We start from the raw sequence: 1,153,433 nt of genomic DNA, 5'->3' as shown, positions 1-1,153,433 counted from the left end.
TATAGATAATCTAGCTATGAATGATGCATCATAGATAGATAGATAGATAGATAGATAGATAGATAGATAGATAGATAGACAGTTTTGGCTACCCATTAAAAACTCCTAAATGAAAAAAATAAAATAAAATAAAGAGATCCTGAGCGCTTACTTTCCAGGGGCCTCATGTCCTGTCTCCTTCATACATATGCCCTTCCTTGAGATAGCCTACAAGATGGAGAAACTTTAGTGATTGAAGCCTCCCATGAACATTCTGAGCTGTTTTCTTGTAATAATACAACTAGCTAATCTTCATTACTGAAAAATCACTATGTCACGCTCCATTACACCGTCCCTCCTTTTCAATTTTCCAGATCACTCTACCTTATTTAGTACCTCTCAGCCGTGCAGCGGCCATTAACATTATCTCTTTATAAGACACATTGGAGTTTACCAGGAGGCGAAACATCCGACGGCTGCTTAAAATCACATAAATGTTTCCTAAACAGGTCAAATGTCCAGGTTTATGAAATTTGGAATCTTCAGAACGCAGAACAGCCTTGTTACAACAGATGGTTTATCCTCACTTAGTGGATACAGTCATCTACTTTGCGTCTTCAGCGTCTATATATCCTGCAGACTCTGACCTATAATACAGGCTATAATTCAGGATTAGAACCATAAAGAAATGTAATATTTACAAAGTTATTCCAAAATTTATGTAGATTAATTTTATATGTAAGCTATAAAGTGGTGATTACAGGTGACTGTTATTTCAGGCCTTTATCACTACAATGTATGCAAACCTTGGCTTCTCTAGTCTAGAGATCAGAGATTTCCATTAGCAGTGACAGCTGTTTCTCTACCATTTTAGATGCACGAGTAACCACATGGGCTAGGTAATATATTTATGATGTACAGACCGCCAGCCATCAAAGGAAACCAGGAAGGAAATAAAAGAAGTTTATCTAGATCCAGTGTGTTGAGGGTGACCTGTGTGACCCCCTGGCTTGCCCTTAGTGGCAAGGGGGCAAGACTTTAAACAGCCCTGTTTTATCAACTACAGAGTAGAGATGAGCAAGTAGTACTCGATCGAGTAGGTATTCGATCGAATACTACGGTATTCGAAATATTCGTACTCGATCGAGTACCACTCGCTGTTCAAATGTAAAAGTTCGATGCAGAACCAGCATTGATTGGCCGAATGCTATACAGTCGGCCAATCAACGCTGGTTCTTCTCCTACCTTTAGAAGTCTTCTCCGTGCAGCTTCCAGCGGCGTCTTCCGGCTCTTCATTCACTCTGCCAGGCATCGGGCCTGGGCAGAGCCGATTGCACATGTCCGCTTGTAGTGCGGGTATGCGCAGTCGGCTCTGCCCAGGCCCGATGCCTGGCAGAGTGAATGAAGAGCCGGAAGACGCCGCGGGGAAGCTGCACGGAGAAGACTGCACGGAGGATCCAGCCCGACCCTCACTCGTGGGCTTGGTAAGTATAATTTGATCGAACGTTGCCTACCCCTGAAACGAGCATTTCCCCCCCATAGACTATAATAGGGTTCGATATTCGATTCGAGTAGTCGAATATTGAGGGGCTACTTGAAACGAATATCGAATCTCGAACATTTTACTGTTCGCTCATCTGTACTACAGAGATGGTAAGTATACGAAGTAGGAACTCTTTGCCATTTTAAGTCAGTTTTGATAGTCATTTTTAAAAATCCCTAATGGTCTAGGCTAGTGAAGGATTAAAGGTATAACCCCATCTCAAAGATCCTATCTATTCTGCTAGCTCATGTAAATTCAAGAGTTTTCCTAAATACATTTACTAATGCTGCTTAATTTACATGCTATGTAAAATTATTCCTCCTGTTGTTTACACATTGTTGTCAAGGCACCCAGTCTGTTATCTGATCCAGGGTGGATGATGTGACTCACTGCTCTCTGAGGGGAGGGGGCTGAGTTCTCTGCTCTTTCGTCCAGCTAATCAGGTCAGCTAATTGAAGTTTGCTGATAAAGACTCAGACAGTTGTTTTTCTATATTAGCACAAAGATAACATTTAGTTTGTCTGTCCTGGTAGGATGTAAGTGTCCTTCAAACTTATGTAATGTAATATACACTCACTGTGCATATTTGATTTGCATTATCATGGATTTTTAGCATTGTAATAAATAATCTCTCATGGTAAAGTCAATGTCTAGTGAGGTACTTCATAGTGTTCTGTCCATCAAACAGAAAAATCCAGCTCACTAGCTTGTTAAAGAATACAGGAAGTGAAAAGTAGAGACTGCAGGTAAAGCTGATGAGAGAGTGAGAATGGAAGATCCCTTTAATTTTACATTCCCTGGGGATCTTTGAAAGTGATAGGGGCCATAGTAAATTTGCGGTACTTCTACAAGACCCATTATTAGGGGGCTTTCTAAAAGGATGGGACCATAGAAAACTGCTCAGTTTGACACCTCCTAAAACTCGCTGTCTCAGTTCCCAAATTTACAAGTGTTGCGATGCTACAATAGGCTTGAGTAATACATTTTTTAACATAATAATCCCCTATGTTCAAGAAGGACCAGTGCGTTTCATAGTGTATAATGTGTATAATCTTCATTCCAGCGCCACAAAGAATAAGAAGATGGCACTAAAAGAGGTCCTGGTATGGGGTCCAGCAATCTACAGTGATTACTCCAAAAGATAATATCTTGCCAGTACTTAATTTTATAATACTACAATTTGCTGCCGTGGAAGTTCTGAAAGGTAAGAAAGCATTTGAGTCTATAATGAAGCCGCCATCATTATTCATCAATAAAAGTGTGTTAGTCAATGAAACTCTTCTGCAGAGCTATGATAAATGCCAGCTTTGAAGAAGCAGCTGACAACGTCAGTACAATAGCAAGACGGTACAAAGCCGTAGATGGGCGCAACACGAAAACCTTCCACATGTACACATAAATAAACATCAGCTTTTACATTGTCACTGGAGTATTTATTATTCTCAAGCATTTCATCCTATTCATTCATTATATTACACATCCCCCGTGCGGCGAGGTGATTGATTTCTCCATTCTGTGGGATTATCGATGACTATTGATGGCATGCTTATTATGTTGGTAGAGTTATCTGGAGACTTGGATTTAGGTGTACATGACATGATTTATAACAGCACCGCTCAGAGGGGGACTCTATTCACACCAGTAATCGGATTTTCTGCACTTCTACCGCACTGTCCACTTATAGCATTGAAATAAAAAGATTCCATTACTTTATTTTAGATGCAGTTGAAATATGTTGAGGATCTTTTTTGTTTTACAGAATAGCTGTCATGGTTCTTGCTAGAGACAATTACCTGTATCAGCCAGTAATTGCTCCCATTTACAATATATAATGATAACCTGGCAGGCTTGTCAGGCCAACTCTATCTTCTTTTTTTCCCCTAAAACTGTTCTACTTATGCATTTTCCAGCCAGACATTATTATATTAAAGTGATACTGACAGTATATCTAATGGGATGTTCTCACTTGAGATTCTTTGATACACAGTACTCGCTTACTCTATAGGAAAGTTGCTGAGGTTTTCTGGACTACTGGCAGAGCAGACACATTTTCCTGCAAAGGTTGTTGACAATGGACATTACAAGAAGATTGCCACATGTGGATTTATATAGTACTTATTGTCATTGATAGGGACTGTATACATCTGTATGAAGTGTGCTCCCCCTTGTGGCAGTTGTAGCCTCTATGGTTTTTAGGGACAATCTTCTGCACACTGGTGGAGTCATGTTGATTGTTGTGGGTGCATGGCTCATTCTTCAAGGGCACTTCCTAGTTTACACTAAAATGCCTTAAAGAGTTATTCCCAGCTCAAGGATCATATTCAGATTTGTAGATTAGGCTATCTAAAATGTTTTCCCCAATACATTACTTTACATATCTTGCTCCGTTTGCCAGGTACTGCTATATCTCTTTACTCAGTGTTTGCAGCTGGTTGTCTAGGTTGCAGACCTGCTCTCAGATCAGACTGATGACTCCGTTCCTGCTCCTGACCATACATATTCTCTTATCTCCTTCTCTCTGCATGCTGATTTCTGTTTTTGAGCCCTGATAAGGGATAAATAAGGTTGTTTTTTTTTAAAGGGATTCAATCATTAAAATGCTATTTTTTGTCCCTAACATGTAGGAATAGCCTTAAGAGAGGCCTATTCTTCTCCTACCTTTAGATGTCTTCTCCACACCACCATTCGGTAGAAATCCCGGTTTTCTTCTGCATGCAAATGAGTTCTGTCGCAGCACTGGGGGCGGTCCCCAGTGCTCAAACAACCCCAAAGCTACGAGAGAAATCTCCAGCACCGCCTCTATCTTTGCCTGGAATGGCCTCTCCCTTCGTCTTCTTTTGGCGCTGGCTTCAAACTTCTAAGCATGTGCAGTCGGCTCTGCCATGAGGCCTCGGGCAGAGCCGACTGCGCATGCCTGCAGCAATTTTCCTGTGGCCGATTACACAGTAAACTAGTGTAAGTGGCCATTTTCTTGTGGCTGCTTACACAGTAAGCTGGGGTAAGTGGCCACAAGAAAATGGCCGTGGGCATGCGCAGTCGGCTCTGCCCGAGGCCCGACGGCAGAGCTGATACCGCATGCCAAGAAGTTTGAAGCCAGCGCCAAAAGAAGAAGCAGGGAGAGGCCACTCAAGGCAAAGATAGAGGCGGCCCTGGAGATTTCTCTCGCAGCATTGGGGTTGTTTGAGTGCTGGGGACCGCCCCCAGTGTTGTGAGAGAGCTCATTTGTATACAGAAGAAAACCGGGATTTCTACCGAATGGCGGCGCAGAGAAGACATCTAAAGGTAGGAGAAGAATAGGCCTCTCTTAAGGCTATTCCTACATGTTAGGGACAAAAAAGAGCATTTTAATGACTGAATCCCTTTAAGCAGCTTCTGTTATCTGTGTAAGTAAATTATGAGATAAGTTGTTTACAACAAACAAACCTCCAGCTGGAATAAGCTGAAAACTAGGAAGTGGAGGGAGAGGAGACAGAAGCATAGCTGAAATCCTGAGATGAGAAAATCCCTTTAAGTTGGATTTCAGATGTTTTCTAATAAAGTTGTGAAGGCTGTCATCTTAAATGGCAATGTAACAACATAAATTGAACAAATAAAACTGCATAGTGAAAACAAAACTGTGCTGAGAATTTGTGGTGTACAACCCTGACTTCATTGAAGAACTGCACAGGCACTGGTAGCTCCAGAGATGAGTCCGATGCTTATCGGACATGTCTCTAGGCCTACAGGCTACAGGTCTTTATGGGACACTAAACCCTCGATCCATAAAGACATTTGGGTGGTTCAAAGAACAGACGAATAGGACGGCACTCCAAATATGATCCAAGTAATTCCACTATACTTTAATCCAGAGGACAGACCCAACAGATGTAGAAATGACAACACTGCTCATTAACCTCATTGATCTACTCGGGCCACGGGTCCTATGAGTAGGGTGGAGTGGGTCATGTGCTCATGTAAATCAGTTGCCTTCCACATTTTCTGACCCACCCAGATGCCTTCCACGTTGGTAATAAATGGGGCTTTGGGGGATATTATCCAGTGGACATTATCCAGTGCAGGGAATGTTAATGTGAGCATGTATTGTGATGCAGTCCTCAAAGGCTGTGACGTGTCTTTGTCTATTTCTGGCCTTCCTCAGACTGCAAATGATATTGGAATTTTTCCTGATAAATTCACCTTTTGGAATTTTATGTAGAATTTTTCCACCTCCCATTCACTTCAATGGGAGTTCTCAGGCAGTATCAGGGTAGATGTATATGACGCTTATTTTTGTTGCTAACTGAAAAAATCAGTTGGAGGAAAAAATCACCATCTGACATGCCCTTACTGTCAGGTGCTAAATTCTACCGTAAACTGAATAAATCTTCATAGTTTATGCCTTTGTGGTTTTTATCACAATACATTCTGATATGACGATGACTATGAAGTCTTCCTTCTTTCTCTTCCGTTTCCTTAATTGCTATGGACTGCTAGTATATCTTCTCTTCTCAGCTTATGTGTGTCTGCTTCCGTAATATATTACTGTATATTATCCTGTATCTGTATTACTATGCTGCTGTAACATGCTGAAATTTCCCCAATGTGGGACTATTAAAGGATTATCTTACCTTATCTTATAGCATCTTACAAGTACCAAGTTGAATAGTATCCTCCTTGGACACCAGTACCAAGTAGAGAGCCGTGCATTCACTCTAATCACAAGCGCATCTTCTCTGTTTATGACGCTATCTATAGTATTAGGCCACTATTTACCAGCTCTATGGGGCAATTTTCTTTACCTCTTCCAATTTTTTTAACCCTATTTAACTTTTACCATTCTGTTTCTCTACAACTTTGAAAAACTCAGAAAAACTAACAAAGGAAACAACAAACCTTCAATGCAAGCCAGTAAGAAAAGCCACAAAGGCTTGAGCGCCACTGAATTGCTTATACAAAATATCTCATGAAATAAGCGTCCGCTGAGCACAGTGATTACAAAGTGCTTGGCATGAACCTTTGTCATTCTTTACTCGCTCAAAATCCATTTCAGACTAGCCGACGCTTGCTGATGGAAGCAGCAGGGCAGATTTTACCTGTTATACCAAGATACAAATAACAGGATTGCTGCAAGGAGCTTCGCAGGTTGTCATAGAAATCAAAGTATTAAGTAGAAAACCAGTGAACTTTCTTGTAAACAACATGTAAAAATGTGTAAAATTATGAACATGACAAGAATGGCATAAAATATTTGCTACATTAAAAATGTCACAAATGTTTGACATAAGGACTAGAGATGAGTGAACAGCGTTTGATCGAATAGGTATTCAGGCTATTTGAGATATTCGATTAGAATTGAATACCACGCGGTAAACGCAGTAAAAATTCATATCCCCTCCCACCTTCCCTGGCGCTTTTTTTTTGCACCAATAACTGTGCAGGGGGGTGGGGGGGGGGGGGGAGACAGGAACTACGACAACGTAGGCATTGAAAAAAAATAGGAAAAAGTCATTGGCTGCCGAAATCAGGTGACCTCGGATTTATAAGAATAGTGTCAGCCATGTTTGCGTCATTTGCCGCTTGGAAAGATAGGGAGAGACATCTGCTGAGGGCTAGAGAGGGATTAGCTTCTGCTAGGCTGGAAATCTGAACAACAACAGCTCTTTTCAGAGGTGTACTGCAGCAATAGGAGATATACAGCTCGGTGTAGCCCCCAAAGAAAGCAAAGTATATATATATACTAGCTGGTACCCGCGACTTTTGCTGTAATTCAGAGAATACGTGAGACTTTTGTGTTGAAGTTAATTTGTATTTGAGCTGCTATATATACGGTGTGGTGAGAAACTTTACATAGTGACTTTGGGACAGATGTATTTGAAGTCAACCCTTTCCCGCCGATGGCATTTTTTGATTTTTGTTTTTGACTCCCCTCCTTCTAAACCCCATAACTTTTTTATTTCTCCGCTCCCAGAGCCATATGAGGTCTTTATTTTTCCTGGGACAAATTTTTCTTCATGATGCCACCATTAGTTATTCTATATAATGTACTGGGAAGCAGGGAAAAAATTCAGAATGGGGTGGATTTGAAGAAAAAATGCATTTCTGCGACTTTCTTACGGGCTTTGGTTTTACGGCGTTCACTGTGCAACCAAAATGACATGTCCCCTGTATTCTGTGCTTCGTTATGATTCCGGGGATACCAAATTTATATGGTTTTATTTACATTTTGACCCCTTAAAAAAAATCCAAAACTGTGTTAAAAAATTATTTTTTGAAAAGTCGCCATATTCCGACAGCCGTAACTTTTTTATACATGCGTGTACGGGGATGTATAGGGCGTCTTTTTTTGCGGGAACGGGTGTACTTTGTAGTTCTACCATTTTCGGGAAATGTTATTGCTTTGATCACTTTTTATTCAAATTTTTAGCAGAATCAAAACTGTGAAAAAATGGCGGTTTGGCACTTTTGACCATTTTTCCCGCTACGGCGTTTACTGAACAGGAAAAATATTTGTATCACTTTGTAGAGCGGGTGATTTAGGACGTGCGCATACCTAACATGTATGTGTTTCACAGTTTTTAACTGCTTTTATATGTGTTCTAGGAAAAGGGGGGTGATTTGAATTTTTAATCCTTTTTATTTATTTATTTTTTAATTTTTTTACTTTTTTAAACTTTTTTTTTTGCATTTATTAGACCGCCTAGGGGTATTGACATGGGTGGGCGGTGTCGCGGATTTTCAGAGCGGTGGGGGTCGGCAAACATGGCTGCTCCGGAGCGTTAAAGAGCGCCTCCTGGAGAATCGTTAAGGTGAAGGGCAAAGTGGTAAAATATATGTATATGTGATTGCGTGGGGTTAGGGGCGAGGCTGGAGAGGGCAATATGAATTTTGTGGCTTGCTATGGTCCAAAGTGTGTGAGATTGCAGAGATGGTGGTGTGAGTTTGGGTTTTGTGGGGGTCCTGGCACAAACATATGTGCGCTATTGTGATGAAAAGTAGCCTATTGTTTAATCGGGTGTATTAACTATGTTTGTGGAAAATTTCAGCCAAATCGGTGGAGCGGTTTTTCCGTGATTGAGGAACAAACATCCGAACATGCAAACATCCAAACACACAAACCCACAAACCCACAAACTCACAAACTTTCACATTTATAATATTAATAGGATATATATATATATATATACGCTCAATCCAGCTTTCCTGGTTGTATTCCACTCCCAAATAAAAGTGGTATACAGCTAAATATAAAATAACATCTCTGTTCATGGGCTGCAGCTGAATGGTGAGCCTGACACTGTATACGCTGCTGGGGCAAGTGACAACTCCAAAAGAGGGGTAAAAAAGTTAATCCTGGGGGTGGCACGGCTGACTTGGCACCAATGGGCACAAAATAACATCTCTGTTTATGGGCTGAAGCAAAAGAATGGGGCATAAACTTAAAATGCAGGGGCCCCAATCTATCTCTAACTCAAGAGAGCATAGACACGCAAGTTCTATCATGAAGTTACAAGTAGAAGAGTGGCTAAGCAAGTGACAGTTGGGGTTCATTATGTACACTCTATGCCACCAAAAAGGATAATTGTGGGGCGTACTTGCACCCCCTCGCAAAACTCACCCAAACCTCAGCTGGAGGAAGCCTCCACTCACCCCAAGGGCCACAGGTCCAATTTCTACACCCAATACGTGTAAGGCTCAGAGGGATCGGAGAGGACAGGGCTGTGGTTGGCCAGGTACTCAAATCAAATCAAAAAAGCTTTATTGGCACGTCCGAATAGATATTTGGCATTGCCAAAGCTAGTAAAGTGGGGGGGGGGGGAGTTGGATTCGGGTGGCTGAGTGGTGGGTATGGGGGGGTGGGGTGGGTGGTTTGGGGTATAACAGTCCATGGAGCAAACAAAATATATTAAAGTGCACTAAAACTCAACTTTTATTAATGTATTTTAAAAGTTCAGAACGGCATAATAAACTACCGTCCATATAAAGGGGATATTGAAACAACAGTAGAGTAGGGTAATATTCTAATGGCTGTATTAGATACTGTGTCAACCTACAGATGCAGCTCAGTCTTTTAGTCAGTTCCCTTCAATACAATTCCCACCCTCCATGCATGAGACAGCAGGACTAGTACCAGAACCTAGGGGGCACTAAAATCTCCTCTATTGTCAATAAGAGATTAAGAACAATAAGCCCACCCTAATTCCAATGTTTGCTAGTACTTATGTTTGCTAGTATTTATCTAGCTAGGGAAGACCACAAGCATACATCTGGTAATTAGCAAGTTACACACAGCCAAAGTATCTATAGGGTTAAATTTCCCCCAATGCTTTAACCTACTCCACACACAAACACACGACTCAAATGGTATACATATAACTAGTAATGCAGCCTAACGGTCCGTTTCCCCGACCAAAGTCAGTTCATCAGAGGCTTTTTTATGCACATTGATAGTGCTAATGATATTTGTATAGCATTGAATTATAGCGTGTAGCCGCTTGTCGGCTGTGATGTATAGCCGCATTGGCGGCTGGTAATGCTTGTTACTTATACCAAACAAGCCCCACCCCTCTTGGTGACGTCAGAGTGGGCGTGCCCAATCAGATGACTCGCACCATACTATGTCACCTCTCCTATTGGTGCCCTGAGCTCCGGCTCAATGCCGCCACTCAAAATCACACCCAACAGGGTATAACAAAAACCCACCCCATATGGGGGCATAAACTAACAACGCACAAGCGTCATAGTAACCCCAGATATAATATCGCGGACCACCTCAAACAAGGTACAAATCCACACAGATAACCAAAAGCACCCAGTCCGTTACCAGAGTAGAACCAATGGTGGAAGAAAACAAATAAAATACACCAAAATAAGGTATATAGGTAGAATAAAACTAATATAGAAAGGGGACCATTATGTTTGCATACACATCTATCTGAACCAGATGAATACATACATAGGTAGGTATATATACCTACCTATGTATGTATATATACATATATTTTGTTTGCTCCTTGAACTATTGGGGGTGCACCAACCAAAAAAATTTTTTTTTCTTTAGTTTGTTTGTCTATAACAGTCCATGGAGTCTCATCTTCCTCTTAGTTGGTGACCGCTAAATGGGGATTTGGGGTGTGGGGTGGGGTGGATGGTTTGGGGTATAACAGTCCGTGGAGTCTCATCTTCCTCTTATTTGGTGACAGCTGGACACGTAGTATGTGCCTATACTTTTCCCTCCTGATAACATTAGGCCCCTCAGTGGTGCAAAAATCCAGTATTGTTTGCTCTCCATGATGTGAACTATGCCTTTGTCTCTTGAAAAGTAACCCAACATGAAGTCAGCCATGCGTGCCAGAGTGTTACTTGGCATGACTTCGCTGCCCCCAACTGGAAGGGTCACTCTCCATTTCCTCCAATTTCCACTCCCCTTCACACCATCCGTGCTGAAGCAATGGGATGCACTGAACTTCCCCTCAAGCCTTGTGTGGGACAGTGACATGAAATGCCACTTCATCCCCCTCGTCTTCCTCCATCAGCCAACGGTGCAAAGATGACAGGAGTGTGCTCTGAATGTTTTCAGCCTAGCAGAGGATACTTTTCACTTACGAAAATGGCCGCACTTTGACCAGTATATCAGGCACAATGGTGTAGGTTTCAAAGAACCATTGCACCAACAAGTTGAAAACGTGGGCCATGTGTGGACCGTGTTTGAGTCTGGCAAGCTCCAGATCTGCTACCAGGTTCCGGCCATTATCACATACGCAAACATGCCTGAGCCTAGGTGCAGCGGGGAAAACCACATTGCCGTCACATCCATAATGGCATCCCTAACCTCGGGGGGAGTGTGTTTTCTGTCAGCCAAGCTTATGAGCTTCAGAACGACCTGCTGACGTCTCCACACCCCAGTGCTAAAGCACTTACAAGTCACAGGTGTGGTCGAGGTTGCAGCAGAGGAGTAAGCTTTCAGAGAGGCCCTGTCAGGAATTTTGGGCTGGGAGAGGAGATAGGCCACCCCAGTTTGCACCCCGGGCCGATCCTCAACTAAATTCACCCGGCCTGTCATTACAGAGAAGCAGTGTCCCTGACTGCAGGTGCTTGTCCATGCGTCGGGGGTCAAGTGGACCTTACAGCAAAGCACGGAACTCAGGGCCCAACTAATGTTAGGGGACACGTGCTGGCGCAAGGCGGGGACAGCACACCAACAGGTAGTGATGGCTAGAGGCATCATAATGAGGTGCCACAGCTGCCATCAGGTCACGGAAGGCCTGAGTCTCCACTTGCAAGAATGCCGAAGCAAGCAGTTTTAAGATAAGCCTGTTGTAGGCTTGGGCATGTGGGTGGGTTGCGCTGTTCATCTGCCTGCAATTAAATGCCTGGGAGATGGGGAGTTGCTGGGAAGAGGCGCATGATAGTGCAGGTGAGAGGAGCAGAGCCCAGAAAATGTGGAGATGAGGGTGAACTCCCCAAAGTCTCAGAGGCAGATGTTGATGTCATCACATCGCGTCTACAAGCCAGTAGGCGGCGTTCAGCGGCAAAGCAAGGAGCTGAACTGGGACAGCTCCTTGCTTCAGCCGTGTATGTGTTCAACTCAGATCTGCGTCCTCTGGACGCAGATCTGAGTTGAAATCGGGACATACCTCCCTCCAACCGGGACCGCGGGACACATCACCGGAATCGTGAATGTCCCGCAGAAATCGGGATGGTTGGGAGGTATGCATATGTATACTGCTATCTGCCCGGGTACACATGTTCTTTTCCATAAGAAACAATGTAAGCAGATGTGTAACCCGCAATTAGTGATAATATATGTGACTGGTAGTAGAATGAGGTAACACCTGTAGGGGGAGACACACAATGTACCTGGATGCTGCATCTAGTCCCTGGACGCCAGTACCTTGACTTTTCTGTAAGTGAAATATGGATTAATTCCAGCTACATTTAATTCCTTGCAGTGCAATAACAGGAATTAATAGGAGTTACACTTACACCAAAGTGTCAGCACTGTTACCTGGGGACTAGATTAGGCTATAGCTGCGTCTGGGTACACAGTGTGTCACCACCTGAAAAGAAACACCCTAAGGCCCCACATTGCAGAAATGCAGCTTTTTTTTGTTGTTGCAGATTTTGCTGCGTTCTCTGTACCAATGCCAGGGGTGGATTGAGCAGATGGGAGACATGTAAGAAGTTTCCTAGATATTTCCCATTCTTTTTGTAGCCATTCTTGGCTTTGGCTCAAAAAATTGCTGCAAAATCTGCAACAAATATGCTGCGTTTCCACAACATGGGGCCTCAATCTTAGGCTTAGTTCACACGTGAATAACGTGTGGCGTAATTTGGTCTGGAAAAAAAACACTTCCTAAGTAGGAAGCAGTTTATGGACCTTGAGGCGTTTTTTGGACCATTTTTTGGTAAGAAAAAAAACGCTTCAGAAAACACCACATTTTTTTTCCCTGCCGGACAGTGAATGAACCTTAAAAAACCGCAACGCGGTTTCCGCCTCCCATTCACTTCTATTGACTTCCTGAGGTGGAATCTGCCTCAAGAAAGGTCATGTCTATTCTTTTTTCCCCAAAAAAAAAAACACTAGCAGAAAAACGAATGCTAGCAGTCTCCATAGACCACCATTGTGAGGGGGCGGATTATGACGTGGATTCCGCGCCATAATCCGCCCCCTCTGTGCCCATAGGGGAGCTGCACACGACCAATAACATACTATCCCGCACTGTAAGGGTCCATTCACACGGAGTAAATGCGCGCTCATTTTGACAAAATACACGTGTAAAGAATACATGTGTAAAAATAAGACTTCCATTGACTTCAATGACATTCTTTACACGTGTATTTTGCCAAAATGAGCGCACGTTTACTCCGTGTGAATCAACCTTTCTGACAGTGAGGGTAGTGAGAGAGTGGAATAGGCTGCCACGGGAGGTGGTGGGCGCTCCATCAATGGAAATCTTCAAGCGGAATCTGGATAAACATATAGCTGGGATGATTTAGGAAAACCTGCACTCGCAGGGGGTTGGACCCGATGGCCCTTGAGGTCCCTTCCAACTCTACAAAAAAAAAAAAAAAAAAAAAAAAAAAACCCTTATTGATACAGGGCAGTATGTTGCTGGGAGGCAGGGACTCCTAACATCATAGATGATTATATTATCAGGAGTCCCACTCTCAGCATGAAGTTCATGTGCTGCACCCCTTAAGCCTCCTGCACAAAAAATGGCATGGATATAGATTTCACTGACTTATGAATGAAAAATGAATTGACAGGGCTGCAAATGCAGACACATATAGGACAGGTATAGGACACACACACACACACACATAGGATATGAACCATCATTTGCAGCTCTTCAATTTCAGCCCAGACACATGGCCGCAAAAACAATGGCCATATGTATGGGTCCATTAACCCTTTCATTGCCAGGCATGTAGCTATACGTGCTCCCAAGGTAGCACTTCAGTAGCGGAGGACATAGTTACTACGTCCTCCCTACTAATGCCGATATCTCTGGACTGCATCAACATATCTTGATGCTTTAAAATGCATTTTAAAGAAGAGACTCTCATGTTTAAAATGATATCAAGATCTCGATGATTGGATGTACAGTTTTGGAGTGATTCACTGTTGAATACACTATTTGGCATTGAGATCCAACTGCAGATCTCAATTCCCGACAGCGTTTTAACAGTGAATCGCTCCAAAACTGTACATCCAATCATCAAGTTCTTGATATCACTTTAAAGATGAGATTCTCCTCTTTAAAATGCAATTGAAAGCATCAAGATATGTTGATGCAGTCCAAAGATATAGAGCTCCAAAGTGTCCCCCCCTCCTGTCTAAGCAAGCAATTTGCAAACTTTAACAGGAAAGGGAGAGGGACACGAGCAGTTCAGCAGAGAGAGAGAGAGAGACAGAGAAACAATCTGACTCTCTGCATAACTTGTATGTGACAGCAGGACGGGGGTGGCAGGGACTCTATTGTCCCTATTAACCCTTTTCCTGCCAATCAGAGAGTATACTATACATTTGTCTCTGATTGTCACATACAGTTATAATGTAATTCCCCCCTGAGCTTTACTAGTGGGGTATTCTTATGTTATACCTCCTGAACATAACCAGGAAGTTTATTGGCGCTGTGACCCAGACGTTTACCGTTGTCCAGGTCGCAACGCCAAAAAAAAAAAAGTCGCACCAAACACTTACACAACATATACATAAAGTCGCAAATAAAGTTTACATTTCACCCAATCCCTGTCCTGTCTATACCTGAGCTTTCTACAGTAAAATACATCTCTAGTGATATCCGTTACACGCTAAAATAATAGTAATAACGATTATCACTAGAGATGAACCTATAGGTTGCTAAAATTTTTATAGGGGGATGGAAAATAACATCTTTATGTAAAGTCCTATTTAATTTGCATGCACAAAACGGGATGGCGCATTTCTGCGATTTTGGCGATTCTTTAACACCCGCCCCTGTAAATATATACATGTGTGGTATGTATGAACTCCTCACATATTGCAGTTTTATGTACAGTACATTATGTTTGCAGAAAGGGATTTCTTGAGCCGCACTTTGAATTTTTGCGCAATTTTTGCTAGCAATCTCTGTTTGCGGCAAAGTTGAATGAAGGTGGTTGTATATATAAACTATTAAATTGTGTTTTTATATACGGTATGCTGTGTACTCTGAAAAAAGTTAGATTTTGGTATCACAGTCACAGTTTGGTAGGTGCAGTATAGCTTTTTAACATATTAGTGAACAACAGCAAAATCCTGCTTGTCTTCTGTATTCGTGTTGTAGTTGATGTTTGCGGTGCATATAGTATATTTACACATTGTATACACCATAAGCTATTATTTTAAAAGTATTTTGTATATGAATCTGAGATTGAACATGAGTTTTAGGTGCAAATATGTGTTTTAGCGTATTTTTTCAAAAAATTATTTGTGTTGGTCGCTAAGTTGCATGAAGGTGGATGTGGCTATCGATGACCCATTAAGACATTTGTAATCTTCAGGTTGTCTACTTTCAAAAAATATATAGGGTTTAGGGGTTCACTTACTTTTCATGGTGTGTAATCCCTACATTTTATAGGATGATACTTTTTTTTAACATTTCCAGCTTCAAAGCAGATTTTTGTTCCTTTCAGTTCTAGCGATTTTCTGAAGACACGAGCATGCGGGTTCAGGCCATAGTGATATGTATGAACTCTGCACATTTTGAACTCTTATTTTTAGGAGGTTTGGTGCATTTAATTTTTTGTTTGGTTTCCACTTTTAACAACTAATAAACATTTATTTGCATTTTTTCATAAAACATTCACTTTAAATCAAAATTGCATGAAGGTGCCTGTTCGTATACAGTAACAAGTTGCATTCTGACAATGCTGCAGGTGCTTACTTTAAGAAAATATATAGGTATGGGGGGGTTGGATGCTTTTTTAATGTTGCAATTTAGGTTTGATTTGTCCATCTCAAAACTGTGAAAATTGCTCTGGCTACTGGAGGCGCAAAATTTCCAGAGACCCTTGGCAGCGAAAAGGTTAAATAGTCCACAATATTATCCACAATTGTGGATAAAAAGTCTGGTCATGTGCATTACAGTTTAGTAACTCCATGTGTCTCATAGTAATAGAAGTTAACCCCATCATGTCCCTCACATTAACCCCCTGTGTGCCTCATATAACAGTTACTGATATGTGAGAGACATGGAGGTAATAATTAAGTATCTTCATAATTAAAGTCCTTTATTATTATCTCCATATATCTCACATATTAGTAACCCTTATATGAGGCACACAGGGGTTAATGTGAGGAACATGATGGGGTTAACTGCTATTAATGTGAGGCACATGGAGTTACTAAAACCAAATTAATAACCCCAAATGCCTGACATTAATAGGCATAGGAAACTCAGCAGGTATCTGGTATTTTCTTATTTTTTACTTTCACTTTGCTCGGATCTTCCTCTGCTCGCTCTCTTGTGTGCAGGATGCAGGGCAGGAGCGCTCACTGCAAGCAGAGTCTGGGAGCTGTGATAAGCTCCATCCCCTGAGCTCACTTCTCTCCTCTCATTGGTGCACAGAGAGCAGCCATAGAAAGAGGAGTGTCCTGGGAGCACTGAAGGGACGCTCCCCTGCTGCACCTCCTAACTGCCGTGCCAGTGAGATATACCACGCGTGCCGCTCTTGGGGGTTGCCAGCCCCTGATTTACACCATTGGTCCCAGCCCCATCACCGGGCCACCTTCAGTTTGGTGTGTAGTAAGGGTGGCGCAAAAAATAAAAAGTCACAAATTGCAACTTTTTATACCTTGTACGCCAAAAAACTGTCCTATCTTTATTCATTTTTATGTCTCTCTCAATAGATGAAGGAGAGTCCTAGACGGGTGCAAAAAGGCAGAGAAAAATGCAACCCCTTGTCCCTTTTTCACAGCCATTTCTCTCCACTGTCATGCCGATAGCTTTACTGCAGCTCAGGTACAACTTCAGTTCTCATCTCATTGTGACCTGAATCTCCTATAGTTGCCGTTCATACTAACCATTTATTTGTGGCTGATGTTACGTAATTGACGTAACTAACGTAAAAAGCAGAAAAAAACGACACATTTTAGCCTTTACCCTCCATCTCTTTCATCTGTGTTTTTGTGAAACTTTCATTACCTTACATGCTGACCCAGAACTAATTTGACTTTTCCTAATTCACCGCACAAAGAGGTCCATTAGTCTGTCTGGGGCCATTCAGGGGCCGGACGCAGAAGATCTGCCAGGAGAATGGACGGTGCTGCTTTATTCTCAATGACCTTTCACAAACCTCAATGAGAAAGAGCAAACATGTAGCATTTAGTGACTTCTGGTATTATTCACTTTATACAATACTTTTTTTTGTCATTTATAAGGACAGGATATATTTTTAGACTATTTTAGGATGCGGCTAAGGTAGAGCTGTAGGCGCGAAGAGTAACTGCCATCTGACCTACAGAACCTTACAAGAAAATCTGTCTTTCAGTTACTAATAAGTCAAATTACAGTTTAAACGTTATTGCAATTTTCTGAATAAAATAAAAATTGTAAAAAAAAAATTCTGAACTCGTAGTGACACTACACTGGGAATTTATTAATATACTATGCCAATTTTCTTACTTAAAAAAAAATATTGCAAAAAATGTGTCCCAATTGTTGATTTTGCGCTGCCCACACCTTTTTTCTAAAAGGGAGATATGACATGCTCGTAAAAGATGCTGGAAATCTATGCCCGCTGTGGGCTGTTGTAGATTTCACTCCAGGCACATGTGGAGGAGCCCCTTCTGCCAGAACAGAGCTATGAAGATTGGCATTGAAAACCTATTCCTATAATTCGACCTGGGACCACAGACAACTTTTTATGTCTGTTTCTGAAACTTTTTCAAGGTCCCCATTGTCATGTTTTGGCCAAAGACATGGAGATGAACATGCCCCATTAAAGGGGCTGTCCCATCACAAGGATCCTATCTATACTGCTTGTTAATGTGGATGTAAGACTTTTCCTAAATACACTGCTTTAGCAAAACTGCTTTGTTTGTCCACTATCTTACTTTATTCAATTCATTGTTGACACAGCCCTTGACTTATCTTCTCAAAAGTCAAGTGATGTATCTGCTGCTCTCGGGTGGGGAGGGGGGAGGAGGGGCTAAGTGCAGGGAGCGAGCCTGTGTATCTAGCTATTCCTGTGTCTACACCACGTGACCTAGCTTCCTGCTCTCAGATAGGGGAGAGGAGCTGCTTTCATTTCTGAACTCGTCTTCTGTTCTCCCAGTTATCAGGCTAACTAATTCAATTGTGTTCATTATGGCAGAGACAGGCAGTCTCTGTATGTAACACAGAATGGAGTTGCTCCTGCCTGTACTTTATAGTCCAATATTGTGCATATAGTGTTGTTTGAGGACCTTTGATGACATCACAGGCTCTTCAGCCGCCCCACAGGATCACGCTATGCGGTGGGCGGAGCTACACACTAATTTGGGGGCAGAGCTAAACGGTAGGTTGCATATGAAACCCCGCCCGCCAAATGATGCAAGAAACCAGGAAGAAAGAAGATTTTACAGCAGTGAAGACTGGTGAGTATGCAACGTGGGAATACCCCTTTAAGTTGAACAGATTTTGAATGCTGTCGTGAGCTACATGTGAATTTTCATTGGAAGATCAATGGTTAGGGCTCAAGGGACTCAAAGTCAATGAAGGGTGAAGACTTACCAATGGGAAATTTACATGGTTGGCTCTACTGAGGACAGTGAGTGATGATATCTGTAAAGCATTGTGGAATACTTTGGTGCTAGAGAAGTAACTTGTCTTTCTTTCAATGGATACGATAATATCCTCTCCAGATATACTCATTTTTATTCCACTGATCTCTATCTTCTAAAACCACTGAATACCTTCAATAGCCATATCTATACTTAAAACCTAACATAACTTTTGAGCAGCAACCCAGCAACACCCCAGGTGAGACCCCAGAGTCTAGGTAGCCCCATGTAGGATACTTTCTACAAGGAAATACTTATACATCAGTACAACAGAAGCCTATGCATATGTTACTGTATACATTGTTTGGTATGCATACGTCTGATAAAAAGAACTGAACACAACAGAGATGACAGAAATGAATTGGAAAAAAATTACAAAATTCTAAAAGTGTACAGCCTAGTAGTGCACCCCCCTAGTACCTGGCTATGGATGCTGCCCAAATAATTCAAGACTAAACATTCTGCTTATAGGATACATTGATTGTATATGGATGGGTGGCTGGCAATGTTACTGTCCAGTTAGGTTTTACATAGTACACACCCGCGGGGGTTCATTATTCCATATGGCAGGAAGCTCTTCTCTCCACAAGCTGACTTGGCCATGGATGCCAACATTTATTGTGCTGCAGAATTGCTTTGTTTTGGGCTAGTTGAATACTAGTTTTTATCTTCTCATTACTTGCTCACAGGACTATTTCTCTCCAGGCTTGTGGCAGGTGCTCCGAAAGCTTCCCAGATGCCAATGCAATTTTCTTGCCATTATTGTGAATTGTATCAATTCTGTGTGAATGATCTTGTAAAGGTTCTGAAGCTTCCTCTACTTCGGGGTCACTGCACACTTATTGGTTCCAATCTGCTGGAGAACTGTCACTCTTATCCGTCATCTCTCTTAGGGAATCTTCAGCAGAGCCGTAAAAGATAAAGACAGCTAAGACAGTTGTACAACGTTCTCAATAGCAGTCTGCAGCGCTAAGAAGTAATAAGAGAGATATGTAAGATCTCTAGGCGTCACAATGTATTATGCATGGTTCTATGTTTTTTGATGGGCTCCATGGAGGTGACAATTTTGATGTGGTCTTCTTATTTCCTCCTCGCGATCACAGTTCTGTCATTCTTCTCAGCTATTAGACGTTATTTCCTTTTCTCTCTGTTTCAGATATTGCTCAGTAATATAATATTCTTTTCATCCTGGAGATCATTATATTACATTCACCAAATAATCCACTTGATTTAGATGATTTCACTGGACTATGTCACTATTTGATGACAAAAACAAACTATTTTTAGTATTTCCTTTCACAAATTCTAGATAGGAAATCTAGACCCTCGAAGGGGCAGTCCGGTTGCAACTAGTTACCCCCTAGCCCAAGAATAGAAGATAACTTGCTATCTGACAGCTGGAACCCCCACCAATCATGAGAGCAGGATTGTTTTTTACCCCAGTAGTCGAAAATTGGCACCATCACTCCATTCATTTCATTGAGTATGGAAAGTACAGTGCTCAGGAAGACCCCCAACTTCACCAGTCAACTCCAACATAGCCACAAGCTAAGGAATCCACTTCCCTAATATTGCTTACAGTAGATTTCCCATAAATCTGGTCTGATCGCCATGTGCCAGGTTGCATATCACTGCGGACAGGAGGTAGATAGCTAGATTTTTAGCTAATGATTGTAGAATGGACTGTCTGAGATTCTCCCAAAATATTCTGAAGTTCACATCTCTTCATCATTTTAGTGCATCTCACTCTGGTGAGGGATTGTGACAATACATACATTATTATTATTTACTGTTAAAATGGCAACTATTGCCTATGTGTAATAAAATAACCTCAATTTATTTTGTGGGTACACAAAGTATAGGGGGAATAGGGGTCCCTTGTTTCCACAGAAAGAAACAGCTCCATTCATATTTATGGGACCAGCGATAGCCAAGTAGTGCAGTCAGCGACCTCCAGCTGTCCCATAGAGAAGGAGTGTGTATGCTTGATCGTTGGGAATCCCAGTAATCGGTTACCCACTGAACAAGTGTGTATGTCTATATATATATATATATATATATATATATATATATATATATATATTCTAATTATTTGCAACTAATTAACCATTCCTCCACCCAATTATCTTTTCTCCACTCTCCCTCATTAGGTAATATCTGGAAGGTCCATCTCTGACTTCTATACAATGTGTGACTAGATCAGCAAATAATTTTTTTCCTATCCAGCACTTACAATACAGCCAATCTACCATTTTGATAACTTGAACCCTGATTTCCACCAGTTTACAGGACAAAAGTTCTACTTAGGCAGTCACGTACTGTAGGCTAAACGATATGAATCCTGCTTTACCACAATGTGGGGCCTCAGCGGCTCCTCGGATTCCCAGTTCCTAGCCTACATGTACATGTGTCCTATACAGATCCATGGAAAACAGAATGGTCTGCACATGGATGGCATCCTAGTGTGGTCTGTGTTTCATACACTTCAATGACTGAGTCCAAACCAGAAAACGGACAGGAAAAGGATCACTCCTGAGTTTTACATGCAATCTTATGGACCTCATGCAAATTGCCATAAAACTAATACTTGATTGAAAACCTGAGTGCCCCATTTCATTTGCTATCCTGATAAGGAGTGAATCTTGTCATGGGATCAGTTTCCTCAGGAGTGCCGCACATTATACACCCCATGCAGATCAGTGGAAAACATAGACATGGGGCCACAAAAAAAAAAGAGAGTCAGTGAAACTACAGATAGCACATGGACCCAAAATATGGTCATATACATGGAGATTATTCAACTGACTACCCGATTCTGACACTGAGATAGTACTCCTCATCTTGGCTGGTCCGCTTTGACCATAGGGCAAATGCTGCACTTGCACCGCGCCCTGTGGTTGAGGGGGGCCCTAATCTAAACCGAAGCAGACCCTCAGAATGGAAACCCGCACGCAGGGGTGAACCTAACGTAAGAAGGAATTATACTATGTGGGGGTTATTGTAACTTGGGTGGGTCAGGTATGTTGCCCTGGATAAACTAGGAGCAGAAGATATGTAAGTATGATGTGATTGGGGTGAAGACAGGGGGGTCGTTTAGTAGTGAGGGAGATAGCTTGGCTAGGGACATAAAATGTATCAAATTATATAATAAATATCAAATATAATATGGTATAATGTTCTAAGCATAAACTGTATCATATTATGGTATTATATAGTAAATATAAAATGTATTATATTGTGGTATTATGTAATATTAAAGCACCATGGAATTAATGGTGCTATATAAATAAATAATAATAATAATAATAATATTTATACAATGTATCACATTGTGGTATTACATAATAAGTATGAAATGTATCACATTACAATATGACATTCTTTTAATTTGTGTCCATTTTTTTTTTTAGGTCTGTGTCCAATTTCATTTTCCTGTAGTCACATATGGGTCTATCGCATCTAATGATATAACTTATGCGCATTGACATTTATTGCTTATGTTTGTAAAGTCATAGACATTATTAGGATCGCTATCGATTCCCAAATCAAGGCTGATAGAGCAGATGGTAGAAGAAGGTCCAAGGATCCTTGTAGCGGAGTCACCTTGTTATGGAATCATCATGCATGCTGCATACTTACTTCATCAGAAATGCAATTACCATTCCTAACCTCTGCCTCCATGTGGCAGCTTGATATTACTACCCATCAGGATGCATTAGGCTGAAGATCCAGGTAGCCCAGAAATGAATCAGTGGACACTAAGTGCTGTTCCAATTTCCAGTCCCAGGATAGATTACTGGAGCTGGGAAATGAAAGTATAAAGAATTCACAAGCCGCCTCCAGAGACTGCATAACAAGTTCATTGAGCAGTGCACCTATTCAGACCTGTTAGCCTTACGGCAGCAGACGCGGGGAGGAATTAATTGGATCACATGTCGTAGAAAGCTGGGATTTCATCTAGAAACAGAATGTATTTTTATTTCTATGTACCTTCTGGGTAATGGAAGGCCATGTCTGTAGAAACCTCTGCAGTCTATCTAGGCAAGGCAGGGTTAAGGCATGTGTGGGTAAAAGTGATTCCCCAGAGGATAGGCTGTATAATGCAGAGGCACTAGAGACTATTTATATGTTCCACAAATGAAACCTTACTCTACCTACAATATGCCCACATCACCGTTTTTAGCTTCGCCAGCCACATCATATTCACAATCCTACTTTTCCATTAAACTGACCTAAATGGCTGCTTCGACTATAGACATTTATGATACTCTCTATGGATGTTTCATGAATATATATCGTTAAAATACTCCTTGAAATGTATCTATCTTAAAGGGGATTGTCAGACTACATAATTGATGACCTATCCTTAGTTATATCCTTAGGATAGATCATCAATTAAAGATCAGCAGGTACACAAGACTCGGGTCCCCAGCCAACTATCTGCTTGAAGAAGCTGCAGCCTCTTCAGTACTTACCAAACACAGCGTCGGACATTTGTACAGCATCTGTGCCTGTATTACACTTCAGCCCATTCACTTGGATGGGACTGAGCTGAAATCATACCATATGACTGATGAATGTGTTGCTACAACTAGCTGATTCATGGGGAGTCCAGATGTTAGACCTCATTCTTAAGGATAGGTTACATGAAGCCCTACAGTTATAGAAGGTATACTCACCTGCTTGTTTGTTGCACAGTGTAGGGGTATCTGTTCTCATCACAACAATTAAAGGAGGATGTCCACTGACATTTATAGTTGTGGGCATGCTCTGTGGCCTGTGTAGAGGTCTCTGTACAGAATGGGAGGAGTTGAGCTATAACTATCACCTATTATGAATTAGTGGATCCTTTATAAATTTGCATATATGCATAAGGTGTCACCTTCCATTGTAATCCTGCCAGTACATTCAAGGAGTTGTCCCGTTATGAACATTTATCCACTCTCCATAGGAATAAGTGTCCCCCAGTGATCAGGAGGACAGAGGACTGAAAGCCCCCTAAGACCTCCTTATGAATGGAGACTAGTACTGGATATTACAGTCCCAGCAGCCCCATAGAAGTGAAAGGCGCACGTTTGGACTCTCATCCTTTGTCCTGTTTGATAAGACAAGGGAAATCACTACTGTCGACCATTGCGAGTAGTACATTTAACTTCCCAGCATGCCATGCATTGCTCATTTTTTTAAGTAAATGAAGGTCAGAGGTTACCAACATTTTCTAGCTTGTGAGCCACTTTCAGATATGACAAATGGTACTGAGCCTCACTGTATATTAAAATTTGACTGAAAATATGACACAGTGACTGGGCTTGGTACTGCAGATCAGCCTCATTCTGATAAACGGGACTGAGCTGTGAATAGGCTATGTGACACATTGTGTTATATGGCCTGTGAAATGGAAATGTTATATGGCACTCAGTTATCTTCTGTTAATGACTTTACTAAGGATAGGTCATCAACTGATTAAGCCTGAAAATCCCCTTTAGGCCATGGCCCCACATTGCAAGATTAGCTAGTCCGATCCACACAAAAAAATCCGCCGAGGAAAATCAGAGATTTCAAAATGCTCATATTTGCGGAAATCTGCTGACTTGCTGTGAAAAACACTGCAGAAAAAAATGCCATGCACAGCTCGCTACGGCTTAGGCTAAGGCCCCACGTTGCAGAAATGCAGCTTTTTTACAGATTTTGCTGCATTTTTTTGAGCCAAAGCTAAGAGTGGCTACTGTGGGGAAGGTAGCTTGGTAGCAGCAAAGGTGCGGACCCAAACCGTCAAAGACAGGGACACGAAATGTGCAGCAAACTGGTTTATTTAGAAAAAATTACAGGAAAATAAATAAAACTTACCTCAGGCACAAAATGAGCAAAACATAAATGCAGCCTTAACTTCAGGCAAAAACAAAACAAAATCCTGTTCATCTGAGCCACTAACTAAACAGAAAAGATAATCTAACTATACATGTGACTTACTACCAGCCACACAAGCAAAACAAGTGTAATATTGTCTCCCTGGACTCAGGGTTACAGGACAGACCCACACACCTCCATTCACTCCATGGATCTGCACTAAAATGCAGGATCTGCAGCCTTTTCTGACCCAGTAATGAGCCAAGGATCTACACTTGGGCTGAGGCCTACTCCAGATCTGCCCTGGACCATGCATAAGTTAAAAACCTGGGGGAGATAGCGAGATTCCAGCACCCTGCCTATCACCTTCTCACACTACAAAAGGAATGGGAAACATATCGTAAGTTCTTATACTTCTACCTTCAGCTAGTGGGGTCCTGTCCTTGTATAATGAATACCTGGCGATGATAAATGAAAGGTAGCCAGGGCGATTTTTCTATTTTATAGTTGATTAGATTGAATTGACAAATATTCCTAAATATCCCACCTTTCATTCTCGACAGCACCTAGAGAACAGGCATACTTTAGTTACAATATTACAGAATGTTATAAAAAATACGGTAGAGTTTAGAGGAAATCCCCAGAAATGGCAAACAAGGATCAAAAATCCATATTTATGTAAATGTAGCACTGTTAGAAGTAAAATTGATTTTTTGCTATTTCTTTGTCAAATAGCAAAAGGGTCACGTTTTCCATTGGCATTTGTCTGAATGTGAAACTGGGGTTTAAAGATACATAAATCACATTGCGGCTTGACATATCGTAGATTGGCACATAGCTCCAAGTGATGACAATCTGCAAAATTGCAATGTCATGGGTCCAAGGTGGATTCAGTTGACTTAGAATTGAAATTATAGAGAGATGTTCAGGTGCTCGAATTACAGCAATGCTCTACACAGCTCTTGGATCATGTTCATACTTTTTCTGCTGCTTGATCTATACGTTCACTTACTGGAGATCAGACAGAGGACAAACCCTCTGAAGTACAGTATCAAGGTCACTGCACGTCTTACTAGACAATGCAAGTCCTGCTAAAGGAGATCGGACCTCACATTAAATATTGTGCTTAGGGAATATGAACATCATAGAATTCTGTCTGTATAAGTGATGAATGAAAGATGTCCAGATTCTGAAGGACAAAGGTCAACGTATCTTTTGGATATGATTTAGTAATAAAAAGACATGTTAGGGCTCCATTATAGTAAGTACATAGGCAACTATTCAGTTAAAGGAATATTCTAAGCAAAGCTCATAGTTAAAGGGGTTGTCCCATCTCAAGAATCCTATCTATACTGGTAGTTTATGTAAATTGAAGAGGTTTCTTAAATATATTGCTTTAGAAATTCTGCTTTGTTTGCCTGCTATGTGACTTTATTCCTCCCATTGTTCACACTGCGTTGTTATGAACACAGACCTGGGAGATAGGTCAAGTCACTTTAATTCATTCAGATTTGCACTTTGCTGATAAAGCCGAGACTGTTATCTCTCTATGTAAACACACAGATAAAACTGAGTCCGTTCTATACAAGAATCTGCAGATTATCTGACCTGCAGACATGTTGTGTGTCCTGTTCAGCAGGAGGGAGGGGGAGGAGAAATACTGGAAGTGAGAAGCAGACACTACAGGCAACCTGGCTGAAAGGCTAAGATGGGAGAACCCCTTTAACCCTTTCCCACCACTGGCATCTTTTGATTTTCAATTAACGTTTTTGACTCCTGACCCTATTTTATCATTCACAGAACCGTATAAGGGCCTAATTTTTGCCAGGCATATTGTACTTTGTAGTGGTACCCCTTAGTATTCTGAGAAGCTGGAAAAAATTCAGAATGGGGTGAAATTGGAGAAAAACTGTGTTTGTGTGACTTTCTCATGGCTTTGTTTTTACAGCATTCACTGTCCAGGCAAACTGATATATCACCTGTATTCTATGGGCCAGTACAATTCCGTCAATCTCAAATTTATAAAGTTTTTTTCTGTTTTAACCTTTTTAAAAATCCAAATCCAAAAATTTTGTGACACCCAGAACTTTTATATATTTCTGCGCAATGCAAAAGGATTCTTATGTACCTTTTATTTAAACCAATTTGGTGAATTTCTTTTGATTTGATCGCTTTTATATCCAAATTTTTTTTGGGGGGGGGGGAGGTGAAACAACGAAAAAACAGCAATTCGACTATTTTTTTTCTCCCTTCTACAGTGTTCACCATATGGCAAAAATATTTTTTGAGTTGGTAGACCAAACGTTTTCAGACACAGGGGTATCTCATGTGTACGTGTTTCACTTTTTGGGTTCTAGGCAAAGGGGGGTATTTAGAATTGTTGTTTCTTTTTACATCTTTAACAGTTTTTTTTACCATAATTATTAGACACACAGGGGTCTTGAACCTCAGGGAATCTGATCACTAAAACAATGCATTGTAAAAATAGCAGTACTTCTATTAGGGGATGCATAGAGCAGCCCATAATAGCGGTGTATGCCAGACAAGCCTGGAAGCCTTCAATAGGCTGTCATGGCAGTGACTATCACTGCCCCCAGATCTCACTCCATGGTCTGGCGATCCAGCTCAACATGACAGTGCCCATGCACTACTGAAAAAATGGTGCCTTTAATCCGGAGGGTTAATGTCCACAATCATTTCTGCTCAGTTGTATTCTACAGAGGAGACCTGGCGTCTATGGTGGCCGGACAGCTCCTGAGCACCCGCCATATTTAAAAACCCAATTTGCGCTGTTCTATTGATTTGTCATCCAAGGTGACTCCTGAAGTAAACCATTGTACCTTGTTTTAAGGAAAGCTGCATGATAGTAAACCACCATTAGGGTGGTGTTCATATATTCTAGATTCAACGCAGCCTTGGCCTTGGTGCATGTGGAAATTGTGGACACCACTGGGGTAGGGGTTACAGTCATCACAGCTGGGTCCTGGCCAAGAAACCAAGGAGTCCATAGGTAAGCCTCAAAACATTGGGGCTGGATAAACATCTTTGATCTCCTTTTTGATTTCCTTTGATGGCTGGTAGTCTATGTAGCACTGGAGATTTATGATACACAGCCTTCCACTGTAGGAAAGGGAAAAAATTAATCTTTTTAAGACAAAGTAGCACTTTGTCAGCAGTATAAGGTCAAGGAGGGAACCTGTGGGGGAGGGTTTGGCACAAAAGGGGGTAAGATTACATTATATGGAGGGTCAATGTGAAAGTACTGCAATACTTTGCACAGCCGCTGGCACAAGCAAGGATCTCGCCTCCACCTTAGCCACCTGGCCTTGCCATGGGCAAACCTGCGATCACCTTCTTACCTTTACTGTCCACTCTCACCCTGAGAGTGACTGGGTCTTATAGGATAATACGAAACAAGCTTTATAAAGTTTCTATTTTTATTAGCCCAAAAGGGTCGATTCCTGCCACCAACATACATAGAGACATATATTAGCGGATTACAAGCTTATACAGTTACAGAAAGCATGATACGGTACAATAGAGAAAAAAGGAGAATAAAAGGTTTGAAACAGAAATATAATACCCAGTTGGGATACTGAAGTTTCCTCTCATGAAATCCAGGGCACATTTCTTAGAATCCTTAAGTAGTCCATAGATTGTTGGGGATTGACTTCCCCCTCAGTAGAACAGTCCAGGACAGGCCAGAGCGCATGGCTTCTTTAGTTCTAGCACATGGTATCCATAACACAAGAGATTACAAAGCAGAACAGGCCAGAGCACATGCCTTCTTCAGTCCTGGCACATTGTATCAACAAAGCAAGAGATCACAGTCCAATAGTATCCATGGTAGTGGGACACACAGCCCCACCACAGAGCACACAGAGGCCACAGCCCCATAATAGAGAGTTTTTAGTCCATACCAGTTCAACAGTCCATCAGAGTCCATAAGCACATGGCTTCCAGTCCTTTTGTCCCCCCCCCACTTCCCCCCTGAAGGGGGGAGGGGACCAGTCACGGGGCACGGCCTGCTCACATGGTGTCCACGATAGCAGAGCAGGAGAAAAAGAAAAAGCTTCCCCCCAGGTGAGACCATATATCTGCTCTGGTCTCCTCCCTGGAGTGATGTCATCAGGGCTATACACCCACCCTCCATCTTTACAACCAAATAACTATAAATGGTCATAATTCCTCATCCGGTGAACATACTGTCAAGCCAGGGGCATGACGGGGTTCACAGCGAGGTCCCCATCAGGTAGACACCAAGGATGACACCCCAATCCCCTTTGGGTGATGAGGTCAGTGAACTGAGGGTTGGTTCATCACAGTCAACAACAGGGAATTGGAATGATGTGAAGCTTGTGTGCACAGACTTGTTGTGTACACATCTTCATGGTGGTCCTGGGATAGAGAGTGAAATGTAAATGTAAATACTGTTAAAATGTATGGATGGGACATGGCTGACTGTGAGCAGAAGTTGCACAGGGGGCCCAAGTTGAGTTTGCCCTAGGCTCATGAGTCTTTGGTTATGCCTCGAAAAGGAACAGTCACCCAGGCTCTTGTGACTGATGTAACGAAGATATTGCCTGCTGGAATATGAAACATCCACCTGTTCTTTATAGCGACATAGCTACTGTAAGTAAATCTATCATTTAGCCACAGTTTAAGAAAAGTAGGTCAGGTTCACAGTTTTAATACCCTATTTGATGTGGTACTAAATCAGCAATAGATCAAAAGCAAAAGAAGTTTAAAGATTTCCTTGATGTGTCTACTCATCTTTGGATCCACTCTTGGTTTGGATAAAAAGAAAGGCATCAAAAATTACACCAGACTGCATTGTATGAACCTGAATCTAACAAACCATCAAGAAACCATAAAAACAGTAATATAGATTTTCATTCACCTTTCACAGACCCATATATAATAAAGACCTGAATTATTTATAAATTTTTAGAATTTTTTTTCAGGAGGAAATGCTTTTTACCAATTTAAGGTCCTGTCTCTGTCTCTGTATTATATTCTGGCTATGCAATTTTGACAGGCAACCTATTAGGCCATGCCAGTGGAATCAGTGCAGATATCGATGGCAGACCTGGGGATATTTGCATTGTGAGGAAGCCAACGTTCTTTGGACGCTTTAATTTATCTGGACCATATCATTTAAAGGGTTAAACAGTCACAATCAGCGACTTTTCACGTATCACCTACACTGGTGTTGACTGTTAGGGTAAGCTCACACAGGGTTTTTTGGTCCAGAACCTGAGGCAGAGGACGCCTCAGGTTCTGGACCAAAATATGTGTAGCTGCGACTGGACGCCGATGCAGTGCACCAGCATCCAATCGCACACTCCGCTCCGGATTAGGCTCAAATTAATGGGTCTAGTTGGGAGGGAGTAACTTTAGGAGGATGTTGTGAGGCGACTCCACCTGAAAGAATGAGCATCTTGCTTTTTTTTCCGGGAGCCGGAACAAACAGCTCCCAGAAAATAGAACTGACTGGCTCAAAATCCTGGCCGAAAAACCCTGTGTGAACTTACCCTTACAGCTTGGGTTGAACTATCAAAGTCAGCTCCTGCTATTTAACCAATTTTGGTGCTAAGATACCAGTACCAAAATCATAATGACCCTGATGAGGACATCTGTGGTGAGCAGTTTTATGATGGTTGACATTGGTATGGGGCCTGTATGGCTGTCACTTAAAGGGACCCCAGTGGCTAACACATTGGTATGAAGGTAGCTGGGTTTTTTTTGTGTGCGAAAACTATCGGACAATTGGAAAACAAATATAAAACCTTTAATATGACATGCTACAAACATCCAATATAGCCATTGTTAATCTCCTAGTAGTAAGAAGGGTAAATCTTTGATTTCCAAATGCTGTAAAGTATCCCTTTGTTATAAAAGATAGCCTTGTATGATGAATATAACAACTCGCTTTGACAGCCAACTTCAGAGATAGAAGGCAGAAGCTGAGGACAACTTTCTCATACCTGAATCAATTATTACATAAAAACAACAAAGGAAATCTGCCACTCATATGAAATATAATACGGAATGACACTTGGTATGAAAAGTCTATGAAAACATCTTGAGATGCAATGACACATCTATCAGTATTGTCATGGTTATGGTATTTTCCATGGTTCTTTATAGATGTGAAAGCTGGACAATGAAGAAAATAGAGATGAAAAGTATCTGATGGAACTTTGGTGTTGCAGAAAATATTACTGTACGTGAAGAGACAAACAATCTTGAATCTCAAGACTAAATCAGATATATCTTACAATGAAATCATCTTATCTTTGATATATTCTTCCCAAGACCAGTTCTTCGAAAAAAGGTCATTATTAGAGATGGGCAAAACTTGTGATATTTGTTTCGCGAAAGATTGCAACAATTTAGTTTTGAACTGAAGTTCAATCTGAATCAGAAATGATATTATTATACCCTGCAGTCTGCGGAGTCATATGTGGTTTCCCTCACCTCTCCTGGGTTCCCACATGGTGTTCCGTGACATCTTCTGGAAGTTCTCCAGCCTCCTGGTTGACATCACTGGCCTTGGGGGACCATTGAGACCTTTGATTGGGCTGACGAGATCCCGGTGTATAACAATAATTTGTGGGTGGCTTGTTACAATACAGTTTCATCTCTAGTCATTATTCTTGTCTGGAAAATTAAGATCGAGGACTGTCAGCAATAAGTAGGATGGAAATCACGGTCACAATGTTTCCAACACTATTGACCGAAACAGAAGACAGACCACTCTCGAGAAACAGTAGAATGCACTTAGTATGGGAATTATTGTGTGTTTCCAAATACCCTGTGAGGAAAGCGCAGTTGTAGCCATTGATGTCCTGGAAAATTATAACGAAATGGTAAACTAGCGAATTGGGGAATCTACTTGGGTAATTTGTGTAACAACAAAGAATAGCTTAAGAATAAACTTTTCCAAAAATATGATATATAAATATGAAAATTACATTTGCTATCCATGTAGTAGTGCCAAGCGAGGAAAGACAATATCGAATGTGTCTATAAGTAATTGTTTATCCCTAAGCTAAAAGTTCTGACTATAGATGTGTCAACGCTTAAAGGGAATGTATTACCATTTTATTTCTTCACTGAAACTAGATTGGTTTTGTTTACAGATTTGTAGATTTTAAAATTGTAGATTTTTTATTCTATTTTCTGTTCATGATTATGCCATCTTGCCTGAGCTTTTTCTCTTTCAGTTAACAGCATCTAGTGATATGCTTTACAGCCATAGACCCTAGCAACAGTAGTCTAAGCCAACTCTTTATGGGAGAGTTTCGTAGACATGCTCCATGCAGTCAGAGGGAATACATAAACTGTGACTTTATCTATAGTAAATAGTAAATATAATGATAGGACAGTGGGGTTATCTATAGATATGTTACTTGCTATTGTAATAATGTCTGTGATGTAAATGAGGTGACTGCTGCAAACAAAAAAAACTCCATACAAAATTGTTGTTACTTTTTTTATTTGGCTTAGTGACTAGTGTGGAAATTTCAGGATTTATTATTTTTTAAGTGACTTCAAAAATTCTTAAAAAAACATTTCTAACATAAAAACTAGGGTTGAGCGATCGTGTTCGGAAAAGATCGGATTCTGATCGGCGATTGAGAAACTTTCCCGATCGCGATCGGAATTCCGAACACGATATTTTTAGGTGGGATCGAGATCGGTACTGTTTCCCACAATGCTTTGCTTAGCCTTCACACTGAGTTTACGCTCCGCTCATTCTGAGTGCAGTGTATACTCAGTGTGAAGGCTCCGCTGTGGTTCCATAGGAATGAATGGAAGCAGCCAGTACACAGCCTTAACCCCCTGTGTGCCGGCTGCCTCCATTCATTCTAATGGGAGACTAAACTAACATCTCTAGTAGCTACTTACCTCCAGAGATGGTTGCTCCGGTGCCCGGTGTTCTCCTTCTTCTTCGCCTAGCTGCCGCCGCCTCCCAGGTTAGTGTTTAAAGAGCTAGGAAGGCGGGGCTTGTGGCTTAGGAGAGTGTGGGCAGGTACAGGGTGGGGATATGTGACGTCTCCCCTCCTAGTACCCGCCCACACTCTCCTAATCCGCCCACACTCTCCTAATCTGGGAGGCGGGGGGGGGGGGGGCAGCGAGGCGAGAAGAGCAGTGTGGAGCGGCAGTGAGGCAAAGAAGAACACCGGAGCAGCCATCTCTGCAGGTAAGTGGACACCATGGGGGACTAAGTAGCCAGAGGATTAAAAAAAAATAAATCCTCTGGCTACTTAGTGATTCACTACACAGCATGGATTCTAACAATTAAAGCGTTCAATTGTTAGATTCCATGCTGTATAGTGAATAGGATTGCTTTTAAAATCCGATCTCCGATTAATAAAAAATTAATAAAAAAAAATCCCATTGACTTGCATTGGGATCGGAATTGGGATCGAGATCGGGTTCGAATGAAAAATTATTGGAAATCGGATTTTTAAATCGATCCTGAAAAGTCAAGATCGGCTCAACCCTAATAAAAACTTAACATGAAAACATAAAGAAGGTCCCTATATAAGGGACTGCAGTAGAGCTGAGTTTTCCTCATCATCTATTGTTAATGATGTGATCTTGTGTTATCTGCCCTAACTTATATAGGTGGTAATGTTTAATTGTTATCCTTTGAAATGATGGATGGCTCCAAGTCTTACTAACTGTGTGGAAATGGCAATATTTCAATGTTCATTTTTAAAGATTAGTGTAAGTGCAATTTCACTTTTTTTGCTATTGTGTAGAGGGATTTTGGTGAACAACTTTGTAAAATATTCATATTTAAGTGGCTGACACCACCCACCACCTACGGTAGGCTAGAAACCAATATATCCAAACTGTGCACGCATGTGCCTGCTGGTACACACTGGCAAACTAAAGGTAAAAGCATAAGTCATTCACTCGCTTAGAAATTGTGGGGACATTTAGAGCCACAGAAAATCTTATTCAGTTTTAGATTTAATGTACACAAAAAGGTTCAATGCTTGTGAAAAAACAAACAATACAAATAAAAAAGGTATAAACTGAAGGTTAGACCTGTTTTTAAAAATGCCTATGGGTGGACAGATCTACAGGCTAGGCTGCAGTTCCAAGTATTTCACCCAGGTCGATCCTGACATCACCCTTTTTATAGGAGCCAGCCAACTTAGCCACCTTTCTGGAACCTCCCACCTGTATATATTTGTCTTATTACATGTACCAAATAAAGAGACATGTTACATATTTTGGGAATATCCTGTAACTCTGGGTGTGTACCAAATGTTTCTTTACTGCCTACTACAGCAGGCATAATAAGCTGATATTAATTGATTTCTGGAGCTCACTTTGCTGTGTAGACTGAGACAGAGTATGCAGAGGGTGCAAAAGTTAACAGTTCTAATATACTGTATATGGATATCAGCACTGAACAAACATGAAAAAAGTTCTGTGTACAGCCCACGTACCACTCTGGGAAAGGGGCTCATGTACTCACTACCTGGATACGTTATTAGTATATTGAAATTTCTATGATACTTCACTTCATTTGATACAGCTGCCATAAAGCACACATATCATACTGCACTGTTTAGAATACAAGAAGGAAATGTAGATCCCCCAATAAGACCACCTAGGAAAGTTTTCTTAGCTATTACAATAAAAAAGAACAAACACATTATGTCTCTTATAACACAATGAAATACACCAGACATTTCTTTCCATATAAAACTTGACATAACAAATAGGTAATTTTCTGCCGATTCCCTTTTAATAAATCAAAAACGGTGATGTGTTCATTGCTCTAATAATGGCCATCTGGAAGGGAATATTTTCTCATGTCACTGTAACGCACAATATAAAAAAAAGGTGAACCTCCGCACAAGCCAAGCGTCTTCACCGATTGCCAAACATAAATAGTGGGAGTCGGATGTTTATTTGAGCATTTATTCTGGATATATATAATATAATAAGATTGCTTTATGATTTCGCCAGAGGATGAGGCATCCCATAAAAAACGTAAAAATTGAGAGCTCAGCAACTACCATCCAAGAAAAACAGAGCTGTAGCTAAATGATAGATTATAGGGGAAATGGTTTGGAAGAAAAATCTGAGCAAGTGAGATCACGAGGATAAAATAGGTAGCAAGAAAGATCAGACTGCATTAGTGATGGACATAAGAATACAATCTGGTTTAGACATTTGTGTTGAATCCATCAGCAGTTCTATTTAACTAGTGTCAAGTGTCTGCTATAAAGGAAAAACTGGCAGCTACATGAAAGGGAAAGGCTTAATGCATAAAGCAAGGAACAGGAAAAGCTGGAGAGACAATGCCAAGCTTTCTTACAACTTTTATTACTTTTTGTCTATATCAATATAGGATATGTATGCATTCAATGGACTGTTAGAAACAGTAAAACCTAAAATAGCTGCCTTACCTGTATTATAGGAGTGTGCCTACATCTGGAAGAAGGTTTGGGGTAAAGCGGCTGAAGAGATCTGGAAGGATAATATTATGACGAAGGAGTAAACATGGTGGTGCAAGTATAGGGACCCCATGTGAGACCGTAAATCAATTAGCTCAGTCACTTATACATCATCTAATAGACATCAGGAACTTGTTGTTAAGTCAGCAGTGGATCCCCTAGATGTACGGGCCAAGCCAAGAGCGCACGTGTGTGGCAGAGTTGGAGGAACAGAAGTTGGTGTAGGGCCAGCTTTAGATGGGAGTGATATCAGATTAATCTTTCATCGGGAGATGCAATGGGAAGGTTTCTATTGGAAGTTAGAGACTATGGCCAAGTACAGTGTGTTTGCAACAGAAAACTTATTGGACCTGGATAAAATCAGACAGTGAAACATGGAAATAAGCCAGAAACCCAGATTATACGTTTAAGGGACAATAAGTCTGAATCTCTCTATAGCTAGATAGATTGAGATATATATATATATATATATATATATATATATATATATATATGCAGTACAGACCAAAAGTTTGGACACATCTTCTCATTCAAAGAGTTTTCTGTATTTTCATGACTATGGAAATTGTAGATTCACACTAAAGGCATCAAAACTATGAATCAGCACATGTGGAATTATATGCTTAAACAAGTGTGACACAACTGAAAATATGAGAAAAAACAGGGCGCCGAGCCGACCCTAGTGTAGTATTTTCAGCAGAAATAGTGATTCAATATAGGCAAATTATAGCCGCTCACCTTAACAGGTTGTGTAGTTCACAACAACCCATAAGCATAAACATGTGTAGAATTCAAGGGGGTAGCAGCTGCAACACGTCCTCCATTGCTGAGAGGAAGGAAATCTGTTGCACTTGATAAAGGGCCTGAGGAGCCTGAAACGCGTTGTGCCTAATAAAGTTTGTCTTTGGGTGAGCGCTGCCTTTTGCATTCTTTTTTGAAGAGTGAGGTCTCCATAAGCTGATTACTCTACGTCCTTTGATCACGTCCTCCATTGCTGAGAGGAAGGAAATCTGTTGCACTTGATAAAGGGCCTGAGGAGCCCGAAACGCGTTGTGCCTAATAAAGTTTGTCTTTGGGTGAGCGCTGCCTTTTGCATTCTTTTTTGAAGAGTGAGGTCTCCATAAGCTGACAACTGAAAATATGTCTTGTATTCTAGATTCTTCAAAGTAGTCGCCTTTTGCTTTGATTACTGCTTTGCACACACTTGGCATTCTCTTGATGAGCTTCAAGAGGTAGTCACCAGAAATGGTTTTCACTTCACAGGTGTGCCCTGTCAGGTTTAATAAGTGGGATTTCTTGCCTTATAAATGGGTTTGGGACCATCAGTTGTGTTGTGCAGAAGTCAGGTGGATACACAGCTGATAGTCCTACTGAATAAACTGTCAGAATTTGTATTATGGCAAGAAAAAAGCAGCTAAGTAAAGAAAAATGAGTGGCCATCATTACTTTAAGAAATGAAGATCAGTCAGTCTGAAAAACTGGGAAAACTTTGAAAGTGTCCCCAAGTGCAGTTGAAAAAAACAATCAAGCACTACAAAGAAACTGGCTCACATGCAGACCGCCCCAGGAAAGGAAGACCAAGAGTCACCTCTGCTGCAGAGGATAAGTTCATCCGAGTCACCAGCCTCAGAAATCGCAGGTTAACAGCAGCTCAGATTAGAGACCAGGTCAATGCCACACAGAGTTCTAGCAGCAGACACATCTCTATAACAACTGTTAAGAGGAGACTTTGTGCAGCAGGCCTTCATGGTAAAATAGCTGCTAGAAAACCACTGCTAAGGACAGGCAACAAGCAGAAGAGACTTGTCTGGGCTAAAGAACACAAGGAATGGACATTAGACCAGTGGAAATCAGTGCTTTGGTCTGATCAGTCCAATTGTGAGATCTTTGGTTCCAACCACCGTGTCTTTGTGCGATGCAGAAAAGGTGAATGGATGGACTCTACATGCCTGGTTCCCACCGTGAAGCATGGAGGAGGAGGTGTGATGGTGTGGGGGTGCTTTAGTGGTGACACTGTTGGGGATTTATTCACAATTGAATGCATACTGAACCAGCATGGCTATCACAGCATCTTGCAGCGGCATGCTATTCCATACGGTTTGCGTTCAGTTGGACCATCATTTATTTTTCAACAGGACAATGACCCCAAACACAACTCCAGGCTGTGTAAGGGCTATTTGACCAAGAAGGAGAGTGATGGGGTGCTACGCCAGATGACCTGGCCTCCACAGTCACCAGACCTGAACCCAATCGAGATGGTTTGGAGTGAGCTTGCCCGCAGAGTGAAGGCAAAAGGGCCAACAAGTGCTAAGCATCTCTGGGAACTGATTATCAGTATACATATATATTTATATATATAGATATAGACATAAAATTCGAGAACTACCCAAGGCTATTTTAACTATAATAGAGTATGTCTCTGAATGCTACTTGCATTGTGTTCATATTGTAGGCCTAAATTTGGGTCCAAGAGAGGTATGTCCCTCTGAATGAGATTGGCTTAACAAGCCAGACGGACTTTCACAAATTGATCAAATAGTGTGCCAAGAACCTCCTATTTCTATGGCTGGATAATAACTACTGTAGTAACGCAGTGTAAATGTCACAAACACATTGTTTCCATATGCCTTAGAGCCAGCTACTGAATGATACTGTGCTTTTTGCATTTTGTCTTAGCAGTCTAGTCCTGTTCACATTTATTCTACTTTGAGGTGCTGAATTTTTGTTCATTGTTCGTTTATATATTGTGCATAGTATATAGTGCACAAACATAGTACGAATGGTAAGGATAAACTTCCTTGAGAATGAGGTGAAGCAATGGGACAAGATTTAATAATTCTGGCGTAATGGCTTAGTAGGTGCTATAAACTGGAGTACGTACTTGGCACCACAATATGGACCACTCTCAAAACGAGGAAGAACAAGAGACCTGATACACAGGGTGAAAAAAAATCATCATGCGTTGGCATCACATCACCTTGTCTCCTAAGGACCCTACTGCTGTGGGACAATGAAAGTACTTGACTTGTGTAATGAATCCGGTGCAGAATAAGCCGTGATTGGAAAATTTTGTAGCCGTTCAGCACTTGTCCACAAATATTGCCTGGTATAATAGGACCTTTAGTGGGACATAGCTCAAGATTTGCCAATTGACCCTTAAAGTACACCAACATTTTTTAGTATATAAAAAAAAATATATATTTTCCAGCTTTGACCATTTTGATATATTTTGCACTACTTTAGGTTGTCTAAATATTAGGCAGGAGTCGTAAACCTTCTCCATAGTTTTGACCAGTTCTGGATAAGTCTTGTCTTTAACACTGGAAATATATGAAGAATTTCTATTAAAGTTTATCAGTTATTCTATGAAGACAACTACCAGGGCTTATAAGTTTCATATGTTAGGGCCCATTCACACTATAGATACGCTGACTGATTCTGAACGTTAAAACACGTTCAGAATCAGCACGTATAAAGCAGATCCCATTCATTCCAATGGGAGTTGGCATACGAGTGCTCCCCATTGAAATGAATGGGCTGCTTTTTTCTCTATGGGCCCCTTCACACGGCGTAAGCGCTCGGCTCATTACGAGCCGTACACGCGAGCGCTTCTAAACAATTCCCATTCACTTCAATGGGAGTGCTCATGGAGAAAACAGCAGCCCATTCATTTCAATGGGGAGCGCTCGTATGCCGGCTCCCATTGAAATGAATGGGATCTGCTTTATACGCACTGAATCAGTCAGCGTATCCGAAGTGTGAATGCACCCTTAGATATCTACCCAATATTTTTTTTATATAGCTCTAATAAAACATATTATAATTCTGTAAAAGTTGGCTAAAAGTGACTGTTGATGTTCCCGCTTTCACATGCCCTAAATGGAAGAACAGAAGATCAACCATGTTGTATTATACCTCCTTTTATATTATGTATTATTATTACATTAATATCCCAAGTATTTGGACAACTTATCTTTTTAGATGATAAAATTTGACTCATTTCAATAAAACCTTTCCGCCCCCATTTTTCCGTTCAATGGATCATTCCACAACAAGTATTGTAAAGAGCTACTTTACATATTTTAATTAACTAAAAGGTTGAAAGAAAGATTTCAGACAATGATGGGGCTGTGCTTTAATGAATTAGCTGTGGAAATGTCATTAATTTTCCATTTTTTTTCTGAGATTTTTTTCCCCTTCATTTAGTCGTTTTTTTCTAATAAGGAAAGAAATCCTTTTTTGTGACAAATTGCAAATGATTACCGGCTTTTAGAAGAAATAGAGATTGTAAACGGTGACAGTTCTAAAAAGAAAATCTAATTAAAATCTTCTGTTCATTGTGGGAAGCGGCTGCTGATTACTTGTATTGTTTTGTGTTGAGTTAAATTCCTTATGTTCTGTTCCACATAAGTGCGCGGAGTTCACACGCAAAAAGGACAGAATTCTCCAATGTAGACTTACGAATATTAAAAGTTCCTCCGCATCATTATGGGGATGGCACTCAAGAGGGAATACTTAAAGTTTCCTTTTATCCTGCTGTATTCTAATTGGTATAGCGATAATTGTATTTACACTTATGGGGACAGTATTGTCTCGTGTTGAGCTCTGGTGTTGTAAAAAATGCTGCAATTTTGGACCATTTGCTACAATTTGCATTTCCATCTGTGACCCCAAATTACTTATAAGAATCCTTGAAATCAGAGCGATAGTTTAGCTGTAAACTCCATGGATGTTAGAAGAGATTGTAACTAGAGATGAGCGAGTAGGTATTCGATCGAATACTACGGTATTCAAAATACTCGTACTCGATCGAGTACCACTCGATGTTCGAATGTAAAAGTTCGATGAAGAACCAGCATTGATTGGCCGAATGCTATACAGTCGGCCAATCAACGCTGGTTCTTCTCCTACCTTTAGAAGTCTTCTCCGTGCAGCTTTCCCGCTGCACCTTCCGGCTCTTCATTCACTCTGCCAGGCATCGGGCCTGGGCAGAGCCGACTGCGCATGTCCGCTTGTAGTGCGGGCATGCGCAGTCGGCTCTGTCAGGCCCGATGCCTGGCAGAGTGAATTCAGAGCCGGAAGATGCCGCGGGGACGCTGCAAAGAGAAGACTTCTTGGAGGATCCAGCCCGACCCTCACTCGTGGACTTGGTAAGTATAATTTGATCGAACGTTGACTACCCCTGAAACGAGCATTTTCCCTCCATAGACTATAATAGGGTTCGATATTCGATTCGAGTAGTCGAATATTGAGGGGCTACTCGAAACGAATATCGAACCTCGAACATTTTACTGTTCTCTGTATCTCTAATTGTAACCAAAACTATAAAAAGTAGGTTAGAAATATGGCTGACGCTAGGTCCATACAAGTGTTCGGCTTTCTGTTCTACAGGTCTGCTTAGGGACCGGAAAAACAAAAAGTTAACCCGCTTAAAAAGTGGTTACCGCGAACATAGACTTAATGGGTCTGCCAAGTTTCCGCCCCCAAAAACCCATTCTATAAGTGGGTTTGAGGATGGAAACCCTGAATGTACAGCGAGTGCTAGTGTGAACCTAGCCTGAACCATACTGTATGTAAGAAAAGACAATGAATAGCCTTGTTTATATTACTAGGCTTACTATATGTATATAGATATTCCAATGTACATTTCCATCTGATGTTACCAATTTGTATCATTCGTACTATGACTCGAATATCTTAGATATAGGTGAATATAAATTCACTATAATTGGACCAGACTTAACATAACATTCTATGTAAGAGAAGTTATAACATTATCCACTCTGGTCTCTATACCACGCAATCTTGGTCTGTAAAACCTTTAAGGTCATGTGCTGCCAATTGGATTCCTATCCTACATATAACCCTAAGGCCCCATGGCAGTTATTCCTGCAGCGCTTTAAATAGAAAGTTCACAGAGTTTTCCTCCGTGGACTTTCTGTTACCATTATACCTACAGGGAAGCCACCGGCGTTTCTGTAGATATAATTGACATGCTGCGATTTCCAAAACCGCATCGGTTCGCACAAATCCCATCCACTTTGCAATTACTATAAAAAGCAGCATTTTTTCCCGTGGAATTTCTGCCGTAGGCAAATCGCAAATCTCCACTCTGACCCGTGGGGGCCTAAAGTGGTTTTCTGAGACATTAAAACAATTGACCAGAGGGAAGAAATGACATCAAATAACAAAAGAACCCATATTCTCAGTAAAATCTTCCATAAATTCAGCTCTGGTAAAACCCCTTAAAGGGGCTCTATCAGCAAAATCCTGCAGATAGAGCCCCACATATGTGTGCATAGCCTTAAAAAAGGCTATTCAGGCACCGTAAAAGTTAAATTAAACTACCCCCCCGTTTTAAAATAATAACTTAAAAAAGAATGTTCTCTACTTACGGAACGTGCACGCTGGGCGGGCATTCTGGGTGCGTCTTCATCTTCTTCCCCGCCTCTTCTTCCTCTGACGTCTTCGGGTCCCGTCCTCCTCCGGCGCTTGCTCGCGGACACTGATAAAAAAAAAATAGCCCGGGCGCATGCACAGTAGCCGTAGTAGAAGCCGCGTGCTACTGCGCATGCGCCCGGGCTATTTTTTTTTATCAGTGTCCGCGAGCAAGCGCTGGAGGAGGACGGGACCCGAAGACGTCAGAGGAAGAAGAGGCGGGGAAGAAGAAGACGGCGCACCCTGAATGCCCGCCCAGGGTGCACGTTCCGTAAGTAGAGAACATTCTTTTTTAAGTTATTTTAAAACGGGGGGGTAGTTTAATATAACTTTTACGGTGCCTGAATAGCCTTTTTAAAGGCTATGCACGCATATGTAGGGCTCTATCTGCAGGAATTTGCTGATAGAGCCCCTTTAACAAAATCTGGTTTCACAGAGGGTTCATTTAACTCAAAGAATGTCAAAGGTGTCACTAGATCACCTATTTTGGTGATTTTTTTTTTTTTTACATTAGATATATTTTGATTCTGATCAATCCACTAATAGCAATAGATGATGTCAATGTCAAAGCTTATTGTCTTTCTCTCTCAGCACAGAGCATGCCTACAAAACTCTCGCATAGATCTCAATGAGTTGACCCAATCAGTTGGCCATTGCACTGCTGTAAAGCAGGTCATTTAATAAATATGAAAATATTTCAGCTCACCCCATCAGTTATCCTTAATCCTTTATCGGTGTGCACGGAAGCTGGCGGACCAACCGGCTGCAAATGTTCCAACAATGAAGAGATCCAGCACTGCCGATGGCCATGAGGAAGGGACAAGACGTGTCCCGAAACGCGTAGCCATATTTATGCCGTTATACCCTGATGTGGTTTCCATGTTATCTGCTTTTTTAATGGATTGGAAATAAAGATGTGAAGTTTTAACATCAGGAGTGCTGGATCTCTTCATTGTCAGTTCATTTAATACTGGTAATAGAGGAGATGAGAAGCTATTGCCCCTATTCCAGAAAGCAGCTACAAAGGTAGGAGTGTTAATGCGTCTCCTCACTTCAAGATGACTAGGCCGTACCAGTAGACCTTCAAGTAGCAAGTCGCTCCTCTTCTGACAGATACATGAGCCCCTTCCCCTTTCAGTATGGGAAGAAGTTCTTAAATAGCAAGCCCCTTCTTCTATGGGTAACCTGGGTAGCCCCCTGAAGTTATTGGGTTGTACCAACTTCTCCTTCGGTGCAACACTTAGGCAGTAGGCACAACTCCACTCCACCTTTTAAGAGTCTTCATGCGATCCGACTTCCAGAACCCTTCCAGAGCACAAACATGAAGTGATCTGAACACAGTGACACAATCACTTTGAGAACCCCTTTAGTAACTTTCCTAAGTAAGCTCTAAGTCTTAAGATTCAGCGGCATAACTTTTAATACAGCCACCCATCATGTGGCCTATATAACAGTGTCCTGTGTGGCCCCGGGGCCTTTGGACATCAGGACTCCCTTATTGCTAAGTCTAGAGTCAGAAAACTACAGTCTATAAAATACTACTGGGTGCCATATTAGTATTTCCTTTACTCCAGAGATATGATCAAAATGAAAATGCACAATCTGCCTATTGTTATTGCTAAATCACTTCATCTTCTGGATGACTATGAGACGTCCCGGCCTGCGAGCGCTGGAAGCTCCAAATCACTTTGGAAATAATTGGAACGACTGCACGGAGCGAACATTCAGGATCTGATCTGGCCAGAATAATTACATTGAAGATGAAGTGCTCCTTTCTTTGGCCCATTTCTAGCCATACAGATAAGCATAGGTAATTTTAGATAAACTCTCCGTTTATTCTGGAGGGACTGACTGTTCTACGTAAAATATTTGTTACTGTTTATGTTCATTTTTAATCTTCTATTGGCAACAGGAGATTTTCTTTTATGAAACGTAGACTGAATTTTGGCTAAGAATTGACTATAGTATGAAACATTCTGGAATTCGTCTGAATTCACTTGTAAAGCGTGCAGCCAAGAATCCATCATTCCTGATAATTTACACGGCCTTTATTGTATAAATATTTATACCACTCTACAGCTCCAGAAAATGGATTACAGTCCCGTCTAGCTGAATGGAAAGGCCAAATCTAGTTAACAATGCTAAATCTCGGATGTGATTCTTTCAAAAGGTTGTCCAGGATTAGAATGAAGGATCTCATTTTTTTCTTCCAGAAACAGTGCCACAGTTGTCCATAGGCTGTGCCTGGTATTGCAGATTATCTTGATCTAAGCAACATGCAGGCAGACTAAGCAGATCTATTTTTGTAGTCCATGACAATCCCTTAAAGTAGAGCCCGCACATTCCTTCAGTGTCATGCTGTTATGAGAGCTTTGGTTCCTGTAAGTGACCATCATTGTAGTCCTTTAGATCTGACGCCATGCCGTGTGCCATTAGGAAGAAGGATGAAGTGTGCAAGATGAAGTATTTCATTAAAATAATTAATGGCTGTATAATGGATCGTATCATGTTCCAATCTAGACTGGGTGGCTACATATCAATAGAGAAAGATACACAACCTGTCATTGAAGAATCCTAACAATGTGTTACAGGCACTAACAAATGAGATGAAGAATATGTCACCCCCTTATGAGACGTCTGTCAAGGTTGTTTTAAGATATCAACACTGTGACAAGTGTTTAAGGGGTCATCGGCGGCAGAGAGGAGGTTCAATGTATCTATAATAACATATTAATACAAATTAGTTATTAATAATAATAATAGTTTCCAGGCCATCACATTGCTCGAGGGGTGTAGAAGATCGCACTTATGGGTAATGAACATATCCTTAGAAAAGTATTGGGTTAAAACCCTATACTCTAAGTAGGACACAACCAGCCCTCATATAAATAATAATAACAGAGAGATTTGTTTCACGAATATTCACGAGGTTCACCTGCAAGTTTAGTTTTTGCACCAATCTTTGACACAAGCATCATGACATTGACATGTCCAATATGAACCCTAAGGCCCGTAACAGGACTCACCAGTAGGGTTGAGCCGATCTTGACTTTTCAGGATCGATTTAAAAATCCGATTTCCGATCATTTTTCATTCGAACCCGATTTTGATCCCAATTCCGATCCCAATGCAAGTCAATGGGATTTTTTTATTAATCGGAGATCGGATTTTAAAAGCAATCCTATTCACTATACAGCAAGGAATCTAACAATTGAACGCTTTAATTGTTAGAATCCACGCTGTGTAGTGAATCACTAAGTAGCCAGAGGATTTTTTTTTAATCCTCTGGCTACTTAGTCCCCTCTGGTGTCCACTTACCTGCAGAGATGGCTGCTCCACTGCTTCTCCTTCTTCTTCACCTCGCTGCCGCTCCACGCTGCTCTTCTCGCCTCGCTGCCCCCTCCCTCCCAGGTTAGGAGAGTGTGGGCGGTTTAGGAGAGTGTGGGCGGGTACTGGGAGGGGAGACGTCATGTCTCTCCGTCCTGTACCCGTCCACACTCTCCTAAGCCACAAACCCCGCCTTCCTAGCTCTTTAAACACTAACCTGGGAGGCGGCGGCAGCGAGGCGAGAAGAGTAGCGTGGAGCGGCAGCGAGGCGAAGAAGAACACCAGGCACTGCAGACCAGCCATCTTTGGAGGTAAGTAGCTACTAGAGATGTTAGTTTAGTCTCCCATTAGAATGAATGGAGGCAGCCGGCGCACAGGGGGTTAAGGCTGTGTGCCGGCTGCTTCCATTCATTCATGCCGGAGCCTTCACACTGAGTATACACTCTGCTCAGAATGAAGGCTAAGCAAAGCATTGTGGGAAATACTACCGATCTCGATCCCACCTAAAAAGATCGTGTTCAGAATTACGATCGCGATCGTGAAATTTTCTCAATCGCCGATCGGAATCTGATCTTTTCCGAACACGATCGCTCAACCCTACTCACCAGTGACCAGAGACCCCTGACATCACCCTGGAGGCCGGAAGAGGCCAGAAAATGCTCAGGAAAGATCACTGAATGCTCTCAAGAAACCAAGCAGAGATGAGAAATGGCTAGTATGGCTTATTATTATGTTTAGTATGTTATTGCTGGGTCTTCGGTTATTATTTTGGTCTTTTGGTTATTATTATCTGGCTCTGGGTCTTCGGTTATTATAAACAAGGGTCTAAAGAGACCACAGGAGATAATGATATACGGGAAGCGAACGTCAAAAATAAGTTTTGGCAGGACCCAAAATTTTTGGAAAATTGTCCCCAGGTCATTACAAATTGTTTTGCTCATTTCTAATAATAATCACAATTTATTAATACAAAAGCACTATAGCGGGAGGGGAGTGTCTTATTTATGGTTTTACCTAACCCAAAAAATGTAATAAAAGAGGTCAACCCCCAAAATGGTTTTAATGAAAAGTGCAACTTGCCTACATAAAATATACATTGTTCAAAGTTATGGATTTTTGAATGTAAAATGGCTATGGCGGGGTTAAGAAATGAACCAAAAGAGAATTTTGGACCTATTGTAACCTAACAAACCATAGTATTCAAAGGTGAATATTCCCTTTCAGGCTGGCTTTGCGCACAATATTTAGGGTCGAGCTTAACAACATTTTTTTTCTGCAAAAACTCCCGTAGTCGGATGTCAATCTGGAGGAACACGTGAACATCACTGCAAAGCAATCTGTAGAACGATAGATCAAAATTGAGGTTTCCATCATTATTTTAATCAATTTTACAATCAATATTTCCATTGCAAATAGAAAAACAGATGGAAAAAACAAGCTCTACCTTAAAGGCACAAGTCAGATTTTTTTTTTTTTTTTGCATGATTTATTCTGTAAATACACACAATTATATTTGATATATTTTATTTGCTTTCATGTATAACCACATTGAACCAATAATTACCATAATGTCCCGGCTACTGCCACTAAACAGGCTGCAGCAATGACATAGTTAAAGTGTTTTAGAAAACACAGAGCGCGGCGCTCCCATGCTGCGCCAGACCACTCAGAGCAAGTGAGCACTATTGATGTGTGCGGTTATCTTTCTCAGGTTTTAATTATATTTCCTATAGCCTTGAATGTAATTTCCATTCTCAATAGCCTACTGGAAACATATAGTAAATGAACCTGCAATAAACCAGCGAGAGAGAATATATTCTATTGAACAAGGGCACTGTCAAGGTCATAAAGATGGACCATGCACAACGCTTCTGTTATCCTTCAGCCTGTGCATATTGTATGCCAGAGAATAAGCACATCTATATATAGCCCACAGTAGCCAATGACTTGCTCCATGCTTTCATCCTGACTAATTTAAAGGAACCTGCCCACATTTTTCCCCCATAAGCCAAACCTAGAGGAGTATACAGATCCTCCAGGTTACTGCTATTGATTTTATGACTTGCTGTATATAGAGACCTAAATGATTCCTGCTACGAATGTAAATGCTGCCTGTAGTAATGATAGGAAAGGAGGTGAAAAGGTCTAGGTCATATTTTTATATTTCGACGGGTTGACTCGTACAGAATTGGAAAATAATAATTTAGGAGATTTAGCTTTAAAAAAAATTGACCCTAAAAGAAGATTTATTATGCATAAAATAACAATTCTGTAGTTTGTTTTTCCCTTACAGCTCTACAATTTGCTGTCCCTCTGTTATTCTGCCTGGAAGTATATGAATAAATGGACAGCTGAGACCTGGTTTACATCTGTATTCAGTATTCCATTCGAGGAGTCTGCATGGGGACGCCCCGAACAGAATATTGAACACATTAGCAAGCGGTGAGCTTATGAAAGCACACAGGCCCCATAGACTATAATGGGGTCCGTGTGTTTTCCGCACGGTGTCTACACAGAACATGTGGAGAGAAAAGTACTTCATGAACTCCTTCCTCTCAGCATGGCACGTGCCGACACCGCACGGGAAATACACGGACCTCATTATAGTCTATGGGCTTTCATAAGCTCACCACTTGCTAATGCGAACTGAATACCAAGCACAGATGTGAACCAGGCCTCAGTGATGCTACAGTATTTACTTGTCAATGGGCTACACAGTTTAAATGAAGAATATGTTCGATAAAATAGACGCCTTGTGAGGATAGGATAAGGGACAATTTACACCGTCGTGTTTGGGCTGGTCTGACCATGCATTATCTGAAGCATCATGGTGATATCTAATGCTGTGAGATCCAGAATCCCTGCATTTCTACTGCCCTATACTCGAGTGATGCTGTAAGTACAGGACGGAAGACCCCTGATGGTTTTTATTCTCACAGTATTACAAATCGCTATGATACAGTAACTGTATTCAGTACAGACAAACAGTGGGTCTGGGGAACATGACCCTCATACAAACACTGTTTACCGACCCAAAAATGGCCATGGGAATGGACCCTAGTGTAGTGTCAGGCCCTCCGATGTGGACGTTGTGTCTGGTTTGTCTTTGAACTACTTTCCATGAAATGTGAGGTTTATCAGTTGCAGCGATCACATTGCGCTATAAGAAAGGAGTCCTCAATATAAAAAAGATTGAAATTTTGGATCCATGGCCAGGAAACTGCCCAAATCTCAATCCCATCGAGGACCTGTGGTCAGTTCTCAAAGAGTATTATTATTATTATTATTATTATTATTATGTATGTGGGTAAGCAAAAACACAGAAATGATAAACTCCGAGTAGGTAAGAAGGGGTTGGTAACAGTCAGGACTTCACACCTACGGTGCCAAGCAGCGCCGCACCTCCCATGAGGCGACCTGAAGTGACCGCTTCAGGCGGCGCTATGCCAGGGCCCCAGGGAGGGCGGCATTTTTGCATACCTAAGCCAGTCCAGGACAAGCTGTCCTGGACTGGCTTAGCACCGAGCTCCAGCGGCCTCCCCTCATGCTCAGGCAGAGAGCAGGTCCTCTCCCTGCCTGCTTTCTGCCTGCGAATGCCGCTAAGCCACGCCCCATTCGCTCCGCCCCCTCCTCCGGGGGGTGGGGTGGGGGTTTGGCTTTCTGTCGCCCGCCTCTGGCGGTGAAAAAGGAAGGTTCACCCCTGGTGCCAAGGGATATTGAAGAAGTCATGAAAAAATAAGGATCAGCATTAGAAATATCGTTATAGTACTGTAAATACTTGGTGTATTGGTCAATATAAGTGTAAAAACTTCAGAAATACTTATAATTGTCCTGCAATAACCATAGAAACATCTGATTACAAGACCTAAAAACACCAGAGCAGGAACTTTAGCAAAACCAAAATTTGTGTATGTAGATGTATATTCACATCGTGGCGCCATCAGTATCCCTGCAATCTGTTACTTTACTCATTCTGTTTGATGACACCACCTGGTTCTGTGTACAGCGCCATCTGCTGGTTTGGACTATCCTGATAACAGAATGTCCCTAAAGTCAGATCCTTTCAATAGAAAAAGCCCTAAACATTGTGCTCAAATTGAACATTGTGTTCCAGAGTGTAGAAGATGCGGCTTCTTCAGTAAAGATGGCGAGGGAAATCCATAGGGACATTAATGACATCACAGGGATTCCCTGTAGAAGAAGGGGTTAAGGACACAAGGTACCTACAACTATACAGTCCTATGAAAAAGTTTGGGCACCCCTATTAATCTTTATCATTTTTAGTTCTAAATATTTTGGTGTTTGCAGCAGCCATTTCAGTTTGATATATCTAATAACTGATGGACACAGTAATATTTCAGGATTGAAATGAGGTTTATTGTACTAACAGAAAATGTGCAATATGCATTAAACCAAAATTTGACCGGTGCAAAAGTATGGGCACCTCAACAGAAAAGTGACATTAATATTTAGTAGATCCTCCTTTTGCAAAGATAACAGCCTCTAGTCGCTTCCTGTAGATTTTAATCAGTTCCTGGATCCTGGATAAAGGTATTTTGGACAAACAATTCAAGTTCAGTTAAGTTAGATGGTCGCCGAGCATGGACAGCCCGCTTCAAATCATCCCACAGATGTTCAATGATATTCAGGTCTGGGGACTGGGATGGCCATTCCAGAACATTGTAATTGTTCCTCTGCATGAATGCCTGAGGATTTGGAGCCGTGTTTTGGATCATTGTCTTGCTGAAATATCCATCCCCGGCATAACTTCAACTTCGTCACTGATTCTTGAACATTATTCTCAAGAATGTGCTGATACTGAGTGGAATCCATGCGACCCTCAACTTTAACAAGATTCCCGATGCCGGCATTGGCCACACAGCCCCAAAGCATGATGGAACCTCCACCAAATTTTACAGTGGGTAGCATGTGTTTTTCTTGGAATGCTGTTTCTTTTTGAACGCCATGCATAAGGCCTTTTTTTATAACCAAACAACTCAATTTTTGTTTCCAAAATGAAGCTGCCTTGTCCAAATGTGCTTTTTCATACCTCAGGCAACTCTATTTGTGGCGTACGTGCAGAAACGGCTTCTTTCTCATCACTCTCCCATACAGCTTCTATTTGTGCAAAGTGCGCTGTATAGTTGACCGATGCACAGTGACACCATCTGCAGCAAGATGATGCTGCAGCTCTTTGGAGGTGGTCTGTGGATTGTCCTTGACTGTTCTCACCATTCTTCTTCTCTGCCTTTCTGATATTTTTCTTGGCCTGCCACTTCTGGGCTTAACAAGAACTGTCCCTGTGGTCTTCCATTTCCTTACTATGTTCCTCACAGTGGAAACTGACAGGTTAAATCTCTGAGACAACTTTTTGTATGCTTCCCCTGAACAACTATGTTGAACAATCTTTGTTTTCAGATAATTTGAGAGTTGTTTTGAGTAGCCCATGATGCCACTCTTCAGAGGAGATTCAAATAGGAGAACAACTTGCAATTGGCCACCTTAAATACCTTTTCTTATGATTGGATACATCTGGCTATGAAGGTCAAAGCTCACTGAGGTTACAAAACCAATTTTGTGCTTCAGTAAGTCAGTAAAAATTAGTTAGGGGAATTCAAATCAATAAAATGATAAGGGTGCCCATACTTTCGCACCGGTCAAATTTTGGTTTAATGCATATTGCACATTTTCTGTTAGTACAATAAACCTCATTTCAATCCTGAAATATTACTGTGTCCATCAGTTATTAGATATATCAAACTGAAATGGCTGTTGCAAACACCAAAATATTTAGAACAAAAAATGATTAAGATTAATAGGGGTGCCCAAACTTTTTCATAGGACTGTATAATGGAAACTAAGGAGAAATCCTTAGGCATCTTAATGAATTGTCCTTCCAGTCCTTGGTCCGTTCCACAACCCTCTGACGGTTTCACACACAATATTTTTTTATAAATATGCTGCAGTAGTTTTTGATGCAGCCAAAGCCAGAAGTGGATCCAGCAGGAAGAACTATAAGTCCTACCATTATATTCCCCATTCCTTCTGAATACTCATCAGACTTTGGTTCAAAAATTGTATCAAAAACTACAATGTTGTTAGGGGCCACACGGTGGCTCAATGGTTAGCCTTGCAGTGCTGGGTCCTGGTGTTCAAATCCCGCCAAGGGCAAAAAACCATCTGCAAGGAGTTTGTATGTTCTCCCCGCGTTTGCATGGATTTCCATCCCATATTCCAAAAAAACATACTGATAGGGAAAAAATGTACATTGTGAGCTCTATATGGGGCTCACAATTTACATACAAAAAAAAAAAAAACTACAGTGTCGTTCTTCCAAAAAATGTGTGAATTCCATATTCCATATTGTAAGATATGCCCAGCTTTTACGTAGTAACCATAACCTGTAATATTTTTATACTACGGGAAGCAGCCAAGTCCCTCTTTTAGGCCGGTTGCAGACGACCGTACAGCATCCGGCTTGCCATGAACTAAAAGCAGGGTCTGCACACGGGGGACACACGGGGAGGTTCCGGTCCAAAAGACGGGTAGCCGCGTGCACTCCGCTCTGGATTAGGCCCAATGAATGGGGCGTGCATGTATTTTTGGGGTAGGCCTTAGTTCTCTATTGTTTGGTTGTCAAAATGAATCAGAACAAGACTAATGCGCTAAAATGAGCTAAATCTTGGTAAAGTCATTTTCGTGCTTTTCTTTGGTTTATACTTTGGAGAATAATGATAGGTAATGCCAATAGAAAAAATGATATCGCTATAGATCTCCTGAATGATACGTAAGCATGAATGAAATGTATAGAGATGTTGCAGTCCCAGAGACCTCAGTTATTCAGTCTTCCTCACAATGAGTCATGATGTTCGGAGCTGTCTGTTTTTTCTTCAGTTTTTCCTGCGTGTAATTGTTGCTAATTGAGAACCATATCTAATGTTTGACCTCCAAGTCACATACAGTGACAGGATTGTGTGGCTTGTACAAAGGACCTTGACAAAGACGAATAGTAACTAAGGCTCCTGCCCCGCCATTGCCACTAGATATAGCGTTTCCCTGTTGTATTGTTCATATATGTAATATGATACACAAATCTTTTAAGAAAAATTTTAATAAAAACATAACAATTGCACCATTTAAAGTTATACCTAGCACTGTAGTAAGACAACCAACTTTGTAATATTTTTTAGTATTGTGAAAACTACCTAAGACTAAGGACAGATCAGCTTAATTTCAGGACTTTGTTTTTATAAGATAAAATAAGATAATCCTTCAATAGTCCCAACATGGGGAAATACAGTGTGTTACATCAGCATGGAGAATACAGTAATACAGTATATTACAATAAAGAACACATACAATCTCATAGCAGATAGAAAAGATACTAAGAGTCATAGCAACTAAAAAGAAAAGAAGACTCAGGATCATTTAGTTCTCTGAGCGGAGTGATCTTCGCTTAGTCTGATGTTGATTATACTTCCTGACTGCAGCTGGGATGAAGGTTCTTTGATAACGCTCCTTCTCACCCTTGGGGTGCGGCAGTCAGTCACTGACAGTACTACCCAGTGCTATCACGGTCTTATACATGGGATGGGAGTTGTTCTCCAGCATAAAGCTCACCACAGACAGTATCCTTCTGTCACCCACCACCTGTACTGGGTCCAGGGGGCTCCCCAGGACAGAGCTGGCCCTTCTAACCAGCCTGTCAAGTGAATTTCTGTCCCTGGCTGGTATGCTACTCCCCCAGCAGGCCGATCTGAAGAAAATGGCTGATGCTACTACAGAGTTGAAAAAGGCCCTAAGAAGTGGCCCCTGGACTCCAAAGGCCCTCAGCCTCCTGAGCAGGTAGAACCTGCTGTGTCCCTTTCTGTGCAGCGCCTCCAGGTGATCAGCCCAATCCAGCTTATTATTGAGGAGCACACCCAGGTACTTATAGGTCTTGACTATCTCAATGCATGTCCCCTGGATGTCCACCAGATTCGGAGCACTTCTCCACTTACTAAATTCCACCACCATAGGATCACAGGATCAGAACAACAGACTAAAAACTAATAGATCAGTAGCAAACAGTGCATATTCTGTAATGGAAAAGAAAGATGGAAACTTTCTTCCATCTTGTTTACCTTTCAGACAGAAGATAAAGTCTTTTACACACAATTTTATCCTTCTGAAAAGTAACCAAAAAAGGAAGAAGAAAATTTCCATCTTATTTTTTACAGTACAGTGATAGCGGACAGAACGTTCTCTTTCTGCATCCATCATTGTATTCATTTTTTAATCCGTTGTTCTGATCCTATGATGGCTTAGAACAGTGGACTTAAAAGAATTTGATGTGCCCATAGGCTAAGATATTTCTACAGAGTATTTATTATTGCATTATACATATTATATAATATTACCATGTTAGACTTCATTGTCCAGAACTGATATTGAGAGTAAGAGTCCGCTCAGTTGGAGGTCCAGACATGTGCTGGATGGACGCTGGAGGCACCCAGCACCCATCCGGAGCACCACCACAACTGTCAAGGTGGTAGACAGAAAAACATTGCACCTATCATCTTATGATCCAGGACCTGGGCAGGTCTGAAACCGTCTGATACAACAGCAAGTTACGTATCCGATACCATAGGATACATTGTAACATCAGCTTTCCTCTGGGCCCAGACAGAAACTACAATGGACGTTGAGTAGATGTGAATGCACCTAAGACAGTAGTCACTCTATAGTACGTAGATATGTAAAGTAACATTGGTATGGAAGCTATTGTAGTGTTCAGAAGATCTTACGTGGCAGCGATTATAGACTTGGCAGACATACAGCCATTGGCACTGACATGACGTCGTACGGATTCAATGTTTACAATGAGTTATGAAGTTGTCAGATGCTAAACTGTAATTAGTCCTGATAAACAGGGCGGCTGGAAGGAGACGGATAGGAAATTAGCTGAACCAAGGAGAGTGATGTGATGTGTAATGTGATCTTCACTTCAGAGACTTGCCAGGAGCTTATGTGTAGTAGTAATGAGAGAACTGAATAGACGTACACAAGAGGTTTAGGAGGAGACACGTTACACTGTTTTTGAGGGAACATTGGAGGAGTGAGTAATGGATGCCAATTATAAGTCACTTCTGTCATTTATCTCAATGTCACTAACACTTCACATTAATGGGAAATGTAATCCCTATTAAACTGCTCTGAACTTTTTTAGAACATACTAAATCATCCCATCCTACACCATGTCCCAGTGGTCATCAAAGGCTCCGAGATGAGCCAAAGAACATCATGACAGCCCACCAGATAGACTCAAACCTATTTATGTCCGTCTCAAAAGACCTGTCATGCGGATAGGGTTAAACTAAACACCTGACTACATGGTTTTTATATAATCCCAATGCCCCCGTTCTTAACCCTTTTGGTGCTGCACCAAGGTTTGTTTGTTGTCTGTATCATTTGAGAAACATGGGTCCACATAGACAAGGCACGCTGAGAATGGGAGAAAATTTTTAAAATGATTTACAAACTTCATTTTCTATTTTATCTGCACTATTTTTTTCCAAAGAAAACCATTAACATTTTCTAGGCTTAAATCATACAGTTAGATGAAAATAGTGAAAGTGGTGGTGTGAATGGCTACATGTACGGGATCGTGTGCTGTCTGTTGTACACACATACGGTATGTAGACTAAGCATATATACTGACATCGGGTCCCCAGAAATTCAACTGTTTGAAACATCAGCGGTGGTCCCTGAGTCCCACTTCTACTTCTCAAGCCATGTGACACCATGTTCATTGGTCATGTTCAAGTCAATGGGCTGAGCTGAGATGCCAAACACAGCCTGTATACAAATATACGGCGCTGTACATGATAAGTACTGAATAGGTTACAGCAGTCACCCAAAAGATGCAGCCTCTTGTAACCGTTGATCAGATGTCTAAGGATAGTTCAGCAATTAAAGGGGTTGTCCCAGAACAAGGATCTTATCTATACTGCTAGTTTATGTGGATTTAAGACTTTCCTAAATACATTGCTTTATCAAAACTGCTTTGTTTGGCTTCTATCTTAATTTATTCACTTCATTGTTTACACTGTGTTTCTATGGCCACAAGGCCCCATTCTGAGCTTATCTGCTCAGTCCCCAAGTGACCTAGCTGCCTGTTCTCAGGGGGGAGGGAGGGGCTGAGTACTGGGAGCAGCTCTGAGCTGCTTATGTCTGACAAGTAACAGAGCTCCTCAGATAAGGGAGGGGGGAGGTGAGAGCTGCGGGATTTCTGAACTCTTTATCTTCGGCTCTTCCACTTATCAGCTGATAAGGGCTAAGATATGGAGTCCGGTACCTCTCTATGTATTACAAACTGACTCAAATCCAGCTCTGTTACATCAGCTTCTCCACCAGCTTCAACATCAGCTTCATACTGTGGTAATTCATTTACAACCAATCCCTCATTACTGACTACAAACATAGCAGATAGCAGAGCAAGTGAAACCCCGCCCACCAATGTGCCGAGAAAACCAGGAAGTGAAGAGAGTACACAGCCTGCAGGTTGGTGAACAAGCGTGATGGGAATACCCCTTTAATAAGTCATGGAAAACCCCTTTAACTGCATTAAATGGGGGTCCAAATCCTTAGGTCCCTACCAAACTGAAGAATAAGAATCACAGGTCCTCCTGAAAAAATGAAGCAATGGGTGTCCATGTATTCAATCTCTATTGAACTGATGGAGATAGTCTAGTACAGAACTCTTCTATCTTCATCAGCTCCTCAATGTTGGAATAGAGTGTCATAAGCAAGGGTTGTTCCATGATACCCGAGGCCCCCAACAATACTTACGATGTGTGATAAGTTGTTATAATGGTACATCCAAACTGTAAAAATAACGTATAGCATGCAAAGCTCTTGTACTATTTTCGGCAAGGACTCCTAGTGGTTCCACTACTCTGATGTAGCTCATAAAGTAGACGAAGACCCATCTGCTTTAACCTATTGTAATTTCCAGCTTCATTGATCCTTCCCAATTATATTCTTTTCCACATCAGACTCATTATCCAAGAGGATAACACTAGTGTTTTGTGTAGGTTAATGCCATCGGCAAACATGGAAAGTTTACTCTCTAGGCCACGAGGTCATTAATACAATTGAGGAAAACAGGAAGTAATGACCCATTTCATTATCTTGGAGGTAATGTCTTTTTGTAAGCTCTGGTAAAAAAAAAAAAAAAAAATCTCAGAAATAAGCTACTAGCAAATATGACAATTTGAAGATTTTTCTTAGTTTTGGGCAAGCGAACGCAAATCTTTGGTATCCCAAGATAAGAAGCCAAAGCTACAGTCCTATGAAAAAGTTTGGGCTCCCCTATTAATCTTAATCATTTTTAGTTCTAAATATTTTGGTGTTTGCAGCAGCCATTTCAGTTTGATATATCTAATAACTGATGGACACAGTAATATTTCAGGATTGAAATGAGGTTTATTGTACTAACAGAAAATGTGCAATATGCATTAAACCAAAATTTGACCGGTGCAAAAGTATGGGCACCTCAACAGAAAAGTGACATTAATATTTAGTAGATCCTCCTTTTGCCTCTAGTCGCTTCCTGTAGCTTTTAATCAGTTCCTGGATCCTGGATGAAGGGATTTTGGACCATTCCTCTTTACAATACAATTCAAGTTCAGTTAAGTTTGATGGTCGCCAAGCATGGACAGCCCGCTCTCAAATGATCTGAAAACAAAGATTGTTCAACATAGTTGTTCATGGGAAGGATACAAAAAGTTGTCTCACAGATTTAACCCGTCAGTTTCCACTGTGAGGAACATAGTAAGGAAATGGAAGACCACAGGAACAGTTCTTGTTAAGCCCAGAAGTGGCAGGCCAAGAAAAATATCAGAAAGGCAGAGAAGAAGAATGGTGAGAACAGTCAAAGACAATCCACAGACCACCTCCAAAGAGCTGCAGCATCATCTTGCTGCAGATGGTGTCACTGTGCATCGGTCAACAATACAGCGCACTTTGCACAAGGAGAAGCTGTATGGGAGAGTGATGAGAAAGAAGCCGTTTCTGCAAGCACGCCACAAACAGAGTCGCCTGAGGTATGCAAAAGCACATTTGGACAAGCCAGCTTCATTTTGGAAGAAGGTCTTGTGGACTGATGAAACAAAGATTGAGTTGTTTGGTCATACAAAAAGGTGTTATGCATGGCGTCCAAAAAAAAACAGCATTCCATGAAAAACATTTGCTACCCACTGTAAAATTTGGCGGAGGTTCCATCATGCTTTGGGGCTGTGTGGCCAATGCCGGCACCGGGATTGTTAAAGTTGAGGGTCGCATGGATTCCACTCAGTATCAGCAGATTCTTGAGAATAATGTTCAAGAATCAGTGACAAAGTTGAAGTTACGCCGGGGATGGATATTTCAGCAAGACAATGATCCAAAACACCGCTCCAAATCGACTCAGGCATTCATGCAGAGGAACAATTACAATGTTCTGGAATGGCCATCCCAGTCCCCAGATCTGAATATCATTGAACATCTGTGGGATGATTTGAAGCGGGCTGTCCATGCTCGGCGACCATCAAACTTAACTGAACTTGAATTGTTTTGTAAAGAGGAATGGTCCAAAATCCCTTCATCCAAGATCCAGGAACTGATTAAAAGCTACAGGAAGCGACTAGAGGCAAAAGGAGGATCTACTAAATATTAATGTCACTTTTCTGTTGAGGTGCTCATACTTTTGCACCGGTCAAATTTTGGTTTAATGCATATTGCACATTTTCTGTTAGTACAATAAACCTCATTTCAATCCTGAAATATTACTGTGTCCATCAGTTATTAGATATATCAAACTGAAATGGCTGCTGCAAACACCAAAATATTTAGAACTAAAAATGATTAAGATTAATAGGGGGGCCCAAACTTTTTCATAGGGCTGTATGTAGACAAGTAAAATATCACTAGTTCACGTCATCTAAGGTTATGTTCAGATTCTGTTTAGTGGATCTGTTTCACAGATCTGTCAAGTAAAAGGACATCCAAGTGCATACAGTTTAATGTTTTGTTTCCTTTTTATATGTTTTGTCTGTTTTTTGTGATAGGACACAAAAGGGTCATCCACCCTGCTTTTCTTTATCATAAAAAACTGTACTTGACTGTATCCTATCTTTTTTTTACATTGAACCCTATGTAACAAGATGCCCTTTCACTTGCCATCAATTTCCATCAATTTTTAGTGGATCCATTAACCATATCGCTAAATGGATGACCAATACATGATCTGAACATACTCTCAATATGCTTCTAGGCCCACATCAAATCTTCCTGGTATCATGAGAGTATAAGGAAAATGTTTGTTCTCGTACCGTGTTAGCCAGTGGGTAGGAAATATAAAAAAAACAAAAAACTTGATAGTCTTCAGTAGTTGATACCTTTTTAATGGCTAACTAACAATGATGACAGATTACAACGTTTTGGAACTCTTGGCTCCTTTCTCAAGTAAATTTAAAGCCATTTCTGAAGGAGCAGATTTATATACAAAAAAGGGGATAGAATTCCAGGAGGAAGGGGGGTAGAGGGTTGTTAGTAATTGGTACAATCAATGTAAACATTCTAGGTTCTTATCAGTTCTCAGGGTCTCAGGTCAGTGATTTCTGTAAAATGACATAAAACCATGTGACAAATTTAGCTCCTTCTCCAGTGTTTGAAGCAGGGTCATAAATTTACACTCGGTCAATCGGTGATCGGTGATATTATGATCCTCATTGCAGAAATGTTTTGATACGGGAAGGTCCAGTCTTCGTTCTCTAATTGTATGGCGATGTGAATTCATACGCATTCTAAGCTGCTGTCCGGTCTCACTAACATACAGATTTTCAGTGGAACATTTGGTGCACATTATCAAATACATTACATTAGGTGTGCTACAGGTGAACGTACCTGGGATTTTATATTCCCTGTTAGAGTTTGGTATCTCTATCCTGTCAGTGGTCAGTATGTGAGGGCAGGTTTTGCACCTTTTTCCATGGTATCATGAGATGCAGACTGCTTGTATAGATGCACACAGAGTCCTCATGAGTCCATACTTCGAAGCCACAAGAATTTTGTGATTTTGTGAGTCCTCCTTAAGGCACTGCATTATGGCCATTCTTTTCTAGCAGCGATTCTTCCAGATTTAGATAATATGGTTCAATATAACAGCTGTAATATAAGGAGTCAGGACCAATAGTTTGGCCACACTTGAAAAAGCATAGAAAATGGAGCAGGATATTAAAACACTTTGGTGATACACATGAAGAATTTACACGCAAGGAAAAAGCACATTAAAAATTAAGAGGACCATCTAATATTCATAAAAAAATCTAAGAGAGTGTTGACATTTTAAATTTTTTTAAAGGCAAGATAAATATAATTTTTTAAAGGCAATCTAAACACATACTTTATAAAACTACTGTATAAGGTTAAAAAAAAAAAGTATAAAATTATTTGCACTCTGGTTTTCTCCCGTACCGCGAAGAAATACTGATTGGGGACTTAAACTAGATTCACACTGGTTGGGGACACGAAAAATGGAAACCTAATCCATTTAAAGGCTAAGGCCTCACTTAATGAGCCACAGCAAAAAAGTGTTGCAGGAAAAAACCTGGCAGCAAAGCATCGCAGTTCTTCCCTCAGCGCTTTTCACAGAAAATTTGCAGAGGTTTCTTCCTGCAGACTTTCTGCTTCCATTATACCTATAGGGAAACCGCCAGCATTTTCGTAGGTATAACTTACATGCTGCAATTTCCAAAACCGAAATGCGTGTATTTTTCTGCCTAGTGGAGATTGGATTTGCTAGAATCCCATCCACTTTGCTGTGACCACCGAATTTCCACTGCAGGCAAACCACAGCATTTACCCCATGTGGGATCCCAACCAAAAAGACACTTAGGGTGACTTCACACGGCGTAGCACGCCGCTCCTTTAGACACGTATACACATGTCCGAGCGCGGTGCTTCAAAACAGAGCCCATTGTTTTCAATGGGTGCCAATATACACGCACTACCCATTGAAATCAATCGGAGGCTTTTTTACCTATTGATATCAATGGGTAGCGCGGGTATATCGGCACCCATTGATATCAATGGGCTCTGTTTTGAAGCGCCGCGCTCGGACACATGTATACGTGTCTAAAGGAGCGGCGCGCTACACCATGTGAAAGCACTTTTATACAGTAAAATGGGGTCCGCCGGGTTTCTGCCCTGAAAATGCGGAGAAAAAATTCCTGTTTGCAGGACTTTTGAATCCCCATTTTTCAAGCAGAATGGAGGACGGAATCCCCAAACGGAATGCAAGTGCGGGTGTGAATCCAGCCTTAGGGTGCATGCACACTGAGTAACGCCGGGCGTGTATCACAGCCGTACACGCCGGCATTACAGCAGACTGCCGAACACTTCCCATTCACTTCAATGGGAGCGCTCGTAACAGCGGCGTTTACGAGCGCTCCCATTGAAGTGAATGGGAAGTGTTCGGCAGCCCTGCTGTAACGCCGGCGTGTACGGCTCTCATACACGCCCGGCGTTACGTAGTGTGCATGCACCCTTAGACTGTGATCCCTATAAAGGACAGTGTTGACAATATCTGTAAATCGCTGCGGAATATGATTAAAATAAAATGAAAAGAAAATAAACTTTCGATTTCCATACATGTCACTAGAGTGTATGGGTCACTTTTAGGAAGCAGTTACTATTTTAGTCTTTGAAAATTGTGAAATCAATGTATTCCTTCTCCAGCTCCCGAATTTGTCAGCTGTCTATAAAATTATACTCACAATGGCATGTTGTCAGCCGCCGACTTAATGAGTGACAAAAATCTGTCTCCGTGTCAGCTGTCCTAGGAAGGAAACAGATATAGCTTATTAGATGTGGACAATATGCAGAGCTGCAGCCGCTCTGCCAGCCATAAATTTGCAATCTAATTTTAGCCCAAATATTTTTCTGCGTCTCTGAAATGTTATCATAAATATTAATAACAATTTTCTTCTTTAATTGAAACAATTAAAATTGTACATTAACAGCTCTGGGTTTTGTTTTTCAGTCTATATGACAAGACAAATACAGTATGTGTAATATGTTAAAATTGCAATCTGGTGAGGGAGTCTGCTAGAGAAAGCATAGAGCAGGATAACAGATGTGACTGTGATCCTGCAACTGTATAGCATGGCCTGTGCATGACCCCAAGAGCGTGATGACATGAACTTTTGCTCATGTTATTATACCAAGTCCCAGCCAATCACAATGTAGTATGCTCTGAATATTACAGACACGGGTCTTCAATTATTTCATGCAAAGTTGCATGAAGACGTATCAACTGCACACTACCTGTAGCTAACACTCACATTCTCAGATACTGTACTCTGTAAGAATATACATCGGGTTTGAGAGTACAATATAAACATTTTCATGTACGTGACGTATAACATTATATATATATATATATATATATATATATATGTTATATAACATTATATTTTGCTAGTTATAAATGATATCATGAAATTATTATAATATTAGTATTTTAGGTGGCCCTCAGGGGCATTGCTGATTTTAGGTCGGTACATGGGGCATTGTTAATTAGGGTTAATTATTCATTGGGGGCATTATTAATTAAGGGGGGGCACACAAGTTTATTATTAAATTAAAATGGCACACGTGGGTATTACTTCCAGGGGAATTTTATATGATATATTTTTGAATTAGGGGTAGCAGCAGGATGGGGACTTTATGTAGGTGAGGACAATGGGGATCAGGTGTCTAGAAAAGTGAAGAGCCCATGATTATTATGTCTGTATTACTAACTTCACAGTCATGGCTGGTAGAAGGGATCATGGCGGTCCAGATGGAGGAGATGTAAATGTGAACGATTACAATCAGAGACGACACAACACTATATTTACCTACATGGTCTTAAGAGTCCTGTGCAGAGCCGGTATATACCACTATACAGTCACCATATAGTGATGATATCGGTATACCTTGGTTGGGGGCCCACTGATAGGAGATATACCTACAAAAAGTACAAGACATAAAAACTAACTGCCAAATAAACTTTGCACTAGATGGAACATACTATCAAAGAAACTGCATATCCAAGCAGTAAAAATCTGACAAAATAGATGACCCTCTGTCACTAGGAATAATACAGATTACTACTAGAATAGAAGTAGATAGGACAATGTCTACAAGTCGGCCTTGAGGCTGGGAACTGTTAAAGGGTTTGTGGTTCATTTATCAAGGTCAGTAAGCTCCGAGCTGCTTTTAGTATGTCATGTTTTTTTGTTGTTGATGTATGTTTTACCCTGTAATCTCTCGAGGTCTCTAGGCTGTTTGTTCCATGTCTCCGTATATTCTTTAAGAACTGCGTGCTTGTATATTAGAAAATGTTCAAGATCTCTTTTTCCTTTAGTTATTTTTATTTTCTCAAACTTGCTATCCCTTCTAACCCCTTGATGGTCACTGCGCTACACTCAGAACCGGGTACCTCAGTGGTGTAACTAGGAATGGTGCGGCCCCGTGGCGAACGTTTGACATGGCCCCCCCCAACCGACACCGACGCCAAAGACCTCGACCGACTCCCTCCTCCGCACTCTATTGTCCCTTAGTAAGCCCTGCACACAGTATTATGTCCATTAGTGGCCCCTTCACACAGTATTATCCCCCATAGTGACCTCTGCAGACAGTATTATCCCCAATAGTGGCCCCTGCACACAGTATTATACCCCATAGTGGCCCCTGCACACAGTATTATCCCCCATAGTGGCCCCTGCACACAGTATTATCCCCCATAATGGCCCCTTCACACAGTATTATCTCCCATAGTGACCTCTGCACACAGTATTATCCCCAATAGTGGCCCCTGCACACATTATTATAGCCCATAGTGGACACCCATAAACAATTATTATACTCTGGGGTCTTTTCTTTCTATCTTTAAAAGATTAAAAGATTACTATTTCTTACCTGTCCCCGGCTCCTACGCTGTCTTCTCCGCTGCCGTCCTTGTTCTATGACATCGGACGTCACATGACCTGGGAAGCAGGTCGGGTTCATGTGACGTCAGAGACATCAAACAAGAAGGAAGGAGGCCTGGCAGGATCATGGAGAGGTAAGTAACTGTGTTTGTTACGTTCCCTTACCTCTCCCGTTCCACCGATCATTATACTCGGGGGTCTGCAAAGACCCCCGAGTATAATGATAGCAGCGGTAGCGGCTGTCACAGGGCCCCTAATGTCCCGGGCCCTGTGGCAGCTGCCTCCGCTGCTATGGCGGTAGTTACGCCCCTGGGGTACCTTATAGTACATTGTGTAGTTGACATATGCAAATCGGTCCCATGAACCAAAAATTTTCAGACTTTGTTTTTTCTCAAATTCATCTAATAGCAACTTTTGGAATGGGATATTTGAATGAGTCTGATAATTTAAGTATACAGTTTTTATGTCTCCATGGTAACAGGCTACAAACAAGACCCTTTGTAGTCTGATCCTGGAGACATACTCCATTTTCGTACAGGACAGAGGGGAGCACGAGTATATAAGGCAGTGATGGCAAACCTTTAAGAGACTGAGTGCCCAAACTGCAACCCCAAACCCACTAATATATCACAAAGTGCCAACACAGAAATTTAACCTTAATACTGTGTGGAACCACAATTGTGTACAATTACACATGGTCTGTAAGAATATAACTTGTCTGCTATAAAACAGATACTGTGTGATAAAAATAGTGAAGGGCCCACACACAGTACAATCTGCTCCACCGTGACTCATACACAGTATAATTTGCTCCACAGTGGGCCCCACATAGTACAATCTGCTGCAGAGTGGCCCCCACAGAGTATAATCTGTTCCACAGATGGGTGCCCACAAAGAGGGCTCTGAGTGCCACCTCTGGCACGCATGCCATATGTTCGCCATCATGGATATAGGGTTTGTATGTAACCTGTGATACAGGACCGACTAATACATAGGGAAAAAAAAATATTAAGAGGCACACACAGCTTAAAGGGCATTTCCAGGCGCAAAATATTAATCATCTATCCAAAACATAGGTCACAGATATCAGATTTAGGGGGGGGGGTCTAACACTCACCACTCCATTCAATCAATTCCTCATAAATACAGTAAATGGAGCAGAAAGCAGCAACTTTTTTCCCCCAGAAAACTGGCAGCAAACCGCTTATAACTTCCTTCAAGGTCTTTAAGAAAATAAGCCGAACAGATGCTGTCGTCTTAGAGAAGTTGTTTTGCCTCTAACCTTCCAGACCACTGCATTGCTAAAATATAGGTTTGTATTGTTAACAAAAAAAAGTCTGTGATAGCTATTTCATCTAGAAAGCATTTATTATTTTGACATGTTCAAACATATACATATGTAAGCCTAGGGCACGAGTGGAGGTGACTGATGGAAATGCGTGGTTACAGAGGCTACATGTGTAACATTGTTTTTCAATACCTACATTATACCCATAATGGCTACATGAAAGAATAGTGTCAACACTAATCTCCGGGGGCTGCAACATCCTGAAAGAGTGAGGCTGGTGAAGTGAACCAGCAAGATATGTCCCTGACCTCTTATTGTCTAGAAAATGCATTTACACTTCAATACCGAGATCGTGTACTTAATAATATGACATATTGTGACCTATTAGCCAGTCCTCATGTTTGTGCTTTTCCAATAGAAGCAAAGCTTTTAGATGGGAATAGCTCAGTACATACAGCACCTAGACTAGCCTGTATAGCAGCAGAAGACATCCATAAGGCTCTGTATAATCTCTGTGCACATGGTTCTTCTAAACCAGAAGTACCACCTTCTCAAAGCCTTAAAGAGGACCTATCAGTATCCCTACTACCAATTCAAGTTCTTAGAATCTGTTAATAGTTGCCACTCCACTGGTTCCAGCACAGTTGGAATTTTCTCTTTAGTCCTCTCCATTCCTGAGCACAAGTGCAGGTAGTTTTGGTGCTTGATGTGCTATTTAAGCTCTGTAATGTCAAGTTGAGATGAGCGGTGTCAGGCAGGGGGTGTGATTCAGAGCCCCAATCAGAGGCAGCCGGTGTCAGAGCTCAGAATCACACCCCTTGTCTGCTACTGACAGTGTAGAGATGAAATTGCACATCAGACACCAAAACTAACAGCATTGATAGTTCAGGAATGATGGGGGCTAGAGAAAAAAATCCAACTGTGCCAGAATCAGTGGAGCAGCAACTATTACATTATGTAAAGAGCTGGAGGTAGTGAAAGGTCCATTTTACAGGCACCATAAACATCATGCCAGCAATTCTGAGTGCAATGTTACTCAAGGAACTCTACAAACATTTATCCACAAGGAATGTCCTTCTGTGACACTACAATAAGATGCAATTTAGCTGCTGTAACATGAAGCAAAATCAACAACTTAGCACTCATGTATGATATGATATTTATAATACCAGTATGTTCTTAGTTAGAAAACTGATGCTCAGGGCAACTACTACCTTTCCCCCACCTATAGCTACACCACTAGTATTACTACTTGGTAATTACATAACAACATAATTTGCTTCAAATAACATATGTCAACCCATTTTTATACCCCAGAATATAATAGGCAGAGACCAGTTGAGGTGAAAAAAATGAAAAAAAAATCATACACTTACTACTTTGGGCCTCCTTCCAGCATCTGGCACTCAGATGATGATATCCTGTACCTGGGGGGTCACTATTCAGGCCTGGGAGTGGACCAGCAGTGGTCATATGGGTCCGCCAAGTGTCATGACATCATATTACCACTGAGGCTTAATCAAAGGCATCAGTAGTGACCCCAGGTGCTAAGAGTGTTCTACACTATGTTTTATAGATAGGTTCCTAGGAGTCCTGACAGTGTTATACACTATGTTTTATAGATAGGTTCCTAGGAGTCCTGATAGTATTATACACAATGTTTTATAGATAAGTTCCTAGGAGTCCTAACAGTGTTCTACACCATGTTTTAAACCAATTTAAGGTGTGGTTCATACTGAACTTTTTCTTACCAACACTAGTCAGGGACCTGAGCCACCCAAATCCTGAGAGGTTTGCCCATGTCTACTCTCTTACCTAGAGAATGCCTCCTTGTTATAAATATAGTTCTGGGTAAATGACAGGAGATTTCTTCTTTGTATTGACCTTTGATATATTTATCTACAGTTTGTTACACTCCCGCCATCTTTTGTTCTAAACTAAATTCATTACTTTGGTTGCCCATTTATACTCTATATTCATATGCCTCTGATTTCATTATAAAGCCTTATGAAAGCTATTATAAAGTGTGAGATGATAAAACACTGAGATTCTAGATGTAACCTTGTCAAATTAAGATCACTTCTTTCATTTCATAATTGCTTTATTATATTGGAGGCATCATTAACATCCTATGACACATATGGTTACTATAATTTTAGAGTCTGATTTTTCAGTCTTAAAGTCCTCTACTTTGACTTGATATGTTTTACGAATTGATAAAAATATGATATGTTATGTTTACATTAATAATATATATTGCAGTCGTTTTACTGTTTTACTATATGTGTAGAAATTAATTAAAAATAAATATATTTCCTCATTGATTTCTCTGTTGTATTGTAACATCTCTGTTTGTTTGGGTCTCTGCGCCACCCTTCGCTCGCACACTACGGTGCAGCAGGCGTGTTTAGTTTGATTCTTTGCTTACTGTTTTTTTGTTGCACTGTGTGAACACTGCTCTATTTCTGTAATTGAATTTCCACCACACCTATCTCCTGCACCTTGTTTCCCTCTGTTCATCAAATGGTTAATTCTAGCCTTCCCTTTGTTATTGTCAGCCTGTCTTCCAATTAAGTCTAGGGAGAGTCTTGGACTTTCTATATACCGGCCATCAGCCCTCACAGGCTTGCTGGCTATTGTCACTCTGTCCTTAGACTTTGTCCCTGCTAAGCTCCTCTTTCTGCTTCTATTATATTACTGACCTCTATCCCTTGGCTTCCCTTGTAACTATTCTCTTGGATTACGATTTGGTACTGCGTTGCTTGACTGTTACCAGACCCTTAGCTAGCTAACCTCTCTTTGTTGTTGTTTGTCTTGTCTACGTTCTGTGTTGTCACTTATATAGGGAGGGCTTGTCAACCAGTTGTCCTCTGCCACCTAGGGCAGTGAGGCAAGCAGGTAAGGGCAATGGTTTGTTCAGCTTAGGGCTCACTGTCTTGTTGTGACCCTCCCCCCATGGTTCACCAGCAGCTACTGGGGAATTACTGCTATTGCAATTCCCTTACATGTAAATGATAAAATTGAGAAATATCTGTCTTCTCTGTCTTTGGAAGATCCATTTTACTGGGTAGGTGAAATCTGCCTGCAGCTATAATTGTTTAAGGCTGAAAAAACTAAATCTGATTGTTTTGATTTCTTTTAAGTAAAATGGGAAATATATTACATTTTATTCCTAAATTATGCTGTAGATTTACTACTTCTATAAATGTAATTTCCATGTGCTAATATCAGGCTTGTTGTGTCTACAGAAGCAGACATAATACCACAAAATAGGAAATAATGGTTTTAGTGCTGTGCTGTGCATTTTTGTTTTATAAATAGATTGTTGTATTAAATTCCAGACTGAAAAAGGAACAGAATCATATTCCAGTTCTGACTACAGTATATATCTGTATTATTTGTTTTAATTGTGAAAGTAAAGCTGGTGAAAACATTCTCAGTATCTTGTTACTGCTCTTTCATTTGTGCCATCTCATTGCACTTGTTTGTCTCAAATCTCATTGAACACATTTCTAAATGTCCTCCCACCTATGATCTAACTCATTCTTCAACTGGCTACTGAACTCACCCCAACCAAAGTCTTTAATGATTTACAGTACTACAACAGTACTACTACTACTACTATAGTACTACGTCTACTACTACTAATACAATACTACTACTACAGTTCTACGTCTACTATTACTACTACTACTACTACTACTATTACATTACTATGTCTACTACTACAATACTACTACTACTACTACAGTACTACGTCTACTATTACTACTACTACTTTATTACTACATCTACTACTACTACGATACTACTACTACCACTACTAATACTATAGTACTACATCTACTACTACTACATTATTACTTCTACTATTACTACTACAGTATTACTTTTACTATTACTACTAAAGTACTACTTCTACTATTACTACTACTACAGTACTACTTCTACTACTACATTACTACTACATAACTTCTACTACTACAGTACTACCTCTACTACTACTATTACTACTACAGTATTACTTCTACTATTACTACTATTACTACAGTATTACTTCTACTATTACTATTATTACTACAGTATTACTTCTACTATTACTACAGTACTACTTCTACTACTACTACAGTATTACTTCTACTATTACTACAGTAATACTTCTACTACTACAGTATTACTATTACAGTACTAATTTTACTATTACTACTATTACTACAGTACTACTTCTACTACTATACAGTACTACTACTAATAATAATAATTATAATAATAAAAATAATAATAAATTTTATTTATATAGCGCCAACATATTCCGCAGCGCTGTACAATTTGTAGGGTTCAAACATAGACAGAAAGATACATTACAAAGAAAATCATTTCACATAATGGGACTGAGGGCCCTGCTTGCAAGAGCTTACAACTTATGGGGTAGAGGGGGTTACACAAGAGGTAGAAGGGGCGGCATTGCTTATACAGTAGTCAGACAATTTTTTTAATAGAGGTGACTACCATTACACAAACATAAAACTTTATGAGCCGTCAACAGTCGTGTCCTTTAACATGCAGATGGTGCCTGGACATATAGAATTAGCCTGAAATGGCATCATATCATGTGGGGTAATGTGGGAGCTGGAACAGAGCAGGGTTAGATTTTTGGGATTCTAATGACTGTAAGGAAGGGTTTACATTAAGAATTGTGATAGGCCTGTCTGAAAAGATTTGTCTTTAGTTTGCGCTTGAAGCTGTAGAAATTAGGAGTTAATCTGATTGTCCAGGGTAGAGCATTCCAGAGAAGTGGTGCAGCGCGGGAGAAGTATTGTATACGAGCGTGGGAAGTTCTGATAATAGAAGATGTAAGTCTTAGGTCATTGAGTGAACGGAGAGCACAGGTTGGGTGGTAGACAGAGATGAGGGAGGAAATGTAGGGAGGTGCAACATTATGGAGTACATTAGTACTACAGTACTTCTACAGTACTCCCACTACTACTGTACTACTATATTCTTTTTTTTTTTTACAGTATTCTGTTCACCTTTAGGGTTAGTCCACCCTCACAGGACTGATACATTACAGATTCATAAAGTTTTCTCATTTTTTTTTTTTTGCATTGTTCTAATACTGCATCTTTTTGACACAATATTAGTCTGGAATCACATAAACAGGTTTTCTGGCAGATTTACATGCCCTTTTTTTAAGCCAAACCCAGGAGTGGAACCAAAGAGAAGTAATTCAATAAATCATGTTACAGTAATGATGATCCCTTCTGTATGTCATATTTTGGCTGGACATTTGATATGTGTGTCATAACATGACAATCTTTTCAAAACAACAACATTTCATGATATTTTATTACAACACAATATTCTATATGTGTCTATGTGCAGCCAGCCGGTATTTGCCTTGTTAAATCCAACCTGTCATAGATTTTATTAGCATGTCACTATTATATTGTAACATGTAGGTATATTAGGTGTCAGGGTCTGGGATTGCTAGGTGGGGTGGCATAGACACACAAGTCCAGTTACTTTAGTCCAAAACAAAGGTAGAGTTTATTTTCACTCAAAAAAGGTAGTGCAGCAACAAAAGGAAACAATACAAAAATAAATACCTGCCCGACTAGGCTCTAACTAAATATAGAATAGGTTACCTCACCTAGAATAACAGAAATCCAAAAGCCAGTTGAATCACTCAGGACACAGCTCCAAAAATATGACCTCTGTCTTTGGCTCTCCAGCCAAAACTCTGTCAAAGTCTGCTGCTGGAGCTGGCTTCTTAAGCCTCCTTGACAAGGAGACTCTCTGCAGCTGAGTCGCTGCCAGAAAATCCCCAAAGTGTGGACTGGAGGGGGGTGGAATGACAGGTCTCACTACCAACCTAGCTGTCATTCCTAAAAATCCAGCCTGATAACTGGAACTCTGAAATAACCCTCAGCAGACAATAGTCATCTGCTGAGAAATGTTCTTTCTGGAGTTTTCTCATCTCACCCACCTTAGTAGTCTGGGTGAGATGTACACCCCCTCCATTACCTGACCAGCCATCGGGTTACATATCCCCCCTCTTCTCCAGACTGGAGGGCTCGGCATTTGTGGCCATTATATAATGCACCCTTGACAGGGCATTAGCGTTTCCCAATAGTTTCCCTGGTCTGTGTTCTACATCAAAATTTTGCAGAGACAGGAACCATCTGGTAACCCTAGCATTTCTGTCCTTATTAATTTTCATCCATGTAAGAGGAGCATGGTCAATGATCAATTTAAACTTTCTGCCCAGGAGGTAGTACCTCAGAGCATCCAGCGCCCACTTAATGGCCAAGCATTCCCTTTCCACAATAGCGTAATTTTTCTCAGCGGGAGACAGCTTCCTGCTCAGGTACTTCACTGGATGCTCCTCACCATTTACCACCTGGGACAGCACCGCTGCTAGACCTGCATTTGAGGCATCTGTCTGCACCAAGAACTCTTTTTTTAAAGTCAGGAGCTATCAGCACTGGCTGTTGGCATAGAGCTTGCTTTAACCTCTGGAACGCCTCCTTTGCCTCTGGTGTCCAGTGGATCATCACTGACTTCCCACCTTTCGTCAGGTCAGTGAGAGGAGCTGCAATAGAGGCAAAGTTTGGCACAAACCTTCGGTAGTAGCCAGCAATGCCAAGAAACACTCTGACTTGCTTCTTGGTCAGTGATCTTGGCCAGTTTTGTATTGCCTCCACTTTATTGATTTGGGGCTTTATTGCCCCTTTTCCAATTACATAGCTCAGGTACTTGGCTTCCTCTAGCCCTAAAGCACATTTCTCAGGGTTGATAGTAAGGCCTGCCTCACTTATGGAGTCTAGTACTGCCTGCACCTTACATAGACCTTACATACACCTTCCCCAGTCTGGGCTATGAATGACCACATCGTCCAGGTAAGCCACTGCTTTGTCATGATGTGGCTGCAAGATCTGATCCATCAACCTCTGAAAGGTAGCAGGAGCTAAAAGCAAACCAAATGGCATAACCCTGTACTGGAACAGACCTTCTGGAACAACAAAGGCTGTTTTCTCCTTGGCTTCCTTAGACAAAGGTTTGCCAGTAACCTTTTGTAAGGTCCAGTGTAGTTATGTACCTGGAATTACCCAACTTCTCAATCAGTTCATCAACCCTGGGCATGGGATAAGCGTCAAACTTTGAAATCTCATTCAATTTTCTAAAGTCATTGCAGAACCTCCAAGTACCATTGGGCTTTGGTATCAAAACAATTGGGCTAGACCACTCACTTTTGGACTGCTCAATCACGCCTAACTCCAGCATACGTTTAACCTCAGCTGACACTACCTCCCTATGTGCCTATGGTATTCTGTAAGGTTTGAGGTTTACGTTCCTCCCAGGTTCTGTCTCTACATGGTGCTCTAATCAGGTGTCTACGCCCTGGTAGGTCAGAGAACTTGCGTCTATTTTTCTGCAGGAACTCTGTTGCATCCTGTTGCTGGGGCACTGAGAGGGTGTCATTCACACGGACTGGAGGGATTAGTGGCAACGAATCACCCACCTCTGTATTTGAGGCCACCAAGGATTCCCTCTGGTTTCAGGGTTAACCAAGTCCACGTGGTAGATTTCAAAAGGCTTCCTTTTCCCTGGTTGGTGAACCTTATAGTTGACTGGCCCTACTTTTTCCACAATTTCATATGGTCCTTGCCATTTCGGTAAGAACTTGCTCTCCACAGTAGGCACCAAAATAAGAACTCTGTCCCCTGGGTTAAACTCTCGAACTCTGGCAGAACGATTGTAAATTCTGCTTTGGGCCTCTTGTGCTTTTTGCAGATGCTCTTTTACAATTGGCATGATGGTTGAAATGCGGCCCTGCAATTGAGCTACATGCTCTATGACACTACGGTATGGGGAAGCCTCCGTTTCCCAGGTTTCTTTGGCTATATCAAGTAAGCCCCTGGGATATCTACCATAGACTAATTCAAAAGGGGGAAAACCTGTAGACGCTTGTGGAACCTCTCTAATAGAGAACATCAGGTATGGCAACAGGCAATCCCAGTCACGACCATCTTTTTCTACCACCTTTTTAAGCATATGCTTGAGAGTCTTATTAAAGCGCTCCACTAACCCATCTGTCTGGGGGTGATACACAGAGATCCGTATGTGGGTAATTTTAAACAGCTTGCATAACTCTTTCATCACCTTTGACATGAAAGGTGTGCCTTGGTCGGTCAGTATCTCTTTAGGTATGCCTGAAAACATATAGAATAACTCACGGCCATACTCTTTAATGTTGTATTACGCAAGGGAACTGCCTCAGGATAGCGAGTAGCGGAATCTAAGACAACCAGAATATATTGGTGACCTCTAGCTGACTTGACTATTAGACCGACCAAGTCCATATCAATCCTTTCAAAAGGCACTTCAATGATGGGCAGGGGAATCAAGGGACTATGGAAATGTGGGGCTGGGGCATGTACCTGACATGTAGGATAGGACGCACAGTAGTCTTTCACTTCCCTCTATACGCCTGGCCAATAAAACCTTTGAAGAATCCTCTCCTGTGTTTTCTCCGCCCCTAGGTGTCCCACAAGCACATGATTATGGGTCATATCAAGTATTATACGGTGGTATGGCTTTGGTACAAGAAGCTGCTCCACCATTTCCCCATTACTTTTTGCAACCCGATACAAGAGGTCATTATTCATAGCAAATTGTGGGAATTGGTGGTCAGCATCAGGTTCCTGAGGCACATTGTTAACAACTGTCACATTATCATGAGCATTAGCAAGAGTGGGATCTCTCAATTGTGCAGTACCAAAATTATCCCGTGAGACTTCTAATTCAGGTATGTTAGGCTCAGGGGCTGGGGAAGAGGCACCATCTTCCTCTCCAGCTAGGACCTGTAATGGAAAGGTGTCGTCCTCCTCATGCACTTTGGGCGTAGGCGGGGTTTCCACATTTGGCTTTGTGGTTTTACCTTTTCCCCACAAATCCCAGAACAAAGGGAAATCACGACCCAAAATCACATTATACATAAGGTTTTTTATAACACCCACTTCATAATAAACACATCCTACTATAGTCTCTATTGTGACCTTGAACATGGGGTAGTCCTTGACATCCCCATGGATGCAACAAACACTCTTACATTTGTTGGGGATAAAGTCCCCAGCTATCAATCTGGCATGCACCAGAGTGACCAGACTACCAGAGTCCAACAACGCCTGGACAGAATGGCCATTCACCACAACTTGGCAGACCTGAGGCTTAGTCTCTAGTCCCCGCAACACGAACAGGTCTAGAAAATAATGATCGACGACCACCAGCGTCACAGTCCATTGGCTCAGAGGTGAATGGGCACTGGGAAGCAATATGTCCCCGCTCATGGCATCTCCAACACTGTACCAGCCCTGATTTCTCCAGCAGAGAGTCCCTTCTTGGGCTGGTGGACTGCCTAGAAAACACATCTCCAGCTCTTTTCCCTCCGATCTCAAATAACGGAACAGTGTTACCGGGAGGTGCCCTCTGCCGGGTGTTCCTGGGGGATGGTCGCACTGTAGGGTCATCACGGAGTTCCGCCTCAGTCACCAGGTACCTCTCCAGAAGGCTGACAAGCTGGTTGGCATCTTTGGGGTCTTCATGTCCAACTCAGCGCTGCAACGCAGGAGGAAGAGCGCTGGTGAACCGGTCTAGGACTGCCTTCTCCACCATCTTTGCAGGGGTACAAGTGTCTGGTTTCAGTCACTTTTTCACCAGGTGAATCAGGTCGTACATCTGGGATCTGACAGGCTTATCCATATGGTAGCTCCAGGTATGCACCCGCCGGGCACGGACAGCAGTGGTTACCCCCAGCCAAGCAAGAATTTCCGCCTTTAACTTTTCATAGTCCTGGACATCCTACTGGCAGAGGTCATAATAGGCCTTCGGGGGTTCACCGGTCAGATAGGATGCAATGACGTCTGCCCAGTCAGCAGCTGGCAGTTTCTCCCATTCGGCCACTCTCTCAAACACAGTCAGGAAGACCTCCACGTCATCATCTGAGGTCATCTTTTGCAAAGCTCTTTGCACAGCCTGCTTCTCATCTCTGTGCTCCACAGGTCTTTGCGGGCTAGTGACAATAGTCTCTTTAAGGAGCGCAATTTGCTCCATCAACAAATTATTTGTTTGTTGTTGCTGCACATTGGACTGAACAAGATGCTTCAGTATCTCCTCCATAGTCTGGGTCTGTATAGTTGCAGCAAAGTGGCACCCAAGACATAAAAAAAAATATGACCAAAAATATGACCTCTCTCTCTGGCTCTCCAGCCAAACTCTGCCAAAGTCTGCTGCTGGAACTGGCTTCTTAAAGGGATTCTACCACTAAAACATTGTTTTTTGTGCTTTACACGTCGGAATAGCCTTTAGAAAGGCTATTCATCCCTTACCTTTAGACGTGATCTCCGCTGCGCTGTTCCTTAGAAATACCATTTTTTACCGGTATGCTAATGAGTTCTCTGCAGCAATGAGGGCAGGCCCCAGCGCTGAAACGGCGATGGGGGCGTCCCCACTGCTGTCCGAGAACCCACTCCAGCACCGCCCTCTTCTTCAGCTGCATCCTCCCCTTCTCTGTCGTCTTCCTTCTTCGTCAGCTCTGACACCTGCGGCCCGCCCTCTTTGCTACAGAGAACTCATTAGCATACCAGTAAAAACCATTATTTCTAAGGAACAGCGCAGCAGAGACCACGTCTACAGGTAAGAGACGAATAGCCTTTCTAAAAGCCTTTCTAAAGGCTATTCCGACGTGTAAAGCACAAAAAACAGCGTTTTATTGGTAGAATCCCTTCAAGTCTCCTTGATGAGGAGACTCTCTGCAGCTGAGTCGCTGCTGGAACATCCTCAAAGTGTGGACTGTAGGGGGGTGGAATGACAGGTCCCACTACCAACCTACCTGTCATTCCTAAAAATCCAGCCCAGTAACTGGAACTCTGAAATAACCCTCAGCAGACAATAGTTACCTGCTGAGAAATGTTCTTTCTGGAGTTTTCTCATCTTACCCACCTTAGTAGTCTGGATGAGATGTACACCCCCTCCATTACCTGACCAGCCATCGGCTTACATAGGTCACTCTTCAAAAATTATGTTGTGCTTTTTACACATTTCTTATATGGATTTGTTTTCTATTTTATTGTATGTATGTATCATGCTGAACTACATACATACATACAGTAAGGAAGGAATATAAGAACTATAAGGATGTATTTTTCAGTATCTGGAATCATGCATTAGGGGCTTGAAGTAGTATTACTCAACGTCAGTATAGTTGTATAAAACTGCAATACTGAAGCCAGACTGTATGATTTTCCTCCCAGCGGCCACCATCCAATCAGTATTATTGACACATTGCAATAACTATTTTATTCATTTAACTCCCAGGAGGTAACCGAGCCTAAAATAATAAAATACTAGCGAAACCTGTAACTCACAGACTGCTGAGGGGTTAACCACTATAATCATTAGAAAGTGGAGTTCTCCTTTAAATATGGCAATTGTTATTTGTTGGGGACCATTACAACGATTGAAACAACCAGCAAAACTGGTAATTTAATAAAAAAAAATATAAAATCTTTTCTTTTACTGTCTTCTATATTGTATTACATTAGTATAATCTAGAGCAGGATGTATGTTGAATTCAAATAATACTTTGTATTTCACTATATACGCAGAGAGTATTTTTGGTACATTTAAAGGGGTTGTCTGAGATAAAATAACATTTTAATACTAAACTACACACCCCCACTTACTTTTTAAATTACTTTCATGACCAAAAATGTATATTTGCCATTATCGATGGGGCGGTCACGAGACCATATTCAGAATATCCTGTGACGATCCGTTTCGCTGCTTCTGGAAACAGAGCATCACAGACTATATCCTCATCCGCATCCCTCCCCTCTCGTCCCCTCACTTCCTGTTCCCTCCCTCACTACACCCCTACACTTTGTTAGGGTAGGGTAAAGGCTAAATGGTAGGGTAAAGGTAGGGGGGGCAATACGGTGGCTCAGTGGTTAGCACTGCAGCCTTGCAGCACTGGAGTCCTGGGTTCGAATCCCCCGCCAGGAACAACACCTGCAAGGAGCTTGTATGCTCTCCCAGTGTTTGTGTGGATTTCCTCCCATTCTAAAAAGACATCCTGATAGGAAAGAAAAAAATATGTACATTGTGATCCCTATATGGGGCTCACAATCTACATTAAAAAAAAAAAAAAATGGTAGGGTAAAGGTAGATGATAAATTCTAATTCTGATGATACCATGACCATGTGAGCAAACTCTTATGTGGGAAGAGCTATTTTGGATACTACAGGACAGAGCGGTGTTACACAGAAAGAGGAAGCTGCTGGGAACAGAGACTAGTGAAAGGTAAGGAGGACAGAAGAGACAACGTGTCAGCAAGAGGGGGAAACTGGGGACAGATTAAGAGGAACATTAAGCTGGTGACAGATAAAGGGAGGACATTAAGCTGGTGGCAGATGAAGGGAAAAATTAAACTGAGTGCAGATGAAGGGGGGCATTAAGCTGGTGATAGATAAAGGGGGGACATTAAACTGGGGGTGAGATGGAGGGTGACATTGAGGAGGAGGACATTAAACTGTGAGGGGTAGCTGGAGGCGGACATGTATACCTCTAGTTGCCCTCAGTTTAATGTACCCATCCAAATACCCCCACTGTTTATTGTCACCCTCCAGCTGCCTCATAGTTTAATGTCCCTTTCCAGTTGCCCCATTTTAATGCCCCCATCTAGTTTCTGCCAGTTTAAACTGGGGCACGAGGCGAGGGGCTTAATACTGCGGGGCAATTGGAGGGGAATATTATAATGTGGGGGCATATAATGCTAGGGTGACTGTAGGAGCATTATACTGTGTGGGGGCACATGTCAAAATAGTTGAGAATGGGTGGAGTCAACGTAGAAGTGGGGGAATCTAAATCTTTACGCCGCACATTTTGTCCCTCTTTCTGTCCTTTGAAAGTCAGGAGGTATGCGTTTGACATTTGAGGCTTGAGGCATTGAGGCATTTGATTGGCCGCATTAGTCACATGAAAGTTGTACATGATGTCATTATTACAGAACCAGTAGGATCCAATGGAGCGCCCAAACTGGAGTGGCCAGGCACTTGAGGGCGGGTTCACATCTGCGCCCCGGTCTCCACTTTCAGGTGTCCGTCTTCTGCAGACAGGAGACGGAAACCCGGCAGTCAGTGTTCGCCCATGAGCGCCTGTGTCCGGTTAAAAAAAACCGGTTTCGCCACGGAGACCACAAAACGCTCACAGGCGGACACTTTGCAACTATTTAAAAGAATGGGTTTGAAAAGTGACTGCTGGTTTCCGTCTCCTGCCCAGTTTCTCAGGCAGAAGACGGAAACCTGAAAGCAGAGACCGGGGCACAGATGTGAACCCGCCCTAACACATTATACAGGTTATTTTATACCATTTTCTTCCCATATTCCCTTTTGGAAATCTTGGATAGTCTCTTTAAGAGATCTGATAGTCACAGATGCTGCAAGAACAGAAAAGAAGTAATTGGGGAAAAAACACATTTCTATGTGATCATTCACGGACTATATTTGGAATGAACATGATTGTACATGAAATATGTCAGCAGCTGAAAAAACCGAAGCGACCCTGTATGTGCTTACACTACCAATACGGGCACTGTCTTGGTTTGCCTTTTGTCAAATTTTAACAGTTGTCATTTGCTTCAGAAACTTTTAGCATGGATTGAAGATTAAATTATTTATATTTCAATATCTATTTGAAGAGTGCCAAGTGTTTCTTTCTTCTCCGTCTTTCAAAAGCTTCAAATGACAGGAAATTGAGGAAAGATGAATAGTCTTTATGAGACAAGACCAGAATGAAAAGAATCCAGATTCCGTCCATAAACAGTTAAATAGCCACTAAAGTTTATTTATATCTTAAGGTGAAGTCTACACAGCTACTTTGACCATGACATAGATCACCGGACCAAAGATCGCAGTGTAGCGTTGTCTTCATTGCAAGTAATGAAAGTTAAGGTGATCATATTCAGATTCGCAAATTTCCCCAACAATGCCATGAGGGTTGGAAGAAATATATCGTATTTGTATCTATTTTAAATATTATTTATTATTATTATTACTATTCATATGCAAAAAGAGAAAGACATGGCCCGCACATCACAGTCCTATTCATTGATCTAGTGCTTCTCAGCAAATTCTACAATACTGAACATGAGGTTCTTAGTATACATATTGATCAAGGTGTATAAGCCCACTAGTCACTTCACGGCGACCTCGTTATAGTGCTGCCACAGTGTCTGGGACATTAGGGGCCCGGTGACAGCCGCTACCGCTGCTATCATTTTACTCGGGGGTCTTTTCAGACCCCCGAGTATAATGATCGGGGGCCCGGGAGAGGTAAGAAACATAAAAAACACTGTTACTTACCTCTCCACGATCCGGGCAGGCTTCAGCCTAGTCATCTGATGTTTCATGACCCCGGCCTGCGTCCCAGGTCATGTGACGTCTGACGTCATTGAAGATGGACTACTTCGGAGGCCAACATCGTAGGACCTGGGAGATAGGTGAGTAACAGAGGTTTTTTTTATGTTTTTCTCCCCCTGGGTCTCCGATAATTATACTCTGGGGTCTGAAAAGACTCCAGAGTAAAATAATTGTTTATGGGTGTCCACAGTGGGACATAGTACTGTGTGCAAGGGCCACTATGGGGGATAATACTGTGTGCAGGGGACGCTATGGGGGATAATACTGTGTGCAGGGGCCACTATGGTGGATAATACTGTGTGCAGGGGCCACTATGGGGGATAATACTGTGTGCAGGGGCCACTATGGGGGATAATACTGTGTGCAGGGGCCGCTATGGGGGATAATACTGTGTGCAGGGGCCACTATGGGGGATAATACTGTGTGCAGGGGCCACTATGGGGTATAATACTGTGTTAAGAGGCCACTATGGGGTACAATACTGTGTTCAGGGGCCACTATGGGGGATAATACTGTGTGCAGGGGCACTATGTGGGATAATATTGTGTGGAGGGGCCACTATGGGGGATAATACTGTGTGGAGTGGCCACTATGGGGGATAATACTGTATGGAGGGGCCACTGAGGGACATAATAATGTGTGCAGGGACCACTATGGGGCATAATAGAGCGCGCAAGAATGTGTAGGAGGGGGTCGGTCGAGGTCTTCGGCGTCGGTGTCGGTCGGGGTGGGGGAACCCCATGTCAAAAGTTTTCCACGGGGCCCCGCCATTCCTAGTTATGCCACTGGTGGTGCTGCACAGCGACCTCCACAACCACAACACGGCACCCACAGGGTGAGCAATCCAGTGGTCCGGTAACACCCCTGCCACCCGACCAAGCCCCCAGGCTCTGGGCTGCGCCGCCCTATGGGCACCGCACCACAGAAGCAGCAGACACCACACAGCACTGCACCATGTGAACAGATCTCAAACATTCACCTTACCATATTGCCCCAGTCGGAGGACTGAGAGGTAGTAGGTGGGTCCCTTTTTGCAGTCTCCTGCTAATTAAAAACACCTGGGCAAAAGGGGGGGAATGCTGGTACCAAGGCAAAACCAAAAAAAATAATGGTGAAGGAAGAGACTTACGGTCTTATGGTGTCTGCTGCTTCTGTGGTGCTGTGCCCATGGGGCGGCGCAGCCCAGAGCCTGGGGGCTTGGTCTGGTGGCAGGGGTGTTGCCGGACCACTGGGTCGCTCACCCTGTGGGCGCCGTGTTGTGGTTGTGGCGGTTTGTGTGTGGCACCGCACCCAGTAGAGTAGGGGCCCACTATAAAGAGGTTGCCGTGAAGTGGCTAGTGGGCTTATGCAACTTCATCAATATGTATACTAAGAACCTCATGTTCAGTATTGTAGAATTTGCTGAGCAGCACTAGATCCTATTAATATTAGGTGAAAGTGTGTGAGTTTGGATATTTATGGGTTTGTGTGTTTGGATTTTTGGATGTTTGTTCCTCAATCACAGGCAAATGGCTGAATGGATTTTGGGGAAATTTCACACACACACACACATTGCCCAGGAAATGGTAATAGGCTACTTTAAATGTGGGTCACTCACCCCAAATCGCCACTGTGACCCTCCAAAGAACCCTCCGGCACGGCTGTAGCAGCTGGCATTCCGCCAGCGCTGGTCTGTGCACGCACCTCCTATTGGTGCATGGCAGGCTGTGGGTGGGCTCTGGAGCCAGGACTATGGCACCATAGGTTGGGGGCTGAAGGTGGGCGTGCCGATTCATCTGGGACACAGTGAGCAAGATGGCGGCAGCGCACATGGTCCCGGTGCCGCAACTATCCCAGGCCACATACACACTTCGCGGATGGCTAAGGAGGAGGCTGCTGCACCCAACACACCACATAACAGGTCAGTGCAGCGGGCACAGGGGGTTGAAGAGGGGGGGTCCCGGGGGTGTGTGTCCCTAGGTCGGTGTCCCCAGGGAAAAACCAAATTCCCCAGCTTCATGTCCTCCCCCCCTACATCGGCCCCAGTGTAGTTGGATTCACCTTGCCACGCTCCCCCACCACTCTCTCCGCTTGCTCACTGCACATAGGTGTTGGGCAGCTGGCTGCATATGGCAGGTAGACTGCAATAGAGGTGCCGGTATTCTGCAATGCACTGCAGAATAGCGGCGCCTCTATTGCAGTCTACCTGCCTAGGCTGCAATAGAAGCAAAAGACTGACAGGCCAGGGAGGCAGTCTATGGGGAGATCTAATAACAATGTACAAATACATGAAAGGACAATACAAAGAACTTTCTAAGGATATTTTTACTCCTAGGCCAGTGACAGTGACAAGAGGACATCCTCTACGTCTGGAGGAGAGAAGGTTTCATCAGAAACATAGAAGGGGATTCTTCACAGTAAGAACAGCGAGGCTCTGGAACTCTCTGCCCCAGGAAGTGGTGATGGCGGATTCACTGAACAAGTTCAAAGTGGGCCTGGATGCCTTTCTTGAAGAGAAAAATATAATGGGTTATGGACTCTAGATTTTAAGGACACGTTGATCCAGGGTTTTATACTGACTGCCAGATTTGGAGTCAGGAAGGAATTTTTTCCCCTGAAATAGGGCAATTGGCATGAGCCTCATGGGGTTTTTTGCCTTCCCCTGGATCAACACTGTAGGGGATTGTAGGGTTATAGGTTGGACTTGATGGACTCATGTCTTTATCCAACCTCATCTACTATGTAACTATGTAACTATGTAACTATGTAACAAGGCTTCTGGCTGTCATAGCAACCTGACGCCGGCCCCTGCTCTGCCTCATATACCGTATTTTACGGACTATAAGGCGCACTGGACTATAAGCCGCATTGCCCATGAGCGCCTTATAGTCCGTCTCGGTTCATATATAAGGCGCACCGGACTATAAGCCGCAGTCCGGTGCGCATTATATGTTATTGAAAGCGGCGGCAGGCAGACTTTGCCAGCAGCCGCTTAACCCCCCGCGTGCCAGCCGCTTCTATTGGAAGCGCTCGGCAGGCGAGGAGGGGCTCTATCAGCAAAATCATGCTGATAGAGCCCAACCGTAAAAGTTAGATTAAACTACCCCCCCCCCCCATTTTAAAATAAAAGCCTGAAACAGAATGTGAAACTTACCGAGCGGTGCAGGGTGGGCGGGCATTCAGGCCTCCTCTTCCTCCGATGTTCCGTCCTCCTCCTCCGCCGCTGGCTGATAATGGCCTGGGCGCATGCGCAGTAGTAGAAGCATTATGATATTGCGCATGCGCCCAGGCCATTAGTTCGCGAGCGCCGGAGGAAGTGGTCAGGACATCGGAGGAAGAGGAGGCCTGAATGCCCGCCCTGCACCGCTCGCCTTGCACCGCTCGGTAAGTTTCACATTCTGTTTCAGCGTGACAGCAGGGCTGCCGGACACTTCCCATTCATTTCTATGGGAGCCGGCATGCAAGCGCTCCCCATAGAAATGAATGGACTGCTTTTTTCCATTCATTTCTATGGGGAGCGCTCGCATGCCGGCTCCCATAGAAATGAATGGGAAGTGTCTGTCCATTCATTTCTATGGGGAGCACTCGCATGCCGGCTCCCATAGAAATGAATGGGAAGTGTCCGGCAGCCCTGCTGTAACGCCGGCGTGTACGGCTGTGATACACGCCGGCGTTCCGTAGTGTGAATGCACCCTTACGGTGCCTTTTATGCATGTATGGAAGTGGCACGCAGACTTTGCCGCCGCTTCCATCCATATATAAGGCGCACCGGACTATAAGCCGCACTTATGATTTCTGAGGAAATCGTAGGTTTTTATGTGCGCCTTATAGTCCGGAAAATACGGTATTCCACACGCAGCCAGCCGCCCGACAACTATGTGCAGTGAGTGAGCGGAGAGAGTGGCGGGGGAGCGTGGCAAGGTGAGTCCGACTACACTGGAGCCGATGTAGGGGGGAATATGAAGCTGGGAGCAGAGATGAGGGGACAAGTAACTGGGGGAAGAGATGGGGGGACAAGAAACTGGGGGCAGAGATGGGGGACAAGAAACTGGGGGCAGAGATGGGGGGACAAGAAACTGGGGGCAGAGATTGGGGGACAAGAAACTGGGGGCAGATATGGGGGGACAAGAAACTGGGGGCAGAGATGGGGACAAGAAACTGGGGGCAGATGAAGGGGGGACAAGAAACTGGGGGCAGAGATGGGGGACAAGAAACTGGGGGCAGATGAATGGGGGACAAGAAACTCGGGGCAGAGATGGGGGGACAAGAAACTGGGGGCAGAGATGGGGGGACAAGAAACTGGAGGCAGAGTTGGGGGACAATAAACTGGAGGCAGAGATAGGGGGGACAAGAAACTGGGGCAGAGATGGGGGGACAAGAAACTGGGGGAAGAGATGGGGGATAAGAATTATAAGCAGTTCAGTGCCACCGCCAACCCGCAGACGAAGTCACAGGTAACTGCTAGTCAATGTATAAGACTGGGATGTGCAGGCCATGTCTTTCTCTTTTTGCATATATTATTATTACTATTATTTACTAGCAGTTACCCGCGACTTCGTCTGCAGGTTGGAGGTGGCGCTGAACCGCTTATATTTCTTGCCCCCCATCTCTGCCCCCAGTTTCTTGTCCCCCCCATCTCTGCCTCCAGTTTCTTGTCCCCCCATCTCTGCCTCTAGTTTCTTGTCCCCCCCATCTCTGTCTCCAGTTTCTTGTCCCCTTCTCTGCCCCCAGTTTTATGTCCCCCTTCATATGCCCCATTTCTTGTTCCCCATCTCTGAGCCCAGTTTCTTGTCCCCCCATCTCTGCCCCTAGTTTCTTGTCCCCCCCTTCATCTGCCCCAGTTTCTTGTCCCCCCATCTCTGCCCCCAGTTTCTTGCCCCCCTTCATCTGCCCCCAGTTTCTTGTCCCCCCATCTCTGCCCCCAGTTACTTGTCCCCCCATCTTTGCCCCCAGTTTCTTGTCCCCCCATCTCTGCCCCGTGTCTTGTCCCCATCTCTGCCCTCAGTTTCTTATACCCCCCTTCATCTGCCCCCAGTTTCTTGTCCCCCCATGTCTTCCCCCAGTTTCTTGCCCCCCCATCTCTGCTCCCAGCTTCATGTTTTCCCCCTACATTGGCCCTAATGTAGTTGGACTCACCTTGCCACGCTCCCCTGCCTCTCTCTCCACTTGGTCACTGCACATAGTTGTCGGGCAGCTGGCTGCGTGTGGAATATATGAGGCAAAGTGGGCGCCAGCGTCAGGTTGCTATGACAACCGGAAGCCTTGCGCTGCCTCCCTGGCCTGTCAGTCTTTCACGCCTATTGCAGCCTAGGCAGGTAGACTGCAATAGAGGCGCCGGTATTCTGCAGTGCATTGCAGAATACCGGCGCCTCTATTGCAGTCTACCTGCCATACACAGCCAGCCGCCCGACACCTATGTGCAGTGAGCGAGCGGAGAGAGCGGCGGGGGAGCGTGGCAAGGTAAGTCCAACTACACTGGGGCCGATGTAGGGGGGGACATGAAGCTGGGGAATGTGGTTGATCCCTGGGGACATCCCCCCGGGACACCCCCTCCCCAACCCCCTGTGCCCGCTGCACTGACCTGTTATGTGGTGTGTCGGGTGCAGCAGCCTCTTCCTTAGCCGTCCGCAAAGTGTGTAGGTGGCCTGGGATAGCTGCGGCGCCGGGACCATGTGGGCTGCCGCCATCTTGCTCACTGTGTCCCTGCTGAATCGGCACGCGCACCTTCAGCCCCCAACCTATGGTGCCGCAGCCCTGGCTCCAGAGCCCGTCCACAGCCTGCCATGCACCAATAGGAGGTGCGTGCACAGACCAGCGCTGGCATAATGCCAGCTGCTACAGCCGTGCCGGAGGGTTCTTTGGAGGGTCACAGTAGCGATTTGGGGTGAGTGACCACATTTAAAGTAGCCTATTACCTTTTCCTGGGCAGTGTGTGTGTGTGTGTGTGTGTGTGTGAAATTTCCCCAAAATCCATTCAGCCATTTGGCTGTGATTGAGGAACAAACATCCAAACACACAAACCCACAAACATCCAAACTCAGAAACTTTCACCTTTATAATATTAATAGGATTTATTTTTTGTAAATCAAGTTTATTCATTGTACAGTTTATTAGAAAGTTACGTACAGTAATTTTCCAACCACTACCGATAGTTTTCGTTTTTTCGTTTCTTGCCTCATAAAAACCATAACATTTTTATTTCTTATTCACAGAGCTGAATGAGGGCTTTTTTGTGGGGCAAATTGTACTTTCTAATGGCATCATTTAATATTTGATATAATGTACTGGAAAGCTGGAAGAAAATTAGAATTGGGTGTAATTGGAACATTTTCCAATAGACATTGCAGCTGAATGTCCTGCACATATTGCTGAGCCCCTAGTGTCCCTTGTATCACCACTTGGGATGTCTGACTGTCATATGTGTTGGCTCTCCAGATCATCACATCAGCAGTTGCATCGTTCCTGAGTAAAGACAGGGTTTAAGTGCTCACCATGTGGCCCCCAGCCCTATAGGATAGGGAATGAGAGGGCTGAGGGCCTACTTGTGAATGGAGCACCAGTGTGCTTGCATGATCGGCGCTCCATTAATTTCTATGGGGCTGAGGGTACTGTCAGAGATTACAGTTCTGGCAACCCCGTAGAAGTGAATGGAACATTAAGTTACTTACTCTCTTGCCCTCCCATTGCTATATAGACCCAATCAGAAAACAAATGTAAAAGACAAACCTTGAACCCTGTTACACAGAACTTTGGTATCTGTAAAATATTTTCCATCTCATGTGTAATGTGAAAACATAATGCTTTCAACCCTGCTTCATGTTCTTAAACCCCTCCTAGTCTGAACATACCTGGCTTTCAGGGTACCTTTGCGGCAGGACTGGACAGAGCAGATACTTAGGTTTGGAAATGATCAATAGGTTGTATTTTACAGAATCCATTAACAAGACGGACCTGGATGTTTCAGGTATCCCAGGACTAATAGAGTTGAGAGTTACTGTGCCATTAGCTTGCCTGCAATTTCAGTGGAATGCTCTACATCTTCTTTTTTAGTACAGGCCTCGGCGTTTAGTCAGAGCATTAAAGTCAGATTCTTAAACCACTTGTTTGCTGTTTCAGATGTTTTTTATGAATCTTAAGACCTTTACAAAGCAAAATCTATTTTACTTTATTTGTTCTGCCTCTGCACTATGTCTCGCACTATAATTTTCTGCACATAGCCATCCTAAGGATGATGTTATATAGGTGTCAAATATCCAAACTTCTCCACCTAGCAGTCATTATTCTACTCTGTTTAGCGAAGCAGGGAGAGATTCTGCACAGCTTGTGAATTTGTCACATGACTGGTGTTTAAGGTTGCCATGCAAGCCAGTCAACCTTTGGCTGGGTCGGTTCAGTCAGTCAGTGGTATGAAATGAAGATCCAATCAAGGCTGGACTTTAGCATCAAATCAAAGACAGAGTATTTAACACTGACTCTAACACGGATTACCTGCCTGTGGTTACATTAGCTTCCTAGGCTTTGTCTTCTCGGTTCTTACTCTCAACAAAAAGGTTTGGCTTGTGATCAATATGGTGTCCAGACATGATACGTTTTTTATAATAGTTCACATTCGCCAGAATACCATAATGAAAACATCGACGCCACTTACATATCAGTTTCCTAAAACACAGTGCCTGTATGTTTTATGTGAAGAAAATATACATGTTCATGTTATATCTAATACACATAGCAAAACTACTAGGTATTAGTGAGCATAAAAAAAATAAAAAAAATAAAGTAACAGAACCATTGAAATGTAACTAGACTGTTATTTTATTTTATTTTTATAAATCCATAGTGCAGTTGAAGCTTTGTAATATTGTTCATTAACGAAAACAGCCTTTTTTTTCTTATTTGACTCCTTCTGCCAGGGATCAAATCTGTATAATAGAAGTCTATGGAGAGGTGATGGAGGAGAAAGAGAAGAGTTCTCTCACAACACAGCTAGGTCATCAGGTATTACTATCCAGCCTTCTCCTGACAGAAATGGCTCATATAAGTCTGTGAACGGCCTTCTATCTCTGTCCTCACTTTCTCCTCCTCCCCCTCTCCTTTCCATAGACTCCATTGTAAACGTATCTGTTTGTGTGTGGAGTAAAGGCCAGAATTACTCAGATAAGAAGTAAAGACAAAAGTAATAGTTAAAGACACAGGCACTTTTTTTAGTGGAGTATACTGAAAATTTGTTCCCACCACCTGCACTATAGATTTATGAAAAAATGAATAAAAGTTTACTTACACTTTAAGATAAAAGCAGAACAAGACTCTAGGATTATTTATGGTTGTCATCAAAAGGCTTGGACATTGTGTAGTAAATAACTGTTTCCTTGTCCTCAGCTCTGTTTCTCGACTGTTGGATACAACGAAGGTCAAGAACACGGAGAAGAAGGGGCAACACAGTAGCTCAGTGGTTAGCACTGCAGCCTTGCAGCACTGCAGTCCTGGGTTCCAATCCCACCAGGACCAACATCTGCAAGGAGTTTGTATGTTCTCCCTTTGTTTGCATGGGTTTCCTCCCATTCTACAAAGACATACTGATAGGGGAAAAAAATGGACATTGTGATCCCTATATGGGGCTCACAATCTACATTTGAAAAAAAAAAACGCAGAGAAGAATAAACCACGTCAAATTAGCACAAGGACACAGTGAAGAACAACTAAAGTTAGATACACACCAGTGCTCAGCTTCCATTCAGGGAATCCATCCCCCATTCCCCTTGAAAAAACTGGTATTTTTTGGGCAGAATCATTGTGAACCCCATTATAGTCTATGGAGTCTGAAAGTTTCCACAGATAACCGATTTTTTAGCGAATTTGGTTTCCATTTTTTGAGTACCGAAGTGGACCTGCAGAACGGAAGCCTGAATGCAGATGTAAACCCAACATTTCAAGTCAACATTGGCAGAGGAGCAGCAACAAGTAACCATTTATGGATCACAGGCCAAAGTCATAATTCAGAGGCCAACAATCAGAATCTCTAGCCGTGGACTACAGTTACACACAGCTAAACTTATCAGGAGGAATGGATGTAATATATTAGTAGAATGCCTTGTCACTCCATGTTCTCAGGGGGACAGACAGTTCTTCTTCTCTTCTGGAAGACTATATCAGTCTACGGACAGTTTTCTGACCATTAATGTGAATGCATCTGCCAGACATGACACACTATGGGGGTCATTTATCATCAGTTTACATTTTTTTAGCATTTTTTAGCATATTTTTTTTTGGCCTGCCCCTTTTCTATGACTTGAAATTCTACGCAACTAATTTACTAAATGAAAATTGTGATATTTAGCAATGCTGCTAAATATCACTAGGTTCACACCTGCGTTCGGGTTTCCGATTTTTAGGTCCGATTGGGGACCCAACGAACGGAAGCCTAATACGCTTAAAAAAAAAAGCTGCAGAAACCCATGGACCCCAATGGGGTTTGTCAGTTTTCTGCTGGATTTCCGCCCAAAAAAGGCAGGGCTTTTCTCTTTGCATTTTTAAAGCAGATTCAGGGACAGAAACCCCTAACAGAGACCAGGAGCAAGTGTCAACTTAGCTTATGTGGGATTTTTATATGATACCCATGTACTGCCATACAGGTGCCCACTTTTTTGCGCCTTTTTTTTAATATAAAAAAAAGGGACATTTCATTTAATGTATTGCAAAATGTTACTCCAGAAAAACCAAACCCACTGTCCCTGACAAAAATCTGCAGATTTATTACCTACAGATGATGTAATCGCTGATAATAAAAATAACACACAACCTTCCCTTTAATATGAATGAGTCCTGGCCAAGGCTGTACCTGCGACTCCTCCACATCTTCCTTATTTATTTGTGCAGACTTTCTCCTGCTTGGCTCTTTGATGAGTCTGTTCTCTACATCTCTGTTGGATAAATCTAGAGGAGATGAGATGTGTCAGTAACTCAAAGTCCTCAATTCTGCTCCAGTTGGAGGGCTCTGTTATAAACTTTTCCTAAGAGATATTTTATTTCCTTTCTGATACAGTATTTTTTAAAATATTTTCTTACTGGGCTTGCAATATGTTTTATAAAAATCAAATATTTTTTTCTGTGTTAAAGTTATATACCGTAATCATTTACAGAACTGCTATTTGGAAAAAAGACATTGATTATAATATGTATAATGTGAACAAACTTGATTTAAGTTTAAGCCTTCAGATGATAATGCGCCTGAGGTCTAGCAGGATTATCCCATTTTTAAAATAAATACGTGCCATATAATAGGTTTCATCAATACAAAAATACTTCCTAATATATATCCTGTTTAAATTCAGCACCATTTATCTGATTTATTTTCAGATCATCAACTTCAGCTGTAACGTTTCATTTGAAACCCAGCTCCGGTGGAAGAAGCGCAGAGAGGCCGTTCCTGAAGAAGATGGAGTCGTGGCTGCAGAGTTCTCTCGCAGCATTGGGGACGCCCTCAGTGCTGTTTGAGCTCTGGGGCCTGCCCCCAGTGCTGTGAGAGAACTCATTTGCATACCAATGAAAATTGGGATTTATACCGAACGACGGCGCGGAGAAGACATCTAAAGGTAGGAGAAGAATAGCCTTTCTTAAGGCTATTCTTGCATGTTATCGAGAAAAAAAAAGCATTTTAATGGTAGAATCCCTTTAACCTTTTTCTTGCCGAGGACGTAGCTCTATGTCCTCCCAGAGTGGCACTTCTGTAGCCGAGGACATAGCTACTATGTCTTTAATACTAATGCTGATATCTCAGCACTGCATGTGGCTATCTTAATGATAATGACCTCCATGAAAGCCTGTCAGTTCTGGAAAAATTCAGCACCACGTGGGCCCTACCCATCAACCACAAGAAGACCAAAGTCATGGTATTTTAGAAGAAGGGCCACAACAAAGCCCTCACCCCACAATTCATACTGAACAGCTCCACACTGGAGAAAACCAACAGCTACACCTACCTGGAGCTCAGCCAATCAGGAAGCTTCAAAGCAGCAATAGAAACCCTGAAAGGAAAAGCCTGCAGAACCTTCTACACCATCAGAAGATGGCTGTACCACCTCAAACCACCGGTGAGGGTCTGGCTGAAGATATTTGATGCAGTCATCCCTCCGATCCTTCTCTATGGCAGTGAGGTTTGGGACCCAGCCACCTACCTAGACCAGTTAAAGTGGAATTCCAGCCCAACTGAGACCTTCCACCTGGTGGTTCTACAAGTACCTCTTCCAAGCACCTCCAACATGGCCTGCAGGGCAGAGCTAGGCAGACTCCCCCTATGGCTCACCATGCAGAAGAGGGCGCTATCATTCTGGACACACATACATGGCAGCAGACCTGGCTCTTACCACCACCAAGCCTAGCCACCTGAGCAAACCTGATACCCCCCAACCAAGCACCAGCCATCTGCCAAGCCAAAACCCCCAACATGCCCTGAACAAGGCTCAAATAAAAGGAGTCATTGAGAGAGACAAAGAGCGGTACATCGACGAATGGAGAAGTGCAATAAATAACTCCAAGAAACTCACTTTGTACCAGTCATTACAAAGGGACTACACCATGGCCACCTACCTGGAGATAATACCCTACCCCAAACACAGACAGACCCTGAACCAGTACAGACTGAGCACCCACAACCTGGAGATGGAAACGGGGCGACACAGGCAGACGTACAAGCCACGGGAGAACAGACTGTGCCAGCACTGTGACCAAGGGGCCCTAGAAGACGAGACCCACTTCCTGCTACACTGCACCAAATACTCAGCTGTGAGGGCCGTCTACTTCCAAAGACTCTCTGCCCACATCCCAGACTTCACATCCGCAGACGAGAAGAGGAAACTCTACATCCTACTGGGAGAAGAAGAGGCCACTGTGGAGATCGCTGCCCAATACGTGTCCAGCTGTCACCAACTAAGAGGAAGATGAGACCCCACGGACTGTTATACCCCAAATCACACCCCCCAGCCCCCATACAGCTGTCACCAACTAAGAGGAAGATGACACCCCATGGACTGTTATACCCCAAATCACCCACCCCACCCCCATACAGCTGTCACCAACTAAGAGGAAGATGAGACCCCACGGACTGTTATACCCCAAATCACCCGCCACCCCCCCATACCCACCACTCCCCCCCCCAACCCCAACCCTTCCCCCCCCACACACACACACACACACTTTACTAGCTTTGGCAATGCCAAATATCTATTTGGACATGCCAATAAAGCTTGTTTGATTCTTTTGTTCAGTATCATATGGATATCCAATGGTAGTGTGAACCCAATCTTATTGACTTTAATGGAAGCTGAGTTGTTGTTGGAAATGATCCCAAATAGCTGAGGTGTTCAGAGGTCTTATGTCAGCCCCTAACTGGTTAGATAGTTACGACTAAGTTACGACTAAGGATAAGCCATAAGCAAATAAAATCCTAGCCAGCCGTTTTAACAAATTCCTATATTTGATATTCCTATATTTTTTGCATGCAGGGCAACATATATTCAGTCCCAATAATAAGCTGATCGTAGTATACATGGTTCCCCAGTAATCAGCTGGAATCTGTGCTGGAATCCAGCATCTAGTGCTCACTTTGCTTGCAGCGCCGCCACAGGGTAAATTAAGTATTGCGTAGTTTACAATGAAATAAATGTGCTTTATTTTTAATATACAGCTGTTCTGTGCCCTTCATAGCAAGACTTATTTTTGTAGCTATGGTTAAGAGATGAAGAAGCCAGAAATTAGTAATATAATATTAAAAATAAGGTTGACAGTTCCTTAAAGGAGACTCAATAAAATCTATAAAGTCTTTTAATGTAATTTAATTTCCGAGATATCTAGAATTCTCCATATAGAAAGAATATGAGCCGTGGATTGTTACTGATAAATGATCTTCTAAAATGAATCCACTCAAACAAGAGAATTAGGTAAGACTCGTAAGTGGTTAATTTCTTCATTGTGCGTGGCGAGTTTACGGACTGATGAGCTAACCTGAGGTGCGCTCATTTCCCCCGCTAACATTGATTGCTGATCCATAAAGCTGCGGAGACGAGAACTGAGACCATTATATCATTCACATAATAAAGAGAAAGAAAACAAGTAGATTCTGACAACAGATTTTTCATCTAACAATTTATACGCACCTTCTATACCAGTTTAATAGAAGATTGATCACATTGACTTTCTATGAGTTTTACTTGATAACGCTAGATTTGTATACTGTAGCTGACAGTCATTAATAGAGATGAGCGAATACTAAAATGTTCGAGGTTCGAAATTCGATTCGAACAGCCGCTCACTGTTCGAGTGTTCGAACGGGTTTCAAACCCCATTATAGTCTATGGGAAACATATACTCGTTAAGGGGGAAACCCAAATCCGTGTCTGGAGGGTCACCAAGTCCACTATGACACCCCAGGAAATGATACCAACACCCTGGAATGACACTGGGACAGCAGGGGAAGCATGTCTGGGGGCATAAAAGTCACTTTATTTCATGGAAATCCCTGTCAGCTTGCGATTTTCGCAAGCTAACTTTTCCCCATAGGAATGCATTGGCCAGCGCTAATTGGCCAGAGTACGGAATTCGACCAATCAGCGCTGGCTCTGCTGGAGGAGGCGGAGTCTAAGATCGCTCCACACCAGTCTCCATTCAGGTCCGACCTTAGACTCCGCCTCCACCGGCAGAGCCAGCGCTGATTGGCCGAAGGCTGGCCAAGGCAGAGCCATCTGATGTAGCAGAGCCGAGTGTACATAAGGGTTCTAGTGCACCCTCGGCTCTGCTACATCTGATGTAGCAGAGCCGAGTGTGCACACTCGGCTCTGCTATATCAGATGGGCTGACCGGCACACGGTGTAGTTGAGCAGAACTGGCTCAGCACTGCTAAGTCTCTGCATTCCCATAGGAATGCATTGGCCAGCCTTCGGCCAATCAGCGCTGGCTCTCGAGCCACAATGAAAACCTGCAAACACTTGAATACACTTAAAAAGTTAACATGGCAAAGCGACACGAACAGTATCTTACAATATATTGGCAGTGTCCAGGAGAAGGCGACCCAAACAACAACTTCAACAAAAGGCCCCGTGCCCAGTAAATTGTAAATGGCTGGACTTTTTAGGCCCTGATTGTTTCTGATCTGTAACACTATTATTTACTTAATGTTAACCATGGATATATCATCTGACCATGGACTGTACATCACATGACCATGGACTGTCTATGGCATGACCATTGACTATTTTTATCCACTAGAAGTAAGCAGAATGAATGACAGCAAGCAGAGATCTAGAAAATCGTGAGGAATTGATACAGAAAATATATCGGAAAACGAGCGGTATATCTTTTTATTATACAGACGATCTCTCAATATTTCTCTCAAAGTGGGCATCTCCTTTAAGGATACATTAAGCAGCTGCTCTGTGGCTCTGAGACAAATAATGTATATTTTTATCTGAATAACTAAAATAAAAGAAAACAATATCTTAGTATGTTTTAGTATTAATATATCTTAGTATTAGTATATCCTTAGTATATCTTAGGAGGCCAGAGTCACCTAACTACTACTACTTTATCCATAGGACAGACGATAATGAATCCAGGTTCCTGGTCCTGAGAATGGGGTTGTTTTTCTCCCCACAGTGAATTTAGTCTGACTGATTCCAGGCTGATTGTAGCCATGCCTGCTGAACAGGAGGTGTCCATGCCCTCTTTTACTTTAATGGGAGTACCTGAGATAGCCGAAATCCTGTACTTCACTATTTCTGACACTTCCACTGAATTTAATGGGAGTATGGTCGCCTCCCATCCAGCTGGGCACGGCTACATTCAGCCTGGATTTAGTTAGAAGAAAACTTGGATTCTGAGGACTCTATCCTATGGATAAAAGATAACTATTCTTCATACCAGGAGCCCTGCTCTCTCACTATATAAAGTAGAGCTGTGGCTTTTGGTATTGTAGTGCTGCCTTCAATGGGACAGCGCTGTAGTACCTAAAGCTACACTTCATATGGCTAGTGAGCAGCATGGCCCCTGGCAGTGGCGTAACTAGGAATGGCGGGGCCCCGTGGCGAACTTTTGACATGGACCGCCCCCCCCCCCCATCCCAACTGACGCCGAAGACCTCGACCGACCCCCTCCTCTGCACTCTATCATGTCCCTTACTTGCCCCTGCACACAGTATTAACCCCAATAGTGTCCCCTGCACACACTATTAACCCCAATAGTGTCCCCTGCACACAGTATTAACCCCAATAGTGTCCCTTGCACACAGTATTAACCCCAATAGTGTCCCTTGCACACAGTATTAACCCCAATAGTGTCCCCTGCACACAGAATTAACCCCAATAGTGTCCCCTGCACACAGTATTAACCCCAATAGTGGCCCCTGCACACACTATTAACCCCAATAGTGGCCCCTGCACACAGTATTAACCCCAATAGTGGCCCCTGCACACACTATTAACCCCAATAGTGGCCCCTGTACACACTATTAACCCCAATAGTGGCCCCTGCGCACAGTATTACGTCCCTCTGTGGACACCCATAAACAATTATTATACTCTGGGGTCTTTTCAGACCCCAGAGTATAATAATTGGAGACCCGGGGAATAAAAACATTAAAAAAAACAAACCACTGTTGCTTCTTACCTGTTCCCCGGCTCCTGTGCTGTGCTGTCTTCCTGTGCTCGCGTACTTCGTTAATGACGTCGGACGTCACATGACCCGGGAAGTATGCCGGGTTCATGTGACGTCAGAGACGTCAGACAACAGTAGGACGGAGGCCTGGCAGGATCGCGGAGAGGTAAGTAACAGTGTTTGTTATGTTCCCTTACCTCTCCCGATCCGCCGGTCATTATACTCGGGGGTCTGCAAAGACCCCGAGTATAATGATAGCCTTTGTGGGGCCCGCAGTGTCACTTGCCGATCCCGGCCCAGCCAGGATCGGCAAGTGAATAGGGCCCGTAACTGCCTATTGAAAAAAACCGCAGCGGTAGCGGCTGTCACCGGGCCCCCTAATGGCCCAGGCCCTGTGGCAGCTGCTACTGCTGCTACCACGGTAGTTACACCACTGGCCCCTGGTATGGTAACATTACTGGAAGCCATGCTATTCCTCTGCAGCTGCATATTCGACCCCTGCAAATTTAATATTGGTGATACATCAATAATAGAATATGGATAACCCCTTTTAAAGAGGACCTTTCATCACCTGGGGCACTAGTGCTGTAATACACCTCTAGAAAGCCGACAGTGCACTGTATTCATCAGCTTTCCAGACGCTGCTGTGAGGAAAGGTATTTCTCACTGACTGACAGAAATCCCTTTCTGACGGTGAAGAGCTATGGTACGGGCACCAATAACTCTTCACCAGGCACACAGAACGGGAAAGCCGATAGTGCACTGAATTCGGCGCACTGTCGGCTTTCTAGAGGTGTATTACACTGCATGTGCCCCAGGAGGCGAAAGGTCCTCTTTAAAAGGAGTTGTCCAGGGTAAAGTTTAATTTTTAACTAGGCTGTGGAAACCAAATGGCGAAGAGGTGGACTGTTAAAATAGTGGTTACACACGGACACGGACAGACCCCATTTACTAGAATGAGGTCCGCCAGGTGTCTGCCATTTTCAAACTGAAAGTGACAGATAGAAAACTCCTCAGCGGTTTCTGCAACTTAGGTATTGTTATGCTGGAACCCTAGAGCAGGAACCAGCATAACAATACAGTGGGAAAATAGCTGTGGGTGGGGACTACAACTCTCAACAGCTCCAGAGCATCTGGAGCATTTGCATTGGGAATATGTGGACCTATGCTCGGGGATATCCCCGGTTCCCCGGTGGGCCAGTCCGACCCTGCTTATTATATCTTAGTATTAGTATATCCTTAGTATATCTTAGAATTGGTATATCCTTAGTATATCTTAGTATTAATAGATCCTTAGTATAGCTTAGTATTAGTACACCTTTAGTAAATCTTAGCATTAATACATCCTTAGGATATCTTAGCATTAGTACATACTTGGTATGTCTTAGTATTAGTATATCTTAGTATTAGTATATTCTTAGTATATCTTAGTATTAGTACATCCTTAGTATATCTTAGTATTAGTATATCCTTAGTATATCTTAGTACATTCTTAGTATGTCTTAATAATAGTATATCCTTAGTATATCTTAGTACTAGAATATACTTAGTATATCTTAGTATTAGTATATCCTTAGTATATCTTAGTATTAGAATATACTTAGTATATCTTAGTATTAGTATATCGTAGTATTAGAATATACTTAGTATATCTTAGTATTAGTATATCCTTAGTATATCTTAGTATTAGAATATACTTAGTATATCTTAGTATTAGTACATCCGTGGTATGTCTTAGTAATAGTACTGTATATCTTAGTATTAGAATATACTTAGTATATCTTGGTATTAGTATATCCTTGGTATATCTTAGTATTAGTACATCCTTGGTATGTCTTAGTATTAGTATGTCTTAATATTAGTATATCCTTTATGTATCTTAGTACTAGCAGTACCCACAACTTCATCCGCAGAACCCTGACCCCCTGCGCAACCCTCCTGTAGCGCCGCACAGGCTTCTTCCTTTGCCTTGTGTCCACAGCGGCTCCCTTTTCCTCATCTCCCCCCTGGCGCCCGCCAACCCCCTTTTTTTTCCTACCCACTCCCTCATGTGCTCGCTTCTTTCTCCTATCCCATCCCCCTTTTCCCCCCCTATCCCTGTGCCCCCTTCCCCCCCAACCCCATGCCCCCTTCCCCCGTGTTACCTACCCTGTGCCCCCTTTTTCCCACCACCCCATACCCTCTTCCCTGTCTTACCTACCCAGTGACCCCTTCCCCCCCCCCAGATCCTGTGTCACCTTTCCCCCCACCAACCTGTGCCCACGGCCTCACCAAACCCCGGGCTCCCCGTGCACCGATGTTACAGGGGTGCCTATGAGGACCCCCCTCCCGCAGCAAGCCATGTGCCCCCATTCCATCTGTGGGCGCTGTGGCGGCCCTGTCCCCGTCTCCCTTCCAGGGGCCCCCGGGTTTACCTGCCCAGGCCCCCCATTCCCGCATCCCCCACTGGACTGGCAACCTCCTCACTCCCAACACCCCACCCCTCTCTCTTCTCAAATCCCCTAACTCGCCTGTCATCACAACCCTTCTCCCGCGGTCGAATAACACTGTAGATAGCCCTGAGCAGACATCGGCAACATCCCCGACGGCCATGCAGAGTCCAGAGGCCGCAACCGCCATGGGACAGCAGGCCAAACCGGCGTTCCAGACCGCTGCGCAGGCGACCCCCTGTCTGGCCGCGGCAGAGCACTGCGGTCCTGTGGTAAGCCCACACAGGTGGGGCAGTGTACGCACTTCTCGCTGCCCCAGAGTACGGGCGCTGGTTCAGGACGCTCTGGACCTCTGAGAGCCGCCATGTTCTTGTGGACGCCGGCCGATAGCTCTGCCCACATAGAGAAGCGGCACCCATCTAGGTGAGCTGCTGATGGGGCTGGGATGACGTCATCCCAGGTCCTACAGCGTCCCAGGTCCTGCAGCGAATTCAAAAGTAAAAAGCACCGGTCACGGGAGTGAATTGCGGTGGTGTAGGGGAATTCCATGTAGCCTATTGTTCAATCGGGACCCAATCGCGGGACCCAAGGTATTTATGTGCGCAATTTCAGCCAAATCCGTTCGTCCGTTTAGGTGTCATTGCGTCCCCTTTCCAACCCCCCTTCCCCCCCCCCCCCCCGACCCATTTGCACCCACCCCCGCAACCCCGGCCTCGGCCTCCTCCCCTGCCTGGGGTTATCCTTAGTATATCTTAGTATTAATATATCCTTAGTATATCTTAGTATTAATATATCCTTAGTATATCTTAGTACATCCTTAGTATATCTAAGGCTGGTCTTACACAGCCATAATGTAAGTCTGCAAATGGTCCACAATTGAGGGTTTTCAATTGTGGACCATTTGCGACACATTGTATTCAATGTGGCCTCTTACACCACCGGATATTTTATCCGTGGTGTGGCCGTGCCGCAACCATGGTCCGCAATTTATAGGACATGTCCGTAATGGCCGTGAATTACGGCACTGTACGGACTTGCCTATAGAACTCTATGGGCGAGTGCGGCAGGACACGGACATTTGCGGAGCCTATGTTGCCGATCAGCAACTAGTGTTGCTGATCAGCAACTAGCGGACCGTACATTCAATACGGTCATGTAAGACCAGCCTTAGTATTAGGATATCCTTAGTATATCTTAGTATTAGTACATCCTTAGTACGGTATATCCTTAGTATTAGCACATCCTTAGTATATCTTAGTATTAGTACATCCTTAGTACGGTATATCCTTAGTATTAATACATCCTTAGTATATCTTAGTATTAGCATATCCTTAGTATATCTTAGTATATCTTAGTAGTAGCATATCCTTAGTATATCTTAGTATTAGCATATCCTTAGTATATCTTAGTATTAGTATATCTTAGTAGTAGCATATCCTTAGTGTCAGCTCCTGAGTGCGGAAGTGTAAGCATCTCCCACCATGAGCTCCTGACTTTCATCAAAGTAAAACCTTGTAATTGAGCTACCTGCAAGATGAAAACCAGGAAATATCAGCACCATGGAAGACATAACTAAGCGAGACTAAAAACATCCCAAGAGAAAAATGAAATAAGAACAGAAAAAGGATTTTTAAATACAAGAGAAGATTCCTACAGACCTCAGACTGGCTGAATGCAACAGAGAACATCTGACCCCAGGATCCCACATCAGAGAAGGTAAGGCCATCACTTGGCTAATCCCATAAGCAAGTAGATTATCCCTCAGAAATAAGGAAATCGGGGACACCCTCAGATTTTGGGAACCTGGGAGATTATAATATGGAATTCTTAGATGAACCTAGTATGAGCTCCATAGCTAAGGATAAAACAGAACCTAGGACAAGATCCCAGCACAGCAGGGGGTCAGGCATCCCACAAGGTGTGAAAGAAACAATAGAGAATGAGCCAACAGAAGACATTGACTGTAATGCTAAGAGCTGTTAGGAGTATTTTGGTTCATTGCTTTCTATTTTTCTTACCTGGGGAGTTTTTGGCTGCACGGTGTCTGGGGTGGCATCCTGGCGCTGCGGGGTTGTCCTGTCATGGGTATTGGTGCACACCTTCTGACTTGCACGCTCGCATTGTTGGTAGGCAGCTTTATTTCCTGGTTGATTAGTCTGTCCTCCCATTTGCACCTGGGAGGAGTGGTCTCTACTCTGTATTTAAACCCATGCCTCCCATGGTTCTGTGCTGAGTGTCGCTTTTACAGAGCTAGGCCTTAGCAGGAGGAGTAGGTGGTTATCTGGGATAGAGGAAGTTCCGTGGTTGGTTTTTGGGAGGTTTGGGTGAACAAGTTGGTTTGTGTGTTTTCCCTTCTGTGTTCACCAATCCTACCTCTGTGTGTTATTGACTGTGTGAGTGAATTGCCTTATCCTTTGATTTCTACTCAGTTTCCCTGTGTTTGTTTCCTAGTGTAAGGTTCCTTCCCATATTGGTTTGGGGGAATCCTTTCCCACATTTTTCCTGTGTGCTGCTTGTGTTGTTAGTCAGCGCACACCCTTGTCAGTCCCTGTCAGTAGCAGCTTCACTTGTTCGTTAGGGGTGACCCCTTTAGTCTCCAGTCCCTAGAGTTCTTATAGGGCATTCCTTCTCCCACTTCCCTCTAGGCCTACGGTGTCAGTGAGAGAGGAGCTGTCGGGGTCAGGCTTAGCCTGAGAACAGCTGACCCACACCCGTGAGGCAGGGACCGGGATAGCTAGTGGGAGTAGTGCAGGGCGAGATTTCCTACTGCTATTCCTTAGCCCCGTTGCAGCTACCTGGACTGACATAACAAGAGCACTGTCTCTGTACACAGCGGGGGGCAGGCCACTCTACAGATTACTTACCCTGATAACATGAGTGCCAATGAAAAGAAAAACGCAAAGAAAGATCTCCTCAAAGCCCATGCTGAGACCCTGTTTTCTGACTACACATCAAACCAAAGAATGACCAACCTCATTATGCACACCGATCATATAAGAGCCTGGCAGCATGCAATATGTGACTGCTACAAGAGTACAACAACAGAAGAGGCGGCTACAGGCAAAATAACAATCAGAATAAAAAACCCACAAGGGGCCGGCGAAGTGATTCTCACAACAACCATATTTACTAATGGGACTTTAATGATTCAAGGAAAAGAAGATAGGCTTCTCCAGTGTATTGAAAAATTCCCAGAAATAAAAGGATCAGGCACAACTAAAAAGGGGTACAGACACAAGACCACCCACTGACTCAGGTGAATTACCCGTGACCTCCCCCAACCCAAAAATCTCATCTGCCAGTACACAAGCCAGTAAGCCCTCCCCCGATCCCTCACACCTCTCACTAGAGTCCCTCACAGAGATTGTATCCCGGCTGGAGAGAGATTTTACTATCCACAAACACAATTATAATAGAAACTGTAATGTCAACGAACTGTCCAGCACAAATGGCGACACAAAAGCCATTCACAAACTTATCCAGGAAAATACAAATCTGAAACAAGAGATAGCAGCCTTCCAGCAAGAGAATTCCAAACTATGGGATACAATGGCGCAATGCCTACAAGAAATCAGAGAACTAAAGGAAGAGTTATCAGGCCTGAAACTACAGACACAAGAGATAAGATCTAAGAAGGAGGAAAACAGAACAGACTCTGATCAAGGTATCAATAAGCCAGAAATGCCCCACACTTCACAAGAAAGTCCAGAACTGCCCATCATCCCAGACATAGAGCGAGAGAGAACCCAAACAACGAAAACAATAACAAAAACTTCAAACCCAGATATAGTCCTGATCATAGACTCCAATGGCAAGTACATTAATACAAGAAAGCTCTTCCCACGGCAAAGAGTCAAGAAAATCCACAGCCCAACCATTGAAAAAGCCAATACTGTCATTTGCAAGCCTTTCTTCACTACCCCGAAACACATTGTCATACACACAGGCACAGAAGATCTCTCTGACCAACACCAACAGATAGCGGGCCAACTGGTCCAACTAGCAGAGAAAGCAAAGCAACAGTTCCCAGACAGTAGTATCATCCTGTCATCTCTGCTCCCACAAGAAGACATCTCTGAAGCTACCATCATGGGTATCAACAAAGAGCTGGCGACCAGAATCAGACAAACACAAGGCATCACCCTGGCACAACACCCCTCCATAGATAAGCATCACCTATATAATAACAAACACCTCAATAAACATGGTGTCAGCCTCCTAGCGAAGGAATTCAAAGACTTAGTGCTCAACAGAGACCCCGGGCCTAGACACCAAACAAGACAAAGAACCATGGAAATAATACCCGACAACCGCCAATATCCAAGACAAAACCCCCCAAAGATGCCACCTATCAAGAAAAAGCCAACCAGAGCAACCCAGAGCACCGACATAGAGACAATAAAGAGAATAGAGCATGCGGTCACTACAATGGCCACAATAGCAAGGGAATGCTGTGGACATAGTATATCTTGACTTCAGTAAGGCATTTGATAAAGTATCACATAACCTTCTTATTGAAAAAATGATTAAGTATGGCTTTGACAAAAAATCAGTTAGGTGGATTCACAACTGGCTTAATGATCGGGCACAACGAGTAATACTAAATGGCTACACATCGAACTGGAAGAAAGTCAAAAGCGGGGTGCCGCAGGGCTCTGTTCTGGGCCTAGTACTTTTTAATATCTTTATAAATGATCTGGACGATGGAATTATTGGGGAACTCATAAAATTTGCAGATGATACGAAGATAGGAGGAATAGCCAACACTAGAGAGGAGAGAGAGTGTATTCAAAAGGACTTAGACACACTGGAACAATGGGCTGAGGCCAACAAAATGGTATTTAACAGGGACAAATGCAAAGTTCTACATCTGGGTAAGAGAAATGTAAAAAACATATATAGTATGGGAGGAATAGAACTAAGTGATAGCATAGGGGAAAAGGACTTGGGCATAATAGTAGATCACAAATTCAACATGAGCCAATAGTGCGGTGCTGCTGCAAAAAAGGCTAATAAAATTCTGGGATGTATTAAGACAAGCATTGAATCTAGATCAAGAGAGGTCATTATTCCGCTGTACTCTTCCCTGGTCAGACCACACCTGGAATACTGTGTACAGTTCTGGGCGCCTCAATTCAAGAAAGACATCGATATATTGGAGCAAGTCCAGAGAAGAGCAACCAAAATGGTGGAAGGTCTGCAAACCATGTCCTATGAGGAGCGGCTAAAAGAATTGGGATTGTTTAGTTTGCAGAAGAGAAGGCTGAGGGGAGATTTAATAGCAGTCTACAAATATCTGAAAGGTAGTCACAGTGCAGAGGGATCTACCCTATTCTCATTAGCACAAGGAAGTACAAGAAGCAATGGGATGAAACTAAAGGGAAAGAGATACAGATTAGACATTAGGAAAAACTTTCTGACAGTGAGGGTAGTGAGAGAGTGGAATAGGCTGCCACGGGAGGTGGTGGGCGCTCCATCAATGGAAATCTTCAAGCGGAATCTGGATAAACATATAGCTGGGATGATTTAGGAAAACCTGCACTCGCAGGGGGTTGGACCCGATGGCCCTTGAGGTCCCTTCCAACTCTACCATAAGAAAAAAACAATATATATATATAAGCAATGCACATAAACCAATACCTGGCCACACTGCAACCAACCAAGAACCCAGCCCGTCCTCTGCAGGACAGTTCATTACAAGGTTTACCCACTGAAGATGAAATCACTAACTATCAGTAGTTGGAACATACAAGGGCTGGACGCCTCAGCCTTTGGATCTAAATCAAAAGATCCAGACTTCATAGACAGACTAAAAAACATAGACATTCAAATCCTCCTAGAGACATGGACCCGGGCAGATGACGAGTCCCTAACACCCATGGGCTACAAGGAATTCTCAGTGCCCGCCCAGAAAAATAAGACCACCAAACATGGCCGCCACTCAGGAGGCATACTAATATGGTACAAGGAGGAGCTCAAAGAACACGTAAAAGCTACCAAACGTGGAACTAATCACATATGGATAAAAATAAGCAGCTCCATCCTCAGCGGCCAGCAGGACATCTATCTCTGTGCAGTATATATGCCCCCACCAGGGTCCCCCTACCATGACCCCGACACTTACGAGGTCCTACAAAGGGAAGCCGTCCATTTCCAACCCAAAGGCAGAGTACTAATATGCGGAGACCTGAATGCAAGGACAGGCACAGAGATAGACTACCTGCCCCCTGACGACAACCCACATATGCACGGTAGTGAGATCCACCACCCAGAACCCACACAGACAAGAAGAAACAGCCAAGACAGAATTGTCAACAAGAGTGGGAGACAACTGCTGAACATGTGCCGAAGCCTAGGACTGTACATAATAAATGGACGTACCACAGGCGATCCCAGAGGACGCTTCACACTAAACTCTCAAGTGGGCAACAGCGTGGTGGACTATGCCATTACAGACGCAGACCTGTCAGACATTGAAGACTTCACAATCGCACCTGACTCCCATCTATCAGACCACAACCATATCCTACTATACATGAGAACCATGAACAAAACACCCACACATGAGCCCCAACAGTCCGGCCTCTACAATCTACCAAGACATTTCACATGGGCCAACCACCAGGCCATAGAATATACCAACGCAACCAACCGACCCGAAATCAAGACACTGCTCACAAACTTCCATACAAACACCTATCAGCCAGACCAACAAAGAGTCACCAGAGCTCTGAAGGATCTCAAGTACATCCTACAGACCACAGCAGAACTAGCAGGCCTGAAACTAACCAAACCAATAAAACAAACCAACAAACAGTCCCACAAATGGTTCGACAGCGACTGCAGAGCACTACGCCATACCCTAAGAACAGCCTCCAACCAAAAACACAGGGACTCCAACAACAAGGAGGTGAGGGAAGCCTACAAAAATCTATGCAAGCAATACAAGGGCACCCTCAGAGAGAAGAAACAGAGGTACCTCTCCCACAAAATAGAGCAACTAGACTCCCTCCAGGACAGCTCATTCTGGGAGACCTGGCACCACATGGGCACAAAGCCCAAGAAAAACTCTCTCCACATCCAAAATGGCAATATCTGGCTCAACTACTTCAGAGGTCTCTACAAAAACATCCTAGAAGAAGAACTAACTCCAGAACAGCAACAGATAATCACCAAACTGAGGGACATGGAGAAAGTCATCAAAGACTTCCAGAACCCTCTGGACTCACCAATCACCATAAAAGATATACAGGAAAGAATTGCCCTGCTGAAAGGCAAAAAGGCCAGTGGCCCTGACGGCATCCTACCAGAGATGATCAAATACAGCTCTCCAGCAATACACGCGGCATTGGCAAAGCTATTCACCCTCGTGCTCAATGCTGGACACTTCCCCCGAAGACTGGAACAAAGGCCTCATAACCCCCATCTACAAGAATGGGGACCAATATGACCCCAACAACTACAGAGGGATCTGCGTCAGCAGCACGCTGGGGAAACTGTTCAACAGCATCATCAATAACAGAATCCTCACCTTCCTCACACAACACGGGGTCCTCAGCAAGAGCCAAGCAGGGTTCATGCCAAACCACCGCACCACAGACCATATCTACACCCTGCACAGCCTCATCAAGACGCACATCCACAACACCAGAAGAGGCAAGATATTCGCCTGCTTCGTAGACTTTAAGAAGGCGTTTGATTCAGTATGGCACCCAGGCCTACTCCTAAAACTCCTAGAGAGTGGAATAGGAGGAAGAACGTACGACGTCATCAAGAGCTCCTACACCGGAAACCAGTGCAGTGTGAAGGTGAATGGGAAAAGAACAGCATACTTCCAACAGGCCCGAGGGGTCAGACAAGGCTGTAGCCTGAGCCCAACGGTCTTCAACATCTATATCAATGAACTGGCTACAGCCCTGGAGGCCTCACCAACCCCAGGCCTCACCCTGAACAATCGAGAGGTGAAGTTCCTGCTATACGCCGACGACCTCCTACTCCTGGCCCCCACTGAGAAAGATCTCCAAGAAAGCCTGTCAGTGCTGGAAAAATTCAGCACCACATGGGCCCTACCCATCAACCAGAAGAAGACCAAAGTCATGGTATTTCAGAAAAAGGGCCACAATAAAGCCTCCACCATCCCACAATTCACACTGAACGGCTCCACACTGGAGAAAACCAACAGCTACACCTACCTGAGGCTGGAGCTCAGCCAATCAGGAAGCTTCAAAGCAGCAATAGAAACCCTGAAAGCAAAAGCCTGCAGAACCTTCTACGCCATCAGAAGACAACTGTACCACCTCAAACCACCGGTGAGGGTCTGGCTGAAGATATTTGACGCAGTCATCTCCCCGATCCTTCTCTATGGCAGCGAGGTTTGGGGCCCAGCCACCTACCCAGACCAGTCAAGGTGGGATTCCAGCCCAACAGAGAACTTCCACCTGGAGTTCTGCAAATACCTGCTCCATGTCCATCGCAACACCACCAACATAGCCTGCAGGGCAGAGCTAGGCAGACTCCCCCTATGGCTCACCATACAGAAGAGGGCGCTAGCTTTCCAGGCACACATCCAGGGGAGCAAGCCTGACTCCTACCACCACCAAGCATGGCTAAGCCACCTGAGCAAACCAGACACCCACCAACCAAACAGCAGCCAACCACCAAACCAAAAACACCAACAGATGATAACCAAAGCCGAAATAAAGGCGACCACAGAGGCAAACAGAGAGCGGTACATTGAAGAATGGAGAAACGAAATAAATAACTCCAAGAAACTCACCGTGTACCAATCCCTACAAAGGGACTACACCATGGCCACCTACCTGGAGAGAATACGCCACCCCAAGCACAGACAGACCCTGAGCCGGTACAGACTGAGCGCCCACAACCTAAAGATAGAGACGGGGCGATACAGGCAGACGTACAAGCCACGGGAGAACAAACTGTGCCAGCACTGTGACCAGGGGGCCCTAGAAGACGAGACCCACTTCCTGCTACACTGCACCAAATACTCAGCTGTGAGGGCCGTCTACTACCAAAGACTCTCTGCCCACATCCCAGACTTCATATCTGCAGACGAGAAGAGGAAACTCTACATCCTACTGGGAGAAGAAGAGGCCACTGTGGAGATCGCTGCCCAATACGTGTCCAGCTGCCACCAAACAAGAGGAAGATGAGACTCCACGGACTGTTATACCCCAAACCAACCGCCCCGCACCCCACCCCACCTCCCCATATAATGGTCACCAACGAAGAGGAAGATGAGACTCCATGGACTGTTATATTTATCCCAATACACCCGCCCCACCCCACCTCCAACCCCGCCCCCCCATATAGCGGTCACCAACGAAGAGGAAGATGAGACTCCATGGACTGTTATAACCCAAACCACCCCCCATATCCACCACCCACCCAACCCAACTCCCCCCCCCCCCACCGCCCACTTTACTAGCTTTGGCAGTGCCAAATACCTATTCGGACGTGCCAATAAAGCTTTTTTGATTTGATTTGATTTGTGTATTTTAGTATTAGTACATCCTTAGTACGGTATAGCCTTAGTATTAGTACATCCTTAGTATATCTTAGTATTAGTACATCCTTGGTATGTTTTAGTATTAGTATATCTTAGTAGTAGCACATCCTTAGTATATCTTAGTATTAGCATATCCTTAGTATATCTTAGTATTAGTATATCTTAGTATATCTTAGTATTAGTATATCTTACTAATAGCACATCCTTAGTATATTTTAGTATTAGTACATCCTTAGTACGGTATATCCTTAGTATTAGTACATCCTTGGTATGTCTTAGTATTAGTATATCTTAGTATATCTTAGTATTATTATAATCTTAGTATATCTTAGTATTAGCACATCCTTAGTATATCTTAGTATTAGCACATCCTTAGTATATCTTACTATTAGTACATCCTTGGTATGTCTTAGTATTAGTATATCTTAGTAGTAGCACATCCTTAGTATATCTTAGTATTAGCACATCCTTAGTATATCTTACTATTAGTACATCCTTGGTATGTCTTAGTATTAGTATATCTTAGTAGTAGCACATCCTTAGTATATCTTAGTATTAGCATATCCTTAGTATATCTTAGTATTAGTATATCTTACTAATAGCACATCTTTAGTATATCTTAGTATTAGTACATCCTTAGTACGGTATCTCCTTAGTATTAGTACATCCTTGGTATGTCTTAGTATTAGTATATCTTAGTATTAGTATATCTTAGTATTCTTATAATCTTAGTATATCTTAGTATTAGCACATCCTTAGTATATCTTAGTATTAGTATATCTTAGTATTAGCATATCCTTAGTATAACTTAGTATTAGTATATCTTAGTATTAGCACATCCTTAGTATATCTTAGCATCAGTATATCTTAGCATTAGTATATCTTAGTAGTAGCACATCCTTAGTATATCTTAGTATTAGCACATCCTTAGTATATCTTAGTATTAGTATATCTTAGTATTAGCACATCCTTAGTATATTTTTGTATTTTAGTGATCGGAGTTAAATTCCAAGAAGCTGCCGGTTATTATTTTGCCAACATTTTTCTAAGCAACGGTTGCTATGTGGGATGACAACTGGCACTTACTAGGTAAATATGATGAGAATAAGATAATATTTTTAGTATCCTACAGAAGGAAACAATATAAAAATTCTCCATCATTTGATAAATAAATTGCCTTTAGAGCCTACAGAAGGTGACCATGGCAGCAGCTGACTGTAATACAAGTCATCCCATGGAGCAGATTCTCCTCTAATGGCCGATGAGGTAGACTAAATGATTTTGTTGCTTCTAAAATTAAAACTTTACTCAAAAACCACAAAAGCTCCATCCGTCTGCAGTAAAATATTTGTAATATTTATGGAGCTCCCGGCTTCCTGAATTTCTGGCCACATTGCTGGCATTCAGCAAACCAGTTTGTGGCAGACAAGACTATGTAGCAAAAATGTGCTAAAATATTCCATGGTGGGTTGATATAAAGATCTCTATGGTGATGTATGATTATAATATATTCAAGTCACTCAGGGGAAAAAAATTGCCATTCCTGCTTGTGTGGACCTAGGATTGAGCGCAATAATTACAAAGAAGTGATATGTAGTGTAAGTGGCGGCCATGCAGAATTATATTACACCACGTTACATTAGCAAATTAGAAACCATACACGGGGGAAGGGATTTTATTTAGTATACATAAACTGGGGGAACGTAACTAAGGTAGTCCTATTAAATACTGCCTATAAAGAAAGTAATAAAATACTTATGGGCAACATTAAAAATGCTCTATACAAACACAGTATACTGTATGTTACAAAAATGGGCAGCATGCCATATATTCATGTGGATATTTCACTATATCATATTTTTATAATTATAAACATACAGTATACTATGAAATGTGTGTGTGTATTGTCCGGGTCTGGGGTTGCTAGGTGGGGTGGCATAGACACACAAGTCCAGTTTCTTTAGTCCAAAACAAAGGTAGAGTTTATTTTCACTCAAAAAGGTAGTGCAGCATCAAAAGGAGACAATACAAAAATAAATACTTGCCCGGCTAGGCTCTAACTAAACATAGAATAGGTTACCTCACCTAGAATTACAGAAATCCAAAAAAGCCAGTAGAATCATTCAGGACACAGCTCCAAAAATATGACCTCTCTGTCAGCTCTCCAGCCAAGCTCTGGCAAAGTGTTGCTGCTGGAGCTGACTTCTTAAGCCTCCTTGACGAGGAGACTCTCTGCAGCTGAGTCGCTGCCGGAACATCCCCAAAGTGTGGACTGGAGGGGGGTGGAATGACAGGTTCCACTACCAATCCTACCTGTCATTCCTAAAAATCCAGCCCAATACTGAGCATTTACGAAAATGCTCAGCAGACGAAAGTTGTCTGCTGAGAACAAACATTCCTGGAGCTTTCTCATCTCACCCACCTGAGTAGTCTGGGTGAGATGTACATCCCCTCCATTACCTGACCAGCCATCGGTTTGCTGTAAATATATATATATATATATATATATATATATATACTAGAGGGAGGATCCGGCTTTGCACGGGTATATTACATGTTATGTTTCTGTAGTGGCCCCATAAGAATTGTCCAATTTTGCACTGGTGTATGTTGTATGTGGTTTCTGTGTATGTCCATAAGCGTCATGTGATTATGTGTATCTCATTTTGGATATCAGTGAAAAACCTGTGATCAGTTGTTATGGATACCTGGAGTAAAGCTGTATCTAATCCTTCCCCGTGTAGTACTGTGTTTAGACATAAGTATCTAATCCTTGTTGGTGTGGTACTGTGTGCAGATGTGTGTATCTAATCCTCCCCCGTGTGGCATTGTGTGAAGAGGCACGTATCTAATCCTCCGGTAAATGAAACTGTGTGCAGACGTGCATATCTATTCTTACAGCATGTGGTACTATGTGCAGACGCGTGTATCTAATCCTCTGGCGTGTGGTACTGTGTGCAGACAGGTGTAGCTAATTCCTGGCGTGAGGTACTGTGTGCAGAGGCATGTATCTAATCCTTCCCCGTGTGGTACTGTGTGCAGACACGCGTATCTAAACCTCCCCCGTGTGATACTGTGTGCTGAGACGCGTATCTAATTCTCTGGCTTGTGGTACTGTGTGCAAAGGCATGTATCTAATCCTCCAAAGTGTGGTACTGTGTGCACACACACGTATCTAATCCTCCCCTGTGTGGTATTGTGTGAAGAGGCGCGTATCTAATCCTTCGGCATGTGGAACTATGTGTAGACGCGCGTATCTAATCCTACTGCATGTGGTACTGTGTGCAGACGCGTGTATCTAATCCTATGACATGTACAACTGTGTGCAGACGCGCGTATCTAATCCTCTGGAGTGTGGAACTGTATGTAGACACGTGTATCTAATCCTACGGCATGTGGTACTCTGTGCAGACGTGTGTATCTAATCCTATGGCGTGTACAAATGTGTGCAGATGCGCGTATCTAATCCTCTGGAGTGTGGAACTGTGTGTAGACACGCGTATCTAATCCTACGGCAAGTGGTACTGTGTGCAGACACGCATATCTAATCCTACAGCATGTGGTACTGTGTGTAGATGCGCGTATCTAAGCCTACGGCATGTGGTACTGTGTGCAGATGCGTGTATCTAATCCTATGGTGTGTACAACTGTGTGAAGACACGTGTATCTAATCCTCCCCTGTGTGGTATTCTGTGAAGAGACGCGTATCTAATCCTACGGTGTGTAGAACTGTGTGCAGACGCGCGTATCTAATCCTCTGGAGTGTGGAACTGTGTGTAGACACGCGTATCTAATCCTACGGCACGTGGTACTGTGTGTAGATGCGCGTATCTAATCCTACAGCATGTGGTACTGTGTGCAGACGCGTGTATCTAATCCTATGGCGTGTACAACTGTGTGAAGACACGTGTATCTAATCCTCCCCTGTGTGGTATTGTGCGAAGAGGCGCGTATCTAATCCTATGGCGTGTGGAACTGTGTGTAGACGCGTGTATCTAATCCTCCCCTGTGTGATACTGTGTGTGGAGACACGTATCTAATTCTCTGGCTTGTGGTACTATGTGCAGAGGCATGTATCTAATCCTCCAAAGTGTGGTACTGTGTGCACACACACGTATCTAATCCTCCCCTGTGTGGTATTGTGTGAAGAGGCGCGTATCTAATCCTTCGGCGTGTGGAACTATGTGTAGACGCACGTATCTAATCCTACTGCATGTGGTACTGTGTGCAGACACATGTATCTAATCCTATGGCGTGTACAAATGTGTGCAGATGCGCGTATCTAATCCTCTGAAGTGTGGAACTGTGTGTAGACGCCTGTATCTAATCCTTCGGCATGTGGAACCATGTGCAGACGCACGTATCAAATCCTTCAGTGTGTAGAACTGTGTGCAGAACTGCGTGTTTAATCCTCTGGTGTGTGGGACTGTGTGCAGACCCGTGTATCTAATTCTACAGCATGTGTTACTGTGTGTAGATGCGCGTATCTAATCCTACGGCATGTGGTACTGTGTGCAGATGCGTATATCTAATCCTATGGCGTGTACAACTGTGTGAAGACACGTGTATCTAATCCTCCCGTGTGGTATTCTGTGAAGAGACGCATATCTAATAGAGATGAGCGAACAGTGTTCTATCGAACTCATGTTCGATCGGATATTAGGCTGTTCGGCATGTTCGAATCGAATCGAACACCGCGTGGTAAAGTGCGCCATTACTAGATTCCCCTCCCACCTTCCCTGGCGCCTTTTTTGCTCCAATAACAGCGCAGGGTAGGTGGGACAGGAACTACGACACCGGTGACGTTGAGAAAAGTAGGCAAAACCCATTGGCTGCCGAAAACATGTGACCTCTAATTTAAAAGAACAGCGCCGCCCAGGTTCGCGTCATTCTGAGCTTGCAATTCACCGAGGACGGAGGTTTCCGTCCAGCTAGCTAGGGCTTAGATTCTGGGTAGGCAGGGACAGGCTAGGATAGGAAGGAGAAGACAACCAACAGTTCTTATAAGAGCTAAATTCCAGGGAGAAGCTTGTCAGTGTAACGTGGCACTGACGGGCTCAATCGCCGCAACCCAGCTTTCCCAGGATCCTGAATGGAATACACTGTCAGTGTATTCCCGTATACCCGATATATACCCCCGATACCCGTTCCAACGGTGTGCCCCCCCACCTTCACCCCAGAAATACCCTGCAAGTCCCCTAGCAATAGAATTGGGGCTATATACACCCACTATTTTTGCTACTGCCATATAGTGCCAGTTTCTGACTGGTAATTCAAAGAATATATTGGGGTTATAAATACCCTCATTTCTTGCTACTGGTATATAGTGCCATTGTCTGACTGGGAATTCAAAGAATATATTGGGGTTACAAATACCCTCATTTCTTGCTACTGCCATATAGTGCCAGTTTCTGACTGGTAATTCAAAGAATATATTGGGGTTACGTGCACCCACAATTTTTACTACTGGTATACAGTGCCAGTTTCTGACTGGGAATTCAAAGAATATATTGGGGTTATAAATACCCTCATTTCTTGCTACTGCCATATAGTGCCAGTTTCTGACTGGGAATTCAAAGAATATATTGGGGTTACGTGCACCCACAATTTTTACTACTGGTATATAGTGCCATTGTCTGACTGGGAATTCAAAGAATATATTGGGGTTATAAATACCCTCATTTCTTGCTACTGGTATATAGTGCCATTGTCTGACTGGGAATTCAAAGAATATATTGGGGTTACGTGCACCCACAATTTTTACTACTGGTATACAGTGCCAGTTTCTGACTGGGAATTCAAAGAATATATTGGGGTTACAAATACCCTCATTTCTTGCTACTGCCATATAGTGCCAGTTTCTGACTGGTAATTCAAAGAATATATTGGGGTTACGTGCACCCACAATTTTTACTACTGGTATACAGTGCCAGTTTCTGACTGGGAATTCAAAGAATATATTGGGGTTACAAATACCCTCATTTCTTGCTACTGCCATATAGTGCCAGTTTCTGACTGGTAATTCAAAGAATATATTGGGGTTATAAATACCCTCATTTCTTGCTACTGGTATATAGTGCCATTGTCTGACTGGGAATTCAAAGAATATATTGGGGTTACGTGCACCCACAATTTTTGCTACTGGTATATAGTGCCAATTTCTAACTGGGAATTCAAAATGCGCAAGGCTCCCGGAAAGGGACGTGGACGAGGCCGTGGGCGAGGTCGGGGGAATGGTTCTGGGGAGCAAGGTAGCAGTGAAGCCACAGGGCGTCCCGTGCCTACTCCTGTGGGGCAGCAAGCATTGCGCCACTCCACAGTGCCAGGGTTGCTTGCCACATTAACTAAACTGCAGGGTACAAACCTTAGTAGGCCCGAGAACCAGGAACAGGTCTTGCAATGGCTGTCAGAGAACGCTTACAGCACATTGTCCAGCAGCCAGTCAGACTCTGCCTCCTCTCCTCCTATTACCCAACAGTCTTGTCCTCCTTCCTCCCAAAATTCCCAAGCTTCACAGAACAATAACCCCAACTGTCCCTGCTCCCCAGAGCTGTTCTCCGCTCCTTTCATTGTCCCTCAACCTGCCTCTCCACGTCACGATTCCACGAACCTAACAGAGGAGCATCTGTGTCCAGATGCTCAAACACTAGAGTCTCCTCCATCTCCGTTCGATTTGGTGGTGGATGACCAGCAACCCACCCTCATCGACGATGATGTGACGCAGTTGCCGTCAGGGCATCCAGTTGACCGGCGCATTGTGCGGGAGGAGGAGATGAGACAGGAGTTGGAAGAGGAAGTGGTGGATGATGAGGACACTGACCCGACCTGGACAGGGGGGATGTCAAGCGGGGAAAGTAGTGTGGATGTTGAGGCAAGTGCAGCACCAAAAAGGGTAGCTAGAGGCAGAGGCAGAGGTCAGCAGCTTAGGCGAAGCCAGGCCACACCCGGAATCTCCCAAGATGTTCCAGTTCGTACCCAGCCCCAAAAAACTCCCACCTCGAGGGCACGTTTCTCGAAGGTGTGGAGGTTTTTCAAGGAATGCGCCGAGGACAGATATAGTGTTGTCTGCACAATTTGCCTCTCAAAATTGATTAGGGGCTCTGAGAAGAGCAACCTGTCCACCACTTCAATGCGCCGTCATTTGGAATCCAAGCACTGGAATCAGTGGCAGGCAGCAACGGCAGGACAAAGGCCGCCTGCCGTTCACGCCACTGCCACTGCCTCTGCCACTGCCTCTGCCTCTGCCACTGCCACTGCTGACTGTGCTGGCGATGCACTCCAGAGGACGAGCCAGGATACCACTTCATCTACCTCCGCCACTTTGTTGACTTCTCCCTCATCCTCCCCTGTTCCTGTCTTATCTCCTTCTCCTGCACCATCAAAGGCACCATCAGGCGCTTCTTTACAACAACCCACCATCTCTCAGACATTGGAGCGGCGGCAGAAATACACTGCTAACCACCCACACGCGCAAGCCTTGAACGCCAACATCGCTAAACTGCTGGCCCAGGAGATGTTGGCGTTCCGGCTTGTTGAAACTCCCGCCTTCCTGGACCTGATGGCAACTGCGGCACCTCGCTATGCCGTCCCTAGCCGTCACTACTTCTCCCGGTGTGCCGTCCCCGCCTTGCACCAGCACGTGTCACTCAACATCAGGCGGGCCCTTAGTTCCGCGCTTTGCACAAAGGTCCACTTGACCACCGACGCGTGGACAAGTGCATGCGGACAGGGACGCTACATTTCACTGACGGCACACTGGGTGAATGTAGTTGAGGCTGGGACTGCTTCCCAAACTGGCCCGGTGTACCTCGTCTCCCCGCCTAACATTCCTGGCAGGGACACGAGAAGAACACCCCCCTCCTCCTCCTCCTCTACCGCCTCCTCCTCCGCCACCGCCTCCTCCTCCGCCACCGCCTCCTCCTCCGCTGTTAGATTGACCCCAGCTACGAGTTGGAAACGTTGCAGCACTGGCGTTGGTAGACGTCAGCAGGCTGTGCTGAAGCTGATCAGCTTGGGGGACAGACAGCACACTGCCTCCGAGGTGAGGGATGCCCTCCTCGATGAGACGGCAATATGGTTTGAGCCGCTGCACCTGGGCCCAGGCATGGTCGTTTGTGATAACGGCCGGAACCTGGTAGCAGCTCTGGAGCTTGCCGGACTCCAACATGTTCCATGCCTGGCCCACGTCTTCAACCTAGTGGTGCAACGTTTCCTAAAGAGCTACCCCAATGTTCCAGAGCTACTGGTGAAAGTGCGGCGCATGTGCGCCCACTTTCGCAAGTCGACAGTAGCCGCTGCTAGCTTAAAATCTCTCCAGCAACGCCTGCATGTGCCACAACACCGGCTTTTGTGCGACGTCCCCACACGCTGGAACTCAACGTTTCAGATGTTGAATAGAGTGGTTGAGCAGCAGAGACCTTTGATGGAATACCAGCTACAAAACCCTAGGGTGCCACAAAGTCAGCTGCCTCAGTTTCTCATCCATGAGTGGCCATGGATGAGAGACCTTTGTGACATCCTACGGGTGTTTGAGGAGTCCACAAGGAGGGTGAGCTCTGAGGATGCGATGGTGAGCCTTACAATCCCGCTCTTGTGTGTTCTGAGAGAATCCCTGATTGACATCAGGGATAACTCAGATCACACAGAGGAGTCAGGGATAGCATCCGATCCGTCACAGCTGGAGAGTAGGTCCACACATCTGTCCGCTTCATCGCGTTTAATGGAGGAGGAGGAGGAGGAGGAGGAGGAGGAAGAAGAGTTGTCCGATGATGTGATGGTGATACAGGAGGCTTCCGGGCAACTTCGAATCGTCCCATTGTTGCAGCGCGGATGGGTAGACATGGAGGATGAGGAGGAAATGGAGATTGAACTTTCCAGTGGGGCCAGAGGAGTCATGCCAACTAACACTGTGGCAGACATGGCTGAGTTCATGTTGGGGTGCTTTACAACCGACAAGCGTATTGTCAAAATCATGGAGGACAACCAGTACTGGATCTTTGCTATCCTTGACCCCCGGTATAAAAACAACATCTCGTCTTTTATTCCGGTAGAGGGGAGGGCCAATCGCATCAATGCTTGCCACAGGCAATTGGTGCAGAATATGATGGAGATGTTTCCAGCATGTGACGTTGGCGGCAGGGAGGACAGTTCCTCCAGTAGGCGACCAAGTTCTCACCGGTCCACACAAACGAGGGGCACACTGTCTAAGGTCTGGGACACCTTGATGGCACCCCCTCGCCAAAGTGCCGCCACAGAGGGTCCTAGTGTCACCAGGCGTGAGAAGTATAGGCGCATGTTGCGGGAATACCTTTCCGACCACAGCCCTGTCCTCTCCGACCCCTCTGCGCCCTACACGTATTGGGTGTCGAAGTTGGACCTGTGGCTTGAACTTGCCCTATATGCCTTGGAGGTGCTGTCCTGTCCTGCCGCCAGCGTCCTATCTGAGAGGGTGTTCAGTGCAGCCGGTGGCATCATCACTGACAAGCGCACCCGTCTGTCAGCTGAGAGTGCCGACCGGCTCACTTTGATAAAAATGAACCACCACTGGATAGAGCCTTCATTTTTGTGCCCACCTGTGTAAAGCACCCCAACATGAAACTCCATGTCTGTACTCAACCTTTCCAATTCCTCCGCATCCTCATACTCATCCACCATAAGCGTTGCACAATTCTGCTAATACTAGGCTCCCTCCAACATGATTTCCCCCAACTCTGCTGGTTAGAGGCTCCCTCCACCCTGATTTCCACCAACTCTGCTGGTTAGAGGCTCCCTCCACCCTGCTTTCCCACAACTCTGCTGGTTAGAGGCTCCCTCCACCATGAATTTGCCCAAACTGGGCTGGTTAGAGGCTCCCTCCACCATGAATTGGTCCAAACTGGGGGTTTTAGAGGCTCCCTCCACCATGAATTGGTCCAAACTGGGCTGTTTAGAGGCTCCCTCCACCATGAATTGGTCCAAACTGGGGTTTTTAGAGGCTCCCTCCACCATGAATTGGTCCAAACTGGGCTGGTTAGAGGCTCCCTCCACCATGAATTGGTCCAAACTGGGTTTTTTAGAGGCTCCCTCCACCATGAATTGGTCCAAACTGGGGTTTTTAGACGCTCCCTCCACCATGAATTGGTCCAAACTGGGGTTTTTAGAGGCTCCCTCCACCATGAATTGGTCCAAACTGGGGGTTTTAGAGGCTCCCTCCACCATGAATTTGCCCAAACTGGGCTGTTTAGAGGCTCCCTCCACCATGAATTGGTCCAAACTGGGTTTTTTAGAGGCTCCCTCCACCATGAATTGGTCCAAACTGGGGTTTTTAGAGGCTCCCTCCACCATGAATTGGTCCAAACTGGGGTTTTTAGAGGCTCCCTCCACCATGAATTTGCCCAAACTGGGCTGGTTAGAGGCTCCCTCCACCATGAATTGGTCCAAATTGGGGTTTTTAGAGGCTCCCTCCACCATGAATTGGTCCAAACTGGGGTTTTTAGAGGCTCCCTCCACCATGAATTTGCCCAAACTGGGCTGTTTAGAGGCTCCCTCCAGCATGAATTGGTCCAAACTGGGGTTTTTAGAGGCTCCCTCCACCATGAATTGGTCCAAACTGGGTTTTTTAGAGGCTCCCTCCACCATGAATTGGTCCAAACTGGGGTTTTTAGAGGCTCCCTCCACCATGAATTGGTCCAAACTGGGCTGGTTAGAGGCTCCCTCCACCATGAATTTGCCCAAACTGGGCTGTTTAGAGGCTCCCTCCACCATGAATTGGTCCAAACTGGGCTGGTTAGAGGCTCCCTCCACCATGAATTGGTCCAAACTGGGTTTTTTAGAGGCTCCCTCCACCATGAATTGGTCCAAACTGGGCTGGTTAGAGGCTCCCTCCACCATGAATTGGTCCAAACTGGGTTTTTTAGAGGCTCCCTCCACCATGAATTGGTCCAAACTGGGGTTTTTAGAGGCTCCCTCCACCATGAATTGGTCCAAACTGGGGTTTTTAGAGGCTCCCTCCACCATGAATTTGCCCAAATTGGGCTGTTTAGAGGCTCCCTCCACCATGAATTGGTCCAAATTGGGGTTTTTAGAGGCTCCCTCCACCATGAATTGGTCCAAACTGGGGTTTTTAGAGGCTCCCTCCACCATGAATTTGCCCAAACTGGGCTGTTTAGAGGCTCCCTCCAGCATGAATTGGTCCAAAATGGGGTTTTTAGAGGCTCCCTCCACCATGAATTGGTCCAAACTGGGTTTTTTAGAGGCTCCCTCCACCATGAATTGATCCAAACTGGGGTTTTTAGAGGCTCCCTCCACCATGAATTGGTCCAAACTGGGCTGGTTAGAGGCTCCCTCCACCATGAATTTGCCCAAACTGGGCTGTTTAGAGGCTCCCTCCACCATGAATTGGTCCAAACTGGGTTTTTTAGAGGCTCCCTCCACCATGAATTGGTCCAAACTGGGTTTTTTAGAGGCTCCCTCCACCATGAATTGGTCCAAACTGGGGTTTTTAGAGGCTCCCTCCACCATGAATTTGCCCAAACTGGGCTGTTTAGAGGCTCCCTCCACCATGAATTGGTCCAAATTGGGGTTTTTAGAGGCTCCCTCCACAATGAATTGGTCCAAACTGGGGTTTTTAGAGGCTCCCTCCACCATGAATTTGCCCAAACTGGGCTGTTTAGAGGCTCCCTCCAGCATGAATTGGTCCAAAATGGGGTTTTTAGAGGCTCCCTCCACCATGAATTGGTCCAAACTGGGTTTTTTAGAGGCTCCCTCCACCATGAATTGATCCAAACTGGGGTTTTTAGAGGCTCCCTCCACCATGAATTGGTCCAAACTGGGCTGGTTAGAGGCTCCCTCCACCATGAATTTGCCCAAACTGGGCTGTTTAGAGGCTCCCTCCACCATGAATTGGTCCAAACTGGGCTGGTTAGAGGCTCCCTCCACCATGAATTGGTCCAAACTGGGTTTTTTAGAGGCTCCCTCCACCATGAATTGGTCCAAACTGGGCTGGTTAGAGGCTCCCTCCACCATGAATTGGTCCAAACTGGGTTTTTTAGAGGCTCCCTCCACCATGAATTGGTCCAAACTGGGGTTTTTAGAGGCTCCCTCCACCATGAATTTGCCCAAACTGGGCTGTTTAGAGGCTCCCTCCACCATGAATTGGTCCAAATTGGGGTTTTTAGAGGCTCCCTCCACCATGAATTTGCCCAAACTGGGCTGGTTAGAGGCTCCCTCCACCATGAATTGGTCCAAACTGGGCTGGTTAGAGGCTCCCTCCACCATGAATTGGTCCAAATTGGGGTTTTTAGAGGCTCCCTCCACCATGAATTGGTCCAAACTGGGCTGTTTAGAGGCTCCCTCCACCATGAATTGGTCCAAACTGGGGTTTTTAGAGGCTCCCTCCACCATGAATTGGTCCAAACTGGGCTGGTTAGAGGCTCCCTCCACCATGAATTGGTCCAAACTGGGTTTTTTAGAGGCTCCCTCCACCATGAATTGGTCCAAACTGGGGTTTTTAGAGGCTCCCTCCACCATGAATTGGTCCAAACTGGGTTTTTTAGAGGCTCCCTCCACCATGAATTGGTCCAAACTGGGGTTTTTAGAGGCTCCCTCCACCATGAATTGGTCCAAACTGGGCTGGTTAGAGGCTCCCTCCACCATGAATTTGCCCAAACTGGGCTGTTTAGAGGCTCCCTCCACCATGAATTGGTCCAAACTGGGCTGGTTAGAGGCTCCCTCCACCATGAATTGGTCCAAACTGGGTTTTTTAGAGGCTCCCTCCACCATGAATTGGTCCAAACTGGGCTGGTTAGAGGCTCCCTCCACCATGAATTGGTCCAAACTGGGTTTTTTAGAGGCTCCCTCCACCATGAATTGGTCCAAACTGGGGTTTTTAGAGGCTCCCTCCACCATGAATTTGCCCAAACTGGGCTGTTTAGAGGCTCCCTCCACCATGAATTGGTCCAAATTGGGGTTTTTAGAGGCTCCCTCCACCATGAATTTGCCCAAACTGGGCTGGTTAGAGGCTCCCTCCACCATGAATTGGTCCTAACTGGGCTGGTTAGAGGCTCCCTCCACCATGAATTGGTCCAAATTGGGGTTTTTAGAGGCTCCCTCCACCATAAATTGGTCCAAACTGGGCTGTTTAGAGGCTCCCTCCACCATGAATTGGTCCAAACTGGGGTTTTTAGAGGCTCCCTCCACCATGAATTGGTCCAAACTGGGCTGGTTAGAGGCTCCCTCCACCATGAATTGGTCCAAACTGGGTTTTTTAGAGGCTCCCTCCACCATGAATTGGTCCAAACTGGGGTTTTTAGAGGCTCCCTCCACCATGAATTGGTCCAAACTGGGGTTTTTAGAGGCTCCCTCCACCATGAATTGGTCCAAACTGGGGTTTTTAGAGGCTCCCTCCACCATGAATTTGCCCAAACTGGGCTGTTTAGAGGCTCCCTCCACCATGAATTGGTCCAAACTGGGTTTTTTAGAGGCTCCCTCCACCATGAATTGGTCCAAACTGGGTTTTTTAGAGGCTCCCTCCACCATGAATTGGTCCAAACTGGGGTTTTTAGAGGCTCCCTCCACCATGAATTTGCCCAAATTGGGCTGTTTAGAGGCTCCCTCCACCATGAATTGGTCCAAATTGGGGTTTTTAGAGGCTCCCTCCACCATGAATTGGTCCAAACTGGGGTTTTTAGAGGCTCCCTCCACCATGAATTTGCCCAAACTGGGCTGTTTAGAGGCTCCCTCCAGCATGAATTGGTCCAAAATGGGGTTTTTAGAGGCTCCCTCCACCATGAATTGGTCCAAACTGGGTTTTTTAGAGGCTCCCTCCACCATGAATTGATCCAAACTGGGGTTTTTAGAGGCTCCCTTCACCATGAATTGGTCCAAACTGGGCTGGTTAGAGGCTCCCTCCACCATGAATTTGCCCAAACTGGGCTGTTTAGAGGCTCCCTCCACCATGAATTGGTCCAAACTGGGTTTTTTAGAGGCTCCCTCCACCATGAATTGGTCCAAACTGGGTTTTTTAGAGGCTCCCTCCACCATGAATTGGTCCAAACTGGGGTTTTTAGAGGCTCCCTCCACCATGAATTTGCCCAAACTGGGCTGTTTAGAGGCTCCCTCCACCATGAATTGGTCCAAATTGGGGTTTTTAGAGGCTCCCTCCACCATGAATTGGTCCAAACTGGGGTTTTTAGAGGCTCCCTCCACCATGAATTTGCCCAAACTGGGCTGTTTAGAGGCTCCCTCCAGCATGAATTGGTCCAAAATGGGGTTTTTAGAGGCTCCCTCCACCATGAATTGGTCCAAACTGGGTTTTTTAGAGGCTCCCTCCACCATGAATTGATCCAAACTGGGGTTTTTAGAGGCTCCCTCCACCATGAATTGGTCCAAACTGGGCTGGTTAGAGGCTCCCTCCACCATGAATTTGCCCAAACTGGGCTGTTTAGAGGCTCCCTCCACCATGAATTGGTCCAAACTGGGTTTTTTAGAGGCTCCCTCCACCATGAATTGGTCCAAACTGGGTTTTTTAGAGGCTCCCTCCACCATGAATTGGTCCAAACTGGGGTTTTTAGAGGCTCCCTCCACCATGAATTTGCCCAAACTGGGCTGTTTAGAGGCTCCCTCCACCATGAATTGGTCCAAATTGGGGTTTTTAGAGGCTCCCTCCACCATGAATTGGTCCAAACTGGGGTTTTTAGAGGCTCCCTCCACCATGAATTTGCCCAAACTGGGCTGTTTAGAGGCTCCCTCCAGCATGAATTGGTCCAAAATGGGGTTTTTAGAGGCTCCCTCCACCATGAATTGGTCCAAACTGGGTTTTTTAGAGGCTCCCTCCACCATGAATTGATCCAAACTGGGGTTTTTAGAGGCTCCCTCCACCATGAATTGGTCCAAACTGGGCTGGTTAGAGGCTCCCTCCACCATGAATTTGCCCAAACTGGGCTGTTTAGAGGCTCCCTCCACCATGAATTGGTCCAAACTGGGCTGGTTAGAGGCTCCCTCCACCATGAATTGGTCCAAACTGGGTTTTTTAGAGGCTCCCTCCACCATGAATTGGTCCAAACTGGGCTGGTTAGAGGCTCCCTCCACCATGAATTGGTCCAAACTGGGTTTTTTAGAGGCTCCCTCCACCATGAATTGGTCCAAACTGGGGTTTTCAGAGGCTCCCTCCACCATGAATTTGCCCAAACTGGGCTGTTTAGAGGCTCCCTCCACCATGAATTGGTCCAAATTGGGGTTTTTAGAGGCTCCCTCCACCATGAATTTGCCCAAACTGGGCTGGTTAGAGGCTCCCTCCACCATGAATTGGTCCAAACTGGGCTGGTTAGAGGCTCCCTCCACCATGAATTGGTCCAAATTGGGGTTTTTAGAGGCTCCCTCCACCATGAATTGGTCCAAACTGGGCTGTTTAGAGGCTCCCTCCACCATGAATTGGTCCAAACTGGGGTTTTTAGAGGCTCCCTCCACCATGAATTGGTCCAAACTGGGCTGGTTAGAGGCTCCCTCCACCATGAATTGGTCCAAACTGGGTTTTTTAGAGGCTCCCTCCACCATGAATTGGTCCAAACTGGGGTTTTTAGAGGCTCCCTCCACCATGAATTGGTCCAAACTGGGGTTTTTAGAGGCTCCCTCCACCATGAATTGGTCTAAACTGGGGTTTTTAGAGGCTCCCTCCACCATGAATTTGCCCAAACTGGGCTGTTTAGAGGCTCCCTCCACCATGAATTGGTCCAAACTGGGTTTTTTAGAGGCTCCCTCCACCATGAATTGGTCCAAACTGGGGTTTTTAGAGGCTCCCTCCACCATGAATTGGTCCAAACTGGGGTTTTTAGAGGCTCCCTCCACCATGAATTTGCCCAAACTGGGCTGTTTAGAGGCTCCCTCCACCATGAATTGGTCCAAATTGGGGTTTTTAGAGGCTCCCTCCACCATGAATTGGTCCAAACTGGGGTTTTTAGAGGCTCCCTCCACCATGAATTTGCCCAAACTGGGCTGTTTAGAGGCTCCCTCCAGCATGAATTGGTCCAAACTGGGGTTTTTAGAGGCTCCCTCCACCATGAATTGGTCCAAACTGGGGTTTTTAGAGGCTCCCTCCACCATGAATTGGTCCAAACTGGGGTTTTTAGAGGCTCCCTCCACCATGAATTGGTCCAAACTGGGCTGGTTAGAGGCTCCCTCCACCATGAATTTGCCCAAACTGGGCTGTTTAGAGGCTCCCTCCACCATGAATTGGTCCAAACGGGGGTTTTTAGAGGCTCCCTCCACCATGAATTTGCCCAAACTGGGCTGTTTAGAGGCTCCATCCACCATGAATTGGTCCAAACTGGGCTGTTTAGAGGCTCCCTCCACCATGAATTGGTCCAAACTGGGTTTTTTAGAGGCTCCCTCCACCATGAATTGGTCCAAACTGGGGTTTTTAGAGGCTCCCTCCACCATGAATTGGTCCAAACTGGGGTTTTTAGAGTCTCCCTCCACCATGAATTTGCCCAAACTCTGCTGGTTAGAGGCTCAATCCACCCTGATTTTCAAAACAAATGTTGGTGCCAACCTCAACTTACTACAAGGGCCAAATTCACTGCTGGTGACAAGCTCTCCTCACTGCAAGTGCCAAATACACATGTTTCAAGGTGTTTTCCTACTGTCAGAGAGGTGGTATTGAGTGTGTAAAGTGTGTAGTTGTTAGGCTGTGATGTTGGGGTAATAGAGGGTCTTTGGTGTGTTAGATGCCCCCAGACATGCTTCCCCTGCTGTCCCAGTGTCATTCCAGAGGTGTTGGCATCATTTCCTGTGGTGTCATAGTGGACTTGGTGACCCTCCAGACACGGATTTGGGTTTCCCCCTTAACGAGTATATGTTCCCCATAGACTATAATGGGGTTCGAAACCCGTTTGAACACACGAACAGTGAGCGGCTGTTCGATTCGAATTTCGAACCTCGAACATTTTAGTGTTCGCTCATCTCTAATATCTAATCCTACAGCGTGTAGAACTGTGTGTAGACGCGCGTATCCAGTCCAATGGCATGTGGTACTGTGTGCAGACGCGCGTATCTAATCCTATGGCATGTGGTTCTGTGTGTAGACGCGCGTATCTAATCCTCCCGTGTGGTACTGTGTGCAGACACGCGTATCTAATCCTCTCCCGTGTGATACTGTGTGCTGAGACGCGTATCTAATTCTCTGACTTGAGGTACTGTGAGCAGAGGCATTTATCTAATCCTCCAAGGTGTGGTACTGTGTGCACACACACGTATCTAATCCTCCCCTGTGTGGCATTGTGTGAAGAGGCGCATATCTAATCCTTCAGCGTGTGGAACTATGTGTAGACGCGCGTATCTAATCCTACTGCATGTGGTACTGTGTGCAGACACGTGTATCTAATCCTATGGCGTGTACAACTGTGTGCAGACATGCGTATCTAATCCTCTGGAGTGTGGAACTGTGTGTAGACGTGTGTATCTAATCCTACGGCATGTGGTACTCTGTGCAGACGCGTGTATCTAATCCTATGGCGTGTACAAATGTGTGCAGACGCGTGTATCAAATCCTTCAGTGTGTGGAACTGTGTGCAGACCCGTGTATCTAATCCGGTGGTGTGTGATACTGTGTGCTGATCTGTGTATCTAATCCTCTGATGCGTGTATCTCAGTTTGGATATCAGTGTTGGGTTGTTTATGTGGAGTGACCGTGTGTATTGCAGTAGGAATATGAGTGAAAGACTTGCAGGTTTGTATTGGCTATGGAGGGGGGGCACTGTGTTTGGAATGCTGTATCTCAGCAACGGTACGTCCGAGCGAGTTGGAGTCTCGTCTTAAACCTTCCCGGATACCTGAAGTATCTCTGTACCAAATTTGATGAAGATCGGTCCAGTCGTTTGGTTCGCATTAGAGAACAGACAGACAGACGGACAGACAGACAGACAAGAATTCATTTTTATAAGATATATATATATATATATATATATATATATATATATATATATATATATATATATAGTATTTAACTTGTGAATAAAAACCAGATCCAGCTCAAGCAGCAATGAGAATATGCAAAAGTCTTCTTTATACGAGGCATAACTTTAAAAGCACTGAACACGCACCAAAGTCAAATTTCTGAGCTATATCTATATAATATATAGCTATATGTAGCAGTGGCATAACTAGGAATGGCGGGGCCCCGTGGTGAACTTTTGCCATGCCCCCCCCACAACCAACACCGACGCCGAAGACCTCGACTGACCAACCCCACCCCACCCCGCATTCCTGCGCGCTCTATTATGACCCATAGTGGCCCCTGCACACAGTATTATGCCCATAGTGACCCCTGCACACAGTATTATGCCCCACAGTGGCCCCTGCACACAGTATTATGCCCCATAGTGGCCCCTGCACACAGTATTATGCCTTATAGTGGCCCCTGCACATACTATTATGCCCCATAGTGGCCCCTGCACACACTATTATGCCCCATAGTGGCCCCTGCACACAGTATTATGCCCCATAGTGGCCCCTTACACAGTATTAAAACGGCTCATGTATGAGGTGATTTTGGACCGTGATTTCCCATTGTTTGGGGAATTATGGAAGAAAGGTAACACTCCTGCTGCCAGTGAAGCAACTCCAGCAGAATCTGTTCCTTTCTCTGAGAATAATGGTTCATGTGAAGGGACCCCTGGAAATAGTAATACTAATTTGGGGAAAAATGTGAATGAACCTGAAGTGTGCAATGATGAATGGTTTCCCCTGAAAGTGTTAGCCGGGGAAGAAGAAGAAACTTCCCCACCAGGGCAGCAGGTGTTAGATTTAGGAGTGTCTCGGGGTAACTTTGGGACTGAGCAAGCGAGAGACCCCACTTTGAGTACTGCACGTGCCAATGTTACAGTAATAAATGGTGTACCACAGGGTCCCGAAGCTGACCACAAATTTCCACACTTTGCTGTGAATAGGGACCTGGTGTATCGAGTCACCAAGTGTAACAATGGAATTGTGGAACAGCTTTTGGTGCCAAAACTGTACTGTCGCATGGTGCTAGATATGGCTCATAATCATGTGTTGGGTGGTCATTTGGGGACTAGTAAAACACAAGAGAGAGTCCTCCTTTTTGGCCTGGGGTATATGAAGAGGTGAGGAGGTACTGTGAGTCATGCCCCACGTGCCAATTAAGTGCCCCAACCCCCCACTACCGTACCCCTTTGGTGCCACTTCCCATCATTGAGGTAACATTTGAAAGAATTGCAATGGACCTGGTGGGGCCTCTAGTCAAATCCGCTAGGGGACATCAATACATTCTGGTTGTGTTAGACTATGCCACCAGATACCCGGAGGCAGTTCCCTTAAGAAACATGGCCTCCAAAAATATAGCTCGAGAATTGTTTTACATGTTCTCTCACTCAGGCATTCCCAAAGAAATACTTACTGACCAGGGTACACCCTTTATGTCGAAAGTTATAAAAGAACTGTGCAAATTGTTTAAAATCGCGCATATCCGTATATCAGTGTACCACCCCCAAACTGATGGATTAGTGGAGAGGTTCAATAAAACTCTCAAACACATGTTGAAAAAGGCAGTGGAAAGGGATGGCCGGGACTGGGACTGTCTGTTATCGTATCTTATGTTCTCCATCAGAGAGGTACCCCAAGCATCTACAGGGTTCTCCCCCTTTGAGTTAGTTTATGGCTGGCATCCAAGGGGTTTGCTAGATAATGCCAAAGAGACCTGGGAGACTGAGGCCACCCCATATAAAAGTATTGTTGAACATGTGGCCCAGATGCAGGACCGAATAGAGTCAGTGATGCCCATTGTCAGAGAGCATATGCAACAAGCTCAGGAGGCCCAGAGCAGAATTTACAATAGGTCTGCACGGGTGAGGACCTTTAATCCAGGGGACCGGGTCCTAGTTCTAGTCCCCACCATTGAGAGTAAGTTTCTGGCAAAGTGGTAGGGTCCCTATGAGATTGCAGAAAAGGTGAGTGAGGTGAATTACAAGGTGCATCAGCCAGGCAGGAGAAAACCCTTCCAGATTTACCACATAAACCTCATCAAGCCGTGGAAGGATAGAGAGGCTTTGGTAGCCACCCCGACTGTGGTTAAAGAAGGGTTACAGCCCATTCCTCCAGTAAGAATAGGAGAGGCCCTGTCAGGACACCAGAAACAGGAGGTAAAGGAATTCCTACAGCGCAACAGAGGCAAGTTTTCTGACCTACCCGGCCGAACTCACCTGATAAAACATCATATTAAAACTGAGCCCAATACTAAATTGAGCCTGAAGCCGTACAGGATACCAGAAGCCCGCAGAGTGGCCGTATCCGCTGAGGTCAAGCGCATGCTTGAACTAGGAGTCATTGAGGAGTCAAACTGCAAATGGTCAAGCCCCATTGTACTAATCCCAAAGCCCAATGGGACATGGAGGTTCTGTAATGACTTCAGGAACTTAAATGAGGTTTCAAAATTTGATGCGTATCCCATGCCCCGAGTGGATGAACTGATAGAGAGGCTGGGGAGTGCCAGGTACATCACAACACTTGACCTTACAAAGGGTTATTGGCAGATACCGTTATCTGATGAGGCAAAAGAAAAGACTGCATTCTCCACTCCGGAAGGCCTGTTCCAATATGTAGTGATGCCATTTGGGTTACATGGGGCCCCTGCGACATTTCAGAGGCTGATGGATCTGATCTTGAGACCACATCGTGATTATGCCGCTGCCTACCTGGACGATGTGGTAATTTTTTCGCCTGATTGGAAAAGTAACCTCTGTAAGGTACAGGCCGTCCTAGATTCCATCAGTGATGCAGGCCTGACCATAAACCCTGAAAAATGTGCAGTGGGTCTGGAGGAAGCAAAATACCTGAGCTACATTATTGGTAAGGGATTGGTTAAGCCCCAGATAAATAAGATTGAGGCGATACAGAATCGTCCTAGACCACTAATGAAAAAACAGGTCAAGGCCTTCCTGGGCATTACCGGATACTACCGCCGGTTTGTGCCCAATTTTGCCTCCATTGCATCGCCATTGACGGACTTAACAAAGGGCGGTAAGTCAGTCACGGTAAAATGGACCCCAGAGGCAGAGAAGGCTTTTCAGAGTCTAAAGTCCGCTCTGTGTGAACAGCCAGTGCTAATCTCCCCAGATTTCAGAAAACAGTTTCTGGTTCAGACTGATGCATCCAATACAGGGTTGGGAGCCGTCCTGTCACAGGTGGTAAATGGGGAAGAACACCCAGTGATGTACCTGAGTAGGAAACTGACCCCAGCAGAGAAAAATTATGCCATAGTGGAGAGAGAGTGTCTGGCCATCAAGTGGGCCCTGGAGTCCCTAAAATATTATCTGCTGGGTAGAAAGTTTGTGTTGGTGACAGATCATGCTCCACTGGCCTGGATGAAGTAAAATAAGGAGAGAAATGCCAGGGTGACCAGATGGTTTCTCTCCTTACAAAACTTCTGTTTCAAACTTGAACATAGACCAGGGAAGTTACAAGGAAATGCGGATGCATTGTCCAGGGTCTGCTGTCTGTTCAGTAAAAATGCCCAGACCTCTGGTCTGGAGAAGAGGGGGGGGATATGTGGTAAAGTGTATGGTATGGTGGTGGACGGAGTGTATATCTCTCCTGGTTTCCTCAGCCAGACGAGATAAAGGAAAGCCAGGGTAATCATGTTCTAGCAGAGCATAGTCTGCTAGAGCTCTTGTTCCTTATTATGGGCTGGCTTTTCTGGACTGGAGGGCAGGTTGGTAGTGGGAGCCTTCCAGTCCACACCCTTACTCCACCACGGGTTTTGCCCTGAGTCCGGGGCATTAACAGGTGAAGCTTCCTTAGGGCTATTTACTGGGAAGGAAGCTCAGTTATGGGCCTGAAACACACACGGAGTGTGTGTGCAAAACACTCCTGAGGAAAACAGATATTGTGTGGACTTGGACCTGCTAATATGGTGACTCAACCTGCTCTAGGTCAGAGAGGTAACCTGCTGTATAGGTAGAGCCGGACAAGGCTTAGGTTTTGTTGTTGTTTTGTTACTTTGCTGGCACGGTGTTTTATGCTGAAAGCACAAATAAAATACTGGACTTGTTTATTCTACTACCTGTCTGCAACAAAATTTATTAATGGCACAAATGCTGACAGAAAGTCAAAAGTTGTTCAAAAGTTTAGGTAAACTTTAACTTGAAAAACCTTTTTCAATAAGTAATGGGATCACGTAGAAAACAAGACTACGACTTTTTGAATCATCAATATTTCTATTACTTTTTCAATGATACTTTAGTTGGACAGCGAATATTCACACTTCAAGTCTTTTGATCTTGATGTTGGTGCAGATCAAAGGGTATCTCTTTCAGATTAATAGCCACCTAAAGGGTATGGTATCCTTATCGAAATATGCAACTTCCCACCGTTCTTTTAGATTTTGTGTAAATGAACTGCATATAGTGTATTATTCTTTCTATGGAACAAGATCCATCTGCTGCTGATAATTTCTTATGCAAAATACTCCATCAATATTCAACATCCTCTCCCCGCTAATCAAATGTCATCACATGGTATAGCGGTATACATAAACAATTCATAAAGAGACACAAACATACCAAAGCATTAGATGGTGAGAAGCTCCAGCACAGGCAGCTAGAGGGAATGGAGGAGCAGAGCGACCATTCTCTTCTATATGGTATCTAGACAAGTAAATTGCATTAGTGTAGTTAGAAGATGACATTTCTGTGCACTTATAAGTGACCCCTAGCATTTCTGAATATATTATCTAACAACGCATGGTTATTATTATTTTCCACGCTTTTCTTCACTAGAGAAAAATATTATATTGAAGTGTTATTGCAGTATTATAAATTATTGTATAAGACGCTGCAATGTAGAAAACCTCCTTTTATATATCTATAGGTGTTGGGGCATCAATACCATAACATTTTACTATTTCAAGGACCCCTGAATGGATTCAAGGGTTTGCTCCACAGTCCGTCTACTGAGAAGGACTTAAGGCTGAAGCCCGATGTGGCAAAAACCGCAATGTTTTACAGTCCCTGCAAAATTGCACGTAGCATTTTTAGAAATCGCAGCATGTCAATTATACCTACAGAATGTGCAGTACTTTTTGCCTATGGTCCATTAATGGGGCCTTAGCCTAAAGGTGTTATTCACTTTCTCATATTGATAGCCTATCCTAATGACAAATGTACAGAGAAGAGAAAAAAAATGCTCAGCGCCATGCATTAATCGTGTGATACTGTGGTAAAATTGCATAATATAAGACACAAGTAGGAAGGCTCACCTGTGGTTATGAAACTAGCTCACAACCACTATGTAGTTGTATAATCAGAAGCCTCGAACGGATGGCGGGACCCCCCCAAGTGAAATGGGCTCCAGAAGCAGCAGCCAAACCTCTGTTACGCCAGACCACTGGTGACGGCGTCTAGGACATCCAAGGGTAACAAACCACTGGTGACAGAGTCTAGGACATCCAAGAGTAACCACTGGTGATGGCGTCTAGCACATCAAAGTGGGACACACTTGAAAAAAGGTGGTCAATCCGAAACGCGAAGTATGTTTGAATAAAGAATTTACTTGGACCAGCACATCTCCTACCTTCTTCTTTAGTTACCCTTGGATATCCTAAGGACAGGTCTGGGAGCCTTCAATAGGTTCCCAGCTATTATAGTAATGGATCACTGTTCCTGGATCACGTTCCAGGGGATGGCGATCCACATCAATATGGCAGCACATGGTATAGCCAGGGTCATGGCATGTATAAAATAGAATGTACATGTTGTGGTTATTGTATTTACCCAGGGGCCATTTCTTATAGTCTTTTCTACTCGACAACAGGACACCACATATTTCTTGGACGTATATTTGCCATTTTCCAGCTATTATTAGGAGAGGAAATGATCCTTTATTTTATCTCACATTGAATGTTGACTTACCATGAAATGCTGCAGGAAGCGTTTTCGCACAAAGAAAGCAAGAACTGTATCTATTTTTGTAGAGAATTTGCAGCAGGAATAGAGTGTGAATAGTAAATTTAGACTAAGCCTGACACAGTATACTCAATAGGGCTATAAATATTTAGCAGCAATTCAGAGGAGGTTATAACAATCAGCACAATAATAATGGCAAAGTAAATGTAAAGTACGGCTCATGAATTTACATAGCCGCATATACCGGTAGAAATTGGTTACACATAAGGGTGCTGAAGATGGAAAATGACTGGACTACACATCTGAGGATTGTAGGTAAGCCATATCTCAGGCAACACATTCAGTTCAATTTATGTCCATCCATGTTCTAGGTATCTATAGAGCCTAGCAATATCCCACACTATTATTCTGGATTCCACTGATCTATGGTGGGGCCGGGGACATGTACCAACATACTTTTGAAGCCCAAAACTCTACACCTCTCTGCAATGCGTCTATACTCTTCTCAGCATTAACAGCACCATGTGTGCAAAGAGTTAAATGTGCATAAACCCTATTATTTTTATTTATTGAACCCGCACAGTACGGTGTGAAAGTTTTAGGCAGGTGTGGACAAATGATGCAAAGGAAGAATGCCTTCAGAAATGGAAGGGTTAATAGTTTATAATAGTCAATTCACTAAATGAAGTGAATTAAATCTAAGTCCCATTAATATTTGGTGTTAGCCCTCCTATGGAGGAGGAGAGCTGGAAATGATGATATGTTCCCCCCCAGAGATTGACAGATGGAAGATAAAGGGCAAAGGTCACACCAAATATTGATGGGATTTAGACATCTCTTCTATTCATTCATTTCATTGTCAAAAATAAACTATTAACACTTCTATTTCTGAGAGCATTGTTACTTTGCAGTATTTTCTCCACCCCTGCCTATAATTTATGCACAACAATGTATCTTGAGAACAGGGCTCCCCTGACCCCTTCATTGCAACATCTCAGAGGGGAGAGTCTCGAAAAGAGTCGAGAAGGCGGCCATGAATGTGTCAGATGGAAATACCCCTTTAACAACTAAGTAATACTGACAGCCAACATCCCCCTAATACAAAACTGCAAGGAACAGAGCGTTTCTCCTCAAGTCATCGTAAGTGATTGACAAGGAACACTGGCAACAACAAGCAATCAATGGCAGCCAGAGAATACATGATTTATCAGCTATGATGATGTGGAGTGTACAGGAAGATGTCCAAGATCACATCTACTAAAAAATGGAAAGAAGACAGATAATGTTCAATATCACTGCAGGTTTGTCACCATTTGAGGACTGTTTTGTCCTTGTTTTGACATTGATATATAAAGTATACTATATATATATATATATATATATATATATATATACTGTATATTGTTTAGCTTTAAAAACAGACATCAGATAGAACAACTGTCGTCACTCCTGACATGTCTGTATATGTATATATATATATATATATATATATATATATATATATATATATATATATACATATACTTGTGCTCTTCACGAGTTAACAGTTCTGGATCATCTCTTCTTAGAAGTTTGTGCGATTCCTCTGTTGTTATTCCTTCTACAAGTTTGTAAAAAAAAATTGACAACTTGGGGGCCTAGCCCTGCCCACTGTGAATTTCTCCAATCAATGCTCACAGTACATACAACCTTAAAGGGATTCCAGCATTAAAATCAATTTTTTTCTCGTTGACACGTAGGAATAGCCTTAAGAAAGGCTATTCTTCTACCTAGATGTCTTCTCAGTGTCGCCATTCGGTATAAATTCTGTTTTTTGTTGGTATGCAAATGAGTTCTCTCGCAGCATTGGGGGAGGGCCCCATCGCTCAAACAGCACTGGGGATGTCCTCAATGCTGCGAGAGAACTCTGCAGTGCCGCCTCCATCTTCTTCAAGAACGTCCTCTTCACGTGTCTTCTTCCGGCGCAGAGCCGACTGCGCATGCCCACAAGCCACAAGAAAATGGCCGCTTACTTACTGTGGCGTAATACGTAGTCGGCTCGGCCCGAGGCCTAGAATTTTGACTGCCTGCGCTGGAAGAAGACGCGCAAAGAAGACGTTTCTGAAGAAGATGGAGGCGGCACTGGAGAGCATTGGGGACACCCCCCAGTGCTGCGAGAGAATCATTTGCATATCTATGAAAACCAGGATTTATACCAATTGGCGGCACAGAAAAGACATCGAAAGGTAGGAGAACAATAGCCTTTCTTAAAGCTATTCCTATGTGTCAAAAAAATTGATTTTAATGGTAGAATCCCTTTAACTTGAGGCAAAAATAAACAAATTCCTGCTCATCCGAGCAAATAACTAAACAGGAGTAAACCTAACTATGTGGCCACATGAAAAACACAAGCACAGATTGGTCTCACCGGACTCAGGGTTACAGGACAGACCCAGCCGCCGTCTCACTTCCTGGATCTGCCCTGAAGTGCAGGCTCTGCAACCCTTTATGGGCCAGCAAGGAACATCAGGACCCACACCTGGGGATGAAACCTATTCCAGACCCGCACTGAACCACATATAAGTCAGGAATCTGGGGCTGATATAGTGGGACTCCAGCACTTTGTCTTTCATCACTTTCTCACAATAAGTACTGGCACCGCGGCTCATTCATGGGAGCCATGATGACAGTAGTAGAGCACATGACCAATCAATGACTATAGCAGTCATAGAGAATGGGAGGACCATCAGAAAGTCAGAAGTGCTGGATCAGAGAGGGAACAGAGAGATGAGTATGTTATACCATGTGCAGCTAATGTTAGCTGATCCATTTACAAAGCAGAAAGTCTCGGGCCCAAAGACTATAGCGCTTGCAGAACTTTTCTCTCCACAATTTCCAAGTGGTTTCGGGGACAGAATCCCTGAACAGAATCCAGGCGCAGGTGTGAACCCAGCCTTACTCACATCACACCACCTCTGCAACCATTAATATGGGGGCAAGACCAAGGGGCCCCATGACAGCTTTACGCATGACCTCTATGGTTCGCACATTCTTGTTTGTTGCAGTAAATAATAACATCTTCCCATTTGATGTTTTTTGGGCTTTTTTTCTGATAGTTGGTATAAACCTAAAGAGTTCAGATATTTGTCACCGATCCTTTCGCAGTATGGTGGCTTCATCTAAAACTTTTCATCACGTTTTTATTTCTTAGCTGACAATGGAGCGTAAATGAAGGTTTTTTGAGAGAAATGCTTGTCACAAGAGGTTGTGCTGTTCTGCTTTAGCTGATGAGAAGGCTCCCAATAAATGATGCTAAACCCTCCGTGATGAGTCAGGCATCCTCTGCGGTAAATCAGCGCTGATTGTTTGGCCGCCTAGAACAACGCTCACATTTTCTGTTCACCCTGAACTCAAGGCCGAAATGATTACATGGAATTGTGGAAAAAGAAAATTCACATTTGTCAGACAGAGATGTCGCCCCATGTGGGAGTATCCCGCAACCCTCGGAGAGTTACAGCTGTTCTGAATTCAGCTAAATGAAGAACCCTCCAAGATGTGCTCCGGGAACAAAGCACAACATTACAAGTATTGATCACATGTATACAGTACATACTTGGATAGATTTTAGGTCACCGCGTGACTTTCTGCGTGATAGAAGCAAAGACTGCTAAGATAAAACACAGACAGGAAACATACAGAAGATTCCACCTAAAATCCTGGTAGTTTTTGGACATCGTATTAGGGGGCATGTAATGATCTACATCACAGTCCAAAAGACGGGTTTGGAAAACAGTTGCAATGTAAGTAAGGGCTCGTTCACATCTGTGCCCGGTCTCCGTTCATGCAGGTTTCTGTTTCCTGCACAAAACTGAGCAAGAGATGGAAACCTGCAGGACTCTTTCATACCCATTCATTTGAATGGGTTTGAAATATGTCCGGCCATGAGCGGCGGTGAGCGTTTTATGCTCTCCGCCGCAAAACCGTTTTTTTTTTAAATCGGACAGAGTCGGACATGCAGTACTCTCCGGTTTAAAAAAACCGGTTTCCCGGCGGAGCGCATACAACGCTCACCGGCGCACATGGCCGGACCCGGTCTGACAGCTTTCCGTCTTCTGCATGCAGAACGGACTCCGGGCGCTAGTGTGAATCTAGCGTAAGAATGCTTTCAAAAGAGGAATCGAAATCCCATCAATATTAGGTATTACCTTAGCCCTTAGCCTTCCATCAGTTCTTCTAGGTACACTTGTATACAGTTTTTAAAAGAACTGTCTGGGAGGTTGTTCCAAACATCTTTGGACCCCTGTTCTTAAGATACAGTGTTGTGCATAAGTTATAGGCATGTGTGGAGAAAATGCTATAAAGTAAGAATGCCTTCAGAAATAGAGCAGTTAATAGTTGAAGTAAATGAACAGAAGATAAATCGAAATCCCGTCAATATTTGGTTTGACTTTTGCCCTTTGCCTTTCATCAGTTTTTCTCGGTACTTGCAGATCGTTTCTGATAGAACTCAGCAGGGAGGTCGTTCCTGTCATCTTGAAGAACTAAGCACAGATCTTCTGTTTATGTAGGCTTGCTCCAATCCTTCTCTCTCTTCTTGTAGTCCCAGACAGACTGGATGATGTTGAGATCAGGGCTCTGTGGGGGCCTGTACCATCACTTCCAGGACTCCTCCTCCAAAGGGCAAAGGTCACACCAAATATTAGATTTCTCTTTTCTAATTTGTGTAAATTTGTTAATTAATTATTAACCCTTTTATTCAGTTTGTTAATTTTTAAAGCATTCTTACTTTGCAGCATTTTCCCTAGACTGCCTAAAACATTTGCACAGTACTGTTTACAGTTTGTGTATTAATTTTTTTTTTACACTTTTTTAATGTGTATAGCATTGAAGGGTCTCTGCTTTACCTGGAAACGCTACCCCAAAACGGTTGTTACATGCTCCCATTCCCTGTAGGTACATCATCTGGACGATAGTGATGAGTTGTGCCCATAAACTTGTACAATACACACAGGTGAGAACCTAAGCCTTTTCTTCTATCACATTTGTCACACTAACCTTTCTTATTCTCGCTCAGAACAAGGCCCTTCAGTTTTTATGGGTTTTTTCTCTTCCTTATGGTGGAATAATCTAAGTTTTGTTTCTAACTCTCTATAGGTTTGGTGCAGGACGTGAAGCTTCCTAAACAATTCTTTGTTCCTGTGGATTTAATGTACTGTATGTGTCTATTCTTATCTCAGGTTTCCTGCACACCAGCCCTGACATTGATAGTGTTCTCTAGCTATAAACGTTTGCAGTATTATCTGCATTGGCCTGTGCACAGTAAACCAAGATATGTCCCTAAAAGTAACAACAGAGCAGATAGTAAAATTCCAGGATGTCATACAAATTACTTTGCAGGGAAACATTTTTATATTGACATCCACTAAAAGGAGAATATTAGTCATTCTGTCCTGTCAGCTCTGGTTCCCTATAGAAGGTTCTCATCATAGGACGTTTCGCTGCCAATATGAAAATGTTTTCCCTTAAACTGGGCACCAAACACCAACAGTATAGGAATTAAAGCTCTCGGAAGGTCCATGGGGTATATTACTGCCATCATGTAGTAATAAAGCAAAACTCAAGACCACTGGAATTCACCCATTATTTTAATAGAAAAAATGGATGCAAAGCGATGACCCCTGGCCAACAAAAACAGGCACAGAATGGATGCACAACGGCTGCCAAATACATCCAGATATTTGACCTGTCAAAAATGGAACAGTCAAGTGACTATTACCTACACTAAAGAGGGTCCTCAGGTTTTACATAATGTATATAATGTGAGAAGGTGACAGGCAGGGTGCTGGAATCTCGCTATATCTCTCGCTATAATGTATGTGTGGTCCAGTGGGGGGGTCTTGAGTAGGCTTCAGCCCCAGGTGTGAGTCCTTGGCTCATTACTGGCCCAGAAAAGGCTGTAGATCAGGGGTGCCCAATACGTCAATCGCGATCTACCGGTCGATCGCGAAGGACGTATGGGTCAATCGCGGGATCGGTGTCTTCTTGTTGACAGCGCAGGCTGAGAATCATCACCGGAGACTGGCAGGCCGGGGCTTTGTACTCGTTCGCAGTTAGGGCTTCGGCGGCCCCACCTGCCAGTTTCCGGAGATGATTCTCAGCCTGATTTGTGAACAAGCAGACACCAGAGAGCTGTCTCCCGCTTTCACGCTCCGCCCCGCCCACAGACCCCGCCTCTGGCCCACCCCACCCCCGCCTACAAGAAGTGGGTAGTAGATCTTATCTCTTGGTCAGTTTCTAAAGTAGCTAACATGCTCAAAAAGTGTGAGCACCCCTGCTGTAGATCTTGCACTTCAATGCAGATTCATGTAGTAAGAGGAGGTGTGTGGGTCTGTCCTGTAATCCTGAGCCTGGTGAGACAAAGTTGTGCTTGTTTTGTTTCAGGGGATACTAACTTTGCCAAAGTTGCCCTTTTCCCTGACTAATGGAAGGAGGTCCTCGCTTGGTTCATGTCCATATGATGGGGAAACTACTTCTGGATCCTCCATCAATTGAGACAGATGGGATCCCGTCTCTGAAATCTTCACTTATTATGAAATTAGACGTCCCCTGGACCCCATTCTGTGGATTTGTCAGTTATCGCCAAATCCAGACAAGACTGAATGAAGACAAATCCACAGTTCTTCTTATACAGTAGGAGAAAGTAATTTTATATTTCTAAGCAAAACAGCCTACAAAAGGGAATACCAGTCTGAAGGGAACCTGTCACATGGAAAATGCTTCTCAATTTGCTGGCAGCATGTTATATAGCAGAAGGAGTTGAGAAGATCGATACATAATTTTATGGGAAAATATTCGGTATATCTTGTCAGTTATCCATTGAAATCTCTGTTCTTTCTAAGCTGAAAAGTTGAGTGGGGGGGCTATCAGTGATTGACAGCTATCTCTGTATGCACAGTCATAGAGAGGAGGCGGTCAATCCCTGAATAGACCACCTGGACTTCTCAACAGAGAAAGAGAAGAGATTTCAATGGAGAAATAACAGGCTATACTGAATCTGTCCATGGTAAGATTTTTTGTTAAAAACTTGTCAATATTGGTGTATATATGCTAGGATGATAGCCTTAGGCCCCTTGCAGATGACCGTGGTGGGGGTCAGTGTGCTACCTGTGTATTTCACAGATCCATTCTTTTCTACAGGCCCAGCGCCACACCTCCCATAGGCGACCTGAAGTGACCGCTTCAGGCGGCGTTATGCCAGGGCCTCAGGGAGGGCGGCATTTTTGCTTACCAGGCTAAGCCAGTCCAGGACAAGCTGTCCTGGACTGGCTTAACATCACCATCACCAAGCTGTGGATTGGGGAGGCCGCTGGAGCAGCGCTGCTCCAGCGGCCTCCCCTCACGCTCAGGCAGAGAGCAGGTCCTCTCCCTGCCTGCTCTCTGCCTGCTAACGCCGCTCCGCCTTGCCCCCTTTGCTCCGCCCCGCCCCCCTTTGCTCCGCTCCCTCCTCCGGGGGGGGGGGGGGAGGGGCGGCTTTCTGTCGTCCACCTCGGGTGGCGAAACAGGTAGGTTCACCCCTGTACAGGCCCATACACATAACCGTGATTTTCATGGTCCCGTGTGCAGGCGGACAGCCCCGTGCTTCTATGGCTCCTATTCACATGTCCCCCGTGTGCAGCCCTTGCCTTTAAGTCACATCAGGTCGGCTGCAGCATGGTTGTCTGCAACCAGCCTAACTCAATAATCCAAGCGTTCATGTAAACCTGGGACTGGTCCAGGCTATGGGATAAATCAACAACATTACAACATTTTCAGCCAGGATTTTGTTGTTAATTTAAATCAAACTTTATAATTGTGGCCAATATATTAATTGCCTAGAATAATAAAATTTTCTGATTTATTCCTTCCATATATTCGCTGTGGATAGCAATGTACTACTTTGAGACACTCTTAATGACCATGACACACTTTTGTGCACTAGTTTGTTGTGCCCCAGTATATACATAAGCAGCAGCCCTGTAGAGACATTATAAAGCACTGTGTTGTATACCCATGGGACCTGAAGGACAATACAAACTGAATGGGGGGGAGTTTGGGGAATACCTATTTACTGTAACACAATCGATAGCCATTGATTCCTGAAAAAAGCTAGGCAGGATAAATAGTGGAACAGCGAGAGATAAAGCCCAATCCCTCCAGATGATCGTCTTTGTATAAATCTTTTAGTAGCTCATCTCTTACTTACAGATAACTTGTAATTGGAAAATACACTAAAGGTTTACACTAAAATATAATAACCTGAAACCACACAAGTAATGTAAAAAGTGATTTATGGATTAACAAACCACGTTATGTTTTACAGCTGCGAAGGTTATTATTTTATGCCACAAGTGTAATATATCCAAAGTCTAATCTTACGTATGGCCGTATTATTAATAACAACAGCAGCCTTCATATAGATGGCGCCAACACGTTGCATAACAAATAATGGAAACCAATGAACCCTAATAGAGATGAGCAAACAGTAAAATGTTCGAGGTTTGATATTTGTTTCGAGTAGCCCCTCAATATTTGACTACTTGAATCGAATATCGAACCCCATTATAGTCTATGGGGGAAAAATGCTCATTTCAGGGGTAGGCAACGTTCGATCAAATTACACTTACCAAGTCCACGAGTGAGGGTCGGGCTGGATCCTCCGAGAAGTCTTCTCCTTGCAGCGTCCCCGCGGCGTCTTCCGGCTCGTCATTCACTCTGCCAGGCATCGGGTCTGGGCAGAGCCGACTGTGCATGTCCGCACTACAAGCAGACATGCGCAGTCGGCTCTGCCCAGGCCCGATGCCTGGCAGAGAGAATGAAGAGCCGGAAGATGCCGCGGGGAAGCTGCACGGAGAAGACTTCTAAAGGTAGGAGAAGAACCAGCATTGATTGGCCGACTGTATAGCATTCGGCCAATCAATGCTGGTTCTGCATCGAACTTTTACATTCGAACAGTGAGTGGTACTCGATGGAGTACGAGTATTTCGAATACCGTAGTATTCGATCGAATACCTACTCTATCGAGTACTACTCGCTCATCTGTAAACCCTAACTGTTCAGATGACTTTTCAGGAAAAGCTGTTGTGTATCTACATGAGAAGTAATATTATTTTAGGCCATTGAATGTTACATTTTTAGCAGTTTTCCCCTGTGCAGGCTCTATCTCTAAAAAAAAGTTTTTTTGCTCGGAAAACGCCTTTAAGTTAATGGGAGAAGCCTAGTTGCTATGATGACTAGAGATGAGCGAACACTAAAATGTTCGAGGTTCGAAATTCGAATCGAACAGCCGCTCACTGTTCGTGTGTTCGAACGGGTTTCGAACCCCATTATAGTCTATGGGGAACATATACTCGTTAAGGGGGAAACCCAAATCCGTGTCTGGAGGGTCACCAAGTCCACTATGACACCACAGGAAATGATGCCAACACCTCTGGAATGACACTGGGACAGCAGGGGAAGCATGTCTGGGGGCATCTAACACACCAAAGACCCTCTATTACCCCAACATCACAGCCTAACAACTACACACTTTACACACTCAATACCACCTCTCTGACAGTAGGAAAACACCTTGAAACATGTGTATTTGGCACTTGCAGTGAGGAGAGCTTGTCACCAGCAGTGAATTTGGCCCTTGTAGTAAGTTGAGGTTGGCACCAACATTTGTTTTGAAAATCAGGGTGGATCGAGCCTCTAACCAGCAGAGTTTGGGCAAATTCATGGTGGAGGGAGCCTCTAAAAACCCCAGTTTGGACCAATTCATGGTGGAGGGAGCCTCTAAAAACCCCAGTTTGGACCAATTCATGGTGGAGGGAGCCTCTAAAAAACCCAGTTTGGACCAATTCATGGTGGAGGGAGCCTCTAAACAGCCCAGTTTGGACCAATTCATGGTGGAGGGAGCCTCTAAACAGCCCAGTTTGGGCAAATTCATGGTGGAGGGAGCCTCTAACCAGCCCAGTTTGGGCAAATTCATGGTGGAGGGAGCCTCTAAAAACCCCCGTTTGGACCAATTCATGGTGGAGGGAGCCTCTAAACAGCCCAGTTTGGGCAAATTCATGGTGGAGGGAGCCTCTAACCAGCCCAGTTTGGACCAATTCATGGTGGAGGGAGCCTCTAAAAACCCCAGTTTGGACCAATTCATGGTGGAGGGAGCCTCTAAAAACCCCAGTTTGGACCAATTCATGGTGGAGGGAGCCTCTAAAAACCCCAGTTTGGACCAATTCATGCTGGAGGGAGCCTCTAAACAGCCCAGTTTGGGCAAATTCATGGTGGAGGGAGCCTCTAAAAACCCCAGTTTGGACCAATTCATGGTGGAGGGAGCCTCTAAAAACCCCAATTTGGACCAATTCATGGAGGAGGGAGCCTCTAAACAGCCCAGTTTGGGCAAATTCATGGTGGAGGGAGCCTCTAAAAACCCCAGTTTGGACCAATTCATGGTGGAGGGAGCCTCTAAAAACCCCAGTTTGGACCAATTCATGGTGGAGGGAGCCTCTAAAAAACCCAGTTTGGACCAATTCATAGTGGAGGGAGCCTCTAAACAGCCCAGTTTGGGCAAATTCATGGTGGACGGAGCCTCTAAAAACCCCAGTTTGGACCAATTCATGGTGGAGGGAGCCTCTAAAAACCCCAGTTTGGACCAATTCATGGTGGAGGGAGCCTCTAACCAGCCCAGTTTGGACCAATTCATGGTGGAGGGAGCCTCTAAACAGCCCAGTTTGGACCAATTCATGGTGGAGGGAGCCTCTAAACAGCCCAGTTTGGGCAAATTCATGGTGGAGGGAGCCTCTAACCAGCCCAGTTTGGGCAAATTCATGGTGGAGGGAGCCTCTAAAAACCCCCGTTTGGACCAATTCATGGTGGAGGGAGCCTCTAAACAGCCCAGTTTGGGCAAATTCATGGTGGAGGGAGCCTCTAACCAGCCCAGTTTGGACCAATTCATGGTGGAGGGAGCCTCTAAAAACCCCAGTTTGGACCAATTCATGGTGGAGGGAGCCTCTAAAAACCCCAGTTTGGACCAATTCATGGTGGAGGGAGCCTCTAAAAACCCCAGTTTGGACCAATTCATGCTGGAGGGAGCCTCTAAACAGCCCAGTTTGGGCAAATTCATGGTGGAGGGAGCCTCTAAAAACCCCAGTTTGGACCAATTCATGGTGGAGGGAGCCTCTAAAAACCCCAATTTGGACCAATTCATGGTGGAGGGAGCCTCTAAACAGCCCAGTTTGGGCAAATTCATGGTGGAGGGAGCCTCTAAAAACCCCAGTTTGGACCAATTCATGGTGGAGGGAGCCTCTAAAAACCCCAGTTTGGACCAATTCATGGTGGAGGGAGCCTCTAAAAAACCCAGTTTGGACCAATTCATGGTGGAGGGAGCCTCTAAACAGCCCAGTTTGGGCAAATTCATGGTGGAGGGAGCCTCTAACCAGCCCAGTTTGGACCAATTCATGGTGGAGGGAGCCTCTAAAAACCCCAGTTTGGACCAATTCATGGTGGAGGGAGCCTCTAAAAACCCCAGTTTGGACCAATTCATGGTGGAGGGAGCCTCTAAAAAACCCAGTTTGGACCAATTCATGGTGGAGGGAGCCTCTAACCAGCCCAGTTTGGACCAATTCATGGTGGAGGGAGCCTCTAAAAACCCCAGTTTGGACCAATTCATGGTGGAGGGAACCTCTAAACAGCCCAGTTTGGACCAATTCATGGTGGAGGGAGCCTCTAAAAACCCCAATTTGGACCAATTCATGGTGGAGGGAGCCTCTAACCAGCCCAGTTTGGACCAATTCATGGTGGAGGGAGCCTCTAACCAGCCCAGTTTGGGCAAATTCATGGTGGAGGGAGCCTCTAAAAACCCCAATTTGGACCAATTCATGGTGGAGGGAGCCTCTAAACAGCCCAGTTTGGGCAAATTCATGGTGGAGGGAGCCTCTAAAAACCCCAGTTTGGACCAATTCATGGTGGAGGGAGCCTCTAAAAAACCCAGTTTGGACCAATTCATGGTGGAGGGAGCCTCTAACCAGCCCAGTTTGGGCAAATTCATGGTGGAGGGAGCCTCTAACCAGCAGAGTTGTGGGAAAGCAGGGTGGAGGGAGCCTCTAACCAGCAGAGTTGGTGGAAATCAGGGTGGAGGGAGCCTCTAACCAGCAGAGTTGGGGGAAATCATGTTGGAGGGAGCCTAGTATTAGCAGAATTGTGCAACGCTTATGGTGGATGAGTATGAGGATGCGGAGGAATTGGAGAGGTTGAGTACAGACATGGAGTTTCATGTTGGGGTGCTTTACACAGGTGGGCACAAAAATGAAGGCTCTATCCAGTGGTGGTTCATTTTTATCAAAGTGAGCCGGTCGGCACTCTCAGCTGACAGACGGGTGCGCTTGTCAGTGATGATGCCACCGGCTGCACTGAACACCCTCTCAGATAGGACGCTGGTGGCAGGACAGGACAGCACCTCCAAGGCATATAGGGCAAGTTCAAGCCACAGGTCCAACTTCGACACCCAATACGTGTAGGGCGCAGAGGGGTCGGAGAGGACAGGGCTGTGGTCGGAAAGGTATTCCCGCAACATGCGCCTATACTTCTCAAGCCTGGTGACACTAGGACCCTCCGTGACGGCACTTTGGCGAGGGGGTGCCATCAAGGTGTCCCAGACCTTAGACAGTGTGCCCCTCATTTGTGTGGACCGGTGAGAACTTGGTCGCCTACTGGAGGAACTGTCCTCCCTGCCGCCAACGTCACATGCTGGAAACATCTCCATCATATTCTGCACCAATTGCCTGTGGCAAGCATTGATGCGATTGGCCCTCCCCTCTACCGGAATAAAAGACGAGATGTTGTTTTTATACCGGGGGTCAAGGATAGCAAAGATCCAGTACTGGTTGTCCTCCATGATTTTGACAATACGCTTGTCGGTTGTAAAGCACCCCAACATGAACTCAGCCATGTCTGCCACAGTGTTAGTTGGCATGACTCCTCTGGCCCCACTGGAAAGTTCAATCTCCATTTCCTCCTCATCCTCCATGTCTACCCATCCGCGCTGCAACAATGGGACGATTCGAAGTTGCCCGGAAGCCTCCTGTATCACCATCACATCATCGGACAACTCTTCTTCCTCCTCCTCCTCCTCCTCCTCCATTAAACGCGATGAAGCGGACAGATGTGTGGACCTACTCTCCAGCTGTGACGGATCGGATGCTATCCCTGACTCCTCTGTGTGATCTGAGTTATCCCTGATGTCAATCAGGGATTCTCTCAGAACACACAAGAGCGGGATTGTAAGGCTCACCATCGCATCCTCAGAGCTCACCCTCCTTGTGGACTCCTCAAACACCCGTAGGATGTCACAAAGGTCTCTCATCCATGGCCACTCATGGATGAGAAACTGAGGCAGCTGACTTTGTGGCACCCTAGGGTTTTGTAGCTGGTATTCCATCAAAGGTCTCTGCTGCTCAACCACTCTATTCAACATCTGAAACGTTGAGTTCCAGCGTGTGGGGACGTCGCACAAAAGCCGGTGTTGTGGCACATGCAGGCGTTGCTGGAGAGATTTTAAGCTAGCAGCGGCTACTGTCGACTTGCGAAAGTGGGCGCACATGCGCCGCACTTTCACCAGTAGCTCTGGAACATTGGGGTAGCTCTTTAGGAAACGTTGCACCACTAGGTTGAAGACGTGGGCCAGGCATGGAACATGTTGGAGTCCGGCAAGCTCCAGAGCTGCTACCAGGTTCCGGCCGTTATCACAAACGACCATGCCTGGGCCCAGGTGCAGCGGCTCAAACCATATTGCCGTCTCATCGAGGAGGGCATCCCTCACCTCGGAGGCAGTGTGCTGTCTGTCCCCCAAGCTGATCAGCTTCAGCACAGCCTGCTGACGTCTACCAACGCCAGTGCTGCAACGTTTCCAACTCGTAGCTGGGGTCAATCTAACAGCGGAGGAGGAGGCGGTGGCGGAGGAGGAGGCGGTGGCGGAGGAGGAGGCGGTAGAGGAGGAGGAGGAGGGGGGTGTTCTTCTCGTGTCCCTGCCAGGAATGTTAGGCGGGGAGACGAGGTACACCGGGCCAGTTTGGGAAGCAGTCCCAGCCTCAACTACATTCACCCAGTGTGCCGTCAGTGAAATGTAGCGTCCCTGTCCGCATGCACTTGTCCACGCGTCGGTGGTCAAGTGGACCTTTGTGCAAAGCGCGGAACTAAGGGCCCGCCTGATGTTGAGTGACACGTGCTGGTGCAAGGCGGGGACGGCACACCGGGAGAAGTAGTGACGGCTAGGGACGGCATAGCGAGGTGCCGCAGTTGCCATCAGGTCCAGGAAGGCGGGAGTTTCAACAAGCCGGAACGCCAACATCTCCTGGGCCAGCAGTTTAGCGATGTTGGCGTTCAAGGCTTGCGCGTGTGGGTGGTTAGCAGTGTATTTCTGCCGCCGCTCCAATGTCTGAGAGATGGTGGGTTGTTGTAAAGAAGCGCCTGATGGTGCCTTTGATGGTGCAGGAGAAGGAGATAAGACAGGAACAGGGGAGGATGAGGGAGAAGTCAACAAAGTGGCGGAGGCAGATGAAGTGGTGTCCTGGCTCGTCCTCTGGAGTGCATCGCCAGCACAGTCAGCAGTGGCAGTGGCAGAGGCAGAGGCAGTGGCAGAGGCAGTGGCAGTGGCGTGAACGGCAGGCGGCCTTTGTCCTGCCGTTGCTGCCTGCCACTGATTCCAGTGCTTGGATTCCAAATGACGGCGCATTGAAGTGGTGGACAGGTTGCTCTTCTCAGAGCCCCTAATCAATTTCGAGAGGCAAATTGTGCAGACAACACTATATCTGTCCTCGGCGCATTCCTTGAAAAAACTCCACACCTTCGAGAAACGTGCCCTCGAGGTGGGAGTTTTTCGGGGCTGGGTACGAACTGGAACATCTTGGGAGATTCCGGGTGTGGCCTGGCTTCGCCTAAGCTGCTGACCTCTGCCTCTGCCTCTAGCTACCCTTTTTGGTGCTGCACTTGCCTCAACATCCACACTACTTTCCCCGCTTGACATCCCCCCTGTCCAGGTCGGGTCAGTGTCCTCATCATCCACCACTTCCTCTTCCAACTCCTGTCTCATCTCCTCCTCCCGCACAATGCGCCGGTCAACTGGATGCCCTGACGGCAACTGCGTCACATCATCGTCGATGAGGGTGGGTTGCTGGTCATCCACCACCAAATCGAACGGAGATGGAGGAGATTCTAGTGTTTGAGCATCTGGACACAGATGCTCCTCTGTTAGGTTCGTGGAATCGTGACGTGGAGAGGCAGGTTGAGGGACAATGAAAGGAGCGGAGAACAGCTCTGGGGAGCAGGAACAGTTGGGGTTATTGTTCTGTGAAGCTTGGGAATTTTGGGAGGAAGGAGGACAAGACTGTTGGGTAATAGGAGGAGAGGAGGCAGAGTCTGACTGGCTGCTGGACAATGTGCTGTAAGCGTTCTCTGACAGCCATTGCAAGACCTGTTCCTGGTTCTCGGGCCTACTAAGGTTTGTACCCTGCAGTTTAGTTAATGTGGCAAGCAACCCTGGCACTGTGGAGTGGCGCAATGCTTGCTGCCCCACAGGAGTAGGCACGGGACGCCCTGTGGCTTCACTGCTACCTTGCTCCCCAGAACCATTCCCCCGACCTCGCCCACGGCCTCGTCCACGTCCCTTTCCGGGAGCCTTGCGCATTTTGAATTCCCAGTTAGAAATTGGCACTATATACCAGTAGCAAAAATTGTGGGTGCACGTAACCCCAATATATTCTTTGACTTCCCAGTCAGACAATGGCACTATATACCAGTAGCAAGAAATGAGGGTATTTATAACCCCAATATTTTCTTTGAATTACCAGTCAGAAACTGGCACTATATGGCAGTAGCAAGAAATGAGGGTATTTGTAACCCCATTATATTCTTTGAATTCCCAGTCAGAAACTGGCACTGTATACCAGTAGTAAAAATTGTGGGTGCACGTAACCCCAATATATTCTTTGAATTACCAGTCAGAAACTGGCACTATATGGCAGTAGCAAGAAATGAGGGTATTTGTAACCCCAATATATTCTTTGAATTCCCAGTCAGAAACTGGCACTGTATACCAGTAGCAAGAAATGAGGGTATTTATAACCCCAATATATTCTTTGAATTCCCAGTCAGACAATGGCACTGTATACCAGTAGTAAAAATTGTGGGTGCACGTAACCCCAATATATTCTTTGAATTCCCAGTCAGACAATGGCACTATATACCAGTAGCAAGAAATGAGGGTATTTATAACCCCAATATATTCTTTGAATTCCCAGTCAGACAATGGCACTGTATACCAGTAGTAAAAATTGTGGGTGCACGTAACCCCAATATATTCTTTGAATTCCCAGTCAGACAATGGCACTATATACCAGTAGCAAGAAATGAGGGTATTTATAACCCCAATATATTCTTTGAATTCCCAGTCAGACAATGGCACTGTATACCAGTAGTAAAAATTGTGGGTGCACGTAACCCCAATATATTCTTTGAATTCCCAGTCAGAAACTGGCACTATATGGCAGTAGCAAAAAATGAGGGTATTTATAACCCCAATATATTCTTTGAATTCCCAGTCAGACAATGGCACTGTATACCAGTAGTAAAAATTGTGGGTGCACGTAACCCCAATATATTCTTTGAATTACCAGTCAGAAACTGGCACTATATGGCAGTAGCAAGAAATGAGGGTATTTGTAACCCCAATATATTCTTTGAATTACCTGTCAGAAACTGGCACTATATGGCAGTAGCAAGAAATGAGGGTATTTGTAACCCCAATATATTCTTTGAATTCCCAGTCAGAAACTGGCACTGTATACCAGTAGTAAAAATTGTGGGTGCACGTAACCCCAATATATTCTTTGAATTCCCAGTCAGACAATGGCACTATATACCAGTAGCAAGAAATGAGGGTATTTATAACCCCAATATATTCTTTGAATTACCAGTCAGAAACTGGCACTATATGGCAGTAGCAAGAAATGAGGGTATTTGTAACCCCAATATATTCTTTGAATTCCCAGTCAGAAACTGGCACTGTATACCAGTAGTAAAAATTGTGGGTGCACGTAACCCCAATATATTCTTTGAATTACCAGTCAGAAACTGGCACTATATGGCAGTAGCAAGAAATGAGGGTATTTATAACCCCAATATATTCTTTGAATTCCCAGTCAGACAATGGCACTGTATACCAGTAGTAAAAATTGTGGGTGCACGTAACCCCAATATATTCTTTGAATTCCCAGTCAGACAATGGCACTATATACCAGTAGCAAGAAATGAGGGTATTTATAACCCCAATATATTCTTTGAATTCCCAGTCAGACAATGGCACTGTATACCAGTAGTAAAAATTGTGGGTGCACGTAACCCCAATATATTCTTTGAATTCCCAGTCAGAAACTGGCACTATATGGCAGTAGCAAGAAATGAGGGTATTTATAACCCCAATATATTCTTTGAATTCCCAGTCAGACAATGGCACTGTATACCAGTAGTAAAATTTGTGGGTGCACATAACCCCAATATATTCTTTGAATTACCAGTCAGAAACTGGCACTATATGGCAGTAGCAAGAAATGAGGGTATTTGTAACCCCAATATATTCTTTGAATTCCCAGTCAGAAACTGGCACTGTATACCAGTAGTAAAAATTGTGGGTGCACGTAACCCCAATATATTCTTTGAATTCTCAGTCAGACAATGGCACTATATACCAGTAGCAAGAAATGAGGGTATTTATAACCCCAATATATTCTTTGAATTCCCAGTCAGACAATGGCACTGTATACCAGTAGTAAAAATTGTGGGTGCACGTAACCCCAATATATTCTTTGAATTCCCAGTCAGAAACTGGCACTATATGGCAGTAGCAAGAAATGAGGGTATTTATAACCCCAATATATTCTTTGAATTCCCAGTCAGACAATGGCACTGTATACCAGTAGTAAAAATTGTGGGTGCACGTAACCCCAATATATTCTTTGAATTACCAGTCAGAAACTGGCACTATATGGCAGTAGCAAGAAATGAGGGTATTTGTAACCCCAATATATTCTTTGAATTCCCAGTCAGAAACTGGCACTGTATACCAGTAGTAAAAATTGTGGGTGCACGTAACCCCAATATATTCTTTGAATTCCCAGTCAGACAATGGCACTATATACCAGTAGCAAGAAATGAGGGTATTTATAACCCCAATATATTCTTTGAATTCCCAGTCAGAAACTGGCACTATATGGCAGTAGCAAGAAATGAGGGTATTTATAACCCCAATATATTCTTTGAATTCCCAGTCAGACAATGGCACTGTATACCAGTAGTAAAAATTGTGGGTGCACGTAACCCCAATATATTCTTTGAATTACCAGTCAGAAACTGGCACTATATGGCAGTAGCAAGAAATGAGGGTATTTGTAACCCCAATATATTCTTTGAATTCCCAGTCAGAAACTGGCACTGTATACCAGTAGTAAAAATTGTGGGTGCACGTAACCCCAATATATTCTTTGAATTACCAGTCAGAAACTGGCACTATATGGCAGTAGCAAGAAATGAGGGTATTTGTAACCCCAATATATTCTTTGAATTCCCAGTCAGAAACTGGCACTGTATACCAGTAGTAAAAATTGTGGGTGCACGTAACCCCAATATATTCTTTGAATTCCCAGTCAGACAATGGCACTATATACCAGTAGCAAGAAATGAGGGTATTTATAACCCCAATATATTCTTTGAATTCCCAGTCAGACAATGGCACTGTATACCAGTAGTAAAAATTGTGGGTGCACGTAACCCCAATATATTCTTTGAATTCCCAGTCAGAAACTGGCACTATATGGCAGTAGCAAGAAATGAGGGTATTTATAACCCCAATATATTCTTTGAATTCCCAGTCAGACAATGGCACTGTATACCAGTAGTAAAAATTGTGGGTGCACGTAACCCCAATATATTCTTTGAATTACCAGTCAGAAACTGGCACTATATGGCAGTAGCAAGAAATGAGGGTATTTATAACCCCAATATATTCTTTGAATTCCCAGTCAGACAATGGCACTGTATACCAGTAGTAAAAATTGTGGGTGCACGTAACCCCAATATATTCTTTGAATTACCAGTCAGAAACTGGCACTATATGGCAGTAGCAAGAAATGAGGGTATTTGTAACCCCAATATATTCTTTGAATTCCCAGTCAGACAATGGCACTGTATACCAGTAGTAAAAATTGTGGGTGCACGTAACCCCAATATATTCTTTGAATTACCAGTCAGAAACTGGCACTATATGGCAGTAGCAAGAAATGAGGGTATTTATAACCCCAATATATTCTTTGAATTCCCAGTCAGAAACTGGCACTGTATACCAGTAGTAAAAATTGTGGGTGCACGTAACCCCAATATATTGTTTGAATTCCCAGTCAGACAATGGCACTATATACCAGTAGCAAGAAATGAGGGTATTTATAACCCCAATATATTCTTTGAATTCCCAGTCAGACAATGGCACTGTATACCAGTAGTAAAAATTGTGGGTGCACGTAACCCCAATATATTCTTTGAATTACCAGTCAGAAACTGGCACTATATGGCAGTAGCAAGAAATGAGGGTATTTATAACCCCAATATATTCTTTGAATTCCCAGTCAGAAACTGGCACTGTATACCAGTAGCAAAAATTGTGGGTGCACGTAACCCCAATATATTCTTTGAATTCCCAGTCAGACAATGGCACTATATGGCAGTAGCAAAAATAGTGGGTGTATATAGCCCCAATTCTATTGCTAGGGGACTTGCAGGGTATTTCTGGGGTGAAGGTGGAGGGGCACACCGTTGGAACGGGTATCGGGGGTATATATCGGGTATACGGGAATACACTGACAGTGTATTCCATTCAGGATCCTGGGAAAGCTGGGTTGCGGCGATTGAGCCCGTCAGTGCCACGTTACACTGACAAGCTTCTCCCTGGAATTTAGCTCTTACAAGAGCTGTTGTGGTTGTCTTCTCCTTCCTATCCTAGCCTGTCCCTGCCTACCCAGAATCTAAGCCCTAGCTAGCTGGACGGAAACCTCCGTCCTCGGTGAATTGCAAGCTCAGAATGACGCGAACCTGGGCGGCGCTGTTCTTTTAAATTAGAGGTCACATGTTTTCGGCAGCCAATGGGTTTTGCCTACTTTTCTCAACGTCACCGGTGTCGTAGTTCCTGTCCCACCTACCCTGCGCTGTTATTGGAGCAAAAAAGGCGCCAGGGAAGGTGGGAGGGGAATCGAGTAATGGCGCACTTTACCACGCGGTGTTCGATTCGATTCGATCATGCCGAACAGACTAATATCCGATCGAACATGAGTTCGATAGAACACTGTTCGCTCATCTCTAATGATGACTCAAAACATGGATATTCTACTCCCTAAACTTTGGGGTGAGATAAAATAATACTTACTATTAACTGCAGCATCCACCATGCTTTTGACCATCTCTGCTCCTCTCCTTCCTATTGACATCTGTCTGGACACATGTATTCTGATATTTCAGTGAACTGGCATATGCACATGAGAAAAGAAGAATTCAGGAAGAACATTAGTCTGATAAGAAGGTCAAGGAGTATTTTTCTCTGATAAGTTATATCACAAAGTGTGTTATATTTGCTTGCACCATTGGTTCATTGATTTATGCACAGTCTATAGAAAAGTTTTCTGTGGCCACTTTTCTTCTTTGTTGTGTAGATTGGGAGATGGTCGGCAGAGTCATCTCATGGGGAAAAGGGACTTAAAGGGGTATTCCCACCTCACATACTGATCAGTCTTTACTGCTGTAAAATCTTCTTTCTTCCTGGTTTCTTGCATCATTTGGTGGGCGGGGTTTCACATGCAACCTGCCGTTTAGCTCCGCCCCCAAATTCATGTGTAGCTCCGCCCACCCATATTGGACTATGAAGTACAGGCAGCAGCAACTCCATTCTGTCTTACATACAGACACTGCCTGCCTCTGCCATAATGAACACAATTGAATTAGCTAGCCTGATAACTGGGAGAACAGAAGAAATGAAAGCAGCGCCTCTCCCCTATCTGATAGCAGGAAGGTCATGTGGTGTAGACACAGGAATAGCTAGATACACAGGCTCACTCCCTGCACTTAGCCCCTCCTCCCTCCCCCCTGAGAGCAGCAGATACATCACTTGACTCATGAGCAGCTAAGTCAGGGCTGTGGCCACAAAGAATTGAATAAAGTAAGATAATGGACAAACAAAGCAGTTTTGCTGAAGCAGTGTATTTAGGAAAAGTCTTACATCCACATTAACAAGCAGTATAGATAGGATCCTTGTGATGGGACAACCCCTTTAATTACAAAAGATAGCCCCATTGTACTGCTGGTGACATAGATACGATTCTGTATGCATGTCCCCGTCAGTACCAGGATTGTATATTGTAGACTGTGTTAGTCTATGGCCAACCTTTGTCTCCTATTTATAGAAGTTTCCATAAAGCACATACATACTGTGCAGATAGTTCATCAAGGAAGTGCAAACTTCGAATATGGTCACCCCTGGGGAAAGTCTCTAAAATTAAAAAGAAATAGCTAGAAATGTAAAGATTATACAAATAAACACGAGACATTCGCTTTGAAACACATATACAATATGTTGTATTTTCCTCCTGGTACAGATCTGCAGTCCTCAGCACGGCTCTGACCTCTGCATGCCTCCTTTGGTTTTGATAAGGGTTCTTCACCGGCTCCTTATTGTGCTTTGTGGGCATTTTCTGCTCTTGTTATCGGAGGAGAAATATTTATTTTGTTGTAAGAATGGATTTATAGTATATATTTTAATCTATTCTTGCGAAAAAACAGAAAAGGTTCTATTTAAGATTCAAGCATGTTATCTTATCTGTCTACATCATACCCCTAAGAGGCGGTAAATTGTCTTTATCTGCTGGAGGGGATTATAACATCAGGAACTTCATCATTTATTGCTTATTATGGAGTCATCTCATTACATTTTACTTACTGCAAATGCTGCTATATAGAAGTACAACGTGATGTACAATGTGAATAAGGAGTAGGATTGTTAGTTCTTTAAGTGTCAAAGGTGCTCCCTATACCGTGTGTCCTTGACAAAATAGCTGCATACAGTGTTACAGGGTTGTACAGGAGAAGTTAGAAAAATTGACATCCATTTATGGAAATCACTTCCTGCTCTGCTGCTATTGGCCATGGCGGCACCACACTGACTTCCTGTACCGCCCACTCTCTACATGAACTCTGCACATAATACTGCTAGTATTGAGAACTACAGAAAAGATTTAACGTATTTTTATTTATTTTTTTATAATTATTTTTCATTATATGCCTCCTCGACTTCCAAACCCCATAATTTTTTTTACTTTCCCATTTACAGAGTCATATGAGAGCTTAATGTTTACAGGACAAATTGTTCCTCATAATGGTACCATTTATTATTCTGTACAATGTACTGGGAAGGGTGGAATTGGAGAAAAAGTGCATTTCTTTGACTTTCTTATTGGCTTCATTTTTTTTGGCATTCACTGTGTAAACAAAAGTATATGGGCAGCACAGTGGCTCAGTGGTTAGCATTGCAGCACTGGAGTCCTGGGTTTGAATCCCGTCAAGGACAACATCTGCAAGGCGTTTGTATGTTCTCTCCCTGTTTGTGTCTGTTTTCTCCCACACTCCAAAGACATACTGACGCTAGGCTCACACCTGCGTTCATGTCTCCGTTCTATGGTTTCCGTCTTCTGCATGGCAGAAGACGGAAACCATAGACCGGGTCCGGCCGTGCGCCGTGAAACCGGATTTTTTAATCCGGACACAGAGTAGTGCATGTCCGACTCTGTGTCCGGATTATAAAACCCGGTTTCGCGGCGGAGAGCGCAAAACGCTCACCGCCGCTCACGGCTGGACAGCTTTCTCACCCATTCAAATGAATGGGTGAGAAAGTCTCCTGCAGGCTTCCGTCTCCTGCATCTGTTTTATGCAGGAAACGGAAACTTGCAATAAGGACCCATGAACGCAGATGTGAACGAGCCCTGATAGGGAAAAAAAACCCAAAAGAATATTTCACCTCTATTTTATGTTTTGCTACCATTCCAGGGATATCAAATGTATATAGATTTATTTACATTTTAATGCCTAAATGAAATGATAAAACTTTGAACAGGTCATTTCTTTTTTTACAGGGCAAGTTGAATTTTTAAGTTATACCATGTTGGGAAATGTCTATTGCTTTCATCACTTTATATTCCAATTTTTGAAAAACAAAACAGTGAAAACAGTGGTTCGGCACTTTTGATTTTTTTTCCCCCTACAGACTGTCATACATGTGCATGTCAGACAAGCCTGGGAGCCTTCAATAGGGTCCCGGATGTCATGGCAATGGAACACCGGTCCCTGATTTCATTCCAGCTGCTGGTGATCTTCAACAAAATTGCAGCTCACATAAGTCGTCGGTCAGTTTTGACTGAGGCACCAGGGGCCTTAATGTCAGTGATGAGTGCAGGCAGCTGATTGTGAGCAATATTGCTGGGTCTCTGCTGTATATAGAGGCTGTGGCAGCCGCCATATTTAAATACCTGTTATTCACCATAGTATGGTGAATAGCAGGTATTTTAATATGGTGGCCGCCACAGCCTCTGTATACAGCAGAGACCCAGCAATAATGCTCACAATCAGCTTCCTGCACTCACCATGGCAGATGTTGGGAAGGGGTTAAAGAGGACCATTCACCACCCTTAACAAATCCAACTCTTTGCATCCTTCCATAAGTGCCTCTCCATGGATTCTCACACAGTTGGAAATTTATCTCTAGCTTCCACCATTCAGTGTGGATAGTCAGGCTTTGTATCGTAAAATGGGCAGTCTCTGGACTGGAGTAGACAGACAAGAACCGCACACTTGAGTATAGAGAATATAATTGTGCTGAAACAGAATTGATTACTCAGGAATGTTGGGCGCTAGAGGAAAGATTCCAACTGCACCAGAATCAGTGGAGAGGCTCCTATTGAAGGATGTACAGAGCTGGAGGGGCTCAAGATGGTGAATGGCCTTCTCTAAGGAATGATTACTCAGATCTGCTGGGGGCATCACAACCATGAACCAGTGTGTATAAATATGTAATTCTTCAGATACTGTCTTATACCCAGACCTAAGTAGTCCTGAATGCATGGCTCTTAGTTAGCTATTAAAAGGTATCAACTACTGAAGACTCTCAATTGTTCTCTGGAATAATTGCTTGGACATTCACTTTAAGGAAAGAGCCCATAAATGATAGAATTGATAGCTTGATGAAAGTAAAAAAGTAACAAAATAAAATACATTTTTGTAACAAATGTGCAACATGAGAATATACTTTAACATGTCTGTCCCTGGAGATGGATATTTCAGCATGTTCACCACTTGATATTAAGCAGTTCCCCCGCATTGCCCTATTATCCTATTGTTTGTCCCATGAGAAATGTCTTAGGTGAGTTTACAGATAATAATAAATTGAAAAGTAAAGAGGAATTTTATAACAAAGCAAAATAAATTGTAAATTACATAGAAGTCCATGGAGAAATAGTATTAGAAGGCTAGAAGATCAGTACTTTATAATGGAAATTATTGGGTATACAGAGAATTAGATTTAGAAAATTGCGATTTAGACACAAAACTCGAACAACAATAAATGAGAAATTACAACAGAGAAGTAATGTATTGGAAAATAATTTACAAGAGAAATGAGAATGTGTGGAGCAAGTCCTACAAATAAAGAACGTAACATCGGAGAAGACAGTGGGGACATCATACCTGATGAAAGATTAAGAACTAGTTGAGAGAAATTTTAGGAAAATCTTGTAGGCAGAAAGTAAGCCATGATCATCCAAATGCAGATGTAGGAAGTTTAAAATCTATGGCTTTCCTTCGGTAGTAGCAATGAGTGAAGCAGTTCACAGCCAACTGGGATCTAATTTCTGAAAAAAATCAAGGCCACCTTCAGTTGTCTTCAGGCCACTTCTGCCCTCCTGGATGATGCCAGTGGATGTATCTCTGCGCCACACGGGACATGCCAACATCATGACTTTTGCATTTATTGTGCACCTGTTAGGGAATTGCTAGGACAGCAATTCCCCAGTAGCTGTTGAACCCTGGGACAGGACACAAGAGACAGTGAGCCCTAAGCTGAAGCCCCCAACTGTCCCTTCCTATTGCCTGGCCCTATCCTACGTAATAGGTGGCAACCACGAAGACAGTCCCTTCCTGTATATGTGAAACATAAGAATGCAAGCAAGGAGAGTGATAGTGTAAGGATTGGAGTCAGGGTCAGGCAGTGCAAAGTGACACAGCTGGGAAAGCAACACTGTGCAGCTAATGACAAAAGGGGTCGCAGGCCCTGCAGCTATAACTATGCTGTAATATCTGAGATGAGGCAGACCAATGCACTTCCTAATTGAAGTGCGCCTACCACGGCTCCTAACCTTCTATCCGGTGGCTAGGATAAGGGGAGAGGAGGCCCTGAAAGTCCTAGGGACTGGAGTCACGGGGGTCACACCTAAACAGAAAGCACAATGTAAATGCAATGCAAAACAAAAGACTAAACAGCATGGAACCAGGGAGGACCACAAGTCCCAGCAAGACACAGAAGAGAAGGCGAGGTCAGACGAGCAAGAGGTCAAGCCAGGAGATATAACAAAGGTACCAAATCAAAAGACAAGGGATAGTCAAAAATACAAGCCGGGTCTAAAAACCAAGAAACATATGGAATACAAACAGACAGGGAATCAGACTGAGCAGGGGGACCAGGAAACACAAAGTGAATGGCTGGCAAGGATCCATGCCTGGGTGGGGATTAAATAGCAGCAGAAAAGCACACCTGATGGCTAATGACATGGAGACTGAGAGCAAGGAAAAGATTAACCCTTAATGACCTAAGCACACCCAATAGAACTCCTAACACGTCTCCCAGGGAGACACCGCGCAGCAAGGAGACCGCGGCGACTCCGTATCCTGACAGATAGCAAGGAGCAAGTATGCACAAGGCAATAGCAAGCACTGGTGTGAATGAGAGCCAAGGCTAAATAGAGAGGAAGAACCCGCCCATGGAGTTGACAGGAAGGCGGCTGTCAATCACAGGGCAAGGCCAGATTAACCATTATAGGAGCAGAGTAAATTGAAGGTGAAGGAGATGGGTGTGGGGGAAAATCAATTACCAAGGTGAAAGAATAGGGCAGTGTTAAGACAGTGCAGGAAGAAACCAATGGTATAAATCACAACCAAACACATCTCCTGCGCTACAGCATGCGGCTGGATGATGACGCCAAAGCCCGGATGGGCAAAGATGTTACAGCGCCACATGATGACTGAGGTGCAGTCACAGATGACAGTGGTCCTCTGGGGCCCATGATATCAGCCAGGAGGCAAGATGAGGCTGAAAGTAAATGAGGGAGCCTAGGAGAGATGAGGGTAGGTGAATATCAGTGTTTATTCACTCATTTTTACATACCTTACCTGGGCCTCCACTTATAGACACCTAACTCCAGAATATAATAATAGTACTTCTGGTACACGCCAAGCAAGTCCTGAAACAAAACTGGTGGGAGAATCCATGAATATTTGCAAAGCAAGGTTTGCTCATCTCTTTTTGGCATATATCTCTGCAACCCAAGGTCATATGGTTAAAAAAAAATTGGGAGAATAGGCATGACAAGGGAGCCATGTGAACAAGACTATCCTCCTCCTCCTTATGGTTATTCTTGTAGGCCATGATCACAACTAGTACATATTTGTTGTTGCTAGACATATCATCGCCATCATCCTCACCATCTGCTTCTCCTACTCAGTCACATCATTAGCCATCATCAATAGCTGAATGCAAACAACAATGTGCGCCCAGTAATTCACGCATCCGTCAACTGAACTTGTATATGGCCAATTGGCTGGTTGTGCGGTTGTTACCATTCGACTTGTTGGATTCCAATATCTTCAGGAATTGATGGTGTGCCCTCAGGCTCGATGGAGGATACCATGCCCCCAGTTATTTTTCTAAGAAGTGTTCCTTCCTTATACTCTTATGTGTCAGAGAATATGAGCTGCTTATTGCTTATTTTACCTGTTTAGTAAGGTGCAGCAATTATTAGTACATATCTTTCACAGCCCACCAAGTTAATGTCTTGAGCAGACGCTCACCTCCAAATGAAGGCCAAGTACTAGTAATGACATAGAACATGACACCTCTATGTTTGTTAAGGCCTGGTTCAGAGTCTTCTGATATTATACATCACCTATATGCCTCGTCCATTTCTTTTTAACTGACATGTAGATTTTTGCTGTCCGCTTGAAAAATCGGACATCTTTGTGAACGGAGAGTTAAGGACACCCACGGACAGTAAAAGAACGCACCCAATGTCCATTTAAATCAATGCAAAATGTAACGGACACACCCAGTGTCTGATGCTAATGTCCGCAAAAGATTTTGCGCGGACATTAGTATCGGACACTAGCTGTCGGACACCGACGGTAGCGTGAACGCTCTCTTAATCCTAATACCAAGCAACATAGTGAGCAACAATGGCACAGACATGGGAAAAATAACATATTGTCCCTTCCAGCATTGATACTTTTGTGTCAGAAAGGCAAAAGTATTGTAGGTATAATACCTTTATTGGCTAACAAGAAAATTTACATTTGCAAGCTTTCAAAATACAAAGGCTACACAACATTGGCAAGAAGCTACTCAAGGGAAATTAGTTCATGAGGTGACTTATTAGTAAGATGAGGTAGGGTAATAAAACCAAGATTATAGGGGGCTTGGGGGGACATTGGAGTCATTTGGAGTCCGTCTGATGGAGTGAGGGGAATTGTGTACATGTATTGTCCCTGCATGACATAAAGTATAAATTTCGTGGTATGGCTTTGTATAAAAACATAATGGTTGGAAAGAGGCGCGCCATATGACCAGGAAAGTATCTGGGCATTTCATACATTCTTATGTAGCTGAGAATTCCCTCCTGGACTCGCAACAAAAGAACTGTCTGCATTTGTACCATTATTATTATTTATTTAATATGCTTACTTGTATAGCGCCATCATATTCCGCAGCGCTTTACAGACATTGTCAGTCACTGTCCCATATAGGGCTCACAATCTACATTCCCTATCAGTGTGTCTTTGGTGAGTGGGAGGAAACCAGAGTACCCGGAGGAAACCCACGCAAACACGGTGAGAACATACAAACTCCTTGCAGATGTTGCCCTTGGCAGGATTTGAACCTAGGACTCCAGTGCTGCAAGGCTGCAGTGCTAACCACTGTGCCACTGTGCTGCCACTTGATATGTGACAAGAATTCCACCTTTTATATGTTGGATATCTGCATGAGCAGCAGAAAGTGGTCAATGACTATTACATGCAGCAGACTACAGGGACAATGTACTATTATTTTAAGATCAGGGAATGGAAGCTCATGAGGAAATTGAGTTCTGTGGCCCTTTGAGGAGGCCACCAGATTTGTAAAGAAAACTATAGAATCATTGATGTTATCACTCTGATAATTATATTAGAGGAAATGCTTAAACTCATGCAATAAGGGATTGAGAAAAAAACAACAGTTTTTACATATTGTTCATTGGAGACCGGCATAGGCCATAAAACATGCAGGAGCAAACAGAGGAGGACGAGTAAGTAGGCATTTGTTTTTCTCTGTATTTTTTTAAGCATCGAAACTTTTTGTATTAAAATGTTTGCTTTAATATTAGTCCCTGTATGTTCTACAGATCCATTAACTTTTAAAGCCTGTTTTGCCATCACTGTTGGCGTGTGTTGGGTACTTACTGCCCATATCAGTACGTGGTGGCAGCATGTATCTATGATGCGTAGTCTGTGTTAGGGTGTGATATATGCTCAATAAGCAGCCTAAGTGAAGGTTTAGTCCAAGATTGAGTAAGTGGAGTAGATCAACCATTCAGAGTCGCACCCACATCACGTGCTAGGATGGTATGTTCATGACAGAGGGTTTTTGTACAAAAAAAAACTTTAAAAAAACATCCCTCGGGCTTGCTACTACTCCCAAAAAATGGATATTTTTTGGAGAATTTGAAAAAGCCTTTTCTTATTCCAACACTGTGTGAGTATAACCCCAGACCTCTTCACCCAAACCTGGAACATTTTTGAACCATTTTTCAAAAATCCTGCATTGCAGTGTGTTTTTCAGCCGGCTGTTTGTCACTATTGGCCACCATCTGTAGCTGTCACTTTGATATTAACAATCCTGTGTTTGTCTGAGAGCGCTAGAAAGGTGTTAGATAGAATCCGAGGAGACCTCAGAATGTTGTACATATACAACTTTTTAAGGAAATTTATGATATTGCAATTCATTTGTTGCCTAACATGAAAGATCCAGTACTGTAATGTGCAATCTGCAATTTAGTTGGTATTGAAACGGCTTAGGCTGAATTGAACTTTTGGCTTACATCGTCTGAATCTAAAATGAAATGAATCTTGAAAGGTTTGATCATCTAATATCTAATGTGTAAGCCGGAGTCAATGTTTATGTCATTGAGTTGTAAGTTGTATTAATTAGTAAAGATTCCTAATTACTTCTAATCATTTCCTTCAACAGATTCATGTAAACTAAATGGGTATGACTAAATGAGCATAGTCCTTTGTATCTTTCAACTTCGCATAACATCTTGAAGGAGTTGTCAAGCTATTAACATTGATGACGTTTCAATAAGGTATTAGACTGGTGGAGACCAAACCACTAGGACAGTGATGGCGAACCTTTTTCAGACCAAGTGCCCAAACTACAACCCAAAACCCAATAAATTATCGCGGAGTGCCAACATACAGTCCTATGAAAAAGTTTGGGCACCCCTATTAATCTTAATCATTTTTAGTTCTAAATATTTTGGTGTTTGCAGCAGCCATTTCAGTTTGATATATCTAATAACTGATGGACACAGTAATATTTCAGGATTTAAATGAGGTTTATTGTACTAACAGAAAATGTGCAATATGCATTAAACCAAAATTTGGTATATCAAACTGAAATGGCTGTTGCAAACACCAAAATATTTAGAACTAAAAATGATTAAGATTAATAGGGGTGCCCAAACTTTTTCATAGGACTGTAGCAATTTAACCTTAAAACTCTGTGGATCCACAATTGCGGACCCACAAATTACAGTCGTGTGAATGGGGCTTTACAGAGCTTGAACTGAAAGGTAAAGGTCTCTGCATTTGGTACTTTTAAACAATTAATGTTCACTATTTACATCACACAGGATCAGCTTTATAGTGACTGGCAATGTTATTACAGCCTGTACTACTATCACGTCTACTATAAAACAGATACTGTGTGATATAAATAGTGAAGGGACCCCACACAGTACAATCTGCCCCTTAGTGGCCCCCCCACACATGGTACAATCTGCCCCTTAGTGGCCCACACACACAGTACAATCTGCCCCGCAGTGGCCCACACACACAGTACAATCTGCCCCTTAGTGGACCCCCCACACAGTACAATCTGCCCCGCAGTGGACCCCACATATAGTACAATCTGACCCGCAGTGGCCCCCACACACAGTACAATCTGCCCCGCAGTGGACCCTACACACAGTACAATCTGCCCCGCAGTGGACCCCACATACAGTACAATCTGACCCGCAGTGGCCCCCACACACAGTACAATCTGCCCCGCAGTGGACCCCACATACAGTACAATCTGCCCCGCAGTGGCCCACACACACAGTACAATCTGCCCCGCAGTGGACCCCACATACAGTACAATCTGCCCCGCAGTGGCCCACACACACAACACAATCTGCCCCGCAGTGCCCCACACACACAGTACAATCTGCCCTGCAGTGGACCCCACATACAGTACAATCTGCCCCGCAGTGGCCCACACACACAGTACAATCTGCCCTGCAGTGCCCCCCACACACAGTACAATCTGCCCCGCAGTGGCCCCCACACACAGTACAATCTGCCCCACAGTGGCCCACACACACAGTACAATCTTCCCCGAAGTGACCTCCACACACAGTTCAATCTGCCCCTCAGTGGCTCCCACACACACAGTACAATCTGCCCCACAGTGGCCCCCACACAGGATCATACCTATATACTATACAGTAGCCCCCTCCCACACAGCATGAAAGATCCACAGTAGCCCCCTCCCACACAATATGAAAGGTCCACGGTAGCCCCCTCCCACACGACATGAAAGATCCACAGTAGCCCCCTTCCACACAACATGAAAGATCCACAGTAGCCCCCTCCCACACAAAATGAAAGGTCCGCAGTAGCCCCCTCCCACACAACATGAAAGGTCCACAGTAGCCCCCTCCCCAGACAGTACACACATACACAATATACTTACCTGAAGAGCTTCCAGGCGTCCTCTCTTCTGTTCACTGCGTGCGCTGATGACTTACGTCATCACGCTTGCGCTGGTTCAGAGGTCACACGCTGTAGTCAGTGTAGGCCGCGCGGTGCGCACGGCCTACACTGAGATACACTGACAGCTTTTAGCTGGATGTGCATTTGCAAAACCAGCTGAAAGCAGCGATCGCTCACGAACGGGCAATCCTGCAAGGGATTCCCTGTTAGTGAGCGATCAGGGCGAATGCACTCGTGCCAGCAGAGGAAGCTCTGCGTGCCCTCTCTGGCACGCATGTCATACGTTCGCCGTCACTGCGCTACGATAACCACGATACCTACAAGGCTTCCAAAAAGTCTTATTGTTTACTTACCACCATGCTTTGAATTAAAACACAGCCCTAGAGGTATTTCCAATGAACTCTTTCTATCTAGGCCTGAGAAAAGTCCAATTGTTTCTGAAAATTGGGGGCAATGCTAACAATTTTGGGACAGTTGGCAAGTGTGAATTTGGTCATTGTTATTCCCTAAACACAGTCTTACATATAGTCATATTGAGACTTGACTTACTGTCTTGCACGCACCGCATCATTTCAAGCTTAGAAGAGAGAATTTTGTATTGCATGAAAGTCATCCTTATCATTTTATACAAGAAATGTAACTGCACCGCTCCTGAGGTTTTATTAGGTCAGATCTTAGAGATCTTCACCGGTCAGACACAGATCTATAATATCACTTTACAGAGGGATTATGTGTCACTACAGAGTAATGGAAGGAATTGTTTCTGACATTTAACAGCAGCTGAATTGAGCTGAAATGGTTCAATTTACTCTAAAGTGCACGGAAAACAACTGTACATGGGTTTCAGGTAGTAACGTGTGCAGTGACTTAAGTATGTGACAGACAAGACATTGACGGTTTCTGTATTTAATAATGAATAGACTTACTTCATACTCAGACATAGGGCAAAACAGGGAAATTCCTGCCATTGAGTCTAGAGTAGCTATAACAACTGCATTACTACCAAGGAATATGACTAGAACAACTGCATTACTACTATGGAGCATGGCAAGAACATCTGCATTACTACTATGGAGCATAGATTATGTGGATAACGTCTATCATTAGGGAGAGACCACCTTTTCAGGTGTGTGGAGACTTATACAGCCATAGTTGCTCCACTGCAAGGGAACATGGGAGACAGATTTTCATATTCTTCCCATGTTCCCTTGCAGTGTAGCAACTATGGCTGTATAAGTCTCCACACACCTGAAAAGGTGGTCTCTCCCTAAGGAAGGACGTTATCCCCATAATGTGGTCTCTCTTCTACCAAATCAGTTCTCTCTAGGCTGTGCTGATGAAGTCCAACCAGACAGAAACGGTGCCATCTGTAGCTGAGAAATTGATTTGGTTATAACCCCGCATTATGCAGTAAAGACTTCTGGGAAAGTCGGGCATGATGTTCAGGGTGCTTCCCATAGAGGGCAGCATAACAGAGGCACTGTCTCCCTGTTTACATCTTGGCAGACAGATTTGCATATTCTTTCCATAGTATGGAGCATGGCAAGAACAACTGAATTACTGTCTATGCAGCATGGCAAGAACCACTGCATTACTATTGTGGGGATGGCTAGAACCTCTACAATACTACCATGGAGCATGGCTAGAAAACTTGATAGGACCTTGTACTGTACGTGCAGCAGACAGACAATACATGCATGGGAAAAATAAGCCCTTACACAGCCAGAACAAAACCATGATTGTGGTTGATGTGGTAGTGATGCTGCTTCTTCATGCACCATTACTAGTACACTACCCTACATACCATAACACAGTAAAAGTAATGGCACATGTTTCCTTCCCATTTAACAGCAGCCTTGGGGAAAGCTCTGAACAAGAAGAAGTGAGTAAACTCTGAGGATGAAGCATCTAAGCATTGGATGCATACCAATAAACCAATTAAAAGCTAAATTCCTCTTAATTAAGGCGATAACTCTTCTCAAAGGGAAAAATAACATACGGATTAAAAAAATCTTATCCAGTCTCAGATTTTTTGAGAACTCTAGTCTTCAAGTATTAATGCTAGGTTCACACTAGTGTTCAGGTTTCCACATGGGCACCTGAAAGATGGAAACCCTGTCCACTTATAAAGCAGTTACATGCGGACACCCCTCAGAGTTCATAGACTTTAATGGGGTCTGTCGTGTTTCCACCCGGTTTCTACTGTTTTTAGACTGAAGGACTCATTGCAGGACTTTTCTCTCCGATGATTTTCAGCAGAATCTGAGAAGGAGTCTCCTGCAGAGGGATGGACGTGAGTGTGAACTAGCGTAAGGCTCTGTCCACATCGCATTCAGTAACTTTAAGAACAGCAAGGCTATGGAACGTACTGCCACATGTAATAGTGATGGTGGATTCATTGAACAAGATCAAAAAGGGCTTGGATGTCTTTCTCGAACAGAAAAATAATACGGGTTATGGGTTCTAGATTCTGTTAAGGACAACTTGATTTGGGGGTCTTATACTGACTGGCAGATTGGGAAGGAATTTTTTCCCCTGTAATGGGGCAATTGGCAAAATCCTCATGGGGTTTTGTGCTTACTTCTGGATCAACACTTTAGGGTACTGTAGGGTTATAGGTTGGACTTGATGGACTGATGTTGTCATCCAACCTCATCTAATATGTAACAATACAGCAAATTTTTTGAGACTGGTGTATGATACACCAGTGCCAATAAATGGAAAGCAAAGTTTCATGGCTTCCTCATAAATCTGTTGGATGTCCCAGCACCAGAATGGTAATCTGTGCCAGGTGTAGAATTCCATCCTAACTCCCACTAGAAATCAGTTGGGCCACCCTGACCCACATTTGTGTAATCGGGGCTCATGGCACATGTTTGAATCTCAGCCATTGTGTTAAATCTATGCATATGAACTGGAGCTCAGTATGAAATAATATGGCTGCATATAAGATGTATTTGGAAATTAAGCAAATTGAATTTTGGAACTAAAAGCAAAATAGTGGTAAGACTTTTACAGCATATCGGAATAATTATATTTTTCAGTGAAACTGTTAGGAGTATTTAGGTTCATTACTTTCTATTTTTCTTACCTGGGGAGTTTTTGGCTGCGCAGTGTCTGGGGTGGCATCCTGGCGCTGCGGGGTTGTCCTGTCGTGGGTATTGGTGCACACCTTCTGACTTGCACGCGCGCACTGCTGGTAGGCAGCTTTATTTCCTGGTTGATTAGTCTGTCCTCCCATTTGCACCTGGGAGGAGTGGTCTCTACTCTGTATTTAAACCCATGCCTCCCATGGTTCTGTGCTGAGTGTCGCTTTTACAGAGCTAGGCCTTAGCAGGAGGAGTAGGTGGTTATCTTGGATAGAGGAAGTTCCGTGGTTGGTTTTTGGGAGGTTTGGGTGAACGAGTTGGTTTGTGTGTTTTCCCTTCTGTGTTCACCAATCCTCCCTCTGTGTATAATTGACTGTGTGAGTGAATTGCCTTATCCTTTGATTTCTACTCAGTTTCCCTGTGTTTGTTTCCTAGTGTAAGGTTCCTTCCCATATTGGTTTGGGGGAATCCTTTCCCACATTTTTCCTGTGTGCTGCTTGTGTTGTTAGTCAGCGCACACCCTTGTCAGTCCCTGTCAGTAGCAGCTTCACTTGTTCGTTAGGGGTGACCCCCTTTAGTCTCCAGTCCCTAGAGGTCTTATAGGGCATTCCTTCTCCCACTTCCCTCTAGGCCTACGGTATCAGTGAGAGAGGAGCTGTCGGGGTCAGGCTTAGCCTGAGTACAGCCGACCCACACCCGTGAGGCAGGGACCGGGATAGCTAGTGGGAGTAGTGCAGGGCGAGATTCCCTACTGCTATTCCTTAGCCCCGTTGCAGCTACCTGGACTGACATAACAGAAACGATTTGAAACCTTGGACCTTCAGGAAATTTTAGGATGGAGGTGGAGAAATGTGTGGAGGAAGGTTTATTCTCAACTGGATTTGGGTGAAATAAATCTTGTTTCTTGAACAGCCGCCAGTACTTTTGTGATATAATGGCTGAGATTTATCAAAACTGATGGAAAGGAAAAGTGGAGCACCATAGCTGCCCATCAGGTTGATGGTCTCTGAAAAATGAAGTGGATTCTGATTGATAGTCATTGGCAAGTACTAAACTCTTAAGGGGCATCTGTCAGGTCCAAAATGCCTTGCAAGCCAATAATAGTTCTGTGTTGGGACACAGAAACAGGAACATTCCTTTGGAGCCACAAACTGATGGTGTAATACCGAGATTTTCATTTTTCTATGGCTATAAAGTGCAGGCGGGGCCTGATTTACCAAATTTTCAGACCGTTTTGATGCAGCTATAGGCTGAAAATGTCATTACTGCTAAAGGGGATACACTATGAAGCAATTTTGGAGCATTGTCCGAGCACTTGAGCTGCCTAGAGGAAAATCTTACAAATCTGACCCCACTTGCAATGCATATTATTTGTAGATTCTTATAAAGATGATAAACTCTGCATTTCATCATCAGTTTGAGGCCACAAAATTATGTTTCACAGCTGTAGCCAAGCGGCAGGCAGGCTGAAGCATCTATTAAGTGTTTTATCTCACAAAAGAGCTGGATTATCAGTTGAATTATTGGCTGTGAGATAAAACACTTGCTAGATGTTGAAGATGAGACTAGTTTCCCTTTGCCTTAGCAGCTGTCTCCTTCCTCTACCTCCCCTCTCCATAGACTTTAATGAGCTAGAGTTGTAAACTGTGAAAAGACATTCAGAGTTTGGATCTAGACTAGGGCTACATGGTGATACTACATGGTGATTTTGAAGGAGATGAAAGATCGTTGTGCTGTTCTGCAACTCCTTCACTAATTTAATGAAACTTTGAGCCAGAGAGAAGTCAAACATTGCAAAACTTTTTTCTGACTAGAAGTCATGTTTGCAGCATCCTTGGGGTAGCAATGTGACTCAATTTACTAACAATAGTGAAGCAGTTGCAGGGCAACCTGGTGATCTTTGGTTGTGCAATGGGAGTCACATCTAAATTGCAGTGCAGCCCTTGGTTTAAAGGGGTTGTGCAGGACTTGAAAACATGACTGCTTTCTTTTTGTCAGGAAGCAACCTCATGTCTGCTGGTCACATGGCAATGCCACATCTCCATGCCATTAAAATGAATGAGACTGAGCTTGAATAAAATATATTACAAAGTTTCCTATTTTCACCTGTACTATTGTTTGATGAAATTTCTAATAAAAGTTTAGTTATACTTTAAGAGCCTTCCTAAATTCAAGCGGATGACTAAACACAACAAAATATGTAAAAAGTATTTAAGTGTGAATTATGACGTATTGAGGCGCTCAATTAAAATATATCACAGAAAATTGTGCTCGAGCAGGAAGAAATCAAACTAATTGGATGCAATCAGTCATCAAGAACAGATGTTCGTCATTGTTAGATGAGTTGATAAGCCGCCAGATCTGAAAGAAATTTCACTAGGATTCTGACAGCTAATGAGATGACTGGCCTCCATGTATCCAAAGTCATCCGAAATAAGCTGGAACAGCTCAATGTATCTTGTGATGTGCGCGGGATTAAAATGTTACAACACAATAATACACTTGCCAAAATCACAGACCAATTTCTCGTGACACTTTGCCGTATAACAGATGCAGCTACATTGAAATCAACAGAATTATTTACTGAAGTTTGACATTTCCAGGGTGAAAATAAAAATCTATGAAAAAGTTATTTTTAAATGTGAAGATGAATGACATAGATAGCATGTGAGACTGGACAAGTGGTCTCATGTGCACAACTTTTTGGGCAGGAGATCAAAAAACAAAAGTGACACACTTGAGAAAGGGACTTGTTTTCCCGAAACGCGTTGTATGTTAAATAAAGTTTGTTTGGACCAGCATGCCCATTGTCTTCTTTTTTTACACATAGACACTTATAACTTATTCACCTGTCCGTGGGAAGAATATGCAAATCTGACTTCCATGATGTAATTAGGAAGCCAGTGCCTCAAATGTGCACACCAATAGAGGGCCCTGACTGAGAATGTGCAAGTCTAACTTCCATGATGTAATTAGGAAGACAGAGTCTCAGTCAAACACACCTAGAGAGGGCGCTCCCTTTAACATCATGTTGACCTTCTTAGAGGCCTTTGTTTGCAATGATGTTGGGATTATTCCAGATAAAGTCTTCTCAGCCAAGGACAGCTGTTTCGATGTATTTGAATCTCATCAGCTTGGCGTAGAGAGGACTGATCTGGCAGAGGTGAGAGGCTTAGACAGGGTTAAGAGGATATCGTCACTCCATAGGGAAAGACCACCATATAGGTGTGTGGAGTCTTATTAAGCCTTCACCTGTCCATGTCCAGAATGTATATTTATAGATTGCTGAGGATCTCAATATCCATCTTAGGCTAAGGCCCCATGTTACGGAAACACAGCTCTTTTTGTTACAGATTTTGCTGCAGAGGGTAGAAGTATAAGAACTTCTTATATATTTCCAATTCCTTTGGTAGTCATTCTTGGCTTTGGCTCAAAAAACGCAGCAAAATCTGCAACAAAAATCTGCGTTTTGTGGGGCCTCAGCCTTAAATGGACTTATTGGGATGGATTTATGAAGACTGACATTTTCAACACAAGGCTTCATACCCACTGATCTAGTAGAGGGTATAGTGGAGGGTACCCCTCCTCATACATCAGGGGTATCACTAATATTTTCTCTAACCATCTTAGAGGGGACAGTCTTTAGTCTTGATAGGTAACTAATGGGTATGACTAGAGATGGGTGAATCAGTTTGTACCAAGCCATTTTCAACCCGAATATTCAAACTTTTTTTTAATGAAACGGAATAAATGGAGATTTGTCTTGGCCAAATTAGAATGGCTCCAGCATTGCACTTTAGGGTCTATTCAGACCCCAGAGTGTAAATGGTGGAAGCCCAGTGGAGTTGACAAAAATAAAACCTGGGACGTTGTGACACATGGCGTCTCCATTTGACCACCGGTGGCCCAAATACGGTGTCACTCACCTTCCGTGGGCTCTGGAGTGCGGTCCCAACCTTCTTCAGGTCTCCTGCATGACATCAGGGAGCAAGCATTATTATACCTATGTGATCCACATGACCTGTTCAGTCCTCCCTCTGTATGTGTCACTATGATAAATTATACTGTGCTGAGGCGCTACTGTGGGATATTATATTGTGGGGAATGGCCACTATTGAACATTATACTGTATGGGGGACCACTATGGGAGCTTATACTGCGTGGGGGCCACTATAGGACATTATACTGCGTGTAGGGTCATTATGGGTTCTTTGGAATGAATGGGGGGAGCTGTGCTTTCAGAACATATCTACCCCTAGTGAGGGGTGTTGACAGATTGCCCTACCATTTGGTCGCAACCCAAGGGAGACATCTCAGGGGGATTTTGGTGAACCCTTGTTCTGCCCAGACCTAGATTTTTGCAAAAAAAATGTTTAACTATTACTTGCTTACAATTATAAAAAAAACAAAAAACTTGCAAGTCTTCAGTGAAGACTACTGAAGACTTGCAATTTTTTTGTTTTTTATATTTCATAACCACTGGCTAACACGGTACAAAAACAAACATTTTGCTTACAATTGTACATATGGATTGGTTATGTTCATGGGAAATCCCCTTTAAATAGTTGCTAGTTGCACATAATTGGTTATTTCTAAGAATTCACAGTTTATGGTTAATTAACGTGTTAGGATAATTGCATAAGGAAATGAAAACAAATCATGTAAATGAAATGTTATCACAAAATAATATTTACCATATTATTACAGTTAATTTTATTCATGAATGTAATATTCTATTTCAGGGAAAATTAATAATCAGATGGCACATACTCTCTGGTAATAGGTTCTTACATGCAGTAAATATATAGTAACATAATAATAATAATAATAATAATAATAACAACACTAAAGTGCTGACTCCACAGCAGGCTGTCCGGTTTCTATAGCTATGTACAGTATATGATATCACTACTGGCCCTAACCTAACTATAGGTAATCGTATACACAGCACAGATTTTTTTTTTTTTTTTTTTTTTATGTAGATTGTGAGCCCCATATAGGGCTTGCAATGTACATTTTTCCCTATCAGTATGTCTTTGGAGTATGGGATGGAAATCCACGCAAACATGGGGAGAACATACAAACTCCTTGCAGATGCTTTTTTTTTTTTTTTTCCCTTGGCAGGATTTGAACCGAGGACTTCGGCGCTGCAAGGCTGCAGTGCTAACCACTGAGCCCCCGTGTGGCCCCTACAGTGCAGATTTTTTGACCTATATAATCTTATATTACAAGGACTGCGTAGATTTTTAGTATCATACCTACCTAACACACATACCCAAGAGAGATGCAATGGATCTGATTTTAATGGATGTAAAACAGATTGCCGTCCAAATTTTGTGCCCTAAAAATACATGCGTGGGATGTGAAAAACAATACTGCTATGTGAATAACAACTGCGGCTCCCTTATGCCCAGGGCTGTCATTAAATATTTAGATAGTGTGGTGTAAGTTATATGTCTATTTAGGAATTTCCTTGTAGTAAAGCTATGTAGTCTTGGTATAAAATTAAAATACGAAAAAGGAAGAACCAGTCCCAAGTGTTAATTCAATTAGTAGCCCTCTAACTAGCCACGACTCCTGACCATTGCAGACATTGTGGCAGAGGACCATGTGATATTTGCTGATGAAAAAGTCTATAGTTTGATAAAAACAGAACTGATATTACAGGAGGGAGGCTGCAGACAGTAGCTGGGAGGCCGGGGGTCCATAAATAGGATGAGATTCATGATTTCAGTTGTCAGATTCTTTGTGTAGTGCACCGGCTTTCAGTCGTGGCTACCCAGTTTTTGGATCGGAACCTGAGGAGGCCTCCGCCTCAGGTTCCGATCCAAAAAAACCCTTGTGAACTTAACCTCAAAATAAGCCTCCAATAAAAGCATTCCAATAGAACTCTATTGTGAGGCTTTTTTGGAGGCTGATTTTGATTCCTGACAAAAAAAAATTCTGTGTGAACTCAGAAAGGTCACAGACCATGACTAGAAAACTCTCCCACAGAAGTGAATATGGTCTGCTCCAGATGTCTATGGCCCATGGTTTAACCATACCATTCCCATCATCTGATGACATCACCATCCTGTACCAGTTCTCTATTCTCTTGCATTTCTTGTATCTATTAGCGGTGTGATACAGGCGTCAGATTTCTTGCGTATGTGACTGTCCGGTTGTTGTCCTACTGTAAGTCCTGGAGAAACCTGAGTAGCAGTCCAGGAGATATAAGTACAGTCCTATGAAAAAGTTTGGGCACCCCTATTAATCTTAATCATTTTTAGTTCTAAATATTTTGGTGTTTGCAACAGCCATTTCAGTTTGATACATCTAATAACTGATGGACACAGTAATATTTCAGGATTGAAATGAGGTTTATTGTACTAACAGAAAATGTGCAATATGCATTAAACCAAAATTTGACAGGTGCAAAAATTTTGGTACCCTTATCATTTTATTGATTTGAATACTCCTAACTACTTTTTACTGACTTAATGAAGTACAAAATTGTTTTTGTAACCTCACTGAGCTTTGAAATTCATAGCCAGGTGTATCCAATCATGAGAAAAGGTATTTAAGGTGGCCAATTGCAAGTTGTTCTCCTATTTGAATCTCCTCTGAAGAGTGGCATCATGGGCTACTCAAAACAACTGTGAGGAACATAGTAAGGAAATGGAAGACCACAGAGACAGTTCTTGTTAAGCCCAGAAGTGGCAGGCCAAGAAAAATATCAGAAAGGCAAAATATAATGGTGAGAACAGTCAAGGACAATCCACAGACCACCTCCAAAGAGCTGCAGCATCATCTTGCTGCAGATGGTGTCACTGTGCATCGGTCAACAATACAGCGCACTTTGCACAAGGAGAAGCTGTATGGGAGAGTGATGAGAAAGAAGCTGTTCCTACAAGCACGTCACAAACAGAGATGCCTGTGGTATGCAAAAGCACATTTGGACAAGCCAGCTTCATTTTGGAAGAAGGTCCTGTGGACTGATGAAACAAAGATTGAGTTGTTTGGTCATACAAAAAGGCGTTATGCATGGCATCCAAAAAAAAACAGCATTCCAAGAAAAAGACTTGCTACCCACTGTAAAATTTGGTGGAGGTTCCATCATGCTTTGGGGCTATGTGGCCAATGCCGGCACCGGGAATCTTGTTAAAGTTGAGGATCGCATGGATTCCACTCAGTATCAGCAGATTCTTGAGAATAATGTTCAAGAATCAGTGACGAAGTTGAAGTTACACCGGGGATGGATATTTCAGCAAGACAATGATCCAAAACACTGCTCCAAATCGACTCAGGCATTCATGCAGAGGAACAATTACAATGTTCTGGAATGGCCATCCCAGTCCCCAGACCTGAATATCATTGAACATCTGTGGGATGATTTGAAGCGGGCTGTCCATGCTCGGCGACCATCAAACTTAACTGAATTTTAATTGTTTTGTAAAGAGGAATGGTCCAAAATACCTTCATTCAGGATCCAGGAACTGATTAAAAGCTACAGGAAGCGACTAGAGGCAAAAGCAGGAGCTACTAAATATTAATGTCACTTTTCTGTTGAGGTGCCCATACTTTTGCACCGGTCAAATTTTGGTTTAATGCATATTGCACAGTTTCTGTTAGTACAATAAACCTCATTTCAATCCTGAACTATTACTGTATCAATCAGTTATTAGATATATCAAACTGAAGTGGCTGCTGCAAACACCAAAATATTTAGAGCTAAAAATGATTAAGATTAATAGGGGTGCCCAAACTTTTTCATAGGACTGTAAAGTTAAATTCTGGAATTTTGTATACAGCCAGTGTCAATACTATTAGCTCTACAAGGTTTTTACACAATGTATTAGAAGATAAACCCAAACAGAGAGAATTTATTGTTTAGCAGTAGTTTTTCTATATGATGGAAACAGATTTTAATCTAGGCTGGGGAATGGCGGGGAAGATACATAAAAAGCGAAAATATGAACCATCTGCTACAACCTAAAGTCTTAAATGTCTAAATAAGTATGATAGTAAGATGATAGTAACATTGTGTTAAACCACAGAAAAGTGCTCTCAGTCTCAATGGAAAAATCTACTTGGAGGTAACAGCTATGTCATGTATTACAGAATAAGAAAGACATTTACTAACTGGTTGGAGTCAGAACCATCTCCAAATGTATTTCTCTAATTTCATCCACAAAAGGCGGAAAGATCATTAAATCTGCCCAAAATTACAATCTGAACATTTTCATCATAGTATTTGTACATAAAGCTACAAAAATTGGAACATTCAGGAATGTTCCAATTTAATCCTATGGTACTCTGTGCAAAGCATATCACATTCAAGTAATTGCGAGAATTTTGGAAGGGTTTTAAAGAAAGTCTACCACCACCGGACTCTCTTCTAAACCCTTCATATGCTGTTGCTGCTGGTTAGTGACATAGTGAACCTTTCTTGTGTCAAAGTGAACGTTACTACCAAGAAAATGAACTTTTTATTTGTGTGCAAATGAACTATTCAGAGCCCCCAGGATGTTCCTCCTCCTATCGCAGCGCTATATGTCGACCAGTGGTGTAACTAGGAATGGCGGGGCCCCGTGGCGAACTCTTGACATGCCCCCCCCCCCGAAGACCTCGACCGACCCCCTACCACGCATTCCTGCGTGTTCTATTATCCCCCATAGTGGCCCCTGCACACAGTAATATCCCCAATAGTGGCGCCTACACACAGTATTATGTCCCATAGTGGCCCTGCATACAGTATTATGTCCCATAGTCACCCCTACACACAGTATTATGCTCCACTGTGGGCACCCATAAACAATTATTATACTCTGGGGTCTTTTCAGACCCCAGAGTATAATAATCAGAGACCCGGGGGAATAAAAACATAAAAAACTACTGTTACTTATCTGTCCCCCGGCTCCTATGCTGTCTTCTCCGCTGCCTTCCTTCTTCAATGACGTCGGATGTCACATGACCCGGGACGCAGGCCTGGTTCATGTGATGTCAGAGACGTCAGAGAGGACGTCAGGAAGGAGGCCTGGCAGGATCGTGTAGAGGTAAGTAACAGTGTTTTTTATATTTCTTACCTCTCCCAGTCTGCCAATCATTATACTCGGGGATCCGAAAAGACCCCCGCGTATAATGATAGCAGTGGTAGCGGCTGTCACCGGGCCCCCTAATGTCCCGGGCCCTGTGGCAGCTGCCTCCGCTGCTATGGCGGTAGTTACGCCCCTGATGTCGACCTATAAACATGGAAGGTAAAAGTATGCCCAGAGTATAACGCTATATATTAATCTTTATTTCCATCTATGTGGACAATATCAGTATATATCAGTATATAGGACAAAAAACATGGGACAGGGAACATGCTGTACAGAACAGGCACTTCTAATAGAAAACACTTCCAGGGTGAGTAATAGTTGCCCAGCAATATAAGGGAAATTCACTACCCATTTCTAGTGGTCCACAAAAGACCAGGTATAACATCTGAATATACAAACTCACAAAATAATATATGCAAATACTTGTATATTTACAGGAAAGCCTAGATGGTGCACACACAAAAAAACTTCCATTAGTATATTTACTGCTGAACTGCTGACTGGTCTAGTAAAATGTATATATATGTATATCTTCAGCTCCCATGTCTTCTGCTCTAAGAACCAACAGTACAATGGAGCAGGAGACAGGGAAGCCCTAAGGACAACAAAAGAGACATACAGCCGGGCACTTCAGGCAGGTATACAATTCACTAGAATTGTGACCCCCCCACAGGAACAACTTGCAAAAATATAGAGAAGTGCTTTATTTCTTTTTAACAGATAAATATTAAAAACACCATATCCCCTGGATCCCAATGTGTCACTTGCATTAGTGAAGGAGTCACAGCCTGGGCAACACCGCAAAGTTTGGCCATGCAATGGTAGTCATAGCCATGTCTAGCTAGGCCTCTGGAATGTCGGCTTGCTCAACTCCTTCACATAATCCCAGACGGTCTCAAAGACTGTATGGTGGCCATCACTTCTAGAATTCCTCCTCCAAAGTTTGATGAGATTTACATTTCTCTTTTGTTTATTGATTTCATTCTAATAATTGACAAAATAAACTATTAACACTTCTATTTTTGGTAGCAATCTTACTTTTTTCTAGACGTGCCTAAAAATTGTACAGTACTGTATACAATCACGGGAATCAGGTGTCTAATAGAGAAGTTACAAGCTTATGTTTAGGAGAGACTACACGCACTTGGTCTCCAGGAGTCAATACCAGTACTTAGTGGGGTACTCCTTTGGGATAACCCCTTTAAACTGGATACTACTCTAATAAAATGTCTGGTTTCCACTCCTTCCCATGTTCTCCTAAAGAAATTGCTGGGCTGTCTCTAAGTCATGGTCATCAGAGTAACTTGAAGTATAACCAACAAGTGCAGGATTTGGTGCCAGAGGACTGACAGAAGTTTACAAGGAGAATGGAGTCAGAAGTTCAGCTAAGAGACGGAGCCAAACTCCAAGAGGCAAAGGAATTAGAGACAAAGCCAGAAGTGTAATGGATGAAGTAATAATAACTGGAGGCTAGAAGTAATATAATATAATAACCAAGGACATTGAAGCAATGATAACTGGGCCCGGGTGGTATACACAGATGTCCCAATGATCTCATTGGGAATGGAATGGGGTGAAGCTCATTGCCATAGTCTTGAGATTACTCAAAGTCTTATAAGCAGTTACAGCACACAGTGGGCATAACACATAGTCCTGGTGTGCGTCATATACCCCTGCTCTAGGAACCTCCATATCTACAAAGCAGTAAGTCCTTCAAACCTTTGATATGCAGAAAATAATATGCCATAGGAAATCTAGGCCACTAGTATTGATCCATCATGTTGCTGAAGTCATATTACTAAGAGGCTTCAGAAGTTTACTGTACAATAGCTGCAAAACTTTGAAGTTTATGTGTCCACCTACAGATCGCCATTGTCGGCTGATCCACAATAATTGAAGTCACTTTAATGACTCCACAAGTGGCAGTGAAGAAAAACACTAAATCCCCTTAATCCTCAGACAGACCTAACAAGTGGAAATTAAACCTTGTCGTGTGACCGTGCATTTGGACCAGTTTGCGTGTTGATCCATTGATCATCATTATGTGTACAAAGCTCTGCCCTAGTTTTCTTGAATCTTGCACTCCGCTTAGAAAGAGCTGGAAATATAAGAAAAGATGTGAAGTTTGATAGACCGTGACATTTACAGATTTCTATATAATAGAGATTACTTGAATAATAAAGAAACATTTATACACGGTCGGGTCACATTATTATGACCACCTCCTTACTTAGGGTATCGGTAGCATGTAGCCCACAAAGCAAGTGACGAGTCTTGAGCTGATGTTTCTTGAGTGTTCAAACAATGCAGTGTGTGAACTGTTCATGCGCTTCTTAGGTGAAAATGCATTGTGAGAGGGCAAATGACGTCATAGGGAATAACCGATGAGACTGTGGAGTATCACATGCCATTGACGTGAAAGGTGAATGTCAGCTAGAAAGGAGTTCCAGGGCCAACTGATGCTTACAATGAAAATGAACCAGGGGCTACCAGATGTGTATCTAAAACAACAGTTCAGTGAACCCTACTGCGTATGGGGCTCTGCCATTAATGGCAGAACCATGGTTATAGCAAAATTTTTCTTAAAGCAGTGTTCCCATTTCCAGGATCATCTAAATGTGTAGTTTAAGGATTATCTTATCTTAAGATAACAGAAGTGTTTTACCTAATACATTGCTTTATTTATCTTGCTCCATTTGTCAGATACAGCTGAATGTGTCCTCAGAGGTTACAGCTGGCTGCTTAGGTTCTCAGCTACATGACATAAAGGGGTTGTCCCATTATGGACACTTATACCCTATCCACAGGACAGGGAATATGTTTCCAATACCTGGGGCCAGATCACCAGGTCCTCCAGTTATCAGGAGGTTACTGAAAGTCCCTCTAAGGGACTGCTCCCGTACACCTCAAAACATGTCCACTCAGAACTCTCCTCCTATCTCTCATCCAACCTGCTCTTTGACAGACTACAGTCAGGCTTCAGACCCCAGCACTCCACTGAAACTGCCCTAACAAAAGTCACTAATGACCTGCTAACCGCCAAGGCCAAGCGTCATTACTCTGTCCTCCTCCTCCTTGACCTCTCCTCTGCCTTTGACACAGTTGACCTTTCCCTCCTGTTAGAAAATCTCTCATCCCTTGGTATCTCAGACCTGGCCCTTTCCTGGATCTCCTCATACCTCACCGACCGCACATTCAGCGTCTCCCACTCGCACACCACCTCCTCACCTCGCCCTCTCTCTATAGGTGTCCCCCAGGGCTCCGTCCTAGGACCCCTCCTGTTCTCCATCTACACCCTTGGCCTGGGCTAACTCATAGAATCTCACGGTTTCCAGTACCATTGCTATGCTGATGACACCCAAATATATATCTCTGGACCAGACATTACCTCTCTGCTGGCCAGAGTTCCAGATTGTTTAACGGCTGTAGCCTCCTTCCTCTCCTCCCGCTTTCTCAAACTCAATATGATGAAAATGGAGTTCATAATTTTTGCCTCACCCCGTATGGCCCCTCCACACGACCCATCTATCAAAGTCAACGGAACCACACTTACCCCTGTCCCACAGGCCCGATGCCTTGGAGTAACACTGGACCCCGACCCATCCTTCAATGACCTCCTACTCTGCTCTGCTCTGATCCGCTCCTCACACAACCGTCTCCAAGATTTCTCCCGTGCATCCCCCATACTCTAGAACTCCTTACCACGACACATAAGACTGACCCCCACAATCACAGGCTTCAAGAAGGCCCTGAAGACTCACCTATTCAGGAAGGCCTACAACCTCCAATAACACTATCACCACACCGCCATCTGTACAGTCTCCCCCCCTCCTTCTGTCTCTACTCCCCCTTCCCCATAGATTGTAAGCCCTCGCGGGCAGGGTCCTCTACCCCACTGTGCCAGTCAGTCACTGTTAGTTTTGTATCTGCCTGTATATTTTGTGTACTGTATGTAACCACCAAATGTAAAGCACCATGGAATTAATGGTGCTATATAAACAATAATAATAATAATTTTCAATGTGAAGCATTTCGCTCATCTCTATTTCTGTTGGATTTGTAAGTACACCATTGCTATTCTACGTCTTCCTCACTACAGTCTATGCTCTCTGTTAATTATTTTCGGCTTGCTGCATCCAGCACAGCGCTAATTAACTCCTAACAGAGGTGTGAATACCAGCCAATATAGAAGCAGGGCAAAACTGTACTTCCAGGCACATACACAGTTACATGGGTCTTCAGATTGGATCCTCAGGACAATGCTACCCACGTAATGTATCAGAATGTGATCCGCACAATTGATGCTTATTTTCCTGGTTGCCATAGATTTTGAGATTTTGGCAAGGCATATTAATTAGCAGTAATTATATTAGATCCATGGCTTATTGGCAATGCTGCGTGTGACCACCTCATAGAATTGTTGAGATGACTAAGTATAAAATGTACGGATTATAGGCCAGTCGAGCTCTACATTTAGCGCATCATTTATTTTCACCTAAAGGTGTCACAAATAACATTTTAACACCGTGTGTACTTGTAAATGATATTACAGCTCCTGCCTTTATATATAGATTTATTCATGAGCACTGTACTTTGTTGTCAGCTCTGTCAAACACCTCTATACACAACCCAACCCAAAATAGCAGGCTCCAATCTGTAGGGGATGAGCTGAGCTGGATCTCTATTGACTTGTAATCTGTATATACCTGGGTATGTTCTGTACATCTGTGATTTTACATAGCGGGACAGAAGTAACAATCATCTGGTCCTCACCTAGTCTTAAAATTAGATTTGGTGGATGAGATATTTGCAGAAAACAGATTTCACGTTGTCTTTATTTATGCAGCAAAAAAAGAAGTCACAATGTTGAAGCCATATGTGGGTATAAATAAGTAGAGCCCATGACGTATGCGGCACAATTCAGCAGAAAATCTCGCTTTTATTGTTTATTAAGGCTGCACTTTATACTAATGTACAATAATGTAAGTGATCCATAAACAATGCCGCAGAGAAAATGTAAAATGTTGAGTAGGGCACGAAGGGGAAGAATACTGCTATCACTATGGGAGTGGGATAGGGGAAGATAATGGCCGCCACTGAGGAGGTAGAAGGGTTAAAACTGGTAATGAAGAGCGAACTTGACTGCAGCAATGAATAATGGAAGCTGGAATCAGAGAGCTAGCAGGAACACAACTGCAGTCAGATAGGCAAGGAACAAAATATAATATATAACCCGAGAGCAAAGAGATATATATATAGCAAAATGGAGAGGAGCGTTATATATGGAAGAAGCCTCTTCAAGGGTCCAAACCACATAAAAGATAAAGAAAACATAGCGAAAAGACAGAAAAAATCCACTGTGTGTAATTGTATGGACTAGTTGTTAAATGGACCCATCATATCAACCCAGCACACAGATAGATAGATAGATAGATAGATAGATAGATAGATAGATAGATAGATAGATAGATAGATAATTGTCGCCTTTAATAGACAGCCACTATATCTTAATAGTAAAGGAATTTATCAACCCCCAAGTGTTATTTTATTTTTTTTGATAACTTAGTCACAGTATGATGGGACCTGATACCCAAACCCTGCACCTTTTAACTGTTTATGTCATTGGAAGCTGCTGCACAGGGTGGGATCGGAAGCAGTTCTATTCAAGTAATAGGCACAGACTGGATCATCTGATTGGTGCGGGGTCGAGATGTCGAACCACCAACGATTGATACTCCTGTGGATAGGTCATCAGAAACAACCTTTAACCTCTTGAGGACATGGTGAATTATTGCTTTTTTCCTCATCTTCCATGAGCCATATCATATTTTCCACCAACATAAGTGTATGACAGCTTGTTTTTTGTAGGGCAAGTTGTATTTTCTAATGGCATATTCAGTTTTCTATGTAATATTCTGCAAAATGGTAAAGTGTTCACTGTGTGGTAAAATAACAAGTTACCTTTACTCTAACATCAGTAAGATTATTTTATAAGGGAAAATTATACAAAGCGGTGATTAGAATTTTAAGACTTGTTTTTTATATAATTCAGAACTTTTTTAATTATGGTCTCCCTATGGAGTTTGAACCTGTGATCAGTGAATTGCTCGTACAATATACTGCAATATTATATCACAGGATATTTCACACTGTGATAGGATGTAATAGTTCTATGATAACAGGCCTGGGAGCTTTCAATAGGTTCCAAGTTCTCAGGGCGCCCTGTATGTCATTGTAGCAGACTGCAATTTTTTGTATTTATGATCTATCCTTTTTTTTTATAATAAATATAATTTTTTGATAATAACTACAAATGTATTTTTTTTTCTATGATAAATATGTAACTAGTGGGGCCAACAGTCAGTCCCAGAACAGATAAGCTCTACGGGGCTACTTCCAACACCCGTACTATACACTGCATGGAGCTGAAAGCAGTTGGCTCCATCCATTGCATAATGGATGGCACTAGAGATGAGCGAACACTGTTTGGATCAGCCGATCCGAACAGCACGCACCCATAGAAATTTATGGAAGCACCTGTGACGCCGGCCGGCCGCCGGCAAAGTCAGCGTCTCAGGTGCTTCCATTCATTTCTATGGGTGCATGCTATTCGGATCGACTGATCTGAACAGTGTTCGCTCATCTCTAGCTGGCACCAGTATTGCAACTTAGTTCCCATTGCTGCAGTACTGGTGCCCCAGGTTCTATACAGAGATGAAACCAACTGCTTCTGCTCTGTGCAGTGTATAGTACAGGGATTAGAAGTGGCCCATACACTTGATCCATTAAACAGCCCCGCCAGATAAACCCTTTAATACTACATATTCAGCTTTGCTACATCTCTCCATCTTTGACTTTTTTTTCATTTTGCCAAATTTATACCCACTCCCAGGTATGACAATGCAACATTTTTTTTTATAGCCAACCCCAACCCTATATGAAATACAGAAAGAAGAAAAGAAATGTCCATAAAAATAGTTGGGGATGAGCAAAATAGAAAATGCGGTCAAACATTAGAGAAGCTTTTATGTGTGAACTGTATTTTCACTGCAATTATATTTCATCTTCAAATTGGTCTCATCAATGAAGAGCTGAGGAACAGGGCACATCTTAGGTGTACGGCGGCATCAGGTAATGGGTAGAAAGTGCTTTCACCTATTACATAAAGGCAGAAAACAAGACTAATTTCAGATGACAGATTTCTCGGTGTGAGCACACATTATACTTGTGCCTGGAATTACCGTCTATGACACTTTGCCATCTCTTGGTACATTATAAACACCTCTTGCCCTGCAATCTTTTTCCATTGCACTGATTCATCTCCGATGACATTTGGTGTTATATAAGCAACTGGCGACCATATGTCATTCCCTACTGAGAGCTATAGGTTCAAAAACTTTTGTCTCTTTTTTACGTAACTCAATACTTTTGATCAGTTATTAACATAATGTACATTCTCCTACCCTGAATGCCCACTTTATTAGAAACCTCCACCTAGTAGAGCATTGGACCTCCTTTGGTCTTTAGAACCATACAGTTTCTTATTGCATTCAGAGTATCAGAGGACCCAGGGCGTGCCGAGAAACCATTCCCAATCCACCAAATACTATTACTGAATTTCCACTAGCCTGGACTGTGGACATCTGATATCTGGGTTCTTTGATTCAAAATATCCAAATACTGAACCTCCCATCAGATCTCAGGTTTTATCTGACCAGGCAGTGTTTTTCGACTGATCAGTGATAGGACCAACATCGGAGTAATATTGGTAGTATTGCCATCAAGGGCCTGGTCTAATGGAAAGAAGTCCAGTGGTCATGATGATGTGTTGTTTTAGGCTATGTACATGCTGCCAGCAATGGGCCCTCTCCAACAGAGCCCCTCTCCATGGAAGTGGATGAATCACCACCATCACTACCCATCCCTGATCGATATCATGTCTGCTGCTATGTCCCATGCCAGTGCCGCACCTTCTGTCCCACTTCACTGTCACTAGTGTCCTTGTCAGTGAAGTGAATACTAATGAAGTAGGTGGCACTGTGTTTGCTGGCTGGGCACTTGACTTCACATTTGCCCACACATATCTGCCAGAGAGACATGCAGACGGAAGTGACACAGGTAGCAAATGGAGGTGCCATTCCTGGTTCTTCCAAAGTGTGAGTTATGATTTGTGTCTGGTAACTTACTCCCAGAGTCCACTCCTCACATCAGACTTCTCAAGCCAAACCATATTTCTACTGTCATGTAGGTAGCAGTCAGCCACCCAAATCACATAGATGGAGAGTAGCAGCGAAGGCCAGTCACAATCAGGTAACCTACTGGGACCTGGCTTGGCACAATGAAGTAATGTGGAACCCTGGGCAGCAGGCACTATTTGGGGCAGTGAGGGTATTGCTGTTTACGTCTTTGGAGCAATGGCAAAGCCCTCATCTGTATATCAACAAAAACAATATCTCAGTAATGGAGGCTGAGATTCACAAGGGGAGAACTCTGTTTCATTCAGGTGGCCCTAACCTATCTATCTGCAAGGTTCAGTTGATATGTTGGGATCTGGTGACACATTCCCTTTAAGGTACCAGTCAATATATATTAGTAAGAAAAATGCAGACAACTGATTAAAGGAATCTTCAAATCCAGTCCAAGATAAGATGCTTTGTACTGTAGCCGCAGTTTTTCTTACTGTACTGTTCCTAGCTCTTAAAAAGGTACTGATCGCCTTGCAGAAATCCAGAATGTCTTTTGCCACCTATCTTTTCCTCTAAAGTCAGTGCCAGTAAAGATTCCCTTCTGTTTGATAGCTATTATGTACACCAATATACCAAACAGGGAAATCTACAGACCTTGCAGACAATCTAGAAGATTCTAGGTGTCTGTCTAGAACCAGTATGGTAGGCATAGGGTATGGAACTACTCACAGGCACACAGGCACTCAGTGTGCCTTTGTGTGCTGCCGAAATACATTATCGTGTCACTACATGTTTGGATTATACGGACTACATAAGCCAATATTATACATTGATTTAAAGCTTCTCAGCAAAATCTACAAACATGAACATGAGCTTCTTAGTATACATATTGATCAAGATGTACAGATGAACAACTACCACTATAACCACAATACAGCACCCGCAGGGAGAGCGACGCAGCCCCCAGCAACACCCCTGCTCCAAGGCTAGGAAGTGAACATGTTGGATGGAGCATGGTGTCATTGCTGTGGTTCTGTGACCCTAGGGGCGGTGTGGCCCAGAGCCTGGAGGTTAGCCAGGGGTTTTGCCTTGCTCTACCTGTGAGCGATATGTTGTGATGGTTGCTGTGCACCATATCGAGTAAGGAGCCACTATGCAGAGGTCACCATGAAGGAGCTAGTAGGCTTATACAGCTTGATCAACATGTATACTAAGAACCTTATGTTCATTTTAGTAGATTTTACTAAGAAGCATTACACCAATGTATAATACTGGGATGTGCAGGCCAAGTCTTTCTTTTTTTTTCTCTCTCCAAAATATGTATAATTATAATAATATAATAAAAAATTATTATTATAACATCTGATTTATTAATATATGATCTTTTTACATTTTGGGTGAAAATCCAACCTTGAATTGATCCTTGTCTAGGTAACATAAGTGCGTACGTAACAGGGATCTTCTGCTTATATCCCCAACAATTGAGATGATAAACAGCACAATTTAGGCCTTGTAATTGTCTTGTATTGTACATCTGACAGATGTTTGCCATGTTTCCAGGCAGCTGCTGCTTAGAACGTCTCAGTACAGCAGGATCTACACTGATGAGGGGCTTCTTGAGACCTATCCAAGAACAATTGGTCTTTGGCAAAGTAATTATTGGTTGTAAAATGCTATTATCTTGGACAAGGGGATGCTGGACAAGATGGCACACATAACATGCAGGAACGCATCCAAAATGTTGTGGATTTTAACTAGAATTGTTTCAAATAATGCTGAGGGACAGGAAGAGGCAGATTCCAGATGGCCGAGGATTGAGGGGTTTTCAGCTGGCCGCCATGTATGTCCTGCCCAATGCTACTAGGAAGGAACTTTGTAAATGACCATGAACCAGAGAGGCCAAAAAATGTGGATATGTTCTTGTCTTTATGGGCACATTTATTAGACACAACTATTTCTCTTTCACAATAGGGATAATCTGACATATTATTTTCAGTGCAGTAAATGGAAGCCTAGTAATGCATGGAGAGGTTTTAATTGATGTAACCATCTTTTATCTGTTATAAATAAAAATTCATATTTATTGCTGAATTAGTGGATTTAGTTAACCCAAGCAGCATAGCATTACTTAGCAGTAGAGCAGAACCATGTCACTGGTAGTTAGCCCTATACTAATACATATTGCACTCAGGAGAAAGTTAAAGAGATTGAAGGATGTGAGGATAAGAGACTGCCAGCTATGTATTTTACAATTATGTATTAGGTCTTAGTGAGTTATTACCTGGCCAGGCTTGTCATACACAGGATGCAGTATGTGCCTGTTAACAAAACCTGTTTAAATTTGGGGATGTTGTTTGTCTGCTCTGAAATTACTGCCTTTTGTTGTGTCATGCCCAGTACCATTAGCATACCTGTTCTAACCTCATTATCCCAGCATGGGGTCATCCTAGATTTGTATACTGAAAGAGCTCTGAATACACATCACCCAGACCGGTTGTCTCTGGGTCAGACATCAAAGGAGATATAGTTTTCTGATGATATTTAACTAGAAGGACATGCCACAGTTGCACCAGTAAATTCCTTGGGTATGCCAGGTGGACCTGAGCGCTACATGTCCAAACTCGCTAATGTTGAGACTCGCTAAGACAAAGGAGCTTGCCTCCCTAATGCATGATGTTTTATGGATTTGAAAACTGAATAAAGGAATTTGTTAATTGTACCCTATGGTGTGACAGGTTCTGATTCCATTGGATTTCTGAATGGTATACCATCCCGTTTGGATCCAGTCCTGCATGCCTTTATTTTATGGGAGAGTCCTCCAAAATCATAACTGTTTACTTGAATGCCATTCATCTAATACATAAACAGCTCATACAAGAGAATTCCACTTAAAGGAGTCATTCATTATTTTTAGGGCTATCCTAATTTCTGATCAGAGGTGCATTGAGCCTGGAGCAGAGAGTTCCCATGCAATTCTGCTACTATTGAAGTCAATGGGAGTAGAGTTGCAGTAAAAGTGTTTGGCCACAATACAAGGTACAAAGCTATCTGCTTCTGGCTCCATGCACTGCATATCATAGGGGCTAGACGCACCTCTAAACCGCTAATTGATGTGGAATTGTCTGTTGCCTCTCCCCACCAATCAAAAATCATAGACAAGTCCTTTAAATATAATTTTTCTTTATTAACATTAAGCATGGAAAAAAATAAGGATTTATAAAACAATTTATGAGCTGTAAATCATGAATTTACATTGGTTATGGCGTATATGGCATTGACACTGCATGATAGTCCTATGGTTCTATACTTCAGTAGAGACTGATACACTATGTGCCACAGTCTGGTCACGCTAAACGCATCTTAAATTATTCTAACCCTACATACACACCCCTAATCACCAATGTATGCACACTGTTAAAACACTGTCATGTTAAAAGGATAGGGGGGCAGTGATATGCAGGAATAGTTTGGTCTCCAGTGACCCAAAAAATATACCATATTTTATGCCAAAAACTGGTAGATATTACAGTTCAAGATCTACATCAGCAGCTAGCAGGCCTAGATTTGAAGACTCTGGTGCTCGAAGAACAAGGAATGTACCCAATTTACTAAGAGGCATGTGCCTAATTTTTTTTGTTACCTGACCCAGTTTAGCCAGAATGTTATCAGCATAGACATTTGCCATTCACTAATAAATTATTCCAGACAGTGCATGTTTTCTAGCGTTGCTGTGCGACGGAACGATGTCTGCTCCTCCTGATACTTACTGACTCTCCCAAGGGTCTTGAACTGATTCTGTTTTCTTGCTTGCGAATTACAAATGTTAATGAAGAACTGGGGACTTGCTGAGTTTCTGCAGAATCATGTACTTGCTTCCACCTAGAAGCACCAGCCATAGATAATATGACGTCCCTAAATTGTTTCCAGTCCTCCTAATGTTTCAGTGGAAAATAATAGGCCCCCAATGACTAGCGGTGAAATTAATATTCAGGAGAGGTGTGCTTCTGATAGCAGGCAGGGCCACCGTTTCATCTCCCAGCCTGTGCACTAATCCTCATGTGAATAATTCTATCAGAGAACTTGGATTCACTAATAATTTGGACATGATCAGATCACAGTGAAATATGTCAGACTACAAAGCAAAATGAATGTAGATTTCAGACATCTCAAGGTCGATAATCCTCAGAAGTATTATTAAAAGAAATGAATTTGTGGAGGCTTTTATTGTAACATCAATGTGTGAACTTCTTGATCATGGAGTCAACCATCTTAGTGGTGGTAGATGTCTCACCTAACAAGATAAAAGTTCCTTAAAAATAGGGAAGCGGTATTGATTCACAGAGGTTTACACACAAGAACGTGGACTGTCAAGTCATTCTATATAACATGAAATCAGAACATTCCGCTTAGCTCATCATGAAATAGTATAAACGACACATCAGATTCCTCTCATCAAGTAGTCCACAACTTATTCTCTTTATCATTGTTTGCAAGTACAAACTGTTCTAGCCATCAAATAAGTAATATCTTCAAGGGTATCTATCATTTTTACAGACTTCAAAAACACCATAGTGACATGTTTTGATCGATCATTGAAACAAAGAAACACGTTATATCTGTTGACACTCCATGGAGAGCTCTGCGTGCGGTATATAGATACACAGAAAACCCATAAAACTTCTATGAAACCATATGCTGCATTCTTGTCTCTCCTAGAGGAGCAGAGGAGAAACAAAGGAGCACAGCTCTTACCTGAGGGTTGGTGAAGGTCCCAGCATCTAAACCTCTACTGGTCAAAACGCTGGTGACATAAAAAATAAAAATGATAGGTATCCTTTAAATACGACCTTTCACCACCTCCACCAATTCAAGATCTTAGCATTTGTGAATAGGCACCACTCCCCTGATTCCAGCACAGTTGGAATTTTATCTCTATAACCCACCATTAACCATTTCACTGCCAAGCACATACAGTCCTATGAAAAAGTTTGGGCACCCCTATTAATCTTAATCATTTTTAGTTCTAAATATTTTGGTGTTTGCAACAGCCATTTCAGTTTGATATATCTAATAACTGATGGACACAGTAATATTTCAGGATTGAAATGAGGTTTATTGTACTAACAGAAAATGTGCAATATGCATTAAACCAAAATTTGACCGGTGCAAAAGTATGGGCACCTCAACAGAAAAGTGACATTAATATTTAGTAGATCCTCCTTTTGCAAAGATAACAGCCTCTAGTCGCTTCCTGTAGCTTTTAATCAGTTCCTGGATCCTGGATAAAGGTATTTTGGACAAACAATTCAAGTTCAGTTAAGTTAGATGGTCGCCGAGCATGGACAGCCCGCTTCAAATCATCCCACAGATGTTCAATGATATTCAGGTCTGGGGACTGGGATGGCCATTCCAGAACATTGTAATTGTTCCTCTGCATGAATGCCTGAGGATTTGGAGCGGTGTTTTGGATCATTGTTTTGCTGAAATATCCATCCCCGGCGTAACTTCAACTTCGTCACTGATTCTTGAACATTATTCTCAAGAATCTGCTGATACTGAGTGGAATCCATGCGACCCTCAACTTTAACAAGATTCCCGGTGCCGGCATTGGCCACACAGCCCCAAAGCATGATGGAACCTCCACCAAATTTTACAGTGGGTAGCAAGTGTTTTTCTTGGAATGCTGTTTCTTTTTGGACGCCATGCATAACGCCTTTTTTTTTTATAACCAAACAACTCAATCTTTGTTTCCAAAATGAAGTTGGCTTCTCCAAATGTGCTTTTGCATACCTCAGGCAACTCTATTTGTGGCGTACGTGCAGAAACGGCTTCTTTCTCATCACTCTCCCATACAGCTTCTCCTTGTGCAAAGTGCGCTGTATTGCTGACTGATGCACAGTGACACCATCTGCAGCAAGATGATGCTGCAGCTCTTTGGAGGTGGTCTGTGGATTGTCCTTGACTGTTCTCACCATTCTTCTTCTCTGCCTTTCTGATATTTTTCTTGGCCTGCCACTTCTGGGCTTAACAAGAACTGTCTCTGTGGTCTTCCATTTCCTTACTATGTTCCTCACAGTGGAAACTGACAGGTTAAATCTCTGAGACAACGTTTTGTATCCTTCCCCTGAACAACTATGTTGAACAATCTTTGTTTTCAGATCATTTGAGAGCGGGCTGTCCATGTTCGGCGACCATCTAACCTAACTGAACTTGAATTGTTTTGTAGAAAGAAATGGTCCAAAATACCTTCATCCAGGATCCAGGAACTGATTAAAAGCTACAGGAAGCAACTAGAGGCTGTTATCTTTGCAAAAGGAGGATGTACTAAATATTAATGTCACTTTTCTGTTGAGGTGCCCATATTTTTGCACCGGTCAAATTTTGGTTTAATGCATATTGCGCATTTTCTGTTAGTACAATAAACCTCATTTCAATCCTGAAATATTACTGTGTCCATCAGTTATTAGATATATCAAACTGAAATGGCTGTTGCAAACACCAAAATATTTAGAACTAAAAATGATTAAGATTAATAGGGGTGCCCAAACTTTTTCATAGGACTGTAGCTCTACGTCCTCACAAGGTGGCACATCAGTACATCAGTAGCGGAGGACGTAGCTACTATGTCCTCCCTACTAATGCCGATATCTCTGGACTGCATCAACATATCTTGATTAGAGATGAGCAAACACTGTTCGGATCAGCCGATCCGAACAGCACGCGCCTATAGAAATGAATGGAAGCACCTGTGACGCTGACTTTGCCGGCGGACGGCCGGCGTCACAGGTGCTTCTATTCATTTCTATGGGTGCGTGCTGTTCGGATCGGCTGATCCAAACAGTGTTCGCTCATCTCTAATCTTGATGCTTTAAAATGCATTTTAAAGAGGAGAATCTCATCTTTAAAATGATACCAAGAACTTGGTGATACAACTTACAGTTTTGGAGTGATTCACTGTTGAAAACGCTATTTGGCATTGAGATCCAACAGCAGATCTCAATTCCCGACAGCATTTCAACAGTGAATTGCTCCAAAACAATAAGTTGTAATATCAAGTTATTGGTATCAGTTTAAAGATGAGATTCTCCTCTTTAAAATGCATTTTAAAGCATAAAGATATGTTGATGCAGTCCACAGATATAGGGCTCTAAATTGGGGTGGTGGTGGCAGGGACTCTTCTGTCCCTCTTAACCCTTCTCCTGCCAATCAGAGCTCATACTTTTTTTTCACTCTCTTTAATGTTTTTTCATTGCAAGCAAAATAAATAAAGATATTAATACCAAAGAGTTTGTGCTTGCAATCATTTTCTGGAAGAACAGGAGTATTATCTGACAGATTTGCAGGGGTACCAATACTTTTGGCCAACACTGTAAATATAGATAAGAACTTTTTTTCTTTTTTTAAATCACCAAAAATTATTCACAAACAGAATATAAAAACTGATGTTAAGCAATAGATAATTTTTCATATGTAGCTCATGTCTATATTAATACATATAATTACCATATACCTGAACATACAATACATACTGTTCAATGTAGATACTCCCTATAGATGGAATCCTTCTTTTCAAGGGCTACCTATGGACAAGGTCTACTTTAGACGAAGCTCAATCCGGTCCTGAATATGACACAGATATATTGTATATGAAAATCAAATAAAAAGATAAGATGGAAATAGATCCAGAGGATATAATCTAAGACTTGTTTCTTGCTTCCATTAAACATATATTGAAAAATTAATTCATACTCTTTGACTGTATTGTATGAAAGCTATATATAGTCCATTAACTAGTTTATAGGGGCCATCTGTCACTTCCATTTCTAATCTTCGGTGCACAGCATGAGTTACGTTAGAAAGAAAGTGAATGCATAATACAAAAACCACAATAGATAAAACCATTTGATGCTGTACGAATAAAACACGGACAAGAAAGAAAACACAACTTCAGATAGCGTCAATGGCAATCTGGTTAATGAGAGTTTACAATCTGTTGGAAGAAATAGATCAAGACAGCCATCTCGGTCTCCCATAATTCTTTACATTGACTGCAATAGAACGTCTTAACATGGTGACTGCAAGGGCAAAAGAATAACACACTGAATTTTCTACAGTACAGGATTCAATTTAGTCTGGCCATAATATTATATAAAATTGTGAAAGTATAAGAAAGAAAAACAACCCTATGGAGAGACACTGTCACACAGAGTGAGGAAAATAGACTGAGAAGGCAAATGTGATTTGTACCGAATAGGGAAAACCGTGGCGGTAGTAAAGGAAATAAGAAATACAGCTCAAATGAAGATCTCGTATTCAATTTACAAAACCTAACAAATGGGGTGTGAGGTCTCTGAGTCACATGGGTACATCAAGAGTCATGACCTGATCTCTATGCAGGTTCTCAGTACCGAATAATAGTTCAGTGAGATCAACAATGAATGGGCACGCCAAGGACCTCCAGGAAGCTGCAGAAGCTGCCCCTACATAAAATTCACATATAATATATCATATATACTTGCATGCACCTGCACATATAATAGTATTTATTATTACAAGTGACCTCTATTCTGATGGTATGTTCACATGTAGGAAAATGGAGCCCTTATTCCACTGCCGTATTCAGCCACGGTCTTGCCATAATGGAATGCCATTGCAGGGCATCAATGAATAGGCCTAAACATCAGGGAGTCTCGAGTAATGGAATCTGCGACAAGATTGAGCAGGATACTTTTATTCGGCCTCCTGCTGCAATCTCTGCCTCGCATTGAAAAAAAGGAGGCAAATTTTACGCAGAATCTGCAGCAGATTCGGGGGCGGAATCTGCGGCAAATTCCTATGTGTGAAGTACCCTAAGACTAACTGCACATGATCTCTGGCGGTCTACAAGTGCAATCTTTTGAGCGTCAAGATTCAAATGATAAAAATCTATCATTTGTATATTATTACACAATTGTTGTAACATATTATTATTAGCATACAGCTTCTATGCTGGTCTATGTGTTTTCTTGGTTACAGACTACAAGCTATCCCTGTGTGTACATGAGTCTGGTTCTGTAGGGATATGTTACTATCTTTCATCTAGTTCTTTTCAAGCCAGTGCAGAAAAAGAAACAGGTTAAAATAAGTAGCCCATAAAGTTGTGTGTTTTACTAGTGCTAGGTGCCTGCACCGCAAATTCTATCGATAATGGTGGACAAAATGGAGCAGCACACAACAGCATTACAGGCATTCGGGGCCATTGGTGTCTATAGTGACAGATCTGACACTACCGGCATTTTTGTCCTTCGATTGTTATGCTAAAGAAGAAAAACAGAAATGAACAATGCAGATGTGAACAATGTCAGATCAAGCTATGTACTATTCCATTTAGATTAATTCAGACCATAAAAGCAATGCTTGTAGACACTTGTAGGCATGTAGACATTTCTTTAGTATTCATCTCCTATGCATAGGAATGGCCCCTTCACATGGCATAAGCGCTCGGCTCATTCCGAGCCGTACATGCGAGCGCTTCTAAACACTTCCCATTCACTACAATGGGAGCGCTCATAAAACCGGCTTTACGCGCGCTCCTATTGAAGTGAATGGGAAGTGTTTAGAAGCGCTCGCGTGTACGGCTCGGAATGAGCCGAGCGCTTATGCCAGGGGTCCTCAAACTGCGGCCCGCCAAGCACTTCTGTCTGGCCTCGCCGACAACGCTGGCAGGTGTGCATTTATAATGAAGCTCCTAGGGAGCTCGGGCCAGGCCATGGAGCGCACTTCACTTTACCTATTGGAGGGCACTGCTCCCGATGTCTGTGCGACCTGCTCTGCCTCCAGCCCACTGTTTAAAAAGTTTGAGGACCCCTGGCTTACGCCGTGTGAAGGGGCCCAAAGGTTGTAACTATTGGTGGCCATCCAACCACCATGACCCCATTAATTATAGAATGCTCCTTTTCCCTCCAAAGACTAGAGGACAGTGGGGTTCCTTTATGTAAGTGATAAATGCTATCAGTGGCAATATCCCCAGCCAGAGGCACTAAAATTTAAAGGAACACTAAACCTAAAAATTGGAAAATTGCAGCTATTGGAACTAAGGGGGGGGGGGGGGGGGAGTGTCCTTAATGAATAACACTCCATGTGTCATTTCTAATTAATGATTCTCCTGTATTGTAGCCCTGCCCACCTTAAGGCAATAATGCCCACCTTAAATGAATACTGTTCAATTCTCCAGAGGTTAACACCGCCTACATAAATACTGCCTCAAATGCCCCACTTATATTAACAAAGCCCCTGCTTGCCTCAATGACCCCTTATATTGTTATTGCCCTCTAATACCAACAAGGCCCCTACCGCTTTCCTCCCCAAAAAAGAAATAAGAATATTACTCACCTGTCTTCGATCCCTGATGCATAAACTTGCCCCTGACATCTAATTTTTCTCTATGTTGTAGGCTCCAAGCCACTCCAGGCCTGTAGCCTACATGGTACTGTAACCACAGGACATCTGACATCTTAGTTGTTGCCTGCGGCCTACAAATTATAGAATGGTATAGCAGGAAGCCAACCGCTTTCTGCTCTACCATTTGTTTCACCTGCATCAGTTGACTGTAACATCTCTGTCTGTTCGGGTCTCTGCGCCACCCTCTGCTCGCGTGCTGCGGCGCAGGAGGCGTGTACAGTTTGGTTCATGGCTTAAAGTTTTTGGTCGCACTGTGTGAACACGGCTCTACTGCTGTGATTGTATTTGCACCCCACCCGTCTTCTGCCCTTGTTTGTCTCTGCTCCTCTAATGGTTAATCTGGCCTTGCCCTGTGATTGACAGCTGCCTTCCTGTCAACTCCATGGGCGGGTTCTTCCTCCCTATTTAACCTTGGCTCTCATTCACACCTATGCTTGCTACTGCCTTGTGCATACTCGCTCCGTACTGTCACTATTTTGCTTGCTTTCTTATCCTTGACCCTTGGCTTTCCTCACTGACTTTTCTCTGGACTCCGATTTGGCACTGCATCGCTCGCTGTTACTGACCCTTGGCTAGCTGACCTCTCTTTTTTGTTGTCCGTCTTGTCTGTGTTTTGTGCCTCACCTATACAGGAAGGGACTGTCTTCGTGGTTGCCGCCTATTACGTAGGATAGGGTCTGACAATAGGAAGGGAAAGTTGGGGGCTTCAGCTTAGGGCTCACTGTCTCTTGTGTCCCGTCCCAGGGTTCAAACAGTTACTGGGGAATTGCGGTTCTAGCAATTCCCTTACATAATAGCAAGCCCAAAAACCTACATCCATTGCTTCCCTACAGATAGCATGGATCCTATTCAGTGCCTTGCAGCAAAGTTGGAGGGATTGACAGACCTGTTAGCTGAGCTAGCTAAACAGGTTCAGACACTTACGGAGGCTGCTGCATCATCCCCAGCTGTTTCGGCACCTTATGAGGTCAAGATGCTACTCCCGGACCGTTTCTCAGGGGACTATGCAAAATTTGAAACTTTCAGGGAGTCTTGTCACCTGCTCTTCCGTGTTAATCCACATGCGACTCAGGCCCAAATGGTGGGGGTGGTTATATCTCTGCTACAGGGGGATCCACAAGCATGGGCCCTTAAACTCCCTCCTGACGCTGATGAGTGGTCTGATTTGGAAAAAAATTTTAAGTCTCTAGGTTCTATTTATGCTGAGCCAGACCACATTGCGCTTGCGGAATCTCAACTCCTCACCATGCGGCAGGGAAAACGCTCTGCAGAGGAGTATTGCGCAGAGTTCCGTAAGTGCAGTGTAACTACAGGTTGGTGTGAGTCAGCTCTATAGGCTCACTTTAAGCAAGGTTTGTGTGACCGTGTGAAGGAACTCTGGGTTGGTCACCCAGATCCCCCTACTCGCTTTCTTATCCTTGACCTTTGGCTTTCCTCAGTGACCATTCTCTGGACTCCAATTTGGCACTACATCGCTCGACTGTTACTGACCCTTGGCTAGCTGACCTCTCTTTTTTGTTGTCCATCTTGTCTGCGTTTTGTGTCTCACCTATACAGGAAGGGACTGTCTTCGTGGTTGTCGCCTATTACATAGGATAGGGCCTGACAATAGGAAGGGAAAGTTGGGGGCTTCAGCTTAGGGTTCACTGTCTCTTGTGTCCCATCCCAGGGTTCAAACAGTTACTGGGGAATTGCGGTCCTAGCAATTCCCTTACATTGACAATTTGTGAGTGTTTGTGGTGGCCCACAAACTCAAGGTCCTAGCTAGCTTTGCCTCTGGTACATATACATGGTACTTTCCTGAAACAAGTCTGTTTTATGTTCAGGGTCTACAAAAAAGATATCCATAAGATAAATTCAGAATCATTGTGTAATGTATTATATCAACAGGGGCCCATGACCATTATTGCCCAGAGGTCCAGATCACACTCTGTCCACCCCTGGCTACTGCATTACATTTAGAAAAATAAAGATGTATTGCTACAGAATATGCCTATAGTCCTTACAGTATGTGATGAGACAATGCAATAGATTGAGGTCACTTTGTAAAGTATTCTCTGAGCACATATATATGTCTAGCAGGTGAGCGATGTCTTATCACTAAGTGTTCCATATATATGGCCGTGTCATCTTCTCTCACTGTTTGCTCTTGGCAGTTGGTCTCATTTGTGGTGAGGAAACATCACAGAAGAAAAATGAAGCAAGCCTGGTGACCCCTTCTATCGTAGGGCAATGACTGCAGAATTGATGGAACTGCAGGAAAACGACGGCCAGAATTTTAAAATTGGCATCAAGACCTTATGACCTGCTCTTCATTTTCTGGTAGGAGGCAGCAATTTAGCTTTGATACAACCTGTAAATACCTCTCCTAAAGCAGGCTACTGAACGATGTACTACTGAGAAGGAAATTGCCCGAAGTTCTGAGAAAAGATTTATTAATTGATCACTTTTTACTATAAGCATCAAGAAGATTTAGACAGGTTTTACCCTAATGGTAGAGAATGAGTACAATATATCCAGAGTGTAACTTTTATAAGTTTCTGTATTGATAACTTGCCAAGGGCAACGTTCAGCAATGGTGACAAGTGACGTTCTCTTGTCACTGTTAATGTAAGGATGGCTGTGCTTGACTGCTCCACTCCTGGATAATGACTGGCATGACAGGTACAATATAAAATCTAGCTGTAGCTTATATTTAGGTAAAAAAAAGGTCTTAAACAGTATGACCTACATGTTTCTACCAAAAAGTTGAAATGGTCAATCCTAGGCCCTCTCCTGTTTTCTTTCTAGGCCCTCTCCTGTTGGAAAAACTATCATCAGATTCGGCTTTCAGTACCATTTCTAGGTAGATGACACCCAATTATAAACCTTACCCTATGACACCACCCCTGCACTACTATAGGAGATCAGTCATCTATCTATTGTTCTTTCTCTGATAAGGAATCTTTCAAAAACTTCTTGTGCTTCCACCATCTTCTAGCCCATCTAAAGCTATTATTTCTCTCTCGATATGTAGTATTACCATGACATAGAGACAGTATGCCAGCTGTCTTGGGTTTATGTTTGTCTCAGATCTGTTCTTCTCTACTTTTATTCAATTTCTTGCACACTTGCGTCACCAACACCTCAAAAACATCTCTAAAATCTGACCTTATGTTACAGCAGAAACAGCAGAAATCCTTACCGTTGTCCTTATTCATTCTTGCCTTGACTACTGTAGCTCATTGCTAGTCAGTCTTTGCCTCACTAAACTCTACCTCACAGGATTACTTTTACAAATATTTGTGAGGGTCGGCCGCTTGTTTTATTTGGGGCCAAAGAATCAGAGGTTTCTATTATTATACTCTGAGGTCTCTTCAGACACCAGAGTATGAATGGAGGCCAGGGGACGTACGGAAGCATAATAATCACTTATACTTTCCTCACTCACCTCTCCTGGGCTCTTCTGGTGATATCACAGGCTCCAGGGAACTATTAAGGCTTGTTATTCGGTCTCAGCAAGCATGTGGGGTGTGCCAACAGCTCTTTAACACAAGCGTCATAATGTTGGTGTGCCACCAGGGCCTGTGATGTCACCTGGGAGGCTGGAAAAGGCCGGAGGATGTCCAAAGAGGCTCTAAGGGAGTGTCAGACACCATGAGAGGGCCCAGGAGAGGTGAGTGAAGGCGAGTATAATGGTTTACTATTTACCACTGTTCATTAAAGAATAAAATTAAAGCTTATGTTGACCCACAAAGCTCTCCATGGTCACCATTTTATACAGTATCTCCTCCATCATCTCGGTCTAACACCTTATCTGTGCTCTACATTCTGACAATAATCTAAGTCTGACATCTACCATACTCTGAACCTTCTACTATCGTATCCAAGACTTTTCTCAAGCTGTAACAGTTCTTATCTAATAAAAACAGGTGATGGTGATTGGAACCGGATGGGTCTGGACGGCGGTTTTCCCTATAAGAGCAGGGTGATGATATTGGTGTGCAGGCTTTGAAAAAGGACACATAGTCTGAAACGCGTCAGTATGATGCCCTGAATTCACTTTACTGCGTGTTGAGTGTTTTATAAGAATGTAAGAATGTTTTTCATTCTGAAACGGTGGCTGTGCTGGATTCGTTTTTATCCCAAAAAATGCAGCTATTGGCGCTCCAAACCGAAGGAGCTGAATATCCGGGCATGACCACGGGACATTGAAAGTGGAGAAGTTCGGAGGAATTAATGCATCACCTGGAAGTGGCTGAGTATTTCCTTTCCCTATTTTTCCTTATATGTTAATTATTGGAAAGGTTCTGCTTTCACTGCAGGAAGCGCCTGGCAATTCATATGAATTGATGAGCAGTTCCTGCCCTAACAATATAGTGACTAGGGCACAAAATATCAAGCCTGCATAGAACCATCTGTGATCTTAAAGACTGCCATTTCTGTACATGCCTAATGGCTTGCATGAAAGCCAGTTGCCTGCTTGCGTTGGCAGAGTGTAGTGACTTCCCTTCTTGAAGGTGATTTGTGGCCTAGGACCAATGACACAGCGTCATGCTTCATTTTCTTTAGCACTTTTTTATCTGCTTCATCAAATGTCCCAATCACTCTAAACTACTTTGTGTCCTCAGTGAGGGTCTTGGGTGCAAGAAGGGAGCTCCTATCTCTTTTGAAGACATTCCTTAATATGGCAGTGGCCCACTTTATTTACTGCATTCTTGTTCAGCTACACAAGTCCCACCTACAGTATGTCGACACCTTCATACCTAGTAAATAGCTTTTCTTCATTTTATTAACCATACGGGTTTGCATTATACTGTACACATATTTCTTTAGACTCAACGTGACAAATCCAAAACACCTACTAGTGCAAATTCTTTCAAGTGCTTAAAAAGTATTTTGTAGTATACATTTAGTATAAAAGTGATGGTAAAGATGAGAGTCAAGAGGGAAAAGAATAGTTCATGCTTTTGACATGTTATTTATGTGCAGCAGTCATCCAGTAGCTGTCATATACAATTTAATGTCAGCAGGTCCTTGCTACTAGCTGCAGGCACTGAGCTGTCTACATAGACGTTGAAGTAACAGCTCATGACTATTGCACACCCAAGATAGAGCACAGAGTGGATTAAACAATCCTCTCCACAAATGCTTCCATATGTGTCATAGGACAGGTGAGTATTTTTTTCTATTTTAATCCCCTTTAAGCATGTAAGTTAGATGGCAACATTTGTCAACATTTTGATGATTCTTGGAGAGCGAATCCCAAAAGTTTTGAATTTTCTAGAATCTGAATCATAATGTATTAAATTTGTTACAAATTGGTTCAGAAAGACTTGTTCTTAGCAGATAACTTTTGTCTGCTGAGCATTATTCAAGTTCTCTCTATTGGGCTGGATTTTTAGGAATGGCAGGTAGGTTGGTAGTGGGACCTGTCATTCCAACCCTCTCCAGTCCACACATTGTAGATGTTTCTGCAGCGTGTCAGCTGCTGTGAATTGTCCTCATCAGCGAGGTTTAAAAGGTCAGCTCCAGCAGTAAGACTTTGGACAGAGCTTGGCTGGAGAGCCATCAGGAAGGTCAGACTGTTGGAGCTGTTCTGGTTGATGCAACCTACTGTTGAGTCTGCTATTATAGGTGAGGTAACCTATGCTGAGTTAGAGCCTAGCCGGGCAGGTATTTCTTTTTGCATTGTTTCCTTTTGTTGCTGCACTACCTTTTTTGAGTGAAAATAAACTCTACTTTAGTTTTGGACTAAAGAAACTGGACTTCTGTCTATGCCACCCCACCTAGCAACCCCAGACCCTGACAATATATGATATATGACAATATATGATATATATTCATTTACTTATTTTTTAATTCATAACATATTCCACCCGATAGGTTATATACAAATCAGCTCCTATTCTCCGAGTGGGTGGTAACCCAAGCATTTAATGTTTGGTGACAGGTCCTTTTTAAATTTAAAAATGGAGCAACCAATAGTACTGATATACTGTAAGCAGCTTGGGACGCAGCTATATAAAGAGATGTTGGTGTTTTAGTGTCCCCAAACCTAATGACAAGTTCTCTTTAAACTGGTTGTCCAACAATGAGCATGTATCTTCTATCCACAGGATATGTGATAATGTCTAGATGCTGAGGGCGTAAAGTGAATCTGTCAACAGGAAACAACCATATTGTAGAGGACAATATACTAAGCACCATCATGCCGTTACCTAGTTCAATAAATGCCCAATTTATCAAAAAAGCCATTTTTCAAGCTAGGCACAAGTAACTCTAACATCCCATAGTCTGTGTTGACCTTGTGAAGTTCCACTGTATCACAAATTATACAGTAAAGAGAAGAATACATAGTATGAAGTCAATTATTATGTGTGCCTTCTCCACCAGTAGAACTCCAGGTGATCTGCAAGGGGTGAAGCCTGGGCAGTGGAAGGGCTAAAGAAGCAGGATGTTGGCTGCGGCAAGAATAATGGTGCCAACCACATGGAGCAACATAATACCGCCATTGTGGTGCCAGAATCACTCCATTGAAGCCAGTGCTCACATCGATTATGTAGAAAGGCGGACCAGGGGGCTCAGAGCCATAGTTATAGTGATAAGTGGATAGGTGATAAATGTTCATTGTGAGACAACCAATTTCAGCTTGTGCACTTGCTTCTCCAGGCATCGCTCAATGCCCACAACAATATGACACATTTCTATTTTGGTATTAGTAGATGAATATGTGCATTTTCTAAGCACAAAATGTGATTTTAATGACGTACAAAATACAAGACACGCACTACACTTACAGATGAGAAACACCGGGGGACTTTAGATGGTTAATGTCATTGGGTGTTGGACTCCAGTGATCTTCATTATTGTGTCTTTATACGGTGAAGCGTAATGTGCCAGCTAATATAAATATGACATAGTAATAGAGTGCCGGAGTGAAGTACGCCGAAATGAGAAATAAAATCATCATTCTGGTGACAACAGTTATCTCTGGACCTGGATCTCTGGACAGCCAGGTAGAAAAACTAAGATTAATGTTATATCACCTATTGAGAGAAGAAACGGGAAAGTAATTACTTCATAACAGCTGAAGGAAGCCGAGCGATATTGCAAAATGGTGTGGAAAAGCATCATGATTCACCCTAGGAAGGAACCATCAAGACAAGCTGAAGAAAAAGAATCTGTGAAGATCCTGGTCTTTGTATGCAACAGCCTTGCAATTATACATGATATTATTGGATGTGGATGGCGTTCTCCATTAAGGGTTTTTTCTTTATTGTCCCATCATGCTGTATTCTAGGAAATGTTATTCAACTCTGCATGAATAAGTCCTGAAACAGTCATGTAAAAATCTTACAGACACAGAGGAGTTAATCTCTTGCTGATCTTCTCCATCTTGGACTGGGGGTGTTGGGATTAGACAAGAGAGGTTGGTTTAACAATATTTTTGTCCTACTGTAGACAGGGAGGGGGGGGGGGAAGCTCCTGCTGCAGCCAATTGTTTTACAGCCTGAATAGTTATTTCAATGGGATTTGATCTGCTGTTTTTACCAGATCCATTATTTTGGTGGAGATAATAACACAGGGTACAGGACTTTTGCTCACTTTATAATAATGGACTTATGACGGATGTGAAGTTTCCCCTATTTTTTTTTTTTTTTTAAACTCTTCAGGACAGAACCAATTTTTGTTTTTACATATCCGTTTTTCCCTCCCTTTATTCCAAAAGCCATACATTTTTTGTTTTTCAGTTCACAGAGTCACACGATGGCTAATTGTTTGCGAAACAAATTGTCCTTTGTAATGGCACCATTCAATATTCTTTGCAATGTGCTGGGAAGCCGAAAAAAATTCAGAATGAGTTGGAATTGCAAAAATGGGTTTAATCTTTACAGCATTCACTATGTGGTAAAAACAACCTGTATTCTGTGGTAATGTTCTTATAAAAAATAAATAAAAAATTAAAAATAAAAACTTTGCAAAATAGAAAAAAATGTTGTGTCTCCATATTGTGACACATGTGACCAGGGGTGAACCTGCCCTTTTCGCCGCCCGAGGCGAACGACAGAAAGCCGTGTCCCCCCCCCCCCCCGGGAGGAGGGGGAGTGGCGGAGCGGAGGGGGCGTGGCTTAGCAAAGGGCATTGGGGCTTAGCGCCGTTCGCAGGCAGAGAGCAGGCACGGAGAGGACCTGCTCTCAGCCTGAGGGGAGCCTGCTCCAGCGGCCTCCCCAATCCACCGCTCGGTGCTAAGCCAGTCCGGGACAGTTTGTCCTGGACTGGCTTAGGTAAGCAAAAATGCCGCCCTCCCTGGGGCCCTGGCATAGCGCCGCCTGAAGTGGTCGCTTCAGGTCGCCTCATGGGAGATGCGGCGCTGCATGTGACTTTTTTACATTTATGTGTATGGAGTTGGGTATGGCCTCTTTTTATGCGGGACAAGATGACATTTTTATTTATACCTTTTGGAGGAAAATCTGATGGCTTTAAAAAAACAAACAGCGATTTGGCCATTTTCATTTTTTTTTTTCCTGACTACGATGATCACCATATGGAATAAAGATTTTCATATTTTAATAGTTTGGGCATTTTTGAGTACAGGATCTCCAGTGTTTATGTTTATTATTCTTTATTTTATTATTTTTTATGTAGATTGTGAGCACCATACAGGGCTCACAATGTACATTTCCCTATCAGTATGTCTTTGGAGTTTGGAAGGAAATCGATGCAAACAAGTGGAGAACATACAAACTTCTTGCAGGTGTTGTCCTTTTCCAGGACTCTAGCGCTTTGTTCGAGGTATTCGATTCCAGTAAAAATTCGTATCCCCTCCCACCCTCCCTGGCGCTTTTGTTGCACCAATAACTGTGCAGGGGAGGTGGGACAGGAACTACGACAACGGAGGGATTGAAAAAAAAATGAAAAAACCTATTGGCTGCTGAAAACATGTGACCTTGGATTTATATGAATAGCAGCCGCCATCTTTGTTTAATTTTGCGGCTTGGAGACATAGGGACAGACGTGCTTCTGAGGGCTAGATAGGCATTAGCTTCAGCTAGGCAGGGAAAAATTGAAGAACAACAACAGCTCTTTTCAGAGCTATACACTGCAGGGACAGGAGTCGATAGACGCTCAATCCAGCTATCCACGGTGTGTGCCCCCAAACGCCAAAGTGGAATACACAGCAATTCAGTCCGGCTATATGCGCTCAACCCAGCTTTCCACTTTTATGTTTTTATTTTTTTGGGGGGCAGATAGTGTCATTTGTCCCTCTGTGAACTTTCTAATATACACACATTTGCTTGAAATCAGTGAATTTTCAGCTTTCCACTGTGTGTACCCTCAAAACCAAACAGGGATAAACAGCAATTAAGTCAGACTATATATGCTCAACCCAGCTTTCCACGAGGTGTTCCCCCAAAAAATAACTGGGATACACAGCAATTCAGTCCGGCTATATACACTCAACCCAGCTTTCCTGGGTGTATAGATCATAAAAATCGCATTACTATACATCTAAAAATGCGTAAGGCTAGCGCAAAGGGAGGGGGACGGGGGCGTGGAAATGCAGATGGGGAGCAAGGTTGCGGTCAACCAACAGCGTCTCCCGTGCCTACTGTTCTGTGGCAGCAAGCATTGCGTTTCCCACAGTCTCCGGCTTGATGGCCACATTACGTAGGGTGCAGGGTACAACACTAACCACCAGAAAGAGGTGTTAAAATGGCTGGCAGATAATGCTTCCAGCACATTCTCCACCAGCCATTAGCCTCTACCTCAACTCCTCCTCCTACACAACAGTCTGGTCCTCCTTCCTCACAATATGCCCAATCTTCCCAGCAAAGTAATCCCACCTTTCCCACCTCCCAGGAGCTGTTTTCAGGTCCATTCACTGCCCCTCTCTTTGTCCCACAACTTCCAGAATCACAGGAGCTACCAGATGAGTTTCTGTGTCCTGATGACCAAACACTAGAGCATTTGCCATCTCCTGTTGTTGTTGTTGACCAGAAACCTGCCCTCAGTGATGACGATGACGAGGCACAGTTACCATCAGGGCAGCCTGTTGCCATGGTCGGTGTGCAGGAGGAGGAGCAGAGAGAGGAATTGGAAGAGGAGGTGGTGGACGATGAGGACACTGACCCAACCTGGACAGGGGGGATGTCAAGCGGGGAAAGCAGTGTAGATGTGGAGGGAAGTGCAGCACCAAAGAGGGTGGCTAGAAGCAGAGGCATGTCCAGAGGCAGAGGAAATCTGCTTCACCGAAGCCAGGCCACAGCCAGCAAAGCCCAAAATGTTCCCTATTCTAGCCAGCCTAAAAAAACTCCCACATCGAGGGCACGGTCTTCGGTGGTGTGGAGATATTTCAGTGTATATGCGGAGGACAAATATAGTGCGGGTTGCACACTTTGCAACTCGAAACTGAGTAGGGGCTCTGAAAAGAGCAACCTTACGACCACTGCCATGCGTCATCATTTGGAAAGCAAGCACTGGGCTCAGTGGCATGGAGCAAACGCAGGACAATCGTCGTCCGGCATTGCCGCCACTGCCTCTCCCACTGTTGCCAGTGCTGGCGCTGCAGTCCAGACCAGGAGTCAGGAAACCTCCACATCTGCCTCCACCACTTTGGAGACTTCTCCCTCATCCTCCTCTTTTCCTGCCTCAGCTCCTTCTCCTGCACCATCATGTGCCTCTTCCCAGCAGCCCACAATCTCCCAGACGTTTGAGCACAGGCAAAAATACAGCGCTACCCACCCACATACACAAGCCTTAAATGCGCACATCTCCAAACTCCTGGCCCAGGAGATGTTGCCGTTCCAGCTTGTGGAAACTCAGGCCTTCCGTGACCTGATGGCAAGTGTGGCACCTCGCTATGCTGTCCCCGCCTTGCACCAGCACGTGTCACGCAACATCAGGCGGGCCCTAAGTTCTGCGCTTTGCACAAAGGTCCACTTGACCACCGACGCGTGCACAAGTGCATGCGGACAGGGACGCTACATTTCACTGACGGCACACTTGGTGAATGTAGTTGAGGCTGGGACTGGGTCACAAACTAGGACAGTCTACCTCATTTCCCCACCCAACATTCCTGGCAGGGGCTCTGAACCACCACCCTCCTCCTCCTCCGCCATCACATCGACCCCACATACCTGCTGGAAACGCTGCAGCACTGGCGGTTGCAGAGGAAGCTGGAGGCGTCGCAGGAGAGGCCTGCCCCCAGTACTGCGAGAGAATCATTTGAATACCGGTAAAAAAACAGTATTTCTACCGAACGGCGGGCTGGAGGCGACTAATAAAGGTAGGAGACTAATAGCCTTTCTTAAGGCTATTCCGACGTGTTAACTAGAAAAAAACGTATTTTAATGGTAGAATCCCTTTAAAGGAGTTTTCCAGGAATTTGTATTTTGACCTATCCTGTCTGCAAGTGTACCGAGAAAAATGGATGGAAGGCAAAGAGCAAAGGTCACACCAAATATTGATGGGATTTAGAGTTCTCTTTTCTTCAGCACATCATTTTGTTAACTGACAGCAATAAACTTTCTGAAAACATTCTTACTTCACAGCAATTTTTCCCACACCTGCCTAAAACATTTGCACACCACTACACTTAGGTCTCCTCATTAGGCATGGTATAACAGAAAATCTGAAGAATCACATCTTTACACTTTAAATTCTATAGGTACAGTGCGCTGAATAAGACAAGTGATGTTACTCAGCTCATAAAAGCAGTCACCAAAACCGTATCCTTACTTGGAATGAAAAAAGACACATTACTTCCATCCTTGCCTTTAAAATGGATAAAATTCGATCAGGTTGCTTTATACCTCCACTGGTCATCCATCCCCCTGAAATATTACATTAACCTGTGCTACGCTGAGCTCCTGCAGTGTGAAGTCACAGTCTCTCAATTCGGTAAAATCTCAAGACTAGGGAAAGACGATAAAAGGGGAGGGGGTGTCAAGATCGCCTTTCCAAACACGAAAAGGTAGGAAAAATCAGTACAAAATTAATCTCAATTTGTTCAATACAGCCCCATAAATCTTCCTCCCCCCTCCCCCAGGAATGGAGGATTCTTCTCCTTGTGATCATTCATATGGATATCTTGTCAAGTGTTTCCGAAACCGATCACCTGGATGATTTCTAATCTATGTAGATCTCATTCATCATTACTATTACGAGATCACATAGCAAAGGGTTAATATGAAAATCTTACTCTGCGACGCGTTGCTACAAGGTGTAATGTATAAATAATATAGAAATGTATGGAGACATACATAGTGTAATAAATACAATATACATGCTGTTATCCCTTCATAGCCTTGGACTCAGCATTATCTATGTGTGGGGGAGGGGGTGATGGGTTACTTGCAATCTTTCTAGTCTTTAATGATTCAGAGCAGACAGTCACATTCCTGCTTAATAGTCAGAATATTATCTATAGCCATAAAATGGAAGGCATTTCTTCTCCATTGGAATCATTGTCCGTGTTCCAGTCCTGCATTTATTCAATAATAGTGTCATAAAATGCATATTTAGCCAAGGCTGCAGAATCCGGAAATCATTATTCCTACGGCTTTCATGTAAACAGTGTAACATTTTCAAGTCTTGAAGATATCAATATGTATTGACTATTGTATTGTAGTTTTCCCTTGGCCCTGAATATTAGAAACATTAGTTTACATTTCTATTGCACTTGTGATAAATGGAAGGAAGCATTGACGCTGCAAGAGGATCGAGCTTTCTGGTGGATTTTTTTTACATTTTTTTTTTTTTAGCAGATTTCTCTTTAATCTTCACCGTGAGAGGGTAAAAACTTCTAAGTGGGTCCCCAAGTATAGCAATATATACCGACCATATAATGTTAGAGATATGCTCTATATAAGTGCTCTACAAGCATGATGATATGATAGGATAGGTCATCAGGGAAGCCAAGTGACGGAGAGCCAGAACTCAAAAATAGTGGTTACATATGGACACTGAAGGACCACATTGACTATAATGGGGTCTGCCGGGTGAAAGCAGAAGAGAAAAATGTCCTCTGTGCAGGACTTTTCTCTCCACCAATGTTTGCCGGTGTCTGCAACGGTGCAGCCTGATCCACACAGAATAACACAATGCACTGATAAATACTGTATATTGCACCTTTCCTATATTCCGGACATATATGCGGCAGAGACAGACATGCGTATGTATTCTTTCAGCTCTGCTTACAATGTATCTCTATAGTTCCCGGGAAGACTCCATCACTTCTATCCACAATTAAATTCATGATGTCACCTTGTGTTTACCTGACACCAGCAGTGGTAGGGAACAGGAGTGTATCTGCCATCAGTAAGTATGAGCCGCCAGCTGATAACATGGATCTCCATTACCTCCGCAGTGTAAATTACTGTTTCCTCCAGCTGAGCTCTAGTAGCTTTCCCTCATGCCTGCCACATAACTGGGAGACTCAGGACACATCTGATCTACTTACTGCTCGGATGATTTCAGTAAGGAAACAATCTCCTCTCATATTTCTATCTGTATAACAGAACGGGTATAGCCAGAATGGAGTAACCAGGAGCTGAGGACCCACTAGGGGCAGGTTCACATGGAAGAATTTGGAATGGTATTTGAGGTGGTCTTTGGTCACAGATTCCTCTCCTGTGAAACCCGCAGCAGAACTGATTAACCTCGGATAAAAGGTTTTTTTTTTATTGCCATGGTTTTGGTGCCTGAATCAGCAGGATTGTGCAGGACACTTCTTGTATGCAACATATAGAGCCGAGCGCCATTTACAGTGCTGTAATTGAATCCGCTGGTAGCATGATAGTGGGGCCCCTATTCCATGTATATATATATATATATATATATATATATATATATATATATCATAGATCCAATACACTGGGGAGATGCCGCTTCTGTTATCTGGGCCACTGATGTCATGGTCATTTGTCACATGGCTTGAGTTCCACTCAGTTCCATTCAAGTGAATGCAAGTACAGTGCTGTGCATGATATTAAGGGCCCATTCACTCGGGCACAGAGGGGGCGGATTATGGCGCATAATCCACTTCATAATCGGACCCCTCACAATGGTGGTCTATGAAGACCGCTAGCGGCATGTTGTCGCTAGCAGAAAAAAGAAGCGAGCCGTTGTTTGCCTGTCGGCAGCAACCTCTGGGGTTGGCCTATTCATTAGAGCCGACTCCGGAGGGGGAAGCTGTGACCGTGATAGTCGTGGCAGGCGAGTTTTGACCCGAGAGTCTCGGTATCCCCCCCCCCCCGTGTGAACTAGCCCTAAGACTATGGCCCCATGTAGTGAGCCACTGCCAAAAAGTGCTGCGGGAAAAAATGCTGAGGAAACGCATTACAGTTTTCCCGCAACGCTTTTCACATAACGTTCTTTCTGCTTCCATTACACCTATTGGTAAACCGTCAGTGTTTTTGCATAGGTATAACTCACATGCGTTTTACAAATTGCAGCGTCTCTGCTGCAGATAATTTTCTGCAATGTGTGGATGGGATTAGTCAGAATCCCATCCATTTTGCAGTTAATGTAAAACACCACGTGGGCCCCCGGCCTTAGGGTGCATTCACACTGAGTAAACACTAGCTTATTTTGTAGAGTAAAATTACACTTGTAAATTTTGCTATCCCATTGACTTCAATGATATTTTTTTACAAGTGTAAAAATACGCCTGTAAAAAATACGCCTGTAAAAAATACGCCTGTAAAAATACGCCTGTAAAATGTCATTGAAGTCAATGGGATAGCAAAATTTACAAGTGTAATTTTACTCTACAAAATAAGCTAGCGTTTACTCAGTGTGAATGCACCCTTAGCTCGTAAACAATCAAAAACTAAACATTTTTGCAAATATAAATCATTAAAAATGTATTAAAGATTTTCTATAATCACCTTATTGTCTTTATAGATTGCCAATAAATACAACCATGAAGGCAGGAACTTTGTATGTCAGAAACCCAGCCATGATTTCTTTATTGTCCATTGGTTAGTGTCTCATACACGTAGTCCCCCTGCAATAAGGAAATCATGGCTGGTTTCACCATAGAAAGTTTCTGTATTCATGGTCATAGCCATTGGCAACCAACAACAGACTGTTCCCACTAAGATGGTTCCAGATATTCTGCAAAATGTTTAATTATTTAAATATGCAAAAATATTTAACATTACGGTCATACATTACAATTGTCTTACTTTCTTTAGTAGAACACATGACTAGATATAGAGTTGTGTCATGTACGTGTGACTCTGTGGCGTCCAGTGGCGTAACTACCACCATAGCAGCGGTAGCAGCTGCCACAGGGCCCGGGACATTAGGGGCCCGGTGACAGCTGCTACCGCTGCTATCATTATGCTCGGAGGTCTTTTCGGACCCCCGAGTATAATGATCGGGGCCCCCTGTTGGTGGAATACTTTCCACCAACAGGGGGCCCCGAAGCTGCAGCAACGGCTGAGACACAGGAGCTGCAGCTCTGGCTCCTGTCAGCTCTTCAGGACGCTCCCCCTCTCTCCCCCCTCCCTTTCTCTGCTGTCCTCTGCCCACCAATGACAGGAGGAGGCGGGGCTTATCCCTGCCGTCCAGCACAGAAGAGAAGAGGAAGAAGCTGCTCTAGGAAAATGAAACTGAAGCTACACAGGTACGTACTGGGGTTACTTATTACTATCAGGCATTTGGGGGGATTACTTGTGTTTTAGTAACTCCATGTGCCTCATAGTAATAGCAGTTAACCCCATCATCTCCCTCACATTAACCCCTGTTTGCCTCACCATAAGAGTTACTGATATGTGAGACATTTGGGGGTAATAGTAATGAAGATACTTTATTATTACCTCCATGTCTCTCACATATCAGTAACTCTTATGGTGAGGCACACAGGGGTTAATGTGAGGGACATGATGGGGTTAACTGCTATTAATATGAGGCACATGGAGTTACTAAATTGTAATGCATAGGACCAGATTTTTTTTTATCCACAATTTGTCCTGGTATAGCGGTCAGCGGTGACAGTATTTAGTCCTGTAGGGGCCACTAAGGGACATAATACTGTGTGCAGGGGGCCACTATTGGGTATAATACTGTGTGCAGGGGCCACTAAGGGACATAATACTGTGTGCAGGGGCCACTAAGGGACATAATACTGTGTGCAGGAGCCACTATGGGGGATAATACTGTGTGCAGGGGCCACTAAGGGACATAATACTGTGTGCAGGGGCCACTATGGGACATAATAGAGCGCGCAGGAATGCGTAGGAGGGACTCGGTCGAGATCCTCGGTGTCGAGGGGGCCCCATGTCAAAAGTTCGCCACGGGGCCCCGCCATTCCTAGTTACGCCACTGGTGGCGTCGCCTCTGTCACCTGCGCCTCCTGTTCGTTGTCCTGAAGAATTCTGCATTGAGGTTGTTTATTACATCCTGTGTAGTAGAATGTTTTCCAAAGATGGACAGAGCCCTCTACTGGTGGGAACAAGTTTTCACACACATTTCTATGTGTTGGAAGCATTTTGTATCCCTTTATACGGGTCACGGGTCATTTCTGCCTTGCATTCCTCAGTGTGATAGCATCTGTTATAAAGGAAGTGGATTGAAAACCATTGATCCTGCTTAAGATGTATATCAGTAGTATTAACATACCGCAAACAGGCTACATGTCAAGGAGGGCTATGCTAGAACAGCAAGACATTTGTTAATAGAGATGCAACACATCTCAGCGCTAATATTATTCATTGTTAACCCTGCTAAGTTTTTCTTATCTAACTTTTACAACCTGCCATTTGTTCCTGGCATCAAAATAATATTCCAGAATTTTCCAAGTTAGAAGTGGTGAAGTGATACAGACTGTGACTACAGTACTGATCATTACTACAACACTATCATTACTCTTTCTAGCGCCTGTCTATCATACTCTGTGCTGCTTAATGGAGTTTGGGGGGCAAAAAAACTTTAAAAAAAGAAAAGTTCTGTCAGTGTTATTAATGGGTTAATACGTGTACCCAATACCTCTAACAGTGTTTTGAGTGATTTCTGGGTTTCTATGGGAGCTCCTGGCATCCTCTGCAGGTGTTTATATGGTTTAGCTTCCTGTTCTTTTATCCTACAACTACCATGATGCATTGCGCTTCAGTTAGAGCTGACTCACACGCCTTCCCTGTTTCCCTAGCTAGCCCTTCCCAACTAACTAACTTAGCCCACCCCGTCATATTTACCTGTCTTCCTGTCTTGATATTCTGGAAATGGAATAACACTTCCTTCTGTGGGGCAGCTCCTCCACTTGACATCTGCCAGCCCCTACATAATAGAGTCAGACCCAGCTCTATTGCACATGTGTGGGAGGCCAGCAGGTGTCAAGAATAGCAGAAGCCGACCCGCCCCAGAAGGAAGTGACAAGAAGACAGGTAAGTATGATGGGGTGGGGAAGGGGCTAGGGGGTTAGTATTGGTGACGTTCTGTTTCCGGAAACATGGAGATGGAATGTCACCAGAAAATCTGAAAATGTGCCTGGGGCGGTCACAGTAAGTAAGTTAGAAGTTAGGCGAGGGAGGGTGTTTAGCTTAGTGTAGAAGTATCATTGTATCCCAGACAACTACTTTAAGGCTAGGGTTATACGACATTGCCCGCGACTCCCTTTACACAACCATAAATTGCCATGTATTGCCCTGCAACCTCTATAAATGTAAGTCAATGGAGTCGCATTGCAATCTTCAGGTTCTGCAACTGCAGAAAAATCCTACAGTGCACACTTTTTTTTGAGACAGACAGTTTTTTTTTGCAGTCACAGCACAGCCCAAGTCGCAATGTGACTCCATTAGGTTACATCAGTGAAGATATTGCATGTCCATACAGCGATGGGAGTTTCAGCCAAAGTTACCATATCACCGTAGTCTAAAGTGATTGTTCAAGAATTGTTATAGGTAGCCTACCCTTAGGATAGTTTATCAATATCATTCCAGTGAGTGTCTGACACCCAGCAATCCCATTGATCATCTTATATCTACACAGTCTGCAGAGCCCAAATTAGACTACTTTGGTTATAGAGTAGGTCCTATCCTGCTCTGTAGCATCAGAACGGAGCAAAACGGAACGCCACTATTGAAGTCAATGGGAAACAAAGCAGACTTGGATGTCATCTGAGAGCCAACTGCTAGGAACTGTTATTCTGTATATATGGGCACAGGGCATTACTCTTATTCTGAATACTTGGGCACTACATATTACCGTGCTTCTCCGGCAATAAGACCTTCTCTGAAAATAAAGCCTAGCATGATTTTTCAGGATTTTTGGAATATGCTTGAAATATAAGTCCTACTACAAAAATAAGCCCTACTCCGAAAGTAAGCCCTAGCTACACAGACAGCTATACATGTAAAAAAAGTAAAATACAGCGGAACAGATACAATAGACCCTTCATGAAGGGAAGTAGATGCCCCAAAAGAAAGCAGAAACCCCCAAAAGAAGTGTACCCCCAACAGCATCTAACATTGACTTTAAGGGAAATATCTGCACAAGATGGCAGTAGTGAGAAAGTTTTTCACAACCGTAAGGGCTGACTACCAGTAGTGCTGGTTTCTCATACACAGATCAGATAGTCCCGCTGGCATGACTACGTTGTGACTGCGTCCGGTCACCAGGGGGAGCCAACTGCTACACTAGGCTGCTACAATGGCAAGGTGCCTAAGACAGAAGTGACACAGATCTGTGTGTGAGCGCCCATCCACTATTAGCACTGTTCTGGGTATAAGGAGGTCTGGTGAATGGATTGTTGTTCATTTAAAAAAAATGACATCCCCTAACCTATCTTTCGGAGCAAAAATTAATATAAGACCCTGTTTTATTTTCTGAGAAACACAGTATTACTCTAAGGCAGCATTCACACTGAGTAACGCTGGCGTTTTTTGTGCTTATTTTGGCACGTAGTGCCGCGTAAACGCCGCGTTTGCGCCGCGCTATTTTGCGGTAGCGTTGTACAGCGCAAACACGGCGCTACGTGCCAAAATAAGCACAAAAAACGCCAGCGTTACTCAGTGTGAATGCTGCCTTAGAGCTAGTTCACATGTAAATTATGTGTGGCTTATTTTAGTTCTTTTGTAAAAACCGCTTCAAAAAACGCCAGGCGGTTTTCCCCTCCCGTAAAGTGAATGGGCAGCAAAAAACATATCGCTTTTTTTCCCGCGCTTTCTTTTGCAAAAAAACGTGCGGGAAAAAAACGTGCGTTTTTCGCCTCCCATTCACTTTTATTGCTTTCTTCAGGCAGAAAACGTCTGAAGAAAGGTCATGTCGCTTCTTTTTTATGCTAGCGGCGAAAAACTGCTAGCAGAAAAAAAAGCTAGCAGTCTACATAGACCACTATTGTAATGAGGCGGATTTTGTGGCGAAATCTGCTGTCAAAATCCGCCTCTTTGCCCCCATGTGAACTAGCCCTTAGATATCTATATGGACATAGCACAGTACTTCTAATCTTAACTTTCACATATGAGCACAGCACGGTACTACTACTCTTATCTTACATACATGGACACTGCATCTTACTACCTTTATCTTTCACATCTGAGCAAAGCACTGCTACTTTTACTTTTCACATATGAGTGTAGTACTACTTACTATGCTTATCTTTCACATATGAGCAGAGCATTGTACTACTACTCATATCCTATATATATGAACACAGCACAGTACTAATACGCCTGCCTATCTTTCACATATGAGCACCATACTACGCTTATCTTTCACATATGAGCACAGCATTGTACTACTACTCATATCCTACTAATATTATAAGTGTGAAAGTTTGTGTGTTTGGATGTTTGTGAGTTTGGATGTTTGTTCCTCAATCACGCTAAAACGCCTGGACGGATTTGCGTGCAATTTTCCACAAACATAGTTTTCCCTTAGGATTGAGTCACAGGCTACTTTTGGTGCCACTAAACAACATGGCTTCCTAGCAGGAGACTCACAAAAGCAGGACTCCTAGCCCCAGCTATAGACTCACACACACTGCCTGGCATTTCCTGCCTCAACCTGCCTGCACACTCCTTACTGTCACCTCAGGAGTAGCCCTCACTCTACTCACTCACATTTACATATAGCTTTCCACTATATAACACATCACATTGTCTGTATCACTACATACACAATACAACACATCACATTGTCTGACACAATACAACACATCACATTGTCTGACACAACACATCACATTGTCTGTATCACGACATACACAATACAACACATCACATTGTCTGACACAATACAACACATCACATTTTCTGACACAATACAACACATCACATTGTCTGACACAATACAACACATCACATTGTCTGTATCACGACATACACAATACAACACATCACATTGTCTGTATCACAACATACACAATACAACACATCACATTGTCTGTATCACGACATACACAATACAACACATCACATTGTCTGACACAATACAACACATCACATTGTCTGACACAATACAACACATCACATTGTCTGTATCACGACATACACAATACAACACATCACATTGTCTGTATCACGACATACACAATACAACACATCACATTGTCTGTATCACGACATACACAATACAACACATCACATTGTCTGTATCACGACATACACAATACAACACATCACATTGTCTATATCACGACATACACAATATAACACATCACATTGTCTGTATCACTAGATACACAATATAACACATCACATCACATTTGCTAGCCCACCAAACTTTTTAAAGCACTTTTACAGTTTCACACGTCTGTGTCCGCCCAATTCTCAAATCACCGCAGACGAAGTCGCAGGTAAAAGCTAGTCCTACATATATGAACACAGCACAGTACTTTTTCTCTTTCACATATGAGCACAGTACTACTACTCTAACCCTACATATATGAACACAGCACAGTACTACTACACCTATCTTTCACATATGAGTACAATACACTACTAGTGTGTACTGCTGTGCTTGTCTCATTCTGCTCAAATGAGACCCCATAGTTAATGATCTCAGGTCCATATTTTCCGAGGACAAAAACCACAACCCTGTCCATGTCCCCTTTTACCCGCCCATAGTCAGTTTCAGCCTCCATACAGCCTCCATAGTGTTGTGCTTAGTGCCCGCACACTGTATAATGCTCCATTAAGCCATACATAAAGTATATTGACCCATTAATTGCCCCATATAGTATAATGCCCCTTCACATTAAACTCTGAATGGGTTTCTAAGGGGGCAATATACTATATGGGGGGCACAAAAGGGTCATTATTCTGTATACTAATAGGTCATTATACTTTTTGAGGGGACCAAGGGAATATTATACTGTATGGGGAACTTACCTGTCCATTATAATAACGGGGTTATCCAGCCATATAAATTCTGTTTCAAAACAGGGAAAGCTGAGTTAACATCTGCGCTGTGTTTCCAACTTTCTGATCTGTCAGAGGATCATAAAAATGTAGAAAAAATGTTTCATTAATTTCAATGGTTTATTTTGTCATTAGTTCTCCTCTGTTTGCCTCAGTTTGTTTCTGTTTTTCCAATAACTTCAATGGGACGCTTCCTTTTTACTGATCCTCAGTTCATACTGGTGGTCAGAATAGCTGCATGTCTTTACCCTTTGAGATCTCAAAAGAAAGTGATTTTCAAGCACTTGTTTATTTAGGACTTCAGGAACAATCTGAGCAATATTTCTGCATGTCTCTAAATACTTCTGTGTTGAAATATCCCATAAAATATTATTCCAATTGGTAGCAGCCCTTGTCTAATTTTGGTAAAAAAGCTTTGCTCAAGAGACTGTGATCTGATCCAACAAACAAGATACTTTGCTCTTTATTGTTTAATGGAGCAGGAATAATGTCTTGTAACGTTCCCAGATTTTTCTTATGAGACTAAGAAAAACTAGGCAAAATTCCAGGAGTCAAAATGACTATTGAGGCAGCGGTCTGGTACAAAGTATTCATTGATATTTCCAGCTAAACTGCAATTTGTGTTTTGTCACTGTGATCTTGAGTCTCTTGTAAAAGTTGAAAAAAAGTAGGACAGTAAAGAATTTATATGTGGTTTTTTTGTGGGAAGAAAAGAATATAGAACTTCATTCATTTAAATGGAAGTGCCGGAGATAGCTGTACTTTGGCTATGTGAATGGGAGCACGGACTCATCCCATAAGAGTGATCCAGTAAGAGGCACAGCTACATTCAGCCAGGCTGCAGTCAGTCCGAATACACAACAGGGTTAAAACACACCTGTCTTAGGAGGGGTGGTGGTCTCAGCTGCCAGGCCCCCTATCCATATTCTTTGTGCCATAACTCCTTTAAAGGGATCCTATCATTCAGGTTGAATTTTTTCTCCCTAACATGTAGGAATAGTCTAGTTAAGAAAGGCTATTTGTCTCCTACCTTTAGATGTCTTCTCCGCGCCGCTGTTCCTTAGAAATCCCGGGTTATGCCAGTTTGCAAATGAGTTCTCTCGCAGCACTGGGGGCGATCCCCAGCGCTCAAACAGCACTGGGGGCGTCCACAATACTGCGAGAGAACTCTCCAGCGCTGCCTCCATCTTCTTCAGGAATGTCCTCTTCACACCTCTTCTTCTGCACAGGCGGATGAAGACTGCGCATGCCCACAGGCCACAAGAAAATGTCCGCTTACTTACTGTGTAAGCAGCCATTTTTCTTGTGGTCGCGGGCATGCGCAGTCGGCTCTGCCCGAGGCCTACAAGTTTCACCACCTGCGCTGGAAGAAGAGGCATGAAGAGGACATTCCAGAAGAAGATGGAACCGATGCTGGAGAGTTCTCTCGCAGCATTGGGGACACCCCCAGTGCTGTTTGAGCTCTGGGCACCGCCCCCAGTGCTGCGAGAGAACTCATTTGCATACCGTCGAAAACAGGGATTTCTACGGAACGGCGGCGCGGTAGGAGACAAATAGCCTTGCTTAAGGCTATTCCTGTGTGTTAGAGACAAAAATTTGATCTGAATGAAAGGATCCCTTTAATAGAATTTAAGCATCTCAAGCACACAAACATGATTGTTCCAGGCAAAAATAACAAAGACAATGAGCTCTCAACAATGGACACCCCAAATTACAGGAGGAAAACACTGTCTGACTCTGGTGACCCTACTATATCTATGACTCCCTTTAACCGTCCAGGCACTGATAATACATCAGGGATCCCGCGGCTATGGTGGAGCGGCCGCCATTTTAAATAATAGTAAAGCTGATGTCGGGAATAGGATAAAACGAGTCTGTCAACAGGACAATTGACCATGTGGTAGCGAGGATGCATTCGACGTCTAGAAGAATGAGACATTCACTGGAGCCACGTTCCTCTTGCATGTCACAGAGTATAACGTCCACATAAATCAATAAAATAGAATAGACCTTCTGTCAATCCTCTTTATATAAAGCCTTATCTCTAACATGTATGTATATAATAAAACATTAGCTGGCGGGTAAATGTTCTATGACGGTAGGTTACAACTCGTACAAACAGAAGTGGGCATCTTGATATGGAAGTTTTATTTGTATGATATACGTGTCCTCATGAGCCTTATGAATTAATAATATCAATTACTAACATGAAATGGATATTTCATAACAATCCCGGCACTAGCGTTACGGCGGCTATCTCCGTCCTATCCCGCCATGTGGATTCATTTTCGAGATGTGCACTAATGTCTGTACTAATGGCCCTCGCCTTTTTTGATCATTTTAGCTAAACACCAAGCGTAAGGAAAGCGATGGTCTGATCTGCAACCTAAAGGACTATAATGGAAATAAATAATACAAGTCATTATAGGCCGGGTTTTAGTGTGAGCTTATATTTTGATTCAGAAGGTCAAATGTCACCATTGATCTGCACCAGCGGCGTCCACTGAACAGTACGCAAGCTTTTATTAAAGCAAGGACTTAGTGACATGAATAGACAACTAGTACATATGTGACCAGCATACCGTATCTATGGTTATACCGTGACAGGAATAGGTAAGCAGTAGTCAGAAAATTAAATGGAAACACACTAATAAACTAACATTGCCCTTATTCTTCATGAGGGACTTTCAGAGCAACAGCGATTTTATTTAACTGTTTTATGTACTGTATATGGACTATCAGAGTCAGACTGTATCCTCAGTGCAGTGATTCTTAAAGCGCAGTATGCATCCCCTTGGGGTATATCCAACTATCCCCAGGGGTAAATGCAGTTAGGGCCCGCTGGCCCTACTCTGGGGTCTGAAGCATAGGCCCCGGGAAGTGATCAAGCACAATAATGTTATTAACCTCTTCTGGGCTTCACCGGCCTTCAGAGATGACGTCAGGGACTGCTGAGGACTGTGATGGGGCCTCTGTGGTTATGTAGGTCACATGACATAATGACACTATTGATAAGGTCAAAGCCGTGTTTATGACTAAATGACTAATAATCCCGGGTAACTGTCGTCGTCCTAATTAATTAGGCTGAGTGCCAGGCGGTAAAGAAGTCATACCACTCTATGTGTTGGTATTAGGTCCTCTCTCAGCTAAGAAATGTGTGCTGACGCACTCTTATTTAAGACCACGGGGGTTAAATAGTAGCAGAGAAAGTAAGAGAGATAACAACAACGTAAATTTTCATGTTCATTCCTGATTGGTATGGTACATCTTAATCAAACAGAAAAATTTTAAGCAGTGCTATATATAGCCAGCTACTCCCGGTCCTGTGTTGTAACCTTGGGTAGCTGTCTTCTGGCAGCAAGCCAAGCATTTGTTTTTCTTGCACTCATCCTGGATGCAGGCGCCATCTTATCATATAACATTATACCAGTTTCAAGCATAAGCAAATATACCTAGCATTCAGCTTTTAACGATAAGAATGTTTTCATACATTACATGATTATAACCTTCACACTATAACACTATGTGCCATTATGCTACATGACCAATGAGGCTGACGTCATCATCTCTAGAGGGAAGAAGAACCCAAAACAGCTCTCGGCTTTGGATATTGATATTCATGCTACTGGCAGGGATGGTCCATCAGTTTCTCTATGGATATTATACAATTAAATTCATGTTCATTGTAATGACTCTTGCAGGAAGTTGAGTACCACCGATTTCACAAAAACATGAGGGAACTGGTCAGTTAGTTTTATGATAATCAAAGAGACTGTACTGCCTGTCATCAGTATTAAAATCAATGTCTGCCTGTCAGTGGCATTAAAGGGGTTGTCCCATCACAAGGATCCTATCTACACTGCTTGTTAATGTGGATGTAAGACTTTTCCTAAATACACTGCTTCAGCAAAACTGCTTTGTTTGTCCACTATCTTACTTTATTCAATTCATTGTTGACACAGCCCTTGACTTATCTGCTCAAAAGTCAAGTGATGTATCTGCTGCTCTCAGGGGGGAGGGAGGAGGGGCTAAGTGCAGGGAGCGAGCCTGTGTTTCTAGCTATTCCTGTATCTACACCACGTGACCTAGCTCCTGCTCTCAGACAGAGGAGAGGAGCTGCATTCATTTCTGAACTCGTCTTTTGTTCTCCCAGTTATCAGGCTAGCTAATTCAATTGTGTTCATTATGGCAGAGACAGGCAGTCTCTGTATGTAACACAGAATGGAGTTGCTCCTGCCTGTACTTCATAGTCCAATATTGTGCATATAGTGTTGTTTGAGGACCTTTGATGACATCACAGGCCCTTCAGCCGCCCCATAGGATCACGCTATGCGGTGGGCGGAGCTACACGCTAATTTGGGGCGGAGCTAAACGGCAGGTTGCATGTGAAACCCCACCCACCAAATGACGCATGAAACCAGGAAGAAAGAAGATTTTACAGCAGTGAAGACTGGTGAGTATGCGACGTGGGAATACCCCTTTAAAATCCCTGGAGTTGTACTGTCTCTCAGCGGCATAAAATTCAATGGGACTGTACTGCCTGTCAGCAGCATTAAACTCAAAGGGGCTTTACTTCCTGTTAGCAACATTAAACTCAATGGGGCTTTACTGCCTGTCACCAGCATTATAATTAAGTCAACTGTACTGCCTGTCAACAACATTAACATCAATGGAGCTGTACTGCCTGTCAGCACTATTAAAATTAATTGGGCTGTACTGCCATCAGCAACATTAAAATCTATGGGGTTGTGCAGCCTGTCAGATTTATGTACTACTAGCCTCTGCCCGCAACTTCATCTGAGTGTTGTTGGTGTCAAATGATCCGCCTATATTCAGTAAATTGCTGCCGTCGATCTGCTCTGACGTTTCGGCAGCTGTCAAGCTCTCCTGCTGCTGAACTTGTTCCTTGCTCCATGCCTGTGATTGTTTCGGCATCTCAGCAGCTCGCTGGGACGCCATATAATGAGCGTGTTGTTAGAGTCAATGATCCGCCTGCTCCAGCGTTTCAGCTGCTCCAAGAGCCACTTGACACTTAGCTTGCTCAATCCTCCTCAGCTCCACTTGAGGAGAACTCTGTTGACTTCTGGCTACTTTCATAGCTCTCGTTTTTTGAGAATTTTGCAACAAACTAGGTTTTCTTTTTCCCGGCATGTATAAAATTGGGAAATTGCCAATTTGGATTAAAGGTGGTTTGCCCATCTGAGTGTGTCATCCTGGAGCAGATCAGATAATGTGGAAATGCTTGTACACATTGGACTCATTGTTATCTGTGTTTTACATAGAGAGATAACAGACCTGGCTTTATCAGCAATCTCCAATTAGCTGAGATAAAGCTGCAGGCAAGAGCAGTTTAATATATTATATGAACATAAATTCATAACAGTTGTGAAGCCATGTCACTTACTGGGATAAAAAGTAGCCTATATGTTAATCGAGGTTACAAACTCTCTATGTGCCAAATTTCACCCAGATGGATAGACATGATCCAGGGTTATATAATGCCAATCACCATATTTGAGGGGGGAGGAATTTTTTTTCCCCTCAGACTCAGATCTCTAGGGTTTTCTCCGCCTTCCTCTGGATCATTGGGTTGGGGCTCTTATCTCAGGACCTTATTTATAGATGGTCAGATGAACCATCACGGGAGCTCAGACTCCATGGACCTGAGATAAGAACCGCAATGATGGGGACATCATTTAGTAGGATATAATACAAGCCCTTATTATTAATGGCTCCTCTGCTTATTTCTAATAAAAGGTAATATAATATAAAATCAGCTGTTGCCGTGTCCGGTGTCATTTTCTCTCTCCAATTATTTCATTACACAGTAACCATAATTCACAAAGACACAAATGCCACATACTCATCTATGTACAGATGGAGCAGACAGTCTATAAACCGCCATATACTTGTCTATGTACAGATGGAGCAGACAGTCTATAAACCGCCATATACTTGTCTATGTACAGATGGAGCAGACAGTCTATAAACCGCCATATACTTGTCTATGTACAGATGGAGCAGACGGTCTATAAACCACCATATACATGTCTATGTACAGATGGAGCAGACAGACAAGTATATGGCGGTTTATAGACTATGTACAGATGGAGCAGACAGTCTATAAACCGCCATATACTTGTCTATGTACAGATGGAGCAGACAGTCTATAAACCGCCATATACTTGGCTATGTACAGATGGAGCAGACAGTCTATAAACCACCATATACTTGGCTATGTACAGATGGAGCAGACAGTCTATAAACCGCCATATACTCGTCTATGTACAGATAGAGCAGGAGATCTATGAACCGCCATATACTCATCTATGTACAGATGGAGCAGACAGTCTGTAAACCGCCATATACTTGTCTATGTTCAGATGGAGCAGACAGTCTATAACCCGCCATATACATGTCTATGTACAGATGGAGCAGACAGTCTATAAACCGCCATATACTCATCTATGTACAGATGGAGCAAGAGATCTATGAACCGCCATATACTCATCTATGTATAATTTAAACTGGGGCAGCTGGAGGGGGACATTAAAGGGGTTTTCCCATCACAAGGATCCTATCTATACTGCTTGTTAATGTGAATGTAAGACTTTTCCTAAATACATTGCTTCAGAAAACTGCTTTGTTTGTCCACTATATTACTTTATTCATTTTTTTTTTTGACACATCCCTTGACTTATCTGGTCATAAGTCAAGTGATGTATCTGCTGCTCTGAGGGGGGAGGGAGGAGGGGCTAAATGCACGGGAGCAAGCCTGGAGGGGGGGTAGTTTACCCTTTGGGGGGAAGGGGCTGCCAATACAGACCCGGCATCCGCTGTAATAGAGAGGCGGATGTCGGGGACGGTTAGACGTCAGCACAGATGCCTGCAACATCGCTATGCTCCTGCCCTGCATGAAGCCAGCAGCTGCAGGAGCGATGCTGTTATTCCGGGGGGGCGGAGCCTTGCATAGACCGGTCTAGCCTTCACAATGCGAATACAGACCCGGCATCCGCTGTAATAGAGAGAGGCGGATGTCGGGTCTGTATTCACATTGTGAAGGCTAGACTGGTCTATGAGCGCGCACGCAGGGCCGGCGGCATCTCGCCGCTTGGCTTTGCATATGTAACCCCGCCCACCAATGACGCAACAAAGCCGGAAGAAAGAAGTATTTACAGCAACGAAGACTGGTGAGTATGCGACGTGGGAATACCCCTTTTAACTCCACAGTGCACCAGTAGAGAAAGATTATAATGTGGTGGCATATAATAATAATAATAAGGTGACTGTAGAAGTATTATACTGTTTGGGGAGCACAAAGAGAAGCGGATGGGAATGGCAGGCGTTAATTTCGTAGTGGGTGGAGCTACATTTGCCGCTCATTTTGTCCCTCTTTCTGTCCTTTGGTCTGTGGTGGCAATAAAACTCAGTGATTACCATCCCCCACCCCTGTGACATCACAGTACAGCAGTAGTAACACTGCTATGTGGCAGTGCAGGGGCAGTAAATGGCTGATATGTCACAATACTATGATAAGGGGGCACAGTACAGCACAGTAAACACTCACCAGGGTGGCCCTTGTGCTCTAGGGCCCAGGGTGACTACAATTCCTGCAACATGAGGAGATGCTACTGCTGGAGGAAGGGGCGTGGCCAGTCACTAGGGGGTGTGGCTGAGGGTGTGAGATTACCTCAGGACACCAGTGTGCACCTGACTGGACGTGAGTCTGAGCAGCCATCTTATATCTGCTGTAAGTTGTAGAGTCTTGTAACTAGCTAGCCTAAGCATTTTGGGACTTGTAGTTCTACAGGTTTGAGTTACTTGCTGTCTTGCTTTACGCTAGGTTCACACTAGCATTCTCCTGTCCGTTCTGAGCTTTCCGTCTTCTGCATGCCAGAAGTCGGAAAGCTCAGACCGGGTCCGGCCGTGAGCGGCGGTGAGCGTTTTAGGCTCTCCGCCGCGAAACCGGATTTTTTTTATCCGGACACAGAGTACTGCATGTCCGACTCTGTGTCCGGATTATAAAACCCGGTTTCGCGGCGGAGAGCATAAAACGCTCACCGCCGCTCACGGCCGGACAGCTTTCTCACCCATTCAAATGAATGGGTGAGAGAGACTCCTGCAGGTTTCCGTCTCCTGCCTCTGTTTTAGGCAGGAAACGGAAACCTGAACTACGGAGACCCGAACGCTGATGTGAACGAGCCCTTACACTGTCTTTGATATGTGAAGAGTATAGGACATAAGAAAACATGTAAAGGATGAGGTGGCACTGCTGCCTGCATACAGACTGTGCTATGGGGGGGGGGGGGGGGCAGGGGTAAACTCCATACACTTCACTGGTGGTGCTCACAGCAAGTAAGAGTCCATATACAGTCCGGAATATAGAAAAAGCTGGGCGCTCGCCATTGGAAGAGTATAGAAATATTTCAAACATCCATGTAAAATACAATACGGGAGGAGGCGCCTGGGAGAGGAGAGCGACAGACGTTTTGTGCTGGTAACACTTTTTCAAGCTCAACAAGTTACTTACTGTGTAAGCGGCCATTTTTCTTGTGCGCCCCCAGTTTTGCGGGGGAACTCATTTCAAGCGGACAGCAAAACCTGACCTGTAGGTTTTTTCTGTCCGCTTGAAAAGTCGGACATCTTTAGGAACGGACACTTAAGGACAGGCACGGAGTGTAAAAGAACGCACCCGATCGCCATTTAAATGAATGAAAAATGTCACGGACACAGATAGTGTCCGCTGCTAATGTCCGTGCGAGATTTTGAACTGTAATTAGCAGCGGACACTACCTGTCGGACACTGACGGTAGTGTAAACGCACCCTTAGTCACAAAAAATAGTGTTTTAATGATGGGATACGGTGGCTCAGTGGTTAGCACTGCAGCCTTACAGCGCTGAGTCCTAGGTTCAAATCCTGCTAAGGGCAACATCTGCAAGGAGTTTGTATGTTCTCCCCGTGTTTGTGTGGGTTTCCTCCTGGTACTCCGGTTTCCTCCCACTCACCAAAGACATACTGATAGGGAATGTAGATTGTGAGCCCTATATGGGACAGTGACTGACAATATCTCCGTAAAGCGCTGCAGAATATGATGGCGCTCTATAAGTAAGCATAATAATAATCTGTAAATAAGTATCTGTACAAAATTGTGCAGAAGCGGGGAGACGGCTGTTACTGGAATTCCTCTAGAGCGCTGTATCCTCAATGAGCACTGTATACACAGCTACAAGAACCGCCATGGTACAGCTTCTCTCTGACCAGGCAGTCAAATGATTCGCCAGGGATCAGAGACTGTTACAGTTCCTGGGTCCTACAGCTCTGCCATTATGGGCAGGAGGCTGCATTTCTCCTGTAACTTGGGCTATAGGTATCAGCCCCAGTTACAGGGGAAATCAGGCCCCTCCACCCACCAAATAAAGTGTTCAGATGCCCCCAAAGGTCTATTATGACACAATGTAAAAAAAAGTAAATAGAAAAGGAAAAAATGAAGTAAAATTATTTCAAAAGTAACGTCCCAATACTATACCCACGTCACAGGTTCTAGCCCAATCTCCGATGGAACGGTACAAAATTACCGCAATGGACAAGGAAAACTACTTTGTGCTATTAAAAATAACAAAAAAAAAGTGAAAACAGACCCATTATACCTCCTTTTTTAACATACTTTCCTGATATGAAAAATATTCAAATATAAAAACAACATAAAAATGAAACCCCACGTGTCACCCAAAAAAAAGACCTAAAAATTGCTTAAATAACCCAAATGTTATAAAAATGCTATAGCCCTCAAAACTGCATATATGAAAAAAAATTATATATGGTCCTAAACAAGAGAAACTGGTATATGGTCCTGAACAAGAGAAATTGGCCCGGTTATGAATGTGGCTAAGGCCCCATGTTGCAGAAACGTAGCTTTTTTTTGCTGCAGATTTTGTTGCGTGGCTATAAAAGAAATGGGGAATATATAGAAAGATCTTGCATTTCTACATTTTACTGAATCCACTCTTGGCTTTGGCTCAAAAAAGCACAGCAAAATCTGCAACAAAAAAAGCTGCGTTTCCACAACATGAGGCTTTAGCCTAAAGAGGTAAGAGACAAGAGACAACGCCCTCATTGCTTCAAAGAGCTAATTTGCATATTGACAAAACCAGTGATATGTCAGCAATGGAGGCAGCGATTCACAAGGGGGAACTCCATTTCATTCAGGTGACCTAACCTATCAATCTGCTGGGCCATGTTTCTGTGCTGGTTCTACTGACAGACTCTGTGTAAGGTAGCTGGTCAATATTTCTTCATATACACATCTAACATGTAAACTATCCACCTAGATAACCTCAAAGACATCACAACTGCTGATTCTGGAAGCGCAAGAAATGTATTTCGGGAGAATACAGAAACAAGTTATGGAGGCAGCTCTGCTATGTCAGAGGTAAGTAACATTCAGCATATGTTATTTTTAAGAACAAGAAATTGTTGGTTTCCCTTAAAGAGGACCTTTCACCATTTTGCCCACAGGCAGTTCTATATACTGCCGGAAAGCTGACGGTGCGCTGAGTTCAGCGCACTGTCGGCTTTCCCGATGTGGGCCCGGTGTGAAGAGCTTACGGTCCCGGTACTGTAGCTCTTCTATGGTCAGAAGGGCGTTTCTGACAGTTAGCCAGAGACGTCCTTCTTCACAGCACAGCCTATCGCGCTGTACTGTGGAGCGGGGAGGAACGCCCCCCTCCCTCCCTGATAATGCTCGTCTATGGACGAGCTGTGTGAGCAGAGGGAGGGGGCGTTCCTCCCCGCTCACACTGTGCAGCGCGATAAGTGCCGCGAGGCTGAAGGACGTTCCTGGCTAACTGTCAGAAACGCCCTTCTGACACTAAAGCGCTACGGTACCGGGACCGATAGCGCTGTACCTGGGGCACAGATCGGGAAAGCCGATAGTGCACTGAATTCAGCGCACTGTCAGCTTTCCAGCAGTATATAGAACTGCCTGTGCCCGATCTGATGAAAGGTCCTCTTTAAAGGGAGTCTATCACCAGAACAGTCCTTATTGAAGCACCAGGACATAACGGGGGCTCAAGTGAATAAATCGCTTTTCTGTTTCCCGTTTGGTGCCTCTATTGTTGAGATATTCCTGATATGCTACTGAGCTGTTTTGCTGTCTGCAAACATGGCATCACAGTTAATCTCATGGCTTGAAAAATCTACTTCCATGCTATGACAGGATCAGGCAGTGTACTGCCATGGAGGGACTAGGCGCTCAAGAGCATAGCTCTTTGGACTGATGAGAGCAACGGTGACACCTTTGTTACACCAAACAGCTCATATCAGGAACAAAGCCCAGGATATTCACTATAAGCCATGGACTCTTTCCTCTGCTGATTTTCATTAAACACTGTGGTGGAGTCTCCAACAGAGACTGATGCAAATGTGAACTTAGCCTTAGCTTAACAGCAACAGAAGAAAAAGGAGAAAAAGTTTCAAAGCTCACCATCCATAACAGTCCTCAGGGGGCACGAGCTGCTTCTGGACTCTTGAAGCACAAAGTAGTAGCATGCAGGCCGGCATCTGAGTATAATAGCGGTGTGCGTGAACATTTTTGTGTACACATTTTACAAAAATGGTCACGCACACTGCTAATGAATATATTGCCATCAGATGTTTCAGAGATCAGCCGTAGGGTATATATTGGGTAGATCAGTCAAAGTTTGAGTACGCTATGACTAAGAGACACACAGTCTCGAAATGTGTTGGAATTTTTTAGATTTTTCTTGTTTTTTCTTTTTCTTCTCACTTTTTCCTACGTTTGAATTTTTTTTATCTTTTTTAATATGGATTATAAAAGTTATATTTTAATATACTCAGTGAGATGTCCGCTTTTTCCTGTCTGCATGCCACACCAGCACCAGACCCCATTACAGTCAATGGGTCCATCAGGCTCTGTATGTAACTACTATTTTAGTGGTTTTCCTGTCCGTTCTTCTGGCATTTGGCAGACCAGAACAGTGGACAGTCCAGTGCAGATGTGAATTTATCTTGAGACAATTGTTAGTTTATCTCTTGTGAAAACAAAGCATCCAATATGTCCTTCTTTCCACCAACTTCTGCTGTCATGTAGAGCCGAGGCACTCAATACACATTAGATATTTAGATGCTACCGCCGAACTTGGCAGGCGCTGCTGACATTCATTTAATGTGAATGGGTTCCTCAGCAAACTTCAGTGGGACTTCCATGAAGTATCCTGACTTCCTCTTAGCAGATTGCAGTGGGCAGACACTGTACATTTCTATACAGCTCTGTACACTGTGTAGTACAGGACATAGATACTGCAAGCTCAGGCCCATTTAAGCCAATAGGACTGATCTTACCGGACGTCATGCAGAGTAGGGCGTCATCCCCCCCACCCACATCATCTAAAGTATCTTCATAGACAAACCCTTTAATTAAAAGGAAACTTGCCATTAAAATCCTGTAGGTAAAATGTATCTAGAGAGAAAATAGTTCTCATATTAATATGTATGATATGCGGCACATTTGTGTGAGACAATTTGGAGTAAATAATGACAGAGTATAACAGTAAAGTGAAAAGATTGCAAGCAACAAAAGACTTCATATTAACTGCTATTACCGTCATAGAAAATGTGCCTGAAATGGGATTCAGCCCAGTGTTTTCCTGTAAAATTACAGCTCTCTGCGTACACAAAGCTCTATTTGTCTCTCACGGCAATCAGATAATTTTTTAACACCTAGAAAAGCGCAGTTTCCTCCAATAACACGTCTCTGCAGGGAACAGGTAGGTAATTGGGTATTTACTCACATACTGACACCAAAATATATCAAGCTGCAAAATCGTCACCGGAGTGTATGGCAAACCCTGAATTATCTGATTGTATGTGTGGAGACTGCCGCCATTCATTTAGCATTTCCTACACTTGGAAATATTTCATGCTCTGGATATATAAATATTAGTTTCCACCAATCATCCAAAAAAATGGCATATTTCACAAGTGGATATATAAGTGATGTCATGGCCTGTTTTATGTATGAGGAATAAATCACAAGATTGTTTGAAGTAAGGTCACGTCGGCACCAAAAGACTACCAGATTATGGTATTAAAACATTTTAAAGGGATGTCTTGCAAAGATCAACCCCCTCTTATATGTGCTATTAGGGTGTGAAGATGTTATATGGAGTGTGGTCCTCCACATAGTATCCTATTCAGTGCACAGTATTGTAAGCGGCCATTTTCTCGTGGCCTGTGGGCATGCGCAGTCTGCTCTGCCCGAGGCCTAGAGGTTACAAGCCACCGCCGGAAGAAGAGGCTGAAGAGGACACTGCTGACGAAGATGGAGGCGGCGCAGGAGAGAGTTCTCTCGCAGCATTGGGGACGCCCCCAGTGCTGTTTGAGCGCTGGGGCCTGCCCCCAGTGCTGCGAGAGAACTAATTTGCATACCGAGAAAAAACGGGATTGTAGGTGAACGGCGGCACGGAGAAGACGACGAAAGGTAGGAGAAGAATAGCCTTTCTTAAGGCTATTCCAATGTGGTACCTAGAAAAAATTGTGTCTGAGTGATAAGAATAATGTCCCATAAAATAGCACACAGTATAATGGACCACAGTGACCTCTTCGCACAGTCTAATGTCCCTTAGTGGCCTCCATTGAGTATAATCTCCTATAGCGGCAGATGCAGCCCTGGCCAGGTGGATGCTTACATTGGGCAATGATTCAATATCCCGTTTCCCAATCACTGGGTATGTTCACACAGTGGAAAGTGAAGAGGAATTGGAGGTGGATATCAACCTCAAATTTCTATCCACTTTCCACCCTTGATTGGGCCTACTCAATAGAGTTTTGTAGGTGCTCTGGTTGAATCAGGCGTAGGATCTGTTTGATCAAGGAGGACTCTTAGGGCCCGTTCATACGGGCACAGAGGGGACGGATTATGGCGCCGAATCCACGTCATAAGCCGCCCCCTCTCAATGGTGGTCTGTGGAGACTACTAGCGTTCTTTTTTTCTGCTAGCGGCATGACCTTTCTTGAGGCGGATTCCAGGAAGGTAATAGAAGTGAGTGGGAGGCGGGAACCGCATTGCGTTTTTTTGCCAAAAAACGCGACTAAAGCCGGGCCCCACGGGACGTAAACGCCACGATTTGCCCATGGCGTTTTACAGTGCAAGCAAAGAGGATGGGATTCATGCGAATCCCATGCCCACTTTGCGGCTTTGCAAATTGCAGCATGTCATTTATATCTACGGAAACCCCGGCCACATAGAGCTCACAATGTACATTTTTCCCTATCAGTATGTCTTTTGGAATATGGGATGGGAATCCATGCAAACACGAGGAGAACATACAAACTCCTTGCAGATGGTTTTTTTGCCCTTGGCAGGATTTGAACACCAGGACTCTAGCGCTGTAAGGCTGCAGTGCTAACCACTGAGCCACCGTGTGGCCCCTCAATCTGGCACTCATTTTGTTATAGAATTCGCCTCAAATACAGTGCCAAATTATATCATGTGAACAAACCCTAAAAGGAAGAGAGTGACTTCCACTCTGGCAGACAATGGCCATGGATGCATTTCATGACAGTCATGTGAATATACAGCATATGACAATACAAGTCTACAGTAAGGTGGACCTCCGCTTCATTGCCTGGAGTTAGATTATATTGGTCTCTATATGCAGCTTCACACATACAACTCTATGGAGCAGGGAGGGCTTGAGTAGGATTCCCCTGCCTACTGGTTAATTGATTTATTGCCTCATTATGTGCAATAGTAGCCTCTTATCTACAACTTAGCAGTGTTAAAACAGCAAAGAATAACAGAGTAATTATTTGAGTGTCTTTTCTATTCCCCCCTCCTCTGTTCAGAGGCTAATACGTAGAAAGTAACTGTCTGAAAAGTGGAGAAGAAAACTTATTTCTATAGCTATATTCCAAAATTTCATATATTAACTTGAACTATTAATTTATGACAAGTTGTTTATAACTGGTGGTACGCTTTAAGATACATCAATAAAATGTGAAGCGGCTACAGTGTAAAAAGCAACATGGTGCAGAATATATTCTATAACTATATTGCCAATTACACAGATAACCAGTGTTTTGGTGACAGACACTCTTTAGGTCTTAGTTTATTACTCTGTATCATTTTTTATTAATTTGCACTCACTGAAATGACTTCTGATAAGTTTTAATGTTAGTTTTCCTTCTTAAATGGGTGGCAAAAAGAAATGTATGGTCATTGGAGATTACCGATCCGTCAGTCTATCAGGAGTTTTCTATACGCCTTCAGTCATGGCTCGCTTTTTGTTAGCCAAAGTCCTTTGAGAACAAGTCCCAGGCAACAATTTTTTTCCTTTTTGGCAGATAATTTTTATTAATATTGTCAAATACAAAAAGAGAAAACAAATTTCAAACTCACAATCCTGAACCCCCCCAAATCCAGGAATATACCAAAAGTCTGTGGTACTGCTAACCCTCTGATGTCAGGTGGAAGCGGTGATGATCAGATCTTGTGATCTTAAGGGACACAGTCTCAAATGACCAGAATCTACCATACATGTGACATGTCATACAAGAGGTCTGGACAGTGCTATGAGCCACGTAAAGCTATACTGAATACATCCAGTACAGCAAAACAATAAGAGGGCCACTGTCTAACCTCATGTAGATATGTTGATTGTAACTGATCACTATCCACAAGAAGGGTCCTTTGCACCAGACCTGGAGTATACAGACCATGAGACCCAAAGATCCTTAAATTTCTTATATGCACCTCTCTTTACGTATACAACTTTCTCCCTCCAGAGAGCTGAATTTACTTTAGATTTAAATTTAGACATTGACATCCCTCCTGAGCATTACTAGCAATTTATGTGACAAGTAAAGGAATCAAACACTTCTCCGCTGTAACTGATATTTCAGAAGTGTAGCCTAATAAGGTTACAATGGGATCTACTGTAATTGTATAAGATATCTGTATATTCTTCCCACAAAGTTAGTCATACTCCTTCAAAAGTCTTGGACAACTCCACATGACATTGATAAAATAAGATAATCCTTTAATAGTACCAGTGGGGAAATTTCAATATGTTACAGCAGCATAGTAATACAGATACAGGATAATACACAGTAATATAATACAGATGTAGACACACATATGCTGAGAAGAGAAGATATACTAGGAGTCCATAGCAGCTAAGGAAGAGAAGAGAAAGAAGGAAGACTTCAGAATCATTTAGTTCTCTGTGCGGAGTGCTCTTCGCTTAGTCTGATGTAGATTATACAGCCTGGTCGCGGTTGGAAGGAAGGACTTGTAATAGCGCTCCTTCTGACACTTGGGGTGAAGCAGACGGTCACTTACAGTGCTGCCAAATGCCATCAAGGCCCCATACATGGGGTGGGATTTATTCTTCTGCATGGAGCTCACCATAGACAGTATCGTTCTGTCACCCACCACCTGTACTGGGTCCAGGGGGCTCCCCAGGACAGAGCTGGCCCTCCTGATCAGCCTGTCAAGTCTATTTCTGTCCCTGGTTGATATACTGCTCCCCCAGCAGGCCACACCAAAAAAGATGGCTGAAGCAACCATAGAGTTGAAAACGGCCCTTAGAAGTGGCCCCTGGACTCCCAAGGCCCTCAGCCTCCTGAGCAGGTAGAGTCTGCTGTGACCCTTTCTGTGCAGCGCCTCCAGGTGATCAGCCCAGTCTAGTTTATTATTGAGGAGCACGCCCAGATACTTATAGGTCCTGACTATCTCAATGCATGTCCCTTGGATCTCCACCAAATTCGGAGCACTTCTCCGTTTACTAAAGTCCACCACCATCTCCTTGGTCTTCCCAGCATTAATCCTGAGCTGGTTCTGCTGGCACCATTCAACAAAGTCCCGGTTTAATTCTCTGTATTCCCTATCGTCGCCATCAGTGATAAGGCCGACTATAGCAGAGTCATCGGATAACTTCTGTAAGTAACAGCTGGAGGAGTTGTGCTTAAAGTCAGCAGTGTACAGTGTGAAGAGGAAAGAACTGTTTCCTTGTACTACAGATCACAGTGTCAGAGTCTTGGGCTCTCACATACTGAGGGCGGTTTGTCAGGTAGTCTAGTATCCAGTTGGACAGGTGCTGGTCCACTCCACCAAGGTTCAGCTTCTCCCGCAATAGCCCTGGCTGAATGGTGGTGAACGCACTGGAGAAATCAAAGAACATTATTCTCACAATGTTCCCTGGTTTCTCCAGGTGAAGAGAGAGCTCTGTGAAGAAGGTGGATGATGACGTCATCTACCCCAATGCCCGGAGGGGGTCCAGAGCGGAGCGCACTAGAGGGCGTAGGTGTGCCAGGACCAGTCTCTCTAGGATGTGCCCCATGCTCAGCACATCTGTAGTAACAAGCATCTGCCCATGGTTTGCAAGAAGTCCAGTGGTCTGTATAACCTTTGTATCAGAAACAGGTGGGAAATACGGTGCGCTTCACTAAAAGAGACTTGTGGTAGTGCCGCAAGGACATCAGTCTAAACCTCCTCTGTAATAGACCCTACATCTCTTACCCACTTAGACTTTAAATGCATTGGTTTAGAGCGCATGTCCATCAGACATTAGTACAGGGAAACAGCCCCACTTGTACCCATTGTAGGATTTTGTCTTTTGTTGCAACCAGGAAATCAGGGGAACTACATTAAGTGACTCTTGTATTGAGGCCAGTGGCGTAACTACCATAGAGGCAGCGGAGGCGGCTGCCACCGGGCCCTGGCCATTAGGGGGCCCGATGGCAGCCAGCCTCTACTGCTGCGTTTTTTTTTTGTTTTTTTTTTCAATAGGCCGTTAAGGGCCCTATTCACTTGCCGATCCTGGCTGGGCCGGGATCGGCAAGTGACACCGCGGACCCCACAAATACTATCATTATACTCGGGGGTCTTTGCAGATCCCCGAGTATAATGATTGGCGGACCGGGAGAGGTAAGGGAACGTAACAAACAGTGTTACTTACCTCTCCACGATCCTGTCAGGCCTCCATCATTTGTGTCTGACGTCACATGACCCAGGTCTGCTTCCCGGATCATGTGACGTCCGACGTCATTAAAGTAGGACAAGAGCGGCGGCCGACAGGAACAGGTAAGCAACTGTTTCTGATGTTTTTATTCCCCCGGGTCTCCGATTATTATACCCTGGGGTCTTTTCAGACCCCAGAGTATAATAATTGTTTATAGGTGTCCACAGTGGGACATACAGTATGGGGCCACTATGGGGGATAATACTGTGTGCATTGGATACTATTGGGGTTAATACTGAGTGTGCAGGGGACACTATTGGGATTAATGCTGTGTGCAGGGGACACTATTTGGGGTTAATACTGTGTGTGCAGGGGACACTATTGGGGATGATACTGTGTGTGCAGGGGACACTATTGGGATAATACTGTGTGCAGGGGCCTCTATGGGGGATAATACTGTGTGCAGGGGACACTATTGGGGTTAATACTGTGTGTGCAGGGGACACTATTGGGGATAATACTGTGTGTGCAGGGGACACTATTGGGGATAATACTGTGTGTGCAGGGGACACTATTGGGGATAATACTGTGTGTGCAGGGGACACTATTGGGGATAATACTGTGTGTGCAGGGGACACTATGGGGGGATAATACTGTGTGCAGGGGACACTAATGGACATAATACTGTGTGCAGGGGCCACTAATGGACATAATAGAGTGCAGAGGAGGGGGTCGGTCGAGGTCTTCGGCGTCGGTTTCGGGGGGGGGGGGGGGGGGGCATGTCAGAAGTTTGCCACCATTCCTAGTTACGCCACTGGTTGGGGTCTTAAAAATTCCAAATCTGCCCCTGTGAATGCATAATAAGTGTTTTCTGATACATTTTAAAAGTTCAAGTGCTTGATTTCTGGAAGATTGTGCCGAGTGCTGAGTCTATGGGGCACTGAAAAAACCGCTAGCGGTTTTTGGTCGCTTATTTTTGCAGCTGTTTTGGCAAAAACAGCGACTGAAACCGCTAGCGGTTTTTTTTATCATGTACTTTTTTGTAATGCAAGAAAAAAAAGCTTCAAAAAAACAGTGACTGAAAAAGCGTCAAAAACAGTGTCAAAAACAGCGTCCAATGCAAAAAACAGTGTCCAAAAAAAGCGACACTGAAAAATCAGTGACAAAATCAGCTAGGCTTTTTTCACGTGTGAACTAAGCCTAAGCGAAATCCTACATGTTATAAACCTGTACACTATATTCATTGTGAAATCTATGTATATTGAAATTAAACAGAAAAAGTGGTAGAATGAGTGCAGTATACAGTAAGTTAACTTATATGTAGCAGCCATGTGCTGAAGTTACTGATGTTGTCCACTAGATGGAACTAAAAGCTTTAATGAGAACTGGTTAGTTTGCTGTGTCTCGGTGCTGGATGTGGGTTCCCTTCTTCAGACCTACAGTACACGTGTTACATTCAGTCAAAGTGATGCTGCCACATACTGATACGTCGTACAAGCACCCCCACTCCATCGTAAGAAAGGTTTTATTCACATTATATTTTCTATTTTTCTTTTAGCCTCTAATGGAATAATATACATTGGCAGAGCAGTTATTTTATACTGTATTGGAAAGCATATGCTGTTGTGCTTCACTAAGCCTAAAACGTTGCAAAATGGGGTCTTCCGGACCCCAATTCATATTACACACTGATGACCTATCCACAAGACACCACATGGATCAGCTGTTGCAGCCAGCGCCGCACCTCCCATGAGGCGACCTATGCCAGGGCCCCGGGGAGGTCAGCATTTTTGCTTACCTAAGCCAGTCCAGGGCAAGCTGTCCTGGACTGGCTTAGCACCGAGCGGTGGATTGGGGAGGCCGCTGGAGCAGCGCTGCTCCAGCGGCCTCCCCTCACGCTCAGGCAGAGAGCAGGTCCTCTCCGTGCCTGCTCTCTGCTTGCTAACGCCGCTCCACCCTGCCCCCTCCGCTCCGCCCCCTCCTCCCGGGGGGGCGGCTTTCTGTCGTCCGCCTCGGGTGGCGAAAAAGGCAGGTTCACCCCTGGTTGCAGCATCCTCCAGACACCAGAAGCTTTAGCAGTAGACAGAGAAGTGTGTACAAGCTCACCTTTTAGGAGCTGCCGCTGCAGTTACCCTAGATCTCCTCTATACAGTGGATAGGCTGTAGCTTTTGGGCACAGTCCTGCAATATCTCTCCGTCCACTATATCAGCTGCCGGAACAGCTGATCTGTGCAGGGTCTGGGTGTTGGATCCTCGCAGATCCTATAGTTTATACATCATCAGTATGAAATGTGCTTTACTGTGCATTTTTTCTTAAGGGGTTTGACCACCGAAGTCAATAGGAACTGAGTTGTATTGTTGGCTCTGTCCCTGCATAGTGGCCGGCAACCAAATGGTTCTGGCTCAGTGCTGTCTATAGTAGGGGTGTCAGATGTTGCCTCGAACGGCTGATCAGATATGTGCAGCCTAGCCTAAGATTTAAGCCATAAAAATAATTCCTGTCCAATCTCATGAAAGGGAAGTACTGTGGGAACAGAGCCTAAGAAGCCTTTTTGATCTCCATTGTGGGGAAGGTAGCTCGGTAGAAGCAATAGTGCGGACCCAACCAGCCAAAGACAAGGAAACAATATATGCAGGAAAAAAATAGGTTTATTTAGAAAGAAAAACAGGAAAATAAACCTTCACTTCAGGAACAAAATGAGTAAAATAAAATAAAGCCTTAACTTCAGGTAAAACAAATAGAAACAAAAATCCTGCTTGTCTGAGCAACTAACTAAACAGTAATAATATACTAACTATACATGTGACTTACTAAGCTACACAAACAAACCAACAAGCACAATATTGTCTCAACGGACTCAGTAACGGGACAGACCCAGCTGCCTCCTTTCACTCCATGGATCTGCATTGGAGTGCAGGATCTGCAGCCTTTTCTGGGCCAGTAATGAGCCAAGCACTCACACCTGGGGTGAGGCCTACTCCAGATCTGCGCTGGACCACACATAAGTTAAAAATCTGGGGGAGATATAGCGAGATTCCAGCACCCTGCCTGTCACCTTCTCACACCATTTATACAACATATTCCAAACTATGTAAATTACACAGTATAATGTTCAAATCTGCAACCGTTCTAGTATAAATCACACTTTGTTGGACAAACCTCCCAATGATAAAATCTTTTTCACAAATTAAAAAAAAATAAGAATCCACTGTCCTAAATTATTCTGCACAAGAGTTTCTAAACATTTTAGGCTGTAAAGAATTGAAAATGGTCACTTGTTGAAATTGCAGAATTAATAAGTTACATTTACTGAAATCATAGGTTATGACGCGGGGGGGGGGGGGGGACTCGCTGGCCCTGGTGAACACCAAGGGTGCTCAATGAGCCTCATTAGCATATAGTACTTACATAATTTTACTAAAAACAGGGGGGGGGGGGTGACTTTGGAAGAACTGGAGGCAGCACCTAAGGGGTGTTAGTAAGAATAAGTTGTTAGTAAAAATAAGTTGTTAGTAAATAAGTTGTTAGTAAAAATAAGTAAATACTATATGCTAATGAGGCTCACTGAGCACCCTTGGTGTTCCCCAGGGCCAGCGAGTCCCCTCCCCCCCCCCTTTGTTGGGACATGGTGGCTCTCCACCAATCATCCACTACAACATCCATCTGGACCATCCAGGGATGCACAGCACTTATCAGTAAACAAGACAGTTTCAAAATTAGTCTTCATGCAATAATTTTTGCTTGTAAGCAATATTTAAAACTGCAAGCCTCTGGAGGATCCTACACCTTGAGGTTTGTGGGATTCCAGAGGCACCAGCAGCTTCAAATTCCTGTCTCTGGTTAATAGATTCAGTGGGGAATTTAGTGCTGATTTTGAGGTGGAATCCTAACTAAATCTCTCTAAGGGTGCATGCACACTACGTAACGCCGGGCGTGTATGAGAGCCGTACACGCCGGCATTACAGCAGACTGCCGAACACTTCCCATTCACTTCAATGGGAGCGCTCGTAACAGCGGCGTTTACGAGCGCTCCCATTGAAGTGAATGGGAAGTGCTCGGCAGCCCTGCTGTAACGCCGGCGTGTACGGCTCTCATACACGCCCGGCGTTACGTAGTGTGCATGCACCCTAAGGGTGCATTCACACTGAGTAAACGCTAGCTTATTTTGTAGAGTAAAATTACAGTTGTAAATTTTGCTATTCCATTGACTTCAATGACATTTTACAGGCGTATTTTTACAGGCGTATTTTTTTACAGGCGTATTTTTACACTTGTAAAAAAATATCATTGAAGTCAATGGGATAGCAAAATTTACAAGTGTAATTTTACTCTACAAAATAAGCTAGCGTTTACTCAGTGTGAATGCACCCTAAGGGTGCATTCACACTGAGTAAACGCTAGCTTATTTTGTAGAGTAAAATTACACTTGTAAATTTTGCTATCCCATTGACTTTAATGATATTTTTTTACAAGTGTAAAAATACGCCTGTAAAAAATACGCCTGTAAAAAATACGCCTGTAAAAATACGCCTGTAAAATGTAATTGAAGTCAATGGGATAGCAAAATTTACAAGTGTAATTTTACTCTACAAAATAAGCTAGCGTTTACTCAGTGTGAATGCACCCTAAGGGTGCATTCACACTGAGTAAACGCTAGCTTATTCTGAACGTAAAACACGTTCAGAATAAGCGGCGTCTAAAGCAGCTCCATTCATTTCTATGGGAGCGGGGATACGAGCGCTCCCCATAGAAATGAATGGGCTGCTTCTTTCACTCCGTGCAGTCCCATTGAAGTGAATGGGGAGTGCCGGCGTATACGGCAAGCTCTGCTCATGCCGGAGCATACACGCCGGCACTCCCCATTCACTTCAATGGGACTGCACGGAGTGAAAGAAGCAGCCCATTCATTTCTATGGGGAGCGCTCGTATCCCCGCTCCCATAGAAATGAATGGAGCTGCTTTAGACGCCGCTTTACGTTTTACGTTCAGAATAAGCTAGCGTTTACTCAGTGTGAATGCACCCTAAGACTGAACTACTACTGTTTCCAGCATGGTCAGGGGATAATCATACACATTAGGGAGAGTGTGTGCCTACATAGGCGTACAGAGACTTACAAGTCATTCCTGCTCAGCTAGGGATTAAGGGTAAAAAATATGCAAATCTATTCTCCAGGGTGTAATTAGGAGAACAGTGCCTCTGTATGCTGTCCTCTAGAGGGCAGCATCCTTAACATCATGCATGACTCCGTTAATAAGTCTACTATCATGATGAGGGATTTATTGCCAAATTAGTATTTCTATTCCAAAAGGAACAGAATCCCAGCTATGGATAGCGCTGTTTCGGTCTTTTGGACCTCCTCAGCATAGCGCAGGGATACTAATCTGGCAGAGTGAAAGACTATAGACCAGGGTCCGGAGATAATCATACACATCAGGGAGAGTGTTTGCCTACATAGGCAGTACGGAGACTTACAAGTCATTCCTGCTCCGCTAGGGATTATGGGTAAAAAATATGCAAATCTATTCTCCAGGATGTAATTAGGAGAACAGTACCTCTGTATGCCGCCCTCTAGTGGCAGCACCCTTTAAGGGGGATGCCACTAGAGGGCAGCATACAGAGGCACTGTTCTCCTAATTACATCCTGGAGAATAGATTTGCATATTTTTTACCGTTTCCACCATCTAATAGATCTGTCCCTGATATATCCATTGTAGTCTGAGGCCTTACTAGAACTCCTAGACAGCAGGCCCGCTGCCTCGGGGTCATGTTTGACTCAGACCTTTCCTTCACCCCTCATATTGAATCACTCGCACGTTCATGTCACCTCCACCCCAAAAACATCTCCAGAATACGCCCTTTCCTCACCAGTGATACACTAAAGACACTTATTGTCTCTCTGATTCATTCTCGCCTTGACTACTGTAACTCCTTACTAATCGGTCTTCCCCTCACTAAACTCTCCCCTGTACAATCTATTCTGAATGCAGCGGCCAGGCTCATCTATCAGGCTAGACGCTACAGCGATGCCTCCGGTCTGTGCCAGTCATTACACTGGCAGCCTATTCATTATAGAATAAAATATAAAGTTATCACCCTCATCCACAAGACTCTCTATAATGCCGCACCTCCCTACATTTCCTCCCTCATCTCTGTCTACCGCCCAACCCGTGCTCTCCGCTCACTCAATGACCTAACACTTACATCCTCTATTATCAGAACCTCCCACACTCGTATACAAGACTTCTCCCGAGTTTCATCACTTCTCTGGAATGCTCTACCCCGGACAATCAGATTAACTTCTAATTTCTACAGTTTTCAAACGCAAACTAAAGACACATCTTTTCAGACAGGCCTATCACAATTTCTAATGTAAACCCCTCCATAATATAATTGGAATCCCCAAAATTTAACCCTCCTCTGTCCCTGCTCCCACATTACCTCACATGATATGATGTCATTTCAGGCTAACTTTATATGTCCAAGCTCCATCCACATGTTACAAGACACCACTAGTGAAGGTATTACAATATTGTCTGACCTCTGTATAAGCAATGCCGCCCCTACTACTTCTTGTGTCATCCCCTCTACCTCATAGATTGTAAGCTCTTGCGAGCAGGGCCCTCAGTCCCATTGTGTGAAATGGCTTTCTTTGTTATGTATCTTTCTGTCTGTATTTGAACCCTACAAATTGTACAGCGCTGCGGAATATGTTGGCGCTATATAAATAAAAAAAAATTATTATTATTATTATTATTATTAAGTGTAGACAATCAAAGTAATATTGAAATGTCACTTTTTGCTTCCCAAGATCATTGAACTGTATAAAACTAAAGCAGCTTGTAGTAGAAATCCTGCGGTGTGAATTTGCTTCTAATGGTAACTTGCAGCAAGAAAAGTCCTAATGATACTAAGAAATGGAATGAAATGCACTGAACAGTTTTTGCTTTTTTTTTTCTCCATTTTTTCCCCCTTCTATTAGGGTATGATGTGGTATACATTTAACCCCTTTTGGGTATTCTTTTCCCTTACTATATGGGAGTATTAGATGAGAATGACTATATAGGGTACGTCAATACAGGATAAATCCAATCCACTTGCGGCATGAAAAAAAAAAAAAAAAAGGCTGAACAAATTGGGGCAACACGGTAGCTCAGTGGTTAGCACTGCAGCCTTATGCTACAAGCTAGGCCAGAATCTGTCCCATGGTCTTCATGGGCACCATTCAGCAGCTATGTGAACAATGAGTTACCCTGGGGCAACACGGTGACTTAGTGGTTAAACTTGCAGCGCTGGAATCCTGGGTTCGAATCCCGCCAGGAACAACACCTGCAAGGAGTTTGTATGTTTTCCTTGTGTTCGTGTGGATTTCCTCCCATTCTACAAAGACATACTGATGGGAAAAAAATGTACATTGTGATCCCTATATGGGGCTCACAATCTACATTTACAACAAAAAAAAATAAAAAATCAGAACAAATTGTCCAGTTACTGAAATGATTTTGCTGGGGATGTCAGCTGTATAAGACTGGCTTCCTCCATGTATGGAGCAGACACTTCCATACTTCCCCCTGCTTACATATGTCATATTATGCATGATAATACTGCATTTTCCATTAGTATTATGTTCTCGGCAATCTTCCTGAAGGCTTCTTATCTTTCCCAATATTCGAGATAATCTGAGACTGAATTATGTCAGGCTACTAATATACATATATGTGCATATATATTGTGCGTGTATATATAATATATATATCTCGTATACGCGCGCACACCTCTCACTTATGTGGACAGATTCACTCTAGAATGACACCTGGCTGTGCAGTGGGATATACCAAATGCTAACCATGAGCTGGGGATTCTGCCTTTCCTATTGTGTCATGTTAAACAAGTATGATGATCTTCAGACATGTCGGCAGGGTAACCTGTAATAATCCGGTCATCCCATTATCAATAAACATCCTCATTCCAGCAGCCTGGCAGCCATATCCGATCACTGCTTTTTAATTCTCTGGGATAAAACCGAATTGTCTTTTATTAGATTTTGATCCTGACCACATTACTTTATATCTTCTTGTACTATATTGTAAGGAAAGCTGACATGAAAGAGATGAGGAATTTACCCTCATTTGGTGACCACTTGTGGCTATAGATAAAAATAACTTAGACATTTTGATGAAATGCTGTATCTGTTTTGTGGATGCACTATTTTGCAGACCATGACACCACTGGAAGAAGAGGACGCTGCTGACGAAGATGGAGGCGGAGCTGGAGAGAGTTCTCTTGCAGCATTGGAGATGCTCCCAGTGGCGTCTGACCGCTGGTGCCCACCCCCAGTGCTGCGAGAGAGATAATTTGCATACCTAGAAAAACCGGGATTGTAGGCGAACGGCGGCGCGGAGAAGACGACGAAAGGTAAAAGAAAATAGCCTTTCTTAAGGCTATTCCGACGTGGTACCTAGAAAAAATTGTGCGTTAGTGATAGGATCCCTTTAAAAGGGCTCTATCAGCAAAATGATGCTGATAGAGCCCGACATATGCGTAAATAGCCTTTGAAAAGGCTATTCAGGCACTGCTAAAGTTATATTAAACTACCAAACCCCGTTTTAAAATAAAACCCTAAAAAAGAATATGTTGTACTTATCTATTGTGCACGGTGGGCGGGCATTCAGGGTCTGACGACATCTTCAGCCACACCTCCTCTTCCAGCGATGTCTTCGGGTCCCGTCTTCCTCCGGCGCTTGCGAACTGCCATTGATAAAAAATGGTGCAGGTGCATGCGCAGTAGCAGCAAGGCTATTCACGCATATGTCGGGTTCTATCAGCATCATTTTGCTGATAGAGCCCCTTTAAAAGGTTTTTCCAGGACCACTGTTCAATACTGAGAAGTGATGTTACTTTGTTCATTGGTCACACGGTCATGCTACAACTTAGCCCCATTCATTTGGGTAGGATCGCTCTACTATATAGCCATGTCACCAACCCATATGATGTCAGAGTCTGAGATGAGTAAGTGGCACTCAGTATCACAATCTTTGACAACCCCTTTAAGCACATAACCACATGCCTTTTATCCATTATAAACCATGCATATGAAACAATATTATGTCGTCAATGGTTTTAATACTTACCTCCATGATCACTTTGAGTGTAGCCTATGGGATTTTGGTTATTTTTGGGTGAAAATGAATTGATTATTCAACTCCGTACCTATATATAGAGTTCTGTATGTAGTGCATATACTGCCAGTCTGAGCCTTGAACTAGACTGGGGTCACCAGTTTTTAGTCTCTGAACCCCAGCAGCATGAGGATGTGCTACTTGTTTAGTAGCTCCAAACCTGGTGACAGCCCAAGTAGGGGGACAAGTCGCTGCCAAAGTAGGTCGGACTGTCTCCTCCTTCCCTCTCCCTGTTTGGTGCACTTGTGCTGCTCGGCCATGTCTTAGGATATTGGGTGAGAAAGCTGTAGATGGTATGTATCATGACATTTTTTTTTTTTTTTTTTTTTGCATTATCCAGCCAATAACTGAATGTGTATATACGATGGCTCCCAATTGCCTCCCAGCATCAGATTTCAGGGAAAAAAATCTTTTGTTCAGCCAGGAGATAAACTTCTCAGTAATGTCTGACAACCGTTCCCCCCTCTCCCACTGAAATAAACCTGCTCGAGAGGATGGAGAGATTTGTTTTTTTCTGCTGTCAGTTCTCCTTTGTATATGTATGGGCGACTTCAGCCTGCTGACAGATCCACAAGAGAAACCAATATATAAACAATCTATGTGAGTGCCAATGTGGGGGGTGGAATGAGCTGGAGATAATCCTATTGTCCTAATAAGATATCAAACAATAGTAACTGAGATGAGCTCAATTAGCTAAGGTAATGGGCTAATAAACTCTGCTCTACTATGTAGTTTCAGTGTGACCTCTTACTTCCTAAGGGCTCATGTACATGGCACAGAACCTGTACACCTTTAGGTGGAATACCGCCATATATACATAGCCTGTACAGTTCAAGGTAGTATACCGCCACATGTACAGCATTAGGTATAGAATACTGCCGTATATACCGAATGTGTACAGCTCTAGGTAGAATACCGCCGTGTATATCTTCCTTCAGATTAGACCTGGGTCGCACATTGAAATAATTTGAAGTTGATAGGCCGCATCGCTTTCAAATTCTATATAATGCAAATTTAAGTAACCCCACCAGAGGCCCCAAATAGTTTAGTGGCCCCACCAGCAGATGCTCCACATAGTTTATTGTCCCACATCAGTGTCCCCAAACTAGTACTCACTCCACCCAGACGCACATATGTCACAGCAGTGTGTCCAGAGGAAGAGAGTGGAAGTTGCTGGGGATGAGAGCGGTAAGTATCTACACTGAAGCAGCCTCCAGCTTATAGATGCAGGTTTGAGATCTACAAGCTTGGGCACTGGGTCTGGTGGTTCATTGCTCTTCGATCTCCCAATTGAGCTGGGTTGTCAGAACAGGGGAGAACACTGCAGGCCATCGCTTACAGCCTCAGGGGCCCTGTGTTTGAGACCCCTGGATTAGACGGCCTTAAAATGCCTCCCATTTATCACAGTGGCTGATGCTAGATAATACATGTGGTGACTCTTTACACTGTCTAGTCAAGGTTTATACCACCTTTTAGTTGTCTTAGTTTCTGAAAAAGGTGAATAAAGTTCCTAATACACATAATAAATATGCTAAAATTCTGGCCTAATGTACCTTACACTACGAGCTAGGCCAGAATCTGTCCCATGGTCTTCATGGGCACCATTTAGCAGCTATGTGAACAATGACTTACCCTGGGGCAACACGGTGGCTCAGTGGTTAGCCTTGCAGGGTTGGAGTCCTGGGTTCGAATCCTGCCAGGAACGACATCTGCAAGGAGTTTGTATGTTCTCCCACGTGTTTGCATGGATTCCCTCCCATACTACAAAGACATACTGATAGAAAAAAAAGTACATTGTAAGTCCTATATGGGGCTCACAATCTACATTAAAAAAAAACAATGACTTACCCTCACAATCTTTAGCTTTCTTTGTAGCAATCCTCCACTGTCTTCTATACCTATACAGTGTGTATACAGGGTTCTTCGCTGTATTTTGCCAGCAAGTGAGCAGTGCACAATTTAGCATTTGCACCTATATTTTACAGATAGTTGCCTATTTGGCTTAGATCCCATGTAGAACCTGCACTACAAAGCCTGAGGTGTGTAAACAAACACTGTGACAGCCCGATAAAGGAGCCAAGAGGGTTAATGCGTTCCAGATGTATCTGACATTAGACAGGCCAGACTAGGGCAGATTTATGTGACAAGAGAAAGGGCTCAAAGAAGACAAGGCTCAGGTCTGCCACTGACAGCACTATCCTCTATACAGGATAATGCAGGCTGGCTGACCATGCTGCTTATCCCATTAGTGAACTGGAACTATAACAAGTGTACTCTATATATAGCTACGTGTTGTGTTGCATAGATTTCCAAACTTTACCAATTGTATTTGCCATGTTTGAGATATTATATGATGTGGTTGATGGCTACAATGACTGAGACCTGTGATTCAGGCAATACATTAGACTTGTGTAGTAGTAGTAATCTCTACTCATATTAAACCTAAGGGCTAGTTCACACGTGGGCAAAGGGGAGGTTTTTGACAGCGGAATTCGCTTCAAAAACCTCTCCTTTAACATGGTGGTCTATGTAGACCACTAGCTTTTTTTTTCCTCCTAGCGTTTTCCGCCTGAAGAAGCAACATGACCTTTCTTCAGGCGGAAAACGCCTGAAGAATTGCATAGAAGTGAATGGGAGGCGAAAACCGCGCGGTTTTTTACACACACAAGTTTTCGCCTGCAGGTTTTCGCCTGCAGTTTCTATAGCACATATAGGAAAAAAAACCCTAGCGAAAACCCCTAGCGAAAACCGCTAGCGAAAACCGCGTCAAAAACCTCGTCAAAAACCGCATGGAATGCAAAAAACAGCGTCAAAAAAACTCCTCGAGGTTTTTTACCTCGCACAAATAAGCTAGGCGGTTTTCACGTGTGAACTGACCCTAATTCATCCTTCTGTTTCTGAAGGGTGAATAAGATGGTTATTACTAAATTTGAGACCCTAAACCCCAAACCAGGAGATGGTTTTCTTTTTAACATATGTTGTGTGTGCAAAAATGTCGAAAAATAAAAATATATATAATATTAATATATTGTGGGGAAGTCAGCTTGGCAGAAGCAGTAGTGCGGACTCTAACGGTCAAGACAGAGACCCAAAATATGCAGCAAACTGATTTATTTAGAAAAAAAACAGGAAAATAAATAAACCTTGACTTCAGGCACAAAATGAGCAAAACAAAATACAGCATTAACATCAGACATAACACAAAATTAAAAAACCTGCTCGTGTGAGCAACTAACTAAACCAAATTGATAACCTAACTATACATGTGGCTTACTTCCAGCCACACGAACAAAACAAGCGCAATATTATCTCACCGGACTCAGGATTACAGGACAGAAACACACACCTCCTTTCACCTCATGGAACTGCAATGCAAGAGCTGCAGCCTTTTCTGGCCCATAAGGAGCCCAGGATCTACACCCGGGCAGGATCTACACCCAGATCCGCCCTGGACCACACATAGGTCAGGAACCTGGGGATGATATATCTGGACTCCAGCACTCTGCCTGTCACCTTCTAATAATAATAATAAATTTTATTTATATAGCACCAACATATTCCGCAGCGCTGTACAATTTGTAGGGTTCACCTTCTCACTATATATATATATATATATATATATATATATATATATATATATATACTCACCGGCCACTTTATTAGGTACACCATGCTAGTAACGGGTTGGACCACCTTTTGCCTTCAGAACTGCCTCAATTCTTCGTGGCATAGATTCAACAAGGTGCTGGAAGCATTCCTCAGAGATTTTGGTCCATATTGACATGATGGCATCACACAGTTGCCGCAGATTTGTCGGCTGCACATCCATGATGCGAATCTCCCGTTCCACCACATCCCAAAGATGCTCTATTGGATTGAGATCTGGTGACTGTGGAGGCCATTGGAGTACAGTGAACTCATTGTCATGTTCAAGAAACCAGACTGAGATGATTCCAGCTTTATGACATGGCATTGCATTATCCTGCTGAAAGTAGCCATCAGATGTTGGGTACATTGTGGTCATAAAGGGATGGACATGGTCAGCAACAATACTCAGGTAGGCTTTGGCGTTGCAACGATGCTCAATTGGTACCAAGGGGCCCAAAGAGTGCCAAGAAAATATTCCCCACACCATGACACCACCACCACCAGCCTGAACCGTTGATATAAGGCAGGATGGATCCATGCTTTCATGTTGTTGACGCCAAATTCTGACCCTACCATCCGAATGTCGCAGCAGAAATCGAGACTCATCAGACCAGGCAACGTTTTTCCAATCTTCAATTGTCCAATTTCGATGAGTTTGTGCAAATTGTAGCCTCAGTTTCCTGTTCTTAGCTGAAAGGAGTGGCACCCGGTGTGGTCTTCTGCTGCTGTAGCCCATCTGCCTCAAAGTTCGACGTACTGTGCTTTTAGAGATGCTCTTCTGGCTACCTTGGTTGTAACGGGTGGCTATTTGAGTCACTGTTGCCTTTCTATCAGCTCGAACCAGTCTGGCCATTCTCCTCTGACCTCTGGCATCAACAACGCATTTCCGCCCACAGAACTGCCGCTCACTGGATGTTTTTTCTTTTTCGGACCATTCTCTGTAAACCCTAGAGATGGTTGTGCGTGAAAATCCCAGTAGATCAGCAGTTTCTGAAATACTCAGACCAGCCCTTCTGGCACCAACAACCATGCCACGTTCAAAGGCACTCAAATCACCTTTCTTCCCCATACTGATGCTCGGTTTGAACTGCAGGAGATTGTCTTGACCATGTCTACATGCCTAAATGCACTGAGTTGCCGCCATGTGATTGGCTGATTAGAAATTAAGTGTTAACGAGCAGTTGGACAGGTGTACCTAATAAAGTGGCCGGTGAGTGTATATATATATATATATATATATATATATATATATATATATATATATATATATATATATATATATGTGTGTGTGTTAGGAATGAAGCAGAAGTAAACAGAGCTAGTGAAAGTGTTGTGAACAGATGTTGTGCAAACCCTTGTATAAATATATTTCTGTACACAGCATACCTGCAGCATTCCTACACTGGATTTATGAAGTTCAGAGCAATGTATATCAGCATCTTTACCAGTGCATAGAATATCTTATATATTTTATTTATTATACAGTACATATTTCTATGTCAGATAGCTATTTTTCCTGATAATGTATATAAACTAATACCAAAAGTAAGGGAGTGAAGTGGGTGCTGAATGTGGAGACTTTGGAGCCTGGTAGATTCGAAGCTAACAAGATGTACTAATGATTTTGTTTCCAGTAATAACACATAATTCACATTGTAGATATCAGGGGGTGATGAAATAACATAAGGAGGCACTTATACAAATACAATATGAAATTTTGAGCAATATGTGAAATTTCTAACAGTGGTAAAGATTGCCAGCTGTAGGATCCGCATCCTTCTCAAGTAGTCCTACATATCCCAGTGACATGGCGTTATATTTATACTGGAAAAATAGACTGTATAATAGTACTGTCATACAGAGTCCTCCATTATTATTAAGGTTCTTACCAGTGGCGTAACTACCGCCATAGCAGCGGAGGCAGCTGCCACAGGGCTCCGGACATTAGGGGCCCGGTGACAGCCGCTACTGCTGCTATCGTTATACTCGGGAGGGGGGGGGGGTCTTTTCGGACCCCCGAGTATAATGATTGGCGGACCGGGACAGGTAAGAAACATAAAAAACACTGTTACTTACCTCTCCACGATCCGTACAGACTTCGGCCTAGTTGTCCGACGTCACATGAGCCGGGCCTGCGTCCTGGGTCATGTGACGTCTGACGTAATTGAAGATGGACTACTTCGGAGGCTGACAGCGTAGGAGCTGGGAGATAGGTGAGTAACAGAGTTTTTTAAAATGTTTTTCTCCCCCTGGGTCTCCGATTATTATACTCTGGGGTCTGAAAAGACCCCAGAGTATAATAATTGTTTATGGGTGTTCATAGGTGCCACTAAGGGACATAATACTGTGTGCAGGGGCCACTATGGGAGATAATACTGTGTGCAGGGGCCACTATGGGGTATAATACTGTGTGCAGGGGCCACTAAGGGACATAATACTGTGTGCAGGGGCCACTATGGGAGATAATACTGTGTGCAGGGGCCACTATGGGGGATAATACTGTGTGCAGGGGCCACTATTGGGGATAATACTGTGTGCAGGAGCCACTATGGGGCATAATAGAGTGCGCAGGAATGCGTAGGAGAGAGTCAGTCGAGGGTGTCGGTCGGGGGGGGGGGGGGGCATGTCAAAAGTTCGCCACGGGGCTCCGCCATTCCTAGTTACGCCACTGGTTCTTACTACAGTGGAGCCCATGTGTAGTGAGGACTTTTATAGAGATAGAAGCTGCAAGAAAAGAACAGGTAATGGGACTGACTCATGGAACACCATAATGGAAAACCTAGGAATCCATTTGGGTGGCATACAGGAACTCGGCTTCACTGGGGTGAGCTTAGGAGCGCGCTGCATTTCTATGTATAACAATATCAAGAAAGTTCCCACTATTGATGGCTGCAGTCAGTACATCATGTTACACAATGGCTATGTAGAGGTTTTTGGGCTCTGCAGCAGAAAAACTGAGGTATATGAAGAAATTAGGCGAAGTCCTCCTCTGTGCTGGAGTTTCTGTTGGAGACTCCACTGCAGAAACCACCACAAATAAGTAGAGAGAATTCTTGCACAGAGGACTTTTCTCTCTGCCGGTTTCCACTAGTTTCTGTGGTTTTTAGTGATTTAGTTCCCTGGCAGACCAAAAACAATGGAGAGCCGGGTGCGGATGTGAACCTAGCCTTAGTTGGTGCAGAATTTTGTACATCTTATGGAAAATCAGCTCCTACCATGAGCAGAATAAAGGCTGAGCTGCAATGCCATGTCTAACCTGTAGATAGGTGTGGCGCTGTTTTTGGACAGTCCTTTCATTTCACTGCACAGTAGCTTGAGCTTAACTTTTATTAATCTATGACATAGAAGGTGACGGAATTGGCATCCTGAGAGACGTTCAGAATATCTCACTATATTGGTGTAATGATGTTGAATGAAACCACTAGACAGAATACTAAGACATCACGCACCCCTTTGTTACACATCCCGCACGTCATTTGCATTACCACTCTCTAGTTGCTCTTTGTTTGCACTTCTGCTGAGCCCTGGTACAAATAAATCATTGGGGGCTGATTCAACAACATGAGGCTGGGAGTTTCGGAAGTATAAAGGGGGCTGGCAGATTCCTCATTGAAGTCCTAATGACTCAACTGATAGGAATTTAGTGAGACAATGCTTAGGCTTTATCTTTAAGTCTTTGGCTAGTGGTTTAGGTGTATTTCTCAGCAGTATTCCCAGTCACAGTTACCTCACTAGTGTAAAAAATATTTTTGTTAAAGTGACAGTCTACTTTAAGAGTCAGATTATGTTATATTTAGATGCAGGACCCAGTGCTGAGCACCAACAATACTAACCACTATGCCGCCATGCTGTCCAAAATAGTGCACCTGTAGGTGATAAATTATACAGGCTGGAAAGATGTCACCGCCATCAGTAGGGAATATTGCAGGTTATCAGGTTATCCATTGAAATATATAGTATGTTATCTGTGGCTTTACGAAAGACTGCAGGTAAGTTACATAGGCCATACACATTGTATACATGTCAGCCGAACCGACCACCTATCTAATGAGACCTTCTCCACTCTCCTTCCAAGGGACTGCGATAATTCTTATAGTGATGTCACACAACCTGCACAATCCTCACAGGGATAGCAAACTCAGTGATGTCTTAATACTGAGATCATATGCAGTGGTGTCTCTGGACAGGGATAATAATAATGGTGTAGCACATGGGTAATGACAAAAATTAACCACTAGTACAAGAATAATAGTCACTTGATGTCATAGTGCAGTTTACTTGGTAACTGTTTATTACAGTAGAAGGATAAAATGTCCAATGATGTCATAGTACAGGGATAATACACACAGTGATGTCACAGTACAGGGATAATACACACAGTGATGTCACACTACAGGAATAATACACACAATGATGTCACAGCACAGAGATAATACACACAATGATCTCACAGCACAGAGATAGTATCCACAGTGATGTCATAGTACAGGATAATTCACACATTGATGTCACACTACAGGGATAGTAAACATAGTAAGGGTCTTCTCACATAGTAATGTCCAGTATCTGTCCACGCTTCTGTTGGGAACATCTCCCAACAGAAACCTTGTATGTACATGTTTAATAGATGGTTCTGAGTAATATCCTCTGTATTCTGTATCCCTTGTGCTCTGATTTTTTACAGTGCATATTGTAAATTTAATAAATATAATTGCAATAATATAACTGTAATAAATATTGTCATAGAAATGGGTTATTGCGCCCTACGCAGTGCAGGGTTATTAAACGTGGCAATAAAGCTAATAGATAATGCACATAGTGATGTCATAATACAGGGATAATTAAATTAGAAATATCATAGTACTGGCATATTAAACATGGCAATAAAGATAATAGATATTGTACTTAGTGATGTCACAGTGATGTATTAACCTTGGAGTGACCAGCTCCTCCCCTCAGGCCTACACCCCTGTATTTATATCCCTGTATAGATGTTAGATATTGAAGAAAAGCTTCAATAAACTCCTTATCATTGATCCAATATTCTCATTTTCCATCCAGTTTATTACCTTCTGCATAGTCAATACTTTGTATATACTATCTACACACGTACTTCTAGAATATAGATTATCTAGCTCCAGATGCGTCTCTGTAGCATATCTCTCCTTCCTGCTGGGAAGTAATCCTGGCTCAATGTGAACAGGAGCAGAATGCAGGTGGGAGAAGTAGGGGGCAGTAATAAAAGCAAGTGTCAGACACAGTAATAACTGGCAGTAAAGTCGTCGCACACTGTGACTGTATACAGCTCATAAAAGAGGCGCACTGTCCATAAAAAGAAAATGAGATTTCACTTATACCACTGTGTAAACTTTTGCAACTATTTTTTTATTGCCCCAGTTCCTTGCAGTAAGTGCCACTGACCAAACCTCTGTGGGTTGGGGTTACCAAAAAGAAGGGGCAGAGAGGAGGGAACATAGTAAGGACTGTGGGATGAGACACTTTGAAGTCTGTCACCATGGAGACACATAGACCTGCCAAGAAGCTGTAGGCCACTTGCAAAGTCCCTTCATTTCTTATTTTAAGCGCTCATCACATTTCCGTCTCTCACGACTGGATCTCTGAGGAGAATTGGGAACTCTCACAAAAGTCTCCTAATGGCTAAATCCAATGGTGACTTCTCTCTTCTTATTCTTCTGGACCTCTCTGCAGCTTTTGACACTGTTGACCATCATCTCCTCCTCACTATGCTGCGCTGTCGGCCTCAAGGACACTGCGCTCTCCTGGTTCTCCTCTTATCTCTCAGACCGCACTCTCAGCGTATCATTTGCAGGCTCTGTTTCCTCCCCTCTTTCCCTTGCTGTTGGGGTTCCTCAGGGCTCGGTCCTAGGCCCCCTGCTCTTTTCCCTCTACATAGGCAGTACGGAGACTACCCTAACCCTACCCCTATATGGGACAGTATTGACAATATCTGTAAAGTGCTGCAGAGTATAGTGGCACTATATAAGCAAGAGAAATAAATACATAATAGATGTCTGATCCTTTTATCTTCAGGTAAAATGAATTGGTTCCAGAGGTGTCTAGCTTTGGTTCATGTGTGTATATAAGGAGGAGGGGGCATAAAGAATAATTATCTGACCGATGTGTAATGTGTATGGCCAGCCTTTGTTGCTGGGTCCTAGAAAGCGCTATACCCGATACCCTGATATTTATTCCCACGACTGAAGCCCATTGGTGAGATCTGGCTGGAATCTATCATTGGAGCAAGTTACTTCCTTGTCCATGTCATCTCTAGCCAGGTAACCTTCCTTACGTGGTCGAATATATTACTCATTGTCAAATCCTTTCAATACTACTAAAATGATACAATAAACCTTCAGCTATGAGCTCACACAGATACTTCAGCGCACTGAATGATATTCAGACTTTTCTCTGTGCCTTCTTGGCTGTTGTGTGAGGACATTACAAGACTTGTTTTTTGGGTCTTTCAAGTGGAATAATGCAATCGCATCAGGAATTTGGGTCTGTAAATCCTCTTTCTGTCTCCTGAGATTTTTCTGCTACAAATTTACTGTATATTTTATAGCATGGCTAACATTGTGAAGCGAAATAGAAGGGAGCCTTAAATCCTATCAGTACTGCAGCTTTATAAAGGGCACCTCCAACTAAAACCAATCTGTAGTGTCAACCTAAGCCATTCTCTCTCGCTAAGGTTTTTTTTATTGCATGTTTGGTTGTTTCTAAGCTATAATACTTTCTTCTTCCTTTTGTTTTAAAAGCGACTACAGAAAGTAGCAGCCATAATGGCTCTTACAGGTTGTCTCTTATTTCCATTAAGTCAGTGATAGCTGATAAGTGTCCCAACACTGGGACCACCATCAATGACTAGAGCTGTGGGCCAGTGCCCCCTATGTGAGCAGAGTACATAATATAATAGGATCTCACCATCTTCTATTATGGTGGCAGACTGTTAGCTCTTCTTATTCTTGGCTGGACCGATGACCTAGCTAAGACTAGAGAGTCCTGTGGAGATATCACTGACTAGATAAGTTGATGGAGATTATGGCTCTCACTGTGGTTCCATTATATAAATCGGCCATCTAAGGGCATTAGTCGGATATCTCTACTTTACCCTTATTGTTTTTTTTCAATACTAAACCCGTCTGGAGACGTTAGATGGTCAGCTGGTCCTGGCAAAATCTACTTTAATCTACTGTGTATGTTACCATACTATGGAGAAGGGGTACATAGGAGTCTCTGTTTTCTTTCCCTTAATCCAGAATTGCCAGAACAAGGGTCTGTTTTCTCCTTTTTCCCAAAATAGAAAGACTACAGTCAGGAATAAGGGAGCGTTCACACTACCGTCAGTGTCTGACAGCTAGTGTCTGCTGCTAATGTCCGTGCAAAATCTTGTGCGGACATTAGCATCGGACACTAGCTGTGTCCGTGACATTTTGCATTCATTTAAATGGACATCGGGTGCGTTCTTTTACTGTCCGTGGGTGTCTTTAATTGTTCGTTCCCAAAGATGTCCGACTTTTCAAGCAGACCGCAAAATCCTGCATGTCGGGTTTTGCTGTCCGCTTGAAAAGTTGGACATCTTTGGGAACGGACAGTTACGGACACCCATGGACAGTAAAAGAACGCACCCGATGTCCATTTAAATCAACGCAAAATGTCAAAGACACAGCTAGTGTCCAATGCTAATGTCCGTGCATGATTTTGCACAGACATTAGCAGCGGACACTAGCTGTCGGATACCGACGGTAGTGTGAATTAGGGGGCCTAATTGAATGAATGCTCCAGTGGAGGGCTGGCAGAGACGAGCGCCGTATACAGATACACATTCTGGTGAGGGTTTTCAGCAATTGTACCCTCAACAAAATAGCATATAACTGGAATACCACTTTAAGATAATAACATAATGTCAGATTTGCAATAACAGCCATTGTCAAAAGGTGTTTTGAAACCAGAGCATCCAGACTTCACCAATGTGATTTTTTTTACTAGTATCTGAAACCAACATAAAGATATACACTGTTATTTAGTAATAATGTGTTCAACACCTCTAGTCCTTCCAGTCTGCAATAGTTAAATTTTGCTCAAAGTGTATATATATATATATATATATATGGGCCTCCCAATGGAAGGTGTTGGGTGCAGTAAGCATTGGGCTAAATAACTGTGTTTGTGGGCAGGTTTGGAAAGACAGTTGTTTGGCTGACATCTACAGTTTCTTGTATGTGACCTGCTTTAGACATCCAAGCTATTTCATAGCATAGCAATGTATCCGACATGTCGGTCATTTCTAAGTCCTCAAATTTGGCCTCCAGCTCATATATTATAACATCACTCATGAAATACTGTTATACTCATCAGACCCCAGACTATAATAAGGGAAGGTCGAGGGGAGGTGAGTAAAAATAACAAACACTTATACTCACCTCTCCTGGGAATGCTGTGACATCCGGCTGTCCCCAAGCATATTCTTCAGGCCTCTTCCAGTCTCTGGATGATGTCATGTGCCATGGGGTCACCGCTGAGGCCTGTGATTGGGGAACATAGGGCATGACTCAGTAAGGTATGTCATATCAGCTAGAGACCTGAAGAGGACACCAGGGCATTGCCAGACACCCAAGAGAGATGAGACAAGGTGAGTGTACCTGTTTCTTATTTTTACTCAACTTCTCTGAGCCTCCACTAATTGTAGTCTGAGGTCTGCGTAGACTTCAAAGTATAACACTGCTTCATGTGTGATGAATTTGGGACAAGACTGAAATTTTTGGAAAATTCGGGTTGAATCTGGTTTCGATCCGATTCAGTTCACAAACCCTAATTACTTGTTTGTGAGACAAGGTCATCAATAAATCAAATCGCTGGAGGTCTGACACCACGCACTCCCACCAATTGTCTGAGGAGGCTACAGTGTTCAAGTGTCCGCTGCTCGTGTAGTTGTATTGCAACTAAGTCCCACTCACTTGAATGGGGATGAGCTGCAAACTAGCCATATGACTAATAAATGTGAAAGAGGAACTCATACAAGCACTGCCGCCACTCCGAGCAAGTGATGGACGCTGTGCCAAGTGTTGGCCTCGCCACCTATAATAATAATAATAATAATAATAAATTTTATTTCTATAGCGCCAACATATTCCGCAGCACTGTACAATTTGTAGGGTTCAAATACAGACAGATACATAACAAAGAACGTCATTTCACACAATGGGACTGAGGGCCCTGCTCGCAAGAGCTTACAATCTATGAGGTAGAGGAGGTGACACAAGAGGTAGCAGGGGCGGCATTGCTTATACAGTATTCAGACAATTTTGTGATAGAGGTTACATAAATTGATGACCTTCATTCATATTTCCTGACCAATCCTAATCATTTTAACTTTTCATGAAATTTTGGTTTGTGTTTAGGAGAATCCAATATATAATATATATAAAATAAAAAAGTACAAGAGTTACTGTAGAGGAAATAGAGCTGACGTAGAGTACAATATGGCTGGTTAACATGCAGATATAGCAGAGCTTAATATAGTGATAACCCGCTGTGCTGTGATATCTTGTCACAGGAGACAATGAAAGACTTTGTAACCTACGTCCCAAAGTGTAGTTAACATCTGATTTGTCATGTTAAAGTTTGCTACACCTTAAAAAATGCAGAAATTTCCATACATATATAGTATGACTATAACAGCTTTAAGGGATATACTAGGGGTGGATATATGGCTATAACACTCTATATACCAGGATAGCGTTACTGATTGTGACTGAAGTCTTCGGGGCTGCTCTCGGATGTTCTGCACACTTTGTGTAACTCCTCTTAAGTCCCTTCCCGGAGATCCAGCCCACTATTTAGGAGCATCCAGTCCCAGTGTATCAGGCATCACAGTCTCTGTCCACAGCAGTAGTGCTAGTCCCAAACTTCTGTTCACTCTGTCCCAGCCTCTAGCACACAGCACCCTGACCCTAACCCAGGTGGCCCCTTCACCTCCACTCTTCCATGTTTCAGGATTTTTCTTCTTCCAGACTGCAAATCTGCGACTTAGCATGGAGTTCAGGAGAGTTAATCTGGGTTTACAGACGACCTGTACACTGCTGCTCCTCTGTATCTGTGCACATGGTAAGCCTGACAACTACCGACACTAGGTATTTTATCCTATGTGCTCACTGCCGCAACCCTTTAAAATGAAATATTCACTATCAAATATATGTAGAAATGTAGTTGAATTTGTCATAACTCTTCATGTTTCTTTTTCTTATGATAAAAAGTCATGTTTATCTGCAGTCCTATGTAAAAACATATGGCCAAATGGCAAATTATTAGAAATGATGTAACAAATGTAACATAACATTATACTTCTACGTCATCTTTGTAACAAATAGTTACCAACACTAAAGAATAAGCTTTACATACAGCTATACCTGCTTACATTGAACAATAGGTAGGAAAATGAATTGCTGTTAGTTTTATACACCTGCATGGTTGTGTATATTGTATACACATGCTGACATTTCTGTATCTACCCTCCTGTATGGTGTGGAGGAGCCTCCATGCCATTGTCTGCTCCGTGAAGCCCTTGTGATGGAGGCAGCGGGCATTCTTTTGTTACCAGTAACCTTGGTAACTTACTGAGCATGTGAAGTATCCGCCAGCCGGCCAGGACTCCTTAGTCTTAGTACACAAAAGGAAACTTCTCACTATGTGACTGTTTCTCGCCCCTTCCCAAAAAACAGACTCCTGCAGAATGAATTTTTGTGCATCGTCTTGTCCCATTCATTGTCTGATTCATTACTATTTGGGATGTAATAGGCATCTTCTTGGTATGCATACCTCCCAACTTTTGAAGAACCGAAAGAGGGACAAAATGTGCGGCGCACGTAATCCTCCTACAGTCACCCGTAAATTATATGTCCCCCCTCTATCTCTCCCCCAGTTTCATATACACCCTTCATCTGCCCCGTTTCATGTCCCTCCATCTCTGCCCCCAGATTCATGTCCCACATCTCTGCCCCCAGATTCATGTCCCTCCATCTCTGCCCCCAGATTCATGTCCCACATCTCTGCCCCCAGATTCATGTCCCTCCATCTCTGCCCCCAGATTCATGTCCCTCCATCTCTGCCCCCAGATTCATGTCCTCTCCATCTCTGCCCCCAGATTCATGTCCCTCCATCTCTGCCCCCAGATTCATGTACCTCCATCTCTGCCCCCAGATTCATGTCCTCTCCATCTCTGCCCCCAGATTCATGTCCCCACATCTCTGCCCCCAGATTCATGTCCCCCATCTCTGCCCCCAGATTCATGTCCCTCCATCTCTGCCCCCAGATTCATGTCCCCCATCTCTGCCCCCAGATTCATGTCCCTCCATCTCTGCCCCCAGATTCATGTCCTCTCCATCTCTGCCCCCAGATTCATGTCCCCACATCTCTGCCCCCAGATTCATGTCCCACGTCTCTGCCCCCAGATTCATGTCCCACATCTCTGTCCCCAGATTCATGTCCCTCCATCTCTGCCCCCAGATTCATGTCCCTCCATCTCTGCCCCCAGATTCATGTCCCCCATCTTCCCCAATGTCATGCCGTCCTCTCCTTCATCTGCCCCCAGATTCACGTTCCACCTCCACATTAAACTTACCTTCTCCTCCGCTCCCTCGCCGCCTCTCTCGCTGACACATGCGGCTGAAGGAAGGAGCTGACACAGGTCAGCTCCTCGCTTCGCTGCTGCCCGCCTCTCTCCCTGACACACGCGGCTGAAGCTGCTCGCGTGCTCGCTTCGCCGCTGTGTCTCTCTCTCTCGACACATGCGGCTGAAGCGAGGAGCTGACCTGTGTCAGCTCCTCGCTTCGCTGCTGCCGCCGGCTCCTGGCGTGTACATCGCGTCTACAAGCCAGGAGCCGGCGGCAGCAGCGAAGCGAGGAGCTGACACAGATCAGCTCCTCGCTTCAGCCGCATGTGTCAGCGAGAGAGAGAGACGCAGCGGCGAAGCGAGCAGCTTCAGCCGCGTGTGTCAGGGAGAGAGGCAGGCAGCGGCGAAGCGAGGAGCTGACCTGTGTCAGCTCCTTGCTTCAGCCGCATGTGCGTTCAACTCAGATCTGCGTCCTCTGGACGCAGATCTGAGTTGAAATCGGGACATACCTCCCTCCAACCGGGACCGCGGGACATGTCACCCAAATTGGGACTGTCCCGCGGAAATCGGGACGGTTGGGAGGTATGGGTATGTGATATAGATCACTTTTACTGCTAGCTGAGCCTTCACACGGAGTTTACCCTCCACTCATTCTGAACGTAAACTCAATCAGAGTGAGGGGCATAAAAACAGATCCCATTGACTTCTATGGGTGCCGGCTTACGCGTATATCACATTGAAAGCAATAGGTAAAAAAGCCTCCCATTTATTTCAATGGATAGTGTGCGTATGCCGGCACTCATTGAAGTCAATGGGATCTGCTTTTTACACCGCTCACTCTGAACGAGTTTACGTTCAGAATGAGGGGAGCGTAAACTCTGTGTGAAGGCTCTCTTAGGGTCCATTCACATGGAGTAAACGTGCGCTCATTTTGACAAAATACATGTGTAAAAATAAGACTCCCATTGACTTCAATGACATTTTTTTACACGTGTAAAAAAACACATCAAAATACACGTGTAAAATGTCATTGATGTCAATGGGAGTCTTATTTTTACACGTGTATTTTTTACACATGTAATTTTGCCAAAATGAGTGCATGTTTAGTCCGTGTGAATGGACCCTTAGAAAAAGTCAGCTATTACCTCCCATTGCAATGAAGGGAAGGCAGGTTTCAGGTGGCATTTGAGGTGGATTACTTGTTAACACCCCCTAAAAGTTAGACCCTAGTGGTGACATCTGTTGTCTTGATCATTTGCCAATGCAGGTACTTTCTCTGATGTGGGACTTGTCAGAAACCCAGCCATGGTTTCCTTATTGTGGCCAGGTCATGCATGTAGGTGTAACGCTGCCACAATAATGAGTTCCTGAATTCATCGTTGTATCCAGTGACAACTGATCAAGACAAAAGACTGTCACTACTAAGATGGTTAGAAAAAAGAATTGCTTGCATATTTCAATATAGTTCTGTTCATAGGAAACCTCTTTAAGGTCTGTTGTATTGTTATGTACTTTGTCATGTACAGATAGGACAAATCACTAGTTAAAGGGGATGTACCATGAAGGTTACTTCTGTTCCAATGCCCTGTTTGGGTATATGGATGTTATAGAGCAGGGTATCCTACTCAGGACCCATCTATAAGCCAGAAAGTGAGACGGTCTGCAGGAGCATTTCCCATTCTGGCAGACTTGAGCTGACTGTATATTACATGATGGACCAGTCATCCACTGTCAAAATTGTCTGTCTGGTGCTTGATCTAGGGTAATCGGCTGATCGCTTTGTGGCCAGGACTCTGAATGGAGTTGTCTCTAATGGGACAGCCCCTTTATGACCCATTCTTCTCTCATGATGCATTCAGTGACTCCAACAGGTATAGCGTGCATGGTTAGAAAGTAGTCGCGCAATTGAAATGGGTCCCAGTTGAAATTCAGTAAGCCACCTGTAACACTATTGAATACTGTGTCCTGCAGCTGATTCTAGTACGAGCAGCTTTTGCTTCCAATTCTTATGTTACATAATTGTTATTGTTATTGCTGCAGGCTATGACTGCTCAGTTTAGGAAAGATGTAGATACAAGAGTGAGACATGTGTATGTAAAGCAAGGGTACGCATAAACTAATGGAAATGCACCAGAATTGTGCTGTAATTTACACCAAAAAACGGACGTACATGCTTATACCTCATTTATTAAATGATTTAGCACCTTTCAGCATCTTGGGAAAGGGATGGTCTGAAATATGACACCATTTGCCAAAAATGTGGAAACTAAGCCTACTAACAAGTGGTGTAAATCTAGGCTAGATAGTCTAAACATGCACCAGACTTATCCAGCATCAGGGCCGGCTCCAGGTTTTTATGGGCCCTTGGGCGACAGAGCCTCAGCAGGCCCCCTTGTGGAGGAGGCAGGAGTCAGGACACTGTGCGCCTCTGCGAGTGGAGGAAGTGAGTGACGTCACACAGGAGCGCTGCGTCACCTATGCTATACCTTCCAACTTTTGAAGAGTAAAAAGAGAGACAAAATATGCGGAGCGCTCTGCAGCAAATTTAGCTCCGCCCACATTTATGTTGACTCCACCCATTCTCATTCATTTATCATGTGCTCCCACACAGTATAATCCTCCTATAGTCACCCATAAATTATATGTCCCCCTCCATCTCTCCCCCAGTTTCATATTCACCCTTTCTCTGCCCCCAGTTTCATGCCCCCTCCTCCATCTCTGTCCCCAGTGTCATGCCATTCTCCCCCCCTTCATCTGCCCCAGTCTCATGCCGTTCTCCCTCCCTTCATCTACCCAGTGTCATGCTGTTCTCCTCCCCTTTCATCTGCCCCAGTGTCAAGCCATTCTCCCCCCCCCTTTCATCTGCCCCAATGTCATGCCGTTCTCCCCCCCCCCTTCACCTGCCCCAGTGTTATGCCGTTTCCCCCCCCCCCTTCATCCGCCCCCAGTTTCATGGGCCCCCTTCATTATGTTCCACCTTTATGTTTAACACAAAACAAACACACTCACCTTCCAACGCTCCCACGCCGCTCTCACTCCACTCACATAGTTGTAGGCCCGATGTGACGTCATCACATCGTGCCAACAAATGCAGAAGCCGGACCGCAGCGTTAAAGCAGGAGCTGAGCTGTGACAGCTCCTGCTTGAATCGCCTATGTATTCAGCTCATCGGTGCCTGACAGACGCCGATGAGCTGAAATCGGGACAGGCAAGTGCTGGGGCGGCCCCCGTCACTTGGCTCTGTGGGCCCCGTCACTTGCCCGACTATGCCGTGTGCTGACACCGGCCCTGTCCAGCAGTTAATCTGGTGCAGTTTAAGGGTATATTCACACAGCTGAATTTTTTAAAAAAAATCAGCTTCTGGAATTTGAAGCTGAATTTTTCCACAACATCTTACACAAATTTGCAATTTTGCTTTGGCCAGGTGGTATTTCTATGCTTCCCTTTTATTTCAATGGGAGTTATCATACCACTACCTGAAAAAAAAAATCTAAATTTGTATCCCATTGAAATGAATGGCAGGCAGATTTCAAATAGAATTGGATTCAGTATTTATATGTCTTTGTTTCCCATTGAAGGTTCCCTGAAACCAGGTGAGGGCTACAGAGAGTGTCCAGTGCTGGAACTATACAGTACACAGAGCTGACAGCTCCTTTCACTACATAGTGGCCACTCCTGATTACTGCAGGGAACCTCCCATTCAAGTAAATGGGAGCTGAACTGCGCTAGCCCAGCACAGTCGCTGCACAGTGTATGGAGCTGCCACCTTCTAGCAGCTCCCAGGATTGAGTGATCGTTGGGAATGGCAGGAGTTGGACCCCCACTGATATAGTATTGATGACCTATCCTAAGATAGATATTACAGACCCCTTTAAATGCTGTGATCTGGTTCTTCGTTGCTATTCTTGCAAAAATTGTCATGTACAAAATTCTTGTGACTTCTGAGGCCACTGAAATGCAAGTTCTATCCCATCAGTAGATTTATGACCGTGCCAGAAGTTCTGCTGTTAATACTCAATGCACCTGCAACACATCCCTAGTCAGATATCACATGACGGTCACCAGAAACGTCAGTGAAGATTCATTGTCATGTGATCGTAGCTCAGCATTTTGCATGTCTGTGGTTTCCTTGTGAGGTCATTATGAAATGCTGCCACCTTGTCCACAGGCTGTGCGTGGTATTGCAGCTCAACCCTATCCAAGTGAGCATGCTGAACTGCAATACCACCCACAGCCTGTGGACAAGATTGGTGCTGTACATGGAAAGCATTAACCTACAAATTGTCATCCACTAGCCTAAACGGAATACAAAGAATCTCTACAATTGGCACCTCCAAAATCATATATGACACAACAATTCATTATGATAATAATACTTTAATAACAGAATAATTGAAAAAAATTTTTTATCAAAAACATACAAAGTACTGAATGGGGGTGGAGGTCGCAGCAGAAAGTGGGAATGTGTATCCATATGTGTATGTATAAATATATCAATAAAAAAATAAATACTAATTCTCAATCGATACAAAAAAAATAAATAATTAGAAATAGCCTAATAATTAATAGCCAAATTCACTATAAAAAATTCATAAATAATTATTAAATTAAATACAATAATAACTGAATTCATAATAAATTACTCAAAAACTTCAACAGTATCATCAAAATACCAAGTATACAATATACTGTACTGATAAATAGTAATAGATAACCAATTCATATGGACACATGCAATCGATAAGTTTGGGGGGCTGTGAGGTGGAGGTGGGAGTCCTTATATGCGCAGGTCCCAAGGAGCTGAACTCCTTGCTAGCAGTGGTGCCACTGACTCGGATGCCAGCGTTAGAGCGCCACTTCTGGTGCAGAAGTGTCACACAAGAAGTCTGTGTTCACTACTGGATATATATCCACGTGATGTCTTCATCCCAAGTGATACAAACCTAAAAAATAAAAAAGTTACATTCCATACGAGACAAGCCCATATCACAAGACACCATCGGGATCAGCCCTGTGCTCCTGGAGAGCAGAAAGCAGCCATGATTCCCTCGTCTTATTGCTATCTTTTCTATTGCTCTTGGATTGAAGTGTCCGCCTTATCTACAATTCTCATACACAATATTCATATACTTATCTATATTATGTCATATTTCCGTGGTGTGGAATAATTGTACACTTTGCACAGAATAATTTCTCTGCCCTCTGACATTAAGCCGCTCTGTCGTCCAATACTTTAGTTGTTGGCGATAAGGAATTAGATATGCTGACTAGTCACGCTTTTCCATTTAGCCTCTGCAAAGCAAAATGAAAATACACAAACGCCAGTGAAGCTCGTGTAATCCGGCAAATGGAGCACAGACCATAGAGGGAATCGCTGAAAAAATCTACTTTACTGTTTTTGTTGAAATATTTATTGTGTTAACGCAGTAATTGCTGTCATCTACGTCCGACTACACATATGCCTACATTATGTCAGCAGGACTTCCTCTGGGGAAGACGGCGCGCCGATCATCATTGTTGTCACAGCATAAGAGATGCAACATGTGAGGGTTCAGAGGGATTGTCCAGGACCTAAAGATTGATACTGGTGACCTGGACCTATCCACAGGAGAGCTCACCAGTATCGGATCTGTCGGGGTCTGACACCTGGACTCCACACCGATCTGTTGATGTGGCCACCGGACATGGTATATAAAATATATGGCTAGAAGCAGCCATGCTATATACACAGTGGGGCGTCATCATGTTATATAGGACAAGTGATTCAATATTTAGCATTGTTGCATCATTTTTTGCATCAAGCTGCTTATTCTGATCCCGATCTTGTGATATTACAATATTGTATTCCTGTACTATGTAGTGTCATATGTTATTTCTCAAATCCTACAACAGTACACTTTATGTATTATATGGGACAGCTGCCTTTGCGCACCTTATTGTCCTCAGTATCCTCGGTCACCTATTTCTTTGGAGACTGGACATCTAGCACACCGCTGTGACAGCAGATTATTAGGTGGCCATGTCCTTTACCCATAAACCACAGATTCGCACTTTCACAACATCACACCTGGAGACTTGGGTCAGACTGGAATATGGCACTTACTGTGTTCAGGGTAAATTGAGATTTACACAGATTAGTGTCCTTCTCTGCTTCAATCTAATCTTGTTAGCCGGTCCACATCGCAGATGTTTAACTCCATGAGGGCCGAGAACACCCTCCACAATTTCAGAACATGTTTCCTAAGGCTAGAGCCCCTCATTGCAGAAAAGCTGCATTTTTTGCTGCAGTTATTTGAGCCAGAGTCAGGAGTGGGTTTAGCAGAAGGGAGAAATATAAGAACTTCCTATATGTTTCCGATTTAGGTTTGGCTCAGAATAGCACAGTAAAATTTGCACACGAAAAAAAAATGCTGCTTTTCCACAATATGGGGCCTCCAAAGTACTATGTTCACAATTTTTTGTGAATGTTGATTTCTAAATCTGCAGTACGTGTTTTTTGGATATACTCCCATGCTGCTCTAGAGACCATGCTCCTTTCCTGACAAGCAGGGCAGAGAGTGATTTCTATTGGTTACTCTGTAGTGAGCACAGGATCACTCTGCAGGGACCTGGTGATAGGACTGAGCATGTGTGTCCACCAGAACTGAGCTCAATAGGTGGACATACACATTGCTATGCACTTTGAACACTTAGTGGTGCTGTATTTTAACAGCATATAATATACTTTCTATCAGAATATAATGTCATGGTTATTTTTTTTATGATCTATACAGAGAATATGATATCTTAATTGGCCGGCAGGATATTTATGGCAGTCTCCACAGGATAAAAGCCCAATAGATCTGAGACTCACATCTATCTTGAGCAGTGGCGTAACTAGGAATGGCGGGGCCCCATGGCGAACTTTTGACATGCCCCCCAACCGACGACCTCAACCGACCCCCTCCTCCGCATTCCTGCGCACTCTATTATGTCCCTTAGTGGCCCCTGCACACAGTATTATGTCCCTTAGTGGCCCCTGCACACAGTATTATCCCCAATAGTGTCCCCTGCACACAGTATTATGTCCCACTGTGGGCACCCATAAACAATTATTATACTTTGGGGTCTTTTCAGACTCCAGAGTATACTAATCGGAGACCCGGAGGAATAAAAACATAAAAAACTACTATTTCTTACTTGTCCCCTGGCTCCTACGCTGTCGGCCTCCGCTGCCGTCCTTCGTTAATGACGTCGGACGTCACATGATCCGGGACGCAGGCTGGGTTCATGTGACGTCAGACAACTAGGAAGGAGGCCTGGCAGGATCGTGGAGAGGTAAGTAATAGTGTTTTTTATGTTTCTTACCTCTCCCGGGCCTCCGATCATTATACTCGGGGGTCTGCAAAGACCCCCTAGTATAATGATAGTGTTTGTGGGGCCCGCGGTGTCACTTACCTATCCCAGCCCAGCCAGGATCGGTAAGTAAATAGGGCCCGTAACGGCCTATTAAAAATAAAATAAAAAAAAACGCAGTGGTAGCGGCTGTCACCGGGCCCCCTAATGTCCCGGGCCCTGCTGCTTTGGCGGTAGTTACGCCACTGATCTTGAGAACAGGGATTCTTGGAATATGGACTTCAGAATTCCTATAGAGGTTAAATACAGAGACCTGAGCATGTGTGGCCAAGTCTAGCTTGACTGCAGCTGCAAAATGTGAGTCAGGAGACCCCAAATTCAAGCCACATGTCTCCTTTCCCACAATGTATGGTGCAGTATACAGATAGCTGGATTATAATAAATGAATCTCTATGCCCTGTTCCTGTGTGGACGTGAATGACTTATCAGACAATATTCCTGACCCCCCTGATACAAGTGTAAGAAGCAGATCCTTGACAATACACAATGGCCTTTTCCTCTACTATGATCATTCATTGTGGGCAACTTTGTTGCTGTGTAAGTATGTCAAGGCCACTGAGTAAGAACATAACGCCCTCATGACTTCAGTATAACCGTACACTGATGGAAGTGCGCGTATCAGTGATGACTGCTGCCTCACAGTTGTGTAATGTCCATGCATCGTGATAGTCATGATAAGAATGGTCTCAAATGCCATTGTTTTATCCATGCAAAGTAAAATATATTAAGAAGAATAACAAAAAAAATCCACGTTTACAGAGACTGTAGACTAAAGATGGCTGAGTGCTCAGCCTGGCTGAGTTTGCATGTGTTGTGAATGGAGAATAATCCATTGTTGGGCACCCCTGGTGGTAGTTCTGAGGACACAGGACTGGGTGTGTTGAAATAATCCAACATGTCCATTCCTACTTTTCTCCATTATCTGCCCTTGGAAGGAGCATCAGAACACTTCTATACATATTAGATTTCTGTATCAGTCCTACAGGAATATGCACTGTCCTATCCAACATGTCTATATGGGACAGTGACTGAGGTTTTCTGTAAGAATTTGTGCAATATGTTGCACAAGTAACGCTGGGTTCACACCAGCATTCGACTCTCCGTATTAGGTTTCCGTCTTCTGCCGGCAGAAGACGGAAACCTGTCATGCTGAGTCCGGCCGTGAGCGCCAATGAGCGTTTTGAGCTCTCCACGGCGAAACAGTTTTTTTTTTAAACTGGACACAGAGTACTGCATGTCCGACTGTGTCCATTTAAAAAAAAAAAACTGTTTCGCCGTGGAGAGCATAAAACGCTCACCGGCGCTCACGGCCAGACACTTGAATGGGTTTGAAAGATGCCGGTAGGTTTCTGTCTCCTGCGCTATTTTGTGCAGGAAACAGAAACCTGCAGAACGGAGTCCCGGGCGCAGATGTGAACGAGCCCTTAGAGATACTGTATAAATAAATAATACAAAACATAGCAAAAAAAAAGTCTCAGCACAGAAAGGTGTATATTAAAAAATAACTTTTATTTCCAAAAAGATGCAAAATAATGTTAAAGCACCAGACATAAAAAAGAGGTAAGTGAAAAAAAAGAAAAATCACGACATATGTGTGCCTAGCATTCAGGCAGACTGGCCTACGCGTTTCGAGACTATCGTCCCATACTCATGGCGCCATGGTGCTTTAACATTATTTTATATTTTTTTGGAAATAAAAGTTATTTTTTAATATACACCTTTCTGTGCTGAGGACTTTTTTTTTTGCTATGTTTTGTATCTCTTTTGTACCCTAACCGGAGGGTGTCTTCGGGCACTTGAGAGGGTGAGTTGAACTTTAAATAACCAACGAATTTAGGAGCTGTGGACATCTTTCTATGTTTTTATAAATAAATAATGGTCATCTTTAAACTTGAATTGATATAATAAGTGCTAATGGGTGAAAAACATGCTTTTTTTTTTTTTTCTTTTATTCATCTTCCCAAAAACATATATTTGTGAAATGTAAAAGAAGTCTTCAGTCTTATATAAAAATGCTTAGAGGTTTTCTCACTAGAAAGTAGAGACTAGCAGGGGGCACCAGAAGGTTTTAGGCAGTGTCGGATTAGAGACCTAGGGCTCACCACTAAAATTCATTCTGGGGGCCACCATACCTGACATTTCTTGGCAAATATTTAGAATGTCGCCAACATTAATATATATGTTTCAGTAGTGTCTTCCTGCCTAGCCCCTGCCTCTGATTGGTCCTGGGAGCCTGTCAGTAGTCTGCTGTCTAGCCCCTGCCTCTGATTGGTTCTGTCCTGGGAGCCTGTCAGTAGTCTGCTGTCTAGCCCTTGCCTCTGATTGGTTCTGTCCTGGGAGCCTGTCAGTAGTCTGCTGTCTAGCCCTTGCCTCTGATTGGTTCTGTCCTGGGAGCCTGTCAGTAGTCTGCTGTCTAGCCCTTGCCTCTGATTGGTTCTGTCCTGGGAGCCTGTCAGTAGTCTGCTGCCTGGCTCTTGCCTTGAACTAAGGTTCTCTTTGAGCTAGAGATATGTAGTGTAGTATGACTAGTGACTGGGACCCCTGCAGTGTGATTGAGAAGATGGGGCCTAAGGAGGAAGGACACTGGTTGCTCTGACTCTACACCGAGAGGGCGTCTCCTCTGCCCAGTATGGCTACAGAATACAGAAATAAACTGGATAATGTCTGGTTCATGATAGGTTCACACTAGTGTCAGCTGTTCATTTTTCTGGTCCATCAAAATAAATATTGGCTGGACAATCCCTTTAATCATACCTCCCAACTTTTGAAGAACTGAAAGAGGGACAAAATGTGCGGCGCGCGTAGCGCGCTGCGGCAAATTTAGCCCCGCCCACTTTTGTGATGACTCCGCCCACTCGTTAATTTTTCATGTGCCTGCACACAGTATAATCCTCCAACAGTCACCCGTAAATTATATGTCCCCCCTCTATCTCTCCCCCAGTTTCATATACACCCTTCATCTGCCCCCAGATTCATGTCCCTCTTCCATCTCTGCCCCCAGATTCATGTCCCTCTTCCATCTCTGCCCCCAGATTCATGTCCCTCTTCCATCTCTGCCCCCAGATTCATGTCCTCTCCATCTCTGCCCCCAGATTCATGTCCCCACATCTCTGCCCTCAGATTCATGTCCCCCATCTCTTCCCCCAGATTCATGTCCTCTCCATCTCTGTCCCCAGATTCATGTCCCTCCATCTCTGCCCCCGATTCATGTCCCTCCATCTCTGCCCCAGATTCATGTCCCCACATCTCTGCCCCCAGATTCATGTCCCTCCATCTCTGCCCCCAGATTCATGTCCCCCCATCTCTGCCCCCAGATTCATGTCCCCCCATCTCTGCCCCCAGATTCATGTCCTCTCCATCTCTGCCCCCAGATTCATGTCCCTCCATCTCTGCCCCCAGATTCATGTCCCTCCATCTCTGCCCCCAGATTCATGTCCCCACATCTCTGCCCCCAGATTCATGTCCCCACATCTCTGCCCCCAGATTCATGTCCCCCCATCTCTGCCCCCAGATTCATGTCCCCCCATCTCTTCCCCCAGATTCATGTCCCTCCATCTCTGCCCCCAGATACATGTCCTCTCCATCTCTGCCCCCAGATTCATGTCCCTCCATCTCTGCCCCCAGATTCATGTCCTCTCCATCTCTGCCCCCAGTGTCATGCTGTCCTCTCCTTCATCTGCCCCCAGATTCAAGTTCCACCTCCACATTAAACTTACCTTCTCCTCCGCTCCCTCGCCGCTCTCTGCCCGCCTCTCTCGCTGACACATGCGGCTGAAGCAAGGAGCTGACACAGGTCAGCTCCTCGCTTCGCCGCTGCCCGCCTCTCTCCCTGACACATGCGGCTGAAGCTGCTCGCGTGCTCGCTTCGCCGCTGCGTGTCTCTCTCGCTGACACATGCGGCTAAAGCGAGGAGCTGACCTGTGTCAGCTCCTCGCTTCGCCGCTGACGCCGGCTCCTGGCTTGTACATCGCGTCTACAAGCCAGGAGCCGGCGGCAGCGGCGAAGCGAGGAGCTGACACAGGTCAGCTCCTCGCTTCAGCCGCATGTGTCAGCGAGAGAGACACGCAGCGGCGAAGCGAGCACGCGAGCAGCTTCAGCCGCATGTGTCAGGGAGAGAGGCGGGCAGCGGCGAAGCGAGGAGCTGACCTGTGTCAGCTCCTTGCTTCAGCCGCATATGTGTTCAACTCAGATCTGCATCCTATGGACGCAGATCTGAATTGAAATCGGGACATACCTCCCTCCAACCGGGACCGCGGGACATGTCACCCAAATCGTGACTGTCCCGCGGAAATCGGGACGGTTGGGAGGTATGCCTTTAATGGGTAAATAATGAAGAGTTCTGCAGATTTCTAATATATGATATTTTAGTTTCTCAGCATTTTCAACATCTCTGATTGCTGTCAGTGAATGGAAACATAAGACCTGCAACACCGACCTATTAACTTGATAGGGGCTTTGTTGCAAAGTCAGAAAGCCATAATGTCACTGCCAAGTCAGTGAAGCCGCAGATCCTTTTTAGTCTAGGATCCTGTATTCACTATCAATTTCTTAACTATTCACTTTCTATTATTCCCATGGCAAGTTTCCACCTCAGTGCCCCCTCACTACCCCCTGCAGTCCTGTACACATTCACACAAACACCTGCATCATTTCTACAGTCAGCCCTGAAATTGCAGCCGCTAGTGATGTGTTGTCATTGTGTGGTGTTACAAAGCAGTGGGAGGCTCAGATAAGAACATGATGAGGTGTCAGAGACTGATGTAAGATTCCAGCAGGGGGGCGCAGCCTGTGACTCAAGCATGGGATGAAGACCATTGACTATGATAGCAGTAGGTATAGACACCAAACCACCTTTATCAATGTATTTGTGCCCTATTTACTATCAGACACATTTGTTAACTACTTGCGTCAAAAATTAAAGCAATTTGCACCGTGCAAAGGTCAAAGTGAAATAAGTGGGGATTGCTTGCTGCATTTGGCAGGCATTTGGACACCTTTATAAATTGTGAAATCTCATTACAGTGGATGGGTAGTGTACACACCAAAATAACAGATCTAGAGATATGAAATGTATCAACATCCTGCAACATTGTAATACATTTGTTACAATTAGATACAATATTATGTCTAGCAAAAAGGACAGTAAAATATACAGTCAAAACCCATGTTACTGTAATTTTATCCAAATTTATCACATGCCATATAATCAATTTGGAGCATCTTTAAGGCCAAGGCCCCACATTGTGGAAATGCAGCTTTTTTTCGTTGTTGTAGATGATTTTGCTGCAGTCTGGATTTAGCAGAAGGAAGATGTGTAAAAGCTTCCAGAATATTTCTCATTCCTTTTGTAGCTTCTTTGCTTTGGCATAAAAAACACAGCAAAAACTGCCACAAGAATGGCTACAAATGGAATTGGAAATAGATAGATACTTCTGCCTTCTGCTCAATGTAGTCCTGGCTTTGGCTCGAATACCCGCAGCAAAATCTGCAACAAAAAAAAGCTGTGTTTCTGCAACGTGGGGCCTCAGCCTAAAAGAGGATTTCCTCCCCAGTAAAAATTAAAGGAGGGCAGGGAAGCCATATTTGCCTATCCTCGACCCCAAGGAACCAGAACTTCTATAGCAATGACCTGGCTGACCACCTACACGTGAACGCTGAGGTAAGTGACTGTCTGTAGTGCCAAGGGTGAGGGTCAAGATATGTTAGCAATTGAGAGCCAGAACAGATGGAACTGGAGAGCTGCAGCTGGGACAGAGAGACCTAGGATAGGGGAATATGGCTTCTTTTGGGTTTTGTTTTGCACCATTTTCCTTGCTTATGGTTAATTTTGGCATCTGAGCCAGATATCCCATCAACTCCACAAACAGACCATGCCCGGGGGCCACACAGTGGCTCAGTGGTTAGCACTGCAGCGCTGGAGACCTGGTGTTCAAATCCCGCCAAGGGCAAAAAAAACATATGCAATCAGTTTGTATGTTCTCCTCGTGTTTGCATGGATTTCCGTCCCATATTCCAAAAAAGACATCCTGATAGGGAAAAAATGTACATTGTGATCCCTATATGGGGCTCACAATCTACATTTAAAAAAAACAAACAGACCATGCCCATTTTCTAATCCATTTTTCAAAAGTAGAGTAAGTTGCATAAAAATGCTAAATTTCAGAGCTCAAAAAGTTTTAAGACCCTATTTTGCAATTTTTTATTACCAGTATTCTTAAATGCAGAGCTCGATAAATCCCTTCCGTCCCCCATGCTTTACACATTTGAACTTTGGTCCCTCTTTCAACTTCTTTTCCATATATAACCTACTTTAGTGTGAGTTAGGATCTGTTGACATTGCAGGAACCTCTGTAGATAGTTTCCTCACGTTTAAGAGCAAAAGTAGCAAGTGGTATTCTTGGCATCCCTTTACAGACACCAAAACAGAGACGTAACTTGAAGCTCCCACCTACCATGTGCAATCTATACTTGTAGTGTTGTCTTATGTAGTAGAGAGGCCTTTGGCCCCTTTAGGCAACAGGCCTGGTAGTAATTGCTACTTCTGCACCCCCTATAGCTACGCCACTCAATGGTACTCGATATGGTACCCAATATGGGATTCATGGGTCACTATAGTGTGTTCCTTAGAAACTTAACCTGAAGGACATCATTGCAAGTAAATGAGGTCCATAGGGTTCTGTCATGGTGCGTGTCATTATGAAGAAGAAAAATAGCCTCTGCAGACAGTGTGAACATAGCCTTAGCTTTCAGTTTGCACTATTATTATTATTATTATTGTTTATTTATTTATATAGCACCATTAATTCCATGGTGCTTTACATTTGGGATGTACTGTGTGTTGTATAAATCAGGGAATGTTAATCCTGTCACTTCTAGGCAGACGGTTCTGTTACCTCTTCTTTTTAGTCACTCCCTTACCTCTTTTTTTTGTATCAAACTTTTTGTACCAGTCATAAGACAATATTGGATAGGATCATGTCAGCACCATGTGGAAAGCAGGCAGTGGAACTTGGGTTACCCCCATATCCCCGGTAGGGCAACATAAAGCGTCACTTTGTATTTGTGTCACATCTCACTGGTTTGCATCTTTTGCACATAATTTTTCCTGATCAGTCACAAGCCCGCACGCCCATTACAATTGGTGGTGTGGTTTTGTAGGCAAAACAGCTGTTTTCTGGCAAAATTCTGCATCTCATAACAAACTAAAATCTCAGTGATCTTGTCAGTGCTGTCCCATGTGTGCAGAGACTTGTGATCAGCTCATTGAGGGGACTTTTTACCCAAACTGTTAATTGTGGATAATCCCTTAAAGTAAAACCCTATATGACTGGTCAACATTGCTCTCATTTCCTAATACGCTTTCAGATACTATATATCAGCTAGGGCCAGGAAGCCAAATGAAATGTCAAATAATCCACCCGTAACCCTAAGAATCTCCTTTTGTCTACATAAATTAAAATGCAAAATGTTGGACTAAAGGTCTCCCTAGATCCAGCGATCATCCCTGCATTTCTTCTCCAGACATGGGGGAAGAATATAAAGTTTGCCTTTTTGCTGTTTTCCGGTATTAACACCCCAGATGAGATCACAAGCTTTGAAAGAGGAAAACAGCGCAGTGTCCTTGTACCTACTATCTACAAAGTACTCTATGGTCCCAGGGCAAGAAAAACATTCCTTTCAGTGATGTTACATGCTCCATTGGCGCTGTGTGGGGTAGACATACTTGTTGACCTAAGGATTCAGTGCTCACTGGAGTGCAGACTTCTAGGGGTGGAATCACCAGTCATCCAAATGTAGACTCTGTATCTAGTAGTAATGTCCGGAAGCTGCAGGATTGTGCTGTCATTGATCGGACCTGGTGATATTGTGCTATATTACAACTAAAAATAATGTATCCTAGTGGTAACAGATGTCTAGACAAAAATGAATTATGTGCAAAATATATATAAATGTATTTCACGTCAGAGAAAATCACAGGTGAATATGTTGGATATTAATATGCCAAATCCTTCTCTTCTTAAGGAGGACAATCTATTGACTGAGTGGGCAGTGCCATATCTTGTCATTGTATTAAGAACATGGCCAAGCATGCATGTGTATTGGAGTGCGAAAAAGTATAGCAGTAAGTTTTTTTGACGGGAGAAACCTAAAATGCATAAACCCAGCCTAAGGCTTGTCATAGTGTATTTATGTTTATATTAGGGAGAAAACCCACAACTAAGTGACAAGTAATGAAATTAAAGGGGTTTTCTGGGGACTTAAACTTACATCGCTGTATCCAGCAGATTCTTCATGGAGGCCTGGTTACTACCCCCAGTTCACATGTCTAGAACCAGCCCCTGCATCCTTCCACTCCTTTACTCCACTTCTGATCTCACAGGTAATTTACCTGGGCTATGGGGGCTGATGTGTTGGGTTCGGAACCAGGCCAGTATCTCCTGGGCTATGATGAAGGATCCATCAGATACAGCAGAGTAAATGTAAGTCCCTGGACAACCCCTTTAAATGAACAAAGAGTGAGACTAATGGAGAACAGTCACTACTCATAGATGCTTGCAGCGTAAATAGATAGACCTGAAACCAAATAGATTATCATTAGAAGTGTCAGCCAGATAGATTTTGGTAGGCCCAATTCCTCCTTACACCTTGCATCTTATTTGTAAACACAGATGTAAAATTATTGCTATGCCATCTAAAGTGATCTTAACTTTGCATATTCTGAATCCAAATCAAACAGAAAATTTATTCTAGCTTTTATCCTGATATTTTATTTCCTCCAACATCTGTTGGGCCATGTCTTTGGCCCGCGGTAGGTGGATGGACTGTAACCTGTGATTGTCTCTCCATGTCGTGGTGCCAGAGCAGTCTTCTGTAGCCCTGTGTAATCCTAGGATGACCATTACATATGTCTACATTACTTGGTATTTGCTGTACATGAATGCAGAATGTGTGTCTGGAGATGCAGACAACTTCTTTCTTAAGTTCTTGGAAAGTGTTTTCATCCAGCTTTAGACAACTGATAACCTCAGCCCCCGATTCCTTGGCCTGGAATGTTAAGTGAAGATTTAGGTCCTGTTATCAGTAGAGCTGTCTGAGACGTTATATTGCAGGTACGTCTCACGCATGGTTAATGTATATGGATGACATGTCCATGCACACATTACATATGACCTCCAATGACTCACTTCAGTTTCTACAACTTGCTGCGCTAAAATAGCTCTTCAAAGCTAGAGAAGACATTTAGTAGATGCCATTAAATTTCATTTACATGGTAACCTTCATAGCCTTATTATTTTGGTGGCTTATTTGAAGACTATAGAGGATAAGTTATTAAAGTGACGGTGCTACAAAACGACACAAGTGAACTAAAAATGGTGACTTTTTTTTGCACAGTGGCGTTCCCGTCCTCCTTATTGTGTTGGGACACCTTGCCAATGCAGTAAAACAGAACCAGGTTTGCTGCCATAAATCCTGCTCTATACGTCCTCTCCACATCCATTTTTGTCCTCTATATTAAAGGTTTGGACATCGACTTATAACAAAATAGAAGCGCAGAACAATATTCTCCTGTTTACAAACCTCACCATGGAAGAGGTCAGATGCCACAAAACATATGGCTACACTATAAAGCAGAAGTAGTTTTAATAGTATGTAAAGCAGATTTTTTTTGGAACCGAAACATTGAGGGTTTACCCTTTAAATTGTCTATGCACTTCAGATAGCAGTCGGCAGAACACTTATATGGCTGCACTATATCTCTCCCGACTGCCCTATAGACATGTACGCTGCAGTGTGTGTGTCTTCTGAATGTGGAAAAGAGAGCAAGTCGTTGTCAGACCCCTCTGGTGGTGTATGGCCAGCTCTAGGGACAATAGCACTTTACCAGGCACATGGAATATGGAGCAGCGTTCTCTTAAAGGTTTATCCTAATCCAGTAACTTGCCTGTATATGTGAATGTGCCATCAATGCTTTTGTCGTACAAGGCCCCTTAAAGTACAACTATCCTAGCCACACTGTGGCAGCAATGTGAATCGTCCCCTTACAGATGGCTTCTTTTCTAAACCTTTTAAGAGAAGGTGAAACATGTATGTTAAGAATGTGAAGAAATAATGGGGTGTGACCACAAATAAGGCTGGCCTCACTTATGTAGGTTGTAAGAGCAGATTGGACTCCAATGCTCAGTGACCTTTCCAATGTCTCTTATGTAACTTTAACATCTCAGAAATATGGTATAAGATATTTATCATCCATGGGTTACTTCATTTCTTCTGTCGTATTATAACAATTTCTATGTGTTTACCGTCTTATTCCACATTTCACTTAAAGGGGTTGTCTGGGGAGTTTAATTTACCAGATCTGACAGATCAAACCCTGGGTCATCTGATCAGAATCTCCCAGGTCGCTCCATCCCCTCCCACCATCACCATTCTCATAGGTAACTTAACTACCTGAACTATGGGGACTGGACTGAAATAGCAGACTATGGTCGATTCCTATGAAGGTGTATATGTAACAAACTTTACATCTAATTATACAATACATATAACATATATACATACAATGTTAATAATTGTGTAAGGCCTGCGTTCAGTACTCCATGCGGGGAGTCTGCTTGGGGACCCCCGAACGGAATACCGAATGCATTGACAAGCGGTGAGCTTGTGAAAGCACACGGACCCCGTAGACTATAATGGGGTCCATGTATTTTCTTCAGTGTCCACAAGGAACATGTGGAGAGAAAAGCTCTACTTTCCTCTCCACATGACTCCTGAGGACACTGCATGGAAAACACAAGGGCCACATTATAGTCTGAGGTCCATGTGCTCACTGCTTGTCAATGCGTTCGGTATTCTGTTCGGGGGGTCCCCATGCGGACTCCCCGAATGGAATACCAAATGCAGATGTGAACCAGGCCTAATATAATTTAAACAATTCATCATTTTATTTTGAAGCTGTTGTTAGTAACTTTCCAAATCCAACTCCGTCCCCGCAGCCCTGCTATCAATATCTTAAATTTTTTCTCAAGAGCAAGTTTCCAAGTTATAACTAATTTTTAGGGTGAGAATAAATGATGATTCTCTTGTGGTGTCTAAATCTCCCGCTGCCCGCAGTGGCCAATGTTCACACACTTCTGGTCACCACTGCAGATGGACAGGGCTTTACATCCACCAGCACGGTATTGTGTGTGCTCATCCTTATCAGACACAACCATCTAGCACCATGCACGTATACAGTACTACTACACTACTACCCTATCTGTTTGTGTCTTTAACATTTTATCTCTATATCCTGGCACTAGCTTGGTCCAAGACTAACAAATCTGGGTGTAGAATTTCCACAACTTTCTTTACATACCACCAGGTCATGGTTTACACGTCGGACAATGTGGGAAAAGCAGCAGAGTATAGTAACATACAAATGTAAAATACGTTAGGGCAGATTTATTAAAACTTGTGTTTCTTATACCAGTCTTAATACGGACCCCAACAGGCTCAGGCCAGGGCTCCGACCTCTTCATAAATCAGGTACAGATTAGGAAGTTAGGCCAGTTAGGAAGTGACGTAGATTTCCATCATAACTTACTCCAGAAAACTGGCATCAGTTATAATAAATATGTCCCTGTCCCTATCCCAATGTGGTGAGCGAGACACCAAACAGGTGTGGTGCAAGAAAGGGCCTTGTACCAAATGTATGTTCTAATATCATCCCTGTAGTAGAAGGATTGATAGACCCCCCCACCCACCCACATTGTGTAAAAGCAAAGCTGAATGGGTTGAAATCCTTTATTACCTCTCTTTAATCCTGTACCTTTTATAAAATCCACAGATGTAAGTAAGAGATGGTCACAAGAAGCTTCAACCAGGGTCAGAACCTCTACAAATCATTGTGTTTTTGAAGCTGAGATCATTGGGTTACCCGACTGGACATGTCCTTTTAAGTTCAATATCAAATTTCATTGTAAAATTTATGTCCACGGATATGGATTACCCAGATAGTTTTCATTCTCATGCCTTCCAGAGTATCGGGTGCTCTGAACTTTAAGGGTTTGTGTCCCACAAGCAACTATTATGTCAGGATAAGACCTCATATAGATACATGGCTGCTCTATGGCTCAGAATTGTACAGAGGTGTAATAGCGATCCCATGTTAATGAATGGAGCCTTTCCTATGTCTCTGTATATAAAAGAAGAAGAAAATCCTGGTATGCACCATCACATGCCATACAGGTACATAAGTAGATTTCTTCCCTAGAATAATTTCTTCTAGGAATGATTAGTTCCATATGTATCGCACCCCATGGAGTGTGTACAGCCCCATACACTGCTATACAGTCTTGTGCATATGGCCTTGCCTCATAAGTTACTTGTGACAATGCGCTCTAATATCCCTAAAAAATGCGCTTTAGTGTCCCTCAAAATAAGCAATTAAAGCAAAATTGTTTAACTCTTTACTGATAAACAATGGACATATCCTTTGCTGATGGGTATTAGGTCCAGCACAGCAATGGATATATCCATGCTGGGGATCTTATGGATACTTGTTTAAAATAATAAACTATTAAAAAAAAAATAATTAATTAATTACTCCATGGCATAAAATAAAATAAAATAGAAAATAGCAAAAAAAAAGTCTGACTAAAAAAATTTACTCAGTAAATTATTATTATTATTATTATTATTATTATTATTATTATTATTATTATATAGCACCATTCATTCCATGCTGCCTTACATTTGGGATTATATGTACCTCAAAATGGTGCTCATAAAAACAAACTTAAAGATAGATTCACAGACATGTGTGCACAAAAAATGAATATTTTCCCCAAAAATCATACTTTTTTTTCTTTTATATGCAAAAGTGCTAAAACATACCCCACTATCTGTTCATAAAACTTCTAATATGTCAAAAATTATGATCAATAGGGGTCCAAGTGCAAAGGTACTCAATTTTGTGTTGTGCTCCTTCTAGGAATCCAGCAGCTCCAAGCATATCACAGCTGAGGGGCCACAGCTTCTACCCCATTGTTTCAGTGACTGATTAGGGTCTCCACACTTGGACCCCCACCGAGTAAAACTTTGTCAATATGACTTCATAAATGTTGTATGAAATGTGATTTTTATCTTAATGAAAATAAAGTTATTCATCTGGTTAAATGTACCCAAAAATTCAGGTGCTAATAAAAACTCATCCAGCAAAAAACAAGCCCTCATACAGCTAAGACAATGCCAAAATTAAAAAGGTGAAGGCTTATGGACTAAGTGATAAAAAAAAAAAAAAAAAAGTCCTAATTGCCCAAAATAGGCCAGACCTTAAGGGATTATGTATTAGTTTTGCTACAGATGGAGCCACATCTCTACCACTACATGTGAATATACCCAAAGGTCCTGTTCAGTTGACCAAGTGTCGCCTGAGTATGCCGAGCACCATACAGTTCAGGTCTGAAGGACTAGACTCGGACTGCACACAGACACATTGATGTCATTTAGGTTCCTGAGTCCATGTATTGACTAAAATATTAGTGCTGTATTTTATGCAAGATAGGAATATATATCCTGGGAGGGGTAAATATTTTTTATGCACGGATAACAATTTAGCTACATGCTTACAGATTTTTATTGTTCTTAGTGATACAGGCCACACATGGTTAAATACATCTGCGGCTTGTTGTGGTGGGTTATCATCAACAGAGATAAGGTGACTTACCGCAGACAAGTGCGACATATCGCGAATCTCTGACTCCCCCAATACAATAGTTACCTTGTCAATGGGAAAGGAATTCTAGCTGTTGATTTGCATTATCTCCGCCATGTCACCAGGAGGCTGCCCATTGACTGAGGTCACTTGTTAGACACATAATGGGAGTAAATTCCCATAAAGGCTGGGCTTTGTCTTGGAGCGTAGCCCCTGTGCCCTCTCCTCACTAATTGCTTCTACATTCCCAGAGCCGTCTCTCATAGCAAAACCTTCAATTGGAAAACTACCAAGGACCAAGACCTTTCATATTTCAGGTTATTAGTGCGGCATGACCCTCATTTACAGCTTTGTGCCTCCTTTTCTCTGCCCTATTGTAAAGATCATTACTGGTGACTTTCTTCCATTATACGGCAAGACATTCCATGCAGCACGTAACGCTGGCTTCAAGTAATGATTTCTCCATAAGGTTTCTCTATAGCAGACCAAAACAAAATCCTAGGCTAAGGCGCTTCCAGAGATCAGCGGGTCGCACTATAACTCCTTCACTAATGTTAGTAAATGGAGTTGCATTGTGACCCCTTCCAGTCTTTGCGCAACTAGAGGTCACAATGCAATTCCATTTACTAACATTAGGGAAGGAGTCATAGGGCGACCCAGCAGTCTTTGGTTGCGGCCAAAGTCGTCATGTTGCCCTAGTCAGAAAAAATATTTACTGTAGTTCTTTTTAGCCTTTGTATGTTTTTTTCAAGGGTTATGTTGACCAAGTTATCTAGAGTCCTGAGCTACTTATCTGCCTAGTTAATCTTATTGGGGAATGTTTTAAAGACTGACACATTGTGCGCCATTCTTAAAGGCATTGTCCAGGATCAGAAATTTTAATGCTACATCGGGGGAGGCTTCTAAAATAAATACGCATTGATACTTACCTGCATCCAAATAGAGCGACTCAGCGCTGACATCACATTGACACGACCCCGGTAGTAAATCGCCGCCCTCAGCTTTATACAGCAATTTGCCTGTGTAAGGTATTTCTTTCCATAGAGCAAATTATACGTTTCATTTATGCTATTTTAGGCCTATGTTGACACTTTGATCACTTTTATTCAAAATCTTTGGGAGGCAAAATGTTTGGGCATTTTCGGGGATACCTAATGTGTTTGTTCTGATTTATTTTTAGATTTGATTTAGGGGAAAGGGATTGCAAATGTAATTTGTTTATTATTATTATTATTATCTTCAAAAAATATTTCCAATTTTCTTTTACATATATTTTTATACCCCCTAGGGCAGGGGTCTCAAACTCAACTCAGCATGTGGGCCGCAAAGCAAGATCCCAGCCAGTCAGCGGGCCACACCGTGGCAAATTTAGCTCCACCCACTTTTATGTTGACTCCGCCCATTCATTTTTCATGTGCCCCCACACTGTATAATCCTCCTACAGTCAGCCGTAAACTATATGTCCTCCCTCCATCTTTCCCCCAGTTACATATACACCCTTCATTTGCCCCCAGATTCATGTCCCCTCCATCTCTGCCCCCAGATTCATGTCCCCCCATCTCTGCCCCCAGATTTATGTCCCTCCATTTCTGCCCCAGTGTCATGCCGTTCTCCCCCCTCCCGTTCTCCCGCCCTTTCACCATTTTGCCCACAGGCAGTTCTATATACTGCCGGAAAGCTGACAGTGCGCTGAGTTCAGCGCACTGTCGGCTTTCCCGATGTGTGCCCGGTGTGAAGAGCTTTCGGTCCGGTACCGTAGCTCTTCTATGGTCAGAAGGGCGTTTCTTACACTCAGTCAGAGACGTCCTTCTCCACAGCACAGCCAATCACGCTGTGCTGTGAGAGCCGGGAGGAACTCCCCCTCCCTCTGCTCGCAGTACTCGTTCATAGACGAGCATTATCAGGGAGGGAGGGGGGCGTTCCTCCCGGCTCTCACTGTACAGCGCGATTGGCTGCGCTGTGAAGAAGGACGTCTCTGGCTAACTGTCAGAAACGCCCTTCTGACCATAGAAGAGCTACGGTACCGGACCGTAAGCTCTTCACACTGAGCCCAGATCGGGAAAGCCAACAGTGCGCTGAACTCAGCGCACTGTCAGCTTTCCAGCAGTATATAGAACTGCCTGTGGGCAAAATGGTGGAAGGTCCTCTTTAACACACAAAAAAACACTTACATTCACCATCCAACGCTCCCCCGCCGCGCTCTGCAGTTTCACTAATAGACCTGTAGGCGCGATATGATGATGTGACGTCATCACATCGCGCCTATATGTCCACTAGCCGGAACGTAGCGGCTAGTCGATATAATCATCTCGCAATGTATTCAACTCGGATCCGGCGTCCCTAGGCTTGTGCGGGCCGCACAAAATTGTTCGGGGGGCCGCATGCAGCCCGCGGGCCGCGAGTTTGAGACCCCTGCCCTAGGGGATTTGAACCTTAGAGGGTTTGATCATCCATACAATATACTGACACGAGTTATACTCAATTTGTCTCCACCCCGATCTGCACACTTCATAACAAGTGGTGAACGGGGAGCAGAGAGAGTATCGTGCACAATGACTATTCCCATCATTTTGGCATACAGGGTATAGTAAGACCCCCCTCCCCCCCAACTCCACACACATACACTCACCCCTATGGTGTCTGGTAAGGATCAATTTTTTACAGGATAACCTGTTAAATGTTGTACTTGGAGGCTAAAAGAGTCCACATGTGGCACCTGTAATAGTTGTCAGTCTGCTTTCCCTACTATGGTTCACATTACATACTGTATGGTTACTCGGGCGGCTAGCTGTGTGAATTTTAGCTTTGCAGTAGATTATCTTATCTTAATAACACTCCTTTTCTTTCATTGATCTCTAGGTCTGGCACAGAAATGTCTGCCTTCTACCTGTTTGAATGGAGGAATATGCCTGGAGACACCTGGTGGGTTTACATGTCTCTGCCCCACAGAGCCTCAGGCCTTTACTGGACCAGACTGTGCAGTATTATATAATGCATGTACAATATATGACTGCCCTAACACACACGTGTGTCATGCTAACCCTGGATACCAAGGGTACCAGTGTGTCTGCCAACCTGGATATAACTGCACCGCTGAATGTGATAGTAACCCGTGTGCCCTTCCCAACTCCCAGTGCTTGGATGATGTCGGCGCATTCACATGCAAATGTCAAGATGGATACAGTGGTCCGCAGTGCCAGAACAAGGTGTCTCCCTGTTTACCCAATCCCTGTGATCACGACGCTGTGTGTGTAGAGAACATGGACAATTACACATGTGATTGTCACCCGGGCTACACTGGGCAACACTGTGAGATTGTATTAGGCGGGTGCGCGTCACAGCCATGTCAGAATGATGCCATCTGTGTGGACAAAGGAAACAAATACTTTTGTTACTGTGTGCCAGGTTTCCAAGGACATCACTGTGAGATAGACATAAATGAGTGTGCATCCAAGCCATGCCAGAACAATGGCTCCTGCCTCAACCAGATGGATAGTTATAAGTGTGAATGTGCCACAGGCTACACAGGTAAGTGTGCATGGAGTTGCATCACTTATGTACTCTTTGCTGTATATTAAGAGATCCTATATATGATCCCTTATAAAATTGTATATATATATGTGTGTGTGTGTGCGCCATTGAAATGGGCTACTCCAATTATAAGAAGTATTGGCATGGCGACTGCCAGGACCCCCATCAATCTTCATCTTGAAGTTACTGTAGTGCTAGTAGCCTCCTGCACACAACCGTGGTGGTTATTGCTGTCCGCAAATACTGATCCACAATCCGCTAAACCATGTCAGTAAGTCATCCACAATCATGGACCAAAAAAAGTCATATACGATCCCCTACACCTGTAGGCCACAAATGGGGCAAAAATAGAACCTGCTTCATAACTTGCGGTCCGTGGATACAGCAAAAAAATGCGGTAGTGTGTCTGGCTCCTTGAAGATCTCTGTACTGTGATCCAAAATTGTGGTCTGCAATTGTGTATCAAAAGTACAGTTGCATGAAGGCTGCAGAGCAGCCATAAATCAGACCCCCACCTACCATAAAGTGATGGCTTATACTTGTAGTATGCCGCCACTTCTTATGACGGGCAAACCTTTAATGGATTAGACTTGCATGGCGTGAAGGTGGCATATACAGCATCCAGCCATGGTCAGCCTCTCTAAGTACCAGGGCTCACCATCACATCCCTCATTTATTTATTTGTTTATATCCATCTCCTGGTGAACTTGTTAGATGGGAACAAGTGAAACATTCATATCTATGACTTTGCTTATTATAGGTTGATATGGTTGGTTGTATTGAAGTTATATCCAGGCGCCCTGCTTATATGCTACAACTATAGGGAGAGCGGGTTAGACACAGCTGACTGATCTTGCTGTGTACTGACTATTAGTCACCTCCTATATGGCTGAATGCTAATATCACCCGTCAGATATCCAACATCCATTTATAGATTAACTATATTTGGCTTTCTTCCTTTTGTATGTAGAAAGATATTGTTATCTCCCTCTCCCCCACTTAAGATATAAATCTAGCCAGTGGTGACCCCCCCTCACTGGTCATGTGTGTCATGGTACTAATATTGAGGGGTCTCCGTGTGTGTGACCCCCTAATCAAGTTAGGTGGTGGATTAAGGGGTATTCCATATTTGTCTGAATCCCTATTTGAATTTATTCAACCTCATTCAGGGGATTTTTTTTCCCTATTATCATTTTCTGTTTAGGGTTAGTTCACACGTGAAGCAGAAGCATGGATTTTGACACCGAAAGTGACGTGAGGAGCCGCATCACTCTCGGGCCAAAATCCTCTTCCCACGACTGTCACGGCTTCCGACAGTCACGGCTTCTCCCTCTTGAGTATGGGCCGAATGAATGGGCCGACTTCGTAGCTTGCTGCCGCGAGGCGGACGCTGCGGAATCTGCCTGAAGAAAGGGCAGCTCTCTAGCAGTCTCCATAGACCACCATTGTGAGGGGGCGGATTATGACTTGGATTCCATGCCATAATCTGCCCCCTCTGTGCCCGTGTGAACTAGCCCTTAATGTGTTGCCTGTATCAGAGGGTTATAGTTTTAAATGGAATAATAAAAGTTATATTTTCGTTATTTAGTGTATTTATATTTTGATAGGTATTGGGATAGTTTTTGATATGTATGTATTGTAAAGGCTGCTCTCCTACGTTGAATAAAATAAATAGGATTAGGCCTCATTCACACAACCTTGTCCTTTCTCAGCTATGAGTAATAGACTTGCAATGGCCACCTTGCGTCCGTTCCGTGTCTGAATTTTGCCCACCGAGCATCATCTGTTTTGTATCCATTTTTATCAGACCGTTAAAAAAAAAAAAATCATTTCTTTGTTTTATTTATTTGTTGTTTTCTTTGATCCTATTTTTAATGGCCGACTCTCTTGCAGATTTGCTGGCTGTAATAATTGGACCCAGTGGCATCAATAGGGCTGGATGTCAAAATGAACTAATACATCAGTTGTTTTTAATGGATTGTTTTTGTGTATGTCAAAAAAAAAAAAATGGAGATGTGAATATATACATTCACCCTCATAGGTTTTTTTAAAAAAAAAAAAAAAAAAAAAACAACAGTTTTTTTTACAGTTGTGTGAATAAAGCCTAAGGCCTTACCCTGACAGATCAAAATCAGGTCTCCTAATGAGGATCTTGGGGATCATATTGTTTTGGGTTTTTTGAGCCCATGTACTGCCATAATGTCATGATACCTATGAGACCTTATGCATGAAAATCTAGTCTGTACATCAGCTGGATTATCTGTTTCAACCCAGTCAGGAGCTGCTTGTACTATAGTGGACGATGCCAGAGAGAGTGAGCGCGCAGCCATAGACAGGCAGGGAGTCTCAGGATCACAGATCACTAGGATACAAGGAGTCCTGGTCTCCTTACTGGATTTAGACTGCAAATTCTGGCAAATTTACAGACTGGATCCTCTGTGTGAGTGGAGCCTAAATGCTCATCCTTGTTCGTTCTGGAGAGGAAAGCGTTAACATTTTAATGTGTCAAGGATTGGAAACGTTAACCCTATCTTATGCTGATATTTTGACTTGGTTACACTAAAAGCTATAGACAAAGTCTTCATATAGCCATATGATAGCCTATGCACTATTGATATAGCAGTGTGAAGTGTGTAATAACAGTAGTAATACCATCACTGGCCTGTAGTAGGTGCACAGTTTTGAGTCCAGTCCTTTGCTTGGTGCAGCCCCTCTTGCCCCCACCAGACCCCAGCTATACACGTGTGGGAATGTGAGGAGGAATTCTCCTTGTGATCAATATCTGTACAAGGTTTGTAGCATTTCTGTCTGGAGGCTGAAAGGAGACCCCCGGACCCCCTCAGCTTGTTACAAAACCTAACCTAATCCTATTAGGAAAGCAGATGGAGAGGCACAGCCGAGACGTTCAGGTTATACAACATCTACACTGCAAATTATTGTTGTCAGAAAATGCGAAAAGTCCCCAGTGCAAGTAACGGAGGAACGCTGACCCCCAAGTACAGGGGAGCCCCAACATTACCAGGAATACCATAGGTAATAGAGGACTGCACTGACCACAGCTGTGTGAACACAACCTAATGCTTGATAGTGAGTAGTGCTGTGGTGATCTCCTGCACAGCTGAGTGCCATTGTACCAAACTCACTATAGTAGTGATCCGGCCAGTCTGGAGCTCACTACATAGCAACTCACTACAAAGCAGTGGGCTCCATTCACACAGCCATGGCCAGTCCCGGACATGCACCTGAAACACAGACCACACTTCTCGGATATGTGAATAAGCCCTTATTAGTGGGCACATTGGGGGTAGGTTTACTAATCCCGTCCAGGCAGTCATTGGCACATGCCGTGTGATAAATTTGGCGCATCTTCTTAGACGTGTTAAGACATTTTTACGCCTCTTAGTTGAGTGGGGAGCGAAAAGTGTCAAACACATAATAAATGTGGTGCATGAGGCTCTGTCAGTTTTTGGTGCTTAGTACATTTCTAGATAGCACACTTGGATATCAGATCCTGTTTGGAAGCTGCATCTGCACCTTCTATTTCATCCGCCACCCCGTGCGGTCATGATAGTGGCCATAACAAACACAAAGTGCAATGGCTGACATACATAAAGTGCGCTGCAGCCCGGGCATCCCCTGCCACGTCCATACACCAGTGTTTGCCTCATTTCAGCCTTTATATCCTTTATGTTAGTCAGTCTAGATTTTATACATCTTAATCTGTTAGTGCTGAGAATAGGAAACACAGTTTTTTTTTTTAAATATGAAGAACAAAAGTAAAAAGTGACTACCGTATTTTTCGGACTATAAGACGCACTGGACTATAAGAGACTTTTAGAGGAAGAAAATAGGGAAAAAAATTTTTGAAGCAGAAAATGGTAAAATATTTAATATATGGGAGTTGTAGTTTTGCAACAGCATTTTTTTTTGCAGATCTACAAAAAAACAACACACACCACAAAAAAAAAGCCCTGGCTCCATGTACTGTCAGGCAATTTGTTTTCTTTGCTCCAACGACGCGGCTCTTCGGCTGCCATTTCTCTCTCTCTCTCTCTCTCTCTCTCTCTCCTGCATGCTTGCTTACTTCCGGCTTCAGCGTCGCAATGGTGACATCCGCAGTTGCAGATATACACTGATGTATCTTCAGTGTATATCCGCATTACAGCACGCACTCTGTCTGTTGGAGGACCAGAACAACGGACAGATGGACTGCTATAATAATACATACTTATGGGCCCACAGAGACAGACCCCATTGACTATAATGGTGTCCATTGTTTAAGACTGAAAGCAGTGGATGATAAGGCTTTTCATGCAGGATTTTTTTCATCCACCAATTTCAGACAGACTCTGCGACTACGACTCAATGCAGATATGAGCTTAGCCTAACTTGGCCTGTCCAAACCGCAATGAGAACTACACGGCCAGACTGACTTCTTCAGAAATTATTTATTAGGACTTTGGAAGATTTCTTAATATTTGCAAGTTGACAGTGAATGAGACACAGAGACAATATGTGAGAGCTGTGACAGAGGAGGTGAAGGCAATATACTATATATATATATATATATATATATATATATATATATATATACACTCACCGGCCACTTTATTAGGTACACCTGTCCAACTGCTCGTTAACACTTAATTTCTAATCAGCCAATCACATGGCGGCAACTCAGTGCATTTAGGCATGTAGACATGGTCAAGACAATCTCCTGCAGTTCAAACCGAGCATCAGTATGGGGAAGAAAGGTGATTTGAGTGCCTTTGAACGTGGCATGGTTGTTGGTGCCAGAAGGGCTGGTCTGAGTATTTCAGAAACTGCTGATCTACTGGGATTTTCACGCACAACCATCTCTAGGGTTTACAGAGAATGGTCCGAAAAAGAAAAAACATCCAGTGAGCGGCAGTTCTGTGGGCGGAAATGCGTTGTTGATGCCAGAGGTCAGAGGAGAATGGCCAGACTGGTTCGAGCTGATAGAAAGGCAACAGTGACTCAAATAGCCACCCGTTACAACCAAGGTAGCCAGAAGAGCATCTCTGAAAGCACAGTACGTCGAACTTTGAGGCAGATGGGCTACAGCAGCAGAAGACCACACCGGGTGCCACTCCTTTCAGCTAAGAACAGGAAACTGAGGCTACAATTTGCACAAGCTCATCGAAATTGGACAATTGAAGATTGGAAAAACGTTGCCTGGTCTGATGAGTCTCGATTTCTGCTGCGACATTCGGATGGTAGGGTCAGAATTTGGCGTCAACAACATGAAAGCATGGATCCATCCTGCCTTGTATCAACGGTTCAGGCTGGTGGTGGTGGTGGTGTCATGGTGTGGGGAATATTTTCTTGGCACTCTTTGGGCCCCTTGGTACCAATTGAGCATCGTTGCAACGCCAAAGCCTACCTGAGTATTGTTGCTGACCATGTCCATCCCTTTATGACCACAATATACCCAACATCTGATGGCTACTTTCAGCAGGATAATGCGCCATGTCATAAAGCTGGAATCATCTCAGACTGGTTTCTTGAACATGACAATGAGTTCACTGTACTCCAATGGCCTCCACAGTCACCAGATCTCAATCCAATAGAGCATCTTTGGGATGTGGTGGAACGGGAGATTCGCATCATGGATGTGCAGCCGACAAATCTGCGGCAACTGTGTGATGCCATCATGTCAATATGGACCAAAATCTCTGAGGAATGCTTCCAGCACCTTGTTGAATCTATGCCACGAAGAATTGAGGCAGTTCTGAAGGCAAAAGGGGGTCCAACCCGTTACTAGCATGGTGTACCTAATAAAGTGGCCGGTGAGTGTGTGTATATATATATATATATATATATATATATATGGGGAGATTACTAAGGGCGGCCACCTACGTAGCCGCATTAGCCCAGATTTAATGGTCCAGCAGCAGCGGCCACCAATAAATACTGGTTACGAGCCCCTGCTGGCCCCATCATGGGAGTCCGGATGGAGATCGCTCTCCATGATCTCTGTTGACATGAATTCATCTCCTCTATTGTGTGGTTTCCTCTTGGTTAGGTCATAAAATTAACTGGTCAGTTAAGATTCACAGCAGGAATAAACTGCATGGCCTTAGAAGCTGCCGCTGACCAGAGAGGGTTAATCTGGTATATAGAGATCAAACGTGGTGACAGGTCAGCAGACACGGTGAAAATGCTGAGCGAAGAAGGCGTCCCATATTACACATCAGATAATGGATGACTTGACCTGTATTATATGAGTAATATTAGATACTGTACCTTTAAGGGACTTGAAAAAGAGAAAATAACTCAAAGTAGGTTCCAGATAAAACACGGAGACCCTACAGCTATACTGAGGTATAAAACACTGCCATAGGGCCCCTTCACACGGAGTTGCGCTCCGTGTATTCTGTACATTTTACACGTGTAAAAATACACGTGTAAAATGTAGTTATCCATTGAGTTCAATGGCATGTTCGTATAACGCGCGTCTTTTTGCGCGCACGTTTGCAAAAAGACGCGCGTTATACGAACATGCCATTGAACTCAATGGATAACTACATTTTACATGTGTATTTTTACACGTGTAAAATGTACAGAATACATGGAGCGTAACTCCGTGTGAAGGGGCCCATAGAATGCAAAAAGTAATAGGTCTATAAAGGTGCAAAATAAGCTTTAATGTAACAAAATTATACTCAAGCTAAATTCAATCTGTCTTGGAGACTCCATTGCAGAGTCCGCTGTAAGACAGTGGAGGAAAAGCCACTTTTTATATAATTTCATCTCGTGCCCAAATAATAGAGCAGAAAAAGTAATACTTATCTATATCATATTAGTGGCCAAACAAAGCCCAAGTGACAGTGCTGTACAGTGTATTACAGTAACACAATCCTAATAGTATATTCCGAAACTCATCCTAAGGGATGGGGAAGGTTTACAACATATTATAGCTGAAACAGCGGTTTTAAAATGCATATACATGTGAGTATAATGGACAAAAATAGATCCAATGGCCGCTGACAGCGAAGCAGTGTGACTGTACAAAAATAACTGATCCAGGCAATGAGGGGGAGAGAGATTGTGGTATTATACTGCCATCTGCTGTTAGGACATGTCAATAACATCACTAACTCCTGGGTGCATTGTAGTGGATTGAAACATTCATTTCTATATTGCATATATTGTGATGCTAATAGATTTCCTAACTAATGCACATGCAGAACACCCAAAGGTTAAGGCTCTATTCACATGTATAGTCGTTTTCATTTTAAAGAGAACCTGTCACTACTCCGGACACGTCTGCTTTTGTAAATTTGTCTATTCCTTTAATATAACTACTGTGAATCATATTTTCTTACATTGTGCCGTTCCTCTGTAAGTCCTACTGGACACTTATAAATAAGCTCTGGGTGTTATCAGTTAGGGGCGGTCTGTGCAGGTCAGACTGTACAGGGAACATCCCTGCGACAAGGGAATGGTATGTCCCAGTTATTCATAGATCTATAGGAATAACAGAGGAACGCTACAGGTCAGAGTTATAAGAAGTGTAATATGATAGATAACGCATTTAGTAAGGCCAACATGGCAGGGGAGGGACATATCCCTTTAATTTACTGACATATAATACTGTAGGTTCCATTCAGGTGTCCAGCATTTTAATTGGATCACTAATGCAATATGCAGATGTGAACAATGCCTGAGATCTATTAGGGGGTTGATCATCTTGATGCCTTGTTGTATCAGTCTAATGTGATTCTTCTTCATGTCTGAAGGAGTCAACTGCGAGACCGAGATTGATGAGTGCCAGTCAGAGCCCTGTCAGAATGGAGGCACGTGCCAGGATCACATTGGCTTCTTCACCTGTGAATGCCTTGCAGGGTATGAAGGCCAGCTGTGCCAGCTAGATATTGACGAGTGCCAAAGCCAACCATGTCACAATGGAGGGATGTGCATCGATACCATTAACAGGTAAATCCATTCCAGAGCTTGCTTTCTTTTCCTTGTACATTTTGCTCTGGTCACTGACCTACAATGAACACGTGTGCTGTTGGTGATGCCATGCACCAGCGGGCACACGGCTTACATGGCCTCTGTATTACAGGTTCTACTGTAACTGCTCCGACACTGGATTTGTAGGAGACACTTGTGAAATGGATATCTTGGAGTGCGCCTCCAACCCGTGTGTGAATAATGCCACATGTCAGGAAAGGATCAAAGGCTACAATTGTCTCTGTTGGGCAGGTAAGTGCCTACAGATCACATAATATATGTACATAATGGTAAGGGTCACAGAACATTTAGGACAAAACCTGCAGTCATGGGTGTATAGATATGATATGGGGCCTATAGAAGAGACGTCAGAATCCGCTTAATAGAACATATCTGCTTATCACTACTAAATAGCTGGTTCATCATGAAACCAAAATCATATTAAAGGGGCGCTATCACTGGATTTTCACTATTTTAGATAAACATATGCCTGAATAGCCTTTTAAAAAGGATATTGAAGTCCTGCTAATTGTTTAAAATACTCCCCGTTTTAATGAATTACCTTTTAAACGTATATGTAAATGAGCCCTCCGTGCACCGTGGGCATTCCCGTGCACCCCTCACGTTCACGCCTCCTCTCTAGGTTCTTCTATGTAAGTCACTCCTCTTGCTTTCGATTCACTGCGTCACAAATGTCTCTTCTCTGCTTCTGGAAAAGGACCTGTGATGACGTCACTACTGCTCTGTGATTGGCTTGTCCCTGTGATCATGTGACTACAAGATCCTATATCGTCTTCTAAGTATTGATCTATGGTTGTGACTAAATACTAGACGCCGTAAGGACCTGGTCCTTACGGCATCTAGTATTTAGCCGGCTCAGTGTGAGTTGTCTATTTCCCATTACTGGTTAGGACCTTTTTGCCCCCTAGTGGTCAGGTCCTTAACTGAGATAGTATTTAGCCAGCTCACAGTGAATTGGCTAAATCCCGTACTCCAGAGGGACCAGGTCCTCACCAGTGATGGTATTTAGCCAACTCTATGTGAGCCGTCTATTTCCCATCATTTGTAGGGACCATTTTTGCCCCTATTGGTCGCTCCTGATGTCTTATAGTATTCACAGTGAATTGGCTAAACCCCGCTCTCTGTAAGGACCTTTATAATATCTGGGCTCCGGCTTCAGTAATGTTTGTAAATCTCACAATAAAGGGACAAGATGAAATCGTAAAAATTTTAAGATAAGACACATATTATCTTTATTATTCCAACAATTGTTTGAAATCAATAAAAGATGGAAAAAAACATTTTCAGCAAAAAGTGTGACTGACTTACAAGGTTTCGTCCCGGTGAGGTCCTTTTCAGTATTTAGCCGTCTCACACTGAACTGGCTATTTACTATACTCCATAAGGACCTTTCTATGTTTCCTATACTTACAGGGTTTCATCCTGGTGAGGTCCTTCCAGTGATAGTATATAGCCGTCTCACACTGTATCCATGTATTATATACTGTACTTAGGAGGTGTCAGATTGTATAAGATAGTATATAGTCAGTGTATGAAGAGATCTGTGAGGAAAGAGAACATCTTGTATTGTTTGACGGTCCGTGACATGGATATGTGAATCCCCTCATTGAATGTAAGGCTGCCATGTGATGACATGACCATTATTCAGTGTGGTGTGAATGTAGGCTTATAATATGAGTACTGTATACAGCTTATATATAGTAGATAACCGCTGTATTACTCAGAAGCCGCACGGCTTGTAACATCAGCAGCAGTTTTGTGAGTGAAGCCGCTGTTTTCCGTTAATATCCAATATTCACTATACAATTGTACAATAAACTGTGCTGAATGTGTGTTACACCTGTGCCCGCTCCGCTTTGCAGGTTTCCGTCCTCTGCCCGAGAAACTGGACAGGAGACGAAAACTCGCAGTCACTTTTCATTTGAATGGGTTTGCAAAGTGTCCGCCCGTGAGCGTCTTCTGGTCTCCGTGGCGAAACCGTTTTTTTTTTTAACTGGACACAAAGTCGGACATGCAGGACTTTGTGTGAATATATGTGTGTGTGCATATATATGCGTGTGCGTATATATGTGCATGTGTTTGTGTTTGTATATATATATAGATGTGCGTGCATATATACATATGTGTGTGTGCATATATATATATATATATATGTGTGTGTGCATATATGTGTGTGTGTGTGTGCGCACATATAAATGCACCCCACCCTGGATATGCGCGCACATATATATATATGTAAAGAAAGAATAAATAATTGAGTTATCAGCTGTGTGTATCATATGTGTATACATTTTTTTGGGACACCCTGCACATGCGCGCATATATATGTGCGCTCATATATATATATGTGCGGTGCAGGGTGGGGTGCACATATATATGTGCGCGCATATATATGTGCACGCATATATATGTGCACGCATGTGCAGGGTGGGATGCATATATATGTGCGCGCATATATATGTGCATATATATATGCACCCCACCCTGCACATGCACGCACGTATATATATATATATATATATATATATATATATATAAAGAAAGAAAGAATAAATAATTAAGTTATTAGCTGTGTGTATCATATGTGTATAAATTTTTTTGGGACACCCTGCACATGCACGCATACATATGCGCGCGCATACCTATGCAGGGTGGGGTGCATATAAATGCGCGCACATATATATGCACCCCACCCTGCACATGCGCGCATATATATATGCGCGCACATGTATATGTGCACACATATATATGCACGCACCTAAATGTGCGCCCCACCCTGCACATGCGCACACATATATATGCGCGCATGTGCAGGGTGGGTGCATATATATGTGTGCGCATATATATGTGCGCATGGGGTGCATATATATGTGCACGCATATATATGTACGCGCATATATATGTGTCCGCATATATATGTGCGCGCATACATATGTGCGCGCATACATATGTGCGCGCATGTGCAGGGTGGGGTGCATACATATGCGCGCACATATACATGCACCCCACCCTGCACATGCGCGCAGGGTGGGGTGCATATATATGTGCGCGCATATATATGTGCACGCATGTGCAGGGTGGGGTACATATATATGTGCGCGCATATATATGTGCATATATGTATATGTGCGCGCATATGTATGCACCCCACCCTGCACATGCGCGCACATATGTATGCACCCCACCCATACACATATATATATGCACGCACATTATATATATATATGTAAAGAAAGAATAAATAATTGAGTTATTAGCTGTGTGTATCATATGTGTATAAATTTTTTGGGGACACCCTGCACATGCGCGCGTATATATGTGCGCGCATACACACCTGTCAGACCACAATCAGATCCTGCTGTACATGAGATCCACTGACAAGCCCCTCACACAGCAGCCCCACCAGATTGGTCTCTACAACCTGCCACCATTCTTCAAATGGGCCAGTCACCGGCCCACCGAATACACCAATGCGGCTAACCGACCCGAAATCAAGGAACTGCTCACAAACTTCTATATGAGTTCCTACCAGCCAGACCAACAAGGGGTCACCCGAGCAGTGAAGGACTTCAGTAACATCCTGTACACCACGGAAGAACTAGCAGGCCTGAAACAGACAAAGCCCAAGAGACCGACTAACAAACAGTCCCACAAATGGTTTGACAGTGACTGCAAGGCTCTACGCCGTTCTCTAAGGGCAGCCTCCAACCAGAAACACAGAGACCCCAACAACAGAGAGTCGAGGGAAGCCTACAACAATCTATGCAAGCAATACAAGGGCACCCTCAGAGAGAAGAAACAGAGGTACCTCTCCCACATAATAGAGCAACTAGAGGACTCCCTCCAGGACAGCTCATTCTGGGAGACCTGGCACCACATGGGCACAAAGCCCAAGAAAAACTCTCTCCACATCCAAAATGGCAATATCTGGCTCAACTACTTCAGAGGTCTCTACAAAAACATCCCAGAAGAAGAACTAACTCCAGAACAGCAACAGATAATCACCAAACTGAGGGACATGGAGAAAGCCATCAAAGACTTCCAGAACCCTCTGGACTCGACAATCACCATAAAAGATATACAGGAAAGAATTGTCCTGCTGAAAGGCAAAAAGGCCAGTGGCCCTGACGGCATCCTACCAGAGATGATCAAATACAGCCCTCCAGCAATACACGCGGCACTGGCAAAGCTATTCACCCTCGTGCTCAATGCTGGACACTTCCCCGAAGACTGGAACAAAGGCCTCATAACCCCCATCTACAAGAATGGGGACCAATATGACCCCAACAACTACAGAGGGATCTGCGTCAGCAGCACGCTGGGGAAACTGTTCAACAGCATCATCAATAACAGAATCCTCACACAACACGGGGTCCTCAGCAAGAGCCAAGCAGGGTTCATGCCAAACCACCGCACCACAGATCATATCTACACCCTGCACAGCCTCATCAAGACGCACGTCCACAACACCAGAAGAGGCAAGATATTCGCCTGCTTCGTAGACTTTAAGAAGGCGTTTGATTCAGTATGGCACCCAGGCCTACTCCTAAAACTCCTAGAGAGTGGAATAGGAGGAAGAACGTACGACGTCATCAAGAGCTCCTACACCGGAAACCAGTGCAGTGTGAAGGTGAATGGGAAAAGGACAGCATACTTCCAACAGGCCCGAGGGGTCAGACAAGGCTGTAGCCTGAGCCCAACGCTCTTCAACATCTATATCAATGAACTGGCTACAGCCCTGGAGGCCTCACCAACCCCAGGCCTCACCCTGAACAACCGAGAGGTGAAGTTCCTGCTATACACCGACGACCTCCTACTCCTGGCCCCCACCGAGAAAGACCTCCAAGAAAGCCTGTCAGTGCTGGAAAAATTCAGCACCACATGGGCCCTACCCATCAACCAGAAGAAGACCAAAGTCATGGTATTTCAGAAGAAGGGCCACAATAAAGCCTCCACCCCACAATTCACACTGAACGGCTCCACACTGGAGAAAACCAACAGCTACACCTACCTGGGGCTGGAGCTCAGCCAATCAGGAAGCTTCAAAGCAGCAATAGAAACCCTGAAAGCAAAAGCCTGCAGAACCTTCTATGCCATCAGAAGACAACTGTACCACCTCAAACCACCGGTGAGGGTCTGGATGAAGATATTTGACGCTGTCATCTCCCCGATCCTTCTCTATGGCAGTGAGGTTTGGGGCCCAGCCACCTACCCAGACCAGTCAAAGTGGGATTCCAGCCCAACAGAGAACTTCCACCTGGAGTTCTGCAAATACCTGCTCCATGTCCATCGCAACACCACCAACATGGCCTGCAGGGCAGAGCTAGGCAGACTCCCCCTATGGCTCACCATACAGAAGAGGGCGCTAGCTTTCCAGGCACACATCCAGGGGAGCAAGCCCGACTCCTACCACCACCAAGCATGGCTAAGCCACCTGAGCAAACCAGACACTCACCAACAAAACAACAGCCAACCACCAAACCAAAAACACCAACAGATGATAACCAAGGCCGAAATAAAGGCGACCACAGAGGCAAACAGAGAGCGGTACATTGAAGATTGGAGAAACGAAATAAATAACTCCAAGAAACTCACCCGTGTACCAATCCCTACAAAGGGACTACACCATGGCCACCTACCTGGAGAGAATACGCCACCCCAAACACAGGCAGACCCTGAGCCGGTACAGACTGAGCGCCCACAACCTAGAGATAGAGACGGGGTGATACAGGCAGACGTACAAGCCACGGGAGAACAGACTGTGCCAGCACTGTGACCAGGGGGCCCTAGAAGACGAGACCCACTTCCTGCTACACTGCACCAAATACTCAGCTGTGAGGGCCGTCTACTACCAAAGACTCTCTGCCCACATCCCAGACTGGGAGAAGAGGAAACTCTACATCCTACTGGGAGAAGAAGAGGCCACTGTGGAGATCGCTGCCCAATACGTGTCCAGCTGTCACCAAATAAGAGGAAGATGAGACTCCACGGACTGTTATATTTATCCCAATACACCCGCCCCACCCCCACCTCCCCCCCACCCACCCCCCCATATAGAAGTCACCACCGAAGAGGAAGATGAAACTCCATGGACTGTTATACCCCAAACCACCCACCCCACCCCCACCACTCACCCACCCGAGTCCAACTCCCCCCCCCCCCCCACTTTACTAGCTTTGGCAATGCCAAATATCTATTCGGACGTGCCAATAAAGCTTTTTTTGATTTGATTTGATTTGACATATGTGCGCGCATGTGCAGGGTGGGGTGCATATATATGCGCGCACATTTATATGCACCTCACCCTGCACATGCGCGCACATATATATGTGCGCACATATATATGCACCCCACCCTGCACATGCACGCATATATATATGCGCGCACCTATATATGCGCGCACCTATATATGCGCGTACCTATATATGCGCGCACTTATATGTGCGCCCCACCCTGCACATGCGCGCACATATATATGTGTGCGCATATATATGTGCGCATGGGGTGCATGGTGGGGTGCATATATATGTGCGCGCATATATATATGTGCGCGCATATATATATGTGCGCGCATGTGCAGGGTGGGGTGCATACATATGTGCGCGCATACATATGTGCGCGCATATATATGCACCCCACCCTGCACATGTGCGCACATATGTATGCGCGCGCATATATATGTGCGCACATATATATATGCGCGCGCATATATATGAGCGCATGTGCAGGGTGTCCCAAAAAAATTTATACACATGATACACACAGCTAATAACTCAATTATGTATTCTTTCTTTACATATATATATATATATATATATATATATATATATATATATATATATATATGCGCATGTGCAGGATGGGGTGCATATATATGCGCACACATATATATGCGCGCACATATATATGCGCGCACATATATATGCGCGCAAATATATATGCGCGCACATATATGCAGGGTGTCCCAAAAAATTGTATACACATATGATACACACAGCTGATAACTCAATTATTTGCGCGCATACATATGTGCGCGCATACATATGTGCGCGCATGTGCAGGGTGGGATGCATATATATGTGCGTGCATATATATGTGCGCGCATGTGCAGGGTGGGGTGCATATATATGTGCGCGCATATATATGCACCCCACCCTGCACATACGCGCACATATGTATGCGCGCACATATATATATGCATCCCACCCTGCACATGCGCGCACATATGTATGCGTGCGTATGTATAGGTGCACGCATATATATGCGCACATGTGCAGGGTGTCCCAAAAAAATGTATACACATATGATACACACAGTTGATAACTCAATTATTTATTCTTTCTTTACATATATATATGTGCGCGCATGTGCAGGGTGGGGTGCATATATATATGTGCGCGCATATATATATGCACCCCACCCTGCACCCCATATATATGCGCTCACATATATATGCACCCCACCCTGCACATGCGCGCACATAAATATGCGCGCACATATATATGCACCCCACCCTGCACATGCGCGCACATATATATGCGCGCACATATATATGTCAGCAGACATCCAGCGCTAATGCCTCCGGTCGGTGCCCACACACTCCCATAGAAATGAATGGAAGCGCCCGGCACGCCGATTAACCCCCCCGCTCTCCGGCTACTTCTTTTCATTTCTATTCACTACGTCTTACTTTCGGGGGAGCGCCTTATATTAGGCAAGGCAGCAAAATGTCTGCCATGCCTTACTTTCGGGGTACGTCCTATTTTCGGGGAAACACGGTATATATGTGCGCGCATATATATGCGCGCACATATATATGCGCGCACATATATATGCGCCCCACCCTGCACATGCGCGCACATATATATATGTAAAGATAGAATAAATAATTGAGTTATCAACTGTGTGTATCATGTGTATAATTTTTTTTTGGGACACCCTGCACATGCGCACATATACATATGTGCGCGCATATACACACACACACACACACACACACACATACATATGTGCGCGCATGTGCAGGGTGGGGTGCATATATATGTGCGCGCATGTGCAGGGTGGGGTGCATATATATGTGCGCGCATGTGCAGGGTGGGGTGCATATATATGTGCGCGCGTGTATCATATGTGTATACATTTTTTTGGGACACCCTGCACATGCGCGCATTTATATGTGTGTGTGCGCACTTATATATGCGCGCACATATATATGCGCACATGTGCAGGGTGTCCCAAAAAAATTTATACACATTTTAGCAGCTGAACTCAATTATTTATTCTTTCTTTACAAACTGAATCCATTAAACCGAGTGATGGCATACTGTACAGACTTGACATTGAAGAAAGGAAATTTATTCTAAAATGCTACTGGAAGTCTGAAAACGCAGTAGAAGTGCAAAGACAATTTAGGAGGGAGTTTAACAAAGAACCACCTACACGAGTTACCATCACTCGAATTAGAGATAAGTTTGAAGCTGATGGAACTGTTCAGGACGTCCATAAGAAGCGTTCCGGAAGACCACATACCTCCACAAGCCCCATAAAAGAAGAAAGATGGGGCACCTCCACACTACCATGTGTTGTTCTCAGGTCCCCAGTAGGTGCAATTGTGTCTGTTAATCGAACCATTTAATTTGAATGTGGCCTGATGTGGCATGATGCGATGGACTGATGATTTTGAAATCCCTACCTCAGGACTAGCTTGCCGCAAAGACTTTCTTGGACTTCGTTGAAACGTTTCCAGTAATCTTTCTTCTTTTATGGGGCTTGTCGAGGTACGTGGTCTTCTGGAACTCTTCTTATGGATGTCCTGAACAGTTCCATCAGCTTCAAACTTATCTCTAATTCGAGTGATGGTAGTAGCATTTTAGAATAAATTTCCTTTCCTCAAAGTTCCAAAATACCGCTGTCCATGCTCGGCCACCATCAAGCTTAACTGAACTTGAATTGTTTTGTAAAGATGAATGGTCCAAAATCTCTTCCATCCAGGATCCAGGAACTGATTAAAAGCTACAGGAAGCGACTAGAGGCTGTTGTCTTTGCAAAAGGAGGATCTACTAAATGTTAATGTCACTTTTCTGTTGAGGTGCCCATACTTTTTCACCAGTCAAATTTTGGTTTAATGCATGTTGCACAATTTCTGTTAGTACAATAAACCTCATTTCAATCCTGAAATATTACTGTGTCCATCAGTTATTAGATAGATCAAACTGAAATGGCTGTTGCAAACACCAAAATATTTAGAACTAAAAATGATTTAGATTAATAGGGGTGCCCAAACTTTTTCATAGGACCGTTCACCTGAAAAGTTTTTTGTCTGTATTCAAATTAGTTCTCTCGCAGCACTGGGAGTGGGCCCCAGCGCTCAAACAGCACCGGGGGCGTCCCCAATGCTGCGAGAGAACTCTCTCCAGCGTCGCCTCCATCTTCGTCAGCAACGGCCTCTTCATCTCCTACATTTCATTGTCTTCTCTGCACCGCCGTTCGCCTGAAATCCTGTTTTTTGTCGGTATGCAAATAAGCTCTCACAGCACTGGGAGCGGGCCCCAGCACTCAGACAGCACTGGGGGCGGCCCTAATGCTGCGAGAGAAGTTTCTGCAGCGCTGCCTCCATCTTCGTCAGCAAAGGCCTCTTCATCTTCTTTCGGCGCGTGGTGGGTCAGAATTCAACGCATGCGCAAGTCGGCTTTGCCAGCGGACCTCAGCCATTTTTTTGTGGCCACTTACGTGAGCAGGTGCAGTACACTCCTGTAGTTCTATGGAGTTCTTACTGTGCCTGCTCGTGTAAGCGGCCACAAAAAAAAGGGCCACCCGCATGTGAAGTTGGCTCTGCCCGAGGCCCACTGGCAGAGCCGACTTGCGCATGCATTGAATTTTGACCTACCGTGCGCCGAAAGACGGTGAAGAGGCCGATGCTGACGAAGATGGAGGCAGTGCTGCAGAGAGTTCTATCGCAGCATTAGGGCCACCCCCAGTGCTGTCTGAGCGTTTTGCCCGCCCCCAGTGCTGCAAGATTTGCATACCGACAAAAAACAGGATTTCAGGCAAACGGCGGCACGGAGAAGTCAATGAAACGTAGGAGACGAATAGCCTTTCTTAAAGGGATCCTATCATTTAAACACTTAAAAACAGCAACCACCTCTTCTACGTCTTCTTCCAGCTGGGGTCACACTCCAGCGCCTGCGCAGTCTGCTCTGCCATCGGGACGCAGGCAAGAGCTGAGTGCACAGGCCGGACAGCGGCCATTTTTTTGGAGGCCGCTACGCGCGCATGCACAGTACACTCCTGTGCACTCGGCTCTTGCCTGGTCCCAATGGCAAACAGACTGCACGGGCGCCGAAGTGTGACCCCAGAGAAGACGCAGAAGAGGCGGTTGCTGTTGAAGATGGAGTGCTGCCTCCAGTGCTGTCTGAGCGCTGGGGCCCGCCCCCAGTGCTGCGAAAGAACTCATTTGCATACCGGTAAAAACTGGTATTTCTACCGAACAACGGGCTGCAGACGGACAAAAGGTAGGAGACGAATAGCCTTTCTTAAGGCTATTCCGACGGGTCAGCTAGAAAAAAAAAGTGTTTAAATGATCCATTTAAGGCCATTCCGACGTGTTAGTCATAAAAAAACGCGTTTGAATGATAGGAACCCTTTAAATAATTGTACCCCTTCCCGACATCCATAATAGTACATGCTGGACCTTTAAAAATGGCAGCCATCATAGCCACTGGGTCTTCACAGTATTGTATAATGGAGACCTGATACTAATGAATGCAGCTATAACTACATCCAGGTATATCCCACTATCCCCCCATGTCCCTCCAGTGTACCCCACATTACTAACAAGCACCACACTATCCCCCTAAGTCCCTCCAGTGTACCCCACATTACTAACAAGCATCCCGCTATCCCTCCATTGTACCTCAAATTACTAACAAGCACCACACTATCCCCCATGTCCCTCCAGTGTACCGCACATTACTAACAAGCACCACACTATCCCCCATGTCCCTCCAGTGTATCCCACATTACTAACAACCATGCACCCCACATCTCTCCCCCACAGTTCACCATGCACCCCACATCTCTCCCCCACAGTTCACCATGCACCCCACCTCTCCCCCACAGTCAATCGTGTACCCCACATCCAACCCCCACAGTACACCATGCACCCCACATCTCTCCCCACAGTACACCATGCTCCCCACCTCTCCCCCACAGTTCACCATGCACCCCAATTCTCTCCCCCACAGTTCACCATGCACCCCAATTCTCTCCCCCACAGTTCACCATGCACCCCAATTCTCTCCCCCACAGTTCACCATGCACCCCGCATCTCTCCCCCACAGTTCACCATGCACCCCACATCTCTCCCCCACAGTTCACCATGCACCCCGCATCTCTCCCCCACAGTTCACCATGCACCCTGCATCTCTCCCCCACAGTTCACCATGCACCCCGCATCTCTCCCCCACAGTACACCATGCACCCCACATCTCTCCCCCACAGTTCACCATGCACCCCAATTCTCTCCCCCACAGTTCACCATGCACCCCAATTCTCTCCCCCACAGTTCACCATGCACCCCACATCTCTCCCCCACAGTTCACCATGCACCCCAATTCTCTCCCCCACAGTTCACCATGCACCCCGCATCTCTCCCCCACAGTTCACCATGCACCCCGCATCTCTCCCCCACAGTTCACCATGCACCCCGCATCTCTCCCCCACAGTTCACCATGCACCCCACATCTCTCCCCCACAGTTCACCATGCACCCCACATCTCTCCCCCACAGTTCACCATGCACCCCACATCTCTCCCCCACAGTACACCATGCACCCCGCATCTCTCCCCCACAGTACACCATGCACCCCACATCTCTCCCCCACAGTTCACCATGCACCCCAATTCTCTCCCCCACAGTTCACCATGCACCCCAATTCTCTCCCCCACAGTTCACCATGCACCCCACATCTCTCCCCCACAGTACACCATGCACCCCACATTCAACCCCCACAGTTCACCATGCACCCCAATTCTCTCCCCCCAAACTACACCCTGCGCCCACACCTCTCCCCCAAATCTTACCTCTCTCTCCCTCTACACTACTCCCTGCAGTCCACCTACTGTATCTTCCCCCTCACTACACCCTGCACCTCGCAGGTCTCCATGTTGCTCCACTGCACAGGATACAGTGGTAGGTCCGGCTTACAATTAAAGACACGCCTATCCGATCATGTGACCTTGTGACGTCAGAAGGTCCTTACGGTGTCTAGTATTTAGCCTTTACCATTGATCTATGCAGAGCAGGGGCTGCAGCTTAGATCTCCATGTGCACAGTAGATCTATGATATGATAGACACAGAGAGCTGCAGGCCCAGCTCTGTATAGATCAATACTTAGAAGACGATGAAGGATCTTGTAGTGACATCCTCACAGGGACAAATCAATCGCAGAGCAGTAGTGACGTCATCACAGGTCCTTTTCCAGAAGCAGAGAAGAGACATTTGTGAGGCAGTGAATCGAAAGCTGGAGGAGGGACTTACATAGAAGAACCAAGAGAGGAGGCGTGAACGTGAGGGGTGCACGGGAATGCCCACGGTGCACGGAGGTCTCATTTACATATACGTTTAAAAGGTAATTCATTAAAACGGGGGGTCTTTTAACAAACGATTAACAGGACTTGAATGGCCCTTTTAAAGGCTATTCAGGCATATGTTTATCTAAAATCGCGAAAATCCAGTGATAGAGCCCCTAATTTTACGTTAGTGTCAGCTATCTATTTGCTGTAGGAGTAACAGAGCAACCAATAGGGGGCTACTAAAATGGCAGCCTCGTCAGATAGATCATTCTTTATGGAAACTTTCTGGCATAAATGTTCACAGAAATCTACACCAGCAAGGAACTGGCATGGATTTCACATGGACCCCACAGGATGTGCCTAATGTATGACCAGGTACAAACATAGGCCAGGGAGGGATTCTCAAGACTAGTGTGGAAACCACCAGTCTTGATGAATCAGCCTCTATGTACCTATCCAGAAGCATAAGTATTCATCTCTAATAAGTATATTTCAGGGAGTACTCCCAACATGTAGGTATTAGCTGTCTATGACTGCATTGCTTCATCATATTGTCTCTATTGAGATACATATACAGTATATATTATCCTACTAATATAAATGTGAAAGTTTGCATGTTTGTGTGTTTGTTCCTCAATCGTGCAAAAATGGCTGAATGGATTTTGATGAAATTTGGCACATAGATAGATTGTAACCTCAATTAAAATAAAGGCTAGTTTTTATCCCGGTAAATGACTTGGCTTCATGACTGTTATGAATTATTTGTTCACATACTATATTACACTGCTCTTATCTCAGCTTCTGAGAAAGCCAGGGCAAACATCTTTAATCCAAATTGGCAGTTTGCCAATTTTCAACACGCTTGGAAAAAGAAAATCTAATTTGTCGCAAACAAGGAGAGTTATGAAGGAGCCAGAAGTCAAAGAGTTCTCCTCAATCGGAGCTGAGGGGGATAATCGACACCAACAACACACTCATTATATGGTGTCCCAGCGAGCTGCTAAGATGCTGGAACAAGCCCGGGCACAGCTCAAGGAATGAGTTCAGCAGCAGGCCAGCTTGACAGCTCCCGGAGCAGGCGGATCATCAATGCCAACAACACGCTCATTATATGACATTCCAGTGAGCTGCTGAGCTGCCAGAACAATTACAGGCACGGTGCAAGAAACAAGTTCAGCGACAGGCCAGCTTGAGATCTGCCAAATTGCTGGAGCATGCGGATCATCAACGCCAACAACACGCTGATTATATGGCGTCCCAGCGAGCTGTTGAGATACCGCAACAATCACAGGCACAGCGCGAGGAATGAGTTCAGCAGCAGGCCAGCTTGACAGCTGTTGAAACGCCGGAGCAGGCGGATCATCAACACCAACAGAATGCTCATTATGTGGCGTCCCAGTGAGATGCTGGAACAATCATAGGCACCGTGTGAGGAACAAGATCAGCAGCAGGACAGCTTGAGTGCTGCGGAAATGCCGGAGCAGGCAAACCATCGATGGCAGCAATTTGCTGAATCAACACCAACATTAACAACAATATTACACCATGTTTTAGTATAACTGGACAGCAATATGCAGGCTATTGCCATGTGCTCTTCTGTCTTGTTAAAAAAAAAAAAAAAGTCAGGTAGATGAAGATGAGTTGAGTACTATGGTGAAGCAGGGATCCATTTGACCCCTGGGTCATGCTCTTGGTGGCAGTAGGTGTAATGTAGCCACTATAGGGGTTATACTGTGTGGAGGCACAAAGGAACAAGGATGGGACTGAGCGGAGCCAAACTACAAGTGGGTTGGATTTACTGTATAAAAATTTGGTTTGCGCACTGTACAAACAGATTAGGTTTATTGTTCTGTCCAGTATCTACTAGATTCCACTATTTCTGATATCTTTGTATGTTACATTGCTGTTTATCCAGGATATGCCGGAGATCACTGTGAGATGGATATTGATGAATGTGCAGAGCATCCGTGCCTACACGACTCCATATGTATGGAGCGATCGAATCAGACACACTATGGGACACAGCCAGAGTTCAGCACAGATTTCAGCTATGGCAGTGCTGCAGGTTATCTGTGCAGGTGTCAGCCAGGTTTCACAGGTAAGTCACTTCTAGTAAGACCAGGTTTGTGTCTGCTGGTTTCATCTGGGCAATTGATGCTGTCTAAATCATGACATCATACACATGGAGATGATATATTTGTTTCCACTTTGCTCAGTTTTATAGCACTTGTTCTATATAGGGCAACAACATTTTTCTCCTATAGGGCATCATTTTTGAGAGGAGTGTGCAATAGAAGGAGAAAAGCTAAGCTCTGTGATATATAGGGTTTATTGGATAGAGAGAGAGAGAAGCTGATCTCTGTAATGTATAGGATTATATGTTAGGAAAGAGAGACGCAAAGTTCTATGATATATAGGACTATATGACAGAGGGAGAGAAGCTGAGCTCTGTGATATACAGGGTTATATGATAGAGAGAAGCTGAGCTCTGTGATATATAGGGTTATATAATAGAGAGAGAGAAGCTGAGCTCTGTGATATATAGGGTTATATGATAGAGGAGAGAAGCTGAGCTCTGTGATATATAGGGCTATATGATAGAGGAGAGAAGCTGAGCTCTGTGATATATAGGGCTATATGATAGAGAAGCTCTGTGATGTGGCCTGGTTGCAGAGATATTGGTAGTTTCCACACAAATATCACTTTGTACTATGGTATTAGAGGGTCAGGCCTCACAGCTCAGCTCTTCAATGACCTATAAGGGCCAGTGCATTGATATCAGTCCTGAAACTACCGGCACCAATATCTTGTGCAACCAGAACAGATATTGTCAGCTTTCCAGCAGTATATAACACCGTCCTCTTTAAGTAGAGTGATGCAAAATGGACATATGTGTCACTGTATTGCGATACAAGGCTGTAATTGCATTGTGTATATGGTGCACCAGCATGCACATAGTATATAGCATCTGACCACATTGACTTTATTTCTAGGGGAAAATTGTTCAGTAAATATCAATGAATGTGAACCTGCTCCGTGTGAGAACGCTGGATCCTGTGTAGATCAGATCAATGGATTCATATGCCAATGTGCTCCTGGATACACCGGTATGTCAGACATTTCGATCTCACAAATATAACCTAGCTGTAGAGAAGTACATTTTGATATATTGTGTCAGACCGCAATCCTTTCTGTGTTTATTCATTTATGATGTACCATCCATGGCAGCGGGATAGGTACGGTACATGTACAGTCAATGTCTCTAGGAAGAGGTCAATGGGGGAAATGTATGAAATAGTTTTATGTACCTTGGAATATGGGCAGCCATGGTACCCAAGGCTACAACACTGACAAAGCCTGTGTTCATGTGCATGGAGCCTAAATAGGACTTCTAAAGGGCCTGTGCATGTGGTGTGGTTGTAGCTGGAAAATCTGGTTCGTGCATTGGATGGATTTCCAGTTCTGAAACTAGTCAGGAGACAGGACTCCTTCCATCATAGTAATCTATAGAGTCCCTGCCTCCTCACTGCTCTACTATATGCTCCATATACAGTATAGGACAGAATAGCTGCGAGAAAGCAGGGACTATATACACTCACCGGCCACTTTATTAGGTACACCATGCTAGTAACGGGTTGGACCCCCTTTTGCCTTCAGAACTGCCTCAATTCTTCGTGGCATAGATTCAACAAGGTGCTGGAAGCATTCCTCAGAGATTTTGGTCCATATTGACATGATGGCATCACACAGTTGCCGCAGATTTGTCGGCTGCACATCCATGATGCGAATCTCCCGTTCCACCACATCCCAAAGATGCTCTATTGGATTGAGATCTGGTGACTGTGGAGGCCATTGGAGTACAGTGAACTCATTGTCATGTTCAAGAAACCATTCTGAGATGATTCCAGCTTTATGACATGGCGCATTATCCTGCTGAAAGTAGCCATCAGATGTTGGGTACATTGTGGTCATAAAGGGATGGACATGGTCAGCAACAATACTCAGGTAGGCTTTGGCGTTGCAACGATGCTCAATTGGTACCAAGGGGCCCAAAGAGTGCCAAGAAAATATTCCCCACACCATGACACCACCACCACCACCAGCCTGAACCGTTGATACAAGGCAGGATGGATCCATGCTTTCATGTTGTTGACGCCAAATTCTGACCCTACCATCCGATTGTCGCTGCAGAAATCGAGACTCATCAGACCAGGCAACGTTTTTCCAATCTTCAATTGTCCAATTTCGATGAGCTTGTGCAAATTGTAGCCTCAGTTTCCTGTTCTTAGCTGAAAGGAGTGGCACCCGGTGTGGTCTTCTGCTGCTGTAGCCCATCTGCCTCAAAGTTCGACGTACTGTGCTTTTAGAGATGCTCTTCTGGCTACCTTGGTTGTAACGGGTGGCTATTTGAGTCACTGTTGCCTTTCTATCAGCTCGAACCAGTCTGGCCATTCTCCTCTGACTTCTGGCATCAACAACGCATTTCCGCCCACAGAACTGCCGCTCACTGGATGTTTTTTCTTTTTCGGACCATTCTCTGTAAACCCTAGAGATGGTTGCCGCCATGTGATTGGCTGATTAGAAATTAAGTGTTAATGAGCAGTTGGACAGGTGTACCTAATAAAGTGGCCGGTGAGTGTAGATCACTATGATAGAAAGAGACCTAGGTTCTGATAAGGAAATCCAACTGATTTTCTTGTCCAGATTGTCCTGTGTGCATGGGACCTTAGGCTGGTTAGCAGCTGATATGTCGAGATCCATGTACATATCCTACCCATACTGACTGCTCTGCAGCACTATATTGATATAATATGATCTATTCACTATTTAGTGTTTAGTCACATTGTCTTTATAAATGTGGGAACCTTGTACATTGCCACTGCAGAAAAACATGACATAAATAGCATGTAAATGTAATGTAGGTGACATCAGTAACTGATATAAGAGTTGAAACTAAGCCCTAAGTTTGAAACTTAGGGCTTAGGAGTCCAGTGGGTGGTCCTCTCACTGACCTCCGCCTTCCCATTATGACTGTGCATATAGAGATAGGTGTCAATCACTGGTAGGACCGCCCACTGGACTCTATAGAAAGGATTTCAATTGATACCTATCAGGTTATACTACAACTTTTCCTACAAAACTTATCGATCTGCTGCCTGCAGGTAGGGCGCTATTTTTAGGCTGATTTGTATCCATGAAAAGTAAAGTGTGGTTTGGTTCCGTATTGAACATCATAGATATAATGTATTGAAATGCAGAAATGACTCCACAGTGGAGGGTTACAATCCTTTCTGCATCTCTAAACATGACATATCTTCGGAGTTTTTCAAGTAATATATGTGTAGTATGTTCTGAACTACAATGTAATATCTGTAACAAGAATCCTCGGAAATCTCACCCTGAGCTCTGTGGAAATATGAATCCTGACACTATCATGGCCTCCATAGTCACTGACTACTCCTCTATGTTCACTTGGAGCGCTGTAATATATTATTTCTAATCCTGACAACTCCTTAGAATGTCATTGTGAAGCCTATCACCCGAGAGTACTAACAGATGTAGCAGAGTTAACCCGAACTTCTGCAATTGGTTAACCTGCTGCAGCGTGATATCTTGTCACAGAAGATCATGTCATTTTTCAATGACTTTGCATTGGGTTTTGCAGTCTTCTGTGATCAGATATCATGCTGCAGCAGGTTAACCAATGTGTAACGTGTACATATCTATGGCAGGAGCGACTGACTGTCCTACAAATGCCCTCTCACGGCCAGGATAACCCCAGAATGATAATGTCCTCATTACACTTGATTTCCTCCTATAAGCTGTCATGTTCCCCTACTGAGAGATGTATGGGATTCATGTGACTGGTAAAGGTAGACACATACCATGTAGTCGCTATCCCAGTGCACTATTACACAGGTTCTTCTGCTCCTTACACAAGGTGCAGGCCTTAGGGAAAACATATTTTCTTTAATGAAAGGAAATGAGGTTTAAAGAACAAGGGATTTGGTTCAGACAGTGACCAGTGGAGGAGTCTGCCATCTCTGCCCTCAGTCCTGTCATGTCAGCTTCTCAGGAGGGCGGCAGAGGTCGAGAATGTTGGGGGAGGCGGTGGGTGTTATAGAGAATTCATCTGGGAGGAGGGGATGGGAACGCTATAGTCTGAACTGGTCACTAGTGCATTGAGGTGGGGGTGCTGGGATGGAGAATATCTATTTTTCTCTTGATATCTTTCTCTATATCTCTAACTCTCTATAATAATAATAATAATAATAATAATAAAATAATAACTATTTATATAGCACCATCATATTCTGTAGCACTGTACAAACCAGAACAGAACATGAGCAGACAATATGAGGCATTACTATGTGACAAAGAAATAACCTATCAGACAGTAGGAATGAGGGCCATGTGGTGAGGGGCATCTTTGACATGGATAACCATGACCGGCATATAATTCAGATCGGATTTCCCCTGCCACGACCACTGTCACCTTCCGTATAACATTTGTTGCCTTTGTAAGATATCTTAATAAGTATTTAAAAAAAGGACCTGCCGCCTTCCAGGCGGACAAGTCTGTTCTAGCAATAAATTGTATGAAATCACATCCATTCTCATATTTCTTTGTTGTGCTGTTCCTCTGTTATTCCTCCTAGAAATATATGAATAAATTGACAGCTGGGTGTAACCAGTTGTCTACACTGATCCTGCCCAGTCCGTGCTGACAGAACCAGACTGCGCAGAAAAACACCCCGTTGACAAAAGTGATGGTAACATCCGGGTGTGCGTCTATTCACAGATACTGAGGAGGATTAGTAGAGGAATGAAACAACAGAGAGCTATAAGGGCTCGTTCACACGTGAACAAAGGGGCGGATTTTGACAGCGGATTTCGCTTCAAAATCCGCTCTTTTACAATGGTAGTCTATGCAGACCGCCGGGCTTCTTTTTTCCACTAGCGGCGGGATGCTGCTAGCGGAGAAAAGAAGCGACATGTCCTTTCTTCAGGCGGAAGCCGTGGCGCGCTGAACCGCGGTTTCCGCCTAGCGGCAGCACCCTCCTATGTCGGCTTGTTCATTTGAGCCGACATAGGAGGGGAAAGCCGCGACCGCGATGGACGTGGCAGGCAGGTTTTGACCAGAGAGAGACGCGGCTCTCTCTGTGTCAAAACCCGCGCGGGAGCCCCACGTGTGAACTAGCCCTAAGAAAAACAGCATTGGTAGGGAAGATTCGGGGGTTGGAGCCTTGATGTATATGTACTGTGTGCTCACTGCACCCCATAGTAATAATGCTCTCCCAGGATGCTCCCATTTATTATAGTATTAATGCCCCCAGTAGTTACAGTCCTATGAAAAAGTTTGGGCACCCCTATTAATCTTAATCATTTTTTGTTCTAAATATTTTGGTGTTTGCAACAGCCATTTCAGTTTGATATATCTAATACCTGATGGACACAGTAATATTTCAGGATTGAAATGAGGTTTATTGTACTAACAGAAAATGTGCAATATGCATTAAACCAAAATTTGACCGGTGCAAAAGTATGGGCACCCTTATCATTTTATTGATTTGAATTCCCCTAACTACTTTTTACTGACTTACTGAAGCACAAAATTGGTTTTGTAACCTCAGTGAGCTTTGAACTTCATAGCCAGATGTATCCAATCATAAGAAAAGGTATTTAAGGTGGCCAATTGCAAGTTGATCTCCTATTTGAATCTCCTCTGAAGAGTGGCATCATGGGCTACTCAAAACAACTCTCAAATGATCTGAAAACAAAGATTGTTCAACATAGTTGTTCAGGGGAAGGATACAAAAAGTTGTCTCAGAGATTTAACCTGTCAGTTTCCACTGTGAGGAACATAGTAAGGAAATGGAAGACCACAGGGACAGTTCTTGCTAAGCCCAGAAGTGGCAGGCCAACAAAAATATCAGAAAGGCAGAGAAGAAGAATGGTGAGAACAGTCAAGGACAATCCACAGACCACCTCCAAAGAGCTGCAGCATCATCTTGCTGCAGATGGTGTCACTGTGCATCGGTCAACTATACAGCGCACTTTGCACAAATAGAAGCTGTATGGGAGAGTGATGAGAAAGAAGCCGTTTCTGCACGTACGCCACAAATAGAGTTGCCTGAGGTATGCAAAAGCACATTTGGACAAGGCAGCTTCATTTTGGAAACAAAAATTGAGTTGTTTGGTTATAAAAAAAGGCGTTATGCATGGCGTCCAAAAAGAAACAGCATTCCAAGAAAAACACATGCTACCCACTGTAAAATTTGGTGGAGGTTCCATCATGCTTTGGGGCTGTGTGGCCAATGCCGGCATCGGGAATCTTGTTAAAGTTGAGAGTCGCATGGATTCCACTCAGTATCAGCAGATTCTTGAGAATAATGTTCAAGAATCAGTGACGAAGTTGAAGTTACGCCGGGGATGGATATTTCAGCAAGACAATGATCCAAAACACCGCTCCAAATCCTCAGGCATTCATGCAGAGGAACAATTACAATGTTCTGGAATGGCCATCCCAGTCCCCAGACCTGAATATCATTGAACATCTGTGGGATGATTTGAAGCGGGCTGTCCATGCTCGGCGACCATCTAACTTAACTGAACTTGAATTGTTTGTCCAAAATACCTTTATCCAGGATCCAGGAACTGATTAAAAGCTACAGGAAGCGACTAGAGGCTGTTATCTTTGCAAAAGGAGGATCTACTAAATATTAATGTCACTTTTCTGTTGAGGTGCCCATACTTTTGCACCGGTCAAATTTTGGTTTAATGCATATTGCACATTTTCTGTTAGTACAATAAACCTCATTTCAATCCTGAAATATTACTGTGTCCATCAGTTATTAGATATATCAAACTGAAATGGCTGTTGCAAATACCAAAATATTTAGAACTAAAAATGATTAAGATTAATAGGGGTGCCCAAACTTTTTCATAGGACTGGATAATGCTCTCCCAGTATATGCCATTATTAACGATGCCCCCAATAGTAATAATGCTACTTCAGTACACTCTATTAGTAATATTGCCCCATTAGTGATAGTAATAGTGCCTTCAAGCTTCCAAAGTGTATCCCATTACTAATGCTCCCCCAGAATACTCTATTAGTAATAGTGCACCTGATGGTGTAATATTACTAGTATAATATAATACCAGTATGCCCAGGGCCGTTTTAACACATTGGTGGGCCCTGTGCAAAGATTTCATAAGTGGGCCCCCCATCACCTGATCTGTACAAATTATAATTCTCCCTCAATAGCCCCCATGGTATAACGCCCCTTAGTGGTTCTCATACAGTATAATGGCTCCCTAGTGGCCCCATACAATATGCCCCTTATAATGTTCCCCTCTAGGTTTCCCCCCACAGATTCATGTCCGCCTTCAGGTTGCCCCCACAAATCCATGTCCCCCTCAGGTTGCACTCACAGTTTCATGCTCCCCCACACTGACATATCACCCCAGGTTGCCCCCACAGTATCATGTTCTCTCCCTGTGTTGCCCCAACAGTACTGATAAAGAAATCCCCTGCCCCAAACCTGCCTGGGTCCAGATTGGTGATAGGCCCCAAGGACTTAGGGAAAAGTATAACAATGTTTTTAGGGGGGACTGTGAAGTTTATAATCATGTAATATATATAAAAAAAAAACATTGTTATCCTTAAAAGTTGAATGCTAGATATAGTTGCTTATGCTTGAAACTGGTATAATGTTATATGATAAGATGGCGCCTGTATCCAGGATGGGTGCAAGAAAAACAAATGCTTGGCTTGCTGCCCCAAGGTTACCACACAGGACCGGGAGTAGCTGGCTATATATGGCACTGCTTAAACTTTTTCTCTTTGATTGAGATGTCCCATACCAATCAGGAATGAACATGAAAACTTACGTTATTGTTGTATCACTTCCTTTCTCTGCTACTATTTAACCCCCGTGGTCTTGAATAAAGGTGCGTCAATTCTTTTGCTCAGAGAAGAACGAATACCAATACATAGAGTGGTGTGACTTCTTTAGCGCCTGGCACTCAGCCTAATTAATTAGGACGACGACAGTTACCCGGGATTGTTGGTCATTTAGTCATAAACGCGACTTCTGACCTTATTAGTACCATGTTTCAACCCAGGTTTCCCCAACAGTATCATATCCCCCACACTGACATGTGCCTCTCAGGTTACCCCCACAGTATCATGTCCTCACTACTAAGGTTTCCCTCATAGTGTCAGCCCCTCCGCTACACCCCCAGTATCATGTCCTCACCCCAGGTTGCCCCTACAGTATCATATCCTCACCCAGGGATAGTCAGTGAACTAGAAAAAAGTTCCAAAAGTCTATTATAGTAGAATTGCTTCGGGAAAGATGAGACAGAATTGTTATTTCAAGGGGAATACGAACATTTACTAAACCCAAGATGTCAGGACAGGGCCTATGTACATACCATTAACTATCCCAGTGCTGGATTGGCAGGGCATTACCTGATAGCCGGGCACTGGAGAAGTAGTGTAAAGTAGGCACCAGGGTCAGATCAGATTGTTGTAAGGGCATGTGGAGCAGACGTTTTCTGTGACAGTCTTATTGTCTTCAGTGAATTTATTCCACCTAGGTAAGTGCATTTGTATAGCAACATTCAGCTGAACATTTTACTCTGAGCAGTGACAGGGTCCTGTACCTTTAAGGGAGCATGCACCACTGGTTTAGTGAGCAAAGCGAGGCCTGGAATAAACAGCAAGGCCTGACAAGAAAATAAAGCCGCTAATCCCCTGCACTCTGTGCATTAATCCCTCCAGAGTCAGCTTATTAGTTCATATTAGGATCACAGACCCTTCATCATGAGGAGAACCTGCCCGGGCTGAGTGGGAGAGACCATATAGACGCTGTGACACCTGCGGGCACCATCACGAACTACTGTATATTTACACTGTGACACCAGTATGCTCCCATCGAGATCCCAGATTAGGTATATGGTTTATGTGTCACAAAGGGATCGTTCACATCTGCGCCCAGCACTCCGTTATGCAGGTTTCCGTTTCCTGCATAAAACAGAGCAGGAGACGGAAAACTGCAGGACTCTTTCTCACCCATTCATTTGAATGGGTGAGAAAGCTGTCCGGCCGTGAGCGGTGGTGAGCGTTTTATGCTCTCCGCCGCGAAACCGGGTTTTTTAATCCGGACACAGAGTCGGACATGCAGTACTCTGTGTCCGGATTGAGAAAAAAAACTGTTTTGCGACGGAGAGCATAAAACACTCACCGCCACTCACGGCCGGACCCGGTCTGTGGTTTCCGTCTTCTTGCATGCAGAAGTCGGAAAGCACAGAACGGAGACCGAACGCAGGTGTGAAACTTGCGTTACTAAGTAATTTCCTGTGCAGCTGGCTTTGAGGCTGAAATGTATCCAAACAGTATGGCTGGCATTGTTATGGTGACACTTCTGGCTACAACTACGTTTGCGCCATGGTTGGCACTCATTGGGGCACTGTATCTTGCACCCTGTGGAGTTTGTAAGAATGGGAACTCTGCAAGCACGTTTATGGGGACACTATATAATGCTCTTATAGGGAACCAAAGTTACTTGTCCTGTCCTTGATGCCCATGCCGTCTTCACGAGTGGAGCATTGTGATGATAAGCTCACTTGGCTCCTCAGTTTTCTTGGCATTGTTCTACGAATCCATCTATGGGCACACGTTGTTTTAGCTGTATTGCCTATACCACTAAACTTTATATCTTAGGTCAGAGAACTGCTTACATCATAATCTTATTTGTTTAGTGTCACCAAATGTGAACCACATGAAAAACTCCAATGCAGCAGATGATATATGTACGTATATATACGTATGTATACGTACCTTACCTTTCACTAAAGTTTGCACTCTGATACTATAAATGTCTGCAGACCTGTGAAATGTTTCAGGCTAGGTTCACACTTGTGCTGGACTGATTCAGATTTGCCGGTGGTTTCCTGTTGTACCCTTAGACTATAATGGGGTCCGTTACATTACCAATGTTTCCACACTGAAACCTCCGTTCAGGACTTTTCTCTTCGCCTATTTTTGGCAGATTCTGCGGCAGAAATCTGGAGATATGAGCGGGATGTAAACCCAGGTTTATACAGTAATTGTATTATATTATATTAGCCTATTACATAGACTCTGGGCTTTTTGTTTCTGTCAAGGTAACGCTAAGTTCACACTGGCATTGGAGATGTCCACTAAATGGTGATGTCACAGTACAGAAAAAAACCTAATGGTATAGGGGTGGATTAGGACTGCCATGGCATATGAAGATTGAGCCCCCAACAGGTTTTTAGGGCCGGCTAAATGGGCTTTATTATCAGCTGAATGCTCATTCATGGAAATGTCCATTCTCAACCATTCCCAGTGTTAGGTTGGGTTTATACACTGCAATTATATCATGCACCCAGGATGCTGCCAGGCCCAGAGATTACAGCATAACTGAATGCCCTTGTATTTCTAATGGCCACAGGGTACAGGAGCAGGAACTACACTGTGTAATACCAGGAGTAGGCACACGACTACTTACTACTGCTTATGAGAAGACTAGTCACAGCCGGGGACATGTAAAATACTATCGCCATCACAGGACATTTCTAAGTGGTATACACATGTTTAAGTTGATGATAGACTTTGGTGGCCATGGGCCCCACCCAAGAAGGCCATGTTATAATCCTTCACTTAATGATGTCACCAAGTATTTATAGTGCACTCAATGATGTCACAGCATATGGGTAATTCAGTGATGACTTTGTATGGGAATAATGTAAGAAAGTACTGCAGGAGAAGGATAATGCACACAGAAGAATTAATGGGGTTTAGCAAGTTTAGAAGTAATCACTTATCAATAGGATAGGAATATCTTCATGGGGGGGGGGGGGGGTCCAACCACTGGGATCCTCACAAATCCTGAGAATGATGTTTGGTTATCTCCAGTGCTCCCATAGAGAATGAGTGGTAGGGTACATGCTCGGCCAGGGAAACGGAAACTAGACCCCCGGTCTCTATATCAGTGATGGTTCCAGCAGTCGGACCTACCCTAACAAAGTTGTGACCTCTCCTATTGATAGGAGATAACGTCCAAACTTGGTACAACCCTATCAGTCCTATTCCATTCTCTATTTCCTATTGACCATTCGTAGCTATCACTATGTGCACCTGACATCACCATTATGTGGTGGCGCCACCTATCTGCTGCTACATAAACTATTCTGTTATACAAAGTCCAGGATAATTCGCACTAGTCCTTAATGTGCAATTAGATAGAGGAAATTCAATGCTGATATACTTTTACTAATGCTAGGAACTGGGGAGGAATGGGATAGCTGGGGTTGCACAGTTTGGGTGCTGGGACTCATTCTGAAGCCCCTGCCTTGGACAGCCATAGAGTTTGTCCTGCCCGTTTCCTGTTTTGCTCCGAATTCTGTTCTGCTTTACCCCATCTCATTGGCTTTGATGGTCTTTTGTGTAGACGTAGTAAACAGGTTGCTCCTCTGTGAGGCCGGGCACTGTCAGTGGGACAGAACAGGCATCCCATGAGTCAGCAATGACAGGAGCCAGCTGGTAGTCTGCACCAGGAACGGATTAGATGTGTAGCCCAGCTCTGTGACTGCATACAAATCCCTTTTGCCTGACTGGTATGAGGGGGAGAGGCTGGTGCTTGCTCCATGCTGCGCCCATTGCTGCCTCTCACTCTCCCCAATGCCTGTGATCACACCATGAGCAGGAGAACTGCTGCGGCCATCTGGAGTGCGCTCTGTCTTCTTACAGGTAAGTGAAATTTAGCCTGGAGGTGGATCACAGGATCCATAAGAGCATTCAAGGGAGATCTAGTGGTCACGGGAAACTGTAGTTATCCAGCTTGTACTTGCACATAGTGGCACAGCATAGTATTCTAGTGTCCTCTCTCATCTCTCCTCCATATAGTCGGGGTAAGATGATACACATAACTTTGTATATATTTGCCTTGTTGTTCATCGTAATATTCAGTATACTTGTTTTATATGGCAAAAAAACTTCATAGTGGCCTGCGAGAGTTTTTGTAAAAAATTTACTAAGTGTACAAAGTTTCCAACTTACCCGGCTAATGTGAGAAATGAGATAAATGCGGCCATGTATGATCTACGTATACGTACACTGCCAGGTATTATATGGACGTTGTTATACTTTGTATTTTATACAATTATTTATTGTTGATGTATATAAAGTAAGACCTACATATGTGATCTAGGTGTCAGGTGTGTGTCTACATCTGTGTACATCATGGCTGGTGCACTATATGGAATATTGTAAATTGTAATGATGGATTGTGGTTAGTATACTGGTACATGGTGCTGTGGGCTAAAATAACAATTCTGTCACTACAATGGTCACTTGTGTGTACTGTTGTGATAGCGTGTAGGCACAAGGGAGGGGGTAGTGTATAAAGTCAGTTTTGCTGCTGCCTGTATTGTTGTAATCTCTGCCAAATTTATCAAAGATCACACAATTCTAAGTATCAGACTATATAACACTATCTAACAGTGAGCGGGCTACAAAATGTCATAGAATTATTTGTGCGAATAGGCTCAAAAAGTTGCAAAAAAGATTATAGTACTTGATAAATTCCACCCAAATGTAGACGAAATTTTGCTTTGGATCAAAAACTGTATGTGTGCGTGTATATAGCAATGTAAGCGGTTAACTCATTCACCCCCGGCTGCAGCAATTCCACTAAACCAATCTGCATGTAATTACGATAATTGGCGTGTAAAGTCTTATTAGTCTGTAGTTACTGTTTAGGTCTGTCCAGGACTATACAGGGGCTAAATGTGTGGATTTATGACATTGCAAAATTAAGAATTTATATTGTACTTGGTTGTTTGTTTTTTTTAGTTTATTTAAATTCTGTAAGTTGTTTTTTTTAAAATTTCTATTGCGTATGAGCTAAAAGCACAGGATCAGATGGTCGCTCTTTTTCACCAGGATTATTTTGACAACTTGTTTGTTTCTTATATTCCTATAAATACAAGCAGAACGGCACAGATGGATATTTTCATATTATTTTGCTGCATTGTGACCAATAAGATTTAGAAAACCTCTTTATGGGAGTCCCGGTTGTGAATAGGATGAAATGCTCTTGTGTTTGCAGATGCAGAATATTTCTGTGTATGTATCTGTGTGGAGCCGGCACTGCCTGGCACAGCCCGTAAATCATGGCCTGCTGGTGTCAGATCTGGGGAATCTGCGGCATTCCTGTGAATGATTAGTCCTGATGGGCAGGAGAAGGGAATGTGGGGGAGGCAGAGCAGGGGTCAGCATGTGTGATGAAGGGTTAACTACCCTGTCCATGGTAGGACCAGGCACTTGGCCCCCTCGCTCAGATTTGGGCATTCCACAATAAAGTTGTCATATTAGTAACAATTCTATATACTTATCCATGTCACAGGGTCATGAGGGGGAGGTCTGGCACATGAGACCCCCTACCTGATGTTCTGGAATGAGTGACTTATATGTAATGTCACTGGATGCAGTATAGGTCAACTCTGTATATTAATGGAAACTTCCGCTTGTAGATCCCTCCGGTGTAACCTCTGACAGATCAGTCATATAATGAAATGAATATATTTATATACTGTAGATTTATAATGCAAAAATCCCTTTAAGGTTAAAGTTTTTGGGGGTCTAAAACTAGTGAGGTAATCAATATCAGATCTGTAGGGGGAAATCTGACAACCAGGACAATTCAACTGATGCACAGAGAGTGGAGCAGGAGGCAGACATCACTATTCTCTGAACTGAGTCCCTGCAGGTTAGCTCCTGGTCCAGCCACTACATAGAGAACAGCGCTGTCTGCTTCCTGCTCTATTCTCTGAGAACAGCTAATACATGGGGGTGCCAAGTATCAGATCCCACCGATCTTCTATAGATGACCTGTACTTAGGCTAGGTCATCAACATTTCTATCCTGGAAAACCCCTTTTAAGTTTCTTTATGGTTATAAGTCTCCATCTTGCACCTATAGGGCTCTAAGGGACCGGTGTATTACCTCTGCATATACGAGTCCATATCATAAATTGCACGGTCTGCTGACCCAAACTGAGACCATCACAGATCCACATTGTGCTGAGAGTTCAGGTCCGCAGACCCATGGTCAAGTTGCTGAGCACATCCATAATAGAGTCGCTGGGGCGGGGAAATGGATTTAAAAATAACCGAAAACTGAACAGCAATCCGGACAACTGATGTGATTTTGTGGTCTAAGAGACCTCGGCGTGTAATAGCAGTTCTGGTTCGGACTTGTTTGGTCTGAACAAAACTGTTGGGAGGACCTTGTGAGATGGATCGAACAAGGTTTGCCCAAAATATGCTCATACCTGACAAGGGGCCTGGTTTATTTGGCATCAAGGTAAAATGCCTGATTTTGATTTAGGCCATAATCACCCCAGCCCTAATAGTCGCTCGTATACAGGGGCAATACACTCGTCTAAGACAGACCTTAACAACTCTGTCTGAACCTGGCCGAAGATAGGGACAGCAGTGTGATTTATATGTAAAAATAGAAGTGAGTGGAGTCCTGAGCCAAAGCCAATCCTGCACCAATACCAGGATGTTAATCACATGTATGTGTGAAAATACAGCCCGCCACCCAAATTAGGTTAATCTACAGTCACAGAGCAGCGGGTGCATTTACTTATAGTCTTCGAGCCATATGTCATGGGAATCTAGGAAGGTCATCTGGGATACAATCACACAAGGCAGATTGGTTGAAGAGGTTACTACACTCCAGAAACATTCTCACAGGCTGTGTGTATATACGCTGTATGTATATAGATATACTAGCTGGTACCCGCGACTTCGTCTGCGGTGATTGTAGAAGTGGGTATATACAGGCGCGGGTAAGGTTTTCGTATTGTGTATAAGGTATGGGATATGAAAAGTAACTGTGTATCTTGTTTTTGCTATAATTCTGAGAATACGTGAGACTTTTGTGTTGAACGTAATTTGTATTTCAGCCGCTATACGGTGTTCTGAGAAACTGTACATAGTGTCTTTGGGACAGAGGTATTTCAGGTTAATATACTTCGATATACAACATGGTATGATTTGTTATTTTCCGCCAGTACATGTAAGTTTTGGGCACAGGATACTCTTGAGCAAGCAACATAAAGTCTGTCCCTGTGCATGACAGTTTAGTAACTCCATGTGCCTCTTATTAATAGCAATTAACCCCATCATGTCCCTCACATTAACCCTTGTGTAAGAGTTACTGATATGTGAGTACTTGGAGGTAATAATTAAGTATCTTCATTATTGAGGTCTTTTATTAGTACCTCCATATGTCTCACATATTAGTAACCTTTATATGGGGCACACAGGGGTTAATATGAGGGACATGATGGGGTTTATTCCTATTAATATGAGGCACACAGGGGTTAATATGAGGGACATGATGGGGTTTATTCCTATTAATGTGAGGCACATGGAATTACTAAGACTAAACTAATAACCCCAAATGCCTGACATTAATGAGAATAGTAATCCTATGTACCTGTGTGTTTTCCAGTTTCACTTTGCTAGCAGCTTCCTGTCCTCCTCGGGGAATCTTTGCAGGATGCAGATGGCAGGAGCTATCACTATAGCAGGCACAGAGCTGAGCGATTAAGCTCCACCCCCTGGGTTTCCTGCACCCCTCTCAAAGGGGAGTGTCCTTATGCCTTAGCTGTAGCCGAGCACGGACTTCATTTAACTCTTGCAGGTCCTGGGCTGCTGGAGTGCCAGTGAAATATGGCAGGAGTGCCACTCTTGGCACATGTGCCAGGGGTTGCTGACCTCTGCTGTAGAGGGTAATATGAATTTTGTGGCTTGCTATGGTCCAAAGTGTGTAAGATTGCAGAAATAGTGATGTGAGTTTGGGGTTTGTGGGGGTCCTGGGAAAAACGTATGTGCGCTATTGTGACGAAAAGTAGCCTATTGCGCAATCCAGTGTAGTAACTATATTTGTGGAAAATTTCAGCCAAATCGGTGGAGCGGTTTTTGTGTGATTGAGGAACAAACATCCAAACATTCAAACATCCAAACACACAAACATCCAAACTCAATATTAGTAGGATAATACAGAAATAAATGTTCCTGCAGCTATTATCTAGCTGAATGGGGTTTATAGAAATTATTTACATCCACAGAGATGGCGGCTTGAATTAGTATTTTTCATGGCACTGTCAAGCAGTCTATTCTATTATAGAGCAGGATGAGCTGAGCAGACTGATCTACTGGAACTTCTCTATCAAATCTATAGCACTTGTCTTTTATCCATTTAAGTCTCCTGTCGTTTTAGTCTTAGGAGCCCAGTGGAATCGATGCTCAGCAGAGATTTAAAGGGTGTCTGTCACCAGAAGAACCCATTATAGTACCCAAGCCCTATTCAGAGACAGGCTAGGGTCACCTGAATCAAACCCTTGTGAGTCGCCGCTGCCTCTGTTGCTGAGCTATTGCCTTTTTTGTCAATATTCAAATAGGCTTTTTGGAGCAACAGCAGTGCCCTCATTGTACCGAAAAGATCATTTGCATATAGACAAAAATAGGATTTGATTCAAGTGACCTAAACCTATCTACAGATGTAGCTGAGTTAGGCTGGTCTTACACTACCATAATGTAAGTCCACAAATGGTCCGCAATTGAGGGTTTTCAATTGCGGACACATTATAGTCAATGTGGCCTCTTACACCACCGGATATTTTACCCGTGGTGTGGCCGCAACCGTGGTCCGCAATTTATAGAACATGTCCGTAATGACCGTGAATTACGGCACTGCACAGACTCGCCCATAGAACTGTATGGGCGAGTGCGGCAGTGTACGGGCATCTGCAGTGTCTATGTTGGTGATCAGCAACTTGCGGACCGTAAAAGCAATGTGGTAGTGTAAGACCAGCCTTAACCTGAACTACTTCAACTGGTTAAACTGCTGCAGCGAGATATCTTATCACAGAAGTCAATAAAAACCAGTGGCATTTTGTAATGACTTTATATGTTGATCACACAGAAGACAAGAAAAAACAGTATAAAGTACCAAGTACCTCATCTTCGTGTATCTGTACACACAGTAGGTATTTGCAGTAATTCTTGTGATGTTACAACTTTGTCTTTGCAGTTGTATTGCAGCTACAGCAACGTGCGCCTGCTCTTTTTGTCCATAATGTTTGGCAGTGCTGATCAACATGTCTGTTTTATACCATATGTTTGTGTCTGTCCAAAGAGTTAGCTAAAAAACCAAGATGTGAATAGAGCCAAATGATGATTTCGATCTAGGTCATAATCGCCCAGCCCTACTTTGGGTGCAGTTTGACAAAGAACTTGGGGTCTACCATCTCCAGAAATGAGGCCTATAGAGATTTGTATGCGCTACACTGGTTCACTTTTAGAGTGATAACTTCTTCCATCATGCATATGAAAAAGAGATGAAAACAGATCCACTCTGTGGAGGCCCACCCATTTGACACTTCTATCAGTAGCTGAGGCATAACTCAACACTCCTGGGCCCCAATGCAAAATCTGGGCATCACCTTATGAAGTTCAACCTCTGGGACCCTGAAGCTCCAGGGTCCAGTAGCAATACTATACCCCTGATCAGTAGCCAAAAGTAATAGTAGACATATCTTTGGAACTGGATAAGCTATATAAAAATATCAGCAGAAGATTCAGCACAGCAACCCCAGACTATCAGTGTGTGTATGTATACATGTGTATGTATATATGTGTATATTATATATATATTACAGTCCTATGAAAAAGTTTGGGCACCCCTATTAATCTTAATCATTTTTAGTTCTAAATATTTTGGTGTTTATAACAGCCATTTCAGTTTGATATATCTAATAACTGATGGACACAGTAATATTTCAGGATTGAAATGAGGTTTATTGTACTAACAGAAAATGTGCAATATGCATTAAACCAAAATTTGACCGGTGCAAAAGTATGGGCACCTCAACAGAAAAGTGACATTAATATTTAGTAGATCCTCCTTTTGCAAAGATAACAGCCTCTAGTCGCTTCCTGTAGCTTTTAATCAGTTCCTGGATCCTGGATGAAGGTATTTTGGACAAACAATTCAAGTTCAGTTAAGTTAGATGGTCGCCGAGCATGGACAGCCCGCTTCAAATCATCCCACAGATGTTCAATGATATTCAGGTCTGGGGACTGGGATGGCCATTCCAGAACATTGTAATTGTTCCTCTGCATGAATGCCTGAGGATTTGGAGCGGTGTTTTGGATCATTGTCTTGCTGAAATATCCATCCCCGGCGTAACTTCAACTTCGTCACTGATTCTTGAACATTATTCTCAAGAATCTGCTGATACTGAGTGGAATCCATGCGACTCTCAACTTTAACAAGATTCCCGATGCCGGCATTGGCCACACAACCCCAAAGCATGATGGAACCTCCACCAAATTTTACAGTGGGTAGCATGTGTTTTTCTTGGAATGCTGTTTCTTTTTGGACGCCATGCATAACGCCTTTTTTATAACCAAACAACTCAATTTTTGTTTCCAAAATGAAGCTGCCTTGTCCAAATGTGCTTTTTCATACCTCAGGCAACTCTATTTGTGGCGTACGTGCAGAAACGGCTTCTTTCTCATCACTCTCCCATACAGCTTCTATTTGTGCAAAGTGCGCTGTATAGTTGACCGATGCACAGTGACACCATCTGCAGCAAGATGATGCTGCAGCTCTTTGGAGGTGGTCTGTGGATTGTCCTTGACTGTTCTCACCATTCTTCTTCTCTGCCTTTCTGATATTTTTGTTGGCCTGCCACTTCTGGGCTTAGCAAGAACTGTCCCTGTGGTCTTCCATTTCCTTACTATGTTCCTCACAGTGGAAACTGACAGGTTAAATCTCTGAGACAACTTTTTGTATCCTTCCCCTGAACAACTATGTTGAACAATCTTTGTTTTCAGATCATTTGAGAGTTGTTTTGAGTAGCCCATGATGCCACTCTTCAGAGGAGATTCAAATAGGAGATCAACTTGCAATTGGCCACCTTAAATACCTTTTCCTATGATTGGATACATCTGGCTATGAAGTTCAAAGCTCACTGAGGTTACAAAACCAATTTTGTGCTTCAGTAAGTCAGTAAAAAGTAGTTAGGGGAATTCAAATCAATAAAATGATAAGGGTGCCCATACTTTTGCACCGGTCACATTTTGGTTTAATGCATATTGCACATTTTCTGTTAGTACAATAAACCTCATTTCAATCCTGAAATATTACTGTGTCCATCAGTTATTAGATATATCAAACTGAAATGGCTGTTGCAAACACCAAAATATTTAGAACAAAAAATGATTAAGATTAATAGGGGTGCCCAAACTTTTTCATAGGACTGTATATACATACATATAACTACAGAAAGTCAGAGGGTGAAACCGGTCCTCATTAAATGTGACAAGTACTCTAGTATATACTCGAGTATATGCCGACTTTTTGAGCACAGTTTTTATGCTGAAAAAGCTCCTCTTGGCTTATACCCAAGTCAGGTTCCATGGAACACAGAGACGTGCAAGGACCTGCATAAATTAAATGAAGGGGGAGGTCCTTTAGTATTACTGCTCTGTGATTGGCTTGTCATGTAGGTCACGTGACTGAGATGTCATCAAAGGTCCTGTAGCCACTAGAATGTAACATCTGCAGATAAGTCAGTGGCCATTATGTGCAGGATTCATTGTGTCTTATAGAAGATGTCTGTCGTATCGAGGAGAGGAAGCTACAGTACAGAGAAAGTAAAACACACAGGTACCTGCTGGGGTTATTATTCCTATTAATGTCAGGCATTTGGGGTTATTAATTTAGTTTCAGTAACTCCATGTGCCCCACATTAATAGCAGTTAACCCCATCATGTCCCTCATATTAACATCTGTGTGCCCCATATAAGGGTTACTAATAGGTGAGACACATGGGGGTACTAATAAAGGCCCTTAATTATGAAGATACCTAATTATTACCTCCATATGTCCCACATATCAGTAACTCTTATGTGAGGCACACAGGGGGTTAATGTGAGGGACATGATGGGGTTAACTGCTATTACAATTAGGCACATAGCTGTAATGCACATGACCAGACAGTTTTTTGGGGTAAAATTAGGGGCCTCGGCTTATATTCGGGTCAGCTTATACTTGAGCATATACGGTAATTAATAATGGAATATGGAATGGGGCAAATACTTTGAAGTCTTTTTATGAGTGCTGATTCTTACGCGAGTTATAGCGCCGCGTTACTCCATGTGATTGCCCCCTTATGTTGCATTCTTCCTCCTCAAAATCCGCCTCCCATTCATTTCAATGGGAGACAGTAGCAGCAAAATGACCTATCTTCAGGCCAATTCCACCTTGAAAAACCCATTGATATCAATGCAATTATTATTTTTTTTTTTTTTTTTTTACACTTTTTTGAAAAATAAAATGTCACATATGAGATTACGTCAGATGGGTCTGGGAGGTTTGCCCTCTCTTTGAGGACTCCAGGTCATCACCCTTTTTGTTCTGGATGTTTCGGGAGTATTGGCAGGTACGTGTACAACTCTGCAGAATATGTTGGTGTGATATGGGCTCTGATACAGATTTTTGCATTCGTGGTTTGGCTTATATCACTGACTCTTCCTGTGTAGTACAATATGGCCGCTGTATACATGCCTTGGATGACTTTTGTGACTACTTGTGTCTTCAGGCCTTTGTTTCTCCTGACTCCTCAGGCTGTTTCTGATCTTCCCCGCACCCGGTTATTATTGTATTCCAGCTAAAGCAAAGTTTCATTAAAGTTGGATTAATTCTGTGTTTGTAAAGAGTTTCTGTATGCCAGCCTAGATCACAGGGACGCCTACTGTGCCCCCTTGTCAGAGGCGTGCGTGGAGCTGTGATGTCTCCATCCCCTCCTCCGCCAGATACTCCGCACTCACAACCTGTATTTTTCTGGTTAGTGAGGATTACAACTATTGTCTGCTTGGCTCACAGATCATTCCAAACCTTGAGACATCCACCATATGTCATGTTTATTAGGTTATTATGATAATCTGCACAAGGTGGTGGGATCAGTATGTACCAAGCAGGATGACAAAATGTGAACTGGGGTTACAAGGAAGATGTAATCATTGTGGCTGGAGGCGACATATACTGTTGTGAGATCTAAATCCAGGGCCTGGTGGTTGAGAATCTTTTTCCATGTTGTGTTCTATGGATTTCTAGAACTGAAGTACAAGAATATACCAGGCCGTGCGTCTTACTGAAAAACCATCACTCTGAAATCTGGAGTCTTCTGATATTAAACAAACACAGATGGGTCAGTATCAGCTGAATGTGACCCCTTTATTTCCATGAAAATTCATGGCTCCATTGATTTCACAATATGCAGATAAGCAGTCTGGAGCACCGTGGGCGGCTCTGTTGCTCCAAACTGCTATGCCCCACATTGCTCTAACATGCCCTATTTAGACCATCTGCACCACTGTTTAGCAAACTGGTGAACACCCATGGCAGGTATTGAACCAAATCCAGAAGTTTCTTCCACACTTGCAGTCCTGCCAAATACCAATAGCTAGTATTGCCAGCAGTTGGCAGTCCTGCAAAGGACCTTTGATGATGTCACTGAATTGTGGGTCTGTGAGGGAAAGCACTGGTGATGTCACTGTTTCCTTATCATCGACCTGATTGGTCTCAGCGGCCACGTGGCACAGGACGAGACCGAACACAAACTGGCGGTGGACAATGGAGGGACAGGTGTGTATGACTTGTAATTTCATGTTATACCTCCCTCGGCCTCCATTGAATAAATAAGGAGCAGTGTGATGAGAATGGGTTATCTTCTACACAGTAGGGTAATATGAGGGGCAGGGTCTGACCTGGAGCAGCTTAATAATGGATGATTTGCTAACTTTTTGAGTCGAGGAGCACTATTCAGGACAGAATTTTTCATTTTTTTTTTAAATGTAGATTGTGAGCCCCAGATTTTTTTTTTCCCTATTAGTATATCTTTTTGGAATATGAGATGGAAATCCACGCAAACACGGGGAGAACATACAAACTCTTTGCAGATGGTTTTTTTTGCCCTTGCCGGGATTTGAACACCAGGGCCCCAGCGCTGCAGGGCTGCAGTGCTAACCACTGACCCAGCGTGTGGCCCCTATTCAGGACAGAAATTCTGTAGGGAGCCCTTAACATATTTTACCTAAATCCTACATAGGTGCCAAAGATAACGAGCGATATTAACGAAGGGGGGAGATTTCTAACGAATTGATATTAGATATTACATTTTCTATTCGCCTTATTCAAAATTTTTTCTTTTTCAGTCAGTTAAAAGATAAGGAACTTAACTACATATAATGAAAAACAAAAATCCTGAAAACACGGATCCTATTTCTTAAATCTTAAAAAACTTAATGTCTTCATTTTAATGTGAAGAATGAGGCCGCTTTTGATTTTCACAGTTTAGCAATATCTGGTTGAATTTTGGATTTTTGCAATCGAATGTCAGGTTCCGCATTCAGTCAAGATCTAGATTCCGTTTTAGTGGGCACATAGGCGGAGAATGCGGCTTCACATAAGTATGTTGTTGCAAAAGAAAGAAGAATTATCGCTTTATCTGACAATATTTTAAATTAATCTTTGAGTTGACACCAAAAATCTACTAGCGATTTACTTTTAAAATGTCCTTTTATGGCAGAATCTGACATCAAATCTATCAGGCACTCGTACTGCTGAGATGTTAACCCTTTCCCGCCGATGGCATTTTTTGATTTTCGTTTTTTGTTTTTGACTCCCCTCCTTCTAAACCCCATACCTTTTTTATTTCTCCGCTCCCAGAGCCATATGGGGTCTTAATTTTTGCGGGACAAATTTTTCTTCATGATGCCACCATTAATTATTCTGTAGAATGTACTGGGAAGATGGAAAGAAAATTCCAAGTGGGGTGGATTTGAAGAAAAAATGCATTTCTGCGACTTTTTTACGGGCTTTGGTTTTACAGCGTTGACTGTGCAGCCAAAATGACATGTCACCTGTATTCTGTGTTTCGGTACGGTTCCAGGGATACCAAATTTATATGGTTTTATTTACATTTTGACCCCTTAAAAAAAATCCAAAACTGTGTTAATTTTTTTTTCTAAAAGTCGGCATATTCCGACAGCCGTAACTTTTTTATACGTCCGTGTACAGGGATGCATAGGGCGTCTTTTTTTGCGGGGCCGGGTGTACTTTGTAGTTCTACCATTTTGGGGAAATGCTTTTGCTTTGATCACTTTTTATTCAAATTTTTATCAGAATCAAAACAGTGAAAAAACGGCGGTTTGGCAATTTTGACTATGTGTTCTAGGGAAAGGGGGGTGATTTGAATTTTTTATACTTTTTATATATTTTTTTACATTTATTAGACCCCCTAGAGGTGTTGAACCCCAGGGGGTCTGATCACTAATGCATTGCAAAAAATCATCCTTTCTTTTGTAGGCTGCATAGACCAGCCTGCAAAAGAAAAAGCTTGCAGACAAGCCTGGGAGCCTTGTAAAGGCTCCCGGCTGTCATGCCAACGTGACATCGGCCCTGGAGCATGCGGCAAAATGGCGGTGCCCATGCGCCGCCGGGAAAATGGCCTTTGACCATGGCGCCGGAGGGGTAATGCCTCCGATCGGTCCGGGGACCGATCAGAGGCATTACAGCTGGTTGTCTACTGCTTAACCCCTTCCCGACATGCGCCGTAATAGTACGGCGCGTGTCGGGTCTGTAACTATGGCGACCGCCCGGGAGCCGGGCGGCCGTCATAGCCGCCGGGTGTCTACTGCTTTAAGCAGTAGACAACCGGCTCTGATGCCTCCGATCGGTCCCCGGACCGATCGGAGGCATTAACCCCTCTGGCGCTGCTGTCAAAGGCGCCGGAGGCGCCATCTTCCCGGCGGCGCATGGGCGCCGCCATTTTGGCAAGGATCGCCGGCTCCTGGAGCATGCTCCAGGGCCGACCCCCCGTTGCCATGACAGCCGGGAGCCTTGTTAAAGGCTCCCAGCCGGTCTGCAAATTCTCTCTTTTGCAGACTGGTGTATACAGCCTGCAAAAGAGATGATGATTTTTTGCAATGCATTGCAATGCATTAGCATTGTAATGCATTGCATTAGTGATCAGACCCCCTGGGGTTCAACACCCCTAGGGGGTCTAATAAATGCAAAAAAAAAAATTAAAAAAAAAGTAAAAAAAAATATAAAAAAAATATAAAAAGTATTAAAAGTTCAAATCACCCCCCTTTCCCTAGAACACATATAAAAGTAGTTAAAAACTGTGAAACATATACATGTTAGGTATCCCCGCGTCCAAAATCGCCCGTTCTACAAATCTATAAAAATATTTTTCCTGTTCGGTAAACGCCGTAGCAGGAAAAATAGTCAAAAGTGCCAAACCGCCGTTTTTTCACTGTTTTAATTCTGATAAAAATTTGAATAAAAAGTGATCAAAGCAATAACATTTCCTGAAAATGGTAGAACTAAAAAGTACACCCGGCCCCGCAAAAAAAGACGCCCTATGCATCCCCGTACACCTATGTATAAAAAAGTTACGGCCGTCGGAATATGGCGACTTTTAGAAAAAATTTTTTTTAACACCGTTTTGGAATTTTTTTTAGGGGTCAAAATGTAAATAAAACCATATAAATTTGGTATCCCTGGAACCGTACCGAAACACAGAATACAGGGGACATGTCATTTTGGCTGCACAGTGAACGCCGTAAAACCAAAGCCCGTACGAAAGTCGCAGAAATGCATTTTTTCTTCAAATCCACCCCATTCTGAATTTTTTTCCTGCTTCCCAGTACATTATATAGAATAATTAATGGTGGCATCATGAAGAAAAAATTGTCCCGCAAAAATTAAGACCTCATATGACTCTGGGAGCGGAGAAATAAAAAAGTTATGGGGTTTAGAAGGAGGGGAGTCAAAAACGAAAAACGAAAATCAAAAAATGCCATCGGCGGGAAGGGGTTAAAGCAGTAGACACCCGGCGACTATGGCAGCCGCCCGGCTCCCGGGCGGTCGCCATAGTTACACACCCGACATGCGCTGTAGTATTACGGCGGATGTCGGGAAGGGGTTAAGCAAGCAGTTTTTTTTCAACATAGCAGAGTATGGATTTACAACCCAGAAGTTTTCTTTAATTTTCTTGTGGAATTCCTCAGGAAAATAATTATTGAATCTCTCAAGTAAATTTAGCAGATGAGCGAGTGACTGCACAATACCAGTGTGAAAGATGAGTAAAGCACTTCCGTCCGTAGGTAGATTGTTTGGTGAATATATGAGATCAGCGTATTAAGCCGGAAAGGGCGGTCTGAGACCCGTTTGGTAGTGCCGTATGACCGTGAAGTGTTAATCCGCCGGCCTCGTATATTCACCAAACAGACCATAGTGCCGTACCAGTAGAATAATAAGAGTGCATGTGAACCAGTATTTTAATTATGAAACCCTTCACATTTATCTATTTTTTTTATTGTTAACCGTTTATTATTGCCATATCGCGGAGCACCTGTATAATGGCTCGCAGAGCACCTGTATAATGGCTCGCGGAGCACTTGGTTGCTACACGGAGCACAGTGTGGGAAACGCTGGAATAGTGTGTTGGCAAAACATGGTCACAGTGCCATCTGCTGGTGACTTCAAGGGGCTACATTTCTATGTGATTTTGTAATGAATGATTTTTAGCAGCTGCCTTATAATATAAATGTGTGCATTGTGTGCACTGTGTGCATTACCCGGGTTGTTCCCCACTTTCCTCATCTGTGATCTGTTCCCTTTTGACCATATCACCGCTATGGTTCCCTCTTGATCAGTATGTACATTAATGTCAGTCATTTCACAGTGTCATACGTCTGCACTTTACAAAGGCCTTGTGATCAGTATCTTGGAACTTGAGTTTCTTAAATCTGTATGTAAATTTCTCATAGACTTACATAGAAAAAGTGACTTGTGGCTGCTGTGTGAATTGGCAGGTCACTTTGTTGGTCACATGATCGCAGAGACCAAACACCCCTGGAAGCCTCTGCTAAAGGCAGTGACTGAGTGAAGAGACCCCCTCGGTAAATATTACACTATGCCCTGAACTAATGGGCCAGATAATGAAAGGAGTGTCCCTATACACACATCAGTAGACTGTGTAAACCCATAATGAGTGATTGTAAAGAGACACTGAAGCCATTACATAGCCACAATATATAACCAGGCTGACTCTTTATATGCTGGGAAATCCTGCCACTAAAATACAAAGCTGCAAATGGACAATGGGACAGATTTACTAAAAGCTGTGCACAACATTTATTATGTGTGCTAGAATCTCCTTACGATTACTCCAACATTCTGGCACAAGTCATCAGACTAGTAAGTGGTATAAACTCTAGCCAAGACAGGTTTATTATCCAGCACCAGCCACTGGCTGGATGAAACCAGTGCTCAGTGTCTCCCCTTTAGCTGTGACTGACACATTAAGCCATTGTCTGCATTGTCTGTAGGTAAATTTATATCAGTCCAACAACAAATAGAGAAAATATCTGCAGCTCACCATATGAAGATCTTCAGCACAACTTAAACCTCAGGGTGCACAAGCTACTCCAGACTTGAAAGAGTGTGATGTAGCAATCCTTTCAGCGAAGAGAATAAAGCCGCCATCTCTCTGAGGTTAGCTGAAATGTCACTTTTAATCCATCAGAATAATAAAAATATACAAACAGGAAAAAACCCCAAAACCCCCAAAAAACTAAAAAACGCTTTCTGAAGCGTTTCAAGGCTGAGTGGACACTCAGTCTGGAAACGCGTCAGTTAAGCATTTTTTTTAGTTTTTTTTCACAGACTGTGTATCTGTGGAAAGAGAGAGGGGGAGGAAAAACCCCATGCAGTCTCTGCAGGGGAAGTGAGGGGGATTACACTCCTCAGCATCAGTGTCTATCAGCACTAAGGAGACGAGCTTCCTCATGGTCTGTAGAAGGAGAAATTGGTCCAGGAATGAAGCTATGCAAATACAGAAGGGCTAGTGAAGCATCCTGGACACACAGATCTCATATCCAGCATGTACAGTATTGCTGCGAGTTACATGTCCTATAAGACCCTGCAACTAGGAGTAGCTTATGAAGTGGAGTTCAGGGGGTCTGAAAGTGAACAACGGTCACAGCATGAAACCTTTATAGCTTGTAGAAGAGACTGTGACCAGGTACAAATCTGTTTGCAGAATATAACATGTATGTGTTGGTCCTGCCTACATGAAGATGACTATATGTACTGCTTGTGTTACATATGCTGTATGCCTAATGAGACGGTTCTTGCAGATGTCCCGCTTTATGGCGGTATTCATTGATTATTTGCTTGTACTTTCCTAGGTGTACTATGCACTATAAACATCGATGACTGTGAAAGCAACCCATGTGAGAATGGAGCAACCTGTGAAGATGGCGTTGCAGACTACACCTGTAAATGTCCAGCACCCGTACTAGATGGCATTACATGGGGAGGTAAAAACTGCTCCACAAAACTGCTGGGGTGCTTAAACCATACCTGCCAAAATAATGCTGTGTGCATTCCCTACTATGAAGAAGAGATCCATAGCTATTTCTGCAAATGCCAGCCAGGCTTTTACGGGGTGGATTGTTCCATTCCCACCACATTTTCCTTCTCATCGGGTGGGTACATCATATATGACCTGGAGGTATCCAACAAAAGTAAGAGGAGCACTGAAGACCATTCTACCTATATAGCAGTACGCTTCAGAACAACTTTACCAACTATGGTTCTCCTATACCGTGGCGATGAAACAAGTTATCTCATACTGGAACTGTATAATGGACTGCTTCAGGTTCTATGTAATACTAGCAATACTTCTTCAGTCCTGGTAATAGAGGACTATAGAGTAGATGATGGCCATTGGTATAAAGCAGAAGTTACTCTGAATTCATTCCTGAACCTAACACTACACCATGAAGGTTGCAGCAATGGTACATGTTCTATCACCCAACCTCTAAGCTCCAAGTATAATCCTCATCTTCAGGAGTCGTTCAGGAAGCTATACATAGGTGGACTCACACAGGACTCTCTGCGAGACAATACACAGAGCAGGCAAAATTTCACTGGATGTTTAGAAGATCTTATGGTTGACTCCATTACCCTGATACCCCAATATGTGAGAGATGACCAATCCCATCATCTTATCCTGGGATGTAATAAAACAGACTGGTGTCACCCCAATCCTTGTCACCATGGATCATCATGCATTGACCAATGGATCAGCTATAAGTGCAACTGTATCCGACCCTACACAGGTCCAACATGCTTAGAAGGTATGTACTTGGTTGAGGTTTTTTTGTCTTCTTTTAGACAGTTTTTTCCACTTTGTCATGCATATTTACTATTATATTATTCTTTTGTTTAGGTAAAATAGTGACTCCATTCAGTAAAAAGATCTTCAAAAAGTGTTATACAGGTCATGGCAAATGCAGTTTTTGGTACAAAAAAAGAGGCCCAAATCTTATAGATTCTCATAGCCTGACTGCAGGTAAAATTGCCAGAACTTCCAGTTATGGAACACCTTTTTATAAATGAATAGTACATGGAAATATGAGAAACCTTGTAATATCTTAGTAAAGAAACTGGTTTCTTCCATATTAGACTGTCCTTGTCTTCTCTCAGTCTGTTTATTTACATAGAAGTCTATGGTGAAGAGGAGGACGCTGTGCAGTAGTAGTGTCTTATCTTGAAAGATACGGCAGCATCAGAAGAGCTAACTCACCCACCGCTCAGCAGCTGCAGTGGTTTGTGTGTCCCAGCAACCTTCTTCTCACCCTCCCTTCTCTATAGACTTCTATGTAAAAAAGTAACTAATCCTGATAAGAAGATATATTATAAAGTTTCTTATATTCACCTGTACTATTCATTCTATAATTGGAGGTACTTGTTAATTCTTTCATCTCATGTAACTTGTCAAATCCTAAATTTTCCTTAAAGGGATTGACCAGTTTCTCAGAAACAGTGGCCACAAATAGTGGATGTGTTTAAAATATAGTAAAACAAACTGAAAAGTACTAACCTCTGAACCCCTGGCTATGTCTACAGTGCTCACATCGACTGTATGTCACCACTTTAGCTAATCACTGGCTTTGGCGGTGCCCTGCAGACACGACCCCTGGGATAACCGTGGATGTTCGCAATGTATAAAGTCCAGCAAAGACTTCTTCCATAAAATTTAACTTTTAATAAAGATGCAATTAAAAACCACAAATTCTTCAGCAAGCATTTTTACATAGGTGGAATTATGCAGTGAGCTACATAGGTGACTAGCTAGCTTACGCGTTTCGGAATAAAGGTTCCTTAGTCGTCCACAATACTGACAAAAAAAATGTGTGCTGTGATTCCTCCCCCCCAGAGGTGTGTGTGTGCGGCCTGTTGTATACAGGGACAGCAGGCAGACCAAAAATTAGCCTGCCTCAATAAATATCTATCTTCTCAATTGGCTAAGTGTTCGACTGCTGGGAGCCTAACTGATTACACGAATGGGGGCCCCCGAGTACCATGTACGAGTGCACTTGAGCATGCTCGCTTTTATCCATTCATCTGTATGGGACTGCCAATGAGGAGATGAGTACATCTATCTATATCTGTCCCATAGAGATGAATAGATGGTTGTATGTTTGTCTGCCATTCTAATAACACAGGGGACGAGGGGCTGCCCGTGGTCAGACCCCACCAGTCGGACACTGAGGCGATAAGTTGTCATTCTTGGAATACCAATCTCCAACTTCTCATGCGTTGTCTCTCTTCATCCCTCTCTGTTTCACAGAATACACGTCTGCCACTTTCTTCTTGGAAGATTCTCCTAGTTTTGCCAACTTCACAATCACCCGGCACATTGGAGACTCTGTCAATATATCTGCATTTGTTAGGACTCTTAAACCCGATGGCCTGGTGCTACAGATCAGTAATGGTACCGCAGACTACTTGTCCATCTACCTGAAAGCTGGACAAATCCACATCAAACTCATGTCAGAAAGTTTTCATTTCAAGGAATATATCAGCAATGGCAAGAAGCAGATGATCAATATATCTATCATGGCGGGGCTTGTTCAACTAAATGGTGCCAAAGTTATGGAAGAGCTAGAACAGCTGCCATTACTATCAGTCTCCACAGAAGACTCTGTGCTTGTTGGTGGAATGCCACCAGGTGGAGATATTGAGCAATGGGGCGGATATTTTAAAGGATGTCTCCAGGATGTGAGAATCAATGATCATCAGGTGGAGTTTTTCTCGTTTGATACTCAAGATGATCAGTTTTATCCAGTTTCTATCAGCAACGTGACAAAGAATTGTGTGTCTGACAACGTGTGTCAGGTGAGTATTATACTGTACTGTACCCATAGTGCACACATTTACTCTCATTGTCCTGTTATCATAATCAATTACCAAATTCAAATGTCATAATGTGACAAAGTAAAAAATCTGAACACACTTTAAGGACACTAAGGCTCCCTGAACTAATGGGTAGCGCAGAAAAACATGTCTTCAAACCAGCAAGTTCTCTATTAAGACTTCCATACAAATCCCCTGAGGAGTGCCCCCCTCTCTATTAGAGAGGTATAGGGTGACCTAGGAAAAGATGTACGACCTGCCGTTGTAAGGACAGGAGCTATTGTTTGGGGGAATGGGGTTACGCTAGGCTCATTCTAGTATTCGAGACTCCGTCCCAGATTCTGCTTAAAATCAGCGAAGAGAAAAGTCCTGCAAGGAGGATTCTTCTCTCCACTGGCTTCAGTATAAAAGTGGCAGCAACCCAGTGGATTATGGTCTATGGGGTGACCACTTTTTAAGCAGGCAGGGTCTAATTTTTTGGGGGATCCCCATGCTAGTGTGAACGTAAGACATCATACTTCTCTACTAACTAGGATTAACATTAGCACCCCAATTTCCTTTCCTTCTTCTTTCCCACTTTACTGGTCACCGGTAAGATAGTTCTGATATTTTATTTTTTCACATTATGACACTTGAACTTGGTAACTTATTACGAGACCCTTTTTGGACCTGTATTTAATATATCAGTAACATTTCTATTGTAATTTTAGTAATCCTTCGGGTGATACATAACATCCCTGGATGCATTGTATATATCACATATCTAGATGCGTCTATGGAGTGTTTAATAGATTTTACCTCCTTCTTTCTAGTCCAGCCCATGCAAGAATAATGGCACCTGCACTGTGACCTGGAATGACTTCACCTGCCAGTGTTCAGCCAACTTTACCGGGACAACGTGTGAGGAGCCGGTGTGGTGTCACCGGAGGCCTTGTCCACCAGAGTCTACCTGCAAGGACTTTCCCGGAGGGTATACATGTATGGATTGCTCTTTTTTATTATATATATTATATATTTTTATATCTTTGTAGATAATGCATACTTGCCAGCTTTTCCAAAATGTATGGGAGTCTGCCACAAAAAATGGTGACCTCCCAGTGTGGGTGAATCTCCCAGGCCCCTGGTTACATTATACATGATATGGGTGCTATGTGTTGGTGACATCTGAGTAATGCTGTGGTATACCCCAAAAGGGGCAGAGCTTTAGATAAAGTGTTACTTGATTAATGCATTCTGAATTATATTTCGAGAATTCTCGAGCCTGAGATGACTTCACATTCTTCATATTTACAGGTCTGGTCAATGCCACTTTCAAAGAAGAAAGCTCAGTGACATTTACATCCAATATTCCATCAGAACATCAACTTACATCACTGTCACTGGACTTTAGGACCAGAGATTTGGACGCTGTTTTGCTGGAGGCCATCAAAGATCAGGACCAAATATCCATCACCATTGAGAACGGTCAGTTGCTCTTCACATTGAATGGTGGGAACAGCGTGGAGGAAATCCGCTTTCACTCAAAGACTGGCATCTCTGATGCTTTGTGGCACAGACTTGAGATGGTGATGAAAGATCCTACAGCTGTGGCTCCTCAGTGGACTATAAGCTTGGACAATGGGTACAGTATGGCAGTACAGGCCAACGCTGGCAGCTTGAGTTTCTTAGCTGAAGACACTGCAATTCAAGTGGCCAGGAATTACACTGGATGCCTTGGGCAAGTTTCCATCGGAGGCTTATATCTTCCATTTGCTGATCAATTATTTCCTCAACAGATCATTAAGAAAGATCAAGTGTCCCTGGAGCTTGGATGTAGAGGAGCAGATGTGTGTGGGGATGACCCCTGCCAGCATGGCGGAGAATGTAAAGATCTGTTCAATTCCTTCAGCTGTACATGTTTAACAGGATGGGAAGGCATACACTGTGAGCTCAACATCGATGACTGCCAGTCCAGCCCCTGTGTTCATGGTGTGTGCTATGACCTCGTCAATGACTATCGGTGCAACTGTTCTTCAGGATTCACTGGCAGAAACTGTGAAGTCAATGTGGATGACTGTCAGCAGCATCGGTGCTTAAATGGAGGGTCCTGCTTAGATGGTGTGAACAGATACACATGTATGTGCCCAGACTCCTATACCGGGGCTTACTGCCAGTAAGTGTCACTAGTGTATCTGAACCATAAATACCTGGTAATAACAAACAAACCCCATAATCTCATATTAAAGGGGTATACCATAATACTGTAGCCACTGCATTATTTACATTGATCCATCTACTTGGTAGTAACTGTGCAGGGTGTGACAACGTTACAGCTACTACTAAAATGGCTTGCAGGTAGGAAGACAGACTGACACGAAATAATGGAGAGGCCGCTGTTTATTGCCACTTATACCAAGACACGCTGTGTGGGTAGACTGACCCATGTAAACCATAGAGAGACTGCAAAACTCCGAATAATCAATAATATAATAAATATCATCTGACTTTCCTTATTGATAGATGGCCGTTCCCTCCTGAGCGATGCAGAATAAATGTTACATGTCTGAATGGTGGTAAATGCAACCATGGATACTGGGGCGCAAACTGTACCTGCCGGCCAGGCTTTTTAGGGAAAAGGTAAGACTCATACATCAACATACCAAACAAATATATCAGAAATCCTATAAAATAAAAACAAGTCACATTTACACATTACTTTACCATCCAACAACCCCTAGAAATAGACCATAATACCGTTCAAATCTTATTGAGTAAGGGGCACACCAGAGGGTCCTCTAGTCCAGGGGTCGGGAACCTTCGGCTCTTCAGCTGCTGTGAAACTACAACTTCCATCATGCTGCATTCACTTCCATGGGAGTTCCAAGAACAGCAGAGCAAGTATGCATGCTGGGAGTTGTAGTTTTGCAACAGCTGGAGAGCCGTACGTTCCCTACCCCTGCTCTAGTCTAACAATGCTGACTACATCTGCTTAGCAGCTATTGTTAACTTCTAGCCCAAGTCCTGTTATAAGCACGGCTAGTGTACCAGCTTAAAGGGTTGGCCAGTTTCCAAATAGATGTTATTGCTTGTAGGGCCTTTTTAACACATTGGTGGGCCCCGTACATACGTTTTGTGGCCCTCATACAGTATAATGCCCCATTGCACATTTCCCCCCAGTGTAAAGTCCCTCTGCTGGTGTGCCCACTGTATAATTTTTTCCCACAGCTTTATGTCCTCTCCTGGTTCTCACAGTACAGTGTTTCAAATAAAGGAAAAAAGAAATACTAAAATACTCTCCTCTCCCCATTCCTTTCGGTAACTGGTCACTTCAGGTAGCAGCAGGCATGATGTAAAGATCATCATCACATCGCTCCTCTTGCTGAGCAGAGACAGGGGCCAAATGGGGAAGCAGGGAGTGGATGGCTCCTGCTTTTCCACTGTATTCAACTCATCTGCTCCCAGATAACACAGATAAGTTTTAATCGTCCCGGAGAAGCAGGACAACACTTTAAATGTTGGACTGTCCCTCAGTCTTATGGGGGCTCTCACTACAATAAAGCAGCCCTGATGTTTACAAAATAAAAACTTGGACAGTCATTCATTCTGCTTACTCCCAGTGGGGAAAAATCAGTCCACGGTCATGTGATGGACACAGGTGCCCAGCTCGTTACCAGGTGCCTAATTAGACATCTGCCTGGTAACAAGCTGTGCACTTGTGTGTCCATCACATGACCGTGGACTGATTTTTATCCACTGGTAGTAATCAGAATGAATGGCAGCAATCAGAGATCTAGAAAACTATGAGGAATTCATACAGAAAGTATATTGGAAAATTGTACAACTTTTCTATATACAAACACTAACCTTTACTTATTACAACTGGAGTACCCCTTTAACTCTGTGATTGAAGCTGCTAGGTAAAGCCAGATGGGCAAACCCTTGTATAGCTCAATCTAACCCCAGGCTATTGTAGTATTTGTTCACAACCTCATATATGTCAATTCTGTTCCGAGACCACGTTTGACTATGTTTTGCAAGATCACAAGCTTGCAAACTTTGGTCCTGCATGGAAGTAGTGAGGAGAAATGGAGCATTTCCTGAGAGTTGTAGAGCAGCCATGTTTTAAGATTTTTTTTTTTTGAAGGGCGAGAAAGTTCACTTAAAATGTAGTAGGTTATTGTCATGTTAAACCTATGAATATAGTCTTGGTGGTCAGACATGTCCACCATGTAGCATTGGAGTCCCCAGGGAAGCCGTGAGCATATGAGATTGAGGAACACAAAACGTGCATTCATTGAAAGGTCTAAATCGATCATATATGGCACAGCCTTAGGTGTCACCTCCACAGAGGAGCCCAAGTCTTTTTGTTTCTTATCAGAGAAAAAAAGAGACTTGTCCATTACACATGCACCTGACAACATGGAGTTTTCACAAAGTCCCATGATCTCGCCATGATGGAACTTTCAGGTTGTGTAGGGGCCACCACAACAATGACTAACTGTAAGGGCTAAACATATCTGTAAGGCCGGGGCCCTATGGGACATAAACACCGCGATTTGCCCGCAGCGGAGACGGAAAAATTGCGGCGTTGTACAGTGCAGGCAGAGTGGATGGGATTCATGCAAATCCCACGCCCACTTTGTGGAAAAGATTGCAGCGCGGTCATGCTGCGATTTGCAAAGCCATTGTGGCCTTGCAAATTGCAGCATGTCAATTATATCTACGGAAACGCCGCCCGCTTAGCATATGCATTACATGTATGTTGGCCAAAACTGACAATTTTGCTAGAACTGGACAACCATGTAAGGTTTATGGGGTCCTCCTGAGTCTCCCCCAACGACGAATGTCAGGGGTGATGAGGTTTAATCAGTTTGATGTGGATGGTGAAATCCTATTGTTCTCAAGGTGACACACCACTACCCGCTCCTGCCTCCTCCCTGCTATGAACAAGCACAGGTTGGGCCGAGTCTGCATGTGTATGGGGGAGGTGAGAGAGATAGCTGTCCACTAATCTAATTTTCATGTCCAGCCTATGTTTACACTCAGCAAATTTATTACCAACCAAAAACCTATTACATGCATGTGAATGAGGTTGTTTCTGTAGTATTTGCCTAGACTGGGCGACAGTCACAGAAATGACTGAAACGGATCTGTCAAGTTGTGTGAATATATCCTAATACAGTAAGACAAAGCAAAGAGCCCCCCAATCTCCCCTGTCTATAGACTATACTTGGAGCAGGAGGCACGATAAGATCCTTCTTATATACTGTAATACTCACTATACATTCGGCTAGATGATCTTCTCTTATATTCCTGGTTATGCAGATGTGAGATCAATATCAATGACTGTGAGCCCAACCCGTGTCTGAATGGCGGGGCCTGCCAGGATGCAGACAACAACTACAAGTGTATCTGTAACGCCAGCTTCAGTGGGGTCCGCTGTGAGGTAGGTGCAGGTGATATTACATACGGATCCTGTCCAGTGTCAGAAAATCACTATGCTAAACTTCCTAAAGCAATGCTTGTGCCGTCACTCCAGACGTGTGACCTCCACTGCCGGGATCACATGCTATAGTCAGAGTTCCTTCATTGCTGTTGCTTTTGTCAGAAGTCTGCATGTTTCTTAAGTGTTGGGTAACAGTCTTGCATGTTCTATGTGATGACTTAATGTCTATGTCAGTGAAGCTGTGGAGCCTTTATTAATCCAGGGAATATCTAATCTCACTGTACCTGCACCCTCTGCCAGGAATCCTCAGCTCAGGGTACTATGGGGGAGATGTACTGCCCTGGGCTGTAGTCCTGCATGCCGTCTACTCCTAGATGTAATGGAGGCTCCTGATGTGGGATAGATCTGTGGGCTGGATCTGTTTGATGCCTGTTGGGTGTCCAGACTTTGTGTATAACCTGCATGTTTTCCTTCCAAGTCTACCTAATGCATGTCTCCGATTACCATGTCCTTTGTTCTACTACTTAATCTGTTTTCTTTGAGTTTTATTCACAATTACCTTTTAAAGGAGTTGTCCAGCTTTTTCATATTGATGACTTCTAGTCACTATAAATCAATAATATCAGATTTAGGGGGATCTGATGACCGGCACCTGCACAAACAGCGGCAGACACCGGAAGCAGATGGCACTGCCCATGATGTAATGGACTGCGGCAGTCTGGCAGGACCACTACACATTGGACAAAACCATCTGCTGCTTGTGAACAGCTGATCAGTGGTGGTGCCAGGTGTGGCCCCTCCATTCTCAATGATCTAACATTGATAACCAATCCTGAGGATAGGTCAACAATATCAAAAAGCTGGATAACCCTTTTTAATACCAGAGGCCAAGTTTAAGGGTATGTTCTCACTGGACCAAAATGCTGCAGAATTTAGTACAGAAAATCTATAGCATTTTTAATAGCTGCAAAGTGGATAGAGTCTAATTCGCACACTGAATCTGTGTAGAAATAGATCTGATGAACGTTGTAGGTTTTTGGTACAAATTTCAGCACTGCAGCAGATTAAGAGCAACAAAAACACAAAACAATGACCATTCAGTGCTGCAGAAAACGTAAAGCGTTGCATTCTCTCTGGAACATACCCTAAACCGTCTGGGTTATGCTATAACTTCCAAGCACTAACCTGCTGATGGCTTTATATATATCACTTATCTGTAGATTCCACTCAAGAGCCAGAGTATCAGATATCATAGAAAAGTCTGAAAAGCTCACTTGGGTAGACAGAACCTACAGTCCAACAGCACAAAAAATAAATGTTATTACAAGATTTGCTTTTGTAACGCAGGGCTGGCTGACCACCCAATATGTAGTGAGGGTTCCTGACTGCACAATGGCAGCTGTTATGGAAGAGAAGGCTTGGCCTGTTGAATTGTGGCTTACCCCTGTCTCCCTATTAGAAGATATGCACACTTAGCCAAGCCTAGCATGCATGTGTATAGAGGAGCTGGGGCACATAGCTAATATGACACTCTGTATTGTATAGTTTCTATGTTCTGACCATCTGAGTACACACTTGTATCCATTTCTTGCAGAAAAGCAATGCGGCTTTGGCCTTCCCTTTCCCTCTCCTTGGAGTTGCAGTCCCTGTGTCTTGTGGGGTTTTGCTTCTGTTTATTATTGTGGGCATTTTCATGGTGCTGACAGCAAGGAAGAGGAGACAGTCAGAAGGAACATACAGTCCAAGCCAACAGGAAGTGGCCGGTGCCCGGCTAGAAATGGATAGTGTCCTAAAAGTGCCCCCTGAAGAGCGACTGATATGATCCAGCAAAAGGGACGTTTGTGCGAAAAACTATGAGCGAGTAAAAATCCTTTCTATAGTGAATGGACTATTTGTCATAAGGATGGAAATATTTTTGGTTCCTCTCTGCTTGCAGACTTTACCACTGCCTATATAACCTTCAAGACCAGGAACATGAGACGGTGTGAGAAACAATTCTGCCTAATGTACAGGCAGATGCCATAAAGCCACGCTAACCCTCTGTCTGTCCAGACATGGTGAATATCCAGAGCCGTGCTCTTCAGTAGGCATCAGTTATACTTGAACTTTCCAGAAGCAATATTCTGGATGTGCCTTAATGATATTTTTTTTATATTACCATAAAGAGACAATACTAACCTTTCTGTACCTTACACTAGTATGGAAAGTGATGGGAGTCATCTGCTGTGCCGTAGCGGGGGTGTTGGCAATTCCATTATGTCGTCCGACTACCATACAGCAAGACCAAGAGCCTGTGAGGGGGGATACACAGTAAGACTCTGTTCACACTCCGTGAAGACCTTCTATCCGAGGTATACATTGAGATTCAATACCACATGAACATACCGAAAAACTGTGTGAAAGGGGCTTTAAGGTAAATGAACTTGTGAAGGTAAAATCACACAATGGCCGTGCTTCGGGGACCGATACATCTCTTGGAAAATCCACAGCAACCTTCAACTCCTCAGATACTGGAGATACGCACTGTGATCAATTGATTGAGTAGTGCTGGGGATAATAGAGGGTCACGTTCAATCAATGTATGGTCGGTCAGATGGACCAAAACCGTAGAGATTCAGGAGATGATAGGAACTACTGAGACTTCCAAAATAAAAAAAACAGGACTCGCGCTCCTCACAAATACACTGGGTGCACTGGAATACGAACGCGTTTCGGGGGGTTAATTGCTTACGAATAGCACACGCCTTCATCAGATGTATACAAATAACATAGACATGTAACTGTATCCATATTAAAAAGAAAATTTTCGCCAGAATAAAACATGCTTAAAAATGTATTATCCAAACATTCCAATCATATTAGTAAATAGATTAATAATGTGCATAATAGGAAGACTGTAATAACTAATAACCACATAGTGCGTATGCTAAAAGCTTATTGCACTCATTATTGGTACGACTTATTGGTACAACTAGTGACTGACATAAATGGTATCATCCTACAATATAACTCATAAAATAAGTAGAAATGAATATACCGTATATAAGCTGACCTGAATATAAGCCGAAGCCCCTAATTTTACCACAAAAAACTTGGAAAACGTATTGACTCAAGTATAAGCCGGGGGGGGGGGGGGGGATGCAGCAGCTACTGGAAAATTTCAAAAATTAAAATATAAAATAGATACCAATAAAATTACATTAACTGAGACATCATGGTCATGTGCATTACAGCTTAGTAACTCCATGTACCTCATTGTAATAGCAGTTAACCCCATCATGTCCCTCACATTAACCCCCTGTGTGCCTCACATAAGAGTTACTGATATGTGGGTCATATGGAGGTATTAGGTATCTTCATAATTAAGGTCCTTTATTAGTACCCCCATGTGTCTCACATATTAGTAACCCTTATATGGGGCACACAGGGGTTAATATGAGGGACATGATGGGGTTAACTGCCATTAATGTGAAGCACATGTTGTTACTGAAACTAAATTAATAACCCCAAATGCCTGACATTACTAATAGTAATCCAGCAGGTACCTGTGTGTTTTACTTTCACTTTACTGTAGCTTCCTTTCCTCGATACGACAGACATCTTCTGTAAGACACAATGAATCCTGCACATAATGGCCACTGACTTATCCGCAGATGTTACATTCTAGTAGCTACAGGACCTTTGATGACATTACAGTCACGTGATCTACATGACAAGCCAATCACAGAGCAGTAGCACTAAAGGACCTCACCCTTTGTTTAATTTATGCAGGTCCTTGCAAGTTCCTTTGCTCCGTGGACCCTGACTCAAGTATAAGCCAAAAAATTGTGTGAGCTTTTTCATCATAAAAACTGTGCTGAAAAAGTCGGCTTATATTCAAGTATATACGGTAAATGTAAAAACAAGTGGAAAGAACATATGTAAGACAACCTACAGATTTAGGCAGAAAATAAGCATAAAATATGTGTTGTCTCCTCTGTATGGCATTGCAAGTGCTGTCCAGGTTGTTTATGGTGCGACAGTGTAATCCCAGTTATCTTGTACCAAGGAAAGAGAAGTAAATAAGCAAATGTAAATATAACCATACCTCAGTCTAAGGTAGAGTGAAAAAGTGCGGGAGTGCTTTAAAGAAGTTGTTCGGGATGTGAAATCCCTAAACTAATCTAACCCCCCCCCCCCCCCACACGGGTATATTTAACCATAGAGTCAATGTGACTGCCCGGGGACATTTTCTGATAATCCGGTGACTATCAGTTTCCCCATTTCCGGAAACGCATCGTCACTACTACTCCCCTCATCCACGTCACTCATACTTACCCATCTATGTCTTCTTCAAGCTAAACGGGTCCTCCTCCTGTACTGGCAGGGTGCACACTCTGAAGAAGTGCGCACACAGTACAGGAGGAAGGGGAGCCGTCTCACAGGAAGAAGCCATGGAGGATAGGTATGTAATATGGGTCGGGGGTTGGACTGAGTAGGTAGGGTAGGACATATAGGATAACTAGGATAGGAAGGATAGCTAGAGAGACAGGGAAGGGGTGTATGGGAGGGAGGGGAGAAAGTTGAGAGGCGTTAGAAAGTTACATAGCAGGAAGCAGAAGGAAGTAAAAGCAAGAGACACTAGGAGCCCCCAGAGACACCCAGAAATCACTCAAAATACACTAAAAAGTCTATAGGTACATTTATTAACCCATTAATAGCACCATTATACTTTTTTTTTTTTTTTTAATTTTGCCCAGAAAATCCCTTTAAGGGCTAGTAGGAGGAGCAAATAACATGATGTTATGTGGCATAGGATTCCCTCTACATTGAAAGGAAAGAGCCCAGCAGGAGGGAGTGGCCAGGGGCGGAGCCTGTGGCTAAAGCTGAACTGATAAAGGATGTAGTGCTAGCAGAGGAGTCTATTAGGCTACAGCTAATAATCCTGACAGCCAATGGCAGCTAAAGCTTAGCTCATTCTGTAGTGGCAGGGGACTTACTAGAGACAATATAAAGTTTATATAACTACAGCTAGTGACACTATGCACCAGTGCTGGGGCTACTAAGGCTGGTCTTACACGGCCATAATGTAAGTCCGCAATTGAGGGTTTCCAATTGTGGACACATTATATTCAATGTGGCCTCTTACACCACCAGATATTTTATCCGTGGTGTGGCCAGGCCGCAACTGTGGTCCGCAATCTATAGAACATGTCCGTAATGGCCGTGAATAGTGGCACTGTACGGACTCGCCCATAGAACTCTATGGGTGAGTGTGGCAGGACACGGATGTCTGCGGACTCTATGTTAGTGATCAGCAACTTGCGGACTATGCATTCAATACGGTCGTGTAAGACCAGCCTTAGGATAAATTCACACTGAGTATACGCTGACTGATTCTGAACGTTAAAACATGTTCAGAATCAGCGCATACAAAGCAGATCTCGTTCATTTCAATGGGAGCCGGCATATGTGCGCTCCCCATTGAAATTAATGGGCTGCTTTTCCCTCTATTAGTTTCAATGTGCTATGCGCATATCACACTGAAAGCAATAGGGAAAAAAGCAGCCCATTCATTTCTATGGGGAGCACTCGTATGCCGGCTCCCATTGAAATGAACGGGATCTGCTTTGTACGCGCTGATTCTGAACGTGTTTTAACGTTCAGAATCAGTCAGCGTATACTCAGTGTGAATGTACCCTTAGGGACATTGTTAGAAGGAAAGATTGTGTGTGTGTGAGATAAATGCTGTGGACATGATGATACTGTAATATATAAAACATCATATTAAATAAAGGGAGATGGATAAAAGGTTATGGAGAGGGTCCGTCCAAAATTTCTTTTAGATGGTATGTTTATACTAGGAGACTATATTCAATAGAATGAGCCAAGCTTTAGCTGCCATAGCTTACAGTGCCATTAGCTTTACACTCCTCTGCTAGCACTACATCCTTTATTATTAGGGAGTCTTATTTTTACACGTGTATTTAGCAAAAATACACGCGTGTTTACTCCGTGTGCAGGCTCCCTTAGTTCAGCTTTAGCCGCTGCTCTGGGAGTGTCAGGCCCCGCCCCTGGCCACACCCACCTGCTGATAGGATCCAGGCTCCTTCCATTCACTACAGAGGGAATCCTATACCACATAACATAATGATATTTGCATTACACATGCGGGGGAGGTGCTCCTCTTCCTTAAAGCACTCCCAGTTTTCACACTAGAGCAGGCAGACTGAGGTATGGTTACATTTACATTTGCTTATTTACGTCTCTTTCCTTGGTACAAGATAACTGGGATTACACTTTGGCACCATACACAACCTGGCCAGCACTTGCCGTATAGAGGAAGACAACAACTATTTTCTGCCTAAATCTGTGGGTTTCTTACATATTTTCTTCCCACTTGTTTTTACATTTATATTCATTTCTACTTATTTTATGTTGTGCTGTAAGATGATGACACCATTTGTCTGTCACTAGTCGTACCAATAATGAGTGCAATAAGCTTTTAGCATACGCACTATGTGGTTATTAGTTATTACAGTCTTCCTATTATGCACATTATTAATCTATTTACTAATATGATTGGAATGTTTGGATAATACGTTTTTAAGTGTTTTATTCTGGCAAAAATGTTCTTTTTAAATATGGATACAGTTACATGTTTATGTTATTTGTATAGATCTGATGAAGGGGTGTGCTATTCGTAAGCAATTTACACCCCGAAAGGCGTTCTCTCTAATAAAGCCTTTTATACTTCATATTACGGTGCACCCAGTGTATTTGTGAGGAGCGCAAGTCCCGGATTTTATTTTGAAAATCTTAGTAGTTCCTATCATCTCCAGGGGCTTTAAGGTGGTCGAAAATATTAGATTATTGTTGGCTGAACCCAACAATTTGGTGGGACAGATACCTATCTAACATATCAGGCTTTCTGATTCTCTTCTAAGGTTGATATTGGGAGGAGAAAGAAGGGTTAGGCATATTCAGTCTTTTTTTTCCCTCATGGGAGATGCGATCCATGCTCAGCCACGTCAAGTGTGCATATGTGGGGTAGTCAGGAGGAATAGCGATTAGCCAGAAGCTACCTGAAATGTATGACTGGCGTAAGACGTGTCCTTGAAACCAATTGCCTTAAAGACAATACAATAGTTTCTGCTGCTGCTATCAGTAAGTAGGTAAACGGATGGCAGGGAAGGACTTGAGGCTTTGCAAATCGCAGCATGTCAATTATATCTACGGAAACCTCGGCGGCTTTCCCATGGATATGATGGAAAGAGAAAGTCCGCAGAGGAAAACTCCGTGAACTTTCTCTTCAAAATGCTACGGAAAGAACCGCAATGCGATCATGCAGAAGTTCTTACCGCAGCGCTTTATCACTGCGTTTACGGCCCGTGGGGCCTTGGCCTTAAAGATATTTTTTCTAAGGAAATATAAATGGCTACTGTCATGTTCTACTGCAGGTTACTTTATGCTGGTAATAAAAGGGCTTTTTTTTTTTTTAGCAAGTTAGACTGTACTAGAATACGCATTTCATAAACAGTTCCCAGCATTACGGCAGACACATACAGTCTTACTAATGTTGGGTCATTTCTACATTAACTTCTGACTAGTTAAGTTCTGTGCCGGATCATAGTTACCGTATTTTCCGGACTATAAGGCGCACATAAAAACCTACGATTTCCTCAGAAATCGTAAGTGCGGCTTATAGTCCGGTGCGCCTTATATATGGATGGAAGCGGCGGCAAAGTCTGCGTGCCGCTTCCATACATACATAAAAGGCACCGTAAGGGTGCATTCACAGTACGGAACGCCGGCGTGTATCACAGCAGTACACGCCGGCGTTACAGCAGGGCTGCCGGACACTTCCTATTCATTTCTATGGGAGCCGGCATGCGAGCGCTCCCCATAGAAATGAATGGACAGACACTTCCCATTCATTTCTATGGGAGCCGGCATGCGAGCGCTCTATGAATGGAAAAAAGCAGTCCATTCATTTCTATGGGGAGCGCTGGCATGCCGGCTCCCATAGAAATGAATGGGAAGTGTCCGGCAGCCCTGCTGTCACGCTGAAACAGAACGTGAAACTTACCGAGCGGTGCAGGGCGGGCGGGCATTCAGGCCTCCTCTTCCTCCGATGTTCCGTCCTTCTCCGGCGCTCGCTGATAATGGCCGGGGCGCATGCGCAATATCATAATGCTTCTACTACTGCGCATGCGCCCTGGCCATTATCAGCGAGCGGCGGAGGAGGAGGACGGAACATCGGAGGAAGAGGAGGCCTGAATGCCCGCCCACCCTGCACCACTCGGTAAGTTTCACAACATTACGGTTGGTCTCTATCAGCATGATTTTGCTGATAGAGCCCCTCCTCGCCTGCCGAGCGCTTCCAATAGAAGCGGCTGGCACGCGGGGGGTTAAGCGGCCGCTGGCAAAGTCTGCCTGCCGCCGCTTTCAAGAACATATAATGCGCACCGGACTGCGGCTTATAGTCCGGTGCGCCTTATATATGAACCGAGACGGACTATAAGGCGCTCATGGGCAATGCGGCTTATAGTCCAGTGCGCCTTATAGTCCGTAAAATACGGTACTGCATGTATACTTCATCTACCTGTGAATGGGTCCTACAGTAATGTCCTCCTTATGAGCATGACCAGGATCTGTATTGCATCAGAAAAACACACACCCAACAGAAGACCTATTACTATGTGATCCCCATGCAGTCACTGTGGCAGTATATTACCCGAAGGCGTATTCACATGACCGGTCCGTGTGTCAACTCCAAGCGACATACTGTCCTATAATATAATCAGTACAGAACAATATATCACTGGGCCGCAAGGGATTCCTAGTGTCATGGATAACTATACTGCTAAGAGTCCCGCATCCAGCATAAGGTGGAGGATGGTAAATCCAGCCAACATAGACTAAGTTTCACGGCTGAAGGCGCCCTTTCTGTTGCGAGTCCCATGTCCCTGTGTTGGGACATCATTGCTTCAACAGAAACTCGAGAAAGTAGAGACCAGTGGTAGGATCTGTACTTCCTTCTTTTTTTTTTTGCATCCTATTCTGAGCCATTACAAAAATATTCCTGGCTGGACATCCCCTCTAAACCACCATTGTACTGTAGGTTACACACTGTATGAACACTGGTTTTACCCTTTGTAAATGGCGATGTATAAACTGTATGATAATTGGTTTGTATATATTGTACTGAAAGAAACGGGCAGTGCCCGGGTGCCATGTACTGTAAATAAACTGCCAAATGCAACAGCAAATGAATGAACTCTATTCCAAAAATTATGTCAAAAAATAAATAAAAACTCCTGGTAACTGGTGTTCTGTATTGCTCCACTGAAATACTACACTTAGATAATGTTCCATACAGTCCTATGAAAAAGTTTGGGCACCCCTATTAATCTTAATCATTTTTAGTTCTAAATATTTTGGTGTTTGCAACAGCCATTTCAGTTTGATATATCTAATAACTGATGGACACAGTAATATTTCAGGATTGAAATGAGGTTTATTGTACTAACAGAAAATGTGCAATATGCATTAAACCAAAATTTGACCGGTGCAAAAATATGGGCAGCTCAACAGAAAAGTGACATTAATATTTAGTAGATCCTCCTTTTGCCTCTAGTTGCTTCCTGTAGCTTTTAATCAGTTCCTGGATCCTGGATGAAGGTATTTTGGACCATTTCTTTCTACAAAACAATTCAAGTTCAGTTAAGTTTGATGGTCGCCGAACATGGACAGCCCGCTCTCAAATGATCTGAAAACAAAGATTGTTCAACATAGTTGTTCAGGGAAAGGATACAAAACGTTGTCTCAGAGATTTAACCTGTCAGTTTCCACTGTGAGGAACATAGTAAGGAAATGGAAGACCACAGGGACAGTTCTTGTTAAGCCCAGAAGTGGCAGGCCAAGAAAAATATCAGAAAGGCAGAGAAGAAGAATGGAGAGAACAGTCAAGGACAATCCACAGACCACCTCCAAAGAGCTGCAGCATCATCTTGCTGCAGATGGTGTCACTGTGCATCAGTCAACAATACAGCGCACTTTGCACAAGGAGAAGCTGTATGGGAGAGTGATGAGAAAGAAGCCGTTTCTGCACGTACGCCACAAATAGAGTTGCCTGAGGTATGAAAAAGCACATTTGGAGAAGCCAACTTCATTTTGGAAACAAAGATTGAGTTGTTTGGTTATAAAAAAAGGCGTTATGAATGGCGTCCAAAAAGAAACAGCATTCCAAGAAAAACACTTGCTACCCACTGTAAAATTTGGTGGAGGTTCCATCATGCTTTGGGGCTGTGTGGCCAATGCCGGCACCGGGAATCTTGTTAAAGTTGAGGGTCGCATGGATTCCACTCAGTATCAGCAGATTCTTGAGAATAATGTTCAAGAATCAGTGACGAAGTTGAAGCCGGGGATGGATATTTCAGCAAGACAATGATCCAAAACACCGCTCCAAATCCTCAGGCATTCATGCAGAGGAACAATTACAATGTTCTGGAATGGCCATCCCAGTCCCCAGACCTGAATATCATTGAACATCTGTGGGATGATTTGAAGCGGGCTGTCCATGCTCGGCCACCATCTAACTTAACTCAACTTGAATTGTTTGTCCAAAATACCTTCATCCAGGATCCAGGAACTGATTAAAAGCTACAGGAAGCGACTAGAGGCTGTTATCTTTGCAAAAGGAGGATCTACTAAATATTAATGTCACTTTTCTGTTGAGGTGCCCATACTTTTGCACCGGTCAAATTTTGGTTTAATGCATATTGCACATTTTCTGTTAGTACAATAAACCTCATTTCAATCCTGAAATATTACTGTGTCCATCAGTTATTAGATATATCAAAATGAAATGGCTGTTGCAAACACCAAAATATTTAGAACTAAAAATGATTAAGATTAATAGGGGTGCCCAAACTTTTTCATAGGACTGTATCTTTACTATTATTACACAATTGTCTGATATTACAAAATCACCTTTGTAAAAGTCCTGTTTATTAAAGGGGATGGCTACAAGTTGACACTGATCATCTGTTCATCTATATCAGATTGAGCTGCAGTAGCACAGCTACTTACACAGTGTTTGGAGCTATCGCCGTCTGGCTCTGTACACTGTACTACAGTTGATATGTAGGAGAGTCAAGCACAGCCCACATCAGTCTGGTAGTGATGATAGGTCAATATTAAGAACCCTTGGACAACTCCTTTAATACCTGGTCACTACCAGGCCCAAGAGTCACATTACAGCTACTGTACATACATTACCAAGAAATAAGATCTTAGGCCTAGTTCACATCTGCGTTCGGTATTCCATTCAGGGAACAGAATACTGCATGCATTAAAAAGCGGTTAACTAAGAAACCACATGGACCCCATAGTCTATAATGGAGTCTGTGTGTTTTTTGTGTGTTGTCCACACGAATCATGCAGAGAGAAAAGCCCTGTAAGCCTTACCTGCAGTCTATGACACCTGTAGTAGTTCCCTTGCTTCCTGCCATGTGGCTCGTGCCGATGCTGCTTGGTTACTTTAGCTGTGGTGGGGTAGAAAACAGGAAGTAATCTCTGCTATGGCAGCATTTAACTTTGTGGAGACGTAGTGCTCCATGGGATGTTTACCCAGCGATTCCATGTCATAATTCACAACTACAATATTCTATTTTGTAAGGCTGAGGCTACTCAGACATTGTGGTAGCAACATCTGTCATGTGAAGTCACAGGGCAACCCCAAACATGAATATTACCTGCAGGATCGCCCTGTGATCTATGGCAACACAATCCACCACTCCAATAATACAGTATCATCGACTACCTGCCACAATGTAGTAATGTATAGAATAGAAAGAAACCTCATGTATTAGGGGAAGTTCACACAGGGTTTTTTGGTCCGGAACCTGAAGCAGAGGCCGCCTCAGGTTCTGGACCAAAATACAGGTAGCTGCGACTGGATGCCGGTGCAGTGCATCGGCATCCAGTCGTGTACTCCGCTCCGGATTAGGCCCAAATGAATGGGCCTAGTTGGGAGGGAGTGTCTTCAGGCGGATGTCGCAAGGTGAATCCGCCTGAAAGAATGAGCATCTCACTTCTTTTTTCCAGCTCCCGGAAAAGAAGAACTGACCGGTTCCCATTGATTTCAGTGGGAGCCATCTTTTTGGTCAAGATTTTGAGGCGGATAAGGCCTCACAATCCTGACCAAAAAACCCCATGTGAACTTACTCTTACTGTCTGCTTTCCTCTCTTCCCTTTAATTGCTGGATCTCTTATATAGTTCTGTGAAAGAGATCTATACAGTCTATGTATCTTCCTATTACCACACTGAGGATTAATAGTGGCAGGTTGCAGGTGATACGGTAGTATTAGCGAGGTTCGCTTGGTTAGACAGTGTAAGCACCCCCGTCCCCCACGCACTTCTCACCTGCTAACATTCAGCTGTAAATGTAATCAGATTTCTAGGAGGAATAACAGAGGCATAGAACAGAGTCATAAGAAAATATGGCCCAGAATTATTATGTGGAATACAAGTATCTCATAAACCAGACATCTCATAGCATAAGCAGTGATTACAGGTGATATGTTCTCTATATTATGGCAGGCAAATATCATACTATAAGCAAGGAAGCCTGTAAGAGGAGAAATAGAAGCAATGGGGCAATTTTAGGAAGACTGGCTTTTTGTACCCCACATCCCTGGTAGTTTTGTGCTACAAAACTGACATCAGGCATAGTTTTCAGTTGTACTTTAAAGGGGTTGTCCGGAATAAAAGGTAATTCCTACACTAATCTAAACACCTTCCCCCGCCTACTTTCTAAATTACACAATTCAACAAAAATGTATATTTACCCATTTATTAACCCATTAATAGCACTAACATGCCTTTTAATTAAAAAAAAAAAAAAAAAAAAGCTTTTTTTGTTGCAGATTTTGCTGCAGCTTTTTGAGCCAAAGTCAAGAATGGCTACAAAATGAATGGGAAATATATATGAAGTTCTTATACTTAGGGGGCGTTCACACTACCGTCGGTGTCCGACATGTAGTGTCCGCTCCTAGTGTCCGCTCAAAATCTGTCACGGACACTAGGAGCGGACACTAGATGTGTCCGTGACACCTGTCATTCACTTTAATGGGCATCGGGTGCGTTCTTTTGCACTCCGTGCCCGTCCTTTCCTGTCCGCAAGAGAAGATGTCCGACTTCTCAAGCGGACAGAAAAACCCTGCATGCAGGGTTCCTCTGTCCGCTTGAGAAGTCGGACATCTTCTCTTGCGGACAGGGAAGGACGGGCACGGAGTGCAAAAGAACGCACCCGATGCCCATTAAAGTGAATGACAGGTGTCACGGACACATCTAGTGTCCGCTCCTAGTGTCCGTGACAGATTTTGAGCGGACACTAGGAGCGGACACTACATGTCGGACACCGACGGTAGTGTGAACGCTCCCTTTATCCACTCCTGGCTTTGGCTCAAAAAAAGCTGCAGTAAGAAAGCTGAACTTCCACAATGTATGGCCTCAGCGTATGTAATCCTACTCATATTATAAAGGTGAAAGTTTGTGTGTTTGTTCCTCAATCACACAAAAACCGCTCAACCGATTTGCGTGAAATTTTCCACAAACATAGTTCATAGGCAGGATTGGACTTTTCGGAACAATCACGGACATACGTTCTTGGCAGGAGCAGCCTAAAACCAGAAATAGCAGCAGGTCTGCAATCCCACGGCGTCCGGGCTAGCCCCTAACCCTAGGCAATAACATTTACATATGCTTTCACACTTCCCCGCTCACGTTAAGGTTACTCCAGCGGCCTACCTCTTCCACGCTGCGGACCCGGCATCTTTGCCGAACACCAGTGCAATCGGGATCCACAACACCGCCCGGCATGCCACAGCAACTACACTGTATTTGCAGGCGCATGCGCACATTGCCGACGTACACGTCGTCTTCCGGGACGGCACCACTTTGCGGCCGTAGCCTAGGCCGCAGCGCCGGAAGTCCTCGGCAGCCCGCGACACCGCACTCAGCTTACTGGTCTTGCGCCTTCCCGACCCTCCAGCTTAGCTATGGTGAGTACAATGTGTCATTCGGCAGCGGGACAGTGCATGTGCCGGCAGGAGAGTTAGGGGATTTTGCGGAGGGGGCTAAACAGGGGGTTTTGGGGGGTGCCCTACAGGTGGGGGCCATAGGAGGGGGTGGTCTGCAGAAAAAGGGGGGTGGCGAGGTTGACCCGGGGTGCAGTGGGAGAGAGGGTTCGGGGCCCTGTGGAGGGGGGGGGGCGCGGGGGGTTGCGGCCAGGGCCATGGGAGAGAGAGGGGGGCCGGGGTGTGAAGGGGCAAGAGCTCGGGGGACGAGGGTGGCTGCGGGGAGCCAGGAGCAGATGGTAGGTAAAAAGCCTGCGGGGACAGGCGAGGAGAAAATGAGCCAGGGGCGCGCAGGATTGGACGTGGCGGTACACGGCAGATCATAACCAACGGCAAATGACAAAATATCAGCGGCTCAGCGCCAACTCCAACCCGCAGATGAAGTCGCGGGCAGATGCTAGTAGTATATAAGACAAGCTGAGGTGTCCCTTCCCTTCTCCATTGATCCTCGCCCACTCCAGGTGTAAAAACAACAAAGTGCTGCATTCTTTTGCGTACGGCCAGGATTTGCACCAAAGATTTGCCACTTGTTTGACAATTGTCCAACATAACAGCCAATAAGTGTTAAACTTCCCTGTAGCAACTCCTCAGGGGACATGAGGTATTACACCATTCTTATTACAATGAGTGGGCTGTACATGTTACACAGAGTTGATGGGTCCTCCAAGGTGACATATGCTCTTCTGAAAGTTTTCTAAAGAAGATATACTTAGGATTATTTGAGAGAACTAGTAATAAAAATACATAATAGGAACACAATGAATAACTAATTTCCAGGCCCTCCATGTTTATATGTAAGTTGTGCCTTTATTTACTTACTTTTTATGTTCACCCTTCTATGTTCTATGCAGAAGCCACGTTTGATCAGAAAAGCCGAGTCCTCCACCCTGGTTGGGTCAGCCATAGGGACAGGAATGCTTTTCATACTACTGCTTGTCATCACTATTATTATGATAGCAATGAGGAAAAAGAGAGCCACACAAGGGACATATAGTCCAAGTCGGCAAGAAAAAGATGGCGCTAGAGTAGAGATGTGGAATGTCCTCAAGCTGCCGCCTACAGAGAGACTGATCTGAGGAGGAAAAAACCTGAACTGCAGCAACAAATGGAGAAAATACAGTATAATCCACCATTACAAGCCAGTGTCTTCCCTCTCAGCATTTTTACCATGGAGAAACGCTAGAAGCCCCGGGTCACACTTCTGCCGGAGCAAAGCTCTTACCTACTGGCCCGGTTGGGTTGGCTCACAAAGCTTATGACAAAAAAAATCTGCTAAAATCTATTAATGCCTGAGGCTCACAAATGAGATGAACTGTAAGGACAATGAATGTTGATGACCAACCTAAACCAGCCAATGAATATAGTATAAAAGTGAAATAATTGGTAAAAGATGGCTTGCTCCATATAGCCCCACAGTGGAGAAAACACCATGATAACCCAGGTGCTCAAGCTGAATGTGAAATTCGAATGAGACCCCTTTGAGGCTTTTACCACCTCATAGAGCTATGAGGGAGGAGGTGACCGGACTTGTTTAGTTAGACATCAATCTAAAGCTCTGAATACACTTGTCTTGGCAGGATCTGGCCTATAGGATCACTATTTTTGCCAAGAACAAATCCCTGTCGTTGCTGCGGTGAAGGATGAACCATACGTTGTCCCTCTATGTAGAGGTGAATAGAAGCGCCACGCTCACACAAGTTTGTCCTGCTCCCTGGCAACAAAAGTGGTAAGGGGCCTTTCAATGTCAGCATTGGTGGGGGCTTTAGAGGTAAAACGCCCCACTCAACTTATCTAACCCATGAATCACACAGAGTCTAAATGTAAAAGTGTAACTCTCATGTTATTTATTTTTTTGTTGCTGCTGTATTAGGGGTTGTGTGCTGAACATTTTGCAATATATTCATTAACCTATCTAACTTCCTTTTAATAGAAAACAGGCTATAAAATTCTCCCTAGCAACAATCTAAGATATTACTAGGGAAATCCATACACATTTATATTGCTAGTGTGTACAGATGTAGCATTTGCTAAAGTTTGAGATAGTCACTTTACATGGCTGTAGCTTTAGTGTTATATCACCTATACAAATACTTCTGAGATTTGGCACACACAGTACTAGCTATAAAACTACCCGAGATACCACTAGTTAAAAACACAGCCGGAAATTTGAGCTTTATATACAGCAATTCATGCTGCATACAGAAATCACATTCACGACTGTGGTGTTAACTAGTGATATCTCCAGTATTTTAATAGATACAATCTCAGCTTTCTTATGATACCACAAGCATCCCATAGATTGTAAGCCCTCGCGGGCAGGGCCCTCTACTCCACTGTGCGAGCCGATCACTGTTAGTATGATATGTACCTGTATATTTTGTGTATTGTATGTAACCCCCAAATGTAAAGCACCATGGAATTAATGGTGCTATATAAATAATAATAATAATAATAATAATAATAATAATAATTTGTATAGGTATATACAACCAAAAATACAGCAATTTGAAGTGACCACCCCACTTTGGCTCTACATACTGTATTACAAGTGTACGGATAGATTCTACCTGGCATTTCTTAGTCAGATCACTACTAGTGGGAACTTTACAGCCTGTTTTCTATTAAAAGGAAGTTAGGTTAATTAAGTAAATTGCAAAAATTGTCAGCAAACTCCCCCGACAAAATTCCAAAAAATAAAATGGGAGTTACACTTTGAGTAAAAACTACTGTAAGTTGTCTATTGACTACTAAGTGTTAAACAGTCCAACTACTTAAAGGAATTACCATTATGTTCAAAATGTTGTTGGCTGGAATAAAATGTGAAGCAACTTTGCAAATAGTTTTGATTAAAAATCTTCTGCTATTTAGATCTACTATAAACCTCTCTATAGTAACAGACTCCACACCCTTCCATAGTCTGATCCTGCAGTCATACTTTGCTTTCATCTGAATATTTAGGAGGTTAGTAAGATGAAAATAATAAGATGAAAAAAAGTAAGTATGACAGCGGGATCAGACTACAGAGGATTTGTGTGTAGTCTGTAACCAGGACAACATACAAGTCTGGATAAGGACTGTATGAACTGAATAATATTTAATGAAGACTATCTGCAAAATTGCATTTTTTTAAATTAAATATCTAATATTTGCACTTAATTTATAGCCCTGATCTAGTGTTCATCCTTGCTTTGTGCACGTCTGTACTGACACAGGCAGACATGTACTCCGGTTTCTTAGGTTGCACCTATCGTGCACTAAGTGCCTTGTAATATATAAACAAACACCACAGACTAACTAATAGAGGTGAGCAAACAAACAAGATTCATCCCACATTTTTCTTAAGTTTTGGGTCCACCCAAACCTGAAACTTTGCGGGTTTACCACCCACAGACCACTATTAGTCTCTAGGGTCTCTTTAATGACCACTGACACCCAATCACAGGAGAGGTGAGTATAAGGGTTACCGTATATAGTTGAGTATAAGCTGAACCGAATATAAGCCAAGGCCACTAATTTTACCACAAAAAAACTGGGAAAACTTATTGACTCGAGTATAAGCCGAGGGGGGAAAATATAGCAGCACAAAAACTGTGCTGAAAAACTCGGCTTATACTTGAGTATATACAGTATTTTATCTCCACACCACAGTATAATATTAGTGCTTCCGGTTTCAGCCGAAGAAATAATACAGGCAGATGAGTCATGCAAATATACATGAAACAAATCTCATGAGGTTCACCCATCGCTAGTAACTAACCTGCAAAGTCTTTATTCTCCATTGTCATAAAAGCTGCTTAATGCTAACGCCCCACGGGACGGGCGGGAAAAACTGTGGTGGCAGCGCATCATGGTTCTTCCCACTGCGCTTTAGACAGAAAGTTCGCAGAGTTTTCCTCCTATGGGGAAACCACCGGCATTTCCGTAGGTATAATTGACATGCTGCGATTAACAGAACTGCGTCGTTTTGGAAATCACAGCATGTCTGCACCGCAGTTTTTATCACAAAGTGAGTATGGGATTTGCTAGAATCCCATTCACTTTGCCCTTACTGTAAAATGCCGCAATTTTTCCCGCAGCGTTTCCGTCTTGTGGGGCCCAGGCCTAACAGATCATACTGCGTATCCCGAGCTGCTAAGGAGGGTCAAAGGTACGCCCATCCTAAAAGCAAATGTGAGTATAGTATACATATCTAATAATGGTATCATATAAGCTAAAGCCGACCACACATATTGTAATGGCCGAACTGGACGCCCTTCTAATGTTTGTGCGTCTCACAACACTTCTTGACATCTACCTGATCCTACATTTTGTTGCAGATGGGCTTTGTACATAGATCTCCATCTATGTACAAAGCGACTCAATGACTTGATTGATTTCCTGATGTAAATACTTAAGTTATTTCATGTAAATAAAATATTTTACTTCCTAAATATTGTGTCTGATTCTGTTTGTTATACGCTAATATTTAGGAGAAGAATTTTCCTAATTCCATTCTGAGCTATTGGTATATACTCTGTATAACACTGAGGCCTTATATACACACAACAGTGTTCTGCAGCAGAGGTTATACGCTAATACCAGGAGTGGAGACTACACAAAGATAAGGTACAATGGAAAGATCTGCACATTTTCTGTCTTCTTGACCCAATTTGGTGAATAAGCTGGGGGACAATTTATGAAGCTTGGGGAAACTGGTATGTGGACAAAGGAGCATTTTCTCTGATAAAGTACATTACAAAGATTCTTATATTCACTTAAAGGGGCTCTATCATTGGGAAGTGTCATTTTTAACTAATCACATCCTTGCATAGGCTTTAGAAAGGCTATTCCACACCTAGCTTTTGTATGTAAATTGCATCAGCGGTTTTTGAATAAGTCCATTTTTATTCACATGCTAATTAGACTGGGTACACGATGCATTGTGCACCACCCTTTGCTATTCTTTCCTATGGGTGTGTACAGCACAGGCTGCTGCTGATGACTTCCTGCTTGCACATACACACACACAGGAGATAATAGCAGAGAGGAGGCTGCTGGGAACTTCCTGTGCTGGCTAGAAGCTCATTAGCATATGAATAAAAACGGACTTATTCTAAAACCACTGAGGCAATCTACATACTAAAGGTGGTGGTGGTCATACAACTAAGTCACCATGAATCCATGTGCTTGCCAGATTCACTGACTTGGACACTGGAAGGTGATCTCCTAGCATTACAGTTATCAATAATGACACTGAAAAACATTTGTAATGCGCTTTTCTCACCAAGGGACTCAACATTGAGGAATAGGGGAGTTAGTGCCTGTTGTACAGGTGCTCATCCCCAACATCCACAAGGGTCATTTGTTTTGAAGTATGTTTCTGACATGTGGAAGGAAACCCACCCAAGCATATAGAAAACATACAAACTCCATGCAGAAGACACAGGACCCCAGCGCTGCTGCACCAGGAGCCCCTGCTAAATACTGTCATGTACTCTAATCACAATGCAGGGTCTTCTATCATGACGGACAAGTACAGAGCTAGGAGTCTCCTTGCTTTGTGTTCAGACTGATAAATCTGGTGCACATATCAATTGAATTCCATGGATGAAACTTGGTCATGTTAGACTTAAAAAGATGCACTAAATTTATCATATGTAGTGCGGCATTTCAACATCCTCCATAATGAAGTCCCCCTGTAGGTAGCAATACTAGGAGATATCCTATAAACCTGAGCTGTAGTATGGCCGTGTGTAGGAGACCTTGTTATGAACTGAAACCTGCTGACATCTGCTAATATGGCATTTTTTAATTACCTGTGTTCTGCTGTTTGATAATTTGCCTCTTCTCTACATATCATTAACAATCCTGGTGTATTTTTAGACCATTGACCACCGTGCACACAGTCACCTCTCACATTTTAACTCCTAATTAATTGTGCTGGATATTTACAGATACAGCTTGTGTATGTTTTTAGACGCGTTTTGTGAGGTTTTGCATCCTAGTAGATAGGAGTCTCATGTCCAGTATAAAACCATTAGGCCTTATCCTGCTAATTACTTATTAAAAAACTCCTAATGAGTCCAGATTCTCTCATTAGAGCGAGGGAGGGCGCAGGGGGCAGTACCTGTGCTTAGTTCATGGCCGTTTTCATGACTGTCACTTGTCAGTCATGTGTATGGAAGGTTGGTAAAGTTTCTACGCTCACTTATGATGACTATTAGCGACATACGGTACTATGGAATGAAAAAAAATATTTTTATGGCCCTAAAGGGGAGCTGACAGCAGCGGTGGGGGTGGGATTCTATACAGTAATTATCATGTTCTTATAGCCAGGTCCTCAGTATCTGGGAAGTTCTAGTGGCTTAGGCTGGGTTCCCATCTGTGTTGGAGACTCCATCGCAAAGAGTATTGAAAATTGACAGAGAAAAAGCATATAACCACGGTCTGGCTCTCAGTCGTTCAGGTGCCCTGATGAACCTGAATGACAAAGAGCCCGGGGCTTGTGTGAACCTAGTGTCACTAAAAGCGTGCCAAAACTTTCAGATAACTCATAAGGATAAGATACCTGTGCCTTTGCATCTTACTCAGTTCCTCTTCCAACTCCTTTCGTTCCAAACACTTCTATGAGCACGTTATTTGATCAATGAACTGACAGTCCGTCTTGGGGGACCAAGACGGAATTCAGTAAATATATGGAGAAGGGAACACATAAGTGAGGAAGAAATATTTTTTTTCTCTAAGATATATTATAAAATGTCTTATATTTGCACATATTCATGATTTCTGCAAAGTTACTTTACAATTTAAAAGATAAATGAAAATGACAAGTAACAACCTTTCCAGATTACTTAGGTTACTTATCAGGTGTGAGGTCACATATGTATACACAAATGTTCATGTACACAAGATACTGAGTATACATGCTGCCAGGTGCGTGTTGTGTTCATAAGTAAGATATTGAGCAGAATCCACCATGAGTTAAAAAGCCACTAACTGTTCACATAACTTAGTCTCATTTAATAGAGACCGTGGTTCTGTACCAAAATGCAATGCACTTTATTTATAGCGAACCTCCAGTTTTAAACCACTTTTCATAAATGAATAGTACAGGTGAATATAAGAAACTTTGCAATATATTTTAATAAAGAAATATGTTTTCAGGCAGTTGATTTCAACAAATTAGTCTAGGAAGAGAGGAGGGGGTAGAAGAGACACTCAAATAGTTGCTGCTGTTATACTCTGCTATTCCTTGCTTTAAAAAAAACAAACAAAAAAAAACACTGCTAGGTTGTTGGTAAGGGGCTTTTAGTGCACAGAATGAAGCAATAAATCAATTAATCATAGAGTTATAAATGAGATCTCCGTCATAAGATATATTACAAAGTTTCTTATTTTCACCTGTACAATAGTCCATTATGAAAAGTTGTTTATAACTGCAGGTATGCTTTAAAAATGTTGCAGTTTTTTACACTCAAAAACCTCTCCGACTTGCTGCCTCTAGTATCTCCCACCTTCTCTCTTTAGAAACCAGCAGACACAAGATGGGAACGCAGTGAGTGGAGGGAGGAGGGGTAGGTCTCTCTTCACAGCCTCTGAATGTCTACACACAGCTTTCCCTGCCTTTACGTTGCCTGAACCTCCTGTGCAGCGTCTATAAACAATAACCAGCTTTGTGGATTGTGTTCAAATTTTTATTTTTTAGTATCAAGTGTCATTTTAACTAAAACTTGATTTGGAATGTCCCTGGATTTCCTATATTATGGTTACTTGGGATTTTCTCAGCTGTATGTTTGCTATTTTACAGTTACTCCTGGCAGAATTACATGTAAAGGAAACCAGTAATAGTAGTAATGGATGGAGCAGACTGCACAGTACTGCACCTGCCCACTGCCTCAGACACAAATGAAAATGTTCTGAAGCTATAATGGGACTCTTAGGAGCAGAAAAACTAGTAGGACACCATGTATGAAGGCTTACACAACCAGAGAACAGACTGCCCAGGAAACTCAGGTACGCTTTGAGTTAAACCACTTACCTTTTGCACAGCACCGGATCTATATTTCTGGGGTAAATATAATACAACATATAAGACCAATACCATGCAGATTCAGATATCATATTTGGGAGTGCTCGGCTTCTTGAACTCTTCTCGTACATTATTATTTCATTTCTGATGTGTCCATACACTATTTAATGATATCTCCCGCTAATTTTATAGCTTTGATCCCAGCATATCATTAATTTATAACGAGTCTGTTTCAACGTATAACTAATTGAAATTTTGCGTTTCGTTGCTAAGGATACACTGACCTCTTATCTCTATTCTCACACAATGACAAGGTTCTTTGGGTTAATGTTGTTTATCGGACTGATGTAAACTGCCCCCGACAGACAAAAGTAAAAATACATTTAGTTATATTCTTCATCACTATTGAGCTTACCTTGGTATTTCTGTGTCAAAACCGCTGAATCCTGCTGGGATAATGCCAGGCTTCTAAAGCAAATTAAACTTGCAAAGGGTTAATCTGAATCTGACATTAAAACTATATTCACTCTGATGTATCAAAGTTCACCTGCGGGGCAAAACGATCCCATATATCATGAATTCATTCACCTCTTGCTTTCGGCATAGCTGCAAAGAATAAAATGCAAGTTCTCAAAAACTGCCGCACATAATGGCGACTGACATCAACAACTGTCACTACTCAGCCATGACATTGCACGTTCCCTTTAAATGCTAACACCCTAATTGCCTGCACGAGCCGCCACTAGGGGGAGTTTAATGAGAATATATATATATATATATATATATATATATATATGTATATGTCTATGTATGAGAGATATAGAATATATACACAGTGTATATATATATATATATATATATATATATATATATATATATATATATATTATGAGAGATGTATATAAATAAATATAGTTATATATATGTTTTTTTTATTTATTTATTTTTTGAGTAAGCTCCCCCTAGCGGTGACCTTAAGCAGCTAAAATGTTCATTTATCTGAAAATAAATTCGCACACAACTTTCTTTGGGGGTCCACTTTCATGATGTAGCCGCTCTCCCACATGCGTCACATACACCGGCCTTAGAAAGGATACAACAAGGCAGGATGGTAGCTGGCTGTAGATATTTATTTTCCTGTAAGATTCACAAGTTCATTTTCACGGCTTTGTAAAGTGCACACTATTTCACCGAGCTTCAAAAAAAAAAAAAAAAGTGTTTTTTTTTTTTCATTTTTGTACTTTTGTGTCTTACACACAGGATAAAAAGGTATAAATGATAGAAAAATACTTTTCTGTGAGACAGCGAACACGCTCGTCACTGCAATGTGCATGCATGTAAACTGTATAAAAGAAAATGCGTGTTTAACCCGTTCACTGCCTGGCATTAACATAAAACTCTCCAGTCTCTGCCCACAGCAAAATCAAAGATTAATAGTTACAAACAAAACACTATGATAGGTTAGAAAATGTACTGTAAGTCACATGCAGAGTATGCCGCCTCCAAGCAATGCTATGTTATTTGGGGAGCAACAAATATACAAGCGGTTAAAGTGGACCTGTGATCTATATAACTCCAAACTATAGCGCTGGCCGCTAAGATGTATTCACAGCAGTACAGAAGGGATTCCATATGTAAAAGCAAAATACATGGGCTAGGCAAGTGCAATGACCAGGGGAGTGGTCAGCTAATAGGAAAACAGTCTCGATAGCCTGATATATTTATGAGAGAGCTCCCTCCGCAGCGACTGACGGCGGTCACCATGAGCAGGGCGGGGAGAGGCAGGGGTGGCATTCTGCTCGTGAATACACCACATTCTTAAAATACACCCCATTGTGCACCTATACTGGTGGATGGAAATTACGCCCCATCGTGCAACCTGCTCACTGGTGGGTGGACATCTAGGCGGTCCAAGTTGGGAACACCCCAGTCCATCAAATTGAGATGAGTGTGAGTTAGACCAGAATTCTATGCCCGTTCCTGACTCAGGAGTTCAGGCACGCTTACATGCAAGCCTCTCAGTAATTCTGGCACATCTTGCGCGTTTCTTATATCCCCCCCCTCCCCATGTGTCCAGTGTAATCTCTGTAAATACCTGTTCACATACTATCCTGACCTTACATGCCTAGAGTCAGCTAACAGACCCCAATACTTATTATGATAATGGAATCCAACGGTTGCAAAACTACAGCTTCCAGTATGCCCCAAAAGCTTTAGGGCTTGCTAAGAGATTTGCAACCATTCAACCGATCGCGATGGGATAAAAGATGAAGCTAGAGGGGTTTACGGACACACAAGTATAATGTGCAGCACATACATTGTCTAAGGGAAAGGACACACAAGGGAAACCCTGCCAGCCTGCGGTGGCCAAAGATTAGCTTCAACTGCGTGGTCAATGGCCGATGTGGCTGCTTGGTGTTTTGGCTGTGCGCAGTTATCCACATCATATTTCTCTAGTCTAAGACTCCCTGTTGTTACATGGGACCAAATATATAAGTCCCAAGCGTGGAATCCAATAAGGGGGAGACAATCGGAGTGACATCTTAGTGTCATCCGAGTGCCTTCCATTATACATACATGTCTATAGGGTTTCTGATCCGTTCTGTTTCGATAACATAGAGCAGGATAGGACCTGCTCTATAATCATCCACAATGGCGCCTCCACCTGCACACTCAGGCCCATGCACATGGCTCCCCGCTGCCTCTTAGTGGCCGTAAGTAGCATTAGCACCCCCTTGATACTTTATCACCTTCCACAATGAATAGTAGGACAGGTCCACTTTAACACTTTGCTTCAAGAGAAACTTCTAAAACCAGCAACAATATAAAAGAGGCATTAGTGACCAGAACATTGACTTCCAGCAAGTAATACACATTATCATCAAACACTGGCGACCTGATAAGCACTTTGCCATAAATTATTAGTGCAGTAATATGTTTACACAGTGCATCCATCTTATCACGCCTCATCTACACGCAGGTTATACAATATACATTTCCAGTCTCACCCAGCCGGGAAACACAATAGTTTACTATCTTGATCTAGAATATTTCAATGCAATTCATAGTATTAGAGAACAAGACACCTGATATATATTTATATATATATATATGTCCAACAAAAGAAACACAAAGTAAAGTCTGCAGTAACATCTGTTGACCAGCAGGTGGGGTGTTGCTGGGGTCCTGGTACAGTAGCAGCTGACTCGGCAGCGGTCTGGGCCACTTCTATTGCACTTAATGAGAGCGGTGTAATAAGGGAGAGCTAATACATTGTAAGTGTAACAGAGAGTGTCGCTGACATACATAGGACGTAACATAGGAAAGCTACAATGTAACTAAGTATACAGAGGCAGTAAAAAAGCTTAGCAACACCATGAAATGGGACAAAGGCGCCAACCATCGGGTCATTATGACAGGTATATAGGTGATATACATATGTGAGAATATCATTGTCTAGATTCCTGGGGTGTACGAGTTTTTTGGTCAATAATGTAAAGCACCAAACATAAAGATTTCCCTTGTCTCTCCTTATAGAGGCAGTGACAAACATTGGAAACTCCATATACGCTCTCTACACGGACTCTATATAGCAGGTACCTGCAGCAGCAATCCACTTCTGGCCATTTTGGGTATTATAACAACATATAGGGGGAAAAAAATCTCTTGGGTGCTTTTAAATCCCAAATCCAAAAATGTAGAAGTCAAATAATATTATTGGATGTCAAATGAAAAATCTTTATTATTATATATGGCCTGCCCGGATATCCACCAACAATCCTGGAATGTCTAGAAGGTTCGGAAAAAGACCCCAACCCCAGTGCCCATGTATCATGTGAAAGGGATGTGTTTGTAAAAGGTCTGGGGTCTGCAAAAAACGGAGGCTAAAATTCAGCATAAATGCAGTGTGAATATTCCCAGTGTACACATCTAACGTGCTCACAGAGGTTTATTAGGTGTCTGACAAAAGATTTATCTATTTTTTTCTAATCTGTTTTGAATTTGTTTTTAATTCCACTTTTTGTACATGATTATGGGGGCGGCCATCTTGCCTGATAGTCTCATTTGTTAACAACATTTAGTGATCTGCTTCACAACATAGTCATAGCAATAGGCAGCAATAGTCTGGAGACAACTCACTGAGGTCTATGGGAGAGTTTTCAAGTGAAATCAAAAATTCTTTAAAAATATGGTTAACATAGATAGGAGGTTTAAAACATAAGTCATTTTCTGGTAACACATTGCCTTTAAGAGGCTCCAGTGACCACAGAAGATCTGGATTGCTCCAACAGGTGAGCTAGACATCTTCTAGAGAGTATATATTGTCCCTGCTGTCACAGCATACACTGGATAGGCCATTGTCATCTATAGGATTACCTTGTGATATAACCACATTGGGTTATGGAAATACATGAACTCTAAAGACCAAATTGACTTTAAGAAACAGATTTAATTTTCTAAGAGTCAAAATTGATTATTCCTAATACCAACAGAGGGTGGTTGTATCGTAATTCTTAAATATTCTTGAAATTATCAGTAAAATTCTTGGAAATTTGAAAATTTTGGTGGGTGCAAGGTGGACAAACAATCTATACCTTAGCTCACAACCACTGGGTGTGAGTATATTGCTGTCGCTTTGGCAGTATTGCGTGCTGGAAACGGGCATGCTGGCCTCCATGGTCCCTGTAAATCTCCAGCATTACAATTTAATGTTGCAAAAAATTTTGCAGATCAAGAAAAGGATAAATTGTAGAGCCGTACTGCATAGTGAAGGGGTAAAATAATCTAGTTTGTCTCTACCAAATTCCAGCTATTTTGAACATTTCAGCTCAGGCTTAAGGCAGCTGAAAAACAACATTCTCCAAAAAAAAAAAAAAAAAAAAAATTAGATGTTAAAAATTCCCCTGTTAATCCAGACTGGAACCAGTGGCACAAAACGGGTCAAAAGTTTAAGGTGACGTTAGGATGAAATGTAAAAAACACTTAACACTGGAAATATAATGCAACAACATGAGCGGTGTGAAGAACTATACATGTATACTGCGCCATAGGTATTCATATAGAGGGAACATGCAGGGGTCCCTCCTTTCTATGTCATGGCACAAGCCGAGGCGGACAACGTGGGTTTCGTTTGATACAGTAAGTGATAAATGGTTATCCAAAAAATCACCCCAGGTTGTATTACTGTGTAGTGTAGGACTTTATCTACTCTACCTAGTGCAACATTCATTGTATACTGAGTGACCGGTGCTGTACTACCAAACAATATACAGAACAGTAATATATGTTGTGTATATTGACACCTAAATTACTTAACAAGTCACTTTTATATGGCTCAGCTAAAAGTGAAATTTCACCTAAATATCTGTTGTCTTACATGAGAAGAGTATTGAGGAGTACATGTAGACAATATAGTGTACAATCTACACTACAGACTAGTACATTCTGTGTTCTAGATACGCTCATTTTTGGTGATCCAAAACATCAACAAGTGGGACTTGGTACATAAAATGTCTAATATAACTTCATATCGGCCGATGCGTCGAGGACCTAGAGCAGCAGCTACGATTATACCTTGTTCTGAAGACTGATGGCATTGCATTCTAAGTCACAGAAACCGCTAAAGACGAGTGCTTATTTTCCACTACACACCTATTAACTTTTTGATCCTTAGTGGCGGTAAAATCTCAATAAAAAGCTGTGTGTTTCACCACAACGATCACATTTGCTATCACAATGATCAAATTTCCTATAGAAAACTAAAAACTGTGCTGCTTCGTAAACTGCGGCACATGGTAATAACGCGTGCTAACACATCATATAGCACTTCCCAGGGACTCGGTGGGGAGTTAACTAGATAAGTAATGTGTCGATTTATAGTCCTTGACAGACCACATACTGTGATGCCTGTGCTGGATCAGCTTTTTGTTATGATAAAGCGCTGGATTCAGTAGTTCTACATCAAGACAAATTCCGACCGAAAAGTAGTCAAGCAGACAACAAAGCAAGCACTGGGGGATCCCCAAACCTAAAGAGTATAATGAGTCGATTGTGATTAAAGCCTTTAATTCCAAAAAGTCAGAAATTTGAGAGCAAATATTTGATCTCATGGTCATTCCACAAGTTCTTTAACAACTGGACCACTTGCTCTTTAACCAAAAGCTATAAATTTCAATCCTACTCAAAAGTCTCCCATCGCTTTCGGAGCTGTTCTACTTTGCCCGGGGTTGGAGTTACTGCTTCTTTTGTTTTGGTGAGCAGCTCATCGAAAGGATCCTTGGACTGACCTGGCCTAGAGGGTAGAAGAACAGGGTCTGAAATTTTTGAAGGTCTAGGAGGGATGGCTGGATACTCCCTGGGCTTGCTGCCTTGAGGTTTGGCAGGAGGCTTAGTCATAGGTAAAGTTCTATGGCCAACTGGGCCAGTCAAGATTGGTGGAATGTTTTGCCGTGTTTCTGAGGTTGGTTGACTTTGTTGCATTAGTGTATTGACTGCCGGGCCAGATGCAACGTGGCTCAGTAGATTACTTCCTGACAAGGGTGGAGTTGGACGTCTCTGACTGTGATAGAAAACTGACCTTGAGAAAAGAGAGTTGGAGACAACTGGTGGAGTAAATGGTCTCGCTGTAATGCCTATTACAGAGACTGAATGGTCCAGGGGTACTGCTTGGATAAATGGATTAAGTGGTGAATGCATAAATGCAGGTGGTGGGGTGGAAAATCCCAATTGGTGAGGGAAAGCTGCAGGTGTGAACTCACTTTGTAGAGAGGTAAAACATGGAGTGCTGGAGTAATGTGGTGCTTCAGAGCTTTGAAGACCACTACCTAGAGGAGGCATGATGTCACTCTGGCCCGGACCTGCTATTAAAGGATCTAACAGACTAAGAATATCATCATTTACAGAGATATCAGTAGAAACCTTAACAGGTTGTAACAGATCCATAGAACTGGAGTCAGAAACTTGTCTGTGTCCATCTGATACGGATGCTTCTCCAAAGGTTCCTTGCACAGGGAAGCCGATGTTCTCTCCGAGCTGTAGCTTGCCACCTGACTCTGTTACTGACAGCACACTTTGCTGCTTGGAGGCTCTTGGTGCTGGTGGGGGTGGCACAATGCCCAGCTCTGGTGTTTTCCTTCCATGTGGCCTTGGAATAGTGATATTACCTTGGCTGCTGCTCAAGGTTACCTCTTTGTCAACGGCTAATGATGTAATTTCCTTGTGAGGAGTACTTGTGTCACTCCCAGGAAGGGATGCGTGCTTCTCAGGTGAGATCTGGAGATATTTATTTGGGATAGCCATGTCATCCTGGCCCATGCTCCATAGTTTATTGTATGGGTGGTTGTGTTTCATAGGTGGCACCAGACGATTTCTCTCTGGTACTGTGAGATCCATTCTCTGTCAAATAAAAATTACATTAAGTTAGTGTTAAAATATTTTTTTGTTACAGTAGTTTGATCTTTGTCTTAGCAATGTTTTCAATATATCTTGGAAGATGTGTGTGCAGGATGCAAACTTCTATCTGGTTTTTATACATTACAGTAAGTATTGAGAGATGCAGAAAAAAGGTTCTTCATCTTCCTCCATTACTATATTATTATTACTTTCAGTCTGTTGTTCTGATTCTATGATGGATCAAATGACTTAATGAAGTAGATATGAATGTAGCCTTACTTCAATTCAAGTCAACTGTGCTTGGTAAACAATAGGGGGCGATGCAGCTCCATTAATTCATTTTTGTGGGTGCTGAAAGTCACTGAGCAGGAGCAGACATAGTCAGAGGGCCCATGTACAAGTACAGTTATTGGTCCCCTGTTTTCCTGTATCTCAGCATAGTGCACTCTCTTATGTTTCTCTAACAATCTCCAAGCCATTGCTAGTCCTGAAGTTGTTTAGCATTTACCCATAGGCTAATAGACAGTAGAAAGCTGCAGCTAAGGTGATGGGGCCTGTAACCTACTGGGCCCTTGTACATCTGCACAGGTTACTGGTAAGTTCACCCCTGCCATGGAGAATGTGACACTTATTCCCTAACTACCACATAGGCAATAAGCATCTGCAATAGGAGAACTTCTTCAATGACCTGTCCTGAAGATAGATTATCAATGGCAGTCCCAGAAAACCCTTGAACATATTCATGTAATACATAAGTGTATCGCAGGATTTCAGTTTTGTTGCTGTACCATTTATTACTTCACCTGATAATCAAATGTGAAATGGTCTTCATGGTCCTCCTTGGGGGTTCTCAAGTCTTCTAAACTTTTAGCTTGACTTAAAAGAGGTGGTTGTGATTCTGTATCGAAATGACTAAAGATATCTTCCAGCAGGTTGATATTTGGGACCTCCTTATGTGTTGGTTCTTGGTCAAGCACTGAATCGCTTTCCTTTTCTGGGCTGATGATCTCATCTCCATCAGCATCGGACTCCTTCAATGTTCGATATTGTTGAGGCCTAAGATAAGTTAAAAGTATAAGTCAATAATTCATATACTGAAAAATACAAATATACTGAAAGGAAGACAGAGTTCTGCTATAGGTCATACATGGTGCGGTCTCTGGCTGAACATACATAGACATGGCCAGTTTTCTTATTGTTATCATAGTCCAAGGTGGGAGAAACACAATCTACAGCAGATTTTTGGTATAGATGAGTGTGAATGTGGTACATCTTTGGTGCACATCCCTTTTTTCCATAAAATTTGTGCCACATCCTTCTGTGCCTGCCCCCATTTTTGCTAACAAGGGTGGAGAACAAAGTGGGTCTGTCAGGTCAGGGACATCTTAACAAATTTATTATCTAAAACTGGCATGGGTTGTACCAGAAATCTATACCAGCCCTACAAAAGAGCACCTGATTAGAGATGAGCGAACACTGTTCGGAACAGCCGTTCCGAACAGCACGCTCACAGCACGCTCCCATAGAAATGAATGGAAGCTGCTGGCACACGGGGGGTCAAGCGGCCGGCCGCCGGCAAAGTCTGCGTGCCAGGTGCTTCCATTCATTTCTATGGGAGCGTGCTGTTCGGATCGGCTGATCCGAACAGTGTTTGCTCACCTCTACGCCCGATTAATAATACAGAGTAGAGATGAACGAGTAATATTCCATCGAATACTACTGCATAGTTATTGGTGTACTTGGCCGAATACCACACAGTAAAAATTTGATCCCCCTCCCACCTTCCCTGGCACTTTTTTACACCAATAACTATGCAGGGGAGATATTTGATCGAATACTACTCGCTCATCTCTAGTCCAGAGCCCCTTAATAATTCCCAGTTGGGGATTTTTTCCAAGATTAGTTTAGGAAACACCATTGTTAATAAATTTCCTCAATGGAGTTTTTGTTGCTTGTTTGGAACAGATCTTAGCCAAAGCCAGGACGGAATCCAGCAAGAACATGAATTATATATCCTTCCTTTACAATTCTCATTCCTTTTGAATCCAAACCACAGCAAACTGTGCACAAACAAAGCAACAAAACTTCCAAGTATTGCGAGCCTATTAGTCAAAGATTATTTACTTTCCTCACTATACCGATAAGCTTAATATTAAGTGAATTAATATGGCGGACAATCTCAAACCAAAATATATAAGACATGTAAAGATACATGTAAAGTTCTTCGGGATGATGTAAGGTAGGTGGAGATGAGAGGTATAAAAAGGAGATAGAAGAAGACAGAGACCATTCAAAGGGAGCAGAGAAGATAAAGTTTTCAGAAAAGGCAGAAACAGGATCCTCCTCCTGCAGGAACTCATCATCAGAGGAATCTTCAGAAAGGAAGACAGTATAGTGGCGTGTGGGCTTCACAACGCTGAGAAGACAGGAGAAGAAGACAGTTAGTGGTGTTCTAGTCACCTATGTATAACAATAGATAGCAGGAGGTACAGCAAAGTTCTTAAAGGGTGTCTAATAGAATTCATAATAGCAAGCAATGGGCAATCATTCCAAAAGGAAATCCAGAGCACTTTTGGCTGTTTGTAGATAAATGAAGTAAATTAGGCCCCGCCCCTGATGCACTTGCAGACTGATTTGCACATCCTTAAAAGGATGATGATCTCTGCATTGCTTCTTCGTTTTGTGGCTAGACCAGACAATGATCTCAAAAGTTCATCTACCACCTTGTGAAGGAGGAGGGGACACCCTGGAAAAACTGCGAATATCTTGAGACTGTGTCACACCTTTGTGGAGCAGCAGCAGGCGGGGTTTTGGCCATCCTATCTAAGAGACTCTCCAAGCTCCATGGAAACAAAAGGACTTTAAGTTACCAGGTTTTCTGTCTTTTTTTCCTTTTGATTTTAAAAACTGTTTTGCTTGTCTTATCTTTTTGATATATTTCATTGAACCCCTGGGTATTGAATTATTACATTTAATGGTACTTTATGTGTGCTCTATGAACCCATTACCTTTTTAAAGCTTTTGTGTCTGACTCTCTGTGTGCATGTGTGAGTGGGGATTCTACTGAGCCCATAGTCAATATTGGTGGCAGCGTGTATTTAAGGTGCAATACATGCTCAATATATAGCCTGAATGAAAGGTGAGTGCAAGATTGAGTGAGTGGAGTGAATTATCCCGACAGCTGCACCATCATCATATGCTAAGACGATCTGTACACGACACTATATCAGTAAATGTACTAAGGTGGACAAAAGCAACCGGCTCACCACACCAGAGGTTCCTCTGTATACTTGGAGGAGCATAAAAAGATGCAATACTGAGCATGCATGACCTTAGCACATCTACAGAGATGGACCAAAAAACTGAAATTCAATAGGAACAGCAGGTGGTGCTGTTCTAACATTAATCCTGGAATACATAGGGCTATAAAAAAAAATTAATTAAGTTTATATACAAAAAATGTTTTATGGGCTGAATTTAACCATATATAATATGAGACAAAATCTTTATGGTGTGGACAGAGGATCAATAGTATACTCTATATAAACCATTGCTATAAATAACCTAGTAAGGCATTGTGAACTAAATGAGCAAGGACACAACACAGTTGCCATGTTCACGGTGACTCGCTGCTATGTGCTCTACTATCTACTGGTGTACATATTATGCTCTTCATTGCACATATTTTCTTATGACATTTTAACATACTTGGAGATGTTTAGACTGTTCCACCACTGAAAATAATTGAGATTTTGCTGTGTTGAGGCTCAATATACCGCATGTCAAACACTCATCATCATTGATCAAGACCACTGCTTGTAACGCACTGCACATTTCCTTCCCCTTGTGTTAACACCTGCACGTGACACTGGTGACAGCTTGCTTCTTTTTAAATACCATGTCAGACACACATCCTGCAATAGCCGCGGGTAGTGCGGAGCCTGTGTGCATTATTACAAGTGCATGGCTTTATTTTTAATGAGGAGGATATGCATGGTGAGAAATCATGGACAGGCCTGCCTCACATCACTGTGGCCAGAAGCAGGAACTGCTGACAAATGTAGATATCTCAAATTTAATTGACATTTAAATGAGCTGGAGATTATAATGGGAGGACGGAGGGAAAATAATAATAAGTAGCTTTTATATAAGACTAGAGGCTGAGGTGTCTTCATATGAACAAACATGGACTGGACTGTAAGAAAAATCCAGAGAGAGATCTACTGATGACTACTTGTGTGCCAGAAGTGATATCTTATTAACCGTTACATCTTCTATCACACTCCTAGCAGACGTGTGCACCAATGGTAGTCGATCCGTGTCTGGAGATGAAGAGGGCCATTAGTGATCAGGGGCTATGCGTTCCTTTACCACTGACGTGTGACTATATGGTGTCATAGCAGAGGTCAATAAACAGATGGGAGCGCTACATACTGTAGGATCTGCATATCTGTGCATTGTTCACACATGTCACATATGAATCTGATACATACTGAATTTCAATATAAAATCTGTGGCAGTACTCCACGGTTTACCATTTGGAGTGCTGTGGATCCATATCTGGATTACCCTCATTCAATGGATATAATCTGTGTCAGGCTTCAAGCTATTTCTTCATTCAGAAGTCATGACAATGAGTAAGATGCTAATTCTTGTATGACTTTGTCAATAGTATATAACAGGGTTGTGCAAACCCCATATACTGTATATGTATGAAATGCTGATTGAAGTCTGTAGGCAAGATGGATTTTGATGCGGAAATTAATTCCATGACTCATCCAAAATGTGTGAATGGAATACTTGGGGCAGAATACCATCTCTGGTCATTACAGGATTTATATTATTTAGCCGTGCTCCCTGATGCAGGCTCCATATGTAGTTTGCAGTTCTCTCTGAGCTGGTGCGAGGAGACAAGATGCCATACCCTGCTAACAGTAACTAGAGGAGAATCTGCTGCATAACGATTTCTCTCTCTTTCTGTTAGAAAGAGCCATAGGACCATGCAGGACATACATAGGGAAGTCCTGATCTGTATCAATGTGAATGTGGTTATTTGGTTGTGTTGCAAAGCTCCTATTTAGCTCCAGCATCGCACACTGTGTTTCTGATTCTCTCTGCTTCCGTTTATTTCTTCCCCCTCCCCTCTCCATAGACATGTGTAATCTGAGCTATAGGACCTGCAGTCTGTGAAAATCAGTTTAGCACAGAGACTGAGTGCAGGAAAACAGCCCGATAAGAGAAGGAGGAGGAATTTTTCTCTGATGAAATATATTACAAAGTCTACCCATAGGCAGTGTATTTTTGCACTGGAACGGAGTACAGAATGGCAGAATGTCTGGGAAGTAAAGATTACGTTATATTGTATTTGAAGGATTGTGGCCGACAATGTGGAGCATTAAAGAATGGAGAATGTGGCTGATATTGCATAGGGTGCTCCACTGGCACTATACTGATGATCCACAGCGACCAGTCACAATGCAGCTCAAATTCTTCCAGAGCAGAGTGCGCTGTGATTGGTTACCATGGGCAACTAAGACAATTTTGTTTCTAGACCATTCTACTAATTCTACCCCAGAGTGCATGTTAAGTAGACTAAGAAGCGACTCCTTAAACGTTTTAACTCTCCTGATATTTGACTTCCCATTTAAATATCACAATGAAAAATAATAATTTTTAATAATGAAATTAATAAATTAAATTATTATTAATAATAAACACCTGCACTATTTCTGTACAATGCTACAGAATACGTTATATGTATATATGGAAAGAAAACCTTGTCTAAGCAACAGCATTTGGAAAAAGTCTGAAATGGTACAATAAAATCCATAAGTTTGCACAACCCACCAAAAAAAAAAAGAAAAGGCCATTTAATATATTTTATTATTTTCTAGGAAACAAAAATCTGCATTTTACCATCTGTGGCCACAAGAGGGCAATAGAGTTCTACGTTCCGTTTCTTTTGCCCACAGTAAAAAAATAAATAAATCTAGCCTGTGAAAAGAAATTACCTTATACAAAGAAATTAGCATTTTGTATTCTTTTGTGCAAACTGCTACCTTCAGTTTGTATTGTGATCACAAAATCAGATGGGTATGGCGATATGACAACTTGAAAACATGACTAAAAATATACATTGCGCATTAACCAAGAGGTCTAGTTACACCTTGCTCCAGCGAACACTAATGAAAGTAGGCAAGATTTATATAAAAAAAAAAAAAAAAAAAAAAAAAAGATGCAAAATAAGGCATTTTATTAAAGACAGAAAATGGGCAGCATGAAAAACCTGCCAATTTCTGGTTTCCAGATATAAAAACGGCCTAACACAGCCGCTGAGAAGTGCTATAAACAGATGTACTAATACTATGTGAGGGGAGACAGTCACCAAACAAACCCACTGAATAATAAATAATACTAAACTATAGGGCACAAGTGTATATAGTAACAATTGTACCCATGCAGATCTAAGCAGTCCAGATCACAACATATAAATCCTGCCATAAAGGGCATATACACCCACTGGCACTAGGGGCAGGACTTACAGTGGTTTTCTGGGACTTATGTACTGATGATATTTGATATGTAGGGATTCAACACCTGGGACCCACAAAGATTAGCTCGGGTGAGTGCTACAGACTCTACACTGAATATCAAGCACATTGCAGTATATCGCAGAGGCTGTACATGCTATTAGTTCTATTTACATGAGGATCGACAGGAATCGCAGAGGCTGTGCATGCTATTAGTCCTATTTACTTAAATGTGACGGAGCTGCTGCTATACCATAATGTTATGTGGCACAGGAAAAAGGCCAACAGCTGACCAGCAGGGCTCCCAGGTGTCATTCCCCCCCCCCCCCCCCCCCCCGATTACCGTGACCAAACCCAAGGATAAGTCATGAATATATAAGTCTCTGGGAACACCTTAAAGGGATCCTATCATTGGATACCCTTTTTTTCTAACTAACATGTAGGAATAGCCTTAAAAAAGGCTATTCTTCTCCTACCTTTAGAAGTCTCCGCGTTGCCGTTCAGTAGAAATCCGGGTTTTCTTCGTTATGCAATATGAGTTCTCTTGCAGCACTGGGGGCGGTCCTCAGCGCTCAAACAGCACTGGGGGCGTCCCCAATGCTGTGAGAGAAATCGCCCAGGGAGAGGGCATTCCAGAAGAAGATAGAGGCGTAGCTGAGGCGCTGAGGACCGCCCCCAGTGCTGCAAGAGAACTCATATTGCATACTGAAGAAAAACCCTGATTTCTACCGAACAGCGGCGCGGAGAAGACATCTAAAGGTAGGAGAAGAATAGCCTTTCTTAAGTCTATTCCTGCGTGTTAGTCAGAAAAAAAGGGTATCCAATGATAGGATCCCTTTAAAGTAATGTGCCCATGTAACAGAAAAGAACATACTTGTATTTTGTATTATCTATGCTGCTGTAACACACTGAATTTCCCCATGGTGGGACTATTAAAGGATTATCTTATCTTATCTTAAAGGACTATTGCAGGATCACTTAGCATAGGTCATCAATAATCAGATCAGTGGGGTCCCGTTTCAGCACCCTCGCAGCTGTGGCTGCTTCTTCGATAACCTTGCTCAGTATGTCATTATGAATACTTAAATTACATGAATATACTTAGATGTAAGTGATTACAAGATGACCATGTGCCCACGGATAATGCAGAGGTAGCAGTCACTTACTGGTCAGGGCTGGAGATAGATGTCCGGCGGCTCTCCACCACAGCATTACTCTTGGGCCGGCGAGCAACAGTTGGCCTCGGGGGACGGACCTGGGAATAAAACATTACACAATATTTAGATACGTCGCAGATTTGCAGTTCATCCCAAAGTCTTTGCCACAGCTGTACAGGATGGGGTTAACTAGGTAACCAAGCTTCTGCCTCCAGGTTTTCTAAAGAAAAGGACAAATTAGCAAAAAATCTACCGTAAATCTTCATAATAAACATGGTGCAGACTCAGGATACAGAGGGATTATGGCCCAGATGCCATTCATGGGGTCTGTAGCATCCATATATTTAAGGAGTATTCCAAACTTTTATTGTAAAGGTCTATCCTCACGATAGGCTATCAGTACCCAATTGGTGGGGGCCACCATCTGAGTCAGGAGCCGATGGCTCTGTACATTGTAAAGTGGCCGAGCAAATTTGCTGAAGCTTACCTCTCATTTACATCAAGGGGAAATCATACTGCTACTATACAGTGTACGGAGCCTTCTGCTTTTAGCTCGGTACACTACTGCGCTCCGTGAAAGTCCAAACAACTCATCAATGCAGGACTAGATGTAGCCCCCCACCAATCAGGTACTGATGGCCTATACTAAAGATAAATCGGTAGCACCCTTTAATACCCCCAAAAAAAGAGCAACAGAAGTAGAATATAAAAATCTATTTCCCTCTAGATATTTACCTTGGTTATCCGTAAAAGCTAGTCCATTCCTATCCATTCAGAGGATACTGGCACCAAAGAGAATTGTCAGCATTAGGATATGGCTTGATTTTACCCTAGCAACAGCACCACTCTTGTCAATAGGCAGTGCCTGGTATTGCAGCCCATCCCACTCAAATGAATTGGACTGAGCTGCAATACAGAACAGGAGTGGCACTGATTCTCCTAGGTGGGGAAGAGTCTTTTTTTAATCTACTTCTAGACAAACCCTCCAAATTGACATTAATATTCTCCGTCTGAATGTCAAAGAGCTGCTGTGGGGAATCCGATTTCCTATGTTCCCTGGATTACCACAAAAAAAGAGTAACTCAGGGAATAAATTACAAATAAGGATCTACTGAAAAAAGACAATTCCTAATAGACAAGGGAATGTTCACTTATACATAGATTATCCAATCTGTACAATGGACAAAAAGCCTTGGATTCCCAGCCCTCTAAATCCATTAGATGTATACAGTACTGAGCAAGAGTTTAGGCAGGTTAGCATACCTCCCAACGCTTGAAAAACAGAAAGAAGGACAAAATGTCCCTCCCACTTTTATGTTGACTCCACCCATTCTCATTCATTTTTCATGTGCCCCCACACAGTATAATTCTCCTACAGTCACCCATAAATTATATGTCACCACATTATAATGGCAGCTGGAGCGGGACATGAAACTGGGGGCAACAAGAGGCAAACAGATCTTCCTCCAGCTACTCCAACGGTATAATGTCCTCCTCCAGTGACCCCCATTGTTTAATGTCCCCCTCCAGTTGTCCCCATTTTAATGTCCCTCTTAATCCCTCCCAGTTTAATTGCCACCTTCATCTGCCCCCAGTATAACGTTCCCCTTCCATCTCTGCCCCCTGTATAATATCTTCCCCTTCCATCTCTTCCCCCAGGATAATGTCCCCCCTCCATCTCTGCCCCCAGTATAACGTCCCCCCTCCATCTCTGCCTCCAGTATAATGTCCCCCCCTCCATCCCTGCCTCCAGTATAGTGTCCCCCCTCCATCTCTGCTCCCAGTATAACGTTCCCCTTCCATCCCTGCCCCCAGTATAATGTTCCCCTTCCATCTCTGCTCCCAGTATGTCCCCCCTCCATTTCTGCCCCCAGTATAATGTCCCCCCTCCGTCTCTGCCCTTAGTTTCATGCCCTCCCCCTCCGTCTCTGCCCTTAGTTTCATGTCCCCCCTCCATCTCTATCCCCAGTATAACATTCCCCTTACATCTCTGCCCCTAGATTAATGTTCCTCCTCAATTTGTTCTCAAAGTATATAACATAAAAACACTGATACTCACCTTTCCTCGATCCCCTGCCGTTCTGTCTGCTGTCTCAGCTTCAGCGCTGAGCTCCGGCTCTGGGCGCGATGTGATGATGCTGAAGCAGGACACAGATGAGTTGAAACTGGGACATACATCCCTCTGAGCGGAAAACCGTCCCGATTCTGCGGGACATTCCCGGATTCAGGGTCATGTCCTGCAGAATCCGGGACGGTTGGGATGTATGGGTTAGACAAATACTCCAAGGCAAGAATCCTTTCAGAAATAGAAGGGTTAATAGTTTATCTGGTCAATTAACAAAATTACACAAATGAAGAAAAGAAAAATCTAAATCCCATCAATATTTTGTGTGACCTTTACGCTCTGGAGGGGGGGTCCTGGAAGTGATGATACGGCTCCCACAGAGCCCTGATCTCAACATCATCCAGTCTGTCTGGCATTATATGAAGAGACAGAAGGATTGGAGCAAGCCTACATACACAGAAGATCTGTGCTTAGTTCTCCAAGATGGCGGGAACAAACTCCCTGCCGAGTTCCTTCAAAAACTGTCTGCAAGTACTGAGAAGAACTGATAGAAGGCAAAGGAAAAAGGTCACACTGAATATAGATGGAATTTAGGTTTAATACTGCTATTTTTGAAGGTATTCTTACTTTACAGCATTTTTTCACCTGCCTAAAACTTTTGCATGGAACTATACATGTTGAAAAATGCATATAATATCCTTATAAGAATTTCCTATGCAGAGAAGTGTAAGTGCAGCATTACAGAGCACAGGCACCAGCCAGGAGATAGGTGCAGAAGTTGGCGGTAGTTTAGTAGTCACAGGTTACAGGCACAAGCAAACGACTGAAGAAAGATGAGAAGAAGGCGGCAGATCACAACACTGCGGAGAGCTTTTACAATGAGAAACAGAAATCTGAACTGGGTCCAAAAAGAAACAGGGAGCCAATGTGGGGACTGGCAAAACATAAGTAAACCAATTAGTAAGGAAAAGTCAGCCTGGTAGATGCAACGAAGATCAAACCAGATGAAAACCAGGTTTACTAATGTGCGGCGGATGACTGGGCGGATACAATAATCAAGTCAGGAGACGATATGGGTGCAAACTATAAGCTACTACATATATGCAGGACTTCCATATTCCCGCTACAGGCTGTGAATGGGTATACAGGACAGTGGTTGGAAATCTACATATCCATGAGCCCAGCAGGGTACTGTCCTATAGCTGCCACTGCTGGTAAAAGTGACCGTATATACTCGAGTATAAGCCGAATTTTTCAGCCCCCCTCGGCTTATACTCGAGTCAGCAAAGAAAAAAAAATTGGGGGGGGGGGGGGGGGTGGTCTATGACCAGCCACAATATCAATGTATAGAATCTCCCATAAAATAGTGAGGAAAAACAGAAGCTTTAAAAAATATAAAAAAATAAAAGTTGTAAATCCCTCCTTTCCCTAGAATACATACAAAAGTAGAAAATGACTGTGACACACATACACATTAGGTATCCCTGTGTCTGAGAGTGCTCGGTCTACTGAATATAGGGGATCTGCAGTGCTCCTGTTCCGTCGGGGAGGGGTTAGTAGGAGCACTGCAGATCCCCTATATTCAGCCAGGCTGAATTCCAAGTGGGGGGAAAAACCCCAGTCCTCAAGCTCAGGGAAGGGAGGGACAGACAGACAACCAAAACAACCCCTCCCCTTCCCCAGCACCCAAAAAACTCCAACCATTTTAATTTTTGAAATTTTCCAGTAGCTGCTGCTTTTCTCCCCTAGGCTTATACTCGAGTTAATAAGTTTTCCCAGTTTGTGGTAAAATTAGGGGCCTCGGCTTATATTCGGTTCGGCTTATACTCGAGTATATACGGTATATGGATTTTCCTTCAATATATTGAAGTACTGTATGAATTATATATTGAACTACTGTGTATATATATATATATATATATATATATATATATATATATATATATATATATATATATATATATGTTTTATTTATCTATATTAACTATTTTATAATATATATATATATATATATATATATATATATATATATATGTGTAATTTTATAAGATTACATATATATGTATATATAAATTATTTCGTTTTATATGGTAATATTATTTAGAGATGAGTATTCAGGTCATTCAGCCACAGACCATTCGGCACATATGGCCTTTTATGTCACGCCATAGCAGAGCCTGACGTTTCAGTGAAAATGAAAGATTGTGTAGTACCCTGGGTATTATCTCCACAATATTAGTGGATGCTGTCATGTCATAGCACTATATAAAAAAATCCCACAATTTCCCACTAATAATGACACCTAAACACATATAAGGACACAGCAAAGCGATCGGCAGCAATGATCTGGCTGGCAGTGGTATATGATACAAAAGGGACAATGAAAGGTAAAATTGCAGCAACAACACAGCGAAGGTCAAGAGGCTGTCTACAGCTCGAAGGAATAACATCTCCGATGTTAACATGAAAATGTGGAGGTTCTCAAGAGGTGACAACATCAGACACATTGCAGCTTATACCTGGAAATTTAAGGTGATTTACCCAAATAGCTCAATTTGGTTTCTTTCCTACCCTGTTCTTTTTAAGGCATCAATTTCAAGCAATTTGTGAAAGTCTCCCACTAGATATTTGCCATATTACGATGACAAAAGCTCATTTCAGTACTTGCAAGAAAGTAGCGATAACATCAAGATGGCATTGTGACAAAATATGTTCAGTCTCAATGAAAGCTCCAAAAGCATGTTAGAACGAGATGCGCAATGTGTACTTGTGTATTATGTCATAAAAACACTAAAAAACTGACAATACAATGCATGACACGAGTCAGTAAGTGCTGTTATTTACTAACAAGGACAAAACCTAAATTATTACATCCCCCCATCCACCAGTGTCTTATCCTTAGAGGGATGAACACCTTCATGTTCTATTTATTTGAAATATAATAGTATATATTCAGACAAAATATACAGAAGTAGAAAATAAGAGGACAGTGGTGTACTAGCGCAACCCCCTCTCCCCCAAAAAAATTAAGGGTACTATCTGGAATGACAGATTTATTTATTTATTTTAAGAAATGGGGCAACATTTTCTGGAGTCCCCCACTACTGTTGTTCTGACACTACTCTCAGGTTCCCCACTGCTACTGTCCTGACACCTCTCAGGTTCCCCACTGCTACAGTCCTGACACCTCTCAGGTTCCCCACTACTGCTGTCCTGACACCCCTCAGGTTCCCCACTACTCCTGTTCTGACACTACTCTCAGGTTCCCCACAACTACTGTCCTGACACCTCTCAGGTTCCCCACTACTCCTGTCCTGACACTACTCTCAGGTTCCCCACTGCTACTGTCCTGACACCTCTCAGGTTCCCCACTGCTACTGTCCTGACACTACTCTCAGGTTCCCCACTACTGCTGTCCTGACACCTCTCAGATTCCCCACTGCTACTGTCCTGACACCTCTCAGGTTCCCCACTGCTACTGTCCTGACACCTCTCAGGTTCCCCACTACTGCTGTCCTGACACTACTCTCAGGTTCCCCACTACTACTGTCCTGAGACTACGCTCAGGTTCCCCACTACTGCTGTCCTGACACCTCTCAGGTTCCCCACTGCTACTGTCCTGACACCTCTCAGGTTCCCCACTGCTACTGTCCTGACACCTCTCAGGTTCCCTACTGTTACTGTCCTGACACCTCTCAGGTTCCCCACTGCTACTGTCCTGACACCTCTCAAGTTCCCCACTGCTACTGTCCTGACACCTCTCAGGTTCCCCACTACTGCTGTCCTGAGACTACGCTCAGGTTCCCCACTACTGCTGTCCTGACACCTCTCAGGTTCCCTACTGTTACTGTCCTGACACCTCTCAGGTTCCCCACTGCTACTGTCCTGACACCTCTCAAGTTCCCCACTGCTACTGTCCTGACACCTCTCAGGTTCCCCACTACTGCTGTCCTGACACTACTCTCAGGTTCCCCACTGCTACTGTCCTGACACCTCTCAGGTTCCCCACTGCTACTGTCCTAACACCTCTCAGGTTCCCCACTGCTACTGTCCGGACACCTCTCAGGTTCCCCACTGTTACCGTCTGACACTTCTCTCGAGTTCCCACTGCTGCTGTTCAGATGCTTTTCTGATGTCCCACTATTTCTGTCCCAATACGTCTCTCAGGTCCTTGACTACTGTTATGATCCTTTTTGGAGTCTTCCATTGACACTTCTCTTGTAGCTCCCACTGCTGCTGTCCTGCCTCTTTCTTTGTGTCCCCCACTGCTGCTGCTGTCCTGATACTTAAAGGGGTATTCCCACCTCACATACTCATCAGTCTTTACTGCTGTAAAATCTTCTTTCTTCCTGGTTTCTTGCATCATTTGGTGGGCGGGGTTTCACATGCAACCTGCCATTTAGCTCCGCCCCCAAATTCACGTGTAGCTCCGCTCACCCATATTGGACTATGAAGTACAGGCAGCAGCAACTCCATTCTGTGTTACATACAGAGACTGCCTGTCTCTGCCATAATGAGCACAATTGAATTAGCTAGCCTGATAACTGGGAGAACAAAAGAAATGAAAGCAGCTCCTCTCCTCTATCTGATAGAAGGAAGCTAGGTCAGGTGGTGTAGACACAGGAATAGCTAGATACACAGGCTCGCTCAACCAGCCCAGCGGTCACGGAAACTAATACACCTGAGGAAGGGCGTAGTATAACGCCCGAAACGCGTTGTGTGAAAGTTTGTCTGAAGTCAATAAAATCGTGTACTTTTAACCACTAAATAAGAGAGCGCAGTTCCTCAGTTTCGGATTCAGAACAAATCTGAGCCATTGGTCCTTATACCACACTACTACTGTCCTGACACCTCTCAGGTTCCCCACTACTCCTGTCCTGACACTACTCTCAGGTTCCCCACTGCTACTGTCCTGACACCTCTCAGGTTCCCCACTGCTACTGTCCTGACACTACTCTCAGGTTCCCCACTACTGCTGTCCTGACACCTCTCAGATTCCCCACTGCTACTGTCCTGACACCTCTCAGGTTCCCCACTGCTACTGTCCTGACACCTCTCAGGTTCCCCACTACTGCTGTCCTGACACTACTCTCAGGTTCCCCACTACTACTGTCCTGAGACTACGCTCAGGTTCCCCACTACTGCTGTCCTGACACCTCTCAGGTTCCCCACTGCTACTGTCCTGACACCTCTCAGGTTCCCCACTGCTACTGTCCTGACACCTCTCAGGTTCCCTACTGTTACTGTCCTGACACCTCTCAGGTTCCCCACTGCTACTGTCCTGACACCTCTCAAGTTCCCCACTGCTACTGTCCTGACACCTCTCAGGTTCCCCACTACTGCTGTCCTGACACTACTCTCAGGTTCCCCACTGCTACTGTCCTGACACCTCTCAGGTTCCCCACTGCTACTGTCCTAACACCTCTCAGGTTCCCCACTGCTACTGTCCGGACACCTCTCAGGTTCCCCACTGTTACCGTCTGACACTTCTCTCGAGTTCCCACTGCTGCTGTTCAGATGCTTTTCTGATGTCCCACTATTTCTGTCCCAATACGTCTCTCAGGTCCTTGACTACTGTTATGATCCTTTTTGGAGTCTTCCATTGACACTTCTCTTGTAGCTCCCACTGCTGCTGTCCTGCCTCTTTCTTTGTGTCCCCCACTGCTGCTGCTGTCCTGATACTTAAAGGGGTATTCCCACCTCACATACTCATCAGTCTTTACTGCTGTAAAATCTTCTTTCTTCCTGGTTTCTTGCATCATTTGGTGGGCGGGGTTTCACATGCAACCTGCCATTTAGCTCCGCCCCCAAATTCACGTGTAGCTCCGCTCACCCATATTGGACTATGAAGTACAGGCAGCAGCAACTCCATTCTGTGTTACATACAGAGACTGCCTGTCTCTGCCATAATGAGCACAATTGAATTAGCTAGCCTGATAACTGGGAGAACAAAAGAAATGAAAGCAGCTCCTCTCCTCTATCTGATAGAAGGAAGCTAGGTCAGGTGGTGTAGACACAGGAATAGCTAGATACACAGGCTCGCTCCCTGCTCTTAGCCCCTCCTCCCTCCCCCCTGAGAGCAGCAGATACATCACTTGACTCATGAGCGGCTAAGTCAGGGCTGTGGCCACAAAGAAATGAATAAAGTAAGATAGTGGACAAACAAAGCAGTTCTGCTGAAGCAATGTATTTAGGAAAAGTCTTACATCCACATTAACAAGCAGTATAGATAGGATCCTTGTGATGGGACAACCCCTTTAAAGAAATATATAAAGAATTACAGTAAGTTAAAGTAATAAACAAATAAATGAAAGACACCGGAGGGGAGGCCAGGTCTTATCTCTAACATATTAACATATGGGACTGAGGTCACCAGATTTGGGGCCTTAAACCTTGTAGAATAAGGACATGCTGAAGGTTTAGGGGCCTCATACCTGGCGACAGGTTCCCTTTAAGAGAACTCTGCATACTTTGTGAGTTTTATATAAAAGGAGAGAATTAGTGAGATCAATTAAACAAATTTGTAGTCAGCAAAAGTGAAAGAGATGAAGCGTTACACAGACGAGGAGAAAGTGATTAATTATTGTGAGTCATTAGTCAAGAGCACAGCCAATGGGGTTCGTCCTGGACTCATTAAAGAAGCTACTTTTAATGTTTTGGTTTTTTTTCTAGTTTGTATAAGGTTCCAGCATCTTACAATATCACTACTCTCCAAATATAACACAGTCACAATGGATGATACAATTTTTGTTCTGTTTTATCTCTTACAGGTGCTTGTATACTGAACAAAGAGATCAGATAGACAGGACAGAATGATATCAGGGTTACCAAATGTATTATCATAAAACATGTTATATAGATATATATTATATACTACTCTGTGACAAATACTTGCCGGTAACAGATCGTGTATAATGGTAACCATATTCATTCCCTCACTAAAGCTTATAATCTGTGAATGAGTGACTCTCGAGCACTGCTTTGAAGTGGATCAGTCTCCTATCAGAGGGTAGCATAGGATAGAAGAGGAGATACTGAGCTCAATGATATACAGGTTGTTATGATCCGATTCCGTATTTTTATGTAATAGGCATTTGGAGCTTCCCCCGCCCACACACAATGACTGACAGCTGTCTATGTATTGGAACTCATAGTGAAAGAGCTGTCAATCATGGTGTGTGGATGGAGATAGCAAGACTCACAAGCTCTTTCTAAATGCTTTCAGTAGATATATAGAAAGCCCCGAGAGTCCTGTTACCTCCATTGCCTGCCTGCCCACGGTGAGGGAATATCATACAGGATGATCTGTCAATCACTTTGTGTGGACGGCAGAGGCAGGACTCCTGCCTCTGCTATCCACACAAAGTGATTGACAGCTCTTCTATACAAGGACAGCTGTCAATCGCTGTGTGTGAGAGGGGGAAGGAAGAACTTGCAGGCTTTCTTTATGAGCACCAACAGCATTTAGAGAGAGCCTTTGAGTCCTGCTTTCCCCGCCCACAGACAGTGATTGACAGGAAGAGTACAGAAAACATTTAAATAGGTTTATGCATAAAAATACTAAAACAAATCCTACAATGCTATATACCCTGTGCTCAGCACATCTCCCTCTATCTTATCTATCTTATGTACCTAGATCATAGAGATTCACTTTAAATCCATTACTTACCTATTTGTTATTCTGTTTAGGTGTACCTATATAGCCATATGACCTAACCATTCTAGTACCTGCAAACTATTGGTTTTCATATATCAAAGTAGTCCACAGACAAAGGTTAAAGTTTCTCAGATAATAAGAGCAATTGCACAAATGCAGCACTAAATCCACTTGGGTTTCATGGTAGGAAGCCCCTGGACACCAGAAGACTCTTCTGAACTAACTGTGCTTGTTGTTTCAATCTTCCATGACTGTTGCAAATTCATGAGTCGCCATCACAGCTTATATGGTCATAAAATACCAATAATAGGGCAACACATTGTCAGCGGGTATTGATGTGATATCAGGAAAGCCTTGGATTATTTAGGCAGACCATAAAAATACATACAATACGAGACATTTTAGAGACGGCAGATGAAATCTTAGATTTTAAAATAATACTGTAACTAGGTAATATGAATGCCAACCATGTGTTATTTCTCAAAAGGATGACAAATGAACAAATCATTGCCAAGAATAGGAACTAGGAAAGCTCCTGCCAACTTGTAGGAAGCAAAGGAGCTGTCAGATAAGGGCTGAAGAACTAAGACCCAAGAGAAAAAAAAATAAAATATACAGTACTGTGCAAAAGTTTCAGACAGGCATGGGAAAAATGCTATAAAGTAAGAATGCTTCACAAGAAGAAATGCTAATAGTCTATTTTTGTTATTTTACAAAAAAAGTAAATGAACAAAAAGAAATCTAAATCTCATCAAGATTTGTGTAATCTTTGCCCCTTGGAGGAGGAGTCCTGGAAGTGCTGATACGTCCCCCGCAGAGCCCTGATCTCACCTTCATCCAGTCTGTCTGGGATTAGAAGAATATTCCATAGAAGATTCCATAGTTCTCCAAGATTTTTGGAACAACCTCCCTGCCGAGTGCCTTCAAAAACTGTCTGCAAGTACTGAGAAGAACTGATAGGAGGCAAAGGTGACACCAAATATTGATGGGATTTAGATGCTATCATATATTTTTTTTACAATGAACGAAAGAACAGACTATTAACCGTTCTATTTCTAAAAACATTCTAAGGGTGAATTCACACTGAGTAAACGCTAGCTTATTCTGAACGTAAAACACGTTCAGAATAAGCGGCGTCTAAAGCAGCTCCATTCATTTCTATGGGAGCGGGGATACGAGCGCTCCCCATAGAAATGAATGGGCTGCTTCTTTCACTCCGTGCAGTCCCATTGAAGTGAATGGGGAGTGCCGGCGTGTACGCTCCGGCATGAGCAGAGCTTGCCGTATACGCCGGCACTCCCCATTCACTTCAATGGGACTGCACGGAGTGAAAGAAGCAGCCCATTCATTTCTATGGGGAGCGCTCGTATCCCCGCTCCCATAGAAATGAATGGAGCTGCTTTAGACGCCGCTTATTCTGAACGTGTTTTACGTTCAGAATAAGCTAGCGTTTACTCAGTGTGAATTCACCCTTACTTTGCTTTTTCTCCCCCACATTTGCCTATAATTTTTTATATAGTACTGTATATACACACAAAGTATATACAACATTTACAAATGTATGTGAAGGGCAAAAGGAGAAAAGATGGATACTGGGAAAAAAGTGTCATCCTGATCAACCTTGCTGCGGATTCCATGGCTTATTCAGGGCTTATTCAGCTGTACAATCTGCAGCACAAGACTCAGTCTGTTTAGCCCCATTGTTTCTAGGAGCAAAGACATAGGATGAGCAGGGCTGAAAGAATCTGAGGCAGCCTCGAGTTTCTCTTCACTTTCCACCATGTGAATCTAGCCTAACAGAGGAATTGCACAACAAAGAATTCTAAGTAAAGATGCCTCAGTATTCCCATTGGATGAGGAATACAACGTGTCCAGAAGTGGCATATTGTTCCATACAGTGGTCCCACTTATCATCCAGTGGTGCACATGTATTATGGACCAGGAGACCTCTGTAAACGCAGGATCTAGGAGAAAAAAAACCTTGGTGCTCCTTTGTAGTATATAGAGTTACATAGATGTAGAATATAGGTCTATAGTAAACTAGGAGACACCATATTAAAAATGTGTGGCACAAAGAATGGTACGGTGGCTGTGTGCCGGAGGTCTAGGTTTATCTGGATTTAGCAAATACATCTCTATTGAGTTTTACTTTGTGTCTTCTCAATCACAAGGCATTTTTTTGAGATTTATGCCTGAGATTTATATTCAGTAACAACAAACATTTGTTGAGTTTTCATTGAGCTGGGTCATTTGGTTTAAGTGGAGTCTGTTGGGTCCAAAACACACCCTAAATGAATAATAATGCCTTAAATAAGAGCAGAAAGATACCTTTATGGCCCCCAAAATGCAGAGAGAATCATCTTTTTATGTATATGCAAACCAGCCTGCAAGTGCTCTGGGGATGGACCTGATTTGCCTCTGGATCTCCCCTAGAATTGCTTCTTTAACCGTCTCTTTTTTGGTCTCTCTTTGCGTAAAAACTGTCTGTAGGCAAATTATACTCCACCCCTGATGCACTTGCCATAGAAAGAGGAATACTTCTGCACTGCATTGGTTAGTGTTTCTTCTCCTGTTATAGGCCCTTACAAACCATTATTATTGGTTTGGGAGCCATTTTGGTCCTGGTAAGCTCCATTTAAAGCCACTACACATGCATCAGTTCAACACGCTCAGAACCAAAGCGAGCCATCACTCACAACGTATACACACTGTTACTAGATGCTGTTACTGAGCATTGTAGGAACTATATTGTCTGCAGTTCCTTACATAGAAGGACAGCCAGAAGTAGTGACATTTTAGAATAAAATCAATCATGTGACAATAGGTATAAAGGTCTATATCATAGCCCAATGATTGACATATTGGAGATTGTATATTAATCTGACACGTTTCACACATTATCCTTCACCAGGTTTCACAAGTCATAGGATGAATACATAAGAAACCATGCAGTAGATGCTTGCTACACTACAAGAGTAGCAGAACATGCATTGTTAGCAAGAAGTGCCCAGGTTTAACCATTTTGTGAATGTAAGACAAAAGACTTTGAGCAAAAATGATTTTTACAAAATCTAAAACCAAAACTTGCATTTGCTCCTTTGAAGCGTCCGCAGCTGCTTGTCACTTGGATATGGAGGACTATATAGTATTCAGCTACAGATTTTACAAGGGGCTAGTGTACTTTGCTAGTCCAGTGACTCCTTCATATTGGATGTCTAGTGACTGTTGGGATTCGGTTAGAGTTAGACCACATCCAATAGGCAAGCTATGACATACACAAGCCATAGCTTAAAGGGAGTCTGTCAACAGGGTGAAGTGTATTAAACCAGCAACACAGACAGGTCAGGTTCACCTGAACTTAACTCCTTTTCCTCATGAAAATTTGTGTAGAGATCTTCATTTATTTCAGAATATGTAGTTGTGTAGTCTGGAGCACTTAAGGCGGCTCTGTTGCTCCAAACTGCTGCACAACACAATGCTCTAAATACAGGTGAGATTTCGGCATAGCTCCCTGGTCCTTTCTGCCAAAAAAGGAAGGCGGGTGTATCAGAGCGGTGTGGAGCCACAGAGCCGCCCTCAGTGCTCATTTGCATATTTTGAAATAAATTAATATCTTGGCAACAGAGACAAAAAATCTCATGGAGAAAAAGTATTACATTCAGGCGAGTCTGACCTATGTAACTGTCTGACTATGCTGCTGGTTTAATATGCTTTTCCCTGGTGATAGACTTTTAGGAAAAAAATATACACATAGAAAACACATAGATGAAGTACAGAGAAGACTTGGAGAGTGCACAGTTATGCATGACCTATGACCTATGGTGGTCACAATACCCTTGACCTCCGGATTTCTGCCCCCCTTGCCACATTGTGCAGAGCTCTTGTGTTGCACTCCATGGTGCCTCACTGATAGATCATTTTTACTGCACCTATGACGATACTAGAGCTCTAATGGCATCTCCGCAGTGGCTTCAAATTAACCTAAAATTAACATTTAGTTGTGTTTTACATAAATCACTTTGCTCCTTATGCTCCCTAAAAGTCCCACCTCATCCAGAAACTGTCCTTTCTGCTCTTTTTCTGTCCTTTATCATAGTTTCAGTCATACACCGCTACAAGACTTCTCTTGCGCTGCCCTACACTCAGGAATGGACTTTGCTTGCCCTGTCTGACAACCCTTCACTTCTCAACAATTTCTCTAAATCCACCTCTTGATATAAATCTCCTATTTAATCCCTCTCTAATATAATACTGACGTTCATTAAATATTAACCTTTAGCTTTCTCCTTATCTACTGTATCTAATAATAATCCTACTAAAATTAAATTAAATGGCAGATTTTGTTATTAACTATATATATATATATATATATATATATATATATATATATATATATATATATATATATATATATACACACACACACACACACAGATTACCGGTATACATAACATTCCATGGTATATTAGTCATTTGACTAACCACTAAGTTCTCTGTGGAAACTTAATTGGGCAATCCAAGGGGCTCCAATCTATGGCCCTCCAACAGAGAGGGTAAAAATATTAATGATCCTATGTGTGACAACCGACACCCCATACAATAAGTGCCAGATGTCCTCAGCATCTGATAACAAAGAGAATGGAGTAGGAAGCAGATACTGCTGTTCTCTGTGTAGTGGCCAGATCAGGTACTGCAGATCAATACCCTTTCATGTGATTGGGAGGTTATCTGCAGTGACTCAGTTCTGCCACTATACAGAGAACAGTGCTGTCTACCTCCTGCTCCATTTTCTGTTATCAGATGCTGAAAACAGCTAATCGATGGGGTGCCAGGTGTTGGACCCCCAATGATCTTTAGGATAGGTCATCAATAACATTAGCCTGGAAAACCCCTTTAAAGCTGGCCATGCAGAGAAGACTCTGGATACACCTATACTTATGATATAAATGGGTGAGCAGCCCCACTGAAATCCAATTCGGTGGACATTAATATAATGTGTGGCCAGTTTAAGGGTCACAGATTAGAACCAAGGGCCTATAGCAAGAACTTCAACAAGAGTCTTGTTTTTCCACAGACTAAACTTTTTAAGGTCCACTCAGATCTTTCAATAAAGAGCACTAAAAGGGAACCAGCCCCCTAGTTTGTGGGAACTAAATGACCTATAGGTACTTATCGATAAGTAGTCTAGTGTTTCAAATAACAGGATAGGAAATAGGATAACAGAAAAAAACCAAAATACAAAAAAAAACTTTATACTTACCTGGAGATGATTCTGATAAATCTCATCAAAATCATCTGTGGTCACTATAGCCAGGCAGTACACTTCGACTTCAATGCACATGCGGCCAAGATTCAGCACATGCGCAGTAAGGCTGAGGAGTGCTACTACAAGTTCAGTGATAAACTGCATGCGCTGAGGACAGAAGCTGGAATTTTATTTTTAATACTAGGACCAACTTGATTAGCATAGGGGTATGTGGGACACTAAACCTTTGGCCCAAAATGACCTGATGGTTAGTTTAGATCCCAAATGGACTTGACAGGTTTTCTTTAAAGGGTTTTTATAAGAGAAAAAAAGTATAGATCTGGTATTGCAGCTCAGTCCTATTCAAGTGAATGTGTAAGTCACAAAAATATAGTTTGGAGAAATGCAAGTTTCAATTCTCTGCCATTCACAGAGGAGTTTTATTGAGTCTGGATGTCATTTTTGCTCATTCAGTATATGATAGACCCAACTTACACACTTTATTAGAGCTACAGAGAGCGAGTCAGGCAAAGTTGTAAGTGATAGTACAGACTCGCAAACTCTACTCACGGGCATGGTGTTGCGCTGGATCCTTGGTGGAGGAGGTCGAGGAGGGGGAAGTTTTTCTTGCTGTATCAAAATGGAAACTGACATATCAGTTACAAGTAATGTATAGCATTCATGCACGTTATTGTAACTTTAATAGGGGTCCATCAAGTTCCATCCTCTGGAGTGAAAATCAGCTCCAATTGCTTTCCAAGAATGTCAAAACCTGTCTATAAATACAATGAAATCTCTTGGTGATGGTCACAAATAAACAAAAGTCACCAGCCATAAGTTAAAAAAAGAAAATGGTGAAGCATAATATACTGTACACATTTGATAAAGGCTTAAATGGAACTGGATTTGTGGTCAATGTATCAACATCATCCTGTGCATGCGCCAATCCTCATCAATAAGAAAACAAATGACCCTGTGAGACCGACGCACATGTACACACCACGTCTACCTCCACCTACAGTATGGAAACCACAATGAACATGCTTCGATTCTCTGCTGGAGCAGCCTGGAAATGACATCCACGTCAATCCATCGAACAGGAATGACAAAGCAACCAAACTTGGGTACTTGGAGGTCTGGACACACCCAGTGGACACTTCAGGGCTAAACTGTGTAGGACAAGGGAGGTTTTTGCACTTTTAAAGTACATAACACTACTGGGGGAAATAGAAGTATAGAATGAGCTTTTCCTATCATATAGTATGGTGAGAATGTGTGGTGAGACACTTTGGATAGTTCATCACAATCTGATCAATGAGGGTCTGACAACCAGGACTCCCACAGATCAGCTGTGTGAAGAAGCCACAGCACTCGTGACCACTGTGAATGGGGTTGTGCAGCAATATCAAGCATAGCCCCTATGCAATGTTTAGAGCTGTGACTGGTATTGAGAGACAAATCTGAAGTCTCTTAAATAGCTGATCTGTTGTGGTCCCTTGTGTCAGACCCTGACCAATCATATATTGATGCAAAAATGTAAACAATGGAGCCGCACACTCTAATAGATGATAGGTGGTGCTGGCAAAAAAAGGTCCTCTGACCCCAAACATGGCCATGTGTACCTGTACACCTCCATTGTAGATCTTACCTGAGGAAGATCTTTTGACCAAAACGTCCTAAATTTTGCGATCTACTGTTTCTTTTTTGTACATATTGTCTCCGATACATGGTGTGTATATGATGTATCAACCTATATTGTCATTGTGTGGATTTCACGAATTAAATATTTTCTGGCACTGTCCTAGTGTGTGTGGCAATCATATATGGATGACCAGAGGGGTACCTTGAAACTTATGGACCCCTACTTATCATGTGTTATCTATAATGCTAATGTCTTCTTGTATTGCAGAGGGGCCTTTTGGTCCCCTAAGGCTCATCATTGATTGCTACCTCTGCACCCCCTGTAGCACACCTCTGTGGATGGCCTAGTTCAGTCCTAGAAAACCCCTTCAGGTCAGATTAAATCTATATCCAAAGTAATAAGTTTCAGATTATACCGAATACTCTACCCAAGGCTAGGTTCTGGATGGAGTCCCCCTGTTCCTCTGCTGGGGTTAGTTCGGGCCCTGAAGGCCAAGAAGATGATCAAAGTATTTCACTTTCTACAAGCCATGCTCACTATAACTAGAGTCTCAGTAGGAACTAAGTGGCCCTAGGAGTAGGGATACATCCAAAAAGTGACTTGAGTGTTCACTTTACCCCATACCTGTATGGTGGAATGAGAAGCAATATCTAATAACACTACCATTAATACCAATTAAAGACATTGTGGATGTTAAGATAAATTGCAGTTCACAATGACATGGGTAATGTGTAGTATTTATGCACTGATGCTTCAATAAATTAATATTACTTATTCTGACAATATGACAATTCTAGTTAAGACTTATGAATTACATCAGTCAGACATGGGTCACTGCTTTCAATGTGGCGCAGAACATGAACAGTATATGCAGAAAAGAACAGCGAGTATAGGAACCAAAGTAGACAGAAAACAATAATTGTCAGAGAAGCAATTGACACCTACTAGTGAGACCAGCACAAAGTAGCATGAGGCCCCGTCAGCTGTACAGTCGCCCACATACTGCTCTTCTCTACATTCGCATACGGCATGTTGCGTGTAATATATCTACGCACAATATACATATATAACATCTTCCGTAATTATCTGAAATTTTCCTAATGTGTCAGTTGTGATTGTCAAATGCATCATAGATTTTGTTGATCTGATCACAAAGCTATTGTGTGTCTTTTGTAATTCTACAATGTTCCACATGGTATAAATAGCAGTCGATGCACTTCTGCGATATGCCCGCTTGCCTTTTAAACTGACATGAAATTACTCCGAAAATTCTATTCTACATATTGCAGAAATGCTGCACTGGCATTGAATCTGTTAATATCCTTCTGTAGCACCATCTAAACATGGAGGTGGAAGCACTGGGACTTAGCCAGCCTAGAAATCTGCGTCTGGCATGGGCTTCTCTGGAACGATTCACTCTTCCCACTTCTAGTAAAGAGACAAAAACATGATCATATGGTTCCCATCACAGGTTCTAAAATGTGCAGAGACAGAAGAGTGGGACGTTCTTCCTGCCCAACTTGGGCTGCTAGCAGATGTGCCAGACAGTAATACACACATGGATGGAGAACCGTACCTGGATTCACTTTACTCCATAGTCTGCTAGTACCACAAAGAATTGGATATTAGATTTAGTCGAGTAAACAACAGATTTATCTTTTTTTTATTTCAGATTTTGACAGTGAAAAGAAAGAGCAGCACAAAAATGTGAACGTAATGATGTGAAAAGTGTAAGAGCTACCATATAATAAAGGAGATGAGTACCCCCCCCCCCCCCCCCAGACATTCACACACCATGGTTTTATCAGAAACTGCTTTTAGTTGCGGTCTATATGAAAACTGTGCCGATCTGGATGCCGGGGCAGTGTGTGCCACATCCTGGGGGCGTTCACCACGTGTTAACTCAATCGAAGATACTTCTGAGATAATAAAAGGAAAAGGGGATCACCCAATTTCACCAGTGTGAACAGTACCCATAAAGAACATCTTGCATTGCATGGATAGCACTGATTTAAAAGAGAACTGTGTAATGCTTCATCCATCCTCTGGGGGCACTGCAGAAGAAATGGACGCTTTCTGTCTAGTTCCTCTACAGATTACAGGTTATCAATGAGGGGATCCAGTGAAAGGAAAACCTATGAGCAGCATTTTGTTGGGGGATCCTTCTAACAAAATTAGATAGTCTAAAGTGGATAACATATATAAGTATAAATGTAACCCAGCTAGAAGGAAAAGGAAAATCTTTCAAATGTAAAGTCAAAAGCTCAGTTCACATTGGCATATCTTCCTTTCCCTCTGGGATCTGTTATTTTTGATGCCATACTATTCTTACTGCCAAAATAACAAACCCCCTATTGCAAAGTTAACGGGTGTCTGGGAAAATTGATCAGAGGCAAACAAATGGCTGGTACTAAGCAACAATTGTTTAATACTGCTAGTGTTACCCAGGGCTCCATGGCGCTCATTTCCTTTCCCTTCACAACATAGCGGGAAATGCCCAGTTACTGGCTGCAATGGTCAACCCTCTCCGTGATCGGCAGGAATTTCCGACTATGATCCAAGAGGAAGGCGGAAGTGGAGCAGAGTAAGGACCAGGACAAAGTCAGAATGGAGGAAAGTATAAGCTCTATTATTTATTTAAGACACTTGTAACCAAAGGAAAGGTGTCACCAAGTATTACATTTAATTTTGGGTTTATATTACTTGTTTTTCATGACACTATGTTTAAAAAATGAAATAAAAAAAAAATCTTCAATTTGCACTCTGAAAACTATTACTTACCACTTCTGTAGTGGTATTCTTTATAGAAGGGAGCTCATTTACATCACAGACAGGATTACAATAGGAGATAACACCCCATAATACCCATCATTGCACTACACTACACTACATTGCATTACACTACCGACAATAGAGGATATCACAACTCTCCCATAGACCTTAATGACTTGGCTCCAGACTGCTGCTGCCCATGGCCACAACTATGTTGGAAAGCAGATCACAATGTTTACAGAGCATCTACACACACACACACACTTTGTTTTTTAAGCTGTGTCAAGGCTTAGGGTCCGCAGGGCCATTCTTCTTTTATTATATAATAAAAGGACTCTTTGCCCAAATATAAAATTCCCAGTTTACAAAAAGTACCACGAGGTGCAAAACCCAAACTATAACTTGGGGAGAATTGAGTTGAATTAACCTCCTCCTTTTTTCGCCGCTGGTTGTCACTTCCCATCCCCCACAGGAGAGTAGAAGCAGAGGTTTTGTTCTACTACAATAGATGTTTATTTTTCGCCAACTAATTTTGCTTGGATAAGCCCTTTACGATGGAACACCAAAGTACTCCTCCTGTGACAATAACAACAAATTCAGCACATACTGAAATTTGCATTTTTATCTTTAGTATTTCTTTATAGATTTCAGTGACCCGTGCTTAAAAACTGACAACAAAAAGCGACTGTAAATAAAGCCTGTAACATAACAATCTGACAGTTCCCATAGCAGCGCACTGGAAAGTCTTGTGCTGCCGCTGGTTCCCATCACACCAGCGCTTCTTTATGTATCCAGCACTGAGGAGCTAACTCTCTTCTGCTGTCACGTCTTTGTGGCTTTAAGCTGCAGGTATAATGTAGATGGAGGATCTATTCCAGGGGCATGAGTTCATTTAATAATGAAGCTTGTGCCCATGTGGCTCCTGTTCCCGCTCTTCGTCATTGCCCGATTTGGGGCAACAAACTCTAGACCTTTATGTAAATTATGACACCACTATACAGATGTCTTTACATGTATTGTGCCTGCAAACATAGGCTCAGTATGCATAAAAACCAGCAATGGTACAATGGTGGCATCATTTGCCTACAGCTTGTAAATGTCTGCAGCGTATTGCCCTTGACCCAGGATTTTGTGTGTCTGCGCCCAGTGAAGTGAATATTCTGAAAACATCTAACAACTCCATTTCTGCCTAGAGATGGGCTGATCTTCCAACGCCTGCGTTCAGGCTTTCCTTCAACTGCTTCGGGTGCTTTATGACACTACATAACTAATTGAAACTAAATATAATACAATGAAATCATCACCCAAAATTGCATGGAAAAGTGATCTTCTACGGGGTCGTCCTGTAAAAAGAAGATGGCCAATATGCACAACACAGGGTGTAACGGAAAATCTGGATAAGGGGTGGTCTTTTTTTTTTTTTTTAAGAGATGGGGAGGTTGCAGAGTATGTAATCCTTTACTGTGTTAGTAAGGTAGGCGAAAGGTAACGTGTAGAAGCAATAAAGTGACAATGTGGTCCCAGATGATCGAATGTATCCCTGGGATGTTACGTTCATACACTGCTGTACCTATAGAAATCACAACGTAAAACGAGATAAAGACTTATATAGTGATGGCTTATCCGTAATACAGATATCCAGGATACAGCCTAATGATAGTCCATAAATATCTGACCATTGGGAGCTACTATACACAAACAGGGGGCAGTGCCGGGCTCTCTGTGCTGATAGTCCAGCTCAACTGCTATTGTCTTCAATGGGCCCAGAATTCTGCTTCTAGGCCTGTGTTGTGTCTAGTACGGGTGCCAGAAGTGGCCCCATACAACTTATCAGTGCTCAGGCTCACCTGTCTGCCCCCTTACCATTCAGATACTTATGGCCTATCCTTAGAATAGGCCAAACAATCTGATACCCTGGACAACCCCTTTAACATAGCTATCAAAACCTACACCGATCAACTGTTTGAAGGGGATACTGCAAACAACTGGCTTCTTTACCGCTTGGGCTTGCAGCTCTGAACAGGACTGAACTAGAAACAAGCCATGTGACTCATGAACATAATGTTATGGGCCTGTGAAGCAGATTCTTTAAACAGCTGATTTGACCCTCACCAATCCGATAATGATGACCTCTTGAGGATAGGATATCAACTTTAGTTCCCGTAAACTCCTTTAAGACAAGGAATAGAGCCCGTAAGAATGCTATACTGCAGCTTAAGAATCTGGGATCTAGGTCTGAAATCTATTACTGGGGAAAAACAAAGATCACTTGATAGTCTAGATTTCCTAAGGCCCTAAGGCATAGTCATGGTCTTCCGAGAATCCTAATATTGTCCTGCGAATGACTGCAGGAAACAAGTGGCCATTAACCTAGACTAGTGGCCTCTAACCTAGGTCTATTTACAACTCCTGGTACCAAATACATTTTACCAGAGTTGTTGTATAGCATTTAGACTATAAAAGTACCATAGCTGTTAAATAAGTTATGGTGATGTTTCGAACACATACAATATACAGTCCCATGAGTTCTCCTGCAGAAGAGATCCTTGTGGCAATGTAGGCTCCAGGAACAGACCATAACTGTAAAAATAAAGAGTGAGGTACCACCTCTGAAGTCTCAGGAGTCTTGGCTTTCCGTTCCGCAGTTTTCCAGACGATCTCATAGTCACAATGCAAATTAGTAAGTAAATGTTGGGTGCGGAGCTCTGAGGGGACGCATCTACTCCTGGGCCTGCCAAGCTGCACCACCAGATTTTGTCACTGTTCAACCTATAGAACTATAGAAACTATTTACTAGTAGAGATGAGCGAACAGTGTTCTATCGAACTCATGTTCGATCGGATATTAGGCTGTTCGGCATGTTCGAATCGAACACCGCGTGGTAAAGTGCGCCATTACTCGATTCCCCTCCCACCTTCCCTGGCGCCTTTTTTGCTCCAATAACAGCGCAGGGTAGGTGGGACAGGAACTACGACACCGGTGACGTTGAAAAAAGTAGGCAAAACCCATTGGCTGCCGAATACATGTGACCTCTAATTTAAAAGAACAGCGCCGCCCAGGTTCGCGTCATTCTGAGCTTGCAATTCACCGAGGACGGAGGTTTCCGTCCAGCTAGCTAGGGCTTAGATTCTGGGTAGGCAGGGACAGGCTAGGATAGGAAGGAGAAGACAACCAACAGCTCTTGTAAGAGCTAAATTCCAGGGAGAAGCTTGTCAGTGTAACGTGGCACTGACGGGCTCAATCGCCGCAACCCAGCTTTCCCAGGATCCTGAATGGAATACACTGTCAGTGTATTCCCGTATACCCGATATATACCCCGATACCCGTTCCAACGGTGTGCCCCCCCACCTTCACCCCAGAAATACCCTGCAAGTCCCCTAGCAATAGAATTGGGGCTATATACACCCACAATTTTTACTACTGGTATACAGTGCCATTGTCTGACTGGGAATTCAAAGAATATATTGGGAATACAAATACCCTCATTTCTTGCTACTGCCATATAGTGCCAGTGTCTGACTGGGAATTCAAAGAATATATTGGGGTTACGTGCACCCACAATTTTTACTACTGGTATACAGTGCCATTGTCTGACTGGGAATTCAAAGAATATATTGGGAATACAAATACCCTCATTTCTTGCTACTGCCATATAGTGCCAGTTTCTGACTGGTAATTCAAAGAATATATTGGGGTTACGTGCACCCACAATTTTTACTACTGGTATACAGTGCCATTGTCTGACTGGGAATTCAAAGAATATATTGGGAATACAAATACCCTCATTTCTTGCTACTGCCATATAGTGCCAGTGTCTGACTGGGAATTCAAAGAATATATTGGGGTTACGTGCACCCACAATTTTTACTACTGGTATACAGTGCCATTGTCTGACTGGGAATTCAAAGAATATATTGGGAATACAAATACCCTCATTTCTTGCTACTGCCATATAGTGCCAGTGTCTGACTGGGAATTCAAAGAATATATTGGGGTTACGTGCACCCACAATTTTTACTACTGGTATACAGTGCCATTGTCTGACTGGGAATTCAAAGAATATATTGGGGTTATAAATACCCTCATTTCTTGCTACTGCCATATAGTGCCAGTTTCTGACTGGTAATTCAAAGAATATATTGGGGTTACGTGCACCCACAATTTTTACTACTGGTATACAGTGCCATTGTCTGACTGGGAATTCAAAGAGTATATTGGGAATACAAATACCCTCATTTCTTGCTACTGCCATATAGTGCCAGTTTCTGACTGGTAATTCAAAGAATATATTGGGGTTACGTGCACCCACAATTTTTACTACTGGTATACAGTGCCATTGTCTGACTGGGAATTCAAAGAATATATTGGGGTTATAAATACCCTCATTTCTTGCTACTGCCATATAGTGCCAGTTTCTGACTGGTAATTCAAAGAATATATTGGGGTTACGTGCACCCACAATTTTTACTACTGGTATACAGTGCCATTGTTTGACTGGGAATTCAAAGAGTATATTGGGAATACAAATACCCTCATTTCTTGCTACTGCCATATAGTGCCAGTTTCTGACTGGTAATTCAAAGAATATATTGGGGTTACGTGCACCCACAATTTTTACTACTGGTATACAGTGCCATTGTCTGACTGGGAATTCAAAGAGTATATTGGGAATACAAATACCCTCATTTCTTGCTACTGCCATATAGTGCCAGTTTCTGACTGGTAATTCAAAGAATATATTGGGGTTACGTGCACCCACAATTTTTACTACTGGTATACAGTGCCATTGTCTGACTGGGAATTCAAAGAGTATATTGGGAATACAAATACCCTCATTTCTTGCTACTGCCATATAGTGCCAGTTTCTGACTGGGAATTCAAAGAATATATTGGGGTTACGTGCACCCACAATTTTTACTACTGGTATACAGTGCCATTGTCTGACTGGGAATTCAAAGAATATATTGGGGTTATAAATACCCTCATTTCTTGCTACTGCCATATAGTGCCAGTTTCTGACTGGTAATTCAAAGAATATATTGGGGTTACGTGCACCCACAATTTTTACTACTGGTATACAGTGCCATTGTCTGACTGGGAATTCAAAGAATATATTGGGGTTATAAATACCCTCATTTCTTGCTACTGCCATATAGTGCCAGTTTCTGACTGGTAATTCAAAGAATATATTGGGGTTACGTGCACCCACAATTTTTACTACTGGTATACAGTGCCATTGTTTGACTGGGAATTCAAAGAGTATATTGGGAATACAAATACCCTCATTTCTTGCTACTGCCATATAGTGCCAGTTTCTGACTGGTAATTCAAAGAATATATTGGGGTTACGTGCACCCACAATTTTTACTACTGGTATACAGTGCCATTGTCTGACTGGGAATTCAAAGAGTATATTGGGAATACAAATACCCTCATTTCTTGCTACTGCCATATAGTGCCAGTTTCTGACTGGTAATTCAAAGAATATATTGGGGTTACGTGCACCCACAATTTTTACTACTGGTATACAGTGCCATTGTCTGACTGGGAATTCAAAGAGTATATTGGGAATACAAATACCCTCATTTCTTGCTACTGCCATATAGTGCCAGTTTCTGACTGGGAATTCAAAGAATATATTGGGGTTACGTGCACCCACAATTTTTACTACTGGTATACAGTGCCATTGTCTGACTGGGAATTCAAAGAATATATTGGGGTTATAAATACCCTCATTTCTTGCTACTGCCATATAGTGCCAGTTTCTGACTGGGAATTCAAAGAATATATTGGGGTTACGTGCACCCACAATTTTTACTACTGGTATACAGTGCCATTGTCTGACTGGGAATTCAAAGAATATATTGGGGTTATAAATACCCTCATTTCTTGCTACTGCCATATAGTGCCAGTTTCTGACTGGTAATTCAAAGAATATATTGGGGTTACGTGCACCCACAATTTTTACTACTGGTATACAGTGCCATTGTCTGACTGGGAATTCAAAGAGTATATTGGGAATACACATACCCTCATTTCTTGCTACTGCCATATAGTGCCAGTTTCTGACTGGGAATTCAAAGAATATATTGGGGTTACGTGCACCCACAATTTTTACTACTGGTATACAGTGCCATTGTCTGACTGGGAATTTAAAGAGTATATTGGGAATACAAATACCCTCATTTCTTGCTACTGCCATATAGTGCCAGTGTCTGACTGGGAATTCAAAGAATATATTGGGGTTACGTGCACCCACAATTTTTACTACTGGTATACAGTGCCAATTTCTAACTAGGAATTCAAAATGCGCAAGGCTCCCGGAAAGGGACGTGGACGAGGCCGTGGGCGAGGTCGGGGGAATGGTTCTGGGGAGCAAGGTAGCAGTGAAGCCACAGGGCGTCCCGTGCCTACTCCTGTGGGGCAGCAAGCATTGCGCCACTCCACAGTGCCAGGGTTGCTTGCCACATTAACTAAACTGCAGGGTACAAACCTTAGTAGGCCCGAGAACCAGGAACAGGTCTTGCAATGGCTGTCAGAGAACGCTTACAGCACATTGTCCAGCAGCCAGTCAGACTCTGCCTCCTCTCCTCCTATTACCCAACAGTCTTGTCTTCCTTCCTCCCAAAATTCCGAAGCTTTACAGAACAATAACCCAAACTGTCCCTGCTCCCCAGAGCTGTTCTCCGCTCCTTTCATTGTCCCTCAACCTGCCTCTCCACGTCACGATTCCACGAACCTAACAGAGGAGCATCTGTGTCCAGATGCTCAAACACTAGAGTCTCCTCCATCTCCGTTCGATTTGGTGGTGGATGACCAGCAACCCACCCTCATCGACGATGATGTGACGCAGTTGCCGTCAGGGCATCCAGTTGACCGGCGCATTGTGCGGGAGGAGGAGATGAGACAGGAGTTGGAAGAGGAAGTGGTGGATGATGAGGACACTGACCTGACCTGGACAGGGGGGATGTCAAGCGGGGAAAGTAGTGTGGATGTTGAGGCAGGTGCAGCACCAAAAAGGGTAGCTAGAGGCAGAGGCAGAGGTCAGCAGCTTAGGCGAAGCCAGGCCACACCCGGAATCTCCCAAGATGTTCCAGTTCGTACCCAGCCCCGAAAAACTCCCACCTCGAGGGCACGTTTCTCGAAGGTGTGGAGTTTTTTCAAGGAATGCGCCGAGGACAGATATAGTGTTGTCTGCACAATTTGCCTCTCGAAATTGATTAGGGGCTCTGAGAAGAGCAACCTGTCCACCACTTCAATGCGCCGTCATTTGGAATCCAAGCACTGGAATCAGTGGCAGGCAGCAACGGCAGGACAAAGGCCGCCTGCCGTTCACGCCACTGCCTCTGCCACTGCCTCTGCCACTGCCACTGCTGTGCTGGCGATGCACTCCAGAGGACGAGCCAGGACACCACTTCATCTGCCTCCGCCACTTTGTTGACTTCTACCTCATCCTCCCCTGGTCCTGTCTTATCTCCTTCTCCTGCACCATCAAAGGCACCATCAGGCGTTTCTTTACAACAACCCACCATCTCTCAGACATTGGAGCGGCGGCAGAAATACACTGCTAACCACCCACACGCGCAAGCCTTGAACGCCAACATCGCTAAACTGCTGGCCCAGGAGATGTTGGCGTTCCGGCTTGTTGAAACTCCCGCCTTCCTGGACCTGATGGCAACTGCGGCACCTCGCTATGCCGTCCCTAGCCGTCACTACTTCTCCCGGTGTGCCGTCCCCGCCTTGCACCAGCACGTGTCACTCAACATCAGGCGGGCCCTTAGTTCCGCGCTTTGCACAAAGGTCCACTTGACCACCGACGCGTGGACAAGTGCATGCGGACAGGGACGCTACATTTCACTGACGGCACACTGGGTGAATGTAGTTGAGGCTGGGACTGCTTCCCAAACTGGCCCGGTGTACCTCGTCTCCCCGCCTAACATTCCTGGCAGGGACACGAGAAGAACACCCCCCTCCTCCTCCTCCTCTACCGCCTCCTCCTCCGCCACCGCCTCCTCCTCCGCCACCGCCTCCTCCTCCGCTGTTAGATTGACCCCAGCTACGAGTTGGAAACGTTGCAGCACTGGCGTTGGTAGACGTCAGCAGGCTGTGCTGAAGCTGATCAGCTTGGGGGACAGACAGCACACTGCCTCCGAGGTGAGGGATGCCCTCCTCGATGAGACGGCAATATGGTTTGAGCCGCTGCACCTGGGCCCAGGCATGGTCGTTTGTGATAACGGCCGGAACCTGGTAGCAGCTCTGGAGCTTGCCGGACTCCAACATGTTCCATGCCTGGCCCACGTCTTCAACCTAGTGGTGCAACGTTTCCTAAAGAGCTACCCCAATGTTCCAGAGCTAGTGGTGAAAGTGCGGCGCATGTGCGCCCACTTTCGCAAGTCGACAGTAGCCGCTGCTAGCTTAAAATCTCTCCAGCAACGCCTGCATGTGCCACAACACCGGCTTTTGTGCGACGTCCCCACACGCTGGAACTCAACGTTTCAGATGTTGAATAGAGTGGTTGAGCAGCAGAGACCTTTGATGGAATACCAGCTACAAAACCCTAGGGTGCCACAAAGTCAGCTGCCTCAGTTTCACATCCATGAGTGGCCATGGATGAGAGACCTTTGTGACATCCTACGGGTCTTTGAGGAGTCCACAAGGAGGGTGAGCTCTGAGGATGCGATGGTGAGCCTTACAATCCCGCTCTTGTGTGTTCTGAGAGAATCCCTGATTGACATCAGGGATAACTCAGATCACACAGAGGAGTTAGGGATAGCATCCGATCCGTCACAGCTGGAGAGTAGGTCCACACATCTGTCCGCTTCACTGCGTTTAATGGAGGAGGAGGAGGAGGAGGAGGAGGAAGAAGAGTTGTCCGATGATGTGATGGTGATACAGGAGGCTTCCGGGCAACTTCGAATCGTCCCATTGTTGCAGCGCGGATGGGTAGACATGGAGGATGAGGAGGAAATGGAGATTGAACTTTCCGGTGGGGCCAGAGGAGTCATGCCAACTAACACTGTGGCAGACATGGCTGAGTTCATGTTGGGGTGCTTTACAACCGACAAGCGTATTGTCAAAATCATGGAGGACAACCAGTACTGGATCTTTGCTATCCTTGACCCCCGGTATAAAAACAACATCTCGTCTTTTATTCCGGTAGAGGGGAGGGCCAATCGCATCAATGCTTGCCACAGGCAATTGGTGCAGAATATGATGGAGATGTTTCCAGCATGTGACGTTGGCGGCAGGGAGGGCAGTTCCTCCAGTAGGCAACCAAGTTCTCACCGGTCCACACAAACGAGGGGCACACTGTCTAAGGTCTGGGACACCTTGATGGCACCCCCTCGCCAAAGTGCCGCCACGGAGGGTCCTAGTGTCACCAGGCGTGAGAAGTATAGGCGCATGTTGCGGGAATACCTTTCCGACCACAGCCCTGTCCTCTCCGACCCCTCTGCGCCCTACACGTATTGGGTGTCGAAGTTGGACCTGTGGCTTGAACTTGCCCTATATGCCTTGGAGGTGCTGTCCTGTCCTGCCGCCAGCGTCCTATCTGAGAGGGTGTTCAGTGCAGCCGGTGGCATCATCACTGACAAGCGCACCCGTCTGTCAGCTGAGAGTGCCGACCGGCTCACTTTGATAAAAATGAACCACCACTGGATAGAGCCTTCATTTTTGTGCCCACCTGTGTAAAGCACCCCAACATGAAACTCCATGTCTGTACTCAACCTCTCCAATTCCTCCGCATCCTCATACTCATCCACCATAAGCGTTGCACAATTCTGCTAATACTAGGCTCCCTCCAACATGATTTCCCCCAACTCTGCTGGTTAGAGGCTCCCTCCACCCTGATTTCCACCAACTCTGCTGGTTAGAGGCTCCCTCCACCCTGCTTTCCCACAACTCTGCTGGTTAGAGGCTCCTTCCACCATGAATTTGCCAAAACTGGGCTGTTTAGAGGCTCCCTCCACCATGAATTGGTCCAAACTGGGCTGGTTAGAGGCTCCCTCCACCATTAATTGGTCCAAACTGGGCTGGTTAGAGGCTCCCTCCACCATGAATTTGCCCAAACTGGGCTGTTTAGAGGCTCCCTCCACCATGAATTGGTCCAAACTGGGCTGGTTAGAGGCTCCCTCCACCATGAATTTCCCAAAACTTGGCTGTTTAGAGGCTCCCTCCACCATTAATTGGTCCAAACTGGGCTGGTTAGAGGCTCCCTCCACCATGAATTGGTCCAAACTGGGGTTTTTAGAGGCTCCCTCCACCATGAATTGGTCCAAACTTGGCTGTTTAGAGGCTCCCTCCACCATGAATTGGTCCAAACTGGGGTGGTTAGAGGCTCCCTCCACCATTAATTGGTCCAAACTGGGCTGGTTAGAGGCTCCCTCCACCATTAATTGGTCCAAACTGGGCTGGTTAGAGGCTCCCTCCACCATGAATTTGCCCAAACTGGGCTGTTTAGAGGCTCCCTCCACCATGAATTTGCCCAAACTGGGCTGGTTAGAGGCTCCCTCCACCATGAATTGGTCCAAACGGGTTTTTAGAGGCTCCCATCACCATGAATTGGTCCAAACTTGGCTGTTTAGAGGCTCCCTCCACCATGAATTGGTCCAAACTGGGTTTTTTAGAGGCTCCCTCCACCATGAATTTGCCCAAACTGGGCTGTTTAGAGGCTCCCTCCACCATGAATTTGCCCAAACTGGGCTGGTTAGAGGCTCCCTCCACCATGAATTGGTCCAAACTGGGGTTTTTAGAGGCTCCCTCCACCATGAATTGGTCCAAACTTGGCTGTTTAGAGGCTCCCTCCACCATGAATTGGTCCAAACTGGGGTGGTTAGAGGCTCCCTCCACCATTAATTGGTCCAAACTGGGCTGGTTAGAGGCTCCCTCCACCATTAATTGGTCCAAACTGGGCTGGTTAGAGGCTCCCTCCACCATGAATTGGTCCAAACTGGGTTTTTTAGAGGCTCCCTCCACCATGAATTTGCCCAAACTGGGCTGTTTAGAGGCTCCCTCCACCATGAATTGGTCCAAACTGGGCTGGTTAGAGGCTCCCTCCACCATGAATTTCCCAAAACTTGGCTGTTTAGAGGCTCCCTCCACCATTAATTGGTCCAAACTGGGCTGGTTAGAGGCTCCCTCCACCATTAATTGGTCCAAACTGGGCTGGTTAGAGGCTCCCTCCACCATGAATTTGCCCAAACTTGGCTGTTTAGAGGCTCCCTCCACCATGAATTTGCCCAAACTGGGCTGGTTAGAGGCTCCCTCCACCATGAATTGGTCCAAACGGGTTTTTAGAGGCTCCCTTCACCATGAATTGGTCCAAACTTGGCTGTTTAGAGGCTCCCTCCACCATGAATTGGTCCAAACTGGGGTGGTTAGAGGCTCCCTCCACCATTAATTGGTCCAAACTGGGCTGGTTAGAGGCTCCCTCCACCATTAATTGGTCCAAACTGGGCTGGTTAGAGGCTCCCTCCACCATGAATTGGTCCAAACTGGGGTTTTTAGAGGCTCCCTCCACCATGAATTGGTCCAAACTTGGCTGTTTAGAGGCTCCCTCCACCATTAATTGGTCCAAACTGGGCTGGTTAGAGGCTCCCTCCACCATGAATTGGTCCAAACTGGGTTTTTTAGAGGCTCCCTCCACCATGAATTTGCCCAAACTGGGCTGTTTAGAGGCTCCCTCCACCATTAATTGGTCCAAACTGGGCTGGTTAGAGGCTCCCTCCACCATGAATTGGTCCAAACTGGGTTTTTTAGAGGCTCCATCCACCATGAATTTGCCCAAACTGGGCTGTTTAGAGGCTCCCTCCACCATGAATTGGTCCAAACTGGGGTGGTTAGAGGCTCCCTCCACCATTAATTGGTCCAAACTGGGCTGGTTAGAGGCTCCCTCCACCATTAATTGGTCCAAACTGGGCTGGTTAGAGGCTCCCTCCACCATGAATTGGTCCAAACTGGGGTTTTTAGAGGCTCCCTCCACCATGAATTGGTCCAAACTTGGCTGTTTAGAGGCTCCCTCCACCATTAATTGGTCCAAACTGGGCTGGTTAGAGGCTCCCTCCACCATGAATTGGTCCAAACTGGGTTTTTTAGAGGCTCCCTCCACCATGAATTTGCCCAAACTGGGCTGTTTAGAGGCTCCCTCCACCATGAATTGGTCCAAACTGGGGTGGTTAGAGGCTCCCTCCACCATTAATTGGTCCAAACTGGGCTGGTTAGAGGCTCCCTCCACCATTAATTGGTCCAAACTGGGCTGGTTAGAGGCTCCCTCCACCATGAATTGGTCCAAACTGGGGTTTTTAGAGGCTCCCTCCACCATGAATTGGTCCAAACTTGGCTGTTTAGAGGCTCCCTCCACCATTAATTGGTCCAAACTGGGCTGGTTAGAGGCTCCCTCCACCATGAATTGGTCCAAACTGGGTTTTTTAGAGGCTCCCTCCACCATGAATTTGCCCAAACTGGGCTGTTTAGAGGCTCCCTCCACCATGAATTGGTCCAAACTGGGTTTTTTAGAGGCTCCCTCCACCATGAATTGGTCCAAACTGGGCTGGTTAGAGGCTCCCTCCACCATGAATTGGTCCAAACTGGGGTGGTTAGAGGCTCCCTCCACCATTAATTGGTCCAAACTGGGCTGGTTAGAGGCTCCCTCCACCATTAATTGGTCCAAACTGGGCTGGTTAGAGGCTCCCTCCACCATTAATTGGTCCAAACTGGGCTGGTTAGAGGCTCCCTCCACCATGAATTTGCCCAAACTGGGCTGTTTAGAGGCTCCCTCCACCATGAATTTGCCCAAACTGGGCTGGTTAGAGGCTCCCTCCACCATGAATTGGTCCAAACTGGGGTTTTTAGAGGCTCCCTCCACCATGAATTGGTCCAAACTTGGCTGTTTAGAGGCTCCCTCCACCATTAATTGGTCCAAACTGGGCTGGTTAGAGGCTCCCTCCACCATGAATTGGTCCAAACTGGGTTTTTTAGAGGCTCCCTCCACCATGAATTTGCCCAAACTGGGCTGTTTAGAGGCTCCCTCCACCATGAATTGGTCCAAACTGGGGTGGTTAGAGGCTCCCTCCACCATTAATTGGTCCAAACTGGGCTGGTTAGAGGCTCCCTCCACCATTAATTGGTCCAAACTGGGCTGGTTAGAGGCTCCCTCCACCATGAATTTGCCCAAACTGGGTTTTTTAGAGGCTCCCTCCACCATGAATTTGCCCAAACTGGGCTGGTTAGAGGCTCCCTCCACCATGAATTGGTCCAAACTGGGGTTTTTAGAGGCTCCCTCCACCATGAATTTGCTCAAACTGGGCTGTTTAGAGGCTCCCTCCACCATGAATTGGTCCAAACTGGGTTTTTTAGAGGCTCCCTCCACCATGAATTGGTCCAAACTGGGCTGGTTAGAGGCTCCCTCCACCATGAATTGGTCCAAACTGGGGTGGTTAGAGGCTCCCTCCACCATTAATTGGTCCAAACTGGGCTGGTTAGAGGCTCCCTCCACCATTAATTGGTCCAAACTGGGCTGGTTAGAGGCTCCCTCCACCATGAATTTGCCCAAACTGGGCTGTTTAGAGGCTCCCTCCACCATGAATTTGCCCAAACTGGGCTGGTTAGAGGCTCCCTCCACCATGAATTGGTCCAAACTGGGGTTTTTAGAGGCTCCCTCCACCATGAATTGGTCCAAACTTGGCTGTTTAGAGGCTCCCTCCACCATTAATTGGTCCAAACTGGGCTGGTTAGAGGCTCCCTCCACCATGAATTGGTCCAAACTGGGTTTTTTAGAGGCTCCCTCCACCATGAATTTGCCCAAACTGGGCTGTTTAGAGGCTCCCTCCACCATGAATTGGTCCAAACTGGGGTGGTTAGAGGCTCCCTCCACCATGAATTTGCCCAAACTGGGCTGGTTAGAGGCTCCCTCCACCATGAATTGGTCCAAACTGGGGTTTTTAGAGGCTCCCTCCACCATGAATTTGCCCAAACTCTGCTGGTTAGAGGCTCAATCCACCCTGATTTTCAAAACAAGTGTTGGTGCCAACCTCAACTTACTACAAGGGCCAAATTCACTGCTGGTGACAAGCTCTCCTCACTGCAAGTGCCAAATACACATGTTTCAAGGTGTTTTCCTACTGTCAGAGAGGTGGTATTGAGTGTGTAAAGTGTGTAGTTGTTAGGCTGTGATGTTGGGGTAATAGAGGGTCTTTGGTGTGTTAGATGCCCCCAGACATGCTTCCCCTGCTGTCCCAGTGTCATTCCAGAGGTGTTGGCATCATTTCCTGGGGTGTCATAGTGGACTTGGTGACCCTCCAGACACGGATTTGGGTTTCCCCCTTAACGAGTATCTGTTCCCCATAGACTATAATGGGGTTCGAAACCCGTTCGAACACACGAACATTGAGCGGCTGTTCGAATCGAATTTCGAACCTCGAACATTTTAGTGTTCGCTCATCTCTATTTACTAGAAAAACATATATGGCAAAAAATTTTATATTAAAACAACTGCTGTCCATCTAATCACTCAATCTGATCAAATGTTGTCATATATTAAGACATAGAACTTCAATTCCATGTCTGGACGATTCAGTCCACTCAGGAATTGGTCACATGTATATTTTATCGTGCACTGTCTATCTGCGGCTGACAACCACATTCAAAAGTCGACCCTGCGAGAATGTGAACGAGGTTCAAGAGGACAGAAATGTTTAACTGAAGTATCACATCATTCTGATAAGTAATATTCCTAAGTAGCGATATGCAACAAGCAGCTTGCATATGATCCCACTGAGTACGGCACAGTTTTCACTATATAATCCCACATCTTTAAGGGGTTACCCAACGGCAAGTTGGCTGACTTCACTAATGAACTGTGCCAGGCTGACAGCCCCTCCAGATAGTCATCTGCCAAGAGACAGGGAGGGGAAGGAGGCTCAGCTACATGAGACTGCTCCTTAGGGAGAGCTCTGTAGGCACAAGGAGTCTTGGAGGCTATGTCATGCTCCTCTGGGGAACAGGTATATAAATGTAGCTTTTTTTCCCCCCAAATTAAGAAAGTTGTGCCACTCTCCCTAAGAGTAAACATTATGTCTCTGATCCCCACAAATTTCTCACACTACTCCAAGCCAAGAGTCTTGTTTAGATGGACAAACACCATAAAAGAGATGACTACATATTAGCGTCTGGTTTGGTTTACAGTCTTGTCGTCTTCCAAGGTGTTTTAAGTGTCCGACATTGACTTACAGTATTGCTACTTTCCAACAGGTAGCGCTGGAGGCACACTTCTTTCTTTTTGGGGAAAAAGAGCTAATTTGCATACCTTTACGCAGAGAAGTATTGCAAGGCCTATAAGACTTCCTACTGCTAGATAGTGGACTCCCCTTAGGGTTACTCCACATGGAGGAATTTGGAGCAAATTTTGTTTTTAATGGAATTTTTTTTTCTTTCAGCGCGCTGAAAAAAAGAGACGTCCTCTGCAGAACCCATTGCGCATGGCTCACGCTGAAAGGCCCCATCGTTTCCGTGGTTCATTAGCTCTGCTTCAGGTTTCTGTAACGTGTTTTACAGAAAGCTCGCTCAAATTCCTCCATGTGAACTTTCACTAAGTGGACAACTGTACTCCCCAGATCCCTACAAAGGCCTCTGACCCAGCCATGCCAGGCAATTGGATTACAGATGAGCGTTTTGTTTGGCTTACCACCTTATCATGTTCCAAGGTCTGTTGAAAGGGTCGGACATTGACTATCTTCCAAAAGGTGGTGCTAGAGGCACAGCTAAATTCTTTTGGAAATAGGGACAATTTGCTTGTGACGATCAATGTACGATACATTTAGTGTGCACTGATCATCTATCTGCTTACCTTATGTCGCGCAAGCAGCGGCATCCCACTGCACCATTGCTGTGCCAGCACTTTGACTATGATGATGGTGACGAATCATCAAGTGCATCTCCTACAAGCACGACCTCTATCCTGTTATGTAGGAGATCTGAGGCCGACCTGGGAATGCAGGGGGTGGCTTGAAACATGCAACTGCCTCCTTGCATATGCTACAAAGTCTCCAAACTTCTGGGACCCTGTGGCTGCAGCTCAATAAGACTGTGCACCAGCCTATATGCAGCTGCGACAGCATGGACCTGGGAATTAGGAGGCTTTTAGGTAAGCTTTTGAAAATAAAATCCTATTAATACTGCTTTTAGTTACATTTTAATAGTACTGCTCATGAATTTTTGCCATCGGATAACCCCTTTCACTAGAGTAGCGTGAAACGGTCACTAAAAAGATTGCAGGCAGAATAAACAGTAGCTCTAAAAAGAGCAAAAAAAAAACATGTTTGTGAGGGCATCAGTGTGCAGCTCTGTGAGAATGTCGAGAAGATAAACACGCTTTATCGCAGGGCTGGATGCTGACCACTTGGAGCTCAAAGGCTCGTTTTAATTGCAAATTTCTACAACGTGGAGATTTACCTATCCCACATATGTCCTTCAGCTACTCCAAGGACACCAGATAGCCCTGAGAAGTAATGTTTCAAACACAGATAATCCTTGCCTTAAGCCAATTTTTCCAATAGAAAGTTTTCTCGCTCTCTCCGGGCTGCACATACAGTAAGCTCGTCCACAGCCTGAGCAGGATCCCCTGCGGGATGGAAAAGCTGCAGCATATTCTAAAAATGAAACATGCAAATCTGATAAGCTCGGGGTTCCTACAAGAAGGTCTGGGGTTAACCCCTGATCTGCCACCGCTGTCTCTCAATCATCTATAGTGTCATATGTGTCCGAGATTCTAGTATACCCAGACCTTGAGGCAAGGGCTGGCAGTGAGAGTATATACTTAGCATATACCTTCTTACAAAGACTTCTTACTTTCACGTAATTAGACGACAAGGCTGTAATGGTCTCCTCTTCTTCCCTGTAGATGTACAGCTGCCATCTCTTGTATAGGACGATCAGCCATATGTGGGAGCCCACTCGGAGGGAGCAGATATTATTTACAAAAGCAACATCTGATTTGCAGTTAATTTGTTGATGCAGCAAAAGACATTGTTTCCGAAAGGTCAGGAGGGGAACGCACGCTGGAAAATCATCTTAATTAGCGCATGGCTTGTATGCACGGCGTTTGAGGGTATAGACAGACATTGCAAAAGAACAAGGCAAATGGATTTAAATGAGCACCTTCTGAGGAGACTGCAGAAGAGAGAGCCAAGTAGAAAACTTCTCTGCTATTCTTTGAGCGGGGCTACCCTACAGTGCCAATTCTCTTTGTTAAAAATGCCAAAATATGTTCTGAGCAAAAATTATTTTAACAGCAGCCATGTTATGTTATTAAAGTCAATCACATTGCTTTTTATTATTCCACTCTTGTACAATGTATGCTGTAAAGGCAATGGATTTCACAGGACTGTGCCATGGTCATTACTCTCTACTGGACTTACAGTCTAAGACCCCATGCACATGACTGTTTTTCCCAGATAGCACCCTGACCGGTTCACTTCTATGGGCCCGTGCACTTGATCGTGATTTTCAAGGATCCATGTGCAGACCATCAGTCTATGTAAAAAAAACTCAGTGCAGATCCTATTGCCGTCCGTTTTTGCATCTGTGCTCGCTGTCGCAATGAATGGGGACACGGAATGAAGGCCCGTGCATGGGCGGCACATGGGTGATATCTGTGTGCTGTCCGTACTGTACAATCACGGTCGGCACCTCGCAAACAGTCGTGTGTATGAGCCCTAAGGGTGCGTTCACAGTACTGTTATTTTATGTCTGTTGCTCTCATCTGTCACTGGATGAAAGCAACAGATATTAAACAAATGCCGACAGAGACCCCTCCCCGTCTTGTGTACATCTGCATTCACCACAAGGACTTTTCTTTCCATTATGTAAGTAAACAAACATGGCAGAAGCAAGTTTACATCAAGTTTACAAACTAAATGTATCCATAAGGTTGCAAGATAGATGGCCTCTGTATATATGGTATATGTCAGTATAGGCAAAACTAAAATAAAATAAATAAAAAGGGCAGTAGAAATAGTGAGGTAGACTATGCTAACCCATACATCATGATGGGTATAGGACACCCAAGGGAGATATTGTAGGGCCAGTATCATAAGAAGCCAAGCAATATGCTAGAAACCTAAAAGGGTTTGTCTGAGAACTAAGGGTAATAGCACCTGATGACCTATCCACAGGATAAGTCATTGGTATCAGTTCAGATGGGTGGGGGTCTGACACTCAGACCCTGCACTGATTCAGAATCAGCTGATCTGTGTGGTCCGGATGTCAGTCCCCCACCCATCTGATATCATTTATGTTCCTCTAATCTTAAACCTCTTTAAACAAGTTATTCATTTGAAATATACCTAGTGCAGGCACTGTGGGGGCAGTGAATTACATAAGGAGTGAATATGGCTTTGATAAAATCTCTAGTTATGTTTAAAGGTTATTTAAAGGGTCGGATACTGACTTTCAGGGTAGCACTGGTACAATAGCTCCCCTCCAGAAGGAAGAAAACTAATTTGCATACCTTTTCCCAGGATATTACCCAATGCCAACTGTAAAGAAACATACTACACCCAAGATATCTCAAGCTACTCTCAACTGCCAAGTATTCTGCTTTCTACTGAAGAGTCAAGTCTTTCTTTCTTATGGAAGAGACTTTAGTTTGACTCAAATCATTGTCCAAGGCTCTTTAAAGGGTTGGACATTGATTATAAAGGTAGCCAGCTATAGGTGGCTTTGAATAGGCAGTTTTTTTTTCTTTTTGGAGAAGAACAAATATGCATAAGATCCCATGCACAGATGTGGGGTCAAGTTTGCAGAGAAATGTGGTCAGAGTGATATCTGAGTGCATTCATGTCTGTGTGGACCTCTGATCCATTCTGATGATGGATGATTATAAAGCAGGTCCTATCCTCGTATGTGTAATCGGAACAGAAGCCTCCATTGACATGAGCGCATCATGAACTGCACTTGGATGTCACTCCGAGTGTCATCTGAGTGTATTCGGCTGCAAACTTGCAAACCGCAAATCAGAAGCACACTTAGTCGTGTGCATGGAGTCTTAGGATTGAAAGAACTGCAAAGAGAGAATCCCAGTGTCACACACCATGTCTTTTAGGCCCCACACTGTTCATAGCACAATGTGCCAGTTTTAATGGGAGACTTTTTTTTAATTATATTGGATATTATTAGCATTTTAGAGCAGAAAACACCTCAGTGTAGGTGACTCTACAATAAGGCATCACTAAAGGAGTATAAATAGATTTCTAAAGTAGGTGATATCTCACTGCGTGTATTAGTGGTGTGCTTGCAGTGTTAGATGTCAGCTAAGGTCTACGAGGACTAAGATCACATGTCAGCTAAGGTCTATAAGGACTATGATCAGTAAAACTACGCCATTCCAAAGGGTGAAAAACTGCAATTCAGCCAAAAAAGCTGGATTTCTAGCCGTTCCTGAAACATAACAGCTCACCACAAGTGAGTATAAAACGTGCACGTTACAGGGCAACTACAGGTAAAAATGGAAAACCATGGAGCAGATTTACTGATAAAAATATGGCTAAATGGTAGTGAAATCTGCACCAAAAATGGGTGTACACCCTTAAAACCACATTTATCATGTGCTGCAGACACTTTGTTGAACATGTCCAAGAAGGGACTTATTCAAAGAAATAGGGGCGTGACCTACAATGCAAATATATAAGGAATTTGTCAAGTGGGCGGGGCTGTTAATAATTCAGGCATGCTTTGCGATAGTCAGGGACTTTTATTAAGCATGGCATAGGAAACGCCAATCTTAAAAAATTGCCCCCAATGACTTTTTTTTTCTGTTTTACAAAGTAGCAATCTCAATCCAGCAAATAGGATGGCATAGAGAATGGAGTAACATCTCTGGACAGAAGTGTTGAAGTAGTAAAAGATTTTCATTTTGTACTATTTTATGGTATATCATAGTCTGTGTGGTTAGAATACTTTACGTATGGGTTACAGTTATCACATAAAAATGCGCGTTTCGTTAGCACCATGGGAGATCATCACACCACACGCTGTTTGTATGTTATCCCAGGAATCAATACACCAAAAGAGGAAAAGGAAAGAGAAGAATATAAAGTAGAGAGCAGAAGAAATGCTTCATTCCTGCGCTGGGAAAAACTCTGCTCCCATCCGCTGGTACAGTGGACGTCGCATATTTGGCAGCAGAATTGAGACTACTGTACATGTGCTTGTCAGAAGGAAAAAGACAAAATATAGAGCCCAAGGGACGGGAATGAGCAGTTTACCCACAGTCCACCATGATTTCACAGTACTGAGTGTAATATTTTCACACCAGTGAAAACATAAAAACAAAATGTTTCTGTATGTGTGAATTAGCAGCTGATGCCCAGGAGATTCTCCAGCTTTGTCTGATGGCTAATTCTTGTTAATATTTTTTTGCATAAAATATTCAAAACAGATTCCTTAGCAGCACATTAGAGGTGTTACTTCACCCCCCTCGTAGCCGCACCTCAAAATATGCTGCGCTCCGAGCAGTAATACGTATACAGGACAGGAGTCAAATACAGCAAGAAAACACCCGCTGTGTCATAGGTGAGGGTGCCAGACTGGCAATACCAGAGCAGGGCCCAAATACTAGGTCACTAGGAGTGTACTATATGACTTTACAGAATTCTTCCATGTGTGATTGTGAATCTCTTTCTCTATCTAGTCATCCCATATCTAGCAATTTAGAACAGTAGATAAACGTCATTGTGTTAGCCTATATGTGGTGTTATATGGCAAAATACAAAAAAAAAAACAGATTCCATCTGCAATGGTACATTATGACAGACTATTTTATCATTTTTTGGAGGGTTATACATTGAATGTTGGATTACAGAGCACAATAGCACTTTTTTGGTTGGTGTTGTCTTTTCTATTACATTTTTATCTATCTCATATCTACCATGTCTATCTACTCTTTATCTCATATCTATCAAATACTTCATTTCTACTCCTATCTATTCATTCATCTATCTATCTATCTATCTATCTATCTATCTATCTATCTATCTATCTATCATTATCTATCTATCTATCTATCTATCTATATCTATCTATCTATCTATATCTATCTATCTATCTATCTATCTATCTCTATATCTATCTATCTATCTATCTATCTATCTATCTATCTATATCTATCTATCTATCTATATCTATCTATCTATATCTATCTATCTATATCTATCATTATCTATCATTATCTATCTATCTATCTATCTATCTATCTATCTATCTATCTATCTATCTATCTATCATTCGATCCATCCATCCATCATGCCTATTTATATTATCTATCAGTCTACTTCTATGTATATTATCTATGTATCCTCCCATGAACATCTACTCCTATGTATTCTATCTACTCCTATCTATCTAGTCCATCTTTTCTATCTACCTCATACATCCATGTTACATAAAGCACAGTGGATTCACAGAAATGTCATGTCCTTAGCCAATTTCTATCTAAGTAGGGATTAACTCTCCTTTCAATTTCTCCTTGCTTGTCTTTCAGACATGTCAGCCTGTGGCTGCGGCCCATACATTAAGTGGTAGCCTGTATTCTGCTGATGGATTGGCATTGCCAGATTGGGGAGTCTAGAATTAAATTGGCAAATGAACAGGAGCTGAAGAGGTGCAAGACACAATCTAAGAAACTAAAACTAGGACTGGCTTATTTGGTACCGAAGTGGAAAGTAGCCCCCACACTTCAGCGGGAATGGTGTCTTGTAGTCTTCGCTGTTAATTTGTCCTGGCATTTGTGCTTTGACTACCTGTCAGGTTTCTCTGCCTCTAACACTGGTGACAATAAAGCTGACGTCTCCCTCTGACACCGAGCAGGGAAGAAGCGCTGCAAACATTACTCTGTCAGCTGGTGAAATATAATTCATTTCCAGTCTCAGGAGACGTTTTAAAGATATACATGTTATTATAGCAAATGTACTGAAAGCAATGAGGCACTAAGATAAGGACAGAAGGTCATTCCTCTGGATATCACTTCTCCTATCCTAGACAGTCATGCAATGTTAACTACTTCCTACTAGAGAAATGTGGGTAAGCGGCTCCCTGCTTGGAATAAAACATCCGATATCACTGCAGGGTTTTCATACAAATAGGATATGCTGGGATACAGTGTCAAGTGTGTGAGACACACGATCAGCTAAGCTGCAACATTGTGCACCAAACAGGCCAAAATTTTGCTACACATTTAGGCAGAAACTAAGGCCCGGATCACATCTGTGTTTAGGTTTCCGTTCGGGGAGTCACTTGGGGACCCCCCTGAATGGACACCTATATGCAATAAAAAGCGGTTACTTTCAGAAAACCCACAGACCCCATTGACTATAACGGGGTTCATGTGGTTTCCGCACGAAACATGCGGAGAGAAAAGTGCTGCTTGCAGAACTTCACTCCACATGTTTCGTGTGGAAACCACACGGACCCCATTATGGTCTACAGGGTCCACGGGTTTCTCAGGTAACCGCTTTTTAATGCACATAGGTTTCCGTTTGGGGGTCCCCAAGTGGACTCCCCAAATGGAAACCCGAACACAGATGTGAATAGGGCCTGTCCCAACTAACAGAAGGGGCAAAGTTAAACTAGATAGTCTAATAACGCAAGAGATTTATCATCCAGTATCAAATACTATAATAAATCTGGCCAGTTTAAGGTGGTCTAATCTAACTTTACACTGTCTAACTAAGACAGAATTAGTAAATCTACCCCACTATACTCTAGTGTTCCAGATGAAGTGCGCCAAATATTTGGGCTAATAAAGTGGTCACATGGCTTAGAAAATGTACTGTCTATTAGAAAATTAGTTAGTGGAGAAGGAGTCAGAGTGGCGTGTTGTTACATAGAGTGTTCCTTCCTATAGAGGACAGGGCTTTACACTGATTTCAAGGTTACAATGATGTAATGCAATATTTCTCCAGTGGTAGCGCTGCAGGGACATTGAAAACTTGCTGTGGGTACACCACAGATTAAATCAATTGCTTTAGGTCCCAGCAGCATGACATCTGGAGATTAATTTATTGTTGGGGGACCCTTGTATCAAAATGGTGGACAACTACTTGAAGAGTTGAAGATGCGGCCACCGTTCAGAGTTCCTGATATGTGCCAGGCAATTTCCTACCAATAAAGTCTTACCATATACATAAAAATTGTATCTGCTTGATGTCATTCATTGTTTATTTCCAGTGAATAAAAAAAGCCCAGTACATAGTCATGTGATATACAGTCCATGGTCATGTGATGGCTACACAGGTATACGGCTTGTCACAGTCACAGCACATTAATCAGACATCTGCCTGGTGTGCCCATCACATGACCATGGACCGTATATTACATGACTTTGGACTGTATATCACATGACCATAGTCTGATTTTTAATTCACCGGAACTAAGTAGAAGGGATGACAGCAAACAGAGATCTAGAAAATTGAGAAATTGAGCAGAAAATATATAGGGAAATTGTACAACTTTTAATTAAAAAAACAACATGTATTTGCTGAAACTGGATGATCACGCTATTTTACCTGATTCAGGGATAGACACATTTATGCTTTTTTCTATATGTGGTTTGGAAAGCTATAACATTTTTTTTTTCTTTGGGTCAGTTAATTAATTTTTGCGAATTTGCTAAATTGGGCTTTATTTTTATTCTTTATTTTTCTCTGTTATTTTCGGTCATTTTTATGAAAAGTGACACATGTTGAGGCGCTGTGGGCAGGGCTTGAAACTAGAATGAGTGTGTGGTAAGTGGGTTTTTTTTGTATTGTATTCCCCCCTCACCCTCCACCCCCCTCTTTCCTCATTGGATTTTAGCAGACAGAGGTGCATAATGATGCCTCCCACAGCTGTGTTCACAGTGCTTGGTAATAAACCATCCCTGCCTTCCCTATCAGGGCTCCAGCTCCTCATCTTAAAGCTGCACGATTTTGTGCTGCAGCCTAACCTAGCAAGGATTTACAAGTACTTCCTTGTAGGGTTAGGAGTGGACCGGCTGGATGTACAGTACAGACGAAAAGTTTGGACACACCTTCTCATTCAAAGAGTGTATTTTCATGACTATAACTGTAGGTTCACACTGAAGGCATCAAAACTATGAATTAACACATGTGGAATTATATACTTAACAAAAAAGTGTGAAACAACTGAAAATATGTCTTATATTCTAGGTTCTTCAAAGTAGCCACCTTTTGCTTTGATTACTGCTTTGCACACTCTTGGCACTATCTTGATGAGCTTCAAGAGGTAGTCACCAGAAATGGTTTTCACTTCACAGGTGTGCCCTGTCAGGTTTCATAAGTGGGATTTCTTTACTTATAAATGGGGTTAGGACCATCAGTTGTGTTGTGCAGAAGTCAGGTGGATACACAGCTGATAGTCCTTCTGAATAGACTGTTAGAATTTGTATTATGGCAAGAAAAAAGTAGCTAAGTAAAGAAAAACCAGTGGCCATCATTACTTTAAGAACTGAAGGTCAGTCAGTCCGAAAAATTGGGAAAACTTTGAAAGTGTCCCCAAGTGCAGTTGCAAAAACCATCAAGCGCTACAAAGAAACTGGCTCACATGAGGACCGTCCCAGGAAAGGAAGACCAAGAGTCACCTCTGCTGCGGAGGATAAGTTCATCCGAGTCACCAGCCTCAGAATTCGCAGGTTAACAGCAGCTCAGATTAGAGACCAGGTCAATGCCACATAGAGTTTCAGCAGCAGCACATCTCTACAACAACTGTTAACTTTGTGCAGCAGGCCTTCATGGTAAAATAGTTGCTAGAAAACCACTGCTAAAGACAGGCAACAAGCAGAAGAGACTTGTTTGGGCTAAAGAACACAAGGAATGGACATTAGACCAGTGGAAATCTGTGCTTTGGTCTGATGAGTCCAAATTTGAGATCTTTGGTTCCAACCACCGTGTCTTTGCGCAACGCAGAAAAGGTGAACGGATAAACTCTACATGCCTGGTTCCCACCGTGAAACATGGAGGAGGTGTGATGGTGTGAGGGTGCCAAGCTGGTGACACTGTTGGGGATTTATTCAAAATTGAAGGCATACTGAACCAGCATGGCTACCACAGCATCTTGCAGCGGCATGCTATTCCATCCGGTTTGCTTTTAGTTGGACCATCATTTATTTTTCTTTTCAATGATTTTTATTAATTTAATAATAACAGACAAATCAAGGATAACATAGGTTACAAAAACGGGAGCACGCAAATACGACCGCATTTGGAGAAATTATACTATCGAAGTACAATATTAGTTAATTTACGAGGAAGAACAATTAAAGTCCATCAATCATTAAGTGGAGGTGTTTCGCGGTCGTTGAAAGAATATGGCAACCTGTAGAGAGAGGGTTAAGTGGGGAACAAGAAAAAACAAGGGGGATAAGGAAGGTCCATACCAGCTGAATGCAAAAGAATATTAATGGTTCACGTAAGTGATATCCGATACTTACAATTATTGTATAAAGACATTAGATAATGTTGGGTGAAGAAATTACAATGTTAATGGTTAGTTATGAAGAAGGGGTTGGTGTGCCAACCAAATTGACCGTTGAGAAGAGAATTTTCTAATTTTACCTTCACGGCTGGGCTAACGTGTTCTTGTATGCAATTATGTGTCGTAATGGATATTATTTCAGTTAGTGAAGGTATATGAGAGGATTTCCAATGTCTAGCGATTAATAAACTAAAGGAGTACAACCCCTATATCTTTTATTAACTAAAGATTTTTTCTTTACAAAGACTCCCACCATTTTAAAGTGGGAATCTGACCTGGGACGTGGGTTTGATATAACAGAATGGAACAAGGCATTAACATGGGCCAACAAAGCAACCTCATGCGCTTCCCATTGGGAGCAGTATCATAAAATCCTAAAAAGATGGTACAACATTCCTCTAAAACTTTCCAAGTTCTATCCAAACACCTCACGTCTCTGCTGGAGCGGATGTGGTAAAACTGGCTCATTACATCACATATTTTGGGGATGCCCGAAGATTGCTCCACTATGGCATGCCGCCTTTACTTCACTTAGCATTTATACTCAAAATACAATATCTCCTTCCGCCCCTTTGGCTTTATTCCTGTTAGGAATCCATAAATATCCCCCGCAATGCCTGACCTTCATATGCCACACGTCCATTAATCGCTAGACATCATTAATTTTTCAACAGGACAATGACCCCAAACACACCTCCAGGCTGTATAAGGGCTATTTGACCAAGAAGGAGAGTGGTGGGGTGCTACGCCAGATGACCTGGCCTCCACAGTCACCAGACCTGAACCCAATCGAGATGGTTTGGGGTGAGCTGGACCGCAGAGTGAAGGCAAAAGGGCCAACAAGTGCTAAGCATCTGTGGGAACTCCTTCAAGACTGTTGGAAGACCATTTCCGGTGACTACCTCTTGAAGCTCAAGACAATGCCAAGAGTGTGCAAAGCAGTAATCAAAGCAAAAGGTGGCTACTTTGAAGAACCTAGAATATAAGACATATTTTCAGTTGTTTCACACTTTTTTGTTAAGTATATAATTCCACATGTGTTAATTCATAGTTTTGATGCCTTCAGTGTGAATCTACAAATTTCACAGTCATAAAAATACAGAAAACTCTTTGAATGAGAAGGTGTGTCCAAACTTTTGGTCTGTACTGTATATAGTCAATGGGCAGAGCACCAAGTTGGAGAGTTTTAAGTTATATTATTTACTTTTATTCCTCCTGGAAATGTATGACTACTTTGACAACTCCTTGAAAGGGGAAAGCATCCATGCATACTCTAACACTTAAAACAATAGATCTGTGTGGCCACACACTGTATTGAAAAGCTAAATGGTAATTCCCATTTTGAAATACCTTCACAAAGTTCCAGAAGAATGAAACACCACAGAATTCTAATGGTATGTTCACATGGCATAAAATACCTGTTAAAAAATTCAGGCACATGTTTTTAGGTTTCTGCCTCACTTTGCATTCTCTTTTTGGGCCATCCTATGGATCAAAGGATTATGTGGGCACCTGTCCGGGGCCCAGTGCAATGCTCCTTCTAAAATGTAAAGTGGGTATTTTATGTGCCAGTCACATTTCAAAAATGGGTGTGTCCACATCACGAAAAGAAGACGTGTCTCATCCCAAATTGGTGAAACACTGTCAAAGCACACAGAGCAAGGCATTCTCCTCAAGAACCACCTTACAACTTTGGTACGAATAAGCAGCACACACAAAAAAAAAAAAAAAAAAGAAAAAAAAAAAAGAAGTGACCATCACTAACTTGGAAGATTTGAGGAGTTTTCCCGATTCAGATGCGTTTTCACCCTTCGAATCAGTGGAACATACCACAAGAGTTTTATTTCTTTGCCCTTTAAAAGAGTCTAAAATTCTACAGACACAGGTATACACTTTATAGAGGCTCGCAGCATATTTGTCCTTTTCTGCAAAACCCTTACCAAGTGCACGAATATATATATATATATATATATATATATATATATATTATATATATATCAATACCTGTGACCTGTTATCCCGAACCCTTTCATTAAAACCCGAACATGTCTGGAACAGTCATTAGTCGCCCCATTAAACATTGCACTTCTATCATAAATATGGAGCACATTTTCCCCAAACGTCATTTTTCGGTCAAGCGCACAATGATACATGAGCCCCAAAATGCACTGCTGCGCGTGTAACAAAGACAAGGAAAGCTCTGACAAAATGTATTTGAAGAGTTGGCCAGTAATGAATACAGTAGCTCATACTGTTTGATACCCGACAGATTTTAGAAAGATGGGGAGTCCCTGACTTGTCCTGCTGCCTTTAGATCCCAGTTAAAGGCTCACAGCTGTTCCTCTGCAGCTTCAGACAGCGAGCCGAGGAGGGATCTGCTCTCCAATTTGCTAAGACGGAGCTGTGCCACCTGCGCTGTGTGTGTGACAGGGCTGACATACTATACCGGGAGGAAGGGGGAGTGCTAGTGACACTTTTTATTCATGGTGCCGAACGCCCTTGTAATGATCAGCCCTGCTGGATGTGTGTGTGCTAAAGCTGTCCCTCAGACAGGAACACAGGCATCTCCTTCCACCGGCTTATTAGGTACTTCTTGCAGCCTAACGAAGAGAGCAACTGCCGGGAAATCTGACTGTCAAATGAAATCCTCCAGGGCAGCTCCTATGCACAGCGTCTTCTCATTTATACAGCAGAGTGGTATTAATATAAAGGTGGAGAGCACCTGGGACTTGCTGTTGGTCATTTCTGTAGCAAGGCAGGCCCAGCACTGCGTGTCACTCACTAATCACACTGCTTATGGATTTGTGCAGCTGCTGCTCGAACACACATAATAAAGGGCGCATGGGAGAGAGGAGACGCTGGCGAGCGCTTCCCACCGTGATGTGTGCTTTCAAAGTGCTGAAACAAACGGAAAACATGCACAATATGTTGCCTCCGCAAAAATAGCCCCCTGTGTTTCAACATATCATAGACATGCAGCATCAGCACAATGAATGCAAATATGGACAGGAATACCCAGTCAACAAGATGGGGGTCTGGTTTCCTTGGAAATCTCGGAGATCACAAAATCAGTAGCATACATGTTGGCGTAATATTGGGTAATGACCTATAATCATATGGGTAGGAAATAGATAACAAAATTGGTATTTTTATGCTTATTTACTTGTATATTGCCATCATATTCTGCAGCACTTTGTAGATATTATCGACACTGTCCCATATATCTAAATTCCCAATCAGTATGTCTTTGGAGTGTGGGAGGAAACCCACATAGACACGGGGAGAACATACAAACTCCATGCAGATGTGGTCTTTGGCTGGACTGGAACCCAGGACTCCATCGCTACTGAGCCACCGTGATGCCCAATGTTATGCATGCTATGGTTTGCTAGTGGAATATTTCGTATTTGGTTATTGTGATACGGGTAATTCATCATCAAAAAAGTCAAACTTAAAGGGGTTGCCTGAGATTGGACAAATACTAGTCAATGGTGGTAGGAAATGCCTTAATAAAGGAAAGTACAATTACTTACCTGGCAAATCTCTCGCTGTTCTACAGCTGCCCTGGTACAAACAACCAGTCTTTGACTGCAATGACATCACATCTATAGCACATGACCATTATGGTCATCCATGGGCCACAACAGTGCACCAGAGGCAGCACTGAAACGGCGCAGGGTTAACCAGTAAGGGCTCGTTCACATCTGCGCCCGGGAGTCCATTTTGCAGGTTTCCGTTTCCTGCACAAAACAGAGCAACAACAAGCTGCAGGACTCTTTTTTTTCATTTGAATGGGTTTGAAAGGTGTCCAGCCGTGAGCGCCGGTGAGCGTTTTATGCTCTTCGCGGTGAAAGACATGCAGAAGATGGAAACCTCAGAACGGACTGTCGAACGCTAGTGTGAACCCAGCATAAAAGAAATAGGTCTCTAGGATATTGGCTAGATGTCGTCCAATCTCTGATAGCCCCTTTAAGCACTCCTCTCCATGTGGTGGCTGTCTTCTGTGTACCCAAGTGGGAAAAAGTGAATAAAGTCTTAGTCTATGTACATCTTTGCAACTTTTTTTTGTTCTTGAATGTATATTTTGGGCTAAATAAGTATTTTTTAATACAGTTTAATTAAAAATGTTGCTTCAATTGGTTTCTACAGCTTGCATGTATAAGCACTACAATACAAGCTGCTGAGTGCCATTTCTTCAATCTGTCAGGCTGACTGCCCAACAGCTTCTTCTCCAGCCCTTCTATGACCTCTCCTGGAAGATCTTTCAAGCTGATTCATGATCACAACAAGTTGAACTTTGATCTGGTCAGAAATAAGTCTAAAAGTTTGTTCAGAAGTATAGAGGTGGTTGTGGAGAAGGAGCCACTGAGCAGTCAGTCTCATCGATTAGGTAAGAAGCTGCATCCTACAGCCTGTATTGTAGTGCTTATATATACCATTGCGGAAGCCTAACAAAGCAACATTCTTAATTAAACCCTATTACAAATAGTATTTTGAAACTTTTGAACTCTATAGAGAGGTTATATACACAGCAGTACATGCTATGCCCTCACCTCCTTTGTATTAGGTGACTGCACACCTGACAATTGATCATTAAGGAACCAAAATATTAATAGATATTTACATATAGTGACAATAGTATACAACCAGCAAAGCTGATCTGTCATCTTCTACCTTACAGCTGTGTGACGGAAGGAGTCTCATAAACCATCAGTGACTATGTTAGGTGGTTCTGTGCAGGTGCAGTACAATCCAGGCAGTTTGGTTACTGAGATGGTGACCTCCTTTAGAGAACACAAGGACATTGAAATCTCAGGTGGTCACTATGATATCACATAACTCAGGATCCCATGCATTTTTAGATAGAAAGGAATAGTCTCAATGGTGGGACACATGTAAATGTGTCTATAGAATAAATGTTATGTTAATAATGTGATACTATATACATAGCAATGCACTTCTTATTGCCTATATTGTATTCAGTGCACATTGGCAGGCTGATAACTAGGTATTATGTCACTTATGGTTCACTATCACCTATATGCACTTTTTAAGCACAACCTCCGAGCCGCTGTATGACAGAAATCAATGTCACGTGACATTTACCGTACAATAGAAGGGATTGGCATAGAGCAGTGATGGCGAACCTTTTAGAGACTGAGTGCCAAAACAGCAACCCAAAGCCTACTAATTTATCGCAAAGTGCCAACATGACAATTTAACCCTAAAATTGTGCGGATCCATTACTCCAGACAGTTATGGACCCACAAAATATGGTCATGTGACTGGGAATTTTCAATGATACAAAACAACTTGGAACTGAAAGGTAATAGTCTGCATTTGGCATGATTTTGTACAATAAACGTTCACTATTTACATTGCATAGGATCTGTTTTATAGTGACCGTGCAATGTTATAACTGCCTGTACTAATATCTTGTCTGCTATACAACTTACAGTATACTGTGTGATAGAAATAGTGAAGGGGCCCCCACACAGTACAGTCATCCCCACAGTGGCCCCCAGACAGTACAACGTGCTCCACAGTGGCCCTCAAACAGTACAGTGTGCTCCACAGTGGCCCCCAGACAGTACAATGTGCTCCACAGTGGCTCCCACACAAAAGTATGCTCCATAGTGGCCCTCACACAGTACACTTTGCTCCACAGCGGCCCTCAAACAGTACAGTGTGCTCCACAGTGGCCCTCAAAGAAGGCGCTGATGAATGATGTCATCTCTCTTGTGTTGGCACAAATGTACAATCTTCTGTCAGTGTAAGCTGTGGTACGGCGGCCTACACTAACCATATTCAGGTGTATGCGCACTTGCACATACACCTAAAAGAATTGCTCGCTTACTAGGGGATCTAGTTATTGGGATACTATCAATCCTTAAGGAGAGATCACCTTCACAGGCATATGGAGACTTAGAAAAGCCGTTTTTGCTCCACTGGGGGATTATGGGAAAATATGCAAATATGTTTCCAAGATGTGTTTAGGACAACAGTGCCTCTGTTTGCTGCCCTCTAGTGACAGCCCCCTTAAACATCATGCTCGACATTCCAACAAGACGTTATGCTATGATGCGGGGGATTTGCCAAAGCAATAAATCTATTCCAAAGGGGGATCTGGGACAGCTGTCCCGGATTCCCCGTTATTGAGCGATCGAGGAGCCTGGTTGGACTGACGGCGTGCCATAGGTTCGTCACCATGGGCATACAGCAAACTATTTCTATATAAAAGTACTAGAGCATACAAATACTAGAGGAACTGTCCGTAGACTCTAATGTTTATTCCACCAGTGTTTACAGGTAAAAGAATGATGGAAACGGGCAAAGTCTCCACTTTTTTAATTGGTTTTTAAATGTATTACATGATACCATGTAGACAATCTAATCTATGTTTTCTACATGTAGCTAATGATGTTTTCGGCTCAGGACCATTATTTAATAGCTAAAGCATTCAGGTACGCCAACCATGTCTCTGTCTAGTCACCAGCATGAAAGGTTCTACATAAAGAGAGAGACCAGCTGATTTAAAGGGGTCCTTTGCTAAACCACCATTTCTGAATCCACTCCTATCAAGCCCATACGCCTTAAAAAAAAAAAACTGAATCAGAACTGCAATATGTCAACAGTTCTGATTCACAAAACCCTAATCTATCCAGCTGCGGGGCTGGGTCGATATCCTGCATTCTGTTGATAGACTCCCTTTAAGACTACTCAGTAACTTCCAGACAGTCTTAAAGGTCCCCCATAGACTAGTAAAGTTGTGTCCGCTATAAGCAGCAGTCAGAGTGTCAGCGCACGTGGCGTATTCCAGCCAGCTGTGCTCCAAGGCCTCCATGACATCCAATCCGCTCTTACAGACACCGAGAGGCATGGAAAGAACTGTTACAGTCAGGATTTTGCTATGAAATAAGGCTAGAAAAAAAAAACAAAGCTAGAATTATACAGTTCAGCTAAAAACATGTCAGATCGGATAATGAGTAATATAAAGATATTTTACAGTAGACGTCATCTTTCTTTATCTCCCTCCGTTTGATACCTGATCTGCTGAAGGAAATGTCTATCACAATCTATTAAACTATTTGCTATTGTAAAAGGATCTTTTAGAACATTTCCTCTTCAATCAATCACAATTGAAATCTAAGCTCTAATTTTCCCACAGATCAATCAATTAGGTGAATGTAGAAGTGGCACAGCCCTGGGGCTGTTTAATATGAAGCTTTGCGTCTCGCTGTGAGCGCTGGATACCGGCTCAATGATGGGAGCTGAGAGCAGTGGAGAAGGCATGTAATTCAGGCAGCACTAACGCACATTTAGAATGGGAGAAATGCTAGGAGACGCTTCCGATTTATAAAACCAGCCTCCTGCACCGTCTTGACTGTGAAAGGATGATATTAGGGGAATTGCACTGAGCGCGGCTTTGAACACTGCTTAGGGCAAAGAGAAAAGAACTTCCATTTGGCTTAAAATCACAATTTAAACAAATATTTACATGCATATTCTCCAGGCGAAAACAACTGCTACTGGTCTGTCAATGCCCGCCACTGCCTGCGTGTCCCCTCTGGTGACAGAAGGGTTAATGAGGTTAAGTTCTAACAAGAATGCAAAGCTGGGGAGGTTTGCAGACGGTATACATATTAACACCTATATAATTATAGGAAATTACTGTATAATGAATTGGAATCTTGATGATGCAAATAGTCATGGGGGTGAGCGAGCAAGAGCAAGCGGGAGACATTTCTATAGAGAGGTGTAGTATTCATTTCTGGGGCCTTTACTTATTTGTTTATGATTAAAACCATGTTCAGACTTTATTTTTTATCTTAAAAAGATAGATATATGGCATAGATATGTGAAAAATAAGATTCCGCACCATTAATTGCAGCATCTTCTATACTGAAAAGCATAGTTGACAGCATTTTCACGACAGTGAAAAATATACCCATGTAAAGCACCTAAACATAAGCCAAAAGGGCCCGTTATAATTTAGGGACTCATCCAGGGATACCCTTACTCATGATCTGCACATATAAATGCATGAACAAATAAAAATTAGAATAATACTGTATAACGTCATAGTCTTAAAGAGGGTGTGCAGAATTGTAAAACATGGCTACTTTCTTCTTCCTCACGTCTGTTGGTCACATGGTAATGCCACGTTTCAGTCCCATTAAAACAAAAGGGACTGAGCTGCAGAATGGCCATGTGACCAACAGACATAAGGTCACTTCCTAAGAAGAAAGCAGCCACGTTTTTGAAGTTCCACGCAAACCCTGTAATATAGCCAATTGCAAGAAGATAAAAACAAATGGCTTATTTTCACCCCACCAAATATTCAGTTCTGACACGACATGTGGTGCCTTTTTATATCTTTTATCTTAAAGGGGTTGTCCCGTCACAAGGATCCTATCTATACTGCTTATTAATGTGAATGTAAGACTTTTCCTAAATACATTGCTTCAGCAAAACTGCTTTGTTTGGCCACTATCTTACTTTATTCATTTTTTTGTGGCCACAGCCCTGACCTAGCTGCTCCTGAGTCAAGTGATGTGTCTGCCTGCTCTGAGGGGGGAGGGAGAAGGGGCTAAGTGCACGGGAGCGAGTCTGGTGGGAGGAGGGGGGGGGGGGTAGTAACGATGTTGCTGGCTTCACTTGTGCCGGCGTCTAACTCCCCGGCATCCGCTGTAATAGGCGGATGCTGGGGACTGTTAGACGCCGGCACAGGCACATCGCTATGCTTCTGCCCTGCATGAAGACAGCAGCGGCAGAAGCGATGCTGTTCCGCTCCGGGGTCACAAATGCAAAGCCAAGCGGTGAGATGCCGCCGGCCCTGCGTGCAAGCTCATACACCAGTCTACCCTTCACAATGCAAATACAGACCCACAGGGTGTCGGGTCTGTATTTGCATTGTGAAGGTTAGACTGATGTATGAGCGCGCACGCAGGGCTGGCGGCATCTTGCCGCTTGGCTTTGCATATGTGACCCCGCCCACCAATGACGAAACAAAGCCGGAAGACAGAAGATTTTAGAGGAACGAAGACGGGTGAGTATGCGACGTGGGAATACCCCTTTAACTCATCAAATCTCACCTAAAGAAACAAAACAAGATTTCATGATACTCTGTTGGGAGAAGTCTATCCTATATTTGTCTATAGGTTGCCATCCAGTGGTTGGGTTGTGACTAGCATCCTGTGAAAGGTTTTGCTAGTATAGAACACAAGAGCTAAAGAAATATGTCAATAAATGGTCCAATAAAAATTGCCGTTTGGGTGCTAGCCTATTGATACTTCAATAAAATGTTATATTTATTAGCTATTTTTTCTCTCTTTGTGTTCTATGAGTATTGTTTTGGTGCGTATTGCTCTGACCATACTTTATGCCAGCCCTTGTCTATCTAGTTAGGTTTTGTAAGCATGTCACAATATTGTATTTCATTTAGACAGTGAGAAATTGGAGTGCTCAACTAAAGTCTAAACGAAACGCTAAGGGTGGACTCATCTGTCAGTGTCTCCTAGTTCTGCACTGCAGCACGCTGGGCATGTGCCCCACCAGTCATATATAGCAATGCCACTGACTTGGCAAAACTAAAAATAATGAATGATACTTGGTACATTTGGGTGGCCACTACAGAAGTGCAATGTCTTTACGTCTTCCCGTTTTATACAGTAGCATGGTAATCGAAGGGGTTAAACAGACAAGAGATAAAGATGTTGTCAAGGCAAGGTCTGAGATTTGCACTGGGTGACTGATGGACATGAATTTCATTAGCATGGAAGGGCTCAATAGTATGCCCACTGGTGATGTTGCTCCAGCTATGGAAGACGTAACGTGAGAAGAGCCCAATTATACCTCCGCTGAACACTGTTTACGGGATTTTCATCTGCCTGCTGCCTCTATTCCCTTTCATTCCAGCACAGTGGCTGGCCATTATCACTCCTCTTTGTGGGGTGGCTCATGGAGGAGGGTGCAGGGGGGGAGGAAGAGAACCTGACAAAGAGAAATCTCTGCAGCTTCTGCTTCCCCTGGTGACCTCTGTCAAGCTCAGAGGCCTTCAGAATTCTGCCACCAACATGCAAGATCAAAATAACAAAGGATCCTTCTCCCATTATGAATAATTCTGTCTGGACAAAGTCTCCCACATTTTAAAACATTTCTCTCTACGGTTCTGGTCTCACCTCTCACAACCTTCCAGCAGTGGAGCCCAGTGTATCATTAAGTACAAAGCTATGTACATGTCACATTGTCCTCTTCCCCTGCTTACTTTCTCCAGCTCACCTCTGATTTAGGGAGAGGGATTTTTCCCAGCATTCCTCAGCACTTAATTAAAATACAGAAAACAGACTGTTTAAATGCTATTTGTAGGATATGGACATCGCTGAAAAGCGACCATCACTGTATCCTCAAGCCTTGACCTTAATGGGTTAATAGTCTAGACTTGGAGGTATAGGGTTATATGAAACTGAAAGACTGGAATCCCCTGTAGTTGGGTGCAGGGAATGTTAGAAATGGGTGTGCAATTTGTAAAAAGACCTGGATTGTGCCAGGCAAGGGAAGACAGTGAGCAATGGGACAGGTGAGCATCTGTATGTGTGTGTGTGTGTATATCTATGGTATATACATCATACTATTGACGTATACCTGACATGCAGTGGCATCAGTCATACATGGGCTCTCTTGTTAAAACTGGATGTCCAGTAAGGAATAGCAGTGTTTGCTGTGGAATCCTCTCTATTAAAAAAGGGATCCCTGGGCCGAGTGGTTTCCAAACAAACACTCTTTTGGCCTCGCTTGGCTAATCGGAAGCCTATAGCCTTACCAGATAATACAGTATTAAAAGTAATATGAAAGAAGCCTATAAAAGGTGCAGCCTGCAATATATGGTATAGTCAACTAATTGGAAAAAGGAAGGGAACCATTTACACATACTGCACATGTGCAACACTCAGGGAGTGTGGACATACTATTTCAACTAACCAGTTTGTGTATAGGACACTCCTATGGTGTTTTCTAAGTAGCCTCCCCAATTTATTCCCCAGGACAGGATCTGGACTAATCTCGCTGTAGATGTTTGAAAAAACCATGTCACTACTAATAACTTGGTACACTATATAGGGTTTCACCCCAGACTTATATAGAACAATACATCAGGCACTCAAAGTCAACCAGAATTCTTTAGTTGTGCAAAACAAAATTTAAGCTTTTCACCCTATTTTATTGGATTGCACATTTTTGTAATAAAGCTTACATTTTTTTTTTTTTTTTGCACAACTAAAGAATTCTGGTTGACTTTGAGTGCCTGATATCGTACTGTAGATGATGGCTGGCACAGACACTGCTGCAAAGCATCAGAGGTCAAGCAGAGTAGGGTCAGGTGCAGGCTGTGGTCAGGGCTGGCAGCAGAGGTCAAGCAGAGTAGGGTCAGGTGCAGGCTGTGGTCAGGGCTGGCAGCAGAGGTCAAGAAGAGTATGGTCAGGTGTAGGTTGTGGTCAGGGCTGGCAGTAGAGGTCAAGCAGAGTAGGGTCAGGTGCAGGCTGTGGTCAGGGCTGGCAGCAGAGGTCAAGCAGAGTATGGTCAGGTGTAGGTTGTGGTCAGGGCTGGCAGCAGAGGTCAAGCAGAGTAGGGTCAGGTGCAGGCTGTGGTCAGGGCTGGCAGCAGAGGTCAAGCAGAGTAGGGTCAGGTGCAGGCTGTGGTCAGGGCTGGCAGCAGAGGTCAAGAAGAGTATGGTCAGGTGTAGGTTGTGGTCAGGGCTGGCAGCAGAGGTCAAGCAGAGTAGGGTCAGGTGCAGGCTGTGGTCAGGGCTGGCAGCAGAGGTCAAGCAGAGTATGGTCAGGTGTAGGTTGTGGTCAGGGCTGGCAGCAGAGGTCAAGCAGAGTAGGGTCAGGTGCAGGCTGTGGTCAGGGCTTGCAGCAGAGGTACAGTAGTCAAAAAACAAGCTGGAGTCAGTAAAAAGTATTCTAAACAGGAAATCAATATTGTACTCTCAGAAAACCCCTATAACGGACAACTAATTGCTACCAGTAGGGGGCGTCTCCTTGTAGACTGTGACATTACCCAATCAGTGCTGACAGTATAAGACTATGCAGAGGAACTCCATTGACAGGAGGTATGGTAAAGCACAGCTAACTTATTCTTACGTTTCTAGGAGGAATGACAGAGGAATGTTAAAAAACAGAATTATGAAAAAAGATTTTCCAGAATTTCATGTGGTGAATACAAAAATCTATTAAAACAAGCATGCCTAGAGAGACGACGGGTTCTCTTTAAATTCTATGCTGTACTCGCACCGTTTTTTATCGTATACTGGGAACAGTAATTTATAGCAAGCAAGGAATGGAAAAAACTAAGTGTGCACTGTATGAGTAGCATTAAGTGTGCACACGGATCCTATAGCCATGCACAGCATACAGAATAACGTGGTAGTAGAAAGCACCCGCAAAGACCTTGTGAGTCTCATCAGTATGAGACTAGCTTCTGCTATGTAGACACAGCTTTCAACAAATATGTATGCGCTTCATGCAGCTTATAAAGAATAGCTCTGCTTTCCCGCTCTGGCAAATGTAAATGCATCTTATATACATCCGCCATGGCCTTTAAATCTTTGACTTTCCATATATTTGTTAAGTGGATCTCTGTTTACATTTGCACAGTGTGTTAATTCATACGTGGAAGCTCGCAAGCGTACCGAGCCATTTATTAGTAAGAAGTATAGGTCAGGGGTGTGTTCTGCACCAATGCCTCCGCACTGCCGGATAATTCCACTTTCACAACGATTAGCACATTTTAACAGATAATGTCAGGAAACTATTACATAGAGTTAACAAAGCTACTGTACTGAGGAGTGAGCTGGCACGGGCAGGTGCATGGCATGTAAATACATTGTACATAAATCTCAGACACACATGGCACTTTATACTTGGAAAAATAATACTAAATTACAACTGGGATTTGGTTACAAGAGAGCACTAATAGAAGTGCACTAAGCCAAGTGAATGAAGTTGAGTTGCAATACCACACAGAGCCTAAAGATAAGAGTGGCACTGTTTCAAGAAAAAAAGCTGACTTGCTTCCAAAGTCAAACAAAGCCTTTAATTATAGGTAAAAATCAACAACAAAATGAATGAAGTTAAAGGTATCTAAGTTTTCATGAAAAGTTGAAGTATGTGCAGAGTCTTGCTGGGCAGTCTGTTCTATGTCTCTATAAGCCATCATACATGTTGTCCTATCAGCTTGTCTGCTGCTTATAATCACATTATTGCTGCAGCACATTTTGCATTTGTCTTTGCATTCATAATGTGCTAAACTTCCAGGAGTAAATGTACAATAGCTAAGAATAGCAGAAAAATGCCCAAGTGATCATAATATAGGGGATCTAGGAACACTATATTGTTAATATAGGGCAAATACATGCAGCAAAAGCAGATAAAACACAAGAAAAAAAACCCCGCAATCTATGAGCAGCAAAGCTGCTGGCTGTCTATGTATAATATTCCATCTGTAATCACACAAGCAGCCAGAAGTACATACAAGGACTTAGAAGACTTTTCTCACATTTTAAACTGTGAGATTTGCAGAATCCTCTGCAATGTCCATATGAATGTGAGGAGAATCAAGCCCTCCCCTCTTCCTTTACTGTGTGAAGAAAGAAAACAACCACCTTCTACACTTAAAGTCTCCCTGGCATCTATGGACCCAGTTTCTTGGTAACAAGAGTGAATTGCAAATTAGGTAGAAAAGAAACACCTAGTGGCGGCAACTTTAGAGAGGTTTTTCAGGCAAAAAAAAACAGAACCATTTTTAATTAAACTGCATTGCATTTGGTCCAGAATCACATGCTCAAGTAAATGAGACTAAGTTGTCTGAAACATTAGTGACCATTTAACTTACTATTGAAGTTATATACTGAACGATGATTGCCAATTAATGTAAAATCTGAGTTCTAGGCTAGTAGATATCTCTAATGGCCGTCACATGGAAATGTCAGGTCTACTAAATATAGATGAAGCAGGGCTGAGTTTGCTTTTTTGTAAAATCCATTTTGATAAGATATTGCATACAGTTTTACTCTGGACTGCATGTAACTAAAGCTAAGTTCATGTCTGCGGTGAAGACTCCGTTGGAGACTCCGCGGAAGAACCTACCAAACATGCATATGTATAGGAGGAATAGCTCACCTGAAAACCTACTAGTATGGGGTCTTAAAGTCCTTCAAAAGTTGATGCTGCTCTATAAATAACAATGAATTATCTTATCTTGAATTGTTATGAGAAGTGTCAGCTCCCTGCTCACCGTTCAGGTTATGACTAATGCTGTCTGTGGCTGGGTGCAGGCAGTCGCAACAACATGACACCTGCTGCATTCAGTTGGAAACAGGACAAGTGGGAGGAGACATGCAAACCGCTATGTGGGAACATTAGGCAAGTATTATCTTTTTTATTTCTATGGCACAACTTCTGTCTGGGGGCCATATTAGCGCATTATACTGCATAGTAGACTCTAAGGGAGAATTATAGTGTATGGGGGCCATAAAAGGGCATTATATGGTGCGGGGAACAAAAAGTGGCATTACACTGTGTGAGGGGGCACTAATAAAGCATTCTACTGTGGACAGTAAGGGAGCACTCTATTGTGTGGGGCTGTAAAGGGGGCATTATACTGCGTGGCAGCCATCACGGAGCCACATTTTGGGTGGAGCGCCACCAATATGTCTTTTTTATTTATTTAGATACAGACTAAAGGCAGTGAACCGATTCTTTGCCCGGGAAAAGGAAAGCCAATCTAAAATTATACCATCATGTGGGCAGCGTCATCACTGGACAGAGGGGTTCCTCCACATGACAACACCCTTGTACCATCAGGCAAAAGTAATGCTATATATAGGTATGGTACTGAGGTGCCAATAAAAAACAGCGAGCGGGGACTTAGTGGAGCAGTGTATGGGTATATACAACTAAAAAGGTCAGGGGATACAATAGGTCAGTTTTTAAATAATACATATCATATTCTCCTAGAAAATTGGATGTACTGCCACTATTAATACAGTTATAAAGGTCACTAATAAATATTATATATATATATATATATATATATATATATATATATATATATATATATATATATATATATATATATATATGATATATATGATATATATATATATATATATGATATATATATATATATATGATATATATATATATATATGATATATATATATATATGATATATATATATATATATATATATATATATATATATATATAGAATTCTGTCTATATGTATTTAGAAGATAAACCTGTGCTCATAAGATGTATATGTAAATGTATACAGCTATATACTAAATTGTAATATATGTCGACTGAAGATACAAACACTAGAAAAAGTAGGCTGAAATAGTTAAACAACAAATTCAGCTCTGCTACATCACTACATTAGTTGAAGAAGATGTAAAACCTATTCACCAGTAACAAGGAATCGCATAGGGCTGAACCACACATTTAATTCAAGTGGTGTCCCTTTAAGAAATCATTCCGGCAGACGTTCCAGAACGCTTTTCAAAACATACATTAATTAGGACTAAATCCGACCGATATAATCCAGATCCGGCGCGATGAAGTTACTTGTTGTTAAGTTTAGAAAACGCACATAGACGAAGCAAAAAAAAAAATAAAAAATAGATAGTTTGAACCCCAAATGCCCATCCCCCATCTAGTTAACCTGTCAAATAATAAAGAAGCAGCCAAGACTAGGACAGCTAGCTGCCGGCTCGCTAACAGAAAAGCTGATTAAAAATGTTCAAGCGGCAGCAGCTTGCAGACCTTTCCAGCGAGAATAAATAGAGTGTATGCAAATGTGTTTGTCACTCTGACAGCGTGTCTCAATTAAGGCATCTTACTGCTGTTGCCGGATTCAGGAGCTGCAGTCGTACAGCCAGGAGAAACTGCATTAGTGATACACGGGGCTTGACCTTAATCCGCATGCATGCATTTTAAAAAAATCTGCCTCCTCTACATAAACTAGCATAATGCCAGGAGATATGTAAAACAAGTGAGAAATGGAGAGAGGGACATCTCGTCTTCTCTGTATTAGAGGCAAAGCTTTTGTATCTTTTAATTGTGTCCCCGGCTCGCATGCATAGTAATGCTATATGACTTTAAAGGCAACCCCGGCTAATGATGACATTAAAGTATGGTGTGTTGCTAAAAACTGCGCTCGTGGAGCTGGAGAAATGTGCCGTCCTAGACACAGGACAGATAATATTATGTGTGGGTGTGCTTAAACATCATATAGAATACATATGCGTCGAGGAACAGTGCTGTAACCACATCTGAGATGATAATATTATACAGAAATGCTGGAAGAATCTTACAGCTATCCCAAGGTCTGGGCGGCAAACGTCTGTGAATGCCAAGTCCAAAGGCACTGTGAAAACAATGGGAGCGGATGAAATAGGGCATGAATTCAGAGAAGCCTTCTATTGTTATATATAAGGCGTACATTATAAGGATAGAAGTCACCAAGGCGTTCTGTGGTCATATACAAGGGGGAGTATAAACCCATAGGGTATCAAGGTGGCTTCTTATATGTATAGTATATAGTACATCTTTTTTTATGATTAATACCTTTATTGGAGAGATAAGTTGGCCATACATAAGACATAAGTTGGCCAGTTGGCTATGGTGAGTGGTCATTTGGGGACAGCTATCCTTACCACTAGAGATGAGCGAACACTGTTTGGATCAGCGGATCCGAACAGCACGCACCCATAGAAATGAATGGAAGCACCTGTGACGCTGACTTTGCCGGCGTCCGGCCGGCGTCACAGTGCTTCCATTCATTTCTATGGGTGCGTGCTGTTCGGATCGGCTGATCCAAACAGTGTTCGCTCATCTCTACTTACCACCCCTTGATACACATGCATTATCAGGTTTGGCGAAGCATGCATGTGTTCACAGAGGAGTAGGAGACCTACCGTGGCAGCAACTTACCTTTCCGGAAATTCAACATACCCCAGCCTCCTTTCCCCTAACATCTGCCATCAGGGGAGAGAGAGGATGATCCCATACTATTGGCTAGTTCAACCAATGTTTGTGTTAGGTGTATAGCCAGCTTAAGGGTATGTTCACACTCTTTTTTTTTTTTTTTTTTTAATTTACCTGTGCTTAGGAGCATCTTCTGTTCTGAAGTCCATATAATAATGCGGCCATGCTAAAATGTCATTGTTTTCAGTAGGAGTCAATAACGGATGTTTTTTCTCTGCACTGATCTAGGAAAGTTTCCGTATCTCCAGGACTGAATCTGTCCAGAGACCCAGACTCTCAGTGTGAGGGTATTCTATGATGCTAGGAGCTCCTACCCCCCCTGTGGGACTGCGGTCCCATATGGCATTCATGTTTCCAGTACAGGACTCATGGGGGTTCCAGGACTACCAGCATTACAGACATCTACAATGCTGAGAGTCCTGGCCTCTGGACGGGATTAACTCTGGGAATTACAGACGATATATGGACCGCATATACACATGTGAAACGCCATCATCATTTTATGGAAGGTCTGCAGCAGCTGAGGATAAGTATTGAATAACACACACAAACTGATGAGCCTCTTACTGATGGGGCAAGGAGCACCACATGGCCATAAATCGGGGTACAAGAGAACCTCCCAACGAAAAAGTCTTGGCATTCATTGGCCTATAGCTACTAAGCATGTCTTACCCAAATCCAAGTAAAGGAGATAGTTGGAAATATATGCGGAAAGTTTTTTTTAAAGGAGCTCACCTTATTTCTACAGTAAAACAGGCAAATTTTGATTTAGTAGAATATCAGTTTGTCCCCCGATATGGGCAGGCAGAGATCTGTATCAAAATGTGGAGACTTCTTGAATTGAATTGTTACACTTTTGTGCAAAGTTGGGGCACGTCATCATTTTCAACTTTTTCGATTTACACAGTTGACATCATGAACTGAAAAATTTTCAATAAATATGGGACATCCTGTCATGTTTCATATTAAAGAAAACTAGTTATAGTATGTCAATGGTCAACATAGACCAGGGTGTACTTTTCTGGGTTATGTTTGTATCAACACAGGGGAACAGTTTTGTAAAATCCTTCCAATGAGGTTGTGTGTTTCTTTAGCACCATTCCTATTATCCACCACACTGTTAGCAGGCATGTCAAACTCAGGGTACCCCGAGGGCCACATGAGTAACAAGAGGTTGTTGCGAGGGCCGCACACAGCAGCTAATGGCTAGGGTCTAGGGGACTGATCACTAATAACATGCATCGCAAAAATCCGGCATTTCTATTGCAGGCTACATAGAGTAGCCTACAATAGAAAGTATAGAATGACAGGCTGGAGCCTCACAAGGCTCCTGGCTGCCATAAAAATGCACGCAGGCCCCGAATTTTGCTCCAGGTGCCTGCGATTGCCGGTAAAATGGCACCTCAGTTAAAGCTGGCAGACACCAATAATGGTGTGTGTGTGTGTGTGTGTGTGTGTGTGGGGGGGGGTGCTGGGGGACTTCTGGATGTCTGGCCCTTCCTTGGGCCTGAAGACTGTTTTTTCCCACCCACTTGCAATTCTTGCACTTGGGGGTTAATAGGAGCACTACAGACTGTAATGCTCCAATTAACCCCCAAGTGAAAGAATTACAAGGTGGGTGGGAAAAAAAACAGTCCTCAAGCCCAAGGAAAGGCCAGACAGACATCAAAAAGCCCCAATCCCCCAGCACCCCAAGCCTTCCCCAGCACTCCAACCCCCCATCATCATAAATCTAGTATTTATCCCCTATCCGTAGGATAGGGGTTAAATACTTGAAAAATCACAATTTCTTCTGCAGAAGCTTACCTGCTTCTGCTCTTCAGCCTGCGCAGCGGTCATGTGAGACCGCGTAAGATGTAGGAACACGTCGGGTGCGGGCCTGATTACGTGGCCACGTCACCCGGCGTGTGGGGAGGAGGGGGCGGGGCAGGCAGAGAGCAGCCAGGGAGACCTGCTCTCTGCGAAGGGTGAGGCGCGGCCGCTGGGCCACATGTTTTACATGCCTGCTCTTAGGGTGAATTCACACTACGTAAACGTCAGCTTATTCTGAACGTGAAACACTTTCAGAATCAGCGGCGTATAAAGCAGTTTTCATTCATTTATTTCTATGGGAGCCGGCACACAAGCACTCCCCATAGAAATGAATGGGCTACTTTTTTCACTACGAGCACTCCCATTGAAGTGAATGGGATGTGCTGGAGTGTACAGCTAGCTCTGCTCATGCCGAGCAGTACACGCGGGCACTTCCCACCTGAAGAAACCAACAGGACTCAATGGGAGGTGGAAAAACCCTGTTGGTTTTTGACGCGTTTTTTGACGCCGTTTTGGCAAAAACTGTGACGTGGTTTTTTCAGGGTCCATTCACTGTGCTGGAGGAGAAAAACAAAAACTAAAAGCACCTCAAAAGACGCTCCAAAAAATGCCTCCTAATTCCTGAAGCAGATTTATTCCTGACCAAATTCCTCGACCACCTAGCAACATGTGAACTAGCCCTAAATGTGTTACCAGTAAGTCAGAAATTCTAGATTCCTGAATCTTTCACCTGTTTGTAAATGTTAAGCCCCTGTTCACACATCAGAAAATGGACATCCACTCTGGATTCCTCTTCAGTTTCCACCCTCCATTGGAATACTTTTTATTATTATTTATTTATATAGCACCATTAATTCCATGGTGCTTTACATTTGGGGGTACTTTACACCAATCATAAGGCCCAGATTAATCTGTGGTAAGATCGAGCAGAACGCTTATTGTTTCAGCATCTTGCTGCAATCTCAGTCTCCTATCGGAAACAATGGGAGGCAGAATCAAGGTGCAATCTGCCCCAAAATTAATGTAAAATTTCGAAATGTAAATGAGGCCTATGTATACAAGTATTCATAAGTGTTCTAAACTGAGCACCCAATGATACACCACGACAGCTGATATACTTATGTCTAGGTAGAGCGCTGTTCACACCTGGATAGGAGGCGCGTCATTTATGCCGCAGATTGGTGAAGTCCATAATGGTGTCGTGTGATGGATCCAGTGCAGTGTTTTGGTTGGCATTATAAACATGAGCTATAATGCAGATGTTAACAGAGTCTAAGACATAATTCAATTGACGATTTAACTTTAAAGGGAGTTTTCCCAAGTTACAGGTTAGATCACACAAAACATTATTGTTTAATTACAATAAATGCCCCTGTGTTCATTTGTAGGACGTCTACCTAATGTTTCCAGTACTGACGGACACACATGCTCAGCAGCTCAGTGACTGATCTTCTTAATCACTGACAGTAAAGTAAATCCTGCTACTGTTTACATCTCACAAAAACTGACTTTGTCCCATGTGCATAGTGGACGTTCAACAAGAAAATCAAAAGAACACCAGGGGGCGCCATAATTATGTAGTAATCCAACCATATAACAATAGTTTCAAATAAAAAGTTATTATGACCCTTAACAGGGTTTTCCCCACAAATAAGGTCTATTCTTATCCACATGATAAGTGATTGCTGGGTGGCCGTATGAACCAGACGCACATGCTGCCGCTCCATCTATCTCCATTAAGTCCCATAAAGATGAATGGAGCAGCAGCATGCATGTGTAACCATTACTTCATACAAATTGGGGCAGCCTGTGCTCCATAAGATCTCATCCAACGACGGGTTAATATTACTGATGCTACAAGTAAGACCCACATAGGTAGGCAGTGAATGCTTTGGCTGTATGTGTACAGAGTATGCACAGAACATTGCAAGAACTTGCTTGCTGTCCATTCACTGCTCCTCGTATCCAGGATTTCCACTAGGTGGTGTGTCGGCTTCATGTATATACAGTTGTTCGCTCATGGCTCATACTATACCGTGTGCCTCTCATATTACATCAGAGTAATACAGCAACAAAACAATCCCCAAAAAAGACCATCAAGACCCCTCTGCACTTACATAACACTAGACAACTGTTTCATTGTAAATAAACCTTGTACAACATTTACATTAAAAAAATAACCATGTGGACAATGACTGTAAAACCCGAGCCGTGCTGATGTGGTCTTCAGCTCTATCCTGTCTGTACCTTGGCCGGACATGGGCACCAGGCGTGTCGGCTCATTCAAACTTTGTCTATTAGGACCTAAATAGCCAATAAATTGTTATGCCTATGCCTTACCAGTGGCATGGACCTTATTAACCCACAAATCACTTTCTGACCATGTGTCTACTAGACCTCATTACCGGGGTCATTAGACCTGGGTCTGGATTTGTGGCTTTAGTATGATCCATATAATATAGATGTACTATAGCTGTGTGAGTCCAGCCTTATAGAAGTACAGCTCTATAGCATACAGGATTAAAATTTAGGCTTTCCATGAACTATTATATACTCTGAAGATGACAAGTACACATTATAGGCTATATTTTGCTTGCAGAATCAGATGCAAATGGCTAAATTCACATGGGGGATCCTAATACAGATGATATTTTCCATGGTATACACCCGAGACTGATCCTCAGATGTCAGCCATAGATTTGCACAGCAGTAGAAGGATTTGCATAAAGATTAACCAAATTGAGGTAATCCTGGGCTTTTCTGTGTGGATTCTACAGGAAAATATAGTTATGCTGCCGCCGCACAACTAAAACTCAGAGCAAAAAGTTACGGAGCATGTAATAGGGGTTGCAGGTTTAGATGCAGAATTTGCGCTGAAATCAGTGTGAGGTCTGACCTGTGTGAACATATCCTAAGTGTTACCAGTGAATAAATGATAAGGTTATAGACAGCAATAACATGGACTCTACCTATAGTAATATTAAAATATAAGCTATGCAATTACAGAGACTATTGTGAACCTGTGGTTCATGTACACGACCGAATGTGCAAGCTGAGGCTCTTCCTATGGGGGGGGGGGGGGGGTCTGATGTTCTGTTCCATTCCCACTATAGAGAAGGTCCTATCCTGCTCTGGGGAATTAGAACAGAGTTTAACGGAACCATAGAAGTCATTGAGTGATGGATGACACTTGGATGCCATATGCATGTAGTCTAAGACGTTTGCTGTTATTATTACTATCTTTTGTGTTGGACCACTATTATTTCCATGCTACTTTACATTTGAGGTTTCACATACAAAATACACAAAAACAAGCACAATACTAATATAACTTGTATAGCGGGACAGAGGGCCCTGCCTACAAAGGCTTACAATCTATAAGGAAAGGGGGATAGAGACAGTAGGTGTGTGAGCTTCTCTTATAGGGACACATGACGTTCATCAATAACAAATTACTTTTTTCTACATGTACTGTAGAGATAATAATGTTTATAGTCACATGGAAATTATTTATGAACTTGCCATATTATAAGCACCTACCTGACCAAAATGAACTGTGATGGGTCTTCTCTCCTCTCGGGTTTTTAGGTCCTTCTTTTCGGCAGATGGTGAAGGAGACATCCTTGGAAGTGGTTCTTCCACTGCTACACTACATCCATTTTCAGTCAAGTCCTGATATAAATAGAGAATAATAGAAGTTGAATTTGGTTAAAGAGAACCTGTCACCCATCCGGACACATTGGTTTTAGTAGATACTTTGTCACAATAACAATTCTGGAGATCCTTCTCATATAAACCTGGGTTGTGCCGTTCCTCTGATATTCCTATAAATACTTGTATAAATTAATGTAAGAAATATTATAGACAGTATTAATAATTATAATATTGAACAACAAGAATATCCCCTACATTTCAAAAGCACCTGAGACCACAAGAGCTTGCCATTCAATATAAGTATGAAGGGCGCCAACTACTGGTAGCTCACTGCACTTTTCTGTGGGATTTTGATCTTCAGGATGGAAATAAAGGAGACTCTAGAGGTGATAGCAAGGAAAGAAGAATATGGCATAATGATAAGAAGACAAATCAAAATCCTTATTTGATCATCAGTGGGGAACAATGACATCAGGCTACAAGGAGAATAAGGACAGAAGTTTGGGTAAAATATGGTTTAAAAATATACAGGTTGGGATCAATGGGGAAGCGCTGGACGAAAAGATCTGATGGAGGCTTGAGGAGATCCTAAAGAACTGAGGGAGGCCTGGTGACGCAAACTTCACTTAGATGACTGTTGGATACATCAATGCTTGTTCAGTAGTGAATTATTGTTATTGTTTCTATGTGAAGTTATGTGTTGTCTCAAGTCTTCACTAACCAATTGATTCCATCTATAACATAGTTTTTCGCTATACAGGGTGTTGATGTGTTTTCTTTGCTGATCAATCCATTCATGGTTCCTGGCATCTTCTGCATTTCTTCACATAGTGTAGCTTCCTGTGCTTCTATTCTACAAGGACCATAATGCTTTGCTCCCTCCTGCTCTCTCTCATTCCCTTACATCCTCTACCTGTCTCCCTAGCTAGCCTACCCACTACTAGCCTGCCCAACTAACTAACTAACTCACTCACTCACTCACTAACTCAGTCCACCACATCTTACTTACCCGTCTTCCTGTCTCCTCCTCTTGTCAATGTGTCCTGGAGCGCTGCAGGATTCCCACACTGCCTGGAGCTAGAAGTGACGTCACGGCTTAGCTCCAGATCAGAAGCTAGAGAAGTTAGGTAAGTATTGTGTGCCAGCTTCCCAGGAACTATTGTGCATGCATGGGGAGCTGGCACACAGAAGAAGAGGAGGCGGCCTTCCCTGGATGAATGTAAGTACAATGGGGCAAGGCCTTTACACTGACCTAATGGGTCAGGATCTGGATTGGACCGAAGACCCATCAGTGGAAAGGTAAAAAATGTAATACATGTAGGTCAACTGACCCACATAAATTACTGAAAAACTATACAATAAGGGAAAAAAAGATATACGGTATTAGTAATTTGGGGGGGGGGGGGGGGGCAAGGGGGACTTAGCCAGTAATTGTTAATTTATCGTGGACAACCTTTAATATTGTGATAATAATACTTCTTATACCAAGTATTACAATATCACTTCTAAAGGGGTGAGTCTAACTCTGTCAGCATTGAATGAAGATTACATAAATTTCACAAATTGTATTTTTAGATAATAGAGCAGTAGAAAGTGTGGACTAATGCTTTAACACAACTCCCCCGGTCATATAACCCCCATATATGACAGAGCTCAGCTTCTCTCCTCTATCATATGAACCTATATATCACAGAGCTCGGCTTCTCTCTCTCTAAAATATAATCCCATATATGACAGAGCTCATCTTCTCTCCTCTATCATATAAGCCTACTATATATATAAGCCTCTGCCCGTGACTTCATCTGCATGTTGTTGACATCGATGATCTGCCTATATTCAGCAAATTGCTGCTGTCGATAGTTTGCGTGCTCCAGCGTTTCGGCAGCTCTCAAGCTGTCCTGCTGCTGAACATGTTCCTCATGCCGTGCCTGTGATTGTTCTGGCATCGCAGCAGCTCGCTAGGATGCTACATAATGAGCGTGTTGTTGGTATCGATGATCCACCTGCTCCCGCATTTCAGCAGCTCTCAAACTGGCCTGCTGCTGAACTTGTTCCTCACACTGTGCCTGTGATTGTTCCAGTATCTCAGCAGCGCGCTGGGACACCATATAATGAGTGTGTTGTTGGCGTCGATGATCCCCCTCAGCTCCGCTTGAGGAGAACTCTGTTGACTTCTGGCCACCTTCATAGCTGTCGTCGTTATAGAATTTTGCAACAAATTAGATTCTCTCCCCCCTCTCTCATGTTTAAAATGAGCAAACTGCCAATTCGGATTAAAGTTGTTTTCGCATCCAGTTTGTCAGCACTGCCTGGATCAGATCAGATAATATGCAAATGCATGTACACAATAGGCTGAGGGTTAGTTGTGTGTTTACATAGGAAGATAACAGACCTTGCATTATCAGCAATCTTCAATTAACTGAAATAATGCTGCTGCCAAGAGCAGTTTAATATAGTATCCTATCCTACTATAATATTATAAAAGTGCAAAACCGGGTGAATGGATTTGAATGAAATTCGGCACACAGATAAATTTTAACCTCGTTTAAAATATAGGCTACAATTTATCCCGGTATATTACATGGCTTCATAACTGTTATGAATTTAATTTCACATACTATATTACACAGCTCTTATCTCAGCTTCTGAGAAAGTCAGGCCTGCTATCTCTCTGTGTAAACACACGGTAACCCACAGTGTGTATACACATTTGCATATTATCTGATCTGCTCCAGTGCTGACAAAAAGACATGGGCAAACACCTTAAATCCAAATTGGCAGCTTGCCAATTTTAAACATGCTTGGAAAAAGAAATTCTAATTTGTCGCAAACTACAACAGCTATGAAGGTAGCCAGAAGTCACACAGTTCTCCTCAAGTGCAACTGAGGGGGATCATCGACTCCAACAACACACTCATTATATGGCGTCCCAGCGAGCTGCTGACATGCTGGAACAATCATGGGCACAGCGCGAGGAACAAGTTCAGCGGCAGGCCAGCTTGACAGCTGCCAAAATGCCGGATCATCAACACCAACACCACGCTCATTATATGATGCTCCAGCTAGGTGCTGAGATGCTGGAATAATCACAGGCACAGTGCAAGAAAAAAGTTCAGTGGCAGGCCAGCTTGAGAGCTGTTGAAACGCCGGAGCATGCAGATCATCAGCACCAACAACACGCTCATTATATGGCTTCCCAGCGAGCTGCTGAGATGCTGGAACCATCATGGGCACAGCGCAAGGTACGAGTTCAGCAGCAGGCCAGCTTCACAGCTGTTGAAACGCTGAAGCAGGCGGATGATCAACACCAACACGCTCATTATATGGCGTCCCATCGAGCCGGAACAATCACAGGCACAGTGTGAGGAACAAGTTCAGTAGCAGAACAGCTTGAGAGCTGCCAAAATGCCGGAGCAAGCAAACCATCGACGCCACCAATTTGCTGAATATAGGCGTATCATCGACGCCAACAACCCACAGATGAAGTCGCGGGAAGAGGCTAGTATGAACATAAGTTCATAACAGTCATGAAGCCATGCCATTTACCAGGATAAAAAGTAGCCTATGTTTTAATCGAGGTTACAAACTATCTACGTGTTAAATTTCAGCCAAATCAGTTCAACCGTTTTTGCATGAAAGAGTAACAAGCACACAAACTTTCACATTTATAATATTAGTAGGAGGATAGGAAGGATAGGATTAGTAGGATAGGATAGGATATATCACAGAGCTTAGCCTTTCTCTCTCTCCTATCTTATAACCCTATATATCACAGAGCCCAGCTTCTCCCCTCTATCATATAAACCTACACATCACAGAGCTCAGCTTCTCTCCTCTATCATATAACCCTATATATCACAGAGCTCAGCTTCTCTCCTCTATCATATAACCCTATATATCACAGAGCTCAGCTTCTCTCCTCTATCATATAACCTGATATATCACAGAGCTCAGCTTCTCTCCTCTATCATATAACCCTATATATCACAGAGCTCAGCTTCTCTCCTCTATCATATAACCCTATATATCACAGAGCTCAGCTTCTCTCCTCTATCATATAACCTGATATATCACAGAGCTCAGCTTCTTTCCTCTATCATATAACCCTATATATCACAGAGCTCAGCTTCTCTCCTCTATCATATAACCCTATATCACAGAGCTCAGCTTCTCTCCTCTATCATATAAACCTATATATCCTGCTGTGAGATAGGGCAGCTGAATTCACCACAGGTTCATTTTATAAGTTATTTCAGTTCTATTGCTGACCACAGATGACCATGTCATTGTGAATATCTGATGATGGTCATATAGAGAGATTACAAAGTTCTCCTATTCCTCAATAAATATATATGGAGTGTTCCCCTCTCCGGGTATCAAGAACCATGTCTGTCACAAATAAGACTGTGCCGATACTGACAGGTATTTAAATGACACCTAATGTGACAGTTGTCACATTAGCTGTCTCTACACTGACAGATTCCAGTATGACATCAACATGTACAGGTATCCAATGGACAGTCATGAAGTGACAGATATACTGACATTGACATTTCCTGCATCCAGATCTACACCTGACAATCTCAGAATTGAAAGTTAGTTTGACAGTCTCTGATGTGAAAGACATCTACCCATCACTGATATATCTATTTCTGCGCAAGTCCTGACAGCTACATGTCATGGCCCTGGAATACAGAGAGGAATAGTCAGCAGTGCAGGATAGAAGACCGCTACCATTATCAATTAGCAAACAAAAATAACCCAGAAATTACTGTCATAGACTAAAACAGCTATATCTACAAGAATATATCATAGCAGAGAAGGCATTGTATATAGTCTTGTGTAAACAAGAGCAAAACTTTGGCTCAAAAAGTAATAGAAAATGGCATTGGCCCATACAGATCATCTAGGGCGAAAAAATACTGTTCCAGACCTCGGGGCAAACAGGTTGTGTAAACCCGCAGCAATACAACAAAAAATGCTTGATATGCTGACCCTGTTATGCCCTATAGTTCCTTTTAGCTACGTAGCATTGCCTTGTAGTCATACCTAAGGGTTCTGCCAGATAAGATGTGATACTGACTTAAAGGAATACAGGTATTACAAATCTTAGTACTGCAGCAGTAGCCAATGTGCATGGGGGGGTGGGGGGTTGACAGATGACATAAAGAGAAGGCTGACTTGGGCTAGTTGCACATGAGATTATGGGCGCATTTTTGAAACTGAATGTCCCGGCCCAAGCAGACACCAACCGGATTTCACCACAACAACAAATTCTATGGTGCAATGGGTTCTGGTCAGTAGACCCATGCTTGGGCCAGGAAACTAAGCCGTAATATTGTGGTGTGAAAATACACCCATAATACACTTTTCTGAAGCTGACCTAAGCTAAATCCTAAAAACTGAGACATACACTCTTATCATTTATAGAGCACTACACCATTACAAGTTAGGCCACAGCCAATGTATATATGTATAGATTAAAGTATATGTATAGATTGATACAAATATATCAAATCACCAGTGGCATGATTTATTAAAAACACCACTTTGTGTGCTGGTCTTAATAGAGTAACATTTGTCAGGGTTATTACGTAGCTATGGACTCTTAATAATCTGCAGCCTTTTGGGAGATCTCATACACCAATACTGAAATCTATGCCAGCCAGGGACCGGAGTATATTACAGCTTTAACTTCTGCTAGTTTACTGCACTATACAGCGGGGTGGTGAGGTGCAGTATATATGTATTCAGTCCACCAGATACTTATCCTTATGGTATTGACCTTTCACACATAATCAAGATTCTGAGCTTTACCCATTGCCCCCTTCAGATAGTGGCTTGAATTGCAAATAAGGATCAAGACTGTGACCTAAACTGTTAAGGTCACACAAGAAAGCAGAAACGGATCCACCTTAATACAGTGCTGGGGACATCCGATGGCTATTCTTCATCCAGATCGAGTTCATTAGACCATAAAAGGTCACGACAAAGGGAAAACTACAATAACTAGTAGGTGGCTTTATATAACGTTATCTAGTCCTTATACATTTAACAGTCGGGAAAAAATCTGACTGCAGAGCGGAGGAGGGGGAGTGACGGCCTCTGTGAGCAGATTTGGCCTAATCATTTTACAAAGTATGTCGTGTATGATATTATGTCTTTGACATCATGTTTTGTGAATACATCTCCAATGAAAACGTATGCAGGGTTGGACTTTGATATCTAGGGCCCACCAGCAGAATTGTTTCCAGGGGCCCACTGCCAGGACCCCTGCAGACCAGATGTGCTGAGACAGTGCGGATACAGGTAAACATGTTGGGAGTCGTCCTATGATGTGCACCACTCGCTCCTGGAATTTTTAACATTACCTGTAGCCGCACTGTCTTGAGAAAGTTGATCTGCAGAGATCCTGGCTGTCAGATCCCCATATATGTAATATTGATGGATCTGGGACTAGAAATATGAGAGTAGGAATATGGATAACCACTTCAAGGCTGCTTTTTTTGTTGCTTATATTGCTGCTTTTTTAAAAAAATTTTTTTTACCCAAACCTAGTTTTGGCTGCAGAAGGAATGTGAAAGGTGTAGGAAGTACTGTACTTACACTTCTCCCTTCTGATCAATCCACTCATGACTTTGGCTCAAAAAAAAAAAAAAGGTTGCAGCAAAATCTGCAACAAAAAAAGCTGCTTTTCTGCAACGTGGGCGCATACACTAAAGAGGTTGTCCAAGCATTGAGGCAACCCATGTGGCAAGCAGAAGGGCAGAGTAAAATAAATATTTAAATAAAAAACAAACACAAAAAAACATACTAACCTGTCTGCGGTGCTCCGATGTCCATTCCGTCTTGTGCTGGTGCCTTCTTAAAGGGAGTCCTACAGTCAGTTCATGTAACTTCTGAGACCAAGTAAGTATAGAAGGTGCAGGATATCCAGAAATGAGGTGCCGCTATGTGACCAAACAGACACTGGCAGAGGACAAACAAGTTGCAGGGGACAGGAAAGCTTGTTTGCTTTTTTTTGTTTTATGTTCACCTCCCTGGCTACCACAGGAGTTGCTCCAATTCACGGACAACCTCTTTAAAGTCCCAGACAAACCCAGAGAACCTCTTTAAAGAGGTTGTCTGGGTTTACAAACATACATACTGTATGGAGACCAGTGATGGGGCCGTTATATAGTGTAGGGGCAGTGATGGGGGCTAGTATCCTGTGGTGTGCCCCTTAACTGGTCCACCTTATAGCAGTATTAGGTCATTACTTATCTGTCTGCTCCCAAGTCCTGCTCCTTCTTGCTCAGAGTGTATGTGTGCCCGGAGCAGGAAGGAACTGGAGAACAGACAGGAATCCATATAATTTGGCATACAATGATGTCTTATCCATCTGCCTCTTCTACTGTCTGACCACAAGATCAGAACGCACAGGGATCATTATGTGATCTTCAGCCATTGTGTGATCTGCAGCCATTGTGTGATCTGCAGTCACTGAGATACATAGGCCTGAATATTAGCAACATATATAAAATGGTTAAGGTGTTCAAGACTACAGTAAAAGTAATAAAGAATAAATAAATAAATACCGTAAATGTTTGTTGTTTTTTTTAACTTTATTTAATTAAAGGCCTAAAGGGGTTTTCAAGGACTTTTTATTTGATGAGCTATCCTTATGATAGGTTATGAATCAAAGAATCGTCATATTCTGACATTAGGGAACCTTGCAGATCAGTTGTTCGAAGAAGCAGCAGCAGCATTGAGTGCCACTTCCACTTCACTTTGGTTGCATGGTCTGATTGCTGCTTAGTCCCACTCAAGTGAATGGGCAGAGTGGTAATATTAAGCACAGATGCTGTACCAATGTATGGCCCTGTTCATTTGCGTGCCGGGGTTTTGGATCCCCAATACGCTTTAATACTACTAATATTATAAATGTGAAAGTTTATGTGTTTGGATATTTGTATGTTTGTTACTCAATCATACAAAAACGGCTGAAAGGATTTGAATGAAATTTGGCACATAGAAAGTTTGTAACCTCAATTAACACATAGGCACACATATCCTGGTAAATGACATGGCTTCACAACTGTTATGATTTTATGTCCACATACTATATTACACTGCTCTTGGCTGCAGCTTATCTCAGGTTCTGATAAAGCCAGGTCTGTTACCTGGTCAGGTCAGGTCTGTGTAAACACTCAGCTAACACTCAGTGGATTGTGTACAAGCATTTACATATTATCTGATCAGCTCCAGGCAACACACTGACACAGAGAATGGGAAAAAACCTTTAATCCAAATTGGCAGTTTGCTACTTTTAAACATGCCGGGGAAAAAGAAAATCTAATTTGTTGCAAAATTCTAAGACAACGACAGCTATGAAAGTAGCCAGAAATCAACAGAGTTCTCCTCAAGCGGAGCTGATGGGGATCATCGGTGCCAACAACACGATCATTATATGGTGTCCCAGCGAGCTGCTCGAACAATCACAGGCACAGCGCGAGTAATGTTCGGCGCTAGGCCAGCTTAACAGCTGTCAAAATGCCATAGCAGGCGGATCATCGAAACCAACAACACGCTCATTATATGGCATCCCAGCAAGCTGCTGAGATGCCGGAACAATCACGGACACAACGCAAGGAATGAGTTCAGCCGCAGGCCAACTTGACAGCTGCCGAAATGCCAGAGCAGGCAGATCATCAACGCCAACAACAAGCTCATTATATGGCATCCAAGCGTGCTGCTGAGATGCCGGAACAATCACAGGCACGGCGTGAGGAACAAGTTCAGCAGCAGGACAGCTTAAGAGCTGCTGAAACACTGGAGCAGGCTGACCATCGATGGCAGCAATTTGCTGAATATAGGCCTATCATTGATGCCAACAACATGCAGATGAAGTCACGGGCAGAGGCTAGTTGATGAAATATCCTAAGGATAGGTCAATTATTTTGCCTAGAAAATCCATTTAATATTATATTTAACACAGTTGGAGGCACAGGACACCATGCCAAGACACATATGGTTACATGTAGAGACCCCTTCATATCCTGAAACTAATGTAGCAAAAGTATAGTATATATTGGTTGTCCTATAGAACGCTACATTTTGGGGAATGATATAGAGATCAGTCCCCAAAACGTAGCAAATTTTAGGACTGTACTCAGAGCATAGTCAATAATACTTCAGCTTAAATGTAATAAAATGCTTAAAAAATGTCATGGTGATATAAAACTGATGAAAAAATATACATATTTTTTAAAGTTACTGTATTCATTAAAAATTATTTAATTTAATTTTATTACTAGTCTATTTGCCTTTTCCAGTTACAAAAATGTAAAAATATAAAACCCGCTGCACCAATTTATAAGACATTTTATATGACCGTAATGCTTTTACGGTCCGCAAGTTGCTGATCAGCAATACTAGTTGCTGATCAGCAACACAGACTCCGCAGATGCCCGTAAACTGCCGCACTCGCCCATAGAGTTCTATGGGCGAGTCCGTGCAGTGCCGTGAATTACCGGCCATTACGGACATGTTCTATAAAGTGCGGACCTCGGTTGTGGTCCAGCACACCACGGATAAACTGTCCGGTGGTGTAAGAGGCTGCATTGAATATAATGTGTCTACAAGTGGTCCGCAATTGAAAACCCTCAATTGCGGACCATTTGTGGACTTACATTACGGTCGTGTAAGACCAGCCTTATGGTAAAACCCCTTTAAACTGCCCTAGACCAGCAGGGAAGCCGCCATTAACACCACCAAAAATGCTGACTATATTAGATAGCTTAGAAAGGAAGTAACCTAAAATTAGGTGACAAAATTGAAGATGTGGTCTAAAGAATAGGACAAGTGTCTATAAAAGGATATTACGATCAGAATACAGTGATTCAATCACAAGCATAGGACTCAATCCTTTGCCCTGTATGATCAGTCTAGGGGAGCAATGAATTGAGTGTATCACATTCAGTGTCTTGTCAGAGCCAGGAGACACCGATAAGGTCTAGGATCGTGAATCATCCACTAGATACAACGTATTAAGACTTCACTGTACTGGCCCACGCAAGAAGTGGATACTAAAGCTTCCACTACCCTAAGATCATTCTATGTAAGGAAATGTTAGGAAGGGATGCAGCATTAAACCAGTGCTTGGTCCTCAGCACTCTCAGAATCCGTGGCACCTGATACCCCCACTGATCTTGGGAATTTTCTGGGGCGGTCTTTCCACCGATGGTTAAGTAATGGCCTATACTACTGATACACCAGCACCTTATATTATGGGAAAACCTCATTTTTATGGGAAAAACCGCATTAACTCCTTGGCTACAAGAAATGTGAAATAAACCCATTCACTACCCTAGATCATTATCGGGATGAGACCATTACTCCTTCTATACTCCAGACCCGCAGGGACAGTAACCTCTTCATTGCCCTTAGCTGTACTGGGCTGGCTTTGTGCAATGTCTGGATATTTGACTTATTTAATGAAAATCAGGTACTAATTCAGAACCCGAAAAAGAATGGAAACTAGAAATTTGTTAGGGAACGTCTTAGTTTTCCCAAAAGTGGCGTCCAGTCTCACTTACAGTATGCTTTCAAGTGGAATATTAAAGAGCAGATCTCCTAAACACACAGCGCCTAAATCTTATGGAAACCTCAAACGTAGATGATTCGCAGGTGTGAACCTAGCCTTAGTCAGTGACCTCATGGGAGTATAATTCAATTACTATACGGTGCCATTATTGTTGCACATAGTCAGCGTCATAGCATATACAGTAACAAAGACAAGGTAGTTCTTAAAAACACAGTTTGTGTGTAGTCACAATTAGTTAGCCAAAAATAAGTGGACGAGTACCTTCTGCTTCAGGCGGTTTTTCACCTCTTTAATTCCCATCTTGGCATGGTCTTTAGCCTAGGGGAGACAAATATGATTAGACTTTAGTATGTAGATGCAGCAAGCTACCAGAGACACTGGATTTAAGGAGGTAACCTGGGACTTGCCTATCTGCACAAAATACTATGAGTATTTTGAGTGGTGGGGGTTGGATCCCTGGGATCCCAGTGATCTGCACAGTGCCACACTTACTAGTGTGTCTGTACTTAGTACTGCAACTCAAGTGAATAGGACTAAGCTACAGTGTTGTATCACTGAACAAATTATATTACCAAATATTAGATGGGGCACTGGTTGACTGCAGGATGTAGACAGGTCCAAGTGAATTATGGTGAAGGTTGCATAGGTGTAAATAAGTCACTCACGCACCTATAATGCATGAGGGGTGGATGCCTACTACTCCAAATGCACTAAGCTACGGTGTACATAAGATGCCAGTCAAATGACATTATGAAGGGCACTCTTCTGGCTTCAGCCTACATGTGATGCCCATACTGCTACATTAAGTGGGCTGTCCAGCACCCATAACATACTCCCCAGAGATGCCAGCACCCCTTTTTCTCTCAAGCAACATAACATGGCCCGCAAGACAGGAGTTTATAACTATGAGGTAATAGTAGATATTTTTTTAAAAAAAAAAACAACCCACCTAAGCCCACAAATAATGTCAATTATCCCAATGTCTTCAAGTCCCTATACTGAAATAAACCAAAAATGCACTGAAAGAGACCTTAATAATGGACACTGTGTTTTAATTTAGGTTCTAGTATAGGGGCCAGTGCCAGGGTTGCAAGCTTGTTGAGAAGAGGTGTGGCCCTGCAGAAAGAGGTGTGGTCAAAGACATGCCATTGTGTTGCAAAACTTTTAGTAGTTTTTTGGGCATAAACCATCCCAATATAAAGGCAATATAAGCTTAAATTAGACAATGCAAAGATGCACTAGAGACATCACCCAGTATGAGACACTATGATAAATCTGGTGCATTTTAAGTATGTCTTGTCACCATCTATTACACACAGTATTAGTGAATCTGCCCCACATGGTCACTCTACAAAAATGTTGGATTCTCATTAGACATGCAAGTGAAGAATTGTGCCCAGGGAAAGTGTAGGACAATGTGCAACCAGGAATAATGCAGGTCTACTGCCCTGCCAGTTCATGATCAATCTACATCATGTAGTGCTCAATTACACATATGAGGCTTATTTCTGAGCAGAGACCTTTCCTTCTAATAAATATTTAAGAGGTTCAATGGAATCAATAGTGCCCCTACTAAGAGAGGCATCCTAGTACGGTTCAGTGGAGGAGAGTCAGTGTAAATCTTCTTATCTCTACTGTCATTTTACTGCGGTACTTACAAACTTATAGACTGTCTTCATTGCCGGATTCGCTCTGGTTTTCATAGTGTTGAGAAAGGCCCCACTTCCTTTCTGTAATAAACAAGGCTTCATCAGATGCTGCTCTTAAAGGGGTTTTCAGGGCTAAAAATATTAATGAACTTTCCTAAAGATATCAGCTAGGTGGGGGTCCCTCACATGGAACCCCCAGCGATCAGCTGTTCTCAGCAGCTGATATAGAGAAAATGGAGAAGAAAGTAGACAGCCCCGTTCTTTGTTAGTGGCAAGACCAGGTACTGCAGATCAGCTTCCAATTCCAATATGATGCTATTACATTAATATTGACAGATGTGACAGATCCCTCACTGCCCCCATTTTTTTTTGAATCAACAAAACTTTATTAAAGGATCAAAGAAAAGACATAAGACATCAAAAATAGGAGGCCACGTAGGGCCCCAAATAGACGAGGTCCACCCAATACAGAACAGATCAGAAACGGATACAAAAGCCAGAGCCCAGGAGAGACTGGTGCCAACTGTCTGTAAAGAATAGATCTGGGCTCAAGTACAAATGGATACATGAAAAGAAGAAAAAACACGAGAAAGTAACGAGAAATGGACAATACAAGCCCAGTAAATACCCAAATTCTAAATTAAGATCATATAAGAATTCATGAAAAACGAAACAAAATATGCCAAAACATAGAAAAATAGTACACAGGAAACCATAAACAACCAGAATTCCTCCCCTCCCCCCACAGGACCACCTCCGGAAACTCCACACCGACATACGCATGGCACTCATATCCATCCAAATAGGACCGTGGGACAAACACAAAGTATTTAGTCATAGTCCAGGCTAAGCTGAGACAAGGTATTGGGGGAAGCTATCCATTTATCCCAGGCATCGTCGCATTTAGTCTCCTTATCCCTATGCTTAAATATCCATTTTTTTTAAGAGGCAGAGAGGGAGCTGGAGGACATCCACTGCCTCCATTTAATGCTAGGCAGCACCCCGCACTAGTCAGTACTTTCTTGTTTCTCTCAACACATAAGAAATGAATGTTCATGAAATAACAGCCTTGGCCCTGTCCAGTCTCAGAAGGTGATCGGCTGAATAAACTTTTCCTATATGTCCTGAACAAGGACCCTAGCATAACATGAGGCCATTCAAATGACTGGCTTGTCATGAAATGCATGAAAGGACCTGGTCCACCATATTAGCAGCTCTTTGCTTTGGCTCATTGAGGGACGACCTAGGTGGAAGCCCTAATACAAGTTGTCAAGATTAGACAATATCTTTATGTTGATCCTACATTCCTACACCAAAAATTATATCTGAAGAACAAGAGTCTAAATGTAAAGAATTGGAAAAGATTCTTATATAAAAAAAAAAAGAAGTACAAATCAAATAAGCCTGTAAAGTGTATCACTAAAAAATTTTATGAAGACGGAATTTTATTAATGCATACCATTACTAATGTAACACTGTATATATTGGGTATACAGCACTTACTTTCACTGTTGACAGCCATTGATGGTAGAGCTTATCACTGCCTATAGAAAAAAAAAAAAAAAAAAAAAGTTCAAATCGCAATAAATCAAAGTAAAGCTATGTTCACATCTGCACCGGGGACAATGTCAGACTCCATGTGTTACCGCTATTTTAGCGGTCTATGTTTCCGTTCTTCTATTCCTCTTACGAAGCAGAAGAACAGAGAGGCAATGGTAATGTGAACTGAGCACAAACTGCCTAATATACCGTATATACTCGAGTATAAGCCAACCCGAATATAAGCCGAGGCCCCCAATTTTACTTAAAAAAAAACTGGGAAAACTTATTGACTTGAGTATAAGCCTGGGGGAGGGGGGGGATGCAGCAGACACTGGAAAATTTCTACAATTAAAATGGTCGGTGTTTTTGGGTGCAGTAGATGCTGGGTGCTGGGAAAGGGGAGGGGGTGTTTTGGTTGTCTGTCTGCCCCTTCCCTGAGCTTGAGGACTGGGGTTTTTTCTTCCCCCACTTGGAATTCAGCCTGGCTGAATATAGGGTATCTGCTGTACTGCTATTAACCCCTTCCTGACGAAACAGGAGCACTGCAGATCTCCTATATTCAGTAGACCGGGCAATGTCTTTCAGACACAGGGATACCTAATGTGTATGTGTTTCACAGTAATTTTCTACTCTTGTATGTATTCTAGGGAAAGGGGTGATTTAGAACTTTTATTTTTTTATTTCTTTTTAATTTTTTTTTTTTTTTGCACTATTTTATGGGAGATTCTATACATTGATATTTTGGCTGATCATAGACCCCCCGCCCTTCCTAAAAAAAAATATATATATTTTTTTTTTTTTTTTGCTGACTCGCGTATAAGCCAAGAGGGGCTTTTTCAGCACAAAAACTGGGCTGAAAAATTCGGCTTATACTCGAGTATATACGGTAATATATAATAAACATACAGAGCTAAAAAAAAACTGTTACACAGAAGATACTTGGGTGGTTTACAACCAGAATTAATATATTTAATCACAGGATGCTGTTATACAATGACATTGGTAGTCAGCATAACAGTGGGGGAGGGGAGGCTACAAATAAAAGGTATTATAACCATCTGCTCTGATATTCAGTACCTGCATATTCGCCCATATTTATCTCCTCTTCAAAGACATCACTGAATCCATTTCCAGTATTCAGAAGGTCAAGACGCCCATCTATGAACTGAAGAGAAAGAGATTAAATGTGCTATAATAGGAAACTGCACAATTGTGCAAGAGGTTTCTCATGTCTCGTACCTGTTTAAAAAGCTGGAGCTGAATTGCATTTTGAAGGAATGGTCTCATCCCACTGGAACGATGGGACACAAATGTCTCTTCACAAAAGGTAATTGGTTCCTCCTGTGGGGGACAGACAGACAATGGCCATCAAGTATAAGAAAAAGTTTCCAGAAAACAGAGAGGATAAGGCTACGTTCACATCTGTGTCAGAGTCTCCGTCCGGTAGAAATTTTGGACAAAAAAGTCTTGCAAAGATTGACTTTGTCATCTGGTATTGTCTGTTACAAAATAACAGACACCGACAGTCTCCACTATCTTCAACGAAGGTCCTCGGAATCTGTTGTTTTCAGTCATTAGACTGTTTTTACTGGCCCTACAGTGGAACAGAATGGAAACTCTTATGCAGAAGTGAACAGTGTGTTACATTTTGTCATCGTTGTGTTACTCAAAAAGAGATACCGCAGTTTGTAGGGCAACTCTGCTGAAAATATAAAGTGTATCTAGATCTTGTGGCAAATTAGCAAACTCAGCTTCAGCTTACCAAAGTGGGTTCCACAGGGCTGGAATTAGGAGTAGAATCTGGGTCATAAGACTGCCACATAGTCCTCTATGGGAACCAACCCTTACACTACATATTGTTTTTTTCTACCCAAGCCGTTGACTTGGTTTAAGAATGTTAATGTTAATAAGAAAATGAAAATTAAAAGTGTACAAAAAAAGTCCCTGTTTTGGTACTGTTTGGGGTCACTACCATTCTCTACTTCCTCAACATACAGGAAGTGACCACCAGCCAATGACTGACAGTATCGGTGATACGGCTCACCACTGATTGCCTGAGCAGTATTTCATTCTGCATACGGAAAGGCACCAGAAAGTAGCGTTCAGTGAGAAACCATAAGAAGTGTCGGAACAGGATTGGCAAGGGATTAGTGTGGTGCAAATACTATTTTCATTCTTACACGTATAAGTGAGCTGGTTTAAATATTATGTTTGTTTGCTGGATAACTTCTAATATTTGGAAGTATATTCCATAATAGTACAATGTATGCAAAGCTACAGGTCAATTAAGATCAGCCATCCATGAGCTACATGAGTGAATTTTTATTCCCTTCCACTTTTTTGAGATATTGGTTTAACCTACTGAAACTAAAAGATGAAAGAAGAATTTTCCATATAAGATGGTTATTATGCTAATAGGACCTAGTTACCCATATTTTGGGACATCAACAGTAAAAAAGAAAAAAAAAAAGCAGACAAGAATACAAATGACTAAGTAATGTATTTCCACGTACTGTACTTCATTAGCTATATACAGAAGATGACAGTAACGGTTTTGCTCCTAATTTACTTCTATAGATATACTTCGTTCTTTCTTGTGTTTTTGATGCCTTAATTAATATTTTCCTGTCTACACGACACAGACAAAAGAGCGCTTTCATTTTCTTATTATTTGATTTTATTTTTTTTGCAGGGTTTACATAATTTCTTTATAGTACATATGGAAAAACCCACCAAAGATGGCTTTTGAAATGTGGCATCACTGAATTGTTCAGTATTAACCGAATGGTGGGCGTAGAGTGAGAGTCATAATATGGTATATAATGAAACTTAAAAAAACCCCATAAGAACAAGACCCAAGTTTGTTCAATTTTTCCAAACTTTCCTCTTCACTCGTCAAATGTTAAAAAAGTTATCAGATCCCCTTCTCTCCCTTTCTTCCCTTACACCTCCCTCTTTCTCTTCTTCTCTTCCTTTACTTGCTCTTCCCCTTCTTCCTTCCCTGTTCTCTCTCTTCCTCCCTTCCTACCATTATTGACTTCGCTGTTCCACTTGTTTTACCACCCATTCCTATATCACTTGTACCCTTTATCTTTTTCTTGTCTTTTGTGTATTTTGTATTTTCTACAAGATAAATTTATAGTAATATAGTTACTTTGATAAAATGCACAAAGTATAAGAAAAAAAAAAAAAAAAAAGTCATCCGGTAAGCAATGTCCGTAAAGACCAGCACCTACTAGTAAAAATACTTGGCCAAGATTGGATGTCTTTCTTATTCTGCATTGCAGCTCCATAATCAGGATTATATTATTATGCAGATTAGCTGAAAAGGGCTTTAGGGGCCATGCCTTCTCTCTCTGCTCTAGAGAACTGTCCCGAACTACCACCCAGTTCCTCCCCTCAACTGCTTGAGTGACATATCCTATTACGTCACTCATTGTCTGCAGTTACGGGCGGTTATATGGTGTGGAAAGCAAAGACCCAAGAGAAGAAACACTCCTCATGTCCTTTTGCAAAAGAATAAAACTCTTGGCTGTAATGCAGAATAAGAATTTATTAATTATTTATTTATTATGCTTACTTGTATAGCACCATCATATTCCGCAGCGCTTTACAGACGTTGACAATCACTGTCCCATATAGGGCTCACAATCTACGGTCCCTATCAGTATGTCTTTGGTGTGTGGGAGGAAACCGGAGTACTCGGAGGAAACCCATGCAAACACGGGGAGAACATACAAACTCCTTGCAGATGTCGTCCTAGGCAGGATTCAAACCCAGGACTCCAGCGCTGCAAGGCTGCAGTGCTAACCACTGAGCCACCGTGCTGCCCATAAGAATAGCATCTTTGGAAAGTTTAGAAACTGCCCTACAAGGCCCAGTATTTAGTTTGGTACTGTTTTTCAGGGTTGACAGACTATTATGGGACCCTTAGGACCATCAAGGATTAATGCCTCTCTTTCTATCACTTTCACTTTTTTTGGGAATGCAAACTGTGCAGGACGTTCCTGTATAGAGGAACTGCATTAGTAGACAGCAAGGAGGTGGAAATTGAGTGAAGTCTGAAACATACATTAGGCCCTTGAGTTGCCCCATTGCTATGGGGCTCCCTCTCTTCTATGTAAGCCAATGTGCTGATGCGAAATTTTCTTCTTATTTATGCAAGTCATATCCATTAACATAAAATTGGCCCAAAGGTTCAGACGAACCCTTCCGCAACCTGCGCTCCGCACATCTTTCCCAATTATATTCTGATCCACATCCTTCCTTCCAAATATATTTCTTATTTCAGATTTGCCCATGAAGCTTCCATAATTATTTCACAAGCTCGCTCACATACAAAGGATAAATGTCAGACTTCAGCACAACCGTCACATCAGTAATATTACTCCCAGGTCTTTTAGTTTTTTTGTATGCTAATTTATTTTTCCGAAAAACAAACTGCCAACATTCAGCCCTACTTGTGCTACACTTATAAATGTTTTATGAATGCTATTTCTTCTCATTCTGCGATACACTTTATACTGGCGAGACATCGCTATTGACAAAACTGATGTGAAAATGTCTGCATATATTATAATAATTTACTAGTTTAGTTATTCATCCGGTGGGGGGTACGTAAAAAAAGGCCACGGATATTCTTTACCTGCTGAACAGCGTTGCCTCGCTTCTGAGGACGGATCCCATGACTTCACAAGTAATGTGTGTTTTAAATAGACACCTGCATTAGACCTGGTTTTGTCAGAGCACTAGAAAGTATTAAAGGGAAGATTTGGATGGTATACATCCTTAATGGCGAATAATTACTGAGTGATGATCACATGTACGTCTGGTTAAAAATGAAAGCCAGGCTGTTGAACTACATTTCTGAGTAACATTTCCCTTACACCTACATTATAATTTACTAAATATACATTCTTGTATACAGTATTGTTAGCTTGAAGCCGGTGAAGCACATAGCAGGCCCAGTTCTATAGATGATAAAAATGGGCCCTCTATGATCCTGGACACATTATCCACACCTCTAGTCAAATGGGACAAGAGGATTAGTTCTTACTTCTTCTCTTTTCCAGGATCCTTGGATTAAAGGGGTTTCTAGATGACCTATCCTTATTATTGGTCATAATATCAAATTGATGATAGTCTGACTTTTGGCACTACCATCCATCAGGAACCTTGATGTGCTGTGCCCTCTACTAGGCCCTGTGGTATATATTATGATTCTGAATATTGCTCCATTTCACATGAATAGGGCTGACCTGCAGAAAAGCCATGCGACTTATGGGTATGACATCACAGTCACTAAGACAAGGCAGCAGGGATGGACCATGACACAGCCCCTTCAAACAGCTGATCGGCAGAGATGCTGTAAGTTTGTTCCCCAGCATAAAGGGGTTTCTGAGATTTTTTCCTCTATGCCTATCCTTAGGATAGGCCATAAATATATGATTGGCGGGAGGCCAACAACCAGCCCCCACATGGATCAGCTATTTGGGGCTGTGTCCTATGACTACAGTGCATGGAGCTAGGTGTTATTATTGGAGATCAACTTTCTCTGAAGTCAATGAAAGCTAAACTGCAGTAACAGCGCTTGTCCACTATGCACTACAGTGCATGGAACGATCTGCTTCTGGCTCAGTGCACTGTATACACACAGTAGTGTGTAGTATTTTTCCATCATTCTAAGATCCCAAAAGCTGCCAAAAACACAAAATGTATATCTAATAATTAACCAATGCCAATATCAAAGTACCCCCTTGGAGATCTCTCCCTGTGCAGTAAATTGCCCAGTTATCCTTTGTCTTAATAGAAAATACTCCCCCAATATACCTTCCTCCCATATCAATCACCATTTATAGCTACAACTTTGCTACACAATCTTGAATCTGGGTCACCAGGTCACCATTTTGATGACTACCCAGTGGAATGACTCTCTGGAACAGATCTTCTACAGCATAGTTTCTCAATCTGAAGTTGCACATGTATCATATGGGATATGAAATACAGATCTATGCAAAATATGCTGTCCCCGGGTCATATGCATTTGACAAACTCCATCCTCTCCATTTTGCAGTTTTATGGTGCCTTTTTTTTTTTTAAACTACATTTTTTATGGTTATACTCTTGCTTGTTATGTCGGTTTTGGTGCGTTTTTTCATGACGACACTCCTAGGCTTGCAGGTTCTCTCAGTTATCACTGCATCATTGCGCTTTGTTATGGACACACTCTGAACAAAGCTGTCTCTTAGTTTAGTATTCTATAAAATGTGTAATATGGACTGTGAAAGTTATTTTCTGGCAGGTTCTGTATCAAAATGCTTAGCCAGAATTAAAAGTTGGACACTGTATTTATTCACATCCATCTACAGTCTTTGAGATCTTAATGATGTGGTAGTACGAGGGTACCCAACAACCCCTGGAGAACTCATAGCCATACCTAGTACATTGAGAAATTGTTATTAAAAATTTTACGTCATAAGTATTTGGATAAAATTCTTACTGCAAAGGATAATTGTCTTAGAGCTATTCTTCGATAAATACTCCAGGAAGAGGCAAGGCATAAGAAACAGAGAGGTGTACAGAGCTCTGTATACTAATAGTACAGTAAGCCAAGATTCACACAACTGCTGTTCACCCATGAACTGTTTCCTACTGTAATCACTACAAGACAATATGTTGCTGGGAGTCAGGGACTCCTAGCAGTAGAGAGTCCTAGCATACTGTTCAAGCCAGTAAATCTGGCAAACACACAGAGTTTCATGGGTGAAAGGCTAAACCTAAAAAGAGTTTATAACTCTGAAATCTTCTCTACTATCTATACTACTAGAAACTACACTCGATAAAAGAATCTTATAGACCTCATCCAGTGGGATAAGTTTGATATATGACCAAGATTAGTACAATATAACTTACATTCTAATATAGCAACAGAATAGTATGAAGCCGATTTCAAGTACAGTACTGCAAATTCCTATACCATGTTACCATATCTACCGTAAACCATATTGTGCTGTATGCTATTCAAACTCCTACTTACCATAAGTCCAAGTAGAAATTAATGGGGGACTCAGGACCTCCATTCTAGTAACTGGTGAATGCACTAGCGGTACGTCACCAGTGATATAATTCAAGGTGTTAGCTGCTTTCTAGTACTGACGGCCTACCTTAGTACAGGCCGTCAATATTAGATCCATGAGGGTCCAATACCTAGGTCCCCTAAGCTAAATTACTCCAAAACATTACTGAGAGGTGCACTGCTCATCCGCTATACAAAGTGCAATGGTGGCTTTAGGTAATGCAGCCTTCTCACATAGACTTTCAGGAGACAATACTGCAGTACCTGAAGTCGCTGTTATACTTTGTCGCACAGTTCTCAGCATGTAAACATTACCAGGAGCTGCTCTGTCCCGAAACAGAAAGTCTGTATGGGCTCCAGGTATTGGACCCCAGGTATAGCCTATCCTAAGGGTTGGAACATCTATATTAGAATGTGGATAAATCCTTTAAAGGGTCAATCAACCCAAAACTAAAGTTTCCCATCTGTTACTTTATGATATTTCATGCGTCATGCTCTTATCTGTGTTTCTTCTTGCTGCTTCTACCTCTATATGTTCAATACAGGAGCATAGACATAATCTCCCATTGCAGCTTCTGTTACACAGTTATAATACAGAAGATGACAGCTCAGCCTCTTATACTATACATTATGTATAAGCCTATTTAGGATATCACATTATAATTTCAGCAGACAGAGATGGCATTGTCTCTAGCTGTCTGTCTGGTTCTATGCTCAGGTGGCATAGCAGACATGATATAAAAGGAGCGAAAATCTAAAAATCAAGGTGTATTCCAATTAGAAGAAAATAGGGGAATGTACTCCCAGCAATCAATATCCCCCCAGCAATCAATACAAGTCAGTGACTCTCATTACTTCAACTTATAATAACCCCCTAATACTATAATCAGGGAAAAAAAAATATTGGGCTTTTCACACTGAAGGTTGGGAGATAAATTAAAGGAAAATTGGTGCAAATCCTCTGCTGCGAGATTTGTGAGAATAGTTATTTTTTTTACCAACTTCCAAGACTTCGTGAAATGTGCAGCCCGACTCCGGCATGTATTAAAAACTCTAGAAATAGAGAGCTTTCCAGCAAATTTTACTATTCTCTTTTTTTCAGCGCTCATAACGAACCTTTATGTTCTAAATCCACAGGGGTAATATATTGTGTGTTATTTAGTTTATATTTCTGAGCCGTATTTGATGATCTCATTAGTTCTAGCATATATTTCGGGGCCTTCCAGATTCTAACTAATGTAAGGTGAAGGGTTTTTTTAAACCTCCTTTGGATTGTTTTATTGGAGCTCGTTAAAAAGTTGTTACAGCTTCCTGATGTTTTCGAGAATCTGTATAGTACTCAAATGAAAGGCCCGTACGGCAACTTATTTCAGACACAGCGGGGAAAACGATAGCGCTCTCCGGCTAGATGGGAACGGAACGCAAATTAGTGAGATGGAAGAAGGCATGAGACATCGATATTGTGAGATTAAATTGATTGGTTTTGTAAGAACAAAAATATCAACAAAAGTTTTTTTTTCTTTTTTTTTTTCAGCTGGGAAAATCTATTGTGTGAAAATAAAACAAGGAATTTGGAAGCTAAAGTCAGCATCAGAGGCGATACAGGAAGGTTCTTGGAGAAAATGCTGTGCTGCAGTATTATGTTCCTACCAAGTGATAGCACGGAATTCACTAGAAGAAGTCAAGTGTCTGCTGTGGAGAAACCATATATGCCAGCATGCCCACTTGGAGCTAAGTAACAGCTGGTGAGCCAATGGTTGGATATCCTTCTTCTATACAATGCTAAGCCCATCCAGTGCTAGTTCACTTAAAATTCCTCTGTACTCTGGAAGATTTGAAGAAATATTGATTTCCGTGATGGAAACCTTGACAGTGCATAGGGTCTAGGTCTACATGATGTCTTCCGCTACTGATATCCCACCAGAGGTCTTGCTGCAGTATAACTAAAACTGTTATGCACAATTATACTTGTTCTAATGGAAGATGAGTAGTATCCAATATGTTTTATGTTGAGTACGTGTAGTCCGTAGAATGCGGCAGAGCACTGACATCACATTACACAACGTTCTGTGCCCACCTATCATTCATCTGTAATGATCAATGATACATCGGTGAGCCCCTTCACTGAGCCTCAGCATAGAGTTGCTATGGAGAACAGTACCTGCTTGCTAACGGAAAAAAAAAAAAAAAAAAAATCAACACAAGGTAACTGCCTTAGGCTATATTCACACAAGTGTGGGGAGTGTTTTCATGGCTGTGTTGCATCCGTCTGGGACCCATTTTCATAGATTCTTCATAGACTTCAGTTTATTGAGGGATCCATCAACAAAAATGTTCTGTTTTTTGATGGTCTGTTAGAATGGACCTTCAAAAAAATGCACGTCATTAGACACATCTAAATCAATGTGTTCTAAATATGGCTGCTGTTGGGCTTTGTGTGAACATAAACTTATTTTAATAATCTAATATTATCACATAGATAAAAAGCCAATCTAAAGAGAGCACATTGCTAATACTAGAGAAATTGGGCCCATGATTACTAGATGATTTTTGGGGTAGCATCATCTAACAGAGCAACCCTTTACGTGGTTTATAAACCAACATTCCCTGTCTGGGATCCCACAAATATTACAAAGTTACAGAATACTGTATAAAAAAATTTAAAAAAAACAACAGATCTGACCATGGTCCATCTTGACACACAGGAAGTGACGACTCAGCCGCCTGCCTCAGTCACTGATTGGCTGAGCAGCATTTCCTGTGTGTCGAAAAGTAAAAAGAATCATTGGGGTCCTGGGCTGTTTCATGAGGGTAGTAGCATGGAAAAAGCAACATATGACTTAAAAAAAAAAAAAAAAAAATCAGCATTCTAATTTTTTTTTTTTTTTAATAGTCTCCTTATTTGAGGGATCTTCTTTGGTGTCTGGTATCTGCTCTGGATCCATATTTTAGGGTCAGAATTATTTCTGAGGTCCTACATGCCAGGTGTTATCATCCTTGTACATCCTTATACCCTCCCTTTACTATATGTCTCTCTAACAATCCACCAGTAACCAACAGCCAAGGAGTCTTTGACATTTACCAGCAATCTAATAGACAGTAGAAAGCTGCTAAAGTGATAGGGCCCCTGATGTTCTGGGCCCCTGATGTTCTGAGCCCCTGTGCAGCTGCAGAGGTTGCACCAATGGTACGTCCGCCCCGGACTATGTATTAAAGGACAGGACAAGCTACTATTCCAGTGTGATGCCTCATAAATATATATTCGTCTGTAGTAATCGCAAACTTGTGCAGAATGTTTAACCAACAGATGTTGGCACAATGGTGTAGAGAATATATTTGTAGTGAAAGATACTAGCCGCGAGGGAGCAACGTAGACTTCTCATAAAGAGCAGGTCTAATGAAAGCTGAGAGAGATGGAGAATTATAAGAGGTAAATCAAAACAAGGAATGCGGAGCTGGACGCCAAAACAAACTGCTGTAAAATGGCTCTAAAGAAGAGTGAAAGCAATTCGGAGCCCACCCATCAGCAGCACTGCTTGCCGAGGATTCAGAACCCATACTGGTTTGTTAGTCTGTAGAAGGAAGGTTACCGAAATCAAAGAGTCAGACCACTCCATAGAACGAACCCTAACCATGGCCATACACAAAGATGGCTACAAGGCCTGAACTTACAATCTGCTGGGTGAAAAGATGCAAATGTCACAAATTTTTATAATTATACAGGAACTTGAAACCTACAAGCTAATGCTTAATAAAGTTTTTATATCCAAAATATAAGGCTAACAGTGTCAGATAAGAAGTTTGAAAAACTACAAAAATTTCAATGGGAGAGCGCTGCAGTACCTACACTCGCCGCTACAGTTTCTATGGCAAGTGAGCAGTGCGGCTTGCGGTATGTAACCATTACCGGGAACTGTGCTGTCTCGGTATTGGTGACTTGCAGGGTGCTAGGTATCAGAACTCAGCAGATCCAATATTGATGACCTAACCTAAAGATAGGCCATCAATGCTAGAAAACTGGATAAGCCCATTAAAGTGCATAAGTGCAACAAAAGGGGTGATTTAAGCTAGGCTTACAGTTGGGCTATAAAACCGTACAGATTGTATAGTAACACAACACGGATCAAATGAAAAGGTGATTCCAGAGAGACAAAAAAAGGAGAGAGTCACTTGCCCAAGGGTTTGTGGTCAGGATGTACTCTCACTTTATCAGGTGAGATCAGTCACAATCTCTTTAGGAACATCTAGGCAGTATATAGGTCATGGGAAGCAGCAAGACTTCTACACATCACGACATCCAGATTCCAGACGGAGCAGCAGCTTGTCAGAGGGTGGAGATAAAAAAATACGCAAAAAAGTAGATGATTGTCCATGCTTACCAGTCAAAGGTATTTTTAATAGTGCACAAACACACAACACGTTTCCGGGTTACCCCTTTATCAAGTGTATCTATGGCAGAGGATAGGGATACAAACAAAAGGAAACAAAAAGATCTTTGACTGGTAAGCATGGACAACCATCTACTTTTTGTGGTTCTTCATCTCCTTCTTCTGCTGAGTAGCCAAAAGTAGAGGGAGTGTGTGAGACCATGAGCTGCCATAGATTTCAGTGCACGCACCATATCTAATAAAGGACGCACCTGATTTATGACAAGATGTGGACTCATCATAAATAAGGAACATCCTCGGTGTGGAAACCTGCAAGTCTTGATAAATCTTCCTCAGTGTACATAGAGCTCCAAGAAGCTGGTGGCCATTTTACAGAACTGAAGAGTAATCTGGGAATCTCGGAAACCATGTCTGAAAGATTTACAGGGATCCTTTCATTGGATACGAACGAAAACCCGGTTTTCTACCGAACGGCGGCACAGAGAAGACATCTAAAGGTAGGAGAAGAATAGTCTTTTTTATGGCTTTTCCGACGTGTTATCGAGAAAAAAAAGGGTATCCAATGATAGGATCCCTTTAAAAGGAGGACACCAAGTACTTAATGCATGTATTACACACTTTTTGTTACACATTTTTACTTTGAACTGGAGGGGTGCTTTAAGGAACAAGTTTATTAAAATCTGGAGGCCGATACTGTGGCTCTCCAAAAATAAGATCTACCCCGAAAATAAGCCCTGGCATGATTTTTCAGGATTTTTGGAATATGCTTGAAATAACTTATAAGCCCTACTCCGAAAGTAAGCCCTAGCTACAGTTCATTATAAAAAAAAAAAAAGGGTCCAGACATCTAAAAAAGTAAATAGAGTACAGCAGAACAGATACAGTAGACCCTTCATCAAGGAAAGCAGACAACCCCAAAAGAATCGCACATTGAATTTAAGGGAGCTATATACAGTCCTATGAAAAAGTTTGGGCACCCCTATTAATCTTAATCATTTTTAGTTCTAAATATTTTGGTATTTGCAGCAGCAGTTTGATATATCTAATAACTGATGGACACAGTAATATTTCAGGATTGAAATGAGGTTTATTGTACTAACAGAAAATGTGCAATATGCATTAAACCAAAATTTGACCGGTGCAAAAGTATGGGCACCTCAACAGAAAAGTGACATTAATATTTAGTAGATCCTCCTTTTGCAAAGATAACAGCCTCTAGTCGCTTCCTGTAGCTTTTAATCAGTTCCTGGATCCTGGATAAAGGTATTTTGGACAAACAATTCAAGTTCAGTTAAGTTAGATGGTCGCCGAGCATGGACAGCCCGCTTCCAATCATCCCACAGATGTTCAATGATATTCAGGTCTGGGGACTGGGATGGCCATTCCAGAACATTGTAATTGTTCCTCTGCATGAATGCCTGAGGATTTGGAGCGGTGTTTTGGATCATTGTCTTGCTGAAATATCCATCCCCGGCGTAACTTCAACTTCGTCACTGATTCTTGAACATTATTCTCAAGAATCTGCTGATACTGAGTGGAATCCATGCGACTCTCAACTTTAACAAGATTCCCGATGCCGGCATTGGCCACACAGCCCCAAAAGCATGATGGAACCTCCACCAAATTTTACAGTGGGTAGCATGTGTTTTTCTTGGAATGCTGTTTCTTTTTGGACGCCATGCATAACGCCTTTTTTTATAACCAAACAACTCAATTTTTGTTTCCAAAATGAAGCTGCCTTGTCCAAATGTGCTTTTGCATACCTCAGGCAACTCTATTTGTGGCGTACGTGCAGAAACGGCTTCTTTCTCATCACTCTCCCATACAGCTTCTCCTTGTGCAAAGTGCGCTGTATAGTTGACCGATGCACAGTGACACCATCTGCAGCAAGATGATGCTGCAGCTCTTTGGAGGTGGTCTGTGGATTGTCCTTGACTGTTCTCACCATTCTTCTTCTCTGCCTTTCTGATATTTTTCTTGGCCTGCCACTTCTGGGCTTAACAAGAACTGTCCCTGTGGTCTTCCATTTCCTTACTATGTTCCTCACAGTGGAAACTGACAGGTTAAATCTCTGAGACAACTTTTTGTATCCTTCCCCTGAACAACTATGTTGAACAATCTTTGTTTTCAGATCATTTGAGAGTTGTTTTGAGTAGCCCATGATGCCACTCTTCAGAGGAGATTCAAATAGGAGATCAACTTGCAATTGGCCACCTTAAATACCTTTTCTTATGATTGGATACATCTGGCTATGAAGTTCAAAGCTCACTGAGGTTACAAAACCAATTTTGTGCTTCAGTAAGTCAGTAAAAAGTAGTTAGGGGAATTCAAATCAATAAAATGATAAGGGTGCCCATACTTTTGCACCGGTCAAATTTTGGTTTAATGCATATTGCACATTTTCTGTTAGTACAATAAACCTCATTTCAATCCTGAAATATTACTGTGTCCATCAGTTATTAGATATATCAAACTGAAATGGCTGTTGCAAACACCAAAATATTTAGAACAAAAAATGATTAAGATTAATAGGGGTGCCCAAACTATTTCATAGGACTGTACCTAGACAGTTATTCACAACAGTGTGAATTCATACTTATTCATTTACAATCTTGATGGGTTTAAAAAATTCTTTTGGATGACATGTAGAGAAGGTTGAATGTTCTTCTTTTGTATCCTTATAATAAATTAGGGTTCAGGAGTAAAATAGATATATTTAGGTATATATGCATATGTTATAACTAGTGGAGCTTCAGGTCCAGGTGACGAATAATTTGCAAAGATGACTAGGGTGGTTCCCTAACACCGGAAATTGAGATGGGTGAGAAACCTATATTAACCCAGGTCATTCTATTCAGAGCATGCACTGAGGAAGGAACGATGGTTCCGCAACGCGTCTGCGTTTTTTTAGGGGGTTTACTTTTTTTTTTTTTCTTTATTTTGTGATCGACATCAAATTTTTTGTCATTTTATGATGTTTTCTGATTAAAAGTTATATTTTATCATCGGAGAGTTGCCGGAGAAATTTGTTTTTGCTGTGGAGATATTACACTCAAGGAATAGAGAGTGTTGCCGTGCACCCCGAAGAATTTAACCATTGAAAAGCCGATGTCTGATATCAACCTGTGGGTGAGCTGAACCTTTTTGTACCTTTTTTTAGTTATTCACAACATTATGGGTTGAGTACCGGTAGTGTTTGTTTCTTACACACAGATCAGATAGACCCGATGGCATGACTACCTTGTGGCTACCTCCAGTCATGAGGGGGAGCCAACTGCTACACTTGGCTGCATTGTAACTGCTGCAATGGAACCTGAGATAGGAAAGACATCGATCTACAGTATGTGTGAGAGCACATCTACCATTAGCACCTACCAACTATAAACTGTTTTGGGTATAAGGAGTGAGACTGGCGAGTGGATTGGTGTTCACTAAAAAAAAAAAAAAATAAGACATCCTCTAAAAATAAGCCCTAGCCTATCTTTTGGAGCAAAAAATATAAGACCACGTCTTATTTTCTTATTTTTGAAGAAATATGGTATCTTTCAGATCAGCTATAGATGTTTCAGCTTACATTCATACCAGATGTGATTTTCAGGCGGATTTATAGCAGATCTGCGGTGGACTTGCCATGGATTTAACCTTTGCAATCAGTGAAATCCGTGTCTAATTCTGGATCAAAATCTGCCTACAGGACGTATGATTTTTTTTTTTTTTTTGTGGATCTGTCTGTGGTATAAAATTACACCATGTGTCAGTCCACTCAAGCTCACAGAGTGCAGACAGGTCAGTCCATTGTCCATGCAACGTAGAGACTAGAGAAAAATAAGGCCCCAGCCACATAACATTGGCAGTTATCAATTACCTTTTATCCAAGGATATACAGCTCAAGAGACAATGTTTGGTCTGCTATGTGTTACAATATAAAGAAAGGTTCCACAGACCTCTTGTCAGGTTATTGTAGATTGACACAGACACTTTCCTGGAGACAAAACGAATACAATTTCTCAAAAATAAAAATTAACTAATTAAATAAATGGATTCCCCATTAATAAAACTAATTCTGGTTTATTATAACATTTGACAATAAGTTTTGTAATGGGCATTACACATCCATGTATAGAACCCATTACGGGGATATATCACTTCCCTCTTTCTGCTTTTTACAAAGCAGGGTAGAGATTCCTTGGTTCAGTAAATTTATATAGAAAATTTACACCAGTTATTCACTGGTGCATATTTCCATTCTGGTGCACAGGAATGTCCCTGAATTATTAAAGGCTACCTTTCTTGTTCTCGGGCTAGAAAGCAGACAATGAGCTGAATTCAGCTTTTCCGTTATGTGCCCCGGTGGAAGAGAAATCCATGCATTTACTGATAGCTCTTTACTGTCACAAGGACGTTCCTGGCAGTCTAACTGGGAACGCCCCTCCTGACAGTACTGTGTGTAGCGTTGATGCTGAGCGGTGAGGAACGCCCCTCCCACCCCGACACTCCTGACAGTAAGCGTCCATAAACTAGTACTGGTGTGGGCGTTCCTCACCGCATATAACACCGCATGTGCCCGAGGACATGAAAGGTCCTCTTTAAGAGAATGGAGCATCTTAATATTTTAATATCTTATCTCAATATTTGGCTGCACTTAGCACCAGCACAGGAATGGACTGGTGTAGAGAACGCCAATCTTAGTAAGTTCACTCATTGATTACAACATGACTATTTACATATCCATTTTACGAGAATATCAAAAACAGCAAATGTCCTATTTTTGTCCATTCCCATAGATCCAGTTCTGTGAAAATGGGTCTCAGATGGAAGCAAAAATTGGCCGTGCAAAAAAAGATAGACCATGTCGGCCATTTCCCACATTCCTTTTTTATTTGCTGGTGGGGAAGTAGGCGGATATATGGATACACATACATATATATATACATATATATATATATATATATATATATATATATATATATATATATATATATATTTATATATATATATATATATATATTTTACACGAAAAAAAAAAATATTAAAGCAAATTAATAATCTATATCGTAATGTCAGCTTGCTTGCGCTTTCCAAATTCCAGCTAAAATTGTGGAATTACAAACGCAAAAAAAAAATCTATAAATACACAGGTAGAAAATACGGCGGAGAACCATACTTAATTATATCTTCACCAAACAAACACACACAGAGTCCCTGGTGTAAGAAGGAGAGTGAGTCTTCGCGGTGGACAGACCCGCAGAGATTACAACGAGCTGTATACATGATGTCTGAGTGACTCGGTAGCCAGGTTGGAAAGATGCCAAGTTGATGAGCAGACACACTTTGGGCATTGTCAGGGGATTATGGACTCCGTCCCCATGAGAGGAGAAGTGAAACTCAAGTCACCTGCGTTCCCTGAAACTATATTTATAATGAGAAGAGTATAGTGCATATTCTACATGTACAATGTATATAAAGACAGCTGAAGGTAGCCAATAGCAATAATGAAATATCACAATATCTTTGGTCCTTTTACATCAGGTTATGAATAGTCACAGATGTGACGTTGTGGTAATGATAAGTAAAATTGAAAAAAATGAAGATATCAGCCGAGAGCAGTTTTCGTGACAATTATTAGAATTCCTTGTGTGTCGAGTTGTGTCATTAAAACCATAGAGAATACAATGATGGTAGAAATGTGATCATAGTGGGCAAAAGTAAATATTCTCTGTTACTAAAGGAATGATGGATCATAAGGGCAAAGGTGCCATGCAGGTTGAGCGCAGGGGCCTCTTCGGAGTTTTTACCACACACAGCCCAAATCTATTGCAGCTCAGCCATATTACAATATCAGTACAATCTGACAAGTAATTCTGGAAAAAGGCGGCATGGGCTAGGGCTATACTGTATGTCTGACTGCTGGCAGTCTGACCACTGGGAACCCTGGCAATTATAAGAACAGGGCCCCGCAAGTGCTCCATTTGGAACGTTGCATGGCTGCCAATACATTCACTTCTATGGGACAGCTAAAAATAGCTGTCCTTGAAGTTCCATCGAAGTGAAAGGAGTGCAGGCAGGGTATGCACACTAGTCCTCCATTCACATGGAACACTTTCCTAATCACTGGGGATAGGTGATAAGTGTATATTGTGGGAGAGCTCTTATAATTGTCTCTCTGGAGTAGCATGGAAGACATTATAAAGAAGTACTGACAAGTATTGGTGAGGGTAAAGTAAAGGTGAGATAGAAAACATACTATTAGCTGCAGCACCATGTCCGTGTATATGCGCATTTGCTTCTTTCTCATTTGGCTCTCCGTCCTATGCCCTACTCTCCCTATATAATTGTAATTCTCTGTAGTTCTCATTATCATGGCACCACCTTGAGTGGCTGCCTCAATACAGAGCTCTAAGCTGGGAGCAACCTTTATCTTCTTTTTTCACTCTTTTGTCTGTATCCTCTAACCAAGCAAACTAGCACTATGAATTAGCAACTATAAATCGGATGGAAGATCCTGTGGAGTATATTTTTCCTTTTGTTTCAATTGTTAAGCATGGACAAGACTCAAGACCTGAATCAGCTGGAGTTTTCCTGTTTGCACAAGTGCCTGTTACCATCCCCCCAGGAGCTAAGGACAGCATGTTTCACCATGCGGCATGGAGGAGAAATCTGCATGGATGCGTGGACTTCTTCTTTCAAGGAGATGATTTCTGGGGTCTATTGCTGATGTGTGAAGATTAGGGTTGAGCCGATCTTGACTTTTCAGGATCAATTTTAAAATCCGATTTCCAATCATTTTTCATTCGAACCTGATCTCGATCCCAATGCAAGTCAATGGGATTTTTTTATTAATCGGAGATCGGATTTTAAAAGCAATCCTATTCACTATACAGCATGGAATCTAACAATTGTTAGAATCCACGCTGTGTAGTGAATCACTAAAGTAGCCAGAGGATTTTTTTTAAATCCTCTGGCTACTTAGTACCCCCTGGTGTCCACTTACCTCCAGAGATGGCTGGTCCGGTGCCCGGTGCCTTCCTTCTTCTTTGCCTCGCTGCCGCTGCACCCTCCCTGCCAGGTTAGGAGAGTGTGAGCGGGTACTGGGAGGGGAGACGTCACGTCTCCCTGCCCTGTACCCGCCCACACTCTCCTAAGTCACAAGCCCCGCCTACCCAGCTCTTTAAACACTAACCTGGGAGGGGGGGCAGCGAGGCAAGAAGAAGGGGGGCACCGGAGCAGCCATCTCTAGAGGTAAGTAGCTGCAAGAGATGTTTAGTTTAGCCTCCCATTCGAATGAAGAAAACACATGAAGAGGACGTTCCAGAAGAAGATGGAGGTGGCGCTGGAGAGAGTTCTCTCGCAGCATTGGGGACGCCCCCAGTGTTGTTTGAGCGCTGGGGCCTGAACCTAGTGCTGTGACAGAACTCATTTGCATACCAAGGAAAATTTTAACCGAACGACGGGGCGAAGAAGACATCTAAAGGTAGGAAAGCTTTTCTTAAGGCTATTCCGACGTGTCAACGAGAAAAAAAAGTTTTTAATGGTAGAATCCCTTTAATGGAAACCCCCCCCCCCCCCACCAATTTCTTCCATAAACAGCACCACACCTGTCTATGGGTTATTAGTGTTCATGTGTTCTTAAGAAAAAACTAAATTCTAAATTAATGTTAAAAAATTAGCATAAAGTAGGAGCCCACCTATAACAATTTCTTCTGGACCTGCTATGGCTATCTCTAGCAGTTTCACCACGCCATGTAAGGTCATGTTGATGTGTAGAGTTATTACGTCTGTGTATTATAGATTACAATTATGGCATTTTAGATTTTGTCTGCTCACGGATGTCCATGCCCTGGTTCAGAGCCCAGTACTATACGGTTGGGGTCACTGTCTTGTGTGACCTGTCCTATTTAAAGTCAAATTCTGTTCCATCTTCCACAAAGCACAAAAGAGAATTCACAACCACTTAACCCCCTCGTGGCCAAAATAAAATCCTCAAAGAGACGGCTGAGGCTTTCATCTTGTCCCTGGTGTGTTTTTATAAGCAGCCTGATGTATCATTCATAGGGCGGAGAGACAAAACCCACTATTTGTGTACTCTAACATCAAGAATTACATTTTCCTCTCCCTGAAAGATTATTTTTGTACATGCTGGCTGCAGTGTAACTAGTTTTTTTTTTTCTTCTCTGGATCATTCAGACTATTATCACTTTTCCAGTTTAATCCACTTTCTAAGCGCATAAAATTATCACCCTATTTAGTTTGGATTGTGGCTCCCTGCTCTTCAATCCATTTTACACAACTCTATGTCTCTGTGCTTGCAATCTGACCCTGTTCTCACCCATTCACCCAATTTTCACACTCGCACATACACTGAGCACTAGCTTTCTTTCACCTCCTTCCCTTGCATAATCCATGTTTTTTTTTTCCTTTTTGCTTAATTGTATACTTTTTCATTCTTCTGAATTCTGGCAAACCAGACTCTTTGAAGGAAAGGGGCAATCAGGCTTCCTTTAGGTCAGGTATTTCTTGAAATACCCACCCCCCCATCACCTACCATCTGTCTTACTGTGTCAGTCAGCAAGTGATTCAGAATAAGACAAGCAAAAATGAATGTATATATTAAGGCTAGCCTGTGGATACGGGTTAGGGAAAGTGTACCAACTGAAAAGCAGGAATATACATATGGTGGAACTATCACTAGAAGGTCAAGCTTTGTTACAAAGTAACATCAAAATGTAGACAATTTACAATTATTGGCTACTACAGTGTAGCTCTTTTTACAGAGTCTGTGCTATCAAATCCAAGTGTAAGTATGTTCAAGGATATACCATTAGTGGTCTATGATATCCAGCAATGAGGGTTTGGCCACCACCAAAGAGTAGATGAAAGGGGCCATAGGAATCTAGTGAGTGCCATGACCTCTATATAGTTTATCCTTGATTTATCTCGTGCTACAACTGGACCTACAAGTGAATTGGGCTGACCTGCAGTCAGGAGTGTAGCTATAAGAAATACAGAATTAGCAACGGATAACGGACCCTGGAGCCTAGGGTCCAAAGATTGGGGTCTTGGGTGTCAGACCACCGACAATGACCAGCTATTCTCAGCAACTGCTATACCAAGAACAGTGGTAGAAGCAGACAGCTGGGTGTAGTTAACTTAGCATAGCCACTACAAAGAGAAAACAGCTAACTGCTTCCAGCTCTCTTCTCCATAAAGCAACTGCTGAGAACAGCTAATCGGAAGGGGTCCCAGGTCATCAAAGTTATGGCTTTAAAAATATGCCAATGGGAGAAAAAAATGCCATGTCCTTAAAGGGATTCTATCATTAAAACTGCATTTTTTTTCTCACTAACACGTAGGAATAGCCTTAAGAAAGGCTATTCTTCTCCAACCTTTAGATGTCTTCTCTGCGCCGCCGTTCCGTAGATATCCCAGTTTTCATCGGTATGCTAATGAGTTTTCTCGCAATCTCCAGCGCTCAAACGCCCCCAGTGCTGCGAGAGAACTCTCCAGCGACGGCCTCTTCTTCCTCTGGAACTCCCTCTCCGCGACGTGCAGTCTGCTCTGCCATGCCTGCAGCCATTTTCTTATGGCCGCTTACACAGTACACTCAGAGACGCATGTGCAGAGCGCGCTTACCTGCCGGCACGCCAAGTGGACAGGTTACAGACAGAAGTGAGAGAATCCTGTCACCCAAAACATTGTGACAGAAAACCAGCAAGTCTGTCGGATCATACCGGACAGGCTGGCCGTCCCTTCCCTGCATACATCAACGAGCCTCTGAGGCCAATGAACTTGTTCACCTCTTTTCCTTCCTTGGACAATACCCCTGGTGACTTACAAAACCTTGTTTGTAAGATTTCCAGTTATGGGTGAAATCCACAGATCCATCCCAGCGCCTGTGAGACACCTACACACAGAGGAAAAGAGACAATTTTGCACTTGAGAAAGGGCTTATGTTTGCCCAAAAGGCATTGTGACAAAGAATTTTGTTTATGAACCTGGGTGAGCGCTGCATTTTTGCCTGTTCCTTGGAGGAGACTGGTTCGTCCTTGTTGCTGTCATGACGTCCCTGTGGCGTGTTCCAATGGCTGCCCCCATCTCTCTCCATTGATTGTGGTACACTGGAAGGGTTGTTGTGACTTGCACAACCCAGCCAGGTGAGCAGCCATTTGTCTATCCCTACCGTCCACTTAATGAGTGGTTTTACACGAGGATCGGCTCGGTGCGGTTTTCTTGTCGTTGCAGCCTTATTTTTATGAGGCAGAGTACTTCTGTGCTTTGTACCCAGAGCCAGTCTATGCATACAGCATGGATGCTTAGTGGTTACCACTGCTGCTCTGTATCTTGGGTTTTGAATCTAACCAAAAGCAAAACCTGCATGGAGTTGGTATGTTCTCCTAGTGTTTGTTTGGGTTTCCTTTAGGTATTTTGATTTCCACCAAAATTCTATCATACTGCTGAGTTCATTTGTAATTTAAATTGTAAACCCCCTAGACAGTGAGTGAGAGATGACAATCCATACCACACTGCAGAATAGATTGCTGCTATATGAATAAACCATACAGGGGCTTCTCTTTACGTTTCCTCTTGGCTCAAATACAATTGAAATGTGGGGTGTGAGATGATCGGCTTTTCAAGAAACATGATTTCATGACAGACACATATAGCATCAACAATTCATGACAACCTATGGCCACCCAATTTTGAAGGGGAGGCAGTGCTGGTGCTGCAGTGTCTTCATTGTTTACCTCCAGTGACAGTGTGGTCTGTACTTACAACACCCTTTTTGAATTGCTTCATTCATTAAAATGGGACAATGCTACCATACTAAGAACAAAGCAACAAAAAGTGAGTACTGCACTGGAGTCAAAGACTGAAGAACAGCTGATCAGCAGTGTCGAACTCTCAGGGTCAGGCCATCTATTGTAATAACCCCTTTAACTAAATACAAGCCAAGGTACAGATGGCCTCTTCTGTGGTCATGCCATCTCTCCTGTAATATGGCTAGAGTCCAGTGGATCTTAATCTTGTTTGAGGTATCGAACCCACCAGTTTCATATGCACATTCACCGAACCATTCTTTAGTGATAAATCAAATATTTTTTTCCAAATTCAAGACATAGGTGTATGTTTTTTACTGGTACACAAAATGAACTGTGCATAGGGCCTAGGGTTTGATCGAACCCTGGTTAAGAACCACTGGGCTAGACAAACCTTTCCCTGGAGGTAGCAGCCAATCGCTAGGCGTTAGAGAAAATAAACTTAGTTTCCATTTAAGGAGGAGCTGTTTTTATCTAAGACAACCAGTTTTAGGTTAAAAGACATTGCAAAGCCTAATTTTTTATTTTTGTTTTTATTAGGTGGGTGAGGTGAAAAAAAAAAATAAAAAAATAAAACACAAAACATACTCGCATATCCCCCAGTGCTCCAGTGTTCTCCCAGCGTGGTCTGGTCCCACTGCTCGGCCGACTTCTTTTTCCAGAAGTTCCAATTGCATTGTGACATCCCGGGTCCCTTTCCTTCCATGTGACTGCTGAGGCCAATCAGTGGCCTAAGGAAAGGACCTGGGGGACATCACATGCATGTCCTGTGTCCTTTGCTGAGGCCACTCATTTGCAGCAAGAAGAAAACAATGGAGCTGAAGGACCGGACCACACTAGGAGACACTGGAGCACTGGGGACGGGTGAGTATAATTTTTTTTTCACCTGCTCTGGCCTAAATAAAAAAAAAATAAAAATAAATTATAGATAGATAGATAGTAGACAACCCTTTTAAGCTATTTATTTTTCCCTTTCAAACCCTTTACACAAAAGAATTGTGTCTACTAACAAGTAATATATTATATAGCCAGCCACTAAAACCTTAGAAAGTGAAGGAAAGAGTCTGTCTATGATTAGTAAACGGTTTCTATAATTACAGGAATCAATTTTCACCTTCTTGGGTTTTATTTCTTCCAGTACAGTCTGTCTTACCGGCTTAAAGTCTCCGTTCAGTGGTAAAAATGGGATTATATTTTTAATGACCTTACATGAGATGATAATACCTGCTTAACCACCATATGATGACAAACACCGCAACCATTTCTGGAAAAGATCCCTGAAAAATGAAAATCCTTACCAAACCCATCTGTGCAATCGCAGATACTAATGGTATCATATGGAAGCCTATCATGTAACGCAGGTCTTTGGTTGTGTGACGCAGCAGGACGTTGTGCTGTCCTTTACCTTTAATGTGTCTACATTATATGCCAGGTTTTTGCAAAATGTAAGGGATGTGATGAGGAGGTATGGCCTCCTGTAGACTCTGCATTGTACCCCAGGTGTAGCCCTGACACTTGGTGCTCTGTTGTAGCTGGGGTCGTGTTGGTCAGCAGTACACAGGGATAGGCTGTGGGTGAAATGGTTGCACTTTTCTGAGCGGCGTCTAATTAGCCAACACGTGAAGAGCGGCATCTGGCTCTGTGCTCGGCATTCGCACCACACCTCCAGTTGTCGTGGAGACCATCACATGACCAGCTCGAAGCTGAAACTCTGGGGCTTGGGTCCAGATGCACTCTTAACATAATCTGACAGGGACCAGATGGGCAGCTTGTTTGGAGGGCCAAAAAATGCCAAGTTCAGTGCCCTCCAAGGCAGCTCATCCCTCGCCCATCATTTCCATACGTGTCTTCCCGCACCGTACCAGCTCTTCTCTCCTGGGGGTCTTGTGCAAGGCTAGGAGGACATTTTCCGTTACAAATAACAATATAACACTTGTCTTTGGGTTCCTGTTGCATTAAATTATTCCCTCAAGGCATTCAGATATTAACCCTTCCCATATGACAGATAGATTCCTAGAAAAACAATATTCTAGCAAAGTTATAGTCCAAGCATCTTCCACTAAAACATCGACTAAGCGTCTGCTCCTGGGACATAGATTTAGGTGAATGAATAGGTAACAAGCAAATGTACTGTATACGTGCTCAAAAAATAACTCAAACAGTCCTGTGATATGGATATCAGAAAAGACACATTGTCACAAGGATGTCCATCTTGGGACGTTTGAGTGTCAGGAATATAGATACTTGGTCATAATATTCATAGAACTCTTTAGACACTTTGTATTATATGGAGATAAATAATTGGTGCACAGAGCGGATCAATGAGACAATAGCTATAGTCCGTTATGGGAGTCTACGATTAAGGAGGACTGCCTCGATTGGTTTGTTGGTTTGGATTCCAGCAGCAGTTATCTCATCAACCCCAAGCAGGGAGGAAAAATAGATCAACAGTGTCACCGGCTCGGCGTCCCTCAATTGTAGAAGTTTTGCCCAATAAGAACACTGCGCTAGAGCCGACTAGTGAAAGTTCAGGTTCTTTATTAAAGACACATAACGACATCAACAATAAAGAATCTGAACTTCCACTAGTCGGCTCTAGCACAGTGTTCTTTTTGGGCAAAATTTCTACAATTGAGGGATGCCTAGCCGGTCACACTGTTGATCTAATTTCTATTATATATCACGTTATAATGTATGGCCAACAGATGGTATTAAATAAAGGGAATATTATGCGGATCATGATATTCTAGTGCAAAATACAGAATCAGGCTTGTTTCACGAGGACTTAACATGCCTGTATCCTAGGGCCCACATTACAGTGCTTCTAAGGAAACAAACATCCTACTAATCCTACTTCATCATATCATCATACTAAAATTATAATCATCATACTAAAATTATAAATGTGAAAGTTTTCAATCACGCAAAAACGGCTGAACGGATTTGGATGAAATTTTGCACATAGATATTTTGTAACCTCGATCAACACATAGGCTACTTTTTATCTCAGTAAATGACATGGTTTCATGACTGTTATGAATTTATGTTCACATACTACACTATGTGATCAAAAGTATCAAGACACCCCCCAAAAAATATGTTTTTCATATTAGGTGCATTGTGTTGCCACCTACTGCCAGGTACTCCATATCAGAGACCTCAGTAGACATTAGACATCGTGAGAGAGCAGAATGGGGCACTCCGCGGAACTCACGGACTTCGAACGTGGTCAGGTGATTGGGTGCCACAGGTGTCGTTTGGCAGGTCAATACCAAACGACTTCTCGCTTGGTGTAAGGAGCGTAAACATTGGACGATTGAATAGTGGAAAAACGTTGTGTGTAGTGCCAACAGTAAAATTCAGAGGCGGTGGTGTTATGGTGTGGTCGTGTTTTTCATGGAAGGGGGCTTGCATCCCTTGTTGTTTTGCGTTGAACTATCACAGCACAGGCCTACATTGATGTTTTAAACACCTTCTTGCTTCCCACTGTTGAGGAGCAATTCGGGGATGGAGATTGCATCTTTCAACATGATTGAGCACCTGTTCATACTGCATGGCCTGTGGCGGAGTGGGTACACGACAATGACATCTCTGTAATGGAGTGGCCTGCACAGAGTCCTGACTTGAATCTTATAGAACACCTTTGGGATGTTTTGGAACGCTGACTTCATGCCAGGCCTCACCGACCTACATTGATACCTCTCCTCAGTGCAGCACTCCGTGAAGAATGGGCTGCCATTCCCCAAGAAACCTTCCAGCACCTGATTGAATGTATGCCTGTGAGACTGGAAGCTGTCATCAAGGCTAAGTGTGGGCCAACACTATATTGAGTTCCAGCATTACCGATGGAGGGCACTACGAACTTGTAAGTCATTTTCAGCCAGGTGTCCGGATACTTTTGATCACATAGTATATATTATACTGCTCTTGGCAGTATCTTATCTCAGGTTCTGATAAAGCCAGGTCTGTTATCTCTCCGTGTAAACACACAGATAATCCTCAGTGGATTGTGTACAAGCATTCGCATGTTATCTGATTTACTCTAGGCAGTGCTGACACACTGACATGGGAAAACACCTTTTAAACATGCCTGGAAAAAGAAAATCAAATTTGTCGCAAACAACAAGAGCTATGAAGGTAGCCAGAAATCAACAGACCTCTCCTCAAGCGGAGCTGAGGGGGATCATCAAAGCCAACAACACACTCATTATATGGCATCTCCGCGAGCTGCGGAGATGCCAGAACAATCATAGGCATCGTGCAAGGAACAACTTCAGAGCCAGGCCAGCTTGAGAGCTGCCGAAACGGCGGAGTATGCAGATCATCAACACCAACAACACGCTCATTATATGGCTTCCCAGTGAGCTGTTGAGATGCTGGAACAATCACGGGTACAGTGTGAGGAACGAGTTTGCCACGGGGGACCGCCGTTCCTAGTTACACCACTGCCTCCAACAATGGACAGCCTGTTATGTTAGCCTATTATGAATAAAAAAATGTAAAAAGATTGGAATAAAGGTTAAAAAAATTTTGTCTAGTGCAAACGTTTTATCAAACTAGTATGTCATTTTTTTTATGAAGGTAAATTTATTCTGAAGGAGGAAGGGGAGGAGGAAACAATCCCTCTGCTCCAGAGGGAATCAATCCCACTGCTCCAAAATTCTGTGGTAAAATAGTTTTTGTGACATTTTGCATTTTCACACCACTCACTCCAACTGTGGGTGGAAAGGTGAGTGTGTTCATCTGGCTGCCTGTGCACTAGAGGTATCAAATACAACTGCACTCAGTTCTGAGGCCATGATGCTTTCCCTAAAAATAAGGTGTTGTCTGGGGAGTGTTTATTAATTTACCTAGCCCTGGGGATGCTTTTGATGGACCTGAGAGTTCCAGCGACGTCAAGACCCCCGGGTCATGCTATTGGAGGCAGCGTTCAGCTCCCCAGATCTCACAGCTAATGTATTATCTGTGTTACGGGAGCTGCCTTTACCATAGTGACGTGAGCTGGCATACATTTATCCTCATGAGGAGGCATGCTAAAGGTATAAAAACCTATACCATGGATTTGAGATAAACACGTCTCGATATTTTTGCAACTACAATAGTGAGTTGCAGGGCAAACAAACTATCTTTGGCTGCATAATGGCTCCCAAGCAAAATTATGGATCTCAAGCAAAATCTTAGGCCATAACCCCTCTTTATGCCACCATTTGCAGATCAAAAAGATCCCCTTATTTGGCCCCCACACAGCATAATGCCACTTTTACTGGCCCCCACAGTATTATTATCCCCTTTACCGGCCGCCATTCAGCGTAATGTCCCTATATTGGCCCCTGCAGCATATTAACCGCTTTACTGGCCGCCATACAGTATACAGACCCCTTTATTGATCCCCACAGTATATTACTTCCTTTACCAGCTCCCACACAGAATATTGTTTTTTTGGCCCCAACACATGATATTGCCCCCTTCTTTTATCCCCCACACAGTATATTACCACCTTATTGGCCCTCACAGTATATTATCCCCTTTATTGGCCCCCATACAGTACCCTTTATTGATCCCCACTGTAAAACACCTCCTTTACTATCTTTCACACAGTATATTGTTTTTGCCCCAACACATGATATTGCCCCCCCACACAGAATATATACTCCCTTTTTTTGGCCACCACACCATGATATGTTAGGCCACTACCTAGTGGATTATTTCAGCAGGCATCAGTCAGTATTTTACTCACCCATCCACGCTCCTGTCCAGGCCAGCCTCCAGAGGGAGATGAATGTTATGCCCTGATGCTGAAGACCACCAGGACAATGTTATTTTTCAGGCACTGGGGAAAATCAGAATCTTTTCTGATTTGCTCCAGACGAATCTTGTAAAATGGTTAATGTTAGTAATGCTCACCCTAACTTACACTCAAAATTGGAGGTGCAGGGTTAGTGCACCTTAAACTTACTGTTACTTTTTCTCAACACTTTGTGTGGCAGTGGCACAATGCCCTCTCTATCGTCTACCCTTTACAATCTCCTTTACGCTAAGTGGAGGTGCTGTAGTGTAGTGGCTGTGTCTGTGGGAGCGAGCAGGGGTGGCACCTGATGTCTGGTCGTGTAGGTAGCCAAGCCAACAGAATAGCAGCAACCTGGAGGCAGGACCCAGAGGTGGCACTTGGAGAGTAGAATTGGGAGGCAGGAGGAGGGACTCTGGAGCAGGTGAGCGAATTTTGCCCTGCCATGGTGGGAGGTAGTGGGACACTTGAGAAGGACGGTTGGGAGCTAGAATATGCCTATTCTGAGTCTGCATGACGTCACAAGACATAACAGTGCTGGAGGAGCTGACTGTGACTAGCTCTTATTTTTGGAGTAGGGTTTATATTTCAAACCTACTGCAAAAACCCTGCAGAATCAAGCAAGGGCTTAATTTTGTTGTAGGGCTTATTTTTGTAGAAACGGTATCAGCTGTTGCCTCTTGACATAATGCAATAAGTAGCGGCCATTTAAAAAAAAATAAAAAGTCACCCCTTAGCTTATGCCAATAGGTGCCGCCTGAGATGGGAGTTACACTAAGGTTTCACTTTATTAGAGGGGAAAGCACTCTTAACCCCAGAAATGAGTGCAGTTATAACCAAGTTCGGCACATAGTGTGTCACCACCCTTAGGAGGTATTCTGCTAACTACAAATGATCCCTTATCTACATGTTAGAAGATAATTGTCTGATCAGTGGGTGCTTAATCAGAATAGGGGTCCAGTGTGCCCCATATGAATAGAGCAGCAGGTGGCATATGTTCACACCAGTCATACCTATGGAAGTACTGAGGAGTACAGCCCTTTGCTATCTCTAGCAGTTCATAGAATGAAATGGAGAGGCAGCTCTGTTCATTCAGGATTCCAGCTGTCAGACCCCCATCAATCAGACAATTATCTTCTAACTGGTTAGGTGATAACTAGTACTTACCAGAATATCCCTTTAAAAGGAATTGTCTATGGAGTTGCTCCAGAGTTTTTTTTGTTTTTTTTTGTTTGTTTTTTTTATGCAGGACCTAGAGGTTCTGGGCTGGTTCAGATTCTGGGTCACATAGTTGGAACCAGCACCTGGGCCCCGAGTTTTTCCACCTCTACCCTTCAAACTATACCTGACCTGGCAAACTATAGTAAAGCCAGTCCCCATATCACAGGTGAAAATGGGAGAGGAGGACGGAGGCAAAGCAACCCCAGGGGCTGGATGCTGGTTCTGATCACATGAGTTGGCCCCTTGGTCCTGCATTGAGTAAAATAAAACTCCTTAGACAACCCCTTTAAGTTGCATACAATCTAGTGGACTTTAGTTTTCACTGAAATATTACAAATCATTCAGAAATGCTCCAAAAAGTGTTAGTGTGGCCCTGGCCTTCGGCTGGTCTGACAACAGCACAACCAATATTCCAAGTACGGCCCAATTATGGGGCTGCTCCTAATGAATAATACCCTTTAAATGCAAATCTTATTTGCTGAGTAATATTTGAGGACTTAATGGGAGGCCTGGATTGAAGAGGTTTTTATAATATTTTTCTTTTTTTGTTAAGACAATGTATATGGAAAAAAAATGAGGGACCTCATAGGGCTTTATAAGAGTTAAGGGCTTCTAACACTGCCATTGTAAACAAGCTGGATTTCAGGTCCGCAGCATCACTCAGGCAACGGGAGTCACAAGGCTTTGCAGGTTTGGGGCATTAATTAAAGGTTTCAGAAGACCCTACCTGTGTGAGGTATTTCTGCTTGATATTCTAAGAAGGAAGCCCTCTCTGTGGAGAGCAGGAGAGCTCATTAATGAGGCTAATTAGGTGTAAAGGGGGTAGAGTCTGGCATCAGCTGCGTCTTGTAGGAGCTAATCATTAAACTCGGTAATCTCCAGCATATAACAGCCACTGAGCCGCTCCTGGGTGATGTTGCTGAGAATTTCTCCAGCACCTGAGCGCTGGAACAAATGGAGAAAAATTCCCTTAAAGCTGCAGTATTGCCAGTGCACTGTGAAAATACCTGACCAAGAATGCGGGTCAGGCCGGTGGCTGTCTTCTCATTAGGTGGCACAGCGATTTCTATTTTTTTTTTCTCTACAGGGTTTCATTGACTTTCCAACAAAAACTGTAATCCAAGATGTTTCCATGGATAAAATGTAATAATAACTAGCTATAAAGACTGAAAAAAAGACTCTGACGCACAGCTGTGTTAGTAACTGCTTGTATTAATGGAGCTTGGTATAGCAGTGCCCCTCGAATTACCTTCCGATGTGTATTACCATAATGGAGACCCTCAGATTTCTGCACCGGATGTTCAGCGTGAAGTGTCATAGTTCCAATGATGACTGGTCCATTCAGTGGGATTAAACCATTTCAGATTTATTATTGGCTTTTCGAGAAGAATCCATGGAACAACATACCCCTCCCCCATGTGGAAATGGTGGCAATAACCCAATTCACACTTACAGGATGTGGATAATGGCAGGGAATATGTGCCTAAGTCATATTCACATGAATGTGTAGTGCATTCGGCCATAGTAGAAAAAAAAATAAAATAAAAATGTGTGTGCAACAAATGAAAATCGCTAATGTTTGTCATGTGCTTTTCTCACCAACGGACTCAAAGCGCAGGAAGTGTGGGACTAACTCCTCTAAGTGTGAACTGTTTTATTGGAAGCCAATTTATTTATCAGGAGTAGCCGGAGAAACCCACGTAAACACAGGGAGAATATAGCCAACTCCATGCAGATGTTGCCCTTGGACGGATCCAAACCAGGGACCAAGGCAACAGGGCTAACCAATGAGCCACCATGTTGCCCGTGAACAAACACCCAAGGTTAGACGTTTTACAGTCAGGGTAAAGTGGATAAGATTCTAGCAAATCCCATTTTGCGGAAAACACCATGGTGCGGACACACCACGATTTCCAAAACCAGTGAGATTTTGGAAATAACAGCATGACAATTATACCTGGGGGTTTCCCCACAGGTATACCTGAAACTGAAAGTCTGTGAACTTTTTGTCTAAAGCACTGTGGGAAGAACCACAGACATCTGTGAAAATGCCCAATTTCCTTTGCACTTTTTTTTTTTTTTTAATGGATCATTATTCTGTACACTTAATATACAAAAAGGTGCAACTGAATCATAATTTTTGTGCAAAACTCACCTAATGGAACTTGTAATTCCAATGCCTCCAGATCAGTCACTCGTTTTACGCTACCCATGTACTGAGTGGTTTTTTTACGCTACCCATGTACTGAGCGGTTTTTTACGTTACCCATGTACCGGAGTGAAGTTGGCACTTTTCTTGTGTCTTTTTGATAAAGATGTATTTTCATAAATGCAGTGTACATTGTTTCATTTATAAACCCACTTTCCCAAGCAAAAAAGCAATGACAAAGCTAGTGTAAAAGCCTCCCAAATAGGCTTAAATACTTGATAAATCTTGTGCACAAAGCACAAAACTTAAAAAGAAAAAAATCTGAAAAAGCCCAAGGTCAGTGAAAAAGACATCTAAATAGTATCATAAAAGTAAATGGATCCATGTGCTGCCTGTGTTGAGCACACATCTGAATAAGCAGATAGGTGAATAAAACCAGCGTTCCGTCCATGAAAAATGCTCTGTACGTGGGCGGTATTTCCTAGACTGACCACATCCATGTGAATGGAACACAGTGCATGATGTGGTGAGCTCTTGAATGGTCGCTACTATACCAAACTTACAGCTTTACGTCAGTTCAGCACGGTCACCATCCAGCCATTTGGGCAGCTGACTGCATCATAACTCACTCTGGTGCATTGAGCGAGTTCCGGCCCATACACCAACAGAACACAGTCATATAAGGTTTAGGTCACATCTATACTAAAATCCGTCGAAATGTGCACCTGAAATTGGCAGATGAAAACGTTATACAAGGAGGACATTTTTCTCTGCCGGTTTCAGTTTTAAAACAAAGGACATCCAACGGGCCCAATTATAGTCATTGGACTCCTTGTGTAACTGCTATTACAGCAGTCCACCTATCCATTGTTCTGGTTCTCTGATGGAGCTGAACAACTAATAGGCCAACGCTAGTGTAAACCTAGTGTAATTCAAGTCTACATTCTACATATACACTTCTAGCATTGATAGGACGATATCAGACTATTTAGGGAGATATCTGGTTGCCAATGTTTTTATACAATTAAAATAACAGAAGACGACAAGAACAAGTTATATGCTCCAGTATGTACAAACATGGACGTATCATATCTTTTATGGGAGCCTTGTGTAGAAGAGGATCATCTCCAAGTCTCATTAGAATCTATGGCAATTTACAAAGTCATTCATAGTTACTTACCTCACACCTGTCAAATGTAAAGCCAGTTATGTACATTTCATTACAAGTAAGGCCTGGTTCACATTTGTGTTCGGTAATCCATTCGGGGAGTCCACATTGACAAGCGGGTGAGCAGTAAAAGCACATGGACCCCATAGACTATAATGGGGTCTGTGTGCTTTCCGCACGGTCTCCGCATGAGTCATGCGGACAGGAACGTAGTTCATGAAGTACTTTTCTGTCCGCATGTTCCGGACACCACGAGGAAAGCACACGTCTATAGTCTATGGAGTCCGTGTGCTTTCATAAACTCACCGCTTGTCAATGCGTTAGGTAGTCCGTTCAGGAAGGAGGGGGGGTCCCCATGCGGACTCCCCAAACAGATTACTGAATGCAGTTGTGAAACTAGCATAAAGTATTGCATGAGTTTACCAGCAGGGAAACCACTCTGGTTCATGAATGGAAGGGGGCTCACTTTTGTCTATATGCCTATGGGATATGGAAGAGGGTAGTCTGATAGAAGCTGTCTAGTTGCTATAAGCTCCTAAATGAGGTTTCACAACTTCAGGACAATAGACATTGGGATAGATGTGTAAATGTCACAAAGAATAAACACTTCAAATAAAGGCCCCCATAAACATACTATGAACTGGTATGTACTGAAATACATGCAAGCTGGGAAATCCAAACAGTCCAAGAAAGCAAAAAAAAAAACCAAAAAAAAAAAGCAATTCCAATAAGTAACTACACAGGTGTCTACAAACCAAAAAAAAGTCCTGTTTCTTATTGAAACATACAATATCCCACATAAAAGCCGCACATACAATAACATTTTACATTTCTCCCTTTGATAACAATGGGGGAATCTCACCACAAAGGCACTAGGGAAAGTGAATGGATGAAATTGCCTGAAACAAGAAAAAGCATCAGTGGATCAAAACACACAGGAATAAGAACTGATGAAAATCTGGAGACTTCCCATAAGCCAATTTTATTTGTAGACTGGGAGGCATGAATGATTCTGGGAATGCAAGTGTTAAACAAGTGCCGAAATGTTAGCAGCTCATTAATGCAGGCCACGTATGTATTCAGCCTTGCTCGGAAGTGCCTGCAGGACACAACACCAGCCACTCTCAACTGGCGCCAACTTTTATGTTCACTTGCTAGAAAATGACACCTCTTTATTTTGTAAGGTAAAGTACTACTGTACAAGAACCCTCGCTGCGTCCTGTATATCACTACAAGGTATACTGTATTTTGTGATGCTGTAAGAATGGAAGAGAATGCCTATGGCAGAATAGTTTGCTGTAATACCGAGAAACGCGGTAGCAATATGTTATGAGGCCGTTATTACAATATTGTTGCCTGCACTGTGCTGACAAGTAAATATACTGTATATCTCAAAACTGTATATCATAAAACAGTTTTGATATTGGATAGTTATGAGCAATTCAAGCCATATGTGCTTCTTATACGATATACAATGTTTATACAATATTACTAAAAGTAATGGTATTTAAAGTAGACCTTTCACCACCTCCACCAACTCTCGTTCTTAGATACTATTAATAGATGCCGTTGCGATGATTCCAGCGCTATGGGATTCTTTCTCTAGCTCCCATCATTTCTAGGCAATCCGTACAGTAAGTATTGGCGCCTGTTATACTATTTAGGTGTTATGATGTTAGAAGGGCGGTGTCAGGGAGGCGAGTGTGAAATCAGTGGAGCAGCGCCTATTACATTTTGGAAAGATTTTTGCTCATTGGAGGTGGTGTAAAGTCCTCTTTATATTGGTTTCCTAGGACTTTATCACAGATGACGTATCTCTGGTATCCATAAAGCTTTCCATAACACTGCACTTGCATAGAACCAGTGGCGTAACTACCGTAGTAGCAGCTGCCACAGGGCTCGGGACATTGGGGGCCCGGTGGCAGCCGCTACCGCTGCGTTTTTTTTTTTTTTTTTAATAGGCTGTTACCGGCTGGAGTTACTCCAGCCGCTAACGGGCCCTATATACTTACCGATCCTGGCAGGGGCCGGGATCGGTAAGTGACACTGCGGGCCCCACAAGCACTATTATACTCGGGGGTCTTTTCGGACACCCGAGTATAATGATCGGAAGTGCAGGAGAGGTAACTGAACATAAAAAACTGTGTTACTTACCTCTCCAGGCTCCGCGCAGGCTTCGGCCTACTTGTGTGACGTCTCAGACGTCACATGATCGGGGCCTGCGTCCTTATGCGTCGCGACGCAGGCTCCCGGTCACATGACGTCCCTGACATCATTGAAGATGGCCGCCAGCGGGGAATCGGGAGACAGGTAAGTTACAGTGGGTTTTTTTTGTTGTTCTTCCCCTGGGTCTCCGATTATTATACTCTGGGGTCTGAAAAGACCCCAGAGTATAATAATTGTTAATGGGTGTCCACAACGGGGCATAATAGTGGGTGAAGGGGCCACAATGGGGGATAATACTGTATGTAGGGGCCACAATGGGGCATAATACTGTGTGCAGGGCCACTATGGGGGATAATACTGTGTGCAGGGGCCACTATGGGGTATAATAATGTGTGCAGGGGCCACTATGGGATATAATAATGTGTGCAGGGGCCACTATGGGGGATAATACTATGTGCAGGGGCCACTATGGGATATAATAATGCGTGCAGGGGCCACTATGGGATATAATAATGTGTGCAGGGGCCACTATGGGATATAATAATGTGTGCAGGGGCCACTATGGGGTATAATACTGTGTGCAGGGGCCACTATGGGGTATAATACTGTGTGCAGGGGCCACTATGGGGTATAATACTGTGTGCAGTGGCCACTATGGGGTATAATAATGTGTGCAGGGGCCACTATGGGATATAATAATGTGTGCAGGGGCCACTATGGGATATAATAATGTGTGCAGGGGCCACTATGGGGTATAATAATGTGTGCAGGGGCCACTATGGGGTATAATACTGTGTGCAGGGGCCACTATGGGGTATAATACTGTGTGCAGGGGCCACTATGGGGTATAATAATGTGTGCAGGGGCCACTATGGGGTATAATGTGTGCAGGGGCCACTATGGAGCGTAATAGTGTGCGTAGGAATGCGGGGGGTGGGGTTGTGCGGGGTTTTCAGCGTCAGCCGGGGGGGGGCGCCATGTCAAAGGTTCGCCACGGGGCCCCGCCATTCCTAGTTACGCCACTGCATAGAACCCTTTCCTCATCTCTGTCTACCACCCTTCCCATGCTCTCTGTACTGCCAGTGATCAAAGACTAATATCCTCTTTATTTCGAGCCTCCCACTCCCATCTGCAAAATTTCTTTTAAGCTGCACCAGTTGTCTCGAATACTCTACCCTGGACAATCAGATTAAACACCCAACTTCACCGCTTCAAGCACATCCTAAAAACACGTCTTCAGACAAGCGTATAACATTTCCTAATCTACCACTTCTGCACATAAGCTCCCCTAGTTAACCCTCCTCTGTCCCCTCCATCCACTTGGACATTATCCCACAGGACATGATGTCTTTATCCAAGTATAACCCTGTATACCCAGGCACTTTGGAACTGTACATGAAAGGATACTGCCTGGTGACTGACTCATACATCTATATGTATATATGTATATATCTATATATATATATACGTATATGTATATATATGTTATATCTGAAGAAGAAGCTCAGAGGAAAACTTCGAAACGTTATATTCTGTCATCATTATGAGTTAGCCATTAAAAAAGGTATCACCTACTGAAGACTTGCAAAGGTTTTTTTTTGTTTTTTATATTTTATACATCTATATGTGTAACCTTATTTCATAAAAATGGCTGAGCCACCGTATAAGCACTTTTACCTCGTGTCATTCCCTCTAGCTCATAGACTGTAAGCTCTTGAGCGCAGGGCCCTCATTCCTATTATGTGAACTGATTTATCATTCTGTAATGCCTCATTTTGCCTGTACTTGAGCCCTATGATTTGTAAGATGCTACAGAATAAGTTGCTGCTATATAAATAGAAATGTGTTATTATCATCATCATCAACAACTGATCAGTAGAGATCCAACTCCCAGCATCCCTACTATCAGGGGTGACTACAGGGGCTGTGGCATTCTGGCAAGCTCGGTGACCTCTCTACAAATTGTACAAATTGTAGAGATGTGTCTGGTGCTGCAGCTCAGGAATATTCACATGAATGAGACTGAACTGTAATACCAGGCATGGCCATTATTCAATGTAAGGAGCTCTACTTTGTACACAATAAAGAGCTTAAAGCCACGGAATCAGTAGGGATGCCAAAAATTCAAGGATAGGTCACTAATATCATATAAGGATAGACCATCATTAGTAAAAGACCTGAAGAACCCATTTAAACCATGATCTTTAAGCAGAGTTTACATTTTTTTTTTTGTGGTTAATGGACAATAGTGCTGATGCAAGATACTGAACTATGAGCTGTGAGCATAAGATCCCACTACCTACCAAAGGAACTGCCACATATTATCATGATAGCTGCATATGTCCCCCACCTCTGCAAAAAACGTTTTTTGCCTGTTATATCTACATGCTGTGACCCCCCTCCTCATGTCCTCCCAGGGCCGCCATCAGGAATTTTGGGGCCCCATACAGCCTAAGTGTCCGCCCCCCCCCCCCCCCCCCCGGCTGCCGCCATTTTAAAACTACTTTATTTTGTGACATACCAATTCTGTATTACATTTCCCTTTATTTAGCAGCATTACAAGGCTTCATCAGATTCAATTTGCAGGTATAATCTGCTACGTGTGACAGCGCCTATAGAGAGCCAACACCATCTATAAGAGCCCTCCTAATAAATCCTCAGGGCTTATTCACATTGCGTTTTTGGCCTCCATTGCCGGGATACGTTGGTAACCAGTCAGAATCAGCTGTCAACTTATCCCTGCACGAAGAACTGGCCATTAAAAAAAAAGGGGGGGGCCTGCAGTTCTCCGTGCAGGGATAAGTGGGGAGCTGATTGTGACTGGTTACCAACGTATCCCGGCAAGGGAGGCCAAAAACGCAACGTGAATACTCCTTTAAAGTGAAAGTCCCACCCCCAAACAGGCTGCTATGCTAGTAACATAGCAGCCTACATCATTATTATTCTCCAGCTAAAAACTTATATATTATATATTATTGCCCCAGTTCCCTCTCCGCAGTGAGGCACACCCGATGCCCCAACAATCCCCCTTCCCCCCCCCCCCCGCGGCAAATTTAGCTCCACTCATTCTCATTAATTTTTCATGTGCCCGCACACAGTATAATCCTCCTACAGTCACCCGTACATTATATGTCCCCCCTCTATCTCGCCCCCAGCTTCATATACACCCTTCATCTGCACCCAGTTTCATGTCTCCCACCCAATCTCTGCCCCCAGATTCATGTCCGCCCATCCATTTCTGCCCCCAGTTTTATGTTCCCCCCCTCCATCTCTGCCCCCAGTTTCATGTCCCCTCCATCTCTGCCCCCATATTCATGTCCCCTCCATCTCTGCCCCATATTCATGTCCCCTCCATCTCTGCCCCCAGATTCATGTCCCCTCCATCTCTGCCCCCATATTCATGTCCCCTCCATCTCTGCCCCCATATTCATGTCCCCTCCATCTCTGCCCCCATATTCATGTCCCCTCCATCTCTGCCCCCATATTCATGTCCCCTCCATCTCTGCCCCCATTGTCATGTCGTCCTCTCCATCTCTGCCCCCATATTCATGTCCTCTCCATCTCTGCCCCCAGTGTCATGCCGTCCTCTCTCTGCCCCCAGTTTCACGTTCCACATTACACTGACTGACTTACCTTCTCCTTCGTTCCCTCGCAGCTCTCTGCGCGCCTCTCTCTCACTGGCGCACAGTTATAGACGCGATGTGACGTCATCACATCGCGTCTACAAGCCAGTAGCGGAGGCGGCGAAGCGAGGAGCTGACACAGGTCAGCTCCTCGCTTCAGCTGCATATGTGACAGCGAGAGAGGCGCGCAGCGGCGAAGCAAGAAGCTGACCTGTGTCAGCTCCTCGCTTCGCCGCCGGCTACTGGCTTGTAGACGCGATGGCTGAAGCGAGGAGCTGACCTGTGTCAGCTCCTCGCTTCACCGCTGCCGCCGGCTACTGGCTTTTAGATGCGATGTGATCACATCGCGTCTACAAGCCAGCAGCAGCGGCGGCGGCTGCGAAGCTGCATATGTGTCAGGGAGAGAGGCGCGCAGCGGCGAAGCGAGAAGCTGACCTGTGTCAGCTCCTTGCTTCAGCCGTGTATGTCTTCAACTCAGATCTGCGTCCTGTAGATGCAGATCTGAGTTGAAATAGGACATACACAATGACTGCTACGGGCGCCAGGGAGCCGGCACACGGTGGCGGGCCAAAACCGGGCCCCCCCATTTTTCAATTTGGCCGGGCCCCTGACGCCAGTACCAGTAGTACTGCCCTATCGGCGGCCCTGTGTCCTCCAACCACGGTCGGGCTGTATTTTTATTAACATCACTTCACACAGAGAACTAAATGATCCTGCAGTGTGTTTGTTTCTTTCTTTTTTAGTTGCTATGATTCCTAGGATTTCTCTATCTGCCATGAGCTTGTATGTGTTTTTCTCTCTTGTTATATACTACTGTATCATCTATGAAACTGTATCACTGAAATTTCCCCATTGTGGGACTATTGAAGGATTATCTTATCTTATATTATGACCCCCCCCCCCCCCCTTACAGGAGAATAATGTTGTTAAAACAACAAGTATTACTCTCCCATGACAAATTTGACTAAATTTTTCTTAATGTAGGATCTCCAAATGAGCACTGGATTAGATATAATGTCATTGAGATCAATAGCTTTACCAGTTTATGAATCCTGCTTATCCTGTGAATCCATGCTAATTGTCCTTTAGGGGAAAACAAATAAAGTGGAAGTATCTGCTTTAGGATCCCTTTCTGCTAGCCAGGGTGAAGGTGATTGTCAAGGAATTTCTCTGGAGTGCTTAACTTATTGATTTCAATGGACACTGTGTAATCCTTCACTTCCCCAGTGGAGGCACTGCAGCAAAACTTAACATTTCCTGTTTGGTTCCATGTAATTAGATACGTTGTGATCACCTCAACGTTGGGGGATTTTTCTAACAAAGTGAATAACCACTGTAAGTATACAGCTAGTTTGGACGAACTTCTAATAACAGCCACTGTACCAGTGGTAACTCCTCCATACGTCGTACACTTAAAGGGAAAGTTCATAAAGTTCAACTGCCTGAAGCATGAACAGCATGAAATCTCGACAGAGTCCCTCATGACAGGTTTGACTGACAATTTCTTCATTCTAATTGAAAAGGGAAAGAACTGTCCAACAAGGACAGCAGGGAGGAAGGGAAGACACCGAATAGTGGGCTTATGCCCCCTTCATAGACTCCTCTACTTGTGCCCGACAAGTCTTTAAAACTGGGTCTTCTCTAAAACACTATAGCATTTTATAGTAAGGCATTTAGTAGATCTTTGCCATGAGGGACCCCGTTGACATTTTATGCTGCCCTTGGTTTGGACAGCAAATACCTGATGGCAGGTTCAAGAATATTTCTAAAAACATACATTTATCCAACGTTTGCCACATACTCATCCCTATTTAAAACTTGACAGTCATGTGTGTTTGTGTAAGGATAGCCGGTGGGATTTTTTTTTTTTTTTTAAACTTGTTTCACAAAGAAATAAAATCCCATTCCAAGAACAGGTTTGTAAGTGTGAACTCTGACTGAGAGTGAGATCGCGGCAGGGAGATGTGTTGAGTCATGAAAGACCTGCTGGAAGTTTTTCGTACCGGCAGGGTATTTGCAAGCTGCCCTGGATTTTATTCCGACAACCCTGGAGCTGAAGCATCTGACAGAAAGTCATTTATTTTCTTCTTGTGATGTTTTCACAAAGGTTTCATTAAGTTCGAAAAACTATTGTAATATTAAGACATGTTGAACGCATTTCCACAGTCAGATAAAAGCTCTTGACATGGAGTGGTATACAGTCATATCCCACTCCCCCAATCTCCTCAAAGGCCTCTCACCCAAACTAGTCTTCTACACTTCTGCACTTGTGAAGAGTAATCGCCTTGAAAGAGCAAATATGTATAAGGCCGTCTGGTTTGGCTTACATCTAGGTCAGGATCCAAAGCCTCTTTAATGGGACGGACATTAACTTAAAGGATTACTAACTTTTAGCAATATTTTTGTAAAGAGGCATGCACAGTCTCATAGTATAACGGAGTGCTCCAATGGGTTATGGTGCCTGCTTGCTCTTTTTTTATGACCATCATTTACTTATTTTGCAGGACCTTTGGGGAAGAGATTGGTTTTTAGCACCATAAAAGAACAGGGACACAGAAGACTTGGACACTTCTCTCTAGGGTCTACATAAAGTAAGTGGGCGCCATGGGTGCCTTTGAGTATCTTTTGGGGGATCAGATCAGTGCCACAAGGAGTTGCCATTTTCTGGATCAATTACTTTCTAACCTGGGTTTAAGACTTCTAGTGATGTCCTAAATGAAGAGACTTATGTATTACGTTTATAACACAACCCAGCTGTAATTCACTCCACAAACATGTTACATGACTTTCGCTCCAAGTCGATGAGTTAGAAAGTACCAGAGAGGCAAAAATCACCCACATTAAAATATTACCTGACTTGTAATGATACTCATGATGTCCTAAAAATGGCAATTTCAGACAGGGATGAAAACTCTCCAAAAAGTTTGAAAGTATGTTTTGTCTATAGAGGACGGCATTAGTTACTTTATATTCAGCTCAGCCGTTTACATGATCAAAGGAGTCAATCTATGGGCCTACAGTGTAAGTTATACATTATAACTAGAGATGAGCGAACACTAAAGTGTCCGAGGTTCGAAATCCGATTCGAACAGCCGCACACTGTTTGACTGTTCGAACGGATTTCAAACCCCATTATAGTCTATGGGGGGAAATGCTCGTTTCAGGGGTAGGCAACATTCGATAAAATCATACTTACCAAGTCCACGAGTGATGGTCGGGCTGGATTCTGCTTGGAGTCTTCTCCCGGAGCAGGGTCCCCGCGTCCTCTTCCGGGTGGAATTCACTCTGCCTAGGCCGGATGCCTAGGCAGAGTGAATTCCACCTGGAAGAAGACGCGGGGACGCAGCGCGGAGAAGACTTCGGAAAGGTAAGAGAAGAACCAGCGTTGATTGGCAGAATGTATAGCATTTCGCTGGTTTTGCATCAAACATTAAACTTTGAACAGCTAGTAGTGTTCGATCGAGTACGAGTATTTTGAATACCGTAGTATTCGATCGAACACCTACTCGCTCATTTCTAATTATAACCAATTTATCATTCCATAATATCATTTACAATTATCACCTGCTCAAACAGAAAATCCCCACAGTGTATGGTCACATTCATCATTCTATGGACATGTGATACACTTGACTCACCCAAACAACAAAAACTTCAGACATATTTTTTATATATATATTTATATATACTGACATTTTTTATTATTGCTAATATTATTATACATTGGAAGAGGGTGTGTGTGTGTATTTTTAAGGTCTTCCCACTTATACTTATTCCCTATCCACAGGATAGAGAATAAGGTTTGGTTCACATCTGCGCATGGGTTTCATAGGAAACCTAATCCACATAAAGAACAGTTACCTTTATAAACTCGTGGACCCCATAGATTATAATGAGGTCCATGTGGTTTCTGTACAAAAAATGCGGAGAGAAAAGTGCTGCTTGCAGGACTTTTGTCTCCACATTTTTCATGCAGAGAGGGGAACGGAATGGCCCAAATGCAGATGTGAACCGAGCTTAAGTGTCTTATTGCTGAAGGTCTGACTACTGCGACCCCCCCCCCCCTCCCCTGAGACGCCCATGGATCATGACAACAGAGAATTATTTAATTCTCTGATGGTATTATTTAATCTTTCTATGGATGTTATATAGACTCCAAAACATGTAAAAAAAAAAATTAACACATATGGATTACGCTTTTGTATCTCACAAGACAAGTCTTTTCTTGCCAGGTCAATATTAGGTCCAGCAAGAAGGATCCTGCTGGATGATCAGTGGTTATGTTGGAGAAGGCTTAACAAGCGCCTCCTGCTTCAGAGAAATTTTAAGCTCCGAGTCCAGCAGGATACGAGTTTCCCTTCCATTCCAGAAAAAGAGACTCAACTGCCAATACCTTCCAGCCGTCTCTGGTTTTGGGGCAGAGCTGCCGGAGTTCCTGAGAATAGACCCCCTTTAGTGTTTCAGACAAGTGCTCTATTGTTCTTTATCAGTGTACAAGCCTCATTCGAGTAATTAGCTGTCAAAGAGGGCCCTGAAAGCAGCTTAATGCTGTCCGCTCCAATCATTTTAATGAAATGCAATTCACTCAGATGTCCTGGATGCATATCTGTAATTGCATTAAGTAAAGAGGCTGGGGACATCAGGATCAAACTTCAGTCTCTGAACACTGCACTGCGATCAAACACGTTAATCCATTAGTTTTTCACGACCTGACAGCCAATTAATACTACAGCATTTCAGACACCATGGAAAGGCCTGATACTCGTGACATTATTTTTTATTATTGCTAATATTATTATACATTGGAAGAGGGGGGGTGTTTGTTAAAAAGGTGAAACCTGCAAAGGCTGCGGGATGTGATGTGATATTTCAATGCTGCCACGTAAATTTCTGTGACATTCTGACAGATTGTCTGCCTTCCAGTTACAGAAAAAAAAAAAATCTATACTTGAAATGAAACCTCGAGAATATATACATATATCCTTAAAATAGAAATTAGTATTCGCTTCTTCAGGTAGCATTTACTTTACTGACAAACTTAATCCTTTCACTGCCAAAAAAAGTCCTAACAATGGATCTGTGTGAAGGCCGGACTTAAGTGTGGAGCTTTACTGTCAGCTAATATAATCTACAGTATGTACTAGCAAGGGAATTCTGCAAAGTGTCACTGTGCTGTATAGTATAAATAATACTGCCATATCAATCCAGTAATACAGTCTTACCTCCATCCCTACCTTGATGGGAGCTCTTGGCTATATACAGCTACAGCGCACATGAATTTATTTTTTACATGAAACCATGAAGCACAGGACGTGCGTTCACGGGTTATGAAAGTGACATGCCTATGTACTATTTGTGTGTCAGTGCAGTCATTTGTAAGACACTTATAATATAAGCAATGAATATGCAGAAAGTTACCAGAAAACGTAGAGAAAAAGTTTTGAAAGATCCAAGTAATATAAAAAATTTAGATGAAAAAATAAACTTAAATACACATATTTTTTATATCTATATAGTATATAGTAATGATATGATAGGACTGGGCAGTTATGACCTAAATCAAAATCATGATTATTCAGGCATTTTACTTCAATTACGATTAATGGAGATTTTTGGACATGCCCCTTTTAAACCATGTTCCCTATACTGTATGATTAAGTGTTGGGCGAACACTGAGATTTGTAAAGCGAGGCTTGTCTGGACCGAACAGACACTGCTATTATTATACTGTTCAGACTCCAGAGTATAACAAGCAGAGGGTGTGGGGAGGTGAGAAAATATATATATATATATATATATATATATATATATATATATATATATATATATATATATATAAAAAAAAGTGTTTCTGAGTTCTCCTGCGCTCCAAAACAGAGAACAGGAGAGGTGAGTAACATTTTTATGTTTTCTAAGCTCCTCTGGGTATAATTCATTGACAATATGCAACATCCAGCCACTGGCCTTTTGGGCCTAAAAAATATGGTCTGTATATTGTTCAGAGTTCTCAGACTGAATACTGTTCAAAGACCCAGACTCACACTACCATAGCTAACTATGATGGTACTGTATGGTAATGATGTCCGGTACTGTAGTCATTATTATAATGGTGAGGCAGTGTCTCCCAGCATCATAGATAACTATAGTACTGTCAGTCCAGTGTAAAAGCTGTCCCAAAACCTCAGTACTTAAGGGGGATGAAAATGATTGAACTTGCTTGTGGTAAAAAAACCCTCTAGTTGAACAACAGTATATGTTTTTTCCAAGTTAAGAAAAAAAAAATCAATTAATCAAAGTCCTCAATGATCCCCTGAAGTCTGTCATGTCCCAGGTGCCCATGGTTCTCTACTTCCTGGTTCCACTTGACACCCCAGAAATTCTATTCAACCAATGACTATGACAGGTCAGCGCTGCAGCCAATAGTTGGCTAAGCATTCATTTCCTGCATATCAAGAGAAACAGGAAGTAGAGAGCAGGAAGATATCGGGGAAACGCTGGATCGGCAGTAAGGTAACAAACCCTTCCATTCTTCTTTAACTCATTCTGCCCCTTTTTCAACAAAATTTGAACCCTCTGGATCATCCTTTAACCATTATTAACAACTTAGAATGTACTTTCTATAGTCCTATGTGTCATCTGTTAAATAGCTGCAATCTATCCAATAAATTAATGAGAAATAATAACAAATTTAAGTTATTGGTGTTCTCAAAGAAGAATATGCAAAATCCCATAGAAATCTCCCAAGAAATCTCAAATGGTTAAGCAGCCTTTTTTCTGTTTCAGGTTTTTTTTTTTTTTTGGAATTAATTCTGCTTCTCCCTCCGTCCTCCCCACACAGAATCCCAATTATAAAAGTACTTTTTAACCTAATTATGAAATAGTCTTTGATAAAGAAGGGCAGCATGCAGCATGGCCAACCTATGAGAACATGCCCCCTGGATAAGAGGCTGCACACAGATTTCAGGTCAGCGGTGACTTTGAGATTTGACAAAATTTAATTAGACTTGGGCACAGTAAATGATGCCAGCGCTGCAGACTATGTGGCTGAGAGGCAATTCTATTGTATCTACTACTTAATGGCTAAATCCATTTCTCCTGGTCACTGAACTCAGAAAAGAAAAGTTGCTTGGTCAACTGTGTAAGTGTGCAGAGGAATTCTGGGTAAATGGATTTTCAATCGACAAAATGTCGTATTATTAACAGCTATTTTTATAGTTGGCGAAGACTGGAGTGTAAGATTTATCTATCCAGGAGAACATTTAGAAGCCCTTCTCACACACAGGGCGAAGGTTGACAAGACTACATATAGAACGAAGGAAACAAACCAGAGCTTGAAAATATCTTTTTCAGGCCAAGAAAATTCAACATGTTCCTCTCCAAGCCACGGAAGCACAAAAAAAAAAAAAAAAAAAAAAAAAAACCTCTTGCAGATCACTTGTAGGTTTTGTACTGAAATGGTTGAAATTTGCGGGTAAAATATGTAGCAATTATTGATAAGCCACAAAGTTAAGACCTGCAGCACAAGTCACTTTGCTCCACAGAATCGTTAAAACCCAAATAGTGCTGGTACAGCATTACAGTTGTTTAGCCGCCAGAAATTTTGTGGTGGCTAAGCTTACATTCACATCTACGTTTAGAGCCTTAATTTTAGGGGGTTGTCCAAAATCGCTGGACAAAAAGTCCTGCAACTTCAACTGTCAGCCGCCCAACAAATCCCATTATAGTTAATGGGGTCCCTCAGAATACTTATGTAACCTCCAACGAGCCAGAACAGTGGAAAGGCCAATGCTAGTGTGAACCTTGAGTAACCGGCTGCGATCACCGTGTGTTGTCCGGCCTAAAGTGCTTCCACAGATAACAATTTTGTGAAAGCACCACATTTTAGGTGAAATACAAGGGCAAAAAGTGTGACTGCTCGGGACCAAGGCTGCAAAAGGGCCCAGGGGCAAGTTATTTACAAAGTTACAGGACTCTTAATAAAATGCATGCTGTGTATAGATTATTAGGGATGCAATGAGTCTTCAGATTGGCTCAAAAAAAAATAAAAAGAAGTTCTACAGTCTGGAGCAGCACCAAAGGATACTTTACCCTAAAGTTCTCAGTGATGTGCCTGTCCCTTGTATCCCAATAGCATTGTGTCACTACTACTATGGGTTTGGCTTCCATGCCGACATTGCCTGGCAAAAAGCTGATGCACTTGACAAAGGGCTGTGTATAGCCCGAAACGTGGTGTATCCATTAGGGTTGTGCCTGTTCAGTTCCAATAAACGTCTTCATTCTACTTTGACCTGAGAGCGCTGTCATCACTACTCCCTCCTCTACTACTATTTTGTCTGAATTTACTACATAAAAGAATGCTTTGTGTGTCAACCACACTCAATAGAGATTTACTAATACTGTCTAAAGGTTAGACAGTGCAAAGTTAGGCCTTATGGACACAGTAAAAAAAAAAGTTTTCTTTAAAAATCTTTAGGTCATTACCTGGCCATTTTACACGTCTGTTTTTTATAAATGATCGTGAATAATCTCATGAATAATGTTCAGTTTTTGGCCATTTCGTTTATGGTAGAACAAATTCAATACAGGTCTATTTTTAACATTTAGCATCCATCAAAGCAGATCCGCATCTGATCGGTGGGATGGGGGAAAAAAAAAAAAAAAAAAAAAAAAGGATGACAATCGGAGGTTAAAATAATGGCTGGAAAATGGATGAAAAATATGTAACAAACAAGCAAAAATGGACAACCCTTTTAACATTTAAATTAACTGGGGGCATTGAAATTTTTTTAAAAAAATTCATACTCCCCTGTCCCCAATGTTCTGGTGTGTCCTCCCAGGGCGCTCCAGGCCTTCTGCTGAATGGGTCTCTTCTGGAGACCCACTACCTGTGACATCACGGGTCTCTCTCTTAGACCTGCTGAGGCCGCTGATTGGTCTCAGTGGTCATGTGCCCGCTGAGGCCAATCAGCGACTTCAGAGAAACTCCGAAGAGAAGACTCAGGAGAATCCGTCTGAGGACACCGAAGCATCGAGGACAGGTGAGTATGCGTTTGTGGACTCCCAACAGAATACCGAACGCAGATATGAACCGAGCCTTAAAATGTACCAGATTTACCACAGTGGATCATAAATCTGTCGTACTCTAAGTTTACATCTCCTATTAGTTGTTTTAGTTTATGCCAGAAAGTTGCACCATAACATGGGAGGGTATTTGAAGCACAGTCATTCACATTCCGTTAAGGCCTTACCCTTGCCCTGCTATGCCATGCACTTGTCCTGTATAAGTTACAAGAATGTGTAAAGCATGTCTATAATACTTGATAAAAGTCCTGCAAGGCATTTACCAATTACACCAGAATTAGTAACTCTCCCCCAGTGTCCTTGTATGAACCCTCATGAAACAACCTAATACACGGCCGCCATACTGCATTTCCGTTGAATAAAAGCACCTTGTGTCTGGTGAAGCCCGTGGATGTAATTTCTCTTTTTTCTGTTCATCTTACAGTACTGAAGATCAAGTTCTGATCATCCTGACATCACTGGGAGGATTACACAAGCTGCGGACCCCAAGGACCGTGTTAAAGCAATCTTCCCTTTATCCTGTCGTTAGATCAAAACAGGAGCACACCTGATAGTGTTAAGCCGAGACCCCCGGGGCTACAGGTATAACAAGTCATTAACTGACAAACCTGCGCTGTACGCGCCCCACATGTACAGGGACAGATGGGCTAACGGAAGCCGACATAATCACCTTGATAATCCCTACAAATGACTCTGGCAGGTTAGAGAGATCAGATGGTCCTGATTTGTCTTACTTTAATAATTACAGAGCATGGGTGAACATAAGAGGATCAGGTTCTACCAAGAAAACGGAATTTCTAATAAGAAAGAGTTGTAGTGCTGGAAGACACTTTATAAGAAGTTATCAATCCTCTGATTGTGATGTTTATGTGGCATCTTACAACTTCGGAATAACTTATCTTCGCTTTTTATCGATAAACTCTTCATCTAACGCACTTAACAAAAGTAGTAGCAAATAATAATGAGAATTTATTACTGTAGTCACTATGGGTACATACACACCTTGCAGATCTGTATGTAGAAAAACTGGTTGAGGCCATATGATGCAGCTTTTTTGTTGTTGCGGATTTTTTTTGCACCAAAGCCAGGATTGTAAAGGGCGTATAGTCTTATCAAAGACAATTCATGATGTGTATCAGATTCAGTGTGTCTGTAAGTTCAGGCGGTCTTATATACCAGATATATTTTTAACCTTTCAAATGCCAGTAACATGGAAGCCAAGCCATGAACTCCTGAGCACGTCAATAATATGGTCAAGAGATTAACACATTACATAACCTGGCTAATTAAATGATGCCAGGACAAGGAAGAGTTCACACTGGGGCTAAACGGAAACATGACAATACTAGGACACTAGGCCTAAAGTTCTTATCATTCTTGCTATGCAAATAGATGTGCTGTATTGTTTGCCAGGGTTGGCAGAGATGACTGTAATAACCTTTAATAGACTCTGACTGGATTCACACTGAAGAGTTTATTTGCCACGTGACCCGGGAAAGCTTCCAGCGCATATTCATAGGTCCATATTCACACAACATAGGTCTAAGCGATAAAGGGCTTGGAACAATGTGATGGATGGATTGTTGTATGGAGGAAATCTCTAAGTGTCCTCCATAGCAAAATCCTCACGTTTCAACATTTAGATGGGCTGGAGTGTGACTGTTGAGACTCGAGTATGGTGGCTCAGTGGCTAGCACTGCAGCCTTGCAGCACTGGAGTCCCGGGTTCGAATCCTGCCAAGGGAAACATCTGCTAGGAGTTTGTATGTTCTCCCCGTGTTTGCGTGGGTTTCCTCCGGGTACTCCGGTTTCCTCCCACATGCCAAAGACATACTGATAGGGAATTTAGATTGTGAGCCCTATATGGGACAGTGACTGTCAATGTCTGTAAAGTGCTGCGGAATATGATGGTGCTATATAAGTAAGCAGAATAAATAAATAATCAGCAGTTTTCCAGAGCGGACAGCTCTCAGAATTGTTTTAGTAGTGGTGAAGTCCCAGAACAGTCTATGTGATGTGGCTGCAATACCACCACTATTAAATGTATGGTGAATGAATGGCACGGAAACCAGCATGTAAACAATGTCGTGAGCCGTGAACTCTGGGAAACAGCTGATCTGTGGGGGTTCTGACATTGAGACCAACCCAATATAGTGAAAGTGGAAATTCACTTAAAAGAAAATCTGACCTATTGTATAAATCGCGTTTTTATGTTAAAGAATTTTTTTAAAGAATTTTTGTGAAGTTGATTTTCATTTCCCAATTTAATAGCTTTATTTAAAAAGACGAAAATGAAAACAATCCTATAAATCTTGCAATTCCAACTTTTGCCACTAAGCCTACAACACTTCCGTTTCCTATTCATTTCCTATAGAAGGACCATGGGCCATAGACATAACGGTCCACAGCAGACCCTATTGACTTGTATGGGAGAGTATCCTAGGCATGATCTGTGACCTGTGCAGCAAGAGGAGTAGATAAGCTGTGAAATACTTTATTGTGATTGGTGGATTCTGTGTCTAATTTACATATACAAGATAGCGGAGATCATCAGTAAGTGAGGTAACTGTTGCAATGAAATCTCCTACAGAAAACAGGAAGTTTCAGCATATTGTATGGCTTAGTGGACAGTGTCAGAACTGTAGGATTTTTAGGACTTTTTTTTAACAACGATATTAACATGGAAAAAAAAATTGAAATCTCACCAAAAATTCTTTAAGTTTTCTTTAAAAAAAAAAAAAAAAAAAAGAAAAGACCCAGATAGAGGATTGCTTCAACCTTCCTTAGCGGTTCCAGGAGTTTGCCCTCCATCATGTTGGTATATATCTGTTTACCTTTTATTCCTTTGCTGTACACATCTATTTAGCGTCAATGTTAACTTGACTCAGAAAAGGTTAACTTGACATTTCATGTATTGCATACCATTCAAGTATAGTATATACAGCAGAAAATATATGTTTTACATATATTTATTTTACATGGGAGCCTATAGGCAATGGATGTGACTGTACACCTATGCATCTGCTGAAGGTATACAGCAGGAAATTCTATTGACTATATAATTCACAGTCCCTACAAAACAGTGTCAAAACATTATTTTTGCTCCCCAGTGATCTTCTACCTTTAGTTCCCAAAAAAAAGTAGGTGAATATGGAGAATGAAGAGATCATGTACTAAAAACTAAAACTTTTGGAACACAATAGGCAGAATTCATCAACACCGGCGTATTGTCCTCTGTGCCAGTGAAAGATGCGCAGTGACTCTGAGCCAGTGCCCCGACTGAAATCCTACCAGCTGGCATAGAGTTCTTTCGTAACTCACATCACAAAACCCTACTAATATTATAAATGTGAAAGTTTGTGTATTTGGATGTTTGTGAGTTTGGATGATTGTTCCTCAATCACCCAAAAACAGCTGAACGGATTTGCATGAAATTTGCCACATACATAGATAGGAACCCCATTTAAAACATAGGCTATTTGTTATCCCAGTAAATGACATCACTACACGACCGCAGGTTCACACAACACTAAAGGACCTGTGATGACATCATCACAGGTCCTTGAGCCATTCTAGGATAGGATCATGCTAGGCAGTGGGCGGAGCTACATGCTATTTTGTGGGCAGAGCTATATAGGATAAAGCTGGACAGTGTGAAAGCTGATGAAAATGGAGTCTCATGGAAGATCAGGAGACTACAGAACATGCAGGCTGTGTGTGGGCAAGAGGAGTATATCGGGTGTAGAGTTTGAGTGAGTACGACGGGGAATGTGTTGTTCTGCCTTTGATGGGGGATGGGGGAGAACTTTGGCACATTTCAGCAACATCCGTTCAGCCCTTTGTAACACAGAAGCTGCTCAGACAGTCACATAACAAAACCCCTGTAAAACACAATTGCCCGATGTAGCGGAGCTTACGCTGCGCTGTAGCACACCTCTATAGGATCTCCATATGCAAACATGTACATACAGCTAGGTATCTTATGCATATGCAGCGATGTAGCAGAGCTGAGACGCGGGAGCCGGCTTATCGAACTTTGGCACACTTCAGCAACATTCATTCAGCCCTTTGTAACACAGAAGCTGCTCAGACACTGACATAAGAACACCCCTATAATCCAAATGGCCAGATGTAGCAGAGCTTAAGGAGCGCTGTAGCACAGCTCAGTACGCTCTCCATATGCAGAGATGTACATACAACTGAGTATGCTGTGATGTAGCAGAGCCAAGACGCGGGAGCAGGTCGATCATCCACAACAGCAATTGGCTAAATATAAGTGGCTCAGCGCCAACACCAACTTGCAGATGAAGTCGCGGGCATATGCTAGTGTGGTATAAATGCTGATGAGTGTGGAGCAGGCGATGGTCATACCAACATCCACGCAATAGTTCTTAAAGGGGCTCTAGCATTGGGAAAAGTAATTTTTAACTAATCACATCCTTGCATAGGCTTTAGAAAGGCTATTTCACACATACCTTTAGTATGTAAATTACCTCAGCGGTTTTCGAATAAGTCCATTTTTATTCATATGCTAATTAGACTGGTGCACGATGCATTGTGTACCCTCTTTGCTATTGTTTCCTATGGGTGTATACAGCACAGGCTGCTGTTGCTGATGACTTAGCTTCCTGTTTGCGCACACACACACACAGGAGATAATAGCAGAGAGGAGGCTGCTGAGAACTTCCTGTGCTGGCTGGAAGCTCATTAGCATATGAATAAAAATGGACTTATTCAGAAACCACTGATGCAATTTACATACAAAAGGTAGGTGTGGAATAGCCTTTCTAAAGCCTATGTAAGGATGTGCTTAGCTAAAAATTACTTTTCCCAATGATAGAGCCCCTTTAATACTGCCACCCCAGGTGCCTTGGTGTTGAGACATGGAGTTGAAGCACTAGAGACATGATAATCTGTTCTCCTAAATTTAGTGTTCGGGGAAAACATGTTCCTGGCTACTTTACAGACATAATCTCTTCACTCCAGATCTACCTCAAAGCCACAAGGTCGCCTTGCTCCAAGGAAACAGTTCTACCTATACGGTTACACGAACATCTTAATATAAACTGTAAATGCAGACAATGAATCTTGTGTCATGAATGGAGAATGGGAAGGAAGATACCCCAACTGAGCTGAAGGCGGAGGAGACCCAGAAAGGGACCTATTCAAATGATAAGCTTACACTTAGAATCTCCTCTATCATATAACCCTCCTCTCTTTCTATCCAATAAACCTATATATCATAGAGCTCAGCTTCTCTCCCTCTATCCTATAAACCTATATATCACAGAGCTCAGCTTTTCTCTCTCTATTATATAACCCTATATATCACAGAGCTCAGCTTCTCTCCCTCTATCCTATAAACCTATATATCACAGAGATCAGCTTCTCTCCTCTATCCTTTAAACCTATATATCACAGAGCTCAGCTTCTCTCCCTCTATCCAATAAACCTATAGATCACAGAGCTCAGCTTCTCTCCCTCTATCCTATAAACCTATATATCACAGAGCTCAGCTTCTCTCCCTCTATCCTATAAACATATAGATCACAGAGCTCAGCTTCTCTCCCCCTATCCTATAAACCTATATATCACAGAGCTAAGCTTCTCTCTCTCTATCCTATAAACCTATAGATCACAGAGCTCAGCTCCTCTCTTTCTATCCAATAAACCTATATATCACAGAGCTCAGCTTCTCTCCCTCTATCCTATAAACCTATAGATCACAGAGCTCAGCTTCTCTCCCTCTATCCTATAAACTTATATATCACAGAGCTCAGCTTCTTTCCCTCTATCCTATAAACCTATATATCACAGAGCTCAGCTTCTCTCCTCTATCCTATAAACCTATAGATCACAGAGCTCAGCTTCTCTCCCTCTATCCTATAAACATATAGATCACAGAGCTCAGCTTCTCTCCCCCTATCCTATAAACCTATATATCACAGAGCTAAGCTTCTCTCTCTCTATCCTATAAACCTATAGATCACAGAGCTCAGCTCCTCTCTTTCTATCCAATAAACCTATATATCACAGAGCTCAGCTTCTCTCCCTCTATCCTATAAACCTACAGATCACAGAGCTCAGCTTCTCTCCCTCTATCCTATAAACCTATATATCACAGAGCTCAGCTTTTCTCTCTCTATTATATAACCCTATATATCACAGAGCTCAGCTTCTCTCCCTCTATCCTATAAACCTATATATCACAGAGCTCAGCTTCTCTCCTCTATCCTTTAAACCTATATATCACAGAGCTCAGCTTCTCTCCTCTATCCTATAAACATATAGATCACAGAGCTCAGCTTCTCTCCCTCTCTCCTATAAACCTATAGATCACAGAGCTCAGCTTCTCTCCCTCTATCCTATAACCCTATATATCACAGAGCTCAGCTTCTCTCCCTCTATCCTATAAACCTATAGATCACAGAGCTCAGCTTTTCTCCCTCTATCATATAACCCTATATATCATAGAGCTCAGCTTCTCTCCTCTATCATATAACCCTATATATCATAGAGCTCAGCTTCTCTCTCTCTATTATATAACCCTATATAGCACAGAGCTCAGCTTCTCTCTCTCTATCCTATAAACCTATAGATCACAGAGCTCAGCTTCTCTCCCTCTATCATATAACCCTATATATCACAGAGCTCAGCTTCTCTCTCTCTCTCTCTATTATATAACCTATATAGCACAGAGCTCAGCTTCTCTCTCTCTATCCTATAAACCTATAGATCACAGAGCTCAGCTTCTCTCCCTTTATCAAATCCTGCTCTCAGACAGGGCAGTAGAATCACCAGACCCTTTTCCCTTTAATAGAAATGTTACATCAAAAACTGTAAGTAACTCTTACTAATCTTCTACTTCAAAATACAGCACAGTAATTCCTATCTTTAACCAAAAATTATTCAATGAGGTCTCAGTGACAACTGTTCTTGTCTTCAGTGTGTGTCAGGTTTTTTTCTTTACACATCTATGGGTTCATGCACACATTTTTTATGTATCTGTTTTAATAAATTATAGGAAATGTCCTATTCTGGCCCCTGAAAATGGACCACATTAAAATGAATGGGTCAGTAAAGAAAAAAAAAAAACACATGCCATCCATTCTGTTGTTGAAGGATGATAACCTAAAAAAAATTAGCAACTTGAATGTTTTTCAGCTTCCAAATATACTAATAATTATTCTGCTACAGCCTGAAAACTTTACAAATGAGGAGTTTCTGTTAGACCCCATATTACGTGCCATGTGCGCTGAGTGCTGTCAGTAATACATAATTGCTAATACTACTGACCACATCGATATCCTTCGCTAGAAATAATGGGGCCGCTATTTAAGCTCTTCTTAAAAACAAGGGACAGCAGAGGAGCCTGTGGCTGGGTTTATACAACTATCTTTCCCTTAATGAGGTATTAAAGAAAGTATAATCTTTCATTATCTTAACCAAATTCCCTTTAAGGCAACAATATGCTCCCCTCTGTCTGTCTGTATTTTAATTGGGGTTAGCTACGAGGCGAGCTGGCTTCAAATGCTTTGTTTACCGCCCCACATATTCATAGATAAAGCTGCAACAATAATGATTTTAATAATACCATAAAAGATGCATTGTGTCCCGAAAAAGGAGGAGGAGAACAAAAGCAATTCACAGTAAGAGGCTAAAAGTGAAACAAAACATGTGCATACAGCTATATACTGTACACAATAGGCCGCAATGGCTGCATAGGCCAAGAAGATCTGCTTAGATCAAAGCCCTTTTATTACAGTAAAGCATGCCATTGCCGAAAAGTCTTTAGCATTTTGTTTCACGCCACACAATATATATGAGCTTTATACTTAATACAGGCTTGTGGCCGGCTGGCACAGATTCCAGGCAGATAGTTAACCTCTCCAACATAGAAGGGTCAACCAGGAACAGCTCTCCACTGAGGGAGCCAAGAAATCCTTCCCAGAAACGATACTGGATCAGTCGCAGATTGTACAGGACACATTGTTCAGACTGCTGTGCAACATTTCACCCCTTTGCTCTCTGCTCCAGTGTCTGAGAGATCTGTCATATCCCAAATTCAAGCCAAGGCATACATTGAACCTGTACAACCTGGCAGCTGAGAGTACACTAAGCACGTACAAACTGAGGCGCGGGAGAAGAGGACGCCTTGCTACTAACACTTCTCATTCTAGATCATACCTATTTATATCCCTTCAGCTCTGAAATCTGTCACAATGGAAACCAAGCCAAATCAAGCAAAAGGATGACCCTCTATGTTACACAGACTGTTAGCGATGCTTCTCCTCGAGTCTGTGCGAGTAAATGACAAATATAGGAAAATCATCTCAAAAGGAACAGCTGTCATTTTTGCTCCATTATTGTTAGGGCTCATACACAAAGGCGCGTAACCTGTGCAGCAATGCACAAGGACCTTACAGCTTCCTGGGGAGAATACCTCCATATACACACAGCTCAATGGAACGTACAACTATTTTATTTTCTTTCGGATTTGCTTGGAGAGAAAAGAAAAAAAAAGTCTGTATATGTGTTTTTCCAATGACTCTTCATTGGTTTTTGTTGTCTTCTGAGATAAGATATCACGCTGCAGCAGTTTAACCACTTCAAGTTCAGGCTAATTTTGCTACACCAGTATATCTAGGGCAGACTTGTAATATGTCAGTATACAAGTACCATAATGCAAGGTTTTGGGAAAATTAGGCTTGTGGAGTGGTTGCTATATGGGTAATGGCTACTTCCAAAACACTTCCATATAACATGGTTGATATGATGATATTATGATGATATGGTGGGTTACCTAGTTCCTTTTAAATGGGTTGGAGGTTCAAAGAGAGAATGGTTAATACAGTTAAAGATATGGTCTCAAAGTGGGCATTTATAACCTACCAACAAGATAGGTAATGCATGTCTAACAGCTGGGGTCTGTGTTCATTAGAATAGGGGTCCTAAGATCCCCTTATCTTCTCCCTGTGGTTAAGTCTCTGGGACTGAAGGGACAGTATTCAACTATTTATGTCAGCCCCATAGTCTCTGAATGGAGTGGCATGGCACATAGTTACATGGCAGATGAGGTTAGATAAAGACAGAGATTCATCAAGTCCAACCTATAACCCTACAGTATTGATCCAGAAGAAAGCTAAAACCTCATATCGATTCAAAAAAGAAAGTTTGGAGCTCACCGTGAATGATCTGAAGTTCCTTACAAGGTGCACAATCTGTTTCCTGGACTAGGGAACAAGAAGAAATTACAGAAAAAGTGTGGATAGATCGGAGATCTATAGATGCCGATGCCGATCTATCCACACTTTTTCTGCAAAACCTCATAAGGCTGTTGCCAATTGTCCATATCAAGGGAAAAATTCTTTGTGACATCAAATATGTCAATCAGTACAAAATCCTAGATCAACTTGTCTATACCAAAAAATATAATACTAGGGGCTGGGCAATTAATCGAAAAGTAATCAAAATCGAAAGTCAGTTCAATTAAACTTGTTCACATCAATTATTTTGCATCTATGTCATCTTGTCTTACAGTGCCATTGGCTAAAGTATATGTCACTATCTGTACAGTATCCAAGTAGCATTGCTGACGGGCGAGTAACCAAAATTGTGTGGCATGGTATGCAATATAAACAGGGGGTGTGTGACATGGAGAAAGGGGAGTGTCCTAAATAATTATTAATTATACTCTAGGAAAAATGTTCAATTAATTGTGATTTTGATTTGTGTGCCAGCCCTAATCTAATACCCATAACATGTACTATTTTTCCATTCGAGAAAATCATCAGGGTCTTCTCAAACTTGCACATGATGTCTTAAGACCTGTGGCTTTCCTGCATGGCTGTGGAGTTGGTAGAACGAACCACCGACTCCAACTTTTCTGATTTTCCACAGTCTGAGTCTGTGTCCTCCATAAATGGCTGACTTCCATGGTCAGACAGAAGTAGTAAAGATCCTCAAATTCATTAAAAAGATAGTGAATCTCATGAAAGTAAATATGGATTAAACTATAAATCTAATTATATAATATTAATCATTTTATTTTGAAGCACTAGTCTGAATTCGTACCCACTCAAAACTGGGCCCCGTCTCCAACTCCACAGCCCTGTATTCCAATACTGGTAAATGTTCTATTGTACAATTGGATTTTTAAGGATATAAAACTATAACTATATCTTTCTACACTTTAATAAAGAAATATATTTTATTAAGTTTTTTAAGCCCTTACTGACTGAATTTAATTACATTTAATACCTATATTTAATATTTATACCAATTGACATTTTTTGGGGGAAATTAACGTTATTCAAGATTACAAAAAACACAATTTGATGAATACTGATGACACTGAAGACCTCAATGATCATAAATATAACAAAACACAAATGGGACTCTGGTTATGATATATAACTCATTACATAGGCAAACAATGGGGCTCAGACAAAACAAGGAAACCTTAGAGGTGCGAATGGTCCCTGATTCATGTGACTGATATATTAAACAAAGGGTGTGAAGTCTCCATAGACCCCTGGTATAATTCATTAACACGAGGATACATAGGTGGACTGCCTTCTTTTATACGCTATAATGAGACACGAGTCACGGCGCCCAATTAAGCTTGTCTTTAATGTATCAAACGTTGTCATCAACCTTAATTCCCAAATGTTTTTTGCCTTCTCGCATTACCTTACGGAATTGTTCTCCTTCTATCTTACCACGAAACCAAAAGATTTTTATTAATTCGGCCCTAAAAACTGATTCTCTGCTCTCCATGTACTCTGGGAAACCACAAACCTTTCAGGATCTAAAAACATTGTATTTACTAAATGAAGCCGCTGGGTACATGAGGTCGGATCCACAACCATTTTTCATTGCTGTAACTTCACAGATATTTGTAATTATATGTTGTCCAATTGTATTGAACCTATGCATCTCCATAGCAACAGACAACAATCAAACACTGTGTAGACTGATCAGTGTTTCAGAACGAAAGCTGTGTAATAGAAGTAAATATATAGAAAGCACCAAGTACGTTCTATTGCTTTGACTGAACACTCATTTGGCTTACAGATATTACTCCCAACCCCCATACACAGGCACACTTGATGTGTTCTCAATGGGAAAAGGAGAGCAAAGCCGCTGTCACACACTGCGCTGCTGGCAGGGGCTCATCTCCCTTGTGAACATGCCATCATGCCACGTCATCAACTAACCTCCATTGTGCCAAATCACAAAAAAATTCATTCTGTGCTGTGTAGGAAACTTTAAGTCATGGGAACCAATACGTAGTACCAAAAAGGAATACTCCTACATAGTTGGGAAATCACTACAAGGTGATAAAGGGTGTAGTAAAAGTAATTGTATATCATAAGCATATGCCTCTACTTTCTGATCAGTGGGAGTGGGTTCAACTGTGGGCACCCTGCTGATCATCAGCTAGACGGTTTTCCCCTGCATATAGCTATAGCCATGTGACCTTGTTGATTTGAAGTTGTGTTTTTCACGGAAACATTGTGGCATCCTTTTTTCTTCATGGACCCACTGACGGGAGTGTCAGGTCTGTAAAAATGGAAACATGTCCGATCCGTCAAAAAGTAGAACATGAAGTTCGCTCATGTGAATAATACCTAAGAGTGTTCCTACACAAAGCTGTACAGAATCTGCAGTTCCCTGCACAGAAAAGAATCCTAACCCCGTGTTCATAAAGTGATAGTATACCCAAAACGTTAAAATATTAGAATGTTCCAAGCAAGTGATTAAGATCCCAAAAGGAAGGTGACAAGTGTCGTATAACCCAAGATATGTACGGTATTATTAGAAGAAGGTTTTCAGGTCTGCACCACGAGCCTGACCTGCACCCTATAAGCATACAATAATGTCTCTGACAATGTCACTTTGTCTCATATTGTTTTAGATGATTTCAACTTCTCTTGTACTGAAGAGATCTTTACAGAATCAGGAGAAGCGCCTCGACTATAAAGTTTCTTGACTTTTAATAGGCCACAGGAAGGAAGGGTCCTTTCATTCCCGAAATAGAGGTGATGAGGGTGTAGAGGTCAGGATCCCTAGTGGAATCAAAGTGGAACAACGTCTACTGTGGCTTTGTAAAACAATCCAGGGACGACGACTGTAAAAGGCTTTGCAAAAGACAAGTGACAAAAAATGAAAACATTTGCCGAGAGAAAGCACAGACAACAGATGGACCAGACATTTCTACGTTTCTAAATCTGTATATAAAAATAACCGGCATATCACACATTACACATAAGCAGAAAGTCACACTAAGAAAATTACTCTGCACAAAATGAGCATGGCTATATACATAGATATGGGTCTCTGAGCAGCTACATGCAAGATGACTAGAGTTTAAAGACAACCAGACAGTTCTACTTAAGTCACAAATCTGAAGCATCTTCTCTTACAACTCTGCAATGTGCTGTCAACTTGTTATTCCTCCTGGAAATGTATGAAATGTAGTGGTATCATTCCTCTAGTTACTACACAATCAGCACACATTGGACAGTGCCAAGCTGTGTAGGGATATGTCCCAGTGGCAATACCCAATAGTCAATGAATTTATCCAATTCCAGGAGGAGTAACAGTGGCACAATGACACAATACAGTTCTAAGGTAAGATTTTAAATAAGTATTTACTGAAACAGCCATCAGGAGAGAGGACACCTGCTTGTCTAGATCAGTCTTCTTAACCTGTGCTATGTGTAAAACACAAGCTGTACCCTGAAAGTTTATGGGGTACACTGCAACTAAAAGGTAAAACCAACACTACTGCTCCCTGTTACCATCACCTGTCCCATCATGCATCTGCTAAGCAGGGCCCTGTAATGTGAATGCACCCCAAGTGCCACAAGTCTTTCCAGTGTTTGCCAGACTAATGTGCTCCATAACAATGTATGCATTTATAAGATCACTTCCTTGAAGGTACCTGGTTGAAACTTTCTGTAGCTAAGGCGGTACTTGGCTTGAAAAGGTTGAGATACGCCGGATTAGATAATACATTGTGATATTATAAAGTGTTTTCCCAAATCCCTAGCACATTCACATACAGCTTGATAAGAAATACCTACTGTACCAAATGCCAAGAAAGGTCTCTATCCTGCTTCAGATGAAGAAAACACAATATATCACGCATGAACTACACAGACATCCGAGACCTTTCTAAGCTTCCATTATTAATCTACTTATCATAGTCTTTACATTACAAAGATTCAGCAAAATCTCAGAAAAAGAAGAAATTTAGTAGCCACTGAAACAAACCATCCACACCCACAAGGAAAATGTTCTGATGCGGCCATGTTCAGCATAGAAAAAAAAAAGGTCTGTGTGTTGGCGGCATTTAACAACCTGACTATGGCTTGGCTGAACTGAACACAGCATATATATATTTTATATAGATAAGAAAATAAAAAATAAAAACCCGGGATATCTATAGAGCGCTACTGTGTGACAGTAAAACAGAAGCCAATTGCGTGCAAAAGTAAAACCAAATAATTGAGTCTTTATTGATTCCAATTGACAGTAGAAAAATAGGCGAAATGTAGGCTACACGTTTCGACACCGAACGGGCGTCTTCCTCACGCCAAGATGTCCTGAACTGTCAGAGCATGGGGCTGATTCCCATGCTCTGACAGTTCAGGACATCTTGGCGTGAGGAAGACGCCCGTTCGGCGTCGAAACGCGTAGCCTACATTTCGCCTATTTTTCTACTGTCAATAAAGACTCTGTCTAATCAATAAAGACTCAATTATTTGGTTTTACTTTTGCACGCAATTGTTATATAAGACTTTTGCATGTCACTGTCATGAAACCCTGCAAAGGTTAAAGGGTTGCCTTAGCACAGACACACACTTCAATACAATCGCTGCTAGGGTGACCTTCCGATTTAAGCAAGTCCAGCATTGCACTTTGTTCCTCATTTTCCCTACAGTGGCTGGGTTAAAATGGTGCAATTTTTAATAAATAAGTCCATTTCAACTACGCCTGTAAAGCAACGTTTTTCAGTTTGATGGCCATTTGCTAACAGGACAAAGGTATAGTTATTATGTTCTTATTACTGCAATAAAAAAAACACACAAAACTAAAACACTCCAAACATAAGGCTATCATTTATAAAGTACTGTGTGAACTCATCCTTAAAGAAAAGCTATAAGAGGTTAGTGGGTTTATCTTGACCTAATTATGCTAAGTTCACACTAGCATTAACTAACCATTGTTCTGGCCAATCAGAGTATCAGAACAACAGACAGGTAGACCCCAAAAAGTGGTTCGGTGGACTCGGTGGCGTTCGGTGGACTCCATTCCCTCTCTGTCGCAGATGTGAACATAGCCTTACATCACCTTGTGATCTTACAAGTGACTATAGCTGTGTCCTCACATTGCAGTAGAGTACTACACGTTTTTTTGCCATAATTCTGCAATGTGGTTATTGGCGTTGCGGTTTATCCAGGTAAATCACCCTAAAACACATTTCACCTGTTAAAAAAAAAAAACACAAAAACCCCCACACTCGGACAAAAAACGCATCCCAAAACTGCAGCGCTTTAAGCCGGCCTGTGGCTTTTGGCCGAGTGGTACACTACAGTGATGTATGATCCCAGCCTGGGAATAAATATTTCTGTGCGAAACACAATGATTTCTGTCATTTTTCAGAACTAAATTGGTTTAATTATGAGTTTCATTTGTATGTAAAATTGCGCCAGCGCTAGCAGAGCCGAGAGTCGCATTGTCGCCAAAGCAGCCAGTCACCCATTATTAGAACGTCACTTCTATTCCGCTGCCCTTTGTACGCAGCCTCTTGGTACTATACATATTTGTGTTAATCTAATCTTTTAAGCTACTTATATTTTTCAGCTAGGAATTCTCTCTGTGGTTCCAGGGCTTGGCATGTCTATTTCTGTGTTACGCATGGCACTGCCTGGGTAAGCGTCGTAACGTTACAGTGTGGATGCAATACTGCGAAAGGTCCCCAGCAAACATCTGATATGCTGAGACACCCGGTATTTCATTATCATTTTCCCAGAAGGCAGTTGAAAGTGATGCTGTATAAAGAGCCTTACATCGCAAAAAGCTTCTTCTCCCTCCCAAAAGCCAAAGCTCATTAGTCTCATTTTCTACCTCCGCGTTGCTCGCGACCATACTATGGCTTCCTACATCCCAAATGAGAACAAATGGGCTTTTCCTGCACAGTCATTAAGAGCAGGGATATTTGTTTTACTATAAGATCCGTGATGCTTTTTAATATCTTGTCATTTGAGGCTGGTCTTCCATCATAGGCCATCATTCAGAATATGGATGTGATCTTTCCACTGTCTTGTAAATTATTTACATTCCTAATGTCCTGAATCCCTCTACTCTGCACAATTTTTCTCCTCTCTAATGCTGCTATATCTGCTGTACCCTTTTAACTTATGTTTTATGGAGTGTATATGTCAGCTGGCCTCGCTGCTCGATCCAAGAGGAGGACGTAATAAAATATACAGTCGTTTGACTGACACGTGAACTTCATTAATTATCGTGTTCATCAATGCAAATTACAGGGAAAAAATGGAATATTAAATGTGCAAAAAATTGCATATTCACTTCTGCTGAAAGGCAAAATGTTAAATACCCAGGAAATATATTCAGAGCAAAAAGGAAAAAAAAAATGTTTTCTATATTGGTTTGAAAAAAGTAACTTCTTGTATCCTGCTTGGGCTATGTTCACATCTACGTAGGAGGCTCTCAGAGGATATCCATCGCAGAGCAGATCTGAAATTGCAGCCCGGTATGTAGGACTTATAGCAAATGATGGAGAAGATAATGGATACCTGAAGGACCTCGTGATAGTCAATAGGGACACATCAGGAGCCATTGGTGTCCTCCATTAGACAGGTTTGTCTTTCCTGTTCAGTCTGTTCTTCTGTACCTATGACGCCAGAGAAGAATGGACTAAGACCGATGCACACGGCAGAGTCTGCTCCTCATATGGAACCGAATTTGCAGCAGAATACACTCAGATGACACTCACATCCCAGCTGGAGTCTCTGCAGATTCCGCTTAAAATTGGCCGAGAGAGAGAGAAGCCCTGCAAAGAGGAGTTTTACTATAAAAGCGGCAGAAATGCGACAGACACCTGGTGGATCCCATTACAGTCTATGGGGTCCATGGGTGTCCACGGATAAATGCTTTTTTTTTTTTTAGTGGACAGTCTGTCTGTCATTTGGGTCACCATGTGGACCCAAAGAACGAAGAGACCAACACTAGTGTGAACCCAGCCTGAGAAGGACATCCAAGTGCATTCACCTCTATGGTAGTGTCAGATCCATTCTGATGATTATAGAGCACATCCTATCCAAGTGGCAACTAAATGCATTCTGCTGCAAACTCAGCCCCACATCGGAGCACACTCAGTCGAGTGCATGGGGTCTAAATAATATGTGAAAATGTGAACATGCCCTTAGTGATAATATTAATGTAGGAAACGTAATATGCTAATGATATGCCCATACTTACCATCTTTTAACAGCAGATTCTTCCACATGAACCTGTTGTGAATTTACCTTTGGAGTTCTCACTATACATTACAATGTGTAATATCCACTGTGAAAGTCTGCAGCATAAATTGACAGGCACATGTATTAGATTGGAATAAATCTCACTCACTTCGCTGCTGCATCTTATCAGTTTTGTGTGGACATACCCACAGAGATCTCTATCTCAAACAGCTGACTGCAGTGTATAGGTGACCATATGATCCACACAGCATTGTATCAATGGGTATGACAGTGTATCAGGAGCGCCTATGGAAGTGACCAATCAGCTTTACATATATCTAAAAGGAGCTTTCCACAACCTCTTTTTGGTCCTTCTCATAAGCCTGTGTAATTTTTTGCTCATTGGGATTGTGCCCCCTGCTGTACAAAGTGACAAACAACTGTATGTAGAGACACAACCCATACTATTGCGGGTGAGTTGACATGTGGTGCATTAGCCTTGCTACCCTCTATGGGTTAACTAAGAGTTTATTAATGGGCTTATCCAGTTTCTCCTATTGATAGCCTATCCTTACCCGGGACCCACACAGATCAGCCGTACCAAGACATGTAAACCATACCAGGAACTGCGCTGCTCACTTGCTGTACAGATTGCAGTGGTAGATTTTGGTACTGCAGCCCTTAAGGATGGGCCATCATTAGTACAAACTAGATAATCCCTTTAAATTGTGGTGGTGGCCCAAGCAGCAGGACCCTCTTAGATTTTGTAAAGACTATGTTTATATAATGTAAAAGAATTGAAAGACACCATTATCTTAAAACCGGCCCACTAAATAAGTAGGAAGACAACTAATTAGTCAGTGCTAAGGAAACCGGATTATTAATTACAGTGTAAGATGATGTGAAATCATTCTATTACAGTATACGTCCCAGTCACCCAGATTTTATCACCCTGGCATCTTTGCTTGGTCTTACCATTGATATTAGAGGCAATCCTATGTCAGTAGTCCCAGAAGTCCTATGTAAGAAGTGCCAGAGAAGGTCGACAGTTTAACCATTTAATGTGCTATCATTTTCTGAAATGATGGTTTCATTGGTTTTACGCCCATTACAAGTGAACAAGTATAGCTAGTCTATTATCCCTTTTAGACCCATTGTATGGTAAGCCTTGTAGCAGCATCGCGTAGCTATAAATGGATTTTTACACCAGTGTACATTCCTTTATTAGCCACTAGGTGGCATTCTTGGAAAAAGCATGAGCAGCGGCCGACTAATTCTATCTAGATGTGTTGGCGCTGTTCTTTGTTTCTTTTAATGATAATACCTTAGAAGCAGCAAAACAATTAACATGTATTCATTTTGCTGGGATACACATACACCTTTTATGTACGCGTTGCTATGTGTGAACTGCAGGTTGTATTCATAGTCCCTGTACCTTGGGTGCTATATGCTGGGACATCCAGAGGAAATATTGATCATACTGGAGTCTACATCTCTTTATACGTCTTATTGGATACTATTACAAATCTAACCTATGGGGTTTAGTGCGGTACAGGTTATAGATCAGGTTATAGATTAGGAAGAAGAATTTACTGTATAACCTTGTAATACCCACATTCTACCGCCTGGCAATGACTATGTATATTGGTTTGCTAGCCTTCTGTGGCCTTCTTCTAGCCTTCACCACTAACACAAGGATTGTATGCATATGGTTACCAATCCAACTTCAGCTCCCCCCCCCCATTTTTAAAGGTCCTGTGTAGCTACATACTGTTCTGGTTGGACGCACAATTTTGTAAGTAAGCATCAACCGTACCCAAAAATCCACATGGCCAAGTAACCTGAAAACTGCACCAACACACAGTTCAGCCATCTCTTTGTGTGATCTGGCACAAAGCGGACACTGGACTGGATGTTGTGATGGCTCCAGCTCCATTGTTCACTTCTATAGATACATTTTGCCAACAAACATTTTACAGATAAACTATATCCACATTACTCCTCAAATATGCACGGTAAGCATATTGTCTGAGCGTAATGTGAACAGATCTTTAGTCTTATCTGTTCCTGGTAAAGAGCAATGGCAACCAATATGGCCAACATTATGGCTCACACAGGGGGTGCCATCGCTGTTACGGAGTTATGCCTCTAATGTATACTTGACAATTAAGCGAACACGATTTGCCATATGGAGAACTAGAAAAGTGTGTATATGTGTGTGTATATATATATATATATATATATATATATATATATATATATATATATATATATATATATATATATTCAGTGCTGTACAAAAGTTTCAGGCAGGCATGGCCAAGATGCTGCAAAGTAAAAATGTGTCAGAAATAGAAATGTTCATTTATTTTTGCCAATTAACACAATGAACAAAAACAGAAATGTAAACCCATCAAAATTTGCTGTGACCTTTACTCTTTGGAGGAGGGGTCCTGACAGTGATGATACGGCCCCACACAGCCCTGATCTCTACATCATCCAGTCTGTCTGGGATTACATGAAGAGACAGAAGGATTGGAGCTTGCCTACATCCACAGAAGATCTGGGCTTCGTTCTCCAAGATGGCGGGAACAACCTCCCTGCCAAGTTCTGCCAAATACTACCTGCAAGTACCGAGAAGACCTGATGGAAGGCAAAGGTCACACCGAATATTGAAGGGATTTACATTTCTTGTTTCGTTACTTCGTTTTGACACAGCATTTTCCTTACCTGCCTAAAACTTTTTGCATAGTACTATATATTAATATGAAGAGATCTGTCACTTTGTGTGTCTAAGCCTTCTTATGTCTGTGCTCACCATGAAATAATTAGAATTCTAGAGTAACCTTCTTATGTAAAATGTGCCGTTCCGCTGTAATTCCTCCTGAATGTTAACAATAAATTGACAACTGGGCGTTACCATTTTTAGCTGTACTAGAGGGGTGTCGGATAGAGTCTGATTGGTCACACTCCCAAATGATAACATCCAGCTGTCAAATTTAGGCAAGAATTTGTAGAAGGAATAACAGAGGAATGACACAATAAAGAGCACTGGAAAAAAAAATCTGCCATATCATGTGTGCCAACAGATTATAGGTTTGTTTTTTAAAATTTTTGGCAATTGAGTTTTATATTTTGATGACAATAACACACAATGTATTAAATGGTTTAACAGAATATTAATACAATATCAATAGAGAGAATTAAAGGGATTGCACCATTAAGGACACATAATGTCCCCTGTGCCGCCTCCTTGTGAATTAAGCGCCAGTGCGCTTGTGTGACTGTTTCTCCATTCACTGCTATGAGGCTGTTAGCGTTGCCAAAAATTGCAGTCCCGATAGTCCCATATCAGTGAATGGAGCGCCGGTCACAAAGAGCACTGCTGCTCAATTCACAAGGGAGAGGCAAGGGAGACCTTCAGTCCTCTAATTTCCTCATAGCTGGGGGATCCCCAGTGGTTTGATCTACAGTGATCTGACACTTACTCCCTATCCTATGGATAGGAGATAAATGTCCTTAATGGTACAACCCCTTTAATAAAATATAGTCAAATATAAAGTTTTGCAATGGAAAAAAATCCTCACTTTATTTATTTTTGGAGTGCTGTTCATTTGCTGCATTATCTACATGTGATCGTATGCCTGATCACTTGGGACTTGAAACCACAGTCTGCTGTTTGCAAGTTATTCAGTTTATGTTCCTTCAAGAGAGTAGCCATTCCCACAAAGGCAAATCAAGTCTTAAAGAGTAGCCTATAATTTTATTTTTCTCCTATTATAAAGTATATATGTAAAAAAATGTATATTATTATTATTTCTTTATAGAGCACCATTAATTCCATGGTGCTGTACATTATTAGATTAATTCCATGGTGCTGTACATTACTATATTAATTCCATAGTGCTATACATTATTATCTTAATGCCATGGTGCTCTACAATAATTCCATAGTGCTGTACATTATATTAATGCCATGGTGATGTACATTATTATATTAATTCCATAGTGCTGTAAATTATTATATTAATGCCATGGTGATGTACATTATTATATTAATTCCATGGTGCGGTGCATTATTATATTAATCTATTGTGTTGTGCATTATTATATTAATTCCATGGTGCTATACATTATTATATTAATTCCATGGTGATGTACATTATTATATTAATTCCATGGTGTTGTACATTTGAAGATTTACATACAGTACACAAAATACACAAAACAGGTACAATACTAACACTGCCCAATTGGCACAGTGGGATTGAGGGCCCTCCCCGCAAGGGCTTACAATCTATCGGAATTGCACGTTAATAGATGACACTTGTATGACCCGTCTGTAAATCTTTCCAATGACTGCCACAATAAACCCCATATATAACATTTCATTGGAATCAGTCTGTTCTTATAGTTTGCGCTATATGCAATCTAGCTGAAAATCGCTGAGAATAGAGCGCTGCTCCGAACAGGTAATGATGAAATTGTTTCTGATGAACTCCGTCACTACCACAACGCACTTTACTTGTTTATGGCAGTCTGAGCAGATGGTATCAGCCGGCGATATAGCTTAATAAAAACTTAAAACACACAAATAATTGGAATTGAATGTGCGGCGCTGCAGTAAAATGCTGTTCCCATGAATACAATACATACGTTCTTCTAAATACGAAAATAAAAAGAAACAAATGCTCTCAGAGCAGTGATAGAAAAGTATCCCCTTCAGGCTGCTAGTACTCAGAGTGGGGTGGATGGGTGTAAGGGGCCTGCTTAAAGTGAATGTCTACATTAGTTTTTAAAAGGATCATCCAGGAGCTAAAATACATTTGGTATATAATGATCAGCATGACGTTAGAAAATAAATGTGATGCTCACCCGTACCCATCCCCCACCTCTCCCATAACAATGGCGGCCTCACTCTGATCCTGCATCACCTGAAGGAAGTGCCATTCAACCAATCATTACCAGGCATTTCCAGGATATTGAAGGACATCAGAACGGGATACTTATTTATTTTCTTATGCCAGAATGATCAGTAATTATATTTTTTTCTCTCGAAAGCCCCTTAACCCCTTCCTAGTTTTCGATTTTTGCTCTCAAATCAATGCCTTCCAAACGTCAGAACTGTTTTATCTTTCCGTTCACAGATCCACATGAGAACTTAATGTTTGTGGGACAAATTGTGCTTTGTACATATAATATTCTGTATGATGTACTGGGAAGTTAGAAAAAAAATTCTGAATTGGAGATAAACTGCGTTGGGAAACTTTTTTTTACAGGCTTTGTTTTACAGTATTCACTTTGCAGCCAAACTGACATGTCACCTTATTCTATGGGTTGGTACAATTCCAGGGATGCTATAAATATACACGTGTATATATACACATAGGAATATTATTACTGATTTGTTTAATTTTTTTAACATTTTATTACCTTAAAAAAAATCCAAAATTCTGCAAAAAAATAAATAAAATTCTTGAAGTCACCATATTCTGACTCCCTAAACCCTTTATATTTCCGTGTACAGAGATGCATAAGGTGTTTTTCCGTTCTGTGTATACCAGTAATACCATTTTACAGAATGTCTATTGCTTTGTTCGCTTTTTATCCAAATTTTTCCGGGAGGTTGAAACAACGATAAAACGGCAGCTCCACTACTATGATATTTTTTTTCCCGCTATGGTGTTCACAGTATGGGAAACATATCTTTATCAGTTTGCAGACTGGGTGCTTTCAGACATAGAGATGCCGAATGTGTATGTGTTTTACTTGATTTTTTTTTTTTTAATGTATACATGTTGTAAGGAAAGGGGGAGGAGTTACATTTGTATTTCTTTTTTTTTGCCGCCAATAAGCTCCTCAGCAGCTGCCATTATTAAATGGCTGACATTCACCGGTCGAGAAAGGGTTAAAAGTCTTTATGCTGGTCAGAGCCCCCTATCTCCTATACTGGCCTACAGACGTAATTCCCAAACAGGGTGCCATGACAATCCAGAATGGAAATGGCTGCATGTCCCATTTCAACTAGTTGAATAGAATGATGGAGCCTTTAGCTTCCTGCTCTACCATTCGGGTATCTGCTAGTGATATCTGGTGAAGACCTGTTGCATCGAGCTAGTCAGGAACGATGATGGGTAAGTTTTACTTTTTTTTTTTTTTTTTAAATTTAGTATTACCAACTAAAGTATGGGGGCCACTGAGGAGCATTACAAATTGCCTGGGGGCCACTGGGGAACATTACTATTTGCCTGTGGACTATTGGAGAACATTATTATGTATCTGGGGGCAACTGTGGAACAGGAGCCACTGGGCAGTATTACACTGTTTTGGGTCATTGGCGAACCATGTCGCTATGTGGGGGTCACTAAGCCTGACAGCCCGGCAATGGTAAAAGATGAATTTTTATATGTGCTGGATGGGAAGTATAGGATAGTGTAACTTTGAAGGTGCAGTTCTGATGTTGATTTTGTGAGATTTTCTAAATTTTAAAGTGAAACAAATATATGTTCCAGTTGTAAATTCAAAAAATGTGCAAACAAACCCTCCACATCAAAGCTGCTGTGTTCTGTCTTTTGGGAAAAATTATTTGGTAGGGGTGCCCCATGTGTGAAAAGTTTGGGAAACACTAGCTTACGGTAACATGATACAGTTACAGTTGATAGATAACTTTCGAGCTGCCTGAAGACACCACTAGAGGGGGCTACCTGCATACAGTATTTTATACAGTGGGGGAATTTACAAAATTAGGCATTTTGAATGCTGCTCTTAGTCTGAAGTGTGCTGAAATAGGACACACCAAAGGTTTTAAGAAGGGCACAACCTTTCAAAAATGTGGCACAAATTTGACTATTCAGCTGCCGCAAAACCAAATTTATGCCAGGTGGTGCAGATTTAAGCTATATTCCCTGCCAATTTCTAGCATAATTATGTAACTGATGGGCCCTGGGAGACGCTGTACTTTCTCACTAAAGCATTTCTATGAAGAGAAAGTAAAAAGTTGTACATTTCTGCTGAAAATGCACTTAAAAAACTGGCACAAACCTCCCTGCTGGTCTCTTTTTCTGATGCTGCAGCGGGGAGGTGACTGACGACTTCCCATGGCTGCTGTGGCCAACCACTGGCATCAACAATCACGTGAGGCAGTCTGGGACATAATCATAGTCGTGCTGGTCTTACTGCAGCAATGAATCCCCAGACCATCACGCATGTGATTGGATGCAGTCATGTGGTTATTAAGTGACATCATTGCTTCAGTGTTGGCAAGGAGCATCAGACCCCCGTCATTGAAATGGTGGAGAAAATAATATGTCAAATCTTAATATATATATATATATATATATATATATATATATATATATATATATATATATATATATATATATACACATACATATACACACACACATATGTATATATATATATCCTATTAATATTATAAATGTGAAAGTTTGTGAGTTTGTGGGTTTGTGTGTTTGGATGTTTGCATGTTCGGATGTTTGTTCCTCAATCACGGAAAAACCGCACCACCGATTTGGCTGAAATTTTCCACAAACATAGTCATTACACTCGATTAAACAATAGGCTACTTTTCGTCACAATAGCGCACATACATTTGTGCCAGGACCCCCACAAAACCCAAACTCACACCACCATCTCTGCAATCTCACACACTTTGGACCATAGCAAGCCACAAAATTCATATTGCCCTCTACAGCCTCGCCCCTAACCCCACACAATCACATATACATATACTTTAACACTTTGCCCCTCACCTGAGGCGCTCTTTAACGCTCCGGAGCAGCCATGTTTGCCGACCCCCACCACTCTGACAATCCGCGACACCGCCCACCCATGTCAATACCCCTAGGCGGTCTAATAAATGCAAAAAAAAGTAAAAAAAAATATAAAAAAAATAAATAAAAAGGATTAAAAATTCAAATCACCCCCCCTTTCCCTAGAACACATATAAAAGTAGTTAAAAACTGTGAAACACATACATGTTAGGTATCCGTGCGTCCTAAATCGCCCGCTCTACAAAGTTATACAAATATTTTTCCTGTTCAGTAAACGCCGTAGCGGGAAAAATGGTCAAAAGTGCCAAACCGCCATTTTTTCACTGTTTTGATTCTGCTAAAAATTTGAATAAAAAGTGATCAAAGCAATAACATTTCCCGAAAATGGTAGAACTATAAAGTACACCCGTTCCCGCAAAAAAAGACGCCCTATACATCCCTGTACACGCATGTATAAAAAAGTTACGGCTGTTGGAATATGGCGACTTTTCAAAAAATTATTTTTTAACACAGTTTTGGATTTTTTTTAAGGGGTCAAAATGTAAATAAAACCATATTAATTTGGTATCCCCGGAATCGTAACGAAGCACAGAATACAGGGGACATGTCATTTTGGTTGCACAGTGAACGCCGTAAAACCAAAGCCCGTAAGAAAGTCACAGAAATGCATTTTTTCTTCAAATCCACCCCATTCTGAATTTTTTCCCTGCTTCCCAGTACATTATATAGAATAAATAATGGTGGCATCATGAAGAAAAATTTGTCCCAGGAAAAATTAAGACCTCATATGGCTCTGGGAGCGGAGAAATAAAAAAGTTATGGGGTTTAGAAGGAGGGGAGTCAAAAACGAAAATCAAAAAATGCCATCGGCGGGAAAGGGTTAACTTCAAATACTTCTGTCCCAAAGTCACTATGTAAAGTTTCTCACAACACCGTATATATAGCAGCTCAAATACAAATTAACTTCAACACAAAAGTCTCACGTATTCTCTGAATTACGGCAAAAACAAGATACAAACTTACATTTCATATCCCATCCCTTATACACACTACGAAAACCTTACCCACGCCTGTATATACCCACTTCTACAATCACCGCAGACGAAGTCGCGGGTACCAGCTAATATATATATATATATATATATATATATATATATATATATATATATTTATTTATTTATTTAGAATATTCCCTTCCTTGATCTGATTTCTTTGGGGGTCTCAAAAAGCCCCTTTTTAAGTTCACACACCCAAATTTTTATTCTATTATAAAATAAATAAAAGCAAATTAAAAAAATGGAGCTCTGACCCCTATAAAGATACACTAAGAAATTATTCAACACTAAATTTTGAACTTTTAATAAGTATAAAAATAAATAAAAAAAACATAAAGGCGCATTAAATCTTTTACATAGTTACATAGTTGCGACACTGTAATGGGTAGACAGAACCCATTCATTTCTATAGGATCTACAATAACGCCAAAATGCATCGGTTTAGTCAGGATCTGTATTTACAGGGACATAATACATGCTGAATTGCATCTTTTGAGCCCATAAAAGAGCATAATCCTAAAAATCAATTGAGTAACTGACTAACTCTAAGGTCATTTTACACATCATTTGCTCAATCTACTTGGATCAGATGTATAAAACTAAAGTGTGAACCTGGCCTTAGGCTGCATTCACACTGCATTTGGGAGATTCCTTTCTCTCAAAAGTCTTTTATTTTCCCATCAAAAATAGGAACAGAACCTAATAAATAAAAAGAGAATGGAAATCTTTACTTAGCAATATTTCCTTCTCTTTTGTGCTGGGAGTCATTCCCAAGAAAATGTATGAAAGTGGATTTCCCAAAAGTGATGAAATCTGGTCCATATGCAGCAGGAGGAGAGCATAGGGAGCGGCAAAGGTGAATGTAAGCTTTGCATATGTGACCATGTTTATGATACCACGTGGGGTCCCCGGGATCCTTGGTGACTTTCTATATCACTACTAGACACCATTATTTCACTGACCACGCCACCCCATACTATAAAGTTTAGGAGTTTTAACCTAAAGATAGGTTATCGGTAAAAGATTAGTGGTCACTGTAAACAGCTAAAGAACCAGGAAGCCGACAGCTCTGTTCTCTATGTAGTGGTCATACCAGGTTCACCTGAATGGGTGCTAAGCTGCAGTGACTCAGTTCAACCACTAGAAAGAATGGCGCTGTCTGCTTCCTGCTCCTATCTCAGTGCATCACTTGCTTAGAACAGCTGATCGGTGCTGCTGCCAGGTGTTGGCCCCCACACTGATCTGATATTGAAGACCCGGCTTTTGCATAGGTAACTTATATTTTTAACACCGTAAACCCCTTTAAAATGTAGCACTTGAAAACATGTTTACAGGTTTTCTTTGTATCCCCCTCACCTTTTTTCCTCATTCTGTTTCTTTAAACATTTATTTTCATTTCCATTGATCCGTTCAAAAAAGAAAAAAAAAAAAGGTGGATTTTGTTGCGTTCTGCTTAACAATGCTGAAATGATAGAAATCCATTGCTAATGTATGTTACGGTATTTATAGTATAAAATGTAGCCTAAAAAGAACCCTTATCCTACTGTCCTCCTCTAAATAAATGTCAATATGACCTAGTAGCAAAAAAATAAAATAAAATACAAACCATCTGAAGAACAATGGGAACTCAACAAGGGGCTTAGATAAGGTAGAGTCTCCCATCTTGGGAGGAAGCAGAGCACTTGAGCACTTACTACAGGAATGCTCTTTCCCATGTAGTCGCTTCACCTCCATATCTCTGGGGTGTAACGCGGCAGCACACAAACAAGTAGTCTGTAAATTCTGGAAGAATGCACCCTCCATAGAACAAGGTTCAGCAGGACCCCACTGTTTTATATGAATGTATACTTGACCCTGTAAACATAGTATAAAGGACCTAAGACAAGTACAGTTTCTATATAATATTCAGCCAATAACTAATTATAAAGACTCTAGTCTACATTAACACGCTCGGGCAACTGTGAAGCCAAGAAACAAAGTTTTCTGGCTCTGTAAATGCTAAAATGCAGTTCTGCTAAGAGAAGAGCAGCCTGCAGCGACATCACAGCACTTTGTGCAATGGCTTTGGCAGAGAACTACAGGTACAATGTCTCTCCCCTGTAACATCACCACCAAGCTGGCGGCAGCTGCCTGGACGCGTTCTATGGAATATATTACACATAGACGAAGAAATCACATTGGGGGGAGAAATTCCATCTCTACATATCCGTGTATATGGTCACAGAACACCACTGCTGCACAAAAAGACCCCAAATGTGCCAAATATGGATTCAGATGTATGTACCAGACCTTTACCAATAACAAGCAAGACCCCATGGTTCACAATAGAGTACAATGTTTTGAGCCTCAAACACAAAACCTATATATATATATAAAAAAAAAAAGTTTTGTTCAGCAATTGTAGTCAATGGGAACTCTTTGGGGCTCCATTGCCAGTCTTTCGTCTGACCTCCAACCTCAGCTCTCAGCTGATTCATTGAACTGCATGGTCCATCTATCCAGATATTACTCCCATATGGACCGATTGAAAACTAGGGAGGTCGGTGGTCGGCAAAGTGCATCAGACGACCAGAAACACAGTTTGAGGGCACCTGGTATTTTACGCAGGGCTGTGGGGTTGGCATCAAGACCAGTTGAGTGGAGTAAAAAAAAAAAAAAAGCTCCTGAATAACTTCAAAATAAAATGACTATTTTATATTAAACAATTATTAGTATTATATAATTAACTAGAAGTATAGCTTGTTACATATTTACTTTCCTAGGAATTTAAATCAGCTTTGTAATGAATTAGAACACTGTTCCCAAACTGTGGCTCAGGACTTCCCCTGTGGGAAAGGGAGGGGGTGTCCCATAAATGACTTCCAGGAGTTTGCGGGGCAAGTTGACAAATTTCTTTGCACTGCAGAAGTAAAAATTGCCAACAATACAAGTTGCTGATGGTTTGCAGCCAATGCAAAAGAATCTTCAATAATGTCACAATCTGTAACCAGTCATATGCAGGGGTGGAACTTTGTGTATAGAAGAAGCTGTGAAAGGCTGCACAGAGGTAGCAGAGCTAAGTGTGGGGACACACAAAGATTTAGAAGAAGTCAATGTGGGGGGAAAGTGAAGGTAGAAGAGCTGTGTGGGAGGGAAGTATGAAGGTAGCAGAGCTGTGTGGGAGGGAAGTATGAAGGTAGCAGAGGTGTGTGGGAAGGAAGTATGAAGGTAGCAGAGCTGTGTGGGAGGGGAGATGAAGATAGCAGAGATGTGTGGGAGGGGAGTATGAAGGTAGCAGAGATGTGTGGGAGGGGAGTATGAAGGTAGCAGAGCTGTGTGGGAGGGGAGTATGAAGGTAGCAGAGCTGTTTGGGAGGGAAGTATGAAGGTAGCAGTGCTGTGTGGGAGGGGAGATGAAGGTAGCAGAGCTGTGTGGGAGGGAAGTATGAAGGTAGCAGCGCTGTGTGGGAGGGAAGTATGAAGGTAGCAGAGCTGTGTGGGAGGGGAGATGAAGGTAGCAGAGCTGTGTGGGAGGGAAGTATGAAGGTAGCAGCGCTGTGTGGGAGGGATGTATGAAGGTAGCAGAGCTGTGTGGGAGGGAAGTATGAAGGTTGCAGATGTGTGGGAGGGGAGTATCAAGGTAGCAGAGCTGTGTGGGAGGGGAGATGAAGGTAGCAGAGCTGTGTGGGAGGGAAGTATGAAGGTGGCAGATGTGTGGGAGGGGAGTATCAAGGTAGCAGAGCTGTGTGGGAGGGGAGATGAAGGTAGCAGAGCTGTGTGGGAGGGAAGTATGAAGGTAGCAGAGATGTGTGGGAGGGGAGATGAAGGTAGCAGAGCTGTGTGGGAGGGGAGTATCAAGGTAGCAGAGCTGTGTGGGAGGGAAGTATGAATGTAGCAGAGATGTGTGGGAGGGAAGTATGAAGGTAGCAGCGCTGTGTGGGAGGGGAGATGAAGATAGCAGAGATGTGTGGGAGGGGAGTATCAAGGTAGCAGAGCTGTGTGGGAGGGAAGTATGAAGGTAGCAGAGGTGTGTGGGAAGGAAGTATAAAGGTAGCAGAGCTGTGTGGGAGGGGAGATGAAGATAGCAGAGATGTGTGGGAGGGGAGTATGAAGGTAGCAGAGCTGTGTGGGAGGGGAGTATGAAGGTAGCAGAGATGTGTGGGAGGGAAGTATGAAGGTAGCAGAGCTGGGTGTATAGAAGGAGTAGACTGCATAAAGGGAGGAAACAAAAAAATAAGAGTTGTGGGTGTAGAAGAGTTTGTGTAACAGTGTGCATATAATTAAAGGAATTAAATGGTTTGGCTTATTAACTCCACATCCCTGATTTTAAGTATGTACTATATATTTATTGTGATTCTTTTTTTTTTTTTTTTTTTTTTTATGGATGATGATGGATGACCAGCAGGATGGTCAGATTTGCATACATTTTTTTTTTTAAAGGAAAAATGGATATTGTACATATAAATAAACCATATTACTGGTTTTATTTGTAAATCTGGTTGCTCATCTAATGTTGATAGCTGGTAAAAGGTTCCAAGGAACTCTGTCTGATTTTTCTGGTTCATCCATGAGTGAATAGACTTCCCTGCCTTGAAGGATAGGCAGGATTGAACATCCAGTGATCTGTGACCATCCCATTTGTCAAGTGTGTCCATCTGTAGGGATCTGGACCTGAACTGGGCCAATTCCAGTGCTGGAAGACATGTTCTTATTAGGCCTAACACTGAAATTACTCTTTTGAAGGAAGAGCGGCGAGAACGGAACAAGTCTGAAACTTTCTGTACATTCACCCCATCCAGTTGGACAGGAAACCTGAACGAAGACTAGAAAAGACGCAACCAATTTTTATCTTTTCAGCTTTCCTGTCCAGCTGTGGGTTGTCCTCTCCACGAGTCACATCATAGGTGACAACACCAAAATAAAACAGTTGATTCTCATTGGTTTCAATGGGCTTGTATGTGTTTGCATTTCTCACCATTTTCAATACCTTGATGTAAGTCAATGCAAGCACTAGGATTTATTTTCAGACTTTGATCAATCTTGATCATGTCCAAATAACATTGCTGCATAAAAAGATGGAGAAGAAAATAAAATGCACGTAAAGCAAGGTTCAGCATGGTGAAGGGCAGTTTGCTTTCATTTGACCTGCATAGCTCTGTGGGGGTATAGCAAAATAAAAAGAAATGCCAGACTGCCATCACTTATCTGTACATTCCATATAGAGGGACATATATATCCATATGATTGGACTATATTTCATCAATCTATAAAATGCCATTTGGCAAAGACATGGAAGTATTTACAACAAGCTGGAATACCGGAGAGTAAAACATTCAGGCCTGGTTTACATAATGGCTATAACTTTGGGCACCAAAGCCACTGCAGAATTTCAACCCTTGGCAGGGATCTGTGCTCGGAGGCTTTGCCTTCACACTGTGCCCACCAGCTGTACACTAATGCTAAATCCATTTAGCAACTGCTCTACAATCGCATCTGCAGATGCCAACCACCTGTTTCTAGGAATATAAATGATGATACGGGGATGCTGGATGATGCTTGCTTGCTTCCTCCTAGCTTGGCCAGTGACATCAACAAAGATTTTGGGTGGTTGGTTTTGTAACTCTGATAAGATGAGGCTGTAACAATGTAAATCCAAGAGGCATCCCCACTAAAATGTCATATTTTTGGAAATCAGGACATGGATATTAAGGTCTACTGAGCACAAGGAGGGGCTACATCATGTCACCTGTAGTCACATGAAATTGAGCAGGAGAGCCTAGACTATGCTATTGCACCAGGGTCTGTGACCCTTAAAAGGATTGTCCCATTATGGACACTACTCATCCTCCCCAAATTACTGGGGGCCAGATTGTCAGGTGTCCCTGTGATCAGGAGGAAAAGAGACTGAAAGTCCTCCTGAGTCCTCCTTGTGAATTGAGTGCCAGTACTTGTGTGACCAGCGCTCCATTCATTTCTATGGGGCTGCCAGGACTGTAATCTCTGGCAGTTCCCACAGCCCCATAGATGTGAATGTAGTGCCAGCCATTCAAGTGACTAGTGCTCCATTGACAAGGAGGTCTTAGGAGGAATTTGTTCCCCCATACTCCAAGATTACCGGGTGACCCGTTGGTCGAGCCCCAGCGATCAGACACTTATGCCCAGTCCTGTGGATAGGGAATAAGTGGCCATAATGAAACAGCCCGATTAAGTTACGTTACAACCATGTATTTGATATTCATACGCCACAATCTAATAGAGAGTCAGAAACCCCGTCAGCACACCCACTGCTTACAGACGGCTTACATGCTTTGTCAGCCCTTTCAATATACTTTACTAAGTTGTTTCTCTAGATGGTTTCTGTCTATTCCACTGTATTTACTACAATCTGGCCGACCTCTTAAGACTGCCAGCTCACTATCTGCATTTCCAGACGACTGTACTTCTGATTTGATTCTGTAACACCTTCTCTTTCTTTAGAGTTGCTTGTCCAGTCCACTTTAGAGGCGGTCGTACTAATGATGTATGGCACTACTGTATAGCAACATCTCCTGCTCTCTGCTGGTAATGGTTTTCTTTACTGCTCTAACACAGACCCAAATCGATGTTACTCAGCATTCTGCAGGTTGATTAGAGACCCAGAACAAGACGGGAGTTGGATGTATTTGCTCTGACAAAACACATCAATATGTTCTCTCCCTGACCGTGGCTCCTTTACACCCCCACACAGTGGGTTTTTATACAACGACTGCACATTTAAATATAGCGAAGACGACGTAGGACCAAGGCGCTAGGAAAAACAAAGTCAACTTTTGTTATTGCCAGTTGAAAATAATCTATGTAAGAAATTTTCATGCGCCACATGTAGGCAAAAAGGATTCACATTGCCAGCATTCCAGGGAGCAAAATACAACAGGCAGGACCCCTGCTGATCAACCATCTAAAGAGACAACAGCACACATGAATTGCTGCGACCTCCTGCCTACGCTGATGTTCATTGATCACATGGTACAGAGCCAGTTCAGTCCCATTCAAGTGAAAAGCGCTGAGCTGCAAAACAGCCTTTATGCAATATATGGGATTCGGTGAAGTGGTCGTAGCTGTTGGACCGAACCAATCACATAGGATGAAATGACATATTATCGTGCATGTCATTATATAGAGGATCCATTACATATTGTTAACAAACATGGGCCCACATTTCACTACCAAATTTCTTTGGTAGAGCTAAAAACTGTAGAAAAGTACATGGCATATTTGGAGTGTATTCTATATCTGTGCAAAATTATCTAGGTACAATATGGATCTGCAGTACGGTGTAATATTGTAGGCTTTGTTATGGCAAAATATAGGCCATATAACAAATAAGAGAAACACAGATTGGCAATACAACCCCCTCCAAGTCATACTTACGACATAGTAGTCTGCGGACTGTCTTACGCCTTCATGCACTGTGTGCATGAATCTTAAGTACAAATCATTTCAGAAACTTAACATGTGACACAATGACATTTCAGAAGTTTAGATTGGTAGGGGTCTGAGTGTTAAGATCCCATTAGGAGCTAAAATCTAAGGTCAAATTTCAGAGGGAATACAACTAGCCATTGACAACCCTTGTTTTGGGTAAGGAGCTTAACCTGGTATTGAATATTCCAAAATGACTGGGTCCACAACTTAGGAACCTCAGAATTTAAGGTGGTTATGCAGTTTCTACAATAGATAATCTATCCTTAGGATAGGCCATCAATATTAGACCTACAAGGGTCCGACAGCTGGGACCCCTGCAGATCAGTTGTACAGAGACAACACTGCTCCTGGATAGGCTATCAATAGTAGAATCTGGATAACCCCTTTAACTACTCGCAAGCACATGTGAGCTAGGGCTGGAGCATATTCATTCAATTGTCGGCTTCAGATTGCAATCTCAATGCAACACAAGACATCACCGGAGTGCATAGAAATGATAGGAAACAGTAAGAGAAACACAACAGGAGAAATCCAGTCTAAATGTCAGATACATGTGACAAGGTGACATTAGTGTTGATTGTGATGCCCTGCCACAGGTTTTAGCAACAGATACTACGAAGAAGTGCCAAAAAGGGTTAAGTCCCTCTGCTATGAAAATCAGTGGTGGTCCGGGATCACAGACTGTACTAGTGTGATCTTCTTACAGATCTATCATTTCACATTTAAGAAAGATATTCCACTTACCGGCTCAATTTTGAGTGCACTTCTGTAGCTGCCAAACAAAGAGGCTTGGGCTTTTAAGAACGCTCGTGCCACCCCGTCTCCTGTTGTTGTGGACACCTTTCTCAGTCTGTTCTTTAATGCAGATACCTGCCAAATGTAATAAAATCATTATATCAAGTGGGAACTAAATAAGAACCATCTAGTGATATTAGAATATATAACATACCTAATGAATGGAAGTAACACCTAGTAAGATTCTTAAAAGCATGCTTAGAAAAACACTCGAATATACAGTTTCGTTACACGTATAGTCAAAAAAAGAAGCAGGAGCGGCACTCCCTAATTCATCCTTCTGTTATTCAGTAATAACAAAATGGAGGTATTGAAAAGATCCCAATAGGCGGTGCATACCCCTTTAAGACAAATCCATACGACAGTGAAAAAGAGGAAAGAAGGGGGCACTTGGAGGATCTGTAAGAGTCCACAAATAATGTCTTTCCTCCTTTTGCATTGTTGTATATATTTACATGTATATCTACTATGCTGTATCTACTACCATATACAGGATGACAGCGCTAAGAGGACAGTCAGGGGCCTAAATTCTGAACTTTCAGACAATCGATCACACATTGGAGCAGATTCTATGCCCATTAACTTCATATAACAACTCTATTGCATGACATGTATACCTCCTGTCCCTCTTAGCTTGCAGAACTTTTCTCTTTGCATTTTTTAAAGCAGAAAGGGGAATGGAATCCCCGAGCGAAGACCGAGCGCTAGTGTGAACCTAGTCTTATTCAGTATGGAGTATGAGAACATGTGACATAATACATATACAGTACTTACGTGAGTATATTAATGGTTATAATGGGATATAAGCCCGCTGTAGGCCATGGTAGCCCATTTAGGCAACATGTAATCTGTCGAAAATCGGCTACTAGGACACCTGGGTCACTTTGGAAAAGTCGAAATCAATGCAATATCAAGTTCTTTGTGTACTTAAAATGAAGACTGGAGGGTACCAGCTAGTCTACAATATGCCACACCATACCATAATTCTGAAATTAGGAACTGTGTGACGTTCCCATGTGAAGGCTTCTTCATGGTGCTGCCCAAGTGGTCTCCAGACCGATCTTTGGCTGTCATTGCATCCGAGACAATAGTAGAACACAACACTTAAGAAGATAAATGTCCATTCCAGCTTCCATAGCTGTCTTGCTGTATACCATGAAAGCTTTTCAGTGCACTGGCATGAGGTCTGGGGTGAGGACTTAAGCCCTTGGCTTGAAATCAGGCACAGACAACATTTGCATGGATTTTGTATATTTCGCTCTGTTTGTGTGGATTTCCTCCGAGTACTCCGGTTTCCTCCCAAAGGCATATTAATATTCAATATAGATGGCGAGCCAACAAGCGCTGACAATATTGGTGAGGGACAGCGAGTGGTGACAATACCTGTAAAGCACTGTAGAATATATGGGTGTGATTTAAGTAAAATATATAACCTGAAGCTGGATGTCACAGCACAATACCTCCTGATCGTTTATGTTGCAGTATAGAATGCAGATGGATCTGTCCATGCAGCGGTTCCCATTCAGACACCTACTGTTATCATCCCAGTATGATGCCATTCTCCCAACCTTTGGACATACAACACTGAACAGTACTGAGGTCTTGGCCTAGGCGTGTAGTAATCTCCTGGAGTGATAAATCCAGGTCTCCCAGTTCAAGGCCTCTGTTCCTCTCAATTTGCAAGTGGTGATAAGTGTCACATTGACAAACAGGAGGAAACGTACACAATCATCCAATTCGATACGATTTTTGAGTTTTCATGGAGCTAAAAATCTTTGCTTTCAATCTGTATTTTATGCCCCTCCCACATGTCACAGATTGGAGCTAAGTGCTTGAAAAGTGCTCTGATGATTTGCAGAACTTAGTGACACCGACTACTTCTCCAATATACATAATATTACGACTTAACCTTCTTGGTGTTGTGGAGTGTATATACACGTTCACTATTAACCGGTTAAGGACCAGGCCCAAAAGTATGTTAAAGACCAGGCCTTTTTTTTCAAAACTGACATGTGTCACTTTAAATGGCAATAACTTTGAGACGGTTTAACTTACACAAATGATTTTGAGACTGTTTTTTTCGTAACACATTATACTTCATGTTAGTGGTAAATATTAATCAATATTTTTGTATTTATTTATAAAAAAACTAGGAAATTTGATGGAAATTTGGAAAAAATTGCAATTTTCAAAATGTGAAATTCTCTGCTTTTCAGGCAGATAGTCATACCACCCAAATACATGAATAAATATTATCTCCCATATCTCTGCTTTATATCGGCATCATCTTTTGATTTTCTTTTTATTTATTTTGGACGTTACAAGGCTTACAAGTGTAACAGCGATTTTCTAGATTTGCTAGAAAATTCTCCAAACCAATTTTTTAGGGACCGCTTCAGTTCTGTAAGAAATTATAAAGGCCTGTATAATAGAACCCCCATAAATCACCCCATTTTCAAAACTACACCCCTCAAATTATTCAAAACAGCATTTGGGATGTTTGTTAACCCTTTAAGTTTTTCATAAGAATAAACATAATATGGAAGTGAAATTTAGACATTTCATTTTTTTTCATTAATACATTCATTTAGACCTAAAATTAACACATTCACAAAGGGTTAAAGGAGAAAATGCATCTCACATTTTGTTATGCAATTTCTCCCGTGCACAGAAATACCCCACATGTGGGCGTAAACTGATTTTTTGGGTACACGGCAGTGCATGGAAGGGAAGGAGCGACACTGGGGGTGTGAACAGCAGATTTTGCTGGAATAATTTTCAGGCATCATGCCTCATTTGCAGAGCCCCTAGAGTACCAAAACAATGGAAACCCTCCAAAAGTGACCCCATTTTAGAATCTACACTCCTCACAGAATTCATCAAGGGGTATAGTCAGCATTTTGACCCTACAGTTGTTTCACAGATTTTACTAACATTGGGATGTGTAAATGAAAAATTACTAAAATGTCACTTTATCCCCAAAGTTTTAATTTTCACAAGGGGTTAAAGGAGAAAAAGTCCCCCCACAGTTTGTTAAACAATTTCTCCTGAACACGGCAATACCCCATGTGTGGCCATATTCTGCTGTATGGGAACATGGCGGGGCTCAGAATGGAAGGAGCGCTATTTGGCTTTTGGATGGCAGATTTTGCTGGAATAATTTTAGGTGCCATGTCGCATTAGCAGAGCCCCTAGAGAACCAATACAGTGGAAACCCCCTAAAAGTGACCCCATTTGGGAAACTACACCCCCCACAGAACATATTAAAGGGTAGAGTGAGCATTTTGACCCTACAGCTGTTTCACAGATTTTATTAACATTGGGACATGAAAATGAAAAATTACTTTTTTTCCAATAAACTGTCAATTTAGCCCCACATTTTTCATTTTCACAAGAGGATAAAGGGGAAAAAGCTCCATAAAGTTCGTTAAACAATTTCTCCTGAACACAGAAATGCCCCATATGTGGTAATAATCTGCTGTATGGGAACATGGCGGGGCTCAGAATGGAAAGAGGGCTATTTGGCTTTTGAAGTACAGATTTTGCTGGAATATTTTTCAAGTCCCATGTCGCATTTGCAGAGCCCCTAAAGTATCAATATAGTGGAAACCCCCTAAAAGTGACCCCATTTTGGAAACTACACCCCTCATAGAATTTATCTAGGGGTTTGGTGAGCATTTTGGCCTCACAGCTGTTTCACAGATTTTATTAACATTGGGACGTAAAAATGAAAAATTACTTTTTTTTCACAATGTATCGTCCATTTAGCGCCATATTTTTAATTTTGCAAGTAGTTAAAGAATTAAAAGCCCCCCACAGTTTGTTACACAATTTCTCCTGAACACGGCAATACCCCATATGTGGCCATAATCTGCTGTATGGGTACATGATGGGGCTCAGAATGGAAAGAGAGGTATTTGGATTTTGGAGGGCAGATGTGGCTGGAATAGTTTTCTCGTGCCATGTCGCATTTGCAGAGCCCCTAAAGTATCAATACAATGGAAACCCCTCAAAAGTGACCCCATTTTATAAACTACACCTGTCAAGGAATGAATCAAGGGGTATTATCATTTTGTGCCTAAAATGCTTCCAAAAAATGAATGTCCAAAATGAAAATTGAAATTTTGAAAGAAATATGCCATTTCGGTGCCCAATACGTTGCACCCACTTTGTGTTGTCAGAGACCTGCACTCCTAAAACTATTAAGGGGCCATCCCGAGGGGCAAAAAATGATATATGTGGGTGTAAACTGCTGCTTGGGCACACAGCAGGGCTCAGAAGGGAAGGAGCACTGCGCTTTTTAGCTTTTGGGGTACAGATTTAGAGGGACTTTCTGGGGGCCATGTTCCTTTTGGAGAGACCTGGAGGTAACTGTAAACCCCATTTTGTAGGGGCAAGTTTAGGGTCTCTGCAAAAGTGTCATGGCATCCAAAAACCAAACCATCTGTGCTCCAAAAACCCAATAACCCTTCTGTGTCCGTCTGTGCCCTAATATCAGTTTATACCCACATATGACATTACATACGTTATCCCGGGTACACCAGTGTCATACATGTGCCCTAATATCAGTTTATACCCACATATGACATTACGTACGTTATCCCGGGTACACCAGTGTCATACATGTTGCATAAACTGTAGTTTGGGCACACAGCAGGGCGCAGAAGGGAAGGAGCGCTATTTTGGTTTCTGGAGCACAGTTTGGTTTTTGGACGTCACTTTTGCAAAGCCCCTGAATTGTCAATAAAGTGGAATCTGCAGACATGTCACCCTATTTTGGACACTAGCCCACTGATGGGATTTATCAAATGGCGTAGCGAGAATTTTTAACCCTTGAGTGTTGCATTTATTTAGTTTCCAGAAATGAAATCGCAACTGATAATGAGAAGTTAAAAATGAAAAATTTCCAGAGATTCGCCATTTCAGTACCCGATATGTTGTGCCCGACTTATGTCAGCAGAGACACTCCAAAAACTGGTAAGCGGGTGGTATCCCGGGCACAACAGCTTTCAGAGAGTTCATCTCTGATACAAGGCGGGCACAACATATTACGCACTGAAATGACGGATTCCTGGAAAAATGGTCATTTTCAGTTCTCACAATCATCTGCGTATTCATTTATGGATAATAAGTTATAGCAAAACTTGGGGGCTAAAAATGCTCTCTGTACCCCTGGATAAATCCTTCAGGGGCGTAGTTTCCAAAATAAGGTCACATATCAGGGGATTCCACTTTACTGGCGTTTCAGCTCTGCAAAGGTGTCATGGCATCCAAAAACCAAACCGTCTGGGCTCCAAAAACCCAATAACCCTTCTTCCCTTCTGTGTCCGGCTGTGCCCTAATATCAGTTTATTCCCACATATGACATTACGTCCGTTATCCCGGGTACACCAGTGTCATACATGTGTCAAACGTGTCATAAACTGCAGTTTGGGCACACAGCAGGGCGCAGAAGGGAAGGAGCGCGATGAGGCTTTTGGAGTACAGATTCAGATGTTTGGTATCTGGACGCCATGTCATGTTTGTAGAGCCTGTAAGGTACCAGAAAAGTGGATTCCCCAAAGGAGTGACCCCATTTTGAAAACTGCACCCCTCAAAGAATTTATCAGGGGGTGTAGTGAGTATTAGTATCCCAGACGTGACTGCACAGCGGATGGCGAAGAGGGAATATATAAGCTGTGTGGAGGACATTGGGGACACCAAATTCCCTACTATGTCCCAGTAGCTCCTATGATTGGGGGAGTCACTCTGGGGGTCACTTTGGGGGTCACTTCTGGTGTCTGTTCCCTCATAAGCTGTAAATCTGGGGTGTCCACTGATATTCGCTCACACCGCTTATATATTCCCTTCCTGACGCCGCCAGTTGTATTCTAATGATTTGGCGATTTTGCGTGATTTTGTCTTCACATTGCTAGATGCTATATTTTCTTTATTCTTTTGGTGACGCGGCCATATAAGGGCTTGTTGTTTGCGGGATGTGATGTATTTTGTAATGACACCATTTTTGGGTGCCTACAACATACTGAATACATTTTATTAACTCTTTCTTGCTGGATTTAAAAAAAAAAAAAAAAAAAAAAAAAATCAATCCTGGCATTGAGTTGTACCCTTTAAATTTTGCGCCATGCAGCGTACAGTATAAGTAACATGTAGCCTTTATTCTGCGGGTCGGTACGGTTACGGCGATACCTCATTTATAGTATTTTTTTATGCGATACTAATTCTGCAGAACAAAAACACATTTGGGGACATAAATCAGTGATTTTTGCATCGCCATCTTCTGAGAGGCGTAACATTTTTATTTTTCGATTGACAGTGTTGGTTGAGGGCTTATTTTTTGCGGGACAACCTGCACTTTTTATTGGTACTATTGTGGGGTGCATATGATTTTTTGATCACTTTTTATAGCATATTTTGTAAGGTGATATGGTGAAAAATCATTACTTCCGGCGGGTTTTTTCCGTTTTTTTTTTCAGATGTACACCGTATACATTAAATATTATTTCACTTTTATTGTACAGGTTGTTACGGACGCGGCGATACCAAATATGCATTGTTTTTATTAATTTTTAGTACTTTTTTTATATAATTCATTTTGTATAGAGAAAAAGGGATTTTTGGGCTTTATAACTTTATTACTTTTTTCATACACTTTATTTTTTTTTAACTTTTTTTTTTTTTACTTTTTCATGTGTCCCTTTAGGACACTTGAATCAGTTGATGCTTTCATGAAAGCACCAACTGATTCTGTATAGTAGCTTGCAAGACACGAGCAGGACATGAGCCTGCTCGTGTCCTGCAAGCTGCAGAGGAAGTGAGACACATCGCTCACTTCCTCCATCGGTCGGCAGGATCAACCAGGTATGTGGGGGCTCCGGTAGTCTGGGGTCACTGGCCAGACCCCAGACTACCTTTTACTGACATCGGCACCCCCCGATCTCGCCGCGGGGGGTGCCGATCAGCTTCAATCTGCGGCGGATCCCTTTCGATCGCGCCGTGATGTTTCATGGCACGATCGAAAGGGTTAAAACGTTCAGTCGGAACTGAGTCCGACTGAACGTTGTTGAGGGGGTGGTTAGGTGTTAGTAACACCTAACCCCTGCCCTCCCCCCGCCCCACCCCCTGCCTAGTGAGTCTCTGAAGACCGGCCGTAAATTTACTATCGGCTGGTCTTAGAGACCAGGACTGCTGGCCGTAAATTTACGGCCAGCGGTCCTTAACCGGTTAATGTACTGTACATATTCTATTAAATTCTATTATATTACAATACTAGCTATCCTCCACGTGCAACCAGCCTGTCGAGAGCAATGCCATTTCCCCTTTGGAAACAGTCAAATAATCAAAAAACGTGTTTAATGGCAAGTAGTGCATTTATTAAGTGAAAAACAATATAGCGTCAGAGCAGACACTGATAATGTGCCTATAAATACACACATAAAATCCCCCCGCCGATCATCAAATGAAGCAGATATCAGTAATTAAAAAGGTGCTGTCTTTGTGGAATTCATTCATTGGAAATTGTTGCTGTTTAAAATAGAAATGTCATTTTTGCAGATTTTCCTTGAAGTCGGCTCAAGTCAGAAACACTTACTGCTAAGTGAGGTCACACCAGCACACGAACGGATCAAACTGATATGTAGTGCAAGTCTTCTTCCCAGCCCCACGTAAATATCACTGAAGGTTATTTTAATTAAGCAGGAATGTGCATGGAACCTTTGAGAAAATTAATGTGACCATGGAGGATCACACCATTAGTATAATGCAGGATATTTTGTCAGTTCATTCACTGTCCGGCCATAATTAACTTAAGTCGTTAAAGCAATTTAGATCTTTTTCCACTTAAGATGGTCTGGGGTAGAGCTTACAGAAAAATTAGATTTAGGGTTGTGTCATAGGTACCGCATATTTCCCCAAAATAATATGGGATTTATTTTAAGAGAGTAAGTAGGTGTAATGTATGAATTATGACTATTGTATCACCAGAAATTACATATACGCCATTACAGTCCTTCTGCAGACTTTACAGAATAAAGTAGTTCTTCACTGGATAGATTAGGGCTATTCTCAAAGTGCTGCTGAGATTGTATTAATGACTCCCAAGTTTCAACTCCTAGGGTAAGAACCAAAGGGGTTATGCCATTAAGAACACTTATCCCCTATCCAGTGAATAGGGAAGTGTGTCCGACCGCCGGGTCCCCTACTGATCAGGAGAAAGTTCCCCAAAAGCCTCCTTGTGAAGGGAGAACCAGTGCACAGGTGTGATTGGAGCTACACTGACTTCTATGGGGCTGCTTGGACTGTAATCTCCAGCAGCGCCCACAGCCTCATTATAGTTAGAAATGAGCGAACACTAAAATGTTCGAGGATCGAAATTCGATTCGAACAACCGCTCACTGTTCGAGTGTTCGAACGGGTTTTGAACCCCATTATAGTCTATGGGGAACATATACTCGTTAAGGGGGAAACCCAAATCCGTGTCTGGAGGGTCACCAAGTCCACTATGACACCCCAGGAAATGATAACAACACCCTGGAATGACACTGGGACAGCAGGGGAAGCATGTCTGGGGGCATAAAAGTCACTTTATTTCATGGAAATCCCTGTCAGCTTGCGATTTTCGCAAGATAACTTTTTCCCATAGGAATGCATTGGACAGCGCTGATTGGCCAGAGTACGGAATTCGACCAATCAGCGCTGGCTCTGCTGGAGGAGGCGGAGTCTAAGATCGCTCCACACCAGTCTCCATTCAGGTCCGACCTTAGACTCCGCCTCCTCCGGCAGAGCCAGCGCTGATTGGCCGAAGGCTGGCCAATGCATTCCTATGGGAATGCAGAGACTTAGCAGTGTTGAGCCAGTTCTGCTCAACTACACCGTGTGCCGGTCAGCCCATCAGATGTAGCAGAGCCGAGGGTGCACTAGAACCCTTATGCACACTCGGCTCTGCTACATCAGATGTAGTGCTTCTATACAATGAACAGTGCTGTTCATTGTATAGAAGCTTTGCTTGGTATTGCAGCCCCATTAACTTGAATGTAACAGGCCATGTCACCATTTAACGTGAAGTCATTGGCCTGTGGGTTTAACCAAGAGAGCTAATTGGAGGTCAGACCACCATCAGTTCCAAAAATGGGGGTCCTAAGTCCTTTATGCTCAGTGTTGCTCTATTTATCACTATGAAACCATGTAGGAGAAGCTGACTAGGGTACTCTGCTACTCTCTCTGTGGCAATCCCAAGGAAGTGAATGTTGATGAAACACAAACATGTGACTGCTGCTCCATTCAAATGTGGGGACTCAGGACACCCACCATATTGCTTGGCGAGGGCCCCAGCAAGCAGATACTTAACCGCATACTGTGAATTGGTGAGAAGTTTAATTTGTGCTAAACCTGGTGCATTACTTAGATGTGCTATAAAATAAGAGTTTTAGATCGGCTTTCCTTAAAACTTTGCATTCTCTTGTTCCTCAGATACTCCTCCCAAACATTTATGAATAAAACGACAACTGGGTATTACGGTTTCTCTTTACAAAGGTGTGTGCCCCTACACAGTATAGCCCTGCCAGCCCCGATGGGACAATGTCAGAAGGTGAACAGACACATCTGCAACTGGTATCACTTATGTATCAACTTATGTATACATTTTTTAGGAGGAAAAATAGGAACGGCACAGAAAAGATGTTCCAGTATTTAATGGGAATACTAGTATTTACTAGCTGACCGGTCCTTTTTAAGCCTTACAAGTTGGAACAAATATAAGATGAGACATTTAAGATGAGGCCAGAAGACAACCTATAGCCGCTGTCTGGTCATGCATAACTAAATTCCTGATAGTTTTTAATAATTCAAATCACCGGGGTAAGCACTTGAAAGGCTGAGCAGAAAATAACAGTATCTATGGTAGCATCACTGACATTTCCATCCTTTGAAACTCATCATCCTAACCCTTTTGCTTCTGGCTTCTCAAAGGCTCTGCTCCACCTGTGCATTATTAGGCACTTAACCCCGACTGACCTCCCTCTTTCATTGTCGAGGTGTGTAATTACTCCATATTCACAAAGCCACACTTTTCAGGTGCAAGTACAGATCTCCTAATGATCTAATTACCATTTACACAAAAGGTGAATGCTCACTCATTGAAACTGAGCAAATATCAACCGGACACCTTCTCACACATGCAGATTGCAAATCACTGGCGCGTCACATGATGTCTTACTGCTTTGTAGCTGGAAATGTAGCCGTAAATAAATAATTGCTTCGTTTCATGTCCAGCAGTTTACGCTACTTATAAAACATTGGATGGTCCATCCAGAAAAGAGACACATTATTTTTATTTTTCAATTTCTGACCTATGCCTTCACCGAAATCTTGACTGGTCAGGCCAAAAAATCCTTAAACTATTAAGGCTGAATTTAAGAATGGTAGATGCTAAAATGGAGTGGTTAGAATGAGGTGGTACCTGGTAAGCCATGGATCCAGTAGGTGGCGCTGCCTCAAGTGGCAGTTAGTATGAGAAACCACCTGATGTATCCACGTCACACCAGGCAGGCTAGGTTTGCATATAGGAGAAGTATAGTTAGTAATACAATGCAACAACCCGAAAATGGGAAAGGCTCAGCCTACCTGCCTTTCACCGCTAACATACTTGAATCTGAGGAAGAACCATCTACTGGATCCATGACACGTCTGGCTTAAACCACCCCATTCTAGACTCAAGCATTCCAGACTGGACCTCCAGATCATATATCAAATCTCAATAAATGTGTGATACTGGAAAGATCTTAAAGGGGTTGTCTAAGAGTAGATATACCAATCACCAATAGATCAGCAATATCAGATTGGTGAAGATTCAACACCCAGCACCGACAACAGTCAGTTGATATCTGAATAGTGTATGGATCAGGAAGCAAGAGCTCTGTATACACCAAGCAGTGGCCATTCTGTACTACTGAAGCTTAGCTTCCATTCACCTGAAGAGCCACTACAGAGTGTACAGAACGGACTGCTTCAGAATCTGTATAGTGCATAGCAAATTTGGCAGGCCATGGAAGTTGATCAGCGGAGAAGCTGGGTGTTTGACCCACCCCAAACAGATATCAACGACCTGCAAAGTATACAGATTCAGAATCAGACAATTCTATACACTGTCCATTCAACTTAATGGGAGCTGAGTTGCAGTAGAACAGAATGATGACTATATGGTATACAAGGCCTTAAAGTCCATATACTGTGCAGATATCTTCTGACTGGTGTGGGTGCTGGATGTTGGATCCTTACATATAAGTCATTAATATATTCTCTTAGACAATCCCTTAAAGCTTATTTGGAGTCTGGAAAATTATATATCATTTTAATTTATATATGTACATTTATACATAATAGGTCAATGTAGCTGCTATATATATATATATATATATATATATATATATATATATAAAACGGTTTTAGAATCCAACTAATATTATGAATGTGAAAGTTTGTGTGTTTGTTACTCTTTCATGCAAAATCAGCTAAATGGATTTGGATGAAATTTGGCACATAGATAGTTTCCAACCTTGATTAAAACATAGGCTACTTTTTATCCCAGCAAATGACATGGCTTCACAACGGTTATGAATTTATGTTCATATACTATATTACACTGCTCCTCCTGCAAGGAGAATCAGCTAATCTGCAGCTTGCGGTTAACTCTCTATGTAAACACGGAGATAACAACAGAAGACTCTGAATAAGTAAGTCTTCTGTGTCTTGTTGAGCCAGAGGGAGGAGGGGAGACACAAATACAGAAAGTCATAAGCAGACACTGGAGTCAGCAAGTTCGGACACTGACTTGGGAAAATGCCTTTAATAAAAATTGGCAGTTTCCCAATTTTAAACAAGTGGAGGTAACGAAAATCAAAGTTGTCGCAAATTTCCAAAACCCGCCCCACCAGACTGCTGCTCAAACGGAGCTGAGGAAGATTCAGCAAACTAGGTGTCAAGTGGCTCTTAGAGCAGCTGAAATGCTGGATCAGACGGATCATCAACGCCAACAACACGTTCATTATATGGCATTCCAGCGAGCTGCTGAGATGCTGGAACAATCACAGGCACAGCGCAAGAAACAAGTGAAGCAGCAGGCCAGCTTGAGAGCTGCTGAAACATTGGAGCAGATGGATCATCGACGCCAGCAACCCACCTATTATATGATGGCCCAGCGAGCTGCTGAGATGCTGCAACAATCACAGGCATGGTGCAAGGAGAGCTTGAGGCCAGCTTGAGAGCTGCCGAAACGCCGGAGCAGGCGGATCATCAATGTCAGCAATTTGCTGAATATAGGTGGATCATCAACACCAACAACATGCAGACGAAGTCGCAGGCAAAAGCTAGTAGTAATATAAAGATAACCTCAGTTTTCTTTACTTAATTGCACAGATGAAGACTTTGGAATTTTTCTGATGCAGAAAGCGACTATACAATGTGTTATGTATTAAACACGCACCAATTGTTTATATGGTGAAATAAAATCCAACTACAGTGGGTGCCCATTACTGACACTGTATAGTGGTGACAAGCCGCAAGAAGCAAAGTATTGTGAACACTACTATGTATGACAACAAATATATCAATGGAAGGAGGCAAAGAGGGGGGAACACAATGAGGGGAATTTATCATTTGTCGGATTCTGCAGTGACGTAATTGGCACCAAATTTATCAAATGTCATACCAGGATTGCTAAAATTGACAAAGTCTAATACTTCTGTAATAAGAGGTTACTTTAATTTTTACCACACCCTTTACATAAGTGATATTGCAACTATTTTTGAGACTTTTGAAAAACTCACATTTGATAAACCTGCCTAAACCATCCACTTTCCCCACTCAGTTTACAAAGGTGGAGGAGTGGCATAAAATGTTCCAGTATTTTTTCACAGGTAAGCTCAAACTCTGCAACTTTTTTTTTTTAAACAGCAGAACTCTGGAGTGCGAGTAGGGCTTGGTACATTCTTTCCCTATTGATTCACCCTCTTATACGTCATAATTTTTGCATCACCTTATAGGACATAACAGCTCTCCATGACAAATTTATTATTGCCATCGTTCACATATCAAGAAATTTTTGTAACAACGAACCCAAAATAAATAAACAAATTAATTTTTTTTTGGCTGCTCTTTACATTTGTGATTTAACAGGAATCAATATTGTACAGTTCACACTTTATGGAAGTCCTGCTTGCTAAGAACAGAGGGATTTTTTTTTTTTTTTTTTTTTTTTAACAGATTAGCCTCCAATTCCTAGATTGCTAATGCTCATCTCCAACACCTTTAACTACTCTATAATATTGTGTTAATCCATTTACCACTCATCAACACCAGCCACCCCCTGCGGAGGGCAGATCCCTACCTACAGTGTAAGCTTTCCTAGGTCTACATCACCACTTTTATTATTGGCTGTAATGACTGTTTATAGACAGGGATCAATAGGTTTGACTACATAAATGCAGTGTTTGCCAGGCACAGTGGAGGGCACGCTGCTCGGGAAAAATTCTTTATGAAAAGTCTTGATATTTTTATGTTTGTTCAAGACTCTCTAATAGTTGTGGAAATGTAGAATACAGAGACTTGAGCTAGATTTCACACTGCTATGATAGAAATGGCCGTGAAAACATGAAACAGTCTGGGGGTTTTTTCACAACTGTTTTGCACCTGTTCACGGATCCCTCATAGACTTTATTGTATTGAGAATTCCATGAAAATGAACAAAAACAGGATGTATTCTATTTTTTGATGGTCCATGAAAACATACCATTAAAAAAAAGCAGATATGTGAACAGCACCAATAAAATCATTTATTTTTCTATACGCTCCAAAAACAGGAGTGATGGCCATTATTGATATTTGTGTGAAATCGGCCTTACAGATATTAACATACATGCTTGTCTAAAGGTATATTCTCATCATATCTGGCAGCAGCCTACTACCTTCTCCTATTCAGAATATATACACTGTTCACCCATCCCATGCATGCACGTGTAGGGGGAAATTGGGCAAGTGGTTGGTCAGAATCAGCCAGAACTTGCCAATATGATGAAGGTCCCAGAGGTGGGGAAAGTATTTAACAATCTTTTGGCAAATCCTATGCGGGACCCTCACCATTTTAACTTATCCCATATGTGATAAATGTTACTGCTGGAAAAACTACGGTTTGCAAACCCCATGAATTGTGTTTGTTTGTTAAGATCACATGCGACTGTTGTAGCTAATAACTATCCGTAGCGGTGACCTCAGTAACTAGAGTGCCAAAACTCACCAATGTAATGTACATGGGATCTCCCAATATGTCGGATTTTAACAAGCCTTAACAAAGGATTCTGGAAGTAACTTATTTCCCTCTGACCAAGATGAGTGTGCCAGTTTGTGTCGGGAAGAAAAAGTAAAGGGACTTCTTAGAAGGGTGTTCCATAAGTAACACATCACCAATCCACAAGATAAGTATGTGATTGCTAAGGATCCCAGTGGTCAGAAGAACAAGGGCCCTGTGCCCCCCACCCCCATGTAAATGGAGCAGAGGTTGCACTACTGCTCCATTTAAAATGTATGACATTGGCAAAAATAGCTGAGCACTATACTTGACCTTGAATGGAGCAGTACCACATATGCCCGACTACCACTCCGTTCAAACAGTGGACACAGGCAGTGTAGAATTGGTCTACCAGAGGATCCACTGGATGGCCGGGGCTCTAACTCAATAATGGACCAGCCACTGACACCCAAATTTGAAGGGTATGATGGCCTATTTTATTTGTTAGACCCAATAAACTTGTTTGCAACATGTTTTCATAATCAGTAAAGGGGGGGTTTCTTATGTATGTATTGGCAAATATGTGTTGATTATTCAAGTGTCCCTCTCTGACCAATTTTGGGCAATATGTCTGTAGCACTTTGACCTGTAGGTATCACAGACTTCAATATTACTAGCTACATGACCACAGGATCATTTGGAATGCCAAGCGCACATTTACCAAGCTTATAAAAGGACGCGTCTCTCCCTTTAAATCACATGAGATCAAATAAAACGTATTACGCGTCTGCGACTAATGTAATTACAGTGAAGAAGGTATTTTGTTACACTGTCGCTGCTCTCAGTGTTCCGCTAACCTGCTAGAAAATGTCCTCTCAGCAAGTTTCCGTAACTTCAATTAGAAAGACTAATTATTATTTCAACAGAGCAAGGAGTCTTTAATTAACAGCTCGGAATCCATCTACTCTCTAGATCCGCAGTCTTTTCATGAGCGCCAGAAAACACAAGTCACTTAGTATGAAGAAGGAACCTACCTGCTGTTTAATAAACAGGGACTTAACTTTACCATCAAGTTTTGCCACTCGGATTTAGAACATCCTTGAAGAACGGTGGTTAATTGATGTAACAAGTTTCTCAGAATATTTTACAAACAAAACTAATGTTGTCTACTCTGTTCTTCGTGTTCAGTAACAGAAACAGATCAACCATTTAACAAAATTACTCTGAAAAAAGGACAACACACGGATGGTATTTGTGCGCCGTCCATGATTTTCACAGACTGATATACATAGATATTGAGCTGTTATGACATTACAACCATGTTGTGTCAATGAGGTCTGAGCTTCACAAGGACTCTGAAATTGTCCTGTGGTATGGGGACCTATAAAGGAGTTGTCAGGTGTCAGAGAAGAAAAAATATTAAATAAATAATTTAAAATAAATATCTAATCTATCTATCTATCTATCTATCTATCTATCTATCTATCTATCTATCGGACCCTTTCTTGTAATACCAGATATAGTGTTTCTTCTGTTATTCCTATACATAGGAAAAGAGCTTCCTCCCGTACACTGTCAGCCTCTTCATCAGCGTGGATAAAGGAGAGGCACTGAGTGACCTGTGGCTACACAGGGATGAATGTAGCAATGGCCATGACCATGTCGCCAGTTCAACAGGTGTTCTTCCTTTAACCATGTCTGGTAGGTACTGGCCAATGAACCAGTAACACCGCAGTGCGCCATTTTGGAGACACTCTGACCAACCAGTCTAGCCACCACAATTTGTCTCCTGTAGAAGAGTGAACCCACCCATCCCCTCCCCACTTCATTTGTCTGAGTAAGGAAGCCTATTGTGTTGACTTTCTCCCCAGGGTTGTAGCTATAGGGTGAGAAACAGTTGCAACAGAGCCGTGAACAGGCCCCAAAAGTGCCCCATAAACTATACCGCTATACTAAATAGCACAAGGTAAGTAGGTGCCCCATAACAGGTTTTACATTGGGGCCCACAAGATTCAAATGACAACCTCTGGTTATACCAAATGAATGACACATCCCTGAATATGCCCACTAGAGACTGCCAGACCCTGAATGGCAAACCTACTTATTATTCCGAGATGTTTATAAGTAACTTTCATATTATGGAAAGGGAGGGGGGTATATTTTACATAAATTGTCAAACTGTTTTTCAGTAGTGGATCATCACGGCAAAAAACAACAAACTCTCCGGGAGCAGCAGAAAAAATTGAATTGGAGTTAAAGCAGGAGAAACTGACTATCAGCATGTCAAGGAATGAAAGGACGTAAATATCAGCTAAAAAGGACGGCTCGTTACACAGGTATACCATTGAAATAAATACATTTATTTTGTTATGTCTCTGCCTGTTAGTCACTGCATGTACAGAAGATAATTTCTAACCAAACAGCTAATATACATAAAGCGTGGCCCTGAGAGTGTAGTTTTAAGGAAATTCTGGCAGTTTGGGATTAAAAGGTCAGATTTAAACTATCACCATATTTCAAAATGCAATCTGTGCATTGCGGCATAATGAAATGGTTCACTAAAGGTGCGAGTGAAAATACTTTTAATTAGGTCCAAAGCTTTTCAGTTGTCAGCATGAATAAACCAAGAAACATTTTCTTGCAAACACTACAAAATAAAAAAAAAAAAAAAAAATACAGGCAACCTTTAAAATAAACGAGATTTACAAATCAGAAACATGAGAAGGAGCTCTCATTTTTCATTGCTGATGTTCTCTACAAAATAGACTTATCAGCAAATCCCGCCGCTCTCTTCACACACACAAATAATGAAGAAAAAAAAAAAACCAGACATCTCTCTAGAAAAAAATAGCTTTATGAATAATAATAATAATAATAATAATAATAATAATAATAATAATAATAAATTAAAATACTTTTTTTTGACATTTTAGTTACTTACAATAAAGATTATTGGGAGTTTGCAATGACAATTAATTTGACTATGCGGGACAAAACTGTTTCGACATACAAAAGTAACCACAAAATTATTTCCAGCAGGTACAAAAGGTCACATAGGTGACTAACAGTCTCCACAACTCTATATGGTACCCATACTTCTATACGTTGTGTATTTTAGCATGGTATGGTTGTAGGTATAGGACATGAAAGGGTACAAAAAAAAATACACTGCTATCTATGAATTTCTATAGTTTAAACAGGCCATACGCAGAAGACAGCTGTCAAATGGCCAACAGCTATCTTGCTTGGCATCCCTATACACAAGCACTCCCGGCTCAGCCAAATGGGACATACGTTCCAAACAAGGTATAGGGAGAATATATGGTTCAGCATTCACGTATTCTGAATGGGTAGAGTGAAGTGAGCCACTGCCAGACACCTCTCAAATAAAATTGCCGAACCCTTTTCTCTGACAGCTGATATTGAGGTATTATTGGCAAGCTGCACACTGAATGTTATAAAAATGAAGCCCATAAGAATGTCGCACACACACCATTTTTCTCCAATTCCACTCCATTCTGATTTTTTTTCCAGCTTCCAAGTACAGTGCACTGAATATTAAGTGGCACCATTAAAAAGTACAATTTGTCCCAAAAAATGAAATAGGTTGTCCAGGCTAAATAATATTTTCTAATTAGGCTGAGGGAGGTGAGAAAAAAACAAAAAACAAACAAACCCTCACTTGTCCCGGATGCTCCAGTGTCCTCCCAGGGCGGTCTGATCGGCTGCCTTCTCGTTCATGAATTTATCAATGGCTGTCACGTTCCTAATACCAATCAGTGGCTTAGCGGTCATATGACTGCTGAGACCAATCACAGGCCTCAGGAAAGTAACCGGGGACGTCACAGGTAGTGATATGTCTGGTTCCCTTCTGATTGGCCGCTGATTGGTCTTAACTGTCAAATGGGACGGGTATTTTCGCCAGAAGACAACAATGGAGCTGCAGGATCGGACCACGCAGGGAGGCGCCAGAGCACTGGGGACAGGTGAATATGGTTTTATTTTTTCACCTCTCTTAGTCTAACAAATAAAATTTTAGGTCGTAACACCCTTTAAGCCCTTATACCGCAATTTGAATGGAAAAAAAATGGCTTTTTGAAGATGGCAAGTAAACAAAAAATTGAAAAATGGCTGCGGGGAAGGGGGTAAAGGGGCAGTTATAATATCCTACCAACTAATGTTAGAGCGACAATCAAAGTGCAGTATATGGAAATAATGACATTCCACATTTTATTCTACCAGGAACCTGTCACCAATTTATCTGCATTTATGTCATAACCTATAAATCCCTCACCCTCTCCTTATTCCCAAGACACAGAAGACATGTTTAAAGAGTCTACATCTTTGCATACATTTCATTAACTAAATACATAAAGATTTTTTTATTTTTTTTAATGGATGTTTTGACAACAGTCAAGCATGTTTACATATAATTCTACCAAACTTTAACAAAGTCCTAGAAATTCAAATCCATGAAGTCACCTTTCTACTACTGTCTAGTTTTTTGTTTTTTTTTTAATGTAGATTGTGAGCCCCATATAGAGCTCACAATGTACATTTTTCCCTATCAGTATGTCTTTTTTGGAATATGGGATGGAAATCCATGCAAACACGGGGAGAACATACAAACTCCTTGCAGATGGTTTTTATGCCCTTGGCGGGATTTGAACACCAGGACCCAGCGCTGCAAGGCTGCAGTGCTAACCACTGAGCCACCGTGTGGCCCCCTTACTACTGTCTAGTTGGCTAGGTTCAGTGGGGTGCTGTTTCTAGCCAAGATAATTGGGGTACAGTTTCTTATTGAGAAGTCCTAATCAGGAGCCTAATCAGAAGGGAGTCTTGCGCTGACTCTGCCACGGAATCCGCAGGAAGATAGGGCATGTGGCTTCTTTTTCCCACTAGCTGAAAAAAATCTCTAGCAGGGGAAAAAAAAAAAAAAGGAAAAAAGGAAGGGACTTCGATTGAAATGAATGGGAGACATTTTTGCAGGCGGATTTCGGATCAAAATCCGCCTGCATAATACTCTGTGTGAACATACCCTTAATACTCCTGAGTAGGTGTATACTCCAGCATTTTCATTATACATTGCTTTTGCCTGGTATACCCATTATCAGTAGTAGAAGGTCACGTGTTCCCCCCTTTTTGTCCATGTATGTTCATGTTTTTTCGCATTATACATTTTTTTTGCTATTGTTGTATATGTGATTTTTTTTTAATCATTCAATAAATTATACTTTTTATCTCAGTGGGATTGTTCTTTTCTTTGATTTTTCTTAGTAATCCCATGTTATCTGACACATGTTACTTAACAAGTTTGTTTTTAATAAAGAGTTGTAAAACTTAATCAAAAATGATCATTTTATTTTGAAGCCAGAGTCTTGTCCATCCATATAGTGCATAGACGTGCTAGATCCATGACAAAGACTGTTAGAGAGACTGAGATTAAGAGAGAATGAGAAAGAAACAGGCTTTTTGGTCATTTCTCTGCTCCCAGACATATGTATTAACTTACATTGGTGTAGGGTGTTTAAAAATGTGATTGCCTTTTTGCTTTTTTTTTTTTTTTAATATTAAATCAGGAAACATCCCACAAAAAAAAAAAAAAAAAAAAAAAAAAAAAATCTACCTTTTGTCCTATTTGTAATGTAGGTGATATATACGGCAGTGTAGGTAGACATCTGTTCGGGTCCTCTGCTCATGACCAGCACTCACTGAATCTTATGGTGTCTAATCTGTTATACTGTAAATCGATTTCTCAATTCTATCCTATTAAATCTTCAATTTCAGGATCATATACATTTTTTGTGGGAGTGTTGTTTTTTTTTTTTTTTATGGAGGCAATATTGCACCATATGTATCAACTTGAGCTTGGGGTCTGGTATATAGCCCTAACCAGGACAACATCTGTTTACTGAAGTTTCCTTTGGGTGATATTAAATTATCTTCCGAAATATATGACCTGTCTTATTTTTCGGGGGATGTCTTATGCAGCGGCTGGAGCGGGGGGACAATCGGCAGTCAACGGAGAGCCGGCATGACTGCCAGTTGTAGGTGGTCCAGGAGGTGAGGGGGGGGGGTCTCTTATTTTCATGGAAATATATATATATATATATATATATATATATATATATATATATATATATATGTATATATATACACTCACCGGCCACTTTATTAGGTACACCTGTCCAACTGCTCGTTAACACTTAATTTCTAATCAGCCAATCACATGGCGGCAACTCAGTGCATTTAGGCATGTAGACATGGTCAAGACAATCTCCTGCAGTTCAAACCGAGCATCAGTATGGGGAAGAAAGGTGATTTGAGTGCCTTTGAACGTGGCATGGTTGTTGGTGCCAGAAGGGCTGGTCTGAGTATTTCAGAAACTGCTGATCTACTGGGATTTTCACGCACAACCATCTCTAGGGTTTACAGAGAATGGTCCGAAAAAGAAAAAACATCCAGTGAGCGGCAGTTCTGTGGGCGGAAATGCGTTGTTGATGCCAGAGGTCAGAGGAGAATGGCCAGACTGGTTCGAGCTGATAGAAAGGCAACAGTGACTCAAATAGCCACCCGTTACAACCAAGGTAGCCAGAAGAGCATCTCTGAACGCACAGTACGTCGAACTTTGAGGCAGATGGGCTACAGCAGCAGAAGACCACACCGGATGCCACTCCTTTCAGCTAAGAACAGGAAACTGAGGCTACAATTTGCACAAGCTCATCGAAATTGGACAATTGAAGATTGGAAAAACGTTGCCTGGTCTGATGAGTCTCGATTTCTGCTGCGACAATCGGATGGTAGGGTCAGAATTTGGCGTCAACAACATGAAAGCATGGATCCATCCTGCCTTGTATCAACGGTTCAGGCTGGTGGTGTCTTGGTGTGGGGAATATTTTCTTGGCACTCTTTGGGCCCCTTGGTACCAATCGAGCATCGTTGCAACGCCAAAGCCTACCTGAGTATTGTTGCTGACCATGTCAATCCCTTTATGACCACAATGTACCCAACATCTGATGGCTACTTTCAGCAGGATAATGCGCCATGTCATAAAGCTGGAATCATCTCAGACTGGTTTCTTGAACATGACAATGAGTTCACTGTACTCCAATGGCCTCCACAGTCACCAGATCTCAATCCAATAGAGCATCTTTGGGATGTGGTGGAACGGGAGATTCGCATCATGGATGTGCAGCCGACAAATCTGCGGTAACTGTGTGATGCCATCATGTCAATATGGACCAAAATCTCTGAGGAATGCTTCCAGCACCTTGTTGAATCTATGCCACGAAGAATTGAGGCAGTTCTGAAGGCAAAAGGGGGTCCAACCCGTTACTAGCATGGTGTACCTAATAAAGTGGCCGGTGAGTGTATATAATTTCCCCCACACACTTTGGCCAACAGGCATCTTATGACTCTAGAGGGTGAATGAAATGGAGAAATCAAATTGCATTCCCCAGAGGAGACCATGGACAGCAGAATATCCAGGTGCTCCATGAACACTGGGTAATAATACATAGATACATGTGCAGACATGAGGTTTTTCTTCCAATTTTACTTAATCTCAGCAATAATCTTCAATAATGAATGAAAAAATTCACAAATTGCCTTCTGAACACCAGTGGATAAAGCTGCTTGCTGGAAGAGCATGGTAAAAAATAGAGGACCACTGGGTCAAGGAGTCAAATTCTATGTTTGTGATTCACTAGGAGAGAATGACAGAGCAGGTGAAAGAAAGAGAAAGGGAAACAATGATGAAAACACAGGTTACAACTATAATGTATATTTCACTGCTGGGAAATAAAGGGCCTTTCACGGCACTGACCATGAGAAATTATTCAGTCAATCAATGCACAGTACAGAGACACAGGCAATAGGCGGCCGGTCACAGCTGCACTGTCTTTACCTCCATATCTACAAGTCTAAAGAGCCTTTAAGGTAAAATGTGGTGTTTCTAAGTAGTCCAGAGAAATACTCAAGCAAGACATCGGCACTAATAAAAGGGAACACTTACTGTTATAAAAGCAAAGTCATAGTAAATAATGGAAGGAAGGAAGTCTCTTAAACATTTATGACATTCCACAGCCTGAAGTTTCTTTCTGGTTTATGGTGGAATATCTTCTGATGTTGTACAGTGTGCAAGCTATACATTCTTTAATGAAGGCCCATAAAACCTAATAAAACCCACAATTGTTGACAAATTATATAAACATACAAGGCATAGGGGGGCCGTTTACGGATTGCAGATTCTGCCATCGACAGCTCCAGTACTAAGTACTTAAAATGATTAAAGGTACTGCAGCAGGAAGGACAATGAGCGGCAGTCAGGGGGTTAAACAACCCAGTGACTTGTCTTGGGAGTGTAATTTACTCAGCTGGAACATGTAAATGTCTAGAACACAAAATACTTAGCAAAAAAGTGAACAGTAAAGATGTGAACAGTAAAGATCTACAATATCCGCCAGGCTGTTATGGTTATTGACTATACAGTTAGATTTCTCGGTGCGGCATAAACCATGTTATACAAGTTCTGCTTATTTTCCCAGGAGTCTAATGGTCCAGAGATACAAAGGGAAGTTGCAGAATTATGATAATGACCTTGTTAACTTGTGGGCAAACAAATCTGACATGGTAGTGAAGAATAATAAATGATAAAATAAAGAAAAAAATATACTGAATTCAGATGGAACTTCACTGTCGATAAATATGAGCTCTAAGGGGTCGTTCACACTACCGTTGGTGACAGTCAGTAAAGTCCATTGCTATTGTTTGTTACGAGATATTAGCAATGGACACTAGCAGAACCATCACAAGTCCATTCAAAATTGCATGGATATCAATGGGATTTTATTTGGTGTCCGTTAGTGCCCGTTTACATCCAATCCGTCATATGTCCATTATTTTTCGGGGACAAAAAAATCTGACATGCGATACTTTTGTGTCAATGGAAAAAAACGGTTTTATGACAGACGTCAAGCGTCTGTTATATTTTAACATTAAAGTCTATGGGTAACGGACATCCACTTTACTGTCCATTATTAATGTCTTTTTTTTCTGCACATGTTCAGAAAGCAGAAACAAAAAAAGCAAAAAAAATCCATAAGACGGACAGTATAAAAACGGTCACTAACTGGCGAAAATGTGTTTTTTTTTTTTTTTTTTAATAACTGATCTATTAAATGGCTCAGTTAAAAAAAACGGACATAAAAAATAATAATCAGTGTCAGTTAATGTCTGTTATGATAGGTGATCATTATTTTATTTTTCTCAATGAACACTATCAGAACAGACATCCAATGGTAGTGTGAACCCAACCTGAGATCTTCATAAGAAACAGGAGGAAAGTCCAGCACACTGATGATCCAATACAAGCAGATTGTTCATTTTGGGTAATTAAAACCACGTACACTACTTTTGCACCAGAATTTATGGTGCATGGCATTTATGACATATTTAAGATATTTATGACATATATAAGAAAATAAGAATCTGAAATCAAACCAGAAACCAAGATAAGTTTACAAGGAAGGCAAAACCAGGGAGATGAAATCAGGAGAGTGAATGTGTCCAAGCCAAAAATCAGTCTGAAAGGTAACAGAGCCAAAATCATAGGACAAGCAGATTACTAGTGACAAGCCAAAGGTCAATATGGAGAAATACAGCACAAACGATCGGGATATGGAAGCCAAGCTAGGTAAAATCAAATAGCAGGCAGCTGGATGAGCAGGAATAGAGTTTAAATATCCGTTCTCAGCATAGGAGAGGCCTGAAGACTGAATAAGCTTCACAGGATGGCACAGTAACCTTAAAGCAATAGCAGCTAAACTGAGATTCCTCATACCTGCCCTTTTATGTATACAGAATAAAAAACAAAAGAGACACCGAGCACACTATACAGTGTAGAATGTCTGATAAATTTTGGTGGAAATAACCAGAAGATTTAAAAGGACCAAATGGCCTCTCACCTGATGAGGATGTGACAATCGCTCACAACTACGTTTGGGGTTTACCGTCAGGTGGAGGAGGCAGCACGTCTGATGGACACCGGCCAAGACCAGGGAAGATAGAGTTTTCAATGAAATGGAAAGACGGCGCTCTCAGGTCACAACAGGATTTTATTCAAAAAGACAATGATGCACAATGCTAAAAAATCGCCGCGTTTCGGGCACACCTGCCCTTTCTCAAGTGCGTAACTTCACACAAAGCTCGGTCAGTCTGGAAGATGTATACGCGGCGATTTTTTAGCGTTGTGCATCATTGTCTTTTTGAATAAAATCCTGTTGTGACCTGAGAGCGCCGTCTCTTTTATGTATACAGACCGTTATGTTTGGTCACTACAACGTCTACATTCTGTGAGCTGAACAAGAGTATAGACAAACTATTTACTGCTAGGATCTTCAAAATATATCTATCTGCATATCCCCTTACCCACTGAATGGGTCACACACCCACAGATCATCAGATCATCAGAAACCCCAGTCACCCCTCCCCAACACAAACAAGCACACACAATTCAACACCATGGCATGGAGGAGTTTGAATGGAGAGACTGTCAAACATGCACCCTTCTGCTCCATAGCACTTTTGAAGATAGCAAAAAGGTCCTTTGTTGTGACAGGACAGAACCTGTGGGGTCAGGCCCCCACCGACAGCACATATCACCTATCCAACTGATCACACTTTTAACTTTTATGCTTTCATTTATGCTTTAATAACATACATGCTTTGTAACAACTTTCTCCTATTAGCTTAGCAAAAAAAAAATGTTTGTAGCTGAAAACTGTCAACAAGCAGGGAAGGACTGTTGACAGATGTCATTACAGTTTTATTTTTGTTCCAATTGTGTGGAGTGTAAAAATTCTGAGAAAATCTTTAATGTTAAAGTGTCAATCAGACCCATCACTAATTCAGAACTGTATCTATTATGTACCAAACGTGCTAATAAGAGACACGTAACAAAAACATCACATCCGACAACTGCACCTTGTTACTGCTTACTAGGTAGAAACACAATATGTAATGTGTGCACAAAGTGATAAACTTACATATAGAACAGATGATGAACATGGATAATAAATCCGCTCCATTTGGAGAGTACGAAATCAATGTGAGGGGCTCATGCACATTATGGTGTTATGGCTTCGTACAACCACCAATTGGGCTATCTTGTGCCAATATGAACACCTCCAATTTTAAAACAGAGGTATACATATGTATTTTTTCTCTGAGATGCCATACAGTATAACATACCATCAACAGCAGAACTGCATATTCTTAAGGTTGAAGGCTTCCTAACAATGTAGGTTCAGTAGCAAATAGCAGAATTATAAATACAGCTCTGAGAGATTAAAGCGATTCTACCACTAAACCAACATTTTTTCTAATTACCACGTCAGAATAGCCTTAAGAAAGGCTATTCGTCTCTTACTTTAGACGTGGTCTCTGCGGCGCCGTTACTTAGAAATACAGGTTTTAACTGGTATGCAAATGAGTTCTCCGCAGCAATGAGGGCGGGCCCCAGCACTCAAACTGCAATGGGGGCCGTCCCTACTGCTGCCAGAGAGCTCTTTCCAGCGACGCCTCCATCTTCAGCTGCAACTACGCCTCTTCTGTCTTCCATCTTGGTCCAATTTCCGACGTCTGCGTAGTACGCTCCTGTATTGAACTACAAGAGCAAGAGCGGCCTCTCAAAAATAGCCGCCGGCTATTGGTCCGGTTCTTGATGGTGGTATAGGTAAAATGTTCATGGGGCTCTGTGAGCTGTTCACATGTTGTTTCCTATGTATGGGGGCCCCATTGGTATTTATGTGGTGATTGTATTGCCTATATAATCTATATTTGGGTAAAACCCTTACACTTGTATGGTTACTTGTTTATTCATATACAGCATGAGTGACCCCAACAATATGCACTGTGCACTGATACTTTGATACGTCATCATAACCTTACCTCTTGGGTTTATCGGTTCCCATATATAATATATATATATATATATATATATATATATATATATATATATATATATATATATATATATATATATATATTATTTTTTTGGTCTTTTGTCTATTCATACATGTATTTTTTATGTTAATAAAATTTATATTTTGCTATATATTTTTCCTGGTGTTTATTTTCATTATTCCTCTTATTGTTTAAACAGTGTTTCCATAGTGAATGGCTTGTATGCAAGACAGGAGAAATGACGTTAGTCACTGTTCTCTGTGGCCTGCATGCTCTCCATGTTGTGTACAGCTCTGCAGTCAGGACAATCAGTTCAGCTAATTGCAGTTTGCTGATAAGGACTCAGATAGTGTTTGTGATATCTCTTTAAGTACAAACAAATAAGTCTGTTCTCTGTAGAAGCATGGCAAGTGTTCTATACTAATCTATGTAATATAATGTACATTTTCTGTGCATATTATTTTATCTGCATTTATATTAGATTTACAGTAATCATAACAATCTCTTACGGCAAAGGCAAAGACTGTATCTATTATGATACTTCATGGTGCCTTGTTCATCCAAGCCACCACCCCCCAGCTCGTGGAATAATATAGGATGTGAGAATAAGAGACAGCAGGCAAAGCTGCTCAAACAGAGAGATGGGAAGACCCCTATAATTAATTCCTCAATATGAAATATCATGTACACCACAACCATAATATGCTAATTTATATACAGCAGAGGCCCTGAAACTCAACAGAAATGGCATTACCCATAAACCAAACTTACAAAAACTTGGACGAAACCTTGATGTACTTATGAGCAGAGGCGTAACTTGAAGCTCCTAGGCCCAAAAACAAAATCTGTAATGGGACCCCACTTGCCATGTCGTAGGTAGATGATAGAGAGGTCTTTAGGCCCCCTCAGGCTCCAAGGCCTGGTAGCAATTGCTACCTCTGAAACCTCTGTAGCTATGCCCCTACATATGAGTGCTGCTCTTCAGTCTGGATTCATAATATAAACTATACTAGCTGGTAAAAAGTGCAGCCTGTGACTGTCAGGAAACATTTGTGAAGAACACAGAATAAGCACAGGCCTCTATAAAGCTTTCAGGGCAGAACCCATCCCTCAGATCACAGCCTTTCTGTTTAACTTGCCTAAAACTAGGAAATTGAACATATTGTCTCTTTATAAATTACCCATTTAACATAAGCCCCACAGTAACTTCTGAACTTGTGATCCTCACAACAGCCGGCTTGTCTTTCATTTCCTCCCTTGCTTTTTATTGCCCTTGAAAGAGGATTACTGGTGTAAGAGTGGATTCCTTGAAGGGTCTGTTACCAACACCACATCTGTTTCTGCAAGGTGAGCACTCGTCACTGTCTGACTCTGCTTAGTCCCTCTGACACATAATTAGTGGTGACCCGGGAAGCGGAAGGTGCCCTGAACTCTGCAAGTTGGTATGAATGGATGGAGGATTGCAGACTATAAATATATATACATACATATATCACAATCACAGATATATATATATATATATATATATATATATATATATATATATATACACTGTACATACACACACACACACACACACACACACACACACACACACACGTGTATACATATGTATAAATACAGACAACCCACAATTAGTTTACATTCATCATTAATGTACATGGTAAAGTTCACATGCTACATACCGTATTTTTCGAACTATAAGACTTTTTTTCCCCCAAATTTCGGAGGAAAATGAGAGTGCGTCTTATAGTCTGAATGTGGGTGGAGGAGTAGGTTTGCAGCATGGCCGCGCTACTGCCACCGCTGGTTTTCTTCAGCGGCAGTAGCGCGGCAATCTGCAGGCCCTGGCAGCTAAGACAGTCCCCGGCATCTGCTGTAATAGACCGGCGGATGCCGGGGAGTGTCTTAGCTGCCGGGGCCTGCAGATTGCCGCGCTACTGCCACTGCTGGTTTTCTGAAGCGGCAGGAGCATGACAATACTGCAGGCCCCGGCAGCTAAGACACTCCCCGGCATCCGCCGGTCTATTACAGCAGATGCCGGGGACTGTCTTAGCTGCCGGGGCCTGCAGATTGCCGCGCTACTGCCGCTGAAGAAAACCAGCGGTGGCAGTAGCGCGGCCATGCTGCAAATCCACTCCTCCTCCACAGATCCCGGCAGTCAGTTAGCCCCCCCCCCCCCCATACCTTTAGTGATGCAGGCTGGCTCCTGCACGGCGAGGCCGCAGGAGCCGACCTGTTCCGATGACAGCCGGGAGCCTAATGAAGGCTCCGAGGCTTGTCATAGATATATATTACTATCGCGGCTGGTCTATGACACTCCGCGATAGTAATGTATAGAATCTCCCATAGACGGCAATACACTTGTATTGCCGTCTATGGGACTTGCAATCAAATGATTGCAGGTTCAAGCCCCCTAGGCGGGGGATATTAAAATAGTAAAAAAAAAAAAAAAAAAAACCACACTTAAAAAAATATAATAAAAAATAAAATAAATAAAAGTTCACCTCCTTTCCCTAGAATACATATAAAAGTATAACATTACTGTGAAACATACACATTAGGTATCCGTGCCTGAAAATGCCCAGTCTACTAATATTTTTATGTACAGTGAACGTCAAAATCAAAAGTGCTAAACTGCCGGGTTTTTCTCTCTGTTTTGCCTCTGAATTAAATAAAAGGTGATCTAAGCAATAAACATTTCCCAAAATGGTATATCTAAAAAGTACACCTGGCCCCATAAAAAAAACGCCCTATACATCCCCGTACAGCTGCAGGGTCACCTGTCAATGTGGTCTTGCAGCTGTTCCAAAACTACAACTCCCATATATTAAATATTTTACCATTTTTTGCCTGAAATTTTTTTTTTCCTATTTTTCTCCTCTAAAACCTGGGTGCGTCTTATAGTCCGAAAAATACGGTACTTTTTGCTGGACCTCTATAAGATGCCAGTGTATAGGCATAAAATGACATAGGTAACTCCACTGGTTCCCAAGTTTAAAAACAAAACAAAAACAAGTATATCCAGGGTTGATCCAGGGTTTTTATACTGACTGCCAAAATTGGAGTCCCCTGAAATGGGGCAAATTGGCATGAGCCTCAAGGGTTTTTCTTGCTTTCCCCTGAATCAACACTGTAGGGAATTGTAGGGTTATAGGTTGGACGTGATGGACTGATGTCTTCATCCAACCTCATCTACTATGTAACTATATATATTGTATTTGCCTCCAAAACTTGTAATAATGCACTGTAGGGCCATTTATTATTAGGAAACCAAAAGCTTCAGCCCTCTTGGTGAATAAGCTAATTTTCATATAATCTTCCAGCGCCATAGTTTTTCAATGGATAATGGATTTTAAAAATAAAAACACCAATTATGTATATCACTTCTTATTTTTTTTTTAATTCAAAAACTTTTATTGTTTTTTTTTTTTTTTTTTTTTTTCAAGTTTTACACAATATACAAGGGGGAGGGGGGACAGGGAAGGGACAGGGGCTAGGGAACAAAAAGAGAAAGGGAGGGGAGGGGTGAGGTGCGGAAGGGGAACAATAAATACAAGACAAGAACAATGCAGTTACAAGAACATAAACTGCAAAACATATGTCTAAACAGCAATTATATGCCTGGTTGTAGATTAAGCGAATAAAGACAAAAAAGACAAAAAAAATAAACGCAGGTTTCATGGATACTCAGTCTTTAAAAGTGTACGGTCTGAAAAAGAAATACCATCCTCTCTAGGAAGGGGAGGGAAGCTTACCAAGGAGGAGTACGGGAATTGAAAGCCGGGGGGAGGGAGGGGGAGAGAAAGAGAAGGTTCCAGGTACCCAAGAGACAGATAGGGGCTATAAGCGCTACAGAAGTAAAGATGTGGACCCTAGCCGCTGCCAATATGATCATGGCTCATTCACATGGGGTGCGTCCTTCTCCAATGTGCATGCCAAGGGTCCCAGATCTTAACATATTTGTCATGTGTTCGTGCGGACCAACTTAACAGCTCTTCCAATCTGGCAATCTCGTGAATTGTGTTCTCCCACAATGCAAGCGGAGGAGCAAGGGTTTGTAACCAGTACCGCGGCACCAGGAGTTTGGCCGCTGCCAGAAGATGTGTGACTAGCAAGTCTATTGTCGGATTGTATGTCGCATTCGGTTGGTAAAGAAACAACGCTTCCGGCGTTAAATCGATGGGTGTGCCGGTAATCCTTTCAATTTTCTCAGCGATAGCCTCCCAGAATTCTGCTATTATCGGACAGTCCCACCAAATGTGTAGGTAGGAACCTACATGTTTTAGGCACCTCCAACATAATGGATTGTCACTAAGTCCACGTCTGACCAGTCCCTCTGGGGATCTGTACCACCTTGACAGGATCTTAAAGGAATTTTCTTTTAGTCGAACACAGGTGGAGAAGCCTTGAGAGTTGCGTAAAGCACGATCAACTTCTTCTTGAGACAACATTATATTCAGGTCTTTCTCCCAGGTGGTCATATAGGCCGGTTTATAGCTGGAAGGAGGAGATATAAACCTGTGTAGGAGAGAGGAGACTTTCCGTAACATCTTTGTCTGAGATGTTAGCAGCTTCTCAAAGGGAGTCAGTTGAACTCTTAAGTTTGGGGAATCATTCAATTTGTTGAGAACAAATCTGACGTGTTCTTTATGAAGGAAAGAGCACCGTGGGAGCTGAGGTATGGATGTCGGGTCTGTCGTGATCTGTTTCAGGTCTTCATCCCACAGATCTCTCAAGCTAAGTGCGCGGAGTGAATTCCATACTGATGCGTATTGGCGATGCTGATCCCCCAAATAAGAAGGCAACAGTGCTACTGGTAAAAGGGGGGACGGTTCCGGGGCCAGAGTCGGACCCAACATCTTCCAGATTTCAAAGGCACCCCTGAACATCGGATTTTTGGTGTCTGGGTGAGAGGGCGTCTTCCTGGGGAGCCACAAATCGTTAAGTTGAGTGGGGGAGAGAGTAATCGTAGAGACTGTGATTGGAAAGAGTAGATGGGCCCACCAACGAAGTTGAGTCGTTCGATAATACAGCTGGGCGTCCGGCAGCCCAATCCCACCTTGAGATCTAGGTTTGACTAAAAGAGACCAAGCTAGTCTGGGAGGTTTATGACTCCATATGAATTTGGTGAATATACAGCGTAGGGTCTTGAAGAAGTCTTTGGGCAGGTAGATGGGGAGCATGCTGAGTTTATATGTAAGTTTAGGAAACAAGTAAGTTTGGATAAGCGTTTTTCTCCCAAACCAGGACAGAGGTAGATGTTGGTAGGAATCTAAGTCCTTCTTAAATTGGGCCAGCAAGGGGTGAAAGTTCTTCATATAGAGATCTTCAAGTCTGGGAGTAAGGTGAACCCCCAGGTACTTGATAGAAGAGGTCGCCCATTGGAACGGAGTACTAGCCTTCAAGGCTTCTGCTCTTTTTTGAGGCAAAGAAACGTTCAGGATTTCTGACTTCTCCAAATTCGCCTTATATCCGGATAGATTCCCATATTCCGACAACACCACTGCAATCCGGGGAAGGGCAACCTCAGGGTTTGTGACCACAAAAAGAACGTCATCCGCGAAAGCCGTAGCTGACGTGTAAGTGCTTCCAGACTGCATCCCTTGAATATTCGAATCCTTCCTGATCCTCGATAGGAGTGTCTCCAGAACAAGAACAAATAATGTTGGGGACAATGGGCATCCCTGTCTGGTTCCATTCCGTATCTGGAAGGCGTCCGACAGGGTCCCGTTCACCTTAAGCCTGGCATAAGGATTGTTGTATAAGGTGAAGATGGCATCCACAAACGAAGAGGGAAACTTGAACTTTAGTAGAGTTGCTCTCATGAAATCCCAAGAGACCCTGTCGAACGCCTTTTCCGCATCCACTCCCAAAAGAAGTAACGGCACATTCTCTTTCCTTGCCTTATATATCAGTGGGAGAAGGCGTGCGGTGTTATCCTTTCCTTCACGACCAATAATAAAGCCCGACTGTTCCGGGTCTACCAGTTCAGGTATCAGTGGTTTCATTCTCAATGCAAGGACCTTGGCCCATATTTTTAGATCTAGATTCAGCAAGGAGATGGGTCTATAATTGCCACAAGAGGTGAGGTCTCGTCCCTCTTTAGGAATTAACGCTATGTGTGCCTCAAGAGTTTGGGATGGCAAGGAGGCTCCAGTCAGGAGAGTGTTGCACATCCTTGCCAAATGAGGGATCAGAATGGATTTGAACTTGACATAGTAGATTAAGGGCAGACCATCCGGTCCTGGGCTCTTTCCCGCAGGAAAACTGTCAAGGACTTCTACTAATTCCTCATGAGAGATAGGGTCCATCAGTGAGTCTGTTTGTTCAGGTGATAATTCCGGTAAGGCTAAGTTGTCTAGGAAAGCAGTTACTAAAGTATTCCTATCTGAACGTAGGCAAGGATCGGCCTGAGCGTCAAGGTTGTACAAAGTCGAATAAAACTTCACAAATTCATTCGCAATCTCTGAAGTGATAGATGTGGAGGTGTTATTCCCAACACGAATATTCGCTATATACGATTTTTGTTTAGCTTTGTGAATGAGTGAGGACATAAGTCGACTACCCTTGTTTCCGTGGGCATAAATCAGCTTACGAGAATGCAGATGATGTTTAGCGGCCTTCTTGTTCAGTAGATCCAGTAATGCTTCTCTGTATGCTGTGAGCTCTTCCATAGAAGCAGTGGCCGAGGTTCGTTTATGTTGCCGTTCCAAGCGTGCAATATTATTCAACACGGAATCTAGCGCTTGTTGTTCGGTTTTCTTCGCTTTCGCCGCAATGGAGATAAGGACACCTCTAATATACGCCTTGTGTGCCTCCCATATCATTGGAGGGGCAACATCAGGTGTGGTGTTAGAAGTAAAGTAGTCCTTCAGATGCCGTTCAAGAGAGTCGAGATTCTCTGGCGAGTCAAGGAGCGATTCGTTGAGACGCCACGTCCATTGTCCTTTCGGAACTCGTTTAAGGCAGAGGGACAGTGACACAGGCGAATGGTCGGATACCGTGATGGAGCCAATCTTGGCCTCTGAGGTGAGGGGAAATAACTCTTTGGAGACGAATAAATAATCGATGCGGTGATAGGTTTTTGCTGTTGGAGAATAGAAGGTATAGTCTCGGTCTTTTGGATGATGCGAGCGCCAGGTGTCTATCAGATTCAGATCTTGAAGAGCTCTATGTATTGCACCAATCGATCTCTGGGAGAGAAGAGCTTTAGAGGTGGAAGAATCTAAGAGGCAGTTCAGGGCTACATTGAAGTCTCCGCCAAGGATCAAGTGTCCTTCTGTGAAAAGGCTAAGGGATTGCAGCGTGGCCACTAACCAGGATGTCTGGTTCTTGTTAGGTGCATATAGAGAGGCAAATGTGTACGGGATCGTTGCTATCGAGCCTTTTACAAAGAGCGCCCTGCCATCCGGGTCTGCATATTGTGTCTTACATATAAATGGCACATTCGTGTAAAATAAAATAGAGACTCCCTTCGAGGCTGAGGTGGGGTGGGTGCTGTGGAAACATTGGGAGAAGGACTTCACCGGTAGGTAGGGGATCTTGGTCCCCTTGAAGTGAGTTTCTTGGAGGAACGCTACGTCCGTTTTCCATTTACGGAGCAGACTCAGCACCGAATGTCGCTTGTTCGGGGAGTTGAAACCGTTTACGTTGAGTGTGACACAGCGTAAAAGAGCATCAATCTGTGAGGTGGGTATAGCCATCGTCACTATAAAATGATAAACGGAACCTGAGATACAATAGAAGAGGCTTGGGAAGTGACTGAAGTGGAAGTGAGAGGGGGGAAGGAAATGCAAGAGAAAATGCAATATATATTAACAACAAACTACGTAGTCTCTTACAATATAGGTTGATTAATAGCAGTAATACGATATAAATAAATACGTGTACGTAAGGGACACTAAATGTCCACGCCCTTATGGTAAACTAAAGACAGCTACATGAAGAACATGGTCAAGGTATGCGTAAGAGTATTGAGAGCGTGAGGCAACGCTCAGGGGACCCCGCACATGGATCCAAATCAATGTGGAGCTGAAGTAAGGGGAGTTCGAACAAACATTTAACTGTAGCAAACTAAGTCAGGATCAGGATATTACAATCGTGCGGGTACCCCGGAGGTTACCGTCTAGCTCGGAGTGCAGTGAAATAACAATAAAACAGCATTTAAACAGCAACAAGTATCCTGTAAGACAGAAAGATAATACAATAAACCAGTGTCATTGCAGCCCCTCTCACTGGTCAGAGTCCTGCGAGCGTGCATGCTGTTTTTTAGCTCTTGGAGACTTATAACGACCAGGGGTGTGAGGCGGGTCACCAGCAGTAAACATCTGGTCAGGATCTTGGTCCCCCGGAAATGGCAACCAGGAGGGGACTTGTATAGGTGGTACGCCTAGCACTGCCCAGATAGGATCCAAGTCCTTGGGTGTAAAAACATTATATCTCCTGCCATTCTTTAGGATAGATAGGCCAAACGGGAACAACCATGCATATTGGATGTTACGTGCTTTCAGAACGTCTAGTAGAGGACGTAGCATTCGCCTTTTTTGCAACGTGACAGGCGAAAGGTCCTGAAAGATTTGCAATTGTGCTCCATCATATGACAAGTCTTTCTTATCCCTGGCTGACTTCAGTATTTCTGAGGTGTGAGCTGAGGAGGTGAGACCACAAATTACATCCCTAGGAGGATCTCTATCATCAGGTCGAGGTCTGATTGCTCTATGTACTCTCTCGATATCTATCTTCCCAGCCCTCTCCTCGCCAAGAAGTGATTTGAAAACAGAGCTGACTATCTCCTGTAGAGACTCAGGAGGGTATTTTTCAGGGATCCCCCTAATACGAACATTCCTTCGTCTATTCCTGTTTTCAAGATCCTCCAGAAGTAAATATGTTTTATTAAAGTGTTCAGAATGAGCATCTACTTTATGAGTTAAGGCGGAGGCGGCTTTCTGCGACTTCGTCTGTTTCACCTCCAGGGTGTCAACTCTTTTACCCAGAGCTTTCATGTCAGCGCGAAGTTCTGCGATTTCTGAGAGTACAGGGACTAGCGCGTGAGATAGGGCTTCCTTCAAAAATCCCTGAGTTATAACTGTGGAATCACTATTCTGGTCTAGGGTCTCATCCTCCGAGTCAGGAGCACATGCCTCTGAGGTGGTGCTTTGTGAGGGCTGCGCCTTGTGGGGTAGAATAGCGCGCGCAGCGTTCTGTTTTTTCAAAAACTTCTGCATGTCAGCCGTAGGAACAGGGGACTTCAGTTGTGATGAAGGGTCAGGGGGCCTGTCCTTCCCAATCTTAACCATGTCAAAATGCAGTAGACTAATAAACCGTGGAGTAGTGTCCCAGTGTAGAGTTAGAAGCACATGTTATGCAGCAGTGGAGTGCAGTCAACTTAAGGGTTAATGTCCAAAAAGAAAGGCACTGTCCCTGAAGAAGTACACCAGAGTTGGAGGGGAGACAACGTAGGTGCTGGAGGGAGGATGAGGGAAGGAAGGGTGTCCAGAGGGTGAGACCAGGTAGTATGAGGAGCTTCCCTGATGTTTGTGTAGATGCTCAGCACTCTACTACCTGGGCCCTACTAGTCACTTCTTAGATGGAGGGAAATGGCGGAGTAAGGGGGAGGGGTGGGAAAGACGGCACACGGAGAGAGGGAGAGAGAGGGCTGGTACACTTAGCTGCAGGCAGGTGATGATGTTCCCTCCGGAGTATCCCGGTGCACTGAGGAGAAAGATCCACCCTGTTGAGGCAGGCTGCCGAGATGCGGTGGTGGAGAGCTCTACCGTAGGAGAAGCAGGAAGGCAGGAAGGGTCCGGCGCTTGTAAGGATCCAACACCCGTACCAGCGATAAGGCCTCGCCGGAAGTAAGTGTCCGCGGCAAGGCGTCCGAGGCGGGTCGGGTAGCGAGACTCCACAGACCGCAATGTCAAGCCGGGTGCAGTCGTGAGAAACCAGCGTATGTGCCGCAGGAAAGGTAAGTCTCTCTCAGCAGGCGAGTGAGCACGGGAGCGGATGTGGGTAGTGCAGCTCAGTCTGTAAGATGGCGGGCGGCTCCGAGAAGCGTGGTAGGCCGCACAACGGAGTTACCACTTCTTGGGGATGGATCTCTCAAAATCACTCCAGAGTGAGCCAACAGGGGTTGGGGGGAAATCCCTTCTAGTAGGTCTAATGAAAAGTGGCACCAGAGAGGCAGATGGATGTAGATTTCTCGCCAGTTTTGGCGGAGCTCCTGAGGAGAACGTCTGGTCGCCTCAACGGTTAAGCCACGCCCCCCTATCACTTCTTATTTTGTAACTGGTGACACCTCCTTTTTAAGCTGCAAAGAACGATTACAAATCATAAGATTTGAGAATTGTTTTTGCTCTTTCCATCCATAAAGAGTTAATAAATGTTAACCAATGAGATATACAGACGTGGACAAAATTGTTGGTCCCGCTCGTTTAATGAAAGAAAAACCCACAATGGTCACAGAAATAACTTGAATCTGTCAAAGTAATAATGAATAAAAATTGTTGACAAGCCACAAAGCTTCTGGGAGAATGTCCTATGGACAGATGAGACAAAAATTTAATTTTTTGGCAAGGCACATCAGCTCTTTGTTCACAGACAGATAAATGAAGCATATCATGAAATGAACACTGTCCCTACTGTGAAACATGGAGGAGGCTCTGTTATGTTCTGGGGCTGCTTTGCTGCATCTGGCACAGGGTGTCTTGAATCTGTGCAGGGTACAATGAAATATTTTGACTACCAAGGGATTCTAGAGAGAAATGTGCCGCCCAGTGTCAGAAAACTTGGTCTCAGTCACAAGTCATGGGTCTTGCAACAGGATGACCCAAAACATACAGCTAAAAACACCCAAGAACGGCTAAGAGGAAAACATTGGACTATTCTGAAGTGGCCTTCTATGAGCCCTGACCTAAATCCTATTGAGTATCTTTGGAAGGAGCTGAAACATGCTGTGTAAAAAAAGGCACCCTTTAAACCTGAGACAACTGGAGCAGTTTGCTCATGAGGAGGGGGCCAAAATACTTGTTGAGAGGTGTAGAAGTCTCATTGACAGTTACAGGAATCGTTGGATTGCAGAGATTGCCTCAAAAGGTTATGCAACAAAATATTAAGTTAAGGGAACCATCATTTCTGTCCAGGCCTGTTTCATCTGTTGAAGTGAAAAGCAATGTCTGACTTTCATTTGTTCACTTTCATAGAATTTTTATATATTATTACTTTTGTCAAATTCAAGTTATTTCTGTGACCATTGTGGGTTTTTCTTTCATTAAATGATGGAAACCAACAATTTTGTCTACGTGTGTATGTACCGGAAAATGTAGCCATTAAACACTACAACTTGTCCCACAAAAAACAAGCCCTCAGCTGATTAAATTGAAAATTAAGTTAAGTTATGGCTCTGAGTATTCAAAGATGGAAAAACTAAATAATGACTTCGTCATAATGGGACAATCAGGCTGATCATTAAAGGGTTAAAGTAGTCTTAATTTAAAGGGTACCTTGTTTCAGTAAAATTTCACATATAGTGACACTTCAGATGCATTAGGAGAGAACACAAAACAGCACCACGCAACACCTAGCGCATTATCCCTTATATTGAAATTTCATCACATATTGGGACGGGTTAAACAATCACCTTATGATGTATGTTGTACGTGCCAAACAAATATCAACACGGGGGGGGGGGGTCAACAGCAGCAAGAATCGCCGTAACAACGTAATATTAGAAAAAAAGAACAATCATCCAAATCTATAGAAATGATGAACAATGGATCCGCGCTTACCCTCCAAAACGTTATTTATTCAGTATTTCAAAGACAACACAATGCGTTTCGGAGCAATGTCTGCTTCTTTCTCAAGTGTCCGTTCAATCAGTGTACACACGATGCGTCTGGCAGAACTGAACAGCTCATAACCAGTTTATGGCCTGTATGCTACTAACTCAACTTCTACAAGGACCAGTGGAACAAAGCAAAACAAAGTTGAATATCTGCCCAATTCAGTGACTGGTGGTAGACTCTGCATCAAGACACCCATGAGCCAAAACTTCATGAGATTTAAGAAACTAAAGTGACCTTCTCTAGAAAACTTTCCAAGTCAGGTACAGTATACAGAAGCCAAGCTCTGAAAATGAGAACGCTCCATAATGGCTACTGCCTAGATTCAGCCATACTGAACAATGTAAGCAAAACCCTCTCTTTTGCAGCTACTCTATGTAAAAAGCTTAGCATCTCAGACAAGAGGCTCATATTTCTCCATTAAGTAAATGGAGAGCTACTTTTTTTGTCTATTAATCCTTAAATCTTGTTAAAGGTCTGGGAGGAAATGTAGCTGTTTTGGCAGCCTAGGTGATAAATAAAAGATTAAATGTCGTCTTTTCTTCGGGTGCAGTTTATTTTTCTTTGCTAATGCACATTCTAGTTTTTAGAGGACAATATGTTGAGAGGTTTAATGGTAGCCGAGCCTGCTGTAGACGGGGGGACAGTGGGATCACGCAGCAGGAGAAGGTCCCAGCCGCCATAATACATGACCAAGCAATGAGTCACTTATACTTCTCATTGTATTTTATATTATAATAAGGGGTAATATGTAAAACAACAAGATAAAAAGTGCAAGAGAGCAGGAAACACTAAGAAGGACGACCTGTTCCCGTATAATGCGAGCCCATGTGTGTCTTAGAGGGCAATCACTTCCTCTTCCAAATCAAATTAAGGTTGCAGACAGTTATCCCATTATCCTGCGGCTGCGACTGTTCCCTAGAGGAGTAACAAGAACTGCTCTTCACAGGGGGCTACACAAACCTTCCAAGACCTCTGGACCTTCTAACAGCACATGGAACAGCAAACAGGTTGTAAAGGGAGCGGCCAGAGGGGCTGTTATGGGGGACAGTTATCTGCAAGAACTGATTTTTATTTATTTTTTTGCAGAAACACAAAAGCATAAACTGTTTGCAGTGCGGCATGTGATCTGTATTCCCTCTGTCATTTCATTATATCATAGCAGATATTCAGTGGGTCACACACATTTTGAAGCTTAGTTTTCACAATCCTGTCAATGGTCTCGGGGATCCTTAAGGTGGATCCTTATAAACTGCAGTAGTAGGTATATAAAGAGGACACAATGTATGAAGAGGATAAAGATAACATGATGAATAGTCCCAAAGGAAATAGAATAAAACTAGAATTTGGAGTATCAGCTTTGACTTAATAATTCAGCAATTTCTGTAGCGTTAAAAAAATAGCATGTTACAGAGCAGGAGGAGTTCAGCAGATTAAATATATAAGAAAAAATTCAGTATAACCTGTAATTTATTCATTTAAACATTTGTTCTTTCTAAACCTAGGAGTCCAGTGGGCGGTCTAAGTGGTAAACAGCTTTCCCTGTATATGCCAGCATACAGAGACAGGAGTCAATCACTAACTAGGACCACCCACTGGACTCTCAAGCATAGAAAAAGAAGAAATTTCGATGAATAAATGACAGGTTACATTGAATCTTATCCCCCATATATGTATATTTATCTGCTCAGCCCATCCTGCTCTATAACATACTAAAAATATTTTATTTTGTCAAAAATTGCTGAATTAACAGCGAGTCAATATTGATTTATTTTGATCATAATTAATCTCAGATGATCACTAAGGAGAACACAAGAAGTGCTGGAGATGAAGCCGCCAGATAAGCTCGTCTGAAGGATCTGACGGTGAATGGCATACTTCCCAACCATCCCGGATTCAACTCATCTGTGTCCAGAGAGGAGGCAGATAAGCTGAATATAGTGGTGAAGCAGGAGCGGAGCGGACACCACTGTGCCCTGTGTGCTCCAACCCCGGGCATGATGTGATGATGTCGCACACATCGCGCCTGCAGCTCCCTGAACACTAAGGACAAGAGACTGCAGACTGTGCAGCAGGGGACAAGGAGAGGTGAGTATCAGTGTTTTTTTATGTTAAACTTTGGGAGATGAAGACGAACATTAAACTGTAGGGGCAGATGGAGGAGGAGGGGAAGCACATGGGGGGGGGGGGCATTAAACGGGCCTGGCATATGAAAAAGGACATTAACCCGTTCCTGACATCTGCCATGTTAGTATGGCGGATGTTGGGTGTTTAAAGATGGCGGCCGCTTGTGTGCCTACACTGATTGTGGGTATTAACCCCTCTGGTGCCTCGGTCAGTGCAGCTTTTTCCCTAAGATGCAGCATCCCATTGTCATTACAGCTTGTGAAGGCTCCCAGACCTGTCTTTCCTTATGTTCTATTGCAGGCTACTCTATTCAGCCTTCAATAGAACTGCCAGTTTTATGCAATACACTGCAATGCATTAGCATTGTAATGCATTGCATTAGTGATCAGATCCCCTAGTGTTCAAGACCCCTAGGGGTCTGATAAATGCATTAAAAAAAAGTAAAAATATTAAAAGTTGAAATCATAGAACACATATAAAAGTACTTAAATATTGTGAAACACATACACATTAGGTAACTCTGTGTTTGAAAATGCTCGCTCTACAAATCTTTAAAAATATTTTTTCTGTATGGTGCAAGAAAAAAAAATTCCCAAGTGCCAAACTGCCGTTTTTTCACTGTTCTTCCTCTGATAAAAATTTGAATAAAAAGTGATCAAAACAATAGACATTCCCTAAAATCGTATAACTAAAAATTACACCTGGTCCCACAAAAAAAGATCCCCTATGCATTCCTATACACGGAAGTATAAAAAAGTTACAGGTGTCAGAATATGGCGACTTTTAGAAAAAAACATTTGGGGGCACAGTTTTGGATTTTTTTTAAGGGGTTAAAAGGTAAATAAAACCATATAAATGTGGTATCCTCGGAATCGTACCGAAACATAGAATACAGGTGACATGTAATTTTGGCTGCACAGTGAACACCGTAATAATGAATCCCATTAGAAAGTCGCACAAATGCACTTTTTATTCAAATCACCTCATTCTGAATTTTTTTCTAGCTTCCCTGTACACAGTACAAAACAATAATTGGTAGCATCATGAAGAACAAATTACCCCGCAAACATTAAGACTAGAGATGAGCGAACACTAAAATGTTCGAGGTTCGAAATTCGATTCGAACAGCCGCTCACTGTTCGAGTGTTCGAATGGGTTTCGAACCCCATTATAGTCTATGGGGAACATATACTCGTTAAGGGGGAAACCCAAATCCGTGTCTGGAGGGTCACCAAGTCCACTATGACACCCCAGGAAATGATACCAACACCCTGGAATGACACTGGGACAGCAGGGGAAGCATGTCTGGGGGCATAAAAGTCACTTTATTTCATGGAAATCCCTGTCAGTTTGCGATTTTCGCAAGCTAACTTTTCCCCATAGAAATGCATTGGCCAGTGCTGATTGGCCAGAGTACGGAACTCGACCAATCAGCGCTGGCTCTGCTGGAGGAGGTGAAGTCTAAGATCGCTCCACACCAGTCTCCATTCAGGTCCGACCTTAGACTCCGCCTCCTCCGGCAGAACCAGCGCTGATTGGCCGAAGGCTGGCCAATGCATTCCTATGCGAATGCAGAGACTTAGCAGTGCTGAGCCAGTTCTGCTCAACTACACATCTGATGCACACTCGGCACTGCTACATCAGATGTAGCAATCTGATGTAGCAGAGCCGAGGGTGCACTAGAACCACTGTGCAAACTCAGTTCACGCTAATAGAATGCATTGGCCAGCGCTGATTGGCCAGAGTACGGAACTCAACCAATCAGCGCTGGCTCTGCTGGAGGAGGCGGAGTCTAAGATCGCTCCACACCAGTCTCCATTCTGGTCCGACCTTAGACTCCGCCTCCTCCAGCAGAGCCAGCGCTGATTGGCCGAATTCCGTACTCTGGCCAATCAGTGCTGGCCAATGCATTCTATTGGCGTGATGAAGCAGTGCTGAATGTGTGTGTTTAGCTCAACTACACCGGTGGAGTAGTTGAGCTAAGCACACAGATTCAGCTCTGCTTCAATCAGCGCTGGCCAATGCATTCTATTAGCTTGATGAAGCAGAGTGTGCACAAGGGTTCAAGCGCACCCTCGGCTCTGATGTAGCAGAGCCGAGGCTGCACAAGGGTTCAAGCGCACCCTCGGCTCTGATGTAGCAGAGCCGAGGGTGCACTTGAACCCTTGTGCAGCCTCGGCTCTGCTACATCAGAGCCGAGGGTGCGCTTGAACCCTTGTGCACCCTCGGCTCTGCTACATCAGAGCCGAGGGTGCGCTTGAACCCTTGTGCAGCCTCGGCTCTGCTACATCAGAGCCGAGGGTGCGCTTGAACCCTTGTGCAGCCTCGGCTCTGCTACATCAGAGTCGAGGGTGCGCTTGAACCCTTGTGCACACTCTGCTTCATCAAGCTAATAGAATGCATTGGCCAGCGCTGATTGAAGCAGAGCTGAATCTGTGTGCTTAGCTCAACTACTCCACCAGTGTAGTTGAGCTAAACACACACATTCAGCACTGCTTCATCACGCCAATACAATGCATTAGCCAGTGCTGATTGGCCAGAGTACGGAATTCGGCCAATCAGCGCTGGCTCGGCTGGAGGAGGCGGAGTCTAAGGTCGGACCAGAATGGAGACTGGTGTGGAGCAATCTTAGACTCCGCCTCCTCCAGCAGAGCCAGCGCTGATTGGCCGAATTCCGTACTCTGGCCAATCAGAGCTGGCCAGTGCATTCTATTGGCGTGATGAAGCAGTGCTGAATGTGTGTGTTTACCTCAACTACGCCGGTGGAGTAGTTGAACTAAGCACACAGATTCAGCTCTGCTTCAATCAGCACTGGCCAATGCATTCTATTGGCGTGATGAAGCAGTGCTGAATGTGTGTGTTTAGCTCAACTACGCCGGTGGAGTAGTTGAACTAAGCACACAGATTCAGCTCTGCTTCAATCAGCACTGGCCAATGCATTCTATTGGCGTGATGAAGCAGTGCTGAATGTGTGTGTTTAGCTCAACTACGCCGGTGGAGTAGTTGAACTAAGCACACAGATTCAGCTCTGCTTCAATCAGCACTGGCCAATGCATTCTATTGGCGTGATGAAGCAGTGCTGAATGTGTGTGTTTAGCTCAACTACACCGGTGGAGTAGTTGAGCTAAACACACATTCAGCACTGCTTCATCACGCCAATAGAATGCATTGGCCAGCACTGATTGGCCAGAGTACGGAATTCGGCCAATCAGCGCTGGCTCTGCTGGAGGAGGCGGAGTCTAAGGTCGGACCAGAATGGAGACTGGTGTGGAGCGATCTTAGACTCCACCTCCTCCAGCAGAGCCAGCGCTGATTGGCCAAAGTACGGAATTCGGCCAATCAGCGCTGGCTCTGCTGGAGGAGGCGGAGTCTAAGGTCGGACCAGAATGGAGACTGGTGTGGAGCGATCTTAGACTCCACCTCCTCCAGCAGAGCCAGCGCTGATTGGCCAAAGTACGGAATTCGGCCAATCAGCGCTGGCTCTGCTGGAGGAGGCGGAGTCTAAGGTCGGACCAGAATGGAGACTGGTGTGGAGCGATCTTAGACTCCACCTCCTCCAGCAGAGCCAGCGCTGATTGGCCAAAGTACGGAATTCGGCCAATCAGCGCTGGCTCTGCTGGAGGAGGCGGAGTCTAAGGTCGGACCAGAATGGAGACTGGTGTGGAGCGATCTTAGACTCCACCTCCTCCAGCAGAGCCAACGCTGATTGGCCAAAGTACGGAATTCGGCCAATCAGCGCTGGCCAATGCATCCCTAGGGGAAAAAGTTTATCTCACAAAAATCACAATTACACACCCGATAGAGCCCCAAAAAGTTATTTTTAATAACATTCCCCCCTAAATAAAGGTTATCCCTAGCTATCCCTGCCTGTACAGCTATCCCTGTCTCATAGTCACAAAGTTCACATTCTCATATGACCCGTATTTGAAATCCACTATTCGTCTAAAATGGAGGTCACCTGATTTCGGCAGCCAATGACTTTTTCCAATTTTTTTCAATGCCCCCGGTGTCGTAGTTCCTGTCCCACCTCCCCTGCGCTGTTATTGGTGCAAAAAAGGCGCCAGGGAAGGTGGGAGGGGAATCGAATTTTGGCGCACTTTACCACGCGGTGTTCGATTCAATTCGAACATGGCGAACACCCTGATATCCGATCGAACATGTGTTCGACAGAACACTGTTCGCTCATCTCTAATTAAGACCTCATATGGCTCTGAGAGCAGAAGACTAAAGTTATGGGGTTTGGAAGGGGGTGGGGGAAATAAAAAAATGTCTGTAATGGAAAGGGGTTAAATTGTGGGGTGGGGGCATATGAAGAAGGACATTAAGCTGAGGGAGCATATGAGGGGGGACATTAAACTTTGGGAGCAGATAGAGAGGGCATTAAACTGTGGGGGCAGATAAAGAAGAACATTAAGATGGGGGCAGATGGAGAGATGGAGGGGAACATTAAACCGGTGGGGTAGTTGAAAGAGGACATTAAACTGCGGACAACTAGAAGAGGACATTAATGTCCCCGTCTTGTTGCCCTCATTTTAATGTTCCCCTCTATCTACCACTACGGTTTAATATCCCTCTCCAGCTGCCACAGTTTAATGTCCCCTCTAGTTGACCCCAATTTAAACTGGGGCAGCTGGAGGGGGACATTAAACTGTGGGTGCAGCAAGAGGGAAATTTTATACTGTGGGGTCAATTTGAGAAGAACATTATAATGCGGGGACATAATATTAGGGTGACTGTAGGAGCTTTATACTGTGTGGGAAACACCAAAAGAAATGGATGGGAATGGGTGGGGTCAATTTAGAAGTGAGCGGAGCTAAATTTGCCACAGCACTCTAGATGCACCGCACATTATGTCCCTCTATCTGTCCTCTGAAATTCAGGAGGTATGGTGAAAGGTGTTCTGCAGTTTGCTATGAATTAAAATACACGCAGGCTGGCAAAGCCATATGCTGCAACATTTTTAATTAAAAAAAAAAAAAAACTACAAAAATAGTTTTAGCTCAAAATAAAAGTATTCCAGTTTCTAAAAAATGTGATTCTAAGTCCCTACTGTCCATACTCTACCTGTATACTACACTCTATCAGTGTCTTACCTGAGGCAGTACACCAGACTTGTCATTAATCCTCTGCCTAGCTAAGTGAACTAATAAGATTCAATTTCACCATAGGCTGTAAAAGGAGACTCTTCTGCGGCACAGTGTAAGACTTTCATTCTTCTGCTTAGTTTCCCTTTCTCATAAATAGTACAATGTAATGAGCAGAATAAGCTCACAGCCCTGAATATACACTGCAGCCCTGAGGACAGATCTTGAGGAGTGCAGCCGGAGTTTGTAAAGACTTAGTTTGCACCCAGCATATCTACAATCACGCAACAAATACAGAACACACAACTGTTCATTATTTGTGATGGATCTAAAGAGATATCAAATGGTAATTTTCAGGGAACACATTACTTCAGCATTTATATTAAAAAATTTTCATCACATCCCTTCAGCCTAAGTGGCTTCAATGGTTGTTGACCAAACCCTTATTTGATCAAACTGCAAAGAGTTCGCTGGTTCCCATACTTAGTCACCTGGTCCTACTAAAATAATCACGATTTTTCTGTTCATATAGGGGGTGTCTCAAACCATATAAGACAAGATAATAAGATATGTGGTAAAGGGCAATGTAGCCAAAATTGAAAGTTGCTACAAACAGCACTCACACTCTGAAGGACACAGTCTCAACACATGTAATATTGATTTAAAAGGAAGCTGTGTAATACCACATCTCACCTATGGTGGCACTGCAGGGAAATTTAACATCTGTTGCTGGATTAACCAACGGATCAAAGTAAATTCTTACAAGGTCTAGGGAGCTGGAACTTCATTTATGATATTATAGTTAGGGTATACCAAACTAAGGCTCCATGCACACAACCAAGTGTTCTGTCAGCACACTGACCCCAAACACATGACCGTGAAGAAACTCAGAACGGGTCCAACTTATGTCTGTTTGCAGCCTGTGCTCATCATGAGCGTGTATTACGAAATGTATGAGTCTGAAGAGTCAAGGATGGCCCATGGATGTCATTCATGTGCCGTCCATGCAGTGATCTCAGGGACCCCATGTACATGGACAATCCACTTAAAAGGGGTTGTTCTAGCAAATTAACTTATTGTCTATCTATAGGATAGGGGATAAGTTGCAGCTTGCTGAGAGTCTGTCTGCTTGGACCCACATGGGTCACAAGAAAGAGGGTGTTTTGTTCCCCACTATGAATGAAGTGGTGGTTGGAAAGGAATGACCCACTCCCCACCCCCAGTCAAGCACAGGGCTCTGGCTATCTCATACAATGAGAATTCCTACTGAAATGCCTTTTTCACACAAACGCTCATTTCAGATTGGGGAGCAAAAGACCCCTCGATTCTTGTTATCAGTGGTGGACTCAACAGTTGAATCCACACTGATCTATATCTTATTGTCTATCCTGCGCACAGATTGCCCCCTTTATATGGACATTTCTTAATGACATATTACATAAAGAATATGAATTTTATCCACACCAACAATATTTCTGTACATTGGAAACAATACTAAATCGTTAAATAAATTTAAACAATATGTAATAAAAAGTAATCCCACTTAACTAAAAGATACATTTATTTAGAACAACAACCAATAAGTATAGAAAAAAAACCTTCCACCCCCAAAACACAGCGTGTTCCAGATCAAAGAGCTGTTACCTTCCCCGGCCTGTATATTCTGCAGCCCATGTACCCGAGCTTTGATCTATTAATTAAGAGTACTTCACTGGCAGGTGGCATCGATACAACCGCAAGCAAAATTGTTCCAACTTTGTCTTAGCAAATGAAAAGCATTTAACCATCAGCATCACTCGGCCCATTGCTGGCGAGCATTAGGAACTGAATAAAGCGATGGCCGGTCTGCGAGCACAATAAGAATATGCAGGAACATCGCCGCCTGATTAATATTGAGTTATTCTACACAATTTGCCTGGGAAATTGTGCGGGAAGAAAAGGCCTTGAAAGAAAAGAACACTGGAATAACAGGACAGCAAGAAGTACCCTTGTGCGTCTATGAATACTACATATAATATGCAAGAATTATAAATATTTATACGTAAAACGTAGAAAAAAAAAGGCAACTGGCAAACTTTTCATTAATAAAGCATAAATTATATAGGGAGAGGGCTCAAGCTTTAAACACTTGTGCATTGCCGTGTCTTTTGCCATGTTGGCGTATTTTAAAGATTTCAGCTGAACGCTGCCATTTTTTTATTTCACGTTTATTAAAGTCATATTGTGAACCCAACGATCCTTGACTTATCTTTACTGTGGAAATTGTAGTAGAACATATATTATTTAAGTGTATTTTGCAGATTTCTTAAATATAAAGGAAATTGTGTTTTTTTCAGTTCATTGTGCTCTAAGGGAACATTCCCCTTTTCAGCTCTTAAAAGGATTGAATCACTTTATTTTTAATCTGTTTTTATATTCGGATTGTACATTTGTTATCTGTTTTCTTTCCACGATGATGGGGGAACTATCATACTCACGCTGCAGCAAAAGCAAAGATTTGCTTTATAGAAGACACACGGACAAACTAGGCCATACAGAAATGTTACTCCTAAATATATATGTTAAGGTCTATTAATCTAATGCCCTTAAAAAAAAAAACCCTTTACTTAGCTACTTCCTGAAGGTTCTTGTAAGATGCTTCTAAGGAGCTTCTATCTGTTCATGAATGGCTCTGATGTTTGATGTCATCTAAGGTTCTTGTTTGTCCTGAGTTAGGAGAACATATCCAAAATGCATAGACGGAAATTTGCCATTCACTAAATCTGTGGACCTTTTAAGATGCAGCAAATATAGCCAAGTAATGATCATGTTTGGACTCTTCTGCCTTTGGGCATCGATGTCTCTTTTTTGTGGACTGATCCTCTTTTACAAGACAACAGTTTTTCCCCCAGAATTAGATGAGCTCTGCTGCTACTTTCTGAGCTTTGTCTCCAAGTCTCCTCACTGCCAAACCATAGGTTACCTCTATACTATGACTTCAGCACTGGACTCATCCTTGCCATAATCTTCCCTTATAAGAAGCAGCAGATGTTCCTCAGCCATGATTCTGCTCCATCAACGTGAACACAATCCTGCATGATGAGTGCCGTCACTTCCAGCCAATACTTACTTCTTTTAACAACTTCTTAGAGTTTTGGATACTGTTTCTGGACATGGTCAACATTTTTTTGGATAGCTGCCTGGCACAACTCTGTACCGTTTCTCAACACCTTGGCTACAATACATTGGTTGGAAAGTATCTTTCCTTCTAAAACCTTTCACTTTCCTACACACAGATTTCTGTTTATAGCAAAGCAACATATCAGAAATAGTTAGCCACTTAAAGGGATTCTACCATTGAAATTAATTTTTTTGGCGATCACACGTCAGAATAGCCTTTAGAAAGGCTATTCGTCTCTTACCTTTAGATGTGGTCTCCGCTGCTCTGTTCCTTAGAAATACCGGTTTTTACCAGTATTCTCTAGCAGCGATGGGGGCGGGCCCCAGCGCTGAAAATGCGATGGGGCGTCCGCATTGCTGCTCGAAAACACACTTCAGCGATGCCTCTATCTTCGGCTGGATCCTCCCCTTCTTTCGTTGTCTTCCTTTGCGTCACCTTCGACGCCTGCGCAGTTGGCTCTGCCAGTGAGACACCAGCAGAGCCGAGTGCACATTCCGGCCGGCGGCCATTTTTGGGAGGCCGCTCCTGTACTGAACTACAAGAGCACAGGTGTAGATCCTGGGCTCATTACTGACCCATAAAAGGCTGCAGAGCCTAGGAGGAGAGGAAGTGGCTGAATCTGTCCTGAAACACTGAGTACTGTGCTGTTTTGTTTGTTTGTTTTGATCAAAGAGCCGGAAGTTCGTATTGCACGTCAGAGTTGGGAGTCTGGCTTATTGACGCCATAGTCCTGAATAGAACACATTTATCATTTCACGATACGTTGTATTTTCAACTTGTAAATCAAATGTCTGGTAAGTTCTCTATTTTAAGTTTCTCGTTTCTACTTTTAGATGTGATAGATGTGAGAAAGTTGGAAGACGTTCTTTCACAGTTTCTTGTGTTTCATACAAGTTGTTTGTTTCTCTTAAAAATAACATATATGTAACTCAATGAAGAATATAAATGGATTAAGTACTGACCACTTCACTGGGTAGATTCTGAAGGTCATCGAAGGGAGTCTCCAAGGTGTTAGTGTCTACATTTAGAATCACCACATCTTCCAGGCTCATACCTTTCACTTTCTGAAAACAAAACCAAAGAATGAGTTAAAAGACGTATAAACCCCTGCTAAACTAATACAAATGTGCTATAAGTCAGTACAAACAAATGTCAGATGCAAGGCACAAGTAGTCAATACAGTTATGCCCCGTATATATGGGCATCACAAAGAGCTGTCCCCAATTTTGGACTCTGTAGTAGTGTAAGTCATACTACATGTTAAGTATTACTACAATGCCACTGTAGGAAAATGGTGTTGCTAGCCTGGGCATGTAGTCTGTAATCTTCTGTTCTTTCTGAAGTCAACCCTGCAGGGATTACACGATTGCCAGGCCAGCGTCCATTTTGATAAGGGATTATAAACCGTAGAGACACACAGACCCAATAGAAATCAATAGATCCATTTTGAATAGATGTAATACATATAGGCTTTCAATGGTTTGACGTGTGTTATAAATGGCCAATGGGTTGGGGCAAAAAATGAAGACCCAACAAATTCATCCATTATTTTTCACAGTTAAAAGCTGATGCAAAACAGGTGAAACTCGGCCTTCAAAAACATAATGGAGCTGTTAAAAACTGACATATACGTGCATTTTCCATGGCCATTAGGTCTGTAAAACCTTCATGGTTGTTTGAATGATGATAAAAAAAAAAAAAAAAAAAAAAGAATTAAATTAAAAAAGATTAACAGGGAGTGCACCAAAAATAATAAAAACAGAATTTATTGACAAAAAAAAAACAAAAAACTAAATGCATTTCAAAAGTTGGATGGATTTTTTCATCAGGCATCATGTTGTGTGAATAAGACTTAAGCCTACCTATATTTTTCACGGCCGCCTTGCACCTGTTGTCACAGATCCCTCCTATATTTGAGTGTATGGAATGATCCGCGAAAACAGGCAAAAATAGAATATAAGCTATATTTTGACGGTCTGTTACAAAGAACTGTGAAAATATTGGTCATGTGAATAGCCTCCATTCACAGACATTGAATCTAATACAGCCATGTAACGGTCATGAAAAAAATTGCCCATTACGTAACCAATATTCAGTTTCATGTGAATATATTGTTAATTAGGATCAGAATCTCAGAGTTTATGCTTACTGAAAAGTGACAGATTTTCATTAGAGAACTGACTTAAAAAGAGGATCTTTCATGTCCTCTAGCATGTGCCATGTTATGCAATGCTGTAAAGGTGTCAAATGCTCCCCGATGCCAGAGAACCTGGGGCTGTCAGTTATGGTACTGATATCCCTGCACTGTGATAGAGGTTGGCCTCATAGCTCAATGTCATTGCTGGGCGGTGAGGAATGCCCCTAATGGTACTCTTCTATAGACTTATACTGTCAGGGGAGAGTGGATGGCCCTTCTGACCGTGCAGTAATGTGAGTGGACAAAAGTAACGGTACCTATATCTCTGGCACTGGGGCACACACTTGCAAAACTACTTTGCAGCAATATGTAACATGGCACATGTTAGAGAACATGAAAGGTTCTTTTTAATTCTCAACAGTGACAACCTAATTTTATTACATAATAGATACTGTGCTGAATGTAAATCCTTACAGAAAGAAGTTGTTATTTGTATTATGGTAAGTACATATGTGGAGACCACTATTCTGCCGAAACGCAGCCAAAAGTCATGACAAGATGTTGTTCCAAATCAACATGGTTTTTTGAATTCTAAAAGAAAAGTATGGACAACAGATAAAGCTGGGGTGCCCCTTTAACACAGCACAAAAGATAAAGAGATGTTCAGGCACATTAGAAACCACAACATACAATATACTGTACAAAGTGTCCTGTGCCAGATTTATGATTTATGTCTTTTTTGAATTGGTTCCAGATTATAGTCTTGCCGAGAAGTTAATATAAAATGATATAAATATTGTGAGCTAAGACATTTCTTTTTGTTCAAAGTCAAAGAATAATACATTTCATAAGTTATGTTGTGCAAAATTCACAGAATTGTAATTTATAGCCAAGCAAAATGTGCAATTCAGGCCTCATAAAGTGAAAATTATCAAAGAAAGGTGATGGCACGTCTACATTCTTGTATACTTCTTGTGTCATTAAACCAGAAGACAACACTGATCTATAAGGACATGTTCAGATGGATGTGAAGCAGAGTTAGAATTCTTCCACATGTGAAGAATGATGGTTTTCACCCAGCCTGGTGACATAGAAGGTTCTTAACATTCCCTGGATCTTTCCATGAGCTCTGTCCTCCATGATTATCGCAGATTTTGTGTAATCCTGGTATAGAGAAGCTCATCTCGCTATCTATGAAATGGCTGGCCATAAAATTCAAGGTATTTCCCCCTTAAAGGGATTGAATGAAATTAGAAAAAAAGCAGTGTTTTTTGTTTTTGTTTCTTTTTTTCTTACCAGAACTTATTTCTACTCTTGTCGGGGGTAAATATCCACAAAACTGAGCTGCAATATTCTATTCATCCAAAGAAAAACAGTGGCACCATTTCTGAATGAAATCTGCCATATTTTTCTCATGTCACCTGATGCTTGTAGTATTAACATGGAACAGGAGGAAAATCCAAATATAAAACACTGTCTGTGACCACAATTACAAGAAGTAAAACTATATAGTCCATACTTACCCAGATCCTGCAACTCCTGGCACTTGTGCAATTCATTAAGACTACTACGCATGAGCCGGACCTCAAGTGCATGCACAATGAAGCCAAGGTGTACTTCTTCTACTTCAATAAAGAGTTGCAGAGGCACCAAAAGTACAAGAGATGTGTCGTATACGACACCTCCCTAGGTAAGTATACAAGGTTTTTATTTTTAATTGCAGCCATGGACTGAGAGGATAAAGATGCAAGAAAACAATATATAAATTTCCTTTAGGAAATTAATGTCCCAAAAGTCCATTGCAGTAAATGTAAAGAGGACCTCCATCAACTCTTTGTATCCTTCAATTGCTGCGGTTTCACTTATTCAGGCACAGCTGGAATTTTTTTCTCTAGCCTTCACATTTCCTGAGCAATCATTCGTTAGTTCCAGAATAGTCATGCTCTTTATAGTCAGGTGGGTGGTTCCAGACTGTTTGCTTTAGATCAGGACTGCCCACCTGACAGTAGAGAGCCTATTTAGCATATCCGCTGCTCAAACCAACTGCACTGTTTGCTTGGGGAAATAGGGGCCGAACAAAATATCTAACTGCACTGGAATGGGTGGAGTGGTACCTATTTAAGGTCCTCTTTTAAGTAACTTGAAGGTCCTGCAGGACAAAGCTGTAGCCTACCCCCAAGTATCCAAAACATCAGCGCCTTTGTGTTTTACTTACAGGTTCTCTTAATAATTGATATAGTTAGACAGTCCTATATTAGCCCTTACTAGTCTTAAATAAAATGTATTTTAGATAAAGTTCCATAAACTTGTTTTATGTTTTAGTTTTTGTAAATTTTATTGTAAAAATAAATAAACATATCAGTACGATCTAAATAAGGATCGGAATGAAACAATGTAATCCCCTTGCCAAACTTCTCTATTTGGGCACAGGGAGTGGACTTGTATCTCCCTCGCTCAATTCCCTAAAGTTGAGGTTAAAAGGAGCAATGCTTTAATCTTAAGGAAGCAAGAGGTAAGTGATACTCAACTCACTGTCTCATAGGGAAACTCAGAAGAACCTGAAACCAGCGCACAGATTCCAAAAGACCTTCAGGATGTTTCTTAAGGCATCTCAGGTTGCATGTGTTGCCTTAAATATCTAATAATGCACAGAGAAAAGTTTATGAAGGGGCCTCCAAGTGCATGTTAATGCTGCAGATGGAAAACCTCTCCACCTGGTCCGTCACATGCACATACATGAAAGAAAAGGAACCAGAAAACAGACATACCAGTATCGATGCCGAGATAAGAATCCTGCTGTAAGCAATGACTATGACAGATGTAAAATGTTATATCAATCCCAATGTGCTTGTATGATATTTCTCTTCATATGTAATCAATAGACAGACTCGCTGAAAGTGTTTTCCATCATTGCATCAGTCCCATTGAAAGTAATGAAGAAAATATAGGATGACATATAAAGGTGTACGGCTATGGGAAGTAACACAAACTGCAGTCATTGTAATACATAGACAGTGGTCACTCTAACCACAACACCATCAAAATGATGCAATGCTGTATTATTAAGAGTCAAAAAGCACACAAAGTATATTATTTGTGACACCTACTTCTTAAAGGAAGGATTCAACAGGTGCTTAAAGCCTAAAGCACTTAAAGAGTACCTAAACGTGTAGATGACTTTTCAGGATGCCAACTGGATGTGTGACTTGTGTTGGCATTCTTCAGAAATTTGCCCCTGTGCAGGACTCCATCTTTTGTCAGTTATCACTGAGCTGGTTGGTAGAGACTATGATGTGTGCCCAGTGGCGTAACTAGGAATGGCAGGGCCTTGTGGCAAACTTTTGACATTGTGCCCCCTACGACTTACCAACCCCGCCAAAGACCCCAACCAAAGGACCCCCCCAAAGACCCTGACCGACCACCTGCCCCATTTGTAGGCACTATTATGCCCCATAGTGGCCCCTACACACAGTATTACCCAATTTATAGTGGCCCAGTGACATACGGGTTCTCAAACTGCAAAGTTCAAGAAACTTAACCGACCTTGGATGACTGTAATAATCCAAACATAACAAATTCCAAAATGATCTATGTATGATACTTAATATGTGATAATATCATTATGGATTTTCTTTTCTAAGAAGTACCTGTGCCATCTGAAGACTCTGATGATGAGGAGGGCAAGGAAAAATATAGAGCCTTTTGGTAGAACATCTATGGAGCCAGAACATAGTCCGCCTCCGATCCAACTTTCTGCTTCTCTCTCCTTTTCTCTCTCTCGCTTTAATTTCTTTCTTTTTCTCTCATATAACTATCATCTCAATAGAGAGATCTGGTTGCTGACAATTTTGTAACAATAAGGGCTAGTTCACACGTAGTTATTTGGTCCGGATTTTGACGCGGAATGCGGGTCAAAAAAATCGCCTCACATTGAATTCAATGGGAACTGGTCATTTCCTTTTTCCGCGAGTGGTAAAATACCGCGACCTGCCCTATCTTGACGCGGCTTCCGCAGCAGGCACATTTTGGTCCGGATTCTGACGTGGCTTCCCGACGTCAAAATCCGAACCAAATAACTACGTGTGAACTAGCCCTAAACTTTAATTTTGTTTTGGCCTTTACAATTGTTACATTTTGTGTATATTGTAATCCCTGTAGCAACTCCATTATTGTACATGGTCATGGCCTTGAGCGTAAACTGATATAGATACCATCGAAAGGTGAAGTCCCCCATATTGTGGTCATGGAGCCTATTCTCCAGCACATGCCTACAGGAACAGTCACTCACAGGATCTTTTCTGGGTTAGACAGAATGGTGCAGTGACAAGTACAATCCAACACAGAGGATTTATTGTGACAGGTGACTTCAAGAAATCATCACAGAAAACAAGATCAAACTTTATATTTTTAGCAATATTTTGTGATGCTAGACACTTCCCAGGTGACCACTGAGGCCCAATCACAGGCCTCCGTGGTGACCCCCGCTACCTATGTCACCAGGCACAGGCCTGATGCTGTAAAGAAAGTTTTCAAAAATAGAAGTGTTAATGATTTATTTTTGACAATTAATAAAATGAAGTGAATGAATGAAAGAGAAATGTAAATCCCGTCAATATTTGGTGTAACCTTTGCCCTTTGGAGGAGAAGTCCTGGAAGAGATGATATGGCCCCGCACAGCCCTGATCACAACATCATCCAGTCTGTCTGGGATTACGAGAAGAGACAGAAGGACTGGAGGAATCCTACATCCACAGAAGATCTGGGCTTAGTTCTCAAAGATTTTTGGAAAAATCTCCTTGCTGAGTTCCTTCAAAAGCTGTCGGCAAGTGTATGGAGAAGAACTGATAGAAGGCAAAGGTCACACCAAATATTGTTGGGATTTAGATTTGCCTTAATTTTGTTATCTTACAAAAACAAACTATTAACATTTCTATTTTTTAAAAGCATTTTTATATTGCAGCATTTTTCCCACACTTTTATATCTTATTAGGTCAGGGAATTTAGTATATAGCAATACTAAAAAGGAATTAAGTTTTTTCAGCTCACCCCTCTCAATGTCCTTAAGTCCTGTGTCGGTGTGCACGGAAGCTGGTGGACTCATCCGGCTGTAAGATATCCAAATATAGAAAGAAGATCCAGCACTTCCCGACGTCTTAAAAACTTCCAATCTTTATTTTCAATACATTAAAATTGAAACATGGCAACCATCATAGGGTGAAAAAAAATATATGGCTACGCGTTTCGGGACACAGCTGGTCCCTTCCTCATGGCATACTACAATAATATTCAAACTTCCCTTATAAAGACACCCAACCTTAGAAACTCCTCCCATAAGAACAATTAACCCTTAAATATATATACACATTCCTCTTGTAAACATTGCATATAATATATATATTCCATTACAATATCATACACCATACAAGTATATTATAATGATCAGCCGTATTTCAACCATACTAGTGATTGACCATATGTTTTATATCCTTCCACTAAAGTCCTATACACATTATGCGATTCCTATCTCTTCTAGACATACCGTCATAGAATTCATCACTCAGTATTACATTAACTTAAATATCGTTAGTACTCCTCACATAATCACAATCAATCCAAAAATTCCATGAACTGTAAAACCCATTAGAATTTTTAATAAATGTTATTACCTTCATTATCCACATTGATATTCCCTCCGATCATGTGACCTCCCATAATACCTCATTCCGGGATCACCTGACTTCCCAAGTTCCATCGCTTCTACTCACATATACAGCCCAACACCACTAGGTATGTATACCAGAAGTTCTTATAATCACCTGTTATATGGTCACATGACCGGACCAATATATCACATGACCGGACCAATACATCACACATTCCAATTCATCCCATTAGCATGTCAAAGACTTCCATTCAATAATATTTCGTTTATATAACATTATTAATGTAAACCCTTTATATTTTTAAGACCATATAAACCAACCTATTCACGGGTAATTATTTTATTTACCTAATAAATATATGACAAATCCGAACGGACGTTTAGTCCCAGTGGAGATCTAGTACCAAGTGTCAAAATCCAAAAGGCTTCCCTTACTAATAATTTTTTCCTTCTATTACCACCTCGAATTAATTTGGGTATTTGTTCGATAGCATAAAATTTCAGTGTGCTGGTATTTCCATTATGTTCCATTAAAAAGTGTCTAGATAAATTGGATATATTGTCTTCATTTTTTGTACTGTCTGTTATGTGTTCAGAAATACGGGTTTTTATGTTCCTAATTGTACACCCCACATATGAGAGTCTGCAACTGGTACATTCCACCACATACACCACAAATTGACTATTACAATTCAGATGTTTTTTAATCCAATATGTTTTCTTTTGGTCTACACTTTTAAAACTATCAGTTTTTCTAACATATCTGCACATGTTACAGCGTTTCATACCGCAGCAAAAAAATCCCCTTACATTAAGCCAAGTATTAGACGTCATCTCATTCTGAACATACAAACTAGGTGATAGTCTATTACCCATAGAATTCCCCCTTCTGGCTACTACCTGGATCCCCTTATTAATAATCTCATTCGTTACTGGATCTTGTTGTAGAATCGGGAGATTTTTATAAAAAATTCTCTTAATTGCGGAAAACTGATTACTGTATGGAATTGAAAAAATTAATTTTCCCTCACACTCCTTCCTCTCTTTTGTCCGTTTTTCCTGCAAAAGTGATTCACGTGTTTTTCCATTCACAATTTTGACTGCTCTTTGTAAGCTCCATTCGGGGTATTTTCTGCTACGCAGTCTATCCAAAGTCATTTCCAACTGAACCTTATATTCTGCATCAGAGGAACAAGCCCTTCTGGTACGTATCACCTCACCCACTGGGACTGATTTTATTGTATGGCTCGGGTGATGGCTGTCTGCCCTTAAAAGTGTATTACCCATTGTACTCTTTCTGAATAGACTGGTTTCTATTCTACTTGTATCCTTATTGCCTATTAGACATACGTCCAAAAATGAAATTTTATTTGAATCTTGTGAAAAAATAAATTTCAAACCTATAGGATTGGAATTGAAATATGAAGTAAGGTCTGGTACGGACGCCACAGGACCATCCCATATAATGAGAAGGTCATCTATGTAGCGTCCGTACCAGACCACACTGTTAAAGAAAGGGTTAATAGATGTAAAAATAAACAACTCCTCCCACCATGCCAGCGTAAGATTCGCGAGCGATGGTGAGAAGGGCGCCCCCATAGGGGCCCCTTTAACCTGTAAATAAAACTGTCTGTCAAAAAGGAAAAAATTGTGACTTAGTAGATATTCTGTGATTTCTAATATATACTCACACAAAGTGTCCGTGTATTTACTATACCTCTTAAGATGGAACGACAGCGCCTGCAGGGCCACTGAATGAGGTATATTAGAATAAAGAGATTGTATGTCGCTCGTGATCCATGTATAGCTCTCTTTCCATGTCATGTCACTGAAAACATTTAATAACATTTTTGTATCCCGGATATAGCCTGGAATCCGGGCTACTAATGGCTGTAACAACTTGTCCAGCCACGAGCACACATTTTCGTTTATGGAACCCATTCCTGCAACTATTGGACGAAGGGGAGGAAATGCTGAATTTTTATGGGTTTTTGGAAGCCCGTGAAATATTGGTAAAATCGGGAATTGTGGGATTAAATATTTGGATTGTTTTTCTGAAAATATCCCTAACCTTACTCCCTTCAAAATTAATTCCGTTAATACCTCCTGAAAACTGTCTGTAGGATTACTACCAAGCTGTCTATAAGTTGTTTCATCCTTTAGAATACCCAAACATGCTTCTCTGTAATCCAATTTATTCATTAACACAACCTTTCCATCTTTGTCTGATTTTTTAATTACTATGTCTTTATTTTCCTGTAATTTTGTCAATGCTTCATATTCCCTTTTAGACATATTGTTTTTCTTTTTTTGTAAAGAATCCCTTAGGGTCCCGAGGTCCCGCTCCATGGCTTGTTGGAAAAGCACATAGGTAGGAGCTCGGGACACTAAGGGATAAAATGAGGGATTAACCCCCTCTGCTCCCACCCAATGTATAGATTGATCATTGTATGGATCACTGGTCTCCTGAAGTTGTAACAAATTCAACAAGACTGTCTGCTCTTTAAATCCCAAATCTGTAAATATATTTTCATATTCCTTATCCACTACATTAACCTCTTTTATACCACTATCTCCATCTCCAGAAGAAAAAAAGTGTTTTTTTACAGTCAAAAGTCTCACAAATTTATTTATATCTAAAATTGTGTTGAAGAAATTGAAATTTTCACTTGGAACAAAACCCAAACCTCCCGACAATACTCTTAATTCCTCTTCCGATAATGTATATGAGGATAAATTCACCACATTACTGTATTCATTAGGATTTTCAGAGATTTTGGTAATTTTTGAGGACTCAAAACTTTCTAATTGTGTTGAAAGTTCCGGTTTGAGCGGGTGAAATATCTTACTCGTGGTCTTGTGTTTCCTCCCCGCTCTTCGTACTCGTTTTTTGAGTCCCCTTTATTTCTTTCCCATCTTTGTCTTTTTTTATCCCGTGGTGTAGAAATCGCAGATGTATCTGAATACGTATCTTCCCCATATGTAAAACCAGACTGGTCTGAACTTTGTTCTGATGGCGAGAATGATACCTTGCGTTTTGTCCCATTAGGAGCTCTATTGTGTTTCAAAATTGGTTTGAGATACTCCTGTCTCACTGGTCTCCTTAAATAGACCGAATCGTTTGAATAATCATTTGAATCTCTCACAAACTTTTTCTTCTTTCTCTCCATAATGACATTTTCCATATTATCTAATTTCTTTTCAATACTCTTTTTGCATGCATTGAAATTTATGTCTTTTTCAAAATCTTTCAGTTGGTTTTCTATTATAGACAGCTCCCCTTTCAGTTCTGTTAGTTTCTTTTTTTCTTGTTCCACTATTAGTCTCATTAAGTCTAATGAGCACTTGGTTAGAATCTCATTCCAGGTGGTCATGAATGTCTCATCGTAAGTATGTGTTGGAAACTTTCTAAGTCTCAACCCTCTTGGAACCATATCATGTTCCAGATATTTTTCTAACGTGAGACAATCCCATGGGGGCGCCCTTCTCACCATCGCTCGCGAATCTTACGCTGGCATGGTGGGAGGAGTTGTTTATTTTTACATCTATTAACCCTTTCTTTAACAGTGTGGTCTGGTACGGACGCTACATAGATGACCTTCTCATTATATGGGATGGTCCTGTGGCGTCCGTACCAGACCTTACTTCATATTTCAATTCCAATCCTATAGGTTTGAAATTTATTTTTTCACAAGATTCAAATAAAATTTCATTTTTGGACGTATGTCTAATAGGCAATAAGGATACAAGTAGAATAGAAACCAGTCTATTCAGAAAGAGTACAATGGGTAATACACTTTTAAGGGCAGACAGCCATCACCCGAGCCATACAATAAAATCAGTCCCAGTGGGTGAGGTGATACGTACCAGAAGGGCTTGTTCCTCTGATGCAGAATATAAGGTTCAGTTGGAAATGACTTTGGATAGACTGCGTAGCAGAAAATACCCCAAATGGAGCTTACAAAGAGCAGTCAAAATTGTGAATGGAAAAACACGTGAATCACTTTTGCAGGAAAAACGGACAAAAGAGAGGAAGGAGTGTGAGGGAAAATTAATTTTTTCAATTCCATACAGTAATCAGTTTTCCGCAATTAAGAGAATTTTTTATAAAAATCTCCCGATTCTACAACAAGATCCAGTAACGAATGAGATTATTAATAAGGGGATCCAGGTAGTAGCCAGAAGGGGGAATTCTATGGGTAATAGACTATCACCTAGTTTGTATGTTCAGAATGAGATGACGTCTAATACTTGGCTTAATGTAAGGGGATTTTTTTGCTGCGGTATGAAACGCTGTAACATGTGCAGATATGTTAGAAAAACTGATAGTTTTAAAAGTGTAGACCAAAAGAAAACATATTGGATTAAAAAACATCTGAATTGTAATAGTCAATTTGTGGTGTATGTGGTGGAATGTACCAGTTGCAGACTCTCATATGTGGGGTGTACAATTAGGAACATAAAAACCCGTATTTCTGAACACATAACAGACAGTACAAAAAATGAAGACAATATATCCAATTTATCTAGACACTTTTTAATGGAACATAATGGAAATACCAGCACACTGAAATTTTATGCTATCGAACAAATACCCAAATTAATTCGAGGTGGTAATAGAAGGAAAAAATTATTAGTAAGGGAAGCCTTTTGGATTTTGACACTTGGTACTAGATCTCCACTGGGACTAAACGTCCGTTCGGATTTGTCATATATTTATTAGGTAAATAAAATAATTACCCGTGAATAGGTTGGTTTATATGGTCTTAAAAATATAAAGGGTTTACATTAATAATGTTATATAAACGAAATATTATTGAATGGAAGTCTTTGACATGCTAATGGGATGAATTGGAATGTGTGATGTATTGGTCCGGTCATGTGATATATTGGTCCGGTCATGTGACCATATAACAGGTGATTATAAGAACTTCTGGTATACATACCTAGTGGTGTTGGGCTGTATATGTGAGTAGAAGCGATGGAACTTGGGAAGTCAGGTGATCCCGGAATGAGGTATTATGGGAGGTCACATGATCGGAGGGAATATCAATGTGGATAATGAAGGTAATAACATTTATTAAAAATTCTAATGGGTTTTACAGTTCATGGAATTTTTGGATTGATTGTGATTATGTGAGGAGTACTAACGATATTTAAGTTAATGTAATACTGAGTGATGAATTCTATGACGGTATGTCTAGAAGAGATAGGAATCGCATAATGTGTATAGGACTTTCGTGGAAGGATATAAAACATATGGTCAATCACTAGTATGGTTGAAATACGGCTGATCATTATAATATACTTGTATGGTGTATGATATTGTAATGGAATATATATATTATATGCAATGTTTACAAGAGGAATGTGTATATATATTTAAGGGTTAATTGTTCTTATGGGAGGAGTTTCTAAGGTTGGGTGTCTTTATAAGGGAAGTTTGAATATTATTGTAGTATGCCATGAGGAAGGGACCAGCTGTGTCCCGAAACGCGTAGCCATATATTTTTTTTCACCCTATGATGGTTGCCATGTTTCAATTTTAATGTATTGAAAATAAAGATTGGAAGTTTTTAAGACGTCGGGAAGTGCTGGATCTTCTTTCTATATTTGGATATAGCAATACTGGTTATGTGTATTTGTATATGAAATTTTAGTTTTGTTTTTGATATATGTATTTTTTTAAACTATTTATTTGTTAGAGGGATCCTATCATTCACTCTATTTTTTCTAGGCACTATGTCGGAATAGTCTTAAGAAATGCTATTTGTCTCCGACCTTTCGCTGTCTTCTCTGTGCCGCCGTTCACCTACAATCCCGCTTCTTGTCAGTATGCAAATTATCTCTCTCGCCGCACTGGGGGCGGGCCCCAGTGCTCAGACAGCACTGGGGGTGTCCCCAATGCTGCGAGAGAACTCTCTCCAGCACCGCCTCCATCTTCTTCAGCAGCATCATCTTCAGCCTCTTCTTCGGTGGTGGCTTGTAACTTCTAGGCCTCGGCCTTGGGCAAAGCAGACTGCGCATGCCTACAGACCACAAGAAAATGGCCGCTTGCACAGTATTGTAAGATAGGAGACAAATAGCCTTTCTTTGGTACCTAGAAAAAATAGTGTGTGAATGATAGAATCCCTTTAATTCATACAATATAATGCAAATCTCCTGTATGGCATTGTATTGCACTGTACGAAAATGAAAGCTTCCTGTCCACATGGAGATTAAGAACTCACTAAATTGTTCAGGGGAACAGCAAAAATCAAATTATATATGTTATTTAGTATTTTCTACTTGGAGCCAGGTCCTCTTTATTTAAAAATGTTGCTCCTTTGTGATTGAAAACCCTCTTTAAAATTCCTGCCACTTGGTGTCTTCCTTTTGGCCAATTCTAGCCAAAGTTACTAGGGAAGTTCAGTCCATAAACACATTAAAAAGCAAGATGAGGGTCTGGTCTCTACACACAATGGATGCAAAGGAGAGCTGCATGGTTCCTATATGTATTTGCATATCACTGTTGATGAATCTCCTATATTATGCTTACTTGGGCTCACTAGCTGTGTTTACTATTGTACAGTTACTCCTGGCAGAATTACATGTACAGAAGCCAGTAGTATTATAATGGATATAGGAAGCAGCAGACAGCCCCTTGTACACACCACATTACAGCATCAGAGATGGACGTAAAATGTGCTACAGCTATAATGTGATTATTAGCATCAGAAAAACTGACACCATGTATGAAGGCTTATACAGCCAGAGACTGCCAAGCAAGAACTTGAACATAATAAAAGTCTTAATGAAAACTGAGGTTCCCTTTAATGCAATGACAGATCTGGGAACTATCATGACAACCAAATGGAGCTCCCCTATAACATTGTAGATGGCCAGTATACAAATCTTTAGATACTGTGGTTGCAGCCAACAAGTGTGACTAGTACTATTGCTTTTCAGAACTGTTTACTGTATATTTATGTTGGGCCATCATGAAGGGGATTAAATTTAAGGTAACAAAATTATTTTAAAGCCTCCGATTTAATTACATTTCTGAGATACTTCTGGGTCATACATACATCAAACATGAGCACAAGACACATTCAGGCTTAAACCCTTAAACCACGACTTAGATGTGTAAAATCTTTTGCAAAAGAAGGAAACTCTATAGATAAAGTATTATTATCAGTTCGTAGCTGGCTACAAAGTGGGGAAGACTTAATGAAATCCCGTTCAGATTTACAATCTGAAAAAGCGATTGAACAGACAGATGTGGTTAAGTCTGATCTGACCTCTGCCCTCCCAACCCTTTGATCCCAGCACAGCAGGTGGGCTTCTGCTCCCCCCCTGTGAGAATCCTCCACTCTTCCGCCACCCTCCCACCAACCTTCTTCAGTAGTATCCTGCACCATAGACAGGTGACTGGAAGATCCTTATCGCAAGCAGCTGCCGCAAACTGAGTGATACAAAACGCCCCTGAACCAGATTTCCTCCAGAAAAATGTGAAAACAAACAAATTGTCATTACAAGCCATGATGGAAACGATTTCATGCAGGGGATTTATCACACACACTCCCCTCAAAATTTTCCATCAATGGTAATAAAAGAGATACATAGAGAGAAACATAGAGAGATAACAGACCAGGCTTTATCAGCAAACTCCAATTAGCTGAGATAAGCTGCTGCAAGAGCAGTGTAATAGCATATGAACATAAATTCATAACCGTCGTGTAGACATGTCATTTACCAGAATAAAAAGTAGCCTATGTGTTAATGGAGGGTACAAACTATCTATGTGCCAAATTTCATCTAAATTCGTTCAGCTGTTTTTGTGTGATCGAGTAACAAACACACAAAGCCACACATATCCAAACTTTCACATTTATAATATTAGTAGGGTTTATCATCCAGCGTCAGTCATTGTAGTAAATCTGGAGCATTTTTATAGTGTCTGTTAGCATATTTTGTCTATTGTGTACAGTTTTGTGTACCAATGTATAAGGAAGTAGCTGAAATAAAGTGGGTACTAATCTATCTATCTATCTATCTATCTATCTTTTTACACCTAGGCCTTTAGTCATGACATGAAAGCAATGCTTAGACAGTTTGGAACTTGCTGTCGCAAGATTTATTTTTGATGCAAGTTATCACAAGTTATAGGTACTATAATTGTGGAGATGGCTATATTTTTTCTGGATCAACACTGTAGGGGTTTAGACTAGATGGACCAGTGTTTTTATTCAATGTTATCAACTATGTTACTATTATACCCCAAATCTATATGTAGCTCCCATCTAGAGCAGTATATATAGTGAATATCTGGTGACTAGTGACTACCAATCTTTGTATGTACATCTGGATGACTGAGGAAGCATCTGGCTGTGGACAGGTGTCTAGATAACGGAGGAAGCATCTGGCTGTGGGTGGGCTGGGTGGCTATTTGTTCGTATAAGTGCACAACCTTATATATGTTTATTTGCTTTTTTAATGCTTTACCATGAGTTCACCAGGTCTTGTGGTCAAGATACGCTAGACATCTAGGTTGTAGTTGTTTTCAGTGCAATCCCAATAGGCTGCACAGCTCCATACTAAAGCCTCTATACATTGTCACGCAGACTTTGAGTCAGTGTGAATAAGCCCTAATTTTCTCAAATCAAGGGCAATATTAAACAATAATGTTATTTCTGCACCATGTTGCAATAGTATTTGGAAGTTGCATGGTAGTGTTACGCGTGCACTATATCGCATTTTCCCAAGCCAAATTCTTTAGGCTCTTAAGACAATTGAAAATCATTAAACCAATTATATTTTCTGATTTAAGGACATATTGCTGGATATCTGTCCTGGGTTTTAAAGGAGTCTACCACCATGTGTCATAAGCAGTTGAGGAAATCCAGTTTTAGAGGGGTGTACTAGTTACTATTTTAATCCCCGCAGAGGCATAAAATAACACGCTATATACTCACCTCTCTATTTGGGGATTCAGCAGAGCGTTTTTGTTCAGGTTCCAAATCTTTGTTGAAATTCTGTCCACAGTGCGTCAGCCTATCAGTGATGCTCACATGCAGGTCACAGGTCTGTAACACCAGGGACCTTAATGGAGACTCTCTGCTGTATCCCAGGTTGAAATGAGAGGTGAGCAAACACTGTGTTTTATCTTAAGCCTGTGCAGGGGTTAAAAATAGGAACCCCTCTATTCCATATGCGATTTTCTGAGGAGCATTTTTCAGCATATAAGGGGTTTAGAAGTCGTTTAGTTAGTGATAGGAAACTTGATTTGCACCCCATGACTTATTACTATTACATCAGGGGCTGGTGCTGGTTTCCACAAACTGACTTAATAGTATATAAGACGATGAGAGGATGTAAGCTGTAATACTTCACTTCCTACTCTAACAGCTACGAGTGATAAAAACACTGTTTGGGACAATTTATCCACTAGATATCACCATCAATAACAAAAGCGGTACATAACAGATATCTTTATGCTTACCGATGAATTATCATGGAGATGGTGGGCCAACTGAAGACCTCACATCACCATCATAAATAAACCTTTAAGAGACTCTGCCAAGAATACATTGCAATACCGAAGTGTGTACTATGCCCAGTGCACTCCACATAATTCGGAGCATAAAAGCAACAATGACCAAACTGAACTCTTTGTCCTCTACCGCTACGAAAGAGTTAATAAAATGTGAACAATTAGCTGAGTGTTTCCTACAATGGTACAATGGAAAAGTACAACGCATTATTAAAGAGTAAATCACAGAAAGTTGAAAGACCAAAAAAAAATCTAAATAAATTGACAGCATATGTTGGTCTTATCAAAATATGAAGATCTATAAAACGTAACATTTAATATATAAAAAAAAATCCAAGATGTCCACTAATTGAAAATTACAAATAAAATGCATGGTCTTCCCCATAAGTACAATCTAACTGGATAAAAGAGCTGGTCCCTTAGAGTGTTCAACCTAGTTCCCCAATCCTCCCTTACGAGCGATGACCATAATATGGAAGCTATTGTGTTGTTATCTCAGAATTAAAGACCAGCTCCCTGTTCCCTAGTACCAGATGCTGAATATACAGATATGGGTGCTTTTCCAAGTTATAAGGTGCACCCCCAATTGTGTAGGTACAGGTGGTTGGCAGGCAACAGCAGTCCAAGTGTTATATTGGCCACCGTAATAGATTAAATAAGAGGGTGCGTTTAGCCGACACATATATGCTGGTCCATCCCATCAGACCCCTCAAAAGTGGTATTGGGGACCGTGCAATGTTGGCAAAATAATTCACAACCTCTTAAATGATCACTGGTGGCTCAATAGACTAGGGAGGACCATATAGCTTGGAAAGGCACCCATATTCAGCATCTGGTATAAGGGAACAGGGTGTTGGTCTATAATTCTTGGATATCGACACAGTAGCTTCCATATTATGGTAGGGGAGGATTAGGAAACTAGGTTGAACACCCTAAGGGACCAGCTCTGTTACCCAGTTAGATTGATCTTATGGGGCACCCCATGCATTTTATTTGTAATTTTCAGTTAGTGGACGTCTTAGATTTTTTTCATATATTAAAAGTTACATTTTATACATCTTCATATTTTGATAGGACCAATGTATGCTATGCATTCTTAAAGAGGACCTTTCATTCGCTCACTATCTTCAACTCTTTACATTCTTTAACAGGCACTGTTCCACTGATGCCATTGCAGTTGGGATTTCTTCTTAAGTCGTCAAGGTCTCTCTCCTGTCAGGTGGGTGGTCCTGGACTTGTACAGACAGACAGGGACTGCCCATCTGACAGTAAAGAGTCCTGTTGTGCTGAAAGTAAAAGAAATGATGGCTTGGGAATGGTGGTTGCAGCAGAAAAAAATTCTGTGTGCGAAAGAGCACCTATTAAAGATGCAAGGAGTTGGAGGAGGTGGTGAAAGGTCCTTTTCAAGTATCAAACTAGGTTACGTTCTTAAAAGGTTAACCATACCATACTGTATATTTACATGTCATACTAACAGATAGATGTAGTGGTATCTTTCGAACCCAGGTAAACAGATTGCATTGGTATCTGTTATGCAGTGGATCATGACATCACTGATATACCTCTTACAAATAATATACAAGAGAAAATAGATTTACTGCAGATACAATTTAGTCGCCTCAAATTGTATATTTTATGTTAACAGCCCTATTAAATTGATAATACAACAGAAACCATGAGAACTACATCTCTACTAGATTGTTAGCAGAAATACTAAAATATGGATGGTGCCTGAATGACATGTACAAACAGTACGTATTCTGTGGGGGGTTAATACAACATTGCTGATCACTGTCAGTTACCTAGTGCAACACAAACCCTGATCACTGGCGTCCATAGCATGTTCCATTATCTCTCCTAATGGCCAATGCTGCTCGTGACGGTTTATTTTTCTTTGAAGTCGCTTTATGGATTGTTAAATACAGATCATTCATATGAAGACAAACGGCTCTGATGATAGGAAAATTGACAAAGAAAAGCAGGGCGCACTGCTGTCCACGTACTTTAATGGGATATCACAAGTAACTCAGGGAACCTCGTGACCTGTAACAGATGATATAACTCTTATCCGCTGTGACGGAGGCTGCTCTGCTGAGCACAACAGTTAATGGAAACCTGACCATATTAATTATGTATTGTGGGTAGCAATTCTGTCAATTTATGGAAAGCGAGCAAGAAATTAAATAAGATAAAAGAGAAAAGAATGGATTTGCATACAGGTTTGTAAGAGAAAACTATAGGAAACTAGTCATTATAAATGAAAGTAGGCAGGGAACTATTACATTCATCTTCATGTGAGCTGTGGAAAATAAACATTAAATGATATATAAAACACAAATAGATAAGTAGGAAGACAGATAGACAAGCAGGTAGGCAGACAGATAGACAGACAAGTAGGCAGGCAGGCGGACAAGTAGCCAGGCAGACTGAAATAGTAAAGCAAAGCCAGCAACAACTGTAGGAGGTGCTTCCCTCTGGATGCATGGCAAACACCCAGCCCCCTATTTAGGGTTTGTAAAAAGAAGGGGAAAAAAAAATCCAGAAACTAATACAAAAGTGCAACCAATTACTGGAGCCTAATCCTAGTCCATACCCCACATATCGGCTCGCTCTCTGAACTTGCAAGGTAAGGGTATAGTATTCTGCTGCTCTCTGCGCCAGATATTTTTGAGTATCACCAGTAAACAAGGATATCTTACTTTCCTAGCTCCAAACTAACTCACTTGTTTCCACGAATATTCAGTCGATACAATGGAAAGAATAAATCAAGAGGGAAGATTTAAAGTCAGTTATGCTGGGGTCTGCAATGCAAAATATGCGGCAGATTTATCAAATGTTTTGTGGTTTTTGCTAAACATGATGTATATTTAAGTTAAAATTCACATGTGTGTCAGAGTCTCCAACGGTCACAATTTAATAGTGAAATTGGTGGATGGAACAGTTTAAAACAAAAGACCCCCGGAGGACTCCATTATAGTCAATGAGGTATATTGGGCTCCATATGTACCCTCTATTGTAGTGGTCTGCATCTCCCTTTTTCTGTAGTAAAATCTGCAAACCAGGCCTCAATGCAAGTATGTTTCTGTCCCTATTAAAGGTCCATATATGGATGGTGGTACCACTATTGATTTTGAAATCATTTTGGACCTGACATTTGAATCTACTAATAATGTGTAAGTTTTAAAGAGGACCTTTCACCAATTCTAATTCTTAGCATCTGTTAATAGTTGCCGCTCCACTGACTCCAGCACAGTTGGAAATTTTTCTCTAGTCCTCACCATTCCAGAGCAACAAGTGCAGTTACTTTTGGTGCCTGATGTGTTATTTTAGCTCTGCAATGTCAGAGGGGCAATGTCAGGCAGGGGAGGTGATTCAGAGCTCCAATCAGAGGCAGCCAGTGTCAGAGCCCAGAATCACACCCCTTGTCTGCTCCTGCCTGACACCACCCACCTGAAATAGCATATCAGGCACCAAAACTAACAGTACTGATTGCTCAGAAATGGTGGGGGCTAGAGAAAAAATTCCAACTGTGCAGGAATCAGTGGAGCAGCATCTATTAAATGATGTAAAACACTGCACTTGGTGAAGATGGTGAAAGGTCCTTTTTAAACAGCCACATACTGTTAAACAAAAAGCTAAAAATATATGAAAAAAACACAAGATTGAAAACCATAAAAATATTAAGAACCATCACAATAATCTTGTAAAAAATAATGATTGTTAGTTTAAAAAAAACCCGGGATATTTCTTAATACTTCTATAATGTACTATATTACATTACATGTATTATCCTTACTTTGCAGCCTAATCAGATAATTCCCAATATGGAGGAACACACCAAGAAAACATTAAAGTATATTACACTACAAGTGATAAACCCTCATACTGGCTTATCACGCTGTACATGTTTAACAAAATAATTACTAGCATTAATGCCCATCTTCACAGCATGTCAGAAAGTAAGACAAAAGCTTTAATGGGAGTAATGAAGTCCACAAAGTGCCCTAGGTTTATACACAGGTAGTTTATGTCACAGCCCTGCTGAAGAACCAGACACGCACAATTATACTATAACTTGGTCTCCATGACAAATTAGGTTGCAACACATTATTACTGGGTGCATACAATGTAGCATATTTATTAGGTGCACCAGTCATTACTGTGCAATACGCTGATTATTGGCAGCCTCGCCAGTGCACAGATGTAGATTGGCAGAGATCAAAATTATGTGAAATGTTCAAGGTGACATGGTGGACTAATGACAGAAATTACTGCATGGCAATGGAAAGAGTTAATGGCTTCATAAAAAATCTTCCTTCCTGAGTTCTATGTGGCTGACAGGGATCTACCTTACTGATGGTGTGTTATATGGTGTGCCTTACAAGGCTACAATGCATTACAATATCTAAAATGTGATAATAAAACAGGTAGTGCGAGAGACTAAACTGATCTGCAATCTCTCACTTACTGGTTTAACAAAATGTGTGTCCTTATCATTATCAGTTCACCCCTTAAGGGATCCTTAATCCTTAAGTGATACGCCGCCAGACATTTTTTGGCGCTGCTTATTTGGAGGGAAGCATTAAGGTTGAATAGTTAAAAATCTCATATTCTGCCATGTATTTCTTAACAGCGGACATCTAGAGACTATTAGTAGCCTTAAGTGGGTTTTCTGGGTTTAATATCCCAAGGATAGATCATCTGTATCAAATAGGTGGGGGTATAACACCCAGCGTCCCCCACTGATCAGCTGTTCTCAGCAGCTGATACATATAAAATACAGCAGGAAGCAGACAGCGCTGTTCTATGTGTAGTGGCTAGACAAGGTTACCAGAATAATAAATCGGCTATTATTCACCTGCTGCCGTAACTCAGTCTAGCCACTATACAGAGAATGGAGCCGTCTGCTTCCTGCTTATTAGCTGCTGAGAACAGCTGATCAGTAGAGGTGCTGGTGCAAGACTGCTACTCATCTGGTATATATATACAGGGTGGCCATAATATAACTTCAGGTGTTCGGAGTCGTGTGCAGGCTGACCCAATGGACGGAATCTCCTGAAAATTTGTATGTGTGCTAATCAAGGCATGGGGAAGCGGACAGCATGGAGAAAAGAAAAAAAAAAAAAAAAAATCATCACCAACTGCTTCCTCGTGACAATGACACCCGCATGACATTTGCATTAATGTTTCTGGCCAGAGTGGAAGTGGATACCAATTGGCCATGGAATATCCTGTGGAGCGATGAAGCGCATTTTTACCTGAATGGAACGATCAACATACAGAACTGTCGCATATGGGCCACCGAAAACCTGCGTGCTCTTGAGGGGGTTCCGCTGCATTCGCCCAAGGTGACCATCTGGTGTGGGTTCACCTCATCGTTCATGATCGGACTGTTCTTTTTTTGAAGATTTGGGCGCAACTGGGGTTGCCACCTGTTCCATCACAGCAGCGAGGTACGTGACAATGCTGGAAACAATGGTCGTTCCCCAACTCCAACAGCGGCAGTGTCTGCACCTTCACGCAGGATGGAGCCCCTCCTCACATCGCAAATCCTGTGAACGCTCTTCGTGCACATTTTCCCGATAACAGGATTTTGAGCCTCTCATTCCCTACAGCGTGGCCACCGCACTCTCCAGATCTCACTCCTTGTGATTTCTGGTTGTGGGGACACTTGAAGGAGCGTGTTTATCGGGGGAATGTCGAAACCCTGCCTGACCTCAAAGACCACATCACGTTGGAAGTGCGCAGCATCTCAACAGAGATGTTACACGCAAGCGTCGAGCACGTTCTGCATAGGATGACCATGCTCACCATGCATGATGGTGGCCACATTGAACAGTCATGTTAGTCGGTGGTCCAAATGGGACATCCCCAAGTATCGACAGACGGGCTTTGCGCCGCATGCTCACTGTACAGTGCCACATTATCCCCTGGTGGGGAGTTTTCGTATTTTTTATTTTTATTTTCTTTTTCATGTTGTCCGTTTCCCCATGCCTTGATTAGCACACATACAAATTTTCAGGCAATTGGGTCAGCCTGCACACGACTCCAAACACCTGAGGTTATATTATAGCCACCCAGTGTGTGTGTAATATATATATATATATATATATATATATATATATATATATATATATATATATGTATATATATATATGTATGTATATATATATATATATATATATATATATATATATATATATATATATATATATATATATATATATATATTGTCAGGGTCTGGGGTTGTTAGGTGGGGTGGCATAGACACACAAGTCCAGTTTCTTCAGTCCAAAACAAAGGTAGAGTTTAGTTTCACTCAAAAAAGGTAGTGCAGCAACAAAAGGAAACAATGCAAAAATAAATCCCTGCCCAGCTAGGCTCTAACTGAACATAGAATAGGTTACCTCACCTAGAATAACAGAAATCCAAAAGCCAGTAGAATCATTCAGGACACAGCTCCAAAAATATGACCTCTCTGTTGGCTCTCCAGCCAAGCTCTGTGTTGCTGCTGGAGCAACTTCTTAAGGCTCCTTAATGAGGAGACCCTGCAGCTGAGTCGCTGCCGAAACATCCCCAAAGTGTGGACTGGAGGGGGGTGGAATGACAGGTCCCACTACCAACCTACCTGCCATTCCTACAAATCCAGCCCAGTAACTGGAACTTTGAAATAACCCTCAGCAGACAATAGTTATCTGCTGAGAAATGTTCTTCCTGGAGTTTTCTCATCTTACCCACCTTAGTAGTCTGGGTGAGATGTACACCCCCTCCATTACCTGACCAGCCATCGGCTTACTATATATATATATATATATATATATATATATATATATATATATATATATATATATATATATATATATATATATATCTTTGAATGTTACTTACCTGTTCTGGTATTTGAATGTATTGCTATGAAATGTGGTTAGTGGCTGGCAACGTCCATAATGACATAGCCATGGTCCTATAGAGAGCTCTTTAATATACACCCCCTTGTGAAGCAATATAGCTTTGTCCCATTTTAGGGTTTTGGTACCATACTTGCCCACCATTGGTGGTATGAGATATATGTATTTTATCACTGCATTAATACAGTCGAGTTTTACTAGTCAAATATTCTGTTTCTTATAGTGAAACGTCCCTTATTTTTGGCAGTGATAAATTTACTTTTTTACCTGTTCTTGCCCCCCTGTTCCGATGCTGCAGCTGTCGATCTCAGTTTCCAGCGCTGCAGTGGTCATGTCACCTACCACTTCACAGCAAACAAACATAGAGCAATAGGGACCTCTGGATCACCAACACTGCAGCAGCCGTGGATTTAATGGATGAGTACTGTTTATTTCTTTGTTTGCTTTTTGTTTTGTTTTCTGGTAAATTTTTCTAATTTATTACCTGTTTTTAACTTTTACAACAACCAGATCTGAATCTACGTAGTGAGATTATTGGAAATTACAGATTACTTTGGATGAAATAATAGAATAAATCTAGTAAACAGAATTTGAGTGTAGTTCCTAAATGATCATATTAAATCGTAAGTTGCAATCATTTCCTCCCACCAGTAACTAAAGTAAGACCATGCGGATTACCACAGTGTAGGTGACAAAATTGTGAGGCGGTAAATAATCTAAATGACTCTTTACTGGGTTTACCCTTGGTCTTTCTGAGTTACTTTTCAGAGGACATACATGTAGACACAATACTTTTAGTATCACTGAGCAGCTACTCTCAGGTAGACTAATGTAATTGTCTGTCTAAGGCTTTCCCTTTCTACACACATAACTCTGCAAATTAGACTTTACTTACCAGTAAATAGCAGATCAAATAGCCCATTGAGATTTTTTTATGCCATAATGGAGAAAGCGAACTTATCTGGGAGCTAAATTGGATGCTTTTTGAAGTACAGAGCTCTATCTATAAATGCCACCCAGAGAACATTCGGCTTTCTTCTTCTCGTCTCATACACAAACAATAACTTTGAGAGGAACATCAGTTTATAAAACTATAAGATCCAATTCCTAAAAAATCAGCTTCTTAGAAGATAAACTACCTGCAGTTAAGATAAGTGAATATTTTAGCGCTTAATGTTATTACTGAAGCGAGTACGAGTATTGCTGCTATGGCGGGAGCTGAAAGCTATTTTTTAGAATTGTAATTATGTGCGTCGTACAGTTAAAAGGGGGGGGGGGTAATGTGTTCACTAAAAGGGCAGCGCTATAAGTGGCATTTAATAAGAAGTGCCTTCCTTTTTTCTACGACTGCATATTTAAATCCGGTCTCCGGAGGACACTGTAGGTCTCCCTATCTGCAGGGGATTAACAATGTCAGGAGATATGTTACTTTACAACATTACCGAGTCATATGTAAATGAATTTTTTACATGGATTTGTCATTAAAATGGTCTATGGGGGAATTTTTCACGATAGGTGTGCTAAAGTGAGATACATTAAATGAATGCAGGTGCGCACACTGTAATATATCTGAGGCAGGTGGCTGCCCAAGCTCCAGAAAATGAAATCTACACCAGCTATAAGTTGACAAAAGATTTGCACTATAATTTACACTAATGGATGGTCTGAAAGAAGGCCATTGAAAAAGATGCTGTGGAGCCATTTGCAAGAGGTGGTTTAGCCCCGATGGTTCTCATTCTCTGTAGATGGCGGTGAGAATCTATGCAAGAAAACCCCACTTACTAGCAAAGAAAGTGGTGAAAGTAGTCCATGGGCAATGAAATTGGTGAGAAAACGGGAAAGAAACACCAAGCCCTACAGTTTTGGGTGGCAAAACCCAAAACACCCCGTGAAGACACCCTGTCTTCCATGTATGCCTCAAATTGGATAGAACATTGTTCACTACTTCTACTTGTCAGGGAAGGAGCCGTGCCTTGTTCCAACTCCTCGATTTTTCTACAACCCAATTCTGACTCCTTCATAAATGGATGAAAGTCATGGTCAGTCAGAAACATCAAAGATCCTCTAATCCATTAAAAAGTTAGTGATTGATTCCTATAAAAGTATGTAACAAACTGTACATCTAATTAAACAGGCAGTTTGTTCCAGAGGAACAGAAAAACAAACAGAAAAACAACAACAAAACACAGGCGGTGCACACTCTCCCCAGGAGCGGGGATGGCAAATAAAATTTACTTTTATTGATAGATGACGCGTTTCTTGGTTTTTGGTATCATGCAAAAGACAAAGATCTGAGGAAGGGATGATATTTTTGCATAATACCAAAAACCCTGAAATGTGTCATCTATCAACAAAAGTCAATTCTATTTGCCATCCCGGCTCTTGACGCTGCTTCCAAGGGAGTGTGCGCCCCCTGTGGGTTTTTTCTCTGTTCCTCTGGAACAAGCTGCCTGAATTATCCTCATAGCACTTTTTATAAGAAGAGCTGTCATCCAGGTGTTGGCAACCCCTGGTCTATTGGCTCTTCAGCCAAAGAAATTATAGTCCATTTCCATGAAAGGGGAAATGGGTAGTATGTGTTCCTATAGGAGGAACCCCAAAAAACCCCACCTATCTACACCTCTATCAGAGACATTTCCCGAATCAGAAGGAAGCACAGTTTCTTCTATCTTTCTCCTCACAAATCATATAATTAAACAATAATTGTAGAATATAATGTAAAATAATCACTTTATTCTGATGCCGGAGTCAGTAACTATTTTCTAATCAAAAAGTGGTCTAGACTTAGGGCTTCAGAGCCCTGGACAATACAGCTGAAAATAACGCCTTCTGTAAAGGAAACAAGAAGGGAATATAACATCCGCCACCAGAAGGAGGAGACTGATTGAGTTCAGGTCTACATCCAGAACTACTAGCCAGTAGTGGGGTTTTTTTGGGTTTTTTTTTTGATAGAACCACTGAGAATAAAAAAATTTTGTCACCTTTCCCTATGCCCTTAACAACCCTTGGGGACAGACATTTTCTCCAAAAATAGAATTCTTAAATTGAACTGAACTCCGTTAAAAAAATAAAAATTATATATATATATATATATATATATATATATATATATATATATATATATATATATATATATATATATATACATATACACACACACACACTGTTGGCCAAAAGTATTGGCACCCCTGCAATTCTGTCAGATAATACTTATTTTCTTCCAGAAAATGATTGCAATCACAAATTCTTTGGTATTATTATCTTCATTTAATTTGTCTTCAATGGAAAACCACAAAAAGAATTGTCAAAAAGCCAAATTGGATATAATTCCACACCGAACATAAAAAAGGAGGTGGACAAAAGTATTGGCACTGTTTGAAAAATCATTTGATGCTTCTCTAATTTGTGTAATCATCAGCACCTGTTACTTACCTGAGGCACCTAACAGGTGGTGGCAATAACTAAATCACACTTGTAGCCAGTTGAAATGGATTAAAATTGACTCAACCTGTCCTGTGTCCTTGTGTGTACCACATTGAGCATGGAGAAAAGAAAGAAGACCAAAGAACTGTCTGAGGACTTCAGAAGCAAAATTGTGAGGAAGCATGAGCAATCTCAAGGCTACAAGTCCATCTCCAAAGGCCTGAATGTTCCTGTGTCTACCGTGCCCAGTGTCATCAAGAAGTTTAAAGCCCATGGCACTATGGCTAACCTCCATAGATATGGATATCAGCCAGACCAACAGGGAGTCACCAGAGCTGTGAAGGATCTCAAGTACATCCTACAGACCACAGCAGAACTAGCAGGCCTGAAACGAACCAAACCCATAAGACAAACCAACAAACAGTCCCACAAATGGTTCGACAGCGACTGCAAAGCACTACGCCATACCCTAAGAACAGCCTCCAACCAAAAACACAGGGACCCCAACAACAAGGAGGTGAGGGAAGCCTACAGCAATCTATGCAAGCAATACAAGGGCACCCTCAGAGAGAAGAAACAGAGATACCTCTCCCACAAAATTGAGCAACTAGAGGACTCCCTCCAGGACAGCTCATTCTGGGAGACCTGGCACCACATGGGCACAAAGCCCAAGAAAAACTCTCTCCACATCCAAAATGGCAATATCTGGCTCAACTACTTCAGAGGTCTCTACAAAAACATCCCAGAAGAAGAACTAACTCCAGAACAGCAACAGATAATCACCAAACTGAGGGACATGGAGAAAGTCATCAAAGACTTCCAGAACCCTCTGGACTCGCCAATCACCATAAAAGATATACAGGAAAGAATTGCCGTGCTGAAAGGCAAAAAGGCCAGTGGCCCTGACGGCATCCTACCAGAGATGATCAAATACAGCTCTCCAGCAATACACGCGGCACTGGCAAAGCTATTCACCCTCGTGCTCAATGCTGGACACTTCCCCGAAGACTGGAACAAAGGGCTCATAACCCCCATCTACAAGAATGGGGACCAATATGACCCCAACAACTACAGAGGGATCTGCGTCAGCAGCACGCTAGGGAAACTGTTCAACAGCATCATCAAATAACAGAATCCTCACCTTCCTCACACAACACGGGGTCCTCAGCAAGAGCCAAGCAGGGTTCATGCCAAACCACCGCACCACAGACCATATCTACACCCTGCACAGCCTCATCAAGACGCACGTCCACAACACCAGAAGAGGCAAGATATTCGCCTGCTTCGTGGACTTTAAGAAGGCGTTTGATTCAGTATGGCACCCAGGCCTACTTCTAAAACTCCTAGAGAGTGGAATAGGAGGAAGAACGTACGACGTCATCAAGAGCTCCTACACCGGAAACCAGTGCAGTGTGAAGGTGAATGGGAAAAGGACCGCATACTTCCAACAGGCCCGAGGGGTCAGACAAGGCTGTAGCCTGAGCCCAACGCTCTTCAACATCTATATCAATGAACTGGCTACAGCCCTAGAGGCCTCACCAACCCCAGGCCTCACCCTGAACAATCGAGAGGTGAAGTTCCTGCTATACGCCGATGACCTCCTACTCCTGGCCCCCACCGAGAAAGACCTCCAAGAAAGCCTGTCAGTGCTGGAAAAATTCAGCACCACATGGGCCCTACCCATCAACCAGAAGAAGACCAAAGTCATGGTATTCCAGAAGAAGGGCCACAATAAAGCCTCCACCACCTCACAATTCACACTGAACGGCTCCACACTGGAGAAAACCAACAGCTACACCTACCTGGGGCTGGAGCTCAGCCAATCAGGAAGCTTCAAAGCAGCAATAGAAACCCTGAAAGCAAAAGCCTGCAGAACCTTCTACGCCATCAGAAGACAACTGTACCACCTCAAACCACCGGTGAGGGTCTGGATGAAGATATTTGACGCTGTCATCTCCCCGATCCTTCTCTATGGCAGTGAGGTTTGGGGCCCAGCCACCTACCCAGACCAGTCAAGGTGGGATTCCAGCCCAACAGAGAACTTCCACCTGGAGTTCTGCAAATACCTGCTACATGTCCATCGCAACACCACCAACATAGCCTGCAGAGCAGAGCTAGGCAGACTCCCCCTATGGCTCACCATACAGAAGAGGGCGCTAGCTTTCCAGGCACACATCCAGGGGAGCAAGCCTGACTCCTACCACCACCAAGCATGGCTAAGCCACCTGAGCAAACCAGACATTCAACAACCAAACAGCAGCCAACCACCAAACCAAAAACTCCAACAGATGATAACCAAGGCCGAAATAAAGGCGACCACAGAGGCAAACAGAGAGCGGTACATTGAAGAATGGAGAAACGAAATAAATAACTCCAAGAAACTCACCGTGTACCAATCCCTACAAAGGGACTACACCATGGCCACCTACCTGGAGAGAATACGCCACCCCAAGCACAGACAGACCCTGAGCCGATACAGACTGAGCGCCCACAACCTAGAGATAGAGACGGGGCGATACAGACAGACGTACAAGCCACGGGAGAAGAGACTGTGCCAGCACTGTGACCAGGGGGTCCTAGAAGACGAGACCCACTTCCTGCTACACTGCACCAAATACTCAGCTGTGAGGGCCGTCTACTACCAAAGACTCTCTGCCCACATCCCAGACTTCATATCTGCAGACGAGAAGAGGAAACTCTACATCCTACTGGGAGAAGAAGAGGCCACTGTGGAGATCGCTGCCCAATACGTGTCCAGCTGTCACCAAACCAGAGGAAGATGAGACTCCATGGACTGTTATATTTATCCCAATACACCCGCCCCACCCACCCCCACCTCCCCATATAGCAGTCACCAACGAAGAGGAAGATGAGACTCCATGGACTGTTATAACCGAACCCCCCCCCCCATACCCACCACCCACCCACCACCCACCCAACCCAACTCCCCCCCCACCCACCCACTTTACTAGCTTTGGCAATGCCAAATACCTATTCGGACGTGCCAATAAAGCATTTTTTTTTATTTTGATTTGATTTTGATTTGAAAAGAAAAATTGACGAGAGATTTCAACGCAAGATTGTGCGGATGGTTTATAAAGAACCTCGGCTAACATCCAAACAAGTTCAAGCTGCCCTGCAGTCTGAGGGTACAACAGTGTCAACCCGTACTATCCGTCAGCATCTGAATGATAAGGGACTGTATGGTAGGATACCTAGGAAGACCCCACTTCTTACCCAGACACATAAAAAAGCCAGGCTGGAGTTTGCCAAAACTTACCTGAGAAAGCCAAAAACGTTTTGGAAGAATGTTCTCTGGTCAGATGAGACAAAAGTAGAGCTTTTTGGGAAAAGGCATCAACATAGAGTTTACAGAAAAAAAAAAGAGGCCTTCAAAGAAAAGAACACGGTCCCTACAGTCAAACATGGCAGAGGTTCCCTGATGTTTTGGGATTGCTTTGCTGCCTCTGGCACTGGACTGCTTCACCGTGTGCATGGCATTATGAAGTCTGAAGACTACCAACAAATTTTGCAGCATAATGTAGGGCCTAGTGTGAGAAAGCTGGGTCTCCCTCAGAGGGCATGGGTCTTCCAGCAGGACAATGACCCAAAATACACTTCAAAAAGCACTAGAAAGTGGTTTGAGAGAAAGCACTGGAGACTTCTAAAGTGGCCAGCAATGAGTCCAGACCTGAATCCCATAGAACACCTGTGGAGAGATCTCTTGATGGCAGTTTGGAGAAGGCACCCTTCAAATTTCAGGGACCTGGAGCTGTTCGCCAAAGAAGAATGGTCTAAAATTCCAGCAGAGCCTTGTAAGAAACTCATTGATGGTTACTGGAAGCGGTTGTTCGCAGTTATTTTGTCTAAAGGTTGTGCTAGCAAGTATTAGGCTGAGGGTGCCAATACTTTTGTCCAGCCCATTTTTGGAGTTTTGAGTAAAATGAACAATGATTTGACTTTTTTCATTCTCTTTTGTGTTTTTTCATTGCAAGCAAAATAAATGAAAATATTAATACCAAAGAGTTTGTGCTTGCAATCATCTTCTGGAAGAAACTGAGTATTATCTGACAGAATTGCAGGGGTGCCAATACTTTTGGCCAACACTGTACAGTCATGGCCAAAAGTTCTGAGAATGTCACAAATCTTCTCTTGTCACATGATCTGCTCCCTCTGGTTTCTGTGTTTGTCAGATGTTTTTATCACATACAGAAATAGAATTGCAATCATATTCTGAGTAATAAAAGCTTATAGTGACAGAATGAGTTATAGAGAATATTTGCAGTGTTGACCCTTCTTCTTCAGGACCTCTGCAATTCTCCCTGGCATGCTCTCTGTCAACTTCTGCACCAAATCCTGACTGATAGCAGTCCATTCTTGCACAATCAATGCTTGCATTTTGTCAGAATTTGTAGGTTTTTGTTTGTCCACCCGTCTCTTCATGATTGACCACAAGTTCTCAATGGGATTAAGATCTGGGGAGTTTCCAGGCCATGGACCCAAAATCTCTCTGTTTTGTTCCCTGAGCCATTTAGTTCTCACCTTTGCTTTATGGCAAGGTGCTCCATCATGCTGGAAAAGGCATTGTTGATGGCCAAACTGCTCTTGGACGGTTGGGAGAAGTTGATCTTGGAGGACATTCTGGTACCATTCTTTATTCATGGCTGTGTTTTTAGGCAAGACTGTGAGAGAGCCGATTCCCTTGGCTGAGAAGCAACCCCACACATGAATGGTTTCAGGATGCTTTACAGTTGGCATGAGACAAGACTGGTGGTAGTGCTCACCTCGTCTTCTCCCAATAAGCTGTTTTCCAGATGTCCCAAACAATCGAAAAGGGGATTCATCAGAGAAAATGACTTTACCCCAGTCCTCAGCAGTCCACTCCCTGTACCTTTTGCAGAATATCAGTCTGTCCCTGATGTTTTTTCTGGAGAGAAGTGGCTTCTTTGCTGCCCTCCTTGAGACCAGGCCTTGCTCCAAGAGTCTCCGCCTCACAGTGCGTGCAGATGTACTCACACTTGCCTGCTGCCATTCCTGAGCAAGCTCTGCACTGCTGGTAGCCCGATCCCGCAGCTGAAACACTTTTAAGAGACGGTCCTGGCGCTTGCTGGTCTTTCTTGGGCGCCCTGGAGCCTTTTTGCCAACAATGGAACCTCTCTCCTTAAAGTTCTTGATGATGTGATAGATTGTTGACTGAGGTGCAATCTTTCTAGCTGCGATACTCTTCCCTGTTAGGCCATTTTTGTGCAGTGCAATGATGACTGCACGTGTTTCTTTAGAGATAACCATGGTTAACAGAAGAGAAACAATGATGCCAAGCACCAGCCTCCTTTCACAGTGTCCAGTGGTGTCATTCTTACTTAATCATGACAGATTGATCTCCAGCCCTGTCCTCATCAACACCCACACCTGTGTTACTGGAGCAATCACTGAAACGATGTTAGCTGGTCCTTTTAAGGCATGGCTGCAATGATGTTGAAATGTGTTTTGGGGTATAAAGTTCATTTTCTAGGCAAATATTGACTTTGCAAGTAATTGCTGCTAAGCTGATCACTCTTTATAACATTCTGGAGTATATGTAAATTGCCATTAGAAAAACTGAAGCAGTAGACTTTGTAACAATTACTATTTGTATCATTCTCAAAACTTTTGGCCATGACTGTGTGTGTATATATATATATATATATATATATATATATATATATATATATACACACACACACACACACACACACACACACGTGTCCTATAAACCAATGCTTCCGAGTAAACCAATCAGTCCGGAAATAGATTACATACATCTAAAAGGCATACATACACTAAGTGGCTATCCCATCTTGTCATAACCTGCAGCATCATAGAAAAAGATGGCAAACGTTCCCCAAGTAATATGTGCAACATCCCACGGAATAAGAGCAGCCATCTTTGTCCTTCATGGCTCTTTTCGGCAGGTGAGAACTGACATTATGGATGGTGTTTAAAAATGATCATCTGCCAATTGTTTTTTCCTTTGTGCTTTTAGAATAGTAGGGAAGAGAGAGAGAAACCCGCGAGAGCAAGATCCTCATAATGAGCCTAATAATTTCTATCTGTGCAGAAATTTCATTGGCCTTTATTAACTCATAAATAGCAGACAGCTTTTTGCGGGAAGAATGCTGTGGCACCCTACTGTGATCAAACACAGGAAATAATCAAGCCATGCTTCTGCAGTGCACGTAAACTGAGCCACGTCTTGGTCCTAATATCTGACAGAGAACAAGCAGGGTACGCTCAAGGCTTTTCATCAAATTCCCAGAGACGCAGAACAAGTAATATAATCTGGCCTTAGTGACAGAGCTGATGTGCTGCTGACGGATTAGCTCCCAACTTATAAAGGAATCGTACAATACTTTCCCCGCACTAATCAATTGTGTCAGTTTCAGTATGCCTAGCACTATAAAAATAAAATAATGACTTCTCTCTCGTACAGCCTGCTGCAGCTTTACGGCTTTTCACAATTCCCTCATCTGCTCAGCAAAGTGTATCGAAAATGCTCTATAATGTATGTTTAAGAGACTCAAAAATTTAAGGCCGGCCGCAACCTTCCGAGAACTCCACATCTCCCGTACAGACGAGAAAAATAAATGGGGAATTTGTAAGTTTGTCTAGTCCTGTCTCAATGACTTGGTGGGAGAACAATATCTTGATTTAGCTGTTTTTGACAACAGGGCAGGAGAAGGGTGCACTGGAGATGACAGCAGCCGTGGCTAATACGTACAGAAAAGGGACCTGTGAACTGATTCCTTCTTTAGATGTCCAAGAAAGCTTGTATTATCTACTTGGAAATTTACAAGGAGATATTAAAGATAGTAGATGTCCTTACACGCAGTGCTTCCATTACCTTGATCTATGGTGTATGGGCGGTTAGTGACATAGTGAACATACATTTTTTGTGTTGCTGATAAAGTCGAAGTGCTCCCCTATTTAGTGCTCCCTGGAGCATGGCGGCATCTGCTGCTACTCAGCGCCACCCCCTACGCAGAGACTGGTCCCAATATGTGGCAACCACAGGTGAAAATGGGCACTCTGGCAGACATAGCCACACAATACGCACACTGTACAGCTCACCTGCATAAGGCTTAATATTTCATTATCTCAGCACAAGATTGTACTTTAATACTAAAAATGGTAAATTCACTATATCACCACCCAACCCTCCATGAGACAGTATTGATTTTAGCGGTGGTGCTAGACTCAAAGGGCTGAAAATTGTGACTCGCAAGCAGAATACTATCAATGTGAATTGGCACATAAATAGTCTGTAGGTTCGACAAACATTTTTTCAAAACATTGTAATGAAGGGGTTGAAAATTTCTAAACATTTTACTTACTGTAAATTGTGACTCATGAATAGGAATATTTTGCCTAAACCAGAAACATTCCTTTACCATAAATATAACTACAAATGGGCTGTGACATTTATGAATGTAAACGCCATACCCCATACCGAGACCCATGACAATACACGGGCATGTGTATTGGGCCATTATATAATAATGGATCAGTGTGCGTTATTTTGTAATGGCCCCATATACATGCCTGTATATTTAGCACAGCTCTCTGTATGGGGCAAGGCGGACATGGTTAAAGGGATTCGATCATTCAAACTCATTTTTTTCCTCACTAAGGGTGCATTCACACTACGTTTCCTGAAGCTTATTCTGAACGTAAAACACGTTCAGAATAAGCGGTGTATAAAGCAGCTCCATTCATTTCTATGGGAGCCGGCATGCGAGCGCTCCCCATAGAAATGAATGGGCTGCTTCTTTCACTGCGAGCAGTCCCATTGAAGTGAATGGGAAGTGCCGGCATGTACGGCTCGGCATGAGCAGAGCTAGCTGTATACGCCGGCACTTCCCATTTACTTCAATGGGACTGCTCACAGTGAAAGAAGCAGCCCATTCATTTCTATGGGGAGCGATCGTATGCCGGCTCCCATAGAAATGAATGGAGCTGCTTTATACGCCGCTTATTCTGAACGTGTTTTACGTTCAGAATAAGCTTCAGGAAACGTAGTGTGAATGCACCCTAACACGTTGGAATAGCCTTAAGAAAGGCTATTCTCGTACTTTTCGATGTCTCCGCACCACCGTTCACTTGAAATCCCGTTTTTTGTCGGTATGCAAATGCGTTCTCTCGTAGCACTGGCGGCGTCCCCAATGTTGTGAGAGAACTCTCACCAGCGCCGCCTCCATCTTCTTTAGGAACGGCCTCTATTTGAGTCTTCTTCCATCGCGCAGGGGGTCAATATTCAATGCATGCGCAAGTCGGCTCTGCCAGCGGGCCGAGCTGGCTTCACATGCGGGAAGCCATTTTTTTGTGGTCACTTACGCGAGCATGCGCAGTATGCTCCTGTAGTTCTATGGCTGCCCGCATGTGAAGTCGGCTCTGCCCGAGGCCCGCTGGGAGAGCCAACTTGCTCATGCGTTGAATTTTGACCCCCCGCGCGCTGAAATAATACATGTGAAGAGGCTGTGGCTGAAGAAGATGGAGGCTGCGCTGGAGAGTTCTCTCGCAGCATTGGGGATGCTCCCAGTGCTGTTTGAGCACTGGGGCCGCCCCCAGTGCTTTGAGAGAACTTTAAAAAGTCTATTCAGGCACCGCTAATGTTATTTTAACCCCCCTGCTTTAAAATAAAACCATAAAAACATATATGGAAATTATACTTATCTGTGTCTGCTGTCATCTTTCTTTCACGCAAATAAAGCAAAATTGGAGCTATAATGTGCTTATCAGCTCTTAAAATAGCACACTAATTGCAACAGATTATAGTATACATAAGCAAAAGCACTGATGCAAATATTTAAAACATAACATTTATTTATATTATTTAAAAAGGTCCCTTCAAACAAGGTCCTCCTATTAAGACCATATTCATTAGTAGTCACAAATACAATAGACTCAAAAACATACACCGCTCAATTCTCACCAATGCAGCAGAGTCAAGATCCATCTCTCATATAAAGTAATTTAAAACGGTCTTACCAGGGTTGTCTCACAGGTGGGAGAATCAGATAGGGTCAAGGGTCCAGCAAAGGATTTTTACCTGTAATGCCACCTAAAGTTAACCCTCAGAGCCCAAGTAACTCCCGCCCTGACAAGGGCAGTCCACAGCTGCCCCTATATGTCCCTGGTATATTACATATATAGATCCCTAGTCCCTACGCGTTTCCTGGCACCGTCTTGCGCCACTCATCAGGGGACTTTGAATTGCTAGGAAATATCCAAATACTACACTGTCTGCTCACAGTGGTGAGACTAGACTAGACTGACATAGTTAAGCACAGCTAACTGACTACCACATGATGTCTATGATAGCAGGGAAACACCCGCTACCTGGTGTCTTTAAAAAGCCTCTTCCCGCATATGTGGGGTCATAAAGCATAATTTTGCTGATAGAGCCCCTTTAAGGTTATTCCGACATGTTAGTGAGAAAAAATGAGTTTGAATGATAGGATCCCTTTAAACTCAGGACAGGTCTTACACCTGTCTGTTTTGCAGCATGGGCTCACTGTAGGATATTAATGGGTCCATGAAGGCATGGGCTGCACACATATCATCCATGTGCAATCTATGCCATTCAACCATAGGCCTGGTACAGGGAACATGTGCGCATATTGCCTAAAGAGGTATTCTGCCCTCAAGAAATTACCCAGTTTCGTATATTGTGTAGTGATTGTGGGGGGTACTAGTGCTGGGACCTCCAGTGATCTTGAGATTGAGGAGTTTTGCACAACAGTTTGAAATGAGCAGTGGTCAGAAATGCTTGCAGCCGCTCCATTCATTTTAATGGGACCGCCTGTATAAGCTGAAGGACTTTTGAATAGGGGGTAACTTGTGACTGGAATACCCCGTAAATGAGGTAGTCTATCTTGTAATTGTATAGTTTATATTGCTCTCTGGGATCCTCACCGATTCTCATATCAAAGACTCAATGTCCCTTTGATATTTCTCTTGCATAGCAATGCTACAGGACACATACTGTACAATGAGCTGAGAGGGGCAGCAGGGTTATTAAAGGCCTTGTATTTTCATGGATGCAACATCAGTTTCTGAATGGTGGTTGTCCAACGACTGGCAGCACAAACCCATAACAAAGTGATGGCATATCCTAGTTTATATCTATATCACAGATTACAGATTTGGTATGTAGTTATATGGTCATGTGCCTAAGCCCTTAGACTAATGTCTGCAAATTGCAACAACAATTTTCTACACAAAAAATCCCATTGAGAGATAAACTGAAAGAACTCTTTACCCTGTAATTATACAAAGAGATAACTTACTTCCATTAGGCTTGAGTGTATTCCTATGAGGTAGGGCATTGGAGCACTGGAAAAGATAGAGAAACAAGGAATCAATATTGAATACACACGTCTGTACTCTTAGCAGCCAAGCACATGCAGTATTGTAATGCAAATCTATGTTTTCCTTCTACTATCAAAAGAAATTCAATTCTTCAATTAGAAGCCAATACAGGACACTTGACTGGCATTAAGTACTATAAAATACTTGCTATGCAAAGCTTATCCATCTCTTATCGGATTGTCATAAAGCCGTCCGAAAATCCCCAATGGCAGGATTAAAGAAGCAGAGAATGTGTCATAATATATCCAGACACTCAGCTGCCTGGGACAACTAAGGGCATGTCATGATGATAACCAGCAGCCATACTTGTTGTCACCCACATCTCTTAAAGGGGATTCCCATGTCAACAGTTACGGCTATATCCATAGTCCATAGGATATGCCATAAATAACTAAGGCTCTTTTGACATGCAATGCTCCATTCCATTCTGATATTTATAGAGCGCGTTATAATATATTGGAACATTAGAGCATTAGAAGAACCTTGGGCTGTATACTCCGCCTAACTTAGGCAGGTCCTACATCTATTTTGAGGATGTGCTCCCCATACACAGTCGCAGGTCAATGAGAGAGGGCTGCACATGCTGAAAGTGTTGCCACTCATTTATATAGAACTCCCAAAAACAGCTGATCAGTAGTCAATCACTCAACGTTCCACCACCATCACCCTACTTTTACCTAATGTGTACGTCTACCTTTCGGCTGTTTTTCATTGCTGGCACATTGGCCCATTCATTTCTATAGCCCCACACACGCTGTGTATTATCATGGGCCAGTGCATGCGACTGAGTAGGTTTGGCCAGCATTCCACTAATCTGTATACGGGTCTGAAAGAGGGTCTTTTAGCACCTTTAAATCTTTCCTGTGCAATCAGTGTGGTCAGTTTCAGAACCCAATATGCTAATTAGGCTCTCTACTGTCAGGTGGGTGGTCTCAGACTATTTTCCCCAGTCCAGAACTATCCACCTGAGAGCCTAATGGTGCACTGAAACTACCAGAAATGTTTGCTCAGGAATGGTGGGGGCTAGAGAGAAAATTCCAACTGTACCAGAATCAGTGTTGCAGCAGATATTGAAAGATGCAAAACGTTGGAGTTGGCAGAGGTGGTGAAAAGTTCTCTTTCAAGGCAGTCCATCACCAGAACTCAACATTTCAACCCAATCCCATAGTCAGATCAGCTCCCATGAAACCAGTTATATCTTGGATACACAAGCAGCAATTCACAAGGTAAAAAGCAGTTTAATTCACAAACCTGAACCTATCTGCAGGGTTGGGCTGAATTGCCTGGTTATAGTGACAGACTCACTTTATCAGAAGATAGTTGATAAAAATGTGATCCACTGGTAGGAATACTGTATTATGAGCACAAGAACAGGAATGCTGAGCCCGCCAGTCCTCCTCACTCACACTGTAAAGCTTAAGTGGAGCAGATGATGGAAATGCACAGTATTGCCACTCCATTCATAGTCTATTGGACTAATGTAGGTAAAGTAAATGGGCCCTCCACTCTAGTAGGGCCCAGGTGATCAGACATTTATTACTTATCCCGGAGCCATATGATAAATTTGGATTGCGGGGGGAAAAAACACATAATTTAAAAAGTTAATTACTTAAAATAATAATTAGAAAAGGCACCTGTTTTTGAGTGTAGTTGTTGTGGTTGCTTTTATGTTAGTGGGCTGTGCTCCCACAGGCAAAGTAGGAATATTCTGATAGGTGCGGCCACATCATAGGTGCACTGAACATTAATCTTGTATGCGGGTAAGTTTAAGTCATGTGACTGCCCCACGCATATAGGTAAATATAGATTTTTTTTTAATAGGAGTAAATTAGAAGTTAGGCAGGCAGAGGGAAGAGGGGGAGGGTTTAACTTAGTGGGAAATTTGTAATTTATCCCAGACAATCCCTTTGTTTTTCCTATAACTTTTTACATCCTATTGTTAGCACAATGTTACATGCTATTTTGATCTTTCTATCTCATGGTCATCATGGCTGGATTAGTAGCAAGAAGCACAAGTCTATAGCCTCTGTACTCTGTGGATTCTGGCAATGACTGATCTGACTTTGTGTGGTGATGATGATGATGGTGATGATTATTAATAAATCACAAAAGGCAAGGTTTTCCTTTTGCACAAAGCTTAGGTTTCTGCTCCATCATTCAATTTCCCTTGCATTTGCAGCAACTGTCAATGTAATATATAAGATATCCCCATGGAACGGAAAATATTTCCCAACTGTGGCAAAAAGACAGGCTGGGGCAAAAAAATGAAAAAGTGGGGTGGCTTTCATTAGCTGTTTCATTGTCAGTGGTCAAAGAGAATTCACTGGAAAACAAACATTTCCTGCAAGGCCAAGAGGTTATCTTGGAGAATGATCTGCACGGAAAATCTTCAAAGAAACATCATGTAGCCACATCGGGTAACAATAAGGAAACAATTCAAGATCTAATGCAGCGCGCTTCTCATACAATGTATAGTGAGTGCCAAATCAGATACACTTAACACCTTCTACACATGTGAAAGATTGAGCAGCATGTGTTATACAATGTACAATGAATGAAATCAGCCATGATGCTCTCAGAACGCCTGTCTACGGGTGGATTGTGACATGTTATTTATGCTGTAATATACAGGGCATGTAGTATAAGTCATAGAGTTCTAGTGAGAATACAGAGGCAGATTTATGAACACTGGCTTATTTAAGAGGAGGCGCACACCACAGCCCTGAACAGGTGAATGGTTACTGATGATCTATCTGAACAGTACGCCATCAAAAAAATAAACCCAGAAAGCCCCTATAACTGGCACTGTGGTCCATTTCATTTTGACAATTGGATTTACCACCAAAAGGGATCTTCTGGAACTTTCAAATTGAGGACCTATCTGTAGGACAGGCCATTAACTGGATATCCATGGGGGCTGACACCTGGGACCCCCATGGATCAGTAGTGTTCCAATTTACAGGTGATATGATGTCACATTCATCGGTCACATGGACTGATTGCACCCTAGTCCCATTCAAGTGAATGGACCGAGTTGCGATGTCAAGCACAACCACTACACAAATGTAGAGTGTGGTGTTTGGTAAGTACTGAAGAGGTGACCACACTCACAGGGGCGTAAATTGAGGGGGTGCAGTCGCATCGGGGCCTATAAGACCTGGCGTCAGTATTGAGATTGCAGCTTCCATCTGGCCCATAAGCCAAGGAGACCCACAGATTACCCTAACCACAGTAAGGTTGATTAAACACCTTAGCTTTCGTAACCAACACTATCAAGAATTCGCTGTAGGGATGAAATAGGGAGCCTGAGTCAAAAGATTGCACTGGGGCTCACAAGAATTTGGTTTTGCCACTGTGCACTCATATGGATGTTACATCTTCATCAAACAGCTGATTGGCAAGGGGCCTGGTGTTGAACCCCTGCCATTCTTTAATTGATGACCTATGTGAAAGGGATTGTCCAGGAATTATGGATCTCTGCCAGGAGGCTGGGGAAGGTGAAAGTACAAAAATAACTGATACTTACTAGAGATGAGCGAGTAGTATTCGATCGAGTAGGTATTCGATCAAATACTACGGTATTCGAAATACTTGTACTCAATCGAATACTACTAGCTATTCGCAGTAAATATTCGATTCAGAGACAACGTTGATTGGCTGAATGCTATACAGTGTATAGCATTCGGCAAATCAACGCTGGTTCTGCAGGAGGCTCGTCCTTGCTAGTCAGGAGAGCTGGCAGCTTGCTGTTACGAGTGAGCTTACTTTTTCTCGTAGGAATGAATTGACCAGTGTTGATTGTACAGCATTCGGCCTATCAACTCTGGTCCTGCCGGAGGCTCGTCTGTGAGGAGGCGGAGTCTAAGATCAGACCACAGCAGTCTCCCTCGTAACATCAAGCTGCTAGCTCTCCTGACTAGCAAGGACGAACCTGCGGCAAATCAACGCTGGTTCTGCAGCAGGCTTGTCCTTGCTAGTCAGGAGAGCTGGCAGCTTGCGGTTACGAGGGAGCTTACTTTTTATCAGTGCAACTGCAAGTGCTGTGCAGTTAAAGCACATGGACCCCATAGACTATAACGGGGTCCGTGCGCTTTAACTGCACAGCGCGCCTTGTAAACACTCTCCTCCTGCTATTCGTGGACTTGGTGACTCTCCTTTAGTCGAATAGTGGCTTCCCCTGAAACGAGCATTTTTTCACATAGACTATAATGGGATTCGATATTCGATCAAGTAGTCAAATATTGAGGCTCGACTCGAAAACGAATATTGAATCTCGAATATTTCACTGTTCACTCATCTCTAATACTTACCTGTCTAGCAGTGCCCGGGATCTTGTTCCAGCACATGTCCTCACTGATCACAGAAAAGAACATGTGACGTCCCTCACATACATTACAGCAACAATCATGTGCGGGGAGGACTTCTGCCGCAACAAGCCCCCAGGTGCCAGGGACAGGTGAATATGTTTTATTTTTTTTATTTTTCACCTTCCCCTGCCTCCTGGCAGAGATCCATAATTACTGGACAACCACTTTAAGAATAGATCAACCGTGATAAATCCTAGAAACCCCTTTAAGAAAACACTAGCATGCTTGAAGAAGCATGACGATCTGTAAGAAGTCTTGGAAAAACGTATGAAAGATGTAACTTGCAGAGCAATAAAGAGCAATCAAAGGAGAGAGGTACAATCTAACCCCTAATAATATGTCCAAAGCTTAAGGTGACACAATATAGACATGTAAATTTGGATCTGAGAAATTTAATTAACAGCCCCGTGTCCATCTTTCCGTGATCCACAGCTAATCAAGAGGTGGACGAGGAAGTATAACGTGTTTAATTAGAATGTCACAAGTGTTGAAATCCGCTGTTGACAGATGAGACTTTATGTGCAGTGCTCACCATTAAGGTATTCCATGGAGAGACATATTTAGATTAAGCACTATATATATATTCATCTTTAGTGTAACAATTTCATTTAGCTGATGGATTGAGGGCTGGATACAAAGTTGTACAGATGATGTTCATTCTAAAGATCCTAATTTTATTGCTGATGATACTTCAGGGCCGGCAAGACAGCAGGAATATCTGCAAACGGATGGCGGAATGAGCTAATGTTTCATACACTTCTTCTATGTCTCCTTGTTTAATTGTTTCAGGGTAGGTGATCTAAATAAAAGTGTGCCCAGAATATAATGCAAAAGCTTTCACTAGCAAATGACAAAAAATAGAAAAAAAAAAAAAAAAGATTCTGCAAGGAGGGGGGAAGGGATATGTGTGCAGCACGATCTGTAAAGTTAAAATCTTTGTACAACACCTTTAAATCTATCAAAAACCTACAGGAGGAACATATGAGAATGTGACTTTTTTTTTTGTTATGAAATTGGATAACCTCTAACAATAAAATTGTTGAAGGCAAATGACAGAACACAGGCTTCTTCATTGAGGACCACTCACTTGCATCTGCTTTATTACACAAGCCAAGGCAAACGGAATGGCGGAGGAGCAATCTCTACTGAGGACCCCCCCCCCCCCCCCTTGGATGTATGGATTATCAACAACACTGTCACAATTACACAGGGCCATATGCTTAGGACAATCGGCATCTTTTAACGTGCTTAAAAGAAAGTGGCAACAACCAGTAAGGGTTGACTTGGTGATCAGCAGCTCTATTACACAGGGTTATTATGATATTTCTAGATTTATTTATTTATGATGATAATATAACTGCCCTAAATATGGGCCTAACTAATAGACTGCGTAAACTTGAGACCCTAAGAATTAGACAGGATTAATAAATCTTGGTCACAGGATTGACTCCGCTTTACACCATGTACATGCAGCAGGAGTACAGCAGAGTAGGTGACATCACAGAGAGCCAGGATGACAGAAGAGGAGACTGGTCATAGAGGCAAAGCTAAATATCAGGGCTCTGGGGAACCTACACATATATTTATCCAGTGCAGGGAATGTACCGGTAAGCTTTGTTTGCCATGCATAAATGCTTTAACATGAGCAAAAAGTGACTCATGAATTGATAAAGCAACAAAGAGATAAACATCTTTTTATGGATATACAAGTCAGCCTGCCATGCACTGGAGGCATGGTCGAATGTCCTAGAATTTGTTGTCTACAAATAGCCATGATCGAAGAAGTGGCTGAAAATGTTGTTTCAGAGGAGAGCTGGAGCATTTGCAGCTGCCTGAAAGCCAATGTGGCCCCGCACTGATTCGCTTACAGGATAATTTACATATAAAATATAATAAATCTCTGCATGGTTTCATCAGTTATGTTTCTGCTCTACACCACAGGCCACTACATGACACTATTATTGGTTTGAGAGGCATTTAGGACCGGATAGGCTCCCTTTAATACTTTACGAAAGCAATAATGTCATTTACTGTTCCACGGACTTGGGTTTGGGAACTAGACTTCTAACTGGATATGTCCATCGTGTTTCTATCTTCTTCAGCCATACCAAGAACAAAAAAAAAAAAAAAAAAAGTACAACATGAATAAAGTTAAATAAGTTTCTCGTCTTAGCTCAACACACGTTTTTGGTATTTCCATTTGGCTGTTGTATAGCTCTTTGGCTTTCGCACGTGATTATAGTGTGGTATGTAGTTTGCCTTAGGTGTTAAGGAGCAGATCCACATGGAAGTTCAATTCACACCGAACGTCTGTACCACAAGTTATACTGTGGTGTGAATATACTGTAAGCTGCTCTCCAGATCTCTCTCTACAGAACTCACTGGTAAGTTAACCTTTGGTGCACCTAAAATAAGAACATGACTGCTGCTTCCACCGGCTGCGGGTAAATAGGAAATACCTGTTCTCGACACCCTTGTGCTGAATATAAAGCCTATCTACAAATATATTGAGGCACCTATAGGCAACATGGAAAGGGTTAATGTTGCCACACAAAGGTACTAGTCATACATATGACCGAATAGGTAACCGTTTTATAAAAGGACTTCTCTACAACTGGACATTATGTAGGCTTGGTTTACTATGTTTTTTAAAGTATATGCCTGTTATAGGAACATCCATGTATCAAGATACCATTTAGGGGAAAATAACATAATGGATCAGGGGCACAGATGGTCACTTCATTTACGCAAGTCACCCTCTATGGACTAGTGTGGACCACCACCACTCTGTAGGGTTTTAAAAAAATCAACTTTATCAGCAAAGTGCACCACACAATGGCGTATCATGTTCTGTATACCTCCAACCACCAATCAAATAGATTTGTCTCCAGTTACTGCAGCCAAAGAGTGTGACTGGTGCGTTTATCTACGTGCGCCTCTGAGAACACACAGCTACATCATGGTTAAAGCTGTTTGATGGATTAATAACAGTCTGAAAAAACTAGTGGCTGAAGGGATTTCTCTGATTTAGAAGGGTGCCTAGATAGTAAGCAGATCACAAAGTGTACCCATGCAAGGACCTCCAGTAACCAGCAGTAATCCATATATAAACTGGCAGTGAGTGTTCTGTTTCCCTGCGGTGCCACCTCAGGGGAAATTAGGCATTACATGGTGACCATTTAAATCAGTGTATTATCTGCATAATTCAGGGTAGGTAGGAAAGGTCCTTCCGAGCAATATTCTCTCTTTGGATAGCAGAATTTGGTAACAAGGATGTATGAAAATGGGTATTCTGAACTGGTCAACCATTTAAATTGGCTTGCTTGAGTGTCACACAGAGTACAGTATACCATAAAGGTTCCCATATACAAAAGAAAAGTCGGTTGGGCCACTAATTTTGGTAAGACCAACTGACTAGTGTGTATAGGGGGTCTTCGCAATACTCTCCCTCCATATACCGTTGGGGCAAAAAGAAGCGGACATACTAAATTCCATCAGTTGATGCTTTTGTTCTCCCTGGAGTTAAGCTCATCAAGTTTCTGAAAAGACTATAGTGTATGGACAAGCGCCGCACAGTGCAATACTTCTCCAACTGTGAGGCGTACCACTGCAGAGGTGAAGGCTCTAGCCACGGTCACCGCCTACTTTTGACGTCAACGTTAAATAACCAATCGCAGAAGGCACGTGTCATCAGCTATCTGGGTGCACTCATCATTGTGGAAGGCACGATAGATCAACACAAGTATGCATCTATCCTTTAGGACCATGTTCACCCCTACATGTGAATTGTTTTACCTCAGGATGAAGGCATCTACCAGAAGAACAATGCGACGTGTCATAAAGCTTGCAGTGTACGTGTGTGGTTCGAGGAGCACCAGAATGAGTTTACCGTACTCCCTTGGCCAGCAAATTCCCCGGACTTGAACCCAATCGAGAATCTGTGGGATCACCTCGATCGGATCGTTCGCGCCATGGATGCTCAGCTGCGTAACCTAGCGCAGCTGGTCACAGCACTGGAGTTGACATGGCTCAACATCCCAGTGAATATCATCACAACATCCCCTTCTCTTCCTGCACGTCTCGCAGCGGTCCGCTCTGCGAAAGGTGATTATTCTGGATTTTGACAGGTGGTCACATTAATGTGACTGGACTGTGTATTTATGCAGAATGCTGGTGTTTGGCACTGCTGTGGACATATTTCTGCAGAATTCAGGTATTTGGCACTACTGGGGAGGTAGTGATGCAGTCTGGTATTTGGTGTCGCTAGGGGTATTATATGCACTGCACTGAGGCATTTGTTTGGTGCTTTGTGGAAGGATTTCTTTGTTTCCCTAGTATCACTACAGACTGACAGGTGAAACACAACTAAAAACTGCCTGAGGAGCCGTGATATAGCGGTATCCTATATGCGCCCAGCCACAATCACTTCATCAGGATTGACAAAAAAAATCTCCAAATAGAGCACATGAAACTAATACACTGGTTAGCAAGGATAGGTCGTCACTATTTACTGAATTGGAGTCCTATGAAGGTATGGCCCAAGGCTCCAGGATTAAATCCATATATCTATATACTATAAATCTAAAGATCCATGTAATAGGCCTGTGAGCAGTAATGGGGTGCTGCAGCGGACTACAGTAGATCCATCAAAGCAAAACCGGTCAAGTGGATGGGGGAGCTAATTTAAGAGATATTCATTCTCTATAAGACCAGGAGTTCAGTCTTACATGTAGTTCATGGGAAGATACGTCAGCAGTCACCTCTGTAGTATAATAATCTATTACTAATGCAAGTCCCAAACATTTTCCTATCCAATATACTGCCGTCAGTACCTTGTAACCCCTTCACTGTCAGAGGCGAGCACTTCATGACAAACCCTGCTAAAAGTGTTAATTACTGTGAACCCGGAGACAATAATTCCGACAATCACATCAAATGCTCAGAAGAAATGGCAAATTTTATTTAATGAAGAAGAGCCAGAAAAAAAAAAAAAAAAGTATATGCCATTCCAACAAAAGAAAAACGAACAAGCAGCAGAAACATATTTTGTATAATAGAAAAAAAGAATGCCTTTCTCAGGTTCCTGACCCCTTAGATGACCCATAGAGTCTTGGTACATCTCCCCGGCACAGCACCCTGAAAACACTTAACAAATGTGCAAGATTCTATTCATTTCAATAAAAGCCAACATGAAACAGATGAAGAACTGGTTTTTAAGAAACGTGAAACATTTTTTTTTTTTTTTTTTTTTTAACAAAAAAAAAAAAAAAAAAGAGAAGATCAGAGGCCCAGAAAAGCCATGCAAAGCTTGGGAGAAATCCGGCAAGGGCACCAAGGAAACCAGAGTGTAAGGAAGCGCTCACAATGCTCTTGTGTCAGAAATGCATTCTTCACCCGTGTTTCAGAAGGAAGAATCTGAATACGGTGTCATGGCTGTTTAATTCTTGCCGTTCCCTTTGACAGATTATATAACAATACGCGCTATACATTTCTTGTAAAGCAGAAAGAAAAGTCTGCGGGGTTTGGTTGGAGCAGCATGTACATCAGCCATACAAAAATTATACAATGAGCTATGAATATTACTCTGAATATATTATTTCACGCAGGAATATCAAAGTCGCTTACTGTGCTTTCAAAGCAATAATGTGGTAATAGAATTAGAATCATAAAGTCTGCTCATTATCATATACGATTTTTCGCAGACGCATTAAATACATTCAAGTTAACAGGAAAGAAGCAACATTTTTTTCCCGCCTAGTTAAACTGAAATTATATCAGACCAAGTGACGCAAATAAACACTGGGACCCAAGCAGGGTGTATGCGCTGCAAAGTTTCCAATGCAGAATTGCGGGCCAGGAATCTGCAGTGTCAATTGATATGTAGCGGCAATTTTACTGTGAATTTCTCTCTTTGCAATGCATTGAGTGAAATCTATAAAAAAAAATAATAAAAAAAACATTGGTGCTGTTTTTGCCAATGTGGATTTTTGTCAAATACGAGGAGAATTTTTCACAAAAGTGTATACACTTGTCACTGCAGTATATACATCCCGTGGTCACAATTCATTTTTTTCTTGATCTTCAACATATGCATTGGAAAAGCTCTGCAGCATACGTGATGTGTATCCATAGGCACCTACTCCCAAGGCAGCGGCTCAAAGATTGCCCTTCTGGCAACCAGATGGTAGGGGGAGAATTCACAATGAACATTGACCTGTGGTGCAGATTTTAAATCCAGAGCGTGTCAATGTATGCTCGAAATTTTCACAGCAAAATTGAACCATTTTAATTCTTGGGGCAAATTCCACAGAACAAACACCTGATCCTGCAACAAACCTGTATATGATATGTGGATTTTTCTATGATTCTGCTGATAATTCAACTGCAGAAAGTGCATTTCATGTGTATCTGTATTGACATATGAATTGTTTTGAACCATATGGAAAAGTAGTAATTGTTTCTGTCACAAAATGTCAAAGAATACAATAAAATAAAAATTTGCCAGATAAATATAGATCCTTGCAATAAAAGTTATTAATAGCTGCTGGAAACTGTAAATTACTTTCTATGATGGTAATGCTTGGTTCACATTAGCATCGCCTTTCCGTGATTCGCGCCCCAATGCATGTTGAAAAACTTGAGGCCATTGTAATTTGATAAACAACTGCATGTTCATATTTATATGTATGTATATGTGTGTGTGCGTATATACTGTATATGTGTGCGTATATACAGTATATATGTGTATGCGTGTATATATAGGTACAAAAAGCTACATGGATGACAAACTAGACATGAAACATTAAAGTAAAGAAGAGTAGACAGAACTTATAAAAAGACAATACTGCAAATGACACTGAACTGCTGGGAGATATCATTAAACGTGACTAAGGTTATTGCTACTTTTTTAAGATTGTTATCCAGCTTTTCAAACTGATGGGCAAGACGTCCTGCTGCAAGACCTCTGCAGACCAGCTGTTTCCCAAAGACGCACAAGCAGCAGCACTTACCAACTTTTAATAGTGGTGGTGAGTACTTCAGGGGATGTGCCATTGAAGTCTATGGGACAACCCCTGCAGTACTCACAATGACCAATGGTGAGTGATCACTTGAGCTCGCACCATCACAGAGATACGGTTGATTTGCGGGAGCACTGGCAGTTAAACTCCCATCAATCTAAAACTGAGCACCCATCAAATCGAAAACAGACATCCATTGTAAAACCCTGGATAACCCCTTTAAATCAACAACTAAATAGTTGAAAAAAATCCCTAAATCTAGGGTGATAGCTTTATTATATCCATTTTCCAGGACGACCAGTGCCCTCTAACAGAAAGTTGTACAGGTCGGGTTGCATATCGAGCCAGCAGGGATAACTAGCATTTTAAGTGAAGAGCTCCAAGCCAAAAACATGTAAATTTAAAGGAGGTTCGTTCCCCTGTGGATGATTTAAATGTTAAGTACATCTCCAAGTCGCAGATACACAAAATGGAATCTGAAAACTATTATCTCCGGTCGAAATGAACCTTCAATTTACTTACTGCACAGGAAGGGCAGATTCACTTCATTTTCACTGCCAGCAGGTTACCCTTTCTCTGTATAATAGGCTTCGCATGTGTAATTAACACATAAAGGCTGCTGCTGCCAGCTTTGCTTCAGGTGCATGCTGGTAGGAGTTTTCAGGACAACGGTGTGGGCTGCAATAGCTTTTAACATGGGGTTTGAAGATTAGCTATTCATTGACTGCCTGACAAAGACATGTTAAAAGGGGCGAAGGCCGGGCCCTGCTGTTGGGAGCACAGGTGTGGACAAAGCAAACATGTGGGTCATGTGGCCTGAGGAACACAGAAATTGATAGATAGACGGCATCAATAGGCTCCTACGGGCTGTATTTTAGCCGGTATATTTGAAGAATGGAGCGGCTCGGTGGAAATTGCTAATATAAAGTATGATTGTGAAACCCGCAATTATCGGGATGGCTCTAATTGTGCTTTTAAGAAACAAATGATTATCTTATCCGGGGCTTGAACTTTCATTAAGCTTGTAATCGCACGCATGGTAATTGTCTGATACATATATTTAACACCAATTTATTTACCATTCAGACATCTGCGCAACTCGGTGGCACCTATTTCGTATTTGACTGTGTGAAGGATGTGATGAAGCTGCGAGAGGAGGGGGGGGGGGGGTTGACGCTGCTCGGAAGCACAATGAGCTGTAACAAGGCCATTAGCACAACAAGCGATAGGTCCTCCGCCAGTCCTCGCAGGGTTAAATTCCTGAGAATGCACACCATGCACTGGGCTTAATTCACATTTATTTTCTCATTCAGTCATCTACTAACCCATATTTTTGTGGTTTTCCATGTAAACATTGAGAGGGCTAAAACCATGAAATGCAATGTTCCTTATTCTTCTATAATAGGCTTTGTGGTTTGCTGACCAAGAACCACGAGCTATGGCTGCCACCAGCACTACAGTAGAGAGCAGCATATGCTTGAACACCAGACCATCAATGTCAAGGGCCTTCTACAGGGGATGGACAAACCAAATAGAAGACCCCTCTTTTTACGCAGTCACGTTTAACCCTTTCAGTCACATCTACCATCACCAGTATGCCCCCTTTTTTCTCAACCACGTAGCTTATATCATTGTTGATAATCTATTACTTGTTTTAAAGATTGATTGATTTATTTTAGGGCTGCTGTATGTCAGGCCTGACAGAGTCCCAAAGGGGACTAATTGTTAGTGTAAGTCTGGTAGGGGTGACTGTGACCCAATGGACAGTGGAATGTGGACAAACTGTGTCATCTCACTGGCTTCACAGTGGGGCACTCGCAAGGGTGTTGTCTAAGTAGCCTTCAGACTCTGCAGTAGGGAGACTACCAGATTACTACCTCTCAGAGTGGTCCTGGTATAAGAGGCAACTGGCTAAAGACCAGAGAAAGGCCAGTGCGAAGCATCAGAAGGTCAAGCAAAAGAGTGTTCAAGTATGGGTTGAAGATCTGTGGCAACCGGAAAGTGTGCAAAGTTGTGAACAGGCCAAAAGGTCAGGTTGGGTAGCACAGGTTCAAAGCTCAGGAACAAGCAGAGGTCATACACAGATGGTAAGAAGAAAAGGATCAGAACAAGGACAACAACAAAGACGGAGAACAAGCAAAGTTCAGTAACTGGAGAATTGGACAGAATACACTATCATGAACTGATCAGTATCAGAAACTTGAACTCTAAGACACCTCATCCGAAGGACCTCAATGGCTACAGACCTATAGTACTGACATCCCACTTGAGGAAGGTTCTAGAGAGACTGGCCTTACAAATCTCCGTGCTCTAGTGAGCTCTGCTATGGACCCCATCCAGTTTGCATATCGCTCAGGCATTGGGGTGGATGATGCCATCATCCACCTTCTTCACAGAGCTCTTTCTCACCTGCAGAAACCAGGGAAAACTGTGAGAATAATGTTCTTTGATTTCTCCGATGCTTTTAACACCATTCAGTCAGGGCTACTGAGACACAAGATGGACCATCACCTGTCTAACTGGATCCTAGACTACATCACAAATCGACCTCAGTATGTGAGAGCCCGAAGCTGTGTCAGACACTGTGACCTGTAGTACGGGGGCACCACAAGGTACAGTTCTTGCACTTTTTCTCTTCACACTGTACACTGCTGACTTTAGTTGCAACTCAACTAGCTGTTACTTGCAAAAGTACTCTGATGACTCCGCAATAGTAGGCGTCATCAGAGACAGAGACAACAGGGAATACAGAGACTTAAATTGGAATTTTGTGGAACCTGTCAGCGGAACCACCAGGATTAATGCTGGGAAGACCAAGGAGATGGTGGTGGACTTTAGTAAGCGAAGAAGTACTCCGAATCTGCTGGACATCCACGGGACGGGAATTGAGGTAGTCAAGACCTATAAGTACCTGGGTGTGCTCCTCAATAATAAGCTGGATTGTGCTGATCACCTGGATGCGCTGCACAGAAAAATTCACAGCAGGCTCTACCTGCTCAGGAGGCTGAGGGCCTTCGGAGTCCAGGTGCCACTTAGGGCCTTTTTCAACTCAGTGGTAGCATCAGCCATATTATTCGGAGTGGCCTGCTGTGGGAGTAGCATACCAGCCAGGGACAGAAATAGACTTGACAGGTTGGTTAGAAGGGCCAGCTCTGTCCTGGGGAGCCCCCTGGACCCAGTACAGGTGGTGGGTAACAGAAGGATAGTGTTCGTGGTGAGCTCCATGCCGGAGAACAACTTCCATCCCATGTATGAGACTGTGACAGCACTGGGTAGCACTGTCAATGTCAGACTGCAGCACCCCAAGGGTGAGAAGGAGCGCTATCAAAGAACCTTCCTCCTAACTGTGGTCAGGCTGTATAATCAACATTGGGCTAAGCATAGATCACTCCACACAGAGAACTAAATGATCCTGAAGTCTTCTTTTCTTTTTAATTGCTATGACTCTTAGTATCTTTTCTATCTGCTATGAGATTGTATGTGTTCTATCTTGTAATATATTACTGTATTCTCCATGCTGCTGTAACACACTGCATTTCCCCATAGTGGGACTATTAAAGGATTATCTTATCTTATATTGCTCGGGCTAGGTAAGACTGATGCAGTAGACTTTTAATACACAGGCTGACGAGGATTGGCTGGATGAGGCTGACAGGTGTACACACTAGCCCTTTCAGGAGGGAGGGCACATCATCCTATTTGCAGGTCTAGCTGCATCAGTAGCAGGAGGAAGTGCATAGTGTATAGTAGAGGAAACTTGGCAACTGTCTGCTGGCTGAGAGAGGAGGCTTACAGTGCGCTGATATTACGGCTGAGTTGATGGGTGTGCTGAGGACTATTGCTTCCATGCTCACAAGTCAGTTTGGAAAGACCAGCTATGTTGACAAGTCAAAGCTTGACACAAGGTGGATTCACAACTGGCTTAATGATCGGGCACAATGAGTAATACTAAATGGCTACACATCGAACTGGAAGAAAGTCAAAAGTGGGGTGCCGCAGGGCTCTGTTCTGGGCCCAGTACTTTTTAATATCTTTATAAATGATCTGGACGATGGAATTATTGGGGAACTCATAAAATTTGCAGATGATACGAAGATAGGAGGAATAGCCAACACTAGAGAGGAGAGAGAGTGTATTCAAAAGGACTTAGACACACTGGAACAATGGGCTGAGGCGAACAAAATGGTATTTAACAGGGACAAATGCAAAGTTCTACATCTGGGTAACAGAAATGTAAAAAACATATATAGTATGGGAGGAATAGAACTAAGTGATAGCATAGGGGAAAAGGACTTGGGCATAATAGTAGATCACAAATTCAACATGAGCCAACAGTGCGGTGCTGCTGCAAAAAAGGCTAATAAAATTCTGGGATGTATTAAGACAAGCATTGAATCTAGATCAAGAGAGGTCATTATTCCACTGTACTCTTCCCTGGTCAGACCACACCTGGAATACTGTGTACAGTTCTGGGCGCCTCAATTCAAGAAAGACATCGATATATTGGAGCAAGTCCAGAGAAGAGCAACCAAAATGGTGGAAGGTCTGCAAACCATGCCCTATGAGGAGCGGCTAAAAGAACTGGGATTGTTTAGTTTGCAGAAGAGAAGGCTGAGGGGAGATTTAATAGCAGTCTACAAATATCTGAAAGGTAGTCACAGTGCAGAGGGATCTACCCTATTCTCATTAGCACAAGGAAGTACAAGAAGCAATGGGATGAAACTAAAGGGAAAGAGATACAGATTAGACATTAGGAAAAACTTTCTGACAGTGAGGGTAGTGAGAGAGTGGAATAGGCTGCCACGGGAGGTGGTGGGCGCTCCATCAATGGAAATCTTCAAGCGGAATCTGGATAAACATATGCTGGGATGATTTAGGAAAACCTGCACTCGCAGGGGGTTGGACCCGATGGCCCTTGAGGTCCCTTCCAACTCTACCATAAGAATAAGAAAAAAGAATAAGAACAAAACACTGTCAGAGCTGGACATTTCTCATGATAGGTTTGTTTTACTAAATGACTTGGGAGACTAATACCTGATATTACTAGATTGGTAGACTCTGTGGAGACATACTCTATGTCCAGTCAGTGCTGCTAGTATCAGACCATGTATACACAAATCCCTTTTACAAGGAGAATCCTAACACCAAATTGGCAATTTAGTCACAATTATTTAGAAGGAATAAATCAGAGTTAAATAACTATATTTATTTATTTACATTAGTAGTGCACCCAATGGTTGGCATTTCCTAGCTGGATTCTTATTAGGCTACATGCACATGAATGTGTGCACGTATGTGTCTGTATGAAAACAGCACAGAGAGAAAATTGATAATATCCGATTATACGATTATATACGATTCCTGTAACTGTCAATGAGACTTCTGCATATTTCAACAGGTATTTTGGCTTACTCCTCATGAGCAAACTGCTCCTGTTGTCTCAGGTTTAAAAGGTGCCTTTTCCGGGGATGTCTCAGCTCCTTCCAAAGATACCCAATAGGATTTAGAACAGGGCTCATAGAAGGCCACTTCAGAATAGTCCAATGTTTTCCTCTTAGCAATTATTGGGTAGCTGTGTGATTTGGGTCATTATCTTGTTGCAAGACCCGAAGCCCTGCGACTGACTAAGACCAAGCTTTCTGACACTGGGCAGCACATTTCTCTCTAGAATCCCTTGATAGTCTTGAGATTTCATTGTACCCTGAACAGATTCAAGATGCCAGGTGCAGCAAAGCAGCTCCAGAACATAACAGAGCCTCCTCCATGTTTCACAGTAGGGACAGTGTTCTTTTCAAGATATGCTTCATTTTTCCATCTGTGAACAAAGAGCTGATGTGCCTTGCCAAAAAGTTAAATTTTTGTCTCATCTGTCCATAGGACATTCTCCCAGAAGCTTTGTGGCTTGTCATCATGTAGTTTGGTTATCATTTCTTTTATCAGATTCAAGTTATTTCTGTGACCATTGTGTGTTTTTCTTTCATTAAACGAGGGGTACCAACAATTTTGTCCACGTTTGTACTGGCAACTTAACCTAATGATAGGTCATTAATAGAGATGAGCGAACACTGTTCGGATCAGCCGATCCGAACAGCACGCACCCATAGAAATGAATGGAAGCACCTGTGACGCCGGCCGCCGGCAAAGTCAGCGTCACAGGTGCTTCCATTCATTTCTATGGGTGCGTGCTGTTCGGATCGGCTGATCCGAACAGTGTTGGCTCATCTCTAGTCATTAATATTACAATCCAATAAAAACCTTTAGTATATGTGCAGAAGCTTATATATAAAAATGTATGCATATCTAAAAAAAATAGATAAAATACAAAAATTATGGATTTCTACAGAACCGCCTCTTTAACCCCTTCTCGCCGATGGCATTTTTTGATTTTCGTTTTTCGTTTTTGACTCCCCTCCTTCTAAACCCCATAACTTTTTTATTTCTCCGCTCCCAGAGTCATATGAGGTCTTAATTTTTGCGGGACAATTTTTTCTTCATGATGCCACCATTAATTATTCTATATAATGTACTGGGAAGCAGGAAAAAAATTCAGAATGGGGTAGATTTGAAGAAAAAATGCATTTCTGCGACTTTCTTACGGGCTTTGGTTTTACAGCGTTCACTGTGCAGCCAAAATGACATGTCCCCTGTATTCTGTGTTTCGGTACGGTTCCAGGGATATCAAGTTTATATGGTTTTATTTACATTTTGACCCCTAAAAAAAATTCCAAAATGGTGTTAAAAAATTTTTTTTCTAAAAGTCGCCATATTCCGACGGCCGTAACTTTTTTATACGTGCGTGTACGGGGATGTATAGGGCGTCTTTTTTTGCGAGGCCGGGTGTACTTTTTAGTTCTACCATTTTCGGGAAATGTTATTGCTTTGATCACTTTTTATTCAAATTTTTATCAGAATTAAAACAGTGAAAAAACGGCGGTTTGGCACTTTTGACTATTTTTCCTCCTACGGCGTTTACCGAACAGGAAAAATATTTTTATAGATTTGTAGAGCGGGCGATTTCGGACGCGGGCATACCTAATATGTATGTGTTTCACAGTTTTTAACTACTTTTATATTTGTTCTAGGGAAAGGGGGGTGATTTGAACTTTTAATACTTTTTATATTTTTTTATATTTTTTTTTACTTTTTTTTTTTATTTTCTTTTGCATTTATTAGACCCTCTAGGGGTGTTGAACCCCAGGGGGTCTGATCACTAATGCAATGCATTACAATGCTAATGCACTGCAATGCATTGCAAAAAATGATCATCTCTTTTGCAGGCTGCATACACCAGCCTGCAAAAGAGAGAATTTGCAGACCGGCTGGGAGCCTTTAACAAGGCTCCCGGCTGTCATGGCAACGGGGGGTCGGCCCTGGAGCATGCTCCAGGAGCCGGCGATCCCTGCCAAAATGGCGGCGCCCATGCGCCGCCGGGAAAATGGTGCCTCCGGCGCCTTTGACAGCAGCGCCGGAGGGGTTAATGCCGCCGATCGGTCCGGGGACCGATCGGAGGCATCAGAGCCGGTTGTCTACTGCTTAAAGCAGTAGACACCCGGCAGCTATGACGGCCGCCCGGCTCCCGGGTGGTCGCCATAGTTACAGACCCGACACGCGCCGTACTATTACGGCGCATGTCGGGAAGGGGTTAAAATAAAAAAAGGTAATAAAAAAAAAAAGTAGCAAAGTATTAAAGAGTAATGTATGGAAAATGACTATACCTTGGCCAAGTCAAAAGCTATTATTGACAAGTAAATTGCAATGATATTTCCCATTTACTTTGTGGACCTGTTAACCCACATTCACGTGATCCGTGAAACTCTGTGTGTTGGCCAGAACAGTATGCCAGGAATAATACTCCAAGCAATATAGTTATCTATGATACTAGGAGTCTCTGCTTCCCAGCGACATACTATAGTCAGTACAGTATGTCGCCAGGAACTCCCAACAGCATAAATAATTATGCTGCAAGGAGTCCCTGTCCTACCACACCGTCCAGGCCATAAGTATATGGCACGCACATGGACAGAGTTTCATGGGCGAAACTTGGTTCTGTGAATGTGGAGTTAAACAGTCAATAACTTACATACTGACAAGGTCCTTTAGTGATCAGAAGGAATCGAGCTATTAGTCAACCACAAAGAATATAAAATTTATATCATATTATCCTCTGCCCGCGACTTCGTCTGCGTGTTGTTACTGTCGATGATTCCCTATATTCAGCAAATTGCTGCCGTTGATGGTTCACCTGCTCCGGCATTTCGGCAGTTCTCAAGCTGTCCTGCTGCTGAACTTGTTCCTCGCGCTGTGCCTGTGATTGTTCCGGCATCTCAGGAGCTGGCAGTGACGCCATATAATGAGCGTGTTCTTGCCGTCGGTGACCTGTCTGCTCAGGTGTTTCAGCTGCTCTAAGAGCTGCTTGACAGCTAGTGTGCTCAATCCTCCTGAGATCCACCTGAGGAGAAGTCTGTGACTTCTGGCTACCTTCATAGCGGTTGTTGTTTTAGAATTTTGCCACAAATTAGATTTTTTTTTTCCCCCGACATGTTTAAAATTGGCAAATTGCCAATTTGCATTAAGGGGTTTTTCCTCTGTCAGTCTCTCAGGAGCACTGGAGCAGATGAGATAATATGCAGAGGCTTGTACACTATGGACTCAGTGTTATGTGTGTATACATAGGAAGGTAACAGACCAGCCTTTATCAGCAAAGTGCAATTAACTGATAATCCTCACAGCAAGAGCAGATTAATATATTATATGAACATAAATTCATAACAGTCGTGAAGCCATGTCATTTACCGGGATAAAAAGTAGCCTGTGTGTTAATCCAGGCTACAAACTATGTATGTGCCAAATGTTATTCAAATTGGTTTAGCTATTTTTGTGTGATTACGTAACAAACATCCAAACACCCAAACCCACCCACAAACTTTCACATTAATATTAGTAGGATAGGATAACTTGTGCCTCAGGAATTGTGCATCCGATGCTGGAAATTGAGAAACAAGTCATCATTCATTGTATTCATACTACAATACTGAGCACGAAGTTATGTCAGAAGAAACTAAGGCTCAGGATGGCAGTGCAAGCTCATGTAAGACTGTAAATAGGACTTCTCAGTAACCAATATAGCGTAAAAATGATCACATATTAGCTAGTTTTACTACACAAACATCCCGCTAACAGTGACACTACACATTTACATCCAGGCCTAACGTCCCCCATCACCACTTAACTGCAGCCTTTTATCTGCAAATCTCAGGGACCAGAGTCTCCTTCACACACTTGGGTGGTTATCATGGATTTTAAAACTATTAGTTAATATTAATATTTAATATATTTTAAATATTTTATTTTTAATAGGATAATTTTTTTCTGTTATACAATGTGCACTTTTGCCAAACTTTCATTCAAGCAGAGCATCTATATACCATGTGTATGGCTTCTGGCAGCTGAATCAGCACATCAGGGTAAGTTCCAATAGATTTCCTCAGGATGAATTATCCTGAGGAAAAATAATCAATATTCATCAAAAGGGCTAAATTTTAAATAGTCTAGTGCCAACAAAATCTCTACAAACCCCCTTATATGCTGTAGTAGGAGTGGTTAGTGACATAGTGAATATACCTTTATTAGGTTAAAAGTGCAACCTTGGTTCTTATTCTGTATGTTTAATACACCCAGAGCACGGCTGTACCTGCTAGAGCTCTAGTTTTCACCTGTGGTCACCGCTAATCTGGACTTGTCAACTTTAGGTTAGGGGCAGTGGCCACAGGCAAAACAGGAGCGCTGGTAGGAGTGGCCCTGGGGTGCCCTGCACAGCTCATTTGCATACTGATTAAAGGTTGCACTGTAGAAAAAATTAATCTGCAGCAATAATGTTTGTGTTCAATATTCCTTGAGATTCCACTTGGAAACTTTGCAGAGTACTCTCATTCAATGACAGTGGGGGCTCATGTGGATTCACAGCACATTGGTAGGAGAAATCCAAGCCTCAGCTTTCTGTAATGGATCATCTTGCAACATACTGTACATGGCGAATTTACCACAGGCAAATATTTAGTATGTGAACCTAGCCTAATAGGATATGGCAAATTCACTAAGTATCCACATGTTTCAACTCCCAAGACCCAATTCCCTTAAAGGGATTCTACCACTAAAACACTGCTTTGTGTTCTCTGCCGCGCCATTCCTTAGAAGTATTGGTTTTTACTGGTATGCTAATGAGTTCTCCACAGCAATGAGGGCGGGCCCCCGCGCTCAAACGGTGATGGGGGCGTCCCCACTGAGAACCCGCTCCAGCGACGCCTGATTCTTCAGCTGCATCCCCCCTTCTCTTTCGTCTTCCTTCTTTGTCAGCTCTGACGCCTTCGCAGTCTTGCCTTGCGGCCTCGAAAATATGGCAGGCGGCCGGCATGCGTAGTCGGCTCTACCAGTGTCTCGCTGGCAGAGCCAACTGCGCAGGTGTCACAGTTGACGAAGAAGAAAGACGACAGAAAAGGGGAGGATGCAGCTGAAGAAGAAGGCGTCGCCGGAGCAGATTCTCGGGCAGCAGTGGGGACACCCCCATTGCTGTTTGAGCCCGCCCTCATTGCTGCGGAGAACTCATTAGCATACCGGTAAAAACCGGTATTTCTAAGGAACAGCGCGGCGGAGACCACATCTAAAGGTAAGAGATGAATAGCCTTTCTAAAGGCTATTCCGACGTCTAAAGCACACAAAACAGTGTTTTAGTGGTAGAATCCCTTTAAGATATTGGCTTTTTACCTCTATAAATCAAGGGCTGTTTTTACATAGCAATATTCCAAGCCACAGACATGCGATTATCGTGTTTGATAACCATCAGTACAATGGACTTTACATACAGACATCTCAATCCTTTTCTTTACTCTTGGCTCGATATATCTTAAGATGTATGGGGCGAGATGACCAGCTTACTTACAGAGTACAACATTTCTAAACTAACCCTGCTACCCTCAGTGGGTGTGGCGCCACTGAAGTCTAGAGAAGAAATTCCAACTGTGCTGGAGTTATTGCAATGGAACCTACTAAAGGATGCAAAGATATCTGGAGATGGTAAAAGGTCCTCTTTTAGAATAAAAAACAAAACACAATTTCATGTATTGAATTTGTTTCATGAGAAATTGAAACCCTTAAATGGTCACTAACTTTGCACACAACTTCCAACATCCCCCCATGTATTTGGCCCTAAAAAAAAAGTTTCGAAAGTCCTGCCACTAGGGGGCTCCTATCTTTTAAATCTGCTATCCACCCCTTACATCCATATAGGCAGAGAAAAGAATGTAGAAACTAGGTGGGTAGGTTCAGCAGCTCCTTCACAAGCATAATCTCTGCAAAGGCACTTGTCTCCTCTTAGCTCTGCGCACAATGGCGTATCTTCACAGGACAGAATGAAGCATGTTTATCAGTGCAGAGATCTGTGCCTGAGATGAGAGCTCTGCACAGAGAATAAAAAATCATGCAAATCAGTTACAGGGGTTATCCAGTTTCCAAAAATGATCTTCAAGTACATCTGTGCTAAACACTCACTGTTCTGTTGTGCTCCTTTTGCTTTGGCTTTATATCACTTGCTGCTCCTTCTATCACTATCTACATGCAGTATATAAGTGGACAAACTACATTTCCCATGATTCATCTGCTCTCTCTCTGTACCCCTCCCTTCTCATCCCCTGCAATGAAATCACAGGTAATAAATCACTCTCACTTCCGTGGTCACATACTGCTGTGATGTTTCACTTTCTGGCTGGCACAGCTCACAGGGAGGAGTGTTATATAGCAAGCGAATCATCACAGCTGAGGTCACTAATCTGAAAATAAATCAGATAAACGGTGCAAAATTTAAACAGGATTAATATTAGGAAGTGGTTTATATTGATGTATCCTATTATTTGGCCAATACCTTTAGGAAAAGCCTGCATAACCCCTTTAACTAAAAGATTATGCTTGCTTACTTAGTGTATACAGTGCATATATAAGATCTGCCCAGATAATGCCATATCTAGCTTGAAAATATACAATTAGAGGCTTTGTGCTCACTGCTGATCCCTATGGAAGGTGTTGCTCAAAAACTACTCTCAGATGTCCACACTGTACAGTCACCACCTTGCTCTGAGTGAACTACAGGTCAAGGTAAAAGCAAAATGGGCGATTAGTTCCAGAAAAAAATAATAAATCAACAGTTTTGAAGGGTTAGACGTCTAAAGAGCAACGTCCCCAGGAGGGCTCTGCATGATTTTTAGATTCCATTTAAAAATCAGGTACCTTTTAACCAAATTTGAGCCAAGGTAAGAGTGGACACATCTGAGTTTTGCATTTTCAAATGCAAGTTTGATCATAGGGCCATATGCATTATGTGAAAGAGGTTATTTAGCTTTTGAAGTCTCTATGGGACAACCATTGTAGTACTCACTATTGGTGCTATTAGAAATACGGCAAGTGACCACTGCAACTCACGCTGTTATGGAGAAACAGCTGATCTGCAGGAGCCCCAGCAGTGGAACCCCTGACGATCTAAAGCTGCTGTCCTATTCTATGGATTGAACATCAATTTTGAAAAACTGGATAATCCCTGAACCAACAAGTAAAAACTAGACACAAAAGTTCTACACCTAGGGTGGTACAATTTATGGACCTACTAGCTGGTACCCGCGACTTCGTCTGCGGTGATTGTAGAAGTGGGTATATACAAGCGCGGGTAAGGTTTTCGTACTGTGTATAAGGTATGGGATATGAAATGTAACTGTGTATCTTGTTTTTGCTGTAATTCTGAGAGCACATGAGACTTTTGTGTTGAATGTAATTTGTATTTCAGCCGCTATACGGTGTTGGTATAAACTGTACATAGTGTCTTTGGGACAGAGGTATTTCAGGTTAATATACTTCGATATACGACATTGTATGATTTGTTATTTTCCGCCAGTACATGTCAGTTTTGGGCACAGGATACTCTCGAGCAGCCACATAAAGTCTGGCCCTGTGTATGACAGTTTAGTAACTCCATGCGCCTCTTAGTAATAGCAATTAACCCCATCATGTCCCTCACATTAACCCTTGTGTAAGAGTTACTGATATGTGAGAGACTTGGAGGTAATAGTTAAGTATCTTCATTATTGAGGTTTATTAGTAACCCTTATATGGGGCCCACAGGGGTTAATATGAGGGACATGATGGGGTTTATTCCTATTAATATGAGGCACACAGGGATTAATATGAGGGACATGATGGGGTTTATTCCTAATAATGTGAGGCACACAGGGGTTAATATGAGGGACATGATGGGGTTTATTCCTAATAATGTGAGGCACACAGGGGTTAATATGAGGGACATGATGGGGTTTATTCCTATTAATGTGAGGCATACAGGGGTTAATATGAGGGACATGATGGGGGTTATTCCTATTAATGTGAGGCACATGGAGTTACTAAGACTAAACTAATAACCCCAAATGCTGGACATTAATGAGAACAGTAATCCTATGTACCTGTGTGTTTTTCAGTGTCACTTTGCTAGCAGCTTCCTCTTCTCCTCGGGGAATGTTAGCAAGATGCAGACCACCATAGCAGGCACAGACCTGAGCGATTAAGCTCCACCCCCTGGGTTTCCTACACCCCTCTCAAAGGGGAGTGTCTTTATGCTTGAGCTCTAGCAGCCCACTGAAGAGACTCGGACTTCATTTAACTCTTGCAGGTCCTGGGCTGCTGGTGTGCCAGTGAAATATGGCAAGAGTGCCACTCTTGGCATGCTGACCTCTGCTGTAGAGGGTAATATGAATTTTGTGGCTTGCTATGGTCCAAAGTGTATGAGATTGCAGAAATAGTGATGTGATTTTGGGTTTTGTGGGGGTCCTGGGAAAAACGTATGTGTGCTATTGTGACGAAAAGTAGCCTATTGCGCAATCGAGTGTAGTGACTATGTTTGTGGAAAATTTCAGCCAAATCGTATGGTCGAAAGTGTGTGAGATTGCAGAAATAGTGATGTGAGTTTGGGTTTTGTGGGGGTCCTGGGAAAAACGTATGTGCGCTATTGTGACGAAAAGTAGCCTATTGCGCAATCGAGTGTAGTAACTATGTTTGTGGAAAATTTCAGCCAAATCGGTGGAGCGGGTTTTGCATGATTGAGGAACAAACATCTAAACATCCAAACCCACAAACATCCAAACTCACAAACTTTCACCTTTATAATATTAATAGGATAGGTTTCTGTGGTCACAGCACTGAACCAATCACTGTAGTCTTTTTAAGCAGCTGATCCATGGGGGTCCCAAGCTGCAGGACCCCTGCCGATCTAAAATTCATGTCATATTTGATTATTAGGACTTCAATTTTAAAAATTAATAACCCCAGGTGATTATCACTTACCTTTATAGCTATGATTTTCTATGTATGGGTAATAAATTTTCACCAATGATTTATATATTGGTTATTTTACAATGTAGCCTTTTTCTGCATTTAGACTAGGTGATCATATTGCTTGGAAAGAAACAAATTTTTCCAATTATTGCTCCATGTAAATGTCCCGTTATTATCCATATGACACAATTCCTGCCCTACCTACTTCTCATTCCCACTCAATAAATCCCAAATGGCCGTTCCTTCCCTCCTGCCCTTTCCTGACCACTTTTATATGCCTCACTGTGTATTACTAGTATAATTTTTACATCATTAGACAGTAACGTTTCCTTTGCTATTAATGTTTTGACAAAAACTAATATATTAATAAGCGACTTTCTCTCAATATTAAGTCTGCAGAAAACATGAATCGGAATTTCAACAGGAATTCTCTTAGAATTGGAAAGTTTTTACTTAAAAGCAGCATACTATGAATTCACAAAGGAGTTAATATAAAAATGAGGAAAAAAAATATCATTTGGGTTTCCAAGCAAACATTTTTTCTCATGCAGCATCATTAGTGTAAAAGTTAAAAGCACAAACAGAGCAGTGGGAGAACCTTCCACTGTTTTCCATGTCTCCCACAGTGCGGCTTCCTTAGTAACTTAATTATAAAATGTGATGAGGCATCAGCTCGCGTAGGACAGAGCGCAGTGCGGACTTTCTCACTGGAGGATAAGGAGCTACAGGCTCAAGGAATCCTGCAGCGTCTGTTTGACTTACGTGTCTTCTCGCCGTTGTGTTGATGCTACTTTACACAGCAATTAAACTCATTAAAAGCGCTTGCAATTAAAAGCCTCTCTGTCCAAAACCCTGCACATGTTTGCTGTAGGAAGATTCATGCAACGTTACAGCCGCATCTATCACTAAAGCCAGGAGACTCAATGAACTGTATTATATAAGATGTTCTAGATTGGATCTAATGTCACTGTCTACTTTGTAACTTTCCCAAATATCTAATTGACTTCTGTCAAGTTTCTTAAAGGGGTTGTCTGAAAAATTAATTATAACTGGCTGAGAATAGGTTAAAAACAAAACAAACAATACTCACTTTTCCCATTCCCATAGAACATGCCAAAGATACCCAACCACTGGCTGAGAGGGGATACGATGGGGCCAGTGTTTGGCTGCGTAGGCAGAACTAGAGCAGTAGGAGATCAGGGAGGTAAGCAATACTTCACTTACATGTTCAATCTATTAAGACCCTGGGTAGTACCACTGGAAAACACCTTAAGGCTGTGGCCCCACAGGACGTCCCGCAGAAAAAAAGTGCTGCAGGAAAAAAATGCAACGGTAACGTATCGCGGTTCTTTCCACAGCGCTTTAAACAGAAAGTTTGCGGAGTTTTCCTCCATGGATTTTCTGTTACAATTATACCTATGGGGAAACCGCAGGCGTTTCTGTAGGTATAATTGACGTGCCGCAATTTCCAAAACCGCGCCATTTTGGAAATCATGGTGTCTCCGCATGATGGATTTTACTGCAAAGTTGGCATGGGATTTACTGCCAGCCACTTTGCCTTTACTGAAAAATGCCGTGATTTTTCCTGCAACGTTTCTGTCCCATGGGGCCCCGGCCTTAAAGCAATTCTATAGGGAGTCTTTTTAAATACTGTACTTTGGGGTTCCAGGGTGGTTCTCACCCCTGGTCACATGTTCAGTACCAGCACCAAAGCCTCTGGGTTACTCTGCTTTCTCCCATCTCTCCATTGTTTAGTATAGCCTACATTCCCCATAGCACAGGTCATACCTGTGTAACATGGGGTTGCACCTGTACCTACATTATCAGACATTAATGGCATATGTAATTGCTTGCACTTTAAATATATTGGGCCGTGGACTTTGTTATTTCTTGATATGTAATAATAGTCTATATTTGGAGTATCCCTTTAATAGCTTTTTAATAGCGATTTCAGGATTTCCACGGTCTACTTATAAAATCATATTATAGCATTTCATCTTATTGTAGAACATAATATTTTTTGCAGCAATCTAGTCGTCTTAGTTTGCCAACATAAAACATAAGAAAGTTGTTATATATTAGTCCATGCAGATTTGTCACCAAAAGTAAACAATTAAAAAAATGCCACTTTAGTAAATAATAACAAAAAAATTGAATATCACTTTCTGTTGATGTTGACTCATTGACATGTATATTCTATCAAGTTTTTGCATAGGTCAAAAATATCAGATCAATAAGGGTCTGTAATTCTGCACCCCCATTAATCGTTGTTCTAGACAGCTACCAAAACTATACAGTGGATAGAGCTGGAAACAGATGGATCCATACACTGCGCAGTAGGCAATGTATGGAGCAGTCTTCTGCCAGCTCTGCCGGCTGCTGTTGACCTCAGGGGGGTGAAGGTTGTTGGACTCCCACCAATCTGATATCATTAACCTATCACAAGGAAATCAATAATCTGGAACCAGTCGGCAATATATACTGTATGAGCATCAGCACCAAGTTATGGACACTATAGACAATGGGGAAGATTATAATCTCCTATGCCACTTTTGTGGTGTTACAAAAATGACAAGCCTTAGGTTTATGTCACCATCGACATTGGCTCTCACCAAAATTATCATCACTTATGCTTGAAATCTAGGGCAGCTATGAGCCAGGGTAAGGTGCATGGTCCAGCAGAGGGTGCAGGTATCTCCTCAAGTCAGGCACATCCTCCACCAATGCAGGAGATTCTCCTAATGATTATTACATAAATATCCTACAAGTTCATGTTCCATTTCAGAAGACTTTTTAGAACATATGTAACTGGGTGTTACCTACCCATAAGATGCCCACCTTTGGGTATTTGTGCTTCAGCAGCCCATGAAAGTGATGCTGTGTATAGAGACTCACTAGAATACGGAGATCTCTAGAGAGAACCAGCAGGAAGATATCAAGGGAAAACCCTGCACACAGCTGTCCTCTGAAAGGAAGGATAATGTCCCTAAAGTGTCACTTACATGTCTTCATAAAAATCTATTTTCTAATATAACAAATCACATGGCTGTGTCCTGACCATACTGTATAACTGGGAATTTACATCTGTGCACCTTACAAATCAATAGTGTTAACCTTCTGTAGAAATGCAGACTCACCAGCAGTAGTCCAACAGGTGCGGAGGAAGAACAGGGATGTAAACATGTTGCCAGTACATGGGGAATAACATAGCGGATGATCCATGGATACAGGCAGTCAGCTGCAACAATATCAACATGTTAAGATGTAAACTTAGAAAAAGCAACAACAATATAATGCAGTTCAATGACACCTAAATGAGAATAAATATTGCAAAATGATTTTATTTTATAAAATAAAATGAGACTTTTTCAGAGCTTGCCTCATGTCACACATTTGTAGCTTTGGTAACCATCTATAAAGCTCTGTTTACACTATGCTACATTACTTAATGTAAGGAAACAGTGTTTATGTGAGGCGCCTGATCACAGGGCTTGTGTGATACAGCAGCTATACAGCGAGAATACACAACTCTCTCCTACACCAACACACTATGTCAGTAGGTCAGTTTACATTTACAGGATACGATGTTGGTGTTGGGGATCAAGGGGGTACGGTATCTAACTACAAAGACTGTCAGAGCTATAGTAGGATGTCTAATAGGCGATACAATACACATTGAAGAAACAAGATAAGATAACCAGTGCAGTAAGCCAATGTCCGACTCAATGTCCAAGCCAATATTAGCCAAATCAACCAAGGTCTAATGTAAAAAGACAGACAGACCCAACTAGGTTGTTGACACTGACTGTTTTATCTTTCATGTATAAAATTCAGTGATTCATCAACAAAACTAAAACCTCTGGTGATGGGAAAGTATTGGACTACACTTGTGTATTACCACCTTTTCTTTTCCGTATGTAGAGTGTGTCTTTTTTTGTTGTTGTTTGGATTTTTTTTGTAACTTTTTTGTTTTCTGTTATTCCTACTGCTGGGACTAGTTTTTGTGCCTCTACTTCTTTACTGTAAGCATCTGATACACTTCTTAAAGTGAAACTTGATAAGTACACACAAGAGTCGGTCTTCCTGGGCCTGGGTTCCTCATCTCCCACAGTCTTTGAATCCATTTTACTATATTGTGAATCCGTCCACCCCATCTGATTTCTCTACTTCATGGGTGTCCCGGTGGAGTGCAATGTGAGAGTACCTACCTGCATTTATTCAGGCCAGGTAGCATGACTTGGCAGTGCGCTCACTGAGCACAGCTGGCAAAAAAACAACAACTTTACTCTCACTCACAAGCTAACTGTGGCATACTCCGCTCAGGAGAAAAATTTCAAAATATTGTCATGGTGGTATTGCTGTCCAGCCTTGATGAACATACAATGTTGCATATATGATGGTCCTCTCCGAACCTGCAGACTTTCTGTCATAGAGTATTTGACATATATGCCCATGTTACAGGATACCACCTGCTGTTTACTACACAAGCAGCCTTGCTCTCCCTGCTGCAAGGTCCTGTTTGCAGGCTAAAAATAAAAGCCTCATTAGGCATTTTCTTACAGCAGATAGGACTGTCCTCAGTCACCAGTGGTGTACCTCTGATCCCTCCTTCCATTAGAGAATGGACAGTCGAGCTTCACCATATCTACCAGATGGAACTTTTTCCGGCTAAAGACAGACAACATTCCGACAAGGTTACCCTATTATGATTTTCCTTTAACTTCTTTTAAGGACGCCCCCATCTTTCATACGTAGTTGGGTTCTGACTTTTACGTCAACTTGTCCATCGGTCACAGGTCTACTCACCTGAGGTCCCCCCTTTTAACACCCCTCTCATTCCCTTTTTTCCCTCTCACTTCTAGCTATAACTCCTTTTGTTGTTTCATGTAATTCATGCAACTCTTCATTGATATATGTGATCTGATTTTGTATTTGTCTTGTACCCACTTTGTTTCAGAGTCCGGTGGGTGGTTCTTCCTTGTACCACTTTGTTTCAGAGTCCAGTGGGTTGTTCTTCTCAACAACTGCCAGCCTCCTGGGATAGAGCATACTTTATCTGACCCTCAATATTACATCTTTACACAGACATGGTCTCTACTGTTTTGCAGTATATTTCTGGGACAGGGTGTGTGCCTTGCAGTATTTTGCATTATTCCTTGGATCTGTGTTAGATGAGTGAAATGACAAATTAAGCAAACAGTTTATATGTGTGTGTTTATTCGCTCACAATAGAAGGAGCTGCGTCTGTGGAGGCTTGGGAAGCTTCCAGCTACAAGGTCTTGCCTTCTGCTGAGCACAGTTTGAGTTAAAATAATGCAGCTTGTTCTTTCTGATGAAACATGCAGAGCGTGGTACACATCTTACATCAACTGGCAGCCCACCAGCTTCTTCTATGCACATCGCGTATGTCTCTTTAACACGACAAGGAGGAAGCAAGGATACATTGCCTATCTAGTCATATGCATTAAGAAATGCCAATATATATAGTATTCTCATCATGTTCAGAAATTTCCAAAAAATAAAGCTCCAAAAAAAATATAGAAAAATACATAAGCTCATTTTATGTAAAGTAATTTTTTTTTTTTAAATTTGATAGACCAACGATTAATGCAATAAATACAGTTATTATACTGGAGGAAGTCAACTATGGACGTCTTAAATGGTTTTTGCAGGCTTATCAGTGGATGACCTATACTCAAAATCTGGGCAACAGGGACCTCACCAGAGATCCCTGCTGATCAGCAGTGTTTGAGTGACTGCTGCAACCTCTTCACAGACCGTGGAATAGGACAGAGCTAAAAACAACCCATGTAACGTCAGTCAGCTGATCCATAGTGGTCCAAGGTATTTGACCCTCCCCAAAATGATCTTCAACTGATGTCCTATCTAAAGGATAGGCGATCAATTAATGAAGCACAGAAAACCTCTTTATATAAGCTATCAGTGATGTCAATGGAACACTTCTGGACTTCATTATTCCAAAGATATCAAAAACTTTTTGAATTGAATTTCACAAATATTTTAACTTAAGGATCTTGAAAACAGAAGTCTTCTCTAATAAATCTCTGGGGGAGAGGGGGAAGGTACTGTTTCTCCTTGTAGAAATCTAGCAGACAGATTCTTACAGGCAATGCTCCCTGGGAACATGGATGCAAATTAGCACTTCTTTAGAAGTAGAATACAGTCTATCAGATGCCACCTACAACTAACCTCTAAATTAATGTCCGACCCATTCAAAAGCCTTAAAACATGACTCAAATTCAGCCAAACCAAAGTCTATATGAAGACATATGAAGATATAATCGTCTGGGTTCTTTGTTAGTATACAGCAGGTCACTGGTTGGTTGGATCTGAGGGCTTTGGTGTAGCTGTTCTGGGATGTTCTATTTCTCCTAGTAGAGATCCAGATGGTGCGGTACAGTAGGTCTCACAGGAGGTGATCCATAGGAAAAGATAGGCCAATTAGGTCTCTCTCTAAATAGCTACTATGTAAGTCAATGTCTAAACCATAAATGAGCCTTGACACAATTAGGGATTTCCATCAAACTAGAGTCACCTGAAAAAGGAAGGGCCACCCATCTGTAGACAGCATTTGGTTGAGTGAAATGTCTTTTACGTAGGTCATGTAGTACTAAATCCGACACATGGACATTATTGTATCCACAGAGGTCAATGACAAAGTATTAGCATTAAGGCAAGAAAATAGCTCTCCAAAATAACAATTTAGCTGGATACATGGAAGATTAAATAAAACTTTTTCTCTCCATGTACCCTCCCAAGAAATCTATTTTCTTGCACTTGTAGTCATTCAATGACCACATTTGTATCTGTGCCTGACCATCAGTCACAGACATTGCATCATTCCCTTGTGATATGCTGATTCACTCCAGCCATCCAACTACTAGCTTGCTAAGCTTGGCTTATTATGTGTGTGTATATATATATATATATATATATATATATATATATATATATATATATATATATATATATATATATACACACACACACGACTTGTGATATCATGGACCAAATGGAGAAAAAGCACAAAAACATAGATTACACTATGGAAGGGATATGACATGGCATCACAGATATATTCCAGACAGAATTAGGTCAGTGTCTTCTAGAAGAGAAACGAGTAACTGAGGAATTTATGAGGCCGAGGGTGCCTACCACCCAACCATTAATCTTCTCCAAGGACAAGTGATGACCAATATGGATTCCAAGACTGACTATGTAAGGTCCACCTTTACTGATACCTCTTACAGAGCACAAGATGTTTCGTTATAGTCTTTATCCATACTGAAACTTTAAGCCAACATTTAGAAGTGTCTATGAAGTTAACTCTGTGCATGAATGGAGACATCATGACCACAGATAAAAACCACTTGACCCGTGTAATATCCATTCTGTATAACTTCACACCACACTTAACTTCTGACCTCCCCTTATCAGGAGGACACATTAACAGACGTAAATTCCTCTTGTACATCCATACTTTCAGTGCCCTATGCTTTTACATAAAGAATGACTGTGATAACGCACATCTGTACCCAGCTCATTTTTCACCAGAAGTAGTGCGAAGTACCCCTTTCATCTTCCTGCTCTGCAAATGTAAAAATGAATCCAATCTGCAAAATTACTGGTTTCCCTAATAATCCGTCATTTGTAAATTTAAAAATCGGCGACACTATTAATTTTTCATTCAGCCGGATGACATATTGTTTAGTGTTTCAAGCGCAACATTCACAACATTATGAATGGATTCTGCCAAAAGTTGTCTGTGTGAGACAACTTGAAAGGCATTAATTACCTTGCTGAATGGAGGTTACACTCCTCCGCCACAGCGAGCGCAACAAAACACACAGCACAGTGACACTGAAACATTACCCGCAACCAAGTGGCAGCACAATTAACTCTGGCTGTAGGAAAGAAGACACTGTCTCAATCACCTATGTGATATATTAAGAAATATGCTCTGGAATGAAAGCAAGACCTAGGCTTGGAAAATAATACTTTAAAACACTGTCCGTACCCATAAAATATCTGCAAGCAACGCAATATGTAAAACATCTGTACAACTACAGATGTAGAATAACTGAGCATGTGAGATGTAGCAGGGCAGAGGTCATCATTGGGCACAAAGGGCTGCAGGAATAGCTACTGCATTGTCATAACTAACAGCTGTCATTATGTATTAATGGGCCAGGCTGGTGGAAATAAAGTTATCTAAGAACCAAAATTAATGATCTAGCCTTAATATAGAGCATTAGGATAACCTAGCCTAACCTTAGGACGGGGTATTAATTTGGGATCAGTCAGAGTCACCCCACACCATTACAGATCCATTTTCATTCAATTGAGCCACAATACAGCAGAAAAACTACACATTGTACAGAGCAGTCTGCTTCAGATCCACACACTATACTCTGAATAGCTGATCAGTGCGGGAGCCAAATGGCGGGCACAAATCTCAAATTAAAGACCAATTCTAAAGGTCATTCATTTTAGGTCTTGGATAATCCCTTTAAAAAATGATCTTTCACCATCTCCACTCTCTTCTTTGCCTCGACTGATCCCTGCGAAATTGGAATTTTTTCTCTGTCAATAACTATTGAGCAATCAATGCAGTTAGTTTTGATATCTGACATACAAACTAGATTCTCTAATGTCAAGTGGGTGGCATCAGACAGGAACAAGCAATGTGGCATGACTCAGACATCCAATAAGAAACAGTGATAGAGATCAGAATCCCACCCCTTTGTCTGCTCCTGCTTGACACCACCCACTTCAGAGAGTCTTAGGATATCAGATATGAAAACCAAATACTTGGGAATAGCGAGGGCTGGAGAAAAAATTCCAACTTCCAATTTAAAAAAGATGAACTGGCGTTGGTAGCGAAAGTACAGTATAATAATCGCACTATGAGGGATAAAGTAATATAATACAGTCTGTGTGTTAGGTTACATGCTATTTGTACCATGAATCGACGATTATTAGAAGAGTCTACAAAGGAGAAAGATCTGGATGTAATTATTGACAAACTAAATTAAAATGTTTTACCATTCAATGTCAATGTGCTGTACCAAAAGCCATCAAGATACTGGTTTATATTAAGAAAGGCTATTCTTCCCCCTACCTTTAGATGTCTTCTCCACACCACCGTTCCTTAGATATCTCAGTTTTCGTCTATATGCTAATTAGTTTTCTCGCAGCACTGGGGGCAGTCCCCAGCGCTCAAACAGAAAACTATTCAGCACGACCTTCTTCTTGTTCACAGCCTCCACCTCTTCTTCCTTGTCCCGCCACGTCTTCTTCAAAAAGCGCCAACTGCGCCCCTCTGTCATCAGACCACGGGAGAGACCACAGGAAAAAGGCCGATGGACATGCGCAGTGGGTACAGTCGGCCATTTTCCTGTGGCCCGAACAGGAAAGAAGAGGCAGAAGCGGGGAACAGAAGAAGGTGGCTCTAGAGAGTTTTCTCGCAGCACAGGGGGTGCCCCCAGTGCTGCAAGAAAGCTAATTAGCATATGGACAAAAAAACGGGAGATCTAAGGAATGGCGGCACAGAGAAGGTAGGGGAAGAATAGCCTTTCTTAAGACTATTCCGACATGGGTGTAGCTAAAAATGGGATTGTAATGATTGAATCTCTTTAACTGATTAATATTTAACAACTCCGCTCACCTTCATGTGCCAGTACACAGTGTATGGAGCAGTCTGCCTCTGTATACTGCATAGTTTTCATGCCTGCAGTGTGCTGAGAACAGCTGACTGGAGGAGGTATTATGTGTAAACCAGGGTCATCTGATAGGCGCCGTCACCCTAAGCATGTTGGTGTTTTGTTTACTCAAACATGTTCAGCCATACCAAAAATGTAACGACTTTTTAGTGTAGATGTAAATTAGGGTCTACTAGCCAATTGGGCAGTAATACTGTGGTTTCTCAGGGGGCAGGGTCTCTGTGTCCTGTAAGTCATGTAGTGTTACCGCACACTTGGATAGTATATCCTAATTTGCATCAACACCAAAAGGCTTATGTCTTTGTAACGGGTGAAGCTTGCACTTTGCAAATTGCCTCATAACACTTCTATTTTTGAAAGCATCCTTACTTTGCAGCATTTTTTCCACAGCGCCATGGCACATCTTCATTAAGCGGAGAATTCGTTCCTTGCTCACATGCAAAATGCTGCACTGGATTCCAAAACTCAGTACCATGCATTTGAGTAAATATGCTACATTACATAAAATACGTTGGCAATATGGGTTGGCTGGTTGTTGGTGTGCGGTTTAATATGCTAGTTTGGCAATGGCTGACTGCTACGGGACGTGGAAAATTGGAAGGGGGTTAGTACCCGTAAGGATTAGATGGAGTGGTTTGTGTGTAGTGCATAGAGGAGTATATTAAGTTTGTGTGGGGCCCAAAGGACAGCACTTATTCAAAATAATTGCATAAAATCCTGGTCAGACCTTTACAGGGTTAGTCTCATTTCAACAATGCTTATATAGGTCTTATTCTATGGGTCAATGCTGAATGGGCTTACTTTTGTTATATACTCCTCCATGTCCTTGAACCTGCTGTGTACAAATAACATTATAAGGCTAAGGCCCCACAGGACGATGGCGGGAACGCATAGTGGTTCTTCCCGCAGCGCTTTAAACAGAAAGGATGCAGAGTTTTCCTCCGCAGACTTTGTTACAATTAAGTCTACGGGAAAGCCGCAGGAATTTCCGTAAATATAATTGACATGCTGCAATTTCCAAAACCGTGCCAGTTTTGGAAATTACAGTGCGTCTGCGCTGCGGTTTTAACCGCAAAGTGGGCATGGGATTCGCATGAATCCCATCCATTTTGCCTGTAGTGTATAACGCCGCAATTGGTTTTTGGCCTGTGAGGCCCGGACTTAGGTGTACTGAGTGGGGGCGCACAGAGGCAATTGTAACTGAGTGAGGGCACGAAAGAGGCAGCTTTTTGATTGGGGGAAAAGTTATTACTGAGTGGGTCACCTAGGAGTTTTATTACTGGAATATCAAAGGGGGGAACATTGCTATAGCCACTGAGTGAAGGCACAAATGTTGATTTATTGAGTGGGGCGAAATAGGGGACATTGGTACTTACTAGATGTATAAACGTGGATATCACTATATACTATATAGTCACTGCATAGTGGAAATATTTGTCGGGAAAGGTCATCAATATCTGATTGTTGGAGGGCAGACACCCAGTCCCCTAAGCTAGTGCAATGTTCCATAGCCACTATACAATATAAAGAGCCATCTTTAATAGAGATGAGCGAGTAGTGTTCGATCGAATACTACGGTATTCGAAATACTCGTACTCGATCGAACACTACTAGCTGTTTGAAGTTTAATGTTCGATGCAGAACCAGCGTTGATTGGCAGAATGCTATACATTTTGCCAATCAATGCTGGTTCTTCTCTTACCTTTCCGAAGTCTTCTCCGCGCTGAGTCCCCGTGTCTTCTTCCGGGTGGAATTCACTCTGCAGTTGGCTCTGCTCAGGCGTCGGTCCTGGGCAGAGCCGCACACGCATGCGCAGTCGGCTCTGCCTAGGCCGGATGCCTAGGCAGAGTGAATTCCACCCAGAAGAGGACGTGGGGACCCTGCGCCGGGAGAAGACTTCAAGGGGAATGCAGCCCGACCGTCACTCGTGGACTTGGTAAGTATGATTTTATCGAATGTTGCCTACCCCTGAAACGAGCATTTCCCCCCATAGACTATAATGGGGTTCCAAATCCGTTCGAACAGTCGAACAGTGTGCGGCTGTTCGAATCGGATTTTGAACCTCGGACACTTTAGTGTTCGCTCATCTCTAATCTTTAAGTCTATACAGATTGCCACGTACAATTTAGAAAGTATTCATGTTTTCAAAAGCCTTTTACACATCATCCGTTTACTTGATATACTATTATTGAAATGGAAGATATAAAGTTGTAAGTGGGTGTTATAGTTCACATATATGGCTTAGAAAACTAGCTACTGTCAGAAAAATATACATTTCTTTCTATATAACAACTGGCAGTACAAAAAGGGTCAAATAATGAACAGTGAATGGATAACCAGATACAAGCTAAAACTATACATTAAAGGACAAGTAGAAAAGATTGAAGAAAAAAAAAAAAAAAAGAACAAAAACATTAAATGCTCTTGTCAAAAACAAAGATGAGCATCGAATAAATCAGATCAACCAACATTCATTAAATCCCAGGCATAAATTATGATTAACCAGGGATGTTGTTAACACTTGGAGAAAAAAAATGTAATATAATTAAAGAAGAAAAGAGAAAACATAGTTGAAGATCAGAACATGGCTCTGCTGCTTACATTCTTCAGTAGCCGACAATAAGGTCAGGAGGACACGATAAAGTCTAGAACTATGGTTGACATCATGAGAGCGCGAGGCCAAAAGATCTGCAAATGAGCGTTTTTCAGAAAGCGCAGAGAAAAAAAAAGATCAAATGCGCAGAGAAAAGAACCTTCCTTGCTCCATCCTCCAGCAGATACAAATGCAAATTTCCCAGCTCCTTTCATCCAGCTTTCTTCAGCAGAACAATATATTCGGCAGAAATTTTTCATTCATTTCTCGATGTAAAGGTGAGATGGCAGATAAATATCTTCCTTGCCGTACAACAGACATTTAGCCATTCCCCGACTTGAAACTACATAGAACAATATTAGGATCTCAACCTCCAAGAGTAGGAACTCAAAGGAGGTTTGGCACACTAATGGGAACACTTGTTAGTTACAGGTCTGGGCGCCTCTACATCTTATTGGAACAACTCCATTTTATTTCTAAAATTTAAAGCCAAGCTAATTTCTTCTACCGAACTAAAATAAGCGAAGCAATTCACCCCCTACCACACTTGAAGGTGGTCATCGGTAAGCAAGAAACAAGGGTGAAGGAAGGATTACACTTTTCAAGTTCAGTATCTCATCATTTGGGTTTTGATGGGTCACACCAATGACAGTAGTTAACACCGGGGGCAATGCACATTCCTTCCATATGTCTATTGCTCTTCATTAAGGAGGTCATGAGGAATTATTAAAGGGTTATCAAAGACTAAACAAGGGCTAGTTATCTTTAGCTCAGAGTCTTCATATGCTTTACAGGGCCCTACTAGAGTGACCAGATGTTTGTTTTGTGAACATGCAGAAAGAACTGGTCTTGAGTGTATTAAGTAGTCTATGGGAAAACTTAGTTTGTGCCATGATCTTTAGTGGCAGGACTTATATAGAAAAATCTACCGGTTTTAGGAAATTGTAGACTTGAAGATGACTCCAACAACAAAATAGTCATAGTTTCAGGCAAGTTATTGACAAAATCAACCGGTGTGCTACTGACTACATAGGAATGGCTCGCAGACTATAAAATCTGTTATACTATAGAATGATGGAATGAAGATCAGAGTTTCATTCTATAGAAGTGATTTCCAAAAGGGGTATTGCAGCACCCAAGGGTGCCTTAGAAACCTGCCAGGAGGCCAAGAATGACCACATGCCTTCATGCAACATTATCTGTGTCCTTACGATGTTTTTTGCCTTTTGGGAAGAATTATTTGGTAGGAGTGCTCAGAGGCATTTTTTAATTTATTTATTTTTAGAGATGAGCGAACAGTGTTCTATCGAACTCATGTTCGATCGGATATTAGGCTGTTCGGCATGTTCGAATCGAACACCGCGTGGTAAAGTGCGCCATTACTCGATTCCCCTCCCACCTTCCCTGGCGCCTTTTTTGCTCCAATAACAGCGCAGGGTAGGTGGGACAGGAACGACGACACTGGTGACGTTGAAAAAAGTAGGCAAAACCCATTGGCTGCCGAAAACATGTGACCTCTAATTTAAAAGAACAGCGACGCCCAGCTTCGCGTCATTCTGAGCTTGCAATTCACCGGGGACGGAGGTTTCCGTCCAGTTAGCTAGGGCTTAGATTCTGGGTAGGCAGGGACAGGCTAGGATAGGAAGGAGAAGACAACCACAACAGCTCTTGTAAGAGCTAAATTCCAGGGAGAAGCTTGTCAGTGTAACGTGGCACTGACGGGCTCAATCGCCACAACCCAGCTTTCCCAGAATCCTGAATGGAATACACTGTCAGTGTATTCCCGTATACCCGATATATACCCCCGATACCCGTTCCAACGGTGTGCCCCCCCACCTTCACCCCAGAAATACCCTGCAAGTCCCCTAGCAATAGAATTGGGGCTATATACACCCACTATTTTTGCTACTGCCATATAGTGCCATTGTCTCACTGGGAATTCAAAGAATATATTGGGCTTACATATAACTTCAATTCCAGGGAGAAGCTTGTCAGTGTAACGTGGCACTGACGGGCTCAATCGCCGCAACCCAGCTTTCCCAGGATCCTGAATGGAACACACTGACAGTGTATTTCCGTATACCCCATATATACACCCCAAATCCCCGTTCCAACGGTGTGCCCCCCCACCTTCACCTCAGAAATACCCTGCAAGTCCCCTAGCAATAGAATTGGGGCTATATACACCCACTATTTTTGCTACTGGTATATAGTGCCATTGTCTGACTGGGAATTCAAAGAATATATTGGGGTTACAAATACCCTCATTTCTTGCTACTGGTATATAGTGCCATTGTCTGACTGGGAATTCAAAGAATATATTGGGGTTATAAATACCCTCATTTCTTGCTACTGGTATATAGTGCCATTGTCTGACTGGGAATTCAAAGAATATATTGGGGTTATAAATACCCTCATTTCTTGCTACTGCCATATAGTGCCAGTTTTTGACTGGTAATTCAAAGAATATATTGGGGTTACGTGCACCCACAATTTTTGCTACTGGTATATAGTGCCATTGTCTGACTGGGAATTCAAAGAATATATTGGGGTTACAAATACCCTCATTTCTTGCTACTGGTATATAGTGCCATTGTCTGACTGGGAATTCAAAGAATATATTGGGGTTACGTGCACCCACAATTTTTGCTACTGGTATATAGTGCCATTGTCTCACTGGGAATTCAAAGAATATATTGGGGTTACAAATACCCTCATTTCTTGCTACTGGTATATAGTGCCATTGTCTGACTGGGAATTCAAAGAATATATTGGGGTTACGTGCACCCACAATTTTTGCTACTGGTATATAGTGCCAATTTCTAACTGGGAATTCAAAATGCGCAAGGCTCCCGGAAAGGGACGTGGACGAGGCCGTGGGCGAGGTCGGGGGAATGGTTCTGGGGAGCAAGGTAGCAGTGAAGCCACAGGGCGTCCCGTGCCTACTCCTGTGGGGCAGCAAGCATTGCGCCACTCCACAGTGCCAGGGTTGCTTGCCACATTAACTAAACTGCAGGGTACAAACCTTAGTAGGCCCGAGAACCAGGAACAGGTCTTGCAATGGCTGTCAGAGAACGCTTACAGCACATTGTCCAGCAGCCAGTCAGACTCTGCCTCCTCTCCTCCTATTACCCAACAGTCTTGTCCTCCTTCCTCCCAAAATTCCCAAGCTTCACAGAACAATAACCCCAACTGTCCCTGCTCCCCAGAGCTGTTCTCCGCTCCTTTCATTGTCCCTCAACCTGCCTCTCCACGTCACGATTCCACGAACCTAACAGAGGAGCATCTGTGTCCAGATGCTCAAACACTAGAGTCTCCTCCATCTCCATTCGATTTGGTGGTGGATGACCAGCAACCCACCCTCATCGACGATGATGTGACGCAGTTGCCGTCAGGGCATCCAGTTGACCGGCGCATTGTGCGGGAGGAGGAGATGAGACAGGAGTTGGAAGAGGAAGTGGTGGATGATGAGGACACTGACCCGACCTGGACAGGGGGGATGTCAAGCGGGGAAAGTAGTGTGGATGTTGAGGCAGGTGCAGCACCAAAAAGGGTAGCTAGAGGCAGAGGCAGAGGTCAGCAGCTTAGGCGAAGCCAGGCCACACCCGGAATCTCCCAAGATGTTCCAGTTCGTACCCAGCCCCGAAAAACTCCCACCTCGAGGGCACGTTTCTCGAAGGTGTGGAGTTTTTTCAAGGAATGCGCCGAGGACAGATATAGTGTTGTCTGCACAATTTGCCTCTCGAAATTGATTAGGGGCTCTGAGAAGAGCAACCTGTCCACCACTTCAATGCGCCGTCATTTGGAATCCAAGCACTGGAATCAGTGGCAGGCAGCAACGGCAGGATAAAGGCCGCCTGCCGTTCACGCCACTGCCTCTGCCACTGCCTCTGCCACTGCTGACTGTGCTGGCGATGCACTCCAGAGGATGAGCCAGGACACCACTTCATCTGCCTCCGCCACTTTGCTGACTTCTCCCTCATCCTCCCCTGTTCCTGTCTTATCTCCTTCTCCTGCACCATCAAAGGCACCATCAGGCGCTTCTTTACAACAACCCACCATCTCTCAGACGTTGGAGCGGCGGCAGAAATACACTGCTAAACACCCACACGCGCAAGCCTTGAACGCCAACATCGCTAAACTGCTGGCCCAGGAGATGTTGGCGTTCCGGCTTGTTGAAACTCCCGCCTTCCTGGACCTGATGGCAACTGCGGCACCTCGCTATGCCGTCCCTAGCCGTCACTACTTCTCCCGGTGTGCCGTCCCCGCCTTGCACCAGCACGTGTCACTCAACATCAGGCGGGCCCTTAGTTCCGCGCTTTGCACAAAGGTCCACTTGACCACCGACGCGTGGACAAGTGCATGCGGACAGGGACGCTACATTTCACTGACGGCACACTGGGTGAATGTAGTTGAGGCTGGGACTGCTTCCCAAACTGGCCCGGTGTACCTCGTCTCCCCGCCTAACATTCCTGGCAGGGACACGAGAAGAACACCCCCCTCCTTCTTCTCCTCTACCGCCTCCTCCTCCGCCACCGCCTCCTCCTCCGCTGTTAGATTGACCCCAGCTACGAGTTGGAAACGTTGCAGCACTGGCGTTGGTAGACGTCAGCAGGCTGTGCTGAAGCTGATCAGCTTGGGGGACAGACAGCACACTGCCTCCGAGGTGAGGGATGCCCTCCTCGATGAGACGGCAATATGGTTTGAGCCGCTGCACCTGGGCCCAGGCATGGTCGTTTGTGATAACGGCCGGAACCTGGTAGCAGCTCTGGAGCTTGCCGGACTCCAACATGTTCCATGCCTGGCCCACGTCTTCAACCTAGTGGTGCAACGTTTCCTAAAGAGCTACCCCAATGTTCCAGAGCTACTGGTGAAAGTGCGGCGCATGTGCGCCCACTTTCGCAAGTCGACAGTAGCCGCTGCTAGCTTAAAATCTCTCCAGCAACGCCTGCATGTGCCACAACACCGGCTTTTGCGCGACGTCCCCACACGCTGGAACTCAACGTTTCAGATGTTAAATAGAGTGGTTGAGCAGCAGAGACCTTTGATGGAATACCAGCTACAAAACCCTAGTGTGCCACAAAGTCAGCTGCCTCAGTTTCACATCCATGAGTGGCCATGGATGAGAGACCTTTGTGACATCCTACGGGTCTTTGAGGAGTCCACAAGGAGGGTGAGCTCTGAGGATGCGATGGTGAGCCTTACAATCCCGCTCTTGTGTGTTCTGAGAGAATCCCTGATTGACATCAGGGATAACTCAGATCACACAGAGGAGTTAGGGATAGCATCCGATCCGTCACAGCTGGAGAGTAGGTCCACACATCTGTCCGCTTCACTGCGTTTAATGGAGGAGGAGGAGGAGGAGGAGGAGGAGGAGGAGGAGGAGGAGGAAGAAGAGTTGTCCGATGATGTGATGGTGATACAGGAGGCTTCCGGGCAACTTCGAATCGTCCCATTGTTGCAGCGCGGATGGGTAGACATGGAGGATGAGGAGGAAATGGAGATTGAACTTTCCGGTGGGGCCAGAGGAGTCATGCCAACTAACACTGTGGCAGACATGGCTGAGTTCATGTTGGGGTGCTTTACAACCGACAAGCGTATTGTCAAAATCATGGAGGACAACCAGTACTGGATCTTTGCTATCCTTGACCCCCGGTATAAAAACAACATCTCGTCTTTTATTCCGATAGAGGGGAGGGCCAATCGCATCAATGCTTGCCACAGGCAATTGGTGCAGAATATGATGGAGATGTTTCCAGCATGTGACGTTGGCGGCAGGGAGGGCAGTTCCTCCAGTAGACAACCAAGTTCTCACCGGTCCACACAAACGAGGGGCACACTGTCTAAGGTCTGGGACACCTTGATGGCACCCCCTCGCCAAAGTGCCGCCACAGAGGGTCCTAGTGTCACCAGGCGTGAGAAGTATAGGCGCATGTTGCGGGAATACCTTTCCGACCACAGCCCTGTCCTCTCCGACCCCTCTGCGCCCTACACGTATTGGGTGTCAAAGTTGGACCTGTGGCTTGAACTTGCCCTATATGCCTTGGAGGTGCTGTCCTGTCCTGCCGCCAGCGTCCTATCTGAGAGGGTGTTCAGTGCAGCCGGTGGCATCATCACTGACAAGCGCACCCGTCTGTCAGCTGAGAGTGCCGACCGGCTCATTTTGATAAAAATGAACCACCACTGGATAGAGCCTTCATTTTTGTGCCCACCTGTGTAAAGCACCCCAACATGAAACTCCATGTCTGTACTCAACCTCTCCAATTCCTCCGCATCCTCATACTCATCCACCATAAGCGTTGCATAATTCTGCTAATACTAGGCTCCCTCCACCCTGATTTCCCCCAACTCTGCTGGTTAGAGGCTCCCTCCACCCTGATTTCCACCAACTCTGCTGGTTAGAGGCTCCCTCCACCATGAATTGGTCCAAACTGGGGTTTTTAGAGGCTCCCTCCACCATGAATTGGTCCAAACTGGGCTGTTTAGAGGCTCCCTCCACCATGAATTGGTCCAAACTGGGGTTTTTAGAGGCTCCCTCCACCATGAATTGGTCCAAACTGGGCTGGTTAGAGGCTCCCTCCACCATGAATTGGTCCAAACTGGGGTTTTTAGAGGCTCCCTCCACCATGAATTGGTCCAAACTGGGCTGTTTAGAGGCTCCCTCCACCATGAATTGGTCCAAACTGGGGTTTTTAGAGGCTCCCTCCACCATGAATTGGTCCAAACTGGGGTTTTTAGAGGCTCCCTCCACCATGAATTTGCCCAAACTGGGCTGTTTAGAGGCTCCCTCCACCATGAATTTGCCCAAACTGGGCTGTTTAGAGGCTCCCTCCACCATGAATTTGCCCAAACTGGGGTTTTTAGAGGCTCCCTCTACCATGAATTGGTCCAAACTGGGCTGTTTATAGGCTCCCTCCACCATGAATTGGTCCAAACTGGGGTTTTTAGAGGCTCCCTCCACCATGAATTGGTCCAAACTGGGCTGTTTAGAGGCTCCCTCCACCATGAATTGGTCCAAACTGGGGTTTTTAGAGGCTCCCTCCACCATGAATTGGTCCAAACTGGGCTGGTTAGAGGCTCCCTCCACCATGAATTGGTCCAAACTGGGCTGTTTAGAGGCTCCCTCCACCATGAATTTGCCCAAACTGGTCTGTTTAGAGGCTCCCTCCACCATGAATTGGTCCAAACTGGGGTTTTTAGAGGCTCCCTCCACCATGAATTGGTCCAAACTGGGCTGTTTAGAGGCTCCCTCCACCATGAATTGGTCCAAACTGGGGTTTTTAGAGGCTCCCTCCACCATGAATTGGTCCAAACTGGGGTTTTTAGAGGCTCCCTCCACCATGAATTGGTCCAAACTGGGGTTTTTAGAGGCTCCCTCCACCATGAATTTGCCCAAACTGGGCTGTTTAGAGGCTCCCTCCACCATGAATTTGCCCAAACTGGGCTGTTTAGAGGCTCCCTCCACCATGAATTTGCCCAAACTGGGCTGTTTAGAGGCTCCCTCCACCATGAATTGGTCCAAACTGGGGTTTTTAGAGGCTCCCTCCACCATGAATTTGCCCAAACTGGGCTGTTTAGAGGCTCCCTCCACCATGAATTTGCCCAAACTGGGCTGTTTAGAGGCTCCCTCCACCATGAATTTGCCCAAACTGGGCTGTTTAGAGGCTCCCTCCACCATGAATTGGTCCAAACTGGGCTGTTTATAGGCTCCCTCCACCATGAATTGGTCCAAACTGGGGTTTTTAGAGGCTCCCTCCACCATGAATTGGTCCAAACTGGGCTGTTTAGAGGCTCCCTCCACCATGAATTTGCCCAAACTGGTCTGTTTAGAGGCTCCCTCCACCATGAATTGGTCGAAACTGGGGTTTTTAGAGGCTCCCTCCACCATGAATTGGTCCAAACTGGGCTGTTTAGAGGCTCCCTCCACCATGAATTGGTCCAAACTGGGGTTTTTAGAGGCTCCCTCCACCATGAATTGGTCCAAACTGGGGTTTTTAGAGGCTCCCTCCACCATGAATTGGTCCAAACTGGGGTTTTTAGAGGCTCCCTCCACCATGAATTTGCCCAAACTGGGCTGTTTAGAGGCTCCCTCCACCATGAATTTGCCCAAACTGGGCTGTTTAGAGGCTCCCTCCACCATGAATTGGTCCAAACTGGGGTTTTTAGAGGCTCCCTCTACCATGAATTGGTCCAAACTGGGCTGTTTATAGGCTCCCTCCACCATGAATTGGTCCAAACTGGGGTTTTTAGAGGCTCCCTCCACCATGAATTGGTCCAAACTGGGCTGTTTAGAGGCTCCCTCCACCATGAATTTGCCCAAACTGGTCTGTTTAGAGGCTCCCTCCACCATGAATTGGTCCAAACTGGGGTTTTTAGAGGCTCCCTCCACCATGAATTGGTCCAAACTGGGGTTTTTAGAGGCTCCCTCCACCATGAATTGGTCCAAACTGGGGTTTTTAGAGGCTCCCTCCACCATGAATTGGTCCAAACTGGGGTTTTTAGAGGCTCCCTCCACCATGAATTGGTCCAAACTGGGGTTTTTAGAGGCTCCCTCCACCATGAATTGGTCCAAACTGGGGTTTTTAGAGGCTCCCTCCACCATGAATTTGCCCAAACTCTGCTGGTTAGAGGCTCAATCCACCCTGATTTTCAAAACAAATGTTGGTGCCAACCTCAACTTACTACAAGGGCCAAATTCACTGCTGGTGACAAGCTCTCCTCACTGCAAGTGCCAAATACACATGTTTCAAGGTGTTTTCCTACTGTCAGAGAGGTGGTATTGAGTGTGTAAAGTGTGTAGTTGTTAGGCTGTGATGTTGGGGTAATAGAGGGTCTTTGGTGTGTTAGATGCCCCCAGACATGCTTCCCCTGCTGTCCCAGTGTCATTCCAGAGGTGTTGGCATCATTTCCTGGGGTGTCATAGTGGACTTGTGACCCTCCAGACACGGATTTGGGTTTCCCCCTTAACGAGTATCTGTTCCCCATAGACTATAATGGGGTTCGAAACCCGTTCGAACACACGAACATTGAGCAGCTGTTCGAATCGAATTTCGAACCTCGAACATTTTAGTGTTCGCTCATCTCTATTTATTTTTTTAAAGCAAAAGTGTCTTGAGGCTGAAAAGGTTGGGAAATACTGCTCCAAAGTGACTTCATGGAAGGAATATTGATACCAGTAATAATTTTATTTTAGAACCACTCCATAGAGATCAATCAGCACTTGACTTGTCACCTCACAAAGACACACAAACTTTTTTCACCTGGAGTACAGATACAATAGCTTTCTGTCACACCGCTGGCCATGTGGTCCAGAGCAATGTGCGGATGCTACATTGTTAATGGAGGAAATTAAAAGACCATTCTCGCTGTCCTGATGAAACCAGATATGCACTGGAACAACAGCACTTCCAGACAGGTTTGTTTGATAAGATGGGAGCTTAATGCCACTTAGGTTCCATCAAGCCTCGGACAGATAAAAGATGCTGAAAACCCAAAAGTGCTATTTCCTTTAAAATGGCAGCACGTCAATACCAAAAACCCAGCTTTATTCTGTTCAAAGTTCACAGCTCTGCATTTCAAGATTTACCAGTCGATAAGATCGTGCGTTTCCATCTCCGAGAGAAGAGTGATTTCTCGTTCTTTGAGCTGTTAATGTGTATTGACTGGTTTTCCTTTTGGACAGTAGAACTAAGGCTGATTAACTAAAACATGTGTTTTCTGATACAACATGAAAACCACAATGAGGAGCTGCACATACAAAGCGGGTCCTCATCTTACAACTTCAACCTTATTTCCAAAGTTCAATGAAAAGCTCTAACTTGCTTTTTTCTCATATGAATTCTGAATGGTGTCACTTTTGAAATGTTGGATTTAAGCAAATAAAAAGTAAATTTACCTACACAAACATACACAATAAATGGATCCATTATCATAATCTATCAATAAGTTGCAGTGATTGGTACATGGTAGATAGAATATGCTTGGAATAAACTGAGCTCTCCTGGAGAATAAGGTTCAGTAGCAAACCTATTTTGTTTCCATTCTTAGGCTCCATTCACACAGAGTTTTTTGTGCTTATTTTGTGCTTATTTTGGCACATAGCGCCGCGTATACGCCGTGTTTGCGCCGTTCAACGCGACCGCAAAATAGCACGGCGCAAACGCGCCGTTAACGCCACGTTTACGCGGTGCTATGTGCCAAAATAAGCACAAAAAATGCCAAAGTTACTCTGTGTGAACGGAGCCTTATAAATGCTAGTCACTAACTTTTCAGACACCTTAAGGGTTAGTTCACATGGTCGAAACCTTTTCCGTGTGGCTTTTTCGCATCGCTAGCCGCGACAGAACGCCAATACATTGCATCAGCATCCCGTCACGGCATCCAGCTCCTGAACAGGCCCGGATGAATGGGTCTAATCAGAAGGGAGTCTCGAGCCTCAACCCCCGGAATCCACCTGAAGATAGGGCATGCAGCTTTTTTTTTCCAAACTAGCTGAAAAAAAATCGCTAGCGGGAGAAAAAACTGCTAGTGACTCCCATTGAAATGAATGAGAGGCAGTTTTTCTTTCTCAGTGAAAGGAGAGAGAAGAAGTTGATTCTTCTCACAGCCTGCACAGATATGTCTGCAAACTGTTGCTGTGTGAAAAGACTACAGATCCTGCAAATCTCATAGCTTACAATGGAACGTCTTCTACGTTCTTTCTTCTACTTCTGACTGTTTGGCTGGTTACAGATAGTATAGTATTCACTAACAGCAGCGGCTTCACCGGCTGTGCTTATCGGTTATTTTCTTTTTCTTGTGTTTTATCTGCTTGGTTGTATGTCTTTGACCTTTATTTACAATCCTGTGTTCCTAGATCTCCTATAATATGGTCACTTGGGCTTTTCTCAGGTATTTATTTGCAATTGTATAGTTACTCCTGGCAGAATGGCAGATTATCATCAGCAAGGCTCTACTGTCTCATCTAGGAGTGAGGAATTACTTTACGTTTTACTCAGCAATTCTGCTGCCAATGATATAAACATGCATGTATAGATCACAGAGCCCAGTTTCTCTCCATCTATCATGTGATGATCACTTTATAGATTTGGTCTCGTCGCGCATAAGATTTATATTGAAGTTGATTCTTGATCAGCTGATTGTCACAGGTTAGCCACAGAATGTAGCTGCTCCAACTGGCCATACATTTACTACACAAGGAAATACATTGAAAAAAGTAGGCAGTTCTACTAAGCCACTGAATTTATGTCCATGTACTGCAAGAATGGGGCTGTGTCCTCCAAAGTGTGTGCTGTTGTTCGTATTCACTTTCTACTCTGGTCGATGAAGCCTGGAACCCAGCATATACTGATAATGAAGCAACTTATTAAACACTCCCCTTCCAGTACAATACTAGTGTTTGACTTTTTCACCTTTTAGAAAAATCTATAATAGAGAATCAGTATAACCTAGAGTATAACCTAGAGTAAGCGCTACAGTTTTTCTATTTTTGCCATATGTGAACCACTCATATAAACTGCTCCTGTTTTTATATATGAGCCTAACCCACTTCATGTATTATTTAGGATGTATATTTCAATATTTATTGCACAGTAAAATATTAAAATATTTTTTTTTTTAAATTGCTCTTCTCAGGATTTGTTCAATGATTTCATGAATATTAACTCACCGTGCTTAGTTTACTGCAACAAATTAGGATCCTACGCTCGTACAACATACTGGCATAGAGGTGTAGCATATTATTCACATCTACGGCCACAAAATATTCAGTCAGGTTTCTCTGTAAAGAAAGGAAATCAAACAATTTGAATTTGACATTTATACAAACATAGATGTGTAGCTGTATCCAAAGATAATCTATCCAAATACTTTACATTATTCAATCACTTGCTGAAAAATCCCTACTATATAAGGGATCGCCTCACAAAAAACCTCTCTCATAATGGTCTAAAATTGAAAAAAATCATAAAAACTAGTAAGCAACCAACATGGAAAGTCAGCGGTAAAAAGGTTAATAAAAGCATCTATTGAACATACAATTGGCGTTCAATAGAAACACCACAAATCCAAATTTCTCTTTAAGCAGTGAAGAAGCACTACAAGATTTGTGCCTAAGAAAAATAACACAAGCTCACCAGTATTATTCTACTTGCACAAATTTTTCCCCCGGCTTAGTGGCAGCTATACATTTTCAAATTTTTCGTCTTTTGCAGATGGTGCAAGGGAAGTGCTGTGTGCATAATTACTGTGTACTCCTATGAGATTCAGTATCACACAGCTCTCCACTGCCTCCTGCATGCCAGAACTTACAGAGAGAAATATATCACAAGCAGGAGGCAGTGGAGACAGGCTAAATTTCCATGATCTAGGAATACACTAAGACTCTGCAATGTGAGTTAGGGAACAGAAGCTCTATGATACTAGTCCATTACTAGCTGCATTTAGATAGGACTTAGGGTGAGTTCACACGGAGTAAAGTGCCGCGTGATGTGGCATATATACGCCGCGTGAGATTTTGCAGGCCGTATACGCTCCCATTGATTTCAATGGGAGCTGGGATCGTATAAGCGGCGCTATTTTGCGGCCGTGATTTTGCAATGTGATGAGACTCTACCTTTGTTTCTCTCTGAAGAGTTAGAGACATAATGAGAATTACAGGCTGAATTAGGAAGCCATATAAGAAGGAAAAATGAAATAAGGATGGTGTATCAAATAAAAAAAAAGTAAACGTAAGGCCCATTTACTTAACAATAGCCTATGCTACACTATATTAGTAAAATAAATTGGAGTGCTTTTTTAATTATTATAGTGTCAGAAAAATCGTATTTCCTGCATAATTAATAGTATTTCCTGCATAATTAAAAGTTACACAATTTTCCAATTATGCCACAACTATTTATCCTTTGTCCATAACTTAGAGGATTAATGGATTATTGGTGGGCGTCTGACCACTCAGACCGCGCACCAATCCTGAGACCGGGGATGTTTTACCATCATTGTAAATTTAGCAGTAGGTGCACATGTGCCACCATTCCCGTTGATAAGTCACCAACCAACAAAGAAGCGTTTTCAATAATTTAGGCAATCCATCATCATCCATTGTAAGGGTAAGGACACATGTTTCGGTTCTGTTCATGTAGTCTTGAAGCTAAAACCAGGTGTGGATCATAAACAGTGAGGGCCTATAAATGACAGATGGTACTTCTTTTCAATCCATTCCTGGTCTTGGCTTGAAAACCTGCATCAACAAACCGCAAATGTGAATCTTTACCATTAAAGGACCGTATGACATGTCAGTGGAACCAGACATTCACCAGACAATCAATCATTTCATACTAGTTCAGCCATCAACCTACTTCTCTATAATGCGTACGGATGTCTTTACTATGTGATCATCCTATCTACGCTTCTCATCCACCTCCACAGCAGACTGATCTTCACACTACAGGCTTTGTAGCATATGGTCCATAAACATGGATGTTATCAATTCTTACACACAGCTTAGATTCCACGTATCCATTTCATTGAACTGAAGACAACATATTCCCGTAAGTCAACAGATGGTATTAATATAGTCTAAAAAATCTTTCAAAACTTTCTGGTGATATTATAAGTGTACAGGGTAATGACATCAGTTACATGAATCCAGTTATGGTTTGATAGCTCCAACACAATCCACTTTAAATGGAAACGATCATATAATAGAAAAAATGAACTACTTGGCAAAGGACAATGTTTTATGTGCAAAAGAGAAAAAGCCTTCTACTTTTTGTGAGCAGATTTAGTGCGCTGAGGAGTTTATTGTCAGTATTTAAATATGGAATTTAGTGACGTTGCAAGCTTGTTACTGGTGCGGAATACAATTCTCATTTAGGTGAGGCAATAATGACTTTAACCTGTGTATACAATGAATATTGTAAAATATATACTATAATATTGAGGGGCTGTCCAAGTAATGCAGAACAGGACCGATCCTCCTGAGCTACGGGACCTTCTAATCACTCCAGACAAGAGATGAGGATCCTGAACAGGAGACTGAACTCTAAGAACTCCATAAGACCTTATACACATGATCAAGTGTGCATTCCAAGGGGGGGTTCAGAGGATTATGGCGCATGTTCTATCCAGATACGCAAAAATGACTTGAAATAGAACTTCCCCCATTATTAAAATCAATGTATCACAGAAGCACTCAGGTGTCATCCAAATGCCTTCCATTAAAATCGGAACCCTTCGACCTGCGCACTCAGTTATGTGGATGAGGCCTAATAGGGTACATGAAAATGAATATTAAAATCCATTTCTATACAGTTTTGGTTATTCGTTCTATAGATCCATTCAATGCATAACCTAAAAACAGATGCAAATGGAGAGGTAGGTCTGAGAAGAAGAACTGAACAAAATGCTTCAGTTTTTCTCAACATTAAAGGAGTTGTCCAGTTTCACCACATATATATTATTTGTATAGTGAAAATTTCTACAGTTTTCCAATATGCTTTCTGTATCAACTTGTCTCCACTTTCTAGATCTCTGCTTGCTTTGATTCATTTTTTTTACTTCCAGGGGACAAAAATCAGTCCATGTTCAAGTGATAGATACACAGGGGCATGGCTTGTTATATGACAGAACTCCGATTACTGTGCTGTGTGTTCATTACATGACCATGTATAGACTGTATAAAACATGACCATGAGCTCCATATAACACGACCATGGACCCTATTAGAGATGAGTGAATATACTCAATCAAATACCTCCAACGCATAGCTCCCGGTGCCAGGGAAGGTGGGAGGGGCAGGAAAAATTTGATGCCCCGGAAGGGTTGATGCACCGGGAGCTATGCGGTGGAGGTATTCGAACTAGTATATTCACTCATCTCTAGACTCTATATAACATGACCATGGACTCTACAGTATATAACATGACCATAGACTCCATATAACATGACCATGGGTGATTTCTATTCACTGGAAATAAACAATTAATCAAAGCAAGCAGAGCTCTAGAAACCAGACCTCACTGCACAGATACCTACCTATGCATTGTGACTATCCTACTATAGTATAACTGTATGAGATGGAAGTAAGAGTGTGGACGATTTCATAGCAAAATAAATTGGGGCTCCCTTCTGAAAAAGGTTAATATTACGTTGTCTAACAACCTTGGACAAGAGGACTTGGTGCTTATCCCTAAGGCTACTTTCCATGACCCTTAACCATGGAACTGCACAGCGTTTAGCTTTGGGGCAGACAACATGACCAGAAACCTATACTATAAGAAGGTCATTGGAAAAAATAACAGAAGATCCTGCTGGCAAGTCTCAGATCTAGCCCGAAGCTATCTGAAATCAATCTAGTCATAACCACACGATATTCTGGTGCAAAAAGGGTTACATTGGCCGTAAAGTCTCTAGGGAAGGGGACCCAAATACCTGCTTCTGGCAGAGCTGCGTAAACTCTTCTATAAACACCACATTTACTGCAGACTATAAAAGAGCAAAAGCCTGATCTTAAAGAGGTGTTTCACTTGGACGTAGAACGCAGAGCGCTTGTTCCAGATAAAGACCAAATTCTATCCTCTCTCACTTCATAGACCTTAAGAAAACTTCCAGGTGCGATGACGTTTTATTGAAGTATAAAAGGACGTAATTGAGGTTTTTGAAACATATTTATGATTAGCGTTAAAATGCAAAAAATGGATATGTGTGCACAAAAAAGTCTGCATGTACATGCCTTCATGGGTACACAGAGGTAATGGAATCTGATCATGCCAATGTACACCACATCTACTGAGACAGTATAACCCAAACCCCTGGGGATCAGACTACGCAATATCTAAAGAAAAGTTTTTCCTTTTTCATACTGATGACAGTTTTACATTGATGGGTGTTTGACCGCCAGGGCCATCTCTGTGACTGTGTCTGTCACTCACAATTGATTTCATAGTGGCCGTTGTGAGTAGTGCAGGGGTTGTCCCATAGAATTAAATGGCACAACCCCTGCAGTACTCACTACCAGTCTTAAAAGTAGGTGAGCGTGACGCGCAGTTTTAGGCCTACCTTATCTTGCATTATTTAACTTTTGTTATGATGGATTTGATCTTTGTATTCTTTCGATACATTTCAAAAAAATACATTTGAAACTGAAAAAATATGTAAATTTCATAAAAATATAATTTTATACAGTAGGTAAATGGAAAGGTATAGTTTGGCCACTATACTATCCATTTTTTTCTATGGCATCGTGCACATAACTTTGTTTTTCACAGGTCTGGTAAGTGGGAGCAAAGGGCTATGAGCTCAGAGGCAAAATTCAGGACCGTTCCTATTCCTGTCCATTCTCTGGTCTGGGCTCATTTGGGTCTGTGGAGAACACAGATGGCACACAGAGCCAACCATGCAGTGTTCTATTCTTCATAGACCTGTACAAGGCACTCGGACATGTGCATGTACCCTAACATGAAGGGACTCATCTATAGACTGCTGTATTGGGAATCTTTCTTGCTCTAGGAACTGAATTAACCTGCTCTATGAAACCATAGTGTAGTCAGTGGTGTATAGCCCAGGGTGCCTGAACCCTTTTTATCATTTTCCTCTATGCTGTCAAGTCCATTTAGTCCTAAAACAAACAAAAAATAATAATGTATGTGAGCACAGAGCATAGAACATTAGGAGCTTGTACCAGCTGATATTTATTTAATACGTCCAACAGGTTTCTTGCAAAGATCAACTGGTGTTTACGGTGAAAGAAGCAAAATCTCTTCATATATTTAGTTAGATCTGGGTGAAAAAGGATCAAGGGAAATTGATGATCAGGCCTGAAACAAACAACAGTCATGTGAATAAGGCATCAAAGATCCCAAATACTAACTGGTAGCTATTTCAATGTCATTAACATACATTAGGGTGACCGCCCAGTTTGGATGTCAATTTTAATCCAGTGTAATCCCTGTGCATTAACAAACATCCAGTACTAGATGACGTATTGTTTGTATATGCCATCATTTCGGGGGTCCAACAGTCAACACCCCACCAGCCCTCATTTTCCTGGTACTTCACTGATCTCGTCCACCTACTTTGCAGTGAACTATACTTAGCTCTATTAATATTGGAGGTAAAGGAGCATCAATGTCCGGGAATAAAGTGATGGCTTTATGGTTTAAGGGGTTATATGCAGGACTTCAAAAACATGGCTGCTTTCTTCTTCTCCTCAGGAAGTGACATCCTGTCTGTCAATTCAATGTAATTGGAAGGAGATGTGTAATTGCCATGAGACCAATAGACAGGAGGTCATTTCAAGAGAAGGCAGCAGCCATGTTTTTGAGTCCATGCACAATCCTTTTAAGAATATCAGGTGGGGTCCCAAAGACCAGAACTCCACCAATCTCAGCATATCCCATATGAAAAATCTTTAAAGAGGACCTTTCATGGTTTGGAGCACATGCAGTTTTAAATACTGCTGGAAAGACGACAGTACACTGAATTCAGCGCACTGTCTGCTTTCCCGATCTGATTCTGGTACTGTAGCTCCTTACAGTCAGAAGGGCATTCCTGACAGTCTGTCAGGAACACCCTTCTCTACAGAAGCGCCTATCGTGCTGTAAGGGAGCGTTCACACTACCGTCGGTGTCCGACAGGTAGTGTCCGCTCAAAATATGTCACGGACATTAGGAGCGGACACTTGCTGTGTCCGTGACACCTGTCATTCATTTCAATGGGCATCGGGTGCGTTGTTTTGCACTCCATGCCCGTCCTTCCCTATCCGCAAGTGAAGATGTCCGACTTCTCAAGCGGACAGAAGAACCCTGCATGACGGTAGTGTGAACGCTCCCTTACTGTGTGAGCGGGGAGTAATGCTTCCTTCCTCTGCTCACAGTACTCGTCCATAGGCAAGTATTATTAGGAGGGGAGGGGGCGTTCCTCCCCACTCACACTATACAGCGCTATAGGCACTACTGTGGAGAAGGACGTTCCTGACAGACTGTCAGGAACGCCCTTCTGACTGTGAAGAGCTATGGTACCGGCACCGCTAGCGCTTCACCTGGGGAACAGATCGGAAAAGCCCGACAGTGCGCTGAATTCAGCGCAAAGTCGGCTTTCCAGCAGTATATAAAACTGCATGTGTTCTAAACCATGAAAGGTCCTCTTTAAAATTTATTAGACTATACAACTCACAAGAAATAACAAAAAATGACACTATGGTGGGGCCACATGGTGGCTCAGTGGTTAGCACTGCAGCCTTGCAGCGCTCGCATTCAAATCCCACCAAGGGCAAAAAACCATCTGCAAGGAGTTTGCATGTTCTCCCCGTGTTTGCATGGATTTCCATCCCATATTCCAAAAAAGACATACTGATAGGAAAAAAAAATGTACATTGTGAGCTCTATGTGGGGATCTACATTTAAAAAAAAAATAAAAATTTAAAAAATGACACTATGATGCGTTATTAGGTTATTTGTCAATATTCCTAACAAAGCCAAGCTGCTAACCATGCAAAGGGTTAATCCTGGGGTGTTCCGTGTCATCATAACAAATGGGCCTTTGTATTCAGGATTATACAATATTATTGCATATTTGTACCAGTAAACGTTTCCATTTTCCAGCAATAAAAGTAATAACCCAACAGTTCTCCTTGTAAAAGCCAGGGCTGGAAAAAACAGACACAATAGGATTTCTACGATCATTTATTCATGGCTCTGCAATAGAGTACAACATTAGGGTTTATATGGTGTGTGGACTTGGCTGTTTATATTGCCTGGAGACCACTGTATTCTGTATATCTGACAGTCTTTGCACTGGTTTGGCATAGCACTATGCAGTATGTATACTATGCTTGTTTAAGGGTGAATCCCGCACTTACATATAGCTTTTCAGGTCTGCAAATCCAGATCCTAAATCCGGCCAATCAACACACGTGCGGTTATATAACAGGGGCTTTGCAGATAATATTTATGGATTAGTCAGGTTTATGACTGCATAAAAATACAGATCCATTTTCACTCGATTCTTATTGCCTTAACACTTCATCTTTAAGAGCAATTATACCACTTAGAATAAGATCCTATAAAGTTCTTCATACAATACAGCAGTGGGACATCACCATGACCAATGAGCAGTGTTGCTATAGGTGCGGTATGGTTTGGACTATAGCACACTTCATTATATAACCATTCGCAATTGAAATCCATAATATTTTATTGAAGATAATCTGTCCACTCTCCTAACAGTAGAGGGGCGTCATTCAACTAAGAAAGGAACTGGACAGCCTGACTATTCAGAAAATCGGACGACAAAGAACTCTGTATACCACACTAATAGCTCCCAACCATCCCAGATCCGGCAGGACAGTCCCGATTTTACACTGCTGTCACACCGTCCCGGAAAGCTTACGGTTTGTCCTGTTAGTTTACCCTAACAAAGGTAGATGTAAAGGCAGATGCTAAATCCTAGTGGGCTAAAGGACCTTTGATGACGTCATGACGATTTGATCAGACTCGTGTGGGTGGAGCTATTGTGAATACTACAGGACAGTGCGGTGTTACACAGAAAGGCGAAGCTGCTGGGAATAGAGACTGATGGAAATTAAGGAGATGAAAAGAGACAGCATGTGTGAGCAAGAAAGGGAAACTGGGGGCAGATGTAGGGGCAATTGAACTGGAGGAGATGAAGGGGAAATTAAACTGGGGGCAGATAGAAGGGGGACATTAAATTAGTGGCAGATGAAGGGGGACATTAAATGGGTATTCCCAAGTGGCCCGGTCACCGACTTGCAGGCTGTAAACTCTGTTCACTTCCTGGTTTTCTCTGTAAATTGGTGGGCAGGGTTTCACTTGCTGTCTCACATGTAAAGCCAGCAGCGAGTCGCTTCTATGCCGCTGGCCTTGCATGTCTGGTGCTCCCTTATCAGCAAAATTCAATTAGCAGAGCTGATAACTGGATACTGTAATAGAGCACCCTCCAACCAAAAATAAATCAAATCAATAATTTATCAGGATTGGGGGAGCGGACAAGGATCATAACTTCCATCTTCTAGTCATTTTAATATAGATCTTTTCTCTTATTTTAGCCAAGAAACTGGTAATCTCCTCTAGGTCCGCTGACATGGTGGAGTCCGCTATGCCGCTCTGTATTATCGATGGGAAAAGACACTTGTAGTCATTTATAAAATCCATCACGTCCTCTGACCCAGAGTCGCCAGGTACGCTGGGAAATCTTTACAGCCAGCGAATTGTTTTACAATGATCACGGCAAACAAAACTCTGCCACAAAGCCTCATAATTACAATGTTAGTACGTCTTGTAGCAGTTTGATTCTTACATGGAGAACCATTACTCGCGAGAAATAACACACACTTACAGCACTGCTGAAAACACTTAAACCTCCTTAAAATGTAGTAATTATTTAAACGCTTTGATTTTATGCCGCACACCGCAGGTCAACCGCTGCAAACCCATTAATATTTATGACAGGGTATCGCCTGTATTTATCTACATTAAGACGCCTACATGAATACTAATGTGTATGTGAGAAGGACAAAAACAAATTGAAACTCTTCGACGTTCCTATGTATACAGATAGAAATATGCACAATATATTTAACTATATTTTGTAAAATTGTTCGGATGGAAATGACAGGGAAAATCTCCACGGGGGGAATTTGCTAGTGCGAAGTTAAGAAAGAACAGTGGTAAAATGCGCTTGTACTATACACATAATGTATTCCTGAGAATTACACAATCTATGCATTATCTAGAATTATACAAACACATTAAGGCTTTTTAAATGATAGACTGCAGATAGCAACAATGCTGACAGAAGAGGAAGCGAGAAAGTGCGGCGTCAGACTGAAAATGTTCGTCAATTGATCTTCATACGCTTCAAAAGAGGGAAAACACAACTAACATTTTCCAAACAGAAGAACATAATATATATAGTCTCTAGAGATGAGCGAATACTGTTCGGATCAGCCGATCCGAACAGCACACTCCCATAGAAATGAATGGAAGCACCTGTGACGCTGGCCGGCCAAGTCAGCGTCACAGGTGTTTCCATTCATTTCTATGGGTGTGTGCTGTTCGGATCGGCTGATCCGAACAGTGTTCGCTCATCTCTAATAGTCTCTAATTCCTTGGTCACAGGCTGGAGATCCACCGGTGAATTCTCTAATCACAATCCATTTGATACTAACTAGACTTGGATACAGAGTCAAAGGGATTCCCTGATCTTCTCTGTTAACAAGGAAGTTAGGGCAGAAAAATTGCCAGGCCATGATCCCAGAAGTGTCATGGATTGGTGGCAGCAGCTATGATGACATTGGCATAACTATGTGGTTAAGGCTGAGTTCACATGAGGTTTTTTGGACCAGATTTTGACACGGAATCCGCTTCAGAATCCGGTTCCAAAAAATGCCTCCCATTGACTTCAATGGGAGCCGCTCATTTCTTTTTTCATGCTAGTGGTTTTATGCCGCTCACGGAAAAAAAGAAGCAAGCTGCCCTTTTCTTGCTGCAGCGTCCGGGCACGACACTCCCTCCTTTCTAGGACCATTCATTTGGGTCTAATCCAGAGCGGAATGCCGTGACTGGATGCCGATGCATTGCACTGGCATCTGGTCGTGGCTAGCCGTTTTTTGGACTGGGTTCTGAGGCAGTCTCTGCGTCAAAAGTCGGTCCAAAAAACCTTGTGTGAACTCAGCCTTACAGTGGTCATACAGTCCTATGAAAAAGTTTGGGCTCCCCTATTAATCTTAATCATTTTTAGTTCTAAATATTTTGGTGTTTGCAACAGCCATTTCAGTTTGATATATCTAATAACTGATGGACACAGTAATATTTCAGGACTGAAATGAGGTTTATTGTACTAACAGAAAATGTGCAATATGCATTAAACCAAAATTTGACCGGTGCAAAAGTATGGGCACCTCAACAGAAAAGTGACATTAATATTTAGTAGATCCTCCATTTGCAAAGATAACAGCCTCTAGTCGCTTCCTGTAGCTTTTAATCAGTTCCTGGATCCTGGATGAAGGTATCTTGGACCATTCCTCTTTACAAAACAATTCAAGTTCAGTTGAGTTTGATGGTCGCTGAGCATGGACAGCCCGCTTCAAATCATCCCACAGATGTTCAATGATATTCAGGTCTGGGGACTGGGATGGCCATTCCAGAACATTGTAATTGTTCCTCTGCATGAATGCCTGAGTCGATTTGGAGCGGTGTTTTGGATCATTGTCTTGCTCTAATATCCATCCCCGGCGTAACTTCAACTTCGTCACTGATTCTTGAACATTATTCTCAAGAATCTGCTGATACTGAGTGGAATCCATGCGAGCCTCAATTTTAATAAGATTCTCGGTGCTGGCATTGGCCACACAGCCCCAAAGCATGATGGAACCTCCACCAAATTTTACAATGGGTAGCAAAAGGTTTTCTTGGAATGCTGGTTGTTTTTTGGATGCCATGCATAACGCCTTTTTGTATGACCAAACAATTCAATCTTTTTTCATCAGTCCACAGGACCTTCTTCCAAAATGAAGCTAGCTTGTCCAAATGTGCTTTTGCATACCTCAGGCGACTCTGTTTGTGGCGTGCTTGCAGAAACGGCTTCTTTCTCATCACTCTCCCATACAGCTTCTCCTTGTGCAAAGTGCACTGTATTGTTGACCGATGCACAGTGACACCATCTGCAGCAAGATGATGCTGCAGCTCTTTGGAGGTGGTCTGTGGATTGTCCTTGACTGTTCTCACCATTCTTCTTCTCTGCCTTTCTGATATTTTTCTTGGCCTGCCACTTCTGGGCTTAACAAGAACTGTCCCTGTGGTCTTCCATTTCCTTACTATGTTCCTCACAGTGGAAACTGACAGGTTAAATCTCTGAGACAACTTTTTGTATCCTTCCCCTGAACAGCTATGTTGAACAATCTTTGTTTTCAGATCATTTGAGAGTGGGCTTTCCATGCTCGGCGACCATCAAACTTAACTGAACTTGAATTGTTTTGTAAAGATGAATGGTCCAAAATCCCTTCATCCAGGATCCAGGAACTGATTAAAAGCTACAGGAAGCGACTAGAGGCTGTTATCTTTGCAAAAGGAGGATCTACTAAATATCAATGTCACTTTTCTGTTGAGGTGCCCATACTTTTGCACCGGTCAAATTTTGGTTTAATGCATATTGCACATTTTCTGTTAGTACAATAAACCTCATTTCAATCCTGAAATATTACTGTGTCCAACAGTTATTAGATATATAAAACTGAAATGGCTGTTGCAAACACCAAAATATTTAGAACTAAAAATGATTAAGATTAATAGGGGTGCCCAAACTTTTTCATAGGACTGTAGCTGTGACCAGACAGAGAACTGGCCTACAGATTACATTAAACTTCTTTGATCTCCTTTGATGGTTGCCAATCTGTGCATTAAAGAGGACCTTTCATCAGATTGGGCACATGCAGTTTTATATACTGCTGGAAAGCTGACAGTACGCTGAATTCAGCGCACTGTCGGCTTTCCCGATCTGTGCCCGGTGTAAAGCGCTATCGGTCCCGGTACCGCTTTAGTGTCAGAAGGGCGTTTCTGACAGTTAGCCAGGGACGCCCTTCTGTCCAGCAGCGCCTATCGTGCTGTACAGTGTGAGTGGGGAGGAACGCCCCCCTCCCTCTGCTCACACAGCTCGTCCATAGACGAGTATTATCAGGAGGGGAGGGGGGCGTTCCTCCCGGTCTTAGAGCACAGCGCGATAGGCGCTGCTGGGCAGAAGGGCGTCCCTGGCTAACTGTCAGAAACGCCCTTCTGACACTAAAGCGGTACCGGGACCGATAGCGCTTTACACCGGGCACAGATCGGGAAAGCCGACAGTGCGCTGAATTCAGCGTACTGTCAGCTTTCCAGCAGTATATAAAACTGCATGTGCCCAATCTGATGAAAGGTCCTCTTTAAAAATGTATTACCCCAGTAAGATACACAGCCTTTCCTGCCAGAAAGGAGCACATAGTCAAGGATAGATCCTGTGGGTGAGGCTATAGCACAAATAAGTGAATGATAACGATGTGGGGGCACTGATAACGGATGGGAATGATGTGAAGCTTGTGTGCACAGATATGGTGTGAACAAGTCTGTGCGATGCTCTGGGCAAGATAGAGAAGGAAAGGAAAATGTAAATTCTGCTAAAATGTATAGATGGGACACAGCGGAGGTGTGAAAAGTAGCACAGGGGGCCTAAGCTGAGTGCTAGCATTAGTGCCTGTGAGCTTATAGTTATGCACCTGGCTGATGGAGTAGTGGTGACATTGGGAATGGAGCCAAGGTTCATGATCAGATTAGTGGTCAGATAGCGGCAGGCCTGAGGATGTGGCAAGATGAGTCAGGAAGGGTCAAGAATAGAATCACAGGTACCACATAATCCAAATGAGCAGATAAAGTAATAACCAGGAACAATGCTGCGTCACCCTGGAGTCAGAACCAGAAACAATAGCACAAGAAACCAGAGCCAGGACAGGGTATGAACCTCGATCAGCAACCAAAACATTGAAGAGGGATCGGCCTTTCAATAAACTGTCAGGTCTGGTATCGCCTGCAAATGCCAACAAAGATACTTTGACTAGTATCCATACATGAAATAGGAATTATAGGCGTTACACCCAGGAGTCAATATTAATGGACAATTCCCTAGCACACAAACTGATCATCTGATACTTGCAAGTGACATGGAGCCAGAAACTGACCGTTCCATAACCTACAGTGGCCATATTTCACTTGAATGGCAACTGAGCAGCAGTACCCCGACATGGCTACTAAACAATGTATGGAGAAGTCTGCTTCCAGTTCTGTATACTGTACATTTATCAGATGGTGGTTGGTGATGGTGATGGGTGCTGCCCCCCCATACCGATCTGATATTAATGACCTATACTTAGGACAGGCAACCAATATCAAGCTTTGGACAAACTATATGGATGTATATTTGTATAAAGGTATTACAACAAGCAATGTGAGAATTAAATTCTACAGATACATGTGCCCACCCACAGAGCTTCTATTCACTTCTAGGACCACTAGGGTGTAATGTAACATCGGCACCCCCTTTTCTAAAGGCAACTGACTTATCAATAATTCTGCAATACATCCGGATTGCTAACCTTGACTTGTCTAGCACAACTAAACATTAGCAGGAAACTAAAATGCAAAAGAATAATGTTTTTGATCAAATAACTGGCTTTATTCCAAGCTCAATGAGAGAACACACTCCACTGACATTTCTATAAAAGACAGTGCATCAAAACTTTAAGTGGAGATTTATAAAAAAAATAAAAAAATGCCATAGACATATGGCAGTCTGTAATCTCAGAAAGCTACCGATTTCCAGAATAAAAGGGCTCAAGAAGATGCATGAAAACCTTGAACAAGAGATTTCTAGAAATCTTATGTAATAGCCTTGATTTGAATATCTAATATAGCGGTGGGGTTAACAGGATATCTATGGAATCACATCAAGACCAACTTTATCCAGTATGTGTTTACTGAATAACAGTAATAAAAATAAATAAATAAGCAAAAATAATTATTTACATGTTGACTAAAGTGACCCGTCCAACAGGCTTTGAAGTTCTTTGATTTCTCCAGTGCTTTTAACACCATTCGGCCAGGACTACTGAGGGACAAGCTGGAGCTTGGTGGAGTGGACCATTGCTTGCCCAACTGGATCCTAGACTACCTCAAAACCGACCTCAGTATGGGAGAGCCCGGGACTGTGTGTCAGACACTGTGATCTGTAGTACGGGGGCACCACAAGGTACAGTTTTTGCCCCATTACTCTTCACACTGTACAATCCTGATTTTAGGTGCAACTCCTCTAGCTGTTACTTACAGAAGTACTCCGATGACTCTACAATAGTAGGACTCATCACAGACGGAGACGACATGGAGTACAGAGACTTAAACCAGGATTTTGTGGAATGGTGTCAGCAGAACCACCTCAGGATTAATGCTGGGAAGACCAAGGAGATGGTGGTGGACTTTAGTAAGTGGAGGAGTGCTCCGAATGCACCCAGATACTTCAGGTGTCCAGGAAGGTTTAAGACAAGAAACCAACTCACTCGGACGTGCCATTTCAGAGATACAACTTTCCCAAAACCCTGACACCCCCCCCCCCCCATTGGCCAAAACAAACCTGCAAGTCTTTCACTCATATTCCAACTGTAATACACACGGTCACTGCACATGTACAATCCAAGCTGAGATACACGCATCAGAGGATAAGATACACAGGTCAGCACACAGTATCACATGTCATAAGATTAGATATGCGCGTCTGCACAAAGTTCCACAAGTCAAAAGATTAGATATGCGCGTCTGCACACACTTCCACAAGCCGAAGGATTAGATACATGCGTCTGCACAGTTCCACATGCCAGAGGATTAGATACACGTATCTGCACAAAGTACCATACGCCAAAAGATTAGATACGCGTGTCTGCACACAGTTCCACATGCCAGAGGATTAGATACATGCGTCTACACAAAATGCCACACACTGAAGGATTAGATACACAGGTCAGCATACAGTATCACATGGCAGAGGATTAGATACACACGTCTGCACACAGTTCCACACCCCAGAGCATTAGATACGCACGTCTGCGCACAGTACCACACGCTGAAAGATTAGATAAGCCCGTCTGCACACAGTTCCACATGCCAGAGGATTAGATAGATGCGTCTGCTCAAAGTACTACACGCTGGAGGATTAGATGCACAGGTCAGTACACATTATCACACACCAGAGGATTAGATACGTGCATCTGCACACAGTTCCACACGCCAGAGGATTAAATATGCGTGTCTGCACAGTGTACCACACGTTGGAGGATTACATACACAGGTCAGCATACAGTATTACTCGCCAGAGGATTACATTCGCACGTCTGCACAAAGCACCACATGGCTAAAGATTAGATATGCGCGTCTGCACACAGTTCCACATGCCAGAGGATTACATACACGCGTCTTCACAAAGAACCAAACACCAGAGGATTAGATACATAAGTCAGCACATAGTATCACACACCAGAGGATTAGATAAGCGTGCGTTCACACAGTACCACAAGCTGGAGGATTAGATACGCACGTCTTCACACAATACCACACACCAGAGGATTAGATACGTGCCACTGCAAACAATACCACACGCTGGAGGATTGGATACGCACCACTGCACACAATACCACATGCTGGATAATTAGATACGCACGTCTGCACACAGTTCCACACACCGCAGGATTAGATATGTGCATCTACACACAATTCCACACGCCGGAGGATTAGATACGTGCGTCTATACACAGTTGCACATGCTGCAGAATTAGATATGCATGTCTTTACACAATACCACATGCTGCAGGATTAGATAAGCCTGTCTGCGCACAGCTCCATATGCCAGAGGATTAGATACGCACGTCTTTACACAATACCACACAATGAAGGATTAGATACATGCCACTGCAAACATTACAACAGGGGGAGGGTTAGATACACGTGTCTGCACACAGTATCACATGCCAGATGATTAGATACGCATGTCAGCACACAGTACCACACGCCGGAGGATTAGATACGTGCATCTATACACAGTTACACATGCTGCAGGATTAGATACGCACGTCTGTGCACACTTCCACACGCCGGAGGATTAGATATGTACGTCTTTACACAATACCACACGATGAAGGATTAGATACGCGCCACTGCACACAATACCACACAGGGAGGGTTAGATACACACGTCTGCACACAGTACCACACGCCAAAGGATTAGATACGCACGTCTGCACACAGTGCCACACGCTGGAGGATTAGATATACATGTCTGCACACAGTATCACAAGCTGTAGGATTAGATATGCGGGTATGCACAAAGTACCAAGCGCCAGAGGATTAGATACACGCGTCTTCACACAATTCCACACACCAGAGGATTAGATACCAACCACTGCACACAATACCACACGCAGGAGGATTAGATACACAGCTCTGCACAGAGTACCACGTATTATTTTAGTCCAGGTTTCCATAGCAAGCCAGCCATTTTTATTCACTGCTTTATGTCAGTTTTAAAGGGGCAGGGTGCTGTGGATGACACTGTTACACAAGGTCCCATACACACAGCTTTATTTCAGGTTTACATAAAAACTGATTGCAGGTTTTTCACTGATATCCGAAATGAGATGCTTATGGATACACATACACCAGTGCAAAACTGGACAATTCTCATGGGGCCACTACACAAACAAAGAATGAAATATACCCATGCGAAGCCAGGTCCTCCTGCTAGTTACTTATATTTGCAAAAATGTTTAACTTTTAATTATCTACAGATTTAAAAATAATTAAGTACATGGGAATACCCCTTTAAAGGGATCCTATCATTTAAACACATTTTTTTCTCCCTACCACATTGCAATAGCCTTAAGAAAGGTTATTAGTCTCCTACCTTTAGAAGTCTTCTCCAGGCCACCGTTCGCTTGAAATACCGGTTTTCGCCAATACACAAATGAGTTCTTTTCCAGCACTGGGGGCGGGCCCCAGCGCTCAAACAGCACTGGGAGCGTCTCCAATGCTGCCAGAGAACTCTCCAGCGCCGCCTCCATCTTTATCATCTTTGTCGTCTTCTTGTGTCTTCTTCCGGTGCAGGCTTTGAAACTTGTAGGCCTCAGGCAGAGCCATCTGTGCATGCCCACAGGCCACAAGAAAATGGCCGCTTACTTACTGTGTAAGCGGCTATTTTTCTTGTGGCCGCGGGCATACGCAGTAGGCTCTTCCCGAGGCCTAAAAGCTTCAAACCCTTTGCCGGAAGAAGACACAGGAAGATGACGTTCCTGACGAAGATGGAGGCGGCGCTGGAGAGTTCTCTGGTAGCATTGGGGACGCCCATGGTGCTGTTTGAGCGCTGGGGCCCGCCCCCAGTGCTGCGAGAGAACTCATTTGGATTTTGCTAAAAACTGGTATTTCAAGCAAACGGCGGCCTGGAGAAGACTTTTAAAGGTAGGAGACGAATATCCTTTCTTAAGGCTATTCCGACACGGTAGGGAGAAAAAAAAATGTGTTTAAATGATAGGATCCCTTTAAGATGAGGCAGGGGCTGCATCCTATGTGCATACCCATTAACGTGCCCCTGCATTATCGCTTTTGAAAGTGAAGTTTCAGTACCATGACCAAAAAATAAGATAAAAATAAATGTATGCTTCTATACAGTGAATGCTGACACAAGACTGCCCCTAGCAAAACATTTGTGACACAGTGCTCACATTATTAGCTGGACACACCGCGGTAAGGGTGTGTTTTTAGTCCACTGACAAATGCGACATATGACTTTTTTAGGCCAATGCTGAGTAACAAGCAATGGAATCTCTGAATGTACCCAAACAGACCCCATCATAAGGCTATATTCATACAACAGAGGTGCTGGAAAGTGGATGATCCCAAAAAAATGTAGTGTACTTTTCAAAGAACGCATTTTTCCATGGAGGTGAATGAGTTCATGAAAAAAATGAATCCAATGCATATCTGTGAAAAATACTACCAAGAACAGGCTCATTCATGAGAATATAGCCTATGTCAAAGATGTTTGTTGGGTGCAGTTGGTGTCCTTTCTGTTGGGTGTGGTTGGTGTCCTTTCTGTTACCGATTTGGCACCACATCATGGTTGCTGTTTGAAACAAAAAATGTAACGTATACGTGAACAGAGTCCTACTGAAATGTGGATCGGAAACTTCTCATACCGAATTGATCATGAAGACAATCATGAAGACAGGAAAATGCTAACACAAATAACTATCTTGGAGAAGGAAAGAAGTATTTCTGGTATTCTACATTTGCTAGACTTCTAGGCTGATCAGATGCTGGTGCCTCTCTTCAGGTCAAGATGTCAGGGACAGGGAGCCCCTAATCTTAGCCTATGAAGATAAATGAGTGACTGTGTCCAGCTGGTGACCTTTAGATACTGAAACTGAAAATGAGGCAAACGCTGCAAAATATACAGAGCCAGGTGACTAGACCTTGCTAGGTACTCACGTTCTCAGGAATACTGGGCAGCTCTCGAGAATCAGGCACTGTGAAGTAGGAATGCTGGAGGGGAAAAAATGAGAAAATGTTTGGTTAAACAAAAAGAAAAAAAGACAGAAAAAAAAAATAGTAGACATGAGAGCGAGCCAAGTGAAGGGAGAACTCTGACCACAAACACTGTTCAAAGAAATCGCCAACATGAAAGAAAGATGGAAATTTTACTTTACCACACTTCATAATAAAAAGTGTGCTCACTGGGATCTGAAACCAAATGCATCTGCCAGATGGAGGGCGATGGCTGCACAGCAATCACTTCCATACTGTGACATATCGGAGGCTTCACTTATCACCGGAAACAACATTTACGACAGGTGACAAGCTCATTGCATTTCTCCATAAAGTCCTTATAAATTCTTAGTGTAAAACCAGAAGCATCCCATGGGCCCAGTGCGCTGCACAGAACCTAGGTACTAAACAGGTACTAAATAAGATCAATTAGGTGAGCTGGTAGGTTTTTTGATTGTTTTCTTTTTTAACTTTTTGTTGTAGATTTTTTTATTAGTTTTTTTAGTCTCTCTCTAAATATATATATATATATATATATATATATATATATATATATACAGTCCTATGAAAAAGTTTGGGCACCCCTATTAATCTTAATCATTTTTAGTTCTAAATATTTTGGTGTTTGCAGCAGCCATTTCAGTTTGATATATCTAATAACTGATGGACACAGTAATATTTCAGGATTGAAATGAGGTTTATTGTACTAACAGAAAATGTGCAATATGCATTAAACCAAAATTTGACCGGTGCAAAAGTATGGGCACCTCAACAGAAAAGTGACATTAATATTTAGTAGATCCTCCTTTTGCAAAGTTAACAGCCTCTAGTCGCTTCCTGTAGCTTTTAATCAGTTCCTGGATCCTGGATAAAGGTATTTTGGACAAACAATTCAAGTTCAGTTAAGTTAGATGGTCGCCGAGCATGGACAGCCCGCTTCAAATCATCCCACAGATGTTCAATGATATTCAGGTCTGGGGACTGGGATGGCCATTCCAGAACATTGTAATTGTTCCTCTGCATGAATGCCTGAGGATTTGGAGCGGTGTTTTGGATCATTGTCTTGCTGAAATATCCATCCCCGGCGTAACTTCAACTTCGTCACTGATTCTTGAACATTATTCTCAAGAATCTGCTGATACTGAGTGGAATCCATGCGACTCTCAACTTTAACAAGATTCCCGATGCCGGCATTGGCCACACAGCCCCAAAGCATGATGGAACCTCCACCAAATTTTACAGTGGGTAGCATGTGTTTTTCTTGGAATGCTGTTTCTTTTTGGACGCCATGCATAACGCCTTTTTTTATAACCAAACAACTCAATTTTTGTTTCCAAAATGAAGCTGCCTTGTCCAAATGTGCTTTTTCATACCTCAGGCAACTCTATTTGTGGCGTACGTGCAGAAACGGCTTCTTTCTCATCACTCTCCCATACAGCTTCTATTTGTGCAAAGTGCGCTGTATAGTTGACCGATGCACAGTGACACCATCTGCAGCAAGATGATGCTGCAGCTCTTTGGAGGTGGTCTGTGGATTGTCCTTGACTGTTCTCACCATTCTTCTTCTCTGCCTTTCTGATATTTTTCTTAGCCTGCCACTTCTGGGCTTAACAAGAACTGTTCCTGTGGTCTTCCATTTCCTTACTATGTTCCTCACAGTGGAAACTGACAGGTTAAATCTCTGAGACAACTTTTTGTATCCTTCCCCTGAACAACTATGTTGAACAATCTTTGTTTTCAGATCATTTGAGAGCGGGCTGTCCATGTTCGGTGACCATCAAACTTAACTGAACTTGAATTGTTTTGTAAAGAGGAATGGTCCAAAATACCTTCATCCAGGATCCAGGAACTGATTAAAAGCTACAGGAAGCGACTAGAGGCTGTTATCTTTGCAAAAGGAGGATGTACTAAATATTAATGTCACTTTTCTGTTGAGGTGCCCATATTTTTGCACCGGTCAAATTTTGGTTTAATGCATATTGCGCATTTTCTGTTAGTACAATAAACCTCATTTCAATCCTGAAATATTACTGTGTCCATCAGTTATTAGGTATATCAAACTGAAATGGCTGTTGCAAACACCAAAATATTTAGAACTAAAAATGATTAAGATTAATAGGGGTGCCCAAACTTTTTCATAGGACTGTATATATATATATATATATATATATATATATATATATATATATATATATATATATATATATATTTCTTTAATTATGTTTTTGATTAATGAATATTCTCTATGGTGCCTGATTCGACATCTAAAGAGAAGTGGATCACTTTATGGGGACTGTCTCCAGTCTGGGAAATAATGTTTTCCTTTGAAGCCCATTTGTCAGTAGCTGATCTGATGGGATCTTACTAATGGTTGTATCTGTGATCAATATTTGGGTAAGAACACATATTTCACTTATATAATCACTAATTCCGATAATAGCATCATCAGGTAACCTATCTATCTGTGGGGATGGGTCCATTTAAAGGAATTATTGGGGGAGAAGAAAAAGGCTGGATAAGTTGTTTAAGCATTTTTACAATGACATATTCAGATTCCCCAGAGCCCTCATTATCCTTCACTGCTAAGTCTTATTCCTCCCCTGTTGGCGCTCCAGCTCTGGGTCACATGACCAACTCCGCTCTACTTTATGGATGTACAGTGGGAGAAGAGTAAAGTTGGTCACATAAAACCAAAGCAACAGCTGGGGACACAGCACATATATTAGTAATACAGCTTATCCAGTGCAGGGGATGCACATGTGAGCTTTATTTCTCCTTTCATAAACTCTTTAAAACAGGCAGTTTATGGGGTCTGTAATATGGAATGTCTATGCAGGGTCCATAACAACAGTACCAACCCTAAAAGTGAGATGGAAGTAGGTAGAATGGGTTCAGCCCATAATGCCGTACATGTTCAATTGGTAAGAGCTTATTCACATGACTGAGTTTATCAGATGCGTAGTGTCCATGAAAAGATATGGCATGCTCTATTTTTTTTTTTTTCCAAGGATTGAACTATGTAGTCCATTTACCAAGACCAGATTCATTTGCTGATGTGAATGGATGAGCAAAAAAAAAAACCCAAACAAAAAACCAGATCACACCCTGACAAGAATTGGCTTGGTCATGTGAATATAGTTACAGAAGACAGAACCTTCAGTGGTCAAGTGGTCAGCTGAACACCAAACCAGATTTCTTTCAGTAGATGACACAACCCAGTAAATGAAAAACTGCAATGGTTACCAGTTTTGTCAAGGGTTCTTGCATGTATAAGTGAAGTTTCTTCATCTGCATTTATTTTATGATTTTGTGTGTTGGGCTACCTGAGCATTCCCATGACTTTATGTGTTGGGCTACCACACCGTCTCTTTACGATCATCTGCCTCTTTAATATTCAGACATAAGCGACCACCATAGCTTGGTTTACCACAGAGGATCCCACTTTGCCACTCTCTTTATAGAATTGACTTATTCCATAATATATCACATCCATAACATCTGGTCTCATATCTGCTCTACTTTCTAGGAGATATGCAAAAGTCACTTGTGAGTTGCTTTGCTGTGATAGTAATATCATACCACTTACATGTAACCAATGCAAATGGTAATGCAAACTTTACTACGAGGTGGTTAAATACGTTCAGTCACGTTTCTTCTTGACAGCATAAACTACTGCTTAATTAGGATTAAACTATTGAAGGCATGCCACTGTCATACATTTTAAAGTTATATCCTTATAAAAAAAATTAATAAATAAATAAATCAATGACAGATTTGCTTTAAGACATTTCCATTTCCAGGCAAGAAAATTACTGCTTCAACAGATGACATATGTTGTGAGAATGTAAAAGAAAACAATACCAGGAGAGATTACAGATCTACCCAAAAGGAAGAAAAAACATATACACAACATAACCTGCAGCGCGCACTCTCTAAGACTTGACAGGTAGTAATGGGCGATAGAGATGACAGCGCATCACAGGGATAAACATCAAAAAGTGGTCACAATACACAGAGAAAAGGAAGAAGGCAGCACTACGCCCCCAGTGATATTCGGACTTTGTGAATAACTAATGTGCCGGAAGAGACCCGAGCAGAAAAAGCTCCTTGAGCAATGTCTTTGATAGTTTTTTTCTTTCCTTCTGCTCCAGTGCTTGGGATACGTTGGAGGGGAAGAGAGAGACTGTCAGCATTCCTAGAATCCACTGGCCCGAGAAAGGTATGCCGGTGGACTACTAGGCAAGGGAAAGTGGTTCCTGCAGGTCAGATAGGCCTTTCCTATGACACAGAATCAATGTGGGCCCTGCCAGCTGGTGACTTATCAAAGCTTACCAACTGCAACCTGTCACTTGCAGAAAGGGGTGATGGACATTAGCTGTGAGGGGCTTGTGGGCAAACACATGAGATATAAATAAAAAAAATAAATAAATAAATATAAATATATATATATATATATATATACAGATGGGCTGACATCATGAAATGTAAGCAAGTCAGGCAATGAACATATGTTATATAGAAATAGTAACTCGATAGCTTTTATGTACATGATATGACCTAATAGTAGGGGTTGTAACACAGTATCACACTCTTGTATCTACCAAGACATTATAAATTTTATATATATACTAGTAGAATACCCGCGGCTTCGCTCGTGGAAAATATGTTAAATTGTTGGTTATGCTAAAGTAAAAATTTCAGTGTCACACTGAAATTGACATTTCCAGAGCGCTACAGTAAATCTTTTTTTCCACTTTAAATTTTTATTTTGTCATTTTACTAATTTGTCATAACATTGATGTGAACTTTTTTTTTTTTTTTTTAAATTTCAACATTTTTATTGATTTTACATATTCAATACATATTAAGTAGTATAAACTATTACAACTATTTTTTTAACTTTATTTTTATAAGAAGATGGAGACGGCGCTGGAGAGCTCTCTCGCAGCATTGGGGAGCCCCAATTTCATGACAGGGGGACACTAGCGAGATGTAACGTGTGCAGTATTCTGCTCCTGTGGGTGGAGAGGGGGCGTGCCAAATTTAACCCAAATCGGGCGAGAACTGTGGATTTGTATAGAGCGGAATAGAGATGAGCGAGCAGTGAAATATTCGAGATTCGATATTCGTTTCGAGTAGAGCCTCAATATTAGACTACTCGATCGAATATTGAATCCCATTATAGTCTATGGCAAAAAATGCTCGTTTCAGGGGAAACCACTATTCGACTAAAGGAGAGTCACCAAGTCCACGAGCAGCAGGAGGACAGTACTTAGGAGGAGCGAAGTGCAGTTGAGGAGTGTTGAGGAGGAGTGCTGTGCAGTTAAAGCACATGGACCCCAAAGACTATAACGGATTTGTGCGGGCAGTACGCGGCAAGCACACAGACCCCATTATAGTCTATGGGGTCAGCGCATTTTAACTGCACAGCGCTTGTAGTTGCGCTGATATTCCTTTCGGGGTGGTCCTCCTGCACACACACACATAATATATTATATTATGTTGTTATTATATATATATATATATATATATATATATATATATATATATATATATATATATATATATATACACACACACAGTGTATATATATATATATATATATATACAGTCCTATGAAAAAGTTTGGGCACCCCTATTAATCTTAATCATTTTTAGTTCTAAATATTTTGGTATTTGCAACAGCCATTTCAGTTTGATATATCTAATAACTGATGGACACAGTAATATTTCAGGATTGAAATGAGGTTTATTGTACTAACAGAAAATGTGCAATATGCATTAAACCAAAATTTGACCGGTGCAAAAGTATGGGCACCTCAACAGAAAAGTGACATTAATATTTAGTAGATCCTCCTTTTGCAAAGATAACAGCCTCTAGTCGCTTCCTGTAGCTCTTAATCAGTTCCTGGATCCTGGATAAAGGTATTTTGGACAAACAATTCAAGTTCAGTTAAGTTAGATGGTCGCCGAGCATGGACAGCCCGCTTCAAATCATCCCACAGATGTTCAATGATATTCAGGTCTGGGGACTGGGATGGCCATTCCAGAACATTGTAATTGTTCCTCTGCATGAATGCCTGAGGATCTGGAGCGTTGTTTTGGATCATTGTCTTGCTGAAATATCCATCCCCGACGTAACTTCAACTTCGTCACTGATTCTTGAACATTATTCTCAAGAATCTGCTGATACTGAGTGGAATCCATGCGACCCTCAACTTTAACAAGATTCCCGATGCCGGCATTGGCCACACAGCCCCAAAGCATGATGGAACCTCCACCAAATTTTACAGTGGGTAGCATGTGTTTTTCTTGGAATGCTGTTTCTTTTTGGACGCCATGCATAACGCCTTTTTTTTATAACCAAACAACTCAATTTTTGTTTCCAAAATGAAGCTGCCTTGTCCAAATGTGCTTTTTCATACCTCAGGCAACTCTATTTGTGGCGTACGTGCAGAAACGGCTTCTTTCTCATCACTCTCCCATACAGCTTCTATTTGTGCAAAGTGCGCTGTATAGTTGACCGATGCACAGTGACACCATCTGCAGCAAGATGATGCTGCAGCTCTTTGGAGGTGGTCTGTGGATTGTCCTTGACTGTTCTCACCATTCTTCTTCTCTGCCTTTCTGATATTTTTCTTGGCCTGCCACTTCTGGGCTTAACAAGAACTGTCCCTGTGGTCTTCCATTTCCTTACTATGTTCCTCACAGTGGAAACTGACAGGTTAAATCTCTGAGACAACTTTTTGTATGCTTCCCCTGAACAACTATGTTGAACAATCTTTGTTTTCAGATCATTTGAGAGCGGGCTGTCCATGTTCGGCGACCATCAAACTTAACTGAACTTGAATTGTTTTGTAAAGAGGAATGGTCCAAAATACCTTCATCCAGGATCCAGGAACTGATTAAAAGCTACAGGAAGTGACTAGAGGCTGTTATCTTTGCAAAAGGAGGATGTACTAAATATTAATGTCACTTTTCTGTTGAGGTGCCCATATTTTTGCACCGGTCAAATTTTGGTTTAATGCATATTGCGCATTTTCTGTTAGTACAATAAACCTCATTTCAATCCTGAAATATTACTGTGTCCATCAGTTATTAGATATATCAAACTGAAATGGCTGTTGCAAACGCCAAAATATTTAGAACTAAAAATGATTAAGATTAATAGGGGTGCCCAAACTTTTTCATAGGACTGTATATATATATATATATATATATATATATATATATATATATATATATATATACACACACACACACACAGTATTATATATATATATATATATATATATATACACACACACACACATACACACGTACTGTATGTATATCGTATAAAATCATAGTAATAATTTAGCAATCCCCTGTCACTCCTGCTGCAATGCTTCCTGTTCCCCTGCTGGTCTTTGTATCCTAAGTCCACAGCCATGACATCTGGACATGAACATGTGACCACTGCATCCACTCACTGGCTATAGTGGGGACCTGTTAACACCACTGAGGTCACTGCTAAACCAGTGATTAGCCACATTGGTAACGCGTTTCAGCATGTCATTGACAAATGCAATACAGAGACCAGCAGGGATTAGATTTTTTATAAAATATATACACTAGTAGGAGGTCCCAGCTTCGCACGGTTATATTTCATTTTTTGTTTGTGTAGTGGCCCCATGAGATTGTCCCGTTTTGCACCGGTGTATTTTGTATATCGTTTGTGTGTGCCCATAAGCATCTCATTTCGGATATCAGTAAAAAACCTGTGATCGGTTGTTATGGAGACCTGGAGTAAAGCTGTGTGTATGTGACCTTGTGTAACAGTGTCATCCACAGTGCCCTGCCCCTTTAAAGCTGACATAAAGCAGTCAATAAAAATGGCTGAGTTGCTATGGAAACCTGGAGTAAAACTCTAATATGTGGTACTCTGTGTAGAGCCGTTTATCTAATCGTCCGGCGTGTGGTACTGTGTGCAGACACACGTATCTAATCCTTTGGCATGTGGTACTGTGTGCAGACGTGTGTATCTAACTCTCCCTTATGTGGTATTGTGCGCAATACCATGTATCTAATCCTTCGGCGTGTGCTATTGTGTCCAGTGGCGCATATCTAATCCTCCATCGTGTGGTATTGTGTAAAGACGTATGTATCTAATCCTCCGGCATGTGGAAGTGTGTACAGACGCACGTATCTAATGCTCCGGTGTGTGGTACGGTGTGCGGACATGTGTATCTAATCATCTGGCATGTGGTACTGTGTGCAGACACGTGTATCTAACCATCCCCATGTTGTATTGTGTGCAGTAGTACGTATCTAATCCTCCACCGTATGGTATTGATTGCAGGGGCACGTATCTAATCCTCCATTATGTGGTATTGTGTAAAGACATGCATATCTAATCCTGCGGCATGTGGAACTGTGTACAGACGTGCGTATCTAATCCTGCATCACTTGGTATTGTGTAAAGACGTGCGTATCGAATCCTCTGGCATGTGTAACTGTGTATAGATGCACGTATCTAATCCTCCGGCATGTGGAATTGTGTGTAGATGCGCGAATCTAATCCTAAAGGCGTGTGTAACTGTGTGCATTGGCATGTATCCAATCCTCCGGCGTGTGGTATTGTGTGCAATTGCGCATAGCTAATCTTGTGCCGTGTGGAACTGTGTGCATATGTGCGTATCTAATCCTCCTGCATGTAGTATTGTGTGCAGTGGTGCGTATCTAATCCTCTGGCGTGTGGTACTGTGTGAAGACGTGAACATCTAATCCTCCAGCGTGCGGTTCTGTGTGCAGACGTACATATCTAATCCTCCGGCCAGCATGTTGTACGGTGTGAATACGCGTGTATCTAATCCTCTGGCGTGTGGTATTGTGTTCAGTGGCGTGTATCCAATCCTTCGGCGTGTGGTATTGTGTGCAGTGATGCGTATCTAATCCTCTGGTGTGTGGTATTGTGTGAAGATGTGCGTATCTAATCCTCCGGCTTGTAGTACTGTGTGCAGATGCGCGTATCTAATCCTCCGGCCGGCGAGTGTTTACTGTGTGAAGATAAGTATCTAATCCTCTGGCGTGTTGTTCTTTGTGCAGATGTGTGTATCTAATCCTCTGGCATGTGGAACTGTGTGCAGACGCACGTATCTAATCCTCCATAGTGTGGTACTTTGAGCATACGGCGTGTGGTATTGTGTGCAATTGCGCATAGCTAATCTTGTGCTGTGTGGAACTGTGTGCTGACCTGTGTATCTAAATCCTACAGCGTGTGGTACTTTGTGCAGACGCATGAATCTAATCCTCTGGCATGCGGAACTGTGTGCAGACGCACATATCTAATCCTCTGACGTGCTACTGTGTGCTGACCTGTGTATCTAATCCTCTGATGCGTGTATCTCATCTTGGATATCAGTGTTGGATTGTAAATATGGAGTGACCGTGTGTATGGCAGTTGGAATATGAGTGAAAGACTTACAGATTTGTTTTGGCTAATGGGGGGTCAGGATTTTGGGAAAGCTGTATCTCTGGAACGGTACGTCTGAGTGAGTTGGGCTCTCGTCTTAAACCTTTCCGGACACCTGAAGTATCTGTGTGCCAAATTTAGTGAAGATTGGTCCAGTCGTTTGGTCGCGCATAAAGAACAGTCAGACAGACAGAAATTCATTTTTATAAGATAGAGAGATATACACTGCTCAAAAAAAACAAAAAAAAAAAAACAAAAAACAAAAAGGGAACACAAAAAAAAAAAATCATCAATGGAAATCAAATTTATTAACCAATGAAGGCCTGGATTTGGAGTCACCCCCAAAATTAAAGAGGAAAGACACACTACAGGCTGATCCAACTTTGATGTAATGTCCTTAAAACCTCAAAATGAGGCCCAGTAGTGTGTGTAGCCTGCACGTGCCTGTATCACCTCCCTACAACACCGGGGCATGCTCACGATGAGGTCGCGGATTGTCTACTGAGGGATCTCCTCCCAGACCTGGACTAAAGCAACTGTCAACTCCTGGACAGTCTGTGGTGCAACGTGACGTTAGTGGATGGAACGAGACATGATATCCCAGATGTGCTCAATCAGATTCAGGTCTGGGGAACGGGCAGGCCAGTCCATAGCTTCAATGTCTTCATCTTGCATGAACTGCTGACACATTCCAGCCACAGGAGGTCTGGCATTGTCCTACATTAGGAGAAACCCAGGGCCAATCGCACCGGCATACGGTCTCACAAGGGGTCTGTGGATCTTATCTCGGTACCTAATGGCAGTCAGGCTACCTCTGGAGAGCACATGGAGGGCTGTGCAGCCCTCCAAAGAAATGCCACTCCACACTATTACTGACCCACTGCCAAACCGGTCATGCTGAAGGATGTTGCAGGCAGCCGATCACTCTCCACGGCATCTCCAGACTTTGTCACGTCTGTCACATTTGCTCAGTGTGAACCTGCTTTCATCTGTGAAGAGCACAGGGCACCAGTGGCGAAGTTGCCAATCCTGGTGTTCTGTGGCAAATGCCAAGTGTCCTGCACGGTGTTGGGCTGTGAGCACAACCTCCATCTGTGGACGTCAGCCATCATACCATCCTCATGGAGTCAGTTTCTAACAGTTTGTGCAGATACATGCACATTTATGGCCTGCTGGAGGTCATTTTGCAGGGCTCTGGAAGTGCTCCTCCTGTTCCTCCTTGCATAAAGGCGGAGGTAGTGGTCCTGCTGCTGGGTTGCTGCCTTCTTATGACCCCTCCGTGTCTCCTGGTGTACTGGCCTATCTCCTGGTAGCGCCTTCAGCATCATGTTGCACCACAGAATATCCAGAAGTTGGCAGATGCTTTAGTCCAGGTCTGGGAGGAGATCCCTCAGGAGACCATCCGCAACCTCATCAGGAGCATGCCCAAGTGTTGTAGGGAGGTCATACAGGCACGTGGAGGCCACACACACTACTGAGCCTCATTTTGACCTGTTTTAAGGACGTTGGATCAGCCTGGATCAGTGTGTTTTTCCACTTTAATTTTGGGGGTGACTCCAAATCCAGGCCTCCATTGGTTAATAAATTTGATTTCCATTGATGATTTTGTTGTCATCACATTCAACTTTGTACAGAACAATAGCATACAATGAGAATATTTCATTCATTCAGATCTAGGATGTGTTATTTCAGTGTTCCCTATTTTTTTGAGGATTTTATTTATTTATTTTTGGTGGCAAACAATCCCTTTAATGCTTCAGAAAGTCCATGCTGAGATCTGACTAAATCTGGCATCATAGTGTTTAAACTTGCTGAATGGGACAGAGCTGCATCATGGCCATGTGACCAATGAACATGATGTCACTGCCTCACAAGAGGAAGTGGATCTCAATAACATGGTTGTGGCCAAGTGCTTTAATATACCAAATATCCTATTTTACTGTACATAGGAGCCTTGGTCTTTCCAGAAGTCTCATTAAAAGCTCTTGCATCATCGTTTTCACCAACATTGTCCATCCATATGTTACATATCCATTGTAATAATCATCTCTTATCTATCTGCTGAAGCAGAAACTCCACCCCCGGCTCGCCTTCTATAGTCATCGAATTTGTTGTCATGGAAACAACCATGTGTACTATGGCAGCATAAATCATGTAAGAAATCTAGATAAGGAAATGTACTCATCTGAATGGTTTTAGGGGTGGAGGTCACATAAAATACTATTGTATTACAGTTTAAGAGATAACCAGGCATTGCTTACAACTATTCTTTAATATACAGTAATGTTATTATTAAGTCTTTATTTTTAGCTGCAAAATAGCTTGAATGATACAAAAAGGGCACCCGGGGAATGTTAGATTCCTCTGTCAGCAGAAGACGGGCTATTTAATGAGAGCCATTAGTCCTCTTCAAAATCTACTACAGCTAGAAATATTCTGATGATACCGGGCGCTACAAGCTTAAAAATCTAAATGTTGGCCTGTTACCAAAAATAAAGATAAACTGTATCACCGACACTTGGTTCACACTAGAGTCTCCTCTCCGTTGTTCTGGTCTGTCAGAGGACTAGAATAATGGATAGGTAGACCACTAAAATAGCAACAACACAGAGTTCAGACACAAAGTCCTGCATGTCCGACTTTGTGTCCTGTTAAAAAAACGGTTTTGCTATGGAGAGGCAAAAGACGCTCACGGGCGGACACTTTACAAACCCATTCAAGTGAATGGGTTTAAAAACTGCCCACAGGTTTTCTGACTCCTGTTTAGTTTCTTGGGCAGAAGAAAAAAGCCTGCAAAGCGGAGAACGGGTGTTAGTGTGAACCCGCCCTTAGTGTGTTATGATAAAGCCCTAGCATGTCTAGTTAGTCTTCTGAAAGCAGAATGACCATAGACATATAGAAAGTGCCCTTAAATTATGCAACATATACTAAGTTCCCATACCTATTATATAAATGTCTGCCAAACTTTTCAATTTTGGTGGGATTGGCCAACCACTCAATATTTAATCGGGAAGTCTTCACTCGCCCTTCTTAATAATAATAATAATAATATTTATATAGCGCCAACATATTCCGCAGCGCTGTACAATTTGTAGGGTTCAAATACAGAAAGAAAGATAAATAACAAAAAGTCATTTCACACGCTGGGACTGAGGGCCCTGCTCGCAAGAGCTCACAATCTATGAGGTAGAGGGGGTGACACAAGAGGTAGCAGGGACGGCATTGATTATACAGAGGTCAGACAATGTTGTAATAGAGGTGACTGTCATTACACAAACAAAAAACTTTATGAGCCGTCACTAGTTGTGTCCTTTAACATGTGGATGGAGCTTGGACATATAAAGTTAGCCTGAAATAGCATCATATCATGTGGGGTAATGTGGGAGCGGGGACAGAGGAGGGTTACATTTTGGGGATTCTAATTCTAGTATGGAAGGGTTTACGTTAGAAATTGTGATAGGCCTGTCTGAAAAGATGTGTCTTTAGTTTGCATTTGAAACTGTAGAAATTGGGAGTTAATCTGATTGTCTGGGGTAGAGCATTCCAGAGAAGTGGTGCAGCTCGGGAGAAGTCTTGTATACAAGCGTGGGATGTTCTGATAATAGTGGATCTAAGTTTTAGGTCATTGAGTGAACGGATAACACGGGTTGGGCGGTAGACAGAGATGAGGGTGGAAATGTAGGGAGGTGCAGTATTATGGAGAGCCTTGTGTATGAGGGTGATAACTTTATATTTTATTCTATAATGAATAGGCAGCCAATGTAGCGACTGGCACAGACCCGAGGAATCGCTGTAACGTCTAGCCTGATAGATGAGCCTGGCTGATGCATTCAATAAAAAACTTAGGGGAAAAGTTGGGCATGTCCAAACCCTTGAACCTTCAGTAGGTAATGCTCCATCCTAAGGTGTCTAAGACCAGGTTCACATGGCAGATTTTGCACCATGCAAAATCTGCAACAGAAATCTTCCTACCAGCAGCAGAAGGATCTCTTAGCCTCATTCACTTCACTGGGAGATCCGAGTGAAGTCTGATTCACTTTGAAAAATTTGAGCAGGATTCTTATTTTTACTACTAGCCATTTGTTTTTAGCTAGTGGAAAATGAGGCATCTTCCTGCCACTCAAATTAATGGGAGGTGGGATTTCAGATTCGGTGGACTCAAAGCACTCTCACAATGTCAAATTAGAGGCAGGCAGTGCCAGAGTTCATAAGTCCACCCCCTTGACTGCTCCATCCAACACCACCTATTTAACAGTACAGAGCCTAATTATCATATCAGTCACCAAAACTAACTGCACTGACTGCTCAGGACTGGCGGTCGATCGAGAGAATATTTCAACTCCCCCAGAATCAGTGGAGCAGCTCCTATGAAAGGATGCAAAGAACTGAATTTGGTGGAGATATTGAAAGTTCCTCTTAAATATTTGAACAGTTTTGAAAAGAAAGAAGGAAGAGCTGTAAAATTTGTTAGTGGCTAGTGGGCTTTTGCACCTTGACCAATATGTATACTAAGAACCTCATGTTAACTTTTGTAGATTTTGCTGAAAAACATTATCTCAATATATAAGATTGGGATGAGCGGTCCATATCTTTTTTACTCTCTTCTTCATAAGTATACTATGGAAAGTCTGTGCATTCAATTTTTTTCTTTTGTTTTGCCTTGGTACCAGACTCCCCCCATTTGACCCATATGTTTTTAATTAGCTTGAGACTGCAAAAGGAGCCCACCTACTAGCTCTCTTCTGACTAAAGCAATATGGTAAGATGAATTTTTTTTAGATCTGTTCACATGGTGTCTGCCGCTCCTGTGGTGCTGTGCTTGTGGGGTGGGGTGGCCCAGTGTCTGGCAGCTTGGTCTGGCGGCAAAAGTGTTGTTGGACCGCTGAGTGGCTCCCCCTGTGGGCACTGCATTGCAGTGGTAGTCGCTGTATAGCGTGGCACCCATTAGAGCAGGTACCCACTATATAGAGGTCGCCAAGAAGTAGCTAGTGGGCTTTTGCACCTCGATCAATATGTATCCCAAGAACCTCATGTTCATTTTTGTAGATTTTGCTGAAATGCATTGACTCAAAGTATAAGATTGGGATGTGCGGTCCATATATTTTTTCTGACCCCTCCTTCCCCGCAACTGTAAAATTTACTAAAGTTTCTTAAAAGGTCAGTATGGGTGTTAGTCTTACCACGCTCAGATGGACTTCGGTTCCAGGTTCTGGGATAGGCAGTTTATAGAGAGTCTCGAGGAGTTCATTACGCTGGTTATCCTACAAATAACATTGCAAACATTAATATTTTTGATGTGAGAAGACCATACTATTAATGTACCAACTTTACATTTGTTTTCAATAAAACATATCTTTCCAGCTCAAAATGACCAACAAAAGAGTAGCCCAGATTTATAAGATACTGGTTTAAGAGGGGCATATCATAAAAGAAATTTACAGTATCTTGGCGCATCAAGTTTGGGATAAAAAACATTTTGATTTTCTAGACATCTTTGTGTAAAATCTCAGAAAAACAGGACATTGTTTACATGCACCAAAATTATACTTTAGAGTTCTGGCTCAAAATAAACCAACTAAACGGTGGTATAAACTTATGCTGGGTTCACGCTAGCCAGACCACTAAAACAACGGTTACACACAGACTATCTGTTCAGGACTTTTTTTCCCCTCCGATTTTCGAAGGTTTCTGCTACAAACTCCCCAACAGAATCCTGCCTTAGACAGTTAAAGATACCACAGATTTATCTTTTTTTTTAATGCAGATTGTGAGCCACACATTGGGCTCAGAATGTACATTTTTCCCTATCAGTATGTCTTTAGAGTATGGGATGGAAATCCACGCAAACACGGGGAGAACATACAAACTCCTTGCAGATGTTTTTTTGCCCTTGGCAGGATTCGAACCCAGGACTCCAGCGCTACAAGGCTGTAGAGCTGACCACTGAGTCACCGTGTGGCCCCAGATTTATCATCATCATGACTGATACATCTGGCGCACTTTCAGACTGCCTAAATGTACACGGTCAATGAAATCCACTACATACAGTGCACTTTTTGTATTTATTTTTTTTATTCTGTTGCTTTTTTGGGTCAGGCGCCTTTTTTGCAAATCACAGCATGCTCCCTTTTCTTTTCTTTGATACAAAAAGAACATTAAAAATACTCTTGAGATTGCTGCATATAAATACTTTCTAAACTATCTTATACTACACCTTGAACATGTTTTTACATATAAAATGGAAATGAAAACTTTTCCATATATTGCCTCCTCATCAGGTAGGTCGGATGACTGAACTTTCAAGTAGTTACCTGGTTTTTCAAAGAATAATCCGCCAAGATGTTAAGCAACTTGTAATAGACTTCAAACCACGGGAGGTAGCTGAAAGAAAGCAAGTAGGGAATCGAGGTTAGTTTTAGGTTATGCAATATGGGTAAGAGAATCCATGCCGTATATCTGCCGCACACACACTAAGAGTTTCTTAAAATTATGTGTTCCTTACCCATTGATGTGACATTTACAACTTTACACATTACATATTTTTTTCTGTCTCACTATTAGCACAAGGCATGGAAGTAGAAAGACTCTTACAATATGCAGAACTATTTATCTTAGGGTCAATTGTTTCAATTGTAGAACCAAAGAGTATATGGCTATGGAACACTTGTAGGCATCTAAAAGATGTTCCTCTGTCTAGAGGGCACTACATTACCGAAACTGGTTCCCCAGGAAACAGATATGAGAAGCACAAGACGTGAGCAGATGTTGGAATGGAGTGGTTAGAAGTAGGTTTATCCTAATGTAGATCCCCTTGGCAGTGCTGACTTGGCTCCAGGCATATTAGTTGTGTAATCTGTAGAAGTGTGGTCCAAGTCACAGTAAGCTAATTCTTATCCTAAATGCATCCTTAACCCACCTGCTATGATGTGGACACAGGTGGCGGGGCCAACACACCCCAAGCAGAGGCAGAACATCTAGCGGGATCCACACCAAGGAGAACTTGCTTTGAACCACTCCACTTTAGCATGTAGTGATGTTGGGAGCAGAGACAAGTGTGGCACAAAGCTCCAAGGAGATGGAAATGCAGCAGCGGGAAGGTGCAGTACAGCACAGGGTCAAGTCACTGTTTTTATAGGTTCCAAGAGGTGTAGATCTCAGAGTCAGATTGGAAGGATGAAAGAGGCAACAAGGAAGTGTTCCACGTTGGGAACTTGGATTGTCAGCAGTAGAGAACATCCAGTGTACCGCCGTTTTAGTTTAATGTTTAATATTTAATAGAGTGAATGTGCTGGGAGTTTCTGGGTCTTCCATATTGATAGCCTATACTGAGAAAAGGTCGACAATATCAGAGTGGCGGGGGTCTGACACCCAGCACCCCAACCAAACAGCTGTTTAAAGAATAGCAAATAAAAAAGTTATTCTATTAATCTCTTGCATAAAACTACTTGCTTTCATAAAACTTAGTCTTTTCACAAAGTACTATGCACATTTGATAAGAGCGAGCGTTTACACAGCTCCACACGCCTAAATATAAAAAAAGTTGCAGGTGTCAGAATATGGTGACACTAACATTTTTCTCTATTTTGCAAAATTTAAAATTTTTGAGGTATCAAAACATTACAAATACTACATAAATTTGGTATCGTGATCGTGCTGACCCCACCCAATACAGGTAACGTCATTTTCACTACACCATGAATGCCGTAAAAATTAAACCCATAAGAAATTGGCACCACAGCATTTTTTTCCCATTCCACCTCATTCAGAATTATTTTTGCAGCTTCCCAGTAAATTTTAATGGGATATTGAATGGATCCATTACAAGGTACAATTTGTTTCAAAACCAATAAGTCATCAAGTGAATCTGTCAACTAAGTAATGAAAAAATGATGGCTCTAGGAATGGGGAGAAGGGAAAAACGGAATAGCAAAAACAAAAATTGACAGAGGCGTGAAAAGGTTAATAGGAAAAGATATATAAGAGTTATCTAGTTTTAAAAACGTATATTTAATTCAAATCAGATGGCCATGTCCACATACCGTACTGTATATCAGTAAAGTTTGGAAAAATTATGGCGATAGCAAATTTATTTAATATTTGAGATGTTTTAACACCTTTAAAAAAAAATAAAAAAATTCAAAAATGGTTATTGGAGTCACCATATTTCTGACACCTTTAACCTTTTTTTTTTTTTACTTCCATATATATAGCTGCATATGGTGTTTTTTGAGGGGCAAGATGTAATTTTTCTTTATATCATTTTTGGGAATGTCTGACGTTTTGATTGTTATTGTAGGAGGCAAAAACATGGCGGTTCGGTATTGATTTTATTCCCACTATGTTAGAAATGGTTGTAGGATGGGCACTTTGATGCAGGAACAGAAAAAGAAAATAGGAAGAAAAAAAAATAAAAGCTAAGGAACTACTTGCTAAGCTGCCCCTAAATCTTTACTCTTAACATTTTTCTATAATCCAAATATAAGTCATGTGGAAGACTTGGTTGAAGTATATAAATGTAGTAGGGGTGCCGTTCTGCCGGGTAGACGCTAAATACAAAGAGCGGATTCTGAACTAGAGCCGAGTAGATGTTTAAAGTCTTTACAAGATACTGCGTTCTGCCAACTGTAAGGGGATCTGTGCCCCCATGGTTAGGAACTGAGCAGCTTGTAGTAATAAATGAAGTGAGATGCAATTTACGTGACAGATGAGTGAGCGGCACTAATGTCTGTCTGAAGCCTGCAAGTACTACTGTAAAATTTAAGTAGCTTATCAAAATATACTGATAAGCAACATAACTTTTCATGTTATATGACAGCATTATCACTTGTGCTAATACATTTCAATCAGCCTGGGCTGCTGTGAACTGGATATTGCCGAGTGGAAAATGATTAGCAGTTTACACAAGGAGCCGGGAGCAGAGACTGTGTAAACATTCGGCAGGATTAGGCAGCAGCAAAGTCTCTGGCTATAAACAAACTTCGCACAGAATTGCAGCAGCTGAAGGAGTACCAAGAAATCCTCTCAGTAAAAGGACTTGGAGAGCCAGATTAAGGACCTTTCAGTAAACAGAAGGATTACACGGCCCTTATCACTGGACGCTCCCCCTAGTTAGCTGAAAAGTGAGAGAACAGGGGATTGTGGCTTCGAGAAAAATGGAATATAAGGACTGGAGAGAGGCAGAAGAAAGAGAAGTTAACATTCTAAAAATCATTGTAGAGCAGATTTACTAAGCCTGACATACCATACGTCAGTCTTAATAAAGGCCCCACTTGGCGCAGAGCATGACTGATTTATAAAGAGGCTCCTCAATAGCAATAGTAAGGAATTGGCATAGAGTTCAATTGTAACTCACCCCACAAATAAATATATAGGCCTGAGGCGCCCACTCTCTTCCTGATACCCACTCTGACCACATTTGCACAAAGTGGCAGGCAAGGCACAGAACAGAGGCTGTTTGGTGCAAGAAATTGCCTTGCGCCAAACTTGTACCACAATATCATTCCTCTACGCCAGAAAACTTGTTACCCCAGGATTACTTACATTTTCAATTTGCCAAATTTAAGGACTATTTATAACTGAGACACTGATGGCCTAGTCTTGAGGGCCATCCAAGTTAGCAGCCAACCCACCAGTTAGCAGAATGAAGAGATCACAGGAGTGTGCTTGAGACAAGGAACTTAGATTGTGTGGCCCACTAGGGGGGAAGGAGTGATGGCTATATCTGTACAGGGCTGTAGTACTACAGGTAAATGGACTAGAATGGATCTGGTTTGGGAACAGGGAGTCCCTACATCATAGTTACAGGACACCACTAGTGACGGCTCATACAGTATTATTTGTGTAATGTCAGTCACCTCTATTACAGAATTGTCTGAATACTGTATAAGCAATGCCGCCCCTGCTACCTCTTGTGTCACCCCCTCTACCTCATAGATTGTAAGCTCTCTTGAGCAGGGCCCTCAGTCCCATTGTGTGAAATGAAGTTCTTTGTTATGTATCTTTCTGTATCTGAACCCTACAAATTGTACAGTGCTGCAGAATATGTTGGCGCTATATAAATAAAATGTATTATTATTATTATAGTGATCCCCCTCTGCCCCTGCCTCCTTGCGGCTATACTGTCTTGTACTTTATACAGTATTAGTAGAATACCTGCGTCTTTGCTTGCAAAAAATATGTTAAATTGTTGGTTATATTAGCTAAAATCATCCATTTCTTTTCAAGCCGCGAGTTGTTCACTTGTCTCAACTCTCTGACACAATTTTGCGCTCTTAGCTTTTGGATAAAATTGCCCATTTTCTAGACGCCATTTTATAAAACAGTCCTTAGTATTCTGAGCCTTTAGTATTCACCTGACACTGATAAGAGATGTAATAGGATGAATAGTAATACAGAGCCGCCCTCACAGTATTACTAGGACCTGACACTGATAAGAGATGTAATAGGAGAAATAGTAACACAGAGCGGCCATCACAGTATTACTAGGACCTGAGACTGATAAGAGATGTAATAGGATGAATAGTAATACAGAGCCGCCCTCACAGTATTACTAGGACCTGGCACTGATAAGAGATGTAATAGGATGAATAGTAATACAGAGCGGCCATCACAGTATTACTAGGACCTGACACTGATAAGAGATGTAATAGGATGAATAGTAATACAGAGCAGCCCTCACAGTATTACTAGGACCTGACACTGATAAGAGATGTAATAGGATGAATAGTAATACAGAGCCGCCCTCACAGTATTACTAGGACCTGACACTGATAAGAGATGTAATAGGATGAATAGTAACACAGAGCGGCCATCACAGTATTACTAGGACCTGACACTGATAAGAGATGTAATAGGATGAATAGTAATACAGAGCCGCCCTCACAGTATTACTACGACCTGACACTGATAAGAGATGTAATAGGATGAATAGTAATACAGAGCGGCCATCACAGTATTACTAGGACCTGACACTGATAAGAGATGTAATAGGATGAATAGTAATACAGAGCGGCCATCACAGTATTACTAGGACCTGACACTGATAAGAGATGTAATAGGATGAATAGTAATACAGAGCGGCCATCACAGTATTACTAGGACCTGACACTGATAAGAGATGTAATAGGATGAATAGTAATACAGAGCGGCCATCACAGTATTACTAGGACCTGACACTGATAAGAGATGTAATAGGATGAATAGTAATACAGAGCGGCCATCACAGTATTACTAGGACCTGACACTGATAAGAGATGTAATAGGATGAATAGTAATACAGAGCAGCCATCACAGTATTACTAGGACCTGGCACTGATAAGAGATGTAATAGGATGAATAGTAATACAGAGCGGCCCTCACAGTATTACTAGGACCTGACACTGATAAGAGATGTAATAGGATGTATAGTAATACAGAGCGGCCATCACAGTATTACTAGGACCTGACACTGATAAGAGATGTAATAGGATGAATAGTAATACAGAGCGGCCATCACAGTATTACTAGGACCTTGCACTGATAATATATGTAATAGGATGAATAGTAATACAGAGCGGCCATCACAGTATTACTAGGACCTTGCACTGATAATATATGTAATAGGATGAATAGTAATACAGAGCCGCCCTCACAGTATTACTAGGACCTGACACTGATAAGAGATGTAATAGGATGAATAGTAATACAGAGCGGCCATCACAGTATTACTAGGACCTGACACTGATAAGAGATGTAATAGGATGTATAGTAATACAGAGCCGCCCTCACAGTATTACTAGGACCTGACACTGATAAGAGATGTAATAGGATGAATAGTAATACAGAGCGGCCATCACAGTATTACTAGGACCTTGCACTGATAATATATGTAATAGGATGAATAGTAATACAGAGCGGCCATCACAGTATTACTAGGACCTTGCACTGATAATATATGTAATAGGATGAATAGTAATACAGAGCCGCCCTCACAGTATTACTAGGACCTGACACTGATAAGAGATGTAATAGGATGAATAGTAATACAGAGCGGCCATCACAGTATTACTAGGACCTGACACTGATAAGAGATGTAATAGGATGTATAGTAATACAGAGCCGCCCTCACAGTATTACTAGGACCTGACACTGATAAGAGATGTAATAGGATGAATAGTAATACAGAGCGGCCATCACAGTATTACTAGGACCTGACACTGATAAGAGATGTAATAGGATGAATAGTAATACAGAGCCGCCCTCACAGTATTACTAGGACCTGACACTGATAAGAGATGTAATAGGATGAATAGTAATACAGAGCGGCCATCACAGTGTTACTAGGACCTGACACTGATAAGAGATGTAATAGGATGTATAGTAATACAGAGCGGCCATCACAGTGTTACTATGACCTGAAGGAGCCGCCTCACAGGCAGACTTGTGGAGTTGCCCATAGCAACCAATCAGAGCTCAGCTTTCACTTTACCTCAGCAGCTTCAGTGATGAAAGCTCCCGGTATATTAAGCAATAATGACAATCTTACTATCAGGCAGACCCATGAAATATACTGTAGTGTGCAAGCAGCCACTAAGCATTGCAGACATGTTTTGTCAGTGTGTGTGTGTGCGCACGCGTGTGGTCCATATGTATGCATGCGTGTGTGTGGTCCGTATATATGTATGCGTTTGTGTGCGCGCATGCATGTGCGCACGTGTATGATACATGTGTATGTATATGTGTGTGCATGCACATGTATGGTCCGTATATATGTACGCGCGTGCATGTGTGTGATCCATGTGTATGTATGTATGCATGCACGTGTGGGGTCCGTGTATATGTATGCATGTACGTGATATATGTGTTTGTGCATGTGCAGTGTCCATGCATGTGGTAGTTGTGTGTGAGTACGCATGTACTCTGTTCGTCCATATGTGTAGGGTGCACCCATCTGAGTGTGTTTGCGTGCATGTATGGTTCTTAAGTGTGTACATGTGTTATTTATGGGGTGGTGTTGTGGTATTTGTGGAGTGGTGTGTGTTTGGTGTGTTGTGGCATTTGTGTTATGCTTGTGGGTTGGTGTATGTGTGCTGTTTATATGGTGTTTGGGAAATGTTTGTGTGTGGTAGTGTGGCCCCTTTAGCAGCGACTCTTTGGCGCCGTCACTATAATCCGTTCCTGACAGTCACAACTGTTGTTTTCCCCTTCACATTTCCCCATTATATGTATAGGGCCTAACTTCGGTGGCCCCAAACTCATGACGGGCGGAAGCTAGCGAGATTTAATGTGCACAGTATTCTGCTTCTGTGGATGGAGAGGGGGCGTGCCAAATTTCACCCAAATCGGGCGAGAACTGTGGATTTGTATCGAGCGGACTACTACAGATTTTGAGTTTTATATATATAGATAAGACAGTGGAGCTGCAGGGACACAAGGACTCCTAGCACCATAGGTCAAATGTGATACAGGGAGTCCAAGTCTCCAGATTAGATTTAGGGAGTGCTGATCAGTGGATCAGATTTGATCCAAGAAATACTATATATGGTCTGTATTTTACCCATGTGCAGGAGGGCTTATTGCTACAGGAATTTAACACTATTTCAAATGTGATCTCTGCCAATGGAGTTTGATACAAAAAGCAAAAAAGTGTAAACAGGCTTTTTGGGATCCCAAAATGGGTGCCTACCATTCATACCAGAATGATGGGGGTCTAACTTTTTGACCCAGGCTCTATTTAGCTAAAAAGTAAAAGGAGCACTAGGCTAACTAACTAACAATCAGGAGAGACTGAAATACTGTGTGTATGTGCAACAGTTCTCAATACTAGAAGAACTAATTATTTTCAATTCTTATGAACATTACAGGGTAGATTACTACTAGTAATTGCTTACTTATATCGCGCCATCATATTCCGCAGGGGTATATTATTGATGTATTGTGAACATTGTCCTATAAAAGACTCCCAATCAGTATGCCCTTGGAGTGTGAGAGGAAACTGGAGTACCCGGAGGAAACAAACGCAAACACAGGGAGAACGTGCAAACTTTTTGCAAATGTTGTCCTTGGCTGGAATGAAATCCAGGACCCCAGTGCTTAAAGGCATCAGTGCTAATCACTGACCTACCCTTGTAAAATTATTGGACACAAACTAAATAGATGCCAGGGGTGTGCAAGAGCCAAAAGTCAACTCTAGATGTGGCTTTTAGCTTTAGCAGTGGACAGTCACTGAAGCACACCACATGTCAAAAAGCCCTGACCAGTAGAGATACACAACATACTGTATATCATACAAATATAATATGACATCCAGTACATCAATACCCTCATTGAGTCTGTGAAAAAGGAGTTCATAATATTTTCGAGACTGATCCTAAACTACTCCAATTTGGGCAAAAAAATAATCAATAGACTCTGCTGACTTATAATGGTTCCAGTTAGGTTTCTGCTGTTTTGAAGTCATGCTATACTATACTTGCCTTGAAAAGTGAAATAAACCCTGGTAGTCTTATTTTTCAGTACATATACTCTGAATATGAACATTTGTAACTATTAATAGATGTGATGAGCTTACTTTGACCTTCAATGTATCTAGTATAGTAATACATGATGCCCTATAAGCCTCTCACCTCTGCCAGGTCAGTCCTCTCTGCGCCAAGCTGATGAAATGCAACACATCGAAACAGCTGTCCTTGGCTGAGAGACTATACCTGGTAAAATCCCAATATCATTGCAAACAAAGGCCTCTGAGACGGTCGGCATGATGTTAAAGGGAGCGCCCTCTATTGGTTTGCTTGACTGAGACTCTGTCTTCCTAATTACATCATGGAAGATAGACTTGCACATTCTCAGTGAGCGCCATCTATTGGTGTGCATTCTTGAGGCACTGGCTTCCTAATTACATCATGGAAGTCAGATTTGCATATTCTTCCCATGTTCCTTTGCACAGTGAAGCACTCATGGCTTAATAAGACTCCACACACCTAAATGGTGGTCTCTCCCTATGGAGTGACGCTATCCCCTCAGCCCTATATACTGTAATACAAATAGAAGTTCAATGAGGTTTTCATAAGTGGAAAAGAATTCAAACAATTCCACATGAAATATCCATTGTACTATAAGAAAAGCAGTAGAAACAGAACATGGTGTAATGTGTAATACAGAACTAGAGTGTAAAACAATAAGCAAAGGAAGCTTAAAAAGAGTAGAAGGCATTTAGGTTACATAGGGGTGTGTTGCCTGCGGCAAGTCAGACAATTTGTATATATTGGATCCTGCCTGAAGCTTATCTATTGGAATACTGCCCTATAAGTTAAGAACACATTGCAATGGGAACAGGAATAAAGGAATTCAGATACTTTCTTGTTCAATGCAAAATCTCTTCCTGGCTAAAAAAAAAACCTTTACAGATAACCTATCAATGTGGAGGCTGGATTACAGACCTTATGATATTGTGCATTTGGTTGTATACGGCAGATTACACCAATTACCTTTATGAGATAAACTAAAGGGTAATAAATAACATTGCAGCTTCAGTTTATTACTAGTATATCACAAGGAAAGGAAGGACACGAATGGCAGAGCTGCAGCTTGACTTATCCATCGCAAAGGTTGCTGTCCCTACTTTGTATCTTAATACATAAGAGTGGCAATAAGTCAATGGCCTACTGATACAGTTGCAGCATTACTAGGTGTAAGAGATACTAAGAATACTTGCGCAATGTCCTCTCCAGTTGGCACTTCTTGGCAAAAAAGCCACAAAGCTGAACAGAAAAGTCAGAGTTAAAATTAAAAAGTACCAATTCATCTGCCACTTTGTTGTAGCAATCAGCAGTGGTCACAGCACGTGGACTTTCCACCACACCAGACATGTCTTTAAAAAGGGTTCTTTGCTATGGAGTGTCCTCATTTATTTAAAAGTTCCACAGACAATATACGGATGACAAAGTCGCCTTTTGTTGGGACCCAAGAAACTGGGAAGGTGAAGTCAGAAATATCAGAAAAATGTATCACCCTTTATGTAGTTTTGTATTTTATTATTATTATAGTAACTGTCACCATGTGTGAAATGCATGTATTTTGGCTAAAAAAAAATAAAAAAAAAAAAAAAAATTTCTTAGTCGGTTATTATAGAGAAGTTTTAACCATGTGTCTTCTGCAGCCTGCGTATTTCATACATCACAATCTGATGGCTTGGTTTCAGCCTCTCTCTGCTCTCATGAATTATCAGAAAGCTGACATCCTTTTTGGTATCACTATTTTATATGGATATAATCAAGCCTGCTTACATAAGTATCAGAAGAGTAAGTAAGAGTAAGGTGTGATCACCAGAGCCACGATGCAGGGTACCTGGTGGATGTCACGGCCTGCAATGTACGAGAACACATGCGGGGTGCGGAGGACAAATAGTTGAACATTTTTTTTAAATAAAGCTCAGTTACAGAGTTGAGTTTGTTGCCAAAAATATAAAAGTTGCAGTAAAGAAAAAAGTCCCTAGAGGTGCCCATAGCCATTAACTGTGGTGCTGCAAAAAGAGTATTTTTGTGAGTTATCCCTACAGCCCGAGGAGATCTTACTGTGTGTCATTCTGGCACTTTACTCACTGTATCTATGTATCTCCCATCGTAGACATGCCTGGCTCTGCTCTGACTTTGTGAATAATTCAATGCTACACTGTATGTTTGCCTATAACTGATCTGTTTACTGTAAACATAAAGCAAGCCTTTTTAGGTTAAGGCTCGAAGTTGCGAAACGCAGTGGAAAAAACTGCAGCAAAAAACGGATTGTTTTTGCTGCATTTCTCTGTTTTTTAACGTCCCTTATTATTAAATCTATAGGGAAAACTCTAGCAATTACATTCCGAATGTGTGGATTAGATTATTAGCACTGTAAAACGCAACTTTTTTTTCCGGACTGTGCTTCCGCAGAAGCCAAAAACTCTGTAGTTTCAAAATGTAGGACATTAGACTTTAAAAAATAAAAAAATTCTTATTTTTAGGGAGTACGAAAGCATAAATCAATTTATCCTTGAATCTTGCGTTCTCATGATTAGTATGTAGATACTTTATTGCATATAACATTTGTTCCCATGCTATGGCTCTTTCGCTAGATTTGGGCTCATTCACACGGGGAAAGAGGTGGCGGATTCTGATGCAAAATCAACCTCAGAATCCGCCCCCTTACAATAGAGCAGGGGTGCCCAATACGTTGATTGCGATCTACCGGTCGATCGCAAAGGACGCATGGGTCGATCGCAGGATGTAGCCATGGAGTCGACTCTCAGCCTGCGCTGTGAACAAGCACTCCAGACACTTGCAGGCGGGGCAGCAGCAGCTCCGGGGGATGACGCGCTCCCCGCTCTTAGGGTTGGAGGGAGCGGGGGTGCTGCTTGTGCTTGTTCACAGCGCAGGTTGAGAGTCCTCTCCGGACACTGGCAGGCGGGGCTGCCGCAGCCCGACCCCGCCCACAGACACACCCACCCCGCCAACAGGCCCGCCCCGGCCCCGCCCACAAGAAGTGGGTAGTAGAGCTTTTGCCTTGGTCAGTTTATAAAGTAGCTCACATGCTGAAAAAGTGTGAGCACCCCTGCAATAGAGGTCTATGTAGACCGCTAGCTTCCTTTTTTCTGTGAGTGGTATGTTCCGGGTCACAGAAAAAAGATATGAGCTGTCCTTTCTTCAGGCGGATTCCACGGCTGAGTGAGCCCCGGCGTCTGCCTCACAGCAGCACCCTCCGGACTAGGCCCATTCATTTGAGCCTACTCCAGAGGGGAAGCCGCGATAGTCGCAGCAGGCGCATTTTGGTCCTATTCTGATGCGGCTTAACGCATCAGAATCAGGACCAAAATACGCAGTCCCGTGCCCCGAGTGAATGAGGCCATAGAGTGGGGTTAGATGACAGATCTGTACTGCGTGGACATGTTGGATAGTGGCTACTGTTATACTGATGCTTGGAGGCGATATCGCAGTGCTCACTATAAACCTGACAGTAAAAAGGGTTTATGTTCTTAGAAAAACAAACTTTTTTATTTTATTTAATCCAGAAAACTGCCACTCTTGTAAACAGGCTATGTCCAGAATCGCAACTTATCCCCCAATCAAATAAGCGGTGCTGATCTGTAATACCAGGCTACTGCTGATTTAACTTCCCAATAAAGTATTAATTCTGGTCCTCTGCATTGTGCGGGTCCTGTTATTCCTCCTAGAAATTTCTGAAGAAATTGACAACTGGGCAATCCTACCCTACAGACACCGTACAGTCTCACTGTTGTCAGCACTGACTGGATATAGTATCACATTGTGTAAAGACATGTCCCCAACTGGTAACACCCTACTGTCAATTTATTGATACATTTTTAGGAGGAAAAAAAACTGAGGAACGGTGCAATATCATGTTCAAACAAAATATGATCTAGAATTTTTTTTTCATGTGTACATAAGTATTTACTAAAAACAAAACATGTCGTGAGAGGTGGAGGTCTCCTTTAAGTACCATAGATTGTAGCCTCGTAGGGTCCTCACTCCTTATCTAAGCTCATGATTTCTTTATTATTGTGTAATGTCTATTCTTATCTGTACATGTTCCTTCTTAGTTGTGAAGGGCTACTGTATATGTGGGCGCTATATAAATATGAATATTACGTCAAACACCCATAATTACTAAACTCTGGACACTGCTCTGAATTTTCATATAATGATTTATGGCCATTTTTGACATTTTGGATGGAAATCCTCTATGACTATTACACAGACACATCTCTTTTAATCACTAGCTATTGGATACCTGCATTTTTCATGGTAGAAATACACACGCGATATATGGATTTTCAAGAAGGATATAAAAGTTTGCTGTAACAGGATTACCCTGCCAAGCCACTCTTTGATATGATGTGATCTGGAAGTCATTATTATTTAGGCATATGATATGATCCACGACAGGCAGAGCGTAAAACACATACAGATTTAGGACAAACGTTGCCTGTTGTAGCAGAAAACCCTGAATAGTAATATACATGGGCACAACTCAGTGTTAATATTACATTATATACAATATTCTGAATATCTGCACACATCACAATGAGTGCCGAACTGAAGGTGTTTCTTTCGCGTATACAGTGTTTACAACGTACGTGCGCTGTGTGCATTGCCCATGTTGTGTCTAATGATGGCAGTGTTGAGGTACATGGAGCTGACATTTCCTGTCTCTTCAATCTTCTAACACTAAGACATAACAAGAAGTTTCATTCACTCGTTAACTCTTTACCTTCATATAAAGACGTGTCGGAGGAATCCATCACGATTAAATATTTGCAGAATCTGAATGAAGGGAAGTGCGGCTTAGGCAATGTTCACAAACGCTAGATTTGTTGCAACTGAAAATCAGTTCCATGCATCTGAATGGGTTTTTTTTTCTGCATCAAATACATGGATTTTTTGCGGTTTAGAAAAACTAGACAGTAAGAGGAATGTCTGCAGCAAAACTGCAGCATGTGAATATGCCCTAATGCTACATATAACATTAACACGTCTATAAAGGCATTAGATTCTATGCTTCATATAATGTCACTGAACTACTTGTCATAATCTGCAGATTTTCTCCACTTATTGCCATGAACTCTCTTCTAAAACTACTTATTGAAAAATGGTCTCTCCTAGGCGAGCAAGCCAAATGGAAATGATACCCGGGGAAGACACTTTTTTTTTGCCCTATCAAAAAAAAAAAAACCTGATCACCTTATTACTTTTGTTGTATTGTTCCTCTGTTATTCCTCCAAGAACTTTATGCACAACTGAGTGTTACCTTTCCCTTTGTCAGAGGGGTGTGTCCCTACACAGTCTAGCACCAACCGTGCTGATAGGACAATGTCAGACTGTGCCGAGACCCTCCCCCGTCTACTAACACCCACCTATTAATCTAGTACAGCATTTCTAGGAGGAATAAAGGAGGAATGCCACAACAAGGGATTAAAAAAATGCTGCAGAATTGTTATATTATTACGGGAAATACAATTATTTGCTACAGTTTTATTCCGTACTAATTATTAAAGAGATACAGAACTGGGGCAAGAGGCTGAGGAAAGTGAAACATAAAAAAAAAAAAAATAGCAGCAGCAAATCTAGCTGGGGCAAGTTAAATGGGACTGAGGAATTTTACAAAAAAACAAAATTAGGCCTCAGAGATGAGGGAATAGTATCCGATCAAGTAGGCATTTGATTGAACACTACGGTATTCGAAATACTTGTACTCGGTCGAATACTACGCGGTAAACACCTTTTACGTTTACCGCGTGGTATTCGACAGAGTACGAGTATTTCAAATACCGTAGTATTCGATCGAATACCATAGTATTCGTTCAAATATCTACTCGATCAAATACTACTCGCTCATCTCTAGCCGGGACCCCACATATTGTAATTTTGTCAGGCAAAAACCGAAGCATTTCACCGTACCTACAAAGTATATACTATACTATATACTATACAATGAGCCCATCAGACCTGATAAGGTGGCTTTATACAAATGGGAGCTGCAATACCTGACACAGCCACCACCAGATGTACAGCGCTGTGTCTGTCAGGCTTCCAGTTAGAAAGTAGTAGGAAAGCAAAAGCAGCTGAATGGACAAGAGGAATCACATGACATATTTGGCACTACTCCTTTACATGTGGAGCAGGTTGGGACCCCAAGTGGTGTAAGGATGAATGCACACGGTGCAGCTAAAACAGCATCAATATGACAATGGAAAAAACTGCATACAGTTAAGGTGTTTCTAATCCAGTTCTGGTTGATAATCTATTCTAATCTTCTTGCAAGTGTGAACACAGCCTTAATGCATGTCAAAAATAAAAATGAAGCCCACCGCCAAGACAAGAAGGTATCATGTAGAGAGGACACTTTGCTGCCAATATGTCACTGTGAAACTATGTAAAGTCTTTATCGGCGCTGAATGACGAAGTTTCTCTAAAGAGCCTTGAGCCTATAACCCAAACACTCTGTCCCTTCCAGCTTCAGCAGCTCCACCAGTCACCCCTGTTGTGCGATTTATAGCTTATGACTTGCATATATTTAATTTGTAACCAAAAACTTCCCCTTCCTGTTAACTACCTTAGAACTCCCTGATTAACTCTTGTTTTTACAGGTCAGAGGTTAAGCAAAGGAAGGGAAGCAGGGGATTGTGAGAATGGCCAGAACCCACAGCTCGCTGTGTCCTGTGTAAGAAGACATTAAGAAATAAGTGATAGGCTAAAGGCTCCTCAAGACAGTTAAAGTTCAAAGGATCAAAGAAACATAAATCATCACGGCAAAAAGTAAACAAGAGACGGAGCTTTAGCCATCATCCGCCTTCCACCGGGGATCTGCTCCCAGTTATGGCAGCTTAGCGTATTGCCTCCTAATAGAAAATGACACTTTTACAGCAAAATTCCATAAGGGGAAGAAACGCGCTCGCAAAAAAGAAAGAAAGAAAAAGCTGATGTGTCAGAATTAACCATTTCATCCACAACTAATCATGGCTGAGCGTTATTACAGCTGTCAAGCAAATAAATGAGGGCACTTTAATAAAGCTACTTTAGGTAAAATGTTGTGACCCCTTAAGTGCTGGTGCCTTTAATGCGCTATAAATCTGCTCCAGGCCGGTCCTGTCTTATGACGTGCACAAAGGCGCAGCGGTATTTCACTCACGTGCTTCATCTTACCTGTATTCAAACGGTAGAAGAGAGAAAGGTATTTTATGAAGTCCCCTCTAAAGTGTAGTAAGGCACCGCAGACACCGGGAGAGGCTGAAGGTCAGGAGGACATTGGTTTAAACACTCTTGAGTTAGGCTTGGCAAGCTTGTTTAGTGACTGTAGTAAAGGAGGTGATGACATACCGATGCTGAATAAGCCACTGTGCGACAGAGTTTATACAGACATGAACTGCTACATAAAATTCTGATTAAAAAAAAGGGAAAAAAAGAGAAAAAACATTGCTGTGTTTATTTCTCACATAAAGAAGCATCCTTCACTTTGTCTGGACAGGCTCCAAACATGTGCTCTGCTCCAACTTTCCTTTCTTTTCAGGGAAATAATAGGGAAAGCAAGGGGGGAACAAGAGGCGTATCTGGCATCTCCTGGGCCCCCAAGCAGAATCTGTAGCCAGGCCCCCCCACCTATGATTTATAACACTGACTGGTGACGGAGAAGCCCTTGGGCCCTCTCAGACACCAGGACTTGAATACGACTGCAACCTCTTTAAGCCCTATAGCGAAACCTCCAGGGAATCCCATCTTCGCATCAGATAAATGCTTACTGTTTAGAAGGAATGGTGTCCTTGGCGGTCCTCCATAATTTTCTACATGATCCTGACCAACGGGATTACTCTCCTGCAGAAGAGTTCCATCCTCTGGTGGATAGTTACAGATAGAGGAGCTTATTGACAGGGCAGGGCACAGAAGGGAGTATCCTGCTCTACCCAGTTGTCTTATAGCCAGACACAGGACAGTGAAGAGGTAGAGGCAACACATGGCTGATATACTGGAAAACACAGAGACGACTTTGCAGCTTCGCTTTTTATATGAGATAGAATAGGACCAAGAGAATAGGATAGAGTTAAAGAGGACCTTTCACCACCTCCACCAATGCTAGTACTTATCTATCAAAAAGTGCCGCTCCACTGATTCCATCACAGTTGAAATTTTCTCTCTTGCCCCCACCATTCCTGAGCAAGAAGCACAGCTAGTTTGGTGCCCAATGTGCTACTTAAGCTCTGTATTGTCAGAAGGACAAGGTCAGGTGGGGGGAGGAGCATGATTCTAGATGGTACAACTTAACTGAAGTTTCGGTATCTTCAAATACTGCGCTTGGTAAATTACTTAAGGGGCAACGTTCCTTGTACCATCTAGAACCAATCAGAGGCAACCAGTGTCAGAGGTCAGAATCATACCCCTTGTCTCCTCCAGCCTGACACCGCCCTCTTGATAGTGTAGCGCCTAAATAGTAAATCAGACATCAAAACTTAAGAGCATTGATTGCTTGGGGATAGTGGAAGCTAGAGGAAAAATTCCAACAGTGCCAGAACATGGGAAGAATATGCAAATCTGTCTCCCAAGATGTAAACAGGGAGACAGTGCCTCTGTTATGCTGCCCTCTCACTTAAACCAAATCAGTTCTCTCTATGCTGCGCTGATGACGTCCAAAGAGACAGAAACGGTGCCGTCCGTAGCTGAGAAACTGATTTGGTTATAACCTCACATCATGTAGCAAAGGCTTCTGGGAAGTCGGGCATGTTGTTCAGGGTTGCTTGCTATAGAGGGCAGCATAACAGAGGCACTGTCTCCCTGTTTACATCTTGGGAGACAGATTTGCATATTCTTCCCATGTTCCTTTGCAGTGGAGCAACTACGGCTATAAGTCTCCACACACCTGAGAAGGTGGTCTCTCCCTAAGGAGTGACGTTATCCCCACAACAGTGCCAGAATCGGAGGAGCAGCATCTATTAAATAAGGTAAAGAGTTGGACTTGTTGGAGGTGGTAAAAGGTGCTTTTTAAGGGTCCTCCCGTGGGGTGATTGTTTTTTCTTCAATTTGTCTGTGTACTTTCTGCGCTCAGTGTTCCTTTATAGCTGTTTTTTACCAGCTTAAGAGTTGTTTTACAGCAATTATAGTTACTCCAGAATAAACAGTCAGTGTGTAAGGAATAGTCATCATTTTCCGGACAGCTGTTTAAGAAAGTGCCTCCATAACATTGACTGTCAGGTATCTCAATCCATCCTTTGATACTATGGAACAGATTTACAAATACAGTCTACATTTTAGACAGTACAAACTTAGATCAGACAGTCTTAAATATTACTTGGTTTAGATTCTGATAGGAAAAGTGTCAAAATATTGGCGCGCTTTTGAGCAAAGTGCCATATATCAGGTTTACTTCCTTCAATGTAATTTATCAGACAGGGAGATTTTGATTTCCATTATACTGGCACATGACACTCAATGAACTGACAAAACTAATGGAAACCCAGCCAGAAGAAGGTTTAAGGATACAGTAATGAAAAAAGTGTTTTAGTGAATCAAAGATCTTGGAAAATTAGCAGCTGACTTTGAGAGGAGAAGTAATTCCTGAACTGCTCAGTAAACGGTTCACACAACTATAGACTGTTAGCCTAAGGGCGGGTTCACACCAGCGCCCAGTCTCCGCTTTAGCCAATCCGGCGGGTTTCTGTCTTCTGCCCGAGAAACTGGACAGTCAGTTTTCAAACCCATTCACTTGAAAGTGTTTGCAAAGTGAGCGCCTGTGAGCGTCTTGTGGCTCTCTATGGTGAAAACATTTTTTTTAACTGGACAAAGTCGGACATGCAGGACTTTGTGTTCGGTTTAAAAAAAAACCTGGTTTCGCCACGCAGAGGCAGAAGATTGTCATGAGCACTCACTTTGCAAACCCATTCAAGTGAATGGGTGTGAAAACTGACTGCCGGGTTTCCGTTTCCTCTCCAGTTTTTCGGGCAGAAGACGGAAACTCGCAAAGCAGAGACCAGGCGCAGATGTGAACCCACCCTAACATGTACATGAACCAAACTGATCTTGTACTTTTTGGTCCAATATTTTTCTAAAAACCATCAGCTAGAAAGGTATTAGTCATCTATCTTAGAGGTTGTATTGATACAATATTATACCAAATAACTACTAAGGGCGTGTACCACCTCCCCCAAACATATTGTGCTTTAGAACACATTCCAGTGATAAACATCATACCTCTCTTATATATGACACTTTTGGAGATTTGAAGAAAAACAACTCTATAGTCTTAAGCAAATTAGGCAGTGGGTGCTCTGGGGGTGGGCTTCAGCCCTGTGAGCACTTGTCTTGCTGCTTACATAACATGGGTGATGTCAAAGCAGTGGGAAAATCAACTCCCACTAAAAGGGGCGGCAAAGGCAGAATGAAATGTTAAGCTGAGTTCACACTGAGTTTTTGGGACCGGATTTTGAAGCGGAATCCACCTCAGAATCCAGCTCCAAAAAACTTTGACTTGACTGGGAGCCGTTCAATTTTTTTTTCCGCTAGCGTTTTTTCCCGCTCGTGGAAAAAAGAAGTGAGCTGCCCTATTGTGACGTGGATTCCATAGCTGGTGTCCATGGGCCTAATCTGGAGCGGAATGCCGCGACTGGATGCTGGTTCACTGCACTGGCATCCACTCACGGTTAGCCGCGGGAGGCATTTTGGAGCCGGATTCTGAGGCAGATTCTGCGTCAAAATCCTGTCCAAAAAACTCAGTTTGAACTCAGCTTTAGGCGGCTAAGGGGCAATAGCAGTGCTCTGGAGAGCACAAGACGTGTCCCCAGTGCACCAACTGCTTTGTTTGCATAAGACTTTAACATTGTGTTTCTACCAATCTATACAAGTAACACACATAACAAAGGTATGATATTTATCACTATAATGTGCTGGGAATTTCTGTGATGGAAAGCTGGAAAACAGACACAATGCATGGACATGTAGTTTCTGTAAGAAAGTAGTCATATTTTTCAAATCCGGTAATTCTTTTTCCCTCTCCACAAAGGTTTGTTTTGACTGTGCAGACACTGTATACAGATCAAGATAGCTACATTGGAACTTAAGTCCTTCCAAAGATAACCCAATAAGATCTCTTCGTGTTGCTGTATATCACACTTGCTGAGCACCAAAAGGCTTCTAGCATACCACAGCTATACACAAGGAAGGGAGATATTATCAGCATTATACATTTGTATCAGAATTGCTCGCCATTTGTCTACAGCTCCTATGCAGACCAATGTGTTTTCATGTTATACTACAAACATTGTACATCCAATTTATAGGACGTTATGGACAAAAGAGAGTATGACTACTGGAGGTTGAAAGCATGTGGGGCTTGTAGTCTATTGCTAAGGAGATAAATAGGTCTGCATGTAAGGAAACGGCAAGAGATTTAGAAATAAGGCTACATAAAGCGGCTTGAAGGGAGTCTACCAACTGCCTTATTTGAATTAGATTCTAAAGTTTTTCGACAAAAAAAAAAAAAAAAAAAAAGGTAAAGCACATGGACATCATGTACAATTTATTTACTCAGCGACTGATTCACTGCAGAGAAAATGCTAAATGGATTCAATCATTAAAAAGCCATTTCTTCTCCCTAACACTTAGGAATAGCCTAAAAAAAGGCTATTCTTCTCCTACCTTTAGAAGTCTTCTCTGCGCCGGAGTTAGGTAGAAATCCCGATTTTCTTCTGTATGCAGCACTGGGGGTGGGCCGCAGCGCTCAAACAGCACTGGAGGTATACTCAATGCTGCAAGAGAACTCTCCAGCGCCGCCTCTATCTTCGCCTGGAACGGCTTCTGCCTGCGTCTTCCTCCAGTGCTGGCTTCAAACTTCTAGGCATGCACAGTCAGCTTTGCCATTGGGCCTCAGGCAGAGCTGACTGCACATGGCCGCAGCCATTTTCTCGTGGCAGAGCCAACTGCGCATGCCTAGAAGTTTAAAGCCAGCATCAGAAGAAGACACAGGCAGAGGCCGTTCCAGGCGAAGATAGAGGCGGTGCTGGAGATTTCTCTCACAGCATTAGGGATGCCCCCAGTATGGCATTTTAATTGAATCCCTTTAACATAAGCAGATAAGAAAATAAAATATCCCCGCAGAGGAAGAGCCATTTTTGAAGCCTGTAACGTGTTTTTGAATACAAGGTTTTGTTACTGTAAAATAAAAAAATATTCCAGTAGCAAAGGAAAGTAAATACCAACTTTTCAAAAGAGCAGAATACCCAGACCACATATGGAGAATATTTCTTAAGAAGGATTTACAAAAGTGTGTATTTAATGAGATAAAAGTGCTGCAACTACGTTACGTCTCCAGCTCAAAAAACAAGTAATAAAGTATCAGCCTGAGACACCAAAAATGGTGTGCTAATGGAATAACTGGTCTGCTAGGTGGTCCCAGTGATCAGCCCCCCCCTTCCTTGAATGGGACAGTCACTGTGTCAATGGATTGCTAAAAGTCATCTGTGACCACTACTCCATTCATTTCTTTGGGATTGACATAGTACAGCAACTCCGTTAGTGAAATGAATGGAGTGACAGTCAATCATACTACTGTTCCATTCGCAATCGAGCATGCCAGTTTCAGCTGCAGAAACGCAAGTGTTGTCTCTATAGATTTAATATGGGAAAAAAATCCTTAGGGAGAAATACAGCAGGGAAAAAATGCAATATGATTTTGCTTTATTTTTCCATAACTGCATTTCACAATGTGGGGCTTAGCCTTGATGGGGAAGGTGGGTGACAACCAGTGTGGTTTGCAATACAGAGATTTCCACCAAACTTCCTAAATGTCCTGCAGCGTAAAAAAAAATAAAAATTTAAATGTACCATACTTTACTTTAGAGGAGAAACTCACTCTAAATCTACATTAAAAAAAAAAAAAAAAAACAAATAGAAAAATAAATCTAAAATGTAAAAAATGAATTAGAAAAAAAATGTTAAAACATGAAATTATTTAGACAAACCTATAAAAAGATGCTGAAAGCAAAAACCTTCCTTCTTTATTAATAAAAATGAAAAATCAGACCACAAAATATACATTTCCTCTTTAAAATACAGACCCCCAAACATTCACAGAGACCCCCCAACACATAACAGTCAAAATAAACACTTAGGCCTTTGTACAACTGGAAGTGAAGTTATTTTGCTGTGCGCCAAGTCAGGTTGGTAGAAGATTTATATGTCTACACGAGTGAGGGCAAATTTAATATTAAAAAAAAGGATCTCTTCACCAGTGATGTCTCACTCTCCTTCTGGGCAGCACTGACAGCATTTTTATATTTTTTAATAATATTTGGCCTCTCCTGAAGATGAAAACTTGATTTCAAAGAGCGAATTAAAGCATAGAATAAAAACCAGAACATAAATGTGTCAGCAGCCCTTTTTTTTTTCTAGCTGCCTGTCAATGAATGAGTCTTTCAAGCTGAAACGCCAAATAATTCCATATGCTTTCCTGGCTGGCTTTGGCTCTGTGTTATTGTTCTAAGTGCAATAATTGAACGCGACTTAAACCTTAAGGATTTAGTATGTTATAATAGTGTAAAAGATTGCGGCAGTAATGAGAAATATAAAATCTGTCATTACACAAACATGCGGGAGCTAACAATTTATCTTTAATAAAAGGCTCAGCTTAACTTTTTATTGGCGCTACCATTTTAGAAATATCTAATTTTTCACAGGGCTTCGCTGAAGCTGCAGACAATTAAACGGATAAGCAAAAAAGGCAATAAGCATTCGGAGCGCGGTACTGTTCCGCTTATTAGTAGGAGCAAAAGGTGACAGCAGTCGGCTGTGTAACACCTTCACTTCTATTTTTATACCTCTGCGTCACTATTTTTTTTCTTTCCTCCTCTTAACATGATGAAAATCCAAGCTCCTGGAATACGATATACTGTTATGGACACAGAGAATAACACTGTGCTCTGAGGATTACCAGCGTTACAAGAAGGATGCAAACAGCCAGACTTACACAAACAATCGTGTAAGTGAGGCTCAAGCCATGATTCCACCCACAATGGTGTGGCAGATAGGGCAACCAGCACGGCAAGGCAACTGTACACTAAATGGAGGGAGAGGACAACGTTCTTTTAAAGTTAAAGGGGCTCTATCATTGGGAAAAGTCATTTTGAACTAAGCACATACTTGCATAGCCTTTAGAAAGGCTGTTTCACACCTACATTTTGTATGTAAATCACCTCAGTAGTTTTTGAATGAGCCCGTTTTTATTCAAATGCTAGTTAGCCTTCAGCGAGCCGCAGAAGTCTCAGGGAGCACTGTCTGCTGTGTGTGAGAGCAGGGAGAAGAGTCAGCAGCAGCTCTCACACTCATAGCAAACGGTGCTCACAGACACTTCTGGTGCTCGCTGGAGGCTAATTAGCATATGTATAAAAACGGGCTCATTCAAAAACTACTGAGGCGATTTACATACAATAGATATGTGTGGAATAGCCTTTCTAAAGGCTATGCAAGTATGTGCTTACTTAAAAATGACTTTTCCCAGTGATAGAGCCCCTTTATTAAGCTCCACCTTAAAGTGAGTCTGTCATGCCCGAAATGCCTCCTAAACAAACAAAGTTGTCCCCAGTGTTCCGACGTCCACCCCTGGTCACCTTACTGTCGAGTATTGGGGCTTACATGACATACGTCACAGATTCCTTACCAGTAACCACCGAGCTACACTCTTCAAAAATTTGAATGATAAAACCTCGAAAGTTGACAGTGTATGAAATATTGGCTGCAGCTAATCTAACACAGTAACAGATCGCCTCAGAACATGGCGACTTGCTCAGCTTTATATAATACACCGGAGATCTGGAAACTATGGCAGCCTATCAGCTCCTGAGTGACCGTCATATTTAAACACCCAACATCCAGCGCACTATTATGGCAGATGGCGGGAATAGATTAAAGGATATATTCAGAATGCAGAAATAAAAGAGGAATTTGAGGCAGACTTCAGCCTGACATACTGTACATCTCCCCTGTCTGCCCCTTTGGCTTTCACTTGCTAAACTGGCTCAGATTAATGGGCCTAACCAGCTCAGTGTCTCATGCCACAGAATTCTTAGCAAGATTGAGCAGGACACTTATTGTTTTAGTTCACTGCTTTGATCTCTGCCTCCTAAGTACAATGGGAGGTAGATATAGGGTGGAATTTGGTGATAATTTTGAGAAGGATTTTTTTTTTTTTTTATTGTGACTTGAAGCAGCGGAATATTAGGGGGCAACTCCATTCACCAGGACTCCAATCAAGAGTACCTTAACATCCTTTAAAACGTGTTGCTCCACTCAATCTCTAACAGTTCTAATACCCAGTTTTGATGCTATCTAGGCTTTCTAATGTCAAGTGGTTGGTGTCAGCACTGGCAGGCAATGGGGCATGACTATGAACTCTGACAATGCCTGCTTCTAGTTAGAGCTCTGAGTCACTCCCCTTTGTCTGCAGCTGCCTGATACCACCCACTTGACAGTAAAGAGCCTAATAGGATTGATTGCTCAGGAATGGTGGGGGCTAGAGAAAAAAAATCCAACTATACTGGATTCAGTGGAGCAGAGCCTACTGAAAAGTGTAAAGAGGTGGCATTAGAGGAGATGGTGAAAAATCCTATTTAAACTCCACTTTACATTTCAATGCAGTCTAGCTAATCTGTATTCAGCATAACTGGTACTGTAGACACCTACTGTCTAATAATGGTGCTTAAATACACTATATTACCGGCAACATGGATTCCATATCCAATGTATACTGACTTTTTTAGTATAAAATGAATCTTATTCCATTTTTTTTAAAAAAAAAATAATAACTCCATTACCAGCAGTCAGTATAATTGACGGCGGGTGATGTAAGTGGTACGACGGTTTGTGTAGCTTGAGGCAGTCGCCCGCATTCTACAAAGAAGTTGAAAAATCTATTCTGCACTTTTGTCGATCATATAATATAAGTCGCATCAATAACCAGAGGATTCACATGATACTATATGAATATAATGATTAAAAATCTGCACGTTCTCCATAGAAGTCTAGGATGGCTACAAAAACTACAATATTTATAATATATGCAATATTTATGACAAGAAGATATGAATAAAACATATGCAAATGTGAGAATAGAAAGATACTATGTAAATAATGCCAAGAGTATTATAGTACAGTAGAATACCAGTGATCCATCAGTGGGGCTGGAGTCACTTAGCAAACATGGGCCAACGCACCTTCGAATTTCATCACAAGCCGACTCGTCCTGAGCATAAAGAACATGTCGACTCCACTGCCCACACTCTAATTAAAACCAAGTCTGCTAACGAGTCAGCCACCTTCCATTGGTCTTGAAGGCTGAAGATGTAGGGGGTAAGAACAGGGCATAAAATATGCCAAAACTGATTGCTACCGGGAGCAGCTGTTTCTTTTCTAGTTATGAAGGAATTCTAATGAATTGGGGAGCTTTATAATAAATAGATATTTTCCTTTGAAATTCCGAGATCCCGCCATTAGAAGCTCTTTTGATATATTTTTAAAAAACCTCATTAGACAGAGGATATGGTGTGTGCTCTACTAAATCACGGTGGCTATCTCTGCCGTACCTAGTACTCAAGGTCAAGTATTTAGATGTGATGGGCACAATGGCTGCTCCTCCCCGCCACTGCTGAGAAAAACACAATGCTGTCTCCTCCACATGTCAACACCTGCACTGCTAGGCTGGGATGTCCGAAATGGGATAAACCAGAGTTGTGAGAAAGCAAGCTGTATGTAAGAAAAAAATTATTGAGGAGAGGGCCATATATACAAATATACTGTAAGGTGTCTGTCTAATGTATTCACCGAAGCAGAACTTATATCTAGTTCATTATTATTATATTAAAGAGGATTCTCTTTCCTTTAGAAACAGTGCCACTCTTGTTGACGGGCTGTGTCTGGTATTGCAGCTTAAGTCCGTTCACTGAAATGAATAAAAGCTGCAATACCAAACGTAGACAATGAACAAAAACGGCACCATAACTTTTTTTTTTTCTTCAAAAAAAGCATTCCTTAAATTTTTAGAAACAAAAAAAAAAAAGCTGCATTAGAATGACGCATCAGCAGGTGGGCATTATATTATGGACATAATATATTGCGCCTATATTTCACGCTAGGTTCACACTAGCGCCCAGAGTCCGTTCTGCATGCAGAAGACGGAAACCTGTCAGATTGGGTTCGGCCGTGAGCGGTGGGGAGCGTTTTATGCTCTGCGCTGCAAAACCGTTTTTTTTTAAAAAAAAAAAAAAATCAGATACAGAGTACTGCATGTCCGACTCTGTGTCTGGTTTAAAAAAAAAAAAAAACGGTTTTGCGTCGGAGAGCATAAAACGCTCACCGCCGCTCAGGGCCAGACATCTTTCAAACCCATTCAAATGAATGGGTATGAAAGAGTCCTGAGGTTTCTGTCTCCTGCCTCTGTTTTGTTCAGGAAACGGAAACCTGCAGAACGGAGACCGGGCGCAGATGTGAACAAGCCCTCAGATGTATATTCAGACACACGGGTGCATTGATCTGAACTTTACGATCTCTGAACACAGATCTCTATGATCAAGCCAGGTCGTCACATCATCATAGATACCTAAGGTTGGATGCAAAAATACTCCCATGTTACACTAATCTAAGACGGCCACACTCATACAGTACCCTATATAATTTAGGCTTTGAGCAGTCATCTGAGAACCAACGCTACGTAGGTGTACATGCATACTCATGTTTCTTTGTAAAGTAAATGTAAAGACACACTGAGTTTTTGTTGCAGAAGTGGATTCGACAGGAAAAAGCATAAGGCTACATACACACATGCCATCTGAGAAGGGTTCAGATCAGACAATTACAGAGCATATTGGGATATTGGATCAGAACAGGAAAGAACCGCCCCATGCCGTCCGTTAAAAAAAAAAACTCCCAGCCCCCCTTCCCCGTCATCCTGCACACTCAGCTATGGGCCATGAGGCCTATGTCATTACTTTATATTTTCCATTCCTTTTGAAGCCACTCCTTACTTTGGCTCTAATCTAAATCTATTATGCCTTATGCACCAATTTTCTGGAGGCATAAAAAGTTGCTCATTTTTGAGCAAATCTGTTTTTCTTTTGTTCGGACATTGCATTTTTTTTTTATTTTTTTTTTATTTCTACGCCGCCCTCATCACAAACCCAAAAAGGGATTAAAACTTTTACTAAGATTTATTAATACTGAAAGCAGAAAATGACAAAGACTTCGGCACAAAGCGATGCCTGCCCCAGATTTTAGGATAGTTCAAACATAAAATAGGTTACAAGTGTGAAAGTTTGTTGCAAAAATTATTTTTTTTTAATTGAAAATGACTTCTATTCACCTGAAGAGAAACGCATGGTCTTGCTGATAGAACAAACCTATTCAGACGAACTACTTGTTATAAGTCACAGAAATTTCTGTAACAAAAGCTGCTAAAGGGGTTTTCTAGGATGTTAAAGTGGTTATACCAATTTTAGCAGTTATCCCCTATCAATAGGAGATAATTTCATGATTGGTGGGGGTGTAACTGCTCAGACCCTCACTAACCTGGAGAACAGAGATCCAGTTCCAATGACCTGATGAAGCAGATCAAGCATGCGTTCTGTTGCGTCATTCATTGTCAATGTGAGTGCCGGAGATAGCCGAACACTGTGTCTGCCATCTCTAGTACTCCTATAGAAAATGAATGGAGTGGCAGGGCACATGCTCTACCTACCGCTCCATCCGGATACGTAAACCAAACCACGGTTCTCTGGATCAGTGGAGGGGTCTGAGCAGTCGGACCCCATCTATCATGATATCCCCTACCTTATCAATAGCAGATACTGTAACTTCTTAAGTTAGTACAGCCCTTTAAATACTGATGACCTATCCTGAAGTGAATGGGTGATCTGCAATACCATTTAGGGCCACTACACAAGGTACAAAAGATGTGTGGGTTCTGGGGGACTGCGATGTCTTCAATCCGCTGATCCTGGGAGTCAGAACCCCAGTGATCCTATGCAGATGAAAAGGACCATACACCAAAAGATTTTTCTAAATAAAAAGGGACAGGTTAGTGCCGAAGGACCAAAGCTACTCCGCTAGGTTCAGATGAGAACATTTACAAGATGTCCATTAAGGGTAAGTACAAGGGGTGTACAAACCTTAAACTCTGCTCTATAAGAGAAGTGCTAACATCAAAGGCATCTATCTGATGACAAGTGCAATATAATGTGGCATAAGATGCCACTTAAAGTATATATTGAGTGCATTGGATCAGAGTTGTTAGCTATAAGAAAGCCTTTACTTTTAGGCTGTCAAAAATCAGGATTACTGAAATATTTTAACCAGTTCAGATCCAGGTGGTTTCGAGCATTTAAGACTGAACATCGTTTAATCTAAATTAGATGGACAGCTTTACCATTTCTTGCTTGTCTTCTAGTTTTTTTTGGGAATAAGGCAGGTTTCTTTTTTTATTTTTATCCATTTCCAATTTTTACAATTCTTTTAGATTTTACAGAATACGTTTTTTCTACTTATTCAAATCTTTAATTATGCAATGTACAACAACAAAATCGGGCTAATAAAAAAAGCATAAAAACATTTACACAAGAACAAATCAGCAGGAGAGATACTATTTATAAAAGCAATGAAGGAAAATTTAAGACTGGGGGCCCAGCAGGGCTGTAGTACAATTACCTCCCCCCCCCTCCTCATATAACTGTGCAGGAGGGTATCTACAAAAAAGGAAGAGGTGGGGGGAAATAAAAAAAATAAAAATAAATAAACTATATTTCAGGGGGGTTCCAATATTTGATATGGATGCCTTATCGATAGATCAATAACATCTGGTTGTGGTGATCTGGCATCTCTCCGCTCACTTAATGACCTAACACTTACATCCTCTATTATCAGAACCTCCCACGCTCGTATACAAGACTTCTCCCGAGCTGCACCACTTCTCTGGAATGCTCTACCCCGGACAATAAGATTAACTCCCAACTTCTACAGTTTCAAACGCAAACTAAAGACGCATCTTTTCAGACAAGCCTATCACAATTCCTAATGCACAAAATTGTCTGAACACTGTATAAGCAATGCCGCCCCTGCTACCTCTTGTGTCACCCCCTCTACCTCATAGATTGTAAGCTCTTTTGAGCAGAGCCTTCAGTCCCATTGTGTGAAATGACGCTCTTTGTTATGTATGTCTGAACCCTATAAATTGTACAGCGCTGCGGAATATGTTGGCGCTATATAAATAAAATGTATTATTATATCTGATAGCACCACCATTCAGCTGTTCTTAGCAGCCACAGGTGCCAGAACTATGCAGTGGACAAAGGCGGGAGCAGAATTGACCCAATTAGGCTCCAGACAAGTGGCTGCAAAATCCCTTGGGCTGCCATCGCAAGCATAAAGCAGCAAATATGAATTAGTTTAAGGACCGGGTTTGCCATCAACTTATCCAAAAGGATAAGTGTTTGATCACTCGGGGCTTGATTGGCAAGTCACCCAGCAAATAGGGGTCCACGACGTCCACTAAGTGGTCCATATGAATAAAGCAGCAGTGCATACACATGTCTACGACTACTTCATTTACAAGGGACATTTGCAGGGACTCTTATCCATTTTCCACAGAATAGAGAATAAGTGAATATATAGAGAAATCACTTCAAAGTGGTAACAGCAGGGCTGTAAAATCAGAACTTTGGCTCCTCTATTTTTCCAAAGACTGACTTTGACTCCTTCGCAGAAGGCTAACAGCCACAGCCAGTCAGAGACAGTAAATATTCTCTAATTTATTAAACGAGATAACTATTGACTTCCTATGAAGGTAAACAAACCATGTATCTAATTAATTATACAATATTAATCATTGTATAACTGAAATTAATCATTTTTATTTGAAGCCAGGACAGTAACTGTTTTTCCAATTCTGACTTTGGGTTGCTGTTTTTTTAAATTAATTTTTGTTACAAGGGATCGTCAGAATCACTATCAACATTCTCTAATCTGCAAGATAAGTGTTTAATTTTTCTACAGCTCCCCCGCAGTAGAAATAAAGCATTGCGTGATGCTGATTGAAGTCAATGGGCAGTCCGTGGACAGTCCGTGGAATGCGTGAACAAGCCAGGTCCTCCTGAAAAGAAACCCTTTATATAGCCATTCTTAGTGGTTTTCATATGGTACATTCTGTAAACAAATTTCTATAAATACAAGCAAATAAAAAAAGGAAAAAAACCACCACTAAATGTTTTTAAAGGATGTGTACAGTGTAAATAGAGGCGTCAATAAAGACCTATGATTAATCATTAAAACCAGGTGTTATAAACAAAGCATACCGAAATTGCAAATTACTAGCTGTACCACTGAAAGGTAAAATATTCCATTATTTATTAATTTATACGCTAATACGTTCTCATGCTGCCAGAAAAACTGTGGGCTTCCAGTTTCTCGTATCGACACATATTCTAACACTTAAAGGCTTAAATACATAAACACATACACAAATTTCCATAGCAACATCTGCTCGGTTGATGCTGTCTGCTGCCTCTAGTATTACAGCTCCTATGGGTCTAAACTACACCTATCATTCACACAAGCAGCTACTCAACCAGAGGCATCAAGTAGTACCACCTGTATGACCACTTGCTGCTTATTATATCCCTGAATGATTTTATGTTACCGGATTTTATACAGTTTAGTAGTCAATGAAAATCTCTTTTGCAAGTATTTTAAGGGGAAATACAGTTACAAAATACAAAAAAAAAAAAAAAAACCTATAAGGAATTACAGAGCAAGGAATGAGCAGCAGCTTTGTGCTAAATATTCTAATAGCCTATATGGTGACTAGGAGCCCTGAGAACATTGATCCCTGAGATGTTCCTTATCGCATACCTCCACTTGTAAACCAGTTCCATAAACTTATAGTACCCGGGAAAATATGAAACTTTGTAATATATCTTATGAAGGAGATTGGTTTTCTTCCTCACATTAAGCTGTTCTGCTGCTCAATATCTTCAATCTGACTACTTGTATACATAATATCCGTCTCCATATACAGCATCACACATACAAATCTATGGAGCAGGGAGGGGTTGAGTAGGATTTCCCTGCCAGCTGGTTAATTGATTTATTGCCTCATTCTGTGCACTAGTAGCCTCTTATCTACACTCTAGTAGAGTCATAAAAGCAAGGAATAATAGATTGTAACAGCAGCAATTATTACAGTGTCTTTTCTACCCCCTCTGCTCTTCCTAAACTAATATGGAGAAAGTAACTGCCTGAAAAGTGAGTAAACACATTTCTTTAGTAGGATATAATACAAAGTTTCATATATTAACCTGTGTTATTCATTTACGAAAAGTTATTTATAACTGGAAGTATACATTAAGTAAGAAGATAAGTAATTCTAGTACTTTTATATGGATAAAAGGGAATGTCCACTCCACTGATATTCTTTTAAAGGCACAGAGAAGTCACACGCCTTTTCAATAGCCCCCTGCTGCCTCTTGACACAAAGAGAAATACTACTAAAAATGTATTGTTTTAGTAGTGATTGGCTGAATAGGTATTTCTGAGTATTTTTTGTGTATCAAGAGGAGATCATAACAGATCACAGGAGACAAGTAAGCATAGCATTGAGAGTGGTGGGGGATCAGGGTAGGTAAGACTTGTGTTGTTGTTTTTTTTTTTTTTTTTATTTTTCTGATTTGTATAGCACAAACACATTCTGCAGCACTTCACACACTTTGTCACTGGACCATATACGGCACACAATCTAAGCTACCTATGCCTGTCTTTGGAGTGTGGGAGGAAAACTGTGAACCCAAAGGGAAACCCACACAAACACGGGGAGAACATACAAACTCCTTACTGTTGTTCTTGGTTAGATTCAAACCTAACACTCTAACACTGCAAGGCAACAGTGCTAACCACTGAGACGTCATGCTGAAAGGACTAAACCTGTGACCACTGAGCCATCATACTGCTATATGCTACTTTGAGCCTTATTTTTTCTTTTAAACATGAGATAAGCCAAGTGGCCCATGTAAAGAGAGTCTGTCAATAGGTCCATACTACTGGGACTGCATGGAGGGTCAAGAGAAATAGCTGTGAACCAAGGAATAGAGAGAAATAGGGTTTTGCAGAATAGGTAAATGTGACCATTGGGTAACCTCCACTCTGCTTTTCACCATCCTGCTCATTGTGATTGTGAGATCACTCCTCATTTTAGGGCAGAAAGAGTTCTGTCAATGACAGAGGGACAGAGAGTTACCCATCAGACACGCTCCTAACCTAGCAGATTACATTGGTCTTAGGGGAGTCTGTAAGCTGCCATTTCCATATGACGCTGAGGGCCGTGGCATTCTTTAAAGGTAGTTTCTGGGAGTAAAGTATGGATTACCCACAAATCAGCTGCCGTACCACAGAGCACAGCTTTGGCTTCACAGGTGAGTGTTGTCACATTCATCCACCACCTGGTTTGTTTGCAGCTGAATCCCATTTAAGTGAATGAGACTGTTCTTCAACACCCACCACAGCCCCTAAACAATGTATGGTACTGCTCTTGGTAAATCACCGAAAAGACTACAGTGGTCTCCTGAACACTACGGGCACAGCTGATCAGTGGGGCCATAGGTGTCAGACCCCCATCAATCTGATCTCACTAACCTATTGATATTGATGTCCTGCCCTAAAAATATTATGGAGAAATGGGGATATTTAAGAATAAATAGAGATCACAGAAGGAGTACTTTTTCTGGACTACAAGACTGAAAATCGTTTAAGGGTTTTTTCTGCTATTGTAATATCGAAGGTTTATTCTAAGAACAGGCTATCAATATTAAAACAACAACAAAAAAAAATCCCTTTAACCCATTCAGAGCTACCTGCTAACTTTAGACATCAGGTAGTACAAGTCTGATCTCTGCAGTGACATCTTTCCGCATGGCTGCAGTTTACTCTCCTGAAACCTAGAAGGTGCAGATGAGGTCTCCAGCTGTTAGAGACTGCCACTCCATTAAAATGAGGGAACATGAGACCCTAGCACTTACACCCCCACCAGTAAAACACTTATCTATCCCGAAGCTAGGATATAAATTGCAATCTTAATTTATTAAAAACAAAAAAACCCTTTAAGAAACCGATGCTCTTTAAAAGGGATCCTATCATTAAAACAACATTTTTTCTCGATAAGAAAGGCTATTCTACTCCTTCCTTTAGGTGTCTTCTCCGTGCCACCGTTCGATAGAAATCCCAGTTTTCTTCGGTATGCAAATGAGTTCTCTCGCAGCACTGGGGGCGGTCTCCAATGCTGCGAGAGAACTCTCCAGGGCTGCTTCTATCTTCTTCTGGAACTGCTTCTCCCTGTGACAGGGTCAAACTTCTACACATGCCAGTCGGCTCTGCCATCGGGCCTCGGGCAGAGCCAACTGCACATACGCATGGTCATTTTCTTGTAGCCGCTTACCCCAGCTTACTGTGTAAGCGGCCATAAGAAAATGGCCAGTTACACCAGGTGGGCATGCGCAGTTGGCTCTAACCAAGGCCCGACGGCAGAGCCGACTGCGCATGCCTACAAGTTTGAAGCCAGCGCCGATAGAAGATGAATGGAGAGGGTGTTCGAGAAGAAGATAGAGGCATTGCTGTAGAGTTCTTTCGCAGCATTGGGGACGCGCCCCAGTGCTGTTTGAGCGCTGGGGCCCACCCCTAGTGTGCAAAAGAACTCATTTGCATACGAAAACTGGGATTTCTACCGAACAGCGGTGCAGAGAAGACATCTAAAGGTAGGAGAAGAATAGCCTTTCTTAAGGCTATTCCTACGTATTAGTCATAAAAAAAAAAAAAAAAAAAAAAAAAAAAAAAAAAAAAAAAACATTTTAAAGATTGGATCCCTTTAAAGAAGAAGGGACCTATAGCAGCACATTGGTGGGGATGCGGTTTAAGGACCCCCAACAAGTGTTACAAGTTCAAAAGTCTAAATTACAGGCCAGATGAGCTTACATGGAGAAGATGCAGATATTGCATGATATAGTTCACACCTGGCTGTCTATCAGGAGGGTGTCAGCTGAGATACTGTATACATTATTTACCTGCCACTTAAGTTTTATTAGTATGCACATAGAGAATTGGATAATTTGCTTATATCTCTGCTGTTATTCCACAAGTTATTACATTCAGCTTAAAGACAACCCTCATGCTGAGTAGAACACAAGACAAGGAGAAAAAGCATTTGAAGTTTCTATTTCTTGTTTGTGTGTTTTGTTGTGAATGTGTTTTTCAGCGCTGACTTATAATTACGCTATATACGATCATGCTTGATATCTAATTGCCGCTGATTCATATGCTTGTGGCTGTTTACACAAACATTGTTCATTTTTACTCCGCAGGTGTTTATTTTATTGGATACTACTTTTATATAAGTATTGTTAATTTTTTTACATTGTTTAAAAAAAAAGTTGCAGAAAACATACTGCAGTCTCTATAGGACAGTGAAATTTAGAAATCGAGGGCACAAAGTAGTAATGAAATTATATATTTGTCATAATTTAAAGAGATCAGAGACTGACCAAGTAAAGCCTGGTTCACATCTCCGTTCAGTATTCCGTTCAGGATGTCCACTTGGGGAACCCCCGAACGGAATACCGAATGCATTGACAAGCGGTGAGCTTATGAAAGCACAAGGACCCCATAGACTATAATGGGGTCCGTGTGTTTTCCATGCGGCGTCCACACGGAACATGCAGAGAGAATAGTACTTTGTGAACTACTTTTCTCTCCCCATGACTTGTGCGGACATCGCACAGAAAACAAATAAACCCCATTATAGTCCATGGGGTCCATGTGCTTTCATTGCTCACCGTTTGTAAATGCATTCGGTATTCTGTTTGGGGGGTCCCCAAGCAGACTCCCGAACTGAATACGCAGATGTGAACCAGGCCTTAAGTGCTTTGAGTATGAGTGACGCAGAACGATGAATACATGACCTTTTCTACATGTATAGAGCTGCAATGAGGAGAATTGAGATGATACTAAAGATCATGTGGGTGCCAGCAATGAGGGCCCATCTATTGGACATTTATCACCCATATATAATCGACTAGGCACATTTACTAATGTTAAGTTTTAGACTTCTCTAGCCCTTATCAGTACTTAAAAACTAAAATCCATATGAGGTGAGATAAAAGACTCCTCATGGCTGGAAATCAACATCAGACCTGTGAGCAGGACCGTACCCTGGGCAACCAGATGTAAACAATTTAGCTGTATCTGGAAACAAAGAAAGATAGATGAAGCAATGTATTGGGTAAGACACTGCAGTTAGCTTCAGCTACAAGACTACCAGTCACTGCAAAGGAACTACACCATGGCCACCTACCTGGAGAAGATACCCCACCCAAAACACAGACAGACCCTGAGCCTGTACAGACTGAGTGCTCACAGCCTAGAGAGACGAGGTGGCACAGGCGGACGTACAAGCCACGGGATAACAGACTGTGCCAGCACTGTGCCCAGGGAGCACTGGAAGATGAGACCCACTTCCTGCTACACTGCACCAAATACTCAGCGGTGAGGGCCACCTACTTCCAAAGACTCTCTGCCCACATCCCAGATTTCACCTCCGTACATGAGACGAGGAAACTCTACATCCTACTGGGAGAAGAAGAGTCCACTGTGGAGATTGCTGCCCAATATGTGTCCTCTTGCCACCAACTGAGGAGAAGATGAGAACCCATGGACTGTTATACTCCATTACTGCCTCTTCTAATCACCCATCTACCTGCGTACGGCCCAACCCAAACACCCAACCACCACTCTCTTCGCCAACCCAATCCCTCCTTCATACCCACCACTATCTTCGCATTTGCAATGCCAAATGTCTATTCGGACGTGCCAATAAAGCTTTTTAATTTGATTTGACTGAATATGATCCTTGAGATGGGAGTACCCCTTTAACGTACACCAAAAGTATCTACCTATATTTGTGCTGTAGAGTCTGTGGCAGAAATCTGAGACTAAAGCTGGCGATACACGTCAATATGTATTGACGTGTATCAGTGTTTGGCTTGATCGACCAAGCGTGGCTGAACATCAGTCAATTTACTCAGGCTCACTGCGCTTTTATTTTTTAAACAACTTCCACTTTCCTGCAAATTCAGCAGTTTAGCTAATGTTGATGACGGGATCATTCGCACAACCGTTCCCATCATCGATGAGCCAGTCGTATCAAACCTTTCCCTAATCTAATGCCCATGGCCAGCTTTTACGTCCCTCTTGCTGCAGATGTGCATTGGGTCCACACCAGGATTATCCCTATTCAATGATGCAGATTTGTGGCTCTCTGGAGTAGAATCCACAGAAATAATTTTTACACTCATTATTATCATTATTATTATTATTCTTTTCTGCGGCTTGGCCTAAACTCTGGCTGGAATTTTTTGTAGTATGTGAACGGTGCTGCTCCGGATATGGAATTAGCAGATTTGATGGGAATTCTGTGCCTAAATCTATTATGTGTGAACATACCCTAAAGAAAGCAACGCAATAAAAATATTACATAATTGCTATTCACGTGAATCCCTAGTATTACCTACAACTTGGCTGTAGATTTATAAATTTCAACTAAGGTTCATGCAAATCTGATGTCAAAACCATAACCCTAGATTCACATGACAGTGTTTAACCTGTGAATCTCAGACTGTGTGCGCCCTGGATTTCCCGGCCTCCACTACAGAAACCCACCCGAAACTAGCGGAGAGAAAAGTCCTGATTTCAGTATAAAACCGGTGGACACCAGATGGACCCCATTATAGTCTATGGGGTCATCCAGTGTCCGCAGGTAACCACTGTTTTGGCAGTCCCCAGCACAGATATGAACCAAACAATGTCACTTCTTAAAACATTTCAGAAGCAAAGGACATTTTGTAGGTGGTTTATGCCTCTATAAGAGGAGACTGAGGGCACATGTAGCAGAAAAGCAGATTTAGCTACGTTTTATGAGCTAAATCCATGAGTGGCTTCAAAGGGAATGGAACATGTAAATGAAGATGTTATACTTCTCCCTTCTGCTAAATTCACTCCTACTTTAGCTTCAAAAACTGCAGCAAAATTTGCAACAAAAAACATAGAAATATGTGGCCTCAGCCTAAAGGACAGATTTCACTTAGTAGGAGTTCAGTATTTTTCAGCTAGTAAAATACACCATGTCATCCTACTCTTACTGCAGGCTTAACCACTCTTATCCAGTTAATCCTGATATGTGACATGCAGATATTTTATTCTGTTAATGAATTCTTTACCAGCTCCTATGATAATAGACATATGTAATGATCAGCCCTACTCACATCCCAATCCCATCTCCCCTTATCTTTTTGGCTGCTTATCTTTAGGTATTAAAGTAGCTGATAAAATAGTAGTTAGGTTAAAGCCGTACAATCCTCTGACATTTAATTGAGATATCACAGGCTGCGGATGTAACCATCATAAGTGAATGATATACTGCAACAAGTCCCTATTTTCCAACAGCTTTGAGTCACCGAGGAAAATGATTCATTGAAACTACACTAGTGACTTCAAGAACTGTCACCTGCTGACACCACATCTCATGAGTTCTAATATTAGACATTATACTCCAGAAAATAAACATCTATACATACTGGAGGATACGTATAAAAAGTGGGAGCTCTAGAGGCTGTTATTGGCTGCTATGGGCTTCCACTATGGCTACTTATATTACTGATTTGTTAACCGTCACTTATACCAGTGATGGCGAACCTTTCTGAGACCAAGTGCCCAAACTGCAACCCAAAACCCAATAAATTATCACGGAGTGCCAACATAGCAATTTAACCTTAAAACTCTGTGGATCCACAATTGCGGACCCACAAATTACAGTCGTGTGAATGGGGCTTTACAGAGCTTGTACTGAAAGGTAAAGGTCTCTGCATTTGGTACTTTTGAACAATTAATGTTCACCATTTACATCAGACAGGATCAGTTTTATAGTGACCGGCAATGTTATTACAGCCTGTACTAATATTGTCTGCTATAAAACAGATACTGTGTGATATACCGTATTTTTCGGACTATAAGACGCACTTTTTTTCCTCCCAATATGGGAGGAAAATGTGTGTGCGTCTTATAGTCCGAATGCAGCGTGCGCAGTGTCTGTGTCCCGTCTGTGCGAATGAAAAGAAGAGCAGCACGGTGCCTGCCTGCTCTGCCCCTCCTTCCCTGTCTGTGTCGCGTGTTTGCAGGAGCGAGATATGAGAGGCAGGGAAGTAGGGGCGGGCCAGACAGGTGAAGGAAGCGTGGTTTCAAGCTTGCCGAGAAAACCACGCCTCCTTCTCCCGTCTGGCCCGCCCCTCCTTCACTGCCTCTCAGATCTGGCTCCGGCAATGAAACCACACAGACAGGGAAGGAGGGGCGGGCCAAACGGGAGGAGGAGGCGTGGTTTTCTCGGCAAGCTTGAAACCACGCCTCCTTCACCCGTCTGGCCCGCCCCTATTTCCCTGCCTGTGTGGCATCATTGCAGAAGCGACATCTGAGAGAGGCAGTGAAGGAGGGACGAGCCAGACAGGTGAAAGAGGTGTGTTTTCAAGTTTGCTTAGAAAACCACACCTCCTTCACCCGTCTGGCCCGCCCCTTTTTCTCTTCTTACATAGCTTCACTGCAGGGTGTCTCTTTCCATCCATGGATGAGATTAGATAGAATAGATAGATAGACAGACAGACAGACAGACAGACAGACAGACAGACAGACAGACAGATAGATAGATAGATAGATAGATAGATAGGATAGATTAGATAGATAGAATAGATTAGATAGATAGATATGTTCAAATCACCCCCATAGCCCTACAATACATATAAAACAAAAACATTACTGTGAAACACATACACATTTGGTATCCCTGTGTCCGAAAGCCCCCGGTTCTATTTACATTGGTGAAATATTATATTATTAGGTTATTAAATATTTCACCAATTTTTTTTCCTTAAAATTTTTTTTTTCCCTATTTTCCTCCTCTAAAACCTTATCTGCGTCTTATGGTCCGGTGCGTCTTATAGTCCGAAAAATACGGTAAATAGTGAGGGGACCCCAAACAGTACAATCTGCCCCACAGTGGGCCCCACACACAGTACAATCTGCCCCACAGTGGGCCCCACACACAGTACAATCTACCCCACAGTGGCCCCCACACACAGTACAATCTACCCCACAGTGGCCCCCACACACAGTACAATCTGCCCCACAGTGGGCACCACACACAGTACAGTCTGCCCTGCAGTAGCCCCCACAAAGGATTAAACCTGTATACTCCACAGTACCCCCCCTTCCCACAAAGCATGAAATGGTCCACAGTAGCAGCTCCCCACACAGTACACACACAAATATACTTATACTTACCTGAAGAGCCTCCGGGCGTCCTTTCTCCTGTTCACTGCAGGCGTTGATGACTTAGGTCACACTCCGCAGTCAGTGTAGGTTGCGTGTACCACGTGGCCTACACTGACAGCTTTCAGCTAGATGTGCATTTGCACAACCAGCTGAAAGCAGCGATCACTCATTAATGAGGAATCCTATACCGGATTCCCCATTAGTGAGCGATCCGGGTGACTGCAGTCGTGCCAGCAGAAGGGGCTATGCATGCCCTCTATGGCACACGTGCCATAGGTTCGCCATCGCTGCTCTAGCATATAACATATAAATATATTAAATTTTAAAGTCATAATTTAGTATTTGCTTGAAAATGTCAAACTTTTGGCTTATGTGAGCCCCGCACCGCAATTTCTGAAAAGTCTGAGTGTTGAGATCGGGGCCTAGTTGAAAGGTCATGGCCTCTGTAGCTCTGCAGAATTACTACAATTTACAGTAGAAATTGGCATAAGTTACATCTCATCTCTGGTGTATGGAGATGCAGATTGATCTAGAAAACAACAGTCTTGATAAATCTCCCCCAGTAAGCCTCAATGTACTGTTAAAGGCTCTGTTCACACTACTATACTGCGCCAGCACTTTAAAAGTAAAAAGAATAGTCCAACATGGATGTTTATTCTTGACATCAAAAAACGGAAAAAACATATTCCTTTAAAAGTCAGTGGGTATCATCAGGTTCAACTCCTTGTCCCTAGTGGTCCTATTCCTGACCAAATATTTCAAGTGTTCTTCTGATTCGGACATCTAAATGTTATAGATAGGTGGGGGTGGGTGCCCATTTGGGTCCCTGAACTATAAGCCACCGCAGGGAGAGATCCCAGGTCTGGGTCAACTCATTTAAATTTTGCCAGGTAATACATCCCCCTGCAGCAGCCACGTCAAGGGAAATGTCTGGCTGACTTACTCAGGGCAAATTTCTTGGAGATGCTGAATTCTGATAGGACAATCCATCCATGTGCATGTTCTCCCATCAGGTAGAAATTTCTATATGTTGTATCCACACATGGCGATCACAAAGTGGAGTCCGTGGTCAACTTTTAGAAGTGGTGTACGTTATGACCTCCACACCAGATGGAAAGGCCCATGGCAATTTCAGGGTTAAAAGATTCATGAGCATTTCCGCATCCATAACCAGCTGCTGACAGTTCCACACCCCCATATCTCACTCACTGTGTGAGCATTCATACGCCACATGCTCCTCAATGCCTGCTTAATTTTCTTAAAAGATTGCAGAAAAGCTTTTAAAAGAATCCTTCCCCCGGCAGCTATTTAACTGCGCTCAGAAGGGAGGAGATGGATAAAAAGGCATCTCTATAGGAAACAGAAAGGGAGCAATTTTTTAGAACCAAATGAAGAAAAAAATAAATAAATAAAAGTAAAATCAAACACATAAATAAAGCAAATCCTTGACTAGAACAATGCCAGATTATCCAAGTAGTACTATGATTTGTAAATCCTTTGCTTGCATGGCTTTTACATCATTTAATGTTTAGGATGGTCAATAGCACACGCACACAATACAGGGACATTATACTCGTTCCTTTAATATCTTTGCAAATTTATATTTATTGTGGTTCATATGCCGTATTAAGACACACAGGACGCTGAAGGATATTCCAAGAAAAACTTCCAATCTAAAAAGTGAGCACAGACAGAAGTAGATGGTTGGGGTGACTGGTCACAAAAAAACATACATAGCATAACCAAAGATGATTGGATATTTTTGACAGTACAGCCAAATTCCCATTGATTTTGCCTCCATTTTACCATTAATATTTGCATACCTAATATGTAGAAGAATAAAAAAAAATACATATTTTAAAGTATTTTGAAAATTTTTGTTAAAAGTGTTGTCCGTGTAGTTGTAATTAACCTTATAAAGTTCCGGGGATTGCTGATTCGGGCCATATTATGACCACCGGATCATGAAGCATTCTCATAGGTAATTCATTTTCAGCCAGCCCCTATACTATAGCACTTGTAATTAATGGGGAAGGAGGGAGGGGGCAGAGCTATCCAGGCAGGGGGTTGTGGAACAATGCTTCGGATCACATGACCCAGAGAACATGACATGGCCAGAACCTTCAACTCCATAATCCACAAACTCTGGTCCAGGTAAATAAATTCCATCTACATGGATAATCCCTTTAGTCTAAAGCCCCACGTTGCGGAAATGCAACTTTTTTTGTTTCAGATTTTATTGCAATTTTTTGAGCCAAAGCCAGGAGCGGGTTTAGCAGAAGGTAGAAGTAAGAGAGTTTCCAATATATTTCCCATTGCTTTTGTTGCCATTCTTGGCTTTGGCTCAAAAAAAAAAAAAAAAAAAAAAAAAAAAAAAAAAAAATGCAACAAAATCTACAACAAAGAAAAGCTGTGTTTACGCAACATGGGGTCTCAGCCTTAAAGGGTTTTCTGAACCAAATAGATTTTTCATATTGATGATCTATTCCCACAGGATAGGTCATCAGTAAGTGATATGTGAGGCTTCGACAACTGGACAGATCAGCTGCTCTTGCAGCCTTCAGGTTCCATAAAACGCTGTAGTGGATGGGGGAACACATGGCACTGCAGTTCCTTGGAACCACCGCTATACAGTGGAAGGAGATACAGCACCACTTCTAGTACTTAGCAGCGGTCTGTGCACACTCCATGTCCACTACAACAGTGTCCCACACCTAGAAGCTATCGGACAGCTGAGGGTGTCAGACACCCAAGATTATGTACACACAGGATAGGATCAGTGTGAAAATCCCATTTGGGGCCAGAAAAGGAATTTTGCCCTTTCTCTAAAGGGGTCTTCCAGTTAAACACTCTAGGGGAATAAAAATATTCTTAATAGTACTAAACATGGGGGTCCTAACATAACTAACCACCACTCACCTCTTCCCTGCCTGTCATGGTTCTTGCTGTCTTCCACTTCCTCACATCTCCTGACACACAGGAAGCTCTCAGTCAATCACTATTTGGACTGGATACTACAATTTTTCTGTGTGTGTGGGACACCAAGAAGTGGAAGGCGATGGAAGTAAAACTGTTACTTATTTTTCATCCTTATATAGCACCAACATATTCTGCTTCACTTACAGGTGAATATAAGAAACTTTGTAATATACGTTATCAAAGAAATAGATTTCCTTCTCCACTTATCAGGCTGAGCTACTTCATACACAGAGGTCTATGGAGAGGGTAGAAAATGGTGGAAAGACCCCCTACTTTGTGATTGAGAGAACTCTTTTGACACTTCTATATCCTTAATGATAAGACTCCACCAGAACACAGAAAGAGCCAATAAGCAAAATGAAGGTTGTCCTAGGTAAATAAAAATTAATAGCGCAGACGCAACAAATTTGTGGCAAAAAATTTCAAAAGCAGAAAATAATCTCCACCCATCTGAATAGGGTTGTATTGGAAGCAAACTCAAGGAATTCTATTGACAACATTAAGATTAATGGGAAAGTCTCAGAAACTTCTGCAAAAAATCTACAGTGTGCAAATTCACAATGAGGCTACGCATTGTGTAAGAGTTTCTGTTCTCGTTTCAGATTTGTCTGTGGTCTTTCAAGCGGACGCCCAGAGTGGCTTTAGCTGAAGCGACAAGTACCAATGCTTCCTTAATGTTCCCAATTCTTCCTAATGTTGAGGTCACACGTTCCACAAAAGCTGCATTTTCTGTAGCAGATATTGCTTTGGGTTTTGTTTTTTGTTTTTAAGTCAAAGCCATAAATGTATTACCAAAGCGATGGGAAAGATACTTTATCCTTCTGATGAATCCACTTGGTTGCTCCAAAAACACAAATTAAAAAATAAATAAATAAATAAATAAATAAATAAATTACAACTTTTCCAGAAAGTGTGGCCTCAGCCTAAACTCCTCTTGGCTGTAGCTAAAAAGAGGAGCTCATGTCCTCAGTTCTCCTCTCTGAAGCAACCGCTTGGAGAAGATACTCAGATTCTGGCACGAAAAACCTTATATAAGAATTTTTCCACAACCAGTGACAATCCCTATCTTTTTTCCCATATCTCATTACAGCTTAGATATCTTCCCCCATAACCATGTGCTTTTGTTAAACCCCTACATACAACCTCCTATTATTTCTTCCACTTGTCCTTGGCACCACCTTATAGCCTGAACCAAACTATATCTCAGCTTCTTCCCCTTTCTCTTAGAAGAAGATCCATTACTTATGTACTACAACCCTTCTTTCTACAAGGTCCATATTCTCCATCCCCTACTAGGCCAAAAACACTGCCATTGCAATCTCAGCATCTACTCTTATTTCTTCCACTTTAAAACAAACAAAAAAACACCATTTTGAAAAAGAAAAAAAAAAAAAAAAATCAGTCAAAAAATACACATGGTTCAAGTTTAGGACCATCTGCTTACGAAATGTTGACTTATTCGTTCTTATTTCTAAGTAAAAATAAAATTCACCCATGCAGGTATCAAAACCAGGCTTCAGCTCAGAATTAAATTCCATAGGCAGAAGGATTTTTGGAACACATTACCAAAAACTAACAAAAACAATAAAGGTATGTGCTCTCTCCGCCACTATGTTATACTGCGAACATCTAAAGTGACCTTCTGGATCAGGGGTAGGGAACGTACGGCTCTCCAGCTGTTGCAAAACTACAACTCCCAGCATGCATACTGGCTCAGCTGTTCTTGGAACTCCCATGGAAGTGAATGGAGCATGATGGGAGTTGTAGTTTCACAGCAGCTGGAGAGCCAAAGGTTCCCTATCCCTGTTCTGGATCAATATAAATGTGTAACGCCAAGTCAAAATTCCTGGTGCCCTCCTTTTCCAATCTTGCAATAATTCTGCAGTTTTGATTCAGAGCAAAGCAAAATTACCAAGAGGAAGAAGGCAATCTTAAAATTAAAAAAAAATATTCCAACTCCAAAAAAAGCTTTCGAAATACATCCTATGATCAAAGACCCATCTCCAAGAATCCCATTAGTATATTACTACACTCTTAATGAATTCACCATGAGGCGTTCCTCACACAGAGAGCTCTATAGCATTGCCGATCTACAGTAAGGACTCCTGCTATCTTAGTGTAAAAATGTTTTTCCTTTCGAGCAGTGATTCCCAACAGCCGCAGCGGCAACGCTCTGGTTGGGAAGATGACCACATACCTTCACGCATTATCATCTGCATCCTTCATAAGTTTTTTTGTCTTTTGGTGAAGATTATTTGGTACGGGTTCCCTGATGAATTTTTTTTTTTTCCCAAGGGTGCCCTGAGCCTAGAGTTAGAGAATGTCTCCTTCCAAGCGGCAATTCATATGGCCAAAAACGGAGGAATTTGTGGCGGCTCTCCGGTTACCCAAAGAAGAACTGTGGGCTTTCCACTACTGAGCAGCACAGGTGAATGGGCCTAATCTGTGGGGAGTCTTATGTTGCAGACTCTGTGGTAGAATCAGTCAAGGAATACAGGGCAAGATTGAGCAAGAATTTTTCAGCCTCCTGCTCCATTCTGTGCCTCTCATTGAAAACAATGGGAGGCAGAATCTGATCCTGATTTTGAATGGAATCTGTTTCAAAAATCAGCAGCAGATCAGATGTAATCAGCAGCAGATTACATCATGTGAACACTAAGAATACATGGTAAAAAGTGAATACAATGAAACAGCTTTGAGATGACCACCCAAAATTGTATGAAGAAGTGGTCTTCTACTGAGGTGGTCTTTTCAAAAAAGTTGGCCAATATGCTCAATGTAAGTCATAACAGGTAACTCATTTGATTATGATATCTATGGGTCCCTTACTAGATTTAGTTGCTTGTATACCTAGGGGTGTCCGAGTACAAGGTGAATTAAGCTCGTCCAAGTGAGTGATCTAACAGAAGTGGCTACTTCTTCCTTACTAGTTTTCCTTTTTATTGCGCCTTCTTTTATTAAACTTCCTTATTATCTTTTCAAGTCTTAAAATAAGTGAAATTAATGACAGTAAAATTCTTGATTCTTGCCATCCTTTGATCACACTATGAAACAGTAGATAAACCGAACATTGCTCCCTAGGTTCATTGGTTGGAAACCGATTGGATGATATTTCCATGCATAGAATTCATTTGAGGAACAGCAAAATCATAGCAAAAAAATCCCAAAAACTAAATAACCAGGAAAAAGGCATAAAATAATATGCTGCATGTGTCTATTAAAGTAAAATACACAGACATAATAAACCAAAAATATCTATACATGGCTTTTTCTGCTCCAGGTAGCTGCTGCTTTTCTACTCTAGACGACAAAAGAAAGCTCTATATGCCTGCACCGAACTCCAGTTTTAATGCACAGGGGCAGTATTGATATTTGTTCATTCTGTGAAATGTTACATTTCAACATCAACAAAAAGATGGATTAACAAGGTAATTTCTCACCTCCCGCCTGGTTTGCAGAAGGCAGCCTCCTCATATTAGATCTAATGGGAGCTAAGAGTGGGGTCATATAGAAAACATTTTGCTTTAGAACAGACCAAAAATCCATAAAAGAAGTCATTTACTAGTAAAAGTTCTCTGGATGGAACATTATGTGGCATCATTTTCAGCATTAGTGAAATAAAGGATCTAGGAAAGCTGTTTGCTTGAGAGCCGAGAGCCGCTGACAGTCTGAGTGCATCAATACTAGGCCTGCAGAGCTGCTTCTTGTAGTTCAGCCCTCTTAAATAATGAATTCTTAAGAGCCCCTTATTATGAGATTTCCATTAAACACAAGTGACAAAAAAGCTTTACGTTCACATATGAGAAGCGCGGACTTACAAGTGCAAGAATAAATGGAGAAGTCTGATACTGTAATCACTGACGGGTACGTGTGATCATCCCCCCTAAGATGTAACGCAGGCAGCGCTTACTGGACGCTAATCTGTATTTAGGATTCAAGGAAAGCGACGCAGTTTCATGGAAAAAAAATATCAAAATCGGTTTTTCTGCAACCATATTGGGTAAGGTTTATTTTTTACTACCAGTAGCACAATTCTTTCCTTATATTTCTGGTAGAATCTATATTAAAAAACCCATAATAAATACAAAATAACCCAAGTGAGTAAAGTGCACCACACCCTAAATGGTAAACCTATAGGATAGGTTGGGGCCATTTCCCAAAATGGCCATAAGCTTCCATGGAGAAAGGAGTTTTATGACGACTCTTAACTGATTTCAATGGGAAATGTGAAGGCTTTCAACTTATTCTCTGACACCCTCTCTCTTAAAGAGGACCTTTCACCACCTCAAACAAGTTTCGTTCTTTACATTACTTAAAAGTTGCTGCTCCACTGATTCTGGCACAGCTGGAATTTTCTCTCTAGCCCCCACCATTCCTGAGCAAATCAAGGCTGTTAATTTTGGTTACTGCGATTTAGACTCTGACTCTGTATTAGGAGGACAGTATCAAGTCGGAGCAGACATAGGGTGTGAATCTGAGCTCTGACACTGGCTGCCTCTGATTGGAGCTCTGAATCACACCCCCTGCCTGACTCCGCCCTTCTGACATTGCAGAGCTTAAATAGCACATAAGGCACCAAAAGTACCTGTGCTTGTTGCTCAGGAATAGTGAGGGTCAGAAAGAAAATTCCAACTGTGCTGAAACTAGTGGCTCAGTAACTATTAAGAGATGCTAAAACTGGAGTTGGAGGTGGTGAAAGGTCCTCTTTAAAGAGAGTCATCAGGTCCAAATTGCTTCTTAAACCAATTATAGCCCTGTGGAGGGCAGGAACATACCTTTGTGGCCACAAACTGATGAAAACATGGAGATAATAATCCCTTTATGAATATACAAGTCAACCTGTCAAAAATAAACTGATGGGTAAATTGGCTTCCTGTACAACTGACTCTTGTGTGGGTGTAGGGGATGAGGGCCTGTATAGAGCCCCTAACTCCCTTACTCCACAATGCTCCCTGCACTTTAAGTCTATGCAAGAAAAATGCATTACAAACCTGTGTCATTGTCTAGCATTCCCACTGCAATGAATACAATGTTGTGTGTGCTGCCTGACCACTGCTCGAGTTAAATAGGGCATAATGTGTCCAGATGAGAAGATGACTAATTCAATTTCACAAACCTTATGTCCCCAGATATTTGCAGTTAGGCAACAGGAGACCCCCATACATACCTAATAAATGGCCGGTTCAGCCATGGTCAGCAAGTTTGGCAGAATGTGTATGGCTAGCTTTATATCTTTGTATATTGGCTATTTTTGTTGAGATGACTACCTTTATAAAACAACAATTGTTAATGTAATTTTGAACTAAGTGTATGAGTGTGTATTAAGTCTTATGAAATTTGTCTACCACTTTTTCCGGAACGCAGTAAAGCTAGAGGTCTCGGCTGCCCCCAATACGGAGTATTATTGCTTCAGATACACATTAGCTATCTCCATACTACAGACATAGTGGCAGAGCGCCTGCCAACAACCACGTGTGGAATGTAGAGATCATTCTCCAGCTATTTATCTCTACTCCTAAGTGATAAAACGCTCAAGATTACCAGCATGGTGGTCTAAAGGAGTTCACCTGTGATATAAGAGGGTGGTAAGCGGAGAGAAACAGCTGAGATTTCCATTAATTCTCTCAAAAGACATCCGTGATTGTAACTGGAGACACATATATAAAGCCCCAAGCAGAAAATCTGTTAGATAACAAGCTATCGGTTGTACGATTCTGACAGCTATGCCCTATCCATATGCCAGAGCCTGAAATCATGATAAAGGATGTATTACTAACACAATACCTCGCTGCATATGCTCAACACAGATCAGTGTTACGGAGAGGAAATCTGAGCTTGATATGTGCAGGGCTTTTGTGCAACTTGTCCTCATATGTTTTCATTTAATCATAGTAAAACTGCTCGCCGATCGAATACCGCTCCGCTCTCACACATCACAAGCGCATGCCGCTTATATTAAATAAAATAAGACACCGCTGTGGAATAAACCATTCTTAAAGCATTGTCTTTTTACACAAGAGTATCGAAGAGTCAGAGAGAATTATTTGCCCTGTGTAAGAAAATGTGAACACCAGCAAACTGGAACAAAATACTTAAAGGGGCTTATCCACTTAGGGAAAGTTCATACAGAGGAATTCGGCAGCGATTTGAAGGCGGAATCTGTCACCCAATGTTTTCAATGGGAAGCAGAGACCAATGTAGGATGCTAAAAAAAATAAGCGTGCTGCTCAATCTTACGGATCTTACAGATTCAGCAGCTGATTTAGCCCTAAAACCTGCGGTATGAAGTTGCGGATTCTCTTTTTCAGAGGTTAATGAGTAAGTAAACCCACGGCAGAAATAGAGATGCACAGAGCCTAGTAGAAGGAATCTAAAGAAGAAGGTCGCCTAAAATTCCTGGTAACATTTCAATATGCTGCCCTTTCTTCAGGAGGATTCTGTGGCTGATTCAGCCGCAGCATCTGTGTCGTGACAGTACCCTCCCGACTAGGCCCATTCATTTGGGCCTTATTTCGGAGCGGGAAGCCACGACTGACGGAAGCTGCGACAGGTGCATTTTGGTCCTATTCTGACATGATATCCCGTGTCAATATCGCGACCAAAATACGCGGTCCCTAGCCCCGTGTGAACGGAGCCTAAAAGGTTCCCTAACTATACTTATTTTCTATACAATGTATGGTGAGGACTTAAGTGGTGAGGAGGCCAAAGTTATCAATATAGTTCCAGACGACCCCTTTAAGGCTAGGGACACAGTGCAACCATGCTGCAGAAACTCTATCTGAGAAATTCTGCATGGTGACCCTCTCCAAGCCACCACAACAAACACCGACCCATTGCTGTGGCTTATCTACAGGTTTTCCTGTGCACACCAAATGGCTTTAACCTTTGCATTACAAAGGTCGAAAGTTGTGGGTACAACAATAGATGACATGCAGAAAGTTTACAAATCACAGATCAGGTCACTTGCAATTGAAGGTTTTGATGCAGCATGTGAATAAGGTTTCATTCAATCTTATCCAGTGCTGCTACTGTACTGTACGTGACAGCAGGTTAGTAGCCAGTAAGCATGTGGTGACTAACCCTCATTGTATACTGCCAATGTGGTCCTGACATGCCAGAATGGTGTGAAAGATTATTGTGATACTATATGATGCTTCATGCAGTGGCATACTGTATTGTATCCCTCCAAACATAGTAATTTTTTGATTCAAACACAATTTGACAACCTGAAAATAACCACCCTTGGGTGTCCCCATACAAAGTATGAGGCATACAAGCATACAGCAAGAGCCTATAGAAATCTCTTGCTGTATGTACTAATGCAGTTCCATAAAATCTGGAAGTTGTTCAGACTAATAATACAACCACGTGCATGAGCCCCTGCTGAGGGCCAGGCCATATGCATATGTGTGATATATTATTGATTTGTGGGAAGAGATTTTGGAATTTTTATACATTTTTTTTTTTCAGTCTGTGATAATATTTTATAATAATTTTTAGAGTCTGGTTGGTGATCCTATTCAGTAACAGACAGATTCAACATGACCGCTTCTGTTTACAAGGAAGCTGTCACCAAGTAAACCAGCAACATGACCTTATGTTGGTAGGCGTTAGGGTCCCAGACCTGGTAGCTTCAGTCCCATCCAAGGCTCCTTTCAATAGTTTTTAAAGTTTTAGTGTACTGGAAAGAAGTCCTGAACAGCTACTTTCTGGCCCATATACACTATATAGAGAAAAGTATTGGTCCACAACTCTTAATCATTGAATGAGTGTTTCATTCAGTTTTGTCCCTGGGGAATAAAATCCAGCCCCTGGCCGTGCTGCAGGTTTGTTCTCCAGAGATGACTGAATTCAACCAGGGTCCTCTGGCATTAACATCAGCACTAAAATGGTGGCACCGATATGGGTTTCCATAGTTGAGAAGCTGCATTCAATCCTTACATCACCACCAAGTACAATGCCAGGCACGAAGAAAAGTGGTGTAAAGCACAATGACCACTGGACGCTGGAATAGTGGAAACGTGTTCTGTGGAGTGACCAACCACACTTTTCTATCTGGCAGTCTGATGGATGAGTCTGGATTTGGCAAAAACGAACATAACCTGGTCGACTGCATGCTGTGGGGTTGTTGTTCACGGGTCATCCTAGTAAATCCTAATACTTCAGCAGACCAAGACATTTTGGACAAATGTATGTTAATTACTTTGTGGGAACTTTTTTTTTAATACCAGCATCAGACACTAAGTAGAACATAGAGGGGGTTATGCTAGACAAGTGTTAAAAGCAATGATATCGATTGTTCACTATAGTATTACTGTTATTGTGTGTATGTACCTTATATATTGGGAAAAAATTTTTAGGGGGAACTCTGGAATAATTAATTCTACCCCCCCCGCACACACACACACACACACACACACACACACACAGACCTCAGAGTATAATAATCGGAGATCCAGGGGAGGATACGAACATAAAAAACACTGTTACTTACCTCTCCTGGGCTTCAGTGCACTCCTGGATGATGTCAGCCATATTCAATAATGGAAGAGACGCCATTTGAGCCAGGCTTGTGTCGTGACACAAAAGGACGCAAGCCTGGCCTAGTCTGTGATGTCACCAAGTAGGCCCAAAGCCATCCGGAGCCACAAGAGGTTAGTAACAGTGGTTTTTTTTTTTAATGTTCCCTCAACTCTCCTAGCCATCCAATCATCATAATTCGGGGGTCTGAAAAGACCCTCAGGTTTAAAGGGGCTCTATCACTAGGAAAAGTCATTTTTAACTAATGACATCCTTGCATAGCCTTTAGAAAGTCTATTCCACACTTACCTTTAGTATGTAGATTGCCTCAGTGGTTTCTGAATAAGTCCGTTTTTATTCATATGCTAATTAGACTGGTGCACGATAGATGGTGCACACCTCTCCCTGTTGTTTCCTATCTGAGGCTGCTGCTGCCTCAGCTTCCTGTTTGCACACACACATGGGAGATAATAGGAGAGAGGAGGCTGCTGGGAACTTCCTGAGCTAGCTGGAGGCTCATTAGCATATGAATAAAAATCGACTTATTCAGAGACCACTGAGGCAATCTACATACAAAAGGTAAGTGTGGAATAGACTTTCTAAAGCCTATGCAAGCATGTGTTTAGATAAAAATGACTTTTCCCAGTGATAGAGCCCCTTTAATGATACCACTGTTTGTGGGGTTCTTTATACCGGACTGAGTTCTGGCACATTCCGGCCCAATTTAAGAACTATATTATGAGTATATACAGATATAGTTATATCCACACCCACATATATAGAAATACATACTGCATTTATATATTCACATACTGTATGTTTACATACACACATAGTGTACGTTTCCCACCCACCCCCACACGCACGTATAAAAATATATGTAATCTAAATGGTTAAGATATCAGTATTAATGGAATGCAGTGCTAAATAAAGAAAATTATACTAGTAAAAGAAAAATAACATTGATATAACCTTACAAAAGTGAGATAACCTTGGAAGATCTGTAGCACAATGCTAGTCTGTGCACAAAAAAGACAGCATTATGCTAGGAGCCATTTCCACATCATGCAGGGAAAAGCCAAGGAGTTAAATCAGTGCAGCAAGTCGGGAAACATCTTTACTGCAGGATCTCGAACAACTTTTCAAAGCAGTTTCCCATCACACTCCTCATAACTCAAACCTCCTCTCAGGTCTGTCATTGGCGAGCAGATGGAAAATATTAAGGTAAAAGGGCCGACTGGATCGGTCAGCCTTCCGTCTCTGCCAAAAGGCCTCATGCTAACTACAAGCAGATTTGCAGGCGGACTCACTGCTCTGTTACAATCTGAGATCTGGCACATCCTTTGCCCTGACTACCAGCAGGAGGGCAGGAGGCCAGCTGAGCACGGCTACTGTGCCAAACAGACTGTGCAAGGCCTTCCTGCTTGAATGCTTCTACAGAAAGACTGAAAGTCCATGGCCTCTTTTGTAAACAACTTCTTGTACTTTCTGCCTGCTACTGTGCCAAACCATCCTGATGGCTCAATGTCAAAAGGTGGCACGACTTAATCCTCCTATAAGAGGGGAATAAACTAGAGGGTGTTTGGAGAATTCACCCTAGGAGGAAATAACAGCTGGAGATCAGGATGCCTTCACTTCAATGTGTTATATAAAGTCATGAGCAAAGCTGGACCAAAAGAGTCACAATGCTGAATACAAAAACATAATATAACAAGTTTCTTAGTGAATTTTATTCTATGTCGTATACCAAAATCATTACTACAGCAAGGACTTGGCTAAACTAAGGAGTAGAGAATGGAGTACCAGAGAGTGGACCTGCTCATTCTGCTACAGATTTCGATGTCCTGAAATATACAATAATTTTCTTTTTACAAAACCCAATACATATATACTTTGCAGTATTCACAGATTTGGTGTGGTGGAATTCGTACTTACAATCTGGAGCATCTGACCTTAAAACTTCCCATCTACTGAAAAATATGGACCCTGATAAGTCATGAAACAGTAGCTACAAGAAGACAGAGTGACATCACATCCATTGGTCACATGGCCACCCTCACTCAATGTAATGGGACTGAGCTACAACATTTTCATGTGACCACCGGACATGAGGTCACTTCCTGAGAAGAAGAAGGGGGTTATTGTCACTCCTTGGGGAGAGACCACCATATAGGTGTGTGGAGACTTATTAAGCCTTTAGAACTCCCCTTTGCAAGGGACTATGGGAAGAATATGCAAATCTGTCTTCCATGATGTAATTAGGAAGTCAGGCGCCTCAGTGTTGCAAACCAATAGAGGGCGCTCACTGGAATGTGCAAGCCTGTCTTCCCTGATGTAATTAGGAAGACAGAATCTCAGTGAAAATAGCCCAATAGAGGCTGCTCCCTTTAACATCATGCTCGACCTTCCAAGAGGCCTTTGTTTTGCAATGATGCTGGGATTATTACCAGGTATAGTCTCTCAATCGAGGACGGCCGTTACCAGGTTATAGTCTTCTCTACATCGAGCTGACGAGATGCAACAACATCGAAACGGCCGTCCTCGTTTGAGAGACTATACCTGGTAATAATCCCAGCATCATTGCAAAACAAAGGCCTCTTGGAAGGTCAAGCATGATGTTAAAGGGATCTCTACCATGATTTATTTATACCCAGGACTAATATAACAAGGGGACAGCCTCAATGCCTAGAGCAGGGGTGGGCAATTAATTTTCCCATGGGGCCAAATGAGAAATTGTAACGGTTCTAGAGGGCCATGAGCACCGTGGCAAATTTAGCTCCACCGAATTCTCTGCCCATTCTCAATCATCTTTCCATGTGCCCCCAACAAAGTATAATCCTCCTACAGTCACCCATACATTATATGTCCCCACATTTTAATGTTCCCCTCCAAATGTCCCACAGTATTAAGTCCCTCTCCTGGTGCCCCAGTATAAACTAGCAGAAACTAGAGGGGGACATTAAACAGTGGGGATAGTTGGAGGAGGACATTAAACTGGGGACAACACCCCCCCCCCCCATGGTTTAATATCCTCCTCCAGCTGCCCCAGTTTAATGTCACCCTCCATCTGCCCCCTAGTTTAATGTCCCCCCCCTCCTTGTGAATTTAGTTCAACTGCCCCCCTACATCTGCCCCTAGTTCCCCCCTCTTCCTCACACATGCTGTCTCTTCTTTATCATCCAGCAGCCTCCATTGCTGGCAGCATGCAGCAAGCACACAGTCCCATGTGGCTCCACCCACTAACGAGTCATAGCCTATTTTGGTGATAGGCTGTGATGACATCATCTCAGGTCCTTATACGAACTTCTACAAGCTATGCGGGCCGGACAGAAGCAGTCAGAGGGCCGGGTGTGGCCAGCGGGCTGTACATTGCCCAGGTCTGGCTTAGAGGAAAGATGTCTACCCCAACTTAAGAGAACATTCTTTACTGTACAAGCAGTACCAGAGAAAGCTTCATGAGGACGTCACTAAAAGAGTATAAATGGAACCTGGATCTTGAGTACAAAATGATATTATAAAGTACTAGATTACTGAACATAGATTATTAACCAAGGAACTAACTGTGATGTCCAGATTTGGAGTCAAGTGGAGATTTCTCCCTAAAATAAGGAAAACTACTGTCCTCTGGATCAACACTGCAGCATAATAAGCTTAACCAAACTATGTTAAGATCCTAAAGGATAGGCCATTGGTTTTATAGTCCGCTGGAGGACTTATCACTAAATCCAAGTACTAAAAATTTTCCTTAGTTTTAGTTACGATGAAACTTTTAAAAATAAAAACCAAATATTCTTTACTCAGAAACCATTTCTATACTTGTATTTTTATTCTGTTTTTAAAAATGTTATTTTTAATTAACCGAACAACAAATGGCATAAAAATATGGATCGTTGTATATATAAAAAAAAAAAAAAAAGAATGACCAAGTGTGGGGAAGAAGCGCATACACTGGTCCTCTAAGGGGCGCTATGGGAATCCTGCCATTTGAAGGGTAAACCTTCCAGTAACACCTGAAGTGTAAGAAGAGTCTTTCATTGGCAGAGGACACCAGATAAACACAAGAGAGCTCTGCAAGTTAATGGTATCACAATCCCTCTATGTTAAGTTGCTCCAGTGTGCATACAAACACTGGTATACAGGTCCCTCAAGCTGCTCCTCTTCAATGCATCAATGCTCTGCCAGTTGGCAACCTCAAGCCAGGAAGCTGTCAGTGTCAATTGAGCTGAGGCTATGTGGTTCATTCTGGTGAACGGGCGTCCTATGTTTCCAAAGCATGGGAAAAAAAAAAGCCTCTGCTCTCCTTCCATGTGAGCTGGCGACTTCCACTGACTGCAGTTTAAAGGAACTGTGAATTGGTCTTAACAAAAGAGTTCTGTGGCTGAATCCTGGCTGGACCCTTGTCAACAGATTCCAGGGTCGCAGGTCACACTAACTAACATCTATTCCCAGCAGAGGCTGGTCAGAGCGCAGCCTGGAAGTAGTACAAATTTGGAATTTTTGTCTAATCCCCCGAGATATTCCTGATCCTTCCACATGTTTCTGCTCAATTAGAAACAATTCTCACTTTGCACCACGTGAGAGGCCCCCTCGGACATTATGTTCAATCAAAGGAAAGTGACCTCTGAGCCGGACGGAGAGAGGAAGGCGGTGGGATTTATTATTTATTACAGTGTAACCAACAAGCATATATGAATGCAAGTTACTTGTGCAGTGCATATGGGTGTATACGACAGATTACCTGAATTTTGCTTTTTGAAACGTATTGCTGAAATATATATATATATGTGTGTGTGTGTGTGTGTGTGTGTGTGTGTGTGTGTGTGTGTGTGATATGAGTTACTAGCACAGTTATGGGGTTCCTCTTGCTGAACACTGCTAGGAATATACTGTGGATGGCAGAATAATAAAGTCTGACACATTGGGACTCATATGCTTAAACATCGCTTCCATGTTCAAAGGTTGGGAGATAAGGTACACCATATAAACTGTATAACCTAGACTCTACATGTGGGAGTTGAAGCTAAAACTTACAAAAGAAGCTTAAAAGAGTTGCCCAGGCGAAAATGGAAAACCCTTTTAACTTTAAATCAGTTAGGGACATTGGAGAGAAAAAATTTAAAATTCATGCTCACCTGTACCCGATGCTCCCAGCGCAGTCCAGTCTTTCTGCTGAACGGGTCTCCTCCACAGTTCCACTGAAATTGCTGATTGGCCACATCGGTCACATGACCGTGATGTCACTATTTTTGACATCACGGTCCTCTTCCTGAGACCTGTTGAGGTCGCTAACTGTCCTCAGCGGTCATGTGACTGCTTCAGTGGAACTCTGGACACGGAGCATCAGGGACAGGTAAGTATGCAATTTTTCTTATTTTTTCCACCGCCACTGGTTGATTTAAACGTTAAAGGGATCCTATCATTGGATACCCTTTTTTTCTGACTAACATATAGGAATAACCTTAAGACAGGCTATTCTTCTCCTACCTTTAAATGTCTTCTTCGCGCCACCGTTCGGTAGAAATCCGGGTTTTCTTCAGTATGCAAATGAGTTCTCTTGCAGCACTGGGTGAGTCTCCAGTGCTATGAGCGAAATCTCCAGCGCCACCTCTATTTTCTTCTGGAACGCCCTCCTCTCCGTGTCTTCTTCCATTTTGGCTTTCAATCTTCTAGACCTCGGGCAGAGCAGACTGCGCAAGCCCGGGCCACAAGAAAATGGCCACTTACACCAGCTTACTGTGTAAGCGGCCATTTTCTTGTGGCCCGAGCATGCGCAGTCGGCTCTGCCCGAGGCCTAGAAGATTGAAAGCCAGGACGGAAGAAGACACAGGGAGAAGGCATTCCAGAAAAAGATAGAAGCATTGTTGGAGAGTTCTCTCATAGCAATGGAAACGCCCCCAGTGCTGCAAGAGAACTCATCTGCATACCAAAGAAAACCCGGATTTCTACCGAACGGTGGTGCGGAGAAGACATATAATACCGCATAGGACAAGGACATAGGATAATACAAGACTACAGAATAGGTATTACAGTATTACAGTGAGAGCAACAATCTGTTTATGATTATGCACTATTACTTTTGAGCGCTAAGTAAAATTTATAAAGTAAAAAAATGCATGTGCAGTAGAGTAAGGCCCCAAGCACATGACCATGTGTGCTTCCAATGTGGGGCCATATTGGCAGTGGAATGCACTCGGATGACATTCGGAAGTGACAATCTAGTGCATTCCGCCATGCAGTCACATTTATGGGGGCTTTCAATTCATTCCGTTCTGATACACGACACAGAAGATTATAGAGCTGGTCTTATCCTGCTCAGTGCCATCAAAACAGATCCAGAAGTCTCCATAGACATGAATACATCACTGAATGTACTGGGTGTCATTCCAAGTGTTATCCGAGTGCATTCTGATGCAAACTCAACCCCACAGCCGATGCACACTCAGTCATGTGCATGGCATCTAAATTTTGTCTAATGCCACTGGAACGGCTGAGGATGTAAAGATATATCTGGAGGACTACTGAGACCAGGACGGCACCAATGATTTTCACAGGTAGGGTGTTATATTTTCAGGAAGCTATTGCTATCTTCCTGTATGACACTATGGTAATGTTTTAGAGATGATATATTTGATGACAGGTATATTTGCTGACAGCACATAAGAGTGCATATAGCTCTGTTATATGTATGTATATGTGTGCATATTAAAGTACATTTCCACCACGATATATGGAAGTCTACTACTACTCTTACAATCATTACATAATAGTTTCCATTAAAAAAAAAAATTGCAAAATTACATTGTCACAGTAAAATCTTGCGCCTCCCGTATGCATCCAACTATTCCTTACATGCTTTTCCTCTACTAAGGCTGAGCAAAGTTTCCCATCTGACCCGCACGTTTAGCTGACACCACAAAGGACAAGCAGTTCAAGGTCCTGTAAACCCTCCTGACAACTCACAAACTGCAGCAGCCTCACCACTTTCTTTGAAAAACAGGCGCTTGTGTAACTTAAATATACAAATGCTGCAATGAGATAAGTTATGACAAGCCCAGATAAGAGCTCTCCCAGGCCAGACCATTCTGTATAATTCATCAACGCATCACAAACTGTACAAGCCTTCCCGATATGGCCGAAAGCCCAGCTCAAAAAAAGTGGACGGAGGTCAAAGGGACAATATGAAGTGAAAAATGACAGGATGTGAGTGAGCAGCTCTGAAGATGAACAGGAACTCCAAGTGTTATCAGCTGACATTATAAGACCCCAATATAACAGGGAGAGAACTCTGCAGCAGAATATTGTATGGAGAAGACTATATGCTCATAATAGAAACACGGTATTAAGTCAGCTGGTGGTAGGCTTTGTTCTCACTAATGTTTTAATAAAAATCAGGCTAGAACAAAGGCCATGTTCATATTTGCACCGTGACAATGTCTGCCTGATATCTGGGGGGCAAACAACTCCTGCACTCTTGTTTTTTGTCCACAGCTTTCTGCTTTATATAGATGGACACTGGACAAAACCAATTATAGTCAATGGAGTTCACACTAGCGTTTGGGTTTCTGTCTTTCAGGTTCGCTAGGGGACCAGAAAGACAGAAACCCTGTCGCTAAAAAAGCAGTTACATGCGGTAACCCACAAACCCTAAAGACTATAATGGGGTCCTTCAGGTTTTGTCCTTGAAGGACAATTCTCTCCGCCAATCTTAGGCAGAATCAGAGACTGAGTCTCGTATAGAGTGTGAACCTAGTGTTAGTAGTCAGTCTATCCGTTGTTCTGGTTCTCCAATGGCACAGCCAGAGGCAGCGCTAAAGTTGCATTTTTAGATCGCTTTTACAATTTGTTATATCTAGAGTTATTTTAAGAAAAGGAAACAGGAAATCAAAAGAGAATTCCAGAAAGTATGAGACAAGCCTGGACAACTGACAAAAACCCTGTAAAACCTAAAACTGTACGGAATTTATTTTCATATAAACACCACCCCTCCCCCCCCCCAAAAAAAAAAAACAAGCAAAAAAAACCCCAAAAAGTTTTTTCTTTTATAAACATTATTGGATACAATGTCTACCTTGTTCACATCTGCATTGTTTCAGGCTTTTGTCTGGTCCACTGCACGACCAAAAGAAAAGATTACACCATCACAGGCTTGCAGGACTTTCACGACCAAAATTTTAGATGGGATCAGCGCCCTGATGTAGATATAGAACTGAATGCAAGGGTGTGTTCAGATGTGTTAACTTGTTAACTTTGCATATTGCAAATCCAACATGATGTGGCAGGTATCAGTAAGATTTTTCTGAGAATATGCAGAGTGAAGTGCCGCTGACCCGCATGAGAATTAGCCTAATTTAACAGGGTTAATCAATGTTGGGTTTCAAGGCCAGAATCCAGGCAAAACATTCGGACCCACAATGCCAGAACATACCCTAAGCCTCTGTTTACACTGACATTATGGCTTCCCTTACACCATCCATGACGGATACAATAGATCCATTATGATCTTGCTGCAAAGACCAACTGCAATTGGTAAGTGATTTTAATAGAAATGTAAAATTGTCTGCATTTAAGTCTCTTGCCATTTTTTTTTTTTTTTTTTTTTAAAGAGTGGTACAACAAGTAGGCAGAGGCGAAGAGGGTATAGCAGGACTGGTGGGACCCCATGTGGATTCATAGTGCAAGTTATATATATCTGCTGGAAACAGGTGGAATTTTCATTTCTATATTAAGAACAGCAAAAAACAAATCCAATACCTTTTTAAGATGAGGAAAACTGGATTTGATCTTCGTTTGGATGACCATTACAGGATATCAGGTTGTACTGTCTTTTTGAGGGTTACAAATAATTGTTACTATTGTATATTTATGCGATCATGTAGATGTAAATTTTGTAGAAATACAATTTGTCACTTTTAATGAAATGTTTTTATCCTGATCAGGTTACTGATAAGATGCATATTTGTCCGCCTTCTTCTCCTTACTTTAAGAATAAAAGGAAAATTTTTCTATACTTTGGAAATATAAGCAGGTTTTTTTTTTTTTTTACCACCAATAAGTCTGGAACCAAAATTGTATTATAGTGAATAATGTAATTTATTTAGTATGTACATGTCTGTTACTTTATCTTCATGTTGCTTACGACTGAACATGATGGGATTACTGATGCTAATATCACATGACCATCAACAAGAAAACCCCAAGGAATCTGACACCCACCCACCCGTCTCCAAAGCTCATCCCGATGACAAATGAGCTGCAATGTCGTAGACATGACATGAACTGCACACACAGACACAGCTGGCCTTACCTTAAGATACAAAAGCAGCTTTTAGCGCCTGAAGATAACCGGCAGAAGCCAAACCTATGCTTGCTGTCAATGTCAGTCAGCACAAATGTAAAGTTTTGCCCGACTTGGCTGGCCGAAAGGCTGAAAAGAAAAGCAAGACATGTGAGATAGAAATAAGCTCAATATATATGTACGTATCTCTACAGTATTGCATTATTTGTGTGTTATTAATTCATGAAGGAGTCAGTTTTATTAACACTTGGGTTAACAGCTACAAACCATCCGGAGCAATTATTAGGGATCGAGTCATAGACTGCAAAATCTCTGAGAGCTTCAAGTGCCACCAGGCTGTCTTCTATACATAACATAGCAGACGTGAGACGTTATATGTCATATATACAAATATAAATACAAGGGGTGTATAGGGTGCGGTGACACCAGGGCTCAAGAGAATTAGGGGGGCCATACAGTGTCTCTTTCCAATATGAGGAAGTATTATAAATGATACAATGCAGTTGTGGATCTAATACAGATTAGGGGCGCAGGAACTTCAGGTTATGTATCTGTATACATACACATGCAATCACTGCAGAATGGGGGGTGTTCCACTGGCACAACTAGGGGTGGCTGGGCCTCAAAGCGAACATTTGACATGGGGGCCCCCACCCCACACAAATCACATTCCTGCACACACTTTTAAGCCCCATAGTGGCCACTGAACACACTATTATCCCCCATAATGGCCCCTGAACATAGTATTATGCCCCATAGTAGACCCTGCATACAGTATTATGCCCCATAGTGGCCCATTCACATACAAAAATTGCATGGATTGCATGTTAAAAACCTGTAAATAAGATAGTCGTGAGCAGCTATGTCGTTAGCAAAAACACAATGTATGGAACTGAAAGCAGACAGCACAGTACACTGTGTAGTGACCAAGCCTTGTTACTGTGGATCAGTTTCCATTCACTTCAAAGAGGACCTTCCATGTCCATCAACTTTGGTGTGGTGGTCAGTATGGCAGGTAAACTTTCTGATTGATAATGAGGGGGAGATGATATGAATAAAGTCCATGATAACCCCAGGGAATGGAGCTATCTGAAAAAGTGACAGGGACAGGAGAACAATAAAATGATTGGTCTCCTCTCCCTGGACACTGTGAGCTGCACATGTTCCCCTGTACACTGGTTAAAGAGAAGCTGTAAGTATATGCAGAGCTGCTTTAACCAGAGATATCTCAAAATCTAGATGGGCAGCAGGAATGATGTTGGTCTTGTCTTGACAGCCATCACTGCAGTCTCCCTGGATGTATCCTGCTCAGGACAAACTGCAATGCATTGTTCTCAAACCTGAGCAGGGTCGACCAGAACTTTGGAGGGGTTAATGAGAGCTGAGATGCTGTCACCTAACCCAGCCACAACACAGTGTATAAAATAGACTATGTCCACACTGCATTCAAGCATTAGAGGTCTGCAAAGTTGCATGCATCCAAGTGCCTTGTTTTATATGGAGATATCTATGCATATCCACGGATATAAAGAACATGGTTCATACAGATTAATTCGTGACACACATTGTAGCTTGTTAAAAAGGGAAAGGGAAAAACCTGGTATGGTATGGTCTGACTATTCCAAGTCCCATGGATCAGGAGAACAGGAGAGTTTGTTCCCCATTCTTAATGGTGAAGTGATTGGGCCAGCAGATACCACTCCATTCATTTCATGAGAGCGGTGGACATAGCCAGATCTCCACTGATCTGTAAGTTATCCTTTCTCTTATTGATAGGGGATAACTTGCTAAAATGGAAATACCCCTTTTCAACTATGCCAAGAAGCCAACTTGTCCAGTGAGTATCTAAAACACTTACAAAATGCAATGCAAGGCAAATAAGACAGTTCTTGGCACAAGCAGGGGGAGTAGATACTCCCCAAACTGAGGACAAAATAAGGACATTAATATTAACAGAAAGGTCTACCTGTCCAAGGAGAACGGGAAGCAGAATTTAGTGACGGTCTGGAGGACTTCCTGCAATAAAAAAAGAGACTGGTCAGTAAACAGCTCTATATGTGTTGACTGCAAAATTAATCGAGGGAAGGGAGTATACAAGAAATGTAAACAAAAAGTTGTTCTTCTTAAACCAAGATTTTATATGAAACCTATTTAAGAATTTTAGGTTTTTACTTTAAATTTTCCATGTCCCTAGCTATATTTTAAAAAATTACCATGTCCTGCAATTTTCAGTCTGACCGCTAAGCCTAACAATAGACAGTAATTTGCCAATTCTGTAGGAATTTTAATTACAACAGTCACCTCATTTACACCACAAACAAGACAGGATCACAGTAGAAACTCACATCTCTAACAGCACTGTCACAGCTTGATGATGTCACAGTTTTAGACTCCTACTCCCTCCATAGAGCAAGTCTAAATAACTCTCCAATAAACCTCAATGAGTTGGGCTCCAGTCTATTACTGCCCAAGGCCATGACTATACAGTAAAACAGGGCCAGTGTTGGGTGAAGTTGGGAAAAAGTTACCGATTTAGACTTCAAAAGAAAATTATTATTTAAAATTATAGTATACCATTATTGATATTGCATAATTCATTAGATGTCTAGTTTATTACAGTTACTTGTATTTATTTTTTATATTTTTGGAAAAAACCCATTATGGTGAGTAGACAGACATTATTAAAACAATAATAAAAAGACCATAAGTGTCCCTGGTGCCTCACCGTGTACATATACATTACTAAAACAATAATAAACCATACTTTACCCCGATGCCTCCCAGTGCGGTCTGGTCCTGCTGCTCTGCTGTTTTCCCAGCACATGTGACCGCTGAGGCCAATCAGCAGCCTAAGGAAAGGGACGCGAGACGTCACAGTCGGAGAAGATTTCCAGCAAAAGACGACAGCCGAGTAGCAGGGACTGACCCGTGCTCGGGGGCAGCAAAGCACCAGGGACAGGTGAGGTTTTTGTTTTTTTTTCCTCTCTCAACCTTCCCTGATCTAAGTTAAAAAATAATTTTGATCCTGGACATCCTTTTTAATCAAAAGTTTTGCTGTTTCCTGCATGAAAAAAAACTCTCTAGAGCTGAGGCCCCATATTGCGGAAATGCAGCTTTATTTATTGCAGATTTTATTGCATTTTTTTTTTTTTTTTTAGCCAAAGCCAAGAATGTCTACAAAAGGAATAGAAAATATATAGGAAGCCCTTGTACTTCTCTCTTCTGCTCAATCCACTCCAGTGAATGAGATTCTAGCTAATCCCATGCACACACTACAGGAAAAAAAAAACTGAAGTGAAAAAACTGCCTGCTCTTTTGAAAACCGCAGAATGTCAATTATACCTGTGGAAACGTTGGCGTTTTCCATATAGGCATAAGGGAAGAAAGTCCACAGTGGAAAACGCTGCAGGACAAAACTTAAAGAGGACCTTTCACCATTTTGCCCATAGGCAGTTCTATATACTGCCGGAAAGCTGACAGTGCGCTGAGTTCAGCACACTGTCGGCTTTCCCAATGTGGGCCCAGTGTGAAGAGCTTACGGTCCGGTACTGTAGCTCTTCTATGGTCAGAAGGGTGTTTCTGACACTTAGCCAGAGACGTCCTTCGCGATTGGCTGTGCTGTGAAGAAGGACGTCTCTGGCTAACTGTCAGAAACGCCCTACTGACCATAGAAGAGCTACGGTACCGGACCGTAAGCTCTTCACACCGGGCCCACATCGGGAAAGCCGACAGTGCACTGAACTCAGCGCACTGTCAGCTTTCCGGCAGTATATAGAACTGCCTATGGGCAAAATGGTGAAAGGTCCTCTTTAATGTGTTTTTTTGCTGTGTTTAGCAATATGGAGCTTAAAGTTCCTGTCTCCTTTTCAGCTATTTTTCTGTTCACTCCCTGTTACTAGGGAACTTCTGTCCTTAGTTATCATTGTATAAAAAAAGATGGGTTCCCAGTGAGTGGTGGGGAAGGGTCTTCTATCTCTTTATATAGTGAATGTAGAGGGGGGGGGGTCTGGTTTTCCTCACAGTCTCCACACACATCTGTAACCTCTATGTCAGACAGTAGCTGACAAGAGTTATTATTCTGAGCTCTAACACTGACTGACTCTGATTGGAGCTCTGAATCACGCCCCGTTTAACACTGCCCCTATTACATTACAGAGCTTAAATAGCACATCAGGCACCAAAACTAACTGTGCTTGTTGCTCGGGAACAGTGGAGGCAAGAGAAAAAATTCCAACTGTGCTGGAATCAGTGGAGCGGTGCCTATTAACAGATGCTAAGACCTGGAAACCATGGAGATGGCCATAGGTCCTCTTTAAATCATCTCTATACATAGGACAGCTTTGTGGAGACCATTGATATTACAGGACAGAAAAGGAAGTGTAATTAGACTGTGTCCTCACATTGGATCACATTCACCTCTATAAGCCTGATAATACACTGTATATGTGAATGACCCCAAAGGACTGGTTCAGTAATAAACACATCAGACAATCTGCAACATCTTTGCTTTCGCACCAAATTTATATTACAAATTCAAAATACTGAAGACAAGGAGGACTGGATCCCGCAATGAGGAATTAATCAGGGAGCAAGAACGTGAAATCTGCTTAGAGGGATTGCCCCTCAAGGGATAGTCACCAGCCATAGCATATGGGGTGCGGGAAGCAAAAGCAACCCTGTGCAACTGCCAGCGCTGGTGTCTGTTACCTAGAAACCAGGGCTCGGGGAACGAAGCAGAGCAACGTGTCACACAGGAGCACAGAGCAAGTGACAGCCCAGCTTCCTACAATATCAGAGTGACTACGTTCACTTGCTATGGCTAGGATCTTATTGTCCTATTATTTGTATTGACACAAGCAAACAAATTGTAGAAACCTTCGAAAATTTTGAAATTGTGAAGGCTGCCACTAATATACACTGGTTACTGTATTATGCCCCCATCATATTTCTATAACACTACACTGCACACATAGCACCTCTGTACCCTGCAAAGTTATATACTGCTAAGGAGTTCTAATACGGCATTACTGTATACACACCGTATAAATGATCAGTGGGAGTCCCAATGCTGCCCCCAATGATCTGACATGTATTACTGTATTCTGTAGATAGGGGAACAATATCAACAATGGGACAATCCCTTTACTGTTAAGACAGTAGAAAGGGGTCGCTGCTTACTATAGGCAAATTCTCCATTATTCCCACTCCCCAGCACACCAAAACTAGAGCAAGAAAATAATGGACGAAGTCACTACCTACAATTTTCCAGTAACTTACAGAGAAAGTGCATCTCTATGTGCTTGTAATGGACAACTCTTCTACTGTGAATGATAACTAGCATGGCTGCCATTGAAGCTCCCACATTTAGTGGCCCATAGGAAAGAGCAGGGGCCCCACAGCAAGGCTCTAAATGGGCAGCCCCTATAAAGGCTAACAACGTAGTACCTGTGAGGCGGAAAGTCCTGTACAAGTTTCTCACCCAGTAACAAGGGGCATGGAACCAGCCAAGGCTTCTTCCCTTCTGCCCACAATAAACCACATGGTCTGCCTCTACAGTTTGTACAGCTTTGCCCGCAAGAAGCCACCCCAACAAAAGGGGGGAACAGAAAAACTTACAGCAGGACACTAAATACCCAGTATTTCCTAATATCTTCTCTATGTGAATCCATGATATCTTCTTATCTACAACTAAATGAAATCCCTATATGTATGATCACTTATTATTAACAGGTATTATCATTGGTAGGTGACCATCAACAGGGGGAAAACATACTATATGAGCAACCTGGCCAGTTACATAGGTGCCCTATAAAGGGACTGCAGACGCTTACTGTATACAGTGTCAGACTGGTCCGGCAGGGTACCAGAGGACCTTCTGGGGGGCCCAGGATCTAACACAATAATGGTCCAACAGAACACACTCAAATCTAAATGCTACTATAGTTTATATCTCCTAGTAGTCTGACACTACTGTATATTAGATGCAAGGGTATAATTCATCATTATGGGTAGAGAGACAAATGCGGGAGCTCTATTTATGATAATGACTATTAGGGCCACTGTTCTTACACTGGCGCCCCCATGGTCTGTGCCAACACTTGATAGAGTAGGATGTGCAGATACTTCACCACTTTCCAGCTGGATATCGGTGGCATCATCTGTCTCCTGAGCCAAGTGCTCATTTCTGCGCGGCCAGAGGAAAACTTTTAGAAAATGTCTTCAGATCTCTAATTAAGATGGTGCGGTGGAGAACCCTGTAATGTGCCTCTCCTATGTGACTGGCTGGCTGGTATTCAGTGAGTGGCGGCTGATAATGGGATAATTATTTATTCGGGAGGTATGGAAAAGAGCACAAAGATGAAGTAGTTCTGGGCATGACACAAGATACGCCTAAAGCAAAGTGAAACCAGTCTAATAAATTAAACATCAGCGTGTACGGGGACTTCTCTTCTGGTGGCAAATAATGAATTATCAATGGTAACTGAACGGATGCTCCTCACTTCATTTATTTCCGAACCGCCTCCATTGTTCCCAAAACAAGCAATATCAATCTAATAACCTGCCCAATGGAGTGGAAACCAGAAATGTGTCATTTTAACCATGCCTGTCCCAATTTCCCTGAGCCGGGAAATACAGATGAGTCTATCATTTCGCACAATGCATTATGAGGTCATAGTGCGTTATCTCTGGTGTTGCACCGGCCTGCTATAATGTCATTTTAAAGGAATTGTCCAGTAAACCCTATTGAGCTATAGTAGCCCTAACTAAAATGAAAGGGGAAAGGTGGATGGTTGTCAGTACTCACAAGGAGAGAAGTTCACTCCTTGGTATCTTCTTTTGTGGTTTCTCCAGCCATAACAACTGCTCTGGGTAACTCAAGTGATCTGGGAACTTCAATATGAGAAGTTTTTGCCTGGTCCTTATTACAATAAAGCTATTGCTTGAGGACCCCAGCTGAACTGGAGAATGAAGAAGTCACAGTGTTGCATCCCCTTTATTCCCAGGACCGGTGGAGGTCTCAGAAGTCACATATAACAGCATATCCAAGCAACATGCCATCACTTTATCTCATCTCAATACCCCTTTAAAAGAGGACCTGTGATTTTGCCTGACTTTTCCGTTTTACCAACTCTGCCATTCCTCTATTATTCCTCCTACACATTTATGCACAAATTGGCAATATCTGCTACCATTCCATTTGTCAGATGGGTGTGTCCTTACGAAGCCTGGCACTGACTGGACAATGTTGTACTTTATAGGGACACCCTCTCCCACCCAGTTGGTAACAACCACTCATTAAAGTGTCCGTAAGGGCTAGTTCACACAGGGGCAATGAGGCAGATTTTGACAGCGGATTTCGCCTCAAAATCTGTCTCCATACAATGGTGGTCTATGGAGACCAAAAGAGTCTAGTGTTTTTTTGTTTGTTTGTTTTTTACAGTCAATTCACTTTAAGGGAGGGGAAAACCGCCTGCCGTTCTCTAAAGCAGTTTCTACCAAAAAACGCTTGAACTAGCCCTAAGGGTTTACAGGGAATAAAAGAGGAAGAGTACAGAGGAAACTTTAGGTTGTTTGCACATTTGTGCCATCTTGATGCATTACAGACAAATATTTGCTACCCACAGGATAAATGACAGATTAGACATCCAGAACCCCCAGTAACCAGGAAAATATGGACCCCAGAAGTCCCCCAGCATGTACCCTGTGAATAATACCACAGCATGGTTGTGCAACAAGCGCTACATTCACTTTTGATAGAAGTGATCTGACACTCATTCCCTCTCCTGTAGTTAGGGGAGAAGTGCTTGTAATGGCAAAACCCCTATAAAACGGATCCATCTAATGACAGATAACTACAAACCCAGAGGAACCCATAGATTGTATAAGAGGGCTTGTTGGGTATCGGTCGTTTTTGCCATCACATTTCCAGCTGTAAAAGTTGTGCTCAGATGGAGCCTCCTATACAGAGGTGAATATAGCCTTACAAGAAGAAACGGCGATTGTTATATCATGGGGAATCCAATTACAGACATATCAGGAGAGATGACAGGTCTTCTTTCAATAACAAAGTCAGCCCTGCTACATCTGACAAGTACAAGGCTGTTACAACTGTACTTAGCTGCCCTCATGTCTCTCCTGACCTACCTGATAGCACCACTCAGAACAAATCACTGGAGATAAACTTTCCAATAGTGCGGTCTCCTGGCTACATATCCCAGCTCTGTCATATCTTGTGCGGAATAAGTGCTCAGACAAACAACACTTAGTGTAATGAATGACTGTGTAATCTGAAGATGTGGAAGCAGCAGCCAGATGTTTAACATCACACTTCTGCAGCGGAACAGCAAGTCCTCCTTTGACAGCTTGCAATCTTCACCTCTCTTTACTCTGCATTTACACACTTAGGGGTACACAGAGAGGGGGTGGGGAGGACTCTGCTCCCAGAATGCTACCTACAGCAGATGAAGTGCTCAAGGGCTCAGATTACCACTAGTGGGCGAGTGCTAAATCTCACAAATGGATCACTCTCTTGAACGATTTGCTAACATTTCTGTGGATTTCAGCATTATTTACATTGTGTGAATGTTCTCATTTAGCAGAGAGAGAAGATGTAGAAACCGTAACCTGGAGTGAAGATGGTAGTGGTGATGATGAAAACACCGGGGCATATGCACAGGGCTGCCAGGTTATCTGAAATCATGATGTTCCCCAATTTATTACTGTTCAGGCCCCATTTCAGTTCTCTTTGAACCTCATGTAGATCATCCCTGGATCAATGATCCACAATAAGACACCGAATAGAGCATGCCATGACTGTCACATGGAGTCAGATAAGACCGCTCTATGCTGCTGTATGAGGCCACAGCATATTACACCCTCTTAGAAACCTATGGGTAAAGTATTGTAACTATATCCAGCTGTATGAATAAGTAATATGGTAGTGTACATAAATCCTTAGTTATGTAAAAGTGAATAATGAATAACTAACACCCTAAAAGTGACAACAGATGAATTATAAGCTCTTCTCCTCCATAATGCCATCTAGAGAAAGCTACCCTGTACATCCCTATACATGGTGACTACCTATAGGAGAATTAGGAAGTGAAAAAGGAGAGACAATGTACTTCATGTTTCCCATAGAGTAATATCTATGCTACAAAACATGAGCCTAACCAATATGGTAGCAGATAGAGGAGTTTATGTGGGGCCAACAACTAAGGGGGCCCATTTCTACTAAAGCTTAGGGTGCAGTTAGGGATAAGTATGGATTATGAAAAGGGATGTGAAAAACAACGTACCTCCATTGCTTTACTTCATCATACTGTCTGCAGGTGATATTATTATTATTATTTCTTCATACCCTGTGAGGTCACTGTGTACACAGTGATCTTTTTTATGTGTGCATTACCCTGTGCTATGTTGTTTCAGCGTGCATTACACCAATACTATGACATCACTGTGTTTACTATTCATCTACTGTGACATCACCTTGTACATTATGTATGTGCTATCAGATCACTGTATTTATTACCTCTGTACTGTGACATCACTGTTTATTAACCCTGTACTGTGACATCACTGTGCTTATTATCCCTGTAGTGTGACATCACTGTCTGTATTTTCCCTGTACTGTGACATCACTGTGCTTATTATCCCTGTACTGTGACATCACTATGTTTATTATCCCTGTACTGTGACATCACTATGTTTATTATCCCTGTACTGTGACATCACTATGTTTATTATCCCTGTACTGTGACATCACTATGTTTATTATCCCTGTACTGTGACATCACAGTGTACATTTCCCATGTACTGTGACATCACTGTGCTTATTATCCCTGTACTGTGACATCACTGTGCTTATTATCTCTGTACTGTGACATCACTGTGTACATTATCCCTGTACTGAGTTATCACTGTGTGCATTATCCATACTGCAAAATCCCCTTGTGAGTGATCCCTCTATGTAAAGGAGACCAAAATAATTGTACACATTAGTTATGGCAGAAGTTTTCCTTTGTGGCCCCTACGATTACCTGTTACTCCTTGGCTTCTTAACTTTATCAAAGACAACTCATTTAGCCAACCAGTACCCTGCTCTGTACTGACAAAGGGCAAGAACCCAAATACCTTCTACATACCCTCCAGGGATACTGTACAAGCATGGGACCACCCAGAGCACTTGTGATCCCAGCACCAGGAAGCTTCACACTTTGTTTCCTCTATTATACATTAAGCATGAATAGTCCTGCAGATATGTTTTAACTTCTTTACACGTCACCTATCTAGCTCTGTCAGCAGCTTTAAGGGGCCAAAACTGCTGACAGATTCACTTTATTACTGCCTATGATAGAAGGTGTCAGAAGACACAGTAAATCGCCACTTGCTGTGTTTGGGAGCTGCAGAACCGTACATTGGACAGAGTGAATCTCCTTAGTAAATCTCCCACGTAGAACTATAAAAGGAATCATAAAATCTCTTAATATCTTAATGTCTTAAGTATTTGTAAGGTTTTATCTGTGGCTCAAATCCCCATAATCCATTCACACAAATATTCCTATTAATCATATGCTATCTAAATACAGAAAACTGTTACTTTGGTTGTGCAAGAAAATTCCAGAAATTGCAAATATTTTGTAAAAATATTTGTTTATCTATTTGAAAGGCGTAATAACTTCACTGCTCTGCCCAGTGTAATACTGTGCCGGCAATAACTTGACCACACACAGGGCGTTTGTACCTACAGGGACTGTAAGCTTATTTAGATCTACTTTAGATTGTTCTTCTTGACAGGTAGGAGTTGTGCTTGTTACTAACTTATGTGTAAGGCTCGGTGGATTAATGGTAATGCTACATTTATTTACTTCTCATGCCTATAGATAGCAGTGTCCACTTATTTCACAGCACTTTACAGACATTGCCACCACCAGTAGGGCTTACAATCTAAACTCTCAGTATGTCTATGTCTTTTGGAATGTGGGAGAAACCCCAATCAAACATGGGGAGAAGATACAAACTCCACGCAGATGTTTTCTTTGCTTGGATTTGAAGCCAAGACCCCAGTGCTAACCACTGAGACAGCATACTGTCCAAAATAAGGATTATCAAAGGAGTTTTATAGCCTTAGAAAGAACCTGTCAGGTTAATTTGGGTCCCAAAACCACCCCCAGGTCCTTTAGTCACCCAAATCGCCCTGTTTTAATTCCATCTGTGCCCACATTTAAAATTTGAAGTCGAGGACATAGACTCTGGTTTCACTGTGCAAGTGCATGCACACTGTAGGCGAAGTGTACTCCCCTGGCTTCAGTGAAGAACTGCGTCAGCTTGAGGAGTACTATACAAAGAGCAATGGAACCGCACACTAGAATAATATGGAGTTTGGGTGCTAGCAGACAAAGAGTCCTGCGACTCACGTACAATGTGGATTAATGCTGCTGCACACCACATATATGCGAAAACATAAGATTTATTGGTACATATACGCCATGAATTGGGTAAATTGGTTTGTAAAGCATGGCGTGACCCCGCTGCTAACTCTGCACATTGCTAGATCGCATCTGATGAAGGTCTAATATGACCGAAACGTCATTAACTGAAATGATCTAGTTGTTCCTTATGCTTTACAAACCAATTTACCCAATTCATGGCGTATATGTACCAATAAATCTTATGTTTTCGCATATATATGGTGTGCAGCAGCATTAATCCACACAGCTTGAGGAGTACAGCGGCAGAATGAGTATAAAGGCCACGGATGGCTTTATAACAGGGGAATATGAGACACACATTCCCAGGTCCCAAAGGACCTGTAGGTAGTTTAGTGTGTCAAATTTCCCAATTCATATTAGATTATGAATAGAGGAGGGGGGTAAAAAAAAAAAAAAAGACTATGTATAATTGCTGATATTACACTCTTCTATTCCTTGCTTTTATAACACTGCTAGGTTGTACATAAGAGCCTACTAGTACACAGAATGAGGAAATAAATTAACCAGCCAGCAGGGGAATCCTACTCAACTCCTCCATGCTCCATAGAGTTGTATGTGTGAGGCTGAATACAGAAACAGATATAATGCATACAAGCAGTTGATTGACGACAAGGTGCAGGAGAGCAGTGTGGTAAATGGAGGAGAAAACAGATCTTCATAAGATATAAGAGCATTTCTTACATTCACCCGTATTATTCATTTATAAAAAGTGGTTTATCACTGGAGGTACGCTTTAAGCAAAAATTAAGTGAGAAGGCATAGAAGGGGTTAAAATAACAAAAGTAGCCATGTTTGCATGTCCTGACACAGCTCCACGGTCCACATCTTCTGTAATAGTGCTCCTGCAATGGTCGCAGCAACCAGTCACTGGCCTCAGTGGTCAGGTACGTCATCACTGCAGAGGTCCAGACCCAATCAACTGGCATGGACTGCTGAGCCAGTGGAAAATTTGTACACAAAAAAAAAAAAGTAGGACTACCAGCCAAGTCCTTTTGCTTTACTCCTAAATCCTAGGAACAGGGCTTGCCATTAAAAAGAAAGGCTGATCACTACCAGTCCAGAAAGGTGTCCAATAGAGTTACTGGCAATTATGGCATATGGCAAATATTTTGGATAATACTAGCCCTTTAAGCCAAACATCAGATATTTAGCGATGCAGAGATTGATCACAGAGAACAATAGCATGCAATGGTAGGTCTTGATATGTGTATGGCTCAATGAAAGAGTAATAATTTTATTAGGTAACTATGTTATGCATGATATATAGACGGGCCATATGTCAGTATAATGCTCATCACTACCATAGTCTACTTGTGGAGTGGAGTGTATTTTTGCATCCAGTTTTCCCATTGGCTGCTTGAAGCCTACTCTGGGTATATGGTGCCAAGTCTAAATCTGCCTTTCAGTGTATTTACAGTGTATATTCATATATATTATAGGTAGGGTTTATATGTCCATTGGTGACCCGAACAATAGAGAAGCAGACCGCTAAAACAGCACTTATATGCAGAGCCTGGTAGATTTCTCTGACTACAATGGGCTCCACTGTTTTAATACTGAAACTGGCGGTGGAAAGTCCTTCACGCAGGACTTTTTCCTCAGAAGACTTTTGCTGCGACGAAGTCCCGCTGCAGATGTGAACAAAGCCTTAATTAGTTGATGCCTTTTGATCATAATTTTGTTTGTGTGTGCGATGCCACCTCCTGGAGAGGTTCATCGGTCAACTGCTTGATGTACAGCGTATACAAACATTCTGTGAAAAACAAAAACAAAAAAAAAAACAAACCTGGACAAATCTTACAGAATGAGAACAAGAGAAAAACAATTCATCCCGAGTAATCTTTCAGCATTAGGACTAGATAGATGGGAATGTCTGTCTTTGAGAAGGTCCTGGTGTCTCTGTCTGTCTGATCACCACACTCCTGTCTCATTTATTTCGGAAACTTTGCCAGTGAACCGAACATAATCAATGAGTGCTGCGTAACCGTCAATACCTTCCGTCTTAAATATATTGAGCGGAGCAGGTTTCAGCACAGATGCATTGAACGCTCCAAATGTCAAGCCACGATTTGATTATGGGCAGGCTACAACCTTGGGACAAGGAGGCAGGTGGTGAATGTCCCGAGCAAGCCGTGACACTAAGAAGTCTCTACCTCCAGGGACACAGATCATACAGTGCACTTTAAAGGAGACACTTGCTATGGATCTATTTGTTTCTTCATTTGTTCATTAAGAGATTTTATCATTCACAAAAACAAACTTCAGATCCGAACAAATATAAAGATGCAGCAAGATGACACCATGTGCAGGACTGAGCAGTGAGGCAGCTGCCAAACATGAGAACTGTGCTAGAATAGAAATCAATCAATCAAACTCTCTCTCTCTATATATATATTATAAAAGAAATATATATTATAAAAGAAATAATTGATATTAACATCATAGAAGGTTAAAGGATTATCTTATCTTAAAATCAGTAGAAGTCTGGTTCAACTGGTGCCAAAAGGAAAAAATAAATAAAATAAAAATGTTCGGTATGCCTTACCTCAGAATTAGTATGTGATTTAGGCAATTTGGAGTGGATTATTATTATTGTCTAAGAATTAGACAGCGCAAAACTTCTGACACCTGCTGTTTCGTGTGGCTAAATTCAGGTCAGGAAAAACGTTCCAAGTACTGGCTGAATATACCCACCTAGCCACATTGTTGCCAGCAGATCTGGCCAGTAAAAGAGCCATTTTGCCCAGACCATGCCAAAGATACTAACTTTGCACTGACCACATCTTTAACATTATTCGTAAATCTTCCCCAATGGGGCAAATTCCCATGCGGATCTGTGGTATATCAAAACTGCAAATCTGGGACAGAAATTTGAGGTTTATCTTCAGAGCTCTGCTGTGGATTTAATGTTGAATTTTCCACACAACCACTAAAGAGAACCTTCTCACTATGTCCAGTTTTTTGCATCCTTTAATAGTAAGTGCTCCACTCACTCTAGCCCAAGAGAATGACGCCCCCTGGATTGCTCCTGCCTGATACTACCCACTTGACAGTAGAGAGTCTACGGATTGAGCATATCAGACCAAACTAACAGCACTTATTGCTCAGGATCAGTGTGGGCTGGAAAAAAAAATTACTGTTGGAATGAGTGGAGCAGAGCCTATTAAAATGTGCAAAGTTCTGGAATTGGTGGAGATGGTGAAGGGCCCTCTTTAAATCAGGTGACTATACCCTAAGTGGACCAAGAAACTGTATAAGGAAGTGTCTAACGTGTAGAATGATGCTCCAGAAACTGTGACTGCGATAGATTTGGGAAATCTTCTACCTGCCTCATCTAAATTTTAGCCAGTGATAATAAACCTGTACAACACCTTTACACACTACATGCTGCCAGCAGAATGATATAGGATAAGTAATAGATCGGTGAAGGGTCAGCTGGATAGACTTGTACCCATCACCAGAAAAAGTGACTGAGACCCCCTCCCATAGGCATAGTTGGATGCATTAGGTGATAGAACCCTTTCATCCTGTGGGATGTGCAGTTGTCACTGGCAAACAATCTAGCCCCCCCCCCCCCAACAAAAAAACAACAACCCACAAACATACAGATATTGCCATGCAGTCACCATGCCCCTCACACAGGACACTCCCTGCTGCATCTGTGTGCCAAGTAATAATACTGAGCTGCTGCTTCCTGCCATGGGAGACTTGTCTGATTTGTAAGCAGTATGGCAGGCTTTGAATATTCAGATAAATGGCTTGGATTCCTTTTTTTTTTTGGGGGGGGGGAGGGGGCACAGAATAGAGAGCTGCATTATAATAAGAGTTAGGTCCATTCACACGGAGTGAACACGAACTCAATTTGTAAAAAATACACGTGTAAAAATAAGACTTCCATTGACTTCAATGACTTTTTTTTTTTTTTTACACGTGTAAAAAAACACCTCTTAAAAACACCTCAAAATACACATGTAAAATGTCATTAAAGTCAATGGGAGTCTTATTTTTACACATGTATTCATTCCACGTGTAGTTTGCCAAAATGAGCGCGCGTACTTTGTGTGAATTGACCCTTATAATGTGTTCTTAAAGAGGATGTGCCAAAGTGCTGCACTTGGCCATCACTGACATTTCCACTGAAATGAATGGGATTGGGGATAATTCTGTGTCAAGGCCATATGCATGATTCATTTTGTGTACCAGTAAGAAAGCATAACTATGTCTTGAATCTGGAAATAAATCATATTTGATTTATCACTAAAGAAGGGTTCGGTGAATGTGCAAATGAAACTGGTGGGTGCGGTACCTCAAACAAGGTTAAGAACCACTGGTTTCATCAAAACTCACACCATGTATATCATATATGCAGAACATATAGCCATGTCATATGCACCTGACTTGTTTGTCCATGGACATCTTTGTTGTATATACATTTTCACTGTATATGGGGGTAATATAAAAACTTGTTACATAATGGTTAAGAATTTAATTTTGGTCAGGTTCTCATTCCTTACCAACCTATTATACAACCGATGTAACTATTTTATTGCAAAAGGCATATGATACAGGAAACATGTTCTGCAGAGCACAAAGTAAAGGCTCCCAGACAGGGCCACAAGTAAAAAGATCCAAGAGCAGAAATGGTTAATACAGATATGTTCATAAAACCACCACAAACTAAATGAAAAGAACAATAGACCAGTAGGATATTATTTTCCAGGAAGAATGTAAACCCATCCCAACATCATTAACATGGCCCACTTGAGACCTGCCTTGGGCATATGCAAAATCCTATTGTTATTCTACAGATGCCCAAACCCTTCTTGGCAAAAGGCCTCAAGAAAGAGGTGGCATAAAAAGCCTTTGATCATGACAAAAATAAAGTGTTGTAAAAAAAAAAAAAAAAATTATTATTATTATATATATATATATATATATATATATATATATATACATATATATATATATACACACACACACACACTCATACAGCTATACAAATAAATCATAAGAGTACTAAATAAACGGCAAACAGACGCAAATAAGTTCAGAGTAAAGTCAGACCAAATATAGTTGTCATAAAAAATTAAATCTGATGTTTATCACTACTGGAATACTTTAATATTTTTTCAAATTGCCCCAAAAAATTAATAAATAAAAAACAAAACAAAGTTCCCTATCTATATCAAATAAGGCCCATTCACATTGATACCCTCACTGCAATATGTATAAATGGTGAGAATTTGTGCAGCAGTTTTAATTTTCTTTGGGGTTTTCATTCCTCCCGTCTCTGGGAAACAGGCTGCCAAGCCTTGTAGACTGCATTCTGTGTCATTAATTGGGAGCCGTGGTAATGAGGAAGCCGCCTTGTATTCATCAGAGAGGAGGCGGATTGAAAGCGACTGACAAATGTTGTTCATGAACACTGGCACCCTCTCCCTGGACAAGCACTCATGAACCCGTCCTACTCTAATCAATAACACCTTCTCCTGCCAGCTCAGGAGCCCAGTGATATCCATATCAAACAATGTCAGAAGGAAAAAACTAAATATTAATCCTCTATCTGGAGAGAAAAGATTAAGATATGGCGCACGTGGAGTGAACATTTATGGACATACTGAAACTTTTTGATCCATATTTGGGATATGAGAAAGTTTGGAAGGAACATGTGGAGAAGCCTCAGGTGTCAAACACTACACTAAAGACTGGTGCACTCACAGGAACACCAAAGCACATTTCAGGAAAACTGCTTTCTCACCACTTGTGTTCCTATACTGGCCACAATCAAGGACATTCTGGTCCCCTCAATACACAGGTAGAGATCACGGAGTCGCTTAGCCAGTGTATGAGCATTTCTTGTGTCGGATGGGGCCAGTGGGGTCCCAGATAGAGTATGAGAAAGTCTCAATTTGGTTTTTAACTCATTCTGAGCAGGTTTGAAAAACATATTTCCTGGCAATGCAACCCCTTTACCTGAAACACAGATACAAAGGGGCACACTTAAATTCTCAAATATTTATGTTCCCACTGATATATTAATTGTATCAGGTCATCTGTAGGGTTTGGCTTTGGCTTGTGCTGCACCCACAATATTGGCCCATATTTACCGTATTTTTCGGACTATAAGACGCACTAAGGTTTTAGAGGAGGAAAATAGGGAAAAAAAAAATTAAGGAAAAAAAATTGGTGAAATATTTAAATAACCTAATATAATATTTCACCAATGTAAATAGAACCGGGGGCTTTCGGACACAGGGATACCAAATATGTATGTGTTTCACAGTAATGTTTTTGTTTTATATGTATTGTAGGGCTATGGGGGTGATTTGAACATATCTATCTATCTAATCTATCCTATCTATCTAATCTATCCTATCTATCTATCTATCTATCTGTCTGTCTGTCTGTCTGTCTGTCTGTCTGTCTGTCTGTCTGTCTGTCTGTCTGTCTATCTGTCTGTCTGTCTATCTGTCTATCTATCTATCTATTCTATCTAATCTCATCCATGGATGGAAAGAGACACCCTGCAGTGAAGCTATGTAAGAAGAGAAAAAGGGGCGGGCCAGACGGGTGAAGGAGGTGTGGTTTTCTAAGCAAACTTGAAAACACACCTCTTTCACCTGTCTGGCTCGTCCCTCCTTCACTGCCTCTCAGATGTCGCTTCTGCAATGATGCCACACAGGCAGGGAAATAGGGGCGGGCCAGACGGGTGAAGGAGGCGTGGTTTCAAGCTTGCCGAGAAAACCACGCCTCCTCCTCCCGTTTGGCCCGCCCCTCCTTCCCGGTCTGTGTGGTTTCATTGCCAGAGCCAGATCTGAGAGGCAGTGAAGGAGGGACGAGCCAGACGGGTGAAAGAGGCGTGGTTTTCTCGGCAAGCTTGAAACCACGCTTCCTTCACCTGTCTGGCCCGCCCCTACTTCCCTGCCTCTCAGATCTCGCTCCTGCAAACACGCGACACAGACAGGGAAGGAGGGGCAGAGCAGGCAGGCACCGTGCTGCTCTTCTTTTCATTCGCACAGACGGGACACAGACGCTGCGCACGCTGCATTCGGACTATAAGACGCGCACACATTTTCCTCCCATATTGGGAGGAAAAAAAGTGCGTCTTATAGTCCGAAAAATACGGTACTTAGTCTTAATGGAATTCTATCAATGGGAAAACTCATTTTTGCTGACTCCTCAGCCTCCCTGCCCTCACCTCCCCCTGTGTACACACAGCAGACCGTGCTCACTGAACCGCTCATGCTCGTTGCTGGCTAATTAGCATATCAATAAAAGCGGGCTAATTCAAAAATGGCTGAGGGGATTTACAAACAAAAGGTATGTGTGGAATACCCTTTTGTAAAGGTTTGGCAAATATATACTTAGTTAAAGGAGTTTTCCCAATGATAGAATCCCTTTAAAGTGTGCCAGAATTATCACAGAAGCCAATTCCAGATGGTGAATGTGGTGCATCTTTATACTGCTTAGACTTTGCTTATATCACCAGACTTTTACATGAAAGGCTTAGTGACATTTTTCCAGATTTTAAGGAGTTTTCTAGACATTAGACCCTCAGGATAGGTCATGAATTAAATATTGACAGGGGTCTGAAACCCAGGTTAATGTTTGAAGAGCATAAGAGTTGCAGTCTCTTCAGTACTAACCGAGCACAGTGCCATACATGTATGCAGTGACTGTGCTTAGAAACTACAGCTCATCCCATTCACTTGAATGGGACTGAGATGCAATCAGGTCATGTGACCGATAACCTTGATTTAAAACTGCCTATGAAGCCGAAGATGCGCTTGGCAAGTGATGTTCCCACCTCAAATAGCTTATCCATGTGGGTCTCAACGTGTCAAACCCCCCACAGATTTTCAATTGATGGCCTATCCTTTAAGTCAAATCCATTTTCAGCAAGCCAACACTTTTTTTTTTAATAAAACCATGCCCCTTGCTTAAGAAAGTCTGAAAAATCTCTGAGAAAACTGGCCAAAATACTCGGGAAATGAGGTAATTGTGCCAATTGTAAATCATGGTCTGCAATATGTTGGGCGCACTACTCAAGACACTCAGGTGTCATAAATTCCCACAGGAATAAGATACGTTCAGATTGCTAACTACACAATGTGTCCCAACATTTTGTATCCTGTCCTGTGGAAAGGGTATAAGTGTCCATAAGGGGACAAGCCCTATAAGACCAAATGCTTTGAATGAGAGCATAGAATGGTCTTGATCTCTATTTTAAGAATCCATACGAGAGATCATAACTGTCAGAAATATAATCCGATAATGCACCCATTTCCGATTTATTCTCTTTATGTGTGTGTTTATATTGTATATGTTGTTTTCTTGACAAAAGTTTGTGTTCTAACATTTCTGTAAACCAAATATTGTTGTCCCTATAACGCCCCCTTTCCCCTCACCATCCTACAGTGATTGGTATCTTCGATCCCTGGTTTATCCTTTTCCTTGACAACCTGTACAACAGTAGTCCCCAAAGGCTGGTGCATATGAGGGGAAAATACATGTCTATATACTTCCCGCTCATCCACCTGATCGTTCCATAGACTGGCAGCGTTGTACAGCTTACCGTTTAATTTAGATGATATGGTTCAGCCAAAAAGCTTCAAGCCACGTAGATATTTCAGCTATCCTAGCTTTTTGGGAAAGAGAACCGCCACTCAGTAGTACAGAGAGGTCTCTTATTTATTAGAAGTCTGCTTCCCCCTCCATAGACTTCTATAATACAGGTTTTATAAGTGGCAGAAAGAGGCAAATAAGTGAAAAAAAACAGGCACTTTTCTTTAATATCAGATATAACAAGGTTTTCAATCTACACATGCACTACGGATTTTGGAAGAAAGTTGGATTTTAACTTGCTGAAATGTTTTTTTCAGAGATAAGCTGTGATGGCGGCGTCTTAGTCCCCCTATCTCCACATGCTGGGCATGCATATGGAATAGCCATAGCCATTATAACCAAATATTAATTCAACCAACCGGTATCTCATACTGTAAGCATGGAAGGTTGGCTTTACATATAAGAGAGGCATGCTCTTAGTTTAGATTGAGTTTTTTGCATGAGGACATTCTATGGGAGTCAGTAGCAGATTTTTTTTCCCCTCTACCGGTTTTTTCAGCGTCATGACACATCTTAGGGCGGATTCCACCTTGCACATCCCTTAGAAAAGAACGGGAGGCAGAAAAAAAAATTACACATTAAAGGGGCTCTATCATTGGGAAAAGTCATTTTTAACTAATCACATCCTTGAATAGGCTTTAGAAAGGCTATTCCACACGTACCTTTAGTATGTAAATTGCCTCAGTGGTTTCTGAATAAGTCCGTTTTTATTCATATGCTAATTAGACTGGGTGCACGAAGCATCGTGCACTCCTCTTTGCTATTGTTTCCTATGGGAGTATACAGGCTGCTGCTGCTGCTGACTCAGCTTCCTGTTTGCACATACACATAGGAGATAATAGCAGGGAAGAGTGCTGCTGGGAACTTCCTGTGCTGGCTGGAATCCATTAGCATATGAATAAAAACGGACTTATTCAGAAACCACTGAGGCAATTTACATACTAAAGGTAAGTGTGGAAAATGATATTATAGAATATTATAACATAAGGTGTAACTAATAGGCTAACACTAGGGGCTTAACACAACTGTCATTGTAATGGTTACCTAACATCAATGATAAAGGTTCTGTGAATAGGAAATATCCCCTCCCCCAAGGTTTGTTGATATATTAAACTGCTATTTTATTTTTTTTTAGCATCCATTAAAATCTTGCAAAATGTAAATGATGTGTAACAAGGAGAATAAACCAGTAACAAGTAACAAAGATATTTTCTATGTTATGTCAAAATTAATCCTACTGAAACAGTGCAAGCAAATGGTCCAGAAGAGAATTCAACTAATTTGGTGAAGATCTGTACGTAAACAGCAACAAACAAACCTGGATATATGTAAGAACGTAAGGAGAAGTCATTATCACACAAGCAATATTCTTAAAGATGTATCACCATAAACCCACCACATGAAAAGAGACAGGGAGGGGAAAAAGCAACGCTAAAGGTCAGATCAGAAAAGTGATGCCACACAATGTCGCAATCATTAAAATTTCATCATTTAAACCGCACAGATGGACTTTTTTGTTAATTGTAAAATCCTTGAATTTTTAAAACATGATTATTTCTATTCTTTATTCAATCCCTCCCTCCCTCCAGGCAAAACCTCACACACCCCAGCACAGATTAAGAACTACATGGGAACCTGGGACCCTAACCTTTTACTACATCGGGACATTATGGGAGGAGATCTATCCCCCCTGAGACACAGGCAAAGGCCGAAATATCATGAAATGGAAAAGACTACACATATCAGAAATGTATTAAGCCTTCAGTTATCTATCTACACATCTATGATCTATTGAATGGAAATTTAAGATCTAATATACTGTACATCTCTCTCTCTGTCATATATATATATATATATATATATATATATATATATATATATATATATATAGTGTATATATATACACACACACACACACACACCAGTTATGTTTCCATCTAATATCTATTTAATATGGATCAATATGTAGATTATAAGTAAGATCTTTCTATCTTTTATTAGGGCATTGTCTTCTTCAATACGCCATAGCAGAGCGCAATATATTAGAAGCCTGAAGTCTTATTAAACCGTATATAGGGAATAGCATTGTCAGCAGTTTCTTATCTCTATGTAAAATGTGCCATATACTGTGTGCTACACCTATCGAGGAAGTGATAATAGTGCAGAGCAGCCAAATAGATGAAGATTTGCTAAGCAAAAATCTGCCAAAACTATAATACAGACCGCATTAAAAAAAAATCAGTTTGCACAAGTATCACAATAGTTCACAAAATCGCAAAGAAAGGGGGTGTAATTGAGTCATAAAATGCACCAAACTTTATTTTATGTATTAATGTGTTTCCTTCTCCACTTATCAGACAGAGCTACTATTCACATAGAAATTCATGGAAGGGGGGGGGGGGTGAGGAAGATGAGTCACTGAGTCAGTGACTACGAATGCTGCTGTATCCTCATTATAGGATACACTGGTTCATGTTATAGGATAAATAAATCAAATCACCCATCCCCTTCTCACCCTCTCCATAGACTTCTTTGTGAATGAGATGAGTAGGGAGCTGTCTTCCATACAGTGAAATAGAATTAAGATATGGAGTAGGAGAGTAGCCTAAGAAGGGGGGAAGGAAACATTTTTTTAATGAGATATATCACAATATTTCTTGTCTTCACTTGTACTATTCATTTATGAAAAAAAAATTTATAATTAAAGTTAATAGTCTGTAAATGGGCACAGACGTGTACACACTGCTTATGTATTAGGTTAGCCTGTATCTAAGAAGGGAGGGGATCTCTACATACACCATGGCTTGGACTTCAGTTTCCATTGCTGATTCGGCTTTGGATCACAGATCTCCAAACTTTGAATGAAGAGATCTCAAGGCATAGCTCCAATTTAGATAAGGATTCCAATTTCTCATGACATCAATTAAATACACCATTGCTAGCAAAACCCTTCATAGGCTGTAACATGCAACAAAATAATTGGGTAGGATAGACATCTCATGACAGAGTATTGCAAAATATTTATTTATTTTTTCCTTCTTTCCCTTTACAAGCTGGTCATCTCTTGCTACACATCTCAGAATATGAAAGCCTAGGTAACAAAAGACATAGGAAACTTGGAATCAGCAAATGGGGTTCAGAGAAACAGAATGGAGTAAGACAGTGAGGACCTCCATTCTCTGTAAAAGTGGAGTCCACATCTAGATATAGTCTATATCACTAAAACAATAAGGAAACTGGATCTACTCTACAAATAAAAGTGTTACATTTGTTTGTATACACTTCCTTTGTAGAAAGCTACCAACCTCAGTGGATACGGACCCCTACAGCTTCCGTGACTCAGCCTTGCCTCAAATAATGGGGAAATCACACATGGATCTACACATACCATACACAAACAGCATGGGGAAAAAAAAAAAAGTCTGTTTGTATAGTAGCAGTAAGTGTATGCAAAGTGTAAGTGTTACAGCAGTCAACAGAATAGAGAAATAAAATGAATGCGAAAAAAAAGAAAAAAAAAAACATTAAAACTGACAATACTGAAAGAAATCCCTGCCCTTGGGAGCTTACAATATAAATATTTATACATTATCCTAAAATCCTTGAATCACAGCGGCAGCATGAAAAGCAGCATGCTCCGTATATTCCATATGTCACATAACACTGGTTTTCTTACAGAGACTGACTGAATGCTGAGAAATGGGAGAGGAGGAAGAAGGGGCAGGTTCACTTGAGATTCACCAGTCTATAGCAAAACCGCACAAGACATGTCCTAACCTTTAAGAAGGAATGTCTAATACACATAGATACTGAATTTTTAGCTTTAAGTATGAATACCCCAAATTCTGGGCCACGCCGTGGTTTACAAAACACAGAACTGATGTGCTTATAGGAATGTACAGAGACGCATATTAGGCAGATCTACTAACCCTGGCAAATACTTAACCAACCAAAATTTTGTCTATAGTGTGTCTTATGCTAGAAGAAAAAAATTGGTAAATGTGATTTAGTTCACGGCAATATTTTGCACCAAGAGTTTTTCCACATGTTCTCACATTTTAACCCATGCACCTTTCCGACTAAGACGCGAGCACTTGACAAGTGGGTACATTAAGCCTTTAAATCTCATGGTGGTAGATGACATTTCCCCAGTTTTTCACCCCTATTTCTGGAGCATGTCATTTAGGTCATTAAGCTCCCCAAATATACAGTATGCAATTTAATTTGACCTCAGAGTCCAGTGGCCAGGTAAGCTAAACGACAATTACATGCCGCTAAAAACCTATAGAGAATGTTGCCTCCGAATTTATCACAAACTTCTATCTAATCCTGGTTAGAAAAAATAAAGCGAGTTGGTTCAAACATATTGATGGAGCTCATGAGGTTATGGTTTTCCCTTAAAAATGTATCATATTTAAAGAGGATCTTTCATGGGTTTGGGCACAGGCAGTTTTATATACTGCTGGAAAGCAGACAGTGCACTGAATTCACCGCACTGTCGGCTTTCCCGATCTGTGCCCCGTGTGAAGAGCTATCGGTCCCGATACCGTAGCTCTGCACAGTCAGAAGGGCGTTCCTGACACTGTCAGGAACATCCTTCTTCACAGCAGCGCCTATCGCGCTGTACAGTGTGAGCGGGGAGGAACGCCTCCCTCCCCTCCTGATAATACTCGTCTATGGGCAAGTACTGTGAGCAGAGGGAGGGGAGCGTTCCTCCCCGCTCACACTATACAGCGCTATAGATGCTGTTGTGAAGAAGGACGTTCCTGGCAGACTGTCAGGAACACCCTTCTGACTGTGCAGAGCTACGGTATCGGGACCGATAGCTCTTCACCCGGGGCACAGATCAGGAAATCCGACATTGCGCTGACGACAGTGCGGTGAATTCAGCGCACTGTCGGCTTTCCAGCAGTATATAAAACTGCATGTGCCACAAACCATGAAAGATCCTCTTTAAGAGTTTATCTAATTCTAGACAGCACTAGAGAGACAAGTAGGGATTGCCCAACTGCAGTAATCCAGCCTGGAGCCTTCTTCAAGGATGTCCATGTGTCCATTACATAAACTCTTTTAGGCCAGTATGAAGTGGCAGAAGTTTTTCACCAGTTTTTTACCCACAAACTAGGGATCCCATCTACCAGGTACGCAGGGTGAAAAGTTTTGAGTTGCCAGTATACTTAATAGGGGTGATTTCTTATTCCCCATTCCAGAAAATTGCTATAAAGAAAAAATGCATAAAAAACAAACAAAAATGTAAAAAGTTAACAGAAAGATCGCAAACCAAAAGGAAAATACGCCATATATATTTTCTGTAAAAAGAGGTGACATGATTCTAAAAAAAAATATATTGATTTGCGGTGGCCATGTGCATTTAGAGTATATCCTATTGTAATGTACTGTCTGCCCTACTGCAACATTTTTCTCTGCCAAGACATGACTAAGATTATGGGCTGTGTATACGTCATGGAGAAAAGCTACAATAACAGCTTTGCATAGTGTGTGTATATTGTATCAGGCACCTTACATAGATATAAGTGGATTTTGGATATGATAACATTAGTCGCCACAATGAGCCACCAGGGACGAGTCTCACACTTTGTGGTGAATAAATAAATAAAAATTAAAACCCGCTCACAGTTACGCTCCGTCCCTCGGGATTTGGCTGCTTGTCTGGCCAAAATCCTCATTGATTTGTTCCGTGTGTGTTATAAAGCACTTCATCTTGGCCAGTCTATTGTTAACCCTAAAACTGCTGTGAGGGTTTTTACAGCAGAAATGAAACTAGCAATGTCGAGGCCAGTCCCCCGATCATTTAGGTTATCAATGATAAGTATACCACAGGGCGATAGTTCTGAAACTTTGCAGATACTTGGGAGAAGTTAATAAACCTAACCTTAGGATCTTGTCAATATTTCAGCCATGGGCATTAATAAAGGTAGCTAAGGAAATCCTATGACCAATAATTATATCAGATTTGATGGACTCAGAGCTAAATGTAAATAATGGATATTGCATTTACCTTTTGTAATAAAATACGGAGTGTAATGTAACTACTCCTTTAAACTATAACCTTAAAGGGGTTGTCCACTGTTCTATTATTTATGGCCTATCTGAAGGGTCTGACAGGCTACTTCCAGCAAGGATCAGAAGATGGCACAGTGTCCAGCCACTATACAGGGCACAGAGTTATCTGCTTCCAGGTCCGTGTACTGTATAGTACACATATCCATGTGGGGACTGCCCGTCAGCCCCGCACCAACCACATACCGAAATAAGAATTCCTGGACAACCTCTTCAAATATGGAAATATGGGAACAGATATCTAATATGTGTAAATATATGATGTCAGGAGTCTCCGTTCAGCTCCTGCTGCTTTAAGGTTACTGTGTCAACTTGTGAAGCTTCTGCAGTCTTCAAGGCTCTCCCACTCTGGGGGGGGGGGGGGGGTATTTAAAATCTGTTCCTGCTCATCCAGCTGCCTGCTATTTGGTTGTACCAAATAGTGCCAATGCTTTTCTACCCTGAGCATTGGTGCTGGACTGCTCCAATACTGACCTTTGGCTTATTACAGGAAATCCGCTTGTCCTCTGATTTTGTCTCTGACATTACCTCTCAGAATGACTTCTGGGCTTGGACACATTCAATCTTCGGAGTCATTTCTCTGGTTTTAATCTACCTTGTGAGTTAATCGTGGGTTCTGGTTAGACTTCAAATTGTGGAGTGTTTTTTTTTTTTTTTTCCTCATACCAGATTCTGTGGTGATAACTTTAGCCCTAAATTCAGCACAAGTCCATCTGGCTTTGTGGCTGGCATAGATTAAGACATTTTGTAGGACTAAGGGTGCATGCACACTTCGGATACGCTGACTGATTCTGAACGTTAAAACACGTTCAGAATCAGCGCGTATAAAGCACATCCCATTCATGAATGGGCTGCTTTTTTCTCTATGGGCCCCTTCACATGGCATAAGCGCTCGGCTCATTCCGAGCCGTACATGTGAACGCTTCTAAACACTTCCCATTCACTTCAATGGGAGCGCTCGTAGAGAGGGAGGGAGGGAGACAGATTTGCATATTCTTCCCATGTTCCCTTGCAGTGGAGCAACTATGGCTGTATAAGTCTCCACACACCTGAAAAGGTGGTCTCTCCCTAAAGAGTGACATTATCCCCATAATCGTGTTTTAACGTTCAGAATCAGTCAGCGTATCCGAAGTGTGAATGCACCCTAAGACATATCTCTGAGGACGTTGGGAATTAAGTGTACCTCTATTTTGAGGAAACATTCAGAAAATTTACCTTGGTGACAATTCATGAGTTGAGACCCCTACCAACCTGGAAAATGCGAGGGTCAACATCTCAGAATTGAGAGGATCTTTGGAATTATGCAAGGTCAGATTTCAGCTTGGATGTGTCCTCTATGGATCTCTGAGCTAATGTTGAGGAGTTGTCCATGTCAATGGGACTTTATTGTGGATATGTCTAATATTTCTACTATGTCTATGACTAGATCATTGATTTTAGTTTAGTGGTTGAGAAATTTCTAAAATAAAAGAACAGAAAAGCACCATAGACTAATATTGTTCTAATAATCAGGATTTGGGCTAACAGACCCCCACCAATAGAAAACCAAACAAATATCAAAAGTGTGCAAAACCTAATGCTAATACTAATAGATCATTGAGCATTTCCAAGTTAAGGGGTTTTCCGGTCCCACGTGAATCTTTCTTACAAAATAGGTATCCATAGGATAGATCATCAGCATGTGATCTGTGGGGGTCTAACATTCGGACCTTGAAAAGATCAACTATTGCTGCAAACTCTGGGTGCTACATTGCAGCAGTTTCCAGCACCTAGAGGCTGCTGCAACAGCTAATGTGCGTGGGTCTGGATGTTGGAGCCTCACAGACCATATTCAGATATTCTCTATAACCACAGGATTGGTTAAGTGTGACCATTGTGAAACAATAAAATGAAAAACAACACCAAACATTATACATAGTAAAATTTGATTTAACATTTTTCTGAAAGGATTATTCACAAATAAGAATACACACAAACTCTGGGGCACCAACTGAGTTGTCCTGTAAACATTGGGCCAGAGGGGAAAATAAGAAAACCACGACAGAAGCCATAAACAAATGCTTATTTGTATCAGACACAGAAACACATTCATGACAATAGCGTTATTACAGTATAACAATACACCCATAGTCAGCATATACAGATAACCAAGGAAACAATAACCCACAGAAACGAAGTATAAAAGTAACAACAGGATGCCATGGATTTCTACAATTTCACTACTAGGAGGGTTGCAGATCCTTAGGCCCACTTCAAACTTCAAGGGTAAGTATTAGAGGAGGAGGTTCAATTTCATAAACTTGGAAAGTCTTAAAAAGGGGTTTCAAGCTCCAAGATGAATTTTCATACTCCTGTTCTATCCACATGGTATGTCATCAGTATGTGATCTGTTGTCAACCGACACTCATACCCCATATAGACAAGCTACGAAGGCTTCCCCCGGGTGTCAGAATCTGCCAGTGGATAGGGAGTGTGTGCAGCACCGCTCCAATTCAAGTAATAGGAGCGACATAGTGGTGGTTCTGAGGAACTGCAGCTCCACTCCTATTACTGGAATAGGAGCAGCCCGCATGTGCTCTCTGTCCAGTATAGCAGCTTTCAGCACTTGGAGACCTCCAGAACAACTGATCTGTGGGGGGTCTGTGGTGTCGGATCTTGATAGGTCATCAGGATGAAAAAAATAATAATAATAATTTGGAGCCTAAAACCCCCCTTTAATAATAAGGGGTGTGGCCAAAAAGAGGGGCAATTTTGCTCTGTAAAAATTACTAGTGTACATGAAACCCCTTTTAAAGCTGCAGAATTTCAGGCCTAATACTACTCCTAGTAGACGTCCAATTCCGTTCACGTAAACATACAGTATGACCAATCCTGCTCCATGTCATCAAAACAGAATGCATCGGAAGCCCCCATGGATGTGAGTACAACATGGACTGCCATAGGACGTAACCCTGTCATCTGAGAGCATTCCACTGCAAACTCTGCCCCACTCAATTCATGTGCATCAGGCCTTACTATAAGTTGCAGCAGTTTAGTGTTGTGTTTTTGTTTTGTTTTTTTAAAATGTAGATTGTGAGCCCCACATAGAGCTCACAATGTACATTTTTCCCTATCAGTATGTTTTTTTTGAAATATGGGATGGAAATCCATGCAGACACGGGGAGAACATACAAACTCCTTGCAGATGGTTTTATGCCCTTGGTGGGATTTGAACACCAGGACTCCAGCGCTGCAAGGCTGCAGTGTTAACCACTGAGCCACCGTGTAGCCCCAGTGTTGTGTTTTTTTGGCAGTGGTTAGCATTGTTGCAACACCGGTATTGGGTTCTAATCTGACCAAAAACTACAACATGGAGCTTGCAAGCTTCTATATTTGTGTGGGTTTCCTTTGGACACTTCCGTTTCCTTCCGCATTCCAAAAATAGTCTGAAAGGTAAATGGTCCTGTAATATGTAATACGCAAGAGCGCCTAAAGGTCACCCACTGACTCCCCAACTAACACAGAATAAATGTCATTTTATACATGTAAATCATGCTAAAAAATGTATTTGCACTGGTGGCTGAAAATTGCACATTGCAAAACCGCTGCAATACTTTACCCCAGGTGTGAACTCAGCTTTCAGATAATAAAGAAAACAACACAATCAGTATCTACAGGTGACTAAACCATAACAACCAATGTAACGTCTGTATAGTAATAGCATAAATAACCACGTAAAATAGGGAAAGAGGTGAAACTTTCTCTCTGCCGCTCCATATGTTTAACGAGTCGTTAATTAATTTGCTGTGGGATAAGTTGGAGAAGAGATATTGATAATTTCACATTTAACCCCTGTGACACCTCTCTGACACCCGCATCTTTCATAGGTTTCAGTAATTGACAGGGAGAGGGGGGGAACCAAACTTAATGGAGTACATAACAGCCTTTCATAAACCCGATCAGATCTGGCAGAGGAATAGACTGATCATTGCAGAAGGACGGACAAATGTATGCAAATCTTTAACAAACACTCACAAACAAACATTTATTTAGCTTTTTTTCAAATGCTGTCCTCATTTGAATGAAGGAGGAGGGGGGGGGGGGGGTGAGCAAGCGAGAAAGAGAGAAAGCAGGAGATGGAGAGGGACAGCTTAGAGGCTGCATAAATATTCAGGAGGAAGATTATAGGATTCGTGTTAGCCGGTCTTAGATTTCTCCAAAGTCCACACAGAATAGAGCCGAACAAAACTAACGAGAGGTAGAGCAGATGTCAAACAATGCCGGGGTCCCATTCACCCCCTCTCTTGGATGTGCTTAAGCTTTTCTGTGGCGTGCATACAATATGGTCAGGTCATTCAAGAGCTCCCCTACACACTGCGTATTGTGGCTGCGGACCTATAAGCTGGACTGCTGTCAGCCGTCCAAAAGTTCCCCATGAAAAGGCATTATGCAAATTCCAACTCTAGTCCCCTTCTATAGGGGGAGGTGGAAGGCCCCTCCAGTCTGCAGCTTTGGAAGTCCCTGCCTTGATTTCTGTATGGTTGTGGTTTGCCTTAGGGCCATGCTGCTTGTTTTGACAGCGCATCCCCCTAGATAGTTGGGATTAGTAGAGCTTGTTTAGATAAACTTGAAATCAAGGCCTACTCTAGGTAGACAGCTAGATGTAGCTGCTGAGTTTCCAGCTGCCTGCCTCTTTCATCCCAAAAGGATGGCAGATACACAGGAGCTATCGATGCCACAGGCTATGTCACATACATAAGTAAGAAATTAAAGGCTGCTAAAGAGAAAGCTTGGAAGTTGTAATGCTAAAATAAGGAATCTGTTCTGCACAGTTTACGCAAGTTAATATAAAAAGGGCTTTGTGATGATGACCCTTCGCATCCCACGCAGTCGAGACGCAGAATCTTAGGGAGAAGCAAGGAGTTAAACTATTCCTCGACAAACGTTCCGCTCGGACTTAGAGCAGATTTTGTTGTTATTTTCTGCGCTGATGTCTGTATCCCATGCTAATACTCGCCACATTATACAGCCCAAATTCACTACAATATGTTTTGTCTGTCACTGCTAACCGTGGCCGCACTAAACTCAACCAAGGAACGGAATGGAAATTGATCATATTCCAAAACTGGCGTGTAAGTCGAATCTGGTATCTGAAGTAGAAAATACAAATCTTCCCATGACCAAAAATTGTACAAGTTTATATTTTACAAAATAATATAGAATCTAAAACCTGATCAATAAATGAAGTCACACGAGGTAATGTAGATATGACATATAGGCCTTAGGTTTCATGCACATGGCTGTATTATAGATGTGTATTATGGCACCCAACGCCTGCTAAGGACTGTTACTGTACCTCTAACTTAAAGAAAACCCCTCGAACCCTGAAAAGTCTATTAAAGTCAAAACAAAATATTTTTTCCCCATTAAGCTGAGTTCACTTTGGGTTTTTTGGTCTAGATCAGGGGTAGGGAAAGTACGGCTCTCCAGCTGTTGTAAAACTACATCTCCCAGCATGCATACTTGCTCTGCTGTTCTTGGAACTCCCATGGAAGTGAATGGAGCATGATGGGAGTTGTAGTTTTAACAGCAGCTGGAGAGCCGAAGGTTCCCTATCCCTGGTCTAGATTTTGACACAGAATCCCCTTCAGAATCCGGCTCCAAAAAACACCTCCCATTGACTTCAATGGGAGCCGTTCACTTCTTTTTTTCCGCTAGCGGTTTTTTCCGCTTTTGGAAAAAAGACGCGAGCTGCCCTATCTTGATGCAGATTCCACAGCTGAATCCACTGCAGCGTCCGAAGCACGACACTCCCTTCCGACTAGGCCCATTCATTTGGGCCTAATCCGGAGCAGAATGCCGCGACTGGATACCGATGCACTGCAGTGGCATCCAGTTGTGGCTAGCCATTTTTGGACAGATTCTGAGGCTGCCTCTGCGTCAAAATTCAGACCAAAAAACCCTGTGTGAACTCAACTGTGTGAACTCAATTATGGCACGTCTATTCTTATAACTCTGTGTGCAGTTCCTCTGTTATGCCTCTTCAAACTATGTGTTTCAAACTACGCAATTCAGAAGAACAGTGGAACACAATAAGAAATAGTTGTAAGAAAGTAACTCACAGGAATTATTTACTAAAACAAACATAACAGGAGTGGGGTTTTTTTGTAATAAAAAAAAATTATTCAGTTACAAAATTCCCCATTGGTGCCATCACAGGGAAACCTCTCCAAAACACCACCCAAACCTGAGATACCCCAAACTTCTGTAATTGGTTAAACTGCTGCAGTACGATATCAGAGGAGATATAAAAAAACAAAAACAAAAAAAAAAACAACTATGTAAAGTTATTGGAAAAACCATCAATGACTGGTCATTGGTTTTGTTGTCTTCTGTGATGGATGTATCACATTGCAGAAGTTTGGAATAACACACACACTTTTTCCAGTTACCAGATATACTGTATGTCTCCTACATGTTTGTGGTTGGTTGCAGAGGTTGCAGACTTGTGCCCAAGTCAGGCTGATGACAAGTCCCTGTTCCCAGCCACCTGTATTCTCTTCTCTATACCTATTGCTTTCAGTTGCTGCTTTCTACTTTAAAAAAAAAAAAAAAAACCTCTCAATGTCTTGCCATTAGGTGTCTCCCTTCAAGGTCATTTGCAGTTCACTTCCTGTTACTAGGGAAGTCCCATCTATAGATACATTGCAAAAGCAAGACAGTTTTACACTGTGGAAGCAGGAAGAGGGACTGGTCTCTTCACACTGAATAAAGAGGGGAGTGAGCTGATTCTCCTCACCACCTCCACACATCTGCAAACGGGTTTTTTTTTTTGTTGTTGTGCATTGGACTGAACATATTGTACATTTCACAGCTTACCATGTACGAAATGTCTATTTATTTACTTGTATCTACTTCTGGATGCTTATGGGATTACAGGTGGAATTTAGAGGAAGTTATAATTAGAAACCCTTTTTCTACAAAGACTGTCGGAATAGCCTTTAGAAAGGCTATTTTTCTCCTATCTATTATTCTAATCCACGCCGCCATTCACGATAAATTTCTAATTTCTTCCTTATGCAAATGAGTCTTCAGAAAGCACAGGGGGCATCCCCTGTGCTCCCCGAAGACTCTCCAGCGACGCTTCTGTGTTCTTCCACTGATGGCTCTCCCCAACATCATCAGCCAGCAGAGTCAACTGAACATGTCAGTTTGGCCATTTTCCTGTGGCTTAACAGACACTCAGGTAAGAGGCCACAGGAAAATTGTTGAACATACATGCGCAGTTGGCTTTGCTGGCTGATGACATGGCAGAGAGGTGTCGACAGAAAAAGACATAGGCATCACTGGCTTGAGAGTCTTCGGGGAGCACAGGGAACGCCCCCTGTGCTTTCTGAAGACTAATTTGCATAAGGAAGAAATACATTTCTCAGGAACGGCGGAGAAGATCAGAAAAACAAAGGTCGAAGCATAGCCTTTCTATAGGCTATTCAGACGTGGTGTTTGTAGAAAAAAGGTATTCTAATGATAGAATCCCTATAATTCACAGCAGAAACTTCCATGACTGTGCTCATTGGTTGTTCTTTTGCTGAAGCAGGGATCTTTTTGACTGTCCGCCTGTATGTATTTGCCTTGTATTTCCAGTCCAGTGTTCCTAGACCTCCTATGTTAAGCACATTTGGCTGTCTTTGCTATTGTACAGTTACTCCAAGCAAAATTACATACAAACAAACCAATAGTAGTTTTTATGGAAAGGGGAGGCGTCAAACTGATCTTTATTATACACTCCCCCTGCCTCTAAGAGAAATGTAAAATGTGTTGCAGCCATAATGGGGATATTAGCAGCAAAAAAACCTGATAGGACATCACATATGATGGCTTATGCAGTCATAGAACACCCAGCAAGACCCTGCACATATATCAATTTTTCAAGTAAAAATGGTGTAAAACATAAAATATTAAGCTTTACCTTTGTCATGCAACATTAAGCAGAAAGGCAGATTTTGTACTTTTATTCTAAAAGGTTTTGGTTTACCACTTGTTGTTTCAGGGTGTTTTTTTTTTTTTAGTAATTGTCCATTATATTTTTTATGCAACTGCCAGCACAACTTTGTTGTCTTTGTATGACTGAGGGCTCGTTCACATCTGCGCCCGGTCTCAGTTAATGCAGGTTTCCATTTCCTGCACAAAACGGAGCAGGAGACGGAAACCTGCAGGACTCTTTCAAACCCATTCATTTGAATGGGTTTGAAAGATGTCCTTCCGTGAGCGCCCGTGAGAGTTTTATGCTCGCCGCGAAACCGTTTTTTTTTTTTTTTAAATCGGACACAGAGTCGGACATGCAATACTCAGTGTCCGGTTTAAAAAAAACACGGTTTCGTGGTGGAAAGCATAAAACACTCACTGGCACTGACGGCTGGACCCGGTCTGACAGCTTTCCGTCTTCTGCATGCAGAAGACGGAAAGCTCAGAACGGACTCCGGGCGCTAGTGTGAACCTAGCGTCACCATGGCTGTATAGAAGTATTCAAATGTGTGCCCCAATAACATGGTGTTAAAGAAAAAATCCATTAAATTGCACCCAGCACACACTTTAATAAAGTTTATATGCTTTACAGTCAGAGGTTTAACATGAAGCTGTTGTGTCCCAGTGCAAATCTAAACCAAGCCCCCACAACTATTGTTTCTAGTACTAGTACTCATATTGGTAGCCGACACCTTATGGGCCCTTTGATGTGACCTCACCCTCTGTACCCTCTCTTAATAGGTCCCTGTTCATATTATTCATATTCATCGTCTTTCCTCAGTCTATACCCAATCATTACTGTAGAATCACCTATAATTCACAAATATCAGCCACTTGGCACATTTTTTTTTAATAATGCTCATATGGTCAATTTAGTTTGTACAATATTGTTCGGTTTTATATTTGCAAGCAAACAGAACAAAGATTTAGCATTTTGCAGTTTTGACAGATGTGGAGACATGCACATGCTTACATAGGCATGAGTGTTATGAATGAGTTTTGTACACCTTGCACTTATTTTCTCAAGTCAGATATGGCAATTTTGCAATTTTTGCTTAAACTAACTGATAAGGGCATTTTACTAAGATTCAGACAGTGCAACCTACTACACTGGAAATACACCATATGTATCACACTGCTGACGCTGGATGATACGTTTAGTGCATCTATACACTTGCTTGTCTAAAGTGGGCCATATACATAAGAGTTCCGATTTTCGTGGATGAACACCTGGCGATCTGTATTTTTGTGGTAGAAAAATAGGCAGATTTATAGTCTGCCAAAACAGATTGGTTATGTTCAATATTTTCGGATAACTTTTGACCATAAAATACAAGTATTTGGCTTTCAAAATGATCAGACAGTTTAGTAGTTAATGTCAATGGTGGGAACCTTTGTATGAATGATGCCATCATCGACCTAGGCCGGCTACTGTGTATAGTCGGCCTAGGTTGGTACCACACATTAGTTGGCTTACTTTGTGCCTGTGAGACCCGCATCTATCTCAAGCATAGCTGCTAGTCACATACAGAAGTCTATCCATTCAATTATACAGGAGTCTGCATAGCTTGTTATTTTCAGAATTCCCATACAAATCAATAAAGAGACTCGCATATGTGCAGCCCGCCCTCATTCACTTGTGGCCACAACATGGTGATAGAAGATATAGCTAGAGTTATAGCCAGAAATACAAAGATGGGATTACCCATTGAAGCCACGTCACTCTTCTTTAAGCCACATCGGCTGAATAAAAAAAAAAAAAAAAAAAGTCTGATACATATAATGAATGTAGTACACAACATATAGGCCAAGTCAGGGTGTACATCTAAAGCCGAATTCTAGAGCCTTTAGCTGAGTATTTGTCCCATTGATGGGTATATTCCTACAGGTCAGGTTAAGTGCAACCTAAAGAAAATGCAAATTTCGGTAGGACATAAAATTTTGCCTTGCACAACCAAAAAGTATAAATTGTGTAGGTGAAAACTAGATGTTACATGCCTGCCCTTTGTTGTTTTTGTACACATTCCTACACACAACTTCCACATCTTGATCGAGATTTGTAGGGTCTTTTATGCTTAAGTCTGCTCGGATGCAAAAAAAATTTTCTTATATTTTATTTTTAAACATTGTTTTCTACAAACTCCCTGTAAAGGTGAATACTGCTGTGTAGATATGGACATCACTATTGCAATGTTGTCAGGTCATCTGGTTAATGTTTGAGGGTACACAGACTAAATTATTTATATATATATATATATATATATATATATATATATATATATATATATATATATATATTGCATCATAAAACAAAGTTGAGATACATTATGTAAAATTTTTGATTTAGGTTTTAGAGGAACAATAACTATGGGCAGTGAAAGAGCTAAAGCATTCCAATGTCTAATTGTTTTTCACGGTCATTATAATGGTAATATAGTCTTGTGCAAACAACCTTTAGTAAGTGTTTGTGGACATGTGTGTTAAGTTGTTTCAGTTCATTCAGTTTTCAAGATCTCTGCTTACACATTCAGGGACTAAAATCTCTGTTGAGCAAGACCTGCTAACACAGCTGCTGTGGTTGTTACAATGCATTAGATCCCTGATCCTGGGTAAGGCTATGTACATGCTGCCCCTTGCAGGAGGACATTAATGGTATTAGAGTAACAGATACAGACTGAGTGCATTCCCTCTCCATAGACTCTAATGTAAACATGACCGCACTCTTTCTTCTGTCAAGTTTGTTTACTTTTGCAATGGAAGAAAAAATAAAAAAACATGATGGAAGAAAGCGTCAGTCGTAATTTTTTTTTCAATGAGGTTAAAGCAGATGGCACCAGATGGAGGGGCTGTAATACCCGCCTATCTGGCAGTGGGGAGATATTGGTGCTGAAATAAACATAACCAATGTCTCCAGCACTGTGGCACATACTGGGAAAGCGGTATATAAAACCGCACATTGATGAGGACATAAAAGGATCACTTTAATGTTCGTTGCTATCATCCTGCGATGGATGAGAGCAACGGACAGAGTGAACCCATCCTTACTTTGGTATACTACCATGTTTACGTGATGTGATATCTACAAAAGCATAAGTTACAAAAACCTTACAAAAAAATAACTAAAGAAAACAATTATTTTACCATAGACAGGTCTATTACTTGCAGCTTACATCGCTTTCAGTGATCCCCATTGTCAAGCACAAGTCTCTCTTCTATCCAGTACCCTGGGTTTAGAGCACTAATACACAATGGGGCATATGTAGCAATACTATAGAACTCTGTACTGTCTACAACTACAAATCCCGTCGTACAAAGCTTCATAAATCCCTCTTACTTTCCGACATGTCAAAATTCTGCTTTACTTTCCCACGCACCAAAATTCCATCTCATTTTTCCATTGGTAAAAAAAAAAAATCTGTCTAAGTTGACCCAAAAACCCCGGTTTCCTTTACCCACTTGGCAAAATGCGGCCTCAATTGAAACTTTAACCAAGTTTGCACCATTTTAAACTTCTGAAAATATGCGCCATATTTGGACTTTTCTGTCTCAGAAATGTGTGGTAAAATTAGACAATTTAAACCTCGACCATTCTGGTGCACATTTTTCTGTTCTCTCTGGTACACTTTGTTCATAAATAGGTCGTATATGCCATGCACCATAATTTTTGGCACAAACGTAGGCAGAAAATTAATTCAGGGGTCCATAAAGTCTAAGAGTGCTTCCCTTGTGAGTTGCAGCCTCCACTCCAAAGATACTATCATTTTTGTCAAAATCAGCTCTTTGGAGCATTGAGTGTGTTGCTGCTTATCTCTTGGGAGCAACGGCAACACCGTAGCTCTTCACAGTCAGAAGGGCGTTTCTGACAGTCTGTCAGGACCGTCCTTCTGTTCAAGCAGCGCCAATAGCTCTGAGACCAGGGGGGGGGGGGGGACGCCCCCTCCCCTCCTGATAATAATCGTCTATGGACAAGTACTGTGAGCAGAGGGAGGAGGCGCTGCTCCCCGCTCACACAGTACAGCGCTATTGGCGCTGCTTGTACAGAAGGACGGTCCTGACAGACTGTCAGAAACGCCCTTCTGACTGTAAAGAGCTACGGTACCGGGACCGATAGCTCTTCACCCAGGGCACAGATCGTGAAAGCCGACAGTGCACTGAATTCAGCGCACTGTTGGCTTTCCAGCAGTATATAGAACTGCCTGTGCCCCAAACCATGAATGGTCCTCTTTAAGAAAGGCTATTCGTCTTCTACCTTTCCTTGTCTTCTCCACGCTGCCATTCACCTGCAATCCCGGTTTTTTTCTCATACCGAGTAAGAGTTCTCTCGCAGCACTGGGGGTGGGCCCAGGCACTCAAACAGCACTGGGGGCACCCTCAATGCTGCCAGAGAACTCTCCAGCGCCGCCTCCATCTTCTTCTGCAACGAGGTCTTCACCGCGTCTTCACCGGAAGATGACGAGGTGAAGACCTCGTTGCTGAAGAAGATGGAGGCATCCTTGGAGCATCCTGGCAGCATTGGGGACACTCCCAGTGCTGTTTGAGCGCTGGGGCCCGCTCCCAGTGCTGCGAGAGAGTTGATTTACATACCAAGAAAAAACGGGATTGCAGGCGAACGGCCGCACGGAGAAGACAAGGAAAGGTAGAAGACGAATAGCCTTTCTTAAGGCTATTACGTCATGTTAGGGAGAAAAAAAAATGTGTTTAAAACATAGGATCCCTTTATACTGTACATAGCCACTGCTGGAGTTACTGAGCATAAAATTTGTATTGTACAGAATTTGAGTGGATTGCCCATTTGCCTGCCTGAATAGTAGAGCCTAAAGATGATACGATAAGAGCCAGAATAGAAGTGTGTGGAGATGGAGAACAAAGTAAGTCTTATGCTTGGTTCACACATCAGTATGCCATCCGTCAGTTTGAGACTTTAAAATGGACTGATGCACATACTGATTGTATACTGACACCTTTTTATGTTGATAGCAAACACTAGAGGACAGATAAGGGGATTAAAAGTAGCAATTGTAAACAGAGTAGAGATAAGGAGATATAATAAATGTCCTTATCTCTACTCTGTTTACAATTTTCTACTTTTTATCCCCTGACCTTAGGTTCACACCTGCTTTCCGTCTTCTACATGCAAGAAGATGGAAAGTACAGACCGGGTCTGGCCGTGAGCGGCGGTGAGCGTTTTATGCTCTCCGCCACGAAACCGTTTTTTTTTTTTTTTTTTTTTTAATCCGGACACAGAGTACTGCATGTCCAACTTTGTGTCCGGATTAAAAAACCAGGTTTCGCGGCGGAGCGCGTAAAACGCTCACCACCGCTCATGGCCGGACATCTTTCTCACCCATTCAAATGAATGGGTGAGAAAGAATCCTGCAGGTTTCCGTCTCCTGCTCTGTTTTATGCAGGAAACGGAAACCTGAAGCACGGAGTGCCAGGCGCAGATGTCAACGAGCCCTTATCTGTCCTCTAGGGGACAGACAGCATTTGCTATCAGCATAAAAAGGTGTCCGTATACAATCAGTATGTGCATCAGTCCGTTTTTAGTCTCAAACTGAACTCAAAGGGACGGATGGCATACTGATGTGTGAACCAAGCCTTAGAAGTTTGTTCCAGCCCCCAAATACTCTAAGGGAGCATTCACACTACCGTCAGTGTCCGACAGGTAGTGCCCGCTGCTAAGGTCCGTTCAAAATCATGTATGGACATTAGCAGCGGACAGTAGCTGTGTCCGTGACATTTTTCATTCATTTAAATGGCGATCGGGTGTGTTGTTTTGCATTCCATGCCTGTCCTTAACTGTCCGTTCCCAAAGATGTCCGACTTTTAAAGCGGACAGCAAAACCCGACATGTAGATTTTTTCTGTCCGCTTGAAAAGTCGGACATCTTTACAAACGGACACTTAAGGACAGGCACGGAATGCAGAACAACGCTTCCCGATCGCCATTTAAATGAATAAAAAATATCACGGACACAGCTAGTGTCCGCTGCTAATGTCTGTACAAGATTTTGAACAGACACTAGCAGCGGACACTACCAGTCGGACACTGACAGTAGTGTGAACGCCCCTTATAGATATGCTTTGGAAATCTAGAATATGTGATTTTATACATGTCTGAGATAAATGCCTATCCTAAGATAAAAAGGCAATTACATAAGGGGCAGACTAGATTATGATCAATCTTCTATGTCGATATTTCTATGTTTTGTTATACTTTATAGTAAGCCAGCACCTTTGCTTAAAAAAAAAAAAAAAAAAAAGCAGTGTATTGGGGATATTGGGTTACATTATATAATCCATATAGCTCTGACACATTTCTAAACTAACACAACTGATACAAGGAAAAATAAGCAAAAATGTTGTTCCTTATTTTATCAAAGGCTCTGAAAAAAAGACCACCGTGTAACAGATCTAAATCTCATTATCTATCACTTCAGAAAACAGATGCGTGTGCAAAACGTTAAGATACAACAGATCACGCCACTTCCTTAGGTGAATCCTACCATCCTCACCTATTCTAAAAATAGCTACAACATTTAGAAAACTAATTATCATGTGCACTTAATAAGTGAGAACAAAAAAAAAAAACACTATGGAAGCAAAACAGCATTCTCCACAGAAAACAAACCTAGGCAAGTGGTGTAAGACCAGTATATAGAGAGTGTTCCAGAGACAACTTCAAATCTTATCCTGAGATCTGTTCTGGAGATCCCCTGATGGTCACCTATATATTCTATAGGTCCGCTCCCCAAATGGCTGATGGAAATAATTCAGTACCATAGCAATTACATTGGTTGCTCACTCAAATTCCTATACTTGTATGTGCACAAGAGTCTAAAAATATGCACAAGACTCCATGTGTGGTCTGACAAGTGTTTGCATCATGGCACAACTAAGTGTATATAATGTGTGTCCATGCCTCTTTTGATGCAACCCACAATGTTACTGGCCTTGGCAGCAGCTGCCTGGCACTTGGTACTAAAGTAACATCATAGTTCCAATCATACGCAAGTGAATAGTACAGGAAAATACAGTATGAGAAACTTTGTAAATACATCTTAATAATATAGGTTTCCTTCTCCACTTATTAGGCTGCACTCCTCCTCCGTGCCTTCACTCAGATAGTATATTTATGCAATCACATCACCAACAGAAGTCTATGGAGAAGGGGATGGAGCCTATCTGATTTATTACCTCATTTTATGCTGTGTTACAGGCTTATTGTGAAAAGATATAGCAGTGCCAGAAAAGCTCCCTGACTCGCAAAGTAGCAGGGGTCGCAACTGCAGCTATTTTGTGTGTTCCTGCAGCCTCCTCCTCCCCTCTGTATAGACTTCTATGTAAAAAAGTAATTTAGCTGGGTGGGTAGAGAAGGAAATGGATTTATTAAATAAGAAATATTCCAATGTCTCTTATTTTAAACTATACTATTTTCTATTTATTTTATTCTGAACAATGTGCTGTGACTATAACGAGCTGGCACCTGTATCACATGACCACGGACTGTATATCTCACATGACCATGGACTGTATATCTCACATGACCATGGACTGTATATCAAATGACCATAGACTGTATATCACATGACCATGGACTATATATCTCACATGACCATCTACTGATTTTTATTCATTGGAACAATGAATGACAACAAGCAGAGATCTAGAAAATTGCGAGGAATTGACACAGAAAGTATATTGGAAAATTGTACAACTTTTCATTATACAATCCATAATCCATAGCTCCTGAAACTGGACGACACCTTTAAGGTCCATTTACCACAATGAGGATAAGTATGAGTTTATTAGCAGCCTATGGATATACATGCCACTGCTTGGACACCCCTACTAACAAAGCTTCTGTGCAGGTGAGGCTTGTGGATTGGCAACCAGGTCATCCTTCAGTTCCAAACCTCTGGAAGCATTGACCTGCTTCTTCTTAAGTAAAGATAGTTGTCTATGAGTAACATGTGGGCAATGTTTTATCATGTCATGCTGTAGCACTACAGACTTGAAGTAAAAGAAAATAATTAAATACTGGCCTCTGCTATACTGACCTTAGTGTTCACAATGTTAGAAGATAGGCTTGGGTAGGTAAAGTGATTGACAGCTCTGCTGCGTTGGGTCCCTTGCACACAGCCTGGAGTGCCGATATCATAATGATCTTCCCTTGTGTAAATATGACAATATTACTATAAGATAACCATATTGTGGTTCCAGTTTAGGTGATGGTATTAGGACCTGTTCAGCTCAAAATCACTGAACTGCAGCAGATCAACAAAGCAGCATAAAAAGCCTAGTGATTGTGGAGCCACAGCAAGCCATGTCTTAGTATTATTCAAGGATGGTCCACAAGATGATGCTAGTGATGCAGGGAGCGTGCAACTTTTCATTGTTTTTCAGGGAAAGCCTACAACGCTGTAAAAACTTGTGCTTGGTATGGGCTAAGATTCTTGTGGGCTGCTTACTCCTCTCTTTCCAGTCTAGGATAATGCAGCATGTTAGTCATCTCTTTCACACGGCAGGTCTTTTGTCCCAATGTGATGAGCAGTTTATTCTGACAATTGCATTTCTTGTAAATTACATCCAGTCAGAAACACGATAAATATAAACTAAATGGGGATTATCCTACAGATACAGATCAACACAAGTGCCATAGAGAATGAAAGCTGACAATTTAATCCAAATACATTCCTGACTCATTGGTGTCTATGTATCCAGCCTGGTGAATGTAAAGGTAGCAGCAGAAAAGAAAAAATTTCAATATCCAAATATATCCTGTCCTGTTGTTCACACTCAATGTATAGTAAAATTTCATTTCTCTTCTCCTATGGGTCTTAGGTCTGCAGCCTACTGTATTGGAGACAACACCAAGCATCCCTCCAACATGCACCCACAATGCAGTGCTAAGGGATGTGATAAGTGATAGGACAGAAGAGTGGACACCAGACATTAAATGACCCTTTTTTGGCACCAAAATACAGATACTAAATACCGTATATACTCGAGTATAAGCCGACCCAAATATAAGCCGAGACCCCTAATTTTACCACAAAAAACTGGGAAAACTTATTGACTCGAGTATAAGCCGAGGGGGTGAAATGCAGCAGCTACTGGAAAATTAAAAAAACTAAAATGGTCAGAGTTTTTGGGTGCAGTAGGTGCTGGGAAAGGGGAGGGGGTGTTTTGGTTGTCTGTCTGCCCCTTCCCTGAGCTTGAGGACTGTTTTTTTTTTCCCCACTTGGAATCCAGCCTGGCCGAATATAGGGTATCTGCAGTGCTCCTATTAACCCCTTCCCGATGGAACAGGAGCACTGCAGATCCCCTATATTCAGTAGACCGGGCACTGTCAGACACAGCGATACCTAATGTGTATGTGTTTCACAGTCATTTTCTACTTTTATATGTATTCTAGGGAAAGGAGGGATTTAGAACTTTTATTTACTCTGCTTATACTCGAGTATATACGGTACATTAAGTTCTATCTATGTACTTCATGGCATTCCACCACAGTCAGGTCACAGAGGGCACATGTGCTGTAAGCAAATACTTATCTGGGACTTCCAACCAGGGTAATATGATAAAGAGGACTGTAAAGCACTTCTTCGCATGACAAAGAGTCAAATAGGAGTGACCACCTAGAACACTTCCCTCAACTGTCAGAATAACCAAAGAGGGATGTCTATATCTGAATGTTGGATAATGTAAGCAGATGGCTATATAATATATATGGATATATATATATATATATATATATATATATATATATATATATATATATATCCAGAAACAGACAAAAGGAACAGGAAATAGAAAGAACTGGAAACAGGGACGTGGACAGAAAGAACGGAAAACAGGGAGATGGATACAGAAATGAAAAGTGAGAAAGAAGAGACATTTCTTCAATGGATTATAAGGGGGCATTCACACTACCGTTGGTGTCTGACAGCAGTGTCCGTGGCTACTGTCCATTCAAGATTTTAGCAATGGACACTAGGTGCGTCCGTTACAATTTCCAGGATGCAGGCTATCAGTTACTGTCCGTTATGATAGGTGTCCGTTTTTTGTTTTACCTTCTGTGCGGACACCAATGGTAGTGTGAACCCTACCTAAGAGTGACAAAATCTTCATTCTGAATTAAGAAAAGATTACAATATGCTGCTTTACTTACATGCTCCCTTTTAACTAAGCAATCCAATGGTTTGAGTAAAGTCATAATGAGATTAAAACATCATAAGCATATCTGGATTGCATAATTAAACTAAATAAATATTTATGCACAATCTCAAGTGCTGGATTTTCTTCTTTAGTAATGTATCTGGACTGTGATCCTACATAAGCACCAACTTCTGTTAAAACATAGAGGTTTACAATATAGGCAAAGCAAAAGGAACAGAGATGGACAGAAACAGAAAGAGTGACAAAGGAAGGTAATGTTTGAGCAGTTTCCTGTTTCATTGCAGGCACTTAAAACTTATCAAATCGCTGTGGGTCCAACCCCTGGGTCCGCAGTGATCAGGGGAATGGGGCACTTAAAAGTTCCCCATGTCTCAATCATGGAGTAAAGCGCCAGGGAACTTGTGTGACGGCACTCCATTCACTTCTATGGGCTGCAGTCCCAGTAGTCCCATAGCAGTGAATGGAGCACCAATCTAAAAGCAAACTGAAGCTTCATTCACATGGAGGAGGCCTGGAGAGAACTTCAGTCTCTTGATCTCTGGTGGTCCCACTGGTTGGCCCCCCAGCAATTATAGTAAGTCAGATATGGGATAAATGTCTGTAATGAGACAGCCTAGTAGTAGAATAGCATTGTAACTTTATATGTCATTCAGGACCTTTAAAAGCTCAGTGACCTCATGACCTAAATATATTTTAATGGCTTACACTGGTGTAAGAACTATATGAGACAGATTACTAAAATTATCCTTTGAGTGAATACATTGAGATCCAACTAGACCCATTTGATGAGGTAGAGGAATTGGCTCTGATCTTAGATCTCTCGGCCTCACATATAGGTTTCCAGGTAGCTAACAAATCAAAAAGCGTTGTCCATATCAAAGAAGATAAAATTAGAAGGCACTGGAAAATCCGATCTAGAACCGTGTCCTCGTTTCCAATCCAGATCCTGCCATAGACGGGCTTGCTCATTACTGTATTACTTTTGCATCATATCCCCTTATTTACATTTCAGATTACATATTTCATGAAACACTGAGATCAGTTGGAGCTGAGAGGGCTGAAATAATGAGGGAGACATTTTAATAAATGCTCTGCCTGGCTACCCAAAAAAAAAAAAAAAAAAAAAAAAAAAAAAAAAAGTGTTTTTTCCTCCTGCAGAGGCCACTCAAATATATATAATTACAATTTTTTTTTCCGCCTCGGAAGATGAGATGAGGCTGACGAAGTTTCGCTGGCCGTTTTGTCTTTAGCAGACAATTAAGACAGGGAAGATCAAAATGGATTATGGTAGCACGCAGACAACTGGCCCAACAGTAACACGTCTGAGGCTCCATGGATTTGTATCTCTCTTTCATCACTCCTCTTTCTTCTTACTCCTTGTTCCTTCAGGAAGACGACGCTGGCTTTGTGGCTGGAGGGGAGCAGGAACGGCTGCCCATTATTATCTAGTCGCAGATGTCAATCTGTGCTCTCTCTTTTTCTCTCGCTCTCAGTTTCTAAAGCTCTAAGCCACAATAATTTGTGACAGATTCTTTTACTGTAAGGTACAAAAGGATGCATGGAATAAAACAGCGACCAGCCGCAGTACACAGACACAGCGACACTGGCCAGAAACACAAGCATTCAAACTTTAGCTTCCATCCTTTTGTATATATCTCTTTTTAGATTTGGTCTTGTTTCATACCTAGGGCACCCCCTACGCCTGCGAGTGATAAAAAGAAACAACAGTGGTGACTAGGACTGGTTTCTGCGTATTAGAAACCAGCAGGATCACATATTATTCCAAACTGACAGGCAGAGCGGGCAGTAACTGGCTTTATGGCTCTAGGTGTTAGAAAGCCCTAAAACACCAGCAAGCCAAACATTATATTTACCTCCAGATCAGACAAAACTCCAGTCTGCCACTGCAATGTCGCCATGAAAAGAACTTAGAACTTGTTACCAATACGGATCCCATTATATTAGACCATTTCTACCCTAAATGTAAAAAATGTCTATTATTAGGAAACCAGAATTTAAAGCAAAACTTGAATTTCAGAAATTTTACTTCTGCGGTAAAGCAGATATATTGTTCTTTTTTATTGTTGTCCTCTTTTACAAAAATGGCAAAGGGGAACAAAAATCCCAAAAAAAAAAAACCCATCAGAAGTTCCAAACTTACGCTAAAACAGTGGCAACACATGGAGTCCGATGGGGTCTGTTGGGTGTCTGACATCATAAAACTAAAACCAGTGGTGGAAGAAGTCATCCATATTGGGCTTTTTCCTCTGTCGATTTTCAGACGTACACTGCGACAAAGACTCCAATGCCATCATGAACCTAGCCTTAGGTTGCTGCTCTACTCGACCTTCTGATTTTCTACCTTATCATTGTTACATGCCATGGCTGTGGAGTCGTACACCAAAACACCAACTCTACCAAACACCAAACCTACTGCAAGGAGTTTGTATGTTTTCCCCGTGTTTGCGTGGATTTCTTCTGGGTACTCCGGTTTCTTCCCAGATTCCAAAGACATACTGATAGTGAATGTAGATTGTGAGCCCTATATGGGACCATAACTGCTAATGTCTGTAAAGCGCTGCAGAATATGATGGTGCTATACAAGTAAGAGAAATAATAATAATAGCAGACAGCCATGTTGAGCAAGTAAAGATCCTCAAATTCATTAAAAAGCCAGTGATTTAATTCCTATAAACCAAATATATATGTACAAAACTATACATCTAATTAATCATACAATATTAATAATTTGTATAATATAATTGAAATCAATGGGAGGCTTTTTTACCTATTGCTTTCAATGTGATACGCGCGTATCATATTGAAAGTAATAGGTGAAAAAAACCTCCCATTTATTTCAATGGGGAGCGCGTGTATGCCGGCACCCATAGAAATCAATGGGATCTGTTTTAACGCCGCTCACTCTGAATGAGTTTTACATTCAGAATGAGCGGAGCGTATGCTCCGTGTGAAGGCTCCCAAACACATTTTACTTGGTCGCCCTGAACCAGTAATTTCTTCCCGACACCACCCAAAATTTGTGACTCCAGACTTGTTACATACTAGGTGAAAATGTACTTTAAGCCGCTACCCATCACATCTCCTATTAAACAATTGTGGGTCCACTTAACCAGTATAAAGTATGGGATGTGGGACGAATATGGAAGGCAGCATGCTACAGTTGCAACTACCTATTCCTTACTGTCACATTAGGGGACACTTTTAGGCGAAGGCCCCACATTGTAGAAACGCAGTTTTTTTGGTGCAGATTTTGCTGCGGTTTTTGAGCCAAAGCCAAGAATGGCTACAAAAGGAATGGGAAATATATAGGAAGTACTTACAGTATGAATATCCCTTCTGTTCAATCCACTCCTGGCTTAGGTTCAAAAAACTACAGCAAAATCTGCAACAAAAAAAGCTGCATTTCCTCAAAGCGCCTCACCCCTAAAGGGGTTTTTCGGGCATTTTTTTTTTTTTTTTTTTTTTTTAAAGAGGTCTGTTCGTGATATTAATGGATTAAAAGAGCACCCATATACTTTTAGCAGTGTTTTGAGTGATTTCTAGGAGTCTATGGTATGTTCCTACTATGTAACTTCCTGTGTACCTTTCACACTACCTCCCTGTCACGGTTGCCCCCTCCTCTTTCACTGCGTTACACACCCCCTCCCTGTCTCCCTAGCTAAACTACACTAAGCTATCCTGCTCACAACTAAGCCCACTAGGTATGCTAAGCTAGGCTATCCTTCTCACCGATAGCCCTCTGTCCCATAGCATCATACTTGCCCAACTTCCAATGTGGGAAACGGTTCCTCTTCACTGTGTGCAGCCTGGAGATGCTGCGCACAGACCGAAAGCAACTGTGAGACGTGCAGTAGAGATGGATTTGCCATTGCTACTGCACACGTCTTGAACTCACCTCCAGATTGCGTAGGCCCTGGAAGTGAAGAGGAGAGGAGGACCTGTTCCGGACACAGGAAGACACGCAAGTATTGATGGGGCTGGTGGTGGGGGAAGATTGTACTGGTGATGTTCTGTTTCGGAAACAGATCAGTTGAGGTCTGACACTCAGAACACCCACCAGTCAGCTGTCTGTTTGGGCAAGTGCTGCTGTCCCCCTTGCATATTATGTATACTGCTGTACAATTAATACAGACTGTGCTTGGCATTGCTGCTCAAACCCATTCACTTGAAAAGGAGTTGCAAAAAAGATCATGTGTCCAATGACCACGAAAATATTAGCCTGAGAAGAGGAAGTAGCCATCACCTGAGCGTCACTGACTCCTCAAGTAGCTGAATGCCGAGTCATGGTTGCACAACACCACGTTGTTCCATTCATTTCAATGAAAGTGCTGGAGATAGCCAAACTGCAGAGAATCCCATTGAAATGGACGAAGTAAAGCGCACGTTGCCGGAACTCCACGTGGCTCCATTCACAACTACTCCATTCTTTTGAATATTTTGCCAGTTACGCCCTACCCCGTAGACAGGGGATAACCTGTCCAGATGGAAAAACCCTTTCATATCTATACAGAGAAGTCTGGTGACATTTGTAAGAACTATGAAAGAGGCGCTCCAGTTGTCAGAGTAGTCAGTGAGTACCTGATCACTACAGGATATAAATAGTCATATACAATACACTGCACTAAAACCTTATATAACAAATAATGACAGGATTACATTGTGTCAGTCACAGCCCTTTGTCTGCTCCTTCTTAGGCTATGACCGAATTGGGAAACGCAGTCTATGTACTGACCACTGAACCAACATGCTTGAGGTCAGTGCAGCCAGAATAGGATGATGCTTGTGTCATTGATCAAAATAAGCACGTGTGATCGGTTAATGTTCATGTGTAGCATATTTTGTCAAAATTGCCTTTACAGTTGTGCTTCCCCAGCAGTTATGGGGTCCCCTACAGTTTGAGATCCATTGCTTCTAGTCCCATAACACCCTTCATTTCCCGTACAGTAACCTTAGCCCAGGACATGGAGAATACCCAGACGACCCTCCAACAGAACTCAACATCTCATTCCTTGCACAGTAATCTCAGCCCAATTCATGGAGTATACCCAGAAGACCCTCCACTTGAACTCCATGTCCTCTGCAGACAAGTTTACACATATCTTCACAGAGGAGAGGAGCAGTTTGGGCAAGACGAATGTCAGAATAAAAATGTACAGAAAATAGAATGCTAAAAATTAAAATCCAAGAATAAAATCAGTTTAGAAAAGAATATCTACCTAATGCCCCTAGCATGTTATACTGTCTTGGAATTAATAGTTAATATGGCAAATCTTTAAGCTAACTATGGATGTCTATATACATATTAATAAGATCCCCTCTAAGGCATCTTATATGAGCTGCAGAAGGTCAGTTATTGTAAATTCCCTTTTTCCTCTTTATATCCATCTAGCTGCACATCTTTGCTTCTTCTCAACTTTTCTACAATCTATAAAGGATGTGGTATTGCTCTCCATAGGTGTAAATCCACACGTGGCAGATTTGCTGCAGTTTCATTCATCTTAATGTTTCAAATAAATGGGAAAATTGCAGAAATGGCTACAATAACTCCACCACAGGAGACCATACCCTTATACATATTCAAGTTGCAGCTCACAAGTCATGTACAGTATACAGGTGCAAAGATGAGAATCCTAAATTACATTTTCCTCCCTATTGTTTTTAACATTTTATTTGCTTCTGCAGCTGCTAACTAGTATTGAGAATTGTTGAGGCTAAAAGAGGTTTGTCAGCCCCAAATGGTTTCTTCATACTCCTGACCGGTCCACAGGATAGGCCATAAGTATGTGATCTGTGGGGGAAGCAGAGAGCAGCTGCATCGGCAACTGGTGCAGTACGTGGCGGAGCAAGACAGGAGTAACAGGAGTGGCATCCCGAGCACCAGTGACGCCTGTCCTCACTCCCATCCACTGCTGCAGTGTTTTCAGGCTCATCTGTATGGAGATAGGTCACCAGTATAAAAAAAAAAAAAAATCTACTAGGGGGTCAGGCTATTTTTTTTTTTTTTTTGAATGACCTATTCTTAGGATTAGGCTATAAATATCTGGTCAGTGGGAGGACCTGAGCTGCAGTACAGGCACCTGGCCACTATGCAGGGACAGAAGACAATTATTTCCAGCTCCATGCAGTACAGTGTATACTACAGGAGTTGGAAGTGATCCAGAACAGCTGATTCGTGCAGTGGCCGCCTGTCAGTCCCCTACCGATAAGACATATATTGCCTATCTTATAGATAGGCAATAAATAAAATTAATGAAAAATCCCTTTAACCTAAGTCTTGCTTACTGTTCTGTCCTCCCTGTATTGCACTTAATGCATAGGCAGCGATAAAAAAAATCACTGAAACCTAGATACACTAGAGATACAACCTAGATAAAAGAGCGCTTTACCACCTGATCTGACCAAAATATAATCCCGCCATAATGTTTTCAAGATTCTATAATATGTAGAAGTATCCGGCTCATTAGAAGGTACAGGACAGATGGGATGTATGAATGGATCTGAAAGAAAGATCACTTTGCTGGTGACTCTGGAATAATAATTTTATTTTTTATAACACTTTTTCCCCCACAAGAGAACTTGATTACAAAGAAAAAGGAAAACTGCATGCATCAAAGTGAGAATCTGAATGTAATGTGAACATAAGAAGCACTCGGTGCTGAGGAATGAGACCGATATTAAATTATTCAATGCAGAAAATATAAATGGGTGGTGGGGGGGGGTAATTTGCATTTGTCAATGAAACGGTGAAGACAAATGTAATTGATGGTAATATTTTAAAGTATTAGACCTACAGCAAGGAGGACACCTAAACTTCTACCAGACCTTAGTATATTTAAAACCATGCCTGGGGCACTTACATACACTTAGCAAGTACCGTATTTTTCGGACTATAAGACGCACTGGACTATAAGACGCACCCAGGTTTTAGAGGAGAAAAATAGGGAAAAAAAATTTTCAGGCAAAAAATGGTAAAATATTTAATATATGGGAGTTGTAGTTTTGGAACAGCTGCAAGGCCACATTGACAGGTGACCCTGCAGCTGTACGGGGATGTATAGGGCGTTTTTTTTGTGGGGCCAGGTGTAGACCGGGCATTTTCAGACACAGGGATACCTAATGTATATGTTTCACAGTAATGTTATACTTTTATATGTATTCTAGGGAAAGGAGGTGAACTTTTATTTATTTTATTTTTTATTATATTTTTTTAAGTGTTTTTTTTTTATTTTTATTTTTTTTACTATTTTAATATCCCCCGCCTAGGGGGCTTGAACCTGCAATCATTTGATTGCAAGTCCCATAGACGGCAATACAAGTGTATTGCAGTCTATGGGAGATTCTATACATTACTATCGCGGAGGGTCATAGACCAGCCGCGATAGTAATATATATTTATGACAAGCCTCGGAGCCTTCATTAGGCTCCCGGCTGTCATCGGAACAGGCCGGCTCCTGCGGCCTCGCCGTGCAAGAGCCGGCCTGCATCACTAAAGGTATGGGGGGGGGGCTAACTAACTGTCGGGACCTGTGGAGGAGGAGTGGGTTTGCAGTATGGCCGTGCTACTGCCACCGCTGGTTTTCTTCAGCGGCAGTAGCGCGGCAATCCGCAGGCCCCGGCAGCTAAGACAGTCCCCGGCATCCGCCGGTCTATTACAGCAGATGCCGGGGACTGTCTTAGCTGCCGGGGCCTGCGGATTGCCGCGATACTGCCGCTGAAGAAAACCAGCGGTGGCAGTAGCGCGGCAATCTGCAGGCCCCGGCAGCTAAGACACTCCCCGGCATCCGCCGGTCTATTACAGCAGATGCCGGGGACTGTCTTAGCTACCGGGGCCTACGGATTGCCGCGATACTGCCGCTGAAGAAAACCAGCGGTGGCAGTAGCGCGGCCATGCTGCAAACCCACATTCAGACTATAAGACGCACCCTCATTTTCCTCCGAAATTTGGGGGGAAAAAAGTGCGTCTTATAGTCCGAAAAATACGGTACATTCCTAAGATGAAGACAATGCAGAGGAGTCTGCCAAAATATATCTTTATAATAGAAAGGCGGAATTATTTCATTGCAATTTATTAGTTTAATATTTTAATATAGAAGTTTCAAAGTACAGTCTTATGCAAGATCTTATTTTGCGATCATTATCATCGGCTACCTTTTATGTCACTCTCTCTAAACCTCATAGATTGTAAGCTCTTGGGTGCAGGGCCCTATGGTGTGAATTGTTTCTAAGGTCTCATTTTATCTGTACATGAACCCTACAATATGTAAAGTCCTGCGGAATATGTTGGTGCTATATAAATAAAATGAATTGTTATAGCAATGCTTAAGAGATGCTTTTATTTAATAATGTGTAGCGGACTGTCCTGAACTTCCACACCCATTGACAAGTGTTGGGGGGGGGGGGGGGGAGAGACTTGGACTAGTGGATTTCAACAAGCCTAGCCTTTTTGTTATATAGGAAACTAATCCACACCACAAGAGATTGCATTTTAAATGTGACAGATTCCTCTTTAAAGTGGTAAGAGACCTATTAAATAAAGGAGGAATCCACTTTCAGAAAATGGATGACCCTTCCTTAGAGAGGACCTTTTACCACTTGCACCAACTCCAGGTCATAGCATTTATTAATAGACGCTGCTCCACCGATTCTGCACACTTGAATTTTTTCTCTAGCCCCCACCGTTCCTGAGCAATCAATGCAGTTAGTTTTGGCGATTAATATGCTAGTTAGGGTCTGTATAGTCAGGTGGGTGGTGACAGGAGGGGGTGTGATTTAGAGCATCGGTCAGAGTTAGCCAGAGTCAAAAGGTCAGAATCACAATCCCTTTGCCTGACACCGCCCTCCTGACAGTAACTCCCTCAGTAGCATATCAGTCACAAAAACTAGCACCACTTGTTTCTCTGGAGCAGTAATGGCTAGAGAAAAAATTCAAAATTTGCCAAAAATCAATGAGGCGGCCGTTATTAAATGATGTAAAGAGCTGGATAAAGCTAAGGTGGTGAAAGGTCCACTTTAAGATCGGAAGGGCCCTGGCTCTCAGGATCCCCACAGTGGTTCCCAGCATTGTCTACTTGCTGAGAATTGCAGTGGTCATGCATGGTCTCTTTCATAGCGGTGACTATGAACTATACTGCTGTGGTGTCCCATTCAAATATATAGGCCAACGCTCATGTAAGTGGAGGGAGCTGTGCAGAACCCTTAAACAATCCTGGTAATTTCAACAAACTTTCCACAAAGGAAGCGTAAAAGCAATTATAAGAAACTTTTGTAATATTAAAAAAAAAAATGTATCAGTCTGTTTCTTTCCCCTCTCTCCAAGTGGCTTTCACTGTAAAAATTTCTGCTACATAATATTCACAGATAGGCTATAGGTTGCATGTCTGCACTTCTATAGAAGTCTCTGGAGAAACGAGTGAGAGAGGAGTGAGCAGAAAGTGCAGGAGCTAAGAAAAGAAAGACACTTTGATGAAGTCTGATGCTACAGCTGAACAGGAGTTTTCTATCACAACCAAAGCACTTTATTCAGATCAGTGCATGTCAGTACTTCTCTATATATGTAATGCAGGTGTCTCACCAGCCAGGTCAGTGTGAACCCATTTCTCAAAGTTAGAATCTGCAGACACTTATGGCATATATGACACTCCAATTTTGTCCGTATCTCCCATTGGTTTGAACCTCCTCTCTCAAAACACAAGAACTTAACTGCCTTAGTGACTAGCCTGTATGAGATAAGGAGAAGTGGGGGATCTGCCTCTGGATCAGCAGTCTAAGAATATAGGCTGGACCTGTGTCTTTTTTAATTTTATTTAATTAAAAAAAAAAAAAATCATCTAAGGACTACTTCAGAACGCCAGGGTACCTCTGCTTTATATGGTCTATATGTAGACCACAAATCCTATCTCTACCATAGGACTAATAACCTGACGTAGAAGCACCATAGTGTACATGTCATTACAACCACATTCAAAACAGGAAATTTGACTGTAAAGCATTATAATGTGGACACATTTCAGCCATCTTAAATAGCCCCCAAAGTACCCTCTTTTGGGGTGGAAGCAAACTACTTGTAATTAAATTAAAAGAAAAAAAAAGAATAAATTCTTCTCTCAGTCCTAAGTCTGATCCTCCTCCTCCCTCATAACAAACCTCATAGGGCTATTTGGCCTTACACAACTATGGCTATGCTCAGATTTGAGGTGCCTCCATTGCAGAGTCAGTCAAAAACCAGAGATAAAATGAGGAAGCAAGTAGAGCCAACACATACTAACTGAAATAAGACGCCTCCCTAACAGTCCATGGGGTCCATCAGGATCTGCCAGTCATACAACCGATCTGTTCCTTAGTAAATTCAATTTTTCTGTTCCAATAACAGAAACAGAAAAGGAAATCCTAAAGGAGATGAGAACTCAGATTGTTGGTCGCTTCTGCTGAAATCGGCAGATTCAGTATGTATTTCTTTGATGTATATGGCCAACATTTTGCTTACTTATGAAGGTCCATGTAGCAACCTAATACATCAGAAGTACCAAATCGATATAGATTGTGTGTGTATACAGGCTGCTGTTGAGAACAGCACTAATAGTGTTGTGTGGTCATTATTTAAATGTCGCAGAACCCCAAGAAAAGACATACGTGTCTTAGAAATTTATATTAACTTCGCCATCTCTGGAAAATATACTATGGCTGTGAAATATTCACCAGAACATCCTTCCTCTTGTTGCTTTTCAAATCCATTTTTCAACCCAGCGCAAATGCATGAAGACATACACAGGCATCTCCCAATAAATAACCTGTGACATCTTACTTAGAAGTAAATCTTCTCTGCTCAGGCAATCAAGATTTCACCTGTATTTATTAAAGGACAGCGGCAACAGCACATTAAATAAGTATCAGACATGGAAGACGCGGTGTCACGTTAAAAGGGGGGAAAAAATTAATTACGCATTCCAAACCTGGTCACTGAAGTCTTCTGGGAAGATCCTCTGCAGCTCAGGATCTGTAAATAATTGACAGATAATATTAATTGGCTTTGGATTAGTGAGCAAGCAGAGAATCATACATTAATATTTGATCAGAAGATGATAGAAATCCTGGCAGGGGATCCTGCGAGGGCAGCCTGGGTCTGTGTAGAGAAAAGCAAAGAACTCTCTCGGAGACTCTCCCTTTAGCCTCCCCCGAAAGATGAAAAAGGAGGAACAAAAATAAAGTTAGAAAAAAAGCTCGGCTGCCCCATTAAATCTAAACTGTTACCTGACACTACAACTAACCAGTTTTAAATTGACTTCCAAAGGAAAAAAAAAGTCTTATATTTTTAAAGAACGCTGACTGTTGTCAAATGGCCAGCAGAAGCACTTTGTAAGAGCTAAAAGCTACGTTTGGTCTACCGGGGGGACGTGGGAAAAGCAGCGAGCTTGTTATCTGTCCTTTGATTCTAAAATGAGACACGGAAACGTTCAGTTGTAGCGTAAACATTCACTATATGCGCACGCTTTATGTTCAGGTATATGGGTTTAGAAATTGAAAAGCTGTCGGAAAAGGAAAAAAAAAAAGAAAGATTGACAGACGAAGAAGATATTAGACTCCGATTTACAGAAAACAGCCCCGACAATCTGCTACTTTGATTCCATCCTGCATAAAATGCCATCGGTATAACAAACACCATTTGTCAAAAGATTTCAAAAGACTTGGAATTCAAGGCAATGAGATTTTATTATACAGCGTGTTATTAGTCTGGGCCTCATTGGATACGGCATAGTTAAAATATAGCTTGAAAAATCTACAGTATAACTCAAGTTATATAGACATTAGTCAACATCATCTGGCAGAAGAACAAATAACATAACAGATATATGCACCATATATTAACTTTCATTCCTTAAAGGGATATTCCAGAATTTTTACATAGATGGCCTGCCTATCTTTAAATCGGTGCAGACCAAGTGCTGGAGACCCTTCAATGGGATCAACAGACACATATGATAGCAGTGGCTTGGGCAATCACTGTGGCCCCCATAGGTATGGGTGGGGCACCCTGTGTTGGACCACTCACTGATACTGGTAACCCAAGTTAAGGAAAGACCAACCTTCAATATAAAAAGACTCAAAATACTTGAAATTAAAGGGGGTTATGCCATGAAAATATAAGTTCGGACCACAAAGACCGCCACCGATCCTGAGAACAGATAGAACTGCAACCACATTCAATGAGAAAGAGTATTAAAGGTATATTTATAGCACACAGAAGGACATATACAGATTTGTGCTTCGTTATTTGGTAATGTCCATAAAAGACCCAGTATAGACATATGATTGCTGCAGCCAACCAGTAGCTGTAGTGTCGGCCTATTACAACCAGTGGTCAGGTCTGTGTCAGGACGTCATCTCTGAAGCCTGAAGTACAGAGGTCGGAGGGGACTAGAAAGCATTAGAATCCAAGTGCTGAAGAATCTGTAATGAGAGTGTTACTCCATATATTAATTTATAACATTCTAAGCTAGAATCAAACCTAATATTTTAAGGCTACTTTCACATCCGCACAGGAGTCCACTGCAATGTCCACCTGAAAATTGGCCGAGGACAAAGTCCTGCATGCCCATGAACTTGAAATAAAAGATTTTTATTTTAGGCAAAATCTCTTAACCCTACCGTCAGCCAATGGGAATTTGATCCACTAGTCAAACACTTACCGTCCTTGGTTCAAGATGTTTCACAATTGTAACACTAGGTTCACACTAGCACTGACTTGCTATTGTTCAGGTCCATGAGGGAACCAGAACAACGGTGAGACAGACCTCTAGGATGGACTGTTAATGGGGTCCGTCAGGTGTTCACCATTTTTAAACTGAAACCAGTGGAGAAAAAAAAAAGTCCTATGTGCAGGACTTTTTCCTCTGCTGGTTTTTGGCAAACACTGTGCCAGAGCCTGCAATGTAGCCTTAGGCATAAACACTGCATTTGCGGTTTAGTTTACTATTGTAAGACATTGCAAATCCAAAACATTTTAGGCGATATCAATGTTTATCCATAAAGAAAAATCATTAAACGGAAAACATGTTTTGTAGCATTCGATGGGGGTCACAGCTGTTGGATACCCACCAAATGGACACTGGTGCCATGTTCTAGAGAAATACCACCAATGTATCTGGTGAGCCATCCCCTTATGTTCTGTGCATAGCAATGAAACATAGTTTCCATAACGTAAAACCAAAAAGAACTATAAAATGGAAATGCAGAGAAAAAGAATAGAGAAGGGAAGGGAATGGCCGCCTGTGCCAACTCAAACCACCAGCACACAAGTAGTTAGGGGGCAATGAACTTAATGGTATTTACCAAAAGTGGGGGTAGATCTAACACTAGCTTGCAAATTTCCTCACAGCCAATTTGGAAAATCTGAATAAAAATAGTAGGGTTATCTTCTAAGTATTATAAAAGAATCGCCATCCCTGATAGCTGTGATCTACAGTATAAGCCTAGTGCCAGAGGGACTGAATGTGCCAGTACAGTAAAGCAGTTCAAGCCGAATTAGCCTCAGACACCTTCCCCTTCTATATCATAATGCTTGCAAATATGTGAGCTAAGAGTTGCCTTGGGACACATCGCTAACAGATGCAGACTTCATAGCTCAGAGTTTTGATCATCGTGTCTGGGTGAGGCGATCCTACAATCTTTACAGCTCACTTCATTTTGTTGGGTTTGTAGCTCAAGGGCAATTGAATTCTTTCATGAGTAATTTTAATGTTTACATGTTCCTCGGAGTTGGCTTCAATACTGAGTTTTCATAGGCCAAATTTGTTTTATGAGCATGTTAATGCACGGATGGTTCCCATTGTAAACCTGAAAGCATAAATTCTACCAATGGTTACATTTTTTAAATAAACAGAACACAGAGTGACTGGGAATACCGTCAATGCCTCCCGTCTCCTGCCGTCATTACTGGCTCCCCATTAAATTTGCCTTTATTTACAAGTCTCTCCCTCTCCTCTCAGACCCTGCTCCCCATATTTATGTGTATGAGTCACTACAGTTGAGTCAATCTTGAATATTCTGCATTATTCTTTATATTTATTTAAGCTATATATGGTGTAACAACGTAGCATACGGAAATAATCAAACTAAAAAAATCAAAGTTAAAAAAAAAAAAAAAAAAAGTATAAATAAAAGATATATACACTGTAAATGAACCTGCCTATTCATACCCAGCAGATATAATTGGCCAGATGCTACAAGTCACAGGAAAATGACTTCTAATCCTATTAATATTATAAATGTGAAAGTTTGTGAGTTTGGATGTTTGTGGGTTTGTGTGTTTGCATGTTCGGATGTTTGTTACTCAATCACACAAAACCCGCTCTACCGATTTGGCTGAAATTTTCCACAAACATAGTCACTACACTCGATTGCGCAATAGGCTACTTTTCGTCACAATAGCGCACATACGCTTGTGCCAGGACCCCCACAAAACCCAAACTCACACCACCATCTCTGCAATCTCACACACTTTGGACCATAGCAATCCACAAAATTCATATTTCCCTCTACAGCCTCGCCCCTAACCCCACGCAATCACATATACATATATTTTACCACTTTGCCCCTCACCTTAACGATACTCCGAGAGGCTCTCTATAACGCTCCGGAGCAGCTATGTTTGCCAACCCCCACCGCTCTGACAATCCGCGACACCGCCCACCCATGTCAATACCCCTAGGCGGTCTAATAAATGCAAAAAAAAAAGTTTTAAAAAAGTAAAAAAAAAATTATATATATATATATATATATATATATATATATATATATATATATATATATATATATATAAAAAAAAAAAAAAGAATTAAAAATTCAAATCACCCCCCTTTCCCTAGAACACATATAAAAGTAGTTAAAAACTGTGAAACACATACATGTTAGGTATCCCCGCGTCCAAAATCGCCCGCTCTACAAAGCTATACAAATATTTTTCCTGTTCGGTAAACGCCGTAGCGGGAAAAATGGTCAAAAGTGCCAAACTGGCGTTTTTTCACTGTTTTGATTCTGATAAAAATTTGAATAAAAAGTGATCAAAGCAATAACATTTCCCGAAAATGGTAGAACTACAAAGTACACCCGGTCACGCAAAAAAAGACGCCCTATACATCCCCGTACACGCACGTATAAAAAAGTTACGGCTGTCGGAATATGGTGACTTTTCAAAAAAAAAATTTTAACACAGTTTTGGATTTGTTTTTCAGGGGTCAAAATGTAAATAAAACCGTATAAATTTGGTATCCCCGGAACCGTACCGAAACACAGAATACAGGGGACATGTCATTTTGGTTGCACAGTGAACGCCGTAAAACCAAAGCCCGTAAGAAAGTCGCAGAAATGCATTTTTTCTTGAAATCCACCCCATTCTGAATTTTTTCCCTGCTTCCCAGTACATTATATAGAATAAATAATGGTGGCATCATGAAGAAAAATTTGTACCAGGAAACATTAAGACCTCATACGGCTCTGGGAGCGGAGAAATAAAAAAGTTATGGGGTTTAGAAGGAGGGGAATCAAAAACGAAAAACGAAAATCAAAAAATGCCATCGGCAGGAAAGGGTTAACTTCAAATACTTCTGTCCCAAAGTCACTATGTAAAGTTTCTCACAACACCGTATAGCAGCTGAAATACAAATTAACTTCAACACAAAAGTCTCACAAACTTACATTTCATATCCCATACCTTATACACAGTACGAAAACCTTACCCACGCATGTATATACACACTTCTACAATCACAGCAGACGAAGTCGCGGGTACCAGCTAGTATAATATATATAATAGGGGGGATTTATTTAAAAAGGGTGCAATGAAAAAAGAAAAAAAAAAAAAGGAGGAGGAGCGATTGGACAAACTACAAAGTGACCTATTAAGCAGTGCTGTGGAGTCTGAGTCAGGGTGGAGTTAAAAAAAAAAAAAAAAAAAGTTACAAACTGACTAAAATAATTGTTCCTTCTATTATACATTAAGACTGTAGAACTTATTAGATGTATAGTTTTGTATATTTACTTTAATAAGAATTATTAAGCTTTATTACATTCTGACCAGGGCTGTCAGCCACTTATAAAGGAGTTTGAGTCAAGTGTTATTCAACTTGGATTTTTTTTTTTTTTTTTTTTTGGGGGGGGGTATGTATATTGTAAGAGAAAACAAAGCACAAAGACCAGTGGAACGTGTTCCTTCATTTTCTACAACAGCAGTGTATAAAGCCAGCATTGCTTACCTTTATTCAGATACCTTCATCTGACAAATTCACATGGATTTCAATGTATACCAGTGCGAAGGTCTGTATCATACTCGCATCCCAGAATCTGTGTGGATAACGTAACCCGGATCGCCAAACCCATTGAATGAGACTAACTAACATATGTGGCAATCCAAAGCAGGACTCTGAAAGTCAACCTCAGATTTCTGCTTCCTATTGTGCAGTGGATATCACTACATTACAATAAAAGCTGTCTGAACAGGCCCTTAAAATACCAGTTTTAGGAATTTCTGTGCAAATTGATGTGTGGTCAGTACTATCATCTAATAGAAGAGAGGGGCCATTTATCAAGTCAATTGTGCTTAAAGTTTTTTTTGGGGGGGTTCATTCAGCTTTTTCATGTTTTTACACAACAAATAAATAGAACTTGCCACTTAATAGTTTTTGGAGGGTTTTTATGGTAAAAGTGGGTAAGACTTATTGTGCATGTTATAATGCATTTACAAAATGTGCAAAAAAACCACATACAAATAAACACGCCAAAAAAAGATGGGGCAATAAAACCGTGCCACTGATTGATGCCCTCCATACACTACATAAAGCATTTCTCACTTTGGATGACCCAGAGTGTCCCTGTATTACTCAGACAGATTATTCATTTCCATGAGAACAGTGTAATGCTTCATTTACCCTGTGGAGGTGCTGCAGGGCAACACTTGCTGCTAGGTTACAGTTCAACGCTATGGGTACCATCAGCGAGACACCCTGTGAGCAGCTTATCATCAGGGGGCCCTTATATCAAAAAGGGATTTTCCAAAGCGGACAATCTGATTAATGGAAATAAAAGGAAATATCAATTGTGGTCCAAAAGCTTATTTATTCAGTATTTTCTCATTGCTTTTATCAGTATCCATTTTTTATGATGCAACAAAAGAAAAATTAAAATACATAAAAATGCATCACAAAGGACACAAATAGGAATAAATAAAAATGTATTTAAGTGGTGACAAAAACATGTCCCTCTTAGTATAATAATCTCTTTGGATACATTATTATAAGATGCTAGAGCTTTACATCTATAAAGCCAATAGTAAACATCCGCTATATCACATACACAGCAATATTAATTATACCCAGTTTTTCCTTCTTGAAATTAATATTTTAATTGCTTGCATTTGATTTGCACTTGTAGGAGTGGTTCTTTAACTTCTTGAAACGAAGAGATTTCAGGGCATACAGAGTCTCAAGACATTAGCCTGTATGTAATAATTCATCATTAAGACTGAAATTACTACTGACAGGAGCAGCGGTTTATTCTCAATTTCCAGGGCTACATGTGGAATCGCAGAATCTTTTTGGAAAGCAATTCACAACTAATATTTATGTTACTGTGCAAGACAAAAAAAGACCCTATATATTTACAGGTGAGGATCCTAATGCTGAGCTCCTGAGATGGGAGATGCAGTGCAGATCAGCACAGAAGACACGGCAGCAGATGTAGTGGGTTATAACATACGGATGGTGCAGGTCAAGTTGCAGAGCTGTAAACTCAGTACTGCCCTTTGAAGCTGGAATACTGGCTACAAGCTTTAGGTTTTTTTGTTCTAGCAGTTGTACTAAAAATATACAATGTAGCAGTGGCATTTTTCTCATTGTAGACGATTTTCAGAAATAAAGAGGGTTCTGGGCTTTTTATGTGGCATTCATAAAAACAAGCACAAAAAGTTTGTAGTTTGCAGTGTATGATAGTAAGGTTGTACAGAAGAGCGTGTGTGTGTGAGAGATGTGTGTGGTGTGTGCGTGTATAAATATATATATATATATATATATATATATATATATATATATATATATCACACACATACTGTATAGATACAGATTCTTACATTTGCAGAGGGCAGGGAAGGTGCTATAAGTCTATACATACTGCCACTCAATTTGTATGTGACGTCAACTCCAAATAATCCCTGCTGCAAGTCCATAGAGTAGACCGGAGTCAGTCATGTGACCGATCTGGAAAATCAGATGAGACTTCTGGCATGGCTGGCTGCGCTCTGCAGAAGTAAACATAGAGGCCCTGGGGAATGGAAATGGTAAGCTCCATTATTCCCTGTATAAAGCCCCACGTGGAAAGTGGAAAGTCATTGCTTTTTTTCTGCAGCGTTTTTCATTGAATTTTTGCTGCGTTTTTATCTTCCATTTGTATTCCCTTATTAAATCAATAGGGAAAACGCTTGTGTTTCTGCAGGTCCCACTGTGCCACTCGGTCATTGTTAGTATCACACCGTATATTCTCGAATATAAACCGCGGCCCCTAATTTTACCACAAAAAACTGGGAAAACTTATTGACTCGAGTATAAACCGAGGTAATAGTGCTATATAAATAAACTATAAATAAAAATAAACAAAAAACACAGAGGGGTTGCAGCTGCAGTCTCTCTTCCACAGCTTGTGCGTGAGAGGGACCAGCAAGAGAAGGGACATCCGATTGGCTCAGTATATACAGTGCAAATCATAGCAGGCGCACAGCCACTAGGCAAGTATTTGAAGACAACGTCCATCTTCCTAGATTATTCTTTATTCAATGAATTGTGTTCTCTTCCAAGAAAAGAAGTAAAAGAGCTGTTCTGGCGGGTTCAGTTGCTCCTGTGCATTTCAGCACCCCAACCAAGAAACTAAACTTTTCTGGGACAGCCTTTTATTTCAGTAGTATCGCACAGGAATCAAGCATTTTTCTAATATATTCTAGTTTTAGAAGTATGGCAGATAGCGTGTGCATCATGTGTGTAAGGCACCTGTTTCAATGTAGATCACATGCCATTCACTGGACAATGTACGCTTTATGTAAAGTTGCCCCCATTGCACGTCATGCTAATAACCAGGGCTGTAGAGTCAGTAGGGCAAAATACAGACTCTGATTCCTATTTCTCGACTCTTATATTAATGGCTGACACTTGTGGTCACAAAGCAGTAAAGATCCGCTAATTCATTAACACCCCCCCCCCCCCCAAAAAAAAAAAAAAAAATTAATAATAATATTATATATATATATATATATATATATATATATATATGTAGTGATTGACTTCCTATGAAATGTAAATATGTAATGTACTATGCCTATAATGAATTATAGAACCTTTTAGAACTATTTATCATGTTATCTTGTGATAACTTAAAGTTAGACTGCTGTCATTCACATCCACTGCTATGATGCATTATAGAAGCAGTACAACAGACTGAAAAATCAACAAAGTTACTGTTGTAGACTGAGCATCCTCAGTCTGCTTTCATCTCAAGTCACTGTAATGTTACAAACAAGACAGAAGATTCTTTTCATTATCGTTGTTTGTTTTATTGATGAAACAAATTCTTGAGGGTGCTCCATCAGTCACTGTCGGCTTTATCAGTTTATTATCATGATCCTATGACAGATCAGAACAATAGACTTTGATGACAGCAATATGAACTTAAATGGTCACTAACTTTTCAGACAATGCCAGCGGCTTTCCCATAGATATACAGTGGGGCAAAAAAGTATTTAGTCAGTCACCAATAGTGCAAGTTCCACCACTTAAAAAGATGAGAGGCGTCTGTAATTTACATCATAGGTAGACCTCAACTATGAGAGACAAAATGAGAAAACAAATCCAGAAAATCACATTGTCTGATTTTGTAAGAATTTATTTGCAAATTATGGTGGAAAATAAGTATTTGTCACCTACAAGCAATCAAGATTTCTGGCTCTCACAGACCTGTAACTTCTTCTTTACGAGTCTCCTCTTTCCTCCACTCATTACCTATAGTAATGGCACCTGTTTAAACTTGTTATCAGTATAAAAAGACACCTGTGCACACCCTCAAACAGTCAGACTCCAAACTCCACTATGGTGAAGACCAAAGACCTGTCAAAGGACACCAGAAACAAATTTGTAGCCCTGCACCAGGCTGGGAAGACTGAATCTGCAATAGGCAACCAGCTTGGATTGAAGAAATCAACTGTGGGAGCAATAATTAGAAAATGGAAGACATACAAGACCACTGATAATCTCCCTCGCTCTGGGGCTCCACGCAAAATCTCACCCCGTGGGGTCAAAATGATCAAAAGAACGGTGAGCAAAAATCCCAGAACCACGCGGGGGGACCTAGTGAATGAACTGCAGAGAGCTGGGACCAATGTAACAAGGCCTACCATCAGTAACACACTACACCGCCAGGGACTCAGATCCTGCAGTGCCAGACGTGTCCCACTGCTTAAGCCAGTACATGTCCGGGCCTGTCTGAAATTTGCTAGAGAGCATTTGGATGATCCAGAAGAGTATTGGGAGAATGTCCTATGGTCTGATGAAACCAAACTGGAACGGTTTGGTAGAAAGACAACTTTTCGTGTTTGGAGGAAAAAGAATACTGAGTTGCATCCATCAAACACCATACCTACTGTAAAGCATGGGGGTGGAAACATCATGCTTTGGGGCTGTTTCTTTGCAAAGGGGCCAGGACGACTGATCCGGGTACATGAAAGAATGAATGGGGCCATGTATCGTGAGATTTTGAGTGCAAACCTCCTTCCATCAGCAAGGGCATTGAAGATGAAACGTGGCTGGGTCTTTCAACATGACAATGATCCAAAGCACACCGCCAGGGCAACGAAGGAGTGGCTTTGTAAGAAGCATTTCAAGGTCCTGGAGTGGCCTAGCCAGTCTCCAGATCTCAACCCTATAGAAAACCTTTGGAGGGAGTTGAAAGTCCGTGTTGCCAAGCGACAGCCCCAAAACATCACTGCTCTAGAGGAGATCTGCATGGAGGAATGGGCCAACATACCAACAACAGTGTGTGCCAACCTTGTGAAGACTTACAGAAAACGTTTGACCTCTATCATTGCCAACAAAGGATATATAACAAAGTATTGAGATGAAATTTTGTTACTGACCAAATACTTATTTTCCACCATAATCTGCAAATAAATTCTTACAAAATCAGACAATGTGATTTTCTGGATTTGTTTTCTCATTTTGTCTCTCATAGTTGAGGTCTACCTATGATGTAAATTACAGACGCCTCTCATCTTTTTAAGTGGTGGAACTTGCACTATTGGTGACTGACTAAATACTTTTTTGCCCCACTGTAATTGTAACAAAAGTTGAACTTTCTGTTCAAAGCGCTGCGGGAAGAACCACAATGCATTCACGCCGCAGTTTTTCCCGCAACGCTTTAGTACGGCGATTCCGGCCTGTGGGGCCTTAGCCCACATTGCAGAAATGCAGCTTTTTTTTTTGTTGCAGATCTTGCTGTGTCTTTGTGAGCCAATTGAGTAGATTGTGTGGATTGAGCAGAAGGTACCAGTATAAGAACATCCTATATATTTCCCATTCATTTTGTAGTCACTTGGCTTTGGCGCAAAAAAAAAAAAAAAAAAAAAGGTAACAAAATCTGCAACCAAAAAAAGCTACATTTCCGTAACCTGGGGCCTCAGCCTAAAGTTCCTGCCACTAATTCTCACTCAGTTAATGTAGATGGGTGGGGCTGATTTTCCTCATAGCCTGCACAAACATGTCTGCAATCTGCAAGGACTGAAAATTCTGCGCATATCACAGCTTACAATGTCAAGAAAAAGCGTCTTCTAAGTACTTGTATCTACTTCTGGTTGCTTGTGTGGTTGCAGATGTGATAATATTCACAGACAGCAAGCAACTTTACTGATTTTGCTCACAGATTGGTCTTTTTTCTGTGTCATACCTATACGGTAGATGCAAAAATGTAGTGGGTACCTGCATATATTTGCAGTTCACTGTTCTTAGATATCCTATATGACAGTCACTTGGGCTTTCTCAGCTATTTGTGTGCAAAATTACATGTAAAAAACCCCCCCCAAAAAAAAATTATAATGGACAGGGCAGACTGCTCCTTATTGAACATGCCCACAGCCTCAAAGTAAAAATGCAAAATGTGTTTCAGCCAAAATGGAGACATTAGCAGCAGAAAAACTGACACCATGTATGAAGTCTTATACAGTCAAAGAACATACCGCTCAGCAAGAACCTGCACCACGAGGTACAGTTCTTGCCCCATTTCTCTTCATACTGTACACTGCTGACTTTAGGCACAACTCATCCAGCTGTTACTTACAGAAGTCCTCCGATGACTCTGCTATAGTAGGCCTTATCACTGATGGCAACGATAGGGAATACAGAGACTTAAATCGGGACTTTGTTGAATGGTGCCAGCAGAACCACCTCAGGATTAATGCTGAGAAGACCAAGGAGATGGTGGTGGACTTTAGTAAATGGAGAGGTGCTCCGACCCCAGTGGAGATCCAAGGGAAAGGCATTGAGATAGTCAGGACCTATAAGTATCTGGGCGTGCTCCTCAATAATAAGCTGGACTGGGCTGATCACCTGAAGGCGCTGCACAGAAAGGGCCAAAGCAGACTATCTGCTCAGGAGGCTGAGGGCCTTTGGAGTCTAGGGGACACTTCTTAGGGACTTTTTCTACTCTGTGGTTGCTTCAGCCATCTTTTTCGGTGTGGCCTGCTGGGGGAGCAGTATATCAACCAGGGACAGAAATAGACTCGACAGGCTGATCAGGAGGGCCAGCTCTGTCCTGGGGAGCCCCCTGGACCCAGTACAGGTGGTGGGTGACAGAAGGATACTGTCCGTGGTGACCTCCATGCGGGAGAACAAATCCCACCCCATGTATGGGACCTTGATGGCACTTGGCAGCATTGTAAGTGACCGTCTGCTTCACCCCAAGTGTGAGAAGGAGCGCTATCGAAAGTCCTTCCTTCCAACCGCGACCAAGCTGTATAATCTACATCAGACCAAGCGAAGATCACTCCGCACAGAAAACTAATGATTATGATTATGAAGTCTTCCTTCTTTCTTCTTCTCTTCCTTAGCTGCTATGGACTCCTAGTATATCTTCTCTTCTCAGAATTTGTGCGTCTACGTCTGTATTATATTACTGTGTATTATCCTGTATCTGTATTACTATGCTGCTGTAACATGCTGAAATTTCCCCACTGTGGGACTATTAAAGGATTATCTTATTGCAACTTTTCATGAAAACACTTTGAGCTTTACTCTGGGTTCACACCAGCATTCCGGTCTCCGCTTTCAGTTTCCGTCTTCTGCATGCAGAAGACGGAAACCTGTCATGCAGAGTTTAGCCGTGAGCGCCGGTGAGTGTTTTATGCTCTCCGCGACAAAACTGTTTTTTTTTTTAAACCGGACACAGAGTCCTGCATGTCCGACTCTGTATCCGGTTAAAAAAAAAAGGAGAAAAGTTTCACTGCAGAGAGCATAAAACGTTCACCGGCGCTCACGGCTGAACACTTTTCAAACCCATTCAAATGGATGGGTTTGAAAGATGCCGGCGAGTTTCCGTCTCCTGCCCTGTTTCGTGCAGGAAACGGAAACCTACATAACGGAGGCCGGGCGCAGATGTGAACGAGCCCTGACTTTGAGCCAGAATTTTAACCCACATTTTTGCGAATGTAACCCACGCTCCCTTTTTCTGAGACACCACACCCACATGTCTAGAAAGTTGGCAAAACTGTCACTCAAACTAGATGTGGCTAAGATAAGTCTAGTTGTAAATGTGTGTGTGTGTGTGTGTGTGTATGTGTATATATATATTATATATATATATATATACTAGCTGGTACCCGCGACTTCGTCTGCGGTGATTGTAGAAGTGGGTATATACAGGTGTGGGTAAGGTTTTCGTACTGTGTATAAGGTATGGGATATGAAATGTAACTTTGTATCTTGTTTTTGCTGTAATTCAGAGAATACGTGAGACTTTTGTGTTGAAGTTACTTTGTATTAGAGCTGCTATACGGTGTTGTGAGAAACTTTACATAGTGACTTTGGGACAGAAGTATTTGAAGTTCCCGCCGATGGCATTTTTTGATTTTCGTTTTTGACTCCCCTCCCTCTAAACCCCTTAACTTTTTTATTTCTCCGCTCCCAGAGCCATATGAGGTCTTAATTTTTCCTGGGACAAATTTTTCTTCATGATGCCACAATTATTTATTCTATATAATGTACTGGGAAGCAGGGAAAAAATTCAGAATGGGGTGGATTTGAAGAAAAAATGCATTTCTGCGACTTTTTTACGGGCTTTGGTTTTACGGCGTTCACTGTGCAACCAAAATGACATGTCCCCTGTATTCTGTGTTTCCTTACGATTCTGGGGATACCAAATTTATATGGTTTTATTTACATTTTGACCCCTTAAAAAAAAAAATCCAAAACTGTGTTTAAAATTTTTTTTTTGAAAAGTCGCCATATTCCGACAGCCGTAACTTTTTTATACGTGCGTGTACGGGGATGTATAGGGCGTCTTTTTTTGCGTGACCGGGTGTACTTTGTAGTTCTACCATTTTCAGGAAATGTTATTGCTTTGATCACTTTTTATTCAAATTTTTATCAGAATCAAAACAGTGAAAAAACAGCGGTTTGGCACTTGTGACCATTTTTCCCGCTACAGCGTTTACCAAACAGGAAAAACATTTGTATAGCTTTGTAGAGCGGGCGATTTCGGACGTGGGGATACCTAACATGTATGTGTTTCACAGTTTTTAAGTACTTTTATATGTTTTCTAGGGAAAAGGGGGTGATTTGAATTTTTAATCCTTTTTATTTTTTAAAAAAAAATTTTTTTGCATTTTTTAGACCGCCTAGGGGTATTGACATGGGTGGGCGGTGTCGCGGATTGTCAGAGTGGTGGGGGTCGGCAAACATGGCTGCTCCGGAGCGTTAAAGAGAGCCTCCTGGAGTATCGTTAAGGTGAGGGGCAGAGTGGTAAAGTATATGTATATGTGATTGTGTGGGGTTAGGGGCGAGGCTGTAGAGGGCAATATGAATTTTGTGGCTTGCTATGGTCCAAAGTGTGTGAGATTGCAGAGATGGTGGTGTGAGTTTGGGTTTTGTGGGGGTCCTGGCACAAACGTATGTGTGCTATTGTGACGAAAAGTAGCCTATTGCGCAATCGGGTGTATTAACTATGTTTGTGGAAAATTTCAGCCGAATCGGTCGAGCGGTTTCTCCGTGATTGAGGAACAAACATCCGAACATGCAAACATCCAAACACACAAACCCACAAACTTTCACATTTATAATATTAATAGGATATATATATATATATATATATATATATATATATATATATATATATATATATATTTTTTTTTTTATTTTTTTTTTTCACAATATGACCTATCTAAAAACATCAAATTGCATGATTCCTATACCATTGTGCTATAAAGGATAGATTTTTTTTTTCCTGTTGAATGCTATGAAGCAAAAGTTACAAACACACAGAATTGAGACCCTAAAGCGAAGCAGAATGCAGTTAAACATTCCCATTGGCAGCAGGCTACTTTTATTTATTTATGTATTTTTTACTAGCCTTCATGCTCTATAACATGTCAGATGTTTTTCATTGGCTTTGAAACAGTCTGGGAACATTTTATAAAATGTTTTATAGTTTATATGGAAAATAATCCCGCTGAAAAACTTTGTATCAAATGCTTATTCCAGTATCAACATTATATAATAACTTCAGTTAGAAGTCTCTTTGAATTCCACAAAAGCACAAAGACTTAAGAAATAAGACTGATCTTAAAGGGAAACTATGGTTTAAAAAAAAAAAAAAAAAAAAGAAGTTCAGCCTTTTATTTGTTCATTACAGAGCCCTTTAAACACCATAAATGAATATTTTTCTCATGTGTACTGCTTTCTAACCATGAGCACCATATGTTAGAGCTGATACCCAGCAAAAGGCATAAACAGAAGTAAGCTACACCAAGAAATTGCTACACGCCTGTACAGACCAGCAGGGTCAGTCATAAGGTTTGGTAAGGTGTATTATTGCTGTACTACCAGAACATAGGATATATATGACTACCGATTTTCATGATTGCAGAATATCAATGAAATTCGAAGAGGGTAGGAATGCTGCACAAATGATTTCTTGTCTAGATGCTGGTATACAGTCATGGCCATAAGTGTTGGCACCTCTTAAATTTTTACAGAAATTGAAGTATTTGTCCCAGAAAATTATTAATATTACAAATTTTGTTATACACATTTTTTTCATTTGTGTGTATTGCAACTATATATATATATATATATATATATATATATATATATATATATATATATCTCTATATATATATATATATATCTCTATATATATATATATCTCTATATATATATATATCTATATATATATATATATCTATATATATATATATATATATATATATATATATATATATATATATATATATATATATATATATATATATATATCTATCACATTGAAAGCAATAGGTAAAAAAGCCTCCCATTGATTTCAATGGGTAGCGCACGTATGCCGGAAGCCATTCAAGTCAATGGGATCTGTTTTTTATGCCACTCACTCTGAAGGAGTTTTACGTTCAGAATGAGTGAGCGTAAACTCCATGTGAAGACTCCCATAAGTTCTACTTCAGAGATCTTGATGTTCCTTTCTCCATGGTGCTCAACATAATCAAGATCAACCCATGACACTGTAGCTAATCTCCCTGAAAGTGGACTGAAGAAAAAAATTGATGCAATATTCACAAAGAAAATAAACATGTGTATAACAAAACATGTGTAACTGTTATAAATTTTTGGGAGAAATATTTCAATCTCTGGAAATATTTCAGGGGAGCCCACACTTACGGCCATGACTATATTACTAAATCTCTTGGAGGTACAGTATATTGCTTTTATGTTAATGCCATCATTCATACAGTCCGTGGAAACAGGTCTGTGTGTGGGCCATAGAGCCCAAACTGAACTTGGCCACATGCATCTTAGTCAGTTATCAGTGAGCTCCCAAAAATCCCAAACTACACAGTAATAAATTGACTGGGCCATTCAGAAGCTCACTTCATGATAATGATAATAATAATGCAGTGATTCCTATGAACATGGCAGAGTTCAGTCCAGTTAGTAAAGCCCACACACGGACAGTTTAGATGACGTGACTTCCTGAGAATAACAAAACAATCATGTTTTCAACGTCCTGCACATCCCCTTTACCCTAAACCTCGGTGGATGCTACAATTGGAGAAGTCTTATTGTCCTACACACACACACACATTTACTAAGGGATAATCTGTTCCTTGTCTTACTCTCTCTCACACAAACACTTCCAAGACTGTGCAGGACAAGGACAGATGTAAATAATGCATTTGTAGTGCGCTAAAGAGCTCCTATTTAGCTCCAGCATTACAGAAAACCTGATTTCTGCTCCTATGTTCATGAGTCATGTGACCCACAGTTAAACTACAGACAGATGTAACAGAATTTTCAGAGTGAAAGTCAGTTTAGTAGAAGGAGGTGGAGCAGTACAACAGTCTGAAAAGGAGGGCAACACGGTGGCTCAGTGGTTAGCACTGCAGCCTTGCAGCGCTGGAGTCCTAGGTTTGAATCCTGCCAGGAACAACATCCGCAAGGAGTTTGTATGTTCTCCCCGTGTTTGTGTGGATTTCCTCCCATTCTACAGAGACATACTTAAATGGAAAAATGTACATTTTGATCCCCATATGGGGCTCACAATCTACATTTAAAAAAAAAATAAAAAAAAAAACGGTCAAAAAACCAGACAGAAGCTTTGTACTAGGGCTGGGCAATTCATCGAAACCAAACATCAACCCAAATAACCAACCTGATTTTGCGTTCAGTATTTCGGTTTGGTTATTATAATATTGGCAAGGTTTCACCTGTAGTTTCATTTGGACCAAACAAGTCTGAACAGAAACCTCGAACTATAATTAGTGGAAAAGAGGGGAAATCACCAGGGAATGTGATCGTGCAAACAGTGTTACTCACCTCTCCTGGGCTCTGCCACAACTCCCTGCTCTCTTGGGGTCTTTTGACTCACATCAAGGCTTGTGTCTGAAGAGACTCCAGAGTATAATAGCAGTTTTGGTTAAGACATGTTTGGTCTGAATGAAGCCACCAAACAGCACAAAGTTCACCCATCACATACTCATACTTAAAAAGGTGTGCGACTTAAATAATCGCCATTAATTGTAATAGAGATAAAATGCTTGATTTTCATTTAGGTCATAATCGCCCAGCCCTACTTTGTACTGCTAAGATTTATTTTCTTATAATCCCCTATATTCATTGTGAAGTTAGTGATCACAGGTACATATAAAAGATTTTCCCCCCAGAAACAGCTCTACTGGTGTACACTAAATATGTCAGGTATTGAAGCTCAACCGTACTCAAGTGATTGGGGGGAAATTTACAATATTGAACTTGGCCTGTGAACATATTATTAAAGGGTTAAACCCATTTCAGCCAATCATGGCCAAGATGAGAATAGCTAGCTTCAAATCTCGACCATCAAAGCAGGAAGTACGATTACAGCCAAGGGACATTACTCCATGTTGTTTCCCAACCTCCCAAAGGGGTTAATGGGAAGCCAAGTAGCACAGCTACACTGTTTCTGTGGCTACGCTGTTCTAGAAAGAGGGTACCTATATGTGCTATACTGCTTCCTTCGGTCCCATGCACATCTACGGTTGCAGAAGCAACCTGGAGCCTAGTGGCTGGGTCCTTATGATTAGCTGAGATGGAAAGAACACATATTGACAGAAAAGTGTATCTAGAATATATAGAAGGATATTAGCGGACAGAAAATAACAAACATGTTAAAGCTGTATATTCAATAAGCATAACAGTAACAGATTACGGAAATAATATACTTACTCAAGAAGGGGGATAAAACCCCTCATTCCCTTATCTTGCCTTTCTTGTTTCCTCCCTATTACCTTTCCACAGTTTGGGAAAAATGGATTTTGACTTTATACTGATCTTCAGCAAAGTGAGATTAATAGAAAGAAAAATGTACAATATAGTATTAAGGCTTAAATTAGATTACAGCGGAGGGAAAAGCAGAGAACAATATGGAAGTGGGCTTTGAAAAGTATCCTGAACAATATAATCTTGTTGCTTAATTTCATGGAGTTTAGCAGCCTTCTCTTCTACCCACAAGCCTGGATGTTAATCTATGCTGTAACCTGATTTAATTTTCCAGTTCATGGGATGGGAATCTGCTTCAAATGGTAAGTCGGCCAAAGCTGCGCTGCTCTTTTACACACAGCAAATTCTTCCCATGTCACAAGAGGAACACGTAAGGAGATGAATAACAAAGTGCATACATAGATGTAGTGTAGTGATTCACCGTGCCCTACACAGAAGGACAGCACTTTTCCTAAGGAATAATAATAACAATAAGCAAATTGTTTAATTGGGTTTTTTAAATTATTTTTTTTAAAACAATCTTAATCCTTCAGGCATACTAAATAAATATCAGATACCATAATCGCCTTTTTCTGGCAAATGACGTACTTTTTCCACACTGTTCTAGAAGTCCTCTAAACAGCATAAGCCATCATTTGCCCATACCCAAGTGGCATTGTACTGTATGTTCAGAGCAAGATCTAACTTGATCTAAGAGGTTTGTTTCCTCGCATCTCTTGTTCATGCTACAGTTATTTAATATTCGCTGCTCTCACCTGTCTCAGGATAAGGGCAACAGACGCTAAGTGACAGACACAAATAAAGCCCCTCTATCGGGTCCTCCTGCATTCATACCAATGTAATAAAACTATGATGGAAGTTTTTTTTCATGATGTTTTTTACTTTTCTGATGGAAGAAAAAGTGCTGCATGTGGGACTGACTTACAAAGGTAAACGATAATGATAGAAGAAAGTGTCCATCATATTGTTTACATTAGAGTTAATGGGACTGGACACGGATGAAGTGGACTGGACTTTATCTGAGTCTCTCTTACTCCACTACAGTTAAAGGGATTGTCGAGGATACACATTTTATTTTTTTGCTTTTTTATAAGAGGCCAGAGAAGGTGAAATTATTATTTTTATAAATAAAGCCCACACTCACTTTTCCTCGGTGCTCCAATATCTCCCAGTGCAGTCCCGTCTGCTGCTCCAATGTATCATTTTGTAGGAAGCCCCCGCTGCACATGACTGCTGGAGAAAAGGACACGAGACGTCACAAATAGTGATGTCCCGTGTCCTTTCCTCAGGTCTCTGATTGACCTCAGCGGTCACATGCGGTGGGGACTTCTGCTGGAAGACAACACCAGAGCAGCAGGACCGCAACTCTATGACAGATGACAACAATGGATGTTAATAACCTCTAACAACTACAAGAAATATGCTAGTGCTACAATGTGACATTCTTCTAAGAAACATCTGAATAAACTGACTACCTGGTGTTACCAGTTGAGGGTGTGTCTCTATACATACATTGGGGCAGGTAAGCTAATAAATTTACACTAAAAAACTAGTGAACATGTTTTACACCTTTTAAATTTTCTATGGTGCAAATTCATAAAAAACTGATGTTCTTAAACTCAGTAGACAACAATAAGAGACGCCAGCTGCATCTAAGGTACCAATTTAGAACAAGGATTCACGAGGTTAAAAATTAACTCTTTATTCTTCCATATTAAAAAAGTTACAGATGTAACTGTACAGGTTAGTCTGGTATAAGGCTACGCGTTTCGGGCGCTATGCGGCCCTTCTTCTCGGCTCCAGAAGAACTGCGCTGGATGTTCTGTTAGCAGCCTCCATCACAGATTCCATGAAAAATTACAGAATAATGTTGGACACTCCATTGACACCCCATTATTGTCAATAGCATCTTTAGGGATCCGTTTGTGTTCGTCATAGGATAAATCTGTCTGCGTCAGGATTTACATTTTTTCTAGGATTCTTTTTTACAGAAAGTAGCCTGTACCCTTATGGAGAATGCAATAGATCTATCTATCTATCTATCTATCTATCTATCTATCTATCTATCTATCTATCTATCTATCATGAGAAGGTGACAGGCAGAGTGCTGGAGTCACAATATATCTCCCCCAGATTTCTGACCTATGTGTGGTCCAGTGGGGGTCTGGAATAGGCCTCAGCCCCAGGTGTGGGCCCTGGGCTTGTTACTGGGCCATAAAAGGCTGCAGAGCCTGCACTTCAGAGCAGATTCTAGGAGTGAGACGAGCCGCCTGCGTTTGTCTTGGAGAGCTGAGTTTTGGTGAGATCAAACTAGGACTTGTTGTGCTGTCTTTGATCGTGTGGGTAGAAGTAAGCCACACATACAGTTAGCCTTATGCTGTACTAGTTAGAGCTCAGACAAGCAGAAGTTTTGTTTTCCCTTTTGCCTGAAGTTAAGGCTGTATTTTAATTTTGCTTATTTTTTTTGTACCGGACATGAAGGTTTATTTTGTTGTTTTTTCTGAATAAACCTGTTTGCACCACATTTTGTGTCCCATTTTGTGTTTGGACGTTTGCTCCTCAATGATGGCCAAACCGCTGAACGGATTTGGCTAAGATTGCACACATACCTGGATGGTGACTGGGAAGGAAACATAGGCTAATTCATAGACCGCTAAATCCCCTGACATCACGACCGCTAACGGCGAACGTATGGCCCGGCTACACTGCAGGATCTGAGATGACGTCCTAAGCCCTTCAGCAAGGCTCCAATAGGTCCGCTGCATCCTGTGGGTGGCCCGATGGACGAAGTGCAAGCCAGAAAAAATGGCGACGGCTCGCCACTCCGACGCGATGCTCACATGCAGGCTAGCTGTACGGGTGTAGGATGAGCCGATCGGGTGTGCAAAGTCTGCGCTCCGGAAACGACGGTGCATACCCACAGCTCTGGAGCAAAGTGGAGACGCGACCTCACTCGCTATGACAGAGCAAGTGGATCGGCTGTGTGAGTAACCTGAGGGACTGTAGTGTTCGGTGCCGGGGGCCACGGTACAGGACTTTGGGGGCCCAGGGGGACGCGCAGGAAGGGGGGGGGGTGCGAGGGGAGGTTTGGGGAGCCAGAGGGGTGCCCATGGCCCCCTTAGCAGGGATGCCGCGGGGGTGGGGTTTGGGAGTGCGCACGGGAGGAGGGGGACACACTACAGAAGTTTGGGTGGGCCGGAGCCACGAGTTACCACTTTAGAAGGACCTGGACGGGGGCGCATGTGAGAGTTGCCCTTGAAACAAGGGGGGGGGGGGCGCAGGGACCAGGGTCACTGGGGGTGACACAGGACAGAAATTTGGGAGGGGGGCAGGGTGCGGGGACCAGCGTCACCGGGGGAGGAATTTGGAAGGGTGCGCGCATATCCAGATATGTACGTGGGCGCAGGCAGAACGTCCCCACCGACAACCTGCGGACGAAGTTGCGGGCAAATGCTAGTATGTGTATATATATTTTATTTCTTAAAGAGGACCTTTCACCATGTCCGGGCACAGGCAGTTCTATATACTGCCAGAAAGCTGACAGTGCGCTGAATTCAGCGCACTGTCGGCTTTCCCGATCTGTGCCCGGTGTGAAGAGCTTACGGCCCGGTACCGTAGCTCTTCTATGGTCAGAAGGGCGTTTCTGACCATTGGCCAGAGACGTCCTTCTGCCTCGCGGCGCCAATCGCGCTGTGCTTTGGAGCGGTGAGGAACGCCCCCTCCCTCTGCTCACACAGCTTGTCCGTAGACGAGCATTATCAGGAGAGGGAGGGGGCGTTCCTCCCCGCTCCACAGCACAGCGCGATTGGCGCCGCGAGGCAGAAGGACATCTCTGGCTAATGGTCAGAAACGCCCTTCTGACTGTAAAGCGCTACGGTACCGGGACCGATAGCGCTTTACACCGGGCACAGATCGGGAAAGCCGACAGTGCGCTGAATTCAACGCACTGTCAGCTTTCTGGCAGTATATAGCACTGCCTGTGCCCAGATATGGTGAAAGGTCCTCTTTAACGGAAAAAAAACAAACAAAAAAAACAAAACAAAAGCAAAACACTAGCACAGATATGACTAAAATAACCCTACGTTCCATTTTTTGTTGGCTAGATAGGGAGGTCTATATTTTATACAATCTAAATCATAATTAAAGCCAACACTTACTGCAACCAAGTCACAACTGTAATGTGTAACACAAAAAGAAAAATAAATAAATTAGTGCTACTTCCATAGATACCAAATGTAATATTGATGGAAATACTAGAAAATGGATAATACCTTAACAGGTCAACAACAAAAGTAAAATATATTTCTGCCACTTGTCCTCCACATAAAGCACATTTACAGCAGGAAAAACTCCACTTAGATCCACTTGTCCAACAAAAAAAGACTAATGTCTGCTAAGGCTATGTTCACACCACCGTTATTTCCATCACAAGATGAGAAAATCAAATTAGTACATGACAGATAAAAACACAGGTTGCTCCATCTGTTCACCCCAATGTAAACTTTCTTCCATCATGTTTATAACTTTTTGGATGGTAGAAAAACATGTCGGAAAACAGCATGCATCATGTCATTTACACCGGAGTCAACAGGAACAGACATAAATGGAGTGGAAGGGGCTCTGCCTGTGTCCATTACTCTGCTACAGTTCACATCAGATCCTGTCATCCTATGATGGATGACAGCAACGGACATTAGCAAAGGTAGTGTGAACGTAGCGTAAGGCAACTCAATCAATCCAAAACAATTTTGCTTTTGTTGCAAGACTTTGATGACTTCCATATCACAAAGGTGTCCCCCTGGACGCAGCACCAAAAGATCTGGAGATTTTATGTGACGCCAGTGAAAAGAATTAGGGTACCTTACTGATAAAATGGCGGACCCCCAAGATAAAAGTGCAATGTAAATTTTATTTTACTGGAAAGAAAATACATTATTCACTGCCTTCGATTTTTGACTACAGTTGAAAAAAACGGAATATGTTATATAGCAAGGTAATGGCAGAAATAATGGTCATCGATATTCTGCTTCATGTGTGAATGTAATTGATCGATATCATTGATTATGTTCTAGTTGGCAATTCTGTGTGTTGTATTTAAAGGGAACTTATCAGATGGCTTTTCCACCATAAACTGGTCCATAATTATTGACCTTTCCAATGGTACCCGTCACTAAGCTTTCTGATGCCGAAAAGTCAACTTATAAGTGCTTAAAATCTCAAATCGGAATATGCAAATTGACTTTAACAAGTTATCAGGGGGGCAGGGAGCAGCTTCATCTAGGTCCATGTTAATAAGAGGTAATCCAGTCGCCAATTAACGTGCAACTAAACTTTCAGACAACTTTTGATTTTCTTGCAGTATGTGTGTCATAATTTTGTAATCTACTTGAACAACAGAATTTGGCTCCTTTCTGTGAAATCCTGCATTTTTCACTCATTCCCTTGTTTCTGTATTGAGAGTTGCCTCCACTGTATAGGAAGTGCGGGGCTGTGTAAAGTGTAGAGAAAGGCAGAGCAAAAAAAAAAAAAAGTCTAGAATCGGACGGATTGTTTTTAACTACAATTGACTAAAAAGAAAAGCAATACTCAAAAATGAAGTCACGACTCCAAATGATAGTGGGACAGAAAACAGAAAAACAAAATTTTTCTTTCTTCCAGTGAGTTAGTTTTCTTACCATTTGCAGTACTAGGGCAAGTTCACATAGAGGAAATGGGAACTGATTTTGAGACCAACGGACGATGCTTTATAAAAAGAAAAAAAAAAAAAAAAAAAAAAAGCAACCTGCTCATCTTCCCATGGATTATGCTGTTGATTCGACCACAGAACCCGCAGCTCGAGCCTTGAGCCGATTAACCCCTTTGATTCTGAGGCTAATCAGCGAGTAAACCCATGACAGAAAGCCACAGTTCTTTTTTGGACTTGTGCTGCTGGATGCACAGGGTAGGAAGTGAAGAGAATTCTGAGACAGGAGGCCATCTCAAATTCTTCTACACTTTGACGTGTGTGTAGGCCCTTAGAGAATTATCTGGTTTGTTTGCATTCCCTGCAAAGTTATGTGATTCTGAATCAGACTTTCCCAAAAGCTGTGGACCAGAAGACCGTTTCTTCATCCCTTATAGAGCCTCACGGTTGGTCTCATAGGAAAGCATAGAGAGATTGGTCCACACAAAATAGTGAGTATAATTTTGAGCAGTCATATGGGACAACAGAAGGGATGGAGAGTAGAATTAACTGATGAAGTGGTAAGAACACTATTGATGTGGGAATAACTGAGAGGTATATCGAAGTTAAGAAACAGCCTTTTCTGAAGATCCACAGTTACAGATACAGCATAGCTAAGTAAGCTATGCTGTTCCTGTTGCTCCAATTCCCTCTAAAATGATTTGCATAAAGCAGCATTGCTGCCGTAAGAAAAACCATAGGGTTCTTGATTTAGGACAGTAATTCCCATCTAGACAGTGATCTGAACAACCATCCAACTTTACTTCCATTCACCCTAACTTACTATAGGAAAAAACACAAAGGGGGAAAAAAAAAAAGTTGGTAGTTGTTCAATAAAGATAACAATTCTGATAACCGTAAACGGTGAGTACAGAATTACCTTAAAAAATATAATAAAAATAATAATAATACTTAGAAATAGACTACACACAATAGTGAGCTAATCCAAGCTCTTTGCTATTAGCAAATGTTTGTGGGAAGACGGCAGATGAAGGTAAGAAGAACAAAGAATTAGAACCCATCTTTGCCAGTGTAGAGCCTTCTAAAAGTTCAGCGGCTAAGTTCCTCTACCATCGGAAGACGTGCCATATCAGAAGTAGACTGGTGGCCAATGAAGGAGAAAGATGCTGAACCCCATTCCTTTTGATAACTGCAATAAATTAATTTACTGAAGAACATCTTTCTTTCATTTTGTTCTCCTTTCAAATACCAAGCATATTCCTCATTTGGTCGGTGTTAAAAATACATCTCGCTAATGAGATTTTTGGGTACAACTAGCGAAACTTGCTCATTTACATTTTTGACTCCCAGAAAAAGTTAACATCCAACTGTAAGTGTAGCTACGGCATCCACAGTTCATTTGATGTACAAAAAATTAATTGGTTCTCTTTCTGCGTCGGAGAAATAGAAGAACAGAACAAAGCACCGATATAACCACCTCGCCTTCTTGTTGCATAATATCTCACACACACAGAGACGCTCAGGTTCGGAATATTAAATGCCGCCTAATGATCTGTGAAACATTTAAAACAAAATCTACTGATTATTTAGAATTTTTTGTTGCTATAAAAAAAAATAAAAAAAATCACAAAACAGACAAATAAATCTCATTAAAATAAGAACAATAAATATTTTTGTGAAAAATATTTAAATGGGGCAATGCAGAAAATGAGATAATGGCCTGATTAGAGAAGTCTCACTTAACACTGGTGACTTAGCAGCCATCACAGAACAGCGGCCTAAAGCCCGAGGAGGTATATTTAGACATTTATTTTATTTTATTTTTTTTTAATGTAGATTGTGAGCCCCACATAGAGCTCACAATGTACATTTTTCCCTATCAGTATGTCTTTTTTGGAATATGGGATGGAAATCCATGCAAGCACGGGGAGAACATACAAACTCCTTGCAGATGGTGTTTTGCCCTTGGCGGGATTTGAACACCAGGACTCCAGCGCTGCAAGGCTGCAGTGCTAACCACTGAGCCACCTTGTGGCCCCTAGACATTTCTTTTATCTCGGTTATATGTCTGGCTCAGACGCAAGTCTAAACAAAAAAAAAAAAAAAAAACCCACACACACAATTAGGGAGATTCCTCATGGACGATTCCCTCTGACCCAATAAAAGCGGTCTGCTTGGACCACTTTTGAAGATTTCTTTAGAGAAATCAAACAGAAGAATGCGGATATTTCCAAACCACTCTTTAAGGTGTGACTTTGGTCTTGCTAACAGTCTACTCCTTATAGATGATGTATAGCATGTAAAGTGGTTGCCCATTACAAGCAATGTAAGCCCAACACTTGTTAGGGTAATCTGGTTGGTTCCAGTGGACAACTTGCCCCGCAAAAAAATAAAATAAAAAAAATAAAAACTGTACAAACCTAGGCTTGTCTATTGTGTATAATGTCCAACCAAAAAATAATTGTTAACCCAGCTGAAAAATTAAGGCCATCATACTCACCTCATCGAAAACTTTCCACTGTTATACCGCCACCTACCAGTCTGCTGCAGGTCTCTACATTGACAATGACAGACCGACAGAGAGACACGTGAATTCTACAGTCAAGCAGTGGCTGAACCATGCCTGGTTAACAATTTTTCATGACTAGACAAACTCTTGAATACTTCCTTCCAGAAAGCCCATCCATTTTTACACAGAGATCCCATATTTCAGCTCTGATATTTCCCTAACTCCAAAGGTTACAATAAAGAAAGAAGCAAACTTGGCTTTTCCCTTTTCCTCCTTCCAGTGGCCAGCGCAGCCAGTCTGCAAGTGACCACATATTAATATTGCATAGAAGGACCAAAAGAAGGATCTGCGCTCCACTCGTCCAATAGATTTCAATCGTTTATTAGTTCGGAAACATTTGTTTCTACATATTAATATTGAATTGTACTGAGTGGTGACACAAAGATAGCCTATAACCAGGCATACACATTAGAGGAGTATTGGCTGAAACAGGACTAGCCAATCTAATCTGCATGGAGTTGGCATGGCTCACCCCTCCCTACACAGATGCTACGGCAAAGAAGGATTGGGCAGGTTGAGTTTCTCTCATACACAACGTATCTGGCACTGGCTTATACCCTTTCCCCTACTAAATAATAAGAGTGCAAGTGTATGTGGCGTTTAGGAAGAACAGCTGTCGGCCAATAGCCATCGCATAAGACGAAAGAGAAATTAACTGTGGCCAGAAACCTCTAACAGTGGCTTACCTTTCAGCTACAACGAAGGACTAGACATACTGAAATCCAACATGTCCCATCCTCCTTTCCCTCATTGCATAAAGAAGTTTGAGTAAAAGGCAGAAGGCACCAGAGACAGGACCAAAAAAGCAAAAAACAGGAATTGGCAGAGCTGAGGTAGATTGCTAAAGTACTGTTTTTGTTGCTTTTTAATCTTTTTTGAGCCTGTAGACGCCAATTTTTTCCCCACTTTAATACATCATTTGTCTAAGGACAGACTTGAAATGACAGATGTCAATATCAGTAAAACTTTCTATGTTTGTTTGCTTATTGTATCCAAATAAATGTGCAGAAAATCACAATCCCTCCAAGTGTGTAGAAGAATATCTTTGTAGGAGTGGAATAACCATTAATCAAGACTATGGACTGTTTAATGGCGTAAACTATGATTTATGTACGTACCGCTACCAGCCATCTGAATTTTACCCACAGCTTTAGCAAATTCTGCTGTAATGTTACTTGTGATTTATTGTATCGAGCACTAAGTATGCAATACCTTGAGGAACAGGTCCTGCCATCCAAAAAAGGGACAATGTATTTTGCCAGATGATTGAATACGCTGCTCAGGAACCCCCAAGCTGCACCTACATACATTTCCAATTACAGCTCTATTGTCCTGGAGAAATAAGTTCATCATAGCATCACGTTTCATTGGCAATCCATTTCCCAACATAATGTGTGTGCAAAGTAAAACTGAATCATCACAAGGATATGACTCAGCACAGCGGGGGGCTGCGATAACCCTTCGCATGCTAGAGACTTGGCTCTGACCGTAACCTTTCCAGCGTTCGCCTGCAAATCTGTATATAAAGCCTGATCTTTAGAGAAATATATGCTGCCTGTCTACTGATCCCAATTGCTTTAAAACATCCATTTCCCCAATTCTGTAAAGTCCGCGCTCTCTGTGGGAATCTGGATTAAAGGTGCAGGAAACATATACATGGAAAACAGATTCTTTCACCTACAGGTCACCGGTTCAGATCCGGGCTGGATGAGAAGTGACTGAAAGTTATTAGCATCAAAAGAGCCAAAAGAATCCTAGAAGTTATGGGTTCTGGACAGTTATATGGACAGGTGCTTGTGTCACTTTTAGTCACTTTAGTTGCACTAAACATGGCTGGATTATTTATTCAATAACATATAGGGGCATAATAAATGGTGTGACAAATGCTGGCTCCAAGTATCAGGTACCAATCGCTAGGTAGGAAAGGTAGGAATACTAAAAGACAAAATCATATACCTGGATAAGACAACCAATTATAGCCTATTCAGACACCCACTTTAATGGCTGTATGGTGCCTTTAATCCAGAAAAAAATATAGAGCAATGGAACTATCGGATAAGTTTTCATGGATACAATCTATTCATTGAGGCGAATGGGCCAGTCTGGGGGAAGGGGAGAAGGACACCAGGAGGCTAAAATACGCAATGATTAGATCCTTGTGACCCTTTTAGAAATACGGACCACATCAGCTGTATTTCCCTGCCTGTTGGCAGCTCTTGTGAACTACATGTACAGAATGACAGTGATTTCTGGCGCTGTGAGCTTCAGAACTACAACTCTACTGCCTCGTACCCACATGATGCTGTGAGTGCAGGACAGTACAGCTGGAATAGTTCTGAAACTTATAGCATCATAAACCAATAAGATGCTGTAGGTTCAGCCCAAACAGGATGAAAAATACTGCCTATACATGGACCACATCCTTATGCCCAAACATATCTATGTGTTAGGTGACATGTATGTGATTGAATGGCACAGACAGCACACAAATGACATTAGTATTCTGCCCGTTCCTCAACATGGCTCCATTCATTGAGGCCAAAAAACGGATAGGAAAAGGACACTAACTTCTGCTCGCGGCCCCATACCACGGTTGTGAATATGGGACCATAGGTTTTATTCACACGCCTATTTTTATTTTCAGTATGTGCGGGGGGGGAGGGGAGGGGGTTGTAATTTTCAACTGTATACTGACTGGGGCTATTCAAACATTTTTTTTTTAAGCTACCGAGCTATAGAGTCAATAGACCAAACCACGGACTCAAACAATTCTACTCTCCCACAGCCTGACTCTGACTCCTCCATAAGTGGCTGACCGCCATAGTCAGACAAAAGTCATAAAGTTTGTCTAATTCAGAAAAAAAAAAAAAAACCTAGTAGCTGACTTAGTATAAGCAAGTATGTAACAAATCATGAATCTATTTAATTATACAATATTCATCAATGACTTCTTTCCGGCTACACCCAAAATTGGCTCCAACCTTGACTCTACCCTGGCAAATTGGGTGCAATTCTGGTGCATTTAGCTTAGTAAATCTGCCCTCCCAATTTTTTTTTTTTTTTTTTTTTTTTACATCTGTAGCCATGGAGACAGGAGATGTAACCTTTTTTTCTCCTAAGCTACTGACGCTGGGTTCACACCTGCGTTCATGTCTCCGTTCTATGGTTTCCGTCTTCTGCATGGCAGAAGACGGAAACCATAGACCGGGTCCGGCCGTGAGCGGCGGTGAGAGTTTTAGGCTCTCCGCCGCGAAACCGGATTTTTTTATCCGGACACAGAGTACTGCATGTCCGACTCTGTGTCTGGATTATAAAACCTGGTTTCGCGGCGGAGAGCGCAAAACGCTCACGGCCGGACAGCTTTCTCACCCATTCAAATGAATGGGTGAGAAAGTCTCCTGCAGGCTTCCGTCTCCTGCATCTGTTTTATGCAGGAAACGGAAACCTGCAATAAGGACAGATGAACGCTGATGTGAACGAGCCCTTAGTTCTTTTTATTGCAGATCCACTGGACAAATAAAAAGGTTTTCACTAAAGTTTCCAGCTCTAAGAAGTTACCAGATTACGAGACATTACAAGCCTGTCCTCACTTCTATGTGCCTCCAAAACCTACAACTATTGTCAAATCCATTTCTTTATCATGTCCTTTTCCATTTTCTCTAAACAGAGTGAAAACACATTTTAAATTTATGACATAATTAAAAGGGGTTTTCCATCAAAATATAACACTTAGGCCACATTCACATTTGTGGCTTCGGAGATTCAGTCGTAAGCTCTGACTGAAATCAGTAGATGAAAAAGTCCTGCAAACAATGTTCATCTGACAGACCCTATGACCGTCAAAGGGGTCCGTCAGTCTCAGTATGATCGGCACTGCTATGTTAGAGGTCTACCTGTCCATTGTTTTGGTCCTCCAACACACCAGAACAACAGACAACCAATGCTAATGTGGACTTCGCGTAAGAATGGGTTAAATAAATAGATAGATAGATGGATAGATGGATAGATAGATAGATAGATAGATGATAGATAGATAGATAGATAGATAGATAGAAGAAATACTCACCTATATCCTTATATCCTGCTACTCTGTTCTGGTGCTAGCAAGATCCTCCGCTGGTCTCTGCCATCCTGATGCTTCAAGCAATCAGTGGTGACATTGGTAACTAGAGCCAAGTGATTATGACCTAAATTAAATTGTAATTAATTCGGGCATTTTAACTTGATTATAACTCCTGGTGATAAATAAGGTCTCGCCCCTTTTACAGTATGAGCCGCATTGAATGAACCTTGCTAGAATTGTCTAGTGAGGTTCACCCGATGGCTTCATTCGAGCCGAACCGGAACTGCTATTACACTGTGGAGTCCACTGTGGGATGGTGATCAAACACGCTCCCTGCTGTCTCTGGGTCTTCAGACTGACGCAGGGAACATTGAGGCCCAATCACATGGGTCACGCAGTGTTGTGATGCATAAAGATGCCATGGCAGCCGCTGAGGCCCAATTACCAGCCTCACTTGTCCATGACATCAGACAGAAGACTTGAAAAAAGCGGGGAGTCGCACTGGAGCCCAGGAGAGCAGAGTAACACTTTTTTTTTTTTTTTTTTTAGATGTACCTTCCCAGGGCCTGCCGAGGGTATGAAGAGAACCCCCTAGCATAATAATAATTCTGATTTAGATGAGTTCAGTCCACACAAAACTGCAGGAAGAACCTTGCAAATATTGTAATAACCAAATGGAAATAACCAATGTGAACAAAATCATGTTGGTTATCCTGATTGATGTTCAGTTTTGGTTATTTTATATATATATATATATATATATATATATATATATATATATATATATATATATATATATATATATATACACATATATACACACACACACACACACACACAAATATTGTGGGGAAGGTAGCTTGGTAGAAGCAGTGGCGCAGACCCAACCAGTCAGAGACTGGGACACAAATCTTGCAGCAAACAGGTTGAATTTAACATTAAAAAAAAAAACAAAAAAAAAAACAAACAAACCACACAGCAAAATAAATAAACCTTTACGTCAGGCACAAAAAAATGAGCAAAATAAAATAAATAATAGAATAAGGGGGTGTTCACACTACCGCTGCTGTCCGCCCCCTGGTTTCCATCCTAAAACCCGGGAAAACTGAACAGGGGACGGCTTGCCGGCGGTAAAGGTAACCACCAGGGTCCGTATGCAGCCTCTCCACCTGGAAACGGTTTTATTTTTGCACAGACAGTCCCTCATGTATGACGGAGTCTGTGCAAAAAATAAATAAATGAAAAGGTATCCAGGCAGAGAGACTCGTAGTGTGAACACCCCCGAAGAAACAAAATCCTGCTCATCTAACCTACTAACTAAACAGCAATACTAAGCTAACTATACATGTGGCTTAATAACAGCCACACGAATAAACAAAATTTGCACAATACAGTCTCACTGGACTCAGTATCAGGACAGACCCTCGCCTCCTCTCACTCCCTGGATCTGCCCTGAAGTGCAGCCTTTTATGGGCCGGTAATGAGTCTTTGACCCTGAAGCCTACTCCAGACCACACTGCACCATACATAGGTCAGAAATCTGGTCTGATATAGCGGGAATCCAGCACTCTGCCTGTCACCTTCTCACTATGTAGATGAATTCTAAAAAATATTAAATATTAAAAAATGAATCTCAAAAATAGTTTTTAACTTGATTTACTAATACGTAAAATTTGTAGCCACTCCCCAACATCTTACAGTTCAGCAATTACAAGCTATAACTACAATTACTAGTCATCCTCCAGGGCAGCTAAATCTTCTGTAAATAAATTCATTCTCTGCCCTTACCCTGTACAATTAGTAAGAGTTTAGTTTACCCTAATTCTAAGTTAAGGAACTGCAGGGACCTGCGGTTGGATGTGACCTCTGGAATCAAAGCTTCAAAGCTTTCTGCGGTGACCAAAGGGTGAGCAGATCAACCCCAAAATAAAAGGCTGGAAAACAACACAAACTATCCTGCAATTAACAGGAGATTTGCCCTGTAACTGCTGGCACTTCTGAAACAGAGATCCACATTGCTGCTTCGAGTGTCAGCAGGGCATCATAATATTACACATCTAAGACATGGGAACACTCAGATCAAGACATTTAATGCTGCCAGTCGTCTTCTGTGCTGTGAATAAGGAAGCGGTCTCAGAACATGCTGACACTCAGGCATGCACACAAAAATGGAAGGAGGTGTTTAAGTGCAAGCTCTTCAGCCTCAGAATAGAGAGAGCATCTATTTATCAATAGTGACCTTCACATGATTGCACATAAAAAAATAACTTATTATATATCTCTATTCCTAAAATTTAAGAAAATAAAATATATTATTATTATTATTATTATTATTATTATTATTATTATTATTATTATTATTAATTACAAAACCTAATACTGTGAAAATCTGCTTGCACCTCTGTCTGCACTGTGCTGCCTGGTATTTTGTTTATGCCCACTCCCTATATGCTGACAGAGTTACCCCTCGTTCACATCTGCATTTGGTAATCCATTCGGGGAGTTCACATGGGGACCCCCTTGAACGGAATACCAAACACATTGGCAAGCAGTGTGTGCAGTGAAAGCACACGGACCCTATAGACTATAATGGGGTCAGTGTGCTCTCCGTCTGGTGTCCGCAGGGAACATGCAGACAGAAAAGTACGCAATCTACTTTCATGTCTGTATGATTCGTGTGGGCAGCACGCAGAGAGTAAAGTCTATGGGGTCTGTGCGCTTTCACTGCACACCGCTTGTCTATGTGTTTGGGGGGGGGTCCCCATGTGGACTCCCCAAATGGATTACCAAATGCAGATGTGAACGAGGGGTTAGGGATACAATGAGACAAAAGGTCACAATGTGATACTACTGAATTGCGCTGAATAATAGTGGAATATGGTCATGTTGCAACCAGAAAGGTGTTGCAGCTGTGACATGAAAGTTTGCAGAAGGCATTTTGATTCTCTGTGCAACTGCAGTTTCACATTTGCAATCGTTAAGTCTTGTGACCAAAAGTTGCCAAGCAGCCCTAGCTTAAAGGGCTATGGGATGCCAAAATCCACTTGCTTCAGTCAAACCCCTGTAGTACCAGGTGGTCTGTGGGTCCTTCAGTCAGTCATCAGTGGCTGAGCAATTTGACGTATTAGGTTCCTATAGTCTGCTAAGGTGTTTGTGCTGACTTGTGTTTACTGACCTGGCTTATGTCCTTTCCTCATATTCCTGTCTGCCATATACCCCGACCTCTGCCTGACCACCACTGTGACAGAACTCCATCTGCTTTGATCTCTGCACGGTCTAACCATGTACTTTGTCTGCAGCCTTGGTACAATGTCTGGGCATTACTTGCTCAGCTCATGTCAGTCATTACAGAGACTACTGGAGAAGCATCCTAGGGATTTCCTGCAGCTAAAACCAGATCCTTGTAAAGGGGTTAAAGGATGAATATGTGAGAATCTCTAAGGCCACATTCCCATGTACGCCGGCCAGTCTGTTGTCTTAGTCCATCAAAGTAACATAACAATGGACAGGCTGATCACTACAATAGTGGATACATATGGATCCCGACAGACCCCATTGGCTACAATAGGAAACATCAGGTGCCCATTGTTTTAAAACTGAAATCTGTGGACAAAAAGTTATATGTGCTGGAGTTTTTTGTCTTGCTGCGAAAGAGTCTGACACAGGCTCCTGTGCTCAGCCCAATGCCAAACGCATAGCAAGTCAGTGGATCCACATCTTCACCAGTCACGTGCTTGGCGTCGGAAATACCATAATATATTATTAAGGGCAGAAAACTGGTGTGATTTATAATAAATATGTTGGGCCAAGAGGAACTACAATTCATACGTCATAAGAATGCGGTTTGTGGTGCAAGAAAGGGCTTTGTGTCAAACGTGTCACAATATCATCAAGCTGTGACAGAAAACTGAAATAGAGGGATTGATAAATATCAACCCCCTTCCCCAACGTCGTAAAATAAACCGATTCAAAAAGTGTCTAAAAGATGTAAGGAGGAGATGTGTTACTTTCAGAAGGTTGGGACCGCGTATAAATAGATGCAGCATCTCATTGGCAGTGTTGCCTCCATAGCAATACAATCTATTGACACTCAGCAATACCTTAATGAAGAGTCCTATACCAGGTCATTATCGTCTCACTTTAATTGACAGACAATGTGAGACACTGGGACAAAAAGTCAGTCTTCAATTCCTTGCAGCACGAGTGACTTATAAAATGTGGACATTCATTATCTTCATTGATTTTTCAGAGGTCTGAATCGTCTTTCAACATTCACCTGGCAACCAAAAATCTCGGCAGAAGCTGGTATTCCTGTAATTAATGTGTAATTGATGAACATACAGGATGGAGGAGTGTTAAGAGTGAATCGTAGGCCGCGTTGTGCTCACGAGCACAAACAATGAAGTTCCTTGGTGTCTATTCATGGGGACAGCAGCTGGTACATTGTTACTCTATTGTCGACCATCTATCGTGGCTTGAAAAAGGTAACCAGGATATTTCCCTTTAGAATAGGTTTACACAGGGGCCATATACATTCACGCAGCATTGCAATTAAATTTAAGAAAAAAATTCCCATAATTTCTTTTTTATGTTGTAATTCAATCAAAACACCAACCGGACTATACTGAAAGTCAGCTTAGTAAACGACACCCCCCAAAATGACAAAAACAGAGCCTAAGCTCCATAACAGCACCCCACATGACTGCTGAGACAAATCAGTGACCGCTAGAGAGGGACCGGTCAAGTCACTGTTTCCTTACCAGCGACCAGAGAGGCCACTGATTGGTCTTTGAGATAACATGGTGCCTAGGACCACAGCGAGGCACAAAGCAGCCACCAATGGTGGACAAGAGTGTGCTTGGGACAAGGGAGTATGATTTTTTTTCTACGTGGCTTCGTTCGGGACCTCCAACAGGGTTTGTCTAATTCTTGGACAACCCCTTTAAATAAGACACCACCATTACTGGCAAACTTCCTAGATGCCGCATTCACCACTGACCACTGCATATAAGGGTTTCATGATCAGAGACCAAGTTTATTGGTTTACAATCACTGCCTGAGGCCAATGGCTTATAGCAACATCCTATACATATGGATTCCTCAGTTCACAAGACTGCTAGTATCTTTTGTAAAAAAAAGGTGGCACAGCAGAAGTTCTCTCTTAAGCAGCCACCGTAAGAACACCACACAATAAGTGGGCATAACTACCACCACAATTCCTAGGAGGCTCATAAACTTTGGGGGCAAGGCTGGTCTTCCACTGCATTTATGCAATGCCCCCTGGAAGCCTGAGCTGAGGCATGAATAGGAGAAGGGACAGGCAAGTGAAAATTGGCCGTTACCTTCTGGAGTAATCCAACAGGTAGTGGCCTAAAGTGTGTGGAGACAGTATAACGTATATGGGGGCTGCAATGGGGACAGTAGATAACACACTCTGACCAACATCATTCTTATTGGTGCCATATTATGGCTCCATATAACTCAGAGCTTCTCTAGACTTGGATGACCCCCACTGAACAGCCAACCAATGCCAATCTGGTGGAAGGGGGAGGGAGCAAAAAGAGTTTGGGAGACCACTGAGAGGATACATCATCAATTTCTGATTGACTGTTAATACTTTTCACAAATGTGGTGTTGATCTTAAAAGCAAAAATAAATGTAATTATATAGATATTAATTCTAATAACTCTATTGTTTATTAACCTATTCATTACCAGCTGCATATACATTACTAACAAGTCAGGTTTTGGGGTTTTTTTTTGTTTTTTTGCAACACACAATAGTCCTTTGCCATTTGCCACCTCTCCATTGTGTGTTAAAGCCAGTGATTTTTCAGAGTGAAATGTCTTTTTTCATAGCACTATATTAAGAATTGAAAAAAGTATTATGGAGCATTAGTCGTCTATTATATTTTACTGCATTAACTTCTCTAGCTGAAGCACTGGGCGCTGGATGTGTATAAAATGAGAGAAGGTGAAAATGGACCCCCTCACTTCAGCTGAAAGCTGTCGAGGTCTCTAGATCCCAGAAAAAGTACAGCTTATTGCAGAATGAATTCAGAGCATCGGACCTGCTGCGCACAAAGATGGCTACTGTTAGCAGCCCAAATTAACTAAGTAACTTAATCCAGAAAAAGTGTGTATATTACAAAACGTGTTCATGGCTCTGTTCACACCAGAACATTATGCTTGCATACAATAGTAAAATATATATATATATATATATATATATATATATATATATATATATTTTTATAATAAGTCTTAGAAGGCTGACATCACACAAAAGGTGGCTTGAATAAAAGAACCTGAATCTAAACATTTTTATACTGAGGACCTATCCACAAAATAGGTGATCAGTACAAGATTGGTCTGACTTGATACTATCCTTTGGATAGGTCATCAGTATCAAAAATGTTCGGGTCCTGGACAACCCCTTTAAAGGGGTTCTATTATTGGGAAAAGTCATTTTTAGATAAGCACATACTTGCATAGCCTTTAGAAAGGCTATTCTACACATACTTTTTGCATGTAAGTCGCCTCAGTGGTTTTTGATTGCGCCCGTTTTTATACATATGCCAATTAGCCTCTTGATGCACCCCGGAAGTCTCATCGTGCACCCTCTGCTATTCTTCCCTATGTATGTGTACAGCACAGGCTACTGCTGATGACTTCCAGCTTCCTGTTTGCACACACAGATCAGAGAGAATAGCAGAGAGGAGGCTGCTGGGAACTTCCTGTGCTGGCTGGAGGCTAATTAGCATATGAAAAAAACGGGATCACTCAAAACCACTGAGGCGATTTACATACAATAGTTATGTGTGGAATAGCCTTTCTAAAGGGCTATGCATGTATGTGCTTAGTTAAAAATGACTTTTCCCAATGATAGAGCCCCCTTAATATATGAAAATGTTCCTCAAGGAAATTACAAGGATTAATCTGCCCTTAATGGCTTAAGTTATTCTTTCTGCAGACCTCAGACAACATAAGGTCACTGCTCAGTTGAAGGGAATCTGTCAGGTTGATTTGGAACACTAAACCACCCACAGGCCCTTATAGACCACGGATTTAGAGTCCCAAATCACCTTAGTATTAAGACATCTTTGCCACAATAAAAAAAAAGTTTTATACTCCAGCACAGTTCTTCACTGACGGCAGAGGACTTACACCGCAGCTTCAGGGTATATACCGCCCTCAGTATGTGAGAGCCCAGGACTGTGTGTCGGACACTGTGATCTGTAGTACGGGGGCACCACAAGGTACAGTTCTTGCCCCATTCCTCTTCACACTGTACTGTACACTGCCGACTTTAGGCACAACTCCTCCAGCTGTTACTTACAGAAGTACTCCGATGACTCTGCTATAGTCGGCCTTATCACTGATGGCGACGATAGGGAATACAGAGACTTAAATCGGGATTTTGTTGAATGGTGCCAGCAGAACCACCTCAGGATTAATGCTGGGAAGACCAAGGAGATGGTGGTGGACTTTAGTAAACGGAGAGGTGCTCCGACCCCGGTGGAGATCCAGGGGACATGCATTGAGATAGTCAGGACCTATAAGTATCTGGGCGTGCTCCTCAATAATAAACTAGACTGGGCTGATCACCTGGAGGCGCTGCACAGAAAGGGCCACAGCAGACTCTACCTGCTCAGGACCTTCGGAGTCCAGGGGACACTTCTTAGGGCCTTCTTCAACTCTGTGGTTGCCTCAGCCATCTTTTTCGGTGTAGCCTGCTGGGGGAGCAGTATATCAACCAGGGACAGAAATAGACTTGACAGGCTGATCAGGAGGGCCAGCTCTGTCCTGGGGAGCCCCCTGGACCCAGTACAGGTGGTGGGTGACAGAAGGATACTGTCCGTGGTGACCTCCATGCGGGAAAACAAATCCCACCCCATGTATGGGACCCTGATGGGACTTGGCAGCACTGTAAGTGACCATCTGCTTCACCCCAAGTGTGAGAAGGAGCGCTATCGCAGGTCCTTCCTTCCAACCGCGACCAGGCTGTATAATCTACATCAGACTAAGCGAAGAGCACTCCGCACAGAGAACTAATGATTATGAATGTCCTCCTTCTTTCTTCTCTGTTCCTAAGCTGCTATGGACTCCTAGTATATCTTTCTCAGCATATGTGTGTCTACTACTTCTGCAATATTTACTGTGTATTACCATGTATCTGTATTACTATGCAGCTGAAACATACTGAAATTTCCCCACTGTGGGACTATTAAAGGATTATCTTATATGCCCCTTAACTCCCGTACTTGCATGTCTTTGTCTTATCTAAAGAACAGCAGAGGCGCCAGGAGATCCCCTGAGGAGTCAAATAAGACTAAATATAAAGGATTTATTTATATACACAAAAAAAAAAAAAAAATATTATATATATATATATATATATATATATATATATATATATATATATATATATATATATAATGTGGGAATAGATGGTTTTAAAATAGGGCAATTTGGGAAACTAAACCCCTAGTCTATAAAGCCATGTGGGTGATAGCAAAACTCTTTATTCAAGACAAATATAACACAACGTGTTTCAGGGATTGAACTACCCTTTTATCAAGTGTGCATCAAACTCTACCTGTAAAGTAGAGCCTCCTCTCCCCCTGGGTGAACTTTACAGGTAGAGTTCGATGCACACTTGATAAAAGGGTAGTTCAAATCCCCGAAACGCGTTGTTTTTTTTATGTTTGTCTGTAATAAAGAGTTCAGCTACTCATTTCCTTTGGATTTGCGCAGTCCTTTGACTTCTGGTCCCAACAGTTGTATTCTCCACACACCGGTATTTCAGTGTCAGACTGTGACTGTGGCGATTCAGTTTTCTTGTTTTGCCGTAAGTGGTTGATTGTGGTCCTCACAGAACCCCAAAGGTGAGGAGACATCTTGTCTCACTCTTTTACATTCTCATATATAAATGATAATGCACTATGCACTGCTTGTTGCTTTTGTTTTATTGTTTTGAGCTAAGGTTCCCTTTATTGTCCAAACTATGCACTACTGATAATAGATAATGTCACAGCTCATCTTTACGTCCCTAACCTAAACACAAGCAAGTCCAGAAAACTCTCCCGTAGACCTCAATAAGTCTATTTTAGTATGTTGATCCTATGACAGACTGCTGTATGTCACTAGATGTGGTCAACAGAGCCGAGGAGAAGCTTTAGCAAGATGGCCACCTCTGTAACCATGTACAAAAAAATAAAAAAATTTCATAAACATAAAATAATCAATCATCATCACCACCATCATCAGTAGCATCAGCATCATCATCATCTAAAAAAACCTTTCAATAGCTAGTTTTAATCAATAAAATACTGGTGACACATTCCCTTTAAAGGGGCTCTATCATTGGCAAAAGTCATTTTTAACTAAGCACATACATGCATAGCCTTTAGAAATTATATTTCACACCTATCTTTTGTATGTAAATTGCCTCAGTGGCTTTTGAATGAGCCCATTTTTATTCATATGCTAATTAGCTTCCAGCCAGCACAGGAAGTTTCCAGCAGCACTGTCTCTTTTTTTTCCTATCTGTGTGTGCAAACAGGAAGTCATCATCATCAGCAGCCTGTGCTGTACATATACATAGGAAAGAATAGCCAGAGGGTGCACGATGAGACTTCTGGGGTTGACCGAGAGGCTAATTAGCATATGAATAGAAGCAGGCTCATTCAAAAACCACTGAGGTGATTTACATACAAAAGGTAGGTGTGGATTAGCCTTTTTAAAGGCTATGCAAGGATGTGCTTAGTTAAAAATGAGTTTTTCCAATGATAGAGCCCCTTTAAGAGCTAAGATACCATCTATATTACCGTATTTTCCGGACTATAAGGCGCACATAAAATACTTTGATTTCCTCAGAAATCGAAAGTGCGCCTTTCAAATAGTATTCGTTCATCTCTAACTATTTGAATAGCGCGCTCTCATTGTAATGTATGGAAGCGGCATGCAGACTTTGCCGGCGGCCGCTGCTTAAAAGGATTCTACTAGAGATGAGAGAGTACTGTTCGGATCAGCCGATCCGAACAGTACTCGCTCAACTCTAGATTCTACCATTAAAAGAACTTCTTCCCCCTGACCACGTCGGAATAGCCTTAAAAAGGCTATTTGTCTCTTACCTCTTCCATAGTTAGCGCCGCCTTCTCCCTGAGCTGTGTTCGCGCCTTCCGTGTCCCCGTCTGTGTTGTCTTCTTTGGGCCTCATGGATGACGCATGCGCAGTCGGCTCTGGCTGCGAGAGCCTGTTAGAGCCGACTGCGCATGCGTCATCCATGAGGCCCAAAGAAGACGGAGACGGAGCTGCGGAGGAAGGCGGCGCTGGCTATGGTAAAAAGGTAAGAGACGAATAGCCTTTTAAGGCTATTCCGACGTGATCAAGAAGGAAGAAGTTCTTTTAATGGTAGAATCCCTTTAACTCCTCGCGTGCCGAGCGCTTCCATTCATTTCAATGGAAGCGTGCCATTGAAATGAATAGAAGTGGCTGGCACGCGGGGGGTTAAGCGGCCAGCCAGCCGGCCGGCCGCCGCTTTCAATCACATATAAGGCGCACCGGACAGCGCTGCGCCTTATAGTTCGGTGCGCCTTATATATGGACCTAGGCAGGACTATAAGGCACTCATGGGTAATGCGCCTTATAGTCCGGTGCGCCTTATAGTCCGCAAAATACGGTATTCAAGGCTACTAATATTAGTATAGGTGTAGAGCATTGATCTGTCTAATTGACCAGCAGGGGTCCCCCCACTTTATGGCACACTGGACCCATACAGGGTGCAATTTCCCTTTTTCTAGATCAACTGCGAGTTGCAAGATTAAAGTGTTGAATATTTATAGGATAATGAATATATAGTGTGGAAATTCATGCTCAGCCAGTCACTGATGAAGTCACGGTATGACTAAGCAGCCACAACATGCCAAGACAAGACCAGGAAGTAGAGACTAGAAGGGAAACTTTCGGGGACAGTCACTAACAATCAAAGCCATTTTTTGGCTTAGAATAGGTCTTCCCCACAAACAAAAGTTATCATTTTTTGCATATATAATCAAACATTTTGCAGAGTTGTAAGAATTTTTTCTAATGTGGTGACATCTGATGTCTTGATCGGTTGCCAATGGATATGACCATGAATGCAGAAACTTTCAATATTCTGAAACCCAGCTATGATTTCGTTGTTGTGGTCGGATTATCTCATTGTGCATACACTCTCCCGGAACAATAAGGAAAACATTGCTGGGTTTCTGATAAGAGACAGATCACAAATAGAAAATATTTAAATTATGCAAAACTTTTAGGCTGGGGCCCCACATTGTGGAAAAGCAGCTTTTTTGCAGATTTTGTTGCATTTTTTGAGTCAAAAGCGGAAGGGGATTGAGCAGAAGATAGATGTCTAAGAAGCTTCCTATAAATTTCCCATTCCTTTTGTAGCTCAAAAAAAACTAAAACAAAATCTGCAACAACAAAAAGAAGATGGTTTCCGCAACGTAGGACCATAGCCTTAAAGGGGTTGGCCACTTTCAGATGGATATTGACAAACAAATGTACAATAAAAAGATATACAATTTTCCAATATACTTTCTGTATAAATTGCTCACGGTTTTCTAGATTTCGGCTTGCTGTCATTCATTCTGTTACTTCTAGAGCAGGGGTCGGCAACCCCTGGCACGCGTGCCAAGAGTGGCACGCGAGGCATATTTTGCTGGCACGGCAGCCAGCCTGCAACCTTCATGCACTAAATTGAGAGAGAGAGCGTCCTTTCAGAAGCTCGGCTAAAGCGACCGGTGTAGGACACGCCCTCTTCCCTCCCTGCCACCAATCAGAGATGAGCCTCTCAGCCTCTCACTGCACAGGATAAGGGCTCCCTGGAGCTGCTGCTACATGTGAGGATGAGCTCCTGCCGTCTGCAGCCCTGAGGAGGAGAAGCAAAGTGAAAGTAAAAACACCAGGTACGTGTGTTACTAACTATGCTTATTAATGTCAGGCATTTGGGGTTATTAATTTAGTGTTAGTAACTCCATGTGCCCCACATTAATAGCAGTTAACCCCATCATATCCCTCATATTAACCCCTGTGTGGCTCACATAAGGGTTACTGATGTGTGAGACATATAGGGGTACTAATAAAGGACCTATATAATGAAGATGTTCACTTATTACCTCCATATGTCTCACATATCAGTGTCCCTTATGTAAAGCACACAGTTGGTTAATGTGAGGGACATGATGGGGTTAACTGCTATTAATATGAGTTACTAAGCTGTAATATACATGACCAGACTTTTTATCCACAACTTTGGATAAGAGTACAGACCTATACATTTCAATTGACCCATATATACAGCAATTTTTTGTGGCTGTGTATCTGGGCCAAAATGTCCGGTTTTTAAAATCGGACACAGAGTACTGCATGTCCGACTCTGTGTCCGATTTAAAGAAAACGGTTTTGCGGCGGAGAGCATAAAACGCTCACCGACGCTCACGACCTGCAGGTTTCTGTCTCCTGCCTCTGTTTTGTGCAGGAAACGGAAACCTGCAGAACGGAGACCGGGCGCAGATGTGAACGAGCCCTTAGGCTCAGAAAAACGCAGCAAAATATTCAACAAAAAAGCTGTGTTCTCACAAAGTGGGGGCCTCAGCCTTAGGCTAAAGCCCCACGTTGCAGAAACAGTTTTTTTTTTTGTTGCAGATTTTGCTGTGTTTTTTGAGCCGAAGCCTGGAGTAGATTGAGCAGGAGGGAGACATATAAGAAGCTTTCTATATATTTTCCGTTCCTTTTCTAGCCATTCTTGGCTTTGATGGAAAAAAAACGCAGCTAAAGCTGCATTTTTGTAATGTGGGGCCTCAGCCTTGGTGTGATTCTATTGGGTGGTGACACTGTAACTAGATGCAATTATAGTCAAATCCAGTTCCTGGGCACCAGTGCGGTCACTTTGGTGTAAGTGTGACACCCATTAATTCCTGGCTGGGGTTTTGCGGTTACTGCACCACCAGGAACTAAAAGTGACTGAAATTAATCTGTGTTTCACTTACAGAAAACTGAAGGGCCAAGGGACTGGATGGAGCATACAGGTACATTGTGTGTCAGCGCTTTACAGGTATGACCTTACTCTGCTCCCAGTCACATACATTACCACTAATTGTGGGTTACATATGTTACATTGCTTCTAATGGAAAAGAACATGTGTATGCAGGCAAATAGTAGTAAGCGCATGTGGCTGGGAGCGCAGTATGACAGCACCCCTATGTTGTGGTTTGTGCTATATGACTTTAGTGTAGGTGTCATCAGCTTACAATTATTGCCCGGCACTCCGAGGACCTCATCTTTGATTTTTTTATTTAAATCGGCATGCCGAACAAAAAAGGTTGCCTACCCCTGTTCTAGAGGATAAAACTCTGACCATGGTCATGTGATATACGGTCCATGGTCATGTGATTTACAGTCCATGGTCATATGATGAGAACACAAGTGAACAGCTGATTACCAGGCAGCTGTCTGAATATTGTGCTGTGACTGCAATGAGTGTGCTCATCACATGACCATGGAGCGTAAATCACATGACCATGGAGCGTAAATCACATGACCATGGTCAGAGTTTTATCCTCGAGAAGTAACAGAATGAATGACAGCAAGCAGAGATCTAGAAACCTGAGGAATTGATACAGGAAGTATATTGGAAATTTGTTTATCTTTATTTTCAAAAGGTTTAACTATAAATTTGTCCTCAAATTTCAATATGTTCGTGGGAAAAGTTGGAATTCCTATAGTTGCAAGTGCCTTTTTACACTAACCTTGCCACTTTTCTCCATATGAGCGATGCGGGGACCTGGTCATCGGCCGCACCAGATTCACTATCATTTATGTCACATTTGTAACATACATAAGAGCAGAAATCTACATGAGCAAAGAACTGGTATGGATTTTAGCCGAGGTGCATGGGCTCCCAGAGGACGTTAAGACCAGTGTACAAATCGTCGGTCTTGATAGATAAAGATAGAGGATTAAAGAAAATGATAGATACAAAGGGGGAATTTATATGTTAAACTATTTATATGATGGGAGAGAGATCCACTTCTACTGGAAATAATAGTAGTCCCACCAAAGACACTTCAACCTCATTAAAAATAAAAAACATGTTGTATGGGGAGGTTCTAGACTACACTAAACACTAGATGAGTCCAGAATTTTGCTTCTGTATTTGTTTTGTAGTTTAAAGTATAAAATCTGGCAAACAGCCCTATATTAACATGACTGGCTAATACATAACACAGTCACCTGCTGTTCTCCTCATGTAGCACCAATTGAAATGCTAATTGCACTTCATTTAATGCTCATGAGCTCACATTCACCACCTGGCACGCGCTGCCAACGATGGATTGCAGTATTACACTAAATAAATGGCAAGCAAAATACTTAAACATCAATAAAAAAAAATAAAAAACACACACTATGTTAAATAAACATTTGGATACACGCATTGATTCTAACATTTTCCTCAAATCCCAAGTGCTCAATACATGAAGTCTTTTGGCACGAAACTGAAGGCTTCTTTACACCTAAAGCAGAGGTCGGTGATGTAGCCAACTGTAGGGGGATAAACACTGCCTGCTCAGATAGTAACTGTGAGGATGTTATATGAAGGTTTCCTTCTGTGCATTATTATTTATGGTTGGGTATACGGTAGAATGACAATGTAGAAGGGTGTTTCAGAAGGAATATATAATGTATGGATGGCGTTTAATATTTTTATATATTACAATATAATATGCCATGTATGGCACAAGTCTACAATGCGTGCAAAACACAATATCTAATCGAATATCAATAAGATAAGATAAGATATTCCTTTAATAGTCCCACAATGGGGAAATTTCAGTGATACAGTTTCATAGATGGTACAGTAGTATATAACAGGAGAGAAACACGTACAAGCTCATGGCAGATAGAGAAATCCTAGGAATCAGAGCAACTAAAAAAAGAAAGAAACACAGACACACTGCAGGATCATTTAGTTCTCTGTGCGGATTGATGTTAATAATAATAATAATAATAATAATAATAATAATAATAATACAATGTAAAATGGATTAGGGTCAGGAGTAAGGAGAATGTATAGGGGCTTATTTGACCATTCATACCCTGCTAAGACTTCTGGGAAAGGAATATGCAAATAAGATCCCATCGGTGGAAAAGAAGAATTTGCTTAGTCCTTACCCTACATTCTTAAAGTGTATACCTGGTGTAATAAGTCCCTTCTGACCCACGTCTAGACGTCTCACACAACTAGCCAGCACCCTCCCCAGCAATGATGAGAGACAATAACCTTGAAACAGCTGTCAGTAGTTGGGACTCTTTTCCTTTTGGAGCACTTATTCTGGGATGGCTATTATTCCCAGATTTTGCCCTTCGGTTTCTTTTGAAAACCATAGAGATCTACCTTCCAGAAAGTGACTCTAGGATCAAGTTCCTCCTTTACCCCAATGAGGTCTTATTTGTATATTCCTTACCTAAAATGTACTAATGCCACCATCTAATAAGGATGGATGGATAGTTAAGTCAAGGAAAATCCTTTTAACATAAGGAATCAAAGAAAGTCCTGCATCCACCAATATCAGACATAACACAGTATTACTTAGATCAGTGGTTTGTTCAACGACATAAGACATTCCCTGGGAGATGCAAAACCCAATAAAAAAGTTACAGCCAGGCACACTCCCAAGCCAAACCACTACACTTCACCGCGGGGCTTCTCAAAATTTTCAGACTCAGGCCTCACCAGTCAATCAGTTGTGATGCCGAGGTCACACTGGCAAAGAAATCCATAACAGAGTGGCACACAAAAGCCACAGAGTTGTACAGTGTCAACACCAAAGAGCACATTGCAGTACAAAATACCTCCCAAGCAGTTTCCAGTAGAAAATAACCCCCCAGAAGAACCAAATCTCACCAGTGCAGAATCAGGAGTTGCACCAATGCCCTCCACCCTTCCTCCTAAGGGCAGTTATAGTCTTCCCATTTCCACCTCTAGCCTATTGGCAACAACAATCTCCCCAAATAAAAACCTTACAAACTGGCTCCAAATCATTCCCTAATTTCACAGCACCCCCACAACAGAGAGACAAGATAAAACAGGAGCCTCCAGTCTATGATGCCTCTACCTCCAGATTCAAGTATTCAGCTTGTAGGCTCAGACTGGCCTGCTCCAAGATGAAGGGCCTCTGGGCCTCTGTTTTAACGATAATATCACCACAGGTCCTTCAGCCTTTTTAGCCACAGAAACTCTACTGATAATGCCGGGTGTCCAGTGATAAACTCCAGCTTCTGCTTTAGAGTCACTGCTTTTGCCAAAGATGACACTGGTAGGAACCTGTGCCTCACAATTCGAGAAGCATTGCCATACTGGGCAAACTTATGCTATAACAATAAAATATAGCAATAAAAATTCTGAGGCCATTTTCATAAACGCGCCCTACAAAAAAAAGGAATCGATTGTGCGCTCCTGATACTAATCCGTCAAGATTCAGGTCACATATAAGTTAAACCTTAACCTGATAAAAAGAGCCTCGAACCCCCCCCCCCCCCAACATGTTACTTGTAATTAAAAAAAAACAAAAACACAACAACCTCCACACAACGTAGTCTTTATCCTTATGCATATCTTAAGGTTAAAAAAGGGGATTTCTGTGCCCCGACACTTTTTTTTCTTTTTTTTATTTATATTGATGACTAGAGATGAGCGAGTACTGTTCGGAACAGCCGATCTGAACAGCACGCTCGCATAGAAATGAATAGACGTAGCCGGCACACGGGGGGTTAAGCGGCCGGCCGACGTCAAAGCGGAAGTACCAGGTGCATCCATTCATTTCTATGGAGCGTGTTGTTCGGATCGGCTGATCCGAACAGTACGCGCTCATCTCTATTGATGACCTATCCTCAAGGTAGACTATCAGTATCTGATTTTTGGGAGGTCCGACACCAGGGCCCTGTGCCAGTTAGTTGATCTGGCTCCATCCATGCGCCAGAAGCAGCTATTTAAGTAATAGGCGTTGGGTTGCAGTAACCCAGTGCGACCACTATACGGTGGACGTAACTGCAGTTCCTTGTCTTTTACTAATGATAATAATAATAATAATAATAATAATAATAATAATAAAAGCTATATAGCGCAAATATATTCTGCTGCAGTTTACAAATCAGACAGAATATGAACAGACAATATTTGAGATTATAATACAACAAGAATTGATGTATCAAACAATAGGTGTAAGGGCCCTGCTCACAAGAGCTTACAATTTATTTATTACTTGGAGAGTCCACATCAGTGGATCTGCTGTCCAGCGTCAGACTTACATGACTCAAATACTGATGAGCCATCGTGAGAATAAGTCATCAGTAAAAAATAGGCTATTGGAGCTGGAAAACCCATTAACCCCTTTATGTACGTGATTAGATGCGAGGGGGTATATGAAGAAAGAGTTTAGGAGCTGAGCCCTCTCCATACACGGGGCATGTCGGCTACTAATAGAGTCAGCACCCTGCCGACACCGATCGTGGATGTTAACACTTAAGATGTTGCGGTAAAACGTGACTGCTGTTGGTGTCCCCATTTGTAATGATCGGCACCCTCCAAAAGATCATAGGAGAGCAGTGATTGGTTGCCAGGAGAGCTGGGAGCATTTTAAAGGTTCCCAGGCTTGTCATTTACTATAGATTAAAAAGATATTAAAAATATGAATTTGATTTCACTGAGATTGTACTGAACCATAGAATACTGGTAACAAGTCATTTTTAGCACAGTGAATACTTTAAAAATTAAACCCATAAGAATTTGGAGCAAATGTTTTTTGTTTCCCCCCACCCCCAATTTCACCTCATTCCTAATTTTTTTGGAGCTTCCCTGTACATAGAACAGGATATTGAATGGTGCCATTACAAAGTACAATTTGTTTTGCCATCAATAATCCATCATCTGACTCTGTGAGTTGAAAAATTAGAAAAAGATCTGGTTCTTGGAATGTGGGAAGGGAAAAATAACAAATAAAAATTGGCTTGTTCCTTAAGGGGTTAAAATACCCACAAGTCAGGTATTGATACTGTTACATGGAGCTCCATCTGTTTATTTTACTCATAAGTTGCAGCAGCCATTTTTGTAAAAGTGGCAGCATTAAGAGAACCCGCAATATATGGCGCCTTTGGATTTTTAACAAATGTTTTAAATAAAGTTTATTACAGTGTGTAGCGTTAAGGGATTTATTTTGTATTTTAAGTAACTTTATATTTATTGTATAATCTTTCAGTATTATGTATTCATTTAATACACCTTTATGTAATAGTAACTTCCCACGTGCAGTATGTTTACCATCATGCTAATATCAATGGGCAGACCACTGCACCACCAGAGGTATTGGACCCCACTGACCCTCTTCCCTGCATATAATACAATGTCTGGCTAATAGAGAGGGGGAGTGTAGACTAAAATCTAAGCAATTTTTGGCCAGAAGTTATTAAAAACTGCGGTCAGCGATACAGCGGATTTATGTAAGAAGTACAAGCCCTGTGAACAACACAATTTCTTTAGTTTGCAACGTACAAAAAAGCTCCTTCTGTACAAACACTAAAGTCTGAAGGGACTTACAACATTGACAGATAATTTCACACTTGTCGGATCTAAATTGACGTGGGCAGAGGTGTTAAAAAGGATATCACAGGAGCAGAATGAGCCCTGTGCACAGGGAGATGTACGGTGACGCTCCAACTGGAAGGACTGGACTGAAAATAAAAGACAGCTAATATGATACATGGTAATACCTAACCGCTGACCTTTGTGATCAGACAAGCAGTGAACCTTCGTAGCCCATTTTCTGCTGGTTAGACAGGACTACAGGGATAGTGTAGGATAATGTCAGTGGCTTAAGTGCTACTATACTGATGGGTCAGGAGCCGCGTCCAAACACTGAAAATATTCCCACGGGGAAGACAGTCTTGAATTCTCCCCAAGAACATCCTATTCACACAATGGGAAATTGTTCCCATGTGAAAACACCACTTTGCCTCATATTAGGCTGAAAAAGGGTTTTATCTACGAATCTTCCATATAACACTTATCACAGAGGAGATTCAAGTGTCACGAAGTCTCCTGAAGTAAAGGTTTCCTACTTTTAACCCATGATAAAGTGATTTTTCCACTAGTAACACGTATGGTCTAGCTACAGGATAGGGGATACGGTACTGAATCTTGAGAGTTGGACAAATGAAACACACACACACACACACACACACACACACTATTGCAAGAGCCAAGTTACCTGAGTGCAGTAGCGCATGTCTGACCACTTCTACATTTACTTCTATGGGACTGACGGAAATAGCCAAGTAGTGCAGTCTGCCAGTCCCATAGAAATTATAGGGGAAAAGGGATAACTTGCACATCAGTAGGGAGTCCAACTGCTCCGATGCAGTGGGAATCCAATCCATTCTTATGGTTATAATTTTTTTTATTTTTATTTTTTTTTATTCTGTTTGGTTATAATTTTTGATATTCAAAAGTCTCTGGTGGACATTCACAATTTATAAGTTTTTTTTATTTTTTTTTTTATCATCATCCAGTTTTTGCCCGTTTCCCTAGGATCCACCAAAAAAAGAAGGAACCCAGAAAATTTAAGACTGACACCATGTTAGCAGGCAAAAAAAGAACAAAAACACTGAACTCAATGGCTAACTACATTTTACACGTGTAACGCGCGTTTTTTTTGCGCGCGCAAAAAGACGCGCCTTATACCAACATGCCATTGAACTCAATGGCCAACTACATTTTACATGTGTAAAATGCACAGGATACACGGAGCTTAAACTCTGTGTGAAGGGGCCCCAAGAGCTTTCTATATATTTCTGATTCCATTTATAGCCTCTCTTAGCATTGGATCAAAAAACCGCAACAAAATCTGCAACCAAAAAAGTTTCGTTTCCGCAACGTGGGGCCTTAGCCTTAAAGGGGTTGGCCACTTTCATACAAATATTGAGAAACAAATGTTACAGGTTGTATAATAAAAAGTTGTACACTTTTCCACTATACTTTCTGTATCAATTCCTCACAGTTTTCTAGATCTCGGCTTGCAGTCATTCATTCTGTTACCTCTAGTGGATACAAGTCTGACCATGGTCATGTGATTTACGATCCATGGTCATGTGATGAGGACACAGGTGCTGCTCGTTACAGTCACAGCACAATAATCAGACATCTGCCTGGTAATCAGTTCTGACTTTTATCCACTAGAAGTAAGGGAGCGTTCACACTACCGTCGGTGTCCGACATGTAATGTCCGCTCCTAGTGTCCACTCAAAATCTGTCACGGACACTAGGAGCGGACACTAGATGTGTCTGTGACACCTGTCATTCACTTTAATGGGCATCGGGTGCGTTCTTTTGCACTCCGTGCCCGTCCTTCCCTGTCCGCAAGAGAAGATGTCCGACTTCTCAAGCGGACAGAGGAACCCTGCATGCAGGGTTTTTCTGTCCGCTTGAGAAGTCGGACATCTTCTCTTGCGGACAGGAAAGGACGGGCACGGAGTGCAAAAGAACGCACCCGATGCCCATTAAAGTGAATGACAGGTGTCACAGACACATCTAGTGTCCGCTCCTAGTGTCCGTGACAGATTTTGAGCGGACACTAGGAGCGGACACTACATGTCGGACACCGACGGTAGTGTGAACGCCCCCTAACAGAATGAATGACAGCAAGTACAGATCTAGAAACCTGAGGAATTGATACAGAAAGTATATTGGAAAATAGTACAACTTTTTATTATATAAACCGTAACAATTGTCTCTCACTACTGGTCTGAAAGTGGCCAACCCCTTTAAGGGGTTCTCCAGAGATAGCATCAGTGCTTACATTCACCAGGTTCTATGTCAGACAAAGCAGGGGTTTCCAGACTGGTGCTGACCATGGGTCACATGATTGGAACCAGCACCTGACCCCTTAGTCGCTCTCCCTCATCAGTCTTCACCTATGTTCAGTACTAGCTACCTGTATTATGGGGCCGGCTCAATACATCATTATAATAGTAAGGCCAGTCCCCATAGTGCAGTTAAAAAGGGTTTTCTTACAAATGTAAAGTTTTCAGATTAAATAAACCCTTTTGCAAATATTGAAGAAATAAAAATTTTGCAGAGCTTTAAACCATATTTTGTTTGGAATAGTATCCAATGGATACGACCATGAATGCTGGAACTTTCTATGGTCTGGCACTTGTCAGCAACCCAGCAATGGTTTCCTGTCCACAATAAGGAATCACGACTGGGTTGCTGACACGTTACAGACCAAAAAAGTTCTGCATTCATGGTCGTATCCAATGGCAACTGATCAAGACAACAGACTGTCACCACAAAGATGGTTAGCGAAAATCTTTAAAACTCTGCAAAATTTTTAAATTGTTTAAGTCTGCAAAAAAGTTTTTTTTTTTGTCTACAAATTTAAATATAGATCTATTCATAGGAAAAGCCCTTTAACTAGTAGGGAACACAAGGGTGGAGGAAGGTGGTGGAATGACATGGGCAGGTGTTTGTTCTAATCACATGACCAGGTGTCAGAAGCAGCCCAGGAACCCATGGTTTGTCAGCATTAAAAACCCGGAAATTGAGTAAAGAAACCAGACCTGAAAAAAACTCCATGTAGTAGGACGCACCGAACAAGTGCTGCAGGAAAAACTGCAGCAGTTCAAAGCGCTTTTCACAGAGAGTCCACAAAGGTTTCCTCTGCAGACTTTCTTCTTAAATTATACCTATAGCTAAAACCGCTGTTTTGTAAATCGCAGCATTTCTGCTGCGTGTATTTTTCTGAAATGTGTTGATTGGTTTCTGAGATTCAGCAGAATTCCATCCACTTTATAGGAACTGTAAAACGCTGTGGTAGCGCTGCGGGGCATTTACGTAGAAAAACCGTGATGTGTTTCCACTGTGGCTTTTCCAGCTTTTTGCCACTTCGTGCTTCGTGGGGCCTTAGCTTAAGAGAAATGCAAAATGGCAATTACTTCACTAGCTAGGGAATAGTTCTTCATAGGGATGGTAAAACAAGAACATTGTCTTGCTGCATAACCTTTATTTAACACAAATATCGCACACACCTTCTCACCTCTTTAGGGATACTATGTACTTGCCATAAGTATGTTGATATTTTGTAACCTTGAAGTCCAAAATATGTAATGTCAGGCAAACACTGAGCTACACTTATAAGCCACGCTAAGAACATGGCACCAGTATATAAAAAGATCTGCATATGATATAATCTCTCTACAAGCTAACTACGATCTGTCATAACCTGCTGATGTATATAGACCATTGAACAGAAGTGCTTTAAGCCTACATGACTTTTTACAAAGACCAACATAAATAAGGTTCATAGCTCTGCAGACCCCTTCTGTGTTGACCCCTCTCTGGAGACCCTTTCCAACCAGAAGGAGGAGACAGCTGGAGGATGCCAGGAACTCTGGAATAATGACACCAACACACAGATGGCCAATGTCCTGCACTACTGGTGTTTGTATGATCCTCGCTGGTTCGAATACAAGTCATTGTAGTTACTGCACACATCAATAAGGCCACCATTGGCACTACAAGAAAGACTGGATTTAAATAGGAAAGGTTCAGAGGTCAGAAAAGTAGTCTGTGCCATTGTAGGTAATATATGGAAATTCAGTGAGAAAAATATATATAGATTATATACACACAGTTTCAATTTGACATACATTACTAATAAAATGTGGTCCGATTGTTGTGTCTATAACTGTAACTAACGCACAGCTCTTCAGCCCCCAACAATTGGCAACTTATCCCCTATTCTCACAATAATGGGGGTATGAAGTCACAGCATCTCGACATGGTTTAAAGGGGTTTGCCCACAAAATACATTTATGGCATGTCCCCTTAAAAATGCATCATTCTCTCTAAAATGAATCCAGTCACCCAGAGAAACCAGACTGCCAGCAGTGGTCTGAGCTATGCCATCTATAGAAGTGAATGGGAGTCAGAGTCAGTGTGCAAATCATTCTTTATTGTGTTATTAGATTAGCTACATTCTCTTATATAGATAATAAGATTCCCTTTTATTATTAAATCATATATAGGAATCAAGGCTTGCCACTATGTGTGTGGGTTGAATTTTACATACATAGGCTCCGTTCCCATGGAGTAACACTGCGCTCATTTAGACACGAAAACACATGTCAGTGTGAAGCACTTCAAAACAGATCCCATTGACTTCAATGGGTGCCGGTTTACACACGCTACACATCGAAATCAATGGGAGGCTTTATAACCCATTGATTTCAATGGTTAGCGCGCGTAAGCCAGCACCCATTGAAATCAATGTCTAAGTGAGCGGAGCATTACTCCGTGGGAACGGAGCCATACAAACACACTCATCTCATTGATATATACGGATGGGAAAAACCCCTTTAATAAACAAACAATAATTAAAAAATAATTAAACTTTTTTGGGCAGCCCAATGAATAGGAAGAGGTCTGGCCATAAAGGGGTTAAAATAGTTTATTGCTTGCTTACGGTTAATGATCTCATGGTTTTGCAGGTTTGGCCATCAACAAGTAACAAATAATTTTTAACAAGCTATTAGACAACCACGGGAATTTACCTGGCCTTGCATTCTCTGCTGAGTCTCGGCCGCCACTTCTGGCCTTACCCAAATACTGATGTATTTATTATGCAGTCCCTGGCCCAGATGAAGAGCTGTGTAACATCAGCAGGTAAATCTGGCATTGCACTACACTTTTTCTAATGCAAAAGTAGATCCAGAATGTGGAGACGGAAATATCTAGCATCAAATAGTACAGGCAGTCTCACAAAAGCAGACAGTGAGAGCAGTGACCACCACTGACAGATCCAATCGGTATCTTTTTCTTTCAATGATCACAATTACTAAATTAAAAGACAATTAAAGGCTGAACAAAAGATATCCAGAGTCCTGCGTTAAAGCTAGTACAAAAGAAGACAATATAGCTTACAGTATACAGCCAGCACTGGCAATACAAAACATAGAGGCGATGTAGATTAGGATGATGTATAGGAGCCCAGAGACTCATTTAATGAAGTGCGGGCACAATGGCTGGCATAATTAAGTCAGTAGGGGCATAATAAAGCAAAGAAATATATTCTATAGAAACAGATTGCAGGCAGAAGCTAAATGTTATTAATGGATGATATATGCTGAATATTGGGGACATACACAAAAGTCACTTCTGCTCATTGCTTAGGTTTGTCAGTCATTATAAGCTATAGAAGAGAAACAAATGATGACATACAGGCCATTACTGCCATTACTGGGCTGGCAACAAATCCCCTTTTTAGCAAAAAAAAAAAAAAGTGCCTTAATACATAACTAACCTTGCAGAGAAATTTTCCGGAAATTACCGTATGTGTGTTCATGAGAAGTAACTCTTCCTGGATAATACGTAACTTGTCTTCATTTTTTTTTTTACATGCTTTCCCCTCAGTATTTTATAATTTTCAGTTTTCCCCCAGCTGGTTGCAGGACAAAGCTAGAATATTCCCCATAGACAACAACATATGGAGTCAACACAAGATTCTGCTCTTGAATTCTCTGTACCTTATTCAGAAACTTCGTGGAGGACATTATAGAGAAGCATCAACCAGTATTGATGTGAATAAAGCACTTAGGATGAGATAGAAAACTTACTACTAGCCCCAGCAGACTGTTTATATGCATTTTTTTTCCAACTGTATTTTTTTTTATTAAGTTTTCAAAACAAACAATACAAATAGAAGAAAGCATAGAGTTGTACAAAATAAAGGTCATAAGAAAGCAAAAGTAAGAACACCACGAGGGGGTGAACTGTTAGTGGAGGTTTGGTGAAATTTTAAATCATAAAGTCGACAGGACAAGAAACACCAGGGGGTATAAAAAAAAAAAAAAAAAAAAAAAAAAAAAGGGGTTGAACGAAGGAGGAGTATTAAAGAGGACCTTTCACCACTTTTGGGCACATGCAGTGTTATATACTGCTGGAAAGCTGACAGTGCGCTGAATTCAGCGCACTGTCGGCTTTCCCGATCTGTGCCCGGTGTAAAGAGCTTACGGTGCCGGTACCGTAACCGTAGTGCTCTATGGTCAGAAGGGCGTTTCTGACCATTAGCCAGAGACGTCCTTCTGCCTCACGGCGCCTATCGCGCTGCATAGTGTGAGCAGGGAGGAACGCCCCCTCCCTCTGCTCACACAGCTCGTCCATAGACGAGCATTATCAGGAGCGGGAGGGGGGAGTTCCTCCCCGCTCCACAGCACATCGCGATTGGCGCCGCGAGGCAGAAGGACGTTCCTGGCTAATGGTCAGAAACGCCCTTCTGACCATAGAGCACTACGGTACCGGCACCGTAAGCTATTTACACCGGGCACAGATCGGGAAAGCCGACAGTGCGCTGAATTCAGCGCACTGTCAGCTTTCCAGCAGTATATAACACTGCATGTGCCCAAAAGTGGTGAAAGGTCCTCTTTAAGTCAGAAAAAAAAAAAAAAGGAGGGGTCTGAGAGGAGTCTGTAGTCGCATCTATGTATAGACTAGCACTGATGAGTCGTGGCGTACAAGTCCCAAAAGAGACCACAATGTCTGAAAAGGTTCTACCTTGTTTTTAACTGCGACCATACAGTATTCCATGGTCTGGACATCACAGTTTTAGAAGTTGGGGCTGACTGTCGCCAATGATGAGCTATAAAGCTATAAGGCATTTGGCTGCGGTCAGGAATGGAGGAAAAATTTTAGCGCTTTCTTCTTTATCTTTTGGGAGGGCAAGTAAAGTTGATACATTTTCAGGTCTAAAAGAAGATCCAGTTCAATTATCTGTCAAGCCAGAGAGCGGACCTGTGCCCAAAACAGTTGAATCTGAGGGCATGTCCAAAATATGTAAAATAGAGCGCCCTCAGAGGAGTCAAATCTCTACCAGAAGATAACTATTTAGGCAGTGAAGAAGCTTCAAGGTATAGTACCAGTGGAGCAGTTTAATTTGGGACTTTTTATGGGAAAAGCACAGTTAAGATTTTGACTCCGCCAAGAGTTGTCTGAGATATTTGTAGCAATGTAGCCTTCCCAATTGTTCATGTATTTATATCTAGGGATACCACCCGACTGGGGACGGTTAAGAATGGTGAAAAATGGTGTAAAATAAGGCCGCAAGTAGAGGTATTCAGTCTACAGAGACACTCAAATGGTGTGAGGATAGAAACTGGGTGCTATGGAAGAGGTCTCACGCATAGTGGTGTATAGTGTAAAGTGGCCGCAGGAGTAAAGGAGAAGGAGAAGCCCTTTTCTCCGATAACCTATTACAAAGTTTTATAATTATATATTCACTTGTTCTATTGATGTAGCAAAATCTGTTGAAATGCTAGTGAAAATTTAAATAGATCTTAATTTATTATATACCAAGGGATGGGACTAAAATATCTGGCACTGCACCAAGGTGGTATATGCCAAATAATAACTGAAATTTTCATCTTCCATCACAACAGGAATTATATTCAAACGGGAGAAAAATCAGACAGCGCTCAGAATTGACATGGTAAATATCTACTTGGCATGTTCTGTTCAGAAATAATTATTAGAAACACTGAGAGTGCACCTGCACAAAAGTGAAGCCGCTCTCATTTCCATCCTATGTCATGCTATATCTGACGACAGGAAAGGTTTGAACAGAGGAACACTTGATGTACATCTGCCAGCTCTTGTGGCAACAGACCCTTCTAAGAGGACTTAGGGTGGCTTCAAACACAAATCCGGGTCCTCAATGATACAAGCAATGAATACAGTGTGTCTACAAAGAATTAACTGGATTAATTAGCAAGCAATTCCGGCAGCAGATTGGAGCGAAGAAACCAAAACACTAAATTGTTTAAATACTTTGGCAAAAGATCAAGGTTTCCCGGCACCAAATGTTACACTTGTGTTTTAGCGCGTTTAACCTGTATGAGGTGCTTTCTCATCAGGAATAAATAACATTGTATGAAGTACAAAAGGAAAAAATGAGAAATAAAGGGCGGAAAAAAATGCCACAAGCTGTTGCTGGGTCAGCCGGAATAGAAAAAGCCGAGGCAGTATTAATTAAAAATCAATAACCTACAACATAAATGGCTCTTACCATTAGTAAACTATAGCCTTAAAATACCTGGCTTTATGATAACACAAAGAAGAGGCTTTTTTCTATTGTGATGAATAAGATTTAGAGAACAGAGCAACAAAACGGTAAAAAAAAAGAAAAAAAAACAAAAAACACAACAACGGAGCAAAGCTGAAAAAGTCCGAATGGAAAGCTGGAAGCGTGAATGTCTGGAATGCCTTGTTACCAATAAGGATATTGTTAAGGTGCAATGTATCCCTGAAAGAAATATGTCATTCGAGATACGGCGAGTTCTGAAAGGGTTTGCTTATTTGTAGAGCGCCAGTCAGAATGGTTAAGGCCCTAAACAATGACCGGTCCTTCAGACGTCAAAGATGGAGGCAGATTTTAAAGCAGCTGCTAGCCTATTCTATATCCACCTATAGAAACCGCACCAACAGCTGGTAGCGCTTTAGTAACAACTCTTGCTTGACGTTCCCTGCGATACTGTGCGCATAGAAAAGACAGCATAATGTTTGTATGAATGTGATCTACTCGATGCATTACTGAATTGTTTGGCAACCCAGGTTTCCAAAATCCTAGGGTTCTATGGAATGTGGTAATGTGACAACATGTGGACCTGCGACTGTTACATTGTAGGAGGAGATACTTGAAAACAAATGGTCAACAGTTTTGGCAACAACATTGATAGAATTCTGTTGGTTCCTCCATTGTAGTAGTTTGGGATTCACTACTTGACGGTATGCAAACAAGACGGCTGAACGACAGGCTACGGCCTCGGTTCACATCTGCGTTCGGGTTTCCGTTCGCAGAGTCTTCTTGGGGACCCCCCAAACAGAAATCTATATGCACTAAAAAGCAGTTACCTTCAAGAAACCCGCAGATCCCATAGACTATAATGGGGTCCGTGTGGTTTCCGCATGAAACACGCGGAGAGAAAAGTGCTATTTACAGGACTTCCCTCCGCACGTTTGTGCAGAACTCTAACAGAAACTGCACGGACCCCATTAATATCTATTGGGTCCGCAGGTTACCTGAAGGTAAAAACTTTTTAATGTGTATAGGTCTCCGTTCAGGGGGTCCCAGAAGACAGATGTGAATAGGGTGTTAGGCTCTGTTCCATCTACAGGAGCATCTGTAACAGATCCAATCATTTTCTGCACACAGCAGACAACTTGCTAAAAAATGATGGGACCCTAGTCAAGCAAGCAAGTGATGGACTCAATAAAACAAATCGGGAGCACCATGATAAATAAGTAACAGCAATATCTAGACATAGAAGAATTTTGTAAAAATGATCCCAAAGGAAAACTGAGTGATCTAATACAAATGTTGTGGGACAAAACCATTATAGGAGTTATCTAGAGAAAAAAAAAAAAAAGCTATGAGCTACAAGCCCATTATAGGAGTTACTTATGGAATAAAAATGCCCCTTGTTCTCCCAGATGTTGCTTACATGGAGCGCAGATGGAGAGGCTGGAACTTTCTTTACTCTGCTCTTGGTCACATGAAAAACTACACTTACTCCATGTAGACCAGGGGTCCTCAAACTTTTTAAATAGTGGGCCGGAGGCAGAGCAAATCGCACAGACATCGGGAGCGGTGCCCTCCAATAGGTAAAGTGAAGCGCACTCCATGGCCTGGTCCGAGCTCCCCAGGAGCTTCATTATAAATGCACGCCTGCCAGCGTTGTCGGCGGGGCCAGACAGAAGTGCTTGGCGGGCCGCATGTGGCCAGCGGGCCGCAGTTTGAGGACCCCGGATGTAGAGCAAAGCGGAGAGGAGTGGAGATGAGTGGGTAACTTTGGGGCTCGGGAGGTCCTGGGTGCACATAAGAAAGCTCAACCAGTGCATGGAATACTCCTGAGAGAACCTCTTATTGGTGACATGTGAGGTCCTCACTATACGCTTGGTTGACCACCACATATCTACAGGCAATTTTAGCCATAAAACAAATAACCCAATTAAAAATACAACTCCAGATTTGTTTGTAGCACTAAATAGATTTCCATATCCAAGGCCTTTGCCATTCAAACCTTGAACTGTCTAGCCTTGTTGATCCTTAAAGCAAATAAAAGAATCCAAAAAGGATCTACCTAAATGAGTTCTTATTAAAAGAATCCAATCATTTGTTCCATATTTCCCTTAGGGTTATTAAACAGTGTCATTGCTTCAATGTGAAGGCCAGCAAGGACGCAGCACACAAAAGAAACAAACATATTTTAGCTTATTTTAGGCTTCCCTTAAAGGCAATACATACGGTGCTAGAGGTTCCTAAGGAATGTCATTAAGATGAGCAGCTAATGAGCAATCGGCATTATAATGAAAAATATAACCTATATTCAGGCAATACATCTAACGCCACAATCACAGGGAAAACCCCTTTGATGTCTCTTTGTTTCCTCTCATTAAATTTCTTTTGGGGGATATTTTTTTCTTTCAAAAGTTTTTTTTTTATTTTTCCCCTTTAAACGCACAGAAGTTTTAACATGATAATTATTAGTAAAAATGTAGGAGGTTTGTTAGGCTGTTTAACAAGGTTAAACAAATGAGAGCAGAGGAGCCGATGGCGGCGCTTCGGTCTGTTCCGTTCAGAATCACTTTTCAATCTGTTTATATAAACTTTGCCGCGGTTGCCGATTTGTTCAGCTGAAAGACACAAAAGCCCAATACAAAGTGTCCAAGTAAAAGCACAAAACTGCATACTATACAATTAGTGACAATACCCCGATGCTATACGGAGGTTCAAGTCATACTGCAAACTCTAACTTGGTCTCTTTGATCCCTCGGTCCATGTTCATGCAAACAACAATAAAAGCTGAAGCCTGGCGGGGGGGTGTGTAATACAAAATAATGATGCATGATTGCTTATACAGAAACATGCTGTAATTGGTTAAGCTTAACTTCTAAGCAGGCAGGGGTAGAGCGGAGAATAGGCCGAGACATTGCTGAATTAAGAAAATGACTGTTTACAAACAATTCCATTTCTCGAAATGTGTGCGCTAGCCCCAGCGACTAAAATAAGGGAGTGATTTGTGATCGGAATGGAGGTTGAGGGCATACTTCCAGCAGAGACCCCCTAATGTTATCAGAGGTGTTATAAAGGATAAATGTAGAAACAAGCCTATTTGAGAAACTTTTGGGGATTGTTAACACATTCTGTTGTGAAACTACGAGATGAATGTGAACCACTTTAAAGTTTTCAGCACAAGAATCCTCAATATGTGATTGTTAAGGAAAAACAAACCACAAAAAGAATTCAACGCAAAACCAAAAAGGTTTCATGGGGATGAATTCTAGGATGTATTGGAAATGGTGTACGGTATTCACTAGACCTGGTCTAAGGATCAGAGCACAATTCAGGACAGAAGAACTTGAGCCCTGTTCCAGAGATTGGTGGGGGTCCCTGTGGGCAGTGAACTTAGATAACTTTATAACGCTAGGTTCACAGTAGTGAATCAGGCACTACGACCCAGATTCCGCTTAAAATCTGTGGATAGAAAAGTCCTGCAAGTATAAAAATGGTGCAAACTGGGCAGAACCATGGCGAACCCATTATAGTCTATGGGATCTGCAGGTTTCCATGTGTAACCACTTTTTGAGCTGATAGGGATTCCGTCTTTTGGGTCCCCTAGCAGACCCGAAGGATGGAAAATCAAACTGTGCACCTAGTGTAGTAAGATTTTTTTTTTTAACCATTGTTTCTAGAATCTTTACTATAAGTACAAGTAAAAGTACTTTCTTTATTGACATGGCTTCCTAAGAGCTGTTCTAGTTGTGGTCCAGGCCTTCTCTTCTTGTCACATGATAGATGGACATCCAGCATGTGTCAGTATCTCTGCACAATAACTCCCGCAATGTACAGTGTCATGAATTTTGTGCCATACAATGGACTTCTATAATAGGTGCAGTGCTTAATAGTGAATAGTGTATCTATCCATCCATCCATCTATCTAATCAATCACTTAGTTTAGTTATTCAGTTGTTGTTCTTCCCATTTTGGCGACCCCCCCACCAATAACATGGTTTTCTTTTCTCTTTTGGGGTTCACCATCTCAGGAAACTGACTTTTCTGTAAGACTCTAACATCTTGGACTGTAACATATAGGCTTTCTGGGGGAGGGAACACAATACATGCTATCACTAGCTACTGCTGACATGGGACAGCTGATATTGCACACCTATAATGAAGGAGCCTCCATGACTGTATATTTTTGGTTTCTTCAATTACATAGGAGACTTTTTTTTTTTTTTAAATAAAAGGATAGTTCTACTGTCCCCAAGCAGCAGTGACAGTCCCAATCCTCTAGTTGGTAATGTGATAATTCCACTGTTCTATAGTAGGTAGATATAGTACAGTCTCTAGCTGCCCATGCAATATTGTGCGGAGGCATAGCACAGTGAAAGAAATATAAACGTCAAGGTGGTGTCAGATCAGGAGTGAGGAGAAGCAGGATTTTAGAGGTATGAGGACAGAATACATGAAAGAAGTCAGAAGAGTGACAGACATTCAGGTGAGGGTGCTATTAATGGGTTAATAAATGCACCCATATACCTTTAGCAGTGTATTGAGTGATTTCTGGGTCTCTCTGGTATCTTCTGCATTTGTTTACATGGTTCAGATTCTTGCTATGTAGCTTCCACACTGGTTTCCTATCACCTCACTCCCCGCCCCTTCCTCCCATAACCCCCTCACTGTCTCTCTAGCTATCCCACCCACTACTAGCCCTTCCCAACCTACTGAGCTTAACCTCCGACCCCATTATATACTTATCTCTCTTCCTCCTGCAGGGCAGCCCATCTCTCATTTCTGATTCTGCCAAGTGTGCGCCATTGTCCCAACGCTGCTCTGTTCTCTGCAGCCAAAGATCCACCTGTACTGCACAGGCGTGGGAGCTGCGCAGTAGGGGTGGATTATCGGCTGAAGAGCACAAAGCAGTGCTGGAACTATAGCGGGTGCCGGCAGAGAACAGGAAGAAGCCTGGAAGGAAGATAGGCAAGTAAGATAGAGTGGATAGGGGAGGGGTGGGAGTAGAAGTGACATTCTGTTTCTGGACACGGTTTGTCACCGGATAACCAGCAAATGTCCCTAGGGCGGTCACATAACCTCCCCTGGGATGTCAGTAAATATACATTTTTGATAAATTATGTCATTTAGAAAGTAGGCGGGGGCTGGGTGTTTAGAGAAAAAAGAATCACATACAGATGTAGTAACATTTAACTTGAGACATTGGCCAAACTCGCTGTATGGCCTTCGCATTGTTCAGCTATTTAAAGGCCTTTTGATGGATTTTATTGTATTTGATGGGAAGATATCAATGCTGCAGCAAACTATTAGTTCAACTGTGCTACACCTGTATACTATAGAAAATGTGCCTGTAGTCAACCAATCAGGTTCCCTACATAGTCCATTTTACTGGCAAGAAAAAAAAAAAGAAAAAACACAATTATAATATGCCAATGGCTTGAAAAAAAAAAGTGCTGTCAATGTGGCCATTTCATCCGTTTGCAGGCATCACACAAGCCGCTCAGTCTAAGGTTGTGAATTCACACCTATAAGTCACAGTTTTTAAGCATATGAAAAATAAGTGGGACATGAATTATAAATGTTGCCAGCTCCCGACACTGCTACTCTGGGATGTGAACATGCAGAATCGCAGCAACAGGTTCAAGCCAAAGATGCAAAGTGTGAATAAAAAATAGAAACAATGCCCGATCTAAAATTGGCACGTACTGTAGGATGAAGCCTTCTTGCATTGCTTTATTGTTGCTCCTACTGCTTCTTGGCTGAGGCCATCTAAAATTACTAAGATAGATGAACCATGTGATCTTTCTCTGCTGCCAATCTTCTATGTTTCTAGCTATCAGATACCAGGACTATATAAAGGGAGTCTATCAGTAGATTTCTCTATATGCAGCATGTATTATGCAAATGAGCTAGATGTTGCACCATGGGCATGCCCCAGTCTCCTGATAATCCACCATTTAGCACATTTGCATAAAGGATAAGTATTACAAAGCTTATACATTGCCTTACGCATCACTACAAACATCACTACACATCTGCTAGTAGATTCCCTTTAACCTCCCAACAGTGACATTAAAATTGGGAAAAAAATATCCCAGCTATGTGACTTTTTTACAATTCTGTCAATATCAAAGGTACATTTTTTGTGTTGCTTTAATTACTTTTTTTCTGAGAGTAGAAGCAACAAAAGAAGGGAACAGGAGTCATCTGTGTAAGGCATTTGTGCTGGACTCTCTGATGGACACTGCGTCACAATGTCCGCCTGAAAATTGGAGGAGGAAAAAGACCTGCATGGAAGACTTTTTCCTCCACCAGTTTAAAGGGATTCCATCAACAACAACAAAAAAAAAACCTCTTCCTCCTCACTCCTCTTCTTACACGAAACCACTGCAAAATGGCCGATGGAACATGTGCAGTCAGCTGTTCCGTTGGCCGGTGGTCTCGTGTAAGAAGAGGAGTGAGGAGGGGGAAACGTGTCAGGTGCAGAAGACAGAGGCAGCGCCTGAATGGAGCACAATTAGCATAAAGACGAAAAATTCAAAATGGCGACACGGACTTGCAAGATAAAGTTAAGAGATGAATAGGAATAGCCTTTAGAAAGGCTATTCTTATATGCTTTTAGTTTAAAAACAGGTTTTTTTTTAATAATAGAATCCCTTTAAGTTTTAAAATGACAGAACCCAGGCCCCATTATAGGAAATGGGGTCTGGTGGACTCCATGTGTTACCACTATTTCTTCTCTTCGTTGTTCTGGTCTTCCAACAGACCAGAACAAAGGAGGGGTGACACTAGTGTGAACCTAACATAAGAGGGGTTAAACGTTACTTTTCATTCAAGCACGGGACAGACAACACACAAGCTGGATGCAGAAGTAGAGTTAAGATCTTATTCACATGACCATTCCAGGTTTAATGGACGTTGGAGGCATTGGTCCATTTTTGGTCTTATTTAGACCCCATGGAGACAACAGAGTATGGATCCAATTTGGGGCAGCGTTTGCACTTGTGTGACATCCATTCGGTTGTGCATTCACATCTATGTGGGCTTCTGATCCATTCTGTTCTGATGACATTGATGATTATAGATCAGGTCCTATCCTGCTCCATGTCATCAGAATAGAATGAATCAGAAACCGCCATAGACAGAAGTGTATAGCAGAATGTACTCAGTGTCAGCCATGTGCATTTCACTGCAAACCCACATCAGATACACACTCAGTCCTGGGAAGGGAAACTTTTAAAAAACAAAACAAAAACATGCAAGTCTCTGGATGTGACATGTTGTTGCATTCACCTCATACAGAGAATGGTGAGGCAGTTTAAGCAGGACAAGAGAGCAGACCAGTAGATTTCTTTTTCATTAAAGAGGAGGGGGCACTTCACTAGGAATATTTTATCCCAGAGTTATTTCACTTTATCTCCTTTCAGTCGGAGGTGAACGGAGAAGTAGCAGAGACATCTACTCTGTGGTCATTCAATCTGTGCTTGCCCAAAACAATATTGGTCTTTTCTATTATGACAAGCACAGGTCGTTGTCATCAGTAGGGGGGTTAAAGTGGCCTTACACAATAGATGAATACTGGCGGTACCAGACAACCATGTAATCTATATGGGGGCCAGACTCTTCCATGTTAGTATACGTCAGAAGAAAGTACCTGCTAGGTGGATTTTAACATGCCTGATCCTCATCTTATCTTCATTCTCAATGAAGATAAGATGTCTGGCAGACACTTCTACCCCACAGCCTATTGAGAACACCACCAGATTTAATCCAGCCGAGTACACATGTATACATACAGAGGGGTTGAGAGGAATAGCTGACAGTAGGCGAAGCATTGTGTGTCACAATAGGTCTGTCAATTATTAAAATATATGCATTTTTAATGATACCCATAATCTATTGTGTTGCGTAGAGTCTGTGACTGCTACTCACGTCTTATACAATAGTGAAATCCATCACTGCAATAATATAAACCAAGCTCTGCACAACAACATAAAAGTAGCAGACGGGGTCTGATAGCCAAGAAGTGATTGATTCCACTGCTAGGCTGTAGGTTCGTACATTTTAACACTCCTTGGGCAGGACTAATGAGTGCAAATGGAAATGAGAACACCTTGACTGAGCTAGTACTCCAGTTCATTTCACACTATCCTCAGCACAAACATCCCGAGATACGCAATCTATCATCTCCAGCCTCCTGCCAGCTCTCCAGGATCACTTAGGAAATCTATAAAATATTTTTTCAAGTGTCCGCTGAAAGTTTAAGATCAATATTATAAGAAAAAGTGCATAAAAATCAAGCAACAAGTTACCGAGAAGAAATCATTACTGTGTGTGCACATCAAAGAAAGTCTATAGCAACCTGCTTTGAAGGTAAATGGTACATGTAGTGCGTATGTATATGAAGGACTTTTTTTTAAAGAAAACTAGCTACAGCAGGAGCCTCTCCCCCCACCAGGAATACAAAACATTGCAAAAGGGTGACAGTCACAAGAACAGTCCCTACTGAACTATAAGCACAGGCACATGGCCAGGGTTCATGCAAATAGATTTTTTTTTGGATCCTTTCAATGGTAAAATATTTGCTTTTTTTCCCCTGATACAAATGAGCAGTTTTGGTGCTACAAGGGAGTCACTCTTGCTTTCATGGCACCAAAAAAACAACCCCCCCACCACCACCCAACACCCCAAACTATGATTGACAAAGCCATTGTAAGGATTTGAACCCTGGTTGGTTCTCAGCCTAGTGACTATTTGCCTGGTTGTGTTTAGTCTCCGTCTCTCTTGTACTTGTCTGCTGGAGTTTGTAAGCCTCACGTGTGTTCATTTGTATCATCCTATCAGGTGTTGCCAGGCTCTTTTTCAGGCTGGCTGTCTTTTCATTCCTTGCTGGTTTTTGTTGTAGTTGCAGCTAATTCTTGGCCCGTATTCTAGTGCATTATCTAGAGTTTTAAAGTTTCTAGTCTGGGGGTAGTGGTGATAGACCTCTTGTGTGAAGTTTGCCTTGGTTGTTACCCGTAATACCTTTCCTCACTATTTTCCCCCTTCCTGTCTCTGTTGTGTGTTGGTGGGCATGCTGGGCTTGCTAGTTCACCAAGTTTACTTAGTTCCCAGCACTTTGTCTTGCAGTAAGCTTCTCGCTAGATCCTAGTATCTTATAGCCCTTTTCCTTTTCTATCTGTATAGGTCTTTGTGTTCAGAGACAGAGTAGCTGTCGGGATTGGAGCTAGCTAGATCAACACCCGCAGGCAGGGACTATAGCAAGCCGCCATGGCGTAGGGACAGTTTTCCCTATAATGTTTCCTTAGATTTTTGCTACATCCTTGTACACAGTTACCTGCTGTAAACCATGACAGCCAGGCAGTGTACATGTTATTCATAGCAGGGACGGAGCAAGGGTTTGGGGGTACTGGGTGCTGCAAATCCGAGCTCTTGTGCGATTTAAGATTAAGGCCCTCATTGAACCAAACAGCTCAAAAAGCTAATATCTCAGCAATGGAGGCACTGATCAAGAAGCAGACTTCTAAAACTAGGTTCACATCTCTTCACATTTTTCATGTGGAGGGGGAAACGGAATCCCCAAACCCACTACAAGCGCTGGTGTGAGCCCAGCGTTATTCACATAAACCCTGGCTATCTGACTCTTCTCATAGTTTACTAGGGACTGTTCTTGTGATAGACATTTAAGCCTTGGCCTCTTTGCCAAACCCTGACCTCAACCCAAACTGGAAGAGATCTCCAGGAGATTAACCTCTGTGTTCTCCGCAGGGTTGCTACAAGACTAGATGTGTCAGGGTCATTCCACATTCTGACAAACCGTGAAGAAAACAAAAATAAATATTTTATTTTTTTAGTTTTAATCAATTATTTCTATTTTACAACCCAGAAGATAGTGGTGGGTAGAGGTAACAGAAAGGTACTGGAAGTTAGCAGTAAATACGTAGAGAAGGAGTGCTAGCTAATGGGGTAGCCATTGGACATGAAAATCATAGACCTAGTAGTGGTGCTGAGTAACTTATTTCTGGAAGTCAGTGACAGATATAAGAAGATACACAGAAATGGAAAAGCCATGTGTGAAAAACTAAGTGCACCCCATGGACCAATAAGTTTGTAGAAGCTCCTCTGGCAGCAATAACTGGAAGTAATGTTTTTTTGTATGACTCCTGGAGGATGTACCTCATAGATTGTAAGCTCTTTTGAGCAGGGCCCTCAGTCCCATTGTGTGAAATGACGTTCTTTGTTATGTATGTCTGTATCTGAACCCTATAAATTGTACAGCGCTGCGGAATATGTTGGCGCTATATAAATAAAATGTATTATATTATTATATTATATTAATTTTGGCCCACTTTTCTTTACAACATTTATTCAACTCATTAAGGTTTGTGCACATGGATTTATGTGCTGATCTCTTAAAGGGGTTGTCTCAATAAGAATATTTATTTCCCCCCATTCGCAGGACACTGGATAAGTATCTGATCTTTGGTGGTCTGAACATGGGTTCCCCAGTGATCAGCAAGATGGAAGACCGAAAGTCCCTCAAAATCCTTGATTGGCTGGTGCTCTATTCATGCCCAGAGGACTCCCAGGAATGTAATCTCTGGCAGCTCCCGCAGCCCCATAGAAGTGAATGGGCTGCTGGTTACTCAAACACACTGATGTTCCCATTCACAAGATGGATTTAGAGGTACTTTCAGTTTTCCGTCCTCCTGATCAACTATGGTACCCAGCATTCAGGCCCCCAGCGATTGGACACTTACCCCCTATCCACAGAGGAGGAGTGTCAATTTTGGAATAACCTCTTTTAACCCTTACGCGCACCAGGATGTACAGTTACATCCTGTGCAAACTAAATATGCGGCTACTCTGAAACAAAGCGGCCATACTACCTGCCAGGACTGCACTGTTTCATACAGCAGGGACCCGGCAGCATTGCTCATGACTAGAGAGGACTCTGGATCACGGGCGCTGTATCACTCAGATGCCACGGTCAAATGCAACCACAGCATTTGAATGGTTACTTTCTGTTTTAGGTTCTGTAATGGGGCAGTGGGATACATTCCATTACCATGGCAGCCGGCAGCCTCCTGAAGGCTCCCAGCCCTGCCATAGTAATGTAACTACTGAATCCTCCCAGCAGCAGGCTTCAATAGCTACATAGCAAATCTACTATAGACTGCAATACAGTCTATAATATTGCAGTTTATGGAACTGGTGAACTAAAGATCACAAGTTCAAGCCTCCTGGGTGGTGTGGGGCAAGATTTAAAAAAAAAAAAAAAAAAATTAAAATAATTAAAAAAAAAAACCTAAAAGTTTAAAATTACCCCCTTTCCCTAGATCACATATAAATAAATAAATGTAAACACGCACACATTACGCATCCCCAAGACCGAAAACGCTCAAACTATTACAATCTAAATATTTGTCTCATGCGGTAAACTTCACGATAAATGGTACCATTTTGAAGTACAACCTGACACGCAAAAATCAAGCCCTCATATGACTACGTAAGCAGAAAAATGAAAACATTAAGGATTTTTGAATTTAGGGAGTAGAAGAAGAAAACACAAAAATGAAAAAGGTCAGCAACATTTTATATAGCAGTCTGAGCAATTTTAAGTATACTGTATGTATTTTTTGATCGGAGAACCTCTTTGAAAGGATGTTAGCTGACCTAGCCAGGTCCGGACACACTTCCAATATCTATGGGGGGGTGTGCCAACTTGCCCCCGAACGTCAGATGATTGGTAAAGAAGGGTCAGGCATGTTGGATTCTAACATGCTCAATCTTTATCTTCTCAATGGAGGTGCTATAAGCCACAGTTAGTGCTGTTTGTCAGAGACTTATTCCCCTCTTCCTAATGAGAACACATGAACACTGTTGCCTTAACGGGGTTGTTCCCAATCAGATACTGATGGCCTATCCTTATGGTAGGCCATCCACATGAAACTGATGAGGGTGCTAGGTGTTGCCTTATCACCTCCACCAATGTGTTCTTAGACATCACATTTTAGTCATCATCTACTAATTTTGATGATTCTTTTGTGGTACTGCAGACTGTTGGGCATAGTGGACTACTAGTATCCAGGTGACCACTTTATTTTGCATTATATGCCGTTTATATTTAGTGTGAAAAAAAATAGCTAATAATAATAAAACAATAATAATTATTATTATAATCTAGGTAAATGTTTTGTCACAAAAAAAAAATACCAGCTTACTTCTTACAAGAGCATCAGAGTGGTAAGATATTTTGGCAGTAAGGTTGTAACTTTAGAGTCACTAGTAAGTTATTTTCGCGTATGGAAATAATGAATATTTTCTTTGATTTTTTTTTTTTTTTATGCTATGACTTGTGTCTCAAACAATGGAAGAATGAAATAAAATTTTACTCCAAAGCTTGGTTTGGTGATGGTTCCATACTGGCAGGGTTTATGGAAACCTCCTACTGTGCTCCAAGTCTTAGCAGTGCCCAGTAAAAGGAGTCCAATCATTTTTCACAAGTCTCTTAAAATAGTATGAACAAGCAAACATAGGCATCCATATTTGTCTTCGCATACGCTATATACATGCTAACATCTGCCTACAGATCATCTGAGTAAATTATCCCTAAGCCCTAGATGAGTAGACTGAACAGGATCATCAGGGATAGTCACTTAGTACTGTCAGACTGGACAGCAAATCTCCACAAGTATATGGCAATGCCAGAGCAGAGGATCCATGACTGTATAACTATACATACTCACCTTTCAGAATCTTTCCGAAAGCTAAACAAACTACTTCTAGGAAGACATTCTACTGTTATTCCTCCTAGAAATGGACAAGTGGGAGGTGGACGTACCAGTTGGGGGAATAGTGGTGTCCAATCAATACTGACATTATTAAAGTAGGTAGGGGGAGAGACCCCTGTGACAAAGAGAATGGTAAGACACAGTTTCCAATTTATACTAGGTTCACACTTGTGTCTGGGTTTCCGTTCTTTGGGTCCGCTTGGGGACACGAAGAACAGAAACCTAATCTGTTAAAAAGTGGTTACCCACGGAAACCCGCAGACCCCATAAACTATAATGGAGTCCTCTGGGTTTCTGCCCAAAAAACGGAGAGAGAAGAGTCCTGTATTTTTTAAGCAGATTCAGGGACAGAAACCCTGAACGGAATCCAGGCACTGTTGTGAACTTAGCATTAACCATAAGTTCTTAGAAGGTATAACAGACGTAAATTAGAAATCACTAGGGAGAGATTTTAACATCTTCACAGAATTAAAGGGGATCCATGAGCACTACGGACAAGTCTTTTCTTATAGATGCTTGTATTCCTCATATAACAACCAGCATTCTGAAGAATCTTTTCTTATAATTCTATGCAGTGCTGTTCCTTTATTCCATCTAAAAATGTACAAATAGCTTGACAACTGAGTGCTACCAACCCAGGGTTTTATACGGTGTCAGATTTGCAGTTGGGAAGGAATTTTTATTCCCTGGCATAGGGCAATTGGCATCAGCGTCATTTTATTTTATTTTTTTCCTCTTGATCAACACTGTAGGGTTATAGGTTGGAATTGTGTCTTCATCCAACTGCATCTACTATGTAACTGGGGGAAGGTGAGGGGTGTCTCTACATAAACTGACCCCATGTCATTGACAGTGATAAACTATTTTGGGACACGCCCCTTTGACAAAGGGAATGGTAACACCCATTCATCTCTTTTTTTTGTAAATACCAGAGGAATGGTACTGCACAACACTGTTCGATCAACCATTTAACTAATCAGTTTTGCGGATACAAAAATAGATGCTAAAAACCAGATGAAGACAGAGCTCTGACACAGTCAAATAGGAGGCAGAGAATGCCAGAGCTCAGAATTACACCCCCTTGCATTTTTCTATGACCTCTCACAATCCCATACACTGCAAAGTTATAAGCTACCTGGGCCAAAAATAAATTGACAGCTCAGTACAAAATTACAACAACTCACCTTGAATGGTATCACTAGAATAAAATTTATTAATTATTATTATTATTATTATTATTATTAGTGTCACTAGAACTACCGTAACAAATTTTACCACCAGTATCTGTAACACAAAAACATTTGGTCACCAATGAGGACCCTTCAACAGCATTTCTGCATCTTTCAGTAGGCACCACTCCATTATAGCTGGAAAACTTCCTCTAGTCCCCACCATACCAGAGCAATCTGTGCAGTTAGTTTTCTTGCTGGCCATACTACTAAAATTCTGTACTGTCAGATGGGCGGTGTCAGGCAGGAGCAAATAAGGGGTGTGATTCAGAGGCATCCAGTGTCAGAGCTCAGAATCACACCCCTTATTTGCTCCTGCCTGACACCGCCCATCTGACAGTACAGCGCATCAATAGTGTATGAGGCACCTAAAGTAACTGCACTGATAGTTCAGGAAAGGTGGGGATAAAAAAAAAAAGTCCAACTGCACCGGAATCAGTGAACCAAAGTCTATTAAGTGATACAAAGAACTGGACTTGGTAGAGGTTTTGGAAGGTCCTCCATAATGCAGAAACAAAATAGCCAGTGACTTAAGAATTTTTTTTTTTTTTTTTTTTAAAGAATCATTTTGTGAGTGTTTTAAAGGTGGCATGCGACCTTGTTACCCAAAGACAAGTACTCGGGTTCAATTGTGGTAATGTGTGATATCACAATTCTATATACAGCCAAATGTCTACACTGGAGTTTCATTTTGCTTTAGGGCCTAGTCTATTATACATAAATTACATTTTACCACCGATTTCATGTAGAAACCACAGACAGATATCAAACTGTAAGTCTTACCTACATATACCAACTACTAAGTTTTTACATGCAGTTAAAAGGCAGTGCCTGTCAGTTGTCCCTTCTTGCCATGTCCTCAATAGAAATACTGACAGATCACAGAAGCTCCCTTTTGTAAACCAATTCATGCTTCTTATTTGTTAGGTCAAAGGTTAAATTGCTGACCTCTGCCCTCCTGCTTAGCAGTCTTTCCCTTTTTCTGTATAGCTTTATTTTTCTTCTGTATTTACATGGATTAGTCCCCTTTCACACTAAGAAGGAATTCGTTCACAGCCAATGCCTTAGTTCTGGTAGCACAAAAAGCAGCCACAATTATTCAACGGTAGACAATGACCGTATTGTGGCTTTACAAAACCGTCACCAGACTCTGGCAAGTCTTGTCCTTGCTTCAAAAAACAATGGGGCAAAAAAGAAAAAAAAAAAAAAAATCTTATCAAGCGTTGAACATAAAGCAAACAAAGCAAGCCTACTGTGAACTTGATGAGGATGTCAGGCATGGAAAGAAGAAAGGGAGAAGATAAATCAACACGAAAGAGGGGTTCCCTTATGAAGATGCAAGAATGAATTGTAGCCTATGTATTCTTTCTCCGTGACACATCCAACACGTTTCGGAGGAGGAGAAAAAGGACCATTCCATACTGAACACTGGTCGGCAAGCAAGATGTTCCCAGTGACACTTTGTGAAATGTTTCTTTAGTCTAAGAATTACTAAAGCAAGTTGGTAAGTAAGCAGGAACTCATAGACAAAGATTTTACTTAAAACAGCCATATATCCAATTCTCAAAGACAACCAGAACTTTCGCCACAAATAGAAACTGATGTTGGAAAGTCTTCTGATCCAAATGTTTTTTTTTTTTTTAAATAATTATAAACAATTTCTTTGCAGAGAAGGCATCACCTTAAAGTCCAATACCTAGGAACTCCCTATAGATTAGCTATTTGAAGAAATGGTGCTGTTCAGAAGTGTGTGACGTCCTCTTCAAGCAATTATTTATTTCTCTTGCTTATGTAATGCCAACATATTTCACAATACTTCAGGAGGTCTATGGAATGTGGGAGGAAACCACTGTGCCAACCACTGAACCACCTTGCTGCCCACGTACAGAAAACAAAGCAGTGCTATAAATTTTAGGTCACCAAGCTAAAAACAGGCCATGTCACCAATGAACTTGATGCCCTATGGTCTCTGAAGCAAAAAGCACTTCCAACAATTGATCCATAGAGGACCTGGGTGTCCAGAAACCCTTTTAATTTTACTTGTTCTTCAACAGTCAAAGTAGGACCTTCTCCAAAAGGGGCTACAAAGTATCTCCTTCTATGTAGAACTTTGACCATGCTTATAATACAATGGGCAGCCCATGGATTTCAACAGCGATGATCCACTAGGCAAAACACTGATCAGTCTGTTTTTGGTTAACTAATTTAACAAAAAGGAATTTTCTAAAAATATATTACTGTTGTAATTTTCCCAACAAGCACCACTTCATAACACTACCGCCAAAATCTCCATGCATAACTCTTTAATATCTATTCTGGAATAAATCCTATAAGAGACCCCCATGGTACAGCTTTAAACCACCCATGTTAGTAGCCATCTAGTAGCTGGGTGTACAGGTCAATGGAGTCGGAGTTATGACCAATTTTAGTTAATGACTCAGACTTCAAAATAAAAGGATTATTTTTCATTATGAAATTATTAATATTGTATAATTAGATATATAGTGTGTTACATATTTACTTTTTATGAAAGTCAATTGCCGGCTTTTCAATTATAGGATCTTTATTGCTTCTGCCTGCCCATGGCTGTCAGCCATTTGTGAAAAAGTTGGAGCAGGGCCATGTAAAATAGAAGAATCAGAGTTAGTGGTATGGCCTATTAGCTATAAAATATAATAATAATTAAAAAAAAGCATTATTGTACTAAGTTAAAGAGGACCTTTCATCAGATTGGGCACAGACAGTTCCATATACTGCTGGAAAGCAGACAGTGCACTGAATTCAGCGCACTATCGGCTTTCCCGATCTGTGCCCCGGGTAAAGCGCTATCGGTCCAGGTACCGTAGCGCTTTACAGTCAGAAGGGTGTTTCTGACAGTCAGCGAGAAACGTCCTTCTCCACAGCAGCGCCTATCACGTTGTACAGTGTGAGAGGGGAGGAACGCCCCCTCCCCTCCTGATAATACTCGTCTATGGACGAGCACTGTGAGCAGAGGGAGGGGGCGTCCCTCCCCGCTCACACTGTAAAGCGTGATAGGCGCTGCCGTCACGAAGGACGTACCTGACTGTCAGAAACGCCCTTCTGAATGTAAAGCGCTATGGTACCGGGACCCATAGCGCTTTACCCGGGGCACAGCGCACTGTCAGCTTTCCAGCAGTATATAGAACTGCCTGTGCCCAATCTGATGAAAGGTCCTCTTTAAAAACTGCTTTGTGTTTAATTTCTACATCAGCAACTCTTCAGATAAAGAAAAATAATTCCGCTCTAAACATGAAAAGTTAGCAGTTTCCAGTGATTCATCGAGGGCAGATCCTCATTCTGAGCAACATTTAACTTTCAGGAAGTTTAGACAAATATTTCCAAAGAAAAAAAGCATAAATTCCAAAATCAAACCTCTTTTAGAATTGAAATTCGCTCAGGATTTGAATAGTATGAATAGTGACCCTCTGTGAATGGACCACAATTCATGTATACACATTAGAATTAAAAAAACAAAAAACAAAAACAAAATACACAACACCCAAATATGGGTCTGGGTATTTATGACCTAAACAAAAACTGTGATCAATTGGGCCTTATAACTCAGTTAAAATTAATGAATTATTATTTAGGTTATGCCCCACTTATGGATTGTAACAGATTAATATATAAATCGAAATACATTTTCACCTGGGGTCCACATCATAACCTGACCTGGCTTCTGCATATACAGTTGATTGTTGTGGGGAAAAGAACTGCTATTATTGTACTCTATGGTCTCTTGAGACAGCAGAGCAGAATACACTGAGGCCCAGGGAGAGCGAGCAAACATTAAAAAAAAAACAACTAAAAAACAAATAAAGTTACTCACCTCTCATTGTCTCAAAAATAACTCTTCAGGCCTTTTGCAGCCTCCTGACAGGCCTTAGTGGTTACATGGGTCAGGCAGATTAGTAATGGTTGTGACCACTGAAGCCCAATCACAGGTCACAGTAGTCCTTTAAGTCAGTCAGGAGGCCAGAAGATACCCACAGTTCTGGTTCGGACATGTTCAGTCAGACTGACTGTTAGTTTCCGTTATTTGGTTTTCGATTAATTGCCAAGCTATACCAAGTACGTATATTCAGCCTTGGAACTGTGTATAATCTAGATTTTCTAGAAAGTCTTAGGCTATATTCAAACGACCGAGGTCTAAGCAGTCTTGCACCAGAGGGGCACTCACTGTCACGGATCCCCCATACATTTGAGTGTATGGAGGGATCCATGAATAAAAGACAAATATAGGACATGACCTATATTTTGATGATCTGTGACAATAGACTGTCAAAATAACAGACATGTGAATAGCCCCCATTCACGGACATTGAATGTAATGCTGTCACTTGACGTCCGTTAAAACAAAACAAAAACAAAAAAACGAGCATCACACAGCTGTTAATCACGGTCATGTGAATGTAGCCTTAAAAGATATGCTGCGGTATATTAGGATTCTACTATGTTTTCGTCTCCATACAGAAACCCTGTATAGCCTAATCCTGCAGTTTTCCGTCACTCCCCTGGTTTGTGTACGGAGCACTGGAGCTGCAGATTTAATAAATATATATGTATGGTAAAATATTTTAAAATCAAGAATATTCACACTGTCGCTTTATTGGAATGATACAATTTATTGCAAAACTGGCAGAGCTTTAAAAGGGTTTTGCCAATTGGATAAGGCATCAATTCAGGGAGACACCCATGCTGATCATCTGTTTGAGGTTACCGCAGAGCCCGTGTAAAATCTGTGTGCTCTTCACAAAAAACTTAGAATTTAGAAAAACTGTACTTGTATGGTAAAAAGTTAAGCCAGTGATCTAATTCCATTATAAGCAAAAACAAAAATAGGTTCAATATCAGCTATTGAAGAACATCAACTAACAAGATAGAATCTTATGTGACACCACCACCCTGTCGAATGTAATAATTGTAAAAAAGCCATACAAAGGAATTAAGCTGCGGCCAATGATTGTGATCTTCACAGGCTTCAGAAAGCCATGCACACAAACCAACTACTAGAGTAAAGACGGAAGTACTTCAACCGCTCCCAGACTCCTGTAGGAACAAAATTATGGGAAGCGCGAGTCTTTCAGATGCTAATGGGGTCCTTTGCCCTCAAACAATGATGAACTGCTCTGGAGTTAATAGATTTCAGTAGAAGAGATTCATCTCTTATTTTAACAAAGCAGGATGTTTTGGAGGGAAGGGAGAAAACGTGTGGTAGAGTTTGTGAAAGAACCTTTTACAAGCTTTGTCTTGACACATAAGCTGCATTTCCCTTCCCTAATCCTCAACACTGCATGAATGGCAGAGTTGTAATAACTCTTTCGTGGCCAGTTTGACTTGGGCCTTAATGCAGCAATTCCATCAATTTCCAATTGTCTTGTCCATCCTAGAGAGTACCATCATGAGGCAGGGGTCTGCTCTGCTACCATCAAGTACTCATCTCTGCTGGTCTATGATACTAAATACCAATTATTCAACCACCATTCTCTAAGATGGTCAAATGAAACCATTAAGACTGTAAGAAGGTCACTGGCCATGAGAACTTGGATGGCATTCTAAAAATAAAGGAACACTAAACTGGCTAACAAGGGTCATAGCTCCTTTTTATCAACATTACTTTTTATAAGTATTTTCACTGTATTATTAACTGAACAGATTATTACACTATAATTATTACATACATACACAGATGTTGGACAAAATAACAAGAACACCCCTATTTTTACACATTCTTGACACACCTGTCATCACTGTTAAAGTTTATCAACAACGATATAAAGATATAGGAGGTAAGAAGTGTTATTACTTGTGCTGGTCTAAATAGCAGTTTATTTGTTTTAGGAATGCCATATGTCAGACCTGACCAAGTTCCGAAGGGGGCTGATCCTTGGTGTGGACTTGGTTAGGGTCTCTGTGACCAGAGTTGGTGATTTGATAGAGGTGTTAAGTTCTACTGGTTCAATAATAGCATCTCAGTATGCAAAGACTGGCACAACATCTACAGGCAGAATTAGCTGTAGTCAAAAGTCCAAGTTTGACTTGGGTTTGGCTGTTGCAGCACTGCCATGTAGATGATCTTTGTGCACTGCACACCTAGTGGTCTTCTGGCATTGGAGCTCTGAAACTTGCTTTCAGCTCTGCTGAAATTTGAGGGGCCATAGCTTTGTGATTTTGGCTACAATTTGAAAAAAAGTGATCTTCTGTCCCTTATGTAAAGCTTTGACTTTTGACTTCAGCCAATTCTGTCTGCAGATGTCTTGCTGATCTTTGAGATGTGATCATGAAAAGACCCTAACACACACATCAATTCAGGTGACAGATGCTCCTACTAGGCATACAACAATCAGTTCCATTTTAAGAACAGGTTAATCAGATTTAAGCTAAATGACTTAGGAAAAGGGAACAAGACCAGTGATGGCAAGTGTTTAGAAAAAGTTAATCTTTACTGTGTGCTCTTTTTATTTTGTACAATGTAAGAGTTACCTTGGTCTGCTGTACTGCTATAAGACAATATATAACTCTATAGGGTAGTCAATCATTCGTTGGGCCTTAATAGCAGGTCAATCAACATTAATAAAGTGATATTTGAAGTCCCTTCTCAAAGTTTTGGCTTTTCAGTAGGATTTGCCATAAATTTAAAATTGATGGGGTTCAAACAATATGAAATCACATACTAGTGTGGAAAATGATAGAAACACTTCATAATAACTACATTGAGTCATACTGGCTGCTATTAGTATTCATTACTAAGGTATGAATAAAATAATAAACCTGATGTGATAGAATAGCTCAGGGATACACATCAGATTTTTATAAGGGGCGAAATGCTCTTTAAGGTAAAGCATGGCAGGAGAATTATCGTTTTAGGAAAACAGTTAAAATTAAGGAAATAACTGGAAGAGAAACAGAAATGGTAAAAGGCGGACGGCATCATCTCAGAGGGATGAATAAGTGATCTAAGTGAGCGTAGGAAAGGTTATCGACCGGCATGCTTCAGAAAGAAGGGGAAAAAAAAAAAAAAGGTTTTCTAAGAATGGCAGATCTATAACATCATGTTTCAGCCATTCAGCAAACACTGTATATTTTACAAGGATGAGTGTGCAAGATTAAAAGTAACGGAATCGTTGAAAACCTCAACATGCAACAGCCACAGGATCTTTTAGAAGGATAATGGCACAAGCATTGTTCAGAAGTATGGAAGCAGGGTGAAGCTACAGTACCTGAGGGCACTTTGTCTATTACAGCTGCTTAGCAGAGCAGGGAGGCTTCTCCTGGCCAATTCTCCACACGGTACTCCATTAAACCCAGAGGGCCACATCCAGTCTGCATAACATCATTAATTGTGTCTCTCAAGAGCCTCCACACTTCCAAGATCTAAAACACAGGATGCTAAGACCTTACCTGCCTACTGAAAACCGCAGCCTGTCTTGGATGGAACCAGTCTGCTATAACTAAGTTACGTGTAGTTTTTACCTTGGCGAGTTCACAAAGTGGCTGTGCAAGCGATGAAAGAATGCGCCTGTATAAGGGTTACATCACTTATATTCTTCTGGGACTTGTGCATTAATAGTCACTTCAAGCTCCATGAAACACTCTCCGCAGGGTGCACATACTTTTAACGTCTTCCCACACTCTGGTGATTTTCCACCAATTTTACTCACAACAAGATTTTAACCAGAATGTAAATAACCAAGGCATTAACTACATAAGACATAGACGGTCACAGAATAATAGAGGGCCAATACCTTGCTTAGACACATTTTCTCCAGGACGGCTCACTTCCACATAAACTTCAAATGTGTTCTCCGGGTTCTGCCTGAAAGGTAATTAATGTAATATTAATATGACAGACATAACATTTGTTTTTTTTTTAATCAAATCTATTAAAGTAGAGAAATATTTCTATAGGCTATAAGCTCACAAATCATTCTAACCCTATTCAGACGACTGACTTCTCCAGCCGTGCATTATCTGAGGCATACTCTACCCATTGAGGTCAATGGGTCCATGCTGTGCAGATCCGGCATTGATCAATTCAACATATGACTGTCTTGACAAGTGTAAATAGAGTCTTAGGCTGGTCATACATATTAGACAGCCATCAGTCAAACCACCAGCTTTCAGTCCTGATCCCTCATACAATCAGCTTAGGTAAGTCCGTATGTTTTCTCAGATGGCACCAGGAACCTTTGGTAACAGCATATTCACCTGACCATAAAAGGATCCTTATTTTTCTTGCCAACTGCTTTGTGGGAATGACGGGAGACCTCTATACGCATCACATGAGTAACCAGTCCTGCAAAATCAGCAGGAAGAAAGGGGGGGGGAGCAATACTACAGATATCCAAAAGCCAGTTATCCCCTTCTGCTAGTAAACCGGCATGCTTGACAGCTCTAAGTATACAAGTTTATGTGGCGTTGGGGGACTGAAAAATCAGTTCACAGCGTGTATTGGTATATAACCATCTATAGCGACTCACAAAGTCTGTAAAAGCGCCACAGAACATGATGGCGCTATACAAGTGAGCAAATAAATAAATGATAGTCACAAATAAATCACTCATATCTAGAGTGCCATTGCTGCCTACTAAATGCCTAGTCTATTTAACCCTAAATAATGAACAATATATTCCGTTATTGTGCCTGTGTTCTGAAATACCACCTTAAAGCCTTCTAGAAGCCCTAATATTAGCTTAGCGACTGCATTGCCCAGGCACTGTTTTCATCACAGTCATGTTACCATCCTGAAAAGGTTTTCAAATTTACTTGAGAAAGAAGCCTAGAGTTCCGAAACGTTGTAATCTGTCATCATTATTAGTTAGCCATTAAAAAGGTATCAACTACTGAAGACTATCAAGTTTTTGTTTTTTTTAATATTTCCTACCCACTGGCGAACACGGTACAAGAACAAACTTTTCTTCATCCTGATCCAGTATAATAAATCCATTTGCAAACAATAGCAATAAATACCAACATCAGATTGAGTTTTAAAATGAGTCAGACAAGTTTCCTGAGGGGGTTATAGAGTTTATGATGGCTACATTATGAATGCAGAAATAGATGCGCCCTATGTGCTAACAGATGTGGGTTGCAAAGTACAGTACTTAGGTAACCATGCACTTCAGATAGCCAATTTTGGGTGCTGTGGGATTATCTTTTAACATAAACTGTAAAAATATATGTCTGGTAAGTATTACATTAACTGTAAAAGCTGGAAGCAAAGAAGTAGCATATCATTATGTATAATAATATGGCAAGGGGCCAACAGCCATCTCTGAGAAATCACACATGACTCTGCCAACTGAGTAATTCCTGAAGGCGATGCCTCCCTCCTGCCCTGCTGACTGTTTTACGCAACTACATGGATTTACCAGAAAACAAAAATTTAAGGAGTGATATGAAAAGGTGTTAACATAAATCTACAAAACGCATTACAAGACAGAAAATGTACAGTGAAGACCTTCTTGGATAAGCAAAGTACTGACATATACAAGAATGGTGTAATTATTCTCTCTCAAGCCATGAACCCGTCTATAAGACCTACTGGGGGATGGCGAGGGGGTTTTGTCACCTGCCCAGGATCCAATCCATCTGCAAAACATGGCAGCCATATATACAGTAGGCATTATATACCTAAACACAGCTATCTCCAGCAGTAATCTTGATCTTTATGGTTAGAGGAGCTATACTCTATACTGGAATCTCTTTAAATTAAAAAAATAAATAAATACATTTCCATCAAATATGGATCGAACACAAACACTTAAAAGGGTTATTTCCATCTCACCCAATCGCTACAAATCCCATCCACTAGGGCAGGACTACACTGCTCCTATATTTCCTATGCTTGGATGAACCAAGCATTCAGGTGTATGGGGAGTCTGGAGAATTTTTCCATTGTGGATGAAAAAGAATCCGTAAAATAAGGCAAGTAAAGCACAGCACTAACAAAGTTAGTCAGTTAAAGGGGTGTTCCAAGACATTATATACAGTACAGACCAAAAGTTTGGACACACCTTCTCATTCAAAGAGTTTTCTGTAGTTTCATGACTATGAAAATTGTAGATTCGCACTGAAGGCATCAAAACTATGAATTAGCACATGTGAAATTATATACTTAACAAAAAAGTGTGAAACAACTGAAAATATGTCTTATATTCTAGGTTCTTCAAAGTAGCCATCTTTTGCTTTGATTCCTGCTTTGCACACTCTTGATGAGCTTCAAGAGATAGTCACCTGTAATGGTCTTCCAACAGTCTTGTTGGCCCTTTTGCCTTCACTCTGAGGTCCAGCTAACCACAAACCATCTCGATTGGGTTCAGGTCTGGTGACTATGGAGGCCAGGTCATCTGGCATAGCACCCCATCACTCTCCTTCTTGGTCAAATAGCCCTTACACAGCCTGGAGGTGTGTTTGGGGTCATTGTCCTGTTGAAAAATAAATGATGATCCAACTAAACGCAAACCGTATGGAATAGCATGCCGCTGGCAAGATACTGTGGTAGCCATGCTGGTTCAGTATGCCTTCAATTTCGAATAAATCCCCAACAGTGTCACCAGCAAAGCACCCCCACACCATCACACCTCCTCCTCCATGCTTCACAGATTTCCACTGGTCTAATGTCCATTCCTTGTGTTCTTTAGCCCAAGCAAGTCTCTTCTGCTCGTTGCCTGTCCTTAGCAGTGGTTTTCTAGCAGCTATTTTACCATGAAGGCCTGCTGCACAAATTCTCCTCTTAACAGTTGTTGTAGAGATGTGTCTGCTGCTAGAACTCTGTGTGGCATTGACCTGGTCTCTAATCTGAGCTGCTGTTAACCTGCGATTTCTGAGGCTGGTGACTCGGATGAACTTATCCTCCGCAGCAGAGGCGACTCTTGGTCTTCCTTTTCTGGGGCGGTCCTCATGCAAGACAGTTTGTTTGTAGCGCTTGATGGTTTTTGCAACTGCACTTGGGAACACTTTCAAAGTTTTCCAATATTTTGAACTGACTGACCTTCATTTCTTAAAGTAATGATGGCCACTCTTTTTTCTTTACTTAGTTGTTTTTTTTCTTGCCATAATACAAATTCTGACAGTTTATTCAGTAGGACTATCAGCTGTGTATCCACCTGACTTCTGCACAACACAATTGATGGTCCCAACCCCTTTTATAAGGCAAGAAATCCCACTTATTAAACCTGAAAGGGCACACCTGTGAAGTGTAAACCGTTTCCAGTGACTACCTCTTGAAGCTCCTCAAGATAATGCCAAGAGTGTGCAAAGCAGTAATCAAAGCAAAAGATGGCTACTTTGAAGAACCTAGAATATAAGACATATTTTCAGTTGTTGCACGCTTTTTTGTTAAGTATATAATTCCACATGTGTTAATTCATAGTTTTGACGCCTTCATAGTCTTGAGTCTTGAAAATACAGAAAACTCTTTGAATGAGAGGGTATGCCCAAACTTTTGGTTTGTAATATATATATATATATATATATATATATATATATATATATATATATATATATATATATACACACACACACACACACATATATATTATATATATTGCTGGTGGGCAATAAACACAAGTACTCATCCTGCCTTAGGGCTTGTGTTTCCAGCGGTAGCCCCATTCTCCTACATTCAAACTCCCTGGCTGAGGTCACAAGTGATGTCCTGTTTGTGTGAGGGGACCACTGTATCCAGTCACAGGTCTCATGGTGGCCACTTCACAAACAGCATGTGACATCCAGGGGACCTGTATATAGACCTACGGAGCTGTCACCACTGGAGACTGTGGACAGGAGAATAGTTGTGTGTTATGTTCATTTACCCACCAGTGACAATATAACAAAAGAAAAAGAAAAAGTCTTGGAACATGCCTTTACTGAACATTAGATATATCACATTATACACAATACATATTAACACGGTACTCAATAGAGGAACTTCCTTTAAACACCTTTGAAGACACCGTGGCATTTTCATGCATTTGGATGTCAGAAAAATACAATGCTCCATAGAAACTGTCAAAAGAGAAAATATGTTCCTAAAGATACACCACTTAAAATAGGACCATCCACATAGCTACATGAAGTCTTGTTATTGCAGGGTGAATTTATTTTGTAATGGCACATTTTTGGGAACATATAATGTATTGAATAACTTAAAAGTTTGTAGTGTTGGAGGGATATATAAATAAATAAAACAAATAAACATACTTTTTTTTCAATTAGTTTCACCACACAGTATGAATGACATATAAGTTGTGTTGCTACAGTTACAGTGATACAAGGTTAGAATTTTTTTTTTTTTACTGCATTAACACAAAAATTCTTTCATTAATTAAATAAAATTATTGAACTTTTCATTGTTCTGAAATGGGCTTGTCAATTTTAAAACGGATTTAAAAAGAGGATCTTTCATGTCCTCATAGATGTGCAGTATTATACTTTTTTTTTAAATCATATTGAAAGAGAATAACTTTTTTTATTTAATTATTTTTAAATATATTGGAATTTAATGGGACAACTCCGGAAAAATAATCGGGAATGCATATTACTCAGGAATATTTATTCCCCAACATTACCGCTTTGGTTTCGGGCGTATGTGTTACATAAGAGACACAATCATCTTATAAACAAGAATTCTGCCCATTTTTCGGGTGGTCTGTCGCTGAAGCAAGTCACCACTGCGGCCTATTATTGGCTGAGCTGTCATTTTCTGTATTTTGATACAGGAGCAAAATGTAGACAGAACTGTGGGACCCCAGCAGCATCAAATATAGATCTGTACGATAGTATTCACAAGTATCAGATTTATTGCTGAAATTTCTGCAAGTAAAATTAAGTTCTAAGACATCTGCAATAGGGTTTAATAGGCTGCAAGTTCATGGTTTTGTGCGAGTCTCCCCTCCAGAAACACAGGACAGTTGCAGAAATGTCTGAAAGACATTTGCTACATGTAAATACAGTATAACTGTAAACTATTGAATCCTTGTGTGCCAGAGGGTTTCCTCAAACTTATAAGGTGTCCTGCTGCTGGAACCCCCTAGCCATCAGATGTCTCATATGGAGGAACCTGGCTGCAAGTTTCAATTTCCAGGTAAATAAAGTATTACACCATGCCCAATTGGCTGTCCATGACATGCGTGGCCACAACGTGTCCTTCTGAAAGACGACTCTTTTTGTAGCTGCTGCATTTGGCTCATAGATAGAGCTCCTGAATGGACGTCTTTCCTCCTTTCGCACAGAACTTCCCAATAGATTATATACAAATTAACAATCTGGAGGACGGTTGTTTTACTTATCAATTCTTTTTTTTTTCTTAAACTCTAAATTGAATGAGCCATTTCCTACATTTGTCCACACCCATGAATTTATTTAGCACAACTGACTATTAAAATAAGCAGCCAACATAAAACCAAACTCAATCTGGTGTGATTTCAGGGCACTCCCTTGGTTCCGGAGCCGAAACTTCACATGAAAATTTCTACTCAGTTGTTAAACAGAGAATCCTGGGGCTATAGAATCCTGGGGAGATGCCTAAATGCTTACAAACAGGCTGGTCTTGTTAGTGTAGAGTGTCTTCTGAGGCTCTGAATATTTATTTTACATCATAAAATCTGTCAAAATTATTTCAATCTGTACAAGAATATAGTGGAACAGAGTCCATCCTGTATCGCTCTAGTAATTCTTAATCATTGAGCCTTTCACTAGTGATGTAGTTTAACCATATCTGAGCAGAGGAATTGGGATCGATTCCATTATCAGGCTCAGGTTTAATTTCCCATATGTGCAATGCAAAAGTTTCAGGCAGATGTAGGGGAAAATGTTACAATGTAAAAATGCTTCCAGAAATAGAAGTGTTAATTTATTTTTTGTAAAAAACAAAAGGAAAAAAAATCCCTTTAATATTTGGTGCAACCTTTGCCCCTTGGAGGAGGATTCCTGGAAGTGATGGTACGGCCCCCACTGAGCCAAGATCTCAACATCATCCAGTCTGTATGTGATTACATGAAGAGACAGAAGGTTTGGAAAAAGCCTACATCCACAGAAGATCTGGGCTTAGTGAGGGGCCACACGGTGGCTCAGTGGTTAGCACTGCAGCCTTGCAGTGCTGGAGTCCCGGTGTTCATATCCCACCAAGGGCAAAAAACCATCTGCAAGGAGTTTGTATGTTCTCCCCGTGTTTGCGTGCATTTCCATCCCATATTCCAAAGACATACTGATAGAGCACAATGTACATTTTTTTCCCTATGTGGGGCTCACAATCTACATAAAAAAAAAAAAAGCCAGGCATGATGCCAGGCATTGGGTCTTCTGCATACACAGCACCGCACCTCCCATGAGGCGACCTGAAGCGACCGCCTCAGGCGGCGCTATGCCAGGGCACCAGGGAGGGCGGCATTTTTTCTTACCTAAGCCAGTCCAGGACAAGCTGTCCTGGACTGGCTTAGCACAGAGCAGTGGATTGGGGAGGCCACTGGAGCAGCGCTGCTCCAGCAGCCTACCCTCACGCTCAGGCAGAGAGCAGGTCTTCTCCGTGCCTGCTCTCTGCCTGCGAACGATGCTAAGCCCCGCCCCTTCACTAAGCCCTGCCCCCTTTGCTAAGCCCCCTCCGCCACGCCCCCTCCTCCGGGGGGGAAGGGGGGGGCGGCTTTCTGTCATTCGCTTCGGGCGGCGAAAGGGGCAGGTTCACCCCTGCATATACAAGCTAAAGGGGGTTACCCACTTTTTATGATTTAAAACAAAAAAAACAAGCAAACAGTCCTCACCTATCATCACCACCTCTCATAAAGTGGTCTGCATGTGGCTGTGCTGATCACGTACTGTACTATTGGCATCACTGCTCAATGAAGGGGAGCCACAGCAGTAGTACAGTACTTGACCATTGTAGTCACTGACTGGGCACTGCCATCATACTCTGGCAGGTTGCAAACAAGACTGAGAGGACTGTGAAAGTGTGAAAGACAAGGAGAGTACTGTTTATTTATCTTGTTTTACAATAATAAATATTTATTTTATCTTTTTCCCACCAATTTTATAAAATGAATATATGTGCCATGATTTTATGATCATTCATGCCACATACATCAACCTCTGTGGCTGCTTTGATCCCAAGAATAATGGGTTGTAAAGAAGACCACATTCAAGCCGTTGCCTGTCCAGTTTCTGCAGGGTTAAGGATGGAAACCCCGGGGTGTACAGCAGCGGTAGTGTGAACCCTCTTTTACAGAAAAGATGGTTCGGGACTGGAAAGCAAATTAAAAAAGCATTAAAGAGTATGCCAAGGGGTAAGTGTTCATCAAGAACAGGTACCCCACAGAAGAGGAGAAGTCTTATATGGCAAGTATATCCCAAACTTTCTATTTTAGTTGGATAAGCTGGGGGTCATCTTATACGCCGGAAAATACGGTAGTTTGGACAATACCCATTTGGTATACGGAGCTCTCAAAAACCTGTAATGTATGAGGAAACCTTGCAGCTAGTGATCAATTAGCCTGCAGCTCCACCACAGGTAAAATGAGGTAGTAAGTGGTGTCAGTCCTCCAAGATGAGAGATGATCTGTATGGAAGACCACTCCATATTTATAGACAATTCTATAGTAAAGCACTTATAATGGGTACACCTTTATTGTGATTCTTGAATAGTGGTACCATATCTTACATCTGTCTCCAAAAAAGTAAAAACTTATATGTTACAGACCTAGTACAGAAGGTAAATATACTATTTTCAATCTAAGGGGCTAACGGAAAAGACTTCAATCGACTGTGCTAGCATAACCAAAATGAAAGGAAAAAGATAATTGTGGCCGTCACATCCCCTTTCAGCAGGAATATTTCACTATAATAATATGCTACAGCTCTAGGTTGCTGAAGCCTGTCCTGCAGTAATTTGTGTAACCAGGCCAGGCTTCATAAAATATATATGAAACAAGTCATCCGTTGAAAGAGGATCGCAGAAAGATGTAAAAAAAAAAAAAAACATTTCCATCTCCCTCATGTTGGGACCCAAGCCCACTTTTGTTAAAAAAAATAAATAAATAAAAAAAATTAGAAAATGAGAAAAAAAATACGGAAGAGTGAAGTTACACTTCTGTAAACAAGTCCTTAAGGTACATTCACACATACGGGTAAGTGATGTGACAGGAAGCAGCAGCACTACTACTCTGCAAAAAACTCAAATATATGCAGCATTTGGAGCAGATATGGCTTGTTAAAAATAATCAGTTCAGGGAAAATATTCTTAAAACAACTTCTATGAGAAACTTTGTTGTACAGAAATCAATAGAAACTGCAACAAATCCGCTATTTAATTGAAAAACAAGATTTCTACTTATCACAATGTTCTATACGGAAAAAAGTTTTAAAGAAATTTTATTACCTCCCCCAAGCACAATTGACTGCCACCACCGCATTACAGAGCCCATTACAGTGATAAACATCATACCTCTGTTATGTAAGTCACTTTTGAAGAATTGGAGAAAAACAACTTTGAAGTCTTATGTGGCAGTTGGTGCACCGGGGGCGGGCCTTCAGCCCTGGGGGCATTGCTCTTGCTGCTCACATAAGAATATTGAAGTTATAGTAGTGGGAGGATAAACCCTCACAGCATCGGGGAGGCACATGCAGGAGATGGTAGAGATCTGAGTACCAAGAGGAGTGCTCTAGGGAGCTGAAGAGCCGCCCTCAGTGCACCACTTAAAAATTGTTTTACTTCAAGTCTATAAGTCTATAAAAGGGACATACATAACCAAGGTATGTTATCTATCATTGTAAGATGCTTTGTAACACGGTACTGGCAGTTGAATATTATTACAGGATGTAGTAGACTCCTTTGACTACTGCAAAAATCCTACCATGTCAAATATATTTGAAGGGTCGCAAGGAGACAGTTTCACCTGAAGTGCAGGCAGTTTTATCTGATCTAAATCTAGCAGCAGTACAAGAATTTGCCCTGTTCTAAAATGATACCTACACTCCTTTCAAAGACCTTTCACCACCTCCAAGAGGTCCAGTGCTTTTCATTATTTAATAGGCGATGTACCACTGATTCTGGCACAGTAGGAATTTTTCTTGTAGCCATCACCATTCATAAGCAATCAATGCTGTTAGTTTTGGTGCCTGATATGCTATTTAGGCTCTGTACTGTCAGGAGGGCAGTGTCAGGGAGGGGAAGAAAAAGCGTGTGATTCTGATCTCTGACATTGGTTGTTTCTGATTGGATCTCTGAATCCCACCCCTACTGACAATACATTATCTAAATAGCACATCTGGCACCAAAACTAACTGCACTTATTTCTTTGGAAAATTAGGGGCTAGAGAGAAAATTCCAAATGTGCTGGATTCAGGAGAGCGGCCCCTATTAACATATGCTAAAAACTGGAATTGATGGAGGAAGTGAAATGTTCTCTTTAACCCTATCCTTTTCTCTTGGTCTCTGAGGCCCATAGGCTGAACTTTTTTGTTGCAGATTTCATGTTTTCTTTTTATCCAAAGTGGCTTGAAAAGTAACAGAAAATGTTAAGGAAGCACTTAAGACAATTTCCTTCTCTTAAATCCGTTCCTAACAGGCTCAAAAAAAAAAAAAAAAAAAGCAGCAAAATCTGCAACAAAAAATGCAGCATTTCCGCAACGTAACCTAAAGATCTTTTCACTGGGCTCAAGCTAGTTTTCCATCAAGAAGGGCTTATCTGTATCTGTTTTTTTTTCCAGAATTACTAACTAGAGAAGTATACTATACTGTCGTAGAAGTGTGCTCTTTTCTTCTCTGGACACCACTTTCTAAGACCGTTGTTGGAAAGCAAGAATGGCCAGGAACATCTCTTCCTGTCAGACTAAGAGGCCATTCACACCTAGGAATCTGACACTAATTTGTGTTTTACATTTCTTTTCTTGCAATTCTTATGTGCACCAGGATGTATATATGTACGTCCTGGGTCATGTGGAGATGTATGGTACCCGCTGATAAGCTCAGTAGGCACCAAAGCTGCTGGAATCAGAGCTACCTCCTCATTTGCATATGTTGATTTACATTAAATTGCCCCTCAAAACCTTAATAACAAAGACATAATTTGGATAGTGGAGAATCATCCCTACAAGGTACTAACCAATTTACTGCTGAAAGACTCCCTTTAATTAAGCAATATTAATAATTGTATATTTTAATTAAAATGTATTATTATTGGGGTTGGAAACTCTCCTGACTTGAAAAATGGACAGAAGTTCAAGATTTGATATATACTAAACTGGCTTGAAATACTAAACTAATGTTGCGCAAGGACATGCTGGTAATTTAGTGGCCCTAAACCTAGTGACGTTACCTTAAGGGTCCAACACTACACTTTGAAGTGTCCTGGGAAGTTTTACCAACCCAATGGAGGCCAAAGGGACGCTTGGAACTTTCCCAGTGTATAAGACAAATGGACATTGCAATATGCAGTATAGAAGGGTGAACATCCTTTTAACTAATACCATGCACAAGTACAGCCAGTAAAGACACATTATATAGAGAGATGAGTGAACACTATTCGAAACAGCCGTTTCGAATAGCACGCTCCCAAAGAAATGAATGGAAGCGGTCGGCACGCACACTTTGCCGGCAGCCGGACGCTTAACCCCCCGCGTGCTGGCTACGTCCATTCATTTCTATGGGAGCATGCTATTCGAAACGGCTGTTTCGAATAGTGTTCGCTCATCTCTAATTATATAGAGAAGATACAACTACATACTTTTCCACAAGAATGTATTCACACGAATATTTTGGTGACAGTACCATTCATTTGAATATACTGTCAATTTTTTTATTAACTATATTACTTTTTTCTAACCTGTGTTTAGTTTCTGTCAATCTTTTTTTTTACTCTATTTTCTGAACATTACTATGGGGGTTGCTATCTTACTGGAGCTACTTCTCTGCTCTTAACATTTAGTAATATGCTTTACAGCATCGTCATGACATAGGCAGCAATAGTTTGGGGCCGACTCATTGAGTTCAACAGATTTTTCTAGATATGCTCAATGCAAGGAGGTGGAGTAGATAGACTGCAACATCATCTATGGTCACTAATGAATGCTATGATAGGTATGATGTTATCTTTACAGATATTAACTCCCATTGCAGTTCAGTCTGCAACGCCAAATCGGCGATTGGAGCAAAGAAAACCCCTACGGAATTGGCAAATGTCAATGTAGGTAGATATAGATATATTGTAAGCCGATGGCTGGTCAGGTAATGGAGGGGGTGTACATCTCACCCAGACTACTCAGGTGGGTGAGATGAGAAAACTCCAGAAGGAATGTTTGTTCTCAGCAGACAACTTTCATCTGCTGAGCATTTTGATAAATGCTCAGTACTGGGCTGGATTTTTAGGAATGACAGGTAGGATTGGTAGTGGGACCTGTCATTCCACCCCCCTCCAGTTCACACTTTGGTTATGTTCCGGCAGTGACTCAGCTGCAGAGTCTCCTCGTCAAGGAGGCTTAAGAAGTTGCTCCAGCAGCAACACTTTGGCAGAGCTTGGCTGGAGAGCTGACCGAGATATTTTTGGAGCTGTGTCCTGAATGATTCTACTTTTTGGATTTCTGTGATTATAGGTGAGGTAACCTATTCTATGTTTAGTTAGAGCCTAGCCAGGCAGGTATTTATTTTTGTATTGTTTCCTTTTGTTGCTGCACTACCTTTTTGAGTGAAAATAAACTCTACCTTTGTTTTGGACTAAAAGAAACTGGACTTGTGTGTCTATGCCACCCCAGGCCCTGAGATATATATATATATATATATATATATATATATATATATATATATATATACACACACACACACACACACACGCTACGTATTTAGTATGGTTGGAAAAAAAAAAAAAAAGTTTAACCAGTGGATGGGAAGTGGTTTATAGTGAGTGTAAAACTTATCTTCTCATTACATATTTTCTCTTGACATATTCCCTTTAAGAAATTCATGAAGCATAACCAACCCGATGTATGTTATGGATTCTGCAGTTAGTCATTTCTGCAACAAATTTGTAAACATACCTTTATGGTAAAATGTATGTTGTCCACATCACAGCTGGAGCCCACTCCTGATGAGGACAGGGTGGGACAACATACTGTAAACTAATGGCCAAGTAGACCAGTACAGGAGCCAATTTGCCTTGTCTACTAGCCTGGCATCAGAACACGCATAGATATTAATAGAACACACTTGAAATAGTTACGTGCCAGTATATAAAATTTAAGTGTGTTGGCTATCTGGCTCCTGGGATTTGTCAAGCCAGGTCTAGGACATACCAGAATGTAATATATTCTCAAGATCTGTACAGATGAAGAAGGACAACTCAGGATAAAAGAATGCAAAACTTAGCTTCCTGAGACATCTGTAAGCTTGAAGATAAGATCCAGGTTGCAGTGAGGTAGGCCATGCCCACACATAGAGAATATTTATAGTGTGGCACCCTGGATACAACACAACATATTTCACAAGCGTTACTTCCCTGGTTTTATGATTATCAGATTTCCTGATGTACAAATGTGTCTTCAAGTTTTACATCTGGTAATGATGACGGAAACTGACTGAGCCAGCACTACAGCAAATAACCATGAATAATTTATACACAGGAATCCTATCAACTCTACATTAACCCTTTTTCGGAAATCTCCAATTACCCTTCCACAGGTAAACTCCGCAAAGTATCAGTACAAGTGTATTGTCGCCACAGCTGCTCCAGACGCCCATCAATGGAGAAAACAAGGATCGGCATGTTGGACTTTATCAGTCATACACACACTACAAACACACAACAAAGTTTTGTGAAGCCAGAAAAAAAAAAAATATATATATATATATATATATATATATATATATATATATATATATATATATATAAAACCTTAAAAATTATACCTGTCTATAATTTCCCCAAAGTTCTAAAGCAGATGTGGAATGGATGTCACCAGGTCTGGAGTAGTGAAAGGGGTTAACCTGGTTGTCTAGGGCGTGTAAATTAACTTCTGGCAACTTCTGAAGCAGTACCTGAGAGTTCTGGGCTGGTTTGGACCCTGGATCATGTATGCAGAACCCTTAGATTGCCCCATCTGCTCTCCAGTAACCTGTGTTATAGGAGCTGGATCTACTATAGGGATTAACTTAAATACAGATCAGTGTGGGGATCTCGAAGTTGAAACCCTACTGATGTGCAAGAGAAATGAGTACTTATTCTCAAAAGCTACCCCATTCAAAACGGGTGCAAAAGTACCCCGATCAGTGGAGTGTGAGAGATCAGACCCCTACTGATCTGCAAATTATACCCTATCCATAGTTTGCTTTTGTGGGGAAAAACCCCCTTTAAGATAAATCCACCATTGGTAATTTTTATTTTATCCTGCTCAAATATATGTTCAATTAGAATTAAAATATTAAATGTGTTTTCTTTTTAGTATTTTTTGCATTACAATGTGTTTTATGGAAGAAAGTCATTTCTGTGTAATAGAGTGGTTGCACATGTGTCACTCTGCCTTTTATATGGGAGTTGGTGGACCGCCTCTATTCACCTATTAGGTGTTGTTGTTAATACTCAATATGGGAATACGGCTTCCGCTTCCTTAGTTTATTTGTTATTTTGTAGTAAGGGTCCATACGCACCATTGTATGAGTATCCAAGTTCAAACAGCTTTTTATTTTTTGTAGCTCACAAGGAGCACAGGTTACAGATGCCTTGCATACCAGAAAGCACTTCTATTACTAACAGTGCACTCAAGGTCTAATAACAGCCTCAGCCCATTACGGTACAATGTACTGTGAGGAAATGAGATAATGTCCAAGGGAATCCAGTCATATAGTCAGACAGATCTCTGTAAAATGGCGATACCAGCCATCTATATAAGACACATACACACAAATACAGATATGTTATGCTCAGCCATAACATTAAAGGGATTACCAAGATTTAAAAAAAAAAAAAAAAAAAAGTGGCCAAATTAAAGGATGCATCGATAAAAAACATGTCTGAAAATATATTCTGTTTAAATTCGCCAGTTTATGTTATTTTAGGTCATTGACCACAGCTGTGACATATCTTTTACAAGCTCACTGCCCTTCCCTGTGAGCAGTTCAGCCAGCAAACAAAACATCACAGCAGCATGTGACCTACTTGCCACTTATACTGACCTAAGATGTGAGAGTTAGTTATTACATGGTCAGATAGGCGATGTTGCACAGACTCAGAAAGAAATGTGACACAGCAGAGAACTGAGGGAGTTTGTACACAAGCAGTGTGTGTGTGTGCCCTGCAATTTCATTCCAGAGGAGAGTGAAGAATCGAGAGATACTACTCAATGAGAGCAGGCAGATGAATCATGGGAAATGCAATGGAAGGCCAAAGCTCTACTTCAGGTCATCTTTGAGATAGCAGGAAAACAAACACAAAAGTCCAACCCATGGAGGTCCCAACTTGCAGGTTTCAGAATTTTAAGAGGTTGTCAAAAGATTCAACTTTATCACTTATCCACAGGTTAGGTGATCACATAATAGTGCCACCCCACACACATTTCATACTGATGGCAACAGTCAAGTGTTCCACCTGCAAATATATTTATAAGTCTAAATCTTGGCATAGCCCCTTTATAGGGTCTGCTGCTAGTATCTTAGTGCCAGCAAACACAGGATACCGACAGGTCTTCTTGTGACCAGACCTTGACAGCGTGAAAAATATTTTGTTGTAATATTATGGCTGATCAGCACCTCCCCCTTCCTCAGTTATTTGAGGAATTTGCCAGTTTGCTGACACATAACATGTTTCTAGAAGCCACAGTTCATGTATTGCCTTGTCCAGCATTTTGTGATGTTTTTGTAGTAAATGGAAATTACACATGTCATGCCTTTTACCAATGAGGCATCAGTACACAATATGTACAGTTATTAAAGCCTTCTGCATATCTGTGGTATACAATGTACTTGTGTATGACAAGTCATTGGGAGAGACTTTCATACAGCAAGCAACAAGGACCAAGTCTTTAAAGAAAAAAAAAAATTGTAAAGTTCCTACGAATAAGACAGAAGTAACTTACGCATAGGTGTGGATTTCACATTCTGGCACTAAACTCTGCTGCCAAGTGACAGGAACAAGGCAAAGCTTCCTGTGATGGCATGACATCCTACTGCTGATCACACGGACTGCTATATTTTTACAGGTGAAGCACATGTGCTTCATTTATGCTAGCTTCACCCTAGTGTCAGAAATAACCGAACAGCGGAGATGCGGATCGCTGAAACAGAGGTTACTCACGGAGTGCGACAGACTCCACTGACAATAATGGAGTCTGTAGGGTGTCAGTCATATTTAAACAGACAACTGAGGAAGTCCCTTGTGCAGGACTTTTTCCTCCGATGATTTTCAGCCAACAGGCTCCATTCACACTGAGTAACGCTGGCGGTTTTTGTGCTTATTTTAGCACATAGCGCCGCGTTTGCGCAGCGCTATGTGCCAAAATAAGCACAAAAAACGCCAGCTTTACTCAGTGTGAATGGAGCCACACTGTCGGAGTCTCCAAGTCCATATCCTTAACATGTTTCACCAAGGCTGTGGAGCCATATTTGGAAAAAATCTGGCTTCAAAAAAAATATAGCAATTAATTTAGCCTTGTTAACACAACAGTGACGTATTTGATGGATCTAATGGCCGTTATAAAAAGGCCCTTAATGCCCGTGTTCCCCACACCAGCATCGATGGAATACGAGTCAGCGATATCTTTACCAATCAGTGCTGCTGTGAAGGTTAGGCTCACGCAGATTCCACAGCTCAGAACTCCGTGCCCATTAGGCCTATTCAACCAGGCCTAAACAGAGAAAATTCGCAACGGAATGACGATGTCAAATGCGCAGAAGAATACCGCAGCGGAAAACGAAGAGGAACCTAGCCTAAGACGGAAGATTACCGGTAGGAGTAATTTTTATCTTTTTGTGGAACGTTTTGCATCCGTTCTGGATTTCCAATTTTCATGGCCGAGAGTCATCCATTTCCCATCCATTTTTCAGTGGTCAGTGAAAAAAATGAATAAGTTTAATTAGCCTTTCTTTTTTGACCCAACCCACTGATTTGTTTTTTAACGTAAAGAAAAAAAAAACTCCATTGATTTCTATTGGGTTTATGAACACAGACAAAGATAGAGCACATCATTTTTTTGACGGCCGTTTGTCACTCTAGTGTGAATAAGGCCTTAGTGTTAAATATATATAACACAATTATGAGTCGGAATCGGCTGTGGAAAAATAGGAGTCAGAGGTTTGGCCTAGCGACTCCATAGCCCTGCTTGTAAAAACTGCAACCTTAAAAGGTTATCACAAACATCGCCCATCTGCTATCACAGGTAAGTGCTCGATCACTGGGACCCCCACCAATCACAGCAGTAGGGGGTCCCGAGTCCAAAGGGACCGATGGAGATAGCCAAGTACAGCGCTCAGTCATCTCCGACAGTCCAGTTCAGCAAGACAGTCCCAGATTTTGGGTGCTGTACTAGGTAGTCCCACTTTCCAGAAGGCACATACATCGTTCCATTTCAAATTAGGGTACTTGACCCTTGTGATTCATGGGGTCCCCAGCATCTGAAAGAGGGGATAAATCTTGTTTGTAGTACAATCCCCAACAATGCATATTACAATACATAGCTCACGACATGTATGACCTGTGTGTGAGGTAAAGTGAAAGAACCATCATGAAGACAGCGATGGAAGAACTGAGGAGTTGCCCATAGCAACCAGACAGCAGCTGATGACTGAGGTAAAATGAAAGTAAGGCCTTGATTGGTTGCTCTGGGACGCTCTTCTCCTCCTCCCCTGCACTACTTCTCATGACTCCCTCACAGAGTATGACTTGGTGTCCATCCCCGCCCTGTCAGTCAGCGGCCCAGAAAAATGGCGCAATTCATTCATACACAAAATAACCGTCTCCTGGACTCATCCAGATATATATAGATGTATATATGGTGTCACCTGACTGAGTGACAGCCAAACCTGAGGGCAGCAGCAGAGGAAATGTGAGGTGTTGTGTGGTGGACAAGTACAGGACATGGAGGTCAGTGACAGGACATATATTGCAGTGATATAGCAGCACCACAGGAAAGCCCAGCATGATATCAGCCCACAACATACTACATGTGTACATAGACATGACAGCACACACACAGCAGCAGCCTACAGGTCTGTCTAGCAGCAGCAGCCATGTGTGACCAGGCTCCCCACAGCACACAGCCCGCCCCGGACACTTACTTCACCCTGGAGCCCATTGTCTCCGGTGTCCGGGGTCTTCTCCCTCACTCACACACACAGCGCCATGGTAGATGCTAGATCCCAGGCTGCTAAAGGACCTTTGAATGATGGCAGATGATAGATCCGAGTGGGCTAAAGGACCTTTGATGAGGTCACGAGCATGTGATCAGTCACGTGTCTGGGAGGGGTCAGTTCCCGGCTCTGGTGGTAGAGTTTGGGAGAATTTGAAGCAGGAAATAGAGAAGTATGAGGGAAAGATGTCAGTGCTGCTGCTCCTGGATGTACTGTATACGTATACATACACAGCTCTGCACTGTATACTATATATTCACAACTACATATACAGCTCTGCACTGTATACTATATATATATATTCACAGTTAAATACACAGCTCTGCACTGTATACTATATATTCACAACTACATATACAGCTCTGCACTGTATACTATATATATATTCACAGTTAAATACACAGCTCTGCACTGTATACTATATATATTCACAGCTACATACACAGCTCTGCACTGTGTACTATATATATTCACAGTTACATATGCAGCTCTGCACTGTATACTATATATATTCACGGTTACATGCACAGCTCTGCACTGTATACTATATATATTCACAGTTAAATACACAGCTCTGCACGGTATACTATATATATTCACGGTTACATGCACAGCTCTGCACTGTATACTATATATATTCACAGTTACATATACAGCTCTGCACTGTATACTATATATATTCACAGTTAAATACACAGCTCTGCACGGTATACTATATATATTCACAGTTACATATACAGGTCTGCACTGTATACTATGTATATTCACAGTTACATGCACAGCTCTGCACTGTATACTATATATATTCACAGTTACATATACAGGTCTGCACTACTATATATATTCACAGCTACATATACAGCTCTGCACCTATGCTGTGCACACACAGAGCTCTGAACTGTATACTGTACAAATATACACATACTGTACACATACACAGCTCTGCTATATATTTACAGGTACATATACAGCTCTTCACTGTATACTATATATATTCACAGCTACATATACAGCTCTACACCGTATACTGTGCACACACAGAGCTCTGAACTGTATACTGTACAAATATACACATACTGTACACATACACAGCTCTGCTATATAGTTACAGGTACATATACAGCTCTGCAGTGTATACTTTACGCATGAGCTCTATACTCAATACATACATACTCAACTCTGCACTGTATACTTTACACATACATACACAGCTCTACACTGTATACTGTACAAATATAAAGCTTTGTACTGTATACTGTTCACAAACATACACAGCTCTGCACTATGTACATTCACAGGTACATATACAGCTCTGCACTATATCCTGTACACATACATACTCAGCTCTACACTATACTTTACAAATACATACACAACTCTACACTATCCTGTACACATACATACACAACTCTTCACTGTATACTGTACACACATACATATAGAGCTTTTTCATCTGCCACTTTCACCTGACTGACCCCATTATAGTCAATGGGATCCATAGGGCTCTGCTTATAAGCACTATAATAGTGAATCAGTCACAGAATCCATAGTAAGACTGAGCAGTGTCCTACTTCGAACTTTTCTGATTCCCTTTGACTATAAGGAGAGGCAGAATCACGACAGAAACTGCCCTTGGTTTTGGTGGAGAGTCCACTATATGACAGGCCATAATCTTTTAATTTTTCCATTGACTGTCATATAGACACTTGTTTGTAGAAAGATAGGTTACTATTTGAATTAGCACCATTATACGTTGTTGCTTGACACGAGTAAAAAAAAAAAATTTTGGACCCTCTGAAAAGGAGTCTGCAGTGGGTACGGAAAGTATTCAGACCCCTTTAAATTTTTCACTCTTTGTTTCATTGCAGTCATTTGCTAAAATCAAAAAAGTTCATTTTATTTATCATTAATGTACACTCAGCGCCCCATCTTGACAGAAACAAAACTGAAATGTAGATATTTATTTTTAAATTTATTAAAAAATAAAAACTGAAATATCACATGGTCATAAGTATTCAGACCCTTTGCTCAGTATTGAGTATTTGCACCCTTTTGAGGAAGTACAGCCATGAGTCTTCTTGAGAATGATGCAACAAGTTTTTCACATCTGGATTTGGGGATTGTGCCATTCTTCCTTGCAGATCCTCTCCGTTTCCGTCAGGTTGGATGGTGAACATTGGTGGACAGCCATTTTCAGGTCTCTCCTGAGATGCTCATTTGGGTTTAGGTCAGGGCTGTGGCTGGGCCAGTCAAGAATGGTCACAGAGTTGTTCTGAAGCCACTCCTTTGTTATTTTAGCTTTGTTCTTAGGGTCATTGTCTTGTTGGAGGGTGAACCTACGACCCAGTCTGAGGTTTTGTTCCAGGATATCTCTGTACTTGGCCGCATTCGTCTTTCCTTCAATTGTAACCAGTCGTCCTGTCCCTTCAGCTGAAATACAACCCCATAGCATGATGCTGCCACCACCATGTTTCACTGTTGGGATTGTATTGGGTAGGTGATGAGCAGTGCCTGGTTTTCTCCACACATACCGCTTAGAATGAACGCCAAAAAGTTCAATCTTCATCTCATCAGACCAGAGAATCTTGTTTCACATAGTCTGGGAGTCATCCATGTGTTGTTTTGGCAAACTCTGTAGAGGCTTTCATATGTCTTGCACTGAGGAGAGGTTTCCTTCAGTCCACTAGGCCATAAACCCCCGACTGGTGGAGGGCTGCAGTGATAGTTAACTTTGTGGAACTTTCTCCCATCTCCCTACTGCATCTCTGAAGCACAACCACAGTGATCTTTGGGTTATTCTTTACCTCTCACACCAAGGCTCCCATGATTGCTCAGTTTTCCTGGATGGCCAGGTCTATGAAGAGTTCTGGTCGTCCCAAACTTCTTCCATTTAAGCATTATGGAGGCCACTGTACGCTTAGGAACCTTGAGTGCTGCAGAAATTCTTTTGTAACCTTGGTTAGATCTGTGCCTTGCCACAATTCTGTCTCTGAGCTCCTTGGGCAGTTCCTTTGACCTCATGATTTTCATTTGCCCTGACATGCACTGTGAGCTGTGAGATCTTAAGGAAATAGACAACATGTGAGTTAAATATGAGTGCCACAGCACTGAGTACTTAAGACCATGTGATATTTCAGTTTTTCTTTTTTAATAAATTTGCAAAAATATCTACCTTTCTGGGGGGGTCTGTCTAGATGGGGTGCTGAGTGTACATTAATGAGAAATAAAATGAACTTTTTTGATTTTAGCAAATGGCTGCAATGAAACAATGAGTGAAAAATGTAAAGGGGTCTGAATACTTTCTGTACCCACTGTATATGTGGTAGAATATTTAGTAATAATTTACTGGTAGCTTTATTGTGAAATGATATGCTCCCCTCTGGAGCACTGACCTCCTCTCTACTTCTCTGATTCACACAGTGGGTGGATTTACTAATAGTGCCTAAATTTTAAACAGTACAGACTTGCACTAGGCAATCCCAAACTGCACTAAATTTATCAAAAAAGTGATGCTGTTTTATACATCTTGTGTATTGTACTAATGTGACACACAGCATATTAGACAGGTTTTTTGGTGGCATAAATTAAACCAACATTCTGGTGCATGTTGCTTAAAGGGATTCTATTATTAGAATCCCTTTTTCTACAAAGACCACACCAGAATAGCCTTTAGAAAGGCTATTCTTCCCCTACCTTTCTTTTTCTGATCTGCGCCACCGTTCCTGAGAATTTTCTTTTTTTTTATTCCTTCTGGAAATGAGCCTTCGAAAAGCACAGGGGACATCTCCTGTGCTCACTGAAGACGCTCCAGAGACGCCTCCATCTTCTTCTGCCAACGCCTCTCCACCGCATCATTGCAAATTTCAGTTTGGCCATTTTCCTCTAGCCTCTTACACAAGTGTCCGTTCGGCCACAGGAAAATAGCCGAAATGTCATGCGTAGTCACCTTGTAACATCTCTGCCTGCTCGGGTCCTTGCACCACCCTCTGCTTGCATGCGGCGGTGCAGGAGGAGTGTGCAGTTTGGTTCTTGGCTTAAAGTGTTTGGTCGCACTGTGTCAACACGGTTCTAGTTCTGTGATTGAATTTCCACCACACCCGTCTTCTGCCCTTGTTTGCCTCTGTTCATGAGGTGTTAATTCGTGTGATTGACAGCCTGCCTTCCTGTCAACTCTAGGGGCAGGTTCTTCCTCCCTATTTAGTCTTGGCTCTCATTCACACCAGGGCTTGCTATTGCCTTGTGCATACTTGCTCTTTACTGTCACTATTTTTGCTTGCATTTTTATCCTTGACCTTTGGCTTTCCTCACTGACTATTCTTTGGACTCTGATTTGGCACTGCATCGCTCGACTGTTACTGACCCTTGGCTAGCTGACCTCTCTTTGTTGTTGTGCGTCTTGTCTCCATTTTGTGTTTCACATATACAGGAAGGAAACGTCTTCGTGGTTGCCACCTATTACGTAGGATAGGGCCTGGCAATAGGAAGGGACATTGGGGGGCTTCAGCTTAGGGCTCACTGTCTCTTGTGTCCTGTCCCAGGGTTCCCTAACAACTGTATAACACAGCTCTTCCAGCTGATGATGCAGCAGAGAGGCGTCGTCGGAGCATCTTTGGACGCCCCCTCTGCTTTCTGAAGACTCATTTGTATAAGGAATAAAAAAATTAAAAAAATAAAATTCTCAGGAATGGTAGTGCGGATCAGAAAAAGAAAAGGTAAGACATGCTTATCACGTTTGTACCTTTTTGAAGACTTTTTCATAGGGTTCGTCCTTGTGCTTTTTTTGTCAGAGGGAGGGGCTATGGATTAACTGGAATAACATTTTACAATGCATTTATAACCTTTATTTATTTTTTTTAAAAAGTTAACAAAAAACTGTATGATATTGATTTATGCAACAAATTAGATTTTCTTTTTCCTAGCATATTTAAAATTGAGAAACTACCTTTCTGCGTTCAAATCAGATTCCTCCTCATAAAAACGCCTCAACATAGGACTGTATGGTGAAGCGTTTGGAGGAGGAATTTGAGTCAGTTTCCTGACCAAATTCCTGACCAAAAAATTCTGTGTGAAGGTGGTTTTCCCATCTGAGTGTGTCAGACTGGAGCAGATCAGATAATATACAAAAGCTTATACACAATAGACTCATTATTATCTGTGTGTTTATATAGAGAGATAACAGACCTGGCTTAATCAGCAATCTCCAAATAGCTGAGATAAAGCTGCATGCAAGAGGCATGCTATGTGTTAATCGAGGTTACAAACTATCTACATGCCAAATTTCATCCAAATCCATTCAGCCGTTTTTGCGTGATTGAGTAAATAACACCCCAACAAACAAACTTAGCAGGATATATATATATATATATATATATATATATATATATATATATATATATATATATATATTGGCAAGGTCTGGGGTTGCTAGGTGGGGTGGCATAGACACAAAAGTCCAGTTTCTTTAATCCAAACAAAGGTAGAGTTTATTTTCACTCAAAACAAAACAGTGCAGCAACAAAAGGAAACAATACAAAAATAAATACCTGCCTGGCTAGGCTCTAACTGAGCATAGACTAGGTTGCCTCACCTATAATAGCAGAAATCAAAAGCCAGTTGAATAATTCAAGACACAGCTCCAAAAATATGACTTCTCTCTTTCGCTCTCCAGCCAAGCTCTGGCAAAGTGTTGCTGCTGGAGCAACTTCTTAAGCCTCCTTGACAAGGAGACTCTCTGCAGCTGAGTCGCTGCTGGAATATCCACAAATGGTGGACTGGAGGGGGGTGGAAAGACAGGTCCCACTACCAACCTACCTGTCAGGGCTCGTTCACATCTGCGTTGTCCTCTCCGTTCTGCAGGTTTCCGTTTTCTGCATAAAACAGAGCAGGAGACGGAAACCTGCAGGAGTCTTTCTCACCCATTCATTTGAATGGGTGAGAAAGCTGTTTGGCCGTGAGCGTTTTGCGCTCTCCGCCACAAAACCGGGTTTTATAATCCGGACACAGAGTTGGACATGAAGTACTCTGTGTCCGGATTTAAAAAAAATGGTTTTGCGGCGGGGAGCACAAAACGCTCACCGCCGCTCACGGCCGGACCTGGTCTGTGGTTTCCGTCTTCTGGCATGCAGAAGACGGAAACAACAGAACGGAGACCCTGAACGCAGGTGTGAACCTAGCGTCATTCCTAAAAATCCAGCCCAATACTGAGCATTTACCAAAATGCTCAGCAGACAAAGGTTGTCTTCTGAGAACAAACATTCCTGGAGTTTTCTTATCTCACCCACCTGAGTAGTCTGGGTGAGATGTACACCCCCTCCATTACCTGACCAGCCATCGGCTTACATATCCCCCCCCCCCTCTTCTCCAGAGCGGAGGGCTGGGCATTTGTGGCCATCATACAATGTACCTTTGACAGGGCATCAGCATTTCCCAATAATTTCCCTGGCCTGTGTTCTACATCAAACACAAAATTTTGCAGAGACAGGAACCATCGGGTAACTCTAGCATTTCTGTCCTTATTGACTTTCATCCATGTAAGGGGAGCATGATCAGTGATCAATTTAAACTTTCTACCCAGAAGGTAGTACCTCAGAGCATCCAGCGCCCACTTAATGGCCAAGCATTCCCTTTCCACAATGGCATAGTATTTCTCTGCAGGGGACAGCTTCCTGCTCAGGTTTATTACTGGATGCTCATTACCATTCACAACCTGGGACAGCACTGCATCTAGACCTGCATTTGAGGCATCTGTCTGCACCAGGAACTCCTACCTAAAGTCAAGAGCTATCAGCACTGGCTGCTGGCATAGAGCTTGCTTTAACCTCTGGAACGCCTCCTCTGCCTCTTGTGTCCAGTGGATCATCACTGACTTCCCACCTTTCGTCAGGTCAGTGAGAGGAGCTGCAATAGATGCAAAGTTTGGCACAAACCTCTGGCAGTAGCCAGCAATGCCAAGAAACGCTCTGACTTGCTTCTTGGTTAGTGGTCTTGGCCAGTTCTGTGTTGCCTCCACCTTATTGATTTGGGGCTTTATTACCCCTTTGCCAATGACATAGCCCAGGGACTTGGCTTCCTCCAGCCCTAAAGCACACTTCTCAGGATTAATAGTAAGGTCTGCCTCACTTATGGAGTCTAGTACTGCCTGCACTTTACAGAGTTGACTTCCCCAGTCTGGACTATAAATGACCACATCGTCCAGGTAAGCCACTGCGTAGTCACGATGTGGCCGCAAGGTCTGGTCCATCATATCCTAGCGCCGCCCCCTTTAGTGGCTGGCTGCCTGATACTGGTAAAGTCAAAATATTGACTATATCATGGCTCAATCAGTCAGTCCAAATTAATAAGCATGTTTAAACTACTAATAATGACACAGACACTGAGTTCCATATCACATCAGCCATGCTAGCCCCTTAGCCCAGCTCAGCACAACTGACTCTTTATTGAAAGTACACACACTTTAGAGACAAAGAAAGGAGGGGTTACTGCCTCCTTGACATTCCTGAGCTGCTGTCCATCTCCCATTGGCTCCAAACTTCAATGTCCAGCCAGACACCTCCTTGCTGTAACCTGAAGACTTCTGCCACAAGGCATGGTAAAGAAACAAGCTCCATCTGGGCTTCAAGATCCTTTGTCTCAGATCCATGCAACCTCATTAAGGAAAAATTAGTATTTCTACAATATAAAGTATAAGAATCTTGATTCATGTTCTCAGACTTGACAATACAGAGCTCCAAGCTGGGAGCAACCTTTATCTTTCCTTTCTCACTCTTTTTCTCTGTATCTTCAAGAATCCTGTAACTAAGCAAACTAGCACTATGAATTAGCAACTATAAATTGAATGGAAGACCCTGTGGAGTATTTTGTTTCTATTGTAAAGCATGGACTCAAGACCTGGTTCAGCTGGTTTCCTGTGTGTACACATGTGCCTGCTACCATCCCCCCTAGGACAGCATGGACAGCATGCGGCATGGAGGAGAAACCTACATGGATGTGTGGACTTCTTCTTTTCAAGGAGATGATTTTTGGCGTCTACTGCTGATGTGTGAAGATGCTACAGCTGACTGGTATTTCTTTCTATTACTGTGGACACGTGGGACTCTGTTACAGCCTGGGAACCTACCATCACCCACCTACCCATGTGTTTATGGAAGCTTCACAAGAGAGCAGCACCCTGTCTACCTGGATGGCTTCAGACCTCTCTGGGCAGTAGAACACAGTGGTAAGAAGAAAGGAGGAGGAGGAGGGCTTGTGATGAAGGATATTTGGGGCATTTTTTTTTTGTGGTTAATGGACAATAGCACTGATGCAAGATACCAAACTATCAGCTGTGAGCAGGAGATCTCACCACCTACCAAAGAACTACCACATGTTATCATGATAGCTGCATATGTCCCCCACCTCTGCAAAAACATTTCTGCCTGTTATATCTACATGCTGTGACCCCCCTCCTCGTGTCCTCCAACCACATTTGGCTGTATTATCAACATCACTCCGCACAGAGAACTAAATGATCCTGCAGTGTGTCTGTGTTTCTTTCTTCTTTAGTTGCTATGATTCCTAGGATTTCTCTATCTGCCATGAGCTTGTATGTGTTTTTCCTCTCTTGTTACATACTACTGTACCATCTATGAAACTGTATCACTGAAATTTCCCCATTGTGGGACTATTAAAGGATTATCTTATGTCTTATGTCTTATCAACCTCTGAAAGGTAGCAGGAGCTCCATGTAAACCAAATGGCAAAACCCTGTACTGGAACAGCCCTTCAGGAACAACAAAGTTTTCTCTTTGGCTTCCTTAGACAAAGGTATTTGCCAGTCTTTCATAAGGTCCAGTGTGGTTATGTACCTGTACATCAACCCTGGGCATGGGATAAGTGTCAAACTTTGAAATTTCATTCAATTTTCTAAAATCATTGCAAAACCTCCAAGTACCATTGAGCTTTGGTATCAATACAATTGGGTTAGACCACTCACTTTTGGATTCCTCAATCACTCCCAACTCAAGCATGTGTTTAACCTCAGCTGAGCTACCTCCCTACGTGCCTATGGTATTCTGTAAGGTTTGAGGTTTACGTTCCTCCCAGGTTCTGTCTCTACATGGTGCTCTAATCAGGTGTCTACGCCCTGGTAGGTCAGAGAACTTGCGTCTATTTTTCTGCAGGAACTCTGTTGCATCCTGTTGCTGGGGCACTGAGAGGGTGTCATTCACACGGACTGGAGGGATTAGTGGCAACGAATCACCCACCTCTGTATTTGAGGCCACCAAGGATTCCCTCTGGTTCCAGGGCTTAATCAAATTCACATGGTAGATTTGAAAAGGCCTCCTTTTCCCTGGTTGGTGAACCTTATATTTGACTGGCCCTACTTTTTGCAAAATTTCATATGGCCTTGCCATTTCGCTAAGAACTTGCACAGTAGGCACCAAAATAAGGACTCTGTCCCCTGGGTTAAACTCTCGGACTCGATTGTAAACGATTGTAAATTCTGCTTTGGGCCTCTTGTGCTTTTTGCAAATGTTCTTTTACAATTGGCATGACTGTTGAAATGCGGTCCTGCATTTGAGCTACATACTCTATGACACTACGGTATGGGGAAGCCTCCGTTTCCCAGGTTTCTTAGGCTACATCAAGTAAGCCCCTGGGATATCTACCATAGACTAATTCAAAAGGGGAAAAACCTGTAGACGCTTGTGGAACCTCTCTAATAGAGAACATCAGGTATGGCAACAGGCAATCCCAGTCACGACCATCTTTTTCTACCACTTTTTTAAGCATATGCTTGAGAGTCTTATTAAAGCGCTCCACTAACCCATCTGTCTGGGGGTGATACACAGAGATCTGTATGTGGGTAATTTTAAACAGCTTGCATAGCTCTTTCATCACCTTTGACATGAAAGGTGTGCCTTGGTCGGTCAGTATCTCTTTAGGTATGCCTGTCCTTGAAAACATATAGAATAACTCACGGCCATACTCTTTAATGTCGTATTACGCAAGGGAACTGCCTCATGATAGCGAGTAGCGTAATCTAAGACAACCAGAATATATTGGTGACCTCTAGCTGACTTGACTATTGGACTAACCAAGTCCATACCGATCCTTTCAAAAGGCACTTCAATGATGGGCAGTGGAACCAAGAGACTACGGAAATGTGTACCAGCCCTGGTTTCTTCAGCAGAGAGTCCCTTCTTGGGCTGGTGGACTGCCTAGAAAACACATCTCGAGCTCTTTTCCCTCCGCTCTCAAATAACAGAGCAGTCTTACCAGGAGGTGCCCTCCGCTGGGTGTTCCAGGGAGATAGTCATGCTGTAGGGTCATCACGGAGTTCCGCCTCAGTCACCATGTACCTCTCCAGAAGGCTGACGTGCTGGTTGGCATCTTTAGGGTCTCCATGTCCAACCCAGCGCTACAACGAAGCAGGAAGAGCTCTGGTGAACCGATCTAGGACCACCTTCTCTACCATCTTTGCAGGGGTACAGGTGTCTGGTTCCAGACACTTTTTCACCAGGTGAATCAGGTCGTACATCTGGGATCTGGCAGGCTTATCCATATGGTAGCTCCAGGTATGCACCCACCGGGCATGGACAGCAGTAGTTACCCCCAGCAAGAATTTCTGCCTTTAGTTTGTCATAGTCCTGGACATCTTGCTGGCAGAGGTCATAATAGGCCTTCTGGGGTTCTCCAGTCAGATAGGGTGCAATGACGTCTGCCCAGTCAGCTGCTGGCAGTTTCTCCTCTTCGGCCACTCTCTCAAACACAGTCAGGAAGACCTCCACGTCATCATCTGGGGTCATCTATTGCAAAGCTCTTTGCACAGCCCACTTCTCATCTCTGTGCTCCACAGGTGTTTGCGGGCTAGTGACAATAGTCTCTTTAAGGAGCGCAATTTGGAGCGCATCAGCAAATGATTCGTTTGTTGTTGCTGTACATTGGACTGTACAAGATGCTTCAGTATCAGCTCCATAGTCTGGGTCTGTTTAGCAGCAGCAGCCTTCACCCAAGACAAAAATGTTTTTTTCTACAGCAAGGAGTGGACGTGTCGTTGCCCCTAGCCACCACTGTATGCCCACATCCTCCACCAATTGTTAGGGTCTGGGGTTGCTAGGTGGGGTGGCATAGACACATAAGTCCAGTTTCTTTAGTCCAAAACAAAAGTAGAGTTTTATTTTCACTCAGGAAAGGTAGTGCAGCAACAAAAGGAAAACAATACAAAAATAAATACCAGCCTGGCTAGGCTCTAACTGAACATAGAATAGGTTACTTCACCTATAGTAGCAGAAATCGAAAGCCAGTTGAATAATTCAGCACACAACTCCACAAAACGACCTCTCTGTTTGGCACTCCTGCCAAGCACTGCCAAAGTGTTGCTGCTGGAGCAACTTCTTAAGCCTCCTTGACGAGGAGACTCTGCAGCTGAGTCACTGCCGGAACATCCCCAAAGTGGAGGGGGGTGGAATGACAGGTCCCACTACCAACCTACCTGTCATTCCTACAAATCCAGCCCAGTAACCGGAACTTTGAAATAACACTCAGCAGACAGAATCATCTGCTGAGAACCAGTCTTTCTGGAGTTTTCTCATCTCACCCACCTTAGTAGTCTGGGTGAGATGTACACCCCCTCCATTACTTAGCCGGTCATCAGCTTACAATATGTATATATATATATATATATATATATATATATATATATATATATATATTTATTTATTTATTTATTTTCTGTTTGTTTGTTTTGGGAAATCAGTGCCAGACAATAATTTTAGATTAATAAACATCTCCAAAAACATGTTGAATGTGACCCTCAAGGTTCATCTTGTTCATAATCAGTACATGGCCGTAATTTATTGTACATGTACTAGTAGTCATTTATAGCATGCGTCTGATTTTAGTGAAATAAATTAGTGAAATAATATCACCGTACATGGCTCCTATGTTCATTTAGTACTTTGAAAATTTGTTTTACTTTTTTTTTTTACCTATTATGGTGTATTTTTTTTTTGGCCAGGGCTACAGTGCAATTCTTTGTAGCACTACTAGTTGATTGTAACTATTGAGCTTCACTCAATAGGTCAAATCCATCAGCAGCACTGTAAAGTCACAGTATAGCCCTGGCCTTAGAGATTCATGCATTTTACACCTAGATAATTACAAGTTAAACATTTTTGCAAATATAAGTAATTAAACATTTTGCAGAGTTTTAAAGATATTCTCTAAATATCTTGTGGTCACAGTTTTCTTGTCTCGATCGGTTGCCAATGAATATAACCATGAATGCAGGAACTTTCTAAGGTCAGAAAATCAGCCATGATTTCCTTTCTATGTCCAGGATATCTTCTGATACATGTAGTGTCCCGGCCTGATAACCCGGCTACAATAAGAAAATCATAGCTGGGTTTTTGACAATTCCCAAACCATATAAAATTTCTGCATTTGTGGTCCTATCCATGGCAACTGAACAAGACAACAGACTGTCACCACTAAGATGGTTTGAGAAAATCTTTAAAACTCTGCAGAATTTTTAACTACTTATATTTGCAAAAATGTTTAACTTTTAATTATCTACAAATATAGATATGGTTATATTCATGGGAATACCCCTTTAATGGAACTCTTCCACTTTATAAAACGGTATCACTAGTGAAAAAATTGTGAAAAGTCTTTACACGATCATAGTTTATACAAGTAATATGTCTATATAACTCAGAAGACTAATCTGAACATGTTAGCATCATTTACTATGAACTGTATATGATAATTACTTTCACAATAACCTGTATACATTCTAACAACTTTGGATACCTCTGGAAGCAAAATCGGGAGAATAAACCTTGTCTACAAACAACACACATGGAAGCAATGCATGCAAACAACAGATTGTGCTGTTCCTTCAGTTGGGGCCCTTACGTACCTTTTTCCACGGACAGCACTCAGTCACGTTCAAGTGCCCTTACAGTTAAATTTTGTATAAGTTCTCTGCAGGGAACAAACCAATGCAGGCCATGTAACGTGCCAGGCTCATGCTACAATGTAGTACCCTGGCCCTACCAAAGGAAATTATTCACTTTAGCAGAATATTGTCTGAATTCGGTCTTGTGTATATGGCAGTATCTTGGTTTTTCCCTAAAGATAAAGGTCATAAGAGGAAGGTTTGGTTGTATCGCTAAAAAATGTAAATTATTCGTTCTCAAGAGAGGTAAGTAAAGGTGCCTCATAGTGGCTTAGTCCTCTCTCCCTACCAGCAACACAGTGTACTGAGTATATATGTGCTTGGGAGTGTTATCTCAACAGCTATCTACAAATAAAGCCCTGGAACACCATTGGACTGCACAGTGGGCTGGGACTCCGGAGCACCGAGACAGAGTATGTTTTTTAAAATGATTTTTCACCCTCCCTGTCCTCCTGCCACAGTACTACCAGGATTACCTGATCAACCCCTTTAAGTGAAGAGACTGCAGTGCTGTTCTGAACATGTCAGTCTCTTCAAGCAGTTGATTACTGGGGATTCAGATATTGGACCCTTGTCGATCTTCAAGAAAAGACCGGAAAACCCTTTCACGCACAATAGCAAATAAGCTATAAAAATGAAGGTGAGACCAATGCTGCACATTGGTGCAGGAGTATTCCAAACAGATCTTCTTTGAATGCTTTTATGCATCTGCTCATTTTGATAATAGCATGCCTGAAATAATGTGAGCAGCATGTGATGTGTAAACTGTCATCACTTACTCAACGTGCAGTGTACAACCAAGAGGAGAATAAGCCCACACACTTTATCCTTGTCCACACCCATTACATATAGAATGTGTCCGTCTGCTTTATCAAACTGGTGACAACCAAATACACAATAGGAACCCTTTTTATCAACAAAAATAAACACATTAGTTTTATGAAATACCATTAATTTGAAAAGACATGCAAACTGACATAAAATCATGAGACTAGCTCAGAAGTAACAAGAATGTGCGACCATCACTCAATTGAAATGGAGATACAAAGCATCCCTGTTCTTCTGTATCCTTTAAGTCTAGGTTCACACCTGCACCTGCTCTCCGCTGAGGGTTTATGTTCCCCATTCCACTCAAAAAATGCAATGAGAAAAGTGCTGCAAGTATTATAGTCTATGGGGTTCGCAGGTTTCCGCCGGGAACTGCTTTTTTTTAGCAGACTAGGTTTCCGTTCATGGGGGTCTCCATGCGGACCCCCGAACGGAAACCCGAACATAGGTGTGAACCTAGTGTAACTCCTATTCTGGGAACTGTGAATGAACGTTAAGGTGTATTGGTGGGAAAAATTCCTTTACCATATAGAGGTCTAAGGGGTATGACATAACCATTTTACTTATTGAGAGAAGGTGACAGGCAGAGTGCTGGAGTTCCGCTATATCAGCCCCAGGTTTCTGACTGTGTTCCAGGGTGGGTCGGAATAGGCTTCAGCTCCAGCTGTGAGTACTGCACTCATTACTGGGCCATAAAAGGCTGAAAATCCTGCTCTTCATGGCAGATCCTGGGAGCAAGAGGGAGTGCTTGGGTCTGTCCTGACATTGAGAAACTGCTGAGACGGTACAGTGTTTTTTGGTTGATTCATGTGGCGGATAGTAAGCCACATGTACAGTTAGTATTTTCTGTTTAGTTAGTAGCTCAGACAAGCAGGTTTTTGTTTCTTACTGTTTCGCCTGAAGTTAAGGCTGTATTTTATTTTGCTCATTGTTGGTGCCTGACATAAAGGTTTATTTATTTTGCTGGGGGTTTTTTTGTTTGTTTTTTTTAAAAATAAACCGCTTTACTGCAAGATTTGTGTCCCTGTCTTTGTGGCTCTGCACCACTGCTTCTACTGAGCTACCTTCCCCACACTATATATGCCAAAGGTGTTTTTTTAATACAGGATCTCCAGGTTCTTGTTGGAAGCAAAACATTGGCTATGGATTAACGTGTTGCCTTTTTTTTGTTACTCAATTTTTTAGATATTCATCTAACATTTGGGAATACCATAACATATCTATATTTGTTTCATCTTTTGTTCACTGGGTGTTAACTGTCCACATTGTTTGTAATAGGATTTCTTAAAGTACCCTTACAAGTATCTTACAAGCAGAGTGTTGCTGCTAGGGTCTTTTCTCCCCTGATACACAATGAAAATACATTAATAAGAACTGATGATTACCAATGACAGTTTCTAAAGTAGGCTACTTGATTTTAAAGTTGCACATGTGAATGTTTGTATGTGTCATGAGGGCAGGTAAAGGATATGTGTTTGTCAAGGGTGTGATAGGAAGGTGAGAAAAGTTAGGAGGGACTGAGTTTACACAGGGAGTGTATTAAGAAAGGCTAGTTATTAAATCCTTCATTATAATAACTAAACAGAACTTTATATGTATATTATAAAATCAGTGACCACATAGTTACTAATGCTTCAGGACAGATATGACTTCATGCAATGAGAGTAAAGGAGTTAGTTCATGTGCCCTAAATAGTTGTCACCAGTGGTTGGTGATCATCAGTAATCTGTTCTTAAAAAGCTTTTCTCGTGTACAGTGGAGAGTCTGGACATGTACATGTAACAGATGTGCACTGATGAATTACAGTCTAGAAATAAGATAGTTATTTCAAGATTTACTTAACTCTTTTATGCATGCCATGCAACATAATGTTACAAGAATGTGCACCAATGAATGCCAGTTTATCTTTGAATATGCAAAAAATTCCTCACTACTTAATGCTGTTTTATGGGGAGCTTACCGCATACTGTTTTATTATGATGTTCAAGGTACAACCAATATACCTCAAGCTCTTAAGCTCCCTCTAGTGGTGGTTGCAAACAGACTGTATGTTATCTTTCACTTAATTTTATTGTGAGCACTAACCTTTCAATAACCTTTGTATGTATGAATACTACAAACAAATATGAGAAAAAAATGCTTCTTTATCCACTTATCAGGTTCTTTTCCAACAACCACCTTCATCCTCAAACTCTTTACTCATTCTGAATTTGCCTTAATGCTTTAAGATAGACTGTCAGGTCAGTGACATATCAAATTATAGCTGAAGTCTATGAAGATTGGGAAAGAGGAGTAGAGAGACAAGCACAAGCATGCTACTGCAGATAGTAGTAAGTTTTCTATTTCACCAGAATGCTATATTTGCTTAGTACTTTTCTGCCTATTGGGTTCTGCCTCTTCTGGGTGAGAGATACTGTAGTTTGAGAGCAGAATCTCCTGTGTTGTCTGTGTGCTGACTATAAGAGACTACACAAGAATTAGTCTACACTCCCTGCTTTGAGAAAACTGAGAATTATACAGAGTTAGAGTTATTATTCATGTTACTCAAGACTTCTGAATATTTGGCTACAGAACAATTTAACGTTTTGTCTATAGTACAATAGTTGGAATTTAACAAATAGAATCAATGTAACTGTAAACTATACTGATTATAAGGATGGTTGTAGTGTCTTACTGCAATGTACAAGTATAAATGAAGCAGCTATGATAGACATATATCTTTATAGTATATAAGCGACATTAGTGACAGCATGGTAAGAACAAGAATTAAGAAGTTCTTGCCCCAAGTTGGACTGATGGGAACTGAGTTAACGTTGTTTATCTTTTAATGCTACTTCTATGCAGGGCCTTTTGCTCTATATCAGAAAAATAGAGCACTAAATCATATATAGATATATTAAGAAATGCATCAGCACAAAAGGCTCATCTATCAGGCTAGACGCTACAGCGATGCCTCTGGTCTGTGCCAGTCGCAACATTTGCTGCCTATTCATTATAGAATAAAATATAAAGTTATTACTCTCATCCACAAGGCTCTCCATAATGTCGCACCTCCATACATTTCCTCCCTCATCTCTGTCTACCGCCCAACCCGTGTTCTCCGTTCACTCAATGACCTAACACTTACATCCTCTATTATCAGAACCTCCCACGCTCGTATACAAGACTTCTCCCGAGCTGCACCACTTCTCTGGAATGCTCTACCCCGGACAATCAGATTAACTTCCAATTTCTACAGTTTCAAACGCAAACTAAAGACAAATCTTTTCAGACAGGCCTATCCCAATGTCTAACGTAAACCCTTAACTCTCCTTTGTCCCCGCTCCCACATTTCCCCACATGATATGATGTCATCTCATGCTAACTTTATAGGTCCAAGCTCCATCCACATGTTACAGGACACGACTGTTGACGGCTCATAACAGTCTTATGTTTATGTAATGACAGTCACCTCTATTACAAAAGTGTCTGACCTCTGTATAAGCAATGCTGCCCCTGCTACCTCTTGTGTCACCCCCTCTACCTCATAGATTGTAAGCTCTTGCGAGCAGGGCCCTCAGTCCCATTGTGTGAAACGATTTTCTTTGTAATGTATCTTTCTGTCTGTATTTGAACCCTACAAATTGTACAGCGCTGCGGAATATGTTGGCGCTATATAAATAACATTTATTATTATTATTATTATTATTAGAAGTAAAATAGAGCAAAAAGCTGGGACCCTGCAGCGGTGATGTAACTGACTGCCACACGTGACCACCAAGGCCAGTGACTGATTGCAGCGACCAAATTGGTGGTCCTTGATATCATCACTGGATCACCAGAAACAGAAACCAGTGAAAGCAATGACCACCACTTTATAGGCAGGGGAAACAAGGGGGTGAGTAACTGTCCAATTTTTATTTTTAAACATTACTTACTTTTTATTACTTTTAAATGTAAAAATGTGAGATGTGATGTCTCCACAAACCTGCAATCTGTATACATTGCCATACTTATCTGGACAGGTAATTTACCTTTATTTTTATCTACATCAGTTGCTCATAGGTGCATACAAAAAAAAAAACATTTATTTTGCAAATGAAAAGAACATCATTGTCACATTTCCAGCATGTCAATAAGTCACATTTACAGCTTGAAGCAGAAGGGTTAAGGAACTCATACTAACTTGAAGAACAAGATGTCCATTGGTAAGGCACGTCACTCCTATAAATTGTCTCTGGTTGTTTGCAGAATTCATTTCCAAGTTCCACTCTTCAAGATGCAAAGTCAGCTCCAGAATTGTTTGTCAGGACCTTCATGGATTGTGTTTCCATGGTCGAGCAGCTGCACACAAACTTGAGATAAGTATTCACAACCAAGTGTCAGCTGAAGTGTTGTGAAGTACACTGTCATTGGGCTCTGTAGTAGTGAACATGCCTTCTCTGGAGGGATCACTCACACATAAACACCTGACAGTCTGATGGACGCATCTATGTTTTCAGATTCTCGAACAACCCTTAGATGTAATCTCATATGTATAGTTATATTTGTGGGTGCTGATATGGTGTTTTCATAGAGTTGTATGGAGTGGCAACCTTACTACAGTTGTATAGTGTTTGGTAGGGGCACCAGCGATCTAGTATTCAAATATTTTCAAATATGGATATATTTTCATACAATAAAGCATTTATATTTATTATATTCAACAAAGTCTATTTTTATTTATTATAGCAGATAAATATTCTATCTAGAAAGCAATGTGATATATGAACACCAAATGAAGCGGCACAGCATCATCCCTCTTAGAAAATGTCCTCAGTTCTAGTGACATTTGTGGATAACCATAGTAACTCTTAGCAACGTTCAGCATTTTCTGGTCATTAATGAGTGCTTCTGTCACAAAAACACCTCGCCTGAATCCGTCTGCAAAGTATTCCATTCTTAGATAATGCCTGAGAAAATAATGAACTTCTACAGCATTGACTTGGTTTATTCAGAACAGATTTTGTTGTAATGTGCTATTGTCCGGTGAAAGATATATGGGTGTTCATTGTATCAGAAAGCGGTCCCTGTCTCCAAACCATTCTGTATAACCCCTGATTAAAGCGCACAGAGGAAGATGTACAAAGACCAAGGATATGCACTGCACCAAAGTATCCCAAAATGTGACTTCTAACATTTCAGACAGTTACTCAACAATATGCTACATTCTCTCCAGCTATAGAAGTTTTGTTAAAAAAAAAAGTTAAAAGATTTATTTAATAACAATAAAAAATGGCAAAAAAAGTATCCATTATTCTAACTTTTAAGTATCTCTAGCCCTAAGAATATCTGATTTAGCAATGGATTCAATTATAGTAATATGGCAGAAATATAATGTGAATTCTTCTAAATGCAGAAAAACTTGTGGACTGGATGAAATGTTAACTAAAAGAAAATTAAACATAATGAAAATAATTTAACTCAATACAAACTGTAAAATAGTAATGATTTCAAATGGTCTCAATAGCAAGTTGGTCTGATTTTACTTGTAATTTACAATTGTAACGAAAACATTTTTGGCGTTCTTGCCCAACAACAGGGTTCTTCAGTCCTCCAATTGAGAGGAGCAATTGTCATGTATAATCCCTTCTATGAGTGCAGTACCTGTACAATTCAAGGCTACTGCTGAAGCCCTATTGCTGGATACATACACAGGTTTTGGTTTTATTAGAATAGTCTTATAAACTTCGTCTGCGTATTGTTGGCGTTGATGATCGTATATTCAGCAAATTGCTGCCGTCGATGATCCACTTACTCCGGCATTTCAGAAGCTCCCAAGCTGGCCTGCCGCTGAATTTGTTCCTCGCGTCATGCCAGTGATAGTTGCAGCATCTCAGCAGCTCGCTGGGCCACCATATATTGAGTGTGTTGTTGGCGTCAATGATCTGCCTGCTCCAGCGTTTCAGCAGCACTCAAGCTGGCCTGCTGCTCTACTTGTTCCTTGCACCGTGCCCGTGATTGTTTTGGTATCTCAGCAGCTCACTGCGACCCCATATAATGAGAGTGTTGTTGGTGTCGATGATCCGTCTGCTCCATTGGGAAACTGCCAATTTGTATTAAAGATGTTTACTCAAGTCAGTGTCTGAACACGCTGCCTCCAGAATCTGCTTCTGACTTTCTGTATTTGTGTCTCCCCTCCTCCCTCTGGCTCAACAGGACATAGAAGTTGTTGTTATGGTTTGTGTTTACATAGAGAGATAACAGACCAGGCGTTATCAGCAAGCTGATTCTCCTGGCAGGAAGAGCAGTTAAATATAGTATGTAAACATAAATTCATAACAGTCGTGAAGCCATGTCATTTACCAAGATAAAAAGTAGTCTATGTGTTAATCAAGGTTATAAACTATCTGTGTGCCAAATTTTATCCAAACACGTTCAGCCGTTTTTGCGTGAAAGAGTAACAAACATCCAAACACACAAACTTTTAATTTTATAATATTAGTAGGATAGGATTTCTGTTGTGACTGTATTATGTAATGAAGAATATATTATATAATATTTATGTTTGTGAACAATATTATCATTAATATGTTTACGTATAATCCACATTAATAGAAATTTTCATTAACATGTCTGTAAATAAAGTTGGTATAAGTATCATGGAAAGGAAGCTTTCCATATTGTTTCAAGTGGGTTCTAGAGCAGCAAATACTGTGTGTGTTATAAAGAATAATGTGTCTCCAAGAACCATCAAGGCTAATTTGGCTTGTGGATACCTGGTTCATTTCCCCCTAAAATCTCAACAGCGCTCTTCTTTATTTGGACTGGGAAACCAGGATGTCTGGCACGCTGAGTTCTCCATAGGCCAAAAGAAGTGTTGTGGTGTGCCCCTCCCAGACATTAACGTGACAAAGGCAGGCGTTGCCGAAACACGAGTGGGGTGAGCCGTACAATATGGGTGAGTTCCTTTATTTCTCCTTACTTGTATCCCCTTTACATGTATCCTTACAGCACTTGAGCCTTGACTAAGATAGATTGATAAACATGTTCATGGAGCTCACACCTCTGCTTACCATTACTAGTGTCTTTGGCACTTGTATTCCATATACATAGTCCATTGAGCATGGTGTACTTCCTGCTATATACACACACTTCTTATCTTGAGTCCTGTTATTTTTTACGTTACAATACAATTTACATCTGTATTGCATGTTATATGTATTTATTTATCCTATGGAGGTTTGCTATTATAGAGATCTCTTTGTAATTGGGATTGCATAGTGGACTGTCCCCGCTGACTCCCTTTTGTGTACATTTACTGCATCCATATTTTAAATTATGTTATAAATGAATGAATTGTTTTAAATTTGGTATACCTTTGATATATATTTTGAGTGTCGAAGTACCAATATTTGGTTTTCTTTCTGTGGTATAGTTTTTCAGGTATTGACACGCACCTAGTGAGGACCTTATCTTTTGAGTGACTTTGATGTTTTTTTGTACACTCTTTCTGTGATTGTGCTATGTTGCTTGTTTTGTTGTAATGTGCTGTTTCTTGCATCAGTGTCATTGTTGTTGTCACGCTGTTCATAAAATGGGTTGCCAATGAACAACTCACCTGTGATATCCCATTAACTGAACTCCCCTGGCAGTCACTGCAGAAAGCTTGTCACACCCCAACCATCCCTTCTCTTCCTGAAACTTAGCAACAGAACTTTTTAATCAGCCTCATGAACCCAGTCATTCTAAAATGGTCGACTCATAAAATATTTAGTACACCTCATCTTATACTTGGGTTACTATCAGTGGCCATCTATCTCCTCCCTGAGATGTCTACCAATACTGAGCCATGCAGATTTGAGATCTGGAGGATCCTCCAATTTAGACACTTTATAATCTCACCAACACCTGGGGCAACTCCCTTCTTCTCTGAGGCAGCTCCAACCTCAGTTTCTCTGACCTGCTGGCAATGTGACTTGGAAACCATTTGATCCTCTTTTGGATCTCATTTTTTAGTTGGCTCCCATTGGGCACAAAATCTGTTGTTAATGGTTTTTGTTTTATTAAACTATATTGATCAGTAATCCTTAGTCAGGCCCTGTGTGCAAGGATGGACCACCTGAGGGTCGCATTGTTCTGCTTTATGTTTCGAAAACCTAAACCCTAAAAAATTAAAGTGTAAATAAAAAATTAAATGATGTGCCCCCTACTATAAATGATTAAGAATACTGTAAGTAATCCTAATTTGCTTTTCTCCTGATAGTTCTATCTGAAGAATACAGCTAGACTTCTTTAAAGTTAATGCAACTGAAATGCAATACTACAAACAACCTATGAGCATGTGTGGTGCTGTTTTTGAGAAAAAAAAAAAAAAAAAAGCCATGATTTTCTAATCCGGGACAACCCTTTTAGAAAATACATTCTTCTTGTATCCTCATTTGTTTTATATGCTCATGGAACTAAATAACTTCTACAAGTGCTATAATCTACAATAGGGATACCTTATACTCAATATATTATCATATAATAATTAAAGTGGTTCTATAGGAATATATTATTGATGACCTGGCTAAAACTAATAGTAAATTTCCTCCAACATCCATGGCCAGGGGCGTAACTACCATAGAGGCAGCGGAGGTGGCTGCCACAGGGCCTGGGCCATTAGGGGGCTCGGTGACAGCCGCTGCCGCTACCGCTGCATTTATTTTATTTTTATTTTTTTTAATAGGCCGTTACGGGCCCTATTCACTTGCCGATCCTGGCTGGGCCGGGATCAGTAAGTGACATCGCGGGCCCCACAAATACTATCATTATACTCGGGGGTCTTTGCAGACCCCTGAGTATAATGATCGGTGGACCAGGAGAGGTAAAGAAACATAACAAACAGTGTTACTTACCTCTCCACGATCCTGCCAGGCCTCCTTCCTGACGTCCTTTCTGACGTCTTTGACGTCACATGAACCCGGCCTGCGTCCCGGGTCATGTGACATCTGAAGTCATTTCAGAAGGATGGCAGCAGAGAAGACAGCATAGGAGCCGGGGGACAGGTAATTTTTTATGTTTTTATTCTCCGACTATTGTACTCTGGGGTCTGAATAGACCCCAGAGTATAATAATTGTTTATGAGTGTCCACTATGGGGTATAATACTGTGTGCAGGGGCCACTATGGGGGATAATACTATGTGCAGGGGACACTATTGGGGATGATACTGTGTGCAGGGGCCAGTAAGGGACAAAATACTGTGTGCAGGGGCCACTAAGGGACATAATAGAGTGCGGAGGAGGGGGCCGGTCGAGGTCTTCGACGTCGGTTGGGAGGGGGGGGGCATGTCAAAAGTTCGCCACGGGGCCCCGCCATTCCTAGTTACGCCACTGTCCATGGCCAACAATGGCTGATGATGGAATGGATAGTATTGAAAATAAATCCTACAGTATAGATATACAGTATAATTTTTTTCCCCAAAATTCTAACTGTGCTGGTTGTAGCAAATCAAAACTTGTCTATAGCAAGATTCATTAATAAGTAAATAATGTACAAGTTATGACAGCCAAAATGGTAAACATAGGCTATTAGTTTTATTGCTCCCAAGTAAAATTTTAATGCTGTGCGTTCTATGTCCCAGATTACAAATATATGTGCATTGTCCACTTGACCTTCCAACTTGAGAATGGGTTAAGTGCGTCCTAAACAGCCTCTCAGTGTATTTAATTAAAGTGATTACTTTGTGTTTATTTCCCAATTTACATTCTTTACAATGCTCTCCATGATTAAATTAGCCGGAGTCCCTCCCCGATCACATCACTGTCCAGCTTCCCTGGACTAATTATGTTAACCAGGATGTGAAGTAGAGCTGGATTTACCTCATTAGAGCTTTAGACATGCAACCTGGGCACTCCGAGACTGCACCCAGCTTATTAACACCAATAGAGTCTGGTGATTACACACTTGGTATGTCTTCACATGGAAAGCAATGTAAATACCGGGTGCGACAAGATCCCATTGTTTACACTAGCAGCGATGAGCAGATATACATGTAACAATTATTGTTAACGATTTGGTTAGAACAGGCAATTATTGTGATTAATCCTTGTATATTTTACAGAAATACACATTAATAGACATATAAATACATCTGTAACTTGGTTGCAATTACAAATAAGCGAACTTCTCAGGATTCATTTTCTTTCAGATTCAGTTGGCTCGGGTCCACCAAGATTTGTTTTTGGCTGAGCAAGTTTGGTATGAACCACACCTTTACATTGCTTAGACTGAACTACTACTGTTTCCACCATCTAATAGATCAGTACCTGATATATCCATTGCAGTCTCAGGCCTTACTATAACTCCTAGGTAGTATGCCCGCTGCCTCGGGGGTTGTGTTTGAAGTAGACCTTTCCTTCACCCCCCCTTCCCATATTGAGTCACTCGCATGCTCATGTCACCTCCACCTCAAAAATATCTCCAGAATACGCCTTTTCCTTACCAGAGATACATTTAAGACACTTACTGTCTCTCTGATTCATTCTCGCCTTGACTACTGTAACTCCTTACTAATCGGTCTTCCCTTTACTAAACTTTTCCTCTACAATCTATTCTGAATGCAGCGGCCAGGCTCATCTATCAGGCTAGACGCTACAGCGATGCCTCTGGTCTGTGCCAGTCACTACATTGGCTGCCTATTCATTATAGAATAAAAGATAAAGTTATCACTCTCATCCACAAGGCTCTCCATAATGCTGCACCTCCATACATTTCCTCCCTCATCTCTGTCTACCGCCCAACCCGTGTTCTCTGTTCACTCAATGACCTAACACATCCTCTATTATCAGAACCTCCCACGCTCGTATACAAGACTTCTCTCGAGTTGCACCACTTCTCTGGAATGCTCTATCCTGGACAATCAGATTAACTCCCAATTTCTACAGTTTCAAGCACAAACTAAAGACACATCTTTTCAGATAGGCCCATCACAATTCCTAATGTAAACCCTTCCGTACCGTAATTAGAATCCCCAAAATGTAACCCTTCTCTGTCCCCGCTCCCACATTTCCCCACATGATATGATGCCATTTCAGGCTAACTTTATATGTCCAAGCACCATCCACATGTTAAAGGAAATGACTGGTGACGGCTCATAAAGTTTTATATTTGTGCAATGACAGGAACCTCTATTACAAAATTGTCTCACAATAAGCAATGCTGCCCCTGCTACTTCTTGTGTCACCCCCTCTACCTCATAGATTGTAAGCTCTTGCGAGCAGGGCCCTCAGTCCCATTGTGTGAAATAACTTTCTTTGTAATGTATCTTTCTGTCTGTATTTGAACCCTACAAATTGTACAGTGCTGCAGAATATGTTGGCGCTACATAAATAAAATTCAATCTATAAAACATAGTGTAGAACACTATCAGGGCTCCTAGGAACCTATCTATAAAACACAGTGTAGAACACTATCAGGGCTCCTAGGAACCTATCTATAAAACACAGTGTAGAACACTATCAGGGCTCCTAGGAATCTATCTATAAAACACAGTGTATGACACTATAAGGGCTCCTAGTAACCTATCTATAAAACATACTATATAACACTGTCAGGGCTCCTAGTAACCTATCTATAAAACATAGTGTATGACACTGTCAGGGCTCCTAGGAGCCTATCTATAAAACACAGTGTAGAACACTGTCAGGGCTTCTAGAAATCTATCTATTAAACATAGTGTATTTTTGCTTTGCCATATTCTAAGAGACATAACTTTTTAATTTTTCAATTGATTTAGTTGTGTAGGGGCCTATTTTTTTGTATGAAGAGCTTTAGTTTTCATCTGTACTCTTTTTGGGGTGCGTTCAAAGTTTTGATGACTTTTTATTTCGTGGGAGACAATATTTAAAAAAGTGTACATTTTTGTGTTGTGCTTTATTTTTCTTACAATATTCATTGTGCTTTTTAGTGTGGGTAGTTTCAGATGATACCTATTATGTGCTGGTTTGGTTATTACTTTATGTTTAACAAAAAGTTATCTGGTAGGGAAAAATTGTGATACATTTTGAAAAAATTTTCCACTTTTTTTTTTTTTTTTTAATGAACCTATTTAAAGACTGGCCTTGGTCACTTGTATAATACCCTGCAATACTTCTGATTGGAAGAGAACAAATTCACTGACAGGCTGGTCTTCAGCGATGAGGCTACCTGTCACCTCAGTGAGAAGGTAAATCACAATAACATTAGAGTTTGGAGCTTAGAAAAAAAACATGTGCTTTTATAAGATAAGACACTCCTTTAATAGTCCCACCTTGGGGAAATTTCAGTGTCTTACAGCAGCATGATAATAAAGATACAGGATAATAAACAGTAATATATTACAGAAGGAGACACACATAAGCTGAGAAAAATACTAGGAATCAATAGCAGAAAAGAAAGAAAGAAAGAAAGAAAGAAAGAAAGAAAGAAAGAAAGAAAGAAAGAAAGAAAGAAAGAAAGAAAGAAAGAAGACTTCAGGATCATTTAGCTCTCTCTCTTCGCTTGGTCTGATGTAGATTGTGTAGCCTGACCGTGGCTGGGAGGAAGGACCTCCGATAGCGCTCCTTCTCACACTTGGGGTGTCGGTCATTTACAGTGCTGCCAAGTGCCATCAAGGTCTCATACATGGGGTGGTATTTATTCTCCCGCATGGAACTCACCCCGGACAGAGTCCTTCTGTCACCCACCATCTGTACTGGGTCCAGTGGGCTCCCCAGGACAGAGCTGGCCCTTCTAATCAGCCTGTCTATTTTTAAGTCTATTTCTGTCCCTGGTTGATGTATTGCTTCCCCAGCAGGCCAAACAAAACAAAAATGGCTGAAGCAACCATAGAGTTGAAGTGGCCCCTGGACTCCAAAGGACCTCAGCCTCTTGAGCAGGTAGATTCTGCTGTGACCCTTTCTGTGCAATGCATCCAGGTGATCAGCTCAGTGTAGTTTATTATTGAGGAGCACACCCAGGTACTTATAGGTCTTGACTATCTCAATGCATGACCCTTGGATCTTTACTGGGGTTGGAGCACTTCTCCATTTACTAAAGTCCATCACCATCCACTTTGGTCTTCTCAGACATGAGAAAATCACTCATAGTCAACATGTTCTGTGCATTGAGCAAGAGGTAAGACTATGTTCTCTTCTGTTTGCAGAAGATATTGCCACTGGCCACTCCTACTTGGACAAGGCTCATTCCACAAATAGATGAAGATCTGCCAAGCAGAGTTTATCAGCAGTATGGTTGGATGATTCACCTCCACATTTCCATTTAGATGGTCATTGATACCCAAAAGAAACCCTATTAGAACATTGAATCGGCTGCGCCAGAAACAACGATTTACCTATGATGCTCTGGCCTCCACTATCGCCAGACGACCTAACACCCTGTGACTTCTTTCTGAGGTTACTTGAAGGGCTCAGTACATCTCCCCCCAACCACAGGATCTGAACAACCTAAGACAATGCATCACTGAAACAGTGGAATCCATATCCAAAGGTGTGTGGGAATATGTCTGGACAGAACTGGCCTAGACTCCTGCCTTATAACCAATGTAAATGACATTGAACATGTGTTATATGACGCTAGGTTCACACCTGCGTTCAGGGTCTCCGTTCTATGGTTTCCGTCTTCTGCATGCCAGAAGATGGAAACCATAGACCAGGTCCGGCCGTGAGCGGCGGTGAGCGTTTTAGGCTCTCCACCGCGAAACCAGATTTTTTAATCCGGACACAGAGTACTGCATGTCCGACTCTGTGTCCGGATTATAAAACCCGGTTTCGCGGCGGAGAGCCTAAAACGCTCACTGCCGCTCATGGCCAGACAGCTTTCTCACCCATTCAAATGAATGGGTGAGAAAGCCTCCTGCAGGTTTCCGTCTCCTGCCTCTGTTTTATGCAGAAAACAGAAACCTGAAGTACGGAGTGCCGGGCGCAGATGTGAACGAGCCCTTAGAGTTATATTCTCTTGTTTATGGATACTGAGGCTATAATTTTACAACATTCTTTTTGAATCACCCTGTACTATCTAAGCACAGGTTAAAAAAAACATGTCTGTGCCTAAAAAATTTAGTGTTTAGCATAAGAAAGGAAAAACAGACCACATAGTATTATGATATATGAAACTTCTAATCTCTATATCTTTTTGGCATATCTCTGTGGCATGGACACAGTGAACACAAACGGTTACTTTTATCAATTCTTTCTTGTTAGAAAGATTTCACTAAAGACCAAGCCTTTGCTATGCAATATTAATGGTATTACATTATTTAATGTAGGTCTTCTCATTTCATTGGTCCAGCCTGGACCGAATACTTTCTTTATTTCATATTCAGCCTCTTGTAATGAAGCTTGTGTAGAAATCTCCATGAGATGATTACTTAAGGTGTATTAAGATGTATGGCACTTATCAGATACAGCCTTTGGTAGATCACTGATTCACAATAGAAGACTGTTTAAAGTATACTTCCAGGGATTTCCAACAAAAACTGCACAGTCTTTATGTTTCAGGATATACAATAATAAAGCTGCTGAATCACAAGTCTTACATAACATGTAGTTATTAGAGATGAGCGAACCGTCAAATGTTCAAGGTTCGATATTTGTTTCGAGTAGCCCCTCAATATTCGACTACTCAAATCGAATATCGAACCCTATTGTAGTCTATGGGGGGAAAATGCTAGTTTCAGGGGTAGGCAACATTCGATCAAATTATACTTACCAAGTCCATGAGTGAGGTTCGGGCTGGATCCTCCGAGAAGTCTTCTCCGTGCAGCGTCCCCGCGGCATCTTCCGGCTCTGAATTCACTCTGCCAGGTATCGGGGCTGGGCAGAGCCAACTGCGCATGCCCGCACTACAGGAGGACATGCGCAGTCGGCTCTGCTAAGGCCTGATGCCTGGCAGAGTGAATGAAGAGTCGGAAGACGCCACGGGGAAGCTGCACGGAGAAGACTTCTAAAGGTAGGAGAAGAACCAGCGTTCATTGGCCGACTGTATAGCATCAAACTTTTACATTCGAATAGCGAGTGGTACTCGATCAAGTACAAGTATTTCGAATACCGTAGTATTCGATCGAATACCTACTCGATCGAGTACTACTCGCTCATCTCTAGTAGTTATGTCTCAGGCTGCCGCTATATTGATTTCTGTTAATCTGAAATGGGAGAAGTTCCTTCCTTATTAATGTCACTATTGAGGTACACTTTGGAGCATGTACTGCAGGGGTGCTCACACTTTGTCAGCATGTGAGCTACTTTATAACATGACCAAGTCGAAAGATCTACTACCCACTTCTTGTGGGAGGGGCCGGGGCGGGCCTGTGGGCAGGGTCAGGTGGAGTGTGAGAGCAGAAGACAGCGGCATTCTGTGGCCGCCCAGGGATCCCCTCTGTCTGCTTGTTCACAGCGCAGGCTGAGAGTTATCTCTGGACACTGGCAGGCTGGGGCTGGGGCAGCCCCGCCTGCCAGTGTCCGTAGATGACTCTCAGTCTGCGCTGTGAACAAGCAGCACCCCGGCCCCCTCCATCTCTAAGAGCGGCCTGCAAGTGTCCGGAGTGCTTGTTCACAGCACAGGCTGAGAGTCGACTCTCAGCCTGCACTGTGAACAAGCAGACACCGGGGATTCCTGGCTGCATCCCGCGATCAACCCATATGTCCATTGCGATCGACCGGTAGATCGCGATCGACGTATTGGGCACCCCTGATGTACTGTAACATAGACAAAATAAAACAAGAAACAATATCTTATTATAGTTTACATTATCCATAATATAAAAGGCCGTTGTCTCTCTGACCTATCCTTGTGGGACAAATGACTTCTTGGTTAATGGTACAACTCATGTTACGAGCTCTCTCTATATATTCATTTATTACAGAATATCCTGCAGATGACTAAAATGATAATATGGTATACTGTGAATGCAGTAAAGTAATTTAGCTAAAGTATCTGTGGATCTGCAAGTGCAGGGTTTTTAGTAGAAAGATCCCTGTTTATAATGCACATTGGATAAATACGCAGATATCCTTCTACCACAGTGATTTCTATCCTATCATTTTTTGTTCCATCGCTCAGTTTACCAAGTAGCCATTAAAGGGTTATTTCCATCGTGTCAAATTGCTTATTGATTTATGAAAACAGTTTAGGAATCCCTATAGTATCCCTATAGTATCTGTAGATCTGCAAGTGCAGGATTTTTAGGAGCAAGATCTCTGTTTATAATGCATGTTGGGCACGTTCTGGAAACAGTGTAGCAGAGCAAGCTATGCTATTTCTGTAGCTTCAGAAAACATTGCTGCTTTAAGAAAGGATGTCATTGTATGAAAATGGAAAAGTATTTTCTAGATGTTTTTAATTGCCCCTTGAGTCTCGTTTAAAGATATTGAGCGGTTAGCACCATTACATTTCGGCACTGGAGTCCTAGGTTTGACTCTAGTCAAGGACAACCTCTGTATGGAGTTTGTCTGTTCTCCCGTGTTCTTTCCTCTGGGTACTCCGCTTTCCTCCTATGTTCCAATAACTCCACACTATACTGATAGGGTTAGATAGTGAGCCCTGTATGGGACAGTGACTGTAAATATGATTATGCTATATAAGTAAGCAAAATAAATAAACTGGTCAGACTCTTCCCTAAAAGGAGTCTATCGTTAGTATTTTTTTTTTTAATTTTAACTAAACCTATCTTCATGTAGCCTTTAGAAAGGCTATTGTACCTTTTTTAAAAAAATAAATACATTTATTAATGCAGATTGTGAGCCCTATATGGGGATCACAATGTACTTTTTTTCCCCCATCAGTATGTCTTTGGAGTACGGGAGGAGATCCAAGCAAACACGGGGAGAACATACAAACTTCTTTCCAGATGTTGTTCCTGGCAGGATTCAAACCCAGGACTCCAGCGCTATAAGGCTGCAGTGCTACCCACTGAGCCACCATGTTGCTTCTAAAGGCTATTGTACCTTTTCAACTATGTTGCCAGTGTTTTCATGATAAAGCCGATTTCTTCTTATACAAATTAGTGTTCACAGAGTACAGGGGGCACACTCCGAGCACACCCACATCATCAGCCTAAACCTGCAACCCCACTCCCTTCTTGATTGTAGTTGATGCCTCCTCCTCCTCTTCTTTACTTCATTCTTACATGAGCAGGTGTACTGCGCCTGCTCATGTAAGAAGAAGTGCAAGATGATGCATGGCGTATGCGCTGTATGCGCGGCGTGTTGAAGTGTCTGAGTGTACAGTGCATGCTCCGTGCCCCATCTTGGATTTGTTATTACACAGCCAGGTGCAGTATGCCTGCTCATATAAGCAAAAAGTAAAAATGAAGAGGAGGAGGGGTCAACTACAATCAAGATGGGGGCAGGGATGTAAGTTCAGGCCGATGACGCTCTGAGCACATCAGCTTGGACTGATAGTATTTTGTCAGATTCTTCCTTAGACTGCTAGTAGTTGGTCAGACATTTCCCTAAGGTTCTAATTTTTCCATCAGTCACTACTAGAGATTAGCAAACACTGTTCGGATCAGCCGATCTGAACAGCACGCTCCCATAGAAATGAATGGAAGCACCTGTGACGCTGACTTTGCCGGCGGCCGGCCGGCGTCACAGGTGCTTCCATTCATTTCTATGGGAGCGTGCTGTTGGATCGGCTGATCCGAACAGTGTTCACTCATCTCTAGTCACTACCACATGAGTACTGGACCTTCCAATATCACATTCTGATTGTGAATCATTGACAACCTGCTGCACAATCTCTGCTTGGTAACACTCTATGTACTCTATGATTTGCTTTCAATATAATATTACACCAGAAGCCAGATCTTCAAGCAATTGTAGGATTAAAATTCATCCTTATACCAGCATTACATATTGTTTTTTGTATACTTCAATACGCTGGCATAGAATAAAAATATGTTATATGGGTTTAGGAAAAAGAAATTCACCTTTAGATCCCTGCATAACATATAAAACATAGAGTTTAGAGACTTTATAAGGTCAGCTTAGCATGAAGCAAGTCTATTTTACAGATATTTAATAGCAATGTAGAAGCAATTAAAAGATATTCAAAAGCTTCCAATTTAATTCAGCAATCTCATGCCGGCGATTTCTTTACTGTGACCTTTAATGAGAATTTGGTTGGGAGGTTATGTTTTATACCAGCGTCAGATCAATTATTTTTATTTAGAATTCTCCCTAATTAACCGTGACACCGGCGGCATCCTCTATGAGCTCACCCACAGAAAAACAAAAATGAAGTTCAGCTAAAGTAAATTGGTCCTGGAGTAATAATTATACTGTATACTAATTTTATAAAAACTTAATCATTGATGCTTCGTATATATTTAAACCCTAGACACAATGGGTGATATTTATCAAGAGTGGCGTCTCCTTCTCCAGTCTTGATCCTCTGCTTATTGGAGGCACATACCTACTGATATACAGTATTAGTCACATTTCTGACCTTCCATAAACCAGAGAGTCAAATCCTAGAAGTTTCTGATCTAACTTTTCATACTAATTATATGTCCATGCCCCATCCACTAAGCACCACCCACTTATCAGAGATTTGTCACTTATAAAAAAATCGAAAAGTTTTGAGCCCAAATGGTTTTGCACATAAACTTGTAACCTTTTTCTACCCAAATTGGGTCTCTGTCCAGCACTCAATCAAGTAAATGGTGGAGAACTGCAATACCAGACCTAACCCATAGACAAGAGTGGTGCTGTTTCTGGGTTAAAAAACAGTCCTTTAGGTCCTATTCACTTGTCTGTGGCCGTTTTGCGAACACAAAAACATGGGCCATCTTGCATTTATATGGGATAGTTTTCTAACATGTGCCAATGTTTTTAGCCTTGGGTAAATTGTTTGTTTTTTTTCAGGTCTGTGAAAACATCAACAAATTCTAAAACAACCTTAGGCTAAAGCCAAATGTGCCGAAAACACAGAATTTATTTTCCTATCAGTATGTCTTTGTAGAATGGGAAGAAATCCACACGAACACGGGGAGGACATACAAGCTCCTTGCAGATGTTGTTCATGGAGGGATTTGAACCCAGGATGCCAGCGCTGCAAGGCTGCAGTGCTAACCACTGAGCCACTGTGCTGCCCCCTTCACACAAGGTTTTTATGTTGCAGATTTTGCTGCGTTTTTTTGAGCCAAAGTCAGGATTCGCGTTAACAGAAGGGAAACATCTAAGAACTTCCCTTATACTTTCCATTCGTCTTCAAGTCACTGTTGACTTTGGGTCAGAAAACTACATCAAAATGTTCATCAAAAAATTCTCCGTTTCCACAATGTGGGGTCTCAGCCTTTAACACTTTCCAATTTATTGGGTCAATGACAAATGACAGTGGGTTTCATAGACCTGTTGACTTTAATGGCTATGTTTGGTCCAGAGAAATTTCCAAAGCAGTGCATGTATCTATTTGGTACAATGTCTGCATACAACTATTTAAATCAAAGCATTCATGTGTTGTCCATGGAGAACTCTAAACGCGTTATCTAACATGGCAGACCATGATAACAACTGCCTATCAATAAACTAGGAAAAAGACGAGGCCTGCACACAAAGAAGTAATAATAATAGTAATAACATATTATCCACTTCTCTTGATTTTCTTAATCTCTTAATCCTTCTTGTGTATGTGTGCTTTTTTAATATTATATTTTACATTGCTTTCCACATCTTATAAAGCACTTGTCAATCATTTTTTTAACCATAAGATCAGTATATTATGTTTGTCAGTCAGACGGTATATATGGCACTGCTTGCGGAAGTGCCGTTAAATATATTCTACTGATCCTTTTTCTCGTGACAGCTAGGCTGGTTGTTTTGGAATTTGTAGAACTTGATCGGAGGCATCTGTTGATGGGTGAGAAGCCATATTTAACCAAAGACACGGTGATGGGAGAGTGACAGATGCCAAGGTTACTCACATCTTAACTTGCAAGGGGAGATCCAAGGTTTACACATACGTTACATAGCAATACATCATATTACAGATGTATAGATTGGAGTGTATAGGCTAAGGCTTTTCTGTATTTTAATGAACTGGTAGACTATTCTTTTTATATACTACTATTAAATATATATAGATTATTTTTTGCTTCCATAAATAAAAAGTTTAAGACATTGTGTGGACATACTGTCCTGCATACACTCCTGCCATTAGGAGTGGGACTCTGGGTAGAACAGTTGCCAAGGCTAGCGTCTAATCCTTGAGTATAATGCATAGGTCCTGTTTATTACAGTGGAAGCTCTATACATGCTGGGTGTTGCATGCTTGAGTGTCCTTACCAGCCTGTATTGGCATCTATCGATGCTTAAAGAGGGTTTATATTTTAAATAGACCTGGGGAGATGGAAAAAAAATTGTACTCATTTATCCCAAGTGCTCCAGAGCCCTACCAGCATGGTCCAGTCTTTCTGCTGGGTTGTCTTCTCTGAGTGAAACTACTCGTTGACTCTGACGCCCTGGATCCATTCCACTGAAACCGCTGATTGGTCTCAGTGGTCATAGGATTGCTGAGGCCGGGGCCAACATGGTGGCTCAGTGGTTAGCACTACAGCCTTGCAGTGATGGAGTCCTGGATTTTAATCCCACCAGGAACAACATCTGTAAGGAGTTTGTATGTTCTCCCCATGTTTTCATGGATTTCCTCCCATTCTATAAAGACATACTGATAGGGGAAAAAAATGTGCATTTTGATCCCTATATGGGCCCCACAATCTACATAAAAAAAAAAAAAAAAATTGCTGAGGCCAACCAATGTCTCAGTGCCCTCAGGAAGAGACCCTGGGGTGTCACAGGTAGTGACATCACATGCCATTTACTGAGGCTTTTGTGGTCATGTGTGGTGGGAACTTCCACCAGAAGATAACAATGGACCAGGAGAACTGACTTGTGCTGGGAGGTACTGGAGCGCTGGAAAAACTACTTTTAGTCCCCACATAGTATTATATGCTCCACAGTAGGTCCCCCACACAGTATTATATGCTCAACAGTAGGCCACTCTACACAGTATTATATGCTTCATAGTAGGTCCCCCTCACAGTATTCCTCCTTCTTCTGACTGCAGGTGCTGATGACTTATGTCATAGCACCTGCATCAGGGAAGGGGTGAGCGATCAGGGCAACATCACGCATGCCAAAAGAGAGGGCTCTGAGTACCATAGGTTCGCCAACACAGTCATCGGGCCACACGTCCATTCTGTTACTCAGTAAAGAACTGCAGCCTCTCTTATTATATGATGTGACAGTCTGGGGGTATAGATCATGCCCACTTCAAAATTTCCTTTCCTTTAAAGTTTCCATCTGTAATATGTGTGCCTGACCATGAAGTCATGGCAATATCATGTTGATTACTTATATCCTACTAATCCTACTAATATTATAAATTTGTGAGTTTGGATGTTTGTTACTCGATCACGCTAAAACGGCTTAATGGATTTGGATGAAATTTTCCACATAGATAGTCTGTAACCTGGATAAACATATAGGCTACTTTTTATCCAGCTAAATGACATGACTTCACGACTGTTATGAATTTATGTTCATACTAGCCTCTGCCCATGACTTTGTCTGCGTGTTGTTGGCATTGATGATCCGCCTATATTCAGCAAAATTGCTGCCGTCAATGGTTTGCCTGTTTTGGCATTTTGGAAGCTCTCAAGCTGTCCTGCTGCTGAACTTGTTCCTCACGCTGTGCCCGTGATTGTTCTGCCATCTCAGCAGCTCACTGTAAAGTCATATAATGAGCGTGTTGTTGATGTCGATGATTCCCCTCAGCTCCACTTGAGGAGAATTATGGCTACCTTCATAACTCTCATTGTTTTAGAATTTTGCGACAAATTAGATTTTTTTTCCCCGTCATGTTTAAAATTGGCAAACTGCCAATTTGGATTAAAAGAGTTTTCCCATCCAGTGTGTCAGCACACTGCCTAGAGCAGATCAGATAGTATGCAAATGCGTGTACACAATGAACTCATGGTTAGCTGTGTGTTTACATAGAGAGATAACAGACCTGGCTTTATCAGCCTGCTGAAAAGAGCAGTTTTAATATAGTATATGAACATAAATTCCAAACAGCTATATCATTTACTGGGATAAAAAGTAGCCTGTGTGTTAATCGAGGTTACAAACTATCTATGTACAAAATTTGATCCAGATCCGTTCAGCCGTTTTTGCATGATCGAGGAACAAACACATAAACATCCAAACTTTCACATTTTAATATTAGTAGGATACTATGTTACACTGCAGAACAATTCAGCTATTTGCACCTCTATTTGTTATCTCTCAATGTAAACACACAGATAACAGTGAGGACATTTTGGACAAGCATTTGCATATTATCTGATCTGCATAAGTCTTCTGTGTCCTGTTGAGCCAGAGAGAGGAGGGGAGACACAAATTCAGAAACTGAGAAGCGGACTGTGGAAGCAGCGTGTTCAGACACTGACGTGGGAAAACACCTTTCCTACAAATTGCCAGTTTCCCAATTTCAAATATGCCAGGGAAACGAAAATTGAATTTGTTGCAAAATTCCAAAAAAACTGAGCTATGAAGGTAGCTAGAAGCCAACAGACTTCTGCTCAAGCAGAGCTGAGGAAGATTCAGCAAGCATGAGTTCAGTGGAAGGCCAGCTTGAGAGCTGTCGAAACGCTGGCGCTGGTGGATCAGCGGTGCTAACAACACACCTTGTATATGGCGTCCCAGCAAGCTGCTGAGATGCCAGAACAGTCACAGGCACGGCGCAAAGAACAAGTTCAGCAGCAGCACAGCTTGACAGCTGCCAAAATGCTGGAGCAGGCAAACCATCGACGGCAGCAATTTTCTGAATATAGGCGGATTGTCGACGCCAACAACACGCAGACGAAGTCGCGGGCAGAGGCTAGTAATATATAAAGTCCTAATTATATGATCAATATAATGTAAAACTATGTTAGCACACTGGCCCAGATTTACTAATAATTTAAACTTAGGCAATTTGAAAATACACTAGATTTATCACAGTGGCTGATGTTGGATGATAAAGCTGTCTTTTCTACTTTCAGTTGGCTCACTTTGAGACAGAAATTTACGACACCATGTTTGTTCCCTGTTGGCGCCTTAAAGCATTTTCCAATTCAGAAAAACCCCACCCACAAATCTAGAACGAAAATAAAAAAGGTGCACCAAAGATGTGCCAGATTTATATCATTGTCTAGTCACAAACACAATTGTAAATCTGGGCCTTTATGTTGTTTGTTTTAATCTGGAAACCAATAGTTTGGGCTTCCTAGAATTTTGCAAGTAAAGCCTCAAGTTGTTTTACTGTAAAAGTTTTAATGTACATTCAGTTTGTGGTACAGACTTAAATGCAATACTTTTATTAGCAGCAGGATCGATCCTTACCATTATAATTTTAGAGTAATGTGAACAGAAGGCTATATTCTAGACTGGTTGTCAAAATTGAAGTAACAAATAAAGGCAATGCTTAGGCATTGTGGTACTTGAAAAGTTCAAGCAACAATGGTTAAACCAACTACTGACGCACAAGATATAGTCAGTTCCTGGAGAGATTAGACAGTGAAACGGGCAAGAGCTTGTTATAGGTGAGGAAAAGGTTTTTGTGACCCCCTCAAACTGCCACTTAATGCATGCTGTAAAATGGGCACAGATGGGCAATCTGCCAAAGTAACAGAAGAGATTGGACTGTACTACAAACAAATTATTCTACTGTGCACTATGTTGACAAAGCCAGCATTGGCAGAGGTGATCAGAGTGGTGTTACACGTCTGAGATATACTGTAGCAAAAGTAAAAGCTGTCATTTGGATAACACTTACAGAAGCCGGCGAAGTTTTGCAAATGTAAGTTAATGGTAAAAAGAAAAGTTGACATGCACATATTTATTTTTATATTGTAATCCTATTCCTTAAATGGGTGATCCAGCTTTCAAGCATTAACTGCACTGCACTGCTGAGTCCTCATTGTCCACTTTTGTACCTGTTGCTTGGTTTATTTTACTTGCTGCTCCTTGTATCACTGTTATGTACAAGGTAATTATTGCCTCCAATATCTCTTACATGCCTTATTGAACACTTAGTATTGGAGCTTGCAGCAATTTCACCAGTGTACTGTAAAACCCTTTATTTTTGTTACAGTACGTTGAACTCATGTAAATCATGGAAAAAAAAGATGCCTGGGAAACTTTAATTGCTTCACTGCAATATGTAAAATAAAACTTTGCATATAGACAGCTTTAAAAATGTCCTACCGTTTTGTGACTTCTGCTCCTATGCAAATCTATGTGTCTCCATGGTAACAGACAACAAACAAACCACATGCAGTCTGACACAACACTCATACTCCCTTCTATCTATCATCTATTTCTTGTTAATCTATTGTTAGGAAGAGATACAGTAAGTGATCATTAGAAATAAGGATGACAATTGGATCAGACTACATAGGATTTGTTGGTTGTCTGTAACCTTGGAGACACTTATGCCTACATAGGAGTAGTGAACGGAAAAAAAATGTCTATACATTAAAGGCGTCATTTATATTTCAGATGCATTGAAGAAGTACAAGCTATGGTTCTTAAAGTTTTAAAAAAAATGGATGACTGAGAATAACTTGTTAGCAGCTCTCCATTCTGGCTCATAGAGGAGGGCCATGAAGGTTTATAGGTTTTTAACTATACAACTCTTGCAGAAATTGACTTGACAAGTAGAAATGGGCAAACCTCTGAAGATTTGTTTTGTCCCGGGTTAGGATGAAACAATTCTCATTTTGTTTCGGTCTGAATTTGTTCGTATAGAACTGGAAGTGGAATTATTATACTCTAGGGCAGGCACCATGGTCAACTCAATCAGCGCACCATGGTCTGGTCCCATGCCTTCCGACACTTTCATTATGACAGCGGGCGGGAAAAACCTTCATCCCCCGCCTGCTGTTCCCAAACTTTGATCACTTGTGCTAGGGGCAGCAGGGATCGGTAATCATCCCTGCTGCCTTCACACGTTGCACGTGTAGAATTGGCAATTGACAATTCCTGCTGCCGCTTAGGGTAAAGTATCAGAGCTTGGGGACAGTAGGTGAAAGATGAAGATTTCTGAAGGCTTCTCCTGGCCACTGTTAATGTTGATAATCTCTGGGGGCAATAATGTAAAATTATACTGGTGTTGGGGGTACTAAGGACCATACTGCGAGGAGGCACAAACATAGGGCATTATAATGTGTATAATGTTCCTTAATGCCCCCACCTACCATATAATGCTCTTTAGTGCTCTCACCTGCAGTATATAGCTGCGTAGTGCCCTCACCCACAGTATAATACTCCTTAGTGCCCCCACCCACTGTATAATGCTCCTTAGTGCCCCCCGCACAGTATAATGCCAGATTAGAAAATACTTTTTCCTAATTTTTCTTGTGTGTCTTATAGTCAGATGCATCATTTTGTCTGAAAAATACAGTGAATGGTGGATGTGTTTAGCTGCATTGTATGATTGGTGAAGGTCTAGGGGAGGTGTAAAAAAAAATAATATATATATATCTATTTTGAATCTCCTCACAGCACCCAGCACTCTGTCTCTGCCTCTACGGTATCATCTGGTGTTCTCCTTTGATAACATTCGCCCAGGGTCACCACTAAGGTCTGTGATCGGGCCTCAGCAGTGGCATAGGCACGCCGAGCCGTTGCGGCCATTGTGTTTCGTTTGAGATGAATCCCAAGTTGTTTGATATCGTTAAAAACCAAACAATTTGTAATATTTCAGTCAAATCTGGTTCGCTACAGACCATTTGGCCCAGCTCCACTCTAAAGTATTATGCATCTATGCAACCTCCATAGCTTTTTAATAAAATACCACTAAACATAATTCAGTTTCTGTGTTTCCTTCGATATGTGCATGTGTCACCTTTAGATCTAATGAAATCTGCTTCACAGCTAATATAGCAAAAGGTGTATACCAGTACAGCAGGCTTGTGTTGAACATGGCTCTGCCACCTGCTATCTGGCAATGAGCCACATGCCAGGTTTGTAAGTAATGCTTTACACTGTGATATCACTGTAATAAGAAACAGAGAATCAGTGATGATAAACATTAGGATGTTGGATGTGCATATCGAGGTTTATGAATCAAGAAATAATATCAAAGAGAATATAATAATACTGACGGAGCGCCGCGCTCGTACAGCTAAAGCTATATCTGTACAACACTGAAAAAAACGTGGCAAAAAGTGAACAATATGATTTTTTTTTCTATAATTTTCCTTTAATTTGAGTGTAGCAAAACATTTTTAGGATTGTTTTTTCCTGGTACTTTTTTACCCATTGAAATCAAGTGGATGGTAAGTCCATTAATCCCTTACCACTCCGCGTTGTACTATTACGTTGCGTTGAGCATATAGTAAACGCTCCGTACTGTTATAATACTACACTTTGATGCCACAGGCACAGAAGCGGTGTTGGCCATGTGACGGGACCCAGGTCCATCCATCGGAGTCAGAAAATACTCTGACTCCGGCAGTCTAACTCCTCAGATGCTATGATCAATAGAAATCATGGCATTGGTGGTTGGGGCAAGATCAGCCCCTTGGATCCCCAGGGATAAGATTGTGGGGGACTGCCTTTACCTATTGCACATAAGTATACTATGTATACTATGTGCAGTACATTGCACTGTGGGATTGGAGGAAAATAAAGCTTAAAAAGTATTAAAAATAAATAAAAAAAATGTAAAAAACTCTAAATTTAAAATATGCATAATGCAAACAAATAAAGCAAGTGAGCATATTAGCTTTCCCCATGTGCGTATAAGTCCAAAAATAGCATTATTTATCCCATACGGTGAAAAAATATATACTGCAAAGTGCAAATGAATGCGTTTTGTTCACCTTGCCCCCAAAAATAGTAATAAAAAGTGATAAAAAAAATCGTACGTATCAAAAATTGGTACCAATAAAAACTGTAACTTGACTTGCAAATAAAGATCCTGACATATCTCCATTCAAAATACAGCAAAAAAGCTAAAGGGGTCACAATACGATGACCCCAGGCAAATTATTTATTTTCAAAAACGGTGTTTAATTCAGCAATAAAACATAATAAAACCAATCTAAATATGGCATTGCCGTAATTGAAATGACCCCCCAGACAAAGCTGCTATGTCATTGTTAATGCAGAGTGAAAGACCGTAAAACAATATCCAAAAAATTATGATAGAATTTTGGTTTTTTTTCACACAGACCCCCCAAAACATTAATAAAAGTAACTTAAAAGATTATATGTACCCCAAAATGGTATAAAATAAAAGTGCAACTTCTTGTACACTTTGCCCTTACTGTAAAATGCAGCGATTTTTCCCGTGGCGTTTCTGCTGCGGAAAATTGCGGCATTTACATCCCATGAGGCCCCAGCCTTAATGTATTAGCGCCCTCTGAAGAGTTTTTTTGTGTTTGTTAATAATAATGGGAGGAATTTATCAACTCCCCTTCTCCAGTTTTCTTTGGTAGAGGGATGATTTTGTGGCGCCGGAGCCTCTTCATGAATCATTGGTATCCTGCCCCTTTATTAGGACTGCCATATGAAATGCCGGTCCTAATGAATCTGCCCCATATCTATCTATGTTCTCATTCCAATAATAAAGAAGTTTCTGGTATGTCCGGTGAGCGCTGTCCTTCGGCCTGTATCGCAAACAGGTTGGTCCATCCATTGCATCCAGATCTAGCTATGGGAGTGTTTAGTATTTTGAATGTTACTATGTAGATGTTATTATTTTGAATAGTTCTGATGCAAAATAAATTTTATGAACAATCTTTTTTTAAAAAAAATAATTGTCTAAATTTGTATCTGTCCCTATAATATATTCCACCCCATTCCATCTGTAAACACATTGACCACTATGACAATATAACAGGTTTTATAAATAAGTCTCATTGTATGTTTCTTTGGCTCAGTTTTAGTGAACCCTTAAGGGGTCATATCAGTTTACAGATCTCGGTCTTCCATATTTCAGATACGTTTATACAGTTTCTTTTTGCAGGACACAATAGACCCCTCTGTCAGCCGGAGTCGGGAGAGTTACTTAGAGCATTGAGCCTTTTTTCTTAGAGATGCATCATTTGTTCTGAGCACTGAATAGACCATAAGAGTCCTGAGATCCTGTCTCATCCTGACAGATAGTGTGCAATGTTCTGAGGTGGAAGGGTTAAGTAAATGAGGTTGTTAGGTGACAATCTGCTGATTTGTTTTCCTCCTTTTGACATCCTTCCTTAGCACATGGTGCATGTGTCAGAGGAGTAGGACAGGTGGCTGATATGTTTCAGATTTTTTAACCTCCTCATGACCTAACCCCTGCTGAGAATGGAAAAAATGCACTTAGTTTCTCCCAAACCTCCTGCTTGCTATGAATAAGGATATATCCGTGGACTGGAGTCCTGTGGGTGAAATTTAATGTGAGGTTGTCATGTGTATGTTACTCTGGGAAAACAATATCTCTGTTGTGCATTTAAGCGTATAAGACTGTGGGAAGCAAATTATGATATAGTCGACGACTCCAAAATCACATAATATAGTCATCTGGATAAAGAGTTGAGATCAGAATTAAGCTAAGGCCCCACGTTGCGGAAATTAAGCTTTGTTTGTTGCAAATTTTGTTCCGTTTTTTTGAGCCGAATCCAAGAATGGCTAAAAAAGAAATGGGGAATATATAGGAAGTTCTTCTACTTCTACCTTCTGCTCAATCCACTCTTCGCTTTGGCTCAAAAAACTGCAGCACAACCATTATCCCATTGAGGCGCTGTAATGTAATATTTTGTATACCTTACTGTTGCTATTATTATACTATACCCTTTTTATTGATGTTTGACACATTTTGTTACTATTGGTGACCCATAGTGGTGAAAGTAGGAATTTAGCATTTTATGTATTATAATCTGATACGTGCATTGCCAAATCTTTGGTCCCCTTCTCTTTCCGGCTTGTAAGAAATATATCACAGCCTGTCAGTTGGTAACGGCAGTCTTTATGTGTTAGCGTGCACTTGTCATGTTGTCCCTGTATACAGAATCAGGTAATATATAGAAATTACACTTTCATTGCACAGTTTCCTTTGCAGCTCTATTGTAAGTCATGCTTCACTGACCATATAATCATTTCCTATGTATATGCTTTTTATGGTAACCCATGTTGTTTCTGAGTATGGAATTTTTTCCTTGCTGATAATAACTAGTTAATTATACCACTGACCTGTCGGTAACTTCCATATACAGTCTGTTGACGTGCTGCTATAAACCCATATAAGCAGAATATAATGGCAGTTTCTATTATTGCAGATTCATAGAGAATCTGTCACCTCTCTTGACATGTCTGTTTTAGTAAATACTTGAATTCCCCAATAAATAATGATACTGGAGCATTTTTTGTAATAATTAGAGATGAGCGAGTAGTGTTCGATCGAGTAGGTGTTCGATCAAATACTACGGTATTCGAAATACTGGTACTCGATCAAACACTACTAGCTGTTCGAAGTTTAAGGTTCGATGCAGAACCAGTGTTGATTGGCAGAATGCTATACATTCTGCCAATCAACGCTGGTTCTTCTCTTACCTTTCCGAAGTCTTCTCCACGCTGCGTCCCCGCGTCTTCTTCCGGGTGGAATTCACTCTGCCTAGGCATCCGGCCTAGACAGAGCCAACTGCGCATGCGTGGACATGCACGTGAATACACGCACATGCGCAGTCGGCTCTGTTCAAGCGTCGGGCCTGGGCAGAGCCGCACGCGCACGCGCAGTCCGCTCTGCCTAGACCGGATGCCTAGGCAGAGTGAATTCCACCCGGAAGAGGACGCGGGGACCGAGAGAAGACTTCCAGCAGAATCCAGCCCGACCGTCACTCGTGGACTTGGTAAGTATAATTTTATCGAATGTTGCCTACCCCTGAAACGAGCATTTCCCCCTATAGACTATTATGGAGTTCGAAATCCGTTCGAACAGTCAAACAGTGTGCGGCTGTTCGAATCGGATTTCGAACCTCGGACACTTTAGTGTTCGCTCATCTCTAATAATAATGCCATGTTGTGCTGTATTTCTGTGCGGCTAGGTTCACACTTGTACTATGTTCTCCTTCATTACGGTCTGTCAGGGGACCTGAAAGATGGAGAGCTGTCTTCTTAAATAGCAGTTATCTGCAGACACCCGCGGATCCACCGGGTTTTTGTTGGGTTTCTGATGTTTTTATACTGAAACCAGTGGAGAGAAAAGTTCTCTATGCACGACTCTTCTCTCCACCGATTTTCGGCGGATTCTTCCTACAGAGACTCTGAAACAGACATGAAGCTAGCCTATTTCCTCCAGAATATTTATGTTTAAATTGACAACTAGATGTGTCAAGTCTATTACTGTAAATTCTAAATGGACAGTAAGAGTGCGCAGTGACAAATCCCCATCTGGTAATACTCATTTGTCAATTTACTTATAAAATTGTTGGAGTGATAACAGAGAAACGGCACAATGCACCATTATAACAAAATATGCTCTTGAAGTAGTGGTGACAGGATCACTTTAATGTCTTATTGATGGATTAGTACTGCATTTGCTTCATTGGGGTTGATTTATTAAGAAAAATGTGCTAGAATTCTGGTGTATTTTTGCACCAGAAAACTGTCTAGCATGCTGTGTGCCACATTTATCAAGTCATTCAGACACTTTTAAGAGATTAATTGACCGAAAAGGGGACATGGCCTCGTGGGAAATGGGTGCGGCTTCAAGTATAAGAGGCGTGGTGTAACTTGCACCTCTTTGCGACAAAAATACACCACAACTGCACCAAGAACTTTAAAGCCAACTAATAGGAGGTAGGTAGTCTAAGAATGCACCAGATTTATCAAACCGCATCTTTGTAAATCTGGTGCAGTTTGTCTATTCTCAGTTTGCATTGTCTAGCACTACAGTTTTGGAAATCACAGCACTTTCAGAAACATTGGTGGTTTCCCCATAGGTATAATGGAATCAGAAAACTCGCATAGGAAATCTCTGCAGGCTTTAGGCTCGTTCACACGGAGTAAACGCGCCGCGCATTGTGGCGCGTTTATGGCGCGTGTACGCCGCGTTTTTTTACGGTGCGCGATTACGCCGCGTTAACGCCGCATTTACGCGGCGTTAACGCGGCGTAGTCATGCACCGTAAAAAAACACGGCGTACACGCGCCGTAAACGCGCCAGAATGCGCGGCGCATTTACTCCATGTGAACAAGCCCTTTCTGTGAAAAGTGCTCCATCGCGGTTTTTCCCGCATCACTTGTTGACTGTGGCCAGCTACATGGGCCCTTAGCCTTAAAGGGTTTTTTGTCCCCCACAAAGAGCTATATTTAAATTTGTAGACAAAAATAAAGCATTTTTGCAAATCTAAATAAACATAGTTTTATAGTATAGTTTTAAACATTTTCTTTAACCATCTTAGTGGTGTCTTCTGTCTTGATGGCTTGCCAATGGGTACATATAATTGAGGTCAAAATTTCCTACAGATCTGCAGGATTATAGTACCAACTCAGCATATGTGTGGTGATGTAAGGATAAGAACTCACAAGGCTCTAAGTCAATATAAATTTGCAGGGGCTGCAGAGACAAATACAGCCATGTCAGTTTCAGCAATTTTGAGGTGGACAGTACAAATATTAAGATATTATGGACTATACTGATTCAGACAATGGTATACCGTAAATGCAGCCTGGAGATCATATAAAGGAAAAAACAGCAAAAAGCGGCAGTATAAAGTGGATTAGAAGGATTTATCTGACACATAGAGAAAGATGCACTACCATACAGTGTACATAACCTGTCCGCCAAGATTTTGACATCCCTACAAATAAAGTTCTTATGGAAAGGATTAAACTTTTGTACCAACACCCTCGTCTGATTTATACAAGACACTCAAAGATGTCTATAACGTTGTTTGCCTCTTGACAGTAGGAAGACATTGCTTCAGCCAAAATGACAATATAGCAACAGAGGATTCTATTAATGAGATCCCATCTATAAACCAGGATACTATCCCTTTAAATTTAACCTTCTAGGAACAAATCTCCTGTTCAATTCTAATAAACTTACAAGATAAATCTGAAGAAGGTGCTAGTTTTATCAATACTGCGACTAGAATAAAGTCACCCAGTCTGGAATTGTACCCCATTCATTCCTGGGTTTCTGCCATGGACACTTTTCGAGACAGAACTCAAAAGGTGAAACAATGTAGTTGCTCCATCTCTCCTGGTCCGAGAAACTTTAACTGTTAGGGTGAGTTCACACGGAGTAAAGTGGCGCATGATGTGGCACGTATACGCCGCATTAGATTTTGCGGGCCGTATACGCTCCCATTGATTTCAATGGGAGCCGGGATCGTATATGCGGCGCTATTTTGCGTTATTTTCACCCTTACAGTTATGTAAAAATCCCCATATAGTGATATGATCATTGGATAAGAGAGGCTTTGATGTTATCATTAATAAGGCAAGGTATAAAAGGGAACTGGAAAATATGTTGGGTGAAGGGAACACCTACCGTGGATTAAGGAATAACCCTACTGATGATGTTAAATCCCTAGTCTGATTATTGGGAGTAGGGGGTATATATGGATATTAGAACATATTAGAACATATTCTTAAACAGTTTTTTTGTATTAAAACAGGTTTACTATTTACAGGTTCATGGATGTCCAACGGGGGCAAAATGTTTGACCTCATTGGCAAGTGTATATCGCCTGGGGGAAGAAGTGACTGTAAATCCTAACCACAGTAACTTCAAGTGGTGTGGCTTTTATATATATGACCTCTTTCTAATATCAAACGTATGAGTAAAAGGGTAACAATATTTTGAACTTTTGACTTAGCCTGAAAGTGAGTCTCACATTATTTTATAGACAGTCATCTTGGCTATCTCGTAAATACATTTTATTTGCAACTACTTAGCATATGGTTAGTTATGCAAATTCTTGACATGTAACTGCATTGTTACTGTTTTCCTTCTGGTGGTAGAAAATCTTTTTCTTCTTGTCTACTACAAATTACAACCTGTTCTCACATTCCCTGATAGCTCAGTGTCTTATTAGGTAGATTCCCAAGTGAAAGGTCACTGGTTCAAGTAGAGGATCATGAAGAAGATTTCCCAAGAAAAGAGAAACAGCGTCAATCAGCTCATTGATACTGGTCTCTCGGCCAAGAAAATTGCCATACTGTATCATGTAAATGCCATGAAAATTGGAAGAACATGAAATGAAGTCCGTCCATCCATTTAAAAGCCAAGAGGTGGACATTTAGGCAAAATATCACCACCAATATCATGTGGTTGGCACTGCCTTCTTTGATGTATACCTAAGACGGTGATATACAGGGGGGAAAAGTTTATATCACTTTATATAGGAAACCTGCGAATTGCACTACCATCCGCCATGCTACTGGCTGTGACCGTCCACATAAAGTTAAAAATCTGGTCATAGAGGAATATGTGAGGGCACACAGATCTTGCTCCGTAGACTGTATGTACCAAACTATGGGAAGAATATGCAAATCTGCCTTCCATGATGTAATTAGGAAGACAGTTTGCTGCCTCAGTATTGCAAACCAATAGAGGGCGCTCACTGGAATGTGCAAGCCTGTCTTATGACAGGATTCCAGTGAAATAACCCAATAATGGCTGCTCCCTTTAGCATCATGCCCGACCTTCCAAGAGGCCTTTGTTTTGCAATGACGCTGGGATTATTACCAGGTATAGTCTCTCAATCGAGGACAGCTGTTTCGATCTACTTGGATCTCTTCAGCCCGATGTAGAGAGGACTATAACCTGGTAATAATCCCAGCGTCATTGCAAAACAAAGGCCTCTTGGAAGGTCGGGCATGATGCTAAAGGGAGCAGCCATTATTGGGTTATTTCACTGGAATCCTGTCATAAGACAGGCTTGCACATTCCAGTGAGCAACCTCTATTGGTTTGCAATACTGAGGCAGCAAACTGTCTTCCTAATTACATCATGGAAGGCAGATTTGCATATTCTTCCCATAGTTCCTTGCAAAGTGGAGTGCTAAAGGCTTAACAAGTCTCCACACACCTATATGGTGGTCTCTCCCTAAGGAGTGACAATATCCCCTTGTACCAAACTAATGATAACAGATTGTTCCAAAAGGTATATTACAGGAAAATATAGCACAAAACTAAGTCAATTGTCAGGAAAGAGCACAATACCTTTATTCTTATTATTCCAATACGAGGAAATTTTCACCTACTGTCACTTTTTCCACACCCTTAAGTGCACAGTACCATGAAATAGCGAGAATAATCCAGAAACATATCTATTTATATATCAGGACGCTGCTTGATCAGCCATTTTGGAGATGAGTGTGAAGTAGGTGGCCCATAGGTAATCTTCTGTCACCCATCTTATATATCAGTAGGTGTACAGAGAATATTTGGTTAAAACAAACAGGGTTTTACAAACATTGTCTGTCCAGATGTCATTTATGCAAATTAGTAGATAAGAAAAAATCTTTACTTCCATTCACAGCTATGTGGCGTAACTTATCAGATCTTCCATTAAAGAGGACCTTTCACCACTTTTGGGCACATGCAGTGTTATATACTGCTGGAAAGCTGACAGTGCGCTGAATTCAGCGGCTTTCCCGATATGTGCCCGGTGTAAAGAGCTTACGGTGCCGGTACCGTAGTGCTCTATGGTCAGAAGGGCGTTTCTGACCATTAGCCAGAGACGTCAGCGCCAATCACGCTGTGCTGTGGAGCGGGGAGGAACTCCCCCCTCCCGCTCCTGATAATACTCGTCTATGGACGAGCTGTGTGAGCAGAGGGAGGGGGCGTTCCTCCCGGCTCCACAGCACAGCGTGATTGGAGCCGCGAGGCAGAAGGACGTCTCTGGCTAATGGTCATAAACGCCCTTCTGACCATAGAGCACTACGGTACCGGCACCGTAAGCTCTGTACACCGGGCACAGATCGGGAAAGCCGACAGTGCGCTGAATTCAGCGCACTGTCAGCTTTCCAGCAGTATATAACACTGCCTGTGCCCAAAAGTGGTGAAAGGTCCTCTTTAACTGTAACACTGTACACTTTAGTCACTTGCATCCCTTGCAACCTTCAGTATGTGGATTGCTCTATCTACAAACTGAAGGGTAGAATAAGAGAACATGTATGTGGTGGAAATGCAGATAAAATGTTCTCTGTCTGGAGTTTTGAGACATTTCTTTGAGACTCATCAAGATGATGTTAGTAGCCTAAGAGTATTGGAAACTGAAAGGGTTAAAAGCCATTTGAGAGGTGGAGATCGATCCAGAACACTTTTTATGAAGGAAGCATTCGGGATCTTGAACTTGGATTCAAGAGCTCCTAATGCCTGGTTCACATCTGCGTTTGGTAATCCATTTGAGGTGTCCACATGACTACCGAACACACTAGCAAGCGGTGTACAGTGAAAGCACACGGACCCCATAGACTGGGGTCCGTGTGCTTTCTGCGCGCTGCCTGCATGAATCATGTACACATGAATGTGGATCACAATGTACTTTTCTGTCTGCATGTTCCGTGCGAATACTGCACAGAGAGCACACGGGCCCCATTATAGTCCATGGAGTCCTTGTGCTTTCACTGCACACCGCTTGCCAGCGTGTTTGGTATTCCATTTGGGGGGGGGGGGGTCCTCATGCAGACTCCCCGAATAGATTACCAAAGGCAGATGTGAACTAACCTTAAGGGTCTGAATTTTAGGATGGATCTGATGTATCTGTATTGACAGTTTAATGTACAGTATATCATTTATGATTTTTTTCATTATTTATTAACTGTTGTATCCAGTTCTGTCTGTTATGGTGTATAACACCCCCCTTAGGGAGTAGCTGCATAGTATATCCCTATGCCCAGATATAACTGTGTGCACATGCTGTGTATACACTAGCTATGATTAAGAATCCTTGAATGGGTTTGATACATGTCAGAAGTAGAGATGAGCGAGTATATTCGATTGAATACCTCCACCGCATAGCTCCCGGTGCAGAAAAGTGCCAGGGAAGGTGGGAGGGGCAGTAAAAATCCGATGCCCTGGAAGTGTTTTTGCACTGGGAGCTATGCGGCGGAGGTATTCGATCGAATATACTCACTCATCTCTAGTCAGCAGTATTCTGGATTTCATGGATGCACAACGTTCTATGGTCAGAAACCCAGGCATGGTTTTATTATTGTGGCTGGGTAATCTTCTCGTGCAAGAACACAGAGGCAGGTAGGGATGGTACATGCAATAAAGAAACCATAGAAAGTTCTTACATTCATGGTCATAACAACCTATCAATAAAAAAAAAAGACCATGCAGCATCACATTGCGTTTTTTCCAGCAGCGCTTTTCATAGAAAGTCCACAGAGGTTTTTTTCTGTGGACTTTCTGCTTCTATTATACCTATAGGGACACCACTGGCGTTTCTGTAGATATTATTGACATTCTGCACATATTTTTCCACAAAGTGTGGATAGGATTTGCTAGAGACTGTAAAACACCATCGTTTTTGTCACGTGTTTATATCACATGGGGCTCCAGCTTTAGGCTGTGGCCCTATGTTGCGGAAACGCAGCTTTTTTATTGCAGATTTTGCTGAGTTTTATTGAGCCAAAGCCAAGAATGGCTCCAAAAGGGAATGGGAAATATATAGGAAGCTTTTATATCTTCTGCTCAGTCCACTCCTGGAATGGGCTCAAAAAATCGCAGCAATAACCTTCACCAAAAAAAAACTCATTGCAGTGTTCTTAAGTCAAGATTACTGGCAGACATGAAAATATATTAATGCTCTGGTTTTGTAGCACTGTAATGTCTTCATCTGTTATACTACTGTTGTAACCACTTACTGTTCTTATTCCCAAAAATGCACATTCATTGATATATTGTTCATATGCAGAGCTGTAATTCTGCTTTAGAAAAATAAAATAAATGAAAAATATATATATAAAAAAAAACCTCTTCATGTTTAGTCCTATTCAATCTGTTCTTGCATCTTTTTCAAGCACGGCGAGCATCCCTGAGCATTGTATTCTTGCGATGATCCTTATGTCTTTATTTCTCATCTGTGCATTGTAAAGAGATGCTCACATCACAAACCAACAGGTCCAGTGTGGGATCTATCATTCTGAAGATGACAAGCAAGCATTCCTTTTATTAGACCTTGTGAACTAACTGCACAATACACTAAAGACTGCATTATTTAGACCAGACATCTCAGAAATCTGCTTTTAACAAACAGCAAAAAATACGACATTTTCTGTTTTGTACAACAGATGTCCACCATCTGATTCCTTATATTCACACTGGTACAAATTCTATATTACACAATGGATTGTTGTTTCAATTAATATGTACATCTTGGAGAAGTGAAAAGAGTGACTTTCCACGAACCAGAATGTTAAAAATAGAAAGGAAAAAATACGCTTTGACAAAAAATGAATGTACTATGTTGCACCTGACAGTGGAAAATCTGTTCAATAAACTTGTATTTTATGCATTGAATATTATTAATTTATGCTTTATTTGTATACTTTTGCTATCTATGAATGTATCCGTATTCATGCAGAGGATTATATTTGTAGTGTTTTAATCAATATAAGTATTATTATGTGTCATGTTTATTTCAGGTACTGCATATAACAGGTTGGGAGATTTTTTTCCTCTAGTACCCTACAGAGATTTTAGAAATATTAAATATCTTTAATAGAATCAGGCCTAATATCACTACATACATATAATTCTTTTTTCTAACCAGTATTGGTACTGCTTCATCTAATAAAGCTGGGTGCACACTGTGCTTTATGGGAATGATATTCTGAGCTGTAATTTTTTTTTACAATTGTAACAGTTCTACATAGAGGACCTTCATAGACCAGCAAAATAAAATGAATGAAAGGGCTTTTCTTGGACAATTACTGATGATTTATTTAAGGGTAAGTTCACACTGAGTTTTTTGGACCGGATCTTGACGTGGTAGCCACCTCAAAATCCGCTAAAAAAACCCGGCTAGCTGCAACTGGATGCCGGTGCAATGCATATAGTGCACCAGCATCCAGTTGCGGCATTCCGCTCTGGATTAGGCCCAAATGAATAGACCTAGTCGGAAGGGAGTGTCGTGAGGCAGATTTAAAGGGGTCTGAATACTTTACGTACTCACTGTAAGTCCTGTGTTGAACCAAAAGTCGCATTCTCCATAGAAGGATCAGCTTTGCAGAAACAAGTCAGAAACAAGGAGAACATTGAAATGGATGTTTAATCAACCAGTTATTTGGTTGTGGTTATGGTTTGTGTTACATGACTTCCATGTAGCGGTCGGCTTCCTTACTATTATTATACAGAACACTTGGTTCCTCAACATTGACTTAATTTTTAAAAAGTCAGCACACAGAATAAAAATGTTACCAAACACTGCTTGTTTCAGTGGGTCTTACAGAGGAGAGGCTGACTCCGATAACAAAACAATTGGTGGAGGCCCATTACCACTTTTGCGCCTCCCCACAGCATCTGACGCTCATTATTGAGTACAGCCATGAGTCTTCTTGGGAATAATGCAACAAGTTTTTCATATCTGGATTTAGGGACCTTCTGACATTCTTCCTTGCAGATCTTCTCCAGTTCCATCAGGTTGGATGGTGAATGTTGGTGGACAGCCATTTTCAGGTTTCTCCAGAGATGCCGAAACGGGTTTAGGTCAGGGCGATGGCTGGTCCAGTCAAGAATGGTCACAGAGTTGTTTCAAAGCCACTCCTTTGTTATTTTAGCTATGTGCTTTTTATCATTGTCTTGTTGGAAGATGAACCTTCGGCCCAGTCTGAGGTCCAGAGCACTCTGAAAGAGGTTTTCTTTCAGGATATCTTTGTACATTAGCCGTATTCATATTTCCTTCAATTGCAACCAGTCATCCTGCAGCTGAAAAACACCCCCATAGCATGATGCTGCCACCACCATGTTTAACTCTTTGGACTGTATTAGGCAGGTGATAAGCAGTGCCTAGTTTTCTCCACACATACCGCTTAGAATTAACGCCAAAAAATTCAATCTTCGTCTCATAGTCTGCGAGTCATTCATGTGTTTTTGGCAATCTCTGTGTGAGCTTTCATATGTCTTGCATTGAGGAGAGGCTTCTGTCGGGCCACTCTGCCATAAAGCCCCGACTGGTGGAGGGCTGCAGTGATAGTTGACTTTGTGAAACTTTCTCCTATCTCCATACTGCATCTCTGGAGCTCAGCCACTGCGATCTTTGGGTGCTTCTTATCTGTCTCACCAAGGCTCTTCTCCCACGATTGTTCATGTTGACTGGACGGCCAGGACTAGGAAGAGTTCTGGTTGTCCCAAACTTTTTCTGTTTAAGGATTATGGAGGCCACTGTGCTCTTAGGAATCTTGAGTGCTGCGGAAATTCTTTTGTAACCTTGGCCAGATCTGTGCCTTGCCACAATTCTGCCTCCGAGCTCCTTGGGCAGTTCCTTTGACCTTATGATTCTCATATGCTCTGCCATGCACTGTGAACTGTGAGGTCTTATATAGACAAGTTTTTGCCTTTCCTAATCAATTCCAATCAGTTTAATTAAACACAGCTGGACCCCAATGAAGGAGTAGAACCATCTCAAGGAGGATCAGAAGGAAATGGCCAACATGTGAATTAAATAAGTGTGTCACAGGTAAGGGTCTGAATACTTATGTGTAAACTGTATTTTATTGAAAATTTTACAAAAAATAAAAGGAACAAACAAACAAAAAACAAAACAAAACCACAAGATATTGCAAGAAGTGGGCCAAATAAGATGAACATGCACCATGAGCATACAACACCAAACAACACAGAAGGCGCATCCACAGGCGCAACACGGCCCTGAGGGCAGGACCAACAAGACACAAAACTGAAGAGGGACAATACACCACAAGGACGGAAAACAAAGGGGGAGAATGAAAACGACAAATGACATAGAAGCAAGAAGAACAATAAGACGCCAAGAGAGACCCCAAGAAGGAACAAACCAAAAAAGTTAGGGGAAAAGAGAGGAAAACTCAGACGAATCCTGAAATAAGATCCACGGCCGCCAGAGGGACTCAAATTTAGACAAGTCCACCAGGTCCTCCGCAACTAAAGCATCCATCCTCCTAATTAGGAGGAATTCACGGAGCCACTCTGACAAGGAAGGAGCTACTGCGCTGCGCCAATGGCGTGGAATGACCGTTCTGGCAGCCGTAAGAAAGTGGCGTAGCAAGTCACCCTTTACCCTGGAAATCTTTCCAGGGATGGGTCTGAATACTTATGGCTATGTGATATTCCAGTTTTCATGTTTTAATAAATTTGCAAAAATATCTATATTTCTGGTTTTTATCTGTGAAGATGGGGTGCTGAGTGTACATTAATGATTAGAGATGAGCGAACAGTGTTCTATCGAACTCATGTTCGATCGGATATTAGGCTGTTCGGCATGTTCGAATCGAATCGAACACCGCGTGGTAAAGTGCGCCATTACTCGATTCCCCTCCCACCTTCCCTGGCGCCTTTTTTGCTCCAATAACAGCGCAGGGTAGGTGGGACAGGAACTACGACACCGGTGACGTTGAAAAAAGTAGGCAAAACCCATTGGCTGCCGAAAACATGTGACCTCTAATTTAAAAGAACAGCGCCGCCCAGCTTCGCGTCATTCTGAGCTTGCAATTCACCGGGGACGGAGGTTTCCGTCCAGTTAGCTAGGGGTTAGATTCTGGGTAGGCAGGGACAGGCTAGATAGGAAGGAGAAGACAACCAACAGCTCTTATAAGAGCTAAATTCCAGGGAGAAGCTTGTCAGTGTAACGTGGCACTAACGGGCTCAATCGCCGCAACCCAGCTTTCACAGGATCCTGAATGGAATACACTGTCAGTGTATTCCCGTATACCCGATATATACCCCGATACCCGTTCCAACGGTGTGCCCCCCCACCTTCACCCCAGAAATACCCTGCAAGTCCCCTAGCAATAGAATTGGGGCTATATACACCCACAATTTTTACTACTGGTATACAGTGCCATTGTCTGACTGGGAATTCAAAGAATATATTGGGAATACAAATACCCTCATTTCTTGCTACTGCCATATAGTGCCAGTTTCTGACTGGTAATTCAAAGAATATATTGTGGTTACGTGCACCCACAATTTTTACTACTGGTATACAGTGCCATTGTCTGACTGGGAATTCAAAGAATATATTGGGAATACAAATACCCTCATTTCTTGCTACTGCCATATAGTGCCAGTTTCTGACTGGTAATTCAAAGAATATATTGTGGTTACGTGCACCCACAATTTTTACTACTGGTATACAGTGCCATTGTCTGACTGGGAATTCAAAGAATATATTGGGAATACAAATACCCTCATTTCTTGCTACTGCCATATAGTGCCAGTTTCTGACTGGTAATTCAAAGAATATATTGTGGTTACGTGCACCCACAATTTTTACTACTGGTATACAGTGCCATTGTCTGACTGGGAATTCAAAGAATATATTGGGAATACAAATACCCTCATTTCTTGCTACTGCCATATAGTGCCAGTTTCTGACTGGTAATTCAAAGAATATATTGGGGTTACGTGCACCCACAATTTTTACTACTGGTATACAGTGCCATTGTCTGACTGGGAATTCAAAGAATATATTGGGGTTATAAATACCCTCATTTCTTGCTACTGCCATATAGTGCCAGTTTCTGACTGGGAATTCAAAGAATATATTGGGGTTACGTGCACCCACAATTTTTACTACTGGTATACAGTGCCATTGTCTGACTGGGAATTCAAAGAATATATTGGGAATACAAATACCCTCATTTCTTGCTACTGCCATATAGTGCCAGTTTCTGACTGGTAATTCAAAGAATATATTGTGGTTACGTGCACCCACAATTTTTACTACTGGTATACAGTGCCATTGTCTGACTGGGAATTCAAAGAATATATTGGGAATACAAATACCCTCATTTCTTGCTACTGCCATATAGTGCCAGTTTCTGACTGGTAATTCAAAGAATATATTGTGGTTACGTGCACCCACAATTTTTACTACTGGTATACAGTGCCATTGTCTGACTGGGAATTCAAAGAATATATTGGGAATACAAATACCCTCATTTCTTGCTACTGCCATATAGTGCCAGTTTCTGACTGGTAATTCAAAGAATATATTGTGGTTACGTGCACCCACAATTTTTACTACTGGTATACAGTGCCATTGTCTGACTGGGAATTCAAAGAATATATTGGGAATACAAATACCCTCATTTCTTGCTACTGCCATATAGTGCCAGTTTCTGACTGGTAATTCAAAGAATATATTGGGGTTACGTGCACCCACAATTTTTACTGCTGGTATACAGTGCCATTGTCTGACTGGGAATTCAAAGAATATATTGGGAATACAAACACCCTCATTTCTTGCTACTGCCATATAGTGCCAGTGTCTGACTGGGAATTCAAAGAATATATTGGGGTTACGTGCACCCACAATTTTTACTACTGGTATACAGTGCCATTGTCTGACTGGGAATTCAAAGAATATATTGGGGTTATAAATACCCTCATTTCTTGCTACTGCCATATAGTGCCAGTTTCTGACTGGTAATTCAAAGAATATATTGTGGTTACGTGCACCCACAATTTTTACTACTGGTATACAGTGCCATTGTCTGACTGGGAATTCAAAGAATATATTGGGAATACAAATACCCTCATTTCTTGCTACTGCCATATAGTGCCAGTGTCTGACTGGGAATTCAAAGAATATATTGGGGTTACGTGCACCCACAATTTTTACTACTGGTATACAGTGCCATTGTCTGACTGGGAATTCAAAGAATATATTGGGGTTATAAATACCCTCATTTCTTGCTACTGCCATATAGTGCCAGTTTCTGACTGGTAATTCAAAGAATATATTGTGGTTACGTGCACCCACAATTTTTACTACTGGTATACAGTGCCATTGTCTGACTGGGAATTCAAAGAATATATTGGGGTTATAAATACCCTCATTTCTTGCTACTGCCATATAGTGCCAGTTTCTGACTGGGAATTCAAAGAATATATTGGGGTTACGTGCACCCACAATTTTTACTACTGGTATACAGTGCCATTGTCTGACTGGGAATTCAAAGAATATATTGGGGTTATAAATACCCTCATTTCTTGCTACTGCCATATAGTGCCAGTTTCTGACTGGTAATTCAAAGAATATATTGTGGTTACGTGCACCCACAATTTTTACTACTGGTATACAGTGCCATTGTCTGACTGGGAATTCAAAGAATATATTGGGAATACAAATACCCTCATTTCTTGCTACTGCCATATAGTGCCAGTTTCTGACTGGTAATTCAACGAATATATTGTGGTTACGTGCACCCACAATTTTTACTACTGGTATACAGTGCCATTGTCTGACTGGGAATTCAAAGAATATATTGGGAATACAAATACCCTCATTTCTTGCTACTGCCATATAGTGCCAGTTTCTGACTGGTAATTCAAAGAATATATTGGGGTTACGTGCACCCACAATTTTTACTACTGGTATACAGTGCCATTGTCTGACTGGGAATTCAAAGAATATATTGGGAATACAAATACCCTCATTTCTTGCTACTGCCATATAGTGCCAGTGTCTGACTGGGAATTCAAAGAATATATTGGGGTTACGTGCACCCACAATTTTTACTACTGGTATACAGTGCCATTGTCTGACTGGGAATTCAAAGAATATATTGGGGTTATAAATACCCTCATTTCTTGCTACTGCCATATAGTGCCAGTTTCTGACTGGTAATTCAAAGAATATATTGTGGTTACATGCACCCACAATTTTTACTACTGGTATACAGTGCCATTGTCTGACTGGGAATTCAAAGAATATATTGGGAATACAAATACCCTCATTTCTTGCTACTGCCATATAGTGCCAGTGTCTGACTGGGAATTCAAAGAATATATTGGGGTTACGTGCACCCACAATTTTTACTACTGGTATACAGTGCCATTGTCTGACTGGGAATTCAAAGAATATATTGGGGTTATAAATACCCTCATTTCTTGCTACTGCCATATAGTGCCAGTTTCTGACTGGTAATTCAAAGAATATATTGTGGTTACGTGCACCCACAATTTTTACTACTGGTATACAGTGCCATTGTCTGACTGGGAATTCAAAGAATATATTGGGGTTATAAATACCCTCATTTCTTGCTACTGCCATATAGTGCCAGTTTCTGACTGGGAATTCAAAGAATATATTGGGGTTACGTGCACCCACAATTTTTACTACTGGTATACAGTGCCATTGTCTGACTGGGAATTCAAAGAATATATTGGGGTTATAAATACCCTCATTTCTTGCTACTGCCATATAGTGCCAGTTTCTGACTGGGAATTCAAAGAATATATTGGGGTTACGTGCACCCACAATTTTTACTACTGGTATACAGTGCCATTGTCTGACTGGGAATTCAAAGAATATATTGGGGTTATAAATACCCTCATTTCTTGCTACTGCCATATAGTGCCAGTTTCTGACTGGGAATTCAAAGAATATATTGTGGTTACGTGCACCCACAATTTTTACTACTGGTATACAGTGCCATTGTCTGACTGGGAATTCAAAGAATATATTGGGAATACAAATACCCTCATTTCTTGCTACTGCCATATAGTGCCAGTGTCTGACTGGGAATTCAAAGAATATATTGGGGTTACGTGCACCCACAATTTTTACTACTGGTATACAGTGCCATTGTCTGACTGGGAATTCAAAGAATATATTGGGGTTATAAATACCCTCATTTCTTGCTACTGCCATATAGTGCCAGTTTCTGACTGGTAATTCAAAGAATATATTGTGGTTACGTGCACCCACAATTTTTACTACTGGTATACAGTGCCATTGTCTGACTGGGAATTCAAAGAATATATTGGGGTTATAAATACCCTCATTTCTTGCTACTGCCATATAGTGCCAGTTTCTGACTGGGAATTCAAAGAATATATTGGGGTTACGTGCACCCACAATTTTTACTACTGGTATACAGTGCCATTGTCTGACTGGGAATTCAAAGAATATATTGGGGTTATAAATACCCTCATTTCTTGCTACTGCCATATAGTGCCAGTTTCTGACTGGGAATTCAAAGAATATATTGGGGTTACGTGCACCCACAATTTTTACTACTGGTATACAGTGCCATTGTCTGACTGGGAATTCAAAGAATATATTGGGGTTATAAATACCCTCATTTCTTGCTACTGCCATATAGTGCCAGTTTCTGACTGGTAATTCAAAGAATATATTGTGGTTACGTGCACCCACAATTTTTACTACTGGTATACAGTGCCAATTTCTAACTAGGAATTCAAAATGCGCAAGGCTCCCGGAAAGGGACGTGGACGAGGCCGTGGGCGAGGTCGGGGGAATGGTTCTGGGGAGCAAGGTAGCAGTGAAGCCACAGGGCGTCCCGTGCCTACTCCTGTGGGACAGCAAGCATTGCGCCACTCCACAGTGCCAGGGTTGCTTGCCACATTAACTAAACTGCAGGGTACAAACCTTAGTAGGCCCGAGAACCAGGAACAGGTCTTGCAATGGCTGTCAGAGAACGCTTACAGCACATTGTCCAGCAGCCAGTCAGACTCTGCCTCCTCTCCTCCTATTACCCAACAGTCTTGTCTTCCTTCCTCCCAAAATTCCGAAGCTTTACAGAACAATAACCCAAACTGTCCCTGCTCCCCAGAGCTGTTCTCCGCTCCTTTCATTGTCCCTCAACCTGCCTCTCCACGTCACGATTCCACGAACCTAACAGAGGAGCATCTGTGTCCAGATGCTCAAACACTAGAGTCTCCTCCATCTCCGTTTGATTTGGTGGTGGATGACCAGCAACCCACCCTCATCGACGATGATGTGACGCAGTTGCCGTCAGGGCATCCAGTTGACCGGCGCATTGTGCGGGAGGAGGAGATGAGACAGGAGTTGGAAGAGGAAGTGGTGGATGATGAGGACACTGACCCGACCTGGACAGGGGGGATGTCAAGCGGGGAAAGTAGTGTGGATGTTGAGGCAGGTGCAGCACCAAAAAGGGTAGCTAGAGGCAGAGGCAGAGGTCAGCAGCTTAGGCGAAGCCAGGCCACACCCGGAATCTCCCAAGATGTTCCAGTTCGTACCCAGCCCCGAAAAACTCCCACCTCGAGGGCACGTTTCTCGAAGGTGTGGAGTTTTTTCAAGGAATGCGCCGAGGACAGATATAGTGTTGTCTGCACAATTTGCCTCTCGAAATTGATTAGGGGCTCTGAGAAGAGCAACCTGTCCACCACTTCAATGCGCCGTCATTTGGAATCCAAGCACTGGAATCAGTGGCAGGCAGCAACGGCAGGACAAAGGCCGCCTGCCGTTCACACCACTGCCACTGCCTCTGCCACTGCCTCTGCCACTGCCACTGCTGACTGTGCTGGCGATGCACTCCAGAGGACGAGCCAGGACACCACTTCATCTGCCTCCGCCACTTTGTTGACTTCTACCTCATCCTCCCCTGGTCCTGTCTTATCTCCTTCTCCTGCACCATCAAAGGCACCATCAGGCGTTTCTTTACAACAACCCACCATCTCTCAGACATTGGAGCGGCGGCAGAAATACACTGCTAACCACCCACACGCGCAAGCCTTGAACGCCAACATCGCTAAACTGCTGGCCCAGGAGATGTTGGCGTTCCGGCTTGTTGAAACTCCCGCCTTCCTGGACCTGATGGCAACTGCGGCACCTCGCTATGCCGTCCCTAGCCGTCACTACTTCTCCCGGTGTGCCGTCCCCGCCTTGCACCAGCACGTGTCACTCAACATCAGGCGGGCCCTTAGTTCCGCGCTTTGCACAAAGGTCCACTTGACCACCGACGCGTGGACAAGTGCATGCGGACAGGGACGCTACATTTCACTGACGGCACACTGGGTGAATGTAGTTGAGGCTGGGACTGCTTCCCAAACTGGCCCGGTGTACCTCGTCTCCCCGCCTAACATTCCTGGCAGGGACACGAGAAGAACACGCCCCTCCTCCTCCTCCTCTAACGCCTCCTCCTCCGCCACCGCCTCCTCCTCCGCCACCGCCTCCTCCTCCGCTGTTAGATTGACCCCAGCTACGAGTTGGAAACGTTGCAGCACTGGCGTTGGTAGACGTCAGCAGGCTGTGCTGAAGCTGATCAGCTTGGGGGACAGACAGCACACTGCCTCCGAGGTGAGGGATGCCCTCCTCGATGAGACGGCAATATGGTTTGAGCCGCTGCACCTGGGCCCAGGCATGGTCGTTTGTGATAACGGCCGGAACCTGGTAGCAGCTCTGGAGCTTGCCGGACTCCAACATGTTCCATGCCTGGCCCACGTCTTCAACCTAGTGGTGCAACGTTTCCTAAAGAGCTACCCCAATGTTCCAGAGCTACTGGTAAAAGTGCGGCGCATGTGCGCCCACTTTCGCAAGTCGACAGTAGCCACTGCTAGCTTAAAATCTCTCCAGCAACGCCTGCATGTGCCACAACACCGGCTTTTGTGCGACGTCCCCACACGCTGGAACTCAACGTTTCAGATGTTGAATAGAGTGGTTGAGCAGCAGAGACCTTTGATGGAATACCAGCTACAAAACCCTAGGGTGCCACAAAGTCAGCTGCCTCAGTTTCACATCCATGAGTGGCCATGGATGAGAGACCTTTGTGACATCCTACGGGTCTTTGAGGAGTCCACAAGGAGGGTGAGCTCTGAGGATGCGATGGTGAGCCTTACAATCCCGCTCTTGTGTGTTCTGAGAGAATCCCTGATTGACATCAGGGATAACTCAGATCACACAGAGGAGTTAGGGATAGCATCCGATCCGTCACAGCTGGAGAGTAGGTCCACACATCTGTCCGCTTCACTGCGTTTAATGGAGGAGGAGGAGGAGGAGGAGGAGGAGGAAGAAGAGTTGTCCGATGATGTGATGGTGATACAGGAGGCTTCCGGGCAACTTCGAATTGTCCCATTGTTGCAGCGCGGATGGGTAGACATGGAGGATGAGGAGGAAATGGAGATTGAACTTTCCGGTGGGGCCAGAGGAGTCATGCCAACTAACACTGTGGCAGACATGGCTGAGTTCATGTTGGGGTGCTTTACAACCGACAAGCGTATTGTCAAAATCATGGAGGACAACCAGTACTGGATCTTTGCTATCCTTGACCCCCGGTATAAAAACAACATCTCGTCTTTTATTCCGGTAGAGGGGAGGGCCAATCGCATCAATGCTTGCCACAGGCAATTGGTGCAGAATATGATGGAGATGTTTCCAGCATGTGACGTTGGCGGCAGGGAGGGCAGTTCCTCCAGTAGGCAACCAAGTTCTCACCGGTCCACACAAACGAGGGGCACACTGTCTAAGGTCTGGGACACCTTGATGGCACCCCCTCGCCAAAGTGCCGCCACGGAGGGTCCTAGTGTCACCAGGCGTGAGAAGTATAGGCGCATGTTGCGGGAATACCTTTCCGACCACAGCCCTGTCCTCTCCGACCCCTCTGCGCCCTACACGTATTGGGTGTCGAAGTTGGACCTGTGGCTTGAACTTGCCCTATATGCCTTGGAGGTGCTGTCCTGTCCTGCCGCCAGCGTCCTATCTGAGAGGGTGTTCAGTGCAGCCGGTGGCATCATCACTGACAAGCGCACCCGTCTGTCAGCTGAGAGTGCCGACCGGCTCACTTTGATAAAAATGAACCACCACTGGGTAGAGCCGTCATTTTTGTGCCCACCTGTGTAAAGCACCCCAACATGAAACTCCATGTCTGTACTCAACCTCTCCAATTCCTCCGCATCCTCATACTCATCCACCATAAGCGTTGCACAATTCTGCTAATACTAGGCTCCCTCCACCCTGATTTCCACCAACTCTGCTGGTTAGAGGCTCCCTCCACCATGAATTTGCCCAAACTGGGCTGTTTAGAGGCTCCCTCCACCATGAATTGGTCCAAACTGGGGTTTTTAGAGGCTCCCTCCACCATGAATTGGTCCAAACTGGGCTGTTTAGCGGCTCCCTCCACCATTAATTGGTCCAAACTGGGCTGGTTAGAGGCTCCCTCCACCATGAATTGGTCCAAACTGGGTTTTTTAGAGGCTCCCTCCACCATGAATTGGTCCAAACTGGGGTTTTTAGAGGCTCCCTCCACCATGAATTGGTCCAAACTGGGCTGTTTAGCGGCTCCCTCCACCATTAATTGGTCCAAACTGGGCTGGTTAGAGGCTCCCTCCACCATGAATTGGTCCAAACTGGGTTTTTTAGAGGCTCCCTCCACCATGAATTTGCCCAAACTGGGCTGTTTAGAGGCTCCCTCCACCATGAATTGGTCCAAACTGGGCTGGTTAGAGGCTCCCTCCACCATGAATTTCCCAAAACTTGGCTGTTTAGAGGCTCCCTCCACCATTAATTGGTCCAAACTGGGCTGGTTAGAGGCTCCCTCCACCATGAATTGGTCCAAACTTGGCTGTTTAGAGGCTCCCTCCACCATTAATTGGTCCAAACTGGGCTGGTTAGAGGCTCCCTCCACCATGAATTGGTCCAAACTGGGTTTTTTAGAGGCTCCCTCCACCATGAATTGGTCCAAACTGGGGTTTTTAGAGGCTCCCTCCACCATGAATTGGTCCAAACTGGGCTGTTTAGCGGCTCCCTCCACCATTAATTGGTCCAAACTGGGCTGGTTAGAGGCTCCCTCCACCATGAATGTGCCCAAACTGGGCTGTTTAGAGGCTCCCTCCACCATGAATTTGCCCAAACTTGGCTGTTTAGAGGCTCCCTCCACCATTAATTGGTCCAAACTGGGCTGGTTAGAGGCTCCCTCCACCATGAATTGGTCCAAACTGGGTTTTTTAGAGGCTCCCTCCACCATGAATTGGTCCAAACTGGGGTTTTTAGAGGCTCCCTCCACCATGAATTGGTCCAAACTTGGCTGTTTAGAGGCTCCCTCCACCATTAATTGGTCCAAACTGGGCTGGTTAGAGGCTCCCTCCACCATGAATTGGTCCAAACTGGGTTTTTTAGAGGCTCCCTCCACCATGAATTGGTCCAAACTGGGGTTTTTAGAGGCTCCCTCCACCATGAATTGGTCCAAACTGGGCTGTTTAGCGGCTCCCTCCACCATTAATTGGTCCAAACTGGGCTGGTTAGAGGCTCCCTCCACCATGAATTGGTCCAAACTGGGTTTTTTAGAGGCTCCCTCCACCATGAATTTGCCCAAACTGGGCTGTTTAGAGGCTCCCTCCACCATGAATTGGTCCAAACTGGGCTGGTTAGAGGCTCCCTCCACCATGAATTTCCCAAAACTTGGCTGTTTAGAGGCTCCCTCCACCATTAATTGGTCCAAACTGGGCTGGTTAGAGGCTCCCTCCACCATGAATTGGTCCAAACTTGGCTGTTTAGAGGCTCCCTCCACCATTAATTGGTCCAAACTGGGCTGGTTAGAGGCTCCCTCCACCATGAATTGGTCCAAACTGGGTTTTTTAGAGGCTCCCTCCACCATGAATTGGTCCAAACTGGGGTTTTTAGAGGCTCCCTCCACCATGAATTGGTCCAAACTGGGCTGTTTAGCGGCTCCCTCCACCATTAATTGGTCCAAACTGGGCTGGTTAGAGGCTCCCTCCACCATGAATGTGCCCAAACTGGGCTGTTTAGAGGCTCCCTCCACCATGAATTTGCCCAAACTGGGCTGGTTAGAGGCTCCCTCCACCATGAATTGGTCCAAACTGGGGTTTTTAGAGGCTCCCTCCACCATGAATTGGTCCAAACTTGGCTGTTTAGAGGCTCCCTCCACCATTAATTGGTCCAAACTTGGCTGGTTAGAGGCTCCCTCCACCATGAATTGGTCCAAACTGGGTTTTTTAGAGGCTCCCTCCACCATGAATTGGTCCAAACTTGGCTGTTTAGAGGCTCCCTCCACCATCAATTGGTCCAAGCTGGGCTGGTTAGAGGCTCCCTCCACCATGAATTGGTCCAAACTGGGTTTTTTAGAGGCTCCCTCCACCATGAATTTGCCCAAACTGGGCTGTTTAGAGGCTCCCTCCACCATGAATTGGTCCAAACTGGGCTGGTTAGAGGCTCCCTCCACCATGAATTTCCCAAAACTTGGCTGTTTAGAGGCTCCCTCCACCATTAATTGGTCCAAACTGGGCTGGTTAGAGGCTCCCTCCACCATGAATTGGTCCAAACTTGGCTGTTTAGAGGCTCCCTCCACCATTAATTGGTCCAAACTGGGCTGGTTAGAGGCTCCCTCCACCATGAATTTGCCCAAACTGGGCTGTTTAGAGGCTCCCTCCACCATGAATTGGTCCAAACTGGGGTTTTTAGAGGCTCCCTCCACCATGAATTGGTCCAAACTTGGCTGTTTAGAGGCTCCCTCCACCATTAATTGGTCCAAACTGGGCTGGTTAGAGGCTCCCTCCACCATGAATTTGCCCACACTGGGCTGGTTAGAGGCTCCCTCCACCATGAATTTCCCAAAACTTGGCTGTTTAGAGGCTCCCTCCACCATTAATTGGTCCAAACTGGGCTGGTTAGAGGCTCCCTCCACCATGAATTGGTCCAAACTTGGCTGTTTAGAGGCTCCCTCCACCATTAATTGGTCCAAACTGGGCTGGTTAGAGGCTCCCTCCACCATGAATTTGCCCAAACTGGGCTGTTTAGAGGCTCCCTCCACCATTAATTGGTCCAAACTGGGCTGGTTAGAGGCTCCCTCCACCATGAATTGGTCCAAACTGGGTTTTTTAGAGGCTCCCTCCACCATGAATTTGCCCAAACTGGGCTGTTTAGAGGCTCCCTCCACCATGAATTGGTCCAAACTGGGCTGGTTAGAGGCTCCCTCCACCATGAATTTCCCAAAACTTGGCTGTTTAGAGGCTCCCTCCACCATTAATTGGTCCAAACTGGGCTGGTTAGAGGCTCCCTCCACCATGAATTGGTCCAAACTTGGCTGTTTAGAGGCTCCCTCCACCATTAATTGGTCCAAACTGGGCTGGTTAGAGGCTCCCTCCACCATGAATTTGCCCAAACTGGGCTGTTTAGAGGCTCCCTCCACCATGAATTGGTCCAAACTGGGTTTTTTAGAGGCTCCCTCCACCATGAATTTGCCCAAACTGGGCTGGTTAGAGGCTCCCTCCACCATGAATTGGTCCAAACTGGGCTGGTTAGAGGCTCCCTCCACCATGAATTTGCCCAAACTGGGCTGTTTAGAGGCTCCCTCCACCATGAATTGGTCCAAACTGGGTTTTTTAGAGGCTCCCTCCACCATGAATTGGTCCAAACTGGGCTGTTTAGAGGCTCCCTCCACCATGAATTTGCCCAAACTGGGCTGGTTAGAGGCTCCTTCCACCATTAATTGGTCCAAACTGGGCTGGTTAGAGGCTCCCTCCACCATGAATTTGCCCAAACTTGGCTGTTTAGAGGCTCCCTCCACCATTAATTGGTCCAAACTGGGCTGGTTAGAGGCTCCCTCCACCATGAATTGGTCCAAACTTGGCTGTTTAGAGGCTCCCTCCACCATTAATTGGTCCAAACTGGGCTGGTTAGAGGCTCCCTCCACCATGAATTTGCCCAAACTGGGCTGTTTAGAGGCTCCCTCCACCATGAATTGGTCCAAACTGGGTTTTTTAGAGGCTCCCTCCACCATGAATTTGCCCACACTGGGCTGGTTAGAGGCTCCCTCCACCATGAATTGGTCCAAACTGGGGTTTTTAGAGGCTCCCTCCACCATGAATTTGCCCAAACTGGGGTGTTTAGAGGCTCCCTCCACCATGAATTTGCCCAAACTCTGCTGGTTAGAGGCTCAATCCACCCTGATTTTCAAAACAAATGTTGGTGCCAACCTCAACTTACTACAAGGGCCAAATTCACTGCTGGTGACAAGCTCTCCTCACTGCAAGTGCCAAATACACATGTTTCAAGGTGTTTTCCTACTGTCAGAGAGGTGGTATTGAGTGTGTAAAGTGTGTAGTTGTTAGGCAGTGATGTTGGGGTAATAGAGGGTCTTTGGTGTGTTAGATGCCCCCAGACATGCTTCCCCTGCTGTCCCAGTGTCATTCCAGAGGTGTTGGCATCATTTCCTGGGGTGTCATAGTGGACTTGGTGACCCTCCAGACACGGATTTGGGTTTCCCCCTTAACGAGTATCTGTTCCCCATAGACTATAATGGGGTTCGAAACCCATTCGAACACACGAACATTGAGCGGCTGTTCGAATCGAATTTCGAACCTCGAACATTTTAGTGTTCGCTCATCTCTATTAATGATAAATAAAATGGACTTTTTTGACTTTTAGCAAATAGCAGCAATAAAACAAAGAGTGAAAAATTTAAAGGGGACTGAATACTTTCCTTACCCACTGTAGAGTGGTCTGCAGAAAGCCTGCTTTGCAGATGACAGGATGTCCTTCACATAGCTTGGTCTTTTTGTTGAAAAATCCATACACATCTGTCCAGTCATTTTGAAATGAACAAGCACTCACTTTAACATGTTCACCTGCCATATTATATTTTTGCACACGCTTCAAGGCATGGGGGCTTCAATTGCTGACTTCTAACTAGGCTAGCTCACAACCCAGACATTAGGGTAACATGCCTCATGCAAGCCTGGACCAGCAGTATTTTAAACATAAGAGAGAGCCCCATGCCATGTAAATGTGCCGGAGGTTGCTGACCCCTGGCTTACAGTTTTCAAAACCATAGCTTGAATATGGGATTCAGGTTTGGTTTTGATATTGTTAATCAGATATAGGAGAGCTGGAGAGGGCTGAAAAGTGGACAGCTAGACTATTGAAGAGATAGAAGGTCTCTCTTACCTTAAGAGTCTAGAAAAATCTATGCAGTTTGACAAAAGAAACCCCAGAGATGATCTTCTATGTCAAGGACAGTACAAAGGACCAGGAGACATTTTTTATATGTGGTGGTATGGTGATTTAGACATTACTATAGACATGGTGTCTTCACAGTTTCTATAGTCAAACTATGGAACTCCTTACACTGAGCTAGTGTGGTAGCTATACTGACACAATACAAAATGGACTAGGTGGATATGAAATGACATTTGGCATTAAGGGTTATAAATAATTTAACATTGGAAGACGTATCATTGATCTGAGATAAATTGAACTTCATGTAAATTCTCCATTAAATGTCACTTGCTTAACCCAGAAGGAAATAAAGAGGCGTCTTAAAGATGGGGTTCATGACCCCCTAGGGGGTCTAATAAATGCAAATTATTATTATTTTTTTTAAGTAACAAAAAAAATCAAAAAGTATTAAAAATTCAAATCACCCCACTTTCCCTAGAACACATATAAAAGTAGTTAAATACTGTGAAACACTTACACATTAGGTATCCCTGTGCCCAAAACGCCCGCTCTACAAATCTATAAAAATATTTTTTCCAGTAGCAGGAAAAAAAGTCAAAAGTGCCAAATTGCCATTTTTTCACTGTTTTACCTTTGATAAAAATTTTAATAAAACATGATCAAAGCATTAGCAATTCCCCAAAATGGTATAACTGAAAAGTACACCTGACGCCACAAAAAAAGATACCCTATACATCTCTGCACACGGAAGTATAAAAAAGTTAGGGGTGTCATAATATGGCGACTTTTAGAAAAAAAAAATGGCACAGTTTTGGATTTTTGTTAAGGGGTTAAAATGTAAATAAAACCATATAAATTTGGTATCCCCAGAATCGTACCGAAACCTAGAATACAGGTGACATGTCATTTTGGCTGCACAGTGAACGCCATAAAAACGAATCCCGTAAGGAAATTGTACAAATGCACTTTTTCTTCAAATCCACCCCATTTGGAATTTTTTTCCAGCTTCCCACTACATTGTACAGAATAATTAATGGTGGCATCACAAAGAACAATTTGTCCCACAAACATTAAGACCTCATATGGCTCTGAGAGCGGAGAAATAAAATAGTTATGGGGTTTGGAAAGGGGGGAGTCAAAAACAAAAAATGAAAAAATGCCGTTGACAGGAAGGGGTTAGAGAATTTTTAATTTTTTTTGCAAAGTCTCACAACTTTGTTAAGGGATTGAAATGTAATAAAACTATATTAACATGTAATACAGGTGAATACAGAGTGAATGTCATAAAAAGGAAGCCCGTCGTACAAATGCACTTTTCCTCCAATTCCACCCAATTCTGAATTTCTTTTCCCAGCACATTGACCGAATAATAAATGGTACCATTCTAAAGAACAATTTATCCCGCAAACATTAAGCTATCATATGGCTCTTTGAATGGAAAAATAAAAAAGCTATGGGGTTTGGAAGACGGGGAGTCCAAAACGAAAATTTAAATATGTCACCGGTGGGAAGGGGTTAACGACCTGAGAGGGTTTACAGAGCAGGGTATCCATATTTGCAGATGACACAAAGCTTTGTAAAATAATCAAAACTGTGGAGAATAGAAAAAACATATGCACTTAATAGTAAAATAGTTTTATTGAAAAAGACTTGCAGATTTTAGTGAATAGCTTCTGCCAATGGGTATAAAATTATGGGATGCATCAAAAGAAGCATCAACGGCCATGACAAGAACATAGTTATGCTTCTATACAGATCAATAGTACGGCCAAACATATTATGTACAATTTTGGGCCCCAGTGTACAAGGACAACATAGAACTAAATAGAGTACTGAGGGTAATTAGGAGAATGGGTGGATTGGGGGACAGAGACATTAATAAACTCAGGATTAATCAGTTTAGAAGAAAGATGGCTCCAGGGAGATCTACTCACAATTTACAAGTACAAAGGACAGTACAAAGACCTTTGTAACGAGAATTTTACTCCTAGGCCCATGACAGTGACAAGGGGACATCCTCTACACCTGTGACAGTGACAAGGTTGCGTCTTCTACACCTGTGACAGTGACAAGGGGACATCCTCTACACCTGTGACAGTGACAGGTGAACATCCTCTACACCTGTGACAGTGACAAGGGGACGTCCTCTACACCTGTGACAGTGACAAGGGGGCATCCTCTACACCTGTGACAGTGACAAGGAGTGTCCTCTACACCTGTGACAGTGACAAGGGGACGTCCTCTATACCTGTGACAGTGACAAGGGGACGTCCTCTACACCTGTGACAGTGACAAGGGGACATCCTCTACACCTGTGACAGTGACAAGGTTGCGTCTTCTACACCTGTGACAGTGACAAGGGGACATCCTCTACACCTGTGACAGTGACAAGGGGACATCCTCTACACCTGTGACAGTGACAGGTGAACATCCTCTACACCTGTGACAGTGACAAGGGGACGTCCGCTACAACTGTGACAGTGACAAGGGGGCATCCTCTACACCTGTGACAGTGACAAGGGCGCATCCTCTACACCTGTGACAGTGACAAGGGCGCATCCTCTACACCTGTGACAGTGACACGTCCTCTACACCTGTGACAGTGACAAGGAGTGTCCTCTACACCTGTGACAGTGACAAGGGGACGTCCTCTACACCTGTGACAGTGACAAGGGAACATCCTCTACACCTGTGACAGTGACAAGGGGACGTCCTCTACACCTGTGACAGTGACAAGGGGACATCCTCTACACCTGTGACAGTGACAAGGGGCATCATCTACACCTGTGACAGTGACAAGGGGACATCCTCTACACCTGTGACAGTGATAAGGGGCATCCTCTACACCTGTGACAGTGACAAGGGGCGTCCTCTACATCTGTGACAGTGACAAGGAGACGTCCTCTACACCTGTGACAGTGACAAGGAGACATCCTCTACACCTGTGACAGTGACAAGGAGACGTCCTCTACACTTGTGACAGTGACAAGGGGACATCCTCTAAACCTGTGACAGTGACAAGGAGACATCCTCTACACCTGTGACAGTGACAAGGAGACGTCCTCTACACTTGTGACAGTGACAAGGGGACATCCTCTACACCTGTGACAGTGACAAGGAGACATCCTCTACACCTGTGACAGTGACAGGTGAACATCCTCTATACCTGTGACAGTGACAAGGGGACATCCTCTACACCTGTCACAGTGACAGGTGAACATCCTCTACACCTGTGACAGTGACAAGGGGACATCCTCTACACCTGTGACAGTGACAAGGAGACGTCCTCTACACCTGTGACAGTGACAGGTGAACATCCTCTACACCTGTGACAGTGACAAGGGGACATCCTCTACACCTGTGACTGTGACAAGGGGACATTCAGTGACAAGGAGACGTCCTCTACACTTATGACAGTGACAAGGGGACGTCCTCTACACCTGTGACAGTGACAAGGGGACGTCCTCTACACCTGTGTCAGTGACAGGTGAACATCATCTACACCTGTGACAGTGACAAGGGGACGTCCTCTATACCTGTGACAGTGACAAGGAGACGTCCTCTACACTTGTGACAGTGACAAGGGAACGTCCTCTACACCTGTTACAGTGACAAGGGGCGTCCTCTACACCTGTGACAGTGACAAGGGGACATCCTTTACACCTGTGACAGTGACAAGGAGATGTCCTCTACACTTGTGACAGTGACAAGGGGACGTCCTCTACACCTGTGACAGTGACAAGGGGACGTCCTCTACACCTGTGACAGTGACAAGGGGACATCCTCTACACCTGTGACAGTGACAAGGGGACATCCTCTATACCTGTGACAGTGACAAGGAGACGTCCTCTACACTTGTGACAGTGACAAGGGGACGTCCTCTACACCTGTGACAGTGACAAGGGGCGTCCTCTACACCTGTGACAGTGACAAGGGGACATCCTTTACACCTGTGACAGTGACAAGGAGATGTCCTCTACACTTGTGACAGTGACAAGGGGACGTCCTCTACACCTGTGACAGTGACAAGGGGACGTCCTCTACACCTGTGACAGTGACAAGGGGACGTCCTCTACACCTGTGACAGTGACAAGGGGACGTCCTCTACACCTGTGACAGTGACAAGGGGACGTCCTCTACACCTGTGACAGTGACAAGCGGACGTCCTCTACACCTGTGACAGTGACAGGTGAACATCCTCTACCAGGGTCGGACTGGGGTGTCTAGGGCCCACCAGTGGAATTGTTTCTAGGGGCCCACCACCAGGAACCTGCAGACCAGCGATACCGAGACAGGGCAGCTAAAGGTAATAACATCTTGGGAGCCATGCTGCTCACCCGCCATACAATGTGCAACAACATACTACCTAAACCTACTGCTACACTCTGTATGGAAAGTGATCAGCATGGCTCCTAGAAATGTTACCATTACCTGTAGCCAGGCTGTCCTGGAAGAGCTGATCTGCAGAGGTCCTGGATGTTGTATCATCACAGATGTAATACTGATGGCCTATCCTAAGGACAGACCATCAACATTATAAAGATGGATAAATCCTTTAAAGATTTGTCCAGGAATTGGATCAACCCATGTGCCTGGCGGGAGGTGTAAAATAAAAAAATAAATGAAAAGCGCCTTCACCTGTCCCCATTGCTCCATTGTCCGCCGCCAGTGTCCATTTAGTCTCATGCCGGCACCTCCTTGCTGGGAGTCCTGCACCTCATGGGACCGCTGAAACCAATCAGATACAGGATTTCCAGAAATGAGGCCATGAGACCGAACGGACACAGGCAGGAGGATAACGGGGCGCTGGGGACAAAAGCTCAATGAAAACCAATGCGTCTCACGTCTGCGCCTAATCTTTAAAGAGGACCTTTCACCATTTGGGGCACAAGTGGATTAATACACTGTTAGAAAGGCATTTATGTCAGTCAATCAGTAACACCCTTCCTCACAGTAGCGTCTATTGCGCTGTACTGTGTGAGGGGGCTTTGCTTACCGCCTAGTGATGACGCTGAGCGGTGAGGAACGCTTCCGATCTCACAGTACAGTGCAATAGGTGCTGCTGGGAAGAAGAACTTTCCTGACTGACTGTCAGAAATGCCCTTCTGACAGTGAAGAGCTATGGTACCGGCACCGATAGCTATTTACTGGGGGCACAGAACAGGAGAGCTGCACTGAATTCAGCGCACTGTTGGCTTTCTAGCGGTATATAAAACCGCATGTGCCCCAGGAGGTGAAAGGTCCTCTGTAGCATCTCCATATACTGTACATCACACTAAAAGGATAAGACCTAACGCAGCGTCCCACAGCCAAAAAGCGCTGCGGGAAAACCCCCGGCGGCAACACATCAGTTTTTCCTGCAGCGCTTTTTTCAGAAACTCCACAGAGGTTTGCTCTGAGGACTTTATGTTTCCATTATACCTATACTCCAACACTACACACTCATACATATACATTCATATATACTCACACACACACACACACACACACACACACACATATATATATAATTAGCATATACACATTTATGTACATTCATATACCATATATACTATATATACTCACATATATACATACACTCACACATTATTATAGCATACTGTATATACACACACATACCTGTATACAAACATACAGTCCTCACACAGTATACAAGTCACATACTTTAACCCTTAAGTACTATCATGGTGTCTATCATAGTGATATGTGTATGGTAGTGGTGTATGATATACACCATGATAGGACTTAATGGTTAAACAAATGTACACATATACATATTAAACATTACATTTTACTAAAAAAAAAGGAAAAAATATACTCACATTTGTGGATCATTGGAGCAGCAGACTCCTCTGTCCCCACACGGGCCGATGTAAACGATGACTCACTGCTGGGAGGGGGAGGGGAAGGAAGTCCGGGCTGCAGAGAGATCACTTCTAAAGATTGCAGGGATAGCAGCTGCCCCTGGTGTGCTCCGGAGTCCGATGTATACTTTCCTTATATTAATAGGGAAAGTATAGCATCGGCAGGAGGCCCCTCTGTGTAAGTGTCGGGGCCCTGGGAAACTGGCAGCCGGGCATCTTTAGTAATTACAGCGCTGCCGGCAGCCTGGGGCCCCGAGCTTACCGATCGGGCCCCTGCCACTAGCAGTGCTCAGTTTATCAATGCAAATGCATTGGACAGGGGCCTGAACCAGCCCCTGACATCCCGATCGGGCCCCTGACCAGTGCTTCTGCATTGACGAAATGAGCACTGTCAGTCCAGGCTGGGGCCTACCGGGGGATTCCCCGGTACCCCGGCGGGCCAGTCCGACCCTGTCCTCTACACCTGTGACAGTGACAAGTGAACATCCTCTACACCTGTGACAGTGACAAGGAGACGTCCTCTACACCTGTGACAGTGACAAGGGGACGTCCTCTACACCTGTGACAGTGACAAGGGAACATCCTCTACACCTGTGACAGTGACAAGGGGACGTCCTCTACACCTGTGACAGTGACAGGTGAACATCCTCTACACTTGTGACAGTGACAAGTGAACATCCTCTACACTTGTGACAGTGACAAGGGGACATCCTCTACACCTGTGACAGTGACAAGGGGCCATCTTTTCTCATGTAAACAGTCTTATTTAGATAATTTACAAATTGGAGAAGATAATGATAGATCAGGTAGATTGACAAAATTTCTTATTATTTGCAGTAAATAATGTTTCGACAAATACCTATATGGACGTCCCCACACACAAACACACACCTTTCCCATTGTATTACTTTTTGGGTAGAAAGTTTTTAGGGAACAAACAAACATTATACATTCATAGATTCACTGGATTCTTCTCTTCGTACTTTTCCACCAAATTGACAGAGGTACTTGTTACTTTCTAGGTAGCTTCCAGGGAAACTTTTCATTTCCACACCTGCACATTAATCTTTTCACTTGTTTCTTTTTTCTCATATTACCACTACTTTTTGTACTGTTTCTTCTATTTCTGCTCACTCCATCTGAAGTTCTATCACCCTCCGTACCTTGACTTACTGTATACTGTTTATCCAGCAAGAGCATAGTTCTCGTATATACTTAAAATCTTAAGGACCTTTCATGTCCTTACAGATCAGTGGTCATATTTTACTAACAAAATCTGTGTTAAGAGGAGACATGGGCTGGACAGAATGAGCGTGACTTAAAGAGTACCTTTTATCACTTTCACCAACTCCAACTCTTTGCATCCCTTAATCGGTTACCCTCTACTGAGTCTGACACAGTTGAAATAATTTCTCTAGCCCCTACCATTCCTGAGCAATCAGGGCTGTTAGTTTGAGCATGCATTATGCTAATTAGGCTCCCTACTGTCAGGTGGGTTGTCCTGGACTGGAGCAGACAGACAAGGACAACCCTGTAGGGAACCAAGTTAATATATTGGGTGCTGAAACCAATAGTACTAATTTCTTGGTAATGGTGGGGGCTAGGAAAAAAATTCCACCTGTGCTGAAAACAGTGGAGAGATGCAGAGAGTTGGTCTTGTTTAACCATAGAGGTCTAGAAAGAGGGGTAGTGATACTAGACTAAGGCTAGGTTCACATCTGCATCCTCTCACTGGTCGGGAATTCCATCCCCCATTCCGCTTGAAAAATGTGCAGGACTTTTCTCTCTGCATTTTTTTGGGTGGAAACAGGCGGACCTGAAGAACGGAAATCTGAACGCTGCTTTGAACCTAGAGTCAGTGAACAGCTCATATGGAAAGCAGCCTGATAAGAGCACAAAGAAGCATTTACCTTTAATAAATATAAATAAATAAATATGATATTATACTTATATTCATTTGAGCTATTCATCTGTGTCAAGTTATTTTATAAAAGGAGGCACACTTTACAGGTTGTGTTTGCTTTGTGGAAGCTAGCAGCTCTCTAGTTACATCCAGGATTCCAGTGAACAACCCCACACACTTTTCTCACAGGGTAATTCTTTATCTGTAAAATAGGAATAAGTATGTAGCACATTGCACACTTCCTATGTCACTATAAAAGTGTCATCATACCCAGGAGGTCATTCCTGTACTTAGTAAGCCTTATAGGAGTTGTTTTATGCAAACTCTTTATGAATAATGGATCCAACAATCTACATTATAGACAACACTGGAGATAAGAGACATGGTGAAACATGATGGTGTCAGTTGATGACTTCTGGATAGTGTTTAGATGTGTGGATTCCAAAAAGTACAAATGTGATAGGGGGTCGAGAAAACACCTTCATTTGATCTATCAGCAAAACGCTCATAGGGACATGAGTTGAGTATGGGGAGGGGGCAACCAGGGCATGGGTCCTGGGTGCTGACTGTCAGTAAGGGAAGGGCACCAACAAGCCACTAATTATGTATTTAGATACAAGGGCAAGTGAAATAAAGTTACTGCTGGAGAAGTTTTTCTTTTCTGTGTGGACTGCCTCCATGCAATATTAAAGTCTACCTTTGTGTCCCCATAAATATTCAAATGGTTTTCCCATCAAAGCCAGTTATCCTCAACCCATAGGATTGGGAAAAATTGCATATTAGTGGGGTTCGATCATTCAGATGCCCACTGGTTGGCAAAAGCTCAGTGCTTGTTCATCTCAACAGGAACACTGGAGCAATGCACTCTTTTTTCTATTTAGTGATATAGCTGTGTCAGCTAAAAAAAGAATCTTGCCTACCATGGCTCTCACAGTTACCTGAAAGGTCCTCATCTTTGTGGTTACTGTCAGCAGCCTGGCACGGGCAGTGCAATGTAATAATGTCATACCTCCTCCTAACATTGTGCACGTGTTTCCATTCTTTGATAGGCCAAAGACTTAAGACAGGCTGTGGCTTATCACAATAAGTGGTGGTGTAAAGAACCATTGGCTCCCTGCTCTGCCAAAGATTTTGAACTGTATCTGCATCATGAGATTGCTTATACTATTAAAAGAAGTGCTTGCCTAGTCAAAGATGCCCCTTCCATCTCCTGGCCTGGTTACGCCTGAGTGAGAGATGGATGAATATGTGGATGTAAATGTTATAACAAAAGTAGATGCCGTCAGAGCATATCCCTGTGCCTGCACTTCATGAGGATATCACAGCTGGTGACTATCATGGAATATGGAACAGCACTGCGGAGAAAACCACGATGCATTGCCACCACGGTTTTTCCCACAGCGCTTTCTTGCTGCGGCCCACTACTTAGAGCCCTAGCCTTAATTTCACAGGCCTGAAGAGTAGGCTACAGCATTTATTTGAACTCTGTAGTCAAGTCCAACTTCGTACCCCACACACCAATTTAACATACATGACCTGCAATGTGCGCAGCGACTGTAAAACGCTGTGATTTTTGCCACGCGTTTCCACCACATAGAACCCCAGCCTAAATTTATTGGTGAATGGGGTCCCTAGTGGAAGATCCCCCTACTTTTATCATTTATTTTTGTTTTAGGAATTAGAGGTCTGTAGGTATTTTATACCTTACATTTCTGACTTGCCTCATTTTCTGTAGTGTGTTTTTTGTGTCAAATTTTTAAAAGTGTCTCATAAATTTTTCACCGTTTTCTAAGAGGAGAGCACTAGAGTTCACTAAGTATATTTTGTACATTTTGTAAGCCAAGCTACATTTTGTGAATTAGGCATACAGCTATGTCCTATCGAAACCATGCCAACATAACAAAGTCACTTTTGTAAAAAGGTACAGTAAGATAAAAAAACAGAAAAAAGGCGCACGCCACAATGTTGATTAGGTGCAAGCCAAAAAAAGGCACAAAATAGGAAAAAACACACCAGTTGCCAACACTATAATTTGGCTCCGATGTATATAATATATATAATAAGATTCTAAAATTAGAATACCCCTTTAATCATTCAGGTTCAAGTCTTCTCCCTGTGGATTGTTCTTTCTGGTGTTATTCTACTGTAGAAAACGTTAGATTTTTACAGGTTGATTATTGCACCTTGTGTCTAATACTTGGCTCACAATCCAAACACAGTCCTAAAAATGAGACAAACAGATGTCATTTTATAAATTTCTTGACTTATTGATAACCACATTTTATTTTCCAAGCAACTGAACTTATAACGCATAGCAACTTGTCCTTCTTCTTTATACCACTAGAATAAGCTTTGACATATTAAATAAATTTAGATTTGTATTAACATATCAGTGGGTTCCCATTCTAAAGACTGCTATGAAAGCGATACAGGGATTATAGTCAGCCTCATACAAACGCAGATGTTAAACTGCAACAACAGGAGGACTGGAAATCTGCTTATAAAATACAGACATCTTAATTACTATTTTTCTTAGTTTACACAGACTCACTAAATTGTCTTTAATCATCACTTGCCAAGTCAGACAGGACTTATAAACATATCCAGTGAGATGGCATGGCTGCCCATGTACATCACAATAGAAAGAGCCATCGGCATTGAGATACTAAGCTGTGCAATAAAATATAATGTTGCATCCCTTGAACCCAAGCTCTCCTTTAGTGATGGAAGTAGTTCTTGGATCAGTCTGTAAAAACGTATTCATAGAAGTAATACACTGTCTACCAATAAGTATTTGGACACCCATGCAAATGAAGATATCTGCGGTCATGATGTATGTCACGCCTTCCGCCATTAAATAGGAAACGGCATTGGCATTAGTTGCATGCAAGGTGCCATGAAGTGCAGAGTTGTCTGATTTCGAGAAAGGGGTAATTGTGGGGTAGCACAGAAATGGTCGATCCTTAAGAGACATAGCAAGCAAACTGAATTACCCAAAATCGACAGTGGCCTATGTGATTGTGAAGTGGAAGGTGAATGGTGATTGTCAGAATGTGCTCTGAGTCGGCAGACCCCCGAAACGGGGAGAAAGAGACCGACAGGTGGTGGCCAGAGAAACCGCACCCAACCGAAGGTTCACATACACCAGGAGTGTCACCAGGTATCCGGGAGTATTGTGTCGCTCAATACCATCCGTGGTAGGTTCTACCAACTATTGAATATGAATAAATGTTGTTTTTCTATTCTACCACAGATGTCCAATACTTATTAGTAGACAGTGTATTCCTTGTCTATAATGTCTGCCCTGACCTGAACATTTTTTATATTATTTTGTGTAATATTATGTAACCCTCTTGGTGCATTTCGGCATAAGTTCGGCTTAAATCGCCTCAAACTGCTCTAGTACATTCACTTTGTAATCTAGTTCCTGGAATTGTCATGTGTATGTGAGAATATTATTGCAGCTTTGAGTTCCTACTTGGTACTAAAAAGCTTTTCTAAAAAAGTTGAATGAAGTTTAATGAAAAATAAAACTCTCTATATATTTCGATATATGATAAAAACGTATGGAAATAAGATATTGTTTATACTGCATCACACATGGCATAAAAATAATGAAAAAAGGGGGATTTACTCTTTTATTTATTTTTTTAAACTGCAAAACACATTATATACATACATTACATACATAGAAATGCAAAAATGTATTTGCTGATCCCCCTCAAAGAAAAAAAATGAATGAACCCCACAATAGTGCCAATAAGACCTACTACTCATCCCCATAAACCGTCACCTGTCACATGGATAAATAACATACTTTTTTAAATTCTGTAGATTTGGAAAAAAAACAAATCTGTCTTATGCAAATTAGGCATATGGGGCACCAGGGGAAGGGCCTTCAGTTCCCTAGGGCACTGCTCTTGCCACTTAGATACCTACCATCTCCTATCTGTGCCACTCTGTGCAGTGAGAGTTGATCCTCCCTCTGCTATGACATCACCCTTCCAGTTCTGAAGGCCCGCCTCCAGTGCACCAACTGCTTCATATATATATATATATATATATATATATATATATATATATATATATATATATATATATTTTCAAAGTTTCTTTCTTCCAAATCTACAAAAGTGATATAACAATATGTCATACAGTGGTGGCAGTTTAGTAGGCTTGAGGAGGTAGTAGACTTGTAATGTAACAATGACAAACTGAGTTTTTAGATTTTATATCGTACTACACATTTCTGTGTGATTTTATATAGTATTTGTTTTTTGGTGTTGTTCTATTATAGTGTTATGCACACCTGAAAAGGGGGTGTTCCTTAAATCCCTGAAACGCTCTGTGTGTTTGACTTTTATTAACCACTTCAGTACCGGGCCAATTTGTGGTCCAGGACCAGACACATTTTAGGTTTATTTTGTATGTGCAATTTTGAGGGCTGTAACATTTTTCTCATATGTTTCATTCAACTAATTTGTGTGTCTTTTTTCGGGGACACGTAGGGCTTTATTTTTATGTTGTTTTTATTTTCAAATGTGTTTTTTTTTTTTTTATATCCGGATAAATATAAAACAAAATAGGAGGGAAATTGTGTCTGGTTTCCACTTTTCTTTTTTTATAAAATAGTTTTTCCTCTCCGTTATTGTAATTTTTATTTTGTATGGTGTTGTCGGGGTGGGGATATAACCTTTAAAAACGGCATTTTATTGGCGTATTATTTTACTTATTTTTGAAATTATTCTATTTACATTTTTTATAAAACTTTTTTGTTTATATATATATATATATATATATATATATATATATATATATATATATATATATACTAGAGGGAGGACCCGGCTTCGCACGGGTATATTACATTTTATGTTTGTGTAGTGGCCCCATAAGAAATGTCCAATTTTGCACTGGTGTATTTTGTATGTGGTTTGTGTGTATGTCCATAAGAGTCTTGTGATTATGTGTATCTCATTTTGGATATCAGTGAAAAACCTGTGATCAGTTCTTATGGATATCTGGAGTAAAGCTGTAGCTAATCCTTCCCTGTGTAGTACTGTGTTTAGACGCAAGTATCTAATCCTTGTTGGTGTGCTACTTTGTGCAGATGCACATATCTAATCCTCCGGCGTATGGTACTGTGTGCAGATGTGTGTATCTAATCCTCCCCCGTGTGGCATTGTGTGAAGAGGCATGTATCTAATCCTCTGGGGTGTGGTACTGTGTGCAGACAGGTGTATCTAATCCACTGGCATGAGGTATTGTGTGCAGATGCGCGTATCTAATCCTCCTTCATGTGGTACTGTGGGCTGAGGCATGTATCTAATCCTCCAAAGTGTGGTACTGTATTCAGACGCACATATCTAATCCTCCCCTGTGTGGTATTGTGTGAAGAGGTGCGTATCTAATCCTACGGCGTGTGGAACTGTGTGTAGATGCGTGTATCTAATCCTATGGCGTGTACAACTCTGTGAAGATGTGCGTATCTAATCGTCTGGCATGTGGAACTGTAAGCAGACGCGCGTATCTAATCCTACGGCATGTGGTACTGTGTGCAGACGTGCTTATCTAATCTTCTGGTGTGTGGAACTGTGTGCAGATGTGCGTATCTAATCCTCCCCTGTGTGGTATTGTGTGATGAGGCGCGTATCTAATCCTTCGGCGTGTGGAACTGTGTGTAGACGCGCGTATCTAATCCTACGGCATGTGGTACTGTGTGCAGACGCGTGTATCTAATCCTCTGGCGTGTGGTACTGTGTGCAGACACGCATATCTAATCCTCCCCGTGTGGTACTGTGTGCTTAGACACGCGTATGTAATTCTCTGGCTTGTGGTACTGTGTGCAGAGGCATGTATCTAATCCTCCAAAGTGTGGTACTGTGTGCAGACACACGTATCTAATCCTCCTCTGTATGGTATTGTGTGAAGAGGCACGTATCTAATCCTGTGGCATGTGGTACTGTGTGCAGACGCGCGTATCTAATCCTCCTTATATGGTACTGTGTGCTTAGATGCGTATCTAATTCTCTGGCTTGTGGTACTGTGTGCAGAAACATATATCTAATCCTCCCCTGTGTGCTATTGTGCGAAGAGGCACGTATCTAATCCTGCAGCGTGTGGAACTGTGTATAGACGCGTGTATCTAATTCTACGGCATGTATTACTGTGTGCAGACGTGCCTATCTAGTCCTACGCCATGTGGTACTGTGTGCAGATGCGCATATCTAATCCTCTGACGTGTGGTACTGTGTGCAGATGCGTGTATCTAATCCTCCCCTGTGTGGTATTGTGTGCAGAGATGGGTATCTAATTCTCTGGCTTGTGGTACTGTGTGCAGAGGCATGTATCTAATCCTCCAAAGTGTGGTACTGTATGCAGTCACACGTATCTAATCCTCCCCTGTGTGGTATTGTGTGAAGCGGTGCATATCTAATCCTACGGCGTGTGGAACTGTGTGTAGACGCACGTATCTAATCCTACGGCATGTGGTACTGTGTGCAGACGCGTGTATCTAATCCTCCGGCGTGTGGTACTGTGTGCAGACGCGCGTATCTAATTCTCCCTGTGTGGTACTGTGTGCTGTGATGCGTATCTAATTCTCTGGCTTGTGGTACTGTGTGCAGAGGCATGTATCTAATCCCCCAAAGTGTGGTACTGTATGCAGACACACGTATCTAATCCTCCCCTGTGTGGTATTGTGTGAAGAGGCATGTATCTAATCCTATGGTGTGTGGAACTGTGTGTAGACGCGTGTATCTAATCCTACGGTATGTGGTACTGTGTGCAGACGTGCGTATCTAATCCTCTGGCGTGTGGTACTGTGTGCAGATGCGCGTATCTAATCCTCCCCCGTGTGCTACTGTGTGCTGAGACGTGTATCTAATTCTCTGGCTTGTGGTACTGTGTGTAGAGGCATGTATCTAATCCTCCAAAGTGTGGTACTGTGTTCAAACACACGTATCTAATCCTCCCCTGTGTGGTATTGTGTGAAGAGGCGCGTATCTAATCCTATGGCATGTGGAACTGTGTGTAGATGTGCATATCTTATGCTCTGGTGTGTTGAACTGTGTGCAGATGCGTGTATCCAATCCTTTGACAATTGGTACTGTGTGTAGAGGCATGTATCCAATCCCCCGGCATGTGGTACTGTGTGCAGATGCATTTATCCAATCCCCCGGCGTGTGGTACTTTGTGCAGACGCGTGTATCTAATCCTTCGGCATGTGGAACTGTGTGCAGAACCGTGTATTTAATTCTCTGGTTTGTGGGACTGTGTGCAGACGTGTGTATCTAATCCTCTGGCATGTGATACTGTGTGCTGATCTGTGTATCTAATCCTCTGATGCGTGTATCTCAGTTTGGATATCAGTGTTGTATTGTGTATGTGGCGTGACCGTGTGTATTGCAGTTGGAATATGAGTGAAAGTCTTGCAGGTTTGTATTGGCTAAGGGGGGGGGGGCATTGTGTTTGGAATGCTGTATCTCAGCAACGGTACGTCCGAGCGAGTTGGAGTCTCATCTTAAACCTTCCCGGATACCTGAAGTATCTCTGTACCAAATTTGGTGAAGATCGGTCAAGTCGTTTGGTTCGCATTAGAGAACAGACAGACAGACAGATAGACAGACGGACAGACAGACAGACAGAAATTCATTTTTATAATATAATGTATATAATATAATATATATAATATATATATATATTTTTTTATTTATTTTTTTTCAGATGGTGTCCCCACAAGGTCATAAGAGACCTTTGGGGACATCTGATCACTTTTTTCTTTGTTAGGGAGGCTGATTCCCCTGCAACTGGAGCTGGTACATTTAGCCCCAGTTGCAGGAGGAATACAGCCTCCTGCGCGCTGTTTTTTTTAGACTTACAGAGCTGATTTGTGTCCTGTAGGACCCAGCAGCTTGTAAGACACTGAGTCCGGAGGATCACATAACCACCGGTTTAGAGGGTGGCCCCATCATGGCAGTGCACATAGCTGTATATACAGCTCTCTGGGAGCTCCTGCTGAAGTTACAGCCGGCTCCCAGTATCAGCAGCTGCATGATCTCGTGCAGTTGCTTTGTTCTGACAGGACGTACCGGTATGTCCTGTCAGAACAAGGCAACCACTTTCTGGACGTAAATAGTCTATGGACAGTCTGGAAGTGGTTAAATGATCTCTGGTTTATCGTCATCGGGATCTGCACAGTTCTTATCTTTTGGTCCGTTCATCCTATAAACTGAGAAAAGAGTCCTAGAGACTCAAAATAGGATGATCCTTAATGGACTAAAGAAGTTTTCCACGTAAACTTTAGCAAATATGATAATTTTTGGTTCCTGGTCCACATTACAGTACCACCCCCTATTGGAAGACTAATTTAGCTACATTTAAGAACTTAGGCATGGTTCAGACATGCAGAAGTTTGGGCAGTGCACACTGTTTTTAATGGAGAAAAGAAGTTTGATGTTTTTCTGTTCACCGTAGCTGTAGGAGAACCTCGAGTATTTTTTTTTCTACTACATTACAGAGCCACCCCCTACTGGAAGACCAAATCACAGTAGATATCACAATTTTTTTCTTTTAAACGGTATTTTGAGCTCTCGATTTCCTTTTTACATATGACCGGTATTAGCTGCGAGTTAAGCAGATTCATTTTTCTTTCAGGGTGAGAGAATATTGCTTTCACTTAACAGTGTCAGAGTAAATTACAGAGCCCACAAAAATCTTTAGAGGTAAAGAAGCATTCTTCTGAATAAATGAATAAGTGAAATTGTTGTAATTGAGGTGCGAATGCTTGAACCTAATTGAAAACGCAGGAAAAACCTGGAGGCTCTGTGTGTAAATAAACAGGATTAGCATAAGCCGAATGCTTAGAAAATTATGTGCGCTGTGAATCGCAATGCAAAATCTATCAAGAGAAAAAAAAATGAAGTTTGTTTTTTTTTCTCGGTTTTTAACAATCACACTTCAAACACCATATAAATATATGTTGGGAAGCAGATAGGTAAACAATTACGGCAAATTTTCTTACTTCACAGGATGTAAATGAAAAGGACTAATTACAAGCAGTTGTATACGGTGCCGGTGATAGGATACTCATCACATACCTTCACACACAGCACAGAAATTACTGTAAGCAAATCCAAGTCCTATGTGTTTCACCCCCTTGCAATGCTATTGTTTGTGCAGCCCTATTATAGATTGTAGGTCCCAAAAAGATAAGCTGAACATGGGGAGGTCCTTCTGTGGGGTGTTCCTGTGACAACAGTGAGACCCTTCATGTTGGATTCTTGCAGTAGTTATAAAATTACACTTACATCATTAGTGGCTACCTGCAGGTTGACTATATGGGCACTGCTCAATGGCCAACAACATTAAAGATCGGTTCTGGTGCTCTCCTGTAATGTCTGACACCCGGGTCAGAGCACACCGAGTGTCATGATGTCCGCTGTCCCCATGTGACCACTGGTGGTACAATCACAGGTCTCAGTAGTGATCTGACAGAGGAATGCCAGACACTCGCTGCCTTGCCAGTCACCTCTCCTGGGCCTCAAGAGACCCCAGAGTATAATGTGGAGGCTGTTTTTGTCTGTCCAAAGCAAATCACCATTTATTTGGTTTTGTTTAAACCTGAACAATTTGGAATATTTGGGTCGAATCTGGTTCGTGACAAAGCGGTTCACCCATCTGTAATGTTTACTTTACAGCATTTTCCCCACACATGCTTATAACTTTGGCAAAGTACTAATTATATATATATATATATATATATATATATATATATATATATATATATATATATACAGTCCTATGAAAAAGTTTGGGCACCCCTATTAATCTTAATCATTTTTTGTTCTAAATATTTTGGTGTTTGCAACAGCCATTTCAGTTTGATATATCTAATAACTGATGGACACAGTAATATTTCAGGATTGAAATGAGGTTTATTGTACTAACAGAAAATGTGCAATATGCATTAAACCAAAATTTGACCGGTGCAAAAGTATGGGCACCCTTATCATTTTATTGATTTGAATTCCCCTAACTACTTTTTACTGACTTACTGAAGCACAAAATTGGTTTTGTAACCTCAGTGAGCTTTGAACTTCATAGCCAGATGTATCCAATCATAAGAAAAGGTATTTAAGGTGGCCAATTGCAAGTTGATCTCCTATTTGAATCTCCTCTGAAGAGTGGCATCATGGGCTACTCAAAACAACTCTCAAATGATCTGAAAACAAAGATTGTTCAACATAGTTGTTCAGGGGAAGGATACAAAAAGTTGTCTCAGAGATTTAACCTGTCAGTTTCCACTGTGAGGAACATAGTAAGGAAATGGAAGACCACAGGGACAGTTCTTGTTAAGCCCAGAAGTGGCAGGCCAAGAAAAATATCAGAAAGGCAGAGAAGAAGAATGGTGAGAACAGTCAAGGACAATCCACAGACCACCTCCAAAGAGCTGCAGCATCATCTTGCTGCAGATGGTGTCACTGTGCATCGGTAACAATACAGCGCACTTTGCACAAGGACAAGCTGTATGGGAGAGTGATGAGAAAGAAGCCGTTTCTGCACGTACGCCACAAATAGAGTTGCCTGAGGTATGAAAAAGCACATTTGGACAAGGCAGCTTCATTTTGGAAACAAAAATTGAGTTGTTTGGTTATAAAAAAAGGCGTTATGCATGGTGTCCAAAAAGAAACAGCATTCCAAGAAAAACACATGCTACCCACTGTAAAATTTGGTGGAGGTTCCATCATGCTTTGGGGCTGTGTGGCCAATGCCGGCATCGGGAATCTTGTTAAAGTTGAGAGTCACATGGATTCCACTCAGTATCAGCAGATTCTTGAGAATAATGTTCAAGAATCAGTGACGAAGTTGAAGTTACGCCGGGGATGGATATTTCAGCAAGACAATGATCCAAAACACCGCTCCAAATCCTCAGGCATTCATGCAGAGGAACAATTACAATGTTCTGGAATGGCCATCCCAGTCCCCAGACCTGAATATCATTGAACATCTGTGGGATGATTTGAAGCGGGCTGTCCATGCTCGGCGACCATCTAACTTAACTGAACTTGAATTGTTTGTCCAAAATACCTTTATCCAGGATCCAGGAACTGATTAAAAGCTACAGGAAGCGACTAGAGGCTGTTATCTTTGCAAAAGGAGGATCTACTAAATATTAATGTCACTTTTCTGTTGAGGTGCCCATACTTTTGCACCGATCAAATTTTGGTTTAATGCATATTGCACATTTTCTGTTAGTACAATAAACCTCATTTCAATCCTGAAATATTACTGTGTCCATCAGTTATTAGATATATCAAACTGAAATGGCTGTTATAAACACCAAAATATTTAGAACTAAAAATGATTAAGATTAATAGGGGTGCCCAAACTTTTTCATAGGACTGTATATATATTAAAGGGCCAGGGGAAAAGTGATAGAGGGAGTGTACATTTCTCCTAGGTTCCTGTCATACACGATCTAGGGGCAGCTGAGCATAGCCGTGCTCCTGGCTGGTGGGTCCTACCAAATACCTGGAAAAGGTCTGGCTGCTGGAGTAGGAGTATTGGGTGTGTCTATACTCCACTCAGCCACTCCAGGTTTTGGTATGTGTGGGGTTAATTTCTGGGTTCCTGAAGGTTGGGTATAAAAAGGCAGAAAGCCCCCAGGTATATGTCTCTGTCTACTCCTGGGAAAAATACTTGTGAGTAAAACTTCTGTTTTGTGAGCTGTGCAGAAGGCCCAGCTCCCATAGTTAGGATACCTGCTGTTGAAGGTAGAAGCCGGACGGCTAGAATTTATTTTGCATTGTTTTGTTTTGTTTTGCCTGGAAAAATTCCTAATAAAACTGGTTGCGGCCAGTTGCACCACACTTGGCTGGATTTGGACTTTATTTGTGTGCCAAAAGTGCTCAAGACAGCGATCCCGGAGCTAATCCTGTTACAATATATATATATATATAGTGGTGAAGTGTATGGTAAAATTGTGGACGGGGTTTACATCTCACCTGGTTTCCTCAGCCAGGCATGGTAGTGGAAATCGAGAAGGATGCATGATGCAGGGTACACGTTACACTTTAGCAGAATGGAGTCTGCTAGGGTTCTTTGTTTAAGGACCTTTCAGCGCACTGTCTGCTTTCACGATCTGCGCCCCGGGTGAAGAGCTATTGGTGCCGTTACCGTAGCTCTTCACTGTCAGAAGGGCGTTCCTGACAGTCTGTCAGGAATGTCCTTCTTCACAGCAGCGCCTATAACGCTGTACTGTGTGAGCGGGGAGGAACGTCCCCCTCCCCTCCTGATAGTACTTGTCTATAGATGAGTACTGTGAGCAGAGGGTGGGGGCGTTCCTCCCCTCTCTCACAATACAGCGCTATAGGCGCTGCTGTTAAGAAGGACCTTCTGACCGGTACCGGCACCGATAGCTCTTCACCCGGGCATTTGTATCCTGCATGAAACACCAACATTTCTTTTATTAGAATTCTGCATTGTATCGTTCCTGTTATTCCTCCTGGCATACAGCATAGCATGCATAACATCACAGAATATAGTTGGTTGCCTTGTCAATGGCTGTTGTCTATACACAGTCTATGAATGTCAGCATCTTTTATTTATTTTACTGTAGTATATAAAAAAAAAAAAAATGTTTAGTTAAAATTTGCCATTTCACATAACGAAATCCAGACACACAAAAAGTGTATTTTTCACTAGTTTATTATATGATCATTGTGAGATCTTCTCTTAACTGTTCATGATTCCTATAGGATCAGTGTATAACAAGGGAGCAGTAGATTACTATGTAACTAGGCAGGTTTACCCTTCAGGATTCTGGAAAAGCTGGATTTCAGTCTCTGTGCAAGCTATTATGAATAGAATTTCACATATTTGGCAGAAGAGAATGACTCAGGATTTTTGATTTCAGGTTATGCATTTTAGGAAATGCTCTTCAAGAAATCCCTTTCACATGCAAAAATTCTTACCTTGCAAACGCTGAGTATGAAATATTGAAAAGGTATCTAGCAGCGGAAAGCAAGAATCATATTAGAGGGATTACCATAGATGTAGTCTTATCATAGACAACCCCTTTAAATTGAGAATGGCCACAACAGCTGCAGTGATCTTCAGCAAACAGATGATTTTTACGTGGCTATCTATGTATTTCTCCAGTAGTGGCCCCTACAGGTAAATAATAGTATTACACGGCAGCCATTCTTCATTCTGGCTCATAGAGGGAGGTCTTGAACAAACCTCTATGACATCCATATACCCTAATATGGCGTATGTATTAAGGTTGTGGTGAAGGGACACCCCCTTTAATTTGCACTCCTAAAATTGTGAGATTGACTATATGGTAGTGATTCTGGTTGTAAACCTGGTTTTCCTTTAATAAGCTCTGGTGCAGCTGTTTCATTTATTAATGGTAATAACCATTGTCTTATTCATGAAGATGGATGAGAGGTTGGCATAGCCCCATCTCTGATACTGGCATTGCTGAATATTAATGTGATCTTGTGACAGAGCCCTGACATCAGCAATATAGGAATAATTAGAATGACAATCCAAGGCAGTTGTCTTAGGGAATATTTGTTGCAGAATTTTCTGTGACTTAGAATCAGTTCTATATAGGGTTTGCAAAAATTCATGTACATACTGTAGAAACCCCCCTTCAAGTGTGTGGAATGGATTCTTCATAGAAAAGTCTGCAGGGAAATAATGCAGCATATTCTCCTGCAACCCACTGCAGCAAACACCACCTGAAATTGGGTGTTTTTCACTGCGGCTCACATGCAGGTTTTTATAGAGGTCCACTAATATTCCCAAATAAAAAAGTGATGGTATCCACAGGTAAATAGGACCCCAGATGAAGCAAGTCTTGCAAAGCATGCATTCAGTCTGGTTTACCTGTGACTACCATCACTTGTTTGTTGGGGAATATCATGGATTTAGTAATTTTTAAGGATATAATGTCTCTTTTATATAATGTGACTCTCCTGTTCATATTCACCACTATCCTCTGCCATCTTTAATAGGGTTGTGCCAGACCCATGGGTAATAAATACTGATGACCTATCCACAGGTCATCAGTATCAGATCAGTGGAGGTTTGACACCGAACACCCGCACCGATCAGTTGATTTGGTTGCTGGAAGCCATAGACATGGAATTGCAGCCCTGATTCCATTCACTAGAATCCAAGCAGAGTTACTTCTGGCTGTATACTTCATAGCCTGGCAGCCATATCAGCTTATTTATGCCGGGTCTGATCCCCACAGATCTGATACTAATGAACTATGCTGTGGATGGGTCATCAGTATCCATTACCCTTGAGTCTTAGATAACATCTTAAATATTTTTTGCATTGTACATAGTATAGCCCAGTGTTGTGTGATACCCAGACATTTTCTCTACCATTTTCTATAGTTCTGTATTATTGGCACTTTGCTTCCATGATAATTTTTTTAATGCTTTATTTTTTTTAATGTCTCTATAGGTGTTATTTGTTTTTTGTTTTTTTTATGCCTAAAGCATTTTTTGGTTAAGTTCTGTCCATATCTGTTGCTTAAAATTTTGGACTACAATTTTAGCACAATGAGTTTCCTTTAAAAGTGTATGTCAAAATCATACAGGTACCCAGCTTGGATCCAAACTCATCTACCGCTAGTCTCTGGTATAATAAATGATGTTATGAAATAACATAATTCCTGTATCTCTTGTAGATAAAGTGGCTTTGTGAATTATGATATATTGAGGAATTACCATTGAAGCAGTTTTCTATATACAAGTACATCTCAATAAATTATAATGTCATCAAAAAGTTATATTTTTAAAGTAATTCAATTGAAAAAGTGAAACACGTATTATATCGAGTCATTACAAACAGAGTGAACTTTTCCAAGTGTTTTTTTCTGTTAATGTTGATGGTTATGGCTTACAGCCAAGGAAAACCCAAAAGCCATTATCTCAGAAAATTAGAATAATTAACCCAAAGCAGCTGCAAAGGCTTCCTAAGCGTTTAAAAAGGTCCCTTAGGCCAGGGCCCCACGGGACGTAAACGCCGTGATTTGCCCGTGGTGTTGTACAGTGCAGGCAAAGTGGATGGGATTCATGGGAATCCCATCCCCATTTTGCGGAAAAGGTTGCAGCACGGACACGCTGTGATTTGCAAAACCGTTGCGGCTTTGCAAATCGCAGCATGCCAATTATGTTTACGGAGACACCGGCGGCTTTCCCGTAGATATAAAGGGAAGAGAAAGTCAGCGGAGGAAAACTCAGTGAACTTTCTCTTCAAAGCGCTGCGGAAAGAACCGCAATGCGATCACGCAGCAGTTCTTCCCGCAGCGCTTTATCACTGCGTTTACAGCCCGTCGGGCCTTAGCCTTAGTCTGGTTCAGTAGGCGACACAATCATGAGGAAGATTGCTGACTTAATATATGTCCAGAAGGCAGTCTTTGACACACTCCATAAGGAGGGTAAGCCGCAAAAGCTCATTGCTAAAGAAGCTGGCTGTTCACACAGTGCTGTATCAAAACATATTAATGGAAAGTTGAGTGGAAGGAAAAACTGTGGTAGAAAAAGGTGCACAAGCAATCGGGATAACTGCAGCCTTTATAGGATTGTTAAGAAAAGGCCATTCAAAAATTTTGGGGAGATTCCCAAGGAGTGGACTAGTGCTGGAGTGAGTGCTTCAAGAGCCACCACACACAGACGTATCTAAGACATGGACTACAAGTGTCACATTCCATGTGTCAAGCCAGTCATGACCAATAGACAACGCCAGAAGTGTCTTACCTGGGCCAAGGAGAGAAAGAACTGGACTGTTCTTTTTGTAAATTTTGCATTTGATTTGATATCAAGGTCTCAGAGTGTGGAAGAAGAGTGGAGAGGCTGCTGTACACAATCCAAGATGTCTAGTGTGAAGTTTACACAATCAGTGTTGGTTTGGGGAACCATGTCATCTGCTGGTGTAGGTCCACTGTGTTTTATCAAGACCAAAGTCAGCACAGCCATTTACCAGGAAACTCTAGAGCACTTCATGCTTCCCTCTGCCGAAAAGCTGTTTGGAGATGGAATTTTCATTTTCCAACAGGACTTGGCTCCTGTTCACACTGCCAAAAGTACCCATACCTGGTTGAATAACCACAGTATCAATGTGCTAGATTGGCCAGCAAACTCGCCTGACCTTAACCCCATAGAGAATCTATAGAGTATTGTCAAGAGGAAGATGAGACCCCAGACCCAACAATGCAGACGAGCTGAAGGCTGCTCTCATACAACCTAGGCTTCCATAACACCTCTGAATTGCCACAGGCTGATCCCTCCATGCCACATTGCTGCATTGATGCCGCCATTCAAGCAAAAGCAGCCTTCACCAAGTATTGAGGGAATTTACTGGACATACTTTTCATTTGGCCAACATTTCTGTGTCAACTAATTTTTGTTACAGTTGGTCTTATATAATATTCTAATTTTCTGAGATATTGACTTTTGGGTTTTCCTTGGCTGTAATGAATGTATGTTCATATCCGCTTTTGTATTCTGTCCAGGGAAAGTCCGCATGGAGAACCCCTGAACAGAATACAAAAGCAATTGCAAGCGCTGTGCTGTAAAAGCACTCGGACCCCATAGACTATAGTGGACATGATTCATGCAGGCAGTGTGCGGCAAGCACACAGACCCCATTATAGTCTATTGGGTCCGTGTGCTTTTACAGTGCTTGCAATTGCGTTTGTATTCCATTCAGGGGGGGTCTCCATGCAGACCCTCCCCGGACGGAAAACAAAAGCAGATGTGAACAAACACTAAGCCATAATCATCAATATAAACAGAAAGAAACATTTGAAAAGGTTCACTGTTTGTAATGACTCAATATAATATAGGGGTTTCACTTTTTCAATTGAATTATTAAAAAAAAAATTACTTTTTGATGATAGTCAAATTTATTGAGATGCACTAGCACTTGACCATATTTAGCTCCATAAAGACTCAATTCCCAATAATGGTCTTTTATTTAGACCAAGCAAAAGTAGGGGGCACTTACTTTATACTGTCCCACGTTTTATTTATAAACATACCATATCATGTGCAAATAAAATACATATATCAGCACTGTCACATGTACAAAGTGGACCATTATATACAACTGTGTTGTTAACCACTTCAGTACCGGGCCAATTTGTGGTCCCGGACCAAACACATTTTAGGTTTTTTTTGTATGTGCAGTTTTGAGGGTTGTAACATTTTTTTCATTGTTGTCATTCAACTAATTTTTGTGTCTTTTTTTCGGGGACACATAGAGCTTTATTTTTATGTTTTTATTTTTGCAAGTGTTTTAATTTTTTTTTTTTATATATCCGGGAAAATATAAACAAAATAGAAGGGAAATCGTGTCTGTTTTTCAATTTTCTTTTTTATATTTAATAAAACAAAGTGCTACTGAAAAACTTTATAAAATAGTTTTTCCTCATTACAGTAATTTTTATTTTGTATGGTGTCATTGGGGGTGGGGCTATAATAATGGTGTTTTATTGGTGTATTTTATTTTTAAATTATTTTATTTACATTTTTTTTAAAGTTTTCTATTTTATTTTTTAATTTTTTTTCAGAGTGTGTGCCAATAAGGTCATAATAGACCTTTGGGGACATCTGATCACTGTTTCTTTTGTGTTGGAGGGTGATTTCCCCTGCAACTGGGGCTGGTAGATTTAGCTCTAGTTGCGGGAGGAATACAACCTCCTGCACGGTAGTATATACATCGTATAGAGCTGATCTGGGTCCAGTAGGACCCAGCAGCTTTTGTTAGATGCTGATCCTGGTGGATCATGTGATTGCCGGGTCAGAGGAAGGGCACATCATGGCGGCATGCATAGCTGTGTATACAGCGCTCATTGAGCGCTGTATACACAGCAATTGAGAAGGCAGAGAAGGTAAAAAACCTTCCCTGCCTCCTCTCTGGGAGCTCCAACTGAAGTTACAGCCAGCTCCCTGTTTCAACAGCTGCACAATCTCATGCAGCTACTGTGTACTGCTTGCAGATATCGGTATGTCCTGTCCCAGCAAGGCAGCATATATACCCAATGGGTGGTCCGGAAGTGGTTAAGCACGTGTCTCTCATGATGGTCCACAACACAGACTAAACTTACAGCATGTTTTAGCACTATGCTGGGTAGTCTCACTGCCACCAAAGGTATATCGCAGAATACACAACTTTTTGCCTATACATACTCTATGGCCGACATTGACTCCTGTTTTAAAATAAAGTTGACCATGCTTTTATATAGTTACAATGAAGATTAGTCTATGAGCAATAGGTTATAAAGCAGGAGGAGCTCAGTAAATTATTTAGTCTTAGGTCACATGGGCGTATTTGGTCTTGATTTTGATGTGGGAAGCCGCGTCAGAATAGGTCCAAAATACGACTGTCGCGGCTTCTGACAGTCGTGGCTTCCTGCTCCAGAGTAGGCCCAAATCAATGGGCCTAGTCCGGAGTGTGCTGCCGCGAGACACGGATTCCGCCTGAAGAAAGGGCAGCTCACTTCTTTTTTCTGCTCATGGAAAAAAGGAAGCTAGCGGTCTACATAGACTGCTATTGTGAGGGGGCGGATTATGACGTTAATTCAATGCCAAAATCCACCCCCTCTTTCCCCGTGTGAATGAGCCCTTAAGATTCAGTATAACTTGTCACAACTGATCTAATTCTCTGGGTTTAGGAGTCCTGTGGGTGGTCCTATTCAATGATCAACAGCCTTCTGTCTATATGAGTGAGACTGCCCAATGGTCTTCTAAACCCAGAATGAGCAAAGTTAAAATCAATAAATGAAGTATATTGAATCTTTATCTATCCTTCACTCTATCTATCTATCTATCTATCTATCTATCTATCTATCTATCTATCTATCTATCTAACTCATATCTATCTATCTCTATCTATCTATCTCTCTATTCTATCTATCTATCTATCTATCTATCTAACTCATATCTATCTATCATCTATCCTTCACTGTGCAAACAATTTTAGGCAAGTATAGAAAATAATGCTGCAAAGTAAGAATTCTTTCAGAAATAGAAGTGTTAATAGTTAATTTTTGCCATTTAACAAAATGAAGAGAACGAACTAAAAATAAATGTAAATCCCATCAATATTTGGTGTGACTTTTGCCCTTTGCCCTCCCTTCTCAATACTTAGACATTTTATAAAGGAGCTCTGCAGGAAGGTAATTCCAGGCATCTTGGAGAACTAAGCCCAGATCTTCTGCGGATGTAGGCTTGCTCCAATCCGTCTGTCTATTTATGTAAACCCAGACAGACTAGATGATGTTGAGCTCTGCGGGGGTAGTATCATCACTACCAGGACTCCTCCTCTAAAGGGCAAAGGTCACACCAAATATTGATGGGATTTAGCTTTTTTTTTTCTTTCACTTTATTTTGTTCTTTGACAAATAATGACTCTTCTATTTTCATAGCGTTCTCATGTTTCAGTATTTTTTTAATGTATGACTACTTTTGCACAGCTCTGTTTATACACTGTGTTCAGTTTTCATGTAACAGGTAAACCAGCATATACTGGACAAGCATATGTCAAAAGTATGTATACTTCAGTCTAATAAAAGTCTTAGGGCACATTAGATGTATATGTCTGGCCAAAAGTATGTCAGGTCTCATATGAAAAATATAGTTAAAAAATGCAGTATTAATTTAGCCCTACCGAATACAGGGGGCGCTATAGACTACATAAAATGATTAGAATTGCCTGTACTTTGTGTGGATATTTAACCATTATGCATATATCATATAAAAGTATACTTTGAGTGGGGGGTTCTAGTAAATGGTGTAACTTGTCCAAAAATGTGACTCACCCTATGACCACTATTTTTATAGAGTGCCCCCCCTAAAACTATATAGAAAAACTACATTGCTGTGGTTGTCGGTATATGATGATTTTTACCAAATCTATAGCCATGATTCACTCAACTGTAAATGTTCCTGTTACGCGATTGACTGGAATTATAAAAAAAAAAAAAAAAAAAAAAACTCAATTAAATGTTCAATTTCTGCCCAAAGCTAAAAAGACTCCAAAGATATAATACTTTGCTTTGGAAACAATTTACTTTGAAACCACATGCAGTATATATGAGTCATGTCAAGCTGCTTAACCCTCAGCGTGAAGGCTGCACACTCCTTCATCTGACCCCATGCATGGAACTCGGAAGCAACTTCATTTCCTGTCTGGGCAACCATGTTACTCAGGATTCATTGTTAGAGGGGGTGGGGGTTCAAGTCTTTATGTAGGGCCCTTCAAGCTGTACATAAGAAATCTATCTCTAATTTAGTAGAGTAATTCTAGGATGTACGTAGAGACTCCTCGGATAGAATTGATCTCTGAAGTTACCCTTTCCAAAGTTGTTACCTGATACTTTGACGTATAATTGATCCAATATAATTATATCATATAAGTGGTTTGTACAGCGCTGCAGAATATGTTGGCACTATATAAATAAAAGTATTATTATTATTATTATGTATAAGAGATTGATGCATATTTCTCCAAATCTATCAGAATTTACAGGATATCCATCAGCATCAGATGCTGCGTTCAGGTCATACACCAGTGTTTGGGTCTCCATTATCAGGTTTCCGTCTTCTGCCGGCAGAAAACGGAAACCTGTCACAGTGTCTGGCCATGAGCGCCGGTGAGGGTTTTATGCTCTCCGCGGCGAAACCTTTTTTTTTTAAACTGGACACAAAGTTCTGCATGTCCGACTTTGTGTCCAGTTAAAAAAAAACGGATAGCATAAAACGCTCACGGCCAGACACTTTTCAAACCCATTCAAATGAATGGGTTTGAAACATGACTGCAGGTTTCCGTCTCCTGCCCATTTTCGTGCAGGAAACGGAAACCTGCAGAATGGAGACCCCGGGCGCAGATGTGAACGAGCCCTTAGTCGTAATTTAAAGCTACATTTCCTTTTATATACAAACGTCTATATAATGGAACGTTCTTGTGTATCGCCCTTAAAATGAAAATTATTTAGCTTTGTTCCTCTATTAATCCTCCTGGAAATCTATGACTCAATTGATAGCTCAGTGCTGCCATTCTTTTGTATTTCCCCTACACAGTCTGACACTGTCCAGTCCTTGCAGACAGTGCCTGACTATGGGTTTTAGTAGATTGTACATGTCGCTTTTGTAACCATTGATGTATCAATTATTATTATTTGCCATCGTACTGAATTTTTATGTCTATGTCCAGTTTTACTTTTTCCAGTCAATGACGAGGTTTTCCTTATTCAACACCAAGAATGCATACTGAAGATGCTGCAATATAGATAAGTAATGTCTCACAATCCCATTCACATGCTGCAGGGAAAAAAAAAAACATGCAGATTTTAGAGTTTTTATTAAATTAAAGGGAAAATAAAAAATGGATTAGAAAAAAATCTCTGTGTTTAATAGATATATTTTTAAAATTGGTGATACATTCCCTTTAAGGACTTTCAAATCTATTCCAGCTTCTGGATATTCTTAGCTCTAGGACTTGGATGCCCTGCGTGTAGATCTTCCATACAGATGTGTGTTACAGCTTCTCTGCAGACATTTACATAATAAGGCTTTAGTCACACGGACAGGTTTTGTGTTTTGTGATCAAGAACTGCAGAACCAAACTGCATATGTTTTAAGGTAAAATGCCACATGGTAAAGAAACTCAGCAACTGGTTTGTCGCTTACAGGGATACCCCTAAGTTTTGGAACTGGCCACAAATTGTGTTCTCTACTTTTGGGAGTCCCTACCTGTTTGAAGGCAATAACCCGATTGCAATGCCCCCTTAGCAGTCAGCGGTAATATTTCGATAGACCTGGTAGTAGGTGTTAATTTCCTTTGTAGTGCCCCTACAGGAGAAATAAGGCATTGCAGCAGGTCCATTCATAGAAATAATTTGTCTGTTTAATACAGGACAGGAAAAGTCTTCCATGGTGATAGATGGTCTTTGACTCTTCCTTAAAGATTTGTATGATATCTGACAGACGAAAGCATTCTATGTATCTAAAGCACATCAAGAGGAATAAATGTAGCTTTAGATGTGGGTAGAGCATTCAACATGATTCTTTATATCTAATACAATAATTGATAAAGATGATAATAACCTTGTTTGGTTATTACATTCATATGTATGTCCTGTACATATAAATGTGTATACAGTTACATATATATACCATAGCACATTACATAGAACCTATACTCCATACAATTTATCTGAATGTTAAAATATCCCCAAAAAAATTGTGGAAAGATTCTATGGATGCAGATCCATCATATCTTGATGAGTTTTATCCCATAGATGGGGCGATTAATGTTAATGATGGTAACATTGCTATGTCAATGGACAGCTGTAGTCAAAGGTTTAAGTGAAGCTGATGAATATGTTGGTAGCAGCTACATGAGGACACTCAGGCTTGCCTAGAAGCACTTGGGGAGGGACCCTGGTCCTTGCAGAGGGACCCTGATGTTGGCTGTATTTAATGAGAGCCTCTGCAATGACAGATTCATTATTTGTGTTGTGTTCCTCAGTCACAACTGATTAGTTACACTTAGTGCCGCAAAGATTTAATGATTTTATTGTTTATCTTCCATTTCTTTTGATGAACGCCCAGGCTCTTTTCATTGCTACTGCAATTAAATGTAATCCAGCTCCTGTATGATCCAGACCAGGAGGTGACACATTGTGCATTATTGTATAGCAGATAAATCACACTTAAGAGGCTGGTATTAGTAATAAATGAAGGAGCAGGCACTGTCATTAACAGTGCACTGCATTAGGGCACTTAACATTGGGATGTAGATTACTACAATCATATGCTTGAGATAATAAATTCAATTAGTTTTAGGTCAGCTGTAAAGGATCAGGCATTGGGGACCATGTACAAGCAATGAAGGCAATGCAAATTTCAATTAATCGCTTATTTTACATTTCTTGTAATATTGGTTAAACAAAACTAGCAAAATTCATGAGCTTAATGGATAGAAACTGACACTGTCCTGACTCGGCTGACATGACCCTTCTAGATACTGGAAACATTTCATGACTATTTTTTTCTATTCTATTCTATTTCAAAGAAATAATGACATATATTCACTGTATATTGGTGCCTATCTATCTATCTATCTATCTATCTATCTATCTATCTATCTATCTTTGTAATATATATTTCTATTTATTATCTATCTATTGATCTCATATACCTTGCCATGTATTATCTGTCAAATATAATTCTATATATTATCTGTTGCAATCTCTCTTTATGTGTGCGTCTATCACGTTTTTAGAATCTTTGAATGGTCTTAGCACCAGATGTTGTATTAGTCGGTCTATCTATCTGAAATTTATATTATCTATTTTCTTTTTAGCAATATGTTACTTACATATGTCGCATGTATCTTTATCTATTTACTGATGTATATATGTATCTTTGTATATACCGTTCATGTATCTCTATATCTATCCTACTACCTATTATGCATATTTATCTATATTATATCTGTGGTATATTCATTTATTTATCTATTAGCATTTTCATGTATCTGTGTATCAACCTATCTATGTATCTGTCTTACTATGTATAACTTTTCTTTCAATTTATGTATCTATTATCTTTCAATCTATCATCTATGTCTATCACCTTCCCTAAATCTTTTGTGGCACTAGACAAATAGAATAAAAACGCAAATTGTAAATACACAAATATTTCCACACAACGACCACATTTTAGCGTACATGATTATATCTCCACACATTGGAACAGATTTTTCAGTTTTTCTTCATGTGAGTGAATAAGGGGTTAACTGTGAGATGTGAATGTCTCAATTAATTCGTATGACGGAGCCCTTGGAATATCCGGCTATTGCTGTAAGAGACTTCTTCTGGTGTTTTTGGTGATTTTATTTGCAGTTCTTGGTAAATACATAAATACAGTATCCCAATACATAGAAGGAACATTTTATCTATTTATGATAGAGATATATATATATATATATATATATATATATATATATATATATATATATATATATATGTGTGTGTGTGTGTGTGTATGCTATCTTTTACCTACTGATCTATCAATTTCATATCCATATATCTATATAGAAATTAGAGGAAAGAAGGAGGAAAGTGTATAAGAATTGTTGAAAAGTGACAATAATTCTGACCATGTATGGGTAAAGGAGCTTACTTTTTTCATCATTTGCTAAGTTACAGTGCTCATCTATCTCTCTATCTATCTATCTATCTATCTATCTATCTATCTATCTATATATATATATATATATATATATATATATATGATATACTCCCTACTTATCAATCCATTACCTATCACTCTGTCTATTAATCTCAGATCTATATTGTTCATCTTTCTATTGTCTATAGTTCTATCTTTGTGTGTATATGTGCTCGTGTCACATTAATTTAGTCTTCGCTTGGTGTTGCTTCTACGTCCTGTTTAGAAAAATAAAAGACAAAGTTATTGTAACCGGATTCATTTATTGCATTCACTGTAAGAACATCTGTCATACATTTTGTCTATAATACATGTAGGAAAGAAATGTGGCACATTCTCAATGACTCATTATTTTGGTAGATAAACTTTTTTTGTCAGCTGCTTCCATGTTTGCTTCATTCTTTATTTTTATTGTTACTTTCTAAAATGTTTCCCAACATAAAATATAAGGAATAGACAATTGTTCCTAGGTATGTCCGCACATAGGAATGTGATCCACTGGGAAAATCTTAATGCATCTTATATCTTCCTACACAGGACCGTCTGTGCTAAATTTGGTTAGCAAAGAAGAGGTTAATTATAAACATTTGTGAATGTATATGGCTGAATTGTTCCTGTTCCTCTAATCTTTAGCAGTTATGAAAAAGTTTTCTGGACATGACAGTATACATGTATATCCGGATGTGATACAAACATTATTATGATTTAGATTTTCAGTCCTGTTTTATGTTGTCACGTTAAATCCTACAAGTCATTGATCGTCTGGAAATTGTTGCTGGAGTTTTCTTGTATTTTGATTGATTTTTGAAGTTTTTAAGATTTAAGGTAGACAAATATATACAGAGACCTCTGTAAAAGACCAGACATGTGTATATACTGCGCCCACAGGTTTTATGGCCCCAGGTTATCGGAATTTAGAACAAAATGAAAAACTGACACGCACAAGATATATATATATATATATATATATATATATATATATATATATATATATATCCTTTGATAACACTGTCACATAATAGTGATGATGACCTGAGTTGCACTAGGAATAAGGCTCTACCTATTTGCTATGGAGAGACACTGCTGGTCCTGATGATCATTACCATGGGATTCTTGCTGAGTAGCATCTTTCTATACAGTCAGCCCCTTATGTGCCAAGCCATATATGCCAAGTGATTGGAGATATGTGCTCAGTAGTGCAGACTGTACCATGCAGAAAAGAATAGGGCTGATTTACAGAGACTCTCACACACTCCCTTCTCTGTGTGTTACTGTACATATGCATATAGCAGAATATACCCCACCCAGAGAACAGCACACAGGATCCTCCAGGTCTGCTCTACCCATACTGTTTGGATCAGCAAGGTAAGAACTCCTTTCTCTCTCCTCTATTATATGGCATGGGATGGCAAAGGGGTGTGCTCTGGTCCTCTGGCACCCCAGTCCCTCACTCTCTTCTGTCCATAGGGACCATAGTCTTTGTGCATTGGTGGTTTGGGGACCCTTATGTTGTTGCTGGCAGGTCCTGCTAGTTGCAAAGAATTGACTGTGGCCATAAAGTCTCAGTGCTGTATTAATTCCTCCCCGAGAGCCTATTACTGGAGTGTTTAGTACAATTCTGCTAATTTATTACATGAAGCCAAATACGCTTGTAATGAAATTAATCTCTAGCACTGGAAATCAAGGATTCACCCTTTATTATTTGTAGGGCTCAGGAAAAACCAACTTCCATGCTCTTAGAACAAATAGATATATCTAGAGCTTTTGTGCTGTTCCATAGAAGAGGTGAATGAAAGGAGGTTTAACCCTGGTGCTGCCTCAGTGGGATCCCTGGGAGGATGCAGGGAGCACTGGATACAAAAGCATTTAGATCGCTTTGGAGCAGTTAATCCTGGGCAGGCTGGGCACCTTTTGTCTCCAAGTCCTCTGTGGGTTTTTTTTCAGCTTGTCCTCTGCGCCTGATTGACTGCCCAATGGGTGCTAATTATCCAAATGTCGCTCCTGTCCTTTGACTGACTTGCCATGTATTGTGGGACAACTGTCATGCATTCTGTCATTGCAGATCATATTACAATATCATCATATGAAAATGGTCCCTCTTAGAAAAGAGGCTTGTGTGATCCAGCAGATGCTGGGAGGATTGTAGGCTTTCCTATACATATAGGAAGGGATTGATATTCACAAGTGTAGATTTCTGCATTTGCATCATAATAATATAGAATATGCCTGTATAATTCATAAAGCTGCTGGCAGAATGCAGATCTATTCACAGTAATTAAACACATACCTGTCTAATTAATGCCAGCACAATACAAACAAACCAGATTTGGGAGGAGAAGGAGGGGGCTTCTAGCAGCACAGTACACCTGAGCCTTCATGTATATGGAGGACCTGAACTTCTGCTTGGTCCTTTTAATCAATTGTTTTATTCCCTGTTGTAACAGTAATGTAGAGACCCAGAACAGTATTATAATACAAGTAATATTTAGATTACTATTGTTCTTATTATTACTTATACATGGGTCTATGAAAGCACAATATCACACTAGACTTGTCATTGTTCTGTAATGGCCAGAGATACCGGTCTCCTGTGTATTGCTCAGTGACAAAGATATATCTATGATTGTATTGGTAACCAGAACCTGACGCTTACATTTGGGAAGTCATTGAATGTATAGGGTTTGTTATAATGATTTGTTGCGGTGTAAATTATACATATAATAAATGACTGTCATGAGAATTATCCTGGTGATAGAATGTATAGAATCTATCTATCTATCTATCTATCTATCTATCTATCTATCTATCTATCTATTCTATCTATGTGTGTTAGTTCTTTTCAACAGGATGTAAAGTTTCCTAACTAAATGCGGAGTATGGCGATGTCTGAATAACTTGGGATGACCTTTCCTTTAGTGTGCCTGACCCAGCACTTCATTAATGCGAAATAGTGGTCTATTATCTATCTATCTATCTATCTATCTATCTATCTATCTATCTATCTATCATCTGTCATGCTGAATAGTGAGTCAATCAAATGGATAATTTACTAGGTAGATAGCTAGATACTTAAATGTACAGATAGATAAATGTAGATAAATGTAGATAGCTACTGCCTATAGACAGAATATGTGAATAAAAATGAATTAATGATAGATTATTGTAACTGATATAGATGTAGCGTTTATAGACTGAATTTGTTAGTATGGCTATGCATAGATATATCATGCATACATAGATAGATTCACACAGTAGACTATGATGACTTGAGTGAGGGATTCCTGTATTTATTGTGATAGTTTACATGCATACAGCATATCACTCATCATTTGTTATAACACAACCTATTATTCTAATACTAATAATGATAATACGACGCAGCACATGAAGACTGTTGTCTGATGGATGGAATGTGAGCGCATTAAACAGCTATTCGCATTGTCAGTGTGATTTGCAACCCCTGATCCTTCTATAGAGGTTTTCTTGCTGCTGTGTGCAAGATATTTTGTGGGACACCTAAGATGGAGGGGGGGGGATGGGAATGAAATGTGTTAAGTGGGGCTTTAGCAATTAACCCCCCATTTCCCTGGCTACTTGTAGCTCTTGCTTTGGTTGCACAGTAATTGGATACTGTTGTAATAAAGAATGCGGATGTTTTAAGGTTTTCAGCAACACTTCTCTTACAAGAAAATCAACTGTAGACAGATTTCCAGCAGCAGGACCCCCCTCCCCCCTAAATACAGCTATAAAACCCAAACTGCTCTCCATCAATTGTGGAAGAGCTCCATGTCAGGGAATGCACTGTGATACCATGATAGGGGAAGAAGAGAGATAAACAGATTGACAGAGTTTAGTTCACACAAAGATACAGACACTTCTTCTATAGAGAACCAGTAGTCAGTCAGTCTATCTATCTATCTATCTATCTATCTATCTATCTATCTATCTATCTATCTACCTATCTACTTTTCTCTTCTTTCTTTCCAAACTATGATTTATTATTATTTTTGAGTAACTTATTTCCATGTATAGCTTTCTTATTAGTTTTCTTAGGATTTAGCTGGGGTACACCATGATCAATCACATACTTTGAAGTAGATAGTTCTACTGTGATATAGCCCACCCATCCCCATTCACTATATATTCGCATATACTGGTTGTCAGGAACTCCCATATTTTAACTGAACATTTTCATTTGCATGTTTTATGCAAATAAATGAATTAGGTAAAGTAAATTTGTTTTCATATAGTATTAAAATTAATATCTTGGCTTATGCTGTAACTATAAGAATTCATCAAATTAAAAACTGCTTAATCTTTTTTTTTATTCAATTGTAGAGATTACATTTACAGTTATATATAGTTAGAGTTGTAACTTTAACTTGACACTTAACATGTTAAATGCATTGATACAGCAAACTTTACCTTGACTTGGGAGGTGCTGCGTTATATATCAAGTTAAAATTTTCTGCACACTATTCTCTATCTATTGTAATTTATAGATAAACGGATATAAATTTATGGCAGAAAATCAGGTTAACTGTGCGACATCTGTAGCTGACATTTATACTCACACTAGTTACTGAGTTAATATATGTCCTATGTAAAGTGATATAATATATTACTGTAAGTTGTATTAAGTATCAAACTGAGATTGTCCTGCTATTTATTTATCTATTGATCCGTATGTTGGCTGATCACTTTCTATCTGTTTATCTGTCAACCTGTATTCAGTTGATCACTCCTATCTATCTATCTATCTATCTATCTATCTATCTATCTATCTATCTATCTATCTATCTATCTATCTCTTTCTGGTTATCTACCTCTGTCTATCTTTCTATCGGTTTACTTATCTAGCTATGATCCAGAAAGGTTATCAGAATCCATATCTATTGGTCCAAGTTCTTTACTCAGCCACATGTAGCATAAAACACAGTCTCACCTTCCAGTAAACCCAGTTACCTGCTTGTATCTTACAACTGGTAGACTGGTGATAAATCCACGGAGGACCCTTCCTCAGTAAATGTAGTTAATATCATTGCGCTATATTATCTTTGACTATTTATGGCCGTTGTAGTCTTTGGGTGCAATATGAATGAGGGATTGTCTCCATAGTAGAAGTGTACAGGTATCCTCCAGAGACAACAAGAACTGTAGATCTGATCTTTCTGTCAAAAAGCAAAGTGCCTCATGTGTTAGCAGCACATCAGTGCCTGGAAAGTGAAGAACACATCCACAGAGCATAAACAATGCAGTTATCATGAACACAAAGCATGAGGTCCTTACCCCACATCCCATCAGCTCTATATACATCATTGTCTCCCTCCTGGATGTAGAGAGGAAGAGTGATCTGCTGCTTGTTACACCAGTGCGGGCAATGAATGGATTAGGCCCCATTTCCATGTGAGTAAAATGATTAATTACCCCGTGTCACTGACTGATCTATGAAGACATAACACCACAGCAGACAATGTGCAGGCTGCCTCCAGCTACTACCATGTTTTAATTCCTGCTTTATTGTATGCTGTGCTATATATTAAGTCTTAATGACCGTATGAGACTTGGGAAACATATGACAGATCAATCACATCCTCCTCCTCACTTCTTCCCACTGAATCCTCTCTTTAACCCCTTACTTACCTGGGCCATCCCAGGTCCAGCCAACCCCAGCGGAGATGATCCTATTAACATGACATATACAGGGTTTAGCTGGTGGTATGGATTGTACATCGGGTTCCCAGCCTTGTGCCTTGTGCAAAGTCCCTTTGTTGGGCTTTAGTCACACTAGCTAGGCTGGGAGCTGGTATAGGCTCTGGGCTTCTTGTAGCTGGCAGATGGTATACTATAGCTGATTACTACACACAGGCGTTGGCTGGGGAGTCTCAGCATTTGTGGTTTGTTCACCTGTCATCTTATTGCAGAATAAGAGGTTGTGGGACCATCGCTGGTCCAGAGATGCTGCTCCTCAGCAGTCTTAATGTAACCCTAGAAACAGGGGCATACAAGGCCTGGAAACTAACCAATCTATCTAAAAAGAGGAAATATATATATATATATCTTTTATACTTGAAATTAGTTACTGCCCTGTATGTGTGGGCACTGCCCCATGCCACTCTGAATGTTTACATCATGTGCAGTATTCTATCTCTACCTATATTTTATTATCATTAGAATATGTCCTATCTCACTCTTCCTATAGGTTGTATATTGCTTATATATATTGGACATGTTACCTTTTTATTGATATGGAATGGAGAAGGTTGATGATGGTGACTAAAAATAGTTTATCCCAAAATTCTGCTTTCTAGAATTTTCTTTGGACATTAAGAGGTTAAACATTTATTTCCTTTTGAGCAAAATCATAAAGACGCCAGAACAAATAGTCTTTGCTGCTCTGGTACAGGAGACTCCTCTGCATTGGGTTGGTCTGAGCAGATCCCACAGGCGCCAGATTAGGCAGCTACTTACAAATTCTGAAAGGTCCTTGTGTTTATAAGGAAATCTCCACAGGATAATACGCTAACACTCCTGCACCCACTATTCACATACACACACGCACACATAGATAGAAATACGTATAGAATGGGTTTGTGTTGCTGGTGGTGAAAGGGTTAACTGTAGACTTAGTAGGGGCACACATCCATAGGTGTATGTTTAGGGTGTTTGTGGGGACGGAGTTAAATGAAGGGGAAAGTGTAAAATGCACCAAGCTTTATATTGAGGGAGGGGTGTTTGCTATATTTGTGGATAGAAATAAAATACAATATTTGATTATTTACAATCATAGAAGTGACATTATGATATTATCACAATATAAATGTAGTACAAAAAGTATCTGTCGTAATAATTTACATTTTATCTATGTTTATTCTATATCTATATCTATCTTTATCTATCTCATATCGATCTATCTTTATTTGTCTCATATTTATCTATCTTTATACATTTTTGGAATTATGGAGTGCGGTGTAATCCTTTGCCTATCTATCTATCTATCTATCTATCTATCTATCTATCTCTCATTATCTATATAAATTGGATTATGTATTACATTGATCTATCTGATATGTCATCTATCATCTTGTTTATATTGTCTATTATATCTATCTATTGTCTACCTACATTATCTATCTATCTCTATCTATCTATCTCATCTATCTCTCTCTCTATCTATCATCTATCTGTCTCTATCTATCTATCTATCTATCTATCTAATTTGTATTATCTGTGACATCTATCTAATCTTTCATCTATTATCTCATTTTTATTGTCTGTGATAGCATTTATCTATTTAATGTCTACCTCTATCTATCTCTCCTTCTTTATAATTTATATGATCACATCTATCTACCTATTTATCTAGCTAATCCTCATCTATCATCTCATTTACATTGTCTATTATATCTATCTACCATAATTTGTATTATGTATCACATCCATCCCTCTTTATCTCTCTAATCTGTCACGTATCTTCTCATTTATGTAGTCTCTCTACCTATATCATTTATATTGTCTATCATATCTATCTACACATATTTCCAGATAAAACGCGGAGAATTGCTGTATTTCATGTCCACTTGTGCCTGTGCTGATGCAGTGTGTCAGTGGATCGTTAGCTGCTATGTTGTATCATTGGATCTATTTCATGTATAACTAAATATTTCATACACCGGGTGGATGGGGAGGATATATATACAGTATACACCCTGTGCTGTGTCTCTGATGGATTTGGAGACTGAACTGCCGAATTTGTTACACTAAATGTTTGGCTTTCTAATCAACAACTCCTTTTTTTTTTTCTAATTGATCTCTGTTAACCCTCCTGCTGCTAGAGAGCTGCCTACAATTACGTACATTTTGCAAGCAGCCTCTGGTATTGAAGGAGTTAAGCTTTCCTCTCATCCCCTCCTCCCGTTCTTTTTCCCTTGGATTTTTAAATTCCATCCACATTTCCAAAATGCTTTTGTATTAGAAGAGAGACCTCATGTATTCTCATTGATAGTGAATGTGAAAAACATAGATACTTTGAGACATGACAAGGGGGGTAATTTTTTTTCGCATTATTGAATGTATCATACTATTATAACTATATCATAACTATATTACACCCATTATAACTCTTTTATATAACTGACCTTCATAGCAAAGTTTAGGTTATCCAACTGATAACGCTAAATAATATATTGTGTAATACTAGCAAAAATACTAATATATTGTAATACTGCACTATATGTATTATAATGTATAATATATTGCAAAAATTGGAGCATCCTGTGTAAATGTCCTTATAGAACATGCAATTGAAAAGAATAGATGATTTAAGAAAGTGTCGCCGTAGAAGATGAGGTGCCCATGTCCCCTCTAACATTGTGGTACAGGGTAGCATATTATAGGGGAGAGCAGAACAGACCCTCTGCTGCATGCAAACTGCTGTGCCCCCCACCCCATACACACAGTGCTATCTATAATAAGCAGCCAGTGGCAGGCAGCAGCCAATGGGAAGGAGGTCTGTGATGACATCACAGGCCCTGTAGAAAAGGTGCAGAGCTCAGTGCACACAGGACTGCAGAACAGAAATAAAGAAGAGAGCTTCTCACTTTAAGGGATTACACCAAGTCCATGCAGAAGACCCTCCTCCCCCATTACTCATACTCAGCCCTGCCTGCAGGAAGATCCACAGGACCCACACACCACTCTCAAGTTGATTTGGGGAATTTAGTTGTGATCAATAAATAAGAAATCTATTTCTCCGCTGCACAAACTTCTGCTCCTTTTTGGAGGACTGAGTCAAAGATGTTGCAGATGATGACTGGAGCCTGTCCCTTCTGCACTGTGAAAGGCCTAGATGTCTAATTTCATCTTTTTCATCTGATCTTTATAGTATTTAAAGCTATAGGACAGTTGTGCTTGTGACCACACTGAGAAGTCCTGCAACTCCAGAGGCCACCTGAGGATCACCACCACCAGCGGCAGCAGCAATGTCCTCAAGGTTAGCCTTCTAGTTATCGGGATCATCACATGACATTCTTGAGGAAGGACACCTTTTTAGGACATTGACTTTTAACACCTGTGGGTTTTTGGTTTCATCGGCAAGGAACCGTCCCAGGAACCAGTCTGCTCCTCAGGGGGACAGTCAATGCATGGCTTAGGACTCCAGTTTATGGAAGTAGGTTGCAGCTACCACAGCATCTGTAAAGATTCCCACCACACGTGTTCTTTCCACGCTCCAGAGATGCTTTTCCACAGTCTGTCAGGGGGGGAGATGCATGGGGTCATCGACGAGATGGACAGAAGATCCAAAACTGAAGCCTCAGCCATCAGCTCTGCTATAGACAGAGGGGAGACTGAGACGGTAGGCAGCGGACGGGATTTAAGTCTGGGGTGGGGAGAGGCCAGGGCTGCAGGCTGCAATTATATTACATTAAAGGTAACCAAATAATAGTAATAAATGTTGTTACTTTTAATATTAATGCCACTAGCAATAATACTGATAGAAGTATATTATTATACCAATAACAGTAATAATGTAACATAAGATGGAGAGCAGCAATCTGTGTGTAAGTCATTCATATAGCTATGTGATACCAAAATCAGATCAGAATTGTATTGCTTGCTATTATAACATACTGCACCCAAAATGTAATATAGGGGTAAATATTAAATTTAAAAACCTATGATAGATATATAGAATCTATATCAAATAAATTATATAACTTTAACTTCAAACAGCTTAAAAAAAACCTAAAAACAAAAAAGAACAATGCAACCCAAGTAATGTTAATAGTAATAACAAAGCAAACTTCTTATCCGTCAGATCTGAAATAATGAAACAAATTAGAATTTTAATCATCATAATATTGTTAGCAAATCAAAGAAAATTAAATTGATCTTTTCTAGTTATCTTATCTGTAGTCATAAGCATTGTTGTAAATTAGTATCTAAACCCACATTAGAAAATATTATCCAAAGTGACTGGACATAAGCGACAAAATAAACAAGTACAATAAAAAAAAAATCTAAAAATGTTATTTATGTATTCGTGGTATTTATATATATTATTCCTGTGACTTTCCAGGAAATATATAAATATATATATATATATATATATATATATATATATATATATATATATATATATATATATATATATATATAATATTGTGTGTCTATAAAATTAAAATATCTAATTCACTTCAAAAATAGAAATGATTTGAAATGATTTTTATTTCAAAAATATATAAACCAAAGTTTTTAAGGAAAATCTACAAAATCAAAATATTAAATAATAGTGAAAATGTTAATAACAGAATAACAAAATCAACTTTCCTTTGTATTCCCAGTGCTGTGACTTTCCAGGAAATTGTTTAGAAAAGTATTAATAGTCCAGTCCAGTGATCTATATTTTCTATGATCAACTGATGTCTGTAGGATAAAGTGAGTGATTCCTTTCTGTGTCATCTACATGTGCACAGTAGATGGATATAGATTTGTAAATGTTAATTAATAGCAAAACAAATTGACCTGTTTATTACAATATTTTCTTCAGGAAGAATGTGAAGAACAAATATTACCCCAAAGAAATTAAAAAAATATATATATTTGTCAACAATTAATATCTTGTAGTAGATTGTGATACTTTGCCAATAAAGGTAAGACTAGGGCACAGATATATATATATATATATATATATATATATATATATATATATATATATATATATATATATATATATATATATATATATATCTCTCAACCATCAGTTCTGTCATAGACAGAGGGGTGGCTGAGATATTAGGCAGTGGCCGGGATTCAAGTCCGAGGTAGGGAGGGGCCCAGAGCTGTAGTCTACAATTACAACAGATTATAGATAGACAAATAAAAATAAGTTAGTACAGCGACCACTAATATTAATACTACCAGTAGTATTATTGATAAAAGATGCAGTATTAATTATAACAACACCAGTAATGAAAAATAGGAGAGAGAACAGTAATCTATGTGTATCACCAAGTGTATATACCAGACTCAGATCCAAATGTTATTATTGTCAAAAGATATTGCATCAAAAAAATCAAATACATAAGTTAAATATATTTTCTAAAAAAAAAACAACCCCTAAGATAGATAGATAGAAATATATTCCTCAATTTGCATAAAGCTTAGAAAAAAAAACAAGAAAAAACAGTCGAGCTCAGATTCATATTATAAAAGTATATAAAATATTATATAATTTTTTTAAACTAAAAATAGATTAGAATTTTTTTTTTGTTATAAAGCAAGTGTAAATCAAATAAAAAATATATGTCCAAATATCTGATCTTTCCTAACCATTATTGGTGGCTAAAAGTTAATATAATTTAGAATACACCCAAGTATATAAAAAAAAATAAAATTCAAACCATTGAATATAAGAGCTATAATAAATATAAAATCTAAAAATATCTGTACAGCACTTAAACTATATATATATATATATATATATATATAATATATATATATAGTGTGTATATACAGATATATAGATGTAAATTAATTTAACTTTATTAAGAAATAGAAGTAATGTAATTTTTTCAACCTTACAGACAATTCTAAAATAAAATTAACAAAACAAAAATTAAGAATAAAATGTAAATAAATGATTACTATTTTGCCCATACATGCCTAACGTGTATACAGTTCTGTGACTTTCCAGGAAATTGCTTATAAAATTATGAATAGTGAGTCCAGTCCAATGATTGGTATTTCCTGCGATCAGCTTGTGTCTCCAGTGTAAAGCGAGTGACTCTTTTCAGTGTTATCTACATGTACACAGAAGATAGAAGATATAGTTGGATAATAAAGTGTAAAATAATAACAAGACAAAGTGGCCTATTTATAATAATGCTTTCTTTATAGAAAATGGACTAGGTAAATATTATATTTTAAATAGTAATAAAACCAAAAAGAAATAAAAACCACAACAACAAAAATTTGAATTTTCCAAAAATGAAGTAGAGCACGATATATTATTATGATTATGCTATATTATTATATATGCTAATCTGTAATAGGGCCAAAGAAATCTTTGTTAAAAAAAAGTAAAAATAAAAAATAGGGTCAACTTGTATTAACCCTTTCTTGGCTTTGCTCTGTGTTCTTTAGTGTTCTATAATATTCAATGGGTTTCTGTTTTCCTTTTTTATTATTATATTATTTCATACATCTAGGTTTGTTATGGTAATTATGTATTGCACATTCTTTTATACTTTGATTGTAAGCTTTTGGGGCTAATGTAAAGTATTAGGGTTCATACTAATGCTATCAAATCTTTTTTTACTACTTATTTTATGCTTGTAAGCTCTTGGCTTTACATAGTAGCAGGCTGTGTAGTTGTAGTATCCCATACAGCACTGTACATAACATTCTTATTGAAGCAAGTTGATAAAGCACTGTGTGTATGATAGAAAGGGTGTGTATGCTGATATTAATGTCTTCATATTTGCCCCCCTAGACGATGCCCTCCATTAGCAGTGACAGGGCTGCTCTGTGTGCCGGCTGTGGAGGGAAGATCTCGGACAGGTATTACCTCCTGGCAGTGGACAAGCAGTGGCACATGCGTTGCTTGAAGTGTTGTGAATGTAAATTAAACCTGGAGTCTGAGCTCACCTGCTTCAGTAAAGATGGCAGCATCTACTGCAAAGAGGACTATTACAGGTATGAGTGCCACCCCCAATGCCCTGCAAGAGTTGCCTATTTATATCTATATATTTATCGATCTCTTTATGCGTCTGCTACATGTCTCTATATAATTTATAGCAATATATGCAGCAATTGCAAAAATGTAGAAATAAACATTGGTAATGATATAAATGACACCAATTTCCCATTCTATATATCCCAGGTTGCAGTTATTTCATGTACATTTTATTAATACCAACCTTCACTCTTACAATATTAAAAACAACAACTGTTCAACTTATAAAACCCAAACCCACACCAGGTTGTGATTATATCACTTTCTCTTACAATAACACCACCACCACCATAAACCACTAAAATAATATTTCTACAATAAAACAGAATCCTCTGATTTCTTATAAATCTATTTTATTCTACAAAAAAGGAGTGGGTTACTCAGGAAGAGAAAATCTGCTCTCTAGTGTAAGATTCCTGACAAACATCTCCTTCTGGCTCTGCTTCCGGGACCATTGTGAGCATATGAGAGGGGAATAGTCATACCTTAATTTTCCAAGCAAATTATGTATATCTCTGGTGTTGTTCGCATTAGGTATGGTAAGTGAAATTTTGCATATCACCCAGTGCAGTAAGTAACAAGTTCACATACAGTGCTGATGGTGGGTAGATCCTACCATGCCCATTAAAGGAACATACATCCTAATGTATTTATTTACAAAGCTGTCTCATGCAAGCAGCCTGGGTAGAGAAAGGGATGATTGACAGATTAGTCCAAAAACAGTTGCTAATTCATGTTGCATATGTCCAGCTCTGAGCAATGTCAGACTGGACCATCAGAGAACCAGAGGATCCTCTGCTGGGCCCAGGCTCTAATGCAATAATACTCTAGAAGAAGACATGCAAATCTGAATGATCCTTTGGTCTATTTCCTGTGGGTTGTTGGAGGGTGGTTCCCCCAGAATCAATTTATTTAGTGGGCCCAATGAACCTCAATCAGACACTGGCTCTAAGAATCTCCATAAATATAGATATATGAACCTTTTTCTATACCCTTTATACATAGTAGGGAAAGTTCTTCAGTCCTGGATTAACTGGCTATAACGGTGCCCTTTCTCTGTATTTGCAGGCGGTTTTCAGTCCAGAGATGTGCCAGATGTCACTTGGGGATCTCAGCCTCTGAGATGGTCATGAGAGCCAGGGACTTAGTCTACCACCTCAACTGCTTTACCTGCAACACTTGCAACAAAATGTTGACCACTGGGGACCATTTTGGGATGAAGGACAATCTGGTCTACTGCAGGCTCCACTTTGAGACTTTAATCCAGGGAGAGTATCAAGTCCATTTCAATCACTCGGATGTGACATCAGGGAAGGGTTCAGGACTGGGGTCTGGGGCTACCTCCTTGGGGCTGCCTTATTACAATGGTGTGGGGACTGTGCAGAAGGGCAGGCCTAGGAAAAGGAAGAGTCCAGGGCCTGGTGCAGACCTGGCAGCTTACAATGCAGGTAAGCAGCGGCAGCTTTCTCATGTATTCCTAATGTTGTGTTTTCCTCTTGATTACACCAAACAGCTTCCATTTATTAAATCTCAACTGATAATAATAGCCTGGCTGGGGATAATTATTTGCATCGAGTGCTGTCAAGCTGGTAATTGCAGGAGTCGAGATCTTAGCATTTCTTCACTTCAGGTAGAAATGCAGTGAATGGCAATAAGGTAGAGAGGAAGAGGCTTCTTCCTGGAGCTCCTCTGATCAGAGAAGACAGAGGATAAGAACTACAATAGGGCTGCAAAATTTAGGCTTGATATCTATGTCTCTGTAATGAAATATATTACTATATTGGATATATTGAAGCAAGGGGAGAGTGTACATTGTGAATATTAATGGTTAAAAAAAAGCAAAAAATCTAATATAACACATTAAGATTATTATATTGCTCTATCTATTAACCCTGGCCATGCTGGCAGGGGTTGTGCATTGTGCTTGCTAGGGGATTAAGCAGGTGTTGCAGGTGCCAGGCCTGAGTGGAGTGCTGGGTAATCAGATGTGAGTGGCAGTGCAGCTCCTGCATCAGGTTCCAGTCTGCACAGAAGCGCTCAATAAATAACAGAAATAGGCTGTGATTGCGGCTTTCCTGACTGTATTTGTGTTAATAATTATACCCAGTAACACAATTCTGGTCCCTGCTTTATACATCACCTCATAAAGAGCAGACCAATTTCCCCTCTAAAATCATACCCAGCAGCCCATGAGTCATGTATGATTATTAATTGTATGTTATTGCATATGCGAACAGCTCATTATAAGATATACATATATATGTGTGTTTATTGTGGGTAAAATGAAATGTCTTCTATGAAAAGTTCATTAAGGAGAAGAAGTGGATACATAAAATTCTGCAATTCTAGTTTATAAAATATCACATAATAGTCTGCTGTTGGTACTGAAAATATTACACTCAGGTCTATTATAAACGGTGCTATTGTGATTGTAATTGTTGCTATTGTTAATAACGTGACGTCTGGTTCTTTAGAATCTCGCAGAGAAATAGAACTTAACAATTTTGCAGGTTTGGTTTGAGTAGAATAAATCAAATGAATGGGAAATGGATGTAATAATGATCTGGTCTGCCTAGGGAAATATACCAAATATTTAGGGGTTTCAGATTTACTGATTCTTAGTGCCAATGAGCCGGAATATGGATTTCTTAGTTCTTTTGAAGAGTTTGTTTTTTACTGTAGATTTGTACAACTACTGAACTGGACAGATAACTTTTTTGATGGGGACTTGGAGTGTCTATTACTGATTAGATCTACAGCTTTCCAGATAATAAGGCATAAGAATTGTATAATTGTTTGGATACTGGTTAGAATGAGATAATAAATACAAAGAGTGATATAGATAAGCAGATAAGAAATATAGATAATACAAACAATCACATAGATATAAATAAATAAGTAATTCAATCTGACAGTAAAATATAGTAATAGATAGATAACATGGAGGCAGAATATATATATATATATATATATATATATATATATATATATATATATATATTAGATAATGCAGAGAAAAACAAAATATACACAAAGAGATATACATACGAAGAAACATGGATTAATAGATAAACAGATATGTGAAGAAATAGATATAAAATAGCTATAGAGATATATAGAGAGACACTATAGAAATAAAGTGAGAAAGTAAAAAAAATCTAGAGATTACAACATGAAATTTTTATTTACATTGATGGATAATATAATTGATAAAATACATTATATGTACAGACTTTAAACCTAGAGATTAATAGCCTATATGTAGATAAAATGTAGATATATATTACACAGAGATGGTGTTAGAATTTATGTGTGTAGTTTTTATAACCAAGCATTTCCCCCCCCCCTCCTACTCATTCCACGCACATGTAATTACTTTGTCCATAATGTCACCTCTCAGGCGGAAATCTGCTTCTGTCAGAGACTTTTTAGATAAGTATTTCTGGTCCAGTTGGCACCAAAGGGGTTAACGTTTAACCATTTAGAGAACACAGCACTATCTGTATTAATCCTGTTTAGTCCCTGTGTTCTTTGTTAAGGGGGTAAAGAGCTGCCATTGTGCCCCAATAACTGTGCAGGGTCCAGGAGATTTAGCTGGGGCAATTTGGATGTGGATGGATCTTGACAAGCAGAAAATAGCTCAGAAGGGAACTAGGACTTCAAAAAGCCTGTATCCCTCTCCCTCTATGTGATCGGAATTCTCCCTCAGCTTTTAGTAGAGAAGGCTGATGGATTTTTTAGGTCAGTAAATCAAGGCCTGGGATATTTTTTGTTTATGCATGCAAAAGCACCTGTACAGTGTAAACAGCAATGTAGTATACTACCTGTGCCTGGTGCCACCACTATCTAAAGCCTGAGTTCATTTATTCCTTCTGGTCATGGTCTCACTGTACAATGCTGACTGTGTGTGCCCTGGTAATGTCACCATAAACTGGAGTAGTCATCCTGCCAGGGATAAGTCATTTCTAGGGGCTGTAAATACTCTGATGACTACTAGAACCTATGGTAATTGTAGAAGTGGTAGTAATATTGGTAATTGTAGTAGTGGTAGTAATATTGGTAAAGTAGTGGTGGTAGTAATATTGGAGATGGTGGTAGTGGTAGTAATATTGGTGAAGTAGTAGTGGGTGTAATATTGGTGATAAGGTAGTGGTAGCAATATTGGTGATGGTAGTAGTGGGTGTAATATTGGTGATGTGGTAGTTGTAGTAATATTGATGGTAGTGGTTGTAATATTGGTGATGTAGTAGTGGTAGTAATATTGGTGATGGCAGTAGTGGGTGTGATATTGGTGATGCTGGTAGTGGTAGTAATATTGGTGATACTGGTAGTTAGTAATATTGGTGATGGCAGTAGTGGGTGTAATATTGGTGATACTGGTAGTTAGTAATATTGGTGATGCTGGTAGTGGTAGTAATATTGGTGATGGCAGTAGTGGGTGTAATATTGGTGATGCTGGTAGTGGTAGTAATATTGGTGATACTGGTAGTTAGTAATGGTGATGGCAGTAGTGGGTGTAATATTGGTGATGCTGGTAGTGGTAGTAATATTGGTGATGTAGTAATATTGGTGATGGTAGTAGTAGAAGTAAAACTATAAATTATTGTAAAAATCATAAGAGTTAAAATGAAAAAATGGCAACAAATACTGTTCATGACAGTGTTGATATAATAGTGATAAAAATGATAATATTCCTGAGAATCATCATCATGGCAATAACACTATTTGCAAATATAATAAAAATAGTGATAAAGATAGTCATAATAAAGGTGAATATAGTAGATATTGTAGGAGCTAAAGTCGTTTTAATAATTACTATAGCTGTAGTAATAATAGTAGCAGTACTAGTAGGTGTAATAACCATAATAATGCCACAAGTAATAGTTGGAGTAGTGCTAGACAGTAGCAGTAGGTGTAGTAATAGCAGTAATACCAGTACTAATGGAAGTAGAAGAAGCAGTTATAGCAATACTAGCAGTAGTTATACTAGTAGAAATTATATTAGAAGTAGTAGCAGTTATAATGTTAGCACACTTCTAATATTGCTAGTATTTCTACTTCTACTATTACTACTACTATTCCTACTTCTACTATTACTTCTACTATTCCTACTTCTGCTATTATTGCTACTATTCCTACTTCTGCTATGTTGTGCTCCTGGTTGTAGCATTGTGTCAGTGTAATGCACTATATCATGTACTATAGTACTGACCACTCATTATACTGTCATCCCATGCATGTTGTTTGTTTAGTAGACTATTGACTAGCTGTTTACATAGCAATGGTACATTAAGTGCAAGGAGATTTCTACCCCTCCCCCCAGAGAGCAGTCTTTGGGGTGAATGCTGAGGCCGAATCCCTACATGGACTTAATTCCCAGGACAGAAAGAAAGTATATGGATTGCATGGTGAAAGTTTATTGTGAGGGTGCTCTGCATTGTGCTGGGTTTAGCTTTCTCTGACTATTGTGAGTTTACTCTTTTCTTCCAGACAATGGGGGGTTTAATGTAAAAGGAAATGAGCTCCTGAGTGCTGACTCCATGATGGGGCTGCACCTCTAGAGGTAGGTGGAAGCCTGGACTTTATCCTCATAGCTTCTATCTAGGCTGGATAATTATACCAATTGGTTATTCTTGGGTGTTAGGATATTTTATTTTCTTTGGCTGGATGGAAAGGGTTAAAATAACCTCATATAATATATTGTTATAGAAAGTATAGCAAGAAAGATCTATCTATCTATCTATCTATCTATCTATCTATCTATCTATCTATCTATCTATCTATCTATCTATCTATCTTATTCCTGAATCTACACATATCTTTATAGCCATGTAATAATAATATACATTTACTTAATAACTAACCTTAGACGTATGTGTGCATACAAGAATATACACATTGCTCTTTTTCTTTGCTGCTTTCTTTTTTTTTTTTTTAACTTATTCCCAGTGAAAATCGATAATTACACAACGATTACGTTGGGCAGAAATCTGATACTCTATAATTATTTTATCACGTGGGGCTTATGACACCCTGGAAGGTAACAGAAATATATTCAACATATTAAAGTAAATAAGTCATGATATAAATCTTAAGAAATTGAATGCAATATAACACCAATCAACAAAGCAAATAGGAAATTGTATTAATTATAATGAAAAATTTTAAGTCATAAAAAAATCCATCACAATATTAAATCAGTACTATATTATATAAGTAATAAAGAGAGGTGTATGGTAAATATTACACTCATCTGTGAATGGAAACATTCAGTATGTATATTATAGAAAAAAAAATCAATATTTGTTGGTAAAACTCACTGAACCCCAAAAGTGAGTATAATCTAAAGATACATGATATGAAACATTAAAAAAAAATGTATTGTAAATCAATAAATAGGATTGAAAGGAGCAATTGAGCTTCTGTTATTTAAAAGCAGCCTGAAGTGACAATGCTTTAATGTTCTCTTGGTGACGCTGCCTGCATGAGAATTGCAGCTCTCCAGCTCCCCCTAGAGGCAGTTCAGGGTATGTTCAGTGCAAACAGTTTCAGTGTCTATGGGGGTCGTTAGAGAAGAGTTTAAATTCTAGGACACATTGTAAACAATTAACACACTCACAGACACACATATACACCAACACACGTGCACACACACTCGTACAAATACACACGATTGAATTAATGACTATAAATTAACATTTATCCATTGTTAGCATAAATATTATAAATATATGCCAATTAGTGATGAAATAATTTTCATAGAGGCCAGTAATATATTGGTAACCTGCTGTATTAATCATATGCGGGTGATACAGTAAATAAAATGTACTGCATATAAACAGGGACAAGGCCCAATGTGTAGGTGTACACTGCAGTGGAATATTCTGGCGCTACAAAAGCAACATGAAAAAGTGAATCAATTGGACTATAAGTATATTAATTCTAAGAACCTTCTTATTGGTAAAGTTAAACAACTATTTGAGATAGCAATGACTTTGACTGTGGCTCAATATTTGCTGTATAATTTTTACTATTACAATATTGAGATGTTTCTGTTGTGTATTTTTATTTTATTTTTTTTACATCTGATCCACATTAGTTACTAAGCTGATACATGAAATGATATCACTCTACATCAGTTTATCAATCAGGTTTTATACCACCTGGCTCTAATCTCAGGCCCCAAAAGATGTAGCAGGGCTTTGTTCACACTGATGATTTTGTTTCCTTTTTTTTGTTTGTTTTGCTTTTAGAGTGGTGCATTCTTGGGATACTGTAAAAAAAAAAAAAAAAAAAAAAAAAAAAAAATTAATGATTTGACACAAATTTATTTTTTTCTTGATTCTTACATCAATCTGCCATAGGCACTGCCCTCAATGATATATATATATATTTTTTAATGAAAAAAAGAAGAAAAAAACAGAAACTAATCCCATTCAGTTTTTCATGGCTTGAATTGATTAAAAATTAAATACAAAACTAGAAACAAAATTACAGTTCTTGACAAAAGCATTGAAAAAAATGGGAAGCCCACTAGTAAGCACAGAGCCCTGAAGACTTTCAATGTCTTATATAGCTGTGTTACCCTGTTGTTTTGTAGGTCCTGCTTTTTTATAGATGTCTTGGGTTCACCTTGCGTATGTTAAAATTCTATAAATTCACCCAAAATTTACGGTACTTCATGATAAAAATGACTACTTAATAATAAAACTTGTGAATTTAATATCAAAAGTCAAAATAATATTTGGTTCTGTTTTGGCTTTTGTACACTGAACTATCACATCTGTGTGGCCATTTGCTTTGGAGAGAAAGGGGTTAAGATAATCTGTGGCGTGCACTGTTAAATAGAATTAACATTTTCTCTCGGGAATCATATTATTGCCACAACTCTTATTTTAGCTTGTGATGTAAATGGAGTTAAGTGTTAATTTTTATAAAGTTTGATAAGGGATTGGTTAATGATTGTAGAGAAATCCAATTTTCAGCACCAGTCCTCTGAGTTATGGTGATATTTGTCAGTCCTGAATTATTCCTTAAAAAAAAAATAACACAAATTTTATAAATTTTAAGAATAAATAATATTGTGCTATAGGTCACTTCGATGTTTTATCAGGTATTTCTAGTTTTATTTAATTTTTTTTTTTTTTAAATATATTTTTATATAGAATAATTTTGTATAAAATAATGTTTTTACCTCCAGAGAACCAGATTACCAGTTAGTTTAGATAAATTTGCACTCGGACACATATAAGTAACACAACAGACAAAAAATATTAATTATAACTTTCAATATACTAGATAAAGAGCTAAAGACTATTAGGTATTGTATAAGTACTATTGAATATCCTAGATGGAAAGTATAGTTATATTTTATATATGGAAATATAGTTATATTTCTTATGTTGTTTAGAAAAAAAAAACATAAAAACACTAAGCGAGAGAGAAGCTATAAAAAAATTATATTCTAAACATATACAAAGTTACAATGATTTTATTAACACCTTCAAAGCAACGTATTTGAGTCCATTACCCAATCAAATTAAGAACACAGTTAAAAAAAAAAAAAAAAAAAAATTAAAAAAAATTCTTGAATCTCATTGGTTGAAAAGTTAGATCCACAAAAGGTTTTAAAATACAGATAGGAAATAAATATTTGGTTTTAAATTTTGACATGTAAAATTAAATCCAACATGGTGGAATTGTGCTTATTCCAATGTCAATCAAAGCTAAGGTTGAATTCACAATAGTATTTGTATGCTTCAGTTTTTTTTTTAATTAATCCAAACGGATTGGGCCAATGAATAATACAAATCTGCATTCAGTCTAGTACTTGTACTTACATAATTTTGACAAAAAAGCATGAAACCAAGAGTCATCTGATAGATCCTATTAATATCTATGGAACTTAAACTGATGACAAAATCTATCAGTAAAAGAAAAGAAACAAAAACCTCAGTATTGACAATTTTTTACCCTAAAAATAGAATCAGATCAAAAAATTATTGAAATTTGGACTGCTAAAGAAAAATCTAAACTAAAAATACTAAAGTCTGCATATGCCTCTACTTTCAATAAGTTTTGTGATTCTGGTTCAGTTACAGGACCATGGTCATAGCCACACTGGTATTTTTGTACATTTTCTTAAATAATTTTCAACAGTAAAACAGAAACAAAAACATAAATATGGATACAAAAAAAAACCTTGATGGATTACATTCAATTCTATGGCTCTTAAAGTGTTAAAAAATGTATTTAAAAAAAGAAACACAAACTTCTGTGAACATTTTCAAAGCTCAAGCAAACTATTGAAAACTATCCTTCAATCAAAAAGTTCATTTGTTTATGTTTTTTTTTATTACCAATTTTTATAAAATGACTAAAACAATTATATAGTGCGCCAGGCAAACCAAAAAAAGTGTAATTTTTGCAAATTGATAAAAATAGTAAGTCTTTCAATTTTTTTGCAGTTCTGCACTTTCTGTTATTTAAATTCTTAAGTTGTAATAATTTTCTTTGTTCTTTATTCACTTTTGCCACAATTTATTATTTTTAATCACATTTCTGTATTAAAATAATCTTTTGAAAGATTAAAATCCAAATTGCATAACTCATGTGTTAAATATAAGAATTGAGCAGAAAAAATAATAAATAAAATAGCAGTAGACTAACACAACTAAACCAAATAAACTAGTATGAAATGTCTACTAATACACACAAGCAGAATCTCTGAACCGTACATATATAGACCTGTGACAAGTATAAATATGGAAACTAGAAGAAATTGTTCTCACCAATCCTATGGTGTTTAATTGTGGTGACATCACCAACAAAACTACTCAAAGGTTGGTAAATTATTTAAAATTGCAATGGTTTTTTTTTTTTTAAAACAAAAAACAAATGCACATGAAAAATAAAAAACGTGGAAATTATTCCATTATTATTAGTAAATTAATTACAAATTCAGGTTGTATCCAGCGCTTGTGATTTCACCACTGACACTTGGTTTCCAAATATACAATAATTCATAAATTCGACATCAGTATTTCCTGTAAAACCATCTCAAGGTCGTTGCAAGGAATCAAATTTTGTCCCCTCTTTACATAATATTAATATTAGCCACAAATAAAGCAATACATTATGCATGACCTTATCAGAGGCTATTTAATGAGTTAATTATATCTGTTCCCACAGTGGCAGACATAATGCAGTATCATTGCTGCCAAGCTGTCATTCTTACACTATGACTTGTAATTAACTCTGCCACGTTTGATGGAGGTTTAATGGCTTGGCATGGCAGTTGAGTGACTCTGCAAGTTTTCAGTCTGTAAACTTCCTTTTGTGTTTTCCTTCTTAAATCCTTAACATGATGATCATGTGATTTTTACGTATGCCTGTTTGCTTACAGAACGTATTAATACAATGCAGTTAAAAGACTGAGGTGTTATACACCAACTACACCCTATAAACATTTCATTTGTTGCCAGTGCCACCTTATACTTATCATTACCCATAAGACGAGTCCATAAGGCAAGCTGTCATTGTATCAAATTGTTGGGTCACTGTATTAATCGGTGTAAAGCAGAAAATATGGCAGCCAGAACCAACCCTATAAAACTGTGTTACATAATGTATACCTGTATTCTCTAGGGGCTGTGGCTAAACAGTTAAAAATAAATTATATATATATATATATATATATATATATATATATATATATATATATATATATATATATATATTGTGTGTGTGTGTGTGTAGTGCAGCTTCTTCCCATCCAAAGTGAATGGCGCCCACACTATACAGTTTGTGTGAGCGTGAAATGAAAGTCTGGTGGTGCAGTATGAGTGTTATTGTCATAGCTGTTACATCTGTATATATACATACACATTACTAGATTTATGGCAAAATAAAAACATGCATATATTAAATAAGCCTGATGTACTGACCAAAGTGTTCACCACTTCAATTTGGAGCACACGTGTAGCAGAATAAATTGTTATCCATTACTTCAGTTTTTGTAGACAGAGGAAAATTTTGACCTTCTAAATTGTATTCATTATTTGAAAGTTGCTAATACAGTCTGTGTAATATCTATCTATCTATCTATCTATCTATCTATCTATCTATCTATCTATCTATCTATCTATCTATCTATCTAGAATAGTAGTAGAAACAATGGAGGTCATAATAGTGATTATAAAATAGCATCATCAATAGTATCAAGAAGAATAGTTAATAATATTAGCAAAAATAACAGTAATAGTAATGAAGGCGGACATAATGTGTTCAGAGTAATGATTTAGTAGAAAAACTAGTAGTAGTGATGGTTGTGGTATAATAATAATTGTAGTAGGATTTGCATTGCAAGTAATAGTAATGTTAGTATACTGGTTGTACTCCTGGTTGTAGCATTGTGACATTGTAATGCACCATATCGTGTACTATAGTACTGACCACTCATTATACTGTCATCCCATGCATGTTGTTTGTTTAGTAGACTATTGACTAGCTGTTTACATAGCAATGGTACATTAAGTGCAAGGAGATTTCTACCCCTCCCCCCAGAGAGCAGTCTTTGGGGTGAATGCTGAGGCCGAATCCCTACATAGACTTAATTCCCAGGACAGAAAGAAAGTATATGGATTGCATGGTGAAAGTTTATTGTGAGGGTGCTCTGCATTGTGCTGGGTTTAGCTTTCTCTGACTATTGTGAGTTTACTCTTTTCTTCCAGACAATGGGGGGTTTAATGTAAAAGGAAATGAGCTCCTGAGTGCTGACTCCATGATGGGGCTGCACCTCTAGAGGTAGGTGGAAGCCTGGACTTTATCCTCATAGCTTCCATGTACAATGTAGAATGGAGTATTGCAGTTATTGGTCATTGTTGGTGGTATATATACTTTTCTGTCTCTATTGTGGTATAAAGGGTTAATGGAAGAACATACAGTATCTATCTATCTATCTATCCAATCTATTCATCTAATATCTGTATCTATCTATCGATCGATCGATCGATCGATCTATCTATCTACATTACATATACACACATAGAAGTAAGGAGCAGTTTTGTAGGAAACCAATTATCTTCTCCATACGTCATTGGAATGTAGGAGGAAACTGGACAAAACTAAAGGAAACTCAAGCACTCAGAATGTAGACTGCAGACACAGGTTGTTTTAAGTTCTGCTCTCACGCTGTGCTGTACCAAATGACAAATTCATGTCTGCCATAGACTCAACCCCTGACACCTATACCTGTATGGAGGAACTATAGATACAGTATGCGTATGATTGATTCTGCAGTGCTATGTTGCCTCAACACCTTTACCATATATGTCTTGGTGCAATGATGAATTTTGCTTCTATATGAACCCCCAGGAAGTCTTCAAATGTACTTATTTTATTTCATACACTCCTATTTTACTTGTATTGAGGTTTGATTTCTTTTACATGTGTAATATCTCCTCCTCTTGCACCATAAAACTAAACCATGCATCACACTATTACATAAGCTAAACAAACCTGGAAAAACAGACACAGCTGCCTGACCGGCGCTACACCGCAACAAACTACACCAGTGATATATACATGTGCTACTTCTATTATTATAGTATACATTATAGGGGGTTGGGTTGATCATTTGCTGTACTTGTGAACTAAGTTACGAAATATGGAAGTTTGGAAGTTTACCTGGAGACTAATGAAAAGCAACAAATAACACAACTCAGCTCTGCTACATCTGTACTTATTAAACATCTCCCCAATGCATTTGTACTGTATAAGATGACACGTACTGTAAGCACTTGTCTACACATTTTTTGCATTAAACATAATATTATACCTACAGCAAATGTATAGTTAGTAACTGAACATATAAAAAGTAGATGTAGCAGAGCTGAATTGGTCAGTGGAGTTTTGCTTAGTGTGTCAATGTATCATGATGATGATTCTATTATTAGGTTGTCATAGTTTATTATTAGTGATTTCAATAGAGCAGGAGGTAAACAGAATGTAATAACAAATTCAGCTCCGCTACTCCTGCAAACCCCTGAAGGTTTGTCATAGAAATTCTAGCTTGTTTCCCAAAGAGATTTACCCTATTGCAGTCCTTCAAGAGATTCAACACACTCAGACAAGAGGGATAAACCCAGTCTGCTGCACAATGTGCTTCATTGTATTACAAGTGCTGGTCTTATTCTTTCTGTAGAGTAATTCCCAACCAAATATCCAAATAGGGAGAAAAGGAATCTTAACTCTTTGCTGTATAAGAACCCTCCATATCCCTAGGCCCCATGTACCTCACTGGGTGGGAAGGTGTTGTGTACAATACATTCCAGAACTTTGGGTTATTATCAAAACTTTCATATCCCAATATGACAAACTCTGCTCTGCTACACATAACGACTCAGCACTGCTAAGTGTAGCTATGTCTTGTCTATATCTTCAGAGAATTTTCAATTCTATTATCAATTTTTGTTTCTCTTTAAGTACATTGTAGTAAAGAAGTATCATTAAGGGGGAAGGTATCATCACATATCTGCTGGGAAAGTTGTGAATTATACTGCAAACCTTATTTATACTGTAATTTATGACAGCTCTTGACTCTCAACACTTGAGAAAAGTGGACGGGTTATATGGGACAGGGAGTGCCAACATAGTTCTGATGTTACACTTAAACCAGAATATGATCCAAAAAGTGGAGCTAATCCACGCCAACTCATAGCAGGCGTAGATGTCATTTTTTTTTTAATTAAAAAGGGACAAAAATTCATCAAATTATGTCAAATTTTAGAGAAATGTTCCCCCCTCAATACGTTTTGTTCACTTTACTGTAACGCACCAGAGCATGGAAATGCTATTCTTAATAATAGCAGGCGGAGATTTCATTTTTTTGACTTAAAGAGGGACACAATGTGTCAAATTTGTAAGCGATGTTCAACTATTAATACATTTGGGTCATAGACTGGAATATGAAACATTTGTAATATGTCCCTATGTGTTTCCCCTGCAACACAGATAAGGACTAAGACTAAGGGGAACTGAATCTGTATCAGGCTGAGGTCACACGTTGCGTTTATTTGTTGCAGTATTTTTTATAAGTCAAAGCCTAGAGTGGCTTCAAAAGGAATGGGAAATATCAAGGATACACTTATACTTCTCCCTTCTGCTATATCTACTTTGGCTTTGGTTTCAAACACGCAGGGTATAAATGGTTAAATCAACAGGTTCTTATTTCATGTTTAAACTTAAATGGCATTAGATATAGTCAAAATGATAAAGATATAGGGGGCCCGACATTGGAGACCGAGGGGGCCACATACCAAAAGAGCAGCACTATAAATGCTACATGATAGTTGTGAATCCTTGACAAAGTTACACCTTGGATAGTAAAATGTTCTACATAAAGCCGTCCTGATATTATATAGTTATGACTTATAAATGTAGCAGAGTCGAGTTTGTCATTATAACATCACAGTTGGTGTTTTTCATAGACTAATACAAGAGTACATGTGCGAAGGCAGAACTTATCGGCCAGTCTTCCTTGCTCCATTTGACATAACAAAATCATTAGTTGAAGCAGCAGATTCTTTGGAGTTTATTCCGCAGAATAGTTTGGGAGTGAACACCCCTCTCCCTGCATTGCGAAATGAAATGATTTGGCGTCGGCCTGTGCCAGAGTACTTTGCAAGCAATCAACAGATTTCATGTGTCACTATTACAATAACAAGTTTTGCTGTCCTTTGGAGACAAGTCAGTTAGTTTTGGCTGCGGCTAAAGCTAGCTTTATTTTCAAAAGCAATTGATTTTTTTTCTCTTTCTCCAAGCCAGACCAAAGAACTACAGAAAATTGAAACCAGTTTTTTAAACCACATCGACTTTGGTTTCCAGGATCTCTTCCTTAGGCTTTGCTTTCTAAGCCTTCTTTAAAAATAATCTTAAAAAAAAAAAAAAAATGATATAATGTAATATCGCTCGGGCTGGGCGAAGCGGGAAATGTTTTTGTCAAAAATTTTCGAAAGTGTTTGTCGAAGACCACAAAGAAAATTCCTAACATGACATTAGTAATAGGAGACCCCTCGAAGGTTGTCTGTGAGTGAGAATAGCTTATGCGGTGTATGTTGTATAAAGCTTCTTGTTTTCTTGTATTCTGTGGAATGTGAAGTGATGAGATATTGTGCGGCGGTTAATGAGTTAAGTACAGGCTTCCATGGACAATTGCCAGCTGCTAAACTGTCTGGCAGCCTATCAAATGGCATACCTTCCAACTCATGGTGGTTTACTCTTCAGCAAGGAATACCCCGACCAACCATATTTTCAATCATTTTTATTAATAAACTCATCGTTCTTTGTCTTCTATTTCTCTTTTTTGCGCCTTACTATAACTTTCTTCTTAAAGGGGTTCTCCACTTTAAACAAACCCTTCAAAGAATCCCATTACAATAAACTTATCACAAAGTGTTCCCCTTTTGGGACCTCCTTTAATGAGCTGTACAGTAACTGTGGGAAAATGTGTCAGTAAGTGTTTTATTTCCCAGCAGCGCCACCACAGGGGAAATTAAGAATTGCACTCATTCAAATCAATGGGCTGCCTGTTTAATGCGGGATAGGACAGGTCCTCCAGAGTGAGAGATGCTCTTTGTGAATACTGCTCTATTCTGAAAAGTATGCTGAACCGTGAGATAAAGGATATTCGTATGTAGTAGCCCTTTTATTTTTCGATCATTGGCCCCCATGTATGAGATAAACAAATAACCCACTTTATTAGGTCACAAGTGTTTGGTAGGCAATATAAGAATGGGTTTTGAAAATTGGACAACCTATTTGACACCACCGAAAAAGTCACCTGTTTTTCTCCAAGAAACAGCACCACACTTGCCTATAGGCCATGTGTGGTACTGCAGTACAACCTCATTTATGTGAAAACAGTACCCTAAAAAAGAGAAGAGCTGTGTTTGGACAAAAACAGATCCTTTGGCTAGGCACATACAACCCTTTAATAATGATCATATCGTAGTATAGATAAGATTGTTGTTTTTAGTGACTCATTGTATCCAGCAGAGTAGTCATGTACCATGTTTGTATTTGTAACAACTCACACAGCAGAGTATGATGAAACCTAGGAATGACTCAGATATCTAGGAAAGAGATGCAATGATCTCATCAGTATGACCATGCATTAGACCAATGGGTGTAACTACGTGATATTTAGTTGGCTTCTGACTTTCCATTTGTTCTGTATATACAGTCCTATGAAAAAGTTTGGGCACCCCTATTAATCTTAATCATTTTTAGTTCTAAATATTTTGGTGTTTGCAACAGCCATTTCAGTTTGATATATCTAATAACTGATGGACACAGTAATATTTCAGGATTGAAATGAGGTTTATTGTACTAACAGAAAATGCGCAATATGCATTAAACCAAAATTTGACTGGTGCAAAAGTATGGGCACCTCAACAGAAAAGTGACATTAATATTTAGTAGATCCTCCTTTTGCAAAGATAACAGCCTCTAGTCGCTTCCTGTAGCTTTTAATCAGTTCCTGGATCCTGGATGAAGGTATTTTGGACCATTTCTTTCTACAAAACAATTCAAGTTCAGTTAAGTTTGATGGTCGCCGAACATGGACAGCTCGCTCTCAAATGATCTGAAAACAAAGATTGTTCAACATAGTTGTTCAGGGGAAGGATACAAAACGTTGTCTCAGAGATTTAACCTGTCAGTTTCCACTGTGAGGAACATAGTAAGGAAATGGAAGACCACAGGGACAGTTCTTGTTAAGCCCAGAAGTGGCAGGCCAAGAAAAATATCAGAAAGGCAGAGAAGAAGAATGGTGAGAACAGTCAAGGACAATCCACAGACCACCTCCAAAGAGCTGCAGCATCATCTTGCTGCAGATGGTGTCACTGTGCATCGGTCAACTATACAGCGCACTTTGCACAAATAGAAGCTGTATGGGAGAGTGATAAGAAAGAAGCCGTTTCTGCACGTACGCCACAAACAGAGTCACCTGAGGTATGTAAAAGCACATATGGACAAGCCAGCTTCATTTTGGAACAAAGATTGAGTTGTTTGGTTATAAAAAAAGGCGTTATGCATGGCGTCCAAAAAGAAACAGCATTCCAAGAAAAACACATGCTACCCACTGTAAAATTTGGTGGAGGTTCCATCATGCTTTGGGGCTGTGTGGCCAATGCCGGCACCGGGAATCTTGTTAAAGTTGAGGGTCGCATGGATTCCACTCAGTATCAGCTGATTCTTGAGAATAATGTTCAAGAATCAGTGACGAAGTTGAAGTTACGCCGGGGATGGATATTTCAGCAAGACAATGATCCAAAACACTGCTCCAAATCAACTCAGGCATTCATGCAGAGGAACAATTACAATGTTCTGGAATGGCCATCCCAGTCCCCAGACCTGAATATCATTGAACATCTGTGGGATGATTTGAAGCGGGCTGTCCATGCTCGGCGACCATCTAACTTAACTGAACTTGAATTGTTTGTCCAAAATACCTTTATCCAGGATCCAGGAACTGATTAAAAGCTACAGGAAGCGACTAGAGGCTGTTATCTTTGCAAAAGGAGAATCTACTAAATATTAATGTCACTTTTCTGTTGAGGTGCCCATACTTTTGCACCGGTCAAATTTTAGTTTAATGCATATTGCACATTTTCTGTTAGTACAATAAACCTCATTTCAATCTGGAAATATTACTGTGTCCATCAGTTATTAGATATATCAAACTGAAATGGCTGCTGCAAACACCAAAATATTTAGAACTAAAAATGATTAAGATTAATAGGGGTGCCCAAACTTTTTCATAGGACTGTACTTTAACCAGATCACGCCTATTTAGAGTAACCGTTACCAATATGGAACCCATTGTTAAAGTGTGGGGAAGTTATACTTCAGAAATAAAACAGATTAGTTAGTAATGCCTTGTTAGGCCTCAAGCATAGGTATGTGTATAGAAACTAAGGGAACTACAAAAACTGGAGCAATTGCCCATAGAAACCAATTTGATCACTTTGCAATGGGATATGATTGGTTACAGTGTATATACTGTTCATATATGTACCTGCTAGTTACATGGCAGTTTGTCAGGTCTGTTTTGATAAATGAACACTCTCTAAAAACATGGTTGCACCCTCTTGATCTATTTACCTATGTTAGTCAATTTGTCATTTGGATCAATTCTTTGTAATATTATGTGGTTTTACTGTATGTAAGGCTCTATTCACATAATCATACCGTGGCGTACGTCACCCATAGGGTTCCATTGAAAATGTGGCAACATATACATTTTTTTCTGGCATACCATAGTCTGATATACTATACCATACCTTTATTTTGTGGCATATGCCAAACCTCATGTGAGCATAGCCTTATATGCTAATAAATGATGACTATATCTGTAATTCATGAATAGATCTCCTTAAATGGGTTAAATTTTTGCAATTTCTATGTTTTCCAGTATTCCCTTGTTCTGTAGGATGTGTAGCAATAATATACATTTTGTAATCTTCCTAACAAGTTGCATCGACTTTGACTTTAATCTATGTATCCATTTACACATAGTAAACGCCACATCACGTTTCTGATTTGGCATGTTGGTCCTAACTATCATAAAACGCTTTTGGCACCGGCATACAGAATTAGAAGATTATTCTGCATTATGCTGGAGAGCTATGCCAGGAGCATTTACATATCACACTATAGGATCTTTTTACAATGTGAAACCGCTCCTTCTCAAGTATGCAGCTTTCCCAGTCTCTGTTGGTGTTACCTCTGCAGTAATGACGTTGCCCCATTTCTTTTGCATAATTCAAAAAACAATGAGATTCGTTGCTCCAAGAAATGATAATGATGTACAGATCTTACACGTCCAGCGTCCTAGATACCGAGCTAGAAATGTGCAATGATGGCGCGGAAGTATGCCTACCCCTGTAGTACTAGGAACAATAAAAGACACTTACTCTTTGTTTTATAAAGGGATCATATGTATAGTATAATAGGTTATCATAAATTCTATTATCTATTTCATCTACATTATCTATCTATGGTATATCTATCAATCATCTATTTTTATATATAGATTCAATCTATGATCTATTAATCATCTTTTTCTATACTTTTATCTATCTACTCTATATGGGTGTAAATTTTAATCTTGTTTATGACAATGTTCCATCAATTGATCGAAAATCAATCACATATGGCAAAAAACATATGACAAAAAAAGGCCACCCTTACCCAGATAACACATGGCTCTATGAGGAATGCAGATAACCAATCACATACAGCACTGTTATCTATATATGTTATGTACAGTATCTAATATCAATTTTATCTATACACCTTCTATTGATATATTTATACATTTCACCTATACTGTATCTACCAATCATCTATCTATCTATCTATCTATCTATCTATCTATCGCTCCATCTCCTATCTATCTATCTATCTATCTATCTATCTATCTATCTATCTATCTATCTATCTATTTTAATGTATTATTCTATTTTATCCATACATCTATTCATATATGACAATTTTCCATTAATACAATCAGTCTAAATCACTTATTTCAATCTATACATTATACATATATATGTTTTAGCTATCTGTCATGTTTTATCTGTGCATCTATTTTTATCTATAAGTTTCATGTATACTCTATCATCTATTATATATTGATACTTTATCTATTTATACATCTATCCATCTATGAAATGGCTACAAAGTTTACTTAATACTGTAAAGAATTGTCTGTGATCATTTTATATCAATTAATTGCAAACCAATGACACATAGTTGTCTAGATATATGACTCAGTATAGGGTACATATGCCTCCGGTGTACACCTTAGGAGTTAATAGACAGAAGACAGGCTATTATTTTATAATTAGTAGTCGTAGTAATTTCTGGATACACAGACAATAAAAGGTCAAGAACATAGGACACCATTATACAAAGACTATTGAAATTACTTAATGTAATCTCATTATCCACTAAAGGTGTTTTAAAGCAAAAGTCCAAGCTTGCTCCGGATTTTCCACTCTTGTGGTTTCTAGTACTCCCTGGATGTCTTCTGGCGTAGTTACTTTGATTACTATGGTCACATGATATTTATTCCTCATGTGTCACAGGTGGATGTACTGAAGCGTATGCCGATAATTAGCCAACCAAAATTTTCCTCCTTTCTCATACAGTTTCTTTCCAAGTCCAGTTCACTTCAGCGGTAAATGTTGTTTTGTTATTTCCATTAATATCATCCCCTCTCTTGTTTCTTGCTAGCTCTAAGCTGCAATGAAAATGATGGAGACCACATGGACAGAGACCAACAGTACACCCCTAACCAGAAAACCAAACGCATGAGGACCTCTTTCAAACACCATCAGCTGCGGACAATGAAATCTTACTTTGCTATTAACCACAATCCAGATGCCAAGGACTTAAAGCAACTAGCACAGAAGACAGGCTTAACCAAAAGAGTTTTACAGGTATATATATAAAATATGTATAAAATACAAGTATGCAATTTATACACAAAAACAATACAGTGGGCAGTAGGAAAATAAAAAAAAATGTTAAATCAAAATCTTTGGATTTATAATACTTATTAGATTTACGTCTCCAGTCAACCCAGTTGTTCAACCCAATCTTTAGATCTAGCTATTGTTATACTGTGTACCAATGTCCTATATTATATTCTAGCCTGTTGTACTAGTACAAAATTTTACGATTATTACCCTACTGTTTGGTCATTTATTCTCGCCGTTAACTTAGAATTAAAAAAAAATTCTTAGCAAAGATCTAAATGTTCTTCCTTTTCTTCTAGGTATGGTTTCAAAATGCACGAGCCAAATTCAGAAGGAACCTTCTGCGGCAAGAAAATAATGGTGTGGACAAAACATCAGATTCTACTCTTCAAGCCGGGACTCCATCAGGACCAGCCTCTGAAATTTCAAATGCCTCAATGAGTCCCTCCACTACCCCAACCACATTAACAGACTTAACTAACCCCACCATGCCAACTGTGACCTCCGTACTGACTTCGGTGCCTGGCAGCTTGGACGTACATGAATCTCGAAGCCCTCCACAGACAACACTCACAAATCTCTTCTGATGACTCTTTGAAAATTTCTTTAAAGAAAAAAATATTTTTAGTCGATTTCCAAGTGTATTTTAATAGAGACTTTGTTCAATGAATAATTTACATTTTTTGGTGGACGGTCTTGAAGAAGAGTTCATTGTACTGGTGTTTTGATAAACTGAAGGATTGCTTGGAAGATGTATCTGCAACACAACATTTGTGTAACTATACAGTTTTGTGGACTAAACAAGGGAAAGAACCATTAATTTAAGTTGGCTGAATCTTCTGTATTCTCAAAGACTGTTATGTGCCTTATATACTGTCTTATCAACATACATTTTCTCACTGTATATTTATGACCAGAACAAAATTGTTAAAAGTTTACTTTTCAATTAGTCCTAAAAAAGTTACTTTGTTTTAGACATTTTTTGGACAGAACTTTGCTCTGAGTGAGTAGTGTAAAATTTCAACATTTGTAGATGATGTGATGGTTTCTGTCGGTGACTTGCAAAGTTTGCACTGGTATCAACATCCAGACGGGTTTTTTGGGGGCAACATTGGTCCAGGGGAAAGCGGTTTTCATAGAGAGCTTCAAGCTTTAGGTGTGAAATGTATTCTATAACATCTTAGAAGGCTTTTCTATGATGTTCTAGTCGATGGCTTGACCCCCGTCTGCTTCCAGTCCTGTAAACAAGTTTATACAACATGCAGGGTTTATGACAGAAGATAATCGGCTAGCTGGAGAGATGTATTGAACATGATGAACAATGACACAAGAGAACAAATTAGATTACCTAATTGAAGGCCCAATGGTCCTCCCACCATTGTTGGAAGTTCACTTATTTTGCTTTAAATCTTTCATCGTTCACTGTGAAAACTATTTTCCAATTGGATTAAATGAAGTTATTTTCTGCAATTATTGAAATATTTCACAAACCACCAGTAATCCACAAGAGCTACCAGGCTATACAGTATTAGTGTTTACATACATTTCAGACTAGAGTTTAAAGATGTGTACTCATCAGTTTGGAACATGGGGACGTGACTGTAAGAGAACTAATCTCCAACCTACCATAAAACTATCCATGCGAAGATCCACTGAAGTGTCCCTTACAACCAAATTCAATAACCTCTACTCTAATTTATTTAGGGCATCTATACACATTAATATTGGCCAGGCCCATTGATTTCTTTGGGACCAGCCAACCATCTCATGTGTATAGGAGTCCCCTGACTTTCTCCTGGTACATGACAATGAGGAGAAAGAAGAATCAGGCATGCTGAATTTCAATGCCCAATCTTTTGTTCTGGCAGGAGATAAGCCACCACCAGGGAGATCTGGCAGTGGCTTTCTTCACTCACTCCATTCACAATATACACATGCTTGTCTTGAACTAAGCATGCATGTGAATAGGGGAGAGTAGAGAGAGCTTTTGGCCAAACAAGCTTTCAGCTGACAGATATTGAAGGTGTATGGGCAACTTAAGAGTTTTCCTGGTGATTCCTCCATGAGGCCTTGATTAGGAAACCATATTTTGGTTACATGAACATCATATTGTCTATAACTCTCATTGAGTACTATATGGGCTAAATTGGAATGCAATAGTTGTATTTTTGAGTATACCTGTCTGACATGTTCTGCAAGCTATGTAATGCAGAAAATTGCACTTGGTCATTTTACAGCACTTTTAAGACTGTGACCTGTAAATTCACTACATAAAGTTTCCAACTTCTAACAAAGCTGTCTACAAAACAACAAACAAAAAACACCCATGTAGCTTCCTTGAATGCAGATGAGGAAATTAAGAAAGGCACATGATACCACTCCTCACTTTTAGTACATATCCAATTCAGTGCCACACCCGCCTGAAACACTTTGGAATATGTTACAGGCCAACTCCGACTCTGAGAGTCTCCAGAAGTATTTAGACTTGATGCCCTTTATGACTAAACTCATAGTTAGTGTTCATTAATAATATCGATAAAGCCAATTCAAACCAACCTTGTATAAATTGATGACCTGTGTGTAATTTTTTGTAAAGTTTTGTTTGGTCTCTAAAAAAGGTATAAAGCAGGAAAAAAATATACTAATAAACAAAAGCTGCTTCATTTATTTTGTTTTGGGCCCATTCCATTTCTTAGCACAGAGGTACTCCAATTTGGCTTTCCTTCAGATGTTGATCTATCGTCTCCATTAAAATTGTTTACCACCTCATTGGCAAGTGGTTCAGTAAAAAAAAAATGGTGGGGGCTGTAGACCAACGACGACGTGAGCCAAGACAACAGTACAGCTGCTTTAGAATATTGTGAAATTTTTCCCCTATTTGTAATGTTGGATAAGGTCAGAACAATTCTGAGATGTTGTTGCATCTTTTGGATGGATAACTTTACCTCAGCAATGCGTAATTTTTAAGATAGAATGAACGTATGCCTTTTTTGTTCTTGTTTAATACAGAAACGTTAGTGTTCTTGATATGAAGAATAAATTTTGTCCGTGACATAATTCATCGTTGCAGAGAAGTGGATTTACTATTGTTTCATCCATCTTTATTTTATATTACTTTACCAAACTTGTAACTTATAAAGAAATGCTGGAGAATGACTTGTCTTCATATTTGTCCGGTGCACACTCCATCATATACCTCCATGTTGTAAGAAATATTGGGACAGATTTACTAATCCTGCCTAATATTTATTCCTTGTAAACTTAGACCAGAGAGGCTAAAGCTGTGCCAAATTCATCATAGTGACTTATGATAGATGATAAATTTGGTGCATCTTTAGGCACTTATGTGTTACTTTGCAGAGCCTATTATTTGATTTAATTTGCGTCAAAAAAATTTTCTGTTGACAAATTCTCTTTAATGGGATGGTATTTTGGAAGAATCTCCAGAGAAGAATCTGATCAAAGGATGTCAGATTGTTGTATTCCCAATTGATTGCTGGAGTTCCTATGAGAAAGTGTCCAATTTCCTTGCCCCACCATGGAAAAGTACCTTTAGGCCGAGGCCCCACATGGTGTAAACGTCACAAAAACATGGCATTTTACAGTCACAGCAAAGTGGATGGGATTCTAGTGAAAAATACGAATTTTTGGAAATTGCAGTATGCCAATTATATCTACGGAAATGCCAGTGGTTTCCCGATAGATATTTTGAAGCAGAAAGAGAAAACCTCTGCCAACCCTCTGTGCAAAGCGCTGTTGCCACAGCTTTTTCCGCTGCTCTTTTTTGCTGTGGGACGCTACGTGGGGTCTTAGCCTTACACAGTTTTCACTAAACTCAAAGTGCTGTCCATATAATGCATAAATAGTAATTGAAAATATCCAGCTCACCCTTTCATTTCAGCTACGTTGCTGGGATGCACGGAAACAGGTGAATCTTGAACCGCGGAAAGGAATTCACAGATGAAACGAATGTGGATCCAGCATACACGAAGCGATGAATCAATAAAACTCAACTTTTATTTTCAATCCATAAAAACAATCGTCACGTCCATAGGGAATGAGAGCGGATACAGAGTATAACAGAGCAGCTACACGTTTCGGAACATTGCTCCTTTCTCATGGAATGAGAGCGGATACAGAGTATAACAGAGCAGCTACGCGTTTCGGAACATTGTTCCTTCCTCATGGCATGCCATTAGGAAGGAGCAATGTTCCGAAACGTGTAGCTGCTCTGTTATACTCTGTATCCGCTCTCATTCCCTATGGACGTGATGATTGTTTTTAGGGATTGAAAATAAAAGTTGAGTTTATTGATTCATCGCTTGGTGTATGGTGGATCCACGTTCATTTCATGTGAAAAACACTCTTTGTAATCCCCCTCTGTGTGGCTAATAGATGGAAGTCATGAACTTATCACTTCTCACTAGCTCAGAATTACATATTAAAGTATTGAAAATGGGATTTGTATACAATAACCAATATTTGGAATGTTAGAGTAGAACATGCTTAATATTTCTTTAGTTCCATCATCACTAATGAAAATCATAGTCCAGAAAAAAAAATTGTCTGTTCTTTTTCCAAAATTGCACCACCCTTGGACTGTGTATGGTATTACAACTTCATTCTACCCAAGTTAGCTAATAAACTACTCCAAATACTTAGTATAATATGTAAGCTAATTTTACTTAAAGATAACGTATCACCACATTTAGTTCTTAAAACCAAATGGTGAAGTTTATCACTTTTTTCTAATCTGTTTTTTTTTATGGGGGGGCGGCCATTTTACCTATGCTTCTCGTCTGCCCTGTGAACAACATTTAGCGATATGTTCTTCAGCATAGTCATGGGCATAGGCAGTAAAAAACAGGAGTCAATTCATTCAGGTCTGTGGGTGCGGTCTAGTGAGGTCTTTGGGTGAGTTGTCTAGTTATTTTTGTACAGGGAGGGGAAATAGACAAGCTGTGCATTTAATAATGGATGAGATGAGATCTGTAGAGGTGTTAAGTTCTACTGTAATACTGTGTCGTGTCTGTGATGTAAATGAAGTGACTGCTGCAAAGAAAGCCTCTGCAGTCCCAGTGCGAGTGTGAACCTCAGTCACGTGACAGAGATGAGGACCAAAAAGAAATTGAAAAATTACAGAAAAAAAAGTTCCCATCACTACAGTTCACATCATGTACCTTTCTGACCATTTTTGTTTGTGGGAACGATACTTCAACAACCCAACTATAACATTCTGATTCAAGTGAATAGGGCTTGAGCTGATAATACCCAATATAGCCTATGAGCAAAAGAGGTGTTTTTTTTTTGTTTTTTTTAAATCCAGATCCTTTTGTGTAATATAAGGTAACACAGACACATTTACTTAAACCAGAATTCAGTATTTTTGAGAAAAATTTATTGATATGTTTTTCAAGGTATTTAATGTAGTCTATCCATTTACATCGAATGGGTTGAGCTCCAATACCATACACAGCCCATGGACAAAAGTGATGCTGTTTCTGGCAATTTTTTTAATCCTAGAAATCCTTAGCATGTCATATAGTGAAGATGATATAGAGAAGGATGCTAATGAGAATTCATACATTTCCTAACAGTTGCTCTTATTGTGTAGGTGTCTTTGTCTTCTTTCTTTTTAGATCCGCATCATGTTTGCTTAGAATTCCATTTGCTTATAATGTGCATTTTTTTAATACAATTTAATTTCCATGGATTTGATGAATTTACATTTTCTTTTCTAAGTCATAGAAAGTTCTAGGGAACAAACTATGTCTGCTCTTTAACACTTTTTCAATGCATTTTGTCTCAGAGCCACTTCAGTTATTCAGTGTGAATACAAACATTACATACATTGTCTATCTGAATGGTTTTAGAACAAGGCTGTTGTAATCTGCTGATTTTCGATGCATAAAGCCAGTGTCAGAAAAAGCTGTTTTATAGATGAGATACTTCACATGTTTGCTGTGTCGGCTATAGATTTGTAAAGGCTGAGTAGGGATAGGACAAAGGATCAGAATATAGAAAATGGGGACGGAATGGAAGATGATGGGATGATTAACTCATCTGAATTGTAGTCTTCACATTTTAAGGACGTTGCATATTGGTGGAAACCATTTTACTCAAATATAATTTTTTTGATAATCTTTGCATTCAGTATGTTTTTAAGGTCTTAACTTTAGCAATGCAAATTTCTTTTTACCAACACTGCCCAAATCTAGCTTTGTGCCCAATACTAAAGGTGCACATACACTTCCAATAGCTGTCAGACAAGCCCGCCTGGGTACAAGAGGATCTTCTGATGGGTCCAGGTTCTAACACAATAATGGTCCAACTAAATTGAAGGGTATTGCAGTCTTTTTCAAAGGAATTGTTGTAGGGATTGTAGGGTTATAGGTTGGACTTGATGGACTAATGTCTTTATCCAACCTCATCAACTATGTAACTATGAACTTCCAGAATTATTTTAGCTGGAAGGCTCAAGGCTATTCAGTACAAAACTGGTGGTCATCTGAATATTAAGCTATTAAGTTGGAATTTTTTTTAACAGGGAGAGTGAGCTATGTCACTGCCCGACACCTCTTACCTCCCAGGGGAACAAAGTTTTTTGCCATAAGATTCATGATGCTCAATCTATTCTTCTTTCAATATATACAGTATGGTTGGCCAGGTCTGCCAAAATTGGCCGGTAATGTGTATGACCACCTTAAGCCATTGACTTAGCTGGATAAATGATCACACGCTATCCTCGTGAGCATGTCTTCTTCATCTTCTAGAAATTAGGAGGCTTATACTGTTAAGGTATTATCAAATGCTGCAAATTACCAACAATTCAATCAATATGCTGTATAAAATATATATTTTTTAATAATCATACAAAACCTAGTTAAATGCAAACATGCATTTAGGTAAGGGCAATAAGTCCAGTTATATCCAGGAAATATGTTAGAGTATATGTAACAAAATGACACACCTTAGTCTTAATGCAAAGGTGTAGATAGGTTTTCCCTCACCCAGGGCATAGTTTCAGTTTATTTCTTCCCCCACACATTTGGCCCCTGCTGATCAATAACATGTAATAAGGACAGGTCATCAATATGACAGTCCCCAAACCCTTTTAACTTTATTTCCACCTCCCTCCCACCAAAAATGTATTATAGACCTCACTGACTGTGCTATCTAGTAAACTGGTATCTTCTTATATTTCAGAGAGGCCTTTGGACAACCTGCAGGCTCCCGATACTGGTAGCATTTGCTACCTCTGCCCCCCTCCCATAGCTACCCTCATGTGAAGGACCATCATTTCAATAGTAACAGATGTCTCCTCACAGGGTCTTGTTTTCTACATTGTGCAATAAGTCACATGATCAGTGTACACCTCTTTTTCTTGCCTGGATTGCTGTGTAAACAGGAGGTCTCTTGTGTGCTGTCTGCAGGTACTATTGAGAACTACCATGTAACCTCAAGTTCCCACTTCTTCTACTCTACTTATTATGTCTTAATACCTCACAGCTCCTCCTCTGCCTCTCACATAATTTTCTCCTTATAGCCCCACATTGCCAACATTACATTTCCCAGCAGTTGGTGCAGCATCCAGGACTTGGTGACATCATCCTCAGAGTATAAGGTCCCAAAAGGTACATTTTAGTATTAGCTCTGCAGTGTTTTGCAGAAGCAGGAACTAGACAAAAGTAAAGGTACTAGTCCTGGGTACAAGTGCTAGATATGGGTAAGGTGTTAGATACAATATCAATAATTGTATGTTTTACTTACTTTGATGAATAACATGCATAGCTAAGAAACACATTGCTGTTGGGGATTCTCTTCAGTCCCCCCAACATACAGTCCCATGTATTAAACCTCCAACATACAGTCCTTTATAATATACCTCACTCCCTCCAACTTACAGTCCCATGTAACAAAGATGTCCCTGTGAAATGTCTCAAACACTGCGGCATCTTGTTTGTCTGCTTCTCTGTACACTGGTTCTGTGAGGCTTTTATGCATGCGCCCACCTTTCACAAGTTCAATCACATGACCTTGTGTCAGAACCTGATGTAGAACACACACACAACCTGGGTCGACAGGACCATTAAAACAACAGCGGCTATAGGTGACACCGGCAGTCCCCATCGAGTATAATGAGGTCTTCTGGGTGTTTGTGTGGGACTTTTCTCTCCACCAATTTTTGGTGGTTTCTATGGTGAGGTCTCCAATGGAGAGTCCCGGCCTTAGCAGTGGTGTACGTAGAATAGTGCATACTTGTTCACTAGTTTCCACATCCCCTTGCTTGCTAACAATGCAGTTCCTCTGGGGAGGGGAGTCCTTGAGAGGTTCTCATCACCCAATATTGGAAAGGATTTGACCAAAGCCACCTCTTTCAAGGTTGACATACCAACCACATGACCTTGTTTGTTTGTATGTATGTATGGATTGGTTTGTATGAATGGATTCATAGCTACATTTTGTATCTGTTGCTGTTTATGCATATATGTGTATATATATGTGTAACTACTGAGACTGAATTCATGTTCTGAAGCTACAAAAGAAGAGGGTCCAATTGTTGCTTTGGGTCCTGAATATCCTGATGATTACTTGTCTTTTCCCAGTTTGGATGCATTTTTCAGCTGCGCTCAATGTCCTTGTGTGAACTTGCCCTTACACAAAATACAGCTCTTACTACCATTTTGTAAGGCGGCCTGGACATTTCCACCCTGTGCTCACCTGAGCGGCTGGGTAATTACCCACAGCTGCTGCCTGCGCTCAGCCTTGATGCTGTTATCAGAGAGCTTGCTTCTATTTCAAATATGAAAAAACCCATATCAAAGCAAGTAGCGAGGTGACACGCGGAAAGGGGACGCTCAGTTTTCATTTTTCAGGCTAGTTCACAAATATTCCTGGTTGTTATTTTTGTGGCTCTTTGCTTTGCTGTAGCCCCGAGATACCGAACAGTCGCTACCATTCCCCAACAGACGACAAACAGTCCCAGGGAGGATTAGCAGCAGAAACAAAACAAGCAGATGTGTTATTTTCAGTTACACGAAGAGGGGATAGAGGCCGCTTAGTATTCAAGTCACCAATCAATCCCTGGCAGCCTTTACGTTTGAAGGGAACTGTCACCTAAAAATAAGTTACCGCTTTGATTAACAGAATGATTTTATTCTTAAGGTGGAACGCTGTACGGTAAATACCATGGCCCATGTTCTTTCTTCATTTGGGCATGTCCTTAGTTGTAAACTCAATGATAGATTTAGGTAAGTGCTAAGAACAAAATACGTCCAGTTCGTTATTTACAAACTCTCGTATTCGTAGAAATATATCGGGACAGTTGTATTTGTCATCACATCATTGTTACAACTTGTAAGCAAAAGCCTCATAAGCCTAAGATCTCACACTGCAGAAACGTTACGTTTTTTGTTGCAGATTTTGCAGCGGTTTTTTGAGACAAAGACTAAGGCCCCATGTTCAAAGCTCAGAAAAAAACACAGCAGTGTTTTTTTTGCCATTTTGCAGAGTTTTCCTTTGCAACTTTCTGCCCCTATTATACTGTACCTATATGGAAAACTGCTGCGTTTCCGCAGGTATAATGTGCATGCTGGGATTTTGAAAAAAAAAACATGAATTTTTGAAAATGCAGATTTTCCGCTGCTGATTTTGTTCTGCAGTATGTGGATGGGATAAATCATAATAGTAAGGGTATAATAATGAATAGGAAAAAAAAAGAACTAAGAGAAAAATGCAGCAAAAACGTAAAAAAATTCTTCAGAAAAAAACGCTATGCGTTTTCATTGCAATTTTTTTCATAGTGTTTTCCAACTGTGTTTCACTATGTGTTTCATGGCTGTCTGTCACCCAAGGGGCACTTGGTTTCACGGATCCCCCATGTATTTGATTGTATTGAGGGATCCGTTAGAAAGTAGGATGAGCTATATTTTGATGGTTTGTGACAATGGACTGACAAAATATTGGTCATATGAATAGCCCCCATTCACTGACATTGAATTCAAGGTTGCCTTGTGATGCCCTTTAAAAAAATGGATGTCACACGGCCTGAATGTAGCCGGAAGCTAAGGCCATATGTAGCAATTTTTTTCTCAGCATTTTTTCTTCCCTTGTTTAACATATAGGGAAAAAGCTAGTGATTCTACAGCTAAAATTAACATGCTACGTTTTTCAAAAATGCATGTGGTTTTGAAAATACAGCTTTTCTGTAGCTTTTTTTTTCCCACAATGTGTAGATGAGAATAAACCAGTGGTGTAACTAGGAATGGCGGGGCCCCGTGGTGAACTTTTGACATGGGGTCCTCCCCCCGACCGACACCGACGCTGAAAACCTCGACCGACCCCCTCCTCCACATTCCTGTGTGCTCTATTATATCCCTTAGTGGCCCCTACACAGTATTATGTCCCTTAGTGGCCCCTGCACACAGCATTATGTCCCTCAGTTGCCCCTGCACACAGTATTATACCCACATAGTGGCCCCTGCACACCATAATCAGCTAATATACTCTGGGGTCTTTTCAGACCCCAGAGTTTAATAATCGGAGACCTGGGGGAATAAAAACATAAAAAAACACTGTTGCTTACCTGTCCCCTGGCTCCGACGCTGTCAGCCTTCTTCAATGACATCGGTCGTCACATGACCCGGGACGCAGGCCCGGGTCATGTGACGTCAGAAACTTCAGACAACTAGGCCTGAGGCATGCCCGGATCGTGGAGAGGTAAGTAACAGTGTTTTTTTAATGTTTCTTACCTCTCCCGGGCCTCCAATCATTAAACTCGGGGGTCTGAAAAGACCTCCGAGTATAATAATAGTCTTTGTGGGGCACAAGGTGTCACTTACCGATCCCAGCCCAGCCAGGATCGGTAAGTAAATAGGGCCCGTTACTGTCTGGAGTAACTTCAGCTGGTAACGGCCTATTAAAAAAACAAAAAAAAACATAGTGGTAGCGGCTGTTACCGGGCCCCCTAATGTCCCCCTAATGCCTCTGCTGCTTACGGCGGTAGTTACGCCCCTGGAGTAAACATAATATTGTTCACTTTGCTGGTACTGTATAACGCAGCTGTACAACGTTTCTGCAACATGGGACCTTAGCACACTGTATCTGCGCAAGTTGAATGATAATCGCCCAAAAATCTTTGATCATGCAAAACACTGATATTTTCAGCTGACCAATAATATTTAACAAGGACAATCTTCTTTTGGCAGTCTAAAGTCTATTGTCACAAATGAAGGTTTACTGTAATTTTATGGCTAAAATCGTCCATTGTGGTTGACAAAAATCTTTTGTTTATGAACAACTTTATATACTTATAGCATATTTTATTTTGCTTACTTGTATAGCACCAATATACAGTGGGTACGGAAAGTATTCAGACCCCTTTTAAAAAAAAATTCACTCTTTCTTTCAATGTAGCCATTTGCTAAAATCAAAAAAGTTAATTTTATTTCTCATTAATGTACACTCAGCACCCCATCTTGACAGAACCCCCCCCCCCAGAAATGTAGATAATTTAGCAAATTTATTAAAAAAGAACAACTGAAATATCACATGGTCATAAGTATTCAGACCCTTTGCTCAGTACTGAGTATTTGCACCTTTTTGAGCTAGTACAGTCATGAGTCTTCTTGGGAATGATGTAACAAGTTTTCCATATCTGGATTTGGGGATCCTCTGCCATTCTTCTTTGCAGATCCTCTCCAGTTCCGTCAGGTTGGATGATGAACGTTGGTGGACAGCCATTTTCAGGTCTCTCCAGAGAATTGGGTTTAGGTCAGGGCTCTGGCTGGGCCAGTAAAGAATGGTCACAGAGTTGTTCTCCTTTGTTATTTTAGCGGTGTGCCTAGGGTCATTGCCTTGTTGGAAGGTGAACCTTCGGCCCAGTGTGAGGTCCAGAAGAGGTTTTCTTCCAGGATATCCCTGTACTTGGCCGCATTCATCTTTCCTTCACTTGCAACTACTAATGATCAGAGGCCCAGGAGAGGCGAAGGAACATAAAAAACACAGTCAAATATTCGCCTTGTGGCCCCGCCATTCCTAGTCATATCACTGGACCAAAAATAGATCTATTTTTTATTTATTTATTTATAAAAATGTAATTTTTGTAAAGCTGATTTTAATTTGTAAGTGCTGCCTTATCCTTTTCACATGATACTTTGCCTTTATACTTTCTAAATAATTTATATAGCAGAAACATGTCAGCAATGCATTAAAGAAGGTTAACAGGATTTTCCAGTACACTATAAATACAACCAAAATAACTGAGCTAAACATATGCTCTAATTTCCTAATATAGTCTTGATTAAATTCAGTCCCCCATGGATGAAGAATATATACATAGATCCCTATGGATCCCTATGGAACCCCAGATCAGTGCTAATGGCAACAGAGAATATATTAAGGAATTAGAGCAGGTGTAGCTCAGTTATTTCAGCTTTGTTCACATACTGCCAGAGAACCCCTATAAGGTTTGGAGTGCTAGCAGGGAAAATGTTGGGGAAGGGTTGAGCTGGCTGCAATACTTAAAATGTGTAATGTGATGCTGAACATGGATTTTTAATATATCCTGTGGAATATTACTATTTGTAACAGAACAGGATAAAATAAGTGGGAATCAAGTCTAAAGGGACTTTCAGAATCATCAAATTACGTTTATTATTTTTTTTAGGAACAGCTCCACTCTTCTCTGTAAGATATGTTTGGTAGTGTAATTTACTTCCATTTATGTCAATGGGCCTGTGCTGCAATTCCAACACTGCCCATACATGAGAGTGGTGCTGTTTTTGGACACCTCAAGGCTAGGACCCCTATGTGGTGTTTTACAGTCATTGCAAAGTGTGCACGTGCCGCTTTTTAACGCCGTCTTGTACACCACATATGTACTGCAGGGCAATTGTGCCTTTTTTCTGCCTTTCTTTAAAAAAGTGCAAATCATAAATACAGAATGAAAACGATCTCCATTTAGGCAACGTTCCCTGTCCTCGACAAAAAGTGGCAGTGACGGCAGTATGACATCTGGGGGGAAAAAAGCAGCGCAGAACAGAAAAAAGATCACAAAAAGGCGAAATTTACATCAACAACAGGCAAAGTAGCTTAATCAATGTGCCCCAATGGGTAGAAACACACAGTATGTAATGTAACGTAAAATAAAAATAGGACATTTGTTGTTTTTACTGGTCTGGGTCAAGTCTATGGGTCAGTTTTTAAGACCTGTTTTTGGAATTCGTCCATTTTTTAACTGGCAATATAAAACAGATGACAGAGTTCAACCCCTTCTCTCTCCGCACCTCACTATTATGTCATGTTGAGTTGAGTGTCATGCGCCAATCTAATGCCACAGGAATAGGAGCCAAGCCTGTGCCATGACTTCCGGGTCTCGGGTCAAAAAATAGTACAATAGCAAATAGCAATGACGGCATTTGATTTGTTCAGGGGCAAGATGCCCCCCCCCCCCCTTCCACCTGTCAGATCCCTTGCAATGAGATCACAGGGTCTGAGGGCCTGCCCATCCCTATTGCACATAAGGATTATAAGGATGATATTGTAATACAACGCACAGGACTTCAGAAGATAGTGAAATCAATTCCAATTGCCGGACAGTAAAATGCAAAAACTAAAAATTTACAAAGAAAGTATAAAAACTAAATAACAAAAAGTAAAAAATCTGCCTATCCAAAAATAGTGTTATCTATCCCGTATAGTGAACGCCATAGAAATATATATCAATACACTGTAATACACAAATTCATGTATTTTGTCACATCCCTCACAGAATATGGCGACCGAAAGTAGTTCATTTTCAATGTTTTATTTAGTAAAAGCAACCCGTCGTTGATTCATTATGTACCTCTGAGAAGGAGTTTAGGAGAGACTAGATTATACGGATATGAGGGCAGTTTACATGAAAGAAGCCAGGACTGTGATAGTCAGTTTATGGGTGCAGGGATGGAAAAACAAGTCTTAGGCTGGGCGCCCCACTCGCTGGAAACGCCACGATTTGGCCGTGGCAGAAACACCGCTGTAAAAATTACCATGGCGTTTTATAGTCTACTATGGGGAAAAAATAGAAGCACGGACACATCGCAGCCTGTCAATTATATCTATGGAAACGCAAGTGGCTTTCCTATAGATATAATTGTAACAGAAAATCAGCGGAGGAAAACTCTGTGAACTTTCTGTTGAAAGCGCTGCAGGAAGAAGCGCACTGTGTTCACGCCTCGGTTCTTCCCGCAGTGCTTTAGCGCTGTGTTTCCACCCAGTGGGGCCCCATGTAGCAAACCGCAGCCAAAAAACACTACTGAAAATTCCGCGACAGAAACGTATTATATTTTTTTCCTCCTAGTTTTTCACAGAAAGTCTTCAGAGGAAAACTTTCTGCCTCTATTATACCTATACAGAAAATGCCAGCGTTTCCAGAGGTATCATTGACATGCTGCGATGTTTTTCATCTGTGAGGCGTCCGTTTTCACAGATCCCTCCTAGACTTGCGTCTATTGAGGGATTCATGAAAATAAACAAAAATTGGACAATGGCCCAATTGAAATGAATTGATAGGAATAAAGCTGTGTGACTGCTGTTTACCAAAAACAAAAAAATCTGTTAACATTGTGTGAATAGAGCCTTAGGCATCTGGCATTCCCAATGATACGCTATTCACAGCAGCCACTGGGGTGTAGTGACCAAATGTGGCTACTGCAGCTTGAATAGGACCAGTTACTTGACGTGGAGGCTGTTGGGGGCAGCTGATCAGTAGCGGTGCTGTGTATAAGTAGTTTTAATGTATAACCTTCTTTAACCTCCTTTAAGTACAGCAAAAAAAAAAACAAAAAAACGCTGCAGACAAAAATGTGGCGGAAATGCATCACATTTTTTTCTGCAGCATTTTTCACAGAAAATCTGCAGAGGAGGAGGAACACAGTGGCTCACTGGTTAGCCTTGCAGCGCTGGAATCCAGGGTTCGAATCCTGCCAGGAACAACATCTGCAAGGAGTTTGTTTGTTCTCCCTGTGTTTGCATGGATTTCCTCCCATTCTACAAAGGCATACTGATAGGAAAAAAAAAAAAAGTACATTGTGATCCCTATCTGCAGAGGAAAACGCTCTGCTCTATTATACCTATACGGAAAATGCCAGTGTTTCCACAGCTATCATTGAGATGTTGCGATTTACAAAAACACGAGTGTTTCTATTTCTGCTGCGGATATTTTTCTGCAGTGTGTGGATGGGATTAGTCAGAATCTCATCCACTTTGCAGGTATTGTAAAACGCAGTTTTTTGCCAAGGCGTTCAGCCACAGTTAAAAATACTGCGATTTTGCAATGTGGGACCCCAGCCTAAGGCTTTAGAAGAAGTGGCTTTGACGGAAGATAGACATATAAGAACTAGAGATGAGCGAGTAGTGTTCGATCGAGTAGGTGTTCGATCAAATACTACGGTATTCGAAATACTTGTACTTGATCGAACACTACTAGCTGTTCGAAGTTTAAGGTTCGATGCAGAACCAGCGTTGATTGGCAGAACGCGATACATTCTGCCAATCAACGCTGGTTCTTCTCTTACCTTTCCGAAGTCTTCTCCGTGCAGCGTCCCCGCGTCTTCTTCCGGGTGGAATTCACTCTGCCTAGGCATCCGGCCTAGGCAGAGCCGACTGCGCATGCCAGATGCCTAGGCAGAGTGAATTCCACCCGGAAGAGGACGCGGGGACCCTGCGCCGGGAGAAGACTTCAAGCAGAATCCAGCCCGACCGTCACTCGTGGACTTGGTAAGTATGGTTTTATCGAATGTTGCCTACCCCTGAAATGAGCATTTCCCCCCATAGACTATAATGGGGTTCGAAATCCGTTCGAACAGTCGAACAGTGTGCGGCTGTTCGAATCGGATTTCAAACCTCGGACATTTTAGTGTTCGCTCATCTCTAATAAGAACTTCTTAGCTATTTCCCATTCCTTTTGAAGCCATTCTTGACTTTGGCTTAAAAAACACAGCAAAATCTGCAACAGAAAAGCTGCTTTTCTGCAACATGTGGCCTCAGTCTTAAGAGGATATCTTCCCCTTGATCACTTTTTTATATGGCTTCAGAATTTGTCAGGAAAAAGCTCCTTAGGTCTCTGTCTGCAATTGGTAGGGTACAGTATAGTCCCCATAGTGAACTAATGGCTTGAATACAATACATTATACCTCCACTGGTCAAGATTTTGGATACAAAAACACTGGGCATACTAGGAGCTACCATGTAGATGAAAAAAGACATTGCACATTGTTTTTTTTTAAAAAAAATCTTAGCATTTACTTATTGTTGAAAAGTAATCTGCATGTATTAAGAGGCATAACATAGACAAAAATGATATTACGTTATTTGGTATAGTACAGATGTAATATTGCAATTTGTCTACAGACTGCAATTTCTAAATCTAACACTAGGGGTTGCTCTTCAACTTTCACTATTCAACTGTACATTATAGATTTTGGATATGAAATAAACACAAAAAAGTCTTTTATTCATAAAATATTTGACACATTTACGCTTCTAATAATTATATTATATAGCAATACTTCAGTTTATCCATTGCTTCATTCTAAAATGTTTGTCTTATATCAATTAGCACAGTGTCATAAACTGTTAAATATCTACATACCTCGGTCCCCTATAGCTAAATCGCTATAATACACTAAATTATTTGTATGATATATGATAATTGAGCAGTTCTGCTGAAGTTTAGTGGATGAGCATTAATATATTTAGCGCTATAAAGCACAAGAGTTACTTTATCTTTTCTCAGGCGACATAAAGTGGTGATGTTGTTCTCATGAGGTGTTCCTATCATAAGAACCTGCATTTAAAGGCATGAATGTTTCTAAAATGTATTATGTCATAAAATTCTGCTGTACAGGTTACTGATAGGTTTTCAGTGAAAAGAACTCAGAGTCTCTTCGTCTTCATAAACCGAAGCAGAAAAGGGCACAAAGTACAAAAGATAACCAGAGTAAAACATGTCAAGTCAAAAATGAGAAAATCTAATGAATCTATCTATCTATCTATCTATCTATCTATCTATCTATCTATCTATCCCATATATACCTACCTGTCTGTCTGTCTGTCTATCTATCTATCTATCTATCTATCTATCTATCTATCTATCTAATATAGAAAAGTACAATGCAGCACTGTATTTTCACAATAGATAGGTGCTTACAGAACTGGAGCCCAGCCCTGAGTACTCACCGATAGAAAAAGAACAAAATAGCAGAAGTCTGGGATTTCCATTTCCCATACAGTGAAAAACTAACATTTTATTACATAACAGTAACGTTTCTGTCCTATATAATGGAACTGTTCTCAAGCATTGTTCTACTATCTATCTATCTATCTATCTATCTATCTATCTATCTATCTATCTATCTATCATCTATCTATCTATCTATCTATCTATCTATCTATCTATCTATCATCTATCTATGTTCTATATACTACGGCTTACATTTACTATGGCAGATGTGTCTCGAAAGTGAGAAAAATGTGCCTCAGCTTTTGCACCCTGCTAGCCATTTTTTTTAGACAGTGGTCAGAGTGGGGCAGGAATCTAAGTGGGACAGGGCAGGGACACCTCAGTATGCAAGATTTATGATTTATGTATTTATATTTATACTCCAAATCAATACCAGTCTCTTGTGCAGACTTTCGACCACTCCTGGCAGGGAATGAATTAAGACTGGCATAAGAATTACCATTCTTCATAAATTTCCTTCATGTTCTTGAATTGACGGAGTAAGGGTCCAGTCACACTGAGGAATTTGGTGTGGAATTTCAGCGCTGAAAAAAAAAACCTCCCATTGACTTCAATGGGAGATGCTTTTTTTTCAATGCTGAAATTCCACACCAAATTCCTCACCATGTTCCTCCGTGTGAATGGACCCTAAGGCCTCTTTGTCTATCTATTTATCTGTTAACCGTTATCTATCTATCTATCTATCTATCTATCTATCTATCTATCTATCATCTATCTATCTATCTATCTATCTATCTATCTATCTATCTATCATGTATCCATCCATCCACTTAGTCCAAAAAAAATGAATAACACTCTAGAAGAAGGTGAAATGTATATTTTTTATTTCATAAGCAGTTACAAAAGGAGCCTTTCTCGAGCAAGTGTAACAAATATCATTGCTATAAGCAGGTTTATATAGAAATACAATTTACTTGTGCAATCACTTACATTAAATTAAAAATGTCCAAATATGTCAATAAATATAAGTGTGAACGTGTCAAATACCAATAATGCCTAATAGTGACCATAATTTATCATCAAAATACATATAAATTAAGAACAGTGTATCAAAGCAAACCATAATATAATTAGCCACAGGTAATGTATGTATGCATGTAAGAATATCGCTGACCTATCATGAGCTAGCCAACTTAAAAATCTGACAAAAAGTTGCAATTTTTATGTGCAGATCAAAAGGTTTTCTGCACTTTCTTTGCTTTTGCCGTGCACATTCCTTTTCTATCTATCTATCTATCTATCTATCTATCTATCTATCTATCTATCTATCTATCTATTCCTAATGTCTGTCTATCTATCTATCTATCTATCTATCTATCTATCTATCTATCTATCTATCTATCTATCTATCTATCTATTCCTAATGTCTATCTATCTATCTATCTATCTATCTATCTATCTATCTATCTATCTATCTATCTATCTATCTATTCCTAATGTCTATCTATCTATCTATCTATCTATCTATCTATCTATCTATCTATCTATCTATCTATCTATCTATCTATCTATCTATCTATCTATTCCTAATGCCTAATGTCTGTCTGTCTGTCTGTCTATCTATCTATCTATCTATCTATCTATCTATCTATCTATCTATCTATCTATCTATTCCTAATGTCTATCTATCTATCTATCTATCTATCTATCTATCTATCTATCTATCTATCATCTATCTATCTATCTTCTATCTATCTATCTATCTATCTATCTATCTATCTATCTATCTATCTATCTATTCCTAATGTCTATCTATCTATCTATCTATCTATCTATCTATCTATCTATCTATCTATCTATCTATCTATCTATCTATCTATCTATTCCTAATGTCTATCTATCTATCTATCTATCTATCTATCTATCTATCTATCTATCTATCTATCTATCTATCTATCTATCTATCTATCTATCTATCTCCCTATCTATCTATGTATTTATTTTCTTAAACTAAAAAAAAATTAAATAAATACATAAATCATTAAACACATGAATTAGAATTAAGGGTTTTCCCAAAGCTCATGGGTAACATTTACCATATGAGGTTCCCATAATATTTGCATATTAATCTTATTAAAATGAAAACTGCTATTACAGATGACTGTGAAATTTTCTGTTGACACATGAAAACTATGCAAAAAGGAAAATGTGTCAAACTGAAGGCAGTATGTATTATATATGCATAAATGCAAGACAAATTATCATTAGGAACAATAGGCAATTGTCTATAAGCAGCAGAGATTGAGGGGAGGCCTTTTTCACTACAGTTTACCTGTCCCAAGCTTATTTAGTGTTCAAGACAAATGCACTGGATATCCCCTGTGTGTATGAAGCCCTTACATATGCATTACACTATGAAGTGATGTCTTAAGTTGACTATAAAACTTCAGTAGCTTTTGGAAAAATGTTTATCTGGCTGATCGTCATTCCTCCTGACTCCTATAGAAATATGTGCTTGGATCAGCCATGGACATCCCATTCATTTAAGGCTGGTGATTTAGGCTGCTACTCCCGATGAACAACCAAAGATTCTTGTATCACCCTGCGACTCCTTCACCAATGTGACTTGAGGGTGCTGAGATTGCAACTTCTAGGTCCAAAAAAATCTAGCAGTTTACAATTTTTTTACATCTTGAAGTTGTAGTTGCAGCAGCCTCAGGATCACAATGAAACTCCATTTAGTGTTGCAAAGAAATGAAAAACTTGCTGCCGTATTCCCTGCAAGATTACAGTAGGTAATATCAGCAGATTTTTCTCCATGCCATATTTTTATACATACTTAAAGGGAACATGTGACATTGAAAATTCAGTCTGATCTGCAGGAAGTATGTTATAGAACAGGAAGAGCTGAGTAGATTGATGTATAGTTTTATGGGAAAAGATTTTGTATCAATTCTCATTTGTTAATCTACGTTTCATGCTGGGTTTAGCTGCCCCCTGGGCAGTCGTACTCAGTGACTACATACAGAGATAGGTGTCAGTCATTGAGTGACTGCCCACTGGCACTGTATAGAATGGCAAAGGTTGAGCATTTATTCAATAAATTACTAGTACATGAACATTATAAGACACACATGATAAACAGATGAAACAATTATCTGTTTTTTATGGCCACGTGCATCCATCTGGGTCCAGCTTTAACTTAAGTTTGTTTAGGAAAAATATACAAGGACATTTTTTGACAGTACAATAAAGCAACCGCCAAACGAATGGTCATGTGAATATCAATGTGTTAAAAAAAAAATGGCCGTACTGCCCTCTTGCACCATGAAGAGAGAGAGAGGTTTCACACTGTCTGGAATCCTGGGATACGTTTTGGGCTACCTATAACCTGTGATTAACTGGAGCTATACCTCTACTTTCCTGGCTTCCCTCCCTTGTGTTACCTGTCCCGTGTCTCCCCTTCTGCTTTGGTTTGTCCTTTCCTGGACTTGTTCTGGTATTTTCTTCCATTGTATTGATTATTGACTAAATCCCCCGCTGTGCTTTAGGGTGTATCTTGTATGTATAATTTATCTTGCTTTTTGGTTGTTGTGTGTTTGTACATATTATTGGAAATCTTTAATAAAAAGCACTGAAGAAAAAAATGGTCTTAAATTTGTTGAGTGTTGGGAGAGTTTTATTGTTACACTGGCATACTAAGAAGTCTATTCAAGAATGTTTTCTGTTGACTTCCTGGTACCTAGAATGCTTAATAGTCAATGACACCCCCCAGTCCTTTGCTAGTCAGTGATGTGTCTGTTATCTCACCAGGGTGGGCAGGGGTTTCTTCTTCCCATAGTGCAGTTCACTCCCTGCCCTTTTCTTCTCCTCTTTTCTCTGTTTAATTACTTTTTACCCTCAATTGAGGATTTTTAGGTTGATTCCTTTCCCTTTCTTTCACAGTCCTGTGTTGGTGGGGTCACAATGCATTGGTTTTCCACATCACATTGGTTATTATTATTATTATTATTTATTTATATAGCACCATTAATTCCATGGTGCTTTACATTTGAGGGTTACATACAATACACAGAATATACAGGTAGATATAATACTAACAATGACCGACTGGCACAGTGGGGTAGAGGGCCCTGCCCGCGAGGGCTTACAATCTATGAGGGAAGAGGGGTAGAGACAGAAGGAGAGGGGGAGACTGTACAGATGTCAGTGTGGTGATAGTGTTATTGGAGGTTGTAGGCCTTCCTGAATAGGTGAGTCTTTAGGGCCTTCTTGAAGTCTGTCATTGTGGGGGTCAGTCTTATGTGTCGTGGTAAGGAGTTCCAGATTATGGGGCATGCACGAGAGAAATCTTGGAGACGGTTGTGTGGGGAGCGGATGAGAGCAGAGCGGAGTAGGAGGTCATTGGAGGATCTGAGGTTACGTGTGGGCAGGTAGCGGGAGATTAGTTTAGAGATATATGGAGGGGACAGGTTGTGGATGGCTTTGTATGTTAGCGTTAGTAGCTTGAACTCAATTCGCTGGGCTATAGGTAGTCAGTGGAGGGACTGGCAGAGGGGAGCAGCCGATGAAGATCGGGGGTGAGGTGGATTAAGCGAACAGCGCAGTTTAAGGTGGACTGGAGGGGGGTTAGATGCACTGGTAGTATTGCGGGGTGAGGGCATTACCCTGCCGGAACCACGCCTCCACCTTACTTGCACTCATCCCCCATGTTCTTGCTCCCTCTCTCGGGTGTCCCCCCTTTGCTGGATATGATGGACACAGGAACTCTTGCTATTGCCTGTACTGATTTGCGTTTTCCTTGTCTCACATGGGTTGCTGTGCCACCTTGTTCGTGGTGGCTGTTGCTAATGTTTTTGAGTTGCCTTATTGGAAAATGTTTCTAAAATAGAAAATATGGCCATGTGACAGGCGTTACAAAATACTGCCATCACACGCCAGTTTTTAACTTTTTATAAATACAGCCTTATACTAAATCTTTTGCTATCGATCTAAGTATCAATCTGCTCAGCTCCTCCTTCTCTATAACATTCTGCCTCCTGATTGAATTGAATATTTAACGTGACAGGTTCACTTTAAGTAAACTTCATTTGCAAAGCATTGAAGACTTACCTGTTTTATCTGCATCCCAGGAATGATAGTTCTCCGCTGTTCCATACTACAGTACAAACAGTGCACTGACTACCCAACAACCTACTGGAAGAAACTGGAGACCAAGGTAAAGTATCTGGCTTTCAGCTTGTACATTCATACAGACTGCGAGTTATATTTACAACGACTGAATACATCACAGGAAAAGTTTGATTTTTCTATGGCCATTGTTCCGTGATTGAACACATTCACTGCTACTGTGCAGTCTGATCTTTCCATTCTCATTTTCAGTAGTGAAGAATGTTCTATCTCTTTGAGTCTTATTCTTTATCACCGCTGTATCAAGCAATACCTCTGAGTATCCCACACTTTGAGTCTGCTGGTAAATGTTTCTCTTTGATAAAGATGAACCTTTTGAAAGTATTCTTCTTATTTCGCTGGTCTTTTTTTGGACGTTGTGGGGCCAGAGTTTGGTCTAACGAGTCCTAGAGGTTTTATTAAATTTTGTCCACCATTAAATCGAATGATTAAAATATTGTACGGCTGTAATTTAGGTATTTTTCGGTACATAGAATTCAAGATTTTGCAAGATTAAAAGCCACATAGAATTCTTGGTCAAGAGAGGCACTTTTGTCTTCCTGATCACTTCATCTTGAAACATGTTTTTATAGAAAAGTTTTTGGGGGCTTGGGATTTTTGGTTTGGATGTAGTGAAGATCCTTCATGAAACACTTATCATCATGGAAGAATACTTCAAATCGCTTTTGTCAAAGGAACATTAAACATAATATGTAATCTGAATTGGAGTACAGATTTACTACAATGATGTATGTAATAGTGTTGGGAGGTAAAGATCCCAAAGAAGTAAAGATACTTGAGATAGAAGGAGCCTTGTGGTCTACCTCTTTAGGTCTAAATGATGGATAGAGTCTGTCTGCAGCTCTCTAATAGGTAAAGCTGAGAAGTACAAGGCTGCTTGTGGTGTCTTTTTTGCAGTAATATTTGCAATTGATACTATTTCTGAGATTGTGAAAAAGTCCTTAAAATTTGCTTGACGTGTAAGTAAACTTTTGGACAACTTTGGATTTTCTAGCAGGTTTTGTGTCATTAATACATGTTATAATATACTTAATTAACACATTTTGGTTCCTTTCTGTGAAATCCTGCACCTCTTTATTCTTCCTTGCTTCTCTATTGAGAGTTGCTCCCTGGTTCTCATGGTGTACGAAGTACGCGGCTATGTGAAGGGAGGCAAAATGAGGGTGGGGGTGGGTTACTTCAAATGGCTATAGCTGCGGTATTATAAAACAGAGCTAAAAACACTGTTGGGATCAGAATATTAATATGCAGCATGCATACAGTATGTATGTGTTTTCAACCAATGATATCTCTGGAAATTATAGATGAAAAATGGGAAGTTCCTCTTTCATATGACACCAAAAGCAGAATAGTGTTTGAGATATAACCATTTGGATTGACCCCCCCCCCCCATCTAATTTTCTCCTCACTTCACACAGCCCGTACATTATGCACAATGAGAAGCAAGGCACAGCTCTCTATAGAGTAGCAAGGAAAGCAATGAAAAAAATGCAGGATTTCACAGAAAGGAGCCAAAATCTGTTAATAAAGTATATTACAAAATGCATTAATGACACAAAAGCTGCCATAAAATCAAAAGTTGTCTGAAAGTTTTGTCACTTTAATGCGCAGATTTCGTGGTGGGACATCTGTGGTCCCCTGACCCATCTTATTATTTATCTCTTCTGTTTATGTGTTTTGTTAATGTGGTCAACTCAACTCATAGTGGTCACGTGCCTCCAGATGATCACTGAAGAAGTAGCAGATGTTGGCGGACATACTGGTGGATATATATATATATATATATATATATATATATATATATATATATACATACACAGTACAGACCAAAAGTTTGGACACACCTTCTCATTCAAAGAGTTTTCTGTATTTTCATGACTATGAAAGTTGTAGATTCACACTGAAGGCATCAAAACTATGAATTAACACATGTGGAATTATATACTTAACAAAAAAGTGTGAAACAACTGAAAATACGTCTTATATTCTAGGTTCTTCAAAGTAGCCACCTTTTGCTTTGATTACTGCTTTGCACACTCTTGGCAATCTCTTGATGAGCTTCAAGAGGTAGTCACCGGAAATGGTCTTCCAACAGTCTTGAAGGAGTTCCCAGAGATGCTTAGCACTCAGGCGATCTGTCCCAAGAGGACTGGATTCCAAAAAGGACTGGTGAGAAGAAACCTCAGAGTATTTTGCCCCAATATATTAGTCAGGGTTCAAGAAGTAAGGTAGTGCCCTGTGTGTTATTTTGTTCCTGTATAAGCTGAATAAAGCTATTTATGCTGGTATGCATTACTCGATCTGCTGTTTATTTGGCACCCAGCGCCACTAACACCTCTGTAAAACCTTTGATGCTAAATTACCCCCAATTGTCACTATATATATATATATATATATATATATATATACACAGGTGTATATATATATATATATATATATATATATTGTGTTTTGTTTTTTTCTACAGTGAAAAATCTGCAATCTTCTCCAAAAAAAGCATGATTTTGCAGTGATTTTTTTGCCAAATTTCCTGAATTTTGGATCCAATTAGCTGTGCAACAATCAGATACAAATTTGCGCTGCATGGACGTAATGTAAATCTGCCTGAAACTAAAATGATAAAAGCTGAACAAATTTATTGTGAAAATATAAAATCATTCATGTAGTGAAATTCTTCTTTAATGTCACTGGTAAAGAGGTTACTGTACTGTTCATTCCAGTATCATGAGCTGTAAATAGCCCCATGAATTAACTAGGCTTCTCATCTAGTTTCCTCTTCTCCCACAGGTTTCATCTTGTGAAGATTTCCAGACAATTAAGAATAAAGCAAGGAAAACAGTTACATTATTATATATGCACAAAGACCTTTTACAGCTTCAAAGAAATATTAACATTCATGTCAAAGCCACAATCTGCATTTTCTACTTCAGTTTCTGCTGTAAATTTAGTGTATTAAGATAAACCAGTAATATTCATCGGGACCACAGTGGTCAGATTAGCGCACAGAAGATGTAGTAATATCAGTAGAATAACCTAATTATTGTATTTATGTCATTAAAATGATCAGGTGCAAGTGCTCTGAATCGCTACCGGTGGTTTTTAGGTTTATGCCAATCAAGATTATTCATCTGATGAGGGAAAGCTATGTAATTGTTATACAGGCGCACAGAAAGAGTGATGGTCTGTACTACAACTATAAGCAGCCATACACCTATGTGATGATCACATGACAAGCAGAGATTTGAAACAATTGTAAACAGAGAATGTTTGTTCACCTTCCTTCTCTATATAAGATAAGATAAGATAATCCTTTAATAGTCCCAAAGTGGGGAAATTTCAGCATGTTACAGCAACATAGTAATACAGGTACAGGATAATACACAGTAATATATTACAGAAGTAGACACACATATGCTGAGAAGAGAAGATATACTAGGAGTCCATAGCAGCTAAGGAACGGGAGAGAAAGAAGGAAGACTTCATAGTCATAATCATTAGTTCTCTGTGCGGAGTGATCTTTGCTTGGACTGATGTAGATTATACAGCCTGATCGCGGTTGGAAGGAAGGACTTGCGATAGAGCTCCTTCTTACACTTGGGGTGAAGCAGACGGTCACTTACAGTGCTGCCAAGTCCCATCAAGGTCTCATACATGGGGTGGGATTTGTTCTCCCGCATGGAGGTCACCACAGACAGTGTCCTTCTGTCACCCACCACCTGTACTGGGTCCAAGGGGCTCCCCAGGACAGAGCTGACCCTTCTGATCAGCCTGTCAACTCTATTTCTGTCCCTGGTTGATATACTGCTCCCCCAGCAGGCCACACCGAAAAAGATAGCTGAAGCAACCACAAAGTTGAAGAAGGCCCTAAGAAGTGTTCCTTGGACTCCGAGGGCCCTCAGCCTCCTGAGCAGGTAGAGTCTGCTGTGGCCCTTTCTGTGCAGCGCCTCCAGGTGATCGGCCCAGTCTAGGTTATTATTGAGGAGCACGCCCAGATACTTATAGGTCCTGACTATCTAAATACATGTTCCTTGGATCTCCACCAGGGTCGGAGCACTTCTCCGTTTACTAAAGCATGCAGTAGTTGAACGTAATTGTGTCCTTATAGGAGCAGGGGAATAAACTGTTGCTAGAAATGAACTTGGGGTGGCGGTCTATCAGATTAAGAACAAAGGATTCCATGCTGCACACGGACATGTTGAAATTCTACATACTTCACTCTACACCCTCCAACATCCGCCATTGGTGGTCGTATACATTGGAAGGTCAGCTGATCTAAATGAAATAGGTGGATTCATCTGACATTACCCTTATGTGCATGCTCACCTCGATAATAATGTACCATGAAGAACATGCAACGTACTTGTCTGCTATATTTATATTAGATCCTCCAAAGACCTCCTACTCCACTCTACTCACATCCGCTCCTCACACCCGCTCCTCACACAACCATCTCCAAGATTTCTCTTGTGCATCCCCCATACTCTGGAACTCCTTAGCTAGACACATAAGACTGAGCCCCACAATCACAGGCTTCAAGAAGGTGCTGAAGACTCACCTATTCAGGAAGGCCTACAACCCCCAATAACACTACTATCACCACATCACCATTTGAACAGTCTACCCTCCTCACCTTCTGTCTCTATCTCTCTTCCCTCATAGATTGTAAGCCCTCACGAGCAGGGCCCTCTACCCCACTGTGCTAGTTGTTAGTATTACATCTGTTTGTATATTTTGTGTACTGTATGTAAATCCCCAAATGTAAAGCATCATGGAATTAATGGTGCTATATAAACAAACAATAACAATATTTAATAGTACATAAAGTGCGAATTCTTTGGTGTCTTCAGATTAAGTCCATTTGATTCTACTCGACATATAAAAAAAAGAGATTAAGGAAATGCACAGATTATTTTTTTGGCCATACAAACCCTACACTGATAGTTGAAAAGGGTTTCCCACTAAAGACATATGTCTGATATCTACATGATAGGGGATAACTGTCTGATCGCTGGGGGGTTCAACAACTGGAAAGACCAACGATCACAAGAATGCAGGCCTGGAATACTCCATGTACTTGCTGCACATGCTTTTCCTCCACTCCATTTAATTCAATGGGACTGCTTAAAGGGATTTTCTCATTTTAGCAAGTCACCCCCTTTCCATATGAAAGTAAGTAACTTGCATATCAGGGCCGCACAGCCCCCCTGATCAGAAATATGGGAAACTTTTGTCTTCTATTCTGATTGAATAATTGGGCCGTGTGTGCATTGCTCCATTAATTCCAGTAGCGTACTAGAAATAGTCAAAATATAGCACCTTGCTACCTTTGGCAGTCCCGTTGAAATTAACAAGGTTGTACTAATACTACCCAACCACTATCCCATTAAGAATGGAGACAAAGTTTCTTCTGATCTCATTTGCATATGGACAAAAATGGTGATATCTTGGCAATTGAGGACCAGATTCACAAGGGGAAACACCGCTTTATTCAGGTGATCCTAACTAGAGATGAGCGAACAGTAAAATATTTGATATTCGTTATTCGTTTCGAATAGCCGCTCAATATTCAACTATTCGATCAATATCGAACCCCATTATAGTCTACGAGGAAAAATGCTTAGTTTCAGGGGAACCCACCATTCAACCCAGGAGGGTCACCAAGTCCACTATGACACCTCAGCAAATGATGCCAACACCTCTGCAATGCAACTGGGACAGCAGGGGAAGCATGCCTGGGGGAATCTAACAAGCCCAAGTCACAGGTTTACCCCACCATCACAGCCTATCAACTACACACTTTCCACACTCAAAAAAACCTCTATCAAAGTGGGAAAATACCTGGAAACCTTCTTTCTTCCCCAAATGGATGGACAGAAACCCAACTTTAAGCTAAAGAGACATTAACAAGCTCCCCTTTAAATCACGTTGCCCATGACAACCACAGATGGAATAGGCAATCGGAAATCCATCAGTACCCACCCTGAACTGTCATTGTGGATGTGTGTGTGTGATGTGGTAAGACCTTCCAAAATTCACTTTTATGGCCCTTAACATGAGCCCTTCAAAATTAACTTACAGGCCCTTAAGCTGAGCTACCAGCAGAGATTGAGGCCCTTTAGGTGACTTCAGCCTCTTACCAGCAGAGTTTTAGGCCCTTTGGGTGAGTTGAGCCTTGCACCAGCAGAGTGTTAGCCCCTTTAAAATTCTTAGTCACTAAAACAGTGGTTCCAGAACCATCACTCTCATTTTGTTGAATTGATGCAGTGGATTGGACTGAGGACCCAGATATTGACCTTCATTTTGATTGGGAAATTGCTAACATTTTGGCATCAAGTCCTGGGGGTAACTTTTATTTAGAGGGCCGCAAAGGTGGAGAATTGGCTGCAACTACTACTACCTGTGATGGTCCTCTAATATCGGACTCTCCATTACCTCTACAGGGTTCTGATCCGGTGTTAATAGTCCAAACAACATGCTCCAGTACTTTAGATGTAGATCAGAAACCACTTTCCCTTCTGACACCAGATTTAACCGAGCTTCATCACCATCCTGCTAAGATGGAGCCACTAAAGGAAACCTTGCCTTCAAAGGCATGTTCTGGAGCTGCGACTGAGCCAAATCTAAACACAGAACCTTTGGAACGGAACAAAATTCACCAGCAGTGTTTTTGGCCCTTAGGGTGAGTTGAGCCTTGCACCAGCAAATGTCCCGTAACATCAGGTGGGCCCTAAGTTCGCACAAAGTTCCACTTGACCACCGACACGTGGACAAGTGCATGCGGCCAGGGACGCTGCATCTCAATCGCGGTACACTGGCTGAATGTAGTTGAGGCTGGGACTGGGTCGCAAACTGTGGCGGCCTGCCTTGTCTCCCCGCCCAATATTCCTGGCAGGAGTGCTGAAACACCACCCTCCTCCTCCTTCTCCACTGTTAAATTGACCCCAGCTACGAGCTGGAAACGCTGCAACACTGGCGTGGGGAGATGTCTGCAGGCCGTGCTGAAGCTCATCAGCTTGGGGGACAGACAGCACAGTGCCTCCGAGGTCAGGGATGCCATCCTGGATGAGATGGCAATGTTTTTTGCCCTGCTGCACCTGGGCCCAGGCATGTTTGCGTATGTGCTAATGGCCGGAACCTGGTAGCAGATCTGGAGCTTGCCAGACTCAAACACGGTTCACACATGGCCCACATTTTCAACTTGTTGGTGCAAAGGTTCTTTGAAACCTACACCATTGTGCCTGATATACTGGTCAAAGTGCAGCCATTTTCGTAAGTGAGAAGTAGCCTCTGCTAGGCTGAAGACATTCAGAGCACACTCCTGTCATCTTCGCACCGTTGGCTGGTGGAGGAAGACGAGGGGGATGAAGTGGCATTTCATGTCACTGTCCCACACGAGGCTTGAGGGAGAAGTTCAGTGTATCCCATTGCTTCAGCACGGATGGTGTGAAGGGGAGTGGAAAATAGAGGAAATGGAAAGTGACCCTTACAGTTGGGGGCAGCAAAGTCATGCCAAGTAACACACTGGCACACATGGCTGACTTCATGTTGGGTTGCTTTTCAAGAGAAAAGGCATAGTTCACATCATGGAGAATAAACAATACTGGATTGAACAAAAAATTGGATTGAGCTGATATAGCGTGACTGAATTGCTGTGTATCACATTTAGCTTTTGGGGGGTAGACCCTTAAAAATTGGATTGACCATACATGGCCTGACTGACTGAACGACTGTCTCCCACTTAGCTTCGAGGGGTAGACCCTTAAAAATTGGATTCAGCTGATATAGCCTGACTGAATTTCTGTGTTTTGGTGGTACACACCCTGGATATCTGGATTGAGCGTACATAGCCTGACTGAATTTATGTCTCTCCCACCTAGCTTTTGGGAGTACACACCCTGGATATCTGGACTGTGCGTACATAGCCAGACTGAATTTTGGTGTCTCCCACCTAGGTTTTGGGGGTACACACCCTGGATATATGGATTGAGTGTACATAGCCGGACTGAATTTCGGTGTCTCCCACCTAGGTTTTGGGAGTACACACCCTGGATATCTGGATTGAGCATACATAGCCGGACCTAATTGCTCTGTATCCCTGTTTTGGGGTTACACACTGCCTGAAAATCTGGTTTGCACGTATGTATAGCAAGAAGTAACTGCTGTGGATTCCTGCTATTTTGTGGGGGACACCCTTAATAAAAGCTGGTTTGCACATATATAGCAGGAGGTAACTGCTCTGTATTTATGCAAATTTGTGTGTGTGGGGGGGGACACCCCGAAGAAAAGCTGGTTTGCACGTATATAACAAGAAGTAACTGCTGTGGATTCCTGCTATTTTGTGGGGACACCCCTAACAAAAGCTGGTGTGCACGTATATAGCAAGAAGTAACTGTTCTGTATCCCTGTTTTCCACCGTCTGTGGAAAGCTAGACTCCTGTCCCTGCAGTGTATAGCTCTGAGAAGAGCTGTTGTTGTTCTTCGTTTTTTCCCTGCCTATCTGAAGCTAATGCCTATCTAGCCCTCAGCAGATATGTTTCTCTCCCTATCTCTGACCACAAATTTGGCAAATATGGCGGCGGCCGTTCTTATAAATGGGAGGTCACATGTTTTCGGCAGCCAATGGGTTTTTCAATTTTTTTCACTGCCTCCGTTGTCATAGTTCCTGTCCCACCTCCCCTGCACAATTATTGGTGCAAAAAATGCGCCAGGGAAGGTGGGAGGGGATCCGAATTTTTACTGCGTATGCCGCGTGGTATTCTATTGAGAACGAATACCTTGAATGGCCTGATATTCGATCAAATACCTATTCAATCGAACGGTGTTCGCTCATCTCTAATCCTAACTGATCTATCTGTGGGGCGAGCTTGATATACTGGATTTCTGTGACACACAATCCTATAGAGGGAAATGGAATATTCTTGAAGCATTTGCCCCAGTGATGTATTCACATGAGGCACTGAAAAGAACTTGCATGCAGGGTCATAGCTATAAGGGTGCCAGTCAGTACTGGGCTTTAAATCCTGAGGAGGCCCAAAAGGTCCCTTTGCCACCATATACCACCATTCTAAATGGCACAAGATAGATAGGGGCCCCATTATTGATTTTACATTGGGGCCCAGGAGCTTCAAGTTATATTTCTGATTGCAGACCTTCATTGACTTGATTTCTAGTATCTTACTTTTAGATCCCCAGTTCTAAGTGGGAAAAACCCTTACACAGTTGCATTATTACCACTAGTGCCATCCTTCTTCCTACCACGATCTCCTGATCTTCTTGAGCTGCAGCCATGTTGGGACCATCTTCATCAGTTTCTGTATACTGGACAATCTATCTCTTGCATTGCACATCTATATAATGGACCTTAATATTAGTTAGTGTATGGTCTAAGAGGGTAGCAGACACTGGAACATCAACATGGTGGATACAATTTTGTAGGCTTCAGTAATTGGGTTACGTAGGCTGATGGTGCCCCTGGCTGATGCCAAAACAATTATTAAACAAAGGGGCTTAACATAGAGTCATTTAATGCAAAAAGGCACTAATGTTTGTGCAGAAATTGAGCCACAAAAATGAATACTATAAACTAAATGAGTGACAGACTGGTAAGAGGAAGACCGATCCCTGCCTGAGAGGGCTTACAAGGGAAGGGGGAAGGAGACAACAAGATCAGTATTAATGAGTTAATAATATAAACATATTAATTAAATCTTTTAAAAATATGTAATTTAAATAAATCTAGCAGTATTACTGTTATTGTTTCTTTATGGGTTTGGACTCAGGTTAATCCACCCTTCTTATTGATATTACATTGCACAGTATTATTCTATTATCCCGGGAGAGAACACTGGATTTAACACGGTATAATCAGGATTAAAATTAACTGTAATCCGTGATACTGGATCTTTTCATGCATGTTCCCGATATATAAATAGCTTAGAAACCAGCAATGATTTTTTTTTTTTTTTTTTCTTCACAAAGGCTGAACTGTAAAAGCCCTGGATGAATTTGCTCTGGTAGCTTTCCGGGCTTGAGAATTTGACATGCAATGTTAATTTATGGCCTCTGTTCTTGTAATGCATCTCCCAGGAGAAAGAGCTTGTTTCAGTACAGTTCAGCGTGTTATTCGTACTGTACCAATAATCCTTCACCATGACACATGGTCTGGCTGTTGAGTTGGAGAGAGGGAGCTGTCACATTGCGAATGTAGCTGCGGATCTGCTGCTTAATCTTGATATTCTTATGTGAAAGCTCAGCCACTTCAAACAGGAAGAATTAAACCTGGAATTATATGGCATGTGGAAAATGTCCTTGACTCATATATTTTATAAATTATGCACAAAACTTTTATTTCCAAAATGGTTTGGATGCCTTTCACTCCTTTTTCACGCGTTCTTTACATTCTATGAAAGCTTACCCGTCTAGTATTAACCCCTTCCTGACATCCTCCATAATAGTGCAGAAAATATTAGGACTTTAAACATGGCGCCTGCTCAGAAACTGTGTAGTCACCATAACCATTGGGTCTCTCCTGTCTTACACGGCGGAGTTTCAGCAGCAATATTCACAGTCAGAGATTTTTTTTTTTTAATGTAGATTGTGTACCCCATATAGGGCTCACAATGTACATTTTCTCCTCCTCCTGGTGAGATTCGAACCCAGGACTCCAGCACTACAAGACTGCAGTGCTAACCACTGAGGCACCGTGTTTCCCCCACGGTCAGAGATTATTTGATAGCAAACATTTAAAGACTGGCAGCTTATGGACACCACCATCTTGAATAATATCGTGCCCCCCCCCCCAAAGTGTCATCTGGGTGGGAGTTGGATTCTATGACAGCTAAGAGGCAACCTGCAATAAAAATAAAGCAATTTTACAATACACTGCGATATGTTAGTATTGAATTATATTTTATGGATGATCAGACCTACTAGGTGATTAATAGGGTAAAAAAAAAAAAGTTCTTTTTTTTTTTTTTTGAAGATTGATCAATAAAATTGTAAAAGTATTTCTCACATATAAGTTGTGGTGGGAAAAAAATGTAAACGATTGAATGACTGGTTTTTATCATGTCCCCTCCAAAAATAAAATGGAATACAAAATAATAAAAATATCAAACATTGCCCATAACAGCACATATAAAAAACACAACTTTACAAAAAAAGACACTATAGAAGTATGTACAACAAAATATGGACAATAGAATATGGGGGTTCAAAGAAAGTTTTCTAATTACCCTGTTTCCCCGAAAATAAGACACCCCCCCCCTTCACCTTCTGGATCACATACAACCGGCAGTCATGCCGACACTCCGCTAATTGCTCCCCGCTTTGTTTGCCGATTGTTCCCCGCTCCAGCCGCTGCATAAAACATCCCCCGAAAATAAGAAAGGTCATATATTTCGTTAGATAATTAATTATAAGAACATGTCTTATTTTCGGGGAAACAGGGTAGCATGTTCTGTTTACTGGACAGTGAACACCATAGAAAAAAAGACCATAAAAAATGGGACGATTGCAATTTTCTCTTATTCCACCTTGTGATTTTTTTTCTAACTTCCTAGTACATTGCTTAGAATATTAAATGGTTCAATTTTAATAATACTATGTATCCCACAAAAAATAAACTCTCATACTCCTAAATGGAAAAAGTAAGAAAAAAAAAGCTATGGCTTTTGGAAAAAAAAAATTAAAATACAAAAATTAAAAATGCCATCGGCAGGAAAGGGTTAAAGTTACTGGTAAAGGTATAACTAGAAACTCCTGGGTCCAAGTGCACAACCTAGAACTAAACCTCTCATCCACCATGTACTGTGAATAATACCAACTTCTTCTTACTTGTTTTTTGCATCTCTTTTGGCACCAGGGCTCAATGACTTTCACCTTTGTACCCCCTTGTCAGTAGTGAATGAGGTTGTCCTTTTATACATAGATGCAAAAAAATCTTAAAGGGGCTCTATCACTGCTGTGATCTATGCACAGCAGCATAGTATAGCATAGCATATATCTACTGTGTTAGGAGTATTTAGGTTCTTTACTTTCTATTTTTCTTACCTGGGGAGTTTTTGGCTGCGCGGTGTCTGGGGTGGCATCCTGGCGCTGCGGGGTTGTCCTGTCGTGGGTATTGGTGCACACCTTCTGACTTGCTCGCACGCACTGTTGGTAGGCAGCTTTATTTCCTGGTTGATTAGTCTGTCCTCCCATTTGCACCTGGGAGGAGTGGTCTCTACTCTGTATTTAAACCCATGCCTCCCATGGTTCTGTGCTGAGTGTCGCTTTTACAGAGCTAGGCCTTAGCAGGAGGAGTAGGTGGTTATCTTGGATAGAGGAAGTTCCGTGGTTGGTTTTTGGGAGGTTTGGGTGAACGAGTTGGTTTGTGTGTTTTCCCTTCTGTGTTCACCAATCCTCCCTCTGTGTATAATTGACTGTGTGAGTGAATTGCCTTATCCTTTGATTTCTACTCAGTTTCCCTGTGTTTGTTTCCTAGTGTAAGGTTCCTTCCCATATTGGTTTGGGGATATCCTTTCCCACATGTTTCCTGTGTGCTGCTTGTGTTGTTAGTCAGCGCACACCCTTGTCAGTCCCTGTCAGTAGCAGCTTCACTTGTTCGTTAGGGGTGACCCCCTTTAGTCTCCAGTCCCTAGAGATCTTATAGGGCATTCCTTCTCCCACTTCCCTCTAGGCCTACGGAATCAGTGAGAGAGGAGCTGTCGGGGTCAGGCTTAGCCTGAGTACAGCCGACCCACACCCGTGAGGCAGGGACCGGGATAGCTAGTGGGAGTAGTGCAGGGTGAGATTCCCTACTGCTATCCCTTAGCCCCGTTGCTGCTACCTGGACTGACATAACAGTACACTCAGCCGGTAAAAAAAAAAAAAAGGTTCGTTTGCATTATGACGGACCTGAAACAGTTGTACCAGGCGGTGCAGCAGATTTCCACTGAGATGGAGGGGATCAAGCTACGAATGGATGCCATCCAAGCTTCTGGCGTATCTCAAGTACAGTAGTTGGCTCAACACACAGCCTCTCAGGTGGAGGGCATACAGAGGCAGGTGAGTAGCGCCCATGTGGGTCGGCCTCTGGAGCCAAAAGTCAGCTTACCTGAACCCTTCCGAGGTAAGAGGTCAGATTTTTTCCGATTTCAAAAGGACTGTCTTTTGTATTTCCGGCTACGGCCGTTTTCCTCCGGTTCTGAGGTACAGAGAGTTGGGATTATTATTACTTTATTGAGAGATGATCCCCTCATCTGGGCACATTCATTACCAGCCGACTCAGCTTGCTTACTAACTGTAGAGGCGTTTTTCTCCACAATGGGGTTACTGTATGACGACCCAGACAGGGTACGCACGGCTGAGTATAACCTACGACGTGTGGTGCAAGGGGATCACACTATAGAGAAATATTGCACAGAGTTTCGTAGGTGGGCAGCAGAAGTACACTGGAATGACCCCGCTCTACTTAGTCAGTTTGAGACAGGGCTCTCGGACCAGGTTAAAGACCATCTAGTTTCTCACCCTGTTCCGGGAGATCTAGATGAGGCCATGCAGCTGGCAATTAGAGTTGGACGGCGCCTCCGGGAGCGTGGAGACAAGAGTCCTGGGGGGCTTAGCCCTCCTCAACTCTCTGTTTTTAGAGAGGACCCGGGGGACCAACCCATGCAGATTGGGGCCACTGTGCGAAGTGCAAGACCCAAGAGTGAAGGGTCCCGCACAGTACGCTGTTTTGTGTGTGGAGGGATGGGACATGTAGCAAGGGTATGCCCCTCCAGAGAATGGTTCGCCAAGGAGAGTAATAACCCCAGGTCTATTGAGGGTAAAGGGAGAAAACCTACTAAGGAGGGAGGTGTGTATGTTTCCTGTACTCAGACTGCCGGGTTGACCCTTGAAGGATGGGTAAATGGGCAGAAGTGCCGGATTTTGGTTGATTGTGGTTCGGCAGTCAACCTTATTGACTCAGAGTTTTGTGAGCAATTAAGGGTGAGTCCTTTGGTCTTGGAGTCTCAGATACCGGTGTGGGCTATTGATAAGACCCCTCTACAGCAAGCTGTCATCTCCAAACAGGTGGAGGGTTTGGAGTTTATTGTGGGTGGCCACAGGGAAGAGATTGACTTGTTCTTATTGTCTAAGTTACCAGCACAAGTAGTTTTGGGGTGGCCCTGGCTGAAGCAGCATAACCCTATTATCAACTGGGAGACCGAGTCAGTAGTTTCTTGGGGGCAGGGGTGTAATGGTCGATGTCTGCCCATATCCGTTATGTCTTTGTCTATAGACAATTTGCCTCAAGAAATATGTGAGTTCAGGGAGGTCTTTGAGGAAAGGGCAGCCAAGTCATTACCACCACATCGCACCTATGATTGCTCGATTAAATTTATACCTAATGCAGTGTTACCCAAGACAAGGTTGTACAATCTCACTATTCCGGAGAGGGAGGCGCTCAAAGAGTATATTGAGGGGAGTCTAGAGGTGGGGCATATTCGCCCATCTAAGTCCCCAGTAGCAGTGGGGTTTTTCTTTGTAAAGAAGAAAGATGGAGGGTTGCGCCCTTGTTTGGATTTTAGGGAGATTAACAAAATCACGGTGCGGAATCCCTATCCCATTCCGTTGATCTCGGATCTATTCAGCCAGATTACGGGAGCCCGCTGGTTTAGTAAAATAGATTTACGTGGGGCGTATAACTTGCTGAGAATCAAGAAGGGGGATGAGTGGAAAACAGCGTTTAACACACCCCTAGGACACTTTGAGAATCTTGTGATGCCTTTCGGTCTAACCAATGTGCCTGCGTTTTTTCAGAATTTTATTAATGATGTACTAAGTGCCGTCATAGGGAGGGGGGTTGTGGTCTATCTGGACGATATACTCATTTACACCCCGGATTTGGTGACTCATTGGGAGAGAGTGAGAGAGGTTTTAGATCTCCTGAGGGTTAACCAATTAAGTGCTAAGCTGGAGAAATGTGTGTTCGCGGTCAATAAATTATGTTTCCTTGGCTATATCCTATCGGACAAGGGGTTTGAGATGGACCCTGAGAAAGTCAGGGCAGTCTTGGAGTGGCCGCGACCCGAGAACCTAAAGGCGGTCCAACGGTTCTTGGGGTTCTCCAACTATTATCGCCAGTTTATCAAGGGATTTTCTGAGGTTGTGAAACCTATCTCGGACTTGACTAAGAAGGGGGCTGACTGTGCTAAGTGGTCGCCAGAGGCGCTAGCTGCGTTTGAAGAACTGAAGAAGCGATTCTCGTCCGCTCCCATTTTGAGACAGCCGGATGAGAGGTTGGCCTTCCGAGTGGAGGTGGATGCCTCCTCGGTGGGGGTGGGAGCAGTACTTTCTCAGGAGTTTGAGGAGGGTACGCATCCCTGTGCCTTCTTTTCTAAGAAATTCTCTGCCTCTGAACGGAATTATGACATCGGAGATAGGGAACTACTAGCAATAAAACTAGCGTTCGAACATTGGCGTCATTTCCTGGAGGGGGCCAGAAGGCCAGTCCAGGTATTTACTGACCACAAGAATTTGATTTATCTTGGGTCGGCGAAGAGATTAAATGCACGGCAGGCCAGATGGGCTCTATTTTTTGCGCGGTTCCATTTTAACGTGACTTATGTGCCGGGTTCAAAGAATGTTAAGGCTGATGCTTTATCCCGGTATATGTCGACTGAGGAGGAACGAGAGGCGCCTGCCACTATTCTTGGGGATGGAGTGGTGGTAGCAGTATTGGGCGCGAAATTGGAGAAGGCCTTGATCGAAGCGCAACACGCTGCACCTTCCAAGATACCTAGAAACAAGCTTTTTGTCCCAACTACTCTCCGACAAAGTCTCCTGAGGGAGTGTCACGAGTCGGTTCTTGCTGGTCACCCGGGGGTTTCAGAGACCATGAGATTGGTGTCTAGGAATTTTTGGTGGCCAGGGTGGAGTAAGGAGGTCTTGCAGTTTGTTCAAAATTGTTCGGTCTGTGCAAGAGCCAAGGCGTCGCATACCCGTCCCCACGGTCTTCTACATCCATTGGAACCTCCTAAGGCACCTTGGACTCATCTGTCTATGGATTTCATCATGGGCCTTCCGGTGTCTAAGGGTTTCACGGTCATTTGGGTAGTCGTTGACCGCTTCACGAAAATGTGCCATTTGATCCCGTTTTCCAGGCTGCCATGTGCCAAGACACTATCTGAGGCGTTTATTAAAGAAATTGTAAGGTTGCATGGTCTTCCTGAGGAGATCGTTTCGGACAGGGGACCGCAATTTGTGGCTAAATTCTGGCGGGCTTTTTGCAGCAGGTTGGGAGTTACACTGTCGTTTTCCTCCGGGTTTCACCCAGAGTCTAACGGACAAACAGAGAGGAAGAATCAGGATGTGGAACAGTTTTTGAGGTGTTTTGTTCGAGAGAACCAGAATAATTGGGCTGCCTTTCTCCCCCTGGCAGAATTTTCCCTAAACAACCATGATTCCAATGCCACAGGTACCACACCTTTTTTTTGCTCCGGTGGTAGACATCCTGTTTTCGGAGTATTTTCTTCCATTTCTTCCCCAGTTCCGGAGGAGGAGCTATTTTCTAAAAAACTGCAAGGGGTATGGTCCCGTATCCGAGAGAATCTGGTGCGGGCGTCGCACCAGGCTAAGGTCCAGGCAGATCGGAAGAGAGGAGAGTTGCAGTTCTTCCCTGGTGAGATGGTTTGGTTGTCCACCAAGAATATCAGGTTGAAGGTTCCTAGCAAGAAGCTGGGTCCCAGATTTGTGGGTCCTTTTAAGATCATCAAGATGGTAAATGAAGTGGCGGTGCAGCTGCAACTACCTAAAAGGTGGAAGATAAACCGGGTCTTCCATGTCTCCTTGTTAAAGAAGGCCAAGAAGGGAACGTCTCCAGTTAAGGTTCCACCAGTTTCTGAGTCCGGGGAGTATGAGATATCCCGAGTTCTGGATAGCAAATATGTTCGGGGGAAGCTATGGTATCTGGTGGCATGGAAGGGATACGGTCCTGAGGATAATTCTTGGGTCCTGGAGTCGGATGTGTCAGCTCCCAGACTCGTGGAGAAATTCCACAAGGAGTTCCCGAAGAAGGATGCTCCTAGAGAATCCGGAGTCTTCTCCTTGAGGGGAGGATCCTGTTAGGAGTATTTAGGTTCTTTACTTTCTATTTTTCTTACCTGGGGAGTTTTTGGCTGCGCAGTGTCTGGGGTGGCATCCTGGCGCTGCGGGGTTGTCCTGTCGTGAGTATTGGTGCACACCTTCTGACTTGCACGTGCGCACTGATGGTAGGCAGCTTTATCTCCTGGTTGATTAGTCTGTCCTCCCATTTGCACCTGGGAGGAGTGGTCTCTACTCTGTATTTAAACCCATGCCTCCCATGGTTCTGTGCTGAGTGTCGCTTTTACAGAGCTAGGCCTTAGCAGGAGGAGTAGGTGGTTATCTTGGATAGAGGAAGTTCCGTGGTTGGTTTTTGGGAGGTTTGGGTGAACGAGTTGGTTTGTGTGTTTTCCCTTCTGTGTTCACCAATCCTCCCTCTGTGTATAATTGACTGTGTGAGTGAATTGCCTTATCCTTTGATTTCTACTCAGTTTCCCTGTGTTTGTTTCCTAGTGTAAGGTTCCTTCCCATATTGGTTTGGGGATATCCTTTCCCACATGTTTCCTGTGTGCTGCTTGTGTTGTTAGTCAGCGCACACCCTTGTCAGTCCCTGTCAGTAGCAGCTTCACTTGTTCGTTAGGGGTGACCCCCTTTAGTCTCCAGTCCCTAGAGATCTTATAGGGCATTCCTTCTCCCACTTCCCTCTAGGCCTACGGAATCAGTGAGAGAGGAGCTGTCGGGGTCAGGCTTAGCCTGAGTACAGCCGACCCACACCCGTGAGGCAGGGACCGGGATAGCTAGTGGGAGTAGTGCAGGGCGAGATTCCCTACTGCTATCCCTTAGCCCCGTTGCTGCTACCTGGACTGACATAACATACTGTACACATGGAGATCTATGTTAGACACAGGGAGCTGCAGCCCCTGCTGTGCATAGATCGATACTTAGAAGACAATCAAGGACTTTGTTTTGACGTCATCACAGGGACAAGCCAATTACAGAGCAGTAGTGACGTCATCACAGGTCCTGTACCACTAGCAGGGAAGAGACAGTTAGAGGCTGGGACTTACATACAAGAACCAAGAGAGCAGGGCATGAACAGAGTATGACGTTAGGGGTGCATGAAAATGCCACGGTGCACGGAGGGCTCATTTACATATACGTTTAAAAGGTAATTCATTAAAACGGTGGGATCTTTTAACAAACAATTAGCAGGACTTCAATATCCTTTTTAAAGGCTATTCAGGCATATTTTTATCTAAAATAGCGAAAATCCAGTGACAGAGCCCCTTTAAGGAAAGGAGCTCCTCTCAACTACAAAAAGATTGGGAATGTTGAAATCCAACTGCCTCTATTTTTCCCAGACATCAAGGGTGATTCAGGAGACCCTTGGACACTTTAGCTAGTCCTGCTGAAATCTGGAGATTTGGCCCACTGTCATCTTATGTGTATGGCCAACTTTGGCCCTAACCCTTTTGTCAGCCATTCCTATAGAAAATAAGGAGAATTCTGAGGAAATAAACCTTGTCTTAGTGGTCTGCAAGATTTTTTTAGGAGCTGAACACAATTGACAATCCCCTAAGAGCTAGAGGTGTCATGAACTTGACAAATGAGGCATGAAGTTATCTTTGTATATATTTTGCACATTTGACAACTTGGCAAACAATAAAGAACAGCCACGCTCTTGTGCAAATGGTAGGTGTGGGGAAAATGTTGCCAAGTAAAAATAGAAGTAAAAATAGAAGTGTTAATAGTTTCTTCTTGTCAATTACTTAATGAACGGAAATAAAAAAGATAAATCTATTCTATTCATATTTGGTGTGATCGTTGCCCTTTGGAGGAGGAGTCCTGGAAATGATGATACAGCCCCTGCAGAGCCTCGATCTCAGCATCATCCAGTCTGTCTGGGATTACATGAAGAGACAGAAGGATTGGAGTAATCCTACATCCACAGAAGATCTGGGCCTAGTTCTCTAAGATGGCGGGAACAACTTCCTTGACAAGTTCCTCAATAAACTGTCTGCAAGTAACAAGAAGAACCGATGGAAGGCAAAGGGTAAAGGTCACACCAAATATTGATGGGATTTACATTTCTCTTTTGTTCATCTATTATGATGCTACATCCAATTATGTTTCTTATAAAGAATATAAGGAAGTTTTTTTTCTCTCTCTTTTTGTGCAAGGAGGACGCCAGAATAATCTATGATTCTGTTTGTTAGAAAATGATGGAAAAGACTCTTATGTATTAGGAATCTGCATGTATGGGTGGGCAATACGTGTATTTTTCCTGTACATGTATTTGTTGTGCTCTTTTGCTTGATTCTCAGAGATTCCAGTCCCACGCCAAACCCTGTATTTAGTTCATAGGCATTGGCACTGGTTTTGTTGGAGGAGAAATGAATGTCTTTAAATGGAAAATGGTTCACAGTCTCCTTAAACAGTAAAAAATTTTCACAACGTCCTCAAAAGCAACTTTTTTATCCTAGTAAACTTTGTAGAAGGAATTTCCCAAGCTTTATCCCCTAAGATTTAACTTTCCAAATTAAAGTAAATGTAAAATGCAAAAGAATTTCTCCCTGCCCATTATGCCTTGGATACATGCCTTGTAGAATGTATGGAACCTACACACAGCTAAATGGACATAAATTATTATGTAGTATGGAGTACAAAAGAGTTAAATGGAGCCTGCCACTAGAACCCAGCATATCAACCCAAGCCTGCAGATCTTTGGGTCAGCTGAATCAAATGGTTTTTCCCATAAAAAAAATCGATTTCTCAGTTGCTGAAATGTATTTATCACGGTTTTGTTAATATGCAAATTAACTTTTTTGGAGCATTTGCCATTGCTCCAAATAGATAAGTGCTTTATATCTACGGGAAAGCCACCAGCGTTTCCATAGATATAATTGACATGCTGTGATCTTTTAGGCAAAGTAGGCATGGGATTCGCATGAATCCCATCCACTTTTCCTGCACTGTATAACGCTGCAATTTTTCCCGCAGCGTCTCCGCTGTGGGCAAATTGCGGCATTTCCGGTCCATGGAAAAAAAAAAGCTAGCCGAACCCATTGAAATCAATGGCAGGCTTTTTTTTCCATGTGGAAAATTCCACACCAAATTCCTCACCATTTTCCTCCGTGTGAATGCACCCTTAAAAGGTTCAGGATAGGTCATTAGTGTTTGGTCTGACACCAGGACCTTCAGCTGATCTGGTCAGCCTCCAGAAGCTGTAGAGAATGTAAATGAAAGCAACTCTGCTCCTATTCACCCCAGTTATACAGCTATACAGTGATGGGGTTGCAGATTTGTGCCTATTAATTTAATTAGAGCAGAGTTGCTCTTGGTTACGTCCATCTGTGTAACATCTAGTGCCCAGAAATAGCCAAATCAGCTAATTGGTGGATACTGATGACGTAGCCTATGGTTAAGGGGGCATTCACACGGAGTAACGCGGCGCTAATTCTGCCACAATAACTCACGGCAGAATCAGCGCTGATAAAAAAAGACTCCCATTGACCTCAATGGGTTCCGTTTAACATGTCTAACACATGGAAATCAATGGTAAGCTTTTTAACCCATTGATTTCAATGTGTTATGTGCGTTAAATGGAACCCATTGAAGGCAATGGGAGTCTTTTTATCAGTGTGATTCTGCCGCAAGTTATTGCTAGTTACTTCATGTGAATGCCCCCTAAGGATGCAGAAAACCCCTTTAAGCTGAGACCCCATAATGCAGAAAAGCAGCTTTTTTGTCGCAGATTTTCCTGTGGTTTTTTTGAGTCAAAGCCAGGAGTGGATTGAGCAGAAGGAAGAAGTATAAGAACTTCCTATATATTTCCCATTCCTTATATAGCCATTCTTGGCTTTGGCACAAAAAACTGCAATAAAATCTGGAACAAAAAAAACTGTGCTTCCACAACGTGGGACCTTAGCCTTAAAGGGGTATTCCTACGTCACATACTCACCAGTCTTCACTGCTGTAAAATCTTCTTTCTTCCTGGTTTCTTGCATCATTTGGTGGGTGGGGTTTCACATGCAACCTGCCATTTAGCTCCGCCCCCAAATTAGTGTGTAGCTCCGCCCACCGCATAGCGTGATCCTATGGGGCGGCTGAAGGGCCTGTGATGTCATCAAAGGTCCTCAAACAACACTACATGCACAATATTGGACTATGAAGTACAGGCAGGAGCAACGCCATTCTGTGTTACATACAGAGACTGCCTGTCTCTGCCATAATGAACACAATTGAATTAGCTAGCCTGATAACTGGGAGAACAGAAGACGTTCAGAAATGAAAGCAGCTCCTCTCCCCTATCTGAGAGCAGGACCTAGGTCACGTGGTGTAGACACAGGAATAGCTAGATACACAGGCTCGCTCCCGTGCACTTAGCCCCTCCTCCATCCCCCCTGAGAGCAGCAGATACATCACTTGACTTTTGAGCAGATAAGTCAAGGGCTGTGTCAACAATGAATTGAATAAAGTAAGATAGTGGACAAACAAAGCAGTTTTGCTGAAGCAATGTATTTAGGAAAAGTCTTACATCCACATTAACAAGCAGTATATATAGGATCCTGGTGATGGGACAACCCCTTTAAGGCTGAGACCACACAATGCGGAAACACAGCTTTTTTTGTTGTAGATTTTGTTGCATTTTTATGAGCCAAAGCCAGGAGTAGATTGAGCAGAAGGGAGAAATAGAACAAGCTTTCTACATATTTCCCATTCCTCTTGTAGTCATTTTTGGCTTTGACTCAAAAAACCGCAACAAAATCTGCAACAAAAAAGCTGTGTTTCCGCAAAGCGGGGCCTTAGCCTAAAGGGCTCAAATGGGATTGCATAACATGGCAATTTCCTACTAAATGCTCCATTACACTATTGTACTTTCACTAGAATGAGACTAAGCTGCAGGACGCAGCCAGGGTTTTTCCATTCTGACACAAGCTTTTAATCGAAATTGCTTCTTCCTTGCACGATAGCTGTTACAGCTATAAAGTACAGTATATTTATAGTATTTTAAGTGTATGGGGAGTATGAAGAAGCTAAAGAGTACACTTACATTTCATTGTTCCAAACCATCTAAATAAAGAATGAAGCAAGATTGCAAGCATCCTACCATATGGTGACTAAAGCTCCTATTCAGACCCATGTTTCTCCATGACTACAGAAAAATTCCTTTTGCCCCGGTCCTGCAATCATGGTTTTTTTTTCATAAGTGTCCTACTTTTTTTTTTTTTTATAACTAACCAAATACATTCACAAGAATTAGTAGTCAGATGAAAGGAAATATAGCTAATTGGCCTGACTACATAAAGATTGTTTGTAGTCTGTAGCCACAGATTTACATATGTCTGCATTGGAGCTGTAGACACAAAATAATGTTTTATTTTATTTTCCCGTAGATGAACATACCCTTTGAGCAGGTACTTGTCCACCACACCTTTAGGTTCTGTCCAGTGGCGTAACTACTGCCATAGCAGCAGAGGCAGCTGCTTAGGGCCCGGGACATTAGTGGCCCGGTGACAGCCACTACCGCTGCAATCATTATACTCGGGGGGGGTCTTTTCAGACTGGTAGAGGTAAGAAACCTCTCCACGATCCGGGCAGACTTCAGCCTAGTCGTCTGACATCTCATGACCCCGGCCTGCGTCCCGGGTCATGTGATGTCTGACGTCATTGAAGATGGACTACTTCAGAGGCCAACAGCGTAGGAGACGGGAGATAGGTGAGTAACAGAGGTTTTTTTTGTTTTTCTCCCCCTGGGTCTCCGATTATTATACTCTGGGGTTTGAAAAGACCCCAGAGTATAATATTTGTTTATGGGTGTCCACAGTGGGACATAATACTGTGTGCAGGGGCTACTATGGGGGATAATACTGTGTGCAGGGGCTACTATGGGGGATAATACTGTGTGCAGGGGCCACTATGGGGGATACTACTGTGTGGAGGGGCCACTATAGGGATAATACTGTGTGCAGGGGCCACTATGGGGGATAATACTGTGTGGAGGGTTCACTGAGGGACATAATAGTGTGTGCAGGGGCCACTAAGGAAGATAATACTGTGTGCAGGGGCCACTATGGGGCATAATAGAGCACGCAGGAATGCGTAGGAGGGGGTCGGTCAAGGTCTTCGGCGTTGGTCGGGGGGCCATGTCAAAAGTTCGCCACGGGGCCCCGCCATTCCTAGTTACGCCACTGGTTCTGTCATAGCTAGCTTCTTTTACATTAACTGCAGAGACATCCTGTAATCCTGATATCTTGACGCTACAGTTGCCATGTAGCCATTGCCATATATACATGGTCTTAGCAGAATTGCCTTTGTTAGGCCTACAATAGAAATATATATTCCTTCTGTTTGATAGGCTTTAGCTGTGACACCCATGTTCTGTGACATTAACCTTGTTCTGTTACATTATTATTATTCACAATATTGCAGTGCTGTAAACTACAAGATTATATCATCTATCAAATCCACCCTGACAGTGCTCAGCTGCACCATTGTTGTCTCCCTGTATGTTCCCCTATGCATAGACTACTGCTGAAGATATTATTCCTGCCTTATGTAAAGGAGCTGGAGAGCAGAACTATAGTAGGTGAGTTGATACAATGATTAGCTGAAGTGTTATAAAACTCCCTTAAAGAGTCTCACCAGAGTACATCATGTTATCCCAGGCCCCCCGGATAGATAGCCTAGGGTCATCTTAATGAATCAGTGTTTTCCCTAGGTGAATCGCTGTTTCCATTGATGAGATATTACTATTTTGTCAATATGCATATGAGCAAGGGCAACCGAAGCACCCATTCACTATTTGATATAGCTGACCCTAACCTACTTATTTGAAAAGCTTGGTTGAGTTGCTGGGTTCTGGTGACTTACTCCCCTTTAACTCCTATTTGTGTTTGTGCTGTGTGCAGAATCTCCAGTGTATTTGTTAGGGAATAGCAGACGATAATTCCCCAGAAGCTGCTGGTGAACCCTGGAGGAAGGGGCACAAGGGACAGTGAGCCCTAAGCTGAAGCCCCCCGCTTTCCCTTTCTATTGCCAGACCCTATCCTAGGTAATAGGCGACAACCACGAAGACAATCCCTCCCTGAATATGTGAAACACAAAACGCAGACAAGACGAACAAGAACAAAGGGAGGTCAGCTAGCCAGGGTTTGGTAACGGTAGAGTGTGAAGTGCCGAATCCAAAAAGAGTCCAAAAGAATTGTCAGTAGAGAAGCCAGAGGTCAAGGATTAGAATACAAGTAAATAAACAGCAAGAGATACCAGAAGCAAGAGGCAATAACCGGCACCACTGTGACTGTGAGCCAAGACTAAATAGGGGAGGAAGAACCCGCCCTGAACCTGACAGGAAGGGAACATTGGCAGAAGACGGGTGTGGTGCAAATCCAATTAAGAACTAGAGCCGTGTTCACACAGTGCAACTAAAAACTTTAAGCAGATTATCAAACTGCACACGCCTCCTGCGCCACAGCACGCGAGCAGAGGGTGGCGCAGAGGCCTGAACAGGCAGAGATGTTACAGTATTTCTATAAGATGCAAGTTCACACTGTTCACCATTCATCTTGCCTATAACCGTTGAAAGGACAAATCTATCACCGGTTGGAGACAAAGGAGAGCAGTTTAAAGCTGCGTCTCATAGAATAAGACTCTCCAGTGTGTGAATTAGGACACAGAAGTTCTATGTCACTTTGATAGGGCTCAGAGCAGATCACGTTCAATATGATGAGTCTCTACTCCACTTTGTATATATATATATATATATATATATATATATATATATATATATATATATATATACACGGTCTGTGGGCCATATCGCTATGGGCAATTATTTGACTTGTAAAGATTGATATGTGTAATATACCCTAATATGGTTCCTGATGAAGGGGGTATTTATAGAGAGCTCATAGATTAGCCCCAGAGCCTAAGGGGACCATAGGTCTTTCTACCATTTGATACCAGCATTGTAAATGGCATATAGTAAGAGGGTTACTCTGATCCAAGCTTTGCACTGGGGCTCAGGAACTTCAAGTATGGGTATCTCAGTATGGAAAAAGTAAAAACTCTAACACTCAATATTACTATAGGTGAATTCACACAAAGCTCCATGTTTTGTGGTTTATGCTTGTTAAAGGAATAATAACTCTAACTATTTCGAAAGGCAGGAATGTAATTTAAATTAATTTATTCATCCACCAAAACCTCTATGCAAATGAATATGCCTCTGTATAATGTTACAGAACGACTTCAGGATTTTTTTCTGAAATTCAGTAAGATGTTATGAACCAAACTTGAAATAGCGCGGCTCGCAGAGAACATCCAATTCTTAGGAAATAAAAAGCACAGGAGAGATTTCAAACAAGCGTTTTTTTCCAGCATTGTCAATATTTATGAATTTTAATTTGGCCCTGCATCTTTGATACAGGATGTTTGTGCTACTATATAATTATGCAAAACCCCAGAGCATTATTCAAAGGATTGTTTAGAAAATGAGACATTCCAGCAGCTACCTAGGGAGAGAACCGCATGACATAACATTATTATTGTTTTTTTATATATATGCGGGTTTTAATTGCAGAAAAACACACCATGCTAACATATTACTATAAAAGAAATATTACATATCCAAGTATATTAAAATTGTGGTTAAAAAAAAAAGTATATATAGCATATATGTGAAAGAGAATCATGGCACTGAAGTATATATTTTTGATTTTTGTTTGCACTATATAGTGATATCAATGTATTTTGATTTGAGTAAGGCTATGCTTTATTTTTCTGTACAGTGACCAGTTGTATAAGAAAGACATAAAGGGAGCCTATCAGCAAGTGATATGGGACTCTAACCCACTGACAGGTCCTTGTGGGTCAACGGTTTATTCTTAGCCTTCTATTAATGCTACATGTGACCATGATAAAAATAAAAAACTTTTATATTTACTCGGCCCTTGTACTCCTGACACCAGCGCATCTGCTTAGTAAAGATGGAGGAAAACAACTTAGCTTTAGTGCGCATGCGCTGAACCTTGAGTGCATGTGCAGTGAAGCCAACATGTATGTCCTTGGTTTCATTGAAGAACTGTGCAGTACCCAGTACCAAAGATGAGTCCCATGTAACTCATTGGACTTATCTTTAGGTAAGTATAAAGGTTTTGTTTTTTTGTAATGTGGCTATAGGTCTATATGGGACAATAAAACCCCAGTCCATAAGGACCTGTGGATAATTTGTCCTAGAAAAATGTCCTATCTTTTTAGATCAAGTTTTATGTTAAACATATATGTTAAGAATTTTTTTTGCATTTTTAAACATTTTTCGAAGTAATATATATGAATATATATATATATATATATATATATATATATATTTAAATCCTTAAAATCTTGACTCTGACCACTATGCAAACTAATTTTCTAATTTTCTGTTTTCTGTAGGAAATTTCGTTGCAGCAGCCCCCTTACTATTTAGCACACTAGTGATCACAGATATCATGTACATGTAGATACCACCAATCACTATAGGTGATCTCACAGCGTATCTACTCCCCTCTCTACACAATGACCTCTGCACAGGTCAAAGAGCATTACTTGAAAATTCTCCCATAGAAGTTAATAGGTTCTACTCCATAATATTGTGTCTATGGCCCATGATCTGTGTCTAAGAAACAGGATTTCACAAGTTATTCTAGGTTGGATGATTTTTACTATTTTTTTTTAAAATATAGATAACATGGAAAGTGAAAAACAACATCACCAAAAGAATTTTAAAGATACACGTAACATAAATACTTGATTGAAAGAATAGGTAAAATATGCTGACATTCCCTTGTAATGAGCAATCCAATCATACACACCATGTTAAATCTTATATTTCTCATTTTCTGTGCCCTGCCTCCAATATCATGATACTTCACCACAGCATAACATGGGCAGCTATAGACAATACCATCTCTGCCTACTGGGGGATACCGTTATTATCTGATCCTCTATATTCCCCATCAGCCTTAGGTGCCATAAAAATTTGTGTCCCCTATGTGGAGAGTCCATGTAGTTTTGGGAATGTCTGTTAGAACTTCTGCAGAGTAGACAGGCTTGTTTTTTGTTATTTTTTAGCAGGTCAGAATGAGATAACCTGAACCAACAGAAGGGAAAAAATTTTCAGATAGAAATGAATACGTAAATGAAGTAATACTAGCTGAATTATTTATATTTGGGACATAATGAAAGAAAACAAAAAATTGCAGTGCTTTAACATTACAGTAAACTAATTTTTTTTTTGTTTCTTGGGCCCATTCACTAATTTATATAGCAATCATATTTCCAGACACCTAAAGCCTAACTTATTAGAAATGTCATTCTTCTATGGAGGTGCAGTGGTCACTGTGATAAAGAAAATAGTTCTTTAATGGATTCCCTTTAATTTCCGCTCCGTGAGTTTATTCTGTATAAAAATGTGTTAATTTTTCCAGCATGCTGTTCTCTATGGATTTCTTAGCTGTCAAGTGCCAGATCACGGCGATAAACATAGATATATTTGACAAAACTAATCCAGAAACAAACCTTCCTTGAATATAAAAACACCCCTATGCTGGATGCATTTCCACTGTGGTCACTCTTCAGTACAGTGTCAAATAAATACTTTATGTGTCCAACATATTAATGCAGACAGGCAACTCTGCAAATGTGCCTCTTTAAGTGGGACTTGAACCCTGCCTTTACACTACTCGCAGTGTATATCCATACAGTTTGCGCACATACTAGGTCCCTATAGTATTATACTTTCTTGGACAAATAAAGAATTCACTCCACAGTGCACTAAGACATGTAGACAGCTGTAAGCTGCTGCGGCTCTTCTGGTTGTGCACAAAGCGAGATAAAAGAAAATTACCTTATGAACAAGAACATTCATTTTCTATGCAATTCACAATGCACAGTCATTTCTTTGGTGCCTTCCTTTGGAGTTTTTCAAACTTTCATTCAGCACTTTCTTCTGTGTTCAAATGATAATTCTGCAAATATACATAGAGAGGAAAATAAAGAAAGACATCACTAAAATTCTCCTTTCCATTTTCTTTTCTTTCTTTCTTTCCATATACATAAATGCATAGAATACATATACATACATTTGTAAATATCTATAATGTTATTTTCTTACTTTTATTTTATGCGTTTAAATGCAAATAGTTCTACATATTCTTCCTTCCTTCCTTCCTTCCTTCTCTAAACCATATGTCACCCCTTAGACCTAACAGCCAGTATAGCCGTCTCATGTTTGTGGTTGGTGGGGACAGACACACAATTTTCCTTATCTGTCTACGATGCCAAAATGCCTTGTCACTTCCCTCATAACTATATGAAATTTGGGGTCTTGGGCAGTTCAGGTAAAGCTGTTACAATCTGGTTCACCTTTAGATTGAGTAATAGTTTTACACCATTTATACGTTTGCTTAATGGGATCCTATAATTGGATACCCTTTTTTTTCCTGGCTAACAAGGAGGAATAGCCTTAAGAAAGGCTATTCTTCTCCTACCTTTAAATGTCTTTTCCACACCGCCATTTGGTAGAAATCTGGGTTATCTTCGGTATGCAAATGATATTGCGTCAGTGGGGGCGGTCCCCAGCGCTCAAACAGAGAGAAATCTCCAGCGCCGCCTCTATCTTCTTCTGGAACGCCCTCTGCCTGTGTCTTCTTCCATCCTGGGTTTTAATCTTCTAGGCATACGCAATAGGCTCTGCCATCGGGCCTCGGGCAGAGCCGACTGCGCATGCCCACTGCCAAAAGAAAATGGCTGTGTACACCAGCTTACTGTGTAAGCGGCGACAAGAAAATGGCCACTTACACAGTAAGTAAAATAAAATACTCATTTACAGCATTATAGGGATGATCTCAGCACAGATATTGAATGAACATTGCTAGAATATGCCATCAATGTTTAATCTGTAGTTGTATGATAATGGTGACCCCCAGCAATTGTAAACTAGCATGGGGAAGTTATCTTGGTAGAAGCAGTGGTGTGGACCCAAACAGTCAAGACAGGGACACAAAATGCAGCAAAATGGTTTATTTAGAAAAAACCAGGAAAATAAATACACCTTGACTTCAGGCACAAAATGAGCAAAACAAAATACAGTCTTAACATCAGGCAAAACTTCCTGGCGCCACCTTGTGTGGCTGCCTCGATACTGAGCTCCAAGCTGGGAGCAACCTTTATCTTTCCTTTTTCACTCTTTTTCTCTGTATCTTCAAGAATCCTCTAAGCAAACTAGCACTATGAATTAGCAACTATAAATTGAATGGAAGACACTGTGGAGTATTTTCTTCCTTTTGTTTCTATTGTTAAGCATGGACAATGACTCAAGACCTGGAGTTTTTCCTGTGCACATGTGCCTGTTACCATCCCCCCAGGAGCTAAGGACAGCATGGACACTATGTGGCATGGAGGAGAAACCTACATGGAAGTGTGGACTTCTTCTTTTCAAGGAGATGATTTTTGGTGTCTATTGCTGATATGTGAAGATGCTACTGCTGACTGGTATTTCTTTCTTTTACTGTGGACACGTGGGGCTCTGTTACAACCTGGGAACCTACCATCACCCACCTACCCCATGTGTTTTTGGAAGCTTGGCAAGAGAGCAGCACCCTGTCTACCTGGATGGCTTCAGACCTCTCTGGGCAGTAGAACACAGTGGTAAGAAGAAAGGAAGAGGAGGGCTTGTGATGAAGGACATTTGGTGGTGGTTAATGGACAATAGTGCTGATGCAAGATACCGAACTATCAGCTGTGAGCATGAGATCTCACTACCTACCAAAGGAACTGCCACATGTTATCATGATTGCTGCATATGTCCCCCACCTCTGCAAAAACAAACAAACATTTTTTGCCTGTTATATCTACATGCTGTGACCCCCCCTCCTCATGTCCTCCAACCATGGTCGGGCTGTATTATTAACATCACTTCACACAGAGAACTAAATGATCCTGCAGTGTGTCTGTGTTTCTTTGTTTTTAGTTGCTATGATTCCTAGTATTTCTCTATCCGCCATGAGCTTGTATGTGTTTCTCTCTTGTTATATACTACTGTATCATCTATGAAACTGTATCACTGAAATTTCCCCATTGTGGGACTATTAAAGGATTATCTTATCTTATCTTAAAAACAAAATAAAAACCTGCTTGTCTGAGCCACTAAATTAACAGAATTGATAACCTAACTATACATGTGGCTTACTTCCAGCCACACGAACAAAACAGGCACAATATTATCTAACTGGACTCAGGGTTACAGGACAGAATCACACACCTCCTTTCACTTCATGGAACTGCACACCATGCAAGAGCTGCAGCCTTTTTTTGGTTCAGTAATGAGCCAAGGATCTACACCTGGGCTGAGTCCTACTCCAGATCCACTTTGGACCACACATATGTCACAAACCTGGGGATGATATATCTGCACTCCAGCACTCTGCCTGTCACTTTCTCACAGTAGTTTGAGGCTGAGTTAAGATGGGGTTTTTTGGTTCGGAATTTGACACAGAGGCAACCTCAGATTCCAGAACAAAAATGGCTAGCCACGCCTGGATGCCGGTGCAGTGCATCCCGCTCCGGATTAGGCCCAAATGAATGTCCCTAGTCGGGAGGGAGGTACCGTGAGGTGGATGTCCACGGCTGAATCAGCCGCAGAATCCACCTGAAGAAAGGGCATGTCGCTTCTTCTGTCCCTGAGCAGGAACAAACCGCTTGCGGAAAAACAAAATGACCGACTACCAATGATTTCAATGGGAGGCGTTTTTTTTAAGCAGGATTTTGATGCAGATTCTGCGTCAAATCCTGTCCAAAAAAACCCGTCTGAAAGCCTGATTGTTGTTTCACAATTTAACTAAATTGTCGTTTTATTTCGAATATATATCAATACTTTTTTTAAATTAATGTATTCTGCCTATTTTTTCTTTTTTGTTGTACTGTCCTATGGATAGGCCACCAATTAAAGAGTCTTGGAAAACCCTTTCAATAGCATAACCTGATTTCCCAACATATATCCTGGCAATGACATGTCATTTCTTCTTAGGTGACCATTCTAAAGTATTTTATGATCTATTTTCTACAATTAGCGCATAAGAATAAACTGCAGGAAGAATAAGCAGAGAATGAATATCCATAAACAGCACATACAAGAGGCAGAACCACAAAGGATTTTGCATACAAAGGTGAAATTTGGCTGCGACTTTGTGCATTTACACAGTCAGCTTGTAGGTATTTATACAGCGGACAAATTAAATACTCTTATTGTGACAACGGGAGTCCCAGGGACAGAAGACAAACAAGATCATTAAGAAAATAGCTTTGTTGCTGTCTGGCGGAGCAATTATCTCCGTTACCTTGAGAATTCAAGTCATCATCAATGGCAGATTTTGTACTGCTGGACAAACACATTTTTGCAGTCAGCAAACAGCAGGTATATTTATACTGCTGACAGTAATGCAGACACAGTAATGATTTCTGAGCAAAACAAACTTTCGGAACAGATTATTTGCCTACTTTTCCAAGCACCTCCGTAGAAAAAAAAACATATTTTCCTCTATAACGAAATATGCATGAGCAACCTCACCACTGGGTATATTACTGTATTTGGACAAATGCCTGCTGAGTGTTATTGCATGTGAGGTCCTGCACGATTGTATGTAGCCAGCTCTCTGCTGTGCAGTAGTCTTCCCTGCTGCTTATAACTTGTCTCATGTAATGTCTTTGCCTGCTCTCAATACCTTACACCTCTATTGGCACTTGGTTATAACTTGAAGTCTAATTTTACTGAAAACCAGAAAATTCAAGAGCAGTTTGCAGGCAAATCAATATGGGAGAGCCCTTCACAGAGTGATCGAGTAGTGGGTTACAACAAACATAGGAATGTCCTTTTCAAGGGTGTAACTTATCAAAAAGAATATGATGAAATAGATTCCCAATGTCGCTGTCTTTCAGTGCTCCCCTGCAGTTATCTGTAACTATCCCAATGATTGAAAGTGGTCCCCCTTTCCAAATGTGGGCACTCAAAGCAATTTTATACGTTCTGCCCTAGAAATACACTAAACATGGAATTAATATGATTAGTTCTTTACATTGCTTTAGCTATATCTACTATATCTGTCATTTGGAAGGGACATAATAGTCAATGGTTACTTTAATTGCTTAACTAAAATAAGAAAGCTCTCCAGGGTCAATGGTAAAAGGGATAGCGGGATAATTTGATGTTATCTTTTATCCACTGGAATCCGACTGCAGGCATTCTGATCTTCAATTTCAATAGAGCCACAGGTTCTGCATCCTTAGGACTACCAAACACTGTTGACTGTTAAACTATCTCCAGTGGTCCCATTGAAGTAGATGGATCACCCATAAATTTGTGACCAGACCAACTGATGCATTCACATTGGAGTACAAGGAGCTTCTTATGATTGGGTAGAGTATTCCAGTGATCAGATACCTACTGATCTAGTGGTTATCCTGTGTACAGAAAACAAAGATGTTAATCTCATGCTGATCTGCTCTCTCTACTTCCTGGCGCTGCCTTGTGTGGCTGCCTTGAAACAGTGCTCCAAGCTGGGAGCAACCTTTATCTTTCCTTTTTCACTCTTTTTCTCTGTATCTTCAATAATCCTGTAACCAAGCAAACTAGCACTATGAATTAGCAACTATAAATCGAATGGAAGATCCTGTGGAGTATTTTGTTCCTTTTGTTTCTATTGTTAAGCATGGACAATGACTCAAGACCTGGAGTTTTTCCTGTGCACATGTGCCTGTTGCCATCCCCCCAGGAGCTAAGGACAGCATGGACACCGTGTGGCATGGAGGAGAAACCTACATGGAAGTGTGGACTTCTTCTTTTCAGTGAGATGATTTTTGGAGTCTATTGCTGATGTGTGAAGATGCCTACAGCTAACTGGTATTTCTTTCTTTTACTGTGGACACGTGGGACTCTGTTACAACCTGGGAACCTACCATGACCCACCTACCCCATGTGTTTATGGAAGCTTGGCAAGAGAGCAGCACCCTGTCTATCTGGATGACTTCAGACCTCTCTGGCCAGTAGAACACAGTGGTAAGAAGAAAGGAAGAGGAGGGCTTGTGATGAAGGATATTTGGGGCATTTTTTTGTGGTTAATGGACAATAGTGCTGATGCAAGATACCGAACTATCAGCTGTGAGCATGAGATCTCACCACCTACCAAAGGAACTACCACATGCAAAAAAAACGTTTTTTGCCTGTTATATCTACATGCTGTGACCCCCTCCTCGTGTCCTCCAACCACATTCGGCTGTATTATTAACATCACTTCACACAGAGAACTAAATGATCCTGCAGTGTGTCTGTGTTTCTTTCTTTTTTAGTTGTTATGATTCCTAGGATTTCTCTATCTGCCATGAGCTTGTATGTGTTTTTCTCTCTTGTTATATACTACTGTACCATCTATGAAACTGTATCACTGAAATTTCCCCATTGTGGGACTATTAAAGGATTATCTTATCTTATCTTATACCTGGAGACAAATTGAGGGACCAAGGTTTAAAGGGATTGTCCCTATATGGACATTTGCAGAAAGGACCAGAAATGACCCATGGTCTGGATCAAAATGAAAGGAACCGCGCTTCACCCAGAATAGCCTCGCTGCCCCCTGCCTCCCAGGTTAGGAGAGTGTGGGCGGGTACTGGGAGGGGAGACGTCACGTCTTCCCGCCTTCCTAGCTCTTTAAACACTAACCTGGGAGGCGGCGGCAGTGACGCGAGAAGAGCAGCGTGGAGCGGCAGCGAGGCGAAGAAGAACACCGGGAACCGGAAAAGCCATCTCTGCAGGTAAGTAGCTACTAGAGATGTTAGTTTAGTCTCCCATTAGAATGAATGGAGGCAGCCGCGCACAGTGGGTTAAGGCTGTGTTCTGGCTGCTTCCATTCATTCCTATGGAACCACAGCGGAGCCTTCACACTGAGTATACACTCTGCTCAGAATGAGCGGAGCGTATACTCAGTGTGAAGGCTAAGCAAAGCATTGTGGGAAATAGTACTGATCTCGATCCCACCTAAAAAGATCGTGTTCGAAATTTTCTCGATCGCCGATCGGAATCCGATCTTTTCCGAACACGATCGCTCAACTCTACTCCTTGTGAATGGAGGGCCAATGAACTTATGTGACCAGCATTCATTCACTGCTCCAGGGCTCTGGGGGCTGCCTGTATCTGTACTTTGGATAAGGGATACGTGTCTATAACGGGACAACCCCTTTAACCAATGGGAAAGGGATTAATCTGACTTAAAAATTTGATTCTAGCAGAATAAAACCCAATTTGATGTTGAGTTTGGAGCCAATAACTTACCACAGGAGCCTAGTGCCTACGTGAAGAATTGCTAATCATACATTAGACCATATATTGAACTCTGCTAAGTTTGTTGGGCTGTGCTCACTTTCAATTTCTTTAGAAAATATAATATATGGTTTGAATAGAGCCTAGTTTTACTGACGCTGTGAAATCCTTGTCCAAGGCTATAATGGTCCATAACTTGGAAGTTGATTTTATTTTAAGAACACAGAGAAAGTAAGTACAGATATAGTAATGGGTAGTCAATGGAAGAAACACAGAAAAGTGAGGGTAATAAGTTGGCATGGTGTATTGTATCACCCCCTACAGAATCAAAAAGTTGCAGCTTGATGTGATCTGAGACTATATAAATTACTTAAATATGGTTGTAAACTGAGACCTAGAAATTCATTTGTATCCCACAAGTAGGCAAGTTATCAATGATAGCCAAGAAGGAACAATGGGATGAAGAGTTAAGAGATTTGTATAGTTGTTTCTAAAGAGCATCGGAATGTAGGATGTCAAACTGGTCATGCTGAAGGATGTTGCAGGCAGCAGATCGCTGTCACATGTGCTCAGTGTGAACCTGGTTTCATTTGTGAAGAGCACAGGGTGCCAGTGGCGAAGTTGCCAATCCTGGTGTTCTGTGGCAAATGCCAAACGTCCTGCATGGTGTTGATCTGTGAGCACAACCCCCATCTGTGGACGTCAGCCATCATACCATCCCCATGGAGTGATTTTCTAACCGTTTGTGCAGACACATGCACATTTGTGGCCTGTTGGAGGTCATTTTGCAGGGCTCTGGCAGTGCTCCTTCTGTTCCTCCTTGCACAAAGGCGGAGGTAGTGGTCCTGCTGCTGGATTGTTGCCCTCCTACAGCCCCTCCACGATTCCTGGTGTACTGGCCTTTTTCTTGGTAGCGTCTCCAGAGTGTCCCGTTGCACCACAGACTGTCCAGGAGTTGGCAGATGCTTTAGTCCAGGTCTGGCAGGAAATTCCTCAGGAGACCAGCCGCAACCTCATCAGGAGAATGCCCAGGCATTGTAGGGAGGTCATGCAGGCACATGGAGACCGCACACACTACTGAGCCTCATTTTGACATGTTTTAAGGACATTACATCAAAGTTGGATGAGCCTGTAGTGTGTTTTTCCACTTTAATTTTGGGGGTGACTCCAAATCCAGGCCTCCATTGGTTAATAAATTTGATTTCCATTGATGATTTTTGTGTGATTTTGTTGTCATCGCATTCAACTTTGTACAGAACAAAGTATTCAATGAGAATATTTCATTCATTCAGATCTAGGAGGTGTTATTTGAGTGTACAAAAGGATCATTCCAGGTTGTCTAAGGAAGATTATACTTATCTATCACTATCTTTATCCTCTTTTTCCTCAGCCAGATCCTTGTGAAGTGATAGTAAGTGGTAGGATATCTATTTTGTACTGGATTTACATTTATGTTTAGCTACTGGCAGATGTTACAAAATGTGTACAAGTAACATAGCATTCATGCCATTATATTCATAGACCTATTTATTTCTACTATGTTGGGCACACATTGGATGATAGTCAAACAGCAGGTCACAGCAAAAATGGGATTGATCCTTTCCAAGGGTGCAACTTAGGGGGTGTTCACACTTGCGCCGCTATCCATCCTCTGGGTTTCCGTCCTAGTCCCCAGAGAAACTTCATAGGGGACGGCTTCCCGGCGGTCAATTTTAAAACCCATTCATTTGAATAATTTTTTTAAAGCAAACCACCGGTGTCCATATTCAGCCTCTCTGCAGTGAGGGTATTATTTACGATGGAGGGTGGGTCCTCAGGATCATGTTATGTGGTGGGCTCACTGAACCTTGGTCCGATACTGAAAATGATTTGTTGAAATTTGCAAGAATGGGGTCTGTTGTGAAAGCACAGCCAAACCTTCAGAATAAATCTGGTAAATGTGTTCCACATAGTGATTTTCATGTGGGTAAAGCAATTCTAAAGACAAAAGCACATCTGCCAAACAGTCCATCAGCAGAATGGTGCAGTTCCATATTTCCATCTGGATGTTGGCTGATACCTGAATGCAACTCAGGAAACAACAATTTATCAATAGTGCATCGGCCTCCACGATCACCAGACTTAACACCTTGCAACTTCTTTATCTGGGACTACATCAGTGCATCTGCCATAACCCCCACACTACAGGATCTGAATGGCCTGAAACAGTGGAGTCCATATCCGAGGATATGCTAGCATCCGTCTGGAAAGAACTGGACTACCGCCTAGACATCTGCCATGTCACAAATGGAAATCTCATCAAACATTTGTAATGTGTAGATCAAACTTGGGCAGATACTGTGTCTTTTCATGTTAGGCTATAATTTTATACCATTTCTGAATCACCCTGTATTCTTATATTACCTGTACTACTAATTTAGCCAGTTTGCTGAAAAGTTAGTCTATTGTAGCTCTAACTCTATAATTTGTAATAAAACTCCTATGGTATAAAATAGCAGAAAACTGTGGTTCTACAATACTACTGCTTGCTATAATTCGATTTATAATGCTAGTAACATGTTCAGAACAGCTCAACAAGCTCATCACTCTATAGAAGTCAATTTGCAGCTTTCGTCCTTCATTGTAATTACACGATCAGACTCTGCAACATATTATCGGAACAGAACTGTCTTTGAAATCCAGACATTGTACGCCTTTCCTACTTAAGTTTCAATCTGGCCAATTATCTGAGTGACATGTTAATCCTTAATGACAACTGCAACTACAACCTTCCTCCGTCTGTCTATAAACAACATGTCGTTTCAGACCTCAAGATGAAAACAGCTCAGCTTTTTGCATGGACTTACATCACTAAAACTAATATTATAGTGAATCCAAGAAAAACAAATACTATTCCAGGAAAATCATTGTAGATTGAGAATGGGGAAATTTGAGGATTCCGAATTAAATGTTCTATCTAGGTGAAATAAAACATCAATTGATCAAAAGTATCATAAAATATTGTTCAGTTCCCTTACTTCAAATAAAGGCTTTAGATTTTAGCTGGAGTGATGTCAAATAGAAGAATAAGTTTAGTTCATATATTTGTACTGTCATTTGTTTTCAACCAATTGAATAACCAGTAGTAGTTTTTAAGACATCCCCTGTCCTTCTATGACTTCTTAGGGTTGAACCTGATGGACATAAGTCTTTTTTCAGCCGTAATAACTATGTAACTAGTCACAGAAGGGAGACTCATTCCTCTCAACCTCTATTAGTCAGCGATAGTCCCCTATTCTTCCTCACCAACAAATCTGCAGAGAAGTGTCTGAGTGTGGGTGTTTTTGAGTACTCTAATGTAAAGATATTGTCAAGGATTAGAAAAACATGACTGTTTCCTTCCAAAAATAGTGTCTCACCTGCCCACAAATATTGCAACTAAACCCAAGTCACTTCACTGGAACTGAGCTGTAATACCAGCCATAACCTGTGGACTTGTATGGTGTGGTTTCCGTAAGAAAGTAACCATGTTTTTAAATCCTAGATAGCCACTTTCATTAACAGTCAACATAAACTTTAAGGGATAGTTCACCCGGGGCATGGGATGGCGTATTTTGGTCCAGATTTTTTTTAACATTAAAGTTTATTGAAATTTTTCAAACAAATTTTAACACAATACATAAAAAGAAGAAGACAAAAAACAAAAGAAAGAGGGGGGAAAGGGGGGGGAGCATGGGGCGTAGGAAAGAGGGCGCTGGAACGGAACAAGTCTCTGAAAAAGGAAACCAAAGGGCCATTAACAGAAGTTGGAGAAGGGGAAGGGACCTAGAAAGGGGGACGGCTCTGGTGCAGCAGAGCCAATATATCAATGTAAATAATACATCAGAACCAAGTGTGGGAGTCTGGCGCAGCAGACTCAACAAATCAAAAACGAAACAATAAGAAACAATACAATATAAGAATACAAGACAGAGCATAAACAATAAAAAATGCGAGTATTATACCAGAACAATGAAAAACAAACAAAACAAACAAAAAGACATCAGACAGGAGACACAGAGGGAAAGAGGGAGCGGAAGTCAGCAGAATAATAGAAATGGTTCCAAAGGAGCCAGGTCTGATGATGCCTGGAATTCTCTGGATGCAGTTCAGCAATCAGAGACTCCATTGTGCGGATCGACAGAACCTCATTCAGCCAGGAGAGAAGGGAAGGGGGGATGTGGACTTCCACAGCCTAGGGATTACCGAGCGAGCTGCCACTAACAAAAAGCCTAGGAGTCTGCGGGTAGGCTTACGGAATTTCTGGGGAAATATGGAGAGGAGCAGCGGAACTGGGTCGTCCGCCAGATCTATACCTGTGACCTGCAGGATAACACTCCTGACTCCAGACCAAAAGGGACGCAAAAGGGGGCAGCCCCACCATATGTGAGTCATCGTGCCACGCTCCTTAAGACACCTCCAACATCTATCAGAAACCGAGGGGTAGATACTATGGAGCAGAGCAGGGACCCTATACCATCTAGAGAGAATCTTATAATTAGTCTCCTGGGCCCTACACGACAGAGAACTTATGACATGCACTAAAAGCCTGCGACAACATCTCAAGGGGGAGGGAGATTCCCAGTTCCCTACCCCAACTCTCAGTAAAGGAAGGAGGCGAATCCCCCACCCCATCCGACAAAAGACCATATAGGAGGGAAATAGTATGAGAAGGAGGTGAGGGGGAAACACACAGGCGCTCAAAAGGCCGTAGAGGTCTGTGCAGGTCCCGCGAAGATCTCGAGGAGAGGTAGAAGTGTGACAGTTGAGCGTATTGCCAACGGGAGGCAGCAGTATCCGGACAGGACAGGTGGGTGAGAAGGTCAGTGTGTGTAATGAGCGAGGTGGTCGAAGTGACATGTTGAAAACGAAGGACAGGGGAATCTACTCGTCCAAGCAAGAAACGGGATCCAAACGCCGGAGGGAAGTCAGGGTTGCCTGTGACAGGAGTCAACGGGCCATCATTTGTGAAGAGTAGCCACATGGCACTGTACCTACGACAGACTCCCATAGTCTGACACGCCACAAAGGGGAGCAGATGATCCCTATCATCGGTCCAAAACTTCTCTCGAAGCCAGGGTAGGGCCATGAGGGGGATAGGGCTCACAGAGTCCTCTAGAGCGACCCAAAGTTTGGAACGCGCCGAATGATGCCAATCTAGGATACGCGCAGCCACCGCCGCTAGAAAATAGTTCGAGCAGTCCGGGACAGCCAGACCCCCATTGCGTTTCGACCTAGACAGAACATTACGCGCTATACGTGGAGGTCTCGAGGACCAAATGAACTTACCAAACACCTTATTGACCGTCGCGAAAAAGGATGAAGGCAAGATTATAGGGACCGTCTGGAAAAGATACAACAATCTGGGGAGGACGTTCATTTTCAGGAGGTTGATACGTCCTAGCCAGGAGAGACCCTTAGTGTCCCACCGCTCAAGATCCGACTTCAAAGAGCGCAAAATTGGGAGAAAGTTCAAGGCATAGGTATCCGCAAGGCAGCGCGGGAGTTGCACCCCCAAGTACCGAATAGAGTTTGAGGACCATTAGAAGGGGAAAGATTTTGGTCCAGATTTTGACGCAGTAAGCCGCGTCAGAATAGGACCAAAATGCGCCTACTGCAGCTGTCGTGGCTTCCAGCTTCCTGCACCGTAGTAGGCTCATATGAAAGGGGTGTTGGAAGGGGATATCATACATAAAACGGCGACAGCTTAAGCTGAACAAATTAGCATTGCACATTGTAGTGCAAAGAGTGCACCTTGCAAATTTGTTCTGCATTTGTAGAATCCACTTACATTTTCAAGGAGCTTCTGGACATCCAGGTCCATTCTGTAATATTCAGTAGGTGGAGCCATTGTTGATGATTAGAGATGAGCGAACACTAAAATGTTCGAGGTTCGAAATTCGATTCGAACAGCCGCTCAATGTTCGTGTGTTCGAACGGGTTTCGAACCCCATTATAGTCTATGGGGAACAGATACTCGTTAAGGGGGAAACCCAAATCCGTGTCTGGAGGGTCACCAAGTCCACTATGACACCCCAGGAAATGATGCCAACACCTCTGGAATGACACTGGGACAGCAGGGGAAGCATGTCTGGGGGCATCTAACACACCAAAGACCCTCTATTACCCCAACATCACTGCCTAACAACTACACACTTTCCACATTCAAAAAAACCTCTATCAAAGTGGGAAAATACCTGGAAACCTTCTTTACTCCCCAAATGGATGGACACAAACCCCAATTTAAGCTCAACAAACAGTAACAACCACCCCTTTAAATCACGTTCCCCATGACAACCACAAATGGAATAGGCAATGGGAATTCCAAAAGCCCTCACCCTTAACTGTCATTTTGAGTGTGTGTGTGTGTGATGTGGTAAGACCTTCCAAAATTCACTTTTCTAGCCCTTAACATGAGCCCTTCCAAACAAAGTTACAGGACCTTAAGCTGAGCTACCAGCAGAGATTGAGGCCCTTGGCATGAGTAGAGCCTTGCACCAGCAGTGTTTTTGGCACTTAGGGTGAGTTGAGCCTTGTACCATCGTGTGTCCCTTAACATCAGGCGGGCCCTAAGTTCTGCGCTTTGCACAAAAGTTCCACATTAACTAGGCTGAATGGTACAAAGATTAGTAGGCCCGAGAACCAGGAACAGGTCTTGCAATGGCTGTCGGATAACGCTTAAAGCACATTGTCCACCAGCCAGTCAGCCTCTACCTCCTCTTACCCAACAGTCTTGTCCTCCTTCCACCCAAAATTCCCAATCTTCCCAGAACAATAACCCCAACTGTCCCTGCTCCCCAGAGCTGTTCTCCCTTCCTTTGACTGTACCGCAACCTGCCCCTCCATTTCGCGATTCCACGGACCTAACAGACGAGTATCTGTGTCCAGATGCTCAAACACTAGAGTCTCCTCCATCTCCGGTCGATTTGGTGGCGGATGACCAGCAACCCACCCTCATCGACGACGATGAGATGCAGTTGCTGTCAGGGCAGCCAGTTGACATGCGCATTGTGCAGGAGGAGGAGGCGAGACAGGAGTTGGAAGAGGAGGTGGTGGACGACGAGGACACCGACCCCACCTGGACAAGGCGGATGTCAAGCTGGGAAAGTAGTGTGGATGTTGAGGCAGGTGCAGCACCAAAAAGGGTAGCTAGAGGCAGAGACATGTCCAGAGGCAGAGGTCAGCTGCTTTGCCGAAGCCAGGCCAGACCCGGAATGTCCGAAGATGTTCCCTTTTGTACCCAGCCCAGAAAAACTCCCCCATCGAGGGCACGTTTCTTGAAGGTGTAGAGTTTTTTCAAGGAATGCGCCGAGGACAGATATAGTGTCGTCTACACAATTTGCCTCTCGAAATCGAGTAGGGGCCCTGAGAAGAGCAACCTGTCCACCACTTCAATGCACCGTCATTTGGAATCCAAGCAATGGAATCAGTGGCAGGCAGCAACGGCAGGACAAACGTCGCCCGCCGTTCATGCCACTGCCTCTGCTCACAGTGCTGGCGATGCACTCCAGAGGACGAGCCAGGACATCACTTCATCTGCCTCCGCCACTTTGTTGACTTCTCCCTCATCCTCCCCTGTTTCTGTCTTATCTCCTTCTCCTGCACCATCAAAGGCACCATCAGGCGCTTCTTTACAACAACCCACCATCTCTCAGACATTGGAGTGCCGGCAGAAATACACCGCTAACCACCCACCCACGCAAGCCTAGAACGCCAACATCGCTAAACTGCTGGCCCAGGAGAGGTTGGCGTTCCGGCTTGTTGAAACTCCTGCCTTCCCGGACCTGATGGCAACTGTGGCACCTCACTATGCCGTCCCTAGCAGTCTCAACTTCTCCCGGTGTGGCGTCCCCGCCTTGCACCAGCACATGTCACTCAACATCAGGTGAGCCCTTAGTTCCGCGCTTTGCTGCAAGGTCCACTTGACCACCGACACTTGGACAAGCGCCTGTGGTCAGGGATGCTGCTTATCTTTAAGGACAGGCAGGGTGAATGTGGTGGAGTCTGGTCCCGGGGTGCAAACTGAGGTACCCTATCTCCTCTCCCAGGCCAAAATTCATGGCAGGAGTAGACTGAAACCCTACGACGCTGCAACCTCCACCACAGCTACTAGCGGCAAACGCTAAAACACTGGTGTGGGGAGACGTCAGCAGGCGGTGCTGAAGCTCATCAGCTTGGGGGACAGACAGCACAGTGCCTCCGAGGTCAGGGATGCCATCCTGGCTGAGATGGCATTTTTTTTTCCCTGCTACACCTGGGGCCTGGCATTTTTGCGCCTGTGATAATGGCTGGAACCTGGTAGCAGATCTGGAGCTTGCCAGACTCAAACACGGTCCACGCATGGCCCACGTTTTCCAACTTGTTGGTGCCATGTTTCTTTGAAACCTACACCATTGTGCCTGATATACAGGTCAAAGTGGGGCCATTTTCGTAAGTGAGAACTAGCCTCTGCTAGGCAGAAAACATTCAGAGCACACTCCTCTCATCTTCGCACCGTTGGCTGGCGGAGGAAGACGAGGGGGTTGGAGTGGCATCTGATGTCCCTATCCCACACGAGGCTAGAGGGTGCACTTCAGTGCATCCCATTGCTTCACCACAAATGGTGTGAAGGGGAGTGGAAAATGGAGGAAATGGAGAGCGACCCTTACAGTTGGGGCCAGCAAAGGCATGCCAAGTAACACACTGGCACACATGGCTGACTTCATCTTGGGTTGCTTTTCAACACATATTTCACATCATGAAGAACAAATAATACTGGATTTTTACAAGCCTCGAACCCCGGTCTAGATCTAATGTCTGTTCCTTTCTTATATTAGGGGAGAGGGAAAAAAAATTACTTCAGTGATACATTTAGCGTACATAGACTGACTATTAATGTGTATCCCACTTAGTGTTGTTAGGGTTACACACCGTCACAACCTGGCTAAAGCTTCTATAGCTGTTAATAAAGTCAACATAACTTTACGGTATCCAAAAAGACAGCTGGTACCGACAGAGAGCAAGACAAATGTCAACCAAAGCTGTGAGCTCTGAACACCCACAGTGACTTTGGCGTCATCATCATTATAAGGGAGCGGGTGGTAATAAATAACTTGGCAGTGCCTAAAACCCAAAAAGCTTATACAACTACACTCACCGGCCACTTTATTAGGTACACCTGTCCAACTGCTCGTTAACACTTAATTTCTAATCAGCCAATCACATGGCGGCAACTCAGTGCATTTAGGCATGTAGACATGGTCAAGACAATCTCCTGCAGTTCAAACCGAGCATCAGTATGGGGAAGAAAGGTGATTTGAGTGCCTTTGAACGTGGCATGGTTGTTGGTGCCAGAAGGGCTGGTCTGAGTATTTCAGAAACTGCTGATCTACTGGGATTTTCACGCACAACCATCTCTAGGGTTTACAGAGAATGGTCCGAAAAAGAAAAAACATCCAGTGAGCGGCAGTTCTGTGGGTGGAAATGCGTTGTTGATGCCAGAGGTCAGAGGAGAATGGCCAGACTGGTTCGAGCTGATAGAAAGGCAACAGTGACTCAAATAGCCACTCGTTACAACCAAGGTAGCCAGAAGAGCATCTCTGAACGCACAGTACGTCGAACTTTGAGGCAGATGGGCTACAGCAGCAGAAGACCACACAGGGTGCCACTCCTTTCAGCTAAGAACAGGAAACTGAGGCTACAATTTGCACAAGCTCATCGAAATTGGACAATTGAAGATTGGAAAAACGTTGCCTGGTCTGATGAGTCTCGATTTCTGCTGCGACATTCAGATGGTAGGGTCAGAATTTGGCGTCAACAACATGAAAGCATGGATCCATCCTGCCTTGTATCAACGGTTCAGGCTGGTGGTGGTGGTGTCATGGTGTGGGGAATATTTTCTTGGCACTCTTTGGGCCCCTTGGTACCAATTGAGCATCGTTGCAACGCCAAAGCCTACCTGAGTATTGTTGCTGACCATGTCCATCCCTTTATGACCACAATGTACCCAACATCTGATGGCTACTTTCAGCAGGATAATGCGCCATGTCATAAAGCTGGAATCATCTCAGACTGGTTTCTTGAACATGACAATGAGTTCACTGTACTCCAATGGCCTCCACAGTCACCAGATCTCAATCCAATAGAGCATCTTTGGGATGTGGTGGAACGGGAGATTCGCATCATGGATGTGCAGCCGACAAATCTGCGGCAACTGTGTAATGCCATCATGTCAATATGGACCAAAAACTCTGAGGAATGCTTCCAGCACCTTGTTGAATCTATGCCATGAAAAATTGAGGCAGTTCTGAAGGCAAAAGGAGGTCCAACCCGTTACTAGCATGGTGTACCTAATAAAGTGGCCGGTGAGTGTATATTTACATACACAAATGACACTTTTCAGTAGCATGTCATGAGACAAGCTGATAAGCTCTTCCTTTGTGCAGTGCTATTTGAAAGTTAAACGCTGCCTTTATTTTAATTCTGGAGAAGGTGCAGACATTAGATTTAGAACATGTTGTCTTCATTGTCCAAATCCTCTATATAAGTAACGTGTTTTTCGGGCCGAGCTGTCTGGGAACGAGCTGGTGCAGCACTGACAACCTGGGTGAATATGGCAAGAGCCTGAGATGTAGGGTGAATGAATCCCCAAATTATTTGTGGAATTCCCAGTGAGACAATGGCACTATCTACCAGTAGCAAAAATTGTGGGTGCACGTAACCCCAATATATTCTTTTAATTCCCAGTGAGACAATGGCACTGTATAGCAGTAGCATAAATTGTGGGTGCACGTAACCCCCATATATTCTTTGAATTCCCAGTGAGACAATGGCACTGTATAGCAGTAGCAAAAATTGTGGGTGCACGTAACCCCAATATATTCTTTGAATTCACAGTCAGACAATGGCACTATATAACAGTAGCAAAAATTGTGGGTGCACGTAACCCCAATATATTCTTTGAATTCCCAGTCAGACAATGGCACTGTATAGCAGTAGCAAAAATTGTGGGTGCACGTAACCCCCATATATTCTTTGAATTCCCAGTCAGACAATTGCACTATATACCAGTAGCAAAAATTGTGGGTGCACGTAACCCCAATATATTCTTTGAATTACCAGTCAGAAACTGGCACTATATAGCAGTAGCAAAAATTGTGGGTGCACATAACCCCAATATATTCTTTGAATTCCCAGTGAGACAATGGCACTATATACCAGTAGCAAAAATTGTGGGTGCACATAACCCCCATATATTCTTTGAATTCCCAGTCAGAAACTGGCACTATATACCAGTAGCAAAAATTGTGGGTGCACATAACCCCAATATATTCTTTGAATTACCAGTGAGACAATGGCACTGTATAGCAGTAGCAAAAATTGTGGGTGCACGTAACCCCCATATATTCTTTGAATTCCCAGTGAGACAATGGCACTATATACCAGTAGCAAAAATTGTGGATGCACGTAACCCCCATATATTCTTTGAATTCCCAGTCAGACAATGGCACTATATATTCCAGTAGCAAAAATTGTGGGTGCACGTAACCCCAATATATTCTTTGAATTCCCAGTGAGACAATGGCACTGTATAGCAGTAGCAAAAATTGTGGGTGCACGTAACCCCCATATATTCTTTGAATTCCCAGTCAGACAATGGCACTATATACCAGTAGCAAAAATTGTGGGTGCACGTAACCCCCATATATTCTTTGAATTCCCAGTGAGACAATGGCACTATATACCAGTAGCAAAATTTGTGGGTGCACGTAACCCCCGTATATTCTTTGAATTCCCAGTCAGACAATGGCACTATATACCAGTAGCAAAAATTGTGGGTGCACGTAACCCCAATATATTCTTTGAATTACCAGTCAGAAACTGGCACTATATAGCAGTAGCAAAAATTGTGGGTGCACATAACCCCCATATATTCTTTGAATTCCCAGTCAGAAACTGGCACTATATACCAGTAGCAAAAATTGTGGGTGCACATAACCCCAATATATTCTTTGAATTACCAGTGAGACAATGGCACTGTATAGCAGTAGCAAAAATTGTGGGTGCACGTAACCCCAATATATTCTTTGAATTCCCAGTGAGACAATGGCACTATATACCAGTAGCAAAAATTGTGGGTGCACGTAACCCCCATATATTCTTTGAATTCCCAGTCAGACAATGGCACTATATATTCCAGTAGCAAAAATTGTGGGTGCACGTAACCCCAATATATTCTTTGAATTCCCAGTGAGACAATGGCACTGTATAGCAGTAGCAAAAATTGTGGGTGCACGTAACCCCCATATATTCTTTGAATTCCCTGTGAGACAATGGCACTATATACCAGTAGCAAAAATTGTGGGTGCACGTAACCCCCATATATTCTTTGAATTCCCAGTGAGACAATGGCACTATATACCAGTAGCAAAAATTGTGGGTGCACGTAACCCCCATATATTCTTTGAATTCCCAGTCAGACAATGGCACTATATACCAGTAGCAAAAATTGTGGGTGCACGTAACCCCAATATATTCTTTGAATTCCCAGTGAGACAATGGCACTGTATAGCAGTAGCAAAAATTGTGGGTGCACGTAACCCCCATATATTCTTTGAATTCCCAGTGAGACAATGGCACTATATACCAGTAGCAAAAATTGTGGGTGCACGTAACCCCAATATAGTCTTTGAATTCCCAGTCAGACAATGGCACTATATACCAGTAGCAAAAATTGTGGGTGCACGTAACCCCAATATATTCTTTGAATTACCAGTCAGAAACTGGCACTATATAGCAGTAGCAAAAATTGTGGGTGCACATAACCCCAATATATTCTTTGAATTCCCAGTCAGACAATGGCACTATATACCAGTAGCAAAAAAGGAGGGTATTTGTAACCCCAATATATTCTTTGAATTCCCAGTGAGACAATGGCACTATATAGCAGTAGCAAAAATTGTGGGTGCACATAACCCCCATATATTCTTTGAATTCCCAGTCAGAAACTGGCACTATATACCAGTAGCAAAAATTGTGGGTGCACATAACCCCAATATATTCTTTGAATTACCAGTGAGACAATGGCACTGTATAGCAGTAGCAAAAATTGTGGGTGCACGTAACCCCCATATATTCTTTGAATTCCCAGTGAGACAATGGCACTATATACCAGTAGCAAAAATTGTGGGTGCACGTAACCCCCATATATTCTTTGAATTCCCAGTCAGACAATGGCACTATATATTCCAGTAGCAAAAATTGTGGGTGCACATAACCCCAATATATTCTTTGAATTCCCAGTCAGACAATGGCACTATAAAGCAGTAGCAAGAAATGAGGGTATTTGTAACCCCAATATATTCTTTGAATTCCCAGTCAGACAATGGCACTATATACCAGTAGCAAAAATTGTGGGTGCACGTAACCCCAATATATTCTTTGAATTACCAGTCAGAAACTGGCACTATATAGCAGTAGCAAAAATTGTGGGTGCACATAACCCCAATATATTCTTTGAATTCCCAGTCAGACAATGGCACTATATTCCAGTAGCAAGAAATGAGGGTATTTGTAACCCCAATATATTCTTTGAATTCCCAGTCAGACAATGGCACTATATACCAGTAGCAAAAATTGTGGGTGCACGTAACCCCAATATATTCTTTGAATTACCAGTCAGAAACTGGCACTATATAGCAGTAGCAAAAATTGTGGGTGCACATAACCCCAATATATTCTTTGAATTCCCAGTGAGACAATGGCACTATATACCAGTAGCAAGAAATGAGGGTATTTGTAACCCCAATATATTCTTTGAATTCCCAGTCAGACAATGGCACTATATACCAGTAGCAAAAATTGTGGGTGCATGTAACCCCAATATATTCTTTGAATTCCCAGTGAGACAATGGCACTGTATAGCAGTAGCAAAAATTGTGGGTGCACGTAACCCCCATATATTCTTTGAATTCCCAGTCAGACAATGGCACTATATACCAGTAGCAAAAATTGTGGGTGCACATAACCCCAATATATTCTTTGAATTCCCAGTGAGACAATGGCACTGTATAGCAGTAGCAAAAATTGTGGGTGCATGTAACCCCCATATATTCTTTGAATTCCCAGTCAGACAATGGCACTATATAGCAGTAGCAAAAATTGTGGGTGCACATAACCCCAATATATTCTTTGAATTCCCAGTCAGACAATGGCACTATATACCAGTAGCAAGAAATGAGGGTATTTGTAACCCCAAAATATTCTTTGAATTCCCAGTCAGACAATGGCACTATATACCAGTAGCAAAAATTGTGGGTGCACATAACCCCAATATATTCTTTGAATTCCCAGTCAGACAATGGCACTATATACCAGTAGCAAGAAATGAGGGTATTTGTAACCCCAATATATTCTTTGAATTCCCAGTCAGACAATGGCACTATATACCAGTAGCAAAAATTGTGGGTGCACGTAACCCCAATATATTCTTTGAATTCCCAGTGAGACAATGGCACTGTATAGCAGTAGCAAAAATTGTGGGTGCACGTAACCCCCATATATTCTTTGAATTCCCAGTGAGACAATGGCACTATATACCAGTAGCAAAAATTGTGGGTGCACATAACCCCAATATATTCTTTGAATTCCCAGTGAGACAATGGCACTGTATAGCAGTAGCAAAAATTGTGGGTGCACGTAACCCCCATATATTCTTTGAATTCCCAGTCAGACAATGGCACTATATACCAGTAGCAAAAATTGTGGGTGCACATAACCCCAATATATTCTTTGAATTCCCAGTGAGACAATGGCACTGTATGGCAGTAGCAAGAAATGAGGGTATTTGTAACCCCAATATATTCTTTGAATTCCCAGTCAGACAATGGCACTATATACCAGTAGCAAAAATTGTGGGTGCACATAACCCCAATATATTCTTTGAATTCTCAGTGAGACAATGGCACTGTATAGCAGTAGCAAAAATTGTGGGTGCATGTAACCCCAATATATTCTTTGAATTCCCTGTGAGACAATGGCACTATATACCAGTAGCAAAAATTGTGGGTGCACATAACCCCCATATATTCTTTGAATTCCCAGTGAGACAATGGCACTATCTACCAGTAGCAAAAATTGTGGGTGCACGTAACCCCAATATATTCTTTGAATTCCCAGTGAGACAATGGCACTGTATAGCAGTAGCAAAAATTGTGGGTGCACGTAACCCCCATATATTCTTTGAATTCCCAGTGAGACAATGGCACTATATACCAGTAGCAAAAATTGTGGGTGCACGTAACCCCAATATATTCTTTGAATTCCCAGTGAGACAATGGCACTATATACCAGTAGCAAAAATTGTGGGTGCACATAACCCCAATATATTCTTTGAATTCCCAGTCAGACAATGGCACTATATACCAGTAGCAAAAATTGTTGGTGTATATAGCCCCAATTCTATTGCTAGGGGACTTGCAGGGTATTTCTGAGGTGAAGGTGGGGGGGCACACCGTTGGAACGGGGATTTGGGGTGTATATATGGGGTATACGGGAATACACTGTCAGTGTGTTCCATTCAGGATCCTGGGAAAGCTGGGTTGCGGCGATTGAGCCCGTCAGTGCCACGTTACACTGACAAGCTTCTCCCTGGAATAGAAGTTATATGTGAGCCCAATATATTCTTTGAATTCCCAGTGAGACAATGGCACTATATGGCAGCAGCAAAAATAGTGGGTGTATATAGCCCCAATTCTATTGCTAGGGGACTTGCAGGGTATTTCTGGGGTGAAGGTGGTGGGGCACACCATTGGAACGGGTATCGGGGGTATATATCGGGTATACGGGAATACACTGTCAGGGTATTCCATTCAGGATCCGCGGAAAGCTGGGTTGCGGCGATTGAGCCCGTCAGTGCCACGTTACACTGGCAAGCTTCTCCCTGGAATTTAGCTCTTATAAGAACTGTTGGTTGTCTTCTCCTTCCTATCCTAGCCTGTCCCTGCCTACCCAGAATCTAACCCCTAGCTAACTGGACGGAAACCTCCGTCCCCGGTGAATTGCAAGCTCAGAATGACGCGAAGCTGGGCGTCGCTGTTCTTTTAAATTAGAGGTCACATGTTTTCGGCAGCCAATGGGTTTTGCCTACTTTTTTCAACGTCACCGGTGTCGTAGTTCCTGTCCCATCTACCCTGCGCTGTTATTGGAGCAAAAAAGGCGCCAGGGAAGGTGGGAGGGGAATCGAGTAATGGCGCACTTTACCACGCGGTGTTCGATTCGATTCGAACATGCCGAACAGCCTAATATCCGATCGAACATGAGTTCGATAGAACACTGTTCGCTCATCTCTATTGATGATGTTTCTGAAAATACAGACATAAAAAAAAAAAATTACAATCATTTTATTATACATAACAATGGTAGTCACTAGAGATGAGCGAACACCGTTCGATCAAATACATATTTGATCGAATATCAGGCCATTCGAGGTGTTCGATTCCAATCAAACACCACGAGGCAAAGGCAGTATCGGACACTACTACGTCGTAGATGAAGCAGAGCTGGGATTTTAAAGACGATACTACATCTGCCAGTTCTCCTACATCGGGCCTTGCGCTCAGCTCAACTACTCCGGAGTAGTTGAGCTGAGTGTGCAGTATCGGACACTACTACATGGGAGATGAAGCAGAGCTGGGATTTTAAAGACGATCCTATTCACTACACAGCATGTTTCAATTTTTGGATCCCACGCTGTGTAGTGATTAACCCCCTCCCCCCCACCGGTGTCCGCTTACCTGCAGCTCCCTGTTCTTCTTGGTCCGGTCCGGTCCTCTGTCCAGTCTCCTAAACCCCGCCCCTCTCCCAACTAGTATTATAGAGAAGGCGGGGCTTAGGAGAGTGTGGGCGGGTACTGGGCAGGGAGACATACAAAAAGCAAAATACAAGTGGATTAAATGCAGCACTGGCAGGGGTTAGTGCCCCTGATCGTCGCGAGCACCGACTGAGGGCATTAACCACTTGGTGTCTACTGTATGAAACATTTAACACTTGTCGCATATGGCGGCCGCCAACTCCTAGCATCTGCTGTAGTGATACAGCGGGTGACAAGAAGGGGTTAAATCATAATCACATACAATATTATGTATTATATCAATTATTATGGAATACTTACATTTGGATGAAATGGACCAAGGTCCCGAAGCTGATCAACCTTTTTTTTGGCAGGTCAGGGACCAGTTTTCTTTTTAGCTGCAAAACAAAGAAAAAGAAGGTGATTAGTACCGAAGATGCAACAAGTGTGTTTTTGCAGCTGCCAAGACCTAGCATCCGATGTATTGAAACGGTGTGTGAGAAGAAGGGGTTAAAGGGGTTGTCCCATCACAAGGATCCTATCTATACTGCTTGTTAATGTGGATGTAAGACTTTTCCTAAATACATTGCTTCAGCAAAACTGCTTTGTTTGTCCACTATCTTACTTTATTCAATTCTTTGTGGCCACAGCCCTGACTTAGCTGCTCATGAGTCAAGTGATGTATCTGCTGCTCTCAGGGGGGAGGGAGGAGGGGCTAAGAGCAGGGAGTGAGCCTGTGTTTCTAGCTATTCCTGTGTCTACACCATGTGACCTAGATCCTGCTCTCAGATAGGGGAGAGGAGCTGCTTTCATTTCTTCTGTTCTCTCAGTTATCAGGCTAGCTAATTCAATTGTGTTCATTATGGCAGAGACAGGCAGTCTCTGTATGTAACACAGAATGGAGTTGCTGCTGCCTGTACTTCATAGTCCAATATGGGTGGGCGGGGCTACACATGAATTTGGGGGCGGAGTTAAACAGCAGGTTGCATGTGAAACCCCGCCCACCAAATGATGCAAGAAACCAGGAAGAAAGATTTTACAGCAGTAAAGACTGATGAGTATGTGAGGTGGGAATACCCCTTTAAATCATATAATCACATACAATAAAATCAATTTTTATGCGATACTTACATTTTGATGCAATGGAGCAAGGGCCCAATTTGGACCAGTTTTCTTTTGCACTACAAAACACAGGAAAAAAAGGTTATTAGTACATCACAAATGAATTAGCACATAGTTAAATAAGTAATTTAGCAATATTGAGGCAGTACTTACATGTATTGGGGTGCACAGTCACTGCAGAAGGTGGCTGGATGCTGCCGTGTGATGTGCTGTGGATGATGTGCAATCTCAAAATGGCTGCAGGAAGCAGTCACCACCCAGGACCATTCTTCTGGGATGTCACTTCAGAAAATGTGACATAAAAACGCCTTGCGGTTTCAGTTGCAGTTTTTAAAAAAAACCATGACTGAAAACCACAAGGCATTTTTTTACCCGTCCCGTTGACTCCAATTCATTTCTTCAGGTGGAAAACGGCTAAAGAAAGGTCATGTCGCTTCTTTTTTTCTGCTAGCAGAAAAAAACTGCTAGCAGAAAATCAAATGCTAGCATTTCACTTAGGGCTCCATTGTAAAGGGGCATATTTTTAGGCGAAATTTGCGGTCAAAATCCACCCCATTGGCCCCATGTGAACACGGCCATCCTCGGTTAAGAGACTATACCTGGTAATAATCCCAGCATCATTGCAAAACAAAGGCCTCTTGGAAGGTCGAGCATGATGTTAAAGGGAGCAAACCTTTATTGGGTTATTTCACAGAGATTCTGTCTTCCTAATTACATCAGGGAAGACAGGCTTGCACATTCCAGTGAGAGCCCTCTATTGGTTTGCAACACTAAGGCAGCAGCTGACTTCCTAATTACATCATGGAAGACAGATTTGCATATTCTTCCCATAGTCCTTCGCGAAGTGGAGTGCTAAAGGCTTAATAAGTCTCCACACACCTATATGGTAGTCTCTCCCCAAAGAGTGACAATATCCCCTTAGCCCTTAAAGTGTAAGTGTCAGTCCACTATTTGCTTGCTCCTTTGTAGAGTGTTGTTTGGTGAACATTTTTGTAATATACTTTATTAACCTATTTTACCTCCCTGTAGTAGAAATAGTTTCTAAACTTCCCCCTAGCAATGCTCTAAGTGTTGCCTTTTAGGGTAGGTTCACACATAGGAATTTGCAGAGGATTTGGGGGTGGATTCCGCCCTCAAATTTGCAGCAGATTCCACCCCAAATCTTTGTTTTCAAGGGAGCTCTGAAATCGCAGGAGGACGCTGAAAAAATCTGCTCCACCTGGTCAATCTTGCCAGAGATTCCATGGCGTCAGATTCATATGGGCCTAACCAGCTGTGATATGACGTGACACAATACCCATGCAGGGGCATCAGCATTTCATTATGGCTATACTGCGACCAAATACAGCAGCAGAAAATAAAGAGGAATTTCTCTTCATTTTCTGTCATGTGAATGTACCCTTAGAGTCTGTCCCTTACCTGCATAGGGAAGCACCAGTCGGTGTAGAATGCACCTCATTTATGACGAGCTGCATGCCTCCATGTAAACAAGGTGCAGCCTCCCTGCACCAAAATCTATGTGAGCTCAGTTGGCATAGCTGGATTTCAGACACCATATACACCAGTAAATGGGCATAAATTATCATAAATATGGCGGGATAGATAGCTCCCACCATAACATGTCCATGCCATGCCACCTTTATGGATAGTGCATGAAAGGGAGTTTGCCAAAGGTGGGGAGGGTCTCTTCAATTTGCTATATCTCTGTTTTTCTACTTCCAGTGTAAAATGAAAGCTGAGGGAACTGCTACATATAAAACTCACTCAATTGTATTCTTAGTGAAATCTGTGTTTGTGCTATAGCTTTCATATGACACCAGGTAGTGGAAAACCAGAGATACAAGTATTTGAAATGCCTCATCCCCTTTCACAATTGTTACAGCCCAAGCACTAACCATGTAATCGTGTATCAATTCTTTCTGCCAACAGCTCAATTAGAGGGTTTTTAGGGAGAACGTTAGAGCCTGTTTTCTATTAAAAGGAAGGTAGATAGGTTAATAAAGTAAACACAAAAATGAGTGATCCACCCTCCATACCCGGCAATGGATGTTTTTCAGTCACACTGGGGCAATGTCCACAATAAACAATCAACAAATTGTATAATGCTTAAAACTGCAAACTTTCAGCTTTACTGAATAAATGTGGATAACGGGGGTTGGTGGCTCTTGTCTGTGTATTTCGTACAATGTGTCCATCCTTACACATGGCATCACACCATGAGCTACTATACACAGGCATATTTATATCCCTATATCTGGGCACATCGATGCCCCTCCCAAGGTTAGCCGCCAATAATCAAGCTATTTAGTATGTTATATGACAAACTCACAGCCACCCTCACATAATGCATCACATGGGAGAAGGTGGAATGTGCCCAAAAAATATACAGCATAAGAACCATTTTTATATCACAAAAAATACATTTAACTTTCTAAATATATTGCATAGTGATCCATATTCAAGGGCCAGTTAGGCTTCTCAGCCTTGCTGCATATTGCTTAGCTATTGCAGGGGGTCTGACATACAAGGACGTACTTGGGGGAGGGGTAACTGAAGCTTGTGCCATGGGTGCTGTCTGCCAGTGGGGTGCCCACAAACCACTTTAATGCTTTTAGATACAGAGTAAGGGCAGTGAAATTGACCTTTGCCCAGGTGACAAAAAGCTTAGCTACAGCTAAGATGAAAGGTTCGGAATTAGGAATGAGCAGTGAGGAGATATGGTAGTCCCATACATAGTGTAATGACTGGGTCTGGTATTGCAGTTTTTTCACTTCAACTGTGTCATTTCACAGTCACTAAGTAGATGTGTCCTTCAGTCCACTGCTTGGCAGGGCAGCACAGTGGCTCAGTGGTTAGCACTGCAACTCCAAGGCCAACACCTGCAAGGAGTATGTATGCACCTTGGAATATGTTGGTTCTATACAAGTAATAGAGATGGCTCCCCATTGATCTGATATTGATGATCTATTCTAAAGTAAGAGAAGTCCAGATTATTAATGTCTCACAAATCCCTTTAGAGAAAAAACAATATATTCCAATATCATAATACCGTATATCATGAAATTAATAGCGTTTTCATTCATACCGCCCTCAATCAAAGCATTTTTCACATATGATTTACATTAATATGGAATCCATATTTCAAAGACTGTCATAGACTTGAGTCTATGGGGCAGTTTTATTATGCCTTGTACTCTGATTTTCTGACATAAAAGGTATCAAAATGTAGCAATTGTTTGGCATAAATTTAGGCTAAATTTCTCTGCACTGCCCAAGCCACATTTGTAGTGTGGGAATTGTGCTAGATTTATTATCATCTATGCCATGAAATCTATGCCTGTTACAAGCTGGTGTAGATTTCGGTGGAGGTACAAGGCCCAATGGAGGATACACCTGATTTATGAGGAGGCATGCACATGGTCCGTTAAAAAACACTTATATAAATAGATCCAAAGCCATGCACTCATTTCACTGTAGCCTTTTGCTGACTGTTAAAAAAATGGAAAGCACAATGTCTTTGTGAATAAGATCCCATCCAGATTGATATCCATGTGTAATTTTTTTTCTTTGGATATATCCTCCTCCAATAACGTGATTTTCCAGACTGTATATGTTGAATTGTTCTAGATGTCTGCTAGGGGGAAGATAAAGCCTTAAACAATAATCGGTGAATGACATGCCCCATGAACGCGCCCCACCATCAGAGGAGACGCAGAACAATCACAACCTCTGAAGGTCATCTATGCAACCTGCAAAATGAAGATGACGTCATTCTAGAATTGTAGATGTATCACCTCCCGTAAAGGTGAAATCTTGTGTTTACAGTGGATGAAGAAGAAGGCGGAATACCATGTACAAACAAGCGGATTAATTAAAGGGCATACACAGTGGCATTATACAGCAGTCTGTGGTGAGTTTTATGGTCTTCTGCTTTAAATAGCATCTGCATGCCTGGCTGTTTTTTTCTAGACTGGCTTATGTACAAAGTACCTCTAGTGGCAGCTGTCACAAGTGAGGTGGCATTTTTCTTCACTGATGCTGACAGCAGCTGTCTGGCAGGAGTATGAATGGAATGGAAATGACATCATGTTTATGCAGGAGTGACATTCTCAGCTCTGGATCAGTGTCAGCAAGATTCTGATATGCCTTAGAATGAGAAAACACTTCTCGATATGCCCATGATTTATCCTTTGTAATATGCACAACACAGAAAATAATTAAGGCGCTGCAGCAGGACATGGCAGTGTTACTGGGCCAGATCTCCAAGTCCCCGGATTGTCTGCAGCGGGATCAGCCCTACAAGGAGGTGAAAGGTCCTTAAAGGAGAAATTAGCCTATTTTTTTGGAAAATCTGTTTATTGGTGAATCTTTCCGAAATAAACAAAGGCATTACTTATAATAGAATAATGATATAAGACTATATCATTGAAGCTATAAAGGCAGAGCAGATGTTTCTGCTTTCTCCACATATATTTTATGTGCACATTTTTCTAATATAGATTAATTTTTATATGGGTAATATGGAAGAGAATGTATTGTACTACTGATCCATAATACCATATGTCAATGTGCCTAGGCTATTATATAGAGGCATACACAGCATATTCTATCAGACCAGCGGGAATTGACTAACCTATCTATGTCAGTTTTCTAGTGGAGACGGGTGCAAAGGGGGCGCTTTTTATAAAAATGGACAAAGTGAGGTGAAGAACAAGGGGGCGGGACAATTTTACTTTAGTTCGCCAACAAAGTGTTGTGAATTATAACTGAAGGGTACACCAGTGTAAGACTAATGTAGACCTCAGTTCTGTTGCACGGGAGGTCACATGAATTATTGAGAGGCCGTAGCCTCTTAACTCAGGACCATCTTGTGCTAGCCACAGACTTGACTAGAATACAGAAGACCAATTTTAGCAAATTCCCTCCATTATGCTTGTGATATCCATTTCCTGAAAAGTTTCCAACGTACAAGCTCAGTATATTTATTGGGCTCTAGCACTACAGAAGCCACAGCAGTATCTTCTTATATTTTGGTATAATGCAAAGAAGTGCATGGTGCAGACAGAGCATAACCCGAACAGAGGCATCTTCTGAAGGGGAAGTTATTGAGTTATAGCACGCTATGAGAGAGTTATACAATTTTTTAAAAATCTTCTTTTTTCTTACTATTGGAATAGCAGGTTTTGCTTTGACTGTGTTGGGAAAGTAAACTTTAAAAACAGAGTTTGTACTTGGACGTGCAATAGAGATGTTCCTCACACTCCTGTGCTCTGAGCACTGTGCATTGAGTGGCTCCAGCCCCCCTCCCCGCACACAGACACACTTTAAGTGATGACGTTAGCGGTCTCTTGGTCTGTACTATGGGGCACTGTGTCTCTATGTTATGGAACCATGATAGTGGTCTGTATTATGTGGCACTGTGTCTCTGAGTGTTATGGAAGTATAGTGTAGGTCTGTACTATGTGGCACTGTGTCTCTGAGTGTTATGGAAGTATAGTGTCGTTCTGTATTATGTGGCACTGTGTCTCTGAGTGTTATGGAAGTATAGCGTAGGTCTGTACTATGGAGCACTGTGTCTCTGAGTGTTATGTAAGTATAGTGTAGGTCTGTACTATGTGGCACTGTGTCTCTGAGTGTTATGTAAGTATAGTGTAGGTCTGTACTATGTGGCACTGTGTCTCTGAGTGTTATGGAAGTATAGTGTCGTTCTGTACTATGGAGCACTGTGTCTCTGAGTGTTATGGAAGTATAGTGTAGGTCTGTACTATGTGGCACTGTGTCTCTGAGTGTTATGGAAGTATAGTGTAGGTCTGTACTATGTGGCACTGTGTCTCTGAGTGTTATGGAAGTATAGTGTAGGTCTGTACTATGGAGCACTGTGTCTCTGAGTGTTATGTAAGAATAGTGTCGTTCTGTACTATGGAGCACTGTGTCTCTGAGTGTTATGGAAGTATAGTGTAGGTCTGTACTATGTGGCACTGTGTCTCTGAGTGTTATGGAAGTATAGTGTAGGTCTGTACTATGGAGCACTGTGTCTCTGAGTGTTATGTAAGAATAGTGTCGTTCTGTACTATGGAGCACTGTGTCTCTGAGTGTTATGTAAGTATAGTGTAGGTCTGTACTATGTGGCACTGTGTCTCTGAGTGTTATGGAAGTATAGTGTAGGTCTGTACTATGGAGCACTGTGTCTCTGAGTGTTATGTAAGTATAGTGTAGGTCTGTACTATGGAGCACTGTGTCTCTGAGTGTTATGTAAGTATAGTGTAGGTCTGTACTATGTGGCACTGTGTCTCTGAGTGTTATGGAAGTATAGTGTAGGTCTGTACTATGGGGCACCGTGTCTCTGAGGGTTATGGAAGTATAGTGTAGGTCTGTACTATGTGGCACTGTGTCTCTGAGTGTTATGGAAGTATAGTGTAGGTCTGTACTATGGGGCACCGTGTCTCTGAGGGTTATGGAAGTATAGTGTAGGTCTGTACTATGGAGCACTGTGTCTCTGAGTGTTATGGAAGTATAGTGTAGGTCTGTACTATGGAGCACTGTGTCTCTGAGTGTTATGTAAGAATAGTGTCGTTCTGTACTATGGAGCACTGTGTCTCTGAGTGTTATGGAAGTATAGTGTAGGTCTGTACTATGGGGCACCGTGTCTCTGAGGGTTATGGAAGTATAGTGTAGGTCTGTACTATGTGGCACTGTGTCTCTGAGTGTTATGGAAGTATAGTGTAGGTCTGTACTATGTGGCACTGTGTCTCTGAGTGTTATGGAAGTATAGTGTAGGTCTGTACTATGGAGCACTGTGTCTCTGAGTGTTATGGAAGTATAGTGTAGGTCTGTACTATGGAGCACTGTGTCTCTGAGTGTTATGTAAGAATAGTGTCGTTCTGTACTATGGAGAACTGTGTCTCTGAGTGTTATGTAAGTATAGTGTAGGTCTGTACTATGTGGCACTGTGTCTCTGAGTGTTATGGAAGTATAGTGTAGGTCTGTACTATGGAGCACTGTGTCTCTGAGTGTTATGGAAGTATAGTGTAGGTCTGTACTATGGAGCACTGTGTCTCTGAGTGTTATGTAAGTATAGTGTAGGTCTGTACTATGGGGCACCGTGTCTCTGAGTGTTATGGAAGTATAGTGTAGGGCTGTACTATGGGGCACCGTGTCTCTGAGGGTTATGGAAGTATAGTGTAGGTCTGTACTATGTGGCACTGTGTCTCTGAGTGTTATGGAAGTATAGTGTAGGTCTGTACTATGGAGCACTGTGTCTCTGAGTGTTATGTAAGAATAGTGTCGTTCTGTACTATGGAGCACTGTGTCTCTGAGTGTTATGGAAGTATAGTGTAGGTCTGTACTATGGGGCACCGTGTCTCTGAGGGTTATGGAAGCATGGTTGCAGGCTGTGCTATAGGGAATTGTGGCAATAAGTGTAATGGAAGAATGATGGCAAGCTGTATTATTGTGCATTATGGATAACACTGTTAGAGGGCAATATGTCTGCCTTAGCTATAATGCTATTATCGCTGTCCATGAGGACACACTGTCTCACTATTTTAAGTGCTTATCATTGAATATTTTGGGGCATTGTGTAGTAATGTTTTGGGGTACTCTATTTGGATTTCATGATATTTCATGGGCACACTGGAATAGGTAGTCTAATAACTGTACTGAAGTATGGTCTTTCAAAAAGTGACTGTGGGATGTGCAGTTGTGTAGGAGTGCCCTCTTTTCTCTCTGTAGTACATGTACATATGTGTAATGCAGAATGTAGATGAACACATTTTAACCCCTTCTCGACATCCGCTGTACTATTACGACAGATGCGGGGTGTTGAACTATGGCAGCCGCTTGGGAGCCGGGTAGCCGCCATAGCTGCCCGGTGTCTGCTGTTTTATACAGCAGACACCATGCACTAATGCCTGCACCAATCACGTGCATTAACCCCATTTTACCAGCAGGCACCACCATTTTCCCAGGGATCACAGGCACCCGGAGCAAGTTCTGGGGCCTGAGTCCCGTTTCTATGACAGCTGGGGGCCTTGTGAAGGTTCTCCAGCCTGTCAGTAAGTACTTTCTATTGCAGGTTACTCTATGTAGCCTGCAATAGAAATGCTGGATTTTTGCAACGCATTAGACCCCTAGTAAGTAAAAAAATATAAAAAAAGTATCAAAAATTCAAATCATCCCCCTTTCCCTAGAACACATATAAAAGTACTTACATACTGTGAAACACATACACATTAGGTATTCCTGTGTCCAAAAATGCCCGCTCTACAAATCTGTTACAATATTTTTCCTGTATGGTAAACATCGTACTAATAAAGCCATGATGTAATCTGCGGGGCATAAAACAGGTATACACATTGGAGTATCAGATATTGTGCATAATGATCATGATAAGGAGATGTAACAATAAGAGAAGTCAATTACAATCCCAGATTCAATGAGAAGATCATAGCTGTAACATTTCACATAGTTAAGGCAAAAGCAGATGGACAAGGAGCAGCAGTAATAATCAAAAAGTCACCTGATGTATTGGAGATAAGCAAGGCCAATCAGTGATTATGTCTGTTGTGCTCCAGTCTGCCTACAATGATATAGTATACAGTAAGTATATAGGCTCAAACGATATGTGTGCTGAAGCTCGTTGCCAAGGGGAACTTACCTCCAGGAAACCAGACCAGGCCCACAAAGTAGATCAAATTGGTAGAGAAAAGTACAAAATGATGTCCGTATCAGCGCTATGAAATGCCTATTGCAGAAGAGTGGCTCGAAAGTACAGCGTTCCTTGTAGTGTACAAAGCGGCGATGGACCTCTGTGGTTGGTCCATCTCGCGCAGGCGCTGTAGCGCTTGCATGAGGGATCAGTACAAGTGCTATTATGCATGCAGTGCGCACGCATATGTGAGCGCACGCATGCGTAATAGCACTTGTACGGAACAGGGAGAGCAGACATGCGTAGTAAGTGAAAACTATGTGATAGCTGATGCGAACATCGCCATCACATAACAGTGAGTTGCTGAAGGTGACGTGGATGAAGTGGAGCATTCTATATATGATAAGTGCAGACTAAATAACGATAAGGAGATGGAAGTAATAGTACCATACATAATGAAGACACCAAGATGACAGATGACGGTTTTGTCTTACACTATGGTTTTGTATTCTAATGTAGAGTCTGAGGAAGGTCTCATGATCGAAAACGGTCACTTGACTTTACAAATAAATGGTGATTGATTAACACTCAAAAGTGTGAAGTTCATCTCTATATTGCAAGACAGGTTGGGACCCTAACTTCACTGTCTGGAACAACAACTGTATCCCTATACATGATGGAAGTATAAAAAAGTTACGGGTGTCATAGTATGTCAACTTTTAGAAAAAAAATTTGGGCACAGTTTTGGATTTTAGTTAAGGGGTTAAAATGTAAATAAAACCATATCAATTTTGTATCCTCGGAATTGTACCGAAACATAGAATATAGGTGACATGTCATTTTGGCTGCACAGTGAATGCTGTAAAAACGAAGCCCGCAGGAAGGTTGCAGGAATGCACTTTTTCTTCAAATCCGCCCCATTCTGAATTTTTTTCCCAGCTTCCCAGTACATTGTACAGAATAATTAATGGTGCATTATGAAGAAAAATTTATCCTGCAAACATTAAGACCTCATTGAAAAATGCTCCCAGCGGGAAGGGGTTAAGAGCACTCACAGGGTAACAGAACTAACAATTGTATAAGTGCTAACATGGTGGCTAAAGCAACAGTAAATGGGCTGTCAGAATTACTGCACACGGCGACTCCATAGAAGAATCCAGAACCCGATGTATTCTATTTTGTTGGACGTACTGTACTATTTAAAGTCTTAGTACAATCTCAGCTCCTTGTGATTAATGGAGTGTAAAATCATAGACATCACATTGCCAGAACATCTTTAATAATATCACCAAATGTTTGCAATTCCTATTGTTCAACATGAGGTTCATTCAAATACATGTATACATGAAATCTGCTGAATGTGACTAATTTCCGCTGACTATTACAAAAAGGTTCTTTGGTCTTTGTCTGTACTGTAAGATATATAGCACTGGTATTGAAAGAAGTGGATTGAGCTGTTACAGATATAAATGTATCTTGGTCAAAGGGGTAACAAAAAGTTTCCAGTGGCAAAACTTCTGTAGCGGACCTCTGAGATATAGGGACCCAAATATAGCACATAACTTTGTGCTTTATACACGGAGAACTATCATCTGCTAAAGTTGTGAAGGGCTGGGGGCACCAGTAGAGGTTCTAGGCACTCGCAGCTAAGAAATGTGACTAGCTAGTGCCAGATCATGAATTGTCACGCACTTGGTCATGAGGTAACTGGCGCAGTACTTTTTTTTGTACTGCTAACACCCTGGCGTAAAAAGACATCTCACATTTGGATATGAGACTACCATGTGTATCATTAAATTTACACCGTTACACTAAAGGTGTGTTCCAAGGTCATACATGCATTAAGGTGATGCTTTCACTTACTTGCAAAGACCCATCTAACATAGGGTGTCTCACAGGTAATGCTCCATAGAGAAAGGTATACAAATTTGTTTTCCTTTAGAAGGAAGAACATTTTTTCTCTAGTTCATCCTGTGAGCCCTCTGTACGGCAACATCTGACCCATTAATGCACTTTTCCAGTTCTCCATTTTCTTACTGATGACCTATTCACAGGACAGCTCACCAGTATCTGATCAATGGGGGTCCGACACCCAGTCCCCACATCAATAAACTGATTCAGCTGCCTCCAGGTTCCAGAAGCTATAGCAAAGGATTGAACTGGAAACAGCTCTGCTCCTATTTAAGTAATAGATGCAGAGCTCTGTTACCTTGGTACCACCACTACAGTGGATGGATGAAGTGGATGGATGAAGTGGATGGATGAAGTGGATGGATGAAGTGGATGGATGAAGTGGATGGATGAAGTGGATGGATGAAGTGGATGGAGTCCACAGCTTTGATTCTATTACTTCAGTAGGACCTGAGCTGCTTCTGGCTCCATCCTTTGCTATAGCTTCTAGTCTTGGGGGCATTTGGATTAGTTGTTTGGTGTGGTGCTCAGGTGTAAAACTTATTATTTACATGTACTCCTGGTATTTTTTGTTATTGTATTTATGCAGGGAGTTTTTTTTGTCCAGATATTTGTAGGTTGTGCTGACTTTTTTTTTTTTGCCAGGGTTCACCCTTCTTTCCTTACTATATGCCAATGTTGCGATGTATTTTTTTGTTGCTTGTCAAGGTTTTTAGCTTATTCTTGGTAAAATGTAAAAACAAAAACTTGCAAAAATACTGATGACCTATTCTCTGCATAGATCACCGGTATGAATATTACCTGGGTGAACAGAAAACGTCTCTAAAGCACCTTAAACATTACTTACTCGGGCATTGGGGTGGATGATACGTGTCTAAAGCACCTTGAAACATTACTTACTCGGGCATTGGGGTGTATGATACCCCCATCTTCTTCATAGAGCTTTTTCTCACCTGAAGAAACCAGGGAACACTGTGAGAATAACGTTCTTTGATTTCTCCAGTGCTTTTAACACCATTCAGCCCGGGCTACTGAGACACAAGTTGGCCCTTGTTGGAGTGGACCTTCACCTGTCCAACTGGATCCTAGACTACCTCATAAACCGACCTCAGTATGTGAGTGCACAGGACTGTGTATCAAACACTGTGATCTGTAGTACAGGGGCACAAGGTACAGTTCTTGCCCCATTCCTCTTCACAGTGTACACTGCTGACCTTAGGTGCAACTCATCTAGCTGTTACTTACAGAAGTACTCCGATGACTCCGCAATAGTAGGCCTCATCAGAGACGGAGACGATAGGGAGTACAGAGATTAAACCAGGATTTTGTGGAATGGTGTCAGCAGAACCACCTCAGGATTAATGCTGAGAAGACCAAGTAGATGGTAGTGGACTTAAGTAAGCGCATATATGCTTGAAAATTATTTTCTTTGTAATGTATCGTTCTGTCTGTATTTGAACCCTACAAATTGTACAGCGCTGCGGAATATGTTGGCGCTATAGAAATAAAATTTTTTATTATTATTATTATTCAAAACAAGTGGACATCCAGGGGATGGGCATTGAGATAGTCAAGACCTATAAGTACCTGGGTGTTCTCCTCAATAATAAGCTGGACTGGGCTGATCACCTGGATGCGCTGCACAGAAAGGGTCACAGCAGGCTCTACCTGCTCAGGAGACTGAGGGCCTTTGGAGTCCAGGGGCCACTTCTTAGTGCCTTTTTCAACTCTGTGGTAGCATCAGCCATATTATTCGAAGTAGCCTGCAGAAGTCAGGGACAGAAATAGACTTGACAGGCTGATTAGAAGGGCCAGCTCTGTCCTGAGGAGCCCCCTGGACCCAGTACTGGTGGTGGGTGACAGAAGGATACTGTCCGTGGTGAGCTCCATACTGGAGAACAACTTTCATCCCATGTATAAGACCGTGATAGTACTGGGCAGTACTGTCATTGACTGAATGCTTCACCCCAAGTGTGAGAAGGAGCATTATCGGAGATCCTTCCTCACAACCATGGTCAGGTTACATAAGACCAAGCGAAGATCACTTCGCACAGAGAACTAAATGATCCTGAGTTTTTCTTTTTCTTCTTAGTTGCTAAGACTTCAAGTATTTTTTTTCTATGCTATGAACTTTTATGTGTTCTTTTTTTAAATATATTACTGTATTATCCATACTGCAGTAACACACTGATATTTCCCCATGGTGGGACTATTAAAGGATTATCTTATCTTATCTTACTTAAAGAGGACATGTCACCATGTCTGAAAAGCCAAATGAATATACCTCACCTGAAAGGTGCTGACACTCTGAACATTTTGTGTTCTGTTTATCCAAACCAAATAGCTATTTCAATTATATAAACCCTGTTAGTAATTATGTAGATTAGAGTACAGGCCATGTGGGTGGTAACATTGTGGCGTCTCTGACGACGGGTCTTTGTATGCAGTATGTCATTCAGTGTTATCCCCACTTAATTAGTAGATAGAGATGAGCGAGTACTGTTCGGATCAGCCGATCCGAAAAGCACGCTCCATAGAAATGAATGGATGCACCTGGTACTTCCACTTTGACGGCGGCCGGCCGCTTAACCCCCCACGTGCCGGCTACGTCCATTCATTTCTATGCGAGCGTGCTGTTCGGATCGGCTGATCCGAACAGTACTCGCTCATCTCTACTAGTAGACCGTAATTTGCATCAACCCCAAAGGGGCTTTTATCTTTAGAATGGATGAACAGATTTAGATACATAAAACATGAAAATGCTCAGGGTGACAGTGCCATTAAGATGATGTATGTCATTGGACATACATCCCCCGATATCCATCACCCATCCAACAATCGATACCCCACTGATCAGCTATTCTCAACAGACAGCGCTGTTCTCTGTGTTGTGGCCAGATGAGTTATTGCAGGTCACCTCCCATTCAACTACTACAGGGCTATTTGCTTCCTTCTCCATTCTCTGTGTATAAATTGCTGAGAGCAGCTGATCAGCGGGGGTTTCAGCTATGTGACCTGTCTTTACAATAGGTTATCAATAGTTTTAGCTTCAAAAACCTCTTTAATGTAACCGTAATGTAACAGTGGAAATGTAATGTAATGTAACAGTGGAAAGAGGATCCATTTTGATATTTACTATTGAACTCATTTACGCTATGTATGTGCCATGTATGTATTGGTGCTGCTGAACCTTCTAACCCCCTCCCCTATCTCAATAAATTATAATGCACTCATGGCGGTTCTTTCTTTATAAAAATCATTGAAACTCTGATTCTTTTGATTTATTCAATGCCCTTACAAGTCCAGAGGCTCAGAACTTCATTTTACTACATTATAAACAGCTAAAGAAATGGGTACAATTATTCCCCATACAATAATTATTAAGATCGTGTCGCCTTTCTATCTATAGTTAGAAAACAAAGATTTTCAGAAGCTGTTACTTCCCCTGTAATATTTCTCTGTGCTTCTCTATAGAACCTTTCAAAAGCCCACAAGCATCTTCTTTAAGTACACACAAAAACTCGGCAGTACGGCTATCCTTTTGTATTAGATACCTAAGAAGCAGCACCAGCTTCCAGAGAGTTGTTTTAGTCTGAGGTCAACAGGGCAAACCGAACGAAACTTTTTCAAACCTTTCTTCTAGTTTTTCAAAATACGTTCCTCTCCCTCATGGCGCGTTTCATTCAGTTCAATTTAATCCACTGGAAATCCTAAGATCTTCAGTCAACTTTGATGCTTGAAAGGGTAGACCTCCAAAATCAGCTCTTAAATGACCACTTTGGCATACAGCAGGTGTTAAACATCCCGATATGGCCCAGCCGGTCTACCTATGCTCAGATGATGATGCGGCGATCATGAAATAATTAGCCGCTTCTCTCACCCTTTCGCTAGGACAAGTGCACTCATTAAACTTTTCCTCTGATAGCAGGACATTCATTAACCTTTTCATTACTAGTGAAATTAGGACACTCGTAAAACACTCAACTTGTTGCGCAAAGTGTTGCCAATTAACCCTTTCACAATAATCTAATTAAAGTGAATTAGTTGCTCATTGCTCTACATAAGAAACGGCCTGTTAATTGGCTTGTTATAGCGAAAGATAAGGGCTCTCCTGTTAAATGTTTAATTGCAAGAGATGGAAAATGCTCATTTATTCGTTTATTGACAAGAGCGGGTCCATTTGTCCTTTCAGGAACTGAAGCCTGCTGGTCTATTAAATCTGTCATTCCTTAATTAATACACAGTTACCCGTTCCGCAAATTAGCAATATCCTGAAACTCAGAAACTTGGAAGTTGACTGCAGATAAAGCATCATACATATCCTTCCCCCGGTTTTATTTCCTAATCGAATCGAAGAACAAGTGTTTGTGTTATGTAAGTGAAGGTTTATGTCTATTGTTATTGTATTCAGGAATAAAACCCAAACTCTAAAGTTTTTCCTTAACAGTTAAGTTAGGTAAGCAATAGAGATGAGCGAACAGTAAAATGTTCGAGGTTCGATATTCATTTCGAGTAGCCCCTCAATATTCGACTACTCGAATCGAATATCGAATCCTATTATAGTCTATGGGGGGAAAATGCTCGTTTCAGGGGTAGGCAACGTTCGATCAAATTATACTTAACAAGTCCACGAATGAGGGTCGGGCTGGATACTCCGTGCAGTCTTCTCTTTGCAGCGTCCCCGCGGCGTCTTCCGGCTCTTCATTCACTTTGCCAGGCATCGGGCTTGGGCAGAGCCAACTGAACATGCCCGCACTACAAGCGGACATGCGCAGTCGGCTCTGCCCAGGCCCGATGCCTGGCAGAGTGAATGAAGAGCCGGAAGACGCCGCGGGGAAGCTGCACGGAGAAGACTTCTAAAGGTAGGGGAAGAACCAGCGTTGATTGGTGGACTGTATAGCATTCGGCCAATCAATGCTGGTTCTGCATCGAACTTTTACATTCGAACAGCGAGTGGTACTCGATCGAGTACGAGTATTTCAAATATCTTAGTATTCGATCAAATACCTACTCAATCGAGTACTACTCGCTCATCTCTAGTAAGCAACATTAGAGGGGTCTGTCTGGTCCAGAATGATTCCAAACCAATAATAGTGCCCTATTAGGGCCTTTAATAGGAGCAGAAACATATCTTTTGGGTCAAAACTGATGAAACAATGCAGAGATGACCATCTTTTTATTAGAGATGAGCAAACCTGGAGAGACTCGTTTTGCCTAATATACACAGGTCCATCTGCCTTGTTTTGTTTCAGGCTGAAAGCGTCATGATGTTGTTGCACCCTCCATGATAGGTGAGGCCCAATCACTGGTCTCAGTGAACTCTTTGTGACCTGTGGCCTCACACAGGAGACCGCTGGACCACCGAAAAGGACCCCATACTATAGTATTGAGTTGTTGGTGAGGAACCCCAAAAGTTTTGGGTTTGATTGGATCCCGACAGTTTTGTAAAATTAAGGTTAAATCTAGAGCGGTCAAAACTGTTTCGCTCATCTCTACTCTTCATGGCTATGTAAATAAATATGCAAGTGCATTGGGATGGGCGACACTTACCTATAGACAGCTGTGACACAGGCTGAGGCTAATATTCTATCATGGCTAATGGCAGTTCTATAGGGGATTGGTTTGAGAAGCATTTCAAATTTGACAAACCCCTTTAGGTATAGAAAAGTTAATATTATTACTAGAAAGTGTACCAACATTAAAAGCAAAATACCTGTAGAACCAGAATGTAAAACTCCATATTATGCGTTGATCTATTGATCTGTCACATACATTGGACTGGGCCCACTATTGTATGTGTAAAAGGATATGCAAACTCTATTCTGTATAAAAAAAAGATCAGGTATGTTGAATTCATCATGCCCAATTCTTTGTTCTCCAAGGAAGTAATCCACCATCAGAGGAGTCTGGCAGTGGCTTATTCTTTTCTCTTAATTAAGAATACATGCATGGCTGAACCAAGTGTTCATGTGTATAGAAGAGCCAGAAGGAATGGCTGTCAGAGGAATGCTTGTTATTGAAGTTGTATATCCACTTTTAGGCTATGGACGCTACTGTGGACTTTGGCCATGACTCCTATCATGTGACCAAAGATAGTTGTGACACTGTGTCACCCTTCAGTAATGTAAATGAATGAAGTTGCCTTGTGACACTGAGAAGGCTGTGAACAGGGTCGGACTGGCCCGCCGGGGAACCAGGGAATCCCCCGGTAGGCCCCGAGCCTTGACTGACATTGCTCATTTCCTCAATGAAGAAGCACTGGTCAGGGGCCCAATCGGGATGTCAGGGGCTGGTTTGAGCCCCTGTCCAGTGCATTTGCATTGATAAACTGAGCACTGCTAGTGGCAGGGGCCCGATCAGTAAGCTCAGGGCCCCAGGCTGCCGGCAGCGCTGTAATGAATAAAGAAGCACGGCTGCCGGCAGTTTCCCAGGGCCCCGACACTTACACAGAGGGGCCTCCTGCCAGGGGTATACTTTCCCTATTAATATAGTACACCCCTGACAGGAGGCCCCTCTGTGTAAGTCTCGGGGCCCTGGGAAACTGCAGGCAGCCGTGCTTCTTTATTCATACATGGGGAGCACACCAGGGGCAGCAGCTATCCCTGCAATCTTAGGAAGCACTCTCTCTGCAAGCCCTGACTTTCCCCCCTCCCCCTCCTCTTCAGAGTGAGTCATCGCTTACATCGGCCGGCCCGTGTGGGGACAGAGGAGTCTGCTGCTGCTTCACAAATGTGAGTATATTTTTTTTTTTTTTTTTTGGTAAAATGTAATATTTAATATGTATATGTGTACATTTGTTTAACCCTTAAGTCCTATCATGGTGTCTATCATACACCACTACCATACACATATCATTATGATAGACACCATGATAGTACTTAAGGGTTAAAGCATGTGTCTTGTATACTGTGTGAGGACTGTATGTTTGTATACAGGTATGTGTATACAGGTATGTGTATACAGGTATGTGTGTGTATATACAGTATGCTATAATAATGTGTGAGTGTATGTATATATGTGAGTATATATAGTATATATGGTATATGAATGTATCTAAATGTGTATATGCTATGCTAATTATATATATATATATGTGTGTGTGTGTGTCTGTGTGTGTGTGTGTGAGAGTATATATGAATGTATATGTATGAGTGTGTAGGTAACTGTTGCAGTTTTTGGAAATCGCAGAACTTATACCTAAGGAAACACCTACAGTGTCCCTATAGGTATAATGGAAGCAGAAAGTCCTCAGAGCAAACCTCTGTGGAGTTTCTGCAAAAAGCACTGCAGGAAAAACTAATATGTTGCCGCAGGGGTTTTTTCCTGCAGTGCTTTTTGGCTGTGGGACGCTGTGTTAGGTCTTATCCTTATAGTGTGATGTACAGTATATTGAGATGTTAAAGAGGAGCTCTTACCACCTGGGGCACATGCGGTTTTATATACCGCTAGAAAGCCGACAGTGCGCTGAATTCAGTGCAGCTTTCCTGATCTGCGCCCCGGGTGAAGAGCTATCGGTCCCGGTACTGTAGCTCTTCACTGTCAGAAGGGCGTTTCTGATGACAGTCAGTCAGCAACGTCCTTCTTCCCAGCAGCACCTATTGTTCTGTACTATGAGATCGGGGAGGAACACCCCCTCCCCTCCTGATAATGCTCGTCCATAGACGTGTACTGGGGGGAGGTAGCGTTCCTCACCGCTCAACGTCATCACTAGGTGGTAAGCAAAGCCCCCTCACACAGTACAGCGCAATAGACGCTACTGTGAGGAAGGGCGTTACTAATTGACTGTCAGAAACGCCCTTCTGACAGTGAAGAGCTACGGTACCGGCACCGATAGCTCTTCACCTGGGGCACAGAACGGGAAAGCTGCACTGAATTCAGCACACTGTCGGCTTTCTAGCGGTGTATTAAACCGCATGTGCCCCAAATGGTGAAAGGTCCTCTTTAAGGATTAAGCGCAACAGTGAGACGCAGTGTTTTTCATTGACCTTTTGTCCCCAGCACCCCGTTATCCTCCTGCCTGTGTCTATTCAGTCTCATGGCCTTATTTCTGGAAATCCTGTATCTAATTGGTTTCAGTGGTCCCATGAGGTGCAGGACTCCCAGCATGGAGGCACCGGCATGAGACTAAATTTTACACCTCCCGCCAGGCACATGGGTTGATCCAATTCCTGGACAAATCTTTAAAGGATTGATCCATCTTTATAATATTGATGGTCTGTCCTTAGGATAGGCCGTCAATATTACATCTGTGATGATACAACAACGAGGACCTCTGCAGATCAGCTCTTCCAGGACAGTGTGGCTACAGGTAATGGTAACATTTCTAGGAGCTGTGCTGTTCACTTTCCATACAGAGTGTAGCAGTAGGTTTAGGTAGTATGTTGTTGCACATTGTATGGTGGGTGAGCAGTATGGCTCCCGAGATGTTATTACCTTTAGCTGCCCTGTCTCGGTATCGCTGGTCTGCAGGGTCCTGGCAGTGGGCCCCTAGAAACAATTCCATTGGTGGGCCCTAGACACCCCAGTCTGACCCTGGCTGTGAATGTGACTTCTGATGGCAAAAAAACAAAATATACGGCGAAGATCTTTGGTTTTTGGATCTTTAGGCATTTTTGGGAGCGTTTTCTGGAGTGATTTTTTTTCGTAAAAACTGCTTCAGAAAACGCCAGGCGGTTTTCTCCTCCAGGACAGTGAATGGACTGTAAAAAAACGCGTCATGGTTTTTGGTCATGGTTTTTGCTAAAAACCGCGACACAGTTTCCGCCTCCCATTCACTTCTATTGACTTCCTGAGGCGGAATCCGCCTCGACAAAGGTCATGTCGCTTCTTTTTTCCGCTAGCGGCAACATGCCGCTACCGGAAAAAAGAACGCTAGCCGTCTCCATAGACCACCATTCAGAGGGGGCGGATTATGACGTGGATTCCGTTCCATAATCTGCCCGCTCTGTGCCCGTGTCAACGGGCCCTTAGGGTTGCAATGTGACTCCATTTATTTACATTTATGACATAGATGTAGAGGTCGCCATACATGTACGATGTTCTCTTCATTCAGGTCTGTGGGAGTTATACAAAGAGAGGTGCTGAGATCTTCCATAGACTTCAGTGCAAAGAGCCACAAATGTGCAGCCACCTCTCCATTGAGATGACATGCATCTTTATATTGCGGCAACCTATTTAGTTAGCTCCGCATCTATCAGACTTTGATTATATCCCTTGGAGAAATCCTGTAAGTCTGAGGCCACATGTTGCAGAAAAGCTGTGTTTTTAGTTGAAAAATTTACTACATTTTTTGAGCCAAAACCAAGACTATCTTCAAAAGGAATGAGAAATATAAAGGAATGACTTGTACGTCTCCCTTCTGGCTTTAGCATGCACAGCTGTAGTAAAATCTGCAACAAAAAAACAGAGCTTTTTCGAAACGTGTGGCTTCAACCTAAGGTATAAAATAGATGTAATGGCTTTAAATGCCACTTCTGTAGAGATTTTAGCTGCATTTTATTTTTCATTTTTTTGCAAATACATTTAGAATCTATTATATCAAGTGCATGATCTATCGCATGATGTATATCTTGAAAATGAAGATATTTGTTAATAAGACGCTGGTGGGCTTTCTGTGCTTGCTCTTGAGATTGAACTTTCAATCGCTTGTGATATCCCATGGTGCAGACAGATGACTGCTCGGGGGTAATGAATTGTACAGCTGTCTTCTGAAACATGATAAATGATCGATGGTAATTCCTGACTGTGGTATTAAACCGTGTTTACACTTCAGATGACCAAGGCATCTCCACACCACGGCACAGACTTTATGTTGACACCATGCCTCGCCTCATTTTGACCTGGATGTATTACACGCAGGTCCTTGGGGCTGGGAACTGTGGGAATGTATAACAGTGGGCCTGCAGCTGTGCATTGTATGAGAAAATTACTGGAACACATTAACCCCTTACTCAGTTTTCTAAATGTATGAGCCTGACTGCAAACTTGTATACTGCTGTGTTGTGTTGCTAAGCTACTACAATTATATAATACATTAAGTGGGAATTTTCCCAAATTTTAAGACTATATATATCTTACTACATAATAACACTTTGCATTTGGTACTTATACACTATACACTTATGGAATATTTAGCGATTTTAATGGAGTCTTTGTTGGCTTTATTTGTGCAGAATTTATCAAATGTTGCACAATATAAATTTGTATCTAATGGTTGTGCCATAAAATGTTACTCCACTTTCTTCACCCCCTACTAAAGTGAGATTGCAACAATTTTTTTTTTTTTTTTTAAGTCTCAATTGATAAGTCTGGTGTAGATCAGCTCTCAGTCTAAGCACAACCAATTGACTCCTTAGCTTTCTTCCTACTTGCAACTTTTTGTGTGCAAAACCTCCCTCAAAAGTCAACGCCAGAATTCAGGAGTGGAGGACTTAAAGCGCTCCTCCAGTGAGCAGCAACTTTTCATAAATGGATAGGTCATTAAAATATAAGAAACTTTGTAATATATCTTATGAATGAGGTCAGTTTCCTCCTCCACTTATTATTCTCCTGCTCATTATCTTCAAATCTAACTGCTTATTTACATTATATTGTTCTCCATATTCAGCCTCACACATACAACTCTATGGAGCAGGGAGGGATTGAGTAGGATATTCTTACTGGTTAATTGATTTATTGCATCAGTCTGTGTACTAGGCACCTCTTATCTACAACCGAGCAGTGTTATAAAAGCAAGGAATAGCAGAGTGTGACAGCAGCAATTATTTGAGTGTCTTTTCTATCCCGCTCCTCTCTTCATTGACTAATAAGGAGAAAGTAACTACATGAAAAGTGGAGTTTTTTTTTTAAATACGATATATTACAAAGTTTATTATTTTCACCTGTACTATTCATTTGTGAAAATATGTTTATATTTGGAGGTATGTTTGAATAAATTCCCCTGTAATGTGCACAATCATAATACATAATTGTTCAAGACTTACTCCACTTTGACCATGAGGCTCCCAGCGCTGGCCTTGTCTTGGGTATTTAGATATGGGGCGAATTCAACGAACTGAATTATTGCCCTGGTAGAAGGAAAACATAACTACAACTCTGATTATGACACAAGAAATTCACCGGCCTTACCGTGGTACTGAAGGTATTAAAGGGGTTGTCTAACTGTTTTTATAAAAGATTATTTTGTATCAACCCCTTTAACCTAAGCTGACACTATTTACCGATTTTGTTGACGTCATACATGAAATCATGGAAAACTTATGATTGTATTCAGATTGTCATATAGAAGAATATCTGAACATAATGTACCTCCTATCTTGGTAGAATAATGCATGACATCATCAGAATCCCTCAGTAGCGCAGCCTCAGGCTTTGGACCTGCAAATACAAGTAACAAGTGCACATTCAGAAGCTAGACTCCTTTAAGTTTAGTACATTTTGCAGATATGTCAGTGTAAAACAGACCAGGGCAGAGAATATATTGGTGCTGTATAGATAAAGCATAACACAATATTTGTCTGCTCTTACTTTTCCCATTGACTTACTGAATATATAATTAGGCAGAATGTAATTTTAGAAACACTTGAACTGTGAAAACTAGGTTGCTACATATGACATAGCAGAATCTAGTTTGCAAGTGGTGACAAGTATGTGCCTGGCTGACTGGATGCAGTGACCCATTGCATTGCTTTTATACTGTGGTGACTTATACTTGTACATGTAATAACCTTCATAGTCTGCATACTTCTGCTAGGCTACAAGGGTCATCCCCTTTTTAAAAGGACAAGAACATGGCTGCTATGGCATGGTATCATTGTCATTGTGTCTGCCCTCTAGACCTTTACATCATTGAATTCCAAATTAATTTTTCCCTTTTGATTCATTTTTCACGTATTGCTGTATAATATATAACAACAGCAAGAGGAAAGAAAAAGCAAATACAATACGGTGTCGTACTGAAAAAAATTGTTCCCAACATTACCACCTAGTGACATCAGAGTCTCCAGACCAAAGGAATATAAAGCTAAAGAAAGAAAGAATGGAAGAGGACAACATTTAAGTTGGAATATTTCCTGGCATACCCATCAAAGTCAAGATCACCAAGATATGTCCCCTGCAAAGGCTGCTGGCATCGGGCATGGGCAGAGCCGACTGCGCATGCCCGCACTACAAGCGGGCATGCGCAGTCGGCTCTGCCCAGTCCCGATGCCTGGCAGAGTGAATTCAGAGCCGGAAGACACCATGGGGAAGCTGCATGGAGAAGACTTCTAAAGGTAGGAGAAGAACCAGCGTTGATTGGCCGACTGTATAGCATTTGGCCAATCAATGCTGGTTCTGCATCGAACTTTTCCATTCGAATAGCGAGTGGTACTCGATCGAGTACAAGTATTTCAAATACCGTAGTATTCGATCGAATACCTACTCAATCGAATACTACTCGCTCATCTCTAGACAAATCCATTTATGGATGTTCTAAGCAATCCAGAGCAGATGCCAATCTTAGGGCGGGTTCACACCTGCGCCTAGTCTCTGCTTTAGCCAATCCGGTGGATTTCCTTCTTTTGCCCCAAGAAACTGGACAGGGGACGGAAACCCGGTGGTCAGTTTTCAAACCTACTCACTTGACTTGAAAAATTTGGGTCACTCCTCTGGGCCATAATAGTCTACACCAAACACTTAGAACTCATGCCAGCTTTCTGGCATGAATTACAATAACTTTGTGGGGCGGAGGCATCTCTGTCCCACAAAACTTTGGTTTCCACTTTGCTCAACTCACTATCATAGCAAGTAGTGTAGTGCGGAAGGAACAATATTGCACATCTCTGGTGCAAGAAAGGTTTGTTGTGTACTGAAGATGTGCCACACTTACACCCATCTACACCAGAAAACCTAAATATATGGTTAAAAATTCCTCCCAATGTTTGTAGTGCACATGATAACAACCTATTGAACAACATATAACATCTGGTGCAACATTTTTCACGCAAAAATGTAGCCAAAAATTTGAGAAAAACCGAGTGTGCAGCCTCCGTTAAATAGTCCTCCACATGAGAATAAAATGGTGACTTGAAAAGCACTTTGTGTAATTTCTGGTATGAATTAACCCCTTAGCGACCCTTGACGTAACTGTACGTCATGGGTCGCATGGGGATGTATAGAGCGAGCTCACACGCTGAGCTCGCTCCATACACGGCAGATGCCGGCTGTATAATACAGCCAGGACCTGCCAATAACAGCAGCGGTCGGTGCCCGAGCCGATCGCTGCTGTTAACCCTTTACACACTGCGGTCAAACGCGACCGCAGCGTGTAAACAGCGCAGGCGGCATGGGCGCCGCCATGTTTCCCCGATCGCCGCCCTCCTGAACGTCACATGAGGGCGGTGATCGGTTGCTATGACAGCCGGAAGCCTATTGAAGGCTTCCAGGCTTGTCTCTGCCCGAGATCTATTAGACGATGCCAGAGGCATCGTCTAATAGAAGTGCTGGGATTCTGCTATTCACTGCAGTACTGTAGTATTGCAGTGAATAGTATGAGCGATCAGACCCCCTAGGTTTCAAGGTACCTAAGGGGTCTGATCATAAATGTAACAGAAGAAAAAAAAAAGTTTTTAAAAGTATTAAAAAAATAAAAAAAATATAAAAGTTCAAATCACCCCCCTTTCCCTAGATTAGCTATAAAAGTAATTAAAGAACATTAAACATAAACATATTAGGTATCCCCGCGCTCCAAAATGCCCGAACTATTAGAATATTAAAACATTTATCCCGTACTGCGAACGGCGTAGCGGCAAAAAAAATAAAAACAGCCAAAAAGCGTTTTTTTCAACACTTTGCCTCCTATAAAAAATTGAATAAAAAGTGATCAAACCATCAGATCTTTCCCAGAAACGTCATCTTGTCCCGCATAAAAAGACACCACAACCAGTTCCATACATGGAAATATGAAAAAGTTACAGGTGTTAGAACATGATGACACAAATTTTTTTTTCTATTTTGCAAAGTTTATCATTTTTTTAAAAGTATCAAAACATTTCAAATACTATATAAATTTGGTATCACCGCGTTCATACTGACACGTAGAACACAGGTAACATGTCATTTGTACCAAACAGTGAACACTGTAAAAATTAAACCCATAAGAAAATGGCGCAAATGCATTTTTTCTCCAATTGCACCTCATTCTGAATTTTTTTCCAGCTTCCCAGTACATTGCACAGCATATTGAATGATGCCATTACAAAGTACAATTTGTCCCGCAAACAATAAGCCATAATGTGACTCTGTGAACTGAAAAATGAAAAAGTTATGGCTCTTGAAATGTGAGGAGGGAAAAACGAAAATGCGAAACCAAAAAATGGCCTGGTCCTTAAGGGGTTAAAAGGGTTAAATGCATGATGAATGGGGACAACACCGGTGGATAATCTTTCCTGGA

At 42.0% G+C, this 1,153,433-nt stretch overlaps 3 protein-coding genes across 12 annotated transcripts; 2 read left to right on the top strand and 1 right to left on the bottom strand.

Annotated features, from left to right (window-relative positions):
* The first annotated feature begins 254,285 nt into the window (after window positions 1-254,285).
* Window positions 254,286-354,394, top strand: LOC142184979 (protein crumbs homolog 2-like). Of its 2 annotated transcripts, none has more exons than XM_075260167.1 (13): window positions 254,286-254,604; window positions 280,059-280,727; window positions 288,494-288,689; window positions 288,823-288,962; window positions 303,220-303,402; window positions 304,298-304,411; window positions 330,687-331,640; window positions 333,137-333,684; window positions 334,515-334,680; window positions 334,996-335,854; window positions 336,202-336,318; window positions 339,007-339,127; window positions 354,103-354,394. In XM_075260167.1, exons 1-13 carry the CDS (start codon window positions 254,532-254,534, stop codon window positions 354,325-354,327), a joined length of 4,365 nt encoding a protein of 1,454 aa, XP_075116268.1. In that variant the 5' UTR covers window positions 254,286-254,531; the 3' UTR covers window positions 354,328-354,394. The 2 variants fall into 2 exon arrangements, with proteins under 2 accessions (XP_075116268.1, XP_075116267.1); XM_075260166.1 differs by lacking the exon at window positions 354,103-354,394 and adding an exon at window positions 340,722-341,174.
* Window positions 354,395-367,308: 12,914 nt separating this feature from the next.
* On the bottom strand, window positions 367,309-920,781 carry DENND1A (DENN domain containing 1A). 4 transcript variants are annotated; one of them, XM_075260171.1, is made up of 24 exons: window positions 920,667-920,781; window positions 903,163-903,233; window positions 823,803-823,846; window positions 770,416-770,465; window positions 768,459-768,578; window positions 709,070-709,139; window positions 707,939-708,019; window positions 693,248-693,301; window positions 674,854-674,964; window positions 653,987-654,087; window positions 625,018-625,063; window positions 587,993-588,094; window positions 538,527-538,652; window positions 458,767-458,868; window positions 458,605-458,692; window positions 457,489-457,529; window positions 455,995-456,066; window positions 454,598-454,654; window positions 443,638-443,769; window positions 391,876-391,935; window positions 376,348-376,436; window positions 370,939-371,067; window positions 369,455-369,707; window positions 367,309-368,654 (listed from the first exon to the last, which is right to left on the bottom strand). In XM_075260171.1, the coding sequence occupies exons 1-24, from the start codon at window positions 920,681-920,683 to the stop codon at window positions 367,437-367,439; spliced, it is 3,234 nt and encodes a 1,077-aa protein (XP_075116272.1). In that variant the 5' UTR covers window positions 920,684-920,781; the 3' UTR covers window positions 367,309-367,436. The 4 variants fall into 4 exon arrangements, with proteins under 4 accessions (XP_075116272.1, XP_075116274.1, XP_075116273.1 ...); XM_075260173.1 differs by lacking the exon at window positions 370,939-371,067; XM_075260172.1 differs by lacking the exon at window positions 391,876-391,935.
* A 100,810-nt stretch (window positions 920,782-1,021,591) lies between these two features.
* LHX2 (LIM homeobox 2) lies at window positions 1,021,592-1,056,725 on the top strand. 6 transcript variants are annotated; one of them, XM_075260033.1, is made up of 5 exons: window positions 1,021,592-1,021,749; window positions 1,032,878-1,033,080; window positions 1,034,189-1,034,568; window positions 1,053,422-1,053,627; window positions 1,053,966-1,056,725. In XM_075260033.1, exons 2-5 carry the CDS (start codon window positions 1,032,881-1,032,883, stop codon window positions 1,054,251-1,054,253), a joined length of 1,074 nt encoding a protein of 357 aa, XP_075116134.1. In that variant the 5' UTR covers window positions 1,021,592-1,021,749; window positions 1,032,878-1,032,880; the 3' UTR covers window positions 1,054,254-1,056,725. The 6 variants fall into 6 exon arrangements, with proteins under 6 accessions (XP_075116134.1, XP_075116132.1, XP_075116133.1 ...); XM_075260031.1 differs by lacking the exon at window positions 1,021,592-1,021,749 and adding an exon at window positions 1,025,613-1,025,790; XM_075260032.1 differs by lacking the exon at window positions 1,021,592-1,021,749 and adding an exon at window positions 1,028,965-1,029,376.
* Window positions 1,056,726-1,153,433: the final 96,708 nt, after the last annotated feature.

This window comes from Leptodactylus fuscus, chromosome 11 (genome assembly GCF_031893055.1).
Source record: "Leptodactylus fuscus isolate aLepFus1 chromosome 11, aLepFus1.hap2, whole genome shotgun sequence".
NCBI classification, from domain to species: Eukaryota; Metazoa; Chordata; class Amphibia; order Anura; family Leptodactylidae; genus Leptodactylus; species Leptodactylus fuscus.
This window is presented reverse-complemented; position numbering and strand designations above follow the sequence as displayed.

What these genes read in the sequence shown, in the direction of transcription:
- LOC142184979 (XM_075260166.1), top strand. Translation starts at nt 254,532, where the DNA reads ATGGAGTTCAGGAGAGTTAATCTGGGTTTACAGACGACCTGTACACTG. An exon ending in CCTCTGTATCTGTGCACATG is followed by an intron (nt 254,605 to 280,058) that starts GTAAGCCTGACA and finishes ATTGATCTCTAG; the next exon opens with GTCTGGCACAGAAATGTCTG. An exon ending in ATGTGCCACAGGCTACACAG is followed by an intron (nt 280,728 to 288,493) that starts GTAAGTGTGCAT and finishes TCATGTCTGAAG; the next exon opens with GAGTCAACTGCGAGACCGAG.
- DENND1A (XM_075260171.1), bottom strand. An exon ending in AGAAAATGTGTCTAAGCAAG is followed by an intron (nt 823,847 to 903,162) that starts GTATTGGCCCTC and finishes AATTATTTACAG; the next exon opens with ATCCTGAGCTGCAGAGGATC. An exon ending in GTGCACTCAAAATTGAGCCG is followed by an intron (nt 458,869 to 538,526) that starts GTAAGTGGAATA and finishes TGTCCCCCACAG; the next exon opens with GAGGAACCAATTACCTTTTG.
- LHX2 (XM_075260028.1), top strand. Translation starts at nt 1,029,524, where the DNA reads ATGCATGGCTTAGGACTCCAGTTTATGGAAGTAGGTTGCAGCTACCAC. An exon ending in TGCAAAGAGGACTATTACAG is followed by an intron (nt 1,033,081 to 1,034,188) that starts GTATGAGTGCCA and finishes CTGTATTTGCAG; the next exon opens with GCGGTTTTCAGTCCAGAGAT. An exon ending in TAACCAAAAGAGTTTTACAG is followed by an intron (nt 1,053,628 to 1,053,965) that starts GTATATATATAA and finishes CTTTTCTTCTAG; the next exon opens with GTATGGTTTCAAAATGCACG.